The sequence below is a fragment of the Carcharhinus amblyrhynchos genome, chromosome 8 (assembly GCF_965287045.1).
Source record: "Carcharhinus amblyrhynchos chromosome 8, sCarAmb.v2.hapA, whole genome shotgun sequence".
Taxonomy (NCBI): Eukaryota; Metazoa; Chordata; class Chondrichthyes; order Carcharhiniformes; family Carcharhinidae; genus Carcharhinus; species Carcharhinus amblyrhynchos.
In genome coordinates, this window is record NC_137331.1 from 8,085,955 (window position 1) to 8,955,423 (window position 869,469).

Here is an 869,469-nt window from a genome sequence, read left to right on the forward strand (position 1 = left end):
ACCACAGCTCACATAGTTTATTCCAAAACTAAATTGAAACTGGGTAGCAGGTTTAGTAACTGGGATGTTTGATCATGTTCTCACTCCCATCCACAGAGAAGCAGGTGTTGATCCCGGACAAGTTCTCATTTGGGGGCGGCACAGTAGTTAGCACTGCTGCCTCACAGAGCCAGGGTACTGGGTTCAATACTGGCCTTGGGTCACTGTGTGGCATTTGCACACCCTCCTTGTATCTAAAAGAACAAAGAACAAAGAACAACCCAGCACGGGAAACAGGCCCTTCGGCCCAACGAGCCCGCGCCGCCGCATCGCCCTACACCTATTCTACCCTGCATGTCTACGAATGGGACCCTACTCAGTCAGATTCAGGGAAGAAATAGTGTCAATTTGGTGGAAACCAATTAGCCTAAGAGCACATCTTTGGGGTGTGGGAGGAAACCGGAGCGCCCGGAGGAAACCCACGCAGCCACAGGGAGAATGCGCAAACTCCCACAGACACAGGCCCAAATCCATGTATCTGCACAGCTAGCAGTGCTAGTCACTGAGCTGTTGTGGAGCCCGTCTATCGGTCCAGGATCAAGCACACACACCGACATGAAGTACTAGGCCACTCCTGGACTTCCAAGAGCAGCCCACGCACAACCTGCCGTGTGCATGCCCCTCGCTTGACACGAGGTGGACCTCCACCTGTGGAATAAAGACAAAACATATTAGTTATACAGCCTGCCCTTCCGGTGTCTCCCGAGGTTTAACCCTATTTAATAGCCCCTACCATATCCCTCCATTCCTGTTTCACTCATATGCCTATCTAACTGCATCTTAAACGAGTCCAACGTGCCTGCCTCCACCACCCTACTCGGTAGCGCATTCCAGACCCCCACAACTCTCTGTGTAAAGAACCTTCCTCTTACCTCCAAATTATACCTCCCCCCCCTCACCCTTAATTGATGACCTCTTGTGTTCGTACCCAGTCTAGGGAGCAGTCTCTCACTATTAACTCTATCTATTCCCTTCAGTATCTTATATACCTCTATCATGTCCCCTCTCAATCTCCTTCTTTCCAAGGAGAATAGCCCCAGTCTCTTCAGTCTCTCCTCGTAACCCAGTCCCCCCATGCCAGGCAACATCCTGGTAAACCTCCTCTGCACCCTTTCCAGAGACTCCACGTCCTTCCGGTAATAAGGTGACCAGAACTGGACGCAGTACTCCAAATGCGGTCTAACCAACGTTCTGTATAACTGAAGCATTAGACGGCAGCTTTTATACTCTAAGCCCCTTCCTATAAAGGCTAACATCCCATAAGCCTTCCTAACAACGTTCTCCACTTGTGACACAACCTTCATGGATTTGTGGACCTGCACTCCCAGGTCTCTCTGTACATCTATACTCCTAATCGGCCTACCTTTTATCACATAACTCCTCTCTGCATTATTCCTTCCAAAATGCATCACCTCGCATTTGTCAGGATTAAATGCCATCTGCCACCTATCTGCCCACTGCACCAACCTATCTATATCCTGTTGTATCACCTGACAATCCATTTCTGTACCCGCCAACCCTGCCATCTTGGTGTCATCAGCAAACTTGCTGATCACACCACCTACTCCCTCTTCTAAGTCATTTATGTAGACTACAAAGAGGAGAGGTCCCAGTACCGAGCCCTGCGGCACACCACTGGTCACTGGCCTCCAGCCCGACAAGGTACCCTCCACAACTACCCTCTGTCTCCTATTTCCCAACCAGTTCTCAATCCACCTAACTACCTGGCCTCGTATCCCATGCGCCTTAACCTTTTCTACCAGCCTACCGTGAGGGACTTTGTCAAACGCCTTACTGAAATCCATGTAGATGACATCAACGGCTCTCCCATCGTCAACCATTTTTGTCACCTCCTCAAAGAATTCCACCAGATTCGTAAGGCAAGACCTCCCTCTAACAAAGCCATGTTGCGTATCCCTAATCAGATCGCAACGCTCCAAATGCTCATACATCCTACCCCTAAGTATTTTTTCCATTAACTTCCCTACCACCGACGTCAAACTCACTGGCCTATAATTCCCAGGGTTATCCCTACTACCTTTTTTGAACAACGGGACCACATTTGCTACCCTCCAGTCTTCTGGGACCTCACCTGTGTCCAAAGAAGAGACAAAGATGTGTGCCAGAGGCCCAGCAATTTCATCTTTCGCCTCCCTAAGCAGCCTGGGATAAATACCATCAGGCCCCGGAGCTTTATCCGTCCTTACGCTACCTAAAAGCCCTAGCACTTCCTCTCTCGTAATAACTATATCCTGCAACTGAACCTCCGCTCCCTCCAAGAGACCGCACGATTCCGAACCCCTCTCCTTCGTGAATACCGACGCAAAGTATTCATTCAGGAGCTCCCCCATTCCCTCCGACTCAATACACAACTCTCCACTCTTGTCCCTAAGAGGACCAATTTTCCCTCTAACTACTCTCTTGCCTCTAATATAGGAATAAAATGCCTTAGGATTATCCTTAATCCTACCGGCCAAAGCCATCTCATGCCCTCTCTTCGCCCTTCTAATTCCCCTTTTTAGCTCCCTCCTACTCTCTCTATATTCCTCCAACGCACACTCTGTACCCATTTGTTTTGACCTATCATACGCCTCCCTCTTCTTCCTAACCAAGTCTTCAATATCCCCCGTAATCCACGGCTCTCTAATCCTACCTTTCCCATCCTTTCGCTTAACCGGAACAAACCTCCCCTGCAACCATTTCATTTTATCCCTAAAAGCCTCCCACTTGCCAACCGTGGACTTGCCAGCTAACAGTCCCTCCCAGTCAGTTTGCTGCAGCTCCCTCCTAATCCTGCCATAGCTCGCCTTTCCCCAGTTCAGCACACTCCCGCTTGGACGGCACTCGTCCCTTTCCATTTTTATCCTAAAGTAGACGGACTTGTGGTCACTGTTCGCCACATGTTCGCCTACCTCTACCTCACCCACCTGCCCTGGCTCGTTTCCCAACACTAAATCCAGTATAGCCCCTCCCCTAGTCGGGCAAGTTACATACTGTTCTAGCGACCCTTCCATAACACATTTCACAAACTCCTCTCCCTCCGTACCCCCAGCTCTAGGCCCCCTCCAATTCACTCCGGGAAAATTAAAATCACCCACTACAACCACTCTATTCTTTCTGCACCTGTCCAAAATACCCCTGCAAATTCCCTCCTCCACTGACTTTGGGCTGTTGGGTGGCCTATAGTACACCCCTAGCAGTGTGATCTCTCCCTTTTTATTCCTCAACTCCACCCACAGCAACTCAATCCCTATCTCTTCCATATCGCCCTCCCTCTGCACTACTGTGATGTTTTCCTTGACTAACAGTGCCACCCCTCCACCTCTCTTCAACCCTCCTCTGTCACACCTAAAACACCTGTACCCAGGAACATTCAGCTGCCAGTCCTGCCCTTCCCGTAACCACGTCTCCGTTACAGCCACCACATCCAACTGCCTCACAAACATCAAGGCCCTAAGCTCATCCGTTTTCCCTGCCACACTCCTAGCATTGAAACAGACACAGTTCAACCCACAAATGTCCCTCGGAACCACCTTCTCCCTTATAATTTTCCTTTCACCCGTCTCTCTCCCAGCCACCTCCCCACCCCCCTTCCCTATTAGTTTAAATCATTCCTGAACACCCCAGCTAACCTCCCTGCTAAGACACTAGTCCCCCTCCCGTTCAAATCCTCCCCACCCCTCCTGTACAGTTGCCTTTCTCTCCTAAACACCTCCCAATGATCTACATAAGTAAACCCCTCTACCCTACACCAGTCCCTCAACCATGCATTCAACTGCATGATCTCGTCATTCTTAGCCCTGCTCATACTGGGCAGCAACCCAGACAGTGCCACCCTAGAGGTCCTGCCCTTTAGTTTGGCCCCCAACTCCCTAAATTGCCTACGGACCTCTCCCCTACTCATCCTTCCTATATCCCCCTCCCCTACGTGTACTATGACCTCTGCCTGGTTTTCCTTTTTTTTTCTCTGTGGGTTTCCTTTGAATGCTCCAGTTTCCTCCCAAAGATGCGTGGGTTAGGTTGATTGGCCATACGAAATTGCCCCTTAGTGTCTGGGGGAATTAAGGGGGGGTAAATCAATGGCGTTACATGATAGAACCTGGGCAGGATGTTGTCGGTGCAGACTTGATGGGCCAAATGGCCTCCTTCTGCACTGTATGTTCTATGATTCTATGAATGTGAAACAACTTTCTTCTAATGGATGGGAAATAATCTTTGCTGCTGTTCACTGAAGGGAAACTAGTGGTCAGTTGTTCGGTGTTTGATAGTGTGTGTTTGGTAAATGTTTTCTATTCTCCGAGTGTGATTAGTTAAACCTGGATGTGCTTACTGAGAAAAAGAAACGAAACTGAAGCAAGCATCTGGAAAATTAGGAGCAGGCATTTTTAGGTAGAGTTTTAGGTTTGGCCACCAGCAGGTTTGTAGGTGGGAAGTGTAGACTGAGTGGCAACCTAAGAACATGATGATGTGCTTACAAAAGGGCACAGGAGTTATCCTGAGGAGTGTGGGCAGAGCACAAGTATTGATGTAGCTGCTAAGCTAGTAAAAAAGCTACTCCTCGATGAAAGTCCTTGCCATCAGTGATTCAGAAACACAATTTGGGAAGTTGGCAATATGGCACAATGTGGAATTAGCTAAGTCAACCCACTCATCTTTGATGAAAATATTACAGACAGTTTGAGAAGAGTGGTGTACTTACTATGGTGCTGCATTGTCTTGACAAGCTGAAGAAGATATAGGCTTAATCTCTATGAAACGTACCAAGCCCCAAGACCACGGAAAAATTTGAGTCGTTTGCTTTCCAGATAGAACGATAGAACACAACAGCACAAAAACAGACCTTTTGGCCCTTCTTGGCTATGCCAAACCATTTTTCTGCCTAGTCCCACTGACCTTCCCCTGGACCTGGACCATATCCTTCCACACCTCTCTTTTCCATGTACCTGTCCAAGTATTTCTTAAATATTAAAAGTGAGCCTGCATTTACCACTTCACCTGGCAGCTCATTCCACACTCCCACCACTCTCTGTGTGAAGAAGCCCCCCTCCCCCAATATTCCCTTTAAACTTTTCCCCCTTCACTCTTAACCCAGGTCCTCTAGTCTTTTTCTCTCCTAGCCTCAGTGGAAAAAAGTCTGCTTGCATTCACTCTATCTATACCCATCAAGATTTTATACACCTCTATCAAATCTCCCCTAATTCTTCTACAGTCCAGGGAATAAAGTCCTAACCTAGTCAACCTTTCTCTGTAACTCAGTTTCTCAAGTCCCGGCAACATCCTTCTCTGCACTCTTTCAGAGGAAGAGGAAAAGCAAGAGCCGAAAATAATGAAACTTTCTATCCTTAATAGACACGCATTCAATTCAGCAAGCAAAAGAACAAGTGAACCAGACAATCATACAAGGGAACTCTGAAAATATTGGCAAAGAAATGTGCATTTAGAACTCTCATTGATGAACTAATCAGGGATCGAATAGTTTTTGGAATCAACAGTGATTTAGCCTGCAAACAGCTGCTGCAAAAGAAAGGTCTGTTACAGCAGCATTAGAAAATAAGCAGAGATTTTACTGGGAAACAGAGGTATTTGGAATACAGGTGCCCTGCTCTGCTGTTTTCTTGGGTGTTGAGGTTTGAGCAGCACCTTGTTCAAGTTGACTGGGTCCACACATACCCGTGTCACCTTTCTTTACTGCGGCTACCATTGCTGAAACCCATTCTGTGACCTCATCTGGAGTGTACTCATCTGTACCGGCCAGCACCTTCAAACAGAACAGTTTGTTTTGCAAATGGTAGAAGATGCAAAAATTGCAGGAAATTGAATCATTTTGCTAAGTGCTGCAGATTGAAACTACAGCAGCCCTCCTTTGCCATCAGCAACACGGTAGCCTATCAGTTCTACACAGGTAGGACCATCAGTAATGAGAATGAATTGGAGCTCAGCCAAAGCAACAAAGCTATAGAGCCTTCAACACCACTCATCAACACGACCACAGAAAAGGGTGAGACCTCCAGCACTCTCAGTATGCATTAATGAAAGATTGAAGGTAAAGATTGACATTAGACCCATGTGTAGCACCACACCCCAGCACCCAGGAAGGCCTCATTGCTTATGGAAGACAAACCATCTACCACAGGTGTAGCCATCCTTATTGCACACAGAGCAAATTCAAGTTTCATACAATTCAGCAGAATGTAAGGCCTTTTCTGAGTATTCAGGACAGCATTACATTGGGGCTCATTCAACTTGTTCCAGAAGTGCATGCTTCACAACATCAAGCCTCAGAAATGTTAGCATACAAAGAGCTTTTCAACCAAGGCATCCTTGGTAGCTACCAATTGTATACCACATGAGACTGGATGATTCGGTTCTACCAACAGTTTGTTCCGAAAAGAGTACCAGCAGCCGTGAAGCAGAAAATGGTCAATGAAATGCATTGGATGACAACACCAGGTGTTTTAACTCCTATAGACAAAGCTACAGAATGGGTTTCAGCAATGGTGACTGCAGTTACAAAAGATGGTGCAGTCAGGATATGCACTGAACCAGTATGTTCAAACAAGGTGCTGCTCAGACCTCATCACCCAAGAAGATAGTGGGACAGGTGACAGCAGACATGCCAAATGCTAAAGTTGATATGAATTCTTGATAGCACATCCAGTTAGATGCAAAATCCTCAAAGCTAACCATATTCTTGTCTCTGGTCGGCAGATATTATTTTCTTTGTATACCATATGGGATCTCCACTGGGAGAGAAGTCTTCCAGTGGAGCATGGAGCAGCTCTTTGTAGGCTAACATTGTGAGATCATTGTTGACAACTTGGTTTGGGGTCATACTATGCAAGAAAGTGATACACATCTTTGTCAAAACCAGGACCAAATAGCTGAAGCTTAACCCTACAAAATGTAAATTCAGGGTCAAACAGCTTCCTTACATGAACCAACTACTCACAGCCAAAGTTGCCAAGCCTGATCCAGACAAGACAATGGCTATTCAACACGTGGCCATTCCCGTGAACAAAGACGCTTTCCAGGATTTTCTTGTTATGATAAATTATCTTTCTAAGTTTATCCCATGTTATAGTGAGATCACTGGACTACTTTGTCAACTTCTCCAGCAGGATGTTGAACGGTGCTGGCAAGAACGCCACACATCAGTCTTCAGCACACTCAAACAGACACTTGCAGCCTCACTGGTGCCGCAATACTTTGATGTTCAAGCACCCGTACTTATGGTAGCATATGCTTCTCAGCATGGGCTTGGTAATAGTTTTTACTTCAAAGGCCCTCACTGTGCTTGTTACGCACAGATCAAAAAGGAACTTCTTGCTTTAGTCTTCACCTCTCAGAAATTTCATGATTTCATTTATGGTCATCAGGCAACTGAAACTGTTGAAACAGATCATCAGCCACTCATAGCTATCTTAAAATTGTCCCTCCACACTATAGGGGCAGCACTGCAATGGACTGGGAGACTTAAGCAGACGCTGTATAGCAGATTTTCTACTGGATGTCATGGCCTCCATGTGTCTCTGGCTGCCAGAATTTCAGCCTCATCAGCTCCTCACTTACATCTTATTAGCGGGCGTTGGCCCACTAGCATCGCTATCCTCACCCCGTCACAAGTGTTTCATTCCAGTAGGGTTTACCAAACTCCACTGGAGTAAAGAGGGGGTTACCAAGGCTCCCCCAAGAGGTTGGGGGTAAGAGGGGGTGCTCCCTGGGCATTACCAGCTTGGCAGTGCGAGCCTGGGCCTCTGACACTGCCCAAGGGGCAAAGAGGGAAATGCAATTTTGCACTGCTAACTGGGCATCAGGTAGTGCCAAGGAGGCAGGGCCAGAGAGGGGGCAGGCCTCTTGGGGGGAGTAGATCAGTGGGTGTGGAGGGTCCCTCTGCCACTCTGCACTTGGGACCAGTGAAAGTGGGAGGGAGGCCAGCGATCAGGACTGACCATCAGGGTGGGGAAGGGGTGGGTCGGCCTGCCAGGGGGAGGTGGGGGTCGGGACTGGGCACACACGGAAGGCCAGTGATTAGGGAGTGGGGAGGGTCGGAACAAATACTGTTCTCTTCCTGTTGGGGAACACTTCAGTGGTCACGAGCATTCGGCCTCTGGTCTTCGGGTAAGCATTCTCCAAGGTGGCCTTCATGACGCACGACAACGCAGAGTCGCTGAGCAGAGACTGATAGCCAAGTTCCGCACACTTGAGGATGGCCTCAATTGGGATCTTGAGTTCATGTCACACTATCTGTAACTCCCACGACTTGCCCGGCTTGCAAAATCTCACTAGCTGTCCTGCTGGAGACGATACACGTCTCTTTAACCTGTGCTTAAACCTCTTGCCAGTTACACTGTCCGTACCTATAAGACTTGATTACCTGTAAAGACTTGCATTCCAATCATTATTTGTAAATTGAGTTTGTGTTTTTATATGTCCTGTTTGTGAACTGAAGTACCACTCACCTGATGAAGGGACAGCACTCCGAAAGCTAGTGGCTTTTGCTACCAAATAAACCTGTTGGACTTTAACCTGGTGTTGTGAGACTTCTTACTGTGTTTATCCCAGTCCAACGCTGGCATTTCCACATCCAGGCAGAGATGAACTAATTACAGAGGATGAACTAATACTTTGAAGTCAGTTATTTGTCATCCTTCCTGCTCTTCAGAGGTACCACACTCAACAATCTCACCGGGGTTGGAACCAACCAGATACAGGCCAAGGAATCACTGTAATGGCCCTCGATGTATGCAGACATGGAAAGGGATGTTTCCAGATGTGCACTATGCAATGCACTCAAGCCTCATTAAGCAAAGGAACCGCTTCATGTATTTGAGGTACAAGACTTCCATGGTTCTCACAGCAGGTAATATCCTCAAATGAAATGATAACAACATTTAATCTTAGTTGATTCATATTATGGATGGTTTGAACTCAACTACCTGCTACCGCAGGCATCATCAAACTCAAAAGACACTTCACCACACACTGCACCCTGCAGAGACTCATGATAGACAACACTCGGCAATTCACCTCCATGGAATTTTGGAACTTTGCATACATGTGGGATTTTGATGGAATGGGCGATTAGCTCAGCCAAGCATCTTCTAGAGAAATTAGCACAGGCTACTATGCTGCACACCTCAGCCTGTGAAATCTATGACAACAGGACCTTCCCTCATCAACACAATGACTCAAATCCAGCCATACAAGGATCATGATTCCTACTAAGGCTCGGCTGCAGCCCAAATATGAAATCAACGTACATGATGCCTTCATGAAATGCAGATTGAGAAGCAAAGTACATTATGATCAAGATGCCCACAGGCTTGGATGTCTAATACCTGGTCAAATGGCGAAGCTTCAGAGCGCACATAGCCATGACTAGCTGGTACACCACCATGCCTCGTGACTGAACAGTTGCCAATAGACTCAGATGATGCCCACCATGTACACAACCACTGCCACCTTCTACATTTGAACTGGTATTGCGTTAAGCATCAGCAGATGACACAGCACTTCAGTCATTGGAACAATGGGGCAGGTCCCCTACACCAGTGAACATGTAGACTATTCTAGAGATCAACACAACAAACCTTGCACTCACTGAACATACTGACAGAACATTCCGCGTCAGTCACACAAAGGACACCGGCCAGAGATAGGCTACAACACTACCAACTGGCATGAGCTCATGTTTAGGGAACACATGTTTATGCCAGTTGGTAGTGTTGCTCAGGGACCCTGAGCAAACTGAATATGAGGTTTCAGGATTTCATTATTTCTTAGCCTAGAACTAGCTTTCGATTTCAAGCTGTGACAGAAATACAGTGCAGGCGGGAGAGGTGGAGGGGGAGGAAGATAGGTAGAGCTGTAGGGAAATGGGGAGAAAGAGACATGATGAGTTACACAACAGCTCCAATGGTTTAATCTGTGCCTCGCTATATAAGTAAGAAATTATGCATTGTTAGTTTGTTCAACCTGCATGTTACACAATAATTTCCTATTGCATACACTGTTACATCTCATGCCATCAAGTGTTCAAACTAAATGGGAAAGATGTAGACTGATTGGTCAAATGAGGATGTGATGGTCCAGCTACAAAAGAGGTTATGTGGCGGGAGTGTGGGAGTTATGCCTGGGAGCGCAGGCAAGAACAAGCGTTGATGTAGCTGCTAAGCTAGTGAATAACTAGCTTAGCAGAGTTGAAATTCTTGTTGAAATTTCTTTATCTCAGTGATTTAGGAACCCAACATACCTACAAGGGGTGACCATAAAATCTCTGGGTAGCTTTCCCACTGGGCTCCCACCCCATCCTGACCAACCCACAATTTGTGCCATGATGGCGAGGCCTTCACCAGTCCACTCATCCTTGCCCCAGTTGGGGCCCTTTACTCAGCCAATTATTGACCACTTAAGGGGTTTTTCCCATCCAGCCTCAAGTTTCAGGCTGACAGGAGCTTTTGCGGGGTTGGGGGGGCGGGGGGGGGGGGTGTCAGCAGGAGCCAAACAGCGATCCTACTCAGGCTTTGGGCTCAATACAAAAGGTCAACGTGGAGACATTAGAATGCATGTCGCACTTACATACTAAAAGCAGGACTTCTAAAATAAGTTGGTTAGGTTGGTTAGGGTGGAATTTTACGAGATTTTTTTCTAAGTGTCAGGCGGATATGAAACTGGGAGAGTTCCAGATTCGTTTTTGGGTACATTTGCAGGCCCAATCTTATGCACTGTATCTTTAAATTTTTGGACTAGTCTGTTTCTGGTCAGAGAGGCGTAACGTACCCGACAGCCTGTGGAGGGAGGTACTGTGCATGTGCAGATCTCTGATGCTGCACAGGTGCATTAACAGTAGCAGGGATTTGACAGACAAAGGCATGCTGTCAGGCCCCTGCTACTGCAGACAGCCTCAATTAACCCCTCTCCCCTTCCCGCAATCACAGGGGGCCAAGGTGCAGCTCCCGCTGCCCAGACCGATCATGGGCCCTCTCCCTCCCCCACTGAACATGGCCCTACCGCCCTCCCCTAATGATTGCGGTCCTACTGCCCTATCCCACCAATCGTGGCCCCACCGCCCTCCCCCACTGATCACAGACCCTCTCCTTCCCCCTCACTGATCACGGACCCTCTCCCTCCCTCACCAATCGCAGACCCTCTCTTCCCCTCCTTACCGATCACGGATCCTCTCCACCCTCCCCACCGATCGCAGACCTTCTCTGCCCCCACCGATCGCAGACTCTTTCCCTTCCCCACCGATGGTGGACCTTAACCCCCCCCCCCCCACCATTTGCAGTGTCTCTCCACCCTCACCGATCGTGGACCCTCCCCCTCCCCTACCCCCACCGATCACAGATCCACTCCCTCCCCCACCGGTCGTGGACCATCTCTCTCTGCCACTGATCACAGACCCTCTCCCACCGATTGTGGACCCCCCGCTCCTCCTACTTGGTCTCCCATACTGACATTGGCATGTCAGCAATGATTCTCCCCAACTTTTACAGGCGCACCATAGAAAGCACTCTTTCTGGTTGTATCACAGTTTGGCATGGCTCCTGCTCTGCCCAAGACCTCAAGAAACTACAAAAGGTCGTGAATGAAGCCCAATCCATCATGCAAACCAGCCTCCCATCCATTGACTCTGTCTACACTTCCTGCTGCCTCAGCAAAGCAGCCAGCACAATTAAGGACCCCACACACAGTGAAAATTCTCTCTTTCACCTTTTTCTTCGGGAAAAAGATACGAAAGTCTGAGGTCACATACCAACCGACTCAAGAACAGCTTCTTCCCTGCTGCTGTCACACTTCTGAATGGACTTACCTTGCATTAAGTTGATCTTTCTCTACACCGTAGCTATGACTGTAACACTACATTCTACACTCTCTCGTTTCCTTCTCTATGAATAGTATGTTTTGTCTGTATAGCACGCAAGAAACAATACTTTTCACTACATGTTAATATGTGACAATAATAAAATCAAATCATACATGTTTCCCCATGTTAGAGTTCGTTGACACAGTCTGCGCTCATGGGCTGTAGATAGAAGAGCTCATTCAGCTGATGTGAGTCACTATGACTCAAGGCTTTGAACACATGAACTCCTCCGTTGAGAACATGGCCAATCTCATGGAGAACCATTGTGGGCACCTATCACAGAATGTAGTGGGGTTTTCTTTTAAGATGGTGACCGATTTCTGAAAACTTGGATTCTATTTGAAAAACGTGCAAAAAACAAAGTCTCTGTTCAAAAGGCAAACAAAATTTAATTTTAAAACACAAAAATCACACAAGACAGACAATACATTAAGCTATGATCATGGGAGGCCTTCAGAGGGTCAAATAACCCAGATTCAGCACTACGAGGCCCCTCCTAAAGATCTGGGGCACTCAGCCAAATCACAGAACAATTATACTCTTCATTATCTAGGATGCACATACTCATTAGCTTAGATTCAATTTCATTCAGTGTTAACATGTCAGTCCAATACAAGACAGATTACCTCAGTCAATCGCAATATGCTACTCGCTATAATGATGTTTCATTTGTCCATTTGGACATCTTCCCACTGGCAAAGCTCACATTCTGGTTGCCATTATGTCAGGGATGCTTCTATTGCTATACCTTTCCCATAGGCGCCTTGCCAAGACAGCGAGCTAAGCGTCTCCCTGGGCCCTTAGAAAAATACTTTCTTATGCCTGACAATGGGTGCCTCAATAATATTACAAAATGTTTCAATATCTGTCCTGGGACTTGAAACTACTAATGCTTATTCTGTTGACTAATGGACTTCTAACTCTGAACTTCTGACCTTATCATTATATTCATAGAATCACAGAACCCGACAGTGCAGAAAGAGGCCCTTCAGCCCATCGAGTTTGCACCAACCACAATCCCATATCCTTACATATAATACCCACTAATCCCTCTAACCTATGAATCCCTGGACACTGAGGGGCAATTTCTTAACATGGCCAATCAACCTAACCCGCACATCTTTGGACTGTGGGAGGAAACCGGAGTACCCAGAGGAAACCCATGCAGCCATGAGGAGAATGTGCAAACTCCACACAGTGACCCGAGCCGGGAATCGAACTCAGGACCCTGGAACTGTGAAGCAGCAGTGCTAACCACTATGCTACCATGCTGCCCTTCTGTAGCATTTGCAATATTTTCTGAGACAAACAATGCATTTATATTAAAAATACATTTAATATTCCAATGTACACTTTAAAATCATATTCATTTTGTTTTAATACTGTTTTTGCATTCACATATGAGCAAACTGTTAACATTAACTCATTAGGTAGAATTATTTAACTCCTTCTAGCAATTCTGCCACGATAGATTAAACATCTGCTTGTGGATCTAACTAGTTGACCTAAAATTCCCTTCTGCACAACGCAGCATTGTCAATGGCCTCCTTGGCCCCTCTGACTGTGGAAACATCAGTGCTACAGGGCACAGTGACAGTGGCTGCCCCTCCAATGATGCTGGTGCAAGCATTCTCTGGAGGTGCCCCCACTGGCATCTCCACAACAAGGATGACTGTCATGTGCACCTCAGCCACAATCAAAGACAAGTGAGCAAGCCATCTCCACCTCCTCCAATGCCAGAAGGGAAGCATAGCTTAGACACGCCTGAGTCTGGAGGACACCACATCAGGACTGAGCATAGGGTGGGTCACTGGAGTTTATTTCATCTGCAAATGAGCACTTTTCTTCATGAAGACTATGCAAATATTGACACAGAAAGCCAGATTTGTGAGCAACCTGTAAAGGATAAGGGTGAAGTGATGAAGAGGAGCAAGGGGTCTTGAAGAGGGCAGTGAAATCTCTGGACATATTTGAGCCTTGATTGGTGGTAAGAGTGGACCTATTCCAGGCTGCACCTTCCTTGAAATACTCTCACAGGTGAGTTCTCGATCATACCATCCTTTGCGTTTGAGAGGTTCAGCTGAGACATGCCTGGATGATATGATCCCTGACATTGACGGCATCCTAATGAGGCTCTTCAGTCTTGTACTCGGGTTTTCGGGAATAGGCAACTAACAATCTTTGTTCTCTCACATACGTCCACAGAGTTTGGAAGGGAGGTGCATGGACAGTAGTTGTCTGGATCGTAGAGGACGAAGAGATGATGGCAGCTGTAAGGAAAGTGAGCACACACGTAGCAAAAGCATACCAGTTAAAGGTTGAGGGAGCAAAAATCTTTTCTGTTGAAGAATCTCATCCAGAAGTCGCTCGGCTCATATTGAATGTATTGCCCAGCTTTTTCTTGTTTGTTCTTTGAGCAGAAGATAACCATGTTCGTAATCTGGGGTGTTTGGTGGCGTTCTGGTGGATATGTAGGTGACTGCTGTGCCCAAAGGTTACAGAATAAACAGGAGAGGATACTGCAGATCTTTGAGTTTTGGGTGAATTTCTGGCTTGCGATTTCCTTGCCTTGCATTTTCTCTCTGCCCACGATGTGTGCTTATTTTCAAAGAGGCTGTTCCATTTTTTATTCAGTTGGGTAGAGCAATACTGAGTGAGTTCATCCCAGGACTCAAAGCAGATATCAAAACTCCTGAGTGAAGTTTTCTGGGTTCTTGTAGTGCTTTCTTTGACCGCCATGACAATGCTCCCAGACTCAAGATGTCCTTAGATTTGTTCCGCTGAGGGAAGGTCAGGCATTCTGGCTACATGACCAGCACAGCTCCAGTGTGACTGTATCAATACAGTATGGGTACTTGGCCTGTCAGCTCGGTGAGCACCTCAGTATCTGGTGTTTTGTCTTGCCATTTTATCTTCAGAAACTCAAAGGAAAGTGGCTGAGCTTTTTGGCACTGGCATGACACTGGTAGTCATGACGTGGAGATGCCGGCTTTGGACTGGGTTAAACACAGTAAGAAGTCTGACAACACCAGGTTCAAGTCCAACCGATTTATTTGATAGTAAACTCACAAGCTTTCGGAGTTTATCCATTCACCTGACGAAGGGACAAACCCCGAAAGCTTGTGAGTTTACTATCAAATAAATCGATTGGACCTGGTGTTGTCAGACTTCTTACTATGGCACTGGTACACAGTCCAAGTCTCACATGCGTACAGCAAGAGGGCAGAACTATTGCTCTATAGACTTCCAATTTGGGAAACAAACTTCACAATGGGGCATTTTCAGAAATAGGACATGAATAGCTATGCAATTCACCGGTTTATAACTCAGTGAAAGGCTATCAAGATCCTCAGCTGATCCTTGGAAGGGAACAAAGGCAAAGAAGTTCCAGGTCACAGTGACTGTGACAGCTCCTGGCAGGGCCTAGTAAGTAGTGCTGGGAGGTGTGAGATCATCTACAACCAGGGTGCAAAATTTCCCAAACCTGACCTCTAAACCTAGCCAAATGATTGCGCTGCACTGCATCAATGGTTTAGATATTAAAATAGGTACCGTTTCACAAGGTCAAATCCAGAAGATCATATATAACATACTCATGTTATGAGTTGGTGAGGCAGCCAGTTGCACAACTAAATTATTCTATCCAAAATGTTTAATCGACCATTACAAATAAAGCTTAAATCATAGCAGCAGAATAAATGTCCAAATCTTTGACAAAACACAAGTCAGTGTTGCCTCGCTGTTAGCTAATTGATCAAGAATGTTTAGCACCCTTGTAACAACTTTGGGAAACTCTAGACGATGGTAGGTTAGACAGAATGTCTTTTGGCATAATTTTATGCCAAGTACTACCTAGCAGTGTTGTTCATTGCAGTTTTACAATTAAAGGATAACAAAATGATAAATTTCTGACTTTTTTTGTCACCTGGCAGGAATATCAATGCTGGAGCACAAATTGAAATTCAGACCTGCTTCTGAATTTCAGATGTTGGCTGCCAGTGGATATGAATTCAGGTCATAATTTTGGAAAATTATTCTGTAGATACAAAGTAAAGTTGGACGAGATTCTGTGCCACATTTTCGAAATGTAATTATCCCATTGAGGCACAGTACTAGCATCTCTACAAAGCTGTGTTGGATACCCCACTTCCATAACCAACTTGCACTCAGCAGAGTGCCCAATCTGTGCTGAGAGTACTGAATGATTAGTTAAATAGATTGAGTAAGGTTCACACCAAGCATATCTGACATACAATGTGGACTTCCTAGGACTGTCACACTGCAATTCAAATGGAAAGTAGTTTTTAAGTAGTCATTACACTATTCTCAAAATAAGTGCATTTAGGGAGGGAGAAAAATAACATTACAATTGATCTCTGGGGAAAAATAATATTTTGCACATAGAATTAGATACACATTGTCTATTCTATATCTTTCCAAATGTATCCATCTCCTGTCATGATACTAGTGCCTTTGGAAGAGAAAAGCAAAATGTATTTAGCTATATAGCACACTTACTAAGCTTGGCAATTGCACTAAACTGATGCTGTCAGAATGTTTTGCTTTTCTTATGACTCTAATGAGCACTTAAATCAGCAAATCGAGAACAGATAGAATAGAATATAGAAAAACTACAGTACAAACAGGCTCTTAGACCCCCAAGTTGCGCTGAACATATCCCTACCTATTAGGATAGAAATGTTCATGGGCATGGAACCAAAGTTCAAATAATGCAGCTAAGCACTTTTTTTTTTATCTTACAAGTTGAACAGATCACTCCTCAGTCTTCAAGTTTAAAACAAAACTATATTATCAGGGTGAGAGAAAAGCCCAGGACTAGGAATATTATGAAAGTTGGAATTAAAACAAATAGAGCAATAAGGATGGAGGTGGGCAACACTAAAGATAAGTTGGTAAAAAGTAGTTTACATTTTCAATTAACATATTAAAAGGCTATTTAGCATTTAAACATTCTCCTTCTCCAACAATCATAGAAACATAGTAGATAGGAGAAGGAGGAGGCCATTCGGCCCTTCAAACCTGTCCCATCATTTATTACGAGCATGGCTGATCATCCAACTCAATAACCTAATCCTGCCTTCTCCCCATAATTTTTGATCCCATTCACCCCAAGTGCTATACCCAGCCACCTCTTGAATACATTCAATGTTTTGGCATCAACTACTTCCTGTGATAATGAATTCCACAGGCTCCCCACTCTTTGGGTGAAGAAATGTCTCCTCATCTCCATCCTAAATGGGCTATCCTGTATCCTCAAACTGTGACCCCTGGTTCTGGAAAGCCCCACCAACAGGAATATCCTCCCTGCATCTAACCTGTCTAGTCCTGTTAGAATTTTGTAAGTCTCTATGAGATCCCCCCTCATTCATGTGAATGCCAGCAAAAACCATCCTAACCTTGTCAATCTTCCCTCATACAACAGTCTCGCCTTCCCTGGAATCAGTCTGGTAAACCTTTGCTGCTATCCCTCGAGAGCAAGAACATCCTTCCTCTGAAAAGGAGACCAAAATTGCACACAATATTCTAGGTGTGGCCTCACCAAGGCCCCGTATATTTGCAGCAACACATATCTGCTCCTATAGTTGAAACCTCGTGCAATGAAAGTCAATATACCAGGCCTGCTGCACCTGCATGCTTACTTTCAGTGACTCGAGCACTTGGAAACACAGGTCCCACTGCACGCTCTCCTCTCCCAACTTAGTCATTCAGGTGCCTTCTTGTTTTTGCTTCTAAAGTGAATAACCTTTCATTTATCCAAATTATACTGCATCTGCCATTCATTTTCCCACTCAATCAACTTATCCAGATCATTCTAAAGGATCTCTGCATCCCTCGTTACATTCACCCTCCCACCCAACTTGGTATCATCTGTAAACCTTGAGATGTTACATTTTGTTCCCTCATTCAAATCATTAAAATATATTGTGAATAGCTGGAGTCCCAGCACGATCCCTATGGCACCCCATTAGTTACTGCCTGCCAATTTGAAAAGCTGCCATTAATTCCTACTCTTTGTTTCCCTTCTGCTAACCAGTTTTCTATCCATCTCAATACACTTTCTCCAATCCTATGTGCTTTAATCTTGCATGATAATCTCTTATAAGGGACTTTGTCAAACACTTTCTGAAAGTCCAAATATACTACATTGACTGATTTCCCCTTGTCAACTCCACTAGTTACATCTTCAAAGAATTTCAACAGATTTGTCAAGCATGACTTCCCCTTCAATAAAACCATGCTGACTCTATCTGATCCTGCCACTGCTTTCTAAATGCTCCATTATAAAGTCCTTGATAATGGATTTGAGAATTTTCCTCACGACCAATGTTAAGCTTACTGGTCTACAATTCTTTGTTTTCTCTTACCTCCCTTTTTGAATATTGGAGTGACATCAGCTACCCTCTAACCTGCAGGGACTGTTCCAGAGTCTACAGAATCCTGGGAGTTGACCACCAATGTACCCACTATTTCAAAAACAACTTCCTTAAGTACTCTGGGATGTAGATTTTCAAGCCCTGGGGATTTATCCACCTTCAGTCCCATCAATTTTGCCAGCATTTCTCTACTACTATTGATCTCCCTTTCTCTACTAATATTGATCTACCTCAATTCTTCCCTCTCACTAAAACCATGCATTCTCTAACATTTCTGGTATCTGGTATCACTTACGAGTATGATTGTCCACCTAAAAAACACCGTTACTGTTCTGTGAGTCCTTGTGTGATTGATTAACCTGATTCTAGAGCCATATCTCCGACTGCAGACTTGGTAGATGTTTCTGGGAGGTAGAATCTCCTTGGGCACAAGATTGCTTTCTCAGGCTCCTTTTCCAGGCCTCCTCTTGCCGTCGGGTGTTTTTGGAAAATTATGGCCCTTCAATCGAGAGGTTTCTCCAAGTTGGTCTCTCCTGAGCAAGGATCTCCCAGGCATTGATGTCTATGTTGTATTTCTTGAGGTAAGCCTTCAGGGTGTCATTAAAGTGCTTCCTTTGTCCTCCTCTTGTTCACTTGCCTTCCTTGAGCTGGGCAAAGAAGATTTGCTTTGACAGTCGAGCCTCTGGCTGCTAAGCACATGGCTAGTCCAGCAGAATTGGTTTTGGCTGATCATGGCCTCAATTCTGGTGCTCTTGGTGCCTTCAAGGATGCTGATGATACCACACCTGTCCTCTCAGCTGATGCAGTGAATCCATTTCAGATAGCATTGATAGTACTTCTCCAGATCCTTGAAATGGGTCCATACTTGGTCCAAATTTCTTAGCCGTATAGAAGAGTTGGGAGCGTGACTTGTACAGGAGGACTGATACCAGCACAAAATGTCATGGTCATCGAAAACTCTTGTTCTTAGGCTTCCGAAGGCAGTACTTGTGGATTGGATGCAATGTTGGATCTCTGCATCAATGTCAGCCTTAGATAACTTTGATTAGACTTAGATTAACTTATCTTCCTTAGGAACATTGGAGAGTATTATGTCCAGGGTGGAGTAGAAACCTTCTTTGGACTCATCATTGGCATTAAGGGTTAGGGCATAGGCACGTAAGCCAGTTGATTGCTGGTTCTTGGCAAGTTACAGATAGTCATGTTGTGCTCATTGGTGCTGACAGGACGCTCAGAGAGTCAGCTGATGAATTCATTCTTGATGGCAAATCCAAATCCATGTGTCCTGGGCTGATCCTCGAGCTTTCCTCTTCAGAAGGTGTAATCACCGCCATCTTCTCTCAGCTGCCCTTTGCCTGCTCATACGGTCTCTTGCAGTGCACTTACATTAATGTTGAAGTGCCTGAGTTCACGGACAACAACGGCAATTCTCTGTTTGGGTTGACAATTTTACTTATTATCTGTGAGGGCTCGTAGATTCCAGCTACCGAAATTGAATTCAACATTGATTTTTTGACTGCAGGTAGATGATCCCACTGGATGGGGTTTTCCAACTAGATTTGTGATGGAACGGACTATTTTTAGGGCACTTTCTTCTAACACCTTCCACATGTGGGGTAAGCAGAATGGATCCAGAAGAGGGCTCCTCAGTTGTGAAGCAAATGCCGAAATGCTCTCCCGCTCCTATTCCAAGAGCAAAATGACTGAATCAAACTCCACTGCTTATGTGGCTGAACTGAAGCTAGGGAGTTCCAGATTTCATGGCCCTATCTCCATCACCTCTTGTCGATCGCTGTAAGGGTTGTTTGAGTGGGGAGTGTATGTTAGTTTCCTCTAGGTAGATGCCTGCTGCAGGGCATTTTTTAATATGGGAATGCTGTTGCATTGTTGTCAAGATAAAATGGTCCTTGACAGAAGGTAGTTCTAGTTCCAGTGGCATGGGAACCTTGACAACTGGGGATCTCACTACTGCTCCAGCCTTAATCTGCCAGTGGAGCCACTGATACATATGAGTACCTTCTGCTTGATCCACCTTGAGGACGTGTTTTCGTTTGCGCTTTGTTTAGCTCCTCTCCTCCGACCTGACCATCATGGGTAACCCTGCCGAGAGTTTAAGACTTCCAATGGCATCGCTCTCAGGAATGTTCAAGCCTCTCCACTAAGGCAAGGTGGCAATCCCAAGGAAAGGAGATGGCTATTACTATTACACTAATACATCTACTCCTGACAAAATTAATAGAAGAGTTTGTTTAGTTCCATATGGTTTCTAAGTTGCTGACATTCTCTTCATTAGCACTGGTCACAGCTAGAATGTAACATCTAATTTGCAAAGATTGGGGCTTGATCATGATAATGAAGTCTATAAACATTCTGCTGCAGCACTGCATGTCTGATGGTAAATTAAACAGACTTTTCTCTCCTGTTTGAACCAAGGCTTGCTTGGCAACATCAGTACTGCAGTGTAATTTAAATAATTACTTTGTGATTTTTCTTTTATGTGAGTCATTCATTGATGGGGGAAGGAGCCAAAACCTATTAGCTCAAGAAGAAATAATTCTAGGTGCAATCTTTTTTTTACAGGGCCAACTAGCAAATCACTCCATTTAAGAGACCACGGCACACATTCCTGATCAGAAGTAATTGTTTGTGTGAAATTATCAACCCGTTCAATTTTGGAAGACGTAGATACATTTCTATGGAGCGGTAGCCTAAGATGTTTTCAAAGGATGTTTTTAGGGTGTTTGCCTTGGTTCAATACTTTCATCAGTAAGTTAGTCATGGATCTGAGTCCCACTCCAAACTTGACCACAAGTCTAGACGGACACTTCAATCCAGTACTGAGAGAGTGCTGCAGTGTTAAAGGTGCTGTCTTTCAGATGATACATTAAACATTAAGGGAGGCATGGTGGTATAGTGGTTAGCACTGTTGCCTCACAGCGCCAGGTACCCAGGTTCAATTCCGACCTCGGGTCACTGTCTGTGTGGAGTTTGCACATTCTCCCTGTGCCAGCATGGGTTTCCTCCGGGTGCTCCAGTTTCTTCCCACAGTCCAAAGATGTGCGGATTAGGTTGCTAGATTGGCCATGCTAAATTGACCCTCGTGATGTGGGTATGCCGGCGTTGGACTGGCGTAAACACAGTAAAAAGTCTGACAACACCAGGTTTTAGTCCAACCTATTTATTTGATAATATACTCACAAGCTTTCGAGGGACACCCTCTTCGTCAGGTGAATGGAGAGTTCTGGCCATTCACCTGACGAAGAGGGTGTCCCTCGAAAGCTTGTGAGTATATTATCAAATAAATAGGTTGGACTAAAACCTGGTGTTGTCAGACTTTTTACTGTGTTGACCCTCGTATCAGGGGGATTAGCAGGGTAAATATGTGGGCTTATGGGAAAAGGGCCTGGGTGGGATTGCGATTGGTGCAGAGTTGATGGGGCGATGGCCTCCTTCTGTACGATAGGGATTCTATGGGTTCTAAACCAAGACCTACTTTGGTCTCTCAAGAGGGCATAACAGAAATATCCCATGGCAGTTTTTCAGAAAAGAACAGGCAAGTTGTCCTAATCAATGTATATTTTTCAACCAACAGCACCAGCCAATCTGGGCATAATCTCATTGCTGAAGCAACTGGTTATTGCATTTTGCAACATTAAAACAACAACTACACTTTGGGATATCCTGAGATTGTGAAAGATGCTTCATAAATGCAAGTATTTCTTTTTCTTTCTATTACCAATACTTTCACCAAATATTGTTCCCTCCCTTTAATTGTATCATTTTGATGTTTTGATGACAGTAATCAGTAAGCTTTCTTAGCCATTTCTCTGAGGATTGCACAATGGGCTTTACGGCTGGTCTGTCAAAAATTAACGTAAGAAATTTATCAAGCTTATCAATACTGAAATCAGAAGATGGAGGACTCCATATCTTGCTCCCTGGCCAAAAAAAAATCAGTAAGGGATGCTAATGTTGAATTGAATGTCCTTTAGTAATCCCCAAGTTTGACAGACCATTGATATCAGAGCCTGGCTTTTATTTGGATGAAATTCTTTGCAGAAGTTTAGTGTGATCTATCTATATGATGCAGTGTGGATTTCGTGAACCATACTGATTCCTGGGGATCTTCACAACTTTTTATGAAACGTGTGTAAGTCAGGTTTTGCGGCACAGACTCAGCTTGCATGCTTCATACTAAAGGTACCATTGATGGGGCAGCACAGTGGCAAAGCGATTAGCCCTGCTGCCTCAAGTGCCAGGGGCCTAATTCCTGCCTTAGGTGATTGTCTGTGAGGAGTTTGCACTGCATGAGTTTCCTCTGGGTGCTTCAGTTTTCTCTCACAGCCCCAAGATGTGCAGGTTAGGTGGATTGGTCATGCTAAATCTCCCCATGGTGTCTAAAAGATGTGTAGGTTACGTATATTAGCCATGGTAAATGCACAGGGTGACAGGATGGAGCGGGGGTGCAGCCTGGGTGAGATGCTCTTTCAGAGAGCCAGTGCAGATTTGATAGGCCAGATGGTCTCTTTCCACACTGCAGGGATTCTATGATTATATGTTCAGATATTGCTTTAATCTGGAATTGGATAGCTAAAAAACTCATTGCTTTTCCAATATTGGGGAAAATAACTAATGTTTTCTTTTTAATTCATTCATGGGATATGCTTATTGCAAAGTAGCTTAGCATTTGTTCCCTAATCCTAATAGCCCCCAAGAAAGTGATGATGTGTTGACTTCTTGAACTGCTGTTCACTTACTGTAGGTACACCTACAGTTCTGTTAGGGAAGTAGTTTTAGGATATCGATCCAGTGAAAGTAAAGGAACAGTGATAATCAGATATGTCAGAAAGATATGTGAATTGGAGGGGACTCTGCAGTTGTGATGTTGTTTTATGCTTGCTGCCCTTTCTTTTCTAAATGGCAGACGTCAGGATTTGAAATGTGCTGTTGGAGGAACCTTGACAAGTTGCTGCAATGTATCCTGTATATAGTACACACTGCAGACACTGTGTGTCGGTGGTGGAGAGTGAATGTTGAGGGTAGTGGATGTGGTGCCAATTAAGAGGGTTGCTTTGTTGAGTTGCTTGAATATTATTGGAACTACACTCTAAGTATATGGAGAATATTCCATCACATGCCTAACTTGTGCCTTGTAGATAGTGGAAAGTTGTTAAAGAGTCAGGAAGTGAGTTACCCGCTGCAAAATGGGTAGCACAGTGGTTAGCACCTGCTGCTTCACATCTCCAGGGACCTGGGCTCAATTCCCGGCTTGGGTCACTGCCTGTGTGGAGTTTGCATAATCTCCTCGTGTCTGCATGGGTTTCCTCTGGGTGCTCGGGTTTCCTCACATAGTCCAAAGATGTGCAGGTTAGGTTAACTGGCTATGCTAAAAATTGCCCCTTAGTGTCCTGAGATGCTTAGGTTAGAGGGATTAGCGGGTAAAATATGCAGGGATATGGGGTAGGGCCTGGGTGGGATTGTGGTCAGTGAAGACTCAATGGGCCGAAGGGCCTCTTTCTGCACTGTCGGATTCTATGGTTCTATAAAAATACATATCCTCTGATCTGCTTTTATAGTCATAGTATTTATAAAGTTAGTCCAATTGAGTTTCTGGCAATACACATCCTGCAGGTGCTTGTAATTCAGCAATGGGAATGCCATTAAATGTCAAGTGCAGAGAGTTAGTTTTGCTATTGTTAAAGATTACATTGTCCCACTGTGTAGCATGAATGTTCTTTGCCACTTAGCAGCCCAAGTATGGCTGCTGTCCAGGTCTTACTGCACATGTGGGCATGGATTGATCATTTTCTGAGGAGTTGCAAACGGAACTGTGCAGTGCGAAATCACCAACAAAATCCCCACTTGTGCCTTATGATGGAGGGAAGGTCATTGATGAAACAGCCGAAGGTAGTTGTACCTCAGACACTGCCCTGAGGAACTTCTGTATTGTTGTCCTCTGGCTGAAATGATTGGCCACCAACAACTATCTCCATTTTGCTAGGTATGATTCCAAACAGCAAAGGGTTTTTCTCTAACTTACTGGTTTCAATTTTACTGTTGCCTTGATGTCAAGGGCAGTCACTCTCACCTCAAATCTGGAATTCAGCTCTTGTCCATGTTTGAACAAAGGCTGCAATGAGGTCAGGAGCTGAGTGACCCTGGCAGAATTCACACTGAGCACCAGTGAGCAGATTATTGTGAATAATCCATTCTCAAAGACGATTTTCATTCATTATCACTGGTATCTACAATATGGGTGAGGGAATGCATAGTGCACCTGAAATTGGGATACAGAAAAATCTTGAAGTAAAGGAAACACTTTGAAATTGTCACAATCCTGCCAAGGGTCCAGAAGTGTCAGAGACATTGCCTTCCATGCTGCCCCAGCCAGTCCCAGCATCTTTCTCAATAGAAAGGGAAACTACAATCGCCTTGTCCTTTTTATATGAGACTATAGAAAGAAAATAGGAGCAGGTTATTTGACCATTCATTACAATCATGGCCGATCATCCAACTCAATATCCTGATCAGGCCTTCCCCCATTTCCTTTGATCCCCTTCACCTCAAGTGCAATATCTAACTACTTCTTGAAAACATTGAATGTTTTGGCCTCAGCTACTTCTGGGGTAGTGAATGCCAATGGTTATCCACTCTCTGGGTAAAGAAATTTCTCCTCATTTCTCTTTTAAATGGTCCACCCTGTATCCTCAGACTGTGACCCCTGGTTCAGGACACCCCACCATTGGGAACATCTTTCTTTTATTTATCCTGTCTAGTTCTATTAGATTTTCTCTTTCAACTTGTCTCACTTCCTGCAAATGAATGGTATGGTGATGGGTACTCACAGGGGCCCAAGTTATGCCTGTCATTGTGTGCGGTATGTGGAAATTCTTTGTTCCAATCTTACTCAGGCCCTCTCTCACAATCTTTTTCCATTACATCAATGACTGTAGTGGTGCTAAACGTATAAGATAATCAAGGGGATGGATAGGGTAGAGGTAGAGAGATCCTTCCCGCTCATAAAGGACAGCAGGACTAGATGGCACAGCCTCAACATAAGGTTGGGGGGGGGGGGGGTGCAGTTTAGAACAGAGTTGAGGAGGAACTTCTTCGCTCAAAGGGTGGTGAATCTCTGGAATTCTCTGCCCGTTGATGTGGTAGAGGTTACCTCACTAAATATATTTAAGACACGGGTGGATAGGTTTTTGGTAGGCAAGGGAATTAAGGGTTATGGGGAGAAAGCGGGAAAGTGGAACTGATCCACTTGAGATTAGCCATGATCTTATTGAATGGCGGGGCAGGCTCAAAGGGCTACATGGCCTACTCCTGCTCCTATTTCTTATGTTCTTATTTTATAAGTTTCTATGAAATCCCCCCCATTCTTCTGAGCTCCAGCAAATATAATCCTAACTGACTCAATCCAGGTTCAGACGAGAGTTTGAAGCAGCACCGCTACAGTCATTGATGTAATGGAAAAAGATTGTGAGAGAGGGCCTGAGTAAGACTGGAACAAAGAGTGTTCCACATACTGCACACAATGACAGGCATAACTTGGGCCCCTGCGAGTACCCATCACCATGCCTTTCATTTGCAGGACCTGAGACAAGTTAAAGGAGAAATTATTTTTTGATGGAACATGGGGATTGTTCAGGCCTCTGCACAAGGAAGAAGTGGAGACTGCTCAAACCGAGCTGCTGGGGAATGGACGTGGGCATCACTAGTGAAGTGGAGGCAGCTAGGGCTGGTTAGGGAAAATTGATGATGTGAGGTAGGGCATCAGATGAATCATGAATATGGGTGGGGAGAGACTGGACAAGGAGGAGAGGATGGAGTCAAGAAAGGAAGAAATGAGTTCTGTGGGGCAGGAGCAGGCTGATATGACAGGTTTACCAAGGCAACCCTGTTTGTGCATTTTGGGAAGGAAGTAGAAGTGGAGTGTACAGGGGTGGGGAGTAAGAGTTTGGAGGCTATGGAGGGAAGTCAGAGAAGTGTTCAGGTCAGTGACCATGCTGCAAACAATGGCTTGATGTTCAGTGAAGGGGTGACGTTCAGGAGGAGGTTGGAGGAAGTGTCTGGCAGTCAGTCTCTGCGAGATATAACAACACCACCACCTTAGTCAGCAGATGTGACCGCAAGGTCAGGGTTCGACCTAAGAGAATGGAATGCAGCAAGTTCAGAAGGAGACAGGTTAGAGTGAGTGAGAGGGGCAGAGAAATTGAGACAGCCAATGTCACACTGACAGTTCTCAATGAAAAAAATCGAGATCAGGTGGGAGGCCAAAGGTTAGAGTCCAGGTAGGGTTAGAATACTGGAGGCAGATGAAAGGATCCATTGAACAGGGAAAAGAAGTGAGCATGGAGATGGAGGCAACAGAAGAAGTGTTCAGCATTGTGACAAGCCTGAAATCCATTGAGGTGAAGTCATAAGGGGATTAAACTGAGTCTTTTGCTGAATGCAGAGCATTAAGCATCAGAACGGGGCAGGTCAGAGGGTAAGGTGAATATAGCCACAAAATCTCTGCAGGCAGATTTGAATGTGTGAACCTGGATTCTGACATCATCCCATTACTGGGTTTTACCCTGCTGGGTTTGAAGACAAGCCAGAAACACCCTTACAACTGTTGGGTAAGTAATTCTAATACTCCTATAAATAATTAAATTGCAAGGATATTAATGACTTTTGACATTGATATTCTTATGGCTGTCCTGATGAGTCAAGATGAAAAGCTTTGACAAAATGTGTTTTCTTTTTCAAGCAATACTCAGGTTCTGTATTGCCAAACAAGAAGTAATTAAATACTGTTTTAACCAACCATACTGGCTTTTAGTAGCCAGTGCATCTATTTCCTGAATTGTCATTAACTTGCGAGCAACCAGACTAGTGGATAGTGAGCTTCTGCAGTGAGACTGACAAGTTGGGAAGGCTTTGATCAATGAAACTGAAAAGCTGCAGTCATGGAAGTCTGTTTCTCACAGCACCCCTTCCCTGAGAGAACGTTATCACTTCTGACATGGATTTGTCAACCACTTGAAGGTCAGTTCACCTGTCTTGCCCCTAGGGGTTCCGTGTTGCAGTGGGTGGTGGTAATAATTGGTGTGGCAAGGGTTTCAGTGCTTTGTGTGCATGGGAGGGGGGGTAGGGGCAGAACTCCATGGTGATGGGACTGGGGGCGGGGGGGGGAATTCATCATTGGGGGGAGTGTTGCTAGGTCAGTGGGGGGGGGGGGGGGGGGATTATTTTTCTTAAAGTCCAGGCGCCCTATAAAAACATGCTGTTATTGGATCTGGCCTTACCTTTGCTTTAAAATTGTGAGCCGAACAGCTCGGTGGAGAAAGCTGCCCTTGGCGAACAATGACTTCAACCTTTTTTTTACAACCTCTTCGAGACTGCAGAAAAAGCAGAAAATTCTGCCCACAGTCTACAGGCAGAGGTTCTCAAGATGTCTGAGCACCAGTGTCTCAAGACTTTCTGACTATAATGACAGGTTATTGATGACATCTGCAGCCTCCTGGAACTAGACCTCTTTCATAATGCACCAGGTGGGAACACATTGCATGTAGCTTTCAAAGTGTCTACCGTCCCCAAAAGGTCTCTGCTTCTCCTCTCAGTTTTGTAGTCTTTGACTGTCAGGGGAATTTTCCACAGTGTCCCTCTGCAGGGGTCTTTTATTCAGCTGACTTCACTCAACTGATACACAGACTACAGAAGACAGCATGTAGCTAAAGAACGAAAGGAAGCTTATTGCTAATGCACGTACCAGAAAAAAGATATGTGAGTGTCGACTACTCTCTGGTGTAACAGTACATGTGTGAGATTCATATACTTTTTCTGAGCACTTTGATTTCCTATCCAGCTTGTCACTCAAACTGGAGTGTCCAAGTACAATATTACACATTATTACCTAAGGCAATAACGCTCTACTTGTCAGCAAGGTCAGGAGCTTATTAGTCCACTAAATCCAAAAGTTTCCCCGCTCAAAAAAGACAGTAGGACTAGGGGGCACAGCCTCAAGATAAAGGGGGGGGCGGTTTAGAACGGAGTTGAGGAGGAACTTCTTCACTCAAAGGGTGGTGAATCTCTGGAATTCTCTGCCCGTTGAAGTGGTGGAGGCTGCCTCGCTAAACATTTTTAAGACGCGGGTTGATGGGTTTTTGATAAGAGAGGGGATTAAGGGTTATGGGGAGAGGGCGGGAAGGTGGAACTGAGCCGCGACAGATCAGCCATGATCTTATTGAATGGCGGGGCAGGCTCGAAGGGCTAGATGGCCTACTCCTGCTCCTATTTCTTATGTTCTTATGTTATGTTCTTATGATTACTAAGAAACGTAATTATGTAAATCTAGTAGATTCAAGGATATTCTCTGACACCTGAAAAATTTATTTGGTAAAGACTGTCAGTTTTCTTGCCTGAATCTGGCCCTCTTTTTCAGCATGAGAAACTATACCAGCATCACTAACCAACAGTGAATGTACTCCCTTACATTTCAAAGCCCTGATTAAATTGCAGCTGCTTGACTCATGCTGGAGAACTGCTCTCTCTATGCCCCACTGTCCCAAAGAACTCGGTCTATCTGCTACTGCCTACTGTTAGATCATCGGTTGACCAAGGTTCACAAGGCGTACGTTAAGAATACAAGTTAATTTCATAATGCTTGGTTAACTTGTAGTTATACAGACAATACCTTTGCATGTATTGCATTAGGCGCATGGTGAATCATTATTCTATATATAAGGCACCTTATCCTAGTCTACTTATTATAATAAATTTTAAACAAGGGCCTTTAAACTAGGACTTTTATACCACCCTCCTTCACTTACCCTGCAAGGAGAGAAAGCAGAGTTATGAGTGTTAGAAATGGACTACGTGGTGCAAAGGGAACAACACCATTTTGGAAGGTGACTACTAGGCACAGGTGTGAGAGAAGAATAGTATGAGGATGAATGTTGGTTATTCAGAAGGGTGCCTGGAGAGAGGGGAATGAGTGGGGGTTATAGTGTGTTGTCCTGAAGATTGCTGAGGAGAATGCTAGACAAGCCAAAGCATGAGGTTTGGCATCCGTACATTTTATTTCACTTACTTCTTGCTTTCCTGAGGTCCTGGGTCCTCTTGGCGCACACTGAGGTCCTGGATCCTCTTGGTACACTGTTTTTGGATTTGGTGAGCCACAGTCCAGCTGCTGACTTCCTTGGTCAATTCCATCCATGCCTGCTTGGTTGGACAGGTTGTCCTCTTCCCCTCCTTGGCAAACATCATCACACTTGCAGCAAGATCTCTAGCTATAAGACCCCAAGGATTCTGCTGGCTGTCTTTAATTATAAAAAGCAAAATGAAGTGTGATCCCATCTCCCATCTTCAGTTCAAGATTGGCTTGAACTGAAACAGAATGTGAATGTGTTCCCAAAAACTATTCTGGCAGGAGCTAAGGGCTGGATTTTCCTACAGACTTCAGGATCCTGCCATCAGGATCAATTGAGTGTCCTGAACCAGCACTGCTGGCAGCAAAACAGTGGCATAATCCTCCAGGAGTGGGCCTGCTAATTGGCTGCCTCCACACTCAACTTCTCATTAAGCATAGTGGCCAGGCTCCTGATGTCTCTGGCTCAATCAGGATGACAAGGTGACACAGTTGTTAGAACAGTTGCCTCACGGCACCAGGCACCTGGGTTCAATTCCAGCCTTGGGTGACTGTCTGTGTGGAGTTTGCATATTCTCCCTGCTTCTGCATGGGCTTCCTTGAGGTGCTCCAGTTTCCCCCCACAATCCAAAGACGTGCAACTTAGGTGAATTGGCAATAGCAAATTGTCCCTTAGTGTCACGAGTAGGCTAGATGGATTAGCCAAGGTAAACGTGTGGAATCCTCCAGTTCTGATGGCCCCTCCAATTTATCACAGGGATGCCACCTCCATTGAGCTGGTTGCCTTCACACACTGGTTGCTCCAGCAGCATAAGATGCTGATGAGGACACAAAATCACCCCTAACTAACAATGTGACTTGGCTGCCCATTTCTCGACTGACCCCCAGGGAAAGCTCTTTGGTGGCAGAAATGCTTCAGGAAGTTATGCATTGTAGCCCCCAGCCTTCTCCCCCAACACACTCTTTCCCAGAACTTCTACCACCTCATCTTGGACCAGGAAACGTTACTGCTCAGTGTTGAAAATTTTGCTTCTGAAGAAAAACTCAATGTAAATTTGGCATATTGACCTCACTCGTGGCTGCATGTAGCTTCTTGGGCATGAAATTGTCATGCACCTTAACATCACCTCAGTTGATGGGTATGTCAGGTGAAGATCAGCAGTGAAGGTCCCATGTCACAATATAGTGACTGATGGATGAGGAAGGCAGTCTCTGCTCATGAGAAGGCCATAATGGTGTAGTGGCAGTGTGATGTGGGACAGGGTGACTATCAATCGCAATGCAGGGCAATCATGGTCACCCATAGCAGCCAGGTAAACCCCCAGATCGTTCTAGGTTTGCCAAGCAAAAATGGTGCAACAACATAGGCAAAGCAATCAGCCCACTTATAACCTATTCAAGGTTGTAACGTTTGAAACTGGAAGCGAATTAAGGGTTGAAAACGCTTTGGGAATAGGCAAGTGATGAAACAGTTCAGTAAATGGCGATTGAAGTTGTGCACCTACACATTGATAGTGTAATGCAAAGCTGAATCAGCTCCATCTCCTGGTAACATCCTGAGTGACATTCTGATCTCCTTTTCAGATCACAGTAAGTGGAGGCAGGGAAGAATTCAGATGGAAAAAAGTAATATAAATAATAATTCAGAAACAAGGATAAACGGAAATCTAAAAGATGTAAATTTATCAAACCAGTTTTGAAAATAAGTATGTATGGATGTAACCCCTCAGGGCAGAAACACAGGTTAGGGTGTGTGCCCAAATTAAATATTCTTAACAAAAATGTATGGAGTATGGATTGAGGTGCAAATGTAACTTGAGAGGAATGACATGCATATGACACAGCTGAGACATTGCTGCAAGGCAGTAAAGGATTGGAAACTACATATACCAGGTTATAAGGTCTACAGGTAAGGCAGAAAAATGGTACAGGAGGAGAAGACTGCGTAAATATGAATGAAATCAGTTCAATAGTAACAGCAAATATAACAAGAGGTATGCAGACAGCGAAGGTTTTATGGATAGAATTTAGAAACAGAATAGGATTTCATGTAGTGGGAGTTGTCTCTCTGGTAGCTGCCAGGATATGACAGATTGTATAAATGTGGAGATTAGGCATGTAGGGAATACAGATTGGCTTTAATGGGGAATTTTAACTTTCATATACATTGTGATTAGCGGACATGTCAAAAAATTATTGGGCGTGATCTTACTGCAGCAAAGTCAGAGAATTTGGGGACCAGCCAAGTCTCCATTCATTGCAGCAAATCCCACTGGCATGAACGGCCACAACATTCTGGCTGTTGAGTTTCCTGAGTATGACCGGGGTAGCCTTCTGCAGTGTTATGTCTTGGAGCCAACATGGGGACATGTATATTAGATTTCATAATGAGCCAGATTTAGTTAACAGCCTAATAGTGTGTGAATAAATATCTAATAGCAATCAGAATACAACTGATGTGGTGTTTAAAAAGGACAAACACAAACAGCTATTAAGATTTTAGATTTGGCTTCAGTGGGGCAGAACAGAGACTGTCCACAGTAAACTGGGCAGACTTTTAATGGATAAAATGAGAGAAGTTCAGTGCTAAAAATAATTTGATATTTTTTATAGAATCAGTTTGTTCCCCGAGGGGCAAGAGCTGTACCTGCTAAAAAGATAAACAATGACAACTAAAAAGAGGTAAAAGATAACGTAAAACTAAAGGGAAAAGGCGTACAAAAATGAAACAAAAAGCATAGATCCAGATGAATGGGGAAGATACAAGGAAGAGCAAAACATGACAACAGTTACAGCAGGAATTTCCATTCCCCGCGTGGCGTGTAATGTGGTGGCAGAGGCAGCCTACTACTGGCTGACGGTAGGATCTTCTGGTCCTGCTGCTGCCAACGGGGTTTTCTGTTGATTGCAACCTCTGCTGCTGGGGAACCAATGGTGGGGAGTTGTCGTCAATGAGACTAGACAATCCCACCAGCAGGAATCTCCATAAAATACCACTGATAGTGTAAAGAACAAAAAGGGAGCAAGAAAGGAAAGCTGTAAGGGATTTTCAGGTCAATACAAAAGTTTTATAATTATGTTAGAAAAGCAAAGGTTGTAAGAAGCAATACAAGCCCCTTAGCAACTGATTAATAGTGATACTGTCAACAAAAAGGAAATGGCGGAGATGTTGAACAATTGCACAGTGCCAATATTTACAGCGCAAGATGTGGACAAACATTTCATAGAAACTAATATTGAATTACGGTTAGGGACTTGTTCTGATCTTTTTAGAATAGAATCATAAAATCCCTACAGTGCACAAGGACACCATTTGGCTTATTGAGCCTAACCGACAACAATCCCACTCAGACTCTATCTCCGTAACCCCATGTATTTACCCTGCTGATTCCTCTGACACCAAGGGGCAATTTAGCATGGCCAATCAACCTACCTGCACATTTGTTTTTTTAGGGACCATTAACACTCAGAGAGCCATCCGAACATTTCAGATGGAATTCTCCAGTCTCGTATGCTCCACCACTGTTGCCCGAGAGAAGGGAGAATTTGGCATTCAGCCAAGTCTTCATTCACAGCAGTGAGACGGCAGAATCCCTGCCGCAGGTGAGGTCGGAGAAGTCCAGCCTTCATTTTAACTAACTGAAGTGCACCACAAGATTTCACATTTTTAAACAAAAGCAAACATCACAGTATAAAAGACTTAAACAAAGAAAGAACTGGTATATAACCACTTCTTATGCACTCCACTTTACGTCTTACTTTTATCAAGCCTTTTTATAATAAGAGATATCAATCTTAATATTATTTACTTCTGTATGGACCATCTTCTTGTGGTAAGTGGGTCGAGCCTCTTCCTCTGGTCCTGAACCTCCATATTCAAGTTCTACTCCAGTTCTTGAAGGCTACAAAAGATGGATTCATAACATGGCCAAACAAGTTGACTATCAACTTGTGAATTCTCTCATCTACCAATAGCAGGAAGTAAGAGTGACACACATTAAATCTATTATATTCACATTATTATCGCTGTTGTGATTGTGATTTATAAATACTGTCATATTGAATTCAGGTACTACTCTTCTGGAACTCAACAATGGCACTATATAATCAGCCTTCAAATCCCATTTATACAATTTTGCCAGATTCCTCCTTCACACTTGCAGGTGATCTCTCCCAACTTTATTTAAAGTTGGCATTTCAGTAGAAAGATGCAAACTGCTTGCATCGACAGAACACTGCATATTTGTGATACTACAATTGGATAAACAGTATCAATGTTTAATGAAAAAAGCCATCAGATGGCAAATAAGGCATAGGGAAATCCCATTGGTATATAGTATTGTGAGTCTGTTAATGCCAGCCACACCTGTGTGGAAACAACTTGAAGAGCAGTGGCTTGGGAAGATTAGACTGATGGCAAACAAAGATGCTATGAAAGTCATCACCTCCTCTATGAATGCATGTGGAGGTGATGGGTGTTACAGTCACTCAGGAAGTCCAAGTTGCTGTGGCAATGTGCACTCTTACATGCATGTTGTATCTGGTGCTATGGGTAATGATGGTAGAGACTTCAACTATCTTTCCATTACATAGCTGAATAGAAATCTCTCAAGTTCTTACCATTGGCGTGAGCGGGAAGGAAGAGAAATCTGCTAATATTGACTTTTGGTGCAGATGAGACAATTGTAGCTTCAAATCTATTTTGTCATCTGTAGTAACCTTAAACCTGTGTGTAACAGTCAAGCTAAAGGGGGAGAAGAGTATTGTATTATTATCCATTTTAAAAATGTTTAATTAGTTTTTAACAAAAAGCATTTATTAGTGGTCCTGTGGTTCAGTTTCCACTACGTTCAATAAACCATAAATTAAACAAAGCTGTTATGATCTTCTGACAGTAAAAAGTCTTGCAACACCACATTAAAGTCCAACAGGTTTATTTGGTAGCACAAGCCACAAGCTTTCAGAGTGCTGCTCCTTCATCAGGTGAGCAGCGCTCTGAAAGCTTGCTCTTGTGCTACCAAATAAACCTGTTGGACTTTAACCTGGTGTTGTGAGACTGCTTAGCCCAGTCCGATGCCAGCATTTCCACATCATGATCTTTTGAGCCAGGGTTCTATTTTGGGATCCGCCAGTCCAGTTAGAATACCAACTAGGACCATAACAAGGTGTATACATTACTGGGAGTTGTCTATAATCTTCCAAACAGTAGTGGTAAGATAGTGGATGGCATTAAACAGAGAATTAGAGATCCATCTAACAAAGGTGCAACAGTCTTCATGAGTGACTTTAACCTATAGACTGGGCAAACCAAATTAGCAATAACAGTGTCCTGGGTGAATTTTTGGAAAATGTACACTTTTTTTTTTGACCTGTACATCAAGGAAACACCAGGGAACAGTCACTCTGGTGTTCGCCTGCATCCCATTCATCAAATGCAAATCTGTTTCAAACTGGCTTTCAGTGGGATTTTCAATGCACCATAGCAGACACCAGCATAAGATCCTGTGGGAGATTAATGCTGGTGTGAAACTGATTTTTGGACTCCTGCTGAATTCTCTCCATCTTTCGCCTTTCAACCTGTTGCAAGGTCATGGGAAAATTTCATCCCCAGAGTGTCTCTCCATTTGTAGAGAAAACGAAAACTAGAGGATATCAATATCTGATGGTCATCAAAAAAATCAAGAAGTGAATTAGAATACGTTTCCTTATCTAGAGAGTGGTCAGAACGTGGGACTCACTACCACAAGGAGTAGTTGAGGTGAATAAGGGGGAGCATTTAAGGGAAGATTAAAAAAGCAAATGAAAGATAAGAGAATAGAGGGTAATGCTGATATAGTTAGAATAGAAAGGATGTGAGGAAGTTGCAGCGGAACATAAACCTTGATATAGGAATGTTTGGATAAATAACTGGCTTTTGAACTGTAAATTCAGTTTAATTCTATGAAATACTTAACTCTAAATATACAGGGAAAGATCCTGAGGAGGATGCATCAGTGAGTGCTGCAAAGTGTGCTTCACCATGTTAGCCCGAATGAGAAAATAACCATTGTCAGTCTGGAATTTATGAAATAAGTTATTTATCACAGGATATTTAATACACAATTACCACTTCTGCACAGTAACACATGCAGCTCAGAGTAAATCAAACTCAGATTCCTTTATAACGGTAATGTACAAAAACAAAGGTAAGTACATTTTAACTAGGCTGTAATTTTAGCAAGCACTAACATTTTGGAAAGTAGTTTATCGACCTGTAAAAATGTCAAAGTCAATGCATATAAGGCAAACAGACTACCTGCTTACTGCAGTTAAGGAGTTACAGTCAGTGCTTTCTCCTCCGAAGTTGAATGATTCCAAAGTAACTTTTATTAACGGGTGGCATTTGACATTCACACAAGTACAAGCTTTGAAGGAGTAAGCTGATATTTGAGAGAAAACGCCTTATATTACAACAATTCAGCCATTTTAAATTCGTGGTCCTCAATCAAATTCATCTCATGTTTTAAGCCTCATTCAGTCCACTGGCAGGTCCTCTACGTTTTGCACTGCAGATATTACAGAACTGTTTAAAATGAAAAAAATATGTTAATCTGTACTGCTCCTATAACAAAACTGAAGTAACATTTTACCTTAGATAAGAGAAGACTGAAAACATTACAGGAATTTGTAACCGTTATTGTAACATCTTTGACATGTCTTGTGACTGAGTGCACTTCCTCCATGTCTAACCAAGTATATCCCACATTGCAAATTGGATATCCTTAACACCAGCGTAGGAAACTGCAAGCATGCAGAACTGCTTGTAAAAATAACTCTGCTATAAAGGGCTTGTTTCATGGAGCTTGAGTTCTTTCTGCAATATTTTTGTTACATAATATTGAGCTAATTAAATATTGGGTAGACCAAAGTCATTGTCTTCAACAGCTCTCTCAAACTTCATTCCCAAGGTAGGGGTTCCCTCCCCCTTCCCTGACCATTGTCCTAGACTGAGCCAGACTGTTTGAAACTTCAATATCCTATTTAACCCGAGGCTGATCTTCTAATGTCATATCCTCTCCATCAACTAGTCCACTTACTTTCACCTCCATAATATTGCTCATCAGTTGCTAAAACCCTCATCCATGAATTTGTTAACTCCTGATTTGGCTGGTCCAGTGATCATCTGGCTGATTCTCATCATACACTTTCTGGATACTTTGGCTTCTTCAAAATTCTGCTGCCAATATCCCACTTCACACCAAGTTCTGTTCCCCGGCTCCTGTGTCTGTCGATTAACGTTGGCTTTCGGTCCAGCAATGGATGTGTTGAAATCCCTGTATAGCCTCATATCCTCCAATGCTTTTAAGCTCCTCCAGCTTTTACCACACTCTGAGGTGCTCCACTGTGCATACCCAGTTTCCTTCACTCCACCACTGGCAGCCGTGCCCTCAGGGTTGGCCCCAAACTTTGGAATTACTTCCCTAAGTCTTGCTGCCACTCTCTCTTACTCAACAATGCCCTTCAAAACTTATCTCTTTGAACAAGTATTTGGTCACCTATCCACTATCTCCTGTGGTTCAGTATTTAGTTTGATAACTTTCCTGTGAGTTGTCTTAGAAAATTTTATTATGTTAAGTGTTATATAAATCTAAGTTGGTGCTGCTGTTGCTCAGTGGAAAAGTGCCTGGTTTGCTGCAATTCTCTACCATCCATTCATGCACTATCAGCCCAGAATTAATTTCACCCTCATAAAAATCTTTCAAGCCTGATGCAGCCAGTCAACCCTTGCTGCCTAAGCAGATTAATCCCCTTTCAGAGACTGATTGTACACACTCTCATTTTCCTGCTTGCTTTTTCATGTTTGAGTAGAAGAACGTCACAAGGGATTTCGTTTTGCTTATAAATATGAAGATGAGATAAAAAAAACTTTCCAGATGAAAGAACCCACAGAAACAAATCTCAGGAGACAAACGAAAGATCTTTTGGGAACACGTGTAGATTTATAGCTCTTCTGCTCAAAGTTGATTTTAGAAAATGCAGTGAAACAAGAGCAAATATATATTGATTATAAACTATAAACAAAGAACACCTTGTTATCAACATTTAAACTTAAATCTAGATGTCAAATAGTACTTAACGTAAGGTTTACTGGACTAATATCTGGAAAGGGGCTGTTGTCTTAGGAGGAAAGATTAGACAGGGTAGGCTGTGCCTGCTGGACTTTAGAAAAGGAGACTTGACTGAAACATACGAGATCCTGAGGGGTCGTGGCAGGGTGAATGTGAAGATAATGTTTCATCTTGTGAAAGAACCTAGAACTAGGGGGTTACTGCTTAAAAATAAGGGATGCTCATTTAATACAGAGATGAGGAGATTATTTCTTTCAGGGGGTCATGAGTCTCTGGCACTCCCTTCTTCAAAAGGCAGTGGAAGCAGTCTGAATATTTTTAAGGCAGAGTTAGACAGATTTTTGATAAGCAAGGGGACGAAAGGTTATCAGGGGTAGGTAGGAACGTGGGGTTGAGATCATTCATGGTCTTATTGACTGGTGGAGCAGGCTGGAGGGGCTGAATGGCCTACTCCTGCTTCTTATTCATAAAGTAGAACCTCTCACTGCAGCTGGATAAACATGGAAAAACATTCCTGCTTCAGTTCTAGAACTTTTTCTTCTCAAGTTTTGTCTGAAAAGAAACCATCTTCGAATCATTATTATCAATCACAAGGTGTAGTAATGGAGGGTTAGAGCAATGTGCCCCCAAATAAAACAAGCTCCAATCACAATGCAGAAAAATTGGACATAACATTCACACAAATTCCATAATCCTTATTGCTCTACACAAACTAACAACAACATACCATGCCAGGAGCTGGAAGGCAATCCTTGTGAAACATGTGCCTGCAGTGAAAGACTACCACACTGAATGTTTTTGCAGTGTCTAAAATGAGGAAACACAAAATACTAACTTAAAGAAATTATGGACACAGATACAAAGGAAAATATTGCAGATGCTGGAATTCTGAAATGAAAACAGAAAACGCTGGAAATGTTCAGCAAGTCAGGCAGTATCTGTGGAGGGGAACACAGCTAACGTCTCAGGTCCTGATGACAGATAATCAAGACTGATCATGAACTCTGTTCCCTTCCACAGATGCTGTCTGACTCGCTGAGTATTTCCAACATTTTCTGTTTTATTATACATTCAAAGATCTTACTCTAAGTACAGTAAAGAAATAACAATGCTACAAAGAAGGGTATGAAGAAAGTAGAGTAATAAGCTTATCTGAGATCTGAGGGTAGTTGGATATTAGAGAGTTATCTCAGATCCAGATAAAGGTCCTATGCTCAGGTTTACGAACCACGGCCAGTGGTGCAGCCAGTGGATTTTTGCGGGTAATGGCAGAAGACGAGAACCTGGGAGGATAACGGCTGCTTACAGGTAGTAGCAGATCCTTTGGGAAAAGGATATGTGCTTCATCATGAGTGCTCAAAGGAAACAAAGGGAAACTACCTCTCATGTTATTTTCCCTAGTCATGTTGCAGATTGAAATTGAAAATGGGAGGCACTTATGAATCAACTGAAGAGGGAAGAGCAAGACCATGAGGTGTGGAGAAATGAACTACCCTTAGGTAGATAAGCATTATATGGGAAACTTGAAACTGAGATAGCAAATCTTACTGAATAATGGAACCCTGACTTGATGCCCCATGGAGTTGAAAAACAACTAGGTCAAAGTTTATTAAGCTACTCTCATTGTCCAGACATGATGAATACTACATGGTAACCCAGACCACACAAAGGAAATCTGTCAAAGTTGAATGGGATCTTAACAGAGAACAGAGATTTGACACTTTACTGACTTTTCTTTCTTGCAGGCCATCTGGGACTTCTGTTCACTTGGAAACTTGGGACATTTTCAGAGATTCACCAAAAATACGATGAGAACACAAAGATAGGAGAAAGCATATGCAATGCTAATTTCTAAACAGAGGCAGCCAATAAAGATGCGTTTGATAAACATGGATGATACTAAGTCTTTGGGAGACAATCAAGGCAGAAAAATCTAATGATTTAGTTTGAGAAGATAAAAAAAGCAACAGGAATTGTACATTTATAATTTTAGCAAAGTTTTTTGTCTGTAAAGATGGCAACGGGGAAAAATATTTTGGAAATGATCCGAATGATGCTTAATTAGAGGACGCAGTGTTATTGTACTTGGAGGTGTTCCAAATTTAGGAAAGGGATTGGCAATCATTCCATTTCGAATTCTAAACTTCAATTGCTGAGAATCATTGGCCCAATAAAGGATCATTAAAGGGCTAAAGAAAACGAGGTCTGATACCAAATACCATTCGAGTCAGATAAGGCTATGATTGCAATCACCACCGAAACATGAGCAAGGTGCCAGACACAATTGAACAAATCATGTAGAAACTCAGAAATTTTACACCATTGTTAATAATGGAGTGGGATCGTAACTGGAGCATTCTAGCCACCCATGCAAGCCTACTTCACCACTTGGTTGATTTGTGCCTCAACTCCTGAGCTGAAATTTCCTCCGAGATGACAACTGCAGACCAAGTGGTTTACCACCCACACTATTTTCAAGGTAGAGTAGTGCGGATAGGCTGGAATCAGGGTTGCTGTCTTTTGAAACAGGTGCAAGGCAGGAAGACAAGTGGGCAGACACCAAGGTGGACAGGTTAGAAGGCCTGCCTCCATTCGCTAGGACACTGGTCTAATTTTGTACCAATGATAGACACCCTAGCCCTCATGCCTTCACTCACATCTGCCATCTCCCATATCATCCCCTGCTCCTTCTATACTCTCCTGTTCCTAAATATCTTTGCATGCCTTTTCTTCACCCCCCCCACCCCGCCCCACTCTGATCCCCCCACTCTCCCAATCATCCAATATTCACTTTGGACAGAATTCATGAGCCCAATAGTATTGGAAAGTCTTTGATATGCTTATGAAACTTAAAATAAACAAACAGCCATTTAGAAAACGCTTAAAACTTAATCCTCTAGGAGTTTATAAAACTGTCAATCTAAACAAAATCTCAAAATTCCCCTGGACAATTGTATCAACAATCCCTGTTGAGCTGAATCGATTAGTGGTATTTGGAGCTCGGCCAAGCGTCCGTAATGAGATTCCACTGCATTATATCAACCAAACCTCTGGAGCTGAACACATTAAAGCTTTTGAAGTAGTTAACAGACCTGTTGCACAGTTTCAAAGTCAAAACAGATGGCTGACTTGTCAACCGATGAAAAGAAATCCAGTACAGGAAGCTACTGACATAGTTAAATTGATTTCTCAATACTGTTCAATGCAGAAAAGCACTTTAAACTAATGTATCTGAGAACTATTCCACTATCACAACGCTGATAAATTTACCTTTCTAAACAAAGCATCTATCATCAATCACCATATTAAAATCACACAAATTATAAAACAGCATTATATTATGACATGTAAAGTTAGCCACAGCCTTTGAATTTACCTATTAGAAGGTTTCCAATTCCATAACAGGCCTTCTATGTGGTTCACAAACCCCTGAATTGAATGAACCACATCTCCCATGTTGGGGATCTTTCAGAAGCCAGTCCAATTCCATGAATATTGCAAATCACCACCACTGCAAAGGGGCTGTTTGCATTAGAACTGCTGTTTGTGGATTTGTGACCTGCACCAGTACCTGGTATACTTCGATATACCACACAACAGGAAGGGGGGTGGAAATTTTGGAACTGGCTCTTGTCCACCACTTTTTCTCCCCACTGACAGTTTCCCATGTTGGGATAACAAACTTTGGCCCCGTATATCCTTCTTAGCTTTATATTCCTTTAAACCTTAACTTAGTAATTAGAATATCCTGTTTTGAAAGCTCCCACTGTTTGGAATCTACTATTTTTGGGGTGGAGAATTGCAAATTTCTATTCCCATCTGTTGTGAAAAAGAGCTTTCTGATTTCCTTTTTAAATTGTCAAGCTCTAATGTTCAATGACGACCCCTCATTCTTGACTTCTCCCACTAAAGGGAAGGGTTCCTTGATCTGCCGATCCATCTACACGATCCAATCCTTTCAAACGTTTTAAACACCTCAATCCTCAATATTTTCAGTAACGAAAGGGGTTTCATAAATAAGGCCCTGAACTGAAGTCATAAAATAGCTTCTGTTGTAATTCGAGTCCTGTCGACAGAATAGGGTGAACTTGGATGCCACAAAACAGTAGGTAATGATACCAGACTTGCACGCCACTGATTGTGGGGTCAAATCTCATCATGGCAATTTGCACTGTTAATAATAGTGAGAAAGTGAAAATAAAACAGTATTTCACTTAGGCGGTTTGAGGAGGAATTTGAGACAGAATAGTTCGCCCGCCATAAATAAAACAAGTATTCTTTCCTGAGCTACAGACATATACCAGATTGAATATTTTAGATAAGCCAATACATGAATGAAAACTCCACTGACTCACAGGGGCTGTTCTCTTTACTCAAAAGAGGAAAGGAATCGGGTAAATAATCCTGCATGCGAAGTGAAAATAATAATTCAACACTGAACTTATGATTTTAACATCAAATGAAGAGAAGAAAAGAAAGCTAAAAGAAATACATCTGCAGAAAGGTACTTTGACTAAACTGAACTGCTGTATCATGCATCCTGCCACTGAATATAGGTAAAATTACAGAGTTTTACTTTATACCACATAAAGAACATGACAAAGTGTTTTGTATTTTTTCAGATTTACAAGCCTTTTTCTCCATTTATGTTACCCACCTGCAGGCAATATGGGTGAATGACATGATTCACAAATATTCTCTTCTGCAAGGAAACAGAGTGATTATTGTATATTCTGTTGACAAGACATCATTTCTATCAAAGAATTGTTATCTGACCCCAAGCCAAATCATTCACAGAATCACATTACATAGCAGGAAGTAATTTGGCCCATTGTATCTGTGCTGGCTTTTAAAAAATGCTACTCCTCTGCTTAAGTATTAGAATTATAGAATCCATACATGCAGAAGGAAGCTATTTGGCCCATCCAGCCTGAACCAACAATCCCACCCAGGCTGTATCCCTGTAACCCCACATATTTACCCTGTTAGTCCCCCTGACACGAAGGGGCAAGTTTGCATGGCCAATCAATCTAAACCGCACATTTGTGGAGTATGGAAAAGCCAGAGTACCCGAAGGAAACCCACACAGACATGGGGGGAACGTGCAAACTCCACACAGTGACCCAAGGCTGGAACTGAACCTGGGTCCCTGGCTGTGATTCAGCAGTGCTCACCACTATGCCACCATAGTGCCTGGGATAAAAATCAGTCTGAAAGGTACAGAATTCTTAGAATACATTCAGGAGAACCTTTTGAGCCAGTACATAGCAAGAGAAGTCTCAGTTCTGGGCTTAGTTTTAGGGATAGAGAGATTGAGATGGTTTTATAAAATTATTTCATGATGCGTGGGTTTCACTGGATAGGCCACCACTTATTCCCTCACTGCCCTTCAGAAGGTGCTGTCAAAGGAGGCTTGGTGAGTTGCAGTAGTGCATCTTGTAAATGGTATATGCTACTGCCACTGCACATTGGTGGTAGAGGAAGTGACTATGTAAGGTGCTAGATGAGGTACAGTCTGCAATGTCCTGGATGGTGTTGAGCTTGAGTGCTGCTGGTGCTGCACTCCAGACAAGTGGAGAGTATTGCATCACAGCCTGACTTGTGCCTGTGGATAGTGGACAGGCTTTGGAGAGTCAGGAGATGACTTACTTGTCATTGTTGGCCTATTTCAGTTTCAGATTAATGGTAACCCCGCCCCAAGGTTATGAATTGTGGGGGATTCAGCAATGGTGGCGCCATTGAATGTCAAGGGTAGATAGTTGGATTACCTCTTGTTGGAGATGGTCATTGCCTGGCATTAGAGTGGCTTGCATGTAACTTGCCATTTATCATACCAAAATGATGAGGAAATATTTATTTTTGTTCACAGTAAGATCATTAACCAGGGAGCACAAATTTAAGATAATCCATGGAAAGGTAGAGGGGAATTGAGGAATAGGTTTTCATCCAGAGGGTGGTGGGGTATGGAATTCACTACCTGAAAGATTCGTCAAGGCAGAAATTTACACTTGCATTTGAACAATATTTGGAAATTCACCTGAGGTGCTTAAACCTAAAGGGCTTTAAAATAAAAAATAGAAGGTGGGAGAGGCTGGATAACTTTTTTTCAGCCAGCATAGACAATGGGCTGAATGGCCCCCAACAGTGCCACAAATATTTCTACGTTTCTCTGTCTCCATGGGACTGCAATGTTTTCCTTTTTAAATACATACCCAATCCCTTTCTGAACGTTACTACTACATTGACTTTAACCACCCTACCAAGCAGTGCATTCCAGATTATCATAACCTTTTACATATAAAAAAAACCTCACTAGTTCTTTTGCCAATTATCTTAAATCTGCATTCTTTGGTTATCAACCCTTGTGCCCCTGGAGGCTGTTTCTCCTTTTCATTCCATTAAAATATTTCATAGTTTGACCCTTGTTAAATGACTCCTTAACTTTAGTGCTCTAACAAACAATCTCATCTTCTCTAGCGTCTCCACATAACTGAACTCTCTGGTACCATTTTAGCAAATCATTTTTACTACACCTTTTCCAAACCTTTGCATTGTTTATAAATTGTGGTACATAGAACTGTGCATTACTACAGTTGAGGGCTAACCAATGGTTTCTAAAAGTTTAGAGTAACGACCTTGCTTCTGTATTCTTGATGTACTTATAAAGTCTTAGTAACTTGTCATATCATCTTCAAAGATTTAAATATGTAGAGCCACAGGTCTCTAATTTTGCATTCTTTAAAATTATACAATTTCGCTTTTATTGTATCTCATTCTTCCAAAGTGCATCACTTAAAAGTATATATAAAATATAATCTGCCGTGTCTGCCCATTGCACCAATTTGTCTATGCCCTCCTTTAGTTTACTACTATTCTTCTTAATGATTGCAAGATCTGAGTTTAATGATGTCTGCAAACTTTGGATTATGCCCTCTGTAACTGTCCAGATGATTAAAATACAGCAAAAATGTAGCAGTCTTAATACCGACACTTGGTAAACCCCATGGTGTATTTATTGCCCTCTGTTTGAAGGGTGCCTTTCACCACTACTTTCTGCTTTATGTCCCTGTGCCACATTTATAGCTACACCATCACTCATTCTTTAGTTTGACAGACAATGATTTAAAAACATTAAAACCAGGAGCGACCCCAAGGAAGTAGCAAGAAAAAGTCAAATTCCATCAGGTTTTTAAATTTAACTGTATTGACCGTGATGTTTCATCATTAGAGTTAAATTTGTATTTTAACTTTGAACACAATTTATTGAAGGTTGAACAGTGTGATGAGTCAATAGTTATTCAGTGTGAAAATGTAATTCCCCACAGAATATTTCTAAGGATAAAGCAGAAATACTCAATAACATTGACTGTCAGCACAATTTTAATTACAGCTTCACTTGTACACTAAAGGTGCAGCAAACTCTGTTGAATGGATAGACTCAAAATTTTATTTTACCATCAACGCAAACTCCTCTCAGCTGCGTTTTATGCATTTTTTTCAGCAATGTCAGACAATCAGAAACAATAATCTTTTTACATCCCTCCCTCAGCAAAATCTGCAAGAGAAAAAAAAACAAGTACAGCTGTAACAATAAAAAATATTTTATCTAAGACAATTTACTATTAAGATACCACCAAGGTGGGCGAGGAGGTAAAGAGAGAGGTTGTGTTCTACTCTTGTCATGGAACAAAACTGCTGTTGGATAACAGTAAAGTAAGAACTTGCATTTATGTAGAACCTATGTCCCTTGGATATTCCAAAATACTTTGCAGCCAATTCATGAGGGACACAAAAAAGAATAGCCACTAGTTTTTGAAAAACAAGGTTCATAAACAACAAATAAGTTGAATGATCGGTTTATTGGTTTTAGATGGTGTTGATCGAGGGAAGAACATGGGTCAGGACAAAGAGACAATTCCCTGTTCTTCAGATAGTGCCATGGGAACAGGGGAGGGGGGTGGGGATTGAGATAATGGTTTAATCTAACATCTCAACTGAAAAAAGGCACCTTTGAGAATTACACTGAATTGTTACTCTACATTATGCAACATTCAGATTTGAACCAAATTGATTCAAAGGTAAATTGACACTATTCTGCACTAGTTAATTGAAAACCAGGAACCATGTGACAGTCAGCTCAAAAGCTTCTAACTTATTAAAAACTTGCAAGAACCTGTCCTCACTTGGAGCTCATTCAGTTGAGATTTGAACTCCACTATTGACTAGATAAACCCAAAAATTGAGAACATTAAAAATGGAGTCACTTACAAAAATACATGTGTTAAAACTTGCTGTACTGCCTCACTCTTTACAAGCATTGGCATCTCTAATGAGATCAGATGACAACTCTTGTCCTAATGCACTAGTTTGGAGTGCCATGATATATATGAGGAGGCAGGGTGTGGGGACTGAAGGCTGACAGACTATTGCAGAATATTTGAGTGCGAGGCTGGGAGAGACACTTTTGTTCCTCGTGGTGCACAAGCAGGGCTGTAGAAAGCAAGAACCTCCTCAATCCATTCTGCCCTCAGCTGTTACATTTCCAGTGGTTTGGGAAACCCATGTAGGATAGCGTTAACTTAAACTCACTGTCAAACTATCATTAACAATGCCTCATATGTTATAATTTATGTGTCTACATATCCTCAAATGCTCCAAAAGCCTCGGTGGTTAAAATAAAAGGAGTTGAGTTTTGATTCCATTGATCTCACTATTTAACTCTACTTGCCCCTCAGTGATACTCTTGAGCTTAAACACCGTCTGTCCTCAGCAGTTTGTTCTGGTTGTCCACAACATCTCATCAAGTTCAGCCAGTCAGTGGCTGTGGAGATCATGTGGACAATGGTAATGTCACTGGAAGCTCTAGATTCAAGTCAGGACTTGCTGTCCATGTAAAGAGCATTCAAGATGCAGTTTGACATTAAACCAGCTAGGAATCCTTCCACCACCTCCCCACTATTAACCAAAGGGAAAAAGTGTGAAGGTGCATAAAAAAAGGTCACTAAACTCCACACAGATTAAGAAGGTCCTAGGCTTGATTCCTGGTTTGCACTGAGGAACACAGGAGGGCAAAAAGTAAAAAAAAATCTAGCAAAATGACTCATGGTATATTCAGTCCCAGCTGAATCGTGCCTGAGTGTGATGTTTATAGCTAGTGTCTGTTCTCCCTAAGACCTTCAATATATACTAGTGGATTGCCTACTGGGGTCAAATTGGACACTTTTTTGGATTATGGTTTTATATCAAATGATATTACCATGGGCATTGTGGATTGCTGAGAACGGGGCCAGGGAGTTGATATAAGTGAAAATCTAGTTTCCCACTTCTCAGTCCCCTCTCCACAGATCCCACTGCGTTTCTATCTCTCAGTCTTCTTTCGCCAAACTCCCGTGGAAATTCTACCCAATGCTTTCTTTGCTCTTTTTCTTCCAATTCCCCTTATGTCTCCCACTGAAACTGACCTGCAAGTTATAATCTTGAAGGATCTTCACTAGCGAATCCCGCAGGTTAGGGATCTCCATGCCTTCCTTTATTCGGTAAATCAAGAGGATAGGATCAACATGTGTCCCAATATTGTTCAACAGTCCAGTTATGAACGCTGTGGAGGTAGAATAGAAGCTATTGTTAGGAGGCAGTTTTATGTCCTGGGCCAATGCACAATATTCATGTGCTTCTCAATTCCAAATCAACGTCTTACCTAAGTGCTGAATTCCAACCTCTCAATCCCATTCTACCCTGTAGAATGTTAGTGCTCTTAAAATAATGAAATCTCTTAAAGACTAGTTTGGAAACCACAATTAGCAACTGTTTGGAATAACACCATAATTCCCATTTTCCTCAAATGTAGCCAAAACAAGGAAGATCATCAACAATTAGCCAAACCTGAATCAGACACTAAGTTAAACATATCTTGTAAAGTTTGATCCAGAAGCCTTTTCTGTCCATTGACACCCAGTTATAAGATAGATAGCAATATTGGGGTTGCCCCTATGTTCAATCACAGCCAATGCTAGGCATTTAGACTTCTACATAACTACATGTATTTTATCTGAATGGGTCATGGCATTAGAGTATTTACTCTGAGGGATTCTAATTATACCATCATCAGTCTAAATTATATACACTTCAGGATACAATAAAATCCTGTGTTTTAAAAAGCTAGGGTAGGTACTTGTGATCCAAGTTATTTATTGATTACATCTGGATTTATGAAAATCAGAGTGAATGAGAAGCTAATTCAGTAACTCAAGTCACATTGCATTTGATCATAATTTCATCTTGAGGGCAAATTACTTAACACGTGACAAGTTTGATACTCAGACATAGAATGATTTTTGATATAAATGCTGCAGCCCATAAACAATTCCTGTGACTGTTGTAGCCTTGTAAGTACAAAGCCCAGCAGACTAAATAAGTGGCTTCCTCTGAGGAATGAACCATCTGAGAATGATAGAAGGACATGCCTCTTATTGCACTTTTTTTTAGTGAATCTTCTCAGGCAATCAATTAACTGGCGGTTTAGGTTTCACCAAAGACCTGGCGAATACTCTCTCAGAGGTGATGCTAAACGTCACTGTAATGAACTTCAAATCTAAAGCACAAGCATTAGAGAGGTAAGTAAATTAAGACATTTAGGGAGAGATCCAGAGTTTAGTAATCCAGATCTCCCACCCAACCTACTCAACTGGAGAAGGCTGCTGGTCACTCAGGGAAATAAACTAAAGGGGAAAGAAGCCAGAGGATAGGAATTCAACTTAAATATAAAATTTTCAGTTGTGGTGTGGCATTATTTTACATCACTCACTGTAAGAAACCAGATATGCTCAGGATACAAAATACATCTTGAAAAACAGTGAAAACTGTACAAGCATGAGAATAAAGATAGATAGAAAGGTGATGCTTTTTCTCTCATAACATTTTGGTAACTCTTTCGAACTTTTAAGTTTACTAAGTTTGGGAAATTCAGTCTTGACTACACAGCATTTATTAGTGACTTGAGGCTGATCCAGAATTGGCCTCAAAAGATCTCCATATAACTATGGACATAAGCCATAAGTAATTTCTTCTTAGAATACAATGAAACCATTCCAAAGATGGCTCCGCAGAACCATAATGAGACAATAATAGGTACCAAGCCAAAGCAGGCAACATCAGGACAGGAGACCAGGAACCTGATCACAGGAGCCCATTTTAAGGACCAAAGGGAGAGAGTGAGGGAGGGACTTGGAGAAATCCAAGGGGTGGAGGGAATTCCAGAGATTAGGGCCTCAGCAAAGGAAGTCGTGACTTTGCCTGCTGCTATGGATGAGTTGGAGAAGCACAGAAATCCAGAGATGGAAGACCAGAAGGTGTTTTTGAGGGGCAGAGGGCACGGTTTGGCAACTGTAAGAGTACAGAAGTAGGAAGAGGCGAGGACACGAAGGACCTTAAAAAAAGGATGAGAATTCTAAACTGAAGAATTTAGGGACTGAGTTAATTTTGGGCATTGAGCGCAGGGGTGATAGGAATGTGGATCTTGGTGAGTTAGTATTTGGGCAGCAGAGGTTTGGAAGAGCTGGAGTTCACATGGAAAATACAAATTTGGCCAGGACATCACTGAAATAGTTGAGTCTAAAAATTAATGATTGAGCAGCAGATGAGGGGTGAGGTTATGGAGATGGAATTAGGCACTCTCTGAGATGGAGAGTATATGCGATCTGAAGTTCAGCATTGAATAAACTGTGAAGATTGTAAAGCACCTGGTTCAATACGACACAGTGATTGGACAAGGGGAAAGGATCAATGAGAAGGGAACAGGACAGTGGTGGGGCTGAAGATTATGACTTTTTAAATCTCCCTCATGTTGAACTAGAAGAAATTGAGATCAAGACCAGATGTTAAGCAAGTAAAAAGACAATAGAAACAATGGAGGCATCATGAGAAATGGTAGAGACAGTGCTGGGATTTTATTGGCAGACTTGTGTAAACTGGCCGCATGGCTTTAGATGATATCCTCAAGGGGCAGCATCTGGCTGAGGAACTGGAGGGACCAAGGACAGATTCTTGGGGGGGCTCCAGAAATGACAGCACAGTGGAGTTTGAGGAGCTATTTGTGGAGATTCTGTGGCTGTGATGGGTAGATAAGAACGGAATCAAGGGTAGTCCAATGATACTAGATAATGGGGGAGGATAGTTGGATTAACTGCATCATAATTTGCAGACAGATTGAGAAGGCTAGGAGGAGTGCATCATGACCACAATCACTTCGAATGTCATTTGTACCTTTGATTAGGGCTGTTTCATGCTATCGAAGGGACAAAAATGTGATTGGAGAGTTTTAAGCATGGAGTTACATGAACAATGGGCATGGATTTCAAAGACAACCTCTTCAAGGACTCGAGTGTAAAAGGGAGATTGGAGGTGTGGCAAGTGTGTGTATTATGATCCCAGCTGATTTTACTACTGGACGGTCAGGTTTCATACAGAACCCTGGCTCAACAGACCATGATTTTTATTTTTTGTTTAGAGATATGGATGAACAGAGTCACAGATCTGCCTATTAACTTTTTACAAAAGAATAAAACATTTGCTAAACATGAAAAAATTGACTATCATTCAGTACTCGTTCACCTCACTGATATCTTCACAATGACAGACTTTAAGGATAGCACAAACCTTTAATAAAGTTCCACATGGGAGATTTGTAAAGAAGATAAATTCATATGGGATAACAGGTAATTTAATAGTGGTTCAAAATTGACGCAGTTGTAGGAGATAGAGGGTAATGACACAAGGCTGCTTTAGTGACTGGAAGTCAGTATCTAGGACACAGAGATCTGTGTTGGGCTCCTATAATTCATCATTTATATAGATGACTTTGATGATTAAGTTGGGGATAGAATTGGTTGGTTTGTGGATTACACAAAGATTGGACGGGTGGTTAACAGAGAGGCAGATGACTTGGGCTACAAGAAAATATAGATGGAATGGCCAAGTGGGCAGATAAGTGGCAGATGGAATTTAACCCTGAGAAGTGTGAGGTGATACACTTTGGGAGGAGTAATTTGACGAGAAAGTATTCAATGAACGGTTGGACGCTTGGAATTTCTGTGGAACAAAAGGGACCTTGGCGTCTTTGCCCACAGATCTCTGAAAGCAGAAGGGCATGTTAGTAGGGTGACTAAAAAGGTATATGGGGCACTTGCCTTTATCAATTGAGGCATAGATTACAAAAGCAGGGAAGTCATTTTAGAGTTGTATAGAACTTTGGTGAGGTCACAGCTAGACTACTGTGTGCAGTTTTGGTCATCACATTATCGGAAGGATGTGATTGCAGTGGAGGGGGTGCAGAGGGGATTCACCAGAATGCTGCCTGGGATGGAGCACTGAAGTTAAGAGAGGTTGTGTAGGCTTGGGTTGTTCACATTGGAGCAGAGAAGATTGAGGGACATCCCGATCGAGGGGTACAAGTTTATGTACAAGAGTGCAGAAGGAGCAGCTATTCTCCTTAGTTGAAGGGTCAGTCACGAAGGGACATAGGTTCATGCTGACAGGCAGGAGGTTTGGGGGGATGTGAGGAACAATCTTTTTACCCAGAGGGTGGTGACGGTCTGGAATGCTGCCTGGAAAGTGGCAGAAGTGGGTTGCCTCACATCCTTTAGAAAATATCTGGATGAGCACTTGGCACTTCATAACATTCAGGGCTATGGGCCAAGTGCTGGCAGATGGGATAAGGGAGGAATTAAGGTGTTTCTAATGCATCGATGCATTAGGGCCTCTTCTGTGCTGTATGATGTTATGATTCTAATATTTTCGTCAAGCAGACAGTCCATGTGAACTAACAGGCTAACTGTGGCCAGGCACACCACACTCTGAAACCAAGTGGCAGATGCCACTCAATACAGCTCTCGTGGATTTCTCATCAAATCCTCCCCCGTTGCTTGTCTCTCCCTGTGAATCAACTGGTCTCACTGGAATTGACTTCCACATGGCTGTTTCCAACTCTACTCTCAAAGAACACGCCTTAGAGTCTTCTCCCAAACAACTCTCTCTCTCGGATGCCTTCACCAAGGATCTATGCCAAGGATTTCAATTTCTTCTTTCAGTATTCCTCTGCTTTGAACTTCCATGTGTGTTTAAGCTTCTACACAACCTCTCAGCTACACAGCCATGCCAATCACAGGATGTTTTCAGGTGTCACCAACCTTAGTATTACTTTAGATGTCTGACTTATCATTAGCCAATTTACCCAGCTCTTAACCTTACAGCTCTATCTTTAATTTCACTGAAAAATACCCTGTTCAGATTCCAGTTCTTTGTCCCTTTGACTTCAGTTTTCCTGGGACTCTTCTTTTTATCCCCTGGTTTCTAGAATATCTGTTGTTTGGCTTCTGGGACTTGCTGCTCCATACTCCATTGCACCCTGCCTCTCTGTTGACAGTTTCTGTGAGGCTGCTTTCTTCTCAAGTACCTGGTTCCAACTGAACCACAACTGCTTATGCTTTTCAGCCTGGGTCCCTGGTTGCTAAGCATCAACCTAGTCTTTCTTTAAACTCTATTTGTCTTCACACTGTGAACCCTTTAATTATAACGGAGGTAAAATTTGAAATTAAACTAAAAACCCAAAGACACGCAGGCACCTTTGTTTACCATGAAGCTAATTAAAGTCTTAACCCTTTCTTATCTAGAAAGGCAACATTAAACTTACTTAAAGCTATACCATATTTCTAGAATTAACTTCTAATATTCGCAAATTCACAATGAAAGGTCAGCAAACTGTCTAAATTACTAATGGTTTAACACTATTTACATACGTGGCTTGTCAATGGAATGGGAAATGAGGTCCTCCCACAGTTCAGCATCATCCTGCTCCTTGGCAAACTCAATGGCTTTGTCTACGTCTTGCAGCTCCTCAGTTATCATTTGGAGTGCTCGCCGACTATTACCCATTCTACCTGCATGGGAAAAGAAAGCATTAGACTTCAGTTGTGGAGAGGTGCAATCACTAATCCCTAAATGTTATTAATTCTGCTCCAATAGAAATGACAGTGGGGTAGATTTTAAAACTTTTAACACTGGGAGGAAAATAGGTGATATCAGATTGAGCTCCCACTCCCATTTACACCCCAGTTTGATTTTTCTTTCTACTGATTTCAAAGGGAAAAAAAAACAAAAAAGCCAAGGATGTGAGATGACCTTCTCTCTAACACAAGATATTCTGAGTATTCTTCCAGCTTTCTAAGTTACTCCCCACCTTAATATTCAGAGACTTGGTGACTTTTACGACAAGAACCAGGCTGGCACAGTGGTTAGCACTGCTGCCGCACAGCACCAGAGACCCAGGTTCAACTCCCAGTTTGGGTCACTGTCGGTGCGGAGTCTACATGTTCTCCTGTGTCTACACAGGTTTCCTCCGGATGCCCCACTTTCCTCCCACAGTCCGAAAGACGTGCTGGTTAGGTGCACTGGCCACGCTAAATTCTCCCTCAGTGCACCAAATAGGCACCAGAATGTGGCGACTAGGGGGATTTTCACAGTAACTTCACTGCAGTGTTAATGTAAGCTTACTTGTGACTAATAAACTTCAACTTGAGATGTTTGCATAACTGAATTAGTGAAGGACATTTTCACTGATGGTCTGCAAATCCTATTAAAGAATGTGTCTAATCTGGTACTCAAACTTCACAGCTCCAAAATGGACAGTTAAATAATTAATTCCTCTGGGTGTGTAAATGGAAAATGGATTCGTCAATTTGAGGTGGCACATTATGGTGGTAGAAATAAAGAGGCCATGTGCTCCTGGGCAAATAACAACCCAAGCTGCAAAGAGCTGCAAAAGGATCAAGGGTTACAGGTACACAAATCATTACAGGTATCAAATAAAAACAGAAAATACTGGAAACACTCAGCAGCTCTGGCAGTTTCATTGGAAAGAATAGAGGAACTTGTATCAGGTGGTTGGCAGCTCTCTGGAGGAGGATGGTGGGATTTCCTTCCCACATGAAGGTGCTGGTCTGTCTCCAGCTAATTAATGAGACATTAAGAAGCTGTGGGGCAGTCATTGGGAGGAGGTCTAAGCACCCCACTGACTGTTCCAGTGATGGGATTACATTTATGCCCATATTACAAAAAGATTATGGAAGCACAGGAGAAAAAGCAAAATGAGAGAGGATGTAATTATCAGGACAAGATTGAACAGTGTGGTTAGCACTGCTGCTGCACAGCAGCAGGGACCCAGGTTCAATTCCCAGTTCGGGTCACTGTCTGTGCGGAGTCTATATGTTCTCCTGTCTGCGTGGGCTTCCTCTGGTGCTCCGGTTCCCTCCCACAGTCTGAAAGACGTGCTGGTTAGGCGTACTGGCCATGCTAAATTCTCCCTCCGTGTAACTGAAGAGGTGCCAGAATGTGGCGACTTGAGGATTTTCACAGTAACTTCATTGCATTGGTAATGTAAGCTTACTTATAACACTAATAAATAAACTTTAAACTTAAACATTATCAATGTGTGTATTTATTGTCCTGTTTTGATATTTCTGAAGTCAATGTGTACAGAAAGACAGTAGAGGGCACTGTTTACCATAAAATCAAACACAATCGCGATGCTCTCAGATTTCAAAAAAATGCTTTTCCTTTTAGGCAGAAATTACAATAAACCTTCATTTTATCAATAACATTTTATCAGCTTTTGAGATTAATCTTGCAAAATTTCTGGATATGAGATTAGAGAAATGAATGGGTGACTCAAATAGTGGTGTGGATTAACTGATTGCGGTTTGTGAATTGTTGCTCGTCCCAGATCAATGGGCCAAACAGCCTCCTTCTTCACTGTAGGGATTTTGTGATTCTGGGGAATTTCAAACTGAATAGCAGAGGCAAGAGATCAAACTTAGGAAGATGTGGTAAACCAAGAAGGCAAGAAAGATACAAGCACGGAAAATAATAAACAGACCACGAGAAGAAGGAACAGAGAGGAAGGACAATTCTAAGGGCAGATCAACAAATAAAGCTAGATGCAACACAAATAATAAAAGGATGAAACTAAAGACTCTGTATCTAAACATATGTAGCATTCAAAACAAAAGAGATGGACTGATTCGTTAAATAGAAATGAATAAACATGATCTGATAGCCATTACGGAGACAGGGCTATATGGCGATGGAGATTAGACACCAGAATATTAAATGGTACGTGGCATTTAGGAAGGACAGGATGCTTGGAAAAGTTGGAGGAATGGCTCTGTGAATTAAAGATGGTATTAGCACAACAGAGAGGGATGGCCTAAATTCAAAGAACCACGAGGTATAATCAGTTTGGATTGAGAGGAGAAATGATAAAGGCAAGAAATCACTTGTGGGAGTGGTGTACAGGCCTCCCTAACAGTAACCAGACAGAAGGATATAGTTATAAAAGAAGAGATAATGGGAACATGTCAGAAAGGTAGTGATAATCAAGGGTATTTTAATCTACACATAGACTGGGAAAAAACAAATGGGCAACGATAATTTAGATAAGCAGTTGACAGAATATTCTCAGGAAAGTTTTTTTTTAGTACAACACGTTCTGCAACCAACCAAAGAGTGCATTATACTAGGCCTGGTATCGCGCATTGAGGAAGTATTAATTGATAACCTCATGGCAAAGATATCTCTTGGTAGCAGCGATCGTAATAAGCTTGAATTTTACATTCAGTTTGAAGGACAGAAGAGTGTTTCAGAGACTCATTTTAAAATTAACTAAGGGCAATTATAAGGGCATGAAAGCAGAACTGGGAAACAAGATTAAGGAATAGATCAGTCGCGATGCAGTGGCAGACATTTAAACAGATATTTTAGAGTACATAGAATAGATACATTCTAATGAGAAAGAAATATTCCAAGGGGAGGACTCCTTAACCAATAAAGTTAAAAACAGTATCAAACTTAAAGAGAAAGCATATAATTGGGATAAAGACAGGTGGTAGATCAGATGATTTGACAGAATATAAAAAATAGCAAAGAACAACAATAAGATTAATAAGGAGGGAAAAATTAGAGTATGAGAGAAAGATGGTTAGAAATATTAAGATGGATAGTAAGAGTTTCTATGGTATTTAAATAAGAACTGAACAGGTATTTTACTTCACCATGGACAATACACGTAGCATACAAGAACTAGCCATAAACAAAGGGATGGGAGGGAGAAACTCAGAAAAAAGTACAATCACCAGGGAAGTGGCATTGAGCAAATCTTTGGGTCTCCAGCTGACAAATTCGTGGTTTCAGATGGGCTTCAATTCTTGGGTTTGAAAAGAAGTTGTAAGTGGGAAAACCTGAATAGGTTGGTAAGATTTTTAAACTTGAATATTAAGACACTGACAGAACTGCCAGTATTAATTAAATGACTTTTGAAACAAGTTTATAAGTTAACAAGAAAGCAGTTTACACATGATACTGTAAGATATTTAGAGAAGTGATTATGATCTTAATACATATATGCTGATATTATGAATGTATGAGTGTTTTTTTTATATTGTTCATTTTAGCTGAAAGCAATTTGCTGCAAAACATCATGGTAAAAGGCATTAGGGCAAAGCCATATTCCAAGAGAATGTTCAAATCTTGAGAATATGCCAGATTTATCAGTAAAGTTTTAGGCAGAGATAGCATTTAGAACATTTAATCACATTTCATGAATAGAGTTTATTCACTGTCCAGACAAGATGGATGTGTATCCAGATGTGGAGTCATGTGTTAATATATTTGGCAGTGACTTTTAAGGGAAGTCATGGGAACATTCATTTGAACTGATGTCTGGAGGTTACTAGGCAACACAGGAAGTGGGGTCAGCCAAGACAGGGGTTTGCTTCCGGATTATACGGACTAATAAAATGCCATTATGCCAGAGTGCAAGATGCAATTGGCTAAGGTATATGACAGGTATTATTGTTGATTTATGTGTATTGAAGATGATTGACTTAAAGCTAATGAAAGGCAGAGTAACTGATAAGAAAAATTTATAATTCGTGTATTTTGAATTGCATGCATCAGATTTCATTGGAGAGGTCTTGCTGCTCTATCTCAGAGCTGCCTTCACCCTTTGATGGTCTCCTAGCAACTGCTGGTCAAAATAAAGTTATGTCTTTAAACTGAGACACTGGCTTCGTGAGTCTTGTATTGCCTGAAGTTAAAGCAGTACCAGCCACCTCAGTAGCCCCACCAACAGAAGTAGTTAAAGTTTATTTAGTGTCACAAGCAGGCTTACATTAACACTGCAATGAAGTTACTGTGAAAATCCTCTAGTCGCCACAGTCCGGCACCTCTTTTGGGTACACTGAGGGAGAATTTATCATAGCCAATGCACCTAACCAGCACATCTTTCAGACTGTGGGAGGAAACTAGAGCATGAGTGAAACCCACGCAGACATGAGGAGAATGTGCAAACATCCATGCAGACAGTGACCCAAGCTGGGAATCGAACCTGGGTCCCTGGTGCTGAGACACAGCAGTGCTAACAACTGTGTCACCATGCCCTGTACGGTGTACATGGTTAAGGAGATAACTGATGAATCGGTTTGCATTTTCTAAAATCGCAGAAGCTCTGGTTTCCTCCCACAGTCTAAAAGATGTGCTGGTTACGTGCATGGGCCACGCTAAATTCTCCCATAATGTACCCATACAACTGCCGGAGTGTGGCGACTAAGGGATTTTTACAGTGACTTCATTGCAGTGTTAATGTACTTGTGACACGAATAAACTTCAAAAAAACTTTAAAACTTTACAAAAGACTTTTTTTTTATAATTAAAAGTCCCATATTTGACAAATACATAAATCTTTCCTTTTTGGCCTTGTAATGGAAGGACTGATGCTGCACACACACACACACATCTCAGAAATAACAATGCAATAAATTCTAAAACACTTGGGCTTTTCATGTTAATGGACTGTCTCTTCACTTTCAGAATGACCCACTCTGGAGAGGGACAGTTCAGCTACAGTGAGTTCTCCCCCAACCCTCACAAAACGTGCACAACAATAAATACGTTCTTACTCAAGAGAAAAACGGTCTCAGCGACAAAGTTCCGTTGCTGACAAATTTCAAGGGCCTGTGGCAGAGAGAAAAATAATTTAAATAAGTTGTCATTTCACCTCATTAATAATTTAGTCCTACAGAGCCTGCTTTTTTTTCCCCCGTCAGAGAAATGCTTGGGATGTTTCTACAAAGTTGCACATGTCTGCATTTTACATACATTTAACATTGAGTTTAAAGATATTTGCTTCTTAGGAAGATTTGGTTTTGGGAATGTGTTTCACACAGAATCAAATCTGATCTTAGCTTCTCTTTGTACTTTATAGATCCTCAGGATATGTGATGTTCCTTCTTTAACCCTGTTTTTTTAAGATTCCCAATCCTTCATTAATGCCTCTGTAAAACAGCGATTTTTAAATGTAAATATTTCTTGGCTTTTCTATTTACTTTTCTCCAATTTCAGGTGGTCTCCAGCAAAGGTATAGCCTTGATGCTGGATAATAAGTTACTCCATATTCAGTTACAACAGTCAAATGTTTCCAGTTATTTTGTTGTGGATGGGGGAAGCCTGTCACTGGATTTAAGTCACAAACAGTCATTTTCCTTTCTTGGTGCTGGCTGTAACATTCTTTGTCACAATCCCAGTACACCACCACTAGGAAACAATACAAGAGGGAACCTTTTAATCTGTATTATTTAAGAGCTCACTCACTTACTAAATATGAGCCTTCGCCGGTTTACAAACTGTAACACCACTTATCTCTTCTTGCAATGTGTTTCCCCTCGTAAACAAACCTTTTCACACCCAGTTTACTGAATGGATTTGTATGGAAATTTTCAGTTTCCTAAGATAAAGAGCAAATTCTCAACTTCTGGCCCTGAATCACCTCAATGGCTAAAACAAATTGCAGTCAAATCTCCAAGTTAAGGAGGCCCCATACCCAAGTCTTGCAGGTCCATGAAAAGCACTTAACTTTGTTAAGTGATGTTCCAACCTCCCAGTGCCTTGGTATACTCCAGCTTATACAATGCCTGAGTTTATCACATCATCCAAGTAGCATCCAAACGAGAGAAAGTATTTTGAAACATTGGGGGAAATGGGGCAAGGCGAGATATTAAAGTGTAATAATCCGTCTTGTATTTCCTGTACTTTTAACAAGTAGTAATCAGAACAAAAGCCAAAGCAGATATTAGGAGTAACTAAAAGCTTGGCAAAGTTGTGGGCTTTATGAAGGGTTTTTAAGGAGAAGGTGATAGAGACATTTAGGGAGGAGAGTAATTCATTCTAAATAGTTGTTTATTACATTATTTTCTGCCTTTAACCTTTGGCACAAAACAAGATTTAAAGATTAAAGAACAGAGCCCAGTTGATAAAGAAACAACAAAAGAGCATAACAAAGGACAGTACTTATGATATAGGCTATTTCCTCTCCATATCCCAAACAATAGCTTTTAACATGAATATATCCTATTGTATTTATATTAGTGCATTGTGAAGACAGGTGGGCAGGGAACTGGTAATACAATAATATTATAATCACAACTAGGCAGTAGCTGAATGCCAATAAAATATAATACAACTGGACGGTGCTTGCAATAGCAGGCATTGATAGCATGGGGCAGGTGGCACAAGGCTATGTGCAGTCCCTGCTGTAGTCAAGTGCAGATCTCAGAAAGGATACCAAGACACATAAAAGAGCAATTTACTTTTTCCAGTGGACAATGGGTGCTGTCTCTTAAGAATGGCAACAGGTTTGGTCGATCATATTCGGCATACAGACTGATCTGTTGCTCGTGGAACTTCTGTCCTTTATGGTGATCTCGCTTGAACAGGTGGTGCAAATACTGTTTAAAGAAAGCACAGAGCATGGCTGAAAACAGAACTATATGACATGCTAGAGATAAACTTGAGAATAAAATTAAATACGTTTAGCATCCATAAAATATTTTTATAATTACACCCTCCAAGGCAAACTAGTGATAAGGACATGTTCAGAAATGTTCTCTAATTCAGCTTGCAAAAAACATGCTTATGACAAAACGGGTAAGAGCTAAATACACTTAACGGGATAGAAATACCAAACTTTTAACCTTAAATTAAACTTCTGCAATTTTCTGGCTGTAATTCTGTCTGAGGATTGTTCACTTTGGCTCACATCTTATAGTCAATGGCAAAAAAATGGCATTGCTGTTGCTTTGAAGAAGGCTATTCAAAATTTTGAGTATGTTTTCCCCTCTGGCTTGATGGCATCACCACTATTAAAAATAGATTAACCAGCCACTCACTTCATTCCCATGTGCAGGACTGTGATCAGTGTGAAATGGCTACCACATTTGCCTGGATAAGACAGGGTTTAACAGTTAATTTGAAAGACAACATCTCAAAGACAATGCGGCATCGATCAAAGAAACTCCTCAGGATTTTATGTTTCAACCAGGTCATTGTTTACTCTTTTAAACTCCAATGGATACAAGACTGACAAGTCCAACCTTTTCTCATAAGGCAACTTGTCCATTCTTGGTATTAGTCTAGTAAACAAAGAAATGGCAGAGGAACTGAATGGTTACTTTGCATCAGTCCTCACAGTGGAAGGCACCAGTGGGATGCCAGAGCTCCAAGAGAGTCAGGGGGCACAGGTGAGTGTGGTGGCCATCACAAGGGAGGTTCTGGGGAAACTGAAAGGTCTTAAGGTGGATAAATCTGGACCGGATGGACTACACCCCAGGGTTCTAAAAGAGATAGCTCAGGAAATCGTGGGGACATTGGTGTTGATCTTACAGGAATCACTGGAGGTAGGGAGGGTAAACACAGTAAGAAGTCTCACACACCAGGTTAAAGTCCAACAGGTTTATTTGGTAGTAAACGCCACTAGCTTTAAGGATTTTCCCCTTCGTCAGGTGACTGGAAGCTGGTGGTGTTTACTACCAAATAATCCTGTTGGACTTTAACCTGGTGTTGTGAGACTTCTTACTGTATTTACCACAGTCCAACGCCGGCATCTCCACATCATGGCAAGGAGGATACCGGAGGACTGGAAAGTAGCTAATGTAACACCGCTGTTTAAGAGAGGAAGGCAGCAGATGGGAAATTATAAGCCTGTTAGCCTGACTTTGGTCACTGGCAAGATTTTAGAGCTCACTATTAAAAATGAGATCGCAGAGTACTTGCAAGCGCATGTTAAAGTAGTACTGAGATAGCACAGCTTTGTCAAGGGGAGGTCATGTTGACAAATCTGTTCGTGTTCTTTGAGGAGGTAAGAAGGAAGTTAGATAAAGGAGAACCAGTGGATGTGATTTATTTAGATTTCCAGAAGGCCTTCGACAAGGTGCTGCATAGGAGACTGTTAAATAAGAGTCCATGGTGATAAGAGTAAGATCCTGGCCTGGATAGAGGATTGGAGGACTGCAGAAGGCAGAGAGTGGGGATAAAGGGGTCTTTTTCAGGATGGTAGCCGGTGACTCGTGACCCTGTGCCTCAGGGGTCAGTGCTGGGACCACAACTTTTCACGATATACATTAACAATTTGGGGGAAGGAACTGAAGCACCATTGCTAAGTTTGCAGATGGTACAAAGATATGTAGAGAGACAGGTAGTATTGAGGAAGAAGGTGGGCTTCAGAAGGACTTGGACAGGTTAGAAGAGTGGGCAAAGAAGTGGCAGATGGACTACAATGTAGAAAAGTGTGAAGTTATGCACTTTGAGAGGAGGAATGGAGGCATAGACTATTTTCTAAATGGGGAAGTGCTTAGGAAATTAGAACACAAAAGGACTTGGGAGTCCTTGTTCAAGACTCTCAAGGTTAACGTACAGGTTCATTCGGCAGTTAGGAAGACAACTGCAATATTTGCATTCATGTTAAGGAGGCTGGAATACAAAAGTAAGGATGTACTTCTGAGGTTATATAAGGCTCTGGTCAGATCCAATTTGGAGCACTGTGAGCAATTTTGGGCCCATATCTAAGGATGGATGTGCTGATCTTGGAAAGGGTTCAGTGCAGATTCACAAAAATGATCCCTGGATCTCTGAAAGGAAATCCGTCATGTACCAGTGCAATTGAATAGCATCTGAAGCTGTGATTTTTGAAAAAAAATTGCTTTAAAATTTTTGAAATAAGAGTGGTAACTTGGTGCAGTTTGATTCATATAGTAAAAATGGGATAATCTCCAAAAGTGTCTAGTTTGTCATGTAAGTGACCTGATTTTAAATAAGTAGGAGTTTCTGATAATTGCGCTCATGTTTGAAGTCATTTTCAATGATGGTTAATTCAATCTGGGATGGTTTTGAGGGTAGAGCCATATTCCAACATGATTCATTTCAAACTAACCCAAGAGATTATAAAAATCTGATTTGCAGCAAGTGCTATGTGCACTTGAAAATTTTCATCTTCTATGTTTATTTATTTTATTTATCATTTATTAGTATCACAAGTAGGTTTACATTAACACTGTAATGAAGTTACTGTGAAAATCCCCTAGTCGCTACACTCCGGTGCCTGTTCAGGCACACTGAGGGAGAATTTAGCATGGCCAATGCATCCTAACCAGCATGTCTTTTGAACTGTGGGAGGAAACTGGAGCATCCGGAGGAAACCCATGCAGACACAGGGAGAACGTGCAGACTCCACACAGACAGTGACCCAAGCCGGGAATTGAACCTTGGTGCTGTGAGGCAGCAGTGCTAGCCACTGTGCTACCCTGCCATGGTTAACTTCTGATGATTTGCCACTGAAATTCAAGTGCAACCTAATGGAAACTCTAGGCCTCTAAAGTTTATAATGAGTAACTGATGTTAACATTTCTAATTTGAGGTGTTCTCACAGCACCTGATGCAATAATCAATGTCAGCATTATCTTATAAATTACAATCACTAATATCTTTAAACTGCATTTCATCGTTATTTTTATAAGAATTATAATGTTTTATGTTCATCTTCACCTATAACTCTACTTCAGCACATATTAGGGGTTAGCATATGAAATTATCTAGATAATCCTGATTCAGAGTTTAATTTCTTTAAGATCCAGCATAGATCTTCGATCTAAATAGCTGCATTATTGCTTGTGTATAGCACAACACTGAGAGCAGCCATCCACAACTAATAATCACACTACCCCCTCTCTTAAATTTTCCTCCTCTTAAAATATTTATCCAATTTTCCCTTGAAAAATGTAATGGTCTCTCGCATAACCACTCTCTGCGACAAAGAATTCCATGGTCCAGCAACCCTGTGTGAGGACATGCTGAATAACCTCCCTTCTCACTTTTAGTGACAATTTTAAACTGATAATCCCCTTGTCTCTGACTCTCTTATTGGATATAGCATTCGTTCCCTATATCTTCCCATCAAAACCATTCATAATTTCAAATCTCCTGTTATTTTTCTCTGTTCCACTCTAAATAATGCCATTATCTCATGTTTCTCTCCATTATCTCTCATCTTGTGCCCAAAATCAGTTCTTTCCTGTCTCATGTAGTTACTTACATTAACCAAAATCTGTTCTTTTACAAGCAGCACAGCAACACTGCAGGGAACAAGAACATCTTATCAGGCTTCATGGGACGCTGCACACCAGCCACAATTTTGAAACAGATGAAATGCAGTCACCTCTTACTTTGAGTACATTGGAAATCAATAAGTTTGTCTTCTTGTTACAAGCTTTGAAAATTGATAGATAAACCTTCCTGAAGCATGCAATAGTAAAATAAATCCTTTTTGTCACAGAACAAGTTTTTAATCATTGAGACACAAGTTGTTATCTCCATGCAACTAATCACTTGATGACAAATTCCAAGTTTCCAAATCACTGTAAAACCGATTAGAGGAACCCCGTATGCTACAAAAAGCTGAACAGTTGTTTTATATTATAGCCAGATCCCAGCACATTACACGATTGTGGTTGAGTAGAATGGGGTTAGATCAATTAGAATATCTCAAAACACACTGGAATTATAAGCATACAGATAGGTGGCATAGGCCCTCGAGCGTCCTCAGCACTCAGTCAGATCCTGGTTTATCAGCATTTCCAACTCCATTCACCCACCTTTGCTCCATGTTCCTAATGCAGAACAAAAATCCACCTGTCTTCAAAGTCCTAATTTACTAAGCATCCACAATCTTCCGAGGGTGACACAGAGGTTAGCACTGCTGCCTCGCAGTGCCAGGGATCTATGTTCAATTTTGGCCTCAGGTCACTGACTGTGTGGAGTTTGCACATTGTCCCTGTGTCTGCGTGGGTTTCTTTCAGGTGCTCCGGTTTCCTCCCACAATCCAAGATGTACGGGTTAGGTGGATTGGCCATGCTAAATTGTCCCTTAGTGTCAGGGGTACTAGTTGGGGTAAATGCATGGGGTAATGGGGATTGGGCCTGGTTGGGATTGTGGTCGGTGCAGACTCCATGGGCCGAATGGCCTCTTTCTGCGTTGTAGTGATCCTATGGAAGAGCGTTCCAGATTTCCACCATCCTTTACGCGGACAAAGTGCTTACTGATTTCTACCTCTGAATGGCTTAGCTCTAATTTTAAGATTGCATTTCCTCATTATTTATGCTCCCAATAGAAAGCAGTTTCTCTTCATCTACCCGACCAAATCCTTGAATGTTCTTGAATACGGGATTTTTGTTTTGTTTATATCCAATTCAAACCAATTAAAATCCAATTCAAAGTCTCAGCAAGTGAGACTTCCTGTCTTGGGTTTGGTCTACATGATCCAAGCTGACTGCAGTTTCTCCAAGGCTTGATCTCATTTGCAACTTAGCCAAAAGGCCCAGATGCCACTTTAAAAAATTGCTTCGAATGAAGCCTCAGTGTAACCTCATGACTTCAACCAAGTGCAGGATGTTGATGTTACACTTGATTTTAGCCAAAAGGCCGAGAAGCAGGATATTAAAGGCGATCTAATCCAGGCATTTAAAACTGTAAAACACTGGTTTCCGTTCTCCTACTTAAAAGTTAATGTCAAACTCTTATGTTATGATAAGAAGTCTCAACACCAAGTTAAAATCCAACAGGTTTATTTATTACTGATTACAGGATGCTTTGTTAGACATTTTACGTCTAACGTGGTTTGTTTCCTTGTTGGTTATAAAAAATATTGGGCAAATTTGGACAGATTCTTTATGCATTAATAGTGCAGGAACTTCAGGCAAAGGGCAGTTGGATTGTTAAATGCTAACATCCAAATGTTATTTTTCATTAACTGATGGGATGTGAGCATCACTGGCTAGTCAGCTCTCATTGCCCCTGAGAAGACAGTGATGAGTGGCCTTTGAGAATCACAGCAGTCCATACAATGTACGTACACCCACATTGCAGTTAGGGAAGGATGCTGCTTTCTGAGTTGCAAAAACAATATTTCACTTTCTGTTTCACTGCTGACGGTATAGACAAGATCTAAAGTCACAGCTGCAAACCCACATCCAATAACTTTTGTTGTATCTTCAAATACATTACGTCATTTTCAAAAGCAATCATTTTGAACAGAGATATTTGATGTTTATACAAAGCAAAGGAGGCAAACTAACCACATGCTGCAATTCCGGTTGATCCTTCAGCTCCTCCACAACTTTGTCAATCTTTAACAGAAAAGCACAATGAAAATTAATCAGAAGTGAAAACAATCTAATCAGATGTCCACCTCCGATCACGGTTAATTCTGGTTCCTTACACCCTGTTCCAAAGCATTTATCAATTGCACTGTTGATATTCTGATATCACAACAAATGACTACAGTTCAGATGTATGTCATCAGCTGTAAAGTACTTTATGATCGCCTGAGATTTTGAAAGGCACTATTGAAATGTAAATCTTCTTTTGTGTAGTTACATTTTGAAGCTGTTTTCAATGAAAGGTAAAATTGTGGCTAAAACGGTTCGCTACTTACTGAAATTTTATCTTCATTGTCCAGGAGCATGTTAACTGCTTGCTGCAGATGAAATATAGAATAATGGTTAAAACAATGTAATGTTTAAAACGTACGCAAGAATGAGTCAAATAGCTTTTTTTGATAAATTGCCACCCAGTTAGCTCCTATGTCCAGCACACATTGGAATTTGAGATCACCTGCTATCAGTGGTATTTTAGTCACATATTCCTGATACACTGGAATAGGCACAACTTAGACGGCATTATTAATGGAGAAAAACATTCCAATGTATTTCATGTTGTGGGACAGAGAAATTAATGGCAATCCCTGGGGAACAATGAGGATGCAACTGAAATTTTTTGGATAGGATATATTTAAATACTTTGACTAAGGGAGATTCATAGAGGTAAGCAAACATTTAAAACCTTGTGGCACAAGGGGTCATTTAACATTTAAAACCTTGAAGGCACAACAAGGGATTCTATACCAATAAGAATGCCCAGAGGTCCCTATGGAATTGGCATTACTGCTTGACTTGCGCACTACAGAAAAAAAGGACATAAATGTTTGTTCTAAGGACTTCAGCAATAGTTCCAATGGAATTCCTTGTGCTTGTAATGTCAAAGAACATAACTGAGGACTCATATTCACAAAATAATTGTTCATCTTTGTTCCAAACATAACAATGTACATTACGGTTGTCCGAATAAATTCACTGTGCAATGTGCAAGCTGAGTGTGCTTCTGGCACAATCCCTAGTCTCTAATGAGTTAGTTAATCTCCACTAGGCACTGGCAGAAACAAAATTGGGCCTCAGTCTCTGCACTGAGTGGTGGTGAAGGAATCAGCCAATATTCCTGTTTCTGACTAACAGTCTACAAGAAAATTCCCTTGTGATTTACATTGAGCTCAGCTGTGCTACCTTCTGTGGTTGAACATCCTGCTGAAGCTCAGCATCTAAGCTTACAGATGAGGAATGGTCACTTGGAGAAGATACCAGAGAACGGTGGATGCCTATGGACTCATGTTGCTATCGGAAGAAGAGTTGCGAATGCTAGAGGTAGAAAGGCGAGAGGGGTTCTTGAACTTCGTTGAGAGCCTGAATTTACAGGGATCAATAAATAAGATTCCCATCAATGAATCATCTAAATTTTCACCTTATGATGCAAGTTAGTGGGTCCAGTTAAGGAGAAGATTTAAGCATAGGATAAACTTGAGGTAGAGATTGGCCAGATAATTATTTAAAACACACTGGCATGCGAAGGAATGACCTGTGGTCAATGTCACACCAATTTAGACCTCTCGTTACAGAGTTGTTGATATGTGACTGCATGGTGAATTTACAGCAGCTTTCAGTTAAAATATACTAAATGTGCCGAATTGTTACTAATTATGACCTTCCAGCCAAGGAATTTGATTTTGATCTGTTGTATATACCATATGTACCAGCTTTAGAATGCATGTAGACATATGTGCATAGGCCCAACAGCACACTGATACCAGCTTGCATGCATATAGCGCATCAGCTGTGGGTTCTGGCCAGATAATGGGCCTTATATCTGACACTATAGGAATTAGCCCATTTAAAACTGATGTATGCATGTACTGATATTTTGGCTGTACATTTCCTATGTTGCAAGACAGGAGCAGAAGTAAGCTATTCGGCTCATTGAGTCTGCTCTGCCATTCACTGAGTACATGACTGATCTGATATGATATTCCTCAACTCCACTTTCCTGCCTTATCCCAAAATCCTTGATTCCCTTTCTAATGAAAAATCTGTCTATCTCAGCTATGAACATGCTTACCAATTCAGTTTCTACAGCCCTCTACAGTAAAGAATTCCATAGGTTCACTACTATCTCAGGGAAGAAATTCTTCTTAATCTTTGTCACCATGGCTAACACTGTTGCCTCACTGCACCAGGGGACCAGGTTCAATTCCAGCCTGGGGAGATTGTCTGTGTGGAATTTTACATTTCCCCGTGTCTGTAAAGGTTTACTCCCACGGTCCAAAGATGTGCAGGTTAGGTAGACTGGCCATGCTAAATTGCCCCTTAGTGTCTCAAGACATGTGGGTTAGATGGGTAAGCCATGGTAAATGAGTGGGGTTAGAGGGATGGAATGTATGGGGGGGGGGGGGGGGGGGAGTGATATGGGCTTTAGTAAGAGATTCTGTCAGAGAGTCATAGTATCATAGAACCTGACAGTGCAGAAAGAGGCCCTTCGGCCCATCGAGTCTGCACCAATCACAATCCCACCCAGGCCCTACCTCCATATCCCTACGTATTATACCCACTAATCCCTCTAACCTACGCATCCCTGGACACTAAGGGGCAATTTCTTAGCATGGTCAATCAACCTAACCCGCACATCTTTGGACTGTGGGAGGAAACCGGAGCACCCAGAGGAAACCCACGCAGACACGAGGAGAATGTGCAAACTTCACACAGACAGTGACCCGAGCCAGGAATCGAATGCAGGACCCTGGAGCTGTGAAGCAGCAGTGTTAACCACTGTGCTACCGTGCCGCCCACGGTAGGCGGTGCCTAATCAATGGGCCGAATATCCTCCATCTACATTGTAGGGATTCTTTGATTCTATGTTTTTTTTAAAATGGACAACTTCTTACGCCCTCTGGTCCTAGAGCCTCCCACAAGAGAAACAACCTCTTAGCCTCCACCCTGTCAAGCCCCTGAGAATCCTGTATGTCTCAACGTCACCTCTCAGTCTTCAAAACTCCCGTGAATAGAAGCCCAACTTACCCTCATAAAATTCCTCTGCACCCAGGATCAACCTAGTGAACATTCTCTGGCCTGCCTCCAATGTCAGTACATATTTCCTTAGATCAGGGGATGAAAATTATTCACTGCATTCCAGGTGTGGTTTAACTAGTGCCTTGTATAGTTCTAGCAAGAATTCCCTATTTTATGCTTCATTCCCTTTGAGATTAAGGCCAACATGCTGAACTTGCATCCTAATGACAGATGTTAAGCTAAATGGCCTATAGCTATCTGTTTTTTGTTTCCCTCCCTCATGTTAGTGAATATACTTTAAGTAGTACTTAGTTAATGGGGCAATACAGATGAACGGTCATTGCCCTGAAATGTTAACTCTGAATCTATCTCTACAGATGCTGCCTGATCTGTGTATTTCCAGTATTTTTTGTTTTCATTCATTTCAGATTTTCAGCATCTATAGTATTTTGCTTGTGTATCAAACATACTTTATTGATTGTGATGTACTTTGAGACAACTTAAGTAATGATGGTGCAAATATGAACACAAATTCCCTCTTTTTTGTTTCTTTAATGGCATTAGTTCAAGTTAGATGTGGTGTGATGACATCCTGCTATGGGAACATAAGTATCCGTTAAATATAGCAAGTGTGTCCTTGTTTCCAGCTCACACTGCTTCAGCAACTCAGAACTGTCATTTAACATTCAATAAAAATGATTTAGAAACATTTAATTATTTGGATAAAAAGCAGTCCTTAAAAAAAAATACAACCAGTTGATTTTCAACCCATGTTACTATCGATGAAAATAAACATCACTTGTAACACTTCCCTGGTATTGACAACTCGGCTAACATAAAATGAAGCAGATGCTAACATTTCTTGTTAGAGAATGCTGGTTTGTCTCCAAATATAATGATTAGCAACATACATTGAATGCATCATTTAGCAGGGTCAGTACATACCTCACTAACCAGTAATGTTGGCATAAGAAGGCTACTCAACTTTACAGATATATGCTAGAGTCATGGGGTTATTGATTGTATCCATCTGACTCATGACCAAAAAGGGTTTGCACTTCAATTAACGCACTGGCAGTCTACAGCCACAAACACAGAATTACGTAGCCTGGTCGCTTGTTAGCTCAATGCTTTTCACAGTCCCCATCTCCTCTTGCCTCATTTAAAGGAATAGATGAAGGGCAACTTTTAAAACTCTCACCAACTTCTGCGGATGCACCATAGGAAACATTCTTTTTGGATGTATCGTAGCTTGATATGGCTCCTACTCCGACCAAGACCGCAAGAAACTACAAAAGGTCATGAACAAAGCTCGTCCATCACGCAAACCAGCCTCCCATCCAATGACTCTGTTTACACTTCCCGCTGCCTTGGAAAAGCAGCCAGCACAATCAAAACCCCACCCATCCCGGACACGTTCTCTTCCACTTTCTTCCATCAGGAAAAAAATAGGAAAGTCTGAGGTCTCGTACCAACCAACTCAAGGACAACTTCTTCCCTGCCATCAGACTTTTGAATGGACCTACCTTGTATCTTTCTTTATACTTAGCTATAACTGTAACACTACATTCTGCACCCTCCTTTTCTTCTCTACGAATGGTATGCACAAGAAATAATACTTTTCACTGTATGCTAATACACGTGACAATAATAAATTAAAACCGTTTTCGAATGGAATCATTGTGACAGCTCGAGACAGAAAGAAAGCACAGATGTTTCAAAGTCAACAATACCAGCCAGATAATTTTGGCCAAACCATTACAACCATGAAATAGCATTTAGATGGACAATAGGCAAGAGGATACATTGCAGTGTAACCCCAAGATTTGGACACTTATTGTTTTCCCATAAAGAATGTATTTGCATACAAAGAAACCTTGTTATTGAGCAAAAACAACTGAAAATAATTTATTCTGGAAAGTTAAATGCCAGTTGTTACAATTTAGATAATATACACAGTAAAGTGTATTTAAATAATGTACACAGTAAAATTTAGATAATTTACACAGTAAAGATGAAGTAAATTTAGATAATGTAACACAGCAAGATTACATACTCTACTGGCTGGTTATTAGGGGTAGTGGAACATTATACGTGATCTCAGATGATATGTAGCACAACATATAATCTGACTGCTACCATGATCTACAACTATCGCTGCATCCTCTTATGTACAACACTCCATCACATGCTATGCAATCTGCCTCCAACATGCTCCATATTCTTTCCCTTATTGTACTCCACTGCACATGCTGTTCTACTTCAATTCACCATTAGTGACACTGTATTCAGCCATCATGCCACTGACCTCCATTTAAACCTTCCCCTTCACTACCACTTCCCTCTCCTTCAAAAGCCTCCTCAAGAACTACCTAGCTGACCTCAAGATCAGCTACCTTTCTTTCTCTCTACTCAGTGGTTCCCCCATCCAGGATTTATTCTACAGAAGAATGTGATAAGATTCCATGCATTGAAGAGATGATCATTTCTGGCTTTCCTGCATATAAGAAAAAGAACTAAAATAAACAAGTGAAAAGTTAAAATGGAGAGGAGCATGAAAATTAAACTTCCATACCTCCTTATCAAACTCCATAAGAAGAACAATCTTATCCTTAATGGAGCTGAAAAGATTGTGCTTGTGTATGAGCTGGAAGACATCTTTATGTCGCAACTTTAAGTAAATTTCAAGAGCTTTGTCGTAACGCTGGTCATAGGTGTACCTGGGAGCAACCAAAACAAATGTCAACCTTGATACCAAGTACTGTCTGCATCTCTTAATTCAAAGTTACTTAATTCGATATCTGATCACTTGTTTTTACAGCAGGTTCCCATTTTTCTATTTTATTGAAGTTGCTTAAATTTTGGAATAATTCCAACTTTGTAAGCACAAAACTACAGTTTAGATTATAAACCCAAGTAGGTTAACAACACAGCAGATACAAAAACATCACAGGTTCTAGAAAATTATTGCAGAATTAACTAGAAAGGGCAAATATTGTAGAACAAATTGAATAGAATACATATCTGTACAGAACAATAGAAGATTAAGTTTAATACTTAAAACGTAGGAAAGACAAATGATCCACACATGTACCTGAATAGCATTGAAATATCTAAGGATGTCCATACAAAGGTTCCTAGATCAGTTGCAAAGCTCACGCTGGACATGTCTGACCAATGCAGGGCAGCAATCAATAAAACCAATAGAATGCTGATTACTTTGTGCAGAAGCAAATGATTTTATAGAGGCATATACCATAGTTAAAGACATGGAGAAGGACAAAAACTGCTTTAAACCAAATTGTGTAGGACAAAGGGACGCCTGTCCAAACTGTAAAGGCAAATTTAGGATTGTTTAACAGGAATTTCTTCTTTGCACAATAAACAATCAACACAAGGTGGACTCCTAGAGAGAGTAGGAAAATCAAATCCCTGCCATTTATAAGAAATAGTTAGAAATAGCCAATATGAGGAGGTGGACAGTGACGACTATATGGTCTTTGTGAATGGGTGAATTAAGTTAGGCTAAATAGCCTTTCTCATCAACTTTGATACCAAGCACAGAGCACAGTGGTTAGCACTGCTACCTCTTAGCTCCAGGGACCTGGGTTTGATTCCCAGCTTCGGTGACTATCTGTGTGGAGTTTGCACGTTCTCCCCGTATTTGTGTGGGTTTCCTCCGGGTGCTCCGGTTTCCTCCCACAGACCAAAGATGTGCAGGTTAGGTTAATTGGCCATGCTAAATTGACCCTTAGTGTCCTGGGATGTTTAGGTTAGAGGGTTAGCAGGATAAATGCACAGAGTTGCAGGGATGGGGCCTGGGTGGGATTGTTGTCGGTGCAGACTCCATGGGCCGGGTGGCCTCCTCCTGCACTGTGGGGTTTCTATGAACTTAACATTCACAAAATCACAGTACAAAAACAGACCGTCAAGTTTGTGCTGATCTCCTGCTCTACACTGGGCTGCCGAGTCTAATCGGACTGTTTTGCCTTTTCCCCATCTCATTTAATATTTGCCCTGCCCATGCAAGCATTCAATTCACTGTTAAAATATTCCTTAATGCACTCAGGTTCAACAAAGGTTTGCAGCAGGGAATTCAACATTCCAGCTATTCTGCGTCTATCTTAGTTTAGTATTGTAGCAAATTGCCCTTTTAGCAACGAATCTCTGAGGTCTGTGATTGATGAAGTGCCACGTAATAGGCTTGTCAGCAAGTTAAGGCCCATGGAATAAAAAAGACAGCGGTGGTATGGATAAGTTAGCTGAGTGACAGCAAACAGAGAGTAGTGGTAAACAATTGCTTTTCTGACTGGAGAAAGTTATTTGGTGGTGTCCCCCAGGGATCTGCAATGATACAAAGATCATTGCTTTTCTTGATATATTTTAATGACTTAGACTTTTGGCAAATAAAATTTAATAGCGAGAAATGGGGATTGATGCATTTTGGAAGGAAGAACAGGAAGAAACAATACAAACCAAGGGTACAATTCTCAAGGGGGAGAGAGGTAACACACAGATCTGGGGTATGTGTGAATAAAGCACTGAAAGTGGTAGAGGGCAGCTTGATAAATTGGTTTAAAAGGTACACGGGTGCATTATGGTAGGGGGCATTATAGATCGAGTATAAGGTATAAAACCGAGGAATTATGATGAATTTTCATACAACACCGGTTCAGCCTCAAATAGATAATTGTTTCCAATTCTAGACACTACACTTCAAAAAGAACGTGAAGCCTTTAGAGAGAATGCAGAAAACATTTCGAGAATGGTTCCAAGGATGAAGGGTTTCAGTTATGAAAACAAATTGGAGAAGCTGGGGCTGTTCTCCTCAGAGAAGATTTGACAGAGGTAATCAAAATGACGAGCAGGTAGAGAGAAACTGCTCTTTTTGGTGAAGAGTAGAGGACAGATTTTAAATGAATGGTAAAAAATCCAAAGCTGGCATGAGAAAACACTGTCTCGTCGGTGAACAGTTTGGATTTGGCACGCATTACTTGAGAACGGGGTAGAGATTGATTCATTTCTGGTTTTCTAAAGAGAATTTAATAATTATATGAAGAGAAAAATATGCAGAGTAATGGTGAATGGATAGGGAAGTGGGACTCATTGAATTGTTCTTGCAGAGAGCTGGAGTAGACTTGACAGGCCAAATGGCTTCCCTCGACAATGTAAACATTTTATGATCCAAGGACATTGATGAGAACAGAGAAACTCACAATTCTGCTAGTGTTGTCAACAATGTTCTGTTACTTGGAGCCCGATCCAGATGATCCAACACAGAGCGAACGACAGTCATATTGTTATAAATATCACCTGGCCACTCTCTTATTAAGGATGCAAATCCCTTAAAAAATAAAATAGCATGCATGAATTATGAGACAAAACTGGTAACTGCTATAGACCTTCATTCTTTGTATGCAATACTCCCTCTATACAATGGAGGGATGAAACCTGGTGGATTGACTTTGGGCTACTGCAGAATTTCATGAGTGAGCAATTATGGCTTTGCAAACATGCTTCAACTCTAGCTTCATATAAAGCCCACAGGACCAGTATAATTTAATCTGAAAGAAAATTGTAACAGTCTTGCTGTTATACTTTAGCACTGCACTTAAAGTATTGTTAATCATGAAGGCTCAGTGTTATGCGAATAAAGTCAAACTTATAAGATTGATAATAGAGATTTCTTCATCAACCATCTCCACACACCATAAGATTATAACAAATATAAATAGAAGGAAGAGTTCTGCAATAGAAGTATAATGCAAAGTGGTTCAGCAGACTGCCAGTGACGTTAACTATGCCCTTGTCAATAAGTAGAAAGGTGGCTTCATCTGGTGGCTCTGCAAATTTTTTCAGTCAGAATATGACTGACAAACTTTTAGGATGCAACTGTGCCACTCGTGGGATAATCTTTAATCTGCTCCAGGCCTTTTCCCTGTAAGTAGCGGAACAAACTACCTTTAGTTATCCACTGCCTGTCACTAGCTTGATGTGGACTTTGCAACATGCTAAACAATGGAACCGCTGAGATGAAATAATTTATCTTGTAGTCTTCAAAATAGTTAAGTTAAAATGGAAGTAGTCACTTGTTCCCAAAAATCAACACAGAAGATACTTCACTGATGACAGAGCAGGAACTTTTGTGACAGCTCATTTTAAGGAGTGTGCATGGCATTCCTGCAGGGTGATGTAAAAGTTGGTGACTTACAGATGCTAGCCAGACCCCTGGCATATCCTTGATCACTTTGAACCTATGCTATTGAAGAACATTTTTAAAACACTTAGGTCTATTACTAGAATGACCCCTATCTTGTTGAAGAGTATTAAATAACTGCAATAGAACTGGACTTGGAGTGAAGTGTCTAAATTATTTCACTGTGATCTAGTCTTTCAAATTTCACCTCGAGTGTATTTTTGCCACCTAGTGCTGCCATTAAGGCCTGTGCACTCTAAAAATGGGCCAAAAGCACATCAGTACATCATCAGCATTGGAGAAAAGGCAAAAGGCCAGATCAGCATTGTTCAGTACCAAATGTTACACAAACTGAACAAATGTAACTTTGCCCCGAGGTGGAAACATTTGACTGAGTACATTGCCATTCACATTGGTCTGACAAACTCTCTGCTGAGAAGCCATCTTCCTGTACTATTTTCTGATTTTTGTCCTCAACCATGAATGGTCTACTGCATTTTGGACAGCATACAGAAAGACTTTAGCAGCAGCTGACACTGACAAATGGCTACCAACACTCTTAGTACATTTTGAGATAGACAGCAAGGTTTCCTCCAAGCTGTGCATTAAGCAGTTTTAAATTAGTGCACCTGCCTGGCTCTGCCAGATAATTTAAAGGGGTTGTACACTTCAACAAATCACGTGTACAATCTCGGGAATAATTGGTAGACAGTTCTATGGATCAGCATTGATGAATGACCATAACCTTGCTGGAGAGTGCAACATTCAACTTTTGTACCTCAGCCCATATATTTATGTATTTTGTGGTTCTCTTGGAAATGGATGTCCAAACATTGGTCGACTTTCTTTCCACACCTCCTGCCTTGTTTAATTGTGCTCATGTCCCAATTAGAACTGCACCTCCTTACATACTGTTTCTTCTCCAGCTTTGCTGGTCAGTGCCAACCATCCTGATAATCAGATTCACTGAAAGGAAAAATAATTAAATACAAAGTGCCTGAAATTCCTTCTTCTTCAGCAGTCCCTTAGAGTTGAGGATGATTTTTTCCACACTAAAACTGAGTTTTTAGGTGACTGAGGAATCCAGTGTGCGATATACTGTCCCTGGTGGGGCAGATAGTGGGTGGAGGAGCAGGGGGTTGGGGTGCCTGGGTAGCCACATGTTCCTTTCACTGTTGTTTCAGCTTTCTCTTGACGATTAAACTTGGGGTGTTCAACTCCCTCCCGGAAGCTTTTCTTTCACTTTGGGAAGTCTTGAACCCTGGATTCCCAAGTGACGGTGAGGATGTTGCACTTTTCAAGGAGACTTTGAGGGTGCATTTCAAGCATTTCCTCTTCATCCTGAGGGTTTCTCATCACATCGAAGCACCAGGTAGAGCACTTGTTTTGTTCTCCGCCAGGTATGCAGATGATGTGACTTGTCTCGCAGAGCTGATGGGGTATGGTCAATGCTTTGATGCTAGGGATGTTGGCCTGAACAACAACACTGATATTGGCATGCTTATCCCGCTAATGGATTTGCAGGATCATGTGGCGGCAGATATGCTGGTACAACTCCAGGGTTTTGAGGTGCCTGCTGTACATTCTCCATGTCTCTGAGTCATAGACAAGAGAATCACTAGTGCGCTGTTGACCATGAGCTTGGTGCAGGGTCTGATGTACTGGTCTTCAAACATTTCCTCAGGTGACCGAAAGCCATGCTGGCACACCGAAGACGGTGTTAAATCTCATTGTTGATCTTCTCCCTTGTTGACAGTACGCTACCAGGTATGGACAGCAGTCCATGTTGTCACGTATTTTTGTAATCAGGGAGCAGTGCTGTGGTGGTGGTGGCTGGTTGGTAGAGAACCTTTGTCTTACAGATGTTTATTAAGGCCCCATTGAAGGTGCTGACGATGGCTTGGAGTTAAAATCCCTGCGTGTACGCAGATACAAGCACTTTCTGCATACTACAGTTCAATGGCAGAGGATGGGGTGCCCTTGGATCTGGCTTTTAGGCAGCAGAAGTTGAACAGATGCTTGTTTCTTCAGAAGTTTAGTTCTACTGCTGAGGGTGAGATGGAGCATTGTAGCAAGGAAGATTGAGAAGAACTTTGGTGCAATGACATAGCCTTGCTTGACCCCAGTCCAAATGTGATTTCAGTCTGTGGTGGATTTGTTGGTCAAGATCACCGCTTGCATATTATCATGAAGCTGGTGGAGGAGGATGCTGACACACAGCCAAGATGAAATAGGATGCGCCATAATCCCTTGTGGTTGACAACGTTGAGGTCAAAGACCATGTACAAATGTTCCCTGAATTTCTCTAGTAGTTGCTGTGCAGTGAACATCAGGTCCATTGTGCCCCTAAGTGGTTGAAATCAGCATTGCAGCTCTGGGAGGTGCTCTTCAAACACCGGGACAAGGTGATTAAGAAGGATTCTTGCAACGACCTTCCATGGTGACATCAGGGAAACTCCTCTGTAGTTACAGTATTCATACTTGTCAGCTGGCTTGAAGATGGTCACAATTATGGCATTGCTATCTCCTGACATGTTGTCCTTCTTCCAGGAAAGGGAAATGAGGTCATGTATTTGTTCCAACGTATGCATCCGAAATATAATAGAGTAAGGACTTCCTTGTTTACCGCAATGCTGTGGCTAAGATGAAAACTCAAAATTCTAACAATACCTGTAACTCAAGGAAAGAAATAAAGATCTAGCACTGTTCCACAACCTTATATAACAAGAACTACTTTTTGAAATAGTGTAGTTTATGTGGGCAAGGCTCACTAGTAGCAAGTGGTTGAACAACAAAACAATTCCTTTTCTTTTTAAAACACAGCACTGATAAGCAGAAGAGCAATCTTTTCATGATGGGGAAAGAAATTAACTGCACAACGTTGCAGGCGTTGGTGTGACTTGTAACCTATGGTACGTGGCTGCTCCAGAACCAACAAAGTTGAGAGTTTCCTCCTTAATGCATGTGATGAATAATTAGAGGAATAATGCTCACAGAAATCATTTTCATATTGCTGCAGAATAAAATATTTTACAAATTTGTCTTCTAACTTCTGTGTGAAATCCTCAATATTGGGTTATTGAGTAACTGAAAGCAGGGGAGCGCTGATCTGGTTGTCTGTCATAGGATCTGTTGTTTCCTATGAAGTAAGAAGTCTCACAACACCAGGTTGGAGTCACAACACCAGGAATCTTCCACACACCTGACGAAGGAACAGCATTTCCGAAAGCTTGTGGGTTTACTATCAAATAAACTGGTTGGACTTTAACCTGGTGTTGTGAGACTTCTTACTGTATTTACCCCAGTCCAACGCTGGCATCTCCACATCGTTTTCCATGGAGACAGGATCAGAATTGAGTGTTGAATCTGTGCCTTTCAGCTCATTACCTATGCATGGTTGTAAAAGGTGGCAAATTTTGGAGACGGACAGGAAGTTGATGCTGCTCCCAATACCTCAAGGGTTCACACATCTGGGTGCCATATTTAAAGGGAATCCGGACAGTTACTAATTGTCTGACCCCAGAATGGCCTCCTATTGCCATGCACCACCTTTGAGGTTGACAACCCCATCCCTGCAGTGGACAGATGTCTGAAACCAGAAATCGTGTGGCCTCATGTTTCAGTGACCCCTTGTTGCAGGTTGGCCTCCAGGCTGTCCAGGAAAGAGGGATGTTCTCTTTTCCCAGGGATGGTAACAACAGGCTATCCCATCTTCCCAAGGCAGCCTGGCTGGGGACAGAAATACAAGTCAGTGGCCATGGGACCTACAGGAGAACCTGGCTCCAGTGCCACAGAGGATGAGTGATGTGCTGCATGCTGCGAGGGTGGGTGCCACCATCTACTCAATGCACAGTCACATTTATGGGGGCATGAAGCATTATATGTTTGCAGTTGTGGAAGGTTGACACAAGGGACGTTTCAAGCATCTCCATTAGATGCATCATGTGGGCTGAGTGTGGAAGTTGATTAATGCTTTGAATGTTCCATAACATTGTCAGTGGGTCTCAAGCCTGTGCAGAGGTTCAAAATAAAAACAGAAAATGCTGGAAAAAGCTCAATAGGTTAGTCACTTATCTCTGCGTAGAAAGTCAATGGTTCTGGTCTGTGTTTCAGAAGTGGGAATATTTAACATATAATAGGTTTTGGGCAAATGGCAGATGGGGCAAGGACAAAAGTATAAAAAAGGCTAACTTTTGAACAGGGCAGAGAAATCTCAAGTACAGAGGAGCAAATGTGTGCCATTTTTGTGAGTAACGTAACTCTTTGCCGAGACAAAACAGCACGCATTCAACAGCTATCACTGTTCAATTTCCCATATCAGATTCTTCTCACTAATAAGGCAAGCACTGAGAAGAACACCTGACTTTTTAAAAACATTCGTTCAGGGGATATGGGTAGCGCCAACTAAGCCAGCATTTTTTGCCCATCCCATTATCTGAGCCACCTGTTCTGTCCATTTCTGTGACCTATCCCAGGCGACCAACCACTACCCATACATTACCCGAGATCTGCCACCTTACCTCAGGCCATCACACTTGCTCACTGTTGTTAATGTTTTTGTCTGCTGCCCAATACCCACATTTCAACCTCACTGTTGACACCATCAACCCTGCCTTTTAGGGCTTTCTTTTTTCCACCATCCCTGCCCTGAAGTCCAGCCCCATCCAAAAACAAGACCCTTCTCACATCCCTACACCCTTGCATTCTCTCCTTCCCACCCTCCCCACTGACCCTCATACCTGCACCTGGGCCAAAGTCCCTCCTCCTCCACTGACGCTACCTCCCTTGTCCAACTTCTGTGATTCTGCCAGTAGACTCCATACATCCTCCCTTAGTCACCCCTTACATACTTTGGAGAACCGATGCCTGAGCTTAATCATAGCCTCCTACAGAAAGATACTCTTAACAGAGAACAAGGTAGTGGCTGCTCACTCCAAAGTGGAGGAAGAAGTCTATCACTCCTCATACATTCCTCTTACACATGGTCAAGTTTCTGAAGGCATGTTTTTCTCACTCATTACTAACAAGATTATGACTGTAAATGTAACAACAGGAGACTGGGGTTTTAATGAGTTTGCATGCTATTCCAATGAATGCAAAAGGGCATCCCGATCATCAGATAGATACGTCAACTGCTTGAAAAAAAAAATTTGTCTATATTAATGACAAAAATTTAACCCACTGTCAGTACTCTGAATTCTGGCCTCCCACACAATTAAGTTCTTGCTCTGGCTTTTCTCCACACTCAAGGTGGGGCCAGAAAACTCCACCCATTGTTTCACTACAACTACAACATAGAAAATGGACAAGAACATGTATTTAATGCAAAAATCTCCATTCAATAAATTTTATTGAATTACACAGCTGCTATACTGTGAATTTATTTGATCACTTTTAGTAGAAATTCTAATTTTAGTAATCAACTGGAGACAGAGAGAATATTTTTTGCAATTTAGACTTATTTCTGCTTAGAATAGAATTGCTGGTGCATCTGTTTTGATCCAAACAATAGTGTAAAGTATCATTTTAAGTTTATGCTTTCTTATGTGCCAGCACACTGCAGCTAGATCAATTAGCTAGAAAACCACAGTCATTTTGAAATGATCCATCTGTTACAGATCACAAGCATTACATGTACACTAAATGGGAACAGTGCCTTTTAATCCAGTGAGGCATTCTTCTAAATGCGTGAGATGAAGGCATTTAGACCACTTTTATCGTGGAAACAAAACACCTTTAGTAATTTTTAAAGGAATTGATTAGCCCAATATCTCCGAGTGCACTGGTAAAATGACTGATGTGACTCATAGCTCAGTCGTAACATTCTAAGCAAAGACAAAATGATTCCAATCCAAATTTCAACAATGTGGGCACATAATCTAGGTTTGCAGATTTACTAAGGGAGTACTACACAGTTATAGTTGCCATAGTTTCATTTTGAATTTGAACAAAGATGCTTGCCCTCCCATTCAGATTTAAAATTCCACAGTACTATCTGAAGAGTATCCTGGCAAATACGTATCCCACATCAATTAATCACCACACCAGATTATCTGGTTATTTACTCTATTGATTTTTGGGGAACCCTGCTAAGTTTCCTATGCTACAGCAGCAACTACACTTCAAAAGTATTTTATTAGTCGCAAAGCTTCGGGACATGTTAAAATATTATTTTGTTCTTAATAGTGTTAGGAATAATTGACTTCCGTGTTAATGCAATCCCACCTGTTAACCATCATTTCCACCATATTTGAGTTTTATGTGGATGTTTCATGTTAATTTTACACACACCAAATCTTTCATAATGAACAGATAAACATCCAGATGTTAAGTCAGTATTTCCCTATACAACTTTTCATTTTGCATAAGTAGTTGTCAGCCATGCAGCAATTTTAAATGAATCACAATTGAGAAAATAGTTAAGTGAACACGCTTTCAGTGCTTTAAAAATATCAAAGAGCAGTAGTTTTACTACATGCCCACTTCCAAGTTATTCACCTTCATGTCTTATGTCCAAGAGTTTCAATCAATAGCATGTAAGCAATTTTAGCTGGTCACTCAAAATACACATTCTAATGGTTTCTGATCCTGTCACCATAGCAACACCTTTGGAATTCCCCAAAGATATATCCTTGGTCCCTTCCTCATCTCAATATTTTCCTTGAATAACATTGACCAAAAATACACAGGGAAATTCCAAATGAATGCTGCTGATACCCAATTTTAACTCCCCAAAACCTCTCAACTGCTTCATTATCTCTATGTTGTCAGACTTTATGTCTGATATCCATTTTTGCACGAGCTTCAATTTTGTTGCTACACATAGGAAGAGTGAAGCCATCTTCAATTCCCAACAAAAACCCTATATCCTTGTCACATATCCCATTCCCCTCCTTAGTCACTGTTTCTGGCCCAGCATTGAGCTTCTGACCCAATATCCTCTTCATCACCAATGCTGTCTACTTCCACCTTCATAGTTTCAGAGGTATACACCTGTGCCTTAGCATGCTGATTACTGATGTCTTTATCATCTTCAGATTCAAATATTCCAATGATTACTTGAATAATTTCTCTCCCTCCACATACTATAATTTCGGCTCATCAAAATCGCTGCTTCCCAGTTCCTATCCCACACTAGATCTTCTCAACCATCACCTTAGCCTTTTCTGACAAAAAAATTATTCCAACACTTACAATTTTAAAATTCTTATCCTTGTGTTTAAACGGCCTTGTGCCATTCTATTTCTGTGTGTTCTTCCAGCCTCACAGTGCTCCAAACACATTCCATTCCTCTAAGACTAGCCTTTCACAGATATCCTTTTTTTTAAACTCTGTCCCACCGCCTGTGCCCCAAGATCTGCAATTCTCCCTCTTAAACACTCCACTTCCTCAACATGCACCTCTCTGAAAAAGTTTTAGTCACCATTGCTGACATTGCCTTCTTTCACTTAACCTCCCGATTTTTTTCTGATTCTGCTTTCATGAAACACCATGGGATTTTTTTTCCTACGTTATTGGCACTACAGACATTCAGGTTCTTATGACAATACCTTGCTCAATCTTCCTTGTCGCGTATACCACAAATATAGTCCCTATTGCCCCTCCAGAGTCACATATAACACATATATGGCTCAAAACAGCCCTCATTACTTTTTGTCATAGATAATCATATTTCCCCAGATATTATTTCGTAAAATGATACATGATTGTACCTTCTATAGAGTGCTGTAATAAGCTGCTTTGTGGAAAGTCATATTTCGAACTGCTGAGCACCTACAGTCTGAGAAAATGGATCCAACTCAGTTGAGAGCGAGTTGACTTGATGACTGAAAATAACCCTTCAGGGATTGGCAATTAAATGCCCAAATACTTCAGCTACTGAACCAGCACGCTTATAGGAATCAAAAATCAACGTACCTCATAATCACTCTCCAGGAATTCATACAAGATCATTTCATATATTGCAGGCCTCAGGCGTAGGTCACCTCTTGGTAAGTACTGACTAATTGCCTAAAAGGAACAAATTAACTTGGTATAAGTACAGAGATCAACGTGTAAGAATTTTGACAATAGCCGACAAAAAGGTCAACTAGTTCATTCCTTTCTTTTATAACAAATTCGTTTAAATCTGTGACACTGAAATGTATCTAACTATGTGCACAGAGTTTTACACCATACATAGGAGAAATTGCTGCACCAGTATTTCCAAAAAAGGAGGTTGCTGTGGTTGAATATTATAAGAAATGAAGCCCATTCAGAGCAAGGCACATTCCTTTGGGAAATTGATTTGGGATGAGTACTCACTCTATCCAAGGAAATCAAACTCCCTTGTCTCCCACTAGATGCGACTGCACCAGAGCTTCAAGGCCAAAAATCTTTTGTTTTTTGCATCCAGTCATATATGACAGACCTAGTGTATGGTGCCTGTAAATCTTATAACTTCTGTCTTAAGGTCTAGAATAAAGGGCAGCTTTTGCTTCTGACTCCATTTTAGGAGCACAGGGTACATCACCATCTCATTAAAGTTCTTTCCAAAGAATAGAAATGTTTCTTCTTTCTGGTCACATCCGTACTGCTTTGGTTTGTAGTGCCGTTCATCGTCAAAAAAGTTACTTCTAATAAAAAAGTTATCTGAAATCACAAAATGCTTTTGTTACAGATGCCCCATTAAGTTGCCTCTGTTTCATGGATATAAACCCTCAAATTATTCAAGGGGCATTGGTTAATTGCCACGCCACTAATTTTCAACTTGTTTTATTGGAAGAATTTTCACAAGCATTACATTAGCAGATTTAACAATTATTAACATTATTTCCTCATGTGTTTTGGATTCAGTGATGGCAAGATAAGACTTTCAAAGACCACTTCTCGAATCTGTGCACAGCATGACATACGATGATGATTACTGTTAAGGGAACTGAGAAAACTGAGGTGCCTGCCAATAAATGGCCATTTTACTGTAGCACATTTCTAATTTAACCTTAGTTTTCAGCATCATGTTTTAGATCATCAGACTGACACGTTTTTCCTTAATGTATCAATGCAAAATTGAATGAATTCTTACTGTCCATCTTCGTCAACGTTACGCATGTAGAGATGGTCACCATTTGAACAGAGGAGCTGCTTTGCTTGTTTTATCCCATTACTTCTACATATTAGAACTGCATGAATTTTTTTCTTCTCTCTATCTTTCTTTCACTCTCTTTGTGCATTTTTTCTGGGAGTTGTATACACTTTGGAAATTGTGCAAATGCCCCCTCTTCAGTGGGTCCGATTAGACAGCTGCATTTTCACTTGGTGATTCACACCTCTCAAGCGAGCCTGGGCAGTCACTGGCAGCAGGGACAGAATTTTTCTTGAATCCTTTCACGGGATATGCGCATTCCTGGCAAAGCAACAGTGATTGCTCATCCCTTATTGCCTTTGAAAAGATGGTGGTAAGCTGCCTCTTGATCTACTGCAGTCTGTCAGGAGTAGGTGTGAAGAGAGTGCCAGGATTTTCCCCAAGAACGATGAAGGGATAGTAACACCGTTATAAGTCAGAAGGACGGTCAGTCCTGGTAAATAGAAATTTTCTCCAAGCAAACATTGGGAAGGCAGACTTATGGTTTTCAATCCCACTGTCTAACTTTGTTCCCTCTCCAGTGACTCATCCCTCTGACTAGCAACTGTCTGAACATTGAACCAGACTGTTTCCAAGCTTCAAATGTCAGACTAGAGATGAGCTTCCAACCATGTATCTGCACTCTGCCTTATTGCGACCCCTCTTAATTATATTAAGCTCCTTAAAAAGCACCCATTTATCTCCAAGCTTTAGATCTGCAGAAGCATCTTCAAGCATTGATGTAGTTTTATTTTTTTTGCAGATATTAATAGATACTTTATACATTGCCAGCATTTAACATCTTTTAGCGCAGCAACACACACTGAACATGACCTTTCCTGGGCATCCGAAGGGATTTTTGGAAACTCCTTAGTTGGAAAATATATCAGAACATCATGAATGAGAAATAACAAGGTAGCACAGAGGTTAGCACTGCTACATCAACACCAGGGACTTGGGTTCAATTCCAGCTTTGGGTCATTGTGTGGAGATTGCACATTCTCCCTGTGTCTGTGTGAATTTCCTTCAAGTGCTCCAGTTTCCTTCTACAGTCCACAGATGCACAAGTTAGGTGGATTGGCCATGGTAAATTGTCCCTTGTTGTCCAAATATGTGTAGGTTAGGGGATTTAGTGAGATAAATATGTGGGGTTATGGGGATAGGGCAGGGAACAGGCCTGGTTAAGATGTTCTTTCGAAGAGTTGGAACAGGCTTAACGGGCTGAATGGCCTCCTTCTGCACTGTAGGGATTCTACGTAATTGAATATTCAATATTTGCACATGCTTATTTGCTGCTGGAATTTTTGGTCGCATGTCAGAGAGTGAGGCAATGCCTTACTACCATTCTATTGATAATGTTGCTTTTAATAGGCTCCAAATAAATGTATTTCCATACGATTCTTCATCCAATTATTTTTTTCCTCTCCCCGCATCCCACGTGCCCAGGAATTATTACAACGTAAGCTGCTTTTTTATCAGAGTCAGGCATCGGGAGAGTAAGCTGCACATAATGTGTGCAAGTGCACAATAGTGATTTCATGTCCACAATTAGCAACATGAACGTGTATGATGATATTATAAGCCTATTATCACCAACTTGTGCTGTAGCAGCCAGGGCACTGTGACGATCCTGTGAATAGCCTCGACATTGAGGAAACAGTTTGCAAAGGGGGATCTTATTAGCAAATAGCCTAAAGAAATGCAGGATTTTATATCCATCTGCTGTCAACTGCTGAAGACCCAAACTACAGGAACCAACTAGAGAACATCAATATAAAAGCAGCTTAAAGTTCAATACACAGCAGCTCAGTGGATTAAACCTGCATCCTACTGCTTGGTTCCATTTCACTTCACTGCACCACTAAGCTGCAACGTTTACATTTGGTTTTATGTCGACACAAAAAAGAAACCTAAAAAGACAAATTAAATGAAACGAAATTTTCAAAGGAAATATATTTGACAGAGGTTTCTTATTCATTTCCAGAGGTTTCTTACCAGGAGCCATTGCCACCCTAACATAAATCACAGCCTCAGCATACGCTTTACTTACTTTAAGTTGCCCTATCTTTTTAAATCGGTAGACTTCATTTTCCCAGAGATCCATGTTTTTGCCAAGAATCTTCTGACATTTTCTAGAAGACAGCAATGCAGACATTTAAAAAAGTGTATGAAATTCTCTTTATGGTAACCTTTAAAAACAAGTTAATGCGTATTACCTTGCAGCTCCATGATAGTCTCCTTTGTCCACCAGGTAGTTTACATAGGCTCTGCCAATATCCTACAAGATGAAAAGCGGTCAAAACAGACATTGAATTCTGACATATTTCCAAGCAACACATTTGTTATTACCTATTGTTGCGGTGATATTTGAATATCTTTGCCATTTAGAATGCATGAGCTGCTTGCTCATAATTCTCATTGTGTTTCCATCTTCTGGCACTCATTAACTGTAGCCTATCGAGTGACAGTTGTCACAACAGGTTGAGGGAGGGATTCAGATCACCTGTGTTCTCCACTATTCTCCTATTTGCATTTGAAAAACAGTAGGGTTTAGTGCTCTGTTCCTCAGAACTATATTCCAGCCTTTGATCCATATCTTTTGCTCAAACATCTGTCAAACTCTGCTTTGAAAATTTCAATAGACCTGGCTTCTACGGTGTTCTTGGGGAGAGAATTCCAAGTTTTCACAATGCTTTGTGTGGGAAAATGCTTCCCATGTTTAGCCCCAAACAGCTCTTTCTTTATACTGTGAAATTCTAATAAATGACAAAGCTCAACTTTATGCCAAATACCACAAATACTGTGACAACTTACAGTTGCAACCCACAGTGGCTTCTCTTTCAGTTCCTACACTGTTACCTCTGGTGTCTCCCAGCTCCTACATCTTTTTCTCTGGCATTCCCCAAGGATCTACCCTTGGCCCCCTCCCATTTCCCATCTACATGCTACCATTCAGCAACATCACCTGAAAATGCAGTAGCTTCCATACGTACCCTGGAAATACTGAACTCTACCTCATCACAAATTCTTTCAAGTTTATCTGTGAATGATCAAATTACTTATCCAACAATACTTTTGGACGAACAGCACTTTTCTCATAGAAACCCTACAGTACAGAAAGGGGCCATTCGGCCCATCAAGTCTGCACCAACCACAATCCCACCCAGGCCCTAACCCCATACCCCTACATATTTTATCCACTAATCCCTCTAACCTAAGCAACGCAAGACAGTAAGGGGCAATTTTAGCATGGCAAATCAACCTAACACAAACATCTTTGGACTGTGGGAGGAAACCCGAGCACCCAGAGGAAACCCATGCAGACACGAGGAGAACGTGCAAACTCCACACAGATAGTGAACCACGCTGGGAATCGAACCCAGGTCCCTGGAGCTGTCAAGCAGCAGTGCTAATCACTGTGCTACCGTGCTGCCCACAAATACTGGAAGAGCCTCAGCGCTGTCTTCTGCCCCTATCACAAACTCTGCTTGCCAGCCACTGAATCCATCCTTATCCCTGAAAGCTGTTTGAGGCTGAAATAAACTGCTCACAACTTGATCCTCATACTTGACTTCAAGATGAACTTCTAACCACATATCTGCACCATCAATAAGATTGCCCAAGTCCTCTTCCATAACATATGTTGACTCCTCCCCTACCTCAGCTCACCTTGTACTGAATCCCTTACCCTAGCCTTTGTTACCTCTAAATTTATGTGGTTCCAATGTCAGCTTTCCATATTCTATACTCCATGAACTTGAGCTCATCCAAAATTCTATTGCCCATTCCTAACTTGTGCCAAGCCTCATTCACTTAAATCCTCTTGTGTCTGCTGACCTACATTGAGGAGTTGCTTAACCAGGAAATAAATTCTCACCTTGTTTTCCAATCCTCCATGACTCTTCCCCTCCCTATATCCGCAGACTCATCCAGCCCCACAACCTTCTGAGACATCGGCATTCCTCTTGTTCTAGCTACTTGAGCATTCCCAATTAAAATTGCTCAACCATTCGTGGCTGTGCCTTTGGCTGTCAGTCCTAAACTCTGGGATTCCCTCCCTACACCTCCTACCTCTCCCTTTCCTCCTTTAAGACGCTCCTGAAAACCTAGTTCTTTGACCAAGTTTACAATGATCGCCTTAATCCCTTTTTACTTGGTGTGGTGTCAAGTTTTATAATGCTTTATAATGTTCTTATGAAGCCCCTTAGAATATTTTATTATTTCAAAGATATAAACGCAAGTGTTATTATTTATTACCACGTGCATAAGTTACCAGTATGTTATGTCTTTTTATATTTTTCTGGCTGATCTCAGCTGCCATCATAGCTTCCTAAAATACAAGAAGAAAGAAAAATAAAAATTGAACAGCTATTCCAGAATCCTGCAATCATAAAAACAGTTTTTATCATTTATAAACAGAAGATGAAAAAAAGCTAAAGGGAAAGAAAACTTACTTCATACTTCTTTTTCCCAAGTAGCCATTCAATGTGGTCATCTTGGTCCCGTTCCTTTGCCACTACAATGTCCCTTGGGCTGATGATATAAAACAGCGATTCACCCTCAGAGTGCTCTGTATGACAGAAAGGATATTTTTCTTTTAAATTAAACCAAACACATTTCTTTCATCAAATTTGGCTGATCAAATTTTAATTTTGAAGTAGCAACTGTTTACTGAAATTTTGCTCCAAGAACATATCAATGTGACAACAATCCTGCACTTAACACAGTGGCAGGTGGGAAAACATGATCAACACAAAATGCATGCCATGATTACATCAGAAAAAAATGTCATTATGAAAAATATAAATCAAACCAATTACTGTCAAATTAACGATGCTAAATTGTTTAAAATATAATCAAAAATTCACCAAATGAATAAGTAACAACAGGTAGAAAAATTACAATGAAGAGTCAGCAAACAACTGCACTGAACAACAAGCAAACAAAGGGTACTGCTAAACTCATTCCAAATATTATCTGAAAATAGTTTCAGTCACTGTCTTTTATTGTTAATAATCAGGCCTGTACCATAACAAATGTAAAATTACTTCACAAAAAAGTTCTTTAAATTGATTAATGAAATAGAACACGTGGGTCCCTCTTGTAGCACAATCTTCTTTGTTCCGTACTGGCACTCTTGCCTGACTTTTAAGGCTGTGGTTGCAACAACTTCACTAGACACTTGAGCCCACAATCTGTGTGGATTCTTCTGTATAGTACTGCAGTCAAAGGTGCTGTCTTTTCCATGACATGTTAAGCAGGGAGCCTTTCTGTCCTCTCCATGAGGACATGAATCATTTGTCAAGTTTGCTTTAAACTGAACTGGAAGCTGGTGATTTTGTTATTCTTGTAGACTAAAATCCTGACTTTAACTGAATTTGTGTCATTACATTTACCACAAATGTAAATATAATTGTGTCAAAGTCACATTTTGGGGGAAATTGTTGGGAGTGTGTATCCAAATTCTACAGCTGTACTCTTGATAGCTGTGGATTCCAAACATCAGCAAAAATTTACGAAATGACTTGATGAAAGTTTGATTAAGAGAAATTCAAGGTAGTAAAATTAAAAATGAACTTCTAACTTTGACCACCACTTTTAGAAATTAAAATAAACCTTTTTCTTTGCTAATCTCGCCTTCCAGCACTGACACTTAACTTCCAGACTCTTGAAAAGTTATCCTTTATGGAGGTGTGAGACTGCAGTGAGTCTTGGTGGCTATTCGAACACAGCACATCATAGCCAAGCTTGAACCGGCCTTCAAACATTCCAGTGGCGAGCATCAGATAGAAATCAGGAGAGAGAAACCTGGCTGTTGTTTCTGCTTCGTAGATTAGGACCAGGATACCAATTGCAGTTTCTCAAACACAACCCATGCTGAGATTTGCAAACCAAACCTGGCACTTCTAAGCTCCACGATTCAGTGCTACAACTGCACCAGAGCTATAGGGATCCAAGTCGATTTGCACCTGACCTGGCTATGTGACTGTTCTCAAAGTTAACCATGGCAGACATTGGAATGGGTGATCAGTAAATATTCTGCAACTTTACCTCGATCAAATGTTATAGCAGAATTGCATAAAAGATGTTGATTTGGGTTAGGCTGAAGACTACTTTCAAACTGATTCATGATTCAATGTAACATTCAAATAATAAGACTGATTTCTTCACCTTGGAGTTTGAGTGTAAGAAACAAAATCAGCTTTCTAAGGCTATGTTAAAATCTACACCGCTGATTTCTAATGTCCCCTACAACAAAGCTCACCTTCATCAGTTAATTACTGTATATTTCTCACCTAAGCTGTAGTCTCTGCATTCATTTTCTTGAAAACCTCTTACGGATAGAGCATCAGAGGATATCTCCTCATACGAATCAGGCAAGTGATGAATGATGTCAAGCCGAGGCCTTGCACAGTGTTCTTTATCCTATTCAACAAAAAGTGTCATTTCCTATTCACATAAAACACAGGAAAAAAGTACTGTCCTTTGCCTTTCGCTTTCTCCTCCCAAAACATCCCCCACTGTTTGATTTATTGCTTCTGTGCTATGGAATGGATCCTTCTGGTCCTTTCTATTATGTTTCCCCCAATTTCAGCAAGAACAGCAAACTTGCCCTCCATTGAAAGATGAATTTTAAATGACAGAGAGAACTGGGATGTTACTCTGGTCTTCCAATGCACATGTCCATGCCAACATTGGACCTTGACACATGCTTGTGGTGGATTATTTTCAACCACGTTTAAAAGCCTCTTCTGTGGACACTCTGACACTAACAACCAATGTTTCAATACCAGAGTGTGACTCTAAAGCAAGTGATGTTAAATTTGTTAGATTGGCCTGTTTTAACACCTGATTCACAGCATATTTTATATGTTGAGATTACTTCAAAGAATTATATCTATTACAGGATGTGAACATTTTGGAAATTGCACTTTTGTTTTGCACCACACCAAATCCCTCCAGACTTTTTCTTGCCTCATGACAAAATAATTTGAGGATTGCTGAAAAAATACATTTTGTTGAAACTTTTCGTCTTGCTTTCTTCAGGACAATCACAAGAACACAAACATTAACTTTATACTGTATGAGAGTGCTGAACGGTTGCAAGTGGACTTTGATTAATAGATATGCTGTTACCGAGAATGCGCCAGTGGATGGGTGATTGTCAATCAACTGCCAAGCAGTCTTTAAAAAGTTAAACCAGATAGCTTGAATGATTGGTCAAGGCACTGCCCAGAGGAATGCACCAGCAAATGGCCGTCATTCATTTTGTTTGGTTGAAGCAGGCAAAATGCATGCGCGCATTATTTCTGTCTGCAAAGACCTGGGCTCTGTGTAATGATAAATAGCTTCCTATTCTTGTACATGGCTCAGGCCCTCTTCATAACGTTGTCAATAAGGACAATCCTATAGCATGTGTAACTGGAAGAATCGCATCATGTATATTGATAAATGAAGACAAGTTTGCTGTGAACCGTGGTAGAAAACCCTTGGCATGTTTCTCAACGATACGTCAAGGAAAGGGAGTTCATTTGATTGCTCCATTTCAAAGATGAACTTGAGTACATGATGGAGCCCATTAACAGATGCAAGAAAATCATGCCACCACGCAATCTTGATGCTGAAATAGGCCACAAAGACATTCTTTGGACAATGGCTACCCTGATAATATCATTTCATACCGAATATCATACAAACCTATGACGGACCCAAGGCTGTCAATTTCAGCCCTGAAAAGTACCCAGTCTACCCTGGAAGGGCAATGTATCTCAGAAATTTGAGCAATAGGTAAAGCTAACTGTTTCACACTGTTACTAACTAAGCTATAGCAACATGAGGGTTTTCTCCATTAATTGAATGCTGCCATCAAGCCAAAAGACATTCTGCTTATTGCACAAAGGAGTAATGTTGTAAATGAATTTTAGTGCCAGATATGCAGGTCATACGTCCCAAAGACTAACGGATTATATCTAACAGCACGTCCCTTCCGCTGTTCGCAATGGGCAAGGTACAGACTGTATCCAACCAGCCCTTGTAAAACTCATAACACACTGTCCAACATTAGATGGGATTCTGCGATTGGGCAACATTTGCTAAATAATCCTCACCGTACTAAAGATTATGCTGACAGCCAATTTAAAACTATCAGTCAGGATCACAGTGTGATGTATTTTCGTGTACTGGAAGCCATAAAGAACACGCACACACATTGCGCCTGTTTCAGATAAACAAAAGTGATAACCATTCATAGCTTTATTCCACAAGGCAATGCCGTGACCAGGGTCAAGTTGCCTGATTTAAATCTTCAAAGAATGCTTGACCATTAACTGGTGCATTCTGTATGGCAATACCACGACCAGAGTCCACTTGCCAACCTATCAGCACCCGTTTTTCATGTTGTACAAAGTTGCTGTTCCCCAGATATTGGCATTCTTGAGATTTTGCTGATGAATGCAAAATGAAAACCTGCGACAAAATATCCTTTCTCAGCAATTTTCAAGTTTTATTACACCAAATGACAGCAAAATAATTCTTGATGTGGCTTAATTTATTTGCTATACACAGATCACAAACCATGGTTATATTTTCAAAATTGCAAGGAAGAAATACTGAAACTTGTAGAACTTTAGATACAATTTCATCCTTCAGATTACCCACAGATGCATTAATTCACACTTTCATATATAGTTCAAAACATTAAATTTGGAGAAACACTAGAGTAATTTCTAACTGCAAGTTTTAACATGGTACAACAGTCTTTTTAGACAGATTAGATGCAAGGACAACTGTATGCAAAGTAACTAGGCCACTCCATCTGATCAGATAACAGACTGATTCAATATGCAAAAATATGAAATAACAAGATGCATGAGAGCAAAGGGGGGAGTTTGAAGAGGAAGGACTGTGGGCAGTATAAGCAGGTGGTGAATATCACTAAAGATTTATTCCCTTTGTGATGATGAAGTCAAAGCTTAGTTAGTTATTGACGATCGTAATTCTCTAACATAGAAGAATAATGGTACATGAAAGAGCTTCTCAAGGAAGTCGTTTTGATTTTCCAAGAAGAGATTGCAAACTACAATATCCCAGTTGTAGCTGTGCCAGTCAACAAAGGGCGTGTGACACAACAGATACCTTTGGCACAATGGGCAGTAGAAATCTGAAATTAAAATAGAAAATACTGGAAGCACAGCTTTCCTCCAAAAGTCTGTGATGCTGCGCTATTGGAGCTTTCAAGGCTGAGACTGATGAAGAGTATCGTTAAATGTGCATCAAGGGGCCCAGAGCAAAGGTGAGTAAATGAAGTAGAGAATCATAGAATCTCTGCAGAAAGAGGCCATTTGGCCCATTTAGCCTGTATTGACAATAATCCCACCCAGTCACTATCCCCGTAACCCCACATATTTACTCTGCTAACCTCCCTAAAACTAAGGGGCAATTCAGCATGTTCAATCGAACTAAGCAGCGCATCTTTGGACACTGTTGAAGGGTACAGATGAAATTAAGTAACTGAATTGTGGAGTAGGATCAATGGGTTAAATGACCTGGTTCACTCCTTACTATTTTTTAAGATAGGGAAGGAGTTGGCAAGGCAGAGATGCATCGAGACAGAAGCTATAAAAAGCTGCTGTTTGATTTCACATCAAAGATGCTTTTAAGATGTTGTCCTCTTACTTGTATATGAGACACATTGCCATAATCCTTCCGATACCAGTGATTAGGTCAGAAGAGGCAAAAACAGTGGCTGGTGCATCCTGTTGAATTGGAAATTGGGCTTCTTCCATCTGATTTCCCATTCAGAGTCACTTTCACCCAGCAACAAAAATGTCTCTCTCATCCTCAAAGGAAATATCCCAGAATGTTTAAATTTCTCCACTCATTTTTGTCTTCCCTTTATTGAGGATGAGGATTGGTAATTTGGAAGCTCTGACAGCAGTCTGGCTTCTATCCTTTCAAGAGGAGTTTCCTTCATAAGAGAATGATAATACCTTTCCACTAAAATTCAGGAGGACTTGGAAGATATAGCTAGGCAGACAGGAACATTCACAGCTGAGACTTTGCACTTTTTTTTTAAAAAGAGTCTTAATAGGAGAAACTAAACTACTTGTATTGGCCATACCCTTTGGACCTGATAAGCAGCCATTCTTATTTGCAAAAGGATTCGCTACATTGAATTTCATCTACTTTTGTCCTACTAACATATTTCTGGGCGGCACGGTAGCACAGTGGTTAGCACTGCTGCTTCGCAGCTCCAGGGACCCGGGTTCAAATTCCAGCTCGGGTCACTGTCTGTGTCAAGTTTGCACATTCTCCTCATGTCTGCGTGGGTTTCCTCCAGGTGCTCTGGTTTCCTCCCACAGTCCAAAGATATGCGGGTTAGGTTGATTGGCCATGCTAAAATTGCCCCTTAGGGTCCTGGGGTGTGTAGGTTAGAGGGATTAGCGGGTAAATGTGTAGGGATATGGGGATAAGGCCTGGGTGGGATTGTGGTCGGTGCGGACTCGATGGGCCAAAGGGCCTGTTTCTGCACTGGAGGGTTCTATGATTCTATAATTTCTCTAATTCACCCTGCAGTTCCCAAGCTACCTCCTCAATTGGCTTCCTGCTTTGGTAGTTATGAGCAAATTCAACGACTGTGCATTGATTTTCTGAATGCAAGTTTTTGATGTAATTTGGGAACAATAGAGGTACCAATCCGAAAGATACCAATCCAGCACATCCTCTCATCACTTGACATAATAAGCAAGTATCTGCTATATCCTTCAGCTAGTTTTTTTTTTAAACCCATTTCCTAGTTTTACCCTGAATCCCATAGCTTTGAGCTTAACAGCCATGTGAAACTTGTTCACAAGTAATATCACAGTGATCTGACAGAAAACAGAGATGAAATGGTGGACTTTTGTTTTACAAAGATCAAATTTCTCCACAACACAAATCTATTATTATAATACTGCTTTTAAAAACGAATGCACAAGGGGAGAAGAATTTGAAAAAAAAATCCATCCTACTCTTCACTTTTCCTTTAACTGCAGTGTTTAAATCACTATCATTTGACTATTCCTTTACCGTTTGTTCCATCATCTCGTTCACATACATTAGGAGAACTAGACGCTCGCCAAGTGGTGCAAGTCCACTGATGTGAAACTCTGACTCGAAGGCAGATACTGCAAAGAAAAACATTACACGTCACAGGCACTTTTAAAAAATTCTTCAGACATGTAAAACACTATTAGTTTACTCAAGTTATGACCCAGTTAATGTTTTTATTTCGTAATGAATATTGATAAATTGTTTCTAGAAGGATGAAAGTGAGTAATAACAGTAGGCGGACTCTCCAAAGAGGCTATACTTCTGCTAAAAATAACCTTTTCCGTGTGTCCTAATTTTATACTTTGTAAGACTACAGCTCTTAAAAATACTATTACATACTAAGTCCTGAAAAATGTCTAAGTGCATCATTATATTCATAAAGTCACACAAAACCCATTAGGTCTGAAAAATGACTCTTGTCATTTTTTAAAATCAAAATACTCAGAAGAATTATGGTAGAGCAAGCGCAAACGTTCAACACAACTGCCAGAGCTATATGAACATCTTAAAATCCAGGGATCTCCAACTCACTCCACTTTTTGACTGAGCGCTCCGCGATCGCCTGCAACCTTTACTTCAGGAATTTAGTAATTTATCAGTTATTGACACCAGAAATGGTATTGCAGGTCATAACCGTAGAACATCTGTCATTTGGACAATAGCCCATGCTGTTTTTGCTTGAGTAGCACTAGGTTAAATGATGGATCTTTTGACAAATGAGCTCCTTGTGGGGTTGGGGGAATGGCAATGCTTTGAGCAACTAGAAATGCAGAACTTAGTTTTAGACAGATCCAGCTTAGTGGAACTATGACAGTGGAACCCCTGCTATGAATCTTTGTCAGACAGATCCTCGCTGCTAGAGCCTAACTTGGCCTTTGGCTGAGGAAAAGCAGCCTTAGAGTAACTATGGTGTTTATAGACTGCTAGCAAACATTGGATCTCATTATTATAGAATCATATTAAACCAACTACATTGCATTAAGAGGATATTCAGTGACCTTGGTCTGCAGGCAGAACAGAAAAATATCAGGCATATTGATATGCTGTTGGAAGTTGGCAGCAATCATTTTTGGCTATGGACAATAACATGTTACTGTACTGCAGGAAAGTGGTCTCCATGGTAGCTCACTATAAAAGCTTTTTTTTAACTAAGATATTGCACAATACACAAAAACTGGAATCTCCTTTAATGCAAAAATACTATCATGATTTGGTAGCAGGGTTGAATCTGGAGTTTTAGTAGCCAGAGTCCAACAGCTTGCACCTTCTATTCCAATGGGAGCACAGAGCTCTCCCCACATTTCTTCCAGGGCACTGCACCCACTCTAGAAGACTGCATTTGCCACCTCAATGCTCAAGTTAGTTAAAGAAAAAGTAGAACCAGATGATAAAATACACATGAGTTTTGAATAAACTTGTGCAGCTTGTACAGTTACTATTCCCATTACAGAGGCTGTGGGTCACCTTTCCCTAAAATGGTGCACAAAGTGAGATCTGTTATAAACCCAAATAAATAAGCCATTTCTGTAGTTAATCCCAGTTGCGCATTCGAGAAACCCCAAATGTCTCTTGTAATCATTCAAGCTGTGCTCCAAACAATGGTTATGGCCACTGATGAGCCTAATTGTCCAAATGCTTGTTGCATAGACTTTGAAGGTCTTTGGTGTGATAATTGGTCGACGACAAACAAAAAAGGAGAAACACGCTGTTCTGTGAAGAATTATTTTCAGTGCAAGGAAAGCTTTTCGGCATGAGGAATGACAGTGTATCCCTTGATGGCAAACTTAGATACAGTGCAAATCGTTTCGACCCTGACAACCTGGGCTTTGTTCTGACCAGGTTTGGGCATGAATAGCTAAATGACGACTTGATGGCACAATTGTGCACCAACAACAGAACATTGCACTGTTTACATATACTTTTACATTACACAAAATTGTGGGTTTCTCACACGTCAGCAACAAATCCTTATTAGGAAGGTTTTGTACGTGAATGAGGTATGTATTTGTTTTGCTCATGGGTATATTTGCACTTTGCATGATTCAATGCTCCTGCAAAAACGCCATCATGTACTTTCTTTCCAAAGTTCAACATCCCTTCAAAGTGGAAAGAGGTTTTTTTTGCATAAGCAGCCTGCCAAAGCTCATTAAAACTGACAATCACAATAAAAATAATTATACAACACAATGCGATGGCCTAGTATTATCACTAGGCCATTAATCCAGAAACTCAGCTAATGGTCTGGGGCCTCATGTTCGAATCCAGCAGATGGTGGAATGTGAATTCAATAAAAAATGTCTAGAATTACGAATCCACTGATGACCATGAAACCATTATCAATTGTTGCAAAAACCCATCTGGGTTCACTACTGTCATTTAAGGAAGGAAATCTGTTGTCTTTACCTGGTCTGGTTTTCATGCGACTCCAGAACCACAGCAACACGATTGACTTTCAACTGCCCTCAGGCAACTTGGGATGGGCAATAAATGTTGGTTAGTCAGCGATGCCCATGTCCCACAAATACATTTTGAAAACTAATTGCTGAGCCTGAAGTTCCTGCATCTCTCAACTAGCTAATGACAGAGATACTATATCACACAGATGTGCTGAATATGCCAAAGTAGAAACGAGACTGACTTAAGAGTAGAAAATTCTTACCAATTTCAACATAACGAGTGGGCAAGTCCCTTAGATCAGTGGGATCACGCTCCTTCACTACACATACCTGAAAAAGCAAGGTGACTTGCACATTAAAAGTCAAAGCTTCTGATTAGCGGCTGCAGCATTTTATAATTTATGAGGTGACACTGTGTTTCAAAGCCTAATGCTTAGCTTTAAAAACATTTGAAAGAGCACGTGAATGACAGTGCACCACATTACAAGGATGCTTACTCCACACTCATGTCAACATCAGTAGGTTTTATTGAAATATGTTAAAGATATTGAAATATTTCCCAATTTTTTTATTAGTATGGAGTAAAGCTGAAGATACAAAAGTGCTGTTCCCTTGATTTGAGTGATTTTGACTGAAAGTGTTTTAAAAACACATCTCAACTCTCAACATCCACAAAGAACTCCAAAACAAAATTGTGCTTCCAATATCTGCATTTACAACCTGTAAATGTAGCCTGTTTCCCCAGCATTTCCATTTACTGTCTCTATATCTCCACCCCTTCCTTCAGCACCTTCATTCACAGTCTTTAGGTTGCTCCCCATTGCCTTAGCAAAGCATTCAGTTTACAGCCATTGCCACCCACCCGACCACTGCTCACATCTCTACTTGCTGAAAGAGATCAGTTTTCAGGCTACTCAGATGTCAAGCCTCTACCCTGTGCCTCTAACAGCAACCTGTGTGGGTCTACCTCCAGTGCAAAGTTTATAATGTGTAGCAGAGTCAGACAATGAGGTTTGCTGGAAAGTAGGACATAATTCCTTGAGATTCCCCATGGTGAGGATACTGGTCTTTTCATCAGAGAAAAAGTCAGAGAGATTTAGAATACATTCAAACTTTATCTTAGATGAAAAGGAAATAAAAAAGCACTTGCTGGACTTTATTTCCCCTTCAAGTGTGTGGACAGTAAAATTAATTGATAAATGACAGTTTTTTTTTTGCAAATTCTAACAAATCTCTTCATGGATCAAGATATAAAACAATGCAAACCAATAGTTCTACTGAATGGCACAAACTTTAAAAATGCACTATAAATCATGTGTGCTAACACTTGCCGTAGTGGACCGAGACAGAAACAGCAGAATGGATTTTTATTTGAACAGATTTTAATCTATTCAGCTTTATTTTTCATTTTAGGTATTCTGAGCAACTGTCAAGAAAATGACCAGGGAAAGAATGTATAAAATATTTCAAATAAATTTATTATGAGCTACTTTTGATTTCACTGGTGTTGTTTACTTTTTGTCTTAAGTGCTTTGGCTTTACTGTGGCAAAGTAAATCTTTTAAAAATTATTACTGCATTCTGAAAATTTAAATCATAGAACCATAGAATCCCTACATTGCAGGAGGCGGCCATTTGGCCCATCGAGTCTGCATCGACAACTACCCCACCCAGGCCCTATCTTTGTAACCCTTCATATTTACCTTGCTAGTCCCCCTGATATTAAGGAACAATTTACCATGGCCAATCCACCTAAACCGCACATTACTAGACTGTGGGAGGAAATCGGAGTACCCGGAGGAAACCCACGCAGGCACGGGGAGATTGTGCATACTCCACACAGACAGTGACCTAAGGCCGGAATTGAACTCGGGTCCCTGGCACCGTGAGGCAGCAGTGCTAACCACTATGCCACCCTATCAATATCTATTACGTACATTAAAAATGTCTATCTTTCCGAGGCATAGGTATATAACCTATTCTTCTCTTCTACTTTGAAATTTGATCACGTCACAGTCTCATCACCCGAGAGCCGAGAAGCCTCATTCACGCCTCAACCAATGCTGCTGCTGCCAAGGAGATTTTCAACAAAAGGCAAAGGCAAAGGCAAAAGGCACGTCCTTCAAAAATAATTCACGCAATCTCAAGGTTAAAAATCTTTCAAAATAAGAGGCATAAAGGCATACACTTTAGCAGAGGCCCTTCAATCCATTGAATCTGCATGAACAAAACTACACTAATCCCACTTTCTCGCACTTGGCCCATAACCTTGCTCATTCTAATTGCTCATTCACATACTTTTTAAGGGTTTTGAGGTTTCCCGCCTCTACTACCCTCTCAGGCAGTATATTCCAGACTCCCACTATGTGGGTGAAAAACGTTTTCCTCAAATCACCTCCAAATCTCCTGCCCTTCACCTTTAAATTATACTCTCTCGTTATTGACCCTTCAACTAAGGGGAACAGTTGTTCTCTGTCCATACAACTCATAATTCTATACACCTCAATCAGTTCTCCCCCCTCAGCCTCCTCTGCTCTAAAGAAAATAACCTGAATCTTTCCAGCCTCTCTTCATAGCTCAAATGCTCCACCCCAGGCATCCTGGTGAATGTCCTCTGCACCTTCTCTCGTGCAATCACATCCTACCAAAAATGAGGTGAATAGAACTGTACATAGTACTCCAGCTGTGGCCTAACCAAAGTTTTATACACCTTTAACAGAACCTTCCTGCTCTTATAATCTATATTGTAACCGATAAAGACAAGTGTCCTGTATGCCTTAACTACCCTCTTAACTGTTCTACCTTCAGGGATTGTGAACAAAAACCCACTGTTTCCTCTGAGCTCCCTAGTGTCCCGTCATCCATTGAGTACTCCCTTGTCTTGCTATTCCTCGTCTTTAGACTAAGACATTAGGATTACTTGCCTTAACTGATGTTGGGATAATTTACAAAATGGCCTTTGATCTTAACTGGAACGTACCTTCACAGATGTTGCCCAGCCAATAATGAGCGTTATGTTGTCTTTCCAGCAGAGGCTGCAAAGGTACATATCAGGACGAAAATTTATATTGTCTCGAGATATGTTTGTGATTCGTTGCTTTGAGCTGGCATCATATATCTTGACTCCCTGAGGAGAGAAAAGTAGCTTGAGCATGAGCAGAGAAGAGAATTAAAAAAAAGAGATTTTCCATTGAAATGAGTTGTAACGCTGTAAGAGATGGATCTTGTGAAAAGGGGGAGGGCTTCACCATATGGAGAGTTGCATTCATTTCGGCTATCGTAATATAGCAAAGATAATACGAGTTATCTTGGTCTTTTTTCTGGCTGATGTAGATGTAGAGCAACAAATATACTTTTGCATTCTAATGGTTAAGTTGGATAACTGCATCACAATGGAGTGTTTCACTGCGATTTCTTTTGTACTTATAAATCAGGTACTGAGTTGTCATACATTCCATGGTCTGTTGTGGGTGATGATAGTTGCACACTGTAGGTTTCAATTTTCCATTCGCACATCAAGCATCCACATCTAACATGCTTGATGCAGATGTGGTTTAAAGTTATCCATCAGCATTGCGAAATATCAAAAACCAGGAATCTTTCAGGTTAGATCTTTCACAGAGTATTTGTGACTTCTTATGAACGCACTCAGCTTTCCAAGCTTCATCAGGGTTAACGTTGCATTGTTGAAGATTAAGTGTACATAGGTCCAAATTTCAAGAGATGTTGAGGGATGGTGTTGAAGTCCTGGTCGACAGGGAGATGTTCTTCCTCAATTTGCTAGACTTCCTGGGAGTTACAGCATCACAGGGAATGGATGAGCAACAGCACAGGCAGCCAGGGAGTTGGAAATTGACTCAAGGGTTCCAGTGATACATCTCATTGCAGTGTTCAGTTGGATATGAAGTTGAACACGACTAGTCCATACCCATGCAAGTACTCAGATGCAGAGAGACACAGAGTTTTCTACCTTACACAGACAAACCATACACCAATTGGGAACTTAATTACGTGGGTTCTTCCATCTGAAGAAATAAAATTATATGCAACAATATTGGGGAGGTTGCTAACGCATCTGATCTCTGGACTGCTCTTCTGATCAATGATCACGAGCTTATACATCACATCTTGTCTGTTGAACAGCAGCAGTTTAGATACAATCCTTAAAGGTATCACAACATCCCCCTTTTTTCTAACTTAACGTTGTACCCTTAAATAATCAGGACAATTTACATTATGTCTTTAAGTATTCAATTATATATAAAGTAATTGTATATGAAGTATTCAATTATATATAAAGTAGGGCGGGATGGTAGCACAATGGTTAGCACTGCTGCTTCACAGCTCCAGGGTCCTGGGTTTGATTCCCAGCTTGGATCACTCTGTGCGGAGTCTGCACGTTCTCCTCGTGTCTGCGAGGGTTTCCTCTGGGTGCTCCGCTTTCCTCCCACAGTCCAAAGATGCGCGGGTTAGGTTGCTTGGCCATGCTAAAAAATTGCCCCTTGGGGTCCTGAGATGTGTAGGTTAGAGGAATTGTGGGGGAGATGTGGAGGGATGTGGGGGTAGGGCCTGGGTGGGATTGTGATCGGTGCAGACTCGGGCCAGGTGGCCTCTTTCTGCACTGAAGGTTTCTATGATCCTATGATAATGAACTTATGAATCTCTGAAATATAATGGTGGTTTGTTGATACATGCAGACTTGATTACTGTGATATTTTGTGATTGCTGGATGTTCTCAGCATACAGGACTGTTCGTGTTTGCATTTGAGTTATTTGGTGTTTCTTGTCCTGGTACTTCTTCAATTAGGCGTCAATTTCTTTCCAATGTCATGCCATCCATTGGGTGTTTGTACTTGATGTGATCATGGTCCTGGACAAATGCGAATGATTTCTGCTGGATTCCATGATCCACATTTATACCTTTTATTCAATGTTTAAGCTGGGTAATCTTTTTGTCTGCATATCTGTCATATGCATCCTTCATTTTCCCCTGTTTTTCAATGAATATATCTCATAATGCTGGGTGTTTCAACAAATGATGACCAGGATGAGTTGTTCGTACTTGCTGCTGAACATAATTCTGCTGGTGAAGGAATAGTTGCAAAGATATAACACTGTGACGTAGAAATTTTGCGCAGCTTGTTGGCATTTTTCAGTTGCAATTCTGGTCGATGGATGTGCGAGTGCTATCCGAGATAATGATGATTCTTTGCAGACTGTTCTCTTCACCATTGTCAATGCTATGAGCAAAGTCAGGTCTCTGCATGCCGATAAGCCCGAAATCACTGGATCTGCAGTATCCACAATTCAGAATATCTGGGTTGACCATGGCGAATAATTGTAACAACATTCAAGAATGTGGATCTTCAAGCCATTGTAGGCAGCGAGCTTGGCAGTGGTTGATTGAGCCATCACTTCCCATTTCTGCAAAAACATGTTTTACCAAAGTGGGACGATGTTGGTATTTCCACCCTTATTAATTTTTGTCCGCGGTGTATTTTTCTCATGTTTCTGTGGACATACAGTGTGAATAATGGCAAAAACTTTGGATGGCTTATCATTCTTATTACATTAAGGAATGTTGACTGTATGGAATAGTTGTTCACCGTTAATGCTCTGGTCATCTTCATCATCCAACTTTGGCTGGTCATGTTGTGTAGTTGTGTTATGGTTAGGTGTAGTCAGCGATATTTGGCACATCCCCTTTGTTTTATGGAATGTTATACCTGTCTTGCATCAGACTATGTCTTGTCTATGGTATCAAGCCATCTGCTCTAGCTTCAGCTTCCTGCATTGGTAATTCCAGCGTACTCTGATGCCACATGCCTTGCATATATTGCAGAATGTTGAGACAACTTTTGGATGCATATATGGGACAGCACCACCTGCACAGCTTAGGAGGTTTGTTGGAATTGGCTACGTAGTGAATATAATATGTGGACTACCAGTAAGGATTGCTTCATACTTGTGTCCACTTTATAGTCGTGATCCCAAGCTGTAATTGTCAGGTCAGTCCGAAAAATTCTCTTGATGTGCAATAAGGTTTCATGAACTCAATGATTCTATCAGTCAGTTCTGCTTCAGAAAAGTCACATCATGCCTGTTTCTCTGCCAAGTAATCTACTGCTCTGTGATGTTGACTGCATGGAATACTTGCTCACTGTGCACTAATTCTGTCGTCATCCTTACTAACCAAATTTGCAGTTTGGATGGTCTCTTTGGATTGCTGTCTGAAAAATGAACAGGAAAGGAGTTACGGGTTATGGTAAACGGCTGGATAGGTGGAGCTGAATCCACAAAAAGATCAGCCATGATCATATTGAACGATGGACGGGCTCGAGGGGCTAAAAGGCCTACTCCAGTTCCTAGTTCTTAAAACAGATTCGAGACAATATGTAAAACTTAAGTTTAACTCTTGACTAGTCTTCCAAAGTAGACAATATTTCTCTTGGATCTTTAAGCTCTTTTTCAAATAGTCCCGATGTATTCAGTCTGTGGAGACCATCATCCTCCATGACCATTTTGACTTTGGTGTTTGTGTTTCAGAGACAGCCAGATCCAAAAAACAGTTCCATTTGTTGCTGGAAAGCGAACTCAGAAAGGAAGTCTGTCACCTTCCAATTCGGATATGGAAAATTTGTAATCATTCCGTCAGAATTTGTAGGAGTTTCAATGATATCTGTGGCAGGAACAAATATTCAGGGTTGCACAGTTCATAAGGGTTTAATTTCTGTGTTTCAGTTCTTTCGATGGTCACACACTGTTGTTAGACAAGGTTGATTCTGTCATCCCAAGCTTTTATTAGACCCTGCCCATGAAGTCGTGTCTCAGTGTAAATGTCGAAAAATATAATCTAATAGCAATCAAGTTCTTTTTCAGTATTCCTCATGCTCTTAGAGGCTGCCACTCAACACACTCTTTGATGCCAACCTTTCTCTCACCTTCCGAGTATTGCTGATCTGATGGCCCACAGGAGAAAAGGTTGTTCCTGTTAATGGAGTCCTGCCCAGTGCTACACCTCATGGAGTTGGTTTTCTGACAGCTATTCCCATGTAAGTTGTTATAGAAGTTCGCTTGCATTCCCCAATTTATAGCTTTTTTTTATTACCAGAACCCAATGCCTGTCTGTTGGAGCAAGGTATGACGTCCAACCATGGAGATCTGCTGCGTACAAGTTGCAGAATCACTCACTGAGCCTTCCATGCTACTGTAAGAACTGCCAATGTACTTATTAGGTCCTCAATTCCACACATTGGAATTAAGTTGCATATGGAGGAGTTCAGCATCACAGGCTCTGCAAAATCTTCAATTCAAATCTTCAAACACCATCAGCTACCACCATGTTATGCTTTCTACCTTACACAATCATAGCAACTAGACAATGAAGACTGGTAACTCTATTAGGTAGATTTTATTTGAGGCAATTAAACTATAAAAACAATATCTGGAAGGTTACTTAACACACCTGATCTTGAGGACAGCTCCTATCTTCTGCCCAATGATCACATGCACATACACATTACATCTTGTTTGGTGATGCAGAGTAGTTTTAGATAGGCCTCTTAAAGAAATACCACAACAGTATCCATGGAGACAGTAGCAGCTGGCCTGTGGGTCATTGGCAATGGGAATTTCTTGCAGTGGGGGATGCTGTTATGCATCTTCACATGTTTGCTAGATACTTGCACTTCAGCCCAGAAAGTCCTTCAGTGTTGAGTTGGAGAATCCCTGATCCTGTCCCAGGACCTGACGTGTTGATTGATGGGACAATGAGAATTGACTGGCGAAGAATCCGTAATACAATATTGAGAACAAAGAAAGACTTGAAAAATTGAAACTTCATACAGCTGGTGTAGAGAAGGCTAAATTGGATTTAATGGAGGTTTTCAACGTTATAAAAGATTATGATTTTGCCACTGCTTGACAAATGAGTAACTTGAGGGCAAACATTAGGATTATAACTAGAAACAGAAAACAGTGAAATTATTTATACACAGAGGATTATTACAACATGGAATGCTTTATCATAGTTACTGAGGCAACATTTGAAAAAGAAGAAGCAATTGAAAAGGAATATGAAACAAAAGTACAAAGGGATGGGAAAAGGACAGACAGCTCCAATTTATACTTCCTTGTAACCAGAGATTCCAGTGAGAATTTTTCAAGTTTTATATACTATTAATATAGTTATAGGTTTTATTACCACACGGTTTGACCATGCAACAAGGTTGCCCCTCCATTTGACATTCGTTATGGTGCCTTCTCCTTCATGTAATATGATTGTTTTCCATCGGTTCAACCAATTCCGTTCATACAGGAGCAACTTGTCGGAAAAATAATAGAAAAATTACTGTCAGAAGAGCACCATGTCAAAATGTAATTCTTACAGCTTCTGCATGGATTTCTGTCAGCTGGGAGTTACTTTTGCTAAATTGCATCAAATGTAGAGACACATCCTAAAAGAGATTAAAAGGATTTGTAATTATGGTTATCGGCATTGCAGTGATCAGAAGTAACGTATATTATCAAAAATTTATATGAAAAAACTGACTATGCTTCCCATTTTATTGGCTTTTTTATCTGGATTTGTAGCATTCTGGAAACGTCTATTTTCCACACTTGTAGCCTTGAACATAGTCTCATTATTGCCATCACCCTGGTAGAAGGTAAATGCAGTTGCACGTGATCAACCACAAGGGGGCAGAACAATGCAAAGAAAGAAAGATTGAAACAAAGAACTACATTATTAGTTATTGAGACCTTGGCGAGCAAAAAATGAGTGCAGAAAGAAGGAAATTGCATAGACAAAAGGAAAGAAATTAAACTAAATCCAAGTTAAATGAAAGAAAACCTCATTTGGAGACAAGGTTCCAACGATTTAACGTTGTTACAATTAAGGTCTGTAAAATCATTGTGTTTTGGACTGTCTCTTTAAACCTAGGTTAAAATGAAGGGACTGATGTGACTATTCCAGATCTGCCTGACAACAAGCTTGATTTGGACAAGGGACTGGTGAACAAGGTGCAAAACTCTCACACCTGGGAACGAAGGGGCATCTCCATATCATAACAAAGGGCAAAGACAGCTGTGCCAACAGGAAATAGACTTGTTAGCTTCAAGTTTTTGGAGCAGAAGGAAGTGAGGGAGGAAAAGAACAGCAGTGAGTGTGGTCAGCAGAGAGAAGGAGCTGTGGGTTCACTGTGAATGACTAAAGCCAGATATGGGAGAGAAATGGTCTCTAGTTAAAGAAACACATTCTGCAGCCATCTGGGAGATTCATCTTGGCAATTGCCAAAGGGGAAGGAGAATCATTGATGTGGGCTTACTGCTGGAACTGTATTTGGAAAACACTCTGAAAACTGCAGGAAAAGCCTGGAGGTCATCATTCAAAGTTGCTACTTGGAGAAATGGGAAACAGTGAACTAACTGGAAGCTGGAATCAACTGTGGACTGTTTTCTATAAGGATTGCAATTCTGTAAAGAATGCAATGTCTGGTAAAAGAACAATGTTTCATTGTATAGTTTAAAGTACAAGCTGTCCGAAAAAGTGAATAATGTTCTTAGACATTTGTTACAATAAAAATTTTAAAAATTGAAATCTTGTCATCATTTTATTAACTGGAAGTTTGAATTACTTTTTAAGTAGGGATTGCAACAATATATAAACCAATGTCTATTATCCGGACTCCTCTCCTAACTTTAAACAGTGATTTTCCCTGAGTTCATAATGATATTTTCTTTATTTAAGGAAATTTTCTTTTCATCTCAGGATGTGGATGCCGTTGCTGTACATCTGGAGTAGGTACACCCACTGTAGCGTTAGTGAGAAAGTTTCAGGATTTTAACCCAACCGAAGTGAAAGAATGGTAATGTACTTCCATGTCAAGATGGTGCGTGGCTTGGAGGGGAACTTGTAGGTTGAGATTTTCCTATGTGTCTGCTGCCCTTGTTCTTCTGATCTTTTATGGAATGGGGGCAATGGCTAGACCAGCATTTATTGTTCACCCCTAGTTGCCGTCAGGTGGCGGTGGTGAACTGCCTTCTTTAACTACTGCAGTCTCAGAGGTACATGCATGGTGTTGAGAGGGAGAGAAATTCAGGATTTTGATCAAGTGATAATGAAGGAGTAGTGATGTATTTCCAAGTTAAGATGATGAGTGACTTGGAGGGTAACTCCCTGGTGATGGTGTTCCCAGGTATCTGCTGCTCTTGTCCTTCTAGATGATAGTGACCATGCATTGGGAAGATGCTGCTTGAGGAACCTTGGTGAGTTCTGCAGCGTATCTTGTAGATGGTACACACTGTTCGTTGGCAGAGTGATTGAAAGTTTGTGGCAGGTACCAATCAAGTGGGCTGCTTTGGGCTAAATGGTGTCTAAGCAAGCAGTTATTGGCAACTGAAAAACAGAATGCTGCAGATGTTAGAAATCTGAAATAAAAACAGAAAATGCTGAAAACACACAGCAGATTAGGCAGCCTCTGAAGAGGAAACAAAAGGTGCAGGTTGATGATTTTTCATCAGACCTGGGAAAACTTAGAGATGTAATAGGTTATAAGCAAGTGGTGGGTGAGGCAAGGACAAAAGGAAAGTCTGTGACAGCATGGAAAATAGGAGAGGTTGAATGACAGGGTTGGTCTTACTTATTGTGTACTTATTGTTCCAGCGAAACTCAACTTGAGGAACAGCACTCATCTTTCAATTAGGCACTTCCAGACTCAGCATTTAATTTCAGATCAGAAGCTCTGTTTCCCCTCATTTTGTTTTATTTTCTTTGCATGTTGCAGTTTTTCTCTTGTTTTTGTTTTTAGAAAGTAGCATACCTACTCTAGGCACATCTCTGGTTTCTTTTCTTGCCGCATTATCATTCCCTTTGGCCCAGTCAGACTAACTCTTCTCTTTTTACTTAAGTTAGCTCATTGGTTGTCAAGTGGACTCTGCCTCTACCAATCAATCAGCTCCCTCTTCTCATACAATATAAATTGATGTTTTCCCCTCACTGGTACTCTTGATGTGTCCTGATGAGCGCAAGACAAAAGCTTTGCCATGTCACCTCGTCATAAACTTGAACAAACTTTCCGTAAGCTGAGGGTTTTCGTTCTGTATTGTTTAACACAGTGGCATCTTTCAACCAGCACATAAGGAATGTATTATATACCCTGGAAAATATGACTGTGTAAAGGTAAAGGAGCCTGGATAGTGCAGTCTGATTAGTTTCTCTGCATTAAATAGATGGAGCCAAGATAATAGGTGAAGTCTCTTTCTTTTGACACGACCTTTGTTTCATTCCTATCCTTCCCCATTTGTCTTCTTCCCTTTCTCACTTTCAGTTTCTGCTCGTCTGGTTTTCAATAACCAGCATGTCAATCAACAGTTTCATTTTTCTCCATTTCTTTTATTGCCTGTTGCCATCTGGAACATTTAAAAACGTTTTTATTTTGTTTCTTGCGTGGTCAAGGAACTGATATATTTAAAGTTGAGTAAACCCAAGTGCTCACTTATACTGCCAACGAAAACTTGCGCAGATTACTGTTGCGGTAATTTCCCACACTCAGTGCAGCCTTACACAGTTTCTATGCTGCACATCAAACCAGAATCAGCCCTTCTGATTTCAGCCTTGGCTGAATAACAGTACTCATGCCTCTTTAGTTAGAAGATTGCAGGTTCAAGCACAACTCCAATGATTTGAGAACAACCAAAATTCCAATTCAGAACTGGGAAAATGCTGCCGTTAGAAGAACTGTTTCCCAGGTGAGATATTCAACCGAGGTCCCATTTATCCGCTCAGGTGGATGCAAAGATTGCATCCATTACTTGAGATTGAGAAATATAAATTGAGGCATATAAATACAAGTTCTTTCTTTTCATTTTTAGACTAAATAAATAAATAGAAGGCTTTGCTGAATGCAATGAGAGCAATTTTAAAATGTAAACTTGATGTAAATGTCTTCATTGACAGTGCTATATAACTAGCACTCAGAATCATAATTTAAGCTCAGAAAAAGCAGCTTTACAATTATATACTGATCAGGATTATCATGGAATTTATCATTCCCTTGAAGGGTCTAAGCTCCTGTAGCTGCACAGGAACCAACTTCTTATCCTCTATTAAATATCAAACTATCAGTTCTGCCTAAAACCCCTCAAAATGTTAAATAAGACCAGAAGAAACAAAAAAAAACTTCAGGCAGTAACTGGACAGAGGATAGGCAAAGTGATGATTTGGCTATGAACGCTCTCAAAACTGGAAGTTATTACCAATAAATCAATTACCAAGTGATATAAAAGGAACAAAGAGAAGGGAAAATAAAATTTAAAAATTAATGTTTCCTTTCCAGATAAGCCCTGAAATCACAGAATCATAGAATCCTACAGTGCAGAAAGAGGCCCTTTGGTCCATCGAATCTGCACTGAACACAATCCCACCCAGGTCCTTTCCCCATATCCTTAGATATTATACCCACTAATCCCTCTAACCTACACATCCCTAGACACTAAGGAGCAATTTCTTAGCATGGCCAATCAACCTAACCCGCACATCTTTGGATTGTGGGAGGAAACCGGAGTACCTGGAGGAAACCCATGCAGACACGAGGAGAATGTGCAAACTCCGCACAGACAGTGACTCGAGCCCGGAATCGAACTCAGGACCCTGGAACTGTGAAGCAGCAGTGCTAACCACTATGCTACCGTGCCGCCCACAGTATTGCTGCCAGTGGAAGCTGAGCTTTACTGTCAATTGTTGTACTGCTGAGATTTATGACAGGATACCCATCTGACTGATTAAACAGTCAATCACAATTAAATGAGAACAATTTGCTTCTTTAGGAAATAAATAAAACCAGACTGCATACAATTTAAAACTGTACAAGTTGTAGAATCATAAAGCACAATTGGGCGTTCTTCAGCTTTGGTACATGTGCTGACTCTTCAAAGAGCTATCCAATTACCTGTCCTTTGCCAAGAGCCTACATTTTTTTTCCTTTATAGTATAGATCCAATTCCCTTTTGAAAGTTATTATTTAATCTGATTTCACTGTTTTTTTTCAACCAGTGCATTCCAGGTCATCATAACTCACTGTGTAAAAAAACTTGTCTCCATCTCCTCTCTGTTCCGAGTGTGAATTATCTTAAAGCTGTGCCCTCTGGCTACTGACCCACCTGCCAGTGGAAACAGCTTCGATCTATTCTATCAAAATCTGTCATAATTTTGAACACCTCTATTAAATTTTCCCTTAACCTTCTCTGAACCGTTGCAGCTTCTCCAGTCAATCACATTAGCTTTAGCAGACAAACATATGTCCGTCATTAAAAGAACCAGGGACCAAGTTTGTTGAAACATGAAATGCATGTCAAAACCCTGTAATTTTGTCCATATTACAATTACATGAATTACATCTTTTTTGGATCATTAAAGCTCATCAGCTGAATGTATCAACTCAAAGCAAAAGTCCTGAACTCCAAATTCATTAATTGAACTGTTGTCAAAATACAACAGAATCTCAGGTATTAAAAGGATTCAACACCTCCTACCAGAAGGAAAACACACGGAGTCTATATCCTCTTCTGCATTAATATTCCTGCACAGTTGCTTCGCTTCCACCTACCTTATCTGTTGTACGGGGGCAACCACAAAAATGATTAAAAATAAGAGAAACCACAGCAAAACAATGTTACACCATATATGGCATATACAGGTCGGTTTTGCAAGCTGGCAGGAACAACGGGTCAGAACCAATCAATAATAAGCAAGGTGTAGTTGTCAACTAAATGTCAAGATTAGATTAAGTAACGTTGTCAATTCCTGCAGCCTTCACATAAAGTATGGTTTTATTAAACCACTACAGTAAATACCCCCCTGCAATTCAGAAAAACAGCAGAAATATCTTGATTTCCAGTATTTTAGGTTGTGAGAAAAGTCTTTCACCAATTGATCCTGCATAAACAAAGATGATGTGGAGGCTTCCTGAACATCCAGTTAATTCTATCAGTTTTTCCAATTCAGCACTTGCATTTTAGTGCACTATTAACATAGTGAATGTGCCAAGGCATTTTGGAGAGATGGAAGGAATGCATGACTGGAGAGCAGAGACTTTTAAAAGCTGTGTGCTGCAGGTTACTGAGCCAAGACAGATGAAAGACCTGTCACTTAAGTATGGAGTGAATGTCCAAAGGAAGCCAGGGTTGGTATTGTAGACAAAGCATGTACTTATTCTGAAGTGGGTCCCTGACGTAAGGAACATTTGCAAAAAGCAACATAATTTTGAATTCTGTGGAGGCAGGATAGTAACCATATGAAAAAGAAACAAAAGTCTTGCATTCATGTAAAATCTTTCACAAACGCCACATATCCCAAAGTGCTTTACAGCCAATGAAGTGCATTTTGACGTTCAGTTATGTAACGTAGGGAACAAATTGCACACATCAAGTTCCCACAAGCAGAAATATAGTAAGTGTGTTAAGTGTTTTCCTTGTGATGTTGATTGAGGAGTAATTACTACCAGGAAATTGGGGATGAGTTTCCTGGTCTTCTTCAAAGTCATGCTATGGGATCTTTTATATCCAACCCAGCAGACAGATGGGGCCTGTGTTTAACATATCACATGTTACAATTCACATCAAGATCAATAACCTTTTTTAAAAAAAAATCACTTGCCAAGGGTTATTGGATAAAATTAAAACCCATTCTACCCATACTTTGGATGCTGCCCCTGTAAAAATGCTTTGTTCATCATACATATGAGACACCTCAGCTTCAATGCATTTATTACCTTCTGATTAAGATCACTTCCAGTTAACGGCTGAATGGATGACACAAGATTTCACATTTAGTCTGTTACAGTAGAAGTACTATTGACTAAGCACCACTTCTGTAGCAACTTGTACTTAAAACTAAAGCACAAAACTTTTGAAACTACTGCAAAATAAACAGCCTTGTATACATTACACTGTCATTTAAATAAACATTCAACTCTTCCAGAATCAGTCCAAAAATTCTTAGCCCCTGAATGGTTACTTCTGCTCTTTTCCTTTCTCTGCCTGATAACTGCGAATTCCAGAACTATCCTTAATGGTGATCTGCCCTCTACTGCAAGTTGGAGAAACTTCCAGCCTCATTTTAACTCATGAATTTTCGATCTGAGCGTGAGCTTCCATGGTTCACGCATGGTGAAACATAGAGAACGTGTGAGGTACGTTTGGAGCAAGTTAATGTTAAACAGAAAGAAAATTTGCATGTATATGACAACTAAGACAACCTCAATCTTTTAACTTGTAGAACAAATCAAATGTATTTACTTCTACAAATCTCCTCTCCATCATTAACAGATTCCCATCTGGATCAGTTGGAGGTTTATAAAACCTATGATGTAGCAAAATTTTCTTTGATATACTGCTTTATAGTTTAACACACTTATAGTTTAGCACACTTATATTGGAAACTGACCATGTCCATACTGATAATGTAAATCTGCCATGTTGTATTTACACCGTCCTGTCAATAAAGACGCTTCAGGTCCCCACTAGCAGGAAGGACAGCATGACCAGTTATTAACTGTCTATTAGAAATTGGGAGATCAGAATCTATAATGGAAATATGTCAATAAGTGGACAATATATATGATCTTAAGATACGGATAAAATTACATCTACATGCCCAGGTTCAATGATCCCCTGTCCCGCACCACATATTACTCAACTGCTTTTCCAGATCAGATGTGCCCCAGACCCCTTGTGTGGGCTCTCTAATTATTGCAAGTCCCAGTGCATATAAAATCCTGCTGCTCGTCATGTCAAATCTCCCCTTCCATATCACCATTCTCCATGACCTGCATTGATTCTGGTTGCTCTAATGCCTCAAATTTAAAATCCTGATCCCGTGCTTAAAATCCAATTACGTTCTTACCTCTTCTAATCTCTGAAATCTCTTTATAACCAACTCCATTGCCCCTTAACTCTCCTTTCTTGTGACTCTTTTCAGTGCACACCCCCCCCAGACGTTTGTTCAACCATGTTCAATGGAATAACCATGCATTCAACTGCCAAAGGTGGTTCCACTCCCTTATTTCCTCCCAAAGTCTCTCCACTTCCTTCTTTTCCGTAAATACACTCTATAAAAGGCACTCTTTGACCAGGATTTTGATCAATATTCCTAATCTTTTCTTCTTTGACAGTGTCTGTTTTTCTTTGCATCCTGAACATCTTAGGTATTGTTTCTATTAAATGCACAATAAAATAGCATTACTGTTAGTTCACTTCTGGCATACTAAAGGAAGAATTTGTAATTGTGTGAACTAGCTTCCCTTGAGAAACATCTAACTAAGCAGAACATTGCTCTGAATGACCTGCACAGTACATACTTTGATATTTTATCTGCTGATTCATGCAAAACTGCTTTTAGATAATGCGCACTGCATAAACACTATTTGATGCTACTGCGCAGTAAGTAATGAAGACACTTTAAAAAATGTCTGTTAAATTAACTGGACAGAGAGATTACAGTTCTGATGTTCAGCTATTCTGGCACAGTCTGTAATATTCCGAGTGATAGATCAGCACATTTACCTTGTTCCCCCCGGTGATGAACTGCTTACTGCTGGATCTGCCAAACTGTGGATGAAGAGCCACTATCTAAAATTAAAAAAAAACAAAAATCAGAATAAGAATGGCTAATTGCATTTTTAACTGCACACCCTTTAGTTCTTTCTTGGGATCTGGGTGCACTGGCAAGACCAGGATTGATTTCCCATTCCTAGCTACCTGGAGAAATTGTTGACAGGCCACCTTTTTGGGCTGCTGGAGTCCATTTGATGAAGTTGAGCCCATAATGCTGTTAGGTAGAGATGTACAAGGAATGGATCAACTTAGCCCAAATGCAATTGTTTGACTACCTCCTTCAATATTTCCTCAGTCTTGTAATTCCAATATCCCTTTTGTAGCAGCCTCTATAACCCCCTGCACTGGAGAGAACTTACTGCAATAATATCAGTAAATATTACTTGGCTTCACTGCATCCAATTGGGAACATCACATCAATATATCCTAGATATTCCAAGTGTACAGAATGTTCATGGTTTTAACTAGATTTGAGCAGAGGGATGTTTGCTTTTCCGAAAATGAACATACATTTGTTTCCTGCAACAAATTTTCTACGGGAGCTGGTTAAGAAAAACAGTAAACAAGCAAATATCAATTGATGGCTTATTTATGAAGCCCAATACAGAATGGCAATATTCATAAGTAATAAGAAGCATTACATATTTCCCTTAACTTTCATATTTTCTGGCAATGCATATGCTGCCATGATGGACAGGAATTGCTCCCAAATCCATGCATCAAGCTGGCAGGTAACAACACAATTTTAACTTACTTATGTGACCAATTACTGCTGCATGAGATATGTATATGAGCATAAGAATTGGTGTTTACAGAATTTTCTGGAATTAATCACTTTTGTACAACCTTTTTCTGTTCCCACACAGTGGTTACAAATTAGTTCTGTTTCAATAGATTTTCAGCTTTTTACAAGATTGAAAATCGATAAAACTCTTACTAGCCTCAGGGGTAAGCAATGAATGGCAGAATGTGGGTTCCTTTTAAGAAATTCCCAACACAGGGAGTTCCCAACTTCAACACCATTGATCTGCTTGTATATCACCAGCAAAGGCAGAAAAAGTGGGAAAATTTAAGCAATTTGTGGCAGTTCAGTTTAGCTGGTTAACACATGTTACTTAATGTATGAGGAAGCAAGAATTGTGGATGAATTAAAAATTAGTAACAGTATTTATTCATCCAAATCACACACTACCTATGTTCTTTTTAAAAGCCAAGCTGTTACAAGTATTGATTGTCAATCAATTTATATTTAGAAGGGCTGAATGGCACAGAATATTTTTACAATGCCTTTGCAGCAGAAATCTGGGATGGAATTCAGTTGAACTTGTGGCACAGCATGTTCATGTTCCAACCTAAGAGTCTTGTATTTCATCAGTCTCAGTGCAGAGATAAGAACATAGTGTGGAACTGGTGATAATTTGGAGACACACAAGTGTATTAGTGGAGACAGTGCCATATTGTCAGGGGTGGCATCTCATGGATAAATTAACCTGGACCATATACACCTGCCCAGCGGGCATTTTTAAAAATCTCAAGACATTAATTGAAAAGAAAGTAGGGACTTCTCCAGGATCTTGACAACATTTATTACTCAATCAACAAGCAGATTATCCAGTCATTAACTGCATTTCAGTTTGTGAATTCTTGCTCTGTATATATTTTTAATTCATTTACAAGATGTAGGCGTTGCTGGCCAGACACACATTTATTGCCCATCCCTAATTGACCTTCAGAAGGTAGTGATAAGCCACCTTCTTAAACCATTGCAGTCCCTGAGATATAGATACACTCACTGTCGTTACGGAGGGAGTTTCACGATTTTGACCTCGCAACAGTGAAGGAATGGTGAAATATTTCCAAGTCAGGATGGTGAGTGACTTGGCGGAGTAGTTACAGGTAACTATTCTGAGGTATCTGCTGCTCTTGTCCTCCTAGATGATAATGGTCATGGGTTCTCAAAATACTGCCTGAGTGAGTTCCTGTGATGCATCCTGTAGATGGTACACATGCTGCTACTGTTTGTTGGTGGTGGAGGGATTGAACGGAAGGCGTAGCACTCAAGTGGGCTGTTTTGTCCTGGATGGCATCAAGCTTCGTGAGTATTGTTGGAGCTGCACTCAGGGAGGGAAGTGGAGTATATTCCACCATGCTCCTGATTTGTGCTTCATAGACTTTGGGGAAGAGGAGGTGAATTACTCACTGCAGGATTCCTAGCCTTTGACCTTCTCTGATAACCACTACATATATATGGCTCATCCGGTTCAGTTTTTGGACAATGGTAACCTCCAGGATGTTGATAGTGGAGGATTCAGCAATGGTAATGCCATTGAATGTTAACTGCTGACTTTGTTCATAAAATAACTGTGACTATATTTCAAACATAATTCACTCAGCCACTATCAGGAGATAGAATAAGACACTATATAAATGTAAGTCTTTTGCTTTTCTAATTCGCAATCAAATTCAAATGCAAAATGTACGAGGGGAAAATGCTACATTAATGCAAGAAGTACTTTTCAGAAGTTGGCACAAGAGTACATTTTTGAATCAGACTTGCAGAAACTTTCAGGTACTGGTACTTCTGCAATGTGCTGGGGTTCAGCTGTGTATTAATATACAAGAGGCAATGCAACTCTTGAAACAGGTTCTGGTCTAATTTTGCAGTGCACTTCAAATGGTGAGAGGATCCACTAGGACATCACTTTCTGCTTAGATTTGGCATCACGTGCAGCATAAATATGTTAAATTGGATCCACTTCATATCCCAACATTTTTACAAAATTACAGCAGATTCTAACTTCAATTCTTTGAAATGTAGGTGTGTCTTCTTTTTCAATACAGAACATGTCTGCAGGCGACACTAAAATAGGTGGAAAGACAAGTGTTAAAGATGATATAAAGAGTCTACAAAGGGATCTTGACAAGTGAGTAGGCAAAAATTTGGCAGATAGAATATACAGTAGGAAAATGTGAAGTTATGCACTTTGGTAGGAAGAATAAAGGAGCTGACTATTATTTAAATGGAGAAAGACTGCAGAAAGCTGCAGCATAGAGGGATTTAGGGGCACTCGAGTATAATTCACAAAAAAGCTAGATACAAGTTCATCAGTTAATAGGGCAGGCAAATGGAATGTTGGCCTTTATTTCAAAGAGAATGGAGTAAAAAGATAGGAGAGTCTTGCTAAAACTATACAAGGCATTAATTAGACCACACCTGGAATACTGTGAATAGTTTTAGTCCCCTTAACTAAGGAAAGATAGACTGGCATTGGAGGCAGTCTAGAGAAGGTTCTCTAGACTGATCCTGAGATGGAGGGATTTTCGTATGAGGAGAGGTTGGGTAGGTTGGACCTGCATTCACTAGAGTTTATGAGAGCTGACCTTACTGAAATATACAGAATTCTCAGGGGGCTTGAGACAGTGGATCAGTGGTGGGTAACCTGCAGCCCAGGGGCCATAAGCAGCCCACCTGGGTTCTGAGTGCCCACAAGACATTTTATTGACTGTTGCCCATGCGCAGGGTTGCCACGTTCTACTGATTTCTGTTAGTGTAGTTTTGCTCCATTCTTTCTCATTACATGCCTTCCTATTGTCTTCATCCACGACAAGCTTGTCCACAACAGGCAGGATAAACCCAGACCAGTAGAGGGATGGCCTATATTGGATCATAGAAACAAGAAGCAGGAGCAGGCATTCGGCCCTTCTATCCTGCACTCATTCATTATGATCATGGCTGGTCATCAAATTCAATATCCTGACCTCCCCTTCTCTGATCTCCTTGATCCCTTTAGCCCTAAGAGCTATATCTAATTTTTCTTGAAATCAGACATGGTTTTGGCCTCAACTACTTTCGGTCATTGTGAATTTCACACGTTCACCACTCTCTGGGTGAAGAAATCTCTCCTCACCTCAGTTCTAAAAGGTTTACCCCTTACCCTCAAACAATGAGTCCTAATTCTGGACTACCCCACCATCAGGAACATTTTTTCTGAACCCTGTTAGAATTTTATAAGTTTCTACGAGATCCCCTCTCACTCTTCTAAACTCCAAGGACAATGTCACTCAGATCACTGGGGAAGACAGTGATCATTGATGGGGGGGCAGGTGGAATCGGATTGTCTCAGCAACCTAGTAAGGATCACACCTATCATCAGTTCATCACACCCTGACATTCACAGTCAGTGACATTCTTTCAGCCTTATGGATTTATTTTAAGTTAATAGATACTCTTATGATTTACACCAACAAGACTGAATCTTGCTGCACATTGTGGTATATATTTTCAGTTTGGTACAAAGAACTGATGTTCCAAGTTCCCTTTCTGGGTTTTGGGATACCCTCGCATTTAACCTTGGCGAGGTTCTTAACAATTTTCATTGTTCAATGTATCTACGTCAGTGTTCATTCTTGTAGCTTTTTCCTAACTTCTCTGAAGGCACGATGTCTTTCATGCTGCTTCAACGTAATTGTTACCAATGAAGTGAAATTTTAAAAAAAATCTTACTTTGATAGGACAGTCAAAGTTTTCATGAAATCCTTCTCTGGTGTACAGTCCAACCACCTGGACCTGTTGGGCAAGAAAAGCAGCAGAGTCACAAAAAGGATCATGTAAGAAACCAATGGAAGCTACAAACACCAAAACGCATAACTGGTGAACCTTCTTTACAGACAGAAGATGAGTAAATACTGTGGGGTACTACTTTTTGACAGGACTGTTTGATCTATACAAGAAGTTACCAGAATTTTCATTTTACATCTACTAATGGACTTGCTGTGTATTTCTAGCATTCTCCGTTCTTAATTCAAATCAAAGTGCACTTAGGAATTAGTTCTCAAGGAATCATATGAACCTACAAATTAGGTGCAGGAGTAAGCCACTTAGCTCCTCAAGCTTGATTCACCTTTTAAGAAGATGGCCGATCTAATTGTAACCTCAACTTCACATTCCTACCTACTGCAATAACTTTTCACCTCAAGAATCTGCTTCTGCCTTAACGATATTCAAAGATTAAGCCTCAACCATCTTTTCAGGAAGAGAGTTCCATAGTCTCACAACACCCTGTGAAAAAAAAACCTCATCTCTGCCTTAATTGGATGACTTCTTATTTTTAAACAGTGGCCCCCAGTTCTAGATTGTCCCAAAACAGCAAACATCCTTTCCACATCCACCCTGCCAAGACCCACCAGGATCTTACATGTTCCAACCAAATTGCCTCTTATTCTTCTAAGTCCAGCAGATACAAACCTAATCTGTTCAGTCTTCCCTCAAAAGACAACCCACCATTTCAGGTATCATTCCAGAAAACCTTCTCTGAACTGTGTGTAATGTGTTAACATCGTGTCTGAAGGAGACCAGTACTGTACACAGTTCTCAAGATTGGTCTCTCAGTACCCTGTATAACTGAAACATAAACATCCTTATTCATGCATTCAATTCCCCTTGCAATGAACAATAATATTCCATTAGCTTTACTAATTACTTGTTGTACCTGCATACAGATACCCAGGTCCTTCCGTGGCTCATGGCTCTGCAATCTCTCGACATGTGTATAATATTTTTTTTTTACTCATCCAAAATGGACAACCTCATGTTTTCCCACATTACACTCCATTTATAGCCTCATGTCCTCTTCACAACTTACTTTCCCACCCACCTTTGTGCCATCAGCAAATTTAGCAACCATACCATCTATCCCTTCATCCAAATTACCGACATAAATTGTGAAGAATTGAGGCCTCAGTACTGATTTGTGTCACAGCATCATCACATTCTGCCAACCAGAAAATTACCCATTTACGCCTACTGTTTCCTGTTAGCTAATCTTCTATCCATGCCAATGTGTTATCCCCTACACCATGAGGTTTTATTTTCCACAATGATATTTATGAGGCACCTTGTAAAATCATAGAATCCCCTCAGTGCAGAAGGAGGCCATTTAGTCCATCAACTCTACACCAACTCTCCAAAAGAGTATCTTACCCAGGTCCCATCTTTTGTAACCCCACACACTTACCCCACTAATTCCATTAACCAGCACACCTTTGGACAATTTACAATGGCTAATCCACCTAACCTGCACATCTTTGGACTGTGGGAGGAAACCAAAACACCTGGAGGAGTTTGCACAGACGTGCAAACTCCACACAGACACTCACCAAGGCACTGATCTAACCCAAGTCCCTGGCACTGAGAGACAACGATGCTAACTAATGTCCATTATGATGTCCAATGTTTTCTGAAAATCTAAGTACATCACATCTACCAGCGTCCCTTCATTAATACAGCACTTGTTACTTCTTCACAGTACTCCAATAAATTGGTTAAACACGATTTCCCTTTCACAAAGCCATGATGACTATGTCTGATTACCTTGAATTTAATCAAGGTGCCTGTTATAATATGTTTAATAATAGCTTACAGCATTTTTCTTATGGTAGATGTTAAGCTAACTGGTCTATAGTTTCCTGCTTTCTGTCTCCTTTTTTTAAATAATTATGCATGCTATTTTCCAATCTCACAGAACCTTCCCCAAACCTAAGGAATTTTGGAAGAGTAATATCACCACATCAGCTATCTCAATAGTCCTTCATAAATCCCTTCTGTCCCTAAGATGAAATCCATCAGGACCCATGGACTTACCCGCCCGCAGTTTCAACAATTTGCCAAGGACCACTTCCTCGAATGGATTTGAGGTCAGAGAGGCAAGGGGGAGTCAGTGGAGGGATCAGTTATATGTTATCCAGGAGTTTAACCATGATTTTCTTCCAGCTTAAAATTCCCTGGGTTATCAGCCAGGTAACTAAGTCCGAGCCCTCTGAAGTGTCCACTTCTAACTCAAGAGTTGGAAAAAATTTGCAAGATTTTGGATGCAGGGGATTGTCATTTGGCGGTGTAAACTTACTGGACAATTCCTGAAGACTTGCACTGGAACAATTGAAGGTTCCTGAAGCATATCTTCTGGAGTATGTCCAGTCTCTTGAATCCATCATCAAAGAAGAAATAGCAAGACATCTGGATAGAAATTGTTCCATTAGGCAGATGCAGCATGGATTCATGAAAGGCAGGTCATATTTAAATCTTTTTGTGGAATTCTTCGAGGACGTGGGCGGCAAGGTAGCACAGTGGTTAGCACTGCTGCTTCACAGCTCCAGGGTCCTGGGTTCGATTCCTGGCTCGGGTCACTGTCTGTGTGGAGTTTGCACATTCTCCTTGTGTCTGTGTGGGTTTCCTCCGGGTACTCCAGTTTCCTCCCACAGTCCAAAGACGTGCGGGCTAGGTTGATTGGCCATGCTAAGAAATTGCCCAATTGTGTCCAGGGATATGTACGTTAGAGGGATTAGTGGGTATAACATGTAGAGATATGGGATTAGGCCTGGATGGGATTGTGTTCGGTGCAGACTCGATGGGCCGAAGGGCCTCTTTCTACACTGTAGGGTTCTATGGCTCTCTGGACATTACAAGAGCGGTGGACAAAAGGAACCAGTGGATGTGGTGTATCTGGATTTCCAAAAGACATTTGACAAGGTACTGCTTAAAGGTTGCTGCATAGGATGAATATGCACAGCATTATGGGTAATGTGCTAGCATGAATAGAGGATTGGTTAACTAACAGTGGGGATAAATGGGTGTTTTTTTGGTTGGCAATCAGTGATTAGTGGTGTGCCTCAGGGATCAGTGTTGGGACCATAATAGTTTACAATTTACGCAGATGATTTGGAGTTGGGGACCAAGTAGTAGTGTGTCAAAGTGTGCAGAGGACACTGAATATCTGCAAAGGGATATAAATAGTTTAAGTGAATGGACAAGGGTCTGGCAGATGGAATCCAATGTTGGTAAATACGAGGTCACTAATTTTGGTAAGAATAACAGTGAAATGGACTGCCGGGATAGTTGCCTCGAACAGTGTGTGTTGGAGCCAACGAGGGAGTGAGCTATCTTGGATCTGGTGTTATGTAATGAGGCGGGTAGAATTAGGGACCTTGTGGTGAAGGATCCTCTTGGGGAGAGTGATCATTGTATGGTGGAGTTTCTGATGCAGATGGAGGAGGAGAAAGTGGGTTCCCGGACATGTGTCCTTTGTTTGAACAGAGGGCAGTACGGTAGGATGAGAGAGGAATTGGCGAATGTTGATTGGGGGAGCACGTTGGAAGGTAGGTCTGCTGAGGAACAGTGGAGGATCTTTAAGGAGATCTTTCTTGGTGCTCAGCAGAAATTTATTCCGATGGTTAAAAAGGATTGTAGGAGGAGAGATAATCAGCCATGGATAACGAAGGAGGTGAAGGAAAGTGTTAAATTAAAAGCGGATGCGTTTAGAGTAGCTAAGAGTAGTGGGCGGGAAAAGGATTGGGAGAGGTTTAAATGTCAACAAAGAATGACAAAGAAGTTGATAAAGAAGGGTAGGATAAACTATGAAGCTGGGCTAGCGCTTAATACAAAAAAGGATAGCAAGAGTTTTTATAAATACATAAAACGGAAGAGGCTGGCTAGGGTGAACGTTGGACCCTTAGAGGATGAGAGGGGGGACTTAGTGGTAGGGGATGGGGAAATGGCTGAGGCCTTGAATAACTTTTTTGTTTCGGTCTTCACGGAGGAGGACGTGAATAACTTGCCGGGTGTTAGCGATGGAAAGATGGTAGGAGTGGAGGGCCTGAATGACATTATTGTTACTAGAGAGGCGGTGCTCAACAGACTGGAGGGACTGATTGTGGACAAGTCCCCAAGACCGGATGGAATGCATCCAAGGGCTCTGAAAGAAATGGCGGAGGTGATAGTGGATGCCTTGGTGATTATTTTCCAAACGTCGCTGGATTCCGGGGAAGTGCCGGAAGATTGGAAAACGGCGAATGTTACGCCGTTGTTTAAGAAGGGTGGCAGGCAAAAGGCGGGGAATTATAGGCCGGTTAGTTTAACGTCTGTTGTAGGAAAAATGTTAGAATCCGTGATCAAGGAGAAAATAGCGAGGCATCTTGAGGAGAATTGTTTGGTAGAGCAGACGCAGCACGGTTTCGTTAAGGGGAAGTCGTGTCTGACGAATTTATTGGAGTTTTATGAGGATGTGTCTAGGGCGGTGGATAGAGGAGAGCCGGTGGATGTGGTCTTTCTTGATTTTCAGAAGGCATTCGACAAGGTGCCTCACAAGAGGTTATTACAGAAGGTCAGGGGGCATGGAGTTGGGGGTAGGGTGTTAGCGTGGATAGAGGATTGGCTGTCAGATAGGAGGCAGAGAGTGGGGGTCAATGGGTGCTATTCGGATTGGCGGTTGGTGACTAGTGGAGTGCCCCAGGGGTCGGTGCTGGGGCCTCAGCTATTTACCATTTATATAGATGATCTGGAGGAGGGAACCGAGTGTATGGTGTCGAAATTTGCTGACGACACCAAGATTGGTGGAACGGCAAATTGTGCAGAGGGTGTGGAGAGTCTGCAGAAGGATCTAGATAGGCTGGGCGAATGGGCCAGGAACTGGCAAATAGAATTTAATGTTGGCAAGTGCGAGGTTGTCCACTTTGGTAGGAATAATGGTAGGAAGGACTATTACTTACGTGGCGAAAAACTGCAGCAGGCGACGGTGCAGAGGGACCTCGGGGTCCTTGTGCATGAGTCACAAAAACCCAGCCTGCAGGTGCAGCAGGTGGTCAGGAAGGCAAATGGGATGCTGGCCTTCAGAGCGAGGGGGATTGAATATAAAAGTAGGGAGGTCTTGCTGCAGCTGTATAGGGCACTGGTGAAGCCGCAGCTGGAGTACTGTGTGCAGTTTTGGTCGCCGCACTTACGCAAGGATATTTTGGCCTTGGAGGGAGTGCAGAGGAGGTTTACTAGGCTGATTCCAGAGTTGAGGGGGTTGAACTATGAGGAGAGGCTGAATAAACTAGGCTTGTACTCGTTAGAGTTTAGAAGAATGAGGGGAGATCTCATTGAGACATATAAGATGTTGAATGGGATGGATAGGATAAAGGTGGAGAGGCTCTTCCCGCTCAGAAAGGACAGTAGGACTAGAGGGCACAGCCTCAAGACAAAGGGGGGGCGGTTTAGAACGGAGTTGAGGAGGAACTTCTTCACTCAAAGGGTGGTGAATCACTGGACTTCTCTGCCCGTTGAAGTGGTGGAGGCTGCCTCGCTCAATATTTTTAAGACACGGGTTGATAGGTTTTTGATAGGCAAGGGGATTAAGGATTATGGGGAGAGGGCGGGAATGTGGAACTAAGCCACGACAGATCAGCCATGATCTTATTGAATGGCGGGGCAGGCTCGAAGGGCCAGATGGCCTACTCCTGCTCCTATTTCTTATGTTCTTATTTAAATGGTAAAAAACTGCAGCATGCTGCTGTGCAGACGGACCTGGCTGCCCTTGTGCAACGGATCACAGAAACTTGGTTTGCAGGTGAAGCAGGGGATCAAGAAAACAAATGGAATTTTGTCCTTCATTGCTAGAGTGATGGAGTTTAAAAACAGGAGAGTTATGTTACAGCTGTATAAGGTGCTGGTGAGGCCACACCTGGAATACCAAGTACAGGTTTGGTCTTCTTACTTGAGAAAGAATACACTGGCACTGGAGGGGGTGCAGAGGTGATTCACTAAGTTGATTCCGGAATTGAGAAGGTTGGCTTATGAGGAGATACTGAGAAAATTGGCACTATATTCATTGGAATTCAGAAGAATGAGGGGAGATCTTATAGAAACATACAGGGAGGTTGTTTCCACTGGCAGGTGAAACAAGAACTAGGGGGCATGGCCTCAAAATAAGGGGGAGCAGATTTAGGATTGAATTGAGGAGGGAGCTCTTCAATCAAAGGGTTGTGAATCTGTGGAATTCTCTGCCCAGTGAAGCAGTTGAGGCTACCTTGTTGAATGCTTTTAAGGCAAAGATAGATAAATTTTTGAACAGTAAAGGAACTCAGGGTTATGGTGAGCAGGTAGGTAAGTGGAGCTGAGTCCACAAGAAGATCAGCCATTATTGAATGGTGGAGCAGGTTCGAGGGGCCAGATGGCCTACTCCTGCTCCTAGTTCTCTGACCACGTAGAAACTGAAAGATTTGGGCCTATAATTACCTTTGTTTTTCTAGATAGTTCCCACACACACCATTCCCTAACTGAAAATCAAGGAAACTGGAATTATTTCCAGCACTGACTGAGTCTGGTAAAGAAAGTGCAAAACTAATCATTTGACAAACTATGGGCCACACGTTTTGAATAAGTCATAGCAATGTTTACACTTTCTTTGGGGTCCCATTAATTTCCTTTTGAAATTATAGTGGGAGATAGGGCAACACCCTAACTCAAAGAAATTAGAACTGTCACTTCATTGGGGCATACCAAAGTATTTCATAGTCAACAAACTATTTCTCAAATATAGTTACTGAGTGATTGAGGCAAATAGCAACTTTTCCACAGTCAAGGTTTGATGTTTTTGACTGGGCAAGGGACTCTTTGCTCTTCAAATTATGCTATGGGATATTGTATATCTACTTGAAGAGCTATGTTTGGCCTCAGCTGAATGTCTGATTAAATACATTATTCCAAATTTGAGTTGATTTTCTCACACTAGATCTAATTCATTCCAATATTTGATTTGTTAATTATTGCTTCACAGTCAGTGAAGGGCCCAAAGCGGCAACAAAATAATTTTCTTCCTTTGCCACTGTGCATCCCTTCGTCATGTAAAAAGTCCTTAGGCTTATCCATACTAAAACCTCTATGTCGACACTAAGTCCATGTGTTTAATTGGTACAGATTTTGACGAATAAATCTCTGCTGCTAGACATCTGCCAATACTGAGGTTTTAATAAAAATGCTTTTGTTTGATGCACACATTTCTATATTGTTTCTTACCAGCACCAACAGCAGAGGGCCCAAGACAGATGTTTGGGGAACTTCATTACTAACTGACACCTACTCTTCCTCAGACAGCCAATTCCAATGGATGTTAAAAAATAGATGCAGGCTTTTTGGCCATAAAATTGGAATTGTTCATTCTCAATTACTTTCCATTTTCTAAGAATTTTAAAATCCAGACAGTTGTGTTCAGTTCTGTAAGCCTTCTTCTTTAAAAACTTCATACACAAAATATTACCCAATTCTTCCAAAATCCAAACAAACTACATCCTCTGTATAACCCTCACACACTAGCTTTAATTATCTTCAATTGGGTCAGTTGCCAAATTGGTGATGTTTGCAGTCAATTAGGAGTTGCCCCATTGATTGATGGGGCTGACGTCAGTTTGTAGGAATGGCAAATTGAATATGAGGTGCATCTCAAACTGCAACTGCGGCCAAGTGAGACCATTGCCCATAAACGGAACTACTGCCCTGAGAGGTCACTCCTGTGGTATCGCAACTATTCACACTGTGCTAGCTGAAGCCATTGAATGAATTGCTAATCTCGACATTCAACTACGACTGTTTCCCCAGCCATGAGAAGAAAAAAAAAATGCCTTCACATCACCTGTAGCTTCTAAATCCACGATTACTCCTTATATGGACTTTGAACTGGGTTGTGTTAACAGTGAGTATATGATAAAATATTTTCTTCACTACAAATGCAAGCTAACTGGCCTAGAAATTACAGATCCAAGTTTCACTTCTACTTTTAACATTCAGGTCTTGCTCTTGTTCGGTCTGCAAGTAAACCTCATGTATTTGTTGGAATTCCAACAAATGTTAACTTGCGTCTCATTAATTTCCTCTCACATTTTCTTGAAGAGTCTTTCTTGTGTGTATGTTATCTGGTCTGGGTGTTCTACAGACAGTCATTTAGGTACAGCAGACTAGTGTTGATGGTACTGGATCTGCGAGTCAGAGGTCATAAGTTCAAATCATACTACGGCAACTTGTGAAATTGAATTCAATAAATCTGCTCATTTGTGAGCCTGCAGCAAAAAAAAAGGAATAGATTGTTAATAAACCCGACTAATTCACTATTATCCTTCAGGATAGGGAACCTACCATTTCCCTACCTGGTCTGGCTGACATGTCATTCCAATCCCATGCTATGTGTTATGACTGTTGGTGCCCTCAGGAAAACTAGGGATGTGCAATAAATGTTGGCTTGACAATGTTGCTCATGTCCTAAAAATGAATAAAGCAATTCCTTCTGACAAATGCTTTACCTACTTCTATGCTTTCAAAATTCCTGTGTCAAAATGAAATGGACGCTGAACATGCGCAGGCATCATTTGTGAATTTAGATACAAAGAACTCATTCCTAACTCATTGTTTATTTTAAAACAAGGGAAATGTTTAGAAAAAATATCTGAACTCCTCTGCACTTCTGCACAGATCGTTAGGTGTTCTTAAGCGGACAGAAAAAAATTCAACTCCTTTGTTACAAAAAGCAATTAAACTAAATCAAATAAACTGAGGGACAAACAGATAAAATCCAAAAGGTTGTTGTCAGTTTGTCCTTTAAACTAAAATCAACACTTTATTCCGAGGCTGGCTTTTTATTTTCCCACTACAAGGCAATTAGTACACTTGCAGCAGGTTGAATAAAAGCAATCAACCTTTTTAAAGTACGAATTATATTGCAAGCATCTCTCATACCATTTTAATTAAGCACTTCACTTTGATTGAAAATAAATAATGCAAATTGCTGAGACAACTGCAGAGCACCTGCTCCACGAAAGGCAGGAGTCAAGCAAAGTCTTCCATTGAAACAGTAATTCTGGCTGTCTTAATAAGAACACGCACAATTCAAAATGGTTTTTAAAAGAAACACACCACATTTTCTGAGAGCTTGCATGGTCTACATCTAAAATGCTGCAATTACAGAAGTTCCAGGAGATTTTGCCACGAGTAACTTACAGCGTTAATTGCACCATAACTGGTGTGTCTCTCTGCTGTTATTATTATGTTTCCATGCCATTAAAATCAATCGCACAAGTCAGCTTGGAGTTCAAGCCTTAATGACATGGTTAATGGTATTTTAGGAAGGGTTTTATTTCTCAGGCTTATAACACAACAGGCTGTAACTTCCAAGCTCTAGGGCAATTGCACTGGCAACCAGCTGAAAACGTGAGTTAAATCACAAACTGCAATATTTATGACCCAGAATAAGACACATAAATTAAAACTCCTTATGGGTAAATATTGTACAAACCAACAGCAATCAGTAGCCCCTTAGTGGGACTCCTATCATCAGGTCCAACTGCTGACCTCCCCCAAGCCCAAACCAGCCCAAGATCAAATCAGCCCTGATCTTATTGAATGCTACAGCAGGCTCAGGGGATGTCTGGCCTACTCCTTGCTCCTACTCCATGGGCTGCAACTTCTGAAGGAGCGGTGATCGAGTCAGCCTGTCACTCCACTCAAAAGTACTTACCTGAAAATTCAAGTGATCTTATCTCCCCGGCCCCAACTCCATTTTCTTGCTTGTTCCCCATTATCTTCATCTCCCTTGAATATCAAAACTCATATAGCTCAGTTTTGAATGTCAACAATAGCCTTCACAGCTCTTCACACAAATAATTCCAAAGATTAACGATCCTCTGAGAGGCAAAACTTCTCCTCATTTCTGTCTTAAATGGGCAACTGCTTATTCTGAAACCATATCCCTTAGCTGTCGATAGCCCACGAAGGATACATCCTCTCAGCATCCAGTCAAACCCCCGCAACCTGCTCAGCCTTTTCCCACAAAACAATATTTTCATCCCAGCAATCAAAGTAGTGAACTTTCTTTGAATTGCCTCTATTGCAAGGACATCTCTCCTTAAATAAGATAATCAAAGCGGCACACAATCCTGTCAGTTCGGTCTCTATAATACAGGACAGGCCCTTTGGCCCATCAAGCTTACAATGACACCTGTGAAACATCCAGCCTCCCACCTAATCCTATTTACCAGCACTTGGTTCATAGCCTTGAATGTTATGATGTGCCAAGTGTTCATCCAGGTACTTTTTAAAGCATGTGAGGCATCCCTCCTCTACCACCCTACCAGACAGCACATTCCAGACCATCACCAACCTATGGGTAAAAATGCTTTTCCTCACATCCCCCCTAAACTGTCTACCCCTCACTCTAAACTTGTGTCCTCTCATGAACGACTCTTCAACTAAGGGAAATAGCATCACAGTGGTTAGCACTGCTGCCTCACAACACCAGAGACCCAGATTAATCTTGGCCAGTAGTGAATTATTACCAACTTTGTTAGGACAGATAATTTGAATCGAGGCAAACACTACAGATGGTGTGAAGGAATATGTTTTCCACAAGGTTGGTGGTGTGAAACTTGCGTTCACCACTCTTCACCTCATTGTGCATGCCATCGTTTCTTTCTGATTTGCTAATCACCTGCGTGAAAGTAGAAGTGGTTGTAGAGAGTTGTTTTTCAAACTGGAGGCCTGTGAACAGCGGTGTGCCTCAGGGATCAGTGCTGGGCCCACTGTTATTTGTCATATATATTAATGATTTGGATCAGAATATAGGGGGCGTGTTAGTAAGTTTGCAGATGACACCAAGATTGGTAGCATCGTGGACATGAAGAAAGTTATCTCCAATTGCAACGGGATCTTGATCAATTGGGCCAGTGGGCTGACAAATGGCTGATAGAGTTTAATTTAGACAAATGAGAGGTGATGCATTTTGGTAGATTGAACCAGGGCAGGACTTACTCAATTAATGGTAGGGTGTTGGGGAGAGTTACAGAACAAAGAGATCTAGAAGTACATGTTCATAGCTCCTTGAAAGTGGAGTCACAGGTGGACAGGGTGGTGAAGGCGGCATTCGGCATGCTTGGTTTCATCAGTCAGAAGATTGAATACAGGAGTTGGGGCATCTTGTTGAGGTTGGGCAAGACATTGGTGAGGCCACACTTAGAATACCATGTGCAATACTGGTCACTCTATTATAGAAAGGATATTATTAAACTAGAAAGAGTGCAGAAGAGATTTACTAGGATGCTACCAGGACTTGATAGATTGAGTTATGAGGAGGGGCTAAATAGACTGGGACTTTTTTCTCTAGAGTGTAGGAGGCTGAGGGGTAATCTTATAGAGGTCTATAAAATAATGAGGGGCGTACGTCAACTGGATAGTCAATATCTTTTCCCAAAGATAGGAAAGTCTAAAACTAAACAGCATAGGTTTATGGTGAGAGGGCATAGATACAAAAGTGTCAAGAGCAGCAATTTTTTCACACAGAGGGTGGTGAGTGTCTGGAATAAGCTACCAGAGGTAGTAGTAGAGGCAGGTACAATTTTATCTTTTAAAAAGCATTTAGATAGTTACATGAGTACGATGGCTATAGAGGGATATGGGCTAAATGCAGGCAATGTGATTAGCTTAGGGGTTTAAAAAAAAGGCGGCATGGACAAGTTGGACCAAAGGGCCTGTTTCCGTGCTGTAAACCTCTATGACTCTATGTACAGTCTGTTTTGATCAGTGCACAGTTCTTGGTAGCTGCATCAGCCTTTGTCCTAGAGCACTGTTGTTGCCAATAGCCTTTTCTGCCATATGCTTGCAGAATTTATTAAAAGCTGTGCATTTCCTTGGTGCATGCAGGAGGCCAAACCTTCCACGTCTTCCCATGTTTAGCTGTTCTAATGAATGCATCAACAATTGGATCGGTAAGATTCATCAACCTGCAAGGATTTCTTCACTCCTACCTCAAGTAGTGTTTGATACTACACATACTGTCTAGCAGACCTGGTGGAATGCATCCATGGGAGTGGATACAATCAAGACTCATCAATTCTGTCTGCTTGCTCAGTGTTTGAAAAATCGCAGCATGTACTCTTTTTGCTGCATCTGTTGATGAAGTGTGTTAGGGATTCTACAGGTTGTTGTCAAAATGACATTAATTCCAGTCAATGGATTCAGTTTAACCTGATTTTGAACCAGTCTTCCAACGTGATCCCTATCTTTTGGGCAGCTTTCATCTTTTTTGCTGTTAATCCCGATGTATTCAGCCTATGTAGACCTTCAATCCCAATTGTTAGGCAAATCCTTATGGCTTGCTTGTATAGTTCAGATACACGAAACTGTAGTTCTGTATGCTGTTTAAACATTCTGAATTTGAATTGTTATTCATCTGCATTCCAATTCAAACTGGGGAACTCAGTGAACATTTTGACAATATCCTTTTGATCTTCCTTCTGCTATACCACATGGAATGCGTGTCAATGCAACCACTTTCACGCACTTTTCCAAAGTTCCACCTGTTATAATCACAATCTTCTTGGCCTGATTTTTTCTGATGGTTTGTGTTTTTGTTTGACTCAATCTCACTCGCTATCAATCCCGCCCACACCCTGATTCATTTGCATTGCTTGACTTAGCTAACCCGGAGTTGGTCTTCTCAATGCACTGCCCCACTCTCTGAACTGACAGGTTACGTACTGCAATCTCCCTGAAAGGAATTGTCTATCACCTCTTTATCTGAGCACAATGCTATTCTGTGTCTTCAAAGCTTTTCTGTGCAGACTGCAGACAGCAGACATATTGAGGTCTAATTAAAACATTGTCTCATACCATATAATATGATCCAAGGTTGCTTACCAGGTAATACCTGTACTTAAACTTACTGCCATGCTGTTTGACCATCACTGAACACCAAGTCATATTTTTATAATGATATAAAGGCACTAATCACTCCCAAGGGATTGGGTAAACACACTGTGGTCCATTTATTTCAACAAAGTACATGAGAACGTATACACACACAGAAGAAACTTAAAGATGCCAGCAGCAGAACTTTGTGCTGTGTGGTCTGCTCACAGGCGAGAGTGAATCTGAGACTGGAATACACGACACACTTCCCTTCTAATGATGCAATGCTGCTGTCCCTTAAAGGCAGACATTACAACTGGGAGCACGATTGATGACCCATCCATCAGATTGTTGATTTTTGTGGACAGGACTGTCTGGGTAATTAACCAACTGTGCTGGTTAGATTCCAGCATTTACCTGGTTTTCCAGTGATAAAATCAGATTTTTCTATATTTTTTGTGATGGACCAGTTGGATATGTTTCACATGCAGTTTATTCATAAATTCTCACAGATTTACAATTGTACTGCAAAAATAACATGTTAATAATAACGTTCAAGATTCCAACCCAACTATAAAGTATTCAAAAAAGCAAAAGGTCCAATGATACTTATCCTGCTGAACGTTGTTGGTGATGTTCCTGTTCTGTAATCCTCAGGTGTCTTTCCATCATCTTTAATTGTGTATAAACACTAAATTATAAATAATTTTTAATAAAGGTTTCTGCAGGAAAAGGAAGGCCTTCACTGTAACTTTTGAGAGGCAGAAATTCAAAATATAGATCTGAGGGAAGATGATGGATTAGTGGCAAAATCATTGGACTAGTAATCCAGGGCTCAGGCTAATGATTTGGGAACATGGAATCAAATTCCACCATGGCAGCAAATCAATAAATCTGGGAAATAAAGCTAGTCTCAGAGATGATGACCATTAGATTGTTGTAAACCACATCTGATTCACCAATGTCCTTTAGGCAAGGAAATCTGTCATCTTTAACTTGGTCTGGCCTACATTTGAGTCTAAACCCACAGCCATATGGCTGATTCTTAACTGCCCTCTGCAATGGCCTAGCAAGTCGCTAGCAAGTTTAAAGGTAATTAGGGATGGGCAACAGTTGTTGGCCATTTCAACAATATCCACATTTAAAAAAAGAGTAAATAGAGAAAACTAAAGATGTGCTTTATCTTGAGTGACTACAGGCAATTTGTCTGACTGGATTTTCTCTTTAAAATTCATGCTGCCTGTCCATCATTTAAGTTATTAATACAAAGGTGCATCAGCCTGAATAGATTCTATTATTTTATCCATTATTCACTGATGAGCTGCAAACATTTACAATAAAAACCTTTAAGGCTGCCTTAAAGAGCCTGCCAGGGAAATTTCCAGATTCATACATGGAAGTACTTAAATGCAAAATTTGCAGTTTGTTGCACCTTAAGCCTTAGTTTACTTCCAATATATGTTGCATTTTCATAGATCATAGAATCCCTACAGTGCAGAAGGAGGCCATTCAGCCCATCAAGTCTGCATTGAACACAATCCCACCAGGTCCTATTCCCTTAACCCCACATATTTACCCTGCTAATCCACCTGACACTAGGGTCAATTCAGCATGGCCAATCAACCTAGCCTGCCCATCTTTGGACTGTGGGAGGAAACCCACGCAGACATGGGGAGAATGTGCAAACTCCACAGACAGTGACCCGAGGCTGTAATTGAACCCGGGTCCCTGGCACTGTGAGGCAGCAGTGCTAACCACTGTGCCATCCTTTTATAGGAGCTACTAATAATAATTCTCAATCTTTTGTTTAAAAATCTCATCCTGCATTTACAAATATACTAGCACCACCTGGTTTCCTGATAACTATAGTAATTAAGTCGTTGTTTAAAAATTATAAATTGTTTCTTCCTTCCAAATGCTTCAATGGTTCAATCTTATAACAAGCCCATTGATCATAATTCCCCAAACACCTACATACATACAAGTTCGAACACACTGCAAAGTGAAACCATTCCCTGAAACATTTTCTATTTATTGATGAGTTTGCACTTGTAAGGAAAAGTACAGGAAGGCTGCAGGGAAAGAAGGAAAAATGCAGCAACAGGGAAACAGAGAAAAATGTATCAACAGCAACAGTGAATCATGGAAGAGGTAGGGAATGCTACGATAATTTAACTGTAGGGAAAGATGTAGGGGGGTAAGCCATTACAGTTCCTACCTTGCCATCTTCCGAACAAATCCCAATATGCTCTCCACTTTCATCCAAGCTAACTTGATTCACCTTCACAGTGCTCTGAAATACAGTGATTAAAGCACAACATAACATTGCTCAATGTGTCATGAAAATAGATGTCATAGTTGTATTAGACAGCTGTTCTGAGCATTTGTATGAAAGATACAGGAAGAAAACATGAATACGTCAATAGAATCCTTTCCAAATATTAACAAAAGTAAAACATTTGCATCTTTGAGTCCAACTTTGCAATACTCAAAATGAGACAAATTAGTGCTACACTTTTTAGCAGATTCGGTGATCATCTGTGCGCTTAAGTAACATTGGCGCTCTTCAAATCCCATTAAAGTCGTTTGAGAATCTGAACTTAGTTTATTTTTATTTCAAAACAATAAATGGAATGCTGGAACAGTAAATGATATCAACATGAAGCTATTGGATCGTAATTCAACTGGTTCACTGAAGTCATTTAGGAGGGAAGCCTGCAATTCTTACATGTATCTGGTTTAAATGACTCCAGTTTCACATCAATGTAAATTATTCCTAACTGGCACCTGAACTGGCCTGACAGGCACTCAGTTGAACTGAACTGCTGGGCATTAGGGATGGGCAATAGCCCTGATCATAAACACACCCTGAGAATGAGCAACAGCAATTTGTTCCATGAAATGAATAATACTAATCCAATAAATACATTATGAAATAATGTTCTTTTGCAGACAATGGAACAAAAAGTACGTTCATTTTGCAGACAATGAAATAAACTAATTGAATATGGACTTTGTTCCTGGTGGCAGATGTTCAAGAAAATACTTTTCCATGTGAGTATCTTCTTCAGCATTAATATTATTCAGAATTTCTATTAGAGCTCCCCTAAATCATTAAATGGACTAATCAAGCGCATGAAAGATCTAAGTTAGGAAAATGCCTAAGATGACTTAACAGACTGCAATCTGGTAATGTGAGGAAGAGGAGAGGTTTTTTTTTTAAATACACAATGAGGTTGGAGTGCACTTAGTCACTGTAGAGACAATTTCAACGTTTAATATATTTGGATTAGCATACGAGGGAAAAGCACGATAAACAGGTACATTAACAGGGTGGGTGCTTGAAATTAGAGTAAATGCTCGTGTTGAAGATAAATACCAACAGCAATTGTTTGGTTTGGGATAACAGCAATAAACTTTCCTTTCAACTTTTAATCTAAATTATCCAACTTCCTACATCTCATCAGTATCTAAAAACTATTGTTTATAAAATGGGTGATATGGGTAGGGTTGGGAAAAGATTGTTTTCCTTGGTATGATATCTACAAAATATTACAATGCTGAGTACACAACTTGTCAATCCAGGTACCAACTGGACTTGTTTTTGGAACTTTACATAGAGGATTTGGACTTTAGAATAGAAAATTCATTGTGAACGTCACCAAATTCTGAGGGAGAGGGAAGAAGGGTGAAGCCAGTATTGAGGAGGAAGAGCTACAAATAATTAAAGAAAAACATGAATAAAGTTGCAGAATTGGCCAATAATTAGGAAATAAAGTTCAACACAGAGAAATGAGAATTAGTACATTTTGGTCAGAGGAATAGACAGGTTACTAACTACATGTCTAGGTGCATGTCTAGATGGACTAGAGGAACACAGGGATCTCAGTACAAAAACACTAATCACTAAAAATTATTCAAGGTCATACAAACACAAACCAAAAATTAGTCTTTATTACTGAACGGATATAATTGAAAAGTAGAGAAGTTGTGCTAAACCTGCACTGAATCTTGGTGAGACCACATTTAAGAGGGCTGTGTGCAGTTCTGGTTGCCAAATAATAAAAAGCATATAGAGTCATTGGAGAAGGTGAAGAAACAGGTTACAGTGGACATATTAGAAATGTGTGGGTAAATACATCAGGAAATGGTTGGCAGACTGAGCATTGATAAAAAAGCTGAGGGATGCCTAACCAAGGTCTTCAAAATTAGGAAAGGTTTCGAGACAGTGGACACAGAAAGAATGGGGATGATTCTCCCATCCGGACCTGCAACTTCTGCTGGGTCAGGCGGGGAGATGTGTGTCGCCAGCCTTTTTCTGGGATTTGCACATGCACCACGAACGCATGTGCATCTCCCAGAGACAGAGAACAGTCAGAGTCTAGGCTGAGCTGAAAACAGGCAGGAAGACAAGTAAGTCATTTGAATCTTGTTTTTAAAACATAGTTTAAACATGCTTAGCATGCGATTATCGGGAACTTGCCAGGCCCAAGTGAATCTCCCACCCCGCCAGGAGTACTTCATTCCGGTGGGATTTAGAGTTTTTACGTTTGAGGAATTAGCGGGAGACCCTGCTGGAATGAAGTTGGGGGGGCGGGGGGGGGCAACAATCGAGGCCCCCCAGGGGTCAGGCGGCAGAGGGTGGCGTTCCCTGACTGTGCCAGCCTGTGCCCTCTGGCACTGCCCAAGGGGCAAAGTGCCCATGCCCACAGGCCAGTGCCAAGGGGCAGGTCATATTGTGGGCAGGGCCTAGAGGCAGTCAGTGGGGCAGTGGTCTGCTGCCACTCTGCATTGTGATTGGTCTGGGCTGGAGGGAAGCCAGTGATCGGGATGTGGACGGTCTGCTAGAGTGAGGGGGTTGGGGGGGAATTGCTACTGCTGGGGAGGCGGGACATTAGGACACTCCAGGGCGGGGAGGGGGGGGGGGGGGTCAGGGCTGGCTCAGGAATTGATGTTGGGACCGCGATTGGGCCGTGGGGGTCTGGAGGAGCAGCAGTGCAGGGGTCCTGGGCTGGCCAGCTATCGAGCAAATGGGGAGACCGACAGATCGAGCCACTGCGAATGCGAAGAGTTCCAGAACTGTCAGACTTTGGTGCGAATAGGCCCCCCCCGCCCCAAGTTTTTAATGAGATTCACTCTTGTGACCTCTGCAGTGCAGAGTGCAGAGATTTGAGTGTGAAGTTGAACTGAAAAAACAGTCATGATCTAGAAGAATTTTCCCACCAATTCTGCACTTTTGGGAGAATCGCCCTCAATGTCACCATTTATAGGAAAGAGCATAAGGAGCTCAGAAACTTCCTTACCTGAACAGTAGAGAGAATGTGGAACTTGCTACCACAGGGAGTGATTGAAATACATGGTATGGATGCATTTAAAGGGGAAGCTAGACAAGTACCTGAGGGAGAGGGGCACAAAGGATTATGATGATAGATTTAGATAAGAATAGATGAGGAAGTGAGAGCAGTATAAACACTGGTGTGGTCTGGTTGGGCCAAATAGCCTATTTCTGTGCCATATATCGAATATAACTCTAGATTTTATTTTGCCAAGTTTCTGCTCAAACTCATTTGCAAAATGCCAAATGTAAAAACCTGCTTTGAGGTAACACAAGTGAGCAGCATTTTATTATATTTTTCATCTTATTTTACTACATTTTTTCCCCACTCAAGACTGTTTTTTAAAATATTCTTTACTATATTTATACGAGATAATTTGGCCTTGGCGCATTTTGATTATCACTGAAATCAATTTAGCACAAATTAAAAATATTTTTAATCACATCAATTTACCACCTTGGAATAATAGGATTTTAAATTACTAAAAGGATATAAACCATTTCTTGCTATTAGGGTACAGCAGTTTCTTATTAATTTTTAAAAATGTAACATTTCTATGAAGGTCTTTGCACCCAAAAGAGCCAACTTAATTTTTTAAAAGCCTTCTCAAAGCTCTGCAAACAATTAGCGGAAACTCCCAATAATGATTCATTAATCTTGGAGGTTTGTCCAGTTTGTAGGTGAGGTCAACTTTTTTTTTTAACATTTGTGCAAAGAACCACAGAGATCTAAGATTATGCTGAATGCAGTTTGCACTTCCACAACCATACGTACCAATTAACAAATTCCCTGCAAATTGTAATGTAAAAACCAGTGCAACTGAGCAGAAATTGAAGAATGAATCACAGTTTTACAACTAATTGAGGCACAAAATCTTACCACAAAAGGTGCAGAATGATTTGGGCTCAGTTCAAGTACCATTCACAATCAAATTGGATGCAGATACTTGATCTAATCTTACACATGAGGAATGGCCACTGGGTTGAGATTCAAAAGGACTATTAACACCTCTGCCCCAAGCGTAAATTTTATATTGAAATTACAAGATGGAAATAAACAGTTGAGCCCAATCAGGCCATGTCTATATGAGTAATACTACATGAGTAATATTAATCCAATGTTCATGGTTTCTTTTATCGCATCTTTCTTTCAATCCCTGATCTAACCAATTATTGAATGTTGACATAGTCTCTGCTTCAATCACTATATTGCATAGCCTCACAATCCTGTGTAAATTAGGATTCTGGTGCTGTCCCTTGTCCTAGGTCCCTTAATCACTGGAAGGTCTGTTTCTATCTATCCTGTTCCATTCTTTCAAAATTTTAAACGCTTCTATCAAATCACCCTTAACTCTTCTCTGTTTTAACAAATGAACAATAGCATAAGCAAGGGAAGAATTGAGAAGGGGTGAAATTGTATTTTTTTTAATGAGGCAGTATTACATAATATGAAGAAAATTATCCAAATTTAGTTTTATCACAGAATTACTTATTGTGCAAGGAGTGGCCATTTGGCCCATCATATCTGTACCAGCTCTCTGAATAAGCAATTCGTTTAGTGCCTTCTTCTGCAAGCTTACACATTCAACCTTTAGATAGCAATCTAATTCCCTTTTGAATGCTTTGATTAAAACTACATCCACCACACATAGATCTTATCTACCAATCATATTAAATCTGTGATCTCTCATTCTCAACTGTTTCGTGAATGAGAAGTTTCTTCCCATCTACTATGTCTAGGACCCTTAAGATTTTGAATACCTTGATCAAATCTCCTCTCAGCCAGAGTCAGAGAAGGGGCAGGTCATAGAAGGATTTGAAAACAGGGTTAAATGTGAAGGCCAATTGGAGAGCTTTAGAATAGTCAAGCCTCATCACATGGAGGCAGCAAAGGCATGGATGACAGTTTCAGCAGAAGAACAGAGGCAGAGGTAAAGCTTCATTCAACAGTGTTAGAGGTGGAAATAGGTGGTCTTAATGGCAATGCGTCTCAGGGTCACCTATTACACCAAGATTGCAAACTGTCTGAGCCTCAGGCAGTTGCCAGGTAAAAGGATAGAATCAACGGAGAGGGAGTGAAACGTGCAGTGGGCACCGAAGCCAATGGCTTCAGTCTTTGTAACATCTAATTGGAGAAAATTTCTGCATTTCCAGTACTTTATGTCAGACAAGCAGGCTGACATAAATGGCACTGCTCAACATCAATCAATAGTCCCATTTAGTTAATTTATTGTAATTGTATAAAACCAGAAGACAAAGCTATTCTAATAGATGACAAAATGTGGCCTGGTTCTTAATATAGATGCTTTGTAAGATGGTACTTGAAACTCAACTATGTTAATTAGATTTGGCATGAATAGTATACTGTTGCCATACATCGTGGAAATGTATTAATAATGCTGCCAGTTGAATTTGAGTGCACATCATGAGATGCACTGGCCTGTCAATGGAGAAGTTCATGTCAGCTCTCTCAGTATTAACAATACCCTGTGTGACAATTAAGAAACTTCGGGACAAAAATACTACTCGTATATTCAGCATTGGAACCTCATGACTTTCCTTCAAGTGAGTTCTGATTTGCTCGTTTTTATAAATAAACTCTTTCCGACGGAACAAATAAAATCTAAAGTAAAAGATCACCAGGCAGAGCCAGCTTGTCGCGGTTTGTCACAAGATTTCCAGAGCTTCAGATTTTCTGAATTTTTCTGAACAAACAGAACTGTTCAGTGCAGGAAGACTCTCAAACTACCAGTTTTCGCTTGACATTTGAAGTACTATTGAAGCGATGGAAGGCCAGAGCTATAAATGGATTGCAACTACAGAGAAACATTACAAAACTACATCAATTCTAATTAACCACAAGAGAAATTAACATATTTCATTGGTAAAGGTAATCCATTGGCCTCATCTGAATACGCTCACTTACTCATATAGTTGCAATTAAGTTAGTGAGGGAGATAGTTACAAATCAAATAAAGCTGATCTGTACAATACTGAGGCCATTTGCTGTTTAGCTCAAGTCTCTCAATATCTTGAATGAAATCATTCACTCAAAATAGGGGCTGCAATATCACACTCGGATCTGCCACTTTACAAGCTATACCACAGGTCTTCAATTCCATCCGATTTCATTAATCTAGCTGCTTGAAAATGTGCCTTTTCTGTTCTCCCCTCTGCTGAAGCTGTTTTCTCTTTACAGCAGTAGCATCTTTGTTTATCTTCTTTATAACTGGCCACAAGGCTAATTTTGTATTTTAACTTCCTTCCTTTGGCACTGCTGCCAGTTCAAGGATTGTCAAAGTCCACATGGGCCAGAATTTCTTATTATCCAACCAAATTATAATTGAACCCTTTACTACTGATGCAATTGCTTCCTTTTTCAACATTCTTCAAAAATTAGATTCCTTCGACATTTTAAAGACAAATTTTCCTTACTGTACTGCTTCCTTATCAAATATCACCACAGTATCTCTGCACAAACTCAAATATACAGGGTGACTATCATCACCCACTCTTAGTCAGATCATGGGTTCTGTACAGAAAACAGATGTGACTGCTGAAGCACACGGGTCACGTATGGAGTATCCCAGAATGTCAACAGCAGTGACTTATGTTGAGTTGTACACCATTAATGGGACTGAAATGCATCTTACAAAGCCTTCAAAGACCAATTGAAAAGTTAGCTCTCTCTCTGGCTGATACTCTTCAAGGGATGATCATACAAATTAAAAGGTGGTGATTTGGCCCCTCGAACCTGCTCCAACATTCGATAAGATCTGATTATGGCCTCAAATTCACTTTCTTGCCTAGCCCTGATACCCATTGATTCCCTCATTAGTCAAGAATCTATCTACCTCTGCCTTAAAAATATTCAATGACCTTGCCTCCACTGCTCTCTGGGAGACAGCATTCCACAGACAAACATTCCTCGGAGAGAAATAAAAATTCTGCTCATAATCACCTTAATTAGACAACACATAATTTTTAAACTGTGTTCCTGAGTTCACGGTGGCACAATCGTTAGGACAGTACTAGGGATCCAGGTTCGATTCCCAGCTTGGGTCACTGTCTGTGCAGAGTCTGCACATTCTTCCCATGTCTGCTTGGGTTTCCTCTGGTGCTCCGGTTTCCTCCCACAATCTGAAAGACGTGCTGCTTAGGTGCATTGGCCATGCTAGATTTTCTGTACGCTCAAAGAGGTGCCGAAGTGTGGCAACAAGGGAATTTTCACAGTAACTCCATTGCAGTGTTATTGTAAGCCTTGTAACATTAATAAACAAACTTAAGATTCTTCCACAAGGCAAAAAAGCCTTTCAATATCTTCCCTGTCAAGGTCCCTCAGGATCTTATATGTTGCAATAAAATCACCTATCATTCTTTTGAACTCCAAAGGATAGAGGCCCAACCTTTTCTCATCCAGCAGTTATTTGCGTAAGCCTTCTTTCAACTGCTTCTAAATGCAATTATGTCCTTTCAATATGAACTGTAAACAGCAGATATGATCTCACTAACGTTCTGTACAACCATAGGAAAACATGCCTACTTTTATATTCCATTCCCTTGCATTAAACAACAACATTCTATTTGCCCTCCTAATCACTTGCTGTACCTCCATACTAAGCTTTTTGTGATTCATGTACCAGGACACCCAATCCTTCTGAACCAAGATCTGCAATCTCTCCCCATTTACGCACTTTACTGCTTTTACAATTCATGCCAAAGTGGACAGGTTTGCATTTTCCCACATTATATTCCATCTGCCAATGTTTTGTCCACTCATTTAACCTATTTATATTCTTTTACAGACTCCTTGTATCCTCTTCACAGTTTACTCTCTTACTTATCTTTGTGTCATCATCAAAGTTTGCAACTATACATTCAGTCCCTACATCCAAGTCATTGATGTAGTGTGTTAACAGTTGAGGGACCAGGACTGATCCCTATGGCTCTACACTCATTACATCCTGCAAACCTGAAAATGACCCATTTAAGTCTATTCCCCGTTTCTCATTAGCTAACCAACCTTCCATCCACACTAATGTGCTATTCCATATACCACGGACTCTTATTTTGTGCAGTAACCTTTGGGGTGGCACCAATGTCCCCTGAAAATTTAAGTACACAACATCCAGATTCTCCTTTATCAATCCTTCTGTTACATTCTCAAGATGCCATAGGTGGACAGTGAAGAATTGCAAAGGGACCTTGGTTAATTCGGCCAGTGAGCTGACGAATGGCAGATGGAGTTTAGTTTAAATAAATAAGAGGTGATGCATTTTGGTAGATCAAACAAGGGCAGGACTTACTCAGTTAACGGTAGGGCACTGGGGAGAATTGTAGAATTAAGATCAAGGAGTACAGGTTCGTAGCTCCTTGAAAGTGGAGTCACAGGTGGACAGAGTGGTAAAAAAGGCATTCAGCAAGCTTGGTTTCATTGGTTAGAACACTGAACACAGGAGTTGGGACAGCTTGTTGAAGTTGTACAAGACATTGGTATGGTCACAATTGGAATATGGTGTACAGTTCTGATCATCCTATTATAGAAAGATTATTAAACTAGAAAGAGTGCAGAAAAGATTTATTAGGACGCTTCTGGGACTTGACAGTTTGAGTTATAAGGAGAGGCTGGATAGACTGGGACATTTTTCCCTGGAGCGTAGAGGCTTAGGGATGATCTTATAGAGGTCTATAAAATAATGAGAGGCACAGATAAGGTGGATAGTCAACATCTGTTCCCAAATATAGGGGAGTCTAAAACTAGGGGGCATAGGTTTAAGGTGAGAGGGGAGAGATAGAAAAGGGTTCAGGGGGGCAATTTTTTCACACAGAGGCTGGAGAGTGTCTGGAATAAGCTGTCAGAGGTAGTAGTAAAAAGCATTTAGACAGTTACATGGGTAAGATGGGTATAGACAGATGTGGGCCAATTGGGACTAGCTTCATGGTTAAACAAAAAAAGATGGCATGGACAAGTTGGGCCGAAGGGCCTGTCACCATGCTGTAAACCTCTATGACTCTATGAATTCTAATAAATTAGTCAAACATGAGCTCTCTTTCTCAAAACCATGTTGACTCTGATTGCATTGAGATTTTCTAATTGCCCTGCTGTAATCTTTTTTTACAATAGATTCCAGCATTTTCTCTTTGGCAAATGTTAAACTAACTGGTCTGTAGCTTCCTACTCTGTCTTCCTCCTTACTTGCACAGACAAGTTACATTTGCTTTTTTCCAATCTGATGGGACCTTTCCAGAATCCATGGAATTTTGGAAAATTAAAACCAACGCATCATCCAACTCTGCAGCCACTTCTTTTAAGACCATAGGATGAAGTTCACTGGGATATGGGGACTTGGCAGCTTTTAGTTCTAATAATTTTCTCAGCATACTTTCACTGGTCTGACTAAACCAGCCCCTCTCTAAACCAAAAAATTCTGTGCCCCAACTGCCCAAAAATCTATAGATCAAGAATGACCTCTTCAGTCATCATGATCATGCCAACTATCACAGAGACAAGCCTCCTCATGATCTTTAACTGTGAGGATTCCATCATCACCACCACTGTAGGTTTGGATTTTGCTCCAGAATTAGAGTTAAAATAGAAAACGAGATTACAAATAACGAACCAATCTTAAATTCTCATTAAAATTGTGTGTTGCACTCCTGTCGAGATGAAAACTGTTAAATATCATTTTTGATTGGTTACGTTATTATGGTCTGTCACGTGTTCTGAAGTCTTTTCTATTCTTTGTTCAAACTCAGCCCTCAAAATTTTCTGTTTCTCACATAAATGCCCATACCAATCTGAATTTTATTTAACTGTGTTTTTGTTGCAATTTCATCAACATTCTATGCTTTTAGGATGCAACACTGGGAAACAATCAGTGGAATTTCAAATCAGTTAAAAAGACCAAACAATTCAAATTAATACAGAGTCAATCAGCTAATTACAGCGGTTCCTTGCATCTTCTGTTCAAATTGAAATTCCAATCCATGGTGAAGACACCAGAGTTTGGAGAGAGGAAGAAAAGAGAAATTGAGATTTTCAGCATTCTTTATACTATCATTTCTATTCATTCACATATTAGATTAGATTCCTGACGGGCATGAGCTGAAACAACTGCAAGATCAGATCCTTACTGGGGATGTGAGAGAAGGGCACAGCACATTGTAGTAAGTAGTGCAAACGTTTATGCATGGCACTCCAGTGAAACACTGAACTGGCTATGAAAAGGCTTGAATGAGATACTCCCTCAGGCAGCAAATGGAGCAGTAACTGACAGGCTTCCTAGAATGGGTTATCTGTCCAGCGCCACACAGAGGAAAACTTCCTCCTTGAGATGATAGCCCACCAATATAAAAAAAGCCTTTTCCTCAACTTTAGACTGTGTAAGGAACTAGTTTCAATGGTGGCACATTTTACATCTGTGTCTATATTTTACACTAGTTGAGAATGGTGGCCAATTAAACCACTATGTTAGAAAAAAAATACATTCAAGAAACTGCAAGCCCACTTTCGCTCACACATTGTCCTCTCAATAACAACTCCATGAACATATTATACATATTATATTTAGTTATACAATTTTAAATTTCTACTTGTCATGCAGGAACAACACTTTTTTGAAACTGTTTTTTTAAAGAATGTGTTAACTATAATATGAAGCATCAAAATAAAAATAGCTGATATTCAACATGATCTATCAGAACATTAGAAAACATGATTGAAACATTCCAATAAATTCCCACTTCACCCCTGCCCTTTCCTACCAACTGAGCAGAGGGTAAATAAGCAGCAAATCAAAATACATTTTTTTAAATTTGCCAGATTTCTTGGTCTCTCTTCTATTCTCTTAGAATTTGAAAATTCCTTTGCTCTATGTATCTATATAGTCTCAGCCATAACGCCTAATATGAGTCATTATCTTTTGAGTAGTTAAGATTATTTAACACCAACTCCACTGCTGTGACTGATGCATTGGTTGGTTTTCACATTAGCCACTCTCTTCCCTTCACCTGCACAATTTTTTCTAACCTTAGTAAGATGCATGTTTATTTCATTGCAGTTAAGTTAGACAACAAAGGTCTTGGGTTTAGTGAGTAATGTACCAATTTCTGAATCAGCAGCTCTGGATTTGAGTCCCACCCAAGACTTGAAGGGTAAGAAAGACGCTTTCATAACACAGCCAAACAGGTTAATTAGCAGCCTGAAAATCCTGCCAACACATGCCAATGGCTGGCATTAACAGTGGGAGAGATTCCTGGTCAGCCATGAGATGGAAAGAAAGTTAAGCATCTCTACCACCACTGATCATAACTTCAGAATACAATACGCATGTAAAAATGCTTGATACCACAACTCTTGTCTCCATGTTTGAACTGTAACACATATATGTACAAGTCTGATAACTGTACAGATCTGAAACATTTCCCTACGTTACAACAATGACTACATTTGAGAAATGCTTAATTGATCTTGAGACATCCTGAAGTCATGAAAAGGTATGTAAAATACATGTTTTTGTTTCTTTCAATAAAGCAATGCAGGCTGATGGACACTAGGTGGCACTATTGCACCTTCAAGTGTATCTGCTGTCTATGAACATTTCAATTCCCCCTACCCATGTAACCAATTCACTTTAATGAATTAATATATAGAAAATATCTGGATCATCTCATTATTCCCTCACTATTCCCTACAAAGCTCTGATAAAACTCTTCAGCTTTGGCATATCAAAAATGAAAGGCAGCCTTACTCCTTCTTGTCCTGCACCTGGCTACATCTCTAACTGACTGGTTATGTCCACTGCTGTCCCTTGCTTTGTTTTGCTAAATACTTACCAGCACATTCCACCACTTCCATCCCCTCTGCCATCCTGTTTAGTCAGAGACTCTCTCTCTGGTTCTTGCTACGTTCTTCTCTATTCTGATAATAAAGTTGCTCAACCCTCAATAATTCACAGCTCCTGACACACGTGTCAGTATTTGTAGCATTGGCAGTCACATTGGTAGAATATCGGGGCGGCTTTTCTTTCATTGCATTTATAAAACCAGGAGGAATACAATGTGTCGCAATTTTCTAGAGGTCTACGTATAACACACACTGTCTTCAAGTGTGCTTCCTGTAACATACGTATTGCTTTAAAACAGTAATTTCTCCATCTCGTAATAAATGACAAAGAGATATAAATATATTATAAAACATTACTCATAATACCTGCTTCCTTCAGCAGGAGATATGCAAGATACATTAAAGTTGATTTGATAGCAGATAAATTGTGTTGCAAAATATATAACTAGGGCAATATAAGAGACTTGACAGTCAAACCCTAAACTTAGGCTGTAAAATACAGACAAACTACCCTTAAGCATGGATTTGTCAGCTTTTCTGTAAAGTATATTTCTAGCCATTAGGAGAGCTTTTTAATAAATGCAGACTTTTTGGCAAAGCCATCTCCTTCAGCATCCATCACACCAGCTTCCATTTCTCAGATACCCAACAGAGGCCAGAGTAATCAATCAGCTAATGGGTCATTTGTAAAGCTTGCCTTGCTAACAAATAGGTAATTGATTCTTTTGCAAATGTTGCGTCCCCACGGAAAATCTGCTTTGGAAGTGACTACAGTGAGAAAAAAAAATACACAGTACACAGTATCGGAAGGAGAGTGACTGTATAAACAACGTCCTCCTTCTCATCAACCCCTAAAGACAAAGTCAAGAAAATAACTGGTGTGATCTTATAGTACAATAGGTTTCTGACAAGTTCTGCAGAACCACCAGAGATGTAAACAGCTGTGTATGTTAGAACTGCTGGTGTGATTGAGAAATGTAAATGGAATTAAAAAAGTAACATTCAAAATTTAAATTTATCTGGAAGATTACTTAACTAGACATTGGGAATTTACTTAATAGAAAAGGAACACAAATAATTGTAATTATGTAGCATGATTCCAAATCCTCATGACATTCCATGACACTGTATTAAGTTTTGAAGTATGACCACTGCTGTATTTTTTACAAAATAGGCTAATTCAAAAAAAAGCTAGCTCCTATGTAGGAGGTAAGTGATTAGTAAAGTTGGTTTTGGTGGTTCTGGCTGGGAAACTAAAAGTTAATTTGACACTGAGAACTTCCTGCTTTCCATGATTAGTTTCATGAAATTTTAATATTTACCTCCAGGCAATGTTTAATGCCTCATCCAACAAACTGCACTTATAGCAGTGTAGCATCACTTTAGTACTGCAGTGAAGCGTGTCAATTAAGATTCTGTGCTCCGTTCTCTGAGTGAGGCTTGAACGTACAACCTTTTGACTCAGAGGTGAGCGCTTTCACTCGGAGCCAAAGCTGACACTTAACCCCATGAAGCCTCAATATAGAACAGGTAAGAGAGTTACAAGCTATGATTAAACGTGAAGGAACCATTCAAAAATAGCTAAACAAAATTGGGACTTCCAACTGTTGAAGAGATCAGGTAAAATATTATTAATGATTGGTATTCAATTCACTAAAAGAGAAAATAAAAATTTATGCAACTACTTACTGCAGTACAAGTTTGGATTTGATGTATTTTAACTACTCATGCTGATAGTTTAATCCATATTCTGGAACCGCGGCATTTGTGAACTGGATCTCAGTGTTTCTGCTGTTTTGCACACTTAGTTGGATCTGAATGTGCTGAACTATGGTATATAAATTTAAGGGTATCAATGACAGGCACCAACTACTGCATGTTCTGTTCCCAGGATCACAATTAAAATGTTAGAACAGGTTTAGTCAACGCAAAGTGAGGGGAAGGGGAAAAGACTATTTGACACAAAAGCAAGTATACTTTCTGCTATAACAAACTGTCTTACAAATGAAATCTCTCCCTCAGGTGAACATAAGGGGTTCCTTGGCGCCATTCAAAGATGATTAGTGGAGCTCTCCCACTGTTCAAAATTTAACCCTCAACCAAATTTGAATGCAAAGTGATCAGGTCAATTATCTTACTGTCGTTTACAGAATATTGCAGTGCATAAATTGGTTGCTACATTTCCTACAACGTAACAGTGGATACACTTAAAGCAAACGAAAACACTTTTGAGACATCATGAAGTCATGACGGGTACAATATAAATACAGGCCCTTCCTTCTAACAATTTTCAATAGGAAGTGGTAAAAATATAGGACTGCCAGGATTTACAGCAGGTGCTTGTAAAATGAACATAATTAAATAGGGAGCACTATTTCCCTAGCTTATGGGGCCTAACCTCCTCCAATATCCCTCCTTGTCGGAAATCTGAATTTGCATCTTTTTCTACATCCTCCCCATTTTTTCTCTGCATTCATCTTGTTGCTGAGACACACGGATTAAAAAAGAGATCTATACATGGAGGCAGAGGGCATGGCTGAATTTAATTAACTCAATTAATACTTTGCATCTGAATTTACAAAGAAAGACCATAGTGCTAAAGTCAAAGTGAAAAAGGAACTGGCCGAGATGCTGGATGGACTAAAACTGGACAAAAATTGAAAAAGACTGGCTGTTAAAGTTAAAAAGTCACCAGGGTGGATGAAATGCATCTGCAGATAGTAACACAATTACTGAGGTAATGACCATGACCTTTCAAACCTCCTTAGATATAAGGACAGTGGTCAGATAACCAGAGAATTGCAAATAAGGTACCTTTGCTCAAAAGAGAGTGCAAGAATCAAACTAGCAACTGTAGGCCAGTCAGTTTAACCATTGTGGTGAAAAAGCTTTCAGAAGTGACAATCAGGGTAAAACGTATAGGTACTTCGACAAGTGTGACTAGATTAAAGAAAACCAGCAAGGATTTATTAAAGGCAAATCATGCTTAACAACGTGATTGAGTTTTTTCGATGAGGTATTAGGGAGGATTGTTAATGGTATTGGGGATAATGTGGTGGACATGGACCTAAGGCATTTGATAAAGTGCCAAATAGTAGACTTGTCAACAAAGTTGGAACCCAAGTGGCATCTTGAATACAAAGTTGGCTGAATGACAGGAATCAGCATGATGGTGGGCGGTTGTTTTTTCAAAATGGAGGAAGGAATATCATTGGGTGGAGATTAGAACTCTGCTTTTCTAGGTATACATTTCATGGAGACACAGGGCACAACTCCAAAATTTGGAGATGATTCAAATCTTAAAAGTATTGTGAACTGTCAGAAGGATAGTGATAGACATAGGTAAGTTAGTGCAATGAACAGACTCAAGACAGAGAACAGGGAAGCGTGAAGTTATACATTTTGGTAGGAAGAATGAGGTCAGGCAACAGAAAACAAAAAGGTACAATTCTAAACAGGTGCAGGGAGCACACATTTATCAATCATTGAAGATGGCAGGGCAGAGTTAGAGTACAACCCATTACCAATTAAAAGCGTATCTTTTCCTTAAATTTACTCAATGTTCCAGAATCCACTGCACTTTCGGTAGTGAATTTTACAGATTCACGTCCCTTTGAGAGAAGTAGTTTCTCATTATCTATTTTACATCTGCTAGCCCTTATCCTAAACCATGACTTCTTGATCTAGACTACACTGTATGCCTACTTTGTCAATGCCTTTCATCATCTCATATAACCTCTGTTGGATCTCCGCTCATTCTTTTAAACACCAGGAGTATAGGCCTAAACTGCTCAATCTCTCTTCACAAGACAAACCCCTCATCTCTGGAATCAATCTGGTGAACTGCCTCTAAACTGCTTCTCATGCCACTACATTCATCCTCAAATAAGGGGACCAAAACTGTACACAGTACTCCAGGTGCGGTCTCGCCAATTGCTTGCATAGTTGCAACAAACTTCCTCACTTTTATACTCTATTCCTTTAGCTATAGAATGCCAAAATTCCATTTGCTTTTCTAATTATCTACTTCACCCATGTTTTTCTCTCCACATACCTATAGAAACTTTTACGGTAAGTTTTTACGTTCCCTGCATGCTTACGCTCGTACTCTTTTCCCCTTCTTAATCAATCCTTTGGTCCTCCTTTGCTGCATTCTAAACTGCTCTCAATCCTCTGGTCTGTTGTTTTTCCTGGCCAATTTATACACTTCTTCCTTGGATCCAATACAAACGCTAATTCATAAGAACATAAGAAATAGGAGCAGGAGTAGGCCAACTAGCCCTTCGAGCCTGCCCCGCCATTCAATAAGATCATGGCTGATCTGTCATGGCTCAGTTCCACATTCCCGCCCTCTCCCCATAACCCTTAATCCCCTCTCTTATCAAAAACCCATCAACCCGCGTCTTAAAAATATTTAGCGAGGTAGCCTCCACCACTTCAACGGGCAGAGAATTCCCCTTGTAAACCATTGCTTGCCCACCCTTCCTGTTTTACTTTTGTGCCAGATAGGAATAAACAATTGTTGCAGTTCACCTGTGCACTCTTTGAATGTTTGCCATTGCCTATCCATCATCATCCCTTTATGTAACATTTCCCATTCCATCATAGCCAACTCATATCATCATATTTTCCTTTTTTAAGATTCAGGACCCTCATCTCAGAATCATCTATGTCACTCCCAATCTATCATATTATGGTTGCTCACCTTCAAGGGCTCTCACACAACTAGACTGCCTATTATTCCTTTCTCATTACACATTCATTCTAGGATAGCCTGTTCTTTAATTGATTCTTCAACGTGTTGGCCCAGAAAACCATCCCATATACATCCAGGAATTTGTCCTCTTGAGGTATTGTGACAAATTTGATTTGCCCAGTCTATATGGGGAGAGGGCGGGAAAGTGGAACTGAGCCACGACAGATCAGCCATGATCTTATTGAATGGCGGGGCAGGCTCGAAGGGCCAGATGGCCTACTCCTGCTCCTATTTCTTATGTTCTTATATACAGAATAAAGTCACCCATTACTACAGATCTTCCTTAATTGCATGCATCTCTAATTTCCTGTTTAATGCCATTCCCAACATCACCACTACAGATACAACCTATAATAATGTTTCTGTCCCTTTGTGTTTTTCAGCTCTAGTCATAGATTCCACATCATCGAAGCCAATATCTTTCCTCACTATTATGTTAATTTCCTCTTTAACCAGCAATACAACTCCGTTGCCCTTTCATCTGTCCTTCCTAAATACTGAATACCTCTGGATGTTCAATTCCCAATCTTAGTCACTCTGGAGTCATGTCTCCATAATCCCAACTATATTTGCACGATTAATTCATCCACTTTATTGTGAATTCTCATACGTTAAGGCACAAAGTCTTGTCTTTTAAGAGTAAGATTTATCTTTTTTAACATTACTTGTCCCATTCTCACTATTTCTCACTGTGTCCCTGTTTGATTCTAGCCCTTGATTTCTCTGCCTATTGCTTTTCCCATTCTTTTTTCTGTATGTTGTTCTTGTCCTTGATTCCCCCTCCTCTGACTCCTTACATAGGTTCCCATCCCCCTGTCATTGTCTTAGACAAAGAGACGGAGAGCAATGTACCTAGGTCTGCTGATGATGCAAAACTAAATGGGGATGCAAGGTATGTGAAGGACAGAAAGAGACTTCAAATGGATATACAGATAGGTTAAGTGAATGAGTAATAAGGAGGCAGATGAAGTACAGCATGGAGAAGTCTGGGATTACTCATCTTGATGGTAAGAGTAAAAAAGCTGAATTTCTTTTAAAAAGACAGGAAGCTTATAAATTTTGATGCTCACAGGAGATTTAGATGCACTCACACAAGGAGCACAAAGAATTAGCATGCAGGAACAGAAAATAAATATGATGATAAATGGCATGCTGAGCTTTATTGCAAGGGGGATGAAGTACATGAAAATCAACCTCCTGCTTTGGTGAGGCACACCTGAAGTAGTGTGTATAGTTTTAGTCTGCATATCTGAAGAAGGAATTCGGACTGCATGTTTATTAAAATGCAAACAAATTACTGCAGATGCTGGAATCCAAAACCAAAAAAGAAAATGCTGGAAAATCTCAGCAGGTCTGGCAGCATCTGTAAGGAGAGAAAAGAGCTGACATTTTAAATCCAGATGACCCCTTGTCAAAGCTGCATGTTTATCAGATTTGTCCCAGTGATGAGCAGGTTGCTCCAAGATGAGAGGATGAATAAATTGGTTCTATACTCTGCCTTTCAGAAGAACAAGAGGTGATCTCATTGAAACATACAAGTCTCCAAACGAAGCCATCAGAGTGGACATAGAGATTGTTTTCCTTGGCTGGGGAATCTAAAGCACAGCCTCAGGAAAAGGAATCAATCTTTATGAAGATAAATTTCTTCATCAAAGTATTCCGAATTTTTGAAATTCTCTACCCCAAAGAACCAGTTTAGCACCAATAACCGATATGTTCACACGAATGCTAGATTTCCAGCCTTTTAACACCTCTGACATAGATCTTGACAGACCCTGTCTTCTAATTGTCATACAGCAGCCGCCAGAGAAAGATCCACACCCTCAAGCAGCAGAACCTCAGAGAGGGAGACTTATTTCCGAGGTAATTCCAATCTCTAAATCCAGACAGAGAAAGAGAGCCAGAGAAAGCAACCTCTCTTTAAAGAACCCAAACAGCAGGTTGAGTGCGAGTTCCCTGTGTAAGCCTGGCTCCACCCAGTGACTTGAATTTTTCTGCCAATCAAATTAATCAAGCCCTACTCTGCAAAATTCCAAGGGAATGCTAAAAATAACAGAACAGTATTGTCCAGGTTAAAACAATAATTAGGAGCAATTATGCTGCTGCAGTAACAAAACAGTGCTGCTGGAGACAGACTAAGCAGCACTAGTTAAAGCAGACTGTTAAAAAAGTAAATCCTGACTCAAAATACATTTCTTGAAGGTACTGTATTGTCACAGCTAAAATAGATAGACTTTTGATTTCTCAGGTTATTGAGTGGGTGTGATGCAAATGGTAAGATAGGCTCGAGGAGTCATATGGTTTACTCTATTTCTTACGCAGAGGTCAAACACCAAGGAAGTTTTTACCGAAGTCATAAACTGCATCCGAGTCAACTGTGACAAAGGTGAACTATCCATCCTCATCCTGCCTGGAGTGTCTGATATAATTAACTATGAAATTCTATTCCCAATCCAGTCTATGGTGATCCAGCTGGGTAGGATTGCATTTGCCTGGATTAATTTGCATCTATCATTTCCAGAGAATAACCTGCAACAGTTTCTCTTCTCACTCTCGCATTATCACTGGTTTCCCCCCAGTAATCTATCCTTGGCACTTCATTTTTCTCATGTCCATGCTGTTTCTTGATGACATCATCCAAAACCACGCCATTAGTTTCCTGACACTAACAACTTCGTTTCCACCAATCATGACCCCTTTTTTGTCTCTAAATTTATGAACTAATGAACAAAAATTTCCTCCAAATAAATATTTCCAAGATCACTATCATCTTTGGATACTGTTCCTTCACCACTAACTCTATCCTCTCACCTGGCAAATATTTCAGGTTCAGCCAGACTGCCCTTCCCACAATATATATCTGCAGCATTAATAAATTCAACAATCCCATTACTGTAACATTGTCTGACTTGTGTCTGACTTATCTTGCCTCAATTTATTTATGGCTGAAACCCCCATCTGTGCATTTGTTACATTTAGACTTGATTATTCCAACTCACTCCTGGCTGGTCTCACACATTCGTCAACTTGAGGTAATTCAAAATTCTGGTGCAATGTATTAACTCCCAATTAAGCAACATTTCACTTTTAAAACTCTTATTTTTCTTCCCAAATCGGTCCATGGACTCATCCCTCCCTATCACTTCTTTAATTTTACAATCCCGAATAGATCCTTGAATTCAATAAAACTTAGTCTATTTTACATTCCTGATATTAATTACTCGCCAAATAGCAGTCGTACTTTAAGCTACATCAGCTCTACAAGCTCTGGAATTCGCTCCCAAAACCTGATCCTTTCTACTCCTATTTCTTCCTTTAAGATGCTTATAAAAATTTCTTTGATCACCTAACCTAACATCTCCTTATGCAGCTCAATGTCAAATTTTGTTCCATAATGTTTCTCTAAAGCACCGTGGAGACATTTTTATTATATTAAAGGCATTATATAAATCCAAGTTTCATTGTCGGATTTTGCCTGAGCTGACTTTTAAAAACCTGACACTAAGAATGGGTTTAAAGAATCAACCATCATTGTAAAACTAGATAAAATTATGAAAATCTCTGCCTCTCTGAGAAAGGGAACAAAGACAGTAACACCAACACATCCTGTAAAAATAGCTAGTTATAGCCTAAGTGAACAACAACAACAACATCATGATAAGATACTCTACAGTAAGATCTTAACATGCAAAGTCAGACACAAGTGGCAGAATGGCTTGCTAGCTGGCATCAAGGTAAAAGGCAGACTGTGGGAGTAAACCATGGTTATTCAGTGTAGCAGAGATAGGAAATGGTGTTCCCAAAGATCCATGCTGGCATCATAGCTGTTCACAACTCACATAAATAACTTTCACCTTGGAATCAAGGACACAATTTCTAAATTTATGGGACATCAAATTGTAGTAGTCAATATCAAAGAGGAGGTGTGCACTATACTATAGGAGGACATTAATAAACTTGGAGAATGGACAAATAACTAGCAAATGATGCTCATCACAGATATAGGAGGTAGCATATTATTGTCAGAAGAATAGGGAAGTTACTAAATAGCTGAATGATGCAAATCTTGATGAGATACACAAACAAAGAGATCTCGAGTACAAATACATCAATCATTAAAAGTTGGATTACAGGTTAGCAAGGTCATAAAAGAAAGCAAATCAAGTTCTGGATTTTATTTCTAGAGGAAGAGAATTGAAAAAACCTAGGGTGGACCACAATTAGATCACTGTGTGCAATTCATGTTGCAGTATTACAAATAAGATACTGAGACACCGGAGATTAGAGAAGATTTACAAGAGTTATAACAGAAATACGAGGGTAAACATATCAGGAAAGGATTGACAAGCTGGACCTCTTCTCTCATACAGTCATGGAGGTTTACAACATGGAAACAGGCCCTAGGGCCCAACTTGTCCATGCCACCCAGTTTTACCGCTAAGCTATTTCCAATTACCCGCATTTGGCCCATATCCCTCTATATCCATCTTACCTATGCAACTGTCTAAATGCTTTAGAAACACAAAATTGTACCCGCCTCTACTACTACCTTTGGCAGCTCATTCCAGACGCTCATCACCTGTGTGAAAAAATTGCCCCTCTGGACCCTTTTGTATCTCTCTCCTCTCAACTTAAACCTATTTCCCCTAGTTTTAGACTTCTCTGTACTCCCTCCAAGGCCAATATATCCTTTCGCAAATAAGGGGACCAAAACTGCACACAGTATTCCAGTTGCAGCCTCACCAGTGCCTTGTACAGTTGCGGCAAGACCTCCCTGCTTTTATATTCTATCCCCCTCGCTATAAAGGCCAATATTCCATTCGTCGTCTTGATCACCTGCTGCACCTGCAGACTAAGTTTTTGCGATTCGTGCACAAGGGCCCCCAGGTCCCTCTGCACAGTAGCATGCTGCAACTTTTCACCATTTAAATAATATTCCATCCTACTATTATTTCTTCCAAAGTGGATATCCTCACATTTGCTAATGTTATACTCCATCTGTCAGGTCTTCGCCCACTCACTCAGCCTATCCAGATCTCTCTGCAGGCATTCCGTGTCCTCCGTGCAATTTGCTTTTCCACTCATCTTCGTGTTATCAGCAAACTTTGTTACTCTACACTCAGCCCCCTCCTCCAGGTCGTCTATGTATATGGTCACCCCAAGCCTTCTACGCTCCAGGGAAAAATGTCCCAGTCTATCCAGCCTCTCCTTATAACTCAAATCATCAAGTCGCGGTAGCATCCGAGTAAATCTTTTCTGCACTCTTTCTAGTTTAATAATATCCTTTCTATAATAAGGTGACCAGAACCGTACACACTGTTCCAAGTGTCACCTTACTAATGTCTTGTACAACTTCAACAAGATGTCCCAACTCCTATATTCAATGTTCTGACCAATGAAACCAAGCATGCCGAATGCCTTCTTCACCAGCCTGTCCACCTGTGACTCCACTTTCAAGGAGCTATGAAACTGTACCCCTAGATCTCTTTGTTCTATAACTCTCCCCAACGCCCACCATTAACTGAGAAAGTCCTGCTCCGGTTCAATCCTTGAAAGAAGGCTGAGGAGAGACCTATTAGAAGTCTCTAAAATTATGAGAAGTTTTAATAAAGTGTATACAGAGAGAATGTTTCCTTTGTGGGGAAAAGCATAACTCGAGACCCCCGATATAAGATAGTCACTAGGGAATTCAAAATAGACTTCTTTCTCCAAAGAGCAGTGAGATTGGGAACTTTCTATCACAGGGAGTCATTGAAGCAAATAGTATGGATGCATTTAAAGGGAAACTAGACAAATATATGAGGGAGAAGGGAATAAGGGATTGCAATGATAGATTTAAATAAGATGGAAGGACTCTCGTGCAGAGCATAAGTGCCAGCATAGACTGGTTGGGCCGGATGGCTTATTTCTGTGCCATTTGTGCTAAGTAAAAACATCACAAAAGTGCTTTCCATGAATTTAATCAGAAAAAAAACAGGTAGGTTTTAAGAAGCATATTAAAAGAGACGGATGATAGCAAATTACTGTGAATACTGGAATTTAAAACAAAATGCTGGAAACTCTTCAGCAGATCTGATAGCATCAGTGGAGTGAATATAGAGCTAATATTTCAAACCTGGACAAAAAAAATCATCCAGATTTGAAATGTTAGCTCTGTCCTCACTCCACTGATGCTGTCAGACCTGCTGAAGAGTTTCCAATATTTTCTGTTTTTTTTTAAAAGAGAGGGAGATGGAGACAGAATATTTAAGGTATTTAAGTCTTAGGTAAATAGTACAACATGCATAGCAGTCCAATAATGAAGAACTAATAGCACATCAGTCAGATAAGGCATTGATTCAAACCTTCACTTCACCCATTGTCTCAGCTGAGCTCTTAAAGGGTCAAACGGGGAACAAAGAAGGGGAGAAAAAATAATTGAAAAGGGCAGTTGGCCTGGATCTCTCTCAATGAGCTTCTTGTAGCTAGCACTGGAGGAGTATGGAATGAGACCTCAGAAAGCTTGCTTATTCATCTGTCTGACAGAGGAGAGGAGAGGTGAGAATTATACATACTCAGATGGTACCAGAAGTGCAGTGGTCTTAAGAAGATGGCTTGGAGTAAACAATTCAAAGCAAGTGGAGAAATGAAAAACTACCACACTCAATTTTTGTACAATATCAGATTATACTTACGATGTCAAAACGTTGCGTCACATTCCCCTGAACGTCCAGCAAATAGACTTTCCCTTGATGTGTTCCCAACGCCAAAAACTGAAACAAAACAGCAGCAGTGTAAAATTTATTTATGCCTTATGCAGGTCTGGCTCACTTTTATCGACTGGAACTGTTTACTTTTCTTCACATAAAATGCTTAGAGGCATCTTTGCTGCTGTTCCAAAACAATTCAGATGAAAATCAAACTTCTGTACTTATATCGGTCTGGAACAACGTGCAAACCTGGCCATGTCGGGCCAAATATACGATCAAGGAAATGGAGACATTAGTACATTGTTCCTGTCCAACAAGGAGATATCCAATATCCTTGTTATATTACAACACTGCCAATGACGGCTGCTCCAAATTTGGCACTGGCAATTTAATATAAGCCAGATAACATTGCTGCTGCATTCTTAAGGCTATACCTGATCATCTGCTTCCAGGCAACTGCACAAATGTAAAGCCTGTTTTATCACTCGTGGTTGCAAGTTTATGCCACAGCGAAGATGCAGCAGATTTAAATACTGGCACCTCCAGGGCACTGCAGAACCACTTCTTCCTGAACAGACTCCATTAAATAAAAGCTGTCCATAAAAGCCCCCAGTCCTCAACTCGTTTGCAGAAGCAGATGGATTAGGCAGTGCAGATCCTCTCTCAATTCTGGCAAGTATGTTCAAGTCGGCCCTGATCAAAGCACTTACGAACAAAGACTACAGTTGAATTAGTCCATTCTTGTCATTATATACCAAACTATCTCTCACACAAGGTTGAAAACAGAAGATGAATGGGAACACATTGCATATTCATTGCCCCGTAGTTTCCCAGTACACTTAAAATCACATCACTGGAATAAAAAAAAACTATTTACTCATTTTAGTATGCTTTTAAATTCCAAATCCTTCAGGACATTTGTGTACCGAGCTAAAGAAATTCACAAGCCACAGTAAAATCACGGCAATTTTTTATACTCTCAAGCTCCTTTCAGAGTACAATTTTGCTGCCTTACATACGCGATTGCTAAAAGCATGTTTCCCAGTATGGATCTATAATTCTCTTTATGCACAATGTTTTTTTAAAAACATAATCAGTGTTTCTTTTCTAAGTACTGCAACGTTAGCCTGCCTCCCAAAAAAAGGAACATTTTCTCAAGTCAGTGACATTTTTACGCAAAATGAGGCAATATGATTGTGCAAGTACTTGTTACCTGTCAAAATGAGTCACAAGGAAGCCTCATCGACTGACAACAAATTGTTTGCAGCTTGTGCATACTCACTGATGAACTGTGGCAGCTAATTAAAAGTGTAGCATTTAAACAAGAGGAAAATGCACATGCTCAGCAAGGAAGAAGAAATATGTGCAGTATTATTTAATGAGGACTGAGTTATAGCAGTGTAACGTAAATATAAAGATTCAAAAGAGCTGAAAATGTAAAGTTCTCAGAACGATTATTAAAAAAAACAACCTTTCAGGAGTTTTGCAAACACAAGCCAACATTTTAAAGAATTTCTCACTTTTTTCTTAAAGAAAAGGAATATTAAACAGAGAATCAATATATTTGAGTTCAATGCATTAACCAAATTCTGGGGCAACTCAAATTACAGTCTCTCTGTGCATCTGAGCATGCTTGATTGGAGGCTCTAATGAAATGCTCATATTTACAGGCACTACCAAGCATGTCAGTCAACCAGTACCATCTAAAAAATAACCTTCCATTAACTTGAGGTTTAAAAAGGATTTATCAAGATGGAATTGCTAAACTGAAAATTAAATTCAGGCACTTATAACATGAACCTGCATTAAAGAGCAGAAAGAAAGAGTCATTACAAATTCAGCCCGGCAATGTCTTTCGCCCCTGCAAGGTTGCTTTTTTTTCAGGAAGAAGAAAGTCCCCCGGGTAAAGAAAATCAATACTGGTTAATAAAACATCAGGTGTGCAGACATAACTAGGTATGACTATTCCACTGCACAAGCCTGCTTGACTGCACCAGGTGCCATGACGATTAGTCATCTAGTACAGACTGATGCTTGTGAAAATGTGATGCTTTAGAAAGGAAACTGGCTACGAGAAAAATAGGAAGCAAATTCTGAATAGATACACAACACTGAATTGCGTGGAACCCGTATATTTTATCAAAACATGCTCATCGCTGCTTGATATGAATCACAAGGAAATAGATAGGTTATGCACATGATTTTAAATTATTCACATAGTTTTAGACAATAATTTGTGTATCTTATTTCAGTGTCCTTAAATTTGTAACAGGCAAATTAAGTTCTTTGAAAATTATACATTAAAATTGCTAGAGCAGACTACCTTATCATGCACAGTCATACAACTTGCTGCATCTTTCTGTAGGATTTCTGTCACTCCATTAGCCAGTCTTTCATATTTAAGCTTTGGTTCCTCTTCACTTTCTTCCTCCTGTATTTTAAGAGAATAAAAGAAATCAACAGCTAAATAAACTGATAATTTCCAGGTTTTACTCTATTAAAACCACAAAGACAATTACTTAGGAACTCCCGTTATCCCAGGACAACCATGAATTATTGATCGTCTGCCAGGATTCCACCTAGGGGAAATTAAAGTGGCAAGCCAACTATTTATAATTTCTCAAGTCCACCAAATGAACTCATGCGTCCTGTTAAGGCATGTACAGCAATGTTTTCTCACCATATGGCTACTATAGTGAGTCATACATTCTGCATCATTTTAACACAATCAACGAGATCTAAACAAATCTCACTCACTGAAAACGTTGTGGCATTGCTCCTTTGTATAATGTTTTTCTGGATTGGAGTGATGGATGACTGTGCCAGGGAGACAATTTTTTTTCTCTCCAAACAACTGACAATGCTGAGCTCTTAAGATTAGTAAGGCCGGGAAGCAGTCTCATTCCCACTGCCACTGCCCATCGCTCTCTTTTCACAACTTAACCAACTCACCTCAAACCCTGCGTGAGAAGTGATCTTCCATTATTCCAATGCCTTTTAATTGTCTTTACAACTCTGATTTAAAAGTCTGGGTTATAACGAAAATGAGCCCAAAAGGTGCAAAACGGAATTTCTTTTTCCTTAGAGCATATAACACTATGGGGAGACTTAATATAGGTAAAGTTTATTTATTAATCACATGGCTGATATTCACACTGCAATGAAGTTACTGTCAAAATCCCCAAGTTGCCACAGTCCGGCGCCTGATTGGGAACACTGAGGGAGAATTTATCACGACCAACCTGCACATCTTCGAACTGTTAAGGGAAAACCGGAGCATCCAGAGGAAACGCGTGCAGACATGGGGAGAATGTGCAAACTCCATGCAGACAGTAACCCAAGTAGGGAATCAAACCCGGGTCCCTGGTGTTGTGAGGCAGCGGTGCGAACCACTGTGCCACCGTGCCGCCCTAAAACTGATATGTTATCATGCTGTCACGGAACTTGGCAGCTCCCCAGCAGGGAATTGAACTCCAGTCGCCCGCTTCAAAAGCAGAGATACTAACCTCTACACTAACACTCCACACTAGACTAACAAAGATGTTGTTCGAGGAAATCAGTGTGCATGGAGAGTGCACAGAAAGAGAAGTAAAGATGAAAAAGATATGCACTACATAATGCCCTTCATGGCAACTGGATGTCCCAAAATGTTTTATAGCTAATGAAAAACATTTCATTAAGTATTGCCATTATCATAATGTAGGAAACACAGCAACCAATTTGAACACCATGAGCTCCCACAATGAGGTCTTGACCAAATTATGCCTGTAATTTGGAAAGACAATCGAATCAGACTGTCACTCTGTTCCAAGTTTCTTGCTTTAAAATTAAGCCACCCCTATCTCGTGTGACCTTCCGACTCAGAGCAGGCAAGATCACATCTGCGCAGTAGCTTCCCAGGGCTTACTGTCCAATCCAGGAGAGTCGAAGGTAAGCAAGCCACACCCTCCTCCTTTTTTTTTAAGATTATTAACTGCTCAAATCGGTTAGGCTTGAAGGTTCGGTCAATTTCCCATTGGGGTGGAATGGGTTAGTGCTATAAGTACCCAGAAGCGGTTTTAGTTCTTATAACTTTCTCTGAGTAACTATTGCTGTTTGACAGTTGGAACTACCTGAAGTTTGTGATTTAAATCATATTGTTGCAAGAGATTTGCCAATAAGCACCAGGAGGAGGGTAGTTGGATTTTTAAAAGATGAAATACCATCAAAATTGATGAACTAGCTCTTGAGTTAGCCCAAAAATCCGCAACCTCAAAGCCACGATGGAGTTCCCACGTATTAGCTCTACACATATGAAATGTGATGCATACTCAAGGGAAAAGGGTGTAGAGAAATACAGGAGCACAGGGGAGCGGGGGGGAGCTAATTAATGGTAGGAGGCTTGTATTAAATCTTAAGTAGTAAGGCCATTGAGAACCAATTGGGCCGCATGGCCTGAGATTGTGCTGTAAATTCAATGTAATAACAAAGACCAGTGCCGTTTACGGGTTCCAAAGAACTCTCCTTCATATTGCAGAGCTCCAAAACAAGCACTAGAAGGGCTTCTTCCTTCTATAAACATTGGAAAAAGTACAAATTACAAGGGTGACGCTGGAACTGAGAAGTTGTGACTACCAAAGTAAATTGGACCAGATAAAACTGTTTTCGCTAGAAAAGGCAAAGCGGTGACCTGAAAGATATTTATGAAATTATGATTTGATAGAATAGATAAAGAGTTGTTTCCACCTGAGAGGAAACCCAAAACTAGGGACCACAAATAAACCCAATAAAGAATTGAGTATAAACCTATTGGCCCATAGGAATTGTTAGGCTGAGTAACCCACAACCACTCAAAGTAATTGAGGCAAACAGCATTAAAGTGGGGACAGAAATAAAAGGCAATAAGGGGAAAAGTGAAAGGCAGTGAAACCAAAGACAAAAATCAAAAAAATGCCACATTATATCATAATTCTATTTTGGCAACGAATGCCAAAAAAACAAGCCTGAAGGCTCTGTGCCTCAATGCGAGGAACATTTGCAATAAGGTGGATGAACTAACTGAACATACAGTCATTAATGGATATATAGTAACTGGGAACACAGAGACCTGGTTCCAGGAATGGGAACTCAACATCTGAGGGTATTCAGGAAAGATAGACAGAAAGGACAGGGCGTGGGATAGCATTACTGGTTAAGGAGGAGATTAATGCAATAGTAAGGAAGGACATTAGCCTGGACGACGTGGAATTTGTATGAGCGGGACTGTGAAAAAGCAAAGGGCAAAAATGCTAGTGGAAGTTGTGTACAGACCACCAAACAGTATAGTGAGGTTGGGGGTGGCAACAAGCGGGAAATTAGAGATGCTTGCAGTCAGGGTGCAGCAGTTATCATGGGTGACTTCAATCTATATATTGATTGGGCTCACCAAACTGGTAGCAATGCGATAGAGGTGGTTTTCTTGGAGCGTATAAGGGATGGTTTTTTAAAACCAGTATGTCGAGAAGCCAACAAGAGAGCAGGCCATCCAAGATTGGGTATCGTGTAATGAGAGGGGGTTAATTAGCAACTTATGGTGCAAGATCGTTTAGGGGAGAGTGACCATAATATGTAGAAATTCTTCACTAAGATGGAGAGTGACACAATTAAATCTGAGACTCGGGTCCTGAACTTGAGGAAAGCTAACTTTGAGGAAAGGTATGAGACATGCATCAGTTGGGATAAGCTGGCAAAGGATACTTAAGTTTTTGAATAGCGGATAGGCAATGGCAGACATGTAAAGAACACATGAATGAACTTCAACAACTGTACATCCCTGTCTGGTGTAAGATCAAAATGGGGAAGGTGGCTCATTCATGGCTAACAAGGAAATCAGCGATCGTGCTAAGCCAAAGAGAAGGCATATAAATTGGCTTGATAAAGTAGCAAACCTGAGGACTGGAGGCAATTTAAAATCCAGCAGAGGAGAACAAAGGGTCTAATTCAGAAGAGGGAAATAGAATGAGAGAGTAGGCTTGCAGAAAACATAAAAACAAACTGCAAAAGTTTCTATAGATATGTGAAAAGAAAAAGACTGGTAAAGACGAATGTAGGTCCGTTATAGTCAGAATCAGGTGAATTCATAATGGGCAACAAGGAGATGGCAGACTAGCTGAATAAATACTTTGGATTTGTCTTCACTAAAGAGGACACAAATAACCTTTCAGAAATACCAGGGGACAGAGGATCCAGCATTAAGAAGGAACTGAACGAAATCCTTATTACTCAGGAAATGTACTGGAGAAATTGCTGGGATTAAAACCCAATAATTCCCCAGAGCCTGATGCTCTGCATCCCAGAGTATCCAAGGAAATGTCCCTAGAAATAGTGGACACATTGGTGAACATTTTGCAGCATTCTATAGACTCTGGAAGAGTTCCATTGGATTGGAAAGTAGTTAACATAACTCGACTTTTTTAAAAAAGGAGGGAGAAAAGGTGGTGGGGAAAATGCAGGAGTCAATTATTAACAACATAATAATTGAGCATTTAGAAAGCAGAGACAGGATCAGTCCAACTTAGCATGGATTCACTGAAGAGAAATTGTGCTTGACAAATCTTCCAGAATTTTTTGACAATGCGATCAGTGGACAAGAGTGAACCAGCCAATGTTGTGTATCTGGACTTTCAAAAGGCTTTTGACAAGATCCCACACAAGAAATTAGTGAACAAAATTAAAGCTCATGGTATTGGGGGTAACGTATTGATGTGGATAGAAAACTGGTTGGCAGACAAGAAGTAGAGAATGGAAATAAACAAGTCCTTTTCAGTGTGGCAGGCAGTGACTAGTGGGGTACCGCAGGGATTCAGTACTGGGACCCCATCTATTCACGATATACATTAATGGTTTGAATGAAGGAATTTCATGCAATATCTCCAAATTTGCAGACGACAGCAAGCTGGATGGCAATGTGTGCTGTGAGAAGAATGCTAAGAGGCTACAGGGTGACTTGGACAAACTGGCTAAGTGGGCAAATACAAAATAACATGGATAAATGTGAGGCTATCCACTTTGGTGGCAAAAACAGGAAGATTATCTTGAATGGTGGCAGTTTAGGAAAAGGGGAAGTGCAACATGATCTGGGTGTCATGGTGGAACAGTCCCTGAAGCTACAGCAGGCAATGAGGAAAGCTAATGACATGCTGATCTTCATAGCAAGGGGATTTGAGTATCAGAGTCAGGATGTCTTGCTGTACTTATACTGGGTCTTGGTGAGGCCACACCTTGAGTATTGTGTGCAGTTTTGGTCTCCTAATCTGAAGAAGCCTACTGAACATAAGCCTACTTGTGACTAATAAATAAATTTTACTTTGACATTCTTGTTATCGACTGAGTCCAGTGAAGGTTCACTAGATTTATTCCTGGACTAGTTGGACTGATATACAAAGAGACACTGGATTGACTGGGCTTGTTCTCACTGGAATTAAGAAGAATGAGAAGGGATCTCAGAAACATATAAAATCCTGATGGGTCTGGACAGGCTAGATGCAGGAAGAATGTTCCTAATGTTGGGGAAGTGCAGAACTACAGGTTACAATCAAAGAATAAGGGGTAAGCCATTCAGAACTGAGATGAGGAAGAACTTGTTTACTCAAAGTTGTGAACCTGTGGCGTTCTCTACCACAGACAGCTGTTGTGGCCAGCTCGTTAGATATGTTCAATAGGAAGCTGAACATAGCCCTCATGGTTAAAGGGACCAAGGAGTATGGGGAGAAAGTGGGACTAGGACACTGAAAGTGCATGACCAAATTGAATGGTGGTGCCGCCTCAAAGGGCCAAATGGCTTACTCCTGCACCTATTTTCTATGTTTCTAAAGCACTTATGGGGACGCTAAGTAAGTACATGAGGAAGAAAGGAACATATGTTGATATGATGAGGTGAAAGGGGGATGAGTTTCATGTGGTGCATAAACCAGCTGGGGCTGAATTCTTAGTTCTTTGATACAAAATTCTGCATAATCTGTGTGAAATGTAACAAGTCAATAAAAACAACCACAGACAACCTAAAATGAAACACCAGGTTTCAGGTTCCTATCATAACATGGGCTATGGTACCTGGAGCTCCAAGAATGATGAAGTGGCGATGCTGATATTCCTAAACCACGTCCGTACGTTTTATTTTTCAAAAATACACAAAGTTTTTTCTCAAATCACTTCACAGTAAATTTACTTAAAAATACTTCTTACTTAAAAGGGAGAATTTTAAATATCACTGTCTGTCATGTCAAAAATAGCACATTGCAAGAAAGCTTTGTTCTTCAAAAACAAGTACCTGGAGAAAACTCTCACAGGCGTAAATAAAAGGAAAATCAATAATTTTGTTAAATTTTAATAATCCTGCAAACCCACAAATATAACCACTAATGTTCTGAGTTGAAATGACAGTTAGTTATGTTTCTATGGCAACCTTGTGCAACCAGTAACAAGTTTTGACTTGTAGCAGGACAAAGACATGAACAGAAAGACATTCTGCTCTTACGCCATCAGAGAACAGAGACATCACTGAGCTTGAGAAAAATCAATTGTGTGTGCAATAAAGTTCTACAACATAATGTATTTTAATTTGTTCCATCTCATAAGATTTAGCATTATTGATTTTTATTGGTGTGATGTTTCCTAGATTTAAAAAATTCAAAATGAAGATTGTTTTCTCTCTGGTTTAAATGAAGCTTGCGCGAGTTTGATTTTATAGCATCATAATTAAATTGGCATTTGTAGTGGGCCTTAAGAGACCTTTCGTTTGACAATGAAAATAAAACTGACCCTACCCCTCCAGACAATCCTGCAGAGCAGTGACTGAATTAATCAGAGACCAGACCAAAGTATAATTTGTAGACTTGCACTCTTAAGATAACATTTAGGTTGGGGTGAGATCGGGTGAATCTCATTAACATATTACCTTACAGGAAGCAATCCCAGTAGCAGTCATGAACAAGATAAATATTACGGAACATTTAAAACAGTCAAGCAACGTGTGTGTGTGTGTGTGTGTGTGTGTGTGTGTGTGTGTGTGTGTGTGTGTGTGTGTGTGTGTGTGTGTGTGTGCGTGTGTGCGCGCGCGCACGTGGGGTGGGGTGGGGAAAGAGACCTGTCGCCTCCCACTTCAAAAAGATGCAGGAAACAGTTATTTATAACTCTGAATTTGTTTCATTATCTCAACTAGATGAGAATCAACTTGATTGTCTGAAGTGGATGTGAAAATCCCATGGCATTAGTTGAAGATAGTCATGATGTGGAGTTGCCGGCATTGGACTGGAGTAAACACAGTAAGAACATAAGAAATCGGAGCAGGAGTCGGCCATCGAGCCCTTTGAGCCTGCCCCGCCATTCAACAAGATCATGGCTGATCTGAAGTGGATCAGTTCCACTTTCCCACTTTCTCCCCATAACCCTCAATTCCCTTGTCTTTCAGAAACCTATCCACCCGTGACTTAAATACGTTCAGCGAGGTAGCCTCCACCACTTCAACGGGCAGAGAATTTCAGAGACTCACCACCCTTTGAGGGAAGAAGTTCCTCCTCAACTCTCATGTAAACTGTGCACCCCCCCCCCCACCCCCACCACTTATTTTGAGGCTGTGCCCTCTAGTCCTGCTATCCTTTCTAAGCGAGAAGAATCTCTCTACCTCTACCCTATCTATCCCCTTCATTATCTTATAAGATCCCCCCTCATCCTTCTAAACTCCAACGAGCACAGACCCAGTCTATTCAATCTCTCTTCATAGGCTAGCCCCCACATCTCCAGTATCAGCCTAGTGAACCTCCTCTGCACTCCCTCCAAGGCCAATACGTCCTTCCGCAAGTGCGGCAACCAAAACTGCACACAGTACTCCAGCTGCGGCCTCACCAGTACCCTGTACAGTTGCAGCAAGACCTCCCTGCTTTTATATTCTATCCCCCTCGCTATAAAGGCCAACATTTCATTCTCCTTCTTGATCACCTGCTGCACCTGCAGACTGGGCTTTTGCGATTCATGCACAAGGACCTCCAGGTCCCTCTGCACCATAGCATGCTGCAGCTTTTCGCCTTTTAAATAATAATCCCTCCTACTATTATTTCTACCAAAGTGGATAGCCTCACATTTGCTAACATTATACTCCATCTGCCAGGTCCTCACCCACTTGCTCAGCCTATTCAGATCTCTCTGCAGACTTTCCACACCCTCCACACAATTTGCTTTTCCACTCATCTTCGTGTCACCAGCAAATTTTGTTACCCTACATTCAGCCCCCTCCTCCAGATCATTTATGTCAATGGTAAACAAGTGAGGCCCCAGCACCGATCCCTGCAGCACTCCACTAGTCACCAACTGCCAACCAGAATAGCACCCATTGATTCCAACTCTCTGCTTCCTATTAGACAGCCAATCCTCGATCCATGCTAACACCTTACCCCCAACTCCGTGCACCCTAACCTTTTGCAGCAACCTTTTGCGAGGCACCTTATCTAACGCCTTTTGGAAATCTAAAAACACCACATCCACCAGTTCCCCTCTGTCTACCGCACTAGTCACGCCCTCATAGAAATCCAATAAATTTGTTAAAAACGGCTTCCCCTGAACGAATCCGCTCCGCGTCTGCTCGATCAAACCATTCTTTTCTAGGTGCGTCGCTATTTCTTCTTTGATGACGGGTTCTAGCATTTTTCCAACTACAGACATTAAACTAAACGGCCGATAATTCCCTGCCTTTTGTCTGCTACCTTTTTTAAACAGCGGCATAACATTAGCTGTTTTCCAATCTTCCGGCACTTCCCCGGAGTCCAGCGAATTTTGATAAATAATTACTAAGGCATCCGCTATCACCGCTGACATTTCTTCCAGAACCCTGGGATGCATTCCATCCGGTCCCGGGGACGTGTCTACCTTCAGTCCCATTAGTCTATCAAGCACTACCTCTCTAGAGACAGTAATCGCATCAAGGACCTCATCACCTACCATCCTTCTATCTTTAATATCCGGCAAACTATTTACGTCCTCCTCCGTGAAGACCGACACAAAAACGTATTTAAGACCTCTGCCGTTTCCTCATCGCCCACCACTAAATTCCCCCTCTCGTCCTCCAAGGGTCCAACATTCACTCTAGTCAGTCTCCTCTTCTTTATGTATTTGTAAAAACTTTTACTGCCATTTTTAATATTTAGAGCTAGTTTAGCTTCATACTCTATCTTTCCTTTGTCACCTTCTTAGTCATTCTTTGTTGTTTTTTAAACCTTTCCCAATCTTCTCATCGCCCACTATTTTTAGCCGCTCTGAATGCATCAGCTTTTAATTTAATACTCTCCTTTATTTCCTTCGATAACCACGGCTGGTTATCCCTTCTCCACCAACGGAATATATTTCTGCTGAGTACTGAAAAAGATCTCCTTAAAAATCCTCCACTGCTCCTCAGCCGTCCTACCAACCAATCTGCGCCCCCAATCTACATTCGCCAATTCCACTCTCATTCTATCATACTCCCCTCTGTTCAAACAGAGGACACAGGTTCAGGAACCCACTTTCTCATCCTTCATCTGCATCAGATGGAGGATGAGAAAGTAGGGTCCTGAACCTGTGAAGAAGTCTCAAAACGCCAGGTTAAAGTCCAATAGGTTTATTTGGTAGCAAATGCCACTAGCTTTCAGACTGCTACTCCATCAGGTGAGTGGAAGTTCTGTTCACAAACAAGGTATATAAAGACACAAACTCAATTTACAAAATAATGGTTGGAATGTGAGTCTTTATAGGTAATCAAGTCTTAAAGGTACAGGCAATGTGACTGGACAGAGGGTTCAGCACAGGTTAAAGAGATGTGTATCGTCTCCAGTCAAGACAGTTATGAGATTTTGCAAGCCCAGGTAAGTCGTGAAGGCCGCCTTGGAGAACATTTACCCAAAGATCAGGGATCCCAGTTGAGGCTGTACTCATGTGATCTTCGGGTAAGCGTTCTCCAAGGTGGCCTTCGCGACACATGACAACACAGAGTCGCTGAACAGAAACTGATAGCCAAGTTCCACACACGTGAGGACGACCTCAACCGGGACCTTGGGTTCATGTCACATTATCTGTAACCCCCACAACTTGCCTGGACTTGCAAAATCTCACTAACTGTCCTGTCTGGAGACAATACACATCTCTTTAACCGGTGCTTAACTCTCTCTCCATTCACATCGCAGTGCTTCGAAAATTAGTGGCTTGTGCTACCAAATAAAGCTGTTCGACTTTAACCTGGTGTTGTGAGACTTCTTACATTATTTGAACAGCCAGGAGTTTTCTCAGTGTCCTGGCCAATATCCATCCCTCAACAAAAGACCCAAATTATTTAATTCTGTTTCTGGGAGCTTCGACTATGTTAATTAACTGCTGCCATTCCAACATATCAGTGACAGTACTTCAAAAGCATTTGATGATTGTCAAGCACTTGGGATATCCTTTGTTCATAAGCAGTGCTATACAAATGCAAGTCTATCTCTTTTTTCACAGCTGGGTCTCTTCTTACTCAAGATGCAGTTGATTGCTCTTTGGTCAGAACTGATCACAAGACTGATTTCTGGGACGGGGGGATTGTCCAATGAGAAGAGATTTATATTTAGAAGAAAGACAGGTGATCTGTTTGAAACACAAAATCCTTAAAGGGTTTGACAATGTAGATCATGGGAGGATGTTTTCCTGACTGGGGAGTCTAGAATTACCTGTTGGATTGATTATGTCTTCCCCACAAATGGAATCATGTTGGTTCCCTATACCCTGTCAAACCCTTTCACAATCTTAAAAAGGATAAAATGCCAGGTGAACCTTGAACCTTCTCTTTCCCAGATTAAAAGAGCCCCAGCCTAGTCAACATTTTCTGATTGGCATAACCTTTCATTTCGAGTCAAACTAGTCAATCTTTTTGCACTTTCATTCATCCCTCTATATTTGTTTTAATAATGTAGACACTAGAACTGTTCACACAATACTACATACTAACTAAGTACTAACTGACATTGCACAAGTTCAACATCCGGTTTTCTATTTCATCTTTACAGAAATGAACGGCAGCACTTTTATGTTCTTATTAAGCTGCTTAGCTACTATAGTGATTTGTGTATCTGTACCTTCCCCACCCTCCTAATATTTGTGCACCACGACGCAATTTGGACAAACAGGTGCCATAGCCAAAGTGGCTCAGAATGTATTCAAAAGAATACAAGTAGGAGCAGGAGAAGACCATATGGCCAGTTGAATCTACTCTGCCATTCTATATGATTTGGCTGATCTTAGGTTTCATCATCACTTTCCGCTCCCTCCCCATATCCTTTATTTCCAAGAGACCAAAAATCTGCCTTAAATATTCTAGATGTTGGTGCATCCACAATCCTCCTTTTAAGTGAAGAAATTTTTCATCACCTCAGTCCTAAATGGTCAGCTCCTTATTTTGAAACTGCAACCCTTTGTTTTAGATTCCCCAGCCTAGGGAAACAATGTCTCAGTATCTATCCTGTCAAGCCTCTTCATGATCTTGAATGCTTCAATGAGAAAACCTCTCATTCTTCTAAATTCCGGTGCAAGCATATTCTTCCTAAATATGGAGACCATATTTGCACACAGTATTCTCAGCCCAGCACACGTGCAGCAAGGCTTCTTTATTCCTGCAATCCAATCCCCTCAATTAAAAGCTGACATGCAATTTACTTTCCAAACTGTTTGCTGTGCCTCTTTGCTAACTTTTTGTGTTCCTTGGTAGAGTACACTCAAGCCTCTCTGAACTTCAACATTTTATAAGTTTCACACTGTAATATAAACAAGTCCTAGTTTTAAGGCTGATAAAATTGGATATCCTAAATTAAAGAATTGAACATATTAAAATCAAACAGTCAAACCTCGGGCAGGCCAATTGTACAATACACAAACATGTCTTTAACCTGGTGTTATGAGTCTTTTTACTATGCCTACACAAGTCCAATGCCAGCATTTCCATATCACGGCTACGACTTGCATGATATTAGTGTGACTGTGCCTAGATACAACACAAAGTTTTCATCGTTTTACTTAAGGAATGATATACTTGCAATGGCAAAGGTTCTCTTGGTCAATTTCAGTTATGAAGGGATTGTCATATAAAGGAAAGATTGAGTAGGTTGGGTCTATACTTGTTGGAGTTCAGAAGAATAAGAGATGATCTTATTGAAACGTAAGATCCTGAGATGGCTGGACAACGTAGAGCTTACATAAAGCTCTTGTTCTGATCCTCAGAATTCAGGAAAGATATGAAGGCCCTTGAGAAGATGCAGATGATATTTTTCAGAATAGTTCTCAGCATGGGGGAGTTTTAGTTGCAATGTTAGGTGGAAAGGCTGGTGTTATTCTCCTTGGAGCAAAGGAGTTTGAGGAAAGATTTGATAATGGTATAAATGACTTAGACAAGGTAGACAGAGAAAACTCTTCTCATTAGCTGATTGTACATGACCAAGGGGCATAGATTTAAGATTTTGGGAAAGAGATGTCGTGAGAATAAAAAAATGCACCAATTAGTAATTACATGGAACTCACTGTCCATGAGGATGTTGGATATGTAATAACAATTTTATAAGTATTTGAAGGAAATAAACCTGCAGGACTACAGAGACCCAGCAGGAGTAGGACTGACTAGATTGCTTCTGTGCCATAAATGACTCTGAGATGCTGAGATAAGATGTTTTACCTTATGGGGAATCCAGAATCATAGGACAGTTTCAAAACAAGAGTTCTCCTTACTTAAGGCAAATGTGAGGAATTTCTTCTCTTAGAGGTTCATTTGTCTTTGGAATTCATTACTACAGAGAGCAGTGGAGGCAGTGAATATATTCAAGGCTGAGTTAGACAGATTTTTGACTGAAAAGGGAGTCAAAGATTATGGGGGACAGATAGAAAAGTGGAGATAAAGCCACAATCAGATCAGCCATAATCTTACTGAATGGTACCGTAGGCTCAAGGGGCCAAATGGTCAATTCATGATACCATTAATTATGCTACGTGGTGAATAGGATGAAAGTCAAGCAGGCTTTGTTCTTGACGGTGTTTGAGCTTCTAGGTGTCAGCCATGGCTCAGCTGGATACCAAGTTCGTATCCGAATCAGAAGTTTGAGTTCAATCCCAATCCAGAACTTTAGCACAAAAATGAAGGCTCCACTGATTTAGAGGGAGTGCTACACTGTCAGGGGTGATTTTCTTCAGATGAAACATTAAACCAAATCTGTTGAGTGGGTGTAAAAACTCCCATGGCGCTATTTTAAAGAGTAGGAGAGCTATCACCAGTATCCTAGCCAATTACCTATTGCTCAATGAATGTCAAAAGAACAGATTATTTGGTCATCATCAAATTATTTTAGAGATTTTGCAGTGTGCAAATTATCTGCCAAATTTTTTACATTTAAATAGTACTTCAAAAATACTTGGTTATAAAGGGGTTCGAGATGTCCATCAGTGGTGGTGACAGGCAATGTATAAATGCAAGTTTTTCTCCTGGTATTATTAGAGTGCACTTATTCAGGCAAGTGAGGAGTATTTCACATTTCATCACACACCTGACTTGTGCCTTGTAGATGGTGGACAGGAGGTGAGTCAGGAGGATGGTTACTTGCCACAGTATTCCAGCCTCTGACCTATTTTTGTAGCCATGGTACTTAAATGGCTGATCCAGTTCAGTTCTTGGTTAATAATAATTCTCAGGGTGTAAATGCTGGATGATTCTATTAATACACATTAAAGAGAAATAGTTACGATTCTCTCATTGGCAATGGTCATTGCCCAATACTTGAGGCAGGAACCCTACGTGGAGGAAAAGCCGAAACACCTTTTCCCATACATAACACTTCATAATGCAGCAAACCCCTGCAAACAGGGACTATACTTTTTTTAAAAAAAGTTGTTAGCACAGCGTTGACTCCATTTGTGACTTTACAGTAAAAGCATTGAAGTTTTCAGATCAATACAAAATATTAAAAGGCCCTCTGAATATCAACTCTACCATCTCATTACAGCAGATTCTTTTTCAATCTCTTACACTATTCTTCTATATTTGTCCAAAATTTCACAAGTTCTGATCCTGTGCCATTTTGTCCTACTCCTTTTAAATATCTGAAAAGTATTGCTTTGTGATTCCTTCCACCATTAAGTAGCTTATACAACACCTCAGAACCAACTTGAAAGGCTGTTGCTTATCAATCTCACTGCTCTTCACTTGGACACAGCAATTAAGCTGGTTACTCTCTGTGCTGGCTTCAAGGCCTGTGTAGACTCCATCTGTCATGCTTACCAGAACTATTCCCAAGGTGCAGCCTGACTAGCTTCTGAAACAGCTTCAACATGATCGTCAGGAATTTTAAGTAAATTAGTTAGCCACAATAAACTGGCATCTGTTTATTGATTGTCTACTGCACCTGCATAATTTAAATAAAGATTCAAGAGACACAAGATCACTTCTAATTCATTCTATCAGAACCAGAGTACAGTTACTTCTCATTTTATTTCCAATATGCAGAACTTCTCTATATCTACTAGCCCACGTGGATACAAATCCAAGAGAGCTTTCTGTGAGCTACTGGCTACTTCCTTTGATCAGATATTGCCCCCTGGTTTCCCAATTTCAGAATTACTTTGCATTTCTTCACTCTTACTGGGTCAAAGTCTTGGAACTCCTTAACAGCACAGTGAGAGTGTACCTACACCACCTTGACTGCAAGGGTTCAAAAATATGGCTCACCACCACTTTCTCAAGGCAATTAGATGTAAGCAACGCCCACTATCCTTTTTGCTTTGGGGAGCATATTTACATATTTTCCCACTCAAGGGGCCTGATGAGCAAATTTCGTTGACACAGCAACGAACTGAATTTCAAAAAGAAGTTTGATGTCTTAAAGAAACAATTGTTCAGCAGAAGTACAACAATGTCATAGCAATAAATTAAATTAAAAATGTAATAAAAACCAACAGGTTGTAAGAGAGTCAATGTATGTGAATTGACTATGTGAATGTGTGAACATGCATGTGTTGATCAAAGTAAGGAAAACTGATATTGGGCTTAAGGCAAACACACCCAACTTCACATTCCATGTCTCGCACTCACCCCCACTCACTCTCTTAGTCACTTGTTCCCATACACACCTCCAGCCCAGTTGTGACCTCACCCTTTCCCTTGTGGAAGGGAATCGAGGCTGCCCAATGTTTCCAAAAGCTCTAAGCACCCACAGACACTCTCAAACTCTCTCTCTCACAGAGCTAACCCATCACCTTTCCGAGTTTCTTGTCATTCCAATATCTCAGAATTCTTCAACATTCAGCTGGCAGCCTCAGTCATCTTTCAACCATGTCTCTGTAACGCCTATCAGGTCACACATATTTATCTCTACCTGCACTAACAATTCATCCCTTTAGTTACAAATGCTATGAACACTCAGATACAGGGTCTTAAATTATGTTTTAACCATTTTCAGCTCCATCTACTGGTACACTCTTATGATTCTATGTGCTGTCCCTTCGTGTCACAGTCGGGAACTCATTACCCAAATTCCGCTTTGCCGAATTACTTTGCTGTTTCCCTTGACTTTACTATATCTCCTCTCACATGATCCCTTGCCTCCATTATTTAGTTTAAGGCTCTCTCTCTACTATCCTCATTATATGATTCGCCAGAACACCGACTCCCAGCACAGTTCAAATGTAGACTATCCCACTTTCCCCAGTACTGCTGTCAATGCCCCATAAATCAAAATCCGTTTCTCCCACGCCAACCTTTGAACCATGCATTAATTTCTCTTTCACAAGAACAAAGTGAAGAAACAAGCTATCCCTTGAAAAGTCTCTGGTGCAGTAAGCTAGGAAGTAATCATATACCACTGGAAAATGCAATGATTTGCCCCACTTTGGATTGGGCTAGTCAAGACAATACCACCTTTTTATCTTCTCATTCAGCACTCTTAATATGTCAACAATGTTATTTTTTTTTAACATGAGGAGTCTGTAGCAGACCCCAAACATTGGGTGAAGTGAATCAGGAAGGTGTTCCATGCTCATCTCCAGACAATATTGTGTGATGATGTTCGGTTGCTAACCCAACGTGACAAATCCAGTTGTGGATAAAACAGAAGACAAGAGGAGCCCAAGGTTGGAAGCCTGCCTATCTTTGCAAATCAATTAGTTAAATGGTCATCAAGGCAACTGAAGACCAAATTGTCTGAAATTTAACCGAGCTTGATCCATTTTATAGCTTGTGCACAGGCCAAAAGGGGATAGTGATTTCCAGAAACTACAAGTAGGTGGCACAAGGGCAGATGAAAAGATCCGGAAACAGGGCAAATCTGAGGGATAGGATATTGCAGCTGACTTTGCTGCTGAAGGCAAGAATAATGAGCTGTGAATTGTTCAACATTTTTATGACATGCAACAGGCTCAAAGAAGCATAAAAGAGAAGAGCTGGCCTGGCCTGGAGAAAGGGTTCTCGAAAGTGAAGGGCCTAACAGGGCAATTCAGAGGTCATTGTCCCTACTTTGGAGGAGGTTCCTCCAGTGAGGACTTGATCAAGGGGTGGTGGTAGTTCAGGAGGGAGCATGGCCAGGTCAGCTGTGCCTTGAGAAGCAGGAATGTCAGGGACCTCGTACTACGTAGGGAGCAGAAGACCCCACAGCTCAACAGCAATCAGTCCCTTAAAGCTCAAGGCTTAACCCTGCCTTAAGAATGCAACCTTCAGCCTTTAGAATGCCAGTGTCTTTGCAAATTGCATCTCTCCAGAAGGAGCATCCCTTTGTAAAATTCTGACTAGGGAGTTCAGTTCTAACTGTGTGGATGGACTGCCAATGCCTGTAGCTCTGAAGGTGATTGTTGTCTTAAATTTCTATGCCTTAGGCTCATGTCAGGTAACTCAGCCATATAGTGCAAGTTGTAGAACATAATTGCGCTAAGGTGGTGCTGGATGCAATGTTCAGACAAACAAATATCACCATCAGAATGGATGAGGTTAGACAGAGAGTGTCTCCCCCATTCCTTTGAGAGACACTGGTTGGTAGATCAGTTTTAATTGTATGAATGGGCAGCCATTAACTGTGTCACTGAAACTTGATCATGGTGGAATCATCAACAGGGCAGAAGTGAGCAGATTGTGCATTTTCCCTTCCATTTCCCTGAGCCCACCGGAAATTATTAAATCCAACCTACTGTCCTTTTCTCATTGAGCATTTCAATGAAAATAATAAAAAATGCTATGACGTAGTCCCGAGTCCAAATGCAGCAAGACTTCGACAACGTTTCGGTTTGGGCCGAAAACATGCAAGGAATGTGCATATAAGTGCCAGGCGATGACTGTCTCTAGCATGACAGAATCTAACCATCTTCCCTTGACATTCAATGGTATTATCATTGCTGAATCCCTCAATATCAATATCCTGAGGTTACCATTGACCAGAAACTGAAGTGGACCTACGTAATAAATACTGTGGCGACAAAAGTGGATCAGAAGCTGGAACTCTGCACACAGTAACTCACCTCCTGACTCCTCAAAGTCCACCGACAAGGCACAAGTCAAGGGTACAAGGGAATACTCTCCATTTATCCAGCTCCAACAACACCCAAAAAGCTTGGCATTATCCAGGTCAAAGCAATTTACTTGACTGGTAGCTCACCCACCAACTCAAATATTCACTTCCTCCACCGCAAACATGCAGCGGCAGCAGTGTGTACCATATGCTAGATGCACTGCAACAACTCAAGGCTCCTTCAACGCCACTTTCCAAACCCACAATCCCTATGACCTAGAAGGACAAGAGCAGCAGATGCGCAAAAATACCACCATCAGCAAATGCCCCAGCAAACCACACACCATACTGACACATCACTGTTCCTTCACCGTTGTTTGGTCAAAATTCTGAAATTTTCTTCAGAACAGCATGGTGAGCGATCATGCATCACATAGACTTTAGTGGTTCAAGAAGTTAGCTCACCATCATCTTCCCAAGGGTAATCAGGGATGGGCAATAAATGTTGGCCTTGCTGGTGATATCACATCCCATGAACGAATGAAAAATTCTATGAAATGAGAATGCTTCTTAAATAGCCAACATCTCAACTTGCACTGTTTGTGAAACATCCAGTTTGCAATAAGTGCATTTCATATGTGTATACAAGTATTTGCGTTACATTTTATATGTTTTCACATTATATAGCATTTTACTTCATTTCTTACTTAATGGCATCTCTTCTTTCAAATTTGAGACTGTGAAGGCTTAAAAGGGACTGCTTTCATTAGACAATAAAATATTCTGCTCTCAAGACACTTCTCACTGTGTTTTACCACAGGTCAGGTTCCACACCCCTGTTTCACACATGACTCTTGAGTCACTTAGGAATGTATTAACAGGAATAGGTCCCTCAAGCCGGTGCTGCCTTCAATAGGATCTCTTATGGATAACAAAGATCAATCAATCTCAGATTTAAGATTGATCCTACTTCAAATGTTTTGCAGAAGAGAAATCTAAAGTTCTACGTCCCTGTTGAGTAGGAGTGTTTTTGAATTTCACTCTTGGTAGGTATGACTGTAAATGTTTAGACCATACACCCCAGCCGATTCTATTTCCTCAATCTGTTCCCCTTAATACCTTAAAAACCTTGATACTATAAATTCCAGGGAAGACTACCCTATTTGCTGAACGGTTTCTTGTATTTTAACCTAGCAGTCCATGTATCATTCTGGTAAATCTATGCTGTACATCCTCCAACCATTTAATCTTTCCTAACATGTGGTGCTCTGTACTCCAGGTGTTGTCTAACCCAGCAGGTATAGCAGCACCTGTGAAGAGAAACAGAGTTGACATTTCAGGTCTGTGACCTGTAATCAAAGAAGCAACAGGTAGGGCAGTGGCACTCAAACTATTTCAAAGTTCATGAAATCCCTACAGAATCCGTACAGAAGGAGGCCATTCAGCCCATTGAGTCTGTACCGACCATAATCCCACCCAAACACTATTCCCGTAGCCCCACACATTTCCCCTGCTAAATGTCAGGGTCAATTTAGCTTGACCAATCAACCTAACCCGCACATCTTTGGACTGTGGGAGGAAACTGGGGCACCTAGAAGAAACCCATACAGACACAGAGACAAAGTGAAAACTCCACACAGAAGTGACTGAGGCCAGAAATGAACCTGGGTTCCTGGTGCTGTGAGGTAGCAGTGCTAACCATTCTGCCACCCCACAGTAATTGATTAGAGCAGAATTTCTTCAGGATAGGCATTCCTGGAACAGAAGTGACAGTGAAATAAAACACTAATCCAAAAGCACTCATGCAAACCAATTTTCAATCTGGTATCATTGGATGTTGCTGAGTAGATAAGCAGTAAAAGAGTTGTACCTTGATTTTGGATTCAACGTAAAAGCAGTTTCATGACCTAAAAACAATCAGGAATGAGAGTACGCTTGATGATTCAACTACATCCTGTGTTTTAAGTCCTTCACACTCCCTCAAGCTGTCTTGCCAAGTTCGCCATCACATCATCGCTCACAACCATTCAATTTCAACAACACTTACCCATCACTTTCTAGACATCTTTCATAGTACCATTGCCACTCGTTTTTTAAGCAACATGATACACAAGGCTGACACGTTACTATTGCCAATGCTAATTTTCAGGTGATAATTGTGTCTGTACTAAAATAGTACATTTATACTAGGTTTAGCTCACCTCAGATTCATCTGTGGATTCGTCATAGTTTTCAGTCTCCTGTAATAGAGGAGGCAGACAAGGATTAGAGTATTATCTGTGATTATGAAAATATTACTTGAAAAGAATTAAGGTAACAGGATATTGGAAATCTATGAGGAAGTGGGATTAAAGTACACTGCCTCACTGAAGAGTTAGTATTGGCCCAAGCATGATAGTGCAATGAACTTCTGTGTTGTAGATTCCAATAATACCACACGTTAGCTGCCACTTTAGAGGGTTTGATTCAGATTTTTTTTAATATTAAAGAATATCTTGGGCCCTTTAGAATTTATGAGGATTGGAAAGTAAAGGTGACCTTCGGTTGAGTGACTTAATGGGCCACAAAGGCATTAACTTCAAGGGAATGAATCATAAATCGATCCAATTGCACAGTGTGTCCACCAATACTGGTACTTTCACCTCCTCACCCTCCACCACCCACTTTCCCCCACTTTCATGAACTGTCAGACATCTTGCATCTTGACAGCAAAGACAAGGAAGCTATTTGATAATGACAGCATCAATTGATTCAAAGCCCAAATTATGTGCACACGTTCATAAGTACAGTTCAACCAGGTGTCAGAGTGCAATCAAGAACAGCAACCTAGCTAACTTTTCATTCAATAATTCGGAGTACTGGCTCTACCTCTCCCTCAAGCAAGTGCAGCTAACGCAGCATAGATGTTTTGTATGGCACAGATGCTCATTAGGTTAGCTCACTGAGCCAGAGCATGTGTTGGCAGCACAGTGCAAAGCCATGATTGGGTGAAGTGGGGTCTTTCTGGATGCAAGCGCTAAAGGTCAAAATCATAATCTTATGAATCATGTAATGGCCAATCAGCTCATCTTTCTTGTACTGGCTCTTTGAAAGAGTTGTTCAATTAATTAGCCCTATACCACAAGCTCCAAATGGGCGGCACAGTAGCACAGTGGTTAGCACTGCTGCTTCACAGCTCCAGGGACCTGGGTTTGGTTCCTGGCTCAGGTCACTGTCTGTGTGGAGTTTGCACATTCTCCTCGTGTCTGCGTGAGTTTCCTCTGGGTACTCCGGTTTCCTCCCACAATCCAAAGATGTGCGGGTGAGGTTGATTGGCCATGCTAAAATTGACCGTAGGTGCATAGGTTAGAGAGGATTAGTGGGTAAAATATGTATGGATTGCGGATAGGGCCTGGGTGGGGTTGTGGTCAGTGCAGACTCGATGGGCCGAAGGACCTCTTTCTGTACTGTAGGGTTTCTATGATTTCTAAATGTATGGTAGTTAAATTTGCCGATGACACCAAGAAATAAAATTTGTTTTCAGGAGATCTAGAGAGTCTGAAAAGGGATATAAATAGATTGTATGAGTTGGCAACATACTTGGCGGATGGAATATAATGTGGGAAAATGTGAACTTTTGTACTTTGGCAAGAAAAAACGTATATTTTTTAAATGCAGTGTGATTGCAGACGTTGGTGGTACAGAGGGATCTGGTACATGAATCACAAAAATATTAGTTATGGATGTACAACAAGTGATTAGGAAGGCAAATTGAATGTTGGCATTTATTGTCAGGGTAATGGATTGTAGAAGCAGGAAAGTTTTACTGCAGTTGTACATGGCACTGGAGAGACCACATCTGGCATACTGTACAGTTTTGGTCTCCTTATTTGGAACAAAGAGTTAGAATTAGTCACTGAAGGGTCGCTCTGCAAATTCCTGGGATGAAGGCCTTAACCTATAAGGGATTAAACAGTTGGGCCTTTCCCCATTGGAGGTAAGAATCATTGACGATCTTCACTGTACTCTCTCAGGCATCGACTCCAATAAAGATCAAATTAAATGATTTGTAAAGGTTTACCATGACTTTAATGTTTTGTTTTCAATGCCTGTTTTTACAAAGCCAAAGAATCGCACACTCCAACTGCCTTATCAACTCACCATACTATGTTCAAAGATTTATGAACAAGCAACGCAGGTCCCTCTGCTGTTGCACAGAGACAGCCTACCCACCTCAAATCAGTGCCATTTAAATTATGCAGCCTTGCCATGCTGTTCTCTCAAAGTATATCACCTTACATCTACTCCGATTAAATGGCATCTGCTATGTGAGGGTCCATTTTCTACAATCTGCTTTAATGGACATTACGATATAAGAACTAGGAGCAAGAGTTGGTCATTTGGTACCTTGAGCCTGCTTTATATTCAATAAAATCATGGCTAATCTAATTTTAACTTTAACTCCACTTTGCTGCCTTCCTTCCAGAACCTTTGATTCATTATCAAAAATCTGTCCAACTCAGCCTTGAATATCTTCAGTGATCCAGCCTACGCTGCTTGCTGGGAAGAAGAATTCGACAGGCTAATGACATAAAGAAAAGAAATCCCTCATCGCCATCTTAAATGGGAATCTCTTTAATTTTAAACTGCAACACTCCTTCCCAGTTCTGGATTCTCCCAAGAAGGAAATAATATCTCAGGATCTACCCTATCAAGCCCCCCTCAGAATCTTGTATGCTTCAAAAGATTTCTCATTCTTCTGAACTCCAATGAATATAGACTTAACGCTTCCTCATTAGAAGACTCCCCTACCCAGGAATCAGCTGAGTGATCATTCTCCAAACTGTCCCCAATGCAAGTATGTCCCTCCTTAAATACAGCAACCAATGCTGTACACAATGCTCTCGGTGTGGTCTCAGGAATGTCAGCACACTTATAGCAAGATTTCCATCTTTTATACTCCATCCTCCTTGCAATAAAGGCCAACATTACATAGGCCTTGCTAATTACTAGCTATACCTGCATTCTAATATTTTGTGATTCGTGTACAAGGACACCCAACTCCCTCTGTAACAGATATATTCTTCAGCCTCTATCCATTTAAATAATATTCTCATTTCCATTCTTTGTGACAAAAAAAACACCATGTTTTCTGACATTATGTTCCAGCTATCAAATTTTGCCAAATTCACTTAAACTATCTAAACCCTCTTCACAACTTACTTCCCTTGTTTCCATCATCAGCAAATTTTGTTACAGTTTGTCCCTTCATCCAAGTAGTAACATTGATCGCAAATAGTTGAGGCCCCAGCACGATCCATGGTATTCACCCAACAGTTCGCCAACCGAAAAATAACCCGTTGACCATGGCTCTTTGTTTTCTGTTGGTTAGGAGTCCTCTACCCATGTTAATCTATCACCTCCAACATTATAAGCTTTCATTTTACACAATGACTTTTAACGTGATACCTTACCAAATGCCTTTTGGCAATCCAAATACACTACACCTGCTGGTTCCCCTTTATTAATCCTGCATATTACATGCTCAAGAGGCTATAATAAACAAGCTCAACAGGATTTCCCTTTCACGACACCATGTTAACTCTGCCTGATTATATTGTAGTTTTCTGGTACTATCTCTTTAACAATGTATTCTTGCATTTCCCCAAGGGCCTTCATAACTGGCTTATAGTTTTCTGTTTTGTGTCTCCCACTTTTCTCGAACAGAGATATTACGTTTGAGGTTTTCCAAATCGGTGGAACCTTTCCAAATTCTCAGGAATTTTGGAAGGTTACAAACAATGCTCTTACTATCTCTGTAGCCACTTTTTTTAAGACCATGGATCACGGGCATCGCTGGCTGGCCAGCATTTATTGCCTATTCCTAGTTGACCGAGGGCCATTGAGAGTCAACAACACTGCTGTGGCTGGGAGTCACACATAGACCAGATCAGGTAGTGAACCAGATGGATTTTTCTGACAATCAACAATGGTTTCATGGTCATCATAGATTCTTAATTCCAGATTTTTTTTATTGAATTCAAATTCCACCATCTGCCGTGTTGAGATTCGAACCCCAGTCTCCACAGCATTATCCTGGGTCTCTGGATGAATAACCTTGCAATAATACTACTAGATCATCATCTCCCCATCATATAAAGCCACATTAGATTTTCAACTACTTTTACTTTGACTTTTTTGTTACTATTATTGGGATGCTGTTATGTCTTCTACTCTGAAGGCCAGATAGAGAAAGGTTGTCCAAAGTCTCTACTACAATGCTGCAAGCTATTTGCTACATTACGAGGTTTTGTATCATCCACAAAATTCAATGTTGTCCTTTCTCTGTCCAAAGGAAGTAATTTATACACAAGAAAAACAGTAGTCCCAATATGAACCTGGAGGATTCTACTGTATGCATCCCTTTCCCATTAATCACTTACATACCAAGCTACCACTGTTTCTTTAAGAAAATATGACAGAAATTAAAAAGGCCAAACTCAAACCTTACTCTGAACTGACATGTGGACCCAGTTTTGGTCAAGCAGCAACTTTCATCTCAATCTAGACTTGCGCAAACAGGACAAAATGGAAATGCATTTTGCTTTGGCTCAACGTGTTTTACTGCAGAGTAACCCAAAAGTAGCACTGATGACACCATCTGTACCAAGTAAGGATGGCAAACAAAGAGGAAATATCATTCAGCTCCTCAAAAGTTTCTTTTATGCATCATCTGCAATCTACTGGATCACTGCATTTAACGGCCTTGACATAATACCCTGGGAAGAAAACTCCACATTGTTGACAATCCCAGCTCATTGGTCTCCAAGAAGTATTTCATAAACTTGAAATTGATGAATGCAAAACAACAAATAATCTTAATATCAACTGCCTCAGCATTTATGAGGAAAGATACATCTCCAAACAAAGATTAGGTAACAGCAGGTGGTGTTGAAATAGCTAAAAACGCATCTGGAAAGGCCAATCTTGAGAAACTCAATGCATATATCTAATCAACAATGTATATAAGATTTTGAACTCCATGACTAGAAACATGAATTTATATAGTACCTTTAATGTAATGTCTTAAAAATAAATCCCAATGCACTTCACAGAAGCATTAACAAATTTGACACCAAGCCACATAAGGAGGTATAATATTGGTCAAAGGGATAGATTTCAAAGACTGTCTTAAAAAAGGAGTGTTTTTTTAGGGAAGGAACTCCAAAGCTTAGATATAAGGCAGCTGAAAGGACAGCCACAAATGGTTCAATTATAATCAGGGATGATTAAGAGACCAGGATTAGAAGAGTGAGAGGGTGAGAGAGCAGTTGGAGATTTTCTTAGGAATAAATTAGGGAAGTGGGACTGGATTACTCAGAAAGCAAGCATGGATGTGATGGATTGAATCATCTCTTCCTGCGCTGTAATGATTCTCTGTGACTCCTATATAATGCCTTTTAACATCATAAAATATCCAAGGTAATTTGTTGCAGACAAAAATTTAAACCAAGCGAATGAAGGAGGCATTATGTCTTAAAAAGGCAGAAGGAGGCAGAAGATTTTAAGGCGTTTCTTTGAAGAAAAGCTAAGTGAGAAGCGATTTTGAGTGGGTGAGGAAGTAAGTCGAGAACTAAGGGTCAAGATAGCTGAAAGCGTGGCTGTTAATGGACTTAAAGAAGTGGGTGATTTACAAGGGGCTAAAATCGGAGGAACAGCTCTACAAAAACTGTGGGACTGCTTGGAAGTTAAAAAAGGCAAGACCATTCAAGGGACTTGAACATGAGGATTAGGATTTTAAAATCAAGGTATTGGTAGACCTGCGTTCATTGTAGGTCAACAAACAGAGGGATGATGTATGAATGGAACTTGATGCAAATTCTGGCAGTCGAGTTTGGATGAGTAGAAGAGGGTATAAGTTTAAGATAACCATAAAGAGTTAAAATGGATAAAGTGTCTTCAAGATGATGAATGGGATGGATAGGATAGAGGTGGAGAGGCTCTTCCCGCTCAGAAAAGACAGTAGGACTAGAGGGCACAGCCTCAAGATAAAGGGGGAGGGGAGTTTAGACTGGCGTTGAGGAGGAACTTCTTCACTCAAAGGGTGGTAAATCTCTGGAATTCTCTGCCCATTGAAGTGGTGGAGGCTGCCTCGCTAAATATATTTAAGACGCGGGTTGATAGGTTTTTGATAGGCAAGGGGATTAAGGATTATGGGGAGAGGGCGGGAATGTGGAACTGAGACACGACAGATCAGCCATGATCTTATTGAATGGCGGGGCAGGCTCGAGGGGCTAGATGGCCTACTCCTGCTCCTATTTCTTATGTTCTTATGTTCAAGGTAGTGGTTAGAATGGATAAATATACAAAAAAGATAACAAGAATAACATCTATCAAATCCGTCCTGTCAACCATTAAACTTATTCACCACGAGCATACTCTGCAACATCCCGTACCGTCCTCCACATTATAGTAATCATATTATTTTGTGGGAAAGACAAAAATGAAACAAATGCAGAATTTATTGTTCAAACCATTATCGAAGCAATGTCATAATTCTTTTCAAAAGTAATTAAGCATGTTTGAAAAAGAAAAATAGTAAAATGTGCTGAAAATGAGCAGGAGAGTTGGATTAGGCTACGTGGGTCTTCGGCAGAAAAACAGGACAGATTTGACGGGTCAATAGCTAAGGACTATGCGTTTGACAGTTCTTTCTACCATTGTAAATTCTTCTTTCATTGCAGGACATTAGGATATTTTATTTCAGACATAAACATTTAATGAGCTAAACAGGTGGGGTATCTTGGTGAAAATCGCAGGATTAGAAAAGTGTTTTTTGTTAGAATAAATGAATTGACTTCTGGCGAGGAAAACTAGATGCTAGCATGATTCCATTCACTAATAAATTCAAAGTTGCTTTCTGTGCTAAAACCTTCAAATAATTTGAATTAAGAACATAAGAAATAGGAGCAGGAGTAGGCCATCCAGCCCTTCGAGCCTGCCCCGCCACTCAATAAGATCATGGCTGATCTGCCGTGGCTCAGTTCCACATTCCCGCCCTCTCCCCATAACCCTTAATCCCCTCTCTTATCAAAAACCCATCAACCCGCGTCTTAAAAATATTTAGCGAGGTAGCCTCCACCACTTCAACGGGCAGAGAATAAACAGAAAATTTAGTGCTGAAAAAAGTTAAATATTTTGAACTAAGGGGAATTGTTTGTATAATATCACCTAAACATCTGTGCCTATCTACAATGGGTGCCTAAAACTAGGCTGTTTGGCACACAAGATTTGATGGGCAGGTTTCCTAGGCGGATATAAAAGTTTTGTGGACAGAACTTGTCAGGTTTAGCAGTTTACAAACGTAGACGTTTTTTAACCAAACTCTCCCGATAAAATCAGTTCCGAGCCTCTTGTTGCAAATACTGCAATTACATATATAGCCACAGATTTAATCAATTGAGTTGAGACCTGGTGAAAGGTCACAAGACCCAAAACAATAATTCTGTTTCTCTCTCCATAGATGCTGCCTGATCTGCTGAGTAAATAAATTCAGAAAACACTGGAAATAATCAATGAAACAGAAAGCCCTTAAACGTTGCACTATAATGTTCCATTACTGGAATCAAACTCATTATATATGATTGTACCAAATCCAGGAGCACTCTTTTTTTCACTTCATCCTATTAAAGAATAAATATGGTTGAATGCCACATTGAAATAAAGTAAATGTGGCATCCTGTAGCTTGCAAACCTCATAATGGACCAAATTCTGTTGAATTATGCATTTTATGCCCTAAGTGTAGTGTCGCATCAATGTAGAAGCTATAGCTATTGGCTCATTTGAGTGCTAACAAAACATAGGCATGGATTTGCATAGCCAGCTATTTCAACGACACAATGTCACCAGCCAAAGTTAATAAATACTTCCATATGATACTCTTGAAAAGTTTCATTTTGCAGACAGTGCTCCACTCCCAAAAGTTTGTCTAATGGAGCATATACATTCATCTGAAGGCAGGGCCCACCTTGATCCATTTTGTCTCATCCCTCAACGATATTAACTCTACCATCTTCCTAACAGCCTGGAGCAGTTTCTTCAAAAGATCAATGCCCTGTCCTCAATCTCCTCTAGAAGCTGTTGAAAATCCTTCAAAGTAAATACTTTCTGATAAAATAAACAAAATACTGCAGTTGCTGGAATCTGAAACAAGAACAGAAGATGCTGGAAATACTCAGCAAGTCTGCCAGCAGAAATCAGGAGGGAAAGATTTACTGCTTCGAGTCAGAGACCCTTGATTGGAATGGAAAGGAGGGAGAGTGTTTGAATAAAATCAATTACAACAACTTTAAGAACAAACAACAGGTGATCTGGTATGAAAGAGGAAGGTTTGAATTGAGGCAATACATGTATGGAATATTTAAAAGAAAGAGGAGTTTCATCTAAAACTCTGTTTCTTTTTTTTGGCTTAAATCCATCACAGAGTCATAGAGGTTTACGACATGGAAAAAGGCCCTTTGGCCCAACTTGTCCATGCCACCTTTTTTTTTTATAAACCCCTAAGCTAGTTCCAATTGCCCACATTTGGCCCATATCCCTCTATACCCATCTTACCCATATAACGGTCCAAACGCTTTTTAAAAGCCAAAACTGTACCCGCCTCTACTACCACCTCTGGCAGCTTGTTCCAGACACTCACCACCCTCTGTATGAGAAAACTTCTCCTCTGAACCCTTTTGTATCTCTCCCCTCTCACCTTAAAGCCATGCCTGCCAGTTTTAGATTCCCCTATATTTGGAAAAAAATATTGACTACGTAACTGATCTATGCCCCTCATTATTTTATAGACCACTGTAAGATCGCCCCTCAGCCTCCTATGATCCAGAGAGAAAAGTCCCCAATCTATCAAGTTCCGATAGCATCCTAGTAAATCTTTTCTGCACTCTTTCCAGTTTAATGATATCCCTTCTATAATAGGGTGACCAGAACTGTGCACAGTATGCTGTGGTAGCTCAATGTTATTACAGTTATGCAGCTCTTCATAAAGCGTTTTCCAGCTTGGTTGTTTCTCTATAACTAAAAAGCTGAAAGCAGAATTTTTTTAATTGCAGTTTCCATCTCATTTCTTGACATCTACCCTAAACATGTCCTTCACAACCTCTTGACCCCATTCCATCTTATCTTGCTGCCCTGGCACTAAGAAAAAGAATGCTTATGGTTACTTCCTGTCTTACTGACTATCCTACATTTGTACACAATAACCCTCATTGGGTCGCAATGTTTTGAAGGCAAATTGAAGTTTGAGGGTGAAGCTTATCTAGGTGTACCTCACAAGTTACTTCCTAATACAACTGATCTCCTAGGTTAGAAAAAATATCCTGACATTCTTTAATACCATCCAGTAAAATTGTTCAGCAAGTCAGGCTACAGTGAGACTTGGAAAGGGCACTCATAATTTGATGAAGCACCACATTAAAAATTATTCCCTACGGCTTGGATGAAGCTTCCTCCTCCTCCATATAATTGCACGGATACTCAACGTATACAACAGTCAAACAGTTTTCAATGCCAAATTAAAGGGATTTGCAGACTAGATCTCAACAACAACACGCAGTTATACTTTTATTGCAGTGATGGTGGCGATGAAACTACTGGACTAGTAATCCAGAGGTCCAAGCTCTGGGGGCAAGAATTCAAATTCCACCATGACACCGTTTAAGTTAAATTGATAAAACTGAAATTAAAAGCTTCTCTAATGATGACAATGAAATCATAGTTGATCTTGCTCACGAATGACCCTTACTGAAGGAAATTTGCCATCCGTACCTGATCCGGCCCACGTGCAACTCCAAACCCAGAGTAATACCTGTTGACTGCCCTCTGAAATGGCCCAAGAAGCTAGCTGTACCAAGCTGCTATGAAGTCTAAAAGGAATAATGAAATTGAACTGGCCTCTCGGCAGTAGGCACCGGAAACACCATTGACGAACACCATCATCCTCACTAACACGTGGGGGTTTGTGCCAGAACTGGGAGAGTTTTCTCACAGATGAGTAAAGCCTGACAATCATACTCTCAGATCCATGCCTTACAGAGAACGTCCCAGACACCATCATCCCTGGGTATATTGTATACCAGCAACAGGAATGACCAGCGGCAGCAGCACAATGATACACAGTTGGGAACATAAGAACTAGGAGCAGGAGTCATATGGCCCCTCAAGCCTGCTTTGTCATTCAATAAGATCACGGCTGATCTTTTCTTGGACTCAGCTCCACTTACCCACCCGCTCACCATAGCCCTTAATTCCTTTACTGTTTAAAGATGTATCTGTCTTTGCCTTAAAAACATTCAATGAGGTAGCCTCAACTGCTTCACTAGGCAGGAAATTCCACAGATTCACAACCCTTTGTGTGAAGAAGTTTCTCCTCAACTCAGTCCTAAATTTGCTCCCCTTTATTTTGAGGCCATGCCCCCTAGTTGTAGTTTCACCTGCCAGTGGAAACAACTTCCCTGCTTCTATCTTATCTGCTCCCTTCATAGTATGTTTCTATAAGATCTCCCCTCATTCTTCTGAATTCCAATGAGTATAGCCTACTCAGTCTCTCCTCATAAACTCACTCTCTCAACTCCAGAATCAACCTAGTGAATCTCCTCTGCACCCCCTCCAGTGCCAGTATATTCTTTCTCAAGTAAGGAGATCAAAACTGTACACAGTTGGCCTCACCAGCACCTCATACTGCTGCAACATAACCTCACTGTTTTTAAACTCCATGCCCCTAGCAATGAAGGACAAAATTTCACTTGCCTTTATAATTACCTGCTGCACCTGCAAACCGACTCCTTGTGACACCCAGGTCCCTCTGCACAGCAGTACGCTGCAATTCTTTATCCATTTATATAATAGTTCATTTTGCTGTTATTCCTAACAAAATGGATGACCTCACATTTACCAACATTGTAATCCACCTGCCTGACTCTTGCCCACTCAGTCAAACTATCTATATTCCTTTGCAGACTTTCAACGTCCCATGCACACTTTGCTCTGCCCCTCATTTAAGTGGCATCTGTGAATTTTGACATACTACACGTGGTACCCAACTCCAAATCTTCTATGTAAATCGTAAACAACTGTGGTCCCAACATTGATCCCCGAGGCACACCACTAGTCACTGATCGCCAACCAGAAAAAACCCATTTACCCCCACTCTTTCTGTTACCCTCAGAGTCCTCAACATTAACTCTGGACCCCATGAAGTTTCATAGCATCAGGTCAAACATGGACAAGGAAACCTTCTGTTGGTTATCACCTACCGTCCTTCTTTAGCTGATGAATCTGTACTCATTCATGTTGAATCCCACTTGGAAGAAGTACAGGGGAAGGCAAGGGCACAGAACATATTCTGGATAGGACACTTCAATATTTGTCACTGAAAGTGGCTCAGTAGAACCACTATTGACTGAGCCCTAAGGGCTGCTAAACTGGTCTTTGGCAGGTTATGCGGGTGCCAAAAGATAAACACATACCTGACCTCATCATCTTCAATCTATCTGTTGCGGCTGCACCTGCACATGACACTACTGGTAGGAACAACCACCGCACATTCCTTGTAGAGACAAAGTCCCAAGTTCACATACAGGATACCTTCCATTGTGTTGTGTGGCATTACCATGATAAATGGGATAAGTTTCAAACAGATGTAGCAACTCAAAACTGAGCACCCACAAGGCACTGTAGGCCATCAGAATTGTAAACCACCACAATTTGTAGCCTCAGCTGAGCATATCTCCAATCAACCATTAAGATCAAGCCAGAAGGTCAAGCCTGGTACAATGAAAAGAGTGGGAGGGAATGCCAGGAGCAGGACTAGATATAACTAACAAAGGGTGTCAACTTGGTGAAGCTACAACATAGAACTGCTTGCATTCCAAATAGTAGAAGCTGCATCCTTAAACAAAACTAAGTGATCCCACAGCCAACAGATCAAATCTATGCTCTACAGTTCTGTCACCAACCAGTTGTGAATAGTGGAGGACAATTAAACAACTAACTGTCGTAGTGCAAAAGAGAAGGTTGCAGCATTTGCAGCCATCTTCAACAGAAGTTTTTAGAGAGAATATTATTGGGGATTTGTCAAATGAGGCCATATGGGTACAACTTAAGAAACAAGAAAGGGATGGTCATTCTGATGGAACTATAGATGCCCCAACAGCCAGCAGGAACCAGAGGAGCAGATGTGTAGAGAGATTGCAGATAGTTGTAAGAATAATAGGGTGGTATTAGTGGGAGATTTTAAATTTCCCTGGTATTAACTGGACCACCCATAGTGCAAAGGGCCTGGATGAGGTAGAATATGTTAAATACGTCCAAGCAAGTTTCCTGAATCAATATATAGAGGGCCCTACCAGCCAGGGTGCATCACTCGACCTCCTCTTAGGAAATGAGATAGGATCAGTGACTGTCGTGTCAGTCGGGAAGCACTCTGAGTCCGGTGACCATAACACTATTAGTTTTAAAATAGTTATCGAGAAAGATAGGATGGGTCCACAGGGTAAGGTCCTAAACTGGAGTAGGGTCAATTTTGGTGACATTAGGCAGGATCTTGCAGAGGTCAATTGTTTGAATCTTTTGAGGGATAAGAACAACTAGTAAATGGGAGGTTGTACTTTCAAAAAGCCCAGGGACAGTATGGTCCTGTTATAGTGAAGGGAAAGGCTGGCAAGTTTAGGGATCCCTGGCTGACAAGGCATATTGAGGCTCTAGTCAGGAAAAAGGAAGCATACATTGGGTTTAGGAAATCAGGGACAAGGGATTGATGACTATAAAAAGTGTAAGAGCAAACTCAAGGAGGAACTCAACACAGCAAAAAGAGGGTATGAAGTGAGCTAGCAAACAAGGTTAAAGAAATTCCCAAGATATTCTATAGTTATATTCATAGTAAAAGAGTGGCTAGAGAGAGAATAGATCCCCTTAAAGATCAGCACGGCCATCTATGTGTGGAGCCACAGGAAATGGGTGCAATTTTTAATGAATATTTCTTCTCGGTGTTTACTGTGGAGAACATTACAGGTGGTAAAGAAACAAGGGAAACAAGTGATGATGTTTTGGGCCACATGCATATTACTCAGGAGGAGGCTTTTGCAGCCTTAAAGCACATTAAGGTGGATAAATTCCCAGGGCTTGATTAAATGCATCTTCAGAGGCAAGGGAAGAAATTGTAGAGGCCCTTGCAGAAAAAGTTCCTTCATGTCTTTCCATTGGTAAAGTTCTGGAAAACTGGAGGGTGACTAAAGTTGTTCAAAAAGGGTAGCAAAGACAGGGAATTACAGGCCAGTGCCTGACATCAATGGTGGGTAAATTACTGAAGGGGATTCTGAGGGACAGGATCTACTAACATTTGGATGGTCAAGGCCTGATGAGTCAGCATGGCAGTGTGTGGGAAGTGTCATGTCTGACGAATCTTTTAGAGATTTTAAAAGAAATAACCAAGAGGAAAGATGAGGATAGGGCAGTAGATGTTGTCTATATGGACTTTAGCAAGGCCTTTGACAAGGTCCCGCATGGCAGGCGAGAACGTTAGGTTGCATCAGATCCAGGGAGAGCTAGCTAATTGAATTCAAAATTGGCTTGACGGTAAGAAGCAGAGGGTGATGGTTGATGGATTGGAGACCTGTGACTAGTGGTATGCCTCAGTGGTTGGAGTTGGGACCCTTGTATTTGTTACTTATGTGAATGATTTGGATGTGAATGTACAAGGCATGGTTAGTAAGTTTGCAGATGATACTAAATTAGGAGGTGTCATTGATTGCAAAGAAGGTAATCAAAACAGGGGGTTCTTGATCAGTTAGGGAAGTTGACCAAGGACTGGCAAATGGATTTCAATACAAACAAGTGTGAGGTGTTGCATTTTGGAAAGTCAAATCAAAATAGGGCCTATATAGTGAATGGTTGGGGCCTGGGGAGGGTTCAGGAACAGAGGGATCTAGGAGTACAAGTACATAGGTAGATAAGGTACTGAAGGTGATTAGCATGCTGGCCTTCATCAGTCAGGGCACTCAGTACAGGGGTTGGGGCATTATGCTACAGTTGTCTAAGTATTGGCGAGGCCACACCTGGAGCATTGTGTACAGTTTTAGAATGGAATCCTAGAATACCTGCATTGCAGGAGGCCGCCATTTGGCCCATCGATCCTGCACTAACAACAATCCCACCATGGCCCTGTGGCCCTACACATTTACTCTACTAATCCCCCGACACTAAGAAGCAATTTAGCATGGCTAATCAACCTAACCCATAAATATTTGGACACCCTGTAATCGGAAAGACACTGATAAACTGGAAACAGTGCAAAAGAAGATTTATGAGGATATTGTCAGCACTAGCAGGCCTGAGTTACAGGAGGAGGTTGGCCTGACTCGGACTTTATTCCAGAGAATATAGGAGAATGAGGGGGTGACCTTATTGAGGTGTACAAAAATCATGAGAGGCATAGATGGGATGAATGCACAGTCTTTTTCCCAGGGAAGGGGAATTGAAAGCTGAAGGGCATAGGTTTAAAAGGTGAGAGGGAAAGATTTAAAAGGGACCTGAGGGGCAACTTCTTCATGCAGAGGGTAATATGTATATGGAATCAGCTGCCAGGGAATGTAGTTGAGGCAGGTACAATAACATTTAAAAAGTATTTGGATAAGTACATGGATTAGATGGATATGGGCCAAACGCAGACAATTATGACTAGCTGGGAGGGCACCATGGTTGGCATGGACTAGTTGGGCCAAAGGGCCTGTTTCCAAGCTGTATCGCTTTATGACTAACTGCTGAGTGCAAGAATCATCTCAGCCTCCTTGTGAGGTCTCCAACATCATAAACACCAATCTTAAGACAATTCAATTTACTCCATGTGATATCAAGAAATAGCTAAAGGCACTATTTACTGTAAAACCTATGGAGCCTTTGGCAATAGTGCTTGTGCTCCAGAACCAGCTATGATCCTGGCCATGCTATTCCAATATAGCCATAACACTGGTATCTACCCAGTAATGGAGCAAATTGCACAGGTACATCCAGTGTTCAGAAACAGAACAAACCCAGCCAATTACCACCCCAATCTATTTTTATCAGGAGGCACTTACTCAGCAGTAACCTGTTTATTGATACATACTTTGGGTTGATCTCTTGGGTCGATCGATCTTGCGGGTCAAACCAAGTAAACAAACTTAAATTACGTTCGGACAAAGAAAAAGGGGGCAGCTCCCCAAAAGGAGGGGGAACGGCCCAAACAGAAACAAAAGGTACAAAGGAAACTTAAGACACGTCAAATCAAAATGTGATTATCGGGGTCTATAAGGCACCTCAGCCCCTGCGGTGCCCAACGGGCATGGAAGGCCTCGACAGTGCCCGCGGACACCGCGTGCTCCCTCTCCAGGGACACCCGGCCGCGAACGTAGCCGCGGTAGAGGGGCAGGCAGTCGGGACGGATGGCCCCGTCGATCACCCGCTGCCTGGACCTGTTGATGGCACGTCTCGCCAGGCCCAGGAGCAGGTTCACGAGGAGATCGGCATCCCGACCCTCCCCTCTCCGCACCGGGTGTCCGTAGATCAGGAGCGTGGGACTGAAATGCAAACAGAACATCAATAAAAGGTTCTTCAGAAAATCAAAAAGGGAGTGCAATCTATAACACAAAATGTAGACGTGGTCCACGGATTCCACAAGGCCACAGAAAGAGCAGTCTCGGGAGCCCGCGAACCAGTGAATCCCACTGTTGTGCAGAACTGCCGCGTGCAGCACCCTCCACCCCAGGTCCCCGAGGTAATTGGGGGAGATCCCTCTGTAGGGAGACCTCCGCCGCCTGGCGCCAACAAGGCCCGCCAAGGTGTGTCCGGGCGACGGGCGAGGACGCGGTAGTGGAAGGCGTGCAGCAGCAGCCCATACAGGAAACGCCTCCGCGCGCTGGAAAAAGGCACAGAGGTCATTTCCGCGAGGCGGCTCGCGCTGTGGGGCACCTGACCCGGGGAGGGGGGGTCTCGGCTTCGGGCCAATGTGAAATTCCGTCTGAACAGGGGAACGCTCGGACGGGATCCCACCACACGCCCAAGCCGCCTCGAGCTAGCGTGTGCTTTTGGGGCCGAGCACGACCGTCCTAAGGTCTTGGATGGCTTTGGCCGCGCGCCGGATGGACACGCCCGCACGCTCAGCCAGCACGCGAGGGTTCAGCCAGCACGTCCCCGATCCTGGTCACCCCGGCATCCACAGCCTCCCTCTCCGTCAGCCACCTGAAGTTATACGGCTGGAGGGGCAGATTCCTGAGCAACGGCTCTCGCATGAGAGCCGCTACTCCTGACGGGGGAGAACTGCATCGCGAGGCGACCGCGTTCCAGACGGTGGAGGTGGTCCTGGTAAAAGACGGGCAACTCCCGCAACGAGGTCGGAACGCGCCCCAGATTGATGTGCAGGAGCTGCACGTCGTAATTGAGGCCACGCCACTGGCGGAAGAAATACGTCGCCAGGGCGCACCATCGTGGAGGAGGCTCGACATAAAGGTATCTCTGCAGGGTCTGGAGGCGGAAGGTCGCTATCCGCGTGCGGAGGCACACCAGACCTTGGCCGCCCTCCTCAATCGGGAGATGCAGAACCTCGGCAGCGACCCAGTGCAGTCGGTTATTCCAGAAGAAACGCACGAGGGTTCTCTGGATATTGGCGACAAAGCCGGGGGAGGGGTCAAAGCGACCAGCCGGTACCACAACATGGAGGCCACCAGCTGGTTTATGACCAGAACTCGCGCCCTGTAGGACAGCACTCGGAGCAGTCCTGTCCAGCGAGCCAGGCGGCTGGTGACTTTGGCCTCCAGCTCCCGCCAGTTCTCTGGCCAGGATTCCTCGGCTGGGCAGAGATGGACCCCCAGGTAGAGGAGGTGGGTCCTGCTCCAGGTGAAAGGCCTGAGCTCCTACGGAAGGGGGTCCGCCTCCCAAGGACCGACCAGGAGTCCAGAACACTTGGCCCAGTTGATCCTGGCGGAGTACACCGCCTGGCATTCTCGCATCCTCCGCAGGTCAGCCGGGTCCGTGAACACGAGGAGCACGTCATCGGCGTAAGCTGACAGGACCACCCCTACGTCCGGGCCGCGCAGAGTCAAACCCGACAACCTCCTCCGCAAGAGGCACAGGAAGGGCTCCACGCATACGGAATAGAGTTGGCCGGACAAGGGGCAGCCCTACTGTACCCCTCTCCCGAAGCGAAGGGGCGCCATCAGCGACCCATTAACCTTAATCAGACACTCTGTGGCAGAGTACAGTAATTGGGTTTCGCCAGAGCTACTCGACTCTTTACACGGCAGGATGAGGGGGCACTGAGTGAGGGGCTGACAGTCACGGTGGGGGAGGTAGGTGGGGAGTGGGGTGGGCGAAGGGCACTCAGGATGCTGTCAGTTCTGTACAAGTTCCCGCTGCTTCTGTCTGGATTAGTAGTCATGATGTAGAGATGCCAGTGTTGGACTGGGGTAAACACAGTAAGAAGTCTGACAACACCAGGCTTAAACATGCACAAAAGAGCTAACGGTGAGGTGAGTAGCTGTCCTTGACATGTATTCAGCATTTGACCGAGGTTAGGCAGCAAAAGTCCCAGCAAAACTGGAGTCAACAGGAATTAGGGGGAAAGCTTTCCCACATACCTAGCACATAAGAAGGCGGTTGTGCATCAATGCAGGATGCAGGAGTTCCACAGGAGAGTGTCCTAGGCCCAACAATTTTCAGGTGTTTCATCAATGACTTTCCATCCATCACAAGTCAGAAGCAGGGATGTTTGCAGATGACTACACAATATTCAGTGTCATTTGCAACTCCTCAGGTATTGAAATGATCCACGTCCATTTGCAAAAGGAGACCTGGACAATATTCAATCTTGATCTGATGTGTGCAGGAGCGTTACTTGCCACTTAAGTGCCAGGCAACAATCATCTCCAACAATAAATCTCCCTGTATCAACGTCCTGCGAGCCACCACTGACCAGAAACTGAACAGGATCAGCCACATTTCTACTGTGGCCGTAAGATGGAATTCTGTGCAGAGTAATTCAACTTGTGGCTCATCAAAACTTGTCCACAATCTACAAACGCAAGTCAAGAGTGTAATGGAACACTCCCCATTTGCCTGGATGAGTACAGTTCCAGCAATATAACTGTCCAGGACAAAGCAGGTCATTTGCTTGGCATCTTAAACACATTCACTTCCTCCAGCACAGCCGCACAATGGCAAAATCTACAAGATAAGTTTTGGCAACACATCAAGGCTCTTTCAACAGCACCTTCCAACCCACAACCTCTACCACCTAGCAGGACAAGGACAGCAGATAAATAGGAATATCACCATCTGCAAGCTCCGCACCAAGATCACAGAGGGGATTTTCACACTAAGTTCATGTAAACCCACTTGTGACACTAATAAACTTTAAACCACCCAGACTTGCAATTGCAATGCCATTTCTTTACTGTCACTAGTCAAAGTCCAGGGATTCTCTATCACAGCACTTTTTTTTTAAATCATTCATGGGACGTGGGTGTCACTGGCTAGATCAGCATTCATTGCCCATCCCCTACTGCCCTCAGGAAGATGGTGGTGAGTTACCTTTGATAACCACTGCAGTTCATGTGCTGTATATACACCACCCACAATCATAACCATCTTCCTTTCGTGCAAGGTATAACTTCAACCAGTGTTTCCCATTAATGTGGGCTCCTTGATGCTACATTCATTCAAATGCTGCCTTCATGTCAAGGGCAGGCACTCTCACCTACAAACAGACTGCAACAGTTCAAGGATAGGCAATAAGTGATGGCCCAGCCAGCACCACCCACATCCTATGAACAATTTTAAAAGCAGCCCAACCACCGCACAGAGCATTTTCCAATAACATTTAATACCAAGCTACAAAATGACACACAAGGGCAGCTGTCCAAAAGCAGGTTGAAGAGGAAATGAAAGTAGAGAAGTGGGGAGATTAAGAGGGAATTCAGAGTATCAAGCCAATGGCAAAGTAATTAAAATCAGGTGTGCATAAGAAACAAATAGTGGTCCAAAAACAGAAAATACTGGAAAATCTCAACAAGACTGACAGAATCTGTGGAAAGAAAACTGAGCCAATTTTTCAAGTGTGAATGACTCTTCATTAGAGCACAATAGCCAACAGGGGATTAACACCAAAACCTAAGGCTTCTAGAGTCGCAAACTGTCGAGATCAGTAGGAATACTGATTGTAAACACCTGTAAAACATCAGCTGTGAATTGAGCATGTTGACTACATGACTTAATCCACGGTGGGACAAGTGTACGAGTTACTTCTGCCCTGGCTTTTCCTTTACGTTCTGAAAGCAGCATAAACTTTCTTATAACAATACAATCAAACGGCAGAGTCCGGGTAACGCCGTGGCCGCTTTATTCCTGTACAGGTAAGTGTGTTAATAATACGAATGGGGAAGCTGGACTGAGCGAACGCCTCTGTCTGCAACACTGTGAATCCAGACACAGTAAGAAGCCTGACCACACCAGGTGTTAAGTCCAACCGGTTTACTTGATAGCAAACCAAAGGGCGTTTACTGTCAAATAAATCGGTTGGGCTTAACACCGGGTGTGGTCAGGCTTCTTACGGCGTGTACCTCAGTCCAACGCCGGCATCCCCGCACCACGACTACTCGTGCAGACAGAAGCAGAAGGAACTTGCAGAAGAACTGGCGGCATCCTGAGGGCCCCACTGCCCACCGACCACCCTCACCGTGACTGTCACCCTCACCCTCACCCTCAGCGTGACTGTCAGCCCCTCCCTCAGTACCCCCCTCATCCTGCCGTGTACCCCACTACAAGAAGCAGGGACACGGACGCGTACACGGACATCTCGCCCGCCGTTGTTTACCTGCTCCACTTCCGCCATGCCGCTCCTGACTCCCGAGTCACGTGAATCCCACCACCCGGGCGCATGCGCGGCCCCGCCCCCCGCGCGGAGGACCCTGGGAATTATAGTCCAGCTCCGGCCAAGTTCTGGGAGGAGGTCAGGTGAGAGGGGGCACGAGGCTGGATTGACACCTCACTGCTCAGGTCATCCCAAACACTGCACCCTGCCAGTGCACGTCCCCTGTTATCTCTGCTGCCTGAGTTCAGTCTCCCAGTGGGGTAGATGCTGGCGTTGGGCTGGGGTGAACGCAGTCAGAAATTTCACGACGACAGGTGAGTAACGAAGGGGCGGTGCCCCAAAACCTAATGGTGTTCGCTACCAAATAAACCTGTTGGACTTTAACCTGGTGTTGCGAGACTTCTTACCGTGTTCGATCTCCTAACCGATTCCCTACCCACAACTATAGGTCACCTCCAATTTTATCCGCTCGAACTTTTGTTTGCAGAATCTTACCGAATATCTTTTGGCAGTCCATTTGAAAAAAAACAGACACTCCCCTATTCACCAGTTTAGTTTGGTTCTTTAAAAATTCACAAGGTTTGATGCACATGCTGTCTGCTTTCATACTCTCGTAGTTACGTTTATTTATCGGCGGCATGTGGCACAGTGTTAGCGCTGCTGCCTCAAACCCAGGTTTGATTCCTGGCATGGGTCACTGTATGTGTGGGGACTGCACGTTCATCCTGTGTCTGAATGGGTTGCCTCCGGCTGCTCTGGTTTCCTCCCACAGTCTGAAAGATGTTCCAGTTAGGTGCATTGACCATGCTAAATTCTCCCTCTGTGTACCCGAACAGGCACTGGTGTGTGGTGGCTAGGGGATTTTCACATTAACTTCATTGCAGTGTTGATGTAAGCCTACTTGTGACTAGTAAATAAACTTTTTTAATATTTAAACTTTATATATCCTTGCAGATTTTCTCTGACCTGTTCATATATGTCCCATCTTGCACTCTCCCGAAACTTGAATTCATTCAAAACTCTTCTACTGGTATCCAAACTTACACCATTTACCAATAAACCATGTGCTTGTTAGCCTATATTGATTCCTGATCCAGCAATGCCTTGATTTTAAAATTCTCATCCATTTGTTCAAATGTCTCTATGCCTATGCCCCTGAGAATCTCTATACCAGACGTCGCTGGATTCCGGGGAAGTGCCGGAAGATTGGAAAACGGCTAATGTTACGCCGTTGTTTAAGAAGGGTGCCAGGCAAAAGGCGGGGAATTATAGGCCGGTTAGTTTAACGTCTGTGGTAGGTAAAATGTTAGAATCCGTCATTAAGGAGGAAATTGCGAGGCATCTTGAAGGGAATTGCTTGATAGGGCGGACGCAACACGGTTTCATTAAAGGGAAGTCGTGTCTGACAAATTTACTGGAGTTCTATGAGGATGTGTCTAGGGCAGTGGATAGAGGAGAGCCGGTGGATGTGGTCTTTCTGGATTTTCAGAAGGCGTTTGACAAGGTACCTCACAAGAGGTTATTGCAGAAGGTCAGGGGACATGGAGTTGGGGGTAGGGTGTTAGCGTGGATAGAGGATTGGTTGTCAAATAGGAGGCAGAGAGTGGGGGTCAATGGGTGCTATTCGGATTGGCGGTTGGTGACTAGTGGGGTGCCCCAGGGGTCGGTGCTGGGGCCTCAGCTATTTACCATTTATATAGATGATCTGGAGGAGGGAACCGAGTGTAGGGTGTCAAAATTTGCTGATGACACCAAGATTGGGGGAAAGGCAAATTGTGCGGAGGGTGTGGAGAGTCTGCAGAAGGATCTAGATAGGCTGGGCGAATGGGCCAGGAAATGGCAAATGGAATTTAATGTTGGCAAGTGCGAGGTGGTCCACTTTGGTAGGAAGAATGGTAGGAAGGATTATTACTTACGTGGCGAAAAACTGCAGCAGGCGACGGTGCAGAGGGACCTCGGGGTCCTTGTGCACGAGTCGCAAAAACCCAGCTTGCAGGTGCAGCAGGTGGTCAGGAAGGCGAATGGGATGCTGGCCTTCATAGCGAGGGGGATTGAATATAAAAGTAGGGAGGTCTTGCTGCGGCTGTATAGGGCATTGGTGAGGCCGCAGCTGGAGTACTGTGTGCAGTTTTGGGCGCCGCACCTGCACAAGGATATTTTGGCCCTGGAGGGAGTGCAGAGGAGGTTTACTAGGCTGATACCGGAGTTGAGGGGATTGAGCTATGAGGAGAGGCTGAATAAACTAGGCTTGTACTCGTTAGAGTTTAGAAGAATGAGGGGAGATCTCATTGAGACGTATAAGATGATGAATGGGATGGATAGGATAGAGGTGGAGAGACTCTTCCCGCTCAAAAAAGACAGTAGGACTAGGGGGCACAGCCTCAAGATAAAGGGGAGGCGGTTTAGAACGGAGTTGAGGAGGAACTTCTTCACTCAAAGGGTGGTGAATCTCTGGAATTCTCTGCCCGTTGAAGTGGTGGAGGCTGCCTCGCTAAATATTTTTAAGAAGCGGGTTGATGGGTTCTTGATAAGAGAGGGGATTAAGGGTTATGGGGAGAGGGCGGGAAAGTGGAACTGAGCCACGACAGATCAGCCATGATCTTATTGAATGGCGGGGCAGGCTCGAAGGACTAGATGGCCTACTCCTGCTCCTATTTCTTATTTCTTATGTTCCACTATCTAACATCTGAACTTTTTTTAACGTGGTATTGCCAGCTATGCCCTCAGTTGTCTAAGTCCTAACCTCCGGAATTCCATCTGGAAACCTCGCTACTTGTCTAACCATTAATACGCCACTGAAAACCCACCTGTTTAATGAAACATTTGGTTATCTGTCCTCATCTTTTTATGTGTGTAGTTTTAAGTTTTGCCTCATAATGATCACGTGAAACACTGTGGGATGTTTTCCAATGTTAAAGGTGCTATCATAATACATGTTGTCGTACATTTGTTTGACTGTGTAATTTTTTTGAGCATTTGTATGCATGAGCACCAAGGTCATTTGGAGAAGCCATGAAGGTTCAGATCTTGGTCACTGATCGCTGAGGTGTATAATGTGCCATGAGAAACATATGCCTTATCAGGCAGAAAGGACCAGTGTTTTTTATAGAAAATGAACCACACCCAATATACTACTAGCTGCAGCAGTGAAATGTGTGATGCTAGTCTTGAATACATTACGGCGCAGGGTACTGGATTAGTAATCCAGAGGTTTGGGTTAATTATTCAAATCCCAACATGGCAGTTGGGAATTTATATTCGTTTAACTAAATGCATTTGGAATAACGTGACCATTAGTGATGGTGACCAAACGATCAAAGTTTCAAACCCGCAATTGATTCCCTGATATCACTTCAGAAAGGAAACTTGCCATTCCTACCCTTTAATAGCCTTAGATGGCTGCAGGCACACAGCCATATTGTTAACACTTACTGCCCTCTGAAAAGACCCAGAAGCCCACTTAGTTTAACCAAAACCACTTATACTATAATAAGTATCCTGGACCACAATGTCTTCACCTTCAACAACCAGTTCTTCATCCAGACACACGGAGCAGCCATGGGGACCAAATTTACACTTCAATATGCCAACATCTTCATACACAGATTCAAACAAGACCTCTTCATTGCAAAGGACCTTCAACCAATGTTATACACTAGATACATCAATGACATTTTCTTCCTTTGGACTCATGATGAACAATCTCTGAAACAACTATATGACATCAACAAGTTCTGTCCCACCATCAGACCATGGAAGAGACCATAGTTGGTTTTGGGACAACATGGCTAATTCCAGAACTGAAGTCTTCAGTGTTACTATCAGGGCCCATAGTCTTTGCTGTAGCTAGTAATTCAACCATTAATGTCATGTTTGTGAGTGAGGCACAAGTGTGTTTAGTGTTTATGCATGTGAATGTATGTGTGTGTCTGAGTATGAGAGGTACGTATTAGTCTGTGGCTGTCAATTTCTACAAGTATGTGTTTGACAGTTTGCGGGCTCATGTTAGGGTTTGTAGGGGGGCTGTAGGAGTGTTGAGTGTGAGGAGATGTGTGAGTGTATACATGTTTAAGTAGGCATTTATAAACGTGTGCAATGTCTGTGAGTTTTAAGGGTGTATATGAGTGTGTGAGAGTATGTGTGTAAGTGTTTTTTAATTTGTTCTTGAAATGTGAGCATTGTTGACAAGGTTAGTATCTGGGGTTGCTTATCCCTAATTTCCCTTGTGGTGATGGTGAGCTGTCTTCTTGAATCACTGTAGTCCACATGGTCTAAGTACACCAACAGTACACAGCATGTGGGGTGTGTAACTGCATGTGAACACGATTAAGGTGACTGTGCGAGGTGTGTGGATGTGTATGAATATGCAAATATGAGCGTGTTTGTAAGGGTGCATGCATATATGTGACAGAGTATGTATCAGTTGGAGAGATTAAGGATATGCGAGTGTGATGGGTGCGTATGTTGCGATCATGTGTTGACCAGCCAGTTAATGGCCTGCAGTTGCAAGGCATGTCCAGTAACCATGAGGTGCTCATTTCACATCTCCCGACATAGAGGCTGGCATCGTTTTTAAAGGCCGAACAGCCATCCTCCTGTTCTGTCCTTTGTGTTCTGGTCATTGCAGCAGCAGAAATCCTCTGTTCTGCACTCCTCCAGCTTGGTGGCGGAAGTCAAAACACCTGACAAATCCTAGAGGCTCACCAGAGGCAGGTTCTACCATGGCAGAGGGAAGATTACAGGTTGTCCCATGGTTTAGCAATGTCCTCCTGCAGGCTCACCTCCAGGCTGCAAGGGTAAAGCTAGAACTCCTCTTCCCAAGAGATGGCAAAGAGTAACCCTCTCTCAACAAGAGGTGAGGAAATTGTAAGGGTTTTTGTTGCCTCACTAAGAGGTCTGAAGACTTAGAAGGTTGAACATAAACTGTTCATTGGTAACCGATTACGATATTTATCTCCAAGATACAGCCCTACATGGGAACTATCTCCATGCTGGCTCCTCCCAGCTCCATCACACAAACAATTTACCACCTTGCGACTCTCTACATTGTATTGTGGCCAGTACTATTCTCCAGTCCCACATTAACCCTTTGCTCTGCTCAAATACATCTGGCAGAGCTTTGCTCAGTCATGCACAGACACGGAAGGAATTCATCCAGAACATGAGACTCGGTGCAGATTCAATCGGCTGAATGGCCTCCTGCACTGCAAGGTTTCTGTGATTCCACGACTGTTGCCATGTCTTGGGTGTGTGCTGCATGGCTTCCCCTAGGTTTAACCATTTCATGGCCGGATCCAGCAGACCACGAAGTGAGGAACTGAGACAGCTGCACACCTACCTACCATCACCTTGACCATGTACTCAATGCAATAATGGTAGGGGAAAGGGGAACAAGGCACATGGAGCCTCTACCAGCTCATTGTTCTCCTCAGGTTAACACCCATCAGCAGGGAAGTACAAGAGTACTTTGTAAAGGAGTCAGAGTGGTTGCCTTTCACTTCTGGGGACTTCTCTCAGGATACTTCAGGTGTAGGAAGCAGCTCCTCGGTCCCTCTGCCAATGTCCAGTAAATCTAGCTCCGGTAGCCACAACAACATAGGAAGGTCCTGCATGGGAGTCCCTCAGCATGCTTGGCAGTTGCCAAGGTCATCCGAGGACCACAGAGCATCATGGTCAGCAATCTGCATCCACTCTGACTCCGGGTGCTGGAATTGAACTTTATAGAACACTCATAAGGAGAGGATCAAGAGGAGCACCTACACGTACTTGGAGTTCACTGGTGTTTAGCCTGAGTGCCAGCACATCTATGATACAGGTCCTCTTATTAGTTGTCTGTGCATTTCTTGCTGCCTTATCAGATGTCATCTATAGTCTTGCTTTCTCAGTAGGCTGCTAGCGTTGGCACAGGTTATGCTTGGTTGACTCCTGTGCTTTGCCAGTGTGCTGTGTGAACATGGGCACTAGAGTGTGAAATGAAGAAATGACAACAGGCATACAAAAATACCCCCCCAGATTGGTCTAGGCACCTGAATGTCATCTTCAGCAGCCCAGTGATCTACTCGATGATTGCTTGGGTGGACCAATGACAGGTATTATATTTCTCCTCTGCTGCTGTGTGAGAGTTCCTCACAGGGCTGAGTAGACATGTCTTGAGTGTGTAGTCCCTGTCCCCAAGAATTGACTACTGAAGGCACGTGAGCCGGATTGTTAAAATATGAAGTCCTCGTGGCTCCTGCCTAGGAACCATGCACATATCTGAAGGACTTACTTATGAGCACTGCATTGATTTTAAAGTTCTCATCCTTCTTTTCTAATCCAACCATGGTCTTGCCCCTTCCAATCTATGTCTTCTCTTTCAACCCCACAACACTCCGAGATATCTGCACCTCTCAATTTCTGGTCTTTTCAGAATTATAATTGCTCCACCATTGGTAGCCTTGCCTTCAGCTGCCTAGGCCCAAAGTTCTGGAATACTTTCCCTTCACCTCCCTACCTTGCTTTTTTTCCTTGAAAACATTTCTAAAAACTGACTTCTTTTACCAAGCTTTTGGTCATCTCACCTAGTATCTCATTATGTGGCTTGTTTTATTATGCTCGGTGAAGTGTCTTTGAACACTTTTATCACCTAAAAGGCACAATATAAATATAAGTTGTTATTGTTGATGGTCACAGATTAGTTGTACATTGATGAAATGGAAGCCCTTCCTGTTAACAAAGGCCACAGAATGGTCCGAGGGAGCTTTGATGGTTACATGCCTGCTGTCAATAACATCATGCACTGATGGCCCCAAAGCTGATGGTCTGATCTGGTTGACTGTTCACATCAATGCAGCGGTGCAGACAGTCCTCAGCCCTCTTGAACAAGGCATTCGTCATCTATGCAGTGATGGGCCACAGCCTGAGACAGTGGATCCCTGAAAAGATACAGTAGTTTAAAAGTTGTGAGCCATGATGATCTTCAGAGCATTGACTATCCATCAAAACCCCTGGGTCTCAACTCTGTCTATAACATGGCTCATAAATTGGTGGTGACCTTCTTGGAGTGTCATGGTCATCACTGATACTGTCACTTGGACATTTGCAGATAGTTGAGCACTGTATGGTTAGGCCCTTCATTGTACAGTAGTTAGCCTTCCGCTCTACAACTTCACCAGCGTATGTGGGCTAAGCATTCCAGTTGCTGGCTGATGGGCAGGCAGTGTCTCACTTCAGTTCATGATGGGCAGACCATGCTTGGCCAGCCCAAGTTTGTGAGACCTGAAGCGGTGCACCTACTGTTGGGTGTGGTACTCAGGTTGGTCAGTGCCTGCTGGTTGTCCTGGGTGCACTGGTGGATGAACTGACAGTTGGTTTGGGATGATCGGTAGGACACTTGGCATGATCTATTTGTGCTTGCTGGAGGTGAAGTACATTCATGCATGGGAGTATGTTCAGGCATTGTACCATTTTTGGATTGCTTGGGAGCTTGAAGAGCCTTTGGTTTCCCCCTTTTTGTTCTCTGTGATGGTACCTAGGCAGGTCAGAGTTGACCTTTTCTCTGGTGTGAATTGTTGCGATCATTTGAAATTTGATATTCCTGATTTTTAAAAGAAATTAAAATAGTAACCTGCATTGATCATGTTAAACATCTTAATAGGTTGAGATTGTTGTTAATATTAATGTGACCAATAGCTTTTTGTATTGGATGTGATCTGATTAGTTACTCTATAGCATTATCAGTCAATCTTGAATCACATTAAAAGTCATTCTTTTGACATACACAAGAGTATTAGTAAAGTTTATCGACCCTTTTATTCATGTTTGATTTCATGTTTTAAGTTTCTTGTGGTATTATTTTTGTTTCAGGCAGCAACCCTTTTAAGGTAGACACAAAATACTGCGGATGCTGAAATCTGAAACAAAAAAATGCTGAAAAATGTGAGGAGGTCTGACAGCATCTGTAGAGGAGAGAGTAGAGCCAGAGAGTAGTATCCGCTTTAAGGGGCTGTCCCTTTTCATTTGTCCCGCAGTTTATTTGATTTAGTTGAATTGGTTATTTGACTTTTGTAAAACAGGAATATTAGCAGAATCACACGTAATGTTTATCTTTGATTTGTTTTGTCTGCATTACTGTCTCAAATTGCTATTCCCAAGTAATTAATTTAAAAGCATTACTGAAACACTCTTTACATGCAATATTGTTGTATATAAGTATTCTACAGTATTATAATTTTGATAGTGGAGGATTGTGAAAAAGGGTCGTCGATCAAAAAGGTTTGAGAACTACTGATAGGTAAAACAAGACATTGGTAAGGTCACATTTGGAGCACTGCATACAATCCTGGTCACCCTCCTGTTGGAAAGATGTTATTAAACTAGAAAGGGCGAAGAAGGATTTACCGGGACTGAAAGATTTGAACTGTAAGGAGAGGTTGGATAGCTGGGACATCTTTCCCTGGAGTGTTGGAGGATGAGGGATGATTTTGTAGAGGTTTATAAAATCATGAGGGACACAGATAAGGTGAATGGGCAAGATCTTTTCTCCAGGGTAGGGGAGTCCAAAACTAGAGGGCATAGGCTTAAGGTGAAAGGGGAAAGATTTAAAAGGAACCTGAGGGGCAATTTTTTCGCACAGAGTGTGGTGCGTATATGGAATGAGTTGCCAAAGGAGTCGGTAGAGAGGGTACAATTAGAACATTTAAAAGACATTTGAACAGGTTTAGAGGGATATGGGCCAAGCGCAGGCAAATGAAACTAGTTCAGTTTATGAAACCTGTTTGGCATGGATGAGTTGGACTGAAGGGCCTGTTTCCATGCTGTATATCTCTAACAACCAATTAGCATGCAGCAGTATCCCACCAACAGTGCAGTACTATGTTTTTGGTGATAATGGCTGAGAAGCTAATCGTTAATAAGGAGAAATCTCCTGCTCTTCTTCAAAGTGTTACTCGTAATCTTGTAGATCCACCTGTGACTGCAGACTCTTAGTTTAATGTCTCATTTGAAAGACAACACAACCAACAGTGCAACACTCCCTCAGTGGTGAACGTGGAGTGTCAGCCTGGATTATGAGCTCAAGTGGGGCTTGAACTCCTGACCTTCTGACTCAGAGCAACAGCACTGAACCAAGGCTGACATTTTGATAGTGAATGAATTAGATGGAATACTTTTAAAACTGGAACAAATTTAGAAGCAATTTACTGGAATTTAAAGGTGTAGGGCAATCATCCCAAATAACACGTATCCCAGATTACTGAAGCAAATCATTGACAAAACAGAGGACTCAATGATAACCTTTCAAACTTAGGCCAGAATTTTACTGCCTACTGCCTCCTGCCTCTGGAATGGGAGCAGGTGAGAGATGGACAATGGGAAGGCCCGTTGACCTCAGGCAGGATTTTATAGTTTCAGGGAGAGTGAGATTGTAAAATCCTGTCCATAGAGTCAAAGGGGGCGATCTTACCGAAAATATTCTAAGTCCTGAACGAGTGTGAAAATGGGAGACTGTCAGTTCATTTTTTTTGGTGAGGTCACAAGTCCAATCTTACACCACTCTGCAAAAAAAAGCGCAATGTTTCCTGTCTGTCGAGGGAGGGGCAAGATCTAAGCTCACCAGAAAGCCAGTAACTCTTAGTAGAGGGTGCAATTACACATGCAGAGATATTCAGTCACCTCCCCCACTTCCCCCCTCGTCCCGGTCTGATCGATTGCCAACCCCTGGCCAATCACCGGTTGTAGATTGCGCAGCTTCCCCCTGCCTGCTTCCCCTTAGGCCCTGCCCCCATCCAGGCCCTACTCTCCCTTCAGGCCTCATCCTTCTGGCCCTGTCCATCTGGCGCTACCAGTTGCTCAGTTAGCAGTGTCAGGGTGCCAGGCTAGCTGTGCCAGGGAAGTGCTACCAGGGTCCCAGGGTGGCACTGCCTGATGGAACACCACCACCACCACCCCCCCCCCCCCCCCACTCCGGTCAATGGCCTTTAGTTTTAATGGCGAGGTCATAACAACAGGCCCACCTTGATGAGAACTATGTAATTCTTGCTGGTAAGAATCTTCACCAGCAAGGCTGTTAAGGTAAGTGAACCTGGTCAATTGCATCCTCAGCTCACTAATAATTTTTAAATCCACATTTACATGGATTTATATATTGAGATCAGTTTTCCGCCCTTCCCAGACGCGAGGCTGATCTTGCCAGAAATCTGGAATCCCCTCTCTCACCAAACAACCTAACCTGCACACCTTTTTAGCTTGACAGGTTAGAGACTGAGACATTGTTTCCCTGGCTAGGGAATCAAGAACAAGGAGACAGTCTCAAGGTATGGGGATAACTAGTAGGGTGCCACACAGGGATGCTGGGGCATCAACTATTTACAATCAACATCAGTGATCTGGGTGAAGGGACTGAATGTATGATACGTTGTCAAGAGGAGGCAATGAGTGAAGAAAGGATATGGATAATTTAAGTGAGTGGGGGAAAACTTTGCAGAGGCACTATAATGTGGGAAAATGTGAACATGTCTACTTAGGCAGGAAGAATAGAAAACAGTATACTGTTTAAATGGGGAGAGATTGCAGAAGTAGGTGATAACAGAGGTATCTGGGTGTCTTAGTGCATGAATCTCAAAATGTTAGTATGTGATTAGGAAGGCAAATGGAATGCTACTGTTTACTACAAGGGGATTGCAATGTAAACATAGCTGTACAAGGCCACTCCTGGAGTACAGTGTTCAGTTTTGGTGTCCTTGTTTGAAAAATAATATCTTTGCATTAGGAGTAGTTCAGAGAAGATTCATTTAACTCATTCCTCAGTTGAAGGGCTTATCGTATGGAGGCAGGCTGAACAGGTTGGACATATGTCCATTGGAGTTTAGAAAAACATGAGATGATCTTATTGAAACATATGGTCGATACTAAGAGTACATTTCTCCTTATGGGATTGACTAGCCTTGAAACCTTGCTGGCATTTATGCCAGTGGATCTTAAGACCACACTGATGGTGCAACCCCACTAGGTTTCTCGGGATCCATTCAATGGGAAACCCCATTGCAACACTGAGAGCATATGAACACACTACCAGCGAGCGGCACACTGCCTCCTGCCACCATGAAACACACCACGGAGGGAGAGGAAAATTCCATCTAAAATTAGGAGACACAATTGGAGAGCAAGATGGAGATGAAGAGAAATCTTTGTCTCAGAAAGTCACTAGTTTGTGGCATGCTCGTCCCCAAAAAGGAATGATGGCTGGGTCATCTAATTTATTCAGGGCTGTGTTAGATTTTTCGTAGACAATGGAGCCAATGATTATGGGGGCAGATAGGAAAAAGAGTTCAGACCACAACTCAACCAGCCATGATCTTATTGAATAGTGGAACAGGTTTGAAGGGCTAAGTGTCTTATTTCTGCTCCTTAATCCTGTATTCCATTTTTCCTTTGACGCTTGATCCACTTGGTCTGCCTGATTCCCAAGATCCAATCCAGCAATACCTCCTTTCCTGTTGGATGGAAACATTCTGCAGAAAATTCTCCTGAACAGATTGAAGCCAACCTTGCCCCTCTCTGCCCTTTACAATACTCCTATCTCAGTCTCTGTTCAGACAATTAAAGTCCCCTCTACAATTTTTGCTCTTCACTGTTATTTCCTTGCAAATGTCTCCCTGTATATCTTTCCCACTAGTTTCTATAGACTACACTGAGCAATTTAACTACACATTTTTTGTTACTTAACTCCAGCCAAATAGATTCTGTTCTTGACCCCTCTGGGATATGCTCTCTCTCCAGCACTGTATGTTCTCCTTAATCAATGCTGCCATGCAGCCCTTTCCTTCCTTCCCTATCTTGCCTGAATACCTTGTATCTAGAAATATTTAATACCCTGTCCTGTTCTGCTTTTTGCTAAATCTCTGTTATAGCTGCTACCTCATATTTCCACGTGGCTACCTGAACCTACAACTCATCCAGCTGATTTACCATACTCCATACATTTAAATACATGAACAGTAACCCTGTTTTGACATTATTGCTTTCCCTCTTGCACTGAACCCACTTACTACCACATTTAATATGAGTGCTATTTTATCTCTTCCAAAACTCTGCACACATTGGTGTTACTTTCTTGTATGGCCTACTAGTTCCTACAACCATTCTAAGTTAATTTAAACCCTCCCCAATGATACAAATGTGAGTGTGAGAGGTGTCCGAGATTGTGTGGAGTACATACGTGTGAGGGGTGATTGTAGGTGCACTGTATTTGTGTGTGTGTGTGTGTGAGATCACTATTGTAGTTGGTGAGTATGAGGGATGTTTATGAGAGGCTGTGTTGCAGTGGTAATGTGTGAGAGGGCTGTATGCGAAGCATATTGGTGTGGGAATGTGAGGAGTGAGTGAGTTGGATGTTTGTGTGTATGTGAATATGAGGAATTTTTGTGAGGTGAGATTATGAGGTGCTTGAGTTTGAGAAGTGTGTAGGGTGTTTATGACTGTGTGGGAGTGTGAGTTTGAGGGAAATAGAGGAGTGTGTGTGATCATAAGTATGAGGGTCTGTGAAAGTACAAGGTTGCATTTGAAGTGTGAGGTGTTATTGTGACTGCAGGGATATTTGTGAGTTTCGAGTGCATGTGAGTGTGTGTTATAGTAGGTGTGTGCCTGAGTGTAGGGCTGTGGAAGTGTATGAGGTTTGTTTGAGTGTAAGGGGTGTGTGTGCATGTGAAAGGCTGTGTTTCGTGAGTGTGAGGTGTTAGGGTTTGTGTAGGGGTGGAAAAGTGTGTGAAGTTTGTGTGAATGTGACGGGTGTGTGTGAAAACAGGTGTTTCACGTACACAAGTATCTGAGTGTAACAGGTTTTTGAGTTTGTGGAGTGTTGTTGGAGTATGTTGTGGGAGAACATGAGGGCTGTATTTGCATGAGAGTGCTGTGTCACATTGGGTGTGTGAGTGTGAGGATTGTATGCAGATGTATTAGAATAGCTGAGGGTAAGTGTGTGATGTAAGCATGTGGGTATTGAGCTGTAGGAGCAGATAGGTTTTGTATGAGTGTGAAGGGTGTGTATGAATGTGAGTGTTGTGTGTGAAAGACTGTGTTGCATTGACATGAGTGTGAAGGGTGTTTGTGAGCATGTGGGACGCATATGTTGTGTATGAGTGTGGGTACGAGGGCAGTGTGAGATTCCGTGGGATGTGTGGGAATGTGCAGATATGTGTAGCAGCGTGTTTTGTGAGGAGCGTGATCGTGCTATGTATGAGTGTAAAGTATTGTAAAGGGGGTGTATGTGGTTTCTCTGAGTGAGGGCTGTGGAAATGTGAAGTGTATTTCTAAGTCTGTGTATATGTTTGATTGTGAGGGGTGTATGTTATTTGTTTGAATGGTGGGATGTGTTTGAGGGGCATATGGAAGTCTATTGGTGAGGGACCAATATGAATGTGAGAGTTGGGTAGGGGAGGTAAATTTGAAAGTGTGAGGGTGTAGATGTGAGTGTGGTGGTATCTGTTACATTTGATGAGTGTGTGTGTTACAATGGGTGTGTGTGTAAGTATGATGGGTGTGTTTGAAGAGTGTGCTACAATGGATGCCTGTGAAGGATATGTAAGAGTGTATGTGTCTGGACAATGTGTGTTACAATGGATGTGCCTTGAAGGTTTATACAGTGGATGTATGCTTAAGTGTGTGCACAATGGGGTTGTGTGGAAATGTGTCTTACAGTGTGTGGCTGTGTAAATGTTGCTGTGTATAGTGTAAGTGCCATAGCATCCAGCTCCTGGTCACAGTCCCCAAATGCACACCATCTATTGCTTGTGATTGGGAGAGTGGCTCATTCTTCTGGTGCAGCAATTCCAGGTTAAATGTAGCTCAGGGAATAGTCCCATTCAGTGAGTTTCATCAGTGATCACTAACATTGTTTAAGAAACTTAATTTGTGTTAAAAAAATTAAACTTTTCAAAGTTAATCAATCATAACTCTCTGATGCCTCCAAGAGTGGCAATTATTAAAGGCTTGACAGCAAAATAAAAACAGTCAATACTGTGGGTACCTCACCGATAAAAAGATAAAACACTGAACCCATCAAATATTCCCTTAGTGATGATGTTTTATAATTTGTAGCAAGATGGAAGAGTTTGCTGCAGTCTACTGGTAGAAGTGTTGCAGAGTTAGTGGTAGCATTCATTTGTCAATATTTCTTGGAATGGAAGAAATATGAAACAAATTAAAATAAAAAAGACGTGATAAATTAGAAATTGGATGAATGCACCCTAATTCTTCAGCCTTTTGTTAGACAATGTGTAGGCAGTATTTTACAACACCTAGGTGTTAATGTGGTAGAGATCTTTTTCCCCATTAATCAAATTACAAAACCCAAACTTCTAATGTTATTTATTTGAATTGAAATGCTGTTTGGAAATTGATTTACTAATTTTCAGTAAAGTCAAATATGAAAAGTGCAAATTAATAGATGGTTTACTTTAATCTTTAAAGTGTATTGCGTTCTTGATGCAAAATAACTGGTCACCAGTCAACAATTAATTGTCTCGTTCAGTCTCCATAAGTACAGATGAGTGTCTCAATCTTTGGCTCTCACTTTTGACGTGCAACAATATTTGCTTGTTGTGCAGGATCTTTTCCACTCAATAGTTATTTATACTTGTGTACTATTTTAACATTTTGATACTGGGCATGAAAGAAAAATATGTTGCAGAACATTTAACAATTTAGATATGAAATTTTATAACACGCTACATGTTTATTTTGTTTGTTACAGGCACACTTTCAATTAGTGCACTGCATAATACTAGTATTGAGACTCCGAGCATATCAATAATCCTTATTGTTCAGCTGGAGATATAGTTTTTTGACTTAAACTGATATTTTATAAAAATGGTGCAAAATTACAGAAATCATTCTGTCTATCCAAATAAAGCTTTATTTATTTGATATTTCATTTAAAATAGGCACTTAATATCAGACAATTGAACAGCAAGTTTCTGAATGTTGCAGTTTTGAAGCAAGGTCACTTCTTATGTGCAGGAAATACATGCAGTATGTTTGTGTGTGTGTGTGTGTATGTGTGTACTGCTGTCATGTGATTTTTTTTCAATCCTATTTGGTGAAGCAGCTTGACTTTTTGCTTTTGCCTCTGTTTGGTGAAGATTTTGACTGCAAGCGTTGATTGACAGATGCATGGCAGAAACCCCCATTCTGCTCTTCACAAGATATGTATGATGGATAGCGATCTCTTGGCCCAGCAGGATACAGGGACCATGCATGCTGTAATTGGTCAGGTATGGAGTCAGCCATTTCTCAACTCCTCTCTTATTTTTCCATGGGGGTATAACAGTATGATTCATATAGTTCATATTTACAGTACCTTTTTTCTATTATCTTGTCTGCAGTTATGCACAGCTATTGTTAGTGAGAAATTCAAAATCCTACCCTGACAATTAATGTTGTAACCTATTTGCTGCTTTTTGTTTTTTGTTTACTGCTTAATATGACACTATTATCAAAAATATTTTAATTCCTGTTCTACTATTATTTTGCATATGCACCACACCATTGAGGAGATGTAAAGACTCAGATTTGGTGTACTTTTCATGGGAGATTCACGGTATTCTACTGATGTGTCTGTTATGTTGTTCTGTCTTTTTATATTTTATTCCTAATCCAAATGATGTGTGTCCTTAGTAAGTACAGTAATTCCTGTTATAGAAGCCAGTCTGCAAATTAAAAAAAACTACAACAATCTAAAAGGTCCAGGTGGTCTGCTCCGTCTAATGTAATACAGCAGAGTAGCTTTAATAAACAGCTCTATTTACTCCCTCAAGCCACCAAGATAAACTGGTCTAGGGCTGCTGTGATGAAATGCCAGAAGAATATTTCTCAAAGGCCTCACATGCTGGGCTTTAGAGCCATTTCGTCTTTGTCTACTGGATACCAGATGGGTCACTAGTGCTTCCTGTGTTGTTTGTATTCTGAGTAGTCCTGGTATACGTGTCCTTTGCTTTTAAGCACAATCATCTAGAAAGCAATCCCAGGCTTGTAATCTTCTTGTTTATCAGCAAATAATCACAGGAACTGGTGGAATTATGCTCTTTTGGGTAAGGAAGGTTGGTTAAGAACAGGTTGTGTAAAGTAAACATTTTCCAGAGATAATGTTAGTGAAATGATATAAAATCACAATAATATGAATTATAATAAATTTGTTCCAGGACAAATATATCAATATGTAATTTTATATATTGAAAGTGTGAAGAACAGCTACATAAATATATGTGCGTGTAAGTTTCCTTAATGCGTAAGGTTTCTGTGAAAGGTGTTACTTGGAAGCATCCCACTCTGTTAAATTGATGGAGAAGAGCTCCAAATGTGATTGAAATGTGAGCCTGCCCACTTGCATTTACCCCTGTGCCTTAGAAGATTTAATGAGCAGATATACTCTTCTTTGGAAAATATAAATATTTTGAAGATTATTTATAATCTTGGTCTTCAACAGTTAGGTTCTGCATTCAAACAACAATCTAGGTTTGTTTGGGTCAGTTATAACTTAATTTGAATAACTATTAGTGAGGATACATGTATACATGGATTTTTATTTTTTTGTTGATATCTCTTTATTTTTTATTAACTTGAATTACTAGATATCTTCACGATAAACTAATCAGGTTCCAAATATAGATTATAAGAATATTTGCTAATTGTAATCTGGCACTTTGCGAAACAAAGTAGTACAGTAAAATGCCATGTGTTCATTATTACTGAGTTATTCTGAACTTATTAATTCTCTGTACATATAAATAAATGGCTTTTATAATGCAGTTTTATGATTTTAATGATTTAAACTTCACTTATCTTGTGGAAAAACACAAATTGATTTATCTCTTCAAGTTTTCAAACACTGAATGTCAAAAATAACAAAGTACCTCTGAGGAATTCCTTAAACTAATGGCAATGTTAATGCTCAGCAGCAAATATGCCTTTTAATTTTTTTCTCTTGTTCAAATAATATGCTGTCTGAGGTTTGGATAATGTGGTGTAGCCAAATTGCAGGTTTATAATAGATCAAACTATTTTTAAAATTTATACAAGACATCCTTTCTATTGTGAGACTCAGCTGACCTTATTTCATAATTGGTTGTAATCACCATCATAATGCCACTGTCCAAAGGAAATGTCCATTCTAGAAATTGAAAATGTAGTATTTCTGTTGCAGTGCTCCACACAGGACTTCGCTGAGCCTTGAAAGATGGCCATCAGGGTAGCTAAACTCAAAATATTCAGCTCTGCAAAGGTTATATTTGTTGAAGGAGATGTCATGGGATTTTATGCAGATATAATTTATAATTTTATTAAATCATTTCTAAATGGACTGAAAAGGTTACTTCTTTCACTTTCTTTCTGCATTTGTGTGTGTCTCTCTATTTGTTTCTCTCTCTCTGTCTCACTTTCTTTCCCTCTAACACCTCCCATCCAATCAAATTATTTTTAAAAATTTCACTCCATGGAACAAGTCTTTTTTTTAAACATTGCCCTTTCTTCTTTTCTGTGCATTTTTTATTTTGAGTATTGCATAGCACAGAAAGTTGAATATATAATTGAGCTGTTTGGAAATGTATAATCTCGATTTGTGTTATTTGGTTAGTGAAAATCCATTCATTGACCACAATAATCTGCATCCTTCTTTTAGCATTGATCTTTTTTAAACAAAAAAAGTGAAACATTCCTTATTTTAAAAAAAAGGTGGAATTATAAATACTGAAGAAGTATTTGTCATAATTTTTAAAAATTAAAAAAAAAATCAGCATGATGTAAGCAGCAGTGAACTCTTGCATCTAAATACAAAAAATTGCTCGTTTGATTGAAGCAGCTATGAATAAAGAATGATTGCTTAATGTTGTATATTTTATAACTTAAAAGATTCAGTACCTAAATAATGAGTTTCACATTTAATATTTGACAGCAGCATTGGAAGTGCTGAAGGAATTAATTTGAAAGAAGATGAAAAAGTTGGTGATAACGAGATAAACAGAATTTTGCAACCGTCTAAACATTCTTGCATATTAATTGTAAAGATTTAAATGAAATGAAATATATGGACCTGAGAGGGATTTCACAAATACACTTTATAAATTTCAGTGTGATCCCATCAATAAAATTCTTGAACGAAAACACTCGATGACTATAGAAAAAAATCTGTCTTCAATCACCAGAGGATTAGAGATATTCTGCTCTTGTACATTGTTCAAACCAGCTGTTATGTGAAACTAGGCTCCATGAGAAAGGTTCTGCTGTTTCCAGAATCTTCTTAATGTGTAAAAGAAAGATCCTTAACATCCCTTCATTTTATTGATTTTGGTTTTCAAAAATGAGGTTATAATATTAGAAAGCAAAACTATTTAAATAGCTTAAGTTTGGCTTCTCAGGTATAAATTAGATAAATGGAAGTGGGTTTAGGATGGAAATTAAATAAAAATTTGTTGCAGAATATCACATTGCTTATTAATCATCCTGTTGTGTAAAACTTTAATATATTTATAATAATTTAAAATTGCTTATTTAAACTATGGGTTATATGTTGAATGATCAAAGATCATTGTAGAGAATTAAATTTGTGTTCTTGTCAGAGGTCATCAGTTTTTAATTTTTCCATCTTAAGCATATTTTATAGAATTGTCTTGATCTGAGTGAGGCCTCATTCTCTGCATGACAGGTATGTTCATCAGTATTACTACCCTCCTGTTTATGTCTCAGCTGAGGCAGGCAGGTCACAGCGTCCAGTCACCCTTCTCACACTGCTGTCCCCAGGGAACAGTCCAACCATGCCATCATGATCCCTAGGCCTGAGGGCTTGGACTGGCTGTGCATTTGTATGTTCGCTGGGTATGAAAACCATAATACAGCTCAGCTTGTTAAATGAGGTACAGAGAGAACAAAATTGCTGTGACATGAAGCTGTGTGTCTGTGTGTGTGTGTGTGCGCGCGTGCGTGTGTGTGTGTGTGTATGTGTGTGTCATGAATGTGAATATCTGCGCAGGTGTTTGAGGAACGGGCAATGGTGTAAAGGGAGCTGGATAGTAATATTTTAAATCTTTGTTAGTTTACTGATTCAGCATGTAAAATTACTCCCTTTTCATTGTTAACCCGTTGAAGATAGAAAAAGTTTGTTCCATGAAATGAAAATATATTTCAATATAACGCACCTGGTTTTGGCGACAGTTAAGAGTTTTGCTTTGGGTTTAAACTATTTACTTGCTGAATTTGAAATGTTCACTGTTACAATTTTAAAAGTGGCTTAATAGTTATGTGTTCACAGGGCTTATGTGGCAATTATTTAGACTTTGCTTTATTAAGTTGGCTGACTTAATATTTCAATTTGTCAGTGCCAGTATTGGTATGTTTTCTGGAAAGCAAGATTGCGCATAGTAGGAAATCAGCAGTAATTCACACTAAGTATGCTATATGTCAATATAATTAACGTAGGAAAATTAGATGCTTTTTGTTTGCTACTCCAGATGAAAATCACTGGTGCAACAAAGAACCTTTTACTAGAACACACCTTTCAGCTATAAAGCAGCAATGTTTTCATATTCTGTTAATAAAAATATTTAAATTTTAAGATTAATATTCTATGCTCCCAGCACTTTCACAATGAATCTGTAATTGAAAAGATTTTATAAATTAATTAGAAATGTTTGTTTAGTTTCTTCAGAGTCTGTTTTTCATAGGTGAGAATATTTGGTATATTTTTAAATACTTGAGAGAAAATGTTGTCATTATTTGCAATATTGGGGTACAAGTATTTCCCATGTTTGTGGTGACTTCTTTATTCACTTAAACATAAATGGGTAGACACCTCAACTGTAACAGAGAGATTAAATTTATGCAGTTATGTTGGGAAAGCAGTAATTTATAGGTCATTACCTTAATCTATTCAAGTTTATATAAGTCAAAGTTCATTCGAGTTTTATTTTACTGGGTATTATAATTTTACTGCAAATCAGCTGAATAATATTCTACCCCACCACATTTGGATAATTTTGTTCCCCCAGTTGTAATTCTGCAGTCAAATCATTGTAGGGTTACTGATGCAGTTCTTTTAGCCTTTCAGTTTTGAGTTATTTACTGTTCCTTTTTCCGCTGAAAACAAAGTTCTCATTTTTTTTCTAAACAAAGATCTTTATATGGGGACTTCTATATATAACATCTAACAGATTATAAAATAACTGTTCTGTTAGCTGTTCGTTTGTTGTGCCCTCAAAAGATATTAGGTGCAACTTCAGTGTTCACTTGGAAATATGGTCCAACATCTGCCTTAGTTTCTCATCCACGTGCAGTTCTGTCCCTTCCTCATTACACACACAGTGAGATGAATTTGACTGGATTTCTCAGAATAGTACCATATTCCAGCAATAGTGAGTTTTTTTAAAAAATATCCTTGCCTATCAATCTTCTGTTGAAATTGTTGTCAATATACAAAAAGAATGTCTGATTTTTTTTTTATCTTCATGGGTCACTTATTCCACACAGTGGAGCCTCGTAGTCTACATGTAAATAATTACAACACAAAACACTTGACAACCCCGACTGAATGGGAAAGCTAATTTTATGTGATGAGGGACATAAAAGCAGCTCCTCCAGCTTTGTCACAGATGGATTTAGAACGCTTCCACCAACAGGATTGAGCTTTAGTGAGAACAAACCATTCCAAGAAAAGGCCAGTGATGTCCAAAGGAGCAAGGTGACAGAGTTTGATATCAGTCAAAATTTAACCCAGCTCTGAATAGCCACACCTGGACGCTGATTAAAAAGAAAACTGTATATCATCAAAATTTGAACATTTAAAATTGTATGCCAGTGTGTTTCTCAACAAAACAACTCTCGCTGCTGTTCCAAGTGTTAATTGGCAGACTGTACAGATCAGCAAGTTAGTTGCAGTCCTGGAAAATTTACATATCTAAATTGTAATAAGAAACGAGTGGACAAAATAAATAGGGATATGTATAGAGGAATATATATAGATTTATAGATAAGTATATTAAAGCTTGTTATTTCTTTCCCCACTTTGGTACATTCAAAGTGATGTTATGTTCTAGTGACTGAATGATATAAGCAGTAAATTGAAAAAAATTGCATGTTTCAAGTGCAAATACTTTGTACAAAATTACCAATTTGTAGTAATAAACTTGTTAAGACGTGCTGGTTACGTGCATTGGCTATGCCTGATTCTCCCTCAGTGCAGCCGAACAGGGGCTGGAGTGTGGCAACTAGGGGATTTTCATAGTAACTTCATTGCGCTGTTAATGTAAGCCGACTTGTGACACAAAGAATAAACTTTAAACAAAATCCACATGCTCCCTGAAAAAAATCACTGAAATCCACCAAAGGTTGAGTAGCTGAAATTGCTATTCTTATAGCAGAGTTTTGGGAATGTGAGTGAAGTGAATAAGTTCCAAAGTCACTGCGAATCACACCTGACATTGGTGATTTGGCTGTTTCAGGGCCATTAGCATCCATTCCCAAGATTGGTTGCTCATTTTAATTAATTGGTCCACCCAAACAGTCATTACTAGTTTTTGACAGGCTGGAAATCTTACTCTGAGAGTAATTAAATCTGAGGATGTTTGGTTTCCTACTCTGACTGACTATATTCCTTGAGTCCAGTCAGGAATTACTGACAGGTCTAGGAAATATTTTGTTTCCATTCCCTTAATGGCCAGAATCCTTCAACCCCCTCCTGTGACTGGGATTCTCCAGTCCAGATACAGTGAATTGAGTTTTGGCTGAGTGCCAAATCCTCCATTCTCATTGGCAGCAGAGGCAGGGCAAGTGAGATTGGAGAAACCCAGCCAATTTTCTTTCTCATTCACAGCAAATGAAACAAAAACAGGTGTGCATTTTTTTTATGCATTACCTATCTGATATTCTGTACAGATCTCATTTAAATAAAAGTTTCATAATTTTTTTAAATTCAAGAAACCACCTATTCAAGTTGTTTAGGAAATGGATTAGATCTGTGTTTATTTCAATCTTCCAAACTCATATTTCAATGATCATTAATGCACCTGCAGAAATGAGGAAACATTGAGGTAGAAATTCATCTTTGAGTGGCATCACCTGTTAACTGCTGTGCTTGACATTCAATTCTGTTGAAGTCAATGGAACTGAATCTTGAGTGGGGAATATATATTCAGTCAGGTTTGATACCGCCCATTTTACGCTACTGCCCAAGGCAAATTTCTACCCCATTTATTTTAATCAAAATTCTCTGGTTTGCTTGAAAATCCTTTGTGTTTTGAAAGCATGAAACTATTTGTGTAGTGAAGAGCCACGAAAAACTGGGTAAATTCCAGAGGATTTGCAGTCAGATTAAATTAACTAAATTAACTTGAACCAGAAGCATGGTTTCAATATCTCAAGGGCCAGATTAGCTGTGAAATAACGTGCTAGGGTTTTTTAGAAAATGCTCACAAAGAAAAAGTGTGTCAGTCTGAAATTTGGACAAGTATAGAAACTGACCTAGTAAATTGAAATTCAGCAAAAAGCTTGTGAGTAGTACTAAAGGAGAGAGTTATGTGGCAGAATGCAAAGAGAATGAAACATATTCTCACTTTATTCAAGTGTTCTACCAAATTACTCAATATTATTGGTGATGGAAATGCTGCAGAGGAGAGCGTTAATGAGTCAACTATGACTCAGTCTCATTCCTGAGGCAAACAGTCATGGGTTCAAGTGCCATTCCAGAGATGTGAACATTTAATAGACACAGACGTTTTAGTGCAGTATATGACAGAGTGCTGCGTTGTCATAGGCATTGTCTTTTAGAAGAGATGTTAAATCTAAGCCACACCTAACTTCTGAGGTGGGCGTAAAAGATCCATTGGTACAATTTGAAGAAGAACAGGGGAGTTATGTAGTTCTGAACAATCTTTGTGACTCGGTGAACGTCACTAAAACCAGGTAATCTGGTCAATGACTCGTTGTTGTTTGTGAAACCTTGCTGTGTGCAGAAAGGCTGCCTGTTACATTGCAATGGTGACCAAACTTGAAATTTATTTCATTGACTTTTAAGCACTTGGGACATCCTGAGGTGATAGAAGATACTTTTATAAATCTGAGTTTTTTTCTTGCTGTGAAGGAGGCTTGTGAAATAAAGGAAAGTCTATATGATAGGTAAACTCATATGGTGTATGAGTGGACTTAACTGTGTGAATGTTAATCAGTAGTAACCTAGGTGCAACAAGCGATCAGTTGTTTGGACATAATTTATTCAGCTAAGTATTTGTAGTTGGTCTAATTCCGCTTCGAGAAAAAATTCTTTGAGTTGTGAAATGTACGTTGTAATGCAGCAACGCGTTATTTCTGATATGTGCCCCATTACGTTTCATGCTTTCTAAGATAACTCACCTATCTCTTTTCATGATGCCATAAATTAATAAACTTGAGCTCCTATAAATCTTTACTACACATATTTTAACTCTGGCCGTGTCATGTGCACCCATCACCCATGTCCTTGCTGACTTGCATTAGCCTCGATTTTTTAAAAAAAATTTTCATCCCATTTTAAATCCCAACATGATCTTGCCCTTCCCGGTCTCTGTAATTTCCTTCAGCCCGATAACCTTCTATGAACTCTGTGCTCACTAGTCTAACTGCTTGTACATCTGCACTTCCTTCACCCGCCATAGTGGCTGTATCTTCAGCTATAGGCCTTAAATGCTGGAATTCTATCCTTAAATCTGTCCGTCTCTCTAACTCTCTATCCTTTACCTGAAACCTATAGCTACGACTGTTAATCACCTACCTTAATATTTCCTCCTTTGGCTTGGTGTTATTTTTTTGATTGCACTCCTATGGATTACCTTGAGATGTTTTACTTCTATTAATGGTGCTTTATCAACGTAAGTTGTTGATGTTGCTAATGCACCATACGGTACTGTACTGAAAGCAAAGGTGAGGAGGTTCCAAGATTCAGTTTTTAGTTTGTGCTGAGTTATTGAATCAAAAACCGTGTTGGGTGAACTGCCAAATGCATTCCTGTGACACAGAAGGTAAGATGTGCACATCCCAGTTGCTATCCAGTGCTCCCTGCTGGTAGATATTGGATAAGGACAAAGCTGTGCTCACCCATGGTGGCCCCTTGGTTTAGTACCACTCACATGGAGAGTGGCCATCCGTTGAAATACGATGGAGCTCATTCAGCGGCACTAGTGGGAAAATCACGTACTAAGGGAACATGGATCAGCGGCAATGCCACAAAGTTATAATTCTGAATTTCTTTCCCGGCTTCCTGTGAGCATAGCCTTCTGCATGGAGCGTGAATTTGTGGAAATATCCTGTATGTTCCAAAGGGAAGCATCACTCTAAGGAAAAGAGCAGTAAAAGTCAGAGCAAAGGTCGAGAGTGAATTTACTGCACAGAATGAATGGAAAAATGTAGAGTGTTTCTTTCCTGTGGAAGTCATTCCTCATATTAACAGTCTGCTCCTTTGCAGCACCATGTGTACCAGCATGTTTCAATCCTGCAGAAATTAGCACATATTAAATGCCACTGTGAAAATTACTAATTTCTGACAATAGGAAACCAAACTAATTTCTAATAATTGAAATTTACTAACTTCAGCAAAATCTTGGCAGCTTAGAGCTAAAGTGCTCTTGAAACTTCCTTTTTGTTTTGAATTTGACTAACCTGATATCCTAACCACAAATGAGATGGGGCTGACTGTGTAATTTCTTCACATGTTCTGTTATGTTCATTTTTCCATGTTTCACACCACCCTTCCCTGCTCCCCAACCCTTTGTTATTAATCGTACTTGTACACGAACTGGGAGAATAGGTGAAATTGAACTGCTGGTCTCTTTGTGTGAATACATGGCTTAAGACAAAAGTATTTGTGCTTTACTCCGTTTGCGGAATGGAATCACAGCTTGAAACACTTGTGAATCGATTCCACGTGAAAATCTTTCTGCTGGTCCCTCTTTGTTTGGTCGTAGAAAGAAGCAGAGGAACTTTGTGTGCTGATTTGAAACATTTTCTTTGCTTAAATTTTCCCCGAGCTTCTTGCAGCTGTTGAAATAACATTGCTTGTTTTATTATGAGTGTACAAATAAAGGTCCCAATTACAGGTTTTTGTCCAAGGCATTTATTTTTGTCCTGGAATGGGAGAGTGCTTTTATTACTTGATTGGAGAAAAAATTCAATCACAACCTGCTGTTTTCGTTTTTGGCTTTCTGGTGGATTTTATCCTTGTCAGAACTGGAAAAGATTGAAGGTGATACAAAGAACAAACCCAGTGAGATAATTCTGTCACCTTCCTCATCAGCATAATCTCTCTTTAGCTTCCTCTGCCTCATAACCTGGCTATTGATTGTGTCACAAGCTACAGTAGGCCAAGGCAGGGAACTGAAACAACCACCATGGCAGTAGCTTGCTGATGTGACTGCAGCTCAAAGGGGGGATAAAAAAAATCACACTGAGAAAACAATCAGTGCATTTACTTTTCATCTAAGTAATTCCAGCCAGGTCGATGCCTCATGCTGATATGGTGAAAAACATTTAAAAAATTTGAAGAGCTTGACTTTCAACTGGAGGAGTACAGCATGTTGTCCTTAGTGTTTTGAAATAGTTATTTAACTGCTGCAGCAAACAGTTCTCTCTTGTCACAACATAAGCCAGTAGAAAAAGTAGGCCATTAACCCATGTACTTTTATTAACGTTATAAATGTGAAGTGTTTGCGTTGTTTTCATTTAAAAAAAATGTCTGAATTGTAAACCAGATGAACACAGCATTCACACCCTGAACTTCCTCATTGTAACTCTAATCATGTGGCTTGTTCCGTCTTCTGCATCTAAACTTAATTATCTGCAGTATATTGTTTCAGACAGATTTACAGATTGCACACCATGTCTCTCATTAGTGTAGTAAAGCACTCCAATTAGGTGTCTTAGGACTATTTAAGTACCTAAAACTCTTAGTATTGAGGTGACGTGCTGGCACCGTGCTTAGATTGTTTTAGACTTCCTAATGCGCTGTCAATGGAAGAATAATTTTTCTTTTGCAATCTACTTAGCAAAGATTTATCGATTCAGTTTTTTTCCTTCATAGAGAATTACTGATCCATTTTGGAAAATCAGATTTTCACACCTTCCATGAGAATGTGCATAGCACAGTTCCCAAGAGGCTGCCTTGGAAGTTGACTTTGACAAGAAATCCCTTGGTAGTAGCACACAACAAAATATGTTCTCGTTGCTGTTATACATTTTGCAAGGTGGTTAAAAATAAATTTCTTTATTTGAAAAGTGATTTGCTTCTAAGTCTTTATTTTGTCAGAAGTGTCCATCAAGATTAAATTCATTCATTTGCAATCATTATCTTAAGTTCAGGTTTTTAAAACTTTATTAAGGCGATGCACAACAATTGTAACTACAGTCCTGAAATTTATGTGCAGCACAGTTTGGTACAAGTGATATTTAAAAACAACAGGAGAAAACTATCTATAAATTCTCTCTTCGTCAAAGCAAGGGTAGATAGAAGAACTGCAGTGAGAGGACAGTGTAAGGATATTATAGCTTCAAAATGGCGTGCTATGTAGGTAGTGAAGTGATTCAGCTGTCTTGGGCCGAGGATTGCCATTTGAACTATGCTGTGCTACTGAAAGACAGACAAATAGCTCTGCTGAAAGAATATTGAGCTCAGTGGCACTGGGTGCAGAAGGAAATGCCGACTGCGTGAAGTGTTCTCTGCAGGAGCAGTTCTTGAATACTTTATTACATATTTGAAGGGAGTATGGCGTGGACTGTGAGTATCCCATGTGTACCGCTAGCACACCTAAAGCTAAGGTCAGGTTAGGTCCGAATTGAATCTTTCTTACACCGTAAGGTCACTGACAGATCAGTGGCCACAGGTGAACCCTGAGGTTTCTTTTGATTTGCTTGAGTTTTTTTGGTAAATTTTTCATCGGTGTGTATTTAGAGCTAACCTGCTAGTTTCCTTCAATCTGTTGGAATTTGTGGACAGTATATGAAACTTGCTTCTACCGCTATCAGTAGGGTATTTGTGTTTGGTTACACTCAAAGGCAATAATCTGATCATTGGCTATTTTGGAATAGTAATTAATATTCAGCTAGAAGCATTATCAATGGTCAAATAAAAAGAAAAATATACGCAGCAAATTATTTTTCACAGAGTGAGAGAGAGCAGTTGTACTGCTTGTGTACAGCTTGCTCGTAAAGCTGGCTGAAAACCATTAGCCATTCTGTAGTGAGAGTAAACAAGAGGGGACACTAAGACAGAAAATGTGAATATCCAACGAAAGGAATATGGAGCGCGAAAGGTTAATTTAATGATCTTCGATTTTAGAAAATGCCACTGCTCGGGCTCCAGCATTTCACCTAGCCTCTCTGTGGAGAAAGCTTCACATGTACACAAAGCAGTTGATTTCTTTTTTATTATCATCATCATTATTATTATTATTTACATGTAGGATCAACATTGCAGTCTTATTATCTCTGAAAGTATGTTGCTTTGGGAATAATTTTTATTTAGTAATTAACAGTGCAAAAAGAAAAAAAGCTGTCATGTTGGTTGTGGAACCAGAGATTGTGATGAAAGATGATATCTACGGTCTCATCCTTTCCACTTGTTTAGGATTGTCAGGATGAGGAATGTCAGCATTATGAAAGCTCAGCTCTGCTCTTGATATGATAAAACGCTTCAGAAACAGCCTGCTTCCATGTGTGCAGCTGTGTTCTATTTCCTTGGGTTTTTTTTGTGCTTGAATCTCAGAAATTAATTTATTTTCGGAGTGTGCCCTTAACCCAGCCACTTTTCTTTCCACAGTCCAAACCTAATGTGTGCTGAAAGTTGAATTGTTTAACGATAGCATGTTAAAATCATGAGTCCTTTCCAACCTTCCCCGTGAGGTTTCAAACAGTCAACAGACTGTAAAGAATAAATAATAAAAAATATTGATTATTTTGATGACTGTGAGATTCAATTAAGTATTAATTTTGCCCTCCAGTGGACCTACCAAAGTATTCAAAGGGGAGGATTTGCTGCAGCTAAATGCATATGGAGTGCATCTGTCCTAAAAAGAGGAAAATGTGTTTACCTCTTTGAAGACCAGCACATTGATGCTCTGAGTCCAATATTTAAGTGCTGTGCAAATTAAGCCCTGATGACAGTGACATTGTTTGCAGCGATATTAGTATTGACTAAAGTAGTGCATTTGATGACAACTTAAACTATTTTTATTGATTAACATTTTCATAGATTATCATGTGTCATATCAAATACCATTTTCAGAAATGAATACATTAAAAACCCGCAGGCATTCATCGACCAATGTGGTGAGTGGACACCGAGGGCAGGCTATCCAGCCTACAAAGAATTCCAGTCACCTGTTCTCCACATAGAGCCATTTAGGCATAAACTTTTCAATAAATAGCAGAAGTGCAGCTCAGGGAGATTAGTTATTCCCTATTTTCACCAGTGAAGGTTTACAAGAGCAACGGTAGCCATCAAAGGTAAATGTCAGAGAGTTTAATAACAGACAGTTTACCCTTTCATTGCCTGTTGTTCCTGACACAGGTCAAACAATAATCTATGAAAGAGAACGCCAAAAGTTCTTAGTGCAGTTGGATCTTCTCTGAAGTGACCAAATCATTAGCTTCCCATTGAGTTAATTTGTGAATTTATTAACTAATTATTGTTCATAAATATAAAATGCAAAAAAGTTCCATCTGATGGTTTTTATTATAAATGCTAGATTTTATTTTATTTACAGTACACAAATACCTTAGAGTGAATACTGCAGAACACTAATTGTGACAGATACAAACTATGTTATCTTTTTTCTGAGAAAGTTTATGACTGGTTTTGTTAGCACCGGTTAATATACCCAATGTTGCCAATAACTGCACGGTTTTTGACAGTGTAAATGCACTTTAAAAAAATTACTGGGCTTCATTTCATGTCTTACGCTGCAGTGTTTCTTCAATCAGCTTTTCTTGAAAAGAGTATTTTGACAAAGGATAGCAAAATCCTCACATGCTAGTAGATCTTTAATAGGGCGGAGAGTAATGGAAAACTCATTGAATCTGTAATAGCTCTTCACTTGACTGCAGCTAGCAATAGCAGCTGAAGCTGCCTGGGACTTAGATAAGGGAGAGAGTGTGCACCAAAGCTAACCTTGTTTCACCCATCATTTTCTTTCCCAGGATCCCATGATTTCTGGACAACAACTCAGCAAACCCTTGCTGTCCCTCCGAGCTGAAATGAATGCAGAATCAAGAGGTGAGGACAAGGCGACCACTTCAGACAATGAGCTAAATGAGTCTCTGCTTGTGCCTGTGGAATCAAATGACAGCGAGGACACTCCCAGCAAGCTCTTTGGTAAGTCGGTTTAGATATTTGTTTCAAATGCTCTTATTCTGTGCACAGGATCTGCTCCTCTTTTCCCTTTTTAGTCGCCTGTGTTGCTAAAAGGAAATGGATCAAATCGTTCTGTCTTAGTATTATGTTTTCATTCTCATGCAAACCAAATGCATTTCTACTTTCAAAATCCAGTTCCTTTCCATCCACCTGCCAAAAAAAATCAGAACCTTCTGAAGATTAATTGTTAACTTATTCACTATGAACTTACAAATAAGCCAGGCATTGCTTGTGTGGGTTTGAGGTCTGATTTCATAATCCTTAGGTGGGGATCTGTCAGAGATTAAAAGCTAAGACGTCCCTGCGCATCAATTTTAGCTGAATGACATTTTAACTTTAACATTGTCTGCATTATTACATTGTGTTTGTCAAACATTGAGAAAATATTTGCCAAACACTTTTAACGAAGGTTGTATCTCTTTACATTGCATTGCTGAATGGTTGTTGCTGTTTCCAGTGTGAAACTTAGCTGAATGTGGATTTAAGTCAGTTTGTTCAGGCCATGAAGGAGTTGAACTACTGCATGCCTATTGACAGAAGGTGTTCAAATTAATTGATTAAATGTCTGTTTCAAACAATAACAGAAGAGTGTCAGCGAAGATCCCTGTTTCAGTAAGTTTGTTATGTGATTGACTTCACTTGTACGTAAAGACAAGGAACACGTGATGATGTATGGCATTACTGTTACACTACTTTTTCATGATGTTGTTAAAGCTTGTTGGGTGTGTAATTTCTATAGCATTTTAGCAGAAAGAATTGGGAAAAATTGTACTTAACTTTCTTTTTGTGCAATCAAAACTGTTGAATTTCCATTGTCAAGCGTGAGTAAACATGGATTATTTACTCCTGTCGGAAACTGGACTTCCCTTTGATTAAAAACCTTACAGTTATAGAATTTGAAGTTAATAATACATCAGAGATCTATACATCAAAAGAAGTAGATGAAAATTTGAGAATCGCCCATTAAATCTTTCTTTACTTCCCCTCATGCTGCAAAATCCTCCTCTGGTGGATACACTTTTTTTCTGTGCATTGGATATGTGATTCACAATTACATTTATAAATGTCTTTGAAAAGCCGCAGCTTAATAACACCTATTTAGATATTTCCAGTGCTAAGGAGTGAGCGCTGTTGAAAAACTTAAGGATGGTAAAGTGACAAGAGAGCGATCTGTGTAAAGTGTCAAGCTGTGAGGTTAATAAATTTTTCAGCATATCCAAAGGCATGAATATCTTAAAAATACTTATGGCAGCAAATGCAATTCAGCCCATCTGATCCTCCTTAATATCTAGGATAGTTTCTATTTAAATGAACTGTTCAGTTATATGGTTCCTCCCCTCACTTTTGGACTACTGAGGCAAATGTTAACAATAATTGACTCTTTATCTCATGTACTGTCTTTCACTCTGTTACTTTATGTGCATTTAAGTTTTACTTTCTTTTTCCATGCCCTTTATTTATCTTTTGTTGTCTCAAAGCATAAACTCTCTGACATGGATCCTGTTTTTGTATCACTGCAAATTCCCGTTTGATAGCAATTTATAATAGTTCTATTGCAAGTGGTCGAGTCTAAATGGTAGGTAGGTAAATTCCTATGATCCTGGTTTGAAGCAATTATTGCTGGAGTTGTAGTTGGAGGAGCAGTTGAAATACCTACTGGGCTGATACAAATACCCAATGTGAAAGTCTTATTTGTTGATGGTCACATGAATCTGGTGACTATATTCTCTTCTTAGCTTCTTCATCTAAAACTGTATGTGATCTGTAAATGGAGCTCAGATCTGCGATGGGGCTTTTGCCTTCTTCACAGAGTCACGCAAAACTGATCTCAGATTTTGGAATGATGGGCGAGAGGGATCTTCAAACAGAGAGACATTGGCAAGATTCTATTAATAGTACTGATGGACAAAGGGATAAAGTCAAAGGGGATATCAGTTGTTTCAAAACTGCAATGGTATCAGGTATTGACATGCAAATAGTTAATGGTGTCACCAGATTAGACTAATGTATGTTTTTGCTATGTTTTGTCTTTGCGTGGACTGTTTTGTGGACTTTGACAGGTAGAGGCCATATAGGCCCAAAGCCCTCTCTTCAGCCATGCATCTACCGAAATCACACTACCACTTCAAGGGTCTTCCATCGATAATTTACTCCACAACCCTGCATGATTCGATTCTCTTTTCCATTGAAATCAGGAAAAAAGAAAAACAGATGCAGTGAAGAGTGGACTGCTGATTTGTTATTGTCCATGTTATACTGTTGTCTAAGATCAATTTTACCCCAGTTATGTCTATTTCCTGTCATCAACTGATTTATGAAAAGTGAACTACGAACTGTTAAAGTCATGCTTTGCTGGGGCTAGGACCTATACATTTTCATTTTTAAAGCAGGTGTTATTCCGATGTAGCTGATGTGTCATTACTGAGCAGCTTTTACAATACAATTGGCTTAGATGCCTTCCCAACGGGAAAGCTGAATGGAATACTATGTGGAATATTCCCCTGTGCTTCTTTAATAACAACACTATAAAATTTGTCATTGGAGGTGAGTTTGGGGGTGGGGGTGGTGGTGCGTGGTGGAATTGGGAGCTCTTTTCTGCTGCAAATAGCGTTAGCATCAAATATTGAGATGGTAATTGAGGATTGTTGTACATTTTTGTCCCTCCATGGAAGGAATTTAAGCCTTAAGGATCAATGGCTTTGATGTTGAAATTGACAGGGGAGGAGATTTGTGAGGCCCTGACGACCATGGGGGAAGGGTGGGGAAGGGTTCATTGGATATTGGAGAGGTACTAATTGATTAGAAATAGGCTAATGAGGCGCCTTTGTACAAAAAGTGCAAATCCATTTGTCTTAATTTAATCTTGTGTGAAATGTTTGAATTTTGGATTTTCTATACAGTAATAAACTAACTAGTTTCCTCCAGGTGCTCAGGTTTCCTCCAACAGTCTGAAAGATGTGCTGGTTAGGTGCATTGGCTATGCTAAATTCTCCCTCAGTGCACCCTCAGGCACTGGAGTGTGGCGACTTGGGGACTTTCACAGTAATTGCATAGCAGTGTTAATGTAAGCCTACTTGTGACACTAATAAATGAACTATTAAACTATCAATGTAAATTCAGAAGGGATAGCTACTCCTTAAGCAGCCCCTGGCCTCTTTTCAAGAAAGTGATAACTCCAATAGACTGTGGTGTACCTGGTATTCCAAAATATTTCTGTCAAGTGGACTTGTAGGTTAAACTTCATGTGGTGCAGACTCAGGGCAATTTTTGGGAATAGATAATAACTAGAGAAAGAAAGACATTGAATTTTTGTCTTTTTAAAATAATCTTAGATCCTTGGGTCATCTCAAAGCGCTTTACAAACAAGTAAGTATTTTTGAAGTGTAGTCATTGTGTTATGCTGGAAAATATGGCAGCCATTTCATACACAGTAAGTTCTTAAGCAACAATGAGGTTTGGCCATTTATCAGGATAATTAGGTGATGCTGATTAGATTGAAAACAGTGAATATTTCTTGGAAAGATTATGTCAAGAAATGGGGGTGAGGAGCATTGATTGAGGCTCATTGTTGAGATTGCCGTGATTTCCAATTTACATAAATGATTTGGATTCAGACACAATGCAAACTGGATAAATTTGTAGATGATGTAAAGCTAGAAATGGCAGTAGATTTGTTGAATGAAATTCAAAAGTTATAAAGTAAGTGGGATAAATATGCATATGTAAATTTCTGCACAGAAAGAAGGAAAATAGAATATGTCCTATGAATTGTACTGAAATAACTAAACATGAAGTTGAGAGAAACCCGTCTAATCTAAATATCCATTAAATCACCAAAGACACCCTCTAAGATACTGTTGGGTGGATTTTATGAAACGTACACGAGCGGGAAATGTGTACACGGTTATTGAAGTTGGCGGGATACAAAATTTCAATTTTTCAATGGTGGGTTGAGATGCAGAGATAGCATGTTTGCAACATGTTGGGGGCCTCACAATGGTGATTCCTCACAATCGTGAGGCGGATTCCTACTTGTAATATATTTGTATGTCATGAAGATTCAGTAGTGTGAAATTTTGAAAAATAAAGTCCAATTTTCAATATAAAGTCAGCGGCAAGCAAGAATCTCATGCACCCAGTTCACATTTGTTTAAGGGTGGCATGCATTAGTTGGCTTTATGCAGCTATGTCTGAATTCAGTGGTTTTAGTTGTTGAACTCTATGGCGCAAGGGAGAAGTGCAGGGGTGTGGCAGCTTGCTTGGAAGCTCGGGACAGGCAAGGGTGAGGCAGTGCTGGGGAGGAGTTGGGGATAGAGTTGTGGGCTGGGGTCAGGAGCTAGGAGGCATGAAATGGGAAGGGTCTGGCACTATGGGTGTGGAAGAAGAGTCAGTCAATCAAGCAAGAAAATGAGGAACCCAAAGGGTGAGATCAGGACCATCCACATGTGCATTCATCTCAAGGTGTTGACTGGCTGATGGAACATCCGCAGTCCCGAGAGGGTCAGTTTGATGGGGAGAAAGGTCCTATCTGGAGTTATGATAATCAAAGGGTGGGTTATGGAATCCAGCAACAACTCTAATGATGATAAAATGAGATACCAGGATTAAAGGGGGAATGCCATCAAGACAGTGTAGGCTCAGGGGGAGAGAGGCAGTTGCAGAGTCTAGGGAAATACAAGCAGATTGAAAGGTCAATGGAAAAGGTGCAAAGTGATGTTGAGATGATCAAAGGTGGTCAGGACAAGCGTAAAGGTAACAGGAGGAGGGTGGAAGGTCATAAATTACTAAAATGAAGCACAATAGATTAACTTTTGAATACCAATTGCCTTTTGAAATATTCACTTTTGTTAACTGCTAAAAATTTTCTATACAATGACCACTATTGCAGTTTAGAAGCACATGCAGTGCCAGGGTTGGAGATCAAAGTGGGAGGAGCCCAGTGTCTAGTGGTGGAGTTTTGGGTGTGGGCAATGCAATAAATGGAAAATCTCCTTGCTCATCGGATCTGTGGGTGAATTCTATGGACTCGTGTCCTCGTATCACTGTCCGCCTTCTTCATCCACTTCAATTGTTGGAATACTGCAGAGTATGTAAATCCAATATTGTTGCAACCTCAGGAGCAGGAGTAGACTACGCAACTTAGGAGAGCTTTTGCCAGTTAACAACAGAGGCTGCAACAAAGCAACAAGCAGCACCATGTGGGGAAGCTGCTCAGGATACAGCCATCCAGGGAAGGCATTGGAGAAGATGGGCACTGGCTTTTGGCATATACAGAGCTTCCTGTTTTTGTCTGGAAGGCTGTATAGGCCACCAAAAGCTGCAGCATTGTAAGCTCATGGCGGGTTTCACCAATGAAAAGCTTGCCTTGTCATAGATACGCACGTGTTTCCCCTGCATGCTGCAGGCATTTTACATTTTAATTATAATTAAATAAAAGGGAAGGAGCGGAAGTGGCATACACCATCAGAAACGGCACGCTGTTGACAAATCACCCCTATGTGTGCACGGTTGTGCAAAAAAATTTAAAAGTACCAGCATTAAAATGAAAGTGAACCCAGTGAAAAATATTTAGAGGGGCCATTGCTGCTGACATGTCATGTGAACCAAGTTAACAAAGATTCTTATGAACACAAATCCTGTTCAGTTCTGAGTTAGTGTTCTATATTGTAAGAATGGGAAATAGAAAATAAATGCAGCTGTGCCTTGACCTCCAGGCAAATGATGTGATTAATGCAGGATAAAAGAAAATCAAAACAGCCCCTAAAATAACCAGTGTAGTTTTTGGTAACACTTGTGAAGACCTTTTAATAATATAATGTTGTGAACAAATAGGGTACTAAATTGAATGTACTTATAAATATTCATCCCAATTATGAAGACATCCAACTGAGCAAATCTGGAATTCAGGAGTTTAGTAAATAACACTTACAGGAAAATTAAATTTCAAATGAGTATCTAAGTATTTCCAACTATTTAACCTGGCATTCTCTCTGCACAGTTCATCTAATGATCAATTCCTGTGAGTCATTTTGCTTTTTGTAAAGTGTATTATTTTATTATAAAATGACTTTGCTTACATTTTAAATCAATGCAATGGGTTTTTATTAAGAAATCATTAGAATGTTATTCCCCAGCTTCCTCAGCTTTTTCTTAACACTCTGGCCAGCATTTATTATGCCAATTTGATTATCATCATGTTGTGAAATGTGAGACACTCACTTTAGTCTAGCTGGAGGAAACCAAAGCTGGAATGTGAAGCACTGAGAGAGATTTTAAATGGCTTGATTGTTCTACAACATTCCTAATGACCCTTTTTTTTCCTGATATTATGCCCAGTTTCAATCTGTGTTTGTGGACATGCTTACCTGGGACTTAGCAGCAACAAAATATTTAGATTATTTAAGCATTTCATAATGTCTTGCCCACTGCCTCGTGTAGTACATGCATCTTACCACTGGAAGCCTCCAATGAGCTATGTTGACAGTTCAGCCCCTGTTGTCAAAATGCTTTCTGTATTCGTTTTACTTTACTACAAAGGTCTTGTGCTTTTAACATGATATTTTCTGCATATCCTGACTTTGTACAAATGTATTCCCAAACTTCACTCTTTGGAATGTTCCAATTGTAAAATATATTCCTCAGCAAATTAACTAATATGTCCATTTAGAATTTTGTTTGCCATTTTTGGGATGTAAGCCTTGCTGGCAAAGCTGACATTTTATTGTCCATCTCTGAAATGGTAGTAATGGGGCTTCTTGAACTGCTGCAGTGCACTTAGTGAGGGTTTTTTTGCAGTGCTTTTAGAGAGGGTGCTCGGTATTTTGTTTCCTTTGTATCACGTTCCACAGATTGTGCCGAGACTACTGTTGTTCACTATTTGCATAGATGATTTGGACTCAGAATCAAAAGTGCAATATCAAACATTGTGAGTGACGCTAAATTGGGGAAATGGTTAATGTAGAGGAGGATCATGATAACGTAACAGAAAATGTGGGGAAAAAAACCCCTGCAAAATGGGCCAGTAAATGGCAAATTAATTTCAATATAGATAATTGTGAGGTGATGCAATTTGGTAAGAAAAACATGGAAGCCACCCATGGAAAATAAAAGTTCAATTGGATAGCAGCACAGAGGGGGTACAGATTCACAAATAATTAAAAGTAGTAACTCACAGTAACAAAGCTAAAACATAAAACCAATGCACTGTGCTTTATTTCTAGAGAAGTAGAGTTCAAAAGTAGAAGTGAGTGGCGCCTATATAGAATTTCAGTTGCACACATGCACTGCACTCTAGAAAAGCGAAGACCGAAATGTGATCTGATAGAAATCGTTAAAATTATGAAGATGTTCAATAGGATAGATTTAGCGAAAATGTGGAGAAGACCAAAATGAGGGACCATAAATATAAGAAAGTTACAAATAAATCCAATACTGTTTGCAGGAGAACTTTCATCGCACAGAGGGAAGTGAGAATGTGGAACTTGCAGAACTCCCATGAAGTGGTTAGGGTGAACAACATAGATGTAATTAAAGGAAGATTAGGTAGGTACATGAGAAAGAAAGGAGAGAGTATACTGATATGGTAAGATGAAATAAATAGAGTGGGAATGTGGAACATAATGGCATAAACCTGTTGGGCTGAATGCTCTGTTTCTGTGCGATAAATTCAATATAATTGTGACCCACAGAAAAGGCCTTATCATTATACTCCAGGAAGCCGGTTGGTGAAGGAAAGGAGGAGCCAATCTTTACATATTTGTTCAGAGAGTTATACAATACAAGCATACACCCCCTCATCCAGAAATAACAGTTTCAGTTTGTACTTATTTATAGGGATTCAAGTAAATCACCAGTTATTCCAACTCGCGTGAAATGAAACACCATCAATATCCATTTAATGGATCCCTTCTCTTTAAATTAAAATTAATATGAACAACTAAAATTTCAAAGATTAAAGCAAGAAGCCCCATGTTCTTCACAAAGTATTATATTATGAGATGCCCATCCTCTAATACACCTAACAATTTGTTTTTACATGCATTTCTTTTGTAAAACAGAGAGTTGACGGCTTGCATCCACCCATTTAATTTTCAAGATTTCCCTTCATTTCCCTTTCTGGCCTTCATTTCAAATTGGCATGATCAACCCTGTAACCATTCCTCACTCACACTTCTCGCAGAGAGTATGTTATCCCACAATGAACAACTATCTACATAACATTCAATGGTTAGAATACCTTCAGTGTGCCCATTATACAGAATCTCACTTAAAATATGCAAAAAGTAGAATCCCAAACCCACCGCCTCCACAAGAGCCATTGTTTCCACAACCAAAATATTTTTAACAATCGTTTTCTTTATTTCCTTTGCTTCCTAAATGAAAGGTCATTTCTTATTTTCTATCATCAGAGATATTATGAAGCCAGCTGCATTAATACCTATCAGAAAGATTGGCATATGGAGCATTACTAAATAAAACTAGTTCTATGTATTTTGTATCATCTACTGATTGCAACTTAAGTACGCATGTCTCTAGATTTTGTATTTTAGTGTTTTATTTGTCTTTAAAACATTCTTGAATTTACAGTGTTTCATCATAGTACTTCACTCTGAAACATTACAACCAGCGTTTGGTTTAGTTTGAGTGTCCAGCACTTCGACCAACTGACCAAGCTTCACAATTTCTGTCTTTTCTTTAGATAAAATATAATCTTTCTGCGAGGATCTTGAACAACCAACTAAAGTGCGAGTAGCACTCACTAAATAAGATTATTCGTTTAATTTAAAGTTATTCCAGACATCTCTGCTTAATAGCTAAACCAACATTTTTAAAAGCCCCACAAGGCTCACTCCCAATTCTAAATTCTGCCCTAATCTAATATATTTCTCAAATTTTGCAGAACCACTTCATGAGAAATCATCAACAAGCATCATAAACATTTTGTTTTTGATACCAATGAATTTTGAAGTATCTGCTTTTGAGTTGAGTTGATTTCAGCAAAACTAATCACACCAAAACAAACCATATACTGGAAGCATCATTTAAGCCATGTATGCATTAGTTCAGTTTCCATAGTTTTCTGTCTATACCTGTTGCCATCGCTGAGTTTCAGGGGTATCCTCCCTGAAAAGTATCACCATGCAGAAGTGCAGCTTTTATGTCAATTGATCTACATTACTATGACTATGTTACGTTTGGATTACAAAGGACTAATGTGGCTAGAGACAAAATCACTTAAAATTACATTTTCAGCTGTGGGAGAGTCTGCCCTAACATTTTGATTTTCAAAAGTTTCTCTTAAAAGTCTGTAGCAACTAGTTTCTCTTGAATCAGTCCCATTTGCAAGGACTTTTTCAGTATAAATCCACATATGTGACAAAGCTAAGTTGCCCTTTTTCTGGGTCTTCAAAATAAATTCCACATCCTCTACAATTAAATCATTGGATTTATTTACATAGGAACAGAGAAAATAGAAGCAGGAGTAGACCATTTGGCCCTTTGAGCCTGCTCAGCCATTCATTATGATCATGGCTAATCATCCAAATCAATAGCCTGATCCTGTCTCTCTCTCTCCCCCCCCCCCGCCCACCCACCCCTTATCCTTTGATCCCCTTCACCCGAAGAGCTATATCTAACTCCTTGTTGAAAACATAAAATGTTTTGGCCTCAACTGCTTTTTGTGAATTCCATAGGCTTACCATTCTCTGGGGTAACACATTTCTTCTCATCTCAGTCCTAAAAAGATTTAGCCCACATCCTTTGACCGTGACCCCTGGTTCTGGACATGATCGTCATTGAGAACATCTTTCTACCCTGTCTAGCCCTGTTAAAATTTTATTGGTTTTTATCAGACCCCCTTATTCTTCTGAACTCTAGTGAAGATAATCCCAGCCAATGTCAGTCCCACCATCCCAGGAATCAGTCTAGCACATCTTCGCTGCATGACCTCCATAGAAAGAACATCCTTCCTCAGATAAGGAGTCCAAAACTGCACATAATATCCCAGGTGAGGCCTCACCAAGGCCCTGTATAATTGTAGCAAGACATCCTTGTTCCTGTACTTGAATTCTTTCACTATAAAGGTCAACATAACTGCTACACCTGTTGCCTCCCTTAATTTATCTTCAAATTTATTGGCAGGCCCCAAAAATGTTATAGTCATGAGGACTTGCCTTCCAATTCTGTTCTGATGTGGCTTTAATTTTGTTGTTTTTTTCGAGTCACGCTACTGTTAATGCTTGCAATTTATGTCTATTGGGATGACTTGGCCGGCATGGAGGCACAGTGGTTAGCGCTGCTGCCTCACAGCTTCAGGGACCTAGCTGGATTCTGGCCTTGGGTCACTGATTTTATGGCGTTTGCATGTTCTCCTCATGTCAGCATGGGTTTCCTCCAGGTGCTTCGGTTTCCTCCCGTATTCCAAAGATGTACAGGCTGGATGTATTTGCCATGTTTTATTTGTGGAACTGGTTATGACTTTGTGTTGAAGAGTTGGTGCGGACTTGATGGGCCAAGTGGCCCCTTCTGCACTGTAGGGATTCCATGACTATGGCAAGGTTGCCTTCTTGCAGCATCGAAGGGTCGTTCTCTGGTATGCCATTGTTTTCTTATAGAAGAGTCACTTCTGGACCCATTATTAGTACTTGCACCGCACTTAGTAACATGCCTCTCATTCATGTAATTCTGCCACTACGTGGACCTCACTTCTTGAATATCATAGAATCCATAGAAACTCTACAGTGCAGAAGGAGACCATTCAGCCCATCGAGTCTGCACCAACCACAATCCCACCCAGGCCCTATTCCCATAACCTCACATATTTATCCTACTCATCCCCCTGACACTAGGATCTATTTAGCATGGCCAGTCAAACTAACCTGCACATCTTTGGAAACTGGAGCACCCGGAGGAAACCATGAAGACACTGGGAGAATGTGCAGACTCCGCACAGACAGTTACCCGAGGCCGGAATTGAAGCCATGTCCCTGACACTGTGAGGCAACAATGCTAACCACTGTGCACTGTGATGCCCCTTATCCTGAAAAGCCAACCAACATTTAACCTTGCCAGTAGCTTTTCCTGCATGTTCCACAATTGTTGAATATCTCCACTCACTAGATCCCTTAGTATATTTGTCACTTGAACACCATTGCTGGGCAATTGGCATTTGGGTGTGATTGTTGTATCCTGTGTGTAATAATCGCTCCCATTACCACTATCTAACCCTTGACCTGCAATCTTATTCTGTCCCTTGGGACTTTCATCTCAAAACACATGAACATTTGAGGTTTGAACACCTTGTTTATTTCCATTAATTGCTCAGAAGCAGAGATTTGGGCTGGAATTTCTACAAGCAGGTGGGATCTTCTGGTCCTGCCACGGCGCACCTCTTGGCGGGTTTCCTGGCAGTGTGGAGTGGAGTCGATGGGAAATCCCATTCACAGTAGCGGGACCAGAAGATCCAGCCAACGGCACGCTGCCGTCCACCATGAGAAACAGGCCGTGGAGAGGCCGGAGAATCCTGTCCTTTTGTATTTAATTCTGATTGATCTTGAGCAATAAACCTTAGTCATTTTGTTGCTATCATGACCTCTTACCTTTCCAGGATCTTCAAAATCCCCATTGCCCTCCCTTTTTATATTACACCAAACTCCCTGAACTGAATTATCTGATGGCCTTATACAATGCTTCAGTGCACTGAATATTTTCTGAAACCTCAACCTACCTCCCCGCATGCAAAGCGTTCAAATATGCAAAATTAAATGTACTCATTGTAGTACCTTCTAGACCAAGAGGATTGTCTTATTGCACAGAAAGCAATTTGGGATTGCTAATAGGTAGTGAGCGTGATCTTACTGCCTCACTGTGCTTGTTGATCAGCCTGGTGAGCCAGCACAGTAGTAACTGAGGCCAAAAATCCAATCTGTGCCTGGCATGAATTGGATTGGTATCTTCCTGGCCCTGTTTTGTCAGCAGGAATGGCTTTGCACCCTCAGTCTGTTAGCATCGGATCGACTTTATTTAAATATGATGAGCAAGTCTGGGATAGCTGCTTCCGTCCTCCCGGATGCTTTCCCCCCCTCACCGGTGAAGTGTCATGCCAGTTAGAATTGCTACTGCTCTGCAGTAGGGGAGACCAGGCGCTATGGCCGTGCCTGGGGGACTGGAGGCCATTGACACCTCTGGGTGGTTGGGGGCATAGCTGAGCAGTGCTTATCAGGAACTCTACAGAGCCTTGTTGGGCACTTTAAGCATGCTAGAGGAGTGTCAACGGGATGTTGCCTAAGCAAGGGTGGTGCCTGAGTGAGGGTGGGGCTATGATGGGGGGGGTGGGAAAGGGAAATGACGGGGTGCTGATGCATGGGGTGTGGTCAGCAAGGTGGGGCCATGCAGGCAAAGTCGTGCAGGATTCTGTGATTGGGGCGGGTGGCGGTGTTGTGCAGGGGGAGGGGGGCATGTCATGGGTCCGCTAGAGTCCTGATGCTCCAATGCTGGCACCTGTGTTGGTGTGGGAGGTAACAATGTTGTGGGTGTGGGGGGCTATCTGATGTCCATGCTGGGGCAGGGGGCAGTCTTCCAGTTTGCTGTCAGATCAGGGTGCCCTGCTCATTGGTGCCTGAATGCTCTTGAGCCATTGGCGGAGTGTCAAAAGATTACAGTGCCAAGCTCGCCTAAAAAACCCGCGCAGAGGACTCCTGTTTTCACACTACTATTTTGAATTCCTGTGGGGAAATTTAGTGCACAGTTAAGTGGGCTCAGGACTATCACATTCATCAAAGGACTCTAGTACACCTTGTGACCCTTTTAACTTAGACCATCACGTTCAGCATTTGACTAAAACTCTTTGTGACCATTAAAATATGTTCTGATTCGTAACTATTTTCATCCTTTTCCTCAGAATTCCCTGTCCAAATGTCAGTTTGAGGACTCTTTGCTTTACACAGTTCATCACATTAAGGTATTTTAAGTTGCAACTGGAGTACCTAATATCTATTCCTTGGGCATTTCTGGCACTCATCCATCTATTATTTCTGTTCAAGTTCTGTTCTTCTGCTATAATAACCTGATCTGTTAAAACTGCTTTAATCCTCATTCTGCCCGTTTTAAATCAGTCCATTGCACTGGCGCCTGCGCCTGGTACCTGGTAGTTTTCAACATGGTCCAATTAGTGAGTTCTCTTCTTTGTCTTTGTGGAATGCCTCATTTATTCCATGAGGCTAAAGGAATTGACTGTTTCCCTAGGAATGTTTTCAAGGCAACAACATCTGATCCAACAGGGAGACTCTCCCTGGGAACTGAGCACTAGTTAAAACTATCCTGTCCATCGAGGAGATCATAGCACAATTTACAAGCTAGAACAGATCACAGAATGCACAAATAGCATTTCCCCAGTCTTTTACACGATGTGTCAAAGGCAATGATATATTTTTCCATGAAATGCCCATCTGTTTCCAGAAATCTATCAAAGTTTGACCATGCTTTACGTCTTTCTTATAAATATCAGCAAAGACCTTTAGGAGAAAGTCCAAACCCTCATCAATATCCAACTGACAGAGATCCAGCTCACAAATATTTTAATTCTGATTTCACTTCTTGTTGGAAGCTACAACGCCAAGGCTCTGCTTGTTTTCTTTTTAGTCAGGACACATCCAATGTCCACACGTCTTCTTACGTTTTTCACTGTTGTTCAGATTCTGAGATCTTTGGATGGTAATCAGACCCTGAGAATTTACATTTGCTTTCTGCTGTTTATCACAATGACTACTGGAATTGTGGGGGTTTTTGTCCAATTTTTTTTCCTAAACACCAACATTCACTTTTAGATTATCATCACCAGAAACCATGTTATACTCCAGAAAGCCAGCTGGCGAAGCATAGAACTGGAACCAATCTTTATAAATTTCATGTTTATTTAGAGTTGCACATTAAAGCTGTACACTTGCAAGTCCAACAACCAGATTTTCAGTCTGCACCTATTTACTGGGATTCACATGAATCACCAATGAATGGCCACTACCAACATAAAAATAAAAGCAGTTAATATGTAGTTAACACTTGTCAAGTGAGATGTTAAACTGAGGCTCTGAATAGTTTTGCAGTTGAATGTAAAAGATCACGGTTCTACTTAGAACAGGAGCAGGTGAATTATTCTCTGACACCTGGGCAATATTTGTTCCTGAACTTGCAGCACTAAAAGCACAGATTATGTGGTCATTATCGCATTGTTGTTTCTGGGACTTCTTTCTTTGCGGATTGGCTGCCATGTTTTCTGCAATGCAGCAGTGACTACAGTTCAGGAGTGTTTTGTTGGCAGTAAAGCATTTTCTTGAGATCATGAAAGGCACTATATAAATGCATGTTTTTTTTTCATTCTTTATATGCCTGTGACACTAAAATAATTACTTATTTTAACATAAGTTACTTATGAGTAACATGATTTTTCAATTATTTATTCAAGGAAGGTAGACTTTACTGGCTGGCCATCATTTATTGCACATCTCTAATTGCTCTCGAGAGGATGGTAGATCGCTGCAGTCCTGTGGTGTAGGTCCACTGACAGTGCTGTTAGGGAAGGAGTGCTAGGATTTTGACTCAATGACAGCGAAGGAACAGTGATATATTTCCAAGTCAGGATGGTGAGTGACTTGGAGGGGAACTTCCAGGTGGTGGTATTTATAGATTATCAGGAGTCTTCTCAGGCTCCTAATATTATACAAAGAAAATGCCACATTCTTTATTGGCGAAATATTCCTTTGTGAGTGAAAATGCAAAAATAATTTGCAATGTCAGATATTTTCAGAACTGAAAATCTGCTATCGTTTGTGGATACGATGAGGATCATCAGAGGATACAGCAGGATATAGATCAGTTGGAGACTTGGGCAGAGAGATGGCAGATGGAATTTAATCCGGAAAAATGTGAGATAGTGCATTTTGGAAGGTCTAATACAGATAGGAAATATGCAGTAAATGGCAGAACCCTTAAAAGTATTGATAGGCAAAGGAATCCGGTACAGGTACACAGGTCACTGAAAGTGGCCATGCAGGTGGAGAAGGTAGGCAAGAAGACATACGGCATCCTTGCCTTCATCGGCCGGGTCATTGAGTTTAAAAATTGGCAGGTCATGTTGCAGCTTTATAGAATCTTAATTAGGCTGCACTTGGAATATAGTGTTCAATTCTGGTCCCCACACTATCAAAAGGATGTGGTGGCTTTGGAGAGGGTACAGAAAAGATTTACCAGGATGTTGCCTGGTATGGAGGACATTAGCTATGAGGAGAGGTTGGTGAAACTTGGTTTGTTCTCACTGGAGTGAAGGAGGTTGAGGGGAGACCTGATAGAAGTCTACAAGAGGCATGGACAGAGTGGGTAGTCAGAAGTTTTGTCCCAGGTGGAAGAATCAATTACTAGGGGGCATAGGTTTAGGGCGTGAGGGGCAAGTTTTAAAGGAGATGTACGAGGCAGATTTTTTATGCATAGAGTAGTGGGTGCCTGGAACTCGTTGCCGGGTAGTGGAAGCGGATACAGTAGTGACTTTTAAGGGGCATCTTGACAAGTACATGAATAGGATGGGAATAGAGGGATATGGTAAGTCTGGCAGCATGGTCAGTGCAGGCTTGGAGGACCGAAGGATGTTTTCCTGTGCTGTAATTTTCTTTGTTCTTTGAAGGCATAGAGATGACATAGATGCTTATCAAGTCAAGCTCTTGGCTCTTTACTAGAAGATTGCTATTTCAAACCTCATTGCAATGTGAGTTCTTTCCTGGAACAAAATATGGAGCATTACGCAGAAGTAAAGCGTTTAATTTTAGATGAGGAAGTGAACTGGTGTTGTTCAGGTTTCTCCCTGCTTAAATTTTAAGTCCTTCTACTAATTACAAAGCAAAACTGATCACAATCTTGCAATCGTTCCTATTGAACAAGAATATGTGGCTTGTATACTTGGATTGAAGTTGGAGCCTTAGAATATGCTACAGAGTGGGTGAAGCACTGAGAGTAGAGTTTCTAATAATGGTTGGATTTTTTCACCCAACTTGTGTGACACCCTGACCACATGACAAATAACCATTTAATACCTAATCATATGGCATATGATCACATGATAAAATATTTATCCTTTTCCCTTTCAAAATAAGTTTCAGTCTGTACCTCTGCGACATGTATCTCAGTTGCTTCCATCAGCTTGATTGATGTGGAAAGGTAGCTTTATTTAATGGATCAGTTGGATTATTGGGATTCGGCCTATTTTATTTGCAGAATATTAAGTGCGAACATGAATTTAGATTTCCAGAGTGGACCAATTGGATCTGACTCAGATTGTCTGTTGCAGGATTTGAAATGTTGCCTCCCATTACCAAAGATGTGTTCTTGATATTTAAAACAATTTTAAAAAATTAACTTAGAAACATCATAGTATTTTTCAGCTGTCTGCTTTCTACACTAGTGGACACTATTTGAAAGACCAATAGCTGAAAGCAGCAATATACCCTGCAACCATCAAATTATAATTAACAATTTTTCTACTGTTTTGATGTAATAGTTTAAGTTGGCTCGGTTGGTAGCAGTTTCACCTGAGTCAGAAGGTTGTGGGTTGTAGGGTTAAGACCCAGTCCAGAAACGTAAGTACAAAGAGACTCTTTCGTCTAGCATCGAGAGGGTACAGTCCTCTTAGAGATTCTGTTTTCTTCGATAAGTGGTATTACAGATAGGAAAGTGGTTAATTTAAATAGCATTAATTTCTCCTCTCACCAGCTGTCTCTAAACAGAAAGGTGTTCTGACTTGTTTCCCTCTTGTAAGTGATTGCGCGTTCCCCAACTGCTCAGTTTTGCTGAGCTCTAGTTTTCTATTAATAAGCCCACAACCAACTCAAGATAGCATACCCAAATACCCAAAATGAGGAGGGTCGCAACATTGCCTCCTTTGCACTCATGCAGTAAAATAGGGATAGAGAAAAGAAAGATTTACAATGCCGAGACCACAGAGAAAAATAAATATTGTTTCACTTGGGTTCCAGAGCTTAGAAGTTCAGTGAGGTATTCCTCCATAGAGGTCAGCAGGCTGAAAACCAAGCATCACTGGAACCCTCAGTAAAATTCAGTTCAATCACTCTATTCATCAAGATCTCAGTATGATTTTGTTTTGACAGATCTTGAAACCATTGCAGGGATTCTCACTCAAATTTTTAATTCCTCCCCGACCATTGGGAAGGTGCCAGCAGACTGGAGAACAGCTAATGTGGTCCAACTATTTAAGAAAGATTGTAGAGTCAAGCCAGGGAACTACAGACCAGTGAGCCTCAGGTGAGAATCTATTGGAGAAGGTTCTGAAGGAGAGAATCTATCTCCATTTGGAGAGGCAGGGTTTGATCAGGGATAGTCATCATGGTTTGTTTAGAGGGAGATCATGCCTAAAAAAATTTGATTGAATTTTTTGTGTATGTAACCAAGTGTGTTGACGAGGGTAGTGCGGTTAATGTAGTTTATATGGATTTTAGCGAAGCCTTTGACAAAATCTCACATGGGAGACTTATTAATAAGGCTAATGCAGATGGGATACAAATCTGATAAGGTGGATTCATAATTGGCTTAGCAATAGGAGACAGTTGGTGGTGACAGACAGCTGCTTTAGTGACTGGAGGCCAGGGACCCGTGGTATACTGCAGGGATCTGTACTGGGCCCCCTATTGTTTGTAATTCATATAAATGACACAAGTGATTACGTGGGATGTAGGATCAGTAAGTTTGCCAATGACACAAAGATTAGCCTGTTGGCTAACAGTGAGGTTGAGAGTCTTGGGTTACAAGAAGATATAGACAAGATGGTCAAATGGGCAGATAAGTGGCAGATGGAATTTAACCCTGAAAAGTGCGAGGTGATACACTTTGGAAGGAGTAATTTGACAAGGAAGTATACTACAAAAGGTCTGACGCTGGGAAGTTCTGTCGAACAAAGGGACCTTGGTTTGTTTGTCCATAGATCTCTGAAGGCAGAAAGGCAGATTTAATAGGGTGGTGAAAAAGGCATATGGCACTATGGCGCACTTGCCTTTAATAATTGGAGTATAGATTACAAAAGCAAAGAGCTCATGATGGAATTGTATAGAACTTTGGTGAGGCACAACTGGAGTACTGTGTGCTTCTGGTCGCCGCATTTTAGGAAGGACGTGAACACACTGAAGAGGGTGCAGAGGAGATTCACCAGGATGTTGCCTGGGATGGAACATTTTAAGTTACAAAGAGAGGTTGGGTAGGGTAGGGTTGGGTTGATTTCTCTGAAGCAGAAAAGACTGAGGGGTGCCCTGATTGAGGTGTTCAAGATTGAGGGGCATGGACAGGATGGATGGGGAGCGGCTGTTCCTCTTAGTTAAAGGGTCAGTTACAAGGGGACACAAGTTAAGTGAGGGGTGGGAGGTTCAGGGAGGACATGAGGAAAAACCTATTTACTCAGAGTGGTGATGGTCCGTAATGCACTGTCTGGGAGGGTGGTGGGGGCAGGATGTCTCACATCCTTTAAAAAATATCTGGATGAGTACTTGGCACACCATAACATTCAAGGCCATGGGCCATGTACTGGCAAGTGGGATTAGAAGGGCAGGTCAGGGCCTTTCATGTGTTGGTGCAGACTCAATGGGCCGAAGGGCCTCTTCTGCACTGTAGGATTCTGTGAATCTGTGATTATAAGCTGTATTAGTAACTATTAGACTTCACTATATTGTAGAAATTAGTGACAAACAAATTGGTGAAAGTGACTGAAGCATTCATAATAAAAAACTTTGCTTGGTGAAAGGACAGATACGACTGTCTGGCTTTGAGGTTGGAGCCCTTACTGTGTTAATTTTAATCGGAAACACTGACCGTATCTGATTGCTTGATCTCCCCTCCAAGTGAGTAGCAGTTTGTAAAGTTGGCCTGCATAACCTGCCTTTTAACTGCAGCTTCATGAAATGTTGCTTTGCAACTCAAACCATTGTGAGGTGAAATATGTTGGCCCTGATGTTCAGGTGTGCTATGTGGGAGTGGGGAAGTGCATTTGTGGGTGGGAAGGGGAGGAGTAGCTGGGCTGCATTGTAGGATGATGAATCCTGTTAACAGCAGGATTTTGTTAAATTTAGTTTTCTATCTGCCAGCTGGACAGCTTGACAAACTAGCCAGCATTTGAAAGCTGCAACCATGAAATTGTGGAAGTTGTTCTTGGGAATAATTGTGGGGGGGTTTGGACTGAGAGAAATATGAAGCAGAGGTCGGGATGTTGAACCACTGCCAATGGAAGGGTCAGGCTTTGGGACATGAGACTGGATTATACATTGAAAGTGGGCACCCGCATTCCAGCACACACGTTAGTGACAAGCCTGCCTCCAACCGGTGGCTTGAGCCTACACTTCCACTCCTATCCAGGAGCAGTGGCCACTGCTATTGCGGCAGGAGGTTTGGGAAGGCAAGCAGACATGGATGTCCTGGAATCTAATTCCGGGTTTTTACCAAGGCTGGTTAGTGGATCCTGGTGAAGGGTGTTGGCTGGAAGCATATTGGATAGGGTGGGATGTGAGACTTTTAATGAGATTAAGATTTTTAGGGCGTGTAACTTGTACAAGAATCCAATCATAAATCAATTTACCAATATTCACCTTAATTAAGTATATTTGTGGCCTTTGCTAGGTACAGATCATAAGATTTACAGTGGTGTCATTTGAAGGAGGTTTATGTGAAGATGGAATAATAAGTAATGCATAAGAATACTGATACAGAAATTCTAGACTGAATAGATTCTAATTAAGAAATGTAGAAGGTGAAGTTTAAATAGTTGACTAACTTAGTTATATGCACAACATGAATTACAATTTAGATGAATCTTATTGTGATCAGTTCCTGGAATTTTACATTACGCCGTACAGTAAGTACATATATCTTTTCTGATATGACATCAGTTAGCAAAGATGTCTCTCAGAACGTCTACTTTTACCTCATCATATCTGTTGCAATTTTGCTGTTAGTCAGTTTTACTGGTGAACTATTTTTATTGGATTTTAGCTACCTGCGTATACTGTCCATCTTTCAAAGTGTCTTTTTCTTATTTGACTCTGCACAATCTATTGTCACAGAGTATGGCCATTTCATAACTTTGAGATGTGCAAGGCCAGAGCTGCACACGGTATCTGATTTGATGCTGTTTCCATAGGCAGAATGCATATTGACTAATTAACACATTTTCAAACACTTTACAGACTTTTGAATATAACCCAGTTTTGGAAAATTACCAGTTCTCCTATTGTAACTGAATTGAAGTGCTACTCAGTGAACCAGCTCTTTCTGGCTGGTTACTATTAGTCATTGATTAATACCTGTGAATGCTTATAAAGTACTGAACACAAATGGTTTTGTTAGACTTAATGTTCATCCACAATGGCTTCTAGGCTTTGTTAGCTCGCTGCAGTGAATATAACTTGAAAATAGTCTGTAAATGGTATATATTTTTTAAGAAATTATTCTATCCAAAGTGTCGGACTTAACAAAGGCAAATAATACTATAGACTTAAAAGTGTGAATGGCTATCAAGGTACATTGCTTTCAATTTATTTACTTTCTCTGTCATGTGTTTTAGGATGTTATCGTGGTTATAGACACATCTCTACATTGTTTCTACAAGTAAAAATGTTAATTATTAAGAGTACATGCTGGTTTTGTTGCCTCAAAGAAATACAAAATATTCTAAAATGTTCGTTATGTGCCAATCCCAAGAGGTTGCTTCTAATTATGCTAACATAATTCGCCGCAAGTTAGTTGAACTAGCTTAAAACTGGCCTAAAAATGATTGGCCTAAAAATGGAGGCAGGGAGGGTGAAATGGGAGAAAGAGGTCTCTGATAGAGTCCCCTCTTTCACGAACTAACATTCTTGAGGGACAAATCTTTTGAGTTTGGGCCTCTTCCACCATCCATTAAATCTGAGGGGTGGCTGGATTAGGCCATTAAATTTAGCATTAGTTGCCAATTTAAAGACTTCAACTAGACGGTGAACGGCATGGTGACACAGTGGTTAGCGCTGCTGTCTCACAGCGCCAGGGACCTGGGTTCGATTCCCTGCTTGGGTCACTGTCTGTGCAGAGTCTGAACATTCTCCCTGTGTCTGCATAGGTTTCCTCCAAGTACTCTGGTTTCCTCCTACATCCAAAGGTGTTGCGGGTTAGGGTTGATTGGCCATGCAAAATTGCCCCTTAGTGTCAGGGGGACTAGCTGGGGTAAATGCATGGGGTTATGGGCATAGGGCCTGGGTGGGATTGTAGTTGGTGCAGACTTGATGGGCTGAATGGCCTCCTTCTGCACTTTAGGATTCCATAGACAGGGGCAGGCAGCTCACCCAATGCCTCACCTGTTATTTGTAAAATCATGATGGGGCGGTGGTGAGCGGAAGATGGCAGGTACACCATCAATGGCACAACACCTTATTTTATGGGTCCATCTGCCTGTTTTCTTGCCCATGGCATGGCTGTAAAATCCAGCCTCGGGATGGTGAAGGTGTGCCTGTTGATCACAGCAGAAGGATTTCTTGAAGAGCAGGGTCTAGCATTCCTGCACCTCATGGCCCACAAAGAGCGCTCTAAAAAGTACTTCACTGCTTGAGGCAGTTACTCCCATCTCCTTATTTTGCTGCCAGACTCCCTGAGGCAATCTGGTTTAAATATTATGATGATGTGTGTTGTGCCTCTCTAGAGTGGGAAACCGACTACCACTGCAGAAAAATGACAGTATGCATGTATGCGGCAGATTGGAGTTTTTTAAGCCATGTTTCCATCCCTGACCCTCTTCTCTTCAAGGGTTAAAATTTCCCCCACTGCTACTTTGTTTCCATTTTCAAAGTTATCACTTAGGAGTAACAAGCCCAATTCCCTGGCAAATTTGATGATGTCAACGAATATTGTCGACACTCTGGAAGTAACACGCTGTTTAGTATTATCAAGCATTCAGATTGTTCCCCTAAACCTATTTTCCTAGTGAACCCTCTTTTGTGGTACCCAGTCAAAGCTTTTTGAATTCTTGTCCATTGCTAACCGAGCTTCCCTCATCCATCACCTTGGGGTGGATTTCTTCAAAAGATATAGTCAGATTTGTAAGACACAACTTCCTTTTTCTGAAGCCATGCTCAAGCTCCATATTATGCCTTCGTCTGTCTAAATAGTCATATCTTGTATTCCTAATGATTACCTGAAGCATATTCCCTGTTACCGATGTCAGACTAATGGGCTACAGTTTCCTAGATCTGTCTTACCTCCTCTTTTATTCATTGCTAAGAAAAAGATTGGCTATTTGATTGACTTTTGCTAAAGATCACAAATCAATATTTGCAGTGTTCAGAGAAGCCTTTAGCTCTGATGACTAGTCAGTGCTTTAAACTGAACCAATGCCACATTTTTGCCAATTTATTAATTCTGAATATACATTTTGGGAAAAATGATTGGGTGACCCAGCAAAGATTTCCACTTCAGTGTGGCAAAATCATTAAACATATTCTTGGTGAATGGATTCTGATTTTGTGAGTGTGCACAGTTTGATCTTTCTCTTGGAGAAAAGCCAGTATATTCACTAAAATGATGTTGGAGCAAAAAATACAACATATAATTTTTGTCTCCATGAGTTGCAAATTTGGAACTTTGCAAAGCACGAGGCTACTTTTCCAAACTAAAAAAATACAGTAAACTAGATATTAAGTACTGCAGTTACTATGGGCTGAATTTCACTGGTCTGAGGCTGATGGAATTGGATGCAGGGCATGGACAATTAAAAGGTGAGGGAATGTATTGGAACAGAATTCTTGTTGCCAGTGAATTTTTCCAGAGGTGGTTGAGCAGGAAGATTTAGGGTGTGCATAACGATGGTTAAGAAATTAAATTAATGCTATTTTGAAGAAGTTTTTTTTCAATTTTAACGGGGTTGCATGGAATTCGTGGAACTTCAGTGACTCTCCAACCTCAAGGAAATGAGAGCTCAACAGCAGTTGAGAATTGGCAACTATCAAGAACAGCAGTGTTTCGACCCAGGAAGAGTGAGAGACAATAAAGCTTGGGAGCGAGAAGCTGGAGGCACTGCCAAGTGGGCGAGCTCATCAGAGTCAAATTATGGAAATGTTCTATCTGAGGTGCAACTCCTCCACGCAGAATTAGGGGATTGAGAGACTTTGAGAATAGAACGTTACTGTTAGAAATGGGCAATCCTCATTCAGATTTTGTCTCCAGTGAGTAGGAAAATATGAGAGAGAGAGTGAGTCAGACAAGCACAGGAATTGGGCTGTATTGCCCAGAGCAGCAGCCATCTCCTCACTATGAAAGGAAACACTAAAAAGGAAGGAGGGGATTATCAGAATTGGAGACTCATGGTCGCAGGAGGTGCCACCCTGCTGAAAGGGTTCGCCGCGAAAGACTCTGCTACATTGAAATGTCGGAATATCATTGTTTGCAAAGGCTGCCTAGGCAGCTGGTGTCAGAGCTGTGCACAATACTGGAGAAGGATTTGAGGTTGGTAGGATGTGATGGCCATCCATCGCTTATTGTTGTCAGGGGCACCATGACTCTTAGCCTTTGTACCTCTGAAACATTTCAGGGATCCTCTGGAAACAGTTGCGTGATTTCCCAGTCAGCAGCTGTCACTGCATCGAACTGATCACAGATAACATATCCCAGTGGGCAGGCCAATACAGACGCTTTTGCACGTCAGACCGAGCGGGAGGTTGGATTTGAGGTAGTCGCTAGATTTTTCCAAGTGAAGGGGGTAATATGCATGTGGTCTTCGAGCCTCCTGCAGGACAGCCAGGAGCCTTTAAGAGCGTGAAGGGTTTCCATTTGCTGGAAGTACAGCTAGTAAGTGACCACTGTAAATGGATCTTGCAGGCGTGTGCAGAAAGCAGTCACAAATCTAACATCTTGAGACGTCATGTGCTTCAGATTTTCAAACCACCTGAAAACCGCCTTGGATGGATGATAGGCGACAAGGACTACACTCTGAAAACATGGCTCCTGTCACTTGAGGCACTCCAACACAGAGACAGAGAATATCTACAACTAGTGCCACATGATTACAAGTGCAGCTACTGAGCAGGCCACAAGGCTTCGGTAACTGAGGTCTCAGTGCTTCAATAGATCTGGGAAATCCTGAACTATGAACCATCGAAGGTGTCGTGTACCATTGTGGTATGTTGTATTCTGCACAGCCTGGTGCTCCAGATGGCAGGTGCCTTGGAGAGTAAGGAGCTTTTTGAACGTGTATCCTCCATTCTTCCTACTATCTAATGTCATTGCACCCACAGGGCTGATGCCACTAGGTATTGATGTGTACCTGGGAGAAATAAAAATCATTGATGTGGTTCTGCTGAGCTTACCTTAAATGCCTTCCTCACACAACCTTGTTGGCCTTTCCTTGAATGCTCTGACCAAGTCTGTTAACCCATCATGACAGGACTTTGAGGCATATATTAATCATTGACAGATGCAATGTAAACCTTTTCCTTACCTCCTCAAAAACTGACTAGCTGGTGACAGCCCAATGGTGCAGAAATAAGTGCTCGAGATCTTAACAAAATATCCGTTCATTTTATACGTTGAACCAAATCTTCGTCATTTCACAATAAACTGGCACCTGGTGAGTGCAACTGGATGATTGTATGTAATGCTGGCACATATTTAGTGTTGTCCTGTCCTGACACATGCAGCTAGGTGGAGGCAGACTGCTTGCCACTCTTCTCTTGTGCATTAGATGATGACTGGGTATATTCTCTAGGTGGGTATGGCCTTGAAGACCCCAACACCTACTTCTGTGTAAGAGCTACCTGTTATCCTGGCTTCTTGTAGTGTTAGTGTCACTATCAGAGGAACCAAGGAGCTATTGTCAATATACCCTGAGAGGAAAGCCCTCCGCTTTCCTCTACTGCTTGAGTAATTATAAGATGTCCATGCATCTGAGGCTGGTTCATCCGTCATTCACCTGAGCACCCATTCATCAATGAGGCAATGTCTTATACCCGCTGGGTGGTTTACTGAATGTGGTTTTCCATGAGAGCTACCACTCTTACAGTGGAGGAAATCATGCGCTCATAAGACAGATATATGAACAGAATTTTACCACCTCGGCCACCCTGGTTTCAGTGCAGGTGAGGCTAACAGAATAGCATTCTCCATTGGCCTTGGGCGAGCAAGGCAGTAAAATTCTGGCCAAGGCCCCACTTGTGGTATGATGGACTCCTCTATCATTCATGTATGAGTTCTAATCTAGGGTGTTACTTACAGTTAGCTAGGTCTGAAGAAATCTTCATACTAATACAGAGGCTAACTATACGTCTTTATTGGCTCTTAGAACTATTTATAAATATATAGTAAAGAGTACTAGCTAGAAGTTGGTTCTGTGTCTGCTGCTACACTCAACTCCATCCAACATTAAACTGACCCTGGATTCAGGTCATGTGATCTCTTACATCACTGTGCTCAGTCCCACATTAACCCTATATGTGCCTGACCCTTATACTGCAAATGCAAACAGCCTCTGGCACTTTGGCAGATTTCCACATGTTCCACTTAGCTGCTTGAGCACCTGTCACTTTACTAAAGACTCTCAAGGCTCATCATTGGCTTAAGATGAGCAGTTTTCTGACGTGGAGTGGTCACTGCTGTCACTGCATCTGTTTCTGCTCACATGCTTCATTCCACTGGATTGAGAACTTGTTAGCAGACAGGAAACAGAATAAAAATTAATGGGTTTTTTCTTTGGAGTAGCAGTTGGTGACTAGTGGGGTTCTGCACAGATCAGTGCTTGGACCCTCACTATATTGTGATAGATTGGGAAATTTTAATGTACCAAAGGACCTGGCTGTCACTGAAAGCAGGTATGCAGGTACAGCAAGCAGCTGAGAAGGCGAATGTTATATTCCCTTTGCGAAAGGACTTGCATACAGGAGCAAAGATATCTTACTGTGGCTGCACAGGGCCTTGGTGAAGGCCTTTCTGGACTATTCTGTGCAGTTTTTGTCTCGTCAATGATTTACTTGCATGGAAGGAGGACAGTGAAGGTTCACCAGATCGATTCCTGGGATGGCAGAATCGTCGTGTGAGGAGGGTTCAATTAAATATGTATTCATTGGAGTTTGGAGGAATGAGAGGGGATCTCATTGAAAGGTTTAAAATTCTGGCAGGGCTGGGCTGGACAGACTGGATGTGAGGGTGATGTTTCCTCTGTCTAGAGAGTCTAGAAAAAAGAGCCATGGTCTCAGGATATGGGGTAAGCTATTTAGGACTGAGATGAGGAGAAATTTCTTCGCACAGTGATGAACCTGTGGAATTCTCTATGACAGAAGGTTGTGGAGACCAAGTCACTGAATATGTTTAAGAAGGAAATAGATAAAGGTGTCAAGAGGTATGGGGAGAGCACCAGAATATAGCATTGCGATAAAGAATGAAGCATAATCGTATTGAATGGTGGATCAGGCATTACGTACTTTTGTTCTTATTTTCTATGTTTCTAACTGTGCAGTGATGTCCATCATCATGTAAGTACCTGCATTGAGGATGCCCAAGAATCTTGTGACAATGTCTGTTCAGATGGTGGCTTTTCCTCTAAGCTCTCAAATAGTTGCTCTGCCTTATCTGCTACATGACCTGGGAAAGAAACAAGAGTGACGTTAGGGCATTTAATTTTCTTCAACCTGTTCTGCCTGTCCTTCATCTAGAATTCCCTGTGTTGACCACAGGCCACAGATGCACCATAGCTTGTACATGTTATAAGGTTCAGTGGGCACTTCTATGAAAGTGAGTTGCCTTGTTGAACTATTGTAGTTTGAGTGTGTAGGTACTGCCACATGGCTGTTAGGGAGAGTTCCAGAATTTGGACTCATTGACAATGAAGGGCAATATATATCCAGGTTGGATGGTGTGTGACTTGACGGGAACTTGCAGTATTGTTGACGTATGCCTGCTGTCCTTGTCGTCTTATGTGGTAGAGTTTGTGGATGGTGATGTCAATTGGGTGAGAAGCTGAAGCAAAAAACACATATAAACTGGGACTAATTTACTTAAAGAATTACATGAGACTGAAATATAGTGTGGTAAAGAAAGCTACTTCGCTTCGGTTAATCAGTTGATATATGCTTGGCATTTTGCTTATGTATGTTTGAGATGGAGAAACTTGCTGCACAGGAAGCCTCCCCCCTTCCATTATATCTCAGATAGCAATGCGCAACATCATCTTCTCATGTTTGTCCAACACTTTCGGAAATAAAGATACAAAAGACAGTTAAGTCTTTAGAAATATATTAAAATTGCAACGGTTTTAAAAAAAATCTCAATATTCTTGGGGGAGCATAAATATTATGGGATGATGCAAAGACATTTTATGTCTGTCTTTACGACATTCAACCTTTGTTGCTGAGCATGAATGTTGTGTTTCTTGTTGCAGATATTCTGAAATTAATGTATATGCCTTGGTTTCTTTTCTTGTTTTTGTGTAATATCCTAGTCCAGCCCCTGGTATCCCTGCATATATCCTTTTAATGGCCCCCTTTTACTCATGCCTGCATATATATGGCCCCCTCTCACTCATGCCCCCATCCTGCCATAGCCATCCCCTCCCCCCCAAGTCCCATATTGAGCCATATAAATTAAATGTATGGCTAAAAACTTGGGTGTTGGTAGCAGCAGGTGTCTTGGGTCTTAAGGAAAACATGCAGCTGATAGCCAATATTCAGCTTTCATTGCAGCACAAGCAGAAGCTCAATTAATGACTTACTTATATTCTCCTGTTTTGTAGTAGCCAGTTACAGAGTGCTGAAATGCTATTTAGTTGTTGTATGCAAAGCAATATACTTTCAAAGGATGGAAAACAGAAAATGCAGACGCGTACACAGCAGATCGTTTAACGTCTGTCGAGGAAAAAGATAAGTTAATGGTTTGAATTTATATCCTTCATCAGATTACTGGAAACTAAAAGATAAAGCATTTTAGTCATCTTAGGAAAAAATGGTTGAAGAAACAAAAATTTGAATTCTACGAAGGCAATTAATGGGTTGAATGATCTGCAAGCTGTTTCTTAGAAAACTTTTAGATGATATGATCTGAGTGAAACATTGAAAATACAGTAAAAGAACAAAGGAATGTACAAATAAATAAAAGCATGAAAATCATGAGACAAAATGGAAAGAAATTAAACCTGCACATGCAGCATGTTTAAAGAAGATGGTTATCAATTGAATTTTAATTTTCCTATTAAGCATTATAATAGAATAGATCAGGAGAAACTGTTTCTCGTGGCAAGAAGGTTGGTAAGCATGAACAAACATTTCAGATAATTGGTTTAAAAAAAAGACCTGAGGGAAGGGAAGGAGACTTTGTTTTATGCAGTGAGATTTTATGGTCTGAGATGCAAAGTCTGAAAAGGTGAAAGCAGATCTGATAAAAGCTTTCAAAAGGGGGTTAGATATTGTAAGATCTGGAGTTTGCTTTAATTTAGTTGTAAGATGCACATCAATTACAATTATGGAGAACTGATCTCAAAGAAACTTTAAAAGAGACTTTTCAATTCAGACTAGCTGTAGACCATGCTAGGTATGGATATGTTTCACATAATTTATTACATTTATCACAATAAGTACAAATGTATAATACTTAACAATAGACAATGGTGAACAGTAGCATTCACTGTGGAGCACCAGTTCTCAACCTCCGATCGACTGCAGTGCTCATCTCTTAATTAAGATCTGTCTTCTTTCTTCTCTTCTTCTTCTCTTGATGAAGTGGACTTTGGCACTTACAAGTTCCTACTTTACATATTTGAATAAGAAAAAATTGCAGGGCTATGAGGAAAGAACAAACAAAAATGTCACCTGAACCTGTGCATGACCTTGCCTTCTGGTGAGTTTTCACCTGTTCTACCCTGTGGTATTTGAAGGGCTAGACTGCTGGTATGGACCTGCTGAGTGAACAAGAGTAGAACAACAGCAATCTGACTGACAACATCAAACTATGAGTCTACCAAGCTTGTGGCCTCAGTAGTCTTTTGCATTGGTGAGACATGAAGAGCATAAGCTGAAAAGTTTCCACCTTCACTGTCTCAGGCATAGGAAAAGGGCACCCACCCAAAGATCCTGGAGAATGTTAATTCCATCAGCATACCTTCATTGCTAAGCCAATGACGTCTGTGCTGTCTCTGCTATATTCATCGGCTGGATGATGACTATTTACGCAAACACCTTCTGAATGGTGAACTGCCCACTAGGACACCACCTCTTGAACAACCATCCTCTGCTACAAGGGCCTATAAGTGAGAACTGAAGATGGCAGATATTGTCATTGACAACTTGGATTCAGTTACTGATGGCTGCAATCCCTGAAGGCTGACTGTTTGGAAGAATATTGGAAAAAGTGAGCAGAGAGCAAAAGCTCAGGTGGCCCCAAAGAGGGTCCAGAGAAAGCAGAGACCAGCAAATTGTGCACCTTCACAGCCCACTATCTTCCTCTGCTGCAAATGCGGCAGAGACTACCATACCAGAGCAGGGCTCCTGAACCACACTAGGCGATGCTGCAGTTAACACAGAGCAAACCACAATGCAAACCATTGCCAAGACAGAAGGCTGCCATTGATTTTACGGAGTGCAAGTTGACTTGAACTCAGGTTGATTTATCATGGTTTTGACCCCTCCGCTCACATGCAGCTGATAAACAGTGCATTTAGTGCTCGGTGCATGTTACAATAATTAGCAGACAGCATGATATTTATGTGTCTCTGCATTGCTTACAATGGCAGAAGGTGAATTGTCGTAACTCAGGGTGGTGTAGCTCACGACTTTAGGAAGTGGTTGAAGTGAATAATATAGAATAGATACATATAAGGGGGACCTAGACAAGCATATCAGGGAAAAGGGAACAGAGGTTGACAATGATTGATTTAGATGAAGAAAATTCAGAAGAGCCTTGAGCAGAACATAAAGACTGGCATGAACCAGTTGGGCAAAATGGCCACTTTCTGTGTCATACATGCTATGTCAATCTCTGCATCCATTTTTGAGGATCTGTGAATTGCACGGCCTGAACATATGACTATGGTTAATGCAGATGTGTCTTGTGTTTGTGTCTGAATGTTGTGAACAGACATTATCCTGGCCTAATACAGCCTAATTGGTTGATGTGATTCCAGAATTTCAAATTTGAGCCAGGAAAGTCCCATCGCATTAATCACTCAAGAAAAAGCAATTGCAAATAGATAAAGGCCCTGAACTGGGGCTATCTCAAAGGTTACTCATAAAGTTGAAAATGAGGTTGTTTTCCCTTCAGATGTGCTCAGACATGGGAACATAGGAAATAGAAGCAAGAGTAGGCCATTCGAGCCTGCTCCATTGTTCAAACAGATCATGGCTAATTTTCTACCTCTTAAGCCATTTTCTCCTTTGATCCCCATATCCTCAGTGTGGAAGCACTGGACTGTTGTTGGAGATGTTTTGTGGTAGTTGATGATTACAATCAAGGAGGAGAATGGAGTACTAGACCCAGGAGTGGCAACAGTTGTTGCAGCTCCTCTGTTTGTGCCTGACCAGTAGATGGAACAGAGGAGTCAAAGAGGGAAAACTCTGAGAGGTTGGAGCAGAAGGAGTACTCTTCATTGAAGATTCTACCCACCAGAGATCCTCCAAGACCTGTATTCCTACATTTGTATGAGCAAAAAGCTTGTCCGAAGAGGCTCAGATTTTCCTTTGGTCTGACTGGGAACTTCACACCAGGGCGAGAGTGGCCCTCCCAGAGACTGTGAAGGCCACTTTCAGCAGTACAGGAACAACGCTGAAGTCATTTGACCTAATGCTACTATTGCTCAAAGTTATGTTCTATCTACTTTAATTTCAATGGGTAGAGGCAAACCATGGATTTTAATCGATGCATACAAAATCAGGCAGACTAAATACTAGCCAATAGTGTACATTAGGAAGTATTGTTCAGAGTCATTCACATTATATTGCTTGTTCTAACCTGCAAACTGGATGTAAGTGAGGATTATGTACAATGGAGGACTTTCTACTCCCACACACACACATGCTTACGCGGCATATTGAATGGCAGCAGAGAGAGCCCACAATTGGCTCTGGTGGGATCTTGTGGTCCCAGTGCGGTCAATGGTGTTTCTCATTGTTCGCAGCCTCTGCTTCCACACTAGGAATTCCAGCGCATTAGGTTGACAACTTTGGCCAAGTTGCAATGCTGCAGGAAAGGATGTCCTGAAGCTTGGTACAGTGGGGAGACCATGCAGATGCTACGACAACGGATGAATGAACACCGCTCAACAATCACCAGCTAAAACTGTTCCCTTTCTGTTGGCAAACACTTTCACGGTCACGGGTATTCGGCCTCTGATCTTTGGGTAAATGTTCTCCAAGGCGGCCTTCATGACACACGACAGCGCAGAGTTGCTGAGCAGAGACTGATAGCCAAGTTCCGCACACATGAGGACGGCCTCAACTGGGATCTTGGGTTCATGTCACACTATCTGTAACCCCCATGACTTGCCTGAACTTGCAGCATCTCACTTACAGTCCTGCCTGGAGACAAACACATCTCTTTAACCTATGCTTAATGCTATTTCCAATCACATTGTCTGCACCTTTAAGACTTGAATAGCAGATTAGCTGTAAAGACTCGCATTCTAATCAGTATTCTGATTAGTAAACTAAGTGTGCCTTTATATGCTCTGTTTGTGAACAGAACTCTCCACTCACCTGTTGAAGGAACAGCATTCCGAAAGCTTATGCGTTTACTATCAAATAAACTTGTTGGACTTTAACTTGGTGTTGTGAGACTTCTTACTGTGTTTATCCCAGTCCAACACTGGCTTTTCCACATCATGACTCCATTGGAAAATCCTGCCCATGATATATGGCTGGGGGAATTATTGGAGAGTGGAGCACATAGTTTGTATCACGGTGGAATAATGTACATGGTTTGTGAGATTGGTGAATGTTGTATGTATTTCCAGAGAGTTCTGCAGATAGCTTCTATTAGTGGGGAGAAATATACATTGTACTATTGTAGTTTAAAGTATATCGTATTCTAAAATAATAAATGAAGATTTTAATAATTAATATTTCTGAATGTCCTTTAATGTTCTTTATGTGGAAATTTTCTGTTCTAATCTGAAGAAACCCTCTTTGCTCATTCTATTGACAATAGTTTATTTAAAAATAAGAAGATTTTGACTGATTTACGTGTTCTTGCAGTTCTTACATTAAGTTGGTAGAAATCGCATGACCAAACATAGCTTCTGTCTATTAAAATTAATAGAGGGAAAATCGACGTGGCCAGCAGACCTCTGCAGCAGAATTCCAGAAGCGTTATGCGGGAAATGCTCATTTATAAAATTGACCCCTAAAAGTTTATTCAGCACCAGTAAAATCTAAGACAGAAATATTCACACTGACCAAATGTTCTGTTTCTGTATGCCGATAGTTTCTGTCTGTTGTGCAGCTTGGACAAATACAGTCGTTTATTATCATAGGAAAATTTGAATTATTCAGTAAGTAAGCAGTGATGTAAATACTAGTGAAGTGGCAACTTATTGTTAAAAATAATTTTAAGTTTTAATAACTTGAAAGTATGAGATGGCTGTGTTTGCTTCTTACAGCAGTTAATGTATCCTGCATGCAAATATGCCTACAATGTAAATATCTTTAGTAACAAGTTAAATCATGATTGATTATTCCAATATCATTTGTTACCAAACACATCAGATTATTAACCCTTTCTGAGCATTTTCTGTTTTTACTTTGGAGTTTTAGCATCTGAAGTATTTTTATTTTGAGCAAAAGAAAACTGAGATAATTTAAAGTAACTTTAATCTGTTAACAACAGTATTGGAAGTTATTGACCTGTTTGCCTGATACCTGTGTCATTTTTTTTGTTAATTTATTCTAATCCATCAAGCTAAAGAATATTGATTAAAAATGAATTTTTCATAATTCCTGTTTCACAAACTATTTCCTGTTTATTTAACCTTTTACAGCAGTATCTAGAAACTGGGCTATCCATTCCAAAGTGTAATCATTGTCAAGGTGTATGTAAGTGTATTATAGAAACATAGAATCCCTACAGTGCAGGAGGAGGTCATTCGGCCCATCGAGCCTGCACCAACAACAACCCCACCCAGGCCCTAACTTCATAACCTCACATATTTACCCTGCTAATCCCTTGATACCAAGAGGCAACTTAACATGTCCAATCGACCTAATCCGCACATCTTTGGGCTGAGGGAGGAAACCAGAGCACTTGGAGGAAACTCGCGCAGATACGGGGAGAATGCCATAGTCACCCAAGGCTGGAATCAAACCCAGGCCCCTGGTGCTGTGAGGCAACAGTGCTAACCGCTGTGTCACCATGCTGTTATCAGATTTGAATTAATAGTCCTGCTGTGGAGCATTGTGAGGCAAATACACTTATATAGTTAGAACAAAGGTGAGCGACACACTTCGCTATGCAGGAAACTGATGATTGCTTTCCATATCTTGCAAGAAGATTTGTGCCAGTACTCCACTGAAGACACAACACTTACAATGTTGTTAAAATTACAGCTTTTTAGGCATTGGATGAATTCAAGATCTTTTCTGGACTGTCCAAATTAGAGACTTATGAAGCAAGTGGAATTATAGAATTTACATCACATTCTGTATATCAATAACACTTATTCTATGATTAGCCAAGTAACATGTTCTATATTCATTACATTTCCCAAAATATAAAAGTGGATTAACCCATCGAATAAACAATATCTTTACTCCAATTAATGCATGCTGTTGTGTAATTTAATGCCTCCCTCAAGAGCGGACTATGAAAAGGCACACTGTAGAATTGGAAAGAAAGGTAAAGGGTGGAGTGCTCATCTATTTCCCAACAATTAGATCGGGGGCTAAGAAGATCAAGGTCGGCCTTTCTGCTTGGAGGCCAATTGAAGATCTTAAGTGTTTAATTAAAGGCCACCGAAGGTCACCATTTTGTTACCAGTGGTATTTCACCAGCGGCATTGGGACCCTGCACCACCTGGGGAAGCCCGACAGTAAAAGCTGTCAGCTTCCCTGCGGGTCACCCTTCCCATCCCCCCACATGCCCACCAACACCACTGGGGCCCTGGGACAAGATCCTTTTATCATTGCTCTGCAGAAAATAAACCATCAAGTTCATATCTTATTAATTATTGTTCTGGTTAGAATCGTAAAGTTATGCTGCACTGAAGGAGACCATTAGGTGTATGTGCTCTTTAAAAGAGCTATTGAAATAGTCCCTTTCACCTACTCTTTACCCGTAGCCCTGCTATATCCTATTCACCACCATTTTAAATCATGTGTTCCAGACAATTACAACCAGCTGCATAAAAAAAATTCTCTTCATCCTCTGTGAGGCTCTTTTGCCAATTATCTGAAATCTTTGTCCTCTAGCCTTCAGCCCTTTTGCCATGGAAACAGTTTCTACCTATGTATCCTTTCAAATCCTTTATAATTTTTGATGCCCCCATTCAATCTTGCCATAACCTTCTCTGCTCTGAGCAGAACAATTCCAGCTCCTCTAGTATCTCCACAATGACAACTATGCTTTTACTCAACTGTCACAGTTCATCTCCTCACCTATCAACAATCCCAGCACCATGCGACTGCTGTACAATATTAGATTGGCAGGATTCCCAGGGTTGCAGCATTGTAAATTTTGCACTCTTTTGGTTCAGGTTTTTCACTGTTCACTGGTGTTTCATGACATCAGCATAAACTGGTAAAAATTCCCCTCTCAATGTTCAGCTTTCTTGCAACCACCAGCACAATACTATGCAAATTAAATGTTACTTTCTCCACACCTGCCCCAAAGCCTTTATTTTCTGATAAAAGCAAAATACTGCGGATGCTGGAATCTGAAACGAAAACAGAAAATACTGGAAAATCTCAGCAGGTCTAACAGCATCCGTGGAGAGAATAGAGCCATTGTTTTGAGTCTAGATGACCCTTCATCAGAGCTAAGAGCAAAGAAAAAAGAGCAAAGAGATTTATACTATGAGGGTAGGGGTGGGGGACAAAGAGAATGTAAATGATGATGAAGAAGGCTGAGTAAGGTGCTATAAAAGTATCCATTAAGTGATCAGAACATGTGAATGGTGGAACAGAGGTACAGGTTGTTAAGAGACTGCCTGAGAAATGTGGCAGTTGCCCTGAAGAGGCAGGGAGGTGGTTTGGGAGCAAGTTTGGAGAGCAGGAATGGAGTAGTGGAAAAATGGAAGTGAGAATGAGGGATGCTAAAAATTGGATGAATGAAATGAAATAAATGGAAATGGGGTGAAGGTGGAGGGGAGTGTCCATGCTCTGTACTTGCTGAACTCAATGTTCAATCTGGAAGGCTGCAAAGTGCCCAATTGGAAGGTGAGGTGCTGTTTCTCCAGTTTGCGTTGGAGTTCACTTGAACATTGCAAAAGGCCAAGGATGGACGTGTGGACAGGGGAATAGGGTGGTGTGTTGAAATGGCAAGCAACAAAAAGGTCTGGTTCTTGCTTGCGCATGGACCGAAGGTGTTCAGCGAAGTGGTCACCCAGTCTATGTTTGGTCTCCCCAGTAATAGAGTAGGCTGCATTGGGAGCAGTGAATGCAATAGACTAGATTGAAGGAGGTGCAGGTGAAGTGCTGCTTCACCTGAAAGGAGTGTTTAGACCCTGGGATGGTGAGCAAGGAGGAGGTAAAGGGACAGGTGTTGCACCTTCTGTGATTGCATAAAAGGTGCCGTGGGCAGGGGATGAGGTGTTGGGTGTGATGGAGGAGTGGACCAGGGTGTCCTGAGAGAATTGTCCCTGTGGAATGCTGACAAGGGGAGTGAGGCAAAGATGTGTTGAGTGGTGGCATCATGCTGGAGTTGGTGGAAATGGAGGAGGATGATTCTTTGCATAGGCTGGTTTATTTATGGTTGGCCACTTTCCACATTGGTAAATGTGTCCACTTCAAAAATAAGCACAATTACGTTTTCTTCTCGATTTCTGTGCATATGGCATGGTGGCACATGGTTAGCACTGCTGCCTCGCAGCACCAGGGACCCAGGTTTGATTTCTAGCTTGGGTCACTGTCTGTGTGAAATTTGCATGTTCTTCTCGAGTCTGCATGGGTTTCCTGTGGGTGCTCCGGTTTCCTCCCACAGTCCAAAGATGTGCGGGTTTGGTTGAGTGGCCGTGGTAAATTGTCCCATAGTGACAGGAGGTTTAGCAGGGTAAATACGTAGGGCAATGGGATAGGGGCTGGGTAAGATTGTGGTTGGTGCAGACTTGATGGGCTGAATGGCCTCCTTCTGCACTGTAGGGATTCTATATGCTTCACTTTGGGTTACTTCCATTTTTCAATGTAGCTTATAAACCTGAAGTTTTCCTGAATAAACTTGTTCCAAAATTTGCAAGTGTTTTCCAGTTGTTTGTACTAATTGAGCTGTGGGAAAATCAAGTATACTTTCTCCAATGCCTGAATGAGGTGGGTAAAGCAAAACCTCAAAAGTTCTGGAGAAAGCGGGTGAATAAGCAAGGAACTTGATTTTAAGCCCCAATGTGGGTGGGTGGGAGAGGATTGGAGAGGACATTAAATTGTCAAAATCATGACGCCTGACTTTTATTCTCTAGACACATACATCTATTTTTTCAATTATTCTTTCATGCAATGTGGGGTTGCTGGCAAGGCTGGCATTTGTTACCTGACCTTGAGCATGGTGACAATTTTAGCAAGCATTTACAAGCACCATAAAAAAATTGATGTAATGCACCAGCCTGTCGCTGGGCTAAAATCCTGGAACTCCCTTGCCTACTGCACATCGACTGCAGTGGTTCGAAAAGCCTTGAGAGCAATTAGGGATAGGCAGTAAATGCTGGCCAGCCAGTGATGCCCATATCTCATGAATGAATGAAAAGACAAAATGAATTTAATTCATGTCAAAGGAACTCATAAAGCAGTTGGCAGGGAAGACTCAGGAATGTCCTCTATTCCAAGAAGAAACCAAGAGGTATAAGGAAGAGTTTACATAACTAAAGAAAATGGTTGGATATTTGAAAGCAAACTTGGGAAAACATCACATTTCCGAACGTATATATGAAAATTAACAACGTGGAATGGCAAAAGCAATTAGAATTTCTAACAGAAGTGTGTGAACAGACTCAATAGCAATTGGCAGAATGGAAATTACAGAATGTGAGCTTGGAGGATAGTGCAGAGGAATTATATTCTGCTAAAGAATTGATCAGTTTAGAGAACCAATTTCACTTACAGCTTGTAAAAGAAAAATAAGAACTGATGAGAATACTGGAATATCACTTACCTGAAGTAGAACACTAGAATAGAGATCTTGAAACACTTCAGTGATCAACTTGTACAAGCAAATTTTTCAACAGTAGATCTTCAATTAAAACATTGAATTTCAAGCATCAGAAGTCTCTTGTAAGCATTGTGCAGAAGGCCTGGAAAAGGAGAAAAAATTGTTGATACATCAAAGCAATTGCTTGAAAGCAGAATGAATAACCAAAACTGATGAATGTCTTGAACTTCAGTCAAATCCGAATCGCAAGCAATACGGAAGAGAAAAATCCAGGCTTTGAAAGCAGATAGAAATTCGACAAAACACATACATGAACTATCAAGTGAATTGAAAGAATCCAAGGAGCAGTCAGTGACCATGGGGGAAAAAAATTTTGAACAGACTGAATGTCCAGGTGAAATTGTCAAACTTATATAAGAGATTCACAAATAATTCTGAAACAAAGACAACTCAAGTGTAGTTATTGAGTGGCACAGTGATTAGCACCCTATCTCTCAGCGCCAGGGACCCGGGTTTGATTCCAGCTTTGCATAACTGTGTGGAGTTTGCACATTCTCACCATGTCTACGTGGGTTTCCTCCGGGTACTCTGGTTTCCTCCCACAGTCCAAAGACACATAGATCGGGTGGCTTGGCCATTCTAAACTGCCATTTAGAGTCTCAAGATGTGTAGGTTGACGGGATTAGCGGGGTAAATATATGGGGTTCTGGAGATATGGCCTGGGTGAGATGGTCTGTCACAGAATTGGTGCAGACATGATGGGCCAAATGGCTTCTTTCTGCACTATAGGGATTCAATGAAAATTGAATGAAAAGATTCCTAAGCTTGAAAAATGACTGGAAAGGAAGAAAGTTCTGAAAGAAATTGGGCAAAATTGTGGAGTAAGTGGGAATGAGTGTTCCATTTTGAAACATAAACTACCATATGCATTATGATGACCCACACAGTTAAGGAATAATCAAAAGAGACAAAAAGAAGCTGAATACAATGTTCGCTCGCCCCGCATGTATGAGTTATACTAGCAATCACCGAGCAGCGCAACACAAATGGAACCAAAGGATAAAAAGAAACCTAATTGCTAGAACAGCATGAAAACCTACAGGAAGAGCTAGTAGCAACAGAGCCTACCACACCTCCAACAGTAGTGCGATTGAGATACGGATGGTTTACAAGGTCTCCAGACTACCTGAACCTTTGAATTCGAAGACTCGGTAGGAGGTGGGGTACTGATAATGTGGTAAAAACAATGTAAATCCTTGGGTGTAACAATGTATGACATAAGGGGAACTATAATTACTTAAAATGCAAAAATGCATTTGGATAAAGACTTGGGGGTGGTGGTGGTGATGACTGTGGTGGTGCAGTATAAGGGCGTGACATCTATAGGGACTGAGCACAGTAATGCAGACACAGTGATGTAAGAGAACGCATGTTCCATATCTTGTCAGTTGTGTTGAACAGGGTCCTGTGTACTTGAGAATCTGGGGACAGCTCCTAGCTTGTATCCTTTACTATATATTTGTGAATAGTTCCAAGAGGCAATAAGGCCTTACAGTTAATTTGTGTATGATTACAAAGACTGATCTATCGAGCTATAACCAACACCCACCAACAGTGAATGGGGTGCTGATCAAGTGAGTTGCTTTGCCCTGGATGGGGTTGAGCTTCTTAAGTGTTGGTGCTGCATTCATCCAGGCAACTGGAGAGTATTGCATCACACTTCCGTCTTCTAGATTGTGGAGAGTCTTTGGAGAGTCAGGAGATGAGTTACTTGCTTCAGAATTCTCAGCCTTTCAACTGCTGTTGTAGCCAAAATATTTATATGTGGGGTTCAGTTAAATTTCAGGTCAATGATAACCCCTTGGACATTGATGTTGGGGGATTCAGCAATGGCAGTGCTAATGAACGTTTGAATGTCAAAAGGATATGGATAGATTCTCTCATGTTGGAAGTCATCATTGCTTGACAGTTACCTGGTGCAAATATTAGTCAGAAAGTCAAGTCTGGAGATGACAAATGCATAATGACTCTTTCTGCATCCAAGGAAATGGGCAATAATACGAGTGAAGTCAACAAAATTTGGTAGAGATAGAATCAATGGCTCGGTTTTGAGTCAAGCAGAATTCAGATGTTGCAAAACATTGGGTTGAATTGAACAGTAAATCAAGAAAGGGGATGAGATCAGAGACTAAGATGGAGAAGCCCTAATGGTCTTGCCAATGCTCAGATTCAAAGTTTTGACCAACATTGTGGCAGTGCAATGGCAGGTATGAAGTCAAGAGTGGTATCCAAGAAAGAGCTGGGCATTGTCTTTACACTAATGAGCAATGAACCAATTATTGAGAATGAAAGAGCTCTAAGCGTTCTAAGAAAAATATCTTACGGCATCTTGGAGATGACCCTGCAGCCATAGCACAACTAGCTATTACAGAGTAAATGTAATTGGAGTTAAACCATTATACGTTGCATCGAATTACATAGTGTCCACAGCACAAAAACAAGTCACTTGGACTAACTGGTTATTCTGGGATTTATATTCCATTCGAGCCTCCTCCCACTACCCTTTATCGGACCAAACTATTCCATTCATGTATCCATCCTGACCTTATCTAGCTGCATTTAAAGGAAAGCCATGTTATTCAGTACGAAACAGAAGTAGACCATTCAGACTACTGTGTCTGTGGCAGCTCTTTAACCAATGAATTCATTTCATCCCGCTGCCACACCCTTTCCCCATAACCCTACACTTATTTTCCTTTGAGTATATTTTAGCTCCATTTTGAATGTTTTTATTGAACCTGTTTCCAGAACCATTTTAGACAGCAAGTTGTTGTGATCTACAGTCAAGATTCTCTCAATCTTTCATCTGACACTTATCTGGGTACTTTATGGACCCACATGACACTGGAAACCATTTGTTCTTATTTACCCTACAAAACTTAGTATGATCCGAAACACAGCTACTAAATCTCCCCTTCATCTGCTCTGCTGTAAGCAGAACAATCTCAATTCCTTTACTTTTTCTTTGTAATTAGATGCACCATCCTTGACATCTGTCTAGCAGATCTCTTCTGCACTTCTCAAAGTCCGAAAATGTGTTGCCCAGAATTGGACACATAGGAATTCTCCTATCTCGCCTGTCACGGGAATTGTAGCAGGCGGGGCGGAGCATGCAAAGGACCATTAACCTTAGGCAGGTTGTCTCGTCTTGAGGCGAGTGTGGCCAGAAAAATCCCACCCATAGACTTGGATATTGCTGTGGGCAGTGAGGAAACAGTTTTTGGTGTTAATCTTGCATCAGTTGTTCAGAAATGTTTCACAAGCTTGTCAATGAAGATTTCCAGTTTTCGAGTGTCTGGTCCAATGCATTGTCCTCTATAGGATATCTGTGGCAGTTACGAAGCAACGGGGAGGCTTTACAGCCAACCAGATTCAAGAATCTTCACTGATACTTAACCTGCAAGGTGGAAAGTAAATTTAAAGTATTAAACAAAGATTAAGATTTAAGGGAGAGGCGTGACAGGAAAAACAGAAAAATGAAATTAAAAGATGTAATCAGAAACATTAACTTTGAGGGTATGAGACCCCACGCTACAAGATTAATTTTTCAGTGTAGCAGAGGCCTTCCTTCAATAATTGTCATGTATTGTGCCATTAAAATCTTAACTAACCCTGATTACACAGGCCTTAATTTTCCTACCTTCTTTAGGGCGAGGCTAGTGAGAAATTGCTCTAGGTTCACACCATTACAGTGATCTCTCCGCAGATTCCGTCAGCGAAGATTGCAACAGCGCAGCCAAGGATAAGCAGGGTATCGCTGACAGCAACTTCCAGATTTCCATGTTTAATTGTCATGTCTAACTGCTCACAGACAGCAGCAGTTGTTCCCTGTTATATCCCATATAAATAATAAGCAGTGAGTGCTGATAGCCTTATTTGTTGGTACAGCAAAATCTGGGTCAGCACTCCAGCTAGTCTTAACAATAGTTTATAAAGGAATAATGTAACTTCTTTGCTTTTGCACTGTCTGCTTGTGAAGAATCTGTTATGATTTTCAACAGTCACCTCGATTTGTCCTTCCACTTTCAAAGCTTTGTATATGTGATCTCTCAGGCCTCTCCCTTCCTGCATCCCCTTTAAAATTGTACCATTTAGTTTAAATTGGTGTCATCATTCTTCCTACCAAAATACTTAATTTTTTCCTGCATTAAATTTAATCTGCCATGTTTACCAGTCTGTCCATGTCCTCCTGAAGTCTGCTGCTATCCTCCTCACTGTTAATATGTACGCGGTTTGTTCCATCTGGAAACTTTTAAAACACTGCTCTGTATACCCATGTCCAGGTTATTAATATATATCACAAAGATATGTGATCCCAATACTAACCCATGGAGTATGGTGTACCTTCTTCAGTCTGACGAACAACTATCACTACAATCTTCTGCTTTTTAGCTCTCATCCATGCTGCCACAGCCTCTTTAATCCCATGAATCCCATTTAATATGTAGGTTTATTATCCTGTCTCATTTTTGAACATCTTTGTAAACATAAACTAATGTAGCAACCTTCTCCATTACTTCATCTGTCATTATCAAACTCAATTTGTCTTTAATAAATCCATCCTTTTTTTATTAATCTATGTCTTTCCAAATGACATTTAATTTTGTCTTGGATTATTGTCTCTAAAAGTTTATCTAACGTTTATTTATTGGCTGCCGTTGCTGGGTTTCTCCCATCTTTTTGATTAGGGATGTAACGTGTAGTTTTCCAATTGCCTAGCACCACTCCCATATCTAATGAGGATTAAAAGTTTGTGACCAGAGCTTCTGTTTTCTTCACCCCTACTCTCCTCAGTAAATGAGGATGCATTCCAGAGGAGGAAACCTTTTGTGTACAGAAAACCTTGAAATATGGGTTTCCCAGAGTCCTGCTGAAATTCACCACAGGGCATCTTTTCAACTCACCAGCGAGTTTTCTACTGGTGAAGCAGTTGGTGCATAAGATTGTGGGATGTCAATGTTGCAGTGGCAAGGTGGGTGAATGAACTCAGAAATCAGAGGTAGAGAGGGACAGCCAGATTAGATTTAGTGGCGAATTTGTATATATTTGTAGGTCCTTGTTTAGGTGGCCTCCAAAAATGGAAATGTCTTCTCTACATCTCTTGGATGAAGTATATGATAGTGTGGAGCCACAGTTTAAGATTGAAATCAATTTAAGATGAAGTTCACAAATTTTGAGTATTGTTTGAAAAAAAGAGATGTGCTATCCAAGTTTTTTGTCTTGCATTAGGATGGATTTGCAAGAAAACCAATTCTCAAGGGAGCAACTGTTTATATTGCATGAAAAGAGTGTGTTGATTGGCAAGTGAACTCTAATTGGTAGAGGTGTTGCCATGGAGAATACACCAGGGAACAATTAACTGCCAAGCTTTTGTTTAAATTTAAACCAGGCCTGTTGACACTGATTGGGCAAGGCATTGCCATGGGGAATGAGACACGGAATGGCTGCCCCATGCTTGGTTGAAAAGGTTGCAATGTATGGATATGCTATTTCTGTTTGCAAAGGGCAAGGTCCCATGTGTAAACATATGTAGCTTTAAACATGCATAAGTGAGCCACACTGTGAGTCAGATTGAAAATCTTAGATTGATTGTCAACGTAATTCTTAACACAATCAAGATTATTTAACATGTGCTCTCCAGTTGCGAAATCACATCTCATGTTAGACACCATGTTTTGAGCTTTGCGAGCATAAGCTACATGAATGCAGTTCGTACTTTGATACGATTCATCAGTCACTGAGACGTGCAGCCTTCATACCTTGCATCACACCAGCACTGAACTTCATATACCGCACTACAAAGGTTGCCCAAATCAACTGAGCCTACATTCCTCCCAATGTGACCAGAACAAGAATTGGAAGAATTGTTAAGTCTCGCCCATCTGAATTCATAAAGTTAGAGATTTGACGTGAAAGAAGAAGAAGCATGATTGTAATGTAAAGATTTGGAGGAGTTATTGGGCTTGGAAAGGTTAATTTGGACTGGGAAACGGTACCAACCATAGTGTGGTCTAAAGAGATACATAATCTGAGATTAGAGACTGAGCAGGAATAAGCACAGAATTTGCTCAAAACTTGAGCTGTACTCTGTGTATATATATGTCATTATATGTTATCAGTGGTTATTCAAAGTTCAACCATTCTTGAGACCTAATGAACATACAACATGCTACACTGTTAACCCTTGTCCAGGTCCCTCACATCTGCATGCTGTCATGGCATAAGTGTGACTAAGAGGGAGTAGGGCTGTTAGTGGTTGTGGAATGCCACAGAGGGGGTGAGAGCCACATCATTTATGGCACCATGCAATGTGCAAAGCCATTTCCTCCACTACACCTCAACAGTATTCATTTATGGAATGATGAAAATGGTTCATGCATGTAAAAACTTAAAAGTAATTACAGCATTCTAAGATGCAAAGCTCACAACCCTTTTTGTTTTAAATTTTTACTGATAGAATAGAGGAGATGCTGGGAAAGGAGTGGGACCGGCTGTCCCAGGGTTCAGCGATCAGGACCTGCAAATATTAGTGGATGAGGTCCATTAGTCCCATCCTAAGGCCAACCTGGGGCAGTGGAGGTTAATGAGGAGGTGACGGTCATGAGAGCTTCTCAGCATCCTCAGTTTTCTCAACCTCACCAACCTCTGTATCAGAGCTTTGTGTTCCACAGGGTTCAGTGACTGTGGCTGCCCTTGTGGAGATACAGAGGCCACAGTCTGAAGGAGGTCCCAGTGAGTGCACGTATGTTGAGGCCAATCGCAATGCTCCTCATTGTCATGTAGGCTGAAAATTGAGAAGCCTGCCTCCACCTCCTCTGAGGCAATATGTGGGGCGTTTTGTAGGATTGTGCACAAGAGCAGAGTGCCGAGAGCATTAATGTTTCACCGTGTTCACGCTTTTTACTTTGTAAATATTACAACTGAATGTTTTTTGAATACTTGTACATTCACTTTTACATTTTGTGTTGCGTGTTTATACAGCAAAAAGCACAATGAAAATGTGAACGTAATGAAGGACATTCTTGCTAACATCCTGAAGTTCATCTTGCATTTGGAGCAAGGGTGTGGTGTATTTTTGAGGCAGCAGAAGGCTCCTTTGAGAAAGGAAAGAAGGTGGTGTAACTTTGTTAGTTAAGGAAGAGATCAGTGCTGTAGTGAGAAATAATATAGGCACTGGAGTCCAAGATATTAATCAGTCTGGGTAGAAATAAGAAATAGCAAGGGTGGGAGTAATCTATAGGTTCCCAAACAGTAGTTCCATCAGTGACACACAGCATAAATCAATAAATAACAAGGACTTGTATGAAAGGTATGGTAATAATCATGGGTGATTTTAAAATGCATATTGACTGGAAATATCAATTTGGCAAGGTTAGCTTCAAGGGAAAGTTCATTAAAGATTGTTTTTTTTTTATTTGGAGCAGTATGGTTGTGGAACCAATCATGGAGTAGGCTTTTCTGGATTTGATTTATGTAATGAAATAGGGTTCATAAATGATCTCATAGTTAAGAATCCTGTGGGGAAGAGTGATCTTAGTATGCTAGAATTTCAAAGTCAGTTTGAGGGTGAGGAACTGGAGCCCGATACAAGCATTCTAGAGAAGAAGGAAATTACATAGCATGAAGACCGATTTGGCCCTAGTGGACTGGGCAAGAAGGCTTAAAGGTCAGATAACTGATAAACAGCGGTAAATATTTAAGGAGCAATTTAAGTCCTTCCAACTAAAATATATTCCAGAGAAGAGGAAAGGTGTTAAGAGTTGGCAAAGATTTCATAGCTAAGTAAGGACGTTAATGATAACATAAAGATAAAAACCAAGGCATACCGTATTGCAAACACCAGTGGCACATTGGAAGATTGGGAAGCTTTTAAAGATTAACAAAGGGTTACTAAAAATGTAATAAAAAGAGGAAAGGTAAATTATGAAAGAAAACTAATGCAAAATATAAAAATGGACAACAAAAATTTATGGATATTCATATGAAGAGGAAGAAGGTAGCTAATGTAAATATTCGTCCCTTGGAAGATGGGGTCGGGGAGTTGATAGTGGGGAATGCAGAAATGGCTGAGACACTAAATCAATATTTTGCCTCAGTTTTCACAGCAGAGGACATGGTACCATCCCTGTCGTAACAGAAAATGCAGAAGTTATAGAAAGGGAGCAACTTGGAACTATCTTTATCTCTAGGGAAAAAAGGACTGGAAAAACCATTGATTTTGAAGGCAGGCAAATCCTGAGAGCCTGATGGCCTACATCCTAGGGCCTTGGTGTTGGAGATAGTGGATCCATTGGTTACAATATTCCAAAATTCCCTGGATGCGGGAAAGGTTCCAGTGGATTGGAAAAATGCTAATTATAATGCCCTTATTCAAAAAGGAAAGGAGGCAAAATATAGGTCGCCTATATTTTGGCCAATTGCTGACCAAATTAGTTTAATATCTGTCATTGGGAAATAATTAGAATCCATTATTAAGGAAATAATATCAGGACATTTAGAAAGTCAAAATGCAATCCATCAGAGCGTGGTTTTATGAAGGACAAATTGTGTTGGACTAATATACTTGAATTCTTTGAAGCTGTAACAATCAAGGTGAGTAATGGTGATCCTGGAGATGTCATATATCTGGGCTTCCAGAAGGCATTTGTTTAGGTGCCACACAAAAGGTTAATATACAAGATAAGATCACATGGGATTAGGGGTAATTGATTAGCTTGGGTCGAAGACTGGCTCACCAACAGAAAGCAGAGTCGGGATAAATGGGTCTTTTTCTGGTCGGGATGATGTAACTAGTGGGGTGCTGGTAGTTTGACCCTCGGGACCCAACTACTTACAAACTATATTAATTACCTGAATGTAGGGATAGTAGGTACCATAGCCAAATTTGCAGATGACACTAAAATAGTTGGGATCGTAAGTTAGGACAATTAAATAATTAGGTTACAAATGGATATGGATAGGTTATGTGATTGAGGCTAAATTTGACAGATGGAGTTTAACGGGAAAAATTGCGAGGGATTGTCCATTTTGGGAGGAAAGATACAAAGGCAAATTATTATAAAAATAGAGAGAAACTTTGGAGTGCTTCTGTGCAGAGGAATCTGGCTGTCCTCGTGCATAAATAGCAGAAAATTAGTATGTAGGTACAGCAGATAATAAGGAAGGCAAATGGAATCTTGACATTGATTCTAAAGGAATGGAATATAAAAGTAATGAAGTGTTGCTGAACGGATGCTGGTCAACAAGTACATATCAACCATGAGTGTCAGGTGCAAGGCAGCCATCCACATGGCACTGTTATGGTGTTATGCCTTGCCGTAGGTGTAGGAATGCAAGTTGAGGTGTTACGTATGCTTCAGGAAAGATTACTCATCTGCTGTCTCCACTGCTTTGGATACTTCTGCATTTCTGATGGCAGTGATTGGCTTTGTGAGGATAGCCAAGATTTCTGGAAGCTATGACCATTGCGTATATAGCCCATCCTTGAAACTGAATCGTGAGGCTGAATGGAAGCTGCACAAACTCATTTACAGAGCAGTTGTGGCCTCAATCTGTAAAATTTGCTTATCACCATGCATGCTGGCATTTACAATCATATCAATATGAACTAGGTGTGAAGTTGTAATCAATTCTTGAAAATGTTTTTATTTATTTATTCAAGGGTGTTGGCATCATTGTTTAGGGCAACATTCATTGCCCATCCCTAATTGTTCTTGAGGAGATGATGGTGAGCTACAGCAGTTCATGTGGTGTAGGTACACCAACAGTGCTGTTAGGGAGGGGATTTCAGGATTTTGACCTAGTGATAATGAAAACTGGCAATATCATTTCAAGTGGATGGTTGCGGCTTAGAAGGAAACTTGCAGGTGGTGCTGTTTACATGTATCTGCTACTCTTTTCCTTCTAAGTGGTAGAGGTCATGTGTTTCAAAGGTACTGTTGAAGGAGCCTTGGTGAGTTGCTGCATTGCATCTTGTAGATGATGCACAGTTCTGACACCTATGTATCCGTGGTGGAGGGAGTGAGTGCTTAAGGTGATGGATCGGGTACTGATTAAATGGGCTGCTTTATCCTTGAGCTTCTAGAGTTCCGAGCTCCACTCAGCCAGGTGGTTGGAGAATATCTCATTGCACTCCTCAGTTATGCTTTGTTGATGGTAGACAGGCTTTGGGGAGTGAGGAGGTGAGTTACTCACCACAGAATTCCCAGCCTCTGACCTGTTTTTTTGTATCCTTAGTATTTGCATGGCTCGTCAGGTTCAGTTTCTAGTCAATGGTAACCCCAGGATAGTGGGAAATTCAGTGATGGTAATGCAACAGCATGCTCAGGAGGTGATAATTAGATTCTCTCTTCGTGGACTGAATGTTACTTGCTACTTATCCGCCCAAACCTGAATGTTGTTCAGGCCTTGCTGCATCTGGACACAAACTTCTTCAGTATTTGAAAAGTTGTAAATAGTACTGAACATTACGCAATCATCAGCAAATATCCTGATCTCTTTTAAATAATTGCAGTCTCAGCATTGTGGGCATGGTTTGAATAGGCAGGAAATGGCAGTTTAGGCACCTCATTGACACATTATTACGTGAGGGGACCAGGTTGTGAAGGACTTCTTACGCTGTGTGTTTGCAATACGCTGAAGACAATGATTATGACGGTGGCATATTTATGTGACTGCATCAAACTCAGTGATGTTGCTTTTGTCTCTTGTTGGGATTAGTATTCCCTTGAGTAAGTGTGGTTTCCATGTAAAAGGTTCGTCAGTTCGAAGTTGCTTACCAGAGTCTGGTTGATGGCTTGTGTTTCATCTGAGGACCCTGAATGAATCTGTTTTGTACAAGGACACATTTGGCGATTAGGCCCTCCTACGTAGAATTAACCTTGGTTACATGCTTCCCAGCTACTCTGCCAATCTCTTCTCCATATCAGATTTGTGAGAATGCACAGAAGCCTCCTCCTCCTCCTCCTCCTCCTCCTCCTCCGTTTTGACCGCAGCATCGTCATCTTTAAGTTGTAGCCCCTCTGCTGCATGATGCTGTGCAGCATACAACACTGCAGCTATCCTTTTCTGGGGTATATTGTAATGCTGTACCTGCCTGAATGAGGCACCTGAAGTGTATTTTTAGAATGCTGATGGTCTACTTGATTGTACCCATTGTGATGACATGGCTGCAGTTGTAGTTGCACTCTGCCTCTGTTTGTGGATTCCTAAAGAGGCGAATAAACCAATACCTTGTCCCTTAGAAGTCAACCACAGATCAGTAGGTGGATGATGTAGCTGAGGGAGTTAGGAACTCCTCATTATGAATGGATCATGAAGGCTGCCAGGGAACCTTACGCATACTTGAAGAAAAACTTTGTTATGGTCACAGACTAACAGACATTGAGGGAGTGGAAAGACTTTCAGTTCACGAAGGTGATCAATTGCAGATTTGGAGCCTTTATGGAAATGTGGGTGCAACCAATAACACCCTGCCCTGGAAGGAAGCTGGACAATAGCTGGGACTCTGCATCGGAGATGCCAAATCAAAAATTGTGTTTCCCCACATGATCAAACAGCTCATCAGTTACTGCCCTTAAGAAGCAGTGTGTCACTGAGTGGGATATTCCAGACAGGTCTTCTGCTGAGCCCTGGAATGAGTCAAGTGGTTAAGAATTATGACCAATAGTTCCCTTTAGGCCACTGGCAAGGCATGGGGATTGATAGCTTATGCTTTGAATGTTGCTGCACCATCCAACATACGTTGGTGATCACTTCACAGTTGAATCTCATCTACCTTTGGCAGTGGTTCTCTGTGATACTGAGATATGACCTCAGGGATCTATGTACCTTTCCCACAGGGTTGTACCTGGTTGTCCTTCTCCTCCTCCTTCCCTTCCTTTCTGGTGCATATGATGCTGCCTCCACCTCCTGACCTGGTGCCCTCCTGCTGATAATGTTGATTTGCTTTTGTTGTGCCTATGTGCAGAGATACCATATCCCTCTTGTCTCTTTGTGGGCGCAAAGCTTGGTACACCCTTCTCTTGCAAAGTGTTCTTCCTGCCACGTGGGTGCACAAGACTGCAGGAGCAAAATATAATGTCCTGCCAAAAGTCAAGCAGCTTTGGGTTAAAGCCAGACACTAGCAAATAAATTTTTGCCACCTCTTTGGTATTAATGCAACTTATGAGCAACTTCCAAAGAGGTATCTGCACTTCTCCAAAAGAGTATTGTACCTTTTCAAACAACTTTGCAAGTTTAGACCTGCTTCTATCAATCTCATCTGTACACTTCTTCAGTTTTCACACTCCTAAGTTACAAAAATCATGTACAACTAGTGACAGCTGCTGCTTCACATGAGCACCTGCCTCTGCAAAATGCAGATGTGCAAAACCCCACCCTCTTATCTCCCACCAAGACAGAGAGGCTCTCTGTTGTTGTGAAAATCTATGTTTAAGTGCTTGAACTATATTAAGTGCTGAATTATCCCTCCTTTTCCATGATGAATTTTTATGCTCTTAATTATGTTTTTATTACAAATAGTCTTACTATTGTAGTACTTGAAAAAAATTGCCTCTTTAAAACAAACGCGTATAAATCTGATGTGATTTACAAATGCGGAAGTTAATTGGAGTTTCATGCTATCTCACAGGATATATCAAAATATCCTACTTGCCTCCTGTGAGTTTTTTTATGATAAAATTTCATGGTAGTGTTCTACGTTCTATTAGATAGTTCTATGGCCTGGTAGGTATGGATATGACCAGCGCAACTTGTGGGCCGAAGGGCCTGTTTGTGCTGTAGTGTTCTATATTCTATGTTCTATAAACATCAACTACTATATTTTCCTTGAAGATCTGAATTATTTGTACATGGATCTATGGAGTGCCCAGTTTAATTGTGATTGTTGGGCATATCATTTTCTTATTCATTATTGATGTAGATTAAGATTTTTTCTGACTTTGAGTGATTTTTTTTTCTCTGTTCTCATTCAACTAAATGTTGCCCTTGACATGAATGTAGCTGAGGAGGACACTGGGGTGCAGGGGTGTAAAATAGACAGTATTGCAGTTGATACCGGGGATGTGCTAGATATTCTAGAGGGCTTGAAAATAGATAAGTCCCCTAGTCCAGACGGGATTTACCCTAGGATTCTCTGGGAGGCTAGAGAGGTGATTGCAGAGCCTCTGGCTCTGATCTTCAGGTCATCGTTGGTCTCTGGTATAGTACCGGAAGATTGGAGGACAGCGAATGTTGTCCCATTGTTTAAGAATGGGAACAGAGACTTCCCCGGGAATTATAGACCGGTGAGTCTTACTTCTGTTGTGGGCAAGGTTTTAGAAAGAATTATTAGGGATAGGATTTATAGTTATTTGGAGAGTAATGAATTGATAAGAGACAGTCAGCATGGTTTTGTAGCAGGTAGGTCGTGCCTTACTAACCTTACTGAGTTCTTTGAGAAAGTGACCAAAGAGGTGGATAGGGGTAAGGCAGTTGACGTGGTATATATGGATTTTAGTAAGGCGTTTGATAAGGTTCACCATGGTAAGCTTCTGCAGAAAATGCAGATGTATGGGATTGGGGGTAATCTAGGTACTTGGATCAGGAATTGGCTAGCAGATAGGAGACAGAGGGTGGTGGTTGATGGTAAATATTCGTCATGGAGTTCGGTTACGAGTGGTGTGCCTCAGGGATCTGTTTTGGGGCCACTGCTGTTTGTAATTTTTATTAATGATCTGGATGAGGGTATAGTTGGGTGGATTAGTAAGTTTGCTGATGACACCAAAGTCGGAGGTGTGGTAGATTGTGAGGAAGGGTGTCATAGTTTGCAGGGTGACTTAGACAGGTTGCAGAGCTGGGCCGCGAGGTGGCGGATGGAGTTTAATGCGGAGAAGTGTGAGGTAATTCATTTCGGTAGGAGTAACAGATGTGTTGAGTATAGGGCTAACGGGAGGACTTTGAACAGTGTGGAGGAGCAGAGGGATCTAGGTGTATGTGTACATAGATCCCTGAAAGTTGGGAATCAAGTAGATAAGGTTGTTAAGAAGGCATACGGTGTCTTGGCGTTTATTGGTAGGGGGATTGAATTTAGGAGTCGCAGCGTCATGTTGCAACTGTACACAACTCTGGTGCGGCTGCACTTGGAGTACTGTGTGCAGTTCTGGTCCCCACATTACAGGAAGGACGTAGAGGCTTTGGAGAGGGTGCAGAGGAGGTTTACTAGGATGTTGCCTGGTATGGAGGGGAGGTCCTATGAGGAGAGAATGAGGGATTTGGGGTTGTTTTCGCTGGAAAGAAGGAGGCTAAGAGGGGATCTTATTGAAACGTATAAGATGATTAGAGGTTTAGATAGGGTGGATAGTGATGGCCTTTTTCCTCGGATGGAGAAAGCTAGCACGAGGGGGCATGGCTTTAAATTAAGGGGGGGTAGTTATAGGACGGATGTCAGAGGTTGGTTCTTTACCCAGAGGGTGGTGAGGGACTGGAATGCCCTGCCTGCTGCAGTTGTAAATGCGCCTAGTTTGGGGGCGTTTAAGAGATCTGTGGATAGGTTTATGGACGAAAAGGGATTGGTTTAGATTAGTGGGTCAGTGTTTTTTTTTTAAAAAACTGGTCGGCGCAACATCGTGGGCCGAAGGGCCTGTTCTGCGCTGTAATGTTCTATGTTCTATGTTCTTCATTTGAATTTTAGTATTCGGTTTCAGTCTTTGTCGTCACAAGGATGACATATCAACTAACTACGTCATTCATCCTTCTGTACAAACAGCCATTCTTTATACCAGCGCTACTAGGTTGTAGAATCACTGAAGTGTGATACAAATTGGGCCAGACCCCGGGTTGTGAAGGCGATCCAGTTAGGGACCAATAATGTTCTGTTTAAAGTAAACAGTTTGAGATTCAAGATGTTTACAAAGTGAGTAAAGCGCAAGGTTTGTTGAATGAGAACTTGTGAAAAAGTGACTTTCAATGGTATGTTTTTAAATAGTATGTGATCTGCTTCATATAGGAAAACTTCCTACGTCCTACTTTCCAAATATACTTTATGCTACCAGCCTGGTACCTATGTTTACTGATAAAGTGTTGAACTGTGAATAGAATAATTCTATGATAACTCATGCTCGTTTCTTCCATAGATTTTCTTTGTCCTTGTTCGCAATACATGCAGTTGTCTTAATCCTCAAAATTGAGATTTAACCAGCCTGTTGCACTGCCAAATGTGCAAATTACATTGCTGCATGTGCACACATCACTCACTATTATTTTGTGTTGACAAATATTGTTCTAGGCTCATCTGATGAATATCTAACCACTGAAAATGTATCGCCTTCAAGATGTTTCCAAAGTGAAAGATTTATGTAGGGCTTTGCTGAAAACATATCTGGAGTTTTGGTGTACATATCTAATGAAGGCCCCAATTGCCTTGGAGGTAGTACAGCACTCGCGTAGATTCATCCATGTCCTGTGGTGACAGGTTGAGTAAATTGGGTTTTAATCTCTCCAGACTTGCCAATTATACCTAATTTGAAAGAGTGGCAAACACTGTGGTCGATACTGTTCGACTGCAACAAGATGTAGGAAGAAGTCTCACAACATCAGGTTAAAGTCCAAAAGGTTTATTCGGTGGTACAAACTTCTGGAGTGCTGCCCCTTCATCAGATGAATGGAGAGTTGGGTTCACAAACGGGGCATATATATACACAGACGCAATTACAAGATATGCGAGTCTTAACAGGTAATCAAGTCTTTGCAGGTGCAGACAATGTGAGCAGAAAAAGGGTTAAGCATAGGTTAAAGAGGTGTGAATTGTCTCTAGCCAGGACAGTTAGTGAAGATTTTCAAAGCTCAGGCAAGTCATGGGGGGGTTACAGGTAGTGTGACATGAACCCAAGATTCCGGTTGAGGCTGTCCTCATGTGCGTGGAACTTGGCATCTCCACATCGCAACATGATATAGATAAGTGAGCAGAATGGGCAGAAAATTGGCAGATAGAATTTAATACAGAGACGTGTGAAGTAATGCATTTGGGAAGAAGGCAGAGTGAGAGTCAACATAGACTCGATACAGTTTTTGATATGTCAAGGAATCAAGGGATGTGAGGAATGGGCATAAAGGTGGAATTGAGGCAGAAAAACAGCTATAACTGTATCAAATGGCAGAGCAGTCATGAGGGGCCAAATGGTCTTCTCCTGCTCCTATTTCTTATGTTCTCAGAGTCAGGTTGTTTTCTGCCAGACTTATTCAGAATGCTGAACTGTATTTTATTTTGATATGCATCTTGTTCTTGGTATGCAGGTAAAATGGGCATTTATTGCTTGTCCCTAGTTGCCCTGAAGGCACTAAGAGAAACGTTGCAATGAGGGATTGCAGTTATCTGTAAGCTATGACTTGGGATGGCATATTTCCTTTCCTGGTGAAGTTAGTGAACCCACTGATATTCTTCTAACAGCTGGCATCGCCCTTAAAATGTTTTTCTATGCAAGAGGCATACATAACAAATTCAGCACATCTATATCTAAAGGTCTGGCTATCCTAGCCTTCAATACACTCAGCAATGGAGCATCTATAACCCTCCATAGGAAATAATTCTCAAGATTTACAATCCTTTTAATGAAGGATTTTCTCCTCATTTGCGTCCTAAATAATTGGTTTCTTATCCTGAGGCTATGTCCCTTTCTCTAGATGCCTCAACCAGGAAAAAAACCTCAGTATCTACCTTCAGAATCTTTGATGCCTCAATGAGGTAACGTGTCACTATCATAGAGTCATACAGCACAGAAGGAGATGATGCAGCCCATCAAGACTATGCCCGTTCTCCATGGAGCAATCCAGTCAGTCCCACTTACCCACTGTCTCCATAATTCTGCAAGTTTATTTTCTTCAATTGCCCATCCAATTGCCTTTTGAAACCATTGCTCTTCTCTGTTTCCACATCCTCATGGTCAGAGAGTTCCAAGTCATTACCATGCACTGCATAAAAAAGTTCTTACTCACATTTTCCCTGGATCCTCACTTTTACTTTCACTTCTTTTTCAAAGATTTTTAAAAGGGATCCCTTGTGGAATCACTCTCTTGTATGATTTGGAACACTAGTTTTAGGCTTTCCTTATTTCAACAGTATTCACAACAAGCTCTTTGATACTGTATTTAATGTTTCTGACAGAAGCTTCATCATGTTCTGTCTGGTTTTTCTATTCATAACTTATTCTTTCACTGATATATTTCCTGGAATCCTTTATTTCTGTGAATGCATATAAGCTCTACAACAGGTGATTCAATAGAAATGAGTATTTGCCTCATTTTTATTCCATGTTCCCTCTTTAGTCCTTTGAGTCTTTGCCCAATCTATTGTTCCAAATGAAGTGATATATTTTATTGTCATGGAAAACAAAAATGATTTGCACTTGTATAGTTTCTTTAACATAATGAGTGGCACGGTAGCACAGTGGTAAGCACTGCTGCTTCACAGCTCCAGGGACCTGGGTTTGATTCCCAGCTTGGGTCACTGTCTGTGTGGAGTTTGCACATTCTCCTCATGTCTGCGTGGGTTTTCTCCGGGTGCTCTGGTTTCCTCCCAGAGTTCAAAGATGTACGGGTTAGGTTGATTGGCCATGCTAAAATTGCCCCTTAGTTTCCTGAGATTCATAGGTTAGAGGGATTAGTGGTTAAAATATGTAGGGACATGGGGATAGGGTCTGGGTGGGATTGTGGTCAGTGCAGGCTCGATGGGCTGAATGGCCTCTTTCTGCACTGTAGGGTTCCTATTTCTACTTTCTATAATAAAATGTCCCAAGGAGCTTGATAGAAATGATATAAGGCAAAATTTTGACAATAAGCCATGCAACAAGATGAGGACAGATGATCAAAAGCTTGGTTAAGAGGTAGGTTTTAAGGTGCATCTTTAAGGAAAAAGAAGAGACAGAGAAGCGGTAATGTTTAGGAAGGATTTCTAAAACTTAGGACCCAGGCAGCTAAAGGCAAACCACCAATTAAAAACAGGGGCATTCAACAGACTAAAATTAAATGAGTGCAGATATTGTATAGGGTTCTGGGACTGAAGAATACTACAGAGATTAGGAGGGGGCAAAGCCTTGCAAGGATTTGTAAACAAGGATGATCATTTTAATTGCTTAACCGGGAGCTAATGTAACTCAGCAAACATAGGAGTTTTAGGTGACCTCGAGTTTGCAGAGAGTGGAATGTGAGAGGCTGACTAGGAATGCATTGGAATAGTCAAGTCTAGAGGTAACAACATCATGGTGCTGGTTTCAGCAGCAATTGAGCTAAGGCAGAGGCAGAACTGGACAACGTTATGGAGATAGAAACAAATGGTCATACTGTTAACAGAGGTATGTGTTCCGAAGCTCATCCCAGAATCAGATATGTTATTAAGGTTGTGAATAGCTTGGTTTAGCTTGTACAATTTTCATCCTAAATGTACTGGGCAATTGGGAAGTTCTTGTGACTGACAAATCAAATATACTTTTCTTTGTTCTATGCAATAAAAAATAAGTTTGTATTACTACAGTTAACATGATTTCCTGTATCAATCTTTCAAGCTGCGTAAATCAAGTGCAACAATTAAAGAAAAAAAATAGGTAACAGTGCTATTGTCCGTACATGAGGTATCATAATTTTATAGTTCAGAAAATGAATACGTTTTTTCTCAAGTGTTTGAAGAATATTTGCTTTTTATAATAGTGATCAACCTCATTCTTTTCACAAAATAAAAACTCAGCATATGAAGCAAATTGTTTGTCATTTCCGTCCAACCTGCTGTATTTATTTTCAGAAAAGATGGGCATTAGTTGGAAATCAGTTGTTAAAGGCTGACCGGCTCTGTGATGCCAAATCAGTATGTGGGTTCTCGTTTTTTAGATGAACCAACCTTCTGACATCAAAAGACAACATAATAAGGCACTTCAACCACAATTCAGTATTATATTCAACATCTAAAGGCTCATCTGTTGTCAGTTTGCATTTACTGTTCAAGGGATGTGCCGCTTCTGTCATCATTCTGTCAAGGGGAGCCTGGCAGAAAAAATGCAGAGCACTTATTTCACACACTTAGTGTTTTATGAAATAGGCAAACTCTTTTGGCATCAACAAAAATAGAGGGATAATTTGAAAAGGGTCATGCACAGACAAAGAGAGTTGTATTGATTGTATGATTATGAGACATTATATAAAGCAAGTTTATATGGGTTTGCTATGACTTTGTTGGTTTATTTAGCAATATGTCTTATTCAGCATGTAAAATGGTCAATTACTAAAATCATTGTCTGAGAGCGGGAACGGCAATGCAGTTGACCAAAGTAATTCTGATGTGCAATAATTGAGAACATTTATTTGAAATATAAATAAAATTGATTATTTGACTAATTTGTTTCTTGATTTTTATAAAGCCAATATTCAATTAAAACATCCTAATCTTTAATTTCTATCCAGATATAGAGATTGTAGATGTTCCAGAGGATTCAGGAAAAAGTCTTGCCCCTCAAAATTTACTGACTATATGTTTCTTTGTTTTCTGCATATAATAACTGGTGTACAGAAACCAAGTCACTTAGTGGCTCAGTCTCAATGGAATATTTCTCCAGCATTTATTCTCAGTGCCTAATTCTTGTATCAACTGCCCAATTTTTTCCCTCTTAACAAAAGAGACATTGGTGCAGTCGATATTACCATTGATAAACCGTGCTGAGAAGAATTGTTAAAGCTAACACTACGGTATATCTAACCGTAGAAGGTTTGCATCAGGCCAAAGCCTGGTTTTCAGTACAGAATGAAAATAACACAAGCTCAGAGAAATAAGAGAGTTATTGCATTCAGTTATATTTCACTTCTGAGTCAGTGCAGATTTAGATCGGATTGATCCAAAACGCACAGTAATGGTGCATCACAAAAATGGCGGCAATAACACAAATGAAAATGTTTCAGAGATAAATATGCAATCTCACAATTTAATTTTCTTTTATTGTCTCCCTGCAATGTTGACCTGAAGAGAGAATCAGAGTGGTGTTTACACAGCTTCAGCTGATTCTTCCAACACCACCCCCAACAAAGTTACTGATTTCTGAGGGTATCACCTGCCCTGCCAACACTCTGCTTGAAACTGGCCAGCAAGCAAAGCATATCTATACTAACTTGGGTTTTTAACAAGGAATTTGATTCTTCTCTTTGATTGTTCAGCTTCAGTCCTGAGGTAATTTTGAATGCCCTTCGCTCTAGCCATCTTTATTATTTATGACACATATTCTTTGAGCACTGACCATCACTAATACATGACCCTCTGTCCTTTCAGCTGAATTGTTTCTTTTTGAAAAACTAAAAAGAAAATTACATGGCGACACAACTGTAAGATTCCCAGCAATGTTATTACTTTAGTTTTTATGATGTGTTGGACGGTATGATGTTTACTGTATTTCTGAATTCCTCAGAGGGAAGAAACACATTTGTTGTAGCCCTCTAGTTGTGTCTTTGAAGTGGGAAGGCTACTCCTTGTACGATTGCGTACATCGGGCAAATTTCATTGCACCTTCGTCCTCGTTCGTTTCTGTTCATTATTTTTAATCTTGCAAAAACAAGAATAGGTGGAGAACCAAATTGTTTCTTGCCCCGCAAAGCAAAGAAGTGGGGCATGAAGCAACATCAGCAGCAAAACCCCTGGGGGAGGGTGGTGGGGGAGCAGAGGAAAGTATCAGCGACCCAGGGGTCTTGCTTTCTTGAATGGTCCATGTCGGCCTGATGGCTAATGACTGAAACTAGATACTTGGCCATCAGTTACTTTTAATTTTGCTGCACTGCACAAATTGTATTGAAGCAATTTGAAGTGACAGCTACAATTTCAGCTTTTCTCATCCAGGGCTTGTGAGGCAAATAGGATGCCTGTTATATGGGGTATGTGTCAGTGAGGTAGTGATAGAGATGTATCATCACTTTTCTTTATTCTTTTTCTGGAAACATTAGTCTTGACTAAATGTAGAAGGCATTGTGTGTTCTTGATGAGCTCCCATAAATTTATGCTTTGGTAGTGAAAGAAGCCATGAGCAATTCTCTCTCTTAAAGCAAGGCTTGATTCCTCTTACCTAATTGTACATTGTTCAGAAATTAATACTGCACAGAAATGTAGGAAGTTAACTATTAATTTCACATGGATGAATTATAGACCTGCCTTTAGCAGTTCCATGCAAGGAATGTTTAGATTTATCGAATTAATTTGTATTATTTTGTTAATTTGGACACAAACTATTATCCTTTTCTGCAAATCTGGTACAAAAAGTATCCGTGTTACATAAACTTTGAAATCTTATCTAGAATCAGTTGAGTTATTTTAGTCCTTACCTATGATACATGAGGAGAAATGATCAGAGACTGTAAGGGTTTTGACAGTATTGTGAATTGTGTTCTGTCAGTTCATGCATTTTCCACTGTATCTTGTCTGCTTGTTTAAAAAATATACCCAGCTAAAAACTCCAATCAGCAGAAGGGTAAAGCTAAGAGTAACAGGGAAGGTTAAAGGGAGAGCTATGAGAAATATTCAAAATTATGAAAGGTTTTGATAGAGCAGATAGGGAGAAATAGTAACTGATAGGAGAATCTGCAATTGGATGATACAGATTTAAGATAATTGGCAAAAGAACCAGAGGGGATATGACGAGAATTTCTTTCTTAAGCAGTGGGTTATTATGACCTGGAATGCGCTGCTTGAAAGGATGGTGGAAGCAGATTTCAAATAGATATTGGATATACACTTAAAAGGGAATAATTTACAGGGCTATGGGGAAAGAGCAGGGGAGCGAAACTAATTGGATAGCACTTTCAAAGAGTAGGCATACGCACGATGGGTCAAATGGCCTTCCTCTGTGCTATGAGTTTCTACACTAACTGCGCTCAAGGAAATTTCCGCATCGATATTTCTCAGTACAGAAGAAATCTTTGTTCCAAAAAAATAAGAGAAAAAGTCATCAAGCTCCTCATTTAGTTGAGGGTTGATATGCTGTTGGTTACTGGCACCTGCTGCCTTTTGTCAGCTGCATGTGGGAAGGCCTTTTGAAGATAGGGAATGTATAACTTTCACAGTCCAGGAAGCATGACATTCCTTGTTACCAGTCAGAGTAAAGGCTAATTGAGAAATATGTATGAAAACTGTAATGAGTAGCATTTACATGCATTGATTAGAAACAGCCACTGGCTCTCATTTATCACCCACAGCAGCTGTGAAAATTTCCCCACATCAATCGGCACAGCTTCCTGCTCCTCCAGTTATTTATTGCTTTTTTTTTTCTGAAACCAGAATTCAAACTCACCATCTGCTATGGGCTGGTAATTACTGCGACAGCTCCACCAGCTGCCAAATCGCTGGAGTGAAAAATTCCATCCTGCCTTTCCCGATTTTTACATTAGGACTGCATAATCATATTTGACGAATAATTAACCTGGGTTAATACTACAGGGAGCCATTTGCCAGTAAATTGATAAGCTGCATGCACTAACCGCTCACAAGGGTGTTAGGCTCTAGGGCCATTTCAAATGATTGCCAAATGGAACATAGAACCGTTTTGTTTTGTGCACATGTGTAAATTATTGCTGCTAATCTGACTGCTGGTTACACAGTTTAGTGAATCTCACTTCACACATGAGTGACATGTTTATAGTGCAAGATTTGTGTTCTAGTTTCAATGGCTAATACGCAGATTGAGTTTGCATGTTTGATAAAATATAGGTCTACAGTTGGCTGTTTCAACCAGCTATTTTGAATAAAACATTCCAACATAATGATTGAACTGGATGTTAATTAAAATGTTTAACTTGTAAACAATGGTTTTCATTCATCCCATAACTGCTATTTTCTCTAATGACATTATCTACTCTATGAATTCCTACAGATGTTCATTTCATTTTGGAAGTCATTTGATTGTATGATTAAATCAACCCACCCCCCCCTTCCACTTTCAGTTGTTTCGGAAAAGTGATTAAGGCTCCTAGTAAGTGTGGGATGTTGACAATTTTCACTGAGTTATACAGTTAGTCACCCGGATATCGACAGTACCGAACTAGGTTAAAGGTTGGTTAATACGGGTTTTACAGTTTGCATCATAAAGTTTCAAAAACATGTGATGACCTAAGAATTATTTTCCACGAAAGTTCGAATCAGAAAATAGGTGCTTAGCTTAAAGATGCAAGTTACAAAGAAATAGTTGTAACAGCTTAGTGCATATCCTATTCCATGTGGGAACTCCATGATGTTTTTCTTGTCCAGGACGACCATCTATTTAGGAGGCATCATCGGCTGGTGCACCTTGAGCTCAGGGTTCATAAGCTTGATTGACAATTAGCATCACTGCCGTGTATCTGGGAGATTGAGAGTTTTGCTGGCACATTTCTGGATGTTGTTACCCTACCGCTTGAGAGTGTGCAGGCAGAAGTGGAATGGATGACTGTCAGACAGTGCAGATTGTTCCCAGAGTGCTGCTTGCTCTTCAATTGGTATTCAATATTGAATACTGATGAAACTAACGGAAGTGCAGCTGACGCAAACTCTATCATGGTGGGCTCAGTTGGACAAAAAGAAGATTCAGAAAACCATAGTGGTTAGGCATTTGCTAGTTACAAGAGCAGACAGGTATTACTGCACCTGCATAGCTGAATCCAGGGTGGCACGTTGCCTCCTTGGTGGCAGGATGTCACTGTGCAGCTGCTGAGTACTCTGAGAGGTGTGAAGGATGAGGTTGTGGTTTATGTTTGCAGTGACATTGATAAAAGGAGAGATCATGTCCTGCTGGCAGATTTCGCAGGAAGCCTGGACTTATTTCCAGTGGCGCATGCTTGCTTGTAGAAAGAGGAGGATAAGCATGACTGCAGGGAGAGTGCAGGAGGGAGTGCTTTAGATTCAGTGCTGAGGGAAATGGATTGTAACTGGTTGTACGGCCAGTACAGAACCAGGACCAGTACCCTTGTAGTTTACTAGTGCTAATGAGAGGATTTAAAATAGCTTGATGGGGGACAGGAACAAGGAATGAATAATATTAAAGAGAGAAATAAGTTTCACAAAGAATTCGTGGCAACAAATAGCACCAGAGTAGGGAATAGTGTTAATTCTATAAATTAATGTTATGTGCAGACATTGAATTACTTGTGCACCTATACGTTGACTGTGGTAATCATAAGCAACATAAGATCACAATGGTTCGCAGATTCCCCGATCACCTGTAATTTCTGCAGCCAAGACAAGTCCTTATTCCGCCCTTATATTGTATGCACGAGGTTTCAGCACTACTTATTATTTGAAGGGGATACTTCTCAATTCTTTGTTGTACTTCAGCCCCATGCTCCTGTTCTTTGGTCACCCAGGGCAGAGGGAGGCGAACAAGAGTGGAGGATCCCCTCCTTAACTTCCTCCTTGCACTTACAGAAGGAACAAAACCTGCCCTTCACCACCTCCTCCCTCCTCACCACTCAAGGCACCAAACACTCCTTGTCTTTCACTTGCACCTCCTTAAATTTGCCGCTCCTAATGCGGTATCCTCTACATTGGGAAGAATAAATGAAGACTTAATTCTGTCTGCAAGCATGACCCCCAATCTTCCTAATACTCGCTATTTTGACTCAGTACTGTGCTCTCATGCCCACATATCTGTCCTTGACCTGCTGCAATACTCCACAGTGAAGCTTGGAGGAACAGCATCTCAAATTCTTATTAGACACATTACAGCCCTCAGGACTCAACATGGAGTTCGACAGCTTTCGACTGTAATCTTTCTCCTCCATCTAAATCTTTTGTTATACCCCATACATTTTTTGTCTCCATGTAAAACCTTCCCCACATCCCCTACACTAGGCCAACTGTTTCTTGTTTTCAAGTTTTCTGTATCTTTGTTGCAATCTTCCCCAGCTCCAGTAAAATATCCAATACATTTTCCCTTCTTAATTCTGATGAAAAAGTCAAGCAGACTCAAAATGTTGACTCAGGTTTCTCTCCCTACAGATGCTGCCAGTCCTTTCTCTTTTTTTTTAGTTTCAGATTTCAGCACCTGCAACATTTTGCTTCTCTTTTAATTTGTTTGGTGACTATAAAATAATTAATTGGGGAGGCTCAATTTCATTGGAGCGGGAATGGACATGACCCAGATAAATTGGAATCAAAGATTGGCAGGCAAAATTAATGGAGCAATGTGATGCCTCTAAACAGATTGGTTGCAGTATAGCACATTCCCACCAGGGGGAAAAGTAAGATGAACAAAGCCAGAGCTCCCTGACTTTGAATGAGATAGAAATTGAGTGGAACTTTTTAAGCCTCCTCTGTGGCATGTTTCGCGGAGGTGGCGTACCATTGATTCAGGGAGGATCACAAGATTCCACTGTTTTCAATGGAGTGTTCTATGCAGCGAAAATGGCTGGAAAATTCCTGCCATTAAACTTAAACTGATCAAGGGATTTTGTTACATAAGATGCAGAAAACTTAGGGCCAAATGTTTCTTGTTCTTGTGTGGGGAATGTGGAGAGGACTTTTATATTGAGACAAAAACTATGTGGGATATATAGATGTCAGGTCAATGATACCAAGTGAGCCCCAGGTTAAATCTAAAAAGCTTAAGGGGAAAGTGAACGAAATAAAAACAGGAAGCAAATAGAAAGTGTGGGAAGATTCTGGCAGTTAATATAAAAGACAATCCATAAGTTGCCTATAAATGCATAAATACTGAAAGGAGAGTTAAAATGAAGAGAAGGTCTAATGAGTAACCAAAAAGGAATCTGTGCGTGAACACAGCGAACATGTCTGAGATCCTAAATGAGTACTTTATATGGGAGATGGTTGTTTTGTGGTAATGTCACTGGACTTGTAATCCAGAGCCCAGACTAATGTCTGGGTTTATGGCAGTTAATGGAATTTATAAACAATTAATAAATCTAGAACATATAGCTTGTCTCAGTAATGGTGACCATACAACAATCACTATTACTGCTCTGTAGGAAACGAAATCTGCCATCCTTACCTAGTCTGACCTACACATGATGGCAGATCCAAAGTAACGTGGTTGACTCTTTGAGCCTAGTGTGCTACTCAGTTCAAGGGAGTTAGGAATGGGCAGTAAACACACTGACCTTATTGGCAACTCCACGTCCTGTGAAAATATAAATTTAAAAATTCTGGTCGGGATTCTCCCAAAAATATTCTAAGTGCCGAAAGCATGTAAAAATGGGAGTAACTCTCGCTTTTTTTTTAAAGCAGGATTTTCAAAATAAATCTCTGACACTCTGAGCACTGCAGAATGCCTCAGGGAGATTCACGCTGAACATCAGAGGGTGGGGCCTTTCCCGCTGGAAAGGCTGGCAGCATAGTGCTGAGTGGGCCATTGCGCATGCGTCGATCTATCATAGTGGAGATCAGCACATAAGCAGTGGCCGTGCTCTGCCGGCCCCCTGATCACTGGGCATCCCTGCGACCCTGCAGTGCTGGCCTTAAGAACCCCCCACCTTCCAATTGCTGGCCTCCCTGATGTTTCCCGATGTCCCGTGAACCAGCTAATGTCTCCCAGGCTGGGAGAATCACCTCCCCTATCTTTACCAAGGACATTTATCATTACCCAATTAGTACTGAAAGAGGACATAGTTGAGATACTGTGTTGAGAAAGAGATGTTGGAAAGGCTAGACTGAACTAAAAATTGATGTGTCACCAGGGTTAAGTCAGATGCACTTGAGAATATTGAGGGAAGTAAGAAATTGCAGTGACACTGGCAAAAACCTTCCAATCTTTGTAAGACAGGGTGATGATAAAGTAGAATGGCAATGGTATACCCTTGTTTGAAAAGATTTGGTAGGATAAGCCCAGCAACTGCAGACCTGCAAATTTAACCTCAGTGGTTGGAACGGTTTTAAAAGCTATAATCGGTCAAAATTAACTGTCATTTGGAGAAATGTGGATTAAGGAAAGGCAGAATGGATTTGTTAAAGGAAAAGCGTGTTTAACTAATTTGAATGAGGTTTTTCAATGAAGCGACAGAGAGGGTTGATGGAAGTATTGCAACTGGTATGTTATACATGAAATTCCAGAAAATGTTTGATAAAGTGCCACATAACAGGCTCATCAGTAAAGCTGAAGTCCACAGAACAAAAGGAGTGCAGCAACATAGCTATAAAATTTGCTGAGTGACTGAAGTCAGGGAGCCATGGTGAATGGTTATTTTTCAGAATAGAAGAACGAATGTATTGGGTCAGTCTTAGGACCATTATGTTTCTTGGAGTATTTTATATCTTAATGGCTAGACCTGCTTGTGCAGAGCACAGTTTCAAAATTTGCAGATCACACAGCACTTGAAAGTGTCGCGAAAAGCATGGTGATAAATTTCAAGAGGATACAGACAGGCTGATGAAATGGGAGATGGGGTAGGTTGACTTTAATGCAGGGAAGTATGAAGTGATACTTTTTTGGAAGGAAGAACAATGAGAAGAAATATAAAATGAAGGGTCCAACTCTAAACTGTGTGCAGTCCCCAGGATGGACTGGATGTATATTCTTTTTCAGTACCAAATAAACTAATGATCGGCCCTTTAAAGGGGCACTGTGACCGAAACAGGAAGTACAAAGCAAATATCAAATTAAAATAATGTCCCCAGGGCTAATAATGTACTCCAGCCCCTGCAGAACTCACCAGTCACAGAAGGCCTCAGGTATACCTTTGGACCCTGCATGCTCTTCTTTCCAGGGACACCCAGACATGAATGTTATTGCAGAGAGGGACAGGCAGTTTCGCAATCTCTTCAATGGCCCGCTGTCTGGATATTTTAATGGCCACCTTGACCAGGCCAGGAGTTGACTGACCAGGAGGCCCCCCCGCCCAAATCATAGCCAAAGATCACAAGCATGGAGCTGAAATGCAACTAAAAGATGAGGAGCAGCACTTTGAAATAACAAAAGAGGGATGCAACTTCACACATCCAACATAAACATGAAGCACAGATTCCTCAAGGCTGAAGAAATTACGGGTGACCTGTGAGGCTCTGAACTCACTTAATCTTTCATTGCACAATATGCAACATGCAAAATTGCCTATGGAAAAGGGAAGCGCCCCCATGTTGAGAAACCTACACTGAGGACTCCTGTGGAGCAGGGGGCAGAGATACCCAAATTATTGAAGTTGACAGAGCAGGTTGAGGAAAAAAAAAAGAGGGATCCTGGCACCATAAATTGGGGCATGGAGTACAAAAACAAGGAAGTTATGATGAACATTTAAGAAGCAATGATGAACATTTAGTTCAGCCACATATGGAGTACTGTATCAAGCTCTGGGCACCACATTTTAGGAAGTGCATGAAGGCTTGAGAGAGGGTGCAGATAAGATTTACAAAAATTGTTCCAGGAATGATGGATTTTGGCAATGTGGATAGATTGAAAAAGCTGGGACAGTTTGCCTTGGAAAAGAAAAGGCTTGAGAGCTAATTTAATTGAAGTGTTCAAAATGATATGACATCTAGACAGAGTAAATGGGGAGAAACAATTTTCATTCATAGTGGGGTCAAGAACCAGAGGCCCAGGCTAATGCTCTGGGGACACAGGTCCAAATTGCACTATAGCAGCTAGTGGAATTTAAATTCAATTGGTAAATCTGGAATTAAATGCTAGTTTATTAGACCACAAAACCATTGTCAGTTGTCATAAAAACTCTATAGATCACCTCAAGCTGTGGATCAACTTTGCTTGGTTCAATGGAGAATGCAGGAGGGCAACCTCAGTGATAAGGGTGCGCAACTCGACAAAAGGCAAGGCTGAAGCATTTGCATCTTCAGCCAGAAGTGCCAAGTGGAATGACCCAACCCTTCAGCCTCCTCCCTAGTCTCTTGTATCACAGATTCCAGTCTTCAGCGGATTTGATGCACTCCACGTGATCGTAAGCAGCTGAAAGCATTGGACACTGCAGAGGCTGTGGGCCCTGACAACATTCTGGCAAAAGTGCTCCAGGACTAACTGCACCCCACCTAAACTGTCCCTCCTGTATACTGTTACCAGTATAGGTACAACACTGGCATATTTCCAGCAATGTGGAAAATTGTCTGGTGATGTCCTGTCCACAAAAGGCAAGAAAAGTCTAATCAGGCCAATTATCACTCCGTCAGTCTACTTGCAGCCATCGGAAAAGTGATGCAACGTGCCATCCACAGTGCTATCAAGTGGCACTTGCTCAGCAGTAACCTGCTCACTGACAGAGTTTGGGTTCCACCAGCGCAACTTGCTCTTGGCCTCATTATAGCCTTGGTCCAGGCATGAACAAAAGAGCTGAACTCCAGAGGTGAATTGAGAGTGACTGCACTTGATATCAAAGCAGAATTTGACCAAGTGTGGCATCAAAGAGCCTGAGGAAAAATAAACCAGTGAGAATTAGGGAACACTCTCTACTGCTTGGAGTCATACCTCACACAAAGGAAGATAGTTGTGGTTGTTGGAGGTCAGTCATCTCAATTCCTGAACATCATTTCTGGAGTTCCTCAGGGTCGTGTCCTAAGCCCAATCATCTAGAGCTGCTTCATCAATGACCTTTCCTCCATCATATGGTTAGAAATGGGGATGTTCGGGGATGTTCGTGGATGTCGTGAGTTGCTCAAAACTGTCCTGTACTGCACACCTTGGCAAGATTATTGACAGAAGGCTTGAAACCAATGTTCAGCACCATTTGCAATTCCTCAGATAGTGATACATTTCGTGTCCCTATACAGCAAGACCTGTACAATATTTAAGTTTGAACTAGTAAATGGCAGGTATCATTTACACCATACAAATACTAGGCAATGGCCCATCTCCAAGAGGGAGAATCTTAACCATCTCCCCATGATATTCAATAAACCATTGCTGAATCCCCCTCAATCAAAATCCTGGGATTTACTGTTAATCGGAAACTGAATTGAGCAAGCCACGTAAATGCTATGGCTATAAGAACAGGTTAGAGGCTGGGAATATTTGTGGCGAGAAACTCATCTTCTCACTCCCCAAAGTCTGTCCACCATCTAAAAAGCACAAGTTGAGAATGTGATGGAATTCCCTATTGCCTGACTAAATCCAGCTCCAAAAGCACTCAAAAGCTTGGACACTATCCAGCCTGTTTGATTGACACCCCATCCACACAGTAAACATTCACCCGCTTCACTGCTGACTCGTAGTGGCAACATTGTGTGCCATCTGCAAGGTGCACTGCAGCAACTTACCAAAGCTCCTTTGATAGCACCTTCCAAACCTATGGCTGCTACTATCTGCAAGAATGAGAGTAGCAGATGTATGGCAATGCCACCACCTGCAAATTTCCCTCCGAGACACACAACATTCAAATTGCCATTTCCTCACTGACGCTGGGTCAAAATTATGGAACTTCCTTCTTAACAGCACTGTGGGTGTACCTACACCACACGGACTGTGGAAGTTGGCTGACCACCAGCTTCTCGAGGGCATTTGGGGATGGGCAATCACTGCTGGCCTAGCCAGTAATGACCACATTCCATGAACGGATAATAAAAAAAATTACGTGGTCAGTCCGTTGAAATGCAACATCTGATTTATAGTGCAGCCCAAGGGCCATGAACTATTGAGATGGCTTCTTTTGAACATAGTGGCTAGAACATTTGGCTTCAGACTCTTGCTGTCGGTGTTGTGAGCTATTATTTTGTACATTGACACAATCAGGCAGCATCTTTAAGTTAGCAGTTATCAAAGAGATAGCATTGACTCTGCCCGCAATTTCTGGTTTGATGTGCTGGCATCAGAGATTAGTTTAGGTTCCATGGGGATGCTTTCAACCTACTGGTGATTAAGAGAACAGAATGTGTATTTACATCTGCCCTTTTATCCTCAGGCTGCCTACAAAGCACTCCAGAAAAAGAGGACTTCTTTTGAAATGCAGTCACTGATCTGCTGGTTAATTAGCTTTTGACAAACTGATCTAGAACCCTGCTACAGTTGCAATCATTTTCCAGGCTGAAGATCTGAATTGTTGAATTCTGCTTGAAGTATTCAGTAGTAATGTATTAATTTAGTGGGCTTCCACCCCTTTCCATGAAGTTCGGGGAGGGTGGTTGTCAGGAGGTGGGGAGAGTCAATGGGGGGGATTGGTAATCGGAGGTGGGGAGGGTGGGGGTGGTTGGAGGCTGTGGAGGCAGAGGGGTGTAGTTGGGGTGGAATAGTCCCCTGAGGGGGGTGGGGTCAGGGATCTGGGGGAGCCCCATGGAGGGGGGAAGGGTCGGGTTCAGTCAAAGTCTTTACAATGGTTACCTGGAAGTAACAAGATGTTTTAGTTCTTCTATTTTTTTTCTGGATAACTAATTATGTAACACAGCTGGAACCATCCATAGTTTGCGATTGAAATTAAATTTTTGGATGGTTCCCCATGTAGGGCAGTTGTCCAGTGGAAGTTTCCAATTCTGAGAAATTACTGTGCTGACCCTTATCTGGGAAATTCTGAGAGCAATTTCCCAGCGCATCTTTAGGGTAACCCTAAATCTGACACTGGGGAACGCGGAGGTTATGATCCAAAGTTTGCTATAATCATACATTGAATAATAAGTTGTTGGGGTGGGTTGGTGAGGAGAATGAGGAGGTGGGGGGATGGGGGTGGGGGTAGGAGCTGTGGGCATGGGTCCAAGTGTCTGGCACCTATTGGGATAATGTTGGGCTGAGTACAGTAATGGCCACACATTAACGTAAGAGAGAATTATTTTTTTCTTCGTTCAATGGATATGAGACTTCACTGGCCGAGCCAGCATTTATTTGCCCATCCCTAATCGTCCTTGAGAAGGTGGTGATCAGTCATTAAAAGTCTGCTAATTTATTTCATTTCATTTCATTTCATTCCATGATCTTGAACCACTGCAGTCCATGTGGCGTAGGTATACGTACAGTGTTGTGTACTGACCTGCATCCAGAGTCTAGTGTTGGACAGAGCTGTGTATACCAGCAAGCATGGAGGTGTCTCCGAGCTTCAATCCTTTACAGTATATTTGTATGTCATTCTAGTGGTTAACAAAGACTTACAGTTAAGCTATGTATGACTGTGATGATTTCTTCAAACCTACCAAACTGCAACCAATGCCCTACAGCAGTGGTCCCACCTCTTCAAAGATGCTTGTGTGCACTGCCAGCAACCATCCTAACAGCACTGGGAAGACGATTCATCTTGTTAAATTGTCAGGAGAATGGAAACTTATCCATGTCACACAGGACCCATGCAGTGTCTGCAACTCATCAGCTCAGTACACAGCAAGTACACAGTGGGAGGTTGGAAGAGCATAAAACCGACTTGCAATCTGAACATCAAATAGGATAAACTGCAAGCTTGAGGTCATCTGAATGGAGAGGTTCACCGCTACTTGAGAAGTTCCCTGAAACTGCTGTCACAGATAGTTTTGGGATGAAGAAGAGGCTGCTGGTTTCTTCAACCTTATTTTGCATCTATTTCACTCCATGATCTTTTGTGTCATTGAGCTCACCAGCACTCTCAGAGCATCTGAATGAACGCTGCCAGCCAAACTTTCATAATAAATGCTAAATCACCACCTTACATACCTCAATCTGCCCTCCCATCCCTAATTGGACATGGGCCTGGAGGCAGGTACTTAATTGGATGCCTCCCAGAAGATTGAACTGAAGGGACACCACTCTTGGTTGGGTTATGAAGCTGGAAATAAAGCCACCTTGTGCTTAAAAGTGAAGGTGGTAAAATTCAGCCATAAGACTGAGGCAGCACCCAGTAATATAACCTGCCCAGGCTATAATGGTGTTAAACAGGAATGCAACACTTGAATAACTTGGTCAGAAATCAATGTTGCAATGATGTTTGGGTCAAAGAATGTCATAAAAATTCAGCATCCCCAGCTATTGCAATAACAATTGACATTGAATCTAATCAACAGCTAACCAATTGATAATATATAAGGTAACAGGACTATATTGCACATAAGTGTATACAGGATGCACAGTAGGGAATAGTTCAGTACCGCATTGCAGTTTACCCGACAAGGGAAGTATTAACAACTGAGCAATGAAGGTCTTCTTGATGTAGATAAATTGTATATTCCAATACTTTCCTCATTTTGTATTCCATTTATATACAAAGTAATTGATTAATTGCTTTATTTACAATAAATATTGTTTAACTTTTTATAGAGGCTAAAGTATTCACAGTGAGTGTTGTTCCTTATAACATAATGCTGGCCCCTCCACATCTTCTCTAATGATTGAAAGTCCCTGAAGGAAAATCTACTTTTTGATTCAAAGAGGAAGTATGATTTTTTTTTAAAACTTAGATGCATTAAATAGGTAGCACATTTCTAAGTAAATGAATACACTTAGCACTGCTGCTTCGATGTCAGCTTTGGATGACTGTGTGGAGTTTATATGTTGTCCCATGTGGGTTTTCTCCAGGTACTCCAGTTTCCTCCCACAGTTCGAAGCTCTGCAGGTTAAGTGGATCGGCCATTCTAAACTGCCCCGAAGTGTCCCAAATTGTGTAGATTAGGGGGATTAACAGGGTAACTTTGTGGTATTATGGGGATAGGGCACAGGTGGGCCTGGGCGAGATGTTCTTTTGGACAGCCAGTGCAGACTCAATGGGCCAAAAGGCATTCTTCTGCACTATAGGGATTCTGTGATGATTCTAATTCCTCTCTTTTTTGTTTTTCTTTTGCTTAATCTCCTTCTCCTGTTCCCTCATAAAAATACACCTAGGCTGGAATTTAATGTGGGCGATGGGGGTCTCGCCCACCATTTGGAGTCTGTGTCACTTTCTCCAGAAGATCTGACACTATTGCTGGGCAGCAATGGGCCTCCAGTTTAATTAAACCTTCAGATAGGACCTAAAGCCCCAAGAGCTGCCAGCCTTTCCAGTACTGGCAGCATCAACAGGAGCAATGGTGGCATCAGCAGTGCTCATGAGGCCTACCACGAGGATTGCCAGATAGAGGCGAGTGTGGTTACGGGAAGGAAGTTAGAAGCAAGGAAGAATGGGTGGTTTTTGCAGGGACCCCAATTCCTGATGCTGGATTCCTCAATCATTCATCTCAAGATTTTTCTCTTTTAATTCGCAGGTTTTAAGTCGGTCCGCCTTGTTGTCCAACGAGGGGCATACACGCGATGGGTCGTACTAGGGCTGCTCTTGGATGTTCAAGAATAGTCTAGTACTTCATGTCGTTAGTGTGCGCTTAAACTGGACCAGATGCTGGGCAACATGACAGCTCAGTGACTATCACTGTTTGCTGTGCAGACACATGGATTTGGGCCAGTGTCTGTGGGAGTTTGCGCATTCTCCCCGTGCTTGCGTGGGTTTTCTCCGGGTGCTCCAGTTTCCTCCCACACCCCAAAGATGTGCTATTAGGCTGATTGGAGGTAATAAATTGTCCCTAAATTGGTTTCCCTCAATGTGGAAGGCCATAAGCATAGATAAGGGTCATGGGTGGAGGGGGGACTGGTAATGTTAAAATGGCGGCATGGGCTTGTTGGGCCGAAGGGCCTCTTTCCCGAGCTGTTTTTGTTCTTTGTTCTTTTGTTTGCTGTGTAGCCTTCCCAGATAGCAAGTTTCCTGCTTACTGCTGATTGCATCATTGATTCCTAACGGCCTCAATTGGCCTCTGGGTGGGAAGGTCACCTGTAAGCCTCCCATCACGTACTTGATTGGGAGGGTAGTGGAAGGGCAGCAGGATCTCCAACCCACAGCCCAATCTGGTCACATGTCCCCACTCCCCCTCCTTCAATCTCCAAACTTGTGCTTGGTGCTGAGGAGCTTTGGTATGGTGAGTGAATTAAATTCTGCGCTTTTTTCATTCTTTATTTCATTGGCTTCTTTTTCCTTTTCCTCTTATGAATTTGTCCTCATTCTCTCATGTTTTTTCTCACCATTTCTTGCACTCTGTTGTTCTTGCATGTTAGTTCTCACTGCTTTTCTCGCTTACCCACTTGCTCTTTTCCTCTGCTACAGTTCTTTTCGTGATCTTTCCCTAATCAAAATGCTTTCATTTTTGTTCATGCTCTCTTTCTTTCCTGCTTTATATCTTTTCTATTTCTGTGTTCTTTGTTTTTACTTATGCTCTCATTTTGGTTGGACAAATTTGAATGCAGATTACAGGGTCAACAGCAGGGTTCTGAGGAATGTGAAGGAACAGAGAGATCTTGGGGTTGGTATCTACAGATCTCTGAAGGTTGCCATTCAAGTGGATAGAGCCGTAAAGAAGGCCTATAGTGTGTTAGTGCTTATTAACGGGGGTTTGAGTTTAAGAGCCGTGGGGTTATGCTGCATCTGTACAGGACCTTGATGAGATCACATTTGGAATATTGTGTGCATTTCTGGTCACCTCACTATAAGAAGGATGTGGAAGCATTGGAGAGAGTGCAGAGGAGATTTACCAGGATGCTGCCTGGTTTGGAGGGTAGGTCTTATGAGGAAAGGTTGAGGGAGCTGGAGCTTTTCTCTTTAGAGCAGAGGAGGATGAGAGGCGACTTAATCGAGGTTTACAAGATGGTGAGGGGGATAGATAGAATGGACATTCAGAGACTATTTCCTCGGGTGGATGTAGCCGTTACAAGGGGGCATAAGGTTCATGGTGGGAGAGATAGGAGGGATGTCTGAGGTAGGTTCTTTACTCAGAGTGGTTGGGGTGTGGAATGGACTGCCTGCTGTGATAGTGGAGTTGGACACTTTAGGAACTTTAAAGTGGTTATTGGATGGGTACATGGAGCACACCAGAATGATAGGGAGCAGGATCTTGGTTTCGGACAAAGCGCGGCACAACATCGAGGGCCTGTACTGTGCTGTACTGTTCTATGTTCTCTCTTTCTTGTTCTTGTACTTTATCACACCTTTTTACTCTTGTACTTTCATTTTTTTCTCATACTCGTCCCCTTTCTTTCATTTCAGTTTCTCTAACTCTCTTTTTTTTGGGGTGGATAGTCTGGGAGTTCGGGGTGGGGTGGAGTAGCTGGAGGGCTGTGAGGTTAGTTGGGAGAGGCGGGGTGTTTGAGGGGGTGGGTTTGGGCAAGTTAGTTGAGGGTGATGGTGGGTTAGACTTGGGACATGGGGGTAGTCCCATGAGGAGTCATAGTGGACGGGGCATGGGGGGTTTAGTGGTGAGGGGTAGTTGGCATGGGAGGACCTTACCATAGAAGGTGATGGTGATGGAGTTGGCTGGGAGGTGGGGGGTGGAGGGGTGGGGAAGGCAGGCATGGAGAATGTAATTGGATTGCTTGAGTACTGTAGTTGCCCAGAAGTTAGAATTGTTTTTAATTCCAGGTAACTAGTGCTGTAAGACAATTGGAACCACCCGCAGTTTCTGATTTGCATCAGAGTTTCAGATGGTTTCCATTACAGAATAATTGTCCAACAGAAGTTTGAATTTCCTGGGCAGTTGTTATGCAATCCTTACGTAGAACCACTGGAGGAAGTACCCTAGTGCATCTTTGGGGTACACCCCAGCCAGGTACAACAACCCGGGGCTCAGAAACCATAGAATTTCCAACGCTGTCTGGAATTATCTGACAGTCTAATAATTACACTGACAACAAGAAATCCATTGGATGAGGTACTGTTCAGGAAGTGGAATAGAACAGTGATTAATTACTGACTGCCAATAATAGTATGATGTGGAGATGCCAGCGTTGGACTGGGGTAAATAATACTGTGGCCAGAATTCTACCACCTCACCCACCATGGAATTTGGCACAGGTGAATGATCGACATCGGAAATCTCCGCTGACCTGGTGTTGTGAGACTTCTTACTGTGTTCACCCCAGTCCAACGCTGGCATCGCCACATCAACAAGTACGGGTCAGAAGGACGGTGGAGGGACAGCAGCAATCGAGGTAGGTTGGGGGGTGTGCTCTGCTGAGGGGGTGTCCTGCCTCCTGGGGAGGATCTGACCATTGGGGATTTGGTTGGGGGGGGGGGGGGGTGTCTGCCATGGAGCTGCCTCCCGGGATGGGGGCGGTTGGTCTGAAAGAACGGAAACAACTTATTGAAACCTCAAAATGCTGGTAAAACATAGCTAACACTCCCCTTAGCAGCTGTTTAAACATTGCCTTACAGTCTGAATGCATTAACGAGTCTTGGAGCACAGCCAACCATTCATTAATGAGGCCACACAGCTCCTATCTTAACAGAAGCAGGCTGATGGGCTCAATATAAATGCTTGGCTGAGCTCCAAAACTGATTATATGAGGGGGCATGGGAGAAATGGGGAGTGAGTGGGAGGGTGAGGGATAGAAGGACTAACAAGCATGTACAGAAACTAGCAAACTGTGGCAGTCTTTTAAACAGCCTTGCTTATCATCCTCATACTTTGGATGCCACCTTGGGCTTCCTTCGTGGGCAGCATTCCCCACACCAAGCAGGACCTTGATTCCAGAGATCAAAATATTATGGGTGTTCCCAGGTTTTTGAAGTCGGGAACGCAACGTCAAGAAATGGCCTGATTCACGGTTTCCGATTCTCAGGGGAAAGTACAGCCCATTGTTTCTGCCAACTTACAATAGTGTAGGGTGCTGTCAATCTTGGACTGATACCTGGAGGGAGTGCATTCTAACTGCAACAGCTTGAATGCACTAGTCTAACAGTGTAATAAAATGGAATGAGACAATATAGGAAAAAGGTGGTTGGCGGTGGTTTTATTTTGCTTTGCTCCAGAGTGAATTGAGACTTGAACACCTAATTTATAAATGCTTGTTAGCCTTCTATACACAGCAAGATCCCGCAAACAACAAATCAAATAAATGATTAGTGAATCCGTTTTTGTTGTGTCCGTTAAGAAAAGCTTGTTACTGGTGCCTTGAGATCTCTTCTGTCCACGTGAACAGCAAATAGTTCTTGATTTCAGCTTGCACCTCTGTCAATACCATTTAGTAGTGAACTGAAGTGCCAGCCTAGATCATATTCCAGCTCTGGATCAATGCTAAACTTGTTGACTATGAATGTACTGTTAGAGTCACTTTATATGTCATTGTGAGTACAAAATAACATCTGAGGGTTGAGAAGCAACCTATGGCAGGAACAGGTCATCACCCTCATTGCTCTCAATAACCCTGGATGCCACAGATTCTGATGCAGCCAGTTCCAAGATGCTGAAAACCATCTTCTTAATAGGACTTGAAGTTTATGCATCCATATGTACTGTGGATCCCAAACCTCACCTTCCCCTACCATACAAAACAAAGAGCTAGCTCTAATAGAGAAAGTTTTATATTTAAGTATCTGTATGTTTGTTGTCTGGGACAGTATTTTAATTTTGTTGGTGTTTTGGCTCCATAGGAACCAAGTTGCTGTCTACATAATTCAGATGTCTTGTCTCATTCTGTTCTGCTCCCCTCTACTATTTGCCACCTCTTTTTGCAATTGCTGTGTTTAGGTGATACACTTTACAAAACTAAATAGGAAGTATAATGAAGGTAGCATGGTGAGGCTGTCAGCATTGGTACGTGTGTGAGGGTGAGTAGCGTCTGGGTGTTAAGTGTGTATCCTGAATGCTAAGGTATGCCTTGAGTGAGTGATAGGGATGTGGTGTATTGAGCATAGTGAGAGGCTGATGTTGCAGTGAATGGGATATGTGATGTGAGGACACATTCACTGACAACCCACATGAAGTCATTAGACCTCTTGTGGCACTTCTACCAAGTTCTTGGGTCTAAACTCTTTGGTTTAACTTAGGCAGCCATCTCCTTCCACTCTCTTCTGAGGGTGGTCTTTGAGGACCTGTTGGCCCTCTGCAGAAAGGTGGCATTGCTGCTCTAGTGCTACGTCTGTTACCCAAGAACGTTTTCACTGCCCTCGTGTTCCATTTTCCATTCTTTAAATTCCAGCAGCATTCTTCCGTTCAGCTTTTCTTTAAGAAGGACAATCTTCCTTTATGAAAGCATCTTGACTGCACCGTATGGTCTCAGAACAATACTGTTGGCTCCCTGCTGTGCTAATGCCAGTCAAATGTTAGTAATCTTGTTCACAACATGATTTTTCTATTATATGATTATTCATAGTTTAAATTCACAAGACTTTGGTGTTACCATCTTTCAGCCTGGCCTTCTCCAGTACAGGTATCACATTTCGTAATAACTCACTTTGTGGCATCAGTGGTAACATTTATGTGGTTGGCATCCCACAAGGCATCACTGCGTCAGGTGGAGGACTTTGGAATGAACATACTATGTTTTCTTTATTCGCCTTACCACCCTGTTCACTTATTTTCTCCATTGTCCCATGTGCTTCTTTATCCAATTGGGTCACTTGACACACCTGGAGATTCGTTCTGCAGCTTTAATGTCATATCTACAAATGTTCAATATTTATTTCATGAAACACTTGGAGAACAGAGTGATAAACAGAGATGATTAGGAGGAGTAAAACAAAGATACTAATGCTAATTAACAGTACCCTAATAAGGACAATACTGCAAACAAGGTCAGGCCATTAACAATCATTGCACATCAAGACTGCAAACTTCGAAGTATGTAACCTGCGCCATTAAATTTGACTATCATATGGGCTGACTCTAGCTTTCGGCAAATAAAAGTCATGGGATGATTGAGTTGAGGAATCCATAATGGCCATATATACTATGGATCCCAAACCTCACCTTCCCCTACCACACAAAACAAAGAGCTAGCTCTAATAGAGAAAGTGGCTACAAATACAATGGGTGGCACGGTGTTACAGTGATTAGCACTGCTGCCTCACAGTGCCAGGGACCTGGGTTTGATTCCCGGCTTGGATCACTGTCTGTGTAGAGTTTGTACATTGTCTGCATGGGCTTCGTAAGCCCTGATCTGCCTTTAACAAAGCCGTGCTGACTACTTTTGATCATGCTGCACTTCTCTAAATTTTCATAAATCCTGTCTCTCAGGATCTTTTCCATCAACTTACCAACCATTGAGATTAGACTCACCGGTCGATAATTTCCTGGGCTCCCTCTACTACCTTTCTTGAATGTAGGAACCACATCCGCAATCTTCCGGAACCTCTCCCGTCTCCATCGATGAAGCAAAGATCATCGCCAGAGGCTCTGCAATCTCTTTCCTCGCCTCCCACAGTAACCTGGGGTACATCCCATCTGGTCCCGGAGACTTATCTATCTTGGTGCTATTCAAAAGCTCCAACACATCCTCTTTCTTAGTGTCCACACACTCAAGCTTTTCAGTCTACCGCAAGCCTGCACGACAACCACCAAGATCTTTTTCCACTGTGAGTACGGAAGTAAAGTATTCATTGAACACCCCTGCTATTTCTATCGGTTCTATACAACTTTCCCACCGTCACATTTTGTAAGTCCTATTCTTTCGCATCTCATCCTTTTACTCTTCACATATTTGTAGAACACTTAGGGTTTTCCTTAATCTTACCCGCCAAGGCCTTCTCATGACCCCTTTTGGATCTCCTAATTTCTTTAAGTTCCTTCCTACAAGCCATATACTCCTATAGATTCCTAACATTACCTTGCTCCCTGAACCTTCTGTACGCATTTCTTTTCTTTTTGACTAGATTCATTACAACTTTCGTGCACCACGGTTCCTGTAACCTACCGTAATCTCCCTGTCTCATCGGAACATTGTCGTGTAGAGCTCTAGACAAACATTCCTTGAAAATCTGCCACCATACTTCAGTACATTTCCCTGAGAATACCTCCTTCCAATTTACGTCTCTAATTTCCTGCCTGATGGCTTCATATTTCCCCTTACTCCAGAGAAACACTTTCCTAGCTTTCCTGCTCCTGTCCCTCTCCAATGCTAGTGTAAAGGAGGTAGAGTTATGATCATATCCCCAAAATGCTCTCCCACTGAGAGATCTGACACCTGTCCAAGTTCATTACCCAATGCTATTAGCCAATGTAGGGCATGCTACTTCCTGTTTTTGACATTTTCCATGCCTTATGAATTCCATCCCTATACATACATTCCCATTTTTTTGTTACCCAACAAAGAAGGGTACAACCTTAATTTTGGTGGCAACTTGACTGCTCAGTGTGGTGTTACAGGCAAGCCTGCTGCATGTAACCAATCAGTCGTGGCTGGAGGAGTGACCTTTGCCTGATCCGTGTCCTACACAGAGTGCCATATTTCTGACAGCCAACACTGATGCTTGGGCATCTCCAGTGACTAGGTGGGCAGCCCTTTCCCTGATCTCATATTTGCTTTCAGCTATATTTAAGGATGCAAGTTGAATATTATGTGCTACGTTCGCCTTGCCAGAGGTAGTTCACAAGAATGATCTGGGAATGAAAATCTTGGCGTATGAGGAGCCATTAAAAACTCTGAGTCTGCGCTCAATGGAGTAAAGAAGGATGGGCGGGGATTTCATTGAAACTTAGAGAATACTGAAAGGCCTGGAAAGAATGGATGTGAAGAAGATGTTTTCATTAGTAGGTGAGATTAAGATCCGAGGGCACATCCTCAGAGTAAAGGAATGACCCTTTAGAACCAAGATGAGGGGGAACATCTTCAGCCAGAGGGTGGTGAATCTGTGGAATTCATTCCCACAGAAGATGTGGAGACCTGTTCATTGAGTGTATTTAAGGCAGAAATAGATAGGTTTTTGATGAGGATCAAAGGTTATGAGGAAAAGACGGGGAATGGGTTGAGAAACATATCAACCATGATCGAATGGTAGAGCAGACCTGATGGGCCAAGTAGTCTAATTCTGCTCCTATATCTCATGGTATTATGGTCTTGCGCTTCAGCCCGTTGATCCTTTCAAGCAGCAACTCCACAGCTGTTGACTGCCTCTCCATCCAGGACTTTGTGTTCTGCATGCTGATCTCCAGCTATCCTGGTGGACATCTCTCCTTCCCATCTAGAAGAGTACATCCATTGAGGTCTGCAGACATTCTTCAGCTTGCAGTGCTGCCAGGGCCCTCCCACTGCTTACTCCAGAAATGCTGCATAATTCTGTACTGTTGCATTGCTTTTAAAAGTGACACAAGCAATTGATGATCCAGAACCTGCCCCTCCCCACCATCCCCTCCCAATTTCACCCACTCCATCTCACTGTCATCGACACACATTATATAATGTCTTTTGTCAACAAAAATAATTAAATATTAAGCACTGCCTTGTTTTTGAACCTCAGACTAACATTTTTAAATTTAAAGCTCAGCAGAATTAAATCCATTGACAACTTTGACAGCTCCAATGAGTTTTGACAATTCTTTGACAGCATTGACAGTTATTTCACAGCCTTGGCAGATATTTCACAGCTTTAGCAGTTTCCAATAATTTTATGCACTTTTAACGCCAAATAATGTTCACTTTTAACAATCTTAAAGGGTATGTTACCTCTCCAAAGGATGCCTTACCTCTCAGAAAGAGTCCCTTACCTACCCCAAAAAGGTGCTTCATTTCTCCCAAAGGTATCTTGGTACCTTATCCAAAGGGATGCCTTATCTCTCCAGAGGGGTACCCTAGCTATCCAAAAGAGTTCATGTCACCGCTTGCCTGGTCTGATTTGCACACCCAGGTTTTGCACTCCTTTGGCCCACCAAAGTCCCACTGTAGCAAAGGTAGATGATGATTTAAATGGTCAGTTGCTTCCATAAAATATGCATACACAAATCCTAGACTGAATGCAGTTTTATCTCCCCACCACAATTTAGGAAATGTCATGCTTTAGGGTGGATCTTAGGATTTTCAGCTATTTCTGCTAGTTTCACCATGATGGAGAACTTTTCCATCATGGCAAAAAACTGTCCCTTAATGTTAGCATTGCATGTAGTCTATGCGACCAAATTGTTTAACTTCTGAGAATTATTGGTGGGGAAGATGCAAGGTAGTGAATGGCCACCTGTTATTTACCTCACCCAATTTTCACCCTCACCCATTATGTGAACAGAAGGAAATCCGGGACAGAGTGCAAATGGTCAAAAAATGCTCATTAGTTTGCAATAACATGCACCTAGTTCTCTTCTATCCAAGGCACCCTGAGCACAGTTGTGATAATAATAGTCGGTACCAATACAGTCTATTGAAAGTTTATCAATATAAGCACTTGATCTACAAAAGCAGGAAAAAATTGTCCTGACGAAGGGTCATTCACAGGAGCAAAAGATACAATGGCTTGTTTGAAAGATATTATTTTATTGGATAATTAGGAAAACAATCACAGAAAGTGATCTTCATATTTGATGAGAATGAAGAGCTGTTTGACAGATGAAGGTGTGTCTCTACTGTGGATACAAATGAGACCACATTTTGTTTCTTCTCTTAAAGGACTGAAGCTGCTGTCTAAAGCTGGTGTAGAAAAATGTTCCCAGAACAATATTAAAGCCATTTAAAATTCCAGTTTTGCAAGTTTTTCAAATAATTCATTGTTGATTTTTAGGGGTTTTTTTTCTGTTTCTAATGTTTATCATTTGTTTCTACGTGAATGTGCAAATGCATGCCAAGCTGTACAAAAAATGTGCACATTATTATTTTGTGTATAACATCCTCTAGACATTGCAAAGTGCTACACAGATAATGAGCTGAATAATACGCTCCCAAATTGGAAGCATTCGCTACCTCTGCCAGCACATTATTGAGCGCAATGAAATTGGATTGCATTATGCGAGTTTTGTACAATATGGTAGATAGGCAGGCTTAAAAATCTGAAGCCTGTCTGTGTTATTTAAATTTTATGTAAGTGGGTATTTAAGGTTGTTAACAACCCAGTTGACTACAATAATACAGTGTCAACAATAATGTACTTGCAGAGTCTGTTATACACCATGGGGGATTCCTGTTTTGTCTATGAGGAAGCTTGTTAGGGCAGGTTTAAAATGTTCAGCCAAACCTCGAGCCTCGGCCTAGCAGTTCAGAGTTCTGTAACAGCTGGGATCAGGGTTAGTTTAGTACCTTTTATACATAAAACATTCATAGCAAATAAAAGCAGGAGTAGGCTATTTGGCCCTTGAAGCCTGCTCAGCCATTCATTTTGATCATGGCTGATCATCAAATTTAATATCCTGACCCCGTCCTCCTCACCATCTCCCTTGATCTCTTTAGCCCCAAGAGCTTTATCTAATTTATTTTTTAAATCGCAAAACGTTTTGGCCTCAACTATATTTTGGGGTAGTGAATTTCACAAATTCACCCCCCACTGGGTGAAGAAATTTCTCATCACCTCACTCCTGAAAGGTTTATCCCTTATCCTCAAACTATGACTTCTAGTTCTGAACTCCCCCACCATCAGCAACATTCTTTCTGAATTAACCCTGTCAAATCCTATTAGAATTTCATACATTTCTGTGAGTTCCCCTTTCACTCTTTCAACTGCTAATGAATATAATCCTAACGGACTTAGTCTTTCCTCATATGACAGACTTGCTATCCCAAAAATCAGCCTGGTTATTCCCTCAAAAACAAGGCCGTCCTTCCTCAGATAAGGATACCAAAATTGCGCACAATATCTGCCTGCTGAGAGCTCTATTTATTTCTTGTCCATCACCAAAGGTATTAAAGTAGCTGAGAAAAATGGACATTATGGTCTCAATGGGAGAGACAACAATCAGTGAGTATAAGACAAAGACAAAGAGGAGGAAGAGTGAGAGGAAAAGGGAAGAGGGGTATGTCCAGGCTGTACTGTTGGTGAATGAAGGGATCAGAGCTGTGCCAGACCCAGAGGTTAATGAAAGCAAGAAGGTCTTATGCAGCCCCTCGAGTATACAGGTAGTGACTGAGTTATCTGCAACATGTAACATGTATCTGTAACATGCTTGCAAGAAAGAACTCCTCCACCTGTGTTGGGGGCTGGGCACCCAATGCCTGTAACTCTGCAGGTCATCGTCATGCTCAACTTATTAGCGACAGGCTCCTTTCAGCCAGCTTGTGAAGGTGTATACCACTGCACCAAGGTCTTCACTGATGAAATGTTTCTAAGGGCAGGGAGTTACATCCGCGTCACACTGGACGATCAGAGTCAACTGGATAGAACAAGATGGTTTTCAGCAATTGCAAGTTTCCCCAGAGTGCAGGGAGCTATTGATTGTCCTCATCTTCCCATAAAGGCTCTTACTGGACAGCCCTTCATCTTCATTAACAAGAACATAAGAACATAAGAAATAGGAGCAGGAGTAGGCCAACTAGCCCTTCGAGCCTGCCCCACCATTCAATAAGATCATGGCTGATCTGTCGTGGCTCAGTTCCACATTCCCGCCCTCTCCCCATAACCCTTAATCCCCTCTCTTATCAAAAACCCATCAACCCGCGTCTTAAAAATATTTAGCGAGGCAGCCTCCACCACTTCAACGGGCAGAGAATTCCAGAGATTCACCACCCTTTGAGTGAAGAAGTTCCTCCTCAACTCTGTTCTAAACCGCCCCCCCTTTATCTTGAGGCTATGCCCCCTAGTCCTACTATCCTTTCTGAGCGGGAAGAGTCTCTCCACCTCTATCCTATCCATCCCATTCATCATCTTATGTCTCAATGAGATCTCCCCTCATTCTTCTAAACTCTAACGAGTACAAGCCTAGTTTATTCAGCCTCTCCTCATAGCTCAACCCCCTCAACTCCGGCATCAACCTAGTAAACCTCCTCTGCACTCCCTCCAAGGCTAAAACATCCTTGCATAAGTACGGCGCCCAAAACTGCACACAGTACTCCAGCTGCGGCCTCACCAATGCCCTATACAGCCGCAGCAAGACCTCCCTACTTTTATATTCAATCCCCCTCGCGATGAAGGCCAGAAGGGCTTCCACTCACTGAATTAGAAGGGCTTCCATTCGCTGAATGTCCAGCTGGTCAGTAATCATCATTACCAGATCATGTAGGTATACGCCAGATACCCGGGCATAGCCACGACTCCTTCATTCTTCAGAACCTGCAGGTGCCAGACTCGAACAGTTACCACAAAGCCCTGGATTGATGGCTTATGGGCGAAATGAGGTACACATTGAAGAGATGGATGATGATGTTTTGTGAGGGTGCCCAGAACAAAAGCAGAGAGGAGATACATTGACAGCTAGGCACCAGGGCCATTGTTGAGCAGACCATTGGCCCCTTGAAGTTGGATATCAGATCTCGTGGCAGAGCAGGAAGGGCAGTGCAGTACACTCCCTCACATATGATCCTGATAGTCATGGTGTGTTGCACCCTCCATAACCTTGCCATCCAAAGAGGAGACGCCTTAGAGGGTGAGGGCATGGCAGATAGGGGCCAATCCTCCGAGGATGAGGTAATGGAACACGGCAGTATTCAGGTTGAAGGCCCTGGTGGTGATCATATGGATGGCTGTCGTACCAAGGATATCTTAATAAGCAGAAGTTTCAAAGTCTCAAAAGTCCTGGCATCAGAAATATATTATGAGTCCAAATCTTTGTCTAGGTGCAATGTGCCTCGCAAGTCAATGTCATGTCAACACGTTTTACATTTGCTTGTCCTCAAACTATGACCTCTAATTCTGGACTAGACAAGACAATAACACGTGAGGCATCCTGCCTTGCATTGATATTATCAAGCTTTTGTCTATGTCCCGATACAAATCTCACAGCATCATGAATGATGGTGAGGGATGAGTTTACTTAAAGTGGACAATAATTATTTACATTCACAGGAATAAGTTACTTACTTGTGCCCTCCTTGGTGATGACCATGGAGTTGTTTTGATGCGTTGACGAGTGCTCCTACACAGTGCTCCCCTCTCATTTGCTGCTGCACTGGAGAGAGGCTGCTCAGCTGCCATCTCTTTTTGCCGTGGATGACTTTAGCGGGTACCATCTGTGTGGCTGCATCCTTGAGCAGCCTGCCAAGCTGGCTGAAAGGACCGTGTCAGTAATAAGTTGAGCATGACTCCTGCTGGGAGGCAGGAAGATCTTCTTTTGCATGGCACTAAACAAAGAATGTGCTCATGGCGGATAGGAGGGATGTTTCCCCCCACCCCGCAGAAGCGCCCTGAGAAGTTCTTCCAGATGGCAGCAGCTACTTATCCTCTATCATTTGCTCCTCCTTGCCTAACAGAGGTCTCAGGGGTTGGATTTGTGCCCATGTTCCCTGTCTCCCTGTTGCTCGGGCTCTGGGCCCTGAGCTCAGACCCAGGGAGATGGTCTGCGGGTTGGAGAACATACAGATGATTGCATCTACAATATGCTCAGTTTGTTCCTCCAGGACAGTTGCCAACCTGGCCATGAAAGAAGCACGGAACTCCAAAGTGTGGGTGATTGCAGTGCAAGTGATCTGGATGGGCTTCTCCTCAGTCCGGGCCAAAACATGCAACCCCACTGGTATAACTGCCAAACCTTCACAGATCTCGTGCTGGACATCCAGCATCTGCCACCGTACAGAAAACTCCAGAGGCTCATCATCTGACTCAGAATCAGTCTCTGAGTCAGCCCAGACACTCCTCCAACTGCCCAAAGCCTGTCCCACCACACTGTTTCACTTGGAAGGAGTGTTTGGAACCTTAGGAGGTGAGATAGGGAGAGGCAAAAGGAGCAGTTGTTTCATCTCCTGTGCTTGAATGGTACTGTGGGAGAGTGAGAGTATGTTACAGATGACTGAAGAGTAGACTAGGGTGTTGTGGAGAGAATGGCTCCTTCAGAATGCTGAAAGGCAAGTGTGGGGGAAGACATGTTTGGCTAAGTAAAGACAACTTTGCTGCTTACAAATGAGTTAAAATCTACTAATTAATCCATAACTTTTGGTTCATAGTGTTCTCTTTTCACTTGCTTAATTGTGAAAAATATAATTGTTCGTTAACGGGGACAGTACTTGTCTGACTCCCAACATAGCATTATTGCAAATAAAATACAAAAAAGAACACCAAACAAAAAATGTTCTTCTTCTCATACATTGCATTTGTTTCCAGAAGTCCTGCATGGTACTGATAACCTTCTTACAAAAACTGTAGAAACACATTCCACCTTAGCACAGTTGCTTCACAGCACCAAGGACCCTGGCTTGGGTTACTGTCTGTGAGGAGTCTGCACATTGTCCCGTGTCTGCATGGGTTTCCTTCTGGTGCTCCGGTTTTCTCCTACAGTCCGAAAGACGAGCTGGTTAGGTGCATTGGCCATGCTAAATTCTGTCTGTGTCCGAACAGGCACTGGACTGTGGCGACTAGGGGATTTTCACAGTAATTTCATTGCAGTGTTAATGTAAGCCTACTTGTGACTAATAAATAAATAATGTTTAATTGTTGGCATTTGCACCCGTACCTTTTCTTGAAGACGGCAATGCTAACAATTGACCAAAGTAGCATTACATATCAGATAGACAAGAAGCAGTAGTAAGGTTGACACAGTCCATTCGGAGCATTGAGTCAGATTTTACCGTGGGACTAATGGTGAGGCGAACAGCATTCATCATTATGAAAGAGTAAATTGGACAAGATCCAGTGACCACAGAAAGTTATGCATTGAAATTGCCAGGTTTTTAAGCTGCCAAGATTTCTGTTCTTCCTGAAGCTACACTATAATGGTACCATGCCAAGAAATGCATAATTAGAATATATTGAAAAGGGAAATGCTACCATGCTTATGTGATATTAATCTACTGAGCCAGCAGAGAAAGTTTGGCTTGTCCACTCGAGTTTACTTAAATGTGACAAGTGTGGTACATCTTAATTTCTGCTAGACAACCTCTCTGGTACCAAGGATTAACTTTTAGTATGAAATCTGACTCCTTTAGCTATTAAATATTGCTAGAAATTCTAAAATATTAAAAAATTAAATATAAACTTTTAAAATTTTCTTTCATTTAGCTCTCTTTGGATTCCATGTTTCTGTCTCTCTCTTTATTCCACTGTCTGTACATGATTGACACTGAATGCATTATTTTAACACAGGCATTGTGGTTCACACAATGTGCTGTTCAGTAACGATTTTTAGTCCAATTAATTAAGAAGTTTCATTGTTGCTTGCCCTGTTCACGCAGGCTTAGATCATCTGCAGAGGCTGCTGGAGAGCTTGGTGTTATAATTTACAGTAACTTCCAGTGCAAACATCCCATAGAAAGTGTGTGAGCAAGTATAGTGTAATCAACATTTGACATTGTACACTCGTCGCCAGGAGTAAAATTCGGCTGAATGTATTCTTCGGATAGTAGCTTTATTTCATTCAAAATATGTAATTCCATGATTTCTAAGTATACTACAACTATGCAATGGTAGAAATCGTAATTGGTGACCTGGGCTGTCTCTTGGACTTCAACCTGCAACTTTCTGACTCGGAGGCAAGAGTATCACATCTGAGCTAAGGCTGACACTTCACGCTTTCAACCATTCTGACCAGTCTTTGCTTCTGGCCGTATTAACAAAAAAAAACATTAAAAAGCCAAAGCAAAGAGTTTGTGGCAACAAGGATTTGGACTCATAATAAAGAGAGGGTGGATGGAAGAGTAAAGAAATCATTGTTCTTTAGCCTGGAATTGACATTAATGAAGGCAGATCAAGTTTTAAAATACATCAAATAACCAAGACGAGATGGCCAGTACATGAAAGGGAATCCAGCACCTTATCTGTCTTGCCAACATTTCACTCTAAGACTTACTGTAGAACTGGCATAACAATATGGCAATTATTCCACAGCTTCTGGGGTTTGATTTGAAAATTGTGAATCCCTTTTAACTGTTTGTTCAGATTCACCTTGACATACAAGCTTGATTTCACAACAGTACAGCTTATGCACCTTATCAACCATTTTTTTCTATTGAATGAGCTTTCTGGTTGCCAGCAAATCTTGTAAAAACATTACATGGACACGCACACAAGTTGCATTTGCAAAAGGGAAGAAAAACGGAAGGTGTTTGACTGATTGGCATTTAAATACAATATATGCCAGCTGAAACAAAAGATCAGAGGAATTGGCAGCTCCAATTAAATCACTCCTCCAGGGAGTTGCTAATCAAAAAGCAAGGGTGCAGACCTTCTCTTAGCATCCAAATAAAATCTCTTCTTAAAACTGCTTTTCATGTTTATGATACTTGTCTTGTGGATCTCAGCTTCATCAGTGCTATTCATTCATGGGATGTGAGCAGGGCTGGAAAAAACAGCTTTTACTGCAGATCTCCAATTGCTCTGTGAATGTGATGCAGCAGTTTGGCACATCTAAGTGGTTTGCATATTTGGGTTAGTCACATTGGTATTGAACTTGAATCACACATAGGGTAAGGACAAAGGTTTCCTTTTCTTAAAAGCCTTAGTGAACCAGGTATATTTTTACAACTATCTGATGGTTTGTTGATTCATTTTTACTGATACTAACTTAGCATTTCTAAACTGAATTAAAAATCTCAAACTGTTTTGATTGGATTTAAACTTTGGAGTTCTCCCAGTTTAATATGTTATGGTCCTAGATCATAGAACCCCTACAGTATAGAAGGAGGGTATTCAGCTCATCAAGTTTATGCAGAGCACAGTCCCATCCAGGCCCTATTTACGTAACCCACACGTTTACCCTGACACTAGGGCCAATTTTTCATGGCCAGTCCACCTAACCTGCACATCTTTGGATTGTGGGAGGAATCGGAGCACGCGGAGGAAACCCCTGCCGCTACAGGGAGAAAGAGGAAACTCCACACAGACTGTGACCTGAGGCCGGAATTGAACCTGGGTCCATAGCACTGTGAGGCAATGTTGACCGTTGTGCCACTGTGCCGATCAGATTAGTGAGATTCGGTTAGGGACTAAAATCAATTTGTTTAAAGTTGGCAAAGTTTGAGACTCAGGATTCTTGCTCGGTGAATAAAGCTGTTCATTCTACAGGGTTTTAACAACCAAAATAAACTTTATCATACAAAGTCAGAAAGAAAACATAATGTACAATATCTATCTTGTACTCTACCTTTCAGAGCTAATATGAGTTACATTTGAATTAACAAGCAAGCTGTGGTTGAACACACGACACTACACAATAAAGGAAAGATGTGACAAGAAAGTTCTCAACAGCCCATCCAGTTATCAGTAGCACTGAATTAACCAATCTCACTGTCTCATGCATCATGGATTCCAGTCTTCGTCTTCAAAGATCTAAAACGGAATTCTCTCCCAAAATTTGCTCCAGCGTCAATGACAACCCTCCTCACAGGGTTTCAATTCTGTCTCTCAAGATTCCGTTCCCCTGGATTACCGAGAACAAACTTGAGCCACCAACTCACAAGTGCAACTTCAGCTGTTTGGCCATGCCAAACAGAACATGACTGCTCTAAAGCAGTACCTTTTGCTTTAAAGGCCCACAGTGTGGACTCACCAACCTTCAGCTGCCTTCTTTGCCCCAGTGGGCTGCAGCAAGGCGTCACTAATCTTCAGCTGCCTTCTTCACTTAAAGTCGGCCTCCCGCAGCCCTTTTCCTGATTGGAACCTATTTTTCTCCTTCTGTCTTAACTGAACTGGACCTTTTGCAGTCACTGTTCCCATTCTGGAACTTCTCCGTTGAAACTTCTTCCAGTCCCTTCTTCTCTTTGGCACCTCTCTCTTTCCATGCCTGGGACACTTCTTCCATGGCATTCTGCTCCCCCTCACCTGACATAGGTGTTTGTGTCATATTTCTTTCTGAATAAGGGTGCTGTATCCAAAGAATGGGAAAATATAGAACTGCACATGTGCAGCTCACTCCCAGCTTGTGCATGCGCAAAAACCCCAAGTCCATCAGGATTCCTGACCTCCGCTCTTGAACGTTAAGGTAAGTTTGACTTTCATAACAATTAACATAACCACTAAGCCACCTTACTCCAAAAGTACTGAGAAGAAACATTAGAAAGCAAGAAAATCACTGCATATATATGGTGCCTTTTATGATGACAGGATGGTCCAAAGCAATTTACAGCCAAACACAGACATCTGAAAAGTAGCTACTACTGTTTTGTAGGACATGTGGGAGTCAATTAAGGAAATAGCAATAAATAACCAAAACGCCTGGTTTATATGTTGCTGAAGGAATGAATCTGGACCAGAACGTGAAGAGACCTCCCCTTTTTTATTTGAGCACTGTCTTATGGCCAACCCAGCGGGCAGATAGTGCCTTGGTTTAACATCTCACCCAACAGGCAACAGCTGCAACATTACAGCACTCCCTCAATACACTGAAGTGTCATCTTAGATTATGTGCTGAGGTTTCTGGAGTGGGCTTGATTCTGCACCTTCAGACTCAGAGGTGAGAGTGCTAATACTGTGCCACAGTTGAATGTGTATTGAAATTTGGGGAAGACGCCAATTGCATAGTTTGTAGCATCTACATTGAGTTTTCTCTTTTGTTTAAATGTATGCCTTGATGCTGCATTATTTTATCATTTGGTCGCAGCTTAACAACATTGTGAATGAAAGGTTATGGACAACAGGCGGAATCGAAGAACTGCAGTGACTAATGCCTCAGCACAAAACATCTAAAGGCATTTGTCATTTGTATGTGACAGCACAGGAAATTTAGTCTTTTTAAGTGATAGACTTTAGCACAATGTGAAATCAATGGCTGAGCAATATAACACAATTGGTCACATATTGATAGAATTAAACATAGCTGTTAACGCCACTTGTCATTGATCTGACTGGAAACAGAGTTCAAGCTTAGAAAAAGCACCCTGGAGCCTAAGCACAAAGTGCAGTTGCGTAAATGTGTTTTAAAAAAAATGAAGGGCCATCAGTTTCAAACATAATTTTTGTATTTGTCCTCTGGTAAACTTATTTTTATTTTAAATGGCCAATATTTTCATAGGAGTTACAGATAAAATGTTTCAGTTGAATGTTGTCCCTTTCTGAATAGCTTTATATATGAAACTATTTGAGCTTGTTTATCAAAATTAATTTGGACTTGGTTGATATTCAATCTTGTGGGTTTTCATGACATGGAGTATGGATTTTATGGCTAATTCTCTTGGGGAATTGGACATCAACAAATTTTAATCCTAATTAGGATGATAACCTCCTCCTCCCTCACCCCATTCATGTTCCACTAAGGGGAGGCCAGATTCAGATGTGGTTGTAGATGAACAGGGAAGGCCTGGAGCTATCATCCAATTATCCAATGCAAAAAGCCCATGTTTTAACTATCCATCCTGGCTCCAAAGATGTGCTGGTTATTGTCCATGCTAAATTGACCCTTAGTGTTAGGGGGATTAGCAGGATAAATACATAGGCTTATGGGGATCGATGAGAGTGGGATTATTGTCGGTACAGAATCAATGCACCAAATGGCCTCCTTCTGCAGTGTAGAAATTCTATGATTAATAACCAGCGCACCTATTTCCTGAGCTATCAGCAAATTGCCAGAGTCAACCAGGTGAGTGCACTTTGGGAATAGCTTCCTCAGTCAAACTGACAGACCAGGAAGGCTTTGATGAGTGAAATTCAAAAACTGCAACTCTGCTTGTGGAAGAGGCTGCTGCTCGTAGCACTTCTTCTGTGAGTATGTTTTCACTTCTTATTGGATGATTCCCAACTTTTTGGAAGTCAGTTCACCTGTTCTGTACTTCGCTCACCTTCGGCTACCCTTCTCTAATGCAAGCCTCCAACACGGGACAGCTCGCCTGATAAGGAATAAGACAAGAAGCAACTCCGCCGTCAACAGCATCAGCAGCAGCTGAAGCAATGCCGGCCACAGCAGCTGCCTCCATCAAAACCATATGCCACTCTAAAGAGAAAAGGGGATGGACGCAGAGATCCAGATTGAAGGTCTTGAGATTTCCAACACAGAGCCAATAGGTAGAGGATCTGCTGTATCAACATGTCTGAGTGCCTCATATGAATATACAAACGTATGAATTAGGAGGAGAAAAGGCCATTCAGTCCTTCAGCCTGCTCTGTCATTCAATAAAATCATGGCTGATCTGATTGTAAACTTACACCTATCCCGGTAACCTTCCTGCCCCTTGTTTACCCAGAATCTGTCAAGCTCTATCTCAAAAATATTCAAAGACTCCGCTTCCACTACATTTGGAGGAAAAGGTTTCAAAGACTCCCTGCCCTATGAGAGAAAAAAAATCCTCCTCAACTTTGTCTTAAATGGATGACCTCTTATTTTTAAATAGTAATCTCTTTTTTTTAGTTTCTTCCACAAGAGGAAACATCCTTTCACATTGTCTTCTAGTAATGAGCATTGGATCTTTAATATCCTCCCAAGGAGACAGATGAGAGGTTTCACGTTTAACATTCCTTCTGAAAGATGACACCCACTCTGGGACAGCACTCCCTCGGTGCTGGCACTGGGGAGTGTCAGCGCAGTATTGCAGGGAACTCAAACTGTGACCTTCTGTCACAGACCAGTGTGAACCACAGGCAATAATTTCTGACGTGCCAAAGCCAATATTAAATACCTGCTGTTTTTTTTTAAAGACCTCTTCTGGGGTACAACCATCACCACCACCAAACCCCCTCCAAGATTGTGAAGGAGAATCTCACCTTCTGAAATTCTTTCCTCCTGGATCTCCGTATACATCCAAGCTTCACCTTCCAAGCACAATTTTGGATCTTTGGCCATGCCAAACAGAACAACATTGCTCCAAAGGCCATGAAGTTCATGGATGGGACTGGAAAATCCCACTGGGAGGAGGAGCCATAAAATTCAGCCCAAAGTTTCTGTACATACGAATTTTCATATTTAGCACAGAAGCAGAGAGACGAATGTGAATGTTCTATATGAGTCACTCTTTATAAAATGTTCTATTTCAACAAAGTTTATGGTGGTGAAAAAGAATGACTGTTTGAAACTTCAAACTTGTAAGACACATAAGCTTTAAAGTAGGAGGAATTGGCCTCACTGAAAATTGCAAAGTTCAACCCTGCCATTAAAGAATGGGCTGCCTACATCTGAAACAGGCAATCAAAGTCAATTTCTGCAATCAATAATGCTGTAAAAAAGGTTGGTAAAGAAAGTAAGGAAGCATTCAAAAGAAATGTTGCTCTGCCCATTGAAGCAACCTTAATGCAGGAGGCAAAATTCAATGAAATCGGCATGTTCTCAGTCAATTGAGAAAGCTGGATCTGGTGCTGCAAAATGAGGTGGGCAAAATGGACCAATAAGATTCTGTAGGCGAATGTTTGGGTAAGAATGGTCATTGTATCGTAAGTTTTGGACTGGCAATAAGGAAGAGCATGTAAACAGCAAGTAGCTAGTAGGAGCTGGAGTGCGTTCTATTTGGTACAAACAAATATGTTTAGAGGTACAAGGCAATGCGAGAATATAGAATGAGTTCTTTGTATTGGTGTTTACTAAGAAAAAGGAATCTATGTATTGATAACAACAAAAATAGTGGAGGCAATGGATAGTGTGAAAACTGAAAGTAAGGAGGTACTGGAAAAGCTGGCTATGCTTGGAATAGATAAGTCATCTGGCCCACATGGTTTGTATCACAGGTTGCTAAAGGAATTGGGGAGAGGATAGCAGAAATGCTTGTCTTAATCTTTTAATCTTCCCTATATATGGGAGAGGATTGGAGAGCAGAAAATGTGACACCCTTGTTCAACTAAGAGTGCATGGACAGTCCTAGTAACTACAAGTCAGTTATTTTAATATTAGGGATGGGTAAGGTTTTGGAATCGATAGTCAGTGAAAATATCAAGAGGCATTAGTAGTGGATTAAATTAACTAAGGAGACTGAGAATCAATTTATAAAAGGCAGATTGTGCTTGACTAATTTAATTTGACGAAATAACACAGAATGTTGATGAAGGGAATGTGAAGGATGTTGCTCATATGGTTTTCAATAAAGCACTTGACAAGGCACCGCATAACGGCCTGGTTAGCAAAATTGAAGTTCATGGAATCGGGGGGTCACGGTCAATTGGACTAAAACAATTGGCTTAAGGATGGATAATAGCAAGTTGTTGCATATAGTTTATTTTTAGACTGGAAGGTGGTAGACAGAGGTGTTCCCAAGAATCAGTGCTGTGAGCATTTTTTTTGCTATATATAAATGACCTGACTCCTGGAATATGGATTAAAATTCCAAAATTTGGCAATGAAGCAAAACTTGGAGGAGTGGTCGACAGTGAGGATGATGTGAATTGCCTCTAACAGCACATGGATCAGCTAGCAGAATGGGCAGATAAGTGGCAGATGAAGTTTAAAATAGAGAATGTGAAGTTCTTTTGGCAGAAGAGATTGTGAGAGTCAATATCAACTGCATGTAAATATTCTAAAGAATAGGAAAGAACAGAGATCTGGGGTACACATGCAACAATCTTTGAAGATGACTGGATGTATTGAGAGAGTGGTTAGCAAAACATGTGCTTGATAAATAGAGGCCTTGAGTATGTATGCTCGATGAGTACAGCTCCAACAACACTCGACAAGCTTGACACTATCCAGGACAAAGCAGCCTGCCTAATTGGCAGCTCTTCCATAAATATTCACTCCCACAGTGACAACAGGGTATACCATCTATAAGATCACTGGAGGAATTCCCAAGGCTCCTTAGGCAGCACCTTTTCAAACCCACATCCGCCATCATATAGAAGGACAAGGGCAGCAGATGCATGGGAATACCTTCACCTGGAAAATCCCCTCCAACCCACACCTGACTAGGAAATACACTTCCATTCCTTCACTGTTGCTGGGTCAGAAACCTGGAGTACCTTCCCAAACAGCACTGTGGACATACCTCCACCACAGAGACCACAGTGATTCAAGAACACAGCTCACCACCACCTTCTTGAGGATAATTCGGGATGGGCAATAAATGCTGGCCTTGGGCAGCCATGCCCACCAATCCCATGAATAAATAAAAGAAATGAAAGAGAGAAGTTATGCTGAGCCTTTACAAAGTTTTGGTTAGGTCCAACTCATTGCCCATGACGACGACGGATGCAGAAACAAATCAATGATTTTAAAGGAAACTGGATAGTCACTTGAAAGAAATAAACTTGTAGACAGATTGGGGGAACGGGACTGACTGAATTGCTCTGCTGGTAGCTCGCACGAACCCCATGGGCTTAATACCCTCCTTTTTTTGCCATCAATTATTCTGTGACTTTGAATTATCTCCCCTTCCATCACAACAAACACAACTTTACAATGTACTTTTGGAGACTATCAAGGTAACTTCAAAATTCCATATCCAGTAGGTCAAAGACTGATGAATTCCCTTATTTTCTGTGGGGCATGAGAAACATTTAGGGTCACGTAGATTGTAACTATTTCCTTGAACCTCATTAACCTATTTACTCATTCACATGAGCTGATGTTGACGTGAATTGTAGGTTGAATGAGCCAAACATGTTCCCGAAATCCTGCTCTGCAGTTACCACAGTGGCTTTGGAACAGCCAAGAAAGACAAAGATTGAGGTAAAATTTCACAACTGGTTACTCCTAACAAGAGTCCAGCCTGCTGAATGTATTTATTGGGGAATTGCCTGGAAAATCCTGGGAGCTTAACCAGGTTTTTTTTTACATTGTTATTGGAATGAATGCAACACTGACAAGAATATTTATTGCCTGTCTGTAATTGCCCTGAGCATGTTGAGAGTGAGCCACGCAAGTGTAGGGCGAACTACACACAGCAGATATATAGCAGTGCTAAGTTCCCTTTCTTGAAGAGCGCTAGTGAAGCAGTTGAGTTTTTATGACAATTTGGCAGCTTTCATATACATTGTCTGGTAATAGCTTATAAATTACTAGATTTATTGAATGCAATTTTTCAACTTGCCACAATGGGACTTGAACTGTTTGACCTCTGAGTTGTTTGTCCAGTATCATAACCAGTAGGCCAAAACACCGGCACATTTAGCCTGTTTCTATTTTATAAGGAGCATCACAATGCACATGCATCTCAAATGAATGTCTTCTTAAAAAGGAATGGGCTACCAGAGCTAACTTAATTTCAGCCACTGCAAATACTTGGTTTTCAACCTATATGCACAGCTAAAACCCTGTCAAAAATCTTTTGTGAATTTTTCTGTAATCTTGGCCTGCGAAGAAATGATTCATGCTGATAACTCATTCCTGTCTGCGTACCTATGTGAGACCTGGGAAAAGACCATGATTTTGGCTGTGAGCTAAGTGATGGATCCTCATGAGATTGAGCTGACCAATCAAGAGCGACTGATGCTGCAAAAGGTTTATTTTCCTCCTAATTAAACAGTCAGTTTTGAGAGGGCCAGTATTAAAAGTGAAGGAAAATAACATTTTATGCAAGCAGTAATTGGAAGCCATTCCAAGTCAAGAGCCCATATCATAGCTAATGCAATTACTGACCCAATTGAGTTTTGTACTGAGTCCAGATGAAGTTAAAGTGGACAGATGTAAAATAGAAAAACAAGTTCAATATTTTTTAAAATAAAGTGAAATATTACAGCATATAGTATTTCTGTGATTTTATGTTGCTTTTTGAGCATAAAGTACAGCTCCATTCTGTAAAGCTAGGACTTGTAATGTATCTGCTACAGATATGCAATGAAATTTACCAATTCTTCCTCTTGCAGTGACATGGGGGTCTACATGCTTCAAGTGGGAGATACTTGGAACATAATTTGTTAAATATCAATCATTTAAACTATGTACCACATATCCTTGAATTTACAATATTCCCTTCTGATGGACAAGGCATTCTGTGTGCTGAAAGCTTAAACTCAGAAATTGGTCTCTTACGAGTTCTCCTCAGATGGTAACACAACAGTGGACATGTTGAAATGGTGGTGCAATATTAGAATCATAGAACCCTACAGTGCAGAAAGAGGCCTTTCGGCCCATCGAGTCTGCACCGAACCCAATCCCACCCAGGTCCTACCCCCATATTCCTACATATTATACCCACTAATCCCTCCAACCTACACATCCCTGGACACTATGGGGCAATTTCTTAGCACGGCCAATCAACCCAACCCACACATCTTTGGACTGTGGGAGGAAACCGGAGTACCTGGAGGAAACCCATGTAGACACAAAGAGAATGTGCAAACTCCACACAGATAGTGACCCGAGCTGGGAATCGAACTCAGGACCCTGGAGTTGTGAAGCAATAGTACTCACCACTGTGCTACCGTGCCGCCCAGTAGGAAGTGTAGGAATTAGTTAGTAATATTAGTAGGAAGTGTTCATTGATAAATTGCCCATTTTATTCTACTGTAAAGATTATTCTCACCTTCATAAAGGATAAGTCACGGTTAACTAGCCTAGTTTGTTTTTTGAGGAGGTCTCTAATGTGATTGATAGAAAAGATGTCAACAGAATTTATTTACATTGGCCTTCAGAAGATGTTCGCTAAAGTGATACACAAAGATTTTGAGAAACAATGCAATTGAATAGAATTGATGGCAACCTATTGGCCTGGGTTGAAACTTGTTAGAAGGGAGGAGATAGAAAATCGGGACAATGGATCTGTAATCCAATTGGCAAGATGTATCTAGTGGTATCCCTCAGGAAATACTCAAATGGACTTCTTAGGGTGGAAATTGAAAGGACGATTTTTCTTGTGGGGAGACTAAAACTAAGGCGACAAATTCTCCATCCTCACTACAGCGGGAGCGTGGTGTGAGCAGCTGGTAAAATCGTGCCCTTTGTCTTTTCTCTCTTCTTTCTTTAATAGTGAGATTACATTTGCTGCATTTTATTCCTTCGGGACTGTCCTTGAATCAAGGGGCTTTGGAAGAACCAATACAATTATTCACTACCTCCAGCCCCCTATTAAAATCCTAGTTGTAGGCCATCAGGCCCAGGAAATTCATTAGTTGGCCGTCCCATTATTTTCTCCAGAATACACGTTTATGAAGATGAATTACTTTAAGTTCTACAATCACATTGGGCAGAATTTTACATTCCCTTCCTGGTGAATTTGTAGGTGAATTTCTCAGACTGCCTCCCACCAGGCTCCTGCTTACCCTGACTTTTTTGTAATCTTATGCCAGGACAGGCAAGGCCTGTCTCTCCTGTTCTTATCTCAATTGAGACCCTTAAGTAATCAACTATTTTTCACTTAGGAGCTATTTCCTGCCTAATATCAACATTCAGGCTGGTGGGAGGAGTTCCAGGGCGAGTGGGTGTGGGGAGGTGGGGAGAACCAAAAATGAACTGTGGTCAGGTCTTGGGTGGAAAGGGGTTGAGGGAATGGGAGAGGCACCTCTAGCAGCAGCCATCTCCCCAGAACATCTGACCTCTGCAAGTTCTTCCTCCACTCCCTGGCCCCTCTAATAACATCCTCATTCCCCTTTGCCCAGCCCCCTGAAACTCAGTTTCCCTCGCTTCTCTGAAACCCCCACACTTAGCTGGTCCTGGACACCTGGGAATTAGGACTGTTTGCAGCCCCAGTCCCCTCCACTGCAGCTTCTGGCACTGCAGGGACTAGCAAGTTGTTGACCTATCGGATTAGCTGACAGCCCTCTGAGGCAGGACTTCCTACTGAGTGATGGGTAGAAGTCCTGTCTCCAGCAAATTAGAGCATTAAATGCCTGCACAGAAAGCATAACTGCAGGGATGTTTTCTCTGCTGACTCTTTAGGTGGTATGTAGGGAAAGCCCACCATCTGAAAGATCCTGGCCATATAGAACTTTGATTCTCCACAATTTCTGATGTGTTCATTCTGCGTTGTAGTGGAAAACATTTGTTTATTATGTCTGCTTTTTCTTTGTTCCCAATTATAACTTCTATATTTGCTTTTTCCAGGGGAGCCATATTTGCTTTTGCTAATCCAGTCCTTTTCACATACTTGTAGAAGCTCTTGCAATACATTTTTACATTTCTTGCTAGTTTACTCTCATTCTGTTTTTTTTCTCTTTCACCAATTTTATGGTAATCCTTTGTTGATTTCTAAAATTCTCCCAATCCTCAGGCTCACTTTTCTTTGTTTGCAGGATTGTGAGCTCCTTCTTTTAGTCTAATACTATCCTTAACTTCTCTTGTTGGCCGTGTCTGCACCACTTTTCCCGTTTTTTGTACTTCAAGGAAATAAATGTTCATTGAGAATTATGGATGACTTCTTTAATTTTTTTTGCCATTGTTTACTTACTGTCTTACCTTTTTAATCTAATTTTCCAATTACCTCAGCCAACCCGCCTCTCGCATCTCTGTAAATGTTTAAACCTAAAACCCTAATTATCCACATCATCTTCATATATGAAATGAAATCTATCATATTATGATCACTCTTTTCCAGAAGATTTTTTTACTACAACATTGTTAATCAACCTTGTCTGATTACATATGAAGGAATGCAGCCATATGTCCAAGCTTGTTGGTGACACCAAGTTACATGGCACGTTAAATAATGGGAGATGGGAGCAGAAATTTGTCAAAGAGAAGTGAGTGGGAAAATTTGTTAGATGGAATTCAAGTTTGGGAAGTATAAGATCATCCACTCCTGCTCTAACGTTTTTGAAACCAGGAACTTGGTGGAACAGAGAGATTTACGGATTCATGATCATTAAAAACTAGTGGACCAGCATTACAAATATTATATCCCTGTTCTACAAAATAATCAATTAATAAATCTGGCAATTTAGATCAGTTAACCTAATCCTTTGTAGTAGCAAATTTTTGAGACAATAATATGGGACAAAATTAATTGGCACGTGGAAAAACTTGGGTTAATAAATGCAAGTGAGCACAGATCAGTTCAAGGTAAATTGTGCTCACTAATGTGATTGAATTTTTGACATGTAATGGTGTACAGAATCATAGAATCCTACAGTGCAGAAAGAGGCCATTTGGCCCATTGAGTCTGCACCAACCACAATCCCACCCAGGCCCTATCCTCATATCCCGACATATTTACCTACTAATCCCTCTAACCTATGCATCCCGGGACACTAAAGGGCAATTTAGACCAATCAACCTAGCCCGCACATCTTTGGACTGTGGGAAGAAACTGGAGCACCTGGAGGAAACCCACGCAGACACAGGGAGAAGGTGCAAACTCCACACAGACAGTGACCCGAGCCGGGATTCAAACTCAGGTCCCTAGAGCTGTGAAGCAGCAGTGCTCACCACTGTGCTACTGTGCCGCCCTGGTGTATGGTTAATGTATAAATGGAATTTCAAAAAGTGTTTGATCAGTATCAAATAATAAACTTCTCTTCAAAATGGAAGCACATGGGAAATGTTTGGATCCAGAGTTGGGCCAAGATTAAAAAGCACAGAGTAGGATTGAACAGTTGTTTTTTTTTTAGACCTGAGAAACGTACACAGCAATGTTCTCAGGGGCTGATGTTGGGCTCATTTTGATATACATTAATGACCTAAGTTGGATATAAAGGCCAGATTTTCAATGTTTGTATATGACAAGGAACAAAGAAATGTGGCAAACAATAAGAAGGATAGTAATGGACTTCAGGGGGATGTAGAGAGATTGGTGCAATGGCTAGTCCATAGTTAAATATAGCCCAGGGAAGTGTACATGGTTTACTTCAGTAGGTATATATAAGTCTTTGAAGGTTAAAAAAGCTGTTAAAAAGAGATATGGATCCATGGTTTTATAAATAGAAACATAGGGCTGATTCTTCCTGTCCCCTCGGAGATGTTTTTTTAGGGGGTGATGGTGGGAAAATAGGGGGAAGCCACATTGGGTTTCCTCCTGATGCCATCCTGACCCCAGGGAACTTCCTAGGAATGGGCTGGAAACAATGTCAACAGCTCACGTCATGGAGGTGAACAGATATTTTGGTTCCAGATAGGGACCACGTTCCACGGGGAGCAACAATTTCCCACCACTGGATCATATTAGCTCCTTGCAAATAGCCTCTTACAAGGAGGTCAGGGGTCACCACAAGCTGAATTAACTGACTGCATCAGGGGTGGATACAAGGCTCACTGGTAATGGTCACAACCAATCATCTAAGGAACATTCAGAGACCCCATGCTGTATTGTTGTCTTCTTGGACTTCAGCTTTTGTCTCTTAAGGAGCCATTATGACTCCTGAATTTTGAAGTGGCCCCTAGGCCTCTATCTTCTCCAGCAATAATAAGTTCTCCTGATGGGACTTCTAGCCAGACATCACTCTAAATGGGCTTCCCTCTTCCCTGGACTGCATCAGATAGGACTCCCAGAGGTGGCTTTTTAATTGGCTGTCTCAGAAAATTTGCAACCAGCATCCCACTCACAACTGCTTCTGAGGTTCTCAACCTTGCATTGAGGCTGACATCAAGATTAAGGCCAATTTGCAAAAGTCAATCCAAGATTTTAAAAAGAAAGAAGTCATGTTAAACCTTTGAAAAGAAGACTGGTTCTGTCCCAGCTCGAGCATTCTGACCAGTTCTGGGTAACCTACTTGGGAAGGTAGTTAAGGCTCTATAGATTTTAGGAGAAGATTTTCAGGAATGATATCAAGGATGAAAGACTTCAGTAAGTGTAGAGAATGGAGGTATTCTCATTGGAGCTAATGATTAAGGAGAGGTGTGATGAAAGCTTTCAAAATCTTGAGAAATTTACTAGAATAAATAAAAATAAATTGTTTCCAGTGGCAGGAGGGTGAGTAACCAGAGAACCCAGGCTCTAGGGAATTCATAAAAGAACCAGGGAAAAAAGTTATGCAGCAATTTGTTACAATCTGGAATGTACTGCCAGAAAAAGACAGGAAAGCGCATTTGGTAATTTTCAAAAGAGAATTGGATAAAAACATAAGAATAAGAAACATAACATAAGAAATAGGAGCAGGAGTAGGCCATCTGGCCCCTCGAGCCTGCCCCGCCATTCAATAAGATCATGGCTGATCTGTTGTGGCTCAGCTCCACATTCCTGCCCTCTCCCCATAACCCTTAATCCCCTCTCTTATCAAAAACCCATCAACCCGCGTCTTAAAAACATTTAGCGAGGTAGCCTCCACCACTTCAACGGGCAGAGAATTCCAGAGATTCACCACCCTTTGAGTGAAGAAGTTCCTCCTCAACTCCGTTCTAATTCCGTTATATAGAAAGAGCAGGGACGTAGAACTAATTGGATAGCTCTTACACAGGCACGATGGGCCGAATGTCCAAATTTCTGTGCTGTCTCGTTGTAAGAACCTAAGAAACACCGGTACACATTTAGACCTGTTGGACCGAATGGCTTGTTTCTATACGATATGATCTATATAAAATATAGATTAGCCATAATTCAATTGAATCGTAGAATAGGTCCAAAAGGTTGAATGGCTTTCTTCAGTTTCTTTGTTCTTATGAACCTATTCCCCCACCAGAGGATATAGATTTTCTCTATTAACTCTATTGAATTCCTTTAACATTTTAAATACTTTAATTCTTTGTTCCCTCAACCATCTAAACTCAAGGGAATATAAAATGCTTTTATGCAACCTGACCTTATAATTTAACTGTTTAACCTCTAGTATTTTTCCCACAAATCTGTGCTACATCCTCTCCAAGGTCAGCATACCTTTCTTGTGGTTCAGTGTCCAAAGCACTGATCTCCAGATGGGGTATAACAAAATCTCTATAGAATTGAAATTTAATTTGCCATGTATTCCATCTGTTTCAGATAAAGCTAACATTCCACTAGTTTTTTGAAAGTTACTTTTAGTACCTGTACAGAGGATTTTAGTGACTTGTGACATAGAACCATAGAAAATGTGAGCATGAGGAGGCCATTCAGTCCTTTGAGCCTGATCCAGCATTCATTATGATCATGGCTGATCATCCAACTCAATAGCCTGATCCCACCTTCCTCCATATCCTTTGATCTGTTTCACCCCTTCTACCCTGTATCCTCAGACTGTAACCTCTGGTTCTGGATACCACTGAGTGCTCCAAAAGCTTGTGGCTTGTGCTATCAAATAAACTTGTTGGACTTTAACCTGGTATTGTCAGACTTCTTACTCTGGATACCACCACCACTGGAACATACTTTTTGCATCTCCCCTGTCCAGTCCTGTTAGAATTTTATAAGTTTCTATGAGGTTCTCCCCCTCATTCTTCTGAACTCCAGTGAATACAATCCTAACTGACTCAATCTCTCCTTGTACATCAGTCCCAGGAATCAGTCTGGTAAACCGTCTCTGCACTTCTAGAGGAAGAATTTCCTCCTCAGATAAAACCAAAACTTCATAGAATATTCCAGTTGTGGCGTCACCAAGGCCTTATATAATCCTTGCACTGTACTCAAATCCTTTGCTATGAAGGACAACATACCAGTTGCACCTTCAGTGACTGGTGTATGAGGACACCCAGATTTCATTGCACATTCCCCTCTCCTAATTTATGGCCATTCAGACAGTAATCTGCCTTCCCATGTTTGCTACCAAAGTGGATAACCTCACATTTATCCAAATTATGCTGCATCTGCCATTCATTTGCCCATTCACTAAACTTGTCCAGATCACACTGAATCTTCCTCACAGCTCACCCTCTTACCCAGTGTTGTGTCATCTGCAAGTTTGGAGGTATTACATTTACTTCCGTCCTCTAAATCGTTAATATATATGTAGTCACCAATTTGATTAGCCCACACATTACTATAAATGTTCCTTTACGACATGCATACCTAATTTCCTATGTAATGCCATTCCCAACATTACCATGACAGTTTGGGGGTCTATATACAACTCCTACGAACGCTTTTTGCCCTTTGGTGTTTCCTAGTTCTACTCATACAGATTCCACATTGTCAGAGCTAGTGCCCTTCCTCAGTGTTAATTTCTTTTTTAACCAGTAATGCAACTCCATTGTTTTTACCTTTTTGTCCTTCTTAAATACTGAATACCCCTGGATGTTCAGTTCCCATCTCTGCAGCCATGTCGTCATAATCGTGACTATATCATACCCATTTACATCTATTTGCATGATTAATTCATCCACTTTATTGCAAATGCTACACGTGTTAAGGCACAATGCCTTTAGGCTCATCTTTTTAACATTGTTGGTCCTGTTCCTACTATTTTTGACTGAGGCCCTGTTTGAATCTGACCCTTGATTCTCTACCTTTCAGCTTTCTTATTCCCCTTCAATCTTTGGTTTTTGTCCTTGATTTCCCCTCTCTGACTCCTTGCATAGGTCCCCATCTTTTGGCAATTTTAGTTTAAATCCTCCCCAATCACTCCAGCAAATACTCCCCCTAGGACGTCAGCCCTGGTCCTGCCTACGTGTAACCCATTCAGTTTGTACTGGTCCCACCTTCCCCAGAACCAGTCCCAATCCTCCAGGAATCAAAACCCTCCCCTTCACACCATCTCTTCATGTATTCATCCTAAATATCCTGCTATTTCTACTCTGACTAGCACATGACATTGTTAGTAACCCTAAGATCACTACATTTGAAGTCTGATTTCTCCACTTTCTTTCCAACTCCATATATCCTACTTTTAGGACTTCATTTCTTTTTTTTAACCTATGTCATTGATACTGATGTGTGCCATGGCCATTGCCTGTTTACCCTCCAGAGTATCCTGTAACCGCTCAGAGACATCATTGATCCTAGCATCAGGAAGGCAACATACTATCTTGGTATCTTGTTTGCAGCCACAGAAATGCCTATCTGTTCACCTTACTATTGAATCCCCATAGCTATTGCATCCCACACTTTTTACTCCTCCTCTCTGTAGCAGGACCAACCATGGTGCAACTAATTTAGCCATTGCTGCTTTCCCCTGAGAGGCCTTCCCCTAAACAGTATCCAGAGCAGTTTTTCAGGGGAATGGCCACAGGAGATTCCAGCACTGCCTCCCTTGCCCTCTTGCTCTGCCTGGTGGGCACCCATTGCCTTCATCTCTGGGAATCTTAGCCTCCAGTGTGACCACCTCTCAAAATGTGCTATCCATAATATTCTTGGCCTCATGGATACTCCACAGTGACCCCAGCCACCACTCCAGCTCCAAAACCCAGGCTTCCAGGAGCTGCGCGCAGCTGGAACACTTCCTGCACACATTCTGGCCCAGGCCACTGGCAATGTTCCTGGCCTCCACATGGAGCATGAGGAGCACATCACGGATTGGAGCTCTTCTGCCGTGACTTAAGCCTTTCAGTTAAAGCTTTGGAAGATGCTTGATATCAGATTATAACCAATTCCTGAGGGCACTTCTTTCCTGGTTCTCGTTACTATCAAATCTAACCCTTACAAACTATAAACCACTAAACGTCCTCTTAAAATTATAAGTATTAAATGCTTACCCGACCTTACCATCTACTGACCAATCTTTTTTAATTTACTCGTGGGACATGGGCATCGCTGGCTAGACCCAGCATTTATTGCCCATTCCTGGTTACCTTGAGAAGGTGGTGAGAGCTGCCTTCATGAATTGCTGCAGTCCCTGAGGTATAGGTACACCCACAGTGCTCTTAGGGCTTTGTTGAGACTTTGTAGTGATTATTATAACTGAGTGGCTTGCTGGGCCACTTCAGAGGATAATTTAGAGACAACCAAATTGCTGTGGGTCTGGGGTCACATGTAGGCCAGACCAAGTGAGGACGTCCGATTTCCTTCGCTAAAGGACACCAGATAGATTTTTCCGACGATGGACAATGGTTTCATGGTCATCATAGAACATAGAACATAGAATACTACAGCACAAACAGGCCCTTCGGCCCACAAGTTGCGCCGATCACATCATCACCTACCAACCTACAGACCTATCTATAACCCTCCATCTCATTAAACCCCATATACTCATCCAGGAGTCTTTTAAAAGACCCCAGCGAGTTCGCCTCCACCACCACTGACGGCAGCCGATTCCATTCACTCACCACCCTCTGAGTGAAAAACTTACCCCTAACATCACTTCTGAACCTCCCTCCCCGCACCTTAAATCTGTGTCCTCTCGTAGCGACCATTTCAACCCGGGGAAATAGCCTCTGAGAGTCCACCCTATCTATTCCTCTCAACATTTTGTAAACTTCTATCAGGTCGCCTCTCAACCTTCGTCTCTCCAGGGAAAAGAGTCCCAGCTCCCTCAACCTAATTTCATAAGGCATGCCTCCCAGTCCAGGCAACATCAGCAGATACTTAGCTCCAGATTTTTAAAAAAATTCAAATTCCACCATCTGCTGTGGCGGGATTTGAACCCAAAACATTTGCTGAGTTTCTGGATTGATACTCTCGTGATAATACCACTAGGCCCTCCTCTCCTTTGTGTCCTCTTCTACTGAAACGGGGCAAGACCAGTTTCTGAAGATTCAAAAATTAGAAAGTGAGGAGAAAAAGCAAAAAGCATTTCTTTCTCCTCTGCACCACATTCCCACTCAGCTCCAAATTCCTGATACCCAAATCACTCTGGATAGATATTCTGTTTTGCTGTTCATGTGCAAAATGGACATCCAAATTTCATTGCTTTTCCACATTAGGCTACATTCAGCATTTGGGCACATGATCAAAGGGCAAGATATACAAGTATTTGTACCTTTAGAAGTACATATTTCCTGGCACAGAAAATAGATGTAGAGGCTGTTAGTGGCTGTTCCTTAGTTCAGGGGAGAAGATAGATGCCTGGAATGTGTTAACACTGAGGTGCAAAATTCAAAACACTACCCCTGACTGTGGGCCCGATTTGACCAAAAATGGCGCAAAATCACAGTAAATTCAGGCCTTTAATGCAATCTGCACCCAAATCAGAGCAGATCGTGGCTTTACTGACACCCGGCTCAGGCACGGATCTGGTCCACGTCCGAATCGGATGGCCCGATGATTTAAATGCATTAGCATTTAATTAATTTAGTTTAATGCATTAGCATTAGCATGCATTTAAATCGATTTAATGAACCGCGCACCCAATTCTCCCACCAAATCCCACTTTACCGTCTTCTGGTCTGTTTCGGATCCGCACTGTAAGCGACTTACTAAATAAAAATCCAAAGTCAATTTTTATTTTGCAGGGGAACCTCTGAAGCGGGTTCAGAGCCTGCAACGGCACTCTGACCCAGATCATCCTGGTGGTGGGGGGGAGAAAGGAGGGAGACGGGTCGGATCATTCTCCGGTTGGAGGGGGAGAGGAGTGGAGTGAGGTCACATGGTTGTCTGGTTGGAGGGAGAGGAGGCGGCGGCGGCGGGTCAGATGCCCCTCTGGAGGGGAGGGGGAGTGAGGCCAGACCATTCTGGGGGAGGGGTGGTGGGAAATGAGGCAAGATCGCTGTCGGGGGAGTGAGCCAGATCGTTGTAGGGAGGGGTAGTAAGCCAGATCGTCATCTGGGGGAGGGGGGGGAAGGAAGGCAGGTAAGATGTATCTCGGGGGTGGGGGTGGGTGGGAGGTGGCGCAGATAGATCTCTGGTGGGGGGGGGTGCAGGGGAGTTTGCTGCTACTCTGCAGGCGATCGGTCGGGGGTGGGGTGGACTTGTTAGGGAGAGAGGGCAACAGGGGACCAAAAACGGAAGAGGAATGTGTGCGGGAGTTTGCACTTGGACTGAAAGGACCAAACGGTGCAGATTTGAAATGCTGTTGGAAGATTCGCCTAGCTTGCACTTGAAGGCAGATCTCCAGAGAAAACCCTCACCATGAAACAAAATGGGCTAGAAAAATAAGAATGGAACTAGATCCTTGAGAGCTAAAAATCACCCCCCACTACCCAGACGGATCGCCACCCCTGCCCCACCCCCCCCACCGATCGCCTGCAGAGTGGCAGCGGACCCTCCTGCTCCCCCCAACAGAGATCCATCTGCCTCCCCAACAGAGATCCATTCCCCCTCCCCCTCAACAGAGAGCCATCTGTTCCCCCCCGCCTCCCCCCAAGATACACCCTTGCTCCTGCTTGTCATTCTCGAGCTGCTTTCTCCACTTCCTGTGGCTCGGGAGCAATCTGACATGGGCGTGCTTTTTCCAATCTTTTTCTAACTGCGCATGCGCAGTTCAGAGCTCCAATCGTTCTGGCAGCACTAAGCTCTGTCCACAGCATGAATAGGCAAGAAGCACGTGGGAACACTGCTAAGAGGATTCCGGGCTCGGATCTCTATTACAACCGGATCCGGCCCTTAGACTCCAGATGGTAAAATAGGGCCCAGTGAGCGTCAGCTCCCTCATTAATGACAAAGGAGGCACGCAGGCAGTGAGGGCTGTGCTTCCGAGTCCAGGAAGACCAGCAGAAACAATGGAGAATCTTTACTACAGTCCCAACGTCTTCTGTTCAAAGATAGGTTCTCTGAGCTCTAACCCATTCGTAAGGAAACTGAAAACATTATCATAGAATCCCTACAGTGCAGAAAGTGCCCATTGAGTCTGCACCTCATCTCAGTTCTAAATTATTAGCTCTTTGTCCTGAGTCTATGCCCCTTTATTCTAGATTCTCCAACCAAGAGAAACTGCCCTCAGTATCCATCCTATTAAGCCCCTTCAAAATCTTTCTCATTTCAATCAAATAGCCTCTCTTTCTTCTACACTGCAGAGATGGTAAACCTGTCTACTCAGCCTCTCACCACAGAAACCTTACTGTACAGTAAGGTTACTCCATCTTTAAATATGGAGACTATAATTGCACGCCATATTCCAGATGTGTTCTTAAAATCAAGTACAATTGTAGCAAGGTTTTGTTATTCTTGTTCTCAAATTCCCTTGCAATAAAGGCCAACTTGCAACTGCTTGCTTCTCCTGCATTTTGTATCCTTGTTTGTGTATACCTAAGTTGTTCCAAGTTTCAAGTCTTTAAAAAAAATTCTGCTTTTCTATTCTTAAGACCAAAGTGAACAGTCTCTCATTTCTCCACATTTTATTCCATCTGCCACCTTGTTGCCCACTCAGTTAACCGATCCGCATCTCTTTGCAGCCTCTTTGTGTAATGGGGAAGACAGTGGAACAGTGGTATTGTCACTGGACTAGTAACCCAGAGATCCAGGTTCAAATCCCACTAAGCAATTTGTCGAATTTGAATTCAATAAAAATCTGGAATGACCATGAAAACATTGCTGATTGTAAAAATCCATCTAGCTCACTGCTGTCCTTACCTCCTCCTACAGCAATGTGGTTGACTCTTAGGGCTGAGGGCCAAGGGCTGAGGCAATTCAGGATGGGCAATAAATGTGTGATGCGCACATCCCATGTAAAATTTTTTAAATATCCCCACAGTCTGCAACCCTTCCTAGCTTTGTATCATCAGCAAACTTTAGCTACACTACTCTCTGTTGCTTTGGCTAAGTCATTAAGTAGATTGTAAATAACTGAGGTCCCAGCACAGATTCTTGCAGCACTCCACAACCTACAGCCTACCAATTTGGAAATGCCCTATTTTTCTCTACTCTCTGCTTCCTGTCCATTAACCAATCTTTTATCCATGCTAACATATTGTGTATTACCTTTTGCTTGCTTACTACACCGAATGTTACATCCTCAAAAACTCTAATAAAGTTGTTAAAACTTTCTTAAAACCATGTAGACATGTTCCAATCATGCTATGCTTTGCTAAGTGCGGTTGTTAATAATAGATTCCAGGACTTTCCTGATGACTGACGTGTCAGGCTAAGTAGCCTGTGGTTCCCTGTGTCCTTGCTCCTTCCTTTCGTTAATAGGAGTATTGTATTTGCTAACTTACAATCCACTAGGACTGTTTCAGAATAGAAAGAAGTTTGGAAAATCATAGCCCACACATCCACTATCCCTGCAGCTATCTCTTTGTGAATGAGAGGATACAGGCCATCAGGTGTTAATGTTTTTGAATTTTAGTCCCTTGAATTTCTCCAGTACTTTTTCTTTGCTGATATTCATTATCTTAATTTCCTTGTTCTTTGTAGCATCTAGGTTAGACTGTCCTTCTGTCATATAACTTGAACCTTTGACAGTGAAGAAGGTGACGAAGTGTAGGAGCGTTGACGTTTAAGATGATGATGAGGTGTGGCAGGCGTGGGATTGGGTGAAGCAGGAGTGTGAGGAGGGGAAACATGATGATTGTGGGAGGGAGGGGGGAAATCCTGGTGTCGCCACAGTCAAGGTGGCTAACTGAGAGAAAGGATTGGAGATGTGAGGGGCCCAGTGGGAGACTGGGAGTGGTTCACTTAACCTGACTGAGTGAAGAAGATCATTCATCTTCTTTCAACACTGCTGCCCCTCCTCTTCTGGAGTGCCTAGTACATCCCAGGCAGGGGTGGTGACACTGCTGGAAGATCATCTCCTGCAGCAGGGATAGAGTGCATCTCGCCATTGCTCCATTCCATCCAGTATATTTGTGAGGGCTCTCTCCAATGACATGGTGCTGCCTTCTTGCCTGCCATCTCCTGCAATCGCTATGGAACAAGTGCTGGGATGCAGTTTATGTGGAGCTCTACAGTGCTTTCAGCAGTTGCTGTCATCTGATAAAGAACAGCAGACTTGTGCTCCGCAGAGCCACTGCTGCTCCCATAGGATGGTACTCCTTGCAGTCTGCTGAGGCACAGTTGCTGGACCACTGGAGATTCTAAATGACTTGTATCTGAATTGATAACTACACCCACAATGGCAGCCATCTGTCCCTTGACACCAGTAGTCTGAGCCAGTAACCCAACATCTAGAGATCTCATGACCTCAAACAAGCCTCCATTGTAGCCGTAGGAGGCTTCTGTCTGTGCTACAGTGGAAGCTGAAAGAACTGCCATCATAAGTCAGCCATGGAGTTGCCCACGATTTCCATGATGGAAACTATAGTCTCCAAGCTGTATATAATGACCTCTCTATTGTTATCGCTGTTTTTTGTAATCTCTTCTAACAAAGTCCATATTTGAGTCTTACTGAAAAATGAAACATGCTGTCATCTTGCACTCAAAAGAACAGGTGCAAGAATGCCAAATTTCAAAGAGAACACCAATTTACTGCATGAGGAAAGGAATGCTGATTAGCTGGCGAGTCAGGTCTGATTTATCGAGACATTGCCATGTGAATGCACTGAGGAACTATTTTCCCCAAGTCTTTGTTTATTCCAAAAAAGGTGCAATGTTTGTACAAGTCCCTGCATATGAATATATGTGGCTTCTAACAAGTAGTGAGTTATGTTGTGAGCCCAACTGATAATCTTAAATTGGTTGTTAATGTAATTCTTAGCACATTCAGAATTGTTCAGCAAATGCTGCCCAATCATGAATCACATTGAATGTTAGACATTATATTCTGAGTTTTGCAAGCATGGTTTGGTTAGGTACAGTTAGTACTTTGCCCATTGCAAACAGTCAGCGGGGCATGTTGTTTATTATGGTCTGACAGTTGTTGAAACTTACGGCTTAGGTACCTGACATTGCACCAGCACTGAATTTCATATAACCACTAACCTACCTCCGTGTTCTGGCTACACCTATTTGTGCATGATGATTCACCACATGCTGATACAATTCGACATTAACCTGTAACATTTGTGCAATGCCAATATCTGAACTGGTGGCTGCAAGTATAAGGTCAAATGTCTGTGGTTCCTCTTCACTCAAGCACTTGCTCTTCCTCATGGTTCTTGGAAAGTTGACCAGCTAAGTATTCTGAAAGCATAAGAGCATAAATGGTAGGTAAGGCAGGGGAAGAGCATCATAGAATCCATAACAATGCAGAAGGAGGCCATTTTGGCCCATTGCGGCCGCTAATAACAGTCCCACATAAACCCTATCCCTGTAACCCTGCATATTTACCCCACTAGTTCCCCTGACACTAAGGAGCAAATTAGCTTGGCCAATCAAACTAACCTGCACATCTTTGGATTGTGGCAGGAAACCAGAGCCACCCGGAGGAAACCCATGCAGATACAGGAAAAATGTGCAAACTCCATGCAGACGGTGACCCAAGCTGGAATTGAACCCGATTCCTGACACTGAGGCAGCAGTGCTAACCACTGTACCACTGTGCTGCCGGGGAGGAAAGCAGCAGTTTGCAGTCACTCCATCTGCACTTTCCATTTCATGGCACCTTTCAAGATGAGGTTGAGGAGCGAGTGGAGAAGGTGCACAAAGCAGTGGCTTACCATTATTTTCGATGGCTTTGATGATACTTGTGCCACAGATTCTGTGGTACTGCTCTCAATGAATCTGTGGCACACCTCCCTGAGTACGCTGAGATGATGCAGCTGTGTTGGGCTTCTACCAGTCCCACAGATTTCCGTCCTGTTCTGTGCTCTCCTTTCCTGCAAGGCAGGGTTCAGGATGTTGGTGACTGTGTAGAAGCTGAATAGCTGCAGATTTGTGGAGGTGTGTGTGCACGTGATGTGATTGGAAGGTATTTGTGGGGTGAGGTTCAGCATAAGGACATTAGAGTGAGTCCTGACTGTCCGATGCCTCCAGGGCATGTCACTGAACCAAGAAGTGATTTTCCTGGCATGCTGTGACATCTTCCTTGACCTTGAGTGCTCCAAAGCGATTATCAAGAAATCTGCAGTGCATTAGTGCAGCTTTTCTTTGTAAGAACAGCACCTTTAAAAAGGGAAGGCTGTCTGAAGCATGTGGTTTGATTCGGATGCAACTCGATTGACTCCCTGCAATGCACAGACAGCACTGGCAGCACTACAGAGAGCTGTTCAGCTTGGGAGCTGGGTGGGGCTATGCCACAATAGAACATAGAACATTACAGCGTAGTACCGGCCCTTCGGCCCTCAATGTTGCACCGACCAGTGGAACGAATCTAATGACCCGCTAACCTAAACTATTCCAATGTTATCCATATGCCTATCCAATGACTATTTGAACACCCTTAAAGTTGACGAGTCCACAACTGCTGCAGGCAGGACATTCCACGCCCTTACTAACCTCTGAGTAAAGAACCTACCTCTGACATCCGTCCTATAATTACCACCCCTCAATTTAAAGCTATGTCCCCTATAACATGGGCAAATTAGGTGGATGCACCAATTTTATATGCTACCCTCCTTATTTGGAACTGGCACAGACGAGTCATGGATTGCAACTACCATGCTCAGAAAAGGGGGCTATTGTCGCGCCCAGTGTATGCAAATTATTTTTCCCAGTGGTCCCATTTTAATACTTGAAATTTTGTGATCCCAAGATGCCAACAAAACAGAAATGCAATAAAGCAACGTAGTAAAATTCAGTTATAATTATTAAAGTTTATTATCGATCAACAGTTAATATGTCCTCTCAGAAAATCTGTGCTTGAAAGTATTTTGTAACAATCTTATTATTTCATCTACTTATGTTAGATTTCTTATGAAGAGCCAAGCTCTTCCTATGCCCTGGTGACAGAAGACTCAGTGAAACCCTTCCCATCCTGCTTCCTAGTCCAAGATGACCATGCATGACCCCTGCTGCACATTGCCCCCTCCAAAGATTGCAGCCATGCTTTCGCCCTTCTGTGCATTGTCCCATGTAAATAAGACAGCCACACATGTGACCTGCTGCACATAACACTCTAAAAGATAGTGGATGTTAACCTGGACTGACCCTGGGGGAAATCCTGCAGCTGCTAGCCTGCTTGGTGCAAACATAGGACCTGTAGCTTCTCATTTATGGTTTTTGGCATAGTTATGAAGCCTCCCTGACCACTCACCAGATCCGTCGCTTTTCTTTGCCCCACCTTGGAAAGAGACCAAGAGACGAGCAGAGCATGAGCTGGGATGGGCTGGGCCGGTGCTCGTGTCAGCACCCGCTCACAAGGGAGGTCATCACCCCGTTTTGTGTCTCCAAAGGAGGTTGTGACCAAACTCTTACTGCCCAAAATCTCCTATTTAAAAATCATGCCATTTTGGGGGAGGATTAACTTTTCTAGAACCTCACGCAAAGATGGGGACTTCAACCCTTCATGTCTATGCCAATATTTTGAAAGATTTGATTATTCCCATTCCCTCTCTTGTTATGAAACATAGAGCTAAATAATAACCCAATGTAGGCATGTTTCAATTTTATTAGCCAAATATCTTTTGAATGGGTGTGCTGCTAAAAGTCACCCTGAGAAGGCAAATAAACTCCTTCATCAGGGCTCATGGCTCTGTGATGCACAATTACTGAAATTACAGTTCATATCAAATAAAATCTGATGATGGGAAGGGACCACGTGTTGAAAGAATTGGTGGTTTCCTAACATGAAGAAGTCTTTATTTTTTTGAGGGGGTTGGAATTTGCCGTTGGAAGTGATGCTGTAATGGCAGTAATTCTGTATCACCAGAGGATGAAATGTATAAAGTTCAAGGAGTAAATAGAAGAGCCCACCGAAACTAATGTAGATAGCCCAGATATTGCATCAGCCTCTGTGTTATTACTCTGGATGCTTATTATAGAAGTCTGCAGGGAAATTTTGTTCCAAAGATTTCAATATCAATAAACAGATTACATGGTTCAACAATGTGCAATTGAGGTTGAGGAAATGAAATGGTATAAATTCCCATGGTATTTTGTTTCTTAATTTTATACATAACATCACTAGTGTTCTGAAGCTGATACTTTTGCATTTATTTATGGAATTTTTTGAATGTGTTAAATATAACTGGTTATTACAAGCTCAATCAAAGTTACATCAGTGGACAAAAATCCCTTTATAAGATTTATTGCATGCAAGGAAGATTTATTTTCATTACCCAGTTGAGTCAGATTCTCTAAGGTTTTGTAATAGGAATAAATGAAAAATAAATTTTAAACTATGTATTACTGTGAATAACACATTCCATGATTCATTTAAGTGCATGAAGGAAATCTCTGTGTATATTACACAAATAGAAACTGTGTCAAGGGCACGATTGCTAAGGCCATTACCCTGAGGCTGTAAGATTGACTGTATCAAACAATGACTGTTGCTTTGGGCAATTGAAGTTAGTGTTTCTCTTCCTTTTATATTATACCCTTGAGCCAGGTGCCGTGACCTACAGAGGAACATGAATAGCGAGCACTACTGATACATCAAAAGGGAATCATTTAAACTTTGGTAAGAAGGAGGACCATATAACTAATTAAATATTGTCTCCTGTCCCACTTTATGTATAATTTTATGAGGGGTGTGTAGAAACTAAGTCTGACATGGGCCATCTGTGCACCTTATTTAGAGCAAATTTTGCTATGAGAATGGAATAGCAATTAAAAATAATTGGATTGATTGACACTCCTGTGGAAAGGCTGTTCCATCCACCCTTTCCATTTTGGTGTGGCATAATTTCTGCAGACAGTACTCAGTTCCAGACTCTTTGCCGCAAGAAACTATGTTGAGGCTGCACAATTCATTGCACACAAGACTGTCAGACCCATCAGTTAAGACTGGATTTGAATTTAGTAGCAAGAGAACAATTTGCTAAGCTACTCTGCCACTCAGTCCCTGAGGCTGTGTGCCCATCTCTGTTCAAATGAATATATTTTTCAATGGAGAAATTTCAGAAACAGCAGACAATCTCATTAGACCATGTAGCCAGGCAGTTTGGTAATAACCTTTAAACTCTAACATTAGCTTCTAATTCAGAATGAAAGGTGTACTGCTATCTATCAAGGAAATACAAAATGTTTGTCAGATTAGAAGCACAGGAAATAGAAAAGCTGACTTGCTTAATATTTAACAATGGAATTTTAGAATCATACAAATAAGAGGAGGCTTATGGTCCATTGCATCTATGGGTGGGTTTTTCCAGTCGCACATGCCCCAAGACTGAAAATTCTCTCCCAAGCTCAACAAATGGGCTGTCAAAAATTCTGTTCCACCCACTATGATTCCCACAGCGAATGGGACAGGAAAATGCCACCAACTCACTCTTTGAAAGAATAGAATAGAACAGGATCCCTACAGTGCAGAAGGACGCCATTTAGCCAATTGAGCCTGCACTGACAGTAATCCCAACCAGGCCCTATTCTTGTAGCCCTGCACGTTTACCCCGCCACTTCTCCTGACATTTAAGAGACAATTTTGCGTGGCCAATCCACCTAATCTGCACACCTTTGGACTGAAAAAGTTATCCAGTTAGAGGGATCTGGGTGTCCTAGTAGATGCATTTCAAATGGCAGCTATGCAGGTACAACAAATAATTAGGAAGGCTGATAGAATGTTATCATTTAATGTGAGGGGAATTGATTACAACAGTAGGGAAATTATGCTTCAATTGTTCTGGGCACAGGTGAGACCAGTACTCCAGTATTCCAGGGGAATATTATGCACAGTTTTGATCTCTTTAAGATTAAATACATTCAAAGGAGTTCAGAGAAGCCTTGCCAGACTAACTCCTTGAATAGGAGAGTTGTCTTATGAAGAAAGGTTGGAGAGGTTCGGCTTGTATTCACAGAGTTTAGAAGAGTAAGAGGTGCCTTGATTGAAACATATAAAATCCTGAGGGGACTTCATAGGATGGATGTGGAGAGGATGTTTCCTCTTGTGGGAGAACCTAGAAATAGGATTCTCTGTTTAAAATTAAGAGGTTGCTCATTTAAGACAGACATGACGAGAAATCTTTTCTCTGAGGTTCACAAGTCTTTGGAGCTCTCTCCCTAAAAAGACGGTGGAAGCAGAATCTTTGAATATTTTCAAGGCAAAACTGGGTAAATTCTCGATTAACAAGGGGGTGAAAGGTTATTGGGGCTGGGCAGGAATGTGGGGTTGAAGTTACAGTCAGATCAGCCGTGATCTTATTGATTGGTGAAGCAGGCTCAAATGGCCGAGTGGCCTACTAATGTTCCCGATCCATATGTTTGTATTCCTGCTCCTCGCTTTTTTTCAATAATCCTGCATTGTTTTTCCTTTTCAAGAATATGTACAATTCCTTTTTCAATGTTACTTTTGAACAGCTACCACCTGCCTTAAGGCAGTCTATTACAGATTGTAACTACGTTCTACATAAAACATCTCTCTGCGTTCCCCATTTCCCAACCCACTCCCCCTCCCCAACACACACACGCACAGACACACACACACACACACATGCTCACACTAATTATTTTTCCCATTATCTTAAATCTGTATGTTCTGGTTACTGAGTATTCTGCCAGCGAAGGAGTTCATCCCTGTCTACCATTGTCTGGATAGGTGGGATTGTACTTGCTCAGTTCCATTCTTGTCTATCTAATCATAACCACAGTATCACTTGTGATGGCTTCTCCTCCTGTTCTTGCACTTTTTCTTTTGGTATATCTAAAGCATTTATCCTTGGACCACCCCTCCCCCCACTTTTCTCATCTATATGATGCATCTCGCTGACATTATACAAAAACACTTAATTATCACATGTTGATGATGCCCAGTTGTACCTCACTAAAATCCCTTTCGACTCCTCCATTATTGATAACTTGTCAATAACTTATTGATACTTGAATGAACTGAAATTTCCTCCAGTTAAAGATGTGCAAGATAGATGCCATTATCTTTGGTCCCTGTACTAACTCAATTCCTTAGCAACAATCTGAAGCTGAACCAGACTGTTCACAACCTCAACAGTGACCCCAAGCTGAGCTTCTAACACCTTGATTTTAATCATCACTTTTATTTTCAAATTCTGACATGATCTTTCCTCTCCTTATCTCTGTATCTCCTCCAGCCCACATTCACCCTGAATCCCCACTGCCTGTTCTCCATCCAAAAACCACAAATCAAAATTGCCATGCAATATTCTCTACTTGCTTGGTTGAGTGCAGCTCAATCAGAACAAAGCAGCCCGCTTGATTGGCTTCCAATTTGTAGTAGTGTGTATTATATTCAAAATGCGCTGCAGCAGTTCTTTCAACAGCACCTTTAAACACACGACTTCTACCACCTAGGCGGACAAGAGCAGCACCTTTTGCAAGTTCTACAGCACTGCGGGTGTACACATAAAACATGGACCACTAAGTGACTGTGTACCACCATTTTCTGATGGACAATTATGAGTGGGCAACAAATGCTGAACTTGCCAGGAATTCCATGACCAAATAAAAAAAATCCAAACTCATTTAATTCTGGCCTCTTGAACAATTTAATTGCTCCATCATTGATGGTCGTCCCTTTAGCTGCCTAAGCTCTGACATTCATTCCCTAAACATCTCTGCTACTCTACCTCTTTTTCATCTCTCTTTCTTCCTTGAAAGAGGTCTCTTAAACCCTCACTCTTTGACCAAGCTTTGATCATTTTCGAAATATCACATTGTGTGACTCAGTGCCGAATTCTCCTTCCTGGAGACCTGTGATGCAGCCTGAAAAATTTAACTGCATTAGTCAAGTTGCTGTTGATCCAGGTGATCAAAACTCGTGATCTTTCAGTCAATGTTTCTTATGATTTTGAAATCTGTAGCATTTTCTTTTCCATCTTTCTGTTTTCCATGATTTTGGATACATTTTCAGCAGGATGTCTCGCCCAGTTTGTTGTTTTTATGACTATTTGACTGCACAACCCTGAGCTGGTGAATGTGCTCATTAGCTTGGACAACCAGACCCCACCCTGCTCGTCATCATAGCTGTCTGCAAGTGGCAGCAACCCTGGCCCTCATCCATGTTTGCACTACTGCTGAGTTTTCATGAGCTAAACTGTCAAGGTCAGTGCCTGTTCACCAGCAAAAGATATAGTTTATTAAAATAACACAATCGGCTGATAGAACTTAATGAGAAAGCAGGCAGCAAGTATTGTATCTGGTTATTGACATACAGGGCAGTTTTGTAATTTGCTGTTCTTTCCTTCTCCCACACTATCCTGAGCACCACTATCAACAGTAATGATTTTTTGTCAAGTTCAAAATGTCAGAGTAAATTGTCTTATAATCACATACTGTACATGGGTTGTCCAGACTGCTGGAAACCTCTAGCATTTGAAATAAACGAGATACATGCACTCAGAAAACCCCACCCCCACACCCTGACTGATGCTGTACTCCTTTGGAAAGGCTTAATACGTTGCTTGGGCTGGGAAATCAAGAACACAAAAAGATAGAGGTAATTTTGAACATATAAGTAAACATGAGTTATTGATTTTATTGACCACCCTGTTAACTCAGTACAGCTTATTTATGTACCGAACCTACATGCAGCATCAACTGTTTTCCTTTCAACTGAATATAATCACCATTCCAAATATAAATAAACTGGTAATGAAATTGCCTGTCACCTGTGTCACGATTTGGCTAATTTTCAGCTGTAAAAATCAATTCATCTAACTAGACATTGCAGTTACTGGATCAGCGCTAGCTTTAACAAAGATTGCGTCTGTTGTTGATTCCAAATTATATTTTTATCAGGTCTTAATATGTTTCTGACTATTTCACCAAAGGAAGTGACACTCCTTAAGAATCTTCTAAAGAGGGGAGGCAGCAGCTGTTGTTTCTGAAGGACCTGCTATAATGAAATAACAGCTTGACAAGGTTTTCTCAGCACCTGATCAAATGATTTTGGATCTACTTAATACCAAAGCAAAAATTACCCCCCTAAGGGGGTACTAATTTTTATTTCGGCTAAACAAATATCGCCACCATTTAGTGTCATGCTTTGAGACCCAACTGTCATGTCTGCAACCAGACAGAATGTTGCTCCTATTATGAGGCAAAGCTGTTGTCACCTCCGCTTGTGAAATTAAACTTTTCTGAGCTCCCTGCTCTATATCCAACTTAACATGGAGGTGGTGAAAGAAAGCATTTATGGTAGCACAGTGGTTAGCGCTGCTACTTCACAGCTCCAGGGACCTGGGTTCGATTCCCGGCTCGGATCACTGTCTTTGTGGAGTTTGCACGTTCTCCTCGTGTCTGCGTGGGTTTCCTCCGGGTGCTTTGGTTTCCTCCCACAGTCCAAAGATGTGCAGGTTAGGTTGATTGGCCATGCTAAAATTGCCCCTTAGTGTCCTGGGATGCCTAGGTTAGCGGGATTAGCAGGTAAATGTGTAGGGACATGGGGCCTGGGTGGGATTATGGTCAGTGCAGACTCAATGGGCTGAAAGGCCCCTTTCTGCACTGAAGGGATCTATGATTCTATGATCAATTTGTGGATTGAAAACAGAAGGAGTTAAAAGGGAATACAATGTTGACCTGAAGTTCTTGGGGTAGCTGATGTTCCAATGCTAACAAATATCCTGTCGGGAAAGAAATCTGCCTTCCTTAACCAAGCTGATGAAAGGGTGGCACAGTGGTTAGCACTGCTGCCTCAAAATGCCAGGAAGCCAGGTCTGACACCAGCCTTGGGTGACTGTCTGTGTGGAGTTCTCCCCATGTCTGTGTGCGTTTCCTCCGGGTGCTCCAGTTCCTTTCCACTGTCCAAAGATGTGCAGGCAACGTGGATCAGCCATGGTAAATGTGGGGGTTACAGGGATAGAGAAGGGGAGAAGGTCTGGGTAAGATACTCTGTCAAAGAGTTGGTGCAGATTTGATGGACTGTATGGCATCCCTTTGCACCGTAGGGATTCTATGACACAGGTGATTCAAGTCCCACACTTACATGATTGACTCTGAAGTGCCACTGCGAAGAATAAAATGAAACAGATCACTGAGCAGTGACTTAGGCACCAAATAAAAGCATGGGTGAAGATACAGTCAGCTAATTGATCATGAAAGGAAAGAAATTGAATTTGTATAGCACCTTTCACAACCTCAACACACCCCAAAATGCTTTATAGCCAATTAAGTATCTTTGAAGTATCGTCACTATTGCCATGTAGGTAACACAGTCGCTAATTTGTGCACTTCACAGTGATGATGACCAGAATATCTATTTTCTTTTTAAATAACGCTGGTTGACAAATAAGTATTTGGCATGACACCAAACACCATTCCTTTGTTCTTCCCTAGTGCCATGCAGTCATTTTATATTCACTCAAAGTTTTGGGCTTTGGTTCAACATCTCATCCAAAAGACAGCAGTTACCGAGATTGCAGCTCTCTCAGTATATTCACTAATGCCTTTGGAATAGCAACTAGAATGAGGTTTGAACGCACAGCCTTCTGATTCAGAGGCAAGAGCGCTCCCAGTGAGCCATCTAACACCTTAAAGGTCTCCCCACTAACAACAGGGGACTGGTACAAAGTTGGAAAGGCTGTTACACAGACTAATCAAGTAGCAGCAGCCTGACAAAGGCACGCTTCTGTGAATGTGACAATCAACCAAAATATCAGATCTACTGTTGCCATCTCTAGGACAGACACACTCCAGGTGGAGGCATAACAGTTTATAACTAAATGAGGATGCCTTGGGTGTCCCCAGTATTGATCCTCAACAAAAGTGAAGTCTCATGGCTTCAGGTCACACATGGGCTTGGAAACTTTCTGCAGATAACCAACGAAGGCCCCTCCCAAGCTGATTAATGAGCACACTTCCACTGAAAACCACTTGGAGGAAGCATTAGGGGTGGCAAGAGGACAGAATATACTTGGAGTGGAGGACTTCACTCAGAATGGCTCAATATGACCATGACTGATGGGTCTTGAGGACATAGCTTCCAAACTGGGCTTGTGGCAGGTGGGGAGATAATCAATGCTAAGTCATAACCAAATTTGTCCTCCTCATCAGCCTATCTGTCTCAAATATCTCCATCCATTTACAATATTAGTAGCAGTGACAACTGAATATAGCAAAGGTATCAACATCCTAGCTGTGTATTGTTGTAGACCTGTGCTCTATCTGTGCCTCCACCCAGTCTGTTCCAGTATAGCTACAAGACTGACAGCTACCTGACAAAGTGGAAAATTGTTCACAAAAAGCAGAAAAAATCTAACAGACTACTCTCAATCATCAGCAAAGTGATGGAAACAGTTGTCAGCAGTGTAATCAAGCAGCACTTTCCAATAATCAGCTTGTGTTTCACCAGGACTATTTGGCGTCAGATTTCTTTACAGCCTTAATCCAAACCTGGACACAAAAGCTGAATTTGAGAAGTGAGGTGAGAGTGACTGCCTTCACATCAAGTCAGCATTTGACAGAGTGTCCCATCCAGAAACACTAGTAAAACAGAACTGAGTGGAGATCAGGGCTTGAGTAATACCTGGCAGAAAGGAAGATGGTTGTGCTTGTTGGAAATTAATCATCTTAGTCCTAGGACATTATTGCAGCGGTTCATTAGGGCAGTATCCTACGGCAAGATATCTTCAAATTTTCATCAGTGACATTCCTTCCATTACTTGGACAAAAATAACAGCTGCCCATCTGCTCATTATTGGATAATGTTCAGTTCCATTCATAATTTCTCAGGTAATGATAAAGTAGTGTTACTTACACTACAAAAATGCCAGACAATGACCATCTCCAGCAAAAGACTGGAAGCACCTTGTCTTGAGATTCAATGCTATTCCCATTACCAAATATCCCACCCGCCTTCAACATCTTTGGGATCACCATTGATCAGAAACTCAACGAAACTATCCATATAAATGCTGTAGCAACTAGAGCAGTCATGATGTGGAGATGCCGGCATCAGACTGGGGTAAATACAGTCAGTAAGAAGTCTCACAACACTTACTAGAGCAGGTCAGAGGTTAGGGTAAGTGTCCCACCTCCTGACTTCCCAAATTCTTTTCACCATTTATCATACACAGGTCAGGAGTATACTGGTGTATTCTCCACTTATATAAATGGGTGTAACTGCATCACGAAAGAAACTCAACATAAGAACTAGGAGCAGGAATAGACCATCTGGCCCCTTGAGCCTGCTCCAACATTCAATAAGATCATGGCTGATCTTTTTGTGAACCTGGCTCCACTTACCTGCCCGCTCACCATAATCCTTAATTCCTTTACTGTTCAAAAATTTATCTATCCTTGCCTTAAAAACATTCAATGAGATAACCTTCACTGGGCAGGGAATTCCACAGATTCACAACCTTTTGTGTGAAGAATTTCCTCCTCAACTCAGTCCTAAATCTGCTCCCCCTTATTTTCAGACCATGCCCCCTAGTTCTAGTTTCACCTGCCAGTGGAAACAATTTCCCTGCTTCTATCTTATCTATTCCCTTCATAATCTTATATGTTTCTATAAGATCGCCCCTCATTCTTCTGAATTCCAATTAGTATAGCCCCAGTCTACTCAGTCTCTCCTCATAAACCAACCCTCTCAACTCTGGAATCAGCCTAGTTAATCTGTCTGCACCCCCTCCAGTGTCAGTATATCCTTTCTCAAGTAAGGAGACCAAAGCTGTACACAGTTCTTCAAGTGTTGCCTCACCAGCACCTTATACAGCTGCAAATAAACTTGCTGTTTAGCGATGAAGGACAAAATTCCATTTGCCTTCTTAATTACCTGCTGCACCTGCAAACCAAATGTTTGTGAGTAATGCACAAGGACACCCAGGTCCGTCTGCACAGCAGCATGCTGCAACTTTTTACCATTTAAATAATAGTCCATTTTGCTGTTATTCCTACAAAATGAATGACCTCACATTTATCATCATTGTACTCCATCTGCCAGATCCTTGCCCGTTCACTTTGATTATCTATATTCCTTTGCAGACTTTCAGCGTCCTCTGTCACTGATCTTAGTGTCATCTGCGAATTTTGACACACTACACTTGGTCCCCAACTCCAAATCACCTATGTAAATCATAAATAATTGCTGTCCCAACACTGATTACCAACCAGAAAAATACCCATTCACCTCTACTCTTTGCTTTCTGTTAGTTGACCAATCCTCGATCCATACTAATGCATTAGCCATAACACCATGCTCCTTTATCTTATGCAGCAGCCTTTGGTGCGGCACCTTGTCAAATGCTTTCTGGAAATCCAGGTACACCACATCCACAGGTTCCCCATTGTCCACTGCGCAAGTAAAGTTCTAAACAGCGCAGTCTACTTGATTAATAGTGCATCCACAACCTTAAACATCTTTCTGCACAAACTGTGTACCATAGCTATGACAAGTACCTTCTACTGGGTGCACTGCAGGATGTAATCAAGTTTTCCTTGGCAGAACTTCCCAAACTCAGATTTCTACCACCATTTCCAAGAGCAGAAGATGCAAGACATACCATCATCTCCAAGGTCTCTCCAAGTCGCACACCATTCCAATTTGGACATACCTTTGTTTTCAGCCTGAAGCTTTTTTTAATGACATATCACTGTCCATACTTATCTTGAGGTGCAGGACAAATTTGCTTGAGATTAGTAGATTGTGATTATGTATAAGTGGAAGGTCAGGGCAGCAGGAAGTTTTAATATGAAGCATAACTTATTATTAACTTATATTTCCTAAGGTACCCTAATGAAGAAGGCAAGGGTTGACAGTACAATGGGGCAGCTTATCATAGAATCTCTACAGTGCAGAAAGAGGCCATTCGGCCCATCGAGTCTGCACTGACCACAATCCTACCCAGACCCTATCCCTGTATCTCTACATATTTACCCACTAATCTCTCTAACCTACACATCCCAGGACACTAAGGGCAATTTAACATGGCCAATCAATCTGACCCGCACATCTTTGGACTGCGGGAGGAAACTGGAGCACCCGGAGGAAACACACGCAGACAGTGACCCAAGCCGGGAATCGAACCCACGTCTCTGGAGCTGTGAAGCAGCAGTGCTAACCAGTGTGCCATTGTGCCGCCCTAATTTGGACAGATTCTTCCACACTTGGGAGAAAACAGCACCTGAAATATGAAAGGAAGTTTGTGTGAGATGGGACTTGTGAACGGAGTCTAAACCCAAAAGTAAAACAAAGTACAATTTTGTTCCGAATAAATAAAGATTGTCATATCTGAACTTTATCAGTGGAGAAGTCTGAGATCTTTGTTATTCTTTGAAAAAATGCTTTAGTAGAAAAGTAAGACTAAGGGGTATAAATTCAGCTCAGAGAGCGCGATAACAAATTGACAATCCATTTTACACTCTGCTTGCTCCTTATTTTCCATTGGAGATGATGTGCTGCTGATTTGCTATCGTCTATTTTGCGCTATATCCAAGGATTACAACCCTTAATAACCACAGTGATTTACTATTTGAAAAGGTACCAGCTGTTTTAGTTACTGAAGCTTTTAGATAACTATCACCACACATTGTGCTTGTGTAGGTGTGAATTAGGAGTGAGCACCAGCTGGTAACTTTGATACATAAAGAAATAAGCTTCTGTTATTTTTTTTCCTCTATTGTAGTTTTGCACTGCACTGCAGACTGCTGGTGGGATACTGTATCTTAGCTGTTCATAAGATATGTTTAGTGCATGCTGACTGTGACATTTGCTGCCTGTAGCAGTGATTTCCATGTACTTTACTGTCAAAAACCAGTTACATTTTAGTGTACAACCCTGATATAATTTCAGCACACTACATGTTCTGCATTATGCCAGATCTTCATAAATGGCAACCTGTGAAAGATGCAGAAGCTGACCAACAATGACTCAGAAAATGAAGGTAAAGGTGAAGTCATAGTAGTTCCAGATGACCATTGGCTGCTCCCGGTTTGAGGGGGGCAGCTAACTGGTGGTGATTTAACTTGAGGACCACCACACCTCAAATGAGAGACAAGGTTGAGAAGGCAGGGTCTTCATGAATAACCTCAGCCAGTGTGGAAAATGGATCTATGCTCTTGCCTTTGCTCCAGAAAATAACAGTTCTGATGATTAACCTATATAGAAACAAATGGTTAACTTGGGCTTTGTATCTACTGTTACACTTAACACTATTCATTCACATTGCGAGAAGAATACATCCAAATATTTAAATGCTTTTATACTTAACAATTGATAGACTTTAATCTTAAAGCATAAAAGAAAACATAATGACATTTTGAGTTTCAAAAGATTAGTCAATCCATTACATCACTATGTTCTCCTGCCCGGCTCCAATTAATACTCTTTTCCAACATCATTTGTGCTGGCATTTTCTTTCACTGTTACTGAATCAGGTAATCCTGTGACACTTTCTCCAACCAGTTAATATTGACATTCTTTCTTCAATACTTGCACCAATCAGTTAATGTTAATACACTTTTTGCAACATCTCCAATCATTCAATGTTGACCCCTATTTGCACCCCTGCAGTCAGTTAATGTTGACGCACTTTTTCTCCATATCCTCCACCAATGAATAATTGTTCACCCAAAACATTCCCAATCATTTTGATTGTAGCACTCTTTCTGGACCCCTATCCTCCTAGTAAGTTAATGTCACCACTACTGGAGCCTCATCATTTCGTGCTATTAGTTGATTGTCCAACCAGTTAATATTAGTACTCTTTTCGGTCGTTCTCGTGGTTAATGCCAGCACTCTTTGTCCCCCTTACTCCCCTCTGTAACACTGGCACTCTATGTCCCAAGAGCACCAATTCTAGTTCTGACCTTTCACTTACATTAAAATCTGTCCCCTCTGCATTCTGCCATTTGCAGAAGTAACTCTGGCTGCTTTAAGCAACAAAAATTCTAATGCCATTATGCAGCAGGCCAGTCACTGCAGCCATCAACAGTAAATACTTCCAGCAGGTTTTCAACATGAAGCACACATGGCTGGCTGGTATGGACTTAAAATTAGACACTTAAGTGTCTTATATAAAAGCACATTACTGTGGATACTGGAATCTGAAACAAAGAGGGGTTGAACTATGAGGAGAGGCTGAATAATCTAGGCTTGTACTCATTAGAGTTTAGAAGAATGAGGGGAGATCTCATTGAGACGTATAAGATGTTGAATGGGATGGATAGGATAGAGGTGGAGAGGCTCTTCACGCTCAGAAAGGACAGTAGGACTAGAGGGCACAGCCTCAGGATAAAGGGGGGGTGGTTTAGAACAGAGTTGAGAAGGAACTTCTTCACTCAAAGGGTGGTGAATCTCTGGAATTCTCTGCCCATTGAAGTGGTGGAGGCTGCCTCGCTCAATATTTTTAAGACGCGGGTTGATAGGTTTTTGATAGGCAAGGGGATTAAGGGTCACGGGGAGAGGGCGGGAATGTGGAACTGAGCCACGACAGATCAGCCATGATCTTATTGAATGGCGGGGCAGGCTCGAGGGGCTAGATGGCCTACTCCTGCTCTTATTTTCTTATGTTCTTATGTTCTTAAAATGCTGGAAATTCTTAGCAGGTCTGACAGCATCTATGGAGACAGAATAAAGCTAATGTTTTGAGTCTGGAGGATCAATGTCTTGTTAGGATGCTCAGAAAAGAAACTTACAAAAAGATTCAATGCTTAATACCCCTTTCAAAGAATCATTTCAGTAAATTAGCAGCAGTGATTTTAGTTTGGTCACATGTCGGTGGAACCAGGACACGCTGGAATATCCCGGACATATTGCTGAGGTTTTGTGCTGATTCCTGCTGGCAGAGTGCACTTTATGTCCAGATGCTAAACATAAAAAATTCTAATTTCTAACTCCTTATGAATTAGTTGAACTAGTTGAGTAGATTATTTAAAATGCAAATGAACAACTGACATATGCTCTCTATTTTTGTGTCAGCTGAGCGTTATCTCTAATGAAGACCATTTTCGAACTTTAACAAACTTCTCAGCTGTAGAAGTGACAGCAGTGAGGAAGCACTTCAAGGTGAAATAGAAACAGAAAATGCTGGATCAGCTCAGCAGGTCTGGCAGCATCTGTGGAGAGAAACAGTTAATGTTTCTCAGAGTTAATGAGAGTTAATGTTTCAGTTCTGAATGATCTTTGTACAGAATTTCAAGGTGAACCTCCTGATTGCACAGTTACAAGTCAGAGCCTCATCCGTCAGGAGCACATATATTGGGAAGCCACATTTCTCATTCCCTGGTATCTCTATGTGCAAGTCTTTAGTTTCGCTGTGCACACATGGTAAATATACTTTTCAATATGCAAGCTTCTTTCTATTTCCAGTTCATGTTCAGTACTCGCAGTGTGGCAAACATACTGTAGCCCAAATAACAGGAATTTAATCAGTAATGCACAACTTTATTGTAACTTTTACGTGCTTTGTATGATGGGAGCGAGAAGATAGGTTATTGTGCCTGATGAGCAGTCTACACAATTTCCCAAATTAATGGACAATAAATCCTGCAGAAATCCATGTTCTCAATTTCTTGCTGTCTATCCCCTTAATGCATTAGTGCATTAAGTTCTAAAATATCCTCCCCTGGCTAATCAGGAGTAATTTCAATCCCCTCTCCAGTTTTATTTGAGCTGAGTTGTTCTGCCAGTATATTTTCTCATGATTGCTTTTCCTTTCACGCCACTCCTTTTTAATTGTTAGAACTTACCTTACTTGCTTCACATTTAGTGTAATTCATTGCAGAGACTTCCATAGCCATCAGGTCCTCGTTGCAATGAAAAATTCGTAAAACTTTTTAACTCTCTGCCTCTGATCACGAGAAAGTCTGCTTGTTGAGAATGGCCTGCAGATCTAAAAATGAGAATTGCTCCTAAGACATGATTTATCAGCATTGCCATTTATATAGTTCCAATATTTTATCTGATTTTATTAATCCTCGGAATTAAGTTTTAAACTGTTGTATGTAATAGGGATGGGGAGTGGAAGCTTATTGCTTGCTTTTAGCAGATCCAATTACCCAAAACTCAGTTTAAATTGGCCTTTATTAAGATGGCTGAAAGTGAGTGGGAAGCAGGTTTAATTTAGACAGTCCTTTGTTTGTGTTGTCCCTATTGCACTGAGGGAGCAGCTGGCCAACATGAAAAAATAATGAACGTAGAAGGTTCATACATATTTGGTGACCTTTATTTCTTGGGCAGTAGTTGCAACAAGAGAGCAAAGGCTGTGCTGGTAATTAGCAAAAGAATGATTTTAAGGGTGATTTTAACACATAACTAAAATGTACACAGCCTATATTTATTTTTCTGTGCATGGAACCCTAATGTAGCATTTGACACAAACACTGACTCCACAGCCTCCTTTTATCAGTCCAATGCCATCCAAGAGCTAAATGACCTTGGTGAACACCACACAGAAATGGATTTCCAAATGAACAAAATATGTCAAATTTTAACACTGAATATTCCACCCAGACAATGTGATCCAAAAATATCGTGCAGTATTTAAACAGAATGCAATGACGCAGAGACATCCTTTGTATCAACTTATCTTCATCTGTCACGATCTAATTACTACATCTGTCTATTTATCTGTCATTTTGGCTATCTGTAAACCAAAATCTATTCATCTACTTACCTACAAAATACCTATCACTTTCTAAATGTACATCTCCCTAACTCTTTGTCTTTCTCTCCCTGTCTGTATCAATCCTTATTTATCAAGCTACCTGTTTGCTTATTTTGCAATTCATGAATACTTATTTACCTACCTCTGCTGCTCAATCTGCCACATTCTATGAATGCCTGCTCATCTGGTCAGTTATAATCTAACTTCCTATTTGGTTCTTTTGTCACCATCTATATACATTTAACTTAACATAATCTACTTATCTACTATATCCACATATAGCTATCCACCAAGACATTCTATCCTTCATATTGACATATAAGGCAACCTTTGAAGCCTCAAAGTTCTTCCAAAAATAGTTGTTGACATCCGTTGTATATAAAGGAGAACTAATGATGGTCATCATTTTGAAATGTGATCTGACACAAAAACTCCTGCTTGATCCATTGTACCCAGTTATAGTGTACATAGAATCATAGAATCTCCACAGTGCAGAAGTGGCCATTCGGCCCATTGAATCTATACCAAAGAGCATCTTACCCAAACCTTGTTCCCCACCCTATCCCTTTAACCCTACACATTCACCATAACTAATCAACCTAATCTACACATCTTTGGACCATAAGGGGCAATTTAATATGGCCAATCCAGCTAACCAGTACATCTTTGCACTGTAAAAGGAAACCGGAACACCCAGAGGAAACCCACACAGACATCGGGAGAACATGCAGACAGTGACTCAAGGCTGGAATTGAACCTGGCTTCCTGGCACTGAGGCAGCATCACTGTGCCACTATGCCACCCATAAGTATAACATGATCTGTGGGGTGAAAAATTGAGACTGACTATTAATGAGAGAATGGCACATTTCGCACAGCTGAAAAGGGGGTCAACTATGAGTAAATGCAAAGATATGTAAGATATGATCTTACTGGCTTGCTGCGCTGGTTGATCAGTGTGATGAGTCAGGAAGATTGCGTGAGAGGTGAAAAAATCAGGTTCGTACTTGGTGTTAAGTAGTCCTGGCCCCCTTTTCATGGTGAGAACCCAAAATGGGTGCGAAGCTTATTAGCATGAATTTGACTGGATTTCAATATCATCAGCAAGGAATGCTATTGTCCCCTCTCCTGAATGCTTCCCATCTCTCCGCCGTGACATCATGCCGATGACTGCTCTCTAAATGGGTGGTTCAGGCTCAATAGCAGCGAGTGGAGTAGGGAGGCGAGTACCACTGAGTACCAACCCCCAGAGTGCAGGGGGGTAGATCAGCCACTGACATGGTGCGGGGTGGAGTGGGCTTACATGGTGCAGGGTTTGGAGAGGCTCATCCCGATGTGAGAGCTTTCAGGTTGGGGCTCGCTGCTGGCTTAGGGCTTGTATTGCATGTATTCACCCTGACCACTGAACAACCCCTCAGGGGTTGCTTATGAAATCGACTCCGAACCCCACTAATGTCACTATAGTTACCCAGCCATCTGTGGCCGACTGCTGACATTCCATCCTGGGCTCCACTAACAGGAACCAAGTAACAGTAACAGGAACCAAGCCTGGCAGCTGTAGCTCCAATGAAAGGTGCCCGGTAGGTGTTAATATGGTTCCTAACACTGTATGGGCACTGCAGTGCTTCCAGCAGTGGCCACCCATCCTGTGCTAATCACTAGGTTGCTCCTCCATTATCTGCCTGAACTGCAAGCCGTTTCTGGAAGCCAGACATCCAGGTGGATGCCCTCATGACCGTGTCCCAGGAGTTCCCAATGGGAATCCCGTCACAGCCACCCAAATGCTCTCCTTGCCTACCTTGGCGAGGATGTAGCAATGGTCGCCAGGCTATTGTGGTGGCGCATGGCACCAGGGATTGTATTAGTTTGCCAATGTCCAGATTCATTGGGACACGGGTTGTCAAGAGGGAGTGAGAGGTCCAGGTTGGTTAACTTGAATGTCTCTGTCTCTCTCTTTCCCCCACCCCAAGGAATGACTCTGGAAGCCAGCCATCCAGGTGCATGCCCTCATGATCATGTCCCAGGCGGCCTTCATGACACATGGCAGCACAGAGTCGCTGAGCAGTGACTGATAGTCAAGTTCCGCACACATGATGACGGCCTCAACCAGGGTCTTGGGCTCATGTCACACTATCTGTAACCCCCATGACTTACCTGGACTTGCAAAATCTCACTAACTGTCCTGTCTGGAGACAATACACATCTCTTTAACTTGTGCTTAATGTTCTCTCCACTCATATTGTCTGTACCTTTAAGACTTGATTAGCTGTAAAAACTCGCATTCCAATCATCATTTTATAAATTGAGTTTGTGTCTTCATATGCCCTGTTTGTGAACAGAACTCCTACTCACCTGACAAAGGATCAGCGCTCCAAAGGGTAATGGCTTTTGCTATCAAATAAACCTGTTGGACTTTAACCTGGTGTTCTGAGACTTCTTACTGAACTTCCAGGTGTCACAGATATAGCCGTTCCACCCTATTCATCCCATTGTCTGTCAGATGCACTGGTATCAGGAAGTGAGCATCGGAAAGGCTGCGGATGGCTGGGGTCTCCTCGGAAAACCTCAGCATGGACCCCAGCTCTTCTTCCTCCTTCAGGGAGGGCCTCTGGGCTACTCCATGATGGAGCAGCTGGACTGAGCTCCAGATACCTCTGCATCAACTGGCTCTGACAGTCCTGAAGGGCCAACTGCATCTGCCCCGTGATGTGTGAGCTCTCTGGCTCCCCTCATCAATAGTCCTCTGAGTCTGGGTCAAGCTCTCAGAGTGCCCTTTGAGACTGAGCCATTCGTGGCCCACTGTGCCTTCAGCACGCTCCTAGGACCATCAGCCATGGTCCCTAGTGAGTCAACCATGCCTTGGACCCTGCCACCACGGTGACTATTTTCTGCCCCTTGTTTTCCACTGCTGTTGCCACCCTTGCAGTGTTGGCCAGGTGTCTGCACCACCTTCTGTGGTTGAAGGCTATGGGACTCCTCCAAACAGCTTCACAGTTGCTGCAATATTGCCGACAACCCCTCCTGCAGTCCCTGGCTCTGATTCTGTATCTCCAGCAGCTTCAGAAGAATCGATCCCAGCGGACCCACACCTGGCCAGCTGGATTCCTTGGCCCCAGCAGACCTCCCCGTGTACGAGCCCTTGGCATTCCTGTTGCCAGCTGATGTGCATCAATGGCTGTGTTGTGCTCACCAGAAAGTACCACAGAAACCACTAACATGTCCCATTGAGGTGACCATATCTGCACTGGTGGATGGTGTGTGTGATGCCTGTGTCGACTGTTGGGTGGTTTCCTTGGAGATGTCCTTCGAGCAGGGGGGCACCGAATCCTGAGGGCTTGGCCTCATCAGGAGGGTTGTCTCCTGCAGTCCAAGACACGTGGGTAAGTGCAAGGGAGAGTCTGGGCAGATTGTAACTTACTTGAGATAGGTCATATGAGTGAAGGTTTGTGGCTCCTCACTTCTGTAGTGCACCCTGATCTGGCTGTCGGCCACAGACTGATCCTCAGATTCACCTGACAGTTCTATTGCATGCTGCCCGAGTATGCTGAGGATACGCAGGTTGGGAACCCCACCTCCGATCTTTATCCACCACTTGCGATTGTGATCCATTTTCTCCTGCAGGGACAGAAAGTGGGATTGGAAGGGTGTGGCGTATCAGGGGTAGGGAGACTGGGCAGTGTACGTCAGGACCACAGCAGCGGTTTGGAAGGCCATGGGGTGTCAGGAAACTAATCAACATGAATATTCCAGGGGTGACAGCTGGACAGATGCCAGGATGGGATGGACACTCGCCCTTGCTGTCCAAACAAAGTTGTTAATTTTCTTGTGGCACTGGCCCCCGTTGCCACTGCCTCCCAGGCTACATTGCTGGCCCGACCCATAGGCCACCAACCATCTCGGGGGGTAGGAGATAGCCCTCCTCTCCTCCGCAACATCCAATTTCCAGCCAAGCTACCCCTCTAAATCGTGGGAGAGCTGTACGCAGTGCCATCTTTCTGGTGTGACTGACTGAGTGTGCATCATTAGTGTTCAAATGCAGTTCCTTCTGCTTAGCAGTAGAGAGTTGAGGTCACTTTGGGTGAGTCACATGCCTGGAGCCTCCAGGCTGCGTGAATTGCATGGAGGCACTTTCATTGCACTAAGTGTCGGATGATTGCAGTGTAGTGTGTGCCAAAAAGACAAGCACAGAAGATTCCCGTTTTCTCACATTTCTGACACTTAGAATTTATCTGGTAAGATCCTCCTCTGACTTTTCGGGCTAGAAATGTTGGGTTGTTTTATATACCATAATTTACAGTAACCCTGTGTACAGTTGACAATTGCTTTGGTACCATTTACTTTTCCATGAAGTTGTGGTCTTGAGCTATTGATAGTGATGGTAGAAGTCCAACTTTCCTTTCAACACATGGATGACCAAGAATCTCTTCCACTCTTACTGCCTGTCATTTGATGTGTGTTGGAAGAATTTCTAGATTGATACGCAATCTGTTTGCATTATGAATGCACCTTTCTTGGCCATCAAGCCCTGGAGTGGGTCTTGACCCTGGAGTTTCTAGCTCAGGGGCAGGGATGCCACCCACTGTGCAACAAGTCCTCTGATTTGTCTGCAATACCTGCCTATATATTTGTCTATTAATGCTGACATCCTTTTTGTACAGTGATATATTCATTTACTGATTTATCTCTCCAACTGAGTCAGGATCTATCTCCGTCTATGCCTATTTATCCACACATCATACGTGTGTGTGTGTGTGTGTGTGTGTGTGTGTGTGTGTGTGTGTGTGTGTGTGTGTGTGTGTATTCTGCCTATATCTATGTCTATCAATCAAGCAATCTGTATATCACTTTATCCCAATCTGTGATGACACATAATTGTCAAATATATGCATATATTATATATAGTTATTTATGTATGACATTTGTATCTGTGTACATTTGTGCAATTACACATATAATGTTATGCCTGCACATTGAGGGTTTTATTTTAATTTGCAGTATGGCTTATTGTAAAAGGAAATATTGTTGAACTGGAAGGAATGACATTTAAGCATTATTCAAATACAAGTATTGGACTTCCCACAGCAATTCTCCTAAATTATGCAATGTGGTAGCTTTTTAAGGATTTATCTAGTCATCCATGACCAATAATTAAATTGATTCATGTTTGGTGAATGTAACATTGGTGTTAATGAAGAATCAATAAAGCAGGAGGTAAGTTGTGAACATAAATCACAGTATTGTACAGCTGAACTATGTTCCCATGTAGTTCAGAAGAGAAAGGCAAAACTGAAATTCTTTATCCATTCACCGCCTATATGTAAGCAGAAGCGTTTTAAATTGTCCAAAAATAGACAGTGGTGTTTTTCTTCAAGCCCTCGGCTTGTGATGTTCAATATTTGAAGTAACTTCAGCAAACTCACGTAGATGCATATACAACAGGTACAAAACGTGGTACTCATTGCACTGTTTTTCAAAACAGACACAAACGAATTAATGTGGGGACACCAGAATTTTCCCAGCAATCTCAGAGTCAGGAGGGCAGAACAGTTGAGTTGAAAAAAATGTGTTGGCTCAGTTTCAGATGTGTTGCCACCTCCACACACTTTCACCAGAGGTGGCTTTGGGGCACGAATGGCATCCTATCCGGCAGAGGGGGCATGCCAATTAAAATAGTTGTGTTGACAATTAAGTTGGATTTCCCTGCGACAATTCCAAATTTCCCAGAGCTGACTGTAATCCCCGCAGCTGCACGATTCACTGGCTCACAGAGGGTGAGTACACAGCAGGAGAAAACAATAAAGGGAAGACTTGCATTTATATAGCCCTTTTTTTTAAACAACCAGCAGATGTTTCAAATTTAGAACCACTTAAGTTCTTATGAAGTGTAGTCACTATTGCAATGTAGGGAACATAGCAGAAAATCTTCTGCAAACAGCAAAGTGTTTTTTTTTGTGCAATGTTGATTGAGGAATAAATATTGGCCAAGACACTGGGGTAACTCCCAGGAGCCTGGGCTTTTGAGATCCATGAATTATTTCATGGAAACAGGGAGCCTGTGTTCAAGGGTAGGCAGAGCCTCGCCACTGCAATAGATTCTGATGCAGCCTCCTGCCACTGAACATGTTGTGACTTAAAAGAACCATTTGAGCTCCTTTCTCATCACCTCCCTTTGATTCACCAGCTTGTGTAGCTGCACTTTCATGGCAACCACAAGGAAGGCAGCCAGCCACACTCACATGCAGGCTCCTGATTGGCACTCCTACCTCATCATGGTGCATGTGGAGGCACCATGTTACTTGGCCATTTTGAGTAAGTCGCTCCAGAGGGAATGCTGCTGATCCAGAAATGATCCTGACCCTGAAAATATTTTAAGTGTTGAGAATTCTAGCCAATGCTCTGCACCCAAAGGACAACTGAAAACAATCTGGATGGAAATTGGGCTAGACCATTTTTCAGTTGACCGGTGTGACTGCTTAAATATGCCAATGAGGGCCTAACGCTTTTTAAGAATGTTTACAAGAAATTTATCTGCCAACTTCAGGATGTGTATGCATCCTAGCCAGAAAGAGATTTTTCATCTACATTTCATCATAGCAAATGGAGTCGCTCTTGTTACCCTGTATCATTCTTTGCCCAATTTTTGTGTTTCTGAGTTTGATGGCATGAGGAAAGATTTTTATTCAACTGTGTTTGCGTGCACTGTGTCACCAAAATATAGTTGATACCAAATAGCTGAATAGGTTGGAGCTCCTGTCGGTAAGAGAACCTGCCCAGTTTTTCTTTCAGTCCACACATTGAGGAAAATTGGGTCAGTTCCTTTGCCTCAAGTCTTCAGCCTGCCTTATTTTCTTAAATTTGCTGAAGCTATGAGAACGAGAACATGAAAGAGACACAGACCCAGAAAAATCTGTCGTGTTCCTTCTCTTATTTGTTTGACTAATTTCTCCAGTATGTTTGTTGGTTGAATTTCTATGATTTAGTATTTCAGAGATTGGAGTGCATATAGGTAATTGGGAAAAGTACAAGATTTCTTGCTTGCTTTTCCAATAATCAAAGAAGGAAGGAAATAACTTACATTTTATACAGCATTTTTCATGTCCTTCAGTTATCCCAAAGTATTACAGTTGATGAGATACTGTTATGGTATAGTCACTTTGTAATACAGGGAAATGCAGAGGTCAGATGGTTTCATTTACATCTGAGGCTCAGGTATGGGACAGTAACTTTCCAACTTCATGCTTACAGCAGGGACCATGGCCAGAGGCAGTATCAGAAAACCAGGCTATTCATGGTGAGAAAATTATGCTTGACATGAGCCAAATTTCATTCCATTTATGCAATGCCAACCTGCCAGGCATGTCCCAGGAACAAAGGCTGGATTTTCAGGGCATTAAGTCTCTGCCGCACCTTCTTGGTGGAGAGCCCACCCAAGATCCTGATAGCTACCTTTAACTAAACAGAAAATTCCGTAAAATCTAAGCAGGTCTGACAGCAACTCTGGAGAGGGAACAGAGTTAGCATTTCAAGTCTGTGTGACCCTTCGGACTCGAAACGTTAGCTTTGTTCTTTCTCCACAGAGCTTTCAGATCTGCTGAGATTTTCCAGCATTTTCTCTTTACGTTTCAGTTTCCAGCATCTGCAGTCATTTGCTTTTACTGCAGCAATGTAGCCCCAGTAGTGTGATCGGAAGCGCTAGCAACTACCGGGACTGCAGGCAGTTCCACCACACCCAGGACCCCCAGGTCTGAGCAGAGTTGGAGATCATGGTGAATGGGGTGGGGGGGAGTGAGAGGTCATCCAAGAAGCCAGGAGCAAGGTTTCAAGGGAAGGTAACCTCCCAGGATGGAGGCAGGGGGTTGGTGGTGTTGCCTCCAAAGGACCCAGGGAAGGCAAGTCTGGGCCCTTTGGAAGCAACCCCACCAAACCCTCACCTCCGTCGTGATGGGTTTGAAGGCAGGCTGAATGTGAAATCCAACCCATGAAGTCAAAGCGTCACCATAATATTTACTTTCCTGGAACAAAACTGAGGACAGGATTTGCCATTACTGGTGTTTCAAAACTGCAGCTTTATTAACCCATTCAGAGAGACCCTAACATACTATCTTGAAGCACCAATTAGTTTCTCCGCTGTTTCCAGGGTATTTGCCCCACAGCTGTATCGGGAAGTTTACTCCACACATTGAGCACTCCTTTGAACAGCTTCCTTATATCTGTCCTAAAATAATCCACTTTGTAGCCAGTGGTTTTGTTTTACACTAACATTTCAGTTAAGGTGATCCAAATCCTCTCCTGCAGTGAGCGCATATTGGAAAACGGTAAGCAATACAACCGCATTTTTTTTTCATGTGCTTTAATGACAGGAAAGAACTGGAGAAACTTGCATTATACATTCTAAATTGGAAACAGGACTGGACTTGATACCTGAATGAAGCAGGATGAGACTGTTCCAGGCTTCTCCATTTCATAGTCAGCTTCATCCTTCCACCCAATTTATAGAACACAGGTTCAGTGTCAGTTTACAGCAAAAATTACATTGCCCCACTGCTAGACTTGAGGTTTGGATTTCTGTAGGCTTCTCCTGATTGTCATTCACACTACACGATCAGGAGAATCCCCTGTGGAAATCAACACTGCTTTGTAAATCTACCCTGAATGCTTCACGTGTGAAAAACATTGGAAATCTGAATTTAAAACTGAAAATACTTGACCAACTAAGCACATCTATTAGCATCTATGAAGTGATAATTTAGAGTAATCTTTGAAGTATCAGACATTTGTCAGACTCGCCGATGTTATTTAGAATCATCGGGCAGAATCTTCCAGGCTGGAGGATAAGTTGGGAGGCAGGAACAGAGAAGTGAATGATTTTCCCTCAGGGACGGGCCAGCTGACCTTGCACTGGTCAGCTTGTTAGGTATGCATGAATCAAAGACCCGCAATGGGGGTGAACAGGATGTTGTCGCTCCACATTTCCTCCGCAGCAAGTAGAATCGGAGAGTTGCCTGGAATCGGCGTCATGAATGCCTGAGGTGATGTGTGAACAAATTACAGTGATCCATCTGACCAGCTAATTTTTGAAGCTGTCCCTCCAGCCCTAAAAAATTCAGCCAGTGGGAAGCACTGTACCCAGCATCAGTTTATCCCTGGTTTCTGCTCCTCCCCCACAAAGTGAAGTCCTTCCTGGAGGACCACAGAGTTTCCCTCTCATTCATACATCCATGTCTGTGGAGGTTGCAGCATTACCCAGCATAATGAAAGCCATGGCCGCCCGCTCTCCCTCAACAACTGTTTGGCTTCCTTCCATCACCTTGAGCCACACTTGAGTAACCCTTACCTTGCCATCTTAAATGTACCAGCCGGTCATCTAACCTGGACCCTCAAGATTCTAAACTGGTACAGTTATGTCGAACAAACCGCACCCCCCCACCCTCACCACAGTGAGCTCTTTCCTCCCACTTTGAGAATTCACACAAAGAGAATAACTGTGTTGTGAAGGAGAGCCTTGAGAAAATAGTGTGTGTAGCTCTCCAGACATGCTCCACTACTTTCAGTCTTCATCTCTCGCTCACCAACTTCCCCATCACCCTTGCCTCACCTCATATGACCATTGATCTCCCCACCGTTACTGCACTTGAAGAATAGACCATTGCAAGCTTGAAGAGCGAGAACAATAAGCTGCTTGATACTGCTTCTGACACTGTGATGTGCGAACAGGCCAATGGGTATCTGATAACATCATTTTTGGGAACAATTCTCTGCTGGTCCTGAAATTCCAGCCCTCGTAAATTAGCCATGAGGTGATTAGAACACCATTAAGGAAGAAAGTAAGCAGATTTGTATTTTACGTTCTGTCAGCAAAGTTGTTTTTCATGAGATTATTTCACTTCATCATACCAGCTACATTAAAATGAGTGTAAATGTTCCCAGGCCAATGAATGTCTCCAATAACTTCGAGTGAAGAAAAATATAATAAATTAATCAGATTTCTACTTAAGATGCTTGCACATTTATTCCTTAATCATAACATGGAATTTTATGATTGACAGAATGCTGTTAAAATACAAGTTAATTTTATTCAGGCCATAAAGTCAGAACCTTTTTAAGTGTTCCAATTTACATTGTTCATAATTTGCTCCCTGGAGTTATTATACTTCTGATGAAATATAGAATCAAATAGAATCCCTACAGTGGAGAAGAAGGCCACTTGGCCCATCAAGTCTGCATCAACTCTCCAGCAGAGCATCTTACTCAGGCCCACCCCTCCTATTCCTGTAACCTCATGCATTTACCTTGCTAATCCCTCTAACCTTAACATCTTTGGACACTAAAGGACAGTTTAGCAAAGCCAATCCACCTAACCTGCACATCTTTGGACTGTGGGAGGAAGCGGAGCACCCAAAGGAAACACACGCACACAAAGGGAGAACATGCAGACTTCACGCAGACAGTCACCCAAGGTTGAAATCAAACCTGGGTCTCCTGTGCTGTGAGGCAGCAGAGCTAGCCACCATGTATAAATTATGGTCCCCTATGGCTCTTCACTTTACAAGGAGGTGGTTAATGAACTGTTAGCTATTGCAGCCTTAGCTGAGTGTGTACACTGCTGCTGTGACAGTCAAGTCACCATCGCCCTCAGCCTTTATACTATGGCTTTAAGTCTGCAGCAGTTCTCTGTATGCTGCCGTATCAGGAAGGACACCAAAGCTTCAAGAGAAAAACTTGCATTTAAGCTCCATCTCTATTGATCGAAAAAAATCAAAGTTTTTTTACGAGGCAGTCTCCATGCACTTAGCCTGCATGCTCCCCATCAGAACCCTGGAATATTATTAAGTCAAAAGGTATAGTACTCCTTCAATGCCCAGCTCTTTTGGGATCACGGACCACATGCCTGTGCCTATTAACACACCAGAAATCACAACATTTTTACCTGAGTCAGTTCTCCATGCTGGCTTTATTCTAACCAGGCCTCCAAGTTAGAATGACGAAGTTTATGCCCTCGAGACATGGCTCGTGATTCTGATTCGAAACCCATGCAGATCTGTTCAACAGGTTTTCACTGAGAGCCATGCTGCCACAAGGAGCACCAGTGAGAAGACAATCAATGTCTTCAAATAACTTTTCAGCTGCTCGACCCATTCTGGAAGCCTTGCAGAACATTAAAGCATATATCCAGATTTTTGGTTCTCTGCTGCATGCTTCACACCATTGTCATAATGGAGGTCCTTACCACTACCTTCCCACCAACAAATTAAAGAGGAGAAACAAGAAGAGGTGAAAGAGGAGGAGGAGCAGCAACCAAGAGAACCCTTTATGCCTGATGTATAAGAGATCAGGAAGCATACAAGGCTATGGACCAAGTGCTGGAAAATGGGATTAGAATAGAAAGATACTTGATGGGCGGCACTGACACAATGAGCCAGGGCCTCTTTCTGTACTATAAAACTCAGTGACTCTATGGAATTAACTGTTTGAAGAGCAATTCCATTAACCATGCACACAAGCAATTCCACATTCCTTTCTTATCTTCTTACAATCACCATTACAATTGTTCTTTTCACTCAGCGCTGCAATTATTAAAACCAATACTAATCCAAGTTCAAATGTATCAAATCAATAATCTTACGTTTTACACAAACTTAAAATATTTATCTTTGCACATTCCCTTACTGCCTGTCTTCCGTGTTCCTTTGTTTTGTTCCTGGTGCTCCGACAACGTTCTCCCTATGCAGTAGTCTGGATTTGCAGGAGCCAGTTATGATAGTGGGGAATCAGCAATGGGAATAGAAATGCTATCATCCTGAGGGAGGACAACAGATTCAACTTCAGTGGGGCCAACACCACTCATTTGTGACACCTTACCATTCCTAGGGAATAGAGTGCTGGAGGGTTGTGCGTTCTATTGTAGTATTTTGTGTTATGATGGAACTGTCAGAGTCATCATGGTGCGTTCCAAAACACTGCTGAATAAATTGTCTATAATTTCACATCGGAAAGGATGAATTCCATGCTCTGTGCAAAAATCTGCAAAGAGAGGAACCTGTAGAGGTAGTGTATTTATATTTCCAAAAGGTATTTGACAAAGTGTTGCCTAAGAGGCTGGTGCATAAACTAAAAATCCATGGAACTGGTGTTAGCATAGAAACTGGCTGTCACAGAGAAAACAGAGTTGGAATAAGTGGGTCCTTTTCAGAGTGGAAATATGTAACTCATGGAGTACCATAGGGATCAGTTCTTGGTCCACAGTTGGACACTATTTACATCAATGACCTAGGGGAAAAAACAGAATTTAAGCTTTCCGAATTTTCTGATGATATGAAAATAAGTGGAAGGGCATGATGTGATGAAGGTATTGTGATTCTGCAACAGGATATTGATAGGTTGGATGACTGAGTGAAAACGTGGCAAATGGAGTTTAATGTGGGAAGTGTGAGGTCATGCACTTTGGTTGGAGGAATCAAAAGACAAAAATTATTATCTAAATGGAGAAAGACTGCAGGTGAGAGAAGTGCAGAGGGATCTAGGTTCTAATGCATAAATCACAAAAAAGCTAGCAGGTAGGTCCAACAAGCAGTTAAGAAGGTAAACTGCATTTTGGCTTTTGTTGCAAAGGGTTTGAAATTTTAAAATAGGGAGATCTTGTTGCAATTATACAGGGTGTTGGAATAGTGCGTACAGTTTCGTTCCCCTCACTCAAAAAAGGGTATAGTAACATTGGAGGCAGTTCAAAGGAGATTCACTGTGCTAATTCTCAGGATGTGAGGATTGTTCTATCAGAAGAGACTAAATAGTCTAGGTCTATAATCCTCGGAGTTTAAAGAGTGAAGGGTGACTTTATTCAAACATATAAGATCCCGAGGGGGTTTGACGAGGTAGATCATAGAAATCATAGAAACCGTACAGTGCAGAAAGAAGCCATTTGGCCCACCGAGTCTGCACCAACCACAATCTCACCCAGACCCTACCTTCATATCTCTACATATTTACCCATTAATTCCTCTAACCTTCACACCTCAGGACACTAAGGAGCAATTTTAGCATGGCCAATCAACTTAACCTGCATATCTTTGGGCTGTGGGAGGATACTGGAGCACTTGGAGGAAACCCATGCAGACATGAGGAGAATGTACAAACTCCACACAGACAGTGACCCAAGCCGGGAATCGAACCCAGGTGCATGGAGCTGTGAAATGTTTTCATTCGTGGGAGAATTTTGAACAAAGGGACATAGCCACAAGATAAAAGGCTGGTCATTTAAATGCGAGTGTATAGAAATTTCTTCTCACAGAGGGTGGTGCATCTCTAGAACTATCTGCCTTGAACGATGGTGGAGGCTGGGTCATTGGAAGTATTGAAAGTGGAGGTGGATAAGTATTTGATAGATCGAGGAATAGAGGGCTTTAGGGAAATGGCACAGAAAAGGAGTTGAGGCCAGCATTGATCGGCCATGATCATATTGAATGGTAGGACAGGCTTGAAGGGCTTGGTGGCCTATCCCTACTTCTATTTCTTGTGTTCTGTGCCAAGATGGGGAGAGATTCCTCCGTGTGGATGATATTATGTTCAAATTGTCTAGCAGGCTTCTCAGTGCACCAAGCAATTCTGGTGTGTGCCAATTAGCCTCTCCTATAGCCTGGCTCATTGAAGTCTGCATCTGTATCCTCTGTCATAGAACTAGAATGCAGCCACTTAGCATTCTGTCCATTGAGACTCCATATACAAAATCTCTTTTCCTAAATGGTCTCCAAATTCTATGTGTGCCAGCATCTGATTATAGTCTGATTATATTAGACTTTGCATTGTATAATGTGACAAGATTAATTAATGATCTCAGAGTAAAGGCACCTCTCAGTAGCAACAGCGACAATAAGTTTGAATTTTACATACGGTTTGAAAGGGAAAAGAATACACCCGAGAATCGTATTTTAAAGCTAATTAAGGGCAACAATGAGGGACTGAATGCTGAGCTAGGTGAAGTGAGCTGGGGTACTATGCTAAGGGCAACCAAAAGAGAAAATGCTGGAGAATCTCGGCAGGTCCGGCAGCATCTGTAATGAGAGAAAAGAGCTGACGTTTCAAGTCCAGATGACCCTTTGTCAAAGCTTACTGTGCTAAGGGATTGATCAATAGAAAAGCAGAGGCAGATAGTTAAGGGGATATTTTGGAATAACTATATTCCTGCTGTAAAGAAAAATTCTAAAAGGAGCCACCATCTATGATTCATTAAATAAGTTAAGAACAGCTCAATCTTAAGAAAAAAAACATAAAACTGCACAAAGGTGAGTGACACGTCAGGTAATTGGTCAGAACATAAAGAATAGCAGAGAATTACTAAAAGATTAATCAGGAGGAAAAGAAATAAATGAGAGGCAGCTAACTAGGAATGTTAGAAAAGATAGCAAGAGTTTCGACAGGTATTTAAACAGAACGAGAGTAAGTAAATTGAGTGTTGGTTTTCTAGAGAGTGAGGATGGGGAGATAATTGTAGATAATAAAGAAATGGCAGATGAAATAAGTAGATATTTTGCTTCTGTTTTCACTATAAAGGACACAAGAAATATTCCTGTAAATTGGGAGATGGAGGGGGGAGAGGAACTTGGTGACATCACAATCATTAGGGAAGTGGTACTGAGCAAACTGATGGAGCTGCAGGCTGATAAATCTCTGGGTCCTGATGGACTTCATCTTAGGGTCTTAAAAGAGGTGGATAATGACTTGGTAATGCGTTGGTTCAATTCTCCAGAATTCATTAAATTCTGGGAAGGATCCATTAGACTGCAAAGTAGCAAATATAACCCCTCTCTTTACAAAGAGAAGGAGGCAGTAAACAGGAAACTAAAAGCCAGTTGGCGTGATGTCTGTCAAGAATAGAAAATGCGAGTAAGCCATTCAGCCTTTCAAGCCTGCTTTGCCATTCATTATGATCATGGATGATCATCCAACTCAGTAACCTATTCCCACTTTCCTCCCATATCCCTTTATCCTTTTAGCCCCAGGAGGTATTTCGAACTCTTTCTTGAAAACGTGCAGTATCTTGGCCTCAACTGCTCTCTGTGGTAGTGAATTTTACCATGCTCTGGGGGAAGAAATTTCTCTTCATCTTAGCCCTAAATGGCTTACCTCACAAAACTTAGACTGTGACCCCTGGTTCTGGACTCACCTGCCATTGGGAACATCCTTCCTGCATCTATCCTCTCTAGTCTATACCCTGTCTAGTTTTGTTAGAATTTTACAGGTTTCTATGAGATCCTCCTTATTCTTCTCAACTTCAAGCTAGTATAATCCTAACTGATAGTTTGTCCTCATACATCAGTCCCACCATCAGGAATCAGTCTGGTAAAGCTTTGCAGTGCTCCCTCCTTAGCAAGAACATCCTTCCTCAGAGACCAAAACTGCACACAATATTCCAGCGATGGTCTCACCAAGGCCCTGCAGAAAGATATTCCTGTTCTTGTACTCAAATCCTCTTGCTATGAAGGCCAATTTACCATATGCCTACTTCACCACCTGCTGCACCTACATGCTTACATTCAATGGCCAGTGTACAAAGACACTCGGGTCTCTCATTCCCCCCTGTCAATCTATAGTCATTAAGATAATAATCTTCCTTCCTGTTTTTGCTAGCAAAGTGGATACCCTCAAATTATTCCACGTTATACTGGAGTACCATATTTTGCGGATAGAGGGGAGTCCGTAGATCTACTACATCAAAGCTTCTTGAAAAAGGTGCAAGGGTTAACATATCAGCCTGGATTGAAGATTGACAGGCTGGCAGAAAGCAGAGAGTATGATGGATCTTTGTCTGATTAGCAGGATGTAGCAAGTGGAATCCCACAGGAGTCAGATAATTTACATCAATGACTTAGATGAATGTAGCTAAATTTGCAGATGACACAAAGATTGGTGAGAAAGTATGCTGTGAAGAAGAGAGTAAGAAGTCTGACAACACCAGGTTTAAGTCCAACCGATTTTATTTGATAGTAAACTCACAAGCTTTTGAGGTTAAACTCTTCGTCAGGTGAATGGAGAACTCAGGTGAGTGGAGAACTCTCTATTCACCTGACGAAGAGTTTAACCTCGAAAGCTTGTGGGTTTACTATCAAATAAATCGGTTGGACTTAAACCTGATGTTGTCAGACTTCTTACTGTGTTTACCCCAGTCCAACGCCGGCATCTCCACATCGTGAAGAAGAGATGCAGAGTTTGCAGATGCATATAGTTAGGTTGAGTGAGTGAGAAAAGATCTGGCAGATGGAGTATATTTAGGAAAATCTGAAGTTGCTCACTCTGGCAGGAAGAATAAGAGAGAGTATTACTGAAATGGAGAGTGACTGCAGAATGCCGAGTTGCAGAGGGATCTAGGTGTTCTTGTGCATGCGTCAGAAAAAGTATGCCGGTAGAGCATGTTATCAAGAAGGATAATGGCATGCTATCCTTCATTATGAGAAGAATTGAACATAAAGGTAGGGTTGTAACGATTCAGTTACACAGGGCATTGATAAGTCTGTACCTCAAATACTGCATGCAGTTTTGGTCTCTTTATTTAAGGAAGGATGTAAATGAATTGGAGGCAGTTCAGAAAAGATTTGCTAGATTGATATTGGAATGAGTAGGTTGTTTTGTGGTGATAGGTTGAAAAGGCTGGACTTTCCGCTGGAGTTTAGAAGAATGGCGAGGGTGACTTGATTGAAACATATAAAATCCTGAATGGTATTGGCAAGGTGGATATTGAAAGGATGTTTCCTCTTGGTGGGTGGGTGGGTCTCCAATTAGGGGTCGCCCTTACAGGACAGAGATGAGGACCAAAATTTTCTGGATCTTCCAGTCCCAATCCCCCCATCATGGGTTCCCTGGCAGGTGAGGGTGGGAACAATAGGTAAACCCTTGACAGCAGTGGGACTGAAGATCCCAATATTGCCAAATTACAGCCTGTCTCCGCTGCCACAAAACATATCATGGGGGGAGGGGGTGCAGAAAACCCCACCCAAGGAAACATTTTCCCTGAAAGTTGTGAAAGTTTGGAAATCTCTGCCTCAGAAAGTGATGGAAGTGGGGGGTCACTGAATCTTTTTAAGGCAGAGGTAGAAAGATTCTTGTTAGGCAAAGGAATCAAATTTATCGAGGCTAGATGAAGAATGTGGAACTCAACACAAACAGATCGGTCATGACTTACTGAATGGCAGTATAAACTAGAGGGGCCTGTATGGCTTACTTCTGCTCCTATTTCATATGCTTTTATTTTATATGCTTATTTGAGCCAATGCTACCAGCAAATGAGATCAAGTGATGGTGTATTTTCATGACCGTTTTCATTTTCTTTCTCTCCTGGCCCAGGGACTTCCACATTCTGGCAAGCTGAAATGGGAAAGTGACAAAGGTTAGGGCATAGTATGTGAGCACAGAGAGAAAGAATTGTGTTGAAAGCATCTAAAGCAAATGCAAAAGTGAATGAGCTGTCTGGGTAGAGATAGCTGTACACAGCAATAATTTTAATGACCAGGTAGAATGGAATTTACCACAGATACTCATGTGAAAATTAAAATTTTTAGTCAAAATATTAAGCAGTCAACTTTTATACAGGTAATGTTTTTGTCAGGTCTACTTGCACTAAAACACAACTGCCCAGCAGACCTAACATGGCTCTCAAAATAGTCCACAAGATAATGGGGGAAACGGTGCCCATTCAATCCATTTATTCTCTCTTTCACTCTCTCTATTTTTATTGACAGCATTATCCAACCCCGTCACCCTTGGAAAGGAAGCAGTATTTGCTGAATTTTTATTGCTGCTCAAGAGACAAAGGGAAGGAAAATTAAGACCCTGTTATTGGAAAATGTCTCTCTGACGGCTCCCAGCCCTCGACTTAAGCATTGGTACGGAGGGACAGCACTAAATTGGCATTTGCATGGGCTCAATTGACAAGGTTGTAGCCTCCCCTTCCCAGAAAGGTTGAAGGCAATGATTGAGGACAAAAGACCTACCACAGGTTCATTGATTTAAAAATTTGCTCTGGGTGTTGGTCTTACAGCCTGTTTCCATATGACCATAAGACTATAAGACATAGGAACAGAGTTAGACCACTCAGCCCATCAGGTCTGCTCCACCATTCAATTATGGCTGATATTTTTCTCATCCCTATTCTCCTGCTTTTTCCCCATCACCCCTGATCTCCTTATTAATCAAGAATCTATCTACCTCTGTCTCAAAGACACTCAATGACCTGGCCAACATGCGCGGTTTATTACTCTTCTCTGGTCTGTTAGTTTATCGCCCAAAAATAAAATTAGTCTACATTTTTCCTATCTTAATAAAGCACAAATTGGAGGAATTATGGTATAGGGCGTGTGTTTTAATGAATAACAAATTGAGGTTTTTGATCTTATTGTAGAGATCATACTTTGGTTCTGAAATTATTGTACTTTATTCTGGGGAAAAGTAGGATCAGCTTTCACAAGAGGTAAATGAAAACTAAGAGTTTTTGGACTAAAGATCATGGAATTGACTTTCAGATGAGAGCGATTTGCATATGAATATATATGGTACATAATTTGCATATGACAATCAACAGGCAGAGCTAATTTTGCATTGCGGTTATCTTGCCCATTCTCCCACACTAACCAATTTCACTGCCTGTTCCTCATTAAATATTATTTTCATTTTTTTTAAAGTTGAACTTTGAAGTCAACCAATTATATCATCTTGTCTGATTTGTGAACAGTTAGGAAAGGTATGCAGTAACTACTTAGGTGAAATATTAAAGCAGACAGATTATCAGTTACCAGGTAAGAACATAAGAAATAGGAGCAGAGTAGGCCATCTAGCCCTTTGAGCCTGCCCCGCCATTCAATAAGATCATAGCTGATCTGAAGTGGATCAGTTCCACTTTCCTGCCTGCTCCCCATAACCCTTAATTCCCTTGTCTATCAGAAATCTACCCACCCGTGACTTAAACATATTCAACGAGGTAGCCTCCACCACTTCAATGGGCAGAGAATTCCAGAGATTCACCACCCTTTGAGTGAAGAAGTTCCTCCTCAATGCTGTTCTAAGCTGCATTCCCCCCCCCTTATTTTGAGGCTGTGTCCTCTACTTCTAGTTTCCTTTCTAAGCAGAAGGAATCTCTCTACCTCTACCCTATCTAGCCCCTTCATTATCTTGCAAGTCTCTATAAGATCCCCCCTCAGCCTTCTAAACTCCAACGAGTACAGGCCCAGTCTATTTAATCTCTCCTCATAAGCTAACCCCCTCATCTCCGATATCAGCCTGGTGAATCTTCTCTGTTCTCCCTCCAAGACCAATATGCCCTTTCGTGAATAAGGGGACCAAAACTGCACATGGTACTCCAGTTGCGGCCTCACCAGTGCCTTGTACAGTTGCAGCAAGACCTCCCTGCTTTTATATTCTATCCCCCTCGCGATAAAGGCCAACATTCCATTCGCCTTCTTGATCACCTGCTGCACCTGCAGACTGAGTTTTTGCGATTCGTGCGCAAGGACCCCCAGGTCCCTCTGCACAGTAGCATGCTGCAACTTTTCACCATTTAAATAATATTCCCTGCTACTATTATTTCTTCCAAAGTGAATAACCTCACGTTTGCAGATAGGTGGAATGAAGTTGAAAGTTGTACTGAGGGTTCATTCACTTTCATACGATAATATTAATATCTTGCTGGCTATTTTACATGTCTGAGTTCTCCCCAACACCCGGGCTGTGTTATTCACCAGCACGACTTCAAATATTTCCGAAATTGATGTTGACCTCCTTTCTCCTGCTGCTCAGCATTCATTTGGTAAATGTAGGTACTGCATAAGATTAATCTGGGCCAGAGCAGGCTCCTGGCTAATTTTGATTGCTTCAGTGTGTGAATAGGGGGATGGGGATGGGATTATGGTATAGTTGATGGTAGGGTGCTGGTGAGGAGGGTAGGCACAATGATTGGTGGTAGAGGAATTTCCCGGATTTGTTTTCCCCAAATTGGTTGGAATTTTCTGTTTTTTTTTACTCCTCAGGTGATCTCATGACTTTGAGGCATGGTATATATGTGTATATATTGCCGTTCTGTGGAATAAGATAGATGGAACTGTGGGTATTTTTCTTTCATTGCTTGCATGTTTCATTTCCTGAGGAAAATGTACCACTTATTGACAGAGCCACATCAATAGACCTATAACCTGTTTTTTATGTTGCTGCTCTTTATCTTGAGTGAATCTTGCATCATTTCTTCTGTGTCTTGCACTGTGCAGGAATATATTGCCTCAGTACATCCTGAATTTAGATTAATTTCAATCTCAGATTGCCATGCATCTATCAGTGGATTTAAAGTTGTTGTATCAGCGACTGCTGTTTAATAAATTAAGAAAGTGGACAGTTCCAGTCTAGTGGAGTGTACAAGGTGATTTCAATGGAAAGATTTGATTGAACTGTTAATGCAATTTGCAGTTTAATTCTAGGGTATGGCATAACACTTTACCTATGTCACCAAAGTTTCTACACAGAGATCTTTGTATTAAATTTGTGTTAAGATGGAAATGTGTTGCAGTAAAAGAGAACAACACAGTAAACTCGCCAAAAAGTGGCATTGTTGAGTCCTTCCTGACCTCGGTTTGAATGAGTTTTGATTAAAATTAAGGCTTGTGTAACGTTTTTTTCAGTCATTAGCAGCATTGGCTGATCTTGAACTCACGTTGAGATATCCATTTGTATGATTTGAAGAATGGGTAACAGACCGCTGGCTGCGGCTGCTCTACTATGTACCCAATAATGGTACCTTATAGTTAACTTCATGCATTTTGATTTAAAATCACTTGTACTGTAGCATCTGTTCATGTCATACTGTCAGTGATAGTCTGTCACTATGGCTGTCAGTGTGGTTAAATATATAAAAACGGGTTACAAAATAATACTTAATGGCAATTTCGATTGAGCACACAAGAATGAATGCAGAGAAGTTTGGCCACAAAACAACTTTTGCTTTGAATCATGTATGATTAATTGACCTGATGCACTTCCTCTGGAGGAATTGTCTACTCCCTGCAATGTGACGGTCAACTTCCCAGGTGACATCACCCAACCATTTTATTCCTCATTTGTATAAAGAAAATGACAACCTGAAAGTGTTTATTCATGAGGGATAGATTTATAGCAATGATTCCAATAGAGAATCGGATATCCAGCATATACTCCATAGAGAATAAATAACCAGGAATCATTCTACAAAGAGCAATGGATGTCCAGGTGTATTTCAGTAGACAATTTTAGATATGCTGGAGCTCATAGGGAAGAATTCATACCCAGGAGTGATTTGTTAGAGAAGAATGGGTAAAAGAGGAAGCTTACATTGATGTAGTGTTTTAAATAACCTTCTGAATGTTCCGTAGTATTTTCCAACCAAGGAAGTGCTTTTAAAATGTAGTCATTGTTGTAATGGAAGGGAACATGCCTTTCACGTGGTGAATTCCCGTAACAGGCAGAGATAAATTACCAAGCAGGTACTCTTTCTGATCCACTTTGTGCCTCAAGGTAAAAGGCCTACAGGGGAGTAGATGGTGCCAGGAACCCAGCATGCTAGTCAGTGACACAAATTTACACGTCCAACCTCCACATTCACCCCCGTACGGGGGGGAGGGGGGGGGGGGGTGATGAAAATTCAACACAGAATTAAAATTTCAGGTCAATGACCTTTCATTACTGTACTCACTGTGTGCAGGAGGGCTACCAAGTTCTACGTCCACTGCCCCCAACCTCTCTCCCCCTCTTCTTCCATCGTCAGTTAATGCCTGCAGAAGTGGAACGGAGGAGTCTGGTGACATGATGCCTACTTTTATCAAAATTATTAAACTATATTTTGAGTTGTAACAGCATAGTTGGAAACATGGCGCAACTGAAACATTCTTGTTTAAAAATAATATAATTTTGACTTGCAAGGACAGAAGGGATAAAAGATAATTTCATTGATAGAAATCGTATCTTGATACAACTGTTCTAAAAATCCGTAGCTTTTCCTATGACTGGTATCCAAAACAGGGGCCAAACTGTTCAGTGCAAAAATAAACATTTTGTGGGATTTGTTCAAATTTGACCTGTAGTTGTGTTCTCAAAATAAAAGTAAATTATTAAAATATTCTTGCTCACAAACACATTTTGAAACTATTTATTGACCTGCCGTCTTTGAATTAGGGTCCGTCTGGAGCTTCTAATGAGAGGTGGGAAAACCACAAAGGTTCTGTGAGTAGTAATTAAAAAAAAACCAACTTCTACGTAAGAACATTACTTGGATCATGATTTACCACAACAATTGCGAAGTTCTCATTCTTTATTTTCCGACATGAAGAGCGAACTGAACTTACTAATGTAAACACATACACTGTGTTACTGCTACAATTCACTTACAATGTACCCGATAATTATTTGGCACTTAAATTCTTGTGTGTTATTCTGCCACCTTGGAAAGAGAAGACATGATAGAACTGGTATCTGACATGAACTGAAAAGCATATTCTTTTGCTCCTTAGGCACGGTAAGAATTTATCTCATTAGCCAGCTATTTTATATACTTACGGGGGCATAATGATATTGGCAAACTGACAGGAGGAATCTAAAATATATTTAGGGTAAGAAGGGTGTAAAGAAACTCTAAAACTGTAACTCATGATTATTGAGTGAGATTTTGTTCATGGCAGTAAGAAAAAAAAGCAGCCACCTGCAATGCACCTTTTTAAGATTTTGTCAGCAGCTAAATTAAGAATAGCTGATTGTTTCCTCAAGGTTATGAAACATTATGATGGGGTAAATAATGATGGAAGTTTTTAACTGTTTCAAGAGATGATCGCAAGATAACATAGGCTTAAGATCATTGCAAAGTAATAGGCTTGAATTCATTGAAAATTGACATCATAATACATCTATGGTATACATTATTGTTAGAGTAGAAATTTTAGGAAAATATGGCATGAATGACACCATTAAATATGTCAAACTGTAAAACATAGAATCCCTACAGTGCAGAAGGAGTCCATTTGGTCCATCAAGCCTGCAGCAACAACAATCCCACCCAGGCCCCCTCCCCATAACCCTGTGTATTTACCCTGCTAGTCCCCCTGACACCAAGGGGCAATTTAGCATAACCAATCAACCTAAGCCACACATCTTTGGACTGTGGGAGGAAACTGGAGCACCCGAAGGAAACCTACGCGGACATAGGGAGAACTTCACATAGACAGATAGTCACCCAAGGCCAGAATTGAATTTGAGTCCCTGGTGCTGTGAGGCAGCAGAGCTAACCACTGTGCCATGTAATTTGTTAAGGATTTTGCTTTCCTCCGAACAGCTTCTGTTGAAAAAGGTGAACCACTAATTGTCATAGGTTTGCCCATGTTAAATCAGTGGCTTGATTGAGTTTGTTGAATTCACGCCATTGTGATTGTCAATGCCACTTAGACCATTAGAAAACTGGAGTGGAAGGTTCAAAATCAGTAACATATTCAATCACTCAGCAGGTTACCTGACTTTACTGACTTGTTCTGGAAATGCTATTAAGATCATAAAACTCAATTAAGTAACAAATCACTTTTTTGTCAGCCACTCTGATTTTGTCTGACATAAATTATTTTTATGTTATAATTTCTTTTGTTTGTATACTAACCATGTATTGCAGGCAAAATAAGAACAGAATGTTGGAAATGCTCAACGTATCAGGCAAAACAGTTTGAGATTCAGGACAGAATTCTTTCGTCAGAACTGCCTGAGCTGCTAAAGATTTCTAGCAGTTTTTTTTTCAATTTTTATTTCCAGCGTTTGCAACATTTTTGCTTATGTCTTTGGCTGAGGTGCTGCACACAGTTTGGGAGACAATTTTATGTGCGTGGGCCTCTAGCTAATGTTGATTTATATATTCGTACTGTTTCAGTACAAACTTAGCAATTACTTGTACTGAGGTGTCCATAGTTAAGACTTTCGCCAGAATTCTACTGACTTGCCCATCACGGATTTGCAATGGGTGAGGGGCAAACAATGTCTTCTTGACCTCAGGTGGGAATTTGTAGTCTCACTCGAGTGAGGCCACAACATACCTCCCATTCTGTCTATGCATACTGATTCCGATTCTGTGTTAAGTGGTGAATCGACAGCGCTTGCCACTGACCTTGACAATAACTGCCCATAAAGATTTAATGAGCTCTATGTCATCAATTGCCTGTATTACGATGTCAATTTCATTTTGGCTCCATCTATAGAATGTTCTGGCATCAAGGAAGTGGGAAGTCATCAAAAAAATTGAGCAGCCAATCATATTGAACAATTCTCATAGAGAGAAAACCAGGAAGTAAAAAACACTCATTATCATTCATTTTTAATAATTTCACAAAGAGCAAAATAAAGATCGGGGCATACACTTGAGATTAAGATAGAAACTGAAGTATCATGAGCAAAGTTTTAAAAGTTGAAGAAAGGAGCCAAATCTTTTGGTATCGGGTTCATTGGAGATAGGATTATGCTAGAAGGTGGATGTCTGTGGAAGCCCTAACTTGCTGATCTAGAATTCCTACAATGCAGAAGGAGGGCATTCAGCCCATTGAGCCTGCACCCACAACAATTCCACCCAAGCCCCATCCCCGTAACCCCATATATTTACTCTTTATGTGGAATTGTTTCAAATTTGGGCTATTGGCCTGCTTCCCAGAATCCCCTGCAAATCCCTCCCACTCTGAGTTAGAGATGGGAATTCCAGACAGTTCCATGATACATACCTGGGCAGTTACTCAGGCAACCTAGTCTAACACCAGGTAACTCTCCAACTGAACCACCCCACCCCCCGCCTTCCAATCATTCCCCCCCCCTTCCAATCATTCCCCCCCTCTTCCAATCATTCCCCCCCCCTTCCAATCATTCCCCCCCCCTTCCAATCATTCCCCCCCCCTTCCAATCATTCCCCCCCCTTCCAATCATTCCCCCCCCCTTCCAATCATTCCCCCCCCCCTTCCAATCATTCCCCCCCCCCTTCCAATCATTCCCCCCCCTTCCAATCATTCCCCCCCCCTTCCAATCATTCCCCCCCCCTTCCAATCATTCCCCCCCCCTTCCAATCATTTCCCCCCCCCTTCCAATCATTTCCCCCCCCCTTCCAATCATTTCCCCCCCCCTTCCAATCATTTCCCCCCCCCTTCCAATCATTCCCCCCCCTTCCAATCATTCCCCCCCCCTTCCAATCATTCCCCCCCCCTTCCAATCATTCCCCCCCCCCCTCTTCCAATCATCCCCCTGACTGATCAGGTCACCACAATAACCTGACTACCTCCTGATCACCCAGTTAAGGCTGACCATCCAACTGCCCCTGACCACTGGACTGCTCCATAATGACCCAACTGCATTGCTTTGATGGCTGGGATCAGAATATCCCAGAAGAAATATGCAGCAGTGTTGTTTCGGGTGAATCTTTGAGCGCAGTGACAATCCGCTCATTATTGCTGCTGCATAGGGAATGACACTCTAGACTTGGAAAATTAGTTTTCAGGCCCACGGAGGTTGTTTGACAGTAATAATGGGCAAGGTCTTCTGGGCTGTCCACACCAGCGGGATCATCTGGTGCTGCTGACAGCGCACCCCTGCCGCACTTTCCTGACATCTTGGGGTGGATTCAATGGGAAATCTCACTGACAGCAGTGGGACCAAAAGATCCTGCCACTGGATAACGGCAGACCATCCCCCACCGCTGAGGAACATGCCTTAGTATGCTGCTCAAACCTCCATTACAATGGGGCTTAATGATTGTTGCATGAAAAGAGTGGATAAAAGGTTGAAGTTCTTGTTAAAAAGCAGATCCTGTGCTCATTACCTCTGGAAAGTCTGCAACAGCGCACTCTACAGAGATACAGAACAGCCACTTCCAGATTTTTGCATTCAACTGTGGACATTAGCCATTGCTGTCAATTTTAAGCAGTATTGACAGCGAATGCTGACAGTTTTGTCATCATTACAACTGCAAATTCTGGGTCAATGTTACCTATCTTCTTTTTTTCTGACTGGAGCTATTGCAGCCAAGCATTTCAGTATTAAATTACCTGACGTTTTATTCTGTGTCAAGACCTGGAACCTTGGATGTGTATCAGATATTGGCTGCATTGATCCTGGTCTGTTGCTATGTTCGGTGTGGCATTTTCTAATTATTTTCCCACAGAATTGTGGTGCAAACTCACCTCTGGAGGATCAAGAAGCAAAGTGCTCTAACTTATGGCTTTCTTCGTCAGCATCACCATTGCAGTGAATTGTGGACACACAGAGAATGGGGAATTTTCTTCCACAAACCATTGTTCAAGCAGGGCCCATATTTCTTCTTCGAAAGGGAACGAGAAGTTGCTTGAAAAACAGGAATGACATGAAAAGCGAGCAGCAGAAGTGCAATTGGATTAGGCGAGCAGGCTTTTCTGCTGCTGTGCTTGACAGTCTGTGATTTTTTCCACCCATTAAAGCAAGCAGTCAGAAAATCACAAGCCTGTGGAGCACAGAAGCAGAAAAACCCAGTTGTTGTCTTGTGGGGAAAAACACCAGCGTTGCTGTGATGAGCAACATGCTCTGTTCATGTGCTGCTACGATCTACAAAATCGCTAAAGATTGCTACGAGTTCTTGCCACGTGTAATTGTAGCAAAATGTGTTCTGAGGGGTATGGAAGCAACTCAATTTTCCTTTCTTAATTCTCGCATCTAGACGGGTTACAGGGTCAAGCAAGTAAGGCTCATTTCCACAAGACACATAAGCACCCCTTATCCTGGCCTGAGTGACCCCAGAGCGTGGCAATCACAAGGGAGCCCATCTACTACGGTGATACATTTCCCTGGTTGTTACAAACTGTGATGTGCCATAGATATCTTGACAATTTTGAAGGGAGTTGACCTGTACCGCCCGATGTAGTTTTATGTTAGCATCACCTAGGAGTTCAGTTCTGTAATAAAAACCTCTGTGCTGTGATCACTAAGTTGCAGCATTGATCCTCTGTACTAAAAACAATTTGCATTTCTATATCACATTTCCCTACCTCGGAGCATGCCAACTTGGATTTATGACCATTAAAGTACTTCCGCAACGTAATTCGTTTTGTGATGCAGAAGCGAATAGGACAGCCAACTTGTGCACTGCAGATCCCACAAAGAGACACTGGTAATCAGTTTTAATGATGCCGGTAGTGATAGAAGTGTTGAGGTTGTCTGGTCTCAGATGCCCACAGCCCACCCCAAATAGCCCTGAACCCAGGAATTGGAATGAGATCGCCATTTTGCAGCTGTAGGGTTTTAGGGAGATCTGAGCAGTTGAGCATTTAATCTGCCGGTCAGCTTTAAAATCACCGACCGAAACTTCATTAGTGCAGGAAATTCATAGCATTCAGAGAAAGAGACAATATTCACAACATTGCACAAAATAAATAGAAACAATGCTGGAAATACACATTGGGGCGGGGGGGGGGGGGGTGCGGTGGTGCGAAGGGTGGGTGGTGGTGGTTTCCAGCCGCGTTCGTCGAAAAACTGGAAGATCCTGCCCAAGATCAGCAGACCTTTGCATGGTTCCCATGGTGGGCTGGATGGGAAAATTTACCTCGCCAAATCTACCAAAATCAGAAAGGTGCTGTTGTATCCTCCTGTAAAACCAAGAATGGCCACCACTCCCGGTGACACTGCTGATACTCATGAGCTGCTGCTGTCTAATTGGTTAGTAGCCCTTGGATGTGGGCTTATTGCCATTAAAGGCATACAAGTCCTACTGGCTGATAGTTAAGTGTATGACTGACATTTAGTCTGAAAATGGCCACAGTGGTGTTGCCACCGAGCACCTGGTCAGTGGATGAGGCCAGTACCGCAACCATTAAATTAACCCAGTGCTTCAGAATGTGTGGATATGTTTTATGAATTATATGGTGCAGTTCAGTTAGAGGTCACGCATGATGCAACTGGATGACAGAACAGACTTGCCAGTTTGAATTGCCTACTCCTGTCACCATGTTTTCTAATTTAATTTTTGTCACAAAAAGTATCACCATTAAACCACTGGTTTCAGGGCTACTGGAAACTGGAGGTGTTAAAATAGTGCATTCTGGTGACCTCTGGTGCAGCTTGTACCAAGTACCATCTTGGGAAGGTGAGAGTGCAGGTGTGCAGTTGATGTGCCAGTAACGTATGGAGTGAGCAGATTGTGATGTCACTTGACTTATTTAATGCCCAACCTGCCATTTTGTGCCATTTGCATGAGACTTTCAGATCAGGTGTTTTTGACTTTGTAGTAAAGTCCAACCAATTATGACTTCCTCCTGCGTGAATTTGCTTATCCAAGCTAAAGCCTTCATACAGCAGATTGCCCGTAGCAGCCCCGATTGCTCACTTAACCCCGGTTTTAAAACTTAAAACAAGCTAACTTCAGAAAATGGGCTGCAACGTGACAGAAATGGCTCACCGGTAGCAGAGGACAGAGAAGCTGTATACAGGGCTCTCAACAGAAGGACATACCCATCTAATATAACACTTCTCCTATCTCTACCTCATCCAAACACAGGGTGGGAAGGTGGTTATGTTTCACCAAGGAAATAGTCATGACCCCACATCATTGTTGCTCCACAATTCTCCACCTTCCCATCTCTTTGCTTCACTCTATCACAACATCCCTTGAACCAAAATTTCATTACAAATTGTCATGCAACACTTTCAATAATACACCTAAAATTGAACAATTCACCATTGTGCTTTCCCTTAGTGCCTATCTTGCAAGTGCCTTTACCTGGCATTGTGCTCCTCTGCAGTGGCTGCAGCTTGGCTGGTGGAATATTGCTGACTTTCAATGAAGGAGGCTGCAGATGGCCTTGCCTCATACAACCTTGGACCTTTAAGGCTCAATGTTGGATTGCACCATCCCAACCTGGACCCATGTACATTGGCTGCCTGAAAGGTGTCAGCAGGGGCGCTGGCACGGTGTCAAGTTTTGTGGCAAAAACACTGTATTGGGAAAGAAGACAACAGGTTCATGCGTCATGAAGTCACTGCCACTTTCCTGGGATGGTGCCTTATGACAATCTTAGTAATCTCCTTAAGCTCAGATTGCTCGTATGCAATAAGAGCCTGAAAGTCCCTTTGAACATTGCTATCTACAGCCATGATGACAATAGTCCTAGCCTGCATGGCAGCAAACTGAGTTGATGTGACTTCATTCATAGCTTCCACTGGAACACATAGATATTGAGTGGCTTCTGCCTATGCTGTAATGGAGGGTGGGTCATCAGCCATTACACCCAGCATTATGGCTCTGTCTGGAAGACATGGAGTTGATAACCACTTCCATTTTTGAAAGAACAGGTTGTGTGCTCTTTATGAAGCTGTGTGCCAAATTGGGGCTCAGCTCAGCCATACCACTTAACAGTGACAACAAGTTCTGTGGCAAGTCTTGTTACACCACCTCCTAGGCAAGTATATGCTTAGAATATAAAAGCAGGGAGGTCTTGCTGCAACTGTACAGGGCACTGGTGAGGCCGCAGCTGGAGTACTGTGTGCAGTTTTGGTCGCCGCACTTGCGCAAGGATATTTTGGCCTTGGAAGGACCGCAGAGGAGGTTCACTAGGCTGATACTGGAGATGAGCGGATTGGACTATGAAGAGAGGCTGAATAGACTGGGTCTGTACTCGTTGGAGTTTAGAAGGATGGGGAGGATCTTATAGAGACATATAAGATAATGAAGGGGATGGATAGGGTAGAGGTAGAGAGATTCTTCCCGCTCAGAAAGGACAGCAGGACTAGAGGGCACAGCCTCAAGATAAGGGGGGCACTGTTTAGAACGGAGTTGAGGAACTTCTTCACTCAAAGGGTGGTGAATCTCTGGAATTCTCTGCCCGTTGAAGTGGTGGAGGCTACCTTGCTAAATATATTAAGACACGGGTAGATAGGTTTTTGGTAGGCAAGGGGATTAAGGGTTATGGGGAGAAAGCAGGAAAGTGGAACTGATCCACTTCAGATCAGCCATGATCTTATTGAATGGCGGGGCAGGCTCGAAGGGCTAGATGGCCTACTCCTGCTCCTATTTCTTATGTTCTTATTGGTCTTATGCTTCCTAGAAAAGGAGAGCAAAACTGTAAACAATGCTCCAGGCATGGTCTTACCAAAGTCCTTTAGAATTGTAGCATTTGCTGATCTTTGCCACTTGTTTCAGGGCAGTGAACCTTTACCAACACTATTGTCAGGTTCTCAGGGCCGGACTGCTTTCATTGACTTCTCTGTCTCCTTCCTCCCATTGCATGCCTGGATTTGCCATGTGGCACCGTGCAGAAACATGACGTCACTCCTTCTTTCCACTGCCTGGACTAAGTGTGGCATCACTGAATCACAGAACTGTTACTGCACAGAAGGAGGCCATTTGGCCCATTGTGTCTGCACTGGCTCTCGGAATGAGCATCATGTTTGCATTTTCCTGTATCCCTGCATGTTACTTCTATTCAAGTAATCATCTGATGGCCTCTTAAAAACCTTAACTAACCTGCTTCTACCACACCTCCAAGCTGTGCATTCCAGGCCTGAATCACTCGTTATGTGAAACTGGTTTTTCCCACATCACTTTTGTTTCCTTTACAAATCACTTTAAATCTGTGCCCTCTCATTCCTGACCTTTTTACAAGCAGGGAACAGTTTCTCCTTATCTACTCTGTCCAGCCCCCTGATGATTTTGAACATATCTATCAGATCTCCTTTTAGCCTTTTTATTCCAAGGAGAACAGCCCCAACCTCTTCAATCTGTCCTCATAACTGAAATTCCTTATCCCTGGAACCATTCTTGTAAACTACTTCTGCACTCTATCCAATGCATTCACATCCCTCCTACTGCTGGTGTGACGTCCAGCTTAGGTCTAACTAGTGTCTTGTATAAGTTCAGCATAACCTTCTTGCTCTTGCGCTGTATGCCGTTATTAATAAAGCCCAGAATACCATATGCTTTATGTAGACCGAGTATTACATGATAACGTAACTACATGAAAGGTCATTTGATGGAAGATCGGGACTGTGGGCAGAGGAGAAGAATGTAAGAGTTGCTCGGAATACTGAATACTACACTTCTATAGTTTAATAATTTCTCTCTCCCCCTGCCCTGCTACCTTCAATGGTCTGTGCAAATATACACCCAAGTTCCTCTGCTCCTGAACCCTGTTAAGAATTTTATCCCTTATTTTGTATTGTCTCCCTACCAAAATGCACACTTCTCCACATTGAACTTCATCTACCACCTATTTGCCCATTCCACAAACTTATCGATGGCCTTTTGAAGTTCTATACAGTCCTCAGAGAATCTTGGAGCCCTTCCTCTGACCTGCTGTTCCATTGCTCCGATTTCTTTTGAAAAATACTCTCAGAAACATTTCCAACACTTGTTGCAGACAGTGCATCTTTCCTTTAGGGAGGCTTTTGCTCAGGCTAACCTGGCACGAACTTAGGCCCTCTGTTGGAGCGTTTAGCTATTCAGCAGCATGTTTCGCAGAGGGCTGTGTGTTGCTGCATGAGATGAGCCGGTAGCATGATTTTTGTGTGCTGCTTGCGTCTCCCTAACTGGAAGTGGGATAAATACTCATCATGATCCACATGCGTACAAACTGGTCATATCCCACCTTTAGTTTGTTTTGGATTCCCTACTTCTGTGGTTTCCAGGTACTTACAACAAGTTCCAATATTCTATAAGTTGAGGTGCCTTCTATTGTCTTACTTTGAAGTTTTCATGTTTGCTAAACTCAATTAGTGCAAGGGGCTGATTCCCTCATGTATTCCTAGTGAGGAACAACACCACAGGATGCACTAGTCAAGGAGATCATAAGCTGGCACACCTAATTTAACTTTGAATGGGCTAAAAATCTAGTACATTCGTCCGCAAATTCCCAATTAGGACTCCCTTACCTCTCAAGCTAAGTTGGCAATTAGCTCCAAAGTCAAAACTGTACTAATTAGCATTAATGGCATTAATAAGGCCATCAAAAGCTAAGTCAGCTTTTTCTCTAAGTTTTCACTAATTATTCGTTCAGTCGTTTACAGAGGTTTAGGAATCCTCAGAAAAGACAAAAAATTGGGGAATAGTCTGTTAATACTTTCTCCTGCCTTTCTCTTCCTTTTCTTCTCATCTTTGTTGACATTAGGGAACGCTGGAAGTGAATGTGGAACTATTGTTACAGTACCCTTTACGTCCTTAAGATGTTCCAAAACACCTTGTCACAAATGGATCGCAGGAATTTATTCCCTGCAATCGTTTTTGCAAAGTGCACCTTACTTGGCCATAATCTGTGCTCTTAAAACATGTGGTTATGTTCTGTTCACACATGTATAAAATACTGACTCCCCAGCACTGAAAAAGCACCTTTTGATAATTGGTGAAATTGTGAGTCTTCCCCATGAGAACTGGAGTTTGCAGACTGAACAGAAGGTTTGAAATAACAGCACATGAGAGAACAGATGCTGACTAGTTGTTAGATTGTATGAAAAGCCAACATAGTCTGCGAACTATAATTTTAAAATATAATACAATCTGACCAATGCAGTGAATGTCTGGATAATATGGGAATGTATGTTGCTTCTGCCAATTTCAAGTGCCTGTTGAATCAGTCATATGCCTCCTCTGTCAGGATGGTGGATGCATCTCTCATTCGCATCAAAGTTTGTAGATCTACCAACTTGCACAACATCCATAAAGTGTACTAGGAGGCATGGCAACAGATTGTCATAGTGGTTTACAGCATTGAAACAGAACCTTTGGACCAACTTGCTCATGCCGCCCAGTTTTTACCACGAAGCTAGTCCCAATTGCCTGTGTTTACCCCTCTATACCCATCTCACCCATGTAACAGTCTAAATGCTTTTTAAAAGACAAAATTATACTCGCCTGTACAACTACATCTGGCAGCTTGTTCCAGATATTCACTACCCTCTGTGTGAAAAAGTTGCGCCTCTGGACTCTTTTGCATCTCTCCCATCTCAACTTAAACCTATGGCCTCTGGTTTTAGACTACTGTACTTTTGGGAAATGATGTTGACTAACCAGCTGATCTCTGCCCCTCATTATTTTATGGGCCTCTATAAGATCACTCCTAAATCTCCTACGCTCTAGGAAAAAAAAGGTCCCAGTCTATCCAGCCTCTCATTTTAACTTAAACCATCAAGTCCTGGTAGCCTCCTAGTAAATCTTTCCTGCACGCTTTCTAGTTTAATAATATCCTTTCTGTAATAGGGTGACCAGAACTATACACATTATTCCAAATATAGCCTTACCAATGTCTTATACATCTTCAACAAGACATCCCAACTCCTGTATTCAATGTTTTGACCAATGAAACTAAGCATACTGAATGCTTTCTTCGCCACCCTGTCCACCTGTGACTTCACTTTCAAGGAGCTGTAAACCTGTACCCCTAAATCTCTTTGTTCTATCACTCTCCCCAAAGCCCTACCATGAACTGAGTAAGTCCTGCCCTGGTTCGATCTACCAAAATGTATCATCTCGCATTTATCTAAATTAAACTCCAACTGCCATTTATCAGCCCACTGGCCCAATTGATCAAGATCCCATTGCAATCCTAGATAACTTTCTTTACTGTCCACTATGCCACTAATCTTGGTGTCATCTGCAAACTTACATGCCTCCTAAATTCTCATCCAAATCATTAATATAAATGACAAATAACAGTGGACCCAGCATCAATCTCTGAGGCACACTGTTGGTTACGGACCTCCAGTTTGAAAAAACAACCCTCTACATTCACCCTGTGTCTTCTGTCATCAAGCCAATGTTGTATCTGATTGGCTATCTCACCCTGAAGGGTGAAGAGTGAACCGATGAAGGGCCATTCTACCAGTTACAGCATTGTGGAATCTGGCACTTGATTAGTATGTCTTCAGTAGCTGAAGTTGACGTTCTTTGCTGGAAGTTTGAAAGTTTTACTTCATTTCAGTGAAGGGAATTGACAAAAATTATTTTAAACAAATTTTTCAATTTGCAAGTTGTTCACTCTTGAGAAGGGATCAGATATCTGAATATATAAATTACACATTAGAAAGTTGGAAATAGAAAGGAATGTGAGGAAAAGCTTAAAACTTTTCATTGTCTCCTGAAATAAGAACATTGAGTGTCTTTTGGAAAAAGGCAAAGCTATTAATTCTAAAAAGCGTGTATTTAAAAATAACTATACCTGCCTGTACTTTTTAAAGATGTAAATGCCATTAGCAATCTTTTCACTGTAATCCTTCAAACCATTTCTCTTCAGGATCCATTCATACTGTTTGCATTACTTAGTTTCCTGTCGTTGCAGGGCTGTTTGGTGCTCAGCCTTTTTAACTTAGTATAACTTTGTTCTTTGTCCTTTTAAGTAGTCAGACTAAGTCACAGAGCTTTTCAAACAGTTGTTTATTATGCACGCTATATAGCCAGGACCCTGGAATGCCAGCTAGTGGTCAAAGTAAAGGAGTCTGGATTACATCAGCAGATATACTTTCAGATTCAATTACGAATAATTAACATACCAATCAAGGTATTGGAGTTATCTGTATCCATTCACAACAGTTGATTAGGATTACGTCATGCATAAGGTACAATGTTAAAATCAATCACAACCATTGCACAATCTGCTTAATTATAATATCCAATCACTGTAAAGATGTGATCATGATAGCTGACTATTGTTACAAGTCATCCTAGCTTGTGTCTGATTTGTAGATATCAATTGCTTTTGCCATGTCCAGATGTTTGATTTAATGAATTATTTCAGACTGAGCCATGAATAGATAAATAAACCTACACTTCTGTGTTTTCCTCCCTGTATTATCTAAGGGCCATATCTGTCATTTGGCCCTACCCCTGTTACCCCAGGTATTTACGCTGCTAGTCCCCCTGACACTAAAGTGCAATTGAGCATGGCCAATCAACCTAACTTGCACATCTTTGGAGTATGGGAGGAAAGCAGAGCTCCAGAAGGAAATCCGCACAGACATGAGGAAAACGTACAAACTCCACACAAACAATGACCTGACACCTGAATTGAACCTGGGCCCCTGGCGCTGTGAGGCAGCAGTGCCAATGTTACACAATTCAATGCCATTGCTATCACTGATACCTCCACCATCATCAACATCCTGATCAAAAACTGAGCTAGACTAATCATATATACTGTGCCCACTAAAGCAGGTCAAAGACTGGGAATCCTGCAGTGGTGCAAGATGGCAGTTCACCACCATCTTCTCAAGGGCAATTAGGGACGGTCAATAAATGCTGGCCTACTTCCCATAAAAGGAATTTTTAAAAATGGTTTTGAAGGCCCTCAACAGAGTGTCATGTGAGACAGAGGAGTTTGTCTGCCTATTGGCTGATGAAGTGATGCCATCCTGTGCATGCAAAAAGGTCTCTATCAGGAGCATGTGGATTCCATGGGAAACCTGGTTCAGCAGATTCTACCAGAGATGTGCAAAGATTTTCACTCGATCGTTGTAGCCAGGGTGAGCTTCTGCAGTGTCAATGCAAGAGGAGGATGGAGTAACTCAATCTCCCTCCAGATGCCCCTTTCCCTCAAGGAACTGAGCAGGGATCTTCAGAAACGCAAAGGGCAGAGGACAACCCTGGGACCTCTACTTCAGAATCCTCTGACAGTGTCCGGCCAATCGGAATCACTCTTAGCTGTGACCTCCCTCAGCTTTGTCCTCTATGACCACAGAGAGAGCAGTTACCCCACAGCAGGACAGCCAAAGAAAGCAAGAACTCTCCAGGCATTGGCTCTCCAAAGGACAGCTTCCAAGATCATCCAACGTAACAGGGAAATCTCATCGGCAGGCTGCCTCCACCCGATGCAGATGCTAGCAGAGCAAATAGAAGAAATCTTAGGATAAGAAATAGTAAAAAGTTTGAATTCACATGTGGTTGCACTGGTGCAGGATGATTTTTATGCACAGTTCTGCAAATATCGTTGATTGTACTTTAAGCATGTCTGATGTGGTTTATTTGCGGTAGTCCTTAAGCTTGTGTGTGCGACCCACAGCCCCCATATCTTTTGAGGGACATCCCAGAATCAGGTGTGTGCATGTTCTTTGCCAGGATCCTTGTGAGCCATGTGTAAGAACTCTGTCGCACGTATTGAACATTTACCCTTCACATTCTCATCTGTCGCAAGGCCCCTAGCATTGTAAATGCTATATGCTGAGTTCCCCTTCCGTTTTCAAAGTTGAGTTGACTTGCATCTCTACCCACTCCCAATGTTGCAACTCCCACGCAGCATCTTGCACCATGAGGCTCTGCATAGTTTCAGTTAGCCATTGTGCTCTCACTCCGCAACCCCTCCCCCCCCCCCCCCCCCAAATAATCATCAACCCCACAGGAATCACTTTTGACCTGCCCACCACCGCTCTTCCATCACCTTTCATAATTCCCTACCTTCCTGAACATTCCAACCTGTAAAAATCCGCCCCCCCCCAGCCCCAATCCCTCCAACTCCCAAAATCATGTCATGTTCTACATCTCCTGCAATAGCCCTCATCGCCTCTTCACTTGACACAGCCACTCTCTCACCCTGCCATCCTACTGGTCCCACTGCACCCTCACAATTCCGTCCTACCAGGTAAATCAGCCTGCCCTCCGAGAATCCAGCATTGATTTTACTGAAACCTCCCTCTGAATTCCTTTCTCCTCTAACTCCCTTAATGTCTCTGCGTAGCCCCTTTGCCACTTCACAATTCTCCACCCCTCCGTTCCCCTTCACAGCTGCACAATCACACTGTTCACACCCCAGAATGGCCCTTCCCAGCCTCCTGCTCCATTGCAACTCAACCATTTCATACCCAGGCAGAATCTCTCTCTTTCCCCTATCACTTCTAATCTCCCCTGCCTCCCTCTGGGCCTCCACAGCCCTTTCCCACCTTTGCATAACTCCCATCTCCATCTGTTTGTCCCACGCAGCCCTGACACCTTCCATCTGCTACTTGAAGATCCTATCCCAGGAAGAAGTTGCTGATTGAGGATCCAGCGGGAGCAGAAGATCCCCCCCACCCCCCCATCATCTTAACGCAATCGGAAAACAAATTTTTGAGTTGCCACCACGTTGTTTCCCTACCAGCCCACCGGAAAATTCCGCCCTGTGTCACCTTGCACAAAAACCCTTCACCAAGCTGACCAGTTTGGTCTAAATTTACGTTCCCGGGTTGGGAGAGCAGAGTTGGGAGAATTCCCAGCTCCATAAACCTGACTCCTGGAAAACTGCACAGGATAGTCAGATTGTCGTCCTGGGGCAGGGTGGTGTGGTGTAAAGGGAATTGCGCCCACTGATCCCAGAAATATTTTTGAGGCGGCATCGGGATTTGGAGGCAAAATGCAAAACACTTTAATTTGTTCCAAAGAAGAGTTATAGTGGACTCAAAACATCAACTATTTCTCTACAGATACAAGCAGACTTGCTGAGTTTTTCCAGGTCTTTCTGCTTTTATAACTAAAGTTTTGGATTTAAGTTGAGGCTGATTTCAAGCCGATGAGATGGAAAGTCAATCACAGTAAACTGGGTAAATCTGTTAATGGGCAACAAATCAGATCAATGGGAGATGCTCAAAAACAATGTGATATGGAACAAGAATTTGTGATAGTGAGCAAGTTTATACCCCGGAGGGGACAAAGCTCTACTTGTCAGAAATCAGCCATGGATAACTAAAATGATGAGGAGCACCAAAAATCTAAGAGAAATGGTTTAGAAAATGAAAGAAGTGGCATAGGTATTGGCGAATGGGGAAAAACTATGAAGAAAAGCAAAAGGCGACAAAACAGGTAAATAAGAGTTACAAACGGGGAGTATGAAAACAAACTTGCAAAAGAAATCAAAATTCATCTGACGATGGCTGACTGGTATTATCGTTAGATTGTTAATCCAGAAAGCCAACTAATGTTCTGGGCTCCGCAATACGAATCCCACCACAGCAGATGGTGGAAATTGAATTCAATAAGAAATATCTGGTTTCGTGGTCATCAGAGTTTACTGATTACCATGAAACCATTGCCAATTGTCAGAAAAACCTATCTGGCTCATAATGTCCTTTGGGAAGGGAGTCTGCCTTCTTTACCTGGTCTTGTCTACGTGTTTTTTGATTTGATTTATTATTGTCACATGTATTAACATACAGTGAAAAGTATTGTTTCTTGTGCACTATTCAGACAAAACATACCGTTTGTAGAGAAGGAAATTTAGAGAGTGCAGAATGTAGTGTTACTGTCATAGCTAGGGTGTAGAGAAAGGTTAACCTAATGCAAGGTAAATCCATTCAAAAGTCTGACAGCAGCAGGGAAAAAGCTGTCCTTGAGACGGTTGGTACGTGTTCTCAGACTTTTTGTATCTTTCTCCCCATGGAAGGAGGCGGAAGAGAGTATGTCCAGGATGCGTGGGGTCCTTAATTATGCTGGCTGCTTTGCCGAGGCAGTGGGAAGTGTAGACAGTGTCAATGGGTGGGTGACTGATTTAGGTGATGGACTGGGTTTTGTTCACGACACTTTATAGTTTCTTGCAGTCTTGGATAGAGCAGGATCCATACCAAACTGTGATACAATCAGATGTTTCCTATGGTGCATCTGTAAAAGTTGGTGAGAGTCATAGTGGACATACCAAATTTCTGTAGTCTTCTGAGAAAGTAGAGGCATTGGTGGGCTTTCTTAACTACTGTGTTGGCATGGGGAGGACCAGGACATGATCTGGACACCTAAAAACTTGAAGCTGTCGACCACTTCTACTTCATCCCCTGTTCTGCACTATGCTTCCTGAAATTGATAGCTGTTTCCTTCATTTTGTTGATGGTGAGGAAGAGATTATTGTCATCGCACCAGTTCAACAGATTCTCTGTCTCTTTCCTGTACTCCATCTCATCATTGTTTGCGATCCGACCCACTACAGTGGGGTCATCAGCAAACTTGAAAATTGAGTTGGAGGGGAATTTGGCTACACAGTAATAGGTTCATAAGCAGTGTAGTAAAGGGCTGAGGACACAGTCTTGTGAAACATCGGTGTTGAGGATGATTGTGGAGGAGATGTTGTTGCCTTTCCTTACTGATTGTGGTCTGTGAGTTAGGAAATTTAGGATCCAGTCACAGAGGGAGGAGCCAAGCCCCATGCCACGGAATTTGGAGATGAATTTCGTAGGACTGTTGGTGTTGTAGGATGAGCTGTAGTCAATAAATAGGAGTCTGACATAGGTGTCTTTGTTATCTAGATGTTCCAGGGTTGAGTGCAGAGCCAGGGAGATGGCATCTGCTGTGGACCTGTTGCGGCAATATGCAAACTGTAGTGGATCCAGGCGATCTAGGAGACTGGAATTGATTCGTGCCATGACTAACCTTTCAAAGCACTTCAACATGAATCCAGAGCCACAGCACATGATTGACTCGCAACCACCCTCAGGCAACTAGGGATGGGTAATAAATGCTGGCCAACCATCAACACCCATGTCCCACAAATGTTTAAAAAAAATTATACAATTATATTCAGAAAAATAAGGTGGTCAGGAGCAACGTGAACCCCTCGAAAATTAATAACTGGACTCACTAATAATAAGGAAATGCGGACATGTTTTACATGAGAAGGAGAAGTCAGCATACCAAACATGTCAAGAAATGGGATTCGCAGCCAGTGGGGCTACTAATTCATGAGTGTTGGCTCAGCTGTCTCAGAGGCCTACTGTCCATTCTTCATTGGACAGTGATTCTGTTCCCTGGTCTCTAGTTGACCATTTCTTTAAAAATAACATTGGTTGTGTCTGGAACATGCCAGCACTGAGATCTGATGCACAAATCAGGCCCCTGGAATGCAAATGCAGTCCGTGATGTCCTACAAGGACCTGTTTGGGCCTTTAATTGTTCACTGTGTTTATTAACAACTTAATGATCCAAAATTGCATATGATAAAGAAAGATGGCATTATATACCATGCAGATGGAAGTGGGATGGTGATGGGTTAAGTAACTGCGACAAATAGATTTCAATGTGAGAAAATTTGAGATAATCTACTTTGAAATAAAAAATATAGAACAAAGGAAAATGCCCTTATGCTTTTTATGTTCAATTGCAATTGTTGACTGAACCTCAGATTAAGATCTCAATTGAAAAATGACACCTCTCTGACAGTACAGTACTCCCTCTATTGCACTGTATACCAGCCTAATTTTTATGTTCAATTGACTGGAGTGGAATTTGAACTCACGACCTTCTGGTTCAGAGCTTCACAGAATCCTAAAACTGTATTCGAATGATGCTTAGAAGGGCACAACTAAATACTTCTTCTCTGACATCTTCCTTATTTTAAATTATTTGTCCATTATTTTTGACTCCTCATTCACCAACAGGCCCCTTTCTTGTAGCTTTTAGTTCTTTTCTTATTAATATCAGCCTGTACTACTGTATGTTCAGTTAGGGTTCTCATTCACTGCCCTAAGGAGTATCATGAATCACTTGAACAACAACTCAAATGTTTATAACATCTCTAATACAGTAAAAAAAAACCCACAATAGTAGATTATTCACTGGGACACCCTTTGCTCAGTGTGGGGTACAATTAATGGCAGGTTTTAAGCATTGAATTTATTGGGATTTCGCATTTGGTTTATTTATAAATGGAAATGACCTAATTTGTTTATTGATGAATCAAAGGTTGCAGTACTGAAAGTTGCACTGCTGGAGTGTGGAATTAGAAGAACATGCAAAAAAAAACTATGTATAAGATCTTGGGAAAGAGGCAGTAAGCATTTTTTGATGAACTTTTCGAAAATGTATGTTTTGATTTTTTCCTTCGTGCCAATAGACAAATAAAAATCACATGATTTAAATACAACTTTGCAAATATAACAGAAGAGCAGCTCCTTAGTGTCTATTTATTTATGATATATGTCTTCATAGTGAAGGATGAGAAATAAAAGAAAATTAAGAAAACTTTTCATTAGTCCTTTTCTTCCTTTACTAATATCTCTGCAGTAGCACTTTTTTTTAAATGACTGGTATTTAAATTTTTCGAAAAAAACAAAATAATGAAAAAGAGCTAAATAATGAATGGCAATTCTGGCCGAATTCGGCATAACCACTGGAATGACTCAAAATTTGGCTGGGAACAATCATAACATTGCTGGTATGGCCACTCTTGTAAGTTGTATTGAAGGTGGGAAGGCAGGGGAGAAGGGGAATGGCAATGGTGAGAGGAGTTGTGGAACGTGGGAGGAGGGACTGGTGAGGTAGGAGTTGTAATGTGGAGATGCCAGCGTTGGACTGGGGTAAACACAGTAGGAAGTCTCACAACACCAGGGGTTAAAGGGTTTATTTGGTAGTAAACGCCACTAGCTTTCGGAGCGCTGCTCCTTCGTCAGGTGAGCGGGCTCTAGAACTTAATCGGGGTTCTGGGATCTCAAAGGTTCTGTGCCCTAGACTTTAAGAAACTAGTGCTCGAGCATACTAGTCAGGGGTCCACCAATGGGATCTCAGCCATTACCAAGAAGAATTGGTCAACCAATTTTATTTTACAATGATAAAAGGGCCCTGTTGTAGCCTCCATTATTACAAGGGGTCCCACATTTCTTCCACCAAGGTTACAGTGCATAAGTAGGAAAGTAACAGGATTAGTTCTGGGAACCAACATGAACTCATGATTCAGACTTCTTACATAAGAACATAAGAAATAGGAGCAGGAGTAGGCCATGTAGCCCTTCGAGCCTGCCCCGCCATTCAATAAGATCATGGCTGATCTGTCGTGGCTCAGTTCCACATTCCCGCCCTCTCCCCATAACCCTTAATCCCCTCGCTTATCAGAAACCCATCAACCCGCGTCTTAAAAATATTTAGCGAGGCAGCCTCCACCACTTCAACGGGCAGAGAATTCATAAAACTCCAATAGAAATCAGCTTATGGCATTCAAATACAGGGAATTTTATTATTTAGGTTTGTTTTATTGTTTTTAAAAATTGAAGTTTGTGTCTTCACTGTGTTAGAAAAATTTGGTTCAGTTGTGATTGATCAACACAGCCAAGAAAACATGATTTTGGCTAAAGGCCTTCTCAAAAATATTTAAAATGATTTGATTGCTTCTTTACTTTTGATGAATTTTTACTGATCTTTAAGCGTTATTTATTATTTTCAGTCCTCTTTGGTAATACTATTGTTTTATTTACGTTCGTAAGGAATGCTAACTACTTTGCAATTGTGACAATTTTTAGTTGCAAATACTGGAATTCAGCCAATTAGCTGCAAGTGTGACCTAAAATTTGAATGTAAGCAGATTGACGCCTGATGTGTGACATTGAAATACGGAGCCAGATTTTCCGTCTGGGTGCTGGGTAAGCCTGCACTGAGCAGCTGAAAATAGATGTGGAAGTGAGGTGATGGGGACCATAAATTTAAATTTCTTTTGTGATTCCACTGGTTGCCATTTTGACTGACATGGGAAATATGGCAGGTGGCAGCCATGAAATTGATCATATTGTGACTTCATATGCATCAGAGTACTTCCTGGATAAAATGCTGTTCTGCACTCAATTGTATTCAGAATCAGATATCGAGGTTGCATCAGGATTCTGTGCTTTGATTTTTATAATTGATTTAAAGTCCAGACATCTGTTGAGCCTTGAAATAGCTGAACAGATACCTGATCTCTTAGATTGAAATTCCATCCGTTGAGTCTTTGGAAAATATGAACAGATGGTCATCTGTTCTGGTCACTTCAAAGACTCTTTTGTATTAAGCTCTGTAGAGTTGTTAAACAGTTGTGCACCATATTCTCTACATACCTAAGCACTAATGGATTTAGCTTAACATGGTTTATTGGCACAGCTGTGAAGGGGACTAAAAGGTTTGTTTGATAGTTTATGAGAATTTATAGGAGTAAGGTGTTTTGCAGGCATTTATTGAATTGCTATTTGTTTATTTAACAGTGTTAGGAGAAACTAAAAGTGAAGAGTGAGCTTTTTCAAGGGTAGTTTGAATGGTTGTCTATTTGATCTACAGTTTTATGAGCCCTGAAGAGGAGCAATTTTTTTCAAATGGAGTTTAAATTGTTTATTTATTTCATGAGCATTTCAAAGAATTTCTGGTGGTATTATACAGCTCACAGATTTTGTTTGCAGTGGTGATGGGTAAGGAAGATACATGGACAGCATTGATAGGGCATTGATGGGGCATAGATGGTATGAGGGATGAGGGCAAACAGTCACAAATAATCTGAGCCAGTATACCAGTGAAAAGAGCTGGGCCTCCTAACCTCCCCATCTCAGCATCTACCTGCCTTGTTCCCACCTCAGACCTGCCATGGAGACTGGCAGCCCCACATCCTGTCTGACCCCGATTCTCATTGTGGTGTTGTGGGGAGAGTTATACATGTGACGTTAGAAGTAGGCCTGATTCTCAATTCCTGACTCTATCATGAAAATTAGCCCATGATCTCACAATCAAGCGCAGGGCTCATTGACACTGACAATCTGTTTGTCATCTCTCAACTGCTGAGATTCTCCCGCCAGGAACTTCATCTCTGACACTTTGCGGGATTTTATGGCCTTGCTTGAGCTAGACCAGAAATTCCCGCTGAGGTCAACGGACAATTCCGTTGTCTGCCCCTTTCTTGCTCAGATTCCCTGGTGGATGAGCTGGTAGAATTCTGGAGACTATCGTAGTCCATAGTGTCAAAGAAAGGTTCTCTAATAAGCAGGGAAGCGGAGAAAACCCATACCTTTGGAGTGGCAGCCCTCAGAAGGTTTAGCTGAAGAATGGCTGACTAGTGATGTTGTCCTAACCATTCCCCCACCAGTAATTATGGTTACCCTCCCCATACCCACTTGCTTGCGGCACACTCCACCAACCCCACCATCTTTGTGAGCCACCTAGATGAGTCAAGACCACCATTCTGAGCCCAGTTACCCAGGTGAGCCCCAATTTCACTGTTGGTTTGGTTACTCTGTTGCCCTTACTATCATCTAGCACCACAAGACCAATTCCAAAGTACGCTAAGGTATAGTGTTTCTGGGTTCCAGCCTAATTTAAAATTCATCCAACATATTCCTACTGAAGTTATAAGCTGTATTGTGAGAGCATCAGGTTTTCAAGGTCTGTATTTGTGTTTGTGGCACTTCTCATGGTAAGTCAGAGCATGCATTGTTTCAAATTAGCATGGAACCTTTGAATACAGAAGGGGTTGTTTGGCCTGTTGTGGGTCTGTTGGCTTTTTGAAATGGCTACCCAATTAGTCCCACTTCCCTACTCTTTTAACATTGCACTGCAAATATTTACCTTTCAAATATATATCTAATTCCCTTTTGAAAGTTACCATTGAATTTGCTTCCATCATCATTTTTGGCAGTTTATTCCAGATGGTAACAGTTAGCTACTGAAAGAAAATTCTCCTCATCTCTTTGTTTATTTTACCAATTATCTCCAATCCATGTCTTCCGGTTATCAACCCTTCTGCCACTGGAAACAGTTTCTCCCTTTCTATGTTTTAATTTTGAATACTGAAACACAAAAAATTCCCTTAGCATCTGCTCCAAGGAGAATCCCAGTCTCACTCAGCTGTCCACATAACTGCAACCCCTCTTCCCTGGTCCCAACCTACTAAGTCTCCTCTGCACCATCTCTCCTAAGGTGTGGTGCCCAGAGTTCGATATAGTTACTCTAACTGAGGCACAACCAGCTTTCATAAAAGTTTAGCATAATTTCCTTCCTTTTACATTCTCTGTGCGTGATCTTACCCCACTGTTCACACCACGCTCCTGCTGCAGCAAGATCGGAGAACTTGGTATTCAGCCAAATGTCCGTTCCCTGTAGTGGGATAGAAAAATCCTGCCAGCGTGAACGGTGGTAACATTCTGGCCTATGCCTCTATTTAGAAAGCCCAGGGTCTTGTATCTTTTCATATCAGCCTTGTCATTTGCCACCTTCAAAGATTTGTTCCATTTATTTATCATTATTATATCACAATATGGGAGAACTAGTCAAAACTTAACTTAATTGTAAGATTCTAATCTAGCACATAATATTGAAGATCTGACCATATTAAAGTTTATGTTATGTTGATTACTAGCATTTTTTCAAAGCTTGGCATGTACTTTGTTTCTGTTATATTGAAAATGTTTACATTGGAGAGGTAACACATGAAACACCTGACTTGGCACATTATTATTTACTCTACTTCGTGCATGTATGTGCATCTGAGAGTTTGGAAATAAACAGGCATGCATTGCTTTTTATGTAAGAATGTGGTTTTTTTTGGTTTACTTCCAGTTGTTGCTTGCTTTTACCCCTGATCAATTATTATAATTACGTATTTTACACAACTTCCTTCAGCATCAGGCTAAACGTACCAGCTGAAATAGTGAGGCTGGAATGCTTCTATCTCTGGAGTAGCTCAGTCCCATTGAGTGCTTCATTTCCATTTTGATATGTCAGATTAATGCACCCTCCTCAATAAAATGGGTGTTGTAAGCATTACGTGATATTGTTGCTTTGTTTAGATGTTCAGTTGCTTCAGTGGATTTATGGAGCAACTGGGAAATAATTTGAGATCATCGTGAACCAGCTAAATATGGTATCTTTAGAAACAAAAAGGTCGGTGTGTGTGCGCGTGTGTGTCCACGACATCATAAATAGAAAATACTAGTGGATATTTAGTGGAGCTTCTGTTTGGGTTTCAGGGACCAGAGGAAGCTCGACACACTCCGAAACCGGCACAACTGACCAGCACCAGCCTAGCCAAACACATCCTTCTTTTTCAGTCGGGGCACAGGTTAGTAGATTACCGTTTTACAGAGAGGAGAGTTTGCCTGCATGACTTATTTATCAATATATACAAGTGTAAATCAATCTTCCAATAAGAGGTGTATTTTTGTTTTCCAATTCTGTTAAATTACTGAATGATTGCCATGTTGCATTGTCCAAAATTGCTCCACAAGTTCTACTGATAAATCACTGCATGAGTGAGAAACAATGAGCTAGATTTTTTTACATCCAAAGTCCCAGGTAAATGAATCTCCACATATTTGCACGAGGAATTGCAAGGTGTCATGTGAGTTTCATGAACGATTGCCATATAAGTAGCACAGCTTTCACTTTAATTCTATCTTACCTATCAAATTATAGCCAAATTTAGTTACAAAGAACAACCCAGCTCGGGAAACAGGCCCTTCGGCCCAACGAGCCCGTGCCGCCCCTTCAACAAAGCATTTTCCTACACCTACCCTGCCCTGTGTGTATGTGAATGGAACCCCTAATGTAGCCAGACTCAGGGGAGAATAGTGTCAATTTGTTACACCAATCAGCCTAAGAGCACATCTTTGGGGTGTGGGAGGAAACCGGAGCACCCGGAGGAAACCCACGCAACCACAGGGAGAATGCGCAAACTCCCACAGACACAGGCCCAAATCCATGTATCTGCACAGCTAGCAGTGATAGTCACTGAGCTGTTGCGGTGCCCGTCTGCTGGTCCAGGATTAAGCACACACAACGACACGAAGTACTAGGCCACTCTCGAGACCTCCAAGAGCAGCCCACGCACGACCCACTGTGTGCATGCCCCTCGTTTGACAACAAGGTGGGCCGACACCTGTAGATTAAAAGAGACAAAACATTAACGTAATACTACATTTCCAGTGTCGTCCCGAGGCCCTGACCCTTTTTAATACCGTCTACTATAACCCTCCATCCCTGTTTCGCTCATGTGTCTATCTAAGTAAACCTTAAACAAGTCCAACATGCCTGCCTCCACCACCTTACTTGGTAGCGCGTTCCATACCCCCACGACCCTCTGCGTGAAAAACCTTCCTCTAGCATCCAAATTATACTTCTCCCCCCTCACCCTTGGGTTGTGACCTCTCGTAATTGTCCCCAATCTAGGGAAAAGCCTACCACTGTTGACTCTATCTATTCCCTTCATTATTTTATACACCTCTATCAGATTCCCCCTTAATCTCCGTCTTTCTAAGGAGAAGAGCCCCAGTTTCTCCAACCTTTCCTTGTAACTCGGTCCTTCCATGCCAGGCAACATCCTGGTAAACCTCGTCTGCACCCTCTCCAAGGTCTCCAAGTCCTTCCTGCAAAGTCTGCCTTCCTGTCCTTGATACTCTGGATTTCCCAATGATTGAACGTTTCTCATAAACACGCTGCCCCTTGGTGGTATGGAAGTGGGACAATGGATGGGCAGGGGGGATTGGGTCAGGCAAAGGGCGTTCCCCTCCCACTCCCCGTCTTCCAATTTGAAGGAGTTGGTAAGGTAGGTGGGCTCCCAATCAGCTCCAGGGTTGTGAGCTTACATTTCAAATAACATGGCGAGGCTGTGAGCCTCATTATTATTCTGCTTTTGGAATTTAGTTATTGATGGCCGCAGGAGCTCCATTAATCACATCCAGGCGAGGGCTAATGGATTCAGGAGTCAAGGGCCATTATCACATACTTGCCCAATGCAGTATGTATGCCTGGGAAGCCCTTGTCATTGGGCACCCAACCCATGATGCTCCCCACAAGACTTCACATCTCCTTTTCCCAGGCTTTTGATCTCCCCACTGACTCTGCACTTCAACCCTCACCATATTCACTCAGGACTCATGTCCCTTCAACCCCTGACCCTAGTTTCCCTGCTTCTCCATATTCCCCACCTTTCAGGCATCCAGTTTTCCTTGCTTCACCAAAGTCCCGACCTTTCAAGCATCCAGTTACCCCCGCAAGAGTTTCTGATCTGATTTTTAAAGCTCCTGGTATCTCCTGCTGAGGCCTCCAATCTCCCAAGATTGATCATTTACCTCCCCCACCATTAGAGATCCACCCTCTCCTCTGATGAACTCCCTCTTGCGCTACTTGCCCACACCTGACTTAAGATACCGCCCCCCCCACTGCCACTGATCAGTCGTCACCTCATGATTGGCCTTCCTTTCTCTGCAGGGAGCACCTGTTCTCTCTGTGTTTGTAACCTACATCATTATGTAGCCTCCACTGATCTGTTTCTTGATTGACAAGCTGAATGTTTGGCTTCCTAGTGAGAAACTGATCATTGACACCATATGAATGGGGTGCAATTAAATTTCCTCAGCATGCAGGAAACTCCAGACTTCCATGTTCCCCAAGGCTTATCAAACTCCCTTGCTCCCACCAGGTCAGATATTTAAACCAAGGTCAGGATTGAGTTTATCATTTATGGTTGGTGTTATGCTGAGTTGTTTTGTGGTACTAGGTAGTGTTGCTAGCCTTGTATCAGTTATCACATATTTGAATTTGTAAAACTTCCAGTGATTGCTATAAAAATAATGGAAACCTGTAGAAAGTCGCATAATTATGTAAGGTTATGAAAATAATATTAGCCTCACATTTATGCAACAGTAGATTTCATTTTAAAGGAAACGTGTAAGAAAAATGACTGGTATGTTCTTCATTTAAATTCCATTAATCGTATGGATCAAACAATTTGCCTCATGAAATTGCACTAATGTTCAGATATGTGGAGTTGCTGTTACTAATAGCTCTTAGTAGAATGATTCAAGATTGATCAATCAATGAGACAGCAAGATTGTTGCAACGATCCAGGATCACAAAACTCAGGCAAATAATGATGAACCACCAGTCGTGTTACATTGCCTGATAAGTTTTTAAAGTTAAAGTTCTTTATTATTGTCACAAGTAGGCTTACATTAACACGGCAACAAAGTTACTGTGAAAATCCTCTAGTTGCCATACTCTGTTGCCTGTTCGCACACACTGAGGGAGAATTTAGCATAGCCAATGCACCTAACCGGCACATCTTTCGGACTGCGGGAGGAAACCGGGGAATGTGCAGGTTCCGCACAGACAGTGACCCAAGCCAGGAGTTGAATCCAGGTCCCTGACACTGTGAGGTAGCAGTGCTAACCACGGTGCCACTGTGCCGCCCATGCCTGGGCTTCAAGAGCTGGTAGGTCAAGCAATAGGAGTCATATGTAACATCCCAGTATAGATGATCTTCTAACATAATAAATTACCAGCTCTGATTTTCCTATCTTATTACAGAATTGTAATTAAAAACGTAAATCGCAGTATACCTTTGCACGTCAAGAATACGCATGCCAACAACATAGTACTCTCAAAGGTGTCATTCATACTTGCTGAGTTTATTTGTCAACTTCCATTGAGTATTTTTATTCACAGCTCTGAACGCTTCTTACGTTGAGTGCAATTTTGCTCACCACAATGCAACAAATCAACACACCTGAATGTGACAGTTTAACACTTGTATGTTAATATATATAAAACAGAATTTAATTCAAAGACCTTTGTGCTAGCATATTAAAATTACAGTCAGGATTGGGAAGAAACTGGCCGACAAGAGGTATTAAAGAACCAAGCAATCTTCCCTGTTCCCACAAAATCAGGGGTTGTATCATGAATGGCCAGCACTGCTTAAAGGGAATTGCATTGTGGCCAGAGCAGATGGTGACATTTGCACAGGAATTGAATCTGACCTGTGACACATTAAAGGAGGGCATGGCATAGAAGAGCTCAGGTGCCAAGGTTTTCAGATGCTGCACTGGACCCTTTGGCAAAGGTGGTGAAAAGAAGGTGAGATGTGCAAAAACCTTGAAGTCAACAAGACCCCTTCAACACCTGTTGCCTCAGTGCCTGAGCCATGGACAGTATGAATGCTGATGCCATGACCAATATAGTGGTAAACAACGTGTATGCTGTGGCCAACACTTTGGGGATCTAAGGACACTTATAGCATACAAAAGTGAGCATCAATGTGCATACTTGTACATTATTATTTATATACACGTTCGTATTTCATCCGAAATGTTGCTCAGAAAAGGTGCAATTTTAAATTAACCTGCCAGCCAGGAACAGCGCATATGATCTGGTCTTAAAATCTGGCATGGATACTTGTCATACAATTCTCAAACTATTTCTGTGCCACTCTATGGTTATCTTAATTGATGATGATTTAGATTCAAATCAGGTACCTGCCCCCAGGCAGGCATTAAAGTCATTCTCCAATGTTATCGCCCAGACACCAGCATGATTTTAACTAAAAACTATGATGTCCCACCTAACTCTGTATCCACCAGTAACACTTTGTGTGCAAGAGTTGCCGAAGTACATAAAGGGATGCTCAGCTGCAGCTCACTGGATCAGAGGATTTTTGCTGTTGTGTTTTCCAAGAATATTTGCAGTTTCCAGGTCACAATTAAGAAAGCGCACCAATGTCTCTACTTCCTCACAAAACTATGGAAATTCGCCATGTCAGCTACAACTCTCACCAAATTTTACAGATGCGCCATAGAAAGCATTCTTTCTGGCTGTATCATCGTTTGGTATGGTTCCTCTTCTGTCCAAGACCGCAAGAAACTACAAAGGGTCATGAATGAGAAGCCCAGTCCATTACTCAAACTAGCCTCCCATCCATTGACTCTGTCTACACATCCCACTGCCTCGGAAGAGCAGCCAGCATAATTAAGGATCCCATGCACCCTGGACATTCTCTCTTCCACCTTCTTCCATCGAGAAAAGATACACAAGTCTGAGGTCACATACCAACTGATTCAAGAACAGCTTCTTCCCTGCTGCCCTCAGTTTTGAATGGACCTACCTCGCGTTAAGTTGATCTTTCTCTACACCCTAGCTATGATTGTAACACTAATTCTTCACTCTCTCATTTCCTTCTCTATGAACGGCATGCTTTGTCTGTGCAGCACACAAGAAACAATACTTTTCACTGTATACTAATACATGTGACAATAATAAATCAAATCAAAACAAGTCATCTCAGGGGAATTTCTTTGTCACTGAAGCCTGCCAGGCTGTTACTAGGGGTCATCTGTCACATGTCCCAGACTTCAGTAAACAGCTGCATAAAACAGGTCACAGACACCCAATGTGTCAATGCATTACCTTCCCTGCTAACCTTGGCAATTTACAGGAAAGAGCTCATGCTTTACAGCAGTAGCTGGCATTCCTCATGCGTAGGACATCATTGCTTCCAAACGCATTACCATCAGGAACCATTACCATCAGGACACCACACTATATGTGCAACTATTGGTCAAACACAGGAACATTATTGTACAGGAAACTACCACAGAACATTTATCCTGAGACAGTCAACCATCTCCACACTATTTGATCCTTTGAGGAACATGATGGGATGGCTGTTGGGTGCTAAGAAATGCCTCCACTGGTGTAGCTAATGACACCTCTGCACAAACAGTACAAATATAATCTACGCAGAAGGCAATTAGGATAATTATGGGCGACACCTTAGGAATGCTGAAGCAGAGGTTCAGAAATCTTGACAAGTCCAGTGGGGAGAGAGCTCATTACAATATGCCCCAGATTGAGTCTCCCACACTATAGTGACGTGCAGTGATGATTCATGACCCCACAGTACAGGCAAGCCTGCATTTAGGCTAAGTGGAAGGACAGTAGAACAGTCCCAATCAAATGAAGAAAACAAGGCAAGGAGAGAACATAAGAACACAAGAAATAGGAGCAGGAGTAGGTCATCTAGCCCTTCGAGCCTGCCCCACCATTCAATAAGATCATGGCTGATCTGACGTGGCTCAGTTCCACTTTCCCGCCTTCTCCCCATAACCCTTAATCCCCTTGCCTATCAAAAACCTATCTACCCGCGTCTTAAATATATTTAGCGAGGCAGCCTCCACCACTTCAACGGGCAGAGAATTCCAGAGATTCACTACCCTTTGAGTGAAGAAGTTCCTCCTCAACTCCATTCTAAACCACGCCCCCCCCCCACCTTATCTTGAGGCTGTGCCCTCAAGTCCTACTGTCCTTTCTGAGCAGGAAGAGCCTCTCCACCTCAATCCTATCCATCCCATTCATCATCTTATACGTTTCAATGAGATCTCCCCTCATTCTTCTAAACTCTAACGAGTACAAGCCTAGTTCATCTGCTGTGTCCTAGAGGACATAGCAGATGAAGGAGAGCCGTAACAATACCTTGCAGCCAGAAATGTTAGTAATCATCTCATTGCTCATTCATCTCGAGATATATTGACATAAGAGGTGAGACTTTAACCGAATTTTGGCATGCTGCAGGGATAGATAATAGAGTAGTGTTTGTGAATTACAGCCACCCATGTTATATTGGCAATGTTTTGGCTTCAGGCCAGTGACCTTCAGGCCAGTTTAATCATTGTATAATGCATTGTAATCTTGGATTTACTGGGAAGCAGAATCAGGCCACAAGAAGCTCACATAAGTTCTGATTCTTTCCATTTTCACAAGGTTCCTTTTGCACCAAGAGCAGCAGGAGCAGCCTTCCTGGTTTAACAAGAAAATTTTGGACATCCCTTTTCCCAAGCCTGCCCCATCACCACCGCTCACTACCATTGAACCATTCCCCAGCCATAGTTGGCTTAACCCTCATCAGGTACCTTGCGGGGGACTGTTAGGCTATTTGCCTAGGCCCCACTACAATCTCCTTGGCTCTACACTCCCCTCACCAACTTTGGGGATGGAGGGGAGGAGAGGCATTAAAATTAGGCACAAGAGTCAAAATTTCCATGTCTCCATGCTCTAGGGGACAAGACAAATTATCTCTAGTTTCAGCCCATGCACCCACCATTACTAGCCAAGTTAAAATCCCGGCTAGAAAATTTAAATTGCGCATGTTAAATTATATATGAGTCAAACAAAGTGTTCAAGTATGAAATATGATTTGTGAAGTGGAAATATCTTTATTGTTGCATAGGGTAAAAAGACCTTGATATTGACAGAAGTGGGTTGTATATGGTGGGGTGCATGTAGGTGTTGTGTTTTTGACAGGAAACATGGTTTCTCCATGTGCTGTGGGGTTCCATCACTTGGTCAGGATCCCTCACTCAGATATCAGTCTGATTGGCAATCTTGGCTTCCAGCTGTGGGGAGTATTTAGGAGTAGTTCACAGTTTCTGGCAGGAAACATGGAACTGCTGCTGGAAGTATGGCGACTCCAACCCCTCCTCTGGATGATATTGAAGTAGTTCCAATTCAGGGGAAGAAGGTAAGCTTGGAGGAGTGATTAGGGAATGGGTAATGTCACTGGCTGAAAGGTATTCCTTCTTGCCCAAAACAGTAAAGGCGCTACCTTTCTCCCCAGTGCTCGTCTCACCTCCCTGGAGCTGCCAGGGAACAGCTAAGGCCTTGGGAACCCGGCCAGCCAGCAGTAAACAGGTAGGTGCAAGCCTCATTAAATATTTAAATTGATATCAGTTCCAGGAAGCTGGTATGGCTGCCATCACAGGTGGTTGTCATTTCCACCAAATCCAGAAGTTTGTGGGTTTTAGATGGGTTAGTGTCAGATTTGAAACTCTTTGAAATGCTTTAGCATTTCACTCAAACCCAGACTCCCGATTTTTTGAGGGTTAAAGTGACCCCATTTGCACAGGCAGTGTCTAATACATTCTAAGATTTGAGCGTTTTGTTACTTTGCCCTTTTCTGCTACTCTCTCTGTTGGAAGGTTTAAATAGAGTTAATTCAATAATGGCTCCCTGTAGCTGAGGGTATGTCAGCCTTACTCCGTGCACAGCAGAAAGGTGATGACAAGACTAGGATGGAATTTTCTTTTATGTTTCGTTTGCGAAATTACAGACTGAAGAACATTGTGACACATTTTGGAAATCCTAAAGCTGATTTTGAGGAAGTTTCAGCAGTTTGAAATGTTGCTCCTTGTGCACAGCGTATCAGAGTATACAGTGAGTCGGCATGTTACACTGTTTAAAAAATGGCACTAAAAATACATTTGAGGACAGTAGGAGAATTCGACCCTAACAAAGAATAGGTATTGAAAGACATTTGGCTGAGGCGAATAAAACAGAAGATGAAGATAAAGTCAATGCTTTCCTCGCTCTGATAGGATCAGATGCTTTTGAGGGGCTGTTTAACCAATGTTAACCAGTTCAGAAATTAATAAGATACTGGATTTATATTATGGCATGCCTAAGGATGAGATTGCACTGATGTTTTGAGAGGCAGCTGCTAAGTGTTGCAGAGTCTATCTCTAAATTAAGTAAATCTGCTCGTAAATGTGGATAAGATGCAAACTTGAAGTCAATTAGAAACATATTTGCAGAAGGCCTAAGGAACAATATCATCCCAGGCCAAGCTTTTGCACAAAGGTAATGAGCTGAAATCGAAGGAGGCCCGTGATGAGACCTCAGCCATGGAAGTGGCAGAAAGAAGGATAGTTACAAATTTCAAGGGAGGTGTTTTCCTGAGACAACTCCAGTGGGCCTGCCATGCTATCAGGATACAGGCCATAGCAGCCAGTTTCACAGTCTCAGAGTTGGAGATTGAGATGCTATTGTTGCCATGGTAGCCACAACTATTTAAATAGTCCTGTTTCCAGCCAAAGTGCTTCGCCTGTGGGAAAGTCGGTCATAACCGGGCGGCAATGCTCCAGGTCAGGATGAAACCCCAGATCGCAGCTATCACCTGTCATTACAAACCCAAAGCCAGTTCAGGAATCTGGAAATCCTCAAGAGTGTGTACGATAGTTATGAAAACAGAAGTCGATATTATTGAGCAGGACGATCGAGAGTTGTACTCAGTCAGGGAGCAAGAACGGTAGCACATGGAAGATGAGCGTCGTACAGATGAAGATGAAATTTCAGTGTGCACAGTCAAAATAGAAATCAGAAATTCACAAATTCATTTCTTCATTGACACAGCCACAGCTGTCTCCATTATCACAGGAGAAGCCTTTAAAACACATTCCCTTACGTAAAATTGGTGAAGTAATTTAGGTGAAATTAGTGTTACTCTCCCCTGAATCTGTTCTTATCAGTTTAATATCTGATACATCCCTTATCTGGGGACCATATATTAATTGTTTTTTTGGAGCAGGGAGTTAGAATAGCGGCTTGCTTTGTCCACTCTGTGTATCGGCCCAGTATTGCAGTATCTCCGGGAACGTGCACCATCCCCTTTCTGGGGACGTTCTCAAACTTCAAAAACAGCTCCCCAACTTGTATAACTTGCTGGGGGCTTTCCCCATCCATGCATTCCTCCTACTGGCCTCAAACTTGAGGTCAGTGGGAGGAGGTTGTCCATGTGTGGCCATTAATTGATTATTTAAGGCCTCAGTTGGGACAAGGATAGGCAGGCCACCAGCTCTCCATAAAATTGCAGATTGGTCGGGGCTGGTGTGAGGTCAGCAAGAAGGTCACCTGGGAAATTGCCGGGATTGACTAAAAAATTCTATCCTTCATCTCTGTTAGCTTGATAATAGAACATAGGAGAACATAGAAAAACTACAGCACAAACAGGCCCTTTGGCCCACATGTTGCACCAAACATATCCCTACCTATTAGACTTACCTATAACCCCCAATCTTACTAAGTCCCATGTCTTCATCCAAAAGTCTCTTAAAAGACTCTGAACTATTATTGAACAGGTAGAGCAGCTACCAGTAAAGCAGCAAGAGGAATGTAGATAACTTCCAATCAGCTGCAACGATAATTATCAATTCCATTTAGCCAAAAGCTACTAGACAGAACTCAACAAGCACTAAAATATCCAAAGAGTTTCTATTCAACTTTGGTTTAGGTTCCATCTTGATTTTTGACATGTTGAAAAATGTCATGACGTAAGAAACACACAAAAAGTTAATTAATTGTGAAAAGTAATCAATACATTTGCTTATAGCCTTCATCAATATATCTTCAAAATCTCCATCGGGATGTTTCTCCTGGCGGGGTCTTCTCTGGATTCTGAGAATTAAGCTTCCTGTATTTCTCAGTTTTGCATTGTGCAACTGGGTTTGACATGAGTAAAGAACATAAGAACATAAGAAATAGGAGCAGGAGTAGGCCATCTAGCCCTTCGAGCCTGCCCCACCATTCAATAAGATCATGGCTGATCTGTCGTGGCTCGGTTCCACATTCTCGCCCTCTCCCCATAACCCTTAATCCCCTCTCTTATCAGAAACCCATCAACCCGCGTCTTAAAAATATTTAGCGAGGTAGCCTCCACCACTTCAATGGGCAGAGAATTCCAGAGATTCACCACCCTTCGAGTGAAGAAGTTCTTCCTCAACTCCGTTCTAAACCGCCCCCCCTTTATCTTGAGGCTGTGCCCCCTAGTCCTACTGTCCTTTCTGAGTGGGAAGAGTCTCTCCACCTCTATCCTATCCATCCCATTCATCATCTTATATGTCTCAATGAGAGCTCCCCTCTACTAAGAAGCTCTACTAAGAAACAGGTTCCCCAGAGAACAGAAAGTCCATTTTGTGCAAATCAGTCTTTGTAATTCTCAGAATTTCAATTGTACAGGGATCACAAACACCAGAATGCTGCTTATGACTAATAAAAGCAGGAAGTGCTGGGGGAAAAAAAAGGATTAGAGTCTCGAGTCAAATATGACCCTTTTTCAGCATTGCCATTGTTTGAAGAAGACTCGCATCCAACTTGAAACGTTAACTCTGTTCTCTCTCTACAGATATTGCCAGATACTTTGAATATTTCCAGCACTTTCAGTTTTTATTTCATATTTCCAACATCTGCAGTATTTTGTCTTTATTGTGCTGATGGTGGCTGTCTTGTGTCATCTGTAACTGCTTGGGGGCTTTTGTGTAAGAGTGGGCAGTGAAGAAGGCTGGAGCATGGAGCCAGGCATCTAATTAATGTCCTACATTTACAACTCTCAATTTTCTGTCCTTAAACCAGTTTTATTGACGCTGATCACCGTATTCCATGTGTCTCAATTTTGTTAAGCAGCTTTTTATGTGAAACAAGGACAAAGAACAGTACAGCACAGGAACAGGCCCTTTGGTTCACCAAATCTGTGCTGACACAGATACCTCTCTAATCTAATGTTTTCTTGGCTCTATGTGGTCCATATCCCTCTATTCCTTGCCTATTCATATATGTATCCACACGCCTCTTGAACATTGTTATAGAATCTGCCTCCACCACCTCCTCCGCCAGCACATTCCAGGCATTGACCACTCTCTGTGTGAAAAACTTGCCCCTTACATCTCTATTAAACTTCCCCCTGGTTGGCAGAAAGGGGGGTGAGGGGGGAGCCGGGTCAGATGTATCTCTGGTGGGGAGTGGGTTACGGGGGAGGAGGGAGGCCCGGTCATTTTCTGGTGGGTGGGAGGTAGGAGGGAGGCCCGATCATTCTCTGGTGGGTGGGGGGTAGGAGGGAGGCCCGATCATTCTCTGGGGGGTGGGGGGTAGGAGGGAGGCCCGATCATTCTCTGATAGGGGGGGTAGGGAGGCCAGTTGGATCTCTGGCAGGGGCAGGGGGGACCACTGCCATTCTGCGTGCAATCGGTGGGAGGGAAGGGGGGCAGAGGGTTGCGATCGGTCTGGGTAGTTGGGGGGGATGGGTGGATGAGGGTGACGGTTATGTTTTTGGGAATGGGGCAATGTCTGCGGGGGCCATTGCTCCTGCTTTTCGTTCCTAGACCGCTTTATCTGCTTTTTGCGGCCCGGGAGCGATGTGACAGGTGCGTTTTTCAAAACATTTTTTCACTGCACGGGCACGATTCAGACTCACGATTTTTTTTTCAGGCTAAGTGCTTATGGGGGCGCCTGAGAACACGTTTCCAAGTTGGATCTGAATTGAGCCCAGATTCAGCACTTAGAATCAAAATGGTAAAATCAGGCCCTTGGATTCTGATTAAAAAGACTGACTATCCACTCTATCTAGGCCTATCATAATCTTGTAAACCTCTATCCTCCCACACTCCAATGAAAACAATTCAAGTTTGATCAACCTTTCTTCATAGCCTATATCCTCCAAACCAGGCAACATCCTGGTAAATCTCTTTTGCATCCTTTCCAATGCATCAACATCCTTCCGGTGGGGTAGCGACCAGAATTGTATACAATACTCTAAATGTGGCCTAACACAGCTGCAACATTTATCCAGTTTTCTTAAAATCCACATAGACTGTATCCGTTGAATTCCCCACATTAACCATCTCTGTTGCTTCATAAAAAAATTAAATTAGATGGGTCAAACATTATCTATCTTTAATAAATCCTTGCTGGTTTTCCTTAATTACCTCAAATTTCTCTACGTGCCTGTTAATTTCGTTAGCCCTGATTATTACCTGAATCCTTGCCCACTGAAGTAGGTCAACTGATTAACCTACAGTTGCTTGGAATGTCCTCACATCTTTTCTGAACAAGGTTGTCACATTTGTCACTTTCTAATCCTCTGGTATCTCCCCCATATTAGGGAAGATTGGATAATTATGGCATGCCATTCCACTGCCTCTACTACCTTTAGCAATCTGGGATGTAAACCATCTGGACCAGGTACTTGTCCACTCCAAACATAGAAAGTAAACATATATGTTCCGGTACATCCTGACTATCAATTTTCACCCATCCATTATCTCTACCATCTCCGCTTGTACCATTATTTTGTCAGTTTTTCTTGGATCACTGTCCCCACCTTCTACATTACCTGACCTGGTGATGTTATTAAGCGTCTTCCTGCACTGCAATGTGCCATTTGGAAACCAAGATAGGGTGTATATTTCAACTTGCGCTCAGGATGCAGACCAGCTGCGAAACTCTGCCAAGCAGGAACTATGCCATCTACATGCACACCAAGAACAGGAAACTTGAGGAACTCAGCATCACTATAGCAGCAACCAAGCCTCCCCCGGTACCACAGTAGAAAACAGTACCTCTGCAGGGAAGTCCATTGTCAACTTGTTGGACTACACGCTTCAACCAGATGAAATCGAAGTTCTCAGCCGAGGGCTCGATTTCTGCCCCACCATCAAAATCAGTCTCGCAGCAGACACAGAGGAATTCATCAGGCGAATGAGGCTGTGAGAGTTCTTCCACAAACCCCAAGAGGCCAACAACGAACACCATGAGACGGCCAATGAACCGGAACTGCTGACACAGAGATCTGCAGTGCAGCAACCGAAGAGGAAAGAGTCGAATTGGACTCCTCCGGAAGGCCACTGACCTCAACTTGATATGTATGCCCAAGCGATCAGGAGGTGCGTCAATGCCAGATTCATCAGCCGCACTCTCAAGACAGCCCCGATTGTCACCCAAGCACAACACAACGCCACCCATGCTTTCAAGGCCAATCACAACATTGTCATCAAGCCAGCAGACAAAGGAGGGACCATTGTCATACTGAACAGAACAGATTACTGCAAAGTACACCGACAACTGAACAACGAGGAACACTACTGACAGTTACCTGTAGATCCAACCAAAGAACACACCCGTCAACTTAACAGACTGATCAAGACCTTTGATCTGGACCTTCGAAGCACTCTTTGTGCTCTCGTCCCACAAACTCCCTGCGTTGGAGATCTCTACTGCCTCCCGAAGATACACAAGGCCAACACATTTGGCTGTCCCATCGTATCAGGCAATGGGACCCTGCGTGAGAACTTCTCCGGCTATGTTGAGGGCACCCTGAAACCCATTGTACAAAGAGTCCCCAGCTTTTGTCACAACACTTGGGTCACTGTCTGGTCTGGAGTTTGCACATTCTCCTCATGTCAGCGTGGGTTTCCTCCGGGTGCTTCAGTTACCTCCCACAGTCCAAAGATGTGCGGGTTAGGTTGATTGGCCGTGCTAAAATTGCCCCTGAATGTCCTGAGATGCATAGGTTAGAGGGATTAGCGGGTAAATGTGTAGGAATATGGGGGTAGGGCCTGGATGGGATTGTGGTCGGTACAGACTCGATGGGCCAGATGGCCTTTTTCTGCACTGTAGGATTTCTATTATTCGATGACTACAGACTTTCTACAGAAACTCAGCACACATGGAGCAGTTGAACCAAGAGCACTCCTCTTCACAATGGATGCCTCTGCACTGTACATCAGCATCTCCCACGATGATGGCATTGCTGCAACTGCCTCAGTATTCAATGCCGACATCTGCCAATCTTCAGATGCAAGTTTACAACTCATCCGCTTTATCCTGGACCACAATGTCTTCACCTTCAACAACCAGTTTTTCATCCAGACACAGGGAACAGTCATGGAGACCAAATTCGCACCTCAATATGCCAACATCTTCATGCACCGGTTCGAACAAGACCTCTTCACCGTACAGGACCTTCAACCAATGGTATATACTAGGTACATCAAAGACATTTTCTTCCTTTGGACTCATGGTGAACATTCACTGAGACAACTATATGATGACATCAACAAGTTCCACTCTACCATCAGGCTCACCGTGGACTACTCTCCGGAATCGGTTGCATTCTTGGACACATGCATCTCCATCATGGACGGTCACCTCAGCGCTTCACTATACCGCAAACCCATGGATAACCTTGCGATGCTCCACTTCTCCAGCTTCCACCCTAAACACGCTAAAGAAGCCATCTCCTATGGACAAGCCCTCTGAATACACAGGATCTGCTCAGATGAGGAGGATCGCAACAGACACTTCCAGATGCTGAAAGATGACCTCATAAGGACAGGATATGGCGCTTGACTCATCGATCGACAGTTCCGACGCACCACAGTGAAAAAAGGCAAAAACTTCCTCAGAAGACAAACACAGGACATGGTGGACAGAGTACCCTTCGTCGTCCAGTACTTCTCTGGAGTGGAGAAGCTACTACATCTTCTCCAGAGCCTTCAATGTGTCATTGATGAAGACGAACATCTGGCCAAAGCCATTCCCACACCCCCACTTCTTGCTTTGAAACAACTGCACAACCTCAAACAGACCATTGTCCACAGCAAACTACCCAGCCTTCAGGAGAACAGTGACCACAACACCACACACCCCTGCCACAGCAACCTCTGCAAGACATGCTGGATCATCGACACGGATGCCATCATCTCATATGAGAACACCATCCACCAGGTACATGATACATACTCTTGCAACTTGGCCAATGTTGTCTACCTGCTCTGCTGCAGGAAAGGATGTTCCGAGGCATGGTATACTGGGGAGACCGTGCAGACAGTACGACAACAGATGAATGAACACCGCTCGAAAATCATCTGGCAGGAGTGTTCTCTTCCTGTTGGGGAACATTCCAGCAGTCACAGGCATTCAGCCTCTGCTCTTGGGGTAAGCGTTCTCCAAGGTGGCCTTCATGACACATGACAACACAGAATCGCTGAGCGAAACTGATAGCTGCACACATGAGGACAGTCTCAACCGGGATCTTGGGATCATGTCACACTATCTGTAACCCACATGACTTGCCTGAGTTTGCAAAATCTCACTAACTGTCCTGTCTGGAGACAGTACACATCTTTTTAAACCGTACTTAATCCTCTCTCCACTCACACTGTCTGTACCTTTTAAGACTTGATTGCCTGTAAAGACTTGCATTCCAACCATTATTTTGTAAATTGAATTTGTGTCTTTATGTGCCTTGTTTGTGAACAGAACTCCCACTCATTTGATGAAGGAACAGCACTCCAGAAGCTTATGGCTTCTGCTACCAAATAAACCTGTTGGACTTTAACCTGGTGTTGTGAGACTTCTTACTGTGCTTACCCCAATCCAACGCTGGCATCTCCACATCATGTGCAGTTTGCATAGCCCTAATCACATTACCTTCGCTCATTCTGAGCTCCACTCATTGGAATCTTTTGTTTATCCAGTCCACAGATAACTCTCTTCCCCCACCTCCCCTCCACCTGAGCATCATGAAAGGACACTTCTATACCTGCATAGGCAAAACTGTTCCCTTCATCAGATCTTCCAGGTAGCCTAAAAGGTCTTCTGTGGATGATTGACCCTTTATATAATTTGACAACACATTATTTCCTGCACTCCAACAACAAGCATTACTAATGTATTTGTACAAGTGTTGCCAATACACTGATGTACAAATTTTAGTTCATAATGCTGTCCTGCCAGCAGAAATCAAGAAAATCTTGATCTAAGGCCTCTTATAGGATGCAACTGTGAACGGCAGAGGGCACACTGATCCTGGTGTCCAGGAATTTCTCCCATGTCTCCCACGTAAATTGTAATCAACTGTTAGAAACATCTAGTAGCGTCCAATACTATGAAGGAGATGGAAGCCCACATCTGAACTGAATTGACACACAATCCGCTATGACGATAGCTGGAATGGCCAGATTAATTTGGAATGGGTGAACGTGGAGCGAATTAATTTGGCCCAATCGACTGCTGAGCTGAGGGATGGGAAATCAGTAATAGTAGAATTAATTGTGAAAGAACAATATGGCATCAGCTCTTCAATAGCTGAATTCACAAAGCATGTTTTTTTTTGCTTTTCACAATAGTTCTTTTGTTGCAAATGTTCCCTGTTGGCAGGATATTCAATAAATATTCCTGGATTTCAGCCAAAACATACAGTTTCAACATAGCATTGAGTGGGAGGGGAATAACTGTGAACACCGCATGTGATGAATTCTCAAGTGCTCCGAAAAAACCCAATTGTGGAAGTTTTTCAGCCGGTAAATTGCAAAACTGCTGTGATCCTGTTCCGAATATTCAGTTGACACAGTCACTTCAAGGGCATCAGCAACAATTCTCCTGATGCCCCTTCTGCTTATTTAAACCATTTGGAATATTTCAGTTGTAGGATCAGCTAGGGAGCTGGGACCATTCTCCTGCATTTTAAATTTCTCACTTGCAATTAACAAGTCAAATTCTGCTATTGGAGAGCTGGGCCGTGAAGTGATTATGAGGCAGCTACCTGCTCACTTGAGTAACTTCCAATTTGCTGTATTAGTTATCTGTGTTAGAATGCATAGAAGGGATTGGAAACCGACAATAACACTTTTGGCAGGAAAACAAAGCTCTGTGCAAAAAGAGGAAAACACAACACAACAAATTAGGAGTTGAACACTTTTTTCAGAATTTCAGGAACTTTCGGTGGTGTATAATGGTGTCATTGGAAGTCTTGACAGCCAGCTGAAGGGACATTAAGAGTTCAATATTCCCTCTTTTTTGGAAAGCCCGCCACATTAAGCTTAGATCAGATACTGAACTGGGCAACGTGGGGCCTTCCCTGGAATCAAGGACCCCAGGGGCAGAAGTCCCACTCTCTGAGGGCTGCCAAACAGTCAGATGATAGCAACTTGTCATTGCATGGCAGCACCACCAGAGAGGCAATGGTTGCTGCCTGAACTATACCCATCTGAGGGCCAGGCTCACTGATGGACCCAGGTACTGGTGAGTGATAGTAGGAGAGGGTTCATGGGGTGGGGTTTCAAGGGTTTCAACAGAAAGGGCAGGGAGTAGTGCTAAGCAAGCCCTCTCCTTTCCAGTGCGTGGTCCCTCAATCAGGCACTGTGTACATGCGAACAAGGGCCACCACCACCCTTGAAACCCACAAGCAACCACAACAAGGTTTGCTTTTTGGACCTCCTGCATGAGCAAATACCAGCAGCAGAAGGTTGTTCACAAGCCAACCAACCACAAACTTAATCATGGAAGAGGTGAGAGGTCAGTAGGGCCCTCACCCATCACCTTCCCGTCGAATTAAATGTCCTGCAATTAATCTTGCCACAGGGAAGGCATGACATGCGATTCCTTGTGTAAGCTGAGTAGAACCAAACTAGCCCAGGAAAGTTTCATTCATTAGGAGTATTGAACAATAATTTTATTTTCAATTATTCTATCTTTAATATGACATTCTTAAACAATCTTCCACGAAGCTTAAACCTCAGTCACTCCTGCTCATCATAACATTTACCATACTGTGAATCACTTGGACTGTGCAAATTTTACTACAATAGTCTGTTTGAACCCATGCATTGCAATATTCCTAGTGTAACGTTCCTTGCCTGTAGTCAGTCGGAAATATAGAAGGAACTTTTAACCCCCACAAACAGGTGGATAGAGAGTTGGGGAGGGATGAAAATTTGGAGCGTGCAATCCAGCTCCAACATACCCAGTTTTAGATTTAACAGAGGTGCATTTGGATGCCTATGAGAAACCTACTCCTTAGTCAGGTATTTGCTAGTTAGATGTAGGCGGCTACTTATTGGTGAAACTAAGAGAGATTAATGACTTATTTTTAGATTGTTTTTAACTTGCCTTATAATTTTACTTCAGCGGTATGTGTTTCCAGGGTTCTGAATATTGACTGGGGAAATGGAAGCAAGTTTGATAAGAGGCTAAGATGGATTTTTAAAGTTATCATTGTCCCATCTGCATGAAAGTTCACTTATTGCAGCTGCTGTGTACCTCCCCTTCTGGCAAATGTTTGGTAGAGAACTCTTGTATGGCTACAACCTTTTGAAGATTTCAATTTGATAAGATCAGTTCTTTTAAATATGTATTATTTCACAGGAGAAGGGAGTCACTGGCTAGGCCAAATTTTATATCCCATCCCTAATTGCCCTTGAACTGCCTTTTTGAACACTTGCAGTCCGTACGATATGGGTATATCCTGAATGTTGTTCAGAAAGGTTTGACCTAGTGACAGTGACGGATCGGAATGGAAGGGACCTTGAGTCTGTTGACGGTGAATCATGGCAAGAAGACCATCATCACTCATATCAGCAATCATATGCTGTCTTGGTATCAGCACAGAAGTTCACAGGAGCATGGATCCTGGGAGAAAATTTCACAGGAGAGAGGTGCAGAGAACAGGATTTGAGTTCCTGGTCTTACAGATCTGCAGTCAGAGTTTCAGCTTCCTTTACCACTCAGAAGAGCAGTATTTCCACAGGTTGAGATTTATATGTCAGATGACAGCAAATATTTGCAGCTTTGTGCAGGAAGACCTGCTTCCATCAAGTCTTGCACCGACTCTGCCACAGAACATCCCACCCAGACCCGATCCTTGTAACCGCACATTACCAGTGGCAGCGAAAGTGACAACCAAACTCAACGTCTCTTCCTGCAGGTTCTTTCAGTGTGCTACTGGCAGCATATCCAGGACTTCCCAGTCAGCTGCACATAAACCCATAAGGCCCATTGATGGCTTGTTTGCCGTTGCTGAACATTATTTAAATTTTCGTCTTGATGACAGTAGCCAGAATGAGTGATTATTGAGATTTGAATCTATGGTAGAATCCCAGATGTCTGCATGCATATGCCAATCTAAGGATCGCCACTGCATCAAACGCTTTATAAATTCCCAATAAATCTGTCCAGCAATGCCTAGTTGCTATGCACCTACAAGACGTTGTTCATGCAGATCTCTATCCTATTTTCTGAGAGCTGTCATTGTGCCTTCATACTGATGCAGTTCAACATTCCAGAAGTTGTCATTCCAGGAAGCAGACCCATAGGAGACAAGGGAGGAGCCCTTTGAGGAATTCTACATGATGGGCAGGAACGCGACAATGAGAACTTCAGTGAACCATGGAACATTGAAGTGTTGGAGATATGGTTTGGATGCCTCTGCAGGTCTGAAAGTATCCTTCAGTTCTCTATGTCCAGAATGATAGTGCTGTGCAGCATCCTGCACAGCAGAGAGGATTGTGGGTTCAGGTGCACATAAGTGTTCTCCACACATCTTTGAACGAGAAGGAGAAGCAGAAGGAGAATGTAGGGCATACAATCATAGAATCCCTGCAGTGCAGAAGCAGGCCATTCGGCCCATCAAGTCTGCACCGACTCTCCAACAGAACATCCCACCTAGACCGATCCCTGTAACTGCACGTATTTATCCGCTAATCCCTCTAACCAACCCATCTTGGGACAGTAAGAGCAATTTAGCTTGGCTAATCAGCCTAGCCTGCACACCTTTGGACTTTAGGAGGAAACTGGAGTATCTGGAGGAAACCCATGCAGACATGAGGAGAATGTGCAAACTTCACGCAGACAGCAATCGAAGGCCAGAATTGCTAATCACTGTGTCACCATGCCAACCCCACAGGGCACCAATTGCCAGATCAGTCACTTCTTATATTGCTCCCGAGGATGCTGGAATATCATAAAGGTTAACCAATTACAGAATATATCAAAGCAGATCCTAAGGTCTGTTCCCTTTGCACTATAAGTTCCTTTAACTACTCATCTACCCATTGACTATCCACTCAATGGGTCCCATTGTGACACTTGTCATGAAACAAGTGGAAGGCTGCTTCAGACATAGTGGGTAAAATGTGCAGAGGTAGTAATCAAAACATTTATGTAGCACTATAACAAAAAACTTAATAACATAGCACTTGCTTGGCAGTACAGAACATGAATATTGCTGAAAAGAAAGACATTTTGCTGATGCTTTTAAGAATGCCAAATTTCAAACAAACCTAACAATTTATATGGCAGGACAAAAAGATATTTATTGGTTGGCAAGTGACCTCTGGATGAGGCATCTCCATGGAGAGCTATAGACACCCAAGCTGCTGGGTAATTGAAAAAAAATCGCAAGGCGCCTGGTTATGAATGTATGTTGTTTCAAGCCACCTTATGAGCTTGACTGATGATCTTAAATTGGTTGTTAGTGTGAAGTTATTAGCACACTCAAGATTGTTCAGCAAATACTGCCCAATCACAGCACCCTATGTAACAGCAGATGTTTGGTTTTGTGTTTTGCAAGTTGTCTGTGAATACCTCCTTGCTCATTGAGTTGGAAATGTACTGAGCAAGAAAAGTGTCCTTGTTTGTTATTCGTTAGATGATGTGGCAGCACTGGCTAGGCCAGAATTTATTGCTCATCCCTAATTGCCCTTGTGCCATCTATAGGTCCAGCAGCGGGTGACTGAGGTGGGGGGGGGGGGGGGGGGAGCGGGGGTGTCAAACCTGACCGTCTGCCTCTCTACCACAGCTATATTCGTGGCTGGGTGTCCCTGGAAAGACACCATGCAGTATCCGAGGGTACCGTTAACACCTTCCGTGCCCGCTGGGCACCACGGGGACTGGGGTGCATTATTGACTTCTTTAATTTGATGTTTTCAAGTTTCCAATACGCTTTGTCTTTTCTTTCAGGCAGTTGCCCTCCTTTTGGGAACTGCCCCTTTTAATTTATCCCTGAGTTAATTTGAGTTTGTTACATTGTTTGGACCAAAAAGCGGTTCCTAGTTGCCCTTCAGAAGGTGATAGTGAGCTGCCTTCTTGAACTGCTGGATTCCCTATGGTGCAGGTAAGCCCACAGTGCTGTGAGGGTGGGAGTTCCAGAATTTTGACCCAATGACAATGAGAGAAAGGCAGTACTTTTCCAAGTCAGGATAGAAGTGGCTTGGAAGGAAATTGTAGGTTTGGAAGCTGCTGCCTTAGAAACCTTGATGAGTTTCTATAGTGAACCTTGCAGTTGGTACATGTTGCCTTTACTGATTGTTGGCATTTGAGGAAGTGAATGTCAGTGGAAAAGGTGCCAGTGAAGCTGGCTGCTTTGTCCTGGATGGTGTTGAACATCTTGAGTGTTTTTGGAGCTGCTCTCATTCAGACAAGTGGAGAGTGTTCCATCAGACTCCTGACTTGTGTCTTGTAAATGGTGGACAGATTTTGGAGAGTCAGGAAGTGAGTTACTAGCCTCTGGCTTGCTCTTGTGGCCAGAGTATTTATTTGGTTAATCCAGTTCAGTTTCTGGTCAATGATAACCTCAGGATGTGTGGTAACCCCCAGGAATAATAACCCTGGGAAGCATTTGAACATTTAAGATACTCTTCTTCTCCACCCCATCCCCTCACCCACCTTGTATTCTATGACTTGCCCAATTTATATTAGAATAGTTAAATGTATACCATCACTGCTCTATAGTTACTGCGCCTCTCTGTTACTCCAGTGATATTTTTATTTTTTATATTTGTTTTTCACTAATTGATGATTTATATAATATATCAGTAGAGTAATGACAACTCTATTGCTCCTGAATGCTTAGTAAATTGATTGTGTCCTTGACCATTCCTGTAGATTCTTTCTTTCCAACAAGTTTAATACTCTACTTCGAGATTAGTTTGGATCACTCTCAGACACAATGTAAAATTCTATCATAATATGACCACACTTTCCTTGACGACCCCTGATTATGAGACTGCTAATTAATCCTGTTATATAAAGCAAGCTCTAAAGTTGGATCTTCTTTGTCTAGTCTTTGAAGAAACTTGAGTGCATTTCATGAACTTTCCTTCCAAATTACTTTTGTCAATTTGATTCATTATCTGCATGAAGAATAAAGTTCCCCACAATAATTACGTAGCTCTTGTTACAAGCTCCTGTCCATCTGCCCAACTGTGTGGCTACAATTAGGGATCATATAAACTATTTTTACCAATATTTTCTTCCCTTTGTTATTTCCTGTTTCCACCCACATTTATTATAAGGGCTATCCCTCCTCACTATCCATTTTGATTGTCTTTTTGAAATGTCAACTATCCTGGAATAGTTGTTTGCTGGTACAGAACTTGAGCTTTTTTGAAAAAGGAGACGTGGCGAAGCTTCCACATGTCTCTTTCTTTTTTCAGCGATATCTTAGAATATTTAAATCTCAACCTTGGTCACTAAGCAGCCATGTCTATGGAATGACTATTAGGTTTTTTGTATGAGTTCATGTCATTAATTCACCTATCTTGATATGAATGCTTCGTGCGTTCTGTGATGTGATCCACCTGGCAAAAAGTTTGCAGATAGATGAAAAAATCTTCAACAGTGTCTTATGAGGCTGCACCAAATAGAGTTCAAAGGATGGTTCTTCTCTATTGGGTAAGGGAAGGAGATAGAAGGTGTTATCAATGTTGTCTATCAAATGTTGGCAGGTATTTTATTCATATTTGCATTTCAAGTGGTTAACAAACTCAATGGAAACCAAATGATGGAATGACTTCTTAATGAAGCTTTGTACTAACCAATCCCATCACCAGTGCCAAAGAGAATATTTCACTGACATAAAAGTGGCAGTAGCTCTAGTATGTCCACGTATGGAAAAGTCATCTCCTTAGTTTCTTATCAATCCAGAAATTCATAGTGATTGTACTTTGCAAAGTCTCTTCACAAAACTTTTGGAGCAGTCTTTTAATTCAGATTTTGGAGACTCACTTTCTCCTCTTTCTAATGTCGAATCCAGATTTACATAAGTACTAATCAAGTATAAGTTGTAATTATTAAGCTGGTAGATCACAGGAAAATAGTGGCAGCCTCAGCTCATCAATTTATCTTCAGGGACAGTTCTAAGGTAAAGAGCTGAAATTTATCAGACTGGTTAAATAGTAGGGGATCATTGTGTAATAGTATCTTAATGTGCCCCATTGTTGGTCAAATTTCAGGAAGACATCACACAGCAAGCTTGGAAGCATGCTTAGTAACAATGGGCAAGCGATTAAGCCCGATACAATGTCAATTTACTGACATTTTCAGCTACTTTTAAAATTTTACCAGAGGCACACAATGTTCATGGAGCTTCAGTGGCTCACCAGCTATAAGGAAGCGAGTGCTCAGTGGTGGGTGAGTGGTGGCTGGAGGTAGAAGCCATTGAGAGCAGCAGCATTTCAGTCCTGGAAGGATGAGAGGCAATTAAAGCCCAGCAGGGAAAAGCTGGAGGTATTGCCAAATGGGTAAAGTCATCAGAGGGAGATTATGGGAAGGGTCTTTCCAAGTGCAACATGTAAGCATTGTAAGGGATTTGAGAGGTTTTCAGACCTGAACACAGTAATTAGCAATGGGACTCACATACTCAAATTTTCATTCCTCTAGTGAGGAGGAGATTGAGGGAGATGGACAGGTGTTTTTCCTGTTGGAACACGCAAAGGGACAAAAGGCTAATCAGGATGATAGGAAATGCAGAAGAGGAGGGCAGAGACAGCCATAATTGTTGGCTTAACCCGAGGGCACGCCAATGTGCCCTTTTGCAGAGATCAACCAATAAAGTCGAGAGGGTAGTTGAAATTGGGGCAATCGCTGTTACTCCATTAATTGGCCACATGGATATGGCCAGAAGCTTCCTGCAAAGCAACCAGGAACCCTCATCAAAAGAAAGGGTATCCACTCATTGAATGTATGGCTGATACATAGTGAAAGAATCCTGAAGGTCAATACAAGATTTCTCATGAGCCGTCATGCAACTCTAGCATTCTGAGAAAGTGCAGATACCTCAGATTTTCAGACACCTTCGTAGACGGATACTGTATGAGCTAGGTTCTAAAAACATGGCTCCTTACATTCATGAGGCACCTCAAAACAGAGACGAGGATATCTGAAACTGGTGCCACATGACTGCAAGGGAAACTATTTAGCAGGACACAGGCATTCTGAAAATGATGTTCCAGTGCTTGAACAGATCTGGAGGAGCCTGTATTATGCACCATCAAGAATCTCGCAAATCGTTATGTTATGCTGCGTTCTACACAACTTGGAGCTCCAAGCCAGAGTAGCCTTGGCAAATGAGGATCTCTTTGAGCATGCATCCTCCGAAGAGGAAGAGAATTAGGGGAGGGTTCAAGACTGGACAGGTAATAGCAATGCACACAAGGGACCAATTCTTATGGGTATTCACATGTGTGCCAAGGCGACATGTGGATCACTCATATGAACACGTTATTTCTGACCCCACCTTAAACACTTGTGTAAGTGCTTCACTTTTCCCCATCATACAGCCTTATTGACCACTATTTAAATGCTCTGACCGTCTCAAGCCTGTCATGACAGGATAGCCAAGGCATACATTCCCTATGCATTGCACACCTTCTTCTTCTCAAAGGATCACCAACTGCTGATTGCCTACAAGACCTTAGCTGAAGCCATTCTTTTAAATTTTGAGCCAAATCTTCCTGATGAGAATGTAAATAGGTGGATTTATGCAAATGCTTGTCCTGTCCTGACATATGTGGCTGAGGTGGAGGTAGGCTGCTTGCCCTTCTGTTCCAGCATATTCGATTACCATGGCATTCATCCTCTGGATGGCTAAAATCTTGAGGGCGCCAGCATCTGGAAGGCCGACTGCATTTGTCGCAATACAGCTTCATGAAACATTGGTGCCATCCAGAAAGGGATGAGGAGCTGCCTTTGACACAAGGAGTGCCCTCCGAGAGGTATGCAGCTGTTTTGCTATCCCTCCCGGGCTGATCTGTGCTTTCCTGTCCTCTTGGAGTACATGAGCCCCTAGATGAGTTCTTCCAAGTTGGATTTTCCCTTTGGGATGGAAAGCAGAAATTGAGACTGTTTCCAGATCCTGAATCCACACCTGGGTGATATCTTTGGGATTTTCACGGAGGCACCCTATTAATTGGCATAGAGCCTGGTTCCTTTTCCAATTAAAAGCAGCGGGTGGGTTTCAAAGCTGGAGGACCTATTAGAAAATAGGCCACACTAAGGGATGCAGGGCGTTCTAGAGTTTTGAAATTGTGGGAGAAGATAATTTAGACTTACCCACTTGATATTGAATTCCATATAGTGATGATGCTTAAAATACTATTTCTAACTTGAGAGGAACAGCCCGCAGTGAATGGTAAGTAACTGATAGAGCACCTTAACATGGAGGCATCCTTTCATCAACATGTTTTAAAAGTTAAAATTTTGTAAAAAGTTTAAATAAAAAATAAACACTACACGTAGTGGGGGGACAAAGGGGATTAGAGATGGGAGGGGAGAAAGAATGCAGATCCCTTTCACCCATGAAAGCAGAGAGGGTTTTAGGTCTTCCTGGAGACTGCCCCCTCTAGCCTACATTGGGTAACCAGCTCCTGGCAGTGAAATTACCCCCTATCAGATTGGGATGCGGGAGGCCAACTGGAAAACCTCATACAGCCTCCTGTAGGTGGGCTTAACAAGGCTCTTAATGGGTTTACTTGGCAACCTGCCTCATGGGAGTGGGTAGTTTTGTTGGTTCTGAACCCACCCAGCAAAAATGGCCAACACCGGGAACAGGTTTGATAAATGGCATGTTGGCCTGCGTCGGTATTTTTGGGCCACATACACTTCCATCCTCAACCACGAAACGGCCAGAAGTCCAGCCCAGTGTGTGAACTGTGTTACTAATTTATTGCAGTTGCAGCTTAATTGATCCCGTGCTGATTTTTTTTCTCTGCTTCACTACGCTGCCACAAAACTGTGGGATTTTTGACTTTGGCCTTTGTGTATTTGGGTGACTGGTGATTACTGCATAAAAGACAGACTAATCTGGCAAATGCAAGTGATGGCTTGGATACATCTTGATAATACAGAAATGTAATGCAGCGTTCACAGCCGCGGACAGACTGGTTCCTATGGTGGAGTTTCTTTGGACGTCTTGTTCAGTAAATCTTTCAGAAACTTCCTCACAAGTCGTAGATGATTGAGGCAGGTCTCTGCTGATGTTTCTGGAGTATAGGCGTACCTTCTCGACAAGGGTGAATACCATTGTACAGCAGTTCAGATGCAACTAGATATATTTCTGGAAAGAGGGGAGATGTTGGGTAGGTGAATGGAAAACATTGTTTTCACCCTAAAAATCTTCTTCCCAAATATCTTATGCCCTTATTCTTATGCACTGTAGACTGAGAGCAGCATTGTTCCTCAGTTATTCCATCTACAATCCAATGTCATTTATATTCAATCTTTTTTCTGTATCCTCACTGGAAACTAAGTGGCCAACTCTAAGTCATCCTCTCCCATGGTTTTAAAATTGTAGAACTCCTTATGTTCTTTGGTCTGCCCGATTTTCTGCCATTCACAGCAATAATGAGCCATTATTTCTTTATCTGCCTTATTATTTCTGCCGATTAGTTCTCATTGCGAATCTTATCTCTTGTATTAGGTTTCTGAGCAGCATTGAAATCTCAGCTGATCTTTGTAAGAAATTATTCAATTTATTGCATTACGATGCATTCATTGTAATATTTATATTAATTGGTAACTTATTCAAGAATATTGTTGAGCATTTTTCTAGCTTGGATTCAAATATTGAATCTGAGAGTTTCCATTGAAATAGGATGCGTTCTGCTTGAAGTTGTATCTTCCAGGCAGAATACAGCTTTTGAAAATATTTTTAACCATGTAACATGGTTAGTGATGGCACAGTGGTTAGCACTGCTGCCTCACAGCCAATATCCTGGGTCCAATTCCTGTCTTGGGTCACTGTCGGTGTGGAGTTTGCACATTCTCCCAGTGTCTGCATGGGCTTCCTCTGGGTGCCCTGTTTTCCTCCCATAGTCCAAAGACGTGCAGGTTAGGTTGATTGGCCATGCTAAATTGCACTGAGTGTCAGGGGGACAAGTAGGGTAAATACGTCAGGTTATGGGGATGGGGCCTGGGTGAGGTTGAGATTTGATGGGCTGAATGGCCTCCTTTTGCACCATAAGGATTCTATGATTCTGTGATAAATTGACATTTCAAATTGCCTTGGAATGTTTTAATTGATTTTAACAGTAATTGGCTGAACATGCCATTGGAAGGGAAGAGCAATTTATTTCTTCCTCCATGCAATATTTTTGCCAACACTACCAGCTCTACCTTTCCATTGTAATATAAAGGGTTAATTTTAAAGGTGAAGCCTCATGCTGAGTTTATTTGTAAATAGTATCTTCTTGGCCTCCCAGTCTCATGAGTCAATGCGTTCATGTCAGTGCTTCATTGATTGGTTTGGCAGCGTCTGTCTCTTTCTTTGCAGTGCCGTCTCTTGTCTTGCCAGCTGCTGCATCTCTTCTCTTCACCTCTTTTCACTCCCACCTTCAGTGCTGTCCACCAGCACTGGCGATTGCCAACAACTTGCTCCCAACATTTATGGTCCATGTTGTCAGTCTTCGTGTCACGTATGCAGATGTCTTTGAAGCAAAGGAATGGATGGCAAGTAGGTCTGTGAGCTCGCTGTACAGTACACCCTTGGGGAACCTGTCATCCTCCATGGAGCCCGCATGTTCAGGCCATCTCAAGCACTGCTGGCTCAGTATGGTGTACCTGCTGGGGATGTTGGCTACCTCACAGACTCTATGTTGGAAATAAACTCCTGCTACCTGACGCCAAGGGTTCAGAGGTAGCAAAGATGGAACGTGTTGAGGCATCATTCTTGGCTGACATATATTGTCCAGGCCTCACTGCTGTAGAGCAGGATACTGAGGACACTGGCTTGAAATGCACAAACTCTTGTGTTCCATGTGAGTGCACCATTTTCCCACACCCTCTTGGTCAGTCACATAGCAGCAGACGCCTTTCCAATGCGCTTATTGATCTCTACATTGAGAGACAGGTTGCTGGTAATGGTTGAGCCCAAATGGTTGACCTGTTGGACCACTTCCAGAGTGTGGTTACTGATGTTGATGGGTGGAGCATTTCTGATGTCCGGTCCCATGTTGCTCATTTTCGTCAGACTGGTGGTTATGCTGAATTCATTGCAAGCGCCCACAAGCCTGTGATCAGTCTCTGCACACAATCTCCAATGTGGGATGTTAATGCAACATTGTCAGCTTGGAGGAGTTTCATGATGAGGGCTGCCTGTACTTTCATCTTCACTCTGTGATGGGAAAGGTTGAACAGGCTGCCATCTGATCTTGCGTAAAGGAAATTTTCTTCTTCTTGAGACTTGAACGCATGAGAGAGCAGCAGTGAGAAAAGATCCCAAACAGTGTGGGTGTGGGGGAAAAAAAAAAGCCCTGTTTCACACCACTTAAGATGGGGAAGGGAGCTGATGAGACACTGTTGTACTGGACTGTGCCTTTCATGTTGTCGTGGAATGAAATGATAATGCTTAGTAGCTTTGGCAAACATATGATCTTTGCTCGTAGATTGAAAAGACGTCTGCTGCTGAGGTCAAATGTTTTGGTGAGGTCTATGACAGCAATGTAGAGGAGATCCATTGTTCACGGAATTTCTCCTGGTGGAGGGAGAACAGCATGTTGATCTCTCTGCACGAAAGCAGCACTGTGCCTCAGGGTGACATAATCAGCCAGCTTCTGAAGTCTGCTTAGAGCACCTCAGGCAATGGCTTCCTTATTGTGGGGGATTCTACGGTAGTTGTCGCAATCACCACGGTAATCTTCATTCTTCTGAACTCCAGCTAATATAATCCTAACCTACTCAATCACTCCTCAATTGTTGGTCCAGCCATCCCAGGCATCAGTCTGGTAATACTTCTCTGCACTCCCTCTTCAGGAAGAACATTCTTCCTCAGGTAAGGAGACCAAAACTGCACGCAATATACCAGGTGTGGCCTCTTCAAGGCCCTGTATAATTGCAGCAAGATTAGACTCCAGCAAGATTAGATTCAATAGAAAGTTAGATTCCAACCAAAGAAGAAATATCATTCGATACAAAATGGTCATCTGTGCATCTCACCCACTACTGTCACAGGAGTTTCTCAATTCTCTTGAACAAACCTTTCAAAACATCCCTGACAGCCTTCAAGAGGCAGAAGCAGCACTAGTAGCCTTGATGCACTCATGGTGCTTTGCCTGTGGTGTTGCGAGGCGTCTCAAGGAGGATAATCAGCATTCGCTGGTTCTCACTGTGATTTCAGGTCTGATCTGAATCCAGACTGTAGGATGCCTCCACAGGCAATCCTTCATGCAAGAGTAGTCATCACACTGAGTCCACAGCATGAGATAATTCTTTAGGATGCAGTGATCTGTCACACTCAGTCATGGATGTGAGCCTGCTAGTCAGGTCATCTTTGTGTGCATTGTGAGAGCTTTGGCAGTAACATTGTCTGGTTACTGACTATCATCCATGATCATGTTTTCACCAGGGGTATCCCAACTTCCAATGCAGTCAGCTTTTGTATCTGTGGATCTGAGAATGCAAACATTGTCCTTTGGCATTAATTAGTTAGTTCTTTGATAATAGACACACATATCAGATGTAATGACCCTTAGCTTTGGTCCCACTTGAAGTCTCCACATTTTCATCTAGGTATCCACACACAAACCAAGTACACTGATGACATTCTCATAGTTAGATACCATGTCAATTGCCCATCGAAGAGCTCCACCATGGGCAAGCCATGGCTTCAGAGCTACAGTGGCATCTGGGACCTTGACACACACACTGTTCTTACATAGCTGTTGCCTCCTAACAGACATTTCAGAAATCACCCAGTGTTGCCAAGATCCTTAGCTCTATACTATCCAATTGGACAAGTGGGGACTACTATCAAGCTGACGTCTAGCTCAAAATGCAGCCATGACATAATGCTGTTGGCCGCCTGTAGCGTACAAGATTTCCGACTACTGGTAAATGTTTAACCACACCCAAACGTGACGATCATTATGTGGAGGCCTTTGCAAGTTATACCGACTGAGATTGACTGCAATGCGGCTCAACATTAAAACCTACACAGACCACATGGACCAGTCCTCTGTGCAGAAGTGTCAGGTGAATAACCAAACTACAACATTTAAATTCATGGGGCCACATGATATGATTCCCCTGAAGGAAGTCTCAGATATGCATTACTCAATTGACATTTTGCTGGATCCAGAGATCTTGCTCATGTTCCTGCTCTGCACAGAAAAGCAAGGTACTGTAATGAGATGGTGCAAGACATCATTGACCTGAAGCACAAGATCGGAGATAGGTGATGAGGGGCAGCTTCGGCTATACTTGTACAACCTCAGAATATTGCATCAGAGAGAAGAGCTGTTCACGAGATAAGAAGTTCATAGAAACAGTCGAGTAAAGAGGACTGTAGACAGGGCTTTAAACTAATTGGGGGGGGAGGGTGCGAGGGTAGGTGACGTTACGAGGTCTAAAGTTAAGGATAGGGTACAGGTAAGGGAAGAGGGCGAGGATGTCCCAATTGGTGGCGTTACGGCAAATAGGGTCCAGGTGAAGGCTGGGATGAAAGCGCTTTATCTGAATGCACGAAGCATTCGGAATAAAGTGGATGAGCTGGTGGCGCAGATCGACACAAATGGATACGATCTGGTGGCCATTACAGAGACGTGGCTGCAAGGTGACAGGGGCTGGGAGATGAATGTACAGGGGTATCAAGTGTTTAGGAAGGATAGGCAGGAGGAAAGAGGGGGTGGCGTAGCTCTGCTGATTAAGGATAGTATCGAGATGGTAGCAAGGGATGATATCGGAGCCAAAGAGCAGAAAGTGGAATCGTTGTGGGTGGAGATTAGGAACAGCAAAGGGAGGAAGACGCTGGTGGGTGTCGTCTATAGGCCCCTGAATAATGATCTGGCGGTGGGGCGGGCTGTTAACGCGCAAATAAGTGCGGCGTGCAGGAATGGGACGGCAGTAGTTATGGGGGATTTCAATCTGCATATTGATTGGTCGACCCATGTTGGACGAGGTGGGCTCGAGGAGGAGTTCTTGGAATGCTGCCGGGATAATTTCCTTGAACAGTGTGTGTTGGAGCCGACGAGGGAGCGAGCTATCTTGGATCTGGTGCTATGTAATGAGGCGGGTAGAATTAGGGACCTTGCGGTGAAGGATCCTCTTGGAGAGAGTGATCATTGTATGGTGGAGTTTCTGTTGCAGATGGAGGAGGAGAAAGTGGGTTCCCGGACACGCGTCCTTTGTTTGAATAGAGGGGAGTATGGTAGGATGAGAGAAGAATTGGCGAATGTGGACTGGGGGAGCGCGTTGGAAGGTAGGTCTGCTGAGGAGCAGTGGAGGATCTTTAAGGAGATCTTTCTTGGTGCTCAGCAGAAATTTATTCCGATGGTCAAAAAGGACCGTAGGAGGAGAGGTAATAAGCCGTGGATAACGAAGGAGGTGAAGGAAAGTGTTAAACTAAAAGCGGAGGAATTTAGAGTAGCTAAGAGCAGTGGGCGAGAAGAGGATTGGGAAAGGTTTAAATGTCAACAAAGATTGACAAAGAAATTGATAAAGGAGGGTAGGAGAAGCTATGAAGCTGGGCTAGCACTTAATATAAAAAAGGATAGCAAGAGTTTTTATAAATATATAAAAAGGAAGAGGCTGGCTAGGGTGAACGTTGGTCCTTTAGAGGATGAGAAAGGGGACCTAGTGGTAGGGGATGGGGATATGGCTAAGGTCTTGAATAACTTTTTTGTTTCTGTCTTCACGGAGGAGGACGTGAATAATTTGCCGGGTGTTAGCGATGGAAAGGTCGTAGGACTGGAGGGTCTTAATGACATCACTGTTACTAGAGAGGTGGTGCTCGACAGACTGGAGGGGCTGATTGTGGACAAGTCCCCAGGACCGGATGGAATGCATCCGAGGGTTCTGAAAGAATTGGCGGAGGTGATAGTGGATGCCTTGGTGGTTATTTTCCAGACGTCGCTGGATTCCGGGGAAGTGCCGGATGATTGGAAAACGGCTAATGTTACGCCGTTGTTTAAGAAGGGTGCCAGGCAAAAGGTGGGGAATTATAGGCCGGTTAGTTTAACGTCTGTGGTAGGTAAAATGTTAGAATCCGTCATTAAGGAGGAAATTGTGAGGCATCTTGAAGGGAATTGCTTGATAGGGCAGACGCAACACGGTTTCATTAAAGGGAAATCGTGTCTGACAAATTTACTGGAGTTCTATGAGGATGTGTCTAGGGCAGTGGATAGAGGAGAGCCGGTGGATGTGGTCTTTCTGGATTTTCAGAAGGCGTTTGACAAGGTACCTCACAAGAGGTTATTGCAGAAGGTCAGGGGACATGGAGTTGGGGGTAGGGTGTTAGCGTGGATAGAGGATTGGCTGTCAAATAGGAGACAGAGAGTGGGGGTAAATGGGTGCTATTTGGATTGGCGGTTGGTGACTAGTGGGGTGCCCCAGGGGTCGGTGCTGGGGCCTCAGCTTTTTACCATTTATATAGATGATCTGGAGGAGGGAACCGAGTGTAGGGTGTCGAAATTTGCTGATGACACCAAGATTGGGGGAAAGGCAAATTGTGCGGAGGGTGTGGAGAGTCTGCAGAAGGATCTAGATAGGCTGGGCGAATGGGCCAGGAAATGGCAAATGGAATTTAATGTTGGCAAGTGTGAGGTGGTCCACTTTGGTAGGAAGAATGGTAGGAAGGACTATTACTTACGGGGCGAAAAACTGCAGCAGGCGACGGTGCAGAGGGGCCTCGGGGTCCTTGTGCATGAGTCGCAAAAACCCAGCATGCAGGTGCAGCAGGTGGTCAGGAAGGCGAATGGGATGCTGGCCTTCATAGCGAGGGGGATTGAATATAAAAGTAGGGAGGTCTTGCTGCAGCTGTATAGGGCATTGGTGAGGCCGCAGCTGGAGTACTGTGTGCAGTTTTGGGCGCCGTACCTGCGCAAGGATATTTTGGCCTTGGAGGGAGTGCAGAGGAGGTTTACTAGGCTGATACCGGAGTTGAGGGGTTGAGCTATGAGGAGAGGCTGAATAAACTAGGCTTGTACTCGTTAGAGTTTAGAAGAATGAGGGGAGATCTCATTGAGACGTATAAGATGATGAATGGGATGGATAGGATAGAGGTGGAGAGACTCTTCCCGCTCAAAAAAGACAGGAGGACTAGGGGGCACAGCCTCAAGATAAAGGGGAGGCGGTTTAGAACGGAGTTGAGGAGGAACTTCTTCACTCAAAGGGTGGTGAATCTCTGGAATTCTCTGCCCGTTGAAGTGGTGGAGGCTGCCTCGCTAAATATTTTTAAGAAGCGGGTTGATGGGTTTTTGATAAGAGAGGGGATTAAGGGTTATGGGGAGAGGGCGGGAAAGTGGAACTGAGCCACGACAGATCAGCCATGATCTTATTGAATGGCGGGGCAGGCTCGAAGGGCTAGATGGCCTACTCCTGCTCCTATTTCTTATGTTCTTATGTTCTTAAAATGTATTTACAAATGTTCATTTGTGTCATCTTTGTGATCTCAAAATTTCATAATTTTTCTTAGCCTACTACTACATCTCTACATTCACAGTAGAGATGATAGAGTCATGCAGCACAGAAATATGCCCTTCGGCCCACAACGTCTATGACTACCATCAAATACCAACCTATACTAATCCTATTTACCAGCACTTGGTCCATAGTTTGCTATGCCTTAGTGATTTAAGTGCTTTTTCAGATGCTTCTTAAGTGTTGCCAAAGTACCTGCCTCCACCATCCTCCCAGGTAGCACGTTACATATTTTCATCACCGTCTGGGCGAAAACATTGTTCCTCAGATTCTCTCTAAACCATTTACTCCTCATCTTAAACCTATGCACTTTGGTCTTAGACACCTCTGCCATAAAGGAAAACTCCTCACAATCTACCCTATCTATGCCTCTCATAATTTTGTATACCTCTCACAGAAACCCCCTCAGCCTCCTTTGCTCCAGGGAAATCAAACCCAGCTGATCCAGTCTCTCCTCATAGTGGAAACTTTCCATCCCAGACAACATCCTGGTGGATTTCCACTGCACCCTGTCCACTGCAACCATATTCTTCTGATACTATGGTGACCAGAACTGCACATAATGCTCTATCTGTGGCCTAATCAATCTTTTATAAAGTTGTACCAAGACCTCCCTGCTCCTTTATTCTATGCCCCACTAATGAGGGTAAGCATTCCATATGCCTTCTTCACCACCCAATCTACGTGTGCTGCCATCTTCGGGAATCTATGGACTTGTACACCAAGATCCCTTTGTTCTACAATACTCCCCAGGGACCTCCCATTCATTGTGTATATCATGCCTTTATTCGACCTCCCAAAATATATCACCTCACATTTGTCAGGGTTAAATTCTATCTGCCATGGCTTTGCCCAACTTACCAGTTGATCAATATCAATCTGTAGGCTAAGACTATTTTCATTATCAACAACACCACCAATTTTCGTATCATCTGCAAACTCACTAATTATACCTTCTACATTCACATCCAAGTCATTAATGTATACAACAAACAGCAAGGGTCCCAGCACCAAGCCCAGTGGTGCACCACTGGCTTTTAATCACAAAAGCAACCCTCCACCAACTACCTTTTTCCCCTATTAACAGGCCAATTTTGGATCCAATTTGCCAACTTGCCTTGGATCCCATGAACTCTAACCTTTTAGGTCAGCGTTCCATGTGGGACCTTGTCCAAAGGCTTACTAAAGTCCATGTATACCACATCAACTGCCGTCACCAAAATATTTAGTCACTGTTTCAAAAAAACTCAATCAATGTCCAGGCTGCATGGGGTCCTTGATTCTACTGGCTGCTTTTCTGATGTGGAGATGCCGGCATTGGACTGGGGTAAACACAGTAAGAAGCCTCACAACACCACGTTAAAGTCCAATAGGTTTATTTGGTAGCACAGGCCACTAGCCTTCAGAGCGCTGCTCCTTCATCAGGTGAGTGGGAGTCCTATTCACAAACAGGGCATTTAAAGATACAAACTCAATTTACAAAATAATGGTTGGAATCAAGTCTCAAGGGTGAATGGAGAGAGGGTTAAACGTAGGTGAGTGGAGAGAGGGTTAAGCACAGGTTAAAGAGATGTGTGTTAGCTCCAGTCAGGACAGTTAGTGAGATTTTGCAAGCCCAGGCAAGTCGTGGGCATTACAGATCGTGTGACATGAACCCAAGATCCCGGTTCCGCACACATGAGGATGGCCTCAACTGGGATCTTGGGTTCATGTCACACTATCTGTACCTCCCACGACTTGCCTGGGCTTGCAAAATCTCACTAACTTTCACGGCTGGAGACAATACACATCTTTATAACCTGTGCTTAATCCTCTCTCCACCCACATCATCTGTACCTTTAAGACTTGATTACCTGTAAAGACTCGCATTCCAACCATTATTTTGTAAATTGAGTTTGTATTTTATGTGCCCAGTTTGTGAATAGAACTCCCACTCACCTGATGAAGGAGCAGCACTCCGAGAGCTCGTGGCTTGTGCTACCAAATAAACCTGTTGGAGTTTAACCTGGTGTTGTGAGACTTCTTACTGCGCTTTTCTGGGGCAGAAGAAAGCATCAGTGGATGGCAAGCTGTTTTGCATGATGGACTATGCTTCGTTCACAATCCTTTGTAGTTTCTTGGACAGAGCAGGATGCATATCAAGCTGTGACATAACCAGGTAGATAGACAGTCTATGAGCTGGATGGATGTCAAAGCAGAGGATAAGCTTGCATGACCTCTGTGTGTGCTGAGTGGGCTATGTTTTGCTGAACACATGACTTGCACAGATGCAACAAAAGATGAAAATGTAAACATGTGTGTGAAAGAATCAGTGGTGATGTTAGTGTGCAAGATCCCTGTGTAACACTGTGAATGCCCAATGGCCTAATGAGAGTCTGACTTGAGATTGAGGAGAGGATTAGTTAGTCCTGGCAGAATGGATGAGATCACTCATCCTCTTCCTGCACTAGAGAGTGGTCGTCTTCTGCAGATCATTGGCACTGACCACATTGGTGACCTCCTCCCAAGCCTTGGTCATGAGGTTGGTGGACCTCCAGCTCTCATCACCTGGGTTTATTTTCTTTTGTCGATCCCAAGGAGTGCCACCAGTGCATTGTCACTGAATTTAGATGCACAATGTTTGTCTCTTCAGGGGGCTATCACTCGCCACAAGAAGTCCTGCAGAGAGGTCAATGTGTGCACAGGTGCTGTTTAAATATGGCGCCCAGAAATATAAGCCAGTAACAGCGAGATGGACAATTACAGCTCACCCCACCACAAGATATGGCGTGCTGCGTGATTGTGCATACAGAATTGAGCTAAAAATGGTAAAATCTAGCTTGGCAATCTATCACACCGGCCAATGGGAGCCATGCCGTCTTTCTGGTCTGCTACTGCACTTAGCAGAAGATTCTGCCCTAATCATTTGCTTCAGCCAAAAGAGAAGAAGGCTAGCTTTAAGTGTTGCAGAATAACTTAGCCCCTTCCTCAGACATACAAACCTTCAACAGCGGGCTTAGTTCTGGCTGTAGGTTAAAAGCCTTTAATGAGCAGGCAGCATGAAGTTTGTATGTGGCCATGGATTAATCATGCATTGTGACACCCATTTCCAGGGGCTAATTCAGTTTTGTCCACAAAGGATGCCCCTGCAGTATGCTGTGGTATCATGTGTAAAGTTCCATTTGACTGTTACGCTGATATGTCGTTAGACTTTTGGTACGACCTTCCAGCACTTTCTGCAGGCGGAATCTCCTGAAAACGGGGCACTCCCACCTCATGTTTCCGGTGACATGGAGTAGAATCAATGGGAAAGCCCATTGACAGCAGTGGGACCAAAAGATCCCGCTGCCAGCCAGCCATCGCCTCTCGCCACCAAGAAAAGTGTCACCGGTTATGTAGGAAAAGGTAGAACAGGCAGCTAGGGAAGGATTGCTGTGACATTAACTGGTCCTAGTGTAAATCTGAGGGCAGCAGGTGGTGATGTTTTATTTGGACTAGACTTTAATGTGCACGTGTTGTGAATTCATGAAGTGCAGCTTTCTTTATGTTCCTGAAAGGAAGGGGTGATATTGTAGGAAGACACCCTAATGGCCATATGCATTAAACATCAATGGTGCCTTGCACTGTCGTACAAGTGCAAACGTGTCTTGTGTTGCTGCCTGTTTTTTGTGGTCCACTTTGTAATCAGTAAGCTGATAGCCATGCAGCAAATCCATTGGCGATGGAATAGTTTTATATGGTACCATTTTGCTGATGGCCTGAAGAGACCACTGTGTTAAGACAGGTCCTGCCAGAACCTCAGGTCCTACCGCATATGAGGTGGTTATAAGCTGCCATTGTGGTTAATTTCAATCATGCCAATGTGCAGTGGAGGTTAACACATATCTCCTTCTGTTGCTTCAGCATCCAATAGCACAGGAATCATAGAATCCCTACAGTACAGATGGAGGCCATTTGACCCATCAAGTCCGTACCGACCACAATCCCTCCCAGAGCCTATTCCTGTAACCCTATACATTTAGCCTGCCAGTGCCCCTGACACTACAGTCAATTTAGCATGGCCAATCCACCTAACTCAAACATCTTTGTACTGTGGGAGGAAACTGGAGCATCCGGAGGAAACCCCATGCAGACACGGGGAAAGTGTGCAAACTCCACACAGACAGTGACCTGAAATTGAACCCAGGTCTCTGATGCTCTGAGACTGCAATGCTAACCGCTGCTGCCTCACAGTAAGGCTGCAGTTCTTTTGACAGGCACTAATGGAGTTGGCCTTTTCCTGTAAATACTTTCCACACCCAGCCACAAGATTTTGCATAATCGTGTCATGTATATCAGTTCGGATGCTGTCTCCTCATTACAGGGCGTTGCTCTACTTTTAGAGCCATAATGAGATTAGTGCAATTTTCACAGATGCTTCTGCAGCTCTTAGTGCGGTATATATTGTTTACTAAGCGCTTTCTCAACATCCAGTTCATCTTCCAGAACCAGATGTTGAGCAGTGATAGGAGGGTCACCCGTTACTCACTTCAACTGATAATTTATCCATTTTACCACCATACATGGCCAAGATAGCGCATTTTGTTTATGAGCAAACGTTTGCAGAGTTGCCCTTTCAGATACAACAGTCGCTTTTAGCAAAAAGTGTCAAACATTTTCTTTCAGAGGATGCGCCATAACTCTCATCTGTTATTTGTGAACTTATTCAAAAATAAATATTTGTCTTGGGACTTATAAAAGAAAATGTTCTGTTGTTTACCTTCATACCCTATTAAGATATGTATTACAGATTATTAGAATGCAGCAGTGAGAACTAGGCTAAAACCAGTGTTGTAATTTAATTTGCCTTTATTATAATGAGCAATTAGGCATAATATTATTCAGTTAAGCTATTCCAGCTGTCAGAGTGCCAAACAGCTGTGCATGTTATGTTTTTCTACCATTCTGCTCGGTGATTGTTAGCATTGGTGCGCTATATACCCCATTAGAATTGAGTTATTAAGATTTTGTTGGGCCTCATCGAATGCATTTTATAGCCCCTGGATATCTTGTTGACAGGAATAACCTGGGGTACCGGTAAAGCCTCCAGCTTGGAGGTAGAGAATAAGAAATGGTCCTGCAGCACCTCTCTGAAAGTACCATTACTTCACAATGCAGAGAAAGCAATATAACTAGAAACAATGAGCTTCAAAATCTCATCATGCTTAAGACAGTAAACAACTTCACACTGATCTAACACTAAGACTGGAAGCCAAGGTTTTTATTGCTGCACGGGAGCCACTTAAGAACAACTACATTCAGGGATTGTACGTTTATCAGTGTTATGTTGCTTGTTGAATTTATATGATGAAATATGAAGGTGCTCTTAGAATAGGTAGAAATAAAAATTACTGTGTGTATGTGTGTGCAAGCATGTGTATGAGCGTGAATGGGAGTGTATGTGTGTGTGTGTGTGTGTAAGCATATTTGCATGGATATATGGATTGGTAGTGTGTGTGAGTTCTTGTATGTGAGCATGTCTGTGTATATGTATAGATTTCCAGAACTTTTGCTACAATCTTACAATGACTCAAGCCATTGACTTAATAACAGCCAATGATGATAGATGCCTCATTGTGATGTTCAAAGCCTTCATATTAGGTGTTAATTTATAGGAAAAGTTTACTGAGTACTGTTTTCTTCAGTAGTCTCTGGTTGATATGATGCGTCAAGTGCATTTGCATAGTCAGTGGTGCACAGTGGTTAATCTGCTTGTCCCTTCTTGTTTAAAGCTCTCACCTCTAGCTAGTAGTATAACTATTGGAAAAAGAGAGCTAAATGCATAAGCATCTCTCACGAATACATAGCTTCTTCATCAGGAAGCGCTATGTAGCGCCTCCCCATGATGACATGGCAGCACTGTGGCACGGTGGTTAGCACTGCTGCCTCACAGTGTCAGAGACCTGTGTTCGATTCCTGGCTTGGGTCACTGTATATGCAGAGCCTACACATTCTCCCTGTGTCTAAGTGGGTTTCCTCTGGGTGCTCTGGTTTCCTCCTGCAATCCAAAAGATGTGCTGGTTAGGCTAAAATTCTCCCTCAGTATACCCAAACAGGTGCTGGAGTGAGGCAACTAGGGGATTTTTTTTTACAGTAACTTCATTGCAGTGTTAATGCAAGCCTACTTGTGACACTAAATAAATAAACTAAACTATATGTAAACAGGGAACCTATCAGATCTAGATAAAGCTACAGGACACTAGATAGATGCGTGGTCTCCAGACACTTGGCATATAGGACAATGGTATGTAATTAAGCCTTGGTGCCCAAGAACCAGACTCCAGCTATGGGGCTTGTCAATGTATTGGATGAAAAGGTGACTGAGGGAGTAAACCCTGACAGAAAATCTGGAATGAAAATCTTAGGTGAAAATCTATCATCCATTGGGTAGCTTTCTGACAACCCCTGCAGGAGAGCTGGTGCTAAATAGTCGTGGCTTCATACTTTATTTTGGACGATTCCGGCAATGTCAGTATTAGCACTTTAGAGGGATGACCTAAGTTCAGGTAAGTAGGATGCGGAAATGGTTTTTCATGGGTGGAGAGGTGGACTGGTGGTGTTGAAGTGGCGGCGCGGGCTCGTTGGGCCGAAGGGCCTGTTTCCCGGGCTGTTTTGTTCTTTGTTCTTTGTTTTGGCAGAGATAAGAAATGCTAAAGGCAAAAAGTCACTTGTTGAAGTGTGTACGGGGCCCTGAATAGTATAAGGTGGAGCCTAAAGGAAGAAATACTGGGAGCTTATCAGAAAGGAATTGTGATAATCATGGAAGATTTTAATCTACATGTAGACTGAAAAAATCATATGGGCTAAGGCAGCATAATGAGGAGTTTATAGAATTTTCTGGATAGTTTCTTAGAACAGCATGTTCTGAAGCCAACCAGAAAGCATGTTGTACGAGACCTGGAATTGTGCAATGAGCTGGGATTAATTAATGATTTCATAGGCTTGAGGTGCCTAGTGGTCTACTCTAGTCTTGTTCATATGTAAATTATAAAGATTAATTAAAAGAGAGGAGTTTAGCCAAAGAGGTAGCACTTGTAGTTGCTAAAGGAATTCTAATCCAGTTCAGAAGGGTATAAACGTACTGATTTCTTCCTAAAAAATAATCAAAGGTATTGTGGAAGGGTTCAAATATATTTTTGAAATCTCCAGCTTCTCTGGTTGATGAGTGGTTGGATATCTTAAAGCAGTCAGCCTTTTGTGCCCAGCTGTCTGGCAACTGAATATCCAAAGATTTAAGGTGAACTATTACTTTTAATTTTGATGGATCCATAACTAATTTTAGTTGCAACATTGTGTTTTAAAGTATTTTCATTAGATTCTCTATTAGAACTGAGACAACATTATTCATCATTTTATAGTCATTAATTTTGCAATGTACATTTCCACTTTAAAGGATATTGGAGATTGAACAATTCTTTAACAAAATTGTAAATAATTTTGCAAATTATAAAGTTTGTTGTAATTTTTCTGTAAGCAGTTTTAAGAACCCACCTCTCTTATAATTTCTGAAAGTGGGAAGCTACATACTTTTGAAGAGAGATCCTCGGACCCTTATAATATCCAACTCGTTACAACCTGGCCTATAAATTATTTAACAAGCTATCTGGAAGTAGGTAATACCTCTTAATAGCCATTTTCTTTGTGGGATGAATATTTCATTTCTCAGAATCAAAATAAGTGTCTGTGCAAAGAAGCTGTTTTGAACTCAAGTGAGGGTGATTGTGAGGGAATGCTCCCAATTTAGCATAGTCTACATTAGGGCTTATGGTTATAATTCACTGTGAATCAAATAGACGAAGGCCGTTTCCCCAAAGACATACCCAATAGTGAGCTAGTTGTCAGCACAAGCTCAGCAGGTCACCAGCCTCTATGACGCCAGGATGTATGCCAGCCAGACCTCAAATTTGTCTGGGATTAGAGTCAATGTGTGGAAAGCCCTTGCTACTGAGTGGAGTTCCTGGAGATAAGAGATTAGAAAGGGTGTAGAAAAAGGAGAGGGCACAATAAACAACTAGATGGAGGAAAAGAAAAGCCTGCAGGAAGGATAAAACACCTTGGGCCAACATTGTTCACTTGTGCCAGCTGCAGAAGAGACTGCCATTCATGAATTGTCCTCTATGGCTACAGACGATGTTCAATCCTAAAGTGGCATATCCCCTAGGCACAGTCCATCATACCCTGAGATGGACAGGCGGCATAAAAACATTGGACTTAGGTGCAAGAATAGGCCATTTGGTCTTTCCAGCCTGCTCCGCCATTTGTCAAGCTCATGATTGAACTGATTGTGGGCTCAATTTCTCTTTCCTCTTTGCCCTTGGCTCCATGGTCTATCAAAAGTCTATCCAACTTAGTTTTGCACAAATTCAATGATTCAGCCTCCAATTCTTTCTGGAGAAGAAAATTCCACAGACTAATAACCAACTGAGAGAAAAAATAGTTCTTCATCTCCATCTGAAAAGGGAGACCTCTTATTCTTAAACTGCGTCCCCTAATTCTAGGCTCCCCACAGAAGGATACATCCTCCTCGGATCCACCCTATCAAATCTCTCAGTATCTTATATGGTTCAATAAGGTCACATCTTGTTCTTCTAAATTCCACTGGGGAAAGGCCCAACCTGTTCAAACTTTCTTTACAAGATAAACCCTTCATACCAAAATGAGAAGTGAACGTTTTCTAAACTGCTTCTAATGCAGTTCTCTCCTTTTTCAAGTAAGGAGACCAAAACTGAACAGAATTCTCCAAATGTGGCTGCACCAAGGCTATACCTGCATAGTAACCTTTTGAGATCCATGTACCAGAACACTCAGATCTCTCTGTGCCACCAAGTTATGAAATCTCTCTCCATTTAAATAGTATAATACCTTTCTTTTCTTTCTGCTAAAGTGGACAAGCTCACATTTTTCATCTTATACTCCATCCATCTAATTTTACACACTCAACTAACCTTATAACTCCTTACCTTCTCTTGATAATTTACTTTCCTATCTATTGCAGTGTTGATGGTAAATTCAGCCATCATATATTTATGCCCCTCATTCATATAATAATTGTAAATAGTTGAAGCCTCAACTCTGGTCCTGTGCCACTCCATTCCTTACAGCTTTCTAATTCAAAAATGAGCCACTTATCCCTTTTTTCTTCTTCCTGTTAGCTAATCAATTCTGTGTCCATGCTAATATGTTACCCCTCGTCACCATGAGCTCTGATTTTGTTAACAAATTTTGATATGGCACCTTATCAAATGATTTTTGGAAAGGCAAGTACACCACATCTACAGGTTCATCTTTATCCGCATTGCTTGTTACTTCCTCAAATAACTAATTAATTAAACATGGTTTCCCTTTCACAAAACCATGTTGACTCTGCCTAATTCCATTATCATTTTCTAAATATCTTGGTATAATTTCTTGAATAATGGATTCTCGTGATTTACCAAAAACAGATGTTAGGCTAACTGGCCTATAGTTTGCTGCTTTCTGCATCAATTATTTACATTTGCTAATTTTCAAATCACTGGACCCTTCCAGAATCAAGAAATTTTGGAAAATTAATGCTTCTACCATCTATGCAGCCACTCCTTTTAAAACCCTAGAATGCAGGCCAACAGTTCTGGAGGCTTGTCAGCCTTTAGGTCTAATAGCTTTTCCAGCGCCTTTTCCCTGGCACTGGTCATTGTTTTAAGTCTCTCCTTCCCTTTCACCTCTTGATTTCCAAATATGTTTAGGAAATTTTCTAACTCTCTGACAATGAAAATGGACCTGTTCTTTGCTTCTGCAATTTTCGTGTTTTCCATTACTAATTCCCAAACTCACTCTTGAGAAGAACAAAGTTCACTTTATTCTTTTTCTTTTTAAATACTCTTATCTGTTTTTATATTCCTGCACAACTTTCTCCCAACTTTCTCTCTGCTTTTTTTAGTCTTTCTTTGCTGGTCTTAAAATCTGTCCAGTCTTCTGACACACCACTTTGCAGAATTGTACAATATTTCTCTTAATTTGCTATTATCTTTATCTTTTTTGACAGGGAGCTAAGGTTAGAAAATTGAGAGCTAAATTCTTCAAAGGTTCTGGCAGTCTCGCACACAGCTCAGGTTGCACCAGGTGTTTCTGTCATTTCTGAGAGTTTCTGCAGGCATGATAAGAGGTGGTACCTTCATCTGTCATTTTTATGGGTATTTATGTCAGAGATGGTTTGATCATGGGTCGTGATTCTCTGAGCCAACAGGATACCCAACCTGTAATCAATGGCATGTACATGGTACTGGTCCTTTAGCCCCTAAAGCTATATCTAATTATATCTTTGGCTATCTTGCAAGTAATTTGCATATACCAATCACAAGTACACATTTGTTCTGAAGTCATTGAGATGCAATTACAGTCAGTTAGTGAGGGAGAAACTCCGAAGCTGATTATCAGTCCATTGAATAAGTCCTGGGAAAGGTGTTCCAGATGTGAATTGGAGCCTGAATTCTTGAGAATAAAATACAACTTCCAATGAGCCATGGGGATAAATGGGAGCTGAGTCATTTTGTTCTTGCCGATTGCCAAAGTTCTGGACTCCCCCACCATTCAGAACTTTCTTTCTGAATCTACCCTGTCTAACCCTGTTAGAAGTGTATAAGTTTCTAGGAGATCCCCTCTCATTCTTCTAAACTCCAGAGAATATAATCTAAAATGTCACTGAACACACAAGTAATTTTCCTCAGATCATGCAATTCCATCATTTGTAATCTATTAGGTGATAAAAATTGACCATTAAGTTGTAAAAGATTTTCCAACTTGTTACAAATGTACAAAGAGTGGATATTTTTCAATATTATGATTCCATTATGGTATACTTTGTCCGCATAGCACATAAGAAACAATGTTTTTCATCGTATACTAATACATGTGACAGTAATAAATCAGATCAAAGTATTTTGTACAACATTATGATTCCATTGAATTAATACAAATCTCTAATCAGTGCTTGCGTATGTTGCAATCTACCTCAGTTGCAACTGACTGCTTTCCTTGTTTCTAATTGGATAGATTAGCAAAGACTGTTGGACTCTATTCCTCATGCAGGGTCTGAGCAGGTCATTTTTAGCAGTTACTGGTTATTGAGCCTTTGAGGTTCTAGTTAAGCCAAGAAATGATGAGTCCAATTTCCACAAATACACAATGGGGTTAGGAAGAATGTGACAGATGAGGTGTAATTAAGTGCAAGCAGTGAGGGAAAGGTCAGTGGCTGCTTGCCTAAACTCTATTTTAGTAATGAGCTGAATAATTAACTATCTTCCCCAGTAGCAATCAATTAATCATCTTCAATAAATTGCTACTTTTTACAGTCTTAATTCGTAACTTAATATGTAGCTTAAAGAATTATACTTTAATGCTTAAAAGCCGTAGAATAGTTCAGGTTGCTACAGTAGCACTTTAACATGAAGCACTAGTTTCAAAATCTACGACTTTCTACCTGCCTGTTAGATCAGAAGCTTAGCTATGGGACACCATACAGACATTGAATGTTGGATACGACTGGCTTCGGCTTCAGAAGAAATTTAATAAAGTGATGTATATTTGAATTATTAGAAACTAATCGGATAAGATGATATTGACAGGCAGTGAGCGCTAATGTGACCAAACTATAGTTACCAATTAACCTGGGGAACATTCATATTAATCACTGAACCACTCTTTCTGTTCTTTTCAGCCATTGTTGACAGCACAGCAGCTGGCCTCAGCTGTAGCAGGAGTGATGCCAACAAGCAATCCTGCCCTCAATCAGCCAATTCTCATACCATTTAATATGGCTGGTCAGCTTGGCAACCAGCAGGGCCTCGTCCTCACACTGCCGGCTGCCAATTTAACCAACATCCAGGGCCTGGTTGCCGCAGCTGCTGCCGGAGGCATTATGACATTACCACTGCAAAACCTGCAAGGTAAGCGGAATCACTGAACAACAAGCTTGAAATTTTCTTTTCCAGGTTGAAAAGGGGCGAAATAACTGTGCTCTCACGTATTGACAATTCCTTTTTGAACTTAATCTGCTTTCATTGCTTTAAAATATTATCTAACGTTGATAGCTTATCAAAAGTCATCAGTAATACTGAAGCGTTTTTGATCTGCTTGATATCTGAGGACCTTATTTTCACTGTATCATTGATAAGAGGGTAATTTGCTGTCAGACATTGAAGATATATGACTGTCTATATTATGCACTGACTTGAGCCTCAACTGAGTAAAATAAGCTTACATGTCAACTAAAATAATCTTATTTATGCTGTAGTTTACATTGTGTCATTAGCATAATTGAGTACTAAAATATAAAGTTATGGCCAGTCATTAATATAAAGTTTGATACCATTCCTACTCTTGCGCAGGATGATCATCAGGTATCTCTTTTGTCAACGCAGGATGATCATCAGAATAGATTAGCTGGGCCAAGCTGTTGTTATGTTTTAATTCCAGACAATTCAAAAATTTTAAATTAAAATGTTCAATACCTTTACAACGAATAAAGCATCAGTTTTCCTGAATTTATGAAGTTATTAAATGCATCAGTGTTCAACTTTGTTACAAACAATGTCTTGCACAATACTATTCTGTTCATTGTGGAGGTCCAAGTAAATATTGCTGCAATGGAAATGAACTGAGAAGAGGTGGAATGAATCAGCTCAAGCGCGAAAAGTGCAAAGTACGCAGCCACAAAATTCAGCTTCGCTGTGCCAGCTCTGGTTTAGAAGCAAAGTGCTGTGTGTATTATTTCCGGCCATTTCTAGCATAGACCCTTTATCAAAGGGTCATCTGGACTCGAAACGTCAGCTCTCTTCTCCCCTTACAGATGCTGCCAGACCTGCTGAGATTTTCCAGCATTTTCTCTTTTGGTTTCAGATTCCACAGTAAATTGCTCTTATCCACATGTTACCAGCACTGGATGCCATAGTAGCAGTCCAGAGGTAGCAAAGTAGAAGAGAGGCTGCTTGCAAAGGGAGGAGTGAAGGGGCAAAGGGGTACCTAGCAAGGGGTTTTATTGAATTGGAGTCTGCCAGGAGTGTTTATCCTATCTCCAACTAAACTGTTTATTTGGCATCTGTGATTCAGGAAGTGCCAACAAACTTGGAACCAGACTTGCAGCTCCAAATCAGAGTGAAGATGCCAGTGCCAGGGAGATGATATTGGTCCTCAACTTCTGCACGTAGGAATCCTTCTAGGTTGCAGTCGGTGACGTAACTAACTCACTATCCATTGTCAGATTCAGGAGGCAACTGGTTCTTTGTATACCAGGAGAGGGAATTTCATTGTCTTCTCTCTGAACAGAGAAACAATAGGAGCATGCAATTGACTGTATCATAACAGTGGGCTTCCCCATGGTGCAGGGTGACTTTGACTCACAGATATGGCTTTAAGTCTACCTCGTTTCCCTGCTGAGATGTACTATAATTGCATTCACTCAGTGCGCAGTTTGAGTGCAGCAGCATGCTATCATGCAGCAGTTTTGATGTGTTAATTCTGAATCAGTCTGTTCCAGAAAACTTGCAGCCTCCACGGGAGCTGCTAAATAACAAATGCCTATCTGCTTTACACCTGGCTGATGACTGCCCTCTGCAACCCAACCATTTATGGCACTTTATATGAGAGCCATGATATCACAAGGAGCATCATCAAGCAGACAATTGATGTGCTAAAGCGAACGTTCTGCCTCAGTCGCTCTGGAGAAGTCATTCATTTCTGCCTGGAGTAGATGTTGTGGTATTAGGTGATGTGCTACATTTTCCACAGTCTGGCAATCATGAGGGCACAACCCTTGTCGGTATAGATTCGACAACTATCTCAGGAGGAGAAGGAAGTGAAAGAAGAAGAGGAGTGTGGCAATCAGCACATAAATGTTCCGGATGGGCTACCCATGAGCACCCATTTTGACTGTGATTCCCCTGAAAACAATCCAAGATCCCTGTTGTCCAGCAGTCCCACTTCATACCATTTCTCTGTTGAGGAAGACCATTGTGTCCTCTTGATAAAGTTTATGAAATAGCCCATCAAAATCCTCACCTGAGTACCCAGCAGCAGAACTCATGTGTGGCTTCATCCACTGGGCAGTTGGCACACATATTGTCCTTTCTCCCAGTTCTGACAACCCACTTGTGCCTAGTGACTCACCGTGTGCAGATCCTATCTCTTTGCTATCCCCTAAAGTCAATGCAGTGTCTATATCTGAGTGGTATTTTTTTTTTAATTCATTCATGGGGTATGGGCATCGCTGGCTAGTTAGCATTTATTGCCCATCCCTAGTTGCCCTTGGAGGGTAGTTGAGAGTCAATCACATTGCTGTGGCTCTGCAATCACATGTAGGCCAGGCCAGACCAGGTAAGTATGGCAGACATCTTTCCCTAAATGACATTAGTGAATCAGATGGGTTTTTCTGACAATCGACAATGGTTTCATGGTCATCAGTAGATTCTTAATTCCAGATTTTTTTAAATTGAGTTCAAATTCCACCATCTGCCGTGGTGGGATTTGGTAGTTGCCTAGGGATAATGTTTCTTCATCCCTAGCCTGTTCTCCCTCTTGGCTTTCAGTTTCTTGCACCAGTATCGGGCCACGTGGTTACCTGAAAGCATAAAGGGGCAAGGGCAGGGTTGAAGCAAGGGAAGCAGCAGAAGGCGAGAGGTGCTTAGTTGCAACATCTGCACCTTATACATAACAACAGATTGTGAGAAGCTGTTCAAGTGAGATCTAAGAAAGTCAATTAGGCAAGAACACATCATCATTCTTGATCGTTTAAATTACACCACTGGCCATTGCCTCAGGGACAACTGCCCAATTATTTCCCCCATGGGGGTGAGGACATGTAGCTGTGCTTATCTCATGCTGCTGCCACCTACTGCCACCTTATCCTGCAAGAGAGAAAAAAGCATGTCATTGAATGTTATGTGCACATTGTATTTGGATGATGTTCCTGCCATTGAATATTACATTTTATGCAAGCTATGAGATGAGCAGTGCTAAGTGTATGAAGTTGAATGGAGGGTTTGAATGTGAAGTATGAGTTGTGGTTGACAGGGATTGTTGGTAAACAAATTAAGGAGCTGAAGTGAATGGAGCAATGGTGAAGGTGGTAATGCAGTTTATTAATTGTTATATTAATTAGGTGTTTAACTGTATTCAGGCATCAAAAAAAATCAAAGTGTACAATATGTAATGTGTGTGTCTAGAAATAAAAGCTTAAAATGTGTGAAGATTCAGCTCCCATGCACTATGCTCCATAGATTAACTATCTGAATTCTAACATGGCAGCAGAGAATGGTTGCTTAAACATGAGATAACAAGACTAAATTGACATTTCCTCCTGCAGTGAGACTCACCTTTGTGAGGAGGGGCAGCTGAAGGATTAGGTAGGAGGAAACACCTTCAACTGGAAAGGAGAGGTTAATAGTATCTCTTGTGAATTGGTTTTGCCATCGAGATTAGCATCTTGGATGTACTGACAGAACTCCCCAGTTGCATAAATGAAAGATTCTTGATACTTCACCCACAGTTTTATCGTAACCGAAATGTCACTGCCATCGGTTTTACCTTGACTTTGTTGAAGAATTTAGGGAAAGTCCTATTCTGGCCTTGATTAATTCCTCACTGCCACCCCAAAAGAAGAAAAGATCATCCCTCTGGGGGACATTAATGCCAGATTGGTTGTGACTCCAATGTTTGGAGTGGAACTATTGGAAAAAAATTGTAATGGAAAAGTCAACGTAAGTAGCATCCTCTGCTGTTAAAGTATGTTCAGCATGACTTCACTACAACAAACATCCTCTTCTACCAGAAGGACAAATATAAAACCAGATAGAGGCATACTAGATCACAGCATTGGCACCTCCTGGATTATGTCATGGTTTGGATGAAAGATCTGTAACACGCAATCCATACAGGGTCTGATGTCTGTTGGACTGGTCATAAAATTATTCGATTGGTGATAAATATCTACCTAGGACCAAGACATCACAGCCCAGAAATCACAGAGGAAGAAGATCAATGTCTCAGTCCTAAAGCAGCCGGACTGAAAAGAGGAATTTCAATGGCAGTTCTCAACTAATCTGGAACTCTTCACACGTCCAACTGAATTCCAGAACAATGGGATTAAATCAAGTCAGCTGTACTCGACTTTTGTGCCCAGATACAAGCATTGCTGTCACCAGGACTGGCTCAACAAAAAATGCTGAACTATGTAACCAGGCAGCCCTCATTGCTGGCAAAGCAGCCCAAGGTCACAAGTCAAGAAAACAGTATTCCATCAGCTTGAGTCTGACGCCCAAAAACAAATCTGAAAGATAAAGAACATTTAGGACAAAGAGCCCCGCAACCTTCCTTTGTCTATGTTCCAACCATTAAGAGGTACAATCTCAGGCATTATATGTCAAAACCAAAGAGCAGAGGTTTTTAACACTGCATGAAGATATGTGAAAATCCCCTAGTCGCCATACTTCAGCACCTTTTCGGGTACACTGAGGGAGAATTCTAGCATGGCCAATGAACCTAACTAGCATGTCTTTCAGACAATGGGAGGAAACCCATGCAGCCATGGGGAGAATGTGCAGACTCCACACAGACAGAGAGTCAAGCATTGCTCGGATCCCTGTTGCTGTGGGGCAGTAGTGATAACCACTGGGAGTGATTTGACATATGACTAGTTGTAGGAACCTATGATATTGCCTTATAGAGCTGCAAAGGTCCACCTAGCAAGCAGCAACTCAGAAAACAGGCTGTGTTCAGGTTTGAATACCTGCCCCACCAACACTGTTTCTACTGCGATTTATGAAAGTCATCTACCATCACCTACAAGACTAATTCATCTCTGCATGCCTATCTCATTATGGAAGTCAACTCGACTGGAAAAATGGATTATTGGGATTGCTTCAGCCTGCTGCTGATCTCTATGAAGGAATTCGCCATTGGACTTTTGATTCTGGACTCTGGACTCCAAGAAGCAATAATTCTTTTCTCTGCATTCGTTTCCCTACAAATCGTTCTTTCTCCATCTCTCTTTTTTATGGTATGAATGCAGCGGTGGCTATGTCATGGTACCCCCTCCTACGTTTTGTGTATGATTAAAGTTTACTCTATCTCAGGTTTGCTGTGGGGCTATTAATAAAAGTTGGATCAAACCTAGCCTAAGTTGAAAGGTTGGGGAATAAGCCACTGCTTATAGGAGGGGAAGTTGAAACACCTTTCTGGGTGGTGAGAGGAGAATCAGGGTACAATTACATCCCGTCCTGTCCCTAACATGAGGTTTGGATGCCAATTGCCCGGAAACTTCACATGGGCAATTCCCATTGACCTGCATTGGGAACCATTCAAAAATTGCCATTTAAATTGTAAACTTTGGATGGTTCTGATATTAGTAGTTATCCAGAAAGAGTTAGATGGATTGAAACCACTTTTCACTTCTGATTAACTATTGTACAGACCCACACAAACATCCCCCTCCTCGGTGGACTCCCCTCACAGCTATCCAGCCAGCCCCTCTCACCTCTCCAATGACTGCAGCTAATGCTGTAAAAAAGAGGTGTGGCTTTCTTATATTCAGCTTTACAGCCCTCTGCGCTAGGCCCCAGGGATTACTGCACTGCCTAGATGTTGCTCAGTCTCTCAGAAGGTCAGACGAGATAGGTCACTTGGATTTCAGGATTAGAAGCTCTGAGTGGAGTGATGATCCACCTCAGTTACCACTCCATTGGAAGTTATGGCCGGAAGTGTACAGTTTTGGTCTCCTTATTTGAATAAAGGATCTAATAACATAGTCACAGGTTGGAGAAGGGTCACTTAACTGATTCCTGGTATGGAAGGCTTATCATATAAAGAAAGGTTGAGCAGGTTGGACCCACACTAATTGGAGTTTAGAAGAATGAGGGAGATCTCACTCAAAAATATAAGGTCCTGAGGGGACTTGATTGAGTGGATTTCGCTTGTAGGGAGGAATTAAACTTGGGACTCAGATTAACATAAGATGGTTCCCATTTAAGGCAGAGAAAAGGAGATTTTTTTTTCTCTGGGTTATTATCTGTGGAATTCTCTTTCCCAGTAAACAATTGAGTCAGGATTATTGGGTGAATTTTACCATCCTACCCATCATGGGAATTGGAGAGGGTGAGGGGTGGACCATGGAAAGGTCCGTTGATCTCAGGTAGGATTTTCCAGTTTCGGGGTGAGCGAGACCAGGAAATCCCACCTATTGAGTTTATTCAAGGCTGATTGCATAGGTTTGGACATTATGGCCCAGATGGCTAAAAACCATCCCCCCCACATCAGCTCCTATTTTCCCACCTCAACTGGTTAACGGTCCAAGGGAGGATGTGGAAAATGCTTTAAAGACACCCTGAGTCTTTTCCTGAAGCACAGGAGCATTGATACTCGTGACTGGGAGGAACTTGCTACCAATTAATCCAGATGGCGACAACTGGTCCATCACATTGCAGCATGCTTTGTGTCCAAATGGCTTAATGATGAAGAAGAGTGATGGCAGAGAAAGAAAAAAAAGGAAGCAAATCCAGCACTCCAGTTCCCATTTAAGTCATGGAATGTTTTGCCTAAGATATATGTTCCAAGAATAAGTCTGTTCAGTCACATGAAGACCTATGGCATAATCTCCTAACCCTGGATAAATGTCATCCTCAAAGAGGGGGACAACCACCATGGAAGACTGTCAGTGATCTCAGCCAATGCTGGTCGATCGCTTATGGTTTAGTATTTATCTTTACGCAGCTAAGTTGTCATAAAGCTCAGGAATTGCTGACCATACAGCCTTCGGTTTAAGGTGGTCTGGGCTTATAACAAGTTGTTTCTTCTGCTGCCCTGTGTTTTATAGTTTTTCTTTTTGCTGGATTTGTTTTTATTTTCTGTGTTAACCTGAATTATTTTGATGAAGTGCCAGTTTATGTTGTTTCAATTTGCTGTTTCAAGAAGATTGTTCCAGAGAATCATTGTTTAAACACCAAGTGTGAAATATTCATCTTTCTGGTTCTGCTTCATGTTAACATTTGTACTGCTAGTACAATTTTAATTTGGTGATTGTAAGGTACAATGCTGAGCTTTAACCACACCTGTGAAATGTGCTAATATAAGAAACACTGGCATACTCACATTGCTGAATTATAATTTCAAGAGAATTGAATCTGCGTCACTAAACATTTTATTTTCATTTAAAATTATGAAACTTAATATTGTTTGGAACAGCAAAAATCACCGGTTACATGAAAGTATGCTTGTCTGAAACCAACAGACAAAACTGCTGCACTAAGTAGCAGGACCTAACAGGACAATAGATTTGCCTATTCTCCTGAAGACAGTAGTATAGTGTTGATTTTCTTCAAGAAGCCACTGTCAGTAGCAGGGACATCCCTGGGTAGTCACAATCAGCAAACAGGGTTCAAGAGCTTGTAACTTGGGTTGGAGAGAGAGAGGAAGGAAGGTGAAAGCTCATTGGGTTGTTTTCTCATTAGAATTTCAGCTGCTTGTCCTCTTACAACAGAGAAATCAGAAGTGTAAATGCACATGACTGTCACCCAATGATTCGAGCGTAACTAGTTATATTCTCCTTGTAACTTAATCAGTTCATGTCTGGGAATCTCCACACTCAACCAGGGTTCCACCGTTCAAGTTATTGGGTGTAAAGCATATACCTATTGTAGCTTAGTGAGTTCATGTCCGTGAACCTATTGAATATCCAGGAGATTGCCTTTATGCCTTGCTAATGGGCACAGGCTATGTGCCCACTCATACTCTCCTAAAGTCATTATCCATGATAGGTTTTTGGTGTCTCTGTCTCAGTGGGTTTGAATGTTGGGAGTACAGTGATGCAAGTTGGGTAGCAATCTTTGACTGTGGGCTCCAGTCATGTTTAGTCACTATTTTAAGAAGTCTCTGCTTTAAAAGCTCGGTTTGTTGAATTAAAAAATCATTTTTTGACGTAAAGAGTGCTTTTATGACACCCTCCCCTGATCAAGTTTTCAGAAGTCAGACGGAATAGTTATGATTTTGGAAATAGTGTAAAATGAATATTATTGAATGAGCTGCTCATTATTCAGCTCTGCTGACTTTCATTCCGTTGCATTTCAATAGAACTCAATCAGCGGTGGTGTGTAATGGGCGCCTGATTTAATACTCCATATTTTACAATGTCATAATCACAATTACCTCAGTGTCTTCTTGCCACATGAAGCTGCTTCACAATGTACTGCAGTCTGTTGTGGAATTTTAAACAAACGCTAATCCCTTCACACTGTCAAATGTGCCAATACAGCATTAACTAATTAGGTAAAAATCTCGATCAGTCCAATGTGTCTGTCAAATAAACTTGTTCAAAACATATATGTATTTCATACAACATCAGATGTAGATATGAGCCTAAGTGTGCATCTTTTGTAGATATAAACCAAAATCAGGATGAAGTTGGTCTTTAGCAACAGTGCAAAAGAATCCTAACAATTTGCCAGTCAGGTTTACATTTTGCCTGATTCCTTTCCTATTGCTGAACTAAAGTGGTCAGGATGTTTCACTATTGCTTACTTTGCCTGCCATCAAAGACCAATTTTATCCCCAATGTTTTACATGTGCAGATGATGTGTATGTGAATAAGGAGAGATAATATACTTCTTTCACATATGTGCCACTCTTTTAACCTATCTGCCTGAATTCAGGATAGGTGTTGTGCTGTGCATCTACACCCACTACCTAAAACTCAATTCCCACAATGTCACTGCCACAAAAATTGAGTTTCCTTTCCATCATTCTGGACTCTATTCAGATATCACAACAGGGAATTATACAGCATGAATTGTGACATATTATCATATTTCTTAGTATCTTGCTCGTCATTTATCCAATCTAGCTCAAACTCCGGTGCTACATTTATAAAACTGAGCTTTGGACTGGATTTTCTTTACAGTACAAAACAAGTTAGGACTTTGTCGGGTGCCAACCCTGCTCAGTGGGTAACTGTCGCACTTTGTGATTTTCATGGGGGTTCCTCTTCATTGACCAAGAAACAAACATACCGCCATGCTCTCAAGACTGGAGGACCAATTAGGGCCCTTTTCGCTTGAAGGAACAGCAGATTGTAATGGAGGGTAACTAAGAGAGAGCGCTTCAATATAGAGACATCCTGTTTGCAACTTTTAATATGTTTAATTTAAAAAATGGCTTTTGCAGGTACTCAGGGGATCCTTTTACAGGGAAACCACTGGCTGTTCTTGTACCCAGGGAGGCAAGGAGGACATTTAGATCTGTCTGGAGCACAGAGCCTCGTGTCTGCCACTGGAAGGCTGGCTCCAGGTAGCAAAACTGTCCACTGTCACCTCCAGGGACCTGGAGTTTGGATGAAAAATTCTAGTTATCGTCTAAGAGGAGGACTTTAAATAGTTCAATTCTAGAACCAGCCTATCTCCAGTACCAGCCCTGCAGGGATTTAAAATGCCTGCCCTAGGTGTTAGAGCCTATTTTGTGCTTTTATTGCAGAGAAGCAGTTGTGATGAACAGAAAGCAGAAGATTACAAGTGCCCAACCTGTGATTTTCTACCCGTAATGGCTGATGTGGCCAGAGTTTCCTTCAATCTGCTTCCTGACCATAAGTGTGGGAGTGTACTGCGAGCCTGTTACCTTTCAATTTAGAACATCCATTTCTGACCCTGCTCCTAACATGTTAAATAAGGTTACAATCATATTGTCAGCAACAAGTAACATAGGCCACAATTTTACATGGAGGCAATGGCCCTAACCCCGACTGGGAAGTCAGGGCAAGCCCACCTCCACTGGGCCATCCGGTGGTGATTTAACGGCCATCGGGCTATTAATTAGTTTGGAGTGGGACTTCTGCACTCACCTAGGAGGAAGGCTTTCCTTCAAGAACTGGGACCAGTAAGCAGAGGCAATCCCCATTGAAGAGCAGCCATATTGCTGCATTTGCAGATAAGTCTGATGTTTTATCATGGCCAGGCTGGTAGACTGTGGGGAGGGGTTGGGGACTCCGTCTAGCAGGGCAGAGAAAGGTGTATATGAGGACTATTATTGTCTCTGGGCACTGTGTGCAAAAGTAGGAGAGACCCACACCCTCCCATCACATAGCAGCAGCACCGTGAAGATACCCTTAACTATCCATGAAATAATCACTTGAGGGACTTAATTGGCCCAAGGGTGTCCAGATCGCCCAATACCTCCCCCAGAACTGGTAAAGTGCCAGTAAGATGGGCAGGTGATGGGCACAGTGCTGCCCCAAAGGCACTCAATTTTATGGCCCTAACCCAGCTCCCCCCACCCCGTACCTGTCAGTCTGTTCCCAGAGGGGGCTGTAAATTTCTACTCATCATCTTGTCACCCTCTCGATATGACTGCACTTATAATTTGTTTCGAACGTCTTCGTCAAACTCTGCCTGTTGTGCTGAAGACTTATAAAAGGAGCAATGTTGGATCATCCCCATGAAGTAGCTGGATCTAGGGTGTTTGAACTCCATTTTTTCACCCTTTCAGTTGCACTTATTTCCCTTTTAACAAATAAAGCTCATGCCCCTGTTTTGTTTAGAGGGCTTCTTTACACTTTCTTTTAACCGTAGCTTTGTCTCACTTCCACGTTTCACACTGCCTTGAACTCTGTTCGTTCCAGAGAGAGTTTTCACTTTCATGGATATCAATATGAATTTATAGCAAGCCCAAGGAACTAAAAGAGAACCTTCTTCAGTTTATTACAGCTGATGGTTTTATTCTTGCTTTTATGTGATTGCCCTTGTCTTCAGAAAACAACAGAATAGCACTGCATCCGACTTAGACTTTAAATGCCAAATAAATTTATTAAACAGTAAAGGAATAAGTGAAATGTAGCAGTATAGATATTTTACTGTAGTTGTTAAACTTGGCTAGCTCATCAGGTAATAGAAAGTAATAAGTTGTTTTCAGCAGCTGCTCTAAACTATCATGAAAGCAATATCCTTACCTGCTGGTTCTTTTCCTCTTCTTGATGTCTATCTTGGCTGACTGTCACGTTTTAAAGGCTATTGATGAGATTCCTGATGTGAACAAGACAGGTTGATAAATAATTTCAAGTGACAGGGCCTATGCAAATTTAACCAACTATCTGTTGAATTCAAAAAAAAGCTGACAGTCAAAGATATTAATCCCACAAGACGTTAGCGTTTGAACAGAAAGGTTTGGCCTCTGCTGATCAGACATCAGGCGCAGACCACCTGACTAAAATCTGGAACAATTGTTTCTAGTTATGACTTCCGTGGTTCTTTTGAATTGATTTTTAACGCCTTAGGTACCATCACAATTAAAGAGGCCAATATTGTATTAAATCACAAATAAAACATGTGTTTTTTGTTACAAATCTTTTCGTTGGTGACCTCACAATTATCCAATCAAGTTTCAGAGGAGGCAGTTGCACTTAAAATTGTGCATGGGAGCATAGAGTATATTTCCAAAATCTTACTTCTAAAATCTTACTTCCAGCACTTTAGAATTGGTATAAAAACAAGAAAAAGGCTCTGTTGACAGAGTGTGTGCCTCACCCTAGTTCAGTGAAGCAGTCAGTGTCCAAATGTGTAAGATCTGGTCAATATTCAGGCTTGGGTTGATAATTAGCACTGATCAATGACCATCTTTAACAAGAGAGAACCTAACCATCTCCCCTTGACATCTAATGGGATTACCATTGCTGAATCTCCCACCACCAATATTCTGGGGTTTACAATTGACCAGAAACTGAACTGGACTAGTCATGTAAATACTGTGGCTACACGAGCAGGTCAGAAACTAGGAATTCTGCAGAGAGTAACTCACCTCCTGACTCCCCAAAGACTGTACACCATTTACAAGGCACAAGTCAGGAGTGTGATGGAATACTCTCTACTTACACAGCTGCACCAACATGCAAGAAGCTCAACACCATCCAGGACAAAGCAGCCCACTTGATTGGCATCCCATCTGCCACAATAGACATTCATATAGTTTTTTTGTTTAGCAGCTTTAATAATAACCAAGCCAGGTAATAGCTTCTGCAATGGTTAAATGGGGCTCTCTGAACTTAATCAGAGACAGCTCTATGATAAATCATTGATCGGCGTGCACCACAGCTGCACTCTGAGTTCTATGTAAGGCTGCACTTGTTGCAGAAAGGCCTTGGCTGGTTCAGAAGTGGCTGAGGAGTGTCCATTGTTGGTGTGGCAGGTTGATGCTGGGTGGGCAAGCTGTAGGATCTGTAATGAGGAAGTGGTTTTTAATGATGGCATGTTCATTCAATTCTTGCTGCCACAGGTCTTTTGTGCCAGCAGGGCATGGTGGTCTCTGCCATGCAGGTTGGCATAATCAGGCAAGCAGCTGGGGGACTGGTAAGGGGTTTGCTTAGCGATCAGCTTGGGTTGATGTAAACCTTCTTCAGGAGCTTTCTTGTTGCAACCTCCCTTCTTATGTGAGGGGGTGGGATGTTGCGCAGTACTGGAGCTAGGGGAGTTGAATTGATCGGAGGGTAGCTGAGATAATATGTATTGTTGTGTTGAGGCGGATATCTACAAGATTTTATCGGATGAGTTGTACCAAACTGGTGCACAGTACTATGCAGTTGAGTATTCGTTGGCAAGAGCTGATGTTCTTAAAGTTTGAGCATCTGCACCCCATGAAGTGGCAGCAAATTTGCTGAGGATGTTGTTTTGCATTTTGAACTTTGCTGCTATCTTATTCAGATGTTTTTTGTCTGTCAGTATTTGACCAAGGGTAACAACAAGATAAATGAGATATTGTTCATGATTTAGTCTCTTGCCATTCAAGGAGATGTTGAGTTCCCTCTTGGCACTGGCATTGTGGAGGTGGAATGGACTTTTGCTGCTATTAGGGTGAAGGTGCCATGTCTCACAATGGTTGGCTAACTTTGCAACATCATTGTTTAGCATTGCCTCTGATTTAGAAAATGCCTGAGCTTGAGCTACAGCAGGTATAATCATCACAGATGAACTTCCAAGACATAATTGGAGGCATAGGTTGATATAGAGATGCAAAAGGTTGGGGATAGAACAGATCCCTAGGGAAGCCTTTTGGACTGTTTCCCCCAGGCACATATCTCATCACCCATATGCACCCTGAGCCATCAATCTCCGAGGAATAGTTCGATTGCATCAGTAACTGTCAAAGGGAGGACTTTTAAGATTTTGACAAGCAGACTAGAACGTGTTATATGCTGCAGTGTGATCGAGAAAGGCAATGCCTGCTTGAGGTTATTTTCAAAGCACTTTAAGATGGTTAGGGCAAGGACCTGGTTGCATGTGCTTTGTCCTTCTGAAAGCCAGCTTGTTCAGCTTTCAAGATGACTTTGGACATTCACCAGTGTATAGGCAGCCTTCTTTCACAGATAACCCTTGTGAGAAATTGAGCCTCAGGATGATTGAGAAACTCAGGAAGAATGTTATAGCCAGCATCAGTGTGTGGATTTTTTTTGCAGCACATTGTCCAACTCCACGCCAATCAGTCTTTGTGTTTTTTTCACTTCTTTCCCTAGGGACGCTTTTCCCATGTGCAGGAGATGGCTTGCTACTTTGTTGGCATTTACAGTTAGTAGTCTTGGTGTCAGTGGTTGCTGGGCTGTTCCAAGGTGTCATAGGAACCTCCAGTGTTTTCGGCTGGAATGGGTGAAGTTCAAATCTCTATTGGCCTCTTGCCATCTAGCTCGGCGACAGAATCAAAAGACTCCAGTGATCAGCTACATCCGGGTCACCATTTTCCTTGTAGTGTTAAAGGATAGAAGCACATTCATCTTTGAGTTGGGGTAAACAGTGGACAATATCCCTGTGAGTTGGATTTGGTGGCTGCTTTGTAGATGGCTTTGCAGAAATGGCTGTATGCCTGCTCTATGGGGATGTGGCAGGATGGTATCGTTACCACACTTTGTTCCAGTGTCTTGTGGTATTTTTCCCAGCAATGAAAGGTAGTTGAAGACCTATGTGGATCAGAATTGGTCTAAGCTAGCATTGTGGGAAGCTGTGCAAGACTTGAACAATAGAATCCCCACAGTGCAGGAGCAGGTTATTTGGCCCATCAAGTCTGCACCCACTCTCTGAACGAGCATCTTAACCAGGACCACCCCTTGTCCTGTCCCCATAACCCCACACATTTACCATGTTAATCCATCTAACCTACACAGCTTTAGATATTAAGGGGCAACTGAGCATGGGCAATCCACCTAATCTGCACATCTTTGGACTGTGGGAAGAAACTGGAACGCCCGGAGGAAACCCATACCGACATGGGAAGAACCTGCAAAATCTATACAGACAGTCGCCCAAGGACAGAATTGAACCCAGGTCCCTGGCACTGTGAGACAGCAGTGCTAACCACTATTCCACCATGTCCCCACCGCGTACCCCTATGCTACCACTTGGTGTGATGTTGGGAATAGATTGCCATTTGAGCTGATCTAAATTTCAGATGAATAGTCACAACTCTGTCTTGCTGAATGGAAAATTTCTGGATGTTTGGGATTGTGGATAAAATTAGGATCAGTCTGTACAACCCAATTTATAAGTTTTGTGCCGTCAGCATCCAACCTCTTTGTAGCCCCAGCCTGTGTGATGGTTGTTAAAATCTCCAGTGTGGACTGCTGAATGTGATAAGGCAGGAAGAACATGTTTGCTCCAGCTGGTGCTGGGGGCTGGTAAACACCTGCTATCTTGAAGACCCTAATCTTGATGATATTGACATGTTTAGTTGTAATGAAATAGGCTATGTCTGTGATGGTCAAAGGAACATACATGGCCCACCTATGCTTTGGATAGAGAGCATGGCTTATCAAGTCAAAATCATCGATCTTATATCTTCCAATTTCATCGGATAGAATGTGTGTTTCTTGGGTACAGGTCATTGTAATTGCATGTTGCTGGGTAAAAGTGCTGATTACTTGTTGTTTAGTGGAAGATAGTCCCGCAACATTTCATTGCAGAATGAGGAGTACAGGTCTGATGGTATGGGATTTACAGGAACTAATGTTGCTGCCCCTTTTTGGTGTGATGGTATCAGGCAGCAGTGTGTGTTATCTACAAGATGTACTGTAGCAACGAACCACGCATCTTTTGACTGCACTTTCCAAACCTGTGACCCCACCATCAAGAAGGACAAGGGCAGATGTTGCATGGAAACATCACCACCTACAAGTCCTTCTCCAAGTCACAAACCATCCAGAGGTGAAACTATATCACCATTCATTCACTATCACTGGATCAAAATTCTGGAAACCCCCTACCTAACAGCACTGTGGGTATACCTGTACATGATGTGGAGATGCCAGCATTGGACTGGAGTAAACACAGTAAGAAGTATCACAACACCAGATTAAAGTCCAACAGGTTTATTTGGTAGCAAATGCCACTAGCTTTCAGGGCTCTGCCCCTTCATCAGGACTCACCTGACAAAGGGGCAAAGCCCTGAAAGCTCGTGGCATTTGCTACCAAATAAACCTGTTGGACTTTAACCTGGTGTCGTGAGATTTCTTCTTGGGTATACCTATACCACAAGGACTGCAGTGGTTCAAGAAAGCAGTTCACCACAACTTTTTCAAGGGCAATCAGGGATGAGCAATAAATAGTGGCCTAGCCACCGACACCTACATCCCTTGGACAAATTTTAAAAAGCCGTAGCTGCCTCAATTTGCAACTTTCCAATTACTGTGCAAGCACAATATTTACTTTTCTCCAGTAAAACCATTCTGTGTTTCGAGTGGGGAAAGGCGATTACAGTGAGACATTGTTGGTAGATGCTAGTGTTATAGCTGTATTTGTACAGCTTAGCTCGGGGCATAGCTCTTTCCAGACAACAGGCCTTCAGTACTGTAGCTGGAATACTGTCAAGGTCCATTGTTTTTGATGTATCTAAAGGCTTCAGCCATTTATTGATATTTTATGGAGTGAATCGAATTGTCTGGAAACTGAGATCTGTTGTACTGGAGAACTCAGATAAAAGCTGAATTGGGACATCCTGTGCCCACTTCTAGCTTAAGGTGGGTTGCAAAAGTTTCAGCCTTAGAGTATCAGGACACCCAGTTCCCAGCGAGGATATCATCGGTTTATCAATGAGTATACACTCTTGGAATCAGCACCCTCTAGGAACTCTAGGATCACCCTCTAGGTGATCTTGCTCTACCAAGAAATGTTGAAGGTATATTTGAAACAGTGAAAGTGGAAATTGTTCAGCCTTTTCTACTGTCTAACGTATGTGTCCAGGTGTCATCATTGTTGCAGAGCTGCAGGCTTGGTAGACTTGCAATTTGGTGTTCTCAGTTAGGTTGCTGTTGTTTCACACTCTCTGACTCAGCTTGGACATAACAGCTACAGCTTTTGCTCTGTGTCTGTCAATATCAGCATCAAGTGACGGATTGGTGATTGAGGAGCCTGGATATATGAAACTGAAACTGATGAAAGATGTGATGGTGAGGTAGATTGACCATGCGAAAAAAATTGCCCCTTAAGAGTCCTGAGATGCATAGGTTAGAGGGATTAGCAGGTAAATATGTCAGGATATGGGGGTAGGGCCTTGTTGGGATTGTGGTGGGTGCAGACTCGATGGGCCAAATGGCCTCCTTCTGCACTGTAGGGTTGCAATGATTCTTTTCTATGATTCCTAAAGTCACATTGTCATTGCCTACAAATGGCAGTGTGGCAGCATCCTGGACCATGATGTTTGTTTTCCTGAAGCTGATGATCAAACCAAACTCTTTGCAAGCATTAGAGAGTTTGTCCATTTGCCACTGTAGATGTTCCTCAGCTTGGTACGCTAGTGTAGCATCAACAGAGTAGGACAATTCTCTGATAAGGATTTTACAAACATTTGTCCTTGATCTCAGGTAATCAAGGCTGAACAGCTTTCCTTCAGTTCTGGTATGTAAGTAGTTCCCTATGTAGATTACTTGAAGCAGCAGCAAAAAGAAGAATATTCCAAAGGACACACCCTGTTTGACCCCACTTGCAGATCTTCTGATACAACTGCATCATATCCAGTATGTTGTCATGGAAAGAGGAGATCACATTCAGTAGCTTCAGCAGGTAGCCAATTTTTGCAGACCCTTAAATATATTGCCTCTGCTCACATGATCAAATGGCTTGGTGAGATTGATGAAAGCAATATGTAGAGGTCTACTTTGTTCATGGCATTTCACTTGCTGCTGCAGGGCTGAAAAGATTGTGTCAGCAGTAGGTCTTCCAGTTCTGAAACCACACTGGGATTTGAGGTGCGCACATTCAGCCAGGAACCAGAGTCTGACAACAGCAACACGAGCAAATGCTTTTCCCATATTGCTCAGAAGGAAGAGGCCTCGATTTTTGCTGCAAGCACTGCATCCACCCTTGCACAGGGTCATAATTTTTATCTAATCCTGGTGCACTGTGGCCTTCATGTCACACCACCATCTGAGGTACTCATCCTGGCATGCGCTCCTGTCCAATTTATTGAACCAGGATAGATCCCTTGGCTTGATGATAATGGGAGAGTGGGGCATATGCTAGGCCAGGAGGTGAATGATTGGGCCTGAATACAGATCTGTTGCTGATGGTCCCAGTTTTGAGTTCCTTGACCTATTCTGAATCTATCTATCCCATTTAGCACAGTAATAGTGCCACGTGACCCGCAGTGTGAAGATGGAACTTTATCTCCACAAGGATTGTATGGTAGTCATTCCTCCTAATGCTCTCATGGACAGAAGTATATGGGATCGGTAGATTGGTGAGGACAAGATCTTTCCCTTTTGTTAGTTCTATGCTGCTGACAGGTATGTCCATCAGGACTCGACCAGCTTACACAGCAGTGGTACTACCAAGCCACTCTGAGTGATGAGCATTGAGATCCCTCGCCCAGACTACATTCTGTATCTTCCCCACCCTCTATGCTTCTTCCAGGTGGTGTTCAACATAGAAGAGTATTGATTATAACTCATAGATTTGTTTAGGGGGAACGAATGGATGTGGTTTATTTGGACTTTCAGAAGGCTTTCGACAAGGTATGATATAATAGACTAGTGAGTAAAATGAAATGTGATTTGAAATAATGTATTGAAATGGATAGAAAACTGGTTGGAGACAGGAAACAGAGTAGGAATAAACTGGTCTTTTTCCAAATAGGGTACCATAGGGATCAGTGCCAGAACCCCAGCTATTTACAATGTACACTAATGATTTAGATGACGGAACTGAGGATGCAGAGACACTTCAGAGTGATTTGCTCACTCCCTCACAAGCTGAGGGAGTGAGCAAGTGTGTCGTAGATGCAGTATAATGTGGATAAATGTGAGGTCATCCACTTTGCTAGCAAAAGTAGGAAGGTCGATTTATTGTCTGGATGGCTATAGATTGAGACAAGCGAACGTGTAATGAAACCTGGATATCCTTGTATGCCAGTCGCGAAAAGTAAGCATGCAGTTGCAGCAGGCGGTGAATAAGGTAAGTGGTGTCTTGGCTGTCATAGCGAGTGGATTGGAGTTCAGGAGCAGTGATATCTTGCTGCAGTAATACAGGGCCTTGGTAAGACAGACCTTGCATATTGTGTGCAGTTTTGATCTCCTTGTCTGAGGAAGGATGTTCTTGTTATAGATGGAGTGCAGCAAACTTTTACCAGACTGATTCCTGGGATGGCAGGACTTGTGTATGAGGAGTGATTGATTATAATTGTTGGAGTTTAGAAGAATGAGGGGTCTCTCAAAGAAACCTATAATATTCCAACAGGACTAGATAATGTAGAAGCAGGAAGGATGTTCCCAATAGCAGGGAAATCTAGAACTATGGGTCATAGTCTAAGGATTTGAGGTAAACAAGTTAGGGCTGAGATGAGGAGAAATTTCTTCAGCAGAGAGTGGTGAGGCTGTCAAATTCTTCACCACAGAAAGCAGTTGAGACCAAAACATCGTATGTTTTCAAGAAGGAGTGAGATACCATTAAAGCGATCAAACGACATAGGAGCAAAGTGAAAACATGTTACTGAGTTGGATGATCAACAGTGATTATAACGAATGGTGAAGTAGGCTTGAAGGACTGAATAGCTCCTATTTTCTATGTTTTTTATGAATTGTTAACTGAGGGAGGGCAATAGATGGTAATCAGCAAGAGGTTTCCTTGCCTACACCATGAGGTTTCATGAGATCTGGCATCAATTTTGAAGGCTGTCGGGGTAACTCCATCCTGACAGTATACTGCTGTGTTGCCGTCACTGGTGGGTCTGTTACCCAGGGATGATGATGGTGGTGCCTTGCACATTAGGGCCGGAATTTTACCGTCCTGCCTGCCACGGGAATTGGAGCGGGTGAGGGGCAGATCATGAAGAGGTCAGTTGACCCTAGGTGGGATTTTACAGTTTCAGGACAAGCACGTCTGTAAAATCCCACTGTAGCTGTCAGGTATGATTTGATGAATATGACTGTGTCAGACTGTTGACTGAGTAGACTGTGAGTAACTCTTCCAATTTTGGCACAATAGAAAATTGGCTTTCTGCCTAAGCTACTCAGTGATTTCCTCTTTCCATGACAACATGATGGATATGACAGGGCAGCGTCAGGACCCATCAGTAAGGAGGATTTGCAGAATCGATAGGGCTGGGTATTCTGTTGCCATTTCCAGTGCCTGGGTTAATGCTTAATGGACTGTCCAGTTTTACTCCTTTATGACTTTTCCCTAATGGTTTGATACATCTGAGAGGCTTGCTGGACTATTTCAGAGTGTGGTACAGAGTCAGCCACATTGCAGTAGATATGGAGCAACATGTAAAGATGGCAGATTTCCTTCCCTTAAGGACATCAGCGAGCTAGATGGGTTTTTTAATGACAATTGATGATAGTTACTGAGCTTAGCTTTCAATTTCAGATTTTATTCATTAATTTTGATTTATTAATTAATCAAATTTAAATCCCACCAGCTTCCATGGTGGGATTTTAACCCATCTCCCCAGAGCATTAGCCTTGCCTTCTGGCTTACTAGTCCAGTGACTTAACCACAACAACACCTTCTCCCCTATTCCCCTCCCCCCATTTTGTACCTCATAAGGTCCAGCCTCTCCAAAGACCTCAAATCCACAGAATGCCCACAGTATAGACAGAGGCCATCCGTTCTATCGGGCCTGCACTGACTCTTCGACAGAGCAACCGCTCCCTCCCCATTGGTGACTTGAGCACATAATTTACAACGTTGCACTGCTGGAGGCAATATCTTTCAGATGTGATGTTAAATTGAGACCTCCTCAGGTGAATGTACAAGATTCCATAGCACTATATTGAGGAAGGGCCACCCCCGCTTACCCCAGTGTCCTGGTCAATGTCTCTCAAGCAACATCACTAAAATAGACTATCTGGTCATTAGCTGATTGCTGTTTGTTGGACTTCTATGTGTGCAAGTTGACAGCTGCATGTTCTACATTATGACAGCAACTATACATCAGAAATATTTCATTGGGTGTGATGTGCTTTGGAATATTTCTTCTTCTTTATACTTGGATTGGCTGTGAAATATTTTAGAACTCACATTCTTTTTTTTTTCCTAGCTTTCATTCTATATTCCTTGTGTTATACTTTGCAATATCTGCTCTGCATTCTGATATTGGATGTCATCTGATATCAAATTTTTATACTGAGGGACTTTTATGCTATCAGAAATTCAAATGGTGATGAGTTCCAAGCTGAATGACTGACACTGGCTTTGAAATGAGTGGAAAGAGACATCTTTATCCCTAACAGGGATCAGATTCTGTTATTAAAGGGAACACTCTACAGTTCTCCTTCATTCTGAAGACAACTTGGCTTCACAAAGAATAAATAAGAAACGAAGCTGAGCTTCTGAACAAAATATTCAAGTCATGGATGAATCTGGATTCCTGGAAATTGTGTGATTCTATTTTCATTAATCATACATTGCTGCAGCACATAAATCCAGCCTGATGGATCAAAAGGCCAAGTTAACAGTCCCAGCAGTGGGCCCATCCATTGACTGGAGAGCCGGTATCAACCATTAAACATTCAGAAGGCGAAAATCTAATTACTTTTAACCTATTTTTTGTGTAAAATGCACAACAGAGATTAAGTGCAGTATATCTGCCCTACAGTTGCACCGGTTTGCATATTGGAAGCAGGTGGCTTTTAGATGTCCCAGAAGCCCATTTGAAAATAGGCATTAAGCATCTTGCAAATGCAAATGAGAGCCCTAATGCTAGTTGTAAGATTTCAATCCAGAATTCTGATACAAACCCATCTAGTTCTAACAGGTATTAAGCCAGCTCTCCTTCAAGGGGTCACTGGGAGACCATTCAAGGATTGGCCGCAAAATATTTTTAAAGTTAACATAATGTTCAATTGTTCTATGTTTTTCTGAGTTTGGTTACTATTGATGGTAACTGTGCTTGATTAGTTAAGCCTGGGTGTGGATGCAGAGTGAAGTAAACCAAGCTGAAATGTAAAACAGTGTGAGTAAAACCTGTAACACACATAGGAAGTAATGTCATCTTTGTGATCATCAAGTTATAAAATATGCAACAGTTGCATTACAGGTCATTTCTGGCCTGGGATCAGCAGGTCATCAAATCAATGTCTGTGCAAATGGAACCTCCCGCTAGCCAGGAGGTTCCTCTTACTGAAACGCCACTTACGACCTCTCAGTCCCCGGGCTGTCAACTTGGAATTGCAAACTCAAAAACAGAATAGTGACAGGGTTAGCCCAAGCTCAAGGGCATGGCAATACCATTCACTAGCACCTAAATGCTAAGGTGATGACAGAAACAATGGCAGGGCACATCACTGGCCCCTTAACGTACAAATAACTAACAACAGGCATCGATAATGTTGGAGCAACATGTCTCTGTCTGTGGTCATTTGAAAACTAGACACTGGGCAAAACATTGGCACCTTGAGTTGAGACTTGTCAGTTTCCATTTGAAACACAGGCTGAAAATTAGAGTGGTGCTCCCTTGGTCAAAAAAACAGGGGCTACTCGAGCATGAAGAGATGTAGGTTGAACACTCAGGTGCCAGTTCAGTAGACATTTCTGTTTGTATCCTTTGCCTGCCTACTTGGGCAGGAAACCTGATGTAAGGGATGAAGTACACATAATTGCACTAAATTGCACTTATACAGCATGCAGCATACTTGTTGGCATTAATTCTTTAAGTTGTGGACGTTAGTTGTAGTCCTTTCATTGTCTTTAAACAATTATTGGTGCTTGCTGCATGCACTTAGCTGCAAAGTTGTCACTGGTGATTTATAGGAAATAATTTAATACATAATAACAGGCTACAGACAGAATTTTAATCGCAAATTCACAGACAAAATGCCTGAAACTGTGATGTATGATCAAAGAAGGAGATGGGACTACCTGCCAGCTCCACAGACCCATAAAAATCATCCAAATAATTGAGAAGAGGCTGAACAAATGGACAAGTTCATGAAATACCTTGAATTGCAGAATACCAAGTGTACTCTCTTTAAGGAGATAAAGTCATTCTTAAGATTAGCTGTTGACATGTAGAAAACATAGCAACCACTTTATGCACAACTCCCACAAATAGCAGTGTGATAAAGACCAGATAACTTGCTGAAGGATGTTGATTGAAGGACCACATTTTCCTTGGGGATAACTCCTCTGGTCTTCAAAATAGTGCCATGAGTTGTTTTATGTCTTGGGGGCAGACAGGGACTCGGTGCAATCTCTCATCTGAAAGATGAAGCCTCCAACTGTGTCACAGTCCCTCAGCATTGCACTCTGAGTGTTAGCCTAGTTTATGTTGTAAAATCTCTGGAGTAGGTCATGAACCCCTTACCTAATGCTAACATAAGGTGTGAATTTTCCCACTGAACCACAGCTGAAATTTGATTGTAATGGCCGTTTAATGTACCCCTGGTTTCTAACGTCGTACCTTTACTTTGCATTTTTAATGCTATTTTCCTGGTCCTGCATTATTGGACATGGTAAATACAAGAGAATCAAATGGAATGCACATCCCTTTCAAAGCAATGCAATTTTTCATTTATTTACGAAGACTGCAGATTTATTACGATTGCAGATCAGACGGTCTCCTCTCAGGCCTTATGTTCCCCTTCCCAAATTTATTACGTGTGAGGGCAATTTTCTGACCTCACCATGCCTGGTGCTGATTTCGCCGATTCCAGAAAATAGTGTGCGTACCTAAAAATCAGTTCCTCACCTAGCAGCAAACTGTTTGCAATTGTCAGCCCCCTCTACTGATGTAAACTGGATTGCACCCTTTGCTGATTAGCATGAGATTGACTTGATTTTAACAGAGACCAGGCATGATGGCTACACCGGGGGGGTGTTCAGAGGCTGTACAGGCCCCTGTGCGGTCGGGGACAAAGCTAAGCAGCGTCCATCAAGCGCGCAGCTGGAGGCTTTCAACTGTGTTAAACAGCTACATTTGTCCTCTAATTTATTGGTCAATTTTGACCCCAGAGAGGACCTTATCTTGACATGCAATGCCTCTTCTTACAGAGCTGGGGCAGTACTGGCACATCCTGGAGAGATGGAACCAAGAAGCTTATTGCGTAACTGTCTAGGACCCTCTAGGATACTGAGCAGAGGTATTCCCAGATCGAGAAAGAAGGGTTGGCAGTTGTCTTCAGCATTAAAAAATTCCATCGATATGTCTGCAGTAGATGCTTCATCATAGTGACTGATCATAAACCATTGCTGGGACTTTTAAAGAATACAGGGCAATACTCCCAACTACCTCCACCTGGATACAGCATTGGCTCTTGTTACAGGTGGCTTACAAATACCTCCTGGCATACTGTTCTGGGGCCCAGATGACTAACGGTGATGCACTGAGTTGTATTCTGTTGCCCATAAGCCCGGCATTGCTACTAGCTGTGGAAGAGGTTGGGAGGAACCTCAAAATTGTTTACACGCCTTGCCGATGTCTGCAATAAGTCAAGACCTGGATGCAAAAGGGACCAGTCCTGTCTAAACTAAAATATATGGTATTACATGGGGGATTCAGAGGACAGCTCTCCAATGTAATGAAACACTACTGGATGAAGAAAGATGAGCTCAGTGTTGAGGATGGCGTCATCCTCTGGGACTCCTATGCAGTTGTCCCTTGCCCAGCATGTGTTAAAAACTAATGGAATTATACCACAACCACCCTGGGATTTTGAAGATGAAAATGCTAGCCAGGAACTATGTATGGTTGCCCGGTCTTGCTGCAGACACTACCAATTTGGTCAGACAGTGTGAGTTGTGCCCAGCCTCTCTATATCCATGGGAATGACCTGGTAGGTGCTGGGTGTGAGTGCACGTAGACTTCGCTGGGCCTTTATTGGGCCCCATGTTCTTAATTATGGTCCACTCGCACTCCAAATGGCTACATCACATTGGTTCCACCACTTCCCATGACACCATTGTGGAACTACAATAAAGTTACCCTGAAGTCCTGGTCTCTGTAAATGGCCTTTACTAGCACTGAGTTTCAGACTTTTATGTTTTCTAACAGAATCAAATACATCAGGATAGCACCCTGTCACCCACCATCGAATCAGTTGGCTGAGCGAGTGGTGCAGACTTTTAAGCTTGGCATGAAGAAGCAACCTGCAGTGTCTGTAAAAACCAAACTGGTGGGATTTTTATTCGATGACAGGACTATCCCTCACACAACGACAGGAACTGGCCCCAGCAGAATTGTTAATGGAATGAAGACTTCAGACAAGATTAAGCCTTCTGTTCCCAAACTTGGCAGGGAAGGTGGAGTCCCAACAAGAGAACCAGAAGAAGAACTATGATTCCATAAGGACAGAAAGAAAGTTCAAACCAGCAACCTAGTCCACGTGAGGAACTTTGGGACGGCGCCAGTAGGTCCCCGGAATCATAATAGAGAAAACAGGGCCCATGTCTTATAAGATCCAAATGCAGGACAAAATTGTTTGGAAACACCTGGACCATTAAAAGAGTAGGGAGCCTGCGCCAGTGCAGGCCTCATTACCAGCAATGGGGACAACCACTGCCAGCATTGAGCCATGATTGGAAGTCAACCTCAAGTCTGACTCTCCAGGTGATGAGGACACAGTCCGAGATGGAAGCAGAAGAGACCGACGCCCCCAGTGAAGCGAGATCCCAAGAAGAATCAGTGTTTGTGCGAAGGTCTCTAATCTGTTTCACACCCCCTGACCTGGATCTGCCTCCACAGTATTCCAGCCGATCGCTATGCGGTGGCAAAGAACCCCTCCCTCTCCCAGCAGGGTGTGCGGGAAGGAACGGACTTGAGGAGACGGGATGTTATGATGGCCATGGGGATCATCAACAGACCTCTCCGTGCGCCTCGTAGAATACAAGCTCCCTTATTAGGTGAGCTGTGGCTTGCCCAATAGGGAAGAAGGAACGGTTTTAAACCCAGCTGGTTCTGTTCAGGCCCACAGTTGATAGGACTGACCTGCACTCTGTAGCTGCTGAACCACATTTCAAACACATTATAAATAAAGGGTGATTGGTGACAGAAGGCTGGCCTCGATATGATTATTACAAACACCATGTCGAGATGCCCTGTAAAACAGGGATAATGCGGCATTCTCAAATCGTGTTATTTGGTATAGGAAAAAGAACTGAAGTTACTATATGGTAACAAATTCACTTAAAGATCTACTCTTCCTTGTGGTTTAAAGTGAATGCATTACTTTTGCAGAGAAGTGACAACGCAAAGATCCTTTGGTGTAATTTGACTGATCTGTTTTGACAGTAGTCAAATTATTTGGAATGAAAGGTGGAATTGTAGGTAAAGTATGGTGTGAACCATTTCTGACAGAGAAGAGTACTGATTTATATTTCATTTGGTTTTATATAGAATGTTGTCTATCTACTCTTTAACCATAGTCGCTTAACTGGTGGTTAATGTATGGGTTTTAGCACTTCACTTCACTTATTTTATTTACATTGCTTCATTCACTTTTTTTTAAATCAATTTTTTTCATGAAAAAGTAACTTTGTAAGGTCCTGGGTCCATTTAAGAAGGAATTCTACAGCTCAGTTTTGCAATGAAGTATATACAATTATTGATGTCTTTCTACCTTCAAACTTAATAATATCAAGTAGTCATACCATTTGCACACTGATAAATTGATAAAATTTGATAAATTACCACGTGATTGTTCCTTCCTTGGCCAGAAGAAGGTGAGAAACTATAAGCAGCTTTGTCCAACATTATGAATCAGTCCTGCCAAGTGCTTAGATCCATGCGTTAAAAAGGAAAAATTTTCCCCTTATGTATGTCGTAACTGTTGCCAAGATTGTGGCCACCTTTCTTATTTATCAATCCATGTGGACACATCTGACTTCAGGAAGCATTGTGATAACTGAAAGAAAATCCCAACGTTTTGGCTGCCCCATTCATTCCTCCATTCGAAGTGTAGTATCAATTCTGCACAGCCGTGCTTCCTCCTGAACCTGTCGCCAGGCCTCTGCTCTGCCCCAAGTCCGACCCTGGATATTTTAATTCAGCTTATCTTTTTCACTCTACCCTTGTTTCCAGCTCTACCTGGGTACCCTGTCCCTCCCTCATTAGTGCTCTAACACTTCTTCCTTTCCCGTAATTGTAGAGCAATTCTGCTTCCAGCTGCTTGCAATGGCTCATTTATAAAATGCTCCAAGTCCACAAGCTCTCTCACTCGCTTCTGGTTTCAGTCCCGGGATCTGGGTCCTGCCATGCAATCTCCAAACTATAACGTTAGACACAAACTACCCATAATTTCTTACCCGCTTATGGCCATGGAAGGACCATTCGTGTGGTAATTCATCAAACTTATCAGATCTGCAAGTGCCATGAATACTTCATATTATTAAGTTTGAAAATATATAAAAAGCAACAATAATCGTATATATATTATTGCAAAACTGTAGAATTCCTTTTTAAATGGACCCAGGACCTTGCAAGTCACTTTTTCATGAAAATAAATCTGGGTTCTGCCATGCAATCTCCCAACTTCATCTTGATCTATTTCCCCCTTTCCTTTCTCGCACGCTCTTAATTCTTTCTCATTCCTCTTCTCCTTCCTATCCTCACTCCTCCTCCCTGTATCTTTCCCTCTCAGTCTCACTCTCTCTCCCTTTCGCTCTTTCTCCCTCTCTGTCTCCAACTCACTAAGATTCTATATCTTCCCATGCCTCTCTGTTTCTTCCCTTTCTTCTTCTCTCTGTCTGCACCTTTATTTTCCTCTCCCATCTTCCTGATCTAGCCCCACTGGACCATACATAGAATCCCACCTCCAGCTGTGAGTGTATTTTGTTTCTTATTTGATACAGCTCCTTAAACAAAAGTAAAGAAGACAAATTTAGTGAATTGGTAACGGTTCGTGAGATACTTATAGGGAACACAGAGAGGAATTGAGGATGGGAAGATTTACAGAAAGAATTGGAGGGGAATGGATACAGCTAAGAGAGGAGCAACAGAGAGAGCTGCAGCTTACAAAAGGTAGTACTTGCGAAAAACAGCCAGTTTATTTGGCATGTCAGAATAACAATGCTTCAGGAGACCTACTTTGTCACATTAGGTGGTAACAGAGATTGACAATTTCTTGGAAGGCAAACAGCTCCCAAATGGACCTGGTGGCCACAAATTACCAGTGGCTGTCAAAGTGATTGCCATCCTCAACTTTTCTGCCTCTGGATATTTCCAGGGTGTTACCTGGGTTCTTCTGGTGAGCGACCCAAAAATACGTAAGACAGATGGTGATAAGTTAGAAGCAAATTACTGTGAATGCTGAAATCTGAAAGCAAAAGAGAAAATGCTGGAAAATCTCAGCAGGTCTGGTAGCATCTGTAAGGAGCTTGCTTTCCTTAACATCTGCAAGAAACAGAAGTGTTAAGATGTCAAATGATAAGCTTGCATTTCTTAACATCTGCAAGAAACAGGAGACGTTACAGGAGTACTTGCAGGAGTATTTACTGATGCTGCCAGACCTGCTGAGATTTTCCAGCATTTTCTCAGGTGATGATAGGTTGTTCGCCAGATCCTTTAATTATGGCATTTTTGACAGTGATGACACCAGTCAAAATAAGCTGACACTCAGGTTGGAGTCTCTAATTGACTTCCCACAATTGCAGGGCACCATTGATTGCATACATTTGGCAACCTGAGCACCCCAAGGTCAACCAGGAATACTTACAAGCTGCAAGGGTTTCCATTCCATCAATGTGCTTCCATCATGCAATTGCAAAGAGACAGTCATGCAAATATGAATCAGATACCTAGGGAACTGCCATGATGATTTTGTCCTGTAGCAGTATTGTATTTGAACTTGCAAGTGCACTTCACAAGTGGCTATTCGGAGACAAAGCATAACCCTTCAATCTGGGTTGATGAAACCTTTAAGAAGCAGACAAGTGAAGGTCAGCAACGCTGTAGCGAAAGCCATAGGACCAGCAGAATTGCTGGTAAGCACTTCCAGTACGGGAACAATAATTAAAAGGTTATGTTACTGAACTAGTAGTCCATAGACCTGGGCTGATATTCGAGGGATATGAGCTAAATGCCATCATGGCAATGGGAAATCTAAATTTAGACAATTAAATAAATATGGAGTAAAAAACTTGTCTCAGTATTGGTGACCATGAAACTATTGGATTGATGTAAATCCCTTCCAGTTCATCAGTGTCCTTTCAAGAAAAGCTAGAAAGCCATTGCTAGGTATTCAACTGCTACAAAAACGTCTAAGAAGCTTCTGGATGGATCATCATTGATTTTGCCATCAAATACAACAAAGGAGCACCCATCCCAACCAACCCTTCAAAGTCGTCCACATTAATCTCTTTGGAAAGCAGTCCCACAGTCTAGTCAGGCAACAGAACAGGCTCATCAGAGATGGTGTCACAGTGATATGCATTCAGGAGGGAATGATCATGCAATTACTCAAAATTAACTCTGGAACCCCATGAAGTCTTATGACGAAAGGTTAATCTGCTGATTACCACCCACTATCCTCCTTCAGCTGATGAGTCAATACTCCTTTATGTTGGACTCCAATTTGAAGAAGTACTGAGGGTATTAAGGAATGTGGGGAGGGGACTTCACTGTCCATCACCAAGGGACTGATCAAGCTGATCAAAGCTCTCCCTCTCCATCTGTTGACCCCTGGAGCTGTTGCCACCCCATATCAAAGTGCCAAATTTCCAGACACAGACAGAATGGTCCCAATGTTCAACGAAATCTGCCTACAGGTTAGGACTGTCCAGGAACAGCTGGAGGTCCTGTTTCCCAAGCAATGGTAGCTGAAGCCCTCCCTCTTGTTGGGAGTACTTTTAGCCAATGGGAAGCCCAATACTTAACATCAGCTGCCTCCTCTTCTCCACCCATCCCACCGTGGTCAACTCCTTTTTCATGGTTCACTGTAGAGAACTCTCAATTACACAACCATACCCATGAACATTTATACAGTGACCTGGGAACTGGAAGCCTTCACTCTACACCTTCCCTCAATCACATTTGACCTTCCCTTCATTACTCCCGACCCTCACTTCATTAGCCTTGCCCTCTTTTTGGTAATCTTTGATCCACCCCATCACCCTTGACTAGCAGTCGTTGATCCCCCGTCTTCTCCATGACACATTGGAACTGCCCACCACCTGCCCTACGCCCTTGATCTCCAACAATTATCCTTGACCTTTCCTCTGTTACCATTTGACTCTCAGGACTTCAATATTGACCTTCCCTGTGTAACAGTTATCTCCCCATCAATACTGACCTTCCCTTTATACCTGTATAACAGTTATCTCCCCACCAATACTGACCTTCCCTGTATACCTCTACAACACCTATCTCCTCTCAATCATGCCTGACCTACTATATTTTGTATTGACCTTCCCTTGTGAGGTCCAGTTTCCTCCCTCTGTCCTCCCACAAAACCTAGTAGGGCTGCCAGCTCTCTCTCTCTGTCAGCCATCCCTATTCCCTTAACTCTACTGCAATTCAATCGCAATATCCACGCATCCTCTTTTGTAGTTGGAAAAAGCTCTCCATTGAGGAAAAATGGCTCCTACTCACTTTAAATCCACCAGGAAGATTACCGTGTGGGCTGCAGGCCACGTTTAAGCAGTTGTCAATCTGAAGGCACATGTTTCTCTTTTGCTGATTGCTTAATTGGAAAGGTTCACTTAATTCTGATGAGTTTGCTTTTTAAAGATCATTCATGACATGCAAATGTATTAAAAAGAGCTTCCCAACATCTGCTAGCAGGAAGCAACCTGCCGTCAATCCGCCGTCAACCTAATTCTGTCATTTCATCTATTGATCAAGAGGCCAACATTCGGCCTCCTGCACAATTAAGTGGCCCCATCTGCCTTATTTCCCACTCCTCGGTGCTTCATAAGATTCCACTTACTTTAGAGAGTCGCCCTGCAGCCCAGCCCAGCTCCCCCACTCCAGCCCTCAACCATCTCTGAGTTAATATGAGGGTCAGGATGGCTCAGTGGTTAGCACTTTTGCCTCACAGTACCAGGGACACGGGTTCAATTCTGACCTTGGGTCACTGTCTGTGTGGAGTTTGCACGTTCTCCCTGTGTCTGCGTAGGTTTCCTCCCATATTCCAAAGATGTGCAGATTAGTGGATTGACTATGTTTAATTGTCCCTTAGTGTCGGGCGAATAGCAGGGTAAATACGTGGGGTTACAGGGATAGGGCCTAGGCGGGATTGTTGTCAGTGAAGGTGTGATGGGCTGAATGGCTTCATTCTGCACTGCAGGGATTCTTTGATTCTAAGGTTACAGTGAGATAGCCACAATTAATATAATTGTTGATGAGTGCTGTCCTGGGAAACTAGCTAGTGTACATTAAGATGATTGAACAGACTCATTCTAACTCCAATGTAACTCAGTTAGTAGCGCTCTCAATGGGCAGGACTTATTCATCCCGAAACAATGCATGAAGTGTGAGTGCTTTAGGACATTCTGAGAATATGATAAGGCCCTGTGTTATATGCTCAATCTTTCCTTTCTATCATACAGAACTGGGGAAAGGGGAAAGAATAATTCTTACTCCATAAAGTCAAAATCTCCCCAGATTGTTGTAATCGATAAGGTTCTACACAAAATAATTAAAATGTTGTGCCTGTGAATAATTGACAGCTTATTTTAATATATTTTAATTCTATCACAGAATATATTATTCCAGACAACACATTGCTCTTTTTTTTTTAGCAGATCAGCATGGTTTCAATTGTTTTTGATGTGGAAAGTGCATATTAGATTTGCTCCAAATATAATTTGTAGCATCCTTTGGGAATCTTGTAGATGGTTCAATATAAAATTATTTGTTTCTCCTACATGACTCCGTGTTTCAAACTGTGGCAGGTGTTCATCCCTTAAGTAATAACCTTGGCGTTTAAAACTGTTTTCACTGTGCACATAAAGAAGATTGTGTTGAAAATGTGCATCTCAGAAATAGTAGTTCCCCCACTACAGAGTAATAGAGCTTCTGATCATTCTACCATTGAATGAATGAACAGGTAGAAATCTATAAATATCTGCAAGAGTGAGAATTAGTGACACTAACCCACATCTTTAGACTTGACGGAAAGTAATAAAGTGACTGAACCCACACTTTAATTTAATGCAAAAGTGATTTTTTTGTTGTTGTAAAAAGCAAAAGAAATCAAATTTTCTTCGATGTGTGTTAGGGATCTTGGAGAATGTGTTGAAGCATCAACACAGGGCTTTCAGAACAGTCTGTAGTCCTATACTTTAAACGAAAATTTATTTATGCTTTATATGGTCAGTGGGAAAATAAAATTAACTTATGGTAGACTGTAAGTGAATATTAACCAAGTTTAAAAAGGGGATGGTGATCTGGTGAAACAAAAATTCCCATCTGGCATAGTTCTGTGACATTGTTAGCACTTAGTTTAAAGTTTATTAGTGTCGTAAGTAGGCTTACATTAACACTGCAATGAAGTTACTGTGAAAATTCCTTAGTCAGCGCCTGTTTGGGTACACTGAAGGGAGAATTTAGCATGGCCAATGCACCTACCGGCATGTCTTTTGGATTGTGGGAGGAAACCAGAGCACACCCAGGCAGATCCAAGGAGCACATGCAGACTGCACACAGACAGTGACCCCAACCAAGAATTGAACCCGGGTCCCCGGCGCTGTGAGGCAACAATGCTAACCACTGTGCCACCACACTCTTACCTGCATCCTACATGAAATGTATTGTTATGGAATTCAATTGAAATGAAAGTAGCATTTTCAAATTTTCCATATACAAAATTGTATTCAGTCAGTGCTGCATCTTGTATACTTTTTGCTGCTTTTGTAATATACAATTCAATACAGTTTTCATTCATGTTTCATTTGAAATGTTTACAGAAAGTCGAATAGAGATATCATAAGCCCCCTTGCCAACAAGCTTATATTTTTCTTAGTTTCTTTGCAGCTTTGATTTAAATTGTTAAATGCCACAACAAAAAGTAAACAAGGCGGAACAGATGCAGAATCTGCTGACTTTTTTACATACAAAAAAAACCCTCTTTGAATCACAAACAACATTTTTGCATTTCAGTTGCTTCACTTCCTCATTTACTGAATGCCAAGTGAAAATTCAACCACGTTTTCGTCAGACAAGAACCATTACTACATTGATATTTGGTGGGACAGCACACTGCACAGTGGTTAGCACTGCCACGTCACAGCACCAAGGAACCAGGTTCAGTTCCGGCCTCAGCTCACTGTGTGAAGTTTGCACGTTCTCCCCATGTTACTTATGTTTCCTCTGGGTGCTCCAGTTTCCTCCCACACTCCAAAGATGTGCAGGTTAGGTGCATTGGCCATCCTGAATTGATCCTTGGTGTCCCAAGGTGTGTAGGTTGGATGGATTATCTAATGTAAATGTGTGGGATTACAGGGTTAGGGTAGCGGAGAAGGCCTGAGTAAAATATTATGCAGTAAAAAGTCTGACAACACCTGGTTTTAGTCCAACCGATTAATCGGTTGGACTAAAACCAGGTGTTGTCAGACTTTTTACTGTGTTTACCCCAGTCCAACGCCGGCACATCCACATCATAAAATATTATGCCACAGTCAATGTAAACCCGATGGGCCAAATGGCCTCTTCTGCACTTTTTCGATTTGTTCTATTATTGTCACATATATTGGGACACAGAGAAAAGTATTGTTTTTTGCGCTCTGTACAGACTAAACATGCCATTTATAGAATACATAGGGGAGAAGGAAAGGAAAGTAGAATATTGTGTTACAGTCAAAGCTGGGGTGCAGAGAATGTTCAGCTTAATATATGGTGTGTCCATTCTTCTATGATTCCATGAATATGTTTTTTTCATAGCTGCTGATTTTCAATTCCCATTTATGGTCAGTTATCAGATATTTATGTGCCAAAATCCACTGGAAAAAACATAATTCTTCCAAAATCTGCGCATCTGTTATCTGAAAATGAAAATTGAAAATGATGGACTGCTGCTGTTTTTCATACGGGCAGCTGTTATGCTCCAACAGTGCTCCGAACATTGGGGTAATTTTAACTCCCAAAGAAGTGTGGGTTTGAAAGGATGTGAAGCTATAATGTAAATTTCAAACTGGAACCTAACAACCCATTTCCAGTTTTGACAGAGGTGGAAATGGCAATGGATGTTTTGCTGAGTGGTAGGGATTGAGATCCGGTTTCAAGATTGTCCAGTCTCATAGAGAGACTAAATGAGCCTAATCAATGGGTTAGGCTTGAGATAGTTTTTTTTTAACCAGAATTATTTATTTACAGTAACAATTTCACATTTGGACTACCATTTGTGGTAAGAGCTTATGCTCTCTTTGAGATCTCTCATACTTCTCAGTCATGTTATCTCCTAATTATTAAATCAACATTGTATATGCTTCTGATGTTAACCCTTTACAGTGGGCAACCAACATATGCTCAGGAGCTGAGTCATTCATTTAAATATTTGAATTGAGTTGTGTGCCTAAGATTTGTTTCTCCATTCTAATTTCAACACTAGCCTGTTGTGCTTCTAGGACTTTGGGAAACTCACCAGTTGAAGGAAGGCAAGAACTGCTCAGAGGGAAAGGGTAATGCCTTTCCAGCACTAGTTGTGGGCTAAGAAGAGCAGCATCTCTTCAGCTGGACTCCATTAACCTTCCCAGAGATCGGGCAACACCATCGTACCCTGCCTGCGATCTCCTTGTAACACCCCTTACCATTCCATTTCCTCCATAGGCCCTTTGTGATCGCTTCCTGTGGCTTGCTGACTGATCTCTTCACTGCACCCTCAATGTCTCCTCTTGCACCATCTCTCAGGCTCATCCCAGAAGCTGGGTAGCTGTAATTCCTGGGGCAGATGGAAACCTGATGATGTCCCTTTTGGACAGCCCAGTTGGTGAACCTGGAAATTTAAATGGATATCTTTGAATATGAATGTATGAGAATGACAGGCACACAAAGACCAAGTGGTCCATCAAGCCTATCCCACAGGACATTACCCTGGAACATTGTGACCAAACAATCCCCAACCCTTCTCCAGCCACAATCATATAATTGCAAGGGAGGGTTTAAAAAAAAGGAAGAGATAATCTTGAAAGCTCTCTTATGACTCACATGGATCATGTGTTTTTGTGTTTAATGTGATTTTTGCCCCTGTGAAGAACTTGTCCAGCTTCAGCTTGAAGGCATAGAGAAAGTCAGCATCTACGGAATCAATTAACAACATACTCTCTGGGGGAGAAAAGTGCATACTATACAAAATTTACTTTTCAATATGGTGAAACTAGTTTTAATATTCCTTCTCCTAAGTGTTTTAATTGCATGCATCTTAGTCTTCTCAAAAATCAAGAGATTTGATCACGGAGTTTTCCTTATGAGGTTATGCAGCCCGGGTAGCCGTAGACTTCCTTGCAGTCCCTTGAAGCAAGAAAGATGCTTACCATGGAGCCCATGGCAAGAGATTGCATCTGAGAGTGGCTTGATAGCACAGTGGTTAGCACTGCTGCTTCACAGCGCCAGGATCCGGGGTTTGATCCGTGGCTTGGATCACTGTGTGTGTGGACTTTGCATGTTCTCCCTGTGTCTGCATGGGTTTCTTCCAGATGCTCCAGTTTCCTCCTACATTCTGAAAGATGTGCTGATTAGGTGCATTGACCCGAACTTGCGCTGGATGGTGGCAGCTAGGGGAATTTCACAGTAACTTCATTGCAGTGTTCAAGTAAGCGTAAATGTGATGAATAAATAAACTTTATATGCTGTTATGCAGCAGCTACCAGATGGTTCTGGCTTATCAGGAGAACCTCTCACTCTTAACTGCCTGCCTTAGGTATATAGGAAGGAATTACAGGTTGAGAGTCAACCTAGTTGGCCACACCACACTCTTATCTTTCTTGGCCATCAAGTCCTGGAGTGGGACTCAACCAGAGAGATTTTTGGTTTAGAGGCAGGGTTGCTACCCATTGCACCGCAAGACCTCTGACCTCTTTCCAAGCCCCCTCATGAAAAGTTGCCAGTGTATTTTTCTGCCTATCCAAGGAAAACTTAGACAAATGCACAGAAAATCAGATCAGAAAGATATACTTCACAGAGCATTTTGGGACCACTTTTAAACCTCCCACAGTGTAAAGTTGGAAATGTAGTTATAGACCCAATATATTGACCATCAGCCAGAGGTGCACCTTGTTCAAATCAATTCAATCTACATTAGTTTGTTCATACTGGAGAAATTGAATGTCCGATTAGGAACTACAAAATGAGTAATTGACAACGTCATAAAGCATGTGTGCTGACATTTGAAGGGAAAGAGTGGGCGAACATGGCAGTAGGGAAACCTGCAAGTTCCTAGGACATTGGTGGTTCTGCTAAATTTAATAGCAGCTCTTCATTAGCCTATCGTTTTCACTTCCCACCTGACAGCTGATCAGATTGACCATCTGTTTAGCTGCCAGGCAATGGAAGAATGGCTGTTGGAGAGAGTTATCAGCAATCAATAAAGCACAGGGTTTGGTGGAAGGTGAGAGCTCTGCACTCAAAAGAGAGGGTGGCCTGGAATCACAAGATGGAAGATGCAAGTGGTTTGACAGATCATAGGGCTTGAGAGTGAAGGTTGGCTGGTTCAGGAGATTGTGGAATGGAAGGCTTGGAATTGCAATTGGAGGAATATTAGGAGATTATGGTGCAAATGGCTCAGAATTGCAAATTGGAGGATCAGGGAGGGTGGTGGGGTTTATTGGACTTTGGCATTGCAGGCTGGGCCACCATTCATTACCTATCTGTTAACCAGGGATAGTTAAGAGTCAGCCACATTGCTATGGATCTGGAATCTTCGGGGTCATATGTAAGCCAGAAGGATGGCAGATTTCTTTCCCTTAGGGACATTAGTGAAACAGTATGAACAAACTAATGCAAATTTTTATGGAATGTTGGCCTTCATAGCGAGGGGGATAGAATATAAAAGTAGGGAGGTCTTGCTGCAACTGTACAGGGTACTGGTGAGGCAGCAGCTGGAGTACTGTGTGCAGTTTTGGTCACCGCACTTGCAGAAGGATATATTGGCCTTGGAGGGAGTGCAGAGAAGGTTCACTCGGCTGATACCGGAGATGAGGGGGTTGGACTATGAAGAGAGACTAAATAGACTAGGTCTGTACTCGTTGGAGTTTAGAAGGATGAGGGGGGATCTTATAGAGACGTATAAGATAATGAAGGAGATGGATAGGGTAGAGGTAGAGAGATTCTTCCCGCTTAGAAACGATAGCAGGATTAGAGGACACAGCCTCAGGATAAGAGGCAGCAGTTCAGATCAGAGTTGAGGAGGAACTTCTTCACTCAAAGGGTGGTGAATCTCTGGAATTCTCTGCCCGTTGAAGTGGTGGAGGCTACCTCGCTAAATATATTTAAGCCACGGGTAGGTAGGTTTTTGTTAGACAGGGGAATTAAGGGTTATGGGGAGAAAGCGGGAAAGTGGAACTGATCCACTTCAGATCAGCCATGATCTTACTGAATGGCGGCGCAGGCTCGAAGGGCTAGATGGCCTCCTCCTGCTCCTATTTCTTATGTTCTTATGTTCGACAATGGTTTCATGGCCACTATTAGACTTTTAATTCTAGACTTTTATTGAATTGAAACTTCACCATCTGCCATGATGAGATTCAAACCCAGGTTCTCAGAACATTACCCTGGGTTTCTGGATTACTAATCCAGTGACAATACCACTGCGCCCCTTTCTCCCCCTAGTTAATCACAACAGCGGGGACAGACCATGACTGGCAGAAGAGCTGCTTAAAGGCCAAGGGAGGGAGTGGGACAGTGTCCATCCTGCTGCTCCTGGTTCTCGAGGAGTACTCTAAAAAGCACTTACCTTCTGCAGCTATCTTCCAGACTTCTTGAGCTTTGGGAAATCTAACCAGCAATTGATAAATTTAAGCCAGGCTTCCAATATGGGATGCTGCAGAACCTGCTACAATAAACATGGCAGCAAGTATTGGGGTCATATCTCGCAATTTTTAAAGGCCACTCCAACTCTCTCCTGCTCATCATTTGGTCCTTGACATATATCTGAAGATCTCAGTACTCAGTAAAATGATAGAATAAATAGTAGAATTATTTTAACTTTTTTGTGTATTTGTTGTTGAAAGGATAAAATACAAAGCATAATGCTTGCTTGCAGCTGTGCTTTTGATTATTATGATTGTCTTCTTTGGTTAATGAACAGAGATAAATCTATGTTCACTAAATATATACATGTGAAATACATTTATCTGTATGATGTGCATGTATGTAAGGTATTTTTATTAATATTAGTGTATGGCTAAAGTGCTGTACCCACATTGCAGAGGTTAGTCAATGATTTCTATTCCAAGCTGGGTGCGTCGCCACTACATGTTTAATGCTGGTGCAGCTGCTTCTTCAACTTGTTTCCAACACTGAGTTTATGGAGTGTAAACCGGGTGTTAGGTCCCAAACTGATTCTCCTCCAGGGAGTCTCACTTGCCTTCGCTCTGGTGTTAGATTGGATACTTGCTTCCAGCTATCGGCTGTATTTGCATCTTAACCACAGCGCCGGTGTGACGCGACGCTCCCGTATCTTTCTTCAGTTTACTTGAAACATACACGACCGTATATTCCAATAAGAAAGCTGTTAAAAGATGCTAAAACATTGAAGGTAAGTAGAGAAGGACAAGGCTTGAAGGGAGATGCTCAGTAAAAGCTTGCATCCTGTAAATTCAAGCCTGGCCATAATTATTCTAATTAATAGCCCTTAACTCTGAGCACTTACCGACCTTTGTGTAGCTGAGCATAATGACTGCTGGTACATAAAGTATATTTTTGGAAGATTCACTGAATGTGTCAGCAGGGCAAAGAGACTCCAGGGAAGAGACTCTGACTGTAATGATCCTAAGAGTCTCAGATTTTACTAACCACAAGTACATCAGTGTAAGATTATATTTCACCTCGTCAGACCACAACACTGTGAGTGGTTTGGAACTTGAGGAAAGAAGAGATTACTTTCAGAGTCTATACCCTGATTGGCGAGGTTACCCGTCAGCACAAATAATATGAAACTGGCCCTGTAATACAAATATTGGGACAATTTGATTTATTCTGCTTCTCTCTGGAGTTTGACTGCTTTATTGAATTCTATGAGAAACATTTCGATATCGTCATCGTGATCTTCTGTATTATTCTTTGCGGTTAATCTGAGGTTTGGAGTATATGTCTGATATTTGTTGTGCTTTCATTGTGAATCAAGGAGTATTTTGAAGAATTGGGAATAGCATTGAGGGGCAACTGTAATGTCAACTGTTCTTGTGAGATATACAGACCTTGACAGTTTTCCAGTTATAATGCTGAAGACATGCAGTCCCATGGATCACTGGGAACTATCTAATAATACGATAGATTGTTTACCCGCACAAAAAATGAAAAAATGATAATACAAGCCCAACCAATTTGTTCCCTAAAGACTCCCCAATGTCATTAATAAAGAGGTGGAAAGAAACTTCCATAGTGCCATCAAGTAGCATCTGCTCTCCCTTATGCTACTCACCAACACTCAGTTTAGAGTCAGCCAGAACCACTTGACTCCAGACCTCATTACAGCTTTGATGCAACCATGAGCATATGAGCTAATTGGATATCAGGGAGAGGTGAGAATACCTGTCCTTAACTTTAAGATAGCATTTTGACCGAATATGGTACTGAGAACCAAAAAAAATTGAACTTAATAAGAATAAAAGGGAAAATCCTCCAGGCACTGAAGTCAAGTATGACAGAAATGAAGGTGATTGTGATCGCCAGAAACCAATCATTGCATCCCTATAGCATCGTCACTGCAGGAATTCATAGGAATGGGGGAAGGCCATTCAATCTCCTTGAATGTGTCACCCTGCTATTCTATTAGACAATGGCTGATCTGCCCCTCAACCTCATTTACATGCCTTTCATCAACATTTCTTGCTATCCTTATCTGATAATCTATTAATCTCAGTCTTTAATGGCCCAGCATCCACAGCCCTTGGGGAGAATGTTGCAGGTTTCCATCACTTTTTGCATGAAAAGTGTTTCCTAATTTAACTTCTAAGAAATGGGACTCTCCATCAGATGTACCCAATGCTGAATAGCAGCAGACAAGTGTGTGACAGGTTGGGGATGTGTTGCCTGCTTGTTAATCTTAATCCTGCCCCACTGGACCCTCTCCATCCCATTGTGGGGGTGTTAATATTGAGTTTTTGTTGGTTGAGCCTTGTTAGTTGTTAGCCAGGTTATAAACACAAACTATCCCACATTGGATTGTTGGGTGCGGTCAGGACAGAGGAAAATTTGCCTTGTTCAGACTCATCCTTTCGTGTTGCATCTCTGACGGTTTAATCACAGAGAAGCCATCGCCACCTGCACTATCGAAGGAAGACTTGTACTCCAGATTGTTTTTTTCATTTGAAAGAACACAAATGACAACCTGAGGAGAAGGAAAATACAAGAGGGATAGAGTTAATGTAATCCCTGAGTGGTTTCATTCCACAGTCACCTGATTGCTTCATTTAATATTAAATTAAAGCATTTCCATTTAAAATCATATCACATTGCTCATAGTTATGAGTTGAATCTCAAGCTGTCCTTTATAAACTGTATGAGGAAAGCTTTCAAGTGTCATGAAAACAGCAATTTCTTTCAAGATGTGCTACTGCTTTTTTCATTTTCTCAAACATTTATTTTTTACTATTTCACACCTTGTCTGTATTTTGAAACCTTGCTAAGTTTCAGGCGCATATATTCCTCCTGATGATATATTGTCCTGGTGGAAAATTTCATTTACTTGCTTTGCCCTTTGTTGAACCTGTTGCTAGTGGGAAAACACAATGAGCGTATAAATAGTATCCCACTTCATTTATCATGGATCGTTTTAGATGCTCAAGTATCTCAGAGAATTTAGCATTCTGCAGCATGATAGTACCATAACTAGCAGAATCCCAGCAGTATTGATGGGATATTGAGGCGAGGCATTTATTATTGTATTTCCCTATAAAGTTGAGTTCTAATAAACTTTATATAATATCAACAATGATAGCTTAACTTTTCTGAGTTCACACCAGCAGGTCATCCTCCATCAATGCCCATGATCTTCTAGTGGGTGAGTTAAATGGGGCAAGCTCTGACAATTTACCCCAGTGTGTTACCATGGTTATTTGCAGCTAAGCCTCGTTGTGGTAGCAGTTAATCTTGTCTATGAGTTAGAAGTTTGCAGTTCAAATCTCACTCCAGAAATTTGAGCAAATATTGCAGGCTGACACTTGAATACAGTACTGAAGGAGTGCTGCACAGTGGTAGGAACCACTGTCTTTTAGATGAGACCTTAAATCAGTGACCCATCTGCCCTCTGTGTTGGCTATAAGAGATCCCATAGCTCCATCCAAAGAAGATCAGGAAAGTTCTCCTAATGTGGTGGTTTACATTTATTCATCAACCCACACCTGTGGTGCAGGTTCAAGGGGCCGTGTGGTCTACTCCTGCTCATATTTCTTATGTTCTAATACAGATTAACTAGTCATTTATTTTGTGGGTATTTCTGAAAACCCGCTGTGTTCAAATTGGCAGCTAGTATGGTACCATCATGCTGCAGAATGCTAAATTCTCTGAGATACTTGAGCATCTAAAATGATCCATGATAAATGAAGTGGGATACCACTTACACACTCATTGTGTTTTCCCACTAGCAACAGGTTTCCTACATTAAAATAATGTTTTAAATTCAAAATGACTTAATTGGCTGAGATTATAAATGATGCCTTTTTATTCTTTCATGAGATGTGAGCATCGCTGGCAAGGTCAGGATTTGTTCCCCTTCCCTAGCTGCCTCTGAATTAAGTGGCCTGCTAGGCTCTTTCAGAACAGGTAAGAATCAACCACATTGCCATGTGTCTGGAGCCTCATGCAGGTCAGGCTTTATATGGATGGCAGATTTCTTACCTTAGAGGGCTTTGGTGAACCAGATGGCTTTTTATGACAATTAATTTTAGTTCCATGTTCACCATTACTAAAACTAGCTGTATATCCTAGACTTTTTTAAAATTGAATTTATGTTTTACCATCTGCTGTGTCCCCAGATCATTAATCTAGTCTTCTGAATTACTAGCTCAGTTACATTAACATTGCGTCATCATCTCCCCATGTGTAAATGCACGCTTTTGTTCTTTATAAGAACCTTCACAGGTACAACATAAGGAGTCAGAAATTACTGTTGTAGTTGATGTAATAGTATGCTTGCTAACATGTGAAGTCTACTCATTGAAATATGTGGTTAAGTAAATAGTTATGTTATTGCAAGAAATGATGCAATGTCACGTGATTCAGCAACCATCTTAGTTAATTCGCCTCAGTGAGCGGCACACGTTGCAGCAGTCAGAAGACGCCACTGTTAAAGATTTGTGTTCAACCTTTACACCTGCTTTCATCTTTGTTGGTATGGCCTAGAAAGAGATAATACAACAGAAGTTTGCTTTGATAATACAAAGACATACAAAATATTTAGTTCAGATGCCCAATACTTAATATTCTGTTAGTTTTTGGAAAAGAATGGCACATATGCATTTGTTAAGATTATGCTTAAACATAGTGAGGCTGTAGACTACAGAAATTTTCAAAGGAAAAATATTGAACCCTAGCCAAATATAAAATGCATGTAGTCCTTAGAGTAAAAGTTATTAAATACACATCACAAAGATCCATCCAACTAAGCAGGTTGAATAATACAATGATAATGGATGCAATAACACAACAGTACAAGTTATTATACTAAATTCACAAACACAAAATTATTCTATCTTGTCAAACAAAATTGATTTCTTACATTTAACATACAGGATTAATCCACAAACATGCACGCACACATTCACGCACGTACATAAAAAATTAAGTAAGGCAATTATATGTTTTATTGACTATCTAACTGTGTAAGAGAGTTTTGTTGATCTAACTGTCTAAAAATGTGCTGTAGATTTAAAATATATCAGTCTCAGCTACTGTCCCTGTCATCAATATTTCAAATACTGACTGTTTTGCTTTCTATCAGAGGAAAGAAGAATAACTGTCAGGGAGAACACATTTTATTGAATATACATCCACATAAACACATCCTTACAAAATACACCCGGCTGAAAAAATGTGAGAATGCATTTCCCAGCGCTAAGTAGGTTAACTGGCTACTCATCTCTTTTGTCTGCATAAGAGTGACTTCAAAAATATTTAATTTGCTGCAAAGTGCTATGGGACAGCGAAGATTTGAAAAGTGCTATATAAATGAAAGTTTTCAATTTTGTTGTGCAGTCTACTTCTCTTTATTCAAAGTTACAGTGATAGATTTTGGCTTTGTGTGGCAGTGTGAAAGGATAGTGGTCAATCAACAGCCCTTTTAACATCTCCTCCAATTTTTTTTCTATTGAAGCCAAAGGAAGTAAGAATGTGAAGAGCTGTAAAATGAACTGCCAATTTGCAACCACCTATGTTATAAAGTCAAAATCTACCTCTCTCATTTCAAATTATTGGATAATTCAATTGTTTAAAACTAAAATGATTTGGAAATTTGCAAGCAAACTCACACATTAATCTAGCCAGCTAATGGCAAATAACAAAATACTGACCTTAATGCAGCATTATTACCAGTATTATTAATAATAACAACAATATTAACCATTAGGTGGCCTAAATTTATAGGGAATTTCAAGTTGCTTCTGGCTGTTTTATTTCCTAGCTCAGGTAGAAGACATTAACTGAGGTCTATCTTATATTAACAAAGCTACTCATACACGAAGCATTAATTTATTTTGATAATATTAACACTAGAGTTACAAAATTAGCATGAATACAGAATTTCTTTTTGAATCTCATAACTTCCTATCTTCAGAAGGTTGAACCTTGGAGATATTCCAGATGATGTGCTGGGGGATCCACCCTAAAGCAAGGACTGCATGGGAATTGCCCGGAAATTCAAATTCTGTTGGGCAATTACCCTGCACTGGGAACCATCCAAAACCCTAATTTAAATTGGAGTGAGATTTCAGATGATCCCGACTGTCTTAACAGAATAATTACCAAGAAAAAGATAGAAGAATCAATCCACTTTTAATTTCTGGGTAACATTGTATTACAACTCCACCAAGTACCTTCACTAACCGCCCCAACTACACCACACTCACCCTGCCATCCCCCGACTACCATCCTGATCCCTGACTACCGTCCTGAACCTTGATTACCCCACCCAATCCCCTGACTACTCCCTCAACCTGGACTACTACTCCCTATCCCTGACGACCCTTCTGACTCCCCACCCTCTGTAGATCACCCAACATCCCTTCCACTCACTGTCCACTCAACCCCCACCTACAACGCATCCTACATCCCAGCAATTACATGAGTTCCCACATCCCCCATCCAATGCACTTTCACACTTTCTTCCAGGGTTTTCGAGGTAGCTGGAACCTTTTATACTCAGCTGCTTTATAGTACTTAGTGCCTTACAAATGGGGGAAGTGGCCTGACCCTTTCCCCCACTACCGCTGCACTTGACTGAAGGACTCAGGAACCCGCTGAACTGCACATATCGCACACGGCCTGTGTCGGAAGGTCAGGCAAGAATGGTGCAGCTATGTTTTAGTGCAAGTTAAAGGGACGTCCCTGAGCTCACCTCTATAATACAGGGGAGTGGATGGGCGGACGGATACTGAAATTGGCAGCCCACATGCCTTATCTTATTAATCAAGAGAGACTGGGTTTGTTACTAAGCCAGTTGGCCCTTATAGTATGCTGCTCCCACCATAAAACGGTTGGCATGAGCCATCAGGAAAGAGTGGGAAGCCCAATTTTAAAAACGATTTTAATAATGGTGGGAAGGAAGAAGGGGTGCTTTTATCAGAGGCTCTCCTTTGAGAATTGGAGGATGGACCCCTAGAATAGAACCGTCCCCTTTCTTCAGACGTACCTGCTACATTAAACATGTCCCCACCCCCCCCCACCACAGTCTCTTACTCCTCCCTAACTTCCCCAAACCTTCTCTGCTCAAGACCTCCCCTGTCCAAGGCTTACCTGTGCCCGGTATCCACTAGGCCACCTTCTTCCTCGACGCAGTCCCGGCAGCACCCACAGATGTGCTCTTGAGGCTGCCGGGCTGCTGATGAAGCTGCTGGCCAATCCGGATTGGCTGACATGTCCTGAGGGCAGGGCTTCATCCCCAGCGAGGGGCAGAAATCCCACACCGCCCTTATTTAGCCTGTCCTGATTGCATTATGGCTGCAGAGTGGGCTGGCTGGCAATAGAGCGGCTTGGCTCCATCCTGTCTTTACTTTTGGGGTGGAGGGTCAGCCACCCCTTCCCCAGCATAGCTGCAATATTCTGCCCAATGTGGTATGGTCTAGGCATCAGACCTCAACTTGCCTATTTCCTGATCAATGGTCTACACTGAAACAACCCCCTCAATCTCACTTTGCCAGTACCCTTAAGAAAAAAAGTTTGACCGTAGGCTTATTTCAGAACTTTTGTTGAAATTATGACCTGATTGCTCATTACGTACAGCAGCTGCTTTTATTACATTATTTATTGTGTAACTGCTACGAACCATTGGAGCTGAAACATCCAATGATTTTTTTCTGAGGGTCTTGCTTGAACCAGAACCAGCCCTCTATAGCAAATTAAACATAATACTATTCTCTGAATGAAAGGGTGTTGCAATTAGAGTCGCTACATATTAATGCTTTCCCCAATGTACCGTGCTGGGATGTAAAAGCACACATATATACAAAAGCAGTCAAATGAATGAATTGGAAGGAATATCTAGTGTGTTAGGCTTAGTGAGGTGTTGCATCAGAATTTAGAACTAAACTTTATGAAGACTGCCTTTCCCCAGTGACAAACGGTTTGTGTCTAATCATCTCAGAATGTGATAACAGCGAAGTTTAATTTAAATGTAAATGTTATTTTTTGTGTGTAAATAATGAAATTGAATACTGGAATAATACATCACATTACAAACGACTATTCTCGGGGTTCAAAGTGCACTGTTGGAAAATAATTATAAAGCAGTTGTGGTGTGAAATAGATGACAGCTTTCTGGGGCTTAAAAGTAGCCATCTCTATGTAATGGTGTAATTGCTTTGAACTTCACAATCATAATTGTTATCAAAAATAATCCCAGGGAAAGGCTAATATAAGGTGAGCAGACTATTATATGAGCTCTAATACACTCGATTCCATGAGCAGCAAATGCAGCCTCTCAATCTCCTGGTGCTTTTAGTGTCAGTCAGAGAGCACTCAGTCATTTCTGTGCATCAAGCCTGCAGTATTGATTTTTCCACTGACTGAAACAGCCATATAAGCATAAATTTTGCATGAGGCTTTCACTTTGTAGACTCTCCTTTGGTCAGATGACACATGATGTGAACATGAAGACTGTATAATAACCATGCATGGTCAACCTACAGGCTTTAAAGTGTGGTCTCCCATAACAGTGAAGGACAAAGGCTCACTGTTACATTTCAGCAGCCAGAATATGATGGAAACAAATATCACTTCCATCTTGGCAGCTTGTGTTTGGTCTTTTATTCCGTACAGTAAGGCTGACATCGGCAACAGATAGAAATCAGCTTTGTTGAAGTAAAGCGGATATAATCAATGGCTAAACATCAAAACATATATCGTCTGAACTTGTTTCTGTAGTGGTTAGATATCTTTTTAAACCAACCCTTGGGACTAAATATTATACATTGCTATTTGATAACATCTTGTATCAAAAAGAAGAAGCTTATCGAGAGATTTCGCTGTGCGATAACAAGTGCTGAAGATTTTAACCAAACACCATTCTCAACTCACTGTTTGTCTCAGTACTACATATTAAATATAACTTGAACATATTGTTGCCTTCTAATTCTGTGCTCAATTTTGTCAGTAACTCCCTTGTTTGAAACCCTCTAATCGGCTTTTTGTGTTGCCACAGTATTGAAAAAGACCCTTTTCAAAGTCACAAACTATATTTTATGTGAATGTAACTATGATATAATATATCATTCCTCATCCTTCTTGTCCTGTCTGCAATTTTTACGCAGTTGACATCCACAGATCCCTTAAGGTATAGATAGATAGATAAGATGGACAAGGAGGCATACAGGACATTTTTTTTTAATCGGCCAAGGCCTGGAATATAAAGCAGAGACTTCATGTAGAACAGCCCAAAACATGGTCAGACCACAGCTGAAGTATTGCATGCAGTTCTGGTCACTGCATTACAGGAAGGATATGGTTGCACTAGAGAGGATACAGAGGAGATTAAAAAAGATGTTACCAGGATTGGATAATTTATAGCTATGAGGAAAAATTGGAAAGACGTTAGTTGTTTTCACAGGACAGAGAAGGTGAGGGAAGATTTAATTGTGGTGTATAAAATTATGAGGGCCTTAAAGAGTGGATAAGAAGGACCTATTTCTGTTATCAGAGAGGTCAATAACTAGGGGCATAGCTCTAAATTGCTATAAGGGTTAGAAAGGAATTACAAAGTAAGGTTTTGCCTGGAATTCACTATCTAGAAAGAAAGCACTTAGATATGTGCTGGATGAGCCATAACTAAAGGGCTAGTAGATGGGATTACACCAAGTATCTCTTATTCAGCCCACATGCACATGATAGGTTAAATGGCCTGTTTCTGTGCTTTAAATCTTTCTATGTTTCTAACACCTCTCCTCTATTGTCCAGCTGGGTGGTGGAAAGCTATATCCTCTTCCTGCTTGGGCTGTGTTACCTTCAGATTCCCTTCAATATCGCTGACTTGTCACGCTGCCTGTCTGATATCCAATACTGGATCAGCAGAAATTCCCTCCAGCTGAATATTATAAAGACTAAAGAATTGCCCTCAGTTCCCACCACAAACTCAGTTCTTTAACTACTGACTACATGCCTCTCCCTAACAAATATCTGAGGGCAAATCCGGAGTTTCCCAACTGGATGTTGTATTTCATCCCAAGGTGATCTTTAAACCTCTCCATTACCAGGACTGCCAGCTTCCATCTCCATAACATTGCCCAACTCTGCCCTTGTCTCAGCCCATATGTTGCCAAAACTCTCATTCATGCCTTTGTTACATCTGGGTTTGACTGATCCAAATCTCAGACTTCTAGCTTCCCATCTTCCACCCTCCAAAAACTTGAGCTCATCCAAACTCTGCCATCCATATCCTAACTCACACCATCGTCCCTATGCCCACTAACCTAAATTGGCTCCCACTCTGGCAAAGCCTTAATTCAAGAATTCCTTTCTCTTTTTGAAATCCATCCATGACCTCCCATCCATCCCTACCTCTGTAACCTCCTCCAACCCTTGAAACCTTTAAGATATTTGCACTGCTCCATTTCTGGCCTCTTATGTAGCCCTGATTTTAATTGCTTCACCATTGCCAGCCATGCCTTGTGTAGCCTCGGCCAAAGGCTCTGGAATTCTGCCCCCCTTAAAAATCTTCATCACCTCTACCTCTCTCTATCTTTAAGACAATCCTTAAAACCCCTCCTTGACCAAACTTTTGGTTATCTGTTCTAATATCTCCTTATGTAGCTTAGTGTCGAATGCTGTTTTCAAGTGCCTTTAGGCATTTTACTACATTGAAGGTGTTTGAGCCTCTCAGTTGTACTCCAGCCAAGGAAATGCAAGTTCTTCTTCATCAACTTGCTTCAACTCTGCATATACATTACCAACACCCAGTGCCACCTGTAACTCCTTTATATATCCCAGTGAGTGCTTATTAAACAATTAACATCCAAATTGGGTCTAAAATGGAAGATTCCAGTTAACCCATTCCTAAAAGAAGGCACCACATAAATGCAAATTCTTGTTATTATATGTTTACTTTTGAGACCGAGCATCTCATTATGTGGTTGAAAACCACAGACAATAGCTTTGGCTACATTGGGTTGGTTGTGAAAACTTTGTGGGTTATCAACCTGAGCTTCATGGTAGGTACCCCTGGAATCCATTTAACTCAGATTATTCAGAGCTCAATAAATGAAGCTTAAATTTAAATGCTCAAGTGCTGTCACTGGGGTATTGGATGGTGTTGGATGCAAAGTCAAGTGATCCCAGTCCCAGATCAACTTTAAAATTAAGGACTTTCCGGGTGCTGTGATGTGGGCTGTCCATGACGGGTGGAGAATTGGTGGGACTGTCGCACTGTTGGAAGTTGATTGGATGGAGTAACACTTGTGAGATCGAGGATTGGTTGGACTGTTGCTCGGTGGGGAGTTGATTGGATGGAGTGTTGCCCTGTGTGAAGCTGATTGGACAAACTGTCACGGTCTGGAATTGTGGATTAGATGGACACAATGGATGATTGGTTGGGCTATCACACTGTTAATGATTGAATTGACTGTAACATTGCAGGGAGCTGATTTGATGGAGTGTCACTGCGGGGAAATTGGATGGACTATTGTATAGTGTGCAGCCAGCATGAAATTCTAACCGGGAGGTCATGCTTGAGGAATCTTACTGAATGTTTAAAGAAGTTACTAAAGTAGCGCAAAAGGGAATGCTTGTAGATCTTATTTATATGGACTTCCAGAAGGCATTTGATATAGCCCTTCATAAGAGACTACTAGCTAAAGTTTGTGCTCATGGAATTGAAGTCAAATCATTTAATCTAGTTTGGAAATGGGTTGAGTGGCGGGAGACAGAGAGCAAGGATAATAAGGAGGTATTCCAATTGATAGAATATAACTAATGAACACAGAATACATGTCAGGACCTCAACTATTCCTTAATGGCTTCAATGATGGGATAGAAAGCCACATATCCAAATATGCTAATTGCATATAGATAAGAGGTATTGTGAGCAGTGTAAATGGAAATGTACAATTGCAAATGAATTTCCATATGGATAAACGAGAGGTCATCCATTTGGCCATTCATTTCTAAATAGTGAAAAGTTAGATACAGTTTCAAAGAGACTTGGGGTCTACATACAGAGATCATTAAAATATCATTAAAAACCCTAAAAACTAATGGAGTGCACTTTTTTTATATTTAGAGGAGTAGAATACAAGTGTGTAGAAGGCATGCTTCAGCTGTACAAACTGATGATGCAACCAAATCTGAAATACCAAGAGCTGTTCTGAGGACCCCACTGCGGGAACAATATATTGATCTTGGAGGCAGTGTAGCAGAGGCTGACCAGACTGATAACTGACCTCCAAGAGGTAAATTACAAGGAGCTATGACGCAAAATAGGATTGTATCCCCTACAATTTAGAAATTTAAGGGTTAATTGATCAAAGTTTTCAAGATATTACGGGAAACAGTGAGAGTTTGACAGAGAAACTGTTTCTGCTGAATAAGGATTGTAGAACTAGAGGGCATGGTCTAAAATTTACAACCATACCATCCAGAATTGAAATTAGGAAATACTTCCACACACAAACGATGGTCGAAGTTTGGAACTCTTTTATGAAAATAGCAATTGCTGCCAAGTCAATTTGGTACAGACAGAAGTAAGACAATTCAAACTGATTTCCTTTCACCACCTCTCCACAAACAGAAAATGTTTTGAATTTGTTCTTTTAAAAGAATAGGTGGTGACGTTTTTCCCAATCCATCAGTTGTTATGATCCAATTTTAGTAATAATCCACAGCAAACCCCAAATTGAGATTAACTCAGAAAATTAGCTTATTTTACAGATTTAAAAATCCAGAAACAATGAGTATTCACCACTTCCCACTCCACACATCCGCATGGTAAAAGAAATAGTGGGATGGAGTTCCACTGTCCAAAGGCCAGAGGATGTTTCCTTCATGGTGGAATTCTGTTTCAATAGTTTCTGGTTGCTTAATCAATACAAAAATGCTCGGAAAAAACAATACTGCTGCCCAAGGGGCTTTTCTGTGTTTAGATCACTCGGCAGGCATTGATCAGAGATTTTAGAGTCAAGCAGGCTTTCTGGAGTTGAGAATGCTTACACAGTCTGGCCACTGAAGTCCTATCCAGTTGATGTAAAAACAATAGTCTGGCTGTAAGGACCAGAGATATAATAATGAATGGCCAAAAAGGCTTAGCCATACAGCTCTACTTTGCAATGACTTCAAAATGGATGCTTCTCTTGCATCTGGAATTGCCTTTGATTTCAGGACAGATAATCATTAGCTGTTGAAAAGGGTGCTATCTGTGTTAAGCATCTTACCAACTGTTAACAATGGTCTTGACCTGCTGATTCTGCCAGCAAGGTTGGCTTATCAAATGCATATGACCCCTTGGATTTCTTTGAAATTGGTCTGAGCAGTCCCAGTTAGGATATGAGTCTGTTAGCAGCTCTTTAGGAATGACATTCCAGAACCTGAAAAAAAATTATTTTGTCCTTAATACTCCAGGGGTAGCTTCCAAACAAAGGGTCAAACCAATGATCAGATGACTTGTAGCAGCCGTCGGAATTTTCTTTATGCAGCAGAAAAAGTCCAGTTTAAAATGAAAGCAGCAATAAAGGTACAATTTTCCTTAAAATATACAGCGTTGGGTTTCTTTTCCATGTCCTAGGAAGCCAACAAATTGTTAACTTTAAGTCTGAAATTGAGAGATTTTTGTTAGACAAGGGTATTAAGGAACATGGACAAAAGAATGTGCAAAGAGTTATTTTGCAGATTGGTCATAATCTCATTGAAGATTGGAACAGGCTTGATGGGCTGAAAGATGTTCTATTTCTATTGTGAAATTCCTATGATTGGATGGCCTGTCACACTATGCAGAGCAAGTTTAGTCAGCTGTCATACAATGGGTAGCTGATTGGTTGCACTGTCAAACTGTGAGATAGAGGATTGATTTGACTGTCACACAGTAGGGTGGATGATTAGACGGACTTCACACCGTGAGGAGATGTTTCACAGTTGGAAGCTAATTCAATGGGTTGCCACACTATGGGGTAGATGATGAGGTGGACCATCAAACTGACGGAATTTAATTGGATGGAGTATCATATTATGTGGAGTAGATTGTTTGGACTTCTAGTGTGGGAACTATATTAGATGGTCTAGTTCTATAGGGAGCTGACTGGATAGGCAGTCGCATTGTGGGCTCAATGATTGGTTAGACTGTCACATGAACATCCAGAGAGTTACCATTGACCGAATGCTTAGCTGGCTGAGCCACTTCAGCTACAGCAGCACTTCAGAGTCTGGGAGTTCTGCAATGAGTAACTTATCTTCTGATTCCTGAAAGCCTGTCCACCATCTGTTGCAGAAAATATTGCTTCATTTCCATCTAAGAAATGACTATATGGAAAGTCAATATTGATATGATGGGACAGCATATGGAAAATCTGGAATGACAGTAGTTTTTACTCCAATTATAAAGAAGTGACAGACTTGAATCAAAAAATAGAACTGCCTCCAAGACATTTTTTTTGCCTCTGCTGAAACTTCTTTCCCTTGAACAATTATTTCCCCTGAATGACTCTTCCCCATCATCCAAAAGTTGACTATGACTCCCACATCTGAACAGCTGTTTTCAAACCTTAACAGAATATAGATTTGTCATCGTACCTCGACCTATGGAACTTGAGATCCTGAACAATCTGCAATCTCTAACAATCCAAGCTGTCATCACTGTTGCTCCCCGACTAATAGCAACATTGAAGTGGCATGCATTGTGACTTTAATTTGTACAGCTGTCGGGATTTTCTTGGCCCATTGCAGAAATGTTTGTTGGCGGGCAAGAATGAGATTTGTGCTGGGGGGATCTCAGAATGACCCCTATGCCAGTGGGGCTCTCATCCAGCAAGGTTTGAACCTGATTGCCATCAATTTAAATAAATTATTATATGCCTAAACAACATAATGCCATATCTTTCAGGGATATCAGATGTTCCCCCTCCCAGGTTGATGTCACGCTGAATCACTACTGTTCTGCTGCAGTTCAGATGATGATGCCAGGGGCATGGAGATCAGTGTAGCTCCCAGGTGATCAGAGACATGGCACAGTAATGTCCTCGGCTCCATAGCAGTACCAACCAGATTGGAACTGCGAGGGTTTGGAGCCGGGGCAGGATGATAATGGGGGCGGAGAGGGGGAAGTGCAGATTGTTGGTGACAATGAATGGATAGCAGGGGTGGGGTAGATTGCTAGTGACAATGAGTGGACATTGGGAGGGTAGATTACTGGTGATAGTGCATGGATTTGTAGAGGGGTGGAGATTGCCAGCAACAATGAGTGAATGTTGAGGGGATTGGGGGAGTGCAGGCAATGATGAATGGATAGTGAAGCGAGATGGGGTACAGAGGTTGCCAGTGATGATGATTTTTTTGGCATGGGGAGATGAGAGGGGTGGGTGGGTGGGGGGGGGCGGGTGCAGTGGGGTGGAGGGAGTGTTGAGAATTGAATTGCCGGTGACGATGAATGGATGTTGGTTGGGAGGAGGAGAGATTGCATTGATAGTTAATAAATTTTGGGGGAGGGATGGGAGGGGCTGATTTGTCGCTGACAATGAATAGATATTGTGGGTCGGGGCAGAGTGGAAGGGCCAGTCTCTTAACATTGAGGCTGTGGAGTTGGCCTTCCCAGCGTCATTAGGTTCCGTCCCTCGAGAGTGACGGCACAAAACATGCGCCCCCCCCCCCCAGCATGTTTTTTAATAAAGTGCCAAAAAATCTGGAGTGAAAACCTGACTGTTGCTGAGAAACACACCAATTTTCATTTAGAATCTAACTTTTTGCCTTTTTTTGGAAAATTCCTCCCAGTGTTTTTCACGAACAGTGGACCCTCAAAAACATTTAACCGCCAACTTAAGTATGATCACTGTTGAATCATAGGAAACACAGCAGCCAATTTGTATACACAAGTTCACATAATCAGCAACATGATAATATGCAGATAATATGAAGAGAGATGTATTAATAAGGTCACCAGGATAACTCTCCACTTCAAAATAGTGCCATGGGATTATTGACATTCACCTGAGAAGTTAGGTAGTGCCTTGGTTTAACATCTTCATCTGAAAGGTACAATTTCATTCAGTGCAGTCCTTCCTCAGTGCTACAGAGTGTCAACATGGATTTCTGTGTTTAGGTCCCACAGAATGGGACTTGAAGCTGAAACGTCTTACTCAGCAGCAAGTGTAATAGCAACTGGGCCACAGCTTAAGTACACCTAAGTTTCACAACATTTAAAAAAAATATTGTTTTGAATATTGTTAAAATCACACAGTAGCCAGAAAGGGCGGCATACTGGAACAGTGGTTAGCACTGCTTCCTCACAGCTCCAGCGACCCAGGTTCAATTCTAGCCTTGGGTGACTGTGTGGAGTTTGTATATTCTCCCCATTTCTGCGTGGGTTTCTTCTGGGTGCTCCAGTTTCCTCCTACAGTCCAAAGATGTGCGGGTTAGGTGGATTGGCCATGCTAATCTAATCCTTAATATTCAAATATATGTCAGTTAGATGGATTAGCCATGGGAAATGTATATGGTTATGGGGATAGGGCTGGGGAGAGTGCCTGGCTAAGATCCTCTGTCAGAGAGTCAGTGTAAACCTGATGGGCCAAATGGCCTCCTCTATACTGCAGAAATTCTATGAGAAAGATGCAATAGTAAGATTGTATTATATGATTTCATTTTAAGCTGCAAGAAGCATTGAATGAGTAGTTTTTCATGTGGAATAGGTATGCACAGCAGGTGAAGTTTATGAAGAGTGAAGAATGGGACACATTCATTGAATAACAATAGTAACACTTTAATATCAACACCAGTGAAACTCTTAAGTTTGCAAGATCTTCAGAAAGTTTCCTACAAAAATATTAATTTTTAAACAAGTGTAAATGTCCATTCAATCTAATTAGTATCTTTCACAAAATCTGATGCTTTCCTTTAATCAATTTTATTACAGCCGTATAAAATTCCAAGAATGACTTGTGATGCATTTCATTGAACGTTGAAATATTGGCAGACAATGAAATGGTTTATATAATGGAACTCTATAATGTAAAAGATGGCATACATCCAGTTATTCATAATGCACAGTACAGAAATCAATGCTTTACGTTATTGTGTTCATTTTTTTCTATACGAATAATCAAAATGACCTTTGCACAAAGCAAGTGTACTGTTCTAAGAAGCTGAACTCGGGTAATCTCCTTGGCGGAATTAATTCTGCAGCTCTCCATCTCCTTTTCTCTCTTTCTCTCTTTCCCTTTTCTCTTTCCCTCCCTTTCTCTATCCTCTTCTAACTCTGCAGCACCAATCCATTAGTATTCCCATTTTTCTGTTTTCCTGTTCTTAAAATAATTTGCCTATCCATCTGCAGACTCTACATGTCAAAGTAATCTGGGAAATTTCTGAGCCATTAGATGGTCTTTATATAAATATAAATTTTGTTTTATTTTATTATACATTTTCATCCTTTTTTCTCTCTCTCTGCCTGTTTTTCTTATTTCACTTCTTTTCCTCAATTTATTTATATTGTTCTTACTTTTATCCTTTTTTCTTCTCTTTTATTCCCTGTTTTCTTTTTCTGTCTCTTTCATTATTGTTTTATTTCTTCAATTTGTTTAAATCTCTTGTTTCTCTGTGACTACCTTGCTCTTTGTCTTCACTCAATCTTTCTGTTGTCTTTTATTTCATGACCTCATTTTCTTATTAGAATATTATTGTATTTTAAGTATGTGCCAACCAAAGAGCCCAAGTGGCCTCTTGATCTGCTAGAACATTTGACAATTCTACAAACTGTGGGTTTTCCAACTGCACTTGAATTTGCCGGATTTGACCAGCGTCAATAAGATACAAATGGTACATTGTGTTGGATTGGTGAGTAAATAAAATGGGGAATGATGCCAAAGTTTTGTAGTAGAAAGAAGAATAGGCGCCATCAAAACTGAGAGAGTCTGGGAGAAGAATCACAGGATTGAAGATTGTTAAATGGAGTGTCTATAAATGTGCCCAGCATAGAGCTTTCCAAAACAGAATATATGAGGGTCATAACAACTGCTTTCCCTTTGGTGTTGCAATACTCTCCATAGAGTGTTCCAAACTGAAACAGACTATTCAGCCTATTAAATTTACACCAGATGCACCCATTACATAAGCCACCTAATCCACTCCCATCCCACCTGCTTGATCCCTCTATTTCATTTTCTTCGACCTCAAGAAAATATTGAATTCCCTGTTAAGAATACTTGTGGACTTTACTTCAACAGCAGTAAGTGTCAAAGAATTCCAAAAAACTTATTTTGCAATAAAATAACATTTTGTAATGATTTTTTTTAAAAAATTGTCAACACTGATAATTATTACAAATATAGTGATGACTTATCGGGAACATGCTGATGGATGACAAGGAGACTCTTTTCAGGTCCATTTAAAATATTTCTTGTCTCAAATCCATGAAATTGAAAGGCAATCTGCATAATAATTTGCCACATTCATTGTACTCTAATACTTTATTAATCTAATCAGATATAACATGCAATTGGTTGCATTCTGACATTAGCATGGTAATTCCTGGGCCATAGTGGAGCAGTGCAATATATAATGGTTAAGGTTTTGAACCTCTGAAGCTGAAGTGAAGCTACTTTTTTGATTCGCAGACAGAACAGCATGTGGCTTTGACCATTGATATGAGAGTTTTGCTACCCATTTCAATCGTTGATACTAGACAAACAATCTGTGAGAGATTGCCAATCTTTGTCAGCCGTTAAATGCGGATGCAATCCAGAGGCACAGAGAATACATAATAATAGATTTTAGCAATAAAATAGACGCTACCCTTTTGCCAGAAAAAATAACATCTAAACGCTGCCCTTTTGCACACAATTGGATATTCCAAAGAAGTCTCTATTCATCCGCTGTTGATAGTTTAGCTGTAAGTGCGTCAAAATATAATTGCCACTGATATCTTTAAAAGCAGTGTGCACTCAGAATTAAGGTTTGCACAGTACAGAGACAGGTACCAAAAAAAATAATGCAGCCAATTTTCTTAAATCTAAAGAAAAGTGACATTTAGAATGTGGCTGCAATAGCATGTAGCCTCCTCTGAAAGAAAATACAACCTTTAAAATTGACTCTGATAATCATTTGACAAGCGCAGATTTGTTTTATTTAAATAACCTGATTTTTTTAATGTATACCATCTAAATCATTCTCGACATAAAATCAGATAATTCGAGTGTCCAAAAAGGTTTTAAGGAACTTTAATAACACAGTTGATTATTATTTATAATGTCAAGTGGGATATTGGGAGATGGATGGAAAATTGACAAAAGAGTGGTTTTAAATGGGACTGTTTCCCATTGCTATCTGGCCAATAGTGGAGTGTTCCAGGGTTCACTGCTGAGTTCCTTCCTGTTTGTTAGTAACCTGGAATAAGCTTTAATATTACAATCACAGTTAGTAATTTTGCAGATAACTTGGGTGATACTAAAATAGAAATGGAAGAAACAGCTTACATTTAGATGATCTTTTTGACCATTCGATGAAAATAGTTTTTTTTTAAATTAAAAAAATTATATCTTTATCTGCCGAGGAATACTAATCCCAAGACTGGCGAATGTTTTTCATTGTGGTTAATGTGCAGAAATTAGGGACAGAGCATGGAAACATAAGAATAGAAGTAGGTCACTTAGGCCCTGAGCCTGTTCCACCATACAGTGAGATCATGGCTGAATTGTGACTCAACTTCATACACCTGCCAAGGAGATCCTGTGGTGTGTGGTAGCATTCCTATCACTGGACCAGCAGCTCAGGGCTTGAGTCCAATGCCAGGATTTGTTGACCACGGAACAATCATTCAACGTTGTTCAACGAGCTGATAATCAGCTCAGCATCTCTCCACTATTTCCCAAAGGGCAAAAATGGGTGCAAAGATATCCCCCCCCCCAATACATTCACCTGCCTTTGCCCTAAACCATTTAATACATTTGGATAATTAAAATGTGTCACTCTGAGATTCAGAATAAACTATTGACCCAACATCAGCTGTCATTAATAGAAGATTGTTCCAAACTTCTACCACCCTTTGAATGTGGAAGTGTTTTGAAATTTGTTCCCCCCCCATCCACTATGTTCTGTTGGGCCAGATTCCCCAAAAGCTGGAGTCATTTCTCTCTATTGATCCCCTCAGTTCCTCTTAATATCTTAAAAGTTTTGACAAAATCCACCCCTTAGCCTTCTAAATTCTACAGGACATCTTACATGCCACATAGCATAAACAGCAAGTGATAGAGCTAAACGATCCCAAAACTAGATCAAATTTAAGCTCTGCAGTACTGCTACAGCCAGTCATGAATGGTGGTGGACAGTTAAACATGGAAGAGGAGGCGGCACAAATATTCTCATCCTTAATGTTGGAGGAGCCCAGCACATTGCTACAAAAAATAAGGCTGAACCAATTGTGGCTATCTTCAGCCAGAAGTGCCAAGTGGATGATCCATCTGCAGTGGTCCCCAACATCTCAGATGCCAATCTCCAACCAATTTGATTCACTCCCATGTAATATCAAAAAATGATTGGAGGCAATGGACACTGCTAAGGCAATGGGCCCTGATAACAGTCCAGCAATAGTACCAAAGTCTTCTGCTTCAGAACTTGCCATTACCTACCCAAGCTCTTCCAGTTGCAATATTTGCATCTACTCAACAATGTGGAAAATTGTCCAAGTATGTTCTGTACACAAAAAGCAGGACAAATCCAACCCGGACAATTACTACTATCACTTGAGTCTACTCTCAATCATCAGTAAAGTGATGGAAGGGGTTATCAACAGTGCTATCAAGCAGCACCTGCTCAGCAATAACCTGCTCAGTGACACCCAGTTTATGTTTTGCCTGGGTCACTCAGCTCCTGGCCTCATCACAGCTTTGGTTCAAACATGGACAAAAGAACTGAATTCCAGAGGGGAGGTGAGAGTGACAGCCTTCACATCAAGGCCACATTCAACTGAGCATGACATCAAGGAGCCCAAGCAAAATTGGAATCAATGGGTCTCATGGGGCAAACTCTCCACTGATTGGAGTCATACCTGGCATATTGGAAGATGTTTGTGGTTGAGGTCGGACATCTGAGCTCCAGGACATGTCTGCAGGAGTCCCTCAGGATAGTGTCCTGGGCCCAACCATGTTCAGCTGCTTCATCAATGACCTTCTTTCCGTCATAAGGTCAGAAGTGGAGATGTTCGCCAATGATTGCACAATGTTCAGCACTATTAGGCACTACTCAGATACTGAAGCAGTCCATGTGCAAGTGCACCAAGACCTAGACCATATTCAGGCTTGGGCTGACAAGTGACAAGTAACATTCCCGTCACACAAATGCAAGCAATGACCGTCACACTCTAACCACCGGTCCTTGACATTCAGTAGCATTACCATTACTGGATCCCCCACTGTCAACATCCTCAGAGTTACCATTGACCTGAAACTCAACTGGACTTGTCACATAAACATAGTGGCTGTAAGAGCAGGTCAGAGGCTAGGAATACTGCAGCGAATAATCCACCTCCTGATTCCCCAAAGCTTGTCCACCATCTACAAGGCACAAGTCAGGAGTGTGATGGAATACTCCCCATTTGCCTGGATGCGTGCAGCTCCAACAACAGTCGAGAAGCTTGACACCATCCAGGACAAAGCACCCGCTTGATGGGCACCACATCTACAAACAGCCATTCCCTCCACCACTGATGCTCAGTAGCATTAATGTGTACTATCTACAAGATGCACTGTACAAATTCACCAAAAATCCTTAGACAGCATCTTCCAAACCTATAACCACTTCCATCAAGATGAACAAGGGCAGAAGGTACATGGGAACACCACCACTTACAAGTTCTCCTCCAAGTCACTCACCATCCTGACTTGAAAATATATCGTTATTCCTTCACATTCGCTGGGTCAACATCCTGGAATTCACTTGCTAATGGCATTGTGGGCCAACCCGCAGCACATGGATTGTAGTGCTTCAAGAAGGCAACTCAACACCACCTTTTCAATGGCAACTAGAGATGGGCAATAAATACTGGCCAGCCAGCCTATGTCCCGTGAAACAATTTTAAAAAACTGAGTACAACACAAATTGTATAGCCTCGGCTTGTAATTTTACCCTTGGAGAGCCAGTAGCAGTTTGGTAAATCTATGTTGCAGTCCCCTAAGGCCAGTATATCCCTCTTAAGCAATGATGTTCAGAACTGAATGCAGTATTCTAGCTGTGGCCCAACTAGAACTTTGTGCAGATGTAGCATACATTCTACCCCCTTATATTCTAGTCCTCTTAATATAAAAATCAACCTTCCATTAAACATTTTGATTATTTTCTGTACGTCTCCATGATTTAATTACTTATGTATATGGGCTTTAGACCTCACTGTTTCTAGCCTTTCACCACTTAGAAAGTACTCCATGTCTATTTTAGGTCCAAAGCAAATGACTGTACTTGTTGGAGTTTAGAAGGATGCGGGGGGAATCTTATTGAAACTTACAGGATACCGCGAGGCCTGGATAGAGTGGATGTGAAGAGGATGTTTCCATTAGTAGGAAAAACTAGACCCAGAGGGCACAACCTCAGGCTAAAGGGACAATCCTTTAAAACAGAGCTGAGGATAAATTTTTTCAGCCAGACAGTGGTAAATTGGTGGAACTCTTTGCCACAGAAGGCTGTGGAGGCCAGGTCATTGAGTGTCTTTAAGACAGAGATAGATAGGTTCTTGATTAATAAAGGGATCAGGAGTTATGGGGAAAAGACAAGAGAATGGAGATGAGAAAAATATCAACCATGATTGAATAGCAGAGCAGACTTAATGGGCTGAGTGGCCTAATTCTGCTGCTATGTCTTATGGAGCTTACTGTTGCCTATATTGAAATGCACTTACCACAATTTTGTCCAGTCACTTAATTTTAATATCTCCTTGTAATGTTATCTCCTTGTAACATCCACCTACACAACTTAAAATGCTAACAATCTGTATACCATTGGAAAACTTGGGAAGCGTGAGTGGATGTAGGATTAAGATGATGGGAAGAATGAAAGACTTGGGAATGGTCATTTATGGTTCCCTAAAGGTTCAAGCTCAGCATCATTCAATGGTTACCAGAATGGCAGTGACCTTCGCTCTATTGCCCAGATTCTTAGTGATACATTCGGGTCATGATGATAATAAGGTTTATATCTTTGTGAGACTGATCTAGAGAATTGATTCATCCATCTTAAAAAGGGTATTGTGTGTCTTGAGAAAGTGCAGACAAAGGCAACAAGGTCAATTTTTGAAAAAGAACCATTGAAAAGATTGGATTCATTATATGCACATCCACCATGGTTAGAAACAGCTTAAGCCAGAAATGTGCAACATGAGGCCAGAAGACTACTTCTGCCCTGAGCCCTGGCAGTCATGTGTTTCCTACTCAACAACAACTTTACTTGGGCACCAATAATGTACGCAAACATCCTAATTTTCTTCTGTGCTGGTTTGCCTTTTTAAATTTTGTGGTCCCAGACTCTGTATAAAGAACTGTTCTAATGTTTTGCCATAAGCTGTTGGTAGATAGACCCTGAATCAAAAACTACAATCTGTTAGTATCAGCAATCTGTGATATATACAAATTAATCAAATAGAGGATATAATTGAGGTTCCATGATGTACAACTAAGTGACCCACAAAGGCTTTAGCTGTGTTTACCTATTATCAAATTATTCATTACCTGTTACTTCTTGTGACAAAAACTTACTGGGCAAAATTTTACGAGAAAAATTCGAAGTGTCCAGCTAATGTGAAGATGGGAGAGTTGCGGATCTGTTTTTTTTGTGTGAGTTTTTACGCCCAATCTTGAGCACATAGTGCATGAAAATAATGGTTAACAATGTTTCCAGCTATTGGAGGAAGTGGGCAGAGCTTAATTCACCAGCCAGCAGTGGAAGGGGTTATTACAGTCCTCTGACAGAGAGGGAGAGGCCTGACAGAGAGAGGGAGAGATCTGTCAGACCCCTGCTATTGCAGCCAGCCTGAACCCACAATCGCAGGGGGCTGTGACCGATAGTTAACCCCATACCACATGAAAATGAAGCCCCCGCTGCTCCCCCTTTCCAGCCAAACCAATTATGTCCCCCTCCACTGGTCGGAAGTGTAGAATGACACCCCTGCCTGGCCCTGCCATATATGCCCTACCCCGTCCAGGTCCTGCCACTCATAGGCCATGCCAAAGGGCCTAATTGCCGTTGCCAAGGTGCCAGGCTGGCACTGCCAAGGAGGGGCTCCCCCCCCCCCCCCCCCCCCCCCCACTTCCCCCTCAACCTTCCCGGGGGGCCTTAACGGTCTCCAGTTCTACCAGTAAGGCCAACACGACTGTTCCCTGTTCGTGGGGAGCAGCTGTTTTCCTCACCAGAGAGAACTTCTCCTGCCGAGGCCGTCAAGGCAAATGAACGCGGACGACTGAGCACTGGGGCCGTGAAACACATGCAAATGAACAATTTAATAAGAACATAAGAACATAAGAAATAGGAGCAGGAGTAGGCCATCTGGCCCTTCGAGCCTGCCCCGCCATTCAATAAGATCATGGCTGATCTGTCGTGGCTCAGTTCCACTTTCCCGCCCTCTCCCCATAACCCTTAATCCCCTCTCTTATCAAAAACCCATCAACCCGCTTCTTAAAAATATTTAGCGAGGCAGCCTCCACCACTTCAACAGGCAGAGAATTCCAGAGATTCACCACCCTTTGAAGAAGTTCCTCCTCAACTCCGTTCTGAACCGCCCCCCCTTTATCTTGAGGCTGTGCCCCCTAGTCCTACTGTCTTTTTTGAGCGGGAAGAGTCTTTCCACCTCTATCCTATCCATCCCATTCATCATCTTATACGTCTCAATGAGATCTCCCCTCATTCTTCTAAACTCTAACGAGTACAAGCCTAGTTTATTCAGCCTCTCCTCATAGCTCAACCCCCTCAACTCCGGTATCAGCCTAGTAAACCTCCTCTGCACTCCCTCCAGGGCCAAAATATCCTTGCGCAGGTGCGGCGCCCAAAACTGCACACAGTACTCCAGCTGCGGCCTCACCAATGCCCTATACAGCTGCAGCAAGACCTCCCTACTTTTATATTCAATCCCCCTCGCTATGAAGGCCAGCATCCCATTCGCCTTCCTGACCACCTGCTGCACCTGCAGGCTGGGTTTTTGCGACTCATGCACAAGGACCCCGAGGTCCCTCTGCACCGTCGCCTGCTGCAGTTTTTCGCCACGTAAGTAATAGTCCTTCCTACATTGAATACATTTGAATAAATTATTCAGCCTCTCGCCAGAAATGAGCGGTTCCGGTAAGATCGCAAGAGCTGAGAAATCAAACACAATCCTGGTTTCTGGGCTCTCGTGGAATTTTACCAGCTCGCTCCACCTATCAATAGGTGGGATGAACTAAATCCAACCATTGTATTGGAAAGTTGATTTGAATTCCTTGTTATTGGTAATAGTATACCCATAACTGGGATCAGTTATCGTACCCTGGATGGAATTTAACTTACAGCCAGGCTACTATTGTCACTTAAGACAATGTTTCCCACTAGTTGTCATTGACTAGCCACCAGTGCGGTTATGTCAATGCTGTTTTAGCCGTGTGCACTAATTGTAGCAGGAAATTTCTTGAATACTTTCATACAAACAACAATAACACTACCTATATTTATTTAGAGAATAAATGTACCAAGGTGCTACGCAGAAGCATTATGACACCAAGCCACATAAGGTGCAAAATGAACTAAAAATACTACAATTTTAAGTTTATTTATTCGTGTCGCAAGTAGTGTCACAATAACACTGCAATGAAGTTACAATGAAAATCCCTTAGTCGCCACACTCCGGTGCCTGTTCGGGTACACTGAGGGGGAATTTAGCGTGGCCAATGCATCTAAACAACTTGTCTTTCTGACTGTGGGAGGAAACTGGAGCACCCGGAGGAAATCCATGCAGACATGGGGAGAATATACAGACTCCACACAGACAATGACCCAAGCTAGGAATCAAACCTGGGTCCCTGCTGCTGTGAGGCAGCAGTGCTAACCACTGTGCCACCATAATATGTACACAAGAAGCAAGTCAAATATGTTTCATCCTTTTAATGCCCCGTCAGTCTAGTTTTTTATTTTCGGTAACACGGTCAAAACTAACTTCATCGGTTCTATTAAGTGGCATTTATTCACCAATGACCTGTTCACCTATGCTCAGTTTGAGTACGCCAGGACCACTGGGTTTCTGATCTCATTATAGCCTTGTTCTGAACATCAACAAAATAAATAACTTCAAAGGATGAGATGAGAGTGATGGCATTTGACACCAAGGCAACAGTTCACCGAGTGTGGCAGCAAAGAGCCACACAAATGTTGAAAATGGAAATCAGGGCAAAATTTTCCATTGATTGGCACCATACTTAGCACTAAGGAACATTACTGTACCTGTTGGAGGCCAATTATATCAGTTCCAGGGCATTACTGCAGAAGTTCCTCAGCGTTATGTCTGAGGCTGCACCATCTTCAGCTGCGTCTTCACTGGCTTATATTATGATGTCAAAAGTGGGGGTGTTCACTGACGCTTGCACATTGTTAATGGCCTAGACAGGTTAGTGCACTTCAGTACCCTTGGAATGCACAGTCTCTGCTTTTCTCTTTGTCGACCTACGTGTGTGCTGTGAGAAAAGCAGCTGAAAGTTTGCCACACTGAGAAAATGCAATAACTGAGGCAGGGCCCCTGCAAAGATGGTCAATTTTTTACCAGAACATCTAAATCCTTTCTCTTTCTGTGCAAGTCAATAATCCAGCAGAAGGATTGCAGTTGAAAAAGAACTGAAATCTCTTTCAAACTACCAAGGTAAAGAATACCTGAACCAAAGAATTAACCGTTCGCCAATAGAAGCCAACTAGACTAAAACTAATTTTAATGGCAGCAACGCATCATTGTCTGCTCCTTGAAACTCGAGGACTGTTCCCTATAACTTTTTTTTTATATTCACTTAGTATTGGACTCAGTTCTTACAGGGTTGTGAGACTTAGGGGATATCTCAGTTGGACAGTGCCAAATCGAGGGCTCTCCCCTGAGGCAATAACTTTTGAGAAAACCCACTTGAGGCTGGTCGTAACAATACAGTGCCCCACCTACAAAATGCACTGCAGAAGCTTGCCAAGGTTTCTTCAACAGCACTTCTCAAACCATTACTCCAACGCCTAGAAGGAATAGAGCAACAGGTACAGTTCCCCTCCAAATCGCACATTATCCTGACTTGGTAATATATTTTTGTTCCTTCGACATGAGTGACGTAAAATCCTGGAACAGTCTTTCTCCTTCCCTGCAGCACACAGACTGCTGTGATACAAGAAGGTGGCTCAACCTCCACCTTCTCAGGAACAATCAGGGATGGAAAATAAATACCAACCTTGCCACCAATGCCCTCGCACCATGAGTGAATAAAAAAATGTTAACGTCACTTGAAATAAATGAAGGTGAGCCTAAAAGGACATTTTAAAAAATTAAGTGCAAAATAAAGAGAAAATTACCTCTACAAGTCCTGCTGGGAGATCGGTGAAATCTTTCTTTGGCAGAATATAAGATCATGCAGAAACGAAAAGGGTGATCAGCAGTGCTAAGCAAAATCTAGAAAATGGCTAAACTGCAGAGTCAAAACATAAAAGTGGGAAAATTCAGTCATATAACAGCAAGATAACTGTGAGAAAAGTGGTCATACTCTTCACGTGAACATAAAACTGTGGGTGAGCACACGTGAAGGTATGAGAACTAAATATTGAACTAAGATTGAAATCTACATCTTGCTCAAAATGAGGTGGAAGTCTGATATAAATTTGAAGGCCTTAAAAGCAAGTAAATTCCATGAGAAGGATGATACTCACTCCAGACTGCTGAGAGGGACCAGTGAGAATAATGAACTGGTCAACCATTAAGAGGGAGCAAATTGTGAACAGGCTAGTATTTTGCTCAAAAGAAAGTGACAAAATAGACACAGACTACTAATGACCTATTAATTTTACTTTCATTCCATATCAAATACTGGATTTGATTATGACAAGTTAACTTATGGCTTCTTTATATAGAAACGTAACAAACAGCAGTCAACATGGCTGAACCATTTTATATATATATATAATATATATATATAATGAGAGAGAGAGAGAGAGAGAGGACCTGACAACCCAAGAGGACTATAGTAAAGCCTGAGACATGATGTGCTTAGACTTCCAAATGAGTTTGATAAAGTTCCACACCAAATTACTAGCTAAGCTCAAAGCTGTGGGAACTCATGTCAAAACTTGTGTATGATTGAAATTGGCTGAACAGTGGAAAACTTGGTTTGAAAGGTAACGTCAGAATGCGGGACTACAAAGTGCAGACCATCAAGGCTCAGTAATGGGAGTGCTGTTTGTAATTCACATCAATCACTTAAATTTGGAAAGCCAATGGAAATTGGTCATATTTGCAAATAATCCAAAATGAGGAGAGACATTGGTATCATAGGAAGTAGCCCAGAAACTCCAGAATGAGTGAAATAAAATGAGTTGCATGAAGAAAAGCAGATGATATTTAATGTAGGGGAATATAAAGCATTGCACATAAGAAGGAAGACACTACTCCAAGAATGTTTTGAAATATCTACAGAAGTTGAAAAAAAACCCAGGAGTCTTATTAGATATTGCTCAATGTCTCCAACCAAGGCAACACAGCAGTAACAATGCCATGAGGATATTAAAAAGCATATTTATTACTGTTCCATTATTAACATTGCAATGAAGTTAATGTGAAAATCCCCTAGTTGCCACACTCCAGTGCCTATTCAGGTACACTGAGGGAGAATTTAGCATGGCCAATGCACCTAATCAGTGGGAGGAAACCGGAGCATCCAGAGGAAACCCACGGAGACACAGGACAACATGCAGACTCCGCATAGACAGTGACCCAAGCCAGGAATTGAACCAGTCCCTGGTGCTGTGGGGCAGCAGTGCTAACCAGTGAACCACCATGTATTGTCAAAGTCGTAGAATTCAAATTTGAGGGAGTTGAGACCATATTGCTCTGCTCAGACTACACCATAGATACTAGAATTGTGTAGAATTTCATAACACAAAATCAGACCATTTAGCCTAACACGTAAATATTGATATTTATGTTTCATATCATTCAATTTCACTTTGTGCCAGTAATGCATCCCTTATTCCTTTCTCCCTCACGTATTTATATAATATGCCTCTTAAAGGCATCGATATTAGTCATCTCAACCGCTCCACGTAGTAGTGAGTTCCTTCTCTTGTCACTTTTGGAGCAGACATTTCTCTTGAATTCTTTATTGGATGTATGAATGACATTGTATATTTATAGTCTCAGTTTTGGACTCCCCACAAGTGGAAACATGTCCAGTTCTGGTTGGTGGGTTGAAAGGGTGAGATCCAGTATTGGAGGCAGTGAACAGAAGAGTTATGAGGTTAACCCCTGCTGTCAAAGGACTGAATAATGAAAGGCTGGAGATTTGCATCCTAAGAGGCAATGTCAGAAAGGTGGTCTTAGAAAAGCACATTAGGTAGGAAATGTTGTGGAGAAAATTATGGACAGTGGATGTAGGTTCAAACTAATGAACTGTAGAACTAATACAAATGGAGGCAAAAAAAAATCACTTGAGAGAAAGCTAGATGCAACAATGGAGGAAGTATACGGTTTTACTGATAGATATGCTGAAAACCCTTCCTGATTTGTAAATGGTTTCAGATGTTGTAAATACAGATGCATTGGATTGAAATCTACTTTATGTTTCACAGTTTGTTTAATATTTCCACATATTATCAATCCTTCAAAATGGGAGACAAATTTGCTGTGTGATTAAGGATGGCACCAAGCAAAAGAAGTTTTTTAAACCTGACATATCTTCACAGGACCTTTAAAATGGGTTAGACAAGGTATCTAGAACAGATGAAAGAACCAAAATAGCTATGGTAATGGTTCTTTGATTGACAACCATACCTACAAGGAAGACACGGATTCAACCTCCAAATAAGAACAAGACTGATGATTCTTTGTAATCTTTCTTGACAGGAACCTTGTGGCATTACAATGGTGCATTGGGCTACCATGAGCTTAGTTCATCCACCTGCAGTCTTCAGCTAACAGAGGCGCTGAGCTAATTTAACTCTGGTGTGTTGAGAACTGAGCAACCATCCCTACCTAGAAATTTTGACATTTTTGCTTTCACGTGTGATTATGCTGCCAATTGCAATTTGGCATCAATGGTTCTTGTGCACTCAAAGCTGGCAAACTCAAAGCTATCCAGCATATGCATCAATCTGCATTGAAAAATACAGGTAAATTAATTACTTAAATAATATCTGAATGTATTCAGTTTTTCATTTAGTTCAAGAAGTTGTTCTGCTCTACACCACAAGCTCAAATGCACCACCTGATGCCTGTCAATTCTTATTTTTTTTAGTCTCAGAATCTTGTATTCCACCCACCCACTCCCCATATCTCTGGATCTGAACACTCCTCCTTCTCTCCCAACAGTCTCCGCACTCTTCCTCCTCACTCCACCCAGTCACCTCACACTCCTGAGTCTCTGCAATCTTCCTCCTCGCCACTCTTGGTTTCTACACTCTCTTCCTGGTCTCCACACTTACTCCCCTCTATCTCTCACTCTTCCTAGACTCCACATACTCCCCTCTCTCATCTCCCAAGTTTCACATCCTGCGTCCTCTTACTCCCACTTTCACACTCTCCCCCTCTATCACTCCCCTTCCCCCAAACTCCACGTTCTCCCCTCTGTCTATCCCCAGTCTCCATAGTCTCTCCCTTTTATCTGCCAGTATTCACACTCTTCCCCCTCATCTCCACACACTTTCCACCCACTTCTCCCAATCTTCCCTCAGTCTCCACACTCTCGTCCCTCTCTCGTCCTAGTCTCCACATACTCCACAACCCCTCTCTCCCTCAGTCTCCATACTCTTCCCCTTCTATCCATACTCTTCTCCATTCTCCCCCCAGTCTTCATGCTCTCACTTAAGTGGATTGGCCACGCTAAATTGCCCCTTAGTATCCTAAGATGTGTAGGTTAGGGGGATTATTGGGTAACTACTTGGAGTTATGGGGAACAGATCTGAGTTGGATTGCACCTTAGTGTCAGTGAATTACATGGGGTTACAAGGATAGGGCCTGGGTGGGATTGTTGTCAGTGCAGACTTGATGGGCTGAATGACCTTCTTCTACGTTGTAGGGATTCTGATTCCTTTCTCCCCCACAGTCTCCACACAGTTGCTCCTCCCTCCTCTTCGTCTTTGCATCCACACCCGTCTCTCCCCCCAGGCTTCACATTTTCCACTGCCTGTCTACCCATGGTATCCACATTCTACCTCCAGTTTTTGCAATCTCCCCCCTCTCCCCACGGTCTCTACACACTCTCCCCCCTCCTCCAATCTCAACACTGTTCCTTCTCCCTCTCCAGTTCCAAACTCTGCCTCAATTTCTCCATCCTCCAAATTCTCCCCTCTCCTCCACCTTCTAAACACTCCTCCATCCACTCTAGTGTAGGCTTTGGGGCCTCACCAATCTTTCAGGCCTTGGGACTTTGTGAAATCTTGTTCCATATGGGCCTTCTGAAGGCATGCTCCAGGCAGGCCTCCGGAACCCTTGCTCCAGGCCTCTGGAACTCTCAACCTGGGCATCGTGAAGTCCTTTCCTCCACTCCTGCCTTTCCCCCATTCACTCTATTTCCACCGCCCTTCATATCCTCTCCCACGATCCTCACCCCGCCGCAACTGATGACCTCCATTTACTGGGCGGTCGGAACTGGACGTGACGTTTTCTGGGGCAGCCCTGTGAAGATTTGAAAAGGCACGGGCAGCAGGCCTGTGGCAAGAAACACTGGTGAAATTGGAAGGAGGGAGTTTGTGAAGCTCAGACCAACACTTCTGGCAGAGATAGAAGTTTGGGAGGCCCGCCTGGCACATGCATAGTCAGTTGGGACTTAGTAAATTTTTGGCTGCATCTATCGTTATATTTTATTGTGATCATTGCTGGATAGCAATTGTTGACAATGATGTCACTTGAGGAGTATCATTCTGAGTGAAAATGAATAGAATTATAGCCAGATGATAGCTTGTGATTGTAAGTGATATCAAATGATGCCAAATGATAAAATGATTGTACTTGAGAACAATTGATGTCAAATGATGACAAAATGATTGCAATTGAGTGCAGTAGACATCAAATAAAAGCAAATAATGTCAAAAATAGTATGAAGATCTTTCAGTATGATTTTCATAGGCCTGGTTTTATTAAAAGATGGAAAATAATCATCATTATTGTATGAGAAATGCAAGATGCACTATTTTGCAGGAGTCCTAAATATTTACGTAAAGGCAAAATAGTGTGGATGCTGGACTCTGAAACAAAAACCAAAAACGCTTGAGAAACACAGCATGTCGGACAGCATCTGTGGAGAGCGAATAGAGCCAACGTTTTGAGGCAGGAAGACCCTCCATCAGAGCTCAACAAAGGGTCATCCTGACGTGAAACGTTGACTCTATTCTCTCTCCATAGATGTCAGACTTGCTGAATTTCACCAGCATTTTCTGCTTTTGTACTAAATATTTACGGGTTGTTTGTTAAAATGGCCAATTGTTGCACAGTTGGTAAACTTGCCGCTAAATCAGAAGATTCAGGGTTCAGTTCCACTCCAGGACTGATACTCCAGTGCCAAACTGAGAGAATGCTGTACTGTTGGAGATCTTTCAAAAGATACTTTGAAACTGTGACCTTATCAGATGAGGGTAAAAGATCCCATGGCACCGTTTCAATGAACGGCACTCTCCTGGTTTAAGTTTATCCCTCAATCAGTATCACAAAAATAGATTACCCTTCCATTAACACATTACTGTTAGTTCATAATTGGCTGCTGTCCCTCCTAAATTGCAGCAGTGACTGTCAAAAGTACATCATTCCACCAAGCTGTCTATTCTTTATGAAGTCTATCACCAGCCTTTTTACAGTTCACAATTCTTTTGAGTTTTTGACAGCTATTTTGAAATTGTGCCCTGTACACCCAAGTGTTGGTCATTAAAATAGATCAAGAAACACTGCAGTCCTATTGGCCCTGGATACCCTACTATAAAAAAGTTTGCCAGCCTGAAAACCAACTGTTCACCACTACTCTGTTTCCTGTCACTCAACCAATTTCATATCCATTTTTTCACTAATTATTTCAAACTATGGGCTTCAATTTTGCTGGAAAGCCTATTAAGTGGCACTTCATTGTCTTTTGAAGGTATTGGCAAATGTACTTCAGAAATTCATATACAGTGCATCAACTACATTCCAATCATTAACTCTTTGTTATATCATGAAAATTGCTAGTTAAGCATGATTTCCCTATAATAAATTGATGCTGGTTTCCTCTAATTTATCTCCAACTGACTGTTAATTTTGTCCTAGATTACTGTTTCTAAAATCTTTCTCACCACTGAGGTTAAACGGATTGGCTTGTTGTTGCTGGGTTTATCCTAACACTGCTTCTTGACCAAGTGTGTAACATTCACAGTTCTCCAGTACTCTAGCCCCACCTGTAGTGTGTGCCTTGGGAGAGGAACTTGCAGGAGGCGATGTTCCCATGCATCTGCTGCCCTCTGAGCAGAGATCCCAGGTTTGGAAAAGCCTGTTGAAAGATCCTTGGTGAGTTTCAGCAATGCATTTTGGAGATGGTACACACTGCTGCCACTGTGCACTGCTGGTGGAAGGAGTGAACGTTTATGGTGATGAATGGGGTCCGAATTAAAAAGGCTGGTGTTGAGCTTCTTACATCATGGTAGAGCTGCACTCATCCAGGTAAAAGGCAGGCATTTTATTACACACCTGACTTGTGCCGTGTAAATGATGGACGGCATTTAAGGCGTCAGGAAACGAATTATACACTGCAGAATTCACAGTCTCTTGACATGCTCTTACAGCCATAGATTTACCTGGCTGGTTTAACTAATTTACTAGTCAATGGTATTGATGGTGGTGGAATCAGCATTGGTAATGCTTTCTAATATCAAGGAGAAATGGGTAAATTTTCTCTTGATGAAGATGGATATTGCCTGGAACTTGTATGGTGCAAACATTATTTGCTTACCAGCCCAGACCTGAAAGTTTCTTCAGATCCTGCTGTATGTGGGCATGAAATGCTTTAGTTCCCGAGGAGTTGCAAACAGTGTGGTACAGTTATCAGCGAACATTACCATCCTTGTCCATAAGTGGGAGGAAACATTACTAACACAGCAGCTGAAAATGGTTTAGCTTAGCACACTCCCTTAAGAACTCCCCCAGTGAGCTCTTGGTGCTGAGATAATTGAGTTTCAATCATCAACCAGCTTCCTTCTTTGCTAGGTATGGCTTCAATCTGTGGAGACATTTCCCTAGATAGATTCCCTAGTTGACTTGAGTTTACCTGGGGCTCTTTGATGGTATGTTTGGTCAAATGCTGCCTTTATAGCAAGGGCAGCCACTCTCATCTCGCCCCTGGAATTCAGCTCTTTTACCTATGTTTGGATGAAGGTTGCAGTGAAGTCAGGAGTCAGGCTGCTCTGGCAGAAGTCCAACTAGGTGTTGTTGAGCAAGTTGTTGCTGCCAAAGTGTTGTTTGATAGGACTGCCAGTGACATCTTCCATCACTTTACGGATTGAGAGTAGGCTGACGGAGAGGCAATTGGCTTGTATTGGATTTGTCCAGCTTTTTGTGGACTTGACAAACCTGAGCAATTTTCTACATTGTCAGGTAAATGCCTGTATTGTAGCTGTACTGGAACAATTTGGCTAAGGATATAGCTAGTTCTGGAGACGAATCACCAATACTACAGCCAGGATATTGTTAGAACTCATAGTTTTTACTGTATCAAGTGCCTTCAGCCATTTCTTGGAATCACGGGGAGTGAACAAAATTAGCTGAAAATTAGCACCTGTGATGCTGGTACCCTTGGGAGAAGACCAGGATGGATCATCCCATCCTGCACTTCTAGTTCATGATTGCTGCACTAGTTCAGCCATGACTTTTGCCCTAAACATGTCTTATCAACTTGTAAGTACAGCCAGCCTTTCTAATACTTTTGGGCATAAGATTTAATGCTTAACTGACCTCAAATCTTTCCACTGAGTGAGACAGAAAGGAAAAGAAAGTCTAATGGTAATTGTATATCAGTGAGTAAAATTCATGGGCAGAATTTTACAGTGAGTGAACAGGCATACGAGCTATCAGATTTTTCAATAGTCTTTCCCACCACCTACCCACTCACCCCCAAACAGGTGGTGAATTTACAGCGTCCAGATGCGGTCCCCACCCACGACCCTCCAGTTGAGGACTTTAAGACCAATAAGACATTGGAGCAGAAGTCGGCCATCCAGCCCATTGAGTCTACTCTGTCATTCAATTGTATGATAATCCTAACCTCCACCTTCCTGCCTTATTCCCATAACCCTTAATTCTCTCAGTGATTAAAAATCTGTCTATTTTAGCCTTGAACATACTTAACTCAGCCTCTACAGTCCTCTCTGTGAAGAGTTCCACAGATTCACTACCCTCTGAGAGAAGAAATTCTTCCTCATCACTGTCTTAAGTAGGCAACCCCTTATTCTGAATCACGCCCTCTGGTCCTAAACTTTCCCACAAGGGAAACAACCTCTCAAGCCACTGCTTGTAGTAGCATTGCTGGAAATAGGGAGCTGCCAGCCAACCTGATGGGGGTGGAAACTCCACTGAGTGCAGTCAGGTACTGGGATGCATTCACCTGTTTTTTTCAGTAATAGGACAGGAAAATCCTCAAATATCTGCCCCATGCATAGAATAATAGATTTTTTTGAAAGAAAGGTTATTTATCTTAATCCACAAAGCATGCCTGACAGACTAACAGCACAAATGGAGAGAAGGTTATAAGGTGACTGAGGTTAGGTAATAAATATCCAAGGTAAATAGCATTTTGAAAAGACAGGCAGAGTAGAAAGGAGGAAGAGTAGCTCTGATAATAAAGGGTAACGTAAGGACAGTAGTTGGAAAAGAACTTGGCTCAGAAATCAGAAGGTAAAATCAGTATGTGTGGAAATTAGGGACTGCAAAGGTCAGAAAATGCTGATAGTTGTAGTTTACAGGCCTCCCACAGAAGGTATACAATTAAACAGAGCATTAAGCAAGAAATAATTGAAGCTTGTAACAAAAGCAATACAATAATTATTGGGAGCTTTAATCTTCATAAGAGCTGCACAAACTAAATTGACAAAGTCAGTCTGGAAGGTGAGCTTATATGATGCTTTCACAACAGATTCCTGGAACAAAATGTTGTGAAATCAACTAAGGACAAAGTTATTTTAGATCTAATATTGTGCAACAAATTAGAGTTAATCAGTAATCTTATAGCTAAAGGAAGCGATGGCCTAGGGGTATTATCACTAGACTATTAATCCAGAAGCTCAGTTCATGTTCTGGGGACCCGGGTTCGAATCCTGCCACAGCAGAGGGTGGAATTTGAATTCAATTTAAAAAAATCTGGAATTAAGGATCTACTGATGACCATGAAACCATTGTCCACTATGTTCTTCCCAACAGTGTTCCGAAAGCTCATGATACCAAATAAATCTGTTGGACTTTAACCTGGTGTTGTGAGACTTCTTACTGTGCCCACCCAGTCCAACACTAGCATCTCCACATCACGGCTGTCCATTATGATCACATCATTCCTGTAATAACAACCAGAACTGTGCACAGTATTCCAGCTTTGATTTAACTAGTTTTTTATACACCTGTAGTGTCACCTTCCTGGTTTTATAATGTAGACCTTGTCCAATTAAGGAAAATACTCCATATGCCAGCTTGACCACATTATCTACCTGTTCTGCCACCTTCAAGGATCTGTAGTCATATAATCCTAAAGTTTATCAGTTCCTCTAAACTTTTCAAAACCTTCCAAATTATTGTGTATTCCCATGTCCTGTCTCCCTGTAGTCTGCACCTTTCTTCCTCAACATCTACCACACAGCCATTTTGTGAACAATTTGCAAATTTTTTAAAGCCTCCCCCATTTCTGTTTAAGTGTAGATCATATATCTATTCCATAAACAGCAAGGGAATGATAACGTGATTGTATAGTGGTAGTGTGACTGGAGCAGTAATTCAGAGGTCTAGACTAATACTTTGGAGACACAAGTTCAAATCCCAAAATGGCAGCTGGTGGAATTGAAATTCAATGAATTCATAAGGCTAAGATAAAGAAATAGTCTGAGAAAGGGTGGGCATGAAACAACTGCAATGTCATAAAAATCCACCTGGTTCACTGATATCCTTTCAGGAAGGAAATCTGCTCTCATTACCTAGTCTGGCCTACTGGTCCAAAGATGTGTGGGTTAGGTTGATTGGCCATGCTAAATTGACCTTAGTGTCAGGGGATTAACAGGGTAAATATGTGACATTATGGGAATAGGGCCTGGGTGGGATTGTGGGTGGTGCAGACCCGATGGACTGAATGGCCTCCTTCTGCACTAGGGATTCTATGCTCACGATTCTAGACTCCCAGAAATGTTTGACTCTTAGCTGCCCTCTGAAATGGCTGAGCAAGCTACACAGTATGTGAAACTAACACAGGGCCCTGTAGAATTCCACTGGAAACTGCCTTCCCATCACAAAAAACACCAGTGGGCACCTTCCCTTTGCTTTCTGCCACTGAGTCAATTTTGGATCCAAGTTGCCACATTTTCTTGGCTCCTGTGAGCTTTTGATTTACTTATCAGTCCACCTCCTCAAAAGCCTTTCTAAAAACCATGTAGACTACATCAGATGCATCACCCTCATTGAACCTCCTCAAAAACTTCGATCAAGTTAGTCAGACCTTACCTTCCCTAGTCCATTGCCGACTAATCTTGATTAAACTGTGCCTCTTTAAATGACGATATATGTATGGCATCTCAGAATGTTTTCCAATAATTTACCCAGGTTAGGCTACCTGATTCTGACTGTGTTCTTTCATTCCTTTTGAAACAAAGGTACCATGTTAGCAATCCTCAGGCGCAATATCTGTCCTGGGAGGGGAGTGGAAAATGATGGGTGTTTTTATTCATTTACAGGATGTGGGCATTGCTGGGTAGCAAGCATTTATTCCCCATACCTAGCTGCCCTTCAGAAGGTGGTGGTGAATCACTGCAGTCCCTGAAGGTGTAGGTGCACCCACGCTGCTGTTAGAGGGAAGGGCGAATTCCAGGATTTTGACCTGACACCATATATTTCCGAGCAAGGACGGGTGAATGATTTGGAGGGAAACCTCCAGAGTCTCCACTGCATTTCGCTTTATCAGTCTGGGATACATTTAGTCAGGAATTTGTGGTTTATTCATTCCAATATTTCACATTCCCCCCCTCCTTAACTACAATATCTGTTCATTTATTTTGTGAGCGCTGAAACGGATGCTTGCGACACACATTTAACTCCACCGTCTGTCTGCTGTGTTTAAAATTGTCAGTTTAGCGTATATGGAAGATAACGGGATGCCAAACGAGCACCTTAATTGCTCCAACTCCAGAAGTAATGTCCCTACTAACCCGCGGTGCCGCCCAATCCCTCTTATTTTTTTTTCAGTATCATTATTATTTGATGGATGTAAAGCTTCTTTTTACAAGTCTGTGTGGCTGTGCAGGGCTTCACTCCACATGAACACTTTGATCATTTCAGCCAGCAGCTGAGATCTGAGCCGGGGAACAGCTCCCCAGTAAAAAAAAATCAAAACAGTACATAAATATTTGTATTTTCTGTTTATTGCGAGGGACTCCTGACCTTATTTGTTACACATTCTTGAACATAATTGGCGCCGTGTTTTCCTGAGCGTTATTACTTATTTTTTTAAAGGTGCTTACGTTTCTCCAGATTTAAAAGGATGTCCCTAGTTGACCCACTGCAGACAATAAAAGAGGACCTTACTTTCAATAAGCTTGAGAAACGTTGCCTTACGTGTCTTTTTAGCAGAAGTTAACCATGGGAATCTTCAGTTTGCGTTAGATGCAAACCCCTGACCATCTCAGACTATGAATGTTTAAAAAAAAAACCTGTCCACTGTCCTCAAGAAAGAGTGGACAGCAATCTGCAATTGTCAGCATGGAAAATACACTCCGTTGAAAACTTGTTATCTAGGGGAGGCACACATTTCGCATTTGTGCGCCTTCTGTAGTCACGGGGACTTGACACGAACCTTTTCTTGAAATTATACAGGGAAGCTACTGGGTTCGGAGCTGGAAAGATCACAGACAAACCACCAGACCCCGAGTGGAGTTTCATTAATACTGGATGGCAGGAAAGGAAGCTGAATCCCAGATAATGAGGAGCGGGTTGCTAGTTCTTTAAAGATACGTGCCGGGTGACAGTGAAAACAAAAAAAAATGACATTCAGCTGATGAACGAGCAGAGCTTGACCTACTCTTTCAACCTCTGACAATCAATCCTACCTGCTCCTCCATACAGAATTATAACCACGCCAGTCACATTTGACTCACGTAATTCTGAATTGTGTTTTTTTTTAAACATTTATATTTTAAACCACATGGTACACTGGGAAAAGGGAACATGTCAATAATTATTCCCAGACTGATTACATTTTTATATCGCACACATCAATAGATTACAATCAAACTGCAAGACCATCAGATACTGATCTTTTCCCCCCCTGTTATTTTATTCACTTTTGTTTTGTTTTGGTTATAATTTCTTTTTTGAGAAACACTTCATGCCAGCCACAGATCTTGGAAAATGGCAATGTTTGGAATTTAAATAACCTATACTAAACAAAAATAGGAGAAATTTGTGTGTGTGTGTGTGTGTGTGTGTGGTTGTTCGTTTTAAATGTCTATTATATATTTAGTCTTAGCTCCGGCAAATTATTCTTTTAATTTCGAGGTGAGCCAGCGTTATCTGGAAATCTCAAACTAGGATTTTAGCAATCACCGTGCCTGCAGCCTTTTAAATAAGGATGCATGGCTTGGTTTAGGTGTAATCTTTACATGTAAGAGTTTTAAGAGCAGTGTTCCAATTGCAACAAAATGAAAAGCCAAGGCTCACATTATTTTCAAGCTCTATAAAAATGTATCCGCCTCAAATTTGGAGATACTCCGCAGCTGGCTTGTTAGTGGAAAACTGAGGTCAGCGGTCTTGACAGTCCTAACAAGGATGCCAGAATTTATGAAGTGCCAAACGAAAAGAAGATTGGTACCTGGAGTCTGGTGATATAATAAGTACACTAGGGGCCAATAGTTATTCCCCTTGATTTTGTTTTTTTCTTTATTTCGTTTTCTTTTGTTGCTCTCTCCCCATGTCTTGGAATCTGTGCTCGAGGAAGTACAAGAACTGACTTTGATCTGTGGCCGATTTAGATAATTTTATGACAGAATTTTCTTTTTCAGAACAAGGTTGATGCGTTTTGGTCCATGATGTATGGAAAATAAGATGGTAGCTCTGTCAGGGCTTGTTACATTTCTCGTCGTGGTATTTTAAGTAAGATCGAGACCCTTATTTTATGGTATAGTTTATATATATAATTCATGGAGCAGTATAATGCTGGTGTCAAAGTGTCAGACACCGTGAGAAATGTAAAAGTGCAGTGTTTACAAAGCAAGTGCTCAGTCTCAAATGTGACTTAACTATCACTGATGTGATTTTCTTTTCCCTGTGTGGTAATTTGTGCACTCAAAAAAAATCCCCCCAGGAATCTTGTCTGATGATGTTCAAAAGATAAGCAATCTCTTTATAGAAATTAAAATGCTCAAAGGCATTTCAAAACCTTCACTGATTTAGCTAAATTCCAACAAGAAGCCTTTCTTTAAAAAAAATCCTAAACCTATCTCTGCGTGTGTTTTTGTTGCCTGAATCAATGCTTTGTTCACATTTCTTGAACAAAGCATTCCATTCTGCTTATCCTGGTGGGTATCCCGTGTACACTTGTTGTTTGTGTCACACTTGTTGTTTGTCAGTCATCATTAGATAGTCAGATTTTGGTAACTATAGAGGAGTCTCTCTGCTGCCTGCCACTGGGATGGTTATTGCAAGGATCCCCCTCAACTGCTTCCTCCCACTGGCTGAGATGCCGGCGTTGGACTGGGGTAAACACAGTAAGAGGTTTCACAACATCAGGTTAAAGTCCAACAGGTTTATTTAGTAGCAAAAGTCACCTTTGCTACCAAACAAACCTGTTGGACTTTAACCTGGTATGTTGTGAGACTTCTTACTGAGGAACTCCTACCAGAGTGGCAGTGTGGTTTTCAACCATTGATTGGCACCACCGACATGATCTTCATTGCACTGCAACATCAAAAAAAGTGCAACAAACAGCACCAACCCCTGTACATGCATCCTCAAGAAAGTCTTTGAATTTGTCGACCATGAAGGCTAATGGAATATCCTTCTTAAGTTTGATTGCTCTCAGAATTTATCACCAGCTGCTGCCTACTCCACATGACATTCAAGCTGTGATCCTCATCGTTGCAACCATCACAAATCCTACCTCAGTGAAAACTGGAGTCAGACAAGGCCATGTCATTACATCAACTCTCTTCTCCATTTTCCTTGCTGCTATACTGTACCTCCAGAAAACTGGCCATAGACATGAAGTTAATCTACAGATCTGGTGGGAAACTTCTACCTACGCTGCCTCCAGTGCAAAACCATCCAACCTCAGTCATAGAGCTCCAGAATGCAGATCAGGCTTATATGTGCACTCACTCAGACCACTGAGCTCCTGGTCATGTTGACTCCTCCTCCAAAGCACATGGGAAAATGAGCCTTTAACCAAACTAAGAAATCTCATAACACCAGGTTAAAGTCCAACAGGTTTATTTGGCAGCACAAGCTTTTGGAGTCTCAGTCCTTCATCGGGTGAGTGAGGAGTTGTGCCCACAAACAGGGCATATACAGACACAAACTCAATTTACAAAATAATGGTTGGAATGCAAGCCTTTACAAGTAATCAAGTCTTAAAAGTACTCTCAACGTGAGTGGAAAGAGTGCAAAGCACAGATTAAAGAGATGTGTATTGTCTCCAGCCAGGGCAGTTAGTGAGATTTTGCAAGTCCAGACAAGTCTGGGGGGTTACAGATAGTGTGACATGAACCCAAGATCCTGGTTGAGGCTGTACTTATGTGTGCAGAACTTGGCCATCAGTTTCTGCTCAGCGATTCTGCATTGTCATGTGTTGTGAAGGCGGCCTTGGAGAATGCTTACCCGAAGGTCAGAGGTTGAATGCCCGTGACTGCTGAAGTGTTCCCCGACTGGAAGGGAACACTCCTGCCTGGTGATTGTCGAGTGGTGTTCGTTCATCCATTGTTGTAGCATCTGCGTGGTCTCCCCAATGTACCGAGCCTCAAGACATCTTTTCCTGCAGCGTATCAGGTAGGCTGAGTTGCAAGAGTATGTACCATGTACCTGGTGGATGGTGTTCTCATGTGAGATGATGGCATCTGTGTCGACGACCTGGCACGTCTTGCAGAGGTTGCTGTGGCAGGGTTGTGTGGTGTCGTGGTTACTGTTCTCCTGAAGGTTGGGTAGTTTGCTACAGGCAGTGGTCTGTTGTCTGACGCAGACATCAAATTTCTAGAAAGACGCAAGAAAGCAGACAAGATACTGAAAGGATCACAGATCATGGACCCCACTTAGGTCAAGCTATAACACAGACCAGGCTGAGAGACTTTGCCATCGCACCTCTCTCACACACCTCAACCGCCTCACACACCAGCTCTACAGCAAACGCCGCATCCTGGAAACCAAGATAGAGTCCATATTCTCAACTTGCACTCAGGATGCAGACAACTGCGAAACTCTGTCAAGCAGACGAGACAACGGAACTATGCAATCAACGTGCACACCAAGAGCAGGAAACTTGAGAAGCTCATCATCATCGCCATCAGCAACCTTGCCTCCCCGATATCACAGTAAAAAACAGTACCACTGCAGGGAAGTCCATTGTCAACTTGTCGGACTTCACACTTCAACCAGACAAAATCGACGTTCTCAGCCGAGGGCTCAATTTCTGCCCCACCACGAAAACAGACCCCTTCAGTCTCACGGCAGACACAGAGGAATTCATCAGGCGCATGAGGCTGTGGGATTCTTCCACAAACCCCAAGAGGCCAACAGCAAACACAATGAGACAGCCAATGAACTGGAACAGCCGACAGAGAATCTGCGGTACAGCAACCGAAGAGGAAAAAGTCGAATTGGACTCCTCCGGAAAGCCGTTGCCCTTGACTCGACGTGTATGCCCAAGCCATCTGGAGGTGCTTCAGCTGCACTCACAAGACAGCCCCAAACGTCACCCAAGTACAATGCAATACTATCTGCACTCTCAAACTAACCTCAAAATTGTCATCAAGCCAGCAGATAAAGGAGGGGCTACTGTCATACTGAATAGAACGGATTATGCAAAGAAGTGTACTGACAACTGAACACTGTAGACATTTACCCACAGATCCAATCAAAGAACACACCCGTCAACTCAAAAAGATCTTTGATCCGGACCTTCAGAGCACCCTGTGTGCTCTCATCCCACATACTTCCTGCGTTGGAAATCTCTGCTGCCTCCTGAAGATGCACAAGGCCAACCCACCTGGCCAGTCCATCACATCAGACAATGGGACCCTATGTGAGAATCTCTCCAGCTACGCCACGGGCATCCTGAAATCCATTATACAAAGAATTCCCTGCTTCTGTTGTGACACTACGGACTTCCTACAGAAACTCAGCACACATGGAGTGGTTGAACCAGGAGCACTCCTCGTCACAATGGATGTCTCGGTGCTCTACGCCAGCATTCACCGTGACGATGGCATTGCTGCAACTGCCTCAGTACTCAATACCAACAACTGCCAATCTCCAGATGCAATTCTACAACTCATCCGCTTCATCTTGGACTATAACATCTTCACTTCAACAGCCAGTTCTTCGTCCAGACGCACAGAACAGCCACAGAGACCAAATTCGCACCTCAATATGCCAACATCTTTACGCACAGGTTTGAACAACACTGTTCACCACACAGGACCTTCAATTGATGCTGTACACTAGATACATCGATGACATTTTCTTCCTTTGGACTCATGGCGAACAATCATTGAGACAACTATATAATGATGTCAACAAGTTCCATCCCGCCATCAGACTCACCATGGACTATTCTCCAGAATCAGTTGGACACACATATCTCCATCAAGGATGGTCACCTCAACACTTCACTGTACTGCAAACCCACAGATAAGCTCATGATGCTCCACTTCTCCAGTTTCCACCCTAAATGCACTAAAGAAGCCATTCCCTACTGACAAGCCCTCCGTATACACAGGATCTGCTCAGACAAGGAGAACTGCAACAGGCACCTACAGACACTGAAAGACACCGTCACAACAACAGATTATGGTGCTTGACTCATTGGTTGACAGTTCTGAATCGCCAAAGTGAAAAACTGCACCAACCTCCTCAGAAGACAAACACGGGACACGACGGACAAAGTACCCTTCCTTATCCAGTACTTCCCTGGAGCGGAGAAGCTACGACATCTTCTCTGAAACCTTCAACACGTCATCGATGAAGACGAACATCTCGCCAAGGCTATTCCTACACCCCCACTTCTTGCCTTCAAACAACCACACAACTTCAAACAGATCATTGTCCACAGCAAACTACCCAGCCTTCAGGAGAACAGTGACCACGACACCACACAACCTCTGCAAGACATGCTGGATCATCGACACGGATGCCATCATCTCACGTGAGAACACCAGGTACACGGTATATATTCTTGTGATTCAGCCAATGTTGTCTACCTGATGCCCTGAGGCATGGAGACCATACAGATGCTACAACAATGGATGAACACCGCTCGACAATCACCAGGCAGGAGTGTTCCCTTCCAGTCGGGGAATACTTCAGCCGTCACGGGCATTCAACCTCTGATTTTCAGGTAAGCATTTTCCAAGGTGGCCTTCACGATACATGACAACGCGGAATCACTGGGGAGAAACTGATAGCCAAGTTCCGTACGCATAAGGATGGCCTCAACCGTGATCTTAGGTTCATGTCTCACTATCTGTAACCCCCACGACTTGCCTGGGCTTGCAAAATCTCACTAACTGTCCTGTCTGGAGACAATACACATCTCTTTAACTTGTGCTTGGCCCTCCACTCACATTGTATGTACCTTTATGACTTGATTACCTGTAAAGACTTGCATTCCAACCATTACCTTGTAAATTGAGTTTGTTTCTCTATATTCCCTATTTGTGGCCACAACTCCTCACTCACCTGAAGGAGCCTGAGACTCCGAAAGCTTGGGCTGCCAAATAAACCCGTTGGACTTTAACCTGGTGTTGTGAGACTTCTTACTATGCCTACTCCAGTCCAACGCCAGCATCTCCGTATCACCTTTAACTAAACACATGGAAAAATAAGGCCCTCCTCCTCCCAGCTCCCACAGCAAAATACCTCCATTTGTAGATTAAGATCAAGAGCTGGATCTTGGAAAATGTGGGCCATTTTTCCATATCTTGTGAGCTTCCTCTCAATGAAGGAAGACATGGAACAATAAAAAGATTGCTTGAGGACCAGGATCTCAAACCTGAGACTAAACTCATAGTTTACCAGTTAACAATGATCCTTGTGCTCCTCTAAATATTGGAGATCTGTATAACTTGCAGGAGGCATTTCAAAATACTGGAGAAATACCAGTGGTGCCTTTGCAAGTCTGGTGGCCAGAAGGATTTCCTCCCCAGCCAATTTCATCGAGGTACTACTCAGTCAAAACCAGCTGCACTGGGCAGGACATGTCATTCACGTTACGGATGCTAGACTCCCAAAATAACAGGTCTGCTTGCAAGTGGGTCATGCCACGAGTCTCTGAGGAGTGCAGTAGAAACAGCTCAGGGATGTCCTTGGAGCATCCCTGAAGAGGTGAAACCTATCGCGCAACTCACGGATGATACTGGCTTGTGACTGACCACAAAAGAGAAGGCTCATTAGTGAAGGCACTGAACAATTCAACAGACTCTGTCAGGAATGTGCAACAGTGAAGTTGAGGCAACTTGGAGGACGCACAATCCTCCAATCACTCCATTTACCCACACTTTCAAGCAACCTGCCTTGCATGTAGCAGAGTCTGCAGACTAAGCGTTGGATGTATCAGCCAGAGCTCACCAAACCAGAGCGGAGGCAAATTATCTTTGATCCCGATGGACTGCCAAAGTAGGAGAAAATTGCATTTTACCGGCACTGCATGCAATAGTGGGCTAAGTCTTTCAAGTTTGAATTATTCAGCACTACTGTTAGGTAACAAATAATGCAAAGTAGAAAATCAATGCTGGGAGCTACCTAAACATTACCGTGATACTGCAGAATCCTTCCTGATCTGCCATTTGCTCACTGATTTTGCTTCTCTATGGCGCACTGATTTACCATCAGGCTGCTGGGTTTCCGAACCTAGCCGTTTTTGATGTATCGAGTGGAATAAAAAACCGCATCTGAGACTGAAACATAAAAACAGCTTCATTTTTTTCAGCCCTGTGGGTAATATCTTCAGAGTATAGCCGATGCTGGCTTCTGGGAGAGTACTCAAAGAGGAGGTCAGGTGCCTACTGTCATCTGATGCAGCACCTACTTTCCAAGAGAAATTGGGCGGTTAAATTCTAAAGTTGTTAATTTCGGTGTTAAGGCCAGAAAACTGTAAAGGACCTATTAGAAAGGGAAGGGTCTGTTCCTCCAGTTTGTGTTTAGTCCACAAATCGTTGAAGATGGCAGGACAGATTGAGAATCTGGCTAAAAGGCATATGCAATTCTATATTTTATAAATAGAAGCATGGCATACAAAAGCACAAAAGCTTTGATGAACCTTTGTAAAACTGGCCCAATATCAACTGGAGTATTGTGTACAATTCTGGGCACCTCACTTTAGAAAAGGTATGAAAGCCTTGGACAAAGTGCAGAAAAAAATCTTAGAGAATGATTCTTCTCCTTAGAGAAGGAAAGAGAAGATTTAATAAAGGTGTTCAAAATTAGGAACAATCTAGTCAAAGAACATAAGGAGAAACTGTTCCCATTGGCAGAAAGACCAAGAGATTGTTACAAGGCTATGTTGCTTTATTTTTGAAAACATGATTTTTCAACTTTCTGGAAATTTTGTAATTTGAACTGAGACAGAACAAACTGCTTAAAATTGCAAGGGAACATTCAAAGCTGGAGATGAGAAACAAACAAATCATTCTGAGGAAGTATGAAGAGACAAACGTTTCTATAATCCAGGCAACCATTGAAACTCACAACTGTCTAAGGAAAAGACATTAAAAATGCAAAGTACTCAATATTGAAAGAATGGCTGCCACAGACAGACAAGCCTCATGAAAATACACAAAGGACAAAATATTTCGAGGCAAGGCTGACAGCCACCGGAGAGAGATTTCAAGTGATACAGTTGATATCCCAAATTCCTTCAGCAGAGGGAACAAGCTTCAGGGCTGCTCACTCTCTCCCTCTCTCTCTTCTGGAATGTGTCTTCCAGTTTGAGAAGTCAACTGTACAAGCACCTGCCCGTGAACTGAGATCTCATAATAATTGCCTCAAGGTCAATCAAAGGATACTTTTCCTTTCATTGAACTGTCACTCCCCTTATTTCTGATATGTGTGTGTGTGTGTTTGTGCATGTGGGTCCCAATGACTACATGAGGGCTGAATGCTTGATATCATGTTTTATTATTACTTTATTTTTATTTTCCTCAGGCATTTGTTAATAAATTTGCTTTCCTTGACTGAAGAAAGTCTCGTTTGGCCGCTTATTGCTCAGAGCTTAAATAGTTAAATATATTCTGGTTTGGAAAAATCATATCCTCAGGAAAAAGAAATTTAAACCTTTAAGACCAGTTAAACAACAATTTTTTTTACAATTATATTAAGAATAAAGGAATAGTCAGGAAGAAGGTGGGCCTCTTAAAAAAAAAACAGGAATTTTGTCAATGAAAATAAGGGATATTGGAGATTTGTAGATTCCCTACAGTGCAGAAGGAGGCCATTCGGCCCATCGTGTCTGCACAGCTCTGTGAAAGAGTATCTTATCCATGCCAACCCCTTCCCCCCACCCTATCACTGTAACCCCACATGTTTACCATGACTAATCTACATAACCTACATCTTTTGGACTGTGGGAAGAAACTGGACATTGGGAGGACACCCACGTAGACACTGAGAAAATGTGCAAACTCCACCTAAACTCAGGTCCCTGGTGCTCTGAGACAGCAGTGCTGACCACTGTACTGCCTTACTGCCCATGACATGCTTAGTTCATCCTCAATTACATCACCTTTCCCACATCACCTTTCATGCAATACCTGCCCCTTTAACCTCCTCTTTCCTCATTGCCCTAGGCATTCCAGGTGAAGCAGTGATTTAGTCGTACTTCTTTCAGTTTAATATTATATTTGCTGCTCACAATGCAGTCTCTTCTACATTGGGGAGATGAAACATAGGCTAGGTGACCACTTTGTGGAACATTTCCATTCGATCTGCAAGCATGATCCTGGATTTTGGTTGCCTGCCATCTTAATTCTTCAGCGACTCTAGTGCTGATACCTCTGTCCTTGATGTACTGCGTTGTTCCAATGTGGCTTAGTGCAAACACAAGTGTAATAACTCCGTGGAGAAAAGAGTCTGTCACCAAGTTACTTTATTTACACCATACATCTGTACGCAGCCAGTTCTCCAATTGCTTCCTGCTGAATTCAGGCTAAGAGTCTAACACACCTGCTTTAAATAGGGAGCATGAGGCTCCCTGATTTGATCATCACCATCAATTAGGACTCATCAGGTAGCTGTTTCAACACCAACCAAATAAACTCAAATTAACTGAGGGGCGAATTAAAAGGAGCAGCTCCCCAAAAGTAGGGGGAAAGCCCGAACAGAAAATCAAAGAACAAAGGAAACTTACAACATAGGACTCGTCAGGTATCTCTTCTGAATACCGACCAAATAAACTAAATTAGATTAAAGGACTCATCAAGTACCTCTTCTGAATAAAGGACTCATCAGGTATCTCCTTGACACCAACCAAATAAACAAACTCAAATTGACTTAGGGTCAAATTAAAAAGGGCAGCTCCCCAAAAGGAAGGAGGGACAGCCCGAACCAAGAACAAAGTCGAAAGGAAATTTAAAACATCAAATCAAAAGGTGATTTTCAGGGCTGATAATACACCCCAGCCCCAAGGACTCATCAGATAGTTCATACTCAAGCCAACCTCATTAGCTTGGCTGAAGTTATCGCAATGAGAAACAGCATCTCATCTTTTAGGCACTTCACAGCCTTCTGGGCTCGACATTGTTGATCAAAATTTTAGACTGTATTCTCTGCTGATTAATTTTGTTTTTCTTGTTTTGCTTTTGAACGACAGCAGTTCGTAATTCTGCCATTCACATCTCCTTTGGACACTTTGTTTCTTTCTTTCTTTACTTATCCCATTGCTACTTTCTACAGCACTGCTCCACCTATCTTGTAATACCTCCTATTTTCCACCCTGTCATAGACCTTTTCAGTTCTTTTCCCAGCCTCTCCAGTTCATCAACATAAAACCTTTTCTAACTTTTCACAGTTCTGACAAAAAGTCACAGCATATAACATTCACCCTGTGTCTTTATCCACAACTGCTGCTAAATCTACTGTATGTTGCCAGCTTTATCAATGTATATCAATGATTCAACATGTCCATAATCCCCTATTTTCATTGACAGAGTTTCTGTTATCTGTTTTATGAGGTCCACCTTCTTTTATTTATAATTGTTTAAAAAATGTTAATTTTGATTTGCTTCTTGTTTCTTTTTGTATTTTTTTAAACTCATCTGCTCATTACCTCTTTTGAAAACTGCCTATGGTATTTATATTTTTTCCACTAATTCTAAAACTAATGTTGTTCTTTGGAATTTTTTTATTTTAGTTTTATGTTTCTTATCTCGTTAATCATCCATAGCTTTTTTTTTGCTAATTTACTTCTTGTCCTTTATGAGCACTAAGTGCTTATTTATGTGTAATATTGAATTATTTTTCCACAGCGCCCATTGATATTCTTTCATACACTATTTTAAATCAACTCATTGTTTCTCTTTCTGTTCCTTTATGTTCTGGACAGTGGAGAGAGGCAGTCCTTAACTCTTTCTTTTTCTCACTACCTGTCCGCAAATAGAGGTGTTCGAATTTTTGAAATAGGCTGCAGTATGTTTCTCCAAATCTGTTTGTGAACTCAGTGTTTTAAATAACTCTTCAGAGTTAAATCAGATATTGTTTATTCATACATCAAACCCAGGGGATAATCACAATTTCATACATGCACAAAAGCATACAATAAGAATGTAGGAAAGAGGAGATTTTACGACTAAAAATAACTTAAAAGGAGCCATAGAGGGATAGATCTGGTCACATGATTGGCAGAGTTCAGACTTAGAGTCCAGGAAGGTTCCTTCACAAAGGAGTTATCATTCAGGCTGGTTTAGCTAGCTGAAGTTGCGGAATTATTTTAAAGTTGATGGAGCGTAGGAGGCTGAGCAGTGACCTTATAGAGCTTTATAAAATAGTGAGGGGCATAGATCAATTAGATAGTCAACATCTTTTCCCAATATTAGGTGAGCCTAAAACTAAAGAGCATAGGTTTAAAGTGAGAGGGGAGAGACACAAAAGGGGCAATTTTTTTCCACACAGAGGGTGATGAATGTCTGGAATGAGCTGCTGGAGGCAGTGGTAGAGACGGGTACAATTTTGTCTTTTAAAAAGCATTTAGCCAGTTACATGGGTAAGATGGATATAGAGGGCCAAATGCTGGCAATTGGGATTAGCTTAGGGGTTTAAACAAAAGGGCGACATGAATAAGTTGGGCCGAAAGGCCTGTTTCCATGTAAACCTCTATGACAATGTATTGAGATGAGATTGGTATTCAGAGACTTATTCTCTCTTGGCAGGCAATGGTAGGAATCTTCCAGAGGAGCAGGCTTTGAGAAGGCTGTTGGTTAGCCTGGCATCCTGTTGTGGAGTTTAAACTGTAGATTGAGTTGCAAGTCTAGAAACATAATAGTAAAACTTTTCAGACGGCCAGAAGCTTAAATCATGTGATGGTGTCTATTAATGGGCCAGTTTCAGGCTAACAAGCAGTTTCTATCCTTCTCATCAAAATCCATCCTCGGATTAGATGGTGGCTATTATCATCTCTATAGGTATAATGAGGTTCAATAGCTCTCCCTTTGTTATAGCACCAGGCTCGGGAGACACATCATTTGCTGGTCTCTGATTTCTTTGATTGTAATATGTCTTCACAACGCTGTTGGAAATTTCCAGAAACTATAAGCAACTTTTGAATCGTGTGATCTGCAGCAGCCATTTTTGGTTCAACAAAGTCCACTTTTTAAATAAATGAAAAGGTTAAACAGTTTGTGATCTCTTTCATGGCTAAGTGACATGATATTAGTATCTGTAGCTGTTTGTTGGTTAATTTCTGTGAAATAGTTTAGCAAATTTCTAATTTCAAGTTTTTGCTCTAACTTGCAACCACCATTTTTGGTGTTTGTTATCCATTGAATTGTGATTAATTTATGTCCTTTGAACATGAACTTTGAGCCTGCTAAATGCAAGTATGGATGCATGTATGGCTATGTATTCAGTTATGACTGAGAGCTGTCTCAAGGTGTGGTCCCAGTGGTGCAGCAATGAGGTTTTGTTGGAGCAGACAAAAGCCTGGATCTAGGCACTCTTCTCCAATGGTAGGCCGGTACCAAGGCAGATGCTGTGGTAGGTTTGGAAAGAGGCAGCTGAAAATGTTGATGAAACAAGTATCAGCCAAGATAAAAGCAAATTACTTGAGATGCTGGAATTTGAAACAAAAACAGAAAATGCTGGAAAATCTCAGTTTGTCTGATAGCACCTGTGGAGAGAGAACAGAGCCAACGTTTTGAACCTGGATGACTCTTTGTCAGAGCCAGGACACGGTTCATGGACGTAAAATGTTCAACAATCTTAGCTTGGCACCAAGCACAAGGATGGTGTACTGCTGTCTTTTCTTGTCTGCATTAGACCTTTCCATAGCACCTTCCCAGCAGCAGTTTAGCAGGAATTTAAACAATGGGACTTTACTGTACTTCATGCATTTTTTTTGTTTCAATTTCGGATTTCCTGGATCTGCAAAGTTTGTTTTCACAGTAAATCTGACTTGCTTAATCTCCAGCCTGCCCATTCCCAATGTTTCTCCTGCCGCTACCCCAGTAATGATCAAAGCCTCTTATTCCATCAGGGAGAGAACTTGAATGGAAACTAACCTGTTTCCCCTCTCTCTCCCTTTTACCTTTTCTAGTCCTCTGATGGCTGTTGAGAAATAGAGGAGTGTGAATTAATGTGTGGTAGTTGTAAAGGATTTTACAGGTTGTGAGGAATGTCTTCTAAATGCACCCATAATCATTTGAAGTTTTGGATTACCTGCATGTCTGACAGTATAGAATGCAGATCCAGCTTAAGTGGCCTTTGGTGGAAAAGATCAACACTGTGAAGCCTAGCATGGAGCGTGTGGTTATCTATAGATGCTGCTGTTGGACCCTCAAAACAGGAATCATTTTCATTTGCATTAAAATCTTTGATCAAAGTTCAAACAGAGACCATTCAGGCACAGGGGTTTCTATCAGATCTCTGCAGGCATCCTTCTGCCATTAACCTCGTCTGCCATGAGCATATCGTAGACTTTCAACTTGCCACCTGGGTGTAAACTGCTGTCACAGATCAATTGCACAATGTAGAAACTTGCTGATATTAATTTTCACTGATGCTGTGCCATTCCCCGTGGTTTCCTCCACTGTTCCTGTTCTGCCTCGTCCTGCAGCCAACAAGAGTGGCAACAGCACTCTCATTTTGCAGTAACACAATTTGCAGGTAAAATCGTAATATTTGTTGAGCTGAAAATGTATCTCCTTTTTGAATCAGCCGAACATTTAGCATCACAGAGTTAATGCCATTATTTAGTACCATCTCTTCTAATAATAAAGAAAGACTTGCATTTGTATTGCATCTTCCAAGATCTCTGGAAAACCTTTACAGCCAATTTAGTACTTCTGTAATGTTTTAATGTAGGAAATACAGCTAATTTGCCGACAGCAATATCCCACACTGGCAAGGTGATAATGAGCAGATAAACTATTTTAATGGTGTTGACTGAGAGACAAACATTGACCTGGACACCAGGGACAATTCCCCTTGCCTTCATCAGAAATGTGCCATGGGATCTTTGCATACGCCTGAGAGAGAAAAGACAAGGCCTCAATTTAATGTTTCAGCAGTGCAATATTCCCTCAGTACTGCACTAAAGGTAGGTCATGCACTTGAGTCTCTGGAGTAGGCTTTGATCCCACAGTCTACTGGCTCAGAGGCAGGAATGCCACCACTGAGACATAGCTGACAAATTATGATTTTTGTGGTCATGGTAGTGCAACTGAAACAACTAAAATATTGTCCTACAAGTCTCTCAAAGAACGAAGCCCCAAGCAAGTTAGTGAGCAAATGCTTTGAAATGACCACTTCAGTTTCAAAGAATGAAAGACATCTGATTTTGTCAACATTCCATTACTACTTTCTTAACTGTTCTGAGAATCTGAACCAGCTAATTTCCCAATCTCTATTAACATAATTTATTAGCAGTAGTAGGTTTTATCGGCAAAGTAAGGTTACTAATTAATAGATAGAGGAATGGCAGGGCTGCCCTGACCACTATGTGCCCATCCTGTACTGTGTGAATGCCAAATTGCTTCCCATGCCCTGTATAATCATTTGTGCAGGAAATAAGTTTGGGTTCCAGAACTTGACCAGCAGCTGGCATCACTGTGGTGCATCTATGATGGTGAGAGCTTCATGGATAGCACGTTTATAGATATGGTTATAAGACCATAAGACATAGGAGCAGAATTAGGCCACGTGGCCCATCGAGTCTGCTCCACCATTCAATCATGGCTGATATTTTTCTCATTCCCATTCTCTTGTCTTTTCCCCATAACCCCTGATCTCCTTATCAATCAAGAACCTATCTATCTTTGTCTTAAAGACACTCAATGACCTGGCCTCCACAGCCTTTCGTGGCAAAGAGTTACACAGATTCACCACTCTCTGGCTGAAGAAATTCCTCCTCAACTCTGTTTTAAAGGATTGTCCCTTTAGCCTGAGGTTGTGTCCTTGGGTTCTAGTTTTTCCTACATCCTGTCCATGTCCGTCCTATCCAGGCCTCACAGTATGCTGTAAGTTTCAAAAAGATCCTCCGTCATCCTTCTAAACTCCAATAAGTACAAACCCAGAGTCATCAACCGTTCCTCATAGGACAAGCTCTTTATTCCAGGGATCATTCTTGTGAACCTGCTCTGGACTCTTTCCAAGGTCAGCACATCCTTCCTTAAATATGGGGTCCAAAACATACTCCAAGTAGAGTCTAACCAGAGCCTTATACAGCCTCAGAAGTACATCCCTGCTCTTGTACTCTCGCCCTCTCAACATGAACGCTAACATTACATTTGCCTTCCTAACTGCCGACTGACCCTACACACATTAACCTTAAGAGAATCTTGAACAATGACTCCCAAGTTCCTTTGTGTTTCTGATATCCTAAATATTTTTCCATTTAGAAAATAGCCTTTTCTCCTTCCAAAGTGCATAACCTCACACTTTTCCACATTGTATTCCATCTGCCACTTCTTTGCCCACTCGCCTAACCTTCTCCTTGGTGATGTCTTCTGCAGCCCCCTGCTTCCTCAATACTACCTGTCGCTCTACAAATCTTTGTACCATCTGCAAACTTAGCAACAGTGCCTTCAGTTCCTTCTTCCAAATTGTTGATGTATATTGTGAAAAGTTGTGGTCCCACCACTAATCCCTAAGGGACACCACTAGTCACCAGCTGCCATCATGAAAAAGACCCCTTTATCACCAATCTCTGCCTTCTGCCATTCATGATGTGGGTATGCCGGCGTTGGACTGGCGTAAACACAGTAAAAAGTCTGACAACACCAGGTTTTAGTCCAACCGATTTATTTGATGATAGATTTCTATTTCTATTTCTATTATCAAATAAATCGGTTGGACTAAAACCTGGTGTTGTCAGACTTTTTTCTGCCATTCAACCAGTCCTCTATCCATTGCCAGGATCTTACTCTTAATATCAAGGGCACTTAACTTATTTAACAGTCTCCAATGCAGCATCTTGTCAAAGGCCTTCTGGAAATCTAAATAAATCACGTCCACAGGTTCTCCTTTATCTAATTTCCTTGTTACCTCCTCAAAGAACTCTAACAGATTTGTCAGACATGACCTGCTCTTGACAAAGCCGTGGTGACTCGGTCCTACTTTATCATGCGCTTCCAAATACTCTGCGATCTCATCTTTAATAATGGACTCTCAAATCTTGCCAATGATTGAAGCCAGGCTAACCGGCCTATAATTTCCCATCTGCTGCCTCCTCTTCTTAAACAGCGGTATTACATTTGCCACATGCCAGTCCTCTGGTACCCTTCCTGCCTCCAGTGATTCCTGAAAGATCACCACCAATGCCTCCGCAATTTCCTCAGCTATCTCTTTTACACCTAGGATGTGGTCCATCTGGTCCAGGTGATTTATTCTGCACCTTCAGACCTTTCAGTTTCCCCAGAACCTTCTCCTTAGTATGTCTTGCTCTGTCTCTTTCTAACTCCTAATCGGACAGCCGCGGCTAACTGGGCTGCTTTAATGATTTTGGTTAGCTACTGGACGGCTTTCTCGTGGGTGAGTGCTGTGATAGCAGGCTCAGTTAAATCAAACCCCAATAAATATTCAGCTCCCCTCATAGGTTGGCCTGTCATTAATGTGTGGTAGGTGGGGGAGTGAACCCAGTAGAACTGGAAATGGTGTTACGCACCATCATGAGGGCAAGGGGAAGTACTATGTCCCATGTCGTATTGTTTTGCTGCACTGTTTTTCTAATGATCTCTTTTAGCGTTCAGTTCATGCACTCTACGATTCCACTGGATTGTGGATGGTAGGCGATATGGAATTTCTGCTTGATGCCGGACATAGCCATAATGTTCTGCATCACCCACCCGGTGAAATGTGTCCCTTGGTCGGACTCTATGCTGCGGGGAAGACCCCATCGTGTAAACACCTGTTGGGCTAATATCTTTGCAGTGGCCTTAGCTGTGTTGGATCTAGTGGGGAATGTCTCGACCCATTTGGTGAAGGTAAATGAGCCGATTTCTGTCCTGGATAGGGACTACGTATGTGCCTGCCTTTAATATCAAACTATCCTGAATCTGTATTTTATCCTTCCATTTCTCATATGGGGCTGGGTAGACTCCGTCTAAAATTTGTTTTAGGGAACTGTCAGTGCATTGCGCCTGGACCAGGTCGGCTATATTAGTTTGGCAAATCGTCACAGTGTTTACTCGCTCTCCTACAGGCGGCTGCCAAAACTGTCCTGCACGAGCACTGGCTTTGCCTAGTGCATCAGCCAATAGATAGGGAGAAACAGTTCCCACTTAGGAAAGAATCAAGAATGAGAGGGCACAGATTAAAAGTACTTGGTAAGAGCAAAAGCCAAAAGAGTAAAAATTTGTTCATGCTCCATTGTGGACAGAGGTTCAATCAAAGCGTTGAAAAGAGAGTTAGATTATTAACTGAAAAGGAAGAATGTGCGAGATTGTGGGGGGATGACAGAGGAATGGCACTAGATGAATTGCTCAGTCGGACAGCCAGTGCAGACACAATGGGAAGAATGCCCTCCTCCTGCACTGTAGCGATTCTTTGAACTGAAGATTTAATACTTTAAACAAATTCTCCACCATGGCATAAATAATTGTCTACAAATTGCAGCAACGCTTGTCCAACCAGAGCCTGCAATTCATGGGCTGTCACTACATTTCTAATACTAAGCTCTTTGAATCCAAATAAAATTACAGCCATTTTGACTGTCCTTTGCTCGCTCTTGTTCATAATCCTTGTTGATCCTCTCCTCTCTGCTAGAAAGTTGCTCTAGTCCCTCAGGAGACAGCTCCTAATATAAAATTTGCTCCAGAAGATCTCACAGAGTAGCCATCATTTCAGTATTAGTATGTCTCTCACTTTTGTGTCAACATTTGTGTCCTCCTTGTGAATGAGAGACTCCAGAGGCGTCAAACTGAAAAAGTGCTGTTCAAGATTTTAATTAATTCAGAGGTGTCAGTGTCATTTGTCTCAGAATTCAATGGTATGAGATTTGTGTAGGTATTTATTGCATACTGGTAGAACTCTGCAACAGGTTCTGTTGAGTTGATTTTGTTAAGTTCCTGCATCTACATCAGCAGTTTCCTTTACATGGGCCACGATCTTGTACCCCTCCTGCCTGGCAGGATATTACAGTCCCACTGAAGTTAACAGCAGTTTAAAATGGCATCCACCAGGGGAAGACATGCCATGGCAGGACTGTAAAATCCTGGCCATGAAGACCATAACATACAAGAACAGAATCTGGCCATTCTGCTCTTTGAATGGCAGAGTAGAGTCAATCATGGTTGATAAGTTTCTCAACCCCATTCCTCCACTTTTTCCCTGTAACCTTTGATCCCTACCAATCAAGAACCTATCTATCTCTGTCTTAAATATACTCAGTGACCTGGCCTCCACAACCTTCTGTGGCAATGAATTTCATAGATTCACCACCCTCTGGCTGAAGAAATTCTTCTTCAATTCAGTTCTAAAGGATTGTCCCTTTTACTCTGAAGCTGTGCCCTTGAATCCTAGTCTGTCTACTAATGGAGACATCTTACCCCTATCCACTCTATCCAAGCCTTTCATTATTCTATAAGTTCGATGAGATTCCCCTCTCCTCCTCCTAACCTCCAGTGAGCGCACACCCAGAGTTCTAAGACACTCCTCATACGTCAAAGTTTTCATTTCCGGGATTATTCTCTTTTCATTCCTCTGGACCCTCCCCAAGGCCAGCACATCCTCCTTAGACACGGCCCAAAATTGCTTGCAATATTCTAAATGTGGTCTCACCAGAGCCTTGTAAAACCTCAGCGATACATCCCTGTTTTTGTATTCCAGCCCTCCTGAAATGAATGCTAACATTGCGTTTGCTTTCCTAACTGCCAAGTCAACTTGTAAGTTAACCTTAAGAGAATCCTGAACTAGGACTCCCAAGTTCCTTTGCACTTCCGATTTCTGAATTCTCTCCCCGTTTAGAAAATAGTCTATACCTCTATTCTTCCTATCAAAGTGCATAACCTCACACTTTCCCACATTGTATTTCATCTGCCACTTATTTGCCCACTCTCCTAACCTGTCCAAGTCCTCTGCAGCCTCTTCAACACTACCTATCCTTCCACCTATCTTTGTATCACCTGCAAACTTAGCCACAATGTCCTCAGTTCCTTCATCTAGATCATTGATATATAGAGTAAAAAGTTGCAGTCTCGACACTGACCTCTGTGGAACTCTGCTAGTCACTGGTTGCCATTTTGAAAAGGACTCCTTTATCCCCAATCTCTGCCTTCTACCAGTTAGCCAATCTTCTATCCATGCTAGTACCTTGCCTCTAATACCATGAGCTGTTACCTTATTCAGCAGCAACTTGTCAAAGGCCTTCTGGAAACCCAAGCAGATAACATCCACTGGTTGTCCTTTGTCATACCTGCTCATTACCTCCTCAAAGAATTCTAACAGATTTGTCAGGTGTGATCTCCTCTTGATTTAAAAAAAAAGCTGACTTCCCCCTATTTTACCATGCACTTCCAAGTATTCTGAAATCTCATCCTTAATAATGGACTCAAGATTTTACCAATGACCAAGTTTAGGTTAAATGGCCTGTAATTTCCTGTCTTTTGCCTCTCTCCCTTCTTAAACAGGGTGTTACATTAGCGATTCTCTGGTTCTTTAGGACCCTTCCTGATGCCAGTAATTCCCGAACAATCATCACTCATGCCTCTACTATCTCTTAGCTAACCCCTCCAAAAACCTGTGGTGTAGTCCATCTGGGTCCGGGTGACTTATCCAGCTTCAGACCTTTCAGCTTCCGTAGCACCTTCTCATCAGTAGTGCCAACATACTCGCCTCTGCCTCCTGACTCTCTTGAATTTTTGGTATCTTACTGGTGTCTTCCGCCATAAAGACTGATGCAAAGTACCTATCAATTCAGTTCCTCCACCATTTCTTTATCCCCCATTACATCTTCTGCAGCATCATTTTCTAGCAGTCCAATCTTGGCCCTCTCTTACACTCTTTATATCTAAAAGAAATCTTGCAAGCTTCTTTTATATTCCTGGCTAGCTTACCCTCATATTTCACCTTCCCCGCCCTTCTTTCCTCCTTAGTTGTTCTCTGTTGGTTTTTAAATAAGTTGCAAGTATTATTTGATAGATTTAGGGTATGTTATTCCCTCCCCAGCCAGATAGGAAATGTGTGCCTGGGATGGTTCACCCCGCATTTCTGTCTCCCCATCATGTAATCCAGCCTGCATCAGTTAAATTAGTACAGAGAACATGCATGCCAATTTAACCATAGCGCAACATCTTAAACTCAGTAGCAAAGGTTGGTGGCAGTAAGGATCCACCAGAGTCCCAAGGATTTTTCAATGGAATCTCTGGACCAACAATACTATGTTTGGCTCCTCTGGCGCAGGCTATTCCTCCCTCCCTTGGATGCACATACTCTTTAATAGGGGCAGGCTGCCTTTCAGAAGTGCTAGGAAAGTACACATCTGAGCTTGCAGATTGTCCCACAATATGATTCATGCTTAGCTGCACTCTGCAACCATATTGATGAGCAGGCAACATGAAGTTGGGACAGAGCAACAGGATTTTTGTGCATCATGGTCCCAGCACCTGATAAAAAGGGCCTAGGATTTTCCCCTCTTGGTTCTTTCATCTCTTTTCACAAGAACAAATGCAGCATGAGTGTGACTGATCTGCAGCTTTCACTGCCTGCTGCCAAATTTGGCTTACTGTAGTTTCTATTGTGAAATCATGTGACATAATCTCCTCAGTTGTGATATGAAGCTATGATGTGGCCTATGGGTTGACGCCTGGCAGCACTGCAAACTTTTTAATGAAGGCTGGGCACGTGGTGCAGACCTGAGATACAGAATATATTAACCAAATATTGGGACTCCAGTGGCAATACTGGAGTTTGTCACTGGTTTGTAGACAGTGTTGACAACTGTGCCACAGGTTGTCTCAATTCTCATGACAAAAATATGTACAGAATAGAATTGTAAGCCAAACATCTCCCCTGCAATCCAAATCAAGCTAGCTTTTTGTCACTCAAAATCAATTTTGAATAAAGTGAAAGAAAAGATCTGACCTCAAATGATTTCTCTGAGGTTGAAATTCAAAGCACCTGCCAATACAGGGAAACCAGGAGAGGCCTTTCATTCAAGCTACATTTCTGAAATATTGGACAGTGTGTCAAATGTTATTTGTATCTCATTGGAATTCTCTCATTCCCAAACAAAATAATGAGTTTATTCATATATCACATTTTAAAGAAGCTCTGATTTTTGTTCCTGTTGTTAATCAGTAAAAGTTGATTTTAAGCTGTCTGAGGATGTCTCAAGGAAGTTATTATGAAAACTGAGCAGATTTGGGTGATATCAGAAAGGAAATAATGTTCTTAATGATGAAATAATAATAATGGAATAAAACTACTGTGGAAGTCATTTTATCTGCTGTTCAATAGACAATATAATGTGTAAAATATGTTGTGCTTGGTAAGCCAAGTCTCTCAGTACTTTCCAGTCCGAAGAATTATAATTTATCTCCCACAGAAATAAACTTATTTCACACTCTTTTGCCCTGATTTTTACTGAGGGACAAGGGCCGAGTGTCGGCTTCATTGTTGCGAGACTTGGACCTTTTTAAAAACATGGGATTCACTTCATTAAGTTAGTCCTGACTCTCGCAGTGTCAGTCCTGCGAGTTGGGCGGAAGGCCACCATGGAAACGTGTGGAGATCAGTCCCCAGAAACGATAAACACGGGAAAATGGGATTCTAGAGACAGTCATGAAGTAATCGAAACTCAGGGCACGAGAAGATCAAACGATCCCTTGAGGGGCACTCCAGTCTAAATAAAAATAGTGTTTCACTTCCACTCTCTCTCTGCTATATTTGTGAAAGCCATATTGTATTGTGATGTGTGCATAACTCTACTAACACGTACTCCCTCACATTTTTTTTAGGCATGTGTGGGTGCAAGGGTGGGAGAGGAATCTGCGATGCAGGCAACTTACTTGACATTTCTCCATTGAGTGGAGGATTGACAGGTGCTCACTTCTAGACTCCAGCCTGACCATGTTGCCTTAATGTTTGAATGTCCTCCTCTCCCGCAAGCTCCAACACCCGCTTCTCAAAGGGGGTGAGGACTCATATGTCAGGCTCACCACCCTGTCTTTGTCCTCTCCCAATGATTATGGACGTTCCTCTCCTGCGGAGACGGAAGGAGACGTGTCCTGGAGGGTATCAGGGGGTGGCCCTCAGAGGGCAAGGGTTGTGATATTCTTGGGGGGTTGGTGGGAGAGGAGGAGGGAGGTTCTTGCGGTTCAAGGACTGGAAGCATTCAGGGTGCTGGGGGTGGAGGGATCTGGGGACTATTTAGGGGGAAGATGCTAGATGAGGTTGAACACTCACCCTTGCTGCCCCGGATGAGGTCAGTTTTTTGTGGCACTGCTTCCTGGTTTTCCCAGCCAGTGTCCTGGCACTAACGCGTGCTGCCACCCCCTTCCCAGGCGTTTCCATCGCTTTCCCTGAGACAGCATCACGCTGGGGGAAGAGGGTGTCCCACTTGCCTCCACCACCTCCAGCAACCTGGCCAGGTATGCGTCGGGGAACTGTCTTCCTGGAGGCCATTTCTTCCTGCACTGCCTGCCTGTCTGCCCCTCCTTGAGGTTTTTATGGAGCTCTCCCTTGTTAGGACGGGTCAGCTGCAGACAGTTTGGGAAAGTCAAGTGCCCATTAGAGCGTTCATGCAGTTTGCCTCGTTATCGTGGTGCGAAAGATAAGTCAGCACTTGCAGATGTGCTGATGGGTGGGGAGGGGGTGGAATTTGTGTGTCTGTGATGATCGGGGGCAGGAGAGAGAGGGTCATGTCAGTCAGCCATCAGGGCCACAGGGAGCCATGTGCAAAGGGTCTAGTGGGGGGGGTTGGGGGGGGGGGGGGGGGGGTGGTAAACGGGTCTCTGATGTCTGTGGGGGAGTGGAGGGGGAGACTGTACCTGGCCCTGGGGTGTTCTATCAGCAGAGCTGCTTTTTTTTTAACCTTTTTCTGCACATGCTGGAAATGGTCTCACCCATATTTTCAAAGATTGAGTGCATAAGATTCAGGGTGAAAAAAGGATCAGGACCTCTCCAGTTTTCATGCTAGCTGGACACCTTGAAAAAAATCTCAAACTTTTCTTATTTGCATTAATCCGAAGAAGAATGTCAATGCCTGCACGAAGGCCCTTAAGATCCACACCTAACAACACTGTGTGGGATACCGTCAACACACAGACTACAGCGGCTTAAGAAAGCAGCTCATGCCATCCTCTCAAGAGAAATAAAGGGTGGATAATAAATGCTCATCTTACCATTGATGCCCACATCTAGTCTATGAATACATCTTCTGAACAGAATTGATTTCTTCCTACAAACATCAACCCTACTTAAGAAACAAAGACAGGAGAGGTTTGAAGGCAAGTTTCCAAGGTCAGTTGTGAAGGATAAACCTACAGGTTGGTTTTTTTAATGGATTTCAGTTCATTGTTGTGCTGCATTAAGAGTGCCAAGAAAATGTTCCAGGTATGGCCACAAATTAGAACGGTTTCAAAAGTAACATTGAGAAAGCATGCATACTTTGTGGAAAAAAGAAACTATTAAATTGTAAGAACCCACCATCAATGATGACAAGAAGTGGAGGAGATGGTCATTAACAAAAATACTGAAATAACAAAGGGTGTTAAGTTCATTATTGATTATTAATTCAACATAAGGAATATAGTAACACAACAATGATGAATGAGATGGACGGAAGAGTGTGAGGAGGCATATCTTACAATGGATGTAAAATTAAATGTGGACAAAACAAAGTTTCCATGGGGAATCACTGATTGATCTCCCTGTGGGGCTCATTGAATGTGTGCTTCCCCAGTGACAGGCAGTGGCCTGCCCAGTTGGAACTCATTACTTAAGCCTTTTTTTATAAGGAGGCCCAGGACTGGGCCTACTGAACCCTAGGCCCAGGCAGGAACTAGTGTGTGTATATACCACAGTAGTGGTTTTACTTTACGTTCTGTAATAAACCATGTTCCTTTCCAGTTGCACTTCCCAAGTCATGATAAATCCTTAATCAACAACAATTAAACAAGTTAACAAATCATTCATTTTATGACTGTTTCTCTAACTTGCTGTGTTTAGATCGGTGATCATTTTTACACAATAATGACTACACTGCAAAGTAATTTATTGGCTATGTAGTGCTTTGGGATGCACAACAAAGAGCTACATATATGCAAGCAATTTCTTTATCAAGCACATCAATTTATCATTTGCTGATTTTCTCTTTGCTGTCTGTGGATATAAAGAATAAATGCTATTTTTAGATAAGTCACGCAAAAGATGATGGGGCAGATGCTGGACACTTGTAGGAATTGGCTTTGGGTGAGAGTGCACAATGGGCCAGCGTGAACTAGCAATCCAGCAGAGGTATAAAACTGACCAATTCTCTAATGTCTGTTTGAGTTCTTACTGAAGAACCAATCTTTACAAATGTTGTATGTCCTGCAATCACTTACACGTATTGGGATCCTTCCAAAATTAGCAGATTGCGGTAGACGTTTTCTTAAAGTAAGATGTCAACAATTTAAAAATATAGATTCTGTGAAATAGCAAGCCAGATATTAGACTAGAAAACTACACTTTCAATGCACAATTTCCAAAATTATACTTCCCACAATAAATTAGAGAGTCATTGAATTGCATAGTGTGAAACTGAGCTATACCGACAAAGTTCATTTCTATCTTGATGTAATATAACAAGTGCACTCCGAGTCCTCAGTCTGGGTGGGAGTCAAATTTACAAATGCTCCCCATTTCCTTTATTGATCATTACCCAGGGACTTTGTGGAACACACTTTTATAGATATCAGACAAAGAATGAATGGGCGTGGTTATGCTACCCAGGTATGTCAGCTTAGCTCAGTTAGTGGTGCTGTTTTCTCTGAGTCAAACAGTTGTGAATCCATGCCAAAATTTGAATGTGTAATCCTGGCTGACAGTAGTGTTACACTGAGGGGTCTTGCAATGTCTGATGAAATGTATGTTCAGGTGGTGTTCAAGATTTCATGGGATTATTAGAAGAAGCAGAGAGAAGTCGCCTGATCCCCTACCAATAATTTCTCCTTCAGTCAATAAAGCCAAAAAATAAACTAACTGGTTGTTTATCTCACTTGCTGTTTGTGGATCCTTGTACACAAAAGTGGCTGCCTACAAACAATACCTAAACCTCAGAATTAATTTATTGGCTGTGAACTGTTTTGGGACATTCTGAGGATCTGATATAGATCTAAAAGTACAAACTTCTTTCTTAGTTCAATGGCTTGCTGACATTCACTGCCTGAATTCGCAATGAAGAATGGCCACGTGAAAGATTTATTCTTAAAGTTAATAAAGATAAACAAACTTCACAGACAAACGCTCCCGATACAGCAATATTACACTATCCTCAGGAGGCAAGTATCAAGGGGATTGAAAAAAGGATGTGTAAAGCTAAGTTAAACAGTACAGCACTATCAGTACCTGAAAGGGTGATTCTCAAAATTATCTGCATTGTTCAGAAGTAGCCACAGAATGGGTGGGTATAATACACTGCTCAGTTTAATTTATTTGGATAAAATAAAATTTTGCCTGTCATTTTCACTGTCTGCTTCACTCTTACATCTCTGTGCTCAGCCATTTACATTTTTACAATGAAGTTCCACTTAAACTCGAGTAATGGCATCTCAATTTTTGATTAGGCAATTTGCAGTCTTCAGGACTCAATACTGAGCTCAACAATTTTAGATTAGAATTCTGCCCCATTTGTTTTGTGTTTTGCTTTAGTTTTGTTTTTGGAAGCAGCTTTTCAGATAGCAATCCAGTTCCATTTTGGAAAAATTACACTGTATTAAGTCTTCAGAGGCAAAAGTCCCTTTACCAGAATCCCTTTATTTACAATTCCAACAGCAGTACACAGAGTGCTATTGGTCTACCTTCGGGGATGTCAGAGGAACTGACACTCCTGGTTAAATACAAGGAAAAGTCTCCCTGATTGGACCATCAATTGACTCCTTAATCAGGGAGTTCATATTCCAACAGGCCAGCCTCAATGGCCTGATTGCAGTCATTGCACACAAAATCCTTACAGTTCAGAAGGAGGCCATTTGGTAACAATTTTTCTTTCCCATTTATCCTTCCTCTGGACATGTCTTTGTTTCTATCTTCTTCCAGATCTTGATTGCCTTCCCAATCTTGGAGATGAGCAAGGCAAATGAAGCACATGCTTTTTCCTGAGCAGAATGTTTGTGAACTCATAGTCATCGTATCTAACTAAAGCAGTGTAGCAGTCAAACATAGTTCGAGTTGAGTTGTATAGCCAAAATATGTAGCTTGGATTTTACAGTCATAATGACAGTGAAACAGTCAATGTTTCTTGTCATTGCTCTGTGAAACTGGCAGCAACCTTTGGCATCCACATTTGCGCAGTAAGATGTAGAAATGCAGAAGTTGCTGTTAGTGATTCCCTGTTCCTCCACACTCTGCGTTGTTGAAGTCAAAATCAATTAGACAATATAATCAATTAACCAATATCAATTAGATGAAGGAATTACGGAATGACATTTTACAGGAGGGTGTAATTAAAGCCCAATAAGTTCACATAGACCATTTCACTTATAAATATAGACATTGGAATTTAAAACAGGAAACGTTATCAACCGGAGGTATGGTACATTGATGCAAATAGGTTGTTCTGGTTCCGATTTGGTGGTGATATGATTCAGAGTGACTTGAGGGACAATGGGTTCAGTCTCCATTGATTATTGTGGATGTATTTGAATAAACTCCTTTTGCCTCCTATATGCAATGGCTGGAATAACCACTGATATAAAGCCAGTATACTTCTGCTTCCCCATATCAAAATGAAATGTAACAACACTTGCAAAAAAATTAGTATAATCAAACTATGTTTCTGTATTCAGATAATACTTCAGTTATGCCCTCAGAATATTTAATAGTTTTAATTAGTGTCACCAGTAAGCTTACATTAACACTGCAACTAAATTACTGAAAATCCCTAGCTGCTGCACTCCGGTACCTGTTCAGGTGCACTGAAGGAGAATTTAGCATGGTCAATCTGGTGCGTCTGGAGGAAAGCCACGCAGACTTGGGGAGAACTCCACACAAACAGTGACCCAAGCTGGGAATCGAACCCGGGTCCCTGGCACTGTAAGGCAGCAGTGCTAACTTTGTGCTACTGTGCCACCCCTATTTGGTTTTAAATCAGAGCAAGACGGTCTCAGCACGTCAGCCAGATGGGCCTAAAGCAGTGGCAGCAGGTCTAGATCCTATGTACAGTAATTTCCTCTTGTTAAACTTCAAAAAACACATTTTTCAATAAAAAAAAATTGAGTATGTTCAAAATTAAAATCCTACTTGCAAGTGGTGGTAACGTAATGGCAGCTAATGGCAAGGTGCAAGCAGCTTTTGGAGCTACTTGAGTAGTCGGCATGATTAACATGGGTTAAGTGGAACGTTTAACAATTGGCACCTTTCGTAATGACAAATGGTTGCAGCCATTTGCCCAATACAGTGGCTTCTGGGATAAACTTACTGACTGTGCAAGTGGTGGATATTCTAGATAAATGTAAGCTAAATTATTTTCTAAATCAAATATGATTTTAGGAAAGTGATAGCCAAATTAGAATTTCCCTATTTATATTAGTAAGTCCCTTCTTGTATATCAGTAAATCACTTCAATATTAGTGCATCACTTTTTTGAAATATCAATCAATCCCTGTCATTGTACATTAATCTATTCCTGCTAATCAATGTTAGCCCATTTATGATTGTATATATTAATATATACTTTTATGGTATATTAGTCAATCTCTCTTATTCTCTCTCTGTTTATTGTGTCCTTTTGGACTAACAGCCTGCAGTTGGCACTGAAAGACCAAGGGTGGGATTCTCCGAAAAAAAATTTCTAAGGACTCTACCATCTCTCCTGTCCCAGAATCAGGGCAGATGAGGTTCCCAGAACGGAAATCTCCATTGGCCTCGGGCGGAATTTTACAATCTCACCTGAGCAAGGGCATAAAATCCTGCTCTAAGTGTTGAATTTGCGTAAAACCTGGAGTAAATCCAACTGGTTTGTTCAGCAGGAGTTTCAAAATGAATCTCCCACACTCTGTGCACTGCAGTTTTGATTTGATCCATTATTGTCATATGTATTAACATACAGTGAAAAGTACTGTTTCTTGCTCGCTATACAGACAAAACATACCGTTCATAGAGAAGGAAATGAAAGAGTGCAGAGTGTAGTGTTACAGTCATAGCAAGGGTGTAGAGGAAGATCAACTTAATACAAGGTAGATCCATTCAAAAGTCTGACAGCAGCAGGGAAGAAGCTGTTCTTGAGCGCATTGGTACGTGACCTCAGATTTTTGTATCTTTTTCCTGACGGAAGAAGGTGGAAGAGAGAATGTCCAGGGTGCGTGGAGTCCTCAATTATGCTGGCTGCTTTGCCGAGGCAGCGGGAAGTGTAGACAGAATCAGTGGATGGGAGGCTGATTTGCATCCTGGATTGGGCTACATTTATTACTTTTTGTAGTTCCTTGCAGTCCTGGGCAGAGTAGGAGCCATACCAGCTGCGATACAACCAGAAAGAATGCTTTCTATGGTGCATCTGTAAAAGTTGGTGAGGTCGTAGCTGACATGCCAAATTTCCTTAATCTTCTGAGGAAGTAGAGGCGTTGGTGGGCTTTCTTAACCACAGTCAGCGTCGGGGGACCAGGGCAGGTTGATAGTGATCTGGACACCTAAAACTTGAAGCTCTTGACCCTTTCTACTTCGTCCCCATTGATATAGACAGGGGCATGTTCTCCTTTACGCTTCCTGAAGTCAAAGACAATCTCCTTTGTTTTGTTGACACTGAGGGAGAGATTATTGATACCACACCAGTTCGCCAGATTCTCTATCTCATTCCTGTACTCTGTCTCATCATTGTTTGAGATCCAACCCACTACGGTGGTGTGGTCAGCAAACTTGAAAATCGAATTTGAGTGGAATTGGGCCGCACAGTCATAAGTATAGTAGAGGACTGAGAACACAGTCTCGTGGGGCACCAGTGTTGAGGATGATCATGGAGGAGTATCCTGACTGATTGTGGTCTGAGAGTTAGGAAGTTCAGGATCCAGTCGCAGAGGGAGGTGCAGAGACCCAGGCCACGGAGTTTGGAGATGAGTTTCATGGGAATAATAGTGTCGAAGGCTGAGCTGTAGTCAATAAATAGGAGTCTGACATAGGTGTCCTTGTTATCTAGGTTTTCCAGCGTTGAGTGCAGGGTCAGGGAAATGGTGTCTGCTGTGGAGCTGTTGCGGCGGGAGGCAAATTGTAGTGGATCCAGGTAGTCCGAGAGGCTGGAATTGATTCGTGCCACGACTAACCTTTCGAAGCACTTCATAATGATGGATGTCAGAGTCCGGTGTGCGCCAGTGTGAATTCTGTTGAAAAGCTGGGTGTGGGACCTATTTCTGCTGAAATGGGTGGCAGTGTAGCGCTGACCGTGCCACTGCGCGTGCCAGGAGATTTCAGTCCCAGGCCCGTTAATTAGACGCAATTTCGAATTTAAATAAATTATTCTGATCCACACCAATTTCTGGGGCAGAGCTGACGGTGACAGAAATCCAGCGCCTGGAGACTCGCGGAGTCCATGGTGCCCAGTGGGAAGCCCACTGGGAGAATCGCCCCCAATTATCTTCACAATCTGCTTAAAAATTGACCTCCAAACTACGAAATATGGAAAATGCAAAGTACTGGGAATGCCGGAAATCTGAAAATGCTGCGGATGCTCTGTGGAGCTAGCAGCAATTCTGATGAAAGGTCAGGAATCTCGATTGTTAACTCTGTTTCTCTCATCACAAATGCTGCCAGACCTGCTGAGTTTTTCCAGCGTTTTCTGTTTCTAATCACAAAGTCCATCCTGACCTCCGTCAGGGTTGTGGTAAGGACACTAAAACTGGCCTCAGTGCTTAGAGAACAGAGATGGTAAAATCATCTCGGGGATTCGACTGCTGATTGCTGTTGGGTGAGGACAGTGTTGAACTCTGCTGCAATGCTCCTCAGAGTGGGATAGCCTGACGGTGGTCAGTGTGAAAATGCCCATGAAAATAATGGATACGTGGGTGGGATAGTGAAATGTTGTCATTGAAGCTGTACTCCAAAGAGACAACAGTTTCAGGAGAAAATGATAGAAAACTGGCAAAAAAGGAAAATAGCTGGCTAAAATAATGATTATTTATGATGCCTTAAGCGTACTCTTTGCATATTCAACATTACATTTATCCTGACTGTCTTTATGTACCACAGCTACCTCATCCCTGAATTCCCAAATACAGCAACTTCAACATCTTCAGCAGCTACAACAACAACAACAACAACAAGGACAGCAACAGCACCAACACCAACAGAACCACCAGCTGCCTGGTCAACAGGCATCATCCCCTCAAAAACAAAGCCAGTCCCCAGGGCAATGCCTCCAGTCAACTCTGACTCCAACCAGTCCCCTTCAGGTACGGCAATTTAATTCTACTGCAAACAAAGTGTATCCTGTAACTGATCCTGTTGCTCTTTACCGATTGTTCTGGAAGATGCTTGAACTAGAATTCACTGAGAGTTTACAGTTAATTCAGACTTCATTAGCAGAAACCCAACATCTTCAAATGGCACAGTGGTTAGCATAGCACAGCTGCCTCACAATGCTAGGGACACGGGTCGATTCCCAGCTTGGGTCACTATATGTGTGGAGTTCTCCCTCTGTCTCTGTGGGTTTCCTCCAGGTGCTCTGGTTTTCTCCCACAGCCTGAAAGATGTGCTGGTTAGGTGCATTGGCCGTGCTAAATTCTCCCTCAGTGTACCCGAACAAGTGCCAGAGTGTGGCGATTAGGGGATTTTCACAGTAACTTCATTGCAGTGTTAATGTAAGCCTACTTGTGACACTAATAAATAAACTTAAACATCAAGTAACTTCAATTCCTGAAACAAAGTTTGTGGTTAAGTGAAAGCTTACTTCAGTTCAAGCACAATTGTGTCAGTTATTTGTATTTCTTATGACAGACTTTGATCCTGGCAAATGATGAGGAAATGAAAACACCCACACAGTATTTATGTAGAGTTCCATAGAGGAAGAGTAGGATATAGAGTGAACAGATTTTTTGTGTTGAATTAGCTCATTAGTGGCATTTTGGAGGTAAAGGAAGCTCTGTATAAGAGGAAAAGAAAGTTAATGATTCTCATTATTCAGATGGAAAGGAAAATTGTCAACTTCTGTATGTTAATTGCTGACTTACAGTGATGTTCACGTGGCTTTTGGAATTTAACTGCGGACGCATTGGTTTCCCAGGTTTCCTGGAGCTTGTTAGTGAAACCAAGGTGAGAATACAATAGCAATTTATTGCACTGAAGACATGAAAAAGGAGAATATATCAATAGATGCTGAGAACTTACAGTTGATTTCTTGCCTGATTATTTGAAAACGATTGTGACGAGAGGTGATTTCCACAACCTTAGAGGTTTGATTGTCTAGTCTTCACTTTGGAACTGCGCTTTATCAAATCAGTATGGGTGCTGTTCGTATTATTGTAATTGGACCATGATGACCAACAGTTATAGCAGCAGGAGGACCAACAGCAGCAGCAACAATTACTACACCAGGCAGTTAGAAAATGATTGGCCGCCAAGTGGATCTGGTGGCCATGCTTTGCCAGTGGCTGTCAGAGTCACCACCATGCTAAATTTCTTTGGCTCCAATTCCTTTCAGAGCGATGCCAAGGACAGTTGCAGTATTTTGCAGTCAGCTTCCCACAGATGCATTCGACTTATTTGCCAGGGAGATAATTAAGCTTACCGCTGATTATGCCAGTCGGAGGGAGTGGCTGCTGGGTTTGCAACTCTGGCTAACTTTCCAGAACTGCACGCAATTAAAGGCCTCCACAAATCCACAAGTATTCATCCATCACAAAGGCTTCCGTTTCCTCAATCTGCATCTAAAGTGAAGCACACAAAGATGTTTAAACGTGTGTGAAAGGCTCTCGTGCAACTCCCGTGGTGCTTTTGTCTGTGTGCTAGTTCACCCTGCCAATTCAATCACGCTTCATGGCAGAGTTACCGACTGGGTGCTCAGAGACAAAGAATGCTATTTAAAATGTGAAATGTGGCCAACTAGTCCCAAAAATAATACGGCATAAGCTATTTAACAACCAGCTATGTAATTGAGCAAGTGTCGGGGAGGGTGCGGGGTTCCTTAACGCCTTCCTGCCCCCGTGCATTTTTGCAGGAAAGGCAGCGGATACCCACCTGGCAGCTACGTGTAGTCAATTAGTGCGGTTAAAAGGGCAATTAGTCTGTCCTTTAGAATTTCAGTTATGAGCACAGGCTGAACATTGTTATGTGTGTCAGCACCTTGACAAGTCAGCAGTAGAAAGCCTTCCGCAGAAAACGACTCGCAGTATAATGACATTATAAATTGTGGAAGCAGCAAGGATGCTTCTTTGCATTGCCAGAGACCTGGCATTGAGAAATCATCAGTAAGGAATGGAACAAGTGTTCTGGGTGATAATTTAGGATGTTTCTCGCCAGCATAGTCCACGAGGTTAACTGGGGTGCGCAACATTGAGGGGCACGCCTGGATATGGGGTCCACTTAGTCAGTAATCGGGTGGATCGAGTAACACAAACAGCACCACAAGCAGCGGCAGAGTGCCACAAAGGAATGGTGGAGGCACAAACTTCTGCAGAGATTGCACACAATCCAGGTCATCCTGAACTCCTAACTGCACATCTGCATTGTGTTATGATCCCAGTTGATGTCAGTACTGGATGGGAAGATTCCAGAATGGAACACAGACTCAAAAGATCATAATTTTTACTGTTTTTTTAGAAAAAAATGGATGAACAAAGTCACAGAGCTACCAATTAGCTTTTAACAACAAAAAAACTTAAACGTGAAAAGTTTGACTACAACATAATACCCTTTCACTCCCACTTACCTTCACAAATGTGCACATATTTTAAGGATAACACAGGTTACATGATATATCTTAGACTATGATGTTCTCAATAAACACAGGGTCCCTCTAACCCAATAGGCTAACTGTGGTCAGACAATACTCCACTTGAAATCAAGTGGCAGATGGCACTCAATCCATCCTGATTGTCACACAAGTGTTTCCAAACTCCACTCTTAAAAAAAAACGTGCTATCAAATTTTCTTTCAACCGATGCTTTCCATCAACTGTTTTCACCAAGGATTCACTCCAGGCTTTCCAACTATCCTTTCAAATAAGGCTTTCTCTCAGCTGCTCCCAATAAGGATCCACTTTGAGGTTTTACAACTCTCCTTTCAGTCTCCTTCGTCTTGAGTACTCTTAAGTATTTACGCCAACTCTGAGGCCCAGCCACTAATTGCTCAACATTTACTTCAACTATTGCTTCACAAACCTAGGAATCACTTCAGATATCTTTGGCTTCTCACTGGTCAACCCCTTCTCAGCTCTGTCTGTGGCTTCAATGAACAATACCCTGTTTGAGTTCCAGTTTCCTCTGTTCCTTTAACTTCAGGCTTCCTTGCTATTAGTTTTGACTGCTTCAGTCTTTCAAGGGTTAACCAGGAATGGGAGAACACCTGAGACTGATTTAACCGTCAACATTGCTGAATATTGCAGCCACACTCACTCATTGGCCAGGCTTATATGACTCTCCATGAGAGTGGCTATTGTTTCAATTAAAGTTCTCAATGCAGCATTTGACTGAGGGATGGTGGTGTTCATGACATGATTGGACACCTCCATCTTCTGCCCAAGGACATGCACGGACCATATCCAGTTATTCCCATCCTATTCATGTATTTGTCAAGGCGCCCCTTAAAAGTCAGTGTATCCGCTTCCAGTACCTTCCCCGGCAATGAGTTCCAGGCACCCACTACTCTCTGTGTAAAAAATCTGCCTCGTACACCTCCTTTAAACCTTACCCTCTTACAACTTAAACCTGTGTCCCCTAGTAATTGATTCTTCCATCCTGGGAAAAAGCTTCTGACTATCCACTCTGTCCATGCCTCTCATAATCTTGTAGACTTTTATCAGGTCGCTCCTCAACCTCTGCTGTCCCAGTGAGAACAAACCAAGTTTCTCCAACCTCTCCTCATAGCTAATGCCCTCCATAACAGGCAATATCCTAGTAAATCTTTTCTGTACCCTCTCCAAAGCCTCCACATCCTTCTGGTAGTGTGGCGACCAGAATTGAACACTATATTCCAAGTGCAGCCTAACTAAGGTTCTATAAAGCTGCAACATGACTTGTCAATTTTTAAACTTAGTGCCCTAGCCAATGAAGGCAAGCATGCCATATGCCTTCTTAACTGCCTTCTCCACCTGCATTGCCACTTTCAGTGACCTGTGTACTTGTACACCCAGATCCCTTTGCCTATCAATACTCTTGAGGGGTTCTGCCATTTACTGTATATTTCCAATCTGTATTAGACCTTCCAAAATGCATTACCTCACATTTGTCCAGATTCAACTCCACCTGCCATCTCTCCGCCCAAGTCTCCAACTGATCTGTATCCTGCTGTATCCTTTGATGGTCCTCATCACTATCTGCAAATCCACCAACCTTTGTGTCATCTGCAAACTTACTAATCAAACCAGTTACATTTCCTCCGAATCAATTATATATTATAAACATCAAAGGTGCTGGCACTAATCCCTGTGGATTAGTTGTCACAGCCCTGCATTCAGAAACGTAACCTTCCACTGCTACTCTCTGTCTTCTTTGATCAAACCAGTTTTGTATCCACCTTCTAGCTCACCTCTGATCCCATGCAACTTCACCTTCTGCACCAGTCTGCCATGCGAGACCTTGTCAAAGGCCTTACTGATGTCCATGTAGACAACATCTACTGCCCTCCCTTCATCAATCATCTTCGTCACTTCCTCGAAAAACTCGATCAAGTTCGTGAGACACGACCCCCCCCTTCGCAAAACCATGTTGCCTCTCACTAATACGTCCATTTATTTCCGAGTGGGAATAAATCCAGGATGAACTTCTGGATACCAGGAAGTACTTCATCCCCTTCTTTGAGTCGTATCCTGGGGTCTTTTACAATCACCTGAGAGGACAGATGAGGCCTCAATGTAATATCCCATCTGAAAAATACACTCCCTGAGCACTGCACTGGAGTGTTTTCCAAAATTATGTGTTCAGATCTCTGGAGCTTGACTTGAACCCCAACCACCGATGAATTAGGGCTGACAGCTACATTTAAAAAGGAGGTTGTGGGATGTGTCTCCCAGTCACCAATGACTCCTGGAACTTGCTTGATTATTTTTGGGGATAAGAAAGGAATCCTTTGATTTTTCTTTTGTAATTGGCCTCAAGTTCTCTCGCTCACCTGGGAGATTGAGTGACTAACTGATGGTTGAGTGGGAATAATTAAGTCATTGAGTGGGATGTTCTGGCTGCACTCGCCCCAAAGCCAGAAAATCTCACCCAAAGTTAACCGATCTTTGCATGATCCGTGCCCTCGCCCGCTACAATTCCCGAGGTGGGCGGGACGGGAAAATTACCCCCATAGTGTTTGAAGTTATACCATGGTGTATCTAATAGCTGGTTTTTGCTGTCCTTTGTATTCATACGTTCATTCGCAATCGGTGAATCCCGCACAGAAATTTGGTCCCGTAATAGCAAGAAGTTGATTGAAGCAAGATTCAGGTGTTTATCAAATATATTTTTAGTGTTTTAGATCCAGCATATCTGGTCCTTCTAGGTCAATTTTCTGAACTACAGGTTTTAGTAAGAGTTAAATTGTGTTTCCATTAATGCAGCAAATGCAAGCAGTTGAGTAAGTGATTCATGTTAAAAGTCACATTGCATTTTAGAATGACATTTCACTGTCAAATTGAAGTTGATCTCGAGAACTCAATTCTTGAGGAAAAGAAAAGCCTTAAATACTGGAGGCATTTTAGTTTTGGCAGTTTGTGAGGGGGAGAAATCACTCAGACAGTCTTTTATCAAGCATATATCAAGTGAGAAAAAATATTTAGTCAAGCCTGTAGGAAAATTATGATTTCTTTTAAAATATTGTTTCTGCTCTTCAGCTATTAGAAGTGTATATGTAGATTTAAACATTCCTTTCCATCCCGATCTACCAACGCAGGAATGCACGGTGAACTGGCAAACATGCAACTAAACTAAAGGCATGTGGAAGTAAAAATGAAGGGAACAATTTTGATTCGGAGAGAGCTGTACAATGGATAACTGATCCGATATTGCCAGTCATACACTCTCGCAAGAAGTCCAAATTATTTTCGTTGAGTTTTTACTTTTATGAATGTTAATCAGGTGTCTGAGTTGCTCAACATGTGTGTCCCTGCCCCCCAAGTAAAAGATAATGGGGGTGGGAGAGGTAATTCCTGACTTTGTGCAATAATGTATAACAGAATGTAATGAATTGGCAGCCTGTTTTACACATGTCCCCATTTTTATGCCCATTGACTTCTTGGATCTTGGGTGCCAAACCGTCCTGCTACATAACTTCAGTTGGATGTATTGCAGGAGTTATGAACCAAATAGCATTATGGTTTTTGATTCTGGGGCAAAAGAGGAAACTAACACTGACTCGCCCACAAGAGCTGATACACCATTTGCCAGTCAATTATATATACCACTACTTACAGGACAAAAGAGAAAAAGCTGCTGCTTAAATAATCTGTCCTGTTCAAACACTTTTTCTTACTTAAGTATTGTGTCACATTTTGTTGCGTAAAATAATATGCAGTGGCAAAAGGTTTAAGCAGTAAAGGGAATGCTAAATCCTAAAGTACATATATTAGACTTACACCAAAGAATTCTCTCTGCATTCAGTTATGCTGTGAATTGTTCACACAATTAAACCTTAAAATTCTACTGGGTGGCATGGTAGCACAGTGGTTAGATCTGCTGCGTCACAGTGCCAGAGTTTGATTACGGCCTTGGGCAACCGTCTGTGTAGAGTTTGCGCATTCTCCCCTTGTCAGGGTGGGTTTCCTCTGGGTGCACTGGTTTTCTCCCACACATCAAAGACGTGCAGGTTAGGTGAATTGGCCATGATACATGCTCAAAGGGTGGGCCTTGGATAAGATGCTGTTTTAGAGAATCGGTTCAGAATTGATGGGCCGAGTGGTCTCCTGCTGCACTGCAGGGATTCTGTGGTTAAAGATGAAATTGCAGAGTACTTGGAATTGCATGATAAAGTAGGACTGAGTCAGCACTGTTTTGTCAAGGGGAGGTCCTGTCTGAAAGATCTGTTAGAGTTCTTTGAGGAGGTAAGAAGGAAGTTAGATAAAGGAGAATGAGCGGATGTGATTTATTTAGATTTCCAGAAGGCCCTTGACAAGGTGTTGCATAGGAGATTGTTAAATAAGTTAAGTGCCCGTGGTGTTAAGGATAAGATCCTGGCATTGATAGAGGTTTGGCTGACTGGCAGAAGGCAGACAGTGGGGATAAAGGGGTCTTCTTCAGGATGGCAGCCGGTGACTAGTGGTGGGCCTCAGGGGTCAGTGCTGGGACTGCAACTTTTCATAACATACATTAACGATTTGGAGGAAGGAACTGAAAGCACTGATGCTAAGTTTGCGAATGATACAAAGATATGTAGAGGAACAGGTAGTATTGAGGAAGCGGGGGGCTGCAGAAGACTTGGACAGGTGAGGAGAGTGGGCAAAGAAGTGGCAGATGGAATACAATGTGGAAAAGTGTGAGGTTATGCACTTTGGAAGGTGGCATAGAGGCATAGACTGTTTTCTAAATGGGAAAGTGCTTAGGAAATCAGAAATACAAAGGGACTTGGGAGTCATTTTTTAAGATTCTCTTAAAGTTAATTTGCAGTTAGGAATGCAAATACAATGTTAGCATTCATGTTGAGAGGGCTAGATTGAAGAGCAAGGATGTACTTCTGAGGCTGTATAAGTCTCTGGTCAGATCCTATTTGGAGTACGGTGAGCAGTCTTGGACCCCATATCGAAGGAAGGATGAGCTGTCCTTGGAAAAGGTCCAGAGGAGGTACACAAGAATGACCTCTGGAATGAAAAGCTTGTTGTATGAGGAATGGTTGAGGACACTGGCTCTGTGCTGGTTGGAGTTTAGAAGGGTGAGGGGGGGATCTTATTGAAACTTACAAGATACTGCAGGCCAGGATAGAGTGGATGTGGAGAGGATGTTTCCACTAGTAGGAAAAACTAGAACCAGAGGGCACCACCTCAGGCTAAAGGGACAATCCTTTAAAACAGAAATGAGGAGGAATTCCTTCAGCCAGAGAGTAATGAATCTGTGGGACTGTTTGCTGCAGAAGGCTGTGGAGGCCAGGTCATTGACTGTCTTTAAGTCAGAGATAGATAGGTTCTTGATCAATAAGGGGATCAAGGGTCATGGGGAAAAGGCAGGACAGTGAGGATGAGAAAAATATCAGCCATGATTGAATGGCAGAGCAGACTCATTGGGTCAAGTGGCCTAATTCTGCTGCTATGTCTTATGGTCCTATGGTTCTATGGCTGGATCGACCTTCAGCTAATTCCACTTACCCTCAGGCAAGACATTGAGGTACCTCTTCTAGCCATTGCAGTGCTGTGCTGGAAGGGTTGGGGACTGTTGGCCAATCTGACAGCTCTCCAAGTGATTTTATTATTTTGTAGACCTCTAAGATCACCTCTCAGTCTTCTATGCTCCAGAGAAAAAAGTCTCAGTCTATCCAGCCTCTCCTTATAACTCAAACCATCAAGTCCGGGTACCGTCCCAGTCAATCCTTTCTGCACTCTTTGTAGTTTAATAATATCGTTTCTATGATAGGGTGATCAGAACTGTACACAGTATTCCAAGTGTGGGCTTCCAATGTCTTGTACAACTTCAACAAGGCGTCCCAGCTAATGTATTCAGTGTTCTGACTGATGAAAGCAAGCACGCTGAATGCCTTCTTCACCACTCTGTGATTCCACCTTCAAGGAGCTATGAACCTGTACCCCTAGATCTCTTTGTCCTGTAACTCTCCCCAGGGCTCTACCATTAACCAAGTAGGTCCTGCCCTGGTTCAGTCTACCAAAATGCATCACCTTGCATTTATCTAAATTAAACTCCATCTGCTATTCGTCAGCCCACTGGCCCAATTGATCAACATCCCGTTGCAATTGGAGATAACTTTCTTCACTGTCCACAATACCACCAAGCTTGGTATCATTTGCAAACTTACTAACCATGCTTCCTATATTCTCATCCAAATCATTAATACAAATGACAAATAACAGTGGACCCCAAATTCTTTTATTCATGCTAATATGTTACCCCTTCCACTGTGTGCTCATATCTTGTGTCGTAATCTTTGATGTGGCACCTTATAAAATGCCTTTTGAGAATCCAAATCTACCACCTTGAATGTTACTTTGTCAAAAAACTAACAGATTAGTTCATTGTGATTTCCCTTTCACAAAGCCATGTTGCCTCTTGTCTCATCAAAACCTCCTCAATAATGGACTCTAGCACTTTCCAAGATAGATGTTCGGCAAACTGACCTGAAGTTTTCTGCTTTTTGCCTTCTTCCTTTTTGGAATAAAAGTGTTGCATTAGCTATTTTCTAATTCACTGGAACCCTTCCAGCTTCTAAGAAGATTATAGCCAAAGCCCCTACTATCTGTGCCACGCTTTTTGAAAGACCCTATTTAGCAGGCCACCTTTTCCTATCAGTCTTTAGGTAGGTAGTTTACCTAGCACCCTTTCCTCGGTGATGGTGATTGTATTAATTTCTTCCCTCCCTATCATTTCTTGATTTTCAAGAATTTTTGGGATGTTTTCGAAGTCCCCTATCATAAAAGACAGACACAAAATACCTGTTTGAACGTTTCCATCATCTCTTTGTTTTCCATTATCAATTTCCCAGACTCACTTCTCAGAGGACCAACACTAACTGTAGTTACTCTTTTTCTATTCAAATACTTGTAGAAAATCCTGCTCTCTGTTTTTATATTACTAGCTATCTTTCGCTCATATTCTGGTTTCTGCCTCTTTATTACTTTTTTGTCATTCTTTGCTATTTTCAATATCTGTCCAATCCTCTGACCTACCACTAACCTCTGTAGATTTGTACAATGTTTCTTTCAATTCAATATTATCCTAAACTTCTTTATTTAGCCACAGGTGCTGCGTCTTGCTCAAGGAGCCTTTCTTTCTCAGTGGGATAAAGCTTTAAATATCTCCCTAAAGATCTGCCACTGCAACTCTGCTGTACAATCTTTTAACCCACTTTCCCAATTCACTGTAGCTAGTTCTACCTTCATACTCACAAAGTTATCTTTATTTAGGTGTAAAACACTAGTCATGGATCCCCACTTCTCCATTTCAAACTGAACCTGAAATTCTGTCATGTTGTGAGTACTCACCTAGAGGCTCCTTTACCTTGAGGTTACTGATTAATCCAGTATCTGTGAGTTAATTCAACTAGGATTCCACTGTACAGCTGGCACAAGCTACCACAAGCACCGCCCAATTGGTATTGCACCTTACTGGTATTCAAATACTACCTTGTTGTGATTATAATACTATTGTAACACCAGTTAGGTCTGTCATCTCAGACAATGCTGTAATATAAATATAATACAGAATTTCATTTTAAAAGCTATTTCGAGCTAGGGAGAAGACAGACTTTGGCCTTGGAGGGAGTGCAGAGGAGGTTTACGAGGCTGATGCCGGAGTTGAGGGGGTTGAACTATGAGGAGAGGCTGCATAAACTAGGCTTGTACTCGTTAGAGTTTAGAAGAATGAGAGGGGAGATCTCATTGAGACATATAAGATGATGAATGGGATGGATAGGATAGAGGTGGAGAGGCTCTTCCCGCTCAGAAAGGACAGTAGGACTAGAGGGCACAGCCTCAAGATAAAGGGGGGGCGGTTTAGAACGGAGTTGAGGAGGAACTTCTTCACTCAAAGGGTGGTGAATCTCTGGAATTCTCTGCCCGTTGAAGTGGTGGAGGCTGCCTCGCTAAATATATTTAAGACGCGGGTAGATAGGTTTTTGATTGGCAAGGGGATTAAGGGTTATGGGGAGAGAGCGGGAATGTGGAACTGAGCCACGACAGATCAGCCATGATCTTATTGAATGGCGGGGCAGGCTCGAGGGGCTAGATGGCCTACTCCTGCTCCTATTTCTTATGTTCTTATGTAGACTATATCATGCTTCATCCAATGTGAAGGAAGTATCTATTTTTTCAATAATCATAAAGCTTGTCCATGGACAATTATTTCAGTGTTATGGCCTGTACTACAAAATCCATCTTTAATACAGATTTCCTGCATTGAAACAGTGATTCCACTTCAGCAATACATAACCAGTGTTGAGCACTTTGGGACATCCTTGGGCCATGTGAAGCGCTATGTAAATACAAGTTTTTTCCCCACTGTAAATTGTTGCTAAATAAACAACCATCTACCCAAATCCCTAGGGCAGTTGCCTTCAGAACCATCACGCAGTTCCCACAGGTACATTTTCTGCATGAGAAACATGACTACACTTCAGAAATACAGAATTAACTGTAATGCACTTTAGGACATCTTTGGCCACGTAAGGCACTATATACATGTAAATTCTTCTTTAACCTGTTATTCTACACGAAGGTGGTGAGGGTTTTGATTTAACGTCTCATGCTAACAACATCGCTAACTGAACAACACCCCCTCAAGCACTGCATTGGAATGTTAGCAAGATTATGTACTCAAGTTCTGAAGTGGGCTTGATTCTGTGATACAGTGACTCAGAAGCCACAGTGTTATCATCAGAACCAAAGTGATATGGAAGTGGTTCTTCCTGTGTTGCCCAAACCAGCAGCCAGTGGTGCATTTATCTGTTTTTAATGTAGGTTTTGTATTATCCCAACAGATGAGTCAGACGCTACCATTGACAACACTAAAGGAAACTGGCTGGGAGATCCTTGTGAATGAGCCATGGGCCTCAGCAAACCTCAGGATTATCACCAACCATGTGGGGTCTACCACTCAGGAGCCAGCAGAAACAGTGCTGCCTCGCAGCGCCAGGGACCCGGGTTCGATTCCCGGTTTGGCTCACTGCCTGTCCGGAGTCTGTACATTCTCCCTGTGTCTGCGTGGGTTTCCTCTAGGTGCTCCAGTTTCCTCCCACAGTCCTAAACACATGCTGATTAGGTGCATTGGCCATGCCAAATTCTCCCTCAGTGTACCCAAACAGGTGCCGGAGTAAAGTTTATTTATTCATCACAAATAGGCTGACATTCACACTGCCATGAAGTTGCTGTGAAAATCCCCTATTTGCCATACTCCGGCACCTGTATGGGTACACTGAGGGGGAATTTAACGTGTGGAGACTAGGGGATTTTCTCAGTAATTTCATTGCAGTGTTAATGTAAACCTACTTGTGACACTAATAATAAATAGATAACTATTAGAACAGTTTTAAATGTCACCCATGCTGGCACAAAATGCAATGGCTGATCATCTGATAGTCAACCTACCTGTACAGAGCTTCATCCAATGTGAAGGAAGTTTCTATTTTATTTTCACTCCTCACAAAGCTTGTCCATGCACAATTATTTCAATGTCTCAGCCTGTGTTACAAAATCCATCTCAAATGTAGACAGGGCAAACTCCTTGGCTGTGACTGTCTAGCATACTGTGAAATCATTTCCATAAGGAGCAGTTCCAGATGTAAATGGCAATGGTAATGAGTAAAACATGTTTCTCTTTTCCTTTTTTTTAAACACATCAAGCCATAAGCCCGAACATTTAGGAAGTCAATGTTCCATTTTATGAAGGGTGTGCATTGTTTTTGTATTGTCACTGCTTCTGAAAACCCTGGGGGATAACAAAACAGACTTTTGTCTGCCTGTCACCATCTATTTATTTCTGTTGATGGTAATATCACTTCAAAAGTATATTTATCAACACAAAGCAAAAATCTGACCAAGTAATCTTTTGGGCAGGAAATGAATGCAATTGTTAAATTGTCAATTGTGAGCAATAATCAGCGCACTCTAGAAAGAACATTTGAATTACAAATGTTATAAACAAGAAATAAAGAATGTCAAAAACTTAACAACTGACTTATCATTCCCTGAAATTGACAGCCTGAAATACATGTCTGAATTTCTGAGTAACCTCCAGCAGTCACCCTCTTATATTATTCAAGAACACCCTGTGAAAATATTAGTTTAGAGCAATAACATTCAAGGCGCCTTGTAAAAAAGGACAGTAATTTAAAGGATTATTACATCTGGTCCAAATTTCTCAGAAACGAAAACATAGAAATTTTAGAAAATGTGGAAGACCTGTCAGCTTTTCTTAGAGAAATGAAATGAAAACAATTCTTGTTAAATCCAGCTCTGTACAGAGCTGTTACTGTTGGCCCAAGACTTAAGCCGCACAGTGCCTCAGGACTCTGTTTAAAAGAATCCTTCTCATTTTATTGATCAGTCTGACCAGGATGTTTTGATTGTAGTACTGATATTAAATATAGTTCCCATCATAACCCAGTGACAATTCTGCTACCCAGACATTCTCTGTAGGTCTGAAACACTGCTTGCCAATTTGTCCTTTGGAGGTCCAGCTGTTGAATGGCTGGCAAAAAAAAGAATCAGACAATAGTGTAAAATGCCCCGTAATGAATTAGTTGCCCATTATACACAACATCCAAATTTAGTTTTCATCAAAGTCAACGGAATGGAAAATTGGCTGGGTATATGATTGTGGGGACCCATTCAGTATGACCCATTTTACATGATTGCACAAAGTTAAAGTTATCCTAAATCATTTTTAAATGAGCAATTCTGATGGCTGTAGATAATTTCAAATAAAGAAGCTTAAATTTATGTACTTACTTATGAAAGCCTGAGGGCATCTCAAAGAGATTCACAACCTCACCTTTTTAAAATGCTAGCATGTAGATGAAAACAGCAGCCAATTTGCATGAAGAAATGTTCCACAAACAATGCAATAGCTGAGGCTTTAATGTGCTTTTGTAGGTGGTGTTGGTGGAGGTAGGAATTATTGGCTGAGACACTCAGGGAGAATGAGTGTTTTGCAGGATACCTCCATTCAGTCTGCAAGTGTGATCCCACGCTCCCAATGGGCTGTCATTTTAATTGTCTTCCTTGCCTCACTTTGGCAGCTCTGTCCTTTGACAATTGCAGTGCTCTGGTGAAGCTCGGCACAAGCTCGAGTTACAGCACCTCAACTTTCATATCGGCACTTTACAGCCTGACATTGACTTCGACAATTTCAGACTACGCTCTCTGCTTCTCACAATTATCTTGTTTCCTTTCCTTTGACTGCTTCTGTCATAAGCTGAAAATATTTGGAAAATCTCAGCAGCATCTGTGGAGAGGGAACAGAGCTAATGGGGGTGATTTTGAACCCTCGTTCTCCATCCGCAGGAATGGTGGCCCATGCTCAAAATCCAGAGAGCGCAACTCACGCCAGCGAGGTTCCGCATTCTGATCTTCCCGGCCCCTCGCTGGTGGAGTGGCATGAAAGACATTGTGAGACTGCAGAAAGCTCGTTTTACTACATTAGCATGTCATTCATGAGCACTCTCTCAAACATTCAAAACAAAATGGTGACCTATGTACACTAGTGCCCACTTTCACCCGTGTCCACTAAGTGTCCATGGTTTCTCAATCTTCCTCCAACTATGTCTAAGTGTACCCCAGGATCCACAGCTGAGGTTGAGGCGGCCTTGGTGGGTGTCTCCTGGGAAACTGTGACCTTGGGGGTCCAGACCTTCTTTTGGGCAGCAGAGATGTTTGACTGCTTCCTTCCTTTGAGTGCGAGTGGAAGGAAGATCTGGGTCATGCTTAATGACGGACCAAAGGATGTTCTCTAAAATGGTCACCCAATCTGCATTTAATCTCTCCAATGTAGAGTTGACCACATTGGGAGCAGCGAGTGCAGTAGACCAGATTAAATGAAGCACTGCTTCACCTGAAAATATTATTTTGACCCTTGGATGGTGAGCAGAGATGAGCAATAAAGGGGCAGGTGCTGCACTTTCTATATTTTCATAGGAAGGTGTGTGGGGAAGGGGCTGAGGTGTTGGGTGTGATGGAGGAATGGACAGGGGGGGTGAGGGGAAAATGAGTTTGGTGGTGGCATCATGCTGGAGTTGGTAGAAAGGACAGCGGATGATCATTTGGATGCGGAGGCTAATGTGGAAAGTGAAGTCAAGTAGGACCCTATCTTGGTGCCGGGAGGGAAGGGAAAGAGTGAGAGCAGAAGCATTGGAGATGGGTCAGACATGGTTGAGAATCCTTTCAACCACAGTGGGAAAACCAATCAAGGTAGAAGGAAAACATGTCATCTGCACCGTTTTGCAAAGTGGCATCATTTGAACATATGCAACAGAGAGACTAAGGAACTGAGAAAATAGGATTGAATCCTTACAGGATGTGGAGTGTGAAGAGTTATGTGAATTGATGGGCTTATAATGGCCCCATAGCCCCACCCCAACCCTCCACCCCCACAACAGCATAAATCTCATCTTATTTCCAGCTGTCTTCCGCTCTAATGAAAAGTTATCCAACCTCAAAATGATAATTTTGTTCTCTACTCACAGATGCTATAAGGCCTGCTGATATTTTCCAGCATTTTTTTTCTGATTTTGGTTTCAGATGCATCTGCAGTAATTTACTTTTATTCGTCTTCAGCTTGTTTATCTCTTGTTTTTGATTTCAAACAGCAGCTGCTTGTTAATATGTCATTCACGCCTTGTCTGGACACATCCTTTGTTTCTTTGCTTATCTCATTACGACTCCTTTGACACTGTCTCATCATTTTTCTCACTTATTGTCTCCCACCTCCTATCCTATGACAGACCTTCTCTTTTGTATGTTTTCCACCTCCACAACTTGACCGTTTTAAAATATATTGCACTTCTAACTTTTCCCAGATTGGATGAAAGAAAAATTAATCTAAGATGTTAACTCTGTTTCTCTTTCCACTGATGCTGAGTATTTCCTGTTCTCATTTCAGATTTCAAACATCTGAAGTAATTTTCTTTTGTATGCATCCTCAATTCCTATTTACGTTCCCTGCATTTCTGCGACACCCTGATCATTTTTATCCCCACTGCTTTCTGCTTAGCATTGCCATAACCCAGATGCTCTGTACGCAAGGCCAAACCTGTTTTTTAACCATTGCTGGAATGTGGGCGTCACTGGCATTGTTCATGGCCGCAATTATTGCCCACACTCTAATTGCCCTTGATAAGGTAACAGTAGACCTCTGGTGGAATACAACCAAATAATTTGCTGAGACACTATAGGTGCCAATTGAGAGTCAACCACGTTGCTGTGAGTCTGGAGTCACGGATTAGGCAAGGACAACAGATTTCCAAGACTAAAACATATCATTGAGTTAGGTGAGTTTTTCATGACCATCCATTAATTTCATCGCTGTTGATACTGGGATGGGGGGGGGTGGGGGGGTGGGTGGGCAATTCTCCAAGCTGGCAGGCTTCAACAGTGACTATTTTATGTGCTTCCTGCTGGGCGCTGCGTGCTTCCCACTGGGCATCACGGCCTCTGTGCGTTTCTGACGTCAGGTTTTTCAGAGTAATCAGCTCCACGCTGCAGAGTTGATTTCGATATTCTAATCTGTATTTCAATATCATTAGTGGGCCCAGGACTGAGGGCTCTGGGCCCCCTCGTGTCTCTCCTGCCAGGAGTGGTTCACTCCAGGAGGTTTGGGCGGCGCGGTAGCACAGTGGTGAGCACTGCTGCTTCACAGCTCCGGGGTCCTAGGTTCGATTCCCGGCTCGGGTCGCTGTCTGTGTGGACTTTGCACATTCTCCTCGTGTCTGCGTGGGTTTCCTCCCACAGTCCAAAGATGGGCGGGGTTAGGTTGATTGGCCATGCTAAGAAATTGCCCCTTGGTGTCCAGGGATGCGTAGGTTAGAGGAATTAGTGGGTATAATATGTAGGAATGTGGGGGTAGGGCCTGGTTGGGATTGTGTTCGGTGCAGACTCGATGGGCCAAAGGGCCTCTTTCTGCACTGTAGGGTTCTATGATTCTACAATGCTCCCACTCATGGCAGCCCGACCCCTCTGGAGTGAAGAAAGGATATTGAGGGCCCACCAGGTGATCAGGAGTAAGGGGGATGAACCCTGGCACCTCAACGCTGATGTGGAGATGCCGGCGTTGGACTGGGGTAAACACAGTAAGAAGTCACTCAACACCAGGTTAAAGTCCAACAGGTTTATTTGGGAAATTGTCGGGGGAAGATTGGGGCTGTCCATGTGGCGGGGAGATCGTTGCTGGCCAGGGAGGAAATGGGAATGTTGGGGCTGGCCCGGGCAGGCCTAGGAGACTGGGGATTGGGGGGTCTGAAGGCCAGCGATGGAGGATTGCTGTGGTGGCCAGCGATCAATATGGTGCCAAGGTGCATACGCCAATCACGAAGCTGATAGATGGCACATGCACAGTGGCCCACTCAGCGCTATGCTACTGACCTCTCCAGCGGGAACAGGTCCTGCTCTTGATTTTCAGAGGGAATTCTGCTGAGGCCTCCGTGATGGACAGAGTGTCAGAGATTCAATTACACAATAAAAGTTGGCAGGAGTTACTCCCATTTTCACACAAATTGGGGACTTTGAATTCTTTCTGGGAGAATCCTGGCCAAGCTTTTGATTTCAAGTGTATTTAATTAACTAATCTTAAATGCCATTTTGGGATTTGAACTGGTGTCTCTAGCTCATGGGCCTGGATCTCCAGATTATTAGTCCAGTAAGATAATCATGAAGCTATCACACTATCTGCTGCACAAAGGTCCATTCTCCCAATTGGTGTGACTCAGCCTTTTCTGGCAGAGTTATGATGGGCCAAATGGCCTCCTCTGTATGGTAAATTATTTCATGTTCCTATGCCGTCTGTTTTGTTACTTCCCAAATTTGTTATTGTTGTCAGCAACCCTGAGGTCTGTACTCCCAATACGGACATCCAATTAATTGATACATGTGGTGAAGATTCGCTGGGAAAGAGAAGGCAGGTGGAGGATGATGGTTGGATGCTGCAGGATGGTTAGGGAAGGAGCAGAGTGACGTTAGAAGAGTCAAGGGTGATGAGAGGATGCTCAAAGATGACAGAGGGAGAGTGGAGATTGATGGACTCCAGCTGCAGGGTCGTATAATGTTTCCATCAGGAGATCAGCACATGAAACAGCGGTTAGCACTGCTGCCTCACGGCACCAGGGACAGGGTTCAATTCTCTGCTCAGGTCACTGTCTGTGTGGAACTTGCACATTCTCCCCATGTCTGCGTGGGTTTCCTCCGGGTGCTCTGGTTTCCTCCCACAGTTCGAAAGATATGCTGGTTAGGTACATTGGCCATGTTAAATTCTCCCTCAGTGTACCCGAACAAGTGCCAGAGTGTGGCGATTAGGGAATTTTCACAGTAACTTATTGCAGTGTTAATGTAAGCTGACTTGATACATTGATAAATAAATAAAAGTAAATAAATAAATATCATGACTGCTAGTTAACTGCTGCCTCATAGAATTCCTGCAGTGCAGAAGAAGGCCACTCAGCCCATTGAGCTTGCACCAACAACAGTCCCACATGACTCTATTCCCACAACCCCAAGTATTTAACCCCACTAATACCCTGTCACTGAGGGACAATTTAGTACGGTCAATCAGCCTAACCTGCACAAATTTGGAGTGTGGGAGGAAACCGGGGCACCTGAAGAAACACACACAGACAAGGGGAGAACGTGCAAATTCCACACAGTCATCCAAGGCTGGAATTGAACTCGGGTCCTGGAGCTGTGAGGCAGCAGTGCTCTTGCCACTGTGTCAACCCAGACTGGAGGTCAGGTGCTTCTCAGGAAGTTTTGCCACACATGAGTTCAGATTGTTCTGGGAGGAAGCCATGGAGGGGGGATGGTTGGTCAGCTGCAGCTGCTCTCTGGGAAGTACACCAAGGTGTTCGTATCACTGCTGCCAACTTCTCACAGTATCCTTTGTGCATCTGCAATGGACCTGATGCACCCAATATCTTTGCAATCTCAGGTAGTGGAGGAAAGGATTCTCCAGAGTAGGGCCCTTGGTCACACAACATCAGTCAGCATCCGCTGAGGGATACGGAGCTCAGGAATTTTGTTTATGTGTTATCTGTCTCTTTAACACATCACAGTCGAAGAGGGTCACCTGACTTGAGGGACCAATGGGAACTGAGAGTGTGAGATCATCCCGGAGGGTGGAGTCCTCCCTCGGGCAGAATACATTGAGCAGCCCTCTTGTCAATAAATACCTTTTGTTCCTAACAAAGTGTGAAACCTTTTGATGACACAGGAGTGCCACAACATAACAAGGAGGAACCCAACCAAGGCTGTCTTCATTACTGAAGAGAGTTCACACATCAGTGCATGTTCGAAATGTGCACCAATTACCTCCAAATGTCTGAGAGGCAATGCCTGAGACAGCTGAGGCTTTCTTGGGAGGCAGTTACTGACCCGTGTACGTGACAATTCATCAGATTCTCAACTGATGCTGATAGCTATTCTATGGTTCTTACAAGTATATGGTGCAATTGATTGCATTCATGTGCCCATTAGGGCTCCCTGGAAACAGCCAACTGTATTTGTAGCTCAGTGAGACTCCCTTACTCTTTTCCTTCATGGAAAATAATTACGCAGATGCGCACTCATTTTCCATGGAACTCTCTTGATGTGTGTATTTTAAGGAACTCCAGCTGCCAGTGCTATTTGAGCCCCTGCCCAAGTGCAGGGTTGGATTCTGGATGACAAGGGCGATGCCTTCGGAACTGGTGCTCATGACACCAGTGTGCCTTCCACAAAACCATACAGAGAAATGTTACAATGCTTCACATTGCTCAACAAGGCTAATCACAGTGTACAAACCACAGGATTCCTCTAAATGCGCTTCCAGTGCTTTGACCAGTCTGGTGGACCCTTGCACAACATGGCATTACAAGGAGGAGCACAGCTATCAGTCGAGGATCTAGAGGAGCTACAAACCTTAGATGAATGTGACGCAGAGGAATATGAGAATGAGGACAGAGATCGTGTGGTAGCTCTTCCAGATGCCAGGGACTTGCAGAGACATACCAGCATTGTTTGGAACAGTAACTTTCAATTGTTCTGACCATGGGTGAGCCACCCACCTGACCATCATTTTCTTACCTGCAAACCTTTACCTGCTCCAATTGAGCATCCACTTCTGCCAATCAGGGGCTGTCTGACTGCATATGTCATCTACCCTCTGGAAGTCCAAGGGAAGAGGACCATTCTTGTACAGGATGAAAAGTGATGACTCCTCGCGAGGATATTGACTTTGCACCGACACTCAAGTTAAATAAAACCAACATGAGCCAGTTGTCTGCTCCTTGTTCATGTTGCCACAAGCAGAACATCACTTCTCATGTTCATCAGTCACCTCAGCCAATCTATTTATGTGGAGGCCAGTAGATACTGCATGTGCAGCCATGTTGCTTTGCCTTGAGAAAACAAAGCAAGCCATCCATTAAGGACTGTTTAGTTACTTATACAGGGAGCTGTCACACAGTCCACTTCAGTCAGCGCTGACTGCCACACGTGAAGCACGACAGTGCGAAATGTCCTCCCGACAAGCACACATCATGCACAGTACAGACAATGGGTGAGACTTTACAGCCTCACTCAACTGGAGACCACAAAATCCCAAACGAGGTCAATGGAGCTTCCCATTGTCTGTCCCTCACCTGCTCCGATTCCCATGGCAGGTGGGGAGGTAGTATTCCGGCGAGTGTCTCAACACTTGTGCCAGCACTGTGCCCTCAAATATTTTCTTAAGTTTTCTTTTACGACCGCCACACCTTGTTGTGACCCCAACATCAGCAACTAATGAAGAGACAGGTTGCTGAGTGACTCCCCCACCATGAGATTGCATGTGGGACACATGCCTGCCAGATAATTTTACAACTTGTATTTTGATTACGATTACGTTGCGTCTCCCAACACGGAAGTGGAAGTAATGCCCATCTGAGCCATGCATTACTTATTAACTTCTGTCCATAATGTTGATAAAGGGCTGAGAGGAAAAGTACTGGTGGAGGATCCAGTGCAGAAGCACTATCGCTGTACTCTGACTCATTTTTAAACCACGGATGAACCATGTGATGATGTTGCATCGATTGGTATTAGTTCTTTTCCAAACAGTGTACAGCAAAATCATTTCTGTAACTACTGCTATAGCCATAGACTTTTGATTGAAATAGAATCACTCAAAGTTTGCAACCTGTAAGCTCAGGTCTAAGAATATATTAACCACATAATAATCCAAGCAGAAAAAGTTAAACCACAGCAATAAGCTGTTATGGATGCAATTAAATTGTAGATTTAATGTTGGAATAAAAATTGAAAATGCTGGAACCACTCGGGGTCTGTGGAGAGAACAAGTTAATCTTTAGGTTTGATGACCTGTCATCAGAACTATTGACCTACAGAGTCTTTTTAGCATTTTCTGCTTTTACTTTAGATTTCCAGCATCCACAGTATTTTTCTTTCGTTTATGTAATCATTGAATGCCTAAAGTGCAGAAGGAGGCCATTCGGCCCATCGAGCCTGCACTGATGACAATCCCACTCAGGCCCTATCCCTGTGTATTTCTCCTGACATTAACGAGCAACTTAGCATGGCCAATCAACCTAACCCTACATCTTTGGACTGTGGGAGGAAAACGGAACACCCAGAGGAAACCCATGCAGACACAGGGAGAATGTCCAAACTTCTGGCCCAAGGCCGGAATTGAACCCGGCTCCTTTGTGCTGCGAGACAGCAGTGCTAACCACGATGCCACCATGCTGCCCTGTTTAAATGTTGGAGATGTCTGTGTTTGCATCCTCTGCACTTATAAAAGAAATAACAGGGCTGATAATTCTTTATTAATGGTTAAGGAAAACAGAAAAAAAAGATGCTTATACATTGATAAAGCACCTTATCACATGGTCAGTGTATGCCATAGTACTTCATAACCAATTGATTATTTCTTTGGATAGCTGTCATGGTCGTTATGCAGACAAACTCAGCAGCAATTTGTAAACAATCAGATTCCTCACAAAGCAAATTATATGAATGCCCATTTATTGGTGGCAATGGATGCAGAAGGAACCTTGGGCAGGACAACTATTTTATCAGTCTAAAATAATCTAGGACACCTGCTAAGAAGCCAAAAGCAACTCCCGCATAACTTAAAATATGCAGGTTGACTAACATTTAGTCACTTTAAGTACATTTTTATTAAGGGAATTGTGCTGAATGATGACACTGTATTATTTATTAAGGTTTTGCTGAAAAAAAACTGCAGATCTGCACTTATGCTGAAATAGAATATGTGGCACTGCTGGGATTTCAAGGCGCAAGGGGCACTTGCTTAGCTGACATCAGCAAACTTGCTGCTGGGTGCAGAATAATAAAGCTCAAATTTCAACACTCAAACGTTCCTATTTGTTTGATGACTCCTGACAGGATTAGCCTGATTTGCAACAGGGTTCTGCTAACTTGCCACGAAAAGTGTGAACACAGAACGTATGGAACTGCATAGTGCAGAGCATTTATTTTTGGATCACAGTTTCTCACTTGTTGCCGTAAGGGCAGGGAAAATGCATCTTACCACATGCCCTAAGATAACTATATTGGTACACTTCCATCACTTGAAGAGGCAAGTAGAGAGGATGATCTTCTGGGTTTATAAATTGGCTGCTGAATCTGCTACAGGACAACAGTGACTTTTCTTCAAAAAACAATTCATGTTGTAGTTAAAAACCTTGGCCTCTGGCAGTATTGATACCAATGTAGCAGAAAAAACCATTGGGCATTATAGCCTGCAATCACTCTGCAGTTGCCAGTTGAAATCTTTCATGGCAATTGCATACTTGGAAAAGTTTTAGACCAACGTTCAAAACCCTTGATTCAATCATACACTTCTTCAAAAATAATTCTGAAGTTACTCATTTGAAATAAAATTTCTTCAAAGGAAACAAAAATCAAAAAAAATTTGAATTGGGCTGCCACTTTGTTGTCACCTAAATTACACTGTCACACAATCAGAATTACCCATGATATCTTTGGTAAACAACATCGCAAAGATTTTGTCCATAATATCCAGTCACAGACTATGCTTCAGTCACCTGATTGCAATTTATATTAGAGGAGTATTCTAGATTTTTTTTATAATTTCCCACTTGATGCATCACGAAGGAAGTCTTGTGACACAATCAGTAGCATCTTTGCCTCTAAGTGAGAAGTTTCAGGTTCAAGTCCTACCCCAGGAATCCATGGCCAAAGAAGATGCATTCAAACACAGCCAAACAGATTGAGTATCCTTCCAATAATACAAATGGCAAGCAGCAAGATACAGCAGGAAAGATGCCTTATCATCCATGTGTTGGAAAGAATGTAAGAGCCTCTACCGTCAATATTCATAACTCTTGACTACAACATGCATATAAAAATTCCTTGCGTGAATTGTTGATGACCAGCACCATACCTCTTAACATGGTAATCCTCTCTTGATCACATCTGTTTGATATGCAAGGTTGCCCTCACGATTCCCCATAACTCAGTCCTTGAGGTTCTCTATAATGTCTTTAAAATGGAGCATAAATTCATTTACATTGAACCTACTTTTTAGGGTTGAAACAGGCCCAAGGTATGCTGATTTAGCGTCAAGTCAGAATGTGCTCATTGCTAAATTCCTGGGGAGAATGTTTAAAGTAGGCTTTAGAATCCTTAAATATATAAATAAGATATCGAATGCCTGTTGAAGGACTCCATTGGGAAATCTGTCAGCAATGAGTGGGACAGGTGGTAGGGCCTTCAGTAATCCCTATAGCCACGTCCTCCAGATAACTGTTTATAAAAGATGTTTATTAACAGAACCCATCCTTTGAAACCAGGAGTTGCCCATCCCCTCCACTACTATAACCCATCCAACTTGTGGACTATGTTCAGGAAGCCCGAAGATCAATTTCAGTTGATTTGAGGGTATATCAGTTTGGGTATTGCCAAGTCTGGGTACAAAAACTAATTGCTAAGTTGAATGTACCTTAATGACCAAAACTGGGCACAATAATAAAGGTACAACTGGAATCGAGCACTGTATAGACTCAGCATAATATCCTCAGGTTTATAATCTACTGCTTTGTCACTCCTATGATTGAACTCAATCTAAGGAAAATAGGTAGGTGATATTTTGACTTCGACCTGGAATAACTTACTGTTGAGTTCCTTGAGCTCAATCACTGTGACCCCCAATTTCATGGGTGGAATTTTACGGCCCAGTCATGGCAGGGGTTGGGTATAAATGCAGCGAGCCATCCTAAAATCCATTGACTTTGGCAGGACTGTTGGTGGAAGGAGCCGTAAAATTCCACCCCATGTTTCTCAAGCGTAGACCTCTGGATAAGAACACAAGCAGGTTCAAGTGAAAAAAGAAGATTCCAACCACATCATTTCAACCTATGCTTCATACTGTTGGAGACTATCTTAGCCTTATTTTCCTGATTGGGTATCAACCACTGCATCCCTCTACTCCCTGCCTGTTGAAGATTACTCCACGAGGAAACGCTCTCATCTGTTGAAGAGTCGGTATAATTGTGCACAATGCCTTTTACTTAAAGGAATGGATTGTGTTTGTCAGAAGTTAAGTAGCAATGTACTGCATATTATTGACATACTTGTAAGTAGGGACCAGCTCAAAGATCTTCAAACCCCAAATTTCAACATGCCATTTTCTAGAGTGGTACTGGTAATACAGAAACTCTGGCTTTGAGGGAACTGCCCCTATTAAATATTTAATGCTGATGTTCAAAGTCAATGACATGTCAACAGTATACATTCACTCTGTTTGCCCGAATTGCCCAGTCACAAAGTTATCCAGGCAGTGCTACAGATCTCATGTGTGGATTAGCATCTGGGCAAAACATGATTGTATTACAAATGATAAAAAAAGGATTGTGCTGAGTTCTCTAAAATAATAAACCTCAGATTTTTGTTTTACAAACTATATTTATTTGATCTTTATATTTTTACTTCTTCCAAAGATCCCTTTCTGACATCATGCGACATAGCCCTGATTCAAGCGTGCACTGGCCTTTTTGAGAATTTGTGTCATGGAAAATAGGAGCGGGGAAGGCCATTCAGCCCTTCGAGTCTGTTTCATCATTCATTATAATCATGGCTGATCATCCAACTCAATACCCTGATCCCACCTTCCACCCATATCCTTTGGTCCCCTTTGCCTCAAGTGCTATATCTAACTGCTTCTTGAGCAACTTCTCGTGGATGATCTTGGGATAACCAAGGTGAATTCTCTTCTTGCTGCACACGAGTCTACTCTGGCCCCACCTACTTAATTCTGTGTCACCTGGAATCATGTACAAAAATTGATTTAAGCCTCAGTTTATCAAGAGAAAGTGGAAGTGCAGGACTCCTAATATTGGAGGTGCTGGCTGGAGGCTAAAATACAGTGGAAGGAGGTGAATTCATTCAGAAAATGATTACCCTGCTTCAGCTGAGTGGTTCATTCATATGCAATGTCAGCCCATGACTTAAAAACCAAACCCAGTGGCTGCATCCTCAAAAGAAAATTAGAAGAATCTCAAAGATTTAAAATCTTGGCAAGATTTTACTTCATAATCGTTCTTTAAAAAATTTTTTGCCTTAGCAAGCGGATCAAATAGTGTTTATGAAATGATCTATTAGTGTATTGCACTTTTAACAGAATGTTACAAGAGTGCAACTGAAAATCCATAAGATTACAAAATTTGCTTAAGTGTGTTAATAGGTTCATGGCTGAGTCTGGGCCCAGTGGGTTTTCAGTTAGTTGATTGATTAGTGCTGCAGGTCCTCCCTACTCAGCCCTGGGATTTGACTGTAAATGCTGCCAAGTCTGTTACATAGAAATTTATCTTAATTAGATCTGAAAGACCTGCCACAGCAGAATAGTCACACCGATTAAAATGAAAAACAGGAGAAATTACTGATCAAATTAATCATAATGTCGGGTTACAGCTGTAGGTCTGGTGTAATTTGCCACTCCAGTGAATTACATCGGTCGAAGCAGAGGAAAGGGAGCTGGTACATGCTGATCCGTAACACCCAGCTAGCTCATGGCTGCCCATGAGAAGCTCTTACTCCATTCAGACTTAGAGTCTATGCTGACCTCAAACTCCTGTGACTGGAACAAAATATGCCGAAAACAAGTAGAAACTCTTAGACAAATGATTTTGATAGCAGTGTAATTTAACATCAAGTTTCACATCCTCTTAATTATGCTGAAACACAGGTTTTCTTCAGAAAAAGCCAACTTGATGGTGTGTACCAATTTACTTGACGTATTGCTTGAACTGATTCCTTTAAAGTGCAGGGAGAAAGGGAAGGAGTGATTGTTGTAAAGTCTTTGCCTTGACAACAGTGGGAAGTAAAACTGGTCCTCATTGTGTCTGATTTTTAAGAGCTAAATTCACATCCAGTGAGGACCTATTTCCAGATGTAATTTTCTGCGCCCTCTCCTCCACAGCCTCCATAAAATGGCAGCTGGTAATGCCTGCTTTGAGATCCCACTGCCAAATTTTGTCAGAAATTGGCTGGAGGCTATGCTGCCCATGTATGGCACAGTTTTTCTAGGTGCACTGCTGCAGCCTAACTAGTGGTTTTTAAAGGGATCGTTGGAGACAGGCAAAGAACAGTTGTGTCTTAATCTTTAACTTAACTCAATATGGAGACAAAAGGAGCAGGAGGGGTCCTCTTAGCTGTTACCAGCCCAGGGTCACCCTGAGGTCTAAGCAGCCAACCTTACAATCATAGAATCATACACTGGAGAAGAGACCCTTCGGCCGATTTGAGTCTGTGCTAGTTAAACACTTGACTTCCCACCTAATCCCATTTAACATCGCTTGGCCCACAGCCTTGAATGTTATGATGTGCCAAGTGTTCATCCAGACACTTGTTAAAGGATGTGAGGCATCTTGCCTCTACCATTTTCCCAGGCAGTGCATCCTCTGGGTAAAAAGGCTTTTCCTTATTTTTCCCCCTAAACCTCCTGCCCCTCACTTTGAACTTGCGCCTCTTCATGACTGATCCTTCAACTAAGGGGAACAGCTGCTCTTTATCCACTCTGTCCATGCCCCTTGTAATCTTGTACACCTTGTTCAGGTCACCTTTCAGTCTTCTCTGCTCCAACGAGAAAAACCCAAGCCTGTCCAATCTCTCTTCATAACTTAAATGTTCCATCCCAGGCAACATCCTGATGAATCTCCTCTGCACCCCTTCCAGTGCAATCACATCCTTCCTATAATGTGACCAGAACGGCACACACTACCCTAGCTGTGGCCTCACCAAAGTTCTATACAACTTCAACATGACTTCCTTGCTTTTGTAATCTGTGCTTTCATTGATGAAGACAAGTATCCCATATGCCTTAGTTACCACCCTACTAACATGCCCTTCCGTTTTCAGAGATTTGTGGACGAACACTCCAAGGTCCCTTTGTTCCATAGAACTTCCTCGTGCCATACCGTTCATTGAATACTTCCTTGTCAAATTAATCCTTCTAAAGTGCATCACCTCACAGTTTTCAGGGTTGAAATCTATCTGCCACTGATCTGCCCATTTGACCATCCCACCTATATCTTCTTGTCGCCCGAAACACTCTACCTCACTGTTAACCACCCAGCCAATCTTTGTGTCATCCGCAAACTTATTAACCCTATCCCCTTACATAGTCTTCTATATATAAATGGTGAATAATAGGGGATCCAGCACAGATCTTAAGTCGGCCTCAATTGATACGTTTTATGGTAAAGAGGCCCAAGATTCAGTTTGAAGTAATTCTCATGTCTCCATCTTTGGAAGCATGTTCCTGATATTCTACCCACTTGGCACTGGGAAATAATGCAATACTAGTTTCTTAGTCGGTGGCTTTTTTGCCACATTCATCATTTCAATGGAGTCCTCAAGGAGGACACACACGCTCTACATAAATACAAATACAAGAGTTGTTATGAATTTGAATGCACTGCCTGGAAGGATGCCAAAAGCAGATTCAGTAGTAGCTTTCAAAGGGGAATTGTATTAATCTTGCAAAGGAAAAATTTGCAGAGCTATGGAGTAAATGCAGGCAAAGTGGGACTAATTGGACAGCTTTTTCAAAGAGCTGACATCGGTACAGTGGGCCGAATAGTTTCTTTCTGTGGTACACAGCAAAAGGCTGAAATCTGAACAGAATACACTCATTCCTTTATTTGCTTTTATTAGCAATAGGTACCACAATTCTATGCCCTCAAGCGTTTGCACAACTCTCAAGTCTCAAAGCTGCAGTTTGTGTGTGCATTAAGCAGTTTTACGATCACACTGCCCTAATCCCAGGCTGTTGCTCTGTGTAGTATGGATAAACTCATTTCATATAAGATTGTTCCAGTACGTCTCTCAGACAGTGTCTGCAAACAGGAGTTCAGATTTGGCACTTCATAGACCTCTTGGGGCACCTGCCCTTCTGATATGTTTTCAAATGCATTTTTCCTTTTAACTCTTTTGAGTAGTAGTGCTATGGCTGTTATTTCCACAATACAGCCTGCTCAAAAGTCATTTCACTTTAATAACTGAATGTTTCTCAAAGGAAATGTTTCATTTTCTTCACGGCAATATTAATGTAAGCCTACTCGTAACACTAATAAATAAACTTAAATTTTTTGCCATCACCAAAAATACAGTAGGGAATTCAGGACAAAGTTTTACTTTGAATGGTTAGAATATGGAATTTGCTACCACATGCAAAATGTGGTGAAAAATGTTGAGGCATTTAAGATGGGATGATCGTATTCCCCCGTTTTTCAGAGAGATTTCTGAAATTAAGTACTGTATTACTAGGTAAACTATGACCCCCAAATGATTGTCTGGATTGCAGAATTCATCCTAAAAAGCACTAAATCTTATTTTGTGTACGACTCACATAAATCTGCATTTGCAATCAGTGACTAGCAAATGACCCAATAAGTGGAGCCCTCTGTTGATGCTCTATCCATTGGCAATAATGAACCAATGAAAGGGCAAATCACTGCTTCTTGTCTCCAGGGTTGCCTTGATGGGACTTCAATCTGGACCAATGAAACAATAGATCATGGTTTGTGATAAAAATGACCAATTGACCAAATTGGCTTCAATTTGAATCAATGAAAGGATAGAGTGTGCTGGGGCAGGTGAGTGAGTCCTGGTTTATAGGTAGCTGTATTTACACAGGGTTTGTTGGCAGCATTGGCGTGTGTGTGTATGTAAAAGTGTAAGTGAATGTGTGAGTAAGTAAGTAAGTAAGTGTTTGGGTGTTTGCCCCATAACTTGGCAGATGGGGCTTAGTACCTCAATCTTGCTTAATTCTGTATGGTGCCAGTTTGAGGCCAAGCATGGCTCTGTGAGTATGCATATGTTGATACTGTGCTCCCATGCTCTGTGTCCCTGGATCATAGAATCTCTATAATGCAGAAGGAGGACATTCAGCCCATTGAGTCTGCACTGACAGCAATCCCACCCAGGCCCTCCAGCTGTAACCCCACATATTTACCCTGCTAATTTCCCTGACAATTTAGCATGGCCAGTCCACCTAACTGGCATGTCTTTGGAGTGTGGGAGAAAATATAGTAACTCTAAAGAGAATGTTAGATTAAGTACGTAAGAAATAAAGGATATTTTGATCAGGTGAGAAAAAGTAAGGTGGGAATGTGTTCATGTATAGGATAAATACTGGCTTGGACCTGTTGTGCTTAATGAACATAAGAACATAAGAAATAGGAGCAGGAGTAGGCCATCTAGCCCTTCGAGCCTGCCCCGCCATTCAATAAGATCATGGCTGATCTGTTGTGGCTCAGTTCCACTTTCCCGCCCTCTCCCCATAACCCTTAATCCCCTCTCTTATCAAAAACCCATCAACCCACTTCTTAAAAATATTTAGCGAGGCAGCCTCCACCACTTCAACGGGCAGAGAATTCCAGAGATTCACCACCCTTTGAGTGAAGAAGTTCCTCCTCAACTCCGTTCTAAACCGCCTCCCCTTTATCTTGAGGCTGTGTCCCCTAGTCCTACTGTCTTTTTTGAGCGGGAAGAGTCTCTCCACCTCTATCCTATCCATCCCATTCATCATCTTATACGTCTCAATGAGATCTCCCCTCATTCTTCTAAACTCTAGCGAGTACAAGCCTAGTTTATTCAGCCTCTCCTCATAGCTCAACCCCCTCAACTCCGGTATCAGCCTAGTAAACCTCCTCTGCACTCCCTCCAGGGCCAAAATATCCTTGCGCAGGTGCGGCGCCCAAAACTGCACACAGTACTCCAGCTGCGGCCTCACCAATGCCCTATACAGCTGCAGCAAGACCTCCCTACTTTTATATTCAATCCCCTTCGCTATGAAGGCCAGCATCCCATTCACCTTCCTGACCCCCTGCTGCACCTGCAGGCTGGGTTTTTGCGACTCATGCACAAGGACCCCGAGGTCCCTCTGCACCGTCGCCTGCTGCAGTTTTTCGCCACGTAAGTAATAGTCCTTCCTACCATTCTTCCTACCAAAGTGGACCACCCCACACTTGCCAACATTAAATTCCATTTGCCATTTCCTGGCCCATTCGCCCAGCCTATCTCGATCCTTCTGCAGACTCTCCACACCCTCCGCACAATTTGCCTTTCCCCCAATCTTGGTGTCATCAGCAAATTTCGACACCCTGCACTCGGTTCCCTCCTCCAGATCATCTATATAAATGGTAAATAGCTGAGGCCCCAGCACCGACCCCTGGGGCACCCCACTAGTCACCAACCGCCAATCCGAATAGCACCCGTTGACCCCCCACTCTCTGCCTCCTATTTGACAACCAATCCTCTATCCACGCTAACACCCTACCCCCAACTCCATGTCCCCTGACCTTCTGCAATAACCTCTTGTGAGGTACCTTGTCAAACGCCTTCTGAAAATCCAGAAATATAATTTTATAAATATGCAATTGGAATTGGCCACATACGTTTGCAGCCTGGGGTTTGTACCAATCTTTTAGGCATGTTATTTCATTGATAATGATCCTTTCCAAATGTTTTAACGCTTTAAAATTTACTTGTAACCAAATATGTGACAATGCAGTTCACTTCTTTCACTGCAGACAGATACTTCTGACAATTCGCACTGCATCTTGCAAGGTACTACAGCAATTTCAGTAGCAGAATATTGTGATTAGATGATCACATGCTACTGAAAATGGGAATATGGGGATCTGATGGAACAGGGCACAGTCCTTTCCCTCAGAGAGATGGGATGAATGTGTACTCAGACTGTTCATATGCAACTCCCTGATTTTTCTTTGGGCTCCTAAATATTGGACCATATGCTGAGAAAGTAACAAAGTTTGTCTGATAAACTGTACACAGATACACTACCTAGGACATTGTTGATTTGTAATGTGCGTTGTGTGCACTATACTCATGCATCTTTTTTGCAATACATGTATACTGCACGAATGAGAGAGCTGTATCTCAAGGTGAAGGACGAAAACATAACCAGCTTTTCATCAATAGTCCTTGCCCTTCTGCCATTGTCTGATTGGCAGGAGTTCCCACTGCTAGGAATCAGTTCTGCTTCGTTCCTTGTCTTCATCACCAGTGAGAAAAGACTGCATATCGGCAACAAAAGCTCATTGGGTGTTTGAGCTTTTTGAAAACTCTTGATTCTTTCGGGTAAAAGAGGTGCTGAGAGGTTTTTGAAATACATCATTTTATGTTTCTAAATGGATCCATTACTGGTGCAGAGCTGAAATCATGCAAGGTCATATACTGGAGATGGTCTTAGACAGTAGCAGTTGGCACCAGCAGCTATGCATGGCACTTCTGACGCCAGTGCTGAAATTTTCAGCCCACTGCTACTGCCAAAATTACAGAATAACAACCTGCATGTTCTGCCCAAGTCTCCTGTGGCTGTTTAGTTCTTTATGTCCCCAAGACGTTGGTGCATTTACCCTTTGAGCAGATCGCTGTCTGATCAGACTAATGTGTGCTAATAAGCTGACTTGCCAGGCTAATGGAGTGCATACTTTATGATTAGTCATTAGGCTTGATAAGCCCCATCAGCTGTGTGACAAATTAAATTATTATTTAACATGCTGCTACATTCACAAGGTATTTCATGAGAAAAAAGATCCCCAGGAGGCAAGAATGTTTCAGCACTTGGGACAGATCCCAGATACAATAACATTGTGTAAGCCAGTTCATTTCTGATATTTGTCAGAGCAGTACACAGCCACAGCAGTGTCACATAGTGGCTTGCAGTGGCAATAAGTCAACTTTGCCGTTTTGGTGAAGTTGTGAACTGCCATTGCAATGCTCAAGTGGTTTATGACCTTAAGCAGTACTGGAAGATTGAATTACTGTCTTATGCTCACTGTTAGCCATTTGTTATTCTCCATGCCATACAGTCTGTGGTTTGCTTTTGTCAAAGAATGTTCATTTGTTACTTTGTTTCACGCTATGCACTGAGCCCACTAAACACAGCAGAGGCATCGTCATGCCAATTATAGGATAATAAAGATGATAGTGTGGTTAAACATGAAGGGTTTCCGCACTGTGCAACAGGTAAGAGCGGTTGATACATTTCCCCAACAATAGAACACAAGAAAATAGACTGCACTCTGAATAGTCCGCCTGTTAAAGCAGTGCTGTTGAGCATACATCACTGAAGGTATAAGGTGTTGCTGCACCCATCAAGCGACTGAACTTTGCGTTGTGGTTCACTGTCTGTTAGAGTGGTTCACTGGATAGCGTTGAGAGGTGGAAAGCTGTGTATTAAGTATGTCATGACAGGATTTGAGAACAGAACTTAAACTGACAATGTAGGTTTAGTGTAGGACTATAAAGGTTCTGTCTTTTGGATGAAGGGGTTAAACTTTTTTTCCTGTCTGAAATAATTTTTATTTAATGTGCACAGTTGTGTTTTGTGGAAATAGAAAGATCCTGGGAGAATAGACAAAGAAGAGCAAGGAGCCAATATTCCTCCTTTAAACAATGGCACCAAAACACAGGTTACCTGGTCTTTCAAATTTCTCTTCTTTCTGTGTGATCTTTAAGTTCCACTACACAGCCACATTGACTGCATTTCAAAGGTTATTTATTGGATTTAAGGCACTTTGAACACCAGATAGATGCAATTTCCATTGTGTGGATGAAACCAAGGCTGGGACTTTAAATGCAAGAAGGAGAAGGCATATTCCGAAGATTTTGACCACAGTGCTTTAAACGTAGGGTGCTTATCAATTACAGGTAAATATTTAAATTTGTGAGAGGGCTCAAAATTCCAGCCTTCAAACCTTTAATCGGGCTTTTCTGAGGTAAGTCAGCATTAACTGGTTACTGTTGTCATTTATTGTCTGCATGTAACTGCAGTCACACCGGATCAACATAGTACTCAAAACCTGACTGAAAATATTTTTAAAGAGGGGTCCCTTCTGACAGCTTTGAAACCTATTCGCTATCTGTATCTTTCATTTGGTTCTCAGGCTTTGGCGCTTAATCATTTCACACTTTGAGGGAGGGACTTTAACCATCTGTACTTTAATCTCTATTTCTGGTCAAGCTTTTCAGTGAGGTATACTTTAATTAATCCATATTTCTGGGAAAGGCAGTAGCAGTTTTTGCCATTACTAAATTGATATTTACATTGCAGTATTGCTGTTGGGCAATAATCTAATTTTCTGCTTCATTCCACAGCCACACAGTTGGTTAGTTTCCATTATTTGATTCTGTACATCAAACTGCTGTTGATAGTGTTAATGGTTTAACTTCCCAACTGCTTCTAAAACCTGCAGCATTCTTTTTTTTTAAACATATGCTTGACATAATCCTTTGCGCAAGTTTCTGTGAATGATAACTCCAGCCCATCCAGTGATGGGAACAAGCACAACTCTGAAGCATTCATTCCTGTCTCTGTGTTACACAAATGCAGCACTCATTTTTTTTAAAAATCCTGTTCAAACTTCAGAGTTCGAAGTCTAGCAGAGATTTGAAACTTTGTAATGACTGCTTTTTATGGAATCAGAGGCAGAATCCATTTAAAAATAAAAAAAATTGCAGCATTAGAATAATATGGCAGCTAAGTTAATAGCAAAATGGAAAATTAATCTTGAACAGAGAATAAACGCCAAAGCAGACCTCTCTATCTTGATACCAAGTACGTTGTTTAATCCCATTTGTTGCACTAATAGTCCATTCCTTAAGCGAAAATTTGCCTTAAGATTTCAAACTTACGATTCTAAAACCAGAAAGTGCTGGAAACACTCAGCCGGTCAGACAGCTTCTGTGGAAAGAGAAAAAGAGTTTAATGTCTCAAATCAGTGACCTCTCATCACCTGAAAGGTTGATATTGCCTGACCTACTGTGTATTTTCCAGCATTTTCTGTTTTGATCTTAGATTTCCGGCATCCCCACTATTCTGCTTTTCAATTCTAAAACCAGTTTATTTCAATTCCCACGTACCTATCTGCTGCTAGCTTTACAAAAAATAATTTTAAAAAATTCCAGGTATTGGACTCGCTTGATTTTCTTTACTGCATTGTACAACGTACGCATGAAATGGAGCACACAGTATAGTCTCAATATTCAATTCTCAGGAATTAACATAACTGTATATTTCCTAGTCGCATGGGATCAAAAGTGAGCTGGCAAGGTGGATACAACAGTGGCTTCATCAAAGAAGACAAGAGGGTAGCAGTGGAAGGGCGTGTTTCTGAATGGAGGGCTATGACAAGTGATGTTCCTCAGGGATCAGTGCTGGGACCTTTGCTGTTTGTAATATATATAAATGATTCGGAGGAAAATGTAACTGGATTGATTAGTAAGTTTGCGGACAACACAAAGGTTGATGGATTTGCAGATAGTGAAGAGGGCCATCAGACGGTGCAGCGGGATATAGATCAGTTGGTGACTTGGGCGAGATGGCAGTTGGAGTTTAATTCGGACACATGTGAGGTAACGCATTTTGGAAGGTCTAACACAGATAGGAAATATACAGTAAATGGCAGAACCCTTAAGAGTATTGATAGGCAAAGGGATCTGGGCGTACAGGTACACAGGTCACTGCAAGTGGCAACGCAGTTGGAGAAGGTAGTCAAGAAGGCATACGGCATGCTTCTCTTCATCAGCCAGAGTACTGAGTTTGAAAATTGGCAAGTCATGTTCAGCTTTATAGAACCTTTATTAGGCCACACTTAGAACTCCTTGCCGAGGCAGGTGCTGGAAGCGGATACGATAGTGACTTTAAAAGGGCGTCTTGACAAATATATGAAAAGGATGGGAGTAGAGGGATACAGCCCCCGGAAGGGTAGGGGGTTTTACTTAACTCGGGCAGCGTGGGCGGTGCAGACTTGGAGGGCTGAACGGCCTGTTCCTGTGCTGTAATTTTCTTTGTTCTCTGTTCTTTGTTTGTAAAAATTTGGCTGCAGCCAGCCTTCTGTCACCAACACCCTTTATTCAGATAGTGAACAAAATACCACTTCTGCAGCTACAGTGACTGGTTGCTGGTCTGAGTAGAGACAGCTGGTTTTAAACTCCTGCTGCTCCTTTCCAATTGGGAGAGCCTCCTCTTAATCACTAGGAGAGCTCATTATCCATGAGGCCTATGGGGAGATTTATTGACAATCCCCTGTGGTCGTCATAATGCCTCTTCCCCCTTAAGTCCATTTCTCCCCCAGCGATCTTGCTGTGGAAAGGTCTTTTCCACTACTTGACAACTGGCCTGGGGCCAGTTGAAGTTGGGACCAGGTCTGGGAGTGGGAACTGATTTGAAGCCCCGTTGTTTTCAGAGGAAGTGCTGTAAAGCTACTGACACAGGTTTTTCCTGGGATCTTGCTTCAGTCGGAGCACTTGTCTCTCCCACTTCCACTTAGGAATCTGTGTGCTCATCTCCCAGAGGGGCAGGCATAGGGTTGGCTGAAATTTGTGACCCATGTTGGCAACAGCTGGTAATGATGACCACATTGGCACAGGCTCTAGTCTTGAGGTGATCGAGGTGCTTCCTCCTCACAACTTTGCCCTGCACTTTTATTTTATAAGACACCGGCCTAATTTTGTCCACTCAGATCCCAGGATCACAACTGAGACAACCTCTGAAGTTCCTCATGTGAACTGGACCGTTGGTTTTGGAAGTTCTTTCTATCCTTGCAGAATCATGATACTTTGTCTGGTTCTCCTGTTGACTCTCCACCCTCACTGCCAAGTTGTTTGGAAACAGTAGACTGAGTCTTATCTGAGGTCCCCGTCCCATTACCAATTCCACTGGGACAATTCCTGTTGTTTCCTGAGGGGTCGCTCTATTGTTGAATAAAAACCATGTCAGTTTGGTCTCAGTGGATGTTGTGTGTGACTTCTTCATGTTAAAAGCCTGCAGTGCCTGTTCAGCCAGCCCACTTGATGACAGGTGATAGGGTGCTGTCCTAAATGTGTTTGATGCCATTGGAAAGCATGAAGGTCTGGAAGTTAGTTCAAGTAAAGGCAGTGTCATTGTCTAAAATCAGGTATCTTGAGTGTGCAGAAACTTTGTTGCAGTTTCTCAAGCGTAGCATGGGAAGTGTGGAGCTCTTGCGATGAATCGCCAACAAATTGGAGTACGACTCGACCTTAATGAGAAACATTGAACCTATAAAAGGTGAGGTCCACACCCACTCGTACCCAGGGCCTACCTGGCCACTCCCATGGATGTAGGGAGATGGAGGAAGAAGTTTTTTGTTCTCCTGGCACGAATCACACTGTCTGACCAAGTCGGTAATGTCTATGTCAAAACCAGGCCACCGTCCAAGGCTCCTGGTTAGCATTTTCATTTTCAAAATCCCAGGGTGGCCATGGTGTAATACCATAAGTAACGGATGCCACCCTAGGCGAGGGACGACTACATGAGACTCCCCCCAAAGAATGATATCATGCACAACACTGAGCTTATCTTTCTTTGTCAGAGAGGATTTCATTTCACCTGAGGGTTGTCCACTGAATCCGTTATTCAGAATCATGTATTTAAATTTAGATGGGACTGGGTCCTTTTGCCGCCAAGTTTTGATTTGCCTTGCAGATACTGCAGAGTCTCCAAAAAATTGAGGGTCATCATAATCTCTTCGAAAGCTCATAATTAAAGTGGGCTTGTAGACAATGGCAGACAACTCAGTGCATCAGTGTTAGCTATCCAGGTTCCGGAGCAGTGCTGTAGGATGTATTCACATACCGTCAATAACAAGGAGTAACATTGTATCTGGGCAGAGGCAATGGGGTCATTGCTTTGTCTTCTCTAAAAAGTCCAGACAGGGATCTGTGGTCAGTTATTATTATGAAGCATCTACCAGAGACATATTGATAAAAATTTTTAACGCCAATGACAACTAACTGCCATTCCCTCTTTTTCAATTTGGGATTATCTTCATTCGGCATCCAAAAGAGATTTGGATGCCCATACAATAGATTTTCCTGCTGCATTTTTCCAACTGTGTGCCAATATCAGAACAAGATCCTTTTTGGAGTCAAAGTGGGCCAAGAAGTTAGATGATAAGCCCTGCTGTTTAACAGCATTGAAAGCCTCCAGCTGCGGCGCCTCCCAAGACTACTTTCTGTAGTAGGATATACAAGGTGGCCAGTAAGGAAGCTAGATTAGAAATAGATTTCCCATAATAATTCACTTGCCTTTGGAAGATGTTCCTCAGTGTTGGAACCTCCTCAACGGCCCCTACTTAGTCCTCTAATGAATACAGTCCCTTACCATCCACCCGATAGCTTAAAAATGTATCATTTGATTAGTGGGCATATTTTCCCCCTTTCAGGCATACCTCTTACAGTTTGCTAGGTGTTTGTGGTCTGAAGTTCCTGTGACCAGGAAATCATCCAGTTACACCACCACTTGGAGTAATCCTTGGAGTATGTTCTCCATGACCCTTTGAAACATGGTGCTTGTGGATGAGACCCTGAAGGGCAGGCAAGTGTATGTAGCCCTTTGTGCGTATTAATTGTCACATAATTTCAGGAAGGTTTGTTTAATTCAAATTGGAGACATGCATGACTCATATCTTGCTTAGAGAATACTTGACCATCTGTTAACCTGGTTTACAGGTCTTCAGTTCAGGGCATGGGGTATCTATCAAGTTTAGGGACCCAGTTGACAGTGAACTTATAGTCTACATAAAGTCAGACCGACTTATCCAGCTGGAGGACAGGGATGAGAGGCATGGCTCAATTCGCAAATTGTACAGGCTTCATGCCCAGATTTTTGGGGTTTTCCAGTTCCAATTCCTACTTTTTCAAATAGGAAGTGTGGAACTGGTCTTGGTCTAAAATACTCAGGCGTAGCCTTGGGGTCAATTTACATCTTAGCTTTGGTTCCCCTTATTCTTCCAAGCCCTTCCTGGAAAACTTCAGGATACTTGTTACTTTCATACAGAACTCCCCCATGCCCAGCCTGAAGACCTCCAACCAGTTTAGCCTGAAGTGCTGGAGCCAATTTCTTCCCTTTAGGCTAGGTCCTTGTCCCCATGCAATGATGAGTGAAAGTGAAGCCGACTGCTGCCTCCATTTGGCCCAAAAGTATCACGTTGATTTCAAAGTGCTTGTGCAAGTGGCAGAGATCCACTTGCTTCATTTTGAATTACATGTTGAAGATGTTGATTGTGCAATAAAATTAATGTAGGTGCTGGACCCCAGCTGCAGACCATCTCTGACCCCAGTGCCAGTGCCTTTATATGGAAGCTTCGTTGAACCAGGACTGCCTGAAAGTAGAAAATCGATGTTGGCTTCAGCCCTTGACTTTCAACAGGAGGTAGAATTCTTGTAAGGGGAGGATATTAACGGCCTATACGTTAAAATCATATAGAGAAGGAAGCTGATGAGTACGAGGATGCTGTGCTATTTTGTAAGTCATTCACAGTGAATACCCAACAGGTACCTTGTAGCATCTTACTATTCAGCTGCTGTGGAGACTTACTGACAAATCCCAATCGAACACCAGTTTTCTTTTAGCCACCAGCTTGTAATAAAATTTGTGTCATTTCATTTTCAACAGAGAGGGGAAGATCCAACTCAGTTTCCATTGGTGCAGCGCCTCCTTGTCTGTCATGGATTTGATTAAATTTTGGCCAAAGAAAAACCTCTTTTCCTAACCAAATGCATTGAAAATCCATCATTGACAAATTTCCCCCTCTTCGAAATGCTAATCTTTTACGCATCAGGAGACAATGTAGCAGATCTCGGAGTACAATAAGGAAGTTTATTGATTCCTTATTTTTGAATTTGAATAGTAAGCTGTATTTATAATGGCCTTAGCTGTCTTTCTAAACATATGCATTTTAGCTGCAGTCTCTAAAGGGCTTTTTGTTGCTGCATTTTGCTCAACTTTTTTATTGCCTAAAATCTTTTCTTCCTTCCTCTCCTTCCCCCTCTTTCTGTGCCGTAAAGCTCTATGGCTCTACGACTATGAAATATAGAGTCAGAGTCATAGAGCTTTACAACACAGGAAGAGGCCCTTCGGCCCACCATGTCTGCGCCAGCCATCAAGCACTTAACTATTCTCATTTCATTTTCTGCACTTGGTCAATATTCTTGTATGTTATGGCATTTCAAGTCCTAAACTAAATGCTTCTTAAATGTTGTGAGGGTTCTCGCCTCTACTACTCTTTCAAACATTGAGTTCCAGATTCCCACCACCCTCTGGGTGAAAATGCTTTTCCTCAAAGCCCCTCTAAATCTCCTGCCCCCTATCTTAAGTCTGGGTCTCCTCGTTATTGAGCACTCAACTAAGGGGAAAGTTTTCTTCCTATCTATTCTCTCCATGTTCCTTGTAATTTTGTAGACCTCAATCAGGGTTCCCTCCCCTGCCTTCTCCGCTCTAAGGAAAACAACACCAGCCTAACCAACGCCCCCCCCCTTCACAGCTGAAATGTGCCATTACACAATGTCCTGGTGAATTACCACTGCACTCTTTCTAGTGCAATCGCAACTTTTTTAATGTGGCGACCAAAACTGCGCACTCTAGCTGTGGCCTAATGAACATTGTATATAGCTCCATCATAACTTCCCTTGTATTCTTGTATAGCTCTCGTATTCCATGCCTCAGCTGATATAAAGCACTGTGAAGGTAGTCTTTTAGATCTTGTTTCTGTGGCGAATAGTGCTAATTTATTTGAGAGTATGTTTGTGTTATGATTGGAAATAAATTGTGTAAAAAGGCATCAAAACGCCCATCTGGCCTGAGAGTCTAGTATATCATGGTTTTAAACATGGTTTTAAAATTGCCGAAGTGAAATTTGACTGTAAAAGCACTTGTAAAAAGAGGTTATCTGTGAATCAAATATGTTGGAAATCATTTTTTCATTAGCTCACCTCACTTGCACTTGATTAGAAGAAGAGGTTTCATTCAAAGCAAGCATCAAGAGAATTGCCATACCTACCTGGTTATTAAGGTACTATTTTCACAAAGTTTAATCCCGGAAATCATGAGACGTTTCATTTTTTTCTCCCTCTGAGCCGCATATTTCTTTTATGAAAGATCATCTTATTTAGAAGCTTCATGGTAACTGCTGATAACTGTTTTGATTTTATTCTCTTTCATGTAAATTGAAATGAAGTCCCTCACATGGGAATCTATTTTAAGCAGTCACTATGTGTATGCTTAAACCTGCACGCATTATTAGAATTGCAGTGTTGAAGCAAACAACGTGCTCTTTTGGTCCAATCACTGTAGCATCCAGTGTACTCCCTTGTTTCCTCCATTAGTGTCTATGAGTTCAGCCATCTAAACTCTGGAATAGCCTCCTTAAATTCTTTCAACAATCCAAATTCTCCTCCACTTTTACAACCCCTTTTAAAACCCAATTCTTTGTCAAAGTATTCAGTCAATCCTTCCAACATCTCTTTCTCTGGTTTGGTGTGCATATTTAGCCTCAAAGGCGTGCCTTGGGGATGTTTTTCTATTAATTTGACTGGGTTGAAGAGAGACAAGTAACTGCTGCCGAAATTGCTCACCTTCACCATGTGCAACAACCTTTTAACGGGTATAGTAAAGACCTAAGTTTAATTCTGTGCAAGTGGATACATTTTGAGTGAATCAAAAGCTTGCCCTATGTGTCCATGATGGGGACAAGAAATTGGTGAAAATGTATCCACAAAGTTTCCTCTTATTCACTGTGCTACTTGGAAAAGTTACTGGCATCTCCATCAACTTAATCAAAAATTATGATAGTGGCCAGAACTTTTTTATCTGAGGTGGCTTTCTCCACTTGAAAGTTAGAAAATAATCTGTCTTTGCTGAACTCTCCATTTTCGCTGGTAAGGATGCATTGAATGGGAAACCCTGTTGACAATGGTGAGATCTGGCCAAATAAATAGGACTCTGACATAGGTGTCCTTGTTATCTAGGTGTTCCCAGGTTGAGTGCAGGGCCAGGGAAATGACGTCTGCTGTGGACCTGTTGCAGCGGTCAGCAAACTGTAGTGGATCCAGGTAGTCCGGGAGGCTGGAATTGATTCATGCCATAACTAACCTTTCAAAGCACTTCATAATGATGGATGTCAGTGCCACCAGCCGATAGTCATTAAGGCACGCTGCTTGGTTTCTCTTGGGTATCATGATGGTCATCTTCTTGAAGCAGTTAGGGATCTCAGATTATTGTAAAGAGAGGTTGGAGATGTCTGTGAATACCCCTGCCAGCTGATCCATGCAAGATCTGAGTGCCAGTCCAGGCCAGTCGCTTTCCGTGTGTTGACCTTCAAGAAAGATGCTCTGACATCTACGATGGTGACCCTAGATACTGGTTCATCCGGGGCTTCCAGGGTGGAGGGCGTGCTCTTGCTGATCTCTTGCTCAAAACGGGCAGAGAATGAATTGAGCGAGTGTTGGAGCCGGCAATTTTCATGCCTTCATCTTGTAGCCTATTATGTCTTGCAGACCTTGCCATAATCAGCAGGGATTGATGTGTCTAGCCCAGGACTCTAGTTTGGTCCGGTACTATCTTTTGGCACCTTTGAAGGATCTCCTAAAGTTGACTTGGCTCCAAGGTAATACACCTGGCAACAGGAAAGCAAACTTCCCACAAAATTCATTCCCTAGCCACTGAATCCATCACTCTCCCAAGCAACAGTCTGAAGCTCAATCAGACAATTCACAAGTTTGGTGTCATATTTGACCCAAAATGATCTTTAGACCACATTCTCTCCAATATCAACAGTGCCTATTTCTGCCACAGTAATATTGTCCACCTTCCACCACTTTTATCAATTCATCTGCTGCTGAAACCCTCATCCAGGTCTTTATTACCTCTTGACTTGACTACTCCAGTGCTTTGCTGGCTGGCCTCCCTCCTTACATCCTACATGAACTTGAACTCGTACACAACTCTTTTGTCCATATCCTAAATCACGCAACGAGCCATTCATCCATTACACAAGGGCTCACTTACCTACACTGGCTTCCAGTCTGATAGCACTTCAGTTTTAAAATTTAAACCCCTCATGACCTTGCCCTCCCTGACTCTAACACCATTTGAAATTTTTGCACTCTTGCAATTGGGCACTCTTGAGCATCAATGATTTTAATTATTCCACTATTGGGGCCAGCTGCCGAGGCCAGAGGCCAAAGGCCAAAGCTATTTTAATTCACTCCCAATCTCTGCTACTTTACCTCTCTATCCTCCTTTAAAACCCACTTCTTTCACCAAGCTTTTGACATCTGTTCTAACATCTCCTTCTGTGGCTCAGTGTCAAGTTTTGTTTAACGCTCCTGTGAAGTGTATTGGGCTGTTTAATTGGGCTGACCAAATTAAGGACACTAGATCAATGCAAATTGATTTTGATGTTGTTGTTGAAAGTGAGTCAATCATTTATCACAGACTGTGTAGCTTGAATCAGGCAGGTCAGTACCTCTTGCTTGTCTGACATCAGGTATTGGACAAGCAGAAATTTCCTCTAGTTAAATATTGGGAAGAATGAAACCACTATATTTGGTCCCGAGCACAAATTCCCTTTCCTAGCCATTAATTCCATCATTCTCCCTGATACCTGTCCGAGGCTGAACCATATGAAATAGGAACAGGAGTAGGCCATTCAGCCCTTCGATCATGGCTGATCAAACACTCACTAAATCTATTTCCCTGTCATAACCCTTAATTGCCCTACAGATTGAAAATCTATCGGTCTGAACCTTAAAAATGTTCATGGACTCACATCCATTGCTTCCAGGGACAAAGAATTCCAAAGATTCACCACTCTTTAAAAGAAGGAATTCTTCCACAGATCAAACTAAACCATACACAATCTGGCCTCCTACATGACCCTGACTTGAGTTTCTGACCCCATAACCTCTCCATCGCCAAGACTGTCTACTTCTACGTACATAAGAACATAAGAAATAGGAGCAGGAGTAGGCCATCTAGCCCCTCGAGCCTGCCCCACCATTCAATAAGATCATGGCTGATCTGTCGTGGCTCAGTTCCACATTCCCGCCTTCTCCCCATAACCCTTAATCCCCTTGCCTATCAAAAACCTATCAACCCGCGTCTTAAAAATATTGAGCGAGGCAATCTCCACCACTTCAACGGGCAGAGAATTCCAGTGATTCACCACCCTTTGAGTGAAGAAGTTCCTCCTCAACTCCGTTCTAAACCGCCCCCCCCTTTATCTTGAGGCTGTGCCCTCTAGTCCTACTGTCCTTTCTGAGCGGGAAGAGCCTCTCCACCTCTATCCTATCCATCCCATTCAACATCGTATATGTCTCAATGAGATCTCCCCTCATTTTTCTAAACTCTAACGAGTACAAGCCTAGTTTATTCAGCCTCTCCTCATAGTTCAACCCCCTCAACTCCGGAATCAGCCTAGTAAACCTCCTCTGCACTCCCTCCAAGGCCAAAATATCTTTGCGTAAGTACGTCGACCAAAACTGCACACACTACTCCAGCTGCGGCCTCACCAGTGCCCTGTACAGCTGCAGCAAGACCTCCCTACTTTTATATTCAATCCCCTTCGCTATGAAGGCCAGCATCCCATTTGCCTTCCTGACCACCTGCTGCACCTGCAGGCTGGGTTTTTGCGACTCATGCACAAGGACCCCGAGGTCCCTCTGTGCCGTCGCATGCTGCAGTTTTTCACCACGTAAGTAATAGTCCTTCCTACCATTATTCCTACCAAAGTGGACAACCTCACATTTGCCAACATTAAATTCCTTTTGCCAGTTCCTGGCCCATTTGCCCAGCCTATCTAGATCCTTCTGCAGACTCTCCGCACCCTCCGCACAATTTGCCGTTCTACCAATCTTGGTGTCATCAGCAAATTTTGACACCCTACACTCGGTTCCCTCCTCCAGATCATCTATATAAATGGTAAATAGCTGAGGCCCCAGCACCGACCCCTGGGGCACTCCACTAGTCACCAACTGCCAATCCGAATAGCACCCATTGACCCCCACTCTCTGCCTCCTATTTGACAGCCAATCCTCTATCCACGCTAACACCCTACCCCCAACTCCGTGCCCCCTGACCTTCTGCAATAACCTCTTGTGAGGCATCTTGTCAAACGCCTTCTGAAAATCAGGAAACACCACATCCGCCGGCTTTCCTCTATCCACCGCCCTAGACACATCCTCATAGAACTCCAATAAGTTCGTCAGACCGACTTCCCCTTAACGAAACCGTGCTGCGTCTGCTCTACCAAACAATTCTCCTCAAGATGCCTCGCAATTTTCTCCTTGATCAAGGATTCTAACATTTTTCCTACAACAGACGTTAAACTAACCGGCCTATAATTCCCCGCCTTTTGCCTGCCACCCTTCTTAAACAACGGCATAACATTAGCCGTTTTCCAATCTTCCGGCACTTCCCTGGAATCCAGCGACGTTTGGAAAATAATCACCAAGGCATCCACTATCACCTCCGCCATTTCTTTCAGAACCCTTGGATGCATTCCATCCGGTCCTGGGGACTTGTCCACAATCAGTCCCTCCAGTCTGTCGAGCACCGCCTCTCTAGTAACAATAATGTCATTCAGGCCCTCCACTCCTACCATCTTTCCATCGCTAACACCCAGCAAATTATTCACGTCCTCCTCCGTGAAGACCGAAACAAAAAAGTTATTCAAGGCCTCAGCCATTTCCCCATCCCCTACCACTAAGTCCCCCCTGTCATCTCCTAAGGGTCCAACGTTCACCCTAGCCAGCCTCTTCCTTTTTATGTATTTATAAAAACTCTTGCTATCCTTTTTTATGTTAAGCGCTAGCCCAGCTTCATAGTTTATCCTACCCTTCTTTATCAACTTCTTTGTCATTCTTTGTTGACATTTAAGCCTCTCCCAATCCTCTTCTCGCCCACTACTCTTAGCTACGTTACGTCAGTAACATTGCTTATCTCCACCTCCCCCTGAGCTCATCTGTTGTTGTACCCTTATCCGTGCCTAACTTACCTCCAGATTTGGCCAGAATGCTCTCCTGGTTAGTCCCCCATGTTATCCAAAACTCTGTTGCCCATGTCCTAAACCACACCAAGTTCCATTCATCCATCAGTCCTATGTTCGACAATGTTTCAGTCTTAAAATGCCTGGTGTTCAAATCCTTCCATGGCCCTGTCCCTCCCGATCATTATAACCTTCTCCAGTCCTGCAACCCTCAGATATTTGTGCTCCTCCAAGTCTGGCTACATTTACCTCAATTTTCATAGTTTCATCACTGATTTTTGTGCCTTTAGCTACCTAAGCTCGAGGCTCAGTTCTCCTAACTTTTAAACCTCCTTACCTCTCTTCCTTTAAAACAATTCTTGAAGCCAATCTCTTCAATCAGGCTTTTGGTTATCTGTCCTATTTTATCCTATGTGGCTTGCTGTCAAATTTTGTTTGATAGTACTTCTGAGAAGTGTCTCGTGACGTTTTACTGTGTTAAAGACTCATGTTGTTATTGTTGTTAACAGATAACCAAGCAAGTTTGATTATTTCATAGAACCTATCCCTCAGGACTGAGATTGTTTGCATTCAGTTCAAAAGTTGATTATATTTGAGCTCCCACTTGGGAATATGTCTTTGTTCTTGGCAATCTGTGTTTAAGATCTCTGCATAGCTCGTAAGTAGGGTGTGATCTATGGAAGAGAATTAGAATGTCAAATTGAGCAAATGCAATGCACATTGCACCAATAGCTTTTCGAGTATCTGCATAACATGTCTTCTATTCCTGGTTCCCACATCATTATTGCTGGAATCTCCCAAGAATTTATCCTTGCCCCTCTTCCTATGTGCAGTCCCTTGGTAGACATGTCCTTCAGACATCCAGATGGTATCTAACTCTCCATCATCACTTGAACAACACCACGTCTTACATGTTATAAGACTGCATGTCCAACATCCTGTCTTGGACAAAAGTCATCATCTTTGGCCTCCACCGCAAACTCAATCCCATGGGTTTCCTCTGGGTGCTCCAGTTTCTTCCCACACTTCAAAGTTGTGCAGGTTAGGTTGCTTGGCCATGCGAATTTGCTCCTTTGTATCGGAAGATTAGCTGGGTAAATGCATAGGATCACATGGATTGTTGTCAGTGCAGGCTCGATGGGCCGAATGGCCTCATTCTGCCCTGTATGAATTCTACGATTCTATGAAATTAATTCATGGCCTTACTCTTCCCTCATTGCAGTCCTACACCTCTGAACTTTTCACTCCAACATTTTGTGCATCCAAATTACTAGCTTTCAGACAGTTTGACCATGCATCCTGGAATTCTCTGTCTGAATTTTTCCATCTCCCTGTTGTTTAAGTTTCTTTATAAAACTTCCCCCTTCAATAAAGTACTTGGTCACCCCTCTTAATATCTCTTTCCTTGACCTGGTATCCATTATTTCATTACAGTTCTGTGAAGTGCCCCAGGATATTTTGTTTTAATTAAAAAAGCTATATAAATGAAAGTTTTTGTTTGTAGGAAGTATTAAATTAAATGTCAAGCATTTCTATTAAAAAAATCTCAAGTAGTTATAAAGGAAAAGGTAAGGACATTGAAAGGCCCCAAAAGGTGTCCTGATACCAGGTGCAAAAGGCATCGCAAATATACTGAATTAATTTTTCTGTTCTGTGTTAGGGGGAAGAGCTTGGTCATTCTCTCTAGCGTGTTGAAAATGTTAAAGAGAAAGCAAGGTTCCTATGGACTTTGCGTGTATACTGTAAGAAATGGTCAGGGAAATTGTCCGTACCCTTGTCACTGGAGGATTATGAGAAACGGACAAAGGAAAATTTCCACTGACAGACCACTTTGGTGGAAATTGGTACATGTTGGGAAAGTGTGTTAGGCTGGTGGCTAAAGATAATGTAAGGACGTGTAAAATCTGTAATAAATTGTCATATTCTGAGGGAAGTCTAACATCAAGAAACCACCAAAGAATCAAAATTTTAAACCTACTCCAACTCTGAAGAATAGGCTTGGCCTACTAAGAGCTGAAAACCTACTAATGAATAATTCCACCATCTGATTAAGGGGAGTTGGAAGCATGGGCAGCGTGGTGGCAGAGTGGTTAGCACTGCTGTCTCACAGCGCTAGGGACCCGGATTCAATTCCCGGCTTGCGTCACTGTCTGTGTGGAGTTTACACGTTGTCCCTGTGTAGGTTTCCTCTGGGTGCTCCAGTTTCCTCCCATGGTCCGAAAGATGTGCAGGTTAGGTGCACTGACTCGAACAGGTGCCACAGTGTGGCGACTAGAGGAATTTCACAGTAACTTCATTGCAGTGTTAGTGTAAGCCTATTTGTGACTAATAAATAAACAAGCAACAAAAGCCCATTGACAGCAGTGTCAGTCTATCCATTTGTCCGTCTGAATTCCTTAATTTTTTCTAATTCTAATACAATTTACATGAGTTGTAGGTTTTAGGATTGTGGTCGAGGTGTTTCTCCCCACTTCATTCCCAATAAGGTTGTCCATTCCCTTTTGGAGAAAATTTTACTGAGCTACTGATTGTTCCCTGTTATCCTATCTAAATCTCCATATTAATAAGCAAGTCTTAATCCTATGACACGTGTATTCACCAGGCAACAAATAAAAACTCGCTCCCTTGATAATTTATTTCCCCTTCCTAACCTAATGGTGCTGAGGCCAATGGTCTCACTGTCCCAGATGAGATTAGTTAACAGTCCAGCTATTGAACCTGAAGATTTCAGGTCCGTGTGTTTAGCTATTCACCACAGAAAATGCTGGGACTTTGGAATGAGATTATAATGAATGTTCCTGGTTCATCCGATTATGATCACACAGGCCCAATTGTGGATAGTATTCAAATCTTCAGGAGAATCTTGAGCCTCTGAAGAAAGAGCTGTCATCTTCCAGTTGCAAGTGTGCCACCAGTCCTGCAGCTAAATTGATGATGAGAATCCGAGGGGCTGATGTGAGGTAATGGGGATTTTATTTTAAATATCCATGTTTGTGTTGGGGAGGAGCGGCTTCACACTTCCCTAATACATATTGGAAAGCTCTAGCTAAGATGCCTTTGGTTTCTTGTGCACTGCAGAAGCAGCTGTTAAAATTCTGCGAGGGGAAAGTAACGTAAGTGATAAGTTCTTCAGTAATTTGGTCATTTACAAATATATTCTTAACAAATTGTGTTTAGAAATATTTGACCTAGTAACACATCTAGTGCAGGTAAAATGTTCACATTCGCCACTGTCAGTTTGTCAGAATGGATGTCACTTAGGAACTCACACCAGGCAACATAAAGTAGAACCTGGTGATTGTTAAAGGCTGAAATGCTGCAATATAAAGGAACATTGACCAGGAATGCGTATCCTTAAAGAAGGAGGCAAACCCTGCAGTTGTTTGCTATAATAAGGGTGCTCATCACTTGGACATCCTTCAAAGACAGAGCAAGTTTAAAGAATTAAAAGGTTAGTCAGTGACAATTCATAAGAAACCCCGAGACACTCCGCCCCGAGATCGTATTGATAAGATTACATGATTTTCCTTACTGCAATGAGGTGTCCACATGTACTCTGCAAGTGTTATTGGTATAAAAGGATTGAATGCAAAATGTATGTTAACCAAGTATAAACATTAGGACTGTATATGGCAAAAAAACTGATGCACAAAATTTAGGGTTATGTGCATTTCCTGACTGAGGCCAATGCAGAGCTCAGTAATATTTCCAAATCATGTATTAACGTAAAAGAATTTCCTATCTCTAGTATTTTGGGAGAATTAAATGTAGCAATAAAGTATTCATTGAATGACATAAGTCAGATTCAGAAAAAAAAGTCATTTCGATAAATGTGGAAAAATGTATTTACTTTGTTAAGAAAATTGTAAGGGAATTGGCTTTTATTTTCAAAATAGAACAGTGAATTTGAAGAAATTGATATAAAGTTTCTCAAATTCAGTTCTTATCCCAAGACACCTTTCCATAACCAAATGCTTTCGAATGAGTAATCGAAAGCTACCTTTAGCTAACCACTAGGGAGTCTTTACATACTGGCTTCGATTTGGAACTGAGAGCAGCCCAGTATTCAGGAGGTGTTTGTAAGCTTTCTCTAATAGCATTTTGATGTACATGAGCAAAATTGATGTCGGATGGATCATAGTATAGTCTAAAACTGTAGAATTTTGAGGACATTTTCAGGTGGCGGTCAGATTCTGCCTGGATGATCCCCAGTATATTTTCTCATATCACAGTTGATTAGGTTCATAGGGAAGTGGAAATTGTGGGGGGAAAATCTCCTATTACTGTGCTGTGCTAGGCCATATCAGTTCTTTTTTTTCCCTTTGAATGCAACATTAGATTTACTTCAGAGCAGTAACTGCTTCCTACGATTTGGAGACTTATTAAGCAAAAGTTATATTCACAACCGGCATGACCTTCAAAGTAATGAGAACTGACTCCAAACTTTTGCTCTAATGTTTCTGTTGAAACAAATGGGAGGAATTGATTTGTTATTTCTGTATTATGCAGCAGAAGTTCTTTTGGCACTTGGGTCTCATTCTTTTTGTTTTGATCAGGTGGGTTAAATGTTCAGATCTAAGATGATTAAGTGGTTTTGTGTTTTCTCTTATTGCTACCAAGATCAACCTTAAATGTTTGTTTCACTTGATAAGCAATATTACATTAGGGGAGAGATGCTGGTGTAGTGCTAATGTCACTGGACCAGTAATCCTGAAGCTCAGCCTTATGTTCTGGAGATGCAGGTTCAAATCCCACCAAAGTAGCTCATGAAATTTAAATTTTCCAGTAATGAATATTTCTGGAGTAGAAAGCTAGTCTCAGCAATAGTGGCCGTGAAACTAGCATCATTTATCATGTTAAGGTTAGGTGCCTATGTCCTTTAGGGAAGAGATCTACCGTTCTTATCTGGTCTGACCGTCATGTTACTCCAGATACACAGTAAAGTGTTTGACTTTAACTGTCCTCGCGGGCAATTAAGGATGGGCAACAAATACTGATTTTTGTCAGTGATGTTCGCATCCAATGAAATAATAAAAACAATATTTCTAGTAAAATTAAATGTTTAATTTAAATTTCTGTACTGTGACATTTCTTGCTCTGATCCAAAACATCTCTGAATTATTATTGATAATAAAAAGTACACACGATGACATTGTGTAAAACTGCCCAATATTTAATATTCTTTTTCGATACTACGGATGGAACTTTGCCAGTGGTGTGCTGTTCCCAACAGCATAACCAGAAGTGTGCACCACTCCTGCTTTTCTGCCCTTTCCTGTTTTGCATGTGATTACAATCATCATCTAAAGTGCCGGTGGCCTGTGCAGGGGACCCGTGCAATTCCACAGCAGAGGATGTTTCCCATTGGTGAAACCTGTCATCAGCTGACAATGGTGCAACTGCGGATGGGCTGCAAAAGAGCCTCCTGTTCCAACAGGGAAACTGTGCTTCCCTGCCAGGACATTGCACTGCTGCAGATTGAGAGATTTCTCTATATGAAGATCTTCCATCAAGTACTGTCAGAGCAGCAACAAAGAGTTGTTCCACAGTTTAGGTTGTCCTCCAGGACATCAGAGAAAGGCAAAAGGCATCAAAAGGCCCTCCCATGTTAAGGCAGCCTGGACAGAGGTCACAGTGCAAATGCACAAGCATGGGATAACAATTTGAACCTGGATCCAGTGGAGGAGACATGTCAATGATCTCTTTCGATCCACCAGGGTAAGTGTCTATGTCTCATCTTCAGCACGATTCTCTCACGTAGTCATCAGTTATATGTATATGCATGGGCAGCTATGCCAGAAGAATGAGTGCATGATCAGCGTTAGCGCCACATGACACTTGAGGCCAAAGCACGTGGAAGTTTGACTTTTGTGTGCACCTGGATGCACTTGTGATTGGGAGACCAGAATTTCTGATGGGGATGAATGCAGTCAAGGGAGTTCAGGTGTCACTAACTCTGCACTTTGTCACGCTGGGCAAACAGACTCACAACACAAGGGGGAGGAAACAGATCGGAGTGGGAATGCCAGACCTCAGAATCTGCACAGTCACGGAGGATGCGGTGATGAAGTCCTTTGAAGTGGGTGGGTGATCCATTGTGGACGGTGAGGCTGGACCAGCTGAACTTGAGGACAAAGGGTCAACTGTTCTAGTGATGGCATGTGGGCACACAGGATAAACAGGATGAAATGTGATGTGTTCAAATTGTGATGATTCGTAAATATGATTCTGTTACTTCTCCATTTATATGGACTCCGCCATATCTTGTGAAAACTGCACGTAATCCCTGGCATATCCACCATGTTTTCTCCTAACTTCTGCTGCACTTCCAGCAAGTTTCTTGTAGCCACGACCAGAGGCCCCCCTCTGGGGGCCTCAATAGGGGCCGACTTTGTAGGAATCCTCTGAATATCTGGGGACTTGGCTGTCACCTCTGTTCAAGCACCAGGCTGGAGCCCAAAGGCTCTAGCTGGGATTCTCCAATCGCACTGCTGTGAGTAGAGAATGAATTAGAGAATCCCACCCTCTACCTGTGGGAACAAAGCACTCAATGCTCCACAGGATGCAATTTCACCTGATGTAACCTCTGCTTGCTCAGTTATATCCTCACGGTCTGTGGAGATTCACCCTTAGATTTGGGAGCACAATCAAGTGAACAGACCATAGACGTGTCCCAGCAGCTGAGGAAGGCTGTGACAGCCATGTTCCCAAGCAATGTTTTTGGGAGAATCTGGCACAGATTTTTGGCAGGACAGGAACCATGCAAAATGTCACATAGCCAGTCCAGCTCCTTCTAGTTTAGTTTAGTTTATTTATTATTGTCACAAGCAGGCTTACATTAACACAACAATTAAGTTACTACGAAAATTACCTAGTCGCCATACTCCAGTGCCTGTTTGGGTACACTGAGGGAGAATTTAGCATGTCTTTCAGTCTGTGGGAGGAAACTGGAGCACCCGGAGGAAACCCATGCAGACATGGGGAGAACGTAGAGACTCCGCACAGACAGTGACCCAAGGTGGGAATTGAACCATCTTGTGAGGCAGCGCTGCTCACTGTGCCACTGTGCCAACCCATTCCCAACTTGTTCTCCATAGTACAAGGAGTTGGGTAAGGTGCCCAGTAGGTTATTTGGCTTTAAATCTCTGGAGGCCTTAGCTGCCCAATTAAGGGCCCCAATCCACCTCTGCTGCTCTCAAACCTGGGCAGTGGCATGCCAGCAAGTAAGGGTGCCAAGTCTGTTTTAGAAATGACAGGGAAGTGAAAAGGCAGGAGGGAAGTGCAGACCTCATTTGGGAAGGAGGGTGCCCTGAGTGGGTCAAACTCACTGCTCTTACCCCAAAATGTCACCCTCCCTGACCCCAGCCCAAAATGTCATCATTTTTCTCTCTGTCATGCATATGCTGGATCAAGCAAATCTTGTATAGGTCGGGTTGTCCCCTGCCTCGCTTGCATGTCTCTCCATGGCTTTGGCTTCCGTAAGAGGCTGTTTCACATTTATGACCTCCTGCTCATATTCTAACAGTTATCTGAGGAGGTTTGATGTTGCAATAGGAAGAGATGAGGAAACGAGCTCACATTGCAAAGTCAGATAGTGCAGTGCACAGCAGATTTTCACTAGTTTTGACACTGCCCGGAGTGTGTATTGAAAAGCCAGTCCAGATAATCAAGGCAGCAGAGCATGACAACAATACTCCCCACAGTGGCTCTGGTAGAGGCATATGAACTTGATTGTCGTGCCTCACTAGTGTCATCAGCCATTTGTGTAGTCGATAACCCTTGTCTTGGAGGATCCATCTATCAACCTGGGCTGGGCTTCAAAAATCCTTGGTAGTTGTGAATTTCACAAGATGTATGTGTTGTGATAGCTTCCTGGGAAACAGACTTGCATGATTCTTGCCCTGTGATTGAACACCAGTTGTACAAGGAATGAAAGCCTTTACAATTCACATTGGCAGCTGGAAGATCTGTTGACCATGGGAATGCACTCGAAGACCTCTTGCACTGAGGAAACTGAGCAATGGGACTGAGTGTGGCCAGTCTTGCCACCTATCTGCCTCCATCACTGGGGAAGTGATTGGCAGGATGGAATAGGGCATGGATCACCTTAGAACACCTACGTGAGGCAGCCTATGCGATGCTACATGTTGCCCTGTGCACCCTAAAGGCCACCACTGGTATAGAAACTGAGCAGTCCTGTAGCTTTGAGGACCCATTGGTATTTGGTTCCCAACAAATCCACGTGTTTGATGGTCTCGATGCTCAGTGCCACATATCGTTGTTGCTATTTCCCAAGACCTCTTTAGTCATCTATGGAATCACCTCTCTGACATTTGAAGATAGCTTGTTCTTGTCCACAGGAGGCGAAGACACAACAGTCTCCTTCTTTGTTCAGGCCTTCCCTAGATGTCTCTATCCTACCAGCCTCCCCCTCTGATGCTGCTTGCTGTTGGCATTTCAATGATTTCTATGACTTCAATCGAGATTCCATTCAGGGAAACTGCAATTCAACTATGGTGCGTGTAAAATTTCAGACCTGCTCAGACAGCTTCCAACTTTCTCCTGTCACCTTCAAGCTTGCACCCATCACCCCTGTCCCACACAGCATATTCCTTCGTTTTCCTTCCATATGAACTTTTGAACCTTCCCTATTATCCTGACCCCTTAGGTATTTCCATGACATGTCATCTCTCCTTGCCGTCCCTACACCTGAGCCCATCCAAACGTCCACTTTGATCTTTAACTTTCCGTTATCCTCCTCAATACTCCCATGCTCCACCTTATGAGACGTGAATTTTAACCCTGCTGCCTACTGAATCCAACTCCATCCTGTGACTGTGTCTGTTCTTCCATCATGCAGCACCCTCAGATTGAACCACAGGATGCCAACATTTTGCAACATCAACCCCACATTTAGGCCAATGTCCTCTGCTTGAAATCACACCACCCCTCCCCTCCCTCCTCCCTCCCTTCCGCCCCACCCCCAACCACCACATTTGTCCTCTCTTCCTCTGTACCTTTCTGCACCTCCTGCCAACCTTTCTACCCTCAGTGACTAAGACTCCAGCAGGAAAACCACTCACCTTAGACATAAAGCTGAGTGGTGCATGCCACCATTAATCAACCGTGAACTGGGTGCTATGAGATTGTCATGCACTGTTACCTTTATCTTGAACATAGTTTAACTGAAAACAGTTTGATGTTAATGAATATTATTTAGAAAGTTTTAAATTTATTTATTAGTGTCACAAGTAGACTTACATTAACACTGCAATGAAATGAGCACCCAGAGGAAACCCATGCAGACATGGGATGAACATGCAGACTGCACAGACAGGGACCCAAGTTGGGAATTGAACCCGGGTCTTTGGCACTGTGAGGCAGCAGCACTAACCATTATTCCACCATATCACCCATATTTCTTTATTTATTTAGCAAATGCAAACACCCAAAGCCAAGTGATATTATTAACTTTGTGCCAAGGTATTACAGGAAGGAGCGTGCTGCAGGCCAGCAGGAAGCCTAGTATGCCACTGACTTAATCTCTGCGTTTCAACTCGCCACCGTCAAACCAAAGTGTCACCCAATTCATTCAAACCAAGTGCCATGTTTCCCATTCTTGCAGGTTCCGTAAGATTCCCTGGTCATGTGAGATCATCCTGTGCTTTTCATGGGAGAGAGAGCTTTCCCAGCAATCAGTTCCCTGAGTTTGGATCTGCTGCTGTTTTGTGGCAGCACAGTCACATCACAAACCCAGAGCTAAGAATCATCTAACAAGTGATCATGTTGGGAACTGTACTAATTCACGTGGATCTGTAACCTCCGGGACTCGAGTTGTTTCTGTAGTTCATGAATCAATTATGCTGAATTGCAATAACTGGGGTAGTTGTTAGCCATCACTATCCAACAATTTAGAAGCTTAAAGCTTGTGTGAGCATTGAAGGATTGTGTTGTCATGGATACAGCATTGAAAAGATCCTAGTACTGAGTCTACCAAATCTACTTGCTTATATGATATGAAGTGTGGCATTCAGATTTTCTATTTAAGGGATTTAGAGCTGGTCAGGTGTTGAGAGAATGTTTGAATTTGTATTATCTTGGTAGAAGTGTTGGCTGCTTGGAATTAGATTAAAAATAAAAGATTTGAAGCTGAATAATTAATCTGTTGCTCTCAGCTCTTACATTCCTAGAAAGCAGAGCCTCCATTGCCAATACAGACCTTTGTACTAAGAGCAGAAGCTGTAAATAACTGTTAGTTCTGTTTGAGGAACAAGTGTTCTTCCTTGTAATTTATTCCTTAAAACAGTTGGATTTGCAACGTTAAATTTGAGGTATCCACAGATTTATTAAACAGACAATAGTTGGAAACTTGCATTTACGATAATATGTTGAGTTTCAGCTGGAGAGTTCAAACACACGATTCCGAGCTCAATTTTTAAATGGGTCAACAATGGGAAATAGGAACAGGAGTTTATCCCCTTCAGCCCGCTCCGCTATATCAGTCAGTTCATGGCTGTACCTAATTCCACATGTTTATCTTCATCCCCCTACCCATAGATTTCTTTGGCAAACAAAAATCTATCAATCTCAGATTTTAAAGTTAACAATTAATCTGGCATTAATTGGCGTTTGTAAGAAGTTTCCAAACTTCTGCCATTCTTCGTGTGTTTCCTAATGTCACGCCCTGAAGGTTTGGCTCGAATTTTTAGACTAAATCCTGGGCTTAGATGCCCTAAGCGGGAAACTATGGGCAGGATTTTCCACACCCATCCACTGGTGGAATCTTCCAATCCTGCTGAAAAAAAAACAGGAATTTGAATGTGCCACCAGTTAGCCCAACAGCTGTAACTGGGAAAATGATGGAACGCGATATTGAGGAAGTAATAGCCGGACATTTAGAAATTCAAAATATAACCAAGCAGAGCCAATATGCTTTTGTGAAAAGGAAATTTCTTCTGACAAATTTCCTGAAAATCTTTGCGGATGCATAAAGCAGGATGATTAAAGGGGAATCAGTAGATATAATGTATTGAGATTTCTAAAAGACATATGATAAAGTGCCTCACAAAAGCTTACTACACAACATAACAGCTCCTGATATTTGGATTTAATATAGTAGAGTGGATAGAGGATTGGCTAATAAACAGAAAATAGAGAGTCAGGATAAATGGGTCACTTTTTTAGGATGGCAAATGCTGCAGGGCTCAGTGCTGGGCCTCAGCTAATTACAATTCATTTTAATAATTTAGGTGAAGGGACAAATTGTATTGTAAACAATTTTTTGACAATACAAAGATAGGTAGTAAAGTAAATTGTGAGGAGAACACACGGGGCTATTCTCCCAGAAGTGTTGAATTTGCATAAAAGCTGGAGTAAATCCCATTGGGTTTTTCAGCAGAAGTTTCAAAATGAATATCCCACACTCTGTGCACTGCATGCACTAGGGTGATTCACACAAAGCTGAAGGCAAGGCCTATTCCTGCCAGGGAGGCTGGCAGCATAGCACTGAGCAGGTCACTGCGCATCTACCGATCTATTAGCGTCAAGATCAGCACATGCATAATACTCACGCACTGCTGGCCTTCCGGTCACTGGCCAGTTCAATCGCTGGCACTCCCACAGGCGTGCCTGGGCCAGCCTTGACTGCCTCAATCTCTTCTCTCCCCTCCCCTTCCCCCACCCCCGGTCATGGCAGTGCTGACCCCAATGTCATGCCCCAGTCACTGGCATCCCTCTCTCTGTCACTGATCCCTCTACAGAGTGGCAGCAGGACACCCCAACTCAACCAATCTCCTCGCCTCCCCCCACCCACACCCCAAGCTGGCAATGCCCAGGGTCCCCCCCCCCCCCGTTACCCCAACCCTCTGGGCAGCCACGATGGGCCACCAGCTCCCCGCAAGTGGGGAGGTATTGTAAACCCCGCTGGAGTGAAACACTCCTGGCAGGGCAGAAACTCTAGCGAGCCTGGAGATTTCAGTCTCGAGCCCACTAACAGGATTCAAATTATACTCAAATTGACATTAGAATCATTTATACAGCTCTGCACCAGAAATCGGTGCGGAGCTGACAGCACTGGAAATCCGGAGGTCGGAGATGCACGGAGGCAGTGACACCATCAACGCCAACCTGCTTTACATTAATTTCAATAAATTTTAATGTTACTCTTCCCCTTTGCCAGATATTGAACCACCCCCCGCCCCTCCCCCCCCCCAACTATATATTGATACTGCACCAAAGTAACATCGCTCCGATGCAATATTCAAAAGGTTCACCTAGTTGGGGTACCAAGGGTTGAGTCCCACTGGAAACATCACGAGGGATGGGAGATTCATTTGAATGTGGTGGTGGCCAAGAGTGGATAGAGGAGCAGGGGACGCAAGTGATGACTTATGGGGGTGGGGTTTGGTAGTGGGGAATGGGCTGGTGAGAAACACGCCGGTTTTCTCACTGGAAACAACACCCTGCCTTTTTTTTTGGTAAGATTCTTATCTGTGAGTGTAAACGAGCAAGTAGTATAAAAACGAACAGTAAGAGCTTTTTTTTTAAGTATATAAAAAGGAAGGGAGACCAAAGTAAATTTTAGATTCCTGAGAGAATGAGACTGGGGAAATAATAAGGGGAAACCAAGAAATGGCAGAAGAGTTAAATAAATATTTTGCATTCTTCACGGTAGAAGACACTAATTGCATTCAAAAAACACTAAATCAAGGAGCAGAAGGGTGGAGAGGAAATAAATACATTAACTATCACTAGAGGAAAAAGTACTAGGGAAACTGATGGGGCTAAAGGCTAATAAGTTCCATGGACCTGATGGAATGTATTTTAGGATATTAAAGGAAGCAGTTACAGAGATAGTGGCTGCACATTCCAAGAAATCTTAAATTTTGGATGAATATTCAAAGGTATTTGACGTTTCTGAAGGACAGAAAACAAGGGAAAAGAGATGGGTGGCTCTATTAATAAAGGATGGGTTTAGTACAGTTGTAAGAAATAATCTTGGTTCAGAAGATCATGATGCCAAATCATTTTGGGTGAAGATTAGAACTAACAAAGAAAATACATCTGTAGTGAGTAGTTTATAGCTCCTCTATCAGTAGCTACACTTTAAGATAAAGTATAACTCAAGAAATAATGGGGGTAATAAAGCTACTGTAAGAATTACAGGCAATATTAATCTTCATATTAGATTGGATAGATCAATTGGTAGAGGTAGCCTGGAGCATGAATTCCTGGATTACATCTGGAATAGTTTCTTGGAATAATATGTTCTGGAACCAACCAGGAAGCAGGCTGTTTTAGACCTGATAATATGAAATGAGACAGGATTAATTAATGACCTGATAGTAAAGAACACTCTAGATAAGAGTGATCATAATTTCATAGAATTTCACATTCAATTTGAGGATATGAACTGTGGGTCTGAAACTTGTTTCTTAAACTTAAAGGTAATTACAAAGGTATGAAGTCTGTTGACTAAAATTAACTGGGAGAATAGATTGAAAGATCAGAGAGTAGAGAAGCAGTGGCTGATATTTAAGAAGATATTTCATTACTCTCAACAAAGATATATTCCGCTGAAATATATTCCATTCCAAAGAAAGTTAAGAATGGTATTAGTAATAAACTGAAAGAAAAGATGTAAAATGCTGTGAAGATTGGTGGTAGACTTGAAAGTAGGGAGTTTAGAAACCAGTGGACAATGACTAAAAAAATAAAGAGACAGAAACTGGAGTATGAGAGAAAACTAGTAAGAATTTTTAAAAATACAGTAAATGTTTTTACAAGGATATAAAATGAAAAGAGTAGCTAAAGCAAGCATTGCTCCCTTAGAGGATGAGACTAAGCAACTAATCTTGAGAAACAAGGAAATGATAGAGGCTTTGAACAAGTATTCTGTATCTGTCTTCACAGTCATTTATTCAGTGACAGAGCAGGCTCAAGGATAAGAATGGCCCAATACTTCTTTTTTTCCTTATGATCTTATGAAGAGAGTCACTAGCTCTTCCGTCCCAGCACCACAACTGGAATTACTGGTCACTGCAGGAATTGCAGCAATCCCCAGGCTAGAAGCATCGCTGGAAGCCGAGAAGACAGGTGAATGGAACAGTCTCAGCAAGGCCAGTCAGACAGGCCTGAGGGAGGCTGGAGGTGGTCAATCTAGATGGCAGGGAACATCTTCGAGCAGTGGTAGCCTGGCTGCTGCAAGGCCCTCTGTGATGCACAGGGTGTCCAGTTGAAGGGACCACTACATTCCTCCCAGCCTGCAAACGGGCCACCAGGATGACCTTATCATGTAGCATGGACCCTCTCAGTAGAGGTGGGATGAGGCCCTTAACTGGTCATCAGATGGTCACTTAGGAGTGTCAGTTGTTCCAAGGTTATTGGCATGGCACCCACCAATCTTGCCACCTGGTGTTACACTTTACCCAACAGCCAAGAGGGAGTGGGAAAGGAAATAACATTCCAGCCTTAGTTACAAAGGGAGATATTAGGGTGTCAAGAGAACATATTAAAGTAGGAGACGTCAAGAGATGGAGAGATTTAGAATGGAAATTCCAGACCCCCGTTGGGTTTAGACAGTTGAAGGAATGGCAATCAATGGAGCAGTGAAGGAACTCAAACAAGTGGCAGGTTTAGAAGAGCAGGTTTAGAAATTGGGACAGCTTTCTCAAGATCCCCAATCTCCTATCTCTGTCATTCAAAGAACGCTGCTGAAAATCAGATGACCTCCTAGCTGTCGTCTTTGATGTTGAACAATGAATGAGTTTTTAATTGATTGCTCATCATTGACTCACCAATAATAGGACCTAACATTTCCCTGTTCACACTATTAAAATCCTTTATAATGTTAAAAATTAAATCCTCTATTAGATCTCCCCTTACCTTTTCTACTTCAACAGAAATAGTCTAAGCACCTCAAGTCTCTCATGATAACTACAATTTTCCTCTCTGATATTTGATTTGACTTATTATTGTCATATGTATTGGGATATAGTGAAAAGTGAAATGTCTCTTGCGTACTAAACAAATAAAACATACCATTCATAAAGTATAAAGGGAACAAGGAAAAGAGAGGGTACATATATAGTATTACAGTCACAGCTAGGGTGTAGAGAAAGATCAGCTTACTGTATGGAAGGTCCATTCAAAAGTCTGATGGAAGCAGAAAAGAAGCCATTATTTGGTCGGTTGGTATGTGGTCTCAGATTTTTGTATCCTTTTTCCGCGGAAGAGAGTATGTCCATGGTGCGTGGGGTCCTTGATTTTGTTGGCTGTTCTTCTGAGGCAGCGGGAAGTGTAGATGAAGTCAACGGATGGGAGGCTGGGCTATGTTCACAATCCTTCGTAGTTTCTTGCAATCTTGGTCAGAGCAGGAGCCATACCAAGCTGTGAAACAACCAGATAGGATGCTTTCTATAGTGCACATGTAACAATTGATGAGAGTCATAGTGGACATGCTAAATTTCCTTAGCCTTCTGAGAAAGGAGAGGCATTGGTGAGCTTTCTTAACCATAGTGTCGGTGTGGAGGGACCAGGACAAATTGTTGATGATTTCAACAGCTAGAAACTTGAAGCTCTCGACCATCTCCCTTTGCAGTTGATGTAGATGGACATGTCCTTCACTACACTTTCTGAAATTGATGACTAGCTCATTCGTTTTACTGACATTGAGGGAGAGATTATTATCGTCGCACCATTTCACCAAATTCTCTGCCTTTCCTGTACTCCTGAATGACCTGTTTCTGGGCTGTAGGTTTCTATTGTTCTAAGAGTGTGGAGGTCTCTGGGTTCCCTACCAATGAGGAAACTGTAAAGTAATTCATACTATCAAAAAGTGGAGCATACCAGAGGGGCTTATAAGAACTAGCTTGCCTAAATGCTGTCTTGTTTCTGCCATGTGCTGTTTTTATTTCAGCCTTATAAAGGGGTGTACTGTTGTGTGGGACCAGCCAGCTTTAAGGAAATTGCTTTTGCTCTGTAAATGTTGATCTCGTTGCGCCATCTGTCTTGAATTTAATATCTGTCTCATGATTCATTCTCGGGTCAATCAGCCAGCTCCTGATGTAGTGAAATGTCATGGCAAATGAGATTTCTTTATCACATGTTCCACAGTACATCTAAGATTGGACGGAAATACTGCCTCAAGAATTCTTGGAAGTCTGCCTTGAGAACATAATAATAGTGCAGTGTTTAGTGTGTTGCAAATAGCTTACTGACCAAACATGGCTGATGCACATATTTATTTTTTCTTTGGGTACTTGTCATTGTATGCTGAAAAAAAGATCTGTTAACTTTCTGCCTGCGCCAAAAATTATCAACAACATCCTGGGATTACCATTAACGAGAAACTGAATTCAACCAGCCGTACAAATACCGTGGCCACAAGAGCAGGTCAGAGTCTGGGAATTGTGTGGCAAGTAACTCACCTCCTGACTCCCCAAAGCCTGTCCACCATCTGTATTCCTGACACAGGTCAGGAATACAGATGATGAATGGGATGGATAGGGTAGAGGTGGAGAGGCTCTTCCCGCTCAGAAAGGACAGTAGGACTAGGGGGCACAGCCTCAAGATAAAGGGGTGGGGCGGTTTAGAACGGAGTTGAGGAGGAACTTCTTCACTCAAAGGGTGGTGAATCTCTGGAATTCTCTGCCCGTTGAGGTGGTGGAGGCTGCCTCGCTAAATATTTTTAAGACGCGGGTTGATGGGTTTTTGGTAAGCGAGGGGATTAAGGGTTATGGGGAGAGGGCGGGAATGTGGAACTGAGACACGACAGGTCAGCCATGATCTTATTGAATGGCGGGGCAGGCTCAAAGGGCTGGATGGCCTACTCCTCCTATTTCTTATGTTCTTAATACTCTCCACTTACCTGGATGAGTGCAGTTCCAAAAACACTCAAGAAGATCAACACCATCCAGGGTGAAACAGCATGCTCGAATGACACACCAACCACTACCTTCAACACTCACTCCCTCCACCAACCACACACAGTGATACTGGTGTACAATTGGCAAGATGGCCTGCAGCAACTCACCAAGATTCCTTCAACTGCCCCTTTCAAACCTGCAAACTCTATCATTGAGAAGGATTTCCAAAACACTCAAAAGCTCGTGATACCAAATAAACCTGTTGGACTTTAACCTGGTGTTGTGAGACTACTTACTGTGCCCACTCCAGTCCAGCCGCAGCATCTTTACATCAAGGATAAGGGAGGCAGATGCATGGGAGCATCACTTCAAGTTCCTCTCCAAACCTCACACCATCCTGACTTGGAACTATATTACTATTCCTTCTCTTGCTGGGTTAAATTCATGAAATGAAATTCCTGACAGGCCTGTGGATATATCTGCACCCACGTAGATGGCAGCATTTTAAGATTACAGCTTACACCACCTTTTGCAGGAACAATTAGGGATCGACAATAAATGCTGACCTAGTCAGTTACACCCACAATCCCTAATTAAACACGTGTTTAAAATCTGTACTTCTAATAATTTATTTTAGATTAGGAAGGTGTCCAATGTAGATGGTTTTGGTCAGGGCAAGTGATCTCCAGTAGTATGATTCTGATATCACCGTGAAAACAAGTCATTTCACATTTGCATTTCTCACCCGAAGAGCCTGAGGGTTCTTTATTTCTTCCTTCAATGGATGCCCAACCATCACCCTCCTTCCCTGCGTGCCTAAAATTATTCTCACATTGAAGAACTTATCCTTTGACTCCATTCACTTCCTCCAAGTAAAAGGAGTTGCTATGGAAACCTGCATGGGCCCAGGCTATATTTGTCTTTTTGTGAGGTAAGTGGGACTTTGTTTCTGTACTATTCGAGTCCCCCTCGCCTTTATATACGATTGCATCTATACCACTTCCTGTCCTTGTCTCAAATTGGAAAATTTCATCAGCTTTGCTTCCAACTTTGCCCATCCTTCACCTTGAGATGATCTATCTCTGACTATTCCCTTTCTTTCCTCGACATCATCCCTCTCCATTTCTGGATTGGCTGTCAAATAATAAGCCCACTGACTCCCATAGCTACCTTGATTACACTTCCTCCAGCCTATTTCTTGTAAGAACTCTGTTCCATTGTCTCGGTTCCTCCATCTGCATTGCCTCTGTTCTGACGCTGTTACCTTCCACACCAGTGCTTCCAATTTATCTTCCTTTTTCCTGAACTGAAGATTTGCTTCCATTGTGGTTTACGGGACCCTCGACTATATCCACCCCATTTCCCATATTTCTACTCGGTCCCCTTCCAGAACTATAATCAAGTTCCTTATCCTCACCTCTGTCCTACCAACCTCCACATTCACTGATGATCCTCTGCAATTTCTGCCACTTTCAATGTGATGCCATCATCAAGCACATATTTCCTTCCCCTTTCTTTTCAGCGTTCCAAAGGGATCATTCCCTCTGCAACATCCTGCTTCATTTTGCAATCATCCGCTTCCCTTCACACAGCATCTCCCCATTAAATTGTGGGAGATGCAACACTTGTCCGTGTTTGCTTCCTCCCTTCCCACTGACCAAGTCCCAAATACTTCTTCCAAATGAATCAGCAATTCACTTCATTCAGTTTAGTGCAGTGTGTTGTATTTGCTGCCCACGATGTAGTCACCTTTTCATTTCAGGAGACCAAAAGCATATTGGGTGGTTTGCAGAACAGTTCCATTTAGTCTAGCTGAATGACCAAGAGTTTCTGGTCGCTTGTCATTTTAATTCTCCTCTGTACTCCCACTCTGACCTTTGTGTTCTTGGCCTCCTGCAGTATTCTAGCAAGGCTCAGTGGTTGCTTGAGGAACAAATACTTGATTGGGAACTTTACACACTTCTGAAATTGTTGAACTTAATGTTGATCATAACCACTGTTCCTATTTTTTCAGACAGCTTACACAGGAAGCAATTCTGATTTGGTCTTTGCAGTGCTCCAAACCATCTTTTCCTTACTTTTAACATCTTTTGCCATCAGCAACCTGCTTTGCCTGGAACTATTATCCCTCATTTCATTTAATCTCTCCTGCCTTTCACATGATCACAAACTTTAATTTATGATCTTTCCTTCCCCTCACCCACCTTCTAACTTTCCCTGCAGTTGCTTAAACCTATTGCATCACTAACTTTTTTCAATTCTGATGGAAGATCTTCAGGCTGACATCTTAGCTCAGTTTTCCTTTTTATACATGTTGCCTGACCTGTTGAGTATTTACAGCATTTTCTGTTTTTATTTCTGTATGGTATAGTATTTTCCTAATTTCTTGTGTTTGCTTGTATGAAACTGCTGGCTCTTTCTGTTTATACGAATAAGAATATAAATGCAGGATTGTGAAGGTGGACCTTTGCAATCCACCTCCTCAATCAATGGCAGTACTTGCTGAGAGCAGAAATTGGCAAATCCCGGGCAACAGGCTTACGCTTTGTCAAGCTCTGCTTCTTGAAACTGTCACTCCTTATCCAGAATAACGGACTGCACAATTAGCCCAAGGGAGTGCAAGAAACTGCTTGTCAGCATAGACCTGTGCTACTCCAACTCCCCAGTGACTTTGCAGGGTCTGTGCTGCATTTCTGGTAATACTGCAGCAGAACCAGAGCGCCTCAGAGAAATTTCTGGTCATTGTTATGTTATCCCAGTAGAATTGTTGCGGTGTGAATGAATGATTCCGGTAAATAGAAGACCTTGGAAAAATAGATTGGACATTCTCTGTTTTTATACAATGCAGCTATAGGATGTATAAAATGCAGCTGAGATTCAGTGGAACTCCAGTTCTCGGCTTCTCGATTCTTGCGCCAACTGCCCACCTCCGTTCTCTGTCAAGTTTTTATTGCTCCGTTGGTAGCAAACATACTTGTGCCTCCCTCTGAATCACTTGAACTGCATAATGATCACCTGTTGAAAGTTTCCTGCTGCCAATTATTCAAAATCCCCATGAACGCAGTTCAAAGATTTTTAGCTATAATTTGGAACAAGTTAACACATGCACATCATTGGTGGGGCCATATTGAGCATGCAATGCACTTTAATACATACTAGGGTAGATTCTCTAGTCCCCCACCCTACACCACATCCCCACCAATGCTGCCTAACATCCCACTTCCTACCAGTTGACAGATCCCAGTGGAATTCTGTGGCAGGCTGTACATAGAAAAGGAGTGTCCCCGGCATCTCCAGCTGTTCCAGGTCATAGGAGTGGTTTGATTTTAGAATGGTAGTGGGTTGAGGAGCAGCAATGGTGGCTGTTACTTGGAGCCCAGGGGGCTTCTCCTGCTCCTTTCGGACCTTCAAAAATAAACATAGGCTTAATTGTCAGCTTCTCTTCAACTGGATTGCCAGCTGATACTAGAGGGAGTGCACCCAATAAACGGTAAATTCATTGCGTGTCATAGGACTCCCTATCTGCATTTTAATTTGATCTGCCACCTGCTTCAGTCCAGTTGTAGCTTCCTGTGACAAATTCCCACTTCTGCATGCTGAACCAAACACCAAAAATACATTTTGGACAAGGCCATGCTGTTACGAATGGCAAAGCCTCTGCGTATGCCTCACACTATCCAGCTTCTCACATACAGTTCCTACCTCTGTTCCACGTGCACTCAGTTTATACTGGCATGAAACTGTTTAAAATAAAGAGATTAGATTGTATATAAAATACAGTGTACATGGACAAATAGTCTGAAAATACCGAGGGCCAGATTTTTCCATCTCAAGTTAAGATGGAACAGAGGCAGGACAGGGAAAAATGATCATAATGTCACGCAGACGGAAGTTCTGCTTCTGTTCCTGCTTCCACCATTTTCCTAAGAGCAGGGGAGGGAGAGAGTCTTGGAACCTGTCCACTCTTATTGACGAGGCAGTTTAGTTTATTGCAGGCTCATCATTGCATGCCAAACAATGGAAGCGGCAGGCGACAGACAGAACTAAGCAATCCCACAACCAACAAATCATATCAAAGCTCTGCAGTCCTGCCACATCCACTCGTGAATCGTGCTGGACAATTAAACAACTCACTGGAGGACAAGGCTTCGCAAATATCCCCATCCTCAATAGTGGAGGAGCCCAGCACAGCAGTGCAAAAGATAAGGCTGAAGCATTCGCAACAGCCTTCATCCAGAAATGCCAAGCGGATGATCTATGTCAGGTCCTCCAGAGGTCCCCAGCATCACTTCTCCCAGTCTTCAGCCAATTTAGTTCATTCCATGCACTATCAAGAAACAACCAAAAACACTGGTTACTGTAAAGGCTATGGGGCCTGACAATATTCCAGGAATATTACCTGAGGACTTGTGCTCTAGAACCTGCTGTGCCTCTAGCTAAGCTGATCCAGTACAGTTACAAAATGGGCAACTACTTGACAATGTGTAAAATTGCCTGGGTATGCCCTAGGCACAAAAAGGACAAATTCAACCTGGCCAATTACCATCCCACCTGTTTATTCGTAATCATGTTTTTGGAAGGGGTCATAAACAGTGCTATCAAGTGGCACTTGTTTAGCAATAACCTGCTGTTTGGCACTCAGTTTGTGTCTCGCCAGGATCACTTACTTCCTGACCTCATTAGTTCAATCATGGTCCACTAGTTTGAGAAATCCCAAAGAAAGCCAAAACAGCTCACTTCAAAAACATTGTAAGAATTCAATCTTGCCAGGTGCACACTACTTGTCTGCAGTTGTAAATGTCAGCGTTCCAATTTCTGACAGATGAGGACCTTAATTTGACAGGAACTTAATTCTAGCGAGCTGGCCTTTTAATGAGCATGTGTGGAACAGATGATATGGTCGTTATCATGTTGTTTGTGAAACTTGCTCTGCACAAGTTAGCCATCACATTTCCAACTTGATTCACTTAATTCACTGTAAGGTGATTTGGGACATCCTGACACTAAGGAAATGGGTTATAGAACCAAAAAAAACATTGAATGGTTGGAGCACAGAAGGAGCCATTTGGCCCATCCTGACCATGCTGCCTCTCTGCAAGAGCAACTCACTGAATTCCACTCGCCATCATTTCCCCAAGTCCTGCAAATGTTTTCTTTTAACAGACAGTGTCTCGTTATTTACAGCAAATTCCACTCCATTGTTTCCATTAACCAACACCTGCAGTATTTTATTTTTTAACCAGCATATGCATATTCATTCGCATCATATTCCTCCAGGAGGTGAAATTTGCATCTTGAATTCACCACTTGTTGGGATAGATTTTCTGGCCATTTACAAGGTGGAAATGGCCTAAGTATGGTACGGTGTGATTGCTTTGTTCCTGGCAACAAGGAAGCCAACACTATGTTCCCAAGAGTCAACAGCTTGACACCTAAGTAATGTATAAGGCCCTTTTTAATATGCAAGTCGGGCATTCACCCAATACTGCGGAGCACAGGTTTTCCACCCATAACCCAGCAGGTCTCATAATTGATCTGGAACTCCCACTTGCTGGCTGTCCACATACCAGGTAGATGAGTATGGTCAGATTGTCGTGGCATAGAACAGAAATGTAATGCTTCCCTGGATAAGGTGACACATGGAAAATAAAACCACACTGTTTTCCAGTCACTCTTGTTACCTTATTAGTCCACTTAATATCAAGGGACCTTGGGCGCAATTATACTATAACTGTCGGAAACTCCTGGGGAACCTACAATTCAGGATTAAACCCTCCGCCACTCCTCCTCCCCTGGTTGTGGAGTTTTAATTCCATAGCGTGTTCATAATTTCATCAGTTGGTTCCCTGCTTGAAGATTGGTCTAGGATCGTTGGGGATGGAAGGCTGCAGATGAGAGTCGTTTGGACTGTGTGTTAAATTTAGGGGCTAGAGGGATTTGATTGAAAGTTGAAGGGTGGGGTGGGGGTTTCAATCACAGAAAGGGAGTCAATTACTTAGGCTGCTGATTCTGGCAGGGATGAAGTTGGAAACCTCTTAGTGGTGAGTGATCAGAAACATCAGTGGTAGAATCGAAGGCTTGGTGGGGAGAACAGATGGATTGCAAAACTGAAGAGAGGAATTGGAGGCCTGGCAGTTGGGAGCAATGACCACAGACCTCGGAGGGAAAGCGGAAATGACAATGATCTGAACTCTCGTGGTGGTGGGAGTTTGGGGGCCAATATGAATCAGAATTGGAGGCCTGTTGATGAGTCTAGGGGTCTCGGGGGAAAAGCTCATTGTGGGTGGATGTGTGCCCAATTGTGGAAGTCTCTCGAGCAGACCCCTTCAATCTAGCAGGCACTCAGTTCCTATAAGCATGAAAATCTCACTTCAGTGAAGCTGCCGGGTTTCTCAGTGCTTCGGAAACCCAACTGGCAACAGTTACATTTCGAATACCAGCCTGCTTCCTGCTTCAAAGCTGGAAATGGACGGTTGGAGACACATTTGGGTTGGGAAAGAGTTCTCAGATTTTAATCTCCTGCCCGATGCAAACTTTCTCTTTAGGTTTAAAACTTTTCCCAAGTCTCTTGGATCAGAACCGTTTTTGTCTTTTATTTAAAACAGCATCACACTACAGGGGATGGAGCAGAGAGGGAAGCATGTACAATAACCAATTTTCATCATAATTGTGGAGAAGTAAGTTACTAACAAATTCACACGAAGGAATTCACATAACGAGAATGCACTTTCATTATTCGTATTGAAAAATGGCAGTCAACCATGATATAGCTTGAGTATTGATCCTTTAACCATTTTAAGCAACTAATGAACCACTTAATGTCAATAAGTCTATTAATGAAAGTGGGAGTAATCAACACTTGGGAACGATGATGCAATCACAATTTAAGAAGAGTCTTATTTGAGTATTGCACTGTGCAAACTGATGCTGAAATAGGGGGAATCAAAGATATCCTGTGGGATAATGGCTACCCTGATCAGATCTTTGCTCGCTGCGTATCTCAAGATTCAGGAATGGGCCTAAGGCTGTCACTTCTGTTCTGAAAAGCATGCAGCTTACCTCACGTTCCTCTGGAAGGGTAAGGGATTCAAAAATTTAAGCAACAGGTGAAGCTAACCATTTCACACTGCTACCATGCAGTAGCAACACGAGTGTTATTTTCCACTAACAGAATGCTACCATCAAACCCAAAAGACATTCTGCCTATCACACAAATGAATAATGTGGTAAAATAATGAATTTTAGTGCCAGTATATTTCAATTATTTAGGCCATACGTCCCAATGCCTGGTGAATCGTATCAAACAGAATGCGCTTTTGGCTGTTTGCAACAAGGCAGAGTACTGACCAAGCTCAAATCAGTTCGTGCTTGCGAAACTCAGAACATAGCATCTAACATGTGACTGTGTGAGTGGACAACACCTAATGTACAATCTCACTTGTACTAAGAATTACAATATCTATCAATTTATGATTATCGATCGGGCTCAAAATATGGCTCACTTTACGTTGCTGGAAGCTACATGTATTGATGCACAATGCCCTGTCCTTTGCAACTGAAGGAGCATGTCCAAGCATTGCATCTTCTTCAACTAAACAAAAGCTTGGGGACAGTCATTCCCTGGTTCATTTCCCATGGAAATACCTATCAACATCCTGGAGTTTACCGTTGATCAGAAATTGAACTCTAACAGCCATATAAATGCTGTGGCCACAAAGGCTGGGAAGTCTGTGGAGAGTAACTTGCTTCACTCTTACTCTGTTAAACTTCAGTGGGGCAGCACAGTCGTTAGCACAGCTGCCTCACAGCTCCAGGAACCCAGGTTCAATTCCAGCCTTGGGTGATTGTCTGTGCGGAGTTTGCACATTCTCTCTATATCTGCATGGGTTTCCTCCCACAGTCAAAAGATGTGCAGGTTAGGTGGATTGGATCGGCTAAATTGTCCCTTACTGTCCCAAGATGTATAGGTTAGATGGAATTAGCCATGACAAATGAGTGGTATTACAGGGATAGAGCAGTGGAATAAGATACTCTATCAAAGTTGGTGCAGACTTGATGAACCAAATAGTCTCTTCTGCACTGTAGGGATTCTCTGATTCTATGAATACAAACCTAGCCTGTCCAACCTTTCCTCATAAGACAACCCATCCATTCCAGGTATTTCTCTGAATTGCTTCCAGTGTATTTACATCTTTTGTTATAGGAGGAAACCAATACTGTACACAATATTCCTGATCTGGACTCACCAATGCTCTATATAACTGAGGCATAACCTCCCTACTTTTGTATTCTTATGATCTACGCCTTTCTATCCCAACTTCTCATGTTTTTGACACTTAACTTAAAAAACAAGTACTTGTCTGAAGATATAGTCCTTTGGCAATCTATGAAAGATGGGAAACACAATGTAGGTTCACGCTTACAATAAATGGCTGATTAGGGAAGTTGTGGATTGAAGACAACACAGGAGGAAATATCCGGTTGTGAACCACCAGCGGTTACCTTTATACTATTTTGCTTGTGTCTTTAGCAGAGGCCTAGAAATGAGTCATTCTGATGAGAGTATTTCCTTTAAAAGAAAAGTTTATATTTACATCGCACCTTATGATTGCAGGACATCCCAAAGTGCTTTACAGCCAATGAACTTCTTTTGAACTGCAGTTGCTGTTATAACGTAGGGAAGGACAGCAGCCAATTTTCATGCAGCAAGCTCACACACCAGCAGTGTGATAATAATTTTTCATTAGTGATGTTGGTTAACCGGTAAATATTGGCCGTGCTGCCTTCCCGGCTGTTAGAAATAGTGCATGGGTTTAGTTTTAGTTCCACCTTAGAGTCTTGACACGGTTTAATGTCTCATTTGAAAGACAGAGGGGGTGATTCTCCCAGCTCACCAGATATCCAGTGTCATCAGCTCCATGCCAGAAATCGGCACAGAGCTGTGTAACTTATACTAATGATTATTAGGATATGATTAGTGGGCCCGGAACTGAAGTCTCGGGGCCCGTTAGCATCTCCCGCCCCACCAGGAGTGGTTCACTCCTGCAGGGTTTACAACAGCTCCCTACTAGCAAGGAGCTGACGACTTGACCCCCCCCCCCCCCCCCAGGAGGTCGGAGATAAGGGGGTGTGCCCCTTACCACTGCCAGTCTGGCCCCCGACACTGCCCAAGGGGCAAAGTGGCAGTGCCCGGGGGCACTTTGGCACTGCCCACTGTGCATCGGGGCAGTGCCAAGGAGGTGGAGCCAGAACGGTGGCGGCAAGGCCTCGTAGGGGAGATCGGTGTGGGGGGGGGTCCCACTGTCATTCTGCACTCAGCAGTGACAGAGGGAGAAAGGCCAGTGATCAGAGCTGGCCGTCGGGATTGGCGGGGTGGGGGGGGGGTGGTTGGGATTGCGGGGGTGAGGGGAATGGTAATCGAGGCTGGCCTAGACATGTCCAGGGGGGCAGTGTCAGGGCGTGGGGGGGATCAGTAGGGCAGTATTGCGGGTGGGCAGGACTGGCCAGCAATCGGGAGGCCAGCAGTGTGGAGCTACTGCGCATGTTCTGATCCTCTGCGCTGACAGATCGGCACACCCACAGTGGCCTGCTCAGTGCTGTGCTGCCGGCCTCTCCAGTGGGAATAGTCCCTGCCCAAAGGTTTTCAATGAGATTCACCCTAGTGCACTCTACAGTGGACAGAATAAACCAGTGGGATTTACTCCAGTTTTAATACAAATTCGACACTTTGAATTCAGGAGTGTGAGAGCTATCACTTGAGTCATGGCTTACAATCTACGTGGGACACAACTAGATGTGGAGTTGACCATGAAAAATAGGAGTGAGGATAAAAAACAAAATAAATCATACGTTAATAAAGAAAACCTCAAATAGATAATTATACAACACAATCTAAAACAAACAAACACAGAATAGATATTAATGGAACCAGGGCATCTACCAAGAACATTCTTCCTCACCTCCCATTATTTGTTGCCTATTTATCTTGCTCGAATGATATTTTTACGAATGCAGCAAAACAGAAATTTCTTCAACTGGAAATGCTAATAGATGTTTATTGAGCACTGAAACTCCTGGAGTTACAAAAGAAACGTGTTTATCTATATAATGTAACACTGCATCTACATAGTTTATGTCAAATTGATGCATGTTTTTCTGCTACCTTGGTATGCTGGCAATTGTGCTTCAGTGCAGATTGGAGTGGAGAAAGTGTAAACCAAGCTTGTGGGAAATGACAACATGACAAATGTAAGCCAGTGAAAAATGGATTACCTGTACACAAAACAAAAAAAATGGACACAAAATACGTTTAGCTGTGATTTATGCATCGTTCAGCAATTGAAAAGTTTAAAGCAACATTCTGCCGATAATTTCTTGTACTTAAGTTCTTCAGGTATTGACATATTTATTTTAAATGAATTCACATTCCTTCGACAAAGGAATCTTGTACAAGTGATTGAATATTCAAAGATCGTAATTTCAAGTCACCCAGCAAAATCATTTTTGAAGGTATTTCAGTTTAATATAAAACATTAAACATACAATAATTTATTTCAATAATGAAACAATTTTAATTGATCTTCTTTATTGTAAAGAAGCCAAGTGAATTTTGAACTCTTTGCTCAGGACAATTGGCAATGCTATGAAAGCATTTGAAATTTCAGCATCCTGTTCATGTGCAGCAATATATTACAATATTCAGTGGCCTTCAGACATGCAATAAAATGAGTTTCATTATGGAACATTCATTTTATTTTTCATTTTCAAATGCCATCTCTAAAAGAACTTTTGAAGAACAACTTTTACATCTTTAGAAATACATGGACCTGATGCTCCGATAACATGAGCTTATTCAAAACTCTAACTCACACTAAGTCCTCTTCATCCATTGACCTTGTGGCTCGCTGAGCTATATTAACTCCCGTTACCCATTGCACTGACTTTTGAATTCTCATCCTGGCGTTTGAATTCTCCCAAGGCCTTATCCATTCCTGTCTCTGCAATCTTCTCCAGTGATGCAGCCTCAGAGAATTCTGTGTTTCTCCAAACTTAATCTGTTGTGCATCCACAACTTTGTCCAATCTCTGACGGTCTTGTCTTGAGCTATCCAGATTCCTAAGTCCTGGAATTCCCTCCCTAAATCTCTCTCCTCACTACCCCTTTGAGACACAGACACAAATCGAAAATAAAAGCAGTAGTAGCCCATTCGGCCCTTCAAGCCTGCTCCTCTGATAATTATGATCATGACAGATTGCTAAATTCAATACCCTGATCCCCACACCACCCCCCCCACCTCTTCCCCAAGATCCCTTTAACCCCAAGAGCGATATCTAATTCCTTTTTGAAATCACACAACGTTTTGGCCCCAACTGTTTTCTCTGGTAATGAATTCCACAGATTCACCACTCTCTGGGTGAAGAAATTTCTCCTCACCTCAGTCCGAAAAGATTTACTTCTTACTTTCAACCTATAATCCCTGGTACCCCTCCCCCCACCCCCACACCCCCACCTCCCCTGTACCACCGTTAGGAACATTCGATCTGAATCTACCCTGTCTATTTCTACAAATTTGGAGATAATACATTTCGTTCCCTCATCCAAATTACTAGTAAATGTGAACAGTTAGACGTCCTAGCACTGATCTCTGTGGTACTCCACTAATTGCTGCTTGCCAATCAGAAAGACACACTTAATGCCAATTCTTTGCTTCCTGTCTGCTGACCAGCTTTCTACCCATCTCAAGACACGACCTATAATCCCATGCATTTTAACTTTACATAGTAATCTGCTATGTGAGACATCTGAAAGTCTAAATAAATCACATCCACTGGTTCGCCCCCCTGGTCAACTATACTAATTACATCCTTAAGAATTCCAATAGATTTGTCAAGCATGATCTCCATTTCATAAATCCAAGCTGACTTTGCCTGATCATACCACTGCTTTCCAAATGCTATGTTTTAATTCCTTGATAATGAACACCTGCAACTTCCCTGCTATCCACATTAGGCTCACTGATCCATAGTTTCCTGTTTCCCCTCTACCTCCCATTTTGAACAGGGGGCTTACATTAGCTATTCTCCAATCTGTAGGAACCATTCCAGAGGCCAAAGAATTTTGGAAAATGACCACCAATGGATCTACTATTTCCAGGGCCACTTCCTTGGGAAATCTGGGATGAAGATTATCAGGACCTGGAGATTTATCCACATTCAATCCCATTAATTTCCCCCAAACCATTTCCCTATTAATACTGATTTCCTTCGGCTCCTCACTAAATCTTATAGTCCCACGAAGTATCTTGAGATGCTTTACTCTATTAAAGATGCTGCATAAATACAAATTATTGTTGTTGTTGACTGGCAATAAATATGGTTCTCTTGAATTGTGTTTCCATTAGTTATATCAGTACAATCCATGTGGAATCAATCTAAACAGTGCAACAGATTGGGGAATTTCAAATGCAAAAGAATTGCCTAAAACCATATATGTTCATGTTATCCTCTATTTTTTATGCTTGTTTAAGATGCGATCTGCCCCAATCAACCCCTCACACAAATTTGGCAATGCCCAAGTTAAGATTGTGAGGCATTGCTGGTTTGAGAAGGCTCTTCAAATTACTTGAGTTCATCTCTTGAGTCTTTTTAAAATATTTTACACATCAAAGCCATTTAATTTACTAGGAGATAGACTAGTTGACACCAATGAAGTAACTAAATGATTCAGCTTAGATTTTTTTGAAGAAGTAATTTTCAGTGATTAGAAATTAGCTTACTCTCAGGACTGCATTGGACACACATTAAAAATGCTTATTTTTGCTGGTGGATCCATGTTGAGCTGTATTAATGATGTTTTATCAAGTAATCACTCTTAAATATTATCAAGGAATGCTATATAATGGCTAGAAGTAAATAAACAAATATATTCTATTACATTGCCCAGTTGTGATGGTTCACAGAATGTTTAATGTTTGCAATTATGCAAACTAATTTCATGGAAACACGAAGCCTAACCTAACCTTTGCAATTTCAGTCACCTTTTTGGTAACTGTGGTGCACTGTCCCAGGAGCATGGGGATTGGTCCCTGATGAGCAATTACGTGGTTCTCTTGAAACTGGATAGGCAGACACTTGGTTACCACAAATTAGCCATGTTCTCATTTTCCTGATCATTTATGATGTTCCAGCTGTTTTCTGTTCCTGAAATACCTGAAGAACTCCCTTCATAATATTAATGTCAGTACAGATAACTTGGTGCAATTCAAAAAGCATTGTTAAGCATCCCAGAGCTCAATAATTAGAGCCTTTGCTGGACAAAGTACAGAAATGAAGGTAGAAGTTTACTCAATTATTAGACGAAAGAGAGACAAGCTGGGTTGGGTTTCAGAAAGGAAACCTCAGTAATTATTTCCCAGTTATTTGTCAGTGGGATCTATGAACAGACCAGGCTCATTTGGTTTTCTTGACAGAAGTTCCAGTGTACAACCTTTGGCTAGAAAGCCCTAGATTTCTTCCTTGATAGTGCATCCTGGTAGATCCCTGATCTGTACTGAGTTAGCTGATATTATCAAGGCTGGCAATTGGAATGCAGCATCCCTGCCCAGTTTAAGGAGCAGAGTATCCCCAAAATTCCAGAATCTGACCACTACCCTTTGAAAGTACATCAGATAAGGATAGATTGAACTCTGTGCTGTCAGGAGACTGAGAAATAGCGAGAAAGAAATAGAGGAACAAATTGTGAAGAAATTACAGAGAGGTGCGAGAATTTGTAGAGTGCTTATAGTGAGGAGCTTTGGTTATCTGAATATAAACTGGGATAGTGGTAGTGTAAAGGGCAGGGAGGGACAAGCATTCCTCAAGTGTGTTCAGGAGAATTTGAATGTTTCCAGTCCGATGAGAGGCACTGCTGACTTTGGTTTGTGGAAATCAGGTGGACCTTGGGTGCGATTTTACAACCTCACTCAAGCGAGATTTTTTTAAAATGCCGCCCAAGGCCAACGAAGATTTCCATTCTGCGAGCCTCGCCCACCCCGGAATCAGGTGGGTGAGGCAGTAAAATTCCAGTCCAGGTGTCGGTTGGAGAACATTTAGGGGACAGTGATTGTTGTATCATAATGCTTAGGTTGGCCTTGGGAAAGGAAAAGGTCAAGAAACAATCTAGGGTAAAAATAATTAATTGGAGGTGCGTCAACGTCAATGGGTAATAAAAACAAAGTGCTGGAAAATCTCAGCAGGTCTGGCACCATATGTGGGAAGAGAAACAGAGTTAATCTTGAGCCGCTAGTGACTGTTCATCAGAATCCTTCAATTGGGTGTGATCTAACCCAGTTAAAATAGGATCAAAAGTTGGCAGGCAGGACTGTAACTGAAAAATTAGTTACCTTAAAAAAAAGATTGTTCAGGTATAATCGAGGCATATTCCTATGAGAGGAAAGATGGGATAAATAAATCTCTGGATGACAAAAGAGTTAGAGAAGAAAAAATATGCTTCTTACAGATGTCCATAGATAATAGAACTGTAAACCAGCTTGAATATAGAAGGATCAGAGGGAAACTGAAAAAGCAAATAAGAGAAGCAAAGAATGAGTTTGAAAAGAGATCAACAGGTAACATTATAGAGAATCCAAAAGTCTTCTATAGTTATATGAATAGTAAAAGGGCGGTAAAAGGAGTGGGGCTGACGAGGGACCAAAATGGTGATTTACCCAAGGAGGCAAAAGGCATGGATGAGGTATTAAATGAATACTTTGTATCTGTGTTGCGAAGGGCATGGTGAAAGAAGCAGTGGTTCAGATACTTGAAGGGTTTAAAATTAATGAGGAAATATTCGATAAGCTATCTGTACTTAAAGTTGATAATGCTCCTGACCCAGATGAAATTAATAGTCAGTTGGGAAAATGTGGGTTAATTAAGGAAAGTCAGCATGGATTTGTCAAGGGCAAATCATATACTAAATTGCTTTAGTATTTTTGATGAACTGACAGAGAGAGTTGATGTGATATGCATGAAATTTCAAAAGGCATTTGATAAAGTGCCACACAACAGACTTGAGTGCAAAGAACCAGAGGGGAAAGATTTAAGGTAATTGCTGAAAAAAGCAATGGTGACATGAGCAAAATCATTTTCACACAGCAAGTGGTTAGGATCTAGAATGCATTGCCTGAGAGTGTGACAGATGTAAGCTCAATTGAGGCATTCAAGACAGAATTGGATTATTATCTGAAAAAGAAGAATGTGCAGGGCTACAAGGAGAAGCTGAAGCAGTGGCTGTCAATGAACTGTTCCTTCAGAGTCAGCACAGATACAATGGGAAGAATGATCTTCATTACTGTAACCATTCTATGATACTCTAAACTAACTGTGCCTTCTAGAATAGGAGAAGCATCACACAGGACAGAAGACAAATCACCTATTGCCTTTAATACTTGACTCTGATCAAAACATTAAGAGCATATGATAATGTTCTGCCTAGGTAAACTGCAGATCTGCTGATTTCCAAAAAATAGATGCCTCAATGTGCTTCATATCAAGTTTCACTTGTGGTTTTTTCATAGGCTTCCTCAACAGCATAGTATCTCACTGGAGAGTTCACCTGAACTTGTAAGATGGCTTACTTCAGCTATTTTATATGGAATTAAGTATCTTTAGTGGTTTCAATATGTTATCATCATTGAACCCAAATCAAATAGTATTTTATTACTTTAATCTTGCTTAGCTCCTCACTACTGAAGTTAAAATGTTATCTTGATTTGCTATCTGCCCTTCATGCTGTTGAAGTACAAATACCATCCAGAAATGTATAGTTAATGGAGTCTACATCTAAACATTCATCAGTGGACTGGGACCAAACTGATTGTGACCAGTAAAATTTGTTCAGATTTATCATTATCTTCTCTCTCTTCCTCTAAATTCTTTTCATCGCTTGTCATTTCAATGGCCCTATCTCTTCATTTTGAGCAAATTTACTTTATAGTGTATCATACCTGAAGCACTTATTAACTGTCCCTTACATATTCTTGGGATCAATTTGTCAATTATTTTTCGCTACTTTTTTATTTTGCTCTAATAGTCAGGTAGTTGTATCACCGTTTTGCCTGTTGTTGATCCTTTCACTGTATCCAGTTAGTGGACTATTTTGAAATCTGGCGCTCATAGTGCCTTCTGCTCTTTGCATCACTGAGGAAAGCCTCCTTCATTCCACGAAGGCTGGAGGATTTGTTATTCTCATAAGTATTTCAAGGTAGTAGACATCTAATAAACAGAATCGTCTCCTCCAAGTATTGAATACCTGTCAGAACCAGGTGTCCTTATGAGACAACTTAATACAATCCAATAACTTAAACACCAGGACCAATTCAGGAATCCCCAAATTATATTGTGTCAATCTTTTATACAATCTGTAAAGTCCATGATAGTTCTTGGAAAGCCTTTGGTCATTCCATGGAAGAATATATCAAATTCTGGCTGTTCCTTATGGGCATTTAATGGATCATCCTTCTTGTAGATTTCGTCCAAAAAGTCTAATAGAAGGTCCAAAACTTGGTCCATATCCAACTGACCGGCATCTAACAAATACTTTACTAATGTGACTTTTGGTAGGAAGTGACAACCTTTGGGCATTTTTTTTTTACCATTGATAAGGATATCACCCATGTCCAAATATCTCCTTTTCTTTCTTCCACTGACAAAGGGAGTCAATGTTTTACACCCTTGTTTTCTGTCTTTTCTACAATAGGCACTAGGATTTTAATTTTCTATATGAGTTTTTTTCTGAGTTCCCAACCCTCAGCTTAAGGCAGCTATATGCTGCTGCCATGTTCTCCTCAGAATGCCAGGTGGTGAACAATTGAACTGGAAGAACTGGAACCTAATCTTTAGACATTTAACAAGCTTTTATTTACAGAGATATACATTACAAGCACACATTTCCTAACCTTGCCAGCACAATTTCTGGCTGTGCCTATTTGCATGAGCGGAATTGAATCCCCAGTTAATGTCTACCATCTGCATACAATTAAAGACAATTTCAGTCCTTCAACCAATCCTCAATACAAGCTAATAAAACACTGTCAGTCCTGTGAGCCCCAATTTGTAAAACAGCTTTTCCTACACCTGAATTCTACTTAATTGAAAATTATTGGTGGTGGTTATGCATGGGCACTGTCAATGACCGAAACCAAGGACACAACTGTCTATTTTGGTAAAGGATGAATATAGAGGCAGTTGTTTAATCCAGCTGACACTTTTGTCTTTCTTTATACTTCAACTTGCTCTCATTGAGTTTCCTTTGTACAACTAACTGCATTCTATCAAGAGGGGCAATCATTCCCCCAAACTTCTATAAGTGCTACTTTCTAATGGGCTACGTGGAGGTGGGCAATGATGGAGTTGCTGTCTTTTTAATCTTCCATCCTTCCCTATGAAGAAACACCTGAAAGTTCCTGTGTAATTCTGCTGATGGCACACGTGAAATTTGGACTTTAATGAGGGGGAAGTTAGTGTCAGACCTCCAGTTCCTACGTTGTGAATTACTGCACTCCAGAACTCTGCCAGAAGTGCACCACACATCAGGTGGCTCAGGTGTGTTGCCCTTGAACTCGGGTTAGCTGATGCAATGGATAGTGTGATCTGCACAAATTCTGTATTTTAGTCATCTAAGATTTTGACTTCCATAATCCCAAATAAGTAAATGATGGTAAATCCTTCAGTCTTGATCAGTTGGGCCAGTGGGCTAACGAATGGCAGATGGAGTTTAATTTAGACAAATGCGACGCGATGCATTTTGGTAGATTGAACCAGGGCAGGACTTATTCAGTTAATGGTAGGGCTTTGGGGAGAGTTACTGAACAAAGAGATCTAGGGGTACATGTTCATAGCTCCTTGAAAGTGGAGTCACAGGTGGACAGAGTGGTGAAGAAGGCATTTGGCATGCTTAGTTTTATCGATCAGAACATTGAATACAGGAGTTGGAATATCTTGTTGAAGTTGTACAAGACGTTGGCAAGCCACACTTGAAATACTGTGTGCAATTCTGGTCATCCTATTATAGAAAGGCTATTATTAAACTAGAAAGTGTGCAGAAAAGATTTACTAGGATGCTACTGGGACTTGATGGATTGAGTTATAAGGAGAGGCTGGATAGACTGGGACTTTTTACTCAGGAGCGTAGGAGGCTGAGGGGTGATCTTATAGAGGTTTATAAAATAATGAGGGGCACAGATCAGCTAGATAGTCAATATCTTTTCCCAAAGGTAGGAGAATCTAAAACTAGAGGGCGTAGGTTTAAGGTGAGAGGGGAGAGATGCAAAAGTGTCCGGAGGGGCAATTTTTTCACACAGAAGGTGGTGTCTGGAACAAGCTGCCAGAGGTAGTTGTAGAGGCGGGTACAATTTTGCCTTTTAAAAAGCATTTAGATAGTTACGTGAGTAAGATGAGTATAGAGGGATATGGGTCATATGTGGGCAATTGGGATTAGCTTAGCTTTAAAAAAGAGTTGCATGGACAAGTTGGGCCGAAGGGCCAGTTTCCATGCTGTAAACCTCTATGACTCTATCATCTATTGCAACTTCACTGACACTCCCTAGATTTAACACTATCTCCCCTATCATTTTATCACAACTTATCCTCCTCACTTAATTTAAAATAAAACTACATATATTGAACAAGCAACTTTAAAACAACTAACAGAACCCGACCACAGAGTTAACTAAGACTCAGACAAGAAAAATCTCACACACACACACTGCACCACAGGCTACAGGTGACTTTTATTATCAAGGGCGCCAACCTGACGCAGGTGGTTAAATTAGATGTGCAAATAAAATTTGAACTTCAGCTTATAAATGGGTGGAGTCTGAGAACACATCTGTACCGAAACATATCAGGTGTTGCGTGGTCAAACCAGCAAACCCTAAAGGGCCTACTGGAACAAACATGAAAAAGACCCTCAGGAAACTTTCAGTTTCAGCAGAAGAACTCCAACAAAAAGTTCCAATCCATTGCTAGGGCATTTAGGCACATCCTCAGGGATCAAGAACCATAACAACCCACCCTTCTCCCGCCCCTGCCCAAGACCTGACTTGCCGACCAAGTTCTTACTCTCTCAACAGTGGGAGACCCATTTGTTTGCTGGCGGTATTTAACCAAGACCTGAAACAGAATTTTGGCCACAGCTGGAGTTTCTCAGCCAATCTGTGGAGAATGGTGGCCATACAAGAACATCAGAGCTCCAATACATTAACCCAATACATCAACTGTTGGCTAAAATGTTCTATATTAGAGAGACAATCTATAATTCATCAATGTGCTATATAATGGCAGAAGTGAATAGAAAGTTGTGCAATGAATTTGAAGTTAATTTAATAAAGCTATAAAAAGTATTTGCAATGCAAGTTGCATGTAATAGAGCAAAAAGCCTGGTTGCATACATTTGGTAAGTCTCAGGGGTCTCTTGTTGAGATGATTAAAAGCCTCCTAAAGGTTTTAGTGTATTATAAAAATGAACTTATGCCCTTCTGAGTACTAAATTTCCTGACAGCTTCCAAAATACACACACATTTTCATATCTGTAAAGACTTGTCTGTAAATTTTTTATGTGAAATAATATCAAGCAGCAGAAGACTGAAAAGCCACCATTTGTTTGTTGTATCGTTAAGCAAAATATCTGAAATAACATTTAATTTCCTTTTTCACATTATGTCCAAAGCAATGCAAGATGACTGTGAAGTGTATGGAATAGTTCCAGCACTTAAGTGCTAATGCCACCTTGAGGATGCTAAAATATATTGTTAATAATTAACATAGATTTGAGGCATTTAAACTTTTTCAGCAAAAATGCATAATTGATGCCACTGAAATTGGAGCACGTCCTGCAAGTCAAGGTCTTACATCAGCTATAAACCTGCTTAGGCCTTGTGCCACCAAAGAGGTGCCATAATTCAGAGTAAAAGTAGTTTGCAGGTTTTGACAGGTTAAGTTACTACAGTGCATTAGTACATGAATTCCCTGTGTTGTCTAAGCTGCGTGGCCTGGCACGTGAAAGCAACTAAAACCATAAGTCTCGACGCAAGAGTAAGCAAATAAGCTTTCAAACTCTCAGAGCACTGGGGAAAAGGGAATGAAAGAGTGTGAAGAATACAATACAAATTAAGACTGATAATGTTATTGGTTTCCAAAACTCCATATTTTATTCCTTTAAATTCATTTTCAACTTTGATATTTATAAATGAAATTATTATAGATATCCCTGAAAAAGAAGGTTTTAGCCAATTTATTTTGGAAATTTCTGTTTATGGTTGGAAATACAGTAAGAAGTCTGACAACACCAGGTTTAAGTCCAACCAATTTATTTGATCGTAAACTCACAAGCCAAATAAATAAGGTGGTGTTGTCAGACTTCTCACTGTGTTTACCCCCAGTCCAACGCCAGCATCTCCACATTATGGTTGAAAATGACAGAGTTGATTAGGCTCAATTGTAAAATTAATATAAAGAATAACAAATTTTAAAAGTGAAACCGAGTGTGAAAGCCACATTGTAACCACAATTACCACAAGATTTCTAATGTTATTGCCATTGCTTTTTCAGTTGGTCAATAACCCTTTGGCAAGTCAAGCAGCTGCAATGGGTTCCATAGCTGGCTCTCAGGCCTTTAACACTGCTCTCTCCAACCTGCAAGGGATGACTTCTCAGCTAGTGACAAATGCACAAGGCCAGGTGAGTACAAATATTATAACTTCTTGATAATGCATAAAAGAAGCAGTATTGGTTACGTTAAACAATCTCTGCAACATATTGTTGGCTTTAACACTAAACACAATTTCCTAGCAGAGCCAAAGGAACGAAGGAGTATGTTCTGCACAGTGCGCATGAAAATATCCACCTTGATTTATTTTGTCATCATTAGATAGAAAGAACATAGAAACATCTTGTTTCGTCTTGTGATTTTAGCACATTTGTTTTTGGCAGTTATTACAGTATTTTTAAAACAGTGACACACACACACACACATATATAAAGAGGCTGCAATTTTACCGTCCCACCCATCATGGGAATCGGAGCAGGCAAGAGGAGGACCATGAAAAGATCCATTGACCTTGGGTGGAATTTTATGGTTTCGGGACAGTTGTATGTCTTGACACATACACATCTTGAGAGAGTGTGTGTGTGTGTGTGTCTGTGCGTCTGTGCGTGTGTCTTTTGAGAAAGATCTAATATAAGCAAAGAAGTACCCTGAGCAACAGTAAATTGCTGGCCTTGTCATATTTATTGGGCAGATTTAGAATTGCTCCATCAGTACTCAGAGAGTTGAACGATGGACCTTGTCAACGTAGAGCCTGATCTAATGAATCATCCTATCTCAGGTGCGCATAACAGATATTATAGGAAGATTGTCTCAACCGTATGCCGACCATGCCGCCCTTTTGTTACTTCAACCTTTATTCTGTATTAATTTCTATTTGGAAACTGCTCAAAAGTGATTTTACTGTTCTTTTTAAAACAGTTCAGCAGCAGTCTGTAGCCTGTGAACCTGTGGCTCATTGAAGAGGCAGTTGTTTGCTTAGCACTGACGGGTTTTAAGTCCATAAGCGCCTAAATGCGGCATCAATCATTTGGGATGCATATTTTGCAGATTTTATGCTTCATTTCCCAACCAAGCAGAACCCTGAAATTTACATCCATGGGTGTTAGAATACCATCTCCTGGAGGGTGAAACGTTGGCAGCTCGATTTCTGAAATTCTCCCTGTGTAGAGAGGAGACAATTTTTTTTTTAGATAATTATTTAGTTTAAGCTCCAACAGATTGTGTTGTGCCATTGCCTGTGCATCCGACTAGAGATACAGAACAATCAAATTCCCAGTACTGCACTTGCACAATCCCTGGGATGTAGAATTTGATACAAACCAGATTCTGTGCCAGAGTTGCCAGATATTGTACTAAGTTGTCAGGTACTGGGATAAGTTTGCCAGAATCTGAACATACTTCATACAATTAACAGCACAAAGGACCATTCACCCATCTAGTCTATACTGGCATTTTGCTCCACACAAGCCCCTTCTCATCCTATTTGATCTGGCCCTTCAATTCCTTTCTCCCTCTTGTATTTTGCTCGTTCTGCTTTTAGGATTTATGTCATTCACCTCAACTACTCCATCTTCTGATGAGATCTACATTTGAACCACTCTTTGGTGAAGATATTTTTCCTGCATTTGTTACTGGATTTATTAGTGACTATCTTGTATTTATGGCCCTTAGTTTTGGGCTTACTCACAAGTGGAAACATTTTCTCTGCACCTACTTTTATCAAATCCTTTCATAATCTTAAAGGTTCCTATTAGGTCATCACTCACTCTTCCCTTTTTCTGGAGTATTAAAGACTATTCAATTTTTCCTAATAGTTATCATTTCTGGTGTTATCCCTGTAAAACTTTTTTCACTTTCTCCAGTACCTCAATATTCATTTTGTAACATAAAGACCACAACAGTACATAGTGGGAGAAATTTTACAAGATTTTTTTCAAAGTGTCCAGCTAGCGTGAAAACGTTTTTCCCTGATCCATTTTTTTGGGCACGTTTTCACTCTGAATCTCATGCACTCAGTCTTTGAAAAATGGGATAGACTGTTTCTAGCCACCAGAGGCAGTGGGCCGGGCTTATCTTGCCAGACAACCAGGGGATCAGATCAGAGCCAGAAACTGCGCATGTGCAGTAAAAGCTAAAACAAAAAGCAGCTATCCTGACAGAACACCCCCCAGGCCAGGTACAGGGTCCCCTCGCCCCCCCATGGACATCAAAGACACCCCCCAACCCTCTTGCATGTGGCTCCCTCATCACCTCCCTGGTTCCGATGGCTGACTGACATGACTCTCTCTCTCTCTCTCTCTCTCTCTCCCCTATCCCTGATTATCGCAGAGGCACAAATTCTACCTCTCCTCCCACCTTCATCAGCACACCTGCAAGTGATACCCTCCAGGACTTGTGCCATCGTCAATCTTCAGGGTGTGGATTTGGGGAAGGAGAGAGAAAGGTGCAGAAGTTAAAGAACTCTACTGGCCCCAGCCTAGCAACACACGCTCCTCACATTTTCCAACCCCTGCCTCCTAGCAACACACATTCCCCATACCCTCCCACAGACCCCCGAGAATGGCAAAGCAACCCCTCCCCTATTCCCCCCCCAACTCACAAACACGCACCCAGAACCCACGCAGTCATGGCCATAGACAATACTGCTAACAAGTCTTGAGGCTGCAGCACTGCCACTTCAGAGAGTTTCCAGCTCATCCCCCACCAGTAATAGTGCTCACTGCTGCCAGCAGTGGGATCCAGAGTTAGTGCTAAAACCCAAACTCAACGCTCTGACCCGGGTCTGTGCTGACAGGCCGAAGTCAGATCCTGTGACCAACAGCAACCATCCACCCGCCCCGCCCCGCCCCCCGCCCCCCCCCCCCGCCACGCTTGCAGCTCCCTGACCCGAAATTCAACATGGCCTCCACAAAACCAACCCCCACCCAGCAGCATGGAGCAGTTTGAAAGCAGAGACTTACCTCCTCGCTCACCCTCGCTGCTCGAGCACCTGAATGCAACTCTTGTACTTGAAGTGTTTTCCTGACCAATCCGGCTGCAGGGAACAAAGTGGTTAAGGCAGGTGAGCTGGGCTGATTGGGAGTGAAGCTCACCAATTACACTGAATGATGAATGCAAAAAAAGTGCAAGTTGACGTTTCACCCATTGTGGGCAGGACCCTGATTGCATCAATTTTTTTTCTTGCTAAAATGTCAATGGACGCAAAAGTGGGGACCATTCCCACTACTCACATCAAGCCCGATTTTATGACATTTTCCCACTGCAAAATGGGCACGACACGGTCGTAAAATTTCACCCAGTATTTCAATGTGATACAACCTCAATACAAGTGGCAGAGCCCTCAAGAGTATTGACAGGCAAAGGGATCTGGGTGTACAGGTACACAGGGATCTGGGTGTACAGGTACACAGGTCACTGAAAGCGGCAATGCAGGTGGAAAAGGTAGTCAAGAAGGCTTACGGCATGCTTGCCTTCATCGGCCGGGGCATTGAGTTTAAAAATTGGCAAGTCGTGTTGCAGTTTTTGAGAACCTTAGGCCACACTTGGAATATAGTGTTCAGTTCTGGTCGCCATATTACTAAAAGAATGTGGAGGCTTTTGAGAAGGTACAGAAAAGATTTACCAGGATGTTGCCTGGTATGGAGGACATTATCTATGAGGAGAGGTTGGAGAAACTTGGTTTGTTCTCACTTGAGCAACGGCGGTTGAGGGGAGACCTGATAGAAGCCTACAAGATTATGAAAGGCATGGACAGAGTGGATAGTCAGAAGCTTTTTCCCAGGGTGGAAGAGCCAATTATTTGGGGGCACATGTTTAAGGTGTGAGGGGCAAGGTTTAAAGGCGATGTATGAGGCGGATCTTTTACACAGAGAGTAGTGGGTGCCTGGAACTCATTGCCGGGAAGGTAGTGGAAGCGGATACAGTATTGACTTTTAAAGGGTGTCTTGACGAGTACATGAATAGGATGGGAATAGAGGCATATGATCCCCGGAAGGGTAGGGGGTTTTAGTTAAGTCAGGCAGCATGGTTGGTGCAGGCTTGGAGGACCAAAGGGCCTGTTCCTGTGCTGTAATTTTCTTTGTTCTTTGTTTGTTCCTCATTGCTTGGTAGTGCCATTGAGGAGGTGATGGCTGCTACTGGTACAACACCCACCTGAAGCCTAGGATTACAGATGGGTTTGTTTTTCAGGCTTTCTGCATGGTAAGTCCCTACTCACTGCTGGGTAAATACCAGTGGCAGAGGGATGATACCCTTAAGTGGGAAATTAATACCTACTTAAAGCCTCAATTGGCAGCAGGGTGGCAAGGCTATCCATGGGTCTTCCTATCACAGATTTGATTGGGAAGGATTCCTATCAGTCACACCCTACCTGATCAACATAGTCTACATTATCCATCCACTCATCCTCTGGGACCAGTAAGCTGTTCTGATTTGTCATAGGTCGTACACTTCTCCTGTTTATTTAGTCATGCATCATTTTTTTCCCTGTTGCTTCTTAATCCCCTTTTTGGGTAATTGCAATTTTCAGACCCAAATCTGCCGCCTTCCTCCAGCCCAAGAAACAACCATTCACACTACTCACTGCTTTGTCCTTTAGCTGACTTTGTATCCATGCTGCCTTGCCATCTTTATTCTATGGACTTCAACAATGCTGACAAGCCTATTATGCAGATGTCTTTTAGAAGTCCATATATCACATCAACTGCGTTGCTTTCATCAAGTCTTTCCACTACATCATCAAAAAGCCCAATCAAGTTAGCTACACGGTACTTTCCCTTAAAAGAAAGTCAGCATGGATTTGTTATTAATGCACAACTCTTCAATTGTTTGTTAATTTAGTTCCAGATTATCATTTTGAAAAGCTTTCCCCATCACCGAGATTAAATATACTGACTTATGGTTGCTGGGTTAATCCTTAAACCCCCTTCCAAATAAAGGAGTATCATGTATAATTCTCCAGTGGTCTGGCAACATCTCTGTACCTAAAAAGGATGGGAAGTTTATGGCTAAAACTTCCACAATATCTACCCACACTTCACTCAGCAAACTTGGATGCATCCCATCCGATCCTGGTCACCTATCTATTTTAAGTACAGCCTGCCTTTCCAGTACTACCTCTTTATCAATTCTTAGCCCATCAAGTGTCTCAACCGCACCTTTCACTATGACTGTGGCAGCACCTTTTCCTTTGGCGCAGACAGATGTAGAATGCTCAGTTAGTATCTCACTCATGCTTTCTGACTTCATGTGTAGATTTTTTTTTATCCCGAAGCAGCTCCATCCTTTCTCTAGTTACCATTTCACTGTTTAAAGGGCTATTGAAGAATTTTCGATTTTGGTTTGTGTTAGCTCCTAGTCTCTTCTTAAAGACATCGTTTAAGTCAATGGAAAAGAAAAAGGACTGCTGAGTTGCTCTGTTTTGTTTTTCTCTTATCCAGGATCACTCCCCTGTTTCAAAATCACAGCAACACAGTTTAAGTAACCGATAAACATATGGCTTGTATCTCTGTAGCACCTTTTGCCATGACTGGATACCTTAAAGCACACAATGGCCAGAATACTCCAGCCATTCATGCCAGCAGGATTCTCTGGTTCCGCCGGCAACGCACTCCCGCCTGTGGGTTTCCTGGCAGCATGGGGTGGCTACAATGTGAAATCTCATTGATGGCAATGGGATTAGAGAATTCTGCTGCCCGCGAATAGCGTGCTACCTTCCACTACCGAGAAACACACACAGCTGGGAGGCCGGAGAATCCTGCCCTATGTCTTTGAGTGCAGTCACAGCTGTGATGTTGGCCATGCTGCAGCCAATGCGTGCACAGCAAGTTCCTACATTGTGATAGTGACCAGATAATTGTGATGGTGATTCCAAGATAAATATTCACCAAGACCCCACTTGGAGTACTGTGTGCAGTTCTGGTCGCCTCGCTACAGGAAGGATGTGGAAGCTATTGAGAGGGTGCAGAGGAGATTTACAAGGAGGTTGCCTGGATTGGGAGACATGCCTTATGAAGATAGATTGAGGGAGCTAGGTCTCTTCTCCCTGGAGAGACGAAGGTCGAGAGGCGACCTGTTAGAGGTTTATAAAATGTTGAGAGGAGTAGATAGGGTGGATTCTCGGAGGCTATTTCCCAGGGCACAAATGGTCGCTACGAGAGGACACAGGTTTAAGGTGCTGGGGAACAAGTACAGAGGAGATGTCAGGGGTAAGTCTTTCACTCAGAGGGTGGTGAGTGAGTGGAATCGGCTGCCACCGGTGGTGGTAGAGGCGAACTTGCTGGGGTCTTTTAAAAGACTTGTGGATGAGTACATGGAATTTAATGGGATTGGGAGTTACACATAGTTCTATGGCTTGGTAGGTATGGATATGATCGGTGCAACTTGTGGGCCTGTTTGTGCTGTAGTGTTCTAAGACACTGGAGATAACTCCCTGTTCTTCTTTGCAATTATTTTCAACAGTATCCGCTACATAAGATGATGGACATGCAGCAAATTCAGTGAGGGATAGTTTAATTTGATTCACTTCTGCTGATGGCTGAAGAGACCAACCTATGAGAGGCAGGCTCTGTCACAAGTGCTGCAGATAGCATGGTAATCAGGTGTTGTTGTGGATTGTTCTTTTCAGCTTTGGTGCCTATTGTCTTGGCACGCTGGCCAACAAATTGTGTTGCAACTTCCATCTATCATTGGCTAGTGTTTCCAAGCTATAAAAATCAATGTTTCGGGCCTTAGTGCCAAGCTTGCAAGCATCTTTTGAAATGGGGTTTTGGGCATCCTACTGGTCTTCTGGCTTTGGCTAACTCGAAGTACGGAAAACTCTTGGAGAAACATCCATCGGCTGATCTACAAATGTGCCCAATCCAACAAAGTCACCTTTGCGTAATGTTAAGCATACTTGAAATAGTGCCATAGAATCCTTGATATCTGTCTGAAGGGTCAGCAGGACCTCAGTTTGACATTGTATTTGAAAGACTGCACCAGAGTATTAGCTCTGATTTTTGTGTTTCCTCCTGAGTGGGGCACGAATCTGCAACCTTCTGATTTTAGAGGTGAGAGTGTTACCAACTGAGACATGGCTAACAAACCGCTGTTACAGTTCAGTCAATAGGTCACTGGTTTGCCATACGTATTCATGAAATTTATTCATGAAATTCAATCCATAATTAATAATTTAAGTAGCCAATAAATTAAGTATTTATTGAAATCAGCCAGTGTTGTGAATAGTTGTTAAAGTCGAGTCAAAATAACAACTATTTTAAAATTTGGTCAGAAATGTATTCAATTATTTAAGGCATTCAATATTTCCTCTGCTCATCCAATAGTTTAGAAATTTACTCAACAATTAAATCTGGTCTGTGTGGCAATTACTTGAATGTCCACTTTTTTTTTCTCCCATTTTGAAGGAATACATAGAATTTACAACAATGTCAGTGTTACCCTGCATCTGAGCAAATAGTCTGATGGCATTTACTCACCCTTTTCTGTTTCTCTTCAGCCTCTTTTCCTTCATCCATGTTTCCTATCCAACCTTGAACGCTGGCATAGTTTCTGCCTTAACCATTAAACCCTGAAATGAAATCCTGCAGCTATCTGTGGGAAGAAGATCCTTCTGTTACATGTTCTAAATATCATGGCAGCGATTCTCCTATCCTGCTGGCCTGAATCTTTGCACAGCGGGCCGAGAGTCTTGAGCGATGGCCGATTCGCGCTGGGTATGGGGGCCTCCACACATCTCCTAGGCCCAAGTGTTTTGGTGTTGCCGGATCCACGCTAAAAATCAGCGTGACAGACATTAGCATGTGTTTGCATACCTTAATGTCTAATAAGATGGTCCACGACTAGAATGTCTGGCTCCGCTTGCGTCTACCCCCACTCTGCTGTGGTGTCGTACTGGCGGGTTTACAACTGCTGTATAAAAATCGGGACCTGGCGTGGCAGCCTTGAACAGGAGGAAGGAGGTAAGTTTTTTATGGAGTTGCAGCCCCCAGAGTGCAAGGGAATTGGAGGCAGGGCTTGATAACTTTCTGCTTGGTGTGGGGAAGGCTGTGGAGAGCTGGAAGTGTTGTCCCCAGGCCCAGCAATGTTCCACATGGGATGGGGGGAGGGGCCTTTACTGACTGCTGGTCAGGCTGCTGTTTGCAGCCACTGGGCTGTTCCATTGTTCTGGCTGTGGGGTGTGGTGAGGGACTGGACTCAGTGCTGGGGTTTTAGGGAGGTGGGGTGAAGTGCACCATGTGCTGCTTGAGGGCTAATCAGTTCAGGCAGCTGGTGCTCAGTTAACACAGACACTCACATTGCGTGTACTCTGCAGTGAAAGGGAACCCACCTTTGTGATAATCAGGAGTCTGCCCCTGACCTGTAACACATACCTGGAAGGGAGTGCTGTACTTGCATTCATGTCAATGGCCCAAGGGAGCACAATGGTCAAGCTCACACACCAACCTGCAAACTCACCCTGCCTGCAGTGTCGATGATGCCAATGGCCGGCAACCTAATCAGGTGTTGCATGGTACCCCAGATGGTGTTGTGTTGCCAGCATCCACAAGTGGGTGTACTCCCAGTGAGGGAATCAGGGAAGAGGGTTGGATGGTTTTGGGGTAGCTGCAAGCAATAACATGTATCTATCAATGTCTCTCTCTCTCTAACCCCCATCGTGCAGATCTCGGTCTTATTGATTAGAGCTGGCCATCATGGTGGCAGCTCAGGAGGAGGAGAGCGAGGAGAGGCCACTCCAGGAGCAGCCAATGGCAGACCCTCAGGGAGGAGGGCACTGATGGCCATGAGGTGGGAGAGTAGTTTCCCAAAAGGCTGCCCAGAAGAAGAAGGATGCGGAGGCCTAGGTAGCACTGGACCAGGAGGTCCCTTTGAGGGCCTGTCAGACGTCATGTGATGTCGTCAACTCCACCTATCCAAGGACACAGTCTGGCCCCTGTGTGAGGTGCTCCCACACCTGAAGCCTCAGAGGAGGGGCGGCCACAGGCTGTCAGCAGAAGTTAAGGTAACGGCAGCACTGATTTTCAATACAGCAGGGTCGTTTCAGGCATCCAGTGGAGGTATCAATGGAATCTCACAGGCCTCAGTCCACGCTCGTGTTCACCAGGCGGCAGATGCCTTGTTCACCCAGGCAGGCCAATACATCTGCTTTGGTGTCAGACAGGTTCAGCAGGAGGCCTAGGGTGCAGCCTTCGCCGCCATTGCTGGGATGCCCCAAGTTCAAGGGGCAGTGGTTGGGACACACATCGTCCTGCGGCCCCCACAAGGTGAGGGGCAACCATTCATTCACAGGGAGGGCTTCCACTCGCTGAATATTCAAATTGTCTGTGACCACCGGATGAACATTTTACAGGTCTGTGCACGCCACTCAGGGAGTGTCTATGATAGCCCAGGCTGCCAGGATGGCTCGTGGGGGTCAAGGGCTACCCGCTGAGGTCATGCCAATGACGCCAGTGCAGAGGTCCGAGAGCGAGGTGGAGACCCACTACAGAGAGGCCCACATTGCCACCCAGTCTCTAGTGGAACGTTGCACAGCTTTGTTGAAGATGCAGTCCCGCTGCTTTGACCGCAATGGGGGTGCCCTCCAGCATGACCCTGTGCGTGCCTCGTGCATTATAATTGAGTGCTGCATCCTGCACAACATTGCACCACAGTGGGGAGACCAACTGGAAGAAGAGGATCGACACCAGGCAGAACTCAACAACTTGTCGTATGAGGAGCCGGAGGATGGAGGGCAGGCGGCAATAGGCCGGGGCCTGACAGGACAGGGCAGCAAGGGAGAGCCTGATAGCAGCCCACTTCACCCTAGCTGGTGACATCCAGTGTGGGGGCCGTCCATCACACTTAAGGAGCCACTCCAATTGCCAGCCCCCCCTCAATCGACGTGACATATGTCCTTCCCCATCTCCTCTCAGCTCCACTCCCACCCCGGCACATCTCCCACTCTGAGAGACACATCACAACAGATTAATGGGCCTGGGCTGGCACTTTGGTGAGGATGACGATGACTTGCTACAAGGCACACAGGAGCTCTGCTCAAGTCTGATTCCTACCTGTTCTCCAAACGCACACTGGGGAAGGGAGGTAAAACAGCCTGTGCGGCATGGCACTCCCTTCAAAGAAAACCTCAGGAAAAGGATTCAGCTGATGCTCACTTGCATGCCGGACACTGACCTGGCCATTGGTGACCGCTCGAGGTGTGTCCTAACACCACACCCAGCCCCCACCCCCCCCCAGCTCCAGGGCGCGCTGCTCAGACCCCATCATCAACCACAACTAGGGTACTCCATCGTCAGTTTTTCTCCCCTCGCACACCCCGATTTTGTGTGCAGTTTTGTGTTGGGCCAAAAGGGGGATTGAAAGCGTGATGTATGAGAGAGCTTGGGGTGCAGTGTGTTGAGAGGTTATGTTTTGGGGAGATGGGTCCCCACTGGAGGGTGCTGACTTGGGGGGGGGTGCTGCCACCGGAGTTGGAGGCAGTACTGTGGTGGGGAAAGAGGGGGCGCACAGCTGATGGTGGCCTTGAGGTGCCTGGGGATGGTCTGAGATTGTAAGCACAACACACGTACTAGTTTCAGAGTGGGCTGCTCGCTCATCCTTGCTATCTGATGAAGGATATTCATCTACTTCTAATACTCCAGACCGACGGGTCAGGGTCCTGGCATTCACTGCAGATACCGTTACCTCCCATATGATGCAACCCCTTGGACAACAGTCCTGAGTGGGGTGCAGCAGATGTCACCTCTCCATCACCGCGTCCAGCAGGCGGGCCTGCTCGGTCTCCAAAAATCTTGGAACGCTTTTTTCTTCGGGGCAACTTCCTGGCATGACTGCCTGTGTGTCCATAATTGCAGCTGTAATACAGCTCTGGCTTGTTAAGGGAGTAAGAAGTCTCACAACACCAGCTTAAAGTCCAACCAGTTTATTTGATAGTAAACCCACAAGCTTTCAGGTTGTGGGTCTACTGTCAAATAAACCTGTTGGACTCTAACCTGGTGTTGTGAGACTTCTTACTGTGTTTACCCCAGTCCAACGCCGGCATCTCCACGTCATTGTTAAGGGAGTCCAGGTGCAGTCAGTTTGGGCTACTTAGTTAAATTTCATTGTGAATAATGTACAGGCAACCTGCTTTCGATAGAGGGTGAGCTATCTCCAAAGGTGCTAATTGGGCGAACTGTACTGTATCCAGGAGTGGGGGGGGTGGTGGGTAGGTGCAGTGATCAAGGCTCTCATTCAACAAGTGGCAATGCTCGCAGGCAGCGGGTGTGCATGGCAGTACAGTGCTCCGTGTGTGAAGAGGGGGGCGGTGGGGGGAGGGGTGCGGGCAGTGATGTTCGGGTCAGTGGGGGATGGGGAGGCTGGGAGGCCAGCGATTTTCTTGTGGGGGGGGTGGGGGGCAAAAGCATCTTCCTGTAGGCCCTGCTCCTACTGGAAACAGTTCACTTCTATTTCCATATCTCATTCTTTCATAATTATAAATGTTTTAGTCATATTTAAAAACTCTCGTGAATCGTTTTAACTCAGCTTACCTAAGGGGAATTGGGCAAGTGAACAATTAAATTTGCTCAAGCTCTTTAAACATCAATTTAGAAGTCTGCTTGTAGCAGTTGAACTGTCCACCAGCAAATACTGGGCTCCTCCTTTAAACGCACAGATCAGCTTCCCTGGTGTTATTGGGCTTCCACTGCAGTTTTAACTCAGACCTGAAGAATGCTACTGCAGTTTTCTCACAGTTTGAACCAAGTCAGGCAAGGATAGTCATATGACGAGACAGTGAGAGGTGACTCCTCACCTTTTCTTTGAGAGGACAGGAGTGCTTCCTACATTTCATCCCACAATACCCTCTCGGAATTCCATTCCCCACACCTTTCCACATGGGAGGCTGGATCTTTGCAGGATTTTAATGGGAGAGTTTAGAATAGCCCATGCCCAACTTGTGTAGTGAGTTTCAATTTACTTCGCCGCTCTCCTGGTCTGTATTGTAGTCGGGGCTCATGTTACGATGTAATTCAATTAGCCAATTTATTCTGCAGTTCAGTTTCATGAGGACCCATCGTGCGCCATGATCTCCCTGCACACGTATTACTCATTCATTCATAACTCTCCGAACTCATTGTCTGCAGGCAATTTGACAACATCTCTTTTATTCATTCACCGGGTATGGGCATCCCTAACTGCCGTCCATTTCAGAGAGCATTGGAGAGTCAACCACATTGCTGAACGTCTGGAGCCGTATGTAGGTCAGACCAGGTAAGGATGGCAGACTGCATTCCTTAAAGGGCACTTGACAATGGTTTCATGGTCATCAATAGAATTTTAATTCCAGATTTTTATTGAATTCAAATTTCACCATCTGCCGTGATGGGATTTGAACCCAGGTCTCCAGATGAATAGTCCAGTGACAATACCACTAGGTCACTGCCTCCCCCTCTAAACCAGTTTTTCCACAGTCTTTTTCCACAGGGCTGACTGGATAGAACGAAAGAGTGAAAACGCTAAGCAGTTCCCACTCTTCCTAGTCTCAGGCACTGTGGCTGATTGCAACAGCCTTAACTGTAATCAAGCTGAATGTCAAAATATTTATCTTCATTGAAATGCCTCAAGTACAATAAAAATATAGTTTTGGTCACGCTCAGGGTTCAAATGAGTTACAAGTGCATGCCAGGCTCTAGCAAGGCAAACTCTGATGTTGCAGCAGTGTGGTTGAACCAAGAATACAAATTGAAGCTAGTTCGGTCGTAGCTTGTTGCCACTGTAATTTCTTTATTTGTTTTTTGTCAATGATTTGGATTTTGAACAAATATAGTATTTCTAAATTTGCTGATAACACAAAACTTGTGGGAATGTGAGTTGTGAGGAGGACGCAAAGAAGCTTCAAAAGGATTTAGACAGGCTGAGTGAGTGGGCAAGAACATGGGAAATGGAATATATAATGTGGAGAAATGTGAAGTGATCCACTTTGGTTGGAAAAAAAAATGGAGAGTATTTCTTAAATGGGGATTGGGAAGTGTTGATGTCTAAAGAAACCTTGGACCCATGTCCTTGTTCATGAGTCACTGAAAGCTAGCATACAGGTGCAACAAGCAATTAGGAAGGCAGATGATATATTAGCTTTAATCAAAAGATTATTTGAGGACAGAAGTAAAGATGACTTGCTGCAATTGTATACAACTGTGGTGAGACCCCACCTGGAATATTGCATTCAGTTCTCATCATGTAGTCATAGAATCCCTACAGTGCAGAAGGAGGCCATTTGACCCATCAAGCCTGCACCAACAACAATCCCACCTAGCAGTATCCCCAAAACCCCACGTATTTACCCCATTAATCACCTTGACACGAAGGGGCAATTTAGCATGGCCAATCAACCTAACAAAGGTCCTTGAGACTGATCTCTGGGATGTCAGGATTATCCAAGAGGAGAGACTGGGTCTACATTTTCCGGTGTTTAGAAGAATGAAAGGTGATCTCACTGAAACATACAAAATTCTTAAGGGGTGGAAGATGCAGAAAGGATGCTTCCTTTGGCTTGTTGTCTAAAACCAGTGGACAGTGTCTCAGGATCAGAGATCGGCAACCATTTAGGATTGAGATGAGGAGGAATTTCTTTACTCAAAAGATGCTGAATATTTGGACGGCGGTGGCTCACTCCAGAGTGCTGTGGCTCAGCCGCTGAGTCTGTTCAAGGCAGGGATCAATAGATTTCCAAATATTAAAAGACCTCAAAGAATATGGGGTTGGAAAATGACATTGTGTAGAAGATTAGCCATGGTCTCGTGAATAGCGGATGGGCCAAATAGCCTACTCCTGCTCCTATTTCCTGTGTGACAAACCTTATATATTGGACCTTGCAGCAGATTCCATTACTTGTTTATCTTTAGTCAGCTGAATCCAACTTTGATAAATTTTAAATTACTGACCCCTGCATAGTGGGAGTTGAAAGGACACTTCCGAAGGGAGGGAACAGTGTTTTATCCTAGCAGTGAAGAGCTGCCACCTCAGTTACTGGGGCTAAAGGCCTCGCTGGGTGAGAATTTGTCTCACCTGTCTCATCAATTGTCAGTTTTTGGCCTCAGATCATGGTGGTCACATGTGATGCCCTCAAACTTATGGTCCAGAAACAGGACAGTTCTCTTAGCATTCACTGTAATCAGCACAGTAAATGTTAGATGCTAAGAGCGTAAAAGCATGTGCCTCCCCCCAACTTTGGCACTGCAATGAATTGATCAATATCTCTGTTGAGAAAGATTGACCATGACGGTGGCCACCCATCCCTAATCTATATGAGCACTAAGCTCTTCAGTTGAAAGTATTGAACCTCTCAGCAAGACAATCACATCCAAACTCACTGGAAATAACACACACGTACAAAAGATCCCTAGGAAATCTAGCAGAGCTGTAATGTTTTACACCAGTACCTTCAAAAAAACTGTCTACACTCTGAGGGAATATTGCAACCCTGTTTGGTTGATGACAGTAAAAATCACAAGGAGACAATCTTGATATTGCTCACTGTGCCTGATTTTCCATTCCAAACGAGATCACTTTACTCCCAATTTTTTATATCCATTTAAATTAGAAACAAATGATGGAAGAAAACAGGAGGTCTGCAGACTGAACAGGCTAACATCCAAAACCTGCTTTCCAATCTCCTCTTCCACTTATTTCACTCCAACTAAAAAAAACCCCTCACAGCTTTAACATGAAAAAAACTAATTAAAACCACTAGTGTCAAATGTTTGACGAATTAACTTACATCCATTCCTACCATAAATGGAAAAGCTTTAGGTTATACTTGCATTAAACAAGAAATTCAATTACATTGCGCCATTTGTTCTGTGAACTTGTGCCCATTCTTTGGTAGGAGGTAGCACACAAACAGCTACCCCCACACTGTGTCCATTCTTGATATGGACTCACAGCTGCACTCTCAAACACATGGAAAGTGTGTTTTTACTGTCATTCTATCCAACTGTCTGTTGTCCACTTTTAAAGGAGAAAATATGAAGCAGAAAATCATAGAATCACGGAATCCCTTCGGTGCAGAAGGAGGCCATTCAGTCCATCCAGTTTGTACCAACTGTCAGACAAAACGTCTTGCCCGAGCCCATCCCTGTAACCTCACATATTTACTGGGCTAATCCCCCTAACCAGCCCATCTTGGGAGATTAAAGAGCAATTTAGCACGGCCAATCCACATAATATGTACATCTTTGGACTGTGGGAGGAAACCGGAGCACCTGGAGGAAACCCACCCAGCTATGGGGAGAATGTGTAAACTCCACACAGACAGTGACCTAAGCTGGGAATCGAACCTGGATCCCTGGCGCTGTGAGGCCGCAGTGCTAACCACTGTGCCATGGTGCTGCCCACAGGCCCTGCAGTAGGGTAACTTAAAGGGCCAGGCATCCTGATTGCAAATTTTGCAGAATTATGGGTTTTTCCCACTGAAAAGTATCGGAAATTTGTCAAAGAGTGTTGTCACATCCTCACCAGGATAGAAGAGCAGTAAGTGACCTGTCCACATGAAGGCCTCAACAAGTATGGGGGCACCAGTAGCAGTGTCTCTGGGTCTGCATGATGATAGGGAGATAGATGGAGCAGAGGCTACGTAAAGGGCAAACTCCATACCATTCCCTTGGCCAAGCTTGAGCCTCATGCCTCCATGTCCATTCACTGTGATAGGAGACTGTCTGGAAAGCCAGCCAATGCATCCAGCATCTGTTGTTCTCTTGTGTGCCACCCCACCATGGTCTTCACCTGAGTACTCCGCAGCAGTATTTACCCTGCTAATCCTCCTGCCATTATGGGACAATTTATTATGGCCAATAAACCTAACCTGCACGTCTTTGGACTGTGGGAGGAAGCTGGAGCACCCGGAGGAAATCCACCCAGACAAGGGGAGAACGTGCAAAACGCCACTCGAGGTCAGAATTGAACCCGGGTCCCCGGTGCTGTGAGGGATCAGTGCTAACCACTGTGCTACCATGGTGTGTCTACCACCTTGCCCTCTGGAAAGCCGGAAAATGCAGCATTCTTTATATCTGGCCTGGCTGCAGAGCACTTGTGCTGGGACGACTGAACATGTGGTGATAACCCCTAAGGTATGCGCATTGCCAATATCTGAGCTGTTGGCTGTGAGTATCAGATCATGTGATGAGGCTTGCTCATCAGTGGTGTGCTTTTGCTCTCTTTCCTCTTCCTAAGGCCACTGTGGCTGGACAGGGGGCAGCTCTTAGGTGTTGAGAAAAGGTGTGGGTTATAAAGCTAGCAGTTTGTGGTCGTCAACAGCTTGCTGATAGTGCTAGATAGGAATATGAAGGTCAGTTGAAAGCTGAAGAGGCATGAGGTGGAACCATGCCGTGATATCAATGTTCCCAATGATGTGAGATGCCACAGGTTCTGCTGCAGCAGGCCTTGAGCCATCTCCTCTGTTGCGCTCAGGAGCAGCAAGTGGTTTTTCTCCCCCACAAGTTCTGCTCTGCTTCCGTGAATTGTGTGATGACTTGACCTGCAAAGGAGGGAGCAGAATGTCAGCCATTGTGCCGCCCGGTGTTTGGGTGATATACTGTAAGAAGTCCAACAGGTTTATTTGGTAGCACAAGCCACAAGTTTTTGGAGCACTGCCCCTTCATCAGGTGAGTGGGAGTTGTATTCAAATTCAATTTACAAGATAATGGTTGGAATACGAGCCTTTACAGATAATCAAGTCTTAAAGGTGCAGACAACATGAGTGGAGAGATGGTTGAGCACAGATTAAAGAGATGTATATTGTCTCCAACCAGGACAGTTAGTGAAATTTTGCAAGCCCAAGCGAGTCTTGGGGATTACAGATAGTGTGACATGAACCCAAGATCCGGTTTGAGACCGTCCTCGTGTGGAACTTGGCTATCAGTCTCTGCTCAGCGACTCTGCACTGTCGTGTGTCGTGAAGGCCGCCTTGGAGAACACTTATCCAAAGATCAGACACTGAATGTCCATGATTGCTGAAGTGTTCCCAACAGGAAGAGAACACGTCTGCCTGGTGATTGTTGAGCTGTGTTCATCCGTTGTCAGATCCGTTGTCTGCACGGTCTCCCAATGTACCAAGCCTCGGGACATCCTTTCCTGCAGCGTATCAGGTAGACAACGTTGGCTGAATTGCAAGAGGATGTACCGTGTACCTGGTGGATGGTGTTCTCACGTGAGATGATGGCATCCGTGTTGACGATCCAGCATATCTTGCAAAGGTTGCTGTGGCAGGGTTGTGTGGTGTCGTGGTCACTGTTCTCCTAAAGCATGGATAGTTTGCAGGAGACAATGGTCTGATCGAGGTGCAATTGTTTAAAGGCAAGAAGTGGGGATGACCTTGGCGAGATGTTCATCTTCGTCGGTGACATGTTGAAGGCTCCGGAGAAGTTTCTCCGCTCCGGGAGGTACTGGACGACGAAGACTTGTGGCTTGTGCTTCCAAATAAACCTGCTGGACTTTAACCTGGCGTTGTGAGACTTCTTATTGTGCTTACCCCAGTCCAACGCTGGCATCTCCACATTGTGGATGCTGTGCCTGCTATAGCTGAAAGGATAAAGGTATACATAGACAGCAAGAGGCTAATAGCAATAGGAGGTGTGTGAGATGGAATACTGTATGTTAAATGTGAGTTCTGAGCGCCAGTTGAGTGATGAGGGTGCAGTGCATTGAACAATGTGAGAGACTGATGTCATGGCCAGGAGATGATGTGATATGAAGATGCAATGTATTCATTGGCATTGACTATCTGCATAAGATCATTAGCCTTCTTGTGGCAGTGCTGTCAGTTTCTGAGATCCACATCACTCGTTTCCACTAAGGGATGTCCATGAGGGTCTCCTGGATCCCACAAGATATGGCATCTCTCCCCCGATCCACCTCAACCACTAATGCTTCCAACACTGCATCCATTAGTCTGGAACATTTTGTGTAAGCTGGTGTTCACTTTTCAAGAATTTTCATGGCGGAATTCTTTCATTCCACCATCAGGCCATGCCAGCCACATTGAGAAATAGAGACCAAGTTCCAGGACATAACAAAAAACAAAGTACAACACAGCACGGGAAACAGGCCCTTCAGCCCAATGAGCCCGCGCCGCCACCTTAACGATGTGTTTTTCCTCCTCCACCCTTGACCCATGTCTATGCTTATGGTCCCTTCATAATCTTATGTTTCTATAAGATCTCCCCTCATTCTTCTAAATTCCAATGAGTATAGCCCCAGTCTACTCAGTTTCTCCTCATTAGCCAACCTTTTCAACTCCAAAATCAACCTAGTGAATCTCCTCTGCACTCTCTCCAGGACTGGTATATCCTTTCTCAAGGAAGGAGACCAAAACTGTACACAATACTCCAGATGTGGCCTAACCAGCACCTTATACAGCTGCAACATAACCTCATTATGAGTTTTTAAACTCCATCCCTCTAGCAATGAAGGACAAAATTCCATTTGCCTTCTTAATTACTTGATGCACTGCAATCAATTTCTTGTGATCCTTGCACAAGGACACCGAGGTCCCTCTGCACAGCAGCATGCTGCAATTTTTACCATTTAAGTAATAGTCCATTTTGCTGTTATCTCTATCAAAATGGATGACCTCACATTTACCAACATTGTACTCAATCTGCCATCCCCTTGCCCACTCACTTAGACTATCTATATCCCTTTGCAGACTTTCAGCATCCTCTGTACATTTTGCTCTGCCACTCATTTTAGTGTCATCTGTGAATTTTGACACACTACACTTTGTCCCCAACTCCAAATCATATATGTAAATCGTAAACAATTGTGCTCCCAACTGATCCCTGAGGCACACCATTAGTCACTAATCACCAACCAGAAAAACACCCATTTACCCCCACTCTTTGCTTTCTGTTTGTTCACCAGTCCTCTATCCATGTTAATACATTACCCGTAACACCGTGCACATTTATCTTAGCATCAGCCTTTGGTGTGGCATCTTGTCAAATGCCTTCTGGAAATCCAGTACACCACATCCACCGGTTCCCCTTTGTCCACTGTGCATATAATGTTCTCAAAGAATTCCACCAAATTAGTCAAACTTGACTTACCTTTCATGAACCTGTACTGCATCTTTCAATGGGACAATTTCTATCCAGATGTCTTGCTATTTCTTCCTTGATGATGGATTCAAGCATTTTTCCTACTACAGAAGTTAAGCTAACCGGCCTATAGTTACCTGCCTTTTGTCTACCTCCCTTTTTAAAACAGTAGTATCACATTTACTGTTTTCCAATCTGCGGGAACCATTCCAGAATCAACAAGTTTTGGTAAATCACCACCAGTAATTTGCTATTTCTCCTGCCATCTCTTTTAGTACCCTGGGGTACTTTCCATCAGGGCCAGGAGATTTGCCTACCTTTAACTCCATTAGCTTGCCAAACTTATCTTTTGTGATGATAGTTTCTAGGTCCTCACCTGCCAAACCCTTCTTGCCATTAGTTTTTGGCATGTTATTTGTATCTTCCGACATAAAATACCTGTTCAATGCCTCAGCCACTTCCTCATTTCCAGTTATTACATCCCCTTTCCCATCCTGTAAAGGACCAATGTTTACTTTTGCCATTCTTTTTCATTTTATATATTTGTAGAAATTTTTGCTGTTTGTTTTTATATTCTGAGAATAGAAAAGAGATATTTATATAGAGAGAGACTGCAGAGCTCCACAGTACAGAGGGACCTGGGTTCTCCAGGGTGAGAATTATAAGACGTTGATATGCCGGTGTAGCAGGTAATTAAGGAGACAAATGGAATCTTGACATTTATTGCAAGGGGAATCGAGTATAAAGTAAGGAAGTGTCGCTGCAACTTTGATGAGACTGCAATTGGAGTACTGTGTACAGTTTTAGACTCACTTTAGGAAGGATATAATTGCATTAGAAGCAGTTCAGAAAATATTCACTCAACTGATTCCTGGGATGAAGTGCTTAAAAAAAGGTTGAGAGGGTGGTCCTATATCCATTGGAGTTTCGAAGAATGTTGGATGATCTTAGCGAAATATATGAGATCCTGAGGGGACTTGACAGTGTCGATGCTGAGAGGACGTTTCCCCTTGTGGGCAGTCTGGAATTAGGGGGCACAGATTAAAAACGAGGGGTTTCCCATTTAAGACAGGGATGAGGAGATGTTTTTTCTCAAGAGGGCTGTCAGATTGTGGAATTCTCTTCCCGAGAGAGCACTAAGGGCTAACTCAGTTTTTTGATAGACAAGTGAGTTGAGCTTTATGGGGCAGCGTATTGGCAGTAGGATTGAGGCCACCATCAGATCATCCATGATCAAATTGAAGGGAAGAGTAAGCCTATATTTATAAAATAGCATAAGCTCACCATGAACAGTTATTTATAGAAAATGTTTTCATATTTACTATAACTAGACTCTATAAAAAGAGCCTCCAAATCAAACTGTGGACAAGTAAAATCAGGTTTGCTTCTACTCTTAATTAAGATTCAGCTGCTATTGAGTTGTGAGAAATGTTTGCAATTGCAATTTTAAATTAGTTCAATTCACTGCATTAATTTTAATCCTGTTCAAGCTAATTAAAGCTTGCATCTCTTTCTTGATTGGGTATTATTCTATATTTTTTATGTTGAAGAATTATATTTATCTAATGAATGTGTATAAATATGAATTGTATTTAAAGGAAATCTTGCAAATTAAGTGAAACATTAACATCACCAATTGTGGTCTCATCTAATTTTATATCTCGCGGTATGTGCATATTAAATATTTCTGCAATTAATCATTGTTTGTAAAGAAAAAGAACATGCACATGAACAATTTAATTAAGTTCATCAAATGGATTTCTGAAAATTGCCAGAGAGGCGTTGTCCACAGACTGAACAGATTATAGTTGCCAAGGACAACATGTGAAGTGGGGGAGCTTCTTTGTGGCTGTGTGCAGCTGAGATGCCAGTACTGAGGCTGAAAATGGTCACACTGCCCCTAAAAGGAGAGACTGGGATCCTCTGTATAGTCAATTGAGTATATTGGATATTTTGCACAGTGAAAGGGACCTTTGCGGCACAGGGGTTAGTAGGAGATTATTGGCAAAAACTTAAAATTTGAGAAATGAGAGGCTAGTGAGAAACACATGTCTTATGTTTTTAATTTGCTCCTTGAAGCCGTGAGGTGGTGACAAAGTGGTTGGGAGGAAAGCAAATGGTAAGAATTTCCTTGGAAGCGGAAGTATAATAGAAAGCTGTTTACATGCAGGCTGCTGTGGTAAGAAAAGATATGAGGAAATTCCCAGTCTACAATCTTCTGGATAATGTTTTCATCTATCCACATATATACTCCATAATTAAACAGGGCAGGATCAGACGCTAAATATTCTTGGATGTAAGATGTTCAGGAAAGATGAGGAAGGAAGGATAGAAAGGAGAGAATATTACAGTGCTGAAAAGAGAGAGAGAGTGTGTGTGTCCGAGAAGGATTAGGTGGAGAATGTGGTTAAAATTGTGAAAAAAATAAGTGCTATTACACTATTGGGTGTGTTCTACATGTCAACAACTCGTAAAAAAGATATAAAGGAACAAATTTTCAGGGAACTTAAATAGGAAGGTGCAAGATCTGGAGAGTAGTTATCTTAATTAAGACTAGAATAGTAATAATATAAAGTGGGGAGAAGGGTACGTGTTTTTGAAATACTGTTCAGGGAAACTTTCTCATCAATAAGTTTCTAGCCTAACAAAGATGCAGTTGTAGATCTAGTTCTGAGAAATAAGGTGGATCAGGTGGAGCAACAGAGGAAGAACAGTGATCATAGTGTCATAAGGTTTATATTAGCTTGGAAAAAAGACAAGAAACAATCCAAAGTAAAAATACTTGATCTGAGTAGACCCAATTTCAGCAAATTTGAATCACAGATTTGTATGAAACACTGTAATCAAACAGGGGCTGCCTTTAAAAAGGTGGTGGTCTCCTTACAATTGAGGTACATTCCCATGAGAGGAAAGCCAGAGCTTTGTAGATGAGGACAGAGATAGTGACAAAGGTGAAGTGGAAAAAGAGGACATATATCGGCTGCCTTGTTGATAATACAAGTGAGAACCAGGCTCAATTATCGAGTTCAATGAGAAAAGAAATGAAAGGGACAAACGAGAAGAGATTGATAGGTCATATATAAAGCAATGCAGAGAAATGTGAAGAGTTAAATTTTAGTTGGAAAAGACAATGGAGGCAATATGAACTAAAGGATAAAATTCCAGGAAGGGTGCAAGAGCAGAGGGACCTGGGGGTACATATGCACAAATTGTTGAAGGTGGCAGGGTAGTTGGAGAATGCTGTTAAAAGTTAAATGGGATGAAGGGCTTTATAAAAAGAGGAATAGAATTTGTAGGCAAGAAATTAATGATGAACCTTTATGACCCATCGGTCTGACCTCAATGAAACTATTGTGTCCAAATGCGGTACATTTAGATATGAAATAAGGGCAGTTGATAGAATGTAGAAAAGATTTACAAAAATAGTTCAAGGAATGAGGGGCTTCAGTTATGTGGACAGGTTGGAGAATTTGGGCTTGTTCTCTCTAAAGGAGAAAATGTTCAAAGGGTATTTGATAGAAGTGTTCAAAATCATGAGGGATTTCGACAGGGTAGATAGCGAGAAATTGTTCCCAATGGCAGAAGGGTCAAGTATGACAGGACAGCAATTAAAGTGATTGACAAAGAACCAAAGGCAACATGAGAAAAAACATTTTTTACACAGAGAGTCCTTATGATCTAGAATGCACTGTTAGAAAGGCTGGTGGAGGCAGATTCAATCTTGACTTTCAAAGGAGATTTGGAATAGCGCCTAAAGTTTTTTTTAAAAAATACAGAGTTCTGACGAAGAGTAGGAGAGTGGGACTAGTTAAATTACCTTTGCGGAAAGCAGCCAAGCTTGACAAGCCAAATGACCTGGTTATGTGATATAGCCATTCTACTGTTCTCTGATCTTTATAACGTCTGAAGATCAATGTATATCAAGGCAGTGACATCCAGCCAGAGAAGATTCAGATCTGAATGGGGAGAAGCTATGGTTTCCAGGATCTTCATCTTTGCTATCCATTGGCAATCAAGATCTCGATCAAGAAGGGCTAATTTCCCAACTTCACAGCTGTTGAATGGGGCGCCACGGTGGTACTGTGGTTAGCACTGCTGGCGCCCAGTGCCAGGGACCCGCGTTCAATTGTGGCCTCAGGTGACTGTCTGTGTGGAGTTTGCACATTCTCTCCATATCTGTGTGGGTTTCCTCTGGGTGCTCCAGTTTCTTCTCACTCCAAAATGTGCAGATTAGGTTGATTGCCTATGCTAAATTGACCTATGGCGTCAGCGGGATTAGCATGGTAAATACGTGCAGTTACAAGGATAGGACCTAAATGAGATTGTTTCAGTTCAGGTTCGATGGGCTGAATGACCTTCTTCTGCACTGTAGGGATTCTGTGATTGGGAGCTTCGCCTGTGGCTGTCACCCACTTTCCCAAATAATTAGCTATATGGGGGAATACTTTTGATTGGTGCTAATGACAGGCAGGGTTCCCAGGCATCAGCATTGGGCATTTCCCCTCAAAATCCAGTCATAAAAAACAGAGGGGAGAGATCGACACAATCTTAACCATTGATAACAAAGAGGAACCAGACGCAGGTAATCTATGTAATCTGTGTAAGTGGCTTCATATGGACAAATGTTTCCCACGTAGTGGTTTAAACTACAATTATGGATAAAGTGAAAATTAGAGGGGTAGACAAGTAGAAAACCACAAAGTTACATTTCAGTTCTTTTATAAATAATGCAGAACGTTGAACCAGGAAGAAACTAAACAGGAAAAAGACAGTTCTTTTGAACTTTGGTGTTTCCGAAGGATGCTCAAGGTGAAATGAACTGATAGATATACAAACAAGTAGGAATAACAACAAATGGGAGTTGACAACACAGGCAGTGGTTATTGTCAATGGTGGACAGATGGAAGTTGAAATACCTTGGGAATGTGGCACAAAGCAATGGTGTATAAAAGATGATGCTCGAAGGAATGGTAGAGGCAAAGCATTTTGTAGGTAGGCAGAAGACCAACTTGGAACTATCACGCTTGAGTTTCACAAGGGCACAGAGAGTGACAAAGATCGATGCAGTTAGAGGAGGAAAGTGTGTGTTGCTACAGCCTCTCCGCCTCGCTGAGTAATCTGCACTGCCATAAATGAAATAAAGTTCCAACTGCCAGTTTTTGTGGGTTTGGCGAGTGGATTGGAGGTGACAGTGATCAGTGCAGTTGGTGCAACGGATATTCATCAGAATGATTCCAGGGTTTAGAGATTTAAATAACGTGGACAGGTTACACTCGTACATCCCCATTAACAGAGTTAGAGGAGGAGTGTAGGTGGAATGAGGAGAGAATGGAGAGGGCTGAAAAGGAAGTAGAAGATGTAGAAGATGCCTTAAGGCTATTGGAAATGAATAAGACAGCACAACAATGCAGGCCTAAATACAGAAGCAGTATTAACGTAAGCCTACTTGTGATTAATAAATAAACTTTATTGGATTTGGTTTTGTGCATCCCTGAGTTATTAGAGCAAGAAAGGCCATCTCCAGTATGCCTAGTGGAAAATATTGGGGTATTTAGGATCAAATTTACGTGCAGTATCATCAGGCTCCTCATTACATAGTGCCAAGAGAAAGAATGGGAGTGAGGACTGCAGTGTAGGGACGTTCCACCAACGGAAACATGGTGGTGTGGCCCTACCAAGTTGAATCTCATCCATCACTTATCTGTGGGTTTGAACCAAAGAATAATGTCAGCTAAAATGTAACACAGCGGCAAAGCACAGTGCAATTCAAAGCGCCTAGAAGGTAAGGGGCGAGGGGGCAGTATTGTGTAACAACCTTTGAAAGAGATTCTATGCATGATAATCAGAGTTGCTGTAATGTGAATAGCCATTTTTGCTTTGCTCTGGTTCAGGTTGTTCAAAGAGGAATGTGGCAAATTGTAACCATTTACATTCATAATGGAACATACGCTTGAGTCTATGATGAAGTTGGTAAGAAGATAAAAAATAATTTTGGGTATGATATAACCTTTCTCCCTGAGCATTTGATTGTGTCGCAGAAGGAGATTGACTCGTCACACAGAATCACAAAATTGTTACACCGTAGGAGGTCATTCAGCCCATTGTGTCTGCATCAGGTCTCCAAATGAGCATTATGACTTAGTGCCATTCTCCTGCTTTTTCCCTGTACCCCTGCACATTGTTTCCATCCATCTAGTCATCTAATGCCCTCTTGAATGCCTCAACTGAACCTGCTTCCGCCACACTTCCAAGCACTGTCTAGACCCAAACCAATCACTCACTGAAAAAGTTTTTCCTTAACATCACATTTACATTTCATAAGCATTATTACTGAATTCAACAACATATCAAGGAGAACAGAAAACAACTTGATAAGTTAAGCATTGGTTCTCTTCGGCCTACAATTTGGAATTAATGTATGAACATCGAGGTTCATTCTTCAATAAGGAATATACACCATGGAGCAGTTGGTAATTGTGATTTACCTATTCCATGACTTTGTTTCCTGGGTGAAAAAAAGGAAAGCAAAATAAGTTAACAACCCAGGCGTACTCAAACCTTGAGCCTCGTGATTGCCATGATGTTGCCTATGCATGGGTGCTTTTTCCAGAATTTTAGAGGCATCTCTGGTGGGACTGTAAGAACAGTGTTAACAGACTGGCTATGAGTTCAAAGCAGTATGTGTTATGTGGAAATCAGATGGGTGCAATACTTGCTAATTACATCAATAGTTACTAATTGCAATATCATTGCTGGATTGGATAGAACAATTTAGAACAGGAAACAAGTTGAAATCACCACAGTCTGATTGGGACCCAACAGATAATCAGAGTGGGTCAGGAAGAAGACTATATATGGCTAAACCAATGGAAGACGACATTGGAATATGCTAGGATAAAAGCAAATTACTGCAGATGCTGGAATCTGAAACCAAAAGAAAAACTGCTGGAAAATCTCATCATGCCTGGCAGCATCTGTAAGGAGAGAAAAGAGCTGACATTTTGAGTCCAGATGACCCTTTGTCAAAGCTCTGACAAAGGGTCATCTGGATTCAAAACATCAGCTTTTCTCTGTCCTTACAGATGCTGCCAGGGACATGCTGAGATTTTCCAGCACTTTTTCTTTTGACTTGAAATATGCTAACCAACCAAGAGCCGATCAAACAGCCAGCCAACCAATCCACATCCAGAAAAGCATGAGCTCTTTCAAAAACTATATCCTGTACCTAAACTCCTAGAGAGTCCCACACAGCGTTGCTCTAAGAAAGAAGAGAGACAAATAATATGAACAGGGAATATTCAAAAAAGAAGACAAAAGATACTTTATCAACTGGATGACTCCTGGTGACCCAAGCAGGAAACTGTCAAAGATCACTGTGAACTAACCAAGTCATCTCACATTGACCATTGAGAGGTAACTGAGCCATGATTACATCTCCATGAGTTTTAAATATTTTCAGTACTTATTATATGGCATGTCTGAGAGAAAGGAAGTTCCTGTTCTGGGGCACTGCATGATAATCAGCCAGTCTACTAAAAGAGAGAAAGGAATCAGAAACCTGATGCTGTGCCATGTTTACTGATACCATCAGGTGAAAATATCCTGGTCCAAAATAACCTTACACTCAGAATCCATAAATATCAGCTTGGCTTAGGCATTATATAAATACATTCAATATCATTAATAACTGGAAAAGAGAAAACCTTAAGAACACTTAAGGCAAGTTTACTGTTTTAGAGGAGAATATTGTAGGATACTGTGCAGGGTTCAGAAAGTAAAACTAACCCTCATTATCTGTGAAGAATTTTGAAAGCAAACAGATATTTATCAAAAAGGACATTTAAATGACGTTTTCCTTTTCATAGAATCATAGAATCTCCACAGTACAGAAGGAGGCCATTTGGCACAATGAGTCTGCACTGACCACAATCTCACCCAGGCCCTATCACCATAGTCCTATATATTTACCCTACTGATCCCCCAACACTAGGGTCAATGTAGGATGGCCAGTCAACCCAACCCACACATCTTTGGCGTGACGGAGGGATCTAGAGTACCTGGAGGAAAACCACATAGACAGAGGAGAATGCATAAACTCCACACAGGCAATTGACCGAGGCCAGGTCCCTGGCACTGTGAGGCAGCAGTGATCAGCACTGTGCACCGTGCCACCTACTGAACATTTTCCTTCTAATATTTGACATCTCAGTGAATACAGAATCTTCTTCACTCACAAATTGTTTGCATAGGAGGAAATTTCCATCAGTGAAAACTTGAGTGCCCTTCATATTAGTTGATGCACATCACCTGTGGGAGACACTCATCCAGAGTGAGACACAGCCAGAGTGAGTGTGGATCTCAGGAATTTGGAGCTGAATGGGAATTGTTGTGCCTGCCGCACAGTCTGTTTTAACCCTCACATGGTGGACAAATAGCTGTGAGTAGACGTCTGATTAGTTCGACCAATATTTATTTAAGACACACAATCAATAATCACCCACCCAACCAACAATAAGTTATCCTACAGAAAATATTCAAGTTCAAATCCAATACAAGACCTTGACTTAACTTTGCATGACTGGCAAGTACCCAAGCAGATATTGGCCTTTATCTCTGTATTGGTCTCCGTCGTCTTCTGCATAGTCTGGTACTTGGTCTGGTCTGGCATTCTGGTTCTGGTCTTCCTTTCTTCTCAGGTGTGGTGGTTTTCCTCATGCTGATCGTCGCTGGGGATGGTCACCTAGCTGTAGCTCATTCGTGGATTCAGAGAGAGAGAGATTCTTGGTTGTGCAGCACCCTTTATACCCCGTCAGGTTTCGCACTCCTTTTGGCCATTGCCAATCAATCAATGAGAACTTGATCACCCTGATCGATAAAGTCCAGTCGGATGGCTGCCACACCAATCTCTGGGCGTGTCCCCAACAGCCATGTCTGCAGGTGCTGGGGGCACAGAGTTCACACCTCCTCCGAAATAAGGGGTTACAGCGCCCTTATGTCTGGTAAACAACCTAGTTTGACCAGAAAGTTTCTTTTGTCCTGGAGATGACCCATATCCTATGTATTCAGTTGTCTGGATTGCAGTCTGTTTATCTCTGTCTTTTAGGCTGCAGCCTGTCGTTTTAGTTCTTGCCCAATTGTCCCAGAGTGCTTTACAAATTGCTATTTTAGATGGCCCATTTGGCCACAGTCCCCCCTTTGATCCTGAATGTGAAGCGTGATGGATCATAAACTCAGGACCAGTACCTGTCAGGAATTCCCCAGTCACTCAACAATCAAGCAAGGCTGAGGCATTGGCATGCACAGTAATAATACATTCCTTCAACATATTCCAGAAGCTAGAGACAACAACACTTTACAAATGCAAACAACCATATATTTTAAACACCATTATTACAATAAACTAATTACCCACAAATATAGACAATCTGATATTCCCAACACCATTATTACAATAATTACCCATAAATACAGACAATCAGACATTTGCAACGCCATTATTACAATAAACTAACTATAAACCAACATTCAGATAAACATTAGAATGAAGTGTTTGTAGATCTGAGGCACCTTTTGGTAGTAGAATCTCCGATGGCTCATTAGTACAAATCGTAAAATGGCAGGCTTCCTATAAACATTGCTCTACTGAATTAGAGGGGACCATGGTTCAAGGGCAGATCCTATGTTCTGTCTCCTGGTGATCCTCTTTTTCCATCGGCTGAATTGGACTATGAGGATGATTAGGTATGATGTGGAGATGCCGGCGTTGGACTGGGGTAAACGCGGTAAGAAGTCTGACAACACCAGGTTTAAGTCCAACCAATTTATTTGATAGTAATCCCACAAGCTTTCGGGGTTTGCCCCTTTGTCAGGTGAATGGAGAGTTCTGGCCTCAGACAGACCATATAACAGCACAGACAGTTTAATCTGTAAACTGTCTGTGCTTTATATGCTCTATCTGAGGCCAGAACTCTCCATTCACCTGACAAAGGGCAAACCCCGAAAGCTTGTGAGTTTACTATCAAATAAATCGGTTGGACTTAAACCTGGTGTTGTCAGACTTCTTACGATGATTAGGTATACCAGGGTGACCAAAATCAATACTTACCGCCAGGTGTGACATTATGAAAACAAATGGATGGATGTGGCTGTTTGAGCCCCAGTTCCAAAGGTCATCCCACTAAGAGGTGACTTTAATTTCTTTAATCCTTTTTTTCACCTTTTGTGTCTGCTGTAATCCTTTGGTGAAGATTCTGTGGGCTGTAGCCAATTTTGCCCAAATCAGGTTCAATTCCTCTGCCAGGAGTTTTAGGCTTGTCATATTTCTCATGGTACTCCCCTAGAGTCTCTCAGAGCTCCTCAGTGGCATTCAAATCTACCCTCTCCCTCTTATGAATGTCTGTTAGTTGAATGAGGCCCACCCTGGCTGGTATGTTTGGTTTGATACAGAATGTAGTGTTAGTAATGTTACAATGTTTGGTGCTATCCTGATATTGTTTCAGGGAGGTGGTGAGACAGTGTCTCCCTGCTCCCTTGTAAGCCACTCAAGTTATGTCTGTGTCCAGGCTACGAGCTTCTACTGGGCAATTTAGGCTAGTGTTTGTTCTGAAGCCACACAGTGCATGCTCATGTAAGTAAACTGGGTATGAGCATGTGATTATTTCGTCAGTTTGCTGATATCTGTCCAGAGTAGTGCCTATGAGCCTCCCTTCTTTCTCCACTGCGTATGGTAAAGTGCCATCGTGCCCTATCCAGATATCCTCATGGATAGTCCCTATATTTTCCACTTCAAAGACCCTCAGTCCGACCCCATCATCAGTGATTTCCCTGGAGTCCCTTTTCAGTCATCATTGAACCAGACTTTGGTCAACTGTCGCATTTGGCATCCAGATAACTCGAGGTGTTTCTTACCCTAAGCAAGTGTTCCATCTGTTCATCACTAATCCAAGACAGAACCTGTCCACTGCGTACCTGCTCTAGGTTTTCCCTTAGTTGTTCTATCATCCACTGTCCACATGCGCTACATAAAGTCCAGTTCTGTCGGTCATCATCCTCGAATTTTTCCCTGATAATTTGATTGATTGTCTTGGCATGTCCTTCTAACACAGCTACCTTGAGGCTGCTGGTCGTGTTCCCAGTCAGTTCCCTTTCAGGATCTTGTTGATTGTCCTCATTGATAGAACTTAGTGTCTGTTTAACCTGTTGGGTCAGAACTCTAAGTTTATTGTCCAGGTCAGCTAAATCAAAGGCATTGATGGTTGCTACCCCTGCCCCGTATGCTGTGGCCATGTCATTGACTAACTCCCTCCTGGATCTTTCCTGTCTTTCATTTATTCTTACCTTCTGTCCTAACAGTCTGCGAGTTAAGTGGAGGTACAATCTCTTAAATTGGGCAGAGCACCATTCTGGCAGATGGGTCCCAACTATATCCACCACCACAGGTACCAATTCGTGGTGAATATTGTTTTTCCTGTGTGCTTTAGTATCAATCCATTCTGTGGTCCGGGGGTGGCTTCAGGACAAATCGAGTGGGATGTGTCTGGGGTTGACTTTGGCCCAGTTCTTATTTCATATAATGCAAAGTTCCCCTCTGAGTGTCTCAGGGCACCGCTGCCCGAGTTCTAATCCCTCTTCAGGGCTATTGGCCAGACATCCAATTTCAGGGCACCCATTATTTGAAAATCCCCACTATGGTGACACTCAGATAATATTCAGTTGAACTGCCATTTTGTTTTTTTGTATACCAGCCACTGGTTGTTACACCCAAACAATATATTCTCCTTGGGGTGTACCCATAACACACCCTCCTCACATTCCCCTGTGTCAGGTGGGGCAAACCATAAATAACTGGGATACCACAAGTTCATCTTGCTTGGAATGTCCTGTGTGTTTATCCAGACGATGAGTCCGATGAGGTAGATTGTAGGTTGCATCTCTGTCGTCGTTCGTCACTGTCCTGAGAAGATCAATGTAATTTCTGCTGTTATCATATCTAATATTTGATGTATACACATATATTTAAAGTGTCCGTGCCCCTCCCCACTTTTTTTTTGAACACTTATTTGAGAGTGGTGTGGTCAGGAGGACCCGGGTATCTCAAGCGTCGATTACATGTCGTAATTTTTTAAATTCTAATTGTGGAGCACTGCAGAGCAATTTTTGTTTAGAATAGACAAGTCATGGGGTTGTCAGAAAAGAGCTTATTTAACTGGCCAGCAAAATCAAGGCCGCAGTTTTAGTCCAGCAGTAGTCACCGTTAACTATAGGGATTCAAACAGCACTGGAATCGGTCTGTAATGGCCTGAAGAGGTGTCTGCTCTATAAGTGTGTTGGAGTTTGAAAATGTGTCCCTTTAACATTAGGGGTAAAGAGATGGCTCTTCTATCATTAGAACACTGGAAATAAAACTCTCAGTGTCACTTGAAACGCAGAGCAGCTGCATATTGTACCAAACTTTCGCACTAAGAGTTTTTTTTATTTTGTTTCCTGTTGAGAGTGTAGCTCAGTTGCCTTGAAGATTTTAAAATTTAGCACAGCTGCCTGAATGACGTTAAAATTTAGCATATCTGCCTCAAAGATTTTGAAATGTAGCGTAGCTGCCCAAAGGTGTGTATAATTTGCTCAATGTTGTCTTAACTAGAGAAAGCTGGCAAAAGAGTTGGCATCAGATTATATAAGTAACCTGGTTAATCGTACTAGCAGCGTACAACCACTTGTAGACTGGTGTTTCCATCAGAGACTCTTGTACCTTGCATTGGTCTGTACTGTAGGCTGGATTTCATCATCTGGAGCACCTTAGATTCCTTTATTCAGCATTTTCGTTAATCAGTTGTCCAACGGAGACTCATCTTCTGAATCATTTATCTCAAGGGGCTCCATCATTATATCCTCACCTGGTTTCCATACCTGTGTCTGTTCACTGGACTGCACTGTGGGATCTGCGTTCTAATCAAGATTCAGGGGTCCTTTATTCTCGTGTCCCAGTCTAATTAATCTGTCTGTCTGATCCCTTATCCATGTGGGGGATGCAGCATTGGGTGACCCCATCAAAATAATCCAGTGAGCTTTAGTCAGGGTCTCACTGTTGGGTCTGGGGCTGTTAAGGCTTATGTCTAAGGGAGAATCCATAATGCTGTGAGGGCCGATATCTGGCGATTCACGCCAGTCCTCTAGGGTGCACAAGTCTCTTGTTATGTCTGGATCGATTAGTATCCCGAGGGGCACTTCAGGCGTGGACGAGGCTCTCGGCTGTAGTGTGGTAGGGGTAAGGATCTGGTCTGAACCTGAAAGTGGATGAGAAGGTGTCCGAGGAAATACATTTCCTGGGTGAGGCCATTCCGGTCGCTTAGTGTCATCCTCCCCTATCTCTAATGAGAGGTGGTGGAAGTGATTAATCTGAGTTCCGGAAAGTTTCAGTTGATTGACGTGGTACCAACCAGTTCTCCCACTGGCGATTAGGACTCTATACACTGAGGGGCTTATTTTGTCAGTGATGGTGTGTGGACCTCGGGGACAAGAAAGAACTGGAGTTGTAGAGGGCAATCATTACCTGCTGGCCAACTTGTATTCTACTGGGTGTACCAGTTTATCAAAATATGTCTTGCTCTGTCTCTTTCTAACTCCTAATCGGACAGCCGCGGCTAACTGGGCTGCTTTAATGATTTTGGTTAGCTACTGGACGGCTTTCTCGTGGGTGAGCGCTGTGATAGCAGGCTCAGTTAAATCAAACCCCAATAAATATTCAGCTCCCCTCATAGGTTGGCCTGTCATTAATGTGTGGTAGGTGGGGGAGTGAACCCAGTAGAACTGGAAATGGTGTTACGCACCATCATGAGGGCAAGGGGAAGTACTATGTCCCATGTCGTATTGTTTTGCTGCACTGTTTTTCTAATGATCTCTTTTAGCGTTCAGTTCATGCACTCTACGATTCCACTGGATTGTGGATGGTAGGCGATATGGAATTTCTGCTTGATGCCGGACATAGCCATAATGTTCTGCATCACCCACCTGGTGAAATGTGTCCCTTGGTCGGACTCTATGCTGCGGGGAAGACCCCATCGTGTAAACGCCTGTTGGGCTAATATCTTTGCAGTGGCCTTAGCTGTGTTGGATCTAGTGGGGAATGTCTCGACCCATTTGGTGAAAGTGTCTATTATTGTCAGGACGTATTTAAATCCATTCCTACATGACAGCAGTAGGCCGATATAATCAATTTGGAGATTTGTCCAGGGCCTTCTACTGGGCGTGTGTGTCTTATCTCCGCTTTCCTGGCATACCGATCAGGGTTGTTCTGGGCACAAATTAAACAATTATCGATATAATGGGCAACATCGTCGTGCAGTTTGGGCCACCAGCATAATTCTTTTAATCGCTCGATTGTTGTCTCTATGCCCTGATGGCCATGTCCACCGTGGTACTGTTAGATGAGCCGATTTCTGTCCTGGGTAGGGACTACGTATGTGCCTGCCTTTAATATCAAACTATCCTGAATCTGTATTTTGTCCTTCCATTTCTCACATGGGGCTGGGTAGACTCCGTCTAAAATTTGTTTTAGGGAACTGTCAGTGCATTGCGCCTGGACCAGGTCGGCTATATTAGTTTGGCAAATCGTCACAGTGTTTACTCGCTCTCCTACAGGCGGCTGCCAAAACTGTCCTGCACGAGCACTGGCTTTGCCTAGTGCATCAGCCTTACAGTTACTAGGTGGGGGGAGGTCCTGTGGTGGCTTCTAACCTTAATGATCCCATATGTGCATCCTTCAGTGGCCTGCAGAACATATTTTAATAAGGGGGCTGACCAAGTGTACTGCTGTCCTTGGAAGGTAAAGGCAAACTTGTGCTGGCAAGACCGATTTAAAGGGATGGACCAGAAGCCGTTACTAATATCTAGTACCGTGAAAAACTTTGCCTGGGTTTCCTGTCTCAAGATGGTGATGGGGCTTCTGGTTACTGTGGGGGCCATGAGTGGGGTAACCTTATTTAATTCCCGGTAGTTGAACGTTAACCTCCCTGATCCGTCTACCTTCTTCACGGGCTATATCGGTGTATTATTTGTGGATGCCACTTGTCTCAACACCCCCGGTTGTAATAGACTATCAATTACCTTGGCCACCGCCCTCTCTGCCTGTTTGGGGAAACCGTATTGTCTCTGTGGTTTTGGATCCGGCCCTTCAATTAACACCTCCCCAGATATCTGGCCACCAGCATGTTTATGCCGCGCAAACACCCCATTGTTCCTTTGAAGCACCTCCCCGATGGCTGGATCACTGCTAATCGTTAAGGGATCAAACTAGAATTCCCCTATTGTGCTAACCCTATTAGTATATGTCCCAACTGGAATGATTGATGGCTCTCTGCTAATCATAGCCATCTGCCAAATGCATCGATTAGCTGGATCGAATGAAAGGTTACATTTATTCATATAATTGGACCCCAGGATGTGTTCAGCACTTGGGGCAAGGTCAGCTAATACTACTGGATGGTCACACACCATGTTACCTAGGTGGACCTGTACAGGGCTTGTAATGCATCCATCCTGCATGTGTCCTATGAATCCACTGAGTGTAATTGTGCCCATAGTTGGCCAAGGGATGTCTGTTTTTAATTTTGATACATTTAGGGTAGTTCAGAAGCCTCCGGTATCCCAAAGGAATTCTACGAGATGGCCTTGTACCTCGTCGTTAGCTAGGGGTCTCCCTACACATCCCACCTGGTGCTACAGACCCAAGTTGGGGAGGCCGGGCACTGTCAATCTCGAGTTCCATAGGCGGGGACAATTGGATGTAGTGATGGGCCCGTGCTTATGGTATGCATGGGATGACCAGGACCTTCCATCGTTGGTAGGCGGTGTTCTCTCTCATACCTAGGAGCTGCCCTAACTGGTGGAGCTGGTGGTCCTGGTAGTCTCGGGGACCGTGTATATGGCGGCGGAGGACTCCTACAATCTCAGGTGAAGTGTCCTGGCTGCCCGAAATTAAAACATGCCCCTCTATCTCTCCCGGGGGCTGCTGTGTAAGGTGAAGCTGTACCTCTCTGATATTGGTGATCCCCTCTGCCCTCATTTCTCCGTACTGGACCCTGGCTAGCCCTCATTCTCACCTCCCTTTCTGACCGTGACATTGAGGGTCCCTGAACTTCCTGTTCCCAGATTTGAGCTAAGCGTCGGAGAACCCGTGCTTCATTGTGTGTGGTTTCTACGGATTCAAAATTAGTGCAGGCTTTCTTGCCTTCCTCTGTGGTGTGCGAGGCTAATGTCCTAGCGCATTTGGATGAATCAGCTTCATTTAATCCAGCCCGATCTAATTCCCCATATACTCCAGTGAAGTGGATCCACAAATGACTGGTAAAGGCAGTCGGATGTTCCCCTTTCCTCTGTCTACATTTATTTAAACCGTCTACAGGATCCCCTTTATTAAATATCGCTTCCTTAATTTTGTTTAAGAGTCCTTCCCCGATATTTTGAGGGGCTGGCAGGGCAGACTTGCTTAAGCACATGACTATCAGCTTCACCTCTTCCCTTTCACCTAGCCCATGCATTATCTTCTGCTGCCTAAAGAAACTGTGTGGATCAGGCGATGGCTCAAAGGTTGTGATTTTATTTGCGATTTTGGCCAATTGTGCCACCGTGAACAGGGTTGTAGTTGTAGATGTAACAGCTGGGCCCTGAGACTCTCCTACCTGAGAGTCACCAGGTGCATTGGTACTGGAGGTGAATCTGGGGTGCAGTGGATATGACTTCCCCTGGGAAAGATGGCGGTGGACCCCAGTCCTCGGTTTGCGTAACATAAAGTCTAGCATCCTCCTTTTAACTCTTCCCAATCCACATTATTTATCTCCTGTTCCTGTACTGTCCGGAAGGTACACATAAATCCATTTTGATAATAAGGATTCCAGCCATGAAATTTCTCGCTGGCATTTGGAGTGGTCAGCGGTTGCTTGTCTCTGTTCTTTACTGGCTTGATGTAGTGCTTTTATTGCTGCCTGCAGATCAGTGCACTGAGCTTCCAATTGTGCTACTGCTGCTCAGCTTCACCTTTGGCCAAGACAGCGTGCTGGGTGTCTTGGTAGCTCTCTCATTCTGGGTTTGAAAATTGCCCAGATGTAATAAATTTGCCTGGTTGTTTCTCCTTAATTCATCTACCTCTCTATCCTTTTCAGCTCTTATCTGCTCTGTCCTCTCCTGCTGTGGCTCCTCTAGTTTCTTAATCTCCTCTTCCTTCTCAGCTCTTATTTGTTCTATCCTCTCCTGCTGCTGTTCCTTCAGTTTCTCAATCTCCTCCTCCTTTTCCTCCTGTGCCCGCTTCAATTCCTCCAGTTCCTTACCAACTGCATTTAATGCTTTTTCTGTTCCTAGGAGCAGCTCACAATGGCAATTTCTTTCTCGCTTTTGTCTGCCCGTTTTCCCTGAACTTTCCTTAGATCATCCCAATACTTCCGCCCTAGGAATCCTGATCCCGTCTCAGTATTGGCACAAGATTCTGCCCACAAGGGCCACCCTTTCTTCTTAATAAATTCCCTGATTTTTGTTTCCCATATGGGACATTTCTCAGTCTGTGCTGTTTCCTGCCATTCACAACAAGGGGTGGGGAGTTGATCGGACTGCGGGTACGGCTTTGGGCTATGTTCCGGTCCTAATCCCTACGGACTCTAATGCAAACCTACGGAGTTTACCCTATCCTCCTTGTTAGGAACAATGCATGCACAATAAGCAATTTCCCGAAAGCAGTTATTTGTCCAATAAGGAGTTTACACCTGTTGGCTCTGAGTTTTAAATAATCGTTTAATATAGATTCTGCGGGATTCGATGTCGGAGCAACAAGTTATTTCTTGTCGATGTCCCGACGGAGTCGCCAATTGTTGTGCCTGCTGCACAATCTGTTTTAACGGTGAACAAATAACTGTGAGTAGACATCTGGTTAGTTCAATCAAGATTTATTTAAGACACACAATCAATAATCAATTATCTTACAGCAAATTCTCAAGTTCGAGTCCAAGACCTTGACTTAACTTTGCATGACTGGCAGGTACCCAAGCAAATATTGGTCTTTATCCGTGCATTGTTCTCGGTCGTCCTCTGCACAGTCTGGTCCTTTGTTCCGATCTGACACTCTGGCTCTGGTCTTTCTTCCTTTCTTGGGTGCGGTGGCTCTCTTCATGCTGGTCGTCGCTGGCAATGGTCACCGGTGTTATAGCTCGTTCGTGGGGTCAGAGAGAGAGAGAGCTTCTTGGTTGTGCAGCACTCTTTATACCCCTTTGGGTTTTGCGCTCCTTTTGGCCATTGCCAATCAATCGATCAGGTTTTGATCACCCTGATCAATAAAGTCCAATCGTGTGCTGCCACACCAATCTCTGGGTGTGTCCCCAATGGCCAATGTTTGCAGGTGCTGGGGGCATGTAGAGTTTATACCTCCTCCCAAATAAGGCGGTCCTTATGTCTGGTAAACAACCCAGTTTGACCAGAAAGTTACTTTTGTCCTGGAGATGACCCATATCCTGTGTATTCACCCGTCTGGGTTGCCGTCTGTTTATCTCTGTCTTTTAGGCTGCAGCCTGTCGTTTTAGTTCTTGTCCAGTTGTCCCAGAGTGCTTTACACGTCACCATTGTAGATGGCCCATTTGGCCACAGAATTGAATTGAATTGAGTGGCCTTGTCCTGCTACAGTAACAGAGGGCACAAGGGAGAGAGCTGATTGTTAAGTAGCAGAACCAGGAGGATGAAAGAGCACGAGGAACAAGGAGACTGAGAGCAGATAGCAGAGTGCTGTTGGTGAGGAGCATCTGGTAACATCTGGCTCGGTCACCATAATCATGGAGGGGATTGCAGAGGACCGAGTGCTTAACAGGAGGAAGAGCAGTCAACAAACACCAGTTTAGAAAGTGACATGGAGCCAACGAAAGCAGCTGATTGGTGAGTAAGCCCTGGTGAGCATTTTCAATCTATTAAAGTAATTCATTGCTTAATACTGAGGTAGGGACAAAACAAAAGTGTAGAGTAGCACTGTACAATTATAATAGAAGTCCTTGGTAAGAAGCAAGATTCCTCACTGTCATAAATAAGGCCCATAGCTAACGTATTTTTTAAAGGGAGTAACTAATGTAGTCAGGAGGGCTGTCATGGCAGGAGATCTCAGTAAGAAGTCTCACAACACCAGGTTTAAGTCCAACCAGTTTATTTGATAGTAATCCCACAAGCTTTCAGAAACGGTGTTCCTTCGTCAGGTGTGTGGAAGGTTAGCTAGAACCTTCCACACACCTGATGAAGGAACACCATTTCTTCACAGACTTCTTACTGTGTTTTACCCCAGTCCAACGCCGGCATCTCTACATCAGGAGATCTCAGACCATGGATATGCTTGTCCTACACAATGTGGGATGCTTCCAGCATCCCTGGTGACCATATGTGCAGAAGATATGTTCAAATGCAACTTCTAGCTAACCTGATTTTGGAGTTAGAGCTGTGGGTGAACTCTATTTGGAGCATTGCAATGTTCTTGATAGCACATTTAGTGAGGTTTGCACAGGCAGGAAAGGAATGTGTCACACTCTGGAAGGTAGTGCAGGATGCCCCTGCAGTCATCCTTCTCTCGAACAGATACACTCTTCAGATACTGTTGGGGCGATGGCGTCAGGGGAAAGCAGCAGCAGTGAAGTTCACACCACAGTGTGTGGCTCTGCTGCTCAGAGGGGCGGTAGGATAGCGAATGGCAAAGGTATAATGATGGGGGATTCAATAGTTAGGGTCACAGACAGATGCTTCTGTGGCCGCAAATGTAAATCAAGCATGGTATGTTGCCCCCCCTGGTGTTAGGGTCCAGGATGTCATGGAGCAGTTGTAGGGCATTCTGTGGTGGGAAGGTGAGAAGACAGTGGGCGTGATACACATTGGTACCAATGACTTAGATAAACTAAAGGATAAGGACCTGCCAGCTGAGTCAAGAAGTTAGGAGATAAATTAGAATGCAGGACCTCAAATGTAATAATCTCAGGATTTCCCCCAGTTTCACGTGTTAGCCAGAGCAGGAATAAGAGGTTAGAGCAAATGAACAAAAGGTTTGAGAAGTGTTGGAGGGATTCAGATTCTTGAGGCACTGGGACCGGTTCTGGAGAAGGTGGGACCTGTGCAGATTGACGGGCTGTACTCAGGCAGAGCTGGGACCAATGTCCTTCCAGCACTTTTGCTGGATTAGGGGAGTATTTAAACCAGCGTGGCAGGGGGATGGGGTTCCAGGAGGAGGATCAGATGGATAAGATTCAGCTTAGAAAAATGGAGGAAGAAGATTAGCTAGTGCTGTTGAAAATGTAGTGATAGGCTTGGAATTATTGAAGGCAAGTTTTAAATTGACAGGGGTAAACTGTTTATACTTCAGTATAAGGAGTAATACAAACAAGGTAGATAAGTTAAGGGCATGGACACATAGCAGTGTGATGTCATTGCTGTAATGGAAACCTGGCTAAAGGAGGGGTAAAATTGGCAACTCAATAAATCTGGTTATGGAGTCTTCAGACACAATGGAGTGAGAAAAGAAATGAGAGTGAGTAGCACTAATGGTTAAAGAATCAATTCCAGTTGTGAAATGGGATGACATACTGAACAGGTCAACAAACAAGGCTTTATGGCTTGAGCTGAGAAATAAAAAAGAGGCAGTCACAATTCTGGGGGTATACTACCGAACCTCAAACTGTAAAAGGGAGAAAGAATAAATATGAAGGCAAATCTTTGCCTGTAAGAACAAGAGGGCAATAATAGCAGGAGACTTTAGCTGTACCAATATCAACTGCGATTCAAACAATACAAGGGAGAAGAATTCATGAAGTATATCCAGGGACATTTTTCAACCAATTAATGACAAACCCAACAAAAGAAAATGCAATTCTAGATCTAGTTTAGGGGAACCAAGAAAGGTGAATTGATATTTGGCAACGGGTTTAGCATTACCAAGGAACAGGATAGAGATAAAACAGAAATATAAGTTTTGAACTGGAGGAAGGCAAATTTTGTAGGAATGAGAAGGGACTTGGATGAGGTGGACCAGTGAGAAGCACAAAAAAAGCAACATCCTAAATGTACCAAATAGCTAAGTCCCCTCCAGAAATAAGGAAGATTAAACAGAAAAAGAAAATGTACGATAGGCATTAAGAGCTAAGCAATGCAGGTAGCCTAGATGAGTATAGGAAGTGCACGGACAAAGTAAAAAAAGGAAATAAGAAAATCAAAGAAAGGATGTGAAGAAACATTAGCCAATAAAGTTAAAGAAAGCCCAAAGATGTTTTACCAATATATTAATGGTGAAAGGTTAGTTAAGGAAGGAGTGGGACCTATCAGAGATGAAGAAGGTAACTTGTGTGGAGATGCAGAGGCTATGGAAAGGGTTTTACATTGTCTGTGTTACAATGGAAAGGGATGATGCAGATTTAGTACTCCAGGAGGAACGCTGTGAGATATTGACGGGTTAATCATAAAGAGAGAGGAAATATTCAAAGGGTTGGAATCCTTGAAAGTTGATAAATCACCAGGGCCAGATAGACTGTTTCCAAGACTGCTGAAGAGGGCCAGGGAGGAGATAGCAGAAGCTCCGAGGATAATTTTCTAGTCTTCGCTAGATACAGGGGAGGTATCAGAGGACAGGAGAAATGCAAACATTTAAAAATGGATGAAAGGAAATGCCAAACAATTATAGACCAGTTAGTCTTACATTGGTGGCAGGCAAATCAATCTTGACAGAAAGACATGGACTAGACAGGAATGGTCAGCAAGAGTTTGTTAAAAGGAGATCTTGCCTCACAAGCTTGACTGAATTCTTTGAGAAAGTGACAAGGAGAGGTAATGAAGGTGATGCAGTGTATGTTGTGTACATGGATTTTAGCGAGATGTTTGACAAGATCCCACATGGCAGATTGATCAAAAAGGGAAAAGCCTATGGGATACAGGGTAACGTGGCAAACTGGACAAAAAGTTAGCTTAGTAACAGGAAACAAAGGGTAATGGTCGACAGATGTCCTTGCAAATAGAACGTTGTTTCAAGTGGTGTTCCACAGGATTCGGAGTTGGTACACTTGCTGTGCTCAAATCTCCAATCTGTCCTCATCCTGTCATATCCTGTGACAATGCTCGGCACTATCAGCAACTCCACCAATCTTCATGTCATCCACAAATTTATTAATCAGACCATCCACATTTTCCTCCAGATCATTTCTTTTGCTACAAACAACAGAGGTCCCAGCACTGATTCCTGTGGAACATCACTAGTAGCAGATTTCCATTCTGAAAAACACCCTTCCACTGCTACTCTCTATTTTCTGTAACCAAGCCAATTCTGTATACATCAAGCCAGCCCACTCAGAATCCCGTATGATTTTAGTTTTTGTACCAGTCTACCATGTGGAACCTTGTCAAACACCTTACTAAAATCCAAATAAACTACATCTAAAGCCCTTCCTCAATTACCTTTGTGTCTCCACTTCAAAAAACTCAATCAAGTTGGTGAGACATGACCTTCCCCATACAACATCATGCTGCCTGTCACTAACTGGTCCATTTTCTTCCAAAATGTGCATATATCCTGTCCCTCAGTATCTTCTAGTCTTAGAACGGTGACCGTGGGACTCATGGAATGATCATCAACTTTTGTAAAAACCCATTTGCTTCACTAATGTCTTTTAGGGAAGGAAATCTGCTGTCCTCAACCAGCCTGGCCCACAGCAATATGGTTACCTCTTAACTGTCCTCTGAAGTGGCCCAGCAATAGCCAAGGATGGGCAATAAATGCCAGCAACTCCCACATCCCATAAAAAAGAAATACCACTATCTGTCTTTCTTGTGGTCTATTTTGCAAATGTTTTTAGCAAAGTGTTGACCTGCTCTGTTCTTTATATGTAAATTCAGAGACACTTTGAAGCACTCGTGGGCAATAATGGATGAGTCCCAGTGATTACAGCTTCAATCTTTATCATTTGTTCAATGCAGACAAGAAGGAGCAGTCTCTGACTAATGTTCATCGTCCACACCGTACCAGTGTTAGCTTATAAAGGCTCAGATATTTTTCAATGAGAAAGCTAACCTTATAATTCTCTGTAATATCCTCAGTATCTTCTAAATGTTCATAAATAATATAAACCTCTTGTGAAGTTCACTGCCTGTGTGGTTAATATGTGCCCCATTAACGATGTGGTTTCATGTAGGTAACTGTTTAAAAGTGCTATTAAATTCATTATGTCCTGTGTTATGAAAATGTGACAGTGGTTGAATAAGCTGTTTAATGTTTTTGTGCCTAAATAGTGGGGCACAAAGCTTATAAGCAGCAGAAGGTGCTTTGAGATAAAATACTTGCCATTATCGCCACAGTGCAGCAGAGTCTTGTAAGATCTTATCAGTGGTTTCCTGTAGATTAGGTGCTCATGTTAGGGTATAGCTGCTGTAAAAACACTTTTCCATAGTTGATCATGCCTTGTTTAACAAGTGGCTCCTGACTCAAAATGTATTTTATATGCAGAATTAAATGTCTCTGAGTGTTTTATCGTTTTCATTACTCTCTGTCATTTAGCGGGACTCTTTGAGGTATTTTTCAATCCAAAATTAGCCCACACATCAAAATCAGACAATTCAACTTGTTGATCCAATTAACTGGTGGCCTATACATGGTCTTTTCATTATTCTGATTAGCCAAGTGTACATTGTTCTCCAAGATTCTCGATGCTAAATGGTGCTAACGAGGCCTGATGGATTCTCTGCTTGTAGCAAATCTGCAATACTGAGAGTCATTACTCTGGAAAGGGATTTGATGGGATGCGTTTGCTTTTGTAGTGTCTCAGCTGCTGAGACTGCCGACATAATCAGGTCACAAAACTGGTCACAGCCATCAACGAGAAAACACACACACACACACGCTCCATCTCTCATTATGGGGAGGCAGTATTCAGCTTCAAAATAGATCCAAACAAGAGCAAATCTTTCTCAGCGAAAATCTGCTCAATATTAGAAGAGAGAGAAAATGTTCACCCTTTACTGTTTGCGTCCTACAAGTAAATATCACGCAGTTTCAGAAAAACACGGCAATTAGAGATACAAATATAAAATTGGGACATTTGCAGTAAATTTGCAACAGCTACACTTTAATGAAATGCATTTATTTTTGGGGTGAAATTATGCAGTACAATGTTATAATGAATTGTGTGAACTCCTTTTGGCTGCTGTGTTAGTGAAGGTGACAGCCCATTTATTTTAAAAGTTTAAGATTTTCAATACAGCAGATATGCTAGTGCTTCTTCCACTCATAACACAGAGTGTAATTTCAAAACATTTAGAACAATTTCAGCAGCATTAAAAACCTATGTAAACACTCGGAATATGAATGCAAACAGGGGTCCAAACTCTAGACTATTCGCTATTTCAATGAGTCAATTGTATCTTATTTCATGGGCTCTTCTCCTGGAGCATTTTATTTCCATCTGGTGTGGGATGCTTCTGAATTCAGATTGAATGGCACAGTAGTTAGCGCTGCTGCCTCACAGCACCACAGACCCTGGTTCAATTCCAGCCAAGGGTGACTGTGTGGAGTTTGCACATTCTCCCCGAGTCGGCGTGAGTTTCATCCGGGTGCTCTGGTGTCCTCCCAAAGTTGTGCATGTTAGGTGGATTGGCCATGCTAAATTTCCCCTTCGTGTCCAAAGATGTGTAAGTCAGGTGGATTAGCTTTGGTAAATGTGCAGGGTTACAGGGGTGGGTAAGATGCTCTTTCGGAGAGTCAGTGTAGACTTGATGGGCCGAATATCCTCCTTCTATAGGGATTCTGTGGTTCTGTTAGTCCCTCAGAGGAGAACAGGAGTCAAAGAGTGGAACGAACAGTGGTGGCCTGGTTCCCTGGTTCACTCCCACTCTCCAAAGATGTGCGGGTTAGGTTGATTGACCATGCCAAATTGTCAGGGGGATGAGCAGGGTAAATACGTGGGGCCTGGGTGAGGTTGTTGTTGGTATGGACTGAATGGGTTGGATGGCTTCCTTTTGTACTGTAGGAGTCTATGAACAATGCTGCTGACTTTGATGACTTTACAAAATGAAGAATCATATGTGGTAGAATAGGGAACTAATTTGGCGATGGGAAGAGAAGATGAGATAACGTAAAGAAGAAGTTTTAGAAAATGTGGAAATCAGTGATTCAAATGAAATGCAGCAGGTCAGAATTTATTTGATGTAATTTCACTTCAATTTACAAACAGAAGATGCTGGATAAATACAGCAGGTCTGACAGCCACACACAGTTGACATTTTTAATCTTGATGACCCTGAAGAAAGGTAGGAATATAAGAAATTTTATAATTGGAAAGCGGGCGGAGGATTTGGAGCAGAATAGAAACCAGGGATAGGTCAAGCAGAAGAGATATTAACAAATTTGTCATGGACACGAGGCAAAAGAGAATGTTAATGCTGCCAATTAAGGGATGAAGTGTGCAAATAGTGGCAAAAGGTGAGATAGCAGAATATGTAAAGTATTTTGCTTTAATTACACTTTAATTTATGCTGATTTATATAGCAACTTTTACCAACACCATCAGCAAGAACCAGAATATTAAAAAAAAGGATAAAACATGTGAAATCAGCATTGCCAGAATCTGAGAAAGTGCACTAATTTGCTGCTTTTCTTATGCTGCTTTTTAACTATTGATGCTGTTAAAATTGATGTTTAAAGCTATCAAGCTATCATTTATTCATAATAAGGAGAACACATTTCAAAAACAACTGTACAAGTTATTGGCTGGCATTCTCGGCCGACCATGCCAGTGGGATTCCCTAGTCCCCGCTGCAGTGAATGGAGACTTGGCTGAGTGCTAAATGCGTCGTTCTCGTTGGCAGCGGGGCATGAGTGGCCAGAGAATTCTGGTCATTACCTTTTCAATGTAATGGATACGTGATGTCACAAAATATGCGTAGATACGGTGTAGGTCTCAGGAGAATTTTTAAAATTGCTACAAAACACCCGATAAAGTGGCCTATGATCCAGCTGTGCGTAAAACTAAGGGGTGTATCGACAGGAAACTCAAGTTTCCTGACCTTTTGCAGGGGAGTTGTGTGGGAATATACTATTACTGACGTAAGAGGGGATTTGGCAGATGTAATTTGGGAGTGGCAGAAACTGTTGAGGAAATTTACTTCTCGGGATACTTCAGTTGAATTTGCTCAGAAATAATTGATTCAGCTTTGCTCTTACAACATAATTACGTTGGCATTTTCCTGGAATGCTCTGAGACGCGGATAGTAAATGCAAAAGAAAGAAATGCATTTAACGATTAAAACATTAGAGGTGATGTGGAGGCCTGAAAGCTAGTAACAGGGAGCCGCTGAGTGGATGCCTCACACCATGAAGGGAAGGAGGTCCATTAGTGGTTTCTTACTCTCATGTACCTTCAAGCAACCAGTTTTCCAGCTGCATTTATCCATTAACAAGTCTTCTTGCTATGAATAGCCTGTGGAGACTTGAGTTTGCATTGATATAGTGTCTTCAACATTAAAGTAAAAGTCACTCTTCAATAGAAATAGGCAGGAAAAAATGTTCTGGGCCATGGAGAGCGTGGTTAGGAGTTGACTATTAATCTAACTAAAAAAGAATTTGCTAACTATTTGGCTGGCGCGAACAGGGTAGAGGGAACAATACCTGTACCTGAATGGCATTTAAATGAGACCAACAAGCTGTGTGTACCCTGCAGGGCATCCCCAGGCTACTTGCAGCAAAGAGGCTTTGAACTGAGTTGCTGCATCACCTCCCTGCTTGGTCACTAAAGGGGTAGAAGATGCAAGCGGGAGGATTAGTTAATCTGGAAAAGGAAGTCGAGAATGGAAGGAGCCACAGCAAGGCATCAATCAGGAGAACGATCAAAGTGGTGCTTGGCAGCAGCCAGTGATTTCATTGTGGGACTGGAAGAAGCACCTCATTGCTTAGCTTCACATTCAGGTAAGTACTTCTTTTGAAGACATGCCTTTTTGGTGGCAACTTGTGGTATTCTTTTAATGCTCCTCCTGCATTCAAGGGAGCTCAATCAGACTTGTGACTCACTTCATGGGTTTGAACATAACTGGAATGGAAGAGATGAAAAGGGGAAAAAATGGAAAAGATCTTTTCCTCATCTTCAGGGGAAGGGGGAGAAAAACAATGATGTTAGCTTGCTGTATATAAAGGGAAATGTTTGTTAGTGCCCATTTTAATCAACAGTGATGTGAGTCTATTTTCATGAATTAACATAAAACTTGTTATTTTAGACCACAAAGATGGGTTCTGTTAAAAACATGATGTGTAGGTTATAATTTGAGAGGAGGACGTACACATTTTCATCTCTGTAGCAGTGGTGTTAAACCTGGGCTTCTCCTATTTGTTTTTGTATGAATTGATACAGTGAGACCTCTCACTGAGCAGGCGCTTTCAGTGTTTCTACCCAGCCAATAGACTGTCTCTCGCGTGAGTGTTCTCAGCCAATCCATGCCCATGTGTGACTGAAGGAATTGTTGAAGAATATCAGGTTGTAAAGATTCCAGTATGGTGGTGACCTGCTCGCCTTTAAAAATGACTCCCCAGCAGATATCGAGCTTGTTCCAGTAAGGCCAAGGTGGTTTTGCATGTTCTTGGAAGTGCTGAATTAAATTAGGCCTTCCTTCAACGATGGTGTTCCATGGTTTCTGTAGTATATAATCCCTTGCCCTTTTTTTATGCTTCTGTGTTGCGTAAACTGTCCCAGAGAAAACTAACGGACTTGCATTCTCCAATAAGCATAAGGTGTAACTTGAAATTGTCAATTTTGTCAAAACATTCTGGACGTTTTAACGTTAGATCTTCAACGGAGGCATTAGGAGTAGTTTCTGAGGCTGATGTGCCCTGTGAGGTCTGACTGATTCCATGGATTGTCACTAATGTGAGGCCACGGAATGCTAGTATCGCTGAGCCTTTAATCTCCACGATGTAGAGTATCTGTAACACCCAGGAGGATTGGTTGTACATTCACCCCAAGGTTATTGGATCTGGCACATGGAATTAGTTGTGCACTGAAAGTTGCATAGTAGTTAGTTTCACCAGCACCTTGCATACATGTGAATGCATGTCTTTTAGAATTTTGCAAAAGTAATATTTTTCTAACTTGGTCAATAACAAATAGTTAACGACTTCCTTAGAGTCGGCAATTTAACTCTTGGCAAACATTTCAGATGGTGTGAAAGTATGTATGTTTTCGACAAGATTGATGATGTGAATGAAACCTTTGTTATCATTCTTTGTCTTGTTGTGCACATCATTACCTGTTTCTGTTTTGTTAATCACCTCATGTAGTGTTTCTTACAGAATACGGGTGCTCGTTCCTAATGCTTGAAAGCACCCATTGTATACAGTGTCTAGGAATCAGTGATGGCTCTTTATAGCTGCAAAACACTTTGTTCTAGTGCACAGTCACTGCCAGTGACCCTTTTCACCACATGCTTTTCAGAATTGCTGGAAAGATGGTACTTTCTTGGTATAAGCAGAAGGCCATTCCTTCCATGTGTCTTACTAGATGTGGATGATCATCACCAATTGGAGTTGTCCTTAGGACCCGGAAGCCTTGTCGACCTGTGAAGATCGCTTCGTATCCTTCGATACGTCCATCCTTCAGTCGTTTTTTGATGCTGTATATTTTGGGCTGGTCTAGTGGATCTTTGTGGAATGCTTCCATGGCTGTGGGTGCAGTCACCAACTCAAAAATGTTGTCTGCTGGTTCTGCTAAATGATGTCTGCAAGTTCTGCTAAATGTTGTCTGCTAGTTCTGCTAAATGTTATCTGCTAGTCCTGCCTTTGAAAAAGATCACAGTTAGTACCCTTTTCTCTACACCTGGTGATGAAGTTTTCTATGGATTCTGTAGGCAGTTGTCAAACTGACATGAACTCTACTCAGTGAATACAGAAGTTAAACCTGATTTTGAACTGCTCTTCCAATGTAGTCCATGTCTTTTGAGGATCTTTTAGCTCTTCTGCTGTTAAGCAACCCCACTCAGGTTTGCTTGTCATACACCACACATGGTAAGCCCCTTGCCCGCTGCTGGGTTAATACCAGCAGTGGTGGGATGAGGACCTTGAGTGGGCATTAAATTAATATACCCAGTGTCACCTGAGAAGTCAGCACCATAAATACTGCTTTGAAAGCAACTAATGAAACTAATGTAACTGTAATCAGAATCATCCCAAGGAAGAAACCAGAACAAGCTTATACAACTAAATCAAGATATGCTGGGCATGTGTGTGCTGGATGCACTTCTATGCTATATTTATTCCTCTGATGCTCGAGGGAAAGTGCAGTCTATGGCATCTTGATTCTACATTCCTGTTGTTCAAATGCCATCCTGCACTGAAAGGACAAGTGCCCAGGAGAAACTTGCAAGGTTTGCCTCAGTGTTGAATGTTGCCCTATTGTCTGAAACCTCTGAGTGCTTTAGAGTAATAGAAGTTTACGACAATGAAGCAGGCCCCTTGCCCCAACTTGTCCATGCTGCCCAGTTTTTAACCACTAAGCTATTCCTAATTGCTCGCGTTCATTCCTATCAGCATTTCTCTAACCCTCCCAGTGATTAAATTGAATGATTTTTCAGACTCTACAGTAGACACCCTCCTAATCTTGATTGGGAACTGTTACTGTTGTGCCGATGCTTTTCCGCAAGATGTCATCACTTTCCTTATACACAAAATCCCCGGTGACGTAGAAATGGTAAACGTGAACTGTGACTTGAGTTTTGAATCTTTCTGCTTTGATCACAAACCAGTAAGATAAGCAGAATGCACTAGATCAGTGGTTCCCAACCTTTTATATGTCACAGCACACCTCTGCATCTGTACCTCCTCTTTCCTCTGTCTCCTTCCCATACTGAAACTTTATTTTTATCTTCTCCATGTCCCCTCACCTTCTTTTTATAACCTTCCTTTGTCTGTCTCACTTCCCTCAAGGTTTTTGTGCCCTTTGAATTTTCACTTTTTGTGTGGGCACATGGAGCTTTTGTGTTCGGCTCCAAATTCTGTGGGTCTCGTGCAAGGGCCTGACCAATATAAGAAGTCTAAACCACGCAATTGCAGCTCTTTCCCAGCCAACACTTATACAGGAGGTACAAGATTTGTCAGGTCTTGGAGATGCCAGCCACAGAACTGAAGATTAAGGTCAATTTTAGTTCCATTGCATGAATTTTGAATAATTTTCAATCATTTTGGTTGGGAAAACCGCAATAGATTATGAAGTATGGAGGGATACAAACGAATGGTCTAGTTGGACCAATGAGCAGCGCAGGCTTGGAGGGCCGAAGGGCCTGTTTCCTGTGCTGTACTATTCTTTGTTCTTTGTAAGTACAGGGCTGTGGAAACACGTCTTCCAGTATCTGGCTGTATCTCTGAGGTACTTACGGCAACCTTCTCCTCAATGTGGTTCAGCATCTGTGTCTAGCTGAGCAGAGCTTGAAGAGGATTGTCCCCAACCTCTCTCGCCCCGCCACGCCACCCTCCCCCCCGCGTGCGCGCGCGCGCACACACACACACACACACACACACACACACACACACAAATGCTGTGCACACACATACATGTGCCATAGACACACACTCATCCAACAGCATTTACTGTGCACTGGAAGACAATAGAAAGAGAATCTTATTTAATTGCGGAAAGGTAACAACCTTGGCAATCACTGCACTCCGTCTTCTCAGAATTCAGTTATTGATGAAATGAGGTCAACATGTATGTGCTAGAATGCTTTGTAATTCTTGTCACCAGCTAGCTGTGAGCTCTCCATCTCTCCATCTCCAATTGACTGGGATTCAGATTTCGCTACTTATCTCCTCGGCATCTCCTTTGCATCTGTGAGCTGGTCTATTTGTGGCAGTCCACCTCCAATATCTCTCTTTTGCGCTCTTTTCTCCTACAAGGAGTGATAGGCAGACCTGAGTGACGGTGAGCTATTTGCCTGATGATGCATTTGATGAGGGTGACGCAGACATCACAATGAGTAGATGTGGAAATGGTGAAATTCATAACCAGCGAAAGCTGGGTGCTGCTAAAATTTGAAATGGTGTGATGTGAGACTGAATGAAAGAATAGAGGTTTTACACGTCAGGATGTAGATGAATCAGCAAATGGTCTCACTTTTCCCAGTCTAGTTAGGTCATTAAACTGCCTCCTACGTTGCATCCAAGAACAGGGTACAATGCTCCTGCTACTCAGCTCCACAACTGCTTCCAACCTTTTCTTTTTTGGTGAGAATCACATGTTTTTCCTCAACATTGGAAGAAACATGCCCCTTCTCCTCTGACTGTGCCTTAAAAAAGCTAGAACCACATCATGCATGCTGTCCATTGCATTGTTTAGTGATGCAAATCCCAAAATGAATTGGGACAGTTGAGTGGAGATCACAGATTGGGACTTGCTGAATTGAATTTCAGGTTATCCCCATGCAATTCCATGCAACTATCAGAGCCAGTGAGTGGAATTTTCTGGTTCCATCAGCAGCAGGTTTTAGTGGGAGCAGAAAAACTGAGTGAGATCAAAAATCAGATTCCTGCCGTCAGAAAAGTGAGTCAGAATTATCCCCTCATCGCCCTTGTGGTAGTTGATGGCCATTGAACTTTCCCACTGTTCCATGTCAGGAATGCCATTTGCATTAATTGATATGTCATGAATACTCATTAAAAGCACAACTCGCCAGAATCATGTTTCCCCTCGTAATTACATGCCACACCAGCAGGAAATTGGACTGCTCAAAGTCGCAATTGGAAATCAGTGGTGTGCTGCTCTCCACTCTCATTCACTTGTGACTGAGGTGAGTGTGGCAGTCAAAGTCTACCTCCAATAGTTCTCCAGCGATGCCAGTGTTCGCTCACACTGGTGGGTGTACATGAGGGATGCTGCTTACCATGGCTGGACAACATTGTGTCCCACGTGTCTCAGGCAGAGCTGCACTCTAAAGCAGAGACCAGTCCGGCGTTCAGAGGGCCGGGGAGATGACAGAGACATGAAGGGTGAGGATTGGAGGGGAAGGGGGAAGAATGATAGCAGGATGGGGAAGTTGGAGTCTGACATGGAAGAGTAGAATGCAGACTCAGAAGGGGTGGATGGGATTTGATTTGCTTGAAGGAAGGGGATATACACAGATTCCAGAGTCAGAAAGGGGTGGGGGTGGTTAGTGCAGCACAAGATGGAACGATTGCACAGAAACTCATGGAGCAGGAGGAAGGGAAAGGGTCTTGAGGCCAATCTTTGAGGAGCCAGAAAGCTAAGCAAAAGACAGTTAAAGGCCTTGGACTGATGCCAAAAGATCAGGATGAGAGATTAAAGGTAGTACTGGGGCTCTCTGGACTTCATAGGATGAGAGATTAGAGGAAGTCCTGGGCCAAGCTACAGGCTGCACATGGCACATGTGTCATATTCTCCATCCAAGGAGGGGCAAATCACCTCTGTAGGTAACCGTGTATATTGGCTGAAGATGGGCAGGGTTGGGATCCACATGGGGCATGGAGACATCAACATTGATGGGTTAGGAGGGGTGGGCAAGGATGTCCACTACAATGACAGTGGGATCCGGGGTTACTGGGGTAGGCTAAAAAATCACCAAAAGGAGTTCTACCTGCACAGAATGTGGCTCCAGGAGGATCCGGGAACCCCAAACTCTGACAGGGGAGGATCAAAGCTGGTCTCAGTGTAAAAATGCACCACCACCATCTCGAGTTGCCAACGTTCTGATGCAGTTTGAAGTTGAAAATGGAAAAGAATCTGCAGGGAGGAGGCTGAAACATTGTAGCCATGGCTGAGCCCCAGTAGGAGGCACTCTCACACTGCATAGAGTAACATCATGGAAATGGAGTCTAAACTGATAGAACTTAGGAAGAGTTTATTGAGATAGTGCCATTGGAACACTTTGCCGGAAGACTGCAGGAGTCATTGGGTTTGCAATGATGACGATCAGTATAAGCAATAACAGAGGGTAATGGGAGAGTGGAAGGTGCAGCCAACCATGAAGGGAGCACAGCTGCTGGATTTGTGCATTATGACCAGTGGAAGTCTCTAACGTGCTTTCTGCAAGTAAGACCATAAGACATAGCAGCAGAATTAGACCACTCGGCCCATCGAGTCTGCTCCACCATTCAATATTTTTCTCACCCTATCCTCCTGTCTTTTCCCCATAACCCCTGCTCCCCTTATTAATCAAGAACCTATCTATCTCTTAAAGTCACTCAATGACCTGGCCTCCACAGCCTTCTGCAGCAAAGAGTTTCACAGATTCACCAGTCTGGATGAAGAAATTCCTCCTTTCCCTTAAGCCTGAGGTTATGCTTTTCCTACTAGTGGAAACATTCTCTCCACGTCCACTCCATCCAGGCCTCTCAGTATCCTGTAAGTTTCAATAAGATTCCCCCTCATCCTTTTAAACTCCAATGAGTACAGATCCAGAGTCCTCAACTGTTCCTCTTCATTCCAGGGATCATTCTTGTAAACCTCCTCTGGACCCTTTCCAAGGCCAGCACATCCTTCCTTAGATATGGGGCCCAAAACTGCTCACAGTACTCCAAATGGGGTCTGACCAGAGCCTTATACAGCCTCAGAAGTATATCCCTGCTCTTGTATTCTAGCCCTCTCGACATGAATGCTAACATTGCATTTGCCTTCCTAACTGCCGACTGAACCCGCACGTTAATCTTAAGAGAATCTTGAACAAGGACTCCCAAGTCCTTTTGTATTTCTGATTTCCTAAGCATTTTCCCATTTAGAAAATAGTCTATGTCTCCATTCCTCCTTCCAAAGTGCATAACCTCATACTTTTCCACATTTATTCCATCTGCCACTTCTTTGCCCATTCTCCTAGCCTGTCCAAGTCCTTCTGCAGCCCTCCTGCTTCCTCAATACTAACTGTCCCTCTACATATCTTTATGTCATCTGCAAACTTTGCAACCATGCCTTCAGTTCCTTCCTCCAAATTGTTAATGTATATTGTGAAAAGTTGTGATCCCAGCACTGACCCAGAGGCAAACCACTAGTCACCAGCTGCCATCCTGAGAAAGACCACTTTATCCCCACTCTCTGCCTTCTGCCAGTCAGCCAATTGTCTATCCATGCTGGGATCTTACCCTTAACACCATGGACTCTTAACTTATTTAACAATCTCCTATGTGGCATCTTGTCAAAGGCCTTCTGGAAATCTAAATAAATCACATCCAGTGGTTCTCCTGAATCTAACCTTCTTGTTACTCCTCAAAGAGTATTAACAGATTTGTCAGACATGACCTTTCTTTGACAAAGTCATGCTGACTCAGTCCTACTTTATCATGCACTTCCAAGAGCTCTGCCATCTCATCTTTAATAATAGACGCTAAAATCTTGCCAATGACCAAAGCCAGGCTAACTGGCCTATAACTTCCTGTCTGCTGCCTCACTCCCTTCTTAAACAGCGGTGTTACATTAGCTACTTTCCAGTCCTCTGGTATCTTCCCTGCCTCCAGCGATTCCTGAACAATCACCACCAATGCCTCCACAATTTCCTCAGCTATCTCTTTTAGAACCCTGGGGTGTAGTCCATCCGGTCCAGATGATTTATCCACTTTCAGACCTTTCAGTTTCCCTGGGACCTTCTCCTTATTGATGGCCACTACACTCACCTATACCCCCTGACTGAGTTCTGGCATCCCACTGGTGTCTTCCATCGTGAAGATTGATGCAAAGTAACTATCGAAGGCACCTTTCCTGACAGGAGATGAGTGAGAGACAATGCCGCGCACATCTGTACTTGTCACACTCTGTGGGAGGAGCTAATCCCCCATGGACTGGGAGAACATCCCCTGCCAGTGCCCCTGAAAATACTTTCTTTGCCAGCAGATCATTCCGGGGATTCACAAAGGACCGTTCTCCAACTCAGCGCATACATGTATCAAGGAGGTGATGGAGGCCCTGTACAGTTGAGGCTCATCATTAACACTCTAAGTTTGTATTGGGTAAAGCTAACCAGTCTGCTATATTCCTGGGTTTCACAACAATCTGTCTTCCCTGGAGCTCAGGGTGCAATCAGTTGCACACAGGTGGCTTTGAGAGCTCAATATTGGCAGCCTTGGTATTCATTAACAGAAAAGGGTTCCACTTACTAAACATTCAGCTGGTGTGTGGCCATCAAAACCAAATCATGCATGTTTACACCTGCGAGTTCCCATGACTTGTACATCTTGAGGCACTCCCAGGTGTCTCAAATGTTCGAAGGTTCGCAGTACTGACCGAGCTGGCTAGTGATAAGGGGTACCTGCTGTAACAATGGCTTGTGACACTCATGCATTGTCCTCAAAATGTCTCTGAGGAAAGGGCACGTAGTTTAGCAAGAGCCATCATTGAGCAGATCATTGACATTCTATAAATGCATTTCAGATGTTTGGATCTTTCTGGTAGTGCTCTGTAGTATCCTCCAGAGAGGATTTCCCATATCGTGGCCTGTTTACGCCCTGCACAACCTACGTTTCAAAGGGGAGATCATTTGCCAGAGGGAAAGGTGGAGGCAACTGAGAACTCCTCAGGCAATGAAGAACTGGAAGGGCAGGAAGCTGAAGAGGGCAATGATGGGAAGTCTCTGTCTGATGATGCAATTGAAACTGCAAGATCTGGAAGATGTGCCCATGACACACTCGTTGCCACAAAGTTCCAGAGGTGTAAAGTGCAGACAAAGGTACCAAAGCATATTTCCCTTGTCCCCTGGTGGCATGTCAGTAATGATCTGAAAAACCTTTTGACCACCAGCCCTCATGTTTCACCAGACCCTAATCTTTGGAAAGGTCAGCAGTCAAAGCTGTATGGAGCTGCTCTGGCTGGTGAAAAGCAGCACACCAGCACAAAGCCTCATCAAGCAGACTTGATGCAGTCATAGCCTCCAGAATGAGATACTTCTCGGTGCCACAAAGGTGCACATATAGCTGGAAAGACCATCATGGCTGCAGGTTATGTGCTTTGGCATAAACAATGAAGACAGCTATTGATAATGAGTCAACACAAGTGATAACCTGCAATACGGTTGCGCACACATAACTGCATGGTGTCTTTTAATATCAATCCCTCAGGCAATTCGCAGTTGTTTTCAATAAAGAGATGCCATCTCCCTGACAGTCTACAAGGGATGTATAACTAACGTAAGTCAGTTAGATATGAATCTGAGGTTCACAAAGAGAGGCAGTCACAGAGTAGGAACTTGGGTCACCGTCACAATAAGAGGTTACATTGATGCACAATACACAGTGCATTCAAACGATGAGACTATTGTCATGAACAGGAAATGTATTTATGAAGGTGCGTGATGTATACAGTGAGTAACTCAAAAAAGAGTGATATCAAGGTTTCTTAATCTTTCTAATGCTACTGCTACATGTATATGTATCCCTGTCATCCGTAGTAAAGATGGAGGCAGCCAGGTCACTGCAATACCTTATTGTCCTTGATGACTTTGGCGGGCATCCTCCAGAGGACTGGGACCTGGAGGTTCCAGACAGCTTGGGTCTCCTGCTGTAAGGCAGGTGCACACGCCTTGATCTGTGGAGCTGGAGGGGTGGAGGTGGATTTACAGGCAGAAGGGATCAGCTGAACACTCTCAGAGTCACCTGAGTGAATGTCCCATGGGTCCCTGCCTGACTGTTTGAGAAGGGGCAACTGGAGGGTGGTCCAGGTTCCCTGTCCCCATCTTGCCTAGTCATTGATGGATCCCACCAATGCCTGTAACAATGGACTGAAGATCCAAGAACAAATCCAGCAGAACCTGCTTCAGCCAACATCTCCAAGGTCTCTGCCACCTTTCCCATGGAGACTTCAAGCACTCATGTCAGAGCCACAACATCAGAGAAATGCAGACGGACCCCTCCTCCTTTGTTCTGATCTGTTAACTGCCACTTGCTGATGTTCCGCCTCCACCTTCTTTGCATCTGCAGCAGATTTGAGACAGCCGCTTCCAGAGACTCATCATCTGACTTGGCTTCAGCTGTTCTCCACCAGTCCTCCAAGTTGCATGGACCTGGGCCGTCACTGCCTCCAACTGCTGCAGAAATGTGTCAGTGAACTGTTTGCCAGAATGTGAGCCTAATCTAGATCCATGGCCCACCAGGGTGGTATGTTCTATGCTGGTGGAGGGTGTATGTGAACACTGTAATGCTTTTCAGCATCCTCCTCTGAGGTGACCAGTGGGCTTATGCTGCCTGCGTTGGTCTAACTTGACCTGCTGTTGCTGCCTGCATGAGATTTAATTCATGAACTGATTCAACATAACATTGCATATCTCTGATTATGAATGAGGATGTGATCAACTCATTGAGGACTCATTTATACTAGATTGCTGGAGAGGGCCTGCCTTCTCAACCTTGCCCCTCACCTGAGGTGAACTGAACTTCAGAGTAAATCACCACCAGTCAGCCAATGGTCATCTGGGACTATAGGGACTTTACTGCAGTGGCATAGTGGTTAGCACTGCTGCCTCACAGCACCAGGAACCCGAGTTCGATTCCAGCCTTGGGTGACTGTGTGGAGTTTGCATGTTCTCCGTGTCTGCATGGTTTTGCTCCAATTTCCTTCCACAGTCCAAAGACGTGTACGTTCAGGGGATTAACAGGTTGAGTGTGTGGGGTTGTGACATTGAGGTAGGGGGAGGGCCTGGGTAAGATACTGCATCGGTGCAGACTCAATGAGCCAAATGGCCTCCTTCTACAATCTCACCTTCACCACAGGAGCAATCTCAGTCCACCCTGCAATCCTCCCCAAATTTGGACATCTCCTGGATGTTGTCTGTCCCTCCTCTAGCCTGTGTTCTGTCTCTTGTTGTTGGCAGTCTTGGCCTGCATGAAGACAAATGGGTGCGATGTGTTGAGAGAGCTGGAGCAGAAGTTGGGAAGCTGAAGGTGCTGTTTATGCAGGATGAGAGATGAGATGCTGGTGAATTGGGTTTCAATGATGATATCTCTCCCATTAATATTGTGCGAGATCCCTGAGTTTATGACACTTTGAATGTATAATGCCATCATGAGAGCGTGAGTTTGAAGTGAGCTGACTTATCCTGGTGGTGCAGATGAGATCATTCATCTTCTTCCTGCACTAAATGGCATTTTCCTGGTGGCCGCCTGTGAAAAAGACCTCCTCTGCCTCCACTTTTCAGGTTGGTGGATCTCCTGGATCCATCCGCAGAAAAAAAAAGAAACTCCCAGTGCTGGTGGACAATCTCCAGACAGCCATGGCTAAACCTTGACGCACTCATCTTGTTTCTTGGAGCCATCTCTGGGACTTACAACCACGCAGCTGGGTTTCAGAGAGTTTGGCCGTGGTTTAAATATGGCACTTGTTGCGTCAACCCTACGAGGTGATGGAGAGCGGACAAATCAGTGCCCACTCTGCCACGTGATTCAGTTCGCCTGTGCATAATTACTGAGTTTCAAAGAAAAGAGTGAGTATGAGAATCTGACCTGCCAAGCAGTGCCAATCACTGCTAATCCCTGCCTCTTGCCCGCTCGTCACCACACTTAATCTCCAAAGCAAAAAATTCTGTCCATGTTTCTGTCACAAACAAGTTTCTTGTATCATTTTAGGAAACAATTATTGTACAATTCTGTAACAAAAAGTCAATATTTAGTCCAACATAAAACAATCAGATAGAGAATGGTTTGCCCTGCCAAAAAGAAACAGCCACTTGTAGTGTCCAGTTCTGTTAATCCAGTTATTTATTTTGACAGTAAAACTCAGAGAGAAAGTGATATTGAATTTCTTGTTTTTGCCGTTTCTTATTTCTACTTTTCCTTATTATAGATAATTGGAACAATCCCTCTGATGTCAAACCCAACTGTGTCGCCCAATCAAAACGCAAGTGGGAATCCAGGCATCCAAGTGCAACCAATCACCCCTCAGCTTCTGACCAATGCACAAGGTCAGATCATTGCCACGGTGATTGGGAATCAGATTTTACCGGTCATCAATACACAGGGAATCACACTGTCACCTATAAAACCGGGCCAGCAGGTAAATAACTTCCTTCCACGTTACAGTTCACTTGACTGACATAAGCCATATCAAACCAGAAAAAGGTTTTTGCCTATAAAATAATCTGCTGCACCAATTTATATTTTAACACGAAGGTTCAAGGCTGTCCAAGGAGTAAATAGCTGTTCTAGCACATCTGCAAAATGCCACCCATCCTCTCGGAACAATATTCAATCAGCCAACAGGACCCATCTGTTTATAAGATGAGCTCTGAAGCAGTAATAAAGATTCACACAGTGAAAATAAGAATGGTACAAGCCTGGGTTGAAGTAAGGGATGACTGCGCAAGTAGATCTTACAGTGATGTCACAAGCAGCAAATGTTTGGAGATCCCTGACCTGTGTGATGTTTTGAATGTGTAATAACATTATGACAGCATGAATTTGGAGTGTGCTGACTTACCCTGGCAGTCTGGATGAGATCATTCATCCTCTTCCTGCACTGGACGGCATTTCCCTGGTGGCTGGGAAATTATGATTATGGTTAGGGCAACAAATGAATTTGAAGTATCAAAAGTTTTTTGTTAAAAAGACAAGTTCAAAAGTCTGTTGACAATAATGATCTTAAGGGTTTGATAACAATCCTCTAGTTTGTACATATTTTAACATTCACAGAGACCAATTTGCCAGGTTGTGTTATTGTCATGGAGGTAGTGATTGAACCATGAACTTGAACCTGGTGATTCATTAAAGGTAGTACAGAGAAATGAAGTCCATGTTGGGATAAAATTATAAATATATTGGGTATATTTGGATGTTTTCATTGTCTGTGATGATGACCAAATTATGTTGATCTATGATCAGATTCCATCGCAGTCATGGTACAGATGCTAAGATTTTCAGTCCCATGATTTCCCTCGATTGCTAGTTACCTTGAGCAATGTTGTCCAATACAAATTGTTGACTAACTATGTACTCTAACTATGGAGACACTGTTTTAATCATATGCACTGATTTTAAACACATTCAATACACTATTTCACATGAGCATATTTACTTGGCAATTCACCCACTATTTAGAAATTGAGGCATGATCTACAAAGATGAGCAGTTTGGGCACCCTATCCAGTGGAAGGCATGATGATCTGTATGTTAAAACTTCACTTGGCTAGTTTTCTGAAATAGGCCACATAAGCTTCCTACCAGGAAGGCTCCACAGTCGTGCACTAGAGGTATGACTTGGACAGTGATGTAAAAGAGTTGATATCAAATCATCTGCCCGATATCCATCTCTTCTGATTTTAATTTCCAAAAAAATTCAGCAAAAAAAAATCAGGTGGCTGATCAGGTGTCACTCAGTTTATGTTCTCAACCAAAGGCAACATTTTTCTTATTAATTTTAAATCTATGATACTATTAAATTCCAAATATCTCAAATCCTTACATATTGAGCAGCATGGTGGCACAGTGGTTAGCACTACTGCCTCACAGTGCCATGTGACCCAGGTTCGATTCCCAGCTTGGGTCACTGTCTGTGCAGAGTCTGCACGTCCTCCCTGTGTCTGCGTGGATTTCCTCTGGATGCTCCAGTTTCCTTCCACAAAAGATGTGCTGGTCAGGTGCATTGGCCATGCTGAATTCTCCCTCAGTGTACCCGAACAGGCCCTGGAATGGGATTTTCATAGTAACTTCATTGCAGTGTTAATGTAAGACTACTTGTAACACTAATGAATAAACCTATCCAAACTTCCTGAAAAGCAAGAAAACACTATCTTTAATTACTGTTGCCTCATTGTTATGTTTCTTTTAGCTGAATAACTGCAAATGAATTAATACATGCATTTTAACTCTTTAAATGGCCCAAGGCTTCATGGCGCAGGCCAACAAGACAAAAAACTTGGAAGCCACTGTGTGAAATTCAGAAATAAGCAAATAAGAAAAAAGTCCACAAGGGGTTTTGAACCAGTTGGACTTGAATAGAGCCAACATTTTGAGAGACAGACTGTCAGAGGTCTGGGTTGCTTGCGGCCCACAAGTGCAGTTTGGACAGGCCTGGTTTACACATCGATTGGAGATGTAACAACTTTCTCAGTTTGAAGAATATCATCCAAACTCCTCAATGAACTGCAGTTTCCAAATGCGTTCTTGTATTGTTTATTTAACAGCCAGAATGCTTTTTTTCATAAAATGAAGTTGCTATTCAGTATAATAAAGGCCATCCCATTTCAAGTTGGCAGTGGATACTTGAGATTTTAATCATGTAGTTCACATCGCCAAGATACTGTGTTATTTCATAGGCAGTTCCAGAGACACAGCAGCTCTCTACGCATTGTAGTGTAACATAAATAACAACAATTGGCCATGTACGGTCTCACCGCTAATCACAAATATCTGTTAAAATCTACCCATTGCAGTTACTGTTTGACTTGTCAATCTGAAACGTTTCTTATGCTTACAGTGCAAAGACATGGAGATAAATGTTTAGATAACATTGAACAATGAATTGTTTTTGGAGTGTTAACTGAGGGTGTATGGAAATTAGAGGCAATTTTCACACCTAGTTATGCAAACTAGGCAACAGAATAGGCGAAATACAAGCCACTTAATTCAAGTGCCTATGTTCAAATTTGTACAGTAATAAGTAATAAGATTTCACATTTTCCACTGGCTGCAGGTGATCCTTGTGAAGTGAGACTGGGTCTCAGTTCAGTTACTACTCGCTGTGAACTCACAGCACAAAACTCAGTAACTGTGGACCTCAAACAGAAAAAGCCTATGAAATGGACAATATAATACAGCAGCAACAGTGGGTACTCTTCTGAGGCTTTGGCTGAGGCATGTTGTTAGAGAGCAGTGATCTCATTACCACACCACCACATTCTCACCCCCCACCCCACCTTGCCTCTATTTGGCCAGGTTGCTCCACCATGATTCAAAGGGTGAGATCTTGCTCCCACCTCAGAGGAAGTCCCCCTCTGAGAGCTGTTGGCTAATCAAATAGTTACCAGTTTTCTAGTCACAGCAGGGCCACCTAGTGCAGTAGCCACTGTTGGGTCTACAAGCAGTCCCAATACCAAGGAACCATGGATCTAAAGACCCAGGTGAAGTCTTGGGGCAGGCTCGCAAGCCCCAATGTGGGAGTTGGAGGGGCTGGATGCAGGAGGACAGAGGATGAGAAACACGCAATGGGGGAATATCATGGTGGGGCTAGCTTCCATTGGGCACAGGTAGGACTTCCCAGCCCACAAAGTGGCCACTGGGTGGCTTCACCATTTGGTATCAGCTCCTCTGGCTAAAGGCCTCACTTGGCCCAAGGATGTGGGCTGCCCAACACCCCAACCCCTAACTGATACCAATAAGCTTCAGATATGATGCCCCCCTCATTGCCCCATTTTTATGGGCCATTATAACTGCCAGCCCACTCCTAGGAAGAAAGTAAAATTCCACTCCTTGAGTGGAATTAATTCCATGTTATCCAAGAATGGCAATGATTAATTCTGGGGAAGATTAGCGTTTCCTGACCCCGGGCAGTATCATAAAAGAGAAAATGGGTAAAACTGGGCAATTAAACCTACCATTGTCTCAGTCCTCAGAGCTGCATGCTCTTCCCCATGTCAAAGTTGTTGCTAACTCTTTTTCCTAGTCACTGACTCCATCCTTTCTCTCTACCAACTGCCCGGGGGTGTATCAGACACTTTCTAATCCTGGTGATGTGTTTGACCCCAAGATGAATTTCTCATATGTCGCTGTCACCACTAGAACTGGCTATTTTCACCACTGAACCATCACCCAACTCCATCCCTACCTCAGCTCATCTCCTGCTGAAAACCCCAATCGTGTCTTTGTTATCTCCAGACCACAATGCACTCCTAGCTAGGCTCCCACATTCTTCTCTCCATAATTGTAAAGTCGTTGGAAACTCTGCTGCCCTTTCTGCTTGGTGATTTGCACAGGCTCTCCATTAAGCAGTACCTCAATTTTAAAATTTTCATCCTCGTTTTCAAATCCCTTCATGCCCTCGTCCTTTCCCTATTTCTGTAACCTCATCCAGCCCTACAATTCTGAGATCTCTGCACTTCTCCAATTCTGGCCTCTTATGCATCCTGACTTAATCACTGTACCATTTATTAAACTGTTGAGGCCCAATGCTCTGGACTTCCCTCCCTAAACTTCTCAAACTCTCTATCATCCTTTATGATGCTCCTTAAATCTAGTTCCTATACCAAGCTTTTGGTTATCTGCCCTATTCTTTATGTGGCTTGGTGCCAAATTTTGTTTGATAACCTCCCTCAAAATGCCTTTAAAGGTATTATATGAATGGAAGTTGATGTTGACCATTCTTTCCATGCTCACCTCATGCAAATGCCTCCCAGGGTATAGTGAGCCTAAGATCCCAGCTCATTATCTGGGCCCGTTCTGTCCATTCTCCTTTACCTTAGTGTAAATCCTTGTAATAAACTGGAAGTAACCAGTTTACTTCCAGTAAACTGGGTGGCACAGTAGCACGGTGGGTTAGCACTGCTGCTTCACAGCTCCAGGGTCCTGGGTTCGATTCCCGGCTCAGGTCACTGTCTGTATGGAGTTTGTACATTCTCCTCGTGTCTGCGTGGGTTTCCTCCAGGTGCTCCGGTTTCCTCCCACAGTCCAAAGATGTGCGGGTTAGGTTGATTGGCCATGTGAAGAAAATTGCCCCTTAGTGTCCAGGGATGCATTGGTTAGAGGGATTAGTGGGTATAATATGTAGGGATATGGGGGTAGGGCCTTGGTGGGATTATGTTTGGTGCAGACTCGATGGGCCGAAGGGTCTCCTTCTGCACTGTAGGGTTCTATGATTCTATGATAACCACCGGACTGACCCATCTTATGAATGTCTCAGCTCCCTCCAATTCCACCTATTTCTTATGTGTTACAGACCTCCAGCTTGTTGTGTCTTCAGTCTACAAGTTAATGGTGGAAGGGTGTCATGATTTTCTCTAATTGAGACAGCAAAGGGAACCTTATTCTAAACCCGCTGATGATCACTCCTTCCATGCCTGCTCCCTGCAGACATTGTTTGGGTGATAGCTTTAGTCCGGGCCCATGACCCACTATCAGTAGCTCTTCATTCCAGTCTTCAAATCAGCATGTGACCCACTTGCTAACAGCAATGGTGGGGATGTCAGCAAGAGAGAAACTAAATGATCTGTCCTCCCTGCAACTCAACCACATTCTATTCAGCTGGAGGGCAAATGGACTGTCACTCAATAGGAGGGCAGACTCACTCTTATTCAAAAGGAGGGCAAATTGACTCTCACTCAATGGGGGGGGCAGACTGACTCTCACCCAATAGGGGGGGCAGACTGATTCTCACTCAGTAGGGGGGGCAGACTGATTCTCACTCAGGGGGGGCAGACTGATTCTCACTCAGTAGGGGGGGCAGACTGATTCTCACTCAGTGAGGGGGGGCAGACTGATTCTCACTCAGTAGGGGGGGCAGACTGATTCTCACTCAGTGAGGGGGGGCAGACTGATTCTCACTCAGTAGGGGGGGGCAGGCTGATTCTCACTCAGTGAGGGGGGGTAGACTGACTCTCACTCAGTGAGGGGGGGGCAGACTGATTCTCACTCAGTGAGGGGGGGCAGACTGACTCTCACTCAGTGAGGGGGGGGCAGACTGATTCTCACTCAGTAGGGGGGGGCAGACTGATTCTCACTCAGTGAGGGGGGGCAGACTGATTCTCACTCAGTGAGGGGGGGGGCAGACTGATTCTCACTCAGTGAGGGGGGGCAGACTGACTCTCACTCAGTAGGGGAGGCAGACTGATTCTCACTCAGTAGGGGGGGCAGACTGACTCTCACTCAGTGAGGGGGGGGCAGACTGATTCTCACTCAGTGAGGGGGGGGCAGACTGATTCTCACTCAGTAGGGGGGGCAGACTGATTCTCACTCAGTAGGGGGGGCAGACTGATTCTCACTCAGTGAGGGGGGGCAGACTGATTCTCACTCAGGGGGGGCAGACTGATTCTCACTCAGTAGGAGGGCAAACTGACTTCCAATTTTTCACCCAATTGTTCAATCTGCCTTCCAGTGGAATGAGGATCTACACTAGGACCAGGATCTTCACCATTAACTTATGAATTCTGCTCCTCCACGTACTTTTATTGACAGCAAGAGTACAATTCAGCTTTAGTCAGTGTGCATAATGGATGCGAATGGATCCTCCGTATGTTATACCAAAGTCAACAGAACAAATAGAGCTCGGTGGATAATGAGCAGCTGATCCACTGCCAGTGTTTTGCTTACCCGCTAATGTTGAATTTTCCAACCAGAATATCTTACCATTGTGAAAACAAATCACTGATAGTCATTTAAAAGGAATGAGAATCACTTGATCCAAATTAGAGCTTTTAAAATATATACTTACATATACAGTTTTGAATTTACACTGTGGAAATGTCACTAACCTTGTTCTTTTAATGTAGTCACAGCCTAATGTAGGCACAGCTTTATGTCTGTTTATATTCACCATGCGTGTAATTTTTAAATATAAAGCCAAAAGGAAACCTGTCTTCTTATATGCAGACCTTATGTGAGTTGTCATGACTGACTTTTTTTTACCCTTCGATCTGTGTGTAATCTAACTTTTAGTGTATATTTGTGTGTTCTGCTTCCGCCGCAGCAGCAGCAGCATCCGCAGGTAGGCCAGCCAGTGTCCCAGGCTAACCTTCTGCACATGGCACACGGGCAGTCCTCTCTCGCACAAAGCCCAGTGCGTCAAGCCTCTTCCTCTTCCTCTTCATCCTGTTCTTCTTCAGCTCTGAGCGTTGGACAGTTAGTCAGCAGTAAGTAGGGGCTCCTCACTGCACTGTTTGTTGTTCAGCTGTCAGACAAACAATATAATACATTTGTTGAAACTGACACAATCCATTGATTTATGTTTTTGCTTAAAAAAAAAGGCCCATCCAAGTTAGCTCAGTTCCAGTACCATCTGCATGGAAAGGGGAAGTTAGAAGACATCACCAAATTATTTGAATGTAGACATTTTACCATGATTGGCTATAGAAGCAGTGACTACAATAACATTTAAAAACATAAAAGGCAACATACTACGAACGCTGGAATCTGAAACGGAAACAGAAATGCTGGATAATCTCAGCAGGTCTGACAACATCTGTGGGGAGAGAATAGAACCAATGTTTTGAGTCTAGACGACCCTTTTTCAGAGACATTTAAAAGGAAATTGTTAAGCCTTTGAAAGGAGGTGTACATAAGCATATGGGGAAAGAGCGGGGAAATGGATTAGAGTAATAGTTCTCATTGAAGAACCAGCAGGCTCGCAGGGGCAATGGGCTAAATGGTCTCCTTTTGCTGTAATGTCTGTGTTTTTCCAAACAAATATGATGTATGCGATGTCAGTCCATGATCACATTGTGAGGGACAGAGAGGAGCTTAAGTCCAATTAAAACCCACCATGAACACAGGGAGTTAGGGTTTCTGTGGGCATGGCGCTGATCTTGCTTCACCACAATTTTGGTCAAAGATCGGCTGAAACAGCTGTTTCCAATGTTCTCCAGCACTGCAGTAATAGTGGGAAAAGCTTGATAAAAATTCTACCCCAAGCAATATTAACATCATAGAAACAGAAGTAGCCTATTCAGCCCTTTGAGCCGGTTAGGCTATGGCTGATTTATTCTGCAACCCATTCAACTTTGCTCCATGTCTTTTGGAAACGTTACCCAAGAAAAATCCATCCATCTTATCTTGAAAGCCTCAGTCTTCCTTGGTCCAGCAACCTTTTGATGGGAAGAATTCTAGATTTCCACTATCCTTTCCGTGGGGGAAAAAATACATCTTGTTTTCATCATTAAATGACCTAGCTCTAATTTCAATATATCTATCGTCTGGATCTTCCAAGCAGTGACAATGATCGCCAATTGCCACTAACTGCATTTATAAATCCCTCCAACTCGATGCTGCTGTGCATTTCCATTGAACATAAGAACATTGGGTGCTCTGGAGCCCTGCTTTCATAGAAATGTGCAGCAAAAATCCCCTGGAGATCTCCATTGGAGCGGAGACAAGTTGGGGGAAGACTGGACGTATTCCCTTTTTACAGCAGTAGCCATATAGTAGGTGTAAAGGTCCAGTTCGAATGTCAGTGACTGGATGAGTGAATCGGTAAGAGAGTGAGGTGGGGAGGTAGACAAAGGGTAGAAGGTTAAGTGGGTAATTGGTTATGGTGGGTAGGGGGTGAGGCAGGTAAGGTGGGTAAGTGGCACATTAGGTAGGGGGTGGAGGGTAATTGGGTGAGGTGTGAATTTGGTTAGGTGGGTATTAAGGCAAATGGGTGACGTGGGTAAGTGGATGAGGTGCATGTGTGTCGACAATAGGTGAATGAGGTGGATAAGTCGCTGATGTGGGTAGATAGGTGAGATAGCTAAGAGGTAGACAGATGAAGTGAGTGTGGGTGTTTGGGTAGGGTAGGTAGAATGGAGAAGTGGATAAGTGAGTAAGATAGGGGTTGGTGGGTGAATGGATAGTGGAGGGTAGTCAGGTCTGGTCCACTCAGGGTTTTAGTTAGGCAGAAATTCTCATAACATTTCACAAGTACTTGGACATATGCTTGAAGTGTCGTAACCTACAAAACTATAGACTGAGAGTGGCTAAATGGGATTAGGTTGCTTAGCTACTTGTTGGTCAGCATGGCCACAATGGGCTGAGTGGCCTCCTTCTGTACAGTAAATTTCTATGATTCTGCTATCTCCTGTTGGCAGCCTGACTCAAATTTCAAGCGAGTCTCAAAAATCTTAATACAGTAAAGAAATGGGCAGTACTAGGAGAGCAGTTGGGTCAGAAGGGTAGTCAGGTAGGTCAGTTGGTCAGGGGAGTGATTGGAGTATCAGTTGTGGAGTTACCCAGATCCAACATTAGATGTGATTCCATATTTAGACAGCATTTGCTAAATAACTCACAGTGTGCTAAAAATTATACTGACAACTAACTTACGATTGCCAGTCAAGCTCGCAGTGTTGCACGTTTGTGTGTTCTGTGAGCTACGTTTTAAGTCCTTGGTCCCATTCTTAGAAGACAGAAAGAACATGTACAGTCAGTGTGCCTGTTTCAACTAAACAAAATAAGTCACAGAAGTTTTATCGTTCATTCTTCAGGACAATGCCTTGACCAATTAGAGTCAAACTGCCTAGTTTAAGTTTCAAGCATTCCTTTGCAGTCATTAGCAGCTGGTGCATTCTCCATGGAGCTATCCAAATTCTGCAACTCTAACTTAGTGTTGGAAATATTCACGGAAAGTCTCAGGGAGCAGGGAAATGCCCACCAGAAGTTGAAATTTCCCAGGAAGTTCCCACATAGGCCAGTGTATGAGGCCTTCCACATGGTACCAATGCACATGTTTGGACATGTGTCCTGTCTCTGATGATCTGGAGACTGGAAGATTTGGCCAAATATCAGTAGCACAAGCAATCTAATTCAGGCTGAGAAACAGTCTGAGTTACATTATTAGAATCTTTTTCAGCTTCGAGCTTGATACTTTTGGCCATGGCACACCTAGGGAGAGAAGTGAAGGTGCAGGTCCGCCCAGAGGCACTAGTGACAAACCCAAACAGTTTCAAGGTCAGGACCCATTTGCTGCAAACACTTCATGCTTGGCAGCATATCAGTGGAGAATATGATGCCTTTGAACAGAAACTTTAAGAGGAGAAACACAAAGCACCTATCTGCTTGAAGAAGATTTGTGAAAGACAGTACTGAGGCTCTTTGCAAATTCCTTGAGTACAGTGAAGAGCCCATCAAATCTCCTCTGTACACCAAAGTTCAATCACATCTTTCCTATTGTGCAGTAACCAGAATTACAGTGGCCTGACCAGTATTTTATACAATTCCAGCATAATAGCCCTGTTCTTATATTCTATGATTTGGCAAATAATCAAATATCCTGAATGCCTCCTCGATCCACCTTATTTACCTGCTCGACCAGCTTCAGGCATCTGGGGACACGCACTTCAATGTCTCTCCATTGTCCTCAGTATCCTATCACTTAATGTATACTCCCTTACTTTGTTAACCTTCCTTATATGCGTTCCACGTACTTTTCTGGATTGAACTCCATTTGCCTCTTTTTCAGCAACCTGACAAGTCCATTGCTATCTTCCTGCAGTCTACAGCTTTCTTCTTCATTATCAACCACAGACCAATCTTTGGATCATCTGCAAACTTCTTAATTATACCCCCTATACTCAAGTCCACATCACTGATATATGCCAAAAAAAAACAAGGAACCTATACTGAGAAACCCCCACTACAAACAGCCTTCCAATCACAAAAACACCCAAAAACATTGCCCTTTCCTTCCTGCCTCTGAGCCAATTTGATCAAACTTGCCACTTTACCTTGGATCACATGGGCTTTTACTTCTGAAACCACTCTGCCAAGTGGAACCTTGTAAAATCCTTGAGACCTTGCTAAAATCCATATGGCATGTAGACTTGTCAACCCTTCCTGTGCCATTCTCAAAAGATCCTATCGTGTTAATTAGACACGATCTTCTGTCAACAAATTTGTGCTGACCGTCTTTGCTTAATTCATATCATGAAAACGTAGAATACCTACACTGTAGAAGGAGGTCATTCAGCCCATTGAATCTGCACTGACTCAGCATCTTACCAAGGCCCTTACTCCCCACCTATCCTATCCCCATAAATCCCTGCATTTACCATGGCTAATTTACCTAATCTGCACATCTTGGGACATTAAGTGGCAACTTTGCATGGCCAATCCACCTAACCTGCACATCTTTGGTCAAAAGGTGTGCATATCTATCTAAATGAAGATTTATCCTGTCCCTCAGAACATTTCCAATAACATTCTCAGCATTGCAGTTTGGCTGACTAGCCTACAATTTACTCCCTTTTCAATTAATGGTGCGACTTTAGCTGCCCTCCTGTCCTGTGGCACTATGCCTGTCGGCATGGAGGATTGGGTAATTAAGGTCAGAGTCCCCATTATTTCTTAAAGTAAAAGCAAAATACTGCAGAAAAACTCAGCAAATCTGGCAGCATCTGTCGAGAGAAAAAATAGAGTTAACGTTTCAAGTCCATGTGACTCTTCTATAAAGTAGTTTCTTCCCTTTCTTCCCGAAATAGCCTGGGATACATTTCTTATGAGTCTGGGGATTTATCCATTTTCAAATATGTTAAATTCCTTTAATACTTCCACCTTACTATATTAGTTGTATTTAATATTTCACATTGATTGTCATGCCTGTATTTGCACTCCCACTTTTGTGAAAATAGATGCAAAGTATTAATTAAGAACCATACCCACAACCTCCACCTGCACACACATGTTACTCTTATGGACCTCAATAACCCCTGCTCTTCATTTAGTTGTTCTCTTACTCTTTCTGTATCTTTGGGTTTTCCTTGATTTTATTTGCCTTTTTTGCTGTCCTAATTTCATTTCTTAATTTTGCCTCTCCACTTTTAAACTCCTATTGATTTTCTGATGTATTGAGTGCTTGGTATCTATCATAAACTTCTTTGGTTCTTTACTTCTCTAAACTCCTTGACATTCAGGGAGTTCTGGATTTGTCTGTCCTTTCCTTTTTCTTTAAAGGTGGCAGATTGACACAGTGGTTAGCATTGTTGCCTCACAGCACCAGGGACATGGGTTCGATTCCAGCCTTGGGTGACTTAGTCTATCTTTGTCCTTTTTCCAAACTACCCTTTACCTATATGATTATAATCACTTACACCAAAATGTACCTCAACATGATGTAGCTTACACTTGCCCATTTTCCTTCCCTAAAACTAAGTAAAAATCACACCTTCTTGTTAGGCTTGCTACATATTTTGGCTAAAATGTTCTCTTGAATACATTTTAAGAATTCTATTTCCTCTCTGCCTTTCAGACTAGTTCTACCACAGTTAATGTTAGGGAGTTGAACTCTCCCACTTTTATGGCCCTATTGTGTTTGCACTTCTCGGACATGATGTGGTTGCTTTTTTAGTTCGTCTTCAGTTCAACCCATATGGCCATATCATCCCTCCTCACAGCTATTAATGTTTCTTTATATCATAAACAACAATAACTTTTAATAAGTTCTTGATAGCACTCACAGGTCTGAGTCAGTAACTCATGGGTTTAAGCTACATAAACCAGGCTAATATTTCAGTGCAGTGCTGAGAGACTGCATATTGTCAAAGGGGATGTAAGACTTCATCTGCCTTCTCAAGTGACAGAGTTGGAGTTCCACTGGTGCCCTGGTAAATATCTAATTTGTTGATCATTACCAAAAACAGATGATCTGACCATTTATTTCATTGCTGTTTTTAGAACACATCTGTGTGCCAGTTGGCTGCTGCTTTCCTTGCATTACAACAAAGAACACTAAGTACTTCATTGTGATAGTGATGTAGGATGAACCTGTGTTTGGTGGCTGATGGCTCTGTTGATTGTTAGGATGCAGCAACAGAAGACCAAAATTGTGAGTGGCTAACTTCTCTTAAAGCCCAGTAAGAAGTCTCACAACACCAGGTTAAAGTCCAACAGGTTTATTTGGTAGGAAAAGCCACTAGCTCTTAAAGCTAGCATGCACCTCTTAAAGGAGAGGTACTTAGCACCTGGAGCAGATGCAGACAATCCTGCAAGAAGTGACTAACTTGGAAAAGAGTCAGAGGGAGCATTAGGATTACACAACAAAGGAGAGAGCAGGTTTTACACTGGAGGCCTTGATGGAGAAGGTGTTGTTTTTCTATAAGGGGCCAGAAGGTGGTGGGAGCAGATACCCATGGAGATCAATATCAGGATTCAAGCCCCAAGGACCTGGATACAGTACTGGAAGAAATTGAATGACCTTACATGAGTGGTCAAAGTCAGTGAAGTATTTTCAAATGCCATATCCTACCAACTGTGCTGGTAGACTCAGACATATCACAAGAGCCCCATCACTCACCTACCAACAATCTCTATTAAACATAACTGTTACCTAACATGTGCCCTGTTACACACTTAGCATTGAGCAAACTACATCCACAGGTTGGACCCAATGCCAATTATTCAACCATGATAGCCAGATGAACCAAACAAATAGCATGATATCCACTGACACACTTACTCATCTCCTGCAGGGGAAGGTGGTGCATAATTGGAGGCAAGAGGAGCTAACCGGAGAGGGGAGTGATGCACATGCACACCCTAACACCCTACGAAAGAGAAGATGATAGTCATTAATGGGATGCCCAATGCTGAGGCCACGACAGAGTTAAGACCATCGAAGATGACAATATCCTCATATTAATCATCCTCATTACGTCCTATCACCCCATCATAAGAATATAAGAACATGAGAAATAGAAGCAGGAATTGGCATTCAGTTCTTCGATTCCTGTTCCACCATTCAATAAAATCATGGCTAATCTGAAAGTGGCCTCAACTCCACTTTTCTGCCCGTTCCCTATAATCTTTGATTCCCTTATGAATCACAAATCTGTCTAACTCGATCTTAAATATATCTAATGATCGAGTCTCCACTGTTTTCTGAGGTAAAGAATCCTGAACCCTGAAGGGATTAACAACCCTGAAGGAAGAAATTCCTACACATCTCAGAATTAAATGGGAGATTCCTAATTCTGAAACTGTTCCCTCAATTCACTAATCCCCCACATGCATACTCTCAGCATTGACTCTCAGAATCTTGTATATTTCAGTAAGATCACCGCTCATTCCAGCCATTCATACTTCTTTTGTTTCCCTATGTGTCCCATGACCGCTCCATTTAGCTTTGCCCCATGAAAACTTTTGTCATTGAATCGCTTCTGGATTCCAGCCAATCTCGGACTTGCGCTTCTGTCTTGTTTCTACCCTCCCCTCTTCCACTTCCTCAAAATCATTTTTAACTTCTCCCATCCCACACTTTTCTGATTTACAAACTGCAGATGGTGTGGGCTTGCACAACTAATTTTTTTTCTCTTCTCTCTGCATGACAACCTTGCCCCTGGGTCTCCCCTTTCAGATAGACAGGAAGTGCTATTTGTCCAGGAGATGGAGGGACAGCAAAGGATAGTAATGATGAAGAAACGCTTTTACTCAATTTCAACTCTCAGCTACTGAATTGCCCACTCACAGGATGGCAGTATTTCTCTGACCCCTGCCAATCTGACAGACCTTTTGCTAATTCCTGCCAGATATCCCAGGCTATTGCTGCTAGTGCAATTTGAAGCTGGACATCCTACGCCAAGATCTGATGATCATCCTCCAAGGCGATTTCCTCCACTTAAAGTCAGCAGGCTTCTGCCAACCATGTTGTAGCCACAGTGGTTAGCACTGCTTAATGAATTAGGACAGGCAAAGGCACAGGAAAGGCATAAGAGTGATTAATTTACTTTGGTTCGCATTGATTTCATTTATAAATTTAACTTGGAGTGTTTGTTGTTTTGATGGCTTTTCGTTTTGCGTTGTATTCAACCAATAGCTGTGATGTCCAGTAGCAAGGGCAAGATGAGATGTAGGAATGAAATAAAAAATGAAAAGGTGAAAAATATTCAGTAGGTCAGGCAGCACCTGTGGCGAGATACAGAGCTCACATTTCAGGTTGGGATGACCTTTCCTTCTGATGGAATTCATACCTGAAACGTTAACTATTTTTCTTCCCAGATGCTGACTGACCTGCTGAGTATTTCCTGCCTTTTGTTAAGTGTATTTCAGAAGTGAAGAGGTCCTGCCATTCAAGCTGAGCCTTTCAGCCACCAGCTCAAAAACCCTGGCATTGCACATGGCGTTGGTATAGAGTTAGGGTCAGTACGTGCAGCATCATGTGGGCTGCAAACAGTTCTGTACTAAAGGATGATTTGTGTGCCATCTCATCAGACAAGTGCTGCTGCAAAGGACCCTGACAAAGACTTCTATGGGATGGCGTACAGGATGACACTGAATTAGCATGCACAGCAAGATGCTGGGTTCATTGGCTGACCTATCAGACAGCTTTTTGTTACTGTCAAGCAGTTTAGAGGAGTCTGACTCCAAGTTGGCATGGTGAGGAGCTTACCCACCCGCAGCCTCACCCTGCACACCCAGAGGCACTGTCACTGCTCCACATCCCTGTGAGGAAGAGGCAGCATTCTTAAAATCTCCCTCTTTGATCAAGAATTTGAAGTGGAGGTGCAATTTGAGGTGGAGGTGCCAGCATAGGACTGGGGTGGTCTCACAATGCCAGGTTAAAGTCCGACAGCTTTATTTGGAATCAGGAGCTTTCAGAGTGCTGCTCCTTCATCAGGTGAGTGGAGGTTAGTTCACAAACATGGCATATATAGACAAAGACGCAATTGCAAGATAATTACAGATTGGAATGTGAAGAGTGGTTGGAATGCAAGTCTTTACAGGTACAAACTGTGTGCGTGGAGAGAGGGGTAATCACATGTTAAAGAGGTGTGAATTGTCTCAAGCCAGGACAGTTCATAGGATTTTGCAAACCCAAGCAGTATGCTGGGAGTTACATGAACCCGAGATCCCGGTTGAGGCTGCCCTCATGGGTGCAAAACTTGGAAACCTTCACCATGTCATCAATGACAATGAACATCTCACCAAGGCCATCCCCACAGTCCCACTGCTTGCCTTCAAACTACCGCCCAACCTCAAACAGATCATTGTTCACAGCAAACTACCCAGCCATCAGGAGAACAGCGTACACGCCATCACAGAACCCTGCCATGGCAACCTCTGCAAGACGTGCTGGCTCATCGGCTGGGATACCACCATCACATGTGAAACCACCACCAGGCACACGGTACATACTCATGTGACTCAGCCAATGTTGTCTACTTCATACGCTGCAAGAAAAGATGGCCTGAGGCATGGTACCTCAGCAAGACTATGAAGTCGCTATGACAATGGACGGACAGACATAGCGCAACAATCGCCAGGCAGGAGTGTTCCTTTCCAGTCGGGAAACACTTCAGCAGTCAAGGACATTCAGCCTTCGATCTCCGGGTAAGCGTTCTCCACGGCAACCTTCAAGACACATGACAACACTTAATCGCCGAGCAGAAACTGATAGCAAAGTTCCACACACATGAGGACAGCCTCAACTGGGATCACAGTGTCCCACAACATGTAATCCCCATCATACTGGTTTGCAAAATCCTACTAACAGTCCTGGTTTGAGACAATTCACACCTATTTAACCTATGATTATCCCTCTCTCCACGACATTGTTTATACACTGTTTGAAAACTCGATTACCTGTAAAGACTCACATTCCAACAATTCTTCACATTCCAATCTGTATTAATCTTGCAATTGTGTCTTTGTCTATATATGCCATGTTTGTGAACTAACCTCCACTCATCTGATGAAGGAGCAGCGCTCTGAACGCTCATGATTCCAAATAAACCTGTTGGACTTTAACCTGGTGTTATGAAACTTCTTACTGTACCAAGAATTTGGCCGCCTCTCCTAATGTCATCTTACTTGGCTGGGCATCATTTTTTTCATTAATTGTACTCCTGTGAAGCACTTTGGGACATTTTACTCCACCGAAGCCAAGTAGTTGTTGTAACAAAAGCAAAATACTGCAGATGCTGGAAATCAGAAATAAAAGCAGAAAATGCTGGTCTTTATCCATTCTTCCTTAGCTCTGACCTATCTCTTCCCCCCACCCCCCACCAACCCGACTATATAATTCATTACATTTCTATCCCTCTTTAGTTCTGTTGAAGGATAATGTGACCACAGTGTTGGGTGCAACGTTATGACCTTTATGTCCCAAAACCATATAATTGTGCTCAAAGTCAACAGACCTTTTCACGGTCTGCCCCTCGCCTGCTCTGATTCCCATGGTGGGCAGGATGGTAAAATTCCGACTTTTAACTCTGTTTCTCCTCCACGGATGCTGCCAGACCTGCTGAGTTTATCCAGCATTTTCTGTTTTTATTTTGGTTGTTGTTCTGATGCCAACAGCACAGTCTCACCACAGTCGGGGTTAAAATTGAGGACCAGCTGCTGGCCGTGTTTTGGTCTGAGAGTGCTGTGGTACTTGCAGGTTCAGCGTCTTTCACCCAGTGGTTCATGGACTGACATCTTCCCAATAATTTCGGGTGGAATTTCCCACGAGTGATTTGGCAGGAAAGGTTGTGACTTTTGTTAGTGTTTCCATGAATGTGCTGATACTCCCAACTCAAAGCACAATGAAATATATGAAGAGCAAAATATTGCCGGTGCTGGAAATCTGAAGCAAAACAAAAACAGAAGAGGCTGGAGACAATCCACCAGCATGTATAGAGAGAAGATAGATTGATTGGTCACTGTTTTGACTGTTGAATCCATGGGGGAGGGACTCGTTGTCTATCAGTTATGCGGCCAGACCTGCAGAGTGTCTATATATTCCAATTGAAACATTACTCAGCTTCTTTCAGTTTCTTTCAGATGCTGTAACCATTTGTTCAGCTGTTTCTTCTTTTCTCCACTGTACTCTCAGCACTCAATCTCTTTTCACTGTTCTTTTTCTGTCTCTGCGCTTGTTGCTTCTTTTGTCCCTCCTCTTATCCTCCAATTCCAGCCAATTTGGTCACATTCTGTTCCCTACTCCTGTCTCTTCCACATCTACGTTCACAATGATATGAAAATCTATTCTCCTGCAAAAGGATTGTACGGGTGCTCTGAAGTGCTTGGAGTATTTGAGGTGTTCAGTGAGGTGATATTACAATGCTATCATTGCACATGTAATAATTCATTCCTGATAAATAACATCTCCACAAGTTCTTTTTTACACAAGTGTGTAATTTAGCCAGTTTTTATTCCCCTTTCTCAGTTGTAGTAAATTACCAAAGTAACAGAGGGCAGTAAGTATGGCCTAGAGCTCTACACAGCTTAATCTACCAAAGCTCACTGGCTTCTCTTATAGGCATGTGAGTCTGTGTTGTGTGGCCATTAGTCCGTTTGTGCATGCCTTTCGGTAAATGTGTGCGTGTACACATTTCTTTCTGTCTGTCTGTGTGGGTGCTGTCTACTGTTGATTTGAAAGATTTCAACAAAGTCAATGTAAAGGAAATTGGGCGGGACAGTAAAATGGTCAGGGGATGTAGTTAATTTGTGTGTGTGTGTGTGTGTGTGTGTGTGTGTGTGTATACGTCAGTCATATCTATGTGCATGTGTTTTTGCATGCTCGCATGTGTATACCTGTGTGCGTGTAGCCTGCTTTAAACATGACATGCTCTGTTCACTTTGCTTACTGCAGATCCACAAACAGCAGCCAGTGAGGTCGATGGAGTGAACCTTGAAGAAATTCGTGAGTTTGCAAAAGCATTTAAAATTCGGCGTCTGTCTCTTGGTCTGACACAGACACAGGTTGGACAGGCCTTAAGTGCCACTGAGGGACCAGCATACAGCCAATCTGCGATCTGCAGGTAGCTAAGTACTTTGTGACTTTTGGAATATGACCGGTATGCTTGGTGAGTGTGTCAAGACATGTTTGACTGCAAATTTTGTCATTGCTGATCTGAACAGCGAAACAAATATCAAACGCAAAAGTACATTCTGGAAACATATCTCTTTTCAAATCTAAATTGCTTTCTATCAATTTATTGGAACGACTGAAGGCTCAAAAGATTTCACGCTAAAACTTTTTAAGCCAATGGTGCAGAAGTTAGATCACAACACGAATTGATCAAATAAGTCCATTAGCCACATTATTATAGTGCCACGTGAGTGCCATTCACAGCCCCAGAGGTAACTTACCAGTTGTGGAGGAGTGTGCAAGATTGAGGTGTTGCCCAAGGGCTTAAGGTGAGTCTGGGGTTTGAGGGTGGGGGGACTGAGAAGTCTGTGGAATATGGAGGCAAAAAGCAGAGGAAATTCAGAAAGGGATGGGGTAAGTGGTGACCAACAGCAGCTCAGAGTTTGAATATAGAGCCAGGGAGGGTCATTCTTCTCTTGCTGCACCACAATTAAGGTAAATTTGTTCTTTATGAGTAGAACTCATATTCTTGTAGTGCAAACTCTAATTACTAATCAAGTCACATAATCACGTCATCCTCAGCCAGTCAAAATATCATTCTGAAAGTTGCAAGATTTGCCTGAAACTCACCAGCTGTCCTAAGTGTGCACGATTTCAAAATGAAGTAAGTATTTTGACGCTCAGTGTTTCCGTTTTCTAACTTCTAGAGAGAAGGGAAGTCACAGTAATCTTGGGAATGTTGAGCAGCCAGTGCTGATTAGGCCCAGGAAACAAAACAAGACCTCAAATTTCCTCTGTATTTGTACCAAGGGAGATAAGTAAATGTGGGACAACTCAATTAAATGGCTGAAAAGACAGTGAGTTCCATGTGTAACTACAGTATGACCAAATTGCCTCAATCTTTGTACATCTGTTGATCACTGGACCTGATCGTATCTCATCTCATAACCATGTTGCCTGCCCACCCCATTAAGGATACACACATGCTGAATACTTGCAATTAAGCTGGTTCAGGCCAGGTATAACATAATGCCCAGAATTTTAGGTGCGGTGGGATTAAAGTTATATTCCTGCTGTTTTATGGTAAGTTTTAGAGCAATATCTTGACAGAGAGATGCTGTTTCTACAAATATGTTTTTCTACCATCTGTATGAACAGCTTTAAACATTATGCTAAATGGGGCAACACGGTGGCACAGTGGTTAGCATTGCTGCCTGACAGTGCCACGGACCCAGGTTCAATTCTCAGCTTGGATCACTGTCTCTGTGGAGTCTACATCTTCTCCACATGTCTACATGGGCTTCCTCTGGGTGCTCTGGTTTCCTCCCACAGTCTGAAAGACATGCTGGTTCGGTGCATTGGCCATGTTAAATTCTCCCTCAGTGTACCTGAATAGGCATTAGTGGTTGGAATATGGCAACTTGGGGATTTTCACAGTAACTTCATTGCACTGTTAATGGAAGCCTACTTGTTACACTAATAAATAACTTTAAACATAGGAAAGCTGCCACAATTATATTTATTTAAAATTGCTTTGCCAAATGTACCTAAGTGACTGCTAGATGGATTCAAAACTTAAATTTATTTCGTAAAAAAGCAACGAATCATGCAAGTTCAGTGTTTTCATTGTACTTCAAATACCCACAGTAACTATGTCCATTTTTATATTTAGATATATTTGAATTAGACTGATAGGGAATGCAGGCATAACATGAGAATAGCAGAATAATGTGTTTCAGATCTAACTTCTCAGTTGCATCTAATGAAGAAATTCAAGATTAATGGCATAAACAGTCTGTCAACACTAGTAGAACAAAAGGAAACTTTAAATTTGGGACCTGTCCCTTGTTCAGAATTGGAAAGATAAATAAACACATTAAAGAAGTCAGAAAAAAGGCTCAACATAAAGTAAGTTAAATAACAGATATCCCATGCTAAATGGGATGGACTTCGAGTAGTTGAAGCAATTCAAAATTGAGCATTCCTGAGGTACTGTGGGACATTAGTGGCAGTAAAATTGTATTAAATCACAATCTATAATCTCTTGATTAATCTTGGGTCTATGTACCGAACCAGCATGTCTTTCAGACTGTGGGAGAAAACCGCAGCATCCGGAGGAAACCCACACAGACATGGGGAGAATGTGCAGACTCTACACAGACAGCGACCCAAGATGGGAATCAAACCTTGGTCCCTGGAGCTGTGAGGCAGCAGTGCTAACCACTTGTCGTATTTAGATCAATAATTTTAAAAGAAATTCATTGGAGGAGACCCTTTGGTCCATCAATTTTATGCCAGTCCCAGTTCTTCCACTGGATCTGGCTATTCTAACATGACCTTTCCCGTATATCCTTCACACCTTTTTCAAAGACTTGTGCAATTCATTTTAAGTGATGTTATGCATAAGCTATTTCCAAAGTGTGGGAGGGAATTCTTCCAATTTCCCACAGTAATTTGAGTGGAATACCGGTGGAAACTCTGGACAGCCATATTGATGAACCCTGATGGAATTGCTATCCCATAATCTCTTGCACCCCTTATGAGAATAACCCTATGTGCAAACATTTCTTTTACATTTCTCCTACATCTCATGATAATCTTGCCTCCATGCTCAGTTAAAACTCATTTTTACCCTTATTCACACATAACCTTCTCCCAACCACCCTTAACCTCTTCTGCTCTAAATATATTTGGTCCTGTCTTGGTAGTTTAAAATTTTCATTTCTGCTACATTTTCAGTAAATTCTCACTTCACTGTTCCATAATTGAAAGTTTCCATCGTTAAACATGCCAGCTGTGCTAGTCTGAATCAGTATGTGGGTTGTTCATGGTGCGTTCGAGAAATTCTGCAGTTGCATTATTAGACATTCAGCTTCCCAGATGAGACATCATACGAGGGTAAAGCTAAAAGGATGTGAAAAGATTCTGTGATAATATAGTGGCTGTCATTTATCTCACAACCAACATCACTAAAAGCTGATTACCTGGTCATTTATCTCATTGTTGTTGGTGAGAATTTGCTCTGGATAACTTGGATGCTGCATTTACCTAGGTAAAAACAGTGACTGCACTTGAAAGAAGAATTCATTGGCTGTGAAATGCATCGCAACATTCTCAGAATTGTTGTATTATTGCAATTTCTTTCTGCTTTGGGGTCTGAAATTACATACTGTCAGCATAAGCATGGGCCATAGTGCAAAAATGACTAAAACAGACTGATTTCCTCAGACATGTTAGAATGAAAATATATATAAATGAGGAAGTGAGGGGAGTAAGGTACCTATTCAAGTAAGCGGATGACAAGATGTGGCGTGGAATACTCTGCACTATAAACAATATTTTAAAAACTGCTTTCATTCTATCTCTAAGAGAAACTATTTTTATGTTAGTTCATTCCATAATGCGAAGTGGATAGTAATTTGATGCAACAACTCTCTCCACTGTATCTCTGCTGGGCAAGTAAGGAGGTGTGGAACACGGCCCAAGGCACTGTCATTACATCAGGATTTGACACTGGTTATTCTGTGCCAGGTCCCTAATATGTATCACACATACACGGTACATCCAGCCTCAACTGTTATGGAGTTCTATAAAATAATGAGGGCCATAGATAAGGTAGATAGTCAACATCCTTTCCTGAAGATATGGGAATCTAAAACTAGAGGGCATAGGTTTAAGTGAGAGGGGAGAGATACAAAAGGGTCTAGAGGAGCAATTTTTTCACACAGAAGGTGGTGAGTGTCTGGAACGAGCTGCCAGAGGTAGTAATAGAGGCAGGTAAAATGTTGTCTTTTAAAAAGCATTTAGACAGTTACATGAATAAAATTGGTATAGAGGGATATGGGCCAAATGCAGGCAATTGGGACTAGCTTAATATTAAAACTGGGCGGCATGGACAAGTTGGGCTAAAAGGCCTGTTTCCATACTGTAAATCTGTAACTCTATAACTCAGACAATCCAGAGTTCGTTGTTATAGCGAGGCATCTTGAGAGGAATTGCTTGATAGAGCAGACGCAGCATGGTTTCATTAAAGGGAAGTCGTGTCTGACAAATTTACTGGAGTTCTATGAGGATGTGTCTAGGGCGGTGGATAGAGGAGAGCCGGTGGATGTGGTCTTTCTTGATTTTCAGAAGGCGTTTGACAAGGTACCTCACAAGAGGTTATTGCAGAAGGTCAGGGGACATGGAGTTGGGGGTAGGGTGTTAGCGTGGATAGAGGACTGGTTATCAAATAGGAGGCAGAGAGTGGGGGTCAATGGGTGCTATTCGGATTGGCGGATGGTCACTAGTGGAGTGCCCCGGGGTCGGTGCTGGGGCCTCAGCTATTTACCATTTATATAGATGATCTGGAGGAGGGAACCGAGTGTATGGTGTCGAAATTTACTGATGACACCAAGGTTGGTGGAACGGCAAATTGTGCGGAGGGTGTGGAGAGTCTACAGAAGGATCTAGATAGGCTGGGCGAATGGGCCAGGAACTGGCAAATGGAATTTAATGTTGGCAAGTGCGAGGTGGTCCACTTTGGTAGGAATAATGGTAGGAAGGATTATTACTTACATGGCGAAAAACTGCAGCAGGCGACGGTGCAGAGGGACCTCGGGGTCCTTGTGCCTGAGTCGCAAAAACCCAGCTTGCAGGTGGTCAGGAAGGCTAATGGGATGCTGGCCTTCATAGCAAGGGGGATTGAATATAAAAGTAGGGAGGTCTTGCTGCGGCTGTATAGGGCATTGGTGAGGCCGCAGCTGGAGTACTGTGTGCAGTTTTGGGCGCCATACTAACGCAAGGATATTTTGGCTTTGGAGGGAGTGCAGAGGAGGTTTACTAGGCTGATGCCGGAGTTGAGGGGGTTGAGCTATGAGGAGAGGCTGAATAAACTAGGCTTGTACTCGTTAGAGTTTAGAAGAATGAGGGGAGATCTCATTGAGACATATAAGATGATGAATGGGATGGATAAGATAGAGGTGGAGAGACTCTTCCCGCTCAGAAAGGATAGTAGGACTAGGGGGCACAGCCTCAAGATAAAGGGGTTGAGGAGGAACTTCTTCACTCAAAGGGTGGTGAATCTCTGGAATTCTCTGCCCGTTGAAGTGGTGGAGGCTACCTCGCTAAATATTTTTAAGACGCGGGTTGATGGGTTTTTGATAAGAGAGGGGATTAAGGGTCATGGGGAGAGGGCGGGAATGTGGAACTGAGCCATGACAGATCAGCCATGATCTTATTGAATGGCGGAGCAGGCTTGAAGGGCTAGATGGCCTACTCCTGCTCCTATTTCTTATGTTCTTATGTTATCTGCTGCATTACGTAATTTAACTACCTCTTATAGCAAGCTTGTTAATATTTATCTATCTGCTCATTAAATGCGCATTCTTTTTAAAAAGCAGGAATATCAACCAACTTGTCTAATGGTTAACAATTGCATCAGAATCTCTTCATTAAAGTCATCATGTTTTAATCAAAAGTAACACTTGTGGAAATTCCTTGAAGGACTGGCAGACATTTTTAAATTGTTGAATTAATAAGTACTAATATCGCTGCCTGAAAGAACAGATGGCATTGGACCGGTGTGGGAAAGAGGAATGACTTTTCATGGGACGATGGCACCAGTTCTGGGAAAAAAAATAGAGAACAAAGAAGAAGGAACAATACAGCACAGGAACAGGCCTTTTGGCCCTCCAAGCCTGCACCGATCAGGTGTTCCTAACTAGACCATCCGTTTGTATCCCTCTATTCCCAGTCTGTACATGTGGCTATCTAAATAAGTCTTAAATAATCCAAGCGTGTCTGCCTCAACCACCGTACTTGGAAGAAGAATTGTATCAATGGGATGTACCAAACTGGAAAGGGGATGGGACCTGTGTCCTAGTGGAAACAGGAGGTGGTTAAGGCTTCAGACTAGTAAAACGGGAGGAGGGCTCCACAAGAAAGAGGGAGCATAGGAAAGAGTTAAATGAGGGAGGGCTTTAATGGCAAGAGAATCAGCAGAGTTCATAGAAGTTTACAGCATGGAAACAGGCCCTTCAGCCCAACTTGTCCATGCCACTCTTTTTTTTAAACCACTAAGCAAGCCCCAATTGCAGTGGACAGGACTGGGACTGCAAGTAGCCCGCACAGCCTAAATCCAGTGAGTTCAGAACCAGGTAAGTTTTGGGGTTCTCGGGGTAGGAAGGAGGGGAATGAGATATGGTGGAGGGGTTTTCGGGTGAGAGTTTGGGCACAAGGGGTTAGGTGTGTTGGTGGAGAAGGTAGGGCAGGAGGAAGCATCCACAAGGGCAGACTGCCCAATGTTAAAGGGAGGCTACTGATGGAAACCCATCACCAATTTCCCACCTGAGGGTCATCAGGCTTTCCCCATCCCCAGCCTGCAAATTGAGGCTGAGTGGGAAATGACTTATGTGGTCTGTTAACCACCTAAGGCCTCAATTAGGGACCAGCCTTGGCCTCACCCGTCCCATTGCAAAATTGTGGGGAGGTCAGGGCAGGTGAGAGACCAACGGGTAAGCCATCTGAAAAATTTCATGGCCACCCACCACATACAAACCTGCCAGCGGGGTAACATCAAACTTTGCCTCCAGAAAAATATATTCTGTGAAAAGAAAAGAGTGAATTAAACACTAGTGAGACTACATGGGTGAATAAAGACATAAAGGAACATTTCGGGGTTAGGAAAGAAGCATATGTGAAATATTTAGACAGCAGAAGGGTGGATGATAAGAGAGAATATGAAGAGATTAGGAGAGAAGTTTTTAAACAATTGGCAATTAACATATTCAGAAACATAAAATAATAAAATATCTTATAGAATCATCAATAAGAAGGGAAGGCTGGGATTGGAATAGGGTCACCAAAGGATAGAAAGGATAATACCTAAGGTAATGATAGATGTCAGATATATAAAGTAAATATGTTGCTTCAGTATCTAATAGTATAGGTGGGCATGACATTCGATTATCAGATGAGTAATGAGATAACAAAGAACGAACTCAGCCCAGGAAACAGGCCCTTCGGCCCAACGAGCCCGCGCCGCCATCTCAACACCACCAGTCTACCTCTCTACCCATGACCTCTACCTAATGTTTTATGGCCATCCAGATTGAGGGAAACTGATTTAGGGACAATTTATTCCTGCCAGTCAGCCTAACAGCACATCTTTGGGGTGTGGGAGGAAACCGGAGCACCTGGAGAAAACCCACGCAAGCACGGGGAGAATGCGCAAACTCCCACAGACACCGGCCCAAATCCATGTGTCTGCACAGCAATCAGCGATAGTCACTGAGCTGTCGTCTTGCCCAGTATCTTGTCCAGTTCAGGCACACACTAACGACATGAAGCACTAGGCCAATCTCGAACAACCAAGAGCAGCCCCAGGACGACCCATCGCCTGTATGCCCCTCGTTGGACACGAGGTGGACCGACTTAAAACCTGTGAATGAAAGAGAAAAAAAAAACATTATTATCATACTATACCAATTTACATTACCAGGGACGCCCCAATGCTAATGACCCTTATTTAAAAGGTTCTCCTATGTCCACCCATCTCCAACTCAGTCATGTGCCTGTCTAAGTTACTCTTAAAGGACTCTAGTGTGTTTGCCTCCACCACCTTACTTGGCAGAGCATTCCATACCCCCACTATCCTCTGTGTGAAAAACCTCCCTCTAATATCTGTGTTGTACCGGTCCCCCCTCGCCTTAAGTCCATGGCCCCTTGTCCTATGTGTCTCTATTATAGGAAATAGCTTACCTCTGTTTACTCTATCTATACCCTTCATAATCTTATATACCTCTATTAGATCCCCCCTCAGTCGGCGTCTTTCAAGGGAAAAGAGCCCCAATTTCTTCAATCTTCCCTCATACCCCAGTCCTTCCATACCAGGCAACATCCTGGTAAACCTCCTCTGCACTCTCTCCAGAGTCTCCACATCCTTCCGGTAGTAAGGCGACCAGAACTGTACGCAGTACTCCAAATGCGGCCTAACCAATGGTCAGGATGGATTGTATCCATGCATTTTAAAATAATCTAGAAAAGAGATACTCAAGGCATCACTACACCTGTTTAATAATTCATTAGAAAAAGATGTGCCAGTGGATTGGCAGATAGGTAACCTAATACGTACATTTAAGAGTGGAGATAGAACATGCCCAAGGAATCAAAGTCCTGACAGCTCAACATCAGTTGTAGAAAATGTAATGAAATATCTACTGAAGGAAAACACCTAGAAATGAAAAATATAATAATGAACTGTCAGCATGCATTTCAAAAGGAAAAATATTGAACAACCTTATAGATTTTTTTTTCAGGAGGTAACAGATAGAGTAAACAGTGGCTGTACTGAAGATGTAACTTACCTGGATTTTCAAAAAGTTTTTGAAAGCCTGTCCCATAACATGATGAATAAAGTCAGAGAAGTAGCAGTATGGATTCTTAGCTGCTTCAAGTCAGAAAACAGAGTTGTGGTAAGAGCAATTAATCAGAGTGGTAGAAGGTGGGAAGGTGGTGTTCCAACATGATTAGTGCTGGTACCACCACTGTTCACAGTTTATATTGGGTTTTAAAATCAGAAACGCAATTTCTGCAGTTGTAGATAACACCAAATTGGGCAGAATAGTCAATACTGAGGAGGACGACAACTAATTTCCAGAATATGTTAATAAATTTGAAGAACAGGGAAGTAATTGACAAATGAAGTTAATTCAACACAAATAAAAATGAGATGGTACATGTGGTTGGAAGAATAGGGAGGTCACTTATTGCTTCATAGATACCAGTCTAGATGTGGTAAAGAAACAAAGGGATTTTGGAATACAAATGCACCAGGCACTAAAGTTGCACTACAGGTAGCAAGGCCATAAAAAAAGTAAACCAAGCGCTAACTATTATTTCTAGAGGGATAGAATTGAAAACTCAAGAAGTTACACAAAACCTGAATTGAACTACCGGTAGACCACACTTAAGAGTACTATGTGCAGTTCTGATTGCCATACTATAGATGCATGAGAGAGGGTGAAGAAAAGATTTTGCAAAGATGATACCTAGAAAACATGGGTGTACCACCAGGAAAGAATGAACAGGTTGAGTTTCTTTTCTCATGAAAAAAGAAGACTAAGGAGTGATCTTAAAATTAGGAGGTTTCGATAGAGTCATGGCAGAGTGTTTTCACATATGGGGAAGAGCATAACTAGAAACCATCACTGCTTCTTCTCTGAAGATGTAAATAAGAGAAACAAAGAGGGAGTATAAAAAGAGACTGGCAGCTAACATAAAAAGGAAGTCTTCTATAGGCATATAAAGAGTAAAAGGGTGGTAAAAGAAGGAGTAGAGATGATGAGGGATCAGAAGGGGATTTACATATGGAGGCACAGGGCATAGTTAAAGTATTAAATAAAAACTTTGTTTCTGTCCTTAGCAAGGAAGAAGATGTTACCCAGACCATGGTAAATTAAGAAGTAATTCAGATACTAGAAGAGTTTAAAAGAGGAGGTATTGGGTATTTAAAGTTGATAAGGCATTGGGACCAAATGAGATCCACCCAGAAATTCCACAAGATGTGAGGGTGGAAATGGCTATTTACCATTTATATAGATGATCTGGAGGAGGGAACCGAGTGTAGGGTGTCGAAATTTGCTGATGACACCAAGATTGGGGGAAAGGCAAATTGTGCGGAGGGTGTGGAGAGTCTGCAGAAGGATCTAGATAGGCTGGGCGAATGGGCCAGGAAATGGCAAATGGAATTTAATGTTGGCAAGTGTGAGGTGGTCCACTTTGGTAGGAAGAATGGTAGGAAGGACTATTACTTACGTGGCGAAAAACTGCAGCAGGCGACGGTGCAGAGGGACCTCGGGGTCCTTGTGCATGAGTCGCAAAAACCCAGCCTGCAGGTGCAGCAGGTGGTCAGGAAGGCGAATGGGATGCTGGCCTTCATAGCGAGGGGGATTGAATATAAAAGTAGGGAGGTCTTGCTGCAGCTGTATAGGGCATTGGTGAGGCCGCAGCTGGAGTACTGTGTGCAGTTTTGGGCGCCGCACCTGCGCAAGGATATTTTGGCCTTGGAGGGAGTGCAGAGGAGGTTTACTAGGCTGATACCGGAGTTGAGGGGGTTGAGCTATGAGGAGAGGCTGAATAAACTAGGCTTGTACTCGTTAGAGTTTAGAAGAATGAGGGGAGATCTCATTGAGACGTATAAGATGATGAATGGGATGGATAGGATAGAGGTGGAAAGACTCTTCCCGCTCAAAAAAGACAGTAGGACTAGGGGGCACAGCCTCAAGATAAAGGGGGGGCGGTTCAGAACGGAGTTGAGGAGGAACTTCTTCACTCAAAGGGTGGTGAATCTCTGGAATTCTCTGCCCGTTGAAGTGGTGGAGGCTGCCTCGCTAAATATTTTTAAGAAGCGGGTTGATGGGTTTTTGATAAGAGAGGGGATTAAGGGTTATGGGGAGAGGGCGGGAAAGTGGAACTGAGCCACGACAGATCAGCCATGATCTTATTGAATGGCGGGGCAGGCTCGAAGGGCCAGATGGCCTACTCCTGCTCCTATTTCTTATGTTCTTATGTTCTTATGTACTAGTTATACTTTTTCAATCTTCTTTAGACTCGAGGATGGTGCCAGAGGACTGGAGAATTGCAAACATTACACCCTTGTTCAGAAAAGGGTTCAAGGATAAGCCCAGCAATTACAGATCAGTCAGTTTAACTTCGGTGATAGGGAAACTTCCAGAAGCGATAATTCAGGATAAAGTTCATAATCATGTGGACAAATGCAGGTTAAGTAAGGAAAACCAGCATGGACTACTTAATGGAAAATCATATTTAACTAACTTGCTGGAGTTTTTGAAGAACATGGTTGATGAGGGCAAATCTGTTGATGTGGTATACATGGACTTCCAAAAGGCATTCGATACAATGCTGTAGAACAGATTTGTTAGCAAAGTTATACTCATGGAATAAAAGAGACAAGCAAAACGAATACGGAATTGACTGAGTAGCAGGATACAGAGAATAGTGGTTAATGGATATTTTCCAAGCTGGAGTTCCCGTAGATTGGTGTTGGGACTCTTGCTTTCCTAATCATATATTAATGGCCTAGATCTTGGTGGGTAATCTTTCAGGAGTGGCATGCTAAGTCTTCATTTATTCACTTTAAAATTTCATGTGCCAGTAATACATTTCAACATCTATGAAGTTTCTACATATAATTAAACTATCGCCGTATGTAAAATAAATAAGGCTATTAAAGTACTTAAGCTTAATTTAAATTAAATTAAAATCTAAACTTACCAGTTGGTGTGGTCCTTGCTCTTGCTTTTCCTTCCTTTCTGATGTACCCCTCTAAAAAAAATCACAGACAACATCAAACACAGTGCGCTGTTTCACATTACGCAATACCAATATAACCAGCAAATCAGAACTTATAAATATTCCACTATTGAATAAAACACAAGCATTTACTTTTTAAGTTCATGTTTTATCAATGTAACATACCTTCTTGGAATAAATAAATGACAAAATAGTTTTCCTTTAGAACTTTTCACCACCCAAGTTGAGTTCTAAAGAACGAAATATTTTTAGAACTAACTATAAACACATTTTTCATCAGTAAGGGAATCAAGGGTTAGGGGATAAGGTGGAAAAATGGAATTGAGGTCTATCAGACAATCATGATCTCATTGAATGGTAGAACAGACATGTTGGGCCAGTTGGCCTACTTTTGCTCCTATATTTTATGATCCTGTGGTCTTTTCATGCCGTTATTTGGACTAGCAGTGTAAATAACATTCAAAATAATTTTACATGCCAACCCCTGAGCTAGATCTTACCATACAGAATACAATTTCAAAGTTTATAGATGAGACAAAATCTGGAGCATTGTGAACTGTGAGGAGAACAATGTAGAGCTTCAAAAGGTTGGTGGATTGGGCAGATAGGTGGCAGATGAAGTTCAATGCAGAGAAATGTGAAGTAATTCAATTTGTAGAAAGAATATAGAAGGACAGTATAACATAGGGAGTGCAGCTCTAAAGAGAATGCAGGAACAGAGGGACCTGGGTGTACATGTGCATAAGTCATTGGAGGTGACAGGACAGACTGAGAGAGCTGTTAATAAAACATACAGTATGTTTTATTAATAGGGGCATAGAGTACAAGAGCAAGGAGAAACTTCAGTTATGAAGATAGTTTGACGAAGTTGGGAGTGTTTGCCTCAGAGAAAAGAAGGCTGAGAGAAGATTTGATAGAAGTATTCTAGATCATGAAGTTTCTGGACAAAGTAGATAGGGAGAAAATGGTCCCACAACCATCAAAAAAAACCAGAAGGCACAGATTTAAGTAGTTGGTAAAAGATGCAATAGTGATATGAGAGAGAACTTTTTCACACAGCAAGTGGCTCGGGTCTGGAATGCTGTGCCTGAGAGTCTGGTGGAAGCAGGTTCAATAGAATCATTCAATTAGACTGTTAGCTGAAAAGGAAGAATGTACAAGGTTATAGGGAGAAGGCAGGAAAATATAACTCAGTGAGTTGTTCATTCGGATGTAGACACACACGATGGACAAATGTTCTCCTTTTGCGCTATCCTGTGATAAAATAGTCACCAAGAAATCCAATAGAAAATTCACAAGAAACTTAACCAGAGTGATGAGAATGTGGAGCTTGTTACCACAGGAACTGGTTGAAGTGAATAAAATAGATGCATTGAAGAGACAACAGGACAAAGCATTTGAGAGTGAACAAAGTAAAGGTTTTTTAGAAACTGCAGGCTGAAAGATATTTACCATTATTGATGAAGTAATGTGAACAGTATGACACCCACACATTTATCTAAGTTGATTTAACATTGAGCAATCAATACAATATTTTAATCATCCCTCACTAGGGCTGAGACCAACTCATTATCCTCTGTACTTTCAGCCTCAGGTTAGAAATAGAAGAATTTAATTGATGTTTTGGAAAAAAAGAACATGCATTACAATAACAACTGCCTCATAATCATGTCTATTCAAAATGTTTCACAGCCCTTGAATTAATTTTCATTAACAGTTGCTGGTGTTTTCCAGACAAACTTGTACAAAGCAAGATGGTGCACATACACAGCAGATGGGATGACTAATAAGTTCATCTGTTTTCAGTGATGATTACTTTCATGTGTTTAAATTTAATCCTACAGTTGAATCTTAAATGCATGTTGTATTCAGCGATGAAATCTATGTTTGTTTGGACTGAGTTTGCTTTATCATTTTTTTACTAAATGATTAAGAAGAATAATAAACTTCAACACAGGTTGTCCTGCCAGTTCCTCGTTTTACATCTTGAAACAAATGCAATCAAATACCAACCAACCCAGTGATCCTCTTCATTTTTATTTAGAGCCAAGACCAGCAGTCTCTCTAGCAACACTAAAAAGCTGACAAACAACCTCTTCACTCACCCTAATGGATTCTGCTCTTGATGATCCATGAAAAACTCTGTCCTTTTAGACATTTTGTATTTCTGATTCACTCCCTTTAGAATGGGAAAGTGCTTTTCCTGCATTTTAGCATCAGTGTTACGAGGAATCACAGTATGGGGCATTGAAGATGCAGTTTAAAATGGCTTTGCTCAATAATTCTCCATACTATTGCATTGATTGTTGCTGCATACAGAACTCCAGCTTGTGCACCACAGGATCTCTTGACTGCTCTGACCCTCCCTACTGTTTTGTCTTACTGGGTACTTCAGTGCAGAAAATTACTCCACTTATTCAATTCTTTCAAAGAGATCACTATTTAAATATGTCCTTTACAGATTTGTACGTTGCTGACAAGCTCTTCTCCCCTGACAGACAATCAGCCGTGTAAATCCGATATCTTTCAAAGGCCGTAGCTAATTTGAAGTTGTGCACTCAGAGATATAGGATAGGTTTTAAATAGGCATGTAAAATAAAATGAAAGACATTATATAAGATGTGGCATTAATGTCTTATACATGATGTATGTGCAGTCATAGAGGTTGATAATGCACTGGCTCATTTTCACAATTACCACCCCCCCCTTAATGGATTATGTTTTCTTTGTTGAGTGGCCAATGATCCATTTTAAGGACTAGGCTTCTGTACCATACCATGTACCTTGGTAGCTTGGGCAACTTGTGTACACTGGACCAGAGCAGCTGCTGGCAGCTTAGAAGCCAGCCCAGCCAGGGAAGGGGACAATCAGTTGACATTAGGTGGGGGAATCAAGAGCAGTGACCTCGGTTATTTCGGTGAAGAATCCTTACTTTTCCTGACTGCCCACCTCCCCAAACATGAGAAAAGTGTGTCCTCTTTAGCTATACCACTGGGCAAAGTTGGGCAGAATGGGTATGGCACACACTTCACTCAGCTGTCTTCCAACTAGGCAGTTGAGTCTGATGTGCATCCACAGACCCTAACCTGTAAAATCAAAGTATTTACTGCCTGGAACAGGTGGGTGCTCTAGCCATCCAGCATTGGGAAGGCTAGTAGGAAATTGGACCAGCAGTAGGCCATTTGACCCTTTGAACATGTTCCACCATTCAATCAAATCATAGCTGAACTGTGCCTCAACCCCATTTACCCACATTTGCACCATATCACCAATATGGTTACCTGAGAAATATCTTTGCATTGAAGATAGCAGTGGCTGGATCTTTAATTTTTAAGACCTCAACCACAACGATGCCAAGCAGCCCAAGTTTAATCCTGTCCCCATATAATTGAATTACTCTGCCCCTGTTCCTTCACTGTGTCTCATTGTCATTCAAAGGATAGCTGCTGCCTTTTGTTCTCATCAGAGTTTCAGGTGGATATTGTAATTTTTATTCCTTCCCCTTCATCCCCCAGGCCTTCCTGCTAACTTTCTGCAGGTTGATCGAAGCAATGGATATTGCAGCCTGTGGATATCTCAGTGTATGCTATCAACCCCAGTTTGAGTATTTATAATAAACAGCGTGGTTTGGAATTCAGACTATCCACATTTAAAGGTGATGAACAGCTACAGTCTCCATGCAATTTTGAATACTGTATATTGAGTTTAATTTCATGCATCCCCTTAGAAAATCAGAGATAGATCTACCCCTCTCCCCACCTCCCAAAACAACCATAAATTCTAAAAGTTTATATGTCAGCAGAATCAAAGTGAAATCAGAGGGATGTAGCCACCCTATCCAAAGACTTTGAGATCTTCATGAATATTTGACTCAGAAGTAAACCAGAAGATAAGATCCATGGTGACTAGACTGCTACAGAAGTTAGAGGATGTGGCCACCAAGTTGCCGGGAGCAGATACCTGGTCAGATGGCAGTCAACACTTGGTTGACACCAGATCAGAGATTGATGATCTATGTAGCACAGACATATGATACAACTGAGCGAAATAAATGCATAGAAGAGGCAAACAGTACCAAACCACTCCTTTGGATGTCCAGCGCAGCTTCACAAGAGGGTCCAAACGGGGCTTCAAGTTTTAGGCAAGTGATAAAGCACCTATTGCATAATCGGTTTGCTCTCTGTTGGAGTCCCAGTGCTGCTTGTCACTCATTTCCACCAGCTAAGCTTCATATTTGAATAAGGATAGTGTGGCAGTGCAGAAGAGAGCAGTGGTTGAGCACTGGCAGTATACCCAAGGAGCTGAGGTGTAAGTTTTTTTGTTATCCTCCCTTGAACAAAGTTTTATTCAAATATACGTTTTTCTTTCACCTGCCGATTGAGCCTCGCAATTATTAAATTGGTGATGAGGTCAATCGGAACTACAGTCGCCAGCTCTGGAAACGAGGGGACAAAAGTCTGCCTTCAAAGTTTTTTTTTAATCTCTGCAGCAACAGTAAGTAAAAATAATGCCCCGTTTTGGGGAGAAAAAAGCGACTGAACATTGGGTAAAGTTTATTGAAAAATGCCACTATTTCTTTCTGCTATTGAAATTACAGGAGAGGGTTAGCAAAAAAAATCATTCTGCTTACAGTATACGGAGCTCAGATTTGTAGGGCAAGATTTCCAGCCACGCTCGCTCCAAAACTGGAAAGTACCGCCCTATACCTTTGCATGGTCCCTCCCACCTGCTTTGATTCCTCTGGCAGGCTGGACAGGAAAATTCCCCCACAACCTCATTAGAAATTTGACATTCCCCAATAACTCTGGGTACATGGCAAGGGATTCTCTGGTTGTTCACACCAGTAGGAATCTCCTGTCCCACTGCAGTGAACAGAGATTTGGCTGAGCACCAAATTTTCCGTCCTCGCCGATAGCAGCGGGGGCATGAATGAGCAGAGAATTCCGGCCTTAGTCCTTTGACCAGCTTGTAACATTGGTAGAGGATTATTATAACTCCAGACCATCTATCATCATGCAGCGTTTAACTCTGCCGTTAGAAAGCCAGGGGAGACAATGACAAAATATGCGGAAATACATATATATACTTAGAAAATTGGCAGTGCCATGCGAATTTGGGCCACCTCTGAGTGACACCTTGTGAGAGAGATTAGTTTGTGGTGTAAGTAACATAAATGTACAGAAAAAATTCCGGCAGAGGATAAGATTTTCTTAGAGAAAGCTATGGAAATAGCTCAGGTGATTGAATGCGCGGAGAGAGAGTTGCAGTACCTGCTTACAGGCAAGATGAATCAGCTATGACGCAAAACCTTTGCAAGTCAGAATTGAGTGCATGGAAAGACAGAGCAGAAATTCATTGACCAAAGCAGGGAACAGAAGAAAAAGAAAACAGGTCAACAACCCAGAAATTCTGACGATTGTTATAGATACGGGGAAGATCACTCCCAGAAAAAATGTAAATTCTGGGATTCCATGTGTTTTGTTACAATTTGAGAGGCCACATCTGAATTAAGTGCCAAGCCAAATAGAATGCACTTGGCTTAAACGACCTGGACTCCAGTGTGTAATCTAGAATGTGATTCAGAAAAGGAACCAAGATATTTCAACTGAATAATGTTAAGAAGAGTAAATTAGATCCTATTGTAATAGTACCCCTGGTAAACAAGTGGATATTGGTTCTTCTGTTGCCATTGTAAGGGAATAGACATTTAAATACCTTCAAAGCAGAGTTCAACCCCAAAAGCTAGATGGGCCACATATACGGGGGGGGAAACCCTAAAGATTTTGGGAACGATATCTACACCAGTGACTTATCAGCACCCGTCCATTCAACTACTGATCAATGTCACAAAAGGCCAGGGGCGTCATGGAACAAGATTAGTTACATTAAATAAAACTAAATTGGCTAGACACCTTGAGTATAACTGATAGTAGTTTACAACAAATTTTTAAAAACCCTCAAAGTTCTTCAAAGTGAATTAGGCAGAATTTGAGATATTAAGGCTAAAATCTACATTAATTTGATGACCTTCAAAATGTTTTAGAGCTTGCCCAGTGCCATATGCCTTGCCTCAAAAAGTCAAGGTAGAACTTAAACATTTGACAAAGTTAGGAATCCTAAGGCCAGTACTGTTTTCTGGATGGTCTACCCCCCTCATTGTACCTGGACTGAAATCAGACAGGACTGTCTGCATTTGTGATGACTACAGATCAACTATTTATCAAGCAGTCAAGCTATAGAAATATCCAATTTCAACAATTCAGAGTCTTTATGCGAATTTAGTGAGTGGTCTAATTTATACAAAACTAGATATGAGCCATTCCTATCAACAGTCAGAATTGGATGAAGATTCAGGAAAAGATGTAACTATTAACACCTACAAGGGTTTATTTCAATATACCCGGTTACCCTTCAGTGTGTCTTTAGCATGCGTTATTTTTCAACGCATCTTGGAAAGTTTATTGCAAGATATATCCAAAGTAGTGGTATATCTAGGAGGTGTTTTAATCACAGGAGTTTCCCATGAAGAACATTTGGCAAACCTCAAAGAGGTGCTTCAGAGATTCAAAGAGGTAGGAGTGTGATTTCAAAGAGAGAAGTGTACCTTTCTGGCCCACAAGGTCACTTACCTTGGATTTAAAGTTATTGCCAAGAGGCTACATCCACTTGAAGAAAAAGTAAGAGCTATAAAGGAAGCACCAGCACCCAAAGAAGTGTCAGAACTGAAATTATTTTTGAGTATGGTTAATTATTATGGCCAGTTTATACCAGATCTATCAATGTTACCAACTTGAACAAGTATGCCACTACAGTAACTGATTTTATTAGTAGGGATATAGAAGCAAACCCATGTGTTTCCCAACTGGAAACCATGGATAAACAGGGATATCCACTCTTGTTGAAGTCCAGGCCTGAGCCTGTCTTATATAAGAAATTCAGGCATGGTCTACGGAGATTTATCAAAGATGCCAAGAAACAGTACCGGACCAAGCTAAAGTCCCAGGCTAGACTCCCACTGACTATGGCAAGGTCTGCAAGATGAAGGCATGTAGAATTACCAGTGCCAAAGCACCCCTCCCTGATGAGCTCAACTCATTCTATGCCCATTTTGAGGAAGAGTTCAATAAGAACCGCTCTGAAAGCCTCATCGAACCAGTATCCGAGGTCACTACTGCAGACCTCAGAGCAGTCTTCTTGAAAGTCAACCCACGGAAAGCGGCTGACCCGGATGGGGTACCCAGGTGAGCACTCAGGTCCGCGTGATCCAGCTGGCGGGGATATTCACAGACATCTTCAACCTCTCTTTACCCTGATCTGAGGTCCCTATCTGCTTCATGAAGACGATCATCATCCCAGTACCAAAGATAGGTCAGGCAGTGTGCCTTAATGACTATTGCCCTTTGGCTGTGCCATCCATCTGCTCTGCTGCTACTGAACCTGGGTCCTTGGTGCTGTGAGGCAGCAGTGCTAACCACTGTGCCACCATGCTGCCCACATTAGGCCATAACTTCCTCTGAATGCCAATCAGTGTCAGATTGCCCCTTTGTACTCACTTACCTGCGCTAAAATTCTTAAGTGTGTCAGTCTCGCCTAATTTTCCTGATCCAGGCGGATGAGATTCAAGCAACACTGCATGCTCCTATTTCTAGAGTCGAAGAGGACATACACCCTTTTATTCAATGCTGGCTGCTGTAAAGTAAGTGAGTTTAAATGCCCCATTGAAAATAACAGGACAGGGAGAAACAAAGTGTCTAAGGTAAGTTGTTGGGTGTCCCCCAAATCTGATATTGGGGAGCCAGGATGCTCCTGGCCATTATGTTTTTAAGTACCAAGTGAATTATCCAAGTTTCCGCAGAAATATCAATTTTCTTAAATTTCCTCAAATGTTTTGGTGCATATATAGGCCATATACATCGGCCTATATGTTCCATATATAGGAACATATATATCCACATTTTGCTAGCAGCAAGGAGTCCCAACTACATGTATCAAAAATGTGTATCACTGTCCACAATTTCCATCCATTCACTTTAATACCCTTGAAACTATAGGCAGTGCACACTATTTCCTGATATGCATGGCAGTTGAGAAATCTCATAAGTTCAGCCTTTACGAGTTTAATATTGGTTGCAAAAAGTTGCCTCGTGGCACCTGCAGTGAATGTTTAAATGTGAACCCAGAGTTCAAGTCTTGTTTTAAATCCTAAATGAATCAAACTCAGATTCTGTCCTCAAAAGTGTTCTGCTCTAAGTATCTGGCTCCCAACTTAAACATTTACAGCGTAGCTACAACCCTTTATCATTTAAAATAATAAAAATCCATCCTACAGTTTATATATCTGAGAGATCAGTGGATTGTTCCTCAGCCCAGCAGGTGAATTAATTGAGGAGAGCTACATTATGCATTTTGCAAATTCTCCTTCCCCAGAGTAAATAGAGAGGGCAAAGTAAGAACATTTGTTTCCTCTGGTGCGATGACCCACATGCTGGAAAAAAACCTGTATTTTCTTTTGAGAGACGTTCTTTTAAGAACACAATGGTTTGGAGAATATTTTGAAAGAAGGTTATTTGGTTTTCTGATTATGACACATCGTTAGGTTTCAATACATTCCCATATGATCTGGGGCTGGCTCAGGAATGAACAGCTCAGAAGCAAAAGGTAAAGAGAAAGTTAATTGCAGTGTAGTGGGGTCAGACATTTTTTTTTTGTTTGGCAGTTCAGAAGATGGAATTCATGCATAGAGGAAACAAATTAGACTCTCTGAAAGGAACATTTTTCTGTTTGGCAGTCTTCAAACAGATCCTGATGTTAAAGCAGTCCTCTGAGAGCAGAGTGGAGATTGTGTTACGATGCATTATATGGTTAGACAAGATGGAACACTGAAGACAGAAAGGGATTGTGAATTGGACAATGCCTATTGCTGCTTTCAAAAAGTTGCCAACACCTACCAGACAGTTTAAAGGGGGTCAGATAAGGGAGTCTCTCGAGATTTTATGCCATCAGGATTTGCATGAACTGAGCAGAAGTGTTTAGCACCTTGTTGGTAGTAACTATATGGGCAGAATTTTCCAAAAATGGACGTAAGTATCATAACAGCGAGAATACTGGAGTATTACAGTCTACCAGGTGCGCTCCAACTGCAATCATCAGTCAGTTTTTGGGAGAATGGTGAATTGTGCATTGATACTAAGGGGACACAGGGCCTAAACAGGACGCCCTAATCTCAGTGCACTGGGAAACCCTCCCTCTGCCCATGGACACCCCTCATTTCCCCCATGTTCCCCCACCTCCTCCATGACATGGGTTTCTTGCATCAGGACATCAGGGCCTCCCTGATAGGTCCCCTGCCTGACTCCCAATATGATCCATCCCCTGCATAGTGCCCCTGTGAATAGTCCCCCTGTAATAACCCCCACTCAGGCACCCCCCCCCCCCCACCCCATTCATAGCCCCTCCTTGTCGTAGCCCATGCTCAGGCCCCAACCCCACTCAGGCCTCATCCCCTTTGCTCTGCCCCAGCACACTGGCAGGACCCAACTGGGCACTACCAGTGTGTCATGTGGACACTGGCTGGCCATGCTCTGCATTAGCTTCAGTGGCCTGTGAAACCCCTGTCATGGCCATTGCACCTGGTCTCCACTTCCTATGAAACAAGTTTTTCCATAGGCAACATACACTTTAAGCAACGGAACCAAGTTCACTATTTTCTTCTTTTAAAGACAATCGAAAAACCCAAATTTTATGTTGCTTAGCCTCTTAAGTAAGCCAATCTCCTGCAACCATTTCATAGTATTTAACAGCTCCCAAGCATTTACTTATGTTCTTTTACCTTCCCCAATACTACCTTTCACTGTGAGAGTTTTCCCTGGAGATTCCCCCTCTAGCTTCGGCCAGGAAAACTTTTCAGCCGTGTTTTAACTCCTCATAAACTCGATTTTCAAACTGCATGTTCCCACCTGCATTCTGCATGGTGAACAATAGAGTCGGCAGATTTCTGTGCTTAAGGTGCAGGCCTGGCCAACATTTATATTCTTACTCACCCCTTCCCATTGGCTACAGATCACACAAGACCAAAAATTATTTGTTAGCTGCAACTGTAGGAATCTGACGTCAAAATGGCTTCTTCTACAGTCCCCGCCATGGCTACAGGAAACACACTAACCCGGTGTACAAGTAGAAATGGTAACTGGTCAACTCTAATTACAATTGTTTTCCATCTCAAAAGCAAAGTAATAAATTCCAACCTAACTATTTATGGCTTGATACCTGTAGCACTTTTCTGGGCTTTAGGAGACTTAGGGAGTGGAATTTTCACCTGCCACAGGAATTGTAACAGGCGGGGCACAGTCCATGAAAAGGTCTGTTGATCTTGGGCAGGATTTTTTGGTTTTGGAGCACGCGCTGTGGTAGAACATCCCACTACTGAGAATCCTTCTGGCCATCTGATTAACGGGCAGGATCTTCACATTATGGATTTAGAAATAGCTGTCATTGTTCCCAGATGTTAAGTTGTGTATTGGTGCTGGGAGGACATGGGGTCTAACCACACCAGATTGTTCCCTTCCTTTCAATTAAATAATGTGACTCTCCATTTGATCCAACAGACCAGCCATATTTACTGTTAAACAGAGTCCAGCAGAGGTCAAATGACTGTTCTCGTTTGGAGATGCATTCAAAGATGTGGTTTCAAACCATGATTCTCTTATAAACCAAAAGATATAGTCATAAAATGTAACCAATCAGACATGCAGCATATTTATGCTGGAAGTAATGTAAGTATTATGTTAGGGGTAAGTTTTTCACTCAGAGGGTGGTGAGTGAGTGGAATCGACTGCCGTCAGTGGTGGTGGAGGCGAACTCGCTGGGGTCTTTTAAAAGACTTCTGGATGAGTATATGGGGTTTTATGGGATTGGGGGTTATAGATAGGTGTTGATGTGATCGGCGCAACTCGTGGGCCGAAGGGCCTGTTTGTGCTGTAGTGTTCTATGTTCTATGTTCTATTTGTAATAACGTGAGGTTTAATGTTTGTATTGACCATTGAAAGCAAAATTTATCTTTATACTTGAAATATCTTTTGCTTGTTAATTACTGTTTGAATTATGTAAATTTCAGTTGGTTAGTTACAGTAAAAGTTTTAAAAAGAAAAATCTTGTCCGTCAGGTTTTTTTCTGTTGGAACTATGGGGATTCCTTTCTTTTAAAAATTCTCAGTCTTTACGGGATCATAAAACTCTGGTAAATCCGCCTGTACAAGGTAAATGCGGCAAAGTTGAGCTCATGTATTTAAGCACTCCCAGCTTTGTTTAAGTCCTGCAATTTAGTTCAGCGTAGAGATACATTTGTTATTTTTGGTTCCTTAGCAGTACTGAGGTTTCACAACAAAATGGCCTCTGCTCATCTGTCTGCTTATTAACCTTGTATGTCTGAGTTAGGAAGATGACCTTGTGTGGAAATGTAGGATACTCATGTACCATTACTCCATGGTCCAATTTCCCAACCTGTCAATCCCAGTAGGTTGCCATTATGTGCACCATGAAATGGTGCTTCAACATCAACCACCTTATCAAATAAAGAGAAATATGGGAAGTAGCACATCTTTGGAAGAAATGGCTGTTTTGCCCAAATGATGAAGAAGGTCTTTTAATCCATTTGATTTAATCTCTCCAGAACACCAACTATATGACAGCATCTAATTATTTCTTAAATGAGTCCACTGTTCTGGTCTGGACCCAGCAAATTGATATTCAATTGTTAATTAACCCCTGTGAAAAAAAATCCCAGGTGAAGAAGAACTTGCTGCTGGTGATCTTTCCATGTGTGCCTGCTGCCCTTGTTCTTCAAGGTGGGTAGAAGTCATGGGTTAGAAAGTACTGTTGAAGAAGCCTGTAGTATATCTTGTAGATGGTGCACACTGCTGTGTGCCGGTGATGGAGGAAATGAATGTTTAAGGTGATGGATGGCGTGCTAATTAATCCAACTTTCCTGGATGGTGTCAACTTCTTGAGCTGCTTGGGAGGAAGAGGAAGCTTCTCAACAGAAGGCTATGGTAATCTAGTTTCTTCTTCCTTCATCTCAATCAAGAGGAATGTTTGAGGTGACAGCATTTCACCAAAGAGATGTTCACTGAACTAAGCCACTTCCTCCAGCTGGCCTTGTAACTGGGCAAGGATGGTGCTGCTGATGGCCATCAAGGTCACCACCCCCTCAATTTCTAAATGTTAGATGCCAGTGACATTATCAACATCTCTCAGTTCACTGCACCGCTACATTAACGCTGTCATCGACACCCTGTACTCCAGGAGAAAGGATTCCAATTCTACATTACAATGTAGTGAAGACACTTTAAAAGTACTTCATTCTCTGTAAAGTGCTTTGAGATGGTTGGTGGTCACAGACTGCCTGTACAAAGACTTTCCTTTTCTCATGGCACATGGCTTTACCAGAGTAGTGGCTTCCTCATGATGAACCTTAAGCTGCGCGCACACATTTCTGCAGGTGCCACATCCCAAAAGGGAAATTCAATCAAACTGCAAACTGTTCCACTCAATCCAGATGCAGTTGGTGTGAATCATGTACAGAACATCATTGCTATACTGGTAGCAGCCACAGTGCTTTTCCTTTGCATCAGGCAGCCATTCTGGATGCCATGTTACGTCAGAGATGTGTTGCTGTGACTCGCTTCCACAACCTGACAAGACATTGCGTCCCTACAAGAATCAGTGAGGTGCATGCTATGGCCAGGACTGTCACGGAGCAAACGTTGGCTGGAATATTTTTGTCGAGGCAGTGGTCCTCGTTGACTGGATCAAAAGGCAGAGGTTAGTTGCCTATGTCAGACCAGGAAGCCTCAGCCATATTTTGGGTTGTCAAGAGATTAATTTCCTGAAACTTCCTGCCACCCCCACCCCACCCCACCCCAACCCCCTCCAGTGGTAGAACGTCCCACTACTGAGGAGCCCTCTGGTCATCCTCTGATTAACTGGCAGCTCTCCAATCCTAGTGGTGCCACCAAGAGCGGCAGCCACTATTGGGACTTCAGTCAGTCCCCAGTGAGGAGCTGGATATAGAGGAAAGTCAGTGCAGCTTCACTGGGGCCAGTTAGGTGATTGGGAGGCCGGGGTGATGGGAACAGCAACCCCCTGCCATCCCATCCAATTTTATGTAATCCCAGCTGCCAGGTATAACATTGGAATAGTTTAGGTTAGAGGGTCATTAGATTTGTTCCACTGGTCGGCGCAACATCGAGGACCGAAGGGCCTATTCTGCGCTGTAGTGTTCTGTGTAGGATAGAAGAGTGGGTGGGGATGGCAGTGGGCGGGCAATATTCTGGCCATTAACTCTGTTTCTCTCTGTACAGATTCTGTCTGACCTGCTGAGTATTTCCAACACATTCTGTTTTCGTTTCATGTTTCCAGCATGTGCACCGTTTTGATTTTTGTCGCAGTCTGGATTGGCTGCAAGACAGCAGCAAGGGCAGTGGCTACGTGACAGGGTTGGGAACAGTGTCACCCTGAGGGAGGACTGCAGGTTTGTACACCATAGAGTCTCGACAGCCAATCTCAACAGTGGTGCCTCAGCACTCCTACTAACGTGTTGGAGCACAGATCTTTGGATTGTTGAAAGACCCTGCAAGTCATGAAACTTTAGTGACTCCTGCCTGTGCTGAAATGGAAGCTGAGACTTCCAACACTGCTTCACAGCTGGATCCACCTGTGCTGCCATGGATTGACCAGCACGTCTATGCTGAAAAAGTGGACTCCAAGCTTGGCACAAATCCCTAGCTGCCTCTATGCTCCTTGACAGTGATAGAGGCTATCTTGGTGCCAATGCATCAATTATTTTTGCATGCACATCCATCAGCCTTTTCCTTTTCACTGTCTTATTGAAGTTCTCACCCTTGTCCTCTACAGCAGACTACATTTATGATCTCACAGCGTAGGGAGCTGGCTCATGAGCTATCCTTTCCCCCGGCCTTGTAGCCACCCAGCTGAGCCCAGTGACTATATGCAGATCATGCCCCTGTATTGCCCACTAAAGTCTGCACAGTGCCAATAGCTGAACAGGTAGTTATGGTGCCTGACTAAATAATGGTGCTGTTTGCCTGACATCAACTCTTGTTTTAATCTTTCACCGTCAGACTGCACTGGTTGACCAAGTGGCAAGTTTTCAGTGTCTGAAATCATAACTGAAGAAAGGTAGTGTCGGTTTGAAGGATGCGTGGGTTGATGGAAAACAAGAGGTGCAACGTTAAAGCAACTTCATACCAAAATGCAGCATGAGAATGAAGTGAAATTTGAGAAGTTGCATATAGGAACTACCATCATCCCAGATGGTTCCAACCTGTCAGCTTCTATAATTTTGTGCCAGTAATCCAGAGCAGCGTTACCTCCAGAAGCCTGAAAGCTTGCAGCCATGCCTTTCTCCCAGTGGTTCTTTGCTGGCCCTACCTGTTATATGTCTCCATGTTCTTCAAGAGATGGGGAAGGTTGTCAGTGATTGTATTGCAAATCTCTTGGAAAACGCGATTCATAATTCAATTGCTTGAAATATATAGGGGAAGGCGATGGCCTAGTGGTATCGTCGATAGACTATTAACCCAGACGTTCAGCTAATATTCTGGGGATCCGGGTTCGAATCCCGCCACAGCGGAAGGTGGAATTTGAATTCAATAAAAAATTTCTGGAATTGAGAATCTACCGATGACCATAAAACCATTGTCGATTGTCGAAAAACCCATCGGATCCTTAGCAAAGGAAATCTGCCAATCTGTGATTCCAGAGCCACAGCAATGTGGTTGACTCTCAACCGTCCTCGGGCAACAAGGGAAGGACAATAAAAGCTGGCCAGCCAGTAACGCCAATGTCCCATGAATAAAAAAAACTGGAAACAGCGGCAAGGCTAGCAGCCATGGTAAGACTCAAAGTGAAGTGAGATATATGAATGTTAGGCATGAGTTCTGATCACGAGAAATTGTTGATGGGTGAGTGATAGGAATAGGGTGCATCGAGCTACGTGTGAGGTTAATCTTGCAGTGGATAGAAAATTGTACTTGAGTTGCATTCACTGACTTTGACCACTAGTGTGAGGTCGTTGAACTTTTTCCTACACTGCAGCTTTAATGGACAGATTCTATAAATGTGCACATATAATGAAGAGAATGTATAATGGGCAGCGGTGTAGATGTGAATGTATAATGTAATAGGCAGACTGTACAATGGGTGGCTCTGTAGGTGTGGATATATAGTAGGCATAATTGTATAATGGGCAGTTTATAAGGAGCAAGCTCTATCAGGATCAGTGTATAATGGGCAGAGTGTATAATGCATGACTCTACAGGTGTGGGTGTATAATGGAAAGAGTCTTTGGTGGCAGTCTCTATTCTTGATCTCTGACTATATATTCCTATTTCTTTTGAAGTGTATACCTGAGGGCCTCCTGGCCTCCCACATAAACTCTTGTCCTCCTCACCACCTCCATCTCTAAGGCCTCTTGCACTCTATCGGAGAATCTAGGAGCTGTCTGTTTGACCTGCTGCTCCTTGCCCCTTTTTTGCCTTCTGATAATGTCTTCTACAACAGTTCCAGCCACATGCAGCAGCCAGAATGCACCTCCACTTTAAGGAGTACTGGATAGCTGTAACTCATATTCACCTTGCATCAACCTGAACCACTTACAGAACATGTGATCAGTCAGCAGGATATTTAGCATTGAGTTGAACACCTCAATCATGGTGATGAGCAAGTAACATGAAGTTTATGTGCTGCCTGCAACTTAATCAGATAGAAATTGTTAGTGCATCATGATTCTCATGATCACAAATGGATGCTACTTTCAGCTCCATGATCTTCATACATAGCTTGGATTCTGCCCCCCCCCCACCACCAACATTGATAGAGCCCAATTATTATTATACACCCCTCAGATTATATAGCTTGCGTTTATAGGGTTTGCCTGTTGAAGAACTTATTCAACATCCACCCTGCATCTATAGAGATTTCATGTTATACATGTGAACCATTATATACCACACATCTGTAGAGACCTTCTCCTTTTCATTATGCTCAATTTTTCTGTCCATTAAGGCCACCCGTTTTACAGGCAACCAATCTTACATCAGCTATCCACTCTGTATGCCTATGTGCTGAGACATCAAAACAGGACACTTCCTGTCTTTTTTGTGATTTTTGGATAGTTGCTTTCTTTCTCAGCTCACGTGTTGTCATTAGAAGTACTGATGGGCTCTGATGTCAGAACTATGGCCCTGACTGCTAATTTAATCCTGGACTTGAACAGACTAATGGTCATGGTTTTCCCACTTGGTTAACTTAGAGGGAAGATGTTGTTTCCAGATGAGTTCAGCAGGGAAACTGACCAAGAGCTAATGAGACCTGACTATCAAAATCAGCCAGACCTTTTCCCAACAACATTTGCTGGGGGTAGGGGCTGATGGGAGGGGGAGTTGCCAATATCACAGCACCTATGCACCCGTGTAAAAATCAGGGCTATAGAAGTCAGAGTACCCAAGGAGCCTTGGCCTAATGCCAACTTTTTAATTGGAACTCTTTGTTTTTTCCCCATATTCTAATGTATTTTTCTTTTCGGATATTTATTTGTTTTCTTTTTGAATGTTGTTACAGCCTCTGCCTCAATCATGGAGTTGTAGCATCTGACAACAAAGTTGAAGACTAATCATCCTATCACACCTGCACCAGCTCTTTGAAAGAGCGATCCAATTAGTCCCATGTCCCTGCTCTTTCTCACAGTCATGTAGGTTTTTCTCTTTTCAAGTGTGTATATATTATATATCTATAGAATTCCCTTTTTCTCCTTCATTTGTGGTAAAGCATTCTATAGTCTCTCATCCTTCTGTATGAGAAAAACCCTGCATTACTGCCTTTGCTGTACTAGTGATAACCCTTCGTCTCTTCATCTTTTTGCATTGTAAAACAAGATGAGGTTGTTGCTGTGTAAATACCCCACAAGCTCAGATTGCTAGCATCAGAGTTGCAGAATATTTTGGCATCCAGCTGTCCTCGGAGATGATGGACTGTCCTGGGGGTATATGCCACTGCTGGATTGAACCTGGTTGTATCTGTGAAAGCCGACTCATGAGTCACAGTTTTTTCTATAGTTGGTCAAGATGAATGATGTTGGCCCGAGGTCAACTGATGGCTTTTCCTTCCACTGGGCTCTCTTTTCCATCAGCTGGTCATTCCTTTTGTTTTGTGCCTGTTCCATGTCCATTCTGAATGCTTGTCTCCAGGCAGTCCAATCAGGAGTAAAGACGTCCCATGCATCAATTCTGATCCCAGTCAGTTTGAAGTCTCGCTTGCAGACCTTGTATCACAGACTTGGGCAATCCTGTTGGTCTCATGCCAATGGCAAGCTTACCATAAGTTTGCCTTTAGGACTAGGGATGTCATACATTTGGCACACATGACCCAGTCTATGGAGTCATGGCTGACTGAAGAGGGGAAACATACTGGGGATCCTGGCATGTTGATGTACTTACATATTCAGCACCCTGTCCTGCTAGGAGATTATTAATATTTGTCTGAGGTAGTGGAGGTGCAAGCTGTTCACTTGGTTATTTAAGTGCTTAAATATTTAGAGATGGATACTGAGAACACAAGCCTGGTACACACAGAACTTCGTACTTTTTGTTACTTTGCTGTTGGTCCACACTCACCATCTCAACTGAAACCTTGACAATCCTGTGCTGATTTCAGTATCACAAGACAGGTTGCTGATGATTGTGGGTCTAGGGTATGTGAAGCTATTAAGAACCTCCAGATTGAGGTTGTCGATGTTAATGGAAGATGCAGTCTCTACATTCTGGCCTAACTTTGGTCTTTCTGACACTGATTGTCAGTCCAAACTCCTTACAGGCAGAGGGGACCCAATCTACAAGCTGCTGCAAGTAAATTTTGTTATGGGATGCAGAGCAATGTTATCAACAAACAGCAAATCACAAACTAGGACTTTAGACATTTTGGCACACAGGCTTGTCAAGTTGAACATTTTGCCTTCAGCCTTGATAGACAGGTGGATACCCTCGTTTGCTAAGAGTGTACAATAGCAGCATGGAGAAATGTATACCTAAGAGTCGACACTAGAACACAACCCTGCTTTACCCCACTGCTGAATTTGAAAGCTGATGTTGCTCCATGAGCTCATAGATTTGTGCATGTTTCCATGGAAAAGAGATGATAATCAAGAGAGCGGCCTGTTTTCTGTAGCAGTTTGAAGAGTCCATCTCTGCTAATGAGATCAAACCTTTGTGCGATCTGTGAAAGCATTAGAGAGCGGGTTGCACTGCTCATGGGGCATCTTTCGTAACTGTTGAAGTGATAGAATCATTGACTGTCAATCTGTCAGCTCTGAAGCTGCACTGAGAATCAGGATTGATATGTGAAGTCAGGATCTGCAATCTATTCAGAGCAACATGCGTGACCCCACAGTACCTAAGGAGTTTCTCGGTTATTGTTGCAGTCGCTAGGATTCCTCTTGTTTTTAGACAAGGTGACTATGTTTGCATCATGCATGTCTTGAGGCACAAATCTTGCCTTCCAACAAAGACATGGAGATGCTACAGTTGTGCCAGGTCTCCATTTTTGATGGTTTCAAGTGGAATGCTATCATTTCCCAGAGTTTTACGAATGGTGAGAGGGTCAGTGGCCTTGTTGAGATCTACTATGCTGGCTCAATGTCCAGCTCCACCATGACAGGATAGTTTGGCATTATGCAGATAGCTTTTTCAGTGACAACGTTCTCCAGTGCATACAATCGGAATTGTAACATCATGCAACATAGCTGGAGGCCCTTTGTCTTCTTATGCTGGTGTTGGCTCTGTCAAAGAGCTATCTGATTAGTCCCATGCCCCTACTCTTTCCCTATTGTCAAGTATTTACCCAATTTTCTTGTTTTCCCTTATTTGTGGTAAAGCATTCTAGGGTCTAACCCATTGTGTGCAAAAATCTCTACAATTCTGCTTTTGCTCTTCCAGTGAAAATGCTGTCTTTTTATCTTTTCACATCATAAAACATCAGGCAAAGTTGCTGTTGTGAAAATCCTGTACAAGCTCAGATCACTAGCATCAGAATTAAGGGACTATACGCACTGAAAATGATGCATCCACTTAATTCATCAAGATGAACAAGACTCAATTATTATAGCACCGAATGAGGTTATCCAGCCTATTGGGCCTGTGCAGATTCTTACCAGAGCAATCCAAAGTAAGCCCACTGCCCTCTCTCCATATTTCTTCATCTTCCTCTTTCAAATATTTAACCATTTTTCCCTTAAATGTTGCAACAGTTTCTGGCTCAACTGTGCCAAAGCTTTCCGTGCCCAAATAGCTGTTAGTTTTTTCATTCCTGACTAATAGAGATCATTTTAAATTGATGTCCCAACCAAAGAAAACAGTCTTTCTCAATTCGTTCCATCAAAACCCTTCAAGATTTTAAAAACCTTCATAAAATTTCTTCTTAACTTTCTATATTCTAATATTTTTTCCATAGGACGCCATAGTGGTTAGCACTGCTGCCTCACAGCACAAGAAACCCAGGTTCGATTCTAGCCTTGGGCGCCTGTCTGTGTGGAGTTTACACCTTCTCCCTGTGCTTGTGTGGGTTTCCTCCACTCTTTCCTCCCACAGTTCATAGATGTGCAGTTTAAGTGGATTGGTTATGCTAAGTTGCTTCTTAGTGTCCAAGATGTTTAGGTTAGGGGGATTAGTGGGGGATGGGTCTGGGTAGGACCCTCTGTCAGAATCAATGCACACTCAATGGGCGAATGGCATCCTTCTGCACTGTAGGGTTTCTATGGTTCGATGGAAATAGTCTCAGTATCACTTGTCTTTCCTAGTAAATATAATTTCCCATTCCTGACATAAACCTGGTGAATCAAAATTCATAGAATGAATCTGCTGACGCTATGACGGTCTCGCTTTGACAGCAATTTAGATCATCCCAGTTCCCTGCTCTTTCCCCACAGCCCTGCAATTCTTTTCTCTTCAGCTGCTTATCCATTTCCCTTTTGGAAGCCACAGCGAAATCTGCTTCCACCACTCTCTCAGGTAGTGCACCCCAAATCATTACCACACATTGAGTAAAAATATTTTTCCTCATGTTGTTTTGGTGCTTTGGCCAGTTACCTGAAATCTGGTTCTCAACCCTTCTGCAAATGGAAACAATCTCTGCTTATTTACTCTGTCGAGATTTTAACCAGCTCTATCAACCTTGTCTTCTTAATGAAGAATGATTCCAGCTTCTCAAATCTATCCACGTAACTGAAGTTCTTCATCTGTGGAACCATTCTCATAAATCATTTTTTGCATCCTCCCTGAAGCCTTCATTTCCTTCTGAAATTGCAGCTGACAGAATGAGACACAACAGTCCAATTGAGACTGAGCCAATGGATTACAAAGGTTCGTCATAGCCTTCTTGCTTTTCTACTCTGTACCTCTATTCATAAGCCCAGGATCCTGTATGTTTTATTAATTGCTTTTTCAACTGTTCCTGCCACTTTCAGTGAGTTGTGCACGTATAACCCCCGGTTCTCCTCCTCCTGCAATTGATTTAGAATTATGCCCTTTATTTTTATATTGCCACTCTTCGATTTTCCCCGCAAAATAAATCACTTTACACTTCTCTGCATTAAATTCCATCTGTCACTTGTCCATCCATTCCATCAGTTTGTCGGTGTCCTCTTGTAGTTTAACACTGTCCCCCTCACAGTTCACATCAAATCCAAGTTTTAACATTTACTTATTAGCGTCACAAGTAGGCTTACATTAACCCTGCAATGAAGTTACTGTGAAAATCCCCAAGTCACCACACTCTGGCGCCTGTTCGGAAAAATTTAGCATGGCCAGTGCATCTAACCAGCATGTATTTCACACTGTGGGAAGAAACCAGAGCACCCACAGCAAGCCCATGAAGATACGGGGGAACGTGCAGACTCCGCATAGACAGTGACCTAAGTCGAGAACTGAACTTAGGTCCCTGTAACTGCGAGGCAGCAGTGCTAACCACTGTGCCACTGTGCTGACCTAGGAGTAAAAGTTTTGTATCATCTGCAAATTTTGAAATGGTGCTCTGTACACCCAAGTCTAGGTCATTAATATAGATCAAGAGAGGCAATGATCCTAACAGTGATTGGGATCATTGCCTCTCTTGATCTATATTAATCTATATTTCCTGAGGAAACTCCACTATAAACCTCTCTCCAGTCTGAAAAACAACTGCTCAGTACTCTCTGCTTTCTGTCAGCCAAATTTGTATCCATGCTGCTATCCCATTATTGTATAGGTTTTAACTTTGCTGACAAACCTGTTATGTGGCACTTTATCATTCACTATCTTTTAGAAGTCCATTTACACCACATCAAAGATATAAGCCTCATCAACTCTCTCTGTAATCTCTTTCTGCTACCTCATCAAAAAACTCCCATTCAATTAATTATGCACATATTGTTCTTAAAAAATTAATGCACATTTTCCTTAATTAATCCACATTTATCCAGGTGACTGTTAATTTTGTCCCATATGATCATTTTGAAAGTTTCCCCCCCACTGAGGTAAAACTGACTGACCTGTAAGAACACAAGAACATAAGAAACAGGAGCAGGAGTAGACCACAGGGCCGTCGCGGCTGCTCCACCATTCAGTACAATTATGGCTGATCTTGGGCTTCAACCCCATTTTCACACCCACTCTCCATATCCCTTAATTCACTGGGAGACCAAAACTGGGTCAATCCCAGCCTTAAATGTATTCAATGGTGGAGCACCCACAACTCTCTAAGGTGGAAGAATTCCAAAGATTGACAGCCCTTTGAGTGAAGAAATTTCTCTTCATCTCAATCCTAAGTGAGCGGCCCCTATATCCTGAGACTGTGCCTCCATGTTTTAAATTCCACGACTATTGGAAACCTCAGCATCCACCCTATCAAGCAACTTCGGAACCTTATAGGTTTCAATGAGTTTGCATTGCATTCATCTAAACTCCAGAGAATATAAGCTACTCAGTCTCTCATCATAGGACAAGCCCTTCAATCAAGGAACCAATTTAATGGACCTTCACTGTGCCACCTCCAATGCAAGTATATTCTTGGAGACCAAAACTGCACACAATATTCCAGATATAGACTACTGACTTTCATATTCTTGTCCCCTTGCAATAAAGGTCAACATGTCATTTCCCTTCCTAATTATTTACTGCAACTGCATACTAACTTTCTGTGTACCTTGTGTAAGCTCACCCAAATCTCTTTGGACATCAACACCAACAAGTTTTTCATCTTTTAAAATATATTTTGCTTTTTTATTCTGACAACCAAAGTGAATAACCTCACACCTGCCTATAGTATATTCATCTGTCATCTTCATTTAATCTGTCCATATCTCTTTCAAGCCTCTGTGTGCTCCACACAATTTACCATTCCAACTACCTTGATGTCACTTAGATAGAATACTCTGTCTCGTGATGTAAATCATTAATTTAGTTTCTAAATAACTGAGATTCTAGCACTGATCCTTTTGGCATTCCAACATGAAAAATCCCCATTTATGCCCACTCTTTGTTTTCTGTTAACCAATTCTCTAGCCATGTTACTCTCAACTCCATGAGCTTTTATTTCACTTATTAAACTTTTGGGCCATATTTTACCTTTTTGATTCTAAGTGCTGTGCTGAGTTTTTCAGATTCGACTTTTAGACCTGTTCTGAGGCACCTCCGTGCATACCATGCCCGCAAAAATATCAGCGAGTTGAACAGTGCTGCTCAAGCCTGTGGATGGAGCTTAACGCGCCCAAAACCCTGCAGCTCCGATCGGTGCCTCCAACTGCGCATGCACAGAAAAAAATGATGGAATGCTGCTTCCCTGCCACATCCCTCCTAGGCTGGATAATAATGCCTCCCTCGACCCCCACTGACGTTGTTGGTTAGACCACATTTGGAGTACTGCGTCCAGTTCTGGTCGCCACACTACCAGAAGGATGTGGAGGCTTTGGAGAGAGTGCAGAGGAGGCTTACCAGGATGTTGCCTGGTATGGAGGGTCTTAGCTATGAGGAGAGATTGGGTAAACTTGGGGTTGTTCTCCCTGGAAAGACGGAGAATGAGGGGAGACCTAATGGAGGTGTATAAAATTATGAAGGGCGTAGATAGGGTGAACAGTAGGAAGCTTTTTCCCAGGTCGGAGGTGACGATCACGAGGGGTCACGGGCTCAAGGTGAGGGGGGGGGCTAGGTTTAACTCAGATATCAGAGGGATGTTTTTACACAGAGGGTGGTGGAGGCAGACACGCTGGGATCGTTTACGACTTATCTGGGTAGTCACATGAGCAGACTGGGAATGGTCTAGTTGGACCAATGAGCGGCGCAGGCTTGGTGGGCCGAAGGGCCTGTTTCCTGTGCTGTGTTGTTCTTTGTTCTTTGTCCCACTCCCGCAACATTATTGACCCCCTTATCCCCCCACACCCTCCACCACCCAGACCGATCGCGGGCCCTTCCCCACTACCCCCACCGATCTCAGGCAGGGTGGCAGCAGAGCCACCTTCATCCCCCAACTCATCTCAAGCAAAGAACCGACCTTCCCCCTCCCCTTCCCCCCACTGATTTCGAGCTTACTCCCCATTAACCCTCACTGATGGAGCACTGGAATCCGACTTTTATGAAGCATGTCTGTTTTGGGCCAATTCCGGATGGGCGAATGCGGTGGAAAGTGGGAAATGCTGGTAAAGTTGGGTGTGCAGCCTTTAGAGTCAATTTAAATGCATGTAAATATTTCGGGCATGGTCCTGATTGTGGCAATTTTTGGATCTTGGTAAAGGGGAAACTGGCGCAGAGGCAGGCGTGGATCGCGCTACTCGCCTCACACCCGACTTTACCAAGTTTTCACAATAAAATTGGGCCTTTTGTGTGACAACTTACTAAATGCCTTTTGGAAATCCAGGTACACTACTTGTTCCCCTTGATCTACATGACTCGTTACATTCTCAAAAAGCTGTAATAAATTTGACCAATAGGATTTCCCTTCAGTAAAACCATGTTGATTTGTTCTAATCAGACTATGCTTTTCGAAGTGCATTGTTAAGTAATAGATTTCAGCATTTTCCCAAAAGTTGATGTTAGATTTACTGGCCTGTGGTTCACTGCTTTCTCTGTCCCTCATTTCTTGAAACGTGGAGTAACATTTGCCAATTTCCAATCTCGTGGAACTGTTCCTGAAACTAAGGAATCTTAGAAAATCATAACTCGGATATCGACTATCTGTTGCTGCTGGGCTTGTCCTTTTCTTGAACAAGCGTGCAACTTTTGCTATTCTCTGGCACCACCCATCTATCTAAGGAGGATTGAAAAGTTATGGCCAGTACTTTTTGGTACAAATAGGGGAGAGATGGAAGACAATTTCTCCCTTTTTTCCACCTTTCCACTGATCATAACAAGATGTATTTTAGAGAAGTGTTCTAACCCCTTGAGTCCAATGAATTTTAAGAACAAACACAAAACAGGCTTTCTGGTAAGTTTAAAGCAAAAGAAAGGATAAATGTTTATTTGCACAGTATCCCAGAAATGAATTGCAATATCCACTCCTCATTTTCACAGACACAAACAGGCAAACGTACATACATACAAGATGATGATTTCTAAAGAAGTACCACGCACTTATATGACTTTAAGTCCCAAAAGTCAATATTACTCTTTTTTTCCAAAAAGGTCTTTGGCAGCATTGCAGACCTGAAAATTCTACTTTCAGTTTACTGGAGGAACAGTGGAGGTTGAAGGTGTCTGATGATGAATTAACAATGGAACTCCTAGTAATAGCAGGTTTCTGGCCTTTCCAGTCAAACCTGTGGATAAGCCTTTTCCAAGTTCCACCTCTCTGCCCAAGGTGGCTTTTCTCTGTCCTTTTTGCTGGGCGAACTGCCTTCCCTCTGACATCTTTGCCTCAACTGCCTTGTCTTGACCTGTCCTTAACATGATGAGATGTCTATGTTTTCAGGCCAGCCTCTGAAATGTGACCACAGTATCAGTGCTTTCATTATCCATACAAAATGATTTGATACCACACCGTTGTCACATAATGGAGCATGAATGATGGCCATTTGTAACCCCTTGCATTAAGGTGGTTTCCTTCATACCTATCATTGTGTGTTTTCAAGTTTACAGATGCCAAATCTAGTGCGACCATTGCATTTGAGTTTTGGTAAATGTCCTGAGTAACTGTTAATTCTATAAGTGATCCATTGCACCCTAATGTCTCTTCAATGTAAAGTGCCCCACAAAGGCGTACACATTTTGATAACTTTCCAGAGATGTACACAAACACAACTTAATCTATGTCTGCATAGTAGACTAAAGTACTCTGAAGTTTTCACCCTTACTTCCCTCAGTATCCTTAGATGCATCCCACCCAACTCTGCTAATTTATAAACATTAACTGCAGGCAGCCTATCCAACATTTCTTTATCAAATGTTTGCCCATCCATTGCCTGAATACTTTCTCTTTCACAATGCCTGCCCCAAATTGCAAATTCCACCAACTCTGGTTTTCTTCAAATCTATGACAAATCTTTTGTATCATCTGCAAATTTTGAATTTGTGCCCTTCAGTCCAAATAACAACCATTCACCATCATTCTTGTTTCATGTTACACCGCCAACTTCCAATCAATGCGGCCACACTCGTTTTTATTCTATGGGCTCTGCTGGCAAGCCTATTCTGTGGTGATTTATCAAATACCTTTTGATAACCTATAAAGATCACATCAATCATGTTGCCCTTACCAGTTACTTCATGACAATCGTCAATCAAGTTCGGGGGTTGGGGGTTGGTGATGGTGGGATCCTAGATGAAGTCAGCTACAGGCAGGGAGCTTAAAAGGCAACACGGAAGGAAGCTCTGAAGACCATGGTGAAGAGCTTTGGGAATCTGTTCAGTGACAAGAGTCGGTCAAAGCTCAGCACATGGAATCAACCAACTTGTCCAAAGATTTGAGTAATATCGCCCAGAGGACCTAGCCAAGGAAGTGGCCATGGGAATGGTTGCAGCCAAGCAGTGCTGCATTTTTCCAATAACAGCTTGTGGACCCTCCTGCAAGCAGTAAGTGAGCGATGGGAAATACTGCTGCCACCTCACAGAAAGAAAACTTTGACAGAGGTGGCAGCTATGAGTGAGCAGCCTTGGCTTTGCCTGCAAGATCTGAGTGTAGTGTCAGAAGAGGGTGCATGACCTTCTCCATTCTACAAAGGTGAGTAAGGTGCCCATTTGCATCTTGAATGAATATATATATATATATATATATTCATATGTGGGAATGCATTTGATGGAGCTGGAAGGTGGTTACCAATTGGTTCCATTCACCAAGTTGATCTGTGCCTGACAAGGCTGTCTAGGACTAGATAATATAATAGGCATGTTTCAAAGGGGGAAGTCCTGCAATGTGTTGGGCACGTTGACTAGTGATGGTGTGGAGGAGCATTTAAACCTTAGCCATATTGAAGAGAGACTCATGATTCTACCCTTATCCTCACAGGAGAAGAAGCACAATACGATACTGACGGTGGTGTCCTATATCTGACTGTGCGAACACTGATGAAGGAGAACATTTTAGAGTTGGCTTGTGAGCCAAAAGATCTATTGATCGAGGAGAGGCAAGGGTTTTGGAGGAGGACAAGAGCAAAGGGGAACACTTGTGATGGGGAGTTGCTCAGAAACGGAGGGCAATGGGTCAAGGAGTGCAAGGTTATTCCCGTTGTTCCTCTATGTTCTTGCATCAATAAATGTTGGAATTATGAAATGCCCATTTGCAGAGTGCAGCAGCAGCTACTTTGCTGCTTTGATGCTCATGTATACTCATTGCTGATTTTCATCCATCAGACGGGCCATCGTCCAGACCAGTAGAGATCCAAATGGCTGACCATTAACTTCAGAAGAGGAGGGACCCTCAGGTGCTGCTGCGTCACATCCTTGCTCCACATCTCACACCACCTCAGATATTGGCAGCTTGGTGGGTTTGAGCACATCAATACAGAAGGTTGCACGTACTGGGGAAATCACATTACATTTGCCTGAGATGATTTTGGAGACTTGAGAGTTCCCAGGCTGCTGACAGTCAGAGGAGTGTTGGAGACGAGGAAGATGCTGAGACCCAGACAGTTGACGAGCATTTGGAGTCATCCATTAGGCGGCAAATGCTGGATGTTCAATGGAAAGTACGTGGAGATCTAACAGATCTTCCAGAGCGTTTGCATGTCATGGTTCATTCAATGCTGGAGTCCATGTGCAACATGAGCATGGTGGTCACCTTCAGCTCTGAGTACATTCGCAGTCAAGAGATTGGCAGCTCTTATGGAGCACCAGCTCCAGAAGCTCAATGAAGGATTTTGTGGGTTGCATTCAGACCTGCAAGCTTACCCTTTGGAAGTGACCTCAGCAGGGCATTGCCAGTGTGAGAGATGGGTGAGATGCCTATTGACTTTACTGGCTGGTCATCCATTTCTGGTGAGTGGGGAATATAAACAAACCTCACATTGGCAGATGAACAGCAGCAATCTGCATCCGGGCACTCAACTCGGGGTGCTTCTGATGCTGGCAGCAGCTCCTCTGCACCCTGCCAGTGACTGTTTCATCTGAAGACACCACGGCAACTGCGTTGGCCTTTCCTGCCCAGCTAATGTCTTCATACCTTCTGGAAACTAGAGGATGATCACCAAGGTTACCCAGACCAACAGGTTAGCTGAATCTGCTGTCTGCCTCCAATGCAATTGCCAGTGATAGGGTAGTATCAGACAAAGCATTCACAACCATGGAACCATAGAACACTACAGCACAGAAACAGGCCTTTTGGCCCTTCTTGGCTGTGCTGAACCATTTCTCTGCCTAGTCCCACTGACCTGCACCTGGACCAAATCCCTCCACACCTCACTCATCCATGTACCTGTCCAAGTTTTTCTTAAATGTTAAGAGTGAGCCTTCATTTGGAGGCTCATTCCACACTCCCACCACTCTCTGTGTGAAGAACCCCCCTTTAATATTCCCTTTAAACTTTTCCCCCTTAACCCATGCCTTCTAGTTTTTTTTTCTCCTCTAATGCAAACAGTTTAAGAAATCACTGTAAATGCAGAAGGGCAATCGCGGGTGAAATCCTTGTCTCTATGATTTATGTATTTTTGTTCTATATCACTTGATTAAAACCTCACTTCATTTCACACATCTTTCTTGTGCTATGAGTGCCATTAAAATGATGTGGGTATCCCACATCATGACTACTATTGACACCGCAAACTGCCGGATCCAAGTGGAGAGGATCTCCAAGAAGATACAGTCTGTGCTTTATATGCTCTGCCTGAGGCCAGAACTCTCCATTCACCTGACGAAGGGACTAACCCCGAAAGCTTGTGCGTTTACTATCAAATAAATCGGTTGGATTAAAACCTGGTGTTGTCAGACTTTTTACTGTGCCATTAAAATAGCAGGCCTGCAACCCAAACCAAAAAGCTAGTTGAGCATGATAGCTTTGGTCAAGGCGAGGATGCAGGAGAATGAGGGTGTCAGGAGGGGTTCATGATCGCCAAGCAATAATGAAATTTAAGCTCTTCAGGTATATGGAATGTTGCCTTTGGAATACTACAGGAAGCCTCTTTACATAAAAGCTTCCCTGGCTCCCAAAAGCCTCTGCTTTGCTGGGTCCTCAGCTTGAGTCTGTGGCTGCGCAGATTCATCCTCAGAGTCTGTTTTGGAATCGCCCTTAAAGGTGCGTGATTGTATATTGCAGTCTTCCTCTCCATCTGATCTCCCCAAGAGAGAGTCGGATTGTGCAGGGCACAGCGCACAATAACATTGACCGACACAATCTGGGTGCAGTTCTGAAACAAACAGCATGCCGTTCGCTAACTGTACTCTAATCCATGTTTGGCACAAAAACATCAGTATATCCACTGACCCTGATTTCCCGGGGTTGCCTGGAAATTTCCCATTTATGCTTCAAGATTAAGTTTGAACCTTTCCAAAGAGTGCCCACACATATACTCCAGAGTGCAATTACCATGGACAGAAACCCAACAGATCCAAATTCTCCAATACCTCCATTCCTTCCTCACCTCACCCCCATCCTGCCTCCTCCATGCCCCCACCCCCTTCCTCCCCACCCTCTCTGGCAACCTTGCTATAATTAAAGTGAATTGTACTCCTCCAACTCCCAGTATTTTGGGGCTCATTTCAATGAAGTTAATGCATTTTCAAGTTTACAGCAACAGTTTACCCTTGTATCCAGCCTTTGATATAGTGAAATTTTCTGCTTCATGGAGTCCTAGATGAGGCAACAGAGATGGAGAGTGGCAATATTATGAAGAGATTTGAACATAAAGATGAACATTTTAAAATCAAGACATTGCTGAACTGGGAGCCAGTGTGGGTCAGCAGCCACAGGGATGATGGACGGGACTCGGTGTGAGTTAGCATACGGGCAGCAGAGGTTACTTTAGGTTACACAGAGAGAACCAATCTCTACATTCTGTTTCACGGTGATTACCACAGAACCTCAGCATATCAACCCTATCACAAATTACGGACTGCGACAGTAGCACAGTGGCTAACACTGCTGTCTTATGGTGCCAAGGACCCAGGTTCATTTCTCGCCTTGGGTGACTGTGTGGAGTTTGCACATTCTCCTCGTACCTGGTTTCTTCCCACACCCCAAAGATGTGAGGTTTAGGTTGATAAATTTCCCCTTAGTGTCGGGAGATTAACAGAGTTAATATGTGGGGTGATGGGGATAGGGCCTGGGTGGGATCGTTGTTGGTGCAGGCTTGATGGGCCAAATGGCCTCCCTCTAAAGTAAGTCACTGATTTCCCAAAGCAAACACTTAAATTTGAGGAAAAGAGGGTTGGAATTCTCACATCTTACCCACCACTGGAATTTTAGCGGGTGGGTTGCAGAGAATGTGACGTTTCTTGACGGTTGGGTGGGAATTTTCAACTTTTAGACCAACACGGCTGGAGATTACCACCCGAGATTAAAGTGGAAATGATGCAAAGAGCACCCAAGAAAAATTGTTTTCCCTAATATTCTCATTGAAATTTGTTAAACTTAATTTGATATGTATTTTAGAGATAGAAGTTGGGGATTCTGGTCTCAGAAAAGCTTTTTATATAAAGCCAAAAGTTAAAATGGAAATCCACGTCCCGTAGTATTGTGTTTTTAAAATGCAGAGAGTAAATCCTGTATAAAGCAGTCAATTCAGTAAGTGGGGTTGCTGATTTGGAGCCTCAATAGACAAGAACACTGATCACTAAATAAGCCTTGATGTATCATAGGCCCTTCTCTGACTAAGTTCTGTTGTTATACACTAATGGAGCCTCTTACCAGCTCATCTCACCTGTTGATTGATGTGGCGAGCCGGGAAGATTGGGCGAGGGGTGAAAAATTGGGCGCGCACCTAGTTTTTCGCCTTTCGTGATGTCACCAGTTAAATAGTCAGTCATTTATTTTAATTTTATAAGTAAATTCTGAACGCAGTTATCCAGGCTCACTTGTCCTTACCTGCTCACGGTTGGAGGATTTCACTGGTGATGAACATCTATGGTCCCATCAATGAGGACCTGACATAATGACCTTGCCGGTGGGACTGGAGGCCGTTCTGGTCCCCCAAGTGATCGGAGGCAGGGCCGGGCACTACTCCAATGCCTGGAGCCCTGGCACTCCCAGCCCGGTACTCTGACAGTGTTCACCAGGTACCCTGGCACTGCCAGCTTGGCAACCTGCCACTGCTAGTCTGATACCCTGGCAGTGCCCACCAGGCACCCTGGCACTCTCTACTGGGAGGATTGGGCCTAAGGGGGCCACGCCTGAAAGGATTGGGATGATGAAGGGAAGGTGGGGGAGCTCTGTAGGTGGCAGGACTCTGCATCTGGAGTGGTTGGGTTCAGCCAGGATGGTGGCTGTGGCTCAGCGAAGTCAGCGGAGACTCTTCAGATGGCAGGAGGTAAGACTCCACCATCCAAAAAATGCAGACCGTGGAACTGAGGCCCTGTCTGCCCGACCAGGTGGTGGTTAAAGATCCCAGAGCACTATTTGAAGAATAATAGGGCGTTCTCCTGGTGTCTGAGCCATATTTATCCCTCAACTTACAGCTAAAACAGATTACCTCTTCGCCAGCTCATTGCTGTTTGTGGGACTTTGCTATGCGCAAATTGACTACACTGTTGTCCACATTAAACAGTGACTACAGTACAGAAAAATGCCTAACGGATGAAAAGCACTTTGAGATGTACCAAGGTTGTGAAAGGTGTCATTTTAATGCAATTTCTTCCTTTATGGTCTAATATGGTCCGGCAGTGAGAGAAAAGCTGTTCATGAGTCTGCAGTCCATTTAGTTTACTCAAGAGCAAAGGAAGTAATTTTGACATAGGTCAACATATGTTCTTAAAAAGTATCCACAGTAATGTCCTTCCCCTCAGTTACAATTGTGCAAGTATGACAAGAGATGTTATTTTTAAAAATATTTTTGTAGACTATTATGTTATTCTGTGAAGAGGTTTGTGATCTGTGTGCAAAAATAATTTAGTTAAGCTGGGGACTGATTGGTTGGGCTTGAGACATGAAGCGAGTGTAGATGTTAAAGGAATGCATTTGAAGTATTGAAGGCCAAGCAAATTTACTATAATTAAACATGCAGTGGATAGAAACTTGCATTAAGGAATAAATAAGGGTTTGGATTTTCGGCTGTTAAATTTCAAGGGAGAGTAAAGGTTTTGCAACTTAGAAAAGGTCATAATCAACAAGCAAAGGTTATTAAATTTAATTTGATCTGCAAATGGGAAGCAACAGGGAGAACATGAATGATCTTTCGTTTTGGGAAAGTTAAGTTTCAAGGAGGTACTAAGGACAATGGAATCAAAGGTGAAACAGAAAAACATTTAAGGAAAAATAGTGAGCTGTGTTGGATATTGGCTGTTGTGGAAGATCTGCTATCAACAGTTCCGAGAAGGAAGAAGTGAAGTTTAAACCAGTCACCCAGTTATTCCAGAAAAGCTTTGAGGTTGTAAAAAGCAATCTAGTGTCTGAAATTTTATATTTCCACAGCAGAGTGGAAAAGAGAAGTGAGAGGTTCTGTGGTATGTCTCCCTAAAGTGACAGTAGCTTTGTTTTGGGGATAATATTACAGGATTTTTGAAGTTAAACATCTATCAGGAGTTGTTACCTAGAATGTGTTTACTTGAGGGTCTGTCCAAGTAGGGAGTCCTTTTCAGGAAAAGTTTTGGGAAGCAAGATTTTACTACATAGCTGTAATCTTGTGTGTTTAAGTTTTATTTTATTTTTGTTAATAAATATTTTAACTTAATGTTCTAAATCCCAAAAGCTACTGGGATTTATGGCTTCTAAATTCAGTCGACTTTTCTTCTCATTGTCAGAATACATTAAAAAAGCTGTGATACATAGGCCAGGTGTCCTTGGGGATTTGGTTAGAGCAGCAATAGCTTCAGCTGGATCATAACAGCAAGTCTAAATTAAATGAATTGTTAATTTAGTTATTCACATGCTTGTGGGTATGTTTGAAGAGAGTCGTTTACATTGGATCAATCTGAACAAATTGCTACCAGAAGTGACCAAGTTGAGAGGGACTTGGACTTTCTGGAGTTTGGAAAGACTTTGATAACACAAATTACATCCTTCACATGATGAATATAGGATTGTGTGCAGTTATTTTTTATTTAATCAGTGATAAGCTATATCTGGAATATTGCATCAGAAAGAAAATTATGTTCAACGTTTGCAGAGATGAATAGGTTAATTAATTAAATATTAAATCCAAGTGAGTGACAGGAGAATGTTTCTGGGATTCGAACATCAACTTATTTTAATGAGAACCTCCATTCTGATTTTAATTACAATTATTATTGCAATACAGTTGATCTCCCTATAATTATGTTTCCATTTTAAACATTCATTGGGTCCTCCATCTAGCAAATTCACTGATTATTAACTGCCCATTACATCAAAGTTTTCCCCAGTACGGCTATGCTACAGTCAGTAACAACAGTTCAGTTCCATTGTGCAAAGCAACAAATCAACTCATGATTAAAAAGATCGATTTTGCCAGAAGCTACAGTTTATAAAATGTTTTGACTTTTGTTTGACAATAGAACTAATTTTGGTTTCTTTTTGAATGTCTGCATATTGGTATTTAATTGAACTTTTAAAAATGAAATAGCACTGATTTTAAATCATATTAGCCAATAATGGAATATCTCGTCTTCCACTCTTAGTATTGAATTAGCATAATTAATTTTAAAGCTTCATCAGTACTTTAAGTTGACCGTACACAACCAAATAGAGGGTGATTAATTCACCTTAAGAGGTGATCATAGCTGTAAAAAAAAGTCTTTAAAAGCAGAGTGTATATGGGTGACATCCTGTTGCATTATTGATGAGACAGAGTTGGTCATATAGCTGCTGCCTCTGTTACATCTCGGATGGTCATGCAGGTGAGCTGGGAAGCACGCTGCTGTGAGCACAAATTCCCTCTTTCTGCTCCCATGCTGATCACTGCAGGGGGAATCCTGGTACCTGTCTGGTGTCTGATGGATCAATTAGACTGTTGTCCCATTGATCTTGGCAGGTTCCATATCCCATTCTCCACCAAACCAAGTAATTTGAAGCAAAGTGTTCTTGGTTTTTTTTTTCTGTGTGCATGTTTTTCCCTGCAAATTGAAACAAGACATGGTGCCGTTTGTTATGTGACTAACACATTATGTGAATAGAGTAGTCACAATGTTAACTGGAAAAAAATTGTATAACTGCTTATGTTTATTCTACTTTCGGCATAAGAATTTTGATAACTGTTGTAGAGATATTAAACTGAATAAGTTACATGTGAATTGATGAAATTATACTTTTAAGATTAACTCTTATTGGCGAATGGTCTTCGTATAGCGTTGCAGGGCCAGTTCTAAGTGTCTCTGCCGGTTAATCAATCAGTAGGATCCCACCCTGGCAGAGCATCAGAGTAAGACTCTTCTTTCTCAACTTTCCTCAGACACACCATCCTGAGAAGCCACTTTTTCCTACCACAGGATACCCAAGAGAGCTCTATAGCTAGCAGTCTGACAGCCAAACTGAACCCTGGCCTTTTGTATCCTGCCAGGTTCGAAAAGCTGGACATCACCCCTAAAAGTGCCCAGAAGATTAAGCCTGTTCTTGAGCGGTGGATGGCCGAGGCTGAGGCCCGCCACCGAGCAGGAATGCAGAATCTAACTGAATTTATCGGCAGTGAACCCTCCAAAAAGCGCAAGCGGCGGACGTCTTTCACCCCCCAGGCCCTGGAGATCTTAAATGCCCACTTTGAAAAGAATACACACCCATCAGGGCAGGAAATGACGGAAATTGCCGAGAAACTGAACTACGATCGGGAGGTTGTTAGAGTTTGGTTCTGCAACAAGAGGCAAGCACTGAAAAATACAATTAAACGCTTAAAACAATCCGAGTCCTCAACAGGGCTGGCCATGGAACCACTCTCAGACTCTTTTGAAGAAGCCTCCTAAAATCAAAAATGTCCACCAATAAGTCGTGAAGCAAACGTCTTTGGAAAAGTCCTTGTGCATTTCCTGCGGGCAAAAGACTGCAACTGCTGTGTTGACACATTTCCAGACTGTCCATTGAATTTACTATTGAGAAAAGCAACACAACACATTATTGTGCGGTAGAATTAGTTTTAACAAAATCAAAAAGAACATCCAGTCGTTTAGCAGACTGAAACTGAACCAAATAGACATTTCATGTACTGTAAAATATTTGACTGAAAATAAACACCTTCCATGAGTTACAGAGAGCTCTGTATTTCACACAAGAACAACATCTGAAGTAGTGCCTGTCATTGTCAGGTACCAAGTGCTGCATTAATATTAATCTGTTAACCAAAGTCAGAAGCAAAGCACCAGAATCAAGTTAATAGCCTACTGTTTTTGAGTGTATATTGTGTTAAAGTTTTTACATTTGTAATTACTAAAATTGGATGAATTACTTTTTTTTCCCTTTCACAGATTGTGTCCGTTTGTCATGTTGGGGTAACACAACTGTAGAAGCCATTAATTACAAGGTTGTCATTTTGTCTTCTGTGCTATTGTAAGACCAGAAATGTTCACATGCCAACAATTTCTATGTAATTTGGCAGTCGCCAGTGTTTCTATGTGATGGGTTTTAAATTGCACTGTATTTTAGTAGTGCAAAGCAAAAGGGAATTGTGCACATTGCCAGTAATGTAATGTTGGTTGTCCCTCCTTTACAAGTATGGCCACAAGCGTGAAGCAGTTCTATTTAGCAGTCTTGTATCACAACTTCAGTTGTTTGTATAATTGCAGCATCAATATGAATTTTGTGTGCAAGGCAATGTTTTTCCAAAGTCTGTTAGCCAAAGAATTTCAATACCATATTGTTTAAGTGAAAAATGGCAAAGGGTAAATGAGAAATTAAGACTGGGTCTTGACCTCAAGGGCTGCTTCTATTGTTAGATGTATTTTTTCAAACAAAGTGTTCGAAGCACAGGCTAACTGGTAATCCAATTTTTTTTTACAGCTCATGTTTATGTCACTAAACTTTAAATTGCTGAGCACCTATCAGTTTGCCAGGTCCACACACAAATGGGAAGTACATAGAAACACACATTCATATATTGACAGACACGTGCATGCAAATACACACACACACACTAATATGCATGCACATACACAGGCATGCAAACACACATGCATATTCTTTAATTACAAATGTGGTGTTTCTTTGTTGGTCAAAATAACTGACTCAACTATGCCAAAAATACATTATCTAAAAATCATGTTACTCGGTTAATTTAGCAAATGTTTAGGCGTAAAAAGTGCCGAAACCATGAGATTTTTTTTTAACTATGTCTAAGGAACTCTGCTTTTTGCGGTGCTCAGTATTCATGACCAAAGTTAGTTTCGAAGAAAGCAGTGAGAATTGGGAATTAATTCCAAGTGTTTACCTTCCAGTTGCATGGGCCCTTGTGTTCGCCAGATGATTTAAACAATTAACTGCAGTATATTTTTCTTTTGGCACAATGGATCTCCACCAGCATTAACTGTCAAAGATACAAATGAAAAGTGATTATTTCACATTGCATTATTCAGTTGCTATTTACTGAACTTTGCAAATTACACTTAGGTCAGAATTTGACAGTTTCAGCTTCCATATGGAGAATAAAGTTGTCATGTGAATATTGATAGCATCAGACAGGGCAAACCAATTGTTATGACAAATAGGTGTATAAATATTATGGAAATAATGATTCTCAATCTAATTTTTCAGCCACTGACTAGTTTTTTTTTTCACACTTATTTCATCTTAGCACTGAGATGAAACAGTCATCTGTGCACATCCAAAATGGATATTAAAGTGAGAATCATTTGCTGTAATTATGACGCACATTATGGTTTTGAATTGGAAAAAGACCTTATTGTGTAGGTAGCTCTTACTTCTGCTTGCACGCTGTGCATCCTCTATTAATTCCCAATCAAATAAGATTATATACAAGAACCAAAGTGATATTTCCAAATTGAGCAGATTCCTCAGTTGCATTGGCACAAAGATATCTGAAAAACTTAACTGTCTATTAAACAGTCTTGACAACGTTATGCATTGAAGGGGATTCATTAGTTTGACCAAGACTCTAAGCAACACAATATGTGCTTCACAGAAGTTACAAAACAGTTAAGTGGAAGTTATTGACAGAAGGTACAGATGCCAATCCAGGTGAGGACAAGCTAACAGGGATGACTGAATGCTTGATAAAAGTAATAGGTTCTGAGAATGTCTTTAAAGGGGGAAGAGTTCAGGGAGGGAGTTTCAGAGAGTAAGGCCAAGATGGTTGAGGCTATAAGCGACGTTTGTTCCATTGTAGCCAAACACTCCACCTGATGAATTATTCTTCATCCAAATGTCCAAATGATGAATAGAGCTGGACAATAATGAAATGCTGCAGATCAGAAAATGAACATAATAGCCAGATTGTTGGAGAGGACACGGAACTGTTGGGAAAACAGTGTGCCTGAGGCCAAGTGATAGATCTGCTGTGTTGAAAGCTGCATGTCCTTTCGCAGGAACCACTGCCCAAAACAACGGAAGAGAAAAAGATCATAAATGCACAGCTAAGATGGCTAAAAAATGGATAATTTTATCTGGACGTGAAGCTCACTGCCACCTTGAAGGTTTTATTAAAAAGGCCTAATGGTCATAACACTTTCCATTACTGATAAGGTACATACTTTAGGGTGTTAATATGGAACTGTATCATAAGACAGTCAGATCATGACAATGTGACTAAAAAAATCTTTGCAGGACTGGATTACTTACCTGGTGGTAACCCTTTGATTAGATCTGCCAACTGAATAATAGATAGATGTTTCTCAATGCTGTAGCAGTACATACAGCACAACCATTTGTAAAGAGAAGTAAACCAATGTTACAAGAACACCACTGGCCATCAAGAGAGACTTTGCAGTTCTGATAGCTGCTGTTTACATTCATTGTACGTCTTACCTTAATTCCATATTTATTTTTCCTTTCCCGTAGCTCGTGTATGTCTGTCCCCTTCAGCATCTTTGTTTAAGTATAGCTACAAGCTAAGAGATTCTGAAGAATCTTAATATTTGAAAAAGGTTTAACTCATTTGACTCATTTCCACCACGTTAATGGAAATGAGGAAGATAAGTAGAGGCTTAATGTAACTCAAGCTGTAACCAAATATAGAATCAAAATGCCTTTGCTCATCTTATCAATGCTGGACCAAAGCTCAGAGTAAATGGGTATAGGTATATGCACATTGTATAGATGTGGCTCGATATTACAGACAATCTCACAATATTAAACTGTTACTTTTTAAATCTCTTTATAAATGCTTTACCTCAACACTCTACTTCTAAAACCCTAAATTACGACATTCAAAACTACTAATTTCCTTATTAGACTTTGATCAATTGAGTAAAATATGTTTGGGTTGAAGTTTGCATTGTTCTCAGCTGAATGTGAAAGTCATGTGTTTGCTTGTTTATAAATTAAGAAAGCTCTATGTGTAGCACAGTGTCCATTAATTCATTTGCAAATGAACATTTTGCTAAAAGCTATACAATTGTTGCCAGGGTCACTCAAATAAATTGCTGCAGAGAGTTTGGGTGTGAAACACACCACTGTTACACTGACAGTAAGAAGATTATCCTGTTGGAGCTTCAATGGAATGGAGGTTAGAAACTGGAGCCAGAGACCAAATTCACCAGGTCAAAATCCTTACTGCTCAGACACTTAAACCAAAGCTGACTTACCTGCACAGGTTGCTTACCTTTTATAGACTGAAAATACTGTACTTTATCTACAGCAATATCTGTATGGTCAGTTAAGCTGCACTTTGTGTATTTCTAAACAGCTTCAGATCTGTCACTTTTACTTTGTACCATAAAAAAATAAACAAAACGTTTGAAATGATTTTTTAAAAAAATGATTATTTCATGGATACTTTGGTTTTGCTGTTTGATTTTGTGTCAGTTCCTCCAGAGTACAGCAGGTGTCTTCAGCAAGGTTGCAGAGAAGATGGCGTGACAAGTGTAAGTATGATCTTTCGTGGTCCTCCTGGATTAATCGACAACTGTTGACTTGAGGAGGGTAAGGAATTCTGTCCAACAGACTAACACTATCACATTAACACCATGAGTTTGAGCCAGTTTATTTAATTCTTTACCCCTTCTTTTATTGCTGTCTTTTAGGAAGAGAGTAATATTTATAATAATAAGTAACAGTTCAGGGAGAGAAAGTGTTGTGCTGACTATGCTTTCTGTTGTCTTAAGAATGAACAAACAAACATAAAGAAAGAAGCTGCAGATTGAAGCAGAATCACTGTTATAATGTAGGGGAGCACGACAGGATTTTTTGCATAGTAGTTCTGAAGAGCAGAAATGCAATAATGGGTCATAACTTGGTGTCTCCCCAGCATGAGGTGCGTTGGGGAATTCCTGTTGGAAGTTCCCACATAAGTGTTTACCTTGCAATTGTCCCAGTCATTGCAGTGATACTGACTGAGAGATAAATATCATCCAGGGAAAGCTTCACTGCTTTTCTTTGAAATTATGTACGTGGAATGAGCTGCCGGATAATGTGGTAAATACGGGGTCACTTTTAACATTTAAGAAAAACTTGGATGGGTTCATGGATGAGAGGGGTGTGGAGGGATATGGTCCAAGTGCAGGTCAGTGGGACTAGGCAAAAAATGGTTCGGCACAGACAAGAAGGGCCAAAAGGCCTGTTTCTGAGTTGTAATTTTCTACGGTTCTATGGTCCTACGTGGGAGCGCAGACAGAGGGCAGGATTATCCAGCCTTGAACACCACTGGGATCGTCTGGTCCCTCCAAAAGTCAGTGGACTGTTGTTGGTGGGGCCCTGCCATAACGGGGCTGGAAAATCCCAGCCAGAATTTTAGTTTAACGTCACAGATGGAATTTTCCTGTCCTATCCGCCACGGGAAAGATGGGGGCGGGGGGGAGGCGGGGGGGTGGTGGGGGGGCGGGAAGCTGGTGGGAGGTGGACCATGCAAAGGTCCGTTGGCCGCGGGCAGGATTTTCTGGGTTTTTGAGGTGAGCATGGCCAGAAAATCCCACCCCAGATTTAAAAGACGACGCCTCCAGCAGTGCAGCACTCAGTACCGCGTCAAAGTGTCAGCACAGATTTTGTGTTCGTGTCTCTGGAGGGGGACTTGAACCCACAACTCTGACTGACTTAGGGAACAGTGGGCTTCCATTGAGATACAGCTGACAAATGGCCCATTTGTTATTCTGTCTCAGAAGTGAGAGGCAGCTTTTGTCTTTCCACACTCTTCCAGAAATATGGTAAGTTTTATTTACACGAGTTCTAATTTTGAACACATTGTCATGGCTATCACCATTTATGTTTGGACGATACTACTTCAGTGTTTTGTCAGAATTAAACAAAAAAAATTCAATAAAGTGTTGACTGGCTGGCCATCATTCTGCAAGGTGACATTTATGGTCATATTTGGCTAATGACTAAAAAAAATTGCAGTAGAAATGGTGTCCTTTAGTGAGAATGTGTGCTTTTGTTTCGTCAGAGAGTTAAATAACTGAAAAGGGGTTAGTCTGTTCTCCTGCTGGGTCTCTGAAGGCTGAAGGAAAATCTCTATCATTTCAGGGAGGCCGAGTTTTGAGGGAGCTGCTGTCTTCTTGTCTTTTCAACCAATCACCTTTCAGGAACTTGATTACAAGATGATGCAGACCTCTTGAAGATTGTAACCAGCCATTTGCCCTAAATGAGATTCGGCCATTACTGCACAGCCAAGAGCAAAATTGCAGAGTACAGCTATCCGAAGCATTTGGGAGTATACCTGTGCAGCGCTTTAAAAGCTTTATGTAACCAGGCCATTAGTCTATTTCTGATAATACCAGTGAAGGGATGGCTTTGAAAGTTTGTTTAGTGAGGTGAATCCTCAGTGCACTTTGAGTTGCAACAAATAGAAGCTCAGCTGAACAAAACAGCCCATCCTTTTGGTCAAGGTAGAGATAGCGTAAACTCTGGCTACATTTTCCTCATGATTACTGCCCATTTTGCGCTGGATTCTGGACAGGCAGTAGAGGAAAATTGGAAGGGAGGGCCGAGCTTCAAATATCCACCAGTCCAACATCTGCTTCACCACCCGCCACCGCCGCCCCCCCCCAACAAAATATGCGGATGTCCCACAGCCATGCCACATTGCTTGATTTGATTTGATTTGTCACATGTGAAAAGTATTGTTTCTTGTGCACTACACAGACAAAACATACCATTCATAGATAAGCAAAGGAGAGAGTGGAAAATGTAGTGTTACGGTCATAGCTAGGGTGTAGAGAAAGATCAACTTAATGCAAGATAAGCCCATTCAAAAGTCTGATGGCAGCAGGGAAGAAGCTGTTCTTGATTCGGTTTGTACACGATCTCAAACTTTGGTATCCCTTTCCCGAAGGAAGAAGGTGGAATAGAGTATGGCCGGGGTATGTGGGATCCTTAATTATGCTGGCTGCTTTTCTAACAGTGAGAAGAGGACAGAGTCAATGAAGGCTGGTTTGCGTGATGGACTAGGCTTCGTACATGACCCTTTGTAGCTTCTTGCGGTCTTGGACAGAGCAGGAACCACACCAAGCTGTGATACAAGCAGGAAGAATGCTTTCTATGCTGCAAATGTTGGTGAGAGTCATAGTGCAAATGCCAAATTTCCTTAGTCTCCTGAGAAAGTAGAGGCATTGGTGGGCTTCCTTAATTATAGTGTCAGCATGGGGACACGAAGACAGATATTTGGTGATCTGGACACGTAAATACTTGAAGCTCTCTACTTCTTCCCCATTGATGTAGACAGGGTGCCCACTCTATGTAGAACAGAATTGAAAGAAAGCTTGATATGCAATGAAGCATTTCCTCCTGCTACCATCCATTGGACGTGCTAAAAAATAATAATTACAAGACAGCTGGAGCTTATTGCTAGACAATAGTAGTCAGGCAGAGCACCGGTAATAGTCATTTTGTTTTAAGAATCTACCTATCTATCTATATATTTATGTTATTCATTCATGAGATTTGAGTTTCATTTGTTGTTCATCCCTAATTGCTCTTGAGAAGGTAATGTTGAGCTTCCTTCTTGGACCACTACAGTTCTTATGGTAGAGGTACACTTACTAAGGAGTTCCAGGAATTCGACATAGCACAAGTTAAATATATTTCCAAATCAGAATAGTGTCAGGACCCACTAAATGATTCTATGATAAAATAAAAATATGACACTGCAGGACGCTGGAATCAGAAAATGCTGGAAAAACTTAACATCTGTGAAAGGAGAAATAGAGTTAATGTTTTAGTCCATATGATTCTTCTTCAGAATCCATCAGTCGATTTCTTGGGGTAAACTGAACCTCAGGGAAGGTCAATATCGAAAAGCAGTAGGCCAAGTATACTTGTGGGGAGATCAAGGGTGAGACAGGAAAGGTCAATATTGAAATCCTGAGAATTAAGGATGATAGAGGGCATACCAAGGATGATGGATGGCTGGTTAAAGATAACTGTGCTGGAGGCAGCCTGAGAGTCAATGATAGCTGTTCAATGATGATGGGGTGGACCAAAGGTGAAAAGGCAAAGCAAGGGTAATTTGGTGGTGATGGATGGAAGGTCAGAGCTGAATGAGGAGGGGTGCAAGTTGATAGCATTTTCAGAGTCACTGGCCAAGTGTCCACTGACATGACTGCATCAACAAGAAGAGTTATTGTAATGAACCTTGAGGATGGGGTTGATAGTGGTGGGTTGGATGGAGCCCAGGGTATGGCTGATGCTAATAATAGGGCTCTCCTTTGGTCAAAAGTATTCAGGATAGGAGGAAGGGCCTGCTGCTGTCATCCCTGAGAAAGAGGGAAGAGGCCTGCAGCGAGGTATTGCTGAACTTTGGGCCACTCTTTGCGCTCATACGTCTTCCACTTTTGTATGGGATGGCAGTAGTTCCAGCGATAAACAGATGGGGAGAAGATAGAAGCAGTTGTGTTCCCAAAAGCTCATCCAACAATGAGAGTAATATCCTTGGTTTGCAGGGACTGATTGTCTCCCTTGGTGCCCTTTAAATGTGATGCCTGGTGAGATAATGGCAGGGGCATTTGCTTCTTACAACATGATTTGCCATGTTTCTAATGCATGAATGACTAACTGACTGCGCGTGGTCAGTCACAGTCAGCCATCCTGCCTATGAGAAGTGCTGCACGGTTTCAGTCTGGAACTGATGACCCTGCACTTCTATAAGATTCCAACCCTGGTTGAAAAGTGACCATGGCTGGGACCTCAATATTCAAGAGTATTTAATATTTCAGAAAAGCAGGATGAAAGGAAAAAGAGGTGGGGTAGTAGCTTTGTAATTAGGGTAAGATCTATACAATAATGAGAAATGATTTTGGCTCAGAGATCAAAGTGTAGGATCAGTTTTGGTAATAAGAAAAGCAAAGGAAAAAGTGATTGGTAGGAGTGGTTTATAGACAGTGGCCACACTATAGGATAGAGTATAAATCAAGAAACAATGGGGACTTGCAAGAAAGGTACAGCAATAATCATGGGAGAGTTTAGTCTTCATATAGATTGAATGAGTCACTCAAATTGGCAAAGGTAGCCTAAAGGATGAGTTGACAGAGTTTACAGTCTAGATTGATGTCATCTCTTGTGTGATGTCAGACAAATCCCATTTTCATAGCTAATTACAAAAACTGCAGAAGAATTCAGGTGGATGGATGAGGCACCATGGTTGGCACTGCTGCCTCACAGCACCAGGGTACCAGGTTCAATTCTGGCTTTGGGTGACTGATTGTGTGGAGTTTGCATGTTCTCTCATGTCTATATGGGTTTCCTTCAAGTGCTCTGGTTTCCTCCCACAGTCCAAAGGGGAGCAGGTTAGGTGGGTTGGCCATGTTAAATTGCCCCCAAAATATCCAAACATTTGTAGGTTAGGTGAATTAACCACGGCAAATGCATTGGGTTATGTGAGGAGAGAGGGGCCCGAGTAACATGCTCTTTCAGAGAGTTGATGCAGGCTTGATGGGCTGAATGGCTTCCTTCTCCACTGTAGGGATTCTATGATATGGATAGGAAGCATTGACCTTGCACAATGTTCACTTGTCCTGAAGACATTTAATTCTATTCTCCTTAAATGTTGAGATTACTTGATGTCAAACTTCTCTATTTGGGTCTGTTCACAGTTGTTTTTTTTCCCATGTTTTGGGATCCAAATTGCAAACCCTGAGGATGGTTTTCAAATTGTTGTTATATCTAAGCTTGTATGACCTGTGGTGCAGGTTCCTGTGCTCAGCTGGCTGTAGAGTAGAATCTTTAGTACGTGGGAATCCTCCATGTGAACCACAGGACTGACCCAGCAGAGCTGAGCCCCACTGAACATGTTTTCAATTCTACGTATGTAGCACTTTGCAAGAACCTCAGTGTTGAGGATTGTGCCCTGATACATAGTCATAGAATCGCAAAAACATAGAAACACTACAGTGCAGAAGAAGGCCATGTGGGCCCCCGTGTCTGCGCTGAGTGTCTGACAGACCATCCCATCCAGTCCTATCCCATTAACCCCAGGTATTTACCCTCCTGGTCCCTCTAAGCCAAACATCTTGGGACACTAAGGGTCAATTTAGCATAGTGTAATGATATTGTGTCTTAAGAAATATATTTATGTTGTGTTTTTTGTGAGAGGCAGTGTTTTGTTGCAGAAAATCGATTTGTTTGAAAAACATGCAGCTTCATGCTGAGACTGCAGGATAATAACTCATTTTAGCTACTGTGTTTGTCTAAACCGAGTTAATGCATTTGTGTTTACTTGTGCTTTCCCCTGGGCTTTAGAATAGAGTTTTGATTAGATTGATTGACAGAGACAGGGTCATGAGCTTAATGGGAGGAGCTAAGCTTGCAGAGAAAAACACCGTTTCTCTTTCTTTTTTTTAAACAACAATTCCTGCCTGTTTCTGAAAGAAGGAAGGCATGTCTTTGTCTCTCTCTTTTGGGAGGTTGTTTGGGAGCTCCAGGGCTGGCAACCCGAGGACAAGCACTAAACCTGTGTTTTGCTAACTGATTTTGAAAAGGGGTTTAAGTCTGTAAGAGGAATATTGCTTGAATTGGAACTCTTAGTGATAGGTTAAGAGTTGAGAATTACATCTTGCCATGTTTAAGTATTGTTCAGTGTTAAGCTGATTCATTTCTTATAATTAAACTGCATTGTTAAATAAGGTATATTTTGATAAAAGCTTCCTATTGTGTCAACAGTATTGCTCCTGAAGTGAAAAATCATATCCTCACATTAATGTCAAAACAGCAAATTGTTAAGGCCTAGTCTGACTTCATAATGTACCTTAGACTTTCTGATCCTTACCCTAACAATAGCCAATCAACCTAATCCACACATCTTTTGACTGTGGGAGGACACCAAAGCACTCAGAGGAAACCCATGCAGACATGGGGAGAACATCCAAACTCCTCACAGACAGTCATCCAACGTCGGAAAGGAACAAGGGTCCTTGGTGCTATGAGACAGCAGTGTTAACTGATGTTGCCAATAGATCTCAGACAGTAAAGTTGGAATGCCTTTAGTTGCTTTATGGGATGCTGGTAGGTTGTCCAAGTCTCTCAGCCATAAAGATGTGTTGTAACTGCCTGGTCAGTTTGATCTTTGTTCTGAGACGAATTCCATGTTCTTTCCAATGTCTGTGAGTGAGCCTGCCAGACACTGAACTTGCTTTTGCCGGGTATTTGTTGATTTTGTCACCTTGCCCAGCATTTCAAAGAGGATGTAGCAAAATGTCTGAGCTGAACAGAGGGATGTATCGTTATTGGTGATAGGGGTGGGCTAATGCCAGATCTCCAGCTTCTTCAGATCTCTATCTTATTGTCAGGCCAAAGTGTTCTGAAGGTCAGACAAAGCAATCCTCAAGCAACTGAATGTCTTTTGGAATATGTCCTATGAGAGTGCAATCATCTGTGAACTCGGTGACTATCCAATAATTCTTGTGCAAGTTGATGAGGTTGCTGTCTATTTACTTGTGTCAGGAAATTTGAGTGCCTAGTGGAGCATGGCTGAGAATCTGGCAAACAGAGCAGGAGCCAATACTTTGCTTGGTGGCATTGGTGACAGCAAAGACGTCTGATAGCATACCATCTTCATCATATTGGCCATTACACCATTATGAAATGAGCAAATGATACTGATCATCTTTTTAGGAATCCATATTCGTACAGAACCTTTCCAAGGGTTTCCCCGTTTACTGTATCAAAAGTGTTGGTCAGGTCAACGAATACCGTATAGAGGTCGTTATTCTGTTTGTAGGATTTTTCTTCAACATGCTGCAAAGATTTTGGCTACTGTTCCCCATCCTGCACAAAACTACACTGTGATTCTGGATGCACAGTTAGGTGAATGACAATCTGATTAAAAATAGCCCTTGTAATATTTTTTCTTGCTGTTGAAAGAAGTATTACTCCCACAATGATTGTTACATCAACTTGCTCCCTTTCCATTTCTAGAAATGAGTTGTAGAGGTGTTCACACAATGCCCTGATTCCAGATAAAGCAGACAAGACTATTTCCTAACCATGTCAGTCCCATCATATCTGAAAACTTCAGATGAGATGCTATCACCTCCCAGTGACTTGTGCATAGAAAGTTGCATCCTAGCCTTTGTGATTGCCACTTGAGTAGGATCAATAGCAAGCTCTTTTCTGCCACTCCAGCATGATGCCACTACTCAACACATCTTCCCCTCACTCCCCCTGTCAACATTCCACAAGGACCGTTCTTTCCAGGACACCCTGGTCCACTCCTCCATAAAAATTTATTTATTAATAATTATCACATGTAGCCTTACATTAACACTGCAATGAAGTTACTGTGAAATTCCCCTAGTCACCACATTCCGGCACCTTTTCAGGTCAATGTACCTAACCAGCGTGTCTTTCGGATTGTGGGAGGAAACCGGAGCACCCAGAGGAAACGCACACAGACGCAGGGAGAACGTGCAGACTCCTCACAGGCAGTGACTCAAGCTGAGAATCAAACCCAGATCCCTGGCGCTGTGCGACAGCAGTGCTAACCCACTGTGCCATCCATCACACCCAATACCTCTCCGCTTGCCCACAGCATCTTCCCATGCAGTCGTAGAAGGTGCAACACCTGCCGCTTTCCTCCTTGTTCACCATCCCAGATAAGAACATAAGAAATAGGAGCAGGAGTAGGCCATCTAGCCCTTCGAGCCTGCCCCGCCATTCAATAAGATCATGGCTGATCTGTTGTGGCTCAGTTCCACTTTCCCGCCCTCTCCCCATAACCCTTAATCCCCTCTCTTATCAAGAACCCATCAACCTGCTTCTTAAAAATATTTAGCGAGGCAGCCTCCACCACTTCAACGGGCAGAGAATTCCAGAGGTTCACCACCCTTTGAGTGAAGAAGTTCCTCCTCAACTCCATTCTAAACCGCCTCCCCTTTATCTTGAGGCTGTGCCCCCTAGTCCTACTGTCTTTTTTGAGCGGGAAGAGTCTCTACACCTCTATCCTATCCATCCCATTCATCATCTTATACGTCTCAATGAGATCTCCCCTCATTCTTCTAAACTCTAACGAGTACAAGCCTAGTTTATTCAGCCTCTCCTCATAGCTCAATCCCCTCAACTCCGGTATCAGCCTAGTAAACCTCCTCTGCACTCCCTCCAGGGCCAAAATATCCTTGCGCAGGTGCGGCGCCCAAAACTGCACACAGTACTCCAGCTGCGGCCTCACCAATGCCCTATACAGCTGCAGCAAGACCTCCCTACTTTTATATTCAATCCCCCTCGCTATGAAGGCCAGCATCCCATTCGCCTTCCTGACCACCTGCTGCACCTGCAAGCTGGGTTTTTGCGACTCATGCACAAGGACCCCGAGGTCCCTCTGCACCGTCGCCTGCTGCAGTTTTTCGCCACGTAAGTAATAGTCCTTCCTACCATTCTTCCTACCAAAGTGGACCACCTCACACTTGCCAACATTAAATTCCATTTGCCATTTCCTGGCCCATTCGCCCAGCCTATCTAGATCCCAAACACCCCCTTCAGATGAAGCAGCATATCATACACACCTCCTTCGATCTAGTCTATTGCATTCGCTGCTCCCAATGCAGTCTACGCTACATCGGAGAGATCAAGTGTAGACTGGGGGTGACTGCTTTGCAGAGCACCTTCAATCCATCCGTAAGCAGGATCCAGACCTTCCTGTCTCTTGCCACTTCAACACACCACCCTGCTCTCCTGTCTACCGTCCATCCTCGGCTTTTTGCAATGTTCGAATGAATCCCAAATCAAACTGAGGAACAGCACTTCATCTTCCAGTTGAGCACTTTACAGCCTTCCAGACTGAACATTGAGTTCAACAACTTCAGAGCATGAACTCTCCCCTCCACTCCCACCCCATTGCCATTCATTTTGTTTCATTCTGTTTCTTCTTTTCTTCTCATTCATCCATTTTTGTTGTCCTTTCTCACTTCCATTTTTCCACTTCTCCATCCTCGCTCTCCTTTTTCCCCACCACCATCCCCACCCCACCTCCCTCTGTCAGACCAAATGCCTTAACCATCTGTACCCTGTTTTGTCATTCACACATTCTGATCACTTAATGGACACTTTTAGCATCTCCCTCAGCCTTCTTCATCCGCTTTTACATTCTCTTTGTCCTTTTACAGCCCCCACCCCCTCCATAGTATAAATATTTTCCAATTTTCTTTGCTTTCAGCTCTGACGAAGGGTCAGTCAGACTCGATTCACACACTATGTTAATATAACATGCGCAGATTAAAAGTTTTACAGCTCCAAGAAGAAAGAAATTTAATATCAGGGTGAATGAAAGGACCTGAGGCTGAGTTCCCAAATTTGATGCAGAGATTGGTATTGGGACGATGCAAGAGAACAGAACTGCTGTCGCCTGGTTTAGATTAATACTGCAAAAGATAACTGTGGACATGAATGTTCTGTCAAATAATGTTTGCACATTCTCCTCATGCTAAAATTGCCCCTTAGTGTCCTGAGATGCGTAGGTTAGAGGGATTAGTGGGTGAATGTGTAGGGATATGGGAGTAGAGTCTGGGGAGGAATTGTGGTCGTTGCAGACTTGATGGGCCGAAGGGCCTCTTTCTGCACTGTAGGATTTTATGATTCTATGAATGTGCAGGGTCTGAAACTCTGGCTCTATTCTCTCTCCACAGTTGCTGTCAGACCTGCTGAGATTTTCCAGCATTTTCTGTTTTTGTTTCAGATTCCAGCATATGCAACGTTTTGCTTTTCCCTTCCAGAGTGTGGTGTTGTGGAAGTGACTCAGTGACATCACTGCATGCAATAGATTGTTGATTTATGAGATAACTAAAGTACTCTACTCAATGAGGGAGCTATTTGCTAAGGGTTCAAAGCCACCTGCTGAGAGTATGGCTGTCACACTGTTGATTTTGGGGCCATGATTGCAGACCTTTACAATGTCTCTAAATAATTTTTATTGGCAGCTGATTGAAGCTCATAGGCCTTGTTTCCCTATCATCGATCTTCATCTCTCTTGGTTTGTCCTACAACATGTTTTTTCACAATAGTATCTGGCATTCCTTGCAAATGACCTCTTGTTAGATATATATGATCTGTGATAATCATGCACTTTTTCGAGAGGTTTTCTTATGTCTTGGTTGTTGCAGAACCAGTCCTTGTGTTTCCATTTAATGAATCTTAGGACATCCAATGCGTATTGTTGGCAACATCCTTCAACTTTTTCTAAGAACCTTCAATGGCAACATTATATCAGCAATTCCTATCGCTAGTTTGTGTTCCACTTCTCATCTCTTGTTCTTGTACCTAAGAATAGTTACTTCAAATTTCCTTTGTGAACATATATACAAATCAGGGTCAGGAATAGGCCATTTGGCCCTTCAAGACTGCTCTGCCATTCAATAAGATCATGACTGATCTGACTGTAGTCTCAATCCCATATTCCTGCTGATTCCCAATATCCTTTAACTCCCTTGTTAGTCAAGTATCTATCTACCCTGCCTTAAAAATACACTGCTCCCTAGGGACGAGAGTACCAAAGATCCTCTGAGAGAATAAAATTCTCCTCACCTCAGTCTTAAATGAGAGATCTCATTTTTAAATTGTGTCCTCTAGCTCTAGTCTCTCTCACAAGAGGAAACATCCTCTTAGCATTCACCTTGTCACGTCCACTTACATGTCTCAGTAAGATCACCTCTCATTCTTCTAAACTCCAGTGGATACAGGACCATCTAGTTCAGTGGGTCCCAAACTTTTTTTCACTGGGCCGCACTATCAGAATAAAAATTTGCCCGGGCCACACCAGATATTTTATTGATAAGAAATACATTCAAAAACAAAAAAAAAACTCCTTGCTTCATAACATAGAATACAACTACTTTATAATATGATCATGGGACATCCAGAAAGTATAAAACAATGCAGCTACATAAAAACATGATTAATTCCCAAAATATATTTATAGACGAGCCTCTTACATATGTAAACTTAAGTAAGTATACAAACTCAATGAGAGGTGTGAGCTTGTTTTTGTCGCGTAATCTCATTTATATTAGGTCTAATTTGAGACAAACAAACTCTCATCTCCTCATCAATACAAAGAAGCCTTTCTTTTTTCTGGTCTTTGATATTTGTTAGAGCTGAAAATCCCTTTTCACAACAGTATGTTGTGGAGAACAGTTGAAGAAAAGCTAATGCTCTTGAAGAGATGCATAGATACTGTTTCTGGCTGTATATCCAAAAAGAGTCCAGTCACATACTCCCATGTTTCATTTTCAAGGTGTGATCACTTGAAATGCAGACCATTCCCCCCTCCTCATCCAATGTCAGACCTAAACAGCTGGAATTTGCAAAGGGGTCTCTAACCCAGTCGAATTTTTCTGTAGACAACGATGGGAAGTAATGATCAATCTTTTTTACCAGTGTTGCAAGATGTTCCTGTATGAGGCCGTACAATTCTTTGCTTGTGTTTAAACTTTTTACCAGTGGGAACATTGAGGTTATGTTGCACCACTCTTCTGAGCCAGAGCTGGAGCTTTTTTTTGAATGCTGTTAATTTGTCTGTAGTTGTGAGGATATTGTCATAATGAACGTCCTTGTTTGCCAGATTTCCATGTTTTGACAACAGATGTCTTTTCATCTTGCTTGGGACCATATTGAAACTGGAAAGCTTCTTATCACAGATCAGACACATAGGCCGAAGGATGTTTCCATCTCCAGTCCATGTGAAACCAAGACTCAGATACCTATCCATATATTGTCGACAAACTTTCTTTTTTGCAGGTTTGCTTGGGCCTGCTACTGGTGTAGAATTAAACGACTCTTCTTCAGCTCTCTGTTCGAACAGCGATTCTGGATCACAACGTGGATCCAATCGTCCTCAGCGTCACTTGATGCTCTTGCTCTCACCTTGGGAAAAATATCTATCCATGATCTGCAAATAAAAAAATTATTTTAATCGTAATACTAAATATAAATCTTGGGTTCATGACACACTATCTGTCTGGACAACACGTCTGGACTTGCAAAATCTCACTAACTTTCCTGTCTGGAAACAATACACATCTCTTTAACCTGTGCTTAATGCTCTCTCCACTCACATTATCTTTACCTTTAAGATTCGATTAGCTGTAAAGACTCACATTCCAAGCATTATTCATGTAAATTAGGTTTGTGGCTTTATATGCCCTGTTTGTGATCAGAACTCCCACCCACCTGATGAAGGAACAGCCAGTTCCAAAAGCTAGTGCTGTTTGCTACAAATAAACCTGTTGGACCTGGTGTTGTGAGACTTCTGACTGTGATTTCCCTGTCTTCACAGGGCCTGGTATGTCTAGTGTTTTGGTTGATGATTTGCTGAACAGTTAGCACATTGAGTATACTTAAGTGGGTGGATTAAAGGATATTTTGTTAAGAATCTCATTAAGTACCAGAGTACCCCAGAACCCCAAAGGGTAACTTGAACACTGGCTCTTATTGGTGCATATACATGTTATGCTGTGGGAAACATATGTGAACCAGGGAAGAATCTATGTGTGAATAATTAATAATGGACAATTATTAATAAAAAAGGAAAAAAGAACACATGATAAGAAGGACAATGATATGCTATAATATTTAAGCACACTGATGGTTATACACACAAGGTATTCCATGAAACTATTCCTTGGTTACCAACAACCTACATTCCTTAAACTCTGAGACATCCCTTTGTTCCCAAATAATATCCATTATTATATAACTCTATGAGCTAAATCCAGCAGATAATTATCACACACAAGTTATCTGGCTGTGTTTTGGAAAACCATCTTCAGTTTCAGCAAAGGCAAAACCTGATACTTCTTCTGAAGAGACTTTTTTTGTTTTTATTCCAGTTCAATCAAATCAAGTCCAATTCAGAGTCTCAACAAGTTGGGACATTCCCGATCCAAGCTGACAAGACAGGGCTCTCACCTCCTGACTTGGGCTTGATCTACACGATCCAAGCTGATTGGAGTAGGCATAGCTCCTCCTCCAAGGCTTGATCTCATTTGCATCTTAGCCTAAAGGCCGAGATACCGCTTAGGAGACTATTTTTGTGGTTGGATGTGGCTGTGATATTAGCTATGACTGTGTCACTTTATAATGTGGAGATGCTGGCGTTGGACTAGGGTAAACACATAAGTGACGAAGGAGCAGCGCTCCAAAAGCTAGTGGTGTTTGCTACCAAATAAACCTATTGGCTTTTAATCTGGTGTTGTGAGACTTCTTATTGTGTGTCACTTTACTCAGTCATTGCACTATAGATATATCATTCTTTCTCTTTGAAGTTAGCCATCCTGTGGAGCCAGATTTTGGTAAATATGTGTCAATTTCCTTACCTCTCCACTTTGTAATTCCCTTTTCTATACGTCCATTGTTTTGCTCTAGTCACACTTGCTTCTCTCACTGACATGCTAATTCACATCTCAACATGTCTTCAGACATCTGCCCTTATCAACTCCCTGTTTTATTTTCTTTTATCCCAATTTATCTTCTTTAATCTTAATTTTCCTCAATTCTCAAGAGTAGAATATTGCAGTGAATAGTACTAGGCCAAGGAGATGGCGTAAATCATAGAAAACAGCAAAAAATCACTAAAAAAGAGGGAGAAAATGGAATATGAGAGAAAGCTAGCAAGAAACATATGAACAGACAATAAAACCTTGACGTGTATATAAAAGGAAACAAATAACAATAGCTTGATCTTGGGATTGGACATAGGGCACAACATTGAGGGCCGAAGGGCCTGTACTGTACTGTAATGTTCTATGTAAACATTGGTTTCTTTGAAGAGGAAATTGGGGAATTAATAATGGAAAGCAAGGAAATGACAGAGACTTTGAATGAAAGTACAGTATCTGTCTTCCCTTAGAAGACTAAAAGCATCCCAAGAATAGTAGAGAAACATGGGGCAAAAGGGAGAGGGGAACTGACAACAAGCATTACCATGAGTGTAAAGTACTAGAAAAACTAATGGCGGTTATGGCTGACAAATCCCCTGGATTGCTTGCATCAAATAACTTGGATGAAAATGTAGATGGGTGGGATAGTAAGTTTGCAGGTGATGCAAAAATAGGTGGAGTTGTGGATAGTGTAGAAGGTTGTCAAAGGATAAATCAATTGCAGAAATGGGTAGAGAAATGACAAATGGAGTTTAATCCAGGCAAGTGTGAGGTGCTCTCTGGAGATCAAATCATAGAGTCCTACAGTGAAGAAGGAGGCCATTCGGCCCATCAAGTCTGCACTGCTCACAATCCCACCCAGGCCCCACCCCCATAACCCCATGCATATACCCTAGCTAGTCTTCCTGAAGCTAAAGGGCAATTTAGCATAGCCAATCCACCTAACCTACACGTCTTTGGACAGTTAAAGATTAAAGGTAAGTATACAGTTAATGGTAGGACCCTGAACAGCATTCATGTACTGAGGGATCTTGGGGTTCAAGTCCATAGCTCCTTGAAAGTGATCACACAAGTAGATAGGGTGGTAAAGGAAGCATATGGTATGTTTGTCCTTATTGGTCGGGGCATTGAGTACAAGAGTCATGATGTCATATTGAAGCTTTATACAACTTTGGTTAGGCCACACTTAGAGTATTGCATTCAATTCTAGTCGCCACATTACAGGCTTTGGAGAGAATACAGAAGAGGTTTACCAGGATGTTACCTGGATTAGAGGGTATGAGCTATAAGGAGAGCTGGACAAACTAGGGTTGTTTTCTCTGGACCGGCAGAGGCTGAGGGGAGACTGATGGAAGTCTATAAAATTATAAGAGGCATAGATAGGATTGACAGTCAGAATCTTTTTCCCAGAGTTTAGACCTTGTTTTTAGGTATGCTCTTGGCATGTTCTCCCATTCTCAATTAACAAGAGTTGATCCTTTTGCTTGATGGTAATAATAGAGTGAGGTATATCCTAGGCCACGGGATTAAAGGTTGTGGTTGAATACAATTCTCTTGCTGCTGAGGCTCACAAAGCCTATTGGACGTCCAGTTCTGAACTGCCAAATTGCTCCTATTTCATTTAACACAGAGATGGGACTTTGTCTCCGCAAGAACTGCAGTGGCCAGTCCTACCAATACTGTTATGGACAGACGTGGAAAATTACATATTTACTCATGGAAGAAAAAGGAAGGATCTTTATCAACAAATGTTTATTTTCTAGGAGGCATTGGGGTGATGAACTGGAAGGTATGAGTCTGACTTTATTTGGTATGCTAATTGCTATTTATTCAAAGCTCTGAGCTATTATTTGTAGCTTCCTTTCTCTGAGTCGTATCTACCCTTTTGCACACCCTTAGGCTGTGGAGATGAAAGTGATTTTTCCCAATACTCAATTCAGATTTGAGAAGAGACGATTCCTTCTTGTCCCCATGGAATGCAGTATGCAGCAAAGCTTTAGCAATACTGGGCTCCAAACTAGTTGGATTTATCCAACTAGGTTTATCTGGGCCCCTAAAGCAAGATTTTGGAATTGTGTGCACTATTGCACTTCTTGTAGCTACATAGACCTCATTATTATCTCTGATTCCTCTTTGTCCACAGAAGACTTATTTGGGCCATAAGCTGTGATTGCTAGGTAGAACCTGATCACCAAATCTATCCTTCTGATATCTAGCTTTGAGACATCATGAATGATGTTGTAGAGTGTCACGTGAAAATGTTGTAATTTTCCTGGGTAGTGAGTTCTCACAGGCAGGATAAGGCGTTTGACATAGCTGCATGTTCATTGAATGAAATCCATTACTGATGGTGAGGGAGTTAAACAAATATTTTGAATACCACAGATTTTCCATAAATTGGTTATTTTTCCCATTGGAGCCCTTCCAGTCTGTAGAGCTGGATCGCCCTTTCCATTTCTTTATACAAGAGTGAATTGCTGCCTAATGTGGCTAAGGTCTTCAGATGCTCATTGGAAGGATTCAGTGGCAGAGATGTTCAGGAAATTGATGACTTTGACAGGTACAGCCAACATTTTTGCTGAAAATGGGCTCTTCAGCTTATCTCCTCATTTGCCTTAGAAGAGAAGTGGAACTGTTTGAGGTATTGAAGCGATTTTTCATGGGTTTGGAACAGAAGTTGGGGAAATGAAGTGAAGTTCGCCAGATGACATTGGGATGGAGGGTTAGAGGGAAATAATGTTATTTCTGCAGTGTATCCTACAGCTTTTCTTACATTAGAACAGTGACTACACTTCAAAACTACCTCATTGGTTCAAAGCACTTTACAGCCATTTGGTGGTCATGCAAGGTGCTATATAAATACAAGTCTCTTTGGCATATTTCTGGTGCAAGTTGTATTATTGAGTTTTGCTCAAAGTCAATAAAAGGATAATTCAGCACCAGGTATATGCTCAGCCTGACCCATATCCAAAAATGGAATCACTTTTACCAACCTTATTTTGCTCAAATTGTTTTGCCCCAAAAGTCGCTAAATCACCAGAGAACACATGCTTTATTTCTGTTTGGGGAGGCATCTACATGGGCCAGAACCTTCTTATTCACTATCCTACACCAGTTAGACTGAACACTTGAATTCCAGTCAGGAGGCTCTGGTTAGATCCTGTCTTGACCCAAGGGATCAGGTGTACATGTTGAATGATTTCCTTGGTTTCTTAAAGGAATTACTCTCTCAATACTTTTGAATTATCTCAGGAGATCTCACACCAGTCAAATAAACTTTTTTGGCTTACTGCAGGCAGCACACTCACACAGGGCTACTGTCTCAAACAGTATAGTGGTCCCTATGGGACATGGTCTGAGGCACCATTGCTTCTTTGAACCAGCAGGAGGGGCATTTTGACTCATTTGGGACTCAGGATATTTCCAGTATCTTGAGTGATGTACCCTTGGTTTAATACCAGTGGAGCTGGGCCCCAAGGAGTTTCAAGACTTTTCTCTTTATTTACATTTCTTTCACACTATGATAACATGGTCTTTTCGCAATCTCTGGTTCCTTTGAATGAGTTTCAGCCACTGAAAAATAATTGAACCTGTTCCCTCAATATGTAATTATAACAACATTGCTGTGCTTAGCTTGGTGAATTTTGTGGGACTTGGTTGTGGGGCACAGAATGATTCTCAGGGGCAACAATCTGATCACGATTCCATTCTCCCATCTAGTGAAGATGTACATCTAGACTTTCAGCTTGCAATATGATTCCTTATTTGTAAACTAATAGATTGAAATCACCATTATTCAGATTTTCACTGGGATAGGAAGCATACTTCCCAATATCCTGCCTGTTAGTTCCAAGAAGCAATGTAGGGTCTCTGAACTATATTAGCCAGTCACAACTCATTGCTTATGTTCCATTGTGAGATGAAGGTTAACAGGAAATTGATGACGTGCACTGTGGTGTAATGTAGCAGAACTCCAAGGTGCAGTGATAGCACGCATTATGCCCATTCTTTTCCATGTGCTGGATTCTCCATATTAATCACCGCATCTCAGTAAGGTGAGCCAAACAAGGAGAAATCAAAAAGTTTCAATTTAATGTAATAATGCTGTAATAGAAATCACAAAGTCCATTCCACCAAATTCAAAATTTCGTTCTTGAAATACCGATAAGGGGAGGTGCTTGATAAGATTCCGAATTCTTCCTGTGTATGCAATTATGTTATTCGGCTTCTTATGAAATATTGACAAGCCCTGAAGAGATTATAGATGCACCAAATACCTTCCACAGTGCACCTGACACACACCAACATCATAACAAAAGGTTCAATAACAGTGACCATGCAAGTCAAACATCCTATGAGATGAATCAAACATCTCTGTTGTCAATCAGAGGATTAAATTCTTGGGTGTTAATTCTACTGGGGATATTGACTTGGACATTGGATTTTAGTAACTGATGAAGGTCCATGATATTTAGCTCAAATGACAACTCAAACACACATTGATAAGATGAGATAGACACACTTGTAAAAGCTGAGATTTATAACAAAGGCCCAAAATATTCCTCTTTCCAGGCCATTTCCATTAACTCAAATGACTCATTCTTAGAATCATATTATTTTTAGAATTGTATGATATAGAAGGATATCATTCAGTCAACTGTACCTGCAATGGTTCTTTGAAGAAGCTGGCTAATTAATTTTATTTCCATGCTCTTCTCTCATAGCCCAGCAATTTTTATCCTTTCCATGTAAATATCCAATTTGCTTTAAAAGTTACTACTGAATCTTCTTCCACCATCCTTTCAGGCAATGATTTGCTTAGTAGCAATCTATAAGAAAAAATTCTCATTTATCCCCTTTTTTTGTTGATTAAGTTCAATATGTATCCTTGAATTATCAATAATCTTGGTGGAAACAGTTTCTCCCCATCTGCTGTATCAAAAACCATTATAATTTTGAACACTTTCATTAAGTCTCTCTGGCTTTCTCTGCTTTAAGGAAAATGATTCCAGTTAGACACTTGTTTTCCCACATAACTGAAGTCACCTAATCCTGGTTCAATCCAATGAAATCTCCTCTGCACCTTCTCCAAGGTGCCTTTCCTATAGTGTGATTTGCAGAAATTGGACACGATGCACCAGCAAATTACGAATGTCCCATATGTCATTGTCTCTTTTTTTCACATGCTGTGCTCTATTAAAGTCCAGAGACCTCCATTTAATTAACAGTCATATCAACTTTTTCTGCTGTCTTCAAAGATCTGTGTGCCAACATTTGTAGGTCTCTTTGTTTCTGTACACCATTTACCATTGTACTATGTAGTTTATATTCCCTTTCCTCATTCATACTTACTATTATATATTTAAATGGTTGCATGATTTCTTTAAAAACCAGTCACATGATTTGATGGTGATGTCATTGGAATGTTTCACAGGCTCCTGCTTAGTTTTATTTTGTATTCTGCACAGGAAACAGCTCCTGCAATAAATCTGTTGTTGTTAGCTTGAATTTGGGTATGCCAACCACACCTTTTTTCTTTTTGTTTAAAATCCACTTACAAAATGTATCATTTCGCAATTCTTGTAGCAAATTTAAATTTAATTTGCCATACATCGATAGTCTATGTTCTCCTTAAGTCAATTTGTGTGAGAAGTGAGGAAACTCCCTTTCTTTCATTTTTTTGGGTGAATGATGTTTTGAGGCCTGCAACAGTGATTAACTTTCTGTACCCCCTTCACCCCCTCCTTCCTATTCCACCGCCCCCCCCCCCCACCCATCCCCACTACGCCCCCATCATTTGGCTACAAACTCTTTGAGCACTGTTCCAGAAATAGGGAGTAGCACTGGAAATCCTCAGATCCCATGAACTGTCATGCAATCAGGCCAAACATGCGCTGCATGGGAGCACACCCTGGGCACTGCATGGGAGCGCTCACCTATAAGAGATTAGGAACTCAACTTTTAGGCTTGGATCCTGAACCCTCAACGTCTGACTCAGAAGCAAGAAGGCATTTGTGACATGCTAAACAGCCCTCCATAAGTAGAATATATTAGTATTTCAGCATCAGCACTATTTTCATTCCATTTAATTTTAATACATTAGTTATTTAAGATAATTGGCAAACAAACCAGAGGTGAGATGTTGTTATGGTTTGGAGTGAGCTGGTGGAGGCAGATTCAATATTAATATTCAAAGGGAATTTGATAACTGCTTGAAGGGGAACAATTTACAAGGCTATGAGGAAAAGAGACCAATTGGATTGCTTGCTGAAAGAACCAGCAGAGGCATGATGGACCAAATGGTGCCCGTGCTGTATAATTCCTTGGTTCGATAATTCTATTGGTAGTTGTGAGCTGATTGTCCTATTAAAATGGCAGATAACAACATGATGCTGCTGTATTTTGCAGCCAGGAAATGCACCTTCCACTTAGTAACCATGTGTGATTGAGGATGAAGTTGTACTTGGCTTACACACTGTGTTGCACCAACCTTATTTTTCCCTGCACAAGGCCTCAGCCATTGATTTACCGTTGAACAGCTTTTTAAATTTCTCAACAAATTCTATAGCAAATTGAGAGCTAATCAATAGTTGGATTTTTTTTCTTACCCATTGAGAAAGCTGAATTGGCAGAGTAATCCCATTGGGTAAATAGGTTTATTCTAACTAAACACTGAGTGCTGGGTATTTGAGTGTCTTTAAATTTGCTTCCACTTTTTCTGTAATGAGTTTTATCATTTTATTATGCAAGTATTTTGCTCAAATTTCTTGTTTTAATTTCCTTCTAATATTTCGCACTATCATTTTCTCCTGTGTTTTATTTAATTATTTAACTTCAAGTTGTAAGAATTTTTAATTGATTTTCATCCATCTTCTCCATTCAATCCTACATCTAGGGCCAGATTTTTATGGAGTCAGAAGTCTTTGCAATCTAAAGTCAAAAAAGTCTTATCCATTACCATCCAACCCCCAATCCCACCACCAACTCCAGTACTCTGTATGTTAACTCATGCCCCCTCTACACTGAGCCACCATGGCAAATCATGACACTACCACGCTCATTCACTCAGTAATCTGTACAGAGGCAATAAACTTATTAATAACAATGGCATGTGTGGAACTGCTTAAAAACACCCAATCATAACTTTGTTTTTAAAAAGAATTGTATTCTTTTGCTTTGACTCTGCATATTTTCTTTCTTTCTTGGAATGTAGGCACTGCTGGCAAGGTCAGTATTTATTGCCCTTCCTTGGGTGCCCTGAAAAGGCCATTCAATGGAAGCAGTGAAAACAAACATGGCAGCAACAGAGGACAGTGTAATCAGGGGATAGACTTTTTTTTAGCATTCCAAAAATTATGTGGCTCCAGGACCTGGGTTAAGGACCAGCAAAGAACTTTGAGGTCAAGGATTCAGTTCATTGAATAGATCATAGAATCCCCACAGTGCAGAATGAGGCCATTCAGCCCATTGTGTACGCACTGACAACAGTCCCACCCAGGCCCTATCCCCGTATGCCAACATATTTACCCTGCTAATCACCCTGACTCTAAGCAGGCAATTTTATATGGCCAATCAACCTAACCCACACATTTTTGGGGCATGGGGAGAATGTGCAAACTCCACACAGACAGTGACCCGAGACCAGAATTGAACCTGGGTCCCTGATGCTGTGAGGCAGCAGTGCGAACCATTGTGTTGCCCCAGTTGTCCTGGTCCATGTAGCAACCAACACATAGATAGAAGTAGGAATGATATCCTGCTGGGAGAGTTTGAGAAGTCAGAGTCCAACTTGCAAAGCTAAACCTCAAAGGTAATAATCTCTGAATTGTTATTTGAGTCATGTACCAATTAGCATAAAGCCAAGCAGATTAGAGAATTAGCTGCATCAAACAAATAGAGATGCTTGAGGAAGGGGTTTTGATTAGTGTGACACTGGCACCAGCTCTGGGGAAAGATGGAGCTCTTCCACTGGGTTGGTATTAAATGAAAAATACTCAACATAAACATGGAAACTTTAAACACACATAGAGCAGTACAGGCCCTTCGGCCCTCGATGTTGCGCCAACCTGTGAAACCAATCTAAAGCCCATCGAACCTACGCTATTCCAATATCATCCATATGTTTATCCAATGACCATTTAAATACCCTTAATATTGGCGAGTCCACTACTGTTGTAGGCAGGGAATTCCATGCACTTATTACTCTGAGTAAAGAAACTACCTCTGACATTTGTCCCATGTCTATCACCCCTCAATTTAAAGCTATGCCTCCTTGTGTTAGCCATCTCCATCTGAGGAAAAAGGCTCTCACTGTCCACCCTATTTAATCCTCTGATCATCTTATGCCTCTATTACGTCACCTCTTAACCTTCTTCTCTCTAACGAAATCAATGTGTCTTCCTTCAGGCTCAGGTGATGTCAAGAGTCTGGGATTAACAATGAGAGGAGTTAAACTAGAAGAGAGGGACTGGGGTCAAGGTCACCCTCAGCTGAGGGGATTGGCTAGCGAGGAACAAGTGATACCCACTCAGGTCATGGCTGATGAAGCCTGTGCAGAGGCCCCAGATCAAGATAGGAACCTGTTACAACGATGCCCATCCTGCCACCACCAGCATCATCGAGTGGTGCATAGGCTTCCTCAAGGTGTGGTTTCACCGTCTGAACCATTCTGGCGGTTACAATCCAGCCCCCCAGGGGGTGGCACGGAAAGTGGTTGGTTACTGTGTGCAGCACAAGCTCACACAGCAGTGAGACAACATGGTGGAGGTCAAGGAGGAGGAATAGGCAGCCTCGTCAGAGGAGGAGGACCAACACGGCATGGAGGAGAGGGAGGGTGAGGTGATGCTGAGGGAAATAAGCATCCGGTGGCTAATGTCCAAGAGGAACATCAGACCAGGGAGATTCTCATTGCCTTTAGACTTAATGCCTCTAGGTGAACTTCATTGTCTGGCAGATTAATCCCCACCACACCCCCATCCTCATATCCTGCCTTGGTCGGCCCCTTATTCACCCCGTTCCCTCATTCTGGGGTCTTTCCCTCCCCCAATCCCTCAGCTACATCTCACTCTCCCCTACAGTGTTCTTCCCACTCACTCTCCCGAGGATCAGCGGGGCCTGTGTGGTGGGCCTGGGTTGACAATGTTAGTGCTTCTCATCGCAAGGCAGGAAAGCTAAGGTGCTCCTCCGCATCTGAAGTCTGGCTCCAGCCTTTCTGATGACAGCCCACTGACCTCTCGGCTCATCACTGTTGGAGCGAGAGGGTCTCTCCATGCCACATGACAGAAGGGGTCAGGGGTGGGGAGTTTGAGGGATCAGTCCATCGAGGCCTTGGACTGGTGATGCTGTCAAAGGCAGGTGTGTAACACTGATTCTCAAAACCCCTCTAGTTAGGAATGAATGTGGAGGCCCTGTGGGAAGATCAGAGGCCCAAGCAGCCCCTCTCCCCAGTTCTCCTCCCTTTAAGATAGACATAATGTTGATAGGCCAGTCGGGAGTTGACATGTGTTTATCAGAGACAATGTATACGTGGTGTCCCCTTCCCCCATATGAAACTTCACTCGTGCCTACTTAGTGGTCGTCTATCTTCTGCTTTCATTCCCTTCCACTCCTTCTAAGTGTGTCTCCACATCGGAGATATAGATGGACTGCTGATGACTGCATCCTCTGACCTGTGATACCCTTGGTGGGCGTCCTTTGGAGGGCCTGTACCTGGAAGGGACAACATGCCACCTTGATCTGCCCACTGCCCAGGAGAAATGCCTCTGTCATGAAGGGGAGGATTCAGAAGGACTGGTAATGGCCTAGGTTTCTGTGGTTGAAGGCCCCAGGCTGGGCTCCAATACTTACTCCTCTCTTGGGTTGTTCATTGGCCTCTTGGTCACTCATCGAGATGGAGGGACAGCTGGAGTGAGATCCAGAAGCCTCACTGACTTCCAGTGCTGCTGTTCCAGAGGTCAACCATTGTCTGCACTATGGCTCCATTGCCCTCGCCCATGGCCCTCAGTGACTGACTCATGTCCATCTGCAATTGAGTAAGGCTGTTGATGCCCTCAGCCATGGTTTTCTGTGACTGGGTCAAGTTCTGATGCTCATCATCAAGATCCCTAAATGCCCAGGGCTGCAGCCATGGACATCACTGAGTGGGCCACGCCCTGGAAGTCATTCGTCATGGTATAGATAAATGGCCCAGGCTTTCCACTGCGGTTGCCCCCCCCTTGCAGATTTGGCCTGGGTACCACTCAATGCCAGTGTCATCTCCTGTGAGATGAGGTTCTGGACTCCTACAGTCGTGCCTGTATCAGCTGGAAGGTCGTTTTCACCCCCTCCTATAAAAGCTGGCTCTACTTTTGCATATTGACCATTATTGGGATGAATGTTTCTGGAGTCCTGACATCTGCCTTGGGGCCAGCAGTTACCACGGAGCCATCAGCCTCCGCTTCCTTGGATGTACCAGCCTCCACCCGATGTGCATCTACAGCAGTGTGGTGCTCACCAAAGAGTGAGCCAGAAGCCTGTCCATGAATGCACTGGTGCTCGGTGCAGGTGAGTGCAGTGACAGGATGCCTGTGTCCTCCCAGGAGCTGTGGCCCGGAGTGTTGGGAGGAGTTGGATGGCAGGATGCTACCTCTGGTGTCTCAGATTCATCCAATGAGACCCTGCAAGACAAAGGACGTGGGGTCAGCTGGTCAAGATGTCAAGTGTGTGAGGGACGATAGACTCACTTGAGAGGGCAGCATGGTGGCACAGTGGTTAGCACTGCTGCCTCACAGCGCCAAAGATCCAGGTTCAATTCCAGCCTTAGGTCACTGTCAGTGTAGAATCTGCACATTCTCCCCGTGTCTGCGTGGGTTTCCTCCAGGTGCGCTGGTTTCTTCCCCAGTACAAAAGACATGCTGGTTAGGTGCATTGGCCAGGCTAAATTCTCTTCCAGTTTTGGGGGATTAGTGATGGTGTTTGGCTGTGCTGTTTTCAGCCTGGGTACTGGGATCCTCATTCACTGTACTCTAATACTACACTCTCTGGAATAAACGGGGGCGTGTTTAATAAGGAAATTAGATTATTTGAGGGGGGAGTTGAGGCTTCTCTTCTGTAAACTATACAGCACAATTTTCTAACAGGCTTCTGGACCTTGTCCAGGCACCCAATTTCTCTGGAGTTGCTCTGTTGCTGTGGGGAATATCCATGCGGTAAACAAAGAGTTAAAACAAAGAGATTGATCAGCACCACTTTGTGGAATTAGTCTTGCATGAAAGGACATCATTGCTTCACTTTCCTGATTCCCTGCATTGTCATTGAAAGGTTCCAATGTATCTCAGCTGTGCCTCTCTCCTCACTTGAGGGTGCACAATGATGAGAAACAGGTTTCTGGCATTCCCTTCCACTCCTGCCCAGTGTGAAGCCTGCTGCAAAAAAGGAGCAACAAATCCCAGCCGGAGGAAGTACAGGACTTTGGTGAGTTCACACATGGAGTACAATTTTAATTTCTGGGATCTAAGGGAGGACATACTTTCCACAGAGGAGTCCAGTAAAGGTTCACCAGATTGATTCTGTAGATGAGAGTGATGTGCTATGAGAAGAGTTTAAACAGAATGGGCCTATACTCTCTGGAACTCAGATGAATGATAAGCTTAGAGGTGCTATTGATTGGTGTCATTACAAACTAAACAGAGTCAATTAGATCATTAAAGGCCTGTATAAGTGTTAACATTCATGCTGACTATTTACTGATGGAGTATAGGTGATGGTTCAGAATCCATCATTGGCCTTACCTCTTCCTTGTTCCTCATTACTACTGAAATTTCCTGCAGTCTAACTCTCTCCAGGCTATTGTGCATATTGAGTTGGCTTTTCACAATGTGTTGGACACCTGCTGCTTCTCCATCATCACAATTATATGCATGGACATGATCTCCGTTGCCTACACATGAGATCAATGTCCCATGATCCAGGCTGTTTTGAAGTCCGAGCTCCTGAGATCAGAATCTATTAGAACCTCAGCTGGAGGTAATTATTTCTCCTTCTTGGAGAAACGGCACTCTCCCTCGCTTCCACTTTTGGGTTTTGGTGAGGTCAGTGCTTCACCCAGTGAAAACATTTCATTCACAAGCTATTTCTTCCCAGGTCTCTGTCCCTGCACAGGTAACATCACGAGACAGTGGGTGATGAACTAACAGGAAAAGTGGAACTGGAAGCGATGGTTGCTTAGGTTGCAGAACTGCCCAGGTGGTCACTGGAATGGCTGGTCTCTTTCTCTAAGGCAGCTTCCTGTGATGTTAAATAAAGATGATCTTGTTGCTTTGCCTTGAACAAGTATTGTCTGAATGTAAGGGCATTGTAATATGGGAAAGAACAGCAAATGGACACTACTAACGAGCTTTGTCAAGACTTTACCAATATCCTGCTTGATTTCCAATGTTGCTGTCTCACATCACTCTTCCTGTCAGCCTCTTTATTATTTGCAGAGCCTCCTGCCTGTGCGATCGCAACTTTTTCAGCCTTGTTCTTCCTCTGCCTAGTTAAAGTAGTTGGATTGTGTGTCAATGTTTTTCCCTTTGTGGGACAAAACAACATTGATAATGGAACATGGGTGTGATGGAGAATTGTTTTGTCCATACGAGTACATGCAGCCCATAATGAGATGCAGATACATTAATCTTTCAATAATCTTCCCTGAAGATCAGGTTATAATACTGGCAGAGAGGTTGTGAATTTGCTTGATTGTTTATTGAGTTAACACTTAGCGTAAAGAATTTCCCTGAAACCCAAATTGTGGACAAAGAGAAGTGTGAGGAGTAAAGAGGTGAGTGAATCCATTGTCCATGTTCAAAGGTGTTGAGGGGCAAATGTCTTGGCTTACACTGGCTAACTTTGAGAAGCCATTTTCTGGAATATGTGGCAGTTCTTGCGCTGATTGTGATGGTGAAGGTTGAATTTACTCCCCTTAACGTCCAACACTCTCTTCTTTGGGGTTGTCAGGGTTCAGTGTGCGGGAGTCCTTTCTGTTGCAGGCCCCCTCGGATCTGAGCCAGTCTCACAATTGTGCTTCCTGTAACTCGATCCTTTTTTAACTACCTGCAACCTTCCTTGCCTCCCTTCTGAAGGCGCTAACCACCACCTCCCCTCCCCCCCCCCATGAGGACCAAGGGAGGGAAATTCAGCAGGTTCGAGATAAAACCATACTAGCAGACTGAGTTTGCCAATGGGAATCTTCTCTTGAATTGGTTTCTGGGTTGTTAGGCCCATTAGTACTACAATCATTGACATATTTGAGTGATCCATAGCATCAAGGGTCGGCATTTTGAGAGGAAACTGGATGAATTGTGCATATTTTCAGTTAAGAAATGCATCATCACCCACGCAACAGCTCCCAAGACAAGTGCAGTCAAAATATTTTAGTCCATCATGTGGTTATTTTATGAATGTAGCCCCTGAGAATTTACAAAAGTGAATTATGATAAACGAACAGTCGTTGCTAAGTGATAGGAAGATGTCTCCAGCTCACCCTCACCGAGGTCACCTGCTGATTCCTGGCTCAGATACTCATGCTGGAATTCTACTGCCCTACCCACCATGGGAATCGGAGCAGGCGAGGGGCGGACAATGGGAAGGTCCATTGACCTCCGGTGGGGTTTTCCGGTCTTGGATCGAATGAGACCATAAAATCCCGTGGCATGGCCGACGCACCGGCTGTTGCTTTTATTGTTGCTGCAGTTGTTGTTAACAATGTTCTTGGTGTTGCTAATTTTACTGGTTAATACCACTCTTTTTTTTTTGCTACTATTATTAATTGCAGGTCTTATTGGAGCAAATATTTTTGCTGCTGCCATTACTGTGCATGTTATTTTTTTTATTGTTTGGGTTGTTCCTCATATTGTTACTATCCTGGTTATTACTTTCCTTGATAACGTTCCTGCTGCTGTTAATATTCCTTCTTGATTTGTTTTATTGTCACACGTATTGGGATGCAGTGAAAAGTATTGTTTCTTGCGCACGATACAGACAAAGAATACTGTTCATAGATTATACAGGGGAAAAGGAAAGGAGACAGAGTGCAGAATGCAATGTTATATGCAATGATTCTCAGAGGCTATTTCCCAGAGCTGAAATGGTCACTACGAGAGGACACAGGTTTAAGGTGCTGGGGAGTAGGTACAGAGGAGATGTCAGGGGTAAGTTTTTCACACAGAGGGTGGTGGGTAAGTGGTTGGTGGTGGTGGAGGTGAACTCATCGGGGTCTTTTAAGAGACTTCTGGATGAGTACATGGGATTTCATGGGATTGAGGGTTATAGATAGGCCTGGTAGGTAGGGATATGATCAGTGCAACTTGTGGGCCGAAGGGCCTGTTTGTGCTGTAGTGTTCTATGTTCTGTGTTACAGTCATAGCTAGGATGCAGAAGAGATTTAAAAAGAGCATTATTAGAGAGTTTGAGAATTAGAGTTAAATTTAAAGAGCATAGACTGAGGGTATGCTGGGGACAGCTCACAAGAAGTCGCTACACTCCAGTGCCACGTTGGTTCTTGAATTCCTGTCCTGGTTATTGTTGTTTTGTCATTATTCTTGCTGCTATTGACATTAGGTCAGAAATTTATAGGATTATGAGAAGCTCTAATGATATCATTCTTAACTCGTAAAAATCATCTAGCAATTTTTTGCACAAAGAGTAGCAATTCCTCGGAAGATGTTTCCCTTTCCAGCAGTGTTCAAATACCAATTCTCCAGAAACTGTTCAGCCATTCCCTTTCCAAAACCAATAACATTACCTTCTCACTGCAAGGCATTGATGTTTTTCTGGTCATCAAACAACTGGGTTTATGACAATTCCCACCACGGTCATTTAGGATTTGTAACTCAGGTGATATAGATCACTTTCAGAGGCATGATTCATGGTTCTCCCATGACACACAAACCTGGGGGTCCAGAAAGGCAACAGTAAAGCTGTGGATTCTCTCTCCATCAGGTAGTGAATTGCTCCTAAGGGTTTGTATGCCTTAAATCAGTCTCAGCGACCTCTTTCTGATACTTTATGCCATCTATGCTCTTGCTGGTCCTGGAAGGCGATCATTTTCAAGTCACAAACTTATTTTGAATTTTCAGAAGAGGGTGAAATGGTGTTCACTGGTCTGGAGGTTAATGGGCTATCATGGGGAGGGGTAGAGGAAGTAAGCCGTAGCCATGGCCAGGGCCTGCCCAAGGTTAATTAAATGTCCCTTCCCCACAATCTCACAAATAGTGAGTCAACAGGGAGTAAATGGCGGAGGTGATAGTGGATGCCTTGGTGGTTATTTTCCAGACGTCGCTGGATTCCGGGGAAGTGCCGGAAGATTGGAAAGTGGCTAATGTTACGCCGTTGTTTAAGAAGGGTGCCAGGCAAAAGGCGGGGAATTATAGGCCTGTTAGTTTAACGTCTGTTGTAGGTAAAATGTTAGAATCCGTCATCAAGGAGGAAATAGCGAGGCATCTTGAGGGGAATTGCTTGATAGAGCAGACGCAGCACGGTTTCGTTAAGGGGAAGTCGTGTCTGACAAATTTACTTGAGTTCTATGAGGATGTGTCTAGAGCGGTAGATAGAGGAGAGCCGGTGGATGTGGTCTTTCTTGATTTTCAGAAGGCGTTTGACAAAGTACCTCACAAGAGGTTATTGCAGAAGGTCAGGGGACATGGAGTTGGGGGTAGGGTGTTAGCGTGGATAGAGGATTGGTTGTCAAATAGGAGGCAGAGAGTGGGGGTCAATGGGTCCTATTCGGATTGGCAGTTGGTGACTAGTGGAGTGCCTCAGGGGTCGGTGCTGGGGCCTCAGCTATTTACCATTTATATAGATGATCTGGAGGAGGGAACCGAGTGTATGGTGTCAAAATTTGCTGATGACACCAAGATTGGTGGAAAGGCAAATTGTGCGGAGGGTGTAGAGTGTCTGCAGAAGGATCTAGATAGGCTGGGCGATTGGGCCAGGAACTGGCAAATGGAATTTAATGTTGGCAAGTGTGAGGTGGTCCACTTTGGTAGGAATAATGGTAGGAAGGATTATTACTTACATGGAGAAAAACTGCAGCAGGCAACGGTGCAGAGGGACCTCGGGGTCCTTGTGCATGAGTCGCAAAAACCCAGCTTGCAGGTGCAGCAGGTGGTCAGGAAGGCGAATGGGATGCTGGCCTTCATCGCGAGGGGGATTGAATATAAAAGTAGGGAGGTCTTGCTGCGGCTGTATAGGGCATTGGTAAGGCCGCAGCTGGAGTACTGTGTGCAGTTTTGGTCGCCGTACTTACGCAAGGATATTTTGGCCTTGGAGGGAGTGCAGAGGAGGTTTACTAGGCTGATGCCGGAGTTGAGGGGGTTGAGCTATGAGGAGAGGCTGAATAAACTAGGCTTGTACTCGTTAGAGTTTAGAAGAATGAGGGGAGATCTCATTGAGACGTATAAGATGATGAATGGGATGGATAGGATAGAGGTGGAGAGACTCTTCCCACTCAGAAAGGACAGTAGGACTAGGGGGCACAGCCTCAAGATAAAGGGGGGACGGTTTAGAACGGAGTTGAGGAGGAACTTCTTCACTCAAAGGGTGGTGAATCTCTGGAATTCTCTGCCCGTTGAGGTGGTGGAGGCTGCCTCGCTAAATATTTTTAAGACGCAGGTTGATGGGTTTTTGATAAGAGAGGGGATTAAGGGTTAAGGGGAGAGGGCGGGAATGTGGAGCTGAGCCACAACAGATCAGCCATGATCTTATTGAATGGCGGGGCAGGCTCAAAGGGCTAGATGGCCTACTCCTGCTCCTATTTCTTATGTTCTTATGAGACACCAGCAGCCGATTCCACTCACCCACCGCCCTCTGAGTGAACAACTTACTCCTGACATCTCCTCTGTACTTACTCCCCAGCATCTTAAACCTATGTCCTCTTGTGGCAGCCATTTCAGCCCTGGGAAAAAGCCTCTGAGAATCCACCTGATCAATACCTCTCATCATCTTATACACCCCTATCAGGTCCCCGCTCATCCCTTGTCTCTCCAAGGAGAAAAGGCCGAGCTCTCTCAACCTATCCTCATAAGGCATGCCACCCAATCTAGGCAACATCCTTGTAAATCTCCTCTGCACCCTTTCGATGGCTTCCACATCCTTCCTGTAATGAGGTGACCAGAACTGAGCACAGTATTCCAAGTGGGGTCTGACCAGGGTCCTATACAGCTGCAGCATTATCTCCCGATTCCTAAACACAATTCCTCGATTGATGAAGGCCGGTACACCAAACACCTTCTTAACCATACCCTCTACCTGCGAGGCCGATTTGAGAGTTCTGTGAACCCGGACCCCAAGATCTTTCTGATCTTCTGCACTGCTAAGAGTCTAACCCTTAATATTATATTCCTTCATCCCATTGGACCTGCCAAAATGTATCACGACACATTTATCTGGGTTGAAGTCTATCTGCCACTTCTCCGCCCAGTCTTGCATCTTATCTATGTCACGCTGCAACTTCTGACATCCCTCCGAACTATCCACAACACCTCCGACCTTTGTGTCATTGGCAAACTTACCAACCCATCCCTCCACTTCCTCATCCAGGTCATTTATAAAAATCACAAACAGCAACTGTCCCAGAACAGATCCCTGGGGCACTCCACTGGTGACCGATCTCCATGACCCATCTATAACCACTCATTGCCTTCTGTGGGCAAGCCAGTTCTGGATCCACAAAGCAACATCCCCTTGTATCCCATGCTCCCTCACTTTCTCAATAATCCTTGCTTGGGGGACCTTATCAAATGCCTTGCTGAAGTCTATATATACTACATGTTCTCTTCCTCCATCAATGTGTTTAGTCACATCTTCAAAAAATTCAATCAGGCTCGTAAGGCATGATTTGCCTTTGACAAAGCCCTGCTGACTATTCTTGATCATATTATACCTCTCCAAATGTTCATAAATCCTGCCTCTCAGGATCTTCTCCATCAACTTCCCAACCACTGAACTTAGACTCACTGGTCTGTAATTTCCAGGCTATCGTGGGCCGAAGGGCCTGTTCTGCGCTGTAATGTTCTATGTTCTATCTCTATTCCCTTTCTTGGATAAAGGAACAACATCTGCAATCCTCCGGAACCACTCCCATCTTCATCGATGATGCAAAAATCATCGCCAGAGGCTCAGCAATCTCTTCCCTCGTCTCCCACAGTAACCTGGGGTACATCCCATCTGGTCCTGGTGACTTATCTAACTTGATTCTTTTCAAAAGCTCCAACACATCCTCTTTCTTAATATCTACATGCTCAAGCTTTTCAGTCCGCTGCAAGTCTGCACTACAACCACCAAGATCCTTCTCCATAGTGAATACTGAAGTATTCGTTAAGTACCTCTGCTATTTCTTCCAGTTCCATACAAACTTTCCCACTGTCACACTCGATAGGTCCTATTCTTTCACGTCTGATCCTCTTGCTCTTCACGTACTTGTAGAATGCCTTGGGGTTTCCTTTAATCCTGCCTGCCAAGGCCTTCTCATGACCCCTTCTGGAGAAGGTGTTGTTGCCTACCTTTACTGACTGTCACAGAGGAGGAGCCGATGCCCAGGCCATGAAATTTGGAGATAAGTTTCAGAGGAATACGTAGGAATTGTAGCGAGCGGGGAGGCGGACTACTGACCTCGGGCAGGATTTTCCGGTTTTGAGGCGTTCCCTCCAACAGTATGGGCCACACCCCCCCCCCCCCCCCACTGTTTGGTTTACAGCACCTGACCCAGCCCCACCTTCGATGGTCCTCCGGCCACTAAGCAATGAAAAGAACCTTCTCACTGTGGCGGTGCTGGGAGAAGCGTGAACCTGGAGGGGGAGAGAAGTTATAATGGGAATGAAGACTAAGGGGGAATCATCACCCGTTTCCTTATTGAACGAACTGAGGCTCATCCAATGAGAAGTGGTCAGCGTGAGTTTTAAACCTGCTACTCAACCCAGGCCAGTGCTGTAGGTCCCGAGGTGTGGACTGTCTGGCTGTTCTTCTCTTTGGTGCACAATGAAGGGGGTTAGTGATAGTGTTTGGTTAACTACTACAGTCTTCACGTGTAAATGTCACCCACCTCCTTCTAAAGCAGCTAAACTTTCCATTGATCTCGAACACTGAAGCGTCCAGACTTACTGTGTGGCGGAAGGCAGAACGGGTCACAGAACCACCCTCATTCATCCTAAATTTAAAGATTTAATCCCAAAAATAACAATCTTATAAACCAAATGATACAATACCAATAGTAATAAATAATCTTATATACCTATTAATTGTAATTAAACAGGGAAGTATGCTTACTGTGTGAGGGTTCAAATCTTCCCCTTCCTCAACAGAAGGCAAACCATGGAGTTAATCACTCTGGGAAAGATTGTTTCCATGACAACTGACTGACTATTTATTTACATTCATGTTTAGCCTCTGAAACAATTAGTAAATAAATTATCTTCCCCCGCTGTTATTAGTAGACTGGATATTTATGAATTGAGTTTTATGAATGTTGCCTTGCCTGCACTGATCAGGTCATTGTATTTATCTGTGGCACCATGCATAATATTACAAAGAGCATCTCTATCCATGCTACCATGCGGACTTTCAAAAGAATCCTTACTATTAAGTCACTAACAGCCACACTCACCTCCTCTCTACTTCCTCCAGAAGGGCTCAAGTTTGCATCCAAGTACTGAGAATTCTTCTTCAACCATGGGTCAGTTGGCAGGAGCTATGGCTTCAAGTCCTATGTTGCAGACATAAGCTGACCCTCGAGGGCTGTACTGAGGGCACTGCACTGTCAGAGGTGCCACAGTTCAGATGAAATCTTAGAACAAGGCTCCGTCACCCCTCACACATTATCTTAAAGGGTTCCTTGACACTATTTTGATGAAGAGCTGGGGATTCACCATTGCAGATATCTAAAAATGAATGATCTGGTCATATCACACTTCTTTGTGGGACCTTGAGATGGATAATTGGCTGCTACGTCTCCTATTTCAACAACAACCACATTTCCAAACACTCTTCACTGGTTGTAAAGAAGTTTTGGACATCCTGAGATCATTAAAGATGCTGTGTAATTGTAAAGCTTGCTTTCCTTTTCTATCTTTGGGACTTTTCTGTGAAACAGCGCATGTGGTCATCAATTTAATTATTATAACTGAATTGAAAAATGGTTTTTAAAAGCATTGCCTAAACGTTGATTACTTTTAAAGTTGGTTTAAGCTCATTTCAGAAATAACAGGCCACTTAATTCCCAAGGTAACACCTTAACGGAGGATTCTGCCATATGATTGATCACTAAGACAAGCCATTAGACATAATGTTCATGAAGTTCCAAATCAACATTGATATCACAACATTAGTATTGCTTCAGTGTTCCAGCAATTTGCAGTGCATAATTAATATCAAAAAAGTTCCATGAATGTTATTTACCATGAGATGGCCCGTTGCAGTCATTTCTCGCTGTTCCGGAGATAGGAGGAGTACACTCTCTGTCTTTAGTTCCACTACTCCAAGGGTCACAAGATAAATTGAAATGATTTTTCCAGCTAGATAGACAACCAAATCTGTGCTTTACCTGTTAGTCTCAGAATGACCAATCAGTGGCTCGGTTTCTTCAATAAGCAACAAAATTATTAGTTTAGTGTGAAACCAGACTTGTTAAATAACAGGCAGAGCATATTAACATACAGTATGAAAGATTAAGGTGTAATAATTGCTCTTTCTGAATACACACACACACACACACACACACATTAGAGCATAGAAAACTTTGGAGCAACTTCCATTCACTTTCTGCCGTGCACTAGGCCTGAAACTTCAGGGCCTTTGTCTTCTTTAGCCAGTAATTGCTCCTTCTTATTTTTTTTCCCCCCAAAGCAAAATCACTGGAGCTTTTAAAACAGTTTTCCATGCATATTTTTAAAGCCATAAACCACCAAGTGATTCTTTTATAAACATTCCATCAGAATCAAGATGTTTCCAACCTCTTTAAAACTGCTTAGTTACCTTTTCTTGCAAAATGCTTTCCTTTCCAGGAACAGCAGCAACCGGAGTTCTTGTATTAACCCTTTAAAGAACAATGAGAGTGTTTTTGAGGCTGCGTTTACTGTCAGTGTAAATGGGCCCAAAATCCTGCGAAAGTTGGAAAATTAGATTCTTGCTGGCGAGATCTCGTTTTCCTGATTTTTCCCCACGCCTGGGCGGTGATGTAATGGGGTTTGTGCCCTAGAACGAGAACCTCCTTCCAATAAACTTCAATTAAATATTATTAAAAGGCTTCCCAGCCATGTGGTTCCTCCCCCCCACCCCACACACACACACACAATGAATATTCATCACATCAGCGAGGTTCACACCAGCTCTAAAAAGGGTCAAGAGGAACCTGCCAGGGGGTGCCAAGATAATTATATTCTCCAGGGGGAGAGGGAGATGCCTGGGCAATTCACTGGAACTGCTCTCTGGCACCTGGCAGTGCCAACTGGCTGTGTCAGGGTGGGCCCCCTGGGGAGCCCCATGTTGGTGGTTCTCTTATGTGTGTTGGAGGGGTGTGGAAAATCCCATCCTTCAATTCACAACTTCTTCCCCAGCTGAACTTCCCTGGTATCCTCCCCTCCTTCAGTTGTGTTAACTTGTCCTTCCCCTGTCACCTCCCCTATAAAATTCTCAGGGCTGAATTGTAGGGGGTATTTTTGACTGTGAGGGCGCATAAAATATAATTACCAACTGGACCACTGCTTCCCACCTACTCCTGACCGAGTCCCCAGTGATATGTGGGAATGGGTAAGTCCTCCCAACATGCAAAAGTAGTGAAAACTGGGAAATAAGAGTACTGGTCTAAACTGGCACTCTATTTAAAGAACCCTAGGTCTCTTGAGGGCTTTGAGTATCATTTATTGCACACTTAAGACCCTCAATCCATCTCCACTGTCATAACTCCTCTTTGTGCTTCTCACCTCGCCACCAAAACCTAACACCCACCCTCTTACCCTGTCTCCAGGCTCCCTGACCTCTTTCCACCCAAATACCTCTCTCAATGGCCATGTCCTTATTCTGGGGCATTTGCAGTCCCAACAATGCCTGAAACTGAGTGCCTCTGGGACTGCTCAAGCTGCCAGCCAATCTGATTGGTCAGAGACTCTCAAGGGTGGGTCTTTTGACTAAGGAGCAGAATGTTGAACCTCAGCTTGTTAAGGCTGTGCTATCACTGCAAGGAAACATCTGATGAAGGAGGTTCACCCTCACACCGGCATCTTTTCCTGGAACATGAACATCATGAACTCATTCGTGAACAACTTTCGAGACATCTCAGTGAGGCTTCCCGCCTGGCCCATTACATCAGGTACCAGACTATCAGCTCCCAGAGCATCCCGCTGTCTGGGGATCTGGCCAAGCACACCCTGTCGGAGGGGGCATTGATGGTGACCAAATACACCAGCTTTAACTAAAGCTCCACAAGATCTGCTTTTAAAAAAATACTTTTTTTAAATTGGTTAGTTCGGAATCGACTTTTCTTCTATGGGGAATGAGGTGTATGGAGTACATCCCACACTACCCTGTCCTTGTCCTGTAAAATGTAACCTACCACCTGATCCCTGACTGAGGTCCCGTTTGTCTTTTCAAGTGGAAATACAAGATTCCACGGTACTATGGGAAGTAGGGGAGGAGAGTTCTGGGTGTTCTGGTCGACATTTATCACTTAACCAACATCACCAATCCAGATTAATTGGGCTCATTGTTCATTAAGGGACCTTGCTATGTACAAATTGGTCGCTGCATTTCATGCACGACAACAGTTCAAGATACATTTCATTGTGAAGAGCTTTGTGCATTATATAGACAATCTATGTAACGTCTCTGCTGACAATCCATGTTGGGTTTAGCCGTGAGTCAGTACTGACCCGTACAACAATATGAATGGATAAGCAGTCACACCTCCCTATTTTAAACAAAGAATGCAAAATGACAAATAGCCACATGTATCTTGTTTACTCTTTTGTGTGATGTGGATTCCATCCTTTTGATGAATTCAAAGGTTTTTGATTTCCGTCTAGTGACTGAAGCCTTTTTTACTTTTGACTGTTGCATCTGCTCTCAAACTTCAGTCGTAACACTCCATACCTGTCAGTAAATTCCATTCTGCAGTTGACAACATAGCGGCAATCTATTTAAATATTTGATGTTTCTTTTTCAAAGGCTCAGATGATTCTCTCAGAACTACTTTATTTTATGAAGAGGGTATACTTTTTATTACCCTAATGGTACCTGCGCTGTGCTGTATCAACCAAATTGGATTAACAGCCTGACATTAATCCCACAGAGGCTAAAAGATCTGAAGCAAACTTCACCTGTGTGATGAAATATTTATTTGCTTTTGTTTAAGAGGATTTCATTCCCTTCCTCTGAAATATTTTAACAGATACCATGTGGTTTCATACATTTGCATATATACCATCAATTCTGACAAGCGTTATAAATTCAGGGGTGTTGTAAGTGCTTTTCAAGTACAGGCAATGCTTTTTGAATAAGCAAATGGGGAGAGAGTAAATTCTGGTTAAACTTTAGTACATTCGGCTTATACTAAAAAGGTAAAGTTGTCATCATCTGCTCTGCCATTTGGGGGGAGAGATGATTTAACCTGAGGATCGCCACACTTTTAGGCAAGGTTTCATGAATAACCTCAACCGGTACAGAAATTGAACTCACACTGTTGGCATTGCTCTTGCGTCATGAACCAGCCAACTGAGCTAGATCAAACCCCTGCCTGTTGTAGTCAAACAGGGTGAGAGGGTTAGTTCTGATGTGTCTCTGTTAAGTTGGTGCTTGCTTTCAGAAGAAAAAAAATCCCACCTTCAACAAGGAAGTTATTAATGTATTTGTAAGCTCCTCATAATACATGCCCACCTCCCCAATCATTTCCCCAATCATTCTAACAGTGCAGTAAAAGTATGTTTAGCAGAAGAAGGTGATTTTTTTGGTGCTGCTAATTCTTCATCATTATGTCCGTGTATCTCTTCCAGCGTCTGGATTCGTTTGTTTGGAACAGTTGGTTTCAATCATTCACATGTAATTAGAGGTAACACTGCATGGCACAAATTCCCAGGTGGCTCCGCGCTGAAGTGCTTTGTTTTTCACTTTTCCGAATAAAGACACTAAGTTCTTTCTGCTCCAAGTCAATCCGCGAGTTGCCAAGGTGCTTTTGGTCCATTGTGCAACATACTGTCACGTTAAATTAGATAGTACAGACTCCATGAGTGTAAAAAAATCAATACTTGATGGAAGATTGCTCCCTGGAAAATGTGTTTTGATTCCAAGATTTATTCTTGACCAAAAATGACATACCATTAGGCTGAAAATGAACACATTCTACTGTACAAATTGGACCGAAATGTGTCAGGTGACTTGACCTGTTCATCTGTTTTTGCTCTCTGAGCTGGAAAGCTGGGTGTGGTTTTCTGGACTGCATCCTGTGCCTATTCTGCTTAAAAGCCCAATACTCCATAGTGTACAGAAAGAATTCTCCAGACCATTGTTGTAAACCTATAGTAAATGCACTTCATCAAGGTAAATGCATTTTACTCAGTGAAGTTTGACTCTCCTGTGTTTTAAAATCTCAGTACGCACAACAAAATTTCCTAAAATAAAGCAGTGATTTTTCACCCCCCCAAGTTGGAAAGAGTCATATAATATTAATAACAATCTAACATCTTTTTGTGAAAAATAATACTATGCTTTTAACAAAGAGAAAAAAATGTTGAAATGGCAACCTTCCATAGTAGCTGCCTTCTAAATAACTCGCCTTAAAGGACAGTGTGCTTTCTTTGGTAGACTGATTCAGTGCATTTGAACTGAAATAACTGTGGAAAAAAAACAATTTTTTTCTCTGTCATTAAAAGAATTGTGAGTAACTCTAAAAAAAGCTAATCCAAGTCCATTGGAAAACAAGTCCTCAAAGTGAAAAATGCTCAGCTTTCGTTTCATCCTTTTGTTGCAGTCTGGTGGCACAGTGGTTAGTACTGCAGCCTCCTAGTGCCGGGAACCCAGGTTCAATTCCTGGCTTGGGTCACTGTCTGTGTGGAATTGTTCACGTTCTCCCCCTGTCCACATGGGTTTCCTCCTCCAGCCCAGAAGACGTGCTGGTTAGGCGCATGGGCCATGCTAATTTCCCCCTCAGTGTACCTGAACAGGGACTGGAGTGTGGAGACTAGGGGATTTTCACAGTAACTAAATTGCAGATAATGTAAGCCTACTTGTGACACTAAACTTTAAAAGCATTGTCCACATAGTGGAAGATTTTCCCATCGATACAATATTACAAAAAATTGTACTTGGAGGGAATTGTTCTCATTTATTCTCTCCTGGTTCAGGTTTATTCATGTCTGTCTTCACACTGTCCGTATCCTTTACTCAATGCCTCCCCAAGCTGTCATGGGCCATCCTGAATTATATTATTTCCTGTGAATAAGTTGTATCCTTTGGCTCACGTTGCTATTCCTATCTTTTTAAATTTACATTGTGTCTCTCAGATCACTTTGTATGTCCTGATTCAGGTTCCTTCCTCTGGCTCATATTGTCACATTTAGCTCACATCATGTCTCTTGACACACAATGTCAATTCCTCACATTACCTCCTCTGACTCGACTTCTCCTTCTTAATTCACGCGATCTCCTGTCATACAGGTTGTCCCCTCTGGTTCACATTGAACCCTCTGTCTCAACGCAAGACACAAGGACTGATTAGGGACAATCAGCATGGCTTTGTGAGTGGAAAGTCATGTCTCTCAAATTTGATTGCATTTTTTTTGAAGGGGTAACCAAGAAGGTAGATAAGGGCAGTGCAGTTGATGTTGTCTGTATGGACTTCAGCAAGGCCTTTGACAAGGTTCCAGATGGTACGTTGTTGCAAAAGGTTAAATCTCACAGGATCCAGGGTGAGCTGGCTAAATAGCTACAAAATTGGCTTGATGACAGAAGCCAGAGGATGGTTGTAGAGATTTGTTTTTCAAACTGGAGGCCTGTGACCAGCAGTGTGCCTCAGTGATCAGTGCTGAGTCCACTGTTATTTGTCATTTATATTAATGATTTGGATGAGAATATAGGAGGCATGGTTAGTAAGTTTGCAGATGATGCCAAGATTGGCGGCATAGCGGACAATGAAGAAGGTTATTTTGGATTGCAACGGGATCTTGCTCAAGTAGGCCAGTGGGCTGACAAATGGCAGATGGAGTTTAATTTAAATAAATGTGAGGTGATGCATTTTGGTTCATCGAACCAGGGTGTGACTTATTCAGTTAATGGTAGTGCAATGGGGAGAGTTACAGAACAAAGAGATCTATGGCTACATGTTCATAGCTCCTTGAAAGTAGAGTCACAGGTGGACAAAGTGGTGAAGAAGGCATCAGCATGTTTGGTTTCATTGAATACAGGAGTTGGGACGTCTTGTTGAAGTTGTACAAGACATTGGTAAGGCCACACTTGGAATACTGTGTACAATTCTGGTCACCCTATTATAGAAAGGATATTATTAAACTACAAAGAGTGCAGAAAAGATTTACTAGGACGCTACTGGGACTTGATGACCTGAGTCGTAAGGAGAGGCTGGATAGACTGGGATTTCTTTCTCTAGAATGTAGGAGGCTGAGGGGCGATCTTATAGAGGTCTATAAAATATTGGGGGACATAAATTAGCTAGATAGACTCTTTGGGAAAAGATATTGACTAAAACTAGAGGGTATGGGTTTAAGGTGAGGTGGGGGGTGGGGGGAGAGATACAAAAGAGTCCAGAGGGGCATTTTTTTTTCCAGAGAGTGGCGAGTGTCTGGAACAAGCTGCCAGAGATGATAGTGGAGGTGGGTACAATTTTGTCTGACATGGGTAAGATGGATATGGGCCAAATGTGGATAATTGGGACTAGCTTAGGTGTTTTAAATAAAAAGGGCAGTGGGGACAAGCTGTAAACCTCTGACTCTACATTATCTCCTCTGGCTCACCTTATTCCCTCTGGTTTACATTGTCTCCTCTGGTTCACGTTGTCTCCTCTGGTTCGTCACCTCCTCTGGTTTATACTGTCTCCTCTGGTTCGCACTGTCTCCTGCGGCTTATGTTGTCTCCTCTGGTTCATGTTAGCACAACTGATGTGAGTCGATGCAGTTTTCTGCAGATTCATGACGCATACCCACCAGAAACATAGAATATGTACAGCAGAGAAGACCATTCTGCCCATCATGTCAGGATGGGGCAGGTTTGATGAGCCAGCTACGTGGACATTGATCAGCATCATGGAATCCTTTACGTTTCCTGGGACAGGCGGGGAAGCTTTTAGTTTATTTTCTCATTCGATAGATGGTGGCACGTACATTTAAACACCAACCAACATTCAGAGGCTCGGTGGTTTTTAAGTCTTTGAGATGGCAGACAGGTAATGGTAGACATTTCCAGCCAGTACTGCACCACCTGTTGTATTGTTAAAGGAACAAAAATATGCGTCAAAGGCCTGAAGCAGAAACTGTCCCCTTTGCGTATGTAAATAAGGACACTAGCCACAGTTTCAGGTCCCCAGTTCAAAATGGATTTACCCTGAAGCAACTGACCACCAGATCACATACAATCTCCAACTTACTTACCAGAATGTGAAACCTGAAGAGGCAAGAATGCACTTCCCAATTGGTATTTTGTTACAAAAGGATTGAAATGTAAGACTAAAGTAGACTTGCTATATCTGATCATAAACGCTGAAGGAATAGTTGTCCTTTCCCCATCGAGTCTGCTCCACCATTAACTCCATGACTGATCTGATTGGGTCCCTAGCTCCACTTTCTTTCCTCTTCCTTGTAACTTTTAACTTTCCTCCGGGTGCTCCGGTTTCCTCCCACAGTCCCAAGATGTGCGGGTTAGGTTGATTGGCCATGCTAAATTGATCCTAGTGTCAGGGGATTAGCAGAGTAAATATGTAGGGTTATGGGAATAGGGCCTGGGTGGGATTGTGTTGGTGCAAACTTGATGGGCCAAATGGTCTCCTTCTGCACTGTAAGGATTCTATGACCTCTATGACTGGATGGTAGATCAAAAATCTGTCTACCTCAGCCTTGTATATATTAAATCACCCAACCTCTGCTGCGCCCTGTCAAAGAGAATTCCAAAGATTAACGGCCCTCTGAGAGATGAAATCCCTCCACATCTGCATCCTGAATGGCAGATTCCATACTAAGAAACTCTGCCATCTAGTTCTACATTCCCCCACAAGGGGAAACACATCCTTTCAGTATCCGCCGTCGAGCCCCCCTCAGTATCTGGCATCAAGCCCCCTCAGTAGCTGGTAAGTCTCCATAAGATCAGCTCTTCTTTTTATAAACACCAAGGAGAATAGGTCCAACCCCCTCAACCTTTCCTCATAAGAATCAGCCTAGTGAACTTCCTCTGAACCGAAATGAAAGTATGTTAAAGTTTAAAGAACCCATACAAATATTGAGGTTATGGTTCACATCAGGGAGGTAATGGCGTAGTGGTATTGTTGTTGGATAGTAATTTATAGACACAGGGTTATTCTCTGGGGATACAGGTTCAAATCCCACCATGGCAGATGGTGACATTTGAATTCAATAAAAATCTGGAATTAAAAGCCTAACGATGACTATGAAACTAATGTCAATTGTCGTAGAAACCCATCTGGTTTAGTAAAGGAAGGAAATCTGCTGACCTTACCTGGTCTGGCCTACATGTGACTCCAGACCCACAGTAATGCGGTTGACTCTTTAAGGACCTCAGGGATGGGCAACAAATGTTGGCCCAGCCAGCAATGCCCACATCCCACAAACAAGTAATTTAAAAATAATTTTTTCTCTAGGTGGTGTGGTTTCACATTTCCGCACTGTTTCATCATTGGGTCAAATTTCCTATCTTACGTTCTCTTCCAGGTGTTACAGGGTCACATTCCCTCTCCCTGGGGTCATGGGATCACATTCCCTCTCCCTGGGGTCATGGGGTCACATTCCCTCCTCCTGGGGTCACATTCCCTCATCCCCAGGATCATGGGGGTCATATTCCCTTCTCCTGGGGTCATATTGCTTCTCCTGGGGTCACATTCCCTCGTCCTTGGGGTCATGGGGGTCACATTCCCTCGTCCCCGGGGTCCAAGCGAATGGCTACGCAAAATGTTTAAAGTTACTGAAGTGAACAGGCTGTGGTCACTGATAAACATGTACAGGGAACACCGATGGATTCTCGGGCAATGTGACATTGTAACGGGGGGTGAGGCACAATTTCACAGTTTGGTTCTGTGAACAAAATTGCTTTCTATCCTTTTTGAAACTGTTCCCAACTTCACAATGAAGTAACAAATAAAGGAGAGCTTTATTAGGATAATGACAGTGTCACTCTACAAGTAGTCAGGAGAGTTATTCATTATTGGAATTTTCTTGTCCATAGGGAAGGATTTGATGTAACTTTTTAATCAAAAAGGAAGATGTCTTCCTGTCAATGTTCTGTTAACTGTGTTCTGTGTTACCAGGATTTACATGATGCCACCATGAAGTGATCCCCACTAAGCACATTGATAGCTAGCAGTTAGTTCTTAGTCGAGTGTTAGCACTCTCAGATGTAGTGCGTTTTACTCTCTTTGCCGTGTTACTTCCAGCTATCCCCCCCATCCACCCACCCCTGTTCTTAAATCTACTCTATATTTCACTAAATTACTTAAAGTATTAGCCAAGCCACTAAATATCTTTTTAACATTAATAACTTGGTAGGACATCATTTAATTCCACTTATTTCTACTATCTCCCTACTATTAATCACATTTACCGACACAATGATGGAGAATGAGGGGCAGCTTAATACCTCACCACTAATCTATCTCTAGCATTATCCATGTGTCGCGGTGTCTGTTGAGGTGATTGATATTTCATAACATGAAATGGTTTTAAAGGAAAGTGCATTAGCCCGGGCTTCTAGAAATTGTTTCCAGTTGTCTTTGCTGTGCACCAATTTATTGTCTGGGCGCTGATTGCGAGGATGATTGAGTAACCTGCTGGGGAAGGACAAGATGGCCCCCATCAATCTGGTGTGGAATTACAAAGTGTGAATGCTCTGGAGATGGGGCAGGTGGCTGTGTGCATGTGGATGTAAGACTGAGATGCTCCAGCCCCAGGCTCCCCTTCCAGCCGCTGCCCAGTCTCGCAGGTTCAGGCGGGTCTCTGATTCACTCCACGATGACAAGCCAAGGACAGGTATCTGTGACACAGCCCATCCTCAATCCCTTGCCAAGGAGGCCAGGAAGTGATGTCAAAGACTTCCAACGCAGGATAGGAGAGGCCATGTCTCCCTTCCCCAACAGAAAACTCTGGGGACCCTGAAGCCTCCGAATACATGGAGCCACTTTATCAAATGAAATGTCTTAGTAACAGATGCTTACGAAAGAGATTGGTGTCCAGGCCTCAAACCCTATTGGTGCATACCAACACTTACTTTGCCGTACTCCTGAGGGCTCAGGGTGCAGGTATACCTTGGTGCAGGCAGACGTCATCCAGAATTTTACCTTCATAGCCTTGTAAGTGATGAAGAGATCATCCCAGGAACCTCCTTTCTAGGCTTTCCACAGGGCTGCTGAAATTCAGATGCTCTGACCAATTCAGTAGAGACCTTCAGGATGCCCCTGTGACGGTTTTGGGTATCGCGGTGGTCTGCTGTACCCAGTACAACCTAGTAGTGTGGGGTGGGGAGGAGTGGGGGTGGTGGGGCTACTGTCCAAGAGTGAATGAAAGTCCTGCCCACTGCCAATCAACACAAAATTGAGTGTGAAATGGTGGTGTGCCTGACGGAGCCAGCTGGGATGTGTTTCCTGCTGTCTCAGGATGGTGGGCACCAAGTGCTGCCATCCTGAAAATACAGGCCCATGTCTTTGTGGAAATATGAACCTTTCTCCTGCAAAAAAAAGCCGTTGAAGCTATTGGGAAATTGAAAACTGTGATAGGTTTTTGTCGGATAAGAGTATTGAGAGATATGGAGCAAACATGCGTAAATGGAGTTGAATTATAGATTAACTTTGACCTAACTGAATGGCAGAGCAGGTTGCTAAATTCCTTCCTACTCTTTAAGCTGAATTACAGCTTCTAACTCAAGGTTTCTCTCTGCTGACTACAAATCAAAAGTATTTGACTGATGTGAAGTGTTTTGGGATATGCTGAGGTTGTGAAATGCTGTACATAATAGCACTTCATACCATGGGCTCGGGTTCAATTGCGGCCTCGGGTCACTGTCTGTGTTGAGCTTGCACATTCTCCCCTGTGTGAGTTTTCTCTGGGTGGTCCAGTTTCTTCTCACATACCAAAGATGTGCAGGTTAGGTTGATTTTTCCATTCTAAATTACCCTTAGTGTTGGGGGGATTGGTGGGTAAAATACTTTAAGATTTTGGGGATAGAACCTGGGTGGGATTGTTGTCAGTGCAGGTTCAATGGGCCAAATGGCCTCCATAGGGATTCTATGATTCAATTCTTATGCAACATTCCTTCAAGAACAGACATGGCTGTGTGTCCGGATGTATTTGTTACTTTTGTTTGGGTAACTGTCCTTATGCTGCATGTATGTCCCGATGGTATTTTTCCTCACACTTTTGGCCTTATTAACTCTTGTATTTTGCTAACATTGAGACATTACGAAGAGCTATTTACAGTGGGAAGACTTTTTTAATGTGAGTAACTAAATTATTTGATGGTAAGCTGAGCTGAAGCTTGGGAGGAATTCATCCAAAGTATTAAATATTGGACAGGAACAAATGACTTTGTTGCATTGTTTTCGAGCTGTGGTCTGCATTTTAAGATAGTTTGTTAATACATCTGCGTTTTTGAGATAATCCCTAACTAAAACAGAAATTCAAAAGCGAGGTTTCTAGGGGAAGTGTCTGCTAATTGAATCTCTTATCTGTGATAACAGAATGCTGAGAAATGAGCCACTGAGAAGTGGCTAAGGAAACTGAAGCAAATGTTTCTTATTCTTATTCATTCTTGTTTTCTTATTCATTCGTGGGACACAGGCGTCGCTGGCTGGCCAGCATTTATTGCCCATCTCTAGTTGAGAGTCAACCACATTGCTGTGACTCTGGAGTCACATATAGGCCAGACCAGGTAAGGATGGTAGATTTCCTTCCCTAGAGGACATTAGTGACCCAGATGGGTTTTTCCAACAATTGACGACGGTTTCATTGTCATCAGTAGGCTCTTAATTCCAGATTTTTATTTTTATTGAGGTCAAATTCCACCATCCAAAGTGCTCTTCGGAATTCCCATCTGAAGCTTGAACTCTCAGCTTGAATAAATTTCAGTAAAATGACTGCTGGGACTATCTGTTTAAAACGTAGAGAAATAAAAGTTTATAGAAATTTACTGAAACTAATAGGGATAGGGGCCCGGGTTCCCAGAATATTAGCTAATTGGAAGGAATAGGCCAGGTTACCTTGTTGATCCTTAAGAGGTGCTACTCTGTCCCTTGTTACTCTTTTGCCCTTTATGTATTTGTAGAAGCTTTTCGGATTTTAGGGGAAGTAGATACAATAGTGACTTTTAAGGAGCCCCTTGACAAATACATGAATAGGATGGAAATGGAGGAGTACGGTCCCTGGAAGGACAGGGGGTCTTAGTTCAGTCGGGTAGCATGGCCGGTGTAGGCTTGTAGGGCTGAGGGGACTGTTCCTGTGCTGTAATTTTCTTTGCTCTTTGTTCTAACTACAAGATGTACTGTAGTAACTCACCAAGTTTCTATCACAGAATCTTCCAAACCTGTGGTTGCTCCCACGTATAAGGACAAAAGTAACAAGCGCCTGGGAACACGGCCGTCTCTAAGTTCACCTCCATGACATACACCATTCTAACTTGGAAACTGTAGTTTCAGTGGTTTGATTGTGGATGGGTGATAGGATAACTATTTTAAACTGCATCACAGTACATTCAACACAGCATTGCAGAATGCGATCAACTCCGTTACATCGCCTGTCTTCACCACTCTCCTTTTGTGAAACTTCATCCAGGCCTGTTGTCACCTCCCGATTCAACTATTTTAATACTACCCTGGCTGCCTGCTCTCTACCCCATGTAAACTTCAGCTGATCCAAATCTCTCCTGCATATTCCTTCCCCACCCAATCCCATTAACATATCACACCTACGCTCGCTGACATGCGTTACACACGATACCCCCAGTATCTAGCTTTTAAAATTCTCATCCTTCCTTCCTTTTCAAATCCCTTTTCTGGCCTCATCCCTTCCTCTAACCACCACCTGCCCTATAACATCCACCCCCCCCTCCCCCAACAAGATCTCTGCATTTCGCCATCTTTGTTCTCTTGTGCATCCCTCATTCCAGTTGCCTCGGTGGTCCTGACTTCAGGTATCTAGGCCCTAACCTTATGAATTTCCTCCCTCATCCTCTCAGTCTCTTCATCTTCCCTGCCCACTTCACCACCCCCCCCTTTTAAAACCAGTCTTTCTGACAAAGCTTGTAGTTTGTATCTCCTTCGGTTCAGCATCAATTTTTGTTTGATTAAGCCACCGAAAAGACCTCTTTTCTACGTTAATGATGCTATATAAATGCAAATTGTTATAACCACTTTTTTTTTTACCAAAAAGTGTTGATGTTCCTTCACTTGGGATGGCTTATAGTGATGAGAATTAATCAGGCAGGTGTGAAAGTGTCAGTCAGAGTCAGAGAAAAATGAAGAGTTTGGAAGCAGCACCTCTCAGCAGGTGGATCGGCATCCCCCCCGGACCTGAACCGACGTTTAATGGATGGCAAAGTGAGGGTGCTGCTTCGGGCCACCTTGTCCAGGGGAGGGAGCCTGGCTGGCAGGTGACACCATGGTTAATGTTGTATTTGTATACAACCTGCTGGTTTGAACATTGGTGAATTTTATGGCCAGAGAGCCAGTCTCAAGCCCATCACAGCCACTTCCCGGAACCCAAACAGCATTAAAAGCCGTTAGGTAGAAGCTGCCTAACATACGGGTTTTCATACCTTTAAAAAGAGGCTGCCGGCCTATTTAATCTTTTGTCACAGAGAGGACCTAGTCAGGAGAACTACCTGAGTCTTCCCACACAGCACATACTGTTCCCCTAGCTCTACCCGAGTAGCAGTGGGTTGAGATCCTTAAGTGGCCATTAATTGGGGATCTAAAGGCCTCATTTGACTTCCACTTGGGAAAGCCATCTTCGACCTTTCCTGTGACTGACGTAAAAAAGGGAGGTCAGAAAAATGATGGGTCCTTCACCCCACATCTTCCCATCCAATTATGTGACTTCTCCCTACTTCCCAGCCCACTTCCAGAAGGGAATTAAATTCCGCTCCTTACCTGTGAGAGAAGAAGGTCCTGCGTACAGTGGATAACATCCCTGCCTCTGAACCAGAAGCTCCGATTCGAGTCCCACTCCTGGGTTTGATGGTTAAGGAAGGTACATTCATTACACGGACAAACAGGTTGAGTGTGTTAGCCTGCAAATCCTTCCAACATCCCAATGGCTGGTGGTAAGAGCAGGAGAGACTCCTGACCAGCCAAGCTTGATATGGAGTGGTACCCCGCAAGCTATAAGCTCCCCGTGACAGACTTAGCCACCTGCTATGGGAATTACTAGCTATGGAAACAGATGAAAATCTGTCTTAATGTACCATTAGGTGGAGGAAAAGAATTAGAATTATTTGTGAGAAGAAGGCAGTCTTTAAGATGGATGTCAGAGGATTGACTATCCAATGGGATAGTCACAGGATAGTTTATCTAACACAATATAGCTTGTGATAGAAGCTGCTGCCTGATCTATTGATTGTACGCAGTGTTTGCATTTCAGGTTCCTGGAGTATTCTGAAGGTTGTGTGTGTGAATGTGCGTCTGGAGTTCTGTTAGTCGGTTTGTCTGTATATTCGTTTGTCTCTTGCTTTTCAGCGTCCTGCTGTTGCACACTCTCCCTTTTCTCAATCTGTCCATTTGTATACTTGTTGGTTCTTGTTATTCAGTGGGTCTCCCTTGTACTCTCTCATCTGTCAGTGTGTTTGTGTCTCTTGGTGTCCTGCTGTTTTGTGTTTCTCTCTTACCTTCCAGTACAAGTTTTGATAGATTTGTTTTGCGTGTGTTTGTCTTCTGTTTTCTAGTTATTTGTCTCCACTTTTTATTTCAATACACATACAAACATTGCCACAATTCCTCCCAGACTTCTGTTCAATACTGAACACTAATGTATTTCAAAAGTACAGCACAGGGACCAGTGGCAGGACCAGTTCTTTAACTTCTTTCTCAACTTATTGAAGATGTATTAGAGAAACTGCCAACTTGGGTTGCCTCAAAAGTGCGGAAAAAGAGCCCAGTGACAAATTCCTCTTCAATTATTTCTCTATTCCATGCCATAGGCCAGCCCACTGTGTAGTCCCTCAAATACAAAGTCAAGGTGAAAAGTGTTGTACAATCCAGAAAATTTACTGCTTAAAAACAAGTGACCAATTTAAAAGCGTCTTTCTCTAACACTGAGCTGTCTCTCAACATTGAACATATAATTAACCTAGAATGTCCCGACTGTTTACGTAAAAGTTGGATTATAAATGTGAACATAGTGGAAATATTAAATAAAGGAGAGAAATCACAACAGGGACTGAGTTACATCCATGTGTCCTGGTTTTATTACCAATTTCTCTAACCCCCACTTCACTTGAAGTCCATAACTACGTGTTTTCAAAATCACAAGAGATCAACTAACATTGTGTATTTTCACAACTAAATAATTATGCTTGTAGTTCAATTTTGCCTGTATTAACATGATGAATTATGAACACCTATTTGTCGGCAAACAACAAAACAGGTGTATTATTAATTCTTTCACAGGATATGGGTGTCGCTGGCTAGACCAGAATCTGCTGCCTATTCCTGATTGCCCTGGAGAAGGTGGGTGATGATCTGCCTTCTTGAACCGCTGCATTCCATGAGATGCAGGTACACCAATAGTGCTGTTAGGGAGTGAGTTCCAAGATTTTGACCCAGCGACAGTGAAGGAACGGCGATGTATTTCACGTCAGGATGGTGTGTGACTGGAAGGGTATCTTGCTGTTGCTGGTGTTCCCAGGTATCTGCTGCCCTGGTCCTTTGAACAGGCCTGGGGGTTTGGAAGGAGATGTTTTACTCCATTGTTGAATGGATGAACTGTGTCTGAAATTCCCAATTGTGCCATGATTTTACAGCTGCACTGACCCAAAATCACCTCCCTGTTGTCTTAAATTCTGATCGGGAGTTAGGGGGGCCAAGGCCAAATTCAGCTGGAGATCAGACAAATGGCAGCAGAATTAATGTTAATCTGAATATCTAAACAGCTGGATATCTGTACCATGTTTTGAACTGTTTAAATAGTCTAATCAGATTATGTATGCACAGCAATGGCATAATCACTTCAATCAAAAAATAAAGTTCTACACTCCTTAGGCAGCTTTCCTCAACAGCTATAGGATCATAGAACCTTACAGCACAGAAGGAGGTCATTTGGCCTATCATGTACATTGACTTTGGGAAGAGTCCCACTCACCTGTTCTCTCCCAATAGCCCTACCCATTGTTGCTTTATCAAGTGGGGTGGCACAGTGGTTTGCACTGCTGCCCTACGGCGCCCGCGGACCCGGGTTACCCGTGTTCAGCTCCAGCCTCGGGTCATTGTCCGTGCGGAGTTTGCACTTTCTCTCCACGTTCTGTGTGGGTTTCTTCCGAGTGCTCCAGTTTCCACCCACGGCCCAAAGATGTGCAGGTTAGGCTGATTGGCCGCATTATATCCACCCTAGTGTCAGGGGATTAGCAGGGTAAGCATGTGGGATTACGGGAATAGGGCCTGGGTGGGATTGGTGCAGACTCTATGGGCCGACTGGCCTCCTTCTGCACTGTAGAGATTCTATTCTATGAAGTGGATATCTTGATCCCTTTAGGAATGTACCATTGAATCTGCTTCCACCACCCTTTCCAGCAATGCATCCCAGATCGTAACAACTCATGGTGAAATAAAAATTCTCCTCCTCTCACCTTTGGTTGTTTTAGTCTCAAATCTGTATCCTTTGGTTACTGACCCTCCCACTTCTCCCTGTAACTCCATTAAACACCTTCACCATTTTGGACACTTCTTCATTAAATCTTAAAGCTAGAGTCTCCTCTGCAGTAAGGAGAACAACCGCAATAATATCTAGTTTCTCCACATCCTCCGGATCATTGTAGTAAATCTCCCCGACAGAACTGAACACACTACCTCAGCTGAAGGCGAGTCAGTGACTCATAGAGGTTCTTAATAATATTTAGATTCACAGTGAAAGTGTGCGTGATAAATTGTTAGGCGATCCACATTTTGTGAAGTTTATGGAGAGGAAAAACAATACATGTTGATGAACGTTAAACTGTCGAAACTAAGTGTTGCGAGGTGTATCGTAACCTATACATCACTGCCCTCTGCTGGTTAAACTACAAAACATTTACAATGTGCAGACCCTCTAGAAATCAGGTTGCATTTAGGGAGAACTTGATATACAAACAAAGATCGATTCTTCAACAATATCAGGGCTGCCTGCCATGTTTCACAGGTAGAATAGAGAGAGACTACTACAAAAATTTCACTGACTCATTTGTAACTTGATCACAACATCTTTTCAAAAATTATTTTATTGCCAATCCAACCAGAAAAAATGTTCAACGTTAAACAAAATTTAAAGAGAACGGTCACAGAGATGAATCAATCTATTCTGGTATCTCCATCTTTGACCTGGAGTTGATTTTTGTTTGGTTACCCACCTGCGAAGCGCTGTGGGATGATTCATTATTGTAAAAGTGCATTATAAATGTTCTGACAGGGAGCAAGGGGGCTGGTAAGGGACAATTTGTATTGACCTTTAGGAATGAAATAGTTACTGTCTGGTGTTTTCCCGCATGAAGTCATGGGGTGGATTTTCCATTCTCTCCGCCACGGGAATCAGAGCAGGCAAGGGACAGACCATGGAAAGTTCCGTTGACTTCGAGTGGGATTTTCCAGTTTTGGGGCAAGCGCGACTGGGAAATCTTGCCCATTGAGTTTTACAGCACCAAAAGAGGCCCTTCAGCCCATTGCGTCTGCACCATCCATTCTACCTCCAGGCAGAGGACCAGAGTCACACCTTTTGGTGCATGTCCCAAATGTTTTGAGATGATGAAAGACGCTAACTCTCAAAGATTGTCCTGCAATCTTACACAATTAGATAAAATAGTTAAATGGGGCACTTAAAAATTGTTAGTCTTCAAAGTGGAAAGGTCACTGACCCTGTTGGGATGTATCCTAGGTTATTGAATATAAAAGTAGTGAGGTTTTGTTGCTACTGTACAAAGCATTAGTGAGACCCCTCTTGGGATGTTGTGTACTGTTTTGGTCCCCTTACTTGAGGAGGGATGTAGTTGCATTGGAGGTTCACTAGATTGATTCCAGAGATGAGAGGTTTGACTTATGAAGAGCGATTGAGCAGTTGAGGCCTATATACTCCTTAGAACTTAGAAGAATGAGAGGAAATCTAATTAAGGTGTGCAAGATGAGAAGGGGGATTGAGAAAGTAGACATGGAGAGGATGTTTCCTTTTGTAGGGCAATCTAGAACAAGTTCCAGAACATAGTCTTAGGATAACGGGTAGCAGATTTAAAACAGATGAGGAGAAAGTCTGGATTCACCCAGAGAATGGTACGTACCAGGACTTCGAGCAAAATTAAAGAAGAAGTGGACAGATTTTTAATTAGTAAGGGTTTTGAAGGGTTCTGGTGAACAGATAGGAAAGTGGAGTCAAGGCTGAGATGAGATCAGCCATGACCGTATTGAATAGTGGAGCCTGCTCAAGAGATTGAATTTGCCTACTCCTGCTCCAAGTTCTTATGATTCTTAGGACTGAGGGAAATTAGGGTGGAAATTGAAATGATCTGGGCACAGCCTTCCAATGGTGCTCGATTATGGGGGTGGTCCCAGAGAACTGGGCTGTTGTAAATGTTGACCCCTGTTTAAAACAAACCCAGCAACCACAGGCCAATCAAGGGTGGAGAAATGTTTAGAAACAATACTGGATTATTTCAGAGAGTGTGCGTTGATTCAGTGGCTGAATGGCCTATTTCCGTGTCATAAATGACTATAATTTTTAATAACCCTGGACAAGAATAATTAGTATTTGGATAGTCACTGTCTAATAAGCAAAATCTTCATAAGTCAGTTTTGACAAAGGGTCATCTGGACTCAAAATGTCAGCTCTTTTCCCTCCTTACAGATGCTGCCAGACCTGCTGAGATTTTCCAGCTGTTTCTCTTTTGGTTCCAGATTCCAGCATCCGCAATAATTTGCTTTTGTTTTGTCCAGCAAATGAAAGTCAACCAAAAGAGAAAATGCTGGAAAAGCTCAGCAGGTCCGACAGCATCTGTAAGGAGAGAAAAGAGATTTCAAGTCCAGACATTGATTTGTTAAAGATAAATTATGTTAGCAGTGCTACCTCACAACATCAGGGACGTGGGTTGGATTCCCAACTTTGTGGAGTTTACACGTTCTCTCTGTCTGTGGGGATTTCCTCCGGGTGCTCCAGTTTTCCTCCCACACTCCAAAGATGTGGATTCGATAGGGTCTTCTAAGAGACTTTTGAATAAGTACATGGGACTTAGTAAGATAAAGGGTTATAGGTAAGCCTAGTAGGTAGGGACGTGTTCGGTGCAACTTGTGGGCTGAAGGGCCTGTTTGTGCTGTAGTTTTTCTATGTTCTATGTGCAGGTTAGGTGGATTGGCCATGGTAAGTCCGTGGGGTAATCGGGATAGGGCAGCAGGGTGGACCTGGGCAAGATGCTCTTTTGGAGAGTTGACGCAAAACAATGGGCCAAATGGCCTCCTGCACTGTAGGGATTCTACGATCAAGTTTATCAAAGAAGGAATGGAGAGGATTAATGAGGGTGGTGCAGTTGATATTGTATATAGGGGATTTTCACAGTGACATCATTGTAGTATTAATGTAAGCCTACTTGTGACGCTGATAAATAAACTTTAAATATAGACTTGCAAATGACATAATGGACTTTTCAGCAAAATTAAAGCTCATGATATTAAAGGCAGCATGGATTCAAAATTGGTGAAGGGACAGAAAACAGAAAGTAGCGGTGAATGGATGTTTTTCAGATTGAAAGGAAGTATACATTATGTTCCTCAAGGTTTATTTGAAGATCACTGCTCTTTCTGACATATAGTAATGACCTGGGCTGGGAGTTGGAAGGTATAATTTCAGAATTTACAAATGATTATGGAATTCATCAATGTCATCCATAATGAGGAGAACAGTAACAAACTTCAGGCAGCCATAGAGTGACTGAGTAAAATAGGCTTAGGCAGGGCAGATGATATTTAATGCAGAGAAGTGTGAATCGATACATTTTGTCAGGAAGAATGAAGAAAAAAACAATATGAACTAAACACTGCAAATTTAAAGGGGGTGAGGGAAGAGAGGGAACTGGAAGTGTACACACATAGACAGTCAGAGTTGGCAAGATAGTTGAGAACGCTGTTAAAAACACACGGGATCCTTGACTTTAATAATATAAGAATAATAAAATAATAAAAGAAGAACATAAAGGAGTTTCATTTAGATCCCAGCCTTAGCTTGTTAGTTGCTGCTGAAAATCTTTCATAAAGAATATGAAAAATAGTTTCACTCACAGGCATCAAGTCCCAACTTTGTTCAAGTCCATCATTCATTGGGCCACTGAGCAGTCAGCTCGAAGGGAAGACCAGTGTCTCGATTCAAACAAGTTGTGTGATTGGTTTGAATGCTTCAGAAAAACAGAGTTCTTTAAAATTCTGCTTGGTTCCAGTTATTGTTCTGGATGGACTTATCTGAGGAGTTTGAAACATTTAAGTTGTTTTCAGCATATGAACAGGCAAACAATTTCTGAAGTTGGTAAAGAGTTTTATCACAGCTCATTAAGTCCGTACCGACCACAATCCCACCCAGGCCCTGTTCCCGTAACCCTCATTTACCCTGCTAATCCTACTGACCCTAGGAGTAATTGAGCCAATCAACCTAACCCGCACATCTTTGGACTGTGGGAGGAAACCGGAGCACCCAGAGGAAACCCACGCAGACATGGGGAGAATGTGCAAACTCTGCACAGAGAGCGACCTGAGGCATGAATTGAACCTGGGTCCCTGGCGCTGTGAGGCAGCAGTGCTAACCACTGTGCTACACGTTTAGTAGCAAAGTTGTAAACCTTCTAATCATTTGGCTGACAACCACACTGAAAACAGGTTACCTGACCCGTTACCTCCTTGCTGGTTGTGGGTTTTTTCTGTGCTTAAATTGGTTGCTGTGTTTCCTGCTTTGCAACAGCAAAAAAGAAAGCACCTTATTGGCTGGAAAGTGCTTTGGGATGCTTTGATAAAGAACAAAGAACAACACAGCACGGGAAACAGGCCCTTCGGCCCCACGAGCCCGCGCCGCCATTTTAACGATGTGCTTTTCCTCTTCCACCCTTGACCCGTGTCTACGCTTATGGCACCCACATTGGAAACCAGATTGAGATGTTGCGTGTGTATTTTTGATATATTGCCATGTAAATGCAGGTTATTTCTTCCTTCATCAGCGTAATTTATCAGTTAATGTAAATTACAAACTGGACTTTACAGAGCACTGTGGTTAAAAGATTGGTGAGGGGCCTGCCCATGATCCCAATGGTTGCTCACAGCCATTGAATATTGGGAGCACCTTTAATTGCTTTAAGGCAAAACTTTTTGCCCTATCTGGGTAGAAAATCCTGCCTTAGTGAATAGCTAACCAATCAGATAATATTTTCACCATACCGAGAAGCACAGGTAAGTGCCGGGTTGGGGGGGGTCGAAGAGGGGATTGGGGACTAGGTTCAAGAGGCCAGAGAGAGGGATAAAGGGGGGGTGACGAGGGGAGGAGCTGCCGCGCACGGGCCCAGAAGCCCAAAAAGGAGATCTGTCCACCCCCCTTTGCTCTCCACCAGTCTGCCCAGCCAAAACTGCCGGGCTTCCTGCATGGTGTGAGCCTTCACCTGCCCAAGGGTACGCAGGCCGGATAGACCAGTCAGGAGCATATGGGTAGGTGGCAGGAAGGCAAATTGCTAGATTGTGGGTAAAATCCAGCCCTACGTCATTTCTTTTACTGTCTCATGAACGTATTCAAAGGCTAATTCCTGGTCAGTAGTCACGCTGTTCTGCTATAATGTGACGGGTCTTACAGATTGATGTGCAGGTTTTGCAATCCCAAACAAAGGCGACATAGCTGGAAAAATGGTCACTGAACAGGGAGCCAACAATCCTGTCTCCATTTCTGCCCAGATCCATCTTGTAGAGTGTGGAGGAAGGTGAGGCTGGAAACCAAGCCCAAACTATTAATGACTCTCTTAATATCTCTTAAACTCATTAAGAATCCATCCTAAGTAAGATTTCTAATTTTTTTGGGAGGTGGGAGGGATCTCTGGACTGTTTTGAATTATACTCCAGCTGTATTTTCTGTTATTATTTCACGGGAAATGAGCGAGGCCAACATTTTTCTATTGCTCATCCCTAATTGCCCTTGAGATGGTGATGGTGAGCTGCTTTCTTGAATTGGAGGTGGGAAGTGTTTAAAAGATAAATAAAATGGATTTTCTTCCTTTCACAGCTCATCATTAAATGGTGCAGCAAGAATTATATCTATGTTCATTAAGATGGGTTGTGGCAGTGCTGTAATTGGAAGTTGTAAATACTCATTCAAAAATGTGTTCAGCAGAAGCCAACTGATAAGATGCCAAATAAAAGATCAATAATGTGAATGTGGAAAAGTCTTCCAATTAATCGCCAGGCCAATGAAGACCCTTGCTGCATAAAATCCTGTTTCGGAACTTCGGAATCAGGCTCGAGTAGGCCATTCACCCCTTCGAGCCCACTCCACCATCCAAATGATCATGACTGATCTCCACCTTATCCTAACTCCACTTGGCTGCCTTTTCCCCCAGCCCTTTATCCCACTTTTGATCATATATTTATCTGTCTCTTTCTTGAATCTATTGATTGAGGTCGTGAGTTCCATAGATGGACAACTCTCTGTGAGAAGTAGCTTCTCCTTTATTGCTCTCTTGAACCTCCTCATCTCACTCTACAGCTATGACCTCTTGTCCTAGACTGTTCTAGAAGGGGGAACATTTGGTTAACGTTTACTTCATCAATCCAGTTGAGCGTTTTATATACCTCAATCAAATCCCCCCTCGTTCTTCTGTACTCCAGCGAGTACAAGCCCAAGCGACTCAACTGCTTCTCATATGACAGCCCCTTCAAACCTGGAATCAATCTAGTGAACCTCTTCTGAATCACCTCAATTCTATCACATCCTTCCTCAAAGAAGGTGACTAAAACTGAACACAATACTCCAAGTGAGCTCTCACCAATGCCTTAAACAATTGTAACAATATTACTGTAGACCTTTTGTAATAAATGCCAAGATCCCATTTGCCTTCCTTATAACACTTACGTACCCACTTTCTGAGACTTATGCACAATGACACCCAGATCCCTCTGCCTTTTGAATCTGTTCCCATTTAAATAAGAACAAAGAAAATTACAGCACAGGAACAGGCCTTTTAGCCCTCCACCAACCATGCTGCCTCTCTGAACTAAAGCCCCCAATCCTTACAGGGGCCATATCCCTCTATTCCCATCCTATTTATGTATTTATCCAGATGCCCCTTAAAAGTCACTATCGTATCTGCTTCCACTACCTCCCCCAGCAATGAGTTCCAGTCACCCACCACCCTCTGTGTAAAAAAAAAAAATCTGCCTCACACATCTCCTTTAAACCTTGCCCCTTGCACCTGAAACTTATGCCCCCCAGTAATTGACTCTTCCACCCTGGGAAAAGCTTCTGTCTATCCACTCTGTCCATGCCCCTCATATATTGTCTTGTAGACAAGAAGTCTTGTAGACTTCTATCAGGTCGCTTCTCAACCTCCATCATTCCAGTGAGAACAAATCAAGTTTCTCCAACCTCTCCTCAGAGTTAATGCCCTCCATACCAGACAACATCCTGGTAAATCTTTTCTGTACCCTCTCCAACGCCTCCACACCCTTCTGGTAGTGTGACGACCAGAATTGAACACTATGTTTCAAGTAAGGCCTAACTAAGGTTCTAAAAGTTGCAATATGACTCGCAAATTTTTAAACTCAATACCCTGGCCGTTGAAGGCAAGCATGCCGTATGCCTTCTTGACTACGTTCTCCACCTGCATTGCCACTTTCAGTGGCTTGTCTACCTGTGCACCCAGATCCCTCTGCCTATCAATACTCTTAAGGGACCTGCCATCTATTGTATATTTCCCATCTGCATTACCTCACATTTGTCTGGATTAAACTCCATCTGCCAGGTCTCCAACCAATCTATATCCTGCTGTATCCTCTGATGGTCCTCATCGCTATCCACAATTCCACTAAACGTTGTGTTGTCTGCAAGCTTATTAATCAAGCCAGTTACATTTTCCTCCAAATCACTTATATATATTACAAACAGCAAAGATCCCAGCACTGACCCCTGAGGAATGCCATTAGTCACAGCTCTCCATTCAGAGACATACCCTTCCACTGCTACTTTCTGTCTTCTATGACCAAGCCAGTTCTGTACCCACCTGATGCCAAACGACTTCACCTTCTGTACCTGTCTACCATGAGGGACCTTGTCAAGGGCCTTACTGAAGTCCACGTAGACAACGTTCACTGCCCTACCCTCCTCATCATCTTCGTCACTTCCTCAAAAAACGTGATCAAGTTAATGGGGCACAATCTCCCCTTCACAAAACTGTGCTGCCTCTCGCTAATATGTCCACTTATTTACAAGTGGGAGTAAATCCTGTCTTGAAGGATCCTCTCTAATAATTTCCCTACCATTGACATAAGGCTGACCAACCTGTAATTACCAAGATTATCCTTGCTACCCTTCTTAAACAGAGGAACAAAATTGGCTATTCTTCAATCTTCTGGGACCTCCCCTATAGCCAGTGAGGATACAAAGATTCTCTCAAAGCCCCAGCAATTTCCTCCTTTATCTCTCTCAGTATTCTGGGGTACATCCCATCAGGCCCGAGGACTTGATTACCTTAATGCTTTTCAAGCACCCCAGTACCACCTCCTTTTTGATCTCAACATGACTCAAACTATCTACACACCCTTCTCTGGACTCATCATCCAACAAGTCCTTCTCTTTGGTGAATACTGATGCAAAGTATTCATTTAATACCTCACCCATTTCCTCTGATTCCACTCATAGATTCCCTCCTTTGTCCTTGAATAGGCCAACCCTCTCCCTGGCTACCTTCTTGCTCTTTATACGTGTATAAAAAGTCTTGGAATTTTCCTTAATCCTGCTGGCCAACGCTTTTTCAACCCCTTTTAGCCCTCCTGACTCTTTGCTTAAGTTTCTTTCTACTTTCAACTTACAAATAGTAACTTACCTTTTTATTTTTCTGGCCAAAATAGGTAACCTCGCATTAAACTCCATCTGCTAGATCCTGGCCCATTCCCCTAACCTGTCAATATCCATTTGTAAACTTTCTATCTTCCCATCACAGCCTGCTTTCCCACCTATTTTCATGTCATCAGCAAATTTATCTGTGTTACACTCTGTCCCTGCTTGTAGATCATTGATATAGATTGTAAATAGATGTGGTCCAAGAAATGAACCCTGCCGGACCCCAGTAACTTGAGAATGGAAGTGGGATCGTGACAGTGGGATTAGTTCCCTCTCCTGATTCCCATCTCCAGCCCTGAGTGTTTGGACTTTAGTGTTCTCTTCCTGCTGTAATCACACTGGTTGGGATTTTAAATTTGAATGCAGTGAGTAAATCTAGAATTGAACTCAGTGATGGTGACCATAAAATTACCATCGATTGTCATGAAAACACATCTGGCTCACTAATGTCCTTTTAAGGAAGGACTTCTGCCATCCTTACCTGCTTTGTCCTATATGTAATCCGGATCTACAGCAATGTAGTTGGCCCTTAACAGCCAGGAAATGAGCAAGCCACTCAACTCAAGGGAACCAACGATGGGCAATAACACTGGCCTCGCCAGTCACACCCACATCCCACGAAAAGAATAAAGAAAAAGGTGCTTATTGTTTGGGGGTGATTGAGGAAGCAGACAGGGACTTTGTAATGTACGTGAGTCAGGGAGTCCTATTAGATCAATAGCACCTCCAATTGGTTTTTAACTGGGGTTTGGATGAGGAAACTATCGTGGCTTAATCCCCAAACTGAAATTGACCTGCAGATGATCTGAAGACCGAAGGAGCTCGCTGGGAGACTAGTGAATATTTCCTTTTGAGAGGCCAGTAAACAGAATAACCCTCCTGAAGGAGCAGCCTTCCCTAAGCTGGACTCCACACTTCCTTCCCACAAGACCATCCCAAAACACCTCCGCAAAAACCTACCCGTTTGCCTTCCCTTAGTTTCAGCCAATGTGTTACTGTGGCAACAGAGCCTTCTAGCAGGATCCCACTTCAATATTCTAAGCTCACTGAACCAGGAGACCAACCAAAATTGGGGTCCTTCAGCCTACTTGAACAGGAAAGGCTGAAATTGATGAGGATATTGGGCCTCAGGTGATGGTGGTTCACCTACACCCAGACAGAAGTCATGAGGTCCTGAACTGTGCACCTTGAACTAAGAATTCATTGGCACCGTTTCTCAGCACGTGCATCACAGTTAGCAATCTGTCTCCGTCTGTCTGTTGATGAGGGTAGCAGGCAATCTCCTTGCTGCCCTCTCATTCACCTGGTGATAGCATTCAGTCAAGTAGGGCCTGGCTGCCTGCACGTTCAATAAGGGGGCGTGTGAGGTTAACATGTGACCCTGCTCAAGCCTCCGGCTCTTAAAGGGGGTCTATCCCTCTTGAAGGAAGGTTACACTGACTGAAAGCAAATCTCTGATCACTGTCTGTGCTGTAATCGTCTGCGATTTTTTTTTTGCACGGGATGTGAGAGTTGCTGGCAAGGACAGTATTTATTACCTTCTCAAGGACAATTAGAGATAGGCAATGGTAAGCTGCCTTCTTTGACCGGTGCAGTCCATATGGTTTAACAGTGCTGTTAGGGAGGAAGTTCCAGGATACTGACCCAGCGACAGTGAAGGAATGGTGATATATTCCCAGGTCAGGATGGTCTGTGGCTATGGGGGAGCTTCTAGGTAATGGTGTTCCCATTCATTTGCTGCCTGATCCTTCTTGGTAATATGGGCAGGTAGTCTGAAAGGTGCTATTAAAGGAGTCTTAGTGAATTCCTGCAGTGAATATTGTAGATGATACACACACTGCTGTCACTGTGTGTCAGTGGTGGAGGGAGTGGATGTTATAAGTCGGCTGCTTTTTTTTAAAATAGTTTTAAGCTTCTTGAGTGTTGTGGGGCTGTACTCATCCTGGCAAATGGAGAGTATCCCATCACACTCCTGAGTTGTGCCTTTGTAGGTGGTGAACAGACTTCAAGGGAGAGTCTGGAGGTGAGTTACTCTCCACGGAATTCTCAGCCTTGTCTGCTTGTGAAGCCACAGTATTTACGTGGCTAGTCCAGCTCAATTTCTGGTCAATGGTAGCCCCCAGGATGTTAATATTGGTGGTTTTAGCAAAGCTAAAGCCATTGAATGTCAAGAAGAAATGGTCAGATTCTCACTCGCTGGAGATGGCCATTGCCTGGCACTTGTGTGATGCAAATGTAACTTTCCATCAGTCAGCCCAAGCCTGGATATTGTCCAGGTCTTGTCGTGTTTGAACATGGACTGCTTCAGTATCTGAGGAGTCATGAATTGGGCAATCATCGGTGAACACCTGACTTTATGACGGAGGCATTGATGAAACAGCTGAAGACGGTTGGGTCTAGGACACTATCCTGAGGGACTCCCAGGACTGAGATGTTTGACCTTCAACAACCAGCTTCCTTTGTGATAGACATGACTCCAACCAGTGCAGAGTTTTCCCCTTTCTCCCATTGACTCCAGTTTTGCTCAGATCCTTGACACCACATTCTGTCAAACGCTAACTTGATGTCAAGGGCCGTCACTCTCACCACATCTCTGGAGTTCAGCTCTTATTTCATGTTTGGACTAAAGCTGCAATGAGATCAGATGCTGAGTGGTCCTGAGGGAAGGCAGACAGAGCATTGCAGATTATTGCTGTGTAGGTGCCACTTGGTAACACTGTTGATGACTCCTTGGGCTCGATTTTTACCATCAAGTTGCACTTGTTTTTGGGCGCAGAATCTTGGTAAAGTCAGTCATGAGGTGAGTAGCGCGATCCGCGCCTGCCTCCCTGCTGGTTCCCCCTTTAGCAAAGCCTGAAAATGGCACGATGGCCATTTAAATGCAGTTGCATACATTTAAATTGACTTAATGGGCTGCATGCCCAATTTTACCAGCACTCCCCGCTTTACCACCGCATTCTCTGCTTGAGATCGGTGGGGGGAGAGGGGGGGTAAGGTGGGGGTCCGCTGCAACTTGCCTGTGATCAGTGAGGGGGAAGGGGGGTGTCCGCTGCTACTCTGCATGTGATCAGTGAGGAGGAAGGGGAGGGGCCCATGATCAGTCTGGGTGGTGGGTGGGTGGGGGAGAAGGGGGTCAGTAATGTTGTGGGGGTAGGACAATGTCTGTGGGGGGCCAGGAGGAGGCACTATCTGACCCAGGAGGGATGCGGCAGGGGAGCCACATTCTGTCCTTTTTTTTTCTGCACATGCGCAGTTGGAGGCACCAATCAGAGCTGCAGGGTTTTGGGTGCGTTAAACCCCACCCACAGGCTTCTGCATCAGAATTGCCGATAATTTTTCAGGCAGAGTGTGTAATGGGGCGCCTCAGAACAGGTCTAAAACTCAGATCAAGTCCAAATTGAAACGGTAAAATACCATTCTGTTACTTTACTATGAGTGAGAGTAGGCTGATGGGGTGCATGTTGTATTTGCCCTGCTTTTTCCTGGCTTTGTCTTGTAGATGGTGGACTGACTTTCAACGTTCAGGGAATGAGTTACTTGTCACAGAATTCCCAGACCTGCTCTGTAGCCACAGTATTGATAAGGATGGTCATTACGTTTCTGCTCAGTAATAACCCTCTCCCGGGATGTTGATGGCATGGGATTCAAGCGATAGTAATGCTACCGAACATCAAGTGGAGATGGTTAGATTCCCTCTTTTTGGAGAGAGTGATAGCTTGGTGCTATAATGATGCAAATAATATTTCCCAGTTATCAGAATATTGTCTTGCTGCATGCAGACACTGTTTCCGTACGTGAGGAGTTGCTAATGGTGTTAAACATCTTGCAATCGCCAGCGAGCATTCTCCTCTCTGACCTTATTATGGAGGAACAGTCACTGATGAAGCAGCTGCAGATGGTGAGACGAGGGCACCCTGAGAAAATCTTGCAGCAATGTGTTGGGAGAGTTGGACTCCAACACTTCCTTTGTGCCGGATCTGAGTCTGACTAGAGTAGAGCTTTCCCCTTATTCCCTTTGACATCAGTTTTGCTCAGGCTGATGCTGCACTGGGCACAAGGCTGCCTCAGTCTAAAGGGCAGTTATGCTGACCTCATCTCTGGAATTCAGCTCATTTGTCCATGTTTAAATCAAAGCTGTTATATAGAGTTTGGAACCAATGACCCCGATGGCACCCAAACTTAAGACCATAAGACATAGGAGCATAAGTAGGTCATTTGGCCCATTGAGTCTGCTCCACCATTCAATTAGATCATGACTGATTTGATGTGTTCACCCTCAATTCCACTCTTCACACCATCCTTTGCCATCAGCCCAGTGCTCCCCTCCTGATTTCCTGCTCACTGATACCCAAATGCTGTTCCCTGCCAATCACAGCAGCCTCACGTAGAACACAGATCGCAACACCACACTGCTGGTGAAGAAATAGCATCACTTGGTCCGATATTCGTAACTGCCAGTTCAGATACTGGAATGGTGTGGACTTAAAGGCTGGCATAGAGTTGGGATCAACACTGGGCACAACTGGGATGCAGCAAGGTCAGGAGACAAAGATAGCTTGTGTGCCACCTCACTGGAGGGTAAGGTTGCAGATTAGTTATGCAAAGGACTCAGTTGAGTATGAAGGGTAGCATACAGGAGACCACTGATGCGAATGTAAACTGAGTTGTGTGTAAGATAACCACATCCAGTTCATTAAAATATAGCAAAAAGAGCAATGGTTCCAATACTGACTCCTGGGCACGCCACTGCAGATTTCCCTCCAGAGTCTAAAAGGCAACCGTTCACCATTACTCTCTTTCTTTCCATTTTTTTAACCAGTTCTGTGGGCTACAATGTTTCTAATAAGTATATTAACTCATGCTTTATCAAACAAATTTTAAAAGTCCATATACACAGCATCAACCTCATTACTCTTTTTGACCCTTTCCATTCATTTATCCAAGAACTCAAGCATTCAGACCAGATACTAACCAGTTAAAAGTAACTTTCCTGTCAGTGATGCCAAGTGACGCATTGTTTGCTCGGGGTCAGGGAAGAATGGGAGATTCAGGAACACAGAATGCAACAAGGAGAAAATCGCATCCACCTGAAACATTGTACTGTACCTCCTTTGAACAGAACAGTAGTGTAGAGAAATGCTATGATTCACAAGGGAGATAATTACATAGAAATGTGAATTGTTGTCTCCGGGTTCAGAAAGATCTTGGTGACCCCCAACTGCATTTCTGTCACTGCAACAGCACTCATTAATTTATTTTCCCCTTCGGGGTCTTTGCAAGCAGTCAGAGGAGATTACAGTGGCATTGGTGAAGGCACCACATCTGTCTGTATTCAAGAGGTGACTGATGTGCTTTTCTGGAGACCTGGCAGGTTCATTCATTTCTCCAGAGTTTGATGCTATTTCTGGTTTCTGGGTGTGGTAGTTTCTGCCATTCCAGAGATTCGGTCATCATCATTCCGAATGTTCACTTCAAGCGTATGAGTATCTATTCTTCAATAAGATTGGTGATACTGAAGGATACAGACAAGCAAGTGAATGGGAAGGATGTGGCAAATCGAATACAATGTGAAATGTGCTACGGTAGAAAATATTAAAAAAAAGCAGAACATTTTTAAATGGTGACAGATTGGGAAATTTTTGAACGAGGGTACCCAGTATTGAGAGGAATCTGGGTATTCTTGTTCAAAAATCATAAAAATTGAACATACACACCAGGCAATTAGATGTGGCGTGCTGGCTTTTGTTACAAAGGGATTGGAATAATTGGAGTAAGGAAATCTTACTCTAATTATATAGGGCCTTGGTGAAACTGCACCTAAAATACTGTGTACAGTTTTGGCCTTCTGATCAAAGGAAGAATATACTTGGCCTAGAGGGAGTGCACTGCAAGTTGATTAGATTAATTCCTGGGATGAGGAGATTTTCTCATGATGAACGTTTTGAGTAAACTACGTCCACGCTCCGTAGAGTTTAGAAGTTCAAGAGGTGGTATTATTGAGCTGGGAGGATAGTTCCTTTGGCTGGCGAGTATGGAACTGGGGGTCACGGTCTCAGGATAAGAGGTTGACCAGCTAAGACTGAGCCCTAGAGATTTCTTCAGTCAAAGGGCTGTGAATCTATGCTATGGATATTCTGGTGGAGTATATTGAAGATGGGGAATGATTTGATTTTTGGATAGCAAGGGATTTTGAGGCAATACAGCAGGGTGAGAAGATTATCCATGATCTCACTGGAGTGCAGAGAACAGGTACAAGAAACCAAATGGAGCTATGCCTGCTCCTATTTTGAATGTCCTTCCAATGCTTAGGGGATTATTTATTATGAATTCAAGGATCTGAATTTTCCCAAAAGCACAGAGGTGGCTTTGTGTGTGTGTTGGAGGGAGGGGTGAAAATTTGGAGTGTCATGCTTCATGTCAGATCCACAATATGTTGCTGCCTCCAAGTATCTCTCCCAGAAGTGAGCTCCTGGAAGCCGTGGCTATCCACACAGTAGTGGCAGGTAGACAATAAAGCTACATTTCTTGCTGCGTGCTACATGACCCTGCATTCAGAACAACATCCTTGAGTGTTCAATTCTGGTCACCACACTACCAGAAGGATGTGGAGGCTTTGAAGAGGGTACAGAAAAGATTTACCAGGATGTTGCCTGGTATGGGGGGCATTAACTATGAGGAGAGGTTGGAGAAACTTGGTCTGTTCTCACTCGTGCGACGGAGGTCAAGGTGAGACCTGATAGAAGTCTACAAGATTATGAGAGGCATGAACAGAGTGGATAGTCAGAAGCTTTTTCCCAGGTGGAAGAGTCAATTACTAGGGGGCATATGTTTAAGGTGCGTGGGGCAAGTTTTAAAAGAGATGTATGAGGCAGATTTTTACACAGAATGGTGGGTGCCTGGAACTCATTGCCAGGGAAGGTAGTGGAAGCAGATACGGTAGTGACTTTTAAGGGGTGTCTTGACAAGTACGTGAATGAGAAGGGAATAGAGGGATATGGTCCCTGGAAGGATAGGGGGGTTTTAGTTCAGTAAGGCAGCATAGTTGGTGCAGGCTTGGAGGGCCACAGGGCCTGTTCCTGTGATGTAATTTTCTTTGTTTGTTAGTGAGGGATGAAACAGCGCTGACTCCAAAGGTCCATGCCCGGGAGGTGCTATGAGCGATAGAGGGTTTGTGATGCCCCATGTTATAATATACTTTAATTACATAGAGGGAATCTATTTTTCCCAGTAACTCTCAGTCCTCTGCAGTTACATACATGTGACTGATATAGCTATCTTTTTACACTTGTTCTCCGTTTGTGGGTGATATTGGAAAATTAGCAATTATTGCCCATGCCGAGTTGCACTGAGGGTATTCAATCACGTAGTGGTGAGACTTAAGCCACACTTGATTGAGTAATGTAGCAATCTCCCTTCTCTAACTCAGTTGTGTTTTTACCACAATCTGACAGTCTTTATGAACATTGTCAACGCACAGCGTAAACTCTGACGCACAGAGTATGGATCTAAGCAAGCAAAATGAGATACAGATCAACTATGATCTCATTAAATCGTGGAACAGGCTTGAAGTAGTCCATATAACTAATATAAGCAGGTTGTAGGCACCATATCCCAACAGTAGTTATGACAAAGCTTCAAACAAGAAATTATTGGAGCATGTAACAAAAGCAATGCAATAATTTTGGGAGACTTTAATCTTCATATAGACAAATCAAACAAACTGGCACGGGAAGTCTAAAAGATGAATTTGTAGAATATTTCTGTACTAGTTTTCTGGAGCAAAATATTGTGGAACAAACTAGGAATAAAGCTTTTTTAGACCTAGTATTATGGGATTAATTAATAAAGTAGAAAGAATTAATAATCTCAAGGTAAAATATCCTTTGGGAACTCGTGATCATAATACAACTAAATTAGCTGTTAAAATTGGAAGTAACATACTCCAATTACAGAAACAATCTTAAACTTAAAGCCAATTGCATTGGAATGAGGGGAGAAATGGCTATGGTCAATTAAATAAATAAACTAAAAGGTAAGGTCTTGTAGTATTATTATTTAAATAGATAGTTCAAGATATTCAACAAAAAAAAATTTAATTGAAAAACAAAAGATTGGTAAGATTGACTCAGTCAGGAAGTTAACGATAGTATTAAATTAAAAGTAGCATCTGATAAGGTTGCAAAGAACAGTAACAAGTCTGAGTATTGGGGACATTTAAGAAACTGGCAAAAGGCCACCAAAAGTTGATAAAAGGTAAAAAATAGAATATGAGAACAAACTATTCAGGAAAATAAAAAGCTTTTACAAATATGGAAAATTGAAGAGAGGAAGGAAGGCAAATGGCACGTTGGCCTTTATTGAAAGGGGATTAGATTACAAGAATAAAAAAGTCTTGCTACAATTGTACAGAGTTTTATTGAGAGCACGTTGGGACTACTATGTGCAGTTTTGGTCTTGATTATTTAAGGAAGGATATACTTGCATTGGAGGCAATACAGCAAAAGCTCACTAGATTGGACCCTGTGATGAGAGGATTGTCCTATGATGAGGAGCTGAGTAAATTGGGTCTATATTCTCTGGACTTTAGAAGAATGAGGGGTGATTTTATTGATTCTGAAGAGACCTGACAGAGTAGAGGTTTTTCCTCTGACTCAGGAATCAATGTCAGAGGGGCAGAGACTCAGGATAAGGGTTAATCTTTTAGGAATGAGATGAAGACAAATTTCGTCACTCCAGGGATTGTCAATCTTTGATATTCTCTCAGATACTTCATCGTTAACAAAATTTAAGGCTAAGAAAGAGAAATGTTGATCTCTCAGGGGACATATGGGGAAGATATATGGGGACAACTGTGACGAGGATGCAGAGACCCTTCAGAATGATCTGGACAGGTTGGGAGAGTGGGCTAATCAGTGGCAGATGCAGTATAATTTGGATGTGTGAGGTTATTCACTTTGGAAGCAAAAACAAAAAGGCAAATTACTACCCGAATGGCTGTAAATTGGGAGAGGAGAGTGTGCAGCGGGACCTGGGTGTCCTGGTGCACCAGTTGCTGGAAGTAAGCATGCAGGTGCAGCAGGCAGTAAAGAAGGCAAATGGCATGTTGGCCTTCATTGCGAGAGGTTTCGACTTCAGGGATGTGTTGTTGTAATCATATAGGGCCTTGGTGAGGTCATACCTAGAATATTGTGTGCAGTTTTGGTCTCCTTTTTTTGAGGAAGGATGTTCTTGCTCTCGTGGGAGTGCAGTGAAGGTTTACCAGGCTGATTCCAGGAGTGGCAGGACTGATGTATGAGGAGAGATTGATTAGGTTAGGATTGTTTTAGCCAGAGTTCAGGTGAATGGGGATGGGGGGGGGAATCTCACAGAGACTTATAAAATTCTAACAGGACTAGACAGGGTAGATGCAGGAAGGATATTTCCAATGGCGGGGGAGTCCAGAACCAGGGGTCACAGCCTGAGGATTCAGGGTAGACCATTTAGGATGGAGGTGAGGAGACATTTCTTCACCAAAAGAGTGGTGAGCCTGTGGAATTCATTACCAGAGGATGCCAGCAGTGATGCCAAAACGTTGATCCCATTCACCATATTTGCTATATCCAGCTGCCTCTTGAATAAATTCAAAGGTAATGGGGGAGAAAGCAGGACTAGGTTATTGAGTTGGATGACCACCCATGATCGTAGTGAATGATGGAGCAGGTTCGAAGGGCCAAATGGCCTCCTCCTGGCCTCCTCCTCCTCCTCCTATATTCTATGTTTCTATGTAAGAGGCAGGCAAAATGAAATTATAGCCCAAGATCAGGCATGATTGTATTGAATTACAGAGATAATTCAACAGGCCGCCTGGTCGCTTTCTACTCCTATTTCTTGTGTTCTTATGTTCCAGAATTTCCCAGCAAACATTGAACATTCCTATATATATTTGGGTCAGTTTGGGTAAAATTCATGGGCAGTGGCAATAAACCAAAACCTGTCAACATTGTCTCTCCTGGCAATACATAGGTTTTATTCACTTGCTACTGAATTGATCAAAGGGCAATGGCAAATGGACAACTCACTCCTGCTAACAATCTATGCACGTGACTCAGGAGCACCCCCCCCCCCCCCCCCCCCCAATTAACTTTTAAAGTTTTAATTGCAGTGGAAAAGAGTGACATGGAATTAGCCCTGACGGGCATTGACTTGGGTTCCTGAACACACACTGCTTCCTGACATCTTTTGATACGGAGATGTCTGCGTTGGACTGGGGTAAACACAGTAAGAAGTCTCGCAACACCAGGTTGAAGTCCGATAGTATTTGATAGTAAACCCTCTAGCTTTTGGGGTTTGCCCCCCCCCCCGTCAGGTGAGTGGAGTGCCCCTTTATAAAACCCTTGTCAAACCCCACTTGGAGTACTGTGCGCAGTTCTGGTCGCCTCACTACAGGAAGGATGTGGAAGCTATTGAGAGGGTGCAGAGGAGATTTACAAGGATGTTAGCTGGATTGGGAGGCATGCCTTATGAGGATAGATTGAGGGAGCTAGGTCTCTTCTCCTTGGAGAGATGAAGGTTGAGAGGCGACCTGATAGAGGTTTATAATATGTTGAGAGGAATAGATAAGGTGGATTCTTGGAGGCTATTTCCCAGGGCTGAAATGGTCGCTACGAGAGGACACAGATTTAAGGTGCGGGGAGGCAAGTACAGAGGAGATGTCAGGGGTAAGTTTTTTCACTCAGAGGGTTGGTGGTGGTGGAGGCAAACTCGCTGGCGCCTTTTAAAAGACTTCTGGACGAGTACATGGGATTTAATGGGATTGGGAGTTACAGACAGCTCTATGGCCTGGTAGATACGGATATGATCGGCGCAACTTGTGGGCCGAAGGGCCTGTTTGTGCTGTAGTGTTCTATGTTCTATGTTTAACCTGGTGATGTGAGACTTCTTACTGTCCTGACATCTTTCCCAGGTGTTTGGGTTTTTTTTAATCGAATCTGGTAAACGCAGCACAAAAAGGACTTGAGTTTATAAAGTTCCATTCATAACCTCAGGATTAACCAAAGCAGTTGACAGCCTCTGCAGTACTTTTGAAACACAGTTGCAACGTAGTAAAACACAGCAGCCGGGTTGTACACGGCAAGTTTCCACAGACAACAACGCTTGGCCAGATCATTTATTTTATGGACGGTGGTTGAGGGATAAATATTGGCCAGGGCACGGGGAGAATGTCCTGCTCTCCTTCAAATAGTGCCATGGGATCTCTTACATCCACCTGAGAAAGCAGACAAGAGCTTGATTTAATATCTCATCAAAAAGATGGATGATAGTAATCTACAAGCAGCGTGGCTTGAATTTAGTTAGGTGACTCTAGTTCGCTCCATTGGTCACAAATCCTATCCAAAGAATGGGGAAATTACAGCTTTGCTGAGAGCAAGCATTGCCCACACACATTAGCTTCCCTGCTGTACAACCGTGTGTACAGGGACTGGTGAACAGACATTTTCTTAACGGCCTAGGTCTGAAAGTGCCCATCTGGATTGATGTGTGCTGATTGGCCAATTTCTGCTGAATGAACATAAGAGCATAAGAAATAGGAGCAGGAGTAGGCCATCTAGCCCTTTGAGCCTGCCCCGCCATTCAATAAGATCATGGCTGATCTGAAGTGGATCAGTTCCACTTTCCCGCTTCCTCCCCATAACCCTTAATTCCCTTGTCTATCGGAAATCTATCTACCCGTGACTTAAATATATCCAGCGAGGTAGCCTCCACCTGGCAGAGAATTCCAGAGACTCACCACCCTTTAAGTGAAGAAGTTCCTCCTCAACACTGATCTAAATTGTGCGCCCCCACTTAATGAGATTATTCTGTTTGAGAAACATGAATTTGCCTGGAAGGAAGTACGTTGATTGTTGGGAGATGCAAGTAAGAATTGGTGATCTTAGATGGAGATTATAGGAGCTGTTCATTGGCAGCTGTGTTTGCTGCCAATGCAGTGCATACACAGTTGTACTGCTTCGCTCTGTGGCATCATTGCAAGCACAGTAAGAAGTCTCACAACACCAGGTTAGAGTCCAATCAGTTTATTTGATAGTAATCTTACATGTAATGTAACTCACTCTTCATTTACCTCCCTATTTTTTAAGCAAAATTCAAACTTGCAGCAATCCTAACATGGACTGAAACCAAAGAACAAAATTAAATGAACAATCCTAGAGAGTGGCGTTTGAAACCAGAGAGGTTTATTTAATTCATACCCATTAACGGTGGGAACCTCATTTAAATGCATTTCAATGACTTTACATATTATTAAAAGATCAAGCAACCAAAAGCCACCCCCTCCTCACTGCTCATTCAAACTCACAAATGTGGTATCACATCAGCAAGGCTCTCAACAGCTTTATGAAGACAGGAAACAATCAAAGCAATCCCACCAGGGGTGCCAAGGTCACTATAGCCTCCAGGGTGAGACGAACTTGCCCAGGCAGTGCCCTGACACGGCCCCAGCACAGGTTGACAAGGCTGGCACTGCCAGGTTGGCTGTACCAGCCTGTGCCATCTTCTGCCTGAGGCAGGCCCGCTGGAGAGCCCAGTTGGGAGGGTTTACCATTATGTATAGTCCAGGGTGGGAAGAGTGCTGAGGCCTTTGAAGGGAGGGGATTTGATAGTGACAGGGGAGTGCCAGAAGCGATGGGGATATCGGGCAGTGAGGAGGGAGACCTGGCAATGAAGGAGGGAGCACCAGTGACACTGTACCACAGTGGTTGTGCAGGGAGTAGGTGGGCCCACTGCCAACCTGACACCCTGCCACTGCCAGCCAAATGCCCTGCCACCGGGCATTGGGGAGGGGGAAGGGTGTTAAGCGGGGGAGAGAAAGGAGTGAGGGGACAGAGAAGAGAACTCTGCAATCAGGAAGGGCATGGGAATTGGCTGGGGTGGCGATTGGGGGCGGGGTTGGGGATTGGTTGGTGTGGCGATTGAAGGGGGTTGTTGATTGGTCGGGTGGTGGTTGGCAGTGGGGGGGGCTGGTGTTGACCGGTCAGTAATGTGATCAGCAAGAGAGGGGGTCAGCAATGTCCAGGGTAGCGACTGGCTTGGGGTGGGGAGGGCGCAATGTCCGGTGGCGTGGGGGAGTGGAGAGACCAGAACAATGACCAATCAGCAGCAGGTCCCAATAAGGGGGTGGGGGGAGTGACAGAAGAACTCCCAGTTTAATAGGTACACTGTGTGCCCCATCCAGTCAGAGACTTCACACTGACCCATACCCAGTCACAAGCTCCCCTCTGAGTCACAGTCCTCACCCTCCACCACCGCCGCCCCCCCACCCTCCCCGCCTCAAGTCAGAGACCTCACCCCTGCCACAAGAGTGACACTCTGAAAGGCCACACCCCGTTCTGGCCCTTCTCCAGGTTCCACCTCCTTCAGCCCACCCCTGCCTTGATAGTGCCAACAAGGCACTGCCCCTGCCACTCTGGCAGTGACACCAGGGTGGCAGTGGTAGAATGGCAGGGGGTAGAAACAGGGCACTGTCCAGCCAAAGATTCCAAAGATCTCCGATCCCTCAGCATGGTCATAGCGTCAATGCAGAGGATCAAACCACTGGAAGATCCTCATTGAAGACACCTCAGAGGATTATCTCTGAGTTGTGCCAACTTTTTCTGTAAATGAAAACAACCTCCAGTACAGGCATAAGAGGTTGAAAGACCCACTATGAAAAAGGAAACAGTCTATGCAGACTGTGCACCTGGTCTTTCCAGGAAGGCCTTCAGACCAAGGAAAATGCCTGTTTAATAAAACTGTGATTAGAACCAGCACAAGTAGGTACTTCGAATCAAAAAGTTAAAAACTGCAGCAGCTCAATAGAGGAAGCACTTCAAGCTTCATGGCACACAAACTGATTTATCAACAAAGAACTGTTTGATCTGTTTGAAGAGATTTTAGAGAACCCAGAGCTTATGAAGAAAGCAAGGGGATCGGCCTAGTGAAACTGACATTTTCTGTCAATCAAAGTACTTCAAAGAGGTCTGGTAACACCTGGGGCTTCTGAAAGCAACCAAGGACAATCTTTGCTGTAGAATGGAGTGGCGCTGTGATTTTAAAGGATTCCAGGTGTTCAAGCGGTATGGATTTTAATGAGACCAGGCTACTTCAATGGTTTTACAGAACACAGACAATAATAAAGATTTTAACCAGAAAGTTACCTGAAAGCACTACCTTAAGAGTAATTTCCACTTATCTCAGGGCAGGAAGGAAAAGTCTAGCCATGAGACCTCCATTCAGCCAAGCCTCCCCACCCCCCCAGGTCCCTTGAGGGGCTCTGGCAGCAACAGAGAGGGCAAAGGGCACAGGCTGTACTTACCTCCTTGGACACTCCCCTCCCCCCCCTCAGAATCTACGGTGCCTGGTCCCCACTAGTCAGGAGCAGGAGAGATTAGTACCTGCTGTATGTCCCACTGGGTGTTAGGGGTAGGGGTGCAGGGCAGGGGGGGGTGGTTAGGGGTAGGGGCGCAGGGCGGGGGGGGGGTGGTTAGGGGTAGGGGCGCAGGAAACTGGATTACTTGATGTACAATCCTACTTGACGCAGTAATTCTCATCTGCCCTGGGTGAGAACCTGATCAGGCCAGACACAGTGAGTTTGAGACTTGCGATGGGATAAGACGCCCAGTGAGAATCCCAGTTTGGCTCTTTCGCCCAATTCGTCGCCCAAGGCGACGGTGCAGAGGGACCTCGGGGTCCTTGTGCATGAGTCGCAAAAACCCAGCTTGCAGGTGCAGCAGGTGGTCAGGAAGGCGAATGGGATGCTGGCCTTCATAGCGAGGGGGATTGAATATAAAAGTAGGGAGGTCTTGCTGCGGCTGTATAGGGCATTGGTGAGGCCGCAGCTGGAGTACTGTGTGCAGTTTTGGGCGCCGCACCTGCGCAAGGATATTTTGGCCTTGGAGGGAGTGCAGAGGAGGTTTACTAGGCTGATACCGGAGTTGAGGGGGTTGAGCTATGAGGAGAGGCTGAATAAACTAGGCTTGTACTCGTTAGAGTTTAGAAGAATGAGGGGAGATCTCATTGAGACGTATAAGATGATGAATGGGATGGATAGGATAGAGGTGGAGAGACTCTTCCTGCTCAAAAAAGACAGTAGGACTAGGGGGCACAGCCTCAGGATAAAGGGGGGGCGGTTTAGAACGGAGTTGAGGAGGAACTTCTTCACTCAAAGGGTGGTGAATCTCTGGAATTCTCTGCCCGTTGAAGTGGTGGAGGCTGCCTCGCTAAATATTTTTAAGAAGCGGGTTGATGGGTTCTTGATAAGAGAGGGGATTAAGGGTTATGGGGAGAGGGCGGGAAAGTGGAACTGAGCCACAACAGATCAGCCATGATCTTATTGAATGGCGGGGCAGGCTCGAAGGGCTAGATGGCCTACTCCTGCTCCTATTTCTTATGTCATTGGACAATCAAGATTCCCGACTGGAGCCAACCACTCCAGGGAATCACAACCTATCCCCCACCCTTGTTTTGTTAGCTGAATACATCTCTCCTGATCACCGTCATATCTATTTTGCATTATTGTTTCATCTCTTTACCACTTAAAATTAGAAATCACTAAATCTTCACAACGCGTACATGTGATAAATACTTTTAAGTATTTATAAAGCGCTGCAATCCCCATCACTTGCTCCATTTATTGAGAGTTACAATACGAAACAGACCAGGAAGGACATTTTAACATTTTGTGCTTTAATGCAGAACCGCCCCTGTTGTGTTGCAAAGTAGTCATAATGTGGAGATGCCGGCGTTGGACTGGGGTAAACACAGTAAGAAGTCTCACAACACCAGGTTAAAGTCCAACCAATTTACTTGATAGTAAACCCACAAGCTTTTGGGGTTTGTCCCTTCGTCAGGTGAGTGGAGAGGTCCGGCCTCAGACAGAGCATATATAACAGCACACGCGGTTTACAGAATGCTGATTAGAATTCTAATCCCTGAAGGCTTGTGGGTTTATTATCAAATAAATTGGTTGGACTTTAACCTGGTGTTGCGAGACTTCTTACTTGTGTTGCAAAGTAGGCAGTGGGAATTGAAGATTTGGCCTCACTTGCCTATGACTTGCAGCAATTTTTATGTCTGCTCCTAAAATCGTGCAGTGAAGTGCTGAGCTCCTTGGTTGAACTCCAGTCCTGTCCTTCCGTCACATATAAATCTGCACATTGCATCAAAACACAAAATCTGATCCCATGGGATGCCATGTCAGATGAGAGTCATGTGTATCTTTTGTAACAAAATGTAAATCTTGAATGCATTTCCTTCTCTACGATGAAGGTGTAAACAGTAGAATTGTTTTATGCCAAAACAGTGCAGAAAATGTAAAGCCAGAAAAACTGGGGCCTTTAGTCTGGAGTCAGAACATGTCTCCTCCCTCACAGAAAAAGTTTGAGATTTATATGTGATAAGACCAAAATTCAAAGGATATTGTTACTTCACTGTATCTATGGCAACAGGAGTCAATATTAAATTGCAGCCAATAAACTGTCTCTCTGTGGAACCAGCCATCTATCCATCATCCTCCTTCAAAAAGCTTTATTACATTCAGTTGCTTTCAGAATGAAAGCTTGATGTGCACTCCCTGGGAAGCGCACACCATTTACACATTGATGGAACAGTAACTCTTCCTTTTTAGGTATGTCAAATGGTCGCTGGTGGTCACATGAAAGACCAGTAATTTGGGAAAAAAACACATTCATTGTCTCTGTCATTGGGTATCAGTGACCTTCCTAACTGCCTGACTCCTGTATCCCTGTGGGAGCTTAGGAATTGTGAGATGAAAAAGTCCAGATCAAAGAGGAAAAGACCAAAAGTCCAACTCGTTTGTCATCTGTCAAACTGGTAATCATATGATACAATGCTAATTGAGTCGTTGGTTTTTTTTCCGGACCAATCAATCTTGATCAGTTAGTCTAAGACAGACCCAGTGGTGAAGCGCCTTAGAAACCAGAGGTACAAATGCCGAAAGATGGCTGTGCCGCGATACAAGCAGAGTGTGTGGCAACTTTCCTCACTTCTAGTAGAGTAACATAGATGGTCGTCTCACCGAAATGATCAGGCGGTGTATTTCTGCTGTTAACCTTTTGAGTCACCTTGTGTACAACTCTTCCATCATTTCTGGAGTGTCATTCCAGTCAGCTGACTAGCCTCATGCCTCAGAAAAATTATACATTTCTGCCTACTTTTGGTCTAAACCACCTTTTATCTCCTTTTCCATTAAGAGCGACCCAGGAAAGGCTTATCCTCCATGTTATGGAGCTGCAGTTGTTCACTGCTATTGGCTATTTTTTTACTAAACATAAATACCAAGGCCGAGATGTTCCTTTTTCAAGCAAATTTCAGTTAAACTACAGTGCTCATGATGTGCATCCTATCATTAGCTTTTAGCAAGGTTTTAACTAGCATAAAAATGGCTTTCTCCCAACTATATCATTAAAGCTTGCTGATCCAGTTAATTCATCAATTTACCATGACTAATTGAGATTTCTTGCACTACCATTGTAGAGGTGTATTAGATCAGCTGAGGACTCCTTAGAGGACCCGTTGGCTCAGATGGTTGAACAGATTGTGTGAATCAGATTAGTGCCAAATGCACCAGTGGACTGAATGACCAATGTCTACTCCTATGTTTTCATGACTTAATCTCTATTTTGGCTGTGGTGGATTTGGGCCTTGGCTCCTTGACCTACTCATTGGTGGAGATTGCAGCACTAAGGGTCAGACCTGCCTTAGGACAGTGAAGAATTTGTTAGAGGTTAGCATGCTCTACACCAGTTGAAGTCCATCAAGGAATGTTGCACAATGCTCTACATCAGGATCACTAATTCCTAAAATATTACAGCAAAACACTGCAGGGTCAAATCCTTAAATTCACTCCCTAACAGCATTGCAAGTGTACCTGAACCACATGGACTACAGCGGTTCAAGAAGGCAGCTCACATCAAGGACAACGAAAGATAGGCAACAAATACAGGCCTAGCCAGTGATGTCCACATCACGTGAAAAAAAAATTAAAAGATTCTGTAAATCTGGAATAAAAGCAGAAAATATTGGCAATACTCAACCAGGCAGATAGCATCTGTGAAGAGAAAAGCAACATTATTGACCCAGTGTCCAGATCGCTGGAGACCAGATATACCCCACAAGATGCACTTTGGGAGCCCAAGTCCCAACACTGATTCTGTGGGGAATTGTCAAGCAGAAGTTTGAACTTCCAATGGGCAATTCCGCTGATCCCAGAGACCATCTAGAAAAGTCTCCACCTCTGATTTAGAATCGGAGACCTTGGGGAGTTCCGACTTGCTTGGATAATTATCCAGAAAATGATTAGCCTCCTCCCCCCCCCTTCCATTACGGGTGCCCGAGGACCCCTGGCTGTCTCCTTGAAGAGAAGGGGCAGCTGGAGTGAGATCTTGGTGCACTGCCCCCCCCCCCCCCCCCATCACACTGACACCAAGGTCTACAGCAATGAAGCGTGGGTCCTGCAGTGGTATAGGGCCAATGTCCTGGACCTGGCAGCCACCATCCTGCCAGTGTTAACCTATTATTTCAGACAGCAGGTGAATGGTCTCTTCCATCTTTGCATTACAATCTGAGGAATGCAGCTGAAGTCCCTTCCTGATGCTTCTGGGCTTGTCTAGCAGCTGATTTAGGACTGAGTGTGAAGCTTGAAATCTGACTCAGCAGATCCCTGGCCTCCAGCAGTGCTGAGTGCCAGTACCCTCACCTGCCGATACCCTGCCTCCAGCTGCTGTTCACCAGACTATGACCTCGAGGCTGCTATTGAACCAGGTCCCCGTTAAGGTGTGTGCCTCTGTGTGCTGGTGGAGGGTGATTCCTGCGATGGGGTTTCAGAGGTTCTGTCCACTGGCTCTTTATCTGAGGTGTCATTGGGACTGGAGTTGAGGGCTTGGCTCATGGTTGCCTTCAGGTTTCCAAAAGTGTCTGCAAAAGAAAGGAGAGATAATTAATGCATGGCAGGGGACAGTGAAACAGGGACACCATTCACAATGCGGTATCTGATGGACGGTGTAGTGCCAGATCCTGGTGTGTGCTGCCGACCTCACCATCAGTACAGAATGATCCATGTCCTCTCCACCCAGCTATATGGCTCTGTTCTCAAAGTCCCGAGAGAACCTCAACCTCAGCGAGCCCTCCGCCAATATTCTTTTTATTGTGAGCCAACTTGTCCTCATGAAGACAGATGTATAGAGAGTGAGGAAGATGCATGTGAAGGTAGAAGATTAAAATGCGTATGTGGCTAGCAAGTGGAATCTTGAACAGGATAAGATGCAAACTCCAGAGGAGATGAGGCCAGAGGGTGTGTGAGTGTTTTCCCTTGAGCTGACAGTGTGTGACATCCCCAGGAATGTGTCAGGGGTTTGAGAGTGAGAGAGTTGAGGGTGATGTGATGGTTGGCTGAACTTCTTCCTGCTCTGGGTGGCAGGCGGATCAGGACCATCACTGCAGCTGCCCCAAAGCCAGGTTGTTCACCTAGTGCGGGCAGAATGGGAGTGCAGTACATCACAGTGGGACATGGCTGCATCCAACAGACACACACCAGGGAAGTGTCACTGACTGTGTGCTGTATGCTTCTTGCATTTTGATGTCATTCCTTATGCGGCGCTGTCCTAACCTGCAGAGAATGTGAAGGCCGTGCAGGGAGCTATTTAAATACGGTTCCTGGAGTGAAGGAATGCTGAGAACACAGAGGGATTGGGGAATCAGAGGCCGCTCACCAGCAATACAGTGTGATCCCGGTGGATGAATATTTTAATGATGTTTCAAGCACATGATATGGCACAAAAACTCACTTCACGGCAGACAGATTGAATGCCATTTTTCACACCCGGTACCACACTTTGGATTTTTCAGAATTCTCTCCCGATTGATTCTGGCTGACCTGCTGAGTACAAGCTTTATTCCTTTTGTTTTTGTTTAAGTAAAGCTCTCCTTTAAGCCACTCACTGAAGTCCATCCCTTCAACCATTTGTCCTGATGTCTCCTTATGTGGCTCAGGTTCTCTGAAGTGCTTCGGCACCTGCTGCTATGTTACATACTCCATAAAAGCAAGTTGTTGTTATTGTTTTTGTGATTGAACTTCCATCCAAAGTGCTGGTTACTGGAAGATCAACAGCAGGAGAGAAACCTGCCAGGTACCCACAAAACTTCAGCAAACGTTACGTTGAAGTGGAAATTTTTCCTGCTTCTTGACTGTGGTAGAGAAACTCAACAAAATTCGTTCCAACAAAACAACTTATCTTTGCTTCCGAAAGACTGCATGCAGTATTGGCAAAAACTTGAGTTCGGAGAGCCGTCGTTACGTCTCGCTAATTCTGTTCTCGAGTCCGCCCTTACATAAAGAATCAATTCTTTTTCTTATCAATACCTTTTTCTCATCAGTTTACGTGACTTCAGGAATTCGATTAGTAATACAAACAGTAGCAACATCATTAATTGTGTTATAACCCGGTGACCTCCGAGACCTGTTTGTCTCATCATTCATACTTTTATCTTGTCCTTTTGATAGAACAGAAGAAGGCCGATGACTTTGTCATTTCTGACCTGATCTCGCCTCACTCATCCAGCCCAAAGTTATGTGGAGTCAGCCTTATCAGTTCTTGCCCTTCTCGGTCTTATTCATGTCTTATGTGGGGTTATGTGGGGTTGGTTTTACCGGGGTCTGGCATTTTGGAATAGCTTGATCAGCTTTCCTTATTTGGTACCAAATACTTGACCATTTTTCCCATCATGCCACTACTTCATTCGCTCAATGTCACAATTACAAATCCATGGTGGAGAGTAACTGGGGAAGAAGAATGAGGATTGGGGGAACAACATTACAACTGTGACTATATTTCAAAAGTATTTTAATAATTTCAGACATCCTGAGATGCTGAAAGGCACTGTGTAAATGCAACATTTCTGCACTGCTGGTGAGGTCGGCAGCATTGGACTGTCGGAAAGGTTGAATTGTAGTTAGCAATGTTTCTAGAAAATGTACAATCTTGTTCATACGTGCTGGGTGGATAAATCGATTGCCTTGCTCCCCTAGGAGGAAGGTGTCAACCTCTGAAATGTCAGAGTGATGAACTTCCACCAGTGTAGGTGCTATCCATTCTCCTAGATCCTCAGCTCATGGGCAAATTCATCTTCCATGCTGCTTGCTGAATCGGAACGTACTGACTTAAATCTCACTTCCTCTTACCTTAGGGAAACTTGCACACTGAAGTGACACATTTATATTTGCCTGTATCATGCTAGCATAGTTATACAGCCTCAAAAGTCTATAATATCTCTCTAATACACTGATAGAGAAGCCCTTACCATCTTGTACAAAGACAGATTTCTACACACACTGGACAAAGGACCATCAAACCCTCCTCAATCTTATCTCCTCAGACTTATCCGAGTGACGCATGTGTTGGAAGAAATCTGTCCTCTGTTGATATTAATCACCTCCAAATGGCCTTCTTTGTACCCCAGGTAACCTCCAAGTTAGGCAGGCATTAGTAATTAGACAGGATAAGTTACATTTTTACACTCTAGCTCCTCAATCCCCCTCATAAATGTTCAGATAGTGAGCAACATATTTATACTCTCCAACGATCTAACGCAGGGCTTGTGTCCATGTGTCACCACCCATAAAAACAGTTTGTATCACTGATCCTTCATGGGTTGAATTAGAATTAACCTTTTGGATTCCCTTGCATTCCATTTGACTATTGACTTTGTTTTATTGACGTAGGAAGAAGGGACCACAGGAACAGGCACAGGCCATTCAGTCCCTCAAGCCTTTTCCAATATTCTGTGATCCATAACCTTGTCTAACAAAAATCAGTTGACCTTAAAAGTTAAAATGATTAACTGAACTTGCAGCTATTGAATTTTGTGGGAGACAGTTCCACACTTCAACCAAACCTTTGTGGAGCAGTGTTTCCGAACTTCTTTACTACATGGCTTCATTTTGATCTTAAAGATCTTGTCCTAGAAACTCTCACCGTGGAGAAAGTTTCTATCTACCCATCAATTCATTTCAAAGTCCTGAAAAACTCAACCAAATCACCCCTTAACCTTCCATACAAAATGAATACATGCCTGATTTTTCTCTCCTCGTAATTGAATTTTTCGAGATCTTGTATCATTCCGGTGAATCTCTATTGCATTCTTTCCCAGGCTAAGGGGCCAGATTTTCCAGTACTGATAACAGTGAGGCTGTCAGCACTCACTGTTATTACATAAGAACATAAGAAATAGGAGCAGGAGTAGGCCATCTAGCCCCTCGAGCCTGCCCCGCCATTCAATAAGATCATGGCTGATCTGTCATGGCTCAGTTCCACATTCCCGCCCTCTCCCCATAACCCTTAATCCCCTTGCCTATCAAAAACCTATCAACCCGCATCTTAAAAATATTGAGCGAGGCAGCCTCCACCACTTCAACGGGCAGAGAATTCCAGAGATTCACCACCCTTTGAGTGAAGAAGTTCCTCCTCAACTCTGTTCTAAACTGCCCCCCCTTTATCCTGAGGCTGTGCCCTCTAGTCCTACTGTCCTTTCTGAGCGGGAAGAGCCTCTCCACCTCTATCCTATCCATCCCACTCATCATCTTATACGTCTCAATGAGATCTCCCCTCATTCTTCTAAACTCTAACGAGTACAAGCCTAGTTTATTCAACCTCTCCTCATAGTTCAACCCCCTCAACTCCGGTATCAGCCTAGTAAACCTCCTCTGCACTCCCTCCAAGGCCAAAATATCCTTGCGTAAGTGTGGTGACCAAAACTGCACACAGTACTCCAGCTGCGGCCTCACCAATGCCCTATACAGCCGCAGCAAGACCTCCCTACTTTTATATTCAATCCCCCTCGCTATGAAGGCCAGCATCCCATTCGCCTTCCTGACCACCTGCTGCACCTGCAGGCTGGGTTTTTGCGACTCATGCACAAGGACCCCCAGGTCCCTCTGCATCGTCGCCTGCTGCAGTTTTTCACCATGTAAGTAATAGTCCTTCCTACCATTATTCCTACCAAAGTGGACAACCTCACATTTGCCAGGTTATTACCGGGTTATTACCTCATTTATTACCGGGTAAAACTGGCAGCAACCTCTGCCATTCACACACGAGACTAAATGCAAAAGGGGGTAAAAATAAACCAGCTTTGCCTCCCATGGCAGCACACCCTTCTGAGACCATAAGACCATAGGAACTGAATTTGGCCACTCAGCCCATCGGGTCTGCACCGCCATTCAATCATGGCTGATATTTTTCTCATCCGCAGTCTCCTGCCTTTCCCCATAACCCCTGATCCCCTTATTGGGAATGGATATTGGGTTGCCTGCCTCACCGGCAACTGCCCTCAAGTAACTTCTGGCAGGGTCAGGTGGGAAGTAAAGAAGGGGTAGGAAACCAGAGCATCTGGAGGAAACCCACACAGACACAGGGAGAACGTGCAGACTCTGCACAGATAGTGATCCAAGCCAGGAATTGAACCTGGGTCTCTGGTGCTGTGGAGCAGTTGTGCTAACCACTGTGCCACCATGCTGCCAGGCGGGGTGAATAAGTGGTGTATCTATTTAATAAATCCTTTTGAGTTTTGTTATAAGCAGTCATCAGCAGTCTCTGTCACTCCACTCAGTAACCACCTTCCATGATTCTAAACAAAAAATATAAGTCAGAATCTATCCACCCTGGGATCTGACTTATCCGTATCATCAGCTGCGATCATAACAAAAGTGGGCGCTTGTCTGGGATATTTTGAAACGTGGTCAGTGGATGCTGAATATCTAGTAAGGGATAGAGGCCAAGTATCTTATACATTAGTAAACTAAAATAGCCACTTTTGATGCAAATGAGTTTTTTGAAAGAGGTTGGGTTAAATTATGATTCTTTAGTGATGTTAACCATCGCTCACATGGTGAGTATGGCAGAGGATAGAAGTTAGAGCAAGAGCTAAGTAAAGCTTTGAAAACTAGTACCATAAAGGTGAAAATGGAGGTGAGAAACCAGAGGAACCTTTAGAATCAGAAGGGGACAAGTTTACGTGGGTACAGTTTCAGCAAGAACAGAAGTTGGAATTAGAATTTTGGGTGAAGGGAAAGGAAAAAGAGAATTTCAATGAGAAATGGACTTGAAAGAAAGACCGTAGTTAGCAAGGGAGGAAAGCGAGAAGGAACAAGATAGGGAATATTATCTTAAAAAGCTGGGATTAGAATGCAAGGACTCAGATGCTGAGGAACATTTTGATGGTCATTCTCCGACCAATAAATGCTCAGTGGGAGATGTTTAAACTTGGATAAGCTCTCCCAAAGTTTGAAGAAAGGGAGGTAGAGGAATTCTGTATTTCTTTTGAGAAGGTTGCTAAGCAAATGAAGTGACAAAATAGACCTGGACCTTGTTTAGACAGGGTAGGTTGGTGCGTAGAACTCATGAGGAATACACATTGCAGCCAGATGAGAGATTTTCTTTTTATTCATTTATGGGATGTGGACTTCGCTGACTAGGTTAGCATTTACTGCCCATCCCTAATTGCCCTTGAGAAGCTGTTGGTGAGCTGTATTCTTTGATCCACACAGTCCATGTGGTGTAAAGTACACCCATGGTGCTGTTAGGGACAGAGTTCCAGAATTTTGATCCAATGACAGTGAAGGAACGGCAATATATTTCTAAGTCAAGATGGTGAGTGCTTGGAGGGGAACTTGCAGGTGATAGTGTTCCCATGTTTCTGCTGCCCTTTGTCCTTTGGTAGTAGTTGTTTGTTTGGACGGTGCCGTCAAAGGAGCATTTGTGAGTTCCTGCAATGCATCTTGTAGGTGGTACACACTGCTGCCATTGTGCATTGGTGGTGGAAGGAGTGAATGCCTGTGGAATGAGATTTGTCCTGGATTATATTGACCTTCTAGAGTGTTGTTGGAATTGCACTTATGCAGATTAGGGATCAGTATTCCAACACACACGTGACTTGTGCCTTGCAGGTCATGGACAGGCTTTACAGAGTCAGGAGGCGAGTTACTCGCCGTAGGACCCCTAGCCATAATCTATGGGATTAAGAAGCAGTAAAAGAGGTTCTTTGAATTATGTATGAGTGAGGCGTACAAGCAGAAATTTTGAAACTTCTGATACCATCCAAACTGACTTGAATGAGCCATTCTGAAACCAAGAGGGTGTTCAACCAAAGCCTAATGCCATATTTGGAAAAAGGCACTATGAGGAACCAATCGGTAATGCAGCCATGTTGGTCTCCCTTTATTTGATCTTTAGTTACTGTTATCAAGAGACTCAACAGCATCAGTGGAAAGAGCAGGAAGATCCATTCCTTAAGACTTGGAAACTACAACAGCATTAGGTCTCCAAACCAGTTCTTTTTCAAATCCACCCATACAGCAAACTGACCTCCTGATAACGGGACTATAAGTAACTAACTTTGTGACCTAAAGAAAGTACATTTCTTCAGGTGAATCTTGCAACGCCTCTGGATTTGTCTTCAGTTATTGAAGTCACCTAATTATACTTCAGGAATGAAAATATCATTTCTTCATCAGACCTATGCTGTATGTTTTTCCAAATGAGCCAATCACATGAATTAAATACTGCTCTTTTATTTATCACTGTAAGTGTGCACTATTTTATTTAACTGTATTTTTCCTCAACGTGTGTTGGAGGCAGAATCTACTGCACAACCCATCACATGTTTCATGGAGACAGCCTGCCATTGGTCAACGGTAGGATTTCCTGATCCTGTTGTTGTAAACAGGATTTCCCATTGAAAATACCCCTCGCTGCTATGAAACCTGTGGCAGGGGTACAGCATCAGTGAGACCAGAAGAACTTCCTGGTGTGAATAGCCAGCAAGTTCTGGCCTTGGTGTAGATGGGTGAGTGGCTGAGAGTAATATAGCATTAGATTTTCTGGACGCATGCACGAATAAATAAACCCACAAAAGGCTTGTTGCTGGTTATTCAAATTGTCCCAGGGATTAAGGAACACACACCAACTTCCTTTTCAAAATTCACACTGATTTGTGTCAATACGGAAAGGGAACAGTGGTTTCAGTTCTCTCAGTTGATGAGTACATGGGATTTAATGGGATTGAGGGTTATAGATAGGCCTGGTAGGCAGGGATACGACCGGTGCAACTTGTGGGCCAAAGGGCCTGTAGTGTTCTATGTTCTCTCTTATCTCTGTCCACCTGAGAGAGAAGACATCCCATCCAAAGGATGGCACTTCTAACAGTGTAGAACTTGATTCTACACACTGCACTGTAATGTCAGCCAGAATTTTGTGCTCATGTGCCTGGAGCTGAGCTTGAACCCCCATCCTTCTGATTCATGCTACTCACTGAACCGAGGCTGACACCGTTAGAGAGATTTCCAGCTTCCATTTCCTCACCTTTCGGGGATGGGAGGGAATTCACCTGTTTCTTCTTCTTGTCGTGAAGTGAATCATTTTTCTTTGTTACTTCAGGCCACAATTTTGAGGAACACATTCCCAATAACTCTGAGAGTCCTGCTGCAATTTTACATTCTAATGAACATTGAATAGTAATGGACAAGACATCAGCCCTTCACTCAGGAGGAAGCCAGATTGGTCTCTAGTCCCTCCAGGAATAGCACTGCGGTGGCCAGAAGACTTACTGCAGAAACTCCAGGGAACTGGAGGAAATGTTAGGTGGTAGGGGATCCGAGCAGTGTGGGGTGGAAAATAGTTCACAAAGGGCACAGTCGGGGTCTTGAGGGATAGTTCTGGGGGGGAGTGAGATCTGTAGCTCACTGGGCTTTAACGGAGTTTCTGATGGAGGTGACCCTCCACGCTTTCCTGCCTGAGATCTAACTCTGTTTATTCCTGACCAAGCCCCCCTTCCCCTGAGCTGTCATCTGTCTGCAAGTTTAAAAATTGAGTTTGGGTGAGGAAAAAGCCCTTGTGTGGCAGGCTTCCCCTCTTAAGGCCTGTCCACCCCATGTGGGGTGGGTAGGAACCCAGAAGGTATCCCCTCCATGCAATTTCACAATGCCCCAATCTCTCTTACACCAGAGTCCATTTGGAGAGGGGGAGTGTAAAATTCTGGCCCAGATGTTTGTCCTGGGTGGTGAAAGAGCTTACACTTATGTAACTAATCAAGCAAGAGCATTGTGAATCTGGTTGTGGGCCAGATTTAACTCAGGCTGCCATGGAAACAGAACATGAGATGGGACATGAGAATAGAACATGGGATTAAGTGTGAAAGGAATTCAATGACTGATGGTAGTTACCCAGTTAGTTGCTGCATAAATGCACCGCACGGTGTCCTCTGAACTTTTCAGGAGAAGACCTGAAGTATTGTTGGAACAAATACGCTGAGCTAATTTACCAAAGGCAGACTGAGAGGGCAAGTGGGATTAGGAGGGCAGGTCAGGGCATTTCATAAGAACATAAGAACATAAGAAATAGGAGCAGGAGTAGGCCATCTGGCCCTTCGAGCCTGCCCCGCCATTCAATAAGATCATGGCTGATCTGTCGTGGCTCAGTTCCACTTTCTGGCCCTCTCCCCATAACCCTTAATCCCCTCTCTTATCAAAAACCCATCAACCCGCTTCTTGAAAATATTTAGCGAGGCAGCCTCCACCACTTCAACGGGTAGAGAATTCCAGAGATTCACCACCCTTTGAGTGAAGAAGTTCCTCCTCAACTCCGTTCTAAAACGCCCCCCCTTTATCTTGAGTCAGTGCATGCTTGATGGGCCGAAGGGCCTCTTCTGTTCTGTAGTAATCTGTGAATCTGGGTGTGGGGAAGGCTAACACAACCTGAACACAGCATTTCTGAGTCAGGCAAGGAAGGTATCTGGTAGTTTCTGTAGCGTACTGGTAGTTCCTGTAATATAGTGGCTATCATATTCACTTAACAGATGTAAAACCACACAGAAAAACTAATGAAACTTTATCTGATTTTGTTTTTTTCTGGACAAATGTAAGGTAATGCATTTTGGAAGGTCTAATACAGATAGGAAATATGCAGTAAATGACAGAACCCTTAAGCATATTGATAGGCAGAGGGACCTGGATATACAGGTACACAGGTCACTGAAAGTGGCAATGCAGGTTGAGAATGTAGTCAAGAAGGCATATATCAGGCTTGCCTTCATTGGCCTGGGCATTGAATGTAAAAATTGGCAAGTCATGTTGCAACTTTATAGAACCTTAGTTAGGCCGCACTTGGAATATAGTGTTCAATTCTGGTTGCCAGAAGGAAATGGAGGCTTTGGAGAGGGTACAGAAAGTTTTTACTAGAATGTTGCCTGGTATGGAGGGTATTAGCTATGAGGAGAGATTGGAGAAACTTGGTTTGTTCTCAATAGAACGACAGAGGTTGAGGGGCGACCTCATAGAAGTCTACAAGATTATGAGAGGCATGGACAGAGTGGATAGTCAGAAGCTTTCTCCCAAGATGGAAGAATCGATTATGAGGGGGCACAGGTTTAAAGTACAAGGGACAAGGTTTAAAGGAGATGCTTGAGGCAGATTTTTTACACAGAGTGTGGTGAGTGCCTGGAACTCATTGTTAGGGGAGGTAGTGGAAGCAGATACGATAGTGATTTTTAAGGGGCGTCTTGACAAATTCATGAATAGGATGGGAATAGAGGGATATGGTCCCTGGAAGATTAGGGAATTTTAGTTCATTTGGGCAGCATGGTCAGTGTAGGCTAAGAGGGCAGAAGAGCCTGTTCCTGTGCTTTTTTTTTTGCTCTTTGTAAGAAATGATCAGGTTTGCTGCCTTGATCGCGATCCGATTACTCCACTGAAACAAACGCATGGTTAGCTCATAGGTGGCACAGGGGTGGGCGCTGCTGCCTCATAGTATCAGAGATCTGGGTTCAATTCTGGGTTTGGCTCACAATCTGTGCACATTCTCCCCATGTCTGCATGGGTTTCCTCCCACAGTCTGAAAGACACGCTGGTTAGATGCATTGGCCATGCTAAATTCTCCCTCAGTGTATCCGAACAGACGCTGGAGTGCGGTGACTAGTGAATTTTCACAGTAAATTCACTGCAGTGTTAATGTAAGCCTACTTATGACACTAATAAATAAACTTTAAACTTTAGATCCAAACAAATTCAAGAACAGATATGATTCCTTCTGCAGTCAAAGTTTACTGGCAGTCATGACCCTCCTGAGTATTTCCTGCCTCTTTTATTTCAGGTTCAATTCCTCTAAAGGTGTCAAGATGTGTAGGAAGCAATTTTGTATGTATTATATATTTAACAACATTCACACATCTTTTATGCAGTAGCATTGCCCATTACAGTAATATGATTTAAAACCAAATTATAGAGTCAGCAGAGTACCTTGAATGAACACTGAAACATTGACAGCTGAGTGTGCAACTAAAAGTTTTATGTCTGTCTTTTAGCATAAGCTTCTGCTGTTCCATCAGGCCATGCGATGTCACTGCCCATGAAAAATTTAAACTGCAACCTACTGGCTAGGTGACTGGATGAAGCAAAACTGTTAGCAACCTCTTAGCTTAATAACTGCTCTTTCCCTCTCTAATAGAGCTGTGTCTTTTATTAATGCAAATTCCTCTTGTAACGTCAGAGGAAGTAAAACAGTGTCCAAACGGAACCACACCAAACGGGGGGTAAAATTTGCCAAACCTGCGACTCAAGAAGATTTATCAGAATACAAGAAATATAATTCAGGCCAAAGCATGTTTACGTTTTGCTCATTATATCAGTAAATGAAAAATTGGGAGAGTTATATATCCAGACTGTAAAGCTCCATACTAATCAACTGAGCAACTCTCTCATCGAGCAAGGCTGTATGAAGGCATTCCACGTCTTAAATATTCCCTCCTTTTAGTTTTATTGAAAACCTTAATTTAAAAAATATTTGAATGAACATATAAACATAGAAACTTGAAGCAGGAGTAGGCCATTTAGCTCTTCAAGCCTGCTCCCACCATTCATTTTGATCGTAGCTGATCATCAGATTCAATATTCTGATCCAGCCTTCTCTCTTTATCCCGTGATCCATTTAGCCCCAAGAGCTATACCTATAGAAACCTAATAACTAGAAGCAGTACAATCCTTACAGTGCCAAAAAAGGCCATTCAGCCCATCAAGTCTCCTCTGACAGAGGATCTTACCCAAGCCAACCCTCACCCAATCCCCATAACTCCATGCATTTACCATGGCTCATCCACCTGCCATGCACATTTTGGGACACTAAGGGGCAATTTATTTAGCATAGCCAATCAACCTAACCTGCACATTTTTGGACTGTGGGAGGAAACCAGAACACCCGGTGGAAACCCTTGCGGTAAACAGAGGGGAACCGGTGGATGTGGTGTTTTTAGATTTCCAGAAGGCGTTCGATAAGGTGCCTCACAAAAGGTTGTTGCAGAAGGTTAGGGTACATGGGGTTGGGGGTAAAGTGTTAGCGTGGATTGAGGATTGGTTGTCTAACAGGAAGCAGAGAGTTGGAATCAATGGGTGCTTTTCTGGTTGGCAGTTGGTGACTAGTAGTGTGCCGCAGGGATCAGTGCTGAGGCCTCAACTATTTACCATATACATAGACGATCTGGAGGAGGGGGCTGAGTGCAGGGTAACAAAATTTGCTGATGACATGAAGATGAGTGGAAAAGTGAATTGTGTGGAGGACATGGAAAGTCTGCAGAGAGATCTGGATAGGCTGAGTGAGTGGGCAAGGACCTGGCAGATGGAGTATAACATTAGCAAATGTGAGGTTATCCACTTTGGAAGAAGTAATAGTAGGATGGAATATTATTTAAATGGTGAAAAGTTGTAGCATGCTACGGTGCAGAGGGACCTGGGGTTCCTTGTGCACGAATCATAAAAACTCAGTCTGTAGGTGCAGCAGGTGATCAAGAAGGCAAATGGAATGTTGGCCTTTATAGCGAGGGGGATAGAATATAAAAGCAGGGAGGTCTTGCTGCAACTGTACAGGGCACTGGTGAGGCCGCAACTGGAGTACTATCTGCAGTTTTGGTCCCCTTATTTGCGAAAGGATATATTGGCCTTGGAGGGAGTGCAGAGAGGTTCACCAGGCTGATACCGGAGATGTGGGGGTTAGCTTATGAGGAGAGATTAAATAGACTGGGCCTATACTTATTGGAGTTTAGAAGGAAGGCTGAGGGGACATCTTATAGAGACATATAAGATAATGAAGGGGATAGATAGGGTAGAGGTAGAGAGATTCTTTCTACTTAGAAAAGATAGCAGGACTAGAGGGCACAGCCTCAAAATAAAGGGGGGAGGTGCAGTTTAGAACAGAGTTGAGGAGGAACTTCTTCATTCAAAGGGTGGTGAATCTCTGAAATTCTCTGCCCATTGAAGTGGTGGAGGCTACCTCGCTGAATATATTTAAGTCACGGGTAGATAGATTTCTGATAGACAGGGGAATTAAGGGTTATGGGGAGAAAGCGGGAAAGTGGAACTGATCCACTTCAGATCAGTCATGATCTTATTGAATGGCGGGGCAGGCTCGAGGGGCTAGATGGCCTACTCCTGTTCCTATTTCTTATGTTCTTATGATAGCCAGAGATATCTCTTTGGAGGGGTGAGGTAGGTTCTTCTTTAGGTGACATTCCCAGGACAATTGTGCATGAAAAGTGCATAGTCTCATTGGAACAGTTGAAGCTGTCAAGGAAATTTGAAGGAACTGTCTAGCTGTCGAGGGACATCAAGCAATTAGAAACCTGTTAAGCTGTCAAAGAATTGTCAAAGCTGTCAAAGAACTGTCAAACGATACTTGTGGGGAAGCAATGAGGAGGTAAGGACAAAAGGAGGTGGTTGGTGCATGGGTCAGCATGAGCTGGCACAATATTGGCATAGGAGTTATTAAGGGCTGTGTAGATGTTGAGGACATAAGGGGTATTAGAGCCATGCTGGGTGGATAGAGGGGCATGGGTTGGCATAAAGGGTATGAGGAGCCGTGGAGAGGTGTATTGGTGGGCATGTGGTGGCATAGGCTGGCAAGGGTGGGGCATGGGGAGAATGTGAGGTAGAGGGAATGAGGGTTGGGGAGTTGTTTTACATTTTTATATTTTTCCTAAATTACTTAAATAAAGTGCCTGAGCACAGAGGTAAGCCTTCAGCCCAGCCTGCCTCCACACCCAGCATCTTTCACACTCATTCCAGGGGCAGCAGGTCAAATTCCAATCCAGCCTAACCCCCCCTCCCCTCCCCCCCCATCCCATTCCGGAATGAAAATCCCAATTCTGGGCAGCCATTTTTATAAGTCTGGTTTGCAGAGCCAGGAGTTCTCCCATTCCTGTGTACCCAACCCGGAAGTGAAAATCCGGAGCTCAGGATTACTGTCCGGAATTTTACCATCCCACCCGCCACAGGAAAAGGAGCGAGCGCGGGGTGAACAATGGAAAGGTCCATTGATCATGGCTGGGATTTTATGGTTTTAGGATGAGCGAGGCTATAAAATCCCGCCCACCATCCCTATTCTCCAGATTTATTACTGCCTGGGCTGCTCCATGCGAAATCCCATATGCTTTCCTTTTGCAGAAATCTTTCATTAAGTGATCCCTTTTTAGGACACAGATGGGGATAATATTTTTTTCTCTCTGCGACTTTGGAACGTGCCTTGGAAGGTCGTGGAGATGGGGGTCATTGATGACGTTTAAGGTGGGGTTAGATAAATTCTTGTTAACGAGATAATCAAAGATTATCAGGGGCACATAGAATCTGGAATTCGAAATACAAATACATCAGCCCTGATCTTGTTGAATGGCGGAGTGAGCTCAAGGGGCCGAATGGCCTATATCTACCTCTATTTTGTATGTTCATGTCACATTTTGGGATTTATAAATACAAGGGGGCTGGATTCAACCCATTAGTAGCAAAATTATTACAGTTGATCTACAGGAGAGATGTTGCGACAGGTGGTTAAATCTGGGTTCCACTAAATCAGCGCAATTTCCAAAGAAATATCCTCATCCTTTTTCTGACAAGAGAGTACATGAATTGCTGTATGAATCTTATTCTGTGAGACCATCCAACCTAAGGAAAATGCTTCAGGTCTCTCTGACGTGGAAGTGGAGATGAATTTGATAGTCACCATCACTGGGACACGCTGATCACTTGAGAAGTAATTATTCAATGCAGCAGAAATCAGCACCGTTGACATTAAGAGAACATTGGTGCATCTCTATTTGGTGTTAATAAAGTGTTTGGTAAATTACGTACTGTTTTCTCAGAGCGAACACTTTCCCTCAGTTACATGCACCTATTGACTGACTGGTGTCAGCTATGTTTCTGAGTGAGGAACCTCACTTTTTGGGAAGTTGTGAGTGAGCACCCATTATTTCCCATCGTGGAAGGTGAAGTTTTGTAAAGAGAATTTGTGCTCATAAGGTTTGCCCACTGTTCTCACGATGTCAGCCTTGGATCAGTTGGCGGAACTGGTTCAGGTCCACTCCATTGACTAGAGTGCACGGTGGCACAGTGGTTAACACGGCTGCCTCACAGCGCCAGGCACCCGGGTTCGATTCCCAGCTTGGGCCCCTATCTGTGAGGAATCTGCACATTCTCCTCGTGTCCGCGTGTGTTTTCTCCGAGTGCTCCAGTTTCCTCCCACGGTCCAAAAGACGGGCCGGTTAGGTACATTGGCTAAATTTTCCCTCAGGGTACACGAACAGGTGCCAAAGTGTGGCGACCAGGGGATTTTCACAATTACTTCATTGCAGTGTTAATGTAAGCCTACTTGTGGGCACCAATAAACACACTTAAAAATATATATATTACTGATCCACTGGTGTTGCATTGTTGGAGGTGATGTCTTTTCAGTTGAAGGTAAAAGATTGCTTGACCTTTCCTCAGTGCGAAGGCACGAGCCGCTTGAAGTGATCCACATGCAGGTATGAACACATCACAGCCACAAGACCAGCTATTGGAGCTGACCTCTGACAATCAAAGCAGTGTTGAAGGAGGCCTCGATGCTGAGCCCCAGCCTCCGGAGTTAACTGTCCGATAAATGATGCTGTACCTACAGTGTGAGGTGTGTGAAGATGTGGCAGAGATTCTAGAGAAGTTGCGAACATTGGTATGGCCAGCAGAGGCATCCAGGCCATGATTGCTGTGATTACCCACACTTTGGAAAGCATGGCTTCCTCCATTTAAGAGACTGGTGACTGTAATGAAGTGGTGAAGCCAGCAGCTCACTGACGGGATACTGGGTATACATTCTGACTCCCATCCCGTTGTTTTATATCTGAGCTCCGGTGTCCAGAGGGGCAAGGAACCAGGAGTCACGTCCAGAACCTGTGCTTCCTCTTAGGAAAGCAGGGAGGGCCAAATGAACCTCATACAAAGAACAAAGAACAATACAGCACAGGAAACAGGCCCTTCGGCCCTCCAGGCCTGCACCGCTTGTTGGTCCAACTAGACCATTCTTCTGTATCCCTCCATTCCCAGTCTGCTCATGTGACTATCCAGGTAAGTCTTAAACGATCCCAGTGTGTCTGCCTCCACCACCCTGCTTGGCAGTGCATTCCAGGCCCCCACCACCCTCTGTGTAAAATACGTCCTTCTGATATCTGAGTTAAACCTAGCCCCCCACCTTGAACCTGTGACCCTTCGTGTTTGTCACCTCCGACCTGGGAAAAAGCTTCCCACTGTTCACCCTATCCACATCCCTCATAATTTTATACACCTCTATTAGGTCTCCCCTCATTCTTCGTCTTTCCAGGGAGAACAACCCCAGTTTGCCCAATCTCTCCTCATAGCTAAGACCCACCATGCCAAGCAACATCCTGGTAAACCTCCTCTGCACAATCTCCAAAGCCTCCACGTCCTTCTGGTAGTGTGGCGACCAGAACTGGACACAGTATTCCAAATGTGGCCTAACCAATGTCCTATACATCAGAGGCCAATTTTTATACTCTATACCCCGTCCTATAAAGGCAGTACTTTTGGCAGTAAATGAGTGGGTGCTGTTGTATCGGGGGCATTTCTTGGAGCATATATGATTGTGCTTTATATGCTCTGTCTGCGGCCAGAACTCTCCATTCACCTGACGAAGGGGCTAACCCGAAAGCTAGTGAATTTACTATCAAATAAATCGGTTGGACTGAAACCTGGTGTTGTCAGACTTTTTACTGTGTTTACCCCAGTCCAACGCCGGCATAGCCACATCATTTTTTTTTAAATACAGGTCGGGTTCAGCCAATAACTTATTTTGAGCTTTTCAAGTTGTTTATTCTGCATATTAATCTGTCTCACAACGTTTCACTTCGGGGTGCCCAAACAATGTTCTGTCAATTTTCGTACCCTGGCCAGAAATTTGGAGGAAACATGCTAAAGGGAGGACGAGGCATCCGTGGCTGATGGGGGAAGGCAAGGACAGCAGAAAAGCAAAAGAAAAAGCAAACAAAGTGGCGAGGATTAGTGGGAAGCCAGAGGATTGGGAAGCCTTTAAAAGTGAGCAGAGGACAACTGAAAAAGCAATAAGGGGGAGAAGATGAAATATGAGTGGAAGCTGGTAATATAAAAGAAGATAGGAAGCGCTTTTTTCCATGTATAAAAAGTAAGAGAGAGGCAAAAGTAGCCATTGGACCCCTGGAAAATGAGGCTGGAGAAGTAATAATAGGAAACAAAGCAATGACAGAGAAACTGAATAGTTACTTTGCATCAGTCTTCACAGTGAAAGACACCAGTGGGATGCCAGAGCTCCAGGGGAGTCAGGGAGCACAGGTGAATGTCCCGCTAACCTACGCATCTCAGGACACCAAGGGGCAATTTTAGCATGGCCAATCAACCTCACCCACACATCTTTGGACATGATTTATTTAGATTTCCAGAAGGCCTTTGACACAGTGCTACATAGGAGACTGTTAAATAAGAGCCCATGGTGTTTATTATAAGATCCTGACATGGATAGAGGATTGGCTGACTGGCAGAAGGCAGAGAGTGGGGATAAAGAATGGCAGCCGGTGACTAGTGGTGTGCCTCAGGAGCCAGTGCTGGGATCACAACTTTTCAAAGCATATGTTAATGATTTGGAAGAAGGAATTGAAGGCACTGTTGCTCAGTTTGTAGATGATACAACGATACTTAGAGGGACAGGTAGAATTGAGGAAGTAGGGGGCTGCAGAAGGACTTGGATAGGTTAGGAGAATGGGCAAAGAAGTGGCAGATGGAATAAATGTGGAAAAGTATGAGGTTATGCACTTTGGAAGGAGGAATGGAGGCATAGACTATTGTCTAAATGGGAAAATGCTTAGGAAATCAGAAACACAAAGGGACTTGGGAGTCCTTGTTCAAGATTCTCTTAAGATTAACGTGCAGGTTCAGTTGGCAGTCAGGAAGGCAAATGTAATGTCAGTATTCATGTTGAGAGGGCTAGAATACAAAAGCAGGGATGTACTTCTGAGGCTGTATAAGGCTCTGGTCAGACCCCATTTGGAGCACTGTGAGCAGTTTTGGGCCCCGGTGTCTAATGAAAGACGTGCTGGCCTTGGAAAGGGTCCAGAGGAGTTTCACAAGAATGATCCCTGGAATGAAGAGCTTGTCGTATGAGGAACGGTCGAGGATTCTGGGCTCTTTGGAGTTTAGAAGGATGAGGGGGGATCTTATTGAAACCTACAGGATACTGCGAAGCCTGGATAGAGTGGACGAGGAGAGGATATTTCCACTTGTAGGAGAAACTAGAACCAGAGGGCACAACCTAAGGCTAAAGGAACGATCCGTTAAAACAGAGACGAGGAGGAATTTCTTCAGCCAGAGAGTGGTAAATCTGTGAAACTCTTTGCCACAGAAGGCTGTGGAGACCAGGTCACTGAGTGTCTTTAAGACAGAGATTGATAGTTCTTGATTAATAAGGTGATCAAGGGTTACAGAGAAAAGGCAGGAAAATGGGGTGAGAAAAATATCAGCCATGATTGACTGTGCTCCGCCATTCAATGGGTCGAGTGGCCTAATTCTGCTCCTATGTCTGATGGTCTTATGGGTTAGCGACTTGCTGTCACCATGCCGAATTTTACATAAGAGCCGAGTTCCCGATTTCTAACCGGAAAGATCACCCCAGCGTTTCAGGGTTCATCTAATGAAATGGCATCGGCCTGAGGCATTAACTCTGGGCTGGATTTTCAGACCCTGCCACCACTGAGATTGGAGGTGGGTGAGATCTGAATTTAGCCCTGGGAGCTGGCGTGCCATCCTTGGCTCCATCCCTACTCCCGGCCATTTTTACAGAGGTGGTTTTGGGAGCCAGCACACAGCAGATAGCCAATCAGGCAAGTTAAGGGTCTAATTGAAGCCAATAAAAGGAGGCTTACTTGGATTTTCCGGTCAGCTTCTGTGTTCCCGTACCAGCAGGAACTGGTCTGGGGGAAAGACACTGATAGCAGACCAGGGGTCCAGTGCTCTAAACAGGCCACCTCTGCTTGCCTGGATACAAGAACAGCCACAAGGTGCCGTGTAGAGAAGTTTCACCCCTCAAAGGTGGAGGCCTGGTTACTGAATCCATTCTTTAATTAAAGATTTGAGGGGCCAGTTTCATCCTGAAGCGCGCTCTCTTTTACTGACCCTCTGTTACGGCCAAGCTGGAAGGCCCCTGACTGAGAGTCCACCTGCCACCATTCATTAGACAGAAACCCTTTCTCAAGATAAATCATCAAAATCCCAGTCAGGGACTCTTCCCACTTGTGGGCAGGGTCAGGATCTGGAAACAGTCCTAACATCTGTTTCCCACACCGGTAGGGAAAAATCCAGCCTGCTGTGTCTCTCCCTGCAGAGGTTTCTAGAGTATTTCCAGCATTTTCTGTTTTTATACCATCAAAACGGATTACCTGTTCAATTATATCACTGCTGTTTGTTGGGGCCATGCTGTCAGAGAGACTGTGTGCTGTCATGTTTGCTTACACTACAACAGTAATTACACTTCAAAAAGTACTTAATTAGCCGCAAAGAAATCTGGATGTGATGGGTGCAAAATCAATCTAAATGTTATTCTATTGTTGAAGGAATTCTTTGCAGTTCAAACTGGAAGTTTTGTTTCTGACCAGCAGAGGGCAATCTAGTATTATTAACAACACAGGGATTTTTCTAACAATTAAGGGGGTGATCTTACCTTTTTTTCCCGAGTGCTGGGTGGACTTGAAACTGGGAGAGTTTCAGATCTGTCTTTTGGGTGTGTTTTCAGGCCCCCCCTCCCCCCAGTACGCACGCTACCTGAGCGAGCCTGTTGCTCGCTGCAGAAGCCTATGGGCGGGGCTTAACGTGCCGGAAAAGCCTACAGAGGGAGGTAGTGCGCACTTTTGTAGGCCTCTGATGCTGCACATGCGCGTTAGCAGTAACAGAGGCCTGACAGAGAAAGAGAGAGTTGTCAGGCTCCTGCTTCTGCAGGTTGCCTGAAGCAGCTCCCTCTCCCACCAGTCCCCTCAATCATGGGAGCCCACGGCCCGATACATAGCCTCTGTTGAACTCCCCAGCCACCCAGACTGATCGCAAACTGCCCCCCCGTCCCCCCCCACTATCAACCGTTCACCCACTGCCCTCCCCCCGCCGATCATGCAAAGCAGCAGCGAGATCACCCCCCCCCACTCTCCTTCCTAACCCCAATGGGTCCTCTCTCCCTCCCTCTCCCCCACCAACCCCTGCAGAGTGGCAGCGGGCCCCTCCCCATTAAACACCCCCCCAGCACTGCCTAGTGGGCATTGCCCAGGTGCCAGGTTGGCACTGCCAGTCTGGCACTACCCAAGAGACACCCCCCCCCGCATTGCCCTTGGCTTCCCCAGGGAGCCTCAATGGCCTCCGGCTCCACCCGTTGCTCCCCGTTCATGGGGAGAATGTCTATTCCTCACGGATGTGAACCTTTCCCGGCGAGGTCATAAGGGGGAGGGGGGAGCGGGCCCAGACGATTGAACACTAGGCTCGCTAAGCAGATGTTAAACAACATTATAATAAATTTACATGTATTAACCTGACTCCCGCCCATTTCCCGTGTTAAGCCAGAAATCCAGCGCCAATTGCACTCAGAACTTTATGCCCAACTTTACCACAGCAGCGCACCCAAAAATGGGCGCACCATAATGGTAAAATTTCCCCCAGAGCCTGTGATCTGGTGGCTCCATTCACCACAGTCGCAAATCCCGTCATGGCAACTAAATCTCACATACAGGGGGCACAGGCAGGAGGGAAATACCCTCCTCCAATGGTGGGGGTGGGGGGGCTTCCCTTATCCATTGAGGGTGTAAATGGGGTGCAGAACTAGAGGGCACAGCCTCAAAATAAGGGGGGGGGGGGCAGTTTAGATCAGAGTCGAGGAGAAACTTCTTCACTCAAAGGGTGGTGAATCTCTGGAATTCTCTGCCTGTTGAAGTGGTGGAGGCTACCTCGCTAAATATATTTAAGTCACGGGTAGATAGGTTTTTGATAGACAAGGGAATTAAGGGTTATGGGGAGAAAGCGGGAAAGTGGACCTGATCCACTTCAGATCAGCCATGATCTTATTGAATGGCGGGGCAGGCTCGAAGGGCCAGATGGCCTACTCCTGCTCCTATTTCTTATGTTCTTATGTTCTCATCCCTTCTGCGTGTGTGGGTTGGGGGATGTTCCCTTCACCACCAAGGAGGTCCTGATGTCCATGTGTGGAGGGGCACCGGTTTAAATTTAACTTTGTGATTGGAGCATCTGATCTCAAATTCCTGGCATTGCTGGTGTGTTTAGGCCCTGCCTCTCCAGCTGGCTGTGTGATGTTCACCAGCACTCTGAAATCACTCGGTGCTCTTTAATCACTAGAGTACTGACAAATTTCACATAGCTTCCTTTGCCTGATCCAGCACTCTGTACAATTTTGCGAAGATTGCACCCCACAGGCTAGGATTGCCCAAGCCCAGAGGAAACATCTGGAACAGCAGCCCTCAAGACTGATGTGTCCACCTGCCATGGTCATTGTCTACTCAGGAGGTGAGTCCTCCATTGAGGAGCAGTAGCTTTATAGGACCTTAGTTAGGCCGCAAGTGTTCAATTCTTGTTGCCACACTACCAGAAGGATGTGGAGGCTTTGGAGAGGGTACAGAAAAGATTTACCAGGATGTTGCCTGGTATGGAGGGCATTAGCTATGAGCAAAGGTTGGAGAAACTCGGTTTGTTCTCATTGGAATGATGGAGGTTGAGGGGTGACCTGATAGAAGTCTACAAGATTATGAGAGGCTTGGATAGAGTGGATAGTCAGAAGCTTTCTCCCCAGGGTGGAAGAGTCAATTACTGGGGGGCATAGGTTTAAGGTGCGAGGGGCAAGGTTTAAAGGAGATGTACGAGGCAAATGTTTTACACAGAGGGGGTTGATGCCTGGAACTCACTGCTGGGGGAGGTAGTAGAAGCAGATACAATAGTGAATTTTAAGGGGTGTCTTGACAAATACATGAATCAGATGGGAATAGAGGTATATGGTGCCCGGAAGGGGAGAGGGTTTTAGTTCAGTCGGGCAGCATGGTCGGTACAGGCTTGGAGGGCTGAAGGTCTGTTCCTGTGCTGTAATTTTCTTTGTTCTAAGAGGGAGGGTGGGTGCAGCATCTGAGACAGCAGCAGTCTCACAGCCCCCGGCAGGGCTTCCACAGAGTGAGGAATTGGGAGAAGGTCACAGAGGTTCCAGGATGGGAAGGTACCAGAGATATCCAGACAGTGGATGAGCTGCTTCCAAATGTCAGCGTGGTATTATACACATCTCTTTAACCTGTATAAATACTCTTAACCTTAATACTCTCTCCACTCACATTGACTGTACATTTAAGACTTGATTAGCTGTAAAGATTTGCATTCCAATCATTATTCTGTAAATTGAGTTTGTGTCTTTATATGCCCTGTTTGTGAACTGAACTCCTACTTACCTGACGAAGGAGCAGCGCTCCGAAAGCTAGTGGCGTTTGCTACCAAATAAAGCTGTTGGATTTTAGCCTGGTGTTGTGAGACTTCTTACTATGTTTGGAGTCATCCATGAGATTGGCCTGAGACATGAGACAAAATGATCAAAGATATGTTTAGGAAACATGAATAACCATAACACTGGATTTCACCGTGGTCAAAGAATGTATCGATAATGATCAATGTCAACTGATCTTCAGAGATTTTGGTGAATTTGAGGATCTGGTGTCCTTGATGAAGAATAGGTTCTCTGTGTGTGCTTTTCACTTGTTCTTTTTGCACTTTCAAGTCAAACACTGATGTGCTTGAGTTGCGATGTTTTCTGTTGTGAGGTTAGGTGATATAGATATGCTGTAGTTGTGATGTGGAGGTGTGATTATGGGGGCTAGAATGGGGCTGTTTGCAGGGTGTTTAATTAATATCAGAGGGGATTAACTTTAGACCTCAAAATACAAATATATTTCCAATCAAAGATCAGGACCATCTGCCCCATTCCCCCTCACTGCATCACGACAGCAGCAACCATATTGGAACATGCAATTGTTAACATCAAAACATAGAAGATAGGAGCAGGAAGTGGCCATTTGGCTCTTCACGCCTGCTCTGCCATTCATCAGATCATGGCTAATCATCCAACTCAATAGCCTAATCCTGCTTTCTCCCCGTAATCTTTGATCCCATTCGCCCCAAGTACTTGAATACATTAAATGTTTTGGCATCAACTACTTCCTGTGGTAATGAATTCCACAGGCTCACCACACTTTGGATGAAGAACTGTCTCCTTTCTCCATCCTACATGGTCTACCCTGTATCCTCAGACTGTGACCTCTGGTTCTGGACGTCAGGAAGATTCTTCCTGTATCTACCCTGTCCAGTCCTTAGTTCTTACTAATATTGCAGATACTTTACATTTAATCCAAAACATGTAGAAAATGTGATTGTAAATCATACATTTCTGGGGAGTGAAAGAAATGCTTCATTAATGCTTGCCCTCTCCCTAAAATTATAATGCTTTTTTTTACCTACATGGATGGAACAACATATCTATCAGTGCCTCAGAGGAAAGTGTTCATCCTACAGATGCACTTTAGCTAATTAAGGTAAGAGTTAGGCATATCCATAAGGAGAGTGAGACCCTAGCCACAGAATACAACCCTGATTTGTGCATCTCTCTTCATAATTTGACCTTTGAGCTGAGGTAAAACTCTGATAAAACTGCGCAGCACACTCTGCAGTCCATTACTAAGGTGTGTTGCCCACAACTACTCACAGCGTTCCAGGTGTGGTCTAAACAAGCTTTACAGTGTTGAAGTCTGACCTCTATCCCCTTGTATTCTAGTTCTCTAGACAGAGAGGCCAGCATTCCATTATCCTTTATGATTACTTGCTGCTCCGGTTCATGACATTTTTAATAACCTACATGCCTCAATACCTAGAACCTTTTGGACCTTCGCTCTTTCTAACTTTTCACTGTATACAAAGTACCTTGTTCTATCAAATTTAGATCCAAAATGGCTAATGAAACTTTTACAAACATATGAATTAGGAGCAGGATTAGGCTTGCTCGCTTAACCAATCTAGGATCCTTTGAAGCCTCCTAATATCCTCTTGATAATTTATTTTCCTACCTTCAAGCATTCTCCGCCATTCAATAAGATCATGGCTAGTCTGATTGTAATCTCAACCCCACATTCCTGACTACCTCCAATAACCTTTCACCCCTTTGTTAATCAAAAGTCTATCTAACTCTGCCTTAAAAATATTCAAAGATTTTGCTTCCCTAGCCTTTTGAAAAAGGCTCTGGAGGGTTCTAGAGAGCTTCAACCCTCAGAGAAAAATAATTCTTCCCATCTCTGTCTTAATTGACAATGCCTTGTTTTAAAACAGTGAACCCAGTTCTAGATTCTCCCAAAAGAGGAAACATCTTCATATCCACCCATTAAGATCTTAAAGGTTTCAATCATGCCGCCTCTTATTCTTCAAAATTCCAAAGAATACAAGTCTAATCTCTCCAACTTCTCCTCATAAGAAAACCCGTCCATTCCTGGTGTTAGTCTAGTAAACATTCCTTGAACTGCTTCTAACACATTTACACATTTTCTAAAATAAGGAGACCATTACTGTAGACAGTATTCCAGAAGTGGTCTCACCAATGCCCTGTACAACTAAAGCATAACTTTGCTACTTTTGTAATTAATTCCTTCACAATAAACAATAACATTTGATTAACTTTCCTAATTACCTGCTGTACCTGCATATTAGCCTATTGTGATTCATGCATAAGGACACCCAGATCCCTCTGCACCTCGGAGTTCTGCAATCTCTCACCACTTAGATAAGTTTATTTTTTATTCTTCCTGTCAAAATTGATCTTAAAGTTTTCAATCAAGTCGCCTATTATTCTTCAAAATTCCTGTAATATCTTGCTTTCTGTCTCTCTCTCCCTTTTTACCTACATTGAAATCCACTTGCCACAGCTTTGCCCACACATTTGATCTATCCATGAATCTTTGATTTTTTTTGCTTCCATCTACACTGCTCACAATGGCACCTAAATTTGTATCAGCATCAAATTTGAATGTTCCATCATTTTACTCATTAGTAAATATGGTGAATAGTTGAGGTCCCCAACACAGATTCTTCCTGGACACCACTGGTTACATCCTGCATGTTATCTGGGCTGTGTCCTGCCACTCAGCCAAATTTCCAACCAGGTTAATAACTTGCCTTTATTTCCAAGAGCTTCAACTTTGGCTAACTATGCCTTATGGGGGATTTATCAAATGCCCTTTCTGAAGTCCACTTACATAACATCGATATACAACTTCCTGTCTGTCATTTCAGTCATTTCTTTAAAAAAATGCAATCTGGTTAATCAGACATGTCACCTCTTCCTTACAAATGTATGGCAACTAAATCAACTAAAATATTCAAGGTTTTCAGTCACCCCATTCTTAATTATATGCTCTAGCAATTTCCCCATAACAGAAATTAGGCTAGTTTGCAAGCAGAACACTTGCCATCTTGTTGCGTAATCTGGTTCTGTGTCACAGTGGCTAGAATTTGACACTAAGCTCTTTTCCCACCCAGCATCCGTGGCTGACGAGTGATATACCAGAAGGGGACCTGAAATTGAAAAAAGTCCAGTCTTAGATGGGAAGGTGTGGGAGGGCAGGCACCTCCACCAGAAGCCCTCTTCTGACCGGAGCCCTCCTCTTGGGGCCCAGAGACCTCTGGACCCACCCTCCCCAGCCCCGCATTCTGCCACTCAAATTATAGCGCGAAACAACATTGGGCTGCTGGAATAGGCGGAGATGTGTTGACTGCCAACTCCTGCCGAGCCCCCACTATCCTGAAAATTCTGGCCATTGAATTATTTTTTTGAACATCTCCAACTGATGAACTATTGGTTTACCAATTAACAGATTTGTCCAGTTTACTGTGGACAGTCTCTTTTTCATCCCAATTTCAGAGATCCTTATCTCGGTCTAGAATCTGAGTAGCTGTTTCATGTTTACCCCTTTATAAGAACATAAGAGATTAAGGACTAGGAGCAGGAGTAGGCTATCTGGCCTCTTGAGCCTGCTCTGTCATTCAATAAGATTATGGTTGCTCTTTTCGTAGACTCAGCTCCACTTACCCGCCCATTCACCAGAACCCTTAATTCCTTTCAATAATCTATCTATTTTTTTCATAGAAACATTCAATGAGATAGCCGCAACTGCTTGGCTGGGCGGGGGATTCCACAGATTCACAATCTTATTTTGAGGCTATGCCCCTAGTTTTAGTTTCACCCACCAGTGGAAACAACTTCCCTGCTTCTAAGCGTGAAAGTGTGGTAGGAGCAGGAACCCTCACAACATTTAAGAAGCATTTAGACGATCAGTTGAAATGCCGCAGCATACAGAGCTATGGACCAAGCGCTAGAAAATAGGATTAGGATAGATGTTTGATGACTGACACAAACATGATGGGCCAAAGGGCCTCTTTCTGAGCTGTAAAATGATTCTATGAGAGTTATCTTACAATCTTGTCCGACCCGAGTTTCGGTGAGACAAGGTGGTACGATCGGGTGAGAGGCAAAAAAAAAAGAGAAACGTGCTGATTTCTCTCCTCCCCACCACCTTGATCATACCAGCCTGTTTAACCGGTGAAATTGGCTTTGTACCCAGAAAGGGATTTCAATATGAATGACATCATTAGTGAGTTCTGGACGCTATTCTCTGGGCTCATTCGCACTTATCTGCTCCCTGGTCTAGGTTATCCGTTAAGAGTCAGAGATGGTCTCAGTTAGCGGCAGACTAGATGTGATGGCCTCACCAGGGGATCAGTGACCATTGCAACCCTTGGATGGTCAGGGTCAAGGCCAGACAGTGTCCATGGAGACCCTGGCCCTGCCCACCCAGCACCAGGGTGAGAGGGGGAACTCTGCAGCGGTGGTGATTGTGGGGGGAGGGAACTCTGCACTCTGCCAGGGTGGCAATCATGATGGGAGGGACAGAACTCTGCAGATGGGTGTGATCGGCGGTGGGGAGGGGTGGGGGGGGGGGGTGGGGTGCAACCTGATGACTGTGGCGCAGGAACATTTTCTTGCGCATTCAGCACTTTGAATTTTCTTCATAAGATCACGCCTATGACTCTAACTGATACGCTCAGTGAAAAATAAACTCTTTTTGTGTTCCTTTCACCGGTGCTTTTTGTTCTGTTAAGTCAAATGTTGACAACCCTGCATTGCTATGGTTTCCATTGTGAAGTCCTGTGACGAAGTCGTCTCAGTTGTGTTGTGGAGGTGTAATTTAGGGACTGAGATGGGAGTCTGTAGCAGGTCTGCAAGCAGTTTAAATTGGATGGGAATTAGCTTAAAATACCAATAAATTAATTGTCAGCTGAAGATTAGGACCATTTACCTTACCCTACATTTGAAATGTTATTACTGGCTTGTCATTCCTAATGCCATCTCTTGCATTTTCTCATTTCCACACAATTACAATTAAAATTTAAAGTGTGGCGAACACAAGAGGACACGTATGATTATGTGGTGGGGCAGACTTTTCAGGATGAAAACCATTATCAGCTGACAACACTGCAATTATGGGTGGGCTGGTGAAACAGTGAGACTCTACAACATGGCCAAAACCTTCCTGGTCAACTCCATCGTCACCAAAATAAGGCTTGTTAAGGGAACAAAGGTGGCACGGGATTTTTTTTCCAAATTTAATTTAACTTGTAAACATTTCACATTACATTACTTCCATTTTATTCATGCGTATATCATTAGTTGTTGACACTAGCTTAGTCAAACAGCTAAATGTGCGGCACGCCTCGTTGTTGGCACACATTGATGGTTACAAAGGAGATAGGGCCATTTCCTTCATATTGGAAGAAACAACATTGTGTTGTTTTGGTAACTCTGTATTGAATGTTCAGGTTAGTGTCAGTGTTGTCCTCACCATTCTGTAGGGTATGGCTGACCTTCCATTTTACGCATTGTAAAGGACATTGACTGAGATCACTCTCCGTGGCGTAATTGAAATGTTGTAGGGAACTCTGCCAGCCAAACCCAGAGATGGGCCCACATTTGGAGAGTACTAACATTTCATTGTCTTATCTTGACTGCATGTCCCCACCAACTCTCTACCATACCCAGGATACCAAACCCTTCTCACTTCCCTCCTCCAAACCCCTGACCCCACTTCCTCTCCTCCTTTGGATCCCTCATTCCCTGTTCGCCCACCGCCAACCACTGACTCATCTTGCTGGTCCCAAGTCTCCAAGCAAGCTGCCATTCTCCTCCTTCTCACCCTTGTGCCATAGAGTTCAACAAGGAAAACTGCTGACCTCAGACATATCTGCACAAAGCTGACAGCATTCCACCTTTTAAGCAAATATGGACCGGGTGCCACAATATTCCCTTTATCTTGAATATCAGACTTTATTAAGATAAGGTTTTATGTTAATGAGTATTCATGGCATGCAAAATATATTACCAGTACAAAGCCAGCACAGGATTGTACGAGCCTGATATTACCTATGGCAACACGGAATGTCCAGTAGCATAAAAATGAAGTGAAACTGTGACCTCGATTGGCATAGGCAATGCTGTCCTGCCTGAGCTGAGAGATCTGAGACCTCATTCCAAACAACCACAGCACAACTGCATTATTGTGCCCAGTTCTGGGTGCTACACTTCAGGAAAAATGTGAAGGGAGTTTATTGGTGCAACAGGTTAAATTTAAGCTTCGTTTGAAGCAATTTTTTAAAGCAGCATCTTGGCCTTTTGGCTATGATGCAAATGA

General features: G+C 42.4%; 3 protein-coding genes and 1 pseudogene across 4 annotated transcripts; 2 read left to right on the forward strand and 2 right to left on the reverse strand.

Moving 5' to 3' along the window:
• Positions 1–35,450: 35,450 nt before the first annotated feature.
• vps41 (VPS41 subunit of HOPS complex) lies at positions 35,451–198,041 on the reverse strand. The gene is made up of 29 exons (XM_080193618.1): positions 198,004–198,041; positions 178,324–178,362; positions 158,968–159,075; positions 156,630–156,707; positions 133,238–133,312; positions 118,045–118,107; positions 113,490–113,555; positions 105,133–105,252; positions 99,910–100,056; positions 97,194–97,260; positions 94,511–94,608; positions 89,740–89,869; positions 87,898–88,013; positions 87,717–87,773; positions 85,660–85,721; positions 85,494–85,575; positions 82,258–82,350; positions 73,361–73,488; positions 70,720–70,864; positions 65,408–65,449; positions 65,049–65,099; positions 59,235–59,372; positions 57,549–57,603; positions 52,335–52,475; positions 47,004–47,140; positions 44,998–45,097; positions 42,200–42,244; positions 38,270–38,349; positions 35,451–35,996 (listed from the first exon to the last, which is right to left on the reverse strand). The coding sequence occupies exons 1-29, from the start codon at positions 198,019–198,021 to the stop codon at positions 35,937–35,939; spliced, it is 2,541 nt and encodes an 846-aa protein (XP_080049744.1). The 5' UTR covers positions 198,022–198,041; the 3' UTR covers positions 35,451–35,936.
• A 26,660-nt stretch (positions 198,042–224,701) lies between these two features.
• On the forward strand, positions 224,702–758,851 carry pou6f2 (POU class 6 homeobox 2). Its single transcript, XM_080193619.1, has 16 exons — positions 224,702–224,758; positions 227,179–227,353; positions 400,997–401,088; positions 446,584–446,812; positions 553,948–554,150; positions 557,839–557,854; positions 565,094–565,130; positions 585,926–585,940; positions 589,736–589,751; positions 607,946–607,969; positions 610,853–610,955; positions 636,531–636,664; positions 694,378–694,587; positions 701,206–701,368; positions 712,774–712,942; positions 758,347–758,851. The coding sequence occupies exons 1-16, from the start codon at positions 224,747–224,749 to the stop codon at positions 758,849–758,851; spliced, it is 2,103 nt and encodes a 700-aa protein (XP_080049745.1). The 5' UTR covers positions 224,702–224,746.
• On the forward strand, positions 410,072–410,239 carry LOC145347140 (U2 spliceosomal RNA; annotated as a pseudogene).
• LOC145346433 (uncharacterized) lies at positions 636,954–664,303 on the reverse strand. Of its 2 annotated transcripts, none has more exons than XR_013887692.1 (5): positions 664,156–664,303; positions 652,888–653,037; positions 639,494–639,567; positions 638,877–638,941; positions 636,954–637,692 (listed from the first exon to the last, which is right to left on the reverse strand). XR_013887692.1 is itself a non-coding variant. In XM_080193620.1 (5 exons), the coding sequence occupies exons 1-4, from the start codon at positions 664,263–664,265 to the stop codon at positions 638,937–638,939; spliced, it is 339 nt and encodes a 112-aa protein (XP_080049746.1). In that variant the 5' UTR covers positions 664,266–664,303; the 3' UTR covers positions 636,954–637,692; positions 638,903–638,936. The 2 variants fall into 2 exon arrangements, 1 of the variants encoding a protein (XP_080049746.1); XM_080193620.1 differs by having other exon boundaries at positions 638,903–638,941.
• Positions 758,852–869,469: the final 110,618 nt, after the last annotated feature.

Bases quoted from the DNA above. Each gene is read 5' to 3' on its own strand.
- LOC145346433 (XM_080193620.1), bottom strand. From the start codon at position 664,265: ATGCCAGACCAGACCAAGTACCAGACTATGCAGAAGACGACGGAGACC. The intron at 653,038-664,155 runs GTCTTGTATTGG...CCTCCTTTGCAG, and splicing joins TCATGCAAAGTTAAGTCAAG to GTCAAGTCATCACACAATTC. The intron at 639,568-652,887 runs GCATGGTTCCAC...TGTTCCCTGCAG, and splicing joins TTGGGAACATTGATATCACG to CCGGATTGGTCAGGAAAACA.
- pou6f2 (XM_080193619.1), top strand. The intron at 610,956-636,530 runs AGCCACGATGGG...TGCCATTGCTTT, and splicing joins GTTACCCCAACCCTCTGGGC to TTCAGTTGGTCAATAACCCT. The intron at 636,665-694,377 runs GTGAGTACAAAT...TCCTTATTATAG, and splicing joins TGACAAATGCACAAGGCCAG to ATAATTGGAACAATCCCTCT.
- vps41 (XM_080193618.1), bottom strand. The intron at 85,722-87,716 runs GTAACTTATGCA...TTCATCTTGTAG, and splicing joins TAAAAAGACATAACATACTG to GATATTGGCAGAGCCTATGT. The intron at 65,450-70,719 runs GTATGGAAGTTT...TTTCATCTGCAG, and splicing joins TTATGGAGTTTGATAAGGAG to CAAGCAGTTAACATGCTCCT.